The sequence below is a fragment of the Crocodylus siamensis genome, chromosome 4 (assembly GCF_052110815.1).
Source record: "Crocodylus siamensis isolate JL-2025a chromosome 4, ASM5211081v1, whole genome shotgun sequence".
NCBI classification, from domain to species: domain Eukaryota; kingdom Metazoa; phylum Chordata; order Crocodylia; family Crocodylidae; genus Crocodylus; species Crocodylus siamensis.
Window position 1 is genome coordinate 213,639,443 of NC_143398.1, and position 948,022 is coordinate 214,587,464.

The following is a 948,022-nucleotide window of genomic DNA, read 5'->3' on the forward strand; positions in this document are numbered from 1 at the left end:
AGCAGTGGGCCTCCAGCATGTCCCTGAACCTCCCAGTTGCTTCCTGACTGGAGAGGGCTGTGTCTTGTTTTGCTGCACCCCAGCCCTGCATCCTGCTTTTCCAAGCCCTGGATCTCTGGTTTTGCCTGGGCCACAGCAGCAGCAAACTGATGGCAGCATCACCAGGTCTTAAATATGAAATTCTCGTATGGAAAGCTCAAAATTATTGTATTTGCCGAAAAACTATTGTATCCTGAAAAAATATGCAAAAGTCTTATTTCCTTTATGTTGCTCACTATAACTCGTGAGTGAGTGAGAACTGGGAGTTGAAGCATTTCTTTACAGGTACTCTGCACTTAAGGTCGTCCTGGTTAATGTTGTTCTGTAATTATGTCACTGAGCTATTAGAGAACATACTCGTTTAAAGTCGTTACTTTTGGTAATGTTTGGTTATAACGTTGTTTGGCCGCTGCCTGCTAGTAGGTAATCACTGTGCTGTAACTGGATTCACTTAACGTCCTTTTGCTTGAAGTTGCACTTTTCAAGAACGTAACTACGACGTTAGGCGAGGAGTCGCTGTCTACGGAGGCAAGCTGGTGTAAGAAAGTGCTGACAGCAAACCTAGGAGTCAGTTCAGACTCTCTGAGAGTGACTGAAGTTTTGCATATGCTGCATCCATAAACTGCCTCAAAAATGATGGTACGTCATTGAACGCTTTTACTATTATTGATCAGACCAGGGCTGAAAGCATTGCACAAATGCAAGAACCGGAGCGCACTTGGCAGCACAGAGGGCGACAACCCGTGCGGAGCCCCGCCCCCTTCCCCCAGCGGCTGCTGATCTGGCGCGTCACGTCGCGCGTCGAAGCCTCCGCGTAAACTCTGTGGCTCCACGTTCTCTTGGCAACTGCTGAGCCGCGGGGCGGGGGCGGGGGGGAGGCTGCCGATTGGCTCCGGCCCCCCCAATGGGGCGAGGCGCGTGTGCCTGCTGAGGAGAGCGCCGGAGCCGGCGCGCAGAGCACGCAGGCCATGTCAGGAGCGGCGGGGCGCGCGCGGGCTGTTGCCGCCGCCTGCGGGCTGCTGCTTGCCGCCGCTTGCGGCATCGCGCTTGGGCCCGCCTCAGTCTCAGGTAACGCGGCCGCGCTGCCTCTTCGCTCCGGTCGGGGCGGACAGCGCCTGCGGAGCCCCCTGCCCTGCCCTGCCCGGGGCTTTCGCTTTCGCTCTGCGGCGCCGCTCGGGTAGGGCCTGGGCTTGGCCCCGGAGCAGCTGCCTCGCGTGCAGAAGGGCCCCCGCTGTGATGGCCCGGGGCTGTGTCGGCGCCGGGGCAGGGCGGGGACGGAGGCTCCCCCTCGGGCGTGTCCCGAGCCGCAGAAGCCTCCTCCCCATGGGGGCGGGGTCCCGTCCCCGCTCAAGTCGGTGGCCCCTGTGGGCAGAGGGCTTGGTTTGGCTGTCAGCCCCTCGGCTGTAGATTTGGAAGAGGAAAAGCCCCAGCTGGATGGTCTCTGTCCAGCCTCTTTCTAAGGCTTGAAAGTATCCCATGCCTTGGCTGGGGCTTCTGGAAAAGAGAAGCTGCTTCTTCCGTGCCTGTGGCAGAGCCACAACTCGGGTGTTTATCTCAACCTGCTTCCTGTTTGGGGTCAGGTACCACTGAGCTCTTGGCTGCAACTCTCCACAGGAGCTCCAAAAACCCTCCGCTGCAAATGGAGATGGCGTGGTGGGCTCTTGACCGGGACAGTCTCTAGCTGTTGCTCTGTTTTGCACTTGGGCTGGAAGCATAGGCTTCTCCTGCTGTGTTCCCCATTTGTCTGCTGCAGCCAGCGTCTAGACTAGAACATTGTACAAAAAGGGTTTATTTCTCATGGGACTTGGGGTGGAAGTTGGAAGGGGAGATTTTAGGGGGTTTCCCCTTTTTTCCACTGTCTCTCTACAGACTCTGGAAAGGAAGCTAACCAAGGTGAAATGTTCAAGGAGCTAATGGTGGGAATGGGAAGTTAGGGGATTTACAAGGTGTTCTCATGTTTTGGTTTTTCTTTCACTTACATTGAGAAGATGATCATATTTTTTTCCAATATGTCTTTGGTTACCAAACCCCATTGGTTACTTGCTAAAAAGTTGTTTGGATAGGTGAATTAATTCAGCTAAGAGAAACTAGGGCATCTTCTGATAGATGTTTCCTGCTTGGTCATGATGCATAGAGTTAAATCATACCAAACATAACCATAGAGATATTAAATACAGTGGAGCTTGAGAGAGAACTGTTTGTCATACAATACCACCGCAATCACATACTATCAAATTTAAAACTACAACTACAGTATTGTGTTAAGTAAAGCTTAAAAGATAACAGTATGCAGTACCTACAGTTCCAAGTTATAGTACTGTATCAAATTTTAAAGTGGACAAACAAAACTCTATTAAATAGAGATTAGAAAAGGAAGAGTTTGTTGTACAATATTGCAACATTTTAAAAACTAACTTGAAAATGTTGATTAGAATAATTAAGGGGTTTGGATAACTGAGGCTTAGATAACTGGGAATGGACTTAAGGGGAAGTAGAAACACATGCGTGCACACCATCCTGAATGGCAAGGGCTTCTGTTTAATTGCTGCACTTGAAAGTGTGAAGTACAGTAATATACAGACATACCTGTGCAGACTCTGAGGCAGCTAACCTTTGTCACTGATAAATGTTATTTTTTTTGAGCACATACCTTAAAGTGAACTCCACAGTAAGTCTCTAGTTATCCAATTCTTGGTTTTGCACTTAATATAAAATGTTGTAGTCTGGTATTCACTAAGGCTTGCTCCTTGGTAGTCTTCTTGCATATGACTTCAGAAAATCGACTCCTCCATTTAAGAGTAGATCCATCAATATTACTGCAATCTTTCATACTGTTCACTGTCTCTGCTAGACCGTATAGAAGGCAGTCAGTTAGTATATAGTGGGCTGTCTGATCTCCTTTGCTACAAGGGCACAACAGTCAGTTTGTAAGGCTCGTTTTATGTTTGATTCTGTTGAAGGCTCCATAGCCTGGTCACAGTTCATTCAGGTTTACCCATGCCTTATATGGGAGTTTATGACCAGGAGAGTGTGAAGATAGTAGTTGTATGTAGTTGTGTAGTGGGGTGTACTTGTTATTCCACTGCTCTTTCCACATTACTTGGGGCCAGGATGACAGTATGGTGTCTCCTACTTCCTCTATGATGTTTCTGGCAGATACTGGTAGGGGTTTTCTGCTTCTTTGAAAAATACCCAACACAGAAATGTCTATTATGTCATGTAGTGGGGGCTCTTTCTGCTGGGCTTTCGTTGCCAGATCAAGCAGTATTCTAGACCTTTTAATGTTATGAGGGGGGATTCCTGCCAAGATGAACATGTTTTCCCATTCTGTGTATACCAGGCAGCCGCTTATTGTTTGTAGTGCAGAATTTGGGGCACTGTCTAGTTTGCAGGTGTGGGCACTATTTACCCACGCAGGGAGGCAGTATTCTGTTAGTGTGTAAACCATGGTTAGTGTAGTTGTTCTCAAGGTAGAGAAGTTGACTCCCCGTGTTGTACGGGCAAGTTTCTTAATGGCTGTTGCCCTGGAGGTTACCTTCTGCCTCAACTTCTCCAGGTGATGTGGAAGGTTGGCTTCTTTCTAGAGTGACATCCAGGTAGGTTGGTCTTCTCAAAGGGTAATTCTTTTTTCCCTCCACAGCAACTTTTATCTTGGCATTCACAGCATGATTGTTCAGGTGAAAAAGTATTGAGGTGGTCTTCTGTATATTCAGCTCCAGTCACCACTGTTTTAGGTAGGAAGCTACGCATTCCATGTCACAGTTCAGTTTGGCCTTTATTGATGATATGTTATTATTGGCAGCAGCAAGTGTCAGGTCATCTGCATACATATAATTTGGTCGATGTGGTGCTTATGTAGTCTGCTGTGTAGATGTTAAACAGGGTGGGAGCTAGAATGGAGCCTTGTGGTACTCCATTCCTGAGTAATGAAGTTAACCAGACTTCTGTCTGGTAATGTGATAAGTAGCTTATACCAAAAGCCTGGGTGCCAGACCCTGTTGTGGGCTGCTGTTAGGTCAACTAGAATCGCTCCAATCTTTTCTCGATGCTCAAAGGCTCTCCAATATGAGTTGTAAGAGTTGCCACATGGTCAAAGGTTGATCAATTTCTTCTGAAACCTGCTTGCTCATGTGGCAGCTGTTTGTTAACAATCAGTGTAGTCCGGTTCAGGATAAGGCACTCAAGGAGTTTATAGACTGCTGCTGGAAGTGATATGGGTCTATAGCTCCTTGGGTCCGTCAGATCTTTCCCTGGCTTCTGTACTGCAATGATGTTGGCTTTGCGCCAGATTTTTGGTATCTTGCAATGATGCATACATGTTGACAGAAAGCTGCATAGCCAGTCTTGGGCCATAGCCCCAAGTTTGGTGAGGTGTTCAGGAAAAATGTAGTCAGGGCCAGCAGCTTTGCCTGTTTTAACATGAGAGAGTGCTGTCTTCATCTCTTCAGTGAAAGGAGCAAATTGGGTGTTGATTTGCAGTTGGTGATTTTAGGATGGATATGGTTTTCTGCTTAATGAACTGTACCCTGTAATATCATACTTCACCTTCTGTAGTACTTGGTTCTCCTACTTCACTGCATTCTGCCTATTTTAGCAGTGAGTACAGTATTTTTAGCAGTATGTACAGTGAGTTCTGTTTTACTTAATTGTAGTGGAAGATACTTCTATAGGTTCTTCATTTATAATGTGATGAACATCATTTATTCAGTAATAGTGAATTTCAGGGTTTGAAAAATCTTCCTGTATAGGTTGAATAGGATGCTTTTTAGGAAGAATTGGAATCGCAGCTCTACTTAATGAGAAGATGAACTTACTAGCCTTTATCATTGCAAAGAAAACACTGTAAGTTAATATTTGGATAAGTATTTTACTGATGCCTGTAGCTTTTCTAAGGTATACAGTAAAATGCAACTTGACTGGTATTTCCACTTCTTTTACTGCTTTATTTGGCTCCCTGCGGTTAAGAAGGCCCATGTTTGTTTCATTTGGTTGCTGTTTAGGAAACTGAACAGTTTGGAGCAGAGAGGTATTCACTGGGGCAAAGATCTTGAAAAGTGGATTTAAGTGGAAATAACAGCGCTCTGCCAACTTCCCTGCATTGTGCTACCAGGATGCTGAGACCTGATTCAAAAAGGGATTTATGCATGCTAGGCACTCTAACTCACTCATTAGCAAAAAGGCACATCAATTCTGACTAGAGTCCTGCTTAAATATTTATAACCAGGTGAAAAACTAGGCATTCCGGCACCGTTCTATGTGTTTTTAGCACTTGGATAAGAATGGATTTAGGTGCTTGAAAACAAGTATTGTGCATTGTCGGTATATCTACTATTTAAAATAAGAGGTGTTATGTTAGCACTTGAATTCTGCTTTTATGGTCTTCTGGATTTGCAGTCTAGCCATCCTTGTGCCCAAGTCCTCAAAGGGGCTCAATTTGACAAATGTATTTACAGGATTTCTAATGAGACAACAAGGGGCCTGCCCAGTAACATAATGCAGCAGTCAGCAAGGCCAGAACAATCTGGTTTAGGTCCAAAATGGGCCAGTGCTTCCAACCCGGCTGCTACCATTGGCACTGCTTTTCCCTGCTGCCCAGCTGTGTGCCTCCTGCCCCCGCTCAAAATGCTGCCATTCCACAGGTCTTCCAATCTTTGGCCTAATGATGGAACCTAGGCTTTCCTCAGGCTAACAGGGTTTGTACACACCTCTTCTCAGGAAAGTGCCCTACCCCCCAGGCTATTACTAGGTAGGCTGTGGGGGAATCTGTAACCCTTTTGATGAATCTAAGCCACGGCATGGAAAGAAATGCAAGAAACATGGGCCTGAAAGCAAAAGGGAGTGTACTTTGTGGCTTAGCAAGATGGGAAGAGGAAACATTTGTTCTGTTCTCAGTGCTACTTGTGCATGATATCCAGTAACTTACTGGGAAAAAAAAACATATGGAATTGCAGGAACCATAATACAGGCCTAGCTCCCTACCAGGAGAGTGTCATCCTGACTACTCCAGAGTTTAGGCTTCTTCCTGCACCTGCTGTTTTAATAATCTACGATTTAATAAACATCTTCCTGTTTTAATAATGTTATGTTCTTGGGCAATAAGTGTAGGCAAGGGTTTTGGATTGCAAATCTTGCGCTACCAGAAATGCCTGATTTTGGGCTGCAGGGAATAGCTTAAATGCTAACTCCAGGGAAGATCAAGATTCCATATGAGTCCCTCTTCTGCACTTCCTTTTGGTCTGTCCAGGTGGGAGGATGTACAGTGTGCTGGTTGATGTGAATGCCGACCGGAACATTACTTATACTTTCTGTTTCCAGTATGGCCATCAAAGACAGCTTTTGTTTAATTCTACTTACTGATACACAGTGTTGCCACAGCAGGTGCCTTTTTGAACCTGAGCCCTGAGTAATAGGTGTAGCAACCTTATCAACCAGGACGTATTAGCATAAAATGCTTCTTTGTTTCAAAAGACATGGCATTGAGGATTTCAGGTTTATCAGCTTTATTAGTGTTATCAACCTGTGATTAGTAGGATTCGGGTTTACCAGAATCCTATTAATCACAGGTTGATATTACTAATAAAGTCTGGTGATGAACCAGGAATCTCTTGTTTAGTTCTCACTTTAATGGTGTTCCAAATTGGGAGATGGAGGAAGAGGCTCATTTCTTGGTATCTTTCCAGAGCTAGTCAGTTTAGTTCTGCAGCTAAAAAGTGTCTGGTAAAATTTCCAATGCAAAAGCATTGGCAGATAAGAGAAATTGCTGGGGATCAGTGAGAAAAGAGAAATGGTCTACTGACATTGCTCATGGGAAAAAATACTTGCTTCTCATGAGGAAATGTTAACATGTATTTTCTGTTAGATTTGCCATTATGAAATCCAGATTTGTCTCTTTTTCTTTGCTCCCCACCACTTCTCCTTCTGTCTCTCTGGCATTTTCTCCATTTATGCTCTCCTTTTTTTTTCCAGTGGCAAAATTTAAAAAAATTAAAAACAGCAGTAAATAAAATACTGAAAACCAGGCTCTTGTTTTTCATTGGCAAGCAGAATTTCAAAAGACAGTTTTCAAAAAAATGTATTTTTACTGAAAAGCACTTCTTCTTTTTTCCCTTTTAAAAAAAAAAAAAAAACAACAACTTTTTTTTTTTTTCAAGCATTCTAAATCAGAGAGATTTGCAGAAGTGAAAAGGGAACAAAGGGAAAATTTCTGGAGAGGAGAAATGACTTGGGGGAATTAAAAAGAAAGTGAAAGAAGAAAGAGTTTGGAGAATGAAGGGAAAGGGGATCTAGAAAGTTAAAACAGCTTTGCAAAAATACTTAAACTTTTATGGGGAAGTGAAAGGATAAATGGTAACGTAAGGCATTGGGTGAGACTATATGATAAAAGCAAGTGAGGTTTTTTTGCAAAAGGCTGGTGATTGGTATTCTTTATATTCAGTCAATTTTACTGAATGCACTGAAAAATTTGCTTGGCCAGTACTCTTCTACTGTAGCAGGGCTCCCAGTTTTCATTTAAAATTCTCTGATTTTTAAAAACCCCAAAATCCACATTTTCCAGCAATTAAAATGAAATGCCACATATATATAGGTATCAGTCTAAAGTGGTAAATATATCAATAAAACTGATTGTTAAAGCAGTTTGGAAGCCTACCAGTGCCTCAGTCATTATAACAAAATTAATTCTAAATACCTATATATTTTGGCATTTGATTTTGGTGTCTTTATGATGGAAAATCAGACTTCCCCCTGTCCCCTTTGCTCACCAGGAAGTGAGTCCAGCTGTGACTGCCTGTTCTCCTGCCCCCAGATGCTTTGCGTTTCTGAGCAGCCTGATATGCCACTGCCCTGTCCTTGCCCATGCTGTTTCCCCTCACAAGCCATAATACCCCACCCCCCAGGCTGTCACTGTCTACCTGCACAGCCCCGCCCCACTCCCTCCAGCCCTGCAGGTGCTCCTCACTTCTGATCCACAGTCCCCTTTTCCCCCCCCACAAGCCCAGCTGCCCTCTACCCTGCCTGGCCCTGGATGGACTCACAGGAGGGTGGTCTGGGGGGTACACAGTGGTTATAGCCTCCACCATGAGGTGTGTGCAGTGGACCTCATGTGGAAAGACAGGCAGCTGGGGCACCACTTGCTGCCCTGCACTGCTGACTGAGCTGGGGTACAGCACAGTGTGGTATGGAGAACCTGTGCTGTGCAGCAGCAGCCTGAAGCAGAGCAAAACTGGCCAAGCCATGCTGCAAGCAGCAGAAAGAGGGGGGGGGCTCCTGGCCCTGTCGTGCCTGAGCTGGAGGATGGTGGCTGCGGTTCATGTTGGCAGTAGCCGAGCAAGTCTGGCCTGGGTGCAGGCTGGAGGAAGAAGGAGGAAATGCCTGTGACACCCCCTGCCCTGCCCCTCCCCCCCAGCATGGTCTCTCAGCTGCCCTGCCCCTGCAAGCGTGGGCACTAGTGTCAGTAGCCCAGCCCCACAGCTACCCCACCATCCCACCCAAGGGAAGACTCATGGCCACCCTGCCTGGCCCAAGATGCATACCAGCTGGATGTCTCTTGGGTGTGCACTAAAATGCTTTTATTGGATTATTTTACAGTTATAACATGAACTGTAACAAGGTCACACTTGGAGAGTGGTGGTGGATGGGTCAGTGTCAACCTAGAGAGATGTGTGCAGTGGAGTCCCTCAGGGCTCAGTTCTGGGGCCGGTGCTGTTCAACATCTTCATCAGTGATCTGGATGAAGGGGTGGGACACTGTCCAGATTCGTGGATGACACTAAAATATGGGATGAAGCTAACACCCTGGAGAGGAGGGACCATATCCAGGCTGACCTAGACAAGTTGGGGGAGTGGGCAGAGAGCAACAGGATGCAGGTCAATAAGGGCAAGTGCAAGGTGCTGCATCTAGGGAGAAAGAGCTGCCATCATGCCTATAGGCTGAGGGGTGACCTTATCAGCACCACTGAGGCAGAAAGAGATCTTGGAGACAGTGTTGACTCCAGGATGATTATGAGTCGTCAGTGTGATGAAATAGTCGGCAGAGCCAATCGCACCTTGTCGTGCTTCCGTAGGTGCTTCACATATAGGTCCAGGGATGTGATTCTCCCTCTCTACGTGGCACAGGTCAGGCCACAGCTGGAGTACTGTGTCCAGTTCTGGACGCCACAGTTCAAGCAGGATGCGGACAACCTGGAGAGGATCCAAAGAAGAGCTACTCGTCTGATTGGAGGCCTGCAGGGAAGGCCGTACGAGGAAAGGCTAAGGGACCTTAAGCTTTTCAGCCTGACAAGAGAAGGCTGAGGGGGGACCTTGTGGTGGCTTACAAATTCATAAGGGGAGAGCAACGTGAAGTAGGCAGGAATCTGTTTACCAGGGCAGCCGCTGGAACGACAAGGAACAATGGCCATAAGTTACTGGAGAGTAGGTTTAGACTGGACGTTAAAAAAAAATTCTTCACGGTAAGGGTTGCCAGGATCTGGAATGGGCTTCCAACAGAGGTGGTACTCTCCCCATCCTTCGGGGTCTTCAAGAGGAGACTGGATAGGTACCTGGCTTGGATCACATGATCCCCGGTTTTGTGACCCTTTTCTTGCCTGCCAGGGGAGGGAGTTGGACCAGATGGCCCACTGAGGTCCCCTAGAATCTATGAAATCACAAAAGTACATGTCTATCAAATCCTATGCAAGATATAGGCTTAAGAATGACAAAACTGAACACAGTTTCACACTAGCTGCAAATAAAGACTAAACACCACAGGAGTAAATCTGATTTGGCAAAATACCTCTGCATGTGGCATGATAAGCCCCAAATGCAACTGGGTTTTGAGGTGAATCTGTGACAGGCAAACATTCTTATGTGCCTGCCTCTTGTAAACTTTTGCCTATTAACCAGAGTTATTGGTATAGATTATGGCAGGGGTTGTGCCATTAGTGGTACGCAGAGACATTTTTCCTGGCACGTAAAGAAATTGGGGGTGGTTTTTTTGATTTTTTTGAAGTTGTTGCTCCAGGCTCTCCTGTGCAGCCACAAGTCTCAGTGCCATGGCAGGCACCAGGGCGAAGCCAGAAGAATGCAGGGAGGGAGGCTGTTTGTTTTCTACTGCCCCCACCCCTTGTTCCTGCTGTACCCTCCAGCCCAGCTGGCACCTGGAGGGACCTGCCCAGGCAGGCAGACGCTCTGTTCCACCCGAGACAGCACTGAGGTGCCAAGTGCTGGGGCTGGGCAGTCGGGACAGGGTCTGGGCGACATGGGAGGAGGCGCCGTGGGCAAGCCAGCCCAGTCGGGCTCTTAGGAAGTGGGGGCTGCCCTGGGGCTCTGCAGGCTCGAGCTGTGGTGGGTGGGTAGGCGGAGGTGCCCAGCGGCACCCGAGATGGGGTCTGGGCAACCTGTGCAGCTCAGCGGGGATGGGCCATAGCCACCTTGTGCACGTGGGGATGCTGCCTGGCTGGGGCAGGATGCTGGGCTTGGGAGGCTTTCCTCTCCAGGATTGGCCTCCCTGCATGCTGGGCATGGTGCAGGCAGGGCAGAGCCGACTCTGGTGCAGGGGCCTGGCCGAGGGAGCCCCCTGGAGCCTGGGAACAGCCACCGTGGCTGCCTCAGCCTCCCTGGGTCCTGGCTTTGTCCACCTGCAGCTCTGCTCAAGGGGCCAGAGCTGGGGCAGGCACTGCACAGAGCCACTGTGCTGCAGGCTCCTGGCTGGCTTGCCCCTGAATACTGGCTGCAGTGGCTGTTCCCAGAGACTGGGGAACAGCCTGTGGCTGCAGCTCCCACTCCCACTGTACCCGGCACACACAGAGACCAAGCAGGAGCCCCCTGAGCCCGGCATGATGCCCCAGCCAGGCAGTGTGCTCCCTTTGTGGGCAGAATGGCTGTGCCCCATCCCTGCGGAGCTGCACAGGCCAACTAGGCCCCACCTCCAGTGCTGCTGGGCCCCCTCTCTGTGGCCTGAGTGGCGGAGCCCTGGGGCAGTCCCCACTCCCTGCTCCCCACATGACACCAGCTCTCGATTTACTGTAAGAAAATAAATAAATAAAAAAGCAACATTAATTTTATTCATAGTATTAAATATGCAGGGCATCCTGCCATGTACCCCCTCCACCCCAGTTTTGTTTTTGTGGCATGCCGGCACTCTGGCACCTTACAAGGTAGACATTGTGGTTTTTTTCAGGACTCCGGCCAAAAAATGTTGCCTACCCCTGGATTATGGTATGGATTGTTATGATGTATGGACATGCCTATTCTGCCATAAGGTTTTTTGAATGTAGCATAAATCCTGTCTAATCATTAGTGTCCTATTATACTGCAGGCAGCAACCAAATGTTGAGTTGTGTTAGTGTAACTATATTGGTTTCAGTGCACAAATTAGATTGGACTAAAAATAGGGCCAAGTGACACCCAAAAGTGGGACCTAGACACACAAATCGTATTGAAAATGTTATTGTCCTGTCTCAAGCTGAGTAATAATTGAGTGAATATGCCAAGCCCTGCTACTATTATTTCATATGTTTTGTAGAAGGCTGGAGACGTATTTAAAACCATTTTTTTTAAAAAACAGATTGTCCATTCTTGTATTATTAAGTAATAGAATAGTAACACCCAGAGACCCCAATTCAGGAGTGCAGCTCATTGGGCTGTGCACAAACAAGACTCATAATATGAGGCAGTTGCTGGCTAGCAGATAAGTGTTATTAGAACTGATACTTTTGGGTCATTTGCAGGGTGCTAGTGTATTTACAGACAGGCCCTTCTTTACAGACAAAAGTCCCTGATCCAGGAAGCAACCATTGCAAGTGTCCTGTAAATCTGATCCTTTATGGTAGACTTTCTCAGTACTGGTCTTCAGTTTTAAATACAAAACTTCCTATGTATATGTTTATACAGGTAGCAGTGCGTTTACTATTCGGCATGAGAGAACCAGCAAGTGCCTACAAGTTAAAAACTCACGGATAGTGACAGCAGACTGCAAAGAGACACATGAGACCTTATGGAAATGGGTCTCCCGAAATCGCCTTTTCAATTTGGGATCCAAACAGTGCCTTGGACTAAATCTAACCAATCTTCAATTTCCTTTGAAAATGGTTGATTGTAACTCCCAGCTTATGCTATGGTGGCGATGTGCTGATGCTTCTGTAGTTGGTGCGTCCTGGTACAAGCTGACTTTGAAGAATGAAATTGTTGTAACTGCAAGTATAAATTCATCAGACTGCTGGAGAAGAAACAACTCTTCTGATGATATCTGCCAACAGCCTTATCGGGGTAAGTCTGTGGTTTTAGTTCGGAAGCAGTGTAAGTGCTTTGTTTTTTTGTCTGTTTGTTGTTGGTTTTTTGCCATAGCTTTGGTATCTATTAAGTCTGATTGAAGGAATAAAATGCTCTGTGACAAAAAAATAATCTCGTTCAGTCAATGCAGTTTTAAAAAGGCTGGCGTTTAGCTATTTACCACAGAAGAGCACTGTCGAGAGAGGCTAGTTTGAAACACCATTCTTTGATATATAAAATGTTAGACACCTTCCACCAGGATTATACTTTATAGGCCTCTGCCCCTGGTTAAAGCCACGCACATTTTGCAATTAACTTCTGTAGAGCAGGATTTCAGGCTATTTTCTTGGCACTGATTAGTAGTATGATCAGTATGATCTGACTGGTATAATTCAGGCACAGAAGAGTAGCATGTTGTAAACTAATTCAGTCAAGTCATGAGCTTTCATAAGCTACAGCTTACTTTTCTGATGCCACGATTGATTACCGGCAGTGTTTATAATATTTATCTACAGATTATTGGGAACCACAATAACTGCTACTTCTTGGACAGATTCTGAAAATGTAGAGAGAAATAGTCACTTTTCCTAGTAAAAATGTCTATCCACTTTTCCCAGCATTCCCCACTTTACCCAACAACAGCATTGTTTTAAATATTAAAAATTAGTAATGCTTTTGTAATAATCCACTCATTTTTTGGTAGAAAAATAAATATAGGTTTATACTGTGACTTTATCTCAAGCCTTGTATGAAGGGTGGCAAGCAGCTACAACACTTCGGGAGTACTACAGGGGAAGACGGGGAGAGACAGTTTCCTTCCAGTGCTGGCTCATCACCAGGGATATGAGTTTTCTGTTTTCCACGGGAAAACAGAAAAAAATGTGGATTTCCCCTTTTAACAGAGAGAAAAAGCAGGTTTTTAATTTTACCAAAAGGTACCTTCAGTTTTTCTACTTTTGCAGAGAACTGTCTGCAAGCTTCTTGCAAAAAGGGTGGCAAACCCTAAGCCCTGTCCCAAGGGGGAAGGGATGGGGCCTGAGACTGTCAGTCAGGGCTTGGCTCAGGCTCACTTTTGCTCCTGAAGCCTTTGAGGCAAGTGGGGCTTGCAGGGGGCTGGGGTCAGCTGGTGGCACCCTGTGGTGGGGTTGGGGGTAGAGGACTGCAGACTGGGTATGGAGGACAATGACAGGGGGGTGCTCTGGGGTGGGAGCAGGTGACTGCCAGGGCTGGCGAGGTTGTAGGAAAAGCTGGCAGGGTGGGAGGTGTAGGTGGGTGCTGAGGGAGTGGGGAGGTTTCTGTAGGAAGCCCCATGTGGAGGGCTGGCTTGCCCCCATGGTGCATGGACTGGAAGCTACACGCCATCAGGCTGGGTGGGAAGCCACACATGGAGGCACAGAGTTGTGCACCATTGGGCTGGGTGGGCTTCTGCTTGCTTCCATGTATGGCTTCCTGCTGGAGTGCTGCAAGCCCCATGTGGAGGCACGGAGCCTGCCTAGCTTGATGGTGCATGGGTTCTGCCTGCAGTGTTGTGATCTGCACGTGCTGGCATGGAGCCAGCTCGGTGTGGTGCAAAGGTGCATGCCAGCTCCATGCCAGCATGTATAAGGCCTGAGACTCAGCCAGGCCACATGCTGCCAGGGCCTCTGCCTGATGCGAGCATGAACACCCCAAGGACCTGCTGCTGCTGAGCCACTGGCAGTGGGGTACCACCACAACACACACACCCCCCCTTCATATCCCCACCCACAAACCCCGCATACTTCTGTACCTACACCCCACCCTCCAACCCCATACACACCCATACCATCATACCCCTTCACAACCCCCTCAAACTCCACACCTGCCCATAAAACCCCTCCACACACATATCCATACCACTTCACAACCATGCCCATGTACCCCCCATGTCCCTACACAGCCAGGAATGCAGTCCAGCGGCTTGGAGAGCAGCATCCAGCGAACAATTCTGTGAAGGGAGAGAGATGTGTGGGGGGGAGCAGATCAAGGCCCCATGGTGAGGGAGGGAGTGGGGCTGGGGAAGGAGCTGCCCAGCCCAGCGCAGGACAGAGCCACGGGTGTCTTGTCTGGGAAGTGCAGGGGGTGAGGAGGGGGGTCAGCACCCCACACTGCATGCTTTCTGGGGGAGGCATGGTGGGGCATGTGTCCCCCGGATCTGTGTACTGGGCAAGGGCAAACTGTGCCAGCAGTGCTGGGAAGGGGAGCTATGGTGAATTTTGAGGTGGTTGTAGCCCCCTGTAGTGCCCCCTCCCGGCGTTGCCACTGCCTGCCCCACCCCTGCCCACCCTTAACCCAGCCGCAGCCCAGGCCTCCTGCCAGGAAGAGACTGACACAGCCCCCACCCCTGAGCATGCAGCGAGCAGCCTGCCCTCACCCCGTTCACAGATCTGGGGGCACATGCTCCCTATGTCTCCCCAGGGTGTGCACAGTGGTGGGAGCCACCCTCCCCCCCGGTGCCTCCTGGATGAGCTGCTCATAGTTCCTATCCCACACCGTGCTCCGCCACACCCCAGCTATGCAGCCCCAGCCCCAGTTCCATTCCCTCCCCCACACCCCTTCCCCCCAACAGACTTATCAGCCAGACGCTGCTCTCCAAGCTGTCGGGGTGCATATCAGCTATTGGATTGGTATCAGCCAATATGGCTGGTCAATAATTGTCCATTGGTATCAGCCCAGAAAATCTTTATTGGTGCACCCGTAGTATTTATTTTATTACAGTGACTGAGGCACTGGTAGGCTTCCAAATTGCTTTAAAACTGTAAATATATCAAGAAAACATTGTGTTCAACTGATACGTGTGTGTGTGTGTGTGTGTGTGTACTATGGTATAGTATAGTATACTATATGTGTACACTATACTACACTATGATATAGTGGCCTTTCATTTTAATCATGGATCAGGGATTTTTTTTATTTTTATCAGAGAATTTGCTATTTTTATCAGAGAAAATCAAGATCCCTGCTCATCACACCCTCTGTCTGTTTTTCCTATTTACTGGCCCCACAGAGGAGTGAGAGTATTCAGTATTTTCTTATTCCTATGTACTTGGGCTCAAGATGTATGTAGTTTGCACAGGACTGAAATAAGGGGTCTTGCTTTCCTCTTTCATTAACTACATAGTTCTAAGCACAGTCTCTCTTTTAGTAACTGTCATTTTCTGTAGTCGTCATCCAGTCAGTCTATAGAATTGCAAACTCCTGTTGCAGTCAATGGGTTGGGCTTGGGTAATATCTGAAGAGTTTGGCATAATAGCTATTTCTTTAGTGCGGATATGAGTAGTCTTTCTGCTGTGGGAAGCTAAGATGTGGGGAAATATAAAATTCAGTGGCTCCTCCCAAACAGCTCAACAGCTGCCTGGCTTGAAGGAAATCTGCTAGATTCTCTGTGACAGTAGCGTGATGATGATGGATGAGCAGGGCAGGAGCCCCCCTGGTGCTGCCTAAGAGAGAGTAGAGCGAGCAGAAGTTTGCTGCTGCAGGGGATGGAAAATGCCAACTCGGGATGGAGTAAGATCCAAGACAACCTGCAAGCCAGTGCACTAAGCAGGCAGATGAAAGTGGCCAGTAAGAAATTTCATCCCACAGCTCAGGCGTCTCCATCTACCTTGAATCTTCTTCTGAGTCTTCTCCTAGACCTCTTCTTTCAAAAATGGGGCAGGGGTCACTTTCTTATGATTTAAAACACCAAGAGGAAGAGGTAGTGGGAGGTACCCCCCCCCCCTTTAACACCATTGCCTGATGATTACAACATTCACCCAGTGCTTTAAAGACTGGACTTCCTGCACCTTAGCAGGTTCAAATCTGCACCTTCCCCACTGTCTCACCCCCAGTAGAGTGCCCGAAGTCCCAGGCTCTAGGTTGCTCTACCATGTCATCCCTTCCTTTGAAGATCTAGCACTGTGCAGAAAAAGATCAAGAATCATTGGGTCACAGAGAGAGATCAAAAGTAAGCGTGACTTTGTAACTTCATGTTTATGGCATGCTTCTGGGCGCGGGGAAACTAGGTTCCTCTACTACTGCTGCTTTTAGTTTACAGTATTGGGTAACAATTATGCATGTGGCAGGCAGTTGAGTCTTACTTTGAACAGCTGAAAACTATCTCAATTGTCACTGACGTAATGGTTTTCTTGTCCTCTGTTATAGCACCTCCAGCTCTGTGCTTCTCTTGTCCACTTGCATGACCAGAATAAAAAACAGCATAATTTTCAACTGTCATTTTTCCTGTACTTTACAAATATATCTCCTCTGTGGCAGCAAGGGAACTTGTAACTTCCTTAACTCTTATGTTACTGTCTCAGTGTGGCCTGGAGCAAATGGAGTTCTAATATTCCAGATTACAATAACAGTTATATATTTAATTATTGTCCCAAACCCATAACCATTTCAGTTAGGGAAGCCTGATGGGTATGGGTCAATAACCATATAAATCATTTTAGCTCCTAAACAATTTCTAAGTTTTAGATGTAATAACCTGTTAGTCCAGTCCAGTTCCTGGGAATACTATATCGCAGCCTGTTGGACTGTTTGGTGTAGATGTCGACAGTTCCAACCTTTCCAAGTTAATAAACTTTGATTGATCTGATTTGCAGAAATAATTTTCCTCTTCTAGGCAGACTTGCCTGAAAAGTCTTATGAAAGATTTGTCTACCTGGTTTTCTTTCCCCTAAACAGTTTTGCCTGAGAGGATAAATAAGCTTGGTCAGTCCCATATGGGGAAAAGAGTTTTCCTCTTTTAGATATTATTGGTTCACGTGTTATGACTTATGCTATAATATTTGATGCAACCTATCTAGGTTTCCCAGAAACAGATGGGGACAGGCTATCATTTGGAGTATACCTCTGTGTTGGTATATTCCAATGCAAGAAAAACAAGCTACAGAATTTTTTCCTCTAATGTGTTGTTTTGATAGATTGAGTTAACTTTAGAATACGACTGTATAAATAACTTTTATTTGATCTTTCTTTTCAACAGACTAAATACTTTGTTTGGTTGTTTCTCCTACAGAGATCTTTACCAAGGATGGCAACTCCTATGGAAAGCCCTGCGAATTCCCCTTTCAAGTTAATAAGACCTGGTATCATGATTGTATTCAGGACAAAACGCATACAGGTGGTGAATGGTGCGCCACATCTGATGATTATTCTCGGGATGGCTCCTGGGGAATCTGCTTAAAACCAGGTATGTAGAGTTTCTAAATGGATATCCTAAGGGACTTCTGCTATTTCGTGTGTGCATCTCCGTTTTTGGTGCCGTATCTGTTAAACTAGGAATGGGCAAAATAAGGCCTGCAGGCCAGATCTGGCCCGCCAACTGATTGGATCCAGCCCATGGAGGTCACCCACAAATTGGGTGGATCCAGCCAGCGGCTGCCCCCACAGTACTTCTCGTGGGGCCAAGCCCTGCCTGGGGCAGCCTGTGCCATGCTGCAGCCCGCACCCACCTACCCAGCCCCAACCAGTATGCACAGCTAGCTTACTGGCAGGTCTGTTCCTGGTGTGGCTGCAGCCACCCAAGTGCTGCTCAGTAGGGCTGTGCAGAGCTTTTGGTCACTGATTCAATTTGGAGGAGATTTGGCCCTATTCAGCAGTCAAATCTCTGAATCTAGATCTAATCAGGAGACCCATTAATCTCTCCGAATTGAACTGAAAGTCTCCAAATCAATTTGGGGAGATTCAGTGATTTGGCCATAGACACAGCTTTATATGGTTTTTTTTCTACTTACCTCAAGGTACCAGACGTGGCTTGTGAACACCGAGATGCTGGGGCAGATGGAGTGTCCCGCGGGTGCACTGAGGCATCCTCACACTCGGCAGTGGACTGGAAGTACTTCTGGTCCACTTCAGGGTCTGCCATAGAGCATGCAGTAGACCCTCTGCCCCCAGCCCAGTGACTGGTGCCTCTTGGTTCTGGGGGGGCACCCAGGGTCCCTCCACAGTCAATCGCTGAACTGTGGAGGTGGGGGGGATCCACCTAGCGTGCAGGGAACAACCCCCCTGCACTTCTGTGGGATGCTCCATCTGCCCCACCATCTCAGCATTCACGAGCTGTGCTTGGAACCTCAAGGTATGTAGAAAAACATATAAATCTGTGTCTATGGCCAAATCACTGACTCTCCAAATCAGAATCAAACCTTCAGATTCAGCTGAATCAAATTGGGACAGTGATCCAAATCAGCAAATCGAATCACTGTCCCCCAGATCGGGCTGAATCCGAATTGAATACTACCCACTTTGTAAACCCTGACTGTTTGGCTCCCCTCACCTCCAGCAGTGCTGCCGCTGCCTCCTGCTCTCTGCCCTGCTGCTCCAGGCTAGGAGGAAGCTTCAGCTGGGCAGCTCCTGCACCACTGCACAGGGCTCTGGCTTCAGCTCCCAGTTGCCTTCCACCTACTCAGCTGCCTGCACCAGGAGCAATCCTGCCAGAAGCCATGCATGCTGGCCGGGGCTGGGCCAGCACGTGCAGGCTAGAGCATATCATGGGATGCCCTGGGCAGGCTTCAGCCCCATGTGGAATGTCACAGGGGCAGCCACGTACCTTGCCACCCTGGTGAACTCTGCTCTACATGCCCCCTGCTCCCTCCTCCCCCCACCCTTGCCCCCAGCCAACTCCTGGTTTTGGTGAACTGTTGCATGGGGCAGGGGCAGTGCTGATCCAGCCTGTAACAACTCATCAAAACTGGACCCAAATAATTGCTTCACCCCAGTTGTAAACTGTGAATGTGGTCTCATTTTTTTATTGCAATATGATATAACAGTTAACACACAGTCTCTGCAGTGTGAATGATTTAAATATTCATCTTAAACTACTTCCTTTTCTCTTTACAAAAGCTTAGGGAGAAGAAGAAAAAGCCCAAATGTGACTTTTTTTACTATAGTTATGTGTTTTGTATTAAACAGAGAATGGTTGTCATGATATCTGGGAACATGATCCAGGAGCTGAAAGTTGTTACCAGTTAAACACACAATCTGCTCTTTCTTGGAAAGATGCTTATATTTCATGCCTAGGACAAGGGGGAAATTTATTGAGCATCCGAAATGCGGCTGAATTAAGTTACATACAAGGTAGGTGTTGTTATCAATGGTATATAGGTGAGGTAGGTATATTTATCTCGGAAACATTTGACAAACGAGTCACTTGCAAGGTAGCATATTATAGTCTTTCTTAAAATTCTGGGTTAATTTTAAGCAAGGGGTACTGTAACTTGTATATTTAGAATTAATTGTCTTAGATTCTCTTATAACTCAACTGCTTTTATTGCAGTGTCTATGAATGTAAATGGGAGCTGATGATAAATGTCCACAGTTGAGTCAGCTTGACTGTTTAGTGTCAGCACATTATGTGGATTCCAGGTTCCACTTTTGATCTGGAAATCAAATTAATTACTTTCTAATAGTGCATTCATCCCTTAGGAGTGCCTTGTTCCATTGTCTTATAATTGTTTGTACAGACATTCAGACTTGGACCGGAGGAAACATTGCATTCTTTTAATAATATAGGAAAATCAAAGAGGGAACAGGCAGGAAGGGAATGTTTCGGTGCTGTAATACAAATTCTGCCCAGACGTGCATGTGCTTAATCCCCATTTAGTTTAATAAAACTTGTGCATCCATATTCAGTGGCAAAAAACTTCAGATGTGTTCAGATAGCTTCCTTACTTTAAATCAGCTATTTTAATGTATAAACGTTTTGCTTTAACTGCTTTTTCCAAAAATACCTATAGCTAAAGATGGCATTGCAGAGAGATTTTGGATTGGTTTAAACCAGCTGGACATTTTTGGAGGTTGGCAATGGTCAGACCACACACCTTTAAATTTTATTAACTGGAATCCAGGTAATCGTATTATCAATTCTATTAACTAATTATTGCACAAGTTAGAACTTTATTTTGTGTTTTCCTTCAGTTGATTTTGTGACAGCAAATGTTGTTTTCTTTAAAGGTAAATGTCACCATCTGTACAAGTTTTAAACTATAGAAGAATAAGGTTAATAAACTGACAATAAAAACGACAGCTTAAAAACACACTCTGAAATTGTCTCATAGCTTGTACAGCAACAGGCTGACTTGACAAGTTCCTTTCCCCGCTGACAGAATGGAAGACATTGAATGCAGAAATTAAAGCATTCTTAGATATGATTTTCAAATGCTTCAACTGGACAGCATTATGCTGCTATATTTTTTAAGCATATTTTTAGCAGCGTGCATCATAAATGCACAGTAATACATATATGCAAGGGGGCTGAAGTATATTGCTACATCATTCTGACATGCATTTAAAATCAACTGCAAAGTTATAATAGCTTGTTTCTATAGGAGGAGGTTAGGAAAGGAGAGAGATTGTAGGAACTGTATATGGATTGATCAAAGTTCCCACTGATACTAATGAGATTTTTGTTTGATTGTGTGCCTTTGGAATTTGCATTTCTGTATTTGTACTCTGGTTTCATTTGTTGTGGATATTTATGTATGAAAATCTTTGTAATATAGTTCAATGTGAATACTGAGGCTAACATTTCCTTTCAAACTGTGTCTGCCTAACGAAATGAATAAGAAGACAGATAAGACATGGTTTCTCTGAGAGTCTATCATTTTTTGACAAGTTTACTAAGTAGAGTTTTTCATAAGACTTGCTGCATTAACCTTGCTTTTTACAAAGTCTAAGGACTTACTCTGCCACCATATATACTTTTTCCACAAGCAGAGGTGCACCAATAGAGATTTTTTTTGGTTGATACCAATAGCTGATTTTTAATGAGGCATATTGGCCAACACTGAGCCAGCTGCCAATATGCAGCCCAGCAGCTTGAAGACCAGCATCTGGCTGGTAAGTCTGTTGTGGAAGGGGTGTGGGGGATGCAGATGAGGCCTCCATGGCGAGGGAGGGAGTGGGGCTGGGGCAGTTACTACACAGGGTGGGCGGGGGGCGGGATGGAGCACAGGATGGAGCCCTGAGCGGCTTGTCCAGGGTGGCATGGGGTAGGCAACTGCTGCTGCACACACCCCTGGAGGGCATGGGAGGCTCATGTTCCCTGGATCTGTGCATGTGGTGAGGGTGGGCTGCCATTGTGGGCTGGGGGCAGCACTGGGCTTTTCCTGGCAGGGGAGCTGGGCTGGGCTACACTCAGGATGGGTGGTGGCAGTACTGGGAAGGGAGCCATGGAGGGGGGCTGCAGCCCCCCCAAAGTCTGCTGTAGCCCCCCCAACCCCACCTCCCAACGCCACTGCCCACCCCAAGCACAGCCTGGCCCAGCCCCTGCTGGGAAGAGCCCAGCACTGCCCCACCCTCAGCCCATAGCAGTAGCCTGCCTTCACCCTGCACGCAGATCCAGGGGCACACACCCCTCCATGCCCTTCCAAGGCGTGTGCCGTGATGGGAGCTTCCCCCCACTCCCCATGCCAGACAGAGCACAGTTCCGTCCTTTGCCCCACCCCAGCTGGACAGTACCAGCCACAGTCCCACTCCTTTCCTCCCTCGCTGTGGGAGCCTTGATCTGTCTTCCCCATGCCCCTTTCCTCCACCCACCCCTTCCATCACAGCTAGCTGGATGCTATTCTTCAAGCTGCTGTGCTACGCTACTCGCCACCTGCTTGCTGCACTGCAGCTGCACACATGTACAGGGCATATATTGGCCACGATATTGGTTACATCAGCCAAAAAAAGCCAATTGCCAATACTGACAATTTTCCTTATATCGGTGCAGATCTGATACGGGACCAATGTATCAGTGCACCTCTATCCACAAGTATTTATGTCTTTGGAACTGTGTTAAGCAGTAATGTGTAAATACTTAGACAATGTAGCTCAAAACTCAAAGCTTTCAGGTAACAGAGGCCTAACCAAAATGCAGATCCAGGATTTACTAAAAGAGGGTGTGGCACACTGCCCCTCAGAGCATGAGGGTGTTGCGCCGAGGTGTGATTGGATTCCCCCAGGTCAATAGGGGACGCTGGGGAGCTAGGTAGGGAGCAGGTACACAAAGGGTGTCAGCGGGGGCCAGGGCTCCACACCACTGCTGCTCTCCTAGGGAGCAGCTGTCCAGAGCCCCAGACTCAGCTAGGGGCAGCAGCCGCAGGGCACAGTTTCTTCCTTCTAATGTTTTCTCCTTGTCTGCCTTTCCTTCCCCGCAGGTATCCAGGAGCTGTGGAAAGAGGAACCTGTGCACTGCTGCTGCTGTGTTCCTAGCCAAGCCTGGCTCCCTGCAGGGCAAAAGCACAGGGCAGGAGCAGGTCAAGAGCAGCTCTGGGGTGCTCTCTGTGCCAGGGACAGCAGCAGTAGCACTCAGGTTCTTGCTTCCAGCACCTGATTCTGGCCAGCAGGGGAAGCATACAGGGGAGGGGTGGGGAGGGAGCAGGTGCTGGAAAGAGGAACTTATATACAGGCATACCTCGGAGATATTGCAGGTTCAGTTCCAGACCACTGCAATAAAACAAATATCGCAATAAAGCGAGTCACACGAATTTTTTGGTTTCCCAGTGCATATAAAAGTTATGTTTACACTATACTGTAGTCTATTAAGTGTGCAATAGCCTTATGTCTAAAAAAAACAATGCACATACCTTAATTAAAAAATACTTTATTGCTAAAAAATACTAACCCTCATCTGAGCCTTCAGTGAGTCGTAATCTTTTTGCTGGTGGAGGGTCTTGCCTCGATGTTGATGGCTGATCAGGGTGGTGTTTGCTGAAGGTTGGGGTGGCTGTGGCAATTTCTTAAAATAAGGCAACAGTGAAGTTTGCCGCATGGATTGACTCTTCCTTTCACGAAAGATTTCTCTGTAGCATGCGATGCTGTTTGATAGCATTTTACCCACAGTAGAACTTCTTTCAAAATTGGAGTCCATCCTCTCAAACCCTGCCGCTGCTTCATCAACTAAGTTTATGTAATATTCTGAATCCTTTGTTGTCATTTCAACAATGTTCACAGCATCTTCACCAGGAGTAGATTCCATCTCAAGAAACCGCTTTCTTTGCTCATCCATAAGAAGCAACTCCTCATCCGTTAAAGTTTTATCATGAGATTGCAGCAATTCAGTCACATCTTCAGGCTCCACTTCTAATTCTAGTTCTCTTGCTATTTCCACCACATCTGCAGTTACTTCCTCCACTGAAGTCTTGAATCCCTCAAAATCATCCATGAGGGTTGGAATCAACTTCTTCCAAACTCCTGTTAATGTTGATATTTTGACCTCCTCCCATGAATCACGAATGTTCTTAATGGCATCTAGAATGGTGAATCCTTTCCGGAAGGTTTTCAATTTACTTTGCCCAGATCCATCAGAGGAATCACTATCTATGGCAGCTATAGCCTTATGAAATGTATTTCTTAAATAATAAGACTTGAAAGTCGAAATTACTCCTTGATCCATGGGCTGCAGAATGGATGTTGTGTTAGCAGGCATGAAAACAACATTAATTTCGTACATCTCCATCAGAGCTCTTGGGTGGCCAGGTGCATTGTCAATGAGCAGTAATGTTTTGAAAGGAATCTTTTTTTCTGAGCAGCAGATCTCAACAGTGGGCTTAAAATATTCAGTATACCATGTTGTAAACAGATGTGCTGTCATCCAGGCTTTGTTGTTCCATTTATAGAGCACAGGCAGAGTAGGTTTAGCATAATTCTTAAGGGCCCTAGGACTTTCGGAATGGTAAATGAGTTTTGGCTTCAACTTAAAGTCACCAGCTGCATTAGCCCCTAACAAGAGAGTCAGCCTGTCCTTTGAAGCTTTGAAGCCAGGCATTGACTTCTTTCTAGCTATGGAAGTCCTAGATGGCATCTTCTTCCAATATAAGGCTGTTTAGTCTACACTGAAAATCTGTTGTTTAGTGTAGCCACCTTCATCAATTATCTTAGCTAGATCTTCTGGATAACTTGCTGCAGCTTCTACATCAGCACTTGCTGCTTCACCTTGCACTTTTATGTTATGGAGACGGCTTCTTTCCTTAAACCTCATGAACCAACCTCTGCTAGCTTCAAACTTTTCTTCTGCAGCTTCCTCACCTCTCTCAGCCTTCATAGAATTGAAGAGAGTTAGGGCCTTGCTCTGGATTAGGCTTTGGCTTAAGGGAATGTTGTGGCTGGTTTGATCTTCTATCCAGACCACTAAAACTTTCTCCATATCAGCAATAAGGCTGTTTCACTTTCTTATCATTCGTGTGTTCACTGGAGTAGCACTTTTAATTTCCTTCAAGAACTTTTCCTTTGCATTTACAACTTGGCTAACTGTTTGGCGCAAGAGGCCTAGCTTTCGGCCTGTCTCAGCTTTCGACATGCCTTCCTCACTAAGCTTAATCATTTCTAGCTTTTGATTTAAAGTGAGAGACGTGCGACTCTTCCTTTCACTTGAACACTTAGAGGCCTTTGTAGGGTTATTAATTGGCCTAATTTCAATATTGTTGTGTCTCAGGGAATAGGGAGGCCCGAGGAGAGGGAGAGAGATGGGGGAACGGCCGGTCGGTGGAGTAGTCAGAACACACGCAACGTTTATCGATTAAGTTCGCCATCTTATATGGGCGCGGTTCGTGGCGCCCCAAAACAATTACAATAGTAACATCAAAGATCACAGATCACCATAACAAATATAATAATAATGAAAAAGTTTGAAATATTGCGAGAATTACCAAAATGTGACACAGAGACACGAAGTGAGCAAATGCTGTTGGAAAAATAGCGCCGATGGAAAAATGGTGCTGATAGACTTGCTCGACGCAGGGTTGCCACAAACCTTCAATTTGTGAAAAACGCAATATCTGCGAAGCGCAATAAAACGAGGTATGCCTGTACTGCTGTGACTGTCACCCACATAGCTATGGCTGGAGCAAAGCAGGAGTAGCTCTGGGACTCCCGTGCACCCAGATTAGTTGGGGAAAGTGGCAAAAGTGAGGATATATCTGCACTGTTGCATCTCTCCTGGATCTTCCCTTGGCCAAACTCAATAAGTTATATCTGGATCCACTTCTTGTTGAAGTTGCTAGCAAAATTCTCATTACCTTCCAAGCCTGCAGGAACAGTCTTTCATCAAGAAACTAAATTATTGTTTGACTGCAGTTTCCAAATAGCACAGAATGTTAATCAGGAGTAAAACTGTACTGTAATGTGTTTTTGAAATAGTCAAAAGAAGTGTAACTGTAATTTCCAAATACAGAATTCCACTATCATTAAACCAGGTATTTGTAGCTGAATTGCAATAAAAAATGCACAGGAAAATTCTTTTCCTTTCAAGTAATGTTAAACAAATTTGTATTGTAGCTTCAAATATTATTTATTTTTAGTATTAATAGAATATTCTGTGTGGTCTTGTGGTTAAGGCATAGAACTGGGAGCCAAGAATCCTTGGCTTGTTTAGCAAACTTCCTATGCAAACTAGGGTAAGGGACTGCACTGTGCTTTGTGGTCCTCAAATGAAAGGTATTATTATCCTTGCATCAGAAAAACATGACATGAAAGAAGCATTATAATTGTACTCTGTATAAAACTTGCACTCTTACAAGTACTTGTTTCTCTCTTAAGACATGCAAAATTCATCTCCTTTGGGTGGGTCAAGTTGTGTAATGATGGATGCTACCTTTGGTCAATGGCAAAGTATCCACTGTGATACTCCTCTTCCATACATCTGCAGGAAACCATTCAACAATACAAATTCAGAATTGCCAGGTAATGCATCCCTGCATATCTGTGTTTATGGTCAATTAATTTATATGCTAACATCCAATGATGATGTGATCATCTTCAATTGGTAATCATTCCTCACTTTGATCATGTCAGAAACGCTCTCCCAAATCTGTTTGTGCTGGCCTCCTGTCTTTTGCCACATCAAATTCCAAACTCTTTGTTTTTAATGAGGAGCATTAAATCCGTCTTCTCTTACTCTCACTCCCTCCTTTTCCTAGTTCCCTTGGCCCTACTATCCTTTTTGTTGCATAGTCCCATTTTCAGCTTTTGCCTCCTTTCATATTTTACCAGTTGCTTATATCCCATTCTTCATGCACCCTCACTCCTCCAGTTCCTCCTTAAATCCCATTTTTGCCCCAAGTAGCAGAGTCTAGGTAGGTTAAGCATAGGAACCTGGACCCAAGTCCATTGCACCCAATTTTTTTTTTTCAGTGGGATTTAAGTTGAGTTCAGAACTGGGAACCTGGAATTCTCTTTTTAATTAAATTCCATTTTCCCTACAAATAAAGCTTAAAACATAAGTAAAACTTAGAAAAAAGATAATAGTAAATGATTTATCTTTTTTTTTATTAATTTTAAAAATTAAGGAAGCAAATAACTGCAGGTTAACTTATTTAGTAATAATATTGCAGGTTAACTTTCGGTATAATAATATTGTAATAAATGTGTGTGTTGTGTTCAGGAAACAGAGGCTACTTGTTAAAGTGAAGGGCACATTTAATGTAAATCAACACGTTTTAAGGATTGCCAAGTAATAAAAATCAACCTTTCTTTCACAAAATAACTAGAAAATAGAAAAAATTTTAAAATGTTTTAAAATCCCTTTGTTTTCAATTAGTCCGTCTAAACCTCATTGAAGATGGAGGTTGTTTACAGGCAGGTTCCTTGGGAGGAACAGATGGTAGCTCTTCAAAGTCGGGCCTGTGACTTCCTCTGTTTTCACAATTGGGGCCTTTGAGTGATACTATAATATACATAAATAATGACATACAGTAAAAATGAAAGCTTTCCAAATTCAAATAGTTGAGCCTGAGCAAGAGAATACAGTATGCACAGAACTAAGCAACTTGCCTTGCTTTCTCACTTCTAAGCTGCATACTTTAATATACTTGCAAGGAAAATGTGAGTATTTTTCAGGAGAAAAAAACACCTTTTCTTTGTATCACAGCTAAGTTAATGCCCAACTTTGCATTTCCACTGCAAACTAATTATATTTCTTCACTACTTCACTAGTACCCTTAAATTTTACTAATCCCCATGGAGTAATCTTTCGTCTTGACAAACTAAACAGTCACAAGCCTTAAATGTTTTACTATAACTTGATAGTTAGCTTTTACTGTGTTGGAACCTAAACTATGTTTTATAAAGTTAGAAAGTCAATATTTCTTAAAAGACATCTGTCCATAATTTTTGTAATTACAGTTTGCCAAATATTTGTCAATTTGACAAACTGATGGTAGCCATTGATGCCTTTTCTGTATGTTTCCTGTGACATGGGAATGGAGTTGGACTGTACTACAGAATCAGAAGTTTACAGAGAGCAGGAGGATAACAGTTCCCAACTGAATTAGCACCTGATTGCTTTTTCTTGGATGTTTTAATGTTCTGCAAGAAAATGTCTTACAATTTCAATTTATATGGTATTCTGGTAACTCTTGTGCCATGTAATCCACAGCTTCTTCAGTCTCAGATGTTTGGAAATACATAGAGACTCGGTGTGATTCAGGCTGGCTCCCACACCATGGATTTTGCTATATGCTGGTAAATAACCAGGTTTCCTGGAATGGAGCAGATCGGGTTTGCAAAGTAAAAAACAGTGACCTCATCAGCATACATTCTTTAGCAGAAGTTGAATTGATTGTTACAAAGCTTCAAAATGGTAAGTCTGGATACTTGATACAAAGGCCCAGTGTCTAGGGTTGTAGTTTTTTAACATGGAAATTGTAGGCACCAGTCAGTCAGTGCCCTATCCTATACCACAAATTCATCATGATTCTCATGTTGAGTCTACTGCTGGCTCAGTTTCTCTATATTGGCTGAATTAATATTTGTCAGACTATAAATTAATGTAGCAGCTGTTTAGACAGAGCTACAAGACCAAATCTTCAGCTTGTATAAGTGCCTAGTTCTATTGATTTCAATGATAATATTGCATTGACTTCCATTGAGTAAGATGAATGCATATCAACTGAGGAACTAGCCTGAAAAGAAATTCAGCCTCTTGTTTTCTTGCTTCCTGTATTGTAGGGTTGCTTGTGCATGATTTATTTTTAAAGCTTATATTTAATTATGTTTAAAACCAGATGGCAATATATCTCTACCACTTGCTTGTTTTGTCCATAAATTAATAGATGTTGCCTTTTTTTCTATTTTTGCTTTTAGTTTCTCTCTCAAACTGAGGTTCCCCTCTTTTTTTTTAATTAGTAGCTATTTTGTTTGTATTTGTCTTTATAAAATAAATATGTTTTGTTGTTACCTTTCTGTGAAAATGGTAGGCATAATTATAAATAATAGGTAGGTGGGAGATGTTAAAAATAATGGCGCATTTTGGATCTCAGGGGTTTTATGCTCCATCCCAAATATTGTGTTTTTGTAGGATTGAGCTTGGTGCAACTCTGCGGTGGTGCAACTGGCATCTAAAAGTCTTTAGATCCCAGTCACACTATTGCATGGCTGCACCCAGCTCAATCATGCAGATTGGGCAGGCAGTGACTCTGTTCTAGACCTCAGGGCTGCATGATGTACAGTCAAACACTTAGGTAAGCACTGGGATTGGTCAGGGGCAGCTCCCAGTTCCAGTTTGGGACCCAGAGCTGCCCCCAGCCTGATCCCAGGGATTGAGCTGAAGTTAGACCCAACCCTGGAGCTGTCTGGGTCCTGGGCCAGTAATCAGCTGATTGTCATCACATGCCCAGACAGCCCTGCATCTGGTGTGAGACCCTGGGCTAGTGCTTACATTCACCTGATTGCTGATACTAGCCGGAGACAGCTGCATGGCTGGTTCAAAACATGGGATTATCTAGGACTGGTGTCATCAATTGTGTGATTGTCAGGACTGGCCCTGGACAGCCCAGAGTGTGGTTCCAGAGCCAGCCTATCCCCAGTTGATGCCAATAATCAGCTGACTGTTGGCATGAGTTTGGGCAGCCCCAGCCTAGAACACAACACATTCAGTGACATACAGACCATGGCTGGCCTTCCATTTATGGTGCCATATATTGGCTGAATGTATAGTATGCTGTAATTAGTTACATAAATGTCGTGTGCATCCGGGGGGGTGTTAGAAACAGCATGGTAAAAAGTGCACTGTGCCAGTCAAACTTTTATGATTTCATTGTCAGAATGGGATATTTGCAAATAATCTGAAAAAGTTGAAGGCATTTTGTGGCTCCTAGACTCTTTGACATGCTGGTTTTGTATTTCTTGGGCTAATATTTCTTTGCAACTATTGAAGCTGTATCTTTGTCCCCACTTTAACTTACAGAAACGAAAGAGGAAATATGGCTGGGTCTCATAAATGAAGATATGCCAGCTTTGTTTAAATGGTCTGATGGATCCAAAGTGGTTTTCACTTATTGGGATCAGAATGAACCAAACATTCCTTTTAACAGCACCCCGAACTGTGTATCATATTCGGGACAGGTAGGAATACAGTATTCTTTCAGTCGCAGTGGATGCAGTGTTCTATACAATACATGTATGGAGGCTAAAAGAGAAAATCAAGATAGCCCAATAATTTTTTTAATAGAAAAATGTAGAGAGATTGAAAGCATTTTTTTTTTTGTTTAAAAATGTGATTACTGTTTTTTTCCAAAACAGCAGACTCATGAAATTAGATGTGAAAACTGGGCACTCTGTATGTATCTTGGGCTGCAAGGATTATAAAACATTGGCTACGGTTCTTGGATTCTATGACTGCTTTGACTGTTGTTGGGTAGCCAGTTGCTATTCATATTGCTCCTCAGGTTTTGGGGTTGTTTATTTTTTCTGCTCCACCTTTTTGTAGTGATAGCTCTTACTATATCTTGTATGACAATAATCCAAGCAGGAGGTCAGGCAAAGATATGGAAAAGGGGAGTCAAGCCCCGGGGATTCTCAGTACTATGAGTAGCTCTGGTCCAGTGTTCCAAGGATGGGTAGTGAGATCCTTGGGGTGAAAAGCAGTGGAGAGATGTTGTAGCTGGTGGAGGGAGAAGAGAATTTGGTTTGAAATAAGACAGAATGGCTGAGCAGGAGGCAAAAGGGAGAAACACCACAAAGATGGCACTGAAGACTGTTGAATAACTGGAGTGAGCCTCCAGCACACTGAAGAATGCCTCCCCAAAGAAAACTGATTGAGGGAGTCATGGAATCATGGGGCAGGATTGGTGAAATGGCTGTGGGCTGTAGGACATGGCTACAGGTTCTCTCAATTCTTGGAATATCCAGACTACTTCACGCTCATCTTAACCATCATTTCTGATAGTGAAATCCAAAAGTTTGGTTTTTTCAAACAAGACTTTTTACAGATACATTTGAAATAATGACATGAGGATTGTACCTGATCTTGATGTGTTTGGGAACAGTGGGTCAAGGCACAGAGAAAAGGTCTGATGTTGGAGTAATCCACGCTGTCAAACCATCGCTAATCTAGCATTCGATAGACCTGGTGCTTTCAAGGAGGGTCACAAAAGGCCTAAACAATCTCAGAGCAAATGAGAGTCCATGAAATGTAAAGGAAACTATAGTCAGAGCTATGTCTGGAAGAGCTAGACAAAGAGCAGGTGAGGTAGAATAAGGGATACCACAGTACCCTTACATTTAGGGTACTTGAGAATGGCTTTTTGCAGGGCCAGAAGACTCCTAACTTGGAAAAGAGCAGATCAATTCTGGAATCATGCCCAACAACTTAAATTATTTTGTGCCTACATTATAATGAGGAACAATAAATAGTTTTAAAGCAAAGTCTGTACAAAGACTAAATTTTAAAATGTTTTTAAGTTTTTTTTTTTGTTTGTTTTTAAATTCCTTTGTTCCATCTTTGTAACAGTTGGGCCGGTGGAGAATCAAATCCTGTGAAGAGAAACTCAAGTACGTGTGCATGAAAAAAGGAGAGATTTTGAACGAAACAAAATCTGATAAACTTTGTCCCCTGAAAGAGGTAATTGTTCACAACTAAAATTTGTCTTTTAATCTTAGCTCTATTAAACATTTGCATAAAATGATCCCTTCACTCTTTTTAGTTCTATTTACTTAATTGAATTCTAACTTTAAAAGAATTAATAAAAATATCATAGTCCTTGTTTTACCAGGATGTGTCTTTTTTGTTCTTGTTACTAGTTTCACAATATTTTCTCTGATCAAGAGTAGTAAGTAGGCTGAAATGTAAGCTGTAGTATTCTTAGACTATAAAAAAAAAAAAAGTTTTAAAAGATGGGCTCTAATTAATTCCATTTGTTTTTTGTATTATTTTTTCATTGTATTTCACCATTTTCATGCACGTGTTTTGCAACCCACAGATTGCATTCATGGTGTGCCTGGTAAACAGTACCTAGAAATGAAATGGATTAGATTAGAAATCCATGACCCAAACCTGTTTGTTCTCTGAGTGGGGGGGAGTCCAAAATGTATATTATAGATGCTTAAAGTTTGATTTCTAAAAGGGCCATTTTAATAACTTAGGGATGGTATTATTAGACAGCTAGAGAATTTTAAAAACGTATTCTTAATGTAGCATAATGCCTGCAGGAAAAAACCATTTTCACCCTCAATCACTGTCCTTTACATGGCCCTAGGGTACTTGGACTCTGTTACTTCCGAGTCTGTCAGTATCAGTACCCCACGTTAACCAGTGCAGTTCCTGTGCTCCGTTGGTAAAGAATCATGGAGTTAAAACCACACCACATGTGTAAGGAGAAACTCCTTATCAAACCGACTAGTAACATAAATTCCTACATTTTATATTATTTTTAAAAAATCTTTTTTTTTTTTTTTAAAGCAGTGCACCCTTTTTGACACCAGCTTCTTGAGAGCTTGTGACAAAAAGCTCCCATTAACCTTAGTGATGTTAGAATTGCATCCTAATACCTACATCTGACAGTACTCTGCATAATATTGCTTATGTTATGGTGTGTGTTATTCCTGTGGCTACATCTACTTTCCTTGCTTTCCTGGTAACAACAGATATTGGGTCTGATCTAGTTTTCTTCACTCAAAATAAGGTTATTAGATGTAGGAATAAGACAGTGGTGTCCTATTCTTTGGTATATTACTTCTTCCCTGGTTTAGTGTATGAATTCTATAGCACTCCAAGCTTTTGTCCTGTTAATAGTATGTCATTGCATAGATATGAAACAATGTCAGAATTTTTTTTTTCTGCAGAACTGGAAAGTTACTAACTATAATCTGGTCTTTAAAATAGCAAATATATTTAATTCTCTAAACTTCTAGGGGTGGGAGAGACACGGAGACTACTGTTATACCATTCGTAACAGTGAAGTATCATTTGGAGCCCAGTGCAATCTTACAGTAATGAACAGGTACAGTATAGCCCTATAATAATGTTGTTATTTTATTTATTTGTATTATAGTAATGCTGGAAAACACGATGCAGGACAAAAGTCCTCTTCAGTTAGGCATTGTACAGACAAGTGATGGGGAGGGAACTGTGCCCTAAAGAGCTAATAAACTAGGTTTACATGGCCTAACAACAGTAAAACAAGTATTACCGTTTTACTTAATATCATTAATAGTCTCAGCTCACTATCTGCCTAGCTGTTAGCAACTGTTAGTGCTTTGATAGTTCAAGCTACATACAAATTAAAACCATCATAATATATCAGAAACAGGCTTATCTATGTGAGAATATCCTTAGTTTTCCACCTGATTTGATAATTAAAATATTGATGTGACATAATTGTGAATGTTACAGATTTGAGCAAGAATTTATAAACAGTTTGATTGGAAAATATAGTAGAGTTGAAGCAAAATACTTCTGGATTGGCTTACAAGATCTCAGTCATTCAGGAAGGTATACCTGGGGCGATGTAGATGGGGAAGAAAATGAAGCTGTAACGTATACAAACTGGAATTCATTGCAGCCAGGTAAGGTTTAACAATTTAGAAAAGAAAAATGATATATTAAAGTACATTTTTAATCTTGAATGAACAACTTGTTTGAGAGCCTGTGAACTTTGAAAATATAGCTGTTGGATTTCAAAATGTTCTCTTTTTGTCTCAAATCATAGCATTTTCAGGAGGATGTGTGGCAATGTCAAATGGGAAATCCCTTGGAAAGTGGGAAACCAAGGACTGTAAAACATTTAAAGCTTTTTCTATTTGCAAAAAAAATATTGGGCCACCCAAACAGCCGAAAGTACTGCCTAAGCCAACTGATCAGTGTCCTCCTGGATGGCAAAATGGATCAGGCCTTGCCTGCTATAAGGTAATACATTATCCCTTGTAGATGGCTTAATTGCCATCCCTCTTGCCACTCTCTCTTACTGTGTGTGTGTGAAAGAAAGATTAGATTAGTAACCTGTTTTTTGGCATTAAATTGTGATGAACAAAGTACTGCACTCAGAGCCAATCAGAATTTTTGCTGACTTGAATGATCCTCCTTTGGTTGCTTTTAGATACTACATGCTAGAGCAGCAGCTGCACCATCCTTTAAAGGGAGCAACTTGTACATCTCTGCCCCTGCTATCCTGGTACTCATCAGGGGACCAATCTAAATTGCAGCGGAAGTGCACTGTGCAGCAGCTCCTTTAATCTTACTCTTTTAGCCACACGACCCCTTTCTGCTGATTTGGCCAAGGGGCCCTGCCATTTACTGTTGATCTGACCATAAGGCAAAAACCACAGTTTTTAAATATGTTGCAGTTTGTCTCCCATCACTGATTGGCCAAGGGACCCTGGTGGCCCTGCCACTGATCAGCCAGGAGGCAAAAACCATGGCATATTTTTAAACCATGTTTTCTGTCTCCTAGCCTATCAGCAGGAAGTGGCAGGACTGCCAGGGCCCCTCAGAGTGAGGGAGGCAGGGTGTGAAAAGAACATAATTAAAGCCACCGTGCAGCACACTTTCACTGCAATTTAGGTAGGTCCTACTCATCATATCTCATGGAGTGGAAAGTGTATGTACCATGTGTGGCAGGACAACCTAGCGGTGCCGTGACCTCCCCTAGTGCCCTTGCCTACCGTGCCAACCTGGGTCCTGAACGCACCCTCTATCTCGCCTGCCACGTCTTTGATCTTAGTATTGTCAGTGGAGGCTGCCTTCCTACCCTTCTTGGCACGGGGCTGATCTTACTATACTGGGATTTTCTCCAAGTCCCGGTGCTGGTCCTCTCCCGGGGCCAACTCAATAGACTTGCCCCCCTCCTGGGGCGCCTCTCTGGCTGACTGTGCCCCTTCTTGCCCAGCTCGGACTTCTCAATGGGCTTACGCCCCACTCAGGGCTTCGTAACTTCCAGGCAGCGCCCTGCTCGGGCCTGCCTCCCCTATGTTCCGCGGCCGCTCATGTATTGGCCTATTCCGCGCTCCCTGCGGTCTCTATGCCCGCACTCGGGCCTGTAATCGCGCTCCGTGCCCGCACTCGGGCCTGTAATCGCGCTCCGTGCCCGCACTCGGGCCTGTAATCGCGCTCCGTGCCCGCACTCGGGCCTGTAATCGCGCTCCGTGCCCGCACTCGGGCCTGTAATCGCGCTCCTCGAGCTCCGCTGCCCCGCCCTGGGGCCCTTACACAAGCTTCTTGCGCTCGTCGCCCGCACTGGGGCCCTTACACAAGCTTCTTGCGCTCGTCGCCCGCACTGGGGCCTTCTATGCCCCCACTGGGGCCCTTGCTCGTGCTCCTTGTGCTCCCCACCAGCACTTGGGCCTATCTATGCCCGACTCGGGCCTATGCTCGTGCTTCTCACGCGCCCGCCCACAATGGGGCCTTCTGTGCCGGACTCGGGCTTCCCAGGGTTGGAGCTCAGGCAGCCTTAGCCTTACCTAGCCCCCAGACCCGCCTCTTCGGGCCTATGCCCCACTGGGGCTCTTCCCAATTGGTATTTCCAATTGGGGCCTGTCCCGGTAATGCCCACACTGGGCTGGGGTCCGGACCCCCCCCACTGCTTAGACCCACCTTCCTGGGCCCACGCCCTACTGGGCTTCCACCTCTACTGGACCCTCCCAAAGTCACCCCAATGGGCTGGGGTCAGAACAACCCCACTACACAGCACCCTCCGTGGTGCCAGGAACTCCCCCACATTACTGGGGAGCTCCTGCTGAGGCCTCCTCCACCCCTACAGCCTCGCCCGGTCCTCTGGTGTAATAATCACAACTCAACAAAACTATAAGCCAGCCGGCTATAACGCCTCATAAGCCCCCGAGCTTATAATACCAACTCCACTCTATGCTCACTCTCTCTCGCTCTCTCTCTCTCTCTCTCTCTCTCTCTCTCTCCCTCCTCTGTCAGGGTTCTCTCTACCACTGCAGCCAGTCAGAGTGGTCAGGCTGCAACCATTGACTCAGGCTGCTCAGCTCTCCCGCAAAGCTCCTGCAGCTGCCAGAGGGGAAGAACTGCCTCTAGCCTCAGCCTTCCCTTCCTTATGAAGGCCAAGCCTCGCCACCTCGCCCCCTGGCAGTCAGCTGATCTAATCAGCTCCCATAACAACTGGCACCTGCTGCCTTAATAAATGGCAGCTAAGCCATTTTCTATCTTCAGTAGCAGGCAATAACCCTGCTACACCATGGCATGACTGCCAAGCTTTATACTGAGGCACGAAATGCATTTTTCTTGGGGTGCACCAATAGAAATTTTTTTGGCTGATATTGATGGCCAGTATTTAACAAGCCATATTGGCCAATATTGATCTGATTGCTGATATGTGGCCCAGCAGCATGGAGAGTAGCATCCTGCTGGTAAGTGTGGGCTGAGGGGAGGGGAGGGGAGGGATGGAGTATAGAGGGCCAGACCGAGGCCTCCATGGTGAAGGAGGGAGTGGGGCTAGCGCTGGGGCAGAAGCAGGTGCTGCCCAGGAGGAGTGGGGCACGGGATGGAGCTGCAGCTTGTCTGTGGGGCAGCTCCCACCACTGCACACACTCATGAGAGGCATGTGCCCCCAAGATCTGTGCACAGGGTGAGGGTGGGCTGCTGCTGTGGGCTGGGGGTGGCACCAGGCTCTTTCTGGTGATGGGACTGAGCCAGGGCTACGCTTGGAGGGGGGGAGTGGTAGTGATAGTGCTGGGCATGGGGTCTATGGGGAATTTGGTGGCTGTAGCCTCCCTCCTACTGCTGCTCCCACCTGCCCTGAGCACAGCCCTGGCCCAGCTGCCCGCAGCAGCAGCCTGCCCTTTCCCTGTGCACAATTCTAGGAGCCACATGCCCCCCATGTCCTCCCAGGAGCTGCCCCCATCCCTGTGCCCCCTGAACAAGCCACAGCTCCTTCCCATGTCTCACCCTGCCCAGCTAAGCAGCACCTACCCCAACCCCACTCCCTCTCTCACTGCAGGGGCCTTGGTCTGCTCCTTCCCCACAACAGACTTACCGGCTGGTTGCTGCTCTCCACATTGCTGGTCTGTGCTCCTGGCTTCCTGTGTGCTGCATGCATGCACAAGACGTTTATCAGCAGCATTATTGGCCACATCAGGCAAAAAAAGCTGATTGCTGACTAATGTCAATTTTCCTTTTATTGGTGCCGATTTTTTCCCCACCTAAGATTTTCTTTATATTCTCTCAGGGGAGACTTGATTTCTGTCCCCACTTCTCCCCCCCAGTCTGAATGGGAGGGGAATAAGGCGTTAAACCTACTAAAGAATATAGGTATATTTTTGAAAATGTATTTGCTATTGGAAGATAGCTAGAAAAAGGCTGACTTACAGAGTCAAAGTGTTTGCTAGAATGCCTTTGTTGACCTTGGAAAGAAGATATTAATACTTTTTCTTTTTTTGTATTTAAAAAATTCCTGAAAAACAACTTGGAATCAAATTAAGTAAGGAGTAGAATGGTTAATTAAATTAGAGCTGCTCTTTCTGAATTCAGTGTTTAGCATGAATTTCCTACTTGAGACAGAAAAAAATTAGAGGGTAACATACTTTAATGCTCACATAGGCTGAGCTTTTATGCATTAACCAGCTTGTGAGTACTAATGGAGACCTGCTAGATTGACCAGAGTTGGGGCAGAATGGTCTGGTCTGAAGAGGGTAATGCAGGGGTGGGCAACATATAGCCTGTGGGGCAGATCTGAGCCTGCTGACTGATTGGATGCAACCCGCAGGCACCTGCCAAGTAAATGAATCTGGCCCATGGGTTCGCAGCAGCTCTGGCTCCAGCATTCACATGGTGCCAAGCAGCCAGGGTTACTTTGCGCGTGTGTGTATGTGTGTACACACTCTCTCTCAGCTGAGGCTGCCACAAGTATGGAAGCAGAAGCAAAAAACCTACTTGCAGCTGTAGCATGTCCCCAGGCATGTGGAACTCCAACTCTGAAGCTGCCAGCCATGTTTGGTCATCTGTGAGTGCAGTCAGCAGCTCAGCAGCTGCTAGATCCATATTTGGAGGGCAAGGTGCCCACCAGCACAAATAGTTGCCCACACCTGTGGTTCAGTTGGAGAGACCTGGCTGAAGTATGGCCCTGGCCAGCAGAGCCTGCCTGGAGTGTGGATGGTGATCCTGGCTGGCAACAGGAGAAGGAGAGAAATGGCCTGTCTGAAGGGGTTAGCTGAAATGGAGCAGCAGGGGCTAGATGAGGGGTAACTAGCCATTGGGAGAATGAGGTCCAGCTGAGGGAGGTCAGGGAGGTAGGGTTTTACTTGAGGAGTATCTGGAAGGCAGGAACTAGCTGGAGTAGGGGAGAGGAGGGGAAGCTGGCTTGAATAGGCCAAGGCTGGTCTATCACTAACTACACAAGTCAAGTGGGCAGCACTGTAGTAAGCTTCTACCTATGATTATAAGGAGGCAGCAGCAGAGGGTGCTAGAGACCTGCATCTGCTTTCAGCACCTCTGGGCTTGATTTTGGAGCAGATGTTTTGATTTTCAGCAAAATCTAAAGGGTTCTTCACATTGATATCTAGAACATTCCTGGAATTTTTGAAGTTGACTGGATACAGTTGTCAGATGTTATTGTAGTACATGTAAACAGATGGAGAAATGCCATCAAATTGAATGGAAAGCCTAACTTCCCTTGACTGTCAAATGTGAGCCAAAATCCAGAGTTCAACTATTCCTGCAATTAAAACTGAAAAAATACATGAAGTACAAAAGGAAGGTCTCCCTTTAAGAGAAGTAGTTAATCTCACACAGATAACACCCATCTTGAATAACAGTGATTTAAAAATGCTGCAGTTTTGTCATGCAAGTGAATTTAATAGTAATTTGGTTTCTTTGTAAAGTTCTTTCATAGAGAGCGAGTGCTGAGAACCAGGACATGGGAAGAGGCAGAGAGATTCTGTGAAGCACTAGGAGGGCATCTCCCTAGTTTTAGTCACTATGAAGAAATGAAGGAACTCCATTCTCTGCTAAGAGACATAATCAGGTAACTATCTGGAAATCCCATTATCTGATTTCCATTGCACATTAGTGTAAATCTAGAGTGCTGCTGGTGAGTTTACATAGGCTTTGACCCCATATGTTTAAATCTAAAATGCAATGCGTCTTGGCTCAGATCTTTCCTACATCCAAGTAGTAAAAGTACAGGGATTTTGGTTTACAACTCAGTAAACGTGATCCTATTCCACTATATCAGAGTGTTAAGATGTCTAGATTTATGTTTCTCCCCTTTTTTACCTGGAAAGATCCTTAAGTAACTAGACTTGGGTTATGTGAAGATGTTCAGTTTTTCCCGGGAGTTTTGCTTTTCTCCTAGGAGAAAACACAAGTGTATAGATGTTCATGTGCTTTTTCTTTCAGAGCAAAAACATCTGCTCTGAGAGAAAAGTAAATCTGAAATGGCTGAAGTGAAATGACTCTCAGGAGATCTGGACACCTGTACAGGCACACCTGAGAGAAGCTGCAGAGCAGTCCTCTGGAATGGCAGCAAGCTTTGCTCCCTGCCTTGCTTCCCCGCTCTTGGGTCCAGGAAGACTGTGTCAATCCCAGCCAAGCAAGGAGCAGAACACACCCTCTGAATGCCTAGTGTCAAAGCACTTAGGGGGTATGTTCTGCCCCTGGATTTTTCAACCAGAGCCAACCCCATCTGCTGTGGACCCAAAGAGCTTGGTTTCACTCAGGTCAGAGTGAAATTGAGTGACCTGCTCGCCCCAACCTGGACCCAGCTGATCCCAGCCCCCCTGCCCAGACTGCAGCACTTTGTGCTGAGAAGGACAGCTTGCTGCCTTTCCGCAGCTGGGCTGGACACAGCATGGGCAGTTTGGGGCTAGAGGACTCTGGGCATGGAGCAGACATTTCCCTTCCCCTTTTCCCCCCTCCAGACTGCAGTACTTGAAACTCTGGGACCCCCTAGCAGGCCAGTTTCAGGACTGTTGGCTGTTTGCTGCTTACCTCGAATGTGTGTACAGGGCTCTCCAGGTAAGTTCTACTGGGAGAAAAAACCTGAGAGAATTCTCCCAGATCATTTGAATGTGTGTACACAGCCTTAGGCAATATACAGGTGTTAGTTTCTACTGGGAGAGTTACCCCTTTTTCCAATAGAAAGTAGGAGCATGCAAGAATTAATTCAGTTTCTTCTGGAGGAAAGATGCTCTCTCCAGGGGAGAGATCTTCCAGGTTGGCACCTAAGAGAGAAATTGAACACTTGTTTGTTGCTTGATGGTTCCTCCATGTTCTGGTAAGTTCCCATTCTGGAGAATGCACAAAGGGATTTGTCCTGCTTCTAATATCCTTCCATTCCAGTCTACATAAGGGGAATAGAGTAGCTGGGAAGGATTCCCTATTCCTTCCCCAGACCAAGGTGTCCCCAGTCTAGAGAAGCACAGGGAGCCAGACTTTGTTGCTACCCATGGGAATGGGAGAACTGGAGCAGCCACTGCTCCCTACGCCCCCCCCCCCCCCAGGCTCTCCTCCTGGGTTGGAGAAGACATGAGGAGCAGGGAGAGAAGGGATAGTTTCAGGCAGACCACCTGTACTACACACACTGCCAGAAACATTTCTGAGAAATTTCTGCCACTAGATATGATCAGCTATTTGTACCTTTAGCCTCCTCTGCATGCTTGTTGACAATTCAGAACAGCCATTTAGATGTTTACCTCTGGTTAAGCTTAGTTATTAATTGGTTACATCTGGGAAGCACACAATATCCTTAGGCATTCTCACCTCCTCAGATGGAGAACAATATGCAAAATGACAGCTTGATGTTGAGATTGTGGGTAAAGGAGGAGGTTCATGAAAGTTTGTGCTCTAGGTGTATCTTATTTAGTTAACCTATAAGGTGTATATCTACCCTGCCTTCAGAAGAAGGAGGACCTGCCCAATAGGTTAATAGTCGGGGTACTTGCTGTGGACATCAGAGACGAGGGTTTTAGGACCCAATTAGCTCGAGCACTTCACAGGAATATGCTCTAAATATTGGGCACTAAGCTAGACAGGTTGGAGGGTATAGTTTCATAGATAGTAGGGTCAGGAGGGACCTGAGCAGATCATTGAGTCTGACTCCCTGCCATGGCAGGAAAGAGTACTGGGGTCAAACAACCCCAGCAAGGTGTTCATCTAGCCTCCTTAAAGACCCCCAGGGTAGGAGCCAGCACCACTTCTCTTGAAAGTTGGTTCCAGATCCTAGCCGCCCTAACTGTGAAGTACCGCCTCCTGATATCTAGCCTAAATCTACCCTCTGCCAGCTTGTGACCGTTATTCCTAGTCACTCCTGGTAGTGCTCGGGGGAACAAGGACTCCCCCAATGCCTGCTGGTCCCCTCTGACTAGTTTGTAACAGGCCACTAGATCCCCCCTCAGCCTTCTCTTGTAGAGGCTAAATAGGTTCAGGTCCTTTAGCTTCTCCTCGTAGGGCCTGCCCTGCTGCCCCCTGATTATGCGAGTGGTCCTCTTCTAGACCCTCTCCATCGTCCATCCCTTCTGATGAATCTGGCCCTCTGGCAGAAAGGAATACAAGAACCATGAGCCAGAATGAAAACAAGCCAGAGAAAATCTGCCTTTATAGTCAGAGATGGACATTCCCTTAGCAGTGGGAGAAATCTTTATGTATTTTTCATTAAATAGTCATTGAATAAAATGCATAAACACTGGGGCAGAGCTGAAGCATACATTTGTTGTGTTAGTGGTGGCAAAACCTTACTAGGAGGAACAGGATCTGCACCTGTGTGTGTGACTGACAAATGATTAACTCTTAATAGCTTCTTATTTGGTAGATAACATCTTTACTAATCAAAGTCCATTCAGGAATGAAACTGAAACAAAGCAGTGGCACAATTAGCTTGAGAAAAGTGGGTATGGCCTCTGTTGACTTCAGTCTTATGTCAGTCTGGTTCTATTTAACAAGCTGCCAACCCTTTTCCAAATCTATGAAGAGCTGATGTCATGTTTTGGACTGTCCTTGATCACTTTTGGAATTCATTCTAGACATATCCCTAAGGTGTATATCAATAGGTAGTCAAGAAAGAGACAACACAGCATTTTGAAAAACATTCAGTGAAGTAGAAAATGCTTTATAACATTCACAATAAATGGCTTTTGAGATTTAATCAATCTCACACAACGAGGCAATCAGTCTCAGCAGCCATTTATTTTTAATTGCAAAGAAGTAGTGATTTCCCTTAAACCAATTTTGCAAAATTCTACTTTCCTACTTAAATAGGATAAGTGATTTCTAATTTTAAATAAAGCAGTAACATTTTTCAATCATTGTCATATTTGTTATGATAGTGGTAGCAAAAAGGGGTTTTTTTTGTTTGTGTTTATTTTTTTTTTAAATAAAATCCTGGCTGTGTTGTAATCAATGGCAAAACTCTCACTGATTTCAAAAGGAGTAGATTCAACGTCTGTTAATTTCACCATTTGTGTTTCTTTAAATGTTTCATGACTGTGTCAAAAGGCTACCTTAATTAGTCTTATCCAAAATATTTGCATGTTAGCAGTGTGTAGCAAGTAGACATCCAACATTTAATTGGCAGTCAAGTTCAGGAGTTTGCCCAAATGCTTCACTGAACACCTCACAGATTGCTGAGTCAATTAGGAGAGCTGTGTCATGGCAATGAATCTGCTGGACATGACATGAGTGTCAGAGGAACACAGTTTGAGCAATGGTTTCTCAGCACCGTAGAAATGCAGAGACAAAGCAAAGACACTTGGTTTCAGTTTCCTACTTAAAATGACTTTAAATCTATGTTGTTTTTATAAAATGTTTGCTTCCTTCTGCTGAATTTTGGCATAGCAGAGTGACAGTTGTTCCCTGTTCTTGACTGCTGCATTCTGGTTGACTTGAAAAAACTTACTGTAGGAATAGTGTTTTCTGAAAATGTTAAAGTAAGCCGTATTTTTGTGCACAAGATGCTTTCTGCCTAAATTAGGCTCTGGGTTTTTTGTTTTTTGTGGTGGTTTGTTTTGTTTTTTTGTTTTTTGTTTTTTTTTTTTGTGGGGGTGGGTGGTTAAATGTAATCAGTGAATAATATGCCATCCAGCAAGCTGGCTGGCACACATTCCACTTGGCATAACTGGGATAACACTATACAGACATTAGATGAGTGTGTTGATCTCTCTGGTATAAAAAATGAAATGCTACATAATTTATGAATCTTGGATTTTTGTCAAAGAAGCTGTCACTGAGAAGTAGTGCTATACCATGGTTATGATGTCAGATCCATAATAAGGTTTTTGATTGACAGCTTAGCTGTTCAAAACCCGTGCCAGTTTAAACTTGATGCTGCCAACCAGCTGCACCAAACTTTACGTTTTCCTTCACAAACTACATTGAGATTTGTTTAAAAGCTTCCAATATACAGTCGCTTGTCAGCAATTTTCAAAGTTATTTGTTCATGACTGGCAGTACTGAAAATTCCATTTGTTTTGTTTAGAAATCTACAAACAATGAAAACCATCTAGCCAATGTTTATGCTAATAAAAGAAAACAGAACATCAGCATGCTTTATAAATAGACTGTACATTCCATAAAAAGGTGCTTGTGACTTCTTTGCTACTGTAGCTTACTAAAGTCCCTGAAATGTTGTGTGGCACACATGTTCATTGTATGTAGATGCTGTAAATGTCTTTTTTTTTTTTTTATACTACTGCAAATTTTGTTTTTCTATTCTTGATCCACTATGAAATGTAATTAAAAAATTTTCTTTTAACTTCCCTCTTTTTAGTATAGTCCTTAATACTGCTTTACAGATTTGATATTTCTTCACTAGGTATCCAGGATTAATTATAGTAAATGGCCATATTTATTTTGTTAGGAGTCCAAAGGTGAAGATTACTATTTGCAAAGAATGCGTTAATGTATGATGCTAATTATTGCTACTCTAATGTTTTAGAACTCTTAAATTTAGCCTGGCACAGTGACAACTTGATAAATACTTGAGTAGAATCTACTAGTGTTTGGACTTATGTAGTCAATAACAATAGCTGTATGCACTCAACATTAACACAAGACAAAGAGAATATTGATCAAGAGCTCTGTTGTTTCTTTTGTAGAGGTGTTAAATCTTTAATAGTGCTTCCAAAGGCTAGCAACCTCTTATTATTCTTTAAATATATTTATATGGAGCTATTAATTGGTGCTTTACATCTTAAAATTATTCAGGGGCTGGTGATTATATAAACAAACATTTCAGCAATCGGGAGATATGTGGCTTATCTGTAAACAAAAACTCATTATAAAAAATGTACAAAATAATTTTTGAGCAAAAATGAACCTGGCAATAGAGAACATTCTAGCAGAAATGACTAATCTGTGAAATATTTTGTTGGGTTGTATTCAATCACAGTCTGTCCTAACATGATGATAAAGTGGTTTTAATTTAGGAAGAAACATGCCTCACTGTTTTCGCTCATCCCTCCCTCCTCTGACTCATTGAGATGTGAGCATTTGATAAAGGCAGTTTCGTCTTCTATTTGGCACAGGACAGAGCGAGAAGGTAGGCTAGTCTGCTTATACACTCAGATTTTACCTTGAAGGGAAAGAAGCAGCACACATGTTCTGATTTAAGTTAGCTGCTTTTCTTGGCTAGGGATGCAGTAACCAACTTGAAGCAGAGGTGTAGTGGATCCAGTTGATCAAATCCTAAAGGAGTCAAAGTATTTAGTGTGCATGTTCTCTAGATATAAGCTAGTATAAAATAGATTTAGAGAATGGCATCTTGAATTAAGTTAAGTCTCACTGAAAAATATTATACCTTACTAGAAAAGAAGTAACTGGCCATTCTCAGTTGTTTTCAGCAGTTCTGAAAATGTTTCTTCAAAGAACCTTTAAAAATATTCTCAGGTTTATATCACAGAACAAGGCAATGTTACCAGAATATATGTTTAGAAACAGTTCCTGTTTCTTATCTGATTCCCACATACTCAGAATTAATATGTGAAAAACTTCATCTTGTATTCTTTGACTAATTCATACAGGATTAACTTGTTCAACCAATCTTGATTGGTTTTAGCTAACATATTTTAATTATCTGTTTTACATGGGAATCGCCTATCTAACAAAACACAGGAAATCACCAGAACAATATTTATGTATTTAGACTACCTTTGCATATATGTCCTCAAAGGGTAAATGTTCCAGCTGCACAGCGAGTAAAGGAGCCAGTCTGTGTGGACTTTGGCATGAAGAGAAAGAAAGTTTACTATGAATGATATTCTTCCAACAGACTGCTACTGCTGTTTCCTGTGTAGAATGGCTCCATCTCAGGGCATGGTCCAGGGAAGGAGTCAACCCTTTCAGGCACCAGTGTTAGCAGCTTATTGACTCTACCTTTTACATGCAGGGTCTTTTACCACCCCCTAAACTGGAGAGTTCAGCAGCTGAAATTAGATTTTAGAAACTGATCATAATCTGTTTCAAATAACACAGTTTTGGAGCTGGCTCACATATGCCATAACTATTTTGTTCTGTATTCCCATCCCTTAATTGCTAGATTGGTAAAGGTCTTAAATATGATTTCACTTGCACTCTGAATACTGTATAGGATCTTTCTTCTGTCTACAACTGAGAGAGAGAGAAATTCCCTTTTCTATTCCAGCAATCAGAACTTTAGAAAAGAGTAAGTCCCATTCCTGTTGCATATTAGCCATGGTTCATACAGCTGTGCAGATGAGGGAGAAAAGAATACATCATATTAAGCAACATTTACCAAACACTGGTTCTGCGTGGGTCCTCTTCATCCACATACAAAGTCTTCAGCACCAGAACATCAGATTTAGAATCCTTCAGGCTGCCATGTTTGAGTCCCTGATCAAGCAGAGACTGAATGCATTTTTAGGTTCCTTCTGTGCTGCAGTAGTATATGATCTAATCTTGTTACTCTAACCACCACAAAAAGCTGTACTATCCAGTTTATAGCCCTGGAACACTGGTACACTCTACCACACAGGTCTTAAAAATGTGTAACCAGAGAATGTCACTGTTGTATCATAGATTCCCTGATACAATAGCAGCTGCAGTGGGGATGGAGTACTAATGCACATCTGTATTTCAGGGTTTTTGTACCAGAGAATGCCTTCTAAATGTATGTCACAATCGGAGTGGATCTGGGGGGCGGGGTATGGCAGTTCAGTTGCATCTGCCTTTTTCTGCTGCCATTTGTTACTACTGTCCCCTGCAGAGCCCAGTAACCTGCACAACTGCTCCCTGTAGCTGGAGTCCCAGGACCATTGGGGGAGATGGGAAGGGGGTCCCACTGCTGTCCCCACTTGATCTGAGTATGCAGGGATCCCCAGAGCCACTCCTTGCTCTTGCTACAGGTTGCAGAGAGTGGCTCGGAAGAGTGCCAGGTGTGGTTGGGGACTGGCTGCAATGTACAGGTGCCTCTTCACAGTGCTATCAAGAATAGTGGATCAGTTGATGAATGAGATTCATGTTTGTGTCTGAGCTGCCTTAAAGGACAAGTGGAAATATGCATTGACACAGATGCCAAGTCAGGCAAAGTCTTAATATAAACAATATAAAGTCAGGGTAATATAAATCGGGAATTAAATTGAGAGAACTCTTAATCTGGCATCTTTTTCAAAAAATAAAAGCAAGCCAAAAAATTGAAAGATTTTAGAAATTGCTCTGTTCCCTCAAGTAACTACTATAAAGTCTTCTGAAATAATTTTTTTTCCAGGGTTTTCATTGGTAGGTTTGTTCCTCTATGGTGATAGATTGCTTAAACTTTTCTAAGCATTGGGTTATGGCAGAGAGTGTTTAACTGTGCAGAGATGGACAATTGTAGAAAAAATAAAATCCTCAGGGCAAATTGCCAGAAGCAATTTAGTTGTTACAAGAATGTAAATGTTGGGTTTAGAAGGTTTCCTGTAGAGAGATGCATAGTATTTTAGAGTCTTTGGTGCTTCCACTTGTATTAATTGAATTTAATATCATTATAGTAAAGCAAAAACCAAGGACCTTGATACATTCTGATATTGGAAGTTCATTGTTAGAGATGGGCAAAATATTTGCCAAGAGATCATTATATTTTATCCTGCTAACCAAAATCCTAGTTCAAAAAAGGTTTAAATGCCCCTGTTTGAGTCCCACATGCTCAAAAGGGATTTGGGTCTGAACTGAGCCTGGGCTCAGAATGAGCCTGCAGCTAAGACCGCCAGAGTCACAGGGTCAGAAAGAAAGAAAGCAGGAAGAAGCTTGACTCTCTAGCCTTATAATTAGGGCCCTTGGGAAGGGGAGAGATGTGAATTCTGCACGCTTCTTCCTTGGTCTTTCCAGGGTGGGTTGTTTGTTTGTTTTTTAACTCCAAAGACTTTTTCTCATGAAATGCATAAACATTCCTGGGTTCAAGAACTCCGTTCTTCTAGGACAAGTGTCCTCCCTGGTGGTCCACTGTGTTGTACTTTGTTTTCCTTTGGGGCCCGTGATTCTTGCATTCTTAGCAGCAGTTAAAAGAAAAGTTGTATAAATGATTCAGATCTCTCTGAACTAAAAATTAATGAAATATTGTGCTGAGATTTGTTGTTGGTGTTTTTATTTACAGCAATGATCGATGGGTATGGGTTGGACTGAACAAGAGGGATCCAGAGTCTCTAGGAACTTGGCAGTGGAGTGATGACAACTCTGTAAGTTAAATTCAGCTCCATCCAAAAAACATTCCATACCCCTATTGGATTCAACTTGGATTCAGTTGAAAATTAAACCATCATGAAAATAATTTTTATCTTATTTTTGAACAGAAGAAGAATCTAGGAAAAGGGGAGTAGGTTGTAGCTGTGTTGGTCTAAGGACATGGGCAGGCAAAGAATCTTTTTTTAACCCAAAGAATCTAGAAAATGCTTTTATGTAAAATTTTGCACCTGGGCAAAGAAAGAACTGTAGTCCAATCAGAATTTCTCCATTTTTAAAATATTCTTAAATAAAATTAGTTTAGTCTCTACTCCTATCCTATATTTTGATAACAATATTTTTAAATTTGATGAGGATCTAAATTCTGCTGGACAGAGGAAGGTGTATGTGACAGTACCCACTTCCAGGGGACAGCTGGGGCATGCCTTAGGGGCCACTCTGACCCTGTCTTCCCTATGCTAGGCTCTTGGGCTCCACCCTTTGGTCACCTGCCATACCTTAATTGCTTAATATAAATATGGGAGGCTGCCACCAGAGTCCAAAATAAGACCTGGGTGCCTTACTTAGCCCGGCTCATTCACTGTGTGGCTGTGTTCTGATCCTAGTTCTTGCCTATGTAAGGCATTACTCTTCTTCCTTTTTCTCTCAGCTCTGGGTCCACTGGTTCTGCCTCACTATCCCTCTTGCCTCTGGGCCTACCAGCCCTGCCTCAGTGTCTTGGGCCTTAGACCCCTCATGCCTTGCAGGCACTAATGATGCCCTGCTGGCACTAATCATGAACCTGTTGGCCCAAATGATGGTTTCAGCCCACCTTCACTCACCCTTGGTCAGTCTCTGACCCTTGCTGGCTGCTCCCTTCAGTCTTCAGCCCTCTGGCCCCCCACCCCTGCAGGACTTAAAGTACTGATGCGTTGGTTTACCTCTAACTCAGTCCAATATCAGATTGGCACCGATATAAAGAAAATTGACTATATCAGAAAATGGCCTAAAGTGACTGATAATTTGGCTGATACATGCCCCATGCACATGTGCAGCTGGTAAGCCTGTGGTGGTGAAAGGGGAGGGGGAAGGAAGGGGCATGGGAGCATAGAACAAGGCCCCCTGCAATGAGGGGACTACAGCTCCCTCACTGCATAGCCCCCCTCCCAGTGCTGCCGCTGCCTGCTATGAGCGCAGCACTGCAGCCTGCCTGGCCCCCCCCCAGTGCAAATCCAGAGGCACATGCCTGCTTTCCCCCCTCCCCCCCACTGTGCCTTCCTGGATGAGTGGTAGGAGCCGCCTCCCCCTGCCCCCACCGCTCCTCCTGGACAAGCCACAGCTCAGTCCCGCACTCGCCCCGTCCTGGCTGGGCAGCGCCTACCCCAGCCCCACTCCCTCCCTCACCACGGGGGGCATTGATCTGCGCTCCCCTGGTGCCCATTGCACCAGAACAGACTTACCAGCTACACACAGCTGTATCAGAAATTGGATAAGTATCAGCCAATATGCCTCCTTAAAAATCAGCTATCGGTATTGGCCCCCAGTATCTTTGTCAGTGCTTCCCTACTGAATGCCTTCCACCAACTATTGTAGCCACACCTAAACCTCCAGTTAAAACCATGAAATAAAACGCTTAAACAAAAATCACTAGCCCACGTGCATATATTCACTGCAGAGACAATCCTCCTCTTTTTCTACCAGCTACCTGGGGTTACCTAATCTTCCTGTGGATCTCATTATCTCAGCCTGCTCTCACAAGGGCTCATTCTACTGCAGTTGTTAGGACCAGAATGACACTCTCACCTACAGTCCAACCCTATACATTTCCAAACTACACCCCCTTCTGGTCACTTGACCCCTGCTTCACAGTGCCAGACATGAGTGTCCCATTAAGCAATCTATAGGTTTCTGTCAGCAGCCTGCTTCTCAGTTAGCAAGCTCTCAACTCTATGGCTAACTTCTCCTAATCAGGCAGCCTGCTTAGCTCTGCTGCAGTCCCTCTTTAACATACTGTCTGGAGCCCAGCCCCTGTAGGCTATTCCCTTTTCCATCTTGTTCCAAGTAGCTGTTTTTTCCCAATGGCTTCCTATTTCTCCCTGCTGGCCCCAGCACTCTGTCTCTTTCCTCTCTCGAAATCACAGAGGGTAGGGGGCCCCTGTTACAATGTATATGTAACTACAGATATAATTCATAGGTACACTACAGATTCTTAGTCCATGCATCTTGGTGTGTGCACACCTTTCTAGTAACTATCTTAGAGTGGTGTATATCCATAAAATTAAGTTCACTTATATATCTTTCCAAGGTTGCACCATAAGTTTTCTCAGCATCTTTCTATTTTGTTTGAAAGTTGCCCAGTATTATGGGGACTCAATTCTGACTGGGGCTTGCAAGTACTACCCCAGTACAAATACTAATGATGATGTTACAGTTCTGTCATTCTGTACTTTCTGTAGGTGACCACTCTTGTTATGCCACTTGATTACCAAGAAGATGTCTATGATACTAGAGACTGTGCTGCATTAAAGGTTAGTTTCAAGATTTTTATAATGTATTTATAAGTGGTAGTCCTAGTCATTTTGAAAAGATTTTTGTGGTACAGATATTAAGTTTAGGCTGACAGTTGCAGTGGATTCAGTGATATGCAGTAAAAACTTGCTAATTTTCTTTTTGTTAATCTACAAACACTCATCTTCACAAAACAGAAGTTTTGCCACTTGCTCAGAAAATTTTTACTAAATATGATACTGTCATCAGCAGTCCCTTGATTCAGCAGTCCCTTGATTCAAGGATGACACTCTTCTAATAAATAGGGAGCCGTTAGTGAGTTTGGAGATGGCTGAAGAAACCAGTCAGATCCTCATATTCAACTACAGACATTGCAGATAGTTCTGGGAGGAAGGAGTGGGGCCTGGTAATGTTGGGTCACAGCTCTTTCACCTTGTGTCTCTCTCATCTGTCTACCTCCATAGTGAGGCAAGTTTGTTCTGAGTGACTGATATCTTGACACATGTCATGGCACCATTGCGGGTAATTTAGTGTTTGAGTTTCCAACGTCATTAGTATTCTATCAATGTTAATATCTTATTTCTTCATATTAGCTTTCAAAATGTCCTTAAATCTCTTCTTTTGCTCACCCTTAGAGTGATGACTATTGGTAAATTAGAAGTAGAGGACCTGTTTTGGGATGCTGGTTGTCAGGCATCCTTACAACATGTCCTGTCCATTGGAGCTGGTGCCATATACACATGGCTTTAGTGCTGGTAAAAGTTTGCTTGAGCCAGAATGCTAGCATTTGTTCCATCCTTCCAAATGATGCAGAGGATTTTCCAAAGATATAATTGATGGTAACATTGCAAAGCTTTCAGGTGTTTCCAACATTTTGTCCAGATTTTACACCCATACAGCATGGTAGGAATATTAATGGCTTGGTAGACAAAAATATGGTTTGGGGCCCGATGTTATGATGAACAAAGACACTCTTTTAGTCCAAAGGCAGCTCTAGCAGACTTTATCTGGTGTTGAATATCATCATCTACATTTACTTTTCGGGAATGGTGGCTACCCAGGTAGGGGAAATGCTGAATATTCTCCAAGGGTTTTCATAATTTGTGGAAAATCAGCTGCTTGGCTTGAGGTGGGTTGGTAAAGGATCTTGGTTTTTGTGAAATGGATAGTAAGTCCAGGCGTTTTACATCCTTCACAGAAGCAATCAAGAGTAACCTGGAGCTCTTCAATTGAGTGGGCTCACATGACACAATTGTCAGCATATTGAAGATCAGTAATGCAGGCATTGGTTATCTTGGTTGATGTTGGTTATCTTGGTGTTGGTTATCTTAGTTGACTCCTGTTCTTGTAATTACTGGGTTCTGACCTAGATAGAAGCCTATCAGTAATGAAATGTGAAATAACTGTGGTATAGATAGAAAAGAATGCTGGTGCTTGGCTCTAGTTATAGTAATGAAGGGGTCTGTGTCCAAGCCATTGTTTAGGATGGTTGCTGTCATGTTGTCGTGAAAGACTCTGATGGCAACAAATTTTTACGGGTATCTAGATCTTGTCAGGATCTTCCATAAGGTCTCTGTTGACTGAATCAAGCCCCGTGTAAAGATCTTCATGTTGCTCACAGCACTTCTCCTACAGCTGTCTAGCAACAAAGATTATTGTAGCTGTGAATGGTTTGGAATCACACCGGGACTTGGGTAGAATCTCTTCAGCAAGGAGAGTGAATCTATTGAGGAAAGTGCAGGCAAGGATCTTCCCAGCTATGGACAGGAGTGCAATACCATGATTGCTGCAACCTGTTCTATCTCCTCTCTTGAGTATGGTAACAATTTTAGTATTTCTCAGGTCACTGGGAATCTGTGTTCCAGATTTTCAAAATTAAAAGCAGGCAGTTGGTAAGAGAGCTGCTTTCCACTTTGCTTATAAGTTTCAGCTTGTATTACATAAGTACCACTTGCTTTGTTGTTCTTAATCTGCTTTTATAGCTGATGTAATTCTGCCAAGTTTTGAAAGCTACTTTGTCAGAGTTTGAATTTCCCTGTCATTTTCACTGAGCCAGTCCTGGTGTTTCTTTGCGAAGAAACCTAGAGATTCTTTCATACCTCATGAGGGTTCTCCCAGTGAGCAGTAATGTTAAGATCATCAGGGAGGTTAGAGTTTCTCGTTGTGGCACTGCTGGAGATCACTATTTGAACCTCTATCAAGATTGAACCTCTTCTCTTCCTTGATAGCTTATTTTGTTTACATCATTTTGGGGTTATGTCAAAGGACCATGATGAACTATATCAGGTGACGATCCATCAAGCAGTGAACTGCACTGGTCATAGCTCTGATGGTACGGCTGTTGCGATGGTCCCAGGTGCCATTATGACATAGGCAAGTGCCATTGTTCTGAGTGGAGGTGCATTCATCATGTCTTCCATTTACTGCTTTAGCAAAACAAGGAGTTCATGATGATGAGATCATGTTCCATTAGCTTAGGAGAAGACTTCATTTGAGTTGACTTTTCCCGCCCCTTCCCTTCTAAGTATTCCATTCCATAGCTCAAAGTCCCTGTTCACTGTAGCTTTAAAATTGTCAAAAATAATCGTCTTGTCATCTTTGCCCAAGTTTAGAATAGAATGTTCCTTTTGTTTCATCATCTGCATTAAGCATTGAGATATATATGCACTAATGATTGTTGTATGTTGTGTGTTAGTCAGTGTCATACTAGGACATGGGCAGTCAGGTCTAGGGCCGTTTGGGGATCGAAGTCAGGATGGGCAAGCAGAATCTGCAGGTCCAAGAAGCCAGTAGATCAGTCCAAGAGTGGGGTCTAGGAACAAGCAGAGTCAAGAAGCTGGGAGATCTAGCAGAGAACAATGTCCAAGAACAAGCAAGGTCAAAGAGTTGAGAGATGAGTTGAGTTTGGCAGAGTGTCTCTGCAGGGGTTGGCTGTGAAGCCCCTGGGGTTTCTGCAGTCCTTAGTGTGGGCAATCACCCCTTCTAGTCACCCACCACACCCTGATGCTGGTTATTTTAATGAGAGAGGCTGCTCTAGGGCTTCCTAAATTGGTCTTTTAAATGACTACCAGGTGCATGTGGTCTCTGCCTTATGAGCTAATTGCATGGCTCAGTTCCTTCCTTACACAATGCCCCATTCCTCGCAGATGCCATCCTTCATGGATGTTTTCTTTCACTTAAACTCCCTTTTGGAGTTCCTGGACCTTCGTTGGTCCCTCACTCTCAGCCTCTCACTATGCTCTGGACTCTTCCCTGCATCCCTAGGATCCTCCTCCTCCTCCCTTCAGTTACTCCCCAGACTGCTTTAGGTGTTCTCTCTAAGATGGCCTTCTGGGGCTGCAGCTACTTTGAGGAGATCTTTTCTCAGCAGGCTCCAAGATATTACTCCCAGCTTCTTTCAGGGCCTGAACTTAAACCTGCCAGCTCCCTGGGTCAGCTGATCTTCCCCCTCCCCCTGCCCACCTCCATTAGCCCTGGCCTGTACCTTCCAGCAGTTTTTGCAGGCTGCCTGGCCTTTTAAAGTAGCAGCACTCCAAAGTGCCCTGCCACACACACAGCAAGGTTCAGGAGCAAGCTGGGTGAAAGAGCTGGTGGTTAATCAGAGAGCAAAGCTGGAGAGCAAGCTAGGTTGAGGAGCCAGGAGATCAAGCAGAAAGTGGAATTGGAGATCACAAGCCAGAGGGAGCAGTGAAGTGGTCTTCAGTCAGGTTAAGCCCTATTGCCCTGATGCTTCCTGTTCTAGGTCATAAGTTTATATGCTGGAAGTGGAAGGTTATTTAAACCCAGCTGGCCACTCAGATGTCAGGGAGTAGGCAGACTATGTAGGCTCAACTACGACTACATCTGCTGAATCATGTCCTGTCTCAGTTCCAAGTACAAAATGACCACCATGCAATCATCGCCTCCACACAAATCCATGATTAGGGGCTTCTGGTAATTACTAGGACCTTCCTCCATCGCCCATCACCATAGGAGCAGCTATTAAAGGAAGACACCTGTGCATGTCATCTTTAAATGTGGGGGTGCTGTTGCAGATCAACAATCACACTGTACTTCATGGGAAGGCAACTTTAATCTGACACCAAGGAAAACTTAGGCAACCAGAAGTTTCTACACCCTGCAGCCTTCATTCACTTTTGTGGTCATTGTGAAGTATTCTGTCTTCATCCACTTATTCCACCATTGAGGACTTTTTTTTTTATTTTTGGATCACTATACATCTTGGAAACCTCACTCTTGACCTTGCTGCCATGGATGACCTTGTCAGCAGTACAAAACTCCAGACAGCATTGCGTGTTATTACTTGATTATGTTAGAAGGAATCTTTCTGTGCCAGGTCATATTTTTCTTTGTGGGTAGAAATGTGCATCATTTGAAGTGCAGTGAATTATATCTGTGTTATCACAGAATAATACAATGAGATGTAGATTAAAAAAAATATGTAGTAATTTGCAAGAACAGATGTCCATAAAAGGACACACTTTAAATTGATTGCTTCCTTAGCTCGGATGGCATTGGGGGTAATGCTGTATTTTATTGTTTTAAAAATTCTGTTAAAATTGCTTGGGACTGGCAAAAAAGGAAATGATCTTGTTATTAAGTAGATTTTTATAAACGGCATTATAACTCCAGAGGGTTGTATTGACTCTGCCAACACAGTTTCCCATCTCTACTCTTACACAGACCATTCGAATTTCGCGTAGACACTACTGGAGATTTTATCCATATGAAGGCAAAGAACTGGATTTTTACTTGAAACCTTTCCACTGTGATGCTAAACTTGAGTGGGTTTGTCAGATAACAAAAGGTAAACTGCATTTGTATCCATTTATTTATCTAATTTTATTGTTTTTGTTTACAATATCTTTATTTGCACCTTCTTTCACTTTTTTTATCCCTAACAATAAACCCAGGGTCTCTTTTAAAATAAGTAACTCAGAAAGGTATTAAAATAATCTTGAGACCTACAGTCCATAGAATTTGAAAATGAGACTTGAACTTTTAATATTTATATGGCTAAAAACACCTAATGTATCACATTTGTAATGCTGTTTATATCAAATTGAAATGGATTTTGCTATAAGAGGGTGGTCCTAGTACGATCATGGACTTAAGATATAATTAGGACTATGGAGATGTCAGCAGATAGTTTACATTACTGGAATGCTGTCTTGGATAGCTTTTGTTCAGGAAGAACAGATGAGGGAAAAGGAGGAGTTGCATTTCTAATGCACAATATGAAGTGGAAGGTAGACCTGTTGAAAGCCTCTGGGTAAAGGTCAGAGGGGAGAGCAACAGGGAGATGTCATGGTGGGTTGCTTAGGACCACCCTGGTTTAACAACTTCATTGATGATTTGGAAGATGGGATTCATAGAATCCTGGAAAATTAGTGTTGGAGGGGACCTCAGGAGGTCATCTAGTCCAACTGCCTACTCAAAGCAGTACCAGCGCCAAGAAAATCATCCCAGCCAAAGCTTTGTCTACCCAGGTCTTTAAAAATTTCCAAGGATGGAGACTTCACAACCTCTCTGGATAGCCTGTTCCAGTACTTTACTATCCTCCTTGCTAGAGAGTTTTTCCTAACATCTAACCTAAACTTCCCTTGCAGCAAGTTGAGACAGTTGCTTCTTGTTTTGTCATCTGCCACCACTGAGAACAGTCTAGCGCCATCCTTTTTGTAACCACTCTTCAAGTAATTGAAGGCTATTTATGAAATCCCACCTAAGTGTTCTCTTCTCCAAATTAGATATGCCCAGTTCCTTCAGCCTCTTCTCAGAAGTCATGTCTCCCCGCCCCCTCAACTTTCACTGCCCTCTGCTGGACTCTGTCCAATTTGTCCACATCCTTTCTGTAGTGGGGGGCCCAAAACTGGACATAGTACTACATAAGGCTTCACCAGTGTCCGATTGAGGGAAGTGTTTTATTCCCCTATATCTACTGGCAATACTCCTACTAATGGAGCACAGTATGCTGTTAGTCATCTTGGTGACAAGGGCACACTGCTGGCTCATATTCAGCTTACTGTCCACTGTAACCCCCAGGTCCTTTTCTGCGGAGCTATTGCTTACCAGTCAGTCCCCAGCCTGTACCAGTGCATGGCTTGTTCGGTCCTAAATGCAGGACTTTTCACTTGTCTTTATTGAACCTCATGAGCTTTCTTTTGATTCCGTCCTCCAGTATGTCTAGGGCTCTCTGAATCCTAGCCCTATCCTTCAGTGTATCTACTACTCCCTGCAGCTTGGTGTCATCTGCAAATTTGCTTAGGATGTGCTGCATCCCATCTTGTAGATAGTTGATGAAGATATTGAAGATATTCACTAATGAAGATATTCAGCAAGTGGACACTTAGCAAATTTATGGATGACACCAAGTTGGGTGGAGTTGTAGATGCTCTAAAGGTAGAGCTAGGGCCTGGGATGACCTGGATAGACTGGAGAAATGGTCCTTAATCAATCAGATGAAATTCAGCAAGGACATGTGCGAAGTCCTGCACTTGGGTTGGAATAATTGCATGCATAAATACAGACTGGGGAATGATTGTTTAGGTTGCCATAAACCAGTAGTGGACCATAAGCTGACTGTGGGCCAATAGTGAGATCACGTTGCCAAAAAAGCCAGCAGTATATGCTGAGTTGTACTAACAGGAGTGTCTCTTGCAAATCAAGGGAAGTGATGCTTCCTCTCTGTTTGGCACTGGTGAAGCTTACCTGGAGTACAGTATCTAGTTTTGGGTCCAAAACTTCAAGATAATATGAACAGATTGGAAAGTGAGTGACAAAAATGATTAGAGGACTGGGAAGCTTGATTTATGAGGAAAGGCTAAAATAATTAGGATTATGTAGTCTGGAGAGAAGGAGAATGAGGGGGGATTTGATAAGTCTTGAAATATCTGAAGGTCAACTACAAAGAGAATGGAGCTAGAATGTTCTCTGTGGCTGTAGGTAAGGTAACCATACATCCCAGTTTGGTCAGGACAGTCCTAGATTTCGTAGGCTGTCCCAGCTGGTTGACTAAAATTGAAGTTAAAAGTCCACCCCACCCAAACATGCCCAGCCCAGCTCTTCCTGAGGCTGGGCGGGTGGCAGGCTGGGCTGAACACTGCTATTCCTTCTTGGGGCAAGGATCAGCCAGGGCGGGGCAGGACTGCTGAAGAGAGCCAGGGCTGAGGCTTGGACACCTGTGCGGTGCAAGCCAGGATGGCCACCCACTACCGGCTGTCTTGTGCTTTGCTGCTGCCGCCACTGCTGAAGCTTACGGTGTGTGTGGCGGCTCTGGGTGTCTGCCATCAGCAGGGGGTAGGTACCATGTGACTGGAATGTAGGCCAGCAGAGCATGAGGGCCACTCCCACTGGGTCCATCCTCTGTGCATGGGGGATAGAGCCTCCACAGGCCTCTCCACTGGCCTTCCCTGCCCCTGCTCTGCTGTCAGGGCTCCTGGGAGCCACAAGGTTGGGAGGGAAGGAGGGAGTGCACATGCAGGGTTAGGGGGTGTGCACTTGTATAGGGTCAGGAAGGAGGGGGTGGTGTAGTGCCCCCTGTCCTGGATTTCCTTCAAAATAAAATGCTCACCCTAGCCATAGGGGTCAGGACTAGGAGCAATGGCCTTAAGCTGCAGCAGAGGAAATATAGTTTGAAGATTGAGGGTGGTCAAACATTGAAACAGACTCCATTGGAATTGTGGAATCTCCATCCCTGGAAATTTTAAGAGCTTATTGGACAGATGCTTGACTATGATGATTTAGTCAGGGCTCATCTTGCCTTGAGCAGGGGGTTTGGACTAGATGACCTCACAAATTCCTTTCCAGCCCTACTTTCCTATGATCCTAAAAAGTGCAGGCTTGAAGTCTAAACAACAGTGAGTATTATAGTTTCTGAAGGCTTGTGACATTTTAGTTTTGGTGGTGATTTTGTATTTTAAGAGGAAGCACCTATGTATCCCTATTTTGCAATTCTACCTTGCTCTTATGGAAAGTCTCTTTGAAATAAAAAAAAATATCATAGTACAGATAGTCAGCCTAACCTAGTGAGAGATACAGGCCATGGACTTTGAGCATATATGTGCTTTAACATTTGTCACCAGTATTTATAAGTACAGAAAACCATATAGACAGCTGAGAAATGTAACCTATCTCCTCCAGACCCAAACTTGACCTCTGCTATCCCAGTAAAATTTGTAATTAGGCTCTCCAGAGTAGCAAGGTAGCCAGAAAAAAGTTTCTTTGGTTGGAGTGAAAAAGGATAGTACAGTGTCACAGACGCTGCCATTTTGTGAGCCATTAAGAGTGTTATCCTCTTGTGTAATTTCAGTTGACCAGACAAATAGCTTTCCATACTTTTCTTGATTCACTGGAATGAATTGGTTAAAATGCCAAATCTTAGCATCTACATGAGGATAGAAGTGATATTATTAGAGTTTTGATGCTTGCACGTTTCTCTACTGAGGAGAAAAATAATACATTTTACTTAATTTAGACAAAACTCCAATTTATTTTAAATGAATGTGAGTCCATTAGGAATGCAAGATTGGGTATGGAAACTGTAAAAACCAATTTACTCCAAATGCTTCTTGCCAAAAAGAGGGTATAGGAATTTATATGCCTTGTTGCTTGGGTCTTGTTGTGAAATGCCCCTGCAATAATTATATATGTTTCCTGGAACAGGTAGCACTCCAAAGACACCAGAGTGGTACATACCAGGTAAATATATTTTTTTACTTCTTACATCTACTTCAGTTTTGTGTATATGCAGGCATACCTTGGAGATATTGCGGGTTCAGTTCCAGACCACTGCAATAAAGCGAATATCGCAATAAAGTGAGTCACACGAATTTTTTGGTTTCCCAGTGCATATAAAAGTTATGTTTACACTATACTGTAGTCTATTAAGTGTGCAATAGCATTATGTCTAAAAAAACAATGTACATACCTTAATTAAAAAATACTTTATTGCTAAAAAATGCGAAGTGAGCAAATGTTGTTGGAAAAATGGCGCCGATAGACTTGCTCGAGGCAGGGTTGCCACAAACCTTCAATTTGGTTTAAAAAAAAAAAAAAATCTGCAATATCTGCGAAGTGCAATAAAACGAGGTATGCCTGTAGTGTGTGTTTTATGATAATATCCTTTCTGATGTTAATGTAGATCATGCAGAGTGCATAATACCAAAAATATTTGGAAGGAGAAGCAAGTATCGGCTCTCCCAGGATCAGAACAAACTTTGTTCAATCTTCTTTTTCTGTGTGTAATAACTTTTCAGGATTAATTCTTTGAATCTGATTTTTGTTGTTGTTGTTTTTTGTTACTTTCTCTGTAGATGCAGTTGGAATTCATGGACCATCGCTGGTTATTGATGGATCTGAATATTGGTTTGTGTTGGACAAGCGCCTGAGCTACCAAGAAGCTGCTTTCTATTGTGAAAAAAATGATAGTGACTTAGCATCTGTGGAATCTTATACAAAACTAAGGGCAGTCCTAAGTCAAATAGATATGGTAATAAAATCTATTACTTTGTATTATTTCATAGATTTCATAGACATTAGGGCTGGAAGGGACCTCGGAAGATCAAGTCCAGCCCCCCACCCAAAGGACAGGAAGTCAGCTGGGGTTGTAGGATCCCAGCAAGATAAACATCCAATTTGCTCTTGAAGGTGTTCAATGTAGGTGCTTGAACTACCTCCAATGGCAGGCTGTTCCAGACCTTGGGAGCTCAGACAGTAAAGAAAATTCTTCCTTATGTCCAGCCTGAAACGGTCTCGCAGTAGTTTATGACCGTTTGACCTCATCATCCCTTGGGGTGCTCTGGTGAACAAAGGTTCCCCCAGATACTGGTGGCCACCCCTGATAAACTTATAGGTGGCCATCAGATCACCCCTGAGCCTGCGCTTTTCCAGGCTCAAGAGCCCCATGGCTCTCAGCCTGTCGTTGTAAGGTCTGTTTTCCTGACCTCTGATTATGCGCGTGGCTCTTCTCTGGACTCTCTCAAGCTTCTCCACATCCTTTTTGAATTGTGGAGCCCAAAACTGGACGCAGTACTCCAGCTGCGGCCTCACCAAGGCCGAGTACAAGGGGAGAATGACATCCCAGGATATGCTTGAGAAGCATCTATGGATGCAAGCCAGCGTTTTGGTCGCTTTACTAGCCGCAGCCTCGCATTGGAGGCTCATGTTCATGTTGTGGTCAATGATGACCCCCAAGTCTCTTTCTTCCGTAGTGCTAGCCAGCGTAGCACTGCCAAGCCTAGAAAGATGCTGCAGGTTTTGCCTCCCAAGGTGGAGAACTTTGCATTTTTCAGTGTTAAACACCATCAGGTTCTCGTCCGCCCATCTGTTGAGCCTGTCCAGGTTAGCCTGGATCACCCGCCTGTCTTCTGGTGTGGATGCTTTGCCCCAAAGTTTGGTGTCATCAGCAAACTTGGCCAGTCCACTTCTGACTCCAATGTCCACATCATTAATGAAGATGTTGAACAATATGGGTACAAGGACAGAGCCTTGGGGGACCCCACTGGTCACAGGACACCATGACAATTGACGTCCATCAATTACTACCCTCTGGGTCTGACCACAGAGCCAATTTCCCAGCCAGAGGATTGTGGTGGACCCAAGTCCACAATTAGCCAGTTTGGCCAAGAGGTGATCACGGCATACCAGACTGAAGGCTTTTTTGAAGTCAAGATATATGACATCAATCTCATCTCCCTTGTCCAGGTGATAGGTCACCTGGTCATAGAAGGAAATGAGATTGGTCAAGCAAGGCCTACCCACAACAAACCCGTGCTGGCTATCCCTCAGGATGTTGGCATTGGCCAGTCCATTAAGGATGGCCTCTTTAATAAACTTTTCTAAGATCTTCCCTGGGATAGAAGTCAGGCTGATGCGGCCTATCGTTAGCCAGATCCACTTTTCTCCCTTTCTTGAAGATAGGCGCCACACTGGTCTTCTTCCAGTCTTTGGGCACTACACCAGAGCACCAGGTGTTCTCAAAGATCTGTGCCAGGGGCTGGGCTATGATGCTCGCCAGCGCCTTGAGTACCCTGGGGTGTAGATTGTCAGGGCCAGCTGACTTGAAGGTATCCAACCTCTCAAGGTGTTCCTTTACGAGGTCAGCATTGATGGAGGGCTGGGGATCTCCCTCACCCGGACCTGCCTCCCCCGTAGCTGGCATGGGAGTCCCATGGGACTGATGAAAGACCAATGCAAAGTACCTATTTAATAGGTTGGCTTTTTCCTGGGTGTCAGTTGCCCCATCTGGTTCAGCAGGGGTCCAACGTTGCCCTTGCTTTTCCTCTGGCTCCCCACATATCTAAAAAAGGACTTTTTATTGTCCTTAATACTTATAGCTAGTTGGAGTTCAGTTGCAGCCTTGGCTTTCCTAGTTTGCTCCCTGCAGGACTGGACCAGTACAGAATATTCCTCCTTGGAGGTGAATCCCATCCTTTATAGGCCTTTCTTTTTAGCCTCAGGAGGTCTGCTAGATCCCTGGAGAGCCAGGGGGTGCTGCTGTGCCCTCCTGAGGCCTTTCCTCCGAGATGGGATCGAATTAGCTTGTGCATTATGAAAATGTTTTCGTTGCAATGTTTAGATCATGAAGTTACTTTTTCTCTTCATTTGTCATGCTACCACATAACCCTTTTATATTTTTTAAATTTCCTGAAAAGGGGAGAGATCACTCAAATGCTATGTGTCTTTTTTATTAATTTATTGTAATAGATCATTTGAATAATTAAATTTTAAAATCTCTTTGCTAATGGACTACAAGGCCCATACAGGACGTTGATGTTTCAACAAGAATACCATAAGCCCCACAAAGTTCCTGCAGAGCCTGTGCACTGTAACAGTGTATAGAAACTCTATGCATGAATTTCAACACTGGCACAACACATCACTTTACCAGAATGAGAGGAGTATATGAGAAATCAGTAGCAGGTTTTTGTGATTTAATCATGGGAGGGCAATGTGCATAGTGTGCATAAACAAAATGATCTGTTCTTCTGTGAGAATCTTTGTTTAAAAAAACAAACAGATAAGATTACAGCATTTCTGTTATAGTAGGGGTAGACAAAATAGAGCCCATGGGCTGCATCCAGCTCACCAAGGGATTCTATCCAGTCTGCAATGGATCCTTGACCCCACCTGGTCCAGGCACGGAAAACAGCCTGGGCCATGGCATATGCAGCCAGTCCCACCACCCCCAAGGCATGTGGTGGGGTGGGGGCAGTGCAGTGACCAGACTCAGCTCCCTGCATGCCCCTGCCCACAATCCTAGTCCTGGCCCCACCCACCCATCCCACTCCTGGCCACCACTCACCACCTGCATGTAGCGCCATCCCACCTGGCCATGCATGCCCTGCCCACGGGGGTCTAGGGCTGGTCTTCTTGGAGACCCTGCCTGCCCACCCACTCCATCTGGTGCCTCTGATGGTGGGGGCAGGGTGGATAGCCCTGGGGATGGATAGGATTAATTGCACCCTCCCCACCGTGCTGAGCCAGGTCAGCACACTGCCCCCTTACTTCCTGGCCTGCAACAGCGCACCAAAACTCCTTAAATAATTGACCCCAAGGAAGGAAAACCTAGTGGCCTGACCTACCAGTTCTTCATAATCCATGTGAGTTTGGGGGATTTGTTGGAGAAAAATCATCCACAAAAAGACTATGACTTGATCAGCTTTGGGCACCTTGTGGCTCTGTCCTGTGTCCCTAGCAGTCTTACTGCATTAGAGTTGTTAGAGCCAACACTTCTAGCTCTTATCCCTAAAATCCTGTTTAAAGTGTTTCTTATGGCCCATAGGGCACTAATATAGCATGTTTTGCTAGGTACAAGGGTAGCAGATGCTTATCAATTCTACCCTATGTCCTCCCTAGCTATTGATCCTGTGACTCACAGAGAACCCTCCTTGGAGTTGGAAAAAAGGGGTACAGTGCCACAGGGATGACAATCCTTGTCCTCTTCCTCTTCCTTACATTATGTTCATGTAAAAGTTATGGGTATGATTGACCCCTAAGTAAAAGAAATATTGTCATGATAGTAATTTGTTTTGCAGTTAAAACGATTTTAATCTTTACTTTAAAATTTCCCCCATGTTCCTGTAATATAAACATTACATCAGTGTGCCAACTCAGGTTCCCATTTCCTGGGAGTTCTGGTGGTTTAAAGGGTCAAATTCTTGGAATCGCTCCATTCCAGTACACTGTTCTCTCCTGGCTTGAGAATTAATGTCCCTTTTAACCCCTTCAGCCTTGCAATTTCTATAGTTGCCACCAGATATATTATGTATCATAGTGCTTAGGGTCAAAAGGGACCTAAACAGATCATCAAGTCTGACCCCCTGCCTTAGGCAGAAACAGGTGCCAGGGTCATATCACCCCAGCCAAATATCTGTCCGGCCTCCTCTTGAAGACCCCCAAAGTAGGAGAGAGCACCACCTCACTTGGGAGCCCGTTCCAGAGCCTGGCAGCCCTAACTGTAAAGTAATGTCTCCTGATGTCCAGCCTGAACCTTCTGTCTAACAATTTGTGGCCAGTATTCCTAGTAACCCCAGGTGGTGCCTGGGAGAACAGAACCCCCCCTCCTCCAATTCTCGCTGGTGATCTTGAATAGAAGATCCAGTGATATGTGCTTTCGTGAATGGTAGGGGAGGTATGCAGAAGATGTGAAGATAACAGTAAGATCACTATTAAGATGTTACCTACACCATGAAAAATATGAAAATCCCTGTTGGCACATGAGAACTCAAACTTGAAACTGGCAAGACTGATCTTATTATAAAAAATGAGTAAACATAAAAAGTGTAGTAAGTAGCAGAAAATATTTTTCAAGTTCTTTTCATTTAGTAATAGGAGTATAACAGAAACTACTCAGTATTTTTTTTTTTTTTTTTTTTTAAGTATCTTGTACCAGGGCTGTCCAGCTTCTAAGCAGCTGGGAGCATCATACTACAAGGTCCTCAACCCATGGGCCCACTGCAGCTGCAACTGTGTGGCCTCCCCTGCCCCCTTCTCCCTCCGCCCCTCCCTCCACCATGTGCATGAGCAGCTCCCTCCTTTCACCCTGCCTGCTACATGGCAGCATAGCCAGCATTTGACCTACAGCTCACTAGTTGTGGGCTTCCCCACTGCACAATGCTCTGGGTTTCCCCAGCACTGTGTGCTGTACCACATTACATTACACCACCCTCTGGGGCAAGCACAGGAATTGGAAGCCAGAGGAAGAAAGGTGAAACCCAGAGACACCAAGTGCAGCAGCAGGAGCCAGGGGAATGGCAACTTGTTGGGAGCCGAAGGGCTACATGCAGCTCCCAGGCTTCCAATTGGATGGCCCTGTCTTACACAGCAATGTCCCTTACAAACAGGAAATTGTGACTTGCCAATGTATAGTCTATGTCTAATATCAAGAAGTCATTTAAATTATAAGAGTACTGGTTCTTACAATTTAAGTTCCAGTCTTGTTTCTTTTAAACCATTTAAGCCATGGGAAGTCTTACTGTATAATTTAGAGAGGAGAGGTAAAAGCCAGTGATCCATCATGATATATTACACACTATGTGATGCTAAAATCTCATGCTTATTTTTTTTTTCTATTTGCAGTTGGCAGGTGAAGAACAGAAATGGTGGTTGAAATTCATAGATTATGGATATCATTCACAGTAAGTAAAGTGATTCCAAGCAACGTTATTAGAAGCTTTTGTTGACATTAATTTTGAGAATACATTTTTAATTTTAATTAAGGTATTACTAAAATTACTATTACATGATTCCAAATGAATAACAGAGCTCACTTCTGATATATCTACAGTATAAGCTATGAATTATCAACACTAACCCTCTAACTCTGTAATAGTAACACTTACTTGGAGCTTTTTCTTCAAAGTATTTTAAAATATTGACCCAGCCCTGCAAATATGGCCAGGGTTTTAATATCTTAAAAGTATTAATGGATTATTAGAACCCCTGAATGATTGAACTCTCATCCTAACAAGCAAAGCTCAAACCACATTAAAATAATTGAGAACAGAAAATGTAGGCTCTTGTCTGTTTCACTGGTCATGATAATAAATGAACAGCTGCTGAGGAGTCTGACTCCATACTAGACTCTTAAGTAGAGATTACACTCTTATCCTAGCCTGAGCAAGGGCAGAGCTCCTGTAGTACATTCCTCTGTCAGATTGTTTTGGGCAGTAGATCTAGGACTATTTCTATAGGTCCCTTGATCTTACCACCCACTTTCCCATATGCGGGTCCTCTCTCCAGACTTCATGCCTATCAATGCATGGACAGCTCCCTGGAGTACAGTTGCATGTGGAAGCTCCTGGCACTATCTGTCTCCCAAGCAACAGAGCCACAGTGGTTCTCCTGCCATCAGAATTCTTCATGCCCAGGATTTTCCCCTCAAAGAGCCCATTTTGTCAGAGGTTGACTTTGAAATGTTTGTGTCTAGTTTACAGTTCCGCTCACGTTTCTATGATCGATTCTGGAGGGATTGTTTGTATGTTTCTAAAAGGAGCTGGTATAGAGGTAAGCTTGTTACTTTATCACATATATTAAAAAATACTAGCTGTCTAGAAATTTTATATTGAATGTAGGAAGTATGATCTGGTTTGGTTTCTGGCAGCCCATTTCTCCATATAAGGAACCTTGGTTTTAATTAATGAAATAAAGTAGATGGAATAGAGAATTTTGTGCAAGGTTATTAGCCTGTTTAAGACGAACTAAAATAAAATAAACTAACAAATAAAATCTACTTGTGCTGGTCAAATGTTCGTATGCAACTCAAACTCTATATTCTGGTACTGTAATACCTCAGTATCTTCTACTGGGGTATTACAGTAACTTGCGAATGCAGATGTGAATCTGGTTTAACTGAGGGCTTGTACAGGAACAAGTGCATCAAGCAACTAAAAAGCTCATAAAGGAATTTCACATTTCCTTTAGTCGGCTTCACTGTATACTTGGAAAAGCTAACCCATTGTTCACCAATAATGTCCCTTCTCTATATTCACCTACCCCCTAAACCCAATTCCTCTGCAGATTTGTATGCTGGTCACCTTGCTTCTTTTGGTCTCTGTTAGTGGGCAGCCTCTCCTCAAAACTTATTCTTCAAGTTCTGTGAAATATAATGGGCCTGATTAAATGCCTGTTTAAATCACTGAGATGGAAATTGTTTATTCATTAGGCACTGGGTCATGGCCTGTGGGCCTGGTTGCAAAGCTTCTACTGTTCTTAATAAAATTGTGTTCAACATCTTGTCCATTAAGGACAATGAGACCATTTGGAGAGAGGTGATGATGGAAGTGAACAAGGATTTCAAAATCTGGCTGTCTTGTTTTGTGGATATCTTAGGCCATTATTTTCTTAGGCCATGTATAAAATACTCTGTATTTTTGTTGTATTTTGTAGTTGCATCAGACTGGAAAAGAACTGTTTCCTATCATAAACATAAATAGTGTATGAAAACGCAAGTGCCAATAAAATGTATAATTTATTTATTATTGCTACTATCATAATATAAATAATAACGCTAATAGTTCTGTGTACTGTATTGACTTGAATATAAGACCACCCTGATTGTATGACCCCCCAATAATTGGATTCTGTATCTAGAAAATTTTATAAATTGGCTATAACTTTCCAAGGATAGAATGTGATTATTGAAGGTTTGCCTTGAGTTTGTCCCTCTCTTACTTCTACAGCAGAGAAAATAAATCCGAGGAGAATCATTGGCCTCTTTGCCCTCTGTCCCACCCCCAGCTTTTTCTCCCTACAGCCCTCCTCCCCTTCCTTTCTCTCAGACCCTGTTCTCCCTGCAGAAATGGAAGTGAGGAGCAAATTTTTAAAAAATTAATCTTGAAATTAAACATGGCTGTTGTAATTTGCATATAGTACCCATAGACTTAATTCATCCAGAATTGACACACTTACCTTTTTTGAAACTGCTGCAAATTTTAGCAGAGGTACTCCTTAAACATGTTTTTAAATAGCACTTTGGCTGCTGCGTTTTAATACAAACTATAAAATATATTAGTCTAAAGCCAAAAGGCTCGTTATGTACCATATATTAGGATGGTTTGAGCCCTAGTAGAATTAACAGCATTTCAAGCCATGGTGACCCCGCAGCTCAGCACTGCTCAGTATATGTGTGTACTACAGATACGATACTCTTCTCCCCCCCCGCTGTCCCCCCGCAAAGATCTATCTGCTGATTAGCCCCCACTCATGACTGGAACCAGGTGTTCTTCTCATGAGTCCTGGGATCCTCCAGAAACATATATGCAGGTGAGGCATAGGACAGCCTGGTCCAACTTCACTTCATGGACAACTGGTCATATATGCCAGGCTGAGACAGGGGACAAGAAAGAGATTCTGGGTGAATTGTTTGGTGCCTGTTTCATGATGCTTGCCAGACATTTAAGGCTGGTGAAGAAACAGGAATCATTAGAAATGAGAAATTAAAATGCAGCTCAGTTGTGGGAGTGAAGGGGAAGTAAAAACGTATTTGGTGTAGTGGCTCACCATGACTTGGGAAACAGTCTGTACTCAGGAGCCTGGTACTCAGTGGGCACTATTATAGCATGTTTGCCTAATATAGGCCATAACAGTCAGACTCCACAGTCAAGGACTGTATTAAAATGGGACTAAGTGAAATATACTGGCACTATAGGAAGACAAAAGAAGGCAACAGGAAAGTAATGACAGACCTTATCTGGTGGAGAGGGGTCTGGCATAAACTTTTTAGGGGCAAGCCCTCTGGGGGGGCAGTGGGTGGGGGTACAGGTATGGGTGTGCGGGCATGCGGACACATGGTGTAAACTGTGTAGCAGGTGTTTAGTGTGGCCGCTTGGCAGAGTGTTGGAGGTAAAGATTGATTGACTTATTTATATATCTTTTTTTGGGGTGGGGGTTGCAAAAAAATATAGACAGTCATGCTCAGTGTAACAGTTTAACAATAACTACATTAAAAAAAATTGTCTTCCTTGTATGTGAATGCAAGACAAGGCTTTTTTTCCCCATGCTGACTGGGAGGAAATACTAAGTAAATATGGTATTTGTATTTCTACAGATTACCCAACAGACTGTAATTTGAAACTGCCCTTCATTTGTGAAAAATATAATGCATCCTTACTGGAGAAACATGATCCACAATATCGCCCAACAAAGGGAGGCTGTCCTAAAGACTGGATTCAGTTTCAGAACAAGGTAAGGGGAAAATAAAAGGCAAACATTTATTACTGGTATCCGGGTTGTAACCATATTGGTTTAGACGAAAAAGCAATCGGGGCACTTTGACAGAGGTGATATCTTTTAATTAAATCAACAAGATTTTTGTAAAAAAAAAAAAAAGTTTAATTTCAAGCTTTTGGGCACAAACACCTTTCATCAGACATTGGAGAAAAGATTGTAAAAGTTCTAGGTAGAAATTAAAGTTCATATTTCATAGGATTTCACAGAGGAGTCACTAGATGGAAAAAAATATCTTAATGTTTATGATTTGTATTTCAGAGTACTGCTTTTTAAGAATAAAGGTTAAAATCCGTTTGGTTATAGTTTGGCCAAAAAAGTATCAGTGTGTCTTAATCTTAGAAAATCAGAAGTGATCATGATGTTTACTTGTGGAATCAAAGCCTCTGAAACATGAAGTATACTTTTTCAAGTTTTAGCTGTTACTTTGTAACTCTCCAAAGGAAAGACTTCTTTTTCCCTGTAGCTAAAAGTGGTGTGTAATAGGGCTGTGCGAAGTTTCGGGTGCTGATTCAATCTGGAGAAGATTCAGCCCAACTCGGTGGCTGAATCTCTGAGTCGGAATTGAATCAGGGGACCAATAAAAAGGTCCAAATCGATTCGAAGCTCTTTGAATCGATTCAGAGAACTTCAATGATTTGGGCAGACCCCACCTGCTACGGCAAGGAGCTGGAGCTGGACTTGGAGCTGGTAAGTAGGGGGTGGGGGAGGTGACCGTGGAGGGACCCCTGCCAGGCCCTGTCCCCTGCCTACTCCCCCCAACCCCCACCTGCCCCAGTTCCTGGTGCTTTAATAAAAAGCCCCTACTCAATGGGTGCTGCCGGGCGGGGGGGAGGGGTCAATCCCTGCTGCCCCCCACTGTCCCATGCTCATGGCTCTGCCACGAGCCCCCCCAACCCTCACCCGTTCCCCCAGCCCCACCATGGCTCCCCCACCTGCCCCAGCTCCGGCCCTTTAAGGGAAAAAAAAACCCAAAAAACTCTGAGCTCACCAGCTACTGCAGCAGCCTCACAGCTTTGGGGAGCTCATGGAAGAGCCCCCCACTTGGCGTGGGGCAGTGGGGTCTCCCTGCCGGGCAGGAACCAATGAGTGGGGTTTTGTTTGTTTTTTTTCTTAAAGGGCTGGGAGCAGGGGGTGGAGTGGGGGCTTGTGTAGGGCCCCCATGCAGCATGGGGCAGTGGGGAGCAGCAGGGATCCCACCCCGGCAGGCAGCACCTAGTGAGTCTTTTTTCTTTTTTTCAAAGTGCCGGGAGGCTGGAGCGGGCAGGGCAGCTATTGCCAGGCCTGCAGGGGTAGGTGGGGGATGGGTCTGTGTGACCTGAGATTTGGCAGGAGCTGAATCTCTGAATCAGATTCAGCTGAATCGATTTGGGACAGCGATTTGAATCGCTGCCTCCCAAATTGGCTGAATCCAAATCCAAAGTGAATACTAGCTGCTTTACACAGGCCTAGTGTAGAACCTTTGCTTGTGGCTTGAGGGGAGCCAGTTGGTCACGTAATTATGCCCGTTCTTTACTTCTAGTTGCTAAATTGTATTAAAAGAAGCCAAAATGCATTATTTACCACTAGGAAGTTTTCCACTTAAGCTGTTACTGTAGTTGCTACATGGATGTCACTCAAAGAAGACAGAAGGTTTATGCAATTGTGAAGAATAGGGGAGATAGCACTCGTGGCTGCTTATTAGGTTATCGACTACACTACAAAAATTTACCAATTGCCAGAGTGCAGTAGAAAGAATCCTCAAGTATTTGGCAGAGGCAGATGTAAACTACCCAGGCAAGATTTATACTCAAAAGCTTGTCCAACAGTTCTCCCAACTATACAGTTGGTTCAATAAAAGATCACAAAAAATCCTTGCTTTTGTTTTTATCCCTCTTAAAACCCCTGTGTTAGATAGATAGAATTTGCTTGTGGATTTCAGTTGTTTCTTCTTTTTCACATCTGATTATGTAGTCATTCTTGTTTTGATATGCACCATGGTCTGCAGGGGGCCGACAAATCACATAATTCTGTTTCTTTTCCTTATTTCTGGTTTTGAAATCTAGAAAAAGAAACTAAAAGTGTCTTTTCCCCCTAAAACCTATTTCTGTGCATCAGTTTTCAGTCCTGTTATATTAATTGCTTCTGTACTTGGTAAAGGGATGCCTTGGATGTATACACATTATACTGCTCAGGAGAGGGAGAGTCAGAGTTCAAAGTTGTGTAGAAAATGGTAAAGGAGAACACACAAGACTATGAAAGTTAAGTCTGATAAACTAAAAAACCATGACTAATCTAGAGAGATCCTTAGAGTTGCACTTGCCCAAATACACTGTTTTAAAATACTACCAAATACAAAACTGAAACTTCTGGACAGTGTCCCAGACTGAATGAGACTTCATATAGGCACATTCCTGAATTTGAATCTGAACTCATCTGTCATTGTTTTTCTAACTATTTCTCACAGATATTAAAAGTGAGGCTTGGGGGTTTTAAAGTCACTGTTTTATAAAATAGTTCTAGAGTACAGTAAATGTAAAAGAGAAGGTGAAATAGTACACTGTGTAAGCTTTTACAATGTTTATTTTGCAGTGTTTTCTAAAGCTCAAACGTAGATATTTAACATTTAAAGCTGCCAATGAAATGTGTGAAACTCTTGGAGGCACTCTTCCATCAATCACAAGCCAAGCTGACCAAGGTATGCTCTTAAATTCAAGGCCTATGCAGCCCTTTAGATCAAAATAATAGGGCAAATTCTTCTGCCAGTTTATATATAAGGACTACATCAAATTATGCAGCAGACTAGAAACTGTATACCAGTGTTAACTAATGATAACATCATTCAGTTATCTCAAGTTCGTTGAAATAACTCTAAATTTCAGGGCAAAATGAAAACCTGTAAATAATTTCTCTTGCTTGCACTGTGCCAGAAGAATACCACCTGTTGAAAGATCAGTATAAGAGCAAAGGCCTGGAAGGGGCCTCCCACACCTTTTGAGTTCAGTGTTCTGCTATCTAAAAGAGCCATTTGGTCCCCAAAATTATGTACTCTGGCCCATCTTGTACATCAAGATGCAAGATACACTCTTGCACATCTTGCATAAGTCGCAGAACCCCGTATGCACCTTTCGGTATTCCATAGGTAACGAGTAGGGTGACAAAGGCTCTACCAGTGCTATGCCACTGCAGAGGCAAGAAATCAGAGGATTCTAGGAACAGGAAGGCAGTCGTGCTAGGACAGATGGCAAATAAAAACAAACAAACCCCAAAACAGTCTTGAGCTGGAGAACAATTCCTTCCTGGCTTCAGGTCTGGAGTTCTTTTTGACACTGTTCATCAGAGTCAGACCAGTCAACCCAAGAACCTGAGAAGTCTCTAAGTATCATTTGAGAGCACCAGCATATGCCAGATCTCACTTATAACTGTAGCCATGTGAAAGGAATTGGAGACTTATGAGGAAAGAAGGGCAATGCTTGAAGGAATCCCCATGCTTTACTTGGGAAGTTAAAACCTCATTGAAGTGAATACTGTGAAGAGATAAGCATTCGTATGAACTGCAAATAAGTGACTACAGATGTATCGGACAAGCTACATCCGAGGAGACCCAAGCCAAGAAATTACTGTATTTACTCGAATCCAAGATGACTTGCCCAGTAATGAGATTCTATACATAGAAAATGTATAAATTGGTTAGAATTTTCTCTATGTAGAATCTCTAATTATTGGAGGGTCATCTTTCATTCATCCTCTGCCGCTGCAGGAGGACAGGTGGTTTGAGGAGGTCAAGTAGCTTGTCCCTTGCCTGTGCTTGCCCCTCTAACTTGTGCCCCCCCGCTCCCAGTACAGTCTTGGGATACCCCCCTCTGTCTCTGCTCCATCTGCAGCCACTGCTTCTTGCTCCCCTGTCCTTCCCACCCCACCCCCCTACCCTTGCTCTGCACCTGCAGGCTCCACACATCCCTGTTGTAGTCTGGGGCACTGAGCATGGACTCAGCCCAGTCTCTGTATAGCAGCTGCATGGGCTGTGTGCTGCTGCTACAGGACCGAGCTGGGTCATGTTCAGTGCCCTAAGCTGCAGCACAGACTGAACCTGCCAGTGCGGAGTAAGGGCCAGATGAGGAAGGAGAGGAAAAGGCAGGAGAATAAAGGCTGCACAGGTGGGGGAGATGAAGGGAAGAGGCTGCAGAGGCAGGGGAGATGGCAGGGTGCAGAAATGATAGCAGGGGGTACAGGCGACAGCTGCAGCTACAGCCCCAACCCTGGGTACAGCCTGGAATCCAGGCCACAGCAGCCGCCTGCCCCCTACCCCAGCCCACCGCCCTTGTATGCAGTTCTAAGATGAAGGGCTTTTCCCCCTATGTTAAATGAAGGGGGAAAATCCTATCTTAGAATTGAGTAAATATTTTAGTGGCTTATGTCGCAGCTCTGCGCCAAGCACAGCACTGTTTGCTTTTTGTTTGTTTCTATACATGAGCAATCTGAGCAATCTCAGAGCAGTGGCATGCAGAGTGTAGGGCACACCATAAGTAACAATGTGGAGACAACAGTGAGAATTGCTGCAACAGAAAGGGGTTGTTCCTACACTGAGATAAAACTGACTGGGCCTAGAATGATTCAGAACTTTTCCCCTAGGAAAAAATGTGCTGTATTGCAGTAATATTTTAGCACGATTGTTTCATGTTTTGAACAACTTTTTCATGGATGGATAGTACATTTCAGCTGAAAGAAGGGTTTAGCATAGTTAATTAGTTCTGGAGGCGAGTTAGGGCTGTAGCCAAGATGTGATGCAGACAAGAAACTTCAGCATTTTGGAAGTTGCTCCCTTCTGCCAGTCCCCATTTCATCCCATAAGTACAGTGTTGCATTCTGTAGATGGATATCCCTACTATTCTAGCCAGCCTTCGGTTGACTAATTCAGGAGACTTTAACCTTTTACTAGTTTTGTTTAGTCTGGAAGAAGGGATTAAAGCTAGTCTGTGATTAGCTAATGAATGGAACATACGTAGTTCTGACATGTCTTAATTAGCACCAGTCTAACTGAGTCTTATTTCCTAATCTTAAACAGATTCAGTGCCCTTTTCCTGCAAGTTTGCTGAAGCCAGCACTGAGCTTTGTGAAAGAAACACAGAGGGTGATTGGCTTTGGATTTCTGAATGGTGGACTCCCTGCAATCTTTCCTTTCACTGCCAGCTTGCAGGAATCAGGCCAAAATCCAAGAAGTGGTGCTTATAAGCGTACCAGTGGGAAAGAGTAGGGGTGGGAAGCAGGAGTTTCTTCACCATTCAGAGTGGTCCATTTTTAATGCTTCTATAGAAATCAATAAAAAGCCCTTCACAATTGTGAGGAAGCACCTTCTGACATTTGGGTGGAATGGCTAATAAAAATTCTTGCCATCCTGCAGCTTAGAATGTTGAGGCACGCATGTGCATCTATAATCTTGTAGAATGCTGGACCTCTCAAATGATTTTTTTAAAAGAATCATTTTTCTTGTTGAATATGGAAGTGAGGTTAATGACAGAACTGCAAAATAGTTAAGATGCTACTAAAATAGCTATTATTATTTTTACAAGGACAAGGGAGAGATGCATGGGTGTCTGGTGCCTCGAGTTGGGGGGGTACGTGCCTCCCCTGACACCATTCAGCAACCGAGGAGGGTACCCCAGCAGCCAATCCCACTGACTAGAAGGAGGTCCCCCCAGTGGCCAATCCAAATGACCAGGTGTAGGGGGGCGTCCCCCAGCGGCTGATCCCACTGACCGGGGGGACCCGTGGCTGATCTCACTCGCCATAAAAGCAGCCACGCCGCTTCTGGAACTCCCACGGTCACTTCTGGTGGCCAGCGCTCACAAGGGGGCTCCCACTGGCTAAACGGGGAGCATGGCCTGACAGGGGGTGCACCAGCACTCTCAGGGGGTGCATGTGCACACCCGTGCATCCCCTATGCGTCACTCCTGGAGGGATGCAAAGTTAATAGACATGGAGGTTGCATTATTATTTATGCAGGCTGTTTTGAAAGGTTTATGTGGCTATCTAAGCTATAATGCATAAATATTTACTTTTCTGCCCAACAGATTTTATAACATCTTTGCTTCCTGATATGCCAAAAAACATTTGGATTGGTTTGCAGATTTTGTACAGCACAAAGGAAAATAAATGGGTAGATGGTAGTAAATTGGTATACAGCAACTTTCATCCATTGCTAAAAGGAAAGCAAAGGAAGATTCCAATTGATGTAAGTTGTGCTTTTTTTGGACGTGCGAATCCTGCTAATATTTTGTCCTATTGCATCAAAACAGGATATTATTTAAAAACCCAAACCAAAAAACTGTGTATTAAGTGACAAACAAAAGGATCAGCAATGACTCTGGTTTTGGCATTTCTTTGGACATTATCTTGTGAACAATAATAATTTTAAGATTGAAGATTTAAAGAGATTTATTTTGTTACATCACTTTCAATGTGTAGTGGGAAGGCCACATGCCATAAAAACAGACAGCAAAGGGAAGTCTTATACAGAATACAGGAGTTAACTAACCATTAGACATCATATTGTGGGCTGCATTATCCACAGAACAGGAAAGAAATGGAGTAGAACCCAGCTGATTTAACACCCGTTTTTAAATTTTGATGTTAAAATTTTAAAATTTAACATAATTCCATCTGTTTCTATATGTTTTACTTAAAAATTACTGCTGAAGAAGCAATCTAACAATGTGGTGACATTTGTAAAATAATTTATATATTCTACTACTGCTTTTTTAAAACCTCTTAAATGGTCACATACTTAGTAATAGACCTTCTTTTATGTTCTCCACAAAATATTTGCTCATATCGTACGTAAGATCAATGAGTTTTTCTGGTTTTCAGTTGTATGATGAGGAAATGAACAATCAGTGTGCTGTAGTGCTCAATGATCCCAAAATGATGTATGTTGGAGCATGGAATTTCACTTCATGTGGTGACACACACTTTTTGTGCATATGCCAGAAGCCAGTGGGTAAGTTTGAATTTAGCTAAGGTCTGATTGTGACCATGCCTTCCTATACACGGGTATTGTCCCTTCTGATGTACAAGAGACTTGTGGGAACTGATTGGGCTCTTGCTGGAAAAAGCCATACTACGGTAGGCCTTGGGGAAAATACATCTCCCTCACTACAGAATTTCCCTTTTTTGTAGTCCCCTTTCACAGCAGAGAACCCCTATGTTAGGGATAAAAGCTGTGACCTTAAGAGGCCCTGGTAGTGTAGTTCCAACGAAACCATGCTGCAGGAAAATAAAGGAGGATCACCAGGGCCCTGCTGTTAGCATGAGGCACAAGGCTCCTGAGGAGATAGCCCTGATCTTCAGAGGATACTCTGGAGACCCACAGGTCTCAAGGATAGATCCTATTCATTCACATAACGTGGTGTGTATTTGTAGGACCACTCTAAATTGGTTCCATGCCTTCCTAGCAGGAAGCTCCCAGAAAGTTGTAATGGGGGTGTGTTCATCATTTCCTTGAGACATTTCCTCCATCTTGTTGCCTCTTTTGTTCAGTTTTTTTGTTCCCATGATCCCAGGCTTGCCCTGCACTGGCAGTATAGCACGATTTGTTGTGATCTTGCATGAGATTCCATGGCACCTTCAGCTGAACGTCTGCCAGGAGCCTCATTGCAAGCCACCCTGATCCTTGTTGGGAACAGTGACATATAAATTGAATAAATAAATCTAGTGAACAATCTTTCTTCCCCTTCAGAATAAGATGGGGGTATCTCCAAGTGTGGAGTGTCTTGGGCTTCAACAGTATTAATACAGTAATTTTAGGAATCATCTCCGCTTTGGATATAGTCCTGATATCTGCCATGTGTGAAATGTATTAATGCAAACTCTTGCGTAGACGAGGAGAATCACAGTTTGCATGTGTAATGCTTGCCCAGATGTAAAGTAGGGGGTCAGCTCCAGAGGTGTGAGATTTTCCTCATTAGGAATACTCAGAAGACTGCTCCAGTGTAGCAATATAGGTGTATGGCCAAAGATTATTGGGATTGGAGCAGATTCCCTGTCTAGAATAGTTATAGCTTAATAGCTATAGCTCAACAGCTACAGACTTAATATGTAATAGACCCACTTTTGGATGTGTTTTCCTAAATAAATGCACCTTTAAAAAAACTATATATAAATTAAGAAAGTATAAAGAAGTAGCATAATACAGTGCTCTACCCAGTTAACTAACCCTGCTGAAAAGAACTGTATGATGTTGAGAAGCCTTCTGCAGGCCAGGGCAGTCCAACTTCTAAGCAACTGGAAACTGGCACAGGCCACACCAGTGAGAGTGCATCCCCTTAGGCCACACCATAGCAGACTATGTGCCTCCAGAGCCACACGCTACATGGATGTCTCCCACCATGGGAAGAGCAACTAGGAGAGTGGTGGCAGGGCAGGGGCCTGGAGTTTGCAGTTTAACCCTTTATGGGCCCTGCTGTAAATATACCCCAAAATGATCTAAAAAGACTCTGGACATTTAAAATGGTTGCAGGACTTAGGGAGAAGAAGAAAAGAATGATTGCAGGTTCTACTTGTACTTAACTCTAAAAATGGCACATGAGATGCAAGAGAAGCGCCTTCTGTTTTGCAGTATTATCCCTGCTGTGTCTGGCCAGCTCTGGGTTGCTGAGGCCCTAACCCCACAAGGATGCAGGGAAGGAGCAGTCAGTTGGGTCTTGAGTGGAGAGACTGTAGCTGAGTCTGGCCATATTTCAGGTTGACTCAGCAAGGGAAGTTCTTTCCACTGTGCATTCATGGCCCTATGTTTATGATTGTGATGTAATTTATTGAGTTAGAGGAACAAAGTTGGATTCCTTGGGGTTCTGGATGCAAACTGACTGTTTCAAAATGTTATGCTAATTACATTTGTAAACAGCAGTATATTCTTTGGGAAATGCATACCTTCTGCATTAACCCTTCACCATTCACCTTTAAGTGTGTGAAGCCTCTTGGTCTTCCTATTCCCTTTTGGAGGTAGTTTACTAAATGAAAGTACTTGGCAACAGTAACAAACTACTTCAAATAATCTGTTTCTTTCATGTCACATCTCTAATCCATTGAAAGCTGCAAATGGTGCATAAACATCAAATTAATAGTATGGCTCTGTGTGTGTGTTTTGGGAAATGGCCTATCAGCCCCTTTATATGGAGTCATTTTTATCCCTGGTGAGCTTTTGTATGCCTGAGGCACCAATATTTTAGATACTAACGAGCCTCTGACAAAACTGTAGGGCCAAATATAGACCTGAGGTCTGTCCATAAACTATTGTGGGGTTTATTAAATCCACGTTCTCCAGTTCCATTCTTCACCCATGTAAATTTTGCTTTTTGAATTAGTCGCATAAGATTATTATTTAATTGTATGCATTTACTTGCAATGCAGTTCAGTCTGAGATTCCATAATTAGAACTCTGGTGATTTTCATCCCTCCCTGTGCAATAACCAAGTCAACTAGTTTTGTGCAGGAAACTTGAATGCACTTTCTTAAGATAAAATCCATTACTTCCTACCTGAAAGACTGTAGCAATGCCCTTTGGGGCTACTCTTCTTGCAGACTGGAGAGCTAAGGCTTACTATACAAGAGTTACTGCCCATTACATTTATAAAAACACAGATCCGATGGGTCTTGACTTGGATATGTTTGCATCAGTGTTCAGAGCTTGCCTCCCCTATTCATTGTCACAGTACCTGTGACCAGTCCTGCAACGGTTACCATATTAAATTACTCCAAACACTCTGCTTTTTCTTTAATTTAGGTTTCAGTTAAAGTTATTAATCTGGAAAGCCACAGAGCCAAGCTCACACATATACAAGACTAAGAACTTTATATTAAAGAGCACTTTACCCTGTCCCCCCTCCGAAACGCACTTTCTAGCAATTGTGATCTAATTGTTTGTTCCTAACAGTAATTATAAGAACAGTCTGCAGCCTAAATTGTTTATTCTATCTTGTTAATTCCAAAAAGGAGGGAAAGGGGTTTAGCCACTGTAATTATGGAATAAACTGGGAACCAAAATGTTTTGCAGTGTTTATCCTACTAATGACTGGATTTCTTGATTTAGACCTAGATCATGCTGAAAACCTGACACAGCCAGTCCTTAATGAAACATTGAACTATCAAAATGTCCAGTACAGAATAATTCTGAAAAATTTGTCCTGGTCTGATGCAATGATGAAGTGCAGGGAGAATAACATGATTCTGGTTAGCATCACAGATCAGTACCAGCAGGCCTTTCTTGCTGTCCAAGCTGCTCATTACAATTACCCACTCTGGATTGGACTCTCCAGCACTGACGTAAGTTTTCTCTTTCCCTCAAATCCTATTTAGAATTTTTTTTTATGGCTAGGTAGAGTAGGAAAGGAATGGCTGTAGAAACAAAAAAATGAAAGTGATTTGGGTCGGTTTTAAACAATAGATGTTACCAGAGGTATCCATTTCCACTCACAGGATGCTATTCGAAGGTTGAAGATCAACAAGCCCTGATGTACAGAGTTGTATCCTAATTGTCAGTTCTCTAAGGTGTATAGTCAACTTCCTCTAATGGAGTGATTCAGCGGAGTGTTCCCTTATTTTAAGATGCAGAAACATGTTTTATAGTAGTAGGTAATTAAAACACTGTAATCGTAGAGAATTAGGGTTGGAAAGTACCTCAGGAGGTCATCCAGTCCAGCCTCTTCCTCAAAGCAGGACCATCCCCAACTATATCATCCCTCTGAGGTCTAAAAAACCTCTAAGGATGGAGATTCCACAATCTCTCTTGGTAGCCTATTCCAGTGTTTTACTACCCTTCTAGTGAGAGTTTTTGCTACCATCTTTGCCCATCTATTGTTAGTGGGTATATAACAGCAGCTCTGGAGCAAAGCTAAGAAAAACCAGCCAAATGTCTCTTGTGAAGAGGAATGCCAGAAACATGGCACATAACACCCCGAAGTAACTGCAGAAACTCTTTGAAAGGTATTCTGAAAGCCTCACTTAAAACTGAAGTGATTTGATTTGTTTTGTTTTAAGTGAAGCCAATATCCTTTTTTGTTTGTTTCTTTATGATGGAGAAATAAGTGCTGAAGGGTTCTTAACCCTTTTTCTCCCAGCTTGTGCTTGTTGACCCTCAGAAGGGTCAGTAGCATCAAGTGGCATCTCTACCTTGATTACTAGAGGTCTTCTAGAGATCTCAGGCCTGCCTTTACCGCCTACATATCACATCTGGGAGTGCCACAGACATGCACAACATGCCAATTCATGCACTCTAGACCCTGAAACCAATGTATGGTAGCTGCCTTAGTGTGGTGCTAGGCATATACCAGTAAACACAGTCAAGATGGAGTTTAGTGATGGGTACATGGCATCCGTTGTAATCCAGAGGCAGTGTAGATATACCTTCAGTGTGGAGTTAGAACTTTCTCAGTTAAGTAAAGGATTTGGAGTTCACTGTTTTATCTTTGACAGAATTTCTCTTAGTGTATTTTGGTGGCCTAAGTTAAATAGGGACAAACACACAAGTAAAAAATAAAAGCTTCAAACAGTGTTACAAAACATAATTTCCTTACTCATTCTGATCTTGCTTGGTATCTGTGACCTCGTAGCACTGCTACTTCTGTAACTGTCTGTAGAGTCTTTACAGAAAAAATAGGAAAGAGAAGACTCTATTTTGATGTAAAAATTCATAATGTATTTGACACAAAAACAAACTTCTCTGTTATTATTTATATTTCATAATGACTAAAATTGAGTTGCAACCTTTTTCCCTACCACTTATGCGAGTGACCTTTTAAATGGGGTTCAGATGCCTCTTCCTGGTACATACAACACTGAAGCATGCTACCTTTCTGCCATTGTGTCAATTTGAATTGGGCCCAAACAGCAAGGGTTGTATAAAAGGGTATTATTTCCTAGCAGATCATGCCTGAGAGAGTGCCAGCAGAGCTTGTGGTAGCAGCACTAGAATTTGTGAATTCTGGGGGCTGCACTCGATGATGGGGGCTGCACTCGATGATCTCCCGAGGTCCCTTCCAGCCCGATGTCTATGAAATCTGATGTCTATGAAATTCTAAACACGGCCAAAAAACGGTTCACAGGGCCTATTTCTAATTAGGGACAGGACTGAAATACTGAAGAAAACTTAAATATTCTCAGTTACAAATCCTTTAAAATACTTGATATTAAATATAAATACATATTTAAACACTCAGTATAGAAAAACATTGGAAGGGAAATTGATACAGATTTTCTTGAGCAAACAGTTGTGCCTTCAGCTAATGCTAGATGCAAATCATACCATTTAGACCTCTGTTTTGCCTGGCCTCAGCCACAAGGGTAGCATAGTATCAAAGTATTATCATTTGCCATCCATCATAGATAATGCAGTTAATTGCAAAACTGAATGTACAAGGTTAATTATATTATGAGCACTAGAGTAAGTCACAAAACCTGCTGCTAATGCTCTGCACCTTCTCATTGAACATCAATGTGAACTGCTGACATCTCTTGTTTATACTGCATTTCACCCTGTATGAATACAGTATCATGTCATTTGGATTCAGTCCCCCTGCTCCAACAAAAAACCTCTTATTTTATTGGTATAATTCCAGGATGAAAAACATTATGACTGGTCTGATGGAAAGCACATTAGTTTCAGTCACTGGTCTGAAAAAGATGAAGAAACAAGTGACAACTGTGTGTTTTTGGATACCGATGGATTCTGGAAAACTTCTGAGTGTTCCTCTGAAAAACTAGGTGCTATTTGCTACTTGCCACAAAGTATGTATTCTGAGATAATGTGTTCGCATTATTTTTTAAAAGAGTTTTCATCAACAGCATACAGTTGTAAAACTCAGTAGCAAAGACGTTTTAGAACAGTGATACCCAAATCCTCCTCCGCAAGTCAGATGAATGGTGCAGGGTGGTCCTGGGGCCCAGCCCAGCATACAGAGCAGTGTCATTTGACGCATGATATTACACCCTTAATCTGGGGTGATTTTTAAAATGATCTGTTGTAGAATTACCCTAGGGGAAAGTGGGATAAAACTCCATTGAGATGAGTTCTTTTATTGGATGCAGATGCATGTCTGCTCTCAGACCAGCTGTTAGCTCAGTTTAAACAGCCTGTTACCAGTTCTTCCACCATCTAGTGGCAAGACACTATAATAGTACATACTGTAGCAGCTACCGCTGAGGTGGATCCAGAGCAGGTACAATGGTACGGCTGCACCCCCTTTTGGATTGGATACAGTTCAGGAGTCTCTAGAAATTTTTTTTAAGTCTCCAAAGCACATAAGAGTCCCCCTGCTTTCCCTTTGTGCTCAGGCATGTCCCCTTCCCTACCTTTTCCCCACCCTCTTGTTGCTGCTTTTTCCCCTTTTACTCCCAGTGTTTGGTGGGATAAAGCTTCAAAGCTGTTCCTGGGGTAGACTCAGCTGGGAATAGTGAAAGCAGGAGAGCATGGGCAAGGGGTTTCCTTTTCCTGCTCCCGATTCCTGGGGGACTAGAGAGGGTGGGGAAACCCACCCACCCCCTGCCCATCTCACTACCACTTGTACCCCAGCTGGAGAGAGCAGGAGTGACTTTGTAGCTTCTCAACTCACTGAGATAGTGGAGAAAGCAGTAACAGCAGAGGGGAGGGAAAGATATTGGGATGGGGAGGGGATATGCCTCTGAGTATGGAGGGGAAAGTGGGGATTCTTAGAGCCTGCCACAGCAAGGTATATCCCTACCAGTTTGGGCGGGGGGAGGCTGGGAGCAAGGGTGCAGTCACCTGTACAGTGGGGCATGGCTGCTCCTGCACTCCCCTTTGCCAAAACCTGAATTCACCCCTGGCTATCCCAGAAGGTTGTTTATCTGTTCTTGCTAGAATCAGTATAATATACATAGGATTACAAAGTCAATGCAAGTTACTTTGGTGCTGATGTGTCTGGGTTCTTAGTTTTATGTTTTGTAATGGATATTAATGTTATGTAGAAATTTTCTGTGAAGAATACTCCGAGTGGTTTAAAATTTATGTTCTGAGAGAATGTCTGTTCTTTTTTTTTCCAGATGAAAACGAAAAAGTTGTTGAACATATTACTTGTCCACACAAAGTTAAAAATACACCATGGATATCATTTAAGAACAGTTGTTACACTTTCATGGTAACAAATGACAGATGGCGAGGACTGAGATCTCAAGAAGCTCATCATTTATGCAAAACAATGAGTAAGAACTTCATACTAAGAATTAACTTCTTTATTTTTACTTTTGTATCACTTTGTATGAAGTCTTTTAGATCTTATTATACATACAGAGGTATGTTTAAGTGAACAGGTAGGGTTTTTTTGTGTGGCTTTGCAGAGTCTTTCCTATTGTTCACCCCTGGTTCCTATTAAACATTTCTACAAGCTGCTCAGAGTGGTAAAGATGCTAGAGCAAATGGGTGAGAATTTGAAAAAATCTTGAATAGGATTTTGAATAGGATAGGAAAAAATCTTGAATAGTTTGTTTTTGAGAGCCTGTTAATAAATTGCTTTAGAAATGAAAAAGGATAGACATGAGGGGACACGGTCTAACTGAAATTTAGATACTTTCAAAATAAGTGCTATAAACTTTTTTTGGATACTACACTGTCCTTCAACTTTCCTTGGCAATTTTCTTGCTTACAGCCAAACTTTTAAAAATGTTTTCCCTCGTTTCTGTGTAAAGAATGCGTGTAAACAAGGAGTTTCCCTTGTGGCAGCCTAATTCAGGAAAGCCCTTAAACATGTGAGTAAGCACAGGCTTTATTTCAAGTGTATCTTCTCATCCATATTAACCAACTTTGGCCAGGAATATTTAAGGACAAAAAAATCCTAACTTTTTCAGTTACTAGGTTTCAAATTGAGTGTCTTTTTCAGCTGCCCATAGGCAAACTGACATGGCTTACAAGAAGCAAACGTGGGGTTTTTTTGTTTTGTTTGTTCATTTGGTTCAATAAGAAGTATTGCTAAAAATCCTTGCTTTTGACATTTCCTGGACCACTGTGACTACAACAACACTTCAGCTATAGTAACACAAAGGGTGTGAAGCCCACAAAGCTTTTTGAACAACTGAAGACATTTTGATTCATTTACTTAAAAAGAGGACCAATTTTTACTACATAAAGGCTTTAAATGAATATTATGTTCATGAAAGCTGTGAGCTTCAGTGGCTTAAATCCTCTGCTTATCTACAGGATGTGTACCAAACAGGCAGAGTTGAAAATTAGTATTTTTTTCCTAACATTTTAGGATCTGCCTATTTTGTCCATGCTTAAGAATCTTTATATGTTCACATGTGCTAATTAAACAGTAATAGTAAAAATAGTGATGTATTTGAAATTTGTAATGAATTATATAAAGTATCATTTTAAAAATTTGTTTCAACAGATCCAAATGCATTTGTTTTGAATATTAGAGATGAGGAAGAAAACAACTTTGTTGTTGAACAGCTTCGTTCTTTAAGTGGCCTAGCTACATGGGTATGGTTGGGCTTAATTTATGATGATGCTGGTAAGTTGAAAGGGGTTTTTTTAAGTGCTTTCGTAACTTTCTGTCATTGCACTGACATTTCTCACATCTGGGCCTAACAATTAGAGCAAGGGTGGGCAAAACATGGCCTGTGGACTGGATCCAGCCCACCAGGCCATTTTACCTGGCCTGTGGGGCCCCTAAACATTTTAGAAAATGAATATTAGTTAATTTATTAACAGTATTTCATCCCATTCTCATAAATAAATTAAGAGGCTCTAACATGTTTACACGGTTCGGCAGGTGGCATATTGGCTTAGCAGTCGTACTCAGAGTGGTAGTATATGCGTCGGTATCAACCTAGAAGGATATGGGTAGTGGGGTCCTACAGGGTTTGGTCCTTGGACCTGTACTCTTCAATATCTTCATCAGTGACTTGGATGTGGGTGTGAAGTTTACTCTGTCCAGGTTTGTGGACGATATTAAATTATGGGGTGAAGTGCACACTCCAGAGGGTAGGGAACGATTGCAGGCAGACCTGGACAGGTTAGAGAAGTGGGCAGTACATAGTAGGATATAGTACAACAAGGACAAGTGGAGAGTGCTGCACCTAGGGCGCAAAAATATCCAGCACACCTACTGGCTGGGAAGTGACCCTCTCAGCAGCACAGAAGGAGAAAGGGATCTTGGAGTCATAGTGGACTCCAGCATGAACCAGAGTCATCAGTGTGATGAAATCATCAGCAAAGCTAACTGCACTTTATCATGCATCAGCAGATGCGTGACAAATAGAACCAACGAGGTGATACTTCCCCTCTATGCGGCCATTAGTCAGACCACAGTTGGAGTACTGTGTCTGGTTTTGGGTGCCGTACTTCAAGAGGTATGTTGATAGACTCAAGAGGGTCCAGAGGATGGCCACTGATGGTTAGAGGCTTACAGGACAAGCCCTGTGAGGAGAGACTGAAGGACCTGGACCTCTTCAGCCTCTGCAGGAGAAGGCTGAGAGGTGGTCTTGTGGCTGCCTACAAATTCATTAGGGGAACACGGCAAGGGATCAGAGAGGCTCTGTTCACTAGGGCACCTCTTGGGGTAACAACGAACAATAGTCACAAACTGACAGGGAGCAGATTTAGGCTAGATATCAGGAAAAACTCCTTCATGGTAAGGGTAGCCAAAATCTGGAATGGCCTTCCAAGGGAGGTGGTGGGTCTCCCCTACCTTGAGGGTCTTTAAGAGAAGGCTGGATAGGCATCTGGCTAGGGTCATCTGACTGCAGCTCTCTTTTTCCTGCCCAGGCAGGGGGTCAGACTTGATGATCTGTTGAGGTCTCTTCCGACCCTAGCATCTATGAATCTGTTAATCTGCCCCTGGCTGTCTGTCAAAAATGACAGGAGCCAGGGGCAGTAGGACTGGGGGGAGCCTCTGGCAGGATATAGCAGCTGGAGAAGCATGTCTGGCATGCCCCCACCCTGGCCCGAGACCCAGCCCAAAGCCTCTGCCTAGCTGGGGCTTCTGGAGGCTTCTGACCTGGGAGTGTTCCTATCTCTGTACACTGAGGGAAATGCAGATAGGGCGTGGGGGAGGGAGGCAGGGGAGGACCGTGGGCAATCGCCCCACTCCTCAGCTGGCTGGGCCAGCTTCTGCGGTCCCAGTGCTGCAGCTGGGAACCATGTGGTGCCAGCAGGCAGGCAGGTGGGGGAGAGCAGGGAAATGGCTGTGGCAGGCGGGTGGAAGGGGTAGCAAGCAAGCACGCAGAGTGCAGCAAGAGCTGGACGGGAGTTCAGGGCCTACACTCGTGCATTGGGGTCTGCGCCAGCGGGGCCCAGAGCAGGGCAGCAGGAGCACGAGGTGGGGGCTGCCTGGGGCTCTATGGAGCTGGGCTGTGCTGCTGAAGCAGGGAGCAGAGGAAACCAGCCTGGCTCCATAGAGCCCCAAGCAGCCCCTGCCCTGTGTTCCTCCCATCCCACGCTGGCCCAAGTGCACTGGTGTAGGCCCCGCACTCCTGCCTGGCTGTCACTGTGCTTCACATGCCTGCTCACTGCCCCTTTCCCCGCACCTGCCCTAGCCATTTCCCTGCTCCCTCCTCCCCCCACTGCCAGCCACTCAGGAGCAGCTGGGACGGAGCAGGAGACAGGCAGCAGTGGCAGATGGGGAGCAAGTGGCAGCGAGCAGCAACATGGAGCCCACGCTGGTGCCCCGGGACCAGGAGCAACAGAAGCGCAGTGCCCGGGCTTGCAGAAGTGCTGGCAGGGGCTGTGCCTGCTGTGGTGAGGGGGAGGGAGGGCAGGCTGTGGGCAAACCTTCCCCCTCCACAAGCCACAGCCCCACACACACCCTCCCCCGCACCCCCACAAACCTATACCTACGTTCCCACCCACACCCCTCCCACAATATAGAAAAGATTTTAATTTAAGTTGTTATACTATCACCTACACAAGCGCATGAAAATCCAGACAAAAGTATTTTTTTTTAAAATGAAATTAATGTACGTTGTAGTACGTTTCATTTTTAGAATATAACTTGGTATATTTCTGATCCAGAGATAGCAAATCCCCTTGCTGAAAGGAGTATTTCCAGGGGACAGGAGGAGGGACTTCTGGTGGCAAAGGTCAGGGGTTAGGGAGCAGGATTTCCAGTGCTAAGATGGTGACCAGAGGGCGTGGCACCTGTCAAGGGGTGGGGCTACCTATGCAGCCTTCGATGGTTTGCCAAAAGTTGGTAAGTGGCCCTCTGCCCAAAACAATTGCCTACCCCTGAATTAGAGCCATAATCAAAAGAAGTATAGTAAAAGCTGCACTATCTAGCACCTTACAAGCCAGCATGCTCTATTAACTGGCATGCTGGCTTGTAAGGGAAAAGCAAGCCAGATGTACCCACCATGGCATTTCCGGTTTCGCTGAGCCTCCACGGCCTGGGGCATAACACTTTGCATGGGGCCCCCCTCCCTGTCCCTCAGGGTCCATGGGAGGGGTGGCAATGTGACTGGAGGGGTGACGAGAGAGTCAGCAGCCCAAACTGGCAAAGATGCCTCTTCGGGCCACTCAGTTAACCAGCATATTTTGTTATCTGGCACCCCCAGCCCCCATAGGTGCCGCATAACAAAGCTTTTACTATCTAAGGTAATCTACAGGTCACCTCCAACTTCCACTGAAGTCAGTAGTGCTCCATACCAATGACTTCCCAGCCCAGAGAGAATAAGAAACTTGTGCCCTTCCTAGAGCTTCTACTTACAACTAATATTTCGTTCTCTGTTAAGTGCAGTAACTTTCCTGAACTACTGTCTCTGTTGAATAGTTTCATAGTTGGTAGGGTCAGAAGGGACCTGAGCAGATCAACAATTCCGACCCCCTGCCATGGCAGGAAAGAGTACTGGGGTCAAGTGACCCCAGCAAGGTGTTCATCTAGCTTCCTCTTAAAGACCCCCGGGGGCTAGATGCACCACTTCTCTTGGAAGTTGGTTCCAGATCCTAGCTGCCCTGACCGTGAAATAGTGCCTCCTGATATCTAGCCTAAATCTACCCTCTGCCAGCTTGTGACCATTATTTCTTGTCACTCCTGGTAGTGCTTGGGGGAACAGGGACTCCCCCAGTGCCTGCTGGTCCCCTCTGACTAGTTTGTAAACGGCCACTAGATCCCCCCCTCAGCCTCCTCTTGTGGAGGCTGAACAGGTTCAGGTCTCGTAGCCTTTCCTCAAAGGGGCCTGCCCTGCTGCCCCCTGATCATGTGAGTGGCCCTCCTCTGGACCTTCTCTATGCTGTCCACATCCCTCCTGAAATGCAGTGCCCAGAACTGGACGTAGTACTCCAGCTGCGGCCTGACCAATGTCGCATGGGGGAGGATCACCTCCTTGGACCTGCTTGGGATGCATCTGTGGATGCATGGTGAGGTGCAGTTGGCCTTCCTGACCGTGTCTCCACACTGTCAGCCCATGTTCATTTTGGCATCAATAATAACTCCAAGATCCTTTTCTGCCCCTGCACTGATGAGAAGAGAGTTCCCCGTCCTGTAGGTATGCTGCTGGTTCTTCCTCCCCAGGTGCAGCACCTTGCACTTGTCAGTGTTGAATCCCATCCTGTTCCCATTGGCCACCCCTGTAACCTGTCTAGGTCTGATTGCAGCCTATTCCTCCCTTCTAGCATGTCTACTTCCCCCCCACATCTTAGTGTTGTCTGCAAATTTGAACAGGTGCTTTTTACCCACTCGTCCAAGTCGCTGAGGAAGATGTTGAACAGTGCAGGCCCGAGGACCGAGCCCTGGGGGACCCCACTGCCCACATTCCTCCAGGTTGAAAATGACCCATCCACCACTCTCTGGGTGCGGCCCTCCAGCCAGTTAGTGACCCATTTGACTATGTAGGTATTGACGCCACAGTCCCCTAGTTTGTTTTTTTTAATGAGAATGGGGTGAGAGACAGTGTCGAAGGCCTTCTGACAGTCCAGAAAGACTACATCCACTGCGACACCTACATCTAAGGATTTGGTGATCTGTTCATAGAAGGCCACCAGGTTGGTCTGACAGGACCTGCCTCTAATGAACCCATGTTGGTTGCCCCTAAGCATAATCTCCCCTGCTGGCCCCTCGTGGACATGCGCAATGATAATTCTCTCAAAAAGCTTCCCTGGGATTGAGGTAAGACTAACTGGCCTATAGTTTCCTGGGTCCTCCTTCCTCCCTTTTTTGAAAATGGGAACCATATTCGCCCTTTTCCAGTCCTCTGGCAGCACACCAGAGCACCATGAGCACTCATAAAGCAGTTCCGGGGTCTCGCAATGACCTCTGCTAATTCCCTCAGCACTCTGGGGTGGAGATTGTCCGGACCAGCTGATTTAAATATGGCCAGTCCCTCCAAAAGTTCCCTGACTAGATCCTCCCTGACCCTAGATCTGGGTGCGCCTCCCCTGGGGCCTACGGAGGTCCTAGTGGGGGGGGGGTGACCCAGTCCCTGCTCAGGAAAATGGAGGCAAAGAAATTGTTAAATAGATTAACTTTGTCATCTGGTCTGACGACCAGATTTCCTAGTGTGTCTTGCAGGGGCCCCACATTACCCTGTACCTTCTTTTTACCCCCTATGTATTTAAAAAAGGACTTCTTGTTGTCCTTGATCTGGGTTGCTAGTCTCAGTTCCATCTCCACCTTGGCCTTCCTGACTGCCCCCCTGCAGCCCCGAGCAACCGCGGTATAGTCCTCCCTGGTTATGGCCCCTCCCTTACATTGGGTGTGCGCCTCCTTTTTAGCTAGTTCCTGTATGCTTTTGGTGAGCCGTGGGGGCTTTTGTGCCCTCTTGCCTGCTTTGATCCGCGTTGGGATTACCTCTCTTTGGGCTTGGAGGATCGTCTCCTTAAGGAACAACCACTCTTCTTGGACCCCCGACTCCTCTCCCCTTTGGGAGAGAGGATTGATGCCTTTCAACCTCAAAACACTTACAAAGATGATTGATATGCTGTAAAGCAGATCAGTATTTTTCTTGTTATCCTCAAAGACCTATGTGCTCTGCTGCAGCACTAGAGCAAACTAAAAATTCCCTGGCAGTTTTAAATTAAAATGATTGAAATTTTCATTTAGAGGACAATCAATTCAGTAGGTTATGCATTTTATTTGTTTCATTTTATACTTTCCCCACATTTTCTGTATTCTAAAGCTTTTTTTAATTATTGATAATATATAACTGTGTTTCTTTAAGGGGAGTTGGGGCTTTGAACATCTGGGACTGTTTTATCAAATGTTCAGCCCTTTCAGTTATCACTTAACTTTATTGGAAGTTGAGAGCGCTCAGCTCCTGAAAGATGAGCTCAGCATCTTGTAAGATGCAACTGCAAGAGTGGAGCAGTGATGCTATGAATGCATTACCTATGTTTGGTTAAATAATATAGAAGTTGACACTTCAGGAACAAAGATCTGATTCTCTGATTTTCAATATGTTCACCTCTTAGGTCTTGGACCTGCTTACTGAAGGAAGTATTATTTCAGGCTGTCTAGAAGACAGGAAGATAACACTGTATCAGTTATATCACAGACTAAAAACATAATTGGGGGGTTTTTTTATATTTTAGAGCACGAGTGCTCAACCTCCAGCCTGTGGGCCAAATGCAATTCATGGAGCCATGGCATCTGGCCTGTGGGATTAAGGAAATTTGGCAATGGGAACAGTAGTAATTAATACTGGCACCTCGCCCCCCGCTGTCAGATTCCCAAGCCCCATGGCCGGATTAGAACCAGGCCATGCCCTGATTCCTTCATGTGGCCAGATTGGGGCCAGACTACATCCCTCACTCCCCCCCAATTGGATTAAGGCTAAACCATGCCCATTCACCCTTACAGCTGGACTTGGAGCCAGGTCATGATCTCTTCCTCCCACAAAGCTAGGTTACAGCTGACCCAAATCTCCTTTCCTTGCGTGACTGAATTAGGGCTGGGCCAGGCTGGTCTCTGCCCCCCTCTACAAGGCCAGGTGGTATTGTTCTGTGCCCTGCCTCTTTATGCCAGATCAGGACCAGCAGCCAGATCTAGCCCATGGATAGACCACACACTGCTTGTCTGGCTTTCCAGGCAAAAAGGTTGAGCACCATTGTTTTAGAGTATAATATTGTGGCAAGGAGTATATTGTGTTGCATATTTTCTGGTTGCAGAACACAGAGTCCTGATAATCTTAGAATCATTTAAAAACATGAGAAAACGGGGCAGAGAAGAGTTGTTTTATTAGCTTATAGAGGGGATCACGGCCTGCAATTATAGCCAGGATACAATTCAGAATTTCCTGATTCCCAGTTACAGGTGTTTCTCAGACTAACAAACCATTCTTTTCCTCAGAAAATTAATATAGGGCCACTTACTAGGGAATTGGTTGTTTGCTTTTAATTCAGTTTTATTTCTGTAATCTGGGAATTATCAAGATTGGAACTGAAAAATCAAGTATATTTTCTTTTGACAGTAAGAATTTTGGTGAGGACTTAAGGGTTCTGTGGTTTCCGTTAGGATAAAAGGTAATATTAGGCTTTGTGTTCTAAAGTGAATGTGTACAAATACTGGGAGAGGAGCATACCATCTTCACTTTTAAATGATCATGGTATTTATTAAAAATCTGTGCTTTATTCGGGGCTAAATACAGAAACCTGTTTTCCACAGATAATTATCTGAAGTGGTATGATGAAACTTACCTGTCTTACCAAAACTGGAGAGAAGGCAGACCTAATGTAAAGACGAATCAATTTTTTGCTGGTATAAATCAGGATGGTTTCTGGGATATTTACAACTACACAGCAAATTGGCATCCTCAGCACTTTAATCTGCACAGTATTCTTGCCTGTAAAATTGAAATGGGTAAGTAATACGAAAAATGAAGTTAACACCTTAATTTAGCATGTAATACTGCAGCGGTCCTATTAAGTTCTACCTCTGTTCTCATTAAAGTCAATGGCAAAACTCCTATAGTGAAGAATCAAACTGTCTGGCACTATGATCAAGATATGGACAAATATAACCTTTAACTAGTTTAAAAGGGGAAGAGAAGCTTGCATTAGCTGTTAGTGTAACTGTTACATTTGCATGAGCTTCTTAGGTTAGTTAAATAACCGTAACTGTTTACCTGAATTAAACAAGCTAAAGTTACATTGCTACAGGAATATGTAACTTTAACAGTTTTATATTGTAACAGTGTATCAGTATCATTTGATAACATTACAGTCGATCAAGATGGATGCCCCTGCAATATTTTTCTTGTCAGTAGGTATAAGAAAAACATACTTTGCATCCTTTAAGTAATTTGGATTCAGTGTTTCTGTGCTTGAAGTTGTGCTATCCAGTTGTTATTGATTGATAGGATTTTCATTATTTCCTTGTATTTTAGTAACATGAATGAAGTGCAGAAAATTTATTATAATCTTAACCTTGAAATAGGGTCAAGAGAGACTAAGCCACCATTGCCTGCTTCTATACCATATGGAGATAACACATACAAGATCCTTCAGAAAAAAATAACTTGGTATGAGGCACTGAAAGAATGCAAAAAAAATGGGAATGATTTAGCCAGTGTACACAATGAATCCCAACAGCTGTTTCTGGATGATATTGCAAAACGTGATGGTTACCCACTGTGGCTTGGGTTGTCAATCCATGATGTAAGTTTGTGCTGTCATGACTGTCCCTTCTTGTACAAATAATTGTTAAACTGGCTTTACTATTGTTATGCTCTTTCCATACTCTTCTGGAGGCTTTACTTTCATGCTTATAAATTATTCACCTGCCACTAATGTCAATTTTTTTGTACATTATTGTATTTACATTTTTTTCCAATACCCAGATGTACTTTAAAATGAACAACTGTGATGGTATGTTGTCCAAATATATGCCTGCTAGCATAAGGAAGTGCACTTTGTAGGGTTTATGACAGGAAGTAAAAAATACCTTAAGTTCACCCTGTGATTTTGCTTAAAGAGAGAAACTGTTGACCATATTGGAGTTGGGTCTCAGCACAGCTGTGCACTTACAAAGGATATCAAAGGTTCCTTGATGCCCATGAGTGACCAGAGCTTCAGTTCTAAGTAGTGCCAGGGTATCAGCACCTACTTACGAAATGGGGCGTTGGTTCAATCCTGAATTGGAGGGTATTGGTCATTAGTCACCAAATGCTTTCAAAATTTTAGCTCCCTCTTTGCTATTTTTGTCTAATTAGTATCTGACCACAGCAATTATTCTTTTGTCAGGGAAGTAAATCTAATTTTGAATGGTCTGATGGAAGTGTGTTTGACTACAATCCCTGGGAATTAGAAAGCTCAGCATCTACTGGGAACTGTGTTCTATTGGATCTGAAAGGGTTTTGGAATCGTACAAAGTGTACAGATGTTGCTGAGGGTGCCATTTGCTATACCTCTTCAAAAAGTAAGACTTACTGTTTTCTTAGACTATATATAGAATTACATTTTCACATGCTGCATTATCATTGATCAACATAAGAGCTTCAGCCAGATGGCTCCTGCCCCAGTGCATGGGGCTCTGGCTCTAGCTCCTGGCCACCTTTCATCCACTCCACCTGCCCAGCAGTATGACAGGCCATTTGTGGGTGGCAGGCAGCCTGGAGCTGGAGCCAGAGCCCCACACTCTGGGATAGGAGCCATCTGGCTGAAGCTTCCTTCCCTCCCTGCCCCACCCCTCTGACGAGAAGCACTAAAGAGGTAGGAGGAAGAGGAGCCGCTGGAGTTGGGGGGAACTGAGCAGCACCTAGGGGGAGCAGCTCCATTGGGAAGCTGTGCATGCTGGTGGGCACAGGCAGGAGCATCGTGCGGGCTGCTGTGGACAGAAGTGAGTGGGGCCTAGCCCCTTGCCAAGTGCACAGGGGCAGTGCAGGCTGGAGGAGGGGGGTGCAGACAGCACCTGCACTGCCCAGGTGAGCTCTGCTACCCTATATCCACCTCCTCCCCTCCCCCCCCGGACCTAACACACAGGCAGCCCCCACAATGCACACCTGTATACCCCCCCACACACACACCCCTACATCCTACATTCACAAACAACATACAAATAAGACTTTTATTTTGAGCTATCATGCAATCATTTGTATATATGCCACTCAAAAAAAACCCCAAACCTGTATCTGGACAAAAATAATTTTTTGAAATAACATAATATAGTAGATTGATTTTTTTTTTTTTTTTTTTTTTTAGTATAGGATTTGTTTTTATCTATAATTTGTTAAAATTATAACTTCTAAAAGATCTTGTGTGCAGCCCTCGACAGCTCACCAAAACTCAGTAACTGTCCCCCTCCCGAGATAATCTGATCAAAGAGAGAGTTCTGTTTCTTCTCAAATGTTTTCACTTCAGCTTTTGTTTAAGTGTTATGTTTGTTCTCTAAAATAATCATATAATAATAATAATAATAATAATAATAATAATATCACTAGATTTCTGTTTGAGCCTGCACAGAATATGTACTGATTGTGAACTGTTGAGAGGTTCTTGCTGAGTAGTGTTGAGATTAGTGTTTAGAACAGAAGACTGGTATTTGGGACACCTGGCTTTTATATTCAGTCCCACTACTGATTTGGGTTGTGGCCTGGGTAAAGCACAGCCTTTCTGTATCCTAGTTCATTTTCATCTCCCTTTTGTGATCCTTGGATAAAAAGTGCTAAGAAAATTATTGTATTAATTTATTACTGTCAGTAGTAAATTATGCCCTCTGAGCGATCAGCAGCTATGTTAGTTTCATACTAAGGCAAAATCTGATCAACAGAACTGGGGTCTTCATTAGTTTCTCCAAACCAGAGGAATCATTTCCAAAATAACCCAACATTTCACAGAAATAAATATACTTTTCCCAAATTATTTGACTAGGCACCTCTTGTTGACGTATGGCATAAATGTCTCTATTGAGTATCTTGGATCAGCAACCCATACAACTGAGGATTCCAGATTTCACTGCCACATAAAATCCAGTAAAAAAGAATGGCTACCACTAATGGAAGAGTCAGTGTCCAAAATATTTGGGATTTTTTCCTATACTAATTGATTGTAATGAATTAATCTGTTATATTTGAAGAAACAAACTGAAGGGAACATATTCTGATTTTTGTCATTTACTAGTTAGTAATCCCTGACTACATGTGGAAGTGCTGCCCAAGAAAACACACAACAGAAGTTTTTGACTGTGCAAAGCCCTTGTTAATTTGCATAATGCACCATCTTTGTTTTTTTTTCTGTAGAGAGACAACTACAACCACAGCAAACAAAAGGCTCTCCCAGATGTCCACAGAATTCAGGAACATCTCAGTGGCTTCAATATAAGGAGCACTGCTATGCATTTGACATGGCATTTTACAATTTTTCAGTATATACTGCAGAAGATGCTAAAAAAGTTTGCCAAAAATTGGGTATGTTTGGATATTTTATAAGGTGCTACATTTTATAAACAGCCCCTTGTTCAAGGATAGTTGGCAATATTTCAGATTTATATTTCTTCAGGAATATTTGTAATGGCAGATTTTATTTCGTCTTTTTTGGTCCTTTGATCTGATTAGAATCCTTTGCTGTCTTCAGAAGTTTTCAGAGCTGCAAATTTCCACTTTTTATTATAGGAATATATTTTATTTAAGGTTAGACAGTAGGGTGGTCTAAAATGAAGGGATAGATGGTCGTACTTCCAAGTGTGACTTCTTACCAATGGCCACCTGGCCCTAGTGTGAGTTAGAGCAAGAGGGACTCTTCTCCATGTTCTGTTTCTGGGCTAAAATTCTTTTTGCCTGTGAAAGCTTAGATGTTTTGAAGCTTAGTTTTGTCACATCTGCCGCTGTTTACACCTCATCTGCTATGACATTCTGTATCAATATTGATGTGGTACTACAAGATGCCAAGCTTCTGCTTAGGATGATGGAAATAGTGTTATGCAGTAGGTATCTGTAACCTGGCAAAATGGATCCTTCAGTTTCCATAAAATATAATACAATACCTCCCACACAAACAATCCGCAGGAGTCTTGTGTTTGTTTTATTCTTCACTTACCTAGATGACAAAAAAAGTTAACTAACATCTGAGGCTACTCATAACATTGCATTATATCTTCTCACCTAAATTTTCAGGAAGCTAAAATTATAAATGTTTTCTTATTCCTACACCTTAAATCAGATTTATCCAACTTGTGCTACCAGGGCTGCCATGGGCACTCCCTGCTGCACTGCATGGGCCACCCTGTTATGCTGCTCCATACATACAGGGCTCTTGGGCCACAGGCTTCCATGCTACACCACCCACAGGGGCAAGAAGTGATAGCTGGAGGAGGGAAGAAGAGCCTAGAGACCTCAGTAGCAGCAGCAGGAGAACAGTGTGGGGAGTGGTGCCTGGACTGGGAGCCATGAGTTAAGCTAGTAGTTGGACAGCCTGTCTTTAAATTAGCCCTTTGGATGTGTATAAAATTCACTGGAGTGTAAGAAGACAATAAGGAAAGACTTAAATGTTCCTTCTGTTTGACAAGTAAAACTTTTTTCCCTTAGATCCATCTGCAGCACTTCTCACTATAAAGGATGCTGATGAAAATAAATTTGTCAGCACACAGATAAGGGAAAATGACCTTATCACTAAAAGCGTGTGGCTTGGATTGTCTCAGAACTCCAAGGGTAAGAAGCTATTACCAAACATGTGCGTGTGCATGTGTGTTTGTGCATATGTACGTGTCTGAGCATAGGAGTCTGTTCACTGTAAATAAGATGAATGTTATAACATAATAACACTTGGAAGGGCAAAATCCAAGTGCTAATCGCATTGTGTTAATTAACATACAGCAAGTCCTACATTTGGTCAATTTCTTTTATGATTTCTTTATCCGTTTAATCTTTGAGACTTTGGACTGAAAACTGGATCACCAAGGAAAGGACAAGAGCATGGAAAGGCTTGTATAAGGGTTAGCTGACTGACTTAATCCAGAAAACATTGAGATTAAGTGATGGGTAGTAGGGCTGTGCAAAGCTTCGGTCCCTGATTCAATTCGGCGGAGATTTGGCCCAATTCAGCAGCCAAATCTCGAGATTGAATCAAGAGACCCTTTAATCTCTCCGAATTGAATTGGAACCTTCCAAATCAATTTGGAGAGATTCGACAATGCGGACAGACACAGCTTCAAATGTTTTTTCTACATACCTCAAGGTACCAGACGGCTTGTGAATGCTGTAATGGTGGGGAAGATGGAGCGTCCCACTCAGCAGCAGACCTGGAAGTGGACCAGAAGCACTACCAGAGAACACACTGGGGGGCCCCCCCATACCTCAGCTCCGTGACTGGTGCCTCCTGGGTCTGGGGGGGGGGGGGGCACCTGGGGTCCCCCCCATGGGCAATTGCCAAGTCAGGGAGGTGCAGGGGGGTACCGCCACACTCCTATGGGTTGCTTCATCCATCCCAGCATTGCAGTGTTCACGAGCCATGCGTGGTACCTCGAGGTATGTAGAAAAAACATTTAAAGCTGTCTCTCTGGAGAATCAGTGATTTGGCCATATCAGCATCAAATCTTTGGATTCGGCGGAATCTAATAGGGGACAGTGATCTGAATCAATTAATCGAATCACTGACCCCAATTCAGGCAGAATCCGAATCAAATATGGCCCGTTTTGCACACCCTTAAAGGTAGAAGAATTGGTAAAACTTATATGAACACACAACTGCCATTTGAAAAATAGAGTGAAACTTGGAGGTTGTATTGGATCTGGAGCTGCTTCTGAATGTCTTATTTTGTTTTTTTTCCTTCAGTCTGTGCCTGGCAAGAAGGGTGCTATCCTTCCTTTCCAGTGCTTATATTGCTCCAGTTGGTTTTTCTTCTTAATTTGTGGGGTTTTTTATGTGGAGCTGCACATTAAGAGGTGGGACATGATGGCAGAATGGGTCCGAGGTGCCTAGCTATAGCTTGAGAAGCATGAATTCAAGCCCTGCTCTGAACTTACTAAAGGCTTTCCCAGTTCAACCAGCTGTAAAAGGCACCTGCTCATTTGCCACAGAGAATCAAGAATGACTGGATACATTCCTCCTTTGTTGGCTGCAAAAATTGGTGTGCCTTTTATCATACTAAGGGAGATGGAGGTTGCAGAACAGCACTGATAGTCTACTCTATTTCCCTGCCCTGTGGAGGGAGGTAGCTGGACAGCAGATCTGCAAGTCACTGTAACCCCTTATGACATGCCTTGGCTGGAGAATACATCGCTGCATACAACCACAGCAATTTTGCAACACTTCGCCAGGAGCTGTGTGTGTGTTCAGTAGCTGACATGCTACATTTCTGAAACACTTCCAAGCCTGTTATGCTGTAAAACATTCCAGAAGCTGTCTGTCTGCTCCCTAAGGCTGCTGAGGATGGTGTGTGAGGGCAGATATGTTTATAGGCATAATAAATACAAATATGATATATAAGTATCGTTTTTAAAAAATTATGTTTTTAACATTTTTATGAGATGCACTTTTTTGCATTTTTTAAAAAGTGAAGACCTAAATGAATCATAGTTGTTACATTATCTATTAATATAGAAACTTCTAATGGTAATCTAACAAAGCAATCTAACAGGCAATACTTTCTCTACAGATCAGTCGTTGACCTGGCTTGATGGTTCAGTACTTAATTATGCCAACTGGGGAAATGGAACTTCAGAAGTTAGTGGTAAATGCAGTGTTATCATATCCACAGATGGAGCATGGTCTGAAGTTGACTGCAATAATAGTCAAAGCAGAGTCGTATGTAAAGCTCCTCTAGGTATGTCAGTCTTGGTTTCAGTAGACTGCTCATAATTCTTCTAATTATTATATTTAAGGACTTTCCCACAAGTCCTGTGTAAAAAGTGTTGAGATTTAAATTGACTTCAAAGCATGCTGAAGTTTTGTTTTAAGTGGGTCTCAGCTGTTGCATAGGCCTTCTATGGGCTTTCTGCCTAGAGAATAAATTAATATACAACAGTTTAGTTGTAAGAAACGGAGGCATCCTCTGAGAGATTTCCTGCATATTCCTACCTACTGGAGTTGCAGGAGGGGTGGGGGCAGGGGGCTGAGCCACAGCTGCTTTTCCACCAGTAAGAAGAGAGCATGAATAGTTACCTCAATTGTTCCTTCTCACTCCCTGCCCCTCTGAGTCATCCCATGAGCTCCTCTTTTTTTCCTTTTGCAGAGAGAAATCAAAGGTTTTTGGGTCTGCTGTGCTTGCAAATCTTACAGCAATGGGATCTCTATCCCTATTGGGGCAGAAAGATGATTAGCAACTCCTTCCCTGATGGGACTCCTTGGTCAGCTCCACATATCCCCTTTGCCAACCCTCCAACAGAAGCAAATAGGAAGAGAAAAGCTGGCCTCTGGGAGAAGATCATGTGTTGTGGAGTAGGGGAGTGCAAAGCTTTGGTCACGGATTTGATTCAGAGAAGATTCAGCCCGATCCAGAGGCTGAATTACCAAATCTGAATTGAATCGGGAGACAAAAAAAAAAAAATCCTCCCAATCAGTTAGGCAAAGATTCAGCAATTTGGAAGGCAGTCTTGCAGGGGAACAGAAACTGAGACTTTGGGGTGGGACTGACATCGGTAGCTGGCCAGTGACTGTGATCTTTGAGTGCCCTTCCAATCACAGTACTCTGGGAGAGGGACAGAAACAGCATATAAGCTTGTGTCTGCAGCCTTTCTGTCCCTTTTGTGAGCTATTTCTGCCTAAGCAAGAGGGGTGGATGGCTGGCCTACAAACAGGTGAGCGGGCGGAGATCTAAGCGGCACCAGGAAGGCCTCCTGTTACAGGCTATCATCCCTGATGTTTTCATCCTGCTGTACATTAACACACACACAAAGTCACGTCACGAGTTTTGCTTTCAGAAGCTTGAGGTGAAGTTTCCCTGAAATTCCTGCACATATCTCCTTGAAACTTGGCAGGTCTCATGCCCTCAGAAGGGGCTACCATCCCTGCTGTTTTCATCCAAATCTGCCAAAAAATGATAAAGTTATGAGTATTTCAGTGATTCCCCATTAAAATCTATGGCCGAATCACCGAATTGGTGCCAAATCTTCCAAAGCCCATTCGACCAAATTGATTGAGGACAGTGATCTGAATTGAATCGCTGCCCCTATACCTCCCTATTTGCACAGTCTTATTGTAGAAGGAGTTAACCCATGGGACTTGAGAGTTGCCTCTTCTGTCCAAGTCATTAGTTCTGAAAATAGCCTCATGGGAGAGGAATCAGTACCCATAACACTTTCTCCTACACTACTTCATCCAAAGCAGGGGTCTGTTGTTCAGGTCAGGAAAAGCAGACGTGGAAGCAGTGGGATCTTTTTTATGCTTATATACAAGTTGAGGACAGAAACAATGGGAACTCAGGATTTCCCCGAATACTGCTAAGGGGAAATTAACTTCAGGAACTTCCCATGTCAGAAATTAAGGCAGAGTTTTATCTGAGAAACTTGGGACCAGGTTAGCTATGGTTTGAGGTATAGAGGATATTAGGAAGTGGAGAAAAATTACTCTAAAGAACGAGTAGGCTCTTTAGTTCATTTAGTCTCAAAAGAGTGTGTCGCAATTGAAATTTTAAGTGATTCAAGATGAGCTATTCATGATTTGACATTTTAAAATAATCTAACTTTTAGAACAATAGAATGAAGACTATTACTGTGTATCTGTATAACTTAAACTAGATATCCTTAACTTCAATAAAATGGCCTTATATTAAAGCTGTACAATAGAAATATAATATAGTAGCCCCGTAAAATCCTTGTTGTTCAATAAATATTGTTATCTAGAAATAGAAGATGACTGTCTGTCTTTTGTCTTTTTCAGGTTCTAATCATGCTGGTGTGGCCATAGCATTTGCTCTCTTCATAATCATAATCATAGTTGCTGGATTAATTTGGTATCTCCATAAAAAGAAACGGCTTCAGTGGGGTAGCTTCTCTGCAGTACGTTATCAAAGGGGGATGAATGAAGAAGAAACTGATAACATGTTTGCTAAAGATGGTTAATGAGAAACTAATCTTGCTAGCTGTTTTATTTACAAATTTCACTATGTGAAGCTATGGGGAAACCAGCCACTATATATTTTACTAGTTCTTTCCAAAAATGGAATAAAAAGTTTATTACCTAGAGGTGATATTCTGCCATCTGATATACCCTAATTACTTGAATCCAAGACAAGATTTTTTCCTCATTTAACAGGGGGAGGGGGTCAGGCCTGCTGGAGTCAGAGCTGCAACACCTGCCCACCCTTGCCCTCCATCACCTCCAGCTCCAGTCCTCTCTAGTGGGGCAGCAGCGGGGGAAGCAGGTACTAGACCACACAGGCATCAGGAGGGGCAAGTAGGAGGGACAAGTGAAGACAGGTGGCAGAGCACAATGTGTGGGGAGATGAGGGGTAGGGATCAGGTTGCTTGACTCTCTCCTGCCCCACTACTGCCTCCCTCATCACTTGTTGCCCCATCACCTGCCCCCCTGCTACAGCAGTGGGGGAACAAATTTAAGACAGCCCTCTAATAATTTGATTCTATACATGGAAAATGTATAACACACTTATAAATTTTCCATATGTAGAACTTAAGTTTTGGGGGGGGTCATCTTAATTTCAGAATCATCTTGCATGTGGGTAGATATGGTAAGCATGCAGCTTTCATTCACATTACAGGTAGCTATCTGAATTTGGATTGTCAGTAAATTTTATTTAAGGCACAACTTCTCTGAGCCTCTCTAGGTCAGTGCACCAGATTAGTTTTGGATACTGCCTCCTAATTTTTTTTTCTTACAGTACTAGCCTTCCTTTTTCCTTTACTATAAAGTATTTTAAGTGAAAAAATATTTAAATCAACCATACACTTCACCTTTAAAACACTTTTTAAATTGTACAGAAGCCATCTAGCTTTGTACAGGCAATTGTTAATTACATCTTGGGTGCCAAAAGACATACCATTCTGTGTGTGTATTATATGCTTTGTTGCTCTAGCACTGGATCACCATGAAACAGCTAGCATAATGCATGATAATACTTTGATAACCAGATCCATGGTTTTGGAATAACCATGCCTGTAATGTAGTATCAACAGTTGTATAGTACAGAAGGCCTTTAATTAACTGATGCTTAATTACTTAGCTAGAATCTTAGAATTTGGTACGTATGCTCATTTGGGGGCAAAAAGGAAGGAACAAATCTAATCACTTTTTTCTTCAGAGGTCACCAAAAGCCATCCTGTTAGTCATATTACAATAGTTCAGTGAGTGTTCTTCAGAGCTAGAACTTTAAGTTTGGCTGTCCTCCTTCTTTACAGTATTCTGAGTGGAGGCAAATATCACGAGTTAGAGTGACTATCTTCAAATTAAATAAAATTTTAAAAATAAATACCCATGCCATATTTAAGTCAGAGCCTGTTGTGGGTTCATACATGAATAGTCAGTCATGTCTTCCAAAGATGATAGTGAATGTGGACACAGCAGGTATTAAGGGCTAAATACAAACATGAGAAAAATTGAAGATGTACATAAACAAGAGCAATAACATGAATGTTGTGTTTTTCTTACTGTGAAAACTCTCCCTTTCAAATGAGATGTTTCAGAATCTGCATAGTACAAGCTGTGAAAAGAAATGATGCAGCTGAAGTGTTTTCTTTGGAAATCAGTTTCCTGGCATAGGGAGTAAGTAGAAAGGAAAAGAAAAATCTTATTTTATGTCATTAGTGAACGTATCTTAAATATACCAAGTTATTTCCTATGTTTGTTAAGCTAATATGAAATCAGATCAGTGCACAAGGAGGACCTTGTGTTACAGAGCTAATGTCCCCAGTTTTATGGTGAGGGCCTCCATAAGATTGCTAAACAGCAGTTATAGGAGATTAACTGAGTACTTCCTAAGCAAATACTTGCTAATCCTGGACAGTGAGGATAGGGATGGGGCAAGGGAGGGGAGCAGACAAAGTAGGAGAAAATAGAATTAGTGCTGTACCCTGTAACTGGAGGAGCAAGGGTAAGTTCATACTTTACTAGTTACGGCTCTTCTGATCATATAATACAAAAAAGTAGAAGTTGCAGTTAGTCTTAATGAATGATAACTGTAAGTCACCTATATTCTAATTAAAGATACAGCTTGGTGCTGGATCATGACATGCTGAGGCCCTAAACTACATCCATCTTAAGAGGCCTCAAACTATGTCTATTTTAAGAGGCACCATACAGTAAAAACAATCCATGAAATCCACAACAATGGATTTTCGTGAAATTTTAAGATGAATTATTGTTATTTCTGCACAAGTTTATTAACTCACTATGAATAACTGTGGAGCCATATCTATGGGTATTTTTGTCATATTGGAATGAAAATGTCCAGGTTTTTTTTCTTATTTAGAGGCTCCCCATATTGCAAGGCCCTAAATTGTAGCTTTAAATAATTTAAGCCTAAATCCGGCACTGATATAACTCAATAACAAATAAGGTATTTCCTCCACAATCAGTTTCAGGAATTAAATGAAAATCTCTCTCAGGTAGTGAGTGGGAGGAAATAGATAGCCACTTAAGTTATGTTCCTATATGTTAAAAATACTTGATTAAATTTACCAGTAAGTTAAGTTTCATTTTTGTCACGCGTCACCATGTTCTTTCATATGCACGCTAAAAGGGATATTAGCAAGGAGGGGAGCATTATGTATGCATCTGTACACACACATAATACTGTGTGCGTGTGTGTGTGTGTGTGTGTGTGTGTGTGTGTGTGTGGGGGCGCGCGCGCGCGCACACACACACACACACACACACACACACACACACACACACACACACTAGTGCATATTACTATACTGCATGCACACACAGTCCGTGCGTTTTGCAACTAGAATAATTATTGGAGGAAAAATGTTTTTTAATGTACAGTATGATCTTTTAAAATCAGTCCTATTTACTGTTATAAAGGAGTGTATATAAAAGACCAGATTTATTCCTAATGTAACTCCACTGACATTGGTGCTGTTACAACCAGGAGTGCATTTGGCCTAATGCACTGGGAATACTACTATTTTGGTTTGTTTTTGTTTTTTTTAAAGACACTGTTAAGTGTAACAGCTAAAAACTGTGACCCATATGTTTGTATTGCTGATGCTGCACTTTTTTTTGGAGGGGGGGAGCTCTTTGCACTATTCTGGTATGCAGATATTTAAAACAATACTGAGAAGTTAGATGCTTCTGTTGCCAGGTATCACTTTTTAGCGTCTATTGCAAGAAAGCAAACAAAAATGCAGTGCCTGTCTCCCTTTTTGTATTTAATAACAAATAGACTTAAAACTATTATTAGTCTTATTTAATTCTTTACTTCTTTGATCGGATAAACAACATAAGCACTTTGTTTTGGGGGGGGGGGGTTAGAATACTTGGGCACAATTATGAAAAATGAAGAGATGTTCTTGTAACAATTTAAGTAAAACTCAACTGTTCCATTGACTGCAATACTTGGAGAGTAAATTTTATATAAAAACAATTCTTCACTATTTCATTTGGTCTCTGTAAGAGGCTGAATCTGGTTCTTGTCATCATTATTTTAATTAAAATGCCTTGCAATAGAACAAAGGATTAGGACTCAGCATAGCAAGATATTGTACAAACAGACAAGATGACACAGTCCTTGCTGCTACTATGTATTTAATAAGAAATATTGCCAAACAATAAGTAACAAAATGGGAAAAAAAAAGTTAGGCAGCACAGCTGTGATCCAGAAAAATAGTTAAACTTGAAATATGCATAACTTTAAAAGAACTTAGTTATATATTTGTTTGAGTGCCTTGCTTAATGGGGTATATAGTAATAGTCTTAGAAAATGTTTTGTTATATTAAAGCTTTATATTTAGTTTTCTTTTCAAATTAAAGTATTTTTGTACAAATATAAATCAGATAGACAACTGTTCACTACTTCTAGATTTATAAACATTCATAAACTTTATAAAACTTAATAAAAGTTCATAAACTTTTTGGATGTGCGTCTTCAAAAAGAAAGGGTCTTTTGAATTTTAATACCAGAATAATTTTGGTCTCAAGAGTTTTAAAAGAATTCAGATATTTTGTACAAAGTGTTTCATTTCTATATTGTTGTGAATGGTGTAAGTTATTTTGTAAGGTGCACATCAGATGTCTGTTGCAATGTAGTCAACTTTGAAAAAAGCACATTAGGGGAGTTAACCCACTCCTTGTATTGAAGTGTATGGTATGGATAATATACAAACATGCTGTTAATATTTGGAAGAATAAAGTAAGTTTATGAAAGTGTCAATATAATTGCTACTGTTTTTGTATTTGTAGGGATAATTTAACAGATGCACAGGTGTTTCCTATAGTATCTAGCAGAGAGCTCTGAACCCTGGTTGGGGTCATGGGGCACTAGGGCCAGACCACTACGAGTTGGGGCCAGGGTGCTCACTAGGAAGTTTTTGACTCACACTAAGGACTTATGCAATTGAAAGCTGCATTGCTGTGGAGTAGGGGGGCAGCTAATATCTTGCTGAGGCCCTTGCCCAGGCTTTTACTACCAGGAGCTAAAAACCTAGAGAAAAGATCTGGTCCATTTACAGCATATATAGAGTGCATTTTTTTTATATGTAAATTTGGTTCACGGTTACCTTGTCTCCTTTTTGTCCGTGTCAGGGAGCTGTTTTGGTGTCCACGGGCATTTCCCGTAACTAGGAGCTGTAGTCAGTCTAGCACTGGGATATTTTCAGGCTGATGTAAAAGGAGACACGTTGTGTTAGAAAACTTAGGATCATCTTCCTTCTCCCACATCTACTACGAATTCTCTTCTACCCAAAAGGACCCTGTACGCCTTTTGGAAGGATACCATCGGCGCCGCCCCTGCGCAGTAAACTAGAACCCCGCCTCGCGGGGCCGGGCTGAAATCCTTGTGCGTCAGGCCGCCCCGACCCCCCGGCGTCCCTCAGCAGGCGTGGCCCAGCCCGCTGGGCAGGCCCCTGGCGGCGGCGGCGGGTCCGAGGAGGCTCCGCGGCGCTCGGTTCCCTGTCCTGGGGCTGGCGCCATGGGCGCCCCTGTCCCCGCACGCCCACAGTTACCCGGCCGCCGTCTCCTGCTGCTGCTGCTGCTCGCCGCCCCGCTCCCCGCCGCGGCGGGTAAGGACCCCCGCTACCCCCGCGAGCGCACACACACGGGGCGGGCGGCGGTCACTGGCGGGCGGCCGGGCCGTGAGCAACAGGGGGCAGAGCGGCCTGCGCGTGACCAAGCGCCCCATGCGCAGGGCGGGACCAGGCGACGGGATCCGCCTCTGGAGCCCCCCCGCTGCCTGCCCCAGCCCTCGCCCGCGGGCAGGTGGACCCCGCTGGTGTCCTCACTGCCCGGGTGCTGAGGGCCCCACTCCTCACAGGTCTTCGTTCCCCCCTGGAGCTGGTCTTTCGTCTGCCTGCCCTGCAGGCTGTTTTTAACCCCAACTAAAAGCATGAGCTCAGGCGTGGAGACATCGGCTGGGCTGGGACCAGCCCTCAAATACCTGTGGGAGGGGGTGGGAATTGGGCAGCTGAGGCAGCCGTGCTATTAATGGCCACTGCTTCCCTACTGCCACATTTCCCACCTGTGGGGAGCCCCAGGGGTAGATGCCCCAGCTCCAGGGCTGTGCTTGGCTCGTTAACCTGACATCAGGCACCCTGATGCCTGCAACCTGTTTGAATTAATGCTTTGCTGTCTTGGATTAGAGTCAAGGAGAAGTAGGGCTGAAAGAGACCTCCTGAGGTCATCTGGTGAGTCCAACCCCTCTCCCCGAGGCAGGGTCATCCTTATCCAAACCATCCCAAACAACCATAACCTAAACTCTACATAAGAGTACCCTCAACACAGGCACAACACAGACCTAACACCCTACCTGCACAGGTAAAGCATGGGAACCATGGCAGCAAATATCTGCTTCTATAAAAGATTGTTACTACAGTATATACTCCAGAGGTCCTGGATAGAGGGCCACACACCTGGCTACAGAAGAACACAAAACCTCCCACAGTCCTTTCCAGTCTGACCATGAGGTAAAATCCCTTCCTGACCACAAATATAGGAATTGGTCTGACCCTGAGTGAAGGGGCAAGACGCCCCAGCCAGGGACCTCTGGCTTTGCTCCTAGCAAGACAATTGACACATCCCAGTTTAAGCCCCCAGTTTTAGCTGTAGCCAGAGATGACCCAAGCAGGGTGCGGGGCCTGGGGCAAATCAGCCTGTGCGGGGCTCCACCCTCCGGACACAAGGAAGGAAGCTGGCAGAAGATGCAGGGGGGGGCGGTGCTGAGTAACTGGATGTGTCACTCCAGAGGCAGCACTGAGTCACTGTGCCACTCCCCCTGGCTTTGTGGGCCCCCCAAAGGTGGGTGGTCACCCTGATTTCCCCCCCCCCCAGGGACAGCCCTAGCTGTAACCAACACCCAATGCCTTTGGGAAGATTTAGAAACACCTGGGCACATTCAGCGGAAAAGGGGGTGGGGCAGTGGGAGAAACCAGAAAATCCCAGAAGCATATGAAATACCTGTGGTAGAAAATAAGCATTATCTATGCCTGTATCCACAACCAATGACTGTCCAACCTCTTGAACACTGCCAATGATGGGTAGTCCACAACTTCCCTAGGCAGGCTATACTACTGCCTTGCTATTCTCACAGTGAAGGTTTTCCAGATAGCCAATTTAAATTTACTTTGCTGCAACTTCAAGCCATTAGTCTGCATCCTTTTCTCTCAAACAAGAGAGAAAAGGTACTTTTCCTCTTCTTTATGGCAGCCCTTCAGGTATTTGAAGACTTCTATCATGTCCCCTCTTAAGCATCTTTTCTACAAGCTGAACATGCCTAGCTCCTTCAGTCTTCCCTCATATGACTTGCTTTCCAAGCACTTGATCATTTTTGTTGCCTGCCTCTGGGCACTCTCTAACTTCTCCATGTCCTTTTCAAAATGTGAAACCCAGCGCTGCACACTGGTACTCCAGATGAAGTCTAACCAGTCCTGAGTAGGGAGGCACTACCACTTCCCATGAAAATTCAACTTAAGAGGCCATTTCAGCCCAGTGGGGAAATGGCTGGGCCGTGCCAGTCCTACTGGGGGTCACAGACCCTCATGCCAAGCCAGGTGACTCGTAGCCTAAAGGACAGGATTAGCTAAGAAATGCCCAGCAAAAGGGCCAAAGGATGGTAGGATCCTGCACCTGTGCTGGAAACCCCTTCCTTCCTGCATTGGGAATCCTGGAAGTCAGACCTCCAACCTCACAGAGCATAATTAGTTGACATTAAAAATTACTTTAAAGAAAAAAGGCTTTAATTTGGTTGGGTCAGGAAGAGAACCCAGCATATTTCTTCAGATCATAGAATCATAGAAAATTAGGGTTGGAAGAGACTTCAGGAGGGCATCTAGTCTGACTGCCTGTTCAAAGCAGGACCACCCCCAAATACATCATTTCAGCCAGGGCTTTGTCGAGCTGGGCCTTAAAAACCTCCAAGGATGAAGATTTCACCATCTCTCTAGGTAACCCATTCCACTGCTTCACCACCTTCCCAGTGAGAATTGTTTTCCTAATACCCAACCTAAACCTCCCATGCTGCAACTTGAGACCATTGTTCCTTGTTCTGTCATCCATCACCACTGAGAACAGTAGCTCCATCCTCTTTGGAACCATCCTTCAGGTAGTTAAAGGCTGCTCTTAAACTCCCGCAGTTTTCTCTTTTTCACACTAAATAAGCCCAGTTCTGCAAGGCTCTCCTCAGAAGTAATATGGCCCAACCCCCTCACCATTTTTGTTGTCTTCTGCTGGACTCTCTCCAACTTGTCCATGTCCTTTCTGTAGTGGGGCACCCAAAACTGGGCGCCGTACTCCAGATGTGACCTCACCAGTGCAGAATAGAGGCAAATAATTACTTCGATATGATGCCAGTGCTCCTACTAATACATCCCAGTCTGCTGTTGGCCTTTTTTGGCAACAGAGGCACCCTGTTGACTCATATTCAGCTTATTGTCCACTATAACCCCCAGATCCTTTTCTGCCGAGCTGCTGCTTAGCCAGTCAGCCCCTAGCCTGTACTGGTGCATGGGATTGTTCTGTCCTAAGTGCAGGACTTTATACTTGTTCTTGTTGAAGGCTATAATATTTGTTTTGGCCTAATCCTGCAATTTGTCTAGGTCATTCTGAATCCTAGCCCTACCCTCCAGCGTATCTGCTAGTCCCCCCAGCTTGGTGTCATTTACAGATTTTCTGAGGGTGCACTCCATCACATCTTCCAGAATGTTCATAAAGATATTGATTAAAACTGACCCCAGGACTGGTCCCTGGGACACTCCACTTGATACTGGCTGCCAGTTAGATCTTGAGCCATTGTTCACTACCTGTTGAGCCTGACAATCCAGTCAGCTGTCTATCAGCCTTATAGTCCATTCATCCAACCCATACTTCCTCAGCTTCCTTGCAAGAATGCTGTAGGAGACTGTATCAAAAGCCTTGCTAAAGTCAAGGTATATCACATCCACTGTTTTCCCCGCACCCACAGATCCAGTTATCTCATGGAAGGCAATCAGGTTGGTCAGGCATGACTTGCCCTTGGTGAATCTATGCTGACTGTTTCTAATCACTACCTTCTCCAAGCGCCTTGAAATGGATTCCTTGAGGACCTGCTCCATGATTTTTCTAGGGACTGAGGTGAGGCTGGTCTGTAGTTCCCTGGATCCTCCTCCTTCCCTTTCTTAAAGATGAGCACGGTATTTGCCCTTTTCCAATCGTCTGGGACCTCCTCCAGGCCCCACATGTTTTCAAAGATAATGGCCAGCGGCTCTTCAATCACATCAGCCAATTCCCTCAGCACCCTCAGATGCATTGTATGTGGCCCCATAGTCTTGTACATGTCTAGCTTTTCTAAATCGTCCCTAACCTGTTCTTTCACCACTGAGGACTGCTGACCTCTCCAAACTGTGCTGCCTTCTGCAGTAGTCTGGGAGTTGACCTTGCCTGTGAAGACTGAGGTAAAAAAGGCATTGAGTACTTTAGCTTTTTCCTCCTCATCTGTCACTAGATTGCCTCCCTCATTCAGTAAGAGACCCACACTTTCCCTGACCTTGTTGCTAACATACTTGTAGAAACTCTTCCTGTTACTATTCATGTCCCTTGCTATCTGGAACTCCAGTTGTGCTGTGGCCTTCCTGATTTCATCCCTGCATGCCTGAGCAATACTGTTATACTCTTTCCTAGTCATCTGTCCAAGCTTCCATTTCTTGTAAGCTTCCTTTTTTGTATCTAAACTGACTGAAGAGTTCTCTGTTAAGCCAGGCTGGTCGCCTGCCATATTTGCTGTTCTTCCTGTATATCAGGCTAATGCTCTGTGTTTTTTCACATCCGCTGGATGATAAAACCAGTGCAGTGGATCTAGAGCACAAGCTTTGGCCCATGAGAGTTCATGAAAGCTTGTGCTCTGTGTATTTCTTTAGTTAGTCTATAAAAGGGATGCTCAACCCCTGGTCCACAGGTCACATCCAACTCCCCACATAATGTCATCTGGGTCTGTGGGCAGCCCTGTGAGCCCTGACGCTGTGCACTTGGTCAAGTGTGCAAGATAGGGGTCTAGTCCTGGTGTGCGGGGGCAGCACAGAGCTCTGGAGTCTGATGCTAGCACACAGTGCCAGGCAGGGGCAGCATGGGGCCCTAGGGCCTGATCCCAGTACACTGGGCCAGGGGGAACAGTTCAGGGCTCAGTCTGGCCCAGATTGGCCTCATGCCAGTCATCTGGCCTGTGAAGCCCAAACCTTGAGAACCACTGGTCTGTAAGGTGCATATCTACCCAGACTTCTGCCTCATTTCAGAGTAACATAACTAACTACCTTTCTCTAATAAAATTCATTTAATTTGTTACTTCTAATGCACAAGCACAGTGCTATGTATTTTGCTTTCCAGTGCTTAAGGGAAATGTTTAAATTAGATTTAAAGAAAAAAACTGTTTATATTTATTTTAAGGAAGGAAAGGGGGGGGGTTCTTAGACTCATTTTGGTAAAAATTATTAATGGCCTGCACTTCCAAAGTCCTGACATATGTCATGAGTCTCCTCCTAGAAAGAGCTAAAAATAGCATGCAGTAATTGTACCAAAGGAATCCTTGCAGTTGTTTGCCATTGATGTTCTGAAGTTCCTTTGCATTGCAAAGCAGCTCCCCAGTAGACATGTAGATGCTTCAGTTCACTTTCATATTCTTTTTATTTTCTCCTAGTATTTTCACAGGTGTAAAATGCAGGCAGTTGCTGCAGGGATAGTGAACTGTGAAGTAAAGACAGAAACAGTAAAGTAGAGAGAGCTTTCTTGAGGACAAAGTAGAGGTAATTTATCTGGGGCTTGAGCTGGGAAAATGAGTGTTTGCTTTTTTGTTTCTACTCCTTTTAAAAGAATCAAGATAAATATTTTTTAATAAACAAATTGCACTAGCATATGGCTGCATGGGAACAGCAAGGACAGTTAAGTCAAATTAACTGAAGGTGTAAATTTTAAAGTGCATTAACAAACATTAAACTTATGTGTTGATGCCATTGGGAAATATTTTTCCTAACTGTTCAATCCTGTCATCAGAAATGTATGCTCAAGCAGCACCTAGCGAGGCCACTGGTCACATTAATCTATGCTAAAGAAATGACCTGTTGCTGAATGCAGATACATTTTTCTGGCTGGGCAGTATGGTTTTGACTATACAGAGTTTACATGCAATAATCTTTGGTACTGGTTCAAAAATACTGGTTAGAATCAGTTCTGGTTTAATTATAATGCATTTTTCTGCATCAGAGTTGAGCAGTGTCACAATGTCTAGCTACAGTTAAGTGGAACCAGTGATAAATCCATTTCCAGTACTGATTTAGACTGGTCTGTAGAAGTAAATAATGCAGAAGTTGCCTAAGTTAAAAACTGAAAGAGGGCCTGTGTCAGTATTTATAACTTTAGCAGTACAATATGAAAAGATGTAAGGACCCCAAGTTGTTAACTGCCATAACTGAGGAAGCAACTGGGTTTATGCTACAATTTACAAGTAACAGGATGAAGGAATAAAAAGGCACCATGAAAGCCATTTTGGTTAAATGGGCTATAAGATAATGAATGGTATAAGGTATGTAAATAGGGGTTTACTGTTTACTATTTCTCACCATACCAGAACTAGGGGATGTACAGGGACATGCTTAGGAAGCAGGTTTTAAAGTTAACAAAAAGTACGTTTTATCCACAGCATCTAATTAACTTGTGGAATTCATTGCCACAAAATGTTGTAGAGGTTAACAATTTAACCAGTTTCAAATGAAGATTAGACAAATTCTGGCAGGGTAGGTCCATCAGTGGGTATCAGTCCTTCTAAATTAGAACTCCTTAAGCCAGGGGCTGGCACACATGCCGAGCATGGTACGCGAGGCCATTGTGCCCAGCACACTACGGCCAGCCCTGGCTCCGAGGTAGCTGCTGCTGGTGACAAAGCCCGGGCTGCTCCCAGCAGGGCTTGCAGCATTCCAGCTGGCTGCTGGGAGCAGCCTGGGCTCTCAGCTGGCAGCAGCTGCCCAGAACTGAGGCTGGCTGCAGCCAGGAGGCTGCAACAGCTGTGCTGGGTTCCGGAGCCCCAACATCAACTCTGTACCAGTGCGTGCACGCACACCGCGGAGCGGGCAGTGGGGGAGGGGCCTGAAGCAGTGCAACCCCAGTCTCTCCCCTGCTCCTGACACAGAGCTGGTGACGGGTCTCTGGAGCCTGGCGCAGCTGTTTGTATCCAGCCTGGGCTCTGGGCAGCTGGCAGCAAGCAGTGGGCAGGCTGCAAACAGCTGCATCAGGCTCCACAGCTCCGGCATCAGCTCCATGCTGGCCACAGCTGTGCACGCACCTCGAGACATGCTGTGCCGCCCCGCTGTCCACTCTGAGATGCACGCACAGTCACCGCCAGCATGAAGCTGATGCCAGGGCTGTGGAGCCCGGTTCTTACATTCGTACATGCACAGATAGGGCCATATATCCAAGCCTTTATACCACCATACAGATTGTCCCCTCTTTTCGAGACATCCACATGATGGGGATGGAGGGGCCAGTGATAATTCTACTTGGTTCTTCTTGTACACTTCCAATTTCTTCTGCTAGGTTGTGAATTCTCTCCTCAGCTCTCACTGCTGCAGAAGAGCAAGGGGTTGACACACACTTCTCTGTCTTGCTCTCTGGCTGGGTGTGGTACTAGTGGCTTAGAAACATGTCCCAAACCCTTTTTTGACTGGACCTGAGCATTGACAAATTTATGACCGTTTGTATACTTAAAAGCAAGTCTTATATCAGCCATCATTTATTTATCAATTGTTTTGCTTTTATACTGCATTACTTCCTCTTTCTGGCTGTGGGAATTCATGCACAATTGGCAGTGTTGCATTTAGGGCTGAAGAGTTTGTGGTGATTCCACATCATCTTTACTTTTCTTCTTTTCATAAATCAAGTGTGCCATCTGTTCCTTGCCCTGGGCATATGCTATACATCTAACATTTTTGAAAGGGTGAAATAAATTCTGTGGTGTGTGAGTAGTTCCTTCGCTTTATAGTTGTAAACAAACAAACAAAAAACAAGCATCTAGATTTTATGCCTAAAAGTGAATGGTGGCTTTATCATCACCACTTCTGCAGTACTGTTGCAGGTTCTCATAGTGTAATATGTAACATTCAGATTTCTGTGGTTAGTACAGTTTATTCTGCCTTCAGCCAGTATGTAAAATTTACTGACCAAACATCCAAGAAAGAAATCATTTAGCATCATTTCAAGTGGTAGAACTAGTAGGGGTGAGAAGGGATTAAGTAAGGAAAATCTTACTTTATTTTTATTGTGGCTATATGATGATGAAATACAAATTATAATTACTCCTGGTTTGTACCTCTGATACTGAGATGCATCAGAATTATTTATTATTCAAACAGTACCACTTATGGGCTTTGCCTCCTTTTTAGCATCAGTAAGATTCATTTCCCAAAGCTCCCTCTGAATGAAAAGTAGAGATTCAGTGGTATAAATCAAAACAACTGCTGCAGAATATACATCCTTCATAATTACGTTGTCTATTTGTTGCCCTGTGGAGTCAGGCCAGCTCTCAGGATCTCAATATTGTGCTGTTAGGAAGGTGTGATGCAATTGCATGTATACAAACACACAAATCAAGTAGGTGCATATATACACACACTACCAGCTCAGGCACCTACACATCCAAACTAGCCTAGGCACATGCATATCTATCACCAATCCAAGCACATACATGATACGCACCAAAAGTTAGACAAAAATCAATTGTCCACACTCAGTATACATACACAGATCACTAATTGATATATCATGTACACAATAACATATATACACACACACTCACCAGTTCACACACATACAACCCACCTACATATAGGTAAGTTCCTAACTTGGATGGTACGGTATGTATGTGTGTGCTTGGGGTACCTGGGATACTTGGGGGAAGGCTAAGGTGAGAGAGAGAGATAAAGTGTAGGGAGTGAAAGTTGCCAGAACTGGGATTAGAACCAGTAGATTAGAGAGAAGATGGCTGAGGAACTGAGGTTTGGGGTTACTTAAGGCAGATTGGGGCTGGAAACTGAGGCAGACAGCTGAGATATTGGCGGTGGGGGCAGATAAGTGGTGACAAGGAGCAGACAGCCAGGAAAGAGAGAGAGAGGCAGAAATCTGGAAGCCTGGGGCTGGAAACAGGCTGACAGCTTAGAGACTGGGGGAGCAGATAAGTGGTGACAAGGAGGAAACAGACAAAAACACAGCTCGGGGTTTCAAAATAACAGGTTTATTAAACAGACAACACGCTACACAGCACCATGAAGTTATTGGTTCATGCACACACACATGCATGCACACACACACACAAGCAAGCACTCACAATGGCAGCAGGAGAAAGAGACTCAGTGGAAGGGTTGGAGTCCAGGTAGGGAAGAGAAACAGAATCCAAGTCCTTGGTTGAAGAGGGGGTGGGGATGATAGCTACCTATCCAGGCTGGAAAGGGGTCCTTGTCCAATAGGTGTTGTCTTGAGGGGCGTCGCTGCCAGGGCCTTGGGTGAATAGGTGGTGTGGCATGGTGCTGGTCAGATGGAGGGGGCGTTCCAAGGAGTCAGTCTTCACTACCCCTTTTTATGGGGCAGACTACCTCTGATCTCCTATGGGGAAGGCCTGTGCAGGCAATGTCAGTCTTGTTCCAGAGGGCTCCAGGTGTTTTTACTGAGCACGTGCAGCTTGGCACAATAGTGGGTTGCCTCATCTTTTGTTTCTTCAATGCTGAGGGTTCCAAGGGCTGGGTCGTTGGTCCAGGTATTGGTGTTGATGGTTCAGTCATTCACAGGGAGCTGTTTTTAGACCCGTTGCCATTGTCTCTCCAGCATCCTCATTCATCCCCATTCATTCAGGAACCAAGTTACATAGGAAGGATATGTATGAGTCATAGGTTTCACAACCCGGCATGGGGATAAGATGGAGGCTTGACATTATAAGATGGAACTTGACATGACTCATGCTAACTTACATATATAGGCCTGAAACAGTAATTGCACAATATAAAAGCAGTAAAAAATCAATACAAACATAATAATTATCACTTATAAAACAGTGGATATCTATATCAAAATAGCAGGGCACTTATTTGCAAAGAAGGGAGAGAAAAGTAAAACTTACTACTTAAAATAAAATGTTAAAGTTTATCCTACATCTTAGCTTACTTGTACTTATCCATGGGGAATAGAGAGGGAGATAAAAAGTCAGAAATGGTTGGGGAAGGGGAGGGAATGAATTTTTAAATAAATTTAAAAAAAAAGAAAAAAGGGGGGTTTTACTACGTATTAAAAAAGAGGTTTGTTTTCCCATCACTGCATGTTGATGATTCAAGTAGATGATAGTAAACTTACTGTTTTCAAAAGCTGCTTGCATATGAGTATCTTTGGTAGGCAGGCTTTGGGCTAAAATGGCTTTAGTTTCCCTCCCAATCCTGGACTGCTCCAAGGACTGGAAAGATACCTGCTAATAAACCATGGGAGTCCTGGAAGCATGTCTGAGTTAAAGGAGCATGTGGTGGCTATCCCATAGATTGCAGTACTGCTTAGACATTGAGCGTAGCCTACTCCATAACCCCTCAGTAAAGGGTTTTTTTGGGCAATCTTGGAGAGCAGCCTTAAAGCTCCTTTCACAGTGTGCATCCCTGCCTCCTGGCCCCCAGCCTCCTGGAAGCTGCAGGAGCTTCTAAAGCAGGAAAACAGCCGCTGCTCTGCTCTGGCTCGTGGTACAGCCTCCTCCCTGCTTGTCCCAGGGCCAGGGGGCAAGCTGCTGTTGTGCCACTGGGCCCCTGAGGTGTGTGAGGGGGCTGGGACCCCCCCCCTCAGGGGGGTGGCAACCCGCAGGCCACCTGTGGGTGAGGGCAGCCAAGCCTTTGCTACCCCAAGCCTCAGGCGCACAATGCAAGTTCTGCACTGCCTCCTTGGGCTTCCCATGTTCCAGGCCACATTCCCACTGACTTGTGCCACCCCCAGTGACTCCAGGAGCCCCCCACATTGCCCCGAAGCCTGACAGACCCTTCCCTGGCAGCTGCTGGAGTGCAAACGCAGCCATGGGGCTTGGGGCAGCAAGTGCCCAGCTGGCTTCTCCCTTGCAACCCTTCCTGCAAACCCTACAGCCACACCCTCATCCAGACTCAATCATACATCCCACAAATACCACACACACATACACAGCTCCCCACAAACCCCACATCCACCCACCCACTCATAGCCCCCAATACCACTACACACCCCATGTACTATACAAGAGTATGACTACATTTTGAGCTATTATGCAATCACTTCTACATATAAAGCACAAACACACAAGTATCAGGACAAAGATATATCTTTTAATTAAATTAAAATATAATATTATGGGTATTTGATTTTTAGTACATAATTTGTTTTTTTTCCCAGTTCTAAAATAGCAAAAACCCTCTTCTCCGGAGGAATGCTTCCAGGGGCAAGGGGAGGGACTTCCGGTGGCAAGGGTCAGAGGTCAGGGGTGGGACTTCCAGTCCCAAGATGGCGACCAGGAGTGGGGCACCTGTCAAGGGGCAGGGTTACTTGTGTGGCCCTCGACAGCCTGGCAAAACTTGCTAAACAGCCCTCCGCCCAAAATAATTGAGCACCCCTGTTGTAGTGTCTAAGTAAAACTTGAATAAAAGTGAAATAAAGAGTTTTCTCTGAGGAAAGGACTGATTCCTTTATTTGAAAGTTGGTTATTTAAGGAGTCCCATGTATTCAACTGCTTTAAGTGGGTTTTTAAAAGAATCAAGGTAAGTAAGGAGTACTAGTCAATATTGAAGTCAATATTTAATGTTTATCTGTAACTGGTAGGTCTGGGTCCTTTTATCTTGCCCATCACTGAAGTCAGCATGACTTTGGGCATTAACTTTGGGTACAACATAAAACCTTCCAAAAATGTAGTTGTATTAATACTTTAGATATATATTTAATTGTAAAATGCTATTTACTATAGTAGTAGAATAATTCAGTTTTCTGTGGTGGGAATTTCATAAGGGAGCTTGTTCTTTATTTTCTTGGAATTGAGTGCAATCTATTTATTCTTCCCCTTTTCTCTGGTATAGTTCAGAAGCACCATATGAAGGTCAGCATGACAAAATTATACAGCCTGGAGCAATATTGTAAGATTATGACAATGACACTTAGTGTGTACATAAAATATTCACAAGCAGTTTCCTGGTAAAGAGCAGAAAAGATTTGTACAGTAACAGGACAAAAAATAATTTTCTATCTGTGTTTAGTGCCTGGAGTACCTGGTAGGTATTTAGTCCTCATCCTGTGATGGGAGTTGAGGAATGAGCAGCTTATAGGATTGACCCCCGAATTCCAAAGTTCCTTCTAAGAATAGAAATTGAGCCACCAATGGGGGGAATAATTAGGGTAATGTCATAGTTTAGGGTTGCAACAGAAACTGTTTTTTATTGTACTGCATTAGGGCCTCCAAGTCAGAGCCCCATTGTGCAAAAATGGGTAGCAAAATGACATGTACCTGAATCAACATTTCACACTCATCTGAAAAAAAAAACAGCTTAAAAGCCCGGCTAAGGGTTTCTGAAGCCCATCTTATAATTTCACATATCACACTTATACATTTAAATGTATAATGCCTTCTGAAGTTTTTTTAAAGGTTTTAGAGACTATAAATCATGTCCCATTATTTTATGATAATATACAGGTCTGTTATTCTATTTTACAAATGCAAACCTGAAGCACACGCTAAGAAGAGTTAACCAGGGTCACACAAACTTCCTCAGGCATCTTGATAATATACATTTCATTTTTATGAGGATGTGGATGAGAACAGTCACATGGTTCTATAATGGTATAGCAAAATAATTCTATACGTTGCAAAACATATTGTATGTACTCAAATAACATACACACCTAGGTCTAGAAGAAACAAGAGTTTAACACACACACAGTAATTTCTGACCTTGTTGATGGAAGTCTTTCATTTCATATATCATGGCCCCAGGTAAACATTCAGGTCAAAGTTCAAATGGTTTATTCCTATGTTGGCTCTGTTCTTAGAAAAATCCAGTTGTTTTGAAACATTATTTAGCCTTTCTGAAGCTGATGACTATTTACTTAATCTATTTAGAAAACCCTCATCATTGTAGTGTCTGAGCACTTCCCAAACATTAAGAAACAGAAATATTGAACATTCCAGTCTTAAAAGAAATAACTTTATAATTGTTTCCTGTATGAAACAAGTTGGAATGCAACTTATTGAAGGTAAGCTACTTTAAAAAGATCAATCATAGAGCTGACACAAGTGAGTGGAAAGGCTCCAGTTGTGTCTTATATTGAGCCCTTTGTTCAGAAAATGTTGAGATTTGTGGTCATTCTTGTCACTTACAGGAATAAGGTCCATAGTCTAGGTCCAGTACCTACACTCATGTGCCTCCTGCTATTGGTCAGTAGCATCATTATAATGTTGTTCTTGTCATGAACAGGGAGGTGATTTATATTAAATGAGGCCAATCAAATGGGGGCCTTTGAATATAAAGACAGGGACCTTGAACTGGAATCTCTAGTCAGTGAGAAATCAGCACAGAGAGTAGAACTGGTGGGATGAAGCTATTTACATTGACCTGTGCTGCTAGACTGAGAAATGAAATATGTTCTTAGAAGGTGTCAAACAGATCTGAGGGTTTCCCCTAAGTTCATGCCATCTTTGATTCCATGGAGTCATACATCTTTCAAAATAATGTCAATTATTTGTAAAGCAGTGTAATTGAGTAGAGTATGATCTCCCCTGAGAGGACACAGACCAGAGGAGAAGATGATGTTTTAAAAATAAATAATTTTAGCTAGCTGCTGTGCCATTTCCTTTGCCTTTCCTTCCTTTATTTTCTTGTCCATTCAGCACATACATGTAGCTATTATATGGTGTGTCCCCAGTCATATATTTCTCATTGCGTTTTTCTCTCTCTGTCTTTTCCTGCAGCTCTTATGGAGAGTAACTAGTAAGCTGAAATGATGCAAGAAACCCAGAGGGTGAGACTGGATAGTAAATGAGCATACAGTCCAAAAACAAAGGCACTTGAACACTCCCCCACCCCCCGATGTCAGTAAAATCCTATGCTGCATTTACAGGGGCAGTGCATCATAAAGCTGAGAGGTGCCATCACTCCCCATTTGGTACTGATGAAACCTCTCCCAGATAACTGTGTTTGGTTCTTGGTACCTGTGTACCAGAGAGAGGATGTAAGATTATATATATCACTTGATTTCATGGCTAAAGGGGATGATATTGGACCATTGTTCAAAACTGAAGGAACAGAAATACCAGTGATCCAGAAAAATAATTGCAGGTAGTCAAAGGTGATTTAACTAAGAATAATGTGGTGATAGATGCTTTCTAAATATGTAGGAAAAAAGCAAAGGACAAAATAAATTGGGTATACAGAAAGTCTAGTAGTGACATGTAAGATTATTTGTCACTATTCTAATGGAAATGGTAGAAGCCCTATTACCTAGGGACCAAACTTTTTGGCAGGCATGCCACAAATTAGCCCTGCAGCCTCCCATTCTCCTTCTCTGTCCCTTCCCCTGCCCAATCTGTTGCTTTGCTTTCTGTCTGACCTGCTACTTTGTAGGAGCATGTACACATGGTGCTTACTGTGGAGTTGCCTAATTAGCTCTGCAGCAAAGCATCTCCATCTACACATGTGGAGCTATTAGGCCAGAGTAAATTAATTAACTTCGCTGTAGTTTAGTGCTGCCCAATACAAGTACCATCCTATGGCACAGTTATTTAATTCACCACAATACATGTGTAGATAGTGACTGGGGCTGGCTTGAAGGTGCTACAGTGCAGGGTTGCCTGCTGGCTAGACCCACACTTTAGCACCATCATTCCCCATCCAGCCCCACCACAGCATATTGAATCAGGTCAGAGCTGGCAGGCTGACTGACCCTCACACCCTCTGCCAGCCAGGGATGTGCTGCCCTCAACATGCTTTGGTCCCAGACATGCGTGTTAATTCCATTGCCCAGGAGCAAAAAACTATGGTGCAAAGCTGGAGTTTATTCAGGCGTATGAACATCATGTAGATGCATCCTGTTTTCTGCTTTCTGCTGCTGGGCTGCTTGTCCCATCCTTGATCCACACATAGAGCCTGCCTGTGACACTTGTAGCAGCTGTGCTGCAGGTTGACCACGTCAATGTAAGGGATTAAAAGTTAACCTGACTAGATCACAGGGGACTAATCCTTAAAAATCAAAATATTGGATGGGTGGGTTTAGTTCTAAGTCTTTTGTGTCTCAATTTTCTCATCTGTCTCACGCATCTTAGTGTCTCACACTTGTTCTTTAGCTCGCTTGCTAAATTAGATTCTTATGTATATTTTATGTATGCTAACTCCAGGTACTACTGCATATGCAGTGGTTGTTGTGATTAATCTAAAATGCATACTGTGTGGAAAAATGCAGAACTCCAGTAAGATGATTCCTTCATAACAACAAAACCTAAAATAATTTTTTTTTACTGTGCAGAGTGCCCTTCATCTGTCTGGATTCCATTTGGAAGTTACTGCTATGCTTTTTTTCAAGGAACATTAAACAATGTGGAGAGTGTTGAGGATGCCAGGGATTTCTGTAAAAGCAATGGTACTGTAAGCAATCTCTCTTGTTTCTGATGTATTAGTAAAAGATAAATGTTGTCACTGCATTTCACAGGTGTAGTGTATTACCTTAGTCTTATTACATAAACTAAAATAGGAAAGTAATTAAACCTCATGCTGCAGAAGGTAAGAGTTTTCTCCCTTGTATACCTGTGTGCTTGTCTTCCCTTAAAGTACTGGTACTTTTCTGCTGTTATCCAATACTGGGTTTCTTGTAACTGATATTGTCATGTGAAGGGATAGACACAGAGTCATTTGATGTAAGTTGATTTCAGCAGGTTTTTGATGGCCTGCAGGAGCTTCATAGTAGTTGAAGTATAGTAGTAAGCAATTACTTTTTTCATATTTGACCTCTGGAGATGATCTTCCCAGTGTTCAAGTTTAATTGGTATTTATCTGTGAATGTAGACCACAGTGACAGTCAGGTTCCCTGGAAACATTCTCCTAATCCATGTGAAAACAGGAGTGTGGCATAGTTTTATGCTAGTACTTTTGAACCCTGGGTGCTGCCAGATCTTTGTAGGATGCTAGGAGGTATGAAGAGATAAGCACATGTTCAGGCTTGTCCCTGCTGGCTTATCCCTCTACCTCTTCTGCCCAGCACTTCAAGATAAACACTGTAATATATAAAATCATTTTTTAAATTGGGTGCACTCAACTCTCAAAAGTTAGGGAGGGGTGCTTAGGTCCATTGATAGATACTTTAAGTCAAATCCTCCCCCCCCACTGGTTTATGTATTGCTATTCTATATACAGTACTGTTACCATAGATCCCTGTCCTTACCTTGATGTTCTCTGTAAAGTCTAGATGTGATGCCACAAACTCATTTTCTATTATTATTTTTTTCTACCTGGTAAAATATTATATATGTATTATATGTGTATGGCTAGTTCCACTTAGCCCTCCTCAGGTCTATGTGGCAGTAAAGGCCTAGAAAGTCTTCTGCCCCCTGGCCCAGTGCCTATGCCCCTGCCTAGACACAATTTTATTTCTTCTTCTGAAGTGCAAGAAACTTTTAGAATGGAGTAAAACATTTTTGAGTAGGGTTTGGAAATGTCTTTTGTTATGTGATCTTCATCTCAGTAGGTGTAGTAATCTGATATTTGTGGTTATACAAGCAACCCATCACTTATAACAAGTTCTGTAGAGAAATAATTCTTTTTTTTTTAAAGAAAATGGAAAATCAACTTGCTTTCAAGGAAAAAGGCAAAATTCCCATTGACTTGAAGAGAATGTGGTGTGACATTCAGCATTAATTTAACTTTCAATTTACTATTTTGAATTTCATTTGATTTTAAAACATTATTTGAAAAAAGTGGTTGTGAAAATTGAACTCGAGATTGACAGGGATTTTAGAGCAAATTGCTGTGCTGACACTTATTTTAAAATAGTGCATACGTATTAAACAAGAAGGGTTGGGCTTAGGCATATCTATGTAGATAACTTTTTTACTGCTTATTAATATTTTTAAAAACTTATAAATAACATATACATGATCAGATTGGTTATGCACAGGTAATAAGAGATTAAATTTGCACTGCTTGCTGCTTCTTTTAAATGATTGTTGTGTTCAAAATCTGAAACCAATCAAGGGAATATGACACATCTGAGACACCAGTTCCATGATCTAATTACATTAATTAAATTTCTTAGGTTTCTTTTCAAATTACATATATATCAATCTAACTACCTACATACTTTAAATCTCATCTTAAGTAGCATCCGTCTGGCACTGTGGGCATATATTTTATTTCCTGTCAGCATGCCACCTCAGTGCTAGGAAGTGGGTAATGTATGTACACAATTAATTGGAAACATTAAATGTAATATATAGTTTAACTATATTTAAAAACTATACTTTAAACATTTTAACTATATATATACAACAGTTATATGAAATGCATGTTAAAAGAAAGATTTAATAAGCTGACTTTGTTTTTCAAATACAGCTTCTGGTGCAGATATTATTAGTATAAAAAATGAAAAGGAGAATACGTTTATATTGGAAACTTTCAAAAATCACTGGCACGGCCCTGATAACATTTTGTTGGGCATGATTTTTGATACAGATGGTAAGTGAAGTGAGAGGTTTACCATGTTGATGTTGTCTTAATACTTTGACTGTAATGATTTCAGAAAATACCAGTCTGTGAAATAGTTATTTAATTATGTGGCCATCTCAGTTCAACTCTTGTAAGACAAGTATCCAAACTGAAAAACCAACAGCAGGCTAACCAGAACGTTGGTTGGCAATGTCAAAAAATGAATATGGACTAATATGCAACTGACTTTTATCTCTAAATACCCTCTTCCACTTAGGGGCAGAGGAAGATATAAAGTTTGCATTGCCCTTACTTGTGCTGTAGTGCCTGTGCCAAAGATTAATATAGAATGATGGCCAGGCTTGTCAATCCAACAGCTTTGACAAGTGCTATATTTGCTTTAAAAATTAGTAAAACCAGCTTGTTGGTTGCATATTAATGGAAACAGTCTGGCTTTCCTTCCTCCATTCACATCAGTAGCTGAGAAAGAGATTTAACTAGTATGCATATACAAAAAGGACAGGTTCCAAATTCATCCGCACTGGGTAAAGCCAGAGTAACACATTAATGAATACGGATAAATTACTTGGGGCTTTTCATATCTAAGAACAGAATTTAGCTTAGTGAATGGAACATGATTTTTCCAGAGATTATTCTAGGTAAAATTGTGATTTAATTAAAAAGAGGGTTGTTACTGTATGCTACTTTCATTGCTCCAGAATAGCACCAGAAGAAAAGGTTAAAAGCCCTTAAGTTTTCCACTATTTAGTATACTAATATCCTAATGATAGCTGTCTACTTGTGCTGTCCTAGCACTGAGTATGCTGCCGTCTCCTTATGCTGTTCCTACTGGGACTATGACCTTGAACTGCTTGTACTATTTTCCTTAAGGATGACTGATCCTGATGAAGTTACCCATTATCATTATTTGGTCACTCTCTTAGGCCACATACAGATGTTCAGTTTCTACCGGGAGAATCATTATCCTGGTAGTAACTGAATGTGTGGAGATGTTCAGGGCTTTTCACCCACAGCAAAAATGAACACTCTAGGAGAAAATAATCCAGCAACACCCAGGGTTAATTTGCACCTGAGAGAGTTTCTCCCAGGAGACTGAACATCTGTACACTTTTCCACAGCTTAACTCCTCCCAGGATTCAGGAATTGTGGAGTGGGAGGAAAGGCTCTCTGCCTTCTCAAGTCTGGGCTTACTCCAGTCTTGACAAGGTGTTGTGAGGCAGCCACCAGTCCCTGCCTCTTTCCCAAACCAGACAGTCCCTGTTTTGGGAAGAGGTAAGAGGCTTTACCAGCTCCTGCCAGCTTCTCCTTACCACCCGCACCATTCAGCTGAACCACAGGTCAGCAATTTAAGGTCCAGCACCTGGGAGTATGACCCCAGGGAGCTGGGAATTGGGCTGGGGAAAGCCTCCCACTTTTAAATTGCCACCCCTGCCACTTATCTGAGTGGCAGGTGGGGCAAACAGAAGCTGGAGGGACCAGGGTCTAGGTATATGGAGGCTTTCCCAAGCCTGGCTCCCTGCTCCTCCAACTTCCCCTTGCTGCCTGTGCCCCCCCAGCTGACCCAGAGCAGAGCGAGGTGAGGCAAGGCAGGCTGCTGTGTCACAACAGCAAACCATTGCAGCAAAATGCCCCCACCTCACTCCACACTGCTCTGGTTCAGCCCAGAGCAGCATGGGGCAAGGCAGGCTGCCATGCCCTTCTGCCAAGACTCTCATCTCCCTGCACTCCTCTGTGTCAACCCAGTGCAGTGCATGGAGTGGGATTATTCTCTTATGGGGGAGCACCAGGAGGATTCCCACCATAGGAGAATGCTGTCCTCCTGCCAATCAGCTGATTGTATGACTGCAGGCAGCCGAGGTGCTCAGGCATCTGCATGCCTGAGGAAGTTTGTGTGACCCTGGTTAACTCTTCTTAGCGTGTGCTTCAGGTTTGCATTTGAAAAATAGAATAACAGACCTGGCAACATTTGTACTTCTAGTGTACGAGAGAACATGCTTTCAACTAGTGAGTAATAATGACCCTGATTTAAACTGTGATCTTTCCTATGTGGGATAAAGGGAAAAAAAATCAAGATTTTATTAAAGAGACAGAAGTAAATTTGATATCCCCATTCCCCTGTGGCCTTCTAGGTCAGAAACTCAAAGCTCAGGCCTTAATCACAAAACCACCTTTCCTCACCTGTAATTCCCAATACCAGCATTGCGGGTTTGCCTGTAATAGAAAAAGGTCACTGCCTTAAGGGTGCATTTTATCCCCTTGTTTGCTCTTGTTTATTTACCTTGCCAGAAGCTCTCACTATCCCCACTGAAGATTATTAAAAATCTCTCAGCTGAGCTTACAATTAAACCTTTTAGGTCAGAGATGGTCAGGGCCATTTCCTGTATTAAGTAGAGCTTACCATAAATGTGCTAAATAAACAGATGTCCTAGTGCCCCTGTACCTGAAGAATATTCTACTTGCTTTAGGAGCTTTGTAAAGCCACAAATTGCTGAAGACAGACTCAAGATGAACTTTGAGACCTGTGACAGCCTCTCCTTCCAAGAAAATATGTGGGCTCAAGGAATACTGTATATAAAAGCCCAGTATACTGATGGCAGATCTGTTCAGAAAATTAGCCTTTTCTTTTGTTGCTATTGTAAGCATAAAGCGGGGGTGTGAGGAGAAAAAAGACTTTAAATCCTGATGTCTAAGCAGGAATGTATGTTAGGTGAGTTACAAATTATATCCTACTGTGTATGGCATGTAAGTGTGTACTGTTTATGGCATATAAGGGAATACTTACACATACCTAATGTGACTGAACTTACATCATTCATGTAAATAGAACTGTCTCAAGGGAGAGAGAATGTATCCCAAATTGGCAACCATGGATGGCACTGTCCAAATACAGTTGGCATATTCTGCTCTTGGGAAAGCAGCAGTAACAAGTGCCCAAGTACTGGTATATGATAGGAAGGTTTCTTGACCCAGGTGGTCTTTCTTACAAGCATATTATGGTTATGCATTGCTGCCCTCATTGCATGAAATTCAGAGCATATTTTTTTATGCTGCTTATTTCAGTGAGACCAAACTGGCTACAACTAACTATAATTAGCTATAGGTGTAACAACTTTCTAAACATATTTCTAAACAAAGTACCAAACCTTCAGAATGTTCCATTTTCTTTTAAGGGCAGTTACTTGATTAGGCAATGTGAAAAAAGTGTTTCTACTTGAACAACATGAGTACAATTCTTTCAATCACAGATAATTCTTTCAAGTGGTATGATGAGTCAGAAATGAATTTTACCAAGTGGACTGAGGAGGAGATTGATGAAGTGGTCATGAATACATGTGCTTTTATGAACACTAAGTCGGGGAAATGGGAAAAAAAGAGTTGTGAAGAGGTTCCTCTGACAGGGACCCTTTGTAAAACAGCCTGTAAGTATAACATGGCTTTATATCACACAAGTATTATTTTACTAGTTCTGTTGCACTGTTTGTTTATTAGGCATTCAGGAGCTGCCAGACTAGATTTCATGATATGCTAAGAAATAACTGTAACAGTCCTAGAATTTAAATTGTGCTTCCAGAATCTACAGTCCCTTAGCTTTGGCCGGGTCTACATAGTTTCATAGTGCTTAGGGTCGGAAGGGACCTAAACAGATCATCAGGTCCAACCCAGTGTCCTGGGCAGGAACAAGTGCTGGGGTTATAACACCCCAGCCAAACATCTATCCAGCCTTCTCTTGAAGACCCCCATGGTAGGGGAAAGCACCACCTCCCTTGGGAGTCCATTCCAGAGTCTGGCAGCCCTAACTGTAAGGTAATGCCTCCTGATGTCCAGCCTGAACCTTCTCTCTAACAATTTGTGGCCATTCTTCCTAGTAACTGCAGGTGGTGCCCAAGGGAACAGAGCCTCCTCCAATTTCTGCTGTTCCCCCGTGGTGAGTTTGTAAATGGCCACCAGATCCCCTCTCAGCCTTCTCTTGTGGAGGCTGAATAAATTCAGGTCCTTTAACCTCTTTTCCTCTGGGCAATCTGGCGATTGCGCCAGAGGAAAAAGCAGACCTCTTTAACCAATTCTTCACCTCTGTTTTCTTGGGCAGGGACTGGGACTTCCCCACCGTGATGCAAGACGGACTCGAAGGGAATGCCTCCAGACCTCAGGTTGGGGAGGACCAGGTTAGAGAGCTTCTGGAGGGGCTGCATGTGTTCAAATCAGGGGGTCCAGATGCTCTCCACCCCAAAGGTGTTGAGGGAGCTAGCAGGGGTTATTGCAGGGCTCTCAGCACGGCTTTACGAGTGCTCGTGGTACTCGGCCCAGGTGCCGGATGATTGGAAGATAGCCTACGTGGTCCCCATCTTTAAAAAAGGGAGGAGGGAGGACCCAGGCAACTATAGGCCCGTCAGTCTTACCTCAATCCTAGGGAAACTCTTTGAGAAGATCATCATGGAGCACATCTGCAATGGGCCGGCTTCAGGGATGATGCTCAAGGGCAACCAGCACGGTTTCATTAGGGACAGGTCATGTCAGACCAACCTGATTGCCTTTTATGATCAGGTCACAAAAGTCTTCGATGCAGGTGTCGCCGTGGATGTAGTCTTTCTGGACTTCAGCAAGACCTTTGACACCGTCTCCCACCCCATCCTCATTAAAAAATTGGGCAACTGTGGCATTGATGCCTACACAGTCAGATGGATTGCAGATTGGCTGAAGGGTCGCACTCAGAGGGTGGTGGTGGATGGGTCGTATTCAACCTGGGGGGAAGTGGGCAGCAGAGTCCCCCAGGGCTCGGTCTTTGGGCCCACGGTGTTCAATTTCCTTATCAGCGATTTGGACGGCGGGGTGAAAAGCAACCTGTTTAAATTCGCTGATGATACCAAAATTTGGGGTGAGGTGAGCACGCTAGTAGGGAGGGAAAGATTGCAGCTAGACCTGGATAGGTTACAGGGGTGGGCTGACATAAACAGGATGCATTTCAATACTGACAGGTGCAGGGTGCTGCACTTTGGGCAGTAGTAACCAGCAGCACACTTATAAGATGGGAAACTCCCTTCTTGAGAGCACAGAGGCAGAAAGGGATCTTGGAATCATTATTGACTCCAAGATGAACATGGGCCGACAATGCGAGGTCACGGTTGGCAGGGCTAACCGGACCTTGTCGTGCATCCACAGGTGCCTCTCTAGCAGGGACAAGGAGGTGATCCTCCCCCTCTATGCAACACTGGTCAGGCCACAGCTGCAGTACTGTGTCCAGTTCTGTGCACCCCACTTCAGGAGGGAAGTGGACAACATTGCGAGGGTCCAGAGGAGGGCCATCCGAATGATCCGGGTTCAACAGGGGAGACCCTACAATGAGAGACTGCGGGACCTGAACCTGTTCAGCCTTCACAAGAGAAGGCTGAGGGGGGACCTGGTGACCATCTATAAACTCACTAGGGGGACCAGAAGGGTTTGGGAGAGACCTTGTTTCCCCTAGCACCCCCTGGCATAACAAGGAATAACGGCCATAAATTGTTAGAGAGTAGGTTTAGATTAGACATCTGCAAGAACTACTTCACAGTTAGGGCGGCTAGGACCTGGAGCCAACTTCCAAGGGAAGTGGTGCTGGCTCCTACCCTGGGGGTCTTTAAGAGGAGGCTTGATGCCTACCTAGCTGGAATCATGTGAGCCCAGTTTTTTCTCCTGCCCAGGCAGGGGGTTGGACTTGAAGATCTACAAGGTCCCTTCCGACCCTACTTCTATGATTCTATGATTCTTTTCATAGGGCCTGACCCACTGCCCCCAACCATGTGAGTGACCCTCCTCTGGACCCTCTGAATGCTAGCCACATCCCTCTTGAAGTGCAGAACCCAGAACTGGATGCAGTACTCCAACTGCGGCCTGACCAATGCCACATAGAAGGGAAGGATCACCTCCCTGAACCTGTGTAGGATGCATCTGTAGATGCACAACAAGGTGAGGTTAGCCTTACTGACCACATCCTTGCATCGGTGGCTCATGTTCATCCTGGAGTCAGCAATGCCTCCAAGATCCCTTTCTGCAACTGTTGACAAGAAGGGTGTTTCCCCAGCCTATAGGTGTGTTGCAGGTTCCTTCTCCCTAGATGCAGTACCCTGCACTTGTCTGCATTGAATTCCACCTATTCTCATCCGCTCACCTCTCTAACCTGTCTAGATCTAGCTGGATTCTGTCCCTCACCTCCAGTGTGCCCACCTTACCCCACATCTTGGTGTCGTCAGTGAATTTGGACAGCATGCTTTCCACACCTATATCCAGATCGCTGATAAAGATGTTGAACAGTACAGGCCCTCAAGAAGGGCCCACTACTCATATCCCTCCAGGTCAAAAACGACCTGTCCATCACCACTCTCTGGGTGCGACCATCTAGCCAATTTGCCACCCATCTGACTATGTAGGCATCAGTGCCTCAGTTGTCTAGTTTTTTTATGAGAGTGGGGTAAGAAACAATGTCAAAGGCCTTCTTGAAGTCCAGATAGATGACATCCACCTCAATGCTCCCATCCAAGGACTTGGTGACCTGGTCATAAAAGGGAACCAAGTTAGGCAGGCTCTGCCCACAGTGAACCCAGGTTGGTTGCCCCTGAGCATTACCTCCCCTGCTGGTTCCCTGCGGATATGTTCCTTGATAATTTTCTCAAAGGTCTTCCCAAGGACCAAGGTAAGACTGACTGGCCTATAATTGCCAGGGTCCTCTTTTCTCCCCTTCTTGTAAATGTGGACCACATTGGCCCTTTTCCAATCCTCTGGTACCTGGCCAGAGTCTCACAAGTGCTCATAAAGCCGTGCCAGGGGCCCTGCTATGACCCCCGCAAATTTCCTCAGCACCCTCAGGTGAAGAGCATCTGGACATGTTGAGCCCCTCCAGAAGTTCCCTAACTAGGTTGTCCCTGACTCTAGGCATGGTGGTGCCTCCCCTGGGTCTGTCCGTGATCCTAGCGGGGATCCTAGCGGGGGAAATGTCCCAGTCCCTGTTCAGGAATATGGAGGCAAAGAATTCGTTAAAGAGGTAAGCTTTTTTGTTTTCTGCAATCACCAGATTGCCAAGCCTGTCCTGTAGGGGCCCCATGTTACCCGGTGCCGCCTTCTTACTCCCTATGTATTTGAAAAAGGACTTTTTGTTATCCCTAATTCTGGTCAATAGCACTAGTTCCATCTCTGCCTTGGCCTTCCTAACAGCCTACCTGCAGTCATGAGCAACGGAGGTATAATCCTCCTTGGTGATAGCCCTTTGCTTCCACTGTTTGTATGCCTCCTTTTTTGCTCTCAGGCCCTCCTGAATGCCTTTGCCGAGCCATGGGGGCTTCAGAGCACTCCTGCCCCCCTTGGTATGCATTGGGACTGACTCCTTTTGAGCTTGGAGGATCGTCTTCTTGGGGAACAACCACCCATCTTGGACTCCCATCTCATTGAAGCTCTGAGACCCCAGTGCCTCTTCTACTAATCTTAGCTCATTGAAGTCGGCCCTCCTGAAGTCAAGGACTTTTGCCTTACTGCTTGCTTTTACTACCTTGCACTGGATAGTAAATTCCAGCAGGCAATAATCACTGTCATCTAGGTGGTCAAGTACCCACAGACCCCTTACCATGTTGTCGCCTGTGGCAAGGACCAAGTCTAGCAAGGCATTTCCCCTGGTGGGACTATGACCTCCTGGGTTAGTTGGAGGTCCTGTATCCTGGCTAGGAACATACATGAGCAGTCGGACCTGGCTGACTGCCCTTCCCAGCAGATGTCTGAGTAGTTTAGGTCACCCATGACAACCGCATCCCTTGACTTCACAGCAGGGGTGGGCAAAATGCGGCCTGGGGGCCGGATGCGGCCTGCCAGGCCATTCTGTCCAGTCCACGGAACCCCTACAAAGTTTAGAAAATTAATATTTATCTACCCTGGGCTGCCTGTCATGTGGCCCTCGATGGTTTGCCAAAACTCAGTAAGCAACCTTCTGCCCAAAATAATTGCTCACCCCTGCTTTACAGGCTCCATGAGCTAACCTGAGAATTCCAGGTCCAGCTCATCCCCCTGGTGAGGCAGTCTGTAGTAGAGGCCCACTATCATGTTGCTTTCCCCATGACCCCCTTGTATTGTTACCCAGAGCCCCTCAGTTTTCCCTTCCTCTAACCCCAGTCTGATCATCGAGGTTTACTCTTTGATGTAGAGTGGTACCCCCCCCCACCTTTTTTCATAGTTTCATAGTTTCTAAGGTCGGAAGGGACCTGAGCAGATCATCTAGTCCGACCCCCTGCCATGGCAGAAAAGAATACTGGGGTCAGACGACCCCAGCAAGATATGCATCTAACTTCTTCTTAAAGACCCCCAGGGTAGGAGCCTGCACCACTTCTCTTGGAAGTTGGTTCCAGATCCTAGCCACCCTGATCGTGAAGTAGCGCCTCCTGATATCTAGCCTAAATCTATCCTCTGCCAGCTTGTGACCATTATTTCTTGTCACTCCTGGTAGTGCTTGTGGGAACAGGGACTCCCCCAGTGCCTGCTGGTCCCCCCTGACTAGTTTGTAAACGGCCACTAGATCCCCCCTCAGCCTTCTCTTTTTGAGGCTGAACAGGTTCAGGTCCTGTAGCCTCTCATAGGGCTTGCCCTGTTGTCCCCTGATCATACGAGTGGCCCTCCTCTGGACCCTCTCCATGCTGTCGACATCCCTCTTGAAGTGTGGCTCCCAGAACTGGACGCAGTACTCCAGCTGTGGCCTGACCAGTGCCGCATAGAGGGGGAGGATCACCTCTTTGGACCTGCTCGAGATGCATCTGTGGATGCATGACAAGGTGCGGTTGGCCTTCCTAACTGCCTCTCCACACTGCCGGCCCATGTTCCTCTTGGAGTCAGTGATGACCCCCAGATCCTTTTCCACCTCCATGCTGACAAGAGGGGAGTTCCCTCACCTGTAGGTATGGTGCCGGTTGTCCCTCCCGAGGTGCATCACCTTGCACTTGTCTGTGTTGAAACCCATCCTGTTCTCGTCTGCCCTCCCTTGTAACCTGTCTAGGTCTGATTGTAGCCTGTTGCATCCTTCCAGTGTGCCCACGTCCCCCCACATCTTAGTGTTATCAGCAAATTTGAACGGGGTGCTTTTTACCCCCTCCTCCAAATCACTGATGAAAATGTTGAACAGTGCGGGCCCGAGGACCGAGCCCTGTGGAACCCCACTGCCCACGTCCTTCCAGGTTGAGAAGGACCCATCCACTACCACCCTCTGGGTGCGGCCCTCCAGCCAGTTGGCGACCCATTTGACTGTGTGGGTGTCTACACCACAGCCCCCCAGTTTCTTAATGAGAACGGGGTGAGAGATAGTGTCGAAAGCCTTCCGGAAGTCCAGGAAGACTATATCCACTGCTACCCCTGCATCTTATGATCTGGTGATCTGATCGTAAAAGGCCACCAGGTTGGTCTAACAGGACCTGCCACTGATGAACCCATGTTGGTTGCCCCTAAGCATGCAGTCCCTTGCTGGCCCCTCCTGGATGTGTGCCAGCATAATTTTCTCGAACAGCTTGCCTAGGATCAAGGTAAGACTAACTGGCCTATAGTTTCCCAGGTCCCCCTTCCTGCCTTTTTTGAAGATGGGGACCATGTTGGCCCTCTTCCAGTCCTCTGGTACTTCACCAGAGCACCACGAGTGCTCGTAAAGTTGTGCCAGGGGACTTGCAATGACCTCAGCCAGTTCCTTTAGAACTCTAGGGTGGAGATCATCCGAACCGGCTGACTTGAATACGTCCAACCCCTCCAGAAGCTCCCTAACTAAATCCTCGCTAACCCGTGGCCCAGGTGTGCCTCCCCCGGGTCCCGAGGGGGGCCCAGCAGGGAGGCGGCTGTTCTGGTCCCTACTTAGGAAGACGGAGGCAAAGAAATCGTTAAACATGTTAGCTTTGCCGTCTGGTGTGACGACCAAGTTTCCCATGGCGTCCTGCAAGGGCCCCACATTACCCGGGACCTTCTTTTTACCCCCTATGTATTTAAAAAAGGACTTCTTATTGTCCTTAATCTGGGAAGCTAATCCCAGTTCCATCTCTGCCTTGGCCTTCCCCTCCGGGACCTCAGCGCTTCACCAACTATCCTCCTTAGCTCGTTGAAGTCTGCCCTCTGTCGTGATGAACCCGGCAGAGCTGGCAAGCCAAGCTCAGGGTCGCGGTCACGGTGGGTTGGCCGGGTGGTGGCTATTGGCACGGACAGGTGGGATTAATGGCGTGGAGTCAGGAGATACGGACCGGAGCGGGTTAAAGCACAAACGGATTTATTCTGACTTACGCTTTTGGCGTAGGTAGTGATGTCTTCAGTTACAGTTAGGAACACAAACAATTAACAACAAAGGGGTCTGGTGGCCCACGAGGTTCAGTCCAAAGACCTAGTCCCAGGGCTGGTCAACAGCTCATAAATGGGGATCACAAACAGTGAAACGAACTGTAACACGTTGATGATGAACCGCGTGACGCCAGTCCAAGGTGATGGACAATCGGGTGGTCGAATGAGAAAGCCGAGGTCAGAAGCCAAGAGATGATGCAGCGGAGACGTCAGTTCAGAGTGATGAGCAGAGTCGTAGTCGGTGAAGAAAGCCGAGGTCGATGATCCGGAACCGGATTATAACAAAGTCCAAAAGGGTGATCCAAAATCATAGCCGTTAGTCAGTACCAAGGTAAATCAGAAGCCAGGCAAGCGTAGTCAGAACCGTAGGGTAACAAATGATACGAAAACCAACCAGCAACGGAGGCGAAGGAGGAGATCTATAGGCCCTAAAGCCTGACTGAGAGACAGTCCCTGCAGCAGCAGCCTCTGTCCTCAGCTAACGCGATCTCCCCCCTGAGGGAGGGGTTCACTGAACTTTTATATGAATTTGGTAGCCAATCAGAACCCTCTCCGCAGAGAAATTTCTAGTCAGATTACCTCATGTCAGGTTCTGACTGAGCATGCTCTCAGTCAGAAGCTGACACAATCTGAGCATGTGTCTGTGGGGAAAGTAGATCAACAATGATTGACAGGTCCGCAGGTCACCCAGGGGGCAAGGGCTGGGTGAGCCTTGGAACTTTCCACTCACAGAGTCAAACCGCACATGTCAGTCCAGCTCTTCTGTGTTGGCAGCATATACTTAAAATTTTCTCTGACACCCTCCTAAAATCTAGGGCTGCTGCCTTACTGCATGCCTTTGCCACCTTGCGCTGGATGGTGAATTCCAGCAGGCGATGATCGTTGTCGCCCAGGTGGTCGAGCACCCGCAGCCCCCTCACCAGGTCATCACCCGTGGCCAGCACTAGGTCCAACAGGGCGTCCCCCCTGGTGGGGCTGTGCACCTCCTGGGTTAGATGGAGGTCCTGCACTCTGGTCAAGAACCTCCGTGAGCGTTCAGACCTGGCTGACTGCTCTTCCCAGCAGATGTCCGGGAAGTTCAGGTCCCCCATGACTACCACATACTTAGCCTTCACTACCTCTGTGAGCTGACCCAAGAATTCCTGGTCAAGCTCTTCTCCCTGGTTGAGAGGTCTGTAGTAGACTCCCACCGTTAAGTCTCTTTCCCCTCGACTGCCTTGTACTCTAACCCAAAGCACTTCAGAGTGCCCCTCCCCTGACTCCTTGCTAATTGACGAGGATGTGTATTCCTCCTTAATAAAGAGCGCCACGCCCCCACCTCTCTTTCCTATCCTGTCCCTCCTGTACAGCCAATAGCCCTTGACGTTCACCGCCCAATCATGTGTTGCGTCCCACCACGTTTCCGTAATCCCCACTATGTCCGGGCTGGTGTCAGCCAGCAGGAGGGTGAGTTCCTCCTGCTTGTTGCCCATACTATGAGTGTTTGTGTGGAGGCATTTGAGGCCTCCTGTGGGTGTGTGTACTGACCCCCTAGTCCTAGGGTTACCCTGGCCCCTATCTCTTACCTGTTTATTCGCTTCGCTCGTTGGGCTGGGCTGGGCTGTAGTTGTGGGTGCTGTTTGGTCTGGCAGTCTGATGTTTCCTCCGCCCTCATCTTCCCCTTGCCCTGACGAGCCTAGTTTAAAGTCCGCCGGAGGAGGTCCGCCAACCTAGAAGAGAACACACGCTTACCTTTAGGGGAAAGGTGGAGACCATCCCATCCCAGCATGTCTCTCGTCGTGATGTGCCGGTCATGGCTGAGGAAGCCAAAGCCCTCCTCGAACCACCATTTGTGTAGCCGCCAGTTGGTCTCTGCGATGCCGTCTGCCTCGTCCACTCACTAGCAGGATAGAAGAGAAAACCACCTGTGCACCCATCTCCTTCAGCACACACCCCAGAGCGTGGTAATCCTCCATCAGGTGATCAGGGCTCCTCCTGGCCGCATCGTTAGTGCCCACATGGACTAGGACCATGGGGTAATAATCGGTGGGCTGGATTACGGTCTGGAGCATCCCTTTCATGTCCTGAATCCTCGCTCCAGGTAGGCAGTATACCTCGCGTGCCGAGGGGTCCCGGCAACAGATGGGGCCCTCCATACTTCTTTTCCCTGCTGTGTCTTGCCTGTACAGCCTGTAGCCCTCTATGCCCACTGCCCAGTCATGGGTAGTATCTCTGTGAGCCCCACTAGGTCTGGGTTTTTGCTAGCTAGCAGGAGGGCAAGTTCTTCCTGCTTTCTTCCCATGCTTCGAGCATTTGTGTAGAGGCATTTGAGGCCTCCTGTAGGTGCACGTACTGCTCCCTTGTTCCTAAGTTTGCCCTTGCCCTGTCACTTACATGGGTACTACCTGCACACATCACCTGGCTTGACGGCAAAGTATTCTCATGTTCCTCTGTGTCCCTGTCCCCTGGCAAACCTAGTTTAAAGCTTTCCATACAAGATCAGCCAGCCTGGAAGAAAAAACACGCTTACCTTTCAGGGAGACATGAAGCCCGTACCTCCCGAGCATGTCCTTTGTGTGGAAATGTGGGTCGTGGTCCAAGAACCCAAGGCCCACCTGGTAACACCAGCTCTGAAGCCGCCAGTTGACCTCACCAATGCACGCCTCATGGTGCTGTCCACATCTACTCACTGGAAGAATAGAAGAGAAAACCACCTGTGCCCCCATCTCCTTGAGCTTGGCTCATAGAGCCTTGTAGTCTCTCATGAAGCAGTTCGGGCTGCCCCTGGCCGTGCCATTCATTCCCACATGGATGAGGACCGTGGGATATTGATCAGAGGGTCAGATGAGGTCCAGGATCATCTCCGTGACGTCCTGAATCTGAGCTCCAGGCAGGCAACAAACCTCATGTGCCATGGGATTAGGACAACAGACAGGCCCCTCCGTTTCTTTCCAGATGGAGTCGCCGATGACGAGGACCCAGCGTCACTTCCTCTTGGTGTTCCGGCATCACTTAGTCTGTGCTGTGCATGGCGTGGCATCACCTCCTCTGGAGGCATCCTCTCCTACCTCCTCTTCCACAGATGCCAGGGCCTCCTGACTTCCCCAGCTGTACCTAGGGAGCTGACACTGGTAGCGTGAGTAGCTCTGGCTCTGGAGGTGACCGTCTGCCATACTGCTGCAGCAGGTCTCTCCTGGGAGGCTTCTCCATTAGGTTTCTGACCCTGCAGAGAACGAAAGTACCCATCAATTTCATCCTTGGCAGCCCTGATCCCCTGCAGCCTGTTGACCTCAGCCTGGAGCTCCCTTACCTGCTTCTCCAAGGCCCAAAGGTGAATAAAAGAGGGACAGGTGAGGAGACTCCCATTCCCTTCTCCTGCCCCCCCCGGCCACCGGGTCCCTGCCAGGCTGCCCCCACAGACAGGGGCAGGGTGCCACCGGGGAGGGACAGGTGAGGAGACTCCCATTCCCCTCTCCTGCCCCCCCCGGCCACCGGGTCCCTGCCAGGCTGCCCCCACAGACAGGGGCAGGGTGCCACCGCCCTCCCACAGGCCCCATCTGGGTGGAGGTCTCAGAAGAGCCCCGGGTATGCGGCACCACCAGGACAGGGTCTCTAGCAGCAGCACGCTGTGTCCTCATCATGTCCATAGAGCTACAAGTCTTCCTCTTTCCCCTGCCAAAGTCTCCGACCTGGCTCCTCCTGCATGCCTGCCTTGCGCGAACACTGGTGCAAATGCTGGCACGCCCTTACAGAGTACACCTGTTTGCATACAGTTTGGGAGTGTGGTTCCCTGCTGCTCTTTGCTAAATGGGATCTGGGGGCTTTCTCTCTAGATCTGCTGCAGCTGTGCCCACCGTTCTGCCCTGCTTACCTTTCAGCTGCTGTTGCTGCTGCCGCGCTCGTCTTGGGTGGGTGTGTCAAGGGCACACATGTACTTGCAGCACACGTGTGCCCACTCCTGCTCCCAACTACTGCTCCCGGTCCCAACTACAGAATTAGAGACGCTATCACCTTTCTAATTTACTGACTTGCTTTGTATAGCCTGTAAAGGAATTGTCTCCTCACTTCCAGAATAGTTAGCCATATGCCACTGCATATGATTTCAATCTGAAAGAAGCTACCAAGAAGAGAGTGAGCAGGTTCAAGCTAGGAATCCCTCTGTAGCTTACCCTGTCTCTTCCAACAGAATAGCTATTCATGGAATTATTTTTTTGTGTGTGTAAAGTAGCTGAAGTTTTCTATCGCTAAAACAGTATTCCTAAAATATGAAAATACATTATGTTACTGCCTCATCAAATCAGTTGTCCATAAATTAATGGTAAAAACTGGTCATTTCATTAACAGTGGTACTACTAGGACCCTATTCCACTCTCAGTTACACGTGTGTAAATTGAGAGTTACTGTTGAATTCAGGCAGACAAGGTTCTTTGGGTAAATGCAATATCTTTTTTTAGACCAATTAAATAGTTGGAAAAATTGTTGAATTCAGGGCATTTACTCTAGTGAGTAAGGAAATAATTGGCCCATGGCATGGAAATGAGCCAAAGTGACTTCTCTAAGGAAAATTAGGGAGCCAATATTATCAGTGTCATGCTTAAGTGATACTTCTCTTTGCCTTCATTTCAGCCACATTATTCTGAATTTCCTTTATCAGGAAATTTCCGTTATGGCAGACATTCTAGTTCAGGCTGCTTTTAGCTATATATGACTGGTGGAAGTATTTCTGTACATGCAAGTACAATTGGTACACTTTTTCCTATAGGACTGGGTTTTTCTGTCCATTGCCTAGACTCTAAAAGCTATTTTTTTAAAGTTGTATCTTGAATACAAACAAGAAACATATGCTTAATTATAACTCTGATCCTGTTTTTTTGTCCTTGTAGCTGTTTATGAAAAGAAGTATCTCCCAGGTGAGTGTTTACATTCCTTTGCTTGAAATTTATGAGCAGTTTGAAGATGGTTTCCAGATATTATTTAATAGCACACTTTTCTCTCAGCTTACACTTTAGTTTTCCTGGTTATGCTTTTTCTATAAGCACCTCTTGTATAATGTGCATAACTATCACAACAGCTTATGTTCTCTCATTAAGCTATATGTATTTTCTCAAACAGCAGCAAAGCTTTATGACTTAAATTTGAACTTCACAAGGCAGGAGGGTTGGTAGAGGTACTATACCAGCTATGACACCTCTCTCTCAGCACAGAATATTCTAAGACATGATCCATTTTCTATAGCTATCTAAACTAAATTATACATTTGCTTGCAAAATAGGTCATTGTTGAGCTGATGAAACTGACTCCTGAAGACCTACTGCCTCATGTCTATAAATTTTGTGTGCAAAATACTAACCCACCATAACTTGGGGCCAATTACTGTGCTGTTGTAACAAACTGGCTTAGGTTTACTCTGATTTTATACCTGTTGAGCAAACAGAATTTTAATGTCTTAAAGCGTTTTAAAATGAGAATTTATTTTCTCCTTTTACATCTGCATGTTTGTTACCACTCTGTATAATACAGGAGTTCTTTGTTGAGTGTCAGTACAAGTGTGCTTCTAATGTACGCCTAGCTTTAAAGGTATTTGGATTGATTCATGATATAAAAAGAATGCTCTGAAACAACTGGCATTCCTATTAAATGAATACTGTTACTACCAAGTATATAGGTTGGGCTGCTTATTTCAGTGAGGCTAAACAGGTTACAACTAACCATAATCAACCATAATATAAATGTAACAACTTGTTAAAGGCAGACAGGGTTCTTTGGGTAAATGTAGTATCTTTTATTAGACAAATTAAATAGTTGGAAAAATTGTACTTCGCAAGCTTTTGGGCACAGGCACCCTTCTTCAGGCATATCAAGAGTCTGCTGGTGAATTGTGGGTTTGATGGTGCAGTTCTTGAGGAATTCTTCTTCCAGGTGGGCCATGAAAAAGTTGGCATATTGTGGGGCTGTTTTGGTGCCCATAGCTGTGCCCATGGTCTGGAGGAAGTGTTGGTTGTTAAAACAGAAGTTGTGTGTGAGGATGAAGTGTATACATTGGGTAATATCTTTAACGCTCAAAGAATTCCTCAAGAACTGCACCACCAAACCCATGCTATATCTAAGATATATAGATGACATCATCATTTGGGTCAAAAACCTGCAGTCTCTGATTGATTTCCATCACAAATTTAGTAACCACCCCCCCCCCAGCAGACTCTCTTTTGAATACTCCAGCACCAGCATTTCCTTTTGAGACAGTATGATCAATATTCAGAATGGTAAAATACAAACCACCATATACAAGAAACCCAGGGATTAATATACATATCTACAAAGAACCATCAATGACCCTAAACACACCAAGACAGCTGTAACGTACAGTCAAGCCCTCTGATACCACCAAGTTTGCACTGAGGAGAATACCCACGATTGTCATCTCACAAATCTCAAATGGGCTTTTAACCAACAAAGACACTCCTCCAGAGAGATAGGTTGTACTTTTGAAAGAGCCACCCAGATACCATATGAAGAATTACTGCATTACAAAAAGAATATCCCTATGAATTGCACATCGTTAGTGATGACATACCATCCTTCCCTGGAATCTATATGGAAAATTCTCAAACAATTGCAACCCATACTAGGAGAAGACCCAGTTCTTAAAGAGATCTTTCTAGAACCACCCGTCCTAGACTTTAAACAAGCACCAAACCTCACTAACCTCATCACCAGAAGCAAACTTCCTATGGCCCAAAGCACACCAAATGGATCCAGACCATGCCAGGATAAGAAATGTAAAACCTGCCAACACATCACCACCACCCCCACAATAACTACACCCCACAACAGAACCATCACCGTTCCTGGATCTTACACCTGCACCTCCAGAAATGTAATACATCTCATCCAGTGCACTAAGTGCCTTGATGGAAAATATGTAGGAGAAACCAAACAACAGCTGCACACCAGAATGAACGCACACTGAAAATCATATCAAAGACACACATACCCGACTACCTGTGGGTGCAGACTTCTCACAAGACAATGACTCTCTCTCCAATCTCTCAGTTCTAATCCTCAAAGGGAATTTACAAAACACCTTTCACAGGTGAGCCTACAAACTTCACTTCATAAATCTACTGGATGCAAAAAATCATGGGCTAAATATAGACGTTGGATTTATAGCACATTATAACCTGCCTGACATCTGATAACCCCAGGTAACTTGTCTGCAATTTAGAAGCTACATTCTATCACCAGTTCAACATTCCCTATTTCCCCCCTCATTTCCTGTCTCTCGCTATTGTCTTCCACCCCTCTGATCCTCACTGCCAGGTATTTGCATTTCACAGACCTGCATTTTGCATTTGGGCTACTCTATTCTACTTAGAAGAGCTTACAGAGTCTTGATATGCCTGAAGAAGGTTGTTTGTGCCCGAAAGCTTGCAAAAAATATTTTTTTCCAACTGTTTATTTGGATTAATGTAAGATATATCACATTTACCCAAAGAACCTTGTCCGCATATGTCCTTAGACCAGCACAACTACCAACAACCCTAACAACTTGCTGAACACATTTTAAAATGTAAATATCCAAAAGCATTCATTTCCTAAATCCAAAGGATGGAAGTTAACCCTACTTCCTCTCACTGAAAGTTCTAATAAGCTGATTTATGCAGGTTGCCACAGAGAGCCCTCCAAGGGGATGCCACTGGAGCCTTATCCAGTCAAGAAGTCCCTTGAAGTCAGCCCAGGCTTGGCTTTTAGAACAAGGAGGGGAGCCTGAGCTCCTTCCCACTCTGAGATCCCAGTCTTGCTATCCATCACCTTCTCTGGTTTTCTGTGCTGTGATTCAAGAGGCTAGCATCCAGGTCTACTCCTGAGATGCTACTTCACCTCCTTTTAGTGTGACCCAGTGCACCCCACTGTTCCAATCAGCACAGCAGACAGTCTCTTCAGTCAGAGCATTTACTAGGGCAAATGCCAGCTGTCAGAAGTTCAGTGTCCTTTCCAAAGCAGTTCCTCTGCCCCCAATCCAGCCTGTGCAATCCTGAGTTACTCCCCAAAGATACTCAACTGTTCCCTTTAGTCTCTCCAGCTCCCCAAAGACTCTTCTGGCCCTAGACCTGCCAGACTGCCGTATCCAGCCTGATCTGCCTTTTGTCATGTTTAGCTTCCCTAACCTCCTGGGTGTTGGCTATCTCACCTGTGTTGATAGACCAGCACAGCCATTCACAGTTCACAGCTGTACATACTAAAGAGCCATCTGTCTTGGGCAGTGGTTCCCAATCTGTGGTATGGGTACCACTAGTGGTACACAGACAACCTGTCAGTGGTATGCATTATCAGATTTGTTATAACTGTTACTTTATATGACAAAAAATTGCTGGTGGTACTTAAGGTTGTATCATTTTAAATTGGTGGTGTACAATCTGTAAGAGTTTGGGAACCGCTGGTCTAAGGGCCAGCCTTGGCACTTAACCCCTCCTTTTGTGCACAGACTAAGAAGGTGACCTGAAAATATAACAACAGTGTGACAGTTAACAGAAATATCAGAAAAAACTAGTAGTCTCACTGGTATTTCTGGGAGGAATGGACTTTTTATGTATGAATTTAGCCAGCAACTTAAATATACCTGGTATAGTAACTATTTTCACGTGTCCTCTGTGGGGATTTTAATCAAAGCCAAATCGTCCTCTTGCATATTTGTGAAACTGAAGCAACTTCCATTGTTTTGAATGGATTTATTCTGTATTTACACTAATCTGAAACCTTAATACAGCCTATTAGATCTGTGTGATCATGATTCAGCCATATCTCCAAAAACCCCAAGTGAATTGGTCGGATTGGAGATAGGACAAAACTGCCTTGAGGGAAGGCCCTACTTGCTTCTTTTGGGGGCCACCTAAACTCTGGAATAGGCTTGGAAGGGGGTAAAAGGGAAAGAATGAGACTAAAGTTTGCAACAGCTCATTCTGTTTCCATATAGCAGGGGGTGTCAAAGATATGGGCTTGATGGTAGCCCTGTCATCTGGCCCACAGTGCTGCCTGTGGTTCTTGGACTGAATCCGCATGCTACATGCAGCACATGCCAGCCCTATGCACCGCATGGGATGTGTGGAGCCAGCCTGGTGCACGCTATGTGCGCAAATCAGTCCCATGCCCACAGGGCCAAATGAGTTTGATACCCCTGCCCTACAGTATTCATGAGACACAAGTTACAGTCCAGTGCTCTGACTGCTGCATTTTCCATTTACCAAGAAAGGCACAAGATCCGATGCTTTAATTTATTTATTTATTTATTTTTTACATCTTGCATAAAAAGTAGATTTCTTGGTAGTGAGCATCGACATCACGTCAACATTATGGGTTGAGTTCACTGATAAATTCAAAGATACAGGTTTCCCAAGAAATTTATTTCCCAAAGACAGGCCACAGAAAAAACATAAATCAAATAGCCAGTCTTCCACCGTGTTAGTTTATCTCTGGGATAATGAAAACGTGGCTGGAAAATACTTCGGCCAAAGGGAATGTTCACTATTTTAGGAAAAGGTTTGATTTTTTCCCAGCATAGATTATGCCTTTTGATTTCAGAATATTGACTTGTTTAAAGAACTTCAGAAAATTGTATTCAGAATTTATATGTGAAACATTCATTATTAGGATTTTGTGCAGCAATTAAATGGTAAAATTTAAGGCAAAGATTGGGCTTATAAGTCACCTACGTACCCATGTGACGTAGCCTCCACCCCCCTTCTTTTTCTTTCCTCTCTTTCTTCTCCTTTTTCCTTTTATCTTCTTTTCTCTGGTCTCCCTCCCTGTTTCTTTCCCATTTCTTTTCTCTCTTCTCCCCCTCCCCACTGGACGCGCCCGTCTTTGCCCACAGAGGACAAACAACAAATGGTAATAAAAACTACAACCAGAGCAAAAAGTTAATGAGAGATAAGGAAGAGGACAACAGTTTAGGGATTTTTTAAAATAATACCAGTCCTGTCTATGCCATTGAACATGTGGTATAAGTATGCAGTTCATTTAATACCTGCACTGTAATAAATTTTCCAATTACATAATTCATTTATCTATTAGTATAAAAATCTTGCATATGAACAACCACTTAAATGATCTTTTTTTGTTTCAGGTAAAAATGCCTTAACAACCACTGTGGTTGTAATTTTTACTATAGTTATGACCGTTTCTACAGCTGCAGTTTGGTACCTATGCAAGAGAAGTATTTCTCCTGCTTCTGGACCTTCATGTACAGCACACCATTCAACAGCTCAAGTACCATACAGTGATGAAACTGTTCTGGTAGATGCAGAAGAAAATGAATATTCTGCTTAAATTTAAAATCACTGTAAATTTTCATATTTAAATACCAAAAAGTGACAACCTGTCATCTGTTTCAGATTTGTTTCAGACATACAATTACTTAAATATGTGCATAACTTTGCTCATGTCGGTAATGTGCTGGCTGTTGTTAGGAAATGGATAGAAAAGATGGTTTAAGACAAACATCAGAGTATCTCATATGGGGCTGTCAAGCATTCATATTCATAAAGTATATTGACTGTACATTGCAGTATTTCACTGTCTGATTTAGTGATGTGACATTCTGAAAGAAGTAAGCATTTAATTATATCACAGATGTTAAAACTTCAAATTCTGCAGTTTTCTATAAAGAAGTTGTTTTTTAAAACAAAATTGTCTTTGTTCATGATCTCCTTTTTCATTCCTGTGAGTATTCTAGTAAACCACATTTGGAAAAAATGGTTAATTTGGAATTAATGGTGCTGAAAACTTGGAGGGTATTTGCACTGGTCCCAATTCAGAGAGTTACTTATTACACAGAAACAAGTTATATTAACTTGTGCCCAGCTAAAAAACAGTTTGAAACTGTTTAGCCTTACAGGGCTTGTTAAAGATGAGCTATAATTCAAATATTGTAGTAAATAAGTTTAAGCAACACACACATTGTAGTTGTTTGATGGTAACTTATAAAAAGAATTTGGGGAAAAAAATCACATTTTTATTTGATTGCAATTAGAATTCTGAGTCCAACTTTTCAAAAAGGTCTCTTATTTAGACTCTAACTACATGATTGAAGTGTAATTCGTGGCCCCAGCCCTCCAATTTGATATGTGTAGTCAGATCCTTAAATCCATATTAAGTTGGACAGCAAAGAGGGTCTATTTGTGCTGATCATGTTTCAGTGCTGTTGGCTGCTGAATAGCCATCTGAATGCCTTCACTTGTGCTTATCTTCAGTGACTACAAAATTAGTAACTAGTTTGCACTGTATAGAAACCACTGAAAATATGCCAGTCTTTACCCACTTCAGTGTGTAGTTATCCTTTTCTACACAGGGTTGTTCATGGGACTCTTAGGGATAGAATTAACTATTTGTTAGAGTTCTATTGGCTAACTTCCACCCATTTTAATGTATATAAACATAGCTGCACTATGCATGCCTCAGGGTACTAAGGTGTGCCTGCTCCTTTAAGGGCAAAAGCAGCTCGGCAAAGGAGAGGGGTAGGCTACACAGAGCCCCACAGCTGCAGGTTGCCTGAGTAACAGGTTAACAAGGTAATTAGCCAGCACCTGCAGGCAGTCAAGGAGTCAGAGCCCAGGGAACATAAGCTCAGGGCTGGGGCTGGCAGGGTTAATTTTTTTCCCTGGCCACATCCAAGGGAAGGAGCTGCTGTACAAGAGAGCTACCCGGGACATTGTACTGCCTGCTTTGCCATCTCCAAACACAGTAGGACTCTAGAAGCTTACAGGGTACCCAAGGCTAATCCCAAGGGTAGACCTTTGCCCCTTTAAAGGGGCAGAGCACTGCCTTTATGGTTGTGGTTATGGGGCTTATGTTTGTATAATTATTTGTACCAGAGGTTTTGGGATGAAGCTGTAAGGGGAGGAGGTGACCTCATTAGTGCCCAGAGAGGGGCACCTGATTGTGTGGAGCCCAGTATCAGAGGGCTGGAGAGCTCAGCGCCTGGGGGTGCAGCAAATGAGAGCCAGGGTTCTGGTGACATGAGAGTGATGAGAGCTAGTGCCTCAAACCCAGGCCTGACATAGTGCGTCTAGGCAAAAGGCCTAGGAGTATAAGGGGCAGAGGCCTTGACAGAGGGCATGCCAACTATGTAACACCCACAAGGCATGGGGTGTGGTAAAGGGGAGGTTGGATCCACACAGTTGACCCATAAGGCCTGAGGTGCCCTGCACAGCACAGTACTAAAGACAGGCCCAGCAAAAGGACTCAAAGTCCAAGGAGCTTGAGTAGGGTTCAGCAGACCGGGACCAAGCGAAGGCCCATGGGCAGCCTCCTGGTTTATTTTACCAACAAGAAGTGGTAGGTGAGACAAGAGGGTGCCCTCAGGGTGGAACTAGTACAGTCATGGAGCCACCAGAGACACCATGGCCACCCCTAGAGAACCCACTCTGTGACACTGTGTTATATTGCCACTATTTTCTTTGCAGGCTTTAAAATCATTGCACTTGACACACAAACTGCAATGGTTTCTGCAAAGGTATAAAGGTCTGTACAGAATTAAAAAAATAAAATAAAAGTGGAGGAGCAGACTGCATTTATGTAGGGGCAGGTATGGGGGATATTTAAAACATTTCACCTAACACTTTAAGTTGGTTTTAAAAAGACCAGTGTGTTTTGAGGGACACTCCGACATGTGAGGTTCAGCAGATGACATGAACCCCATGAGAATAATGAGAATAGAAAGGGAATCAGAGTGGAAAAAGTGAGGCAACAGCATGATGGCAGGCATGGAACAGCATTCCAGGGTAATGGCACAGGAAGGGTTGTAGGAATGAGTCAGTAGTGTTTGTGTAGTCTAAATGTTGTACCTTGATTTTTTTTTAAACCTTAAATCAGGACTTCTGAAGAGAGGACCGTATCTTTGTGAAGCAAAGGAGCTGGAGCTAGAAAACCATTGGAGCAGGTAGATTTGCCACACACCAAACAAAGGTCAGTAAAGAAGAGCATGTTTCTATGGACATACTCTAGGGGTTCTTTAGACTACAGCTGACTTAAATATCATTGGCTTTTAACAAATACTAGAAACCTGTTGAAATCCCTATGCCTAGATAAAAGTTTTCTCAAGACAGTTGCACTAGTAGGAAGCTCAGTAAGTGGCTGTGGATTGGTTATCTCCAAGTCTTTTGCCATTCCTCGTCTTCCATGGGCTTTCCTTCTAGCCATTAACTTCCTTAAGTGATCTCATCTAATCTTAACTCTCATAGCTGTCTCCTCAAAAAAAAAAAAAAAAAAAATATCAAGGTACAAAATCTAGACTGCACAAACACTGCTGACTCATTCCTACAACCCTTCCTGTGCCATTACCTTGGAATGCTGTTCCATGCCTGCCATCATGCTGTTGCCTCACTTTTTCCACTCTGATTCCCTTTCTATTCTCATTATGCTCCTGGGGTTCATGTTATCTGCTGAACCTCACATGTCAGAGTCTCTCTCAAAACACACTGGTCTTTTTAAACACAATTTAAAATTTTAGATGAAATGTTTTAAATATCCCCATACCTGACCCTCCATAAATGCAGTCTGTTGCTCCACTTATATTCTGAACAGACCTTTATAGTTTCCTGTAAAGAAAGACTTTCCTGGGGACAATACCTTTAAAGCATCACTTAAAGGGTAATCCTGTTCCTAGTGGCACAGAGACCCATCAGGAACAAGCAATTCCAATTAATAGAAACTTTTTCATGTTTCCCTAATAAAGTGGCACAAGGTATTTTTGTAGGTTTCAAGTCATCATTGCTCTAGCTTTATAACTGTAACCAAAGGCAACGGCTACATTGTAAAGTTCTTCCAGCAAAATTATGAGTCTAGTATGTACAGTACAGTACATATTTAAGCCCTACTACAGCAGCAGAAAACTGACCTAGGGTAGGATCCTATGTACTAGGATTCATTCCAACTCTGCTGAAGAGTAGGGCTTCTCCTGCCACTCAGAAGGGAGCTGTAGATGTTCCCATACCACTGCAGTCCCTTCAGTAGTTGATGCCTTCCCAGGAGCACTTTGCACTTCAACAGTGCAGCTGCTGGGTGAAGCCATCCAAAGCACTTGGGAATACCACACATACTGGGAGCTTGGTGGTGGCAGCTGTTGTCTGCAACAGAACTTTTAGTAAAAGAAGGCAAGCATCAACAAGGCCAAAACCTACAAGGGTGTAGGAAGGGTCAGTAGTCTTTTTTGCTTATGCACAAAAGTTCTGGAGTAGCTTCCCCCCCTGTCCATCCCTACCCCTGCATTTCCAGCAAGTACTGAAAACACTTCATGAAGTGGCTGTGACAGAGCCAACTCTTGCTGAATGACTGCAAACATAAAAAGGATATGTTGTTTTATGGGAAGCATATCATGACCATAAAGCAGGACACAGCAAAACTCAGTTAAAGGCAGACTACACTTAATCTGCCCAAGATGAGTGAAATATAGAATCAGTGGAAATGAAAGCTAGATTTTTATTTTTGTTAAAACTGGATGTAAAAAAAATGGTAAAGAAACATTTAAATCTGTCAACTTAAATTAGTTTGGGCTATAATCATTTTAAGTGTTTCTTTTAGATAATGGCAAGTTAACAGAAAAGCATGGGGTGATGTCAGGCAATGGTAGTTGCATGTATTGATTAATGAGATTTAAAATAATCAGTAGGAGAGGCTTAGACCAGCAGCACGTGGTAGGAAAGCAATGAAATAGTGCCAAGTCCTAAAAGGACTTTGAGTATTCATTATAGTAAGGCCTACAACACTCAGTTTGGTGGTGTTGTAAATATGAACTGGAGGGTATTTAAGAAGAGAGCCACAAAAATGGTAAAATTGTTGACACTTTCTTGGGTATCATTTTGGAAAAGGATGAATTTAGGGTTACTCAATGAAGCATACAAGAGTGTCAGGGAATAAATTGAAAAATGTAGGTCGATCAGATTATCAGAAATGGCATGATACCTTATTATAGTCTCCAGAAGAAGCCATGTCACTCATTTAAATGGTATCAAGAATTATCTTGGAATAGCAGCAGGATTCCTAAAATGATCCAACAGGTATTCTTCCATCTCTTGTTCCCAAACACTGGAAGTACTTAAAAATTGAACTTGAAGGAAAAATTTTCACTTGTAATATTATCTCAGGAAGAGTTATAGCATATACACCCTGGACATGGCATTCACCTCATTCTACCTGGTGTACACACTTTCATTATAAAAATAAGATTATTTACCACTAATAAGACGACAGGTTTGTGGACAATGGATGTGCCATTTTTTCCGGTACTGGATTAGATTTTAATCAAAGAAAAAAGAATTTTAATTTAGCATTGTAGTCTACAACCCCAGGGTCACTAACATCTTAACTCCAAGCTACTAACATTAGCTACAAGGTAAGAGAAGTAGAAATAGGAAAGAAGTTGGCATGAAGAACAAAGTATGATGTTGCCCACAGCACAGTACTTTGCTCTTTACTCTTCTCCTTGGGCCAGTGGTTGTGTACCACTCACAGCTACAGAAAAGGCTACCACAACTGTGTAACAATCCATACATTTAGCTTTGTTTTTTTGCAGCTCGACTCTTCTCCATGTTATCCCTTGATTAAGTAGACAGTAGTAGTATTTTTATACACTTCTCAAATAAAGCCTCATTTAATACACAGAATATTCAAACCAGATTTGGAAGGAATGTTTATGCATTTTCTACTAAGGGTACACCAATAAATATTTCATTGGCCGATACTGATAGCCAATGATTAACCAACTGTACTAGCCGATGCCAAGTCCAATAATGGATATTTAGTAGTATTGCAAGGCATTTTAAACTACTGACATAAATAAACCTTATTTTTGTTTGTTTTGTATTTATAACATACATATATGCCTTCTGCCTGCTCCTGCCCTGGATGAGGAAGATGGTGACTGTCTTATTCTCATGCATGCCACCCCCTTGCCTACAGCTCCTACCCACAGTCCCACTCCCTACGCAGCCTGTGCTGCCATCCTGAGCAGGCAGAGCAGACCCTTGCATGGACAGTGGGACCAGGTTCATTTAGAGCCCCTGAGCACACCACTGTCTCGGCACTGGTGAGCCCCACACAGCCAAAGTCCCAAACCCACTTTTGCAAAGGTACCCGTCAGAGCAGAAAGTCCCTCACATGGCTGTGCTTCCCCTGCCTACACACAACCCAATCTCTCCACAGCAACCCTGAGTGCTCAGGCCCTTTCTGCACCAGTGGTGTTGCATGGCAGTGGCAGCGGCAAGAGCCAGTAACCATCCCTTTGTTGCAGAGTACAGAGCCCTGTGACCAAATCCCAGGTCCCCCTCCCCCTTGCTGGAACCTGTAGCCTGCCATGGGTTTGGGCCAACAACAGAACTATACTCACCAGGAAGCTCCAGGTACAATGCCTTAATTATTGGCTACAACAACCAAAAAAGCTGATGACCAATAACATAATTTCTCTTTTTACTGGTGCTGATCCGATACCCAACCGAGATGCACCCTTTCTACCGTATTAAATTAGCAAGACAGCTGCACCATATATCTGCTCCAAGATAGCCTTGTTAAAAAAGGAAAATGCCAGAGCAGTAGTGTGTATATCTCATCATTATCTTTATTTATAAAGAAGTGACAACACTAGAAAACACATAGATAACCAGTGCTTTAACAGTGAATGTGGGATCTAAAAAAGATTTGTTAAACTAAACAGCTTAGTTAAGATTTTAAATGTTATCAAGTTGCATTTCTGCCAGGAATGCTGAAATGCATGGTTACAGCTGCAATATTCCTTACTGGAATATCCACATAATATCAAATATAATCTTCAATTTCCAAATCAGTACATAAAAAAGCCATCATCAACACTAAATATTAGAGGCCCCTTGCAAGTCTTATTGCTGTTTGAATTAAACACACTTCAAATAAAATTTGGAAACCAAACATTGTAGCTTTACAGTAGCCGTTCATCCCCTCATTCATCCTATGTTAACACTGGAAGCAACTGAGAGAGACTAAACACAGGCATTTCTTAAAAGGAAAATGTATGCTATTTAAGTACATGGTTCCCCACCCTCCACCCCATAACCCACAATTACCATTTAGTGCCAGCAGAGAAGCAAAACTTGATAGACAAAATCAGAAATCTGACTACAAGAAGAAAGTAACATAAAGCAAGATCTGACGTCCTCAAACACTCAAAATCTGGTATCTTTCCAGACAAAGCATAGCATCCCTCAGTGTCATCTTAAAGAGGAAACAGCTTTGTGTATCTAACTTGCACATGCTGAATAGTTTTCATATTCATTGTGTTCCAGTGTGCAGCAGATTTTGAATTCAACAATGCTTTAAAAACTATAGTAATATTCAATGTGGTTTTTACTAAAGAGAGGAAAAAATAAATGCACATTGATGGTACTTTCTTGCCAATTCACCATCTTTCCAGCAATTCCATTTGTTTCTTTCAATTTTAAGAAGCATCAAAAGTTCGACCAGCATCAGTCTTCAGAATCATCCTCAGAAGCTGTTGGAATAATACAGTACAATCAAAAGCCTTTATTAAAAGTCTGTAAAATGTAGCATCCAAGCAGTTTTTAGTTTAACCCCCCCCCAAAAAAAAAAAAATCAGACAAGAAAATGCATTTTACAATGTATATTTCCCCCAATCTGAAATACAGGTTTGTAGAAACAAATTCAGCACATACATCAGGTGTAGCTTCCCCTGGCTTAAAAGAATCAAAAAGAAACTGCACTGTCTTATGCCTCAGATTAAATTGTTCATTGCTCTTTCTGACTTAACGGCAGGCTACAAGGGACAGTACAGAAGTGCACATTAGAGACCCAAGAGGGAGAAAAAAATTCACTCTATAACTAACCCTCAAGTATTTCTAAAGTATTTGAAAAATACCAGTATCCTAATATTGAAATGATGCTTTAGAAAACTGGTAATTTAATGAAGCCCAATCACAGCCTTGCTGTCTCACTGACTAGACGTAATCAATTCCCCATTTTTTTCCTCCCACTATTAAATAAATTCTGTAAAAAAAACACAGCAAAATTTAGGTAGGATTTCCTCGATGGAAAAAGCAGAACATATAGATGTCAGTTATGAAAGACACAGAAACATGCATTGCCTAACATTTAATCAGAGAGTGGTCTAGGATGCCTGTGAACAGGAATCACTTGAACCACCTGGGATGAACTAATTTGTAGTTGCATAACTACACATGTCCTTTACTGTTTATTGGCTAATAGTCTTCCATGGGGCATGCTTTATATTTTCAGAAATCCTCAGTGGAAGGTAGCTTAGGAACCTCTGCATACAAGTTTTAGGAATTCTGCACTCTTTTGAGTAATTTATGTATATTCAAGAAGCTTGTTCAGCATTAGCTGTAAGAAAGTTAGAGAAGGAAGCCTGGGTTAATTCTTGCCTTCAAAAACTGCATTTTCTTATTTTCTTATTTTGAAAAGGGGTATTAATTGGGTTTTCCTTCAACATCATTTCAGTGTTCCCAACTCAATGTGTATGTCAAATGATAATCAGCTTTCAGATTAACTAGCTCTAAATTAAACGCAACCTCATAAACAAGATTCATTCTACAATTCACTTGTACTTTAACAAGGAACAAGAATCCTAAAAATACATACATTACTTTAAAAAGCCCAACATCCTGCAGTTACTCTTATTACAGAAAAACATTAGCTAATTAAGAACTAAAAAAATGAACATGTACATTTGTAAGTGAATTCTCATTACACAAAATTAAAATGCGTTTATTGTACACAAAAGAAATACATCTCTATTGTACTCCAAATATAGCTTGGACTGAAACAAACCTATTTATGTACTATAACCTAGATTTTGTTTTTTGTATAAAGCCATGCAGTTAAATAGCGAGGCTGATGCATTAATTTACAAAAAATTGCCTTCTTTCTCCCCTATCATGGCTAAACACAACATTTAGATATAGAGAACCAAATGACCAGTTACTGGGTGCATCTACACATGTAATTAATGCAACATGATAAACTCCAGTGCAAAACGCTCCTGGGTGAAGCATCTGCACATTTGCCCAGGACCGCAGAACTTTGAGCCGGGGCGGAGTAGCACAAGTCTAGTAGAGGGTCCAGGGGGTCAGCTCTGGGCAGCAGTTGGGCAGTGGAGGGGCTGGCTGAGGCACAAGAATACTAACGTGCAGGGCTAGGTGACAGGCAGCCCCATCACTTTAGCACCCTTGCACCCCAGCCAGCCCTGGTCACTGTCTATATGAGTTTCAGCAGAGTAAATTTACTCCACCGTAGGATAGTACTGTCCCTGACAGTACAAGCCTTTCAGTGGTGGAGTTAATTAATTTACTGTATCTTAATACCAGCACATGTAGACTGACCCTTTACTGCAGAGTTACTTAGTCAACTCCGCAGTAAAGCACACATTCAGATGCACCCATTAAGATCAACAAACCTGGTAATGTTGTTATGCCAAGACTTGAGTTACAGAAGCCAGTTCCATAGTTATAAAAATAACTGTTCCCCGTAAGACTGTATACCACCTTTGGAAAAGCAACATTAGCCTTTAATTTAGATGCCAATTTACCTCCCTCCACTTCCTGCTCCCTTTACAAAATGATCCCAATAGAATTCAATCAAAAAAACAAAACAAAATAAAACAGTGCTATGACTTCATGAAAATCAGGTTTCAGCACTGAAGTTTGGTACTATACATCCGGCAAAAAGGATTATGCTGATGTAACCCTTAGTGAAATGGAACGAATAGGAGAAAAAGTAACCTACTTTCAATATCTTCCATATGTGCCTGAAGAGTTCTTGCAAGGTTAATAAACTAGAAACAAGGCAGAAAATGCAGATTAAAATTTGCAAATTTGCATAATTTAATGATGTAATCTTCATGCGCTATTCTCTGTAAAACATGTCTAGTTCAAGAGTCAAACAGACATCAGTAGTAACGGGAATGGCAAAAACAAAAACACAGATGTTTGCTTCCTAGATTTGCTAACGATGCAAAATGTAACTTGATAAGAGCCGATTTAATTAGCAATGACTCCATGGTTTGAACCAGTTCCACTTACCCATAAAATACCACCATATTCGCATGGAAGTAAGTAGAGCCCAGTTCAGTGAAAACAGGCTAGATAAAGAAATTATCTAGACTACAGTAAATATAAGGTTGAAATAGTCAGTAAAATAACCATCCAATGCTAGCCTTAATACTCAATATTTAAGAAAAGGTTATTAAGGGATTACTTCTCAGAAGTGGGCACACATTTCGTAGGCAGCTTTGAAAAATCTCAGCCTAAGCTTTTAGTAATAAATCTACATTGCTATTACAGAACAACTACCATCAAAACCACATTCAACAGGCCAGAAATCAAAAACTTATGGCAATACTGTCGATATAACACATAGCACTGTAAGTGTAGATGGCTCTGCACAGTAGCACATCATGGACAAATAAATTTCCTGTCCCAAAGGTGTGTGTGTAGAAGTACAACCTGCTCCAAAATGAAAAAAAAAAAACAAAAAAAAAAAAACAACAATGTTGTCATGTGTTTTCAGAATTTGAATGTTTCCTGAAACAAGGGCACATATCTGAAAAGAGGAAGAAATTAGCTGTTCATTGGCTCATTTGGTTTTTCTATTATCCAATACCACACTATTTCAAACAAGATACTAGTTTGCTGCATGAAACATATTCTAATTGGAAAAATAACTATGAATGACACTGGCTTACTAGTAAACTCTTGCTTGACCACAGTATGACCAATAAAAGTTTCCTCTAATTAATGCTTGAATTGCGCTCTATAAAATGTTCAGAGGTTCAGGTGTAGCACTCTAATCAAGGGTATTATCACTTTGGTATAGTGTAGTAATTCAATACAGGTCACACAAGATTCAGATATTCTGAAATGTAAACCTACAAACAGATGCAATTGTAGTTAACCCAGAAATTTTCTAAACAACATCATCTCATTGTTTCTGTATTTATATTACAATAGCACTGCTACAATCAGATTGTGGCACCATTTTGCTAGATGCTCTTGGACCAAATTTTAGATTAAAATCTTGGATATATATACACACACACACAATGTTATTTATAGTTTTGCCTATTTATATAAAAAGAGCTTCAAAATGTAAGTTTAATCACCAGAGTAAGGATGTCTTAGGTAACGCTTCACAGGAACAGCAATATGACACCGTCAGTCATTCCCACAAAACAAGACAGACTTACCCTAACACGTGTACTGGCCTCACTTGCAGTTCCCAGCATATCGGAAAAGCGTTGTTCACACAAATGTAAAAGCACTACAAGGTAGAGACCAGAACTGATAAATTCATAGTCTGCCTAGAAAAAAATTCCAAAATGTCAGTCCCATTTTTTGCATAAGCAACTTGAAAAGCATACCTAGTGTCAAGTCTTGCTGGTAGTGTCATGGAAGGATAATAGATATAGAAGTTTGCAGAGGTCTCATAATGTGCTTTTGACAAAGTATACTCAGAAAACTGAAATCAAAAGCTATATTTTTGGCCTGACATCCAGACTTTCATTTATGAAAATAGACTTTACTTACACAACTATTTCCACTGAAGTCAAAGGATTTGAGGATCACTCTTGCATCTTAAAAGGCCTCCTTCACAGATCCAAAAACTATTAGCTTAAGTTCAGAGCTGAAGAGCAGAAAGTAAAAGCCCTCCAGACTCCCTACTGCCAAGTGTAGAGGGCCATAAAAAGATAACAGGAGAAACATGCAATTACACTGACAGAGAGGGGAAACTATATTACTTATTTCCCAATATTTGTGGTAGTTACTGGTAGAGAAAATAGTTTCAAAGTAATAAAAAAAATCTAAAATATTACTTGCTAAGCAATTACTAGCTATTTAAAGAGTCAGTAGAAGCAATTACTAGCTATTTAAAGAGTCAGTAGATAAGGACAGATCTACTCCTGCTGATGTGCAGTTACTCAGAGAAGTAATATCACTAAGCTGAATGGTGATCTTACTCTCAACCACTCAGTCATAGGTTCATTTGACCTAAGCAATTTGGGGCTCATTGATAATCCTGTATGCTTTTATTCTGTTGATGAATAAGAGTCTAGCTTGACATCTGATTCAGAGTATGAATTACTCAAACATCAGTACTCCATTTCCTTGTTGGCCAAAACTTGGGTATTTTACCTCCATATTTAAAATTACACTCAGAGTTCTAGTTTATTTTTTAATATTCATAAAATACTAAAGTTTTGCTATAATCACAAAGTACCAAGTTAGAAAAAACAAGAAAGACCTCTGACCAAAGTTGTAATTTCCTAGCAGTTCCTTTAAACCATAACTAGGATACCTAGCAGTAGTAGAAACCATCTCATAATGCTTTAAAAAGAGGAAAATCGTACTCTAACTAAAGTATGTGTTAACTTAAATTTGTGAATGACTATTTCAAGACCTAATTTGCTTTTATCTAAATGGGAGGGAGCAGCACTGGGGTGACATTTAGTATCAGTTTCATCTCTACTAGTCGAATAAGAGAGATTATGGAGCTACGTGCGTTTATGACACACACAAAATATGGCCATTTAAGTCTGCATGCCTGGGCTTAAAAAAAAAATACCCAAAAGCTAGATCACCACTCCTAGCCTGTCAAAACCACTCCTAGGTTCATAATTTGTCCTCTGCAGTTTCACCAATGGTACTGACAGACCAACAAAACTGAAAAAGATTACATATACTACACACCTACTGAGGACTACATCAGAAGAAACTACAGTCAAGGTCCATTCCTTCTGTTAAACTAAAGGAGACAATTTCTGCATGTGAGCTTTATTTATATTAAACCCATGATATTTTAAAGAGATCTGATTTTTTCTTTTTTTCTTTCCAAATAAATTTTTTAAAAAGCTGTCCTCCCAGCACCAACCTGACACTTACCAAATTAGGCAAAATATACTAACTTGTTCATTTGCATGTGCCCTATAGAGCTCATGAATATCAAAATCCTCAAGATTAAGATGCAACTTCTCTTTACACAGCTCACAGGTAGTTACTGCTTCCAGTGAAGAACCTGACAAACAAAAATGACAAACCCTTATTATAACAGGATTTAGAATTAGACAGACGCATGTAACTTGATGATATGGTCTGTAACCATTCCTTGATTTGCTTTTCTATATTAAATTTAGGAAAAGAGAAAGCAAAGCTGATAGTAGTAGCATTGAAGTTCCTGTAGCAAACAGGTGCCAACAGTTAAATTCTAATGGAATACTTACTCTTCTAGCAAAGTTTACTTGTTTCATGTCTTATAATACAAATGTAACTTCTCATAACTCAGCAAAAACAGTCCTTAAAGTGTTAATCGGTCAATGCTATCCATATACATGTAATATGGAGAAGTGTATTGAAACAGAACATCCCTCAGATTGCTAACTAAAGTTAAAATAGATATCAATTCTATAGTAAATATCAAAATACAAGTTTTATATGGCAGTGTTGTTTTTTTTCAAAACAGCAAGAACTGGACAGCAATACCACATTAAAAACTGTGGACATTCCTTTTTGCAGAAAGGTTTCCTAAAATGTTCACCTGCATGGTCTGCAACTGAAATACTTGCTTAAAATTCTGAGTATGCTGAATGCCAGTATACCACAAGAGGAGGGCATCATGGGCATATGTACACCTTGCACCGCAGCTCCAAGCACTTCTAAAAGTCCCTGGCACTGCAGCTCATCCATTTGTATAAATGGTGAAATGCACGTCAGCACTGAAAAAATGGCGGCGGTGTACTTTTGAACTAACACACATCAAAGGTGTTTTAGTTTAAAACCGCACTACTGCCATTTTCTCAGCACTGATTAATCAAGTCTGCTCCAATGCGCAGTGTTTCTGACACATCAACGCAGACAAATATATGTGTATAAATGCCCCATGTTTTACCAAGCTTACAATATAAAAAAGATATTGTTCCACAGTTCTGCTTATTCTGTCTCACTCTGCCTTGTTTGTGTCTTACAATAATCAGGATTGTATACTACTGAAGAAGAATACCAAGATATGCATAAGGAAATAAAAATACATTTAGAGTACTTCAACATTTTACCAGATAATCCTATCAACAATGAACTGTATCAGAAAACCCCAGCATTTTGGGATATACTGAAACCTATTTGCACAAAGCCAAACTTAAGAGTTGCCATGGAATCCCTTTAAGAATGGTCAACTGCTTTGTCCATTTACATTAACAAGGATTTGCCTGAACTTTACTGCAATAGTAAGTACTAGAAAGTCACTGGAATCCCCACCACATTTTCTATTTCATCTGAAAAAGCACTCATTCTAAAGTCTACCTTACCAGAGTTAATCTTGGACTGCAACCATTTTTTCATACACTCTTGGTGAACATACTGCAGACTTCCAGTGCATTTGCATGGTTCTATTAAGAGGTTCGTAGAAGATGCAGATGACATCTGGCAGATTCTACATAAGTCACCCTCTTCATCTTCAGAGTCCTCTAAAAGGAGGCTGAGTAAGAAGAAAGTGATTGTATCAGATTCATGTGACAGAGATATACCTAGTATTTTTCCAAGCTAACCCTTTCAAAAATTTTCCACAAACATAAAGGTGACTCAAACAATTTAAGAAAATGGTGGTATCACAGCTGGCAGGGAACTCTGCTGCACTTTTCAAACTTTAACACAAAACCATTTTGTAAGATTCATCCAAGTAGGTTGTATGTTTTGGAAACAACACATCTGATTTACCTCTCTTTAATTTTCTGGAGTCTTTCAGGATCTCTTGAAGGGGGTATTTTGGATTTGTCATTTTCTTGCCCATCAGACAAATTCCAGCCTGAGGGAATAATATCTACAGTTATCATAAGATTGTCAGACAGACTGCTCCCTAGGGCTGGGGGCATTGCAAAGCGGAAGAGAGAGCCAGGAAGAATTCCAGACATTCCCGAACTACTTCTACTGTGGGCTGAATCTGGTGTGGAGGCAGTAGCTGTAGGGCTGCCAGATACCGCAGGTGTTGGTGGTCTATTAGAAGCACCTCCAGAAGAACTGCTGTGTGTTTCAGGAGGAGTTTCTTCACCTAACTCTCTTCTCCTGAAAAGATGTAATGACCTGGCAGGTACGTCAGAGGTAGAGGTTCTTGCAGATTCATCTCTTCCTTCTCTCCTCCTTCTGGAGAACAGTGGTGTACATCTGTTCCTTAAAGATGATGATAACCAAGACCCTGTATTTCTGTTTTCAGACTCTTGTCTATAACTTTCAGCATCTGAATCGGAGCTATGGTTTTGTGAAACCCCTGATAAACCCCATCTTCGTCTAAGAAAGCTAAATCCCTGAGAAGCTTCAGATGTCTGACTGTCTGGAACCTCAGGAACTGCAGATGCATTAGTACTTGACGGGGTAGAAGTCTGAACTCTTGGGATAACACGTGAATCCTCAGAATCTAATGATCTTGCATTTAACGATTCTTGGCTAGACCTTCGTGAAAAAAATGTAGATGACATACTAGAAGCTAAACGAGACAACAGCTGTCTGGTTGTACGCCTGCCTTCAGTATCGGATGTAGGCTCACTCAGTGACCTCTGAGAAGCAGTAACCCTTTCAGAACTGCTTGTAGAAGGAGTTTCCTCACTAATGGCAACAGGGGTAACTTCTGGCTGTATATTCCTTTGAGGAGACTCCATTTCCCTTGAAGAATAGCTGGATCGTGAAGAGCCCCTGCTAGAGTCTCTGGAGAATACAGATGGCTGCTGTTCAGAAGGCAACTGGCGGTTCATGGATGTGTTCAGCCTCAAAGTGCTCAATGAATTATCTTTTGGTCTTGCTCCCTGTGCATATGAAGAAGCAGGTCTGTCTTGAAGATCTATTATGACAGGAATGAAGAAAAATAAAATGACAAAATGCACACAAACAATTGTAATATTATCAAACAATTACAATGCAAGTCTAGGTTTATGTTGGACTTGTTTTTGAAGCCTAAAATTGACAGATTATGGAATAGTATTCAGTTTAGGTTGTCTTAGTGAAAAGAATTATATTGTTAAATTCCAGATAAACTGAAACCATCTCATTAAAAACTGTCAAGTTATGATTCAGCATTCCCTTATGTACAAATCCAGTTAATCAACACTAACAACCTGTATGTCACATTAGCACGTTTAAATTTAGCAAAAGCAAGCTGCATTTAAAAAACTGTTTTAATACCTGTTCCTCATTTTCCAACTTGATTAGACAAGTAATTTCAGTGAAAACTGTAAGAGTCATCAACATATCCAAAATGCATCTTTACAAATAAAATATCAACATTCCTTCCCTCTCCTCCAATATAAAAACATTTGATAATTATTTTTCCAGGTACATTACTAACAAAAAACCCTCAAAAGACAGTATATTTGCTTTGTAAACTGGTTCATTGCAAGACCACCTACAAACAGGAAATAAATTACACAAAAGCTGTAGTTACAAAAGCTACTTAAAACTTACATGTTACCAGTTACCTAAGGTTAGTAGCAATTCAGTTGGAGATCTTAAAGTGAACTAGGGTTTTAATCTGAATGTTCTAATTAGATTAATTGAAAAGGGAGAGTTTTTGTTTTTACTAAAGGCCTACCATAACTCTACTACTGCAAAAAAGAAATGCAAGTATTCTAGCTATAAAAATTAACTTAAACTATTTGATGAATTGTTAGCTAGCAGTTTAAGTTGTGTGATAATTTATAACTTATTTAAACAATTCAAAGTTTCAGCTCTTAATTTAGTTTACAGAGGATCACATGAGCAATTATTTAGTATTATTGCTCTCAGCTGCTCAAATCTCCCACCTAAAACATCAATTAGTTTAACAGTCATGTGATCCATTCAGCCAATTACATTGTCATTTGTGAATCTTCTAATCAGCTAACCTTTTAAATGTTACCCTGCTGATTCTGTAGCTTGTCTTGAAGTGCTATGTTCAAAAATTCACAGAGTAACTCTGCAGGCAATGTGGTGGCTGAAACATGGCTCCCATTCTATGCCAGAGTCCAAGGAAACCACCAGCAGCAGCAGCAGAAGTTAGTCTCCTTCCTTTGGAACAGCTTGGAAGGCCACAAAGCTTCTTTTTAAAAGAAGTAGCAACAAGCTGAGCAACTGGGTAAGTAAGAAAGGTTCTCTTTTACTTCCCTTTTTAAAGTGATATTTAACTGCAGTTAACAAAAAAGGCCTCCTTAGCTTCCCTAAATATTCTACAACTAGAAACCATCGTACTGTTCGGGGAGTTTCTGAATTCCAGTCTCTCATACAGGTTCCCCAACTGAGAAAAAACTGCATACGCAGAATCCCACTAAAAGTAAAATGCCTTGTTACTCAGTCATAAGAGTCCATATGTACTATGGCTGTTCAAACTTGCATTGTTATCTCTGTACAACTGCTGCTCTGACCTGAATAAACAATTGCGTAACCCCAGCAGTCTGGCCACCCAGATCACAGCGCAGAATTGAGGGCTAAGGGTTTAATTTCCTTTTAGATTTCCCTGCCTGTGAGAATAGGGATTCTTCAGCATTATGAAGCTAAGCTGCATAAAAATCGTCTATGAAGAGGTGAGGTTAAGGAAGTGAGTAGCTTTTCTTTGAACAGATGGGACAGTTTTAGAAGACCACAACAGTTTGAACAGGAATTATAAAAGCCTGAACAGAGAGCCTGATACAAGGAGTATGTAGCTGCCCTAAAGCATTTGTCAGCTAAGACTGAAGCTTTTATTTCTGAGTTTGTTACGTTTGTTGTTAAGCCAACTTCAGTTCATCCTGGTTAAGTATATACACAACTGCCACAGTTACTTGTAGTTCAGCTTCACCCTAGTTTTTCTCTATATGTTGTAATCTTACAGTTGCGCACATTGGAAATCTTGGCAACTAAAGTGGCTGTATGAGAGATCTGACCAAATTCCACTAAGGTCACAAACAACTGAGACAGAAGACTACATGAGAACGTCTTTTTAGGAGTCAAATAACCCAATTCACTTTTATTCTTCCTTCCACTGTCAAATCTCAGTGAAAAGCAGGCTCGGAAGCATAAGGAATAGAACAGACATTAAAATGTTCAAATAAGGGAATTACTCTGCCATTATGTCTACCATTAAATACATACCAAAGCATTTACAAATCTAGATGAAGCTGCATTCAACTTAACTGCTGAAGAGTTAAAATCTACTTTTAGCTAAATGTTTAGTCAATTGAGTAAAAGAGCAAAGAAATTGGAAAGTATTATCTTTAAACAGATAGTAGACTTTACATGCAACATAAAACATGAAAGGAATAACTAAAAAAAAGTATGCAACCTATATGCTTTTGCAAACCTTCATCTGTATAATACTTGCATGTTGAAGATGAAAAGTCACCATTCCTGTGACTGTAATCCACAAGACTATTAGTAGATGGGTCTGTTCTCCTTTCTAACTCTCTCCTCTCTCTCACTAGCTCAGTTCCCAGAGTACCAAGTACCACTGATGAAGATCTGGGAACTTGACTATACCTCCACGTGGAATCTGAAAGCAAAAAAGAGAAAACTTAGACAAATAGGATTTTTACGGCCTTGGGTGCATCTATATGGGCATTAATGCACTGCTGCTACTGCACATTAAGTTTAGTCCCTCTAATATGTGGTACTACATAAATGTGCAGTAGCTGGTGGGAATGTGCTGCAGCAATGGCTCATGGTCTTCTTGTGATGCTTAATGGGCTGCAGACTACTTCTACTGTGCATTAGCAAGTTTTTTGCCATGATACACTAATGCACAGTAGAATTAGTCTGCTGTGCCTTAAGTGTCTCATGTAGATGCACCTGTTATCATTGAAACCAGTCCATGCTCTACTCAAACAACTAGCTTGACTTAACATACTACAACAGGGGTGTTAAACATAGGCCCAGGAACTAGATTTAGCCCCTGATGTCTGAGACTGACCCCAGACGCAGCATACCATCCTGGTGCATGGGCTACACCTGGCTCTGCAGATGCTGCCTGAGCAGCACAGGGTCTGGTCCACATCAGGCCATGTCAGAGCTGGTCCAGCAAGGCACCACATGCAGTGCACTTCCCATGCTGGCCCCCTGGGCTGTAAATATTGCCCACAGTGATGGGTCTAGCCCACACACTGCCTTGAGCACAAGCCCCAGGTAAGGCCAAAGCACACTGCCTACAACATAGAAGGCTGGCACAGGGAGTGTGCTACATGTCTGATGGACCTTGTGCTGGCTCCAACATGGCCCAAACTAGCCTGCAGGCCAGCCGAAGGCCCACAGGGCTGAATGAGTTCAACAACCTTGTATGACAATACAAGGGAAGTGACTTGGTAAGCATTTCCATTCAGAAATGGCTTAGATGATTATAATTATAGCTTGTTTTACAAGATGAGCTATTCCAAGCTTAATTCTCAACCCATGATCAATTTCTTTTAGAAAGTAGTCTGACGTGATGTGTTCTGAGAATTTTTTTTTTCCAGGTAACAGCTCTACCACCTAGGAACATAAAATGTACTTCATATGTGATATGGACACTTAAGGTTCCAAGCACGCTCTACAGAAATCTAATGTAATTAGTTACACTGATATTTTAAAAATACCCTTTTTTAAGCATGCATATTCCACATTACTGAAGTAAAACAGAGTAATCCAAGAAAGCAAGAACAAAGGAAAGATGTCTCAGATAGCTAATGATATCTTGTTAAGGGAAGCTGTTTCAGTAAATACTATAAATATTCTGAAGCTATATTATGAAAGGTGAATTTTCTTATGCATGTGACGATGCATTGCTATATACTATCGCAACCCTAAGCCTTCTGAATTTATTCATTATACACTGCCAATTTGGGATTTTCAAAATGAAAATAATAGGCCATCCATCTGAAAGCATACAACTGGAGATACAACTACTGATTGAAACTGAGATTTCTCTGTAGACTGATTGTAGGATCCAGCCTAAAGTTGCATCAGAATCTGTAATTCCTGGCGCTTTATATTTTGCCTTAGCACTTACTTGAAGTGGAAGAGATCTGTTGGTACTATTAGTTTGTAGAGGCAGAGCAGTGACAGACAATTCCATGTATGTGCTATTGTGGTTCATGGGTAAGTTGTTTTATTTTCTACCTAGTGGTGAGGAGTATGCAAGTTGTGATCAGCAGGGATCCTGGTTTTGTTGCCCATGGAAATCTGTGGTTCTCTCTGTTTTCCCCATTTTTATCAGAGAAAAAACAGATTTTGCTTTTTAGAAGAGAAACCCATGGATTTCCTCCTTTTGCAAAGAGTTCTGCAGGCTTGCTAAGTTCCAGCCAACAAGAGGTGCTTGCAAAAAGGGGTGGGGAAATCCTCAGCCCTGTGGGGAGGGAAAGGGGGGAGGGCAGGGCCCAACACACTCACTTACCAGAGGCTGCTTCAGGCTTACTCTTCTTGCTGGAAGTAAGTGAGGCTTGGGGATTGTGAAACAGGGCTGGAGGGGCAGCTGGCTAAGGGTGGAGGGAGCGGGAAGGCTTACAGCCAGCAAGACACTCTGGCTGGGAATAGGTTTGCAGCCTCTCCACTCTCAGCTGGATATCCCTGCTGCTCCCAGCTGGCTGCAAACCTCCCCACTCCCTCCAGCCAGCTTGGGCACTCCCAGGTGGGGAAACTCAGGCTGGGAGCTGGGGTTTGCAGTTGGCAGGAAGCAGCAAGAGTCTGCAGCCAGCAGAGCACTCTGGCCAGGAGCAGGCAGGCTGCAAACCCCCTCCTGGCCAGAGTGCCTGGCCAGCTGCAAACCCTGGGTTGCAAACACTGAGCTCCCTGCCCTGCTGCCCTCCCCCAGGTTCTCCAGCATGCAGCATGTGCAACTGGTATGGCAGGACACAGCAGGGCCATGCACAAAAGCTGCCTGCTGCTGCAAGCTCTGTGCTGCCCTAGCCACAATTCCTTTGTGTGCACAAGGGCAGTGAACATCTGCCCAGCCCCCACCCCCCACACATCTGGGAGATGTGGGTCCCCCTTCCCCTCCAGCAGTGGATGCTGTTGTTGGGACCTGACCCCACCTGAGCCTGCAGCAGGCAGCAGCCAGGTGCTGTAGCTGCCACTGCCTTCTGTTGGGGGCGGGGGGCTGTGGACCTAGTCCCTGGCCCCATAGCCCTGGCAGCTGGGGACCCCATCCAGCAGAGCTGGGTGACATTTAATTTTAACCACAGATTTTGGGATTTTTATCAGAGAATTTGTGTGGGGCTTTTTGTGTGTGTTTGTTTGTTTTAAATCATGGAAAACCAGGATCCCTGGTAATCAGTTCTGAAGAGAACCAGCATACTTCCTGGTAAAGCATGGATTGGGTTAACATCATTTGGTGTATTACTTAGTTGTGGTATATATCCATAACTTTCTAACTTTAAAAAAGCTCATTAAACCTCAGTTTCCTAGGTTTTATACTTACCCTAGAAAGCATGTGCACTAGGTATGCATTTACTGTTTAAATCCAGTATAGTTTAGTTTGCTCGAAAGAGAAAATGGAAAGGCTAAAATAAATGTCAGCTCAATGACCCCCTGGAAAGCTCTACTTTGGCCAGTAAAGAGAAGCTATCTTTAGTCCACGCTAACAAATTACTTTCCTCCTACATACCCACCCTTGCCCACAGTACTTCAGCCTGCTGAGATACTTAGTTATGTGGGCAGCACAGCTAGAGTATAAAGTATGAATTTTCTCATAAAAGAAATCCATTTAAATTTAGAGCCAGGTTGCAATTTAGTAAACAGCTGTGGTTTTATTTCTTAGAAGTTACACTTTATCTGTTAGGGTTGTTCAGGTCATCTTTAGTGCAAGCATAAAACTGTAGGGACAGTTTCTATTAAAAACTTATTGGGATGCAGTGTTATCTTCAAAATAGAGTTAATGGTCTTCTGGATGCTTTGAATAAGGCAAAGCCATTTTCATTTAACTACATAAAATGAATTTGTGTATTGAAGTTAATCTAGTATTAATTAGATACTTTAATATCTTGGAACATTGTAAATAATCTCAACTTTATATTCATTTTTATTCTGAACAGCAAGCTTTTTAAAGACATTGTAGAAATGTTGTTTAATAATGCATTTCTTACCTGAAATTCCATTCAAACCATTACTTCTCCCAGAAGAGGTAGATGTATATGAAAGCTTAGGTCTCTTTGAATCACTGTCCTGCTGCTGGTTATGTATTCTTGAATATGCTCCCTGAGTTCTCTCAGATTCACCATACCAAGTAGACGTAAAAGGAGAGGAGGAAGATGCAGACTGATTTTTTTTTTTTTTTTTTTTTTTTTTAAATAAAAAAAAAAAAGTTAGTAAGGGAAGTAGTTTTATGAGAGTGTACCTGCAATCCGAAGATTTAACATACAATATACCTACCAGGACATATGTAGACCCAGACTGATAAAGTCAGTCAATAATGTACTTCAAGAAAAGCATGTGGATCTTTAAGAAATAAAAAGACTTTGTGTACATTAGGACTTATGCCAGTACTGCTGATTAGCAGCCCAACTCGGGGAACTTTTCTTTATTCCACTGTTTTATAACAAAGACAGAGAACAATGCTGGGAAGCCATGTCTAAACCTCATGATGTTACTGGAACATCTGATATGATTTTTCATATCGCCTCATTTTTAAAGGAAAATTTCAATAATGTTAGGACTGCTTTTATTGTTCATAAACTGCTTTAACTGATCAATTCTATACTTTAATAGATAATAATATTCATATTGTATTTTTCCTCAAAACACTTATCTGTTTAACAACCTAAAGTTATTTTTAACTGGATGTTAACTGTCACTTTCAATATAACAAATGTAGATAGTATTTAACTTTGTGAGATCAACAGGGGACCAACATTTATTTCATGCTTTGGGCCAAAGTTGGATTTTTATGTGGATCTAGACACTTCTTGTGACGGAGCTAAAAACTAAACTTACTGCAGTAAGTATAAAAACTACCTAATTTGGCCTGTTGAATAAGTCATATTGATTCCCATACTTTGCCACTAAAAACTATTCCAAAAATCAACAGTTTCAGAAAGTCTGGTACAATGTTCCTTTGTATTGGAATTTAATCTCTTTATTAAAAAAGCAGAAAGAAAGGCAGGGTGGCACCTCAGGCATTTGTACATATGCTTGCATTGCAGCACCAGGCACTTAAGTGTCCAGTGCTGCGGTGCATGCAGTTGTGTAAGCAGCGAAATGTATATCAGGGCCGAGGAAAATGGCAGCTGTGCATTTTTTTTATTTATTTATTTATTTATTTAAATTAAAACACCTTGAAAGTGTTTTAGTTCAAAAGTAAAGTCACCATTTTCTGCATGCTGACACATTTCACCATTTATACCGCACAGCACAGCACCTGTTGGCTCGCATGTGGAAAAGACTCAATTAAATTGAGTCTTCTCCAACCCACCAGATCTCCAGCACATTGCAGGATTAAAAGCATGTGTATAAATGCCCTTAAAGACCGATTAGATAGAGAGGCATGAGCTTTTATAAGCAAGGACGTATTTGTCATATGCTAGGAAAGAAAGTGAATCTTAACAAGAAAACGTACCAGTTTGAAAAGCCTGCAGCGCCTACTACCTAGAGGTGTAGGCCTTTTATAAGCAGAGGCTCAGCTTGCATTCCGACTACATGTGCAGTCATTCACCATGTTTTCCCTTGAAGGTTGGCAGCCCCACACTATTTGTTTTCTCACCCATACTGACTGCCTTGAAAGTGCCTCCACCTTTTAAATTGCTGTAAGAAAACAAACACCTGTTTAAAGTGTAAGTTCTCTTGGCAAAGTTTCCAAACATCTCCCAATTTTAATAGACCACAAACCTTTCTACAAGTTTCTGGCTACTGGTCCCCACCCCCCGTCCTAGCTTTTTACAGCTTTAATATTTTAAAGCTTTCTTTCTTTAAATTTTTTGTGCACAATAAATTGCAAATAGCAATCTACGTATTTTGCAGAATGACTGGACAGGATTAAAGGACATTTTAGGCACAGATTTAAGGTCCCGGCTCCTGGAACCCAGGAAGATGGAAGAGCTGAGTTTCCACTCGTATCATATCATACAAAGCAAACAAATTTTAAAGTATGATCGTAATTACTAATGGTCCTAACGACATCATTCCCCTATCTTTCCCTTCCTCTTGAGATTTAACAGTTAACATGGGATAACTCTCAGATCTGAAAAATCTGCTAGTAGATGAGCAGAACCCCAGGGCCTCTTCAACAGAAGCATTTGGATATTTTATTTAAAAGTTCTCACCAATCTGCTTCTGCTTCCCAAAAATCTTCCAGACCACGGACGATCAAGTGTCCCTGAGTAGCGAGTTGGAGAGGAAGCAGTAAGTTTCCAAGGAGTTTCATGGGCTTCTCTCTCTCCAATCCCCCAATTTCTACTGGAACCATGCAACAGATGGGAGTCCTAAAGAACAATATATGTATCATATGCATCTTCTAAGTCAGTGGATGCCACAAATTAGCCCCACATGCTCCCCAAGTGCCACTCCCTTTCCCCTGCCTGATCTGATACTTTGCTTTTCGCTTCCCTGCCCTACCTACTATCATGTTGCCTGTCCCTTCCTCAGCCTGCTGTGTGCCAGACAGAGGCTACCTGTGCCACTTACAGCACCTGTGCCACAAATTGGCCACCCCTGTTCTAACTCAAGGTGGCCTTCTTAGGCATGCTTTTTGTAGACTGGGTGTAGATTAAAATGGCAGTACCATGGGTCAGAAATGTAAAGCAAGCATCTATTCTTTGTGCAAAGCTTTTTACCAAGTACTCTGTAGGATATAGGGTGGAGACCCAAGAAGAATTTACTCTTTTTTTTTTCCCCCTCTGTCTCTTCCTAAAGACACGTTAGATTTCACAAGTCACCTAATTAGGCTTGTTTCTCTCCTTCTGCTGAAGGATCTGAATGAAGTCTAATGCAACTATCACGCAATTATCACCTAATGCAGCAATTTCAGTTTGAGGAAGTTCAAATCTATACCTCCCATCCCCCTTCATTTGCAAGGAGGAAAGAGGAACTTGAGGCTCAGGCCTGAATTTTGATACATTGCTAGTCAGATCTTCCAGCAGTAAGAGAGTAAAAAGATCACATCCCAAGCATTAAAAAAATAAACTCTTTTGGCATCAAAGTAGTAACTGATGGCAAAAGCATGCTGTTTTATACATGCTCTGAAGAGTATTATGGCCAACATGCAATTGCTCATCAAGGACTACTAATGGCAGTGTGGACCTTGGATTAAAAGAGATTCTGTCCTAACATCAGGATGAACAAGGTTCAGCCAGACAGCAGTTTGTCAACTTCTAAGTAAAGATGGCTCATTAAAAAAGTAAGGCAATGCCTAACTAAAAGATTCATCATTTTTTGCTAAATTTGCATGAACCTTTTTCTTAAGGGTTTGTATTTCTTTACAGAATATGGAAGCATTTTTTTAAAATCTTTTTCCTTGCATCTCTTCATTCTGTCCTAAAAATACATCATTAGGCTATGAGCATAAAATACGTGCAAAGTAGAACATAGTAATTTTGCTTTGTATTACATAGCGAACTCTTACACACACTTTTTTGTTTACACGTCAATTCTTCTGCACTGACTAGCTAAAGGAACTATTTCAGAGGTCTGTTACACAAATTTAGAAGGCTCTCTGACACTACACTAAGGAAATTTTAGTACCCAAGTCAAAGTGAATTATTTGTTTTAAATGGGAGTCAGTAATAAAAATAATGTTCAGGTTTAAGTCTCTACTCTGTCCTGCCTCTCAAAGTTTTAGGATGGTGGTACCATGAGTCAGAAAATGTAAAATTTAAAAGCAGGAATTCTATTTTGTGCAAAGCTTTTTACCAGGTAGTCAATAGGGTGGAAACCTAAGGAGAACTGTCTGTATGAAGAGACAAAAAAAAAAAAAAAAAAAGTCAAGCTATTCAGTTATAAATATTTTGGCTTCAGAGATTAGTTGGGTTTTTCTCCTGTAAGTGGGCACCTGCATTTTCTGTCCTCTTATTTCAAAATTATTTATTTTGGAAAAAAATAGTGTGCAACTGCAGAAGCTTCTAATGACATTTTGAGTTAGCCCTCAAAAGAAATCTTGAAATTACAGGCAACAGTGGAATTTGCTCCTTAAGATTTTGTAGATAGCTGTGGTTTTATCAGGATCAAGAGGCTGACTGTTATGCTGGCTTGGCTCTATTTCCAAGTACAAGCGTATACCATTTGTGATAAGTTTCACTGGCATAAAGTATTATCCATGTATAACAGATGTTGCCTGGAGAATGTAGGGCCTACACAGTGTAGTGGCAAAACCTAATAATAGTACTCAAACTTAACCAGGGGAAGGGCAATGATGTTAATATTCAAATATGATCATTTTCTCTGAGTAAACTGTAAATGTTTTATATTAGCCATAACTACGTCACAGCAATTTATGAGTACCAATAAAAAGAAGCATGTACTAAGTGACCCACCCACAGTTTTGTCATGAATTGCTAGCACAGTTAATAGTAGAAACAGGTATTCTAGCTCCCAGTCCAAGCCACAGACCTGCAGTCTCCAACCCATGGCTCAAAGGCAACATGTTTTTAACAGCCACAGAAAACTAGAAAGTTAAAACTAAAGCTAACAAGGACAAGAATGTATGCTGTTGTCAGCAGTGCATTACCTGCCTAGTACTGTTTCCCACAGGCCAGTAAAGGTTGGGACCTGCTACCATGGACCACACTGCCTTTCTATGAATGAATGTGTTTTAAAATGTTCTAATTTAAGCCTATATTAAACATTCTGTCCAGCCAATATACATTCAAAGTCACGTGTACATTCCAGTCTTCTGTGCATAATGCATGGCTGTACACCGTTTGTGATAAATATAACCATATGATCCACATTTTAAAAAAAATCTTCATGTAACACGATGCCTGTGTGACATGTCAACATGTATTGATTTCCTGACTGCTGGATCTAAAATTATGAGCTTCTGCTGGCAGTTAAGGCCAGATTTGTTGGGCTCAAAGGTTGAAGTGGACTGGCATTTCTGTATTCCTGCCACACAAGCGGGAGGGAAATAGTACCAGTGTTGTTTACAGGAGCAGAATCAGTACAGCCAGGGTACATGGAGCCAAATAACCCTGAATAAGCATGCTGTTTACAAGCCCCAAAATTTAAATGGTTGAAGTATTTTGATCTGCAATAACCATATCACTTTCATAGCTGTAAACAGAGGTCAGCAGAATTTCTCCAGTCATTCTTAAGCACTGCTTTTTTCTACATGCTATTTGCTTGATTAGAAAGTGTAAAGATCTTCTGCTAACCAGCTACCTGCAACATCTAGTGCTGATCAGATATCTTGCTAAGCATGTATATTTCCTGTAAAATGAGTCAGCCATGAAAAACCTACTGCAATTTAGGAAAGAACAGCCCATAATACTGCCACCTTGTATAATGATTTAGTTCCTCAGAGCAAGAGAATAACTAAATGTAGCATTAGAGTACTTCTATTTTTAGACTTCTTATGCTGCTAAGTTACCAAAAGATGAGACTAGCACCCATAGTTATTCTTCTCCTGCAGTTCCCCACATTAGACAATACCTCCTTTTCATTTAAAATAAAAACCCATTAGCCCTTAAGAGCAGGCGTAGGAGAGGTATGCCACTAACTGTAAACCTTCAAGATAGTTTAATAAAGATGCATACAGGACAAATGCAATTCTGTGGGCACCTGATGAGAGGTATAGGAGTACTGTATACTGCAAACTTATGCGTGGCAATGAATGTGAAGTAAGTGGAAATTTTAAAAAACTCCTCAGCCTTGTACCGTTTGTACCCTCAGGATAATTCTTGTGAAGTGGTCTGCCTTTGCATGTATGCCATGTTGCACAACACAACCCTAAATGAGGCCTCCGAGATATGACTGCAATGTAAAAACTTATCCTTATCCATGATGTAGTTAGACCTCTCTATATATGCACCTGAAACTGAGAGGCAAAACCACTTGACTTAAGACTTCTGTTTACTCTGACTTTCTTAACATAATTAACCCTTTGTCCAGATCTCCCCTTTGCATTTCCCAACAATAGCTGTAGATCTTTGATGAAGCTGACTGTCCTCAGGAAAAGATAATTGGAAAGGTTGTATGTAAAGGGGATGATGAATGGTTGCCATTCTTAAGCAAGAGCCTTCATACTGTAAGTTAGTAACAGCCTAGTTACACTGCAGTATTTGGAAGTTTAGATCATTGTTAGGTGTGATTGCTGGGTGGAGTAAAAAGTACATCCTGTCAAGTGGCTCAACTTCCTTGCTTTTGTGGGTTTCTGTAAGATGGCTGTGTAGCTTCTTTGTCTATATTACAATGAAACGCAGGTCATAATTTCTTACACTTGCTTATGTTGCGAGAGACACTAGACGTGCTTTAGGAACAGGAGAAATATTCACCATTTGAAGTCTGTCAGCCTGCATCTATACAGAAGTCCTTCAGTGTTGCAGAATTAAAAACAATAACTAAAATAAATAAATTAGAGAAAACAATAGCTTCTAACACTGAAGACAGTCCGAGAGTCAGGTTGGTTGGTGGGGCGGGGAGGGGATGAATAATCAGGCTTGTGTGTACAGCACAAATATTGCTATAACATGCATGGCTATCAAGGACCACCCCCACAAGACTCCTATAAGGAAACTGTCCTTTGCATGGGACCCACATCTCTCTCTCTCTCAATGCTGTCTTACTTTTTATTGGTTCAAACTAAAACTAAAAGCTTCAGAGAGAGCCCAAATTTAAATACTTCCTCCTAAAGGTATTGGAGAAATCATACAAAAAGACAAATCACTATTTGGGTTTAATCCTTGGCAGAAAGTTTTTTTTCTAGTTTACAAGACAAAAATCTTCCAACTGCAACTCAGCCTTATGCTTTACTTTCATGGCAGGCAAATTCTAGTTCTGTTGGCATGCTACTAAAGCTCAGACTTGTGGCACGAGCTGTTTCTGGTGTGGCACTATAACTTTAAGACCTAGAACTTATCCACCTAAAGAGGTATATAAGAATTGTTTCCCTTTCCCTTCTCCCATAATGAAATCTTGGGAAAGCACAGCCACTGGCACATTCACTGTGTCTGTTACAGTCTTCAGTTAAGATAAATGCTGCTGGTCAGTAACAGACTATGATTTATTATTGGTTTTAGAAAAAACAGTTTTTATGTCATAAATGAAGTTCTGTGATACACCAATACCAAAGCTTTTTGTACCCAACCCAACCATTTTCATCTCCCTCTTAAGCCAGAAAACCCCATATTTGCCATTCTTCAAATGTGTCACCTTAGGATTCTGTATACCAGGATTGCCATCCTGTTGGGCAAAAGATCTGGAACTATTTAATGATGCTTCTTTTTCAATAAGTAACTTTACCATTTAGCTAAACAAGAAGAGGCATGAAGACATGGTAATACAAAGCACACAGCACTGCTCATCATCATCAACTACCATAGTCAAAACCTGGTATTTTAAGATTACTCATGAGGGGGGATTCTTGAAGGATGCAAGAAGGATTAGCGAATCTAAACTCCTTACATTTCTCTGGGTCAGGGCTGTCCAACTGGGGGCCACATGCAGCTCCTGAGCCAGGCTGCTACAGCCAGGATCTCTATGCTCCCCTTCCTTTTTCGGTTTTCACTAATGGTACCCCAATGAAGATTTTCTGGGCCGATACTAATGGCCGATTATTGACCAGCTGTATTAGCCAATACTGATCCGATTACTGATATGCAGCCCTGCATCTTGAAAAGCAGCATCTAGCTAGTAAGTCTGTTGGAGGGAAGGGGCATGGGGTAGGCCATAGCCCCCCCCCTCCCCAGCGCTGCCCCCACCCGCCCAAAATCCTGGGCTAGCCCCACCACTGACAACTAGCTGATGCAGCCCCAGCCCCAAGCCTGCAGCAGGCAGCCTGCCCTTACCCCGTGCACAGATCTGGGGAACATGTGCCCCCCATGCTTCCCCCAGGGGTGCACAAGAACCCCTCCTCTCACTACATGAATGAGCCACTCACAGCTGTCCCACACTCTGCCCCACCCATACAGCACCTGCCCCAGCCCCACTCCCTCCCTCCCTCCCTGGAAGGGGGGGGGCCTTGCTTCCCCCCCTCTCCCCAGACTTACCAGCTGGACACTGCTCTCCAAGCTGCTAGGCTGCCTTCCTGGCCACACATGCATGCAGCATTTACCAGCAGCATTATCAGTCACAACACCCAAAAAAAAAGCCAACTGCAGATAATTTAATTTTCTTTTTATTGGCACTGATATGATATAGACTGACGTATCAGCACACCTCTAGTTTTCACTTCCTCCTCTCACCCCAGGGAGTGGAGTGGCACAGCTCATGGCATGGTACAGTAGCTGGAGATGGAAGGGGGGAAGCCAGGGCCCAGAGCCTGTGCAAGTGCATCCCCTGCTAGTGTAGCTCACATGGCATGCAGCCCCCAGCCACTTAAGAGCTGAACAGCCCTGCTCTATGTATTTAGTTTTAGTGAGCCAAAATGGATAGTTGATTCTGAAGAGCTAAGTAAAGAAAGTGTGATTGCTGAAAGTTAATATAAAATGCATTACCTGACATCCAGATTCCAGTCTCAATGAAGAATCTCTTGCATCATATGCATCATTTAAACTGCTTCCAGCCAATGTACTAGCGCTTAAAGAAGAACTGGAGGGCTGAACAGAGATCCTTCGGGGAATCCTTGAGGGTTTAGACTCCATTCTCAGACTTCTGCATGAGAACAAAATTCCCTTTATTTAGAAAACAGGGGATGGAAAGTGCATGTAGGGGACACAGCTATTTTAACAACTCAGGAATTTCAGTTATTGTTGCACATCCACAGCAAACTAGTCTTCCTCAACTTCAGCTACCTCCTAGTATGGATAAAATCCAAACTCCAGCTCCTAAAGACAGAATCTTTCACTCCATTTTTAAATCTAAATGCTTTAGTGAAGTAGTTCTCAACCTTGTTAAACACAAGGCAACTCTCAAAAAATACCAGATCTTAACTTTCACTCATTTTTTGACTATGGAAAATTAATAGTGCAATTCTTCTGTTGCAAAGCATATAGGAACCACAGCAGGTCAGAATGTGTTTGACACTATGCAATCCTGTTTTAAATCTCTGGGTTTGTGAATCATATGTAGGTGTCTGCACACCTAACAAGCGATAAAATCGCATGGCACCCCACATCATCCTTAAAAAGATCTTGCAGCACCTTGGTTGAACATCTCCGCTCTACTGCAAGAGTTAATGTCTACTACAATAGGGATGTGAATGGTTAAACAATTACTCATTTAACTGATAAGCCCAGTGATAACCAGTTATAGCCAACCAGTTATCATTTAACAAGGGGCAGGGTGCAGTCTGGCAGGAAAAGTGGGAAAAGGGGAGCTGTGCAGTACCCCAGCAGGAACTAGAAGGCAGCAGGGCAGGCAGGAGGAACTAGTACTTATACCTGGGCTCTGCTGACCCCAGTGCAGCCTTCTGTTGCCGCTGCTGGTGGCATCCACATGCCCCCCCCACCCCCAGCTGGACTCGCAGCAGCTGCAGGGCCTGGCAGGGGCATGGTGGAGGTAAGAGGGCATGGGGTGGCTTTCAGGCAATATCTATGAAATCTGAAAATAAAGCTTACTAAAAATAAAATGCTGGCTCCCCAGTGGGTGGAATATGTGCTCCTGGCATGAAGGGGAGCAGCCAAGATGGCTGGTCCCCCCCTGCCCATGGCTGATTGACTGAGGGCTGCCTGTCATGTGGCCCTACTCTTCTCCACCAATCAGCAGTGAGAGGCAGGACCACCAGGGCCCCTCAGCCAATAAGCAGTGTGGGGAGGCCCCACTACAATAAGCGTACAAAAACAGCAGCTAGTCCCACAATCTGCGGCCTCCTGCCTCCTTAGTTTGGGAGGTCCCTACTTATGAGATCAGAGCATTCTTTCTACACACTTTCCCTGTGGAGCCAGACACCGCTCCCCCCCGACCCCCACCAGGCTGGGTTGGGACCAGGCCGCAACTTTTCGCTGCAGGGCTGGGCCATGCTCCCTTCTACCCCCACAGAGGTGGTTTGGGAGTTGGGGACAAGCCATGCTCCCGTTCCCCTCCAGACCCAGGGCTGAGCTCCCTGCCTCTGCATGGCTGGATCATGCCCTGCATCAGATCAGGACCCCAGGCAGGATCCAGCCCACAGATAGATGTGGCACTGCCCATCCAGCCCGCCAGGAAAAAAGGTTGAGCACCACTGAAATATCCCTAGAAGAAGTTTCAACAGTCCTGTAACAAGCTGGTGACTTGGTGCAGTTAAGGATTGAGGTCCCTTTGTCTATGTACATCAGAATTCTTAAACTTAGCTCAGTGAGGGAGTACATTTTTTGTCACACTGCACTGAATAGTCTACTAAACTGCTAAAATTGCAAATTACCATGCAAACACAGATGAAAGTCCCACAGAAAGATGCAACTCTGAATGATATGTTCCAAAAATGTTTAGAATAACATCTGCTGCATGAAACCATGGTTTTAATGAAGGGCCAGTCACTAACAACTAAAATAAAATTAAAGTTCTTAGGTGGGCTGACTATTCCACTAATCTTTAAATGTCTGAATGGATTTTAGGACCCCAAAAGACTGTAACATTATACTGAGTGGTTTTAAATCAATCCAGGAGGTAGCTTACAATGCAACTGAGCAGTAGCAACCTATATTTACCTTTTGAGTGACAAAAAATGTCTCAGTGGCCCTCCCCAACTAGGAATCCAAATTAGTTTGATACTTAAATTTGTCAATTAAAATTACACTTAATGTAGTTTGTCAAGTAAGCACATATATAATGCTATGCAAGTATGGAGCTTATAGATACTGCTCTACCTAGTAAAGTACTTCAGAGTACTTCAGGACACAGGATTGTTGTCAGTCAAGGAAGTCTCTTTTTAGCTTAAGTATGGTCAAACCTAGTAATCATCATACTTGTAGCCAAAGGAATGCTTAAGTATATAACTACAGCCAATATACTTCCTTGCATGTTTTTTTAAATAATACCTGTAATACAGCAATACTCATATATGAAGTTCCAGTTAACCAGAATTTGGAATAAGTTGTAAAGGGTTGTAATGGATTCTCCACCCTAGCAATTTTTAAATCTATATTAGATGCTTCTTTTGCAAGCAGTTCATGTTCAAACAAAGCCCTATGGTCCCTTTTGACCTCATCTATTTATTTTATTACTTTGCCAGCCCCTAGTCTAACCTTTTGCTACTGCGGGCCACTGCCTAAGACCCAGCCCCACCACACACCATAGTCCCATGCCTCCCAACAATACAAAGATTTTGCAAAGGGACTAGATAAAGGCAGGCACTAAGACCGCTTGGGATGCTGCCTCTGTGGCAGCAGTAGGAATAAACTGAACACAGAAGGTGCTAGGACCCAAGGAACAGCTCCTTTGCAGGTATGGCTGGAGCATGCTGCCAATTCCCTAAGCCACTGTGGGGTACAGGCCCACCTAACTTGCAGCAAGAAAAAGCAATTTTTACAGCGTGGTCTCTGCCTAGAGCCAATTTCACTGTCATTTTGCTGCAGCCTTGCCCCTCAGCAGTGATCAGTAGAGAGGCCCTGGATGGAAGCAGGACAAAGCCATTTTGACTGCTGGCTGCCCTTTGTGCTGTCTCAAGCTGGCACCTTCCCTTCCTGGGCAGGCTGCAAGGCAAGGCCCTAGTAGCAGGGAGGACTGCTTGCTTCCACTGGTGACCCAACTTTATTTTGGGAGGGGGGGCGGGATTTGGTTGATTTCCTGAAAAATTGCAGCCAATGACATTTTTCATGGTTTCCACAAAAATCACAAAACCACGATTTAAATAGGTCCCTAACTATGGGTCACATTCAGTTTCCTGTAGGCCATACATAGGCTGCCAACCCCAGCTTTAGAATGGACAATTCTCTAATGGCCTCACCTTTGCCACTTAAAATTCAGCATATGGACACTTATTTATGGCCTATTGTGTTCTGAAATAAATTTTGTATAACAACAAACCCTAAAGTTGTAAAATCAAAATATGAACTGAAACCATATAGAAATATCACTTCTTCAAAGTATATTAAACCTACCTTCAGTATATCAACCAGTACTGAGAAAGCCACTGATGCTTTCAAAGGTTTTGCTAGACCCTGATTATGGCTGAAATTCCTCACTTGATTACTTGATCTCCATGTTCTCTTTGTTTCAAGTTCATCCCTTTCCTTCCATACCCCAATTACGCTGCAAGCAAGGACAGTATCCACCCTCTGCTTTTTTCTTTATTTTTTTTTTTAAATATGGCACGCGTCAAACAGCACCAGCTGCATGGAATTGTAATTTGGATACATAACTGGTGCAGCAGGTCCAACATGCTATTGGACCTGAAAAAGATAATGGGCCTACTTTTGAAACTTGTGCAGTTATGCAAAGAAGTGTTATGTAACACTACCAAATCAGAGCACATTTCAAGCCCCTGATGCAAAAAAACTTTAAGAATGCAAATAGTATATCCAATGCTTGTCTGAAGCTGCTGATGGCACAAAATAAGATGTGACATTTCCCATTCATGTGAATTTTGAAATCACCTGCCCAATGGTATGGTCACTATGCAGAGATATGGCCAGTAAACCCCCATGTGAAGTTAATATGCTAGACACTGGCTGCCTTCATTTGATCTGATGCAAGTACACTAGGTGGTGGAGAATCAGACTCTGTCTCAGCACCCCAAATCTTTATATTGATGAGCTCATCACAAAGGAACCAACAAAGTTCAGCCACTTGCATGCTGGCGCTTTGAAGCTATGGATAAAGACATTCCCAAATAGGGCTGAAAAGATTAAAGCTAAAGGAGACTTATTTTTCAAGTGGAAAGTTAAATCAGAACAGTGAGACAGCATAGGTTGGTTCACTTATCTCCCTCACTCCCTTAGTTAGGGAGCACTTGGACTCTATTCAGCATGAAACAAACTAGTGTTGATAGCTCTAGGTATAATAAAGGGCTTTTGGCATAACAAGGGGTAGAGGATAAAAGTCCCTTCCTGTCTAGCCAAAGGAAAAGTAATGTATGGGAGCTATGCCTGTCTGGGATGAGGGAAGGGTGGTGGAGAGAGATAGGAAAGGAGGGATTAATCTAAGTTGGGAAAGATTCTTACTTTTCTAGTCAGCAAAAAGTAAAAACTTGAGAGGAAGAAACTTAACAAGATTACACTTAGCTGTTTTAGAGGAGAGTATAGATTAATTATCTTCTTCAGAATGCAGTAGCTTAAAAAAAATGGCACAACCAATACTCTGCCTCTTACCAAAAGGAGTGCCAAACTATTTGCATAGTTAATTATTATTCTAACAATGCAACTGGAAAGCTGCAATACAAATTATGCTATTTTAATAGGTACATTTCCTAAAATCCATCCTCAGAGCTTGCTCCTTCCCCTCTCAACTTCCAGTATTGACAAGAATGCAAATGTGCCTTCCCCACTAAGAAAATAAGTATGCTCCAACCCTAGCTGATAACTTCTCTGTGTTCAAGTGGGTTCAAACACCAGACCTGAGTGGGAGCTTCCTCTGTCCTCTCAATAATGTCCCCTTACCTTAGTAGTGCACAAACATGAGGGTTAAGAAGTCCATTCTGAATGAAGGAATGAGGGGGCAGAGGAGGAGATGGAAACTGGAAAGGCACACACTGGGAGCCAGTGAACAAAGCAGAAAATACTTGAGCTTGGGTAGAGAAGGTCAGTCTAAATTAGGGGTGCTCAACCCCCAGCTCGTGGACCAAATACGCCTCATAGAACCATTGCATCTGGCCTGTGGGCTTCACCGTGGGTCAGGAAATTTGGTGTCAGGGCCATTAATATCACCAGAACTGAGACTGCTGGAAAGAGAAACGAAAGGAGTGGACCCAGTTCAGCTGAAGAGAATAGGACCAAGACATAATACCATAAAAGAAAAGACAGGACTGTCACCAAATGGAAGAGATCGGGCAAAAGGGAGTTAGTTGCCCACCAGAAGCTGGAATGGAAACAAAGATTACCAAATTTTGGTACTTCTCTACTGTCAGCAAATTTATGAAACTCAGCGAGATGGTATCCTATCCTTTGTACTGGTCCAAAGAATTACAACAGACTATTTAATTCAGTTACTTTAAATAAAAGTGTTAAGTGATGGATCCAAAGGTTTCAGTTCTATTAATGAACCATGTGGTTTCAATATGGCTCATTTCCCCATTAGTTTTTTTTTAAAACAAAGAAAATGACATATAAAGGACAATGCTTACAAGAACATTAATGTTGAAAATCAAGCACTCAAAGGTTCTGAACTACCAGAATTATGTGATGCACAATCCAAATTCAATTCCTTGTTTAATCAATCTTTAATTCCAACAACTACACATTTTCACAGGCCTGGCCTCAGTTTCTGCAGACCAGAGATTAATCAGTGCTGTGTAGTAAGAGGCAGTTATCTATAGGAACCCTGCTTTATTTGTTACAGAGATTGGTCTGTACTGAAAAAGAGTGTTTTACAGTTAAAACTACTGAGTACTGCCTTGGAGAACTGAGTTTTACTCTTGCCTCTGCCCCAAACCTGCTTTTTCACCAGTTCCCATTCTAATATTATAAAAGCCTAAGTCTGTCAGTCACGCTTTATTCACACTTCGATAGGCTGATGGAAACAGCCAATCAAAGTGCTCCAAGTCTGGTGGGGAGCACTGCCATGATTCCGAAGCTGCACCAAGGACCAGGCAGAGGGAGGGCCTCGGCTCTCCCACCCCACTCCCTGCAAGAGGCAGGATAGTGGCATTAGGTGGCAGCACTCCATTCCAGCCCCCTCTACCCCCCCCAACTTCTTGAAGGGCAATTGGCTAGTATTATAATGAAATGTAAAGGAATGTGTGCCAAAATAGTGGTAATCCCTATTTATGCAAGAGCAAGTGTGGCTGAAACTACACATACAATTACTTCATTTTGAGGAAGGAATTAGCAATTCTGTCACTGTTTTACAAAAGGTTGGAGGCACAACTACCCTCAGAGAAGTTAGAATTGCCTCTGTTGGGAAAAAAAAGTATTCTTTGGAAATGGCTTCAAGTCAAGGAGTTTTCAGCTCTAGGAAGGAAAAATGAAGGGAAAAAGGAAGAGGTGTCTAAGTAACAGCATCTCTCCACTGTGAGAAGTTACAGATGGGAGTGCAATAAAACATGATGAGCAGTAGCACCTATGAGTCTCACAATTTCAGTATTTTTTAATTTATAAGGGTGCACATATAAAGATTTTTTTGTCCGAAATCAATGGCTGATTATTAACCAGACATATCAGCTGATACCAATCAAACTGCCGATATGTAGGCTGGCAATTTGAAGGAGAGGTACACTGATGCATCGGTCTGATATCAGACTGACACCAATATAAAGAAAATTGACTATATTTGAATTCAGACTGAAGTGGCTGATAAACGCCCATGCATGTGTGCAGCTGCAGTGCAGCATGCAGGCAGAGAGCAGCACAGCTTGACAGCCTGGAGAGCTGCCTCCAGCTGGTAAGCCTGTTGAAGTGGAAGGTGAGGGAAGAGGCATAGGGAGGCAGATCAATGTCCCCCACTGAGGGAGGGAGTGGGGCTGGGTTAGGTGCTGCCCAGGCAGGGCGAGGCAGGTGGCTCCCACAGCTGTGCACCACTTGTCCAAAAGGTCAGGGGGCTACAGCCACCCCAAATTTTGCTGTAGCCCTCTCCCAGCACTGCCCCAGCCCACAGCTGCTGCCTGCTCCACACAGATCTGCAGGCACCCCGCTGCCCCGCCCCCCAGAAGAAGAGCACACAGTGGTGGGAGCCACCCCACCTGGACAAGCCTTGGCTATGTCCCATGCCCGCCCTGTCTGGGCAGCCTTTACCCGTGCCCCACTCTGTCCCTCATCACAGGGCGTGTTAATCTGCCCCTCCACACCCCTTCCCTCCCTTCTCCCATTCCACCATAACAGACTTATCAGTTCCATGCAGCTGTATCAGAAATCAGGTGGGTATCAGCCAGTATGTCTCCTTAAAATTCTGCTATTAGTATTGGCCCCCAAAATCCTAGTTTGGAGACCAGAATCTGGCCAATAAGTCTGTGGTGGGGGCAGAATGAGACCCCCATGGCGTAGCCGGGGAGGGGCCTCTATCAGAGCATGAGATAGAGTCATTGGTGGCTCATCCAGGGAAGGTGGGAAGAAAAGGGCAGCTCTCTGATACAGCACACACCCCAGGGGAGGTAGGCAGGTTGAGGGTGAGCTGCCTGCTGCAGGCTCAGGGGGACTGTGCCAGCCTTTTTCGAGAAAGGGGGTTGGGCCAGGGCTGTACTTGTGGTGGGTGGCAAAACTGGGAAGGGAGTTTCCGGGGGGGCACTAGTCACCCCAAAATTCCCAGTAGCCCTGCCTCCCAGAACCGCTGTCACCCACCTCACCCCCATCCACCCCAAGCACTGGGAAAAGGTCAGCACAGCCTCTGAGCCCACAGCAAGCAGCCTGCCCTTACTCTGTGTATAAATCCATGGGGCATGTGCAGCAACAGTGAGCTAACCCCTGCTCCCAACCCTCCTGGATGAGCTGCCCATGGGTTCATCTCACACCCTGCCCTGGTCCACCTGGGCAGCACCGACCCCGGCCCCACTCCCTTCCTCAGCATGGGATGCCTTGATCCGTCATCCCCGTCACAGACTTACCAGCCAGATGCTGCTCCCTATGCTGCTAGGCAGCACTCCTGGCTGTGAGCACACAGCATTTATCAGTGACATTATTGGCTACACTGTCCAAGAACAGCCAACGCCCGATAATGTAAATTTTCCTTTTATCGGTGCCAATCCAACTGGGACCGATAAAGCAATGCACCTGTTTTCTTGAAGTCCTAATTACCAAAGTGGTATGTAAAAGGAGGGAGGGAAGAGAGGCGGTTACATCTTTTTTTAATTTGAAAAATGCTCAACTTTTTTATTCAGTCACTGGGGGGAGGGGGGGGGAGAGCCAAAAACCATGATTCAACTGAACCCTGAAAACACTAAGCCAGCAGCTCTCAAGCTACCCCTAGGAAAATGTCACCTTTTAGTTTTCACTTGTTCTTTTTTATTTTCGTTTATTTCTTACTACAGAGAAACAATTGGGCAATTCTCTTGCAAGGCCCTAAGACGGCCACGCAGCAGGTCCGAAGGTCAGTGACACTGCGGGGTCCTGCTCCAAATCTCTGGGGTCATCTCGTGCTCATGGGCCTGCCAGTGTCACTGCTCCACACCACCAGAGAATCGCGCAGTACCCCAGGAAGACCCGGGCTGAGCGTCCTACTTGGCACCCCGCAGGCCGGTAGGCGAGCTGAAACCCGGATGTTTCCAAAGCAGAAGGGTGCAGTTTGGGCCTGGCTCAGACTGGAAGCATCAGGACTAGAGGCCAAAGGAGCCTCCTGCGAGGCCGCGGGTGAGAGGGCCGCAAAGGCCCGGCTCCTCCTGACGGGCCGTGGCGGCACCGCACGAAGGGCCCAGCTCGGGAGCCGGACCACACCCCAGGCCCGGGGGCGGCGCTGGCCGCCGAGGTCGAGCCGAGCGAGGCCACGACCCGAAGCTGCTGCCGCCCCAGGCGAGAGGGACCCCCGCGGCAGGCCCCGGCCCCGGCCCCGGCCCCGCTACTCACGTGAGGGCCCGCGTCTCTCGGAAATCGTGGCCGCCTCCGCCTACACGGCACAATGGCGGCGGTGCCGAGCGGCAACAGCTGTGGTCGCCGCCCGGCAACCCCGCCCCCGGCGCGGCTCTCGCGAGAACGGGGCGGGCCGGCGGAGTATCAAGGCGCCGCCAGTCGTGTAATGCTCTCGTCTTGCACCCCGCGTGTTGCTGCGCGAGAGGAAAAAAGTCCCTGCCCCGCCGCAGCGGAGGGGGCTGGGCAGCAGTTGTCCGCCGTCTTCCGCCACCTTCAGCCCCGCGGAGAGGCTGTGAGGGAAGCAGGGGTTGTGCCTGCCCCTTTCCAGGCCCAGGAGAACTCCTCCTGGCGGCTCCACCCCCGGCTCCTCCCAGGGGCCCCCTGCAGCCTGGCACGAATTGGGGGAAGCCTCTGGCCTCTTCTCAGCCCCTGTGATTGTAGCCCCCAGCCCTGAGACGGAGCTCCTCTTCCCTCGGGTCCTGCGCAGGAGGGAGGGTGTTAAAAGAGGGATAGCAGAGTAGCCACGTCCCAAGCAGCAGTGCAGATGCTGCTTCAAAACAGCCTTTGCTGTGCCCTCCCAGGCCTCTCTGTTCTCACTTGGGCCCTGCGCACTTCACCATCGCGCTCGCCTGCGTTTGGGCCGCGAACGGGGCCCGTTGCCTCTGCCCCTGCCCCACAGACGCATGCAAAGGAGAGGATCGCCCAGGTGGTGTAGACTGGAGAAAGGGAACTGAGAAAGGAAGGATCCCAGAAAAGCAGAGAAAGAGCAACAGGTCACATGATACTGCTGCAGGGAAAAATGCTCAGGGAGAAAATGCTCTTAAAAGGAGGAGTGTTGAAGAAAATAAAGCCAACCTCTCAGTAGGTTGAAAATAAGTATGGGGAAATGAACTGGAAAGTTAAAAATAGAGCTGGAGTGAGAAGAAAGGAAGGAAAGGAGTGGAATATAGTAACTGTTTATTGAGAGAGTGTTGACTTAGGTGGATAACCAGTGTTTTGGGGTTGTTGGGGGGGGGGGTTTGCCATTTCTAGCAACAACACAATTCTGAGCTTTTGTTCTGGTTCTGAACAGCAAATTATGCTGTATTACGATTCAAACCCCTTTGCAAGAGGTAGATCACACCTGTTTTCCTTTTCAGAGAATTTTGTAGATAGCATATAGTGACCTCTGACCTGCATCTCATTCCTGTTTGATAGAATGACATAATAGGCCTAGAACAGCAATTCTCAGCCAGGATTTTGCAGCATGAGGTGTGAGGACATAAGCAAATAAGTGAAGGCTTAGGTATGTCCCTGTCTGGCTGATTCCCCACCCCCACTGCCTCATCCTTCTGCAAGGAGGTAAACAGTGATATATATTATATAGACTGTAATCTGTATCTAGCATACTTACCCAAATCCAAAAGTGCTCTGTATTTAAAGGGTCCCCCCCCCCCAGTAATTAGACTCTATATGTGGAAAAAATACGAATTTATTATCATTTTCCACGTATAAAATTAGAGGGTCAACTTCTAATTGTTACCAGCCCCACCACTGCGGCAGAGAAAGAGGTGGGAGGCGGGGGCAGGTTACTGGGCAGAGGTAGGGCCAGAGCAACCACATGCTAGAGCTGGAGCCAGGGGGTAAGCAGCAGGAAGAGGGGTGGAGGTGGTAGCAGAGGGAGGCAAGAGGCAGTGGGGGAGGCAGGCTGCAACTGCAGCCCTGACTCCAGGTCAGAGCTGAAGTCAGAGCTGTAGCAGGTCTCCCTCCCTCCCTCCCTCCCTGCCCCAACACTTTGTACTTAAATCCAAGACAAACTGCTTTTTTCCCCCATATTAAATGGGAAAAAACCCTCAGTTTGGATTTGAGTAAATACAGTAAATTAGTTTTTGAAGTTCACAAAAGTTATGGAGGGGTTCCTTGAGTCCAATGTAGAGTGCCTCAAGTCCAAAAAGGTTGGCCTAGAAGGAATCTCATGCTTCATGAAGCCCAAGTCCCTGTCAAAAACAACTGCATTTTACACAACCTCTGATAAAATGGTCAAGCTCCATCTTAAAACTAGTTAATCTTTTGCCTCTAGTTTTTTGTTCTGAATCTCAGTTCTGTGATGGCTAGAAACTTTTTGCCAATTTGCAGCCTGTATCTATGCACAGCTGGTTTATGTCTATTTGGTTTTGTGCCAATATTGTCCATTAGCTTGATTCATTTTTTTCCTAGGTATTTACCCCCTGGGTGTATTTATAGACAACTTTTTTCCTTGCAGCTAATTAAGTCAAGTTTTTTCCAGTATCTTTTCACAAGATATAACATCCACTTCCCAAATTATTTTAGTATACCTTCTCTGTACCTGATCAAATTTGAATTTATTTCTTCTATAACGTGCATGACCACAATTGTACATAGTATTCTAAATGATGTCTCGCAGGACCTGGTATGATGCTATTAATACTTTGCTACCTGTCCTGGGAATACCTCACCTCTTACGTCTTAGAATCACGTTTGCTTTTTTTCATGGCTGTTACATTCATAGACAACTTGTGATTGACCAGTACACATGCAGGTCTTATGTTTTCTCTATAATTTCCAAAAGATGAGCTCTCAAACTGATAGCTCAGTATTTTGCTATTAGTTCCCCAAATGCCTGACCTTATACTACCAAACTTTCTATTGCAAGCTTTCAAGGTTGCCCAGTTCCTCCCATATGGTACTTTTACCCTTCTCATCATTGACAGTGCCTCCCAATTTTTTGTCATCAGCACATTTAATCAGTAGATTACTTTCTGTGCCAAGGTCATTAATTAAAATATTAAACAAGATTGGTCCCAAAGCTGATCTTTGAGGAATTCCACTATTAAATGTCAGTCAGCAAGATAGTTCTTTTTCAAAGATGAACTGTTGTCATCTCCTTTTTGACCGGTTTTAAGTCATTTAATAATCTTCATCTTCTCCAGTTTAAACTAATAACTTTTCATGTGGAACTGTAAGAATGATTTTAATGAAGTCTAGACATATTAAATCAATTGCATCTCCTTTTATCAAACAAACAGATTGGATTAGTGTAGTGTAAATCTACTTTTGGTAGATTTATGTTGTATTTTATCCTTTTTTTTATTTGTTTTCATGCCTTTACTTATCTTTCCCTTTAAAATTTACCTAATGTTATAGTCAAATCAGTGGGGTTGTAATTCCCCAGATCCTCTTTTTTCCCCACAATTTAAGTGCCATATCAAGTATCAGTACTATAGTAGCTATTCTGCAATAACACAAGGCTCAATAGGTTTATTAAAAATCCTTGCTACCTGACCTGTGATTTAATGTGCTAGTTTATTCCAGTACTGGCAGGGATATTATCCCATTCCACCTACTTCTCTCTAGTTAAGCATATAAGGTTCAGCCAGTTTTGTTTTTGCTTCTGATGGGGTCATTTCCATTCCATCATTGTAATTTTCCATCCTACGTTTGCTCCTGTGATGGACTGTGTGCTTTTTAGTTTATAAAAATATCACAGTATTCACATTGTTGTTATAATATTGTATGGCTCCGTTTACCTTTTTAGCCTGTGCACAGAGAAAGGATTTAAGTGCCAAAGCTGGCCACAGAAGAGAAGACATGGCCCTTTAGCATCTGCAGTTGGGAATGGCTGTATTGGCTAATCAACACAGGTGAGATGGCCCATACCCAGAAGTGCGAGGGCAGATAAACATGGCAAAAGGGAGAACAGGCTGGAAAAAGTAGCCTGGCAACTCTTGGACCAAGAGTCTGGGGGGATGAGAGAAGCTGGAAGAGCAAAGGGGAGCTGGAAAAGACTGGAAGGGAATAGCTAAGTATCTTTGGCGGTGGTCAAGCTGTGCAGGCTAGATCAGGAGTGGAGAGACTTTGGAGCTAGAGGGACCTTGGCTGGCTTGCCCTTGTCTCAGTACTGAAGAGACTATTTTGTGCTACTTGGAATGGTGAGTTACACTGGGTCACCCCAAGAGGTGGTGAAGTTTTGTCTCTTGGAAGCAGAACTGTATTCTAGTTCCTTGAATAAGGGTTACAGAGAACCTGGGAGGCTAAGGAATCGCATGGCCAGTGTCACAGAATGGGAAGGTGCTCAGGCTCCCCCATTATTCTAGAAACCAAGGTTGGGCTAGCTTAAAGGTATACTCTTAGAGACCAGACAGGACTTCCTGAGCAAGGACCCCCCAGCACTCCATGACAGCATCAGTCTAATTTTCCATCCAGCCTTTGCCCCAATATATAGCATCACCCTTCTTAAAAAGGTAGGCAAAACATTTTGGTTTTTTGGCCATTCTAATACTGTCATTTTAATTTCAGTACCATCACCACTATAAAGCCACTCTTTCATCTTTCTTTGCTCACTTTTTTTTTTTATTTATATGCCTGAAAAATATTTTGCCATTTTTTTTAATCTGCAGTTTGTAACTCAGCTTGGCTTTTGGCACTTCTTACTTTTTTTCCCCCTGACATTTTCTAACCTGTAACAAAAAGCTATCTCTGCTGATCAACAGGGATCCAGATGTTACATATCCCACAGAAAAACATGGATTTTACCCTTTGAAGTGGGAAACTGTGAGTTTCCCCTTGCAGGCTGGCAGAGTTCTAGCCTGCAAAGAGCTGTCTGCAGCTGGGAGAAGTGAGAGGGAAGGTGATCGGAGGTAGGGGGCACCACGTGCGTGTGAGCATGCATACACATGTGGGCAACAATACAACAGGCAGGGTGGTGGGAGCAGCCCTAGCAGCTAGATACAGGTAAATCTATGGGATAGGGTGTGGTTGGAGGGCCAGAGTTAGGGGATTGTCCCTTTGCCATCAGGGCCAGGGGCTGAGCTCTGGGAAGTCTGATCTGGCCTTGCACCATCAGGGGGCTCCCTGATGGCACAAGGGCAGTCTGGGCACACCACAGTTTGGTGTACAGTTCTGATGGCACAAGGCCAGTCCAAGCCATCAGAAGCCAAGCTCTGGCAAGCCCAAACTGGCCCTGCACCACTGGGGCAACCTGGACATGCCCATTGGCAAGGTTTTAGAAGGGTCATGGGAGGGCAGACACACATTCCCCCAGTTTTTTGCACCAACAGCAGGGCATGGGGCTGCAGCCTGGCCAAACCAACATTGTGCAGGAGTCACCTCCAGGGCCCAGTGAGCAGGACCCACACAGGAGGGCAAAACAGGGCAGGGAAACTCGGTGCTGCCGCCACTGGGTGCCCTGCATCAGCCATGCTGGCATGGTAAGTCACCCTCTGTTGTCCTAGCACTGGTGGTGCCAGCACTGAGTCTCTCTGCCCTGCTCCACCCTCCTGTGCCGGGTCCCACCTGCTGGGCCATGGAAGCAGCTCCTGCCGAATACTGATCTGGCCAGGCTTCAGCTCCGTGTCCTGTTGTCAGCATAGAAATCTGGGGATGGGGAATGTGCCCCCCATGATCCCTCTGACGCATCACCAACGGACATGCCTGGATGCCAGTTTGGGCTTGGCCCGATGCCCTGGACTTGCAACACACCATCAGGAAGCTCCCTGATGGCACAGGGCGGTGGTCCAGGAGCACCAGAGCTTGGTGCACAGCTCCAATGGCATGGGGCCACTCCAGACTATCAGGCTCTGACATGTCTGGACTAGCCCTGTGCCACTAGGGCAGGGGTCAAGCTCCAGAAATCACCACACACCCCTGCCCCACGCACACCTTTCCCTACACACTGGGGGGTGGGGGGGCAGCTGTGGTTCCCCTCTGGCAGGGCTTTGGAAGGCAGGAGGCTGAGGGTTGGAATGAGGGGCACTGGCAGGGTTTCTCCCAGCTCTCTGCCTCCTCCTCCACTCCTGCCCAAGCTGAGGTGGGGCCCTACTCTGGGTTGCCATGATGCCTGCCCTCTCCCCCCCACCTCAGTGCTCTGAGCAGTTGCTCTCACTGCCCACCCCTAAGGCCAGGGCTGATGGTGGCAGAGCAGGGGGGTGTAGGTCACACTGGTAGGGCTGTGGCTTGAGAGTAAAGTGCACCAGTATATCAGGGCTGCTGAGCACCACAAAGCAGCAGGTGGAACAGCCACAGCTGGACCAGTGTCCTGGTGAGCACAGGGGCCAGTGGGAACTCTGATTTTCCATGATAAAAAAACCAAAATCAAATGCCAAAATATATAGGTATTTAGAATTCATTTTAATTACAATGATAGAGGCACTGGGAAGCTTCCAAATGGATTAAAAATTGAAAATATATTGATAAGCATTGTATCTAATTGATACCTATATATAAGTGGCACTTTATTTTAATCATGGAAAAATTTGGATTTTGGGGATTTTTTAATCAGAGAATTTTGGATTTATTTTTTTTAAAATCAGAGAAGACCAGGATCCTTGCTGACCAATCACTTTTTATTCTATACATGATAGCCCATCTGCTTATTTCGGATACTTTTTTCATCCAGTTAGGATTAGAAATACAATTGTTTTCTCTTTGCTTGAGATGCAAGTTCAAAATAGTTTTTGTATTTTTGACTTAAGAAATTCCAAGCCTCCTTCATATGACCGGTTTCCTTTATTTCTCAGTTCAGCATTTTGAAATTAAAAATGTTAGTTACAAGTCAGCTTTATCTTTTAATTTTAACAGAATCAGCTTGTATTAACATAGTACAAGGTGATTTTTTTTTGTTAACAGTTCATCTGTGATGGTTTCATTACTTATCAAAGCTGAATTTAAAAGAGAATCATCTCTTATTGTTTCAGTGGCAATTTATTAAAGAAATTAGTCATATATCACTTGCAGAAAGAACTGAGATCCCTAATATTATCAATAATATTCAATCTTCAGTCCATATGGCTACCTACAGATGGTCAAAAATCCCAAGGCTGAATCAATTCTGTCTTTGCAGGTTAGTTTAAACTGGGTAGATTGAATCAATAAGCAAGAAAACATTCATTTTTGATTCTGGAAATGCAGCCACATGCTTGCAGTAACTCAGCTCAGAAACCAGAGGATGCTAGAGCACACCTCTGTGCCCTAGAGCAGACAGCACAGCAAGGGACAGAAGTTACACATAAACTAGTTTAAGTGTTCAGAAACTTGTTTAAACCTGTAACATAACAGAAGTTCAGTGTACGTAAACCAGTTTCAAAATGGCTGAAACTGGTTTAAGATGAACCTGGTTGAATGTAGTATCAGACTTAACTGATTTAGATCAAACAGATTTATGACACTTCTGTCCTGGTTCAAGTTACACCACACTCCCCAGCATCCAAGTATGCTTTGCAGTAGTGGGAAAGCCAGCTGGAGACTGCAGCAAGGTCTGGGAAAGGGGGCAGCCCCTGCTAGACTTTTCCCCACTGGAGGAGGCAGGGATATAGGGTGGGCCATGAGGCAGGGGGAGAAGCCTGGGAGGGACTGCCCCTCCCCCCAGCAAACCCCGGCTGAGGGCCAGGGGCGGGGTTTAAACTCCCTTTCCCAGCTCAGTGTGTGGAGCCCAAGCTGGGACGTGCCCACATCCCCTGCTTTCCACTCAAGTGGGGAGGGGCGGCAATAGCCCAGCGAGGACTTCCCCCCACCACCCTGAGGCAAACCCGAGCTGACAGCCTGACGGCTCGGGGGAAGAGCCAGGTCTGCCTGCTCATCTTGCTAGGCAGCAGGGGGAGTGTATGAGTGTGCGTGGCTGTGGGGCAGGGGTGGCAGTGGTGACCTGAGAGTGGCAGAGAATGGAACTGAGCCCTGTGCCTCACTGGCAGCATGAGGGACATGCAGCTTGCAGGGAAGGCAGCATGGGGCAGCCTGTGCATGAAGCAACTCTGTGGCATCAGGTTCTGGGGGCCCCAGCACATGCAGGTGGTGGCTGGTCAGGCAGTGGCGCAGAGGCAAAGCTGCTGCAGCTATGGGCAGGTGTCTTGGCAGCTGGACTGGCCATGTAGGATGAGCCCTTCATGTCCATGGCTGCCCGGCTGACTCAGAGGCCCATGGACACGAAGGCAGCAGCAGCAGGCACAAAGGGCTTGTCTTGCACAGCCAGTCCAGCCATCAGGGCACCTGCCCAGACCTGCAGCAGTGTTGCCCCCACACTGCTGCCTAGCCAGCTGCTGCCTGTGTGCATTGGGGTCCCAGGACCATTAGGGCATGGGCCTTGCTCTTCCTCTTCAACCTCCTGCTTCCACAGAGCTGCTTTATGTACAGGTTGCCCCACACTGCTTCCCCTGGCAGCTGCAGGTTCCTCATGCTGCCAGCTAGGCACGGGGCTTGCTCCAGCTTTCTGTCCCTCGCAAGTCACTGTTGCCATCCCCACCCCCAGTCAGGCACATATATCCACCCCCACCCCAGCTGGACCAGCAGGTGGACCCAGCTCTTCCCCTGGAACTATTAGTCTGTCAGCTGGGGCTTGTCTGGGAGAAGCAGTCCCTCCCATACTGTTACCGCCCCCCCCCCCCATGCACTCCCCACTCAAACCCTGCAGCAGACCTGACGGCTGCTGGCCAATGCCCAGGAGCGCATCCATGTGCACACCATCAGCACCACCTTTATGGTGCTCAGGAAGCAAGTACAGTGCCTGCACCTGCACACCTACCACTGCGTGCATGTGCGTGTACATACATCCCCCAGATACGCATGTGTGCACATACACAAACCCCTCCAGACCCATGCTTGGAAACATGCATGTGCACATGCAAATGCATACACACTCCTCTTCAGACCCTTGCACAGATGTGCACACATACAAACAAATACACCCACACATACCCCACATGCACACACATGCAACCTCTGTGCTCCCCCACACCCCTCCACATATGCACACATACTCCCTGCACACACACCCACTGCCCCCCCCCACACACACATACTGCCTAAATCCTCCCTTGCCTAATCATGCACGGATTGAGCGTTCCCCACAGCCCATCTCCCCCTGCCTCCTTTCTGCTCCCTCCCCACCCCATGTGATGCTTCCCTTCAAAGCAGAAAATGAAGTGGGTCTGATTAGCTGCCCACTCCCTTTTCAGGGAGGTTGGCAGCCTAGGCTTTGCTGGCTGCCTCTGCAAGAGATCTACTTACCCCTTTCCTCTCATCTTTGCCAGCCTCAAGCCTCCTTAGGCCAGGTAAGGCTGATAAAGTGGTGCTGATGGGACAGAGGCTGAGCCTGGCTGACTCAGAGCACCTGGACCAGGCTGAAAATGATCTTCCTCACACTTCCCCCTTCAGCCAAAAGGTCGCCAGAGAGCTTGGGTGTAAGATTTAGCATTGCAGTAGCTAGCAACAGTCATTTGATTGGGAAAGAAGCGGGGAGAACAGAGGTGGTGAACTGTGCAGGGGAGGGGCAGCTAGTGTCTTGATAGCTCAGGCTTTGGGACTCAGGCTGGGGTCTCATGCAGGCGATGGTGGGGGGTTAAAAGCATCTGGCTACACCGTGTGACAGGAGTATTGTTATCGGAGCCTTTCTAAGAGTGACTCTGCCCTCCTGTTATGGGCCAACTGCCTGCTTACTCACCTGCCATGCCTTGATCTTAATTGATCGATGTAATAAGCAGGAGGCTGCCCATTTTATGCGCCCCGGTGCCAGGGAGCACTACCTGTGGCTCCTTCTTCTCCCCTACACTGCAGCCCAAGCCTCGCAGGTGGTACTGACAAGGTTTGACCTGGGCCCTGTTATGCCTTGCCCCTCTCCTTTACTTCTGGGGCGCCTCACTGCCCCCCCTCTCACTCTGGGGCTGGGTTGATGCCCCCCCAAGCGCTGTGTCCTCTCTGGCGCCAGGGGCCCCATGCTACTGTGGAACTTGTATGAGGCCTCCTCCAACCCCTAATAGCCTCACCCAGTCCTCTGGTCAAAACAGTAAACACAAGAACACAAAGCCCCTGGGCTACAACATAAAAGCTAGATTGTCCAGTCAAACAAGATTCAATGCCTACCAGAGAGAGAGCACCCCAACCCCAGCAGCGATCAGGGGATGTTCCCACCATCAGAGTTCATCCCTTCATCCATACTAGCCAAGTTCCTCCTCCCTCAGCTGCCAGAGGGGAACTGCTCTCCTGGCCTGGTGCCTGGGCTTAAGAAGGGCTAAGCCTTGCCCCTTTCTGTCAGCTGGTTTCACTGGTTGCCCTAGCAACCAGCACCTGTGCAGCCCTGGTGACTGGCAGCTGAGCCTCCCCTTCCCACCACTGGGGTCTCTCCCGAGCCATTTCTGCTTTCAGGCGCAGGGCACCTGAGTATTCTGCGACACACCCCCTCTACCCCAGCAGGGAATGGGGAAAAGCTTTGGAGTTTCAGTCCCTTCCCTTTGGCAGTATCTGGCAGGCTGGGATGTGTGCTTTACTGCCCCCAGCTTCTGGCCTGAGCCACTGCAGGCATGTAGCTGTATTTCCTGAATCAAAAGTGAATGTCTGTTTGCTTCTCAATTTCTCTCTGCAGCTTTGATTAATCTGCAAAGACTGAATCAGTTCATCCTTGACTCTGCATTTAGCCCTTGAGCTAAGGCTAACCCACCTACCCTGCGAAGGGGGGCAGGGTCTTGCAAAGCATCTTGGGATGCTGGGGGCCTGTGAGTTAACTTAAAGCTGGAGGGGATCTGGGACAGAAATTCAATAAATTTTTGACCTAAATCAGTTGAGTCGATACTACATCCATTCAGGTTATCTTAAAGTGGTTTCAGCCATTTTGAAAACAGCTTATGTGCACTGAACTTCTGTTGTGTTACATATCTGACCCAGTTTCTGATCACTTATATTGGTTTATATGTAATTTCTGTCCTTAGCCTATATTTTTGCCTCCTTAAATAGCAATATCTGGTAGTATGAATTTCTCTGGAAATCTTACAGAAATCTCCCCATATACAAATCCAGCAGATTGGATTTCTATATGAAGAATCTCTAAATGACCTCAATCCTACCACAGTAGAACCACTTTCCTTCTTCAAAATGATTTTGAGCCCAAGAGTTGCTGTTTTATCATACTCTTTCTTGGCACTGCCAGTCTTATTTTTGGCAATCTTGCATACAATGAATATACAATGCTACTCCATCACTTTTATCTTTTCCTTTCTTTGCTGTGCAGTGCATACTCTTCAATACTACTGTTGTATTCATGATTGCTATTTCACTATCTTGGTTATTTTTATAATACCTGGTTTCATATCCCACATCAATATTTCCATTCCCTTCATTTTGTCATTCTTCTTTAGGATAGCAGAAGAGGTGATAACCAAGGTACAAATAACAAGGTCCAGATTAATAAGCAAGTGTATAGTTCTAGAAGTAGCTTAGTATGTGTCTGAGATACCATTTGCCAGTGATCAAAGCAACAATTTACAGTGTAGTCTGTAGTTTGCAACTCGTATTAACAGTCACACTGTGCATTGTTTCTCATCTTCCAGAGATTGTAGAGTGAAATTTGATGAAGTTCTGAAATGGTTTGCTGAAGAGTGTCTTGTTGCCCAAGCTTCTTGAATAAGTTTACAACCCTTTTAGTTATTTCTCAATGATCAAATGCAATTGCCTAGTTGGATTAGGCTCAATCCTTCCAGTAACTGTTTTGCATCTACTTACTACTTTTATCAATACTAGTAGTCTAATTCAGTGGTAGGCAATTCCTGGCATGGGTGCCAGAGTTTGGTGCTCAGAGGCATTTTGCTTGGTACACACACATTGAGGCAGATAAGGGGAAGGAGCCAGGGCTGCACTGCCACAACAAGGATTGGGCCTCTCATGGCTCCCCCACCGTTTGCCCCTGGCACGCCAGCATCTTCCAAGTCAAAATTGTGGGAGTTTTTGGCACTCTGCTCAAATGTTGCTGACCCCTGATCTAATCTTTCTGTCTATTCAACCTCCTGCCCTTTAGTGTTCCTCCATCTGGCTATCATCTATATGTACCTACTCAACTTTATTCCAATTTTCTTCCTCTATTTCCTGGTTTAAAGCTCTTACCATTTTTTCACTCTTGATTTTGCATAACAAGTACCCTGTGTTCTCAGTTGGAGCCCATCTGTTAATGTTCAAATATTCCAAAATCTCTCTCTCAGCCCTAATCCTTGAGACTTCTGTTGACCATGGTTTTGTCACTCCTTTACTCTCCTTCTTTAGGGACAAGAAAATTCTACTAAAGATCACATGAGCTTCTAAGGTTATGACCTTTGTAAGTTTATCCAATGGAACAAGTTTATCTCTTGTAATATTGTTAGGTATAATAAAACATTAGCATACCTATGGCATACCAACATATTACAATAGAAACATCAGGACTCCAAGTGGAAAGGTAAAATTTAATATTGTTCTATTATTATATCACTACATTGCACCAAAATTTTATTACCTTTTGAATCATCATTGTGGGATGATGTTTCATATACCTATATCTTATTTAGGGTCTGGTCCAAGAATAACACCAGAAATAGTGGGTTGCTTTTAAGTGAAGTCATAAAAAAGCCTAAAGTAGCATTATGCTTTTAAGTTGGTAAATGACAAGTGAGGAGTACTTCCATCCCCTCACTTTCTTTAAAGGTCTTTGCTACAAATTTACTTGTAATAAGTATATGGAAGTAGCCATTTTCTCAACAGATTTTTTTTATGTCTGTCTCATGCTGTAAGCATTTTTAGTAGAGGGCACTCAGCCTCCATCCCTTTTATGAATTTTGGAATGTTTACATATCCACCCTACATTTCAAATAAATATTAATTTTGGGGCTTACCCTCCAGGTCCAGTAAGTGATGGCAGTAATTTGGGCCCCAGTACAGAAACAATTATGAATATGCTTAACTTCATATATAAGTAGCCCCACTGACTTCACTATATAAATCTTGTGTAAAGTTAAGCCTATACAAGAACAGGAACTTAATAAACAGCAGGTAGCATAGCCTAGGGATAAGTGGATGCAACTTCCATCCATAGTGCAACCTGTTCAGCCTCTTAATGTGCAACTCTGAACCAGCTAAAGTCCCTGGTGCACGCTCCCAGCTCCATGTGTGTGTGAGGAAGCAAGCTGAAGGTTTTGTAAGAACAGCCAAAATCTTGATGACTCAAATATCAGTTAAGCCTTAAATATTCCCTTTTATTTTCATTTTGCTTTATAAAAGTCTTACTTAAGGTTACATATGAATGTGTGTTATCAGTTCAAATATAGGCTGTCATTGTGACCAGTAATAATAAAAATAATTAGAAACAAAATAATTTACAGCAGCAGTGGCCTTTAAGGAACCGTGATGTTGCTAGCAAGACATGTTACATAATCCCAATGGAAATAAATCGCTTATATCAAAAAGGTCTGTCTTGACTCAAATTCTATATCTAGCATTTTACTACTAAAACATTTGTATATAAGAATTTTTAGTAAAGTCAAAGTTGCTGCTTCCAAGCTTTAGCTCTTAACTAATGTTGCTGTAGCAGGCTTGGGACCTAACATCTTGAAAAATTTATCAAACTCAAGATGATCTAATTTTTTCCAATAAATCTTCTGGGATAAAGCATTGTAATGAGCACCTACTTTACTGAAACTTCTACTTAAGATTTGCTCTAGCTTACATCGCTCTCTTTCCTTTGCAGCATCTGGAAAAATTATAACTCAGTATTGCTGATAATGTTTAGAATCACCTTCAAAATACTTATTTCAGTCTGGTTAAAAGTAACCAGAAATATTCTACACATTTTTTCTTCTCAATGCCCCTTTTTACTATAGAGAAGTATAAGGAAGAGGTCATTTAAAAGCACATTATATTTTTAATAGTGGATCTAACTAGTCACTTCATAATTCTTCAGCTAAGGAGCAGAAGGATCATCCACATCTGCAGGTTCTTTACACCTTAAATAATGATGTTTGGAGACTATGAATATAGCCTCTGGGGACCTGAAACCTATGAGGTAATAAAGGGTTATCTTAACATGCTTTATAACATCTTACATTTGTTCATATAAATCTTAATATATGTCCTGCACTTTTTAAAGAAAATAGTTTCCTTTTCATTGGTTATATTATTGTTTCTAGGTTTTATTAATAATTGGGAGAATGGCCAAATATTTAATAATCTTTTTTTAAAACCCCATGTAAAGTTTTTAATGTTACATCCATTTCCCTTAAGCTACATGCAGGATGGTTCAATCTGCTCATGATGCAGATTGGAGTCCCTAGCAATATTTCATTCACCAAGGAATCGTTACTGATCATTTTAAATTAAATATTTTAATCAAATTTCTCCTGTTTCTCTTTTTTCTCAGGTGACCTGTATTGTCTTCGACTCATTTTTTCCAAGATAACTAGCATTCCCTGTACATCTAATACAAATCTAAAACAACCTGCAAATGGACTTAAGCAACACACACTAAAAAAAAAAATATTTAGAACCTGGAAAATCTCACAACAGGAAAAAGAAATCTTGTAGGCTTCCCCCCAGATAATTATATATCAAATAAAAGTTAAACACAATTATACAAAATCTTTCTATTCTAGTAAATAGACCAATATAAGATATATAAGAATGTATTTATAACATTAACAACTAAAAGTAGTAAACTATCAAGAAGAAAATAAGGTTTGCTGACATACCAGTCTTCTCTTTCAACCATTTTTCCCTGGTGATGTCTTAAATAAGCAGACAGTGCTCTTCAACATAGGTGTACACCAGGTCAGTTTGTAGTGCTGTTCTCACAGCAGAGTCCTCTACATAATAACCTCCTTCATCTTGTAACATCCTCAAGAAGGGGACAGTGATCTCAGCTGTAGATTGAGAAAAGCCCCAGTGGCAGTCAAGTTGTATTATTTAACTCACACTTGAAAAATGTAAACTGCTCTTTTGAAATTGAAAATCTCCTTGCCTTTTTTTAGTCAGGAATTTGGCCTACCCTTAAGTATCCAATCTGACTTAAAGGGGTTGAAACAACTCCACAGTTTTTAAAAACTTGACATCCATGAAGAAGAGTTTCCTAGTGGTATTGGGAAAAGCATATATAATTATAAACAAAAAAATTCTGGATGTGCTCAATAGCAATACAGGATTTTGGTAGAGTTTTATTTTGAGCCTTGCAATTTGCCATTATGTAAGAAGGTGGAAAACACAACACATTGGTGTATTTTCCAATGGCAGAATAATGATTGTTGCTTTGTTTATAGTGAATGGTCTAAAATTTGGACTTGAAGGAGATCAGGAAGAGAGAGAAGCAAGGCTTCAGGAATTACTTGTTGTATTTACATTCAATTTTTCCTGCAACTGACATACTGTAGTGTCTGCAGCTGTACAATAAAAATGCTTTGATTTTTTTTCCTTTCATTTATATTCTGTCTATCATTCTGATATCGGGGCAAAAATTACTAAAATTACAATCAATAGGTGTTTCTAACAATTGATATATATCATGCTTGCCGCTAGTTTTTACCCCTCATACCTGATGACAAGATAATTCTTCTTGCTAGAGACTCAAAAAAGAAAAAGTCAAAGTGGACAAATGTGACCTGCTTGCTTTTCAAAAATCAAAATAATGGAATGTGCCAGTTGTTCTTGTATGTGGCACACTTAAAAAATCAAATATTAAGGGAGTTAGGTTTTATAGACTGAACACAGGACTGTGCAAGTAGTGTTAACTTCTAATCTTAGCCATGTTACAGATTACGTGACACCCTTGGGCAAATCATTTAACCTTTCCATGAGCTGTCTGCTGCTTTTACCTCTACAAGGCCAGAGTAATGCAAAACTAGCCTGTTATTTAAATGATGCATTTAGGAAATGCAAATCACATCAGATGTAACTAGAGTTTTTTTATTCTAACCTGTCTAGATTGTACCAATTTGAAAGTGAATAGATATTTACTTTCAACTCAGGAAATGCAGGCACATGCCTGTAGTGGCTCAGGTTGGAAGTTGGGGATGCTACAGCATGCCCTTGGCTGCAAGAAAGCTGCACTGGGTGGGAGTGGGGGAGGGCTGGCCAGGGAGAGGTGTTAATTACCCCAGCACGGACCCAGGCTGGGGTCTGCCTTGTGCTCCCCACTCACTGCTGAAGGGGTGGGGGCATGTTCAGACACGACCCAGCATGGCCCCCTGAGGGAAAGGGGGCAAGGAGGGGGTTATTCTCCCCTCTGCCTCAACTGCCCCCAAGGGACCTCCCTGGCCAGATCACTCCAGGCTACTGCTGGGCCTGGCCACACCCTGTACCTCCCCAGTGCAGCTTTCCTGCAGCCAAGGCCACGCTGTTATACCTCCAACCTGAGCCACTGCAGGCATGTGCCTGCATTTCCTGAGTTAAAAGTGAATATCTATTCACTTTCAAATTAGTACAATCTAGACAGGTTAGACTAGATGGCTTTTTGAATGTCTGTCCCTAGTCATTGTGAAATCTCATAAAGCCAAATCAAGATGTAAACCATGCAAGTTTGGGGAGAATTTGGCCCTAACACTATGCAATACATTGGGGGTGCTCAACCCCTGGCTGGTAGTCCAGATGTGGCCCGCAGCGTCCTCAGATCTGGCCTGTAGAGTACCCTAGGGTTCAGGAAATTTGGCAGCAGGGGAGCAGTGGCAATAAATGTGGCCACCCTCCCCCTTGCCAAATTCCCAAACCCTGCACAGCTGGTTGGAGCCTGGCCCCATCTCCTTCCCTGCATGGGGCTGAACTAAGCCCTCCCCCCTTGCAGCTGGATAGGGGCCTGTGAGGCTGGGTTGGGGCCAGATCATGTTCCCTCCCCTGCCTACCCCCCTGGCTGGGTTGAGGCTGGGCCATACCCTTTTCCCCCATGGGAGCAGTTGGGGCTAGGCTGCCTCTCTTCACATGGCTGGATGGTTCCTGTCACGTTTGGCCTGGATGCCAGATTGGGACCATTGGCTGGATTTGGCCCATAGATGGACCAGGCACTCCCCATTCAGTCCGCCGGGGAAAAATACTGATAAAAAAAAAACCCAGCTTTCAATCAGGTTTATCTCAAACTGGTTAAGCCATTTTGAAACTGATTTATTTGCACTGAATTTCTGTTCTGTTGCAGTTTTAAATCAGTCTCTGGTCACTTAAACCAGTTTATGCGTAACTTCGGTCCCTAGCCCATGTATTGATGTCACAGACAAATGTCAGAATTTGAATTCAGAAACTCTATGCTCTCTAGTCTGAAAAACAAACCAGCTTTCTGCTGTATCCATGCTATACTGGGCTCATCAGAGGAAGGGCAGGATTTCAGGGAGATTACTATGGCTCTTTTATCCTTGTACAATTCAGAGCTGCCTAGAAGCTATGCTACATTACACCAATCGTATATGGTTTCAGCACCAGGATCCCAACCATACTTTGTCCATGCATCACCCTCCGAAGTCCAGGTATGTGTTCCATATCTGAAATGCAGGTTCATCTCTTTGCATCTGCTTTCAAGCTCTCAGTCTTCAATGAGCCTGAGCATGGCTGCTGGGGATGAGCCTGGAGCAGCCTTGGAGAACTTTTGGAGTTGAAGCAAGTCTACATATTTGGGTGACTTGGCTTGTGCCCAAGTGCTGGTAAGCACTGCTGTTTCAGTCTAGACAAGGTCCAAAATCCAGTGGAGGTTGTGGATGTGTGGAGAGCTTTGTGCTCTATTTCCCTTAAAATACTCTTTCTTTGGCATTTCCACTAAAAAGGAGCTGGGTTAGTTGGCTCTACACCTACTGAGAAACATTTTACTAGGGTTATTCCTAGCTGGAATTTTCTTGGAAGTTAGTATCAGCCTCTTGTTGGCTCAGATCAAGTGTCTCCAGAGCATGCAGTAGGAGCAGAGCAGGCCAAAGACTCTACCATATTGTGTCTCTGAATGTAAAGATGAGCACGAATGGCTAGTTAAAACAGAAGCCTGCTGTTCTTGTTGGGTTTTTTTAGCATTACTGCACTGCAGAGCACATACAAGGCACTTTTACACTATTTCCAATAGAGAAACACTTGAAATACTGGAAAGGTGGCAATTTTACAGTGTCTTGTGTTATTCAAGGGTACTGCCATGCTTGTTCAGTACAATTTTTTCATTTTTTTGGAGAGAAGTACATGTGATTGTGGACGATGGAAAGAAAAAGAGTCCTTACAGACTGCTGAAATGTTGGGTCATTGCCAGTGTTGGGGAGACAGAATTTATTTATGTGGTTTTCTGAAATGTGCTAATCACAAGTCTTTCGATGCATGTGCACGACTTAAAATAATAATTAAAACATTCAAATTGGCTCTATGTCAACAAATAATTCTTAGCTGTCAGCTCTAAAACACAACTTGGGAATTTATCCCTACAGATAGAAACCTGGGAAAATGGACTTGCAGCATACTGTAAAAGGTCAAAAAATGTAGATTCTGGCAAATGGGGTAGAGAAGTGAATTCTAGAATCAAAGACTCACCATGAACATATTGGGTGAATCACTTCAGGAGGGAGGCAGTCACTAATCAGACACAGGCAATTTAGTTTAGGGTAGTGATTCTCAGCCAGGGTGTTGTGGTACCCCGGGATACCTTAAGATCTTTTCAAGGGTGCCAGAGGGTGCCATGCAGTATTAACGCTCTTAGGTATTTGTCCCGGGACACAAGGCATGAAAGAGGACTCACCAGCGATTCAGGAGGCAGCACATGAGGAGCGGAAGGCAGAACCCGTGCGGCTCATCAGCTGCCTGTTTATCCAGCTGCGGCTGGCCAGTGACATCAGTGCTGAACGCTGGCCGGCATGGATAAAAATGGCAGCGCATGCTGCGGAGCCAGCCAGGAGGGAGAGAACACAGCCACGGAGGTCCCCGCAGCCAAGACAAGCTGAGACACAGAACCAGAGGAGCAGTAGCAGCCAGGACGGAAGCAAGAAGGAAGAAGAGGATCATTTTGGTGACACTGCAGATAAGACAGCGGAGGGAAACCAAGATTGCCTCGTAAGGACGACGGGAGGTACATCTGAAGAAATCCGCCCCGGGAGAGAGGGAGTGTGAGGAATCCAGGAAGAGTTGCAGTGGGAGAGAGCATTGCCGCTGGATCAGGAGGTGCCTTAGAGTAGGTAGAGAGATGAGTGCCTAAAGAGTTGAGGCAGCCAGTGTCCCATTGAAGTGCAGGAAGGGAGAGGGGGTAGTTAAAGGGGCAGTACACCTGGTTTTGTGTTGGAGCTTCTTTCTCTTTTTCCTTTTGATTTTGTTTTTCCCCGAGCTCCAGGGGTATCTGAGGGCAGCAGACCCTCATGTAGGTTAGGTAGTGTTGAGGGGGCCTGAGTAGGACCTGGTCGAGGGTCCCAGGAGTGAGATGCTGACCAGCTTGATACCGCTACACAGGAGACGTGAGGCCAGGGTGTAGGGGTGGCAGAGCCCCGTGAGTAACCACCGGGAGGAACCTCGGGTCTACGAGCACGCCCGATGAACAGCCCCGGACTCTGAGGTCAACAAGTCATGGCAGGAGAGCACGAGGTTAAGGATTCGGGTGGAGGTCACCAGCTCAGACAGAGGCGCAAGCCCGTGAGGTGTGTAACATCAGTCACCCAAGTGAGAGTGGCATGAGAGCGAGTGGTTGAGGCCCAGCGGCTACAGTATTGTCACAGGGAGGATACAGGGGACAGACCCCAAGGGGCCCAGGGGGAACCCCGGGGGCCAGAATATACCAGGGAACGTGAGGAGAGAGAGAAAAAAATGAAGAATCCCTTACCTGCAGCTGACACCGTGGTGAAACCGGAAGTGGCAGCGGGACCCACGCAGCTTGTTAGCCACGTCTTTTTAAAACTGCAGCCAGCTGTGGGGAAGAACAAGCAGAGCCGGCATGGGAAGATAAAAGGCGGCATGGGCAAAGGAGAACGGGGAAGAACAGGAGGAGAGTCGACAGGGAAGGTATCCCTGGAACCCCAATTAGGGGTAAGAGGAGTCAGGACTGCCTCCCATGGGGCAGAAGGCTGCCTTGAAGCCCACCGGAGGGAGGACACCAGCATCAGCACGGAGGGAGAAAAGGCGGATGTATCTCATCCAGACGAAGGAGTTGAGGGAGAGGATCCAAGGTTTCAGGGCAAAGAAGCTGACAGCAGAGATTGTCTTGAAGAGGAGGAGAGAGTGAAGAAACTCAAGTTGTTGACCCAGGTGGGATTGGTACGGGTTTGGGAAGGCTCCAGGAGCAAACCCGGATGGGGAACGGAGAGCCTAAGCAGCAAGAGGGGCTGCAGAAGACAAGCTCCTAGAGCTGCCTGGCAGGGGACAGAGTGGGTGGAACTAGAGGGACCATCAAGGGTCCAGCTGACATGCAGGGGATCTGCAGTGTAGAAAGGAGTGTGTGTTAACCACCAGGCGTATGTGTACTCAGGACAGGGCCAGCTAGAAATTCTCGGGGCTAGGTTAGCCCATTTTGTGTGTAGTCAGGAATTTACTGGCAGTGTTTCTCCTTTTGTTTCTTTCTGTTTCCCACTTTTGGTGGGGGTTGGAAGGCCTGTCACATAGGGCCCTAGAGTTGGCTCAATCAAGGGTTGGGTTAGACCTCGTACATCTCCAGAGTGCTCAGAACACTACTAGGCGAGGGTCGGGTCAAGAGACAAAAGCAAGTTGTCGAGGCTGGGTATCAGGGTGAGGTGTAGGGAAGATTGGAGCCTCACAGAAGACTGCCGTCTAGAGATTCCAGATGAGCCCCAGTAGTTGGACCCCACCACTGAAGGAACAAGCAAAGTCATGGCAGGCGAGATTGGGGTGGAGGCTACCCCGGGGCGGGATGTCCGTGCAGTACAATCACAGGGACAGAACAATGAGCAGTCCTACACACCCAAAGCTGGGTGGCACGGGACCAGATGATCGAAGCCCGATAAGTGCAGGTATGTAAACCTGATTCACAAGATAGACCTGCAGATTTAAAAAAGGAATTCACAGTGTTTAAAATATTCTGACCTGTTGTAGTATTTCTGAGTTTTTTGCAACAGAAGAAGTGTTCTTTATTTTTCCATAGTCAAAAAACAAATTAAAAGTAAGCTGGAATTTCCCAGGAAGTGCCTTGAGTCTAATTGAGGGTACCTCAACTTTAAAAAGGTTGAGAAGCACTGATTTATGGCTGTGTAGTTTAGATCCAGTGCTTGAAAATTCACTCATAAATCACTTGTTAGTTAATACTGATTACGGAGCATAGGAGTAAAAAGGGCTAATGTGTAATGTGACGGCCAGCTTATTAATTAGATGGAGTTTCTGCATGGTTTTAAAATCCAGCCCCACCTAGAGCATATGATAGCAATTCAGTTAAGATTACAAGAGCATAAATGGTCCTATTAAGGCCTGAGTATAAAATTTTAAAAACCCAGTCTTGTAAGTGTTTAGTTAGGAAGTTATTAAAAGCATGCTTGGTGAGCATGGCTACACATATCTGACCTGACCTTCTAGTTTTGTGTAACAAACAACAGATATTTTGCTATTCTAAACATCCTACTCTGCATAAGTATCTGCAGTGTGGTTAGACAGTAGCCAGGTCTCTCAACCACACCTGCTGGGCATGAACGATGAAGATATAAAACTGTACGTTTATCTGTGTACTGCAGTTCATGTCTGTTTGCTAACCTTCTATATGGAGGGGAATGGTCCTGTAGATTTGTCCTTGAAGTAAGTGTTCAATCTTGCTGGAGGATGTTTGAGTGAGGGAATGGAAATGTTGAGTAAAGAGAAGCTAGCATTTAGTCACAGTAACACATTAGTAGAAATTCTAGGTGCATTTTCTTTGTTAATTAAAAATGAGTTATGTTTCCACACAGGGCTGTATTTTAAAGCAGATTGGGGAAGTCACTCACTCACATGGCCCTAACGGCCCTGCGCACATATTGAATAAAAGTGGAGACAGCTTAGGACTTTGCCAACAGTGATATTGCTCATTTCTTCCAGAGGGAATCTGAAAATTTCCAAGTTAGATTCCATTGAGGAGAAATCTCTCGCAGCGATAACATAGCTATTCAAAAGAGAGACATCTGCACCATGAACTCTGGGACATGCCAGATCATAACTCCATTCTGTTGCAGATTCCTTTTTATTTTTAGCCTAGCAAATTAAACAAGCCTGCCGCAAATATCCAGTCTTAAGAGGTGCTGATTTCCTACAGTTCCCATTGGCTTCATTGAAAAAAATGACTTGGGGTCAGATCCAAAAAAGTAGCACCTACAGTGCAGATTGAATATTTTTTAGACACTTGAAATTCAAAAGTACAATCCACAAACACCCTGCTGAACCTTTAAGATGCCAGAGAAACTTCAGGCATCTGAGGACAGATCTACCCTGCAGCAGTGGTATGCCGTGGCCTGGAAGCAACTGAGCACACCCAATCCACAGGCACACTCCAAACATGGAATACACCAGTGAGGCCACCTGAGAGCATCCCTGGTTGCTCCTGTGGACTTGAGTACAGCCATTGAGAAGAACACTGTTGTGACCTCATTAGCATGTTTCCAGGATTGGAGGCCAGTCACAACTGCTCTCTATGCTAGACGCTAGAACTGTCATCAATACTAGAACTGCCATCTCCTAGTGTCTGGGTGGACTGAGATCTCTCAGGAGTAGCCTCCAGCCCATTGAGCAGATGCAGACAGAAAAGTGGGGAATAATCAGTTGTGCTGTCTTGGGCTCATCAGAAAGCTGTGGTAGAGTCCTTGTCCTCCCAGCGAAAAAAACCTTTCCTGGATTTCCACTCCAGGTCTCCAAAATGCTGTGCATTCCTCACTGCAGCAAATGGCTATTGAGTACATAGGCATTAGCTGCAGTGTGTACTCAATAGGCATTAGCTGCAAGTGAGGAATGTGCAGCATTTTGGAGACTGGATTGTCTATTGAGTACAATCCAGTCTTACACATTTGACACAGTGATCCAGAGGGGTATGCTAAAAACCATTCCCCTTAGAGCAGGGATTGTCAGCCGGGGGTACGTGTACCCCGGGGGTACTTTGAAAGGTCCTAGGGGGTACGCAGGAGAGAGTAAGAATGGAGCTCTGCTGCCCCGCAGCACTGCCTCACAGGAGCAGGGTAAGGGTCAGGGTGAGGTAAGAGCAGGGCTGCACAGACGCTGTGCTGGCCGCTTGGCCACTTGCCACACCTCCACTCGGCATCCGGCCACTCACCATGTGCCCCCCTCCAGCTCGGTGTCTGCCCACTCGCCCGCCCAGGGGTACACTTACTAAAAAGGGGGCTGCCAGGGGTACACTTATTAAAAAAGGTTGAAAACTCCTGCCTTAGAGGATAAGACCCTGTCATTTGTAAATCATTAATTGGTAGGCTCTTCTATTTCATATGGTTCTTTATTATTTAAAACTTTATTTTCCAAATCATTTTTTTCGGAAAATCAACTCTGTGATTGCTTGTCTCCTACTGTTCGCTTTTATTTTCTCTATTGTTTGTTTTAGTTTTTACATACCAGATATAATTTTAAATACTTTATTTAGATAATGTACAATTATTGTACATTTCTTCATTTACGTTTCTTACAGATTCTCTGCTAAATTTCCTGTACAGTCTACATGGTTAACATAATTAATATATAACTTTAACAAAAATACTAATAATCAGGTGTTACATTTTTATATTCTTATTTATCTTATTTTATCTATTTATTAAATTATATGTTCAGTGCTTAACATAGATTATTTCCTAATATAATAAAGAGTAGGTCTAGATGCAAGCTGTGTAAATAAGAAATTACCACATCTAGAAATAGCTGTTTTTTCTGTAAATGTTTGTTGGGCAGATGGGAAGAGGTTTACTCAAATGTTAGAGAAACAGTCACATTTTTCAAGCTACTATTCAAATTATTCTTATTGTTAACATAAAAACTGTTAGTGTTTTGACTGTTGACTTATCTGTGCTTGGCAGAAAGCCACAAAAAGAAAATACACAACAGACTATTAGCATTTTTGCTCCTCATTAAAAGATTTAAAAGAAAAAAAACCTTAAAATGTAGTTAGTAACACTTTACTCTTAAAACAACCAAATGTGGGAGAAAAGGCTCCTACAATAGGCAAGTCTCACACTTTGAATAGAAGCTTGTAGAGGCCTATTTAGAAAACTTTTGTGCAATTACTATGCCGAGCAAAATGTGGAATTTAAGCTGTTGTTAAATGCAGATAAAGGTCAGAGAGCAGGATCTCCACAAACCATCATTTGCAATATTACTAACTTCCTTTATGCACTAAAGGAATGCGCAGTGCAAAAAAAGTAAGAGAATCAATGAAAACGAAGGTATTCCTGGCAACCATGAGGTATTTACTGCTTTTAACAAAGACCAGCATATAAATGTGTTTGAAACTCAGATGCAGACAACTGCTGGAAAAGAATCCCAGAATAGTATTCATCTGATGTCAACTTGCTGTTAGTGAAAAGGATATAATCTATGTCATTTTTATTTAGGAAGTTGTCTTTTTTACTCTACTACAATGTTTTTCCTTACTGATTCATGCTTAGAGTATGTAAGCTATATTGTTAATTAAAAACGCACGTAGTTTTAAATAATGCAAGAGACTATTCTTTATATATGTTTACAGTCCTGTCCCATTTACTCTTATTATGGCACAGAAAATGTATGAAGGCATTTCTTGCCTAAATCAGTAGGGAAATAGAATAGCAATACTACTACATATTTATCAGATCATATTAAAATGCACATATGAATTATGTTTTCTGTTAAATTTATATGCTAGCTTTATATCTATACACACTCTGGCATGAATCACAGAAATGCTTTTACTTTTTTTCTGTTTTCCAAATCTCACACCCACTCTTCAATTTTCAGTGAAAACCTAGCATTATTTATAGAGTTTGCTGGTGGAATGATTGTTATTATTTGGGATTGATCCTATAACCCCCACTCCAGGGAGTATGTCTCATAATCCTGTTAGATCTCTCATGTAAATAAAGGCTGCAGATTTTTCAGCCAGCCATATTTATCATTTGCTTAATTTTTCTTGAGTTTATAGGAAGTGTTCCTTTCACTGTGGATTTTAACTCTTGAAACTAAATAGCTGATTAACTGAAAAATTAATATCAAACTTGATGAGTGTTAAATATTTTCTATTTATGTGAACACAGTAGATAATCTACCGTTACATGGATCTCATGTGTACAGACATTACTTGTTACGTACTGCAGTTTTGTATGAAGAGTCTGTTAATTACAGATAGTGTACTTGGTCATCCCTGTTTCACATACACTCAACTCAATGGGACTTTTCAGAGTCCATAAAAATAAAAAATGTGAAAATATCTGTAGGATCAGGGCCTATTTTTGCAAAATTTAAGAATAGTATTAAAGTTATACATAGTTATTAACGCATTTTTGTTGCGCAAGTAGCATATGTAGGTCCTCAGTACTTCTGAAAACAAGGCCCTCAGTATTTTGCATGAAAGAAAGTATGGAAAAAAATTGAACCGTTACTCTAAATGACTATTTGAAATATTTTATATCTTGAAAATATTAAGCAGCCTGTATTTTAATTACTTGTGGGTTTTTTCCTCCAAAAAGAACTGTACAAAATTGGAATATACTTCGCATTCTTTTAAAAAAGAAAACCCAGTCTTTTCAAAGTTGATGTGTAAAACTACAAAAGCTTAGATCTAATTTACATACATTTTAACATATGTATGAAACAAAAACGTAGCTAATGATCCCAGGCTCCTTTGGAGGCTTTCAAAGGGACATTTATGCTAAGAAAGGCAATCTGCACAGGATTAACTCATGATTGTGATGATAATTTAAACCTATTAAAATATAAATATATATAAAAAGAACTTTATGCATGCGTGTGCATGAACATACACATGCAAAAATAAACTTTCTTTTCCATACTGTAAAGCATACCATTAAATTGGAGTTCAGCTATTGCATCCTTTAACCTTATCCACAGCAAGGCAAGATTGACTTCAGCTTTGAATTTCCCTTGTGTTGAAATGCCCTGTATTTGCATCACATAGCACTTTCAAAGGCCACTGGAAGCAAGATAGACAAAAAAATTCTCTCTTACGTTAGTTACAGGCCAGCAGAAACTCCCTTGACTTCAATATTGTTACAGTAACATGAAACTCTTGTAGCAAAATAGAAAATCATACCCCTGTGTTGGATCTTCCTTGGAAGCTAGTCTCACTATTGGGTATGCGAGAAATGGATGTGTCTAACCAACTTCTGCTCCAGGGCAGATTGGAATTTCAGCTTTTAGCAGCTGATGTGGTTAAACTGATGGGGAGTCCCCAACTTCCATTTTACCATAGTTGACACTCTCTTAATGCAGTTCAACTTTTCTTAAGCCTCAAGGCTCACTACTAGGACCTTGTCACACAGGATATTTAGCACATTTTATTTACATTCTATTACTATGCCATTTTAAAAGTTAGAATAGGTTCTGAACAGTCACATGGTAACACTTACTATGATCTCAAGTCTGCTCTGGACAGGGCTGGACCCAGCTGTGCCCCCACCAACAGTGACCCTGGCACTAGGCGGTACAGCTTGCCCATCAGCCTGTGAGGATGTGCAACCCTCACACCAGGAGCCAAGGCCCTCCCCATTCCATGCTGAACAGGGGCAAGCTGGGTCCCTGCCACTGGCGGTAGGTGGAAGGAGTCACGGGGAGCTGAGCCCAGGAGAGGGTGCTGCTCCATGAAAAATCAACATTGCTTTCTCTTGGGTAAAATAGCTTGTGTAACAATTTATTTAAATTGTTTGGGTTGGATTTTGTCCTCAGACAGGTCTCTTTAGATAAGTAAGAGGCAAGGATTTTTGTGAGTGATATAATTTATTGGACCAGACGCATGGTTGGAACAGACTTAGGCAAGCTTTCAAACATAGTGCATTTTTCTTCAGGTAGGTAATCCCATTGATTTCAGTGGAGTTGCTCCCTGTTTGTATCAGCTTAAGTGAAAGCCCTCAGACTCCATATTTATCTAGATAGCCTTGAACTTGAATATAAATGTAATCTTGAATAGGTCCATAAGTGAAATTGCTTTCAGAACTAGGTGCAAATTTGCAATGAGATGGTTCCAAGGGTTATCTGCCTGCAGTAAATATCTTCTACGTCAAGAAATAAATGAGAAGTGAACCAGAACTGAATATGAAACTGAGAACTAAATATCATTGTGAGCAGGTTGGAGTCATCACCTCTTTTCCGTTTACTCCCTACACAAACTATAGGGCCTTGTGCAAACACCTGCTCCTTCCTGCCATTTGCTTTTATTTCTAAATTAAGTCAGAAAGGTCCAAAACAGCACTGTACTTACAATCAAAATATGGTTCATCAAGGTTTGTGGTCCTACCTGACAGATCCCCATGTTGAATTTACAGTAACCTACTTGAACTGGCTGTCAGAATGTGTTTTACTATACCCTTGTACATTTTTATAAATTGCTGATGTCAACACTTATACTCAGTCATATTTGCTAAAAAGATAGAATTAAAAAAATGAAAAAGCGAAGAACCACAACAGATTATTTCTCTTCATACCTCATCCACATAGACATGCTTAAATACAATATGTAGGAGAAATAATAACTACAATTTTTTTCATATTTTCTTTTTTTTCCTCTGTCCTCCTAGAGCAGAGGTCAGCAAGCCCCAGTACACATGCTGCCAGAGCACGGGACATGAGGCCATTTTGCTCGGCATACCACAGCCAGCCTGGGCTCTGTGCAGCTGCCACCAGCTACAGAGCCCAGGCTGCATGTAGCAGGCAGCAGGAAGGCTGCAAGTCCTGCTGCAAGTATCCTGGGCCCTATGGCAGACAGAAGCTGCCCAGAGCCAGGGCCAGCTGTGGCAGGCACCCAGGAGGCTACAGCTGGTGTACCTGGATCTGAAGCCCTGACCTGGCTCTGTGGCAGTGGCAGTGGCAATGGCAATGGCAATGGCAGCTGCACGCATGCCTCAGGGCACACATTGGGAAAGGGATCTGGGTAGCACAACCCTTCCCTGCTGTGCACCCCAAGACATGAATGCAGCTGCCACTGCCATGGAGCCAAGGGGGGCTCCAGACCCTCATGCAGGTGTTTGCAGCCTGCCCACCGCCTGCTGTAAACAGCCTGGGCTTGGTGGCACAAGCCTGCGCAGACCCTGGGTTGCTCATAACAGGCATGTGTTCGTACCATTTCATGTGTTCGTAGCAGGCAGCTGCGAGGCTGCAAGCAGCTGCACCAGGGTCTGGAGCCCAGGCCTGGCTCGTTGGCAGCAGCTGCACGCACACCTTAGGGAGCACAGCAGGAAAGGGGCCAGGGCTACACCACCACAACAAGTATTGAGCTCCTCATGGCTCCCCTGGCGTGCCAACATCTTCCAAGGTGAAGTTGTCAGGTTTTAATTTACTCAGCCCAAAAATGTTGCCACCCCCTGTCCTAAAGATCCACACTGAGGTCCTTGAGAAAATACTAATATGGTACATCCACCATCAGAAAACAGTGCTTTACTAAGGGCAAACAAGCTAGACTCAGGACACGTACAGATATTCAGTTTCCACGGAAGAGTCACTGATCTTCCAGTCGAAACTATGAGTGTATAGGCATTCATGATTTTTCTCCCAGACCAAAAATGTTTGCTTGATGAGGAAAATAACCTGGGAACAACCAAGCTTAAATCACTCCTGGGAGAGTCTCCCCCAGGAAAGCAAATATTTATACACTTACTCTTCCAAGTCTTCAAGCATTCCAGCGTGCTTTGCTCTCAGCCAATCCCCCACCACACATATGCAGGCAGGGGGTGCCTTGCTATGGCAGTGCAGGGCTTGTGGCAATGGCACCAAGCTTCCCCACTCCACTCTGCCCTGCCGCACCAGGTCTCACCCTCTGGGCTGTGGAGGCCCTAGGAGGAGGGCAGCAGGGCAAGAAGCCAAAGCGGGCAGCCCACACCCACCCTGCACACAGATCTGGGGGGCACATGCCCCCTGCCCCCCCAGGAGTGCGCACAGCAGTGGGGAGCCAGTCTGTCTGCTGCTCCTCAGACAAGCCACCCGCAGCTCCATCCCACTCCCCACTTGGGCCCTGCCACCATGCATTCTGGCATACACCGCCCTGGCTGGGCAGCAGCTCCAGCCCCAGCCCTGTCCAACTTCCTCCCTCACTATGTGGGGGCCAAAATTACCTCCCCCACACCAGATTTACCTGTGGGGAGCTGCTCTCCAGGCTACCTGGCTGCTGTGTACCTGTATAAGAACACGTGCACATGGTGCCCCCTGCCTGATCACACTTCTGCTCTCCACAGTCCCTTGCAGGCTGGAACTCTGCCAACCTACAAGGGGAAACCCATTTTTTCCAGTGTTTTTCTCCCTTAAAGGAGAAAATCTGGGTTTTTCTCTTTAAAATGAGAAAATCCAGGTTTTACTGTGTTTTTCCATTGCAAATGGAAAAACTGGATCCCTGAACATCACCAAGATGTGGTTCAAGGCTGCAGGGAGACAAGATGCCAAGGCAGCTGTGTTCCGTATATGTAACCCTGATCAGTCTGAGTTACCTAGTCCAAGCTGCCCTGTGCATTCTAACAACTGTTTCCAGGCATACAGGGGAGCCTGAAGAGCTTATAGCAACGTCTGTATGGGTTTTCAGGCTCTCTGCTCCTTAGCAGCTCAGGTCTTCTCATGTCTGTATGGAGCTATCCAGGTAAGTTTTTTCTACTGGGAAAAGCCAAGAGAATTTTCTCAGATCATTTGAATGCGAGTATGGAGCCTCAGAAACCCAAAAGGGCATGGCACGAGAAGAACTCTTTGAGATGCATGTCATGGAACACCAGCATCCCAGCGGTTCAGAGGGTGTAGATAGAGAAGATGTAGGAAAAGTGCTGAGAGTGACTGCCAGATGGGAAAGAACTGGCAAGGATGACAATTAAAAATTAAACCTTAAGTTATTACAATCATAGAACTAGGTAAGTAGCTTGATAAGACTTGTCCAAAATGCAATACACAGATTCATTGCTGTTTTCAGACGTCAGCATCAGTAACAGCTACCAGACTGATTTAACAACTCAAGGGACCTGTCTGATCCCACCAAAATGCATGAACAATTTACTTATCAATCTGGCTTTTGTAAAACAATTAGTTGCATTAAGTGAATTATACAAACTACCTTTGAGACTCTTTGTAGTACTGAAGAGCATGAAATGTTAACGAGCTAGCACCATTGTGCAAGTCTACATGGATTCATTTATCGGTGTTCAGGGAACCTGAGCAGTTTTGATTTTAGATATTATATGACCCAACTTTAAAAGTGTGGTAAGTTCTAGGGTTTTAGACATGTGCAGAACTCTTTATTGATTTGTGCTGTTGTTTAGTGCTAGGACACAGCATGGAAGTACAAAGTTGGTCTATTTATGCCACTTCATCAAGGTAGGTGCATTAGTTTCGATCCATTCATGTAAAAGGATCTCAGTATCTATCTGAGGTAAAAAGAACTAAGGACAGGAATGATGTAGTTAATGAGGAAAAAGAATTCTAAAAATAGCCAAACTCAGAAGAAAATGTAGGCAAACACTTACATTTTGTGTTTGAGTTGACTGAATAGGAATACCAGAAAGAAAGAAAGTTGGGTCAGTCCAGTGGGGCATGCCAGGCCAGCCAGGCAGCAGGACCCATCTGGGTCCAGCACGTGGTCCCTACGTGCTGCGCCAGGTCCTGCTGCCATTGGCCTGGCCCAGCCAGGCAGCAGAGAGGCCCTGAGGGCAGCAGGACCCGGCTGGGCCCAGCACACGGTCCTCATGCGCCACGCTGGGTCCTGCCACCAAGAGCCCAGCCAAGCCCAGCTGGCCAGAAGAGGGACCCCAAGGGTGGCAGGTCCTGCCACCAAGGGCCCAGCCTGGCCAGGCAGCAGAGAGGCCCCAGGACCCAGCTGGGCCCAGCATGAAGTCCCCATGTGCCACACCAGGTCCTGCCACCAAAGGCCCAGCCCAGCCGGGTGGCAGACTGTCTCCAGGACCTGGCTAGGCCCAGCACGCAGTCCCCACGTTCTGCACCGGGTCCTGCTGCCATGGCTCAGAGCGCCCCACTCCCACTACTGCTGCTGGTAAGTTATGGGCCCTGGGCGGGGGGGGGAGGCTGTGGCACTCCACGGTGCCTGAGACCTGGGGCAGGTGGGCTGTGGCCCTCCAGGGGGGAGCTGGGACCCTGGGTAGGGGAGAGGCTGCACCCTGTGGGGACCTGGGGACCCATCCCTCCTGAGCAGCCCCCCCAAGGTCCCACACACCCATAATCCCTCTAGCAATTGCCCCACACCAACCCACATCCTTCCACACACACCTTCCTGGAAACACCACATCCCCCCCACCATCACATACAAAGAAATCCAAAAGTACACATCAACACATATAGGTATTTAGAATTTATTTTATCATGATGATAGAGACACTGGTAGGCTTCTACATTGCTGTAACATTGTAAATATACCAATAAAGCATTGCTCAACTGGTCCATGTCGACTGTGGATTTGGGGGTATTTTTAAAAATGGATTTAGGATGCTGCTGCAACAGTCCAGCTGGCACAAGAGGTAGTGTCCCCAAGTAACAAGTGGCTGAGCCCCAGAAGCACCTGAGAGTGAATAGCCCTGAGCTGCTCACCAGGGCAGCTTTTTGTATGGATGGGGTCAGGACAGGGTAGCTTTTTATACTGCTGGGGACAGCATAGATGCTCCCCCTGGCTGCATATCCAGGAGGAGCCAGGCAGGATTATTTTGCCCCAAGTGGCACAATTGCTCCACAATGAAGTACATGTCTGAGCATGTGCACTGAGGCAAAAAGCCCTGGCTCAAGTTTGCACTGCTTCTATTTCAGCTGCTGCAAGTGCACATGCTTGCATGTGTAGACATGCCCCTAGAGTTCCATTTCTTCCCAGAAACGGTCTTCTTGACCAGGCTGTATAACTCAGTGCCCGTCTCACCTCTTAGTCTGTTAATTAGCCAAAATTAGGGATTTGGCCTAAGCCCCCTGAGGAACCTAGTCTGCTTGGTGTGCTCTGAATGGAGTGAGTTCTGCACAAATCATTGCAACTGCTTTCTTTCAAAAATACCTGCTGGCAGGTGCTCTCCTTTTACATAATTGTAATTGTCACCTAGAACAAGGGAGACAGGGCTTGTATGGCCTCCTGAGCCCTACAGGTTTAAGGAGGACATCTGCTACCACTTAGGGGAATACCATCTATATCCAGGTGGGTGGGTATTAGAATGGGATACACTTTCTACTTTTTATATATTTTGCATTTAACAGTAATTGGATACAACACATGAATAGTCCTGGAAGCAGGGGCTGGAAAGTGAGTGGGTGCCTTAATTATTGAATTATAGCGTTGTTTTGCTCTATTTCTACATCCCTTAGCCTTGTTTTGTTTGATGCATGGTGGCCCAGACTGAAGAGAAGTGGAGAAGACCTCTACCCAGTAACATACTATGCATCTCTGGTGCCCAGGGGCCAATGCTTGCATTTGCACTCCCCTCCCCAGGTCCTTCTTGTAGCAATACTTAAAGTCACATTGCGCAGTAAAAACTCTGAAGGGCCTGGCTGGCACCCGGGGACCGTGGCCTCCTCCCCACTGTTGATCCGCCACTGCCTCTACCAATCTATAGCCTATAACCTCATGATTATAAGACACTCTGGGTGGCAAGAGATGTTGTTTGAATACCTTCAGACTGAGGTTGACACTGTATCATCGTCTCCCACTTCTGGAGAAGTTCTCAGCCACTAAGCCCTTGACCTCCAACCCCTTGTTTGTAGGACAAAATGTTGCCTGCAAGACTTCCTATGTCTATGAACAACATCAGAGAATTAAAGCTGAAGTTCAGAGATAGGAAAATATGATATTGGTTCCAGCTTCTAGTGTGCTCAATATTGTACGCTGGTACCATCATGACATTTTAAAAGAAAGAGTGAACCAGTCTTATGTGCCTGGAAGGAATGTAGGTCTCTACATTTAGGGAAGATTAAGGGGTAGGACTCCTGACCTAATGTAGATGCCTAGTTCAAGCCTGCAGAGGGATTCCCGTTTCCAGACAATCCCTCTCTTCAACATTTTCCATTGGCTAGTTTAGTATGCTGGCTGTTGGAATTCCCTTCGAGACCCTGATTCTTCTCCATTCCTTATGGGCCTCACTCCAGGAAACAGCCACCTAGAAATAGTGAGTTGCAATACTTAGTGCTATAACACCTGAATCGCATTGTGTTTATTATGTACATGTTAATTTTTATACTAAATATTAGGCGTGTTAGCTTGCAAGATATTTTTCTACTCCTTAGGCAGTGGTTTTTAGGCCTCCTTAGGCAGTGGTTTTTAGAGTCTACGCACCAATTAAAGTTGTGTTTCTAGTTGTTAGAAATGGAATATTGTTAGAAATGGAGTATTGTTAGAAATGCACAGCTTGCATCTTGCACCCGATAAGAAAGAAACACTGCCAAGGACTTTGTTCCTTTCCTAGCCTTGCCACAGCTTTTCTTATACTAAATCACAGACTCTCCCCCAGCTTCTCCCTAGCCTTTCTCATACAGATTACAGAAGCTGGAATTCAACTGACTGTGTCCTTGAAAGGCGGGGGGGTTTGCACTCTTGGTGACCTATAGTAGTCTCTGAGCATGCTTAATTAGCTGATGCATATTTACCTCTCCACCCTGCATACTTAAGTAGTTAATTATACTATACATGCGATGCATGTAGTGATGTAACCACATGTATGCTTGTATGAAACGGAAGTGAGCTGTAAGAGTTCCTGTTTCTGCACACGTGTCCAGGAGGGAAAAGATAAATACAGCCTGCAAAATTCCTTGGTGGGTTCAGAGTAATCTGAGTTTTTGACTCTGCTCTGACCCTATCTGCAAATACACCTTTTGTGCCATCTAATGAGTGTGTGTCTGTGATTTTTGTTTCCTCCAGAGAAATGAACCGCTTTATGCATCAATCTGACACCGGCAGATGGGATGTCTCTGGATCACCTCGGGGCTCAGTGACAAGATCATCTCTACCACCACGGGGAGTGCACACTGAGCCGCCTTTTTGGGCTCGCCCAGGGGGTTTGAGACGTGAGTCGGGGTACCCGAGAGATTAAAGGCTCCTGTGCAAAATTTTTGGTTTCTGAGGATGCCAGACACACATTCCAGCTTTCTGATCGAGATCTCTGGGTTATCTGAGTGAGTATATGAATTCCTTTGCCCAATTTGGTCTGGATCCGGGAACAAAGACGCATTCGATTTGGTTTAATACTGGGAAATTTTCGGCCTGGTATATGCGAACCGTCTGTAACTAGGATCTTTTGGTATTTGGTGTGCGTTGGGCGCACTTTTGTGGGCATATGGGTGCGGGTCGCTCCCGTGTAGAAAACTCGGATACGCCTTTAAGTTATAGATTACAAAACTTCAGTAAATTTGCAAAGCAGGCAGATTATGGAGTGAAGATGAAAAAGGGTAATTTAATTAAGTTTTGTCAACTCGAGTGGCCAACATTTGGGGTCCACTGGACCCCGAAAGGATCCTTTGTAGTAAAAGAAGTGATAGCTATCCATGAAATTGATTCCAATATCCGTTCTGCATAACTATTTCCTTATATCGATTGTTGGTTGTGGGTGGTTCAAAATCAGCCACCTTGGATTAAGAAATGCTTAGTAAAGTCTCATGTGATGGTTGTTAAAGGAAAGACTCGAGGAGGACCGCCTGTACTCCCTGAGTCTAACGAGGGGGGGAATTCTGAATTGGCTGAGTATCGGACCCGCTCTCCGGTCACCCTGTCAGGTAGCGAGGATGAATCAGACACCTCCTTGGGATCCAGTCCCTCTGCACCACTGCTCCCTCCCTCAGGGAAACCACCATACCGGCGTATCAAAGCATACCTAATGATTCAGAGTGTGAGCCTGAGCCAAGTGCCCCATCTGAATCAGGGAATAAGGGCTATTATTTGCGCAAGACTGTAGAATCACAGCCAGTGCTGAATTGCCTGATGCGAGAGGTTATTGGAGAGGGGGGCAATGCAACTTTTGTCTACACCCCATTTAGTACTTCAGATTTATTTAACTGAAAGAATCAGAGACCCTGTTTTCGTGAAGACCCTGAGAAGATGAGGGACCTGTTTCGATCTATTGGGCAAACCCATCGACCCACTTGGGCTGATGTCCAGATAATGCTCCAAACCTTCCTGACCCCGGAGGAGAGAAGATTAGTGTTGGGAACGGCAGAGCCCATTGCAGCAGCCAGGGTAGAAGCGGAGGGAGCTGCTGGTCGTACCTTGCGTGATACCTGCCCTGTTGAGGAACCGAGACGGGATAATCATACTGCAGAAGGAAGAGAGCTGAATGCACGGTATCTGGGGATTATAGTGGAAGCAATGGGGAAGGCAGTGCCTCGGGTTACTAATCTGTCTAAATTGTATGAAGTGAGACAGGGAAGAGAAGAGGATCTCTCAGCTTTCCTCGGGAGGCTGTACGAGGCGTTCTGCAGGTTTTCGGACCTAGATCCAGAAGCCCCAGATAATCAACGCATGGTAAATCTTATGTTTATTGGTCAATCCACTGCTGATATTCGTAAGAAGTTACAGAAAACTGAAGGAGGTACTGGGAAACCGATTTCAGAGCTGGTGGAAATTGCATATAAGGTATATGGGAATCGTGAGCATATGCAGGAGCGCAAGGAGGATAAAAAGGCTCAGCGACAGATGGCAGTGCTGGCAGCTGCTATAACTGGAGGTAACCCTGGAAAGGCTGGGATGCAGAAAGGGAAAGGAGAAAGAGTGGGAGCAGACGTTTGTGCTTACTGCAGGGAGAAAGGACACTGGAAGAGGGAATGCCCAAAGTTGAAGGAGAAGAGAGAGGGTGAACCAAGAGGTCACCTCATGTGGGCAGAGGAAAAGGGTGAGGACACAGAATGAAGGGGGCGGGGATCTAAGACCACTACCCTTTGGGTTGGAGCCCGAGAAGATCCCATGGTAACCATTAGGGTTGGTGGCAAAAACTTTGAAGCCTTGGTGGATACTGGAGCTACATTTTCAATGATTCCAGAAAACCCCCCCTGTGCAGGAACTAGTGAACAGCATGTTCTTGTGGAAGGGATTGAGGGAACACAATCCTGACTCCCTGTTTGTAAGCCACTTCTCACCAAAGTGGGGGACCATTTGCTCAACCACTCCTTTGTATATTCTCCAAGTTGCCTTGCACTACTTGGGCGGGACCTACTCACAAAACTGCAAGCTGAGATATTTTTCAGAGACGACCAGATGGTGGTCCAGCTACCTGTCAAGCAGAGCTCGAACTATCAGATGGCTCTCCTGGAGGACCGACGCCCTGCAGTAAGTTCTGAAGATCACATGACTGGAATAGACCCTTCGGTATGGGCTGATGGAACCCCTGCGCGAGCTAAGTCGGTCTCCCCGGTAAGGATCATACTCAAGGATGGGGAGGGGCCCATTCGGGTAAAGCAGTATCCACTCAGCCGAGCGGCCAGAGCTGGACTCAAGCCGTTAATAGAGAAATACAAGAAGTGCGGATGGCTAGTGGAAGGGTCCTCACCATATAATACCCCCATTCTTGGAGTGCCAAAGGCAGATGGGGTCTCATACAGACTGGTCCAAGACCTGCGAGCAGTAAATAAGAAGGTCCTTTCAGACCATCCTGTAGTCCCGAACCCACACATGATTTTGACACAAGTACTGGGGGAAGCTGAAATATTTTCAGTGCTAGATTTGAAAGATGCTTTCTTTTCCATTCCCCTTCACCGAGAGAGTCAAAAATTGTTTGCTTTTGAATGGGAGGATCCAGATACTTTCCATAAAGCCCAACTCATGTGGACAGTTCTTCCACAAGGATTCATAGCAGCCCCCCATATTTTCGGACTTGCCCTTCAGAAGGACTTGGAGGAGTGGAAGGGATCACACCCCGCAGTGACTCTCCTCCAGTATGTGGATGACCTGCTAGTTGCAAGCCCAAACTTGCAACTCTGCAAGGAAGCCACCAGGTCACTGTTAAACACTCTAGGGGAAAAAGGATATAAAGTCTCTAGAAAGAAAGCCCAAATATGTCAGCCTCAAGTTACATTTTTGGGATATAAGCTCTCAAAAGGAGTCAGAGCCCTGAGTGAGGATCGCATACAGGCAATCCAAGGTCTAACCTCACCTAAGTCACCCAAGGAGCTGCGGGCATTCCTAGGGCTAACTGGGTTCTGTCGACTATGGATACCAGATTATGGTGGGAAGGCTAGACCACTGTATGACTCCCTGACTAAGGAGAGTCTCACTGAATGGAAATGGACTAAAGAAATGCAGCACGCCTTTGATCTGCTTAAGGCAGCATTAACCCAGCCCCCTGCCCTGGCCATCCCAAATAGTAAAAAGCCATATCGACTGTATGTTCATGAGAATCGAGGGGTCGCATCAGGGGTGCTGACACAGCCATCAGGCCCAACCTGGAGACCCATGGGATATTACTCAAAGGTTCTAGATCCAGTTGCACTCGGGTGGCCAGCCTGTCTTCGGGCTGTGGCAGCCACAGCAGTGGTTGTTGAAGAAGCCCAGAAGATAGTCATGGGTGCGGATATGGAAATACACACCCCACATGGAGTTCCCCAGATTCTAGGGACTGAGGGAGGAAAGTTTCTCAACCCCTCCAGACAATCACGGTATGAGATATTTTTGCTCTCTAATCCAGGACTTACTTTCAAACATACTACAGCCTTGAACCCTGCAACCTTGCTGCCGGCGCCAGGGAAACTGACACATGACTGCCTTGAGGTCCTGAATCAAACCACACAGGTGCGGCCTGATCTTGCTGAGGACCCAATTGAAGACCCAGATGCTGAATACTTCGTAGACGGCTCCAGCTCATAGATGGAAAAAGACGAACAGGATGTGCAGTGGTAACCTTGGATAAGGTAGTATGGAGGGAGTCATTGCCGAGCTCATGGTCGGCACAGGCCGCGGAACTCACTGCGCTCACCTGAGCATTACAGCTGGGGACAGGCCAGCGGGTTAATGTATACACTGATTCTCGCTATGCTTTTTCTATGGTCCATGCGCACGGACTATTGTGGAAAGAAAGGGGTTTCATTACGGCTTCTGGGAATAAAATTGCTAACGGCCCTCAGATTATCAAGCTACTAGAGGCACTCCACCAGCCTAAAGAGGTAGCAGTCATTCATGTGCGGGCCCATGGGAAGTGCTGCATCAGCTTCATGCAAGAACCCATATGGGAGGCTTGGCTATGAGTGATCTAGTGATCCGCCAAGCAGTAGCCCCAGGGCTATATGTAGAAGCTCAGCGTATTGCTACCAGGTGCATCACATGCCAGAAAGTAAACCCTCAAAAGAAACCCCCTGTGCCAATGGGAGGTAGACCCTGGGCAGCGTACCCTGGACAAGCATGGCAGATTGATTTTGCCGAGCTCCCACGGTCCGGACGTCATGGGTTTTTACTTGTCATGGTAGACCAGCTCTCTGGTTGGGTCGAGGCGTGGCCCACCAGGACTGCCACTGCGGCTACAGTAGTGAAGTATTTGTTGCAGGAGATCATTCCCCGGTATTCTCTGCCTGAATCCATCGAGTCGGATCAAGGACAATACTTTGTGGGAAAGGTAGTTCAAGAAGTCGCACAAGCTCTCAAGATCACTTGGAAACTACACACACCATGGAGACCACAAAGTTCAGGACAAGTGGAACGCATGAATAGGACCTTAAAGACTCTACTTACCAAAATCTGTATTGAAGCACGCCTTAAGTGGCCTCAAGCATTGCCGCTATCTCTTACTTGCATTTGAAACACTCCCCGATGGGGCATTAAATTAACCCCATATGAAATTATGTTTGGCAAGCCCCCTCGAGTCTTACCCCCAGGGATGCGAGAAAATGTAACTTTTGAATTAGGTAATAGCGAGCTTCATATGTACGTTATTGCTTTGCAGTCTGTCTTGTCTTCTCTTCACAGGTATGCAGCCTCCTTTCAGCGTCTGCCTTTAGACGTACCGGTACATGACTTCTGCCCGGGAGACTGGGTCTTGGTGCAGCGGTGGAAAAAGGAGCCTTTGACTGAGAGGTGGAGTGGCCCTTTCCAGGTACTTCTAACAACCCACACCGCTGTAAAGATTGCTGGCCATGACCGTTGGATACACCATACCCGTGTGAAACGACATCCATGAGCGTCAGAGGACACCAACTCCCAGGACGAACTCACTCCGGAAGCTGAGTCGTCCTCGGAACAAGAAGCCAGCAAGTGGAGCTGTGAACCCACTGGTGATCTCCAAGTGCGCCTGAGACGGCTTAATCAAAGTTCAGAAAATTAGACAAGAAAGTAAAAAGAAAAAGTTTAGGCTGTATTTGATCTCAAGAAAGGGAGAATATGGTGGGAATCTTAATATGCCTTGTTGTTATCTATGTAGTAAGAGAAGCAGAATTGAGCAGCCCTAGCCGCCAGCCTATATCCCCACTTCCCCCAATTGCTCCCCCAGGGACAAATTTGTATGTTGACATGATGGAAAGAATTGCAGGTACCTTCGATCTCACCAACTGCTGGGCCTGTGGGGGACTCCGAGAGGCTGGAGAACAGTGGCCTTGGAGGGCTTTTCCTTTGGCCCCAAAATGGTTGGTAAGTGATAAGGCGGATGTTAAGAGTACTGGTCAAGAATGGGATGAGAACCGCAGCTGGGATCTTTCCCAAGTGGCATTAGGAGAGTACTGTATTAACAATAATGGTACAGGGAGGAGTTTGGGACATAGCCAGTGTACATGGACATTGAAATGGGTCCGAACATGCACTACCTGTTATGCCCTTAATTGCAGCAAGTATGCAGGTCAATGGAATTCTACTGCTGTTAAGCTCCCAAACTCCACATGGATGAAATGTAACCCATCCACTCCACAATCATCCCCATATGATGAAGACCCTGCTTCAAAAAGATTGATAACCACCACAGTTGAAGGGATGCAAGTTGTAGCAGTCCCCCTCAAAGCGCAGACTGTAGCAAAAGTCATTGTACTCAGAAAAATTCCTCGTAATTATCTTGATCTGCCTAAATGAAAACGGTGAGCAGAAAGCATCTTGAGGGGGGAATATTGTTAGAAATGGAATATTGTTAGAAATGGAGTATTGTTAGAAATGCACAGCTTGCATCTTGCACCCGATAAGAAAGAAACACTGCCAAGGACTTTGTTCCTTTCCTAGCCTTGCCACAGCTTTTCTTATACTAAATCGCAGACTATACTAAATCCAGCTTCTCCCTAGCCTTTCTCATACAGATTACAGAAGCTGGAATTCAACTGACTGTGTCCTTGAAAGCGGGGTGGATTTGAACTCTTGGTGACCTATAGTAGTCTCTGAGCATGCTTAATTAGCTGATGCATATTTACCTCTCTGCCCTGCATACTTAAGTAGTTAAATATACTATACATGCGATGTATGTAGTGATGTAACCACATGTATGCTTGTATGAAACGGAAGTGAGCTGTAAGAGTTCCTGTTTCTGCACACGTGCCCAGGAGGGAAAAGATAAATACAGCCTGCAAAATTCCTTGGTGGGTTCAGAGTAATCTGAGTTTTTGACTCTGCTCTGACTCTATTTGCAAATACACCTTTTGTGCCATCTAATGAGTGTGTGTCTGTGATTTTTGTGGCCTCCAGAGAAATGAACCGCTTTATGCATCATAGTGTTGCATAACTGTGCAAATTTAATCTAGCTAGGACTTCCAAGTTTTTTAGACAGTACTGTAAAGGTCTTGTCATAGCCCCCTTAATCATTAGAAATTAATCACAGACTAGAAATATAGCATGGAAATAGATCTTTAGTTGGAAATATGGTTTTTGGTGTTCTGGTAGAAACAGGTTTAGGCCACATACAGATATTCTATTTTTGCTGGGAGAAAAGCCTCTCTCCTAGGACAGAAAGGACACACAGACATTCAAGGGCTTTCTTGTATAAGAAAAATGGCTCTTCTGAAAGAAGTTAGTTTTTTTTAGCTATGAGAAAGACCTCCTTCCTCCCTATCTAAATTGAAGGGCTGTACGCTTCTGGCTGTTGAGGGCACTTGGTATCCCACAGTCCTTTGCTCTCCCTCCCTCTCTCCAAGGGAAGGAAGCAGAAGGAGAGAGGGAGAAGGGAGGATATTGTCTTGAGGTGGGAGCACTTCCAAAGCCTCCAGAGGGTTCCCATCACAGGAAAAGAACCCCCACCCAGTGCACTCTTCTGGTTCAACACAGAGGAGTAGAGCAGGAAGCAGGTACAGGGCTAGAGCTCTTCTGGAGCCCTGGGCAAATGCTCTCTTCCCAGCTGACTGGCAGGACTGACAGGAGAGACCATTCTCCTGTGGCAGAAACCCTCCTAGAGCCCTGGAAAGGCTCTCTCTGCAGGAGAAGAGCCCCCACCTAATGCACCCTGGTTCCACATGGAGGCATGCAGGGGAGCAGAGGACACTTCTCCCATACTTGGGCAGCCTTGCAGCCATAGAATCATCTCCCACCTCCATATATGCCTCTTGGTGGAATTTCAGGTATGCCACAAGTGAGAGAGTTGTTCCATTGCTGCAAGGATGTGCAGTTCACAACTCCTGGGCTTTTAAATGCCACCCCTGCCTTTCAGTTAAGTGGTGAGGCAAGGATTGAAAAGCCCCCAGAGCCTGTGTTTTAAATTGCTCTGTGTGCAGCCCAAATGGGATGATTTTAAGCTGCTGGCACAAGGAAATAGAACTGGAGACAGCTCCTGACCCCCAAGCTTTTAAATTGCTGCATGTACCACCCAGCTGGACAGTACAGTACAGCACAGCACAGCACTTAAAGTTTGCAGGAGGCTCCCTATTGACAGCCTGCCCCCTTCCCAGGCAGGGGAAAGAATAGACTGTCAAGTAATGGCTTTCTAAGGGTGGGGGTGACCCAGGGAATAGCCCTGTAATGCCCTCCTGGCCTAGAGGGCTGGATTGCCTATACCCTCTACCTCTCAGGTTGTTTTTATACTGGTAAAAATTTCTCCAAACTTGTTATCAGTAGAAGTTAACATCTATACATAGCCTTAAACAGATTGCAAAGTTATAATGTGTTGGTGAGCAGTAGTTTTAAAAATTTTAAAAAGGATTTTTTAAATACTTACCTCTGTTATGTGCCAAAGAGGTCTATCATCCAGTGCCTGATCCCAAACTAAATAAAGACAATGAAAGACTTTAGTTGATAAAACTGGATTTTGAACTCTGTGGGAGTTCAGAATACTCACATGAGTGGCTTCCCTGCAGTATTCTGGGATGCATACTAAATTAAAAGGTATCCCCCTATCATTTAAACTTGTTTAATGATTAGGAAATAATATTTAAGTCTCCCATAGCCCATCTACTTCCTTTAAAAGAATATTAAGTCTCCCACCCTGCACACACTGTTCAAGAAATACCAAATTTAAAGTTTCACATTTACTAAAATATAGTTATGAATATTAATTAGGTGGGAGGCTGCTCATTCCCTGCCCTGATGTCAGGGGGCACTATCTGCAGCGCCATACCTCCCCTACATCACAGCCTATGCCTTACAGTTGGCATCTAGCTGTTAACATCTCCAGCCCCACACTGGGTCCAGAATCCTCTAGTCAGGACCCCTCTAAGAAAGGCAGCAAGAAGGCACAGCAGCCCTCCTGGCTCTCCAGGGACCTAGCAGACCTCCTGCAGCTAAACAGGAAAGCCTACAAAGGATGGAGAACAGGATTCACCTCCAAGGAGGATTATTCTGCACTGATCCGGTCCTGCAAGGAGCAAACCAGGAAAGCCAAGGCTGCAACTGAACTCCAACAAGCTTCAGGCATCAAGGACAACAAAAAGTCCTTTTTCAGATATGTGGGGAGCTGGAGGAAAAGCAAGGGCAACATTGGACCCCTGCTAAACCAGATGGGGCAACTGACAACTGACGCCCAGGAAAAAGCCAACCTATTAAATAGGTACTTTGAGTCATTCTTTCATCAGTCCCATGGGACACCCATGCCTGCTATGGGACAGGGAGATCCAGGTGATGGGGATCCCCTACCCTGCATAAATGCTGACCTCATGAAGGAAAATCTTGATAAGCTGGATACCTTCAAGTCGGCCGGCCCTGACAATCTGTACCCCAGGGTACTCAAGGAGCTGGCGAGTGTCATAGCCCAGCCCCTGGCACGGATCTTTGAAAACTCCTGGCACTCTGGTGTAGTGCCCGAAGACTGGAAGAAGGCCAATGTGCTGCCGATCTTCAAGAAAGGGAGGAGAGTGGATCCGGCTAACTACAGGCCCATTAGTCTGACTTCTATCCTGGGGAAGATCTTAGAAAAGTTTATTAAGGAGGCCATCCTTGAGGGACTGGCCCAGGCTAACATTCTAAGGGATAGCCAGCACGGGTCTGTTGTGGGTAGGTCTTGTTTGACCAATCTCATTTCCTTCTATGACCAGGTGACCTATCACCTGGACAAGGGAGAAGAGATTGATGTCATATATCTTGACTTCAAAAAAGCTTTTGATCTGGTATCCCATGATCACCTCTTGGCCAAACTGGCCAGTTGTGGCCTTGGCTCCACCACGATCCGCTGGCTGGGAAATTGGCTCCGTGGTCCGACCCAGAGGGTTGTAATTGATGGCAGTCACTCATCGTGGTGCCCTGTGACCAGTGGGGTCCCTCAAGGCTCTGTCCTTGGACCCATACTGTTCAACATTTTCATTAATGATGTGGACACTGGAGTCAGGAGTGGACTGGCCAAGTTCACCGATGACACCAAACTTTGGGGCAAAGCATCCACGCCAGAAGATAGGGGGATGATCCAGGCTGACCTGGACAAGCTCAGCAAATGGGCAGACGAGAACCTCATGGTGTTTAACACCAAAAAATGCAAGGTTCTCCACCTTGGGAGGAAAAATCTGCAGCATCCTTATAGGCTCGGCAGTGCTACATTGGATAGCACTACAGAAGAAAGAGACTTGGGGGTCATCATTGACCAGAAGATGAACATGAGCCTGCAATGCGATGCTGCGGCTAGTAAAGCGACCAAAACGCTGGCTTGCATCCATAGATGCTTCTCGAGCAAATCCCGGGACGTCATTCTCCCCTTGTACTCGGCCTTGGTGAGGCCGCAGCTGGAGTACTGCGTCCAGTTTTGGGCTCCACAATTCAAAAAGGATGTGGAGAAGCTTGAGAGAGTCCAGAGGAGAGCCACGGGCATGATCAGAGGTCAGGAAAACAGATCTTACAATGATAGGCTGAGAGACATGGGACTCTTTAGCCTGGAAAAGCATAGGCTCAGGGGTGATCTGATGGCCACCTACAAGTTTATCAGGGGTGACCACCAGGATCTGGGGGAACATCTGTTCACCAGAGCGCCCCATGGGATGACGAGGTCGAACGGTCACAAACTCTTGCAAGACCGTTTCAGGCTGGACATAAGGAAGAATTTCCTTACTGTCCAAGCCCCCAAGGTCTGGAACAGTCTGCCAGCAGAGGTGGTTCAAGCACCTACATTGAACACCTTCAAGAGTAAATTGGATGCTTATCTTGCTGGGATCCTATGACCCCAGCTGACTTCCTGCCCTTTGGGCAGGGGACTGGACTCAATCTCCTGAGGTCCCTTCCAGCCCTGATGCCCATGAAATCTATGAAATCCCTCCATTCAGGCAGCCTACTCAGTCTTTATTCAGGGCTGCCTAGCTCCTTGATCTGTTCCCCTTTATGGGTGTGGTGCCCCTGGGACTTTTGGCTACACTGGCCTTGGCCTCACCTCCAGGCCAATCAGCACCCCAAACCCTCAGCTCTGGGCATCCCTCGTGGTGGGCCCCGGGCCCTTCAACCCTTCTAGTTCTGGCCCCAGCACTGACCAGTCAGGGAATTTCAAGACAGGTTCTGAGTCTAGAGCCCCACTCCATCTCCAGAGTCCACCTTCCAGACCCTACAAGCAGGTAACCCAGCTGGTTGTGAGAGCTGGGGTTATTAAGGCACCCCAACCCACCTTTCACTGGGGGGAGTAACTGGCCTGGCATTTCCTGAAGTCTCCCACCCTACTGAGAGCCCAACCAGGCCACCCACTCCTGGCAGGATGCAGTTTTAGTTCATGCTCAGGGCCAGGAGCCTCCTAGCCATCTCCTACAGCTCCTCCCTTACCTCCAGGATGATACACGTAACCTTGCAAACCAGATAACATTATTATTATTATTATTATTATTATTATTATTATTATTACTATTACTACTACTACTACTACTACCACTACCACCACCACCACCTCTCAGCAAAATGCCCTGCTTATATAGGCAGCCCTGAATCTAAAATGGCTGCCACAATCAGGCACCTGCTGGCTGCTTGGCTTAGGTATAAAAGTGGCAGGCACAAATAGTGCCCTACCACAGATACCTTTTATTAGATCAACTAAATAGTGGGGGGGAAAGCTCTTTGCAAGCTTTCAGGCACAACCACCCTTCTTCAGGCAATGGGAAACTCTACTGATGTTATGAGTTCTCCAAGGTAGGCAAGAAGAATTATCTGAGGTTGCTTTTCATCAGTTTGATGGCTTTTCTCTCTTCATCAAGGGTTAGAGGCATAGATGACTGGTAGGGAAGGCATAGGGGGTATGTGTTCCCCCAGCAATTGGCTGGTGGTGCTGCTGCTGCTGGCTTCTGCAGGTGGCTGCCATTTGCCACCCCCCAGCATGGGCTTCTGTGGGTGGTTTTAACTCACTACCCTGCTACTGACACTGCTGCCCACAAACTCTGCCCTCCCCCTCCCCCCAGTCTCAGGAGGCACCAGTCACCCATGGTTGGAGAGATTCTGAGATCATCTCTGGCTGGGTGTTACAGGATGGAGTTCAGAACACTGTTGTCAACAGCAGTCTTGATTTGAGAAGGTCTTCAAAATGTTCCTTCCAATGGGCACTGATGGCTCTGCTTTCCTTGATCAGGTCTTCTGCATCCTTAGGTCTCAAAGGGGTTGGTTCCTGAGTGCTCAGACTGTGGATGGCTTTGGTAGCACTGAAGAAACTGTACATATCATGGATGACAGCTAAATGTTGAACCTCCTTAAATATGTCTTCCCACCATTTGTTCTTCATATCATGTGTCCACCTTTGGACCTCTCCCTTGGCTTGTTGGAGATTCAATTTCTTTTGCTTGGAGTTGGTGTCATTTTGCTAAGCACAAAAGGCCTTGCACTTGTGATCAAGAAGTTCTTGCATGTCATGGCTGTTCTCATAAAACCAGTCTTAATGTTTTCTGGTAGAGAATCCAAGTGTCTCTTCACGGATACTGCTGTCCACAGGTCTGGGTTTTCTGTTTCCCATGGAAAATAGGAGTAAACTGCAAATTTTACCTTTTACTGGAGGCAAACAGATTTCTCATTTTACCAGATTAACCTGTGGATTTTGCAGTTTTGTGATGTGTTCCACCCTGCAGGGGGCTGGGAGGGAGCAGGAAGAAGGTGGTGAGGCAGGGGGTGCCATGTGCATGTATATGCATGTGGCCCCAGGCAAACTGGAGAGCAGCTCCCACAGCTAAGTTGGCAGGGGGGAATTGAGGCCCCCATAGGGAGGGAGGCAGGGAGTTGAGTGGGCCTGGGGCTGGGGCTGGAGCTGCTGCCCAGCCAGGCAGTGCTGGGGCCTTGAGACCCAGAGCTGTAGTGCGCACCGGCAGGGAGCAGGATGGCAGGGGGGTTGTGGCAGAATGATGGGGGGTTGTATTGGGGGAGCGGGACTGGCTCCCCACTGCTGCACACACTCCCAGGGGGGTAGGGGGGATCTGCACCCCCCCAGATCTGTGTACGGGGCAGGGCAAGGCAGGTTGTGTGCTGCAGGCTAAGGCGGGGTGGGGGGGACTTCTCCCTGTGGCAGCGTGCACTCCTGGGGGACAGGCCATGCTCCCCAGATCTGTTCACAGAGTAAGGGCTGTGTGCTGCCCACTTCAAGCTCATGTTCCTCACTCTGCTGCCCTCCCCCTGGGTCTCCACAGCCCGTCGTGTGCACCTGGGTGCTGCAGGGAACAGCGGAGCCAAACAGGAAGCTGCCTGCTGCTGTGAGCTCTGCACTGCCCATGTCCCCTGCACACCACCCCATGCTGCTGCCCCCACTGCAGCCATGCAAGCATGGGATTCCTCTCCAGGACAGCATGGAGCTTGCAGCAGTAGGAAGCTTCATGGCTCTGCTGTTCTCTCCACATTGAGCTGCAGAGGCACCAGGGGAGGTCAGCAGGGCTGGAGCCCACAGTGGATAGTGTGCAGCCCCCACCCTGCGCACAGATCTGGGGGGCATGGATCCCTCTGCCCCCCAGGAGTGCATGGTACAGTGGGAAGCAGCCCCTCCACCTGAGCCCACAGCAGGCAGCAGTGGGGGGAGCCAGGCTTTGCTCTGCTGCAGCAACCACCACCTCCTGCCAGAGACAGAGAACTGTGGACTTAGGTCCCTGGCCCGGCAGCCCTTCTGGCATGGCTGGGGGAGCAGGAGCTTTGGGTGGGAGGTGAAGGGCACCAGCAGAGCTGAGGGTTGTGTGGGGAAGTGAGGGGTACCAACAGGGCCAAGGGGCTGTGGGACAGGAGTGAATGGCACCAGCAGGGCTGAGGAGCTATGGGTGGGGGGAAGTGAGGGGCACCAGCAGAGACAGGAGGCTGTGGGGAGGGACTGAGGGGCATGACCGGGGGGGGGGGGCTGCGAGGGGTACCAGCAGGACCAGGGGAGCTGTTTTGGGGGGGGGGGACTTTTCATTTTAATCATGGATTTGGGGGGTTTTATCAGAGAATTTGCAATTTTTTTTTATCAGGGAAAACCAGGATCCCTGCTGATGACAGTGGCATTGAGGGCACCCCACATGCTGCTGACATTCTCCCATTGTCGTTGATTGGAATGCACCAGTTTTTCATTGAGACATTGGTGGAAGAAGTCTTGCTTGCTTGGGACCTTGCGTCCGTCAATGTTGATCTTCCGTCAACATTGCTTCTGCTGCAGCTGTCCTTGGGAGCCGTTTTGAATGACATAACAAAAAGGATGAGTCGGTGATCAGTCCAGCAACCATCAGCTCCTAGCATAGCTCAGGTGATGTGGACATCTTTGCGATCCTGTGCACAGATGATGACACAGTCAATCAGGTGCCAATTCTTAAATTGTGTGTGTTGCCATGACTGTGTTTCTGGCAGAACGGGGTATTGGTGATGGTGAGTCCATGTGGCTCATTCACTTTGTACTTCCCAGTCCATTCGCTACGGATTTGCTCCAAAATCCACTAAATAAAAATATTTCTTGCAAAAGCTTGTGTTTCTCTTTTGCTGATTTATACAATTCCCGTTAATGGGAAGAAATAATATTTGGCAGATTGTTTCAATAAAGCGTAAGAAACAGATGATTATTCGAGTCACATAATATTGTAATATTATATGTGTGTCTTGTATACATTCTTACAATATGTATAATATATCATAAGATTGTTTACTCGGTGGGGTTTATATTGGTTTGTAGTGAGGCAAGAAGCGTGCAAAAATATCTCTATTATCAAAATACCTAGGAGCTGACTGGTTCAGGACTTGTGTGCTAGGCATTGTACAAATACAGAACAAAGAGTGAGCCCCAGCCCTGAAGAGTTTACAACCTAAGGATTTAATGAGATCACAGGTGAATACAGAGAGAGACAGCTATATAAAATGATAAAAGTATTGGCCAGGAAAATAGATAGAGAGCTCAGAAATATCTGTAGTTGTCTAAATAAAGTCTACATCTAGATGCAAAAGGGAGCAGGGTTAGGCTTGAGCATATGTCCTTAATTTTGATTTTTCTGACTTAGAGCATTTCACTTGGTGATCTTCACACTCAATCCAGTTATTTTGTCAAATAAATTCTTTATGTATGGTGGTGATTCAGCAGATGGCACTCTTTCTCTGATTCACCACAGAACAAATGCCAAGCATCATTATTAGGGGGCAGTGTGATACTGGAGGTGTTTTCTTTCAAGTTAAACATAAAATCAAGGTCCTGACCACTTATAATTAAATATATGAGTTCATCTTTGTAAGAGATGAGATATTGATCCCAACATTCTGGTCATATCCCTGTTTGAGCAGTTCAGTCTTCCTTCTTAATTCTTGCAATTTAATCTTTGAAAATGTGCTTTACTTCCTGCCTTATGTGTTGTTTTGCTATAGCTTATTAAAAAGTTATTGAGTTCCACCCCAGTGGTGGCTACATTTCATTGTTGGAGGATGGGATCCCTTTGTTCAGTTTGAATATCAGCCTATTACATTTATAAATGCTTTAGGAGCCTACAGGATGAAAAGCACTAGATCAATAGAAGGTCATTATGTTATATTAGAGATATTTAATCAGGAGGCATCTCTAAAATATATTTGCTTTTAAATTCTGAAATATATTGTATTTGCATGCATAAAAATAAAATAAAGATTGTAGATTAATACAATTCAGAAGAAGGTTCTGAATGTGTAGATTCTCAAATGAGTATACACTGTGCAGATTTTAAACTCAAGGCCACTAGATGGGGTTGTAAACAATACAGTATTTGTTATAATTTCAGCAAAGCATAAGAAACATATACTACCAAAAATGTAATTCCTTGAAAAGAAAGAAAACAATAATTCATCAATAAAGCAGAAGTAAGGCTTTAATAGTAAATCATTTTAACTTGAAAATACTGGTGCTTAAATAAAGATTTAAAAAAAGAAGTGTTCATAGTTGAAAACAAAATATTCCATACTCAATAACCCTATTGTGAAACCACACAATACCATTTGGATGTCTTTCTTTTTGTTTTCCAATATCCATTTTCCTTGCTGTTATGGCATGTTTTCACCTTTATTGCAGTAGCTGATTAGCACCTATTGAAACAGTAACACAGAGTGGTGAAATAAAAACCTAATCCAGCAGTGAAAATTCATTTAAATTTACTGTCTCTGCTGATCTTTATTTTTCTTAGGAGAAAAATATTCAGCTGAATGGTCCTTTCTTTTGCATATCTAGCTATCTAAACAATTTTATATCTGGATTTTATATCTTATTAACAGTGCTGTATGTTGTACGAAGAGCGGGCAAAACCACAGAAGACAAAAAGTACACCAAACCAGTGCTAATACTATGAAGCTGCTTTTAAATACCTTCTTGAGAAATTGCTTTGTTGCAAAACATTATGCTGCTGTGTTGTGTAATTTATGCATTCTTTTTTAATGTAAGCTGAGAAGCACAAGGTCACTTTTTACACCACTGGAATGATTGAGTGTATATTCTGGGGTTAAGACACTCTCCTTAGATCTTGAGAGTGTCCAGGCTTGTGTCTTTTAATAAATCTATTTTTTCCTTTGTCTGTCTTGCAAATAAAACTTGTATTCATCTAGCTGAAGGTAAATACAGCAGTTCATTGTTTATGTGTCATTATCAATGTCAAAAAATTTCTTTACTGTGCAGTAGGGACTTTCTATCCAGGAAAAATCTTGATGGTTGACATTATTTTCTTTTTTGCCTTCTGGGTCTCAATCAATTAAGCACTGGCTGGCTTTGAAATCCGTCATAGGTTTTTCAATTGTCCACTGCTTCATCCTCAAGATCATCAGTCTTTCTCAGCTCAGGCTATAATAAAAGAGCTTAGCATATTGCTGATCAAGTAATATTTGTCTGGAATTTAAATAATGTGTTATCCAGTAAGAAAAATACTTTGTGTTTGAGGATGACTGGATTGAAATGTGGATTATTGCTTATCTGTAAAGTGTAAAACCCTGGGTCAAATCTAGCTCAGGAAGAAAAAAATAAGAGCACGAGACAATGAAGCTTATATCTTAATTTAAGTATGCAACATTATTCAGCGTGTTTACATATACTCCAAGAATAAATATAATTCATGTTCTAAAATATTTGAGTTTTTACAATTTATATTTCTACATTGTCCATTTAAATATAACATTTATTTGGTTCTGAATGTGTGGTGTATGTTGTTTGCATTGTTATCACTTATGAAGGTAAAGAACAAGTGTGATAATTAATGTGTAGTCATTATTTCAGCTACGTTCACAATATTGGTTTTAATAATGTAATATGGGACTAAAGTTATGGGTTTGTTTCAATAAACAAGTATGACTGTCTTCTTGTGAAGAAGATAAGACAGGGAAAAGATAACTCAGTATTATTGTTCCATCTGTACCTCAGACTATGGGTTGTAAGTGAGCTAAAATCAGGGGTGAATATAAATATATTGCTGGGAGTGGTTTTTTTTTTTAAATCAAACTGCATGGATTATTGTCAGTTCTGAAATGAACTTAGTACAAAGCTCATTTTATGATGAACAGTTTTATTAACCAAATAGAAAATATATGATTAACTTTCTCCATGAGCCTGATTTTTCCAATAGTTACTTTAAAATAGTCTATGAGAATAAGGGAATTTAGTTCTCATAATATGGAAGACAATGACTTTTTTCAAGGAAAACAATTGGCTACTTTAGGCCAAACTCTTTTAAGGCATATAGGCACTTAAAGATGCAGATAGGTACCCAATTTACTTAATTCTGGCCCTTTGGAACCCAAATTCCAGTCACTGAAATAACTAGAACCCTACAACCCAAGTCTCTTTTGAAAATGGGATTTCAGTGCTTAAGAAATCTTTACCCAAAATCTTAAACTAAGTATGTTCCTTTCGGTTATCTGTGCTGTATCAGGAGTTTGGTAACAACAGCAAGCCTTGCTACTGAGGCCCAAATACAACCTTGAATGTGGGACTGCCAAGAGCCATCTTAGTAATAAGCATTGTCTCTCTGTTGTTTCCTTTCCATAGAGGGATGGTTACCATCTTGTGCTGAGACACTTGTGTTAGTTACCTACAAAACTGCAGCTTTGTACTTACTCTGTGCTCACCTTCAGTTGTCATTTACGTTGTCAGATCTTAGCATGTAAACTTCTGCAATGTAAGGTAAGCCCACTGACTAAGGACACCTAATGCCTATGATGTTCACTGTCTGTCAGGACTTCCTTTCCTTCATGAAAGAAGAGGTGACATATGACACAGGAAAATTAATTACTAATACAGTAATTCAGTTAGTGATTGTACTTCAAGTGCATTTCCCTTGTAGAGGTTGGAGAGTGTTGTGTTCTTGTATTGTTTTATTCTCCAGTGCTGTGTGTGTGTCATTGGTTGGTCTGGAAGTTCTCTGAATATGGTAGAACTTTATACTAAGCTATTTTAATATCACTTTTGACTAACCATTTATTTGGTTGTCTTTGTTAGCACCTAAATGCATAGTGCTCAGAAAGTGTATTGCTCTATCAGAATTTCCTCTGCAAATGGGAAAAAGGTAAATTACAAAACAAACATTTAAAATGCAGCCAGCAAGCTAGGACTGGTAAGTAAATCTGATTATTGCAATGGTATCGTAAAAAATGGTCTTCTCTAATAAATAGTATGAATGTCAAATATCTAGAGGATAAATTAAAAATATAAAGGAGAGGCCATAATACCTTGAACAGACCATTCTTTATTTTAAAATAAAAATGTACGGATAATACAAATTTTAAAGCATTATGTATCCCAGCCCTATCCGCCACACTATTAACATGCAGAGAGGGAAATTTGTAATAACTCCTGGAGGAGTCCTGGACGCTGATCTTACAAAGACAAAGCACCTGATTTCAGTGGAACTGCTCACAAGTTGTTTGTTTGTTTGTTTGTTTGTTTGTTTATCTATTAAGTTAAAGAAACACAGCAAGTCTTGTAAAGAAAAAAAAGGGGTAATCATATTTAATTTGATGTATTTTGTTGTTAGCTTATTTTAAAACAATTTCTGACTTGAGTATTCTTTACTAGCATCCATGAAGTGTTTTCTTTAAATCAGTTGTTTTACACATTATATTTTTCCTGTCCCATCTTCATATTTAAATGTCTCTTCTGGAGCAACTGGAAGAAAGACTATAAAAATACTCAGGCCCAGAGGTATAATAGAGCAGCTCCACGCCCTGGGCAGCAGCTCTGCATGGGGCAGTGCTGGCTGCCATGCTGCTGGTGGCAGTAGTATTAACCCCGGGGTGACTTAACTATAGAGTGATTGTTAAAGGTCTGTTTTCCTGATCAGTTTAATTCTACACTATGTCTTTGCTCAGTGTAGTCAGTCTATTAACTGACACCCACATCCCAGTGGCAAAGCATTGTAATAGTGCTTACTACAGGCAACTAGCTCAGGAAACAGGCCTTGTATCTACTCCTCATTGCTAAATAAATGTACTATAGGTAAAATCCAGGGAAAATCATTTCAGAGTAATTGTGTTATGTCCATCCCCTCTGTTACAGTTGTATGATGGCTGCTCTAAACTACTGGGCCTGGCTGGAATGGCCCCTTAAAGTATTGTCTGGTAGGTGTGGATTGTTAGATCCCAGTATATTCTGGCCATGCTTCCACTCACCATCCTCAATTAGACCTTGGTGATGCAACACATTTTAGTGGAAATGCAGTTTTCAATTTGATAATTTAATTTAAAAACACCACATTCCAGGGTTTTTTTCTTACCCAAAAACTTAAAAATGCAGAAAATCTAACCAAGGTTTATAGGCACCTTGTGTCTCTCATCCAGTATACTCTTTTTGTAATGTACCCTGTTTTGTTAAAATATTTATAGGGAAAAATAATAGAGGCCTCCTGCACAAAAGCCTACAAAGAAGAACAAATAAATAAAAAAAACCACCCTGCATTCATTTAACAAGTATGGATGCAAAGCACTCAGAATGCAGGGCCCAGAACATCATGAGATGCCGGTGAGCTACAAGGATCTAAGCCTTAGCTTCACAAATCCCTTCCCACATTCTCCTCCTGGTTCTCTCTCACCCGTTCATCAGTGTGAGAACAGGGCTATACTACTGACAGCTGAGCTTAGCTGGAGCTCTCCCTCTCTAGGTGTCACTAAAAAGTTGGGCAGCATATTTTCACCTGTACTCTGCAGGAGTGAACTTTCTTTTTAGTTCCTTTTTACTATCTCTGGTCCCACCACTTCTTTCATGGAGTCTAGTGGCCTTGATGGTATCAGAAGAGGAGAAAGCGGGAAAAGCAGGGGTGAGAGCAGTATTCCAAGACAGCTTTCACTTCAGGCCTGTTCTCCTTTGCTACACAGAGCAAGCTCAGCAAAGGGAAGCATATGCAATTCTCCGATTGTACAATTTGGTTATTTCTTGACCATTTTTTTCTGAAATAAGTGAAAGGCTGTTGTTCTAATTTGGAACTAAGTTTATGTAACACTAAAGTTTTAAATAAGTGGTTTAATATAATGTAAATTAAATAAGATATGGACAACGTTTTTAAAACTCAATATTTTTAATTAATTGTTGTATTGTAGATGGAGCACAAAAATCACCTTCAGACTGAAAAGCATGGGAAATATTTTTTCCCAAAATGCCAGCAACCTGAAACCAGGGATTTTTAATGAAAATACGTCTCCAGCCATAAATCTCAAATTATCACTTCCACACTAAAATTTCAGCAATGGCAATACACATCAGTTTACAAGGAGATATTGTAAGTAATACTTTATGTGCTTACAGTGTCCTCTAAAGGCAGGTCAAGGTCAAATTTGCTATTATTCAGCATATTGAATCCACCACAGAAATAATTTTGCATGTTATACGTAACATTTGTTCAAGAGTTTTAATGTGCTCTGGAAGTGCACAGACCAGGATATGTTAGACTTTCTGAAGTGTTTCTATTTAATGTCTGTTGTCCATGCTACCACTGACTCTTAAATCCATCTGTTGCCCTGCCTAAAAGAAATAAGAAGAAAGCTATAAAACCAGATTGTGATGAGCAACTGCTGGGGTGCACAAAATGAAGACAGTACAGAAGATTCCATTGCTTACACTGTAGTGATAAACACCGTAAAAAAGCCCAAGCAGAAGTAAATAACTCCATCTTCAGACATGGGCTTTAGTAGCAGCTGCAAATATGGGCTTGTCTACACATGAACATTAATCCAGAAAAGGGACTATGTAAATTTCAAATTGCTTAAGCTACTACATTTTGTTTTCTCTGTGTTGCTCATTCTGCAGTCCGAGGCCCTGGAGAAGTGGACCCCAACCCAGAGCCATGCTGTGGGTGCCAGCCAAGCTCTGCCTGGCAGGATCGCCAGAGCTGCAAACTCAGGAGGCCACCAAAACCCTGGGTAAGGCTGCTGGGGCCAGCCCAGTGCTGGCCCCACCCCAGCCTCCCCTAACCCCGCTTGGGTAACTTGCTGTGTGCAAAAGCATGTGTGGCATGGTTGTTCCCTGGGGACAGCTAACTGCGGCATGAGGTGTGCTGCTGCTACTTGTCCCTGGGGAGCCAAACATCTGCACTTGTCTCGACGCGGACATATAGTGCTGCAGCCAACATTATGATTTGTTCTCCTTGTTGATCTCAATTTTAGCTTTTTAATTTCCTGTAGTTGAGAGCATCATGTTACACATTAGCCATGGGCTGGGGACCACTGCCTTAGGGTTTATCTACATGGGGATTTATTCCAGAATTGCTATTCCTGAACAAGTTTATATATGGCTATTCTTATTCTAGAGTGATCAGGAACGTATATATGACCTAAGGGGAAAGGAGTTATTGCCAAGTGTTACTGGTTACTAATGGACTTTTGGTGCTTTGATTTATAGTGGACCCTGAACCACACTTGCCTAGACCCAAGATCAGGAGGGTCACATTATTCCCCTTCCTTAGTTCCTGAGCTGAGCACAAATACCAAGGGATTTGCCCAAAGAATACAAATGCTAACCAAATATCTTCTGGCTATTAGTATTCAGAATTATCAAAGCAGATACAGTGTCAAGAAAAGTAATATTATTCACCAAAAACGTAAAGGATAAATAAATTACTTTGGTAACTTTTTCCGCTTCACACCAATGGAAGGAAATCATCAAGGTTTGCAGGCCTGATCTAATGTGCTTCTCATGTGAGAACCAAAATACAGAACTGTTTTATCTGATTTGTTCACTTAGACTGTGTGAAAAATATTTGTAGAAACCAAAGCAAAGTTCAAGGACTTAGACAAGGAGCATATCCTTTTGTACATTGTGAGCTGGAAAATTTATACCCAATGACAATGAGGTCAGAATATTCAGTGTTTCCTTAATAAACATGTTTCCTTCATAAATGTGCTGTGAAGGAAGAGAAGGACTCTGAGGATTTAGTTACTGTTAGAGCGCAAATATAACAACAAGAATTCCATGATAGCAGTTCTCCTTTCTGCTATCATAGTTGGCCTAGGAGCTCTTTTCTGTGATTTTCCCTTGATTCTCCTTCTGGCTCTCCACTATAATTATGCTTATCTTGTATAACTCCCTCCTGTGTGCCTGCCTATATGTATAAGAATCATTTTTTTCACTCTGATTTACAGTAAGAAAATGACTCACTGTTGATAGTTTGTCCTTACTTTCGAACTTTAAGCTTTAAAAAAGTGGTAATTTTTTTCTAATGCAGACCAGGCCTCCATTTTATAAAGCTAGGGATATATACTTAGACTAGCTTATTGATACATATGGTGGTCTTTTAACTGGGATTTTAGGTGACAGAAGCAAGTTCACCTAATTTGTTGAGCATTGCTTTAAACTTACCCCCCCAGCAAAATAGCTGTGTTAAGTTCTCAGTCCAAACTGTGCCTTGATGACTGCTCCTTTTTGCTATCTGCTTTAACTGCTCTTCATCTCTATGGCGCTCCTCCTACACATTTTTTAAGTTTTTACATTGAAGATGTTACTTGAGAGTTACCCTGCACCTTCCAGACAGATTCTGTACATCACTCAACAGCTTCTCTACATTTGACACCTGCATTCAGGGTTCAGACAAAAGAGCATATACAGAATTTACTGTATTAAAATGCATCTCTTTCTATGAGTCAATAGGTGAGACAGAAAGGTAGCAGTTGTGCAATTCCCCACTCAAGCAGGCATGATCCTGCTCTCATTTAAAGTAATGTTTACACTAATGTAATCACATTGATTTAATTGAAAATACTTTTGAGGTACAGTAAAGTGGTCAGATGTTAACTAAAGTGAAGCATGGTAGGCCTGGGCAGGCAGGGTAAATAAAATCCATATTCAAGAGGAGCTACATAGTTAGGTCAACTTACTGGGTTCTTCAGAGGGGCTTTAAGTGTAACCCTCATCTGAATTATTTATTTAAACAAAGATCCTGGTTTTACGTCTTCCCCCCTCCTTTATGATGCCTTCATCTTTTTCAGAGCTTTCTTTCATTCTGGGTTCAGATAGTTGGATTGTAGGTTTGCAGTGTCAGCCTTTCCTACTATTATTGCAAATAAATGGTCTGCTGTGTGCGTCTAGTGAGGCTACTGTGAGATGTCTGTGTTAAGTTGCAAGTTCATCAGTTTCAAAGGCAGTTGTTTCCTATGTGATGTTCTGATTTCAGTTCCTGATCAGTGCTGCATTATGCTTATGTTAAGATTTCCTTGTTGCAGAACTGGTTTCCCCTAAACTTTCTTCTGTTTCTGCTCCCAGCTGAATACCTGACAAATTTACCTTATATGGAGTTGTCATAGAACAAATCTTTCTTTTATTTACACCTCTGTTAGCTTTTATAGTAGTCCAGATTTGGGCATATGTGAATGTGGGAGAAGAGGTGGCTAAGACTGCTTCTACCAAGGGACCTTGGGGGGCACAACTGGAACACAGAGACCACTTCCTTGACCACTACGTGTTTGCCTTTCCAGAATAATCTTAAACAGGAATTGAGAAATAGGGGTCCCCAGTATTGGGGGTTTTTTTTCAGTTTTACGTACATTCCCTACAGCAAGAAATCAAATGGTGTCTGACTTTGGTCCAAGGTCCGTAAATCTGGTAAAATTAGACCAGAGCTGCCAATTCTAGGAATTAACTCTGTATTGTATTTGATTAACCACTGAAAGTACTTTCCTTGTTTTTGTGTATCCATAAAAAGCTGTATTTATGTTAAAAAGCACTTAGATACTACAATAAGCATTATTGTAAAGGGGTGGGAAACATAATAATGCATCAAGATAGCAAACATATAAAAGTAAAAAATAATCCTCTACACACCCATGTTAATTTATATTAGCTAAATAAGATCCAATACTGAAATCCAAGTCTAGACGTTTGGACTCAGTGCATGACCTGTTTCTTTTTCATAACAATTTTGTAAGCGTATTTAAATGAATAATGACATCATAGACATTAAACAAATTTTAATTGGTTGCTTTCTCCCCTTTCAATCAAAGTGTGATCAGAAAGGTTATTTTTAGAAGCTAAAATTTGGATTGGCATGCTTAATTTCAGGACAATACCCATTATAGTCATAAAAAGTTCAAACATGAGATAATTTTTCCTATTTGTGAGGGTTCCTATGATTTCACAGAACCACAGATTAGTTGTTATTCCATGCCAGAAAATGCTTTAGGCAAGGTTTTGTCACAAAGACTTGCCAAAAGCTCTCTATGGGGGATAGTAATGAATTTATGCAGTTTAAAATACAACTTGCAACAAAGGAAGTTAATTAAAATAGATTTTGTAGAATGGGTGGAGGGGAAGGGAGGAGGCATGTGAGCAGGTCAAGACTGCATATGTACATTTCAGTTCTACTTTTTGTGTTACTGTAAGTAGCCTTTTGTTATAGCTGTTTGTTTAGAAGATACTAGAATACCTAAAAATAAACCTAAATTGTTCCACCTGATATGTATGACATTCTTCCAAACTTAGTTGGGAAATGGTCCTGTTCACATTTGTTTTAAAACAAAAAGAGATCTAGATTTGAAAAGACAAACAATGCTTAGTAAGTTTTCCAACCCTTTTGGTAACAGCATGAAAATAATACAAGGTACAATAGCTGCAGCAGGTAAAAAGTTAACGCTCTAGTTGAAGGTTCTTGAACCTTGAGAGAAATTTAAGCAGGAGATAAGAAACATCATTGTACATGATGCTGTTCTGAGGATTCTAAATGAATATAAAGAGTTGAGAAATCAAGCTGATGGTGCAGAAAACGTGCTCAGATTAAGAAATAGCAGATTGGCAAGAGTTCTTAAAGGTGTGGAGATAGGATGGGGTTTTTTTTCTAGTTTTGCAATAGATTGCAATAGATCTGGGGAGGAATACTTTTGAACATCTTACATAAACAGTGTTGTTATAAATGTAAATCCCTAGGAAAAACAAGTTTTAGAATGAGTAAGTAATGTTTAAAGTCACATAGACAACAACATTTTCTTAATATTTCTTTCATGGAGCATTTTGTTCAGTGAGTTGATCATTGAATTGTATGAGATTTGAAAACAAAATATTCTACCTTCTAATCCAAGTTCTGTTGTTTTGGAAAATCATGTAACCTCTGTGCCCCAGTTTCCTAGTTTGTAAAATGGGTATAATAAACATGTGCCTTATAGGAGAGTTTGGATGAATAGCAATTTAACTTTTATAAAGCAATAGAAGATTAAAAATAAGTGCTACTCTTAGTACTGTTAGTTAAATTAATTTTGATTCCAGTCTTGTTTTCTGGCTTTGATATTATGACTGTTAGAACAGACATGCAAAATTGGTTTATTCTGTTATGTTGAGGGTGTGCTCTGGAAGCAAGATCTATGTTGTCCCATTTACCTTTAATTTAATGTAATGGTATTTTTGGATAAGAAGGGGACACTTTATATCAAGTGGTTGAAGAAATAAATTGGAGCCCTTTTACATATAGGATGCTTTATCTTAGGTTAACTGCCTGTTTTTCTCTAGTTGTCACTGATACAGCATTTAAAAGAGTTTATGGTATTTGCAGAGAACTGAGGGAAGTAATGTGGCTCAGCCCCTCTCTGGGCTGGGGGTGAATTAGTGATAGGGATGAATGGTTTGGCTGAATGATTCCACAGATTAATTTGGTCAAATCCTATCTGTACATTGGGTGTAAGCTATCTCGAGTATTTTTTTTCTTATCCATTTTATTTCAGAATCCTGGATTTGCCTATTTTTCCCCACAAAGTCATCTTTCTTCCTCTAAGTGACATATTTCTATTGTGCAAATAGAAAGTGAAGTTTTCAAAAGGCCAAATTCATCTACCAAGATTTTGGTCATGCAAAAACTTTCTCATGTAAACATAAGCCATACAAACTCTAGAACTGGTAGAAATTTAATATCAGAACAGAGTGTACAAATTCAAGCTTTTGATTAAATCAAATATGGGATGTAATACCTTAAAAGCAGAAAACTCAAGGTGCAGTTTTAGCAACATCTTCAGAAAATATACCTGTATAGATAGTATCTCCAATGTACTTTAAGATGGAATACTGAATAAGAGAAAATATTGCACTCTATTTTATGTACTAAAACAGGGGTCATCAACCTCCAGCCCACAGAGTCATGTCATGGCTCCCTGTGACTGAAAATCTGGCAGCCGGGAAGTAGTGGCACCACACCACACAGCACCACCGCTGCAAAATTTGCAGTCCCATGAGGGGCCTTGCAGGCCAGGTAGCGGGGGCTCTACATGGTAGACGGGGCACACAGGATTGATCGGGGGCAGCGCAGGGAGACACAGGGCTATTGAGGAAGCATTGTGTCAGTCTGGGTGGTGTAGGGCTGATTGGGATGACACAGGGTAGTGTGGAGCTGATTGAGATGGCATGGAGCAGATCAGGATGACAAGGCTGACCAGGGCAGCATGAGGCTGATCTTGGCAGCACACAGCTGATTGGGGTGGTGTAGGGCTGATCTAGGCAGCACAGGGCAGCGTGGAGCTGATTGGGATAGCCCAGGGCTGATCCTGGCGACACATAGTTGATCAAGGCAGTGTGGGACAAATCCAGTCAGTGCAGAGCAGTGCAGAACTCACTGGGGTGGCTTAGAGCCCATTGGGGTAGCATGGGACCTGATCCTGGGTGCAGGGCTGGGAAGAGGTGCTCCAGGGCCCAGTCCTGGTGCGCTGGACCCAGTCCAGCCCACAGACTGGCACTGCACCACTTACTTGGCCTGCGGGGCCAAAATGTTGTGTATCACTGTACTAGCATATTTGATAGAGAGGTAATACCTAGTTTTGTCATAACATTAAAGGTAGCCAACAATTATTTAGGAGGTACTGATACAAAATGATCTTTTATAAAATAGTCCAAGTGGATCTTTAACATACATATACGGCTGGAATATTTTACTTGATTTTGTTTTAACTGTAGCAATACTATGTGTATGCTTTAAAACTGAGATTCTATTCACTGGCAATTATCAAAGAGCCTGTTGAACTTTCTGCAAGAGTAGACTTGTTAATCTTGGTGACCGGGCCAAACTCCAGGTTAGTTAATTAGTATATTTACTTGAATCCAAGATGAGGGTCTGCCCCACATTCAACACAGGGAAAAAGAAACTTTGTCTTGGATTTAAATACAGCCCAGAGTGGGCAGCTGCTATGGTTCCAGCTCCAACTCTGGCCATGACCCAGGGGAGATCATGCCATGTGCCAGGAAAGGTCACATGATATAGGGTGGGAGAAGTGCAGGGAGGACTACACAGTGTAGGGGGGAGTGTGGGGGAGATTGCATAGTGGGGGAGAGACTGTGTAGCAATAGGGGAACTGCTGTAGCTCTGGTTACAGCCTCCAGCCAGGGCCAGGACCTGAGCTGCTGCTGCTACTGCTACTGCTGTCTGGCCTAGACTGGAGCCACTGTTTGTGCTCTGTGCCCTGGGCTACAGCCAGGACCAGAGCTTCCTCATAGAGGAAGCAGCAGCAGAGAAAAGTAGGCAGAGGGGAATGGCGAGGGGGCAAGTGCCTGGGGCAGCATGCACCAAGGGGGAAAATAGTGGGGGTACAGGCACTGGGAGGGAAAGTGGTTGCGGGGGCATGGAAAAAAGGTAGCACAGGGGAGACAAAGTGGCAGGTGGTAAGGGAATAATCACTGGGGTGGAAAGTGGGAAATAGGTGGGGGTGGTGGGGGGAAGGAGGCAGCCTGCTTGTTGCTTTTGCCCCTGCCACTGGTTTCCCTGCTGCAGTGAGGGAGAGGGAATGATTAATTTAAAATAATCCTCCTATAATTAGATTCTATACATGGAAAATTATGACAAATGTATAATTTTTCATGTATAGAATCTAATTATTAGGGGTCATCTTAAATTCAAAGTCATCTTGTATTCAGGTACCTACGACGTATGCTATTACTTCCTCTTTAGTTTTAATTTCATAAAGTATTCCTTCCTTCCTAATTTGTAGTCGTAATGTATTCATACATTAGCTGTTGCATCCCACCCCAGATGTACCTTCATTTCACTTGTGGATAGTAATACAGTATAGGAAAGGGCCACTTTAAATTTACAGCTGGGCTTTCATTAAAAGCCTTGCACTGTTTTTTGCTCTTAAAAAGATTCAACAACTGTTGACAAGAGTTTCAACCTTGGTCTTAGGTCATAAGAGAATTCTTTTGGAAAACTGAATCAAACCAACCAGAACTTTTTATGAAGCATTTTTAGAGTTAGAGCAGTGAAAATGCAGAATATATCTAAACAGCCAAAAGTGCCTAAACTTTGTTGGGAATCTAAACATGAATAATACTTGGATTTGTGAAATAATATCACTTCCCAATTCTTATTTATTTTCAGTATCTAGTGCATAAGCTAGATTTAAACAAAGTTGGTCTACAATTGTTAAAGCTATTGAAGTTTTCTGGGTGGGAGGTTGCAATCTCACTGGTTCTATGTGGGCTACCATAGTATTAAAAGAATCTGATAGTGACTGAGCCAACAGCCTATTACTATTAATAAAACCCTGAAGTGAGCAAGGTGATTTTCTAATTGCTGATAGTAGAATCACAAATGGTCTAATCTTCCTCTCACTGGAGTTTTTGTGCAACTGGAGCTTTCAATTACTTATTTCTGAGTTGTAGCAGTGCTCAGAATCAGGCCTTAGGTCTTTGTCCCACAGCTTAAAATAGAAAGTCCTGATCCTGTATGGAGACTGGCGCAATCATTGTAATTCTTAATGCAAAACTAAGGCCATGGACAGGTATTAAATTTGTAGCAAGAAATACAGCCTTTTAGCCCTGAAGAAAGTGAATGTACAACTGCTCAAGTGGTTTGTCACAGGAAAAAACAGTAGTTTTGTGATGAAATGCTAAATTTTCCAACAGCACCTTCGCAACAACACAATGATTTCTAGCATCATGCTTAAACCTGTGTTGCTACATATAGTACCATGGGATTTAGCTCAATCCTTTAGCATTTCAGAAGATTGTCTTGCCCCACCCCGTCCCCCTGCCCTCCAACACCAGGGAGCCTGTTGTTCCTATTGCACTCTACTGCCCCAGGGAGGTGGAGCCAGGACTTGCTGCTAGCCATGTCTGTCTTTTTGAACAAGAAAAAATCCTGCTGTAGGGGTGGCCCTGGCTGAGTGGCTGCACTGGGATGGGACCCATGTGCTGCACACTCAGCAGGTGTCTCACTCTCCTGCTCTCAAATCTTGCCTGCCGTGACTTGGTGTAGTTGAAGGGAGGTAATACCTGCCTAGCGCAGGTATGGTCAGCATGAGTCAATACCAGGGTCTTCTGTGGGGCTCCTTCCTCCCCTTCACCCCACCCATTTCCTCTCAGGGTGCTAGTTGATGCTGAGTAAGCATATCCAGTTGCTGTGAATGACTGCCTTGCCAGTAGATAGAAAATGAAGCTGCAGAGCTGTTTGGAGTTGGTGTGGTTCTAGCCTCAATTGCTAGATCCAGTCACCAGTTCTGAGGTTCATTGGGCATATATATAAGGAGGTAAATAAATTAATAATAATTCAAATTGCGGGGCCACAGGCTCTTCTTTAGCCCTATGGGCATGCTGGCCATCTTGCTTCGGGCAGGACCAGTCTCCCAGGGGTTGCCCTGTGCTGGCTGAGTCTATATGGGCCTGCCAGTCCCCAGCGGACCCCTGGGGTAATGTGGGGCCAGGGGTGGCACAAACTGTGGCTTAGCCCTGAGTGGTGCCTGGTCACTCTGCATCATACAGTGATCCAGCATCAGTTTGGAGGGTTTTAGAGTTCTATGTCTCAGGCTCCTGAACTCCTGTCTCCAGGGAAAACACAGTGAGTGTCCTTATTCATCTGTGTGTTCCCCCCAGCCCTGCAACTGCCATGTCCTTATGTGGGAGTTTCCAGGTTGGCCTGGGCCAGTCAAGTTCCTTGTTCACCCCTACATGGCTGCCAGCTGTAGGCAGGTGCTAGGAGCTCCTAAGAGGCTCATTACCATCCGCAGCTGTTGCCTCTGACCCTCAGGCAGTACTCTGTGCACTGGTTGCTGGCTCCCTCTTGGGGCTGCTGCCCAAACCCAGGTGGAGCTGGGCTTCTGGTCCCTGCCACAATCCAGGTGTGGGGCCTGGGGAATGCCTGCAACATGCCGGCTGCCTGTCCAGCAGCACAGTGGGGCCTGCCCCAGGAATGCAGGCTCATTGTTTCATCATGCTCCCTGCTGGGGATGTGCTGTCTGTGGCACGTGCCTGCTGCCCCACAACCCAGTGAGTATACGGCTTGGTGCGACCCATGCTACACCTGCCCAAAAAACACCCTTCCAAACTCTTCTGCCATGCAAAAAATATGTCTTCCTGTTGCACCAGCATCTTTGGCATTATCTACAAGCCAAGGAAGGGCACCAAGCAGGGACTCGTGGGTAACGAGCTCTTGTCTGGGTACTTTAAAAGTCTGCTCTCAGCTTTTACAATTGGTAAATGCCGTGGCCAGGGCAAACCAAGGACTCTTCAGTGCCTCTCTTGAAGCAGAGGGCGCACCAGAGACTTGTGGGGTGGTGCTGTGAGCAGTGTGGTTGGAAGGTTATATGAGCTTTATGTGGTAATTAGCTACTGTACTGCAAAGGCCACAGCTGGTTCAAAAGGGAAGCTGGTCACTCTCCTCTTGGAGCCAAGGGAATGTCAGAACTCTGTAGGGGCAATGCGAGGCGCATGGGTGTGTACTGTAGTGACTGGCTCTTATAATTTACAATTTGCAAAGGCCATTCTTGAGGGGAAAATGTAGACTCCACAGCCCACTTCCAGTGTCAGATAGCCAAGGGCACCACCTTTATTGCTTCTCCCCCAGTTAGACTGATTTTTATTAGTAGATATTTAGGATCATGAATCCGAAAAAGATGACACAGCCAGTAGGGAAATACATATCGTCGGAGCGAGGGACTAACATTAGAGGGATGGGGGTAAGGAGGGGAACGTAACTAGGTTACAGGAGATACAATGTTAGCCAGCTGAGCCCGGGGGTGGGGAGAAGGGGAAAAGGGGAAAGAGGAAGGGGAGGGTGGGGGTTCGCAACACTGAGAGAGAAAGGAGATAGATACATACAAACCCGTTACAATGGTCCGCAATGGTGGAAGCAGTGGTTTGAAGAAAGTGTCTCAGTCCATATAGAGTCTTATCACAGGGGTCCTCTTTGGGTGGAGTGGGGTCGTCCATTGCTGAAGAATCCTCTAAAAGTGACGGTCCATCTGGTGCAGGGGGGGTTCAGGCGGTCCCCTTTGGGTCCGGTCTGGCTAAACTGGTGGCAAACCAGAAACTGGTGCTAAACTGGTGGGCAAACCAGAAACAGCATAGTAAGGGCCTTGGTTGTGTCTGCATGGCCATACATGGCACTGCACATCAACCTGCAATGGAGCCAAACAAACTGGCTGAAGAAGTAGTGTCAGGCCTTCACTCTGTGCTGACAGGAATATGGCACACACTGGACCTGCTGACAGTTGGGAGCTCCTGGGTGGCATGGCCAGAGTGGAGCCTATGGGGAGCGGCGGCGGGTGCAGGCTGCCTGCAGTAGGCTTGGGCTCCCTGCCCTGCTGCCCCTACACACTCCATAGTCCAGTGGGTCCTCAATAGCCCAACGGGTGAGACCCAGTGCAGCAGGGAAAAGCAGAGCCAGGTGCGGAAGTTTGTTGCCACCACTGGGAGCTCCATCCCTCTATGACAAGGTGCCCCCTGCCTACACAGCAGCAGCAAGGGGCCAACTCTGTGCTGCCACCCTGCTGCTGCCAGGTGAACAGGAGGCACTTTGCCAGGGTGGTGCGAGGCTTGCAGCTGTAAAGAGTGTCCCTGCCAGGCCCCACTCGCTGGGCTGTGGAGGCCTTGCAGGGGAAGGCAGCAGGATGTACAATTGGGGGGGGGCACATGCCACCCCTGCCCTCCCAGGAGTGTATGCAGTGGTGGGGAGCCACCCCCCCCCCATGAGCTGCCCATAGCCCCATCTTGCTCCCTGCTGGGGCCCTGTGGTCTCTCATTCTGGCCCTGGATCCCAAGCCCCATGCACTGCCCAGGATAGGCAGTAGCCTCCGCCTTAGCCCTGCCCAATTCACTCCCTTCGTATGGAGGCTTCAATCCCCTCTCCCCCACTTGTCAGACTTACCTGCAGATTCTGCTCTCCAGGCTGCCTTGGCTCTGTGTGTGTGTGTGTGTGTGTGTGTGTGTGTGTGTGTGTGTGTGTGTGTGTGCGCGCGATTGCCCTGATTGCCCCCGATTGTTGGAATTCTGCCAGCCCACAGAGAGCTCTTTGCAAAAGTGGGAAATCCATGTTTCTCCATTATTAGCAAAATCATAAATCTGCAGTTTTTTGTTTTCCTGTGGGAAACTGAACACCCAGATCCCTGTTTATGAGTATATGCAGTTTAGAAAATACAGAAAAGAAAATGTTACTGTTTTTGAAACTACAGACCACCTCAGTCAGATGCTGTTCATGGAATAATTGTAAAAAGGCATGAAGACCTCATCACTAAGAGCACTGAACTGAGAGATTTCCCTTATTATTGGGTAGTCATAGGCTGGTAAAGAAAATATGGATCTCCTGCGGGGTTTTAATGTGGCTTGGCCCATCCCCATAAGGAGATCAAACAAAGTTACACACAGTGGTACAGTGTATTACCAGTTACAACAGCAGTACACAGTGTTACCACTATTACAGTTATAGTAGTTTCAACCAAAGAAACCACATAAAATAAATGTGGACCAAATTTCTGCTACAGACTAGACTATCACAAGGGCTCACAAGGCTGGACATATAAGCAGAACATGATTTTTCCAGACTTTTTAGGAAACAGACAGAGTGTTAAGCTCTTGGGGACAGACAGCATCTTGTTGCATTTTTATATAGTGCCTAACTACTGCAAGATACTGGCTAATATTGATTTAAATTACATTACAAAATCAAAAGTGTAGCATGTACATAAATAACATAGTTTCATAGTCCTTTATGGCCCTGTAGGTGCAGGTGTTACATTTAAATGGACCTAACCATGGGAGACGCCATGCAGTGTTGGACTGGGAAGGGCTGTGACAAGAGCAGGTGCTCCTGCCTGCTTTAGGCTTATCAGATTACCTCAATACAGACAGCAAATCTTCCCTGTCTGGCTCTGCACAAGACATATGGGGCAGTTGCACCCAATTATACTGGCAGTGGAGGCAGTGAAAGTGGTGGCAGCATCCATGCCGTGGCACTCCCTGAAAGGTTCTTGTGGCACCCGGGGTACTGCAGCATCCACACTGAAAATGACTGATCTTCTGGCAGCACAACTGAGTACTGCATGTTTACTGTGTTAATTGAAGATATCTTTAATAATCTTGGCCACTGTGGATGAGATTTATTTAATGCCTTGGAGGCTACTTTTCTAGCATTTGGTTCTACATGCAAAGTTGGAATCCAGAGCTGTTCTGATTCTTTAGAGATTCCATTTTTGACCCTTGGGTGCTATCTTCCCACTTGGCAAGATAGGGTGTTTGGCAGCCACAGAATCACTGTTTGCATCACCCCAGCAAATTTTGCTTCAGAGGAGGGGCAGCAACAGATTGATCTCTAGCAATGAAACCAGAATTCCTCAGAGCCAGCAATTCACAATGATCAACAATACATCAATCCAGCTGCAAAGCTATTAATGTTATGCTTTACACTGTATGTAAACTGCATTGTGTTTGTAAAGATTCCCTGGCTTTGTGTCTTTCTAAACTCTTTGATTATAGTGAAAAGTAGATTCTAATTCATCTGACTACTCTAGGGTGACAACATAAAATAGGGGTGTAAAAGCATAAAGCCAGGAATACTTAGACATGTTAAACTGTATAAATAGCACTCAGAGAGTGATAGCATAAGCTCTGCTGTGCCAACAAGTATCTGTGATAAGAATAAACCCCTTAAACCCAGAGTAAATTTTCTGAACACAGAGAGGCTGTACTTTTCAACTGGTTTCCACTGTACTATTATGTTTAAACATAATGTTTTAAAATATAGGTTCCACATTATAATTGAATTAAATATTTAGTATTTTATTAAATCAACCCTCTTTTTTATTAATGCACGCTTTTCATATTAACGCTTCTATCCCTTTTCTCAGGTATTGCCAGCAATATCAACATTTCAGAAAGGGGTTTTTTGTTGTTGTTTATGATTCCTTACTGAACCTTACTACATGTAACAGTTTTTAAAAAAAATTTAGTACTAGACATATATGCTTTGGAACATCATTGTGCACTCTGGGAATAGGCCAGTGCTATGGAAAGTATAGGTCCTGACCTCTGCAGTGAATTCTTGATGAGCAGACTGTTATACTCATGTCCATCCTCACTGAAATCTTTGTCTTCACCAGAGCGCTGTGTGGGTGCAAGGGTCTCCACAGGCAAACCTCACTGTAGAACTAGGAAGGTCTAGGTGTGGGTATAACTTAATTCATGTAAGTAGTTTCACTGAAGCATCTGGCCTTGACCTTTCAAACACTGATGCATGCCTTTATCTTTAAGCATGCAAATAGTCCAAGTTACTCAAAGGTGTAAAGTTACATTTTTGTCTAAGTGTTTGTAGTACTGGAGTCTTGGATTGCTGCATTACTGTCTTTTAGTTGTTTCCAGTGAAGTTTGTGACCATTTCCAATATTGCATAAATTTATGATGCAAGTATCTAAAGAATTATTGATGATAAAGTTAATGAGCATGGAGAAAGAGGCAAAGGGGACTAAAAAACCCCCAGTGTTCTGAGATGCTGTTCTGCTTTTTTCAAATGAACTGAAATTTGGAACCTAAAAAGGATGTTAAGGCTCCTGCATTTTTTTTATTAGTGAGTCATGCAAGAAAACAAGCAGAAGAAACTAGAGTCTTATTTTTATTGTATATGTGGTAAAGTTTCAATTTGCATATATTTTTGTTGAGAACTAAAGTTTAAATACTGACTTGGGAAAACCGGCCAAATGTTTAAGCTATGAACCTTTTTGATTTAATACTTAATCATTTTGAATGCATCAATAGGATCCTATAACAACAGCTTCCATTGAGTAAGCAAATTAAAAGAATTTCTAATACTTTTATGAAACTAGTGAAGTTTGCACTAGTAAAACTGGTTTCCTTGTGACTATTCTTACAACAGGTGAGCTATCACTACTTTTACATTTTGCTGTAGAATACAAAGTACTATCTAGTGACCTAATAATCTTTTAAACTGCTAATTGAAGCCAAACTCAGTACTTAGCTTTCCAGAACTTTATAAAGTGCCCTGTTTAAATCTTCAACAACAAATAATTCCCAATGGCTCAAACATGAATATTTTGCTAAACTTTATTTGAACACAGGAAATATGGCATAGAAATTAAGGTTCTGTATTCAAAATGTTTAAATTCCATGGCTGTGGACACTATAAAAAGTTGAGATAGATAGATAACATCACAAAATACCAGTGTTCTGCTTTGTCTTGATGTTCTGGCACACTAAAAATTCTAAGTGAATCATTCTTTGTAGTTGTGCTAATAATAATAGATATTAGGATTTATATCACATGTTAATGGAAGAGATATATTAAATACCTGCATCACAGCTAGTAAATTTCATACTGAGTTGTCTAAATCCATTGTTTATTTCCATGTTTTTTTAAATTCTATTATCTCTGGAGTGATAATATTTGTTGTCTTAGAAATATATGAGTTTTTGATGAATAACATTAGGAGTGAAACATCTCTTTTAGTGTATCCAGACTTAAATTTTTATCCCACATTTTTCTTCAAGAACATTATTAGTAAATTTTGAGGTTAGAGAAGTACTGACCCAATCAAACATGTACAGAGCTTGGCCTCTGAGTTAATTAAATATGGGTTAATAACATATTATAAGGAAATCATTGTCCTTATTACAGTTATTAGGTAGTTAGTCAAATTATAGCTTCAAAGGAATGCAGAGCATGGAGAACTCGGGATTAAATTATGCATTTGAACCTTAGGCCAGCTTTTACTGTTGAGACAGTTTGCTACTAAGAGAAATTGTGTGTCATTGAAATTAAATGCTTTTCTGGGGATGGAAGGTTCCAGTTTTTAATGAAATTACTGAGTGTGGTGTAGTGAAATGATTAAAATCTGTATTCCGGGAATGTGGCAGTGAAAAAATCAATAAATGCTAGCAAAGCTTTGCTGCTGGATGTGAATCCTGGGAATGAAATAAACTAGTACAAAAATAATAATTAAAAACATATCAGCACATTAATTTATTTAGCATCAGTCTCTTGAGACATCATCTTCACTAATTTTTAGCATACATTTTACTGTGTAATGAGAGGAGCTTTCTTTTCACATATCCCTATTAGACAGGCAGTATTTTTGCCCTTCCCCCAATGTTCCTGCATTGCAATCATTGTGCTTGCACTTATTATGTTACAAATGACCGAGGTAAGGCTGACATTCTCATTGCATGCAAAAAGACCTAGTCTGCCAAGCTTTTTTTTTTTCTAATGAAGCAGCTTTGTGAAATCTCCCCATGTGTTAATACTAATGAAGATCCTCCAGCACAATTAAAATCACAGCCAGTGGCTGAAGAAGAAACACAAAACAATGGCATCTCTCTACATATACGTATTTCTTTATGTTTCAAGCAGCTACATTTAGATGCAATTTTGAAATGATTTTTAGAATATCAAATGATTTTCTGTAGTGTTACTTGTGAAGCAGTCAGACATATTTTTGAAATAAAAGATGCTTTATAGGAGACACCACAGTGAAAAGAATTAATTTATTTTTCTACCTTCTGCGTGGGATTTTATTATAACTTAAAATCTTTATTTTCATAGTCTGGAGGAAGCAATTCTTTGTTTTTTGTGTACTTTAACCCCGGCCTAGCTTGACTCTTTGCCAGGGAGAGAGAGAAACCACGTGTGTAGTTAAAGGGTTAGAGTAGGGAGGTGCAAGTATTTTTGCTCTTCTTCTACAAAAGAATCTATTAACTCAGTTGTTTCAGCTAGAGCAGGAATTTCCAGTAGACAAAATAAAATGCTAATGTTTCCAGACATAGTGCAAAGCACTTAAAAAAAAAAAAAACAACCTTAGCAAATAGTTCTTTTTGAACATATGAATATTTATACACCTTGTATTTTTTTTAGATTTTTGTTTCTATTTTGTTGAATTTGTTTCCATTTGCAGTGTTTCTCTTCAGAGACCTGGCCACCACATCCAGTGTGACTTTCTGATGCGTTTGGTCTCTCGCTGCGTGGACTCCTGGTCCTTTGGCAGCAGGCTGCCACTTGCACCCTGCGATCTTCTGGGGATGTAGGAGAGCTGCATGTTTCAGTCTCGAACAGAGCAGAAGCCATCATTCAGGACGTTTCAGGTAGCTGTGCCTTCACCTCCCCGTGTGTGTTAGCTGCCTTCAGATCCTCCCGAGTGGATATCAAAATGCGTTGGGCTTTTTAAAACACTCCAACTTTTCTGCAACTTTCCCTAGCCCAGAGCCCCTTCACCGAGCGTGCGTGCACGGGGGGGACCAGGAATGCAGCGCTTCCCCCCACTTCTTGCAGGGGCTGATAGGTCATTTATTACCGGGGCTGGAGCGAGATAAACAAGCCTCTCTCTTTTTGCCCCTCGTTAACAGCAACTTTCATTGTTGGAGCGAGAAGAGCCTTCTCGGTTGACGTCACTTTTGGTTCGCGAAGCCTTCGCCTGCAAGTGAGGCTGAATAAACCTCGAGGAGTGCAGCAGCTCCGCGCGGGCGCTGCTGGCAGGGGCGAGGGCGAGGCGGCCGCACCCGCACCCCGGCAGGGTCACGCCGCAGCCCCCAGCCCGCCCCGGCGCTTCTCGGGGCAGTGGGCAGCCCGCCTGCCCGCACCTGGCGAAGGGCAGCTCTGCCAGCCGCGAAGGTGAGTGGCAGCCTCCCCGCGGCGCGCGGGTGGGGGCGGGGTGGGGGTGCGCCCGGCCCGGTCCGGCTGAGGGGTCCCGGCCGCCGCCCCCCTTTGTTGCGCGGGGGCGGGAGAGCGGCGTGGCTGCCGCCCTGCGAGGGACCCCCGCCCTACGAGGGGCCCCGACCTCGCTCTAAACTTTATGTATGGCTGCGGGCGGCCGCTGCCTCCGCCGGGGTCGCCGCTTTGTGCGGGCTGAGGGCGGCGGGGAAGGTAAGAGGAGCCGGCTCCGCGCCGGCCCGGCCCTTCCTCGGGGATGCGGCCGGGCCGGGCCGGGCCGGGCCGGGCCGGGGGAGTTGCCCCGAGCTCCGCCGAGGAGAGGAGCGGCGCGGCGAGGCGAGGCGAGGCGGCTCCCGCTGCCGGGGCTGCCTCGCGCTCTGCCGCTCTCCTTTGTGCGCGCCCGGCTCCCTCGCGCAGAGCCAGAAGCGGCTGCAGCCCTTGGCCGAGTTGTTGAAATTTATCCCTTTGTGTATATTACAATATCCTCCATTTTTCTGCCCTCTAAACAACAAGCCTTTCGCCATCTTGGGCAAATTTGGGTGGCCCGGCGCGGCGCGGCGCGGCACAGCTCTGCGGGGCGCGGGGCAGCTGCAGCGGGAGCCGCGGGGAAGGCGCAAAGTTGAGGCGGGTCTAGGGCCCGACTGTGACGTCACCTGAAGTTGGAGGGGCATTTTTCCAGGAGCCCGGCGCGGTGCCCAGGGCGGGCTCCCTCAGCGCGCGGGGCGGCCGCCCTTGACGTGCACAGGTTGGTAGTGGGTCCGACTCCGCCGTCTCCGGGGCTGCAAGAGGCGCCTCCTCCTCCACTGTGGGTTTTTTTTTTTTTTTTTTTTTGGTAACAGGTGGAGGAATATCTTTGCGTGACTCCCACTTTTATTCCAGCCTTGGGGCCTTTCGCACAGAAATATTAATGTAGCCCTTTAAACGTCCAGAGTTGTGGCACAACATGAACTAGTACATCAAGTGGGGATCAGCCATGCTACCATTTACAAGCAGTTACCTGCACCTCTTACTAAAATTTGCACAAGATGTTTAGTCCAGTTTTCCCCCTAAAGTAGTGAGTGCCTGTCCTCTGGTTGGGTGTGAGATGGGGGTTGGGAAATGTGCTTTTTTTTTTTTTTTTTTTTTAAGTGCTCATTACTCAGATATATATTTGCAACAAATTAAATTCTTTTAATGTAGTGCTGGCTAAACGTTTCCTTTTGGAAAGTACCTGTAGATATTACATGTACTTCAGAGGATATTCCAGATGCTGGATTCTGTGGCTAGCAAAATGTAGTTGGTGTGCTAAATTGAATTTTTCTTAATACTGATTACCTCTGGGTCTAAGCTTTCATGTCAGCTGTTGCAAACAGGGAAACAATAAAAGGTATTGTTCTTTTAAATTACTTCTCAGTGATGCTCTCTTCATCTCATAGAAGTTCGCTTGGTCACGTGGCAAAACTTAGGCAAACCCTGACTACTTGATAAATAACAAGTACCATAAATAGAATGTTATATTTGAATTCCATTTCCCGCATCAGTTTTATTTTTTACAGAGTAAATACAGTCATGCCAACAAGAACATGAAACTGCCCGTGTTTAATTTGCATTCCTTTTGTCTTCAGGGTTGGTAAAAACATTGACTACAATTAACATGGAGACTAACAGGAACACTTCCTAGTACATCAAGATGTTTTTTAGCAAACTCAAAATTCAGTGATATATTTAACAGTTTTTATTGTTGCATAGAAAGTAGGTTTTTATGTTAATAAATGTCAGCTGCTCACCTTAGCATGTTCTTTAAAAATGCTTTAGAAAGCCTGGTTGAATTAAATGTCTGCCAGTTATGTGAATCTTAGGTAGATGAAAATGTTTAAATAGTTAAAAGCACGTAGAACAGATGGTTCTAAATTATACATGCAGCAAAGGCCTGGAAGATTTGGCAGATTATAAATGGTGAGCAACAGAGGATAAGCAGTTTTAAGAAAATGGTAGTTAAGTATATTTGATGTCTCACACCTATTGTAAACTGTGCACACATTTTTGTCACAATGCTACATGAACAATTTCCAGGGAACATCAAGCAAATTGTATTTGTATTTGAAACCATTTTCAATATTGGCAGTATGTACAAATTGTAAGTATTAAAGAGGGACTTCTTTGGTGTCCAAGTAATTATAAGTCTAATTTGGCAAGCAGGAACCTTTTAAAAAATTAATAGGACTTACTGATTCTTTTAAAAAAACTATAGCCTATAAAATGAGACATTGTTAAAGTTATATGTGAATGTACGTACATTGGAGAGCAAAAAATTCTTTAGAGAATCAAGTTATGGTTTCTTGCTATTTATTGACTTGCTGCTATTTTGAATTAAAGGCATGATTAAGCTTCCTGTGAGTAACTGCATTGACAATAAGCTGTTGAACTGTACTACTCATATTTCTGATTAAATTTAAATAAATACCGGTCTGTGGAGTTAGCTACATGAGAATAACCCAACAAAATGGCATTTGCTTAAGCTCACAATTAAGGTCACAGTTTATATTGCAAATTAGTATGGAAAGCTGTTTTTGGTAATAAAGTTTACTAAATATATGTCTGTTAATTTTGCTTATAATATGTAGTTTCTTAACCCTGCCATCTTTACCTCTGCAGATAACAAGAAAAAGGAACAGTGATTTTTGTATTACACAGTGTAAAAACATGGGTACATTTAGTATGCTGTCCTTATGGCAAAGTAAAATATGTTGCAAGACTAAAAATTTTGGGGGGGTTGTATAAGACCTTTATTTAAAATACACATAAGAAAGTAAGACCAATGTTAGATTTTTGGTGTGCACTGCCCTTTTTCTCATTTCTTTGTTTGCATGTTTATTATAGAACTGCAGTGTAAAGGAGCAGATGTTTTGCCAAACATCCTGATGTGTTGCTTTTTCTTATGGGAGTGCCTAACTGTTCCTTCTGATGCATCGACTTGACAGCTGGTTGATTTCATGGAGCTGCTAAGAAGCCATTAGTGGTGTCATTGAATTGAAACAGAACAGTCACTCCCAGCTTGAACCTCAATTGTTAATGTCTTTGTTGCTACTTTTGTGTTCTACACAAGATGTGGAATATCACAGTTGCAAGAAAGTGCATGCTTTTGTGTGATCTCTCTGAATTAGTGAAAGGATGTGTTAATTTTTTACTGCTTTTAGATGTACAATATCCTTATTATGGCATATCTGGGATTAGGATATTTGAGTTACTGACCTAGACTTAGCAAAACTAGAATTGCAATTTACTGTGCAAGCTGGCATGGAAATGCTAGTCCAAAACTGAAGTTATATATCAAGATTTATTCCTAGTCCACAAGGGGTGTTAAATTCTAAAAGCACTAAAGGCAAAGTAACTACCCCCTTACCCCCAAAAAAGCCTCATAAAAACTAGGATCTTTTGTAATAAAATATGTGTTTATGGCTACATGATATTATAAGATATTATTGATTTCAGTAGAGATTTAATCCTAAAAAAACAGTATAATAGGAAAAAAGACCTGTACATATATTTGTTTCTTTTTTTAAATGCATGACTTTAATATAATAAATGCCTGACAAAGAGTAGTTTTTGTCTCACTCAGGTGAGTTGGCCAAATGAAGTCAATAGGATGACTGCCTAAAGCCAATAGGGTGTGCCCCTGAATGTAAACTGAACCTCAAATTTCATTGTACTTTTCTATAGTTAATTTCAGTCAATGATATTAAATGGTTTTATAAGCAAGTCTGTGACCTTTTTTAATACTGTGAGGGAGCAGTCAAGAGCAGCACTGGCAAAGTTAATGAGAAGAGAGACAACAGTATATTTCAGAATTATCTTGTAGAATGGAACAGTCTGAACACTGACATAACAATGTAATGCAAATAAATTACACTCTTTAAAGTGTATACAGGACAATGCAGATCCTTAAATACCAGTACAGAGCATAACTAAAACTGATTTTTCCTCTCCTCCCCCCAAAAACAATTATAGAAATGATCACAAACTTTATTCAGCATAAATTATGTTCCTAGTTTGTAAAATTCCAATTATACTAATATTTTTCCCTACATATGATTCTATTCTGGTTAATGTTGTGGTAGTTATAAATGGAAATGCTGCTTTGATGTCATTACTTAAGTGGGTTGTAGGTGTCTGGACTTCTTTCATGTTTACTTTTAAGGTTAAGTCATGGAAACAGTAATAGAAAAGCAGTCAGATCAGCTTGGAAAAATTAAATCTTTTCTATTTTGTTACCTAGTTTTTCTCATGCAATCAGGAACAGCAAAGGAGTCACCAATGGGTTGTGTGAGAAAAATGCTGTTGTAAATTAGATTTAATACTTCACACACTTTTTAGCTTGGCTTTTGAGAGCTTTATGAAGCTGTTTTACAGACAGGGAAAACTGAGGCACAGAGAAGTTAAATGACTCATCCAAGGCCATTGCAGTAAGTCAGTGGCAGAATTGAGGAAAAGAACCACTTCAGCGTGGGGGTCATGTTTCTCTTAGAAATTAAAGGCTTGCATGTTATCTAGCATGCTTGTTATGTGTAAAGTCAAGATTATGCACAACTCTTTGAAGGATTGAGGTTATAGCCTACATACAGTCTCTTTATAATGCCCAATGTAAGTGGGATATTTTGATTATTCTGAATATTTTTTTCTTACAGTTTTAATCTAAAATGTTCATATCCAGCATCAATGACTGTTATAAAATAATGTGCAATATATGAAGTGTCGTGAAAATACTAGACAAGTCTTTTTTTTGTTAGTGGCTCTCCATATGTGTATGTGTGCAATAATTTGTTTTGGGTGTGGGTTGGGGTGATTGGTTTAGTCAAGGGCAGTTTATAATTAGTGTTGTTGGATAATGAAATATAAATTGACTTTCTGCATTACATACAAGTGTTCTCTGAAACGTCATTGTAGGCAGAGCATGAGTAGCTTCAATTTTCTTGCGTTTTCTTTAAACGGATGAGAATTCTAAAATGCCAGTCTTTTTTTATATTGCTAGTGAGACCAACAGTTTAAATGAACTATGGCTGAAAAATCCCCTCCCCCCATATAACTATAAGAAACATGTTTAGGTACTTGTAAATGAACATTATTTCTCTAATCTCTTCTTCTTTTAACTTTATGTTTACTAAAGTAAGTCCCTTCTCTTGTTCATATGGGATTTTTCAAACAGCAGCTAGAAAAAAAAATATTTTGGCAAGAGGACTCCCAGGGAGATGTTGTTTCTGAAACTACCTTAAAAAAACTAGGTTTTGAAATTCACAAAGTTCCTTTTAATTCTCACAGAAGGTAGGTTCTAGTTTCTGTTAGTGTGTAAACTCTCGCATTGCTTGTCAAGATTTCCTGGTTCCTAGTTGGACAAGACATAAAACTCCCTATTCATTTGATTTAGGTCATACAGTGAAAACAGCTGAATGGGTTAAGCCTGAATAGCTTAGATCCATGTGCAGAAATGTTTCTGACTTCTGTGAGGGAATGGCGCTGATCATAAAACTTAAACTAAAAATCTGAGGGCACTACCCAAAATTTGGACTCAATCCAAGCCAATGGGATTTCTCCCAGTTGTGAAGCTGATGTGGACTTCCACAGTAGTGTTCGCATGATAAAACGCTTGTGTGTGCATTTTTAAAAACAAACAAACCTCAAATTGTTGGGCTAAAGAAATGCTTAAATGCATTCTAAAATAAAACTTTGCTTAAAAACAACTGGGTAATCTATCCATCAAACAAGTCTATATATTCTTTTTGTTTCCCCTGCCTCCCTTCCCCTGGGTTTTCCATGTTGGATATATTTCTGACCTTATTATCGCTTGATTTGTTGCAAATAGTTTTCAGTATTCAGATACTAAAATAAAATTTACTATAAAATATGTCGTTGTTAAAGTTAAACTCTAAGGAATTGTAGTTTTGTAGTATTGGATTGGGTTAGGAATATTTTTATTTTTCATTAACGATTATATAGTGACATTTAGGAAGGGAGGGCAGACTAGTTCAGTTGGTTTTGAGCTTTTGAATCATTAGACTTGGGTGTGAATATAAACCTAAAAAAAGACATTGCTTAGATAATTTAAATCACTTTGCATATGTTTAGAACAATCAGAAGTTATACACTTATTTAGATAGTGACTCTGTTATGTTGAATTTTAACATTTTTGCTTTAATGCTTTTTTCAAGATGACATTTGCATTTAATAGAATACAATGTTAAGAGATTAGTATAATGGTAGAATGTATTAAATTAATATACATAATACAAAAAGCCTCATTCCTCTCTTGTAAAAGAGAAATCTTGCTTGAAGATAATTATTTCATAGGTCCAGTGGATGTGTAGAGACATAATTGTGTGTTTTTTACCCTGTTTTCTGTTCTTACACTTTTCCACAAGCATGCACTCATTAATCAAAGACGTTGCACTCCTGCTGAGGGCAGAGAGGTTCATCAAATTGGCAGCCGGTTTGGTGTAAAGAACGGTGTACTGAAGCTCTTAACGCGCTGGGACATAAATAAATCTAAGGTCTTTGTATGCAAACCCTGGAGGTTAATACTGTATAATTCAATGTCCTGTCTTTGTTTTTATGATTGATGTTTTTAAATGTTTGAAGCTTGATGCAAGCCTTCTAGTAGGTCAGGGCTGACAATCTGATTGGCTGAAGCAAAAAAGCATTAGGTTGACAGAGGGACTTTGAGTACGCTGCAGAGATTTTGATTTTTTTTCTGGGAGATCATTGTCATATTGCCTAAGCTGTTATAGGAATGTTCCAGTGATTGACATCCCCTGCTGTGATAATGGACCTAGTGCATGAAATGCCAATAGTTTGGTCTTATTTGTTCTGAAGCTTACTGCTATTTGTATCCTTAACAGAGCTAACATGTAGAACAAGCAAAAACTACTGGGATTTCTCTGTAGAAATAGCACTGGGATTTGGCTTTAACATGAATTGGTTGCATATTCATAATTTAAGAACAGCTGGTTACAGCAAGCACATAGTCATTTGCAAGCTATTATAAACCATTCCACTCACACATGGAGCCTGTGCTTGAGCTCCCTTTTTATTGATCTACCTGCATTTAAAATCTGGTCACTGCTACCACAGAGGCCTTTCATTTTAGCTGTGCTTGCAACATAGAACATCTTCAATTTTAAATATTTAACTAAATGCTGAATAAAATGATAAAGTATGGGCTTTGAAGACACAAACTGTAAGGGTCAGCAATGAGACAAATCTTAAATGCAAAATCTTACTTATGTAAAGCAGCCTGAAAAATACATCATGCGACCTTGGTAGTCCTTTGATTACTTTCCTTCTTTGAAATAAGAAACCTTTGCTAGATTTAGTCAATGTCATGCTATTGAGAACAAGCTTGGCTTTTCAGAGGAGACTCCAAAATTATAAAATAAATTCTATTAAACTTTATCATTACTGTGTGATAAAACAGCAATAAATACCTTGTGATTTATAATAATCTTGACAAGTACAGGAGGCAACATTTGAGAGACAGGTTAGAGATTGCTTTACTGTTTTCATGTCTCAGAAGTAGGTGGTCTTGCTTTTTGTTGTGTTGACAGTATGTGTGCTTGATAATAACAGCCAGCAGTGGCATCTGAGCTGCGCCAATAAATATGAAATTCCTTTTTAGAGACAAAGGATCTTGCTTTTCCATGGTTGGGAATAAAGTGGAGATTAACATTATGCTAGTTTTACAACTCTCCCTAATCTTTGCTTGCCTTAAAACCTAGGAGCTGGAGCTCCTAGAAATGTAAGTCTTTTCCTGTTGCTAAATAAAAGGTATTTCTTTTTTTAGGTATTGAGCATCCTGTTATAGCAAGTGAGGCACTAGTCATTATCACACAAGTTCAAATTCAGTATGACGTGAGCTAGAAGCTCCCAATATAGTGTGGAAGACTGAAAAGATTGTTAAATGCTTGCTGGATGTGAGTAGACCTAGAACGATGGGATACTTTGCATAGGAAGGTTGTTTAATATGTTAATTGGGTACAGCACTTTTTAAAAGGTTAAGCACTACAGGACATGCAAAGTAGTATTTGTTTGTTTATTTGTTTATTTATTTATTTATTTATTATTATTCACAGTTCCAGCTGCTTAAAGATTTACCTCTAGCATCCTATTGTTTCCTATTGAGCTGATGAGGGTACAACTAGTATGGTTCATAGGGATCAGTTGCCGTGGTTTCTTTAGCAGGTGCAGAAGTGGAAGGTGTTCTCTTTCTCTCTTTTTTTAATCCATCCTATAATATACCCATAGTACAAAAATAAATTAATTCTAGCACATTCATTTGGGCCTTCAATGTAAAGAGAATGATTTTACTTTTTCTTGGTGGAAATAAGAAAGAGTCCATTATGGTTCCTTTAAGAAATCTTTAAGTGTATGGGAGTTAAAAAAAAAGAATTTTTTTTGGTTGATAGTTAAAATTATTGAATGGGAATAGAATATTCAGCTGCAACATTTGTTGGTATTTTTTCAGTTAGCAACAGGCCACGAGTCAAATTTTGTCAACTTCTTTTTAAGACAGATAGTGCTAAAAGGTTACTGTGTGGCTGAGGAAGGTGTCACTGCAAACATGACTGTGTCAGGAACTTGGCAGAGGTAGTCTTGTTTTCAGTTTTTGAGCCATTTTTTGTTTTTTGTTTTAACATGTTTGAACCAGAGTAGATTAGAGTCCTGTTGGGTGGGTTACAGATTAAGAATGTTATTGACTGCACAAAAGGGTATTAAATGGCGTGACTACCATTTCATTTGGTAGCAAAATTACGACAGCACATTGTTGGAAAGATATAATAATTGCCCAGGCGTGGTGAAGAAAGCATTCATGCGTATTTTCATGTCTTGAGCCTGTCAGACATTTGGAGTGGATGGTTGCCACGTGGAGTAGAGGTGAAATGATTACTTGGGACCTTGGTTGGCATAGTAGAAAGGGTCTAGAGCTGCCTTGTGCTTGGCTAGAGCTCTACATGAGCTTGCCAAAAACCACTAGAGAAAAGATGTGGAGTAAAAGAACATGCAGTCTGTTTGCTACTCAGTTACATGCAGGAGGATATAGGAAAATAAATTTATGAAAAGTTTGAATATATTCCTAAAACAGCAGCAAACTATTACAAGTTGCAGTTTGGTCATTTGCCTTTTGACAGTGATGTAGGCAGTCAGTTTCATTGTTTTTGCTTTTTTTTTTTTTTTTTGGCCTAGCTTTCTTCAGTAGCTCTTACAAGAGTTAGGTGGTATTTTTCTGCCCAAAGCTTAAAAAGATAGCAGGAATCAATGTTTTCCTCACCCTTGACTAAATGTTTTCAGGATGTGCTGGGAAGAAGGAAGAAGTCGCCAGCGTTCACTTTTGGCATGTCCCAAGGTTTAGTTCTGGAATGCTATCTTTTGTGCGTGTGTGAATACATATATTCACCATTGAAACGTAAACTAGACTGAAAGCTGGGATGGGAGAAGGAAATCCAGTGGAACTGATTGATGCAAGCTTTTTGTTAGTGTACGTAATGTTCACTTCCATTTACAATGCGCTTGCAGAAACCTTTCTGGCTGAATTCTGTAGAAAATAGCTATTCTGACAATGTCCTCCCCACCCCCCCTTTACAACTTCAGGTATATATTTAGCACATTATAACCCCCCCCCCCAACTTTCCCCCCATTTTGTGGCGCAATGAATTATTTTCTTGATGTAGCTTCCTGTATTTTTTCCTATGTGCCTTTTTTTTCTTAAGACACAACGTTTAATTTTTTTTTTTACCAGTCATACACAACCGTTGGAAAGCATAATTTAAAAGAAAAGACTATAAAACTTATTTAGGGATCAGTTTAAGTGGCCCATAAATGCCAGTATTTTCATTATTACTTGGTGTGATACTTAGAACACAGCACGTTAAGTATACCTAACATTTGTCCAAGACATCTGAGGGCAAGCATAGAATCATTACTTCTCATACAAATAGTTGTTGTAGACTAGCATTCAGATATAACATCATATTATATATTTTAAATCATAGGAAGTAATAGCATAATTTAGGAAAGTACCGTGTGATCATAAAGACTGCACCATAAGGGAACAAATTTAATATTGTTCTTACAACCATGTCTTTGATATTTAATGATTTCTGAGTGTTCAAGTGCCAACTTTAATGTTCTCTCTGTTCACTTATACTTTTCATGCTTACAAATAATGAATTTTTCGTGAAGTATTTTTAATTATCTGTAATGATTTGTCTGGACCCCAGCATTCCATATATTATACATTTTAGGAGACAAATGGAAGGGAGCACATTTCCTGCACAGCCTTGGAGCTCTACAGCACTGCTGTTGGAGTTCTTAATATGCATTTGAGTGGGATTTTCTCGGCTGCAGTTTCAGAGGCTGTGGATCCCTTCCATATTGAGTATATCATAATTGGTCCACTTCACATGCATCTTAGACTTGTGAGGACTGAGGAAAGGCTCTCAATGAGCCCTCTCTTCAGTCATCTTCAGCAATATAGATGAAAAGGCAGTTGACCACTGGCTTATTTAGGTTAGCAGAAACAGTGTCATGTTATTTGGCTGTGCACTTTAAGCTTGGAACACCCCCTTTTAAATGACTATGCGCAGTCAATACCTTATATTCAAAGTTTCATAACTTAGCACAATCAAGTTTAGTTTTCTTCAGGAGAAATTTTTTGCCACTTTTTAAGGAGGGCTATGTCAGTGCCAACGTGCAAGTGTTAACTTACTGGGTGTTTTTTGTTTTTTTTTTTAAGTTACAATAACTTTTTAATAATGTGAGAGGGTATAACCTTCCCTGTATATCCATATTCTCCTCTTAGCCAAGTATGGATGGGCCATTTGTTCAAACTTCCTGCAGAGACCAAGTAGGGAGAACATAGCCCCAAAAGATAGAAATATTATTCAGTTATAAAAGTAGCTGCAAAACATCATGGTCTATAAATTGTCACCTGTTGATTAGCATGAACTGTAGTGATTAAACATTAGGGCAGTGCAGTTTTTACACAGATCAAAATTAGTTTTTAAAAACTGAACTTCTAACTTATTAGCTCTCAATATTTAATATTTAGAAAAATGGCAGTTTGCCTTAGGGAGGCATTGATTGGTTTACAGATGTATATATGATTTTGGAGTACAGGATAAGATTTTGGCAAGTAACATTTTGGTGAATTGTCCATTGCTTAGGACGAATAAAGGAAGAAAAGGGAAAGTTGTTAAGACTTGCTTCTGTTTTCTGAGGGGTTAGATCAGGGGTGCACAAAATGGTGGATTGGCCATTTCCCAGTCTCTGCTAGCACTGCTTGGGCTGGTCTGCATGGGAACCCTAGCCCCACACAGTCATGGTCCTGTCGTTCCTGGGATCTCCATAGAAACCTGCTAGAGTGATGCAGGCAGAGGCTGCTGGTAAATGGAGTTGGTTGTGGGCCTGATGTGGCCCATGGGCTGGACTTTGCCATCCCTGGGTTAGAAGGACAGAAATAGGTTTGTATTTTTGAATATTTTAATGTTGGTTGTAAAATAGTAGAAGATTATGCTAAAGGTAGTTTGGGTGCCATGGCCTACTTATGAGATGGGTGTGACTAATTCTCACGTTATTTCACACGTCATCTAATCCCAGATATAGTAGTAGTACACTTGAGAAATTATGACAACAGGTAACCTCAGGTTTTGACCCAAATCAGGGTTGTGGGGCTCTCCTGGCAAATGGTCCACGTGGCTGTTACGTTGCTGCCCCCTGCAATCCCAGCTCAGCCCGGGCTTTGCCAGTCAGCGGCGGGGGTTGTGACCCGGATTTAGGATTGCAGCAAAAAAAGGTTGGGAGCCACTGAACTAATGCTATGTCAGAAGTCTGCTTGGGCGCTTGCTTCAGGTTCTGAGTCTATTAATCAAGACTTTCAAAGTAACACCAAAAACTAAGCTATTCTTCTAACTCAAGGGTGTCAAACAGAGTTCATGGTATGTATCCAGTTCACAGACTCATTCTGTCTGGCCTGCTGGTAGTCTGGTGGGCTACTGGAAGTTGGGTGATGTGGCCAGTGGGACATGCCGCACTGCAGAATTTTGGGGTCCTTGGATTCGGATGGGAATGGCCACTGTTGGCACAGGGCAAGCAAGGGCCTTGAAGATAAACCATTCACTTGCTCTGCTGCCATCTGATCCCCAGTCTACAGTACTCCTTGCCTCCAGACCTGTGCTGTCACCTGAATGTCCTGTGCTGTCAGCTGAATGTGGACTTCTGACCCACTGCAGCTTCTGCTGTCTCTGCATCTGGCTTGGGAAGAGCCCCCAAAGTTTAGATATGGTCTTGGGCCTGAGGTGATTTTGACATCTCTGCTCTAACTAAAGCAGGTTGTAGGGTCTCAGAAGCCTTTTCCCCTTGTGCCTCTCCCTCTGCTCCAGTGATACTCACAGGAGCCAACTTGTTTCACCTGACCTCTCCTAAGCTTTCTAGGAGCCACTTGAATCCTTTTTAGCTGATCGAGTAATCAAACAGAGCTGGTTGACCCTAAGATCCTTGGGCCCTGAAAGGGTTAGATCTCCCTGTTATGGAGTTATAGATTGAGATATTATTAGGTTCTTGACCATCTGTTTAAGAAGCTAAATGGTGGCAAGAAGTATGAAGCTATTGAGGCTAAAAAAGATGTAAAATCAACTTCACGTGGAAAGAATATTTGGTATTAGGTGTGACACAGGAACAGCATCTGACGTTATTTCACCCATATGCCACTTACAGAAGTAAGAAAATTACATTTTCACTGTGCATTTACAGAATACTGTATAGAGTTTGATTTAGTGGCCTCCTGATAAGAGATTTGTTTATGAAACTGTCATGTGGATCTTCAGTTTATGGCAGTCAAATGTGGGCTGGGAAGTTATCCAGGAATCCAAGAATAGTTAGACCTTTCAGAAAGTGTCAGAATTCACAAGTCCCGGGCTGGGTTTTGAAATCTGCCTTCTGATTTTGGGTTGGCTGTTCTTGTGATTTGTCTCTCCTGAATTTGTGCAGGTTTAGTTGTTTTTTTTTTTCCACCCCCATGCATGTAAAGTAAGTTTATTTACATGGGTGTAAGCGGCTGTGCCGTGTTCAGGTTTGCTGCTGAGGTCTAGGGCTCCAATCTGTCAAGCGTCAGTTCTTGGGGCCTGACAGCTTAATCTTGCTGGCTCTATCTTGCCCACCATGTCTTGATATTTTTTAGATGAGTAGGGAGGGCCCTTGATGTTTTACATTTGCCCTCATGAGTGCCTCGCTATCTCTCGGGGCTCTGCCTCCCCATAACCTGTCCTTGCACCAACCTGGTCTTATGGTCTGGTCAGGCCAAATGCCATCGGATGGTAAAATGGCATCATCCTCACAGTTGGTCTAATCTTTCTCTCAATATTTAGTTGGCCATTTGTCTCACAGTTCTGTGGGCTTTGATGGGTATGCCCGTCAGGATTAGTTCATTACATATCCTTAATTTTCCTTGTGTGACATTGCTGCCCTCTCAACCTGACCACGGGAGACCTTGCCTCTCCAGAACAAACTCAGTTTGTCCCTCCTGTCAGTCCTGCCAAGTATCCTGTGTTTGCTGTCACCTCTGTTCTGTGCCGGCAACTCCTCCGCAGTGTGAAGCTGGTCCAACAGTGTTGAGGGCCTTCCAATCAGAAGAGCTACCTCTTTTCTTCTCTTTGTTCTTCTTGTGCTGGAGGACACTCAGGTTTGGGTTGGCTCTCCAACAGCCATGCTCCCAGGTCTGTGTTCTGGCCTCAGCCATCACGGGGTGCACCTTTATGACGTCCTTTGCAGTGTACCGGCCGACCTGGATCGAGCAGGAGCTTCTAAAGCAGGGTGGATGTGGCACCGGGAACACCCCAGACCAGCATCTTCTTAGGTAAGTTTCTGCTCCTGGAAAGAATGTCTGCCTCGGTTTCCCAGGCTCAGGGGCCAGTGGGGTGTTCCTTAGGGTTCTGTCCCCCCAACAGGAGTCGGCAAGGTACTCCCTGCTACAGCAATGGGTATTAAGACATGATCAGTGTAGTTTCTTTTGATTACCTTCAAAAATAAATGTTGCCATGATTACTGCAATAATCTTTATAAAAGGGGCAGACTGAATACAAACACATTTATTAGGGGGATGCAAAATGGGCCATATTTGATTCGGACTTGGCCCGCATTGGGGACAGTGATTCAAGTCGTTGATTCGGATCACTGTCCCCAATTCGATTCAGCTTTAAATGCTTTTTCTATGTACGTTGAGGTACCAGGTGCAGTTTGTGAATGCTGCAATGCTGGGGGGATGAAGCGTTCCACAGGACATTTAATGATGTGTCTGTATCCAAATTGCCGAATCTCTGAATCGGTTCGGAGAGACTATAGGGTCTCTTGATTTGATTTGGATTTGGAGATTTGGCCTCTGAATCGGGCCGAATCGAATCGGGGAATGAAGCTTTGCACAGCCCTAAGATTTATGCTCTGTCTGTGGAGATTTTGGACGTAGTCTGCATAAGATGTAGGACTCTCCAGCAAAGTGGAGAAAAATGAAAAGCAGGACACTGAAGCATGGGAAGATATTCCTTGAGAGGTGGAATTGTGACTGTGTTTTGATGTACAGCTCAACCTAGTAGATCTTTCTTCCCTTGCCCATTGGTAACTGTTACCTACTGGAGTATGTTAGTTTTTAGTCTGTCCTTTAAAATTCAAATTGCTGTTGTAAACTAAAAACTAATTGTTTTTGTTGTTTAGACCTGATGTGCAACTCAAAGATCTGTTTAAACCTGTAACTGCTAGGAGATTTTAATATCTTTCCCTGAGTCAAGTGTTTCTGAAACTTTTATACAAATCCTTAGCTTTTTTTCCCCAAGCATCTTTTGAATCACTCTTGAATGGCTTCTTACCATGTTGTGGCTGCCAGGATTAGCTGACCAAATGAACTCTTATGTCCTCAAAAACACAGCCCCAAACTATAGTGTAAAATAAAGCAGAATTTTGTTTTACTTGGGTGTAAAAAATAGAAAGACCCAATACACATGTGAACAAGTAACTAAGGTAATATGCCTGTTTTATTTGTAATTAGTTGTCTTGATTGCATATTAAGATGCTACTATATTAAATAGTCACACTTCAACTAGAAAAAATCATGTCAAGGCTATAGTCAGATCAGATGCTTATGGATTTTGGTCATTATTTTAGTTGTATGTTTATGTTTAGTCATATTTTCCTGTAACTTTATTATGAAATCCTGACCTTTTTGTACTTGCTTGGTAACCTGTAATTTCTACATCAGTTTGGGCAACTGTTTTGATGTCTTCCATCTTCTGCATATCCCAACACTGAGCTAAGTGTAACCAAATACTCTTTAGTTTTGGATGCACCTGGGGCACTTTGATTGTGTTTTTTTCTCGGTGTCTGTTTCTGCAGCACAGGCAGCAGCTGTCATATAAAGGATTTGGGGGGGGGAGTGGGGGGAAGGGAATTGTCTTTGAGACAGAGATACTTTCTGTCAAAATTGCATTCAAGACACTTTCTAGGGACAAAGACTGTGGGGTGCCTGACTGAGAGAGTCTTCTCTGTAATATGACTTTGAGGGCCTGTGCCTTCTGATGGCCCCTCCTGCTCATGCATAGTAAAATAAGTCTGTTAAGAGTAGTTCATGAGAGATTGGGAACCAGGTGTAGGGAACAAGAACTCTGCACAATTGAGGAGAATGGGTAATGGATGGTGCATGGGTAGGGGATGTGCCCCACATCTCAAAATACAGTGAAGATTTGATTACAGTAAACCTGTCATTCTGTCAGCAGCCTGTTATTGGTTGCTCCCGAGCCAATGCCTTTAACCACTACTGGATAGTGCAAAACACTAGTATTTACTTTGTTTTTGGCAGCTGAAGCATAAATTTGCTTGGAAAGAACAGTGAAGGAGAGAAATGGTGTTGTTTTTAATGCTGGGACATGCTCATTTATTAATGTACCCTGGCCCACGTTAGCATCTGGATGATAAATATGTGCACAGGAGCGCATGCATGTGTGTCTCACAGGTGTATAGAAAAATATGAAAAATGTTGCTGACTAATGATGAGTCTTCTCATGCTTCTTCTATGAATTGGGGGCCCAGTACTTCAAGCCATACTTTTGGGAATATCCCTAATGAAGGACTACTTGTTTAAAGTCTGGGACCATGCCTCTAACTTAGTAACTTAAGTTTACTAACATTTAAGTACAAGGGTCATTTTTCCCAAAGTAGCCTTTTCTGCCCTCAGCTGTTGTTTATGCCTTAGATTTGTTTTTCCTGATGCTACATCAGTTGTCATGGAAACAGGAGTGGAACTGGGGAACGCAGCTAGCAACTGAAATTGAAAAGCTTCTGGCTGTTCAACCTGTTTCTGCTTCTCTTTCCATGGAAACAGATGTCTTACTGGGGAAAATAAGGTAAATGCTTAAATACTATGAAAACTTTCACTTACTTGCTTATTGTTGATCTGACCTCCAAAAGACGGTTGAGAATGAAATCAACACAAAAAAAATTCAGCAACTGGCTGTGAGTAGAGAGTCTCCAGTTGCCTGAAAATACTTAAGTAATCAAAAGGCTCCTGAAGTTTACATAATAAAATGAAGTCTTGGTTTAAAAAACATTGTATATTTTTCAATTAAAGACTTAAACTGGCATTTTTCATTTAAACTTCAACTATAATGCACATCTCAAAGGGTGCTTACGTTGTGCTGGTAGCTGCGTGGATATGTGAGCAATATGCAGTGGTGCTGCCTGTTAGACTGTATGTGGAGTTTGGTTAGTGGCAGGTGACACTTCGTACAAACTACAAGATATCTTGACCAACAAGTAATGGGATGCCATGATTTCTGGCAAGCAAGAGAAAGTGACGCTAGTTTTAAGTGGAATACGAATGTATCAATATAGATGGCATGTTTTTGAAGCAGTTGCTCTTCATTTAAACAGTATTCAGACAAGGAACTGGATTCACTCAGGCCTAGATCATTACATAATTTCTAGATATTGTTTTATCCACCTCAGAGCAGTGGCCATATTGTATGCTTTGTGGTTCCACCTCCCTGCCAGCTTGGCTGAAGCCACCTCCCCTGGATCAGAGCAGTTAACTGCCTTTTTGCGGTGCTCCCATTGCCTGTTCACAGATGTTTCTTGCCCTGTCTTTGCTCTTGCTGTTTTGCAGAACTGATTCCCAGGTACTGGTTTTACCTACTTGTGCTACTGAGTGTAGATCTATTTTTCGGCTGTTATCTGTTGCCAGGGCTCAGTTACCTTTCAATTAAGTTACTCTATGGCTTGGCCTATATGAGTAAAGTTTTTTAGTGTCTATGTGAAACCCCTGTTAGTGTAAGTACAGCTTCTATGAGTAAAAGAGGTGCTTTTGCTTGTGTATCTTAAAATTAGTTCCCCAAGTAAAATGAACCATACTGACACGCATCCTTTTTTGCCAGTATAACTGTGCCTTCACTAGGACTTTTCCTGTTTATAGAAATGTCATAAAACATAACACTGCACAATAACATTTTTTGGTAGTTGCCATTGTCCAGGTTTGTACTTGATACAAGGCCATTTTAATTGGCATTACAAGTTCCCCCACAGAAACGGTCTCCTAGACTGGGATGCTACTGTGATTAACTCTCAGCTTGCAGTTGGTGCAAACTCATTGCTGTTATTAGCCTGAATTTTAAAAAGTAAATAGGTGGGACCCAGTAGGGGCATTCAGATATTCAGCTGAAGTGTAGGACCCCTGAAAGGTAAGTATTTAATAGTACTGTACTTGTGTAGCTTTGTGAAGTATATGCTTTGTAAAAAGGATATTTCAGATGAACAGCTTTGGTTCTTAAGATTTCTATTAATCCCAGTTGCTTTGAGTACCAGTACAGAGATTTTTTTTTATTTTCCTTAATTTTAGCACTATCACATTCAAATGAGCTTGGTTTTTTTTCCCCCGTTGAACTTGTAAGTCTGTATATAAATGCACTAGTTGCTGGCCAGTTCAAATTAGGAAAACAATGAACTGCAAAGTGCATGGGGGAGAGAAGCCATGTCACTTCAATGGCACATGGTATTAGTGATCTCCATAAAATTCAGGTATTGGAAAAAGTGCAGCTTACAATTTTAGTAATTTGTCATTTAAAGGTAAATACAGCAGCCAAGCTCTCTTTCTGCAATAAACTTATTTCACTAACTATATTAATTTCTTGGAAAGGTAGTTTTGCTTTTTTGTGCATACATAATAGATTGTATGCTTTTAGATGGGTTCATGATTGTCAAAATGAAGCTAGCAGACCAAAATATGTTACTTTATGTAGACAAGGAAATGCAGAAGCCTGGTAATGTTTTACAGCTGTGGGCTGAAATGGAAAAATATTTGCCTGAAGAAACTTCCTTTAACTTGGAAAGTTATTTATTATTCATAACCCTCTGCTTGTTTTTCTAAATCTAAGGCACCACTTTAAAAACATATTTTACAAGGTTAAAAAAACAGAAACTTTAGATTCCTTTTTTGAGGGATGTTGCATTTAAATGGGTATTGTAGTAGTGAAATGTTTTCCTTTCTCAGCAGGATCTTATCTTAATGGATTTTTAAGACAATTTAAAATAACCACAGTAAGTTTGGACCAAAAGGTACAAAAAATAAATCTGTTACCTAGATCTATTATAGATCTATTTAAATCTATTAAATACTTTTATCCCCCAGTAAAAGAGAGTTAATTCATGGTCACTTACGCTGCAGTTCCATGCTCTTACTCCATGGATTAGCTTTCATTTACTGTGGGGTGTAAGGATGTTTATGGACAGTTACTGTAGAAGGGTTGATGTGTAGTGAAGTCCTGCCCTTGGTTTACTTTGTGATAAGTTTCCCATGTCTCTATGCACTGAGACATACTTTAGACGGTCAGACGCTTATGTACTAGTTTCAGGTTAAGCATGTAGTTAACAAGTGCTTTGAATTTGGGTCTTGGTCCACTGAAATGGATCTTCAACATTGTATAAACCTTTTGTGATCCCACCTTTAATCCAAATACTGTCAACGTGCCCTAAGTAGGTACATTTATTAGGCCTACAACAGAATAGCAGTAGTTTGGGGATTTTTTTTAATACAAAGGGGCTAATTATGTATGGTTCTGCAGGACCAGAGCCTTAGATTGAACTAGTCACACCAGTAAAAATTTCTTGGATAAGGATGCGAGAGGTAAGGACTTTTTTGAGGGGTGGCATATCTTACTTGACCACATGTTTAATTGGGAGGAATATAGACAAGCTTTTGGATACCAAGCACCTTTCTTGGGTCCTTTGGATAAGGATGTTTTTTTCATTATTAAGTCTTAGAGGTTAATATTTTACAACTGATTAATACATATTGTTAATACTTACTTCTTAAAAGTGTGCACTTTTGAAAGAAGATGCACACTGTTCAGGGCCTGTCAGATTCCAGTGAATCTGCAAGTTCTACTAAATACCTTGTCACAAGGATACAGAAAAGTTTTTCTTTTTGTTGCACAACCTTACTGATATCTTCTGTTGTGCATGCTTAGTAGCTTATTTTTAGTTGCTGATAATAAAATCATTCACATGCTTTTGTTTCTCATACTTGTTTATGGACATTGTCCTTCGTGAAAGCTACATGCAGACTAGCAGTATTTTAGTTAAGTATTGCGGAGCAAAGGGTTTCTTTTTTCTTTTGTTTTTACATATGGCAAAACATAACCTTCCCCCAGAATTAAAGCAATCTGAAGGATTCTGTTCAGACTTTCAACAACAATGATTCACTTTTGGACAGATATAGAGCATGAACATTTTCAACATTAATTAAGACTTGTGGGGTTGTTTTTTGGTTTTCGTTTAGTTTTTTAAGAAAGTTGTGGCACTTACAGCAACAACAGGGGGTTGCCATAATTGGGTACTAAGCCCATTGTGATTTAACAGTAAGATACATGTATTGCTTTTATACTTAATATCACTTTTAGATAAGTGTACTACTTTTGTAGTGTGACTTATTAAGGATGTGGACTAAAATTCCTAGTAAGCATACACTGGGCATTTGGAGTGGTTCTGCTTAAAAAAACCTAAATATACATTAGGCCATTTTGGTTCTGCCAGGCAATGTGTATTTTAAAACTTCCTTAAGCATGTATTTTCTTGAGGTTTATAGCTATATCAGTCTTCTTCAGAATCTTAAGCATTTATGCAATTTCTGTTAAAAAAAACAACCAGTGGATACAACTAGTTTTTATTTAAATATTACAAACCATCTTGTATGAAACCTTGTAAAGCCACAGATAAAGTAATACTTTCGTGGGAGTGCCAAGTTATGTGGCTTAGATGCTGCAGTTGGCCATTTGTTCTTAAATTATGTTGAACTATTGTTGTTCTTCCTGCACAATCTCTGTTCTCTTTTTATCTTGTCATTCTATAATAGTACTGTATTGGAATTGTAAAATGGTAAGCATGCTGTATTAACTGTTTAGCTTTTTGTACTCCCCCTACACACACACACACACATGCTCCCCTTTTTAATATGTGGGTTTGTACGTAATGGGAAAGGCAATTATTGAATGCTAAAGATGCAGAGAGTGAGTTGTTTCTGTTACTTGTTTATCTTCCACCCTAAAATAAAACTTTCTATGATGTCTAAAGGAAAACAAACTTGAGTAATTCATTACCAATATCTTGCCAATTACATATTTAGGTATATGTAATATTTAATTATAATCATATACATAGTAAATCATAACTTTCCTGTTACTATTTTGCTTCTCCAGGAGAAAACTAAAGAACAAAATACACTGATGGCAGAAATTTGCCATACTGTCATGAAATTAGCAAATACAATAGGCATTTCTCTAGAACTTTAATTTTAGTTTAGACTCGAGAGTTAAAAATTGGGTTGCCTAGGAATGTCTTGTAAAACTTTGTATGCATGGCTACTATATGCACAGCTGATCATGATTTTGCTAATGAAAGTAGAATTTTTCATTTGACTCCATTGCACTTAATTCAAATGAAAACCATAGTGTTTCTTCTCTGAATCCTTTCCCTTTTATGGCTATTCGTTTTAATGCAAGTAAAGATGTTTTAAGATCTTGGCAGGATTACATTGATTAAATGGATTTTACTTTATTTACTTACTTATTTTTATCTGTGAACTAGATTAGCAAGATTCAGACTTGTCTGACAGATTTAAACAAGCTTTTAACAACTGATGCTTTATTCTCATTGAAATCATACTACTACTACTACTACTACTACTACTACTACTACCTACATGAACCAGTCTACTTTTGCTAACATTAGGAAAGCATCAGTATACCATTCTAACTGCTGAAAAACAGTCATGAGATAGATTAGGGCTAACTTCTACACTGGCATTTAGCCCTGTGTTGCACCCTGGCCAGGCCATGTGCTTTAGGGATGGGCCCCCAGGGATCTGTCCACGTCACACGGGCTATACCTGTAGCACAAAGGTCCTTCTGCTGTGTGGGCAGCACTGGCAGTACACAGCCCAGCTTCCCAGGCAACACTGGTGGATCCTGCTCCTTGCTGTATGGGCTGTACCAGTGGCACATTCCCCTCCTCAAGTCCTCCTCTGCTGTGCAGCAGTGGCAGCGGCAGTTGCTTCTCGTGGGCTATTAACCACTTGAAGGCTGCATATGGTTCATTGCACAGTCCTGAAATAGAATGAATTCTATTTTCACAAGAACTTTCTCATTGTTTGGCAAATCCTGTGTGCCTTTGAGAAGCAAAATTGTGAGAGTTGGACTGGTAATTCTTTGGAATTTTTATAACTTGAAAGTCTTTATACAGTAGTGTGTAAATCAGTCATTTTTGAAGTAATACGTTTTCTGTTGTTTGCACTTTCTAATGTTACATTTAACTAAGCAATGGCTTTTTCTAAATGAAATCTTTGTTTATGGGATATGTTTGTTTAAGAGCCAATAATGCATGTGCTATAAAACCAAGGGTTCGGGACAGATTTTCCCCAGATGTCTTTGGTCTTCTGAAGCCTCTACTATGTAGTCCAGTGATGCTCAACCTGTGGGCTGGACCTTGCATCCAGGATGACTGGATCCACCTCGCAATGGGGGGGATAGGTGGCAAACAGTTTGGCCTGGCAAGTCCCTTCCCTTGCCCTTTGCTGTGCTGCAGATCCTTTCTCCCCCTCTAGGGCAAGCACTGTGTACTCTCTCCCTCCCTTTCTCCCATCTTTTCCTCCTTTATGGCAGGTACTGTTTACTAAAGGAAAGCTCTCTTCTTTTCTCCCTCTGACATTGGCAGCCATCTCCTCCTGCCCTACCAGAGGTGAGTGGTGGTGGCTAGGTTACAAGCACCTGGTTCACAGCTCTAAAAGTTTGAGCTCCATTGATTTTTTATCCATATCAGTACTTGGTCTAAAATGGTACATTGCATATTTTTAATCTTTAAAAATGCAATCAGTGTCAAGATAACTAATAATTATGTTACTATATAAAATACCTTTTGCAATAGATACATCTGTTATGCAAAGTTTAATTTTGCTGATGTTTCTAGAGTGTACTTGGAACCTCATGCACAAGAGGCTACAAAATGTTAAATACTGTCAACAGAAATATTTGGATATGATATTTATGCAGATGGAAATTTTAATGCTATGTGTTTAATTGACAACATTTATGACCAAGCGAGAGAATTATTTTTTGGGGGGTTTGCAGAACTTTTAAAATTATTTTCAAACTCCAGGGAATGTGTAAGAACTGTCTGAGACTACTCTGTATTAATTTTGAGGTACTGGCTTATGAGGTCATCTTTTCCTCAGATTCTTGCTTCTCTGTTCTTTTCCGTCATGGACATATTCCCAAAATGATATCAGCTATGAGTCTTCTATGATTTAATTTTTACCACTTATGGAAGTCTCTTGCATTGTTACCTTTTCTCCCCTCTGTAACTGGTTTCAGAATAATTTTCTAAAAGCCCCTAGTCTTTCTTGCTTCTGAAGTTATTTTAAATTTTACTGCCTCTTTATGCAGATGTCAGCCTTTAAATGAAGATAATTCCCAGCCCACTTCTCTCTCTGAGTAGAAGAAAACTTGTTAATAGAACCATTCCATAACATAGCAACAGATTTTATCTTCCTTTTTATTTGTTTACAAAGGAAGTGAGATCCTGTTTTAGCAGATCTTTTCATGGCTGCAGTTTTCCTATATAAAATTTTAAGGTATGAACATATATTTAGGGTAAGACTCTAAAAGTGTTCAGCCTTGCCTTTGAAGTCAACAGTAAAACTTCACTGAATTCATTGGGAACAGAATGAGTTCAAGACTGAGCAGTTTTGAAAATGATGTACTTTTATTTTGCCATTTGCATCAGGAGGTGGAGGGGAGAGGCTATTCTAGCAGGTAATGCTACATATAGACTGTGTGGTCACATCCAGATGAGTGCTACCTGCCGTATGTGGTGCTGCAGACTTGTCACCAAAAAAAACCTGCAAGGGGGGTGGGAAAAGCAGAGCAGTGCACACGGGCAGCATGTGTTGTTCAGAACTGAAGCTGGGCTGGCCAGAGCCATGCTCTGCTGATGGCCAGGCTCTGCGCAGCAGGATTGCTGCTGCTGCAGCCCTGGGAGGTCCCCAGGACCCCAAGTGAGGCTGCTGGGCCCAACACAGTGCTGACCCCAGCCTCCCCTACATCACCAGGGTAACTTGCCACATGCCAGAGGGGACATGGCACAGGCGTTCCCCGGGGACAACTAGCCGTGGCACAAAGTGCACTGCTGCTACTTGTTCCTAAGGAATCAAACGTCCACACACATGTGGACGTGGCATATAAGTGCAAAATCTCACTTCTGAGTGAAGTTCTGCATTGACTCCTTTCTGTTTCATTTTTTTCCAGTGTGCTTTAAATTCAATTTTTAAAATACTGGTTAGTCTTTATTTTAGAAAATACTCGAGTCAAGACTGCTTGTATTCTGAATCTGGACAACTACAGATTTTTGGGTAAAAATAAGTATAAAAATAAACACAACACCCCCCCCGCACACACATGCACACACAAGCAGAGTAGAATTTTCTTTTAATAAATAGACACTGATAAAGTCTGCAAACTTTCTGTAACCCAAGCTTTTACTTGCTCGCAACCATAATCAAAGGCATATGCTAGGTAGGGCCTTTGTCATCTTGCTCAGGCAGTAAGTTAAAAATGTGTAATCAGTTTGAGGTTGAATTTCATGGTTATTACTGCTGTTTAGTTTGCTTATAGTTTGTTTCATATGTTTGTCTAGTTCACCTCTTTCTCTTCTGCCCACCTTATTAGTGAGACGTAGTATCGAAGACTTACATCATTGCTGCTCCAAGAATTAGATCCTAGGAAAGGAGGAGGTGGTACAAAACAATGTCCATCCTGGCAGCTGATAAACTCGTGCCAAATTCTTTACTTCTGCTGGCTAGGGGAACTGAAGTCCTCTACTTATTTTTCAGTTTCAGTTTCTAGAGATGTTAAATGCTCTGTTCCCTGCGTGCCACAAAACTGTCAATAGTATTGTTTGCTGATAATACTGTATGATCAATTCTTCCAGTGCTGTGTGAAACATTTTACATGTTTGGTTCCTATAACTTTGAATACATTACTAGCATAATCTTTTTATGCCTCAGGAAAATTATAAATTGCAAATAGAAATGTAATTGGTATCTTTGTCAAAGGGAAGAGGTGAATGTATCTGAAACACATAGCATTCTTTGTTCAGATATACCTTCCCAAAAAAGGCAATCTCAGACAGTTTTAATAAAGCAAAAATTATTCATCTACATAAAGTCTAAACCAGGGTCTGCATGAGGCAGCAACAGAATAAAAGTCCCACTCTGTAGATTATAAAATCCTGTATCATAGGATCACACTCTTCTGTGTTCCAAGGAAGGTAGGGTGGGCATCTTACTGAAGCCCTACACCCTATAACATTGCTTCTAAGATAGAAACATATTCATTATTGGGTAAAAGCATTCCTCTCTTGGGCATGAGCATACTGTCTCTGATTACACTGGTAATTGGACACTGGGACCAGAAATCAAATCCAGGTCTCCGAGATGGTAGTATGAAACATATACCTCAAGCGATTTAGCTGCTATTCTCTTTCTCTCTCTCTCCCTCTTTCTCGATGCCACCTAGCTGCTCTGCCAAGGTATTTCCTCAGAGAACTTTCAAAATTGCCTCTCCTCCTGCCCATTGCACATTTGTGCTGTCTTTTGGGAATCCCTCCTGATCTAGATTATCTTCTTTTAATTTGCTTTTCTCTTCCTCCCCCTTTTTTATTTACAGTTTTTACCCTTCTTGTCTCAGCATCCCCTATGCGCACACTCTTCCTTGCTGAATCAGAACTAATGCTTTATCAGCCTCTTCTCTGTCCCAGTCTTTCCTGCTCTCCTTATTTTAGGATTTTTGTGGTTATCACATTATTTCTCTTCTCTTTTTGCCTTATCCTCTACTTTCTTTTTGCACAGACCCCCTCCCACTGAACTGTATGGCTATTCTTTAGTGGTCAGAGAGCTCTTTTGTTTAAACATTTCATTTTCCAGCTCTAACAGCCAGAGGTCTATGAATTTCTTAAGAGCCCATGGCCTGCAGCTTCTTACTTTTGACAGTCATGGAGCAGAGGAATTCAGTCTGCAGTTGGGAAGCCAGTGGGCATGTCACAACGTCATGTATACTCTCTGGGTTAACAGTGCTCATGATTTTCTTAAGCTCCCCCGGCTTTGTGGAAAAAGGCATCACGATTGGGAGTGTTTTTGTCACTGTTTTGGCTTTGTTAATTTGGCTATTAAAGTCATACCGTCCATGTCATCTGGTGAGACAGGCAATCCAGGAAGTTTTTGGAGCGTGTTGGAGACAGTTTCCGGAGTGACTGCTGGAGCAGTCAGCTATGGGCTGTGCTCTTCTTGACCTGCTGCTCATAAACAGGGAAGAATTGGTGGGGAATGTAGTAGGGGATGGCAGCTTGGGCACCAGCAACCACAAGATAATTGAGTTCAGGATCCTGAGGAAAGGAAGGATGGAGAGAAGCAGAGTAAGGAACCTGGACTTCAGAAAAGCAGACCTTGACTCAGGGAACTCATGAGCAAGATCCCCTGGGAAGCCAATCTGGGAAGGAGAGGAGTCCAGGAGAGCTGGCTATACTTTAAAGCAACCTCACTGAGACTGCAGGAACAAATCATCCCGATGTGCAGGAAGACTAGCAAGTATGGCAGAAGATCAACTTGGCTTAGCAGGGAAATTTTCAGTGAGCTAAATCACAAAAAGGAAGCTTATAAGAAGTGGAAACTTAGACAAACAACTAGGGAGGGAGTATAAGAGTATTGCTTGGGCATGCAGGGATGAAGTCAGGAAAGCCAAAGCGCAGCTGAAATTGTAGCTAGCAAGGGACATGAAGGTTTTCTACAAGTATGACAGTAACAGGAGGAGGATCAGGGAAAGTATGGGTCCGTTATTGAATGGGGGAGGCAACCTAGTGACAGAGGATGCAGAAAGGCTGAAGTACTCAGTGCCTTTTTCACCTCAGTCTTCACAGGCAAGGTTAGCTCCTAGGCTACTGCACCAGGCAGCACAGGTTGGGGAGGAGGCGAGTAGCCAACTGTGGCAAAAGAACAGGTTGTATACATCTAGCCTTTTTCTAAATAGTCCACAAGTCTATGGGGCTGGAGGGGATGCACTTGAGGGTGCTGAGATGTTGACAGATGTGATTGCAGAGCCACTGGCTGTCATCTTTGAAAATTCATGGTGATCAGGAGAAATCCAAGATGATTGGAAAAGGGTAAATATAGTGCTGATATTTAAGAGAGGGGGAAAAAGGAGGCTTCAGGGAACTACAGACCAGTCAGCCTCACCTCAGTCCCTGGAAAAATCCTGGAGCAGATCTTCAAGGAATCCATTTCTAAGCACTTGGAGGAGAAGGAACAGATTAGGAACAGTCAGCATAGATTCACCAAGGGCAGGCCATGCCCGACCAATCTGATTGCCTTCTGTGATGAGATAACTGGCTCTGTGGATGTAGGGATACCAGTGGATGTGGTATACCTTTATTTTATTTTAGCGAGGCTTTTGATACATTTTCCCACAATATTCTTACAGGCAAGCTAAGGATATGTGGGTTGGATGAACAGACTGTAAGGTGGATAGAAAACTGGCTGGAGCATTGGGCTCAGAGGGTAGTAGTCAGTGGCTCTGTCTGGTTGGCAGCCAGTATCAAGTGAAGCAGTCCAGGGCTCAGTCCTGGGGCCAGTTTTGTTCAATATCTTCATCAGTGACTTGGAAGATGGCATAGAGTGCACCCACAACAAGTTTTACAGATAACACCAAGCTGGGAGGAATAGTAGATATGCTGGAGGGTAGGTTTAGAATCCAGAATGACCTTGACAAGTTGGAGGACTGGACCAAAGAAATCTCATGAGGTTCATTAAGGACAAGTGCGAAGTCCTGCATTTAGGGTGGAACAGTCTCATGCCACTGGTACAGGCTGGGGACTGACTGGCTGGGCAGCAGCTCTGCAGGGAAGGGCGTGGGGGTTACAGTGGACAATAAGCTGAATATGAACCAGCAATGTGCCCTTGTTGCCAAAAAGGCTAACTGTACTGGGTTGTATTGGTAGGAGTGTTGCCAGCAAATCAAGGGAAGTCATTCTTCCCCTCCTATTCAGCGCTGGTGAGGCCACGTCTGGAGTACTGTGTCTACTTTTGGGCCCTCCACTACAGAAAGAATGTGGACAAATTGGAGAGAGTCTAGCAGAGGGCAAAAAAGATGGTTAGGTGGCACATGACTTCTGAGGTAAGGCTGAGGGAACTGGGCCTATCTAGTCTGGGCAAGAGAAGACTTGGGTGGGGTTTAAAAGCAGCCTTCAACTACCTGAAGGATGGTTCCAAAGAAGATGGAGTTCAGCTGTTCTCAGTGGTGGCAAATGACAGAACAGGGTGTAACAGTCTCCAGTTGCAGTGAGGGAAGTTTAGGTTAGATATTATGAAAAAACTTTCTCAGTAGGAGGGTAGTAAAACACTGGAACAGCTTACCCAGAGAGGTTGTGGAATCTTCATCTGTGTAGGTTTTTATAATTCAGCTAGATCAAGCCTTGGTTGGGATGGTCCTATTTTGAGCAAGGGGTTGGACTGGATGATCCCGAGGTCCTTTTCAACCCTAATTTTCTTTGATTCTGTGTTCCCCATATCTCAGTGATGAAAAGGTAGCTGAGGATGTGGCTCACTCAGGTAAGATAACAAGCTCTCACTTGACTGTAAAGCCCCTGAGTTCAAGCATGTCCTGTCCTTCTGGAGGTGGGTGTTTACCATCCTAAAAGATAGGGGGAAATCTCTGGAAACCACCCTATGTATGATACCAGCTGGGTCAGCAGCCATACAAGTTATCGCTCTCCATGAAAGAAATGACATTTTCGGTGCGGGATTCCTGCTCACGTGGCTGGTCAGTGCTTGGTGAAGAAGCCAGGCTATGGGAAAGACAGCTTCCCCATAAGGTAGAGGTAGGACAACCCTACCCCAACCTGGGATGAGGGACAGAATGGAGGAACTGGGCCTCCCACCCAGTGGACCTGTGTCTTTTCTGGGGGATGGTCAGCACCCCTTACGGTGAGGGAGGGGACAGGGGCAGGGACAGGTGCTGCCTGGGTAGGGGGTGGGGAAGGTGGCTCTTGCTGCTGCTTGCACCCTGGAAGGGCACTGGGAGTGGGGAGGCATGTGCTGCCTGGATTGCGGGGCGGGGCACGCTGCAGCTGGGGCTGTGCAAGGCTCTTCTCGGCAAGGGCTGGGCTCAGAGGAGATGCTGGCGGTACTGGGAGGGTGCTGTATCCATCCCAGATTTCGCTACCGCTCCACTCCTAGTGCTCCCAGTGCAGTCTTGGCTCAACACTGCCTCCACCTACATGCTGGGAAGAGCTGGGGCTGCTCCAGGCGACTGGTGGTGGTGGCGCTGGGAGCGGAGCAGTGGCAAATGTTGGGGTGGATGCAGCATCCTCCTAGTGCTCCTGGGGCCTGCTCTGAGCCCTGCCCCATAGTAGATCTGGGGGGCACATGCACCCTTCCCCTCCTCAACCCCCCCCATGCCTGTCCGCTCCTGGGGTGTAAGCAGTGGCGAGGGCTGCCTCCTCTCCCCCCACCCCCCATGAGCCCTGGCTCTGGCTCTGCCCTGCCTGGGCAGCCCCTGCTCCCCCCCGCATTGATTTGCCCCCCTCCACCACACTGGACTTACCAGCTGGAGGCAGCTGTATCGGCAATTCATAGAATCATAGAATCAATGAGTTGGAAGGGACTTGGACAGATCATCTAGTCTGACCCCCTGCCATGGGCAGGAAGGAGCACTGGGGGTGGGAGGGGTCATAAGACCCCAGCCGGGTGCCTATCCAGCCTCCTCTTGAAGATTTCCAGGGAAGGTGAGAGCACCACCTCTCTCGGAAGCCTATTCCAGGCTCTGGCCACCCTTACCGTGAAGTAGTTCTTCCTAATATCTAACCTAAACCTATCCTCCCTCAGCTTGTGGCCGTTGTTCCTGGTGACTCCAAGGGGGGCCCTGGTGAACAGACTTTCCCCGATCCCTGCTGGTGGCCCTTGATAAGGTTGTAGGCAGCCGCAAGATCCCCCCTCAGTCTCCTCTTGCGGAGACTGAAGAGATTCAGGTCCCTCAGCCTTTCGTCATAGGGCTGGCCATGGAGGCCCTCAGCCATACGAGTGGCCCTCCTCTGGACCCTCTCCAAGTTCTCCATGTCCTTCTTGAAGTGCGGCGCCCAGAACTGGACACAGTACTCCAGCTGCGGCCTGACCAGCGCCGCATAGATGGGGAGCAAGACCTCTCTGGACCTGTTAGTAATGCCCCTGTTGATGCATGACGGTGCGGTTGGCTCTGCCTGTTGCTTTGTCGCATTGGCAACTCATATTCATCCTGGAGTCAATCCTGACTCCAAGATCCCTCTCTGCCTCTGTGCTGCTGAGAGCATCAGCCCCCAACCTGTAACTGTAATACTGGTTCCCTCTCCCCAGGAGCTGCACTCTGTGCTTGTCCTTGTTGAACTGCATCCTGTTCATATCTGCGCACTTCTCTAACCTATCCAGATCTGCCTGGATGCGGTCCCTGCCTGCTGGTGTATTCAGTTTACCCCACAGCTTGGTGTCATGAGCGAATTTGAACAGGGTGCACTCCACACCCTTGTCCAGGTCGCTAATGAAGATGTTGAACAGCATCGGCCCACGGACCAAGCCCTGGGGGACTCCACTGCCCACACCCTCCCAGGTTGACATCGACCCGTCCACCACCACCCTCTGGGTGTGCCCCTAGAGACAGTTTGCCACCCATGTGACTGTGCATTCATCAGTGCCGCAGTCCCTCAGCTTGCCCACCAGAATTGGGTGGGACACTGTGTTGAAGGCCTTCTGGAAGTCCAAGAAGATGACGTCGACTTCCTCCTTCACATCTAAGCTTTTTGTTACCTGGTTATAGAAAGAGACCAGGTTAGGCAGGATTGGCCTGGCACGAACCCATGCTAGTTACCCCTCAACATCACTTTGCCTGCAGGGCTCTCACAAATGTGGCCCTTGATAATTTTTTCAAAGACCTTCCCCACGATAGAAGTGAGGCTAACTGGCCTGTAGTTGCCAGGCTCTTCCTTCCTCCCCTTCTTGAAAATAGGGACCACATTGGCCCTTTTCCAGTCCTCAGGGACTTGGCCTGAGCACCAGGAGTCCTTGAACGGCTGTGCCAATGGCTCTGCCATGACACCAGCCAGTTCCCTCAACACCTGCGGATGAAGGTCATCAGGTCCTGCCAACTTGAACACATCTAAGCCCTCCAGGTAATCCTTAACTAGGTCTGAACTTACAGTCGGGGGACTCGCATCCTTCCTGGGCCTCTCTACACTATCACCCGAGAGCACCCCATTGTCAGTAGACAGGAACACGGAGGCAAAGAACTTGTTAAAGTGTTCTGCCTTCTCTCACGTGTCTGTCACCAACTGCCGTGCCCTGTCTTGTAGGGGTCCAGTGTTACCCCAAGACTTCTTCTTGCTACCTATATACTTGAAAAAGGACTTTTTTTATTATCCTTAATACCAGAAGCTAATCTAAGCTCCAGTGCTGCTTTAGCCTTCCTTACCAAATCCCTACAAGCTCAGGTCAGGGAGGTGTATTCCTCCTTTGTCCCTGTCCCCTGGTTCCACCGCCGGTACGCTTTTTTTCTTTGCCCACAGGCCAGCCTGGATATCTGCGCTCAGCCATGAAGGTTTCTTGGACCCTTTTCCCACCTTCCTGTGCAGAGGAATTGCATCCTGCTGTGCCCCAAGGATAGCCTCCTTGAGGAAGGACCACCTTTCCTGGACCCCCATACTAGCTACACCCTGGGCTCCGAGTGCCTCCCTGACTACTCCCCTGAGCACATTGAAGTTGGCTTTCCTAAAGTCAAGCATTTGCACGGTGCTAGTTACCCTCCCCACCTTTCTTTGAATAGCAAACTGGATCATTTCATGATCGCTATCCCCTAGCCTCCCTTGTACTGGCACCTCCACCACCAGGTTGTCCCCAGAGGCTAACACCAGATCCAGTATGGCATTTTCTGTAGTGGGGATGTGTACCTCCTGCATGAGGTGAAGGTCCTGTATGGACGTCAGGAACCTTCATGAGTGGCTAGACCTGGCCGACTGCTCCTCCTAGTTGATGTCAGGGTAATTTATATCACCCATGACCACAACATCCTTTGCACGTACGGCCTCCCCCAGCTGCCTGGAGAATTCCAGATCCAGCTCTTCCTCCTGATGTGGTGGCCTGTAGTAAACCCCTGCCACCAGATCCCTCTCCCCCCACCCTCCTTGAAATTTGACCCACAGGGTCTCAGTTAAGCCTTCCTCTGGTCCCATTTGGAAGGTAGAACTGGTATGTATACTGTTCCCTAACATAGAGCACAACCCCCCCACCTTTTTTCCCCTTCTTATGTCTTCTAAACAACCTATAGCCCTCTATGTTTACTGCCCAGTCAAAAGTTTCATCCCACCATGTCTCCACTAGGCCAGCCAGGTCGATTTTACTACTTGCAAGTAGGAGAGCAAGCTCCCTCTGCTTGTTCTCCATGCTTCTTGCATTAGTGAAGAGACACCTTAATCCCCCCGAGAGAGCCCTGGGCACCCCCCCTTCCTGAAAGACAACTGGTCCCTTGGTATATACCTGAGCTCTTACCTGGGCAGGTCCTACACCTGGTTGAGTTTTCTCTTGCTCCTGTGGATCCCCATCCCCCGACGAACTTAGTTTAAAGCCCACTGGAGGAGGTCAACTAGCCTGTAAGAAAACAAACTCTTACCTTTGGGGGAGAGATGGAGACCACCATGCCCCAGGACGTCCTCTGCTCTGAAGTGTGGGTCGTGGTCCAGGAAGCCAAATCCATTGTGACGAGACCAACTCCGGAGGCGCCAGTTCACCTCACGAATGCAGGTGCTCTGTCACTGGTGGCCTCCACTAACTGGGAGGAGGGATAAAAAGACCACCTGGGCCCCCAACTCTCTAAGCTTGGCCCCCAGAACCACATAGTCATCCATGATGTGGTCCGGACTACTCTGGGCCACATCATTGGTTCCCACATGGATGAGGACCATAGGATAGTAGTTGGAAGGCTGGATGAGGTCAGTGATCTTCCCTGTGACGTCCCCAATCTTGGCTCCTGGGAGACAGTACACTTCTTTCACATTGGGGTCCATGCGGCAGATGGGTCCCATCCAGATTGGATTGGTATTGGCCAATATGCCTCCTTAAATATCAGCTATTGGTATTGGCCCCAAAAATCTCTGTTGGTGCACCCCTACTACTGGTTCCAGTGGGCTGTCCTGTACCTACCCGCCAGCAAGGGAGGTCAGGACCTAATTAAGCTAGCAAGCAGGGTGGCTGCCTTCTGCCTGCAAACCTTTTGGTGTCTGCTCTTTGGTGGGGAGTGTCTCCTTGGGCAATGGCTGGTCTTCTCTTTCCTGCCTCGAGTGGAGAACCTTGACCTCAATTGGAAGCTTCCTGTTGGATCCCAGTTGCCTTGGCAGGAATACCCTGCTTTCCTTCTACCACACTTTTCTGAACCTGGAGGGCCTTCCTCCAGCTGAGACCCCAGGGCAGGTACCTGTGATTTCCAGAGTTGCTGCAGGAGTCCTGTGTCCATATCTCGGCTTTGCGGTAGGGGGCACCAGGCCTTGCCTCCTGAAGCCCCGTTGCTTCTTTGGTTTATTTGCATGCCATCTAGCTGACCCACATCTTTGACTTGGCTTGGCCTGCTTGGCTCTCAGCCAAAGTGTGGCTGACCAGCTGAGCCTGCACTGTTGTTTATTTTGTTCAGTGTTTCTTCCTGAAGTAAAAGCTGCCTTCTCTGCAGATGTGCTTGCTGCCCTAGAAGAGCATCTCTGCACGTCACATGACCTCCCCAATGTTAGCTTGCTAGACAGGCCCCCCCCCCCTTTTACTGCTAGTTTTTTGGGTGTGGACAGCAGTGAGAGTGGTGGGCCCAGCACTCTGCTATCCCTCCTCATGCCCACTGTCCCCGAGGACAATAGTGGGAATTTCCTTAAGATCCTGTCTGGGAAGGCACTGTACATGTGAACAAAATGCATCATGGCTGTGTCCTTGCTGGCTGCCCTGATATAACATGGAGGTGCCCAGTGGCAGGATCATCAAAACAAGTCTTCCTGGCCTGGTGTACCATGTACAAACTACCTATTGCCAAGATAACCGGCAACTTACAGTGATGTCTGTTGTGTGGGGCCCTGGCCACAGGCACCTTTGTCCACTATTTTGACTTGGCAGTGCTGGTGGCCCACCTTTCCAATGAGTAGCAGGTGGAGAAGACTCTCTTTCATGCCTTCCTGGACTGCCCCTGGCTGCAGCTGTTCTTAACTGCCCTCAGCACCCTCTTCAGCACACTGGACTTTGACTCCTCTGAGACTGCGTACATCCTCTATCACATACTGAGCAGTCAAGAGGATCCTGATCTGCCTGGCCAATTTCCTGCTGGGCCAGGCCAAGATGGCAACTCTGAAAAGCTGCAGGGGCCAGGTCTGATATGGCCCTCCAAATCTTCTGCTTCCCAGTATGGGCATGTGACATTTGATTTTGGACACTTTGCCTTGCAACAAAATGTGGACCAATTTGTGTGGGTCTGGGTCAGGCTTGTCCAACATATGGTCTGCAGGCTGCCATGCGGCCCACCAAGCCATTTTCTCTGGTCAGAGGTCCCTCGCTCAGGACAGGCGAGGAGCCCTGGCGCCTGCTCCGCGCTCCACAGTGGCAGTGGGGCAGCAGTGAGGCAAGGTGGGCAGGTCCAGCCTGCAGTCCCTAGCTGGCAGTGAGGGGAGGGGAGAGGAGCTGCTTACCCCTGTGGGGCCAGGCTCATCACGTGAGCTGTGTCTGGCTGCTGCTGCCCTGAGGGCTGTACAGCGCAGGACTGCCCCAGCCGCTCCTGACTGGACGAGCTGGGGACAGTGCCTGTGACTTCTCCTCTGGCTCCACCCCTTGCCCCGGCGTGCGGCCGGGGGAGCTGCAGCATGGCCCCTGCCTGCGTGCGTGGTGGATGGAAGCACCGGGTAAGGCCCCACGCGGAGCTGGGGGTGCCTCGGGGCCAGGCTGGGGCTGCAGGGCATGCGGTTGCCAGAGCTGGGCTGGGTGGGAGGCAGGAGGAGCCCAGCCCAGAGGTGCTTTATGTCTAGCTGCCTCCTTGGTGGTTCAGGTGGAGTAGTGTGTTCAAGACTGCAGGCTCAGTGTTTGCAAAGTTTCTGCCACAAGCAGAAAAGCGAAGAAATGTTTAAGGTGCTGTGGGTGGGGCGCTCCCCTGGGATCCTTTTTTTTATAACCCTTCATTGCCCTGCTCTCTCCTCCAGGAGGATGTGCTGCAGGTCTGTTTGTATTAAATAAGCCCAGACCTCTGACTAGATTTCAGTATTTTGATACCTTTGGTTGAAATCAAAATTCAGGATGTAGGTTAAGGAGTGGGTTAAGTCCTGCCCTGATTCCCCATCGGCATTTGAGGTTGCACTTGGCATATGATGGCAGCACCTTCATTTCATTCTTGCTTTTATACTGTTTTTATTTTGGATTTTAAACCAGATTTCCAAACCCACTTCATTGTCACTTCTTGCAACTTCATTGACGTCAAAGGTCACATGACCTCACTTCCTGATGTGATACCACTTCCTGTGAGGTCTTTGAATATGCCTCCCAGCCCACTGAGTGATAAAAAGTTTGTGATTGACCCCACATTCAAAAAAGTTGGACATCCCTGCTCCAGGCCTTTGGGGTGGGGGAGCTCTGCAAGGTGGAGGATGGATAGCTGGTTCTACATCTGTAAACCTCTATGGGGCATTGGGAAGTGCAGTTTAATCCCCAGTGACATGGTATTTTTTGTTGCTAACAAGTGTTTCATGCTTGGCCCCCAGGAGGGCCACACACCTTTGCACTTTCACCATTTGTTTTTAATATACATATAATAAAGGTTTAAAAGTCACTGTCTGTCATTGTCTTACATATTCTGATTCCTCTATTGGCTTTTTCTTGAAACTTTGTTCCTAGTTTGACTAACAAAGCTGGATTTTTTTGAAAGAAACTTCCTCTTTTTCTCTTCTGTTTTTTTTTTTTTCTCCCTCACTTTTGCTTTTTTAATATCTTGCTACAGCTATTGCTTGTCTTATCATTTCTGTAGTATTGTTTTGTCATTTATTTCCCCCATGTGTCTAGGTACAGTTTTCTCTCATATAATCTGTTCCCTGTTTAATCTTTTTGTTACGCATATAGGTATCTGTTCTAGGTATGTATTAATTTATATGTGTATCCCTCATACATCTTTATGTGCCCTTGAACAGTGGCTCAGCATGAGAGAGGAAGGGAAGTGTGAAGCTTACTTAGCTTGGCCTGCGAATAGCATAAAGTATGAACTGTCTTCATGTGGGTTTTATCTTGTGTTAGGGTCTGCCTTCATTAAGGAAAAGGTAGCTATCATGAAAAATATACTTTAAGTGGCCTGTTGAGTCACGTGTGGAAAGTCTTTTGCAAAGCCTGGAATTGAATTGAGCTTTTTTTGCTGGGGGAGTATTCCCATGTTAACCAGAAGAACAGACTGCTTTTCTTGCCTTTTCTCAGTTTCAGACTTGTACCTTACAGAACAAAAGAGGCATGATGTCCTGTTAGCCATATCTCAAATCCTGTATTTAAAAATTGGGCTGCTAAATCGTTTCTTAAAAGCTTGGTTTTCTGCATTAAGTTTTCAGGGTTGTACCAGACATTAAAAGAAGGCTGAAATAGTAGCTTGTGATCCCTGCATTTTTTTTCAAAAGCTTGAAGACCTGTCCTGTTATCAAACATGGTGGCAGTAGGAAGATTGGTATTACACCATTACTGGTATTAACAGTATTCTTCCTTTCATTTTGTACTACTGTGGCAATGGGAGTTGTTATTCGACAGGTCTCTTTTTGGTTTGAGGATGACTGACAGGATTCTTCTTTTCTACCCACTGTACACAAGTGACGCATGTGGAAAGTAACAGAGAACGTGATATTTCTTTTACTGTTATAAAACGTGCTTGGCAATCCCCTCGTGTGCCGAGTCAGAGAGAAATTCTATCATATCTGTGGAATTTTAAAGTCAGTGAGAACTGCGTTCAGTGATGCAAAAAGGCTTTCAACATTTGCAGGCTAGCTTTGCTGTAAGATCATTTTTCACAAGACTTGAATCCTGATCAAAATATCTAATCATGATGTAGACCTTCTTGTCATTGCTGACATCATTATTTTCATCCATCATAACAGTGAAAGGACCTGATCGGGCAAGGTTCATGGCTTGATGGTGTCTGATGTGCTGACAGAGCTTTGATGATGCACATAGCTTTTGTTCTTCCACAGGGAAATTCTTTTTTGAAAGCTGAATCTGGGAATGTTATCTGTCAAGTTTTGTGAAATGGTCAGCAAAGTGAATAAGGAACAATACTTCAGCATTTGTAACTTTTCCACTGAATGATTGTTGAGCTAGATTTTAAAAAGCATTAATACTTCACTGGTAAGATAATGGTGCTGTGTAACTGGCTTAATTTCCAGATGCTAAGTGTTTCTTCAGGTGGTTGATTCCAGCTCTGACAGTGCAAATATTCTGTAATATAACACCACATATTAGATCCATTGAGAGTTGTTCTTTTTACTGTTGAGACAAAATTCACCCCATTCTGGAAGAGACTCAGATAGACATCAACTTTAGGATCAGGGATTAGATTTTTCCTACTTATTTTTCCTGTGTAAAGCATTACCCCTAATTTGTATTCCAGCAGAATCCAAAACACCCTAAAAAGTGTTTTAAAGAGGACTGAGAGAGAAGATGAGTATTAAAACATGCTCATACTACTGAAAATACAGCTAACAGTCTAACTGTTACTTTTCATCATGGGTAATTTGCAATTCATAGATTCATAGATGCTAGGGGAGGAAGGATCCTTAACAGATCATCGAGTCTGACCCCTTATCTAGGCAGGAAAGAGTGCTGGGGTTAGATGACCCCAGCCAGATGCCTGTCCAGCCTTCTCTTAAAGACCCCCAAGGTAGGGAAGAGCACCACCTCCCTTGGAAGCCCATTCCAAATTTTGGCCACCTTTTACCATGAAGGATTTTTTCCTGATATCTAGCCTAAATCTGCTCTTTGTCAGTTTGTGACCATTGTTCCTTATTTGAAAGTTACTGGCACTCTATAATCTTAACATAAACTAATGGAAAAATATATCTAAAATAGTAAACGTATATCAAAGGCTATTGTAAAAGGCATTTTAGTTGTGATGTGGTGTTGATTTGTGTAGCTGGATCTTTTGGTCCAAGTGAACTGGGCTCCGTTATAGGCAGAACAATGAGCCATCTGCATAGATTAGATTGCTAAATTCTAAATTATACTTAAATAATTGCATGTAAGAGGCCAGAATCCTGCACATAGATCTGTCACAGCATCTTCTATACAGCTACCTTAAGGCTTATGTGATTGTATGCTCTTTTCAGTTGGAGCTGCACACTTGCCCTGTAACCTTCTATATTACTTCTAATTTCTCTTGCCCATTGAAAGAATAATCTCTATATTAAGCAGATGTGTAAATGAAGTTGCTGATCAAGAAGTTTGTGCACAGAAATGTGTGACTACTGATTTAGACAAAACCAGCTCAAGAACATTTTTTCTCAACACTGGCTTCTCAAATTTAGGAAGAATCTAAAAGTTTTCCACTGTTGGCTGTGGATTTATCAGCTGTATACTGTTCACCTTTTAGTCAGATCAGTAGAACTGACCCAGCTTTGTCATGGCTTTTCCTGATTTACCTTTGCCTACTTTCTCTTGATTCTTTTCCTCCTTGTCTTTCTGGGTTTTTTTTCCCTTTTCTTTGATTATTCTCTCTCCTGTTTCTTGACTCCTCTCTTATGTGGTGGTCTTTCAATATTACTAGACCAAAAATAACTGAGAACCAGAGATCTGGGTTTTCTGTTTGTTGGAGAAAAATGTGGATTTTCTCCTTTAAAGGAGAATAATGCAGGAAGCTGTGGGTTTCCCCGTACAGGCTGGCAGAGTTCCAGCCTGCAAGGGGCTACTTGGGGCTGGAGGGAGCGGGACTCGGGGAGTGCTGTGTGCATGTGCGTGCGCACACATGCACATGGCAGCCGGGCAGCAGTACAAAGCAGCTCCTGCACCTCCCTCCAGGTAAGCCTGTGAGGGTGGGGGGCATGGATGATATGTTGGGGGCAGGGGGGAGCACAGGCAACATGGCAGTTGGGGGTCACATGCCCCCTGAGATTTCTGCACTAACAGAGGGGTGAGGGGCTGCAGCTGTGCTGGACCAGCTCTGGGCAACAGCCATCTCAGTGGCCCAGTGGACAGGACCCAGTTTCAGAGGGAGCACTGGGCTGCCAGGGTGAGCACCCCTTCCTGCCTGGCAGTAGCAAGGAGTACAACTCTGCGCTGCTGCACCTCAACTTAGAGGCCATGGCAGTGTGACACTCCCTCTCATGCTGGGTCCTGCCTGCTGAGCCATGGAGGCGGCTCCTGCCCAGAGTTGGTCCAGCCTGGCTGCAGCCCAATGTCCCTCTGCATGCAGAAATCTCAGGAGGCACATGACCCCAACACGTTGCCTGTGCCCCCTCACATGGGACCTGTGCCCACACCCTCTCTTCCCCACGCACCCACCCCATTGGTCATACTAGGTGGCTGGAGGTTGGGTGGGTTGGGGGAGCGAGTTGGGAGTGAGGGGCCCTGGCAAGGCTGAGGGGGCTGTGGGACACAAGCGGGCACTGGCAGGGCTACAGGGCTACGGGTCAGAAGCAAGGGGCGCTGGCAGGGCCGGGGGCTGTGGATTGGGTGCATGGGGCACTGGCAGGGCTGGTGGGTGGCTGTGGGTTGAGAGTGAGGAGAAATGAGATGGGCAGGGCACTGGCACATAAGGGCTGCTCACTGACACAAAGCAGCAGGAGAGGAGAGGGGGCAGCTGTAGCTGGACCTTCTTCCTAGTGAGTGAAGGGAGTAGGGGGATCTCTGATTTTCCATGATAAAGCAAAATCAAACACCAAAATATATAGGTATTTATAATTTATTTTATTATAATGATTGATGCATTAGGAGGCTTCCAGATTGCTTTAAAAATGTAAACATTTGTGTTTAACTGATACAAATTTATATGTCATATAAAATGTCTTTTTTGGCTTTTTAAATCAGAATTTGGGATTTTTATCAGAATTTGTAATTTTTAAACCAGGATCCCTGCTGAATAGTTACTTAAGAGCTGTGTGAAGCATGTACTGTCAGGTTGAGTGGAGCTTATAGGGGTGCTTTGCTTACATTGCATCTATCGAGGAGAATCTAATCTGATTCGTATTTCAACCCCAACGTATACATGTTGCTATCAAAATATTTGAATTAGTCAGTGGTTCCATAATATGGAGAATTAAAGGTTTTCTCCTTGATGCTTTCTCACAAGTCCAATTTATTTACATCAGTGATATTTGTAGTTACATAACCAAATAGTTACCCATTTTCATTTTATTTTTCATGAAGTGGTACTACTATGAAACATGTAGCACAGCTTCTCTGTTTTCAGTACCATTTCTTAAAGGTAGCATTGGCTGCATTTTTTCTTAAATCCAAGTTGTTGTATTTACATTAACAAAAATAAATCCTGTATCCAACTCTCCCCATAGTGATCTTTCATCTTTTAAGTGCTGCTTCAAAGACCTGACCAAACACTGAAACCCCACTGAAACAAAACAACCCCTGCCAACATGAATAAAGAAATCTAGTTTTTCTTTAGTAAACTGGATTGAATATAAATAACGCTTTCTTAATTTCTATTAAGCCAGAGTTTCTTAAACTGTGATTTGCGGACCACCAGTGGTCCACGAGCTCCATTCAGATGGTTACGTAATAATCAAGAATATCAATACTTGTAATGTAAGACTACTGATATTAACATATGAGTTGTGCGCTTTGTTTTGTAGAACCAAAGAAAAGTTTATCAAGTAGTCCAGTGAGACCCTCAGCAATTTTCAAGTGGTCCATGGAAAAAAAAGTTCAAGAACCACTGTATTAAGCTATAAATATGTTGCCTCACTATGTATGTATCTGTCTACTTATTCTCCTTATAGCCTTGAACTTCTTGAACAGCTCAAATAGAACCCTGATTTCACTTCTGATTTTGTAAATCCAAAAGCTATAAATGGATGATTTGTCTCCAGGTTTGACCATCTCTAGTTTTTATCCCATATAGCTCAACAGGTCTGTGCATGCCTGTACATGAACAGCAAGTCTGTTCTGACATGTAATGAAGGTTGCCAACCCTTCCGGAGTCTACCAGAATCAGCATCACTCTCCTGGTGACTACTGAAAGTAATTGGGCAGACTGATATTGCGAACAGGTTGAACAGGCAGATCAGGGCCCCAGCGGTAACGGAGTGGGACAGGGGCAGGCGCTGCACAGCTGGGGTGGGTCACAGGACAGAGTTGTTAATGGCTTGTCTAGGGGGCACGGGGAGGAGGTGGCAGATCCTGCTGCTACATGCGGCCCAGGAGGGAATGGGGGTGTGTGCGCCCCAGATCTGCATGTAGGGTGGGGGTGGGTTGCCACTGTGGGTTGGGGATGGGGCAGTGGGGGTGCTTTGAGCTTGTTTGAGGTTTAGATAAAGCATCCCCACCACCATTTTGAAGTGCAGGGACTCTGATTCACAAGACACTCTGGGCACTTTGATCAGAATTGCTCTCAGAGCCACTGTAATTAGTGCTCTCTTCTCCCTCCCCCCTTGGCATGTGTATAAACGCCCTTAGCTTTTACAAGAACAGGTAAACTGATCCTCTCAGCCAAAGCAAATTAGGCATTTGGTAGGAGAACTTTCTCTGTTCAGAGTCAGTGGGCCCTAGGATGTGAAGTTGCAGTTGAACATATGAAATAAGAGAGAAAATGATTTTTGGGAAACTTGATCTTTTTCTAAGGATGAGATGCGCATTGAAATATGTTTGTAAAAGGGGCACCTGAGCACTTCACAGTTTGTTCACGTTTAGTTGTGACTCGGTTAGAAGGAATGATGGAATCTGTAAGGATTTACCAGTAAGTAACATTTCAAGCCAGTAACATGTGCCTGCAGGTCCTGCTATGTGTTTGAACATTCAACTAATCTTTGAATTGAAACAATTCAGTGAGGCGAATGGGGGCTGTTTGCCACTCTGGAGCTATATTGTTTTATTCTGTCTGACTACGGAACAAACGAGAAGAGATAGGGTAGTATTAATCCTATTGAACAAAGCCCTGATAAGATCTCATCTGGAATACAGTGTACATTTCTGTCACCCACATTCAAGAAAGATGAATTCAAACTGGAACAGGTGCAGAGAAGGACTCATAGGGTGATGGGGGGGAATGAAGAGTCTATTTTATGAAAGGAGACAAAGAGCTTGGTTTGTTTAGCCTGACAAAATGAATCCTGAGGGGAATAGGATTGCCTTTTTAAAAATACATCAAGAGTATAACGTGTATGGAGAACAAAGAAGTGTTTAAGCTAAAAGACAGTGTTGATACAGAACAAATGGGCATAAATTGGTTTTGTATCAATTTTAATCTGGAAATTAGAAAAGGGTTTATATGCACCAGTATTTAGAGGCTATTCCAGAAGCTCACTACAGAGGTAGTGGGGCAAAAGGCTGAGTGGGTTTAAGATAAAACTTAAGCCTTATATGAAAGGGATTGCATGGTATATTTGCCTGTTGTAGTAGTGGACTAGATTTAGTGACCTAGGATAGGGGTTTTCAACCTTTTTTTAGTGTACTCCTGGTGGACAGATGCTGAGTGTGGGAGGGGTATAGTGTGTGTGTGGCCAGACATGGAGCAGGGGGGCAGGGATGGTGGGTGGGGGGGGCAGAATGCTGCCCCCTCTCAGGGGCAGGGCAGGGAAGTTCACCGGGCTGGTGTGTGGCGGTGGCGGTTGCTGCATGCGAGCTTCTGTGCCCCAGCCCTGCTCCTGCTCCGTCCCTGCCCATGCGTACCCTCTAGAACCAGTCCAGGTACCCCCAAGGGTATGCATACCCCAGGTTGACAATCCCTGACATAGGAGATCCCTTCCAATCCCATGCTTGCAAGACAGCAAAGCACTGATTTATAAGGCAAACAGTGCAGACTTCCTGTGCTAGCCAGCAGTGCCCTGGATAGATCATCCTGTTTCCCTAATCAGGACCAGCAGACCTGTGTTTGTGTAGCACTGGGGGCTTGCTAATTAGTGTAGCATAGCTGCAGTGTTAGCTAGTATCCAGTGCTTCATGAATACAGCTATATCACCTGTTAGGGAGGTAGTGTGATGTGTTTTGAGACCACCCCTGTCTGGCACAGAAGGCTTGTACTGTAGACATGTCCCTAAAATGAGGGATTTGCAAGTAGAAAAAGGGTTTGTTCTGTTTTTTTTCCTGTGTCTTGCTCTTCTAAAACAGTTAAAAAAATCCCCAGTCCTAAATTTTGGAGGGTTAATACTTCCTTCACAGAATTAATTCCAGGATCATCCATACTTACTGAATTCTGATTCAGCCTTTTTCAAGAGTAGTATGCATGTTGTGGAAGTAGGTCTTCCATTGGGATGCCAAAGTGTGTTGCTGAATTCCCCTCAAGTAGTTTATTTCCAGGACCACAAAGAATAGTTTTGCTTTTTTGGTGTCCTCTATGTAAAACTGGCTCCACTGTTTCCAAGAAGAAAAGTGATCCAAGAGCTCTTATAGTAATATATCATTCAAAGACCTTTTCTGTATGGAGCTGAATTAATTTACATCTGCTAAATTGCCCTTAACATTTTACCATGCCTAAGATCCTCTTCATTATCCATACTGATTTCTCATTCACCGTTTACTGTTCTGTGTTGCTTTTCACAGGGTATGGTAGTTTTTCATATATTAACAGTTTGGGGGAGTCCATTATCTTTTTCTGCGGTCTTTCCTAGTCTCTTTTTTCCACTTACTGAAGAGTTCTTTGTGTTTTTTCAGATGCAAGATGACCGAGATGTATAGTTTTAATAATGGTCTGTTATGGAAACTCTTTTCCATTATATACTATCAGATATTTCATTGTTTTATATTATTATGTGTAGCACCACTTTTCTGGTTTACTTCTGTTTTATACTGTTACTTTTCATAGCTTTTCCTAAATTACTAGTTAAGCTAACATTTCTCAGATTCTGATTCAACTCAGAAGAAAATTATGTTAACTAAATCTGAGCACTTTTCAAATAGCTGAATTATAAACTTGTAAGGTGGCAGCTTCCCCTTCCCCTGGATTGGATGACTCCTTAAATTTGTTTTGTCTGTAAACCTCAAGTTGGCATATGAATAATCATGATTGAGGGTTACTGACTTGTTTATGAAACTTAGTGACTTTTTTTGGTTCACAAATATCACTAATGTCAAGTCTGGTCTTGTCAGGACATGAGCTGTTCTGTGTTATGAAACAAAGGCACTGACATTTTTAAAATTTTCCATGAACATCAGGCAGATGTTAACAAAATGTGTAACTGACTAAAATTTCATTCTCTCAGTCAGTTTTCAGTCCTTTATAATGCCATAATTTAATTATTTTTCCTGTCATTATATTCTTCTAGAGTTGGCAAGTCTTGAATTACTAATGTAAAAAACCCTCAAGAATGTAATTGAAAAAAACTCTGATATTATCAAGTTACCTTTATATAAGATTAAATGATAAAGGACACACTTTTTTAGGAAAAAATCTTTTGTTTGTATAAACCCACAGAACTAATTGTAGTTGTGAAAATAAATTTGCTGACCTAACAACTTAATGGAAAATCTGCAGTTTTTCCAGTTTTCTATAGTGTTTTGCAGGTTCTACTTTTTCATTTAATTGAGAAGATGCAGCTGTCACAGTATAAACAGTCGCTCAGAAACCCCCCCCAACAAAACAAAAAGCCTCCAGCCAAATGATAGCAACAACAAAGGTGGGAATTTGCCCCGCCCTTTCTTCCCACTCAAACTTCAAAGCTTAATTAGGACCATTTAAATGCTAATATTAAGCTCAGGGTATTTTTTTCTTTCTTTAGGGGAAAAAAAAAGGAAATAAAATTCATCAAAAATGTTTACGCAACATTAAGGTTACACAGTTAACTATAAAATCAGGAAATGCAAAAATTATGGTTCCAGCCACTGCATTAACACCCTCCCACTTTTTCTGTAATCCTATCGACAGTATGAACAATTCTGTGTCTTTGTAGAATCCTGTTAAAATTAATGGGGTTTGTTTTTTTACAGGTGTTCGCTCTGGCTCTGTATTAGTGAATCTGAATGTAAAATCAGGAGTTGAGTCCATTTTTTACACACTTATTTTTCTTCTCATGCTTTCTTTATTAAATATGAAGCTTAAGAAAAGTAGAATCCATAATGTGCTGTTTAGATTTTCAGTATTGATGGCCCTAAAGTAAAATCACTGTTAATTAATCGCCATAAAAAATAATGAGCTTAGTTGAAGCTGATATTAAAAATTTCAGCTAAACTCATTATTTTTTGATCTAACTCTTAAGATTTTGAACTTCCTGTATCTGCCCCAGTAGCTGTGAAATTTCAAGAGTTTCATGTTCCTGACTTTTTCATTTTATAATTGTAACAGTACCTTTACAATATCTTTGCGTTTAAGAGTCTGTTTGCTGTATAATTTATACTAATGAAACCTAAAAATAATGGTAAGGCATTCTTCTCCTAAGGTTCTATATAAGTATGTATGGACATGATAGAAGGGGGAAGAAGAAACTTGGTACAAAGACATATATGATTACGCAGCTATTGGATAGATAATAAAGTTCCACAGTAAAAAAAAAATGTATGTGTAATAGTATTCTCAAGCAGAAACTGTATTTAACTGCAAAGTCTTTGCATCTCTTACTAATATTTAATTGCATAAACATGTTGGTGTTGTGCAACTTCCTTAACTGCATGCCAGTTCACATCTTCACTGCTGAGTTTCAGTTCAGTCTCCACTAATTATAAAATCTGTCTACTGAAGTCACTGTTCAATCTGTACTTTGGACATTTGGACCAAAATCAAGCTGTTTTTTTAACCATTGCAAAAGAATAAATCATGGAACAGTAATGACCTATACTTTCCTGAAGTTAAGTTTCTATACGAGAAATTTCTTAAATGTGGTTTGCTATTTGGTAAATGATTTCTAATTGGAGTTTCAAACTGAAATATTCTTTGCTACCCTTAGTCTTTGCTTCTGTGCTGTGTCCGTGTGAACCCTTGTAGGGGAACATGCTTTATTACACACTACAGTTTGTTGGTGGGACTAGGAATGTCAGTAAAGTCAGATCAATTGTCCATTTTGCTGCCTCCTTTTTTAAATTTGTATTTGCATTTAAAAAAAAATTAAGGTTGCTCAGATATTTGATCTAACAACATATAAAAGCAATTTGGAATATGCTACATATATCTGAATCCAAGATAACTTTGAATTTAAGATGACCACCCCATAATAAATTCTATACGTGGAAAGTTATAAATTTGTTATAATTTATTATTTGTTTTCCATGTATAGAATGTGATTATTGGGAGTCTTCTGAAATTCATCCCTCCCATGCCTCTTACTGTCAGGGAAAGCAGTGGCCAGGGGTGAGTGGCCAGACCCCACCTCTTGCTCCCCTGCCCCCTTGTCCCCTCCTTGCCTGCCCCTCACTTCTTTCTTTCCTTACTTCTTGCTCCCCTCTGCAGCCTGCCCTCCCCACACTTTTCCCCCCTTCCCTTCCCTTGTGCTTCAGCTCTGCTCTTCTGGGGTAATCGGCAGCAGTGCAGTGGTCCTCACCTGTCTTCAGCCCAGCCCAGCCAGGGAGAAGTGGTGGCAGCTCCTGACCTGACTTGTTGGTGTTAGAGAGATGGGAGCTGGAGTGGAACATAAGGCTGGGGGGAGGGGAGCAGTGGGTGAAGGAGGTAAGGGGTGGGAGGGTGGATGCAGGCAAGTGGGGGGCAAGGGCTTTGTGGGGGAGGCTGCAGGTTTACCCCTGCCCCTATGTACGCCATCATCTTCCCTGAGTTCCCTTGGACATGTGCTCCTTCCATTGCCAAAAGCCATTCCGACCCAGAGCAGGTAGCAGTTCAGCTCTGGCTTCAGCCCTGAGCCTGGAGACACAGCAGAGCTGAGGTGCTGCCTGCCATGGGCTGGTACTCGATGCTCAGACAAGGTTTCCACCCCACCCACATGCTGATGATACAGGTAAATAGGGTATTAAGAAGTATGAAAATGACATAAGGTAAGGTACTTAAGGTACTTCTGTAAGGTACTTTACAGAAAATATATAGGGATGACAGTCCATGCATTTACTCAGAACACACAGAAATAACATAACATCATGACCTTTATTCTGATGCCCAAAATGTATTTAGGGAGTTTTTAAATGTACATTTTATTGCTGATGTATGCATCTTTCATAGAACTTTGTGTTTTATCAATGTATTTTCCTTCTGGCTTCTAAAGAGCTGATAACAACATACTGGTATTCAAGTTTTTTGAATATATGAAATTGTCAGTATTAGTTTGTTTTTTTAATCTATTTTGCATGGAGAAAAAGGAACAGTAAATATGATATTTTTTTCTTTCTGTTAAAACTGGTCTGTGCACAAAATTTTTCTGTAGACTTAGGTCTTTATAAAGTTTCAAGCATTAAAAATCTGTGCTTGTTCATACTGGAAAGATGATTGCATGAATTAAATTCATTTTGGTTGTTTTTTCTGGTGTTGGAGTTGAGATAAGAGTAGGAAGGTAGATTTCATTATTATTCTTATTTATTAATTAAACCTCCCCCCAGATGCCGAGATGCTTCACTCTGTCATTTGTTAGTTCAAAAATAACTTGAATACAAAACTTAAATCTTGGCATGGACATATTTTCCTCAAGGAATCCATCTTTTGCAGAGTGTGAAACAATTGAAGTAAATGATGTCTTCTCTAATTCATCCTGTAAACAGAAGCCTGTCTGTCTGTCTGCTTGGTACTCGCTACTCATACCTTTGTTCTTACAGTTTATTTTGCCATCAGAGCCTTCAATAAATATAGTCATTTTAAATACTCTCTTGATGCTTCCTTTTCATAAAAATTCTGACTTGTATTGGTTATAACACCAGTACAAACTTTTAAGTCACCTAATACAAATTATAAGTTTTTTTGGTGGGGGGGTATATTTGAGGTGAGAGACCTTGAATAGTGCAATATTGAGAGTAAGCAGGTGAACTCTGAAGGGAGTAACAGTTACATTTACAACAGTAAAAGTGGCTTTTTACTTATCAACTAGTGCATGTTTCTGATTGTAATAGGCAGTAGTTAGAAAAGTGTAGTAAACAGGCATCAGGCAAACTGCTGTATTGCATAATAATTTGTCTCCAACTACTGAAAATTAGAAGTGCACTGATAGACTGGCCGTCTATTGGATTGGAACTGATAAAAGGAAAATTAACTTAATTGGCAATTGGCTTTTTTTGGCTGGTATAGCCAGTCACTGAAACATACAGCCGCATGCATGGATGCAGCCAAGAATGCAGCAGGGCAGCTTAGAGAGTAATGTCCTGCTGATAAGACTAGGGGGGAAAAGTTCTTGGTGGGGTGTGGAGATGGGGCAAATTGAGGCCCTCATGGTGAGAGAGGGAGTGGGCTGCCTGGTCAGGGTGGTGAATGTAACCCAGGGTCCAGGAGTAGGATGGAGCTGCAGATAGCTCATTTGGGAGTGTGGGGAGGTTGGTAGGGGGGGCAGTGTAGATCCTTGTCACAGTGCACACCCCCAAAGGAGGTATGGGAGGCACGTGCCTCCTCTAGACTCATGCGTGGGGTGAGGATGGGCTGCTTGCTGTGGACTTGGAGTCAGGGGCTGCACCAACCTCTTTCTGGCAGGGGACCTGGGTTTGGAGCCAGTAGGAGCAGGGCAGATGGTGGTGGCAGTGCTAGGAGTGGGGGCTATGGGGAATTTTGAGGTGGCTATAGCCCCTAAACTTGCCTGGACAAACCACCTGTGACTCTGTGCCACTCCTGGCCCTGGGGTCACATTCAGCACCCTGCATGGGCAGCCCCTGCCCCACTCACTCACCTTGGGGACCTCAATCAGCACACCCCATGCCTTTCCCCCCCCCATACCCATTTCCCCTCTCCCCCTATAGATTTACTGGCAAGAAGCTGCTTTACAAGCTGCTGGGCTGCATTCTTGTAAATTGATGCAACACCGGGGCTCCTGGGGCCAGTCTAATTGTTGGCCCACTCACCTGCCGCAGGGCTAACCACCCACCTGTTCACCTTCCATGCCTTTGATGAAACCTACTGTAAGTTGTTAACCAGGTGGGAGGCTGCCCATTTAATTGCTAGGGGTGTATACACGGCTTTGAACGTCCCCATATGCTGTGTCGCATGCCTTGCAGCTGGCATCTACATCACTCCTGTGCCCTCACAGTGGGGCTTGTAATTCCCCACTCAATCCCATACACCCACACTGGAACCTCATCCCATGTGCCCCCACACTGGGGCTTCTCAATATCCCCACCCCCTTTTTGAGCCTCAGGCCTCATTGTGGACCTGGACATGGCATTGGGTCCTCTTCTACAGCCTGGGCCCTGCCTCAGGGCCCACCTAATGAACCTCGGCCCTGTGCTTTTATCTTTGGGGTGTGCTCCCCTAGCCTTTCCCTTACTCGGGGTAACCTGCAAGGCAGTGAGGGCAGGGGCTTTCTGGTGCCCCATACTCGCCCTTTGGTGGGGAGGCACAGTAGTGGCATTTCCTGAGGACTGCCCTGCCACTGGCAGCCCCACCACACCATCTAGCCCCAGCAGGGTGTAGTTTTAGGTCATGTCCTGGGACCAGGAGCCTCCACTATCTGCATAGCTCCTGCCCTGTACCCCAAGATGTTAAGAGCAGCAGCTCCAGCTGGGTGGTGTTCTCACGGTTGCTTGCAGCAAATTGCTGGCTCCACTGCTCAGGGCCTGTTTTTAACACAAACAGATGGGTCCTGTTCCCAATCAGGCAGTCTCCTGCTGGTCATATGCCTGATTGGGAGTGTAGCCACCTGCAGGCTGCTCTGCTACTTGCCCATGCCCCTTTCAGTGAAATGCATAGCTTGTGGGTGGGTATTGGCCACTATGGCTGGTTAATAATTGGCTATTGGTCTCAGCCAAGAAAATCTTTATTGGTGTGTTCCTAGTGAAAACATTAGCTGCCTGCCTTGGCCTGTTTCTGACAGCATACTACCTGTTCCTCTCATCTAATAGAGTGTAAAACAAATGTGAATGCTTACTGTTTACCTCAACTTGCTTTTTTGTTAAGAGGGCCCTGGCAGACAGGCCATACTTGTATGTGTACCTTTACTCTTTGTCTTTTGGTTGAATGGGCTGGCTTTGTGGCCATTTTTCTCTTGTAGCTCTTACTGCAGCTGCACACATGGCTACTGCAGTGTAATCAACTCCCTTCTGAACATGCAATCTGTAAGTGGGTTTCAGAGCCCTTGGTCTTCTTTATTTAGGTGCAAGGAAAGAAAGGAACTGTCTAGAACAGCAGTTCACATACTTAGGTTGTGTGCCACCAATTAAAAATGATACAACTTTAAGTACCACCAGCAAAAATTTCAGTTCAACCTTAAGTACCACCAGCATTTTTTGGTCATATAAAGTGTGACAAATATAATAAATCTGTTAATGTGTACCACTGACAGGTTGTCTGCATACCACTGGTGTTATGTGTACCATAGGTTGGGAACTGCTGGTCTAGAATAATACAACTATTACTAGATGTGGTGGGATGAAATGAAGAAAAGGAAACTGAAGTGAATATTGGGAAAAACTTCCTGACAGTTGGATCTTTAACAGCCTCAGGCTTAGATTAATCTGCTGCACCTTGTTTAGACATACTTTGAGCTAGCTTTCAACTACCTAGTTCAGATAATGCCAGTAGGGTAGCTGTGGCAGCAGACCACAATGTGGCAGGTCAGTGTGTATAACAACTCAAGTATTTAGCTTCTCATTTTGGTTTTGTACCCCATACTGAGCTGTGTGCTGTGATGTGAACAGTACCTCAGTTAGCAAATAAAGGTACTGAAGGTATTCAATACAGTGTCTACGGTGTAAATGTAACTTTTTGGGAGAATCTTATACTTGCAGAGGAGTGTATTAGAACAGTGTTCTTTAGGCTTAAGGAACACCTTGGAAAATGCTGGCTCTTTGCTATATTTTTTTCTTAAGTAAAAAAAGAGTGAAAGCTAAGATGTGAGACCACAATAGGTCAGAATGTTTTTAACACTATGGATTTTTATCTGAAACCTCTGCATTTCTTATGACTTAGGTGTTTGGACACTTAACAGTGCTAATATTACCCACACCCTTAAATGGATCTCATAACAACCCAGGGTGCCATGGCACCCTGGTTCAGAATCAATGTGTTGGACCATTTCATGGATTCTGTCCAGAATTTAATTTCTTTTGTAATCTAGGTAAGATGTCTTTATACAACGAACCAATCTCAAAAACAGCTGACTTACAAAAATATACTTATACCCACTCAATTTGTCAGGGAGATATAGTACTACATTGTACTACATTTGAGATGCTAAGGGTACTAGTAGAACCTGTTTCATATATGGTAGAGAAAAAGGAAAATGAATCTGATTACTTGTTACCTTTACTTGACTGACTGATTAGCATTAGGAATGTTAACCTAGCAATTGTAGGTATGACATCTTCTGAATGTTGCTGCCCATTAGAGGTGAATGCAAAACTACATGTTTGGGGGCCACTATAATGTCATTAAGGGAACACAGGTGTATTGTATTACTTATTTCCAGATACAGTGGTGAACTACATGGGTTTTGCTTCTGACATACCTCAAATTCTTCTGGAGCTAGTACCACAGGTAGGTTTAATTAAAAGTATAGGGTATGAGTCTCAATATGATACCCCTTCTTTGTGTATAGTTTGTTTGACATTTGTAGATAGAAGGAAAGCTAATGCAGCTCATGGTACAGGTTTCCCTCAATTTTATGCGGGTTCTTGATATGTGAATTCATTCTTATGCGGTGAGCATATTTAGACCCATAATTTATTATATGCAAGGTAAATTCACTCTTATGCGATCAGCACAGACGTTCCCCCCGCCCAAGCAGGTAAGTCTGTGGGGGGAAGGGAAAGGGCTATGGCCCACTCATGCCTTCCCATGCTGGAGCAGCCACAGAAGTGGCTGATACCAGCTGCCTGCAGCCACTGGGCTGCACCATGCCCTGGAGCAGGCAGCTGGTATCAGCTGGTCCTGAGACCGCTCCAGCATAGTCTGGGATGAGTGTGAACAAGCAGAGCCCCAGACAGCACGGGGCATGGCACTCACCCCAGCCCTGGGAGCAGCTTGGCTGCACCATACCCCAATCCATCACGGGGCTCTGCCTGTCCCCACTCACCCTTTCCTGTGCTGGAGCAGCCCCAGGAGCAGCTGATACCACCTTCCTGTAGCAGCTGGGCTGCATCATGCCCCAACCCCCACGGGGCTCTGCCAATCCCTACTCACCCTTTTCTGTGCTAGAGGGGGCTCAGGAGCAGCTGACTCCAGCTGCCTGTAGCAGCTGGGCTCCACCATGCATTGAAGCAGGTGGCTGGTGTCAGCTGGTCCTAGGGTTACTCCAGCACAGGGTGGGGTGAGTGGAGACCAACAGAGCCCAGTGGGGGTTGGGGCATGGTGCAACCCAGCTGCTCCAGGCAGCTGGTGTCAGCTGCTCCTGGGGCTAGTGTGAGTGCCATGCCCTGTGCTGCCTGAGGCTCCACTTGTTTGCACTCACCCCCGCCCATGCTGGAGTGTCCCCAGGCCACAATGTCACCCAGCAGCTGCAAGCAGCTGGTATCAGCTGCTCCTAGGGCTGGCTGGGGTGAGTGGGGACCAGCAGAGCCCCGGGGGGTTGGGGCATGGTGCAGCCCAGCTGCTATAGGTAGCTGGTGTTGGCTGTTCCTGGGGCCGGGGTGAGTGCCTCCCCTACTGCCATGGGAACCTATTCCTATTTGTTACATTATAAAGTGGGTTCGCCTTATGCGAATTCGATTTATATGTCATTCTCTGGGAGTGCATGCATCGCATAGATCGAGGGAGACCTGTATACTGTTACATAATATATATCACAATCTATGGTTTATTTTCTGTTCTTTGAAGGCTTTTTATTGTTTGTGAAACTTTTCTCAGATATATCAGATTTGTAGTAGTGGGGGAAGGAACCCTGGTTTATTATTAACAACAGTTTAACGTTTCCAGTTGGACTTCTTAAAAAAAATTGAACAGAACGGTTTTGCTTTTTTAAAGCACAAATCCAGCTGAAGGCTAACGTAGGTTTGGTGCTTATTTCTCCTTTTCACCTTTAATACCAAAATGTTACGTTAAGGAGTGAAACAAATTTGTATAAGTATTTACACACATCTGTGAGATGAGCATTAAATATGATGTTGCTTTTTAATGTGTTTTACCTTTCTGTAAGCAGTACCAAAACAATTTAAATATCCAGCGTAACATTCTTTTTACATTAACTAAGCTTAGCATCTTCATTTGGTTTCTGTCCTGTGCCGTCTTCATCTTTGAATATTTTTAAATTACCTCTTGAAGTAAGTGATCATTTTAGGAATAAAATGAAACTTGAACAGGTCTTTAGTATCTTCTAATATACGGGCGGGCAGTTATTTTGGGCGGAGGGCTGCTGAGTTTTGGCAAGCTGTCAAGGGCCGCATATTTTAATTTAATTAAAATGTACATTTTTGTCCTGATTTGTGTGCGTTTCTGCTGTACATGTAGAAGTGATTGCATAATAGCTCAAAATGCAGTCTTACTCTTGTATAGTGTGTGGGGTGTGCGGGGTGTTGGAGGTATGGGGGGTTTGTGGGGGTATGGTATTTGTGGGGTGTGTGATTGTGTGGGGGGGGGAGGGGAAGGGTTTGAGGGTATGTGGGGTGTGCATGGGAGCCCCCTCCATGTGCCCCCCTGAGCTGGTCAGCACCTGCCCCCCATCCTGCAACAGCCTGTGCCCTCCAGAATCCAAGTGCCCTACAGCACCTTCCTGCCACTGCCAACAGTGTGCAGTCCCAGCACACCCCATGCCTGCTCTGCACCGACTGGCTGCATGCAGTGGTAGCGGCAGGGACCTGCGCGTACAGCCATGACCCTGTGCTCCCTGCGTTGGCTCTTGGCTCCTCCATTAGGGCTGAGCAGAAGCGGCAGCAGAAACTGTGCAGAAACTGCTTGGCATGGGAGGAAGCAGAACTTTCCCCTCGCCACCACCGGGCAGTTTTTGCTGCGGCTGCCTTGAGCCTGCAGCATGCTAGGCTGTGGTGTGGCTCCTTCGCTGCCACCTCTGGGGTGCCCAGCATGGCGGGAGTGATGGAGCCGCACCACAGCCTAGCACAGTGTGGTGTGGGCTCTGGGCAGCCTCAGCAAAAGCTGCCTTGCAGCAGCAAAGAAAAAACACCACTTTTCCCATGCTGAGCAGCAGTTTCTGCACAGCTGCTGCCACTGCCTCTGCTCAGTCCTAGTGGCAGTTGGTGCTGGGTCCAGGCTCAGCAGCAGCAGCAGGAGCAGCATGGGACAAACTGCTGCTCGGTGTGCGGGAAAAGTGGCCTCCCCCCTTCCACTGCTCATACTTTCTGGTGCAGCTGGCCCAAGCCCTTGCGGGGCTCCCCTGTGTTTGCTCTGTGCTGCCGCTGCTGCCCCACAGGGTAGCCCAAACGTGGTGGTGGCGGCATGGTGGAGATGCAGGATGGCTGCAGTAGGAAGCGTCGGCCACTTTACCCCCATGCTGAGCAGCAGTTTGTCTCACGCCACTGCTGCTCAGTCCAAATGGGTAAGTGTGGGGTGCACAGGGTGTGGGGGCTGCATGTGCTGGTTCCTGCCTGTCACACAGGACTGGGGTGCAGAGGAGTGGGAGTGTGTGGGAGCATGGGAGCGCAGCGACAAGGGCTATGCCAGTGCTGGCAGGGCCCTGAGTCTGGTAGCAGAAATGCATGGTCCCAGCTGGCAGGAGCTCTGTGGAACCGGGTCAGTTCCCCTCTCCCTGCTGGTGCAGCCCAGCCCTGCTCCAGATGCTCTGTGCTCCTGCTGTCCCACTCTGGGACCTGCTGGTGCTGGCCCTGGGGCTGTGGTGAGGGTCCCGTGCTCCTGCTCGCTTCCAATCTACCAGCCCCCACCACTACTTTTACTACTTTCCTCCCACCCCTATGCTGCTTTGTACCACGTGGCTGCTGGTTGCATGGCCACAATGGCGGGACTCAGCAGTAGCCGGCCCAGCCCCAAGGACTGGGTAATCACCTGTGGTCCTCCCCTGGCCCCCCCAACCCCTTCTTACTTGAGTTTCCTGATCCAGCACAGGGAGGCATGAACAACCCTACAGTTCCAGATCAGAAACCTTTGCTAGACAGGGACTTGTGGCTGGGGGGGGCGAGACCAGGCAGGCCTTGCTGTTGCAAGGTCCTGCTATGGCTTCCCCTGGGTTCTACTGCTCCTGGCTCCTGTCATCTTTGACAGACAGCCAGGGGCAGATGAATATTAATTTTCTAAATTTTCTAGGGGCCCTGCGGACCAGATAAAATAGCCTGGTGGGCTGTATTTTGCACACCCCTCTTTTAATACATGACCTTACAATGTGTACTGTGTTTCTGGCAGGGGAGGGGGGATAAAGTGCAAAGAAGTTAACAGTGTTTAAGCACAACTGAAATGTTTCTTTAAAATGGAAAACATAGATGTGGTTTTAGAGGTATGAGACCATTTACTTAATACCTCTGGGTAGAAATAACAATATGGTATATTGAAGGGAGCTCTCTACAGTAACCAAATAAAGCTGTGAACAACAAAACCTATAGTCTCTGGAAAGAGAATAACAAATCCCAGTAATATGAGACCGTTAATTGGATCTGCTCTCCTGTTGTAGATAAAGAATGGACAACTGGCTTTTACTAACTAGATAACATGTTATAGATATGTGAAGCATATTATAGCATGATCCTAGGAAGTGTGTAATGTTTGAGAATAAGGAATGAATAAATCTCAAGATTTGGTCTAGTATGGATAATGAAATAACTAAGGTAAAAAAAAAACTTTGAGCTTTTACTCACCTTTGCAATAGTAAGACAGAGCTGTGTGGTTATTTCTTTTTCCCTGAAGAATGTCATCTGCTGCAGAGGATGTTCCTTGCCAGTTGCATGGTGGCCTTCTTGTGTCAAAAGAGGATGGATGACACTACAGTAGAGACCTTACTTGTTATCAGTCTCTAATTCAGGTAGCTGGAGGTCTCTAACTTTTTAATAGAGAGGTTCTGCCTCAGACGGTGGTGATGAGAGGATTTTTATATCATGCTCGTGGGGAAGCAAATTGTGTAAAATTACTGTTTTAATAAGTTTAAGAGTTACTGCTTTGTAAATATCAGAAATGACAATAAACACTACAAAAGTGTGCTTATTCTGTCTGGAGAAATGCGTGCAGCAACATAATTATATCTCTTTGTTTAGCAGGGTGTTCCCATACATAGTGCAAGTTTCTTTACCCTATCCAGAATGTGTTGTTGCTAGTGACTACATTTACCAAGCTAGGTGAATCAGTAAAATGCTAATATTAAAGGAAAATAACAGATATCCTGGTGTTTTCTGTGAGCAAGTGTACTTTTTCTGACTATTGACTATATAGTAACCAAATATCATAAGCATAGTCAATGCTTGTTTGCAGCAGTAGCTGGAAAAATTAATAATCGCTTACCGGAAACTTTCCCGTTAGAACACTTTCCATACCAAGTATTCAAAGACGCTGTCTGTAACGGCAATGGCTGTGTCTCTCAGGGTGCTATAGGATGTCAAACAATGGTAGCACAATTAGGTTTACAAGCATGATTCACAAGATTTAACCTTGAAAATTTAAATATAGTTGTGATCTTCCTGAATTTTTTGCAACAGAAAAACTGTTATTTCTGTAGTCAAAAAAAGGCTGAGAACTAATTTTCCCAGAGGTGACTCGAATCTAAAAATGTTGAGAACTACTATTTTCGAGTAACTTTTATTTATCCAAATCTTTTTTTCTAATAACATCTTATATTGGGAAAGTTGTATGCAAAGTTTGATATCAGTTTAATTTATTGATTAGTTAACTTTTTTTTTAATTCCTTAACGTGCCAAAACCTCATTCTTTGCAACCTTAATGTTGCAAAGAATGCTATTGTCACCTAAAACTAGCTTTCTGTATAGTACAGCAGCACTTGAAGTTGAGAAATGTGGTTTGTACTTTGAAGGTATTGGTTGCATGGGAAAATGGGCCAGTTAAAATTAGTTTTGGCTCCTGAGTAAATTAAAAAAAATAATTTTTTTGAAAGCGTGGCCAATCAAGTTTTCCAGTTGTTAAAGCTCCCTGGTTGTGATTTGGATTAAAATATGGATTAGGGAGGAAATATACTTTACAATTTATCTAAGGTAACCCAACAATCCTTATGCCACCTTATACAATATTGTTTAGTAAAGACCCAATTCTTGGCTGCATTTAGAGCACTCTCTGAATCCACCATTTGTCTTGCTGGCTTTCTTGATGGTATCATACAATACTTAGAACAGCTGATATATTATGTTTTATAGGTCTTTACCCAGTACCTTACAAAATATATCAATGGATTTGGGTTTGCATATCAAAACTGAATGAGGTTCCAAATGATTTCCTGACCATTTGAGAATTAAGTTTTATCCTTCTATCAAGGAGAGCTGAGAAGATATTGTACAATAGCTATTTCCATAACACATTTTTTATATTGTTCTCCATAGTAACTTGTGTACTATTTAAATAGTGAATAGGCTCAGACTCAAAAGTGCTCTGTTGAATTTCTAGCAGTGTCTCTTAAAACAGTTGTTCTTAACCTTTTTAGACTCAAGCCACTCATCAGAAAATGCCAGCTCTTGGTTTTCACTCATTTTGAACTAGAGAAAAATAATAGAGACATTCTTCCATTGCAAAGAGTTTGGGCCACAAGTCAGAATGTTTTTGACACTATGAATTCCTATTCGAAATGTCTGGATGTATCTTTTGAACTATATGTTTGCATACTTCAGTAGTGTTAATATTATGTGCCACTCCACAGCACCCTTAAAAGGACCTCGCGGTATTGAAGGGTGCTGCAGGACTCTGGTTAAGAATCACTGTATTCCTTTGTGTGTGTGCTGCCTCTGGAGAATTTGACTCTGAGAATCAGTTTTATTTGTGCAAAACAGAATGTAATATGCAGGCTCTAGAGTAAATTCAAGAAGGCTAGAGCAGGTTTACCTGGGTGGGACCTGAGACTATTGTCTGTCTTTATTTTCAGACTTGATGAAAAGTACTATCACTGCATGGGTTTTCTGTTGGTTTCCTGAGTGCTTGTACTAACTTATTTGAGAACCAGTTTTATGCAGCTGCCAAGGTTGTCAGGGCTGAACAGATTTTTTCCTACAGCGACTCCTTTTTGTGCACGAGAGGTAGCTGTAGTCTTGGCATCTGATGGTGGAAAGACTTCTTTTATTTTTTAATTTTATCTGCTTTCCGTGGCGGTACCCAGCATGGGCTGGAAAACACATGGAGGAGGAGGTGGCAACTAACAGAGGAGACATGCAGGAGGGAGGGAGCATCGTCTGGAATTAGGCTGGGCAGACGAGCTCCCCTGAGCCCCATCGCTCCATTTTTGTCCACCTCACTGGCCTTTCCTCTTGGAAGCCATTCGTTGGTTCCCTTTGTGTATGTGTGCCCCAGACTATACTCCAGTATGGTTTGGGTCTCCTGACATCTGGATGATTTCTTCCTCAGAACCAAGCTTCTCTGGTTCACTGAAATGAGTCAGGGTGAAGCTATTATAATGTAAGGTGTTCTGTCACTGATGGATGTATGGAAATATTATCTATAGTAGTGTTTCTCAACCCATGGGTTATGACCCAAAAGTGGGTTGCAAGAATATATAAAAGGGTTGTGCACATGGATCAACAAACTTTAAAAATGGATTCTCTTTTAAAGGAGAAAAACGTGGGAAACTGTGGCTTTTCCTTTGCAGGCTGGCAGAGTTCCAGCCTGTGAGGAGCTGCTGGGGGCCCCCTGACGCACTGCGGGGCTGGGGTGTGGGGAGGGTTGGCCAGGAGTGAAGGGTACTGGGTTAGGACTGGCCGTTGAAGTTTGGGTCCTGGTACAAGAAAAGGTTGAGAGTCACTAATGTATATAGCACATGGCAAGTAATGACTTGTGGTCACTTTCTGTTCCCTGTCAGTATCTTTCATATCTCATCTCAAATGTTTGCCCTGAGACTCTGGGTTTTGTAGGAGATCTCAGGCTAAAAGTATGCCTATCATTCAAGAAGGCTAGTGGTGTCACAAGTGCCACAACTAACTAGACCAGGAAGGCTAGAAAGGTTCTTCTGATCTTGGGGTTCATGTAATAGAGGGAAGGAACTGTTTACATCTTTAAACATAAGCACAATTTATTGTAAAATTTTGTTTCCCAAAAAATGGAGAAAACTCCAGGGTGCCAGGCAGCCAAGAGGAAAATCTCAGGCTTTTCAGTTTCCCAGAATAGTCAAGTATCTACTTCAATGTCTTCTCTTTTTGCTTTCCTTCCCCTATGTGCACCAGCTCTACTCCAATCTAGTTTATTTTCAGTAACCAGCCTGTTCCACCACTTCAGTTTTTTTCCCCTTGTTCTTACTCCAGGCTTCTCTGTTCTTTTACCTATGTTTAAGTAGAGCATGAGAAAAGGAGACCGAAAAGGGACTAATGTTTCTTAGCAGTGGTATAGAGAATGGAAGTTTTCTTGTGATGCAGGTTTTCCTCTTTAGGGTAACAAAGTGATTCCTTTCCTTCCGTGTGACTTGGCGTTTTGGGGACCAGTCAGAGCTGTATGAAACTAGGTATTATAACAACAGAGTATTAGTAAAAACAATTTTTTGGTCACCCAAGCAAAGCCTTGTTTATTCACACTGTAAGCAAGAAATCAGTCCAGTTCAAATCACTGTCCAGATTGACGGTACTTCTTAGTAAAAGAAACTCTTGACTAGATTAAGGGTTGACATTTTGACTATATGGCTGTTCCATTGCATTGGGTACATCTCCATGAGACACTAAATGCACAGTAGACTAATTCTACTTCATGTTGGCACGGCAGGGAAAATTGTGCTAATGCATAATCTAATTAGTCTAATGCACATCAGCGTCACCTAAAACATGTGCGCTGGCACATTAAGTTAGTACATGTTATTACTGATTTAAAGTGCTGTAATTATGGTGCATTAATGAATGTGTAGATGTGTGCCCATTCTGTCCTATTTTACATCCTTGTGAGTTGGGCTAGTTATATGCTGCTACTCCTTTGTAGCCAAAATGGTGCTTCATAGGGAAAATGGGATGCAATTGCAATACTTCTTTATGCCAAATAAGGTCCATAGTATGAAAGTTAAAATTACAGGGGTTCCTTTTTACTGAACTATGCTATGTAACACCTTTATTACTATTCACTTTTGGTCAATTTTAAATTTGACTATAGTTGTCTTTCAAAGGCATCTGAAATCTTACTGCAGTATTAAAAATAAAAAGTTTTCCACAAAATATTAAAGGGATCAAACTTGATCCTATATAAATGCACAGCTTCAACAAAGCAGAGACCCAATAGAAATGTTTCCATGGAATAAAAAAAAATTGAAAGCTGTGCTGCTTTAACAAGTAAGCATCCTCCCATGAAGTTTGCAACCCAGATCTTGTATCAGTTGTGCCAGTGCATGAGAAATTGAAAGTGAAATCAAGTGTAAGCATAAGTGAATCCAGCCTCTTTCTATTATTCAAAATTGAAAAAAAATGCAAAAAGTAACTTAAATCTGTTAAATTCTTTTAGTTACTAATTTGGATTTTGGTCTTCAGTGAGATCTGTGGGGATAGTTCCTGAGGCTCTTACAGAGCTGCCTCTCATTTTGTGAGCAGAATCTTGGGATGTTCTTGCTAAAGATTAGTATTCTGAACTATGAGGTTACATTTCTGACCCTGTTAAAGCTACTGGAATACGCCTGTTGATTTTTACTGGGGCAAGAATTTAATCCCTAGGCTTTAATGAAAGTATTCCTTTTAATAATGGACTCTATATCAAAGCTAAAACTGTTGCACTGCATGCTTCAAAATGCAGCAAAATTTTAGTAAAAGTGTGTGTTCTGTAAATTGAATACACGCAGAACAAACTTAAATTGATCATATAACACACGTATGTTACTTTTATTTCAACAACTTGCTTGAGATATTGCTGAGATATTTACGGTATCTTGTATGCCTTGCAAATATTTCATGCACCTTGTTTTTGACTATTTTTAAATATTCTATTTAATGCATTTTCATTTGTCCTTATAAAATTATTTGAGGATGAGTCAGCTGATTATTAACTCTATTTTCTGTTGCAGCTTGCAAAACAGCAATGTCACAGAACTGACCACATTTATCACAGTAAGTGAGCAATAGCAGTTTGCATTCTGATAATGTTCTGATCAGCATGAACTATACAGGGGAAAAGGAAATATTGTTTATACTTTATTTACTTTATAGATTATATATTGTATAATCATCCCAACCTAGGGCCAGTATCTGCTCATAGGCTTTGATTCAACAATATGCAGAAGCAGGTGTTTAAGCCTTTTAGACTCTTAGGGTGCCTATGCATGTGCTCTAACGTGTTCTGATTATAATGTTGGGAGCAGACTCGATTAAGCGAGGTTGCATGCTGCAGTGTCTCATGTATTCAGCACACTGTGTTTCAAAATGGCAGTAGGGGCGCTTTAATTAAGCTTGTTGAACGAGCTCTAGTTAAAGCAGTCTCATATGGCTATTTGTGAAACATGGGACGCTGAATATATGTGATGCTATGGCATTTTAATTAGAGCAGTTTTGAGCCACTTTAAAATGCACCCTCCTACCCTGGAGCATGTGTATAGGCACTCCTAGTCTCACTGAAAGAGTGCCTGTAAATGTAAATACTTTACTTAACAAAGCTTGAAGTCTTAAGTTATGCCATTTCACTGATGTTATTTACAGCAGAATTTGTCCTAAAGAATTGTTCATTATCATTCATATACAATAGAATCTGTACATTAATTCATCTTTTGCTCTTCTCTGTTTAATTTACATGTATAAATATTGGCCCTTGCCATTTCTCAGGAAATCTATACTCTCAGGTTTCATTGTCTTACTATTATGATTCACTTTGGGTATTTCATCATGGGTTATTCACAAATTTCAGTAATTCCATATAGTCTCCTCACACCAGTGCAAATTAGCAAGATTTTTTCCCGTTCTTCTTGCAACTAATTGGATGCTCCCTGCCATGGATTCCTTATTTATTGTGATAGGGGCTTAAAAATCAGTGTCTTGCAAATACTTACGCGGTGCAAGTAATTCTTTATCAGTTCACAGTTTTCTCAGTTTACTTAAAATTGAAAGTAAATTAAAGGGTGGTTACTCTGTGCTACAAATGTCCTAGTTATTGGTGGATTTACCATGCGTAATATTGATATACTGTTTGACTACAGAGTACTTACGGTGTTTTTCAGTTTCTGACTTTTTTTTTAAATCCTTTTCAGTTCAAGCGGTTAAGAGAAGATGGTTTTAAATATAGTAAGCATATAACTAGTATTTAACTAATTTTAGTATCTTTGGAATTTATTATTTGAAAAATTAATACAATGATGTAATGACTGTTGTAATGCTTTGCTGCTTATTGCTCATAGGCTATCTTAAATTATTAATAGCACACAGTTTGTTGGAATGTTCCAAACAGGAAGTGAAGTGTGTTGTGTTTTTTTAAGCTTAATTACTTTGCAGGATAATTAGATCACATTTCTAGGGGCTGCCTATATCTTATAATAATTGTTAACTATTAAAAATTATTAATTCATGCCTTGAAATAGGTGCTGAGGAAAATAGGAAAAAAAAATCCTGTTTGGCTACAGAGCACTTAACTTTTGGAACATTTTTTGTTAATCTTCATTTTGCTTGCTACCTGTTAGGAGCACATAATTAGTTTCAGACAGATTTCAAATGATTTTATAATTTAATTTTAGTACCTTCAGATGAACCATTAGTTCATTTTCTGTCTTCAGTGTATAGAGGTAAAAGCAGACACTTTATTTTGTACAGAAATATTTTAGCTGCGTGTCAGGCATTCTGGTCAGCAAAAGCTTCCTTTAGTGTCCAGAAAGAATATTTTACAATACAGTGCAGTCTTCTTCTATTTCAGTAGCGACCTTCATGCCTATATCCCAGGGGTGCTTTACAATCAGTAAAGTTAAAATTAGCATGGGTAGTACAAAAAATTGCTAAAACAATCATCTAAAAATGCTGACTAAAAATCATATTTAAGGTTACATTTAAAAGGCTAATAGTTGGGAGTATGTTCTGACTTCAACTGGCTCTGTGTAACTTAGCAGAAAGTGAAGCTGATAAAGGCCCTATTGTGACATCAAACAATATTTAGGAATAGTGAGACCACCAGCATCTGCTGACTTGAAAGAACGACCAGGTTCAGATGGAGAGAGCAGATCTATTAAATAGGAGGGAACAAGTGATTTAAAGGTCAAAAGAACAATTTTATAGTGAATACATTGCTTAGCAGGCAGCCAGTGATGCGATAGCAAAACAGGAGGGAGATGATAAGATAACCTACTATATGTAAGTGTGTGGGGAACAGCAATCTGAACCAACTGCAAAAAAATGCAAAAGCAGGCAACTCAGCAAGCAAGGTTGCAATAATAAATCCAGGCAAAAAGGAGGAAGAGTGTATGTAGTTTCCAACAAGGAGATTTACAGTTTTATTGCAAGCAGCAGGCACTAAAACTTGCTAGAGTATTGTAGGACTGTGTTTAAAGGTTTTGACAAAAGAACTCCTTTCTTGAACAGGCTTTCATCTGTAACCCTTTCCCTCCTTTAATAAAAGGGCTTTTTCTCTGTATTTGATATTTTGAATGGCTACTAATTCAATACCAAGAATCTCAAGTGAAAGTCTGTCTTTTACTCCATTCTTTTCTGAAGAGTGTCTTTAGATAGAGGAAGCTTCAGTTTTGGGTTTTCATTTCTTTTTTTGCTGGCATAAAATTGTCTTAAAATGGCCCTAGTTTTTGGACTGCACAAAGCTGACCTTTGGAGTCTTAAAAAGTCCACAATCTGCTGGCCCTCTTATCTGTGAAACCTATACATATCATGGCTAAGCTCAGTTTTACTTTGGAAAAATATCCTAGCTGTTTTCCTTTATAGATACTTAGATGTAGGGTCAGAGGGACCTGAGCAGATCATCAAGTCTGACCCCCTGCCCTGGGCAGGAATGAATGCTGGGCTTATATGACCCTTAGTAAGTTTAAGCTCATATGACCCCCAGCTAGGTGTTATCAAGCCTCCTTTTAAACACCCCTAAGGTAGGAGCCAGCACAACTTCCCTTGGAAGCTGGTTCCAGATCCTGGCTGCCCTGTGAAGTAGTGCCTCCTGATGTCTAGCCTGAACCTACTCTCAATCAACTTGTGGCCGTTATTCCTTGTTACTCTGGGAGGCAGTCGGGGGAACAGAGTCTCACCCATTCCCCTCTGGTCCCCCTTTGGTAAGTTTATAGATGGCCTCTAGATCCCCTCTCAGCCTTCTCTTGTGAAGACTGAACAGACTGACAGGTCCCGTAGCTTCTTGTAAGGCCTGCCCTGCTGCCCCCTGATCATGCAGGTGGCCCTCCTCTGGACCCTCTCGATGCTGGCCTCATCCCTCCTGAAGTGTGGCGCCCAGAACTAGATGCAGTACTCCAACTGTGGCCTAACTAGTGTCGCATAGAGGGGGAGGATTGCTTCCTTGGACCTGCTCGTGATGCATCTGTGGATGCATGACAAGCTGGGGTTAGCCTTGCTGACTGCGTCCTCACATTGGTCCCATGCTCATTTTAGAATCAGTAATGACTCCAAGATCTCTTTCTGCCACTGTGCTTTTGAGAAGGGAGTTCCCCAGCCTATAGGTATGCTGCTGGTTCTTTCTGCCCAAGTGCAGCACTCTGCACTTGTCAGTGTTGAATCCCATCCTATTCTCATTTGCCCATCCCTGTTACCTGTCCAGGTCCAGTTGTATCCTGTCCCTCCCTTCTAGTGTGCCCACCTTGCCCCAAATCTTGATGTCGTCATTGAATTTGAACATGGTGCTTTTCACCCCCTTGTCCAAGTTGCTACTAAAGAAGTTGAACAGTACAGGCCAGAGGACCGAGCCCTGGGAGACTCCACTGCTTCCAGGTTGAACATGCCCCATCTACCACCGCTCTCTGGGTGTGGCCCCCTAGCCAGTTTGCAACCCATCTGACTGTGTAGGCATCAATGCCACAGTCACCTAGCTTTTTAATGAGAATGGGATGGGAGACAGTGTCAAAGTCCTTTCTGAAGTCCAGAAAGACTACATCCACCGCAGCATCTGCATCCAGTGATTTTGTGATCTGATCGTAGAAAGCTATTATGTTGATCTAACAGGACCTGTCCTTAATGAGCCCATGCTGGTTTCCCTTGAGCATCTTCCCCCCTGCTGGTCCCTCACAGATGTGCTCCTGGATAATTTTCTCCAAGAGCTTCCCCAGAACCGAAGTAAGACTAACGGGCCTATAGTTGTCTGGGTCCTCCCTCCTCCCTTTTTTGAAAATGGGGACCACATTGGCCTTCTTCCAGTCTTCCGGCACCTGGTCAGAGCACCATAAGTGCTCGTAAAGCCGTGTTAGGGGCCCCGCAATGACCCCTGCCAATTCCCTCAGCACCCTAGGGTGGAGAGCATCTGGACCTGCTGATTTTGAACACGTCCAACCCCTCCAGAAGTACCTTAACTCAGTCCTCCCTGACTGTAGGCGTGCCGGAGTCACTCCTGAGTCCGTCCTGAATCCTGGTGGGGGAAAAGTCCTGGTCCCATGGAGGCAAAGAATTTGTTAAAAAGGTTTGCTTTTTCATCTGGTGCAACCAGCAGCTTGCCAAGTGTATCCTACAGGGGCCCCACGTTGCCTGGTGCCTTCTTTTTATTCCCTATTGTATTTAAAAAAAAGACTTTTTATTGTCCTTGATCCTTATTGCTAGCCCTAGTTCCATCTCCACCTTAGCCTTCCTAACAGCCACCCTACAGGCTCACACTATGGAGGTATAATCCTCTGTGGTGATAGCACCCCCACTTCCACTGGATGTATGCCTCCTTTTTGGCTTTCAGACGTTCCTGAGTGCCTTTGGTGAGTCAAGGGGGCTTTTGAGCACACTTGCCCCCTTTGACTCACATTGGGACTGTCATCCCTTAGGCTCAGAGGATCGTCTCCTTAAGGAATGACCACTTGTCTGGGACACCTAGCTGCCCTACTCTCCAGACTACAATGCCTCTCCTACCAATCTCTTCAACTCATTGAAGTCGGCCCTCCTGAAGTCAAGGGCTACTGCCTTGCCGCAGGCCCTTGACACCCTGCAGTGGATGGTGAATTCCAGTAGGCGATGATAGCTATCAGCCAGGTGGTCGAGAACCTGCAGTCCCCTCAGCAGGTTATTGCCTGTGGCCTGGACCAGGTCCAACAGGGCATTCCCTCTGGTGGGACTGTGCACCTCTCGGGTTAGGTGGAGGTCTTGTATCCCAGCAAGGAACCTATGCGAGCGGTCAGACCTGGCTGACTGCTCCTCCCAGCAAATGTCTGGGTAGTTTAGATCACCCATGACGACCACATCCCTTGACTTAACTGTCTCCGAGAGCTGACCCGAGAATTCCCAGTCCAGCTCTTCCCTCTGGTTGAGTGGTCTGTAGTAGACACCCACCAGATGGATTGCAGATTGGCTGAAAGGTCACACTCAGAGGGTGGTGGTGGATAGGTCATATTTGACCTGGGAAAAAGTGGGCAGTGGAGTCCCCCAGGCCTCGGTCCTTGGGCCCGTGCTGTTCAGCGATTTGGATGATGCGGTGAAAAGCACCCTGTTTAAATTCACTGATGATACTAAAACTCGGGGTGTGGTGAGCATGCTAGTAGGGAGGGAAAGGCTGCAGCAAGACTTGGATAGGTTACAGGGGTGGGCTAGCAAAAACAGGATGCGCTTCAACACTGACAAGTGCAGGGTGCTGCACTTGGGCAGTAGTAACCAGCAGCACACTTATAAGATGGGAAACTCCCTTCTTGAGAGCACAGAGGCAGAAAGGGATCTTGGAGTCATTACTGACTCCAAGATGAACATGAGCTGACAATGTGAAGTCACGGTTGGCAGGGCTAACCGGACCTTGTCGTGAATCCACAGGTGCATCTCTAGCAGGGACAAGGAGGTGATCCTCCCCCTCTATGCAGCACTGGTCAGGCCACAGCTGGAGTATTGTGTCCAGTTCTATGCTCCCCATTTCAGAAGGGAAGTGGACAACATTGCGAGGGTCCAGAGGAGGGCTACCCATATGATCCGGGGACTACAGGGCAGACCCTACAATGAGAGACTGCGGGACCTGAACCTATTCAGCCTTCACAAGAGAAGGCTGAGGGGGGAGCTGGTGACCATCTATAAACTCACTAGGGGGGACCAGAAGGGTTTGGGAGAGACCTTGTTTCCCCTAGCGCCCCCTGGCATAACAAGGAATAATGGCCACAAGTTGTTGGAGAGTAGGTTTACATTAGAGATCCGTAAGAACTACTTCACAGTTAGGGCCGCTAGGATCTGGAACCAGCTTCCAAGGGAAGTGGTGCTGGCTCCTACCCTGGGGGTCTTTAAGAGGAGGCTTGATGCCTACTTAGCTGGGATCATTTGAGCCCTTTTTTTTTTTTCTTCTGCCCTGGCAGGGGGTCAGAGTTGAAGATCTATAAGGTCCCTTCCGACCCTACTTCTATGATTCTATGATTAAGTCCCTTTCCCTGCAACCCCCTTGTATTCTGACCCAGAGCAGTTCAGCCTTCCCCTCCTCTGACCCTATCCTATTAGTTGAGGATGTGTATTGCTCTTTGATATAGAGTGCCACATCCCTGCCTTTCCTTCCTGTTCTGTCCTGCCTATAAAGTCTGTAGCACCTAATGTTTACTGCCTAATCATAGGTTGAATCCCACCAGGTTTCAGTGAGCCCTACTATGTCTGGGTTTGTACTAGCTATCCGGAGGGTGAGTCCTTCCTGCTTATTCCCCATACTTGGAGCATTAGTGTAAAGGAATTTAAGGCCTCCTGCCGGTGCATGCACCCCCCTCCCCCGATTTCTAGGACTGTCCGGACCCTTGTCACTTACCTGGGTACTTCTTGTACTTGTCACCTGTCTTGGTTGGGAGGTGTCCTCCTGTGGCCCCGTCCCCTGGCAAAACTAGTTTAAAGCATGCTGTATGAGGTCAGCCAACCTGGAAGAGAAGACACACTTGCCTTTAGGGAAGAGGTGAAGCCCATCCCACCCGAGCATGCCCCCTGCATGAAAATGCGGGTTGTTGTCCAGGAACCCGAGGCCTGCTTGGTGGCACCAACTCCAAAGCCTCCAGTTGACCTCATTGATGCAGGCCTCATGACGCTGTCTGTGTCTACTTACTGGGAGAATAGAGGAGAATACCACCTGTGCCCTCATCTCCTTGAATTGGCTCCCAAGGCCTTGAAGTCCTTTGTGATGCAGTCTGGGTTGCCCCAGCCGTGTCATTTGTTCCCACATGGATTAGGACCATGGGGTACTAGTCGAAAGTTCTAATGAAGGCTGGGATCCTCTGACATCCTGAATCCAAGCCCCAGGCAGGTAGCAGACCTCCTGTGCCATGGGGTCGGGTTGGCAGATAGGACCCTCCATTCCCCTCAGGATGGAATCTCCGATAACGAGGACTCGGCGTTTCTTCCTCCTGTTGCTCCCTCTCTGTGCCGTCTGTGTCATGCATGGAGTGGCACCATCCCCCCCGGAGACATCATCTTTGTCCTTCTCCAAGGCTGCCAGGGCCTCGTATCTGTTCCCGAGTCGGACCTGGGAAGCCTCCACCATGCTAGCCCGAGCAGCCCTGGATCTGGTTGGCACTTTCTGCCACTCCTCTGTTGTATGTCTCTCCTGGGGGGCCTGTACGCAGGACAATTGGTCCTGCAGTAACAAAAATATGTGTCAATCTCGTCCTTTGCAGCCCTGATCAGAGATCAGGAAAACAGAACTTACGATGACAGGCTGAGAGCCATGGGACTCTTTAGCCTGGAAAAGTGCAGGCTCAGGGGTGATCTGATGGCCACCTACAAGTTTATCAGGGGTGACCACCAGGATGTGGGGGAACATCTGTTCACCAGAGCGCCCCATGGGATGACGAGGTCGAACGGTCACAAATTCCTGCAAGACCGTTTCAGGCTGGACATAAGGAAGAATTTCTTTACTGTCCGATCCCCCAAGGTCTGGAACAGTCTGCCAGCGGAGGTGGTTCAAGCGCCTACACTGAACACCTTCAGGAGTAAATTGGATGCTTATCTTGCTGGGATCCTATGACCCCAGCTGACTTCCTGCCCTTTGGGCAGGGGGCTGGACTCGATGATCTCCCTAGGTCCTTTCCAGCCTTAATGTCTATGAAATCTATGATTCCCCTGTCGCCTGCTCACCTTAGCCTGGACCTCCCCCACCTCCGAAGTCGGGCACTGGAGGGGCAGGTGAGGGAGACACCAGACCTCTCTCCCACCACTGGCCTCTGTGTCCCTGCCAGGCCGCCCCCAGAGACGGGGATAGGAGGCTGCCAATCCCACCATGAGCTCCATCTGGGTGGAGGCCTCAGAGGAGCCCAGAGTAGGTGGTGCCACCAGGGTGGGACCCCTACCAGCTGCACTCCGTGTCCTTACCATGTCCATGGAGCTGTGTGCTCTCTCTCTTGCTGGAGGTTCCTTCCGGTTACTGCTGCATGCCTGCCTTGTGCAAACACCAGTGCATCATTTCAGAGCACGCCTGTTTGCATGCTCTGTTTGTGCGTGCAGCTTGGGAGCACAGCTTCCTGCCGGCTCAGATAAGAGGGGTCCAGAGGGCTCCCCCTCCAGATCCTCTACAGCTGTGCTGGTTCCCTTCTCCCCCCTGCACTTACCTGGATCAGCTGTACCAGCTGCTGTTGCCACCGCTGCCTCTGCTGCCAGTGAGTTGGGATGGCGGGCACACGTGCTGGTTGCACACGTGTGCCCGCTCTGCTCCCAAACCCTGACTGCTGAGGGCAAGGGCAAACTGCAGCTATTAAAGGGCTGCAGTTTGAATTTCCTGTGATCCCTCCCTCAGCCAATCAGGGCACCCCGGGCTTCCCTGGAAGTGCTTGCTGGCTGCTCCACCCCCTCCTGTGGGAGAGTCCTGGGTACCAGTACTGTTTACCTGGTTCCTGGGTTCCTGGGGGTGTCTGAAGCCCAACAGCCCTGGGAATCCCTTCTCCTCATGAGGAAGTGTCCCCCCCCAGCCTGCTCCCCTGCCTGCGCGATGCCCCCTGCCCACGCATGGCTTGGGAGTGCAGCCCCCTGCCAGCTCAGATAAGAGGGATCTGGGGCGGGCTCAGATAGGAGGGATACTCTACAGCTGTGATGGCTCCCTTCCCCCCCCGCACTCACCTGGATCAGCTGTATCAGCTGCTGTCACCGCTACCTCCTCCACTGCCGGTGAGTTGGGATGGGAGGCACATGTGTGCTGGTTGCACTGTGCTCCTGAGCCCCTTGCAAAGATATTGAAAATATCAAATCATTACTGAAGTTAAAAAATTGTCATTGACTTCTCATGAGTTCCCTTCAACGGTTAGCAGTGAGCCTACTCTTCTTTACCTTTGGACTCACTGCCTTTAGACCTGGTCCAGGGCTGTGAGGGGAAGGTGTCACCTCATTTGTTCATGGTTCTAGGCCTGCTGATGACTTTCTTGCAGCTAACTACCTGCGGCTGAGCTGCTGCTCTGTTGATCAGCCAGTTTCACCTTTGACCCTAAACAAGTACAACTCAATAGGATGAGAGGAAGACATGCTAATAAATGGTAAATTCGATGCACTGATTTCTTTCCTTTTAGCATATACCTGGAGAACATAAAAAGTCCTGTAAGTGTTTGTCATTTTTTTGAGAGCTTTCTTTAAGATTCTTAAAAATAGAGGAAGTGTAAAAGTATCCAAAAGCTTGCTTAGGTTCATTGTTGGGAGATGCTTTGTGCGAACTCAGCACAGGTATTTATTCTGTGCATGTAGATATGGTCATAGTGGAATTATTTGATCTCTTGGCAAAGAAGAATGATTACATCTAGGAAGAATATACTCTGTCAGCAGTAGGGCTGTGTGAAGCTTCGGTCCCTAATCCAATTCGGCGGAGATTCAGCCCGATTTCGTGGCCAAATCTCTGAATCCGAATTGGATCGGGAGACCCTTTAATCTCTCCAAATCGAATTGGAACCCTTCAAATTGATTTGGAGAGATTCGGAAAGATTCAGAGATTCAGACATAGACACAGCTTTAAATGTGTTTTCTGCATACCTCAAGAAACCAGGCGGCTCGTCAATGCTGTGATGGTGGGGCGGATGGAGCATCCCACAGGAGCGTGGGGAGCTCCCCAGCACACTTGGCAGCAGACTCTTCTGGTCCACTTCCAGGTCTGCTGGGGAGTGAGCAGGGCCCCCCCCCCCCCCGCCGCACCCTCCTGGCTCAGCAACTGGTGCCTCCTGGGTCTGGGGGGGCACTCGGGGTCCCTGCCACGGCTGATTGCCGAGTCATGGAGGTACGGGTGGGTCCCCTGTGTTCTCAGCAGCAGATCCGGACAAAACTTCTGGGTTTGCTGCAGAGCACGCAGGGGGCGCCCCATGCTCCTGTGGGACACTCCCTCCGCCCCAACATTACAACCTTCACAAGGTGCGTCTGGTACCTTGAGGTATGTAGAAAAAACATTCAAAGCTATGTCTGTCTAAATTGCTGATTCTCTGAATCAGCATTGACTCTTTAGATTCAGATTCAGCCAAGTCGAATCAGAGATGGTGATCCAAATCAACTAATCGAATCACTGTCTGAGATTCGGGCCAAATCCAAATTGAATACGGCCTGTTTCACCCACCTCTCTGCCTGCCATCTGACACCTCCATGGAAGGAATTCTACCTGATCAACACATCAAAGAGCTACTCAGCACAGCTCACAAAGACACCCTCATGGACCAAGAGGGACAGCTTTCCATCTTTAGCTCCCTCTGTGCAAAAATAAAGTTTATTTCCTACCTGTGGGGACTTCTTACCATCTTGTAACATCTATACTTTTCCCAGAGCCTGACGAAGGGACTTTGATTCCGAAAGCTTGCAGAAAAGGTCAGGTTTCTTGCCATTTTCCAGTTGGCCTAATAAAAGGTATCATTTTAGAACCAAGAGTTCTAATTTTTTGTATGTAAAAGTAAGATGGCACTTAATGAATCCTTATTTCTACATACATTGTGAAAAATTCCAATGTGCTATTTTGGAGTTGAAAATGAACTTAGGTCTTGATCATACCAATTTGCACCCAGCAAAAGCAGGTATTCCTTTTATCCCTAACCACTGCCTCCAAAGATTCGTGTGTTTTAAAGCTGCAGAGTGTAGGTGATTTGAAAGTGCTCTTGACTGGGTGTGTACAAGCATTATGGCTGCTGATAGATTTGGGGGGCAGGGAACGGAGACACAGGGACAAAGTGCTTTACCAAAAGAGAAAGTGCGTTAGTTTGACCTGGCTCCCTAGCACCTGTATAGATCAGGCACTTCAGCATGGCTTTCTGGCACTTTTATCTAATAGCTGGTTAAATCAGCTCTTAGATACAAGCACCAGAAAGCCCTGCTGAAGTGCTCGAGCTATACAGATGTGGGGCAAGCAACATCAGACTAACAGGATGCCTCTGCTGGACATGTGCTGCACTTGGTGTGTGGGTGTGCTAGGTTTTTTGTTTGTTTTTGTTTCCACATCTGTAAACAGCCTATGTTTCTATCAGCAGCATCGCTGTTCTCCCAGAACATACAAGTGTTCATGCTGTTTCTCACAGATGGAAAATGGTGGCTCCAGGAGAGAAATAATCTGCTTATAACCAGTTAGAAATTGCTTCTAAGGGAGTTTTTCTCTTTAGAGAATGGATGCTTGTACACTTCCCTGCAGCTTAACTCCTTCTGGGGACCAGGTCTAAATACAGACAGTCAAAAAGCTGGAGATTGAACCAATAAGCAAGTGAACAGACGCTCTCACTTTTTGATTCCAGATATGCAGCTACATACCTGCAGTGGCCCAGACTGGAAGTCAGGGGGCACTAGGGCACATTTCCTTGTTTGCCTGGAGCAGCCCACCCACCCTGCAAGGGAGAGGGGGAAGTTTCCCAGAGGTGCAAAGCATCCTGGGGGGAGGAGGGGGGACTGTGAGTTAACTTGGATCTTGAGGGTGGGGGATCTGGGATAGAAGTAATTAAACTGATTTAACTTAAATCAGTAAAGTTAGATATTACATCCATCAGGTTTATGTTAAAATGGTTTCGGCCATGTTGAAAATGATTTATGTGCACTGAACTTCTGTTGTGTTACAGATTTGAGCTGGTTTCCAGTCACTTGCACTGATTTATGTGTAATTTCTGTCCCTAGTCCAGGAGGAGTTGAGCTGTGGAGCGAGGCTCCTATGCCTTCTGGAGACATTTAAAGAAACCTGCTTGGGATGCATTGCAGCACCCAGACGTAAAGGGGGTAAAAAACCCTCAAACTGTGTCTGTGTAGCAACCATACAGTGTCTTTGAAAAGAAGGAAGTCTTTTGTGTCTGATATGCCAGACACCTTACCATAATTCACCATAGACAAAATACCAACTGGGGGGAAGGCTGTTGCAAGCTGAGACCAGAAACAAATATAAATATCAATGGTCTAGAAATGAGAGCAGTCTTAAAGTTCAAAGGACTACTGACAATGTGTACGCGCTAGGTCAGATACTCTACTGCACTCTCATCAAGAGACGAGCAGTTGTGAAGGGAAAATTTTCCCACTTTGCTTCTCTGGAAAGAATTAAAATTGATTTAGTGATAGCTGGACACATCCAGTCATTTCTTGAGCATTTAGTTTGAATGACAAGAATGTGCCCTAAAAGTTTTGTCACCAAATATTGTAAATTTGAAAGACCAGCTAAGTAGATTGTGATATAATACTTGGAGTAGATTGTTTCTAGATAATTGGTAGGCAACTGAGAGGACAGAAGAAGCTTTAGCATTCAACCACAGTTTTGAGCCCTATACACATTACCAGACAGACCTATACTGATGGGTGAATATTGCAGTCAGTATCAGATCCCATAAAGCTATTAGAGATAGAAGTTATGTATTCATTTTTTTGTTTTTTGTTTTTAAGCTTCAGAGCTATCAGATGAGATCTTGCCTGGGAATTCTAAAGTGAGGTTAAAGCTGGATTGTAAATAGATGTCTTAACTTGATTATATATTTTGGAGAAAATACTTTTTTTAACCAAAGCTCTATGGTCATGGATGGCTCTTTAGATATTAGATATTTCTGCCACCAGTCCAAATAAATTACCAAAGAAATTCCCTTTTTTCTACAGAGAAGCCATTGCTTTACCTGAGTCTATGCTGTTAACTCACTAGAGAACAGCAGAGTTACAAAAATATCTGAGGTGAATTAGATAAGCATTTCAGTATTCAACAACCAGCTATATATGGTTTCAAAATGTGCTGCAAAAATTCAGCAAAATAATGATGGGCAAATGCTGAATTAAGGCGATATTTAATATATGTGTTGGATTAGAATGAACTAGGAAGTATCTTAAAGTAGAAATGATGGATAAATGGTGGAGTAAAAAACATGAACACTAGGGAAAGAAGAGGAACCCTTTACTGCCCAGGTACTAGGAAGCTCTGCTACTGTTACCACAGCTTCTGTATAACATCCAGCCTCACAGCTACTGCACTGTCTTTCTTTTCTTAGAAGAGAGTGCAGCTATGTTGCTTTGCTTCCAGCTTCTGAATACCCCAATTAGAAGGGTGCAGAAAGTTCTTGTGAGGTTGTGCTTTGTGCTGCGGGAGGGATCTGCCTTCCTTTTGCACATTTCCAAATTGCCCCCTTCCACCTCAGGAAGGCATGGCACTGATTCCCTTAGTTTTGCAAAATATCTGTTTGCCTTTTCACAGGAAGAAAATGTACAATTTAATTAAACAAGGACATTTTGGAGACAAAAAATAGTGTTTCCAAAATAACTCATCCCAAAAGGAGCATAAGAATTCACCACCGTTGTACATGTACAGCACCTGCAGATATAATTACATCTTTACTTCAGCATAATAACAATAATTATAATTGACTGAGAAACTAAGAATAATAAGTTCTTTTAACACTGTTTTAAGTGTTTGTAATAAGCATACTTGCCTTAAATAGAAGGCAGAATGCAATTACATCTTTTAAAAATTAAGATTTTTTTCACCCTTTACCCATTCATGTTTGGTAAAACCTGCTTTGCTTTTAAAAAAAGTAAGTAAAAAGTAGTTGATTTGTCAGACTATATATTCTTTAACTGCAAAAAAAAAAAAAAAAAAAGGGAAAATATATGTACATTGTTGCTGAAAGATGCAAATTAACTTAAGAAAAAAACAGCAATGTGGGAAGAAACTGGAGAAATTCATTCATGTTTCATATGGTTTCGAGAAAATTTAAAATCTAAGTAGCTCTTTAGAGACTGCTTGGTTATCTGTGTTCCAGTGTGCTTTTTGCAATTAAGCATCTTTTTGTTGTGTTGTATGTGAAGGTGGGTGGGCATATTATTTTAAAGCAATAGTAATGTAAATATTGCTTTAAAATAGAGTAATTCCAAACTATGTTGATATCACTGTTGATAACCAGATTTAATAATGGCCATTTGCCTAAGAGGGTTAAGAACAGATTTTGATTGTGTATTGTCAGTCCATGATTAGCATCTGTTAGGAGGAATAAGTGGTTTATTAAGCTTTACTGTACAGATGGCAACTGGAAGGGTTCAGATGTAAACTGAATTTTCTGTAGTATCACTTTATTGTTAAGACCAGCTGGTTTTATCTCTTAAAAAGCGGTAATAAGTTTTAGGAAAAATAGAATTTCTATTAGTTACAGTTATTTGAAATGTCTGGAGTTCAGAAATCTTTCAGTACACAAAGACAGTAGTTAACCAATGACATGCTATACATTTTTAAGGAAAAGATGTGAAATATATAGCTGTAACATGACTTTAAAATTAATTTGCTCGCTTACAGGTTGGAAGTGGAAAGCTTCCCCTATCAAATTTTGGGACCTACACAATAAGCATCTACATAATTTAAACCTCCAGGTTAAAAATATGTGTCTAGTCCTCTGTAAAGGTAATCTTCCAAATGCAAACTGATGCAATGATATCTTCTTGAGTCTATGCACAGAGAGCTCCAGTAATGCTCCTGCTGCTAGTTACTTTAAGTTTTTTGTGCCTAGTTCTGCTTTCTCTGTTGTTAGGGGAGAGCTGTGTGCGATAGGAATTTGCCACAGACAAGTCCTCTCAGAAATACCACTGTCTTGGCAAGGGTTAGCCTGGCAGAGATTCGGAAAGTTCTGGGAGAGGTAAGGAAATATTGTTGGTGTTTTATTCAGTGCTGTCATCTTCCATACTTTACTGTATGTCTTGGAGTAGTTGATATGTTTAAAACTCTAGCTCCTGGAATCCTGCGACTAATTTCTGTTTCTAAAGCTTTTCTCTACAAGCATAAGGGTAGCAATTTATTTAAAAGGAAAAAATGTAATTTGAATGCAACCAATAAGGCTGACAAAGAAAAAGTAAATGGTTTTGGCTTGTGTTTTTTGTTGCATTTTGTTTTGTTTTAAAGTCCCGTTTAAAAGTTGTATCTTATGACTGGTAATTTTGTTCATTGGTTGCCAACTGGTACAAAAACGGAATTGTTTAAGCCATGTCTTGCAAAAGTTTGTTAAAAATCAGGAGGACTAGATTTTGCATTATAGCAGTGTTTCTCAAACTGCTTAGATTTGAGGTACCCCTTGGTAAATGTCAGATCTTAGTTTTTACTTTTGTTTGTTTATTTATTTTTACTACTACAGAAAGACGATAGAGAATTTTTCTGTTGCAGAGAACTCAAAAAAGATCATAATGAGCTAGATTTATTTTAATACTGTGGATCTTGTGACTGGTGTTTGCACACTGTACAGTGCTAACATTGGTACCTTGCAGCATGCTTGAAAGGTTTTCAAGGCTCCATGGTTAAGTGTCACTGCATTACAGGGTTGCCTCACATAGTGCTAGCAGTAGCTCAATCCCCAGTGTTTATTGTTCACAGGTCTAGTACTCTCTTTAGTAAACACTACATGCCTGAAACACTGTGTGTGAGTAAAAAAAAAAAATAAATACAAAAATGGAAAGTTACAGTATAATAAGTATTTGTGTTTGGCTGTGTTGGTGAGCAGAGCCTGAAGCTGTCCACAAGATGGAACATGGCTCAACAAGGAGGAATGCTTGTTGGTAACTGATCCAGTATTCCCAGCCTGGCAGCAACCAGCAAACCTCTGCATGTACAAGCTACCTTCTTTTATTTATATAATTTGCAGACCCATGTTATTATCAGCTGGGCAGGTGATAATGATGAAGAGAAGAGACAAAGGGAATGGGATTTGGAACCAGTTTGGGCAAAGGAATAGGAGGTTTTTGTTGGATGAGAGATGTGGTTAGTACATTCATCTGGTGCTTCTGTGGTATACTGGATTTGTGTGCATCCCATATGCAGAATCAGTAAGGGTAGTTGGGAACATACTATCTAGGCTGTCTTAGCCTGCCAGGTTAGCCTATGGCTGAATTAACATGTTTTTAGGGGAAAGCTCAAGATGAGGATGTGAAGGAAGGACATATTTCCTGGTGGGTTTGGAAAAAATGTTTACAGCTCTTTGGTATTGCATTTAGGTTGCCTTTGGTACTGCATTTAGTAGTAGTCCAGGTGAGAGAGAACAGTATGTAGAGGGCAAACGGGTAGGATAGGAACAACTTATCTACATATCAAATGTCTTTTGCCACTTTGTGCACATGCATGCATAGGTGAGAGAGTGCGACCTAGATATAAAGACATAAATTGTCTTTTAAGTTGAATGTAATTCTGTATAGTTCTGTGCTCTCAAATTTTTGAACCCACTGGAGTGATGAATTGAGGGTTCAGATGGCAACAGTTGGCCATCTAGCTACTCGATTCATGCCCTCAGACATATAATTGCTGCCCATATACCTGTAATTCACTGGAAGTCCAAACTAGCATTTTCAGGCTCAGTGATTACACCCCTGAAAAAAAGAATGAGGTTGAAACTGAATTTTGGGTTTTAAAAAGTAACTGCTGGCAAGAAATACATTCACTCAGGTGGATAACAGGAGGGTGTAGTGGACGTGCGTTTACTATGTTATGTCTGAGATGGGGAAATCTGTTTCTGTTTGGTTTTGATACTGTTTTTATATGAGGATCCAATCCTTCAGGCCTTACTGGGGCAAGGCAAAGTTTCTTTTGATAAAGATTCCAAGGTTAGGGTAGGTATTGTAAATGGGTCCAAGGATGTATACCTGGTGTAGGCAGCTATAACTCTGTTTATTTCAGTGAAGCTATACCAATTACTCTGAGGATAGGGCCCATAGGGAGGAACTCTCTTTTTAAATTTTAAAGACAAAACCAAAACAATGTACATATTTGTGTATAAACAATTTTAACGTGACAGCATTAAAATGTTAAATATAATTCTGTATTGCATTTTTTTGGCTTATGCATTCATTCATACTATTTGAAAGGACATGATATGCTTTTTTCCATTTTTTTTGAAGCTGTATAAATGCCACTCAAAAATGTAACAGACAAAGCAGCAAAAATTAGAGTGAATTTGCAGTTTTAAAATTATTGTTGCACAATTCAGTGAGAATAAAAAATGGTACATTAGAGGATAGCTTAAATGCCTATCAGCTGAATAAAGCATGGGCTTAGAGCTTGTAGAGGGGATGTATGTATCATCTGTTTTAGATGTATTACAGAGGTGATGTCAAGGTGAAAGCAGACTTGCAGAATGGTTGGAAATCATTGATATTCTGACTCTGAGGCTGTAAATGGCTCTGTGGCAGATGGAGTCTTTGTCAAGGAAGAAAAATGGCAGCTTTGGAGCATCATAGATGTTTTTGCTAGCAGCTCAGCTCACAGGCTGTGACCTTCTAGTGTTCAGGAGTTTTTCTTGTGCTTTAATAAATTGTCTTCCACTTTTATTCGCTAAAAGTAGATAAATAGTAGTCATCATAATTCAGTACAAATTGAGGTGTTTCATTATAAAGAAACATAAACATGTTTTATTACCCAGATTTTTTAAGTAAGCTTTTTAAGTATGCTTGCATTTCTGGATCAAGTGCCAGAAATATTTTATCTCAATACATTTTTTTATTACATTTAAAAGGTACAAACACACGACCTACTAAAATTTGTATACGTTTTGCTTGTTTACCAGAACTTGCCTGTGAAGTGCTCAAGAGACAAGAAATAAAGAAAGAATGTATGTTGAACAGTGTGTGACTGTTTCCATTTTGTTCATACAACAGGCCTGTACCTAACTAATTAACTCAAATAAAAATACAGCATTTTGGGCTATGCAGTTCATTTCTCACTAATCAGAAAAAATATATAGAATATTATTTTAGAATTGGTGTATTCACATTTTTCCTTACTATCTTTGTGGCTTAAAACCCAAGGATTCTGCAATGCATTGTTTGTTGTACTGGTAAAGATTTTACACCTTAGTACCTCTGGCTGTAAACCCTACAAAATGAGGAGTTCTTAGAACTCTTTCAAATGTAGTAACTTCAACCTTGTAGGATTGAATCCTTATTCAGAAAATTAGGGTTCAAGTTTCTTTTAACTGGTAAAATAATACATTTTGTTTCCTAACTTCACACTGAATATCTTTAACATTACCATGAGATTTGGTTACCTTGTTATCTAAAGTTTGATATAATATATTTAAGATGCAAACATAAATATTTAATCATTCATGTATTTGCATAAACTGGAATTGTATAATTTATACATACTGGATAACTGGATAATTTAGAATTTTCTTTTCAGCTAATTGTTTGAATTTGTATTTTTTTGTAGCACCCTCATATATTCTAAAGATTATATTATACCCTTGATCTCTGGTAGTACTTTTGGTGGTGGTGGATTCCTTATATGGCCTCAAGAGCATAAAACATGTAAAAGATGGTCGATTGGACAGTTGACCTATACTGCAGAGTAATAAGTTATTGTTAAAATTAAAAGTGCAAGCATTTCACAACTATAACCTGCCAGTGTTACTTTTAACCCACTTGACAACTGTAAAAATTATAGAAAGCAATCACTGTTCATCACTGCAAAAAATGACCCTGTGCTTTCCAGGGTCAAGGTTGTTGCATTAGAATATGTTCTCTTTCAACCCCTTAAGGTTGTAGTCTTTTTGCTTCAGAAGGTGAGCCTACTGAAATTAATTCTGGCTATACCTATTCAAATCCAGTCACCCTGAAATATGATGCATCTTAAAGTTCAGTGAGGAAATACTTAGAAGTGAGATTAACAATATTTGTGATAAAAGAGTCTTCTGAGTCACTCTATACCTTATCAGCATCTAATGGAATTTCAAGTTAGACTTTATAAAACAGTAAACTTCTTATAGACTGTTACATTCCTATAATAGGAAGAAAGAAAATGGAGGGAAAGATTGGGGCTTAATGATGCATTCTGTGAACACCCAAAACTTTTGGGGACTTCAAGAGGGGAGTATCTGTTGCATAAAAATGAAGGATTGTATTAGTTGTGTATGAAGTATGTTTATAGAATTTTTTTTTAATGCTTTCAATTGTTGAACTGTTGTGCCTTGGTCATGTGTCTGCTATTTTGATTGGTCTTCATTAGCAACTAAAAGAGTGAGTTGGTAGATAAGATTCAGAAATGTCCTTTGTTTCTTTTTTCAGATCTTTCAACACATTTGTTTGATGCCCTCTGGTTTTTCCTGTTTCTTTAGAGCCAAAGCAATTTTCCTTTCTAGGATTGCAGGGTGACTAGTTTATACGTTGAAGATGAAACCAAAACTTTATTTATGAAGTACACACATATATATTTTTTTCCTATTCCCAAAATCAAGATAGTTATGTGTACAGCTTTATTGTATTGAAAACCTGATTCTGTGAGTTAATTGACTATATACCCAAAGCAGTTTCAGTTGGGAGATGGTTTCAAGAGGAATATGTGAGTATATGCTTGTGTGTGTTAAATTAGTACTGTAATTTTAGCTGCTTTTTGTTAGTATTCAGTATGCTGCTTGATGCCAGATACTAGGGTATAATGAAAATAAAACAGGCTAACTTGATACAAATATTGCATCAACAGTGGACTATTAGTTGGTAGCACTTCAGCTACGTTAAAACATGGTTTGTGTGATCTGGCAGACAATGGTATAGATAGGTGGCATTTAGGCATCTTTACAGAAGTTTGGAGTAAATTATATACCAAAAAAGTAAAATATGGGTGGTTGTACTTTGTGATGTAAACAGTTTTTTAAAGATTTTTGTAATGCTTTGATCTTCTGTTTACAGTTGACTACAGCTGCAAAATGCATTGATCTCATTTCGTATTTTTATTTTTAGAATTCTACTTTTCAGATAAAGGTATGTGTGTAATTAATCCATAGCATATCTGCTCTCTCTAGATAATGTTTAAATTACTTTTTTTTAAAAGCTGTGACTTTAGAAATTAATCATGTAATTACTATTTCATTCATGTCATAGTTTTCAACTATGGCTATATTTAAACATTAGATAGTACAAAGCTAGTTCAAAAATTCATGTCCCCTCCCCCCCCTTGCATTAACTGGTAGCCAAACACTAGTCTAGTTATGAAAGTTTCTACATGGTTTATGTTCCAAGTGACACAATTTTTGTTAGATGTATTGCTACAGTTTTCCACAGAAATAAGCCTCCTTTGTCTCCTTAGCACCCATTGATTTTTTTTTTTTCCTTTCTTTTCCAAGGGTACATTAACAATGCTGATAAAACCTGTGTTGTTAGCATCTACATTTAACAAAAAATAAATGGGGTAAAATGAAATGTTGAATCTACAGTGTTAATAAAATATTATACAATATGCTGCACTTGAAGCAGTAAAAGCTGAAGGAGGACAAAATATTGAAAGGTCGAGAAAAATGAGAGAAAGAACAAACGATGCAAAAAGAAAATGACACTGAGGTCTTGGTTTAATACATATGTATTCCAGGTTGATGGCTGATTTCATTAGCAAATCTCATTGTTATGCAATGTCTGTTCTTCTGCAGCAAAATGAATATTGTATTCTCACAGGCTGTGTGTGCGTCTATTTTATGTTGCTAGAAAAATGAAAGGATATACATTTACAGATTTCTTCAGTCTTTTATATTTTTTCTAAAGACTATGCAGAGCCTTCATCATTTCTTTTGTTCTTCAAACCTTTCAGGGTGTATCTAATTTTGTGTATTAAAGGTTATCTGTTAATACAAAATAACCAAGAAAATTTACCTTAGTTTCTATAGTGAGATATTTTGTTTGTTAATCAGACCCGTTTCCATTGTCTTGAAAGGGAAGTGGTGTGGTTGCAAACCTGAAGGCTGTCAATTTGAGCATATAAATCTTAGTCAATGCTAAAAATATTATAAAAGGCACATTTTAGGCTGTGGAAATATTAGTAAAGAATCTCAAAATAAATAGCTGTGTTTTCAAGTCCAAGAGACAAGTGAAATTATATTCAACATTATGTAATTGAAAAACTAGGTATTAAATAGGTTTTCATAGCATGACTTGAATTTACTATAAAATGCTATATGCAGCAATTAGGGTATTTGGAAACTCAGAGAATTGGTACTGTATATGGCAGTTTCTGTTGTCTCTGGCTTCCAGTCCAAAATTTCAGGTCTAGATGAATTTGAAAATTTTTCCTGTTCAAAGGAGCAAAATGAGGGACATGCACCTTTGACAAGTTATTCATGGAGGAAAGTTAAAATGTTAAATATAAATATTTCTTTATGTTCTTAGTTCATAATTCTTATTTCACCAAAATTTTCAGTAGTAAAATAATAGGGGATCACTGATAACAGATTTTTTTGGGCCAATACAAATGGCCAGTTATTAACCAGCCATATCAGCCGATACCAATCCAATTGCTGATGTGAAGCCCAGCAGCTTGGAGAGCAGTGTCTGGCTGGCAAGTCTGTGGGGGGAAGGGGCATAGGGTGACACAGATTGAGGCCCCTGTGGTGAGGGAGGAAGTGGGGCTGGGACAGGAGCAGGTGCTGCCCAGCTGAGCTGGGGTGGGGTGCAGGACAGAACCATGGCTTGTCTGGAGGGAGTAGGGAGGGGTGGGTGACTTCTGTTGCTGCGCACAACCTGGGGGAGGCATGGGGGGCACATGCCCCGTGGATCTGTGTGCAGAGCAAGGGCAGGCTGTGCACTCAGAGCCAGGGGCTGCTTTTGGCCTCTTCCCAGCAGGGGGACTAGACCCAGGCTGTACTTGGGGCAGACAGTGGCAGCATTAGGAGAACTATGGGGGAGCTACAGCCACCCTAAAATTCACTATAGACTCCCTCCATAAAGCCCCTCTGTCATGGCCTGCCCCAAGTGCAGCCCCAGCCTCGAGTGTGCAGTGGTGGCCTACCCTTATCCCATGCACATATCCGGGGGGCACATGCCTGTAGGGGTGCACCGATAGAGATTTTGGGAGCTGATACTGATAGCCGATACCAATCTGATATCCGATACAGCTGCATCCAGGTGGTAAGTCTGTTGTAGTGGAAGGGAAGGGGGGAGGGAAAGGGTGTGGGGGCAGATTAATGTTCCCCCTGGTGAGGAAGGAGGCAGAGGCAGACGCTGTCCAGCCAGGGCAGGTGGGGGGAGCGCGGGGCGGAGGTGCGGCTCATGGGGAGGAGGCAGCTCCTGCTGCTGCTTGCATTCTGGGAGGAAGGGGTTGTGTGCCTCCTGGCCTTGCGCAGTGTGGGGCAAGCTGCAGCTGCGGGGTGCAGCTGGCACTGTACAGGGCTTTTCATGCTGGGGGCTGGGCTTGGAGTGAGCTCCGGCAGTGCTGCGAGGAGGCTGCAGCCACCCCAGATTTTGCCACAGCTCCACTCCCAGCCCTGTGCCACTGTCTGCTGCTGGGCACAGCCCTGGCTTTTCCCAGCACTTTGGAGGTGGGGTGTTCAGCCAGAGCTGTGGTGGGTGGCAGTGCAGGGCTGGGAGTGGAGCTGTGATGAAATCTGGGGTGGCTACAGCCTCTTCCCCATGCCACTGGAGCCCTCTCCAAGCGCAGCCCCTGGCAAGAAAGGCCCTGTGCAGCCCCACCTCCTGCTCTACCCCACAGCTGCTGTCCATGCCATGCAGGTCCAGAGGCAACCCCAACCCCCCCATCCTCCCAGGGTGTAGGCAGTGGCGGGAGCTGTCCCCTACCCCACGAGTTGTGGCTCTGTCCCATGTCTCCTCCCCCTCCTCCCTGCCCCGGCTGGGAAGGCCCTGCCCCCTCCCTCACCATGGGGGGCATTGACCTGCTCCCCCACTCCTTCCCTCCCCCTTCTGACTTACCAGCTGGAGGCAGCTCTCCATGCTGTTGGCTCTGCTCCATGCTGTGCTGTGCTGCTCCATCTGTCCCTCCTTCCCCCCTGGATGAGCCATGGCTCCGTCCCAAGCCCAGCCCTGTCCTGGCTGCGCAGCCCCTGCCCCAGTCCCACTCCCTCGATCATTGTGGGGTCCTCGATATGCCCCCCCTTGCCCTTTCCTTCCTTGCCTCCAGCAGACTTTCCCGCCAGATGCTACTCTCCAAGCTGCCAGGTCGCATTCCTGGCCACGTGCATGCTGTGGCTATGCACATGCACATGGCATTTATCAGTGACATAATTGGCCAAATCAGGCAAAGAAAGCTGATTGCTGATTTTAATGTCAATTTTCCTTTTATTGGTGCCAATATCATATGGACCAATGTATCAATGCACCTGTATAGAATAACTGAAATGTAGGCAATGGATGAAAATGCATGGTGCCTCACACATGAATGAAGACTATTTGATGAGTTTGAGACTGGGTTGTAGTTACAGGGCATTGTGGAGGAATTTGCACTGATCCTATTCCTGTAGCATTGGCGATGCATAGGAGGTGCACGTGCACGCCCTGAGACTTGCAGTGTATCCTCTGCAAAAAGCACTGCTGATGTTGCTGGCAGTACCTGCGGGTAGTTGTTGTTCATTACCCCCCTCCCCCACCGCCAACACTGCTGGCAGTGTCTGTGGGTGGTTGTCGACTGCCGCTCAGCGCTCACTACATTCCCCCACCACCAAGTGCTGCAGCCACTTGTGGGAGCTTCCTGCTTGGCCCACCCACAACGACACTGATGGGCTGCCTGCAGGAGCTCCCCACTTGCCTTTGGCACTGCCTGTGGGTAGTCACTGTGCCCCCCACAGGCAGGGGGCATGTGTCATTCATGCCCTGTAGAAAAATATTATGAATTTCTGGTCCCTTCTGTAAGGACTGAAATATCTTTGCACTCCTTCCCGCCCTCCCACCTTTTTTTAGTACAGTTATGCAGACAGTGTGGGCAAAGAACATTGAATTTGAGTGGTTTTTGCTAATCAGTATTTGTCATTTTAAACTTGTGTCTTCTGATTCCGAAGTACTAACTTAAGTATCAAATTAATAAGTGAAGTATCCATGCATTTAGGTTAAAAAGAGTAAGGGTTTGGGGTTTTTCAACTAAAAGCAAAGCAGTCATGAATGGTCAGAATGTTTTTTCTAGACCTCTTCTCGGAAGCAAAACACTTTGAAGGTTGCCCTGTCTTTTTTTCTGGTTTTTGCAAGAATCTTCACTAGCTCTTGATTAGCACTAAGACCAAGGCAAGGAGAGAAAATTCCATTGTTAGACAATCTGTAGATGGTCAGTAGGAGATTTGTCAGCTGATGGGTTCTAAAAGAATGGGTTCTGAGAAACTGTCTCAGGACTAGCGGGAGCTAAACTAAGGCAACAAAAGGGAATCGTTTTTTTGTTACATGCTGTTGCTTCATGTACCACCTTTTCCGAATAGGGTCCAGATTCTGACATGCATACTTCATGAATGGCTTCATTATAGGATTTCCTGTGGAGTGAAATGGTACTCAGCATAATGAAGGGTGCAGGCTCTGATCCACTGAGGGAATGAGTAGGACTTCCTGCTGTTACCAGGTTGCTTTGGAGGATGTTTGAGATTTTTGGCACAGACTGCACACTCCTTTCCATCCTCTTGTGGGTTGTGCTGGAGATGACTTGTTGTCAAGTTAAGAAGTAGTTTAAACTTCTAGTACTCCACCACATAAAATCCAGACATCCTGTCTTTGTCAGGAAAATATATCCACGCGGTTAATGTCATAAATATGCATGGAAACTGGATTTCTGCTTAATGATAAGCAGTGAAAGTTCTAATACGGACATTTCAAGTATTGTCATTTAACTTTCTGTTTTAATAGACCTTCATCTGTTTATCTAGAGAAGTTCACAGTTCAGAGCTGTTGTGTGATGTCTGTGTGCACACTCAGATGCTGCTGTATTAATCTGTTTATAGTCATGCGGCTATGTTGACAAGAATAGAAGCTGGAAAGATTTTGTTTTGTATTTAAATGAAAGATGGAGCATGGTATGGATTCTGCAGCAGATTTTGTGGTTAAGGAATTGTACAAAAAGCAAATCCTTGGCCTCAATACCCCTTCAGGATTACAGAGGATGCAGAGAGTGTAGCCATTTTTCTCTCAGGTGGGTCATGCTACAGAAATGGCCCATAACTTTTTACCTCTATCTTACGTACTACAGTGAACCTCAGAGCTGCTGTTAAGTCCAGCCTGAAAAGCTTATCCTAGCAGAGTTGCTTGATTTCTGATTAGTGTTGGAGAATGTCATGCTTACGTTTGGATCTCTTTTCTGGTTGGGTGTTTGCTTTTGGGTGTAATATATGATATTGATCTTGAATTAGGGGATTCAACTCTTGTGAGCAGCACTCTCCCTTGCCTTAGCCACCCTGGCCCTCATGAAAAGCCAGAGGGCCTGGGAAACGCTTACTGGTGCAAACTTATTTTGAAGACCTCGTGTCTGCCTCTCTTAACTGAGGAGCCCCAGCTGTGTAACTTTTTTGTGTTCACTGTACATCAAGGCTCAATATAAGACTTTTTAATCTTAATTTTTTAATATTTCTTTTAATATTTGATTTACATTACCATCTTATGCTTTGAATCTCTACTGTTAGAGGACACTTTAATTAATGTTTATACAGAAATTAGTTTAGAAATATTTTTGTAAACCAAAAAAACAAAGGGGTGTGGGCATATAGTGGGGCAGAAGGTGGTAAACTGCTCTGCTTTACGTGTGCAGCTCTGTGTGGGCCATCAAATGTGATTGCTGACAGCCAATTTTGGTAAGTAGTGAATACTTCTTTACACTACAATATATTGCATCTTCTCTGTATTTATAAAAACAGTATATCAATGCAACTTACCATCTACTGGAGTTCTTTGAGGGTGGTAAAACTGTATGGGCAAGGGGGATCCAGTTGACGTAATATATTTGGACTTTCAAAAAGCTTTTGACAAAGACTCTCACCAATGACTTTTAAAAATCTATGTTATCATGGGATTGGAGGGAAGGTTCTTTCACGGATTATGAGCTATTAAAAATAATATGGTTAAATCTAACTCAGGTTGGAGTTAGAGCACAAGAGAGTTTCACAAGGATCTGTGCTGGGTCCAATTTTATTCAGCAGTTTGAATGGTGTACAATGAAATTTTAAGGTTACAAATTATTCTGAGTAGTCAAATTCCAAGATGACAGGATTTATCTTACCAAAATGAGTACCTGCCAGCTAGCCCCACACTGTAGCACTCTCATGCCCAAGCCCACTGCAGCATGTTGAGTTGGGGTGGAGCAGCCCCAGGCTGGCAGACTAACACCCCAGACTCCTGCCAGCCAGGGCTGCTCTGGCCCAACATAATATGCTGCAGGCTCAGGTGCATATGTAAACTATGTGCCCAGGAACAATAAACTCTGGTGCAAACTGCACTGGAGTTTGTGCTAATTGCATGTGTAGATGTACCCACTGTGTAGTTAACTTGTGGAATTAATTGCTGAAGGAGGTGGTAGAAGCAGATAGCGTAGCCAGGATAAAAATGGGACTAGACCAGCTGTTCCCAAACTGTGGGTCGCAACCCCAAATGGAATTGCAACATCAGCAGATGGAATCGTGGGGGCGGAGCCTGTGATTTGGGAGAGAAGAGCCATGCTGAGGAAACGGTGTTATGCTGAGGAAAAAATTGGAAGGCACTGGACTAGGCAAATTTGTGGCTGATGAATCTAGTAACAGAACAGTTGGAGATATCAGGTTTTGTGCTATCTTTGTACAGCATCCACTTCTGCCACTGTCAGAGACAGGATACTAGGCTACAAGGATAATTGATATGACCCAGTATGGCATTTCTTATGCTCTAAGTCTTTAAGGTATTGGGAATGGTTTGCTCTTGGAGGGGAGTTTTTTGACAATATTATAGCAAAAGATTTTAGCCTTGATAAAATTAGTATAACTAATCAATCCAGTTCATTGAATTTATAGGTGGGTAGGGGTTTGGAGATGAAGGACCTGTAGTTGTAAAGGCAGGAAATAACCCCCACCTTTCCCCTTGTGTTAGTTTTTTAAGGCTGGGAGTGGGGTGAAATTGGTGTTTGGAAAATGGAATCTTCTGTTTTGGTGTTGATATCAGTATTCTTATCCATGTCCTTCTTTGTTCTGGATCTCATAGCAGAAAAACTTGACAACCATTTTTACACTGTGGGTAGTGTCAAGTGATTGATATTTTTAGGATTATTTCAATACACTTGCCTGTTATTATAGAATATACAGATTTTTATCCCCCGAGTCATACAAGATACTTTCAATTCACTGGGACTCTTTTTTATAAGTGTGGGCTTCTTGAATTAATAAAACTTCCAGGGTCAGGCCCTGGAGCCTAGCACAGAAGCCTTAGTGCATGATTTAGCTTCTAGTGAGGTCAGTAGCAAACTCCCAGTGATTTTTGGTGGGAATTGTGCTCTGCTTGAAAGGCATTTGTAAACTACTATAACTGGAGTTGTATTGAAGTCCTTCTTTTCTTAGTGTAAGTGTTTGGTCCCAGGCAGATGTTAAAACTAAGGTGTGATGGGCCTGTGTGGCAGGAAGCATGATGTTCTGGGTGGAGTGTAAAATTCCTTTGATCCCAATCATACCATTGCTGAGGTGCCCACAACCTTTTCCTGCAAATTGGGCAGGGGGGTGGCTCTGTTCCCCCACCCAGGGCTGTCCCCAGGCTTCAGTAGTTTCCAGACCCAGGGCTGTTGGGGCCTGGTCTGACAAAGCATGGTCCAGCTGAGCTTTGACAGTCTCAGGTCAATTCAAGACCAGTGCTGTTGGGGCCAGGTCTGACAGTCATTGGATTATCTGCCTGGCCCTGGGATAGCCAAGCTGCATGTGTGGCTTTTAGAAGTGTTGGGGTTGGGGGAGGGGTCACAGCAGGGCCTAGGTATCAGGGAGTCTCTCCCCCATCCTGGGATCATTCCTGTGAGACTGAAGACTGTGCATAACTCCCCACAACCCAGTCTTTTGAAGTGCTTTGGAAAGGCCACCAGACTGGGGTTGCAAGGTTACAAGTGACTGAAGCTGCTGTGCTCCCCACACCAGGGAACCTTGCTACTGTCCTAGCAGCTGGTTTTTGACATTGGGATCAGTGCTGCTCTGGTCCCAATGCTAACTCCTGCCCCTTGTCACATTCATATGGGGGGCACCTTGCAAATGAGCCACAAAGATGTTCCACGTATTTTATGGAATAACTTTGTGGCTGGCTTGCCAATTCATGATGCCATTTGTTGACTGTTGCACTGTTTGTGTGATTAAGGCATTAATTGTACCATGACTGTAACGTATGCCAGAGGCTTCCTATTTGAAGGTTTATTTTTACCTTGTTTGAGAAATTGTGATACTGCATATAGAGTCTCTCTCTCTCTCTCTTTCTTCCTCCCCCCTTTATTTAAATTACAAAAAACAGACTCCAGCAATATAGTTGTAGTGGAGGGATTAAGTTCTTCCTGTGTGTTATGAAAAATATGGCTTTGCAAATATTCTCAACCATCTATTGGTACATTTAGGCTGCTTGCAGACTTTGAAAAAACAAAACAAAAAAAAAGCACTTGAAACTCAGCCCGTTCCGGTGTCAAGCCCTGCAAATACCCAGAAGAGGCAGTGCCTTAGTTGCACCTGGTTCGCCCAACATCTGTAAAGATCGGGCATGTTAGTAGGGTCTTTTCGGTGCTTTCACCTATTAGTTGATTGAAGTGCCCAATCTATACAGATGCTGCAGAGTCAGATTGAAGTAATTCTCTGCTTCTTCCAATAAAGCGCTGTGTTTTTTGTTTTGTTTTTTTTAAACGTCTGCAAGCAGCCTTAGTCTAAAGTTAATTTTTAATATAATTTTTAAATAAACCAATTTCACTAGACACAGTTGTTCCTTTAAAATGTATTTTTGCTAAGATTACTAGTAGCATGATTATTGAGATCTTATTTTTATTTACAAATTCTAAAATCATGGGCTTAGTTTTATATCTCAACAGACAGAAACTTCAGCTGTCACATTTGTCAATAAAATGATGCCTGAAAAATTTATTTTTATTCTTTAATATCCATTGTGCCATAGGCTTTTGCAATCCCTTTTCCAGCTAACTAGAGAAGGGAAACATTCTGAATGTTTTAAAACAACATCAGAACGTACCAATCCAATATCTGTGTCAGTTCTGACCAGTATCAGGCTATCAGACCACAATTGCTTTCTTGCTCTGTATTGAAGAGGTTGCAAACTGATATATTTATCTAGCTGCAGGGTTTCTCAATGAGTTAATTGTGGTTGCTAATATTTTATAATGTGATTCATTATATCTTTAGAAAGTTCAAGTTCTATATTTTTTGGTTCCTTTCTCTTCTGAAAAAGTAAGTTTTGGTATAAAAACCTTAGACTGAGTAACTTTTTAATTTTGATTAATTTAATACTTTTCTTGGAATAGTCCTGTGGTTTAGTTTTTATCTTGAGCCCTGAGCTGCTTTCCCACTTAAAGAGGACTTCAGCAGCAGTTTCTTTTTTTATATGAGTGTATTTAAACTTCAGGTAACTTGCATGGTTCTTTTTTCTTTAGCTGCGTTTAAAAACAAAAATCAAGTAATACAGTATTGCTATTTACCCAATATTGGAAAAATAGATCTCCCTTTTTGTTTCACAGTTTTTTTATTGTTTCTGAAATGGCGTTGATTTAAGGTAGCACAATTATATGTTGGTTGCATCTGAAAACACATACTTTACCTGGGTTGGCTATGGTCACGTGAGCATGTGTTTACTAGTGATCTAAGTGCTCCACCTGCCTTTCAGTTTGTTTACCAGGAAATCAAGATGTGTAAACTGCAGGAAGTACTATTTGACCCTCTCCGACAGTATCTCATTACAATAATTGCTAATCTCTGAATAAGACAGCCATGTTTTGTGAGTAACAGAGAGAGAGAGGGTTTGTGTTAGATTTTAGATGTTTCCACAAATATAGCACTGTAAATGCTTGCTTGGATTATGTTTCCATGATAGCTTTTGATTACAGACATCTGGTGACCTTTGGGGTCAGCAGACAGGGGCACAATAGTATGTGTTCTTTCATTCTTCTTTAACTGAAAAAATATCCCGGCTTGTTGTTTTGGAGTGCTGTCACTGCTCTGTAGCGAAAGGATAATGGCTACTTCCTGATTAAACCACTATCCACAGTAAGCTCTTAATATTATATCTCTCATCTCCTCTAAAAGGCAAGAGTATTCGGTGCTTTTCTTCTCTGTTTCTTTTCCAAGGGATTTTTTTATCAGTTGTAAATGTTTTCATAAATATGCATTGAAGTAAAAGCCTGTAGTTAAAGGAGTAACTTCTCAGTTATTTTAATTTCCAATATAATCTTTTTTCTTGTTAAAGCAAGGAAGTTGCCTGGTCTTTTAATACTTGTTTGAAAAATGTTTAAATACAGACTTGACTGACTTGCGTTTAGATGTTAAATATTTTAATATTTTAAAATCTATTTAGGTGTTGGTCATATAATCAGTGTTTAACCTGATGGACAATTTAAAAAAATATTCAAATAAAAACCCCCAAAGATATAAACAATTAAAATAAAATATCCTTCAATAATATTAGGCACTGGTAATTTGTAGTTTACCATTTTATACTGTCTACAGAACTGTTTTATATTTAACATGAATTACTCAGCATTGAAATAAAATACAATCTGGAATATTTTGTTAGATTTATTTTGTATATGAGAGATTTACCTCTCTCTTTCTGTACTTGTAAGCGTTTAACTTTAGTTATTTTTTTCCTTGAGTCACTGTACTTCTTGAACCGTCTGCTGCGGTGCAAGCAGATGCAACTCTTGTCTTTTTTTGTTTGGGTCCACTTTTATATAGCCTTAAAACATTATTTTGAGGCATCATTTAGTCATTTAATACTAAAAAATGATGCGTTCCAAGAGACTGAGGTTCAAATTAATTTCTGTAAGTAAATCCAAAATAACACCACCAAAGTTGATAGTCATGCTAGTGTAATGGAAACAACATGTGGCACAGAGTACTGTATACCAAGATAAAGTTACTGAGCTCTGTACTAAATTAATATTAACGATTTTTCTCAACTATTTCAGGTAAATGTAGTTAGTTACCATAACAGTCTGTTTCAGCTCCAAAAAGTAAGTGTGAGGATATCAAAACAATATTGTGGTCCTGATACAGAGATCTGCTCCCTTCTTGCTCTTTCACCCTGGCATCAACTCTGTGCCAGGCTGTCAGAAATACACACTTTTTAAATGAAATGTATATATGTCTCTTTTAAAGTGCTGATATGTAATAAGAACCTATAAAGAATTCTGTATTAAAAATACCCACAAAAGAGGTTTCCAATAACATTATTTGACAATTAATGGAATCATCTTCTGTAAATCTGATTATTTTTTTCTGAGTTGTGCTTTTTAAATTTAACTGATATTAAGGCTGTCCATGTTGTTAAAAAATAGAATACCCCTCCTTTTAATGGGTGCACTTTCCACTCTTAACCAATTAGGCCAAGTATTCAGTGGGAAAATTTGTTGGCAGTCATCCCACAGTAACTCTTAGAACATGTTGTAAGAACTAGATTGCCATCAGACTGTTAAAATGGTATCCTTTGGTAATGGATACTGAGGCAGTCTGGGTAAGCTTTATGTACAATGCCCATGCGTTACCTGGCTTTTTGGAAGACATGTTGTTTAACCCGTTAATAAAACAGTAGTGATGATGTTTGCAGACCTTTGCATAGTTCTGTGAGATCGTCTAAATTAAAGCCCTGTGTAAAGCCAGGTGGCCTTGCTGTTATTTCAGTCAATTTAAAAAACTGCCAAAATGATAAACTTACTTTAAAACAAGTTCTGCTCTTTCTTACATAGTCATATTTCACTAATCTAGAAAAATCTTTGTTAAACATGTGCCTGTTAAGAGCTTTGAATCTAGATAAAAGTTCTAAAGCATGTTTTATACTTGATGCATATGAATAGTTTGCTTCCTTTCCAATGAGCAGGTGCAGAAAGAAAACTCACAGACCTTTGAGACGAAGTTTTATCTGCCTTTCACCCTCCTTTTCTGCATATGTAAATAACATTGAAATAAATGTAAGATTTGCATCTGTTTAAGATTGCAAGAATAGTATCATACTCTTCTTTTTATGTGTGTATGCATTAAATACTTTTTGTCTTCAGCAGTGGCAGTAGCTATTGTTGCTTCATATGAATTACCATGTAGTTAGGTATGGATTTCTTTGTTTCAGAAAATGGCAAACCTGTTGGGAAGGCAGGAAAAGGGGATTTTTGCAGGTTGATGGATGAAATCTTGCAGGCAAGATATATAAATCTTAACTTTAGATTATAAGGGCTTTGGGACAAGAACCATCTCTTTGCGATGTGTTTGCATATTACTTGTTCCATTCGGGTCCTGGCCCATGACAGGGGCTCCTTTGCACTATCTCCAAACAAATAGTAAAAGAAGATCTTGTCATTTATTTTCCCCTCAGATTTTCCAGTGAAACAGCCCTTCAGTGTCCTTATATGAAGAGACTCAGAACTCTGGGTGCCATGCACACAACCTGGGCTGAGCAGTTTGTGTTGTGAACTAGGTGTGTGGTGAAAATATGCCCACTCACAACTTTTGGATAGTTGATGGGACAGTTTTATTCACTTTTTGTTAGGCAGTGGTTTTCAACCTTTTCAGATTCAAGCCACCCCTTGTTAGACTCAAGGCAACCCTCAGAAAATGGCAGCTCTTTGTTTTCACTGGTTTTTTTGTTTTGTTTTGGGTTGGGTTTTTTTTTTTTGTTTTCCTACAAAAATAATAGAGCAATCCTTTTGTTGGAAAGAATTCAGAAACTGTAGCATGTTACAATATTTTTGACACTGTGGATTCCTATTTGAAAACTCCAGGTTTATCTTGGGAATTATATAAGTTTTTGCACACCTGATAGAGCTAATATTACACGGCACCCTGTGGCACCCTTAAAAGGATTTCATAGCATGTCAGGGTGCTGCAGCAACCTACAATGGTGCCAGATCCTTTTATGTATGCTGCAAGGTGTGAGGGAGGTAATTGGGTTAGTGCAGGCTCTGCCTTGTCCCTGCCTGGCCCTGCTGTGAGGAGGTAAGCACTTTTAAATTAGGTTCCATTCAACTGACAAAAGTTATGGAGAGATGCCTTGTGTCCAATGAAAGGTGCCTTCCGTTCAAAAAAGATTGAGAACCACTATATTAGACCATGTGGTGACTGATTTAGTGACCACATTGTAACTTCCCACCTGTGCATTTTTCCACCCCAATTCAGCTCTCCGGTAAGAAAGTATACATCCACTGATTCTGTTGGAGTGGCTCTTAATGCCAGTGATGATTTGGTTCTTATGAACATTTTAAGTCCTGGCAAAGAAAATATGAAGTACTGAATCTTGATATGGCAGAATACTGTCTTCTAATGTTGGTCTAGATACACTACCTGATGACTATTCAAATATACATTTACCATCTTCCTACTGAACAAGAGGGGAAGCACAGAATGAAACTACACAGGTCATAGAATCATAGAAAATTAGGGTTGGACGGGACAACCCTAATTTTCTATGATTCTATGACCTGTGTAGTTTCATTCTGCCTCAGGAGGTCATCTAGTCCAACCCCCTGCTCAAAACAGGACCACCCCCACTAGATCATCCCAGCCAAAGCTTTGTCTAGCTGAGTTTTAAAAGCTTCCAAAGATATGGAGAGTTCACAGCCTTTCTGGGTAACCTGTTCCAGTGTTTTACTACCCTTCTAGCGACAGAGTTCTTCCTAATATCTAACATAAACTTCCCTCGCTGCAGCTGGAGACTGTTGCTACATGTTCTGTCATCTCTGAGAACAGTCTAGGTCCATCTTCCTTCTAACCTGGCTTCAGCCTCTCCTCAGAAGGCATGTGCCCCAGGCCCCTCACCATTTTCATTGCCCTTGCCTGGACTCTGTTCAATTTGTCCACATCCTTTCTGTAGTGGGGGCCCCAAAACTGAACACAGTACTCCAGATGTGGCCTCACCAGTGCTGGATAGAGGGGAAGTTCAACTTCCCTTGACCTGCTGGCAGCACACCTACCAATTCAACCCAGTATGCCATTAGCCTTCTTGGCAACAAGGGCACACTGCTGGCTCATACTTAGCTTATTGTCCGCTGAAAATCCCTGGTCTTTCCAGCAGAGCTGCTGCCCAGCGGGTCAGCCCCCAGCCTGTACCAGTGGATGGGATTGTTCGGTCCTAAGTGTAGGACTTTGTGCTTGTCCTGGATGAATTTCATGAAATTTCTTTTGGCCCAGTCCTCCAACTTATCTAGGTCACTCGGAATCCTAGCCCTATCCTGCAGTGTATCTACTACTCCCGCCAGGTTGGTGTCATCTGCAGACTCACTTAGGGTGTTCTCTCTGCCATCTTCCAGGTCATTGATGAAGATACTGAATAAACCAGCCCCAGGACTGACCCCTGGGGCATTCCACTTGATGCTGGCTGCCAACTAGACATCTAGCCATAGATTACTACCCCCTGAACCCAATGGCTTCAGCCAGTTTCTTATCTACCTCATAGTTCATTCTTCCAATTCATACTTTCATAGCTTGCTTGAAAAAATGTTGTGGAAGACTGTATCAAAAGCCTTGCTAACATCAAGGTATCGTGCATCCACAGAGCCAGTCATCTCATCATAGAAGGCAATCGGGGTTGGTCAGGCATGACTTGCCCTTGATGAATGCTTGCTACTGTTCCTAATCACCTTTTTCTATTCCAGGTTCTTAGAAATGGATTCCTTGAGGATCTGTTCCATGATTTTTTCCAGGGACTAAGGTGAGGCTGACTGGCCTGTAGTTCCCTGGATCCTCCTTTTTCCCTCTTTTAAATATGGGCACTATGTTTGCCCTTTTCCAGTTATCTGGGACCTCTCCTGATTTGCCATGAGTTTTCAGAGATGATGGCCAGTGGCTCTGCTGTCACGTCAGCCACCTCCCTCAGCACCTTAACCTGTTTTGCCACCGTTAGCTGCTTGCCTCCTCCCCAAACTGCTGCCAGTTGCAGTAGTCTGGGAGCTGACCTTGCCTGTGAAGACAAGAGGTGAAAAAAGCATCAAATACTTCAGCCTTTCTGCATCTTCTGTCACTAGGTTGCCCCCGCCCTTCAGTTAGGGACCCACACTTTCCCTCACCATCTTGTTACTGACATATCTGTAGAAACGCTTCTTGTTTCCCTTCACATCCCCTGCTAGCTGCAAACCTAATTGCACTTTGGCCTTCCTGAATTCATCCCTGCGTGCCCGAGCAATGCTCTTATATTCTTCCCTAGTTGTTTGTCCAGGTTTCCACTTACAAGCTTCCTTTTTGTGATTTAGTTTACTGAAGAGTTCCTTGCTGAGCCAAGCTGGTCTTCTGCCATACTTGCTAGTCTTCCTGCATATCGGTATGGTTTGATCCTACACTCTCAGTAGGGCTTCTTTAAAGTACAGTCGGCTCTCCTAGACTCCTCTGCTCCTCAGACTGGCTGCCCAGGGGATCCTGCCCATGAGTTCCCTGAGCAAGTCAGTCTGCTTTTATGAAGTCCAGGGTCCTTACTTTGCTCTCCATCCTTCCTTTCCTCAGGATCCTAAACTCATTGCTGTCTCACAGGGTAATTGAAAAAGTGCAGGCAGATTGCTTTATTCTGTTTTGTTATAATGTAAACAGACTGCTAACATTAGAAATAATGGGACTGAACATTCTGGGCTGTTGATAAACTAAACCAGCCTACTTCAGAGTTGGGGCAGAATGGGCTCTACTAGTATAAATATAAACAATTTGCTAATACTTAAGTATTTAACTGATTTAAGATATAAGAACTCCCTATTTCAGTTCAGTGGACATTGATTGACTTTTTGCTGTTAGAGTGATTTCCCCCTCCCCCCCCAATAACATTTTCTAGAATATTTAAAAACGGATGAAGTTATCAAAAAGCTAGCTACTGCAACCCAAGAACTGTTAAGTGAAGTTATTTGTTTGACTATTATCTCCTTTTCCAATCTTTCAGAAGACTTGTCATTTTTTTTGTGCTTAGTGGGTTGATGGAGATAGGATGCTGCGGAGAGCTGCTTTCCTTCTATTTTGGTTTGGGGCCAGCCGTTGATAGTGTTCCACATTAAGCTGTGCTGTTGGGATTGTTCAGATTTGTTACAACACTTCTCAGGTCTTTTACCAATAAGGTATGCAGGATAGGAAGACTGTTGCCTGCACATATTCTCCACATTATACTTTATCATCTGTGATTTAAGTGCTTCAGAGCTCTCTGCTTGATTTTAGTCCTCTTAGGATTTTTCAGTAATGGGTCTGATCTGAGTCCTAATAGAAATTATTTTTCTCAAAATACATCTAATTAAATGTTTTGCACTTGCCTAATATGGAGATGTAATATTCAGACCTGGTGGTTGTGGGTTTTTGGTCCTTGGGGTAAGTAGCTGATGGAGTTCTTTGATATTTTTGTTTTGACCGCAGGAAACCAAATTGGTAGGAAAAGGAAAACAGAACCAAGATGTTAGCACATCATTTTATGTGAAGATATTTCACAATTTCAGTTACAGTTAAACTGGTCTAGATTGGGTGTAGACTTCTTTTTTATTATTGTAATAACTTCTTTACTAAGCATACTTTAGTTGAAACAGCATTCCATCATGGGAAGAAATACACTAACCTTATCTTTTAGTTCTTGTTCTCATACATACACTCACATACTGTGAACATACACTCTTATTTTTTACATATACGGTTGTCCTGTCTTGTTAGAGTACAAAGATATAATTTTATTATAGTTTTATGTACAATAATCAAAACAGATTACTGTACATTTAGGTATAGCGTAAATGTTATTGCCTATATTATTACTATCACATTATAACCTTCACAGTTTACGTGGATATTTCAGGTAGCTAAATAGCAAGGTGGTTTGTAGAATGTTGTTATAAAATATATATATTTTTGTGTGTGTGTGTGTGTGTAAACATAAAATTATATAGAGTTTGATTCCGTGTTTTACAGTCTAGTTCTAAATGAGTGACTATGAAAACAAATAATACAACTTCATATATCCTTTAAAAATTGGGATCTTTGTCTATCAAATCAAAATTTGGTATGGACCAATAAGCATACTTAAGTTTATATATACTACTACATTTGGTCATTTTAGTTTAGTGTTGTTTTCCCTGTTCCACCAAGGGAAGTGGCTTCTCCTAGCTTGTGTTATATTGCCAGACTCTAGAATATCTTTGAAAATGACAGCTTTGTTGACTCTTATTCTGGCTGTCAACAATGATAAGCTTGATATGGTGATTACTGTATTATATTGTGGCTAGCATACACATTGTATTGAAGTTCTACTAGTGTGTCTTGTTCTTCAAAACTTCTGGAACACCGAGGTGGCGGGGGGGGGGGTGGATAGGTGGAACCTAATTGTTAAGGCTCTCTGACACTGCCATTTTTAAGACCCTGGCCTATAACTGTAAAAAATTAAGCATTTGAGTCTGAAATTGTCTATGATGGGTGTTTTCTTCAGGTTAGCATTTTTGAAACATCAGTAAGGACAGTTCAGCTCTTTCAGGGAATGGGGCTCTGGCACTCTGTTGTTTTGGAGATGATGCTTGAAATTTGACAAGTTGACCTTTTGTAAGCTTTATTTAAAATTGCACCTTACAGATGTTCAAAGGAAGGCTTCTTGGATTTTATTACTAATTTCCCTGAAAATTCTGACACTGAGTAGGTCTGAAAACATGTAGGCGAGGGACAGACATTACATACAAACCAGTTTTAAGTGATCATAAACTGGTTTAAACCTGTAAAAGAACAAACATTTAGCGCATATAAGCTAGTTTGAAAATGGCTGAAACTGGGTTGAGAGAAACCTGGTTGAATGTAGTATCAGACTTAACTGATTTAGGTGAAACCTGTTTATACAGTATCTGTCCCAGACTTCTTCCTGGTATAACTTAGAGACCACTAGCATCCCAGATACTTTGTAGGTCTGGATGGGGCTCTCTGCTGTAGAGAGCTGGGCTGGCCCCTCCTTTCTGCTCCCTGGCTGGAGCTCCAGCAGAGACGGCAGGTACAGTAGTGTCTGCCTGGATTCTCTGTGTGCTGCCCCCCCCCGCCACTCCCTCCTCAAGCAGGGATCCCCCCTTCCCCTCTCCCAGCATGGACCATAGCCAGCATGAAGTATGCTAGCTAATGCTGACAGATATCGTAAAGCAGACAGGACAGTGTCTGCTGAGGGCTTTTTGGAGCTAATCAGCAGGTCCTTCCATTTCTTCATTTGAAAAAGTTGTTAAAGAAGAGCTTGAACTAATGAGAGAGGCTATTGTTTCCTTGATGGGGTGTTATCAACTGCCTGCTGGAGAGTTGCTAAATGCTCTGTTATCAATTCCCTGCTGGGATGCACAGGAACAGTGGTGGGGGAACACTTAAATAATCAGAGCATCCTGCCAGGGCCCAGACATGCCCCTCCACTCAGCTCAGCACTGCAGAAGGGAAGGGAGGGCTGCTCTAGCACCCCGAAACTTCTAGTCTGAGCCACTGCAGGCATGTGTCTTCATTTTCTTAGTCCAGAGGGTGATGCCTGTTCAGTTGCAAACCAGTTCAGCCGAGCCAGGTTAGATTAACCTGCAAAGATTGAATCAATTCAGGCTCAGACCTTTGGAATGTCTGTCCCTAGCCATACTGAATGCTTGCTTTGTGAGGAAAATGTTTGTTGAAGTATTGAGAAAAAGAACCTGATTTTTGTCAGGAAAAGCAATATTATAAGGATAAAATTCACTTGTAAATATGGCAAGAGACAAAATGTAACCACTTTTAAAGACAAGATTTTGCCCTGTAGTGACTGCTAATGAGTTAAGCACATTAATACATTCACGAGAAATACTTTTTAACTAGTTCCTGAGGCATTTCAGGGATTTTTCTTAAAACCTCTGAGGTAATTGCATGACTTTCTACTTGAGTCACCAGACATTTTAAAATTTGTTTTCCATTAGTTATAGAAGAATTCCTACTTATACCACAGAGAAAGATTCTGTATTTTTAATTAAAACAAATGTGCACTTTTAATAGTGTGAGTTTTTTTTTAATAGAATTTTAACAATGCTGACAAGTGCAGGGTGCTGCACTTAGACAGTAGAAACCAGCAGCACACTTACAGAATGGGAAACTCCCTTCTTGAGAGCATGGAGGCAGAAAGGGATCTTGGGAGTTATTATTGACTCCAATATGAACATGGGCTGACAATGCGAGGTCACGGTTGGCAGGGCTAACCGGACCTTGTCGTGCATCCACAGGTGCATCTCAAGTAGAGCCAAGGAGGTGATCCTCCCCCTCTATGCGACCTTGGTCAGGCCACAGCTGGAGTACTGCGTCCAGTTGTGTGCGCCTCACTTCAGGAGGGATGTGGACAACATTGAAAGGGTCTAGAGGTGGGCCACCTGCATGATCTGGGGACAGCAGGGCAGACCCTACAGTGAAAGACTGCGGAACCTGAACCTGTTCAGCCTTCACAAGAGAAGGCTGAGGGGGGACCTGGTGACTGTCTATAAACTCACTAGGGGAGACCAGAAGGGTTTGGGGGAGACGCTGTTTCCCCTAGCACCCCCTGGCATAACAAGGAATAATAGACACAAATTGTTGGAGAGTAGGTTTCGATTAGACATCCATAAGAACTACTTCACAGTTAGGGTGGCTAGGATCTGGAACCAACTTCCAAGGGAAGTGGTGCTGGCTCCTACCCTGGGGGTCTTTAAGAAGAGGCTTGATGCCTACCTGCCTGGAGTCATTTGAGTCCAGTTTTTCTCCCACCCAGGTGGGGGGTTGGACTTGAAGATCTGCAGGGTCCCTTCTGACCCTACTTCTGTGATTCTATGATTCTATGAACTGGGAATGAATTTCAGTAGGTTCAAAATAGTCACAGTTGTTGGATAGTTATAAGAAAACTTTGTAGTAATTTTTTTCGTGTGAGAACTTCTTTTAGTAGTAATTTTTTTCGTGTGAGAACTTCACAGAGGAAGACAGGAATATAGAAATGGGTGAGGAAACGATAGAAAAATTGCCTCATGGTCAAAATTACCAAGCACAATAAAATCCATCATACATTATATCATGACAAAATGTAGTACAAAATAAGGTTGCAGGTGAGATATTTAGATCTGTACGGCAGTTAATTATACCCGGTCAATATTGTCTCAATTCAGAGACCAGATTGAACTCAAGTCTGTTTCAGTTGCTTTTAGCCTCTTGCTTGTGTGAAACATTTGAATTACTTAGGCAGTTTGCTTTAATTGGTTTTTTTTCTGTTTATCTCATACTGACACACTCCTCTTAAGATTATTTAATGCTATATAACAAAAAATACCAGATTTTTCCAATTATTTTAGAACTACTGTTGTTAGGGCTTTGTATCTGTTTTTTTTCTATAGTGACTATTTTATGCTGCTTTTATTTTTTTTCACAATACTAATTGGTATATTTGAGAAAAAGTAAAGCACTAGAAGCAAAGTCCCATGCTGTATCTGACAGTGTAGTTCCAACATGAAGTGTAGCATGCTAGTTCACTATATCAAAAAAGGAGTTCCTGCTCCTCTTTCCACCCTTCAATTGAGATAGACCTCATAATCTTTGTCCATGTTCAAGTTGATACAATTTTTAAATTAATCAGGATAATATTGGTTAAATACAAGAGTAACAGAAACAATATTGTTGTGTGCTTAATATATTGGATTTGTGGTGTTTATATTGAACTTTCTCAGATAAGCTGGAAGTATAGAGACTGGTTGATAGTTGTGAGAAAACTGAAATTTCTGGGCATGGGGGTGATGGTATTGGTAATAACGGGGAGCAAAGAAAAATTAGTACATGTAGCGGGATTTTCAAATGAGAATAATGGACAAGGTTAACAAAAGCTTATCAAAGAATTACAAACTTCTGATGAACTTAGGCATCTCATTTTTAGTGCTCAAATAAAACTGACTCTGAAGAGAAAATAAAACTATGGCCTTGCAATTTTTATTTTTAAAGTGACAATTTTTTTCTCAAGCTTTGAGATAGGGCAGACTGATTTTAATATACTAGCATTAGTAACGGTTTCGAGGCTATTAACTAATTCTCTATTATGGTGTAATGATACCATCAGTGTAACTGGTGGGGTAAGAGACTTTCAGAATTGCCTGTAGGCATGACAGTTACTTTCAACTTGCTTAATTTTGGAAATCTTTGAGGTTTGATTAAATTGGATATTGTTTAATATCTACTTAGGTGACTGTAGTAAAGTAAAATTTTAGTACCCAGTTTCTACTAGGTGTGCACTGACAGAGATATTGGGGGCCGATATTGGTAGCCAATATTTAAGGAGGCGTATCAGCCGATACCAATCTGATACAGCTGCCATCAGGTGGTAAGTCTGGTATGGTGGTTTGGGAGGGGGGAGTGAAGGGGCGTAGGGCAGGTCAGTGCCCCCCCAAGGTGAGGGGGAGTGGCCAGGGGCAGGCACTGCCCAGCCAAGGAGGGGTGTGGGACAGAGGCATGGCTCATAGGGTGGGCGTGGTTCCTGCTGCTGCTTGTACCCTGGAAGGGCCAGGAGGCATGTGCCTCTGGATCTGCATGGTGTGGGGTGGGCTGCAGCCACAGGGTGGACTTTTCTTGCCAGGTGCTGGGTTTGAAGCAGGTGCCAGCGCTGCTGGGAGGAGGCTGTAGCCATCCCAAATTTAGCTGCAGCTCCACTTCCAGCCCCGCTGTCTTGCACAGCCCCAGCTTTTCCTGGCTCTTGGGTGGAGGTGGGGAATTCAGCCAGAGCTACTCCAAGTGGGCGGTGGCGTGGGTTTGGGAATGGAGCTGCAGCGAAATCTGAGGTGGCTGCAGCCTTCTTCCAGTACTGCTGGAGCCTGCTTTGAGCCTAGCCCTGCACAGCACTGGCTCCAGCTCCTCCCTGCAGCTGCAGCCTGTCCCACATGGCACAGATCTGTGGGCACACCACCCATGCTCCTGGGGTGCAAGCAGCAGTGGGAGCTACCCCCACCCCATGAGCTGTGCCAATGTCTTGTGAACCCCTGGGCAGCGCCTGCCCCTGCCCCCTCCCTTACCGCATGGGGCGTTATTGGTTTACCCCCCCATGCCCCTTCTCTCCCCCCTCCTCTTCCAACTTACCAGCTAGGGCAGCTCTCCTGTTGCTCTGTGCTGCGCGCAGCATGGGCATTTGTCACCCAAATTATCAGCCCCATCAGGCCGATAGTCGATATAGACAATTTTCTTTATATCATTACTGATCCAATGTCGGGCCAACTGTATCAGTGTACCTTTAGTTACTACTGGGCATGAACTTTAAAATTCACTAACTCAGAGTAATTTAGATGGTCAGTTACGAATAAATGTACTTAATACAGAGAGAGACATTTTAAAAGTTTTGCCATGGTAAAATAAAAATTAATTAGAAATGAGAAGACCAGTTTAGCACAGCAGATCAATAATCTAGTCTGTGCAATCTCTTCTTAAATGCTCATGTTTGTATTAAGCAGCAACGTTTTTATTTATCCTTCGGTCTGCTAAATCTAAATAATTTTCAGGATTATATGTATGGACACAAGTGCATCAAGTCTATACAGTATTTATTTAAAAATAGTTTATTCTGCTAAAATGTCATTTTTAATGAAAGTGCCTCCTTCTGAGAGCAGTGCAATTACTTTAATGTTTGAATCCTTTGACAGCTGCTATATTGCTGTGTAAGAAATGTCTGATGAAAATTATTTTATGTGGTTATAGAATAAAATGTTGACAATAATTTTTTTCACCTAACTATTTGTCTTGAGTAGTCAAATGAAAAATTACTACTAGTAACCTTTTCAAGTGATTTCTGCAACTGTAGGAAATTAGTTTTAGGTTACCATCATCTTATTCTATCATTTTATGTTATTTATTAACAGTAATCGGCAAATCTGGAAGAGCAGTTTTAACAAGAAATAAAATTTGTTTGATTCATTTTGTAGGAACTGCATGTGGTTTGCATTTTTTGCCAATTTAGTGACTTTAAATACAAATAGGTGGTGTAAGCTATCTAAATGTGACACTAAGTTGTATCTACTAACTATTTAGAAAGAGAGCTTTTAGTAAGATGTAATATGAGAACATTTAATAAGGTTCAGAATAAGAATCCATACTAGGCTCACTCTCAGTCTTAGCTGTATAACCTCTTCAAATAAATGCAGTTCAAACTAACACTTCCCTTTGGCCTTTGATGTACCTTTAAAACAATACCAACTCCACTATTTAGAATTTTATTTATATATATATGTATAGTATGTGGTAAGTTACACTTCAGAGGTTCAATTACTATTTTCATTAATTGTCCTCTGACTATGGTTGCCACTGTTATAGAGCTAGTTGCACCTCTTTCATTTGGTTCGGTTCTCTGGATGCGGTACTCCTGGTGTTTGCTCTTGTGCTTTCATATAGTCCCGAGTAGAATTTCAGTTTTCCCACTCTTGGACCAGACCCTGAACTACATCACCCTGGGTGCGTCTACACAAGACATTTTACTGAGCAATAGACTAATCTGTTGCGCAGTAAAGCATCACCATCTACACGTCTGTAATTTACTGTGCAGTAAAATAGTCTACTGCACAGTTAGCCAGTGCCTGTGTAAATGCAAGTACTAGCTTAACTGTGTAGTAGTTTCTGTACAGTAGCACTCATGTAGATGCTGACTGGGAGCAAACTTGCTCCTGGTCAGCCACGCCAGCAGGGAGCCACAGGAGATCAGGGAGTTTTCTGTGCCCAGTCCTGGTGCTGCTCAGCTCCCAGCTCCCCCCAGGAGCTGGGAGCCCTTCAGTCCTGGGACAGGGTTGCTTTTTGCACCCCTCTGTCCAGTGCTACTTGGCTTCTGGCTCCCCACAGGAACTGGGAGCTGAGCAGCACCAGGACTGGGGAGCTGTCTACTTTCCTGCTCAGCCAGGGGCTTGCTGGCAGCTGTCCTGTTTGTGGGGAGCTGCTGGCAAGCCCCTTGCCAGGTGGGGATTCCCTCTCCAGCAGGGGACTGGCCAGGACCTGTCCTGCTCCTGGGGTGGGAGCTGCCAGTGGCCCCCTGCTGGGCAGGGAAGCCCTGCTGGGCATGGGGCTTGCTGGCAGCTGTGTATCCTGATGTGCAAGGGGCCAGGAGAGCTTGGCTGGCTGCAGTGACAGCTGTCCGTCTCCTGTCCCCATGCACATCAGGACCCCTCCTAATGTGCACAGGGCCAGGAGACAGCTGCAGTTGGCTGCTGAAGGGGGGCAGAGCAGGGCAGGAGCAGCCCTGCATTGGAGGAGATTTCTTCCCAATAGGGTGCATGTGTAGATGAGTTCCTGGGGAAGGCTTATTGTCGTGCGCAGTAAGTCCACAGTATTTAACCAAGCAGTAAATCTATTCACATTAATAGCACATGTAGACACACCCCCTATGTATGAACTATTTTTAGTTAGCAGGTCTGAATGGATATAAAGATCTGCAAGTCTTCTGTTTAATAGTATGTACCTAGTGCTTTATAGCAGTCAGCAATCTTAAAACCAAAGTATTGTTATGTTAGGAACAAAATATTTATCGAAAAAATTGTTTAAAACACTAGTCTGTGTACAAGTCCTTACCAGGGATCCAGGTTTTCATTTTCCCATAGAAAAACACTGATTTCCCCCTTTACTGGAGGAAAACAGAGATTTTTCATTTTGATGGGAAAACCCATGGATTTTGCACTTTTGCAAAGAGTTCTCTTCAGGCTGGCAGAGTTCCAGCCTGCAAGGGGCTGGGGTTGGGGGAGCGGAAGGAGGGCAGTCGGGCAGGGGGCACCATGTGCATGTATATGTACATGGCCGCCAGGCAGCTTGGAGAGCAGCTCCTGAAGGTAAGTGGAGGGGGGGAAATTGAGGCCCCCATAGGGACGGAGTTGGGCAGGGCTGGGGTTCTGCCCAGCTGGAGGGGGTGTGTAGGATTTGGGGGCCAGAATGGGTGGCTTCAGGGACCCAGTGGGAAGTTGGTTGGAGCTGCAAAAAGTTCATCCGGAGGGTTGGGCCAGCTCCCTACCACTGCATATTCTCCCTGGGGGGCAGAGGGGGACCCATGTCCCCCAGATCTATGCATGGGGTGGGAATGGGTGTGGGCTTGGGCTCTCCACCCTGCTGCCCTCTCTTGGGGCCTCTGCAGCCCAGCAGGTTGTGCCTGGCACTGCTAGACAATGAGGCTGTGCGGAGAAGTTCCTTGCCACTGTGAACTCTGCACTGCCCTGGCAAGGCATCCCCTGCCTATACAGCAGCCACGTAGGCACCAGCGCAGGATTCTGCCTTTCACTGCTGCTGTGCAGGCAGGGATGCCTCACCAGAGCAGGATGGAGCTCTCAGTGGCAAGGAGTTTTCCCACGTGGCCCTGCTGTGCCCCACAGCACTGGATCGCACCTGCTAAGTTGCAGAGGTCCCAGGGGAGGGCAGCAGGATGGGGAGCCTGAGTCCATAGTGGGCAGCCTACCCTCACCCTGCACACAGATCTGGGGGGCATGGGTCCCCCCTGCTCCCCTGGAAGTGCGTGCAGTGGCAGGGAGCTGGCCCCACCTGCTACCTAAGCCTGCAGCAGGCAGGCAGAGAGGGGATGGGGAGTTAGGTTCCACTGCAGCAGCCAGGTCTTGGGTGCTCCTGTGGGGTTCAGAGGGCTGTGGACCTGAGTCCCTGGCCCTGTAGCTCTGGCAGCTGGGGACCCCCTCTGGGAGGGCTGGGGGGGAAGGGGTTTTTTTGGGGTGGGGGAGAGTGAGGAGTACTGGCAGAGCTGGGGGGATTGTGGCTTGGGAATGAGGGGCCTGGACCTGTGCTATGTGAGCTAAAGGGGAAGGGGGAGCTCTGATTTTCCACCATAACCCAAAATCAGATACCAGAATTTATAGGAGGATGTGTGTGTATCTGTGGTTTTCTCTTTTAAAGGAGAAAATCTGTTTTCTATGGCAAATGGAAAAATCTGTTTTCTATGGCAGATTGTGGTGACAGAATCAGTAATTTAGTCTTAAACTGGGAGGTTACACTTAAAAATGATTCAGAATGATGTCCTATGACTGAAACAGCTGAGTTGATTGGTCAGTATTTTCTAGAGATATAAAGAAAATTGAGTGCATCAGAAATCAGCCTGATGTGGCCGATAAATGCCTGTGCATGCGTGAAGCCACAGTGCAGCACATAGGGAGTGAGGAGCACAGCTTGGCAGTGTGGAGAGTAGCCAGGTCTAGCTGGTAAATCTGTTGTGAAGGAAGGGGTAATGGGGGGCAGATCAAGGCCTCCACAGTGGGGGAGGGAGTGGGGAGGAGCTGGGGCCGGAGCAGGCACAGGCATAGGCACAGGCACAGGATGGAACCGTGGTTTGTCCGGGGAGGAGTGGCTCCCACTGCTGCGCACACCCTGGGAGGGCATGGAGGGGCATGTGCCCCCAGATCTGCATGAGGGCAGGGTGGGCTGCAGCTGTAGGCTGGGACTGGGCTCTTCCTGGTGCAAGGAGGAGGGCTGGGTCAGGTTGCGCTTAGGGTGGGTGGTGGTGGTGCTGGGGGGGGCGCTGTGGGGGAGCTAAGGCAAATTTTGGGGTGGCTGCAGCTCCCCCCATAACCCCTTTCCCAGTGCCACCGCCACTTGCCCCAAGTGCAGCCTGGCCCAGTCCATGCTGGGAAGAGCCCTGTGCAGTTCTGGCCGCAGCTCACAGCAGCAGCAGCCTGCCCTGCCCTGCCCTGCCCTGCTGTGCGCAGATCTGGGGGCACATGCCCCCCTCCACATGCCCTCCCAGGGTGTGTGCAGTAGTGGGAGCCACCTCCCCATGTCCCCCAGACAAGCCACAGCTCCATCCCATGTCCTAACTCAGCTGGGCAGCGCCTACCCCAGCCCCACTCTCCCTCACCGCAGGGTCCTTGATCTGCCCTGCCATACTTCTTCCCTCCCCTTCCCTGCTATGGGTTCCAGAAAGAAATTGAACCTCACTATCTCAAATAACATCTGATTTAACATTAGAGTTGATTTCTGATGCCCCTCCTATGAGAGAGGCTGAGGGACCTGGGTTTATTTAGTCTGGAGAAGAGAAGACTAAGGTGGGGGGATTTCATAGACATCAGGGCTGGAAGGGACCTCGAAAGATTATCAAGTCCAGCCCCCTGCCCTAGGGGCAGGAAGTCAGCAGGGGTCATGGTAGCCTTAAACTCACAGAAGGGTAGTTCCAAAGAGGATGGAGCTAGACCATTCTCAGTGGTGGCAGATGCTAGAACAAGGAGTAACGGTCTCAAGTTGCAGCAAGGGGCATTTAGGTTAGATATTAAGAAAAACTTTCTCAGTAGGAGGGTAATAAAGCACTGGGACAGGCTACCCAGACAGGCTGTTGAATCTCTGCGGAGGTTTTTAAGACCGAGCTAAACAAAGCCTTGGCTGGGATGATCTAGGTGGGGATGGTCCTCCTTTGAGTAGGCGGGTTGGACTAGATGACCTCTGTTTTCCAACCCTAATTTTCTATGATTCTGTGATCCTATATGCTTTTACCATCGAGTATGATTTCTTTTCCCCTTGGAAGCTTCTAATAACTAGCACAATCTTGCTGTACCTCTCTTACTAGTAATTTTTTCTCATTGCAGATTTCTGCTGACATCTCTTCTCCTTTGCCAGACTTCTCTTAATTTTACTCTATTATTACCAGACTCAGGAGGCACCAGTTGCCCATGATTGGTTGCAGGAGACCCTCGCCATTCGTGGGTGATTACGTTCTGGAGATCTCTGTGAATGGTGAAATCTGCAAATACTGACAGGGCTCCCTGTCAGGCTGACGGGGCTCCCTGTCAGACTCCGCAGCTGCCCCCAGCTCCCCTGCATTGTTTGCGGGGCTCCCCTGCAGCACCTGAGAACTGACCCCTTTCCCCGCCAAGCGATGCCACCGCCACCACCCTCCCTGTCCCTGGGGCTCCCCCACAGCTCTTGGGGACTGACCCCTTCCCCCCCGAGCAATGCCGTGGCGGCCACCAGGGGAGAGGATGCTGCTGCCGTCACTGTCCACATCCCCAGCACTCGTTCTCTCCCCGCCTCCCAGCTCTGCCTCCCGTGCAAATGTTTGAATCGCGAATCTGAAGTTTGTGAATAGTGAGGGTTTCCTGCGTATGGAAAATGTTCTGTGTTAAATGCATTTGTTTGCAAAGTATACTCCTAACTGAAATAACAAAGGTAGTTCTTTATATATATTTTAATTGCTAAATAAATTTGCCTGTAAGCTGAAAATGCATATGAATCTGTTTAGAGCAAAGTTAATATTTATTGCTAAATTAGAAGTAAGGCCATAATTTTTGCAGGATAAACTTGCATAAATTTCATATAGCAGTATGTGGAGGGGGAAATGTGTTTTTATGGGAGGGTTACCAAACACGCTTGCAGCCAATGCAAAGAACGTGAACGATAACCTTTTACCATTGATGTAGCTTTACTGTTTCGCACTACCTCCTGAAAGTTGCTTTTGGAGGACAAGTTCCACTTGTTCTTTTCTAAAGAGCTCTAATTCCTCACCAAGTATATTTCCCTAATGGGAGCTGTAGTTTGGAAAACAAACACACTCCATTTGTAGTCCAGCATCCCTAGCTGTAGTCCATTTCCAATGAATTCAATACATTATATGATTGAGTGACATGGTGCTTCCCAAGAGACTTCCTTCAGTTTCTGTCTCTGACAAAATTAATAATAAGATCTTAATAAACGATGTTTATATTGCTTGTATTTACTGTAGTTTAATTTCTAACATTGTGTTTGCACTACTTTATCACTCTTACCATTTGTAGAACATTTTTATGGCTGGTTTCAATGTGTTGAATATTAGGGCTGTGCGAAGCTTCGAGTGATGATTCAGTTAGGAGAAAATTTGGCCCAATTTGGTGGCCAGATCTCTGAATCAGAATCAAATCGGGGACCAATTGAAGGTCCGAATCAATTCGAAGCTCTCCGAATCTATTAAGAGAGCTTCGGTGATTTTGGGCAGTGCTTTCCCGCTGCAGCAGGGAGCTGGACCCGGATTCTGAGCTGGTAGGTAGGGTTGGGGGAGGTCAGAGGGAGGACCATGGGGAGACCCCTACCATGCCTCATTCCCTTCCTGCTCCCCCAGACCCCTCATGGCTGCCCTGCCCACTCCAGCTCCCAGTGCTTTAAAAAAAGCCCCCACTCACTGGGTGCTGCTCGGTGGAGGGGCAATCCCAGTTGCCCCCCACTGCCCTGCATTGTATGGGGTTCTCTGTCATGAGCTCCCCTCCCCACTCTTCCAGCCCTCCCCATAGATGACCCGCCCACCTCAGCTCTGGCCCTTTAAGAAATAAATACCAAAAAAGGCTGTACTCACTAGCTCCTGCAGTGGCCTCAGGGTTTTGAGGGGCTAGTGGAGAGCCCCCCACATGCCATGGGGCGGTAGGGGGCAGCAGGGATTGCCCCCCCCACTGAGCAGGAGCCGGTGAGTCTGGGTTGTTTTTTTTAAAGGGCCGGGATCCAGGGCGGGCAGGGTAGTCATGGGGGTGTCTGGAAGAGCGGGCATGGGTCTGGGGACTTGTGACAGAGCCTCCTATGCAGCATGGGGCAGTGGGGATCACCCTCTGTCTGGCAGCACCCAGTGAGTAGGAGCTTTTTTTTTTTCCCCAAAGTGCTGGGAGCTGGGCTGGGTGGGGAGCCATTGCTGGGGCTGAGGGACTGGGCAGGGGATGGGGCCTGTGAGATTCAGAGATTTGGCTTATTCGGTAGCATCCAGACCTTCAAATCAGATTTGGCTGAATCGATTCAGGACAGTGATTCGAATCACCAGATCAAATTACTGTCCCCTGAATTGACCAGATCTGAGTGTGAATACTAGGCACTTTGCACAGGCATATTGAATGTAGGTGTGCAGAAACCAATAAATATATAATGGATGTCCTGGCTAAGGCAGGTGGCTTTCTGGCTTTATAATCCTACCTTCATAATTTAGTGTTTACTTCTCTGCCTGAAGTGCACTTTAGTGACATATGAGGCAGAAGAATATTTTGTTTTGAATTTATAGTAGCAAAATAACTCCTCTGTCAATAATCAGAAAAGGTGCACTGACATTTTTGTTCTAGTAAACCATGACTTTTCTAAGACCCTTTAAAAGCAGAGATGTTAAGTCTTTCTTGATACAGAGAAACTTTAATATTTAATTATATTAATTCTGTCATGCTTACTGTTGTCCTCCAGTATTAGTTAGGTGTGAAAATATAAAATGTAAATAAAATATTTTAGTAGAGAATAAAATATAAACTTTTAGAATATATAAAGTGATAGGTTGTTTGTAGCTTGCTGATGAGGCCAGCATTCATTTTTACTTACGGTCTAATTTGGTCCTTATAGATTTCAGACTCTCTTATTTAAAAATTAATAAATCCAGATTTTTGGGGGGTTTAATGTGTATTCAGCTACTAATACTAAAGTGTATGTAACTTCATTTTGTCATTAATGTATCTTTAAAGCTTGATTCTGAGATGCTAAGCTCTCCTGCTGTCAGCTGGACATGCTTTTTGGTCTAAGGGTATGTACAAGTGATACATTTAGACTGACTAAAAACAAGGTTAGGTTGGTCTGAATGCCCAGTTGTGCAGGCATTCACAGGGCTTGAATCGCCCAAAAATAGTTTGCCCAATCTAAGTTAGGAGGTGAGCTAACTTAAAAATTGACTTGGGTTGGCCCAATCTAAAATGGGTTAACCAGGTCTAGTGAATACTTGCATATGGGTTTGTACAGTGCAGTCCTGGGGCTAGGAAAACTAACCATTCATCCCTGCCCTGGGACTGTGTTCTTCCCAAAATGCCGCAAACCTGACTGGGCCTTTTTTTAACCTCCCGAACTATCTCCTCCCCAACTCTCCAGACCAGGACTTCCCTCTCATGAGTTACTTAACTTAGGCTACCCACTCTGGTTCTGGAAGTGGCCAGTCCCTTTGTGCACTGCTACCTGTTTAGGTAACTTTCTTTAAACTGTCTAAATGTAAACCAGCTGCATCAAATGCTTGTTTGCACCCCAAGAATACAATTTGCAAGACCTGTATGAGGTCTGTCACAGTGGGTGTATCTCCATATTCATTAATGTTGTATAATTGTGCACATGAGCACAAATGAATGCTTGTGTGACATTAATGCACATTAGACTAAGTCTGCCGCTCTTTGGTATATTAGCATACTTTTTGTCAGCCACACTGATGCGCAGTAGACTTAGTCTAATGTGCATTAAGCGTCTCATGTAGTCGTGTCTGATATCTCTTAAATCTTGCTTAGGGCCAGAGTTTAGGCTTAGATTGTTTTGTGAACCTGCTGTATGGGAGTATTACATTCAGCTCAAACACACACTTAGTTGCCTATCAAAATCTCTGGTTCTAAAACTTCAGTAAAGAAGCAGAAATTTGCATGTGCTACTTAGGGTTTTAAGCCACTGTTTACCACTATAAGACTGGGTATTAAGTTTAAGGTGTACCTGGAGAATAGTATCTCTCAAAGCAAGTATAGAGTGCTCCTCAGTAGATGAATGATAAATTATTACAATGTATTTGCATAAATTAAAATGAGAAATTAGTGATTGTAAATAATAAAAGTTAATCAATTAAAAATAATTTGAACATGAAAGAATATATGCATCTTCCAGGGGACTTTTTGGTACCTTGCCCATTATAATTATGGAGGCAGCTGAGATTTCCATCAGTACTGCTATAGGCTGTAACTTGCCCCACCTTTTACCCTTTAAGTCTCTAGTCCATCAAAACAATTCTACATGTCAATGGGACTACTTATATGCTTAAATGCTTTACTGTACTTGGAGTCTATTTAAAGATGTAGCTAGGAAGATCAAAATAGACTATGTTTCTGCAATACTAACTTCTTGATAGTAGCTTTGTCAACTCTCCCTATCCCGGCAAAATAACGTTTTCCAGGAACCTATTAATCTTGGAGTTTGTGCCAGGCTTATTGCTGTGGAATTTGTGTAAGATGCTAGATGTAATAACCGTTTAAGGTATATAAAGCCTTATGCTTTATTGACATTGAAGAAGAACTTTCCATTATGTTTATTTCCATAATTGTCATCTTTGATTCTGTGTTCCTTCTTGGAAACGTCTGATGTTGGCCACTGTCACAGATATGGGTAAGAGGGCCACTTGTTTGTCAGTTCCTAGTTCTGACCTAAATACGGTAAGATCTCTATGCCTCTATTGCCCAAATTGAGTGGATTTTTTTTGTTTATGTTGCTTTGATAACACTTTATTAAAAGGAAATGGGCATTAAATTTTTATTTGAAGATGACTCCATTGTGGTTCCCAGTTAATCTAGATCGGGGTGGGTAAAATATGGCCCATGTATTGGATTCGGCCCACCAGGCCATTCGGTCTGGCCCACGGGGCCCCTAAAAATTTTAGAAAATGAATATTTATCTGCTCCTGACTGCCTGTCAAACATGATAGGAGCAGGGGGAGCCAGCAACAAGGCCAGCCCAGCCCCATCCCCATCCCCCAACCCAAAAGTCTCTACCTGCCCAGGCTTTCACTGCTTCTCTTCCCGCCTGCTTCAGCACCACATGGCCCTGGGCTGCATCGCTGGACCACAGGAGCACAGGGCCACACCAATACCCTAGGGCAAGGAGCAGAAGGGAGGGGGTGTGTGTGTGTGTGTGTGTGTGTGCATGCAATAAGGGAGGGAGGGAGATAGACTGTAGTGAGGGAGGCACAGAGAGAGAGTGTGTGTGCGTGTGCGCACGAGTGCGTGGGCAATGAGGGAGGGAGACAGCAATGAGGGGGACTGTGCATGTGTGTGTGTAGTTTGGGAGGCACAGAGTGTAAGTGTGTAGGGTGAGTCCCACAAGTACACCTGCCATGCATGCAGACCCCCACACCTCATCACACCCTAGCCACTCTTACACCCCACAAGTCCCATATCCACACACACATCCACATGTTCTTTTACCCTACACCCCACATACCCACACATCCACAGCCCTCCACAAACTTATACCCACCCCACCATTCTCCCCACTCCCCCACAGAATACAAGAGATTTCATTTTAAGCTATTGTGTGATCACCTCTATGTATACTACACAAACGCACGTAAATCAGGACAAAAATATTTTTTGAAATCAAATTAATGAATGTTGTAGATGTTTGACTTTTAGAATATAATTTGGTATTTTTCTGGTTCTGAGATGGCAAAACCCCTTGCTGAAAGGAGTACTCCCGGAGGCAAGGGGAGGGACTTCTGGTGGCAAAGGTTAGGGGGTGGGACTTCCAGTCCCAAGATGGCAACCAGGGGGCAGGACACCTGTCGGGCACCAGGGCTACTCATGTGGCCCTTGACATCTTGCCAAAACTTGGTAAGCGGCCCTCCACCTGAAATAATTGCCTGCCCTGATCTAGATCATATTGAAGTTGAAGAAAGATTCCACCTCCAGGCTGGTGAAGGAACAAGTGCAGAAGAAGCTGGTGATTTGTCCTACCTGAAAATTTCTTTTCATAGTGTTTTCATCCACCATTTGATGATATTTCCTCTTGTAATTTTGTGACGTTTGTAGATAACCAAGTTCTCTTCTATTGGTCTTGGAATAGTCGTCTGGGGATAAGCAGCACATGTCTCTCTCATACAAGACAGATTTTAATGCCAATGCTAAAAATGGAATGGAGCTACCTTTTTATAATTTCAGTAGTTGTTCTTGGTAGTCCCTCTAGATTTCTGAACATATGCAGAGACTTTGATAAATTTTAACGTATAAAATGTGGTACATTGAGTGCCTGGAAAAAGCACACAAATGGATTTCTCACTAGAATAGAAAGGCATTTATATACATGCTTTGAGAGCCGCTTTAATTGAAGCACCCAGAGCATCTTGTGTAACAATGTTGAGAGAGAGTTAGATAAAGCTCCCCCACCACTATTTTTAAGTGCGGGGATGCTGATATATGAGTCACTGGAGTCTGCCAGAGCATGGTAATTATCATGCTTCAGTGGACCTGATTAATCAAGTTCCTAAATTAGCTTGGTTTCTTTGGAAGAAAAAAACTGGGTATTATTCTGTTCTGTTTAATGTACAGCAGTAGTCAAAACAAAGTATTAACACGTGTAATAAATTAGGTGGAAAATATTACCATTATTATAAAATGGTATATAACGGTATTATATAGCGGTACCATTACTACTAATAATTATAATGGTATTATATAATGGTACTATTATATAAATCAATAGCATGTGCTTACCTAGAATGCTGGGTTTGAGTTGAGCCTACTCCTGAGAAACTAGAGGTTCACCAATACATTGGTCCATATCATATTGGCACTAATAAAAGGAAAATTGTCATTAATCAGCAGTCAGCTTTTTTTGCCCAATGTGGCTGATAATGTTGCCAATAAATGCTGTGTGAATGTGCACAGTTGTAGCATCCACACAGGCAGTTCTGCAGCTTGGAGAGCAGTGTCCAGCTGGGGAGAGCAGCATGAGGCAAGGTGGTGCTGCGAATGGCTTATCCGGGGTCACAGCCCCAGCCCAACCCCCCATGCTGGGAAGAGCCCAACATCGCCCCTCGGCCCCATCCCGCAGCAGCAGCCTGCCCTTGCTCTGCACACAGATCAGGGGGGCATGTGCCCCCACCCATGGTTCCCCCAGGGGTGTGCACAGCCATGGGATCCACCCCCCCACGCTCTCTGGCCCCAAAAAATCTTAGTAGGTGCACCCCTATGAGAAAGGAGATGATAATGAAAGTTCAGAGATGGACAGTGAAATTAGGTATGTGTCAAAATCCTCATATGAGGAGAGATCAAAGCAATTTGACTGTTTACTTTGGAGAGGAGAATGTGAGGAACTTATGATAAAGTATACAAGAGAATGAATGTACTGAGAAGGATAAACAGTATCCTGAGATGACCTGAGCTAAATAAAATTCTTTTACCACACAGTGCAAAATTAGGGCATGAAACTAATTGGCACATTATGTTGTTGATTTTAGGAGGATTCAAAATAGGGGCTGGATGTTCATGGCTTTAAAAGAAAAAAGAAAGGTATGTGCTACATAGTAAATAAATACATGAGGTTTGGGGTAAATACAAAACTTTTCTATCAAGCTATATGCTGAGCTCAGAACTTTTACTGTGAGCAGACTTTTCCAAAGTTATCTACTGCAGTGTTTCTTTTTACCTTCCTCTGCAGAAGCTGGTAGATGGCTGCTTTCGGAGACAAGATACTGGGGTAGATAGATGGTAGTTTTGATATTCCTATCTCTCGCTAGGCACCATATCCAAGCAGGATGTTGGTGACTATGGTCTTCCACAGATCTCTTCTCTTTGAGGCATACAGAATTTCCAGTGTTGATACATTCATCCATTTAGACTCTTGACTTTAGTCAACTTCTGTCTTCCATGATCTCTTCTTCCTTCAGTCTTTCCAGTTATGGTCAGATTTTCAGTGTCCTCTTTCTTCATAACTTGTCTGAGAAACTCTACCTGTTCTCTTTCTGATGTTAATCAGCAACTTCTTCCTGCAGCCTGCTCTTAAAATATCTTCAGTTGAAGTGTGACTTATCCAACCTACCTCCAAGATGTGCCTTAAGAACCACATCCCATTTGCTTCAGTTCTCTTTTCTGTACTTGGTGTTATTGTCGAGCATTCTGATGCATACATGAGGCTTGGTATAACATAGCATTCCAAAACACTTAACTTCATCCCCATAGAAATGTTACTATTTGTCATTATCTTTTTCATTTTCAGAAATGTGCATATGGGAAATCCAGATATTCCTGTTTAATACAGGTTTTTTTTATTCTGGTCCTAACACAGATAGTACCAAGAAGCTTTAGATTGTTAACATATGATTGCACGTATTGAAAAATCCAATGCAGATTGTAGCTTTTTCAGTACTCCAAGATGAACCAAAATATCAAGTTAAAAATATATGCACTGGGCTTGGACAGATGTTCAGTTTCTCCAGGGAGAGTCCCTGCTCTCTTGGGACAAATCATGAGCATACATAAGTTTGTAATTTTTCTTCCAGAGTAAAAATGGCCACTATGGGAGAAATATAACTCAGGAACAACCTGAGTGAAGTGGCTCCCCAGATAATCTTTCTCAGGAGACAGGCAACCGATGTGCTTTTTTGCTTCTCTATCCCCATTCCCATTGCGGGGGAGAGAGTGTGTGTCAGTCCCACTCAAGCAGTGAGCAGATCACTCGCGCTGAAATCTGTGGGCTGAAAATGCCTAGGGCTGTAGCATTTAGAGGGCAGGTTCTGCTCCTGGCTTGTTTCCTGCCTGAACTGCACTGCAGCGTGTGGGTGCAGTGAAACATACAACCATATGCCCTGCCCAATCTTAGCTGCGTTCTGGCACAGCACTGGGGAGGGGAAAGGCTGGAAGACTTCTGTGCATGGCATAGATGCCAGCTTCACCTTCCCTCACCCTTATGATCCCTTTCTACATTCACTTCAAACAAACAAACAAACCTAACCCCCTCCCCCGCAAAAATCAAAACAAAACAAAATTTGCAAAGCTCTCTGGGCTGAGTGCTCTAGGGAGCCCTGGTAGCCCAGTGTCTGCACTGCAGGCTCTTTGCTTCTCTGTTTGAACTTCTGTATAGGTCAGTTTTTCTCTTAGGAAAACAAGCCTGGGAGAATTGTCCTGAGTGATTTGAATGTATGTACATAGCCATTGTCAGCATCCTCTTAGTAAGTTCATCTATAGGGCTTCTTACATGAAGGCCATACTTCTACCAACATAATTTTTATGTAAGCAGTCTTTTGAATTGTAATATATAAAGGGACTTTGATAACCTCTTTGTGGTGTTTAGAAGGTATTTGGCAACGTGGGACAACATACTGGTTAATTAGAACTGTGTAATCTTAAAAATATCCTTCAAAACTATCCAGTGCTGTTTGATACCAATCTAATATGTAATTTAAAAATAGGAAACGAATAGAAAATTTTACACAACTATTTTTGCAATATAAACACTGTTCTGAAGAACATAAGATGTACATTGAACGTTTGGACTTTGAATCTCTGAAATGTAGAAGGATAGAGATTATTCATAATATCTTCTGATTCTGATTGCAGTTCTAATTATAATAACCTGTAGAAACACAAGTTTTTATTGGTTAGTTTTATTGTGTACGGGGTTGGGGGTGTACCATGTACCGTGGGACCCCGAACCCCGGATGTCCCCTGGAGAGGAGGGGTACTCGGTGGACCGTCCCGCTTCGCCGCTCTCGCCTGCCACGACTTGATGGAAAATATGGGGTTCACCCGTGCCGGGAAGCTGGCGGTCCACGGGGGGGTACGGTACCTCCAAGGTCCAGGGGTCCTGAGGGCTCCTCCTCCCCTACACCCTCGCCCGGTCCTCCGGGGTGAGCCTCCGTGAGGGGCTCCCTTGATAGAGTCCCAGTCCGGCGGAAAAGGGGGGTCCCTTCCCCGGCCGAACCCTCTCCGGTGTTCCCGCGGCACCTGGTCCCCTGGTGCCGCTGGCTCCTAAGGTCTGGGGTTATCCCAAACCCCTTACGTAAGTCTCCCGCCAGGCGGGTTTTACACGGCCGGCCTTCCCCGCCCGCGGGTCGTCCTGCGCGACCACGTGTCCCGAAGTCTCTGTAGAAGGGTTCCCCCGTCGGTGGCCCCCTTCCCGGTTGCCCCCGGGGTCTGCGTTACCTTCCGGTCCTCGCGGCCTCCTGCCGTCGCTGTCTCTGCAGTTTCCTGCGTCACTGGTCCCTCTAGGGCCGTGTGGGGCTTCACCGCCCTCCGGGACGCCGCTGCTGCCTCCCGCCGCGCAGCTCCCGGTTCCGTCTCCGCCGGCTGCTCCGCGGCCGGCCCCTGCTGCGGGGCTCCCGGCTCCGCCTCTGCCGGCTGCTCCGCTGCCGGCCCCCGCCGCGGTGCTCCCGGCTCTGCCGCTGTCGGCCGCGCCGCCGCCGGCCCCCGCCGCAAGGCTCCCGGCTCTGCCGCTCCCCAACTCACCGTCTGCGGATCCGCGGCTCCTGGCTCCGCTGCCGCCGGCTCCCGCCGCGTGTCTCCCGGCCTCACCGCACGTGGCTCCGCCGCTCCTGGATCCTTCGCGCCTGGCTCGGCAGGTCGTGACTCCGCGGCTCCTGGAGTAGGCTCCGGGTGGAGCCTCCGTCTCCCTCTGCGGGTAAGCGCTTCCTTTTTATGCTCCCGCGCCGGTCCCGCGCCGGCGCGGTTCAGGTTCCGGGAAACATTAAGTTCCCCGCCGGGTTTCCGGGTCCTGGCCTGGAAACGGGGCGGAACTCCAGGGTTCTTCTCTCGGGCCGGGCCCCGCGAGGTCCTGGCGCCCTCACATATTGGTAAGGGAAAATGCTGAAAAAGCATGCTTTCGCAATTGCTTACTCTTTATTTCTTGTTCTGTTAACCTTCAATACTTTAATTTTGCTTTCCACATGAATTTTGGTACATAAGATTTTGGTTTGGGTTTCCTCTAGCAGTGTTTACTTTCAGTGTTAGCCTGTGATAGAATTTCTGTTATATAGCTAGTACAGTTGAGTATGTCAGCAGAAAACTGAGAATCCAAAACACATCAAGTACTTTCAAAGTTTTGATATAGCTAGCATTTGTACGCTCCCTGCCCAAACCTCATTAATAGACCAAGTAGTTACAGGAAAGCAGGGGCATGAATAACAGGCTAGATACTATCATCCTTTTTCATGATAAGAAGGCATGATGTCAAAATTGGCCATGGTACCAGTTCCAAAAGTGCCTTCCCCAACATCTGAAGAGAATTCCTTGGAAAGGACATGGTAGCTTTTTTCTGTAGAGCCTGGAAATGCCTTTTCATGCTGTTTAGGACTGAGTAGATAATCAGGCCTGTATATGTCTATTACATTTGTACTTAACCTGTAATAGCAGGAAAAACAGAATTAGTTTTTGAATTACAAGTTCTGGAAAAAAATATTCTGATGTGCTGAGATATTTAATTTTAGCTCTGTGACAGAATCAAGTACTCAGGCTATTGTCAGGGTTTCCAACCTTCCCAGATTGGCTGGTAGTCTACTGGAATCAGCATCAATCTCCTGGTGACTACTGAAAGCAATCTGGGAGATTGATACTGTGAATGGGTTGAACAGTCCAGTTAATAACTAGAGGTGCACCAGTACATCGATCACGCGATCACATATCGGATCAACACCAATATAAGGAAAACTGACAGTATCAGCAATTGGCTCAGCACTGCTCCAGCCCTCAGTGGCAGTCTGCCCTCTCCCTGTGACCAGATCCAGGATCACATGCCCCCCATGCCCTCCTGGGGTGCACATAGTAGTGGGACCTGCCCCCCCATGCCTCAGGACAAGCCACTTGAAGCTCCATCCTGTGCTCTGCACCTGCCCCAGCCCCAGCCCCACTCCCTTCCTCACTGTGCAGGCCTTGATCTGGCCCCCCGATACCCCTTCCCTTCCCCCCACACTCCTTGTTTCACAACAGACTTACCAGCTGGATGCTTCTGTCCAGCTGCATATTTGTAATTGGATCGGTATCGGCAGATACGGCTTGTTAACAATTGGCCCTCAGTATCAGCCCAAAAATCTCTTACCAGTGCACCCCTATTTATGACATTGTCATGTGGGGGGGGGGGTGGAAATCTGGAATAGCTCCAGCCAGAATGGGCAACCCTACTGTCAGGGGATCCAGCTGCTTAAGTCTGAACAGGATCCAGGCAGTCCCCCTGTTTTGGGGTGTAGATCTTTACTTTTCCCCCTTAATCTCTTCCCTGACACAAGTTGAACTATCCCCAAGTGTCTTTACATTTAAGCTTAAACTCCCCAGGCTTCCCTTGGGCTTAAGTATGCCCTTTCTCAGAATCCCATAGAAGATATAAGCTGTCCCTGTTGCATTTTAGCTTTTTAATTAACTCTGTTACATTTTAATTCTTCTGCCACACACAGGTTTTGCACACCAAAGTTTCTAAACACACCATTAATATTTAATCAACAAGAAATGCATCATTTAGGAAACAGCAATCATCCTGAAAATAGTGTCCCTCACTATATTTTAACTTTCCTCGAAAGTCCCTAGAAGGGGGTTGGTCTGTGTTTTAGTCTGTGTTGCCTGTGTAGCAGCCCTTCTCATCTTTAACTGAAGAAAATGGCTCTGTAAGAACAGATCTGCTCTCTTACAAAAATTCGTTTCCTCTTGCCAGGTTGCTGTGGTCAGTCCTAGTAGGTGATTACCAGGTAACTTCAGTGCCTAAGGAACATGTCCTTGACAAACCAGTTCTCTTTTTTCTTTTTTCAGCTTATTGTCTGTGGGATTCACATTTGGATAGAGGACTATAATTATTCAGCAGCCCTGTATTGTTAGGTCTGTGCCACACCACCCTTTTGGAATTCCAGCCTAATATAAGGGTGAAAAACAGAGGAAGTAAAGGATGACACATCCACTCAACAGCAGTTTGCTAAAGCATGCACTCACCTATTTGCATGGTCTCTCTCATAAATAGAAAGTCCATAATTCCACATGGAATTTGTAAGTTTCCCCAAATCACTGCAGGCATTTTTGATCAATCTGAAGAGTTTGTTTGTTTTTTTTCCAATTTTCTTGAGTCAAAATGTGTCATCTTGGTTTGTTAAATTGACTAAATGGTGAGTCAGTTTGACATTAAATGGCATCTTTTTTCATGGCCACATTACTTTATGGGAGTTCAGAGCTGGCTGCTGCTGTTCTCTCCTTTGGATGGATTCCTTGAAGGGAGTACATCTCCATCCCCCTGTGTACTCTGATGCACCATGTGGTTTGGTCTGAGGAAAGACTGTGTTAGGTCTGTAGGAGAGAAGAGCTTGAGGTACTGTTGCAGAGCACTTAGGTGCCCTGTGCCTGGGAACAGAAACAGCTCAAGAGAGACTACTAGTGGTGAGAAGGGGGAGGTGCAGCTGCCAGTCACCAGGGCAGCACAGATGCTGGTTGCTGGGGCAACCAACGAAACCTGCTGACAGGAAGGGGCAGGGCTTTGCCCTTTTAAAACCCAGGCAGGAGACCAGGGTGGCAGTTCCCCTCTGGCAGCCAAGGAGGGGGGAGCTCGGCCAGTGTGGGGAGAGGGGCAAGGTTTGTCTGCATGAGTATCCACTGGTTCGCTGCCATGGGCTGGAGTATTTTCCTGGTAGGGATCAAATGTTGTTCAACTGGACGGTTTAGTTTTATGTTATAGCCCAGGGGCTTTGTGCTTTGTGTTTACTGTTTAACTGGAGCACCGGGTGAGGCTGTCAGGGGTTGGAGGAGGCCTCATAGGGACTCCCCAGTAGCGTGGGGGTTCCTGGCACCAGAGAGGGTGCAGCATTTGTGGGGTGCATTGGCCCCGGCCCCAGAGCGAGGGGGGGACCCAGACATTACAGGGCTCAGGGCAAACCATGTCAGTACCATCCGCGAGGCTTGGGCTGTGGTGTAGGGGAGGAAAAGGAGCCGCAGGTAGTATCCCCGTCATCGGGGCGCGTAAAATGGGCAGCCTCCTGCTGATTACAACAACTTATTAATCAAATAAGATCAAGGCATGGCAGGCGAGTAAGCAGGTGGATGGCCCATTACAGGATGGCGGAGCCACTCCCGGAAAGGCTCCGATAGTGATACTCCTGTCACAGGTACCCATAGCATATGTCTCCTGGAGCAGAGCAGCACTGTAAGAGGAAGCAGTTGAATAACGAACTGTACAAGAAACTAGTATTTCTGTTTGGGTCTGACTAACTTGTATTTTTTCATACTGGGTTTTCCCCAGTGGAAAATGAGAAACTTAAATGGGATTTCTGGTGGAAAATCATTTTGGCAAAAAAATCCTGATCATCTCTTAATATGCATCTCTCATGACATTTATTGTTAAAAAGGCTATTCGTTGTCTAGATCTGGGTAACATGTTCTTTTAGATCAATCTAGAAATGATCCTTATTTTAATTACTCTTTAGCACTAAGATTTCATAAAGTAGCGTGTCCCTCTCAGGAGTCTTTTATATTCGAACCCTTACAGTTAATGCTCTATTTAGGTTTCTGAGGTATATGTGTGCCTAGTTCAGGTAGTTTTATTTCTCAAATAAATAAAAGTACTTATTCTATTGACTTCCATAGATACAAAATTATATTTTTGAAGCACTGTACAAACATTAAACATCTTTCTTAATCCTAGTCCACCAAATTAATAATTTCAGTTTGCTATAACTTTGGGTAATAAGCAAGTCTGTGATCTGGTAAAAGTCTAGGGAATTGGGGAGGGTGTTGGAGGTATTGAATGAGATATATGGGATGACCTGTGTAGAGAAACTGTCTCAGCATCTGTCCACAATATTCTTGACTTTCATCAATTATAAGCAGAAAATTTAAAGAACATAATAAAAATGTAAGCTTATGGATGCACAGAAGTCTGAATTTAAGCCGATTTCTAGTTAAAACATTAAAATAACTTTGCTAATTACCGTCCTGTTTGACACAAAAAAAAGCTTGAGCTGAGATTCCATTTTTAAATGTCTTCCCCACGAATGTTTTCTCTGACCACATTCTGAACTTATGCAAGAGATGCAGTGCTCATAAGATGCACTTAAAAAATGATATTGTGATTTTGTGCTTCATTATTTATTACCAAAATACTATAGCAGCTAATTCCTTATTCAGTCAGTATTCCCACTAGATGTGCTGATGTCAAATTTATAAGCAAGTTCTGATTTCTTATGTGGCATTGGTGACTACATTGATAAGGATGACTCAATTGAATGATTCAGCCTATAGTGTTTGTGATATGATGGCTGCTTCCACTGATATGAGTTGATGCAACAAACAATGAATTATTTCATCACTGATTAAATCATATATGATGATTAGAAAGAAGAAACCTCTAGAAAAATATGAGTTGTGTCACTATATACCTGTCCTCTTGCACAGTAGATCCCTGGCTCTTAGGCTCATGTTGCTGTCTTTCGAGAGCAAAGATTACAGGTAATTAACATGTTCCTTGACACAAGTTATCTTGGTGATTGGTATGGTAGGAAAGTAATTGCAGAAACCAACAGGAAAATTTTGATGAAGTTTACTGAAATATTTTATTGTTCAAACTTTCCTAAGTTTTAGTATTTTTTCCTACAAATGTTTTTATTGGAAGTACTGATACTATGTAAATTGCGAAAGGTGATATTACTACACTTTAGCCCTGTGATGGTAACACTTACATAGTGCTTATATTTTTGAAGCACTGTACAAACATTAAACATTAACACTAATTAAAGGTAGCAACATTTTTACTCAGCTGAGCTTATACAATCTCATTAGGCAGAAAAAGAACTAATCTGTCACTAGTATAAAAACCTAGAAACAGGATTTGTACAGTGTAACTGAAGGAGTCTTTGATAAGGCAGTCTGCTGAAGGACCAAGGCTGCAAAGGATTACTGAGAGCAACTGATCAGTAGCTGCAGTCCTGTGTGGCTATTTCAGTCCTCACCTGTAATGGGGTTTTGGCCGGTATCATTGTGTCCACGGACTGAGTTGCTGTTTCTCTTACGTGTTTCCTTCCAAAGCTGTCAAAACAGCATGGTATCTTTACTCATTGCCAGGTATTCGGTCCCCTGAATGGACTCTGCTGCTTACCTGTACTTACCTGCCTACCTTTTTGAGCTGGAGAAAGTGCAAGGAGGATTTTGGACTTGACTTCATAAAATAAGCCTACACTCCATATCAATACTGTCATTTAAACTTATTCACTTATTGCTGTTGTGTGAATTAATAGTACTTCACAGTATGTGTGTATTTTGGAGCTCTGTCCTGTAAGGAAGCGAGTTTTTGGACTGCTGTAACCAAGTATACATGTAAGTGAGTCATGTAGGCATCAGCTGGGATGGTCACATTTCAGAAGGTAACACAATGGGCTTAAATACTTTGCCACATGGGGGTACAAGTCACAGAAACTTGTGAAATAGAGCCCTGGTTAATTGTCAAGTAGTTACGTGTTATAAATATAGTCAGTATAAATTTGACTAGGAAAAAATTAAGCTACTGAACGGCAAAAAAAAAGGTGTAGTTTATTAACCACCACATTCTGGACTCTTGTTTCCACTGGCTTAAGGCTAGTTATTTAAGATACAGAAATATCTGTACCGTGGCCATGTTTAAATGGAAGATCAGTAATAATCTCTCTCCCAGCTCAGGCACATACACTTCCAAACCAGCTTAGGCACATGCATACCTATCACCAATTCAAGCACATACACTATACACCCAAAAAGTTAGACACGGATCACTAATTCATTTATCATGCACACAATGCCATATATATGTGCACACACACACACTCACCAGTTCATACACATACAACCCACCTACACATACACTTTCTTAACTTGGATGGTACAGTGTGTATGTGTGTGCTTGGGATACTTGGGGGAAGGTTCAGGTGAGAGAGAGAGAGAGAATTAAAGTATAGGGAGTGAAAGTTGCCAGAACCAGGATTAGAACCAGTGGACTACAGAGAAGCTGGCTGAACTGAGATTTGGGGTTACTTAAGGTAGATTGGGGTTGGAAATTGAGGCACACAGCTGAGATATTGGGGCAGATGAGTGGTGGCAAGGAGGAAACAGTCAGGAAAGAAACTGAGGTAGAAACCTGGTTGCAGGGGAAAAGGAAAAGGCAGTGGGAATAAGACAGTGGCAAAGAAACGGGGGTTGGAGGCAGAGAGGAGCTCAGGACAGGTGTTGGAGGTGGTGGCGAGCCAGAAGCAGAAGAGGGAGAAATGAGACAGAAGTTAGAGGGGCGAGGAGCAGAGATTGGAGCAGGGCCAAATCATAGTAAAGCAAAACCGAACTTAGGGGGTCCAAATAACAGTTTTATTAGACAGACAGACGCAGCACTGGCAGCACAAGAAAGAGACTCAGTAGAAGGGCTGGAGTCCAGGTAGGGAAGAGAAGCAGAGTCCAAGTCCTTGGTTGAAGAGGGGGTGGGGGTGATGGCTACCTATCCAGGCTGGAAAGGGGTACTTGTCCAGTAAGTGTTGTCCAGAGGGGGGTTGTCGGCAGGGCCTCTGGGTGGATAGGTGGTGTGGCATGATGCTGGTCCAGGTGGAAAAGGTATCCCACTGGATCTCTCTTCACTGCCCCTTTTTATAGGGGCAGACCTTGCGTGACCCTAGTGACAAGAGGCATGCCCAGGCAAGGGACAGCCCCTGGCGAACTGAGCTTGTGTGCTCCATGCAAGGGTGTGCAGTTTTGGGTGTCTGTAGTGGTGGGGTACAATGGTAGAGTTGCTGGTTCTGCAGGGTCTTTTGTCTTTCAAATGCTGGTTTCCTGTCTCTGTTCTGGAAGAATCAATGCAAGATGATTGTGTAGAAGTACAGGGCCCTTGGCATGGCTTTACGAGTGCTCGTGATGCTTGGGCCAGGTGCCAGATGATTGGAAGATAGCTAACGTGGTCCCCATCTTCAAAAAAGGGAAGAGAGAGGACCCGGGCAACTATAGGCCCGTCAGTCTTACCTCAATCCTAGGGAAATTCTTTGAGAAGATCATTATGGAGCACATCTGCGATGGGCCGGCTTCAGGGATGATGCTCAAGGGCAGCCAGCACGGTTTCATTAGGGGCAGGTCATGTCAGACCAACCTGATTGCCTTTTATGATCAGGTCACAAAAGCCTTGGATGCAGGTGTCGCCATGGACGTAGTCTTTCTAGACTTCAGCAAGGCCTTTGACACCGTCTCACACCCCATCCTCATTAAAAAACTAGGTGACTGTGGCATTGATGCCTACACAGTCAGATGGATTGCGGATTGGCTCAAGGGTCGTACTCAGAGGGTGGTGGTGGACGGGTCATATTCGACGTGGGGGGAAGTGGGCAGCGGAGTCCCCCAGGGCTTGGTCCTTGGGTCCGCGCTGTTCAATTTCTTCATCAGCGATTTGGACGATGGGGTGAAAAGCAACCTGTTTAAATTCGCTGATGATACCAAAATTGGGGGTGAGGAGAGCACACTAGTAGGGAGGGAAAGATTGCAGCAAGATCTGGATAGGCTACAGGAGTGGGCTAATATAAACAGGATGCGTTTCAATACTGAGAAGTGCAGGGTGCTGCACTTTGGCAGTAGAAACCAGCAGCACACTTATAGAATGGGAAACTCCCTTCTTGAGAGCACGGAGGCAGAAAGGGATCTTGGAGTCATTATTGACTCCAAGATGAACATGGGCCAACAATGCGAGGTCACAGTTGGCAGGGCTAACCGCACCTTGTCGTGCATCCACAGGTGCGTCTCAAGTAGAGCCAGGGAGGTGATCCTCCTGCTCTGTGCGACGCTGGTCAGGCCACAGCTGGAGTACTGTGTCCAGTTCTGTGCGTCCCACTTCAGGAGGGATGTGGACAACATTGAAAGGGTCTAGAGGTGGGCCACCTGCATGATCTGGGGACAACAGGGCAGACCCTACATTGAAAGACTGCGGAACCTGAACCTGTTCAGCCTTCACAAGAGAAGGCTGAGGGGGGACCTGGTGACTGTCTGTAAACTCACTAGGGGGGACCAGAAGGGTTTGGGGAAGACACTGTTTCCCCTAGCACCCCCTGGTATGGCAAGGAATAATGGCCATAAATTGTTGGAGAGTAGGTTTAGGTTAGACATCCGCAAGAACTACTTCACAGTTAGGGTGGCTAGGATCTGGAACCAACTTCCAAGGGAAGTGGTGCTGGCTTCTACCCTGGGGGTCTTTAAGAAGAGGCTTGATGCCTACCTGGCTGGACTCATTTGAGTTCTGTTTTTTCTCCCGCCCAGATGGGGGGTTGGACTTGAAGATCTACAAGGTCCCTTCCAACCCTACTTCTATGATTCTATGATGACCCAGTCATTACAGGCCATTCAGTAGAGGCCTGCTACCATTGTATTTCAATCATTCCCAATCACTCTCATTCATCTGGGAACCAATTTACATGGGAGGGGTATGTGACTCATACAGTTGCAACACAGGGGATGCCTGGGCAGAGAACACAAAATGGAAACTTGACATTGCTTTGGTTCACTTACAAACACAGGTCTAAACCATACAATATCCATACGAAACAAAAATCAGTATGAAAATGATAATAATACAATATACAACAGTAAGAATCAATGCAAACGTAATAATAATACAGTATTAAACAGTGGATATCCAAGACCAGAAAGTTGCTACTGAAATAAAAACGTTAAAGCTTATCCTAAGTCTGAGCTCGTTTATGCTTGTCTATAGGGAATAGAGAAGGAGAGAAAGAAAAGCCAGAAAAGGGAAGGGAAGGGAATGCATATTTATTTTGTGTGTGTGTGTGTGTGTGTGTGTGTGTGTGTGTGTGTGTATTAAAAAAAGAAAAGTGGTTTTGCTACACTGGGAAACAAAAAAATAACTATTCTCGATTTAACTTCTTTGGTACAAGTTTACATTGTCTAAAGTATGTTATTTTTAATAGGATAATTTTAACAAATATAAATATTAGCTGGCAACATCTGATGGAGAAGAACAAAAGTTAAATGTACACTTGTTGAACGTTGCAAAGAGAACAGTAAAGTTCATTGCAGACTTTTTAGTCAAGGAAGACATTAGGGCTAAAGTCTAATTATTGTTGATCCCCTCTAATGACTGTTTCAGGGATTATCTCTTACAGTGTCAGCCATCTGCTGTGGTTTAGAGTAATAAACTAACTAAACATAATTAAGGTTTTCCTTAATTTAAAAGCAAAATTATACATGTCTCTTTGAACAGAGTGTTATTATCTAAGTTCAAAATTTATCAGCAGGGATCCTGGTTTTCTTTGATAAAACTTGCAAGTTCTCTGATTTTAAAACCCCTAAAATCCACATTTTTCCATGATTAAAATGTAGTGCCACTCTGTAGATTATCTATCTAGCTATCTATCTATCAGTTGAACACAATATTTTATTGATACATTTACAATTTTAAAGCAACTTGGAAGCCTATCAGTGCCTCAATTCTATATCTGTATAAAGGGTTTAGTTCGTCTGTCTGTGTGTCTGTCCATAACAGTCTTGGGAGCATAGCTCTAGCCAGTGCTGCGTGCAGGACAAATTTCCCATCAAGAATGATAGAGTGGGTGGAGCGGGGGGGGCAAGGGCAGCAGTGTTGGCCTCAGTCTTCCCCCTCCCTCTGGCCCTGATCCTTGTTGGCAGCGTGGCACTGGCCTTGCCTGTCCCCTCCATCCCTCCCATCGTTCTTGACAGGCAATCCACTAGTCACTATAATAAAATCTAAATACCTATAAATTTTGGTGTAAGGTTTTTTGTTGTTGTTTTTTTATCATGGAAAATCAGAGCTTCCCCTGCCCCCTTCATGGGGCATGTGAGTCCAGCTGCAGCTGCTTTCTGCCCTGTTTCCCACCCCCACTGCTCTGTGGCACTGAGCAGCCCTCAGCCCTGATATGCTAGTGCCTTCCCCATGCCATTGTCTCTCACTCCCTACCCCCAGCCCTTCTGGAGGGTCCCCAAGCTCCCAAGGCTGTGGAGCCAGGGACCTGGGTCTGCAGCCCCTTGCCCCCCCAAGCAGCACATGAGCCCTGGTTCCCACCTGTGGGAGGTGGCAGCTGCTGTGGCAGAGCAGAGCGTGTAGCCCAGCCCCCCCCCCCCCCACACACACACAGGTGGCATGGCCAGAGTGGAACCCATTGGGTGTGGGGAGCAGATACGGTCTGCTTGCTGTGGGCTCAGGGCTTCCTGCCCTGCTGCCCTCCCCCCGGGGCCTCCATAGTCCAGTAGGTAGGACCTAGTGTGGCAGGGCAGAGCAGGACCAGGCAGTGAAGTGGTGTTGCCACTGGGAGCTCTGTGCTGCCAGGGCAAGGTGTCCCCTGCCCACCCAGCAGCAGCGAAGAGCACAACTTCATGCTGCCACCCTTGCTGCTGCCAGGCTGGTGGGGGGGCACCTTGCCATGGCAGAGCAGGGCTTGCATTGGTGGCACTGAGCTTCCTCACCCAGTCCCACTCTGCCACGCCAGGTCCCACCCACTGGGCTGTGGAGGTCCCAGGGGGAGAGCAGGAGGGCAGGGAGCTGCTAGCCCACAGCAGGCAGACAGTATCTGCTCCCACTACTGGATGGGCTTCATTCTGGCCATGCCACCTGTGGGGTAGGAGGAGGGGGAGCTGGACTCCACACACTGCTCCACTGCAGCAGCTGCCACCTCCCACAGGCAGCAGCCAGGGCTCAGATGGGAGGTGGCCCACAGCAGGCAGCCCGCCTTTGCCTCCCAGGTTTGTGTGCTATGTTTCTCCTATGGGAGTGAATCCTGCTCCCTGTCCATTCCAGCTTTGGAACTCTGCCAGCCTGCACTAGGAAACCTACCGTCTCCCATAAAACCCAGATTCTTTTTTATCAGAAATGTCAGTACTTGGATCAAAACTCAGGATTGCTTGCAAGGTTGTTAGTTTTTTTTCTTGGGGGGTGGGGGAGAGGGTTAGTTCATATTTTTAAAATTTATCAGCTTGAATAAGCAGTATTTTAAATACTATTTTTATTATATTCAAGAAGACTGAGGAAGAGGAGCAGAGTTTTCTTTATAAGAATTGAAGAGCACAAAACGTTTTAACCAATAATAAAAATAAACTAAGATTGGCAGTACACATGAATGTTTAATTTTGTCTTTCTTTTTGTCAATGAGCAATGTCATAACTAAAAATTCTAATTAGGAAAAATTCCCTCATGGCATCTAATATTAGAAGTCTGAAAAAACTTTAATGATAACATAAGGATAGCCTTAAATATTACTTGAAGAATTCATTTAGTCTAGGAGGTATCAAACTTATCAGGCCCCATGGGTTGGTTGTGGTGTGCAGCTGGTCTGTGGCCTGGATTGGGCCCACCCACAGGTTAGCTGTGTGTGCCTGATTCAGCATGCAGGGTGGTTCAGAATGGGTGGTGCAAGCAGTGTGCATGCCCGCTACAATGCCATGTGCATTGCATGGCAGCCCTGTTTACTGTGTGCCATGAACCCCTGGGCTCCAGCCCTGGCCCTGAATACTGTGTGCAGCACATATGCTGGATCTGGCCCTGCATACTGAGTGTGGGTCCAGTCCAAGACCCATGGCCAGTACTGTGGGCTGGATGATAGGGCTCTGCAGGGTAGCTCTTTGACACTCCTGATTTAGTCAATATATGGATACTTTGCATTTACTCCATAATTTATGGAAGTTTTGTTTGCATTTTGTTCATCTGGTATGTTTTAAATTAAATTAGGGTAGGTTCAGACTTAGTTGTTCCATCTGTAATATGGACTTTGTTGGTAGTCAGATGAAGAGTAATGTTTTTGCCCATAGTAGTGGACGTTTGTAGACTTAAATAAACACCATAGAGTTGGACACATAGGACAATTGCAGAATGTGCATGGGGTGTCAGTTGTCAGTGTAGAACAAGGAAAGATGGAACAGCAGCTCAAGTATGTGTGTGTAATGGCAAGTTCATAGAAGGGCATTTGGCTATAGAAATAGGAGCTTATTTGGATTAGATCTTCATCTGTTCTTCCTCAGTTGACTTTTCCCTTCAGTAACTCCATCTGGAAGGTGTCTTGTTTATTGGTACATACAGGAATCCTGAGAAGGTGTATTGTATTTAAAATGGGAGCTTTTAAAATTTTAGTAATGCTACATGTTCATAAAGTCTGAGTTCAGTAGTTGATTGCCATGTTTACCTCCTGCATCTTTTAAAGTTGTCTTTTTCCTATCCTGGAGGAAAAATATGTGTACTAAGTAAAGCAGTTGAAAACTTGTGTCATCATCACATCAGCAACACTAGTTTCCTTTTTCCATATTTGTAGACAGGCTGTTGCCATCTTGCTGTGCAAACAAAGTTTCTATGTAATAAATCAGGCTGTAAAGAGTCAAAGCAATAAGTTCATTCAGTGCTTTTCTGTGTGAAGATGATGTTTTGAGTTTCTGTAAAAAATAAAAACTTTTTCAGACGCATCAAATTATAGTTTCCTTGTTAGAGAATTTCCATTTGTGGAAGTTAATATATTGGGTTCTCTTCTGCTGTGTAACTCAAGCTTCCATAGGTTTCTTTTTTGTGCCCTTAAATATAGCTACATAGTCTGTATAATTGCTTTTTATACCAGTAGGTTAAAATCAGTTTGATTCAGCTATAATAGTAAGTTATGATGTCTTCAAACCCCTTTAAGGGTTGCAAATTTAACCCTGTTTAGCTAAAGTAGATACAGCTTGCATCTAAAGCATTTTATTAGTTGTTCTGCTTCTGCACCTCACTTTTTAAAAACATCAGCATTCTAGCTCCTTGGGGTGCACGTTAACCATTTTGCTACCTCCTTATTTTGAAACATTGAAGTGTTGGTCTCTTCTTGGACGTATAAAGAGTGAATAAAATTCTCACTCTAATTGTGGAGCTTTCTTACGCGGAGATAAGGTAGTGCTGTATCTTCATCCACAACTTTTACCTAAAGTAGCCATATTTCTATCAACTCAAATCCTATTTGATCAAGAATTCGGTCCCTCAGAGTCAGATAGCTAGCATTCTCAGGCATGCTATCAGTAGCTGTCAGTAGGGCCCTGCATTACTTAGAAAGGATCAAGACCTTCCTGAGGTAATGTGGTTGGTTTGTTGCCACAGAGAGAAACTTTAAACAAAAAAGACATGACTTTGCCTAGAGCTTACCCAGATGGCCTATTTTGAGCAGTGCTTACGAGAAAAGGGCTTTGGTTGGGATTTTTGAAGCAGAAGAGAGGATTTGGTCACAAAACTCCCACTAAACTTAATAAGACTGTCAGGTTGCAACCTTTAGAAGGAGGAAATATAGGTTGCTTATCTGGAATCAAATGTGTTCCAAATACATTGAGTCTATAGAGTCATGTTGATCCTCCTTTATGCTCTGCTTCTTTTGGGGTGTTACAGTTTGTTTATAGGAAACAGAAAATGAGCAGGGTCAGGGAAGAGGTGGCTTTTTTATACCTCTGGACCGTCACATTCACAGGTCAGTGCATGTGAACCTACTAATGATTAAACAGCTATAAGAACTATTGATTGAATAGCCTAGTGTATTACATCTATATTGCACCTATACTTGCAATTTGGGGTTAGTAGCTAATTACCTCCCTTTTTCCTTTGGATAAAGTAGTCTGTATCTTTGTGCATACTAAGCTATTAGAAACACAAACAAGCTTCTAAGAACTGGTTTTCTGAATATTATGTACTGGCAGTGCACACATGCTCACTCATTAATATAATATTTATTTGTAAAGGCTAGTCCGCTAGCGCATGGCTTAATTTCTTACAAAAACAGCACTGAATCATTTATCTTCATTTAAAAAATCAAGGCAAAATTAAAATAATTCTGTGGACTTTGAAAAAATATAATCTGCAATTAGACACAGCTGTACTTACAGTTAGTTTAAATAATTGAAATTTGACACTTCAAGATTAAGCAATTTGTTTAATATAGCTAGCGTTTAATTAATCCCATCTACTCTAAACCCCGTACTTCTGGGCTAAATCCTGAAGAAATCATGTGGAGGTTTTAATGCCAGGGTATTCCCGGGGTTCTGTGTATCTAGGTATGGCTTTTTCCCTCTGATATTGTCATATGCTTACCAACTGCTTGTTTTCAGCATAATCCTTAGCCGTTACTGCCTGAGTAGCACAAAATACCGTAGCAGGATGGACCTATATTAAGTTTCGGGTTCAGGTACTCCATGTGCTAGGCTTCCAGATTTGGTATTTAAGTACTACAGGGTATCAAGAACCTCTGTGTAGATTCACAGAAAGTCCCAGAATTGCTGGAGCTAATGTGGTGTCCCTGAGTCCTGCTGACCACTCTATTTTTGCCTTTGATTAGCTGTAGCAGTTTATATTTTAGATGTTTCATATCAAAAGGCCATTATTTTGTTGGTTTTCTAAATATTTCTTTATATACTTTATTTCATTGCTTGAGACAGTTTGTGATACAAAGTGCCATATTAAAATACCTCAACAAACTTATTTTAGGATCAGCAGCATAATGGAAGGGGGCTGACTGGGGCAGCGTCCATAGGTGCCACTTTTTGTTTTGGGGGGAGGGGTGGCTGAAGGTGTGAAAAAATAGCTGCCACAACAGCTGGCCAGGCCACCACCATCAATACCTTGGTAGTTAATGCTGCCCCATGTGCAGCTGCTACCCATGACACAGAGCCACCCTGTTAATGTCTCGGTTGAAGATCTTTACATTTGCAATCTTCTAGAATGATCTCTGTTGCTTACAAATCAGTTTTGTAACATACCCTAGAAATTTTGTCTCATCTGAAACAGAGTGAGTCCTAAAACATAAAAGCTCTTCTGGAGTTAACACTGGGCATCCTCCAACTCTGTAAGGTGCTTCTAATGGTTACATATGTTGGAAATGTGGCACAGTGGGAGGAGGGGAAGAATAAATGGCCAGTGTAAGCCAAAAGCATGGCAGTCACATCCACTGAGAATGATAGAAGCAACCAACCAGTTGCTCCAGTTTATGGAGGAATTGAAGATGTAGCTGCATTTATAAGGGCTGTGTGAAGCTTTGGTTGCTGATTCGATTTCGCCCAATTTGGTGACCAAATCTCTGAATCTAATTGAATCGAATCAAATTGGAACCCTCTGAATCTATTTGGAGAGATTTGATGATTCAGACATAGACACAGCTTTAAACGATTTTTCTACATACCTCAGGGTACCAGGTAGCTTGTAAACGCTGAGATGGTGGGGCGGATACAGCGTCCCACAGGAGTGCATGGGGGGCGTTCCCAGCACACTCGGCGGCAGACCCAGAAGTGGACTAGAAGCACTTCCGGACCACTTCCAGGTCCTCGGCAGGGGACCCACCCCCCAGCTCAGTGACTGCTGCCTCCTGGGTCTGCCTCCTGGTTCCTTCATAGTGAATCGCTGGGTGAGGGGGCCTGTGTGCTCCACAGCAGACCTGGAAATGGCCTGGAAGTACTTGGTCTGCTGTCAAGTGTGCTCGGGGCCCCACACTTCTGTGGGACGCTCCATCCGCCACACCATCTCGGTGTTCACGAGCCGCACCTGGTACCGTGAGGTAATTAGATAAAAAGTTTAAAGCTGTGTCTGACTGAATCACTGATTCTCCGAATCAGCATCGAATTTTTAGATTCTGATTTGGCTGAATCGAATTGGAACAGTGATCCAAATCAATGAATCAAATCACTGTCCCCCGAATCAGGCTGAACCCGAATCGAATACGGCCCACTTCGCACACTCCTAGCATTTATAGTACGCTGCATCAGCCCTGTCATGCCTAAAGGACCAGGGAAAGAAAATAAGCAAATTATCTACAGTAGCCACAGTTCTCAGAAGTCCCATAAACTGTATTAGTATCAGTTGATAATGTGTAAAAGTGATATGTTTCAGTTACTTTTAATCCAATATACTGGGCAGCTGCAAATTGCTGTGTAGCTACATATTAATTTAAGTAAAGTAAAAAAAAAAAAAAAAAGAGAAAACCGAATATAAAAATCAGTTGGATTGTATAGAAGTATCAGAAATGTATATTGCCTCTGCATCTTCTGCAGGATGTTTCATAGTTTGTAGGGTCGGAAGGGACCTGAGCAGATCAAGTCCAACCCCCTGCCATGGCAGGAAAGAGTACTGGAATCAAACGACCCCAGCAAGGTGATTGTCTAGCCTCCTCTTAAAGACCCCCCGGGTAGGAGCCAGCACCGCTTCACTTGGAAGTTGGTTCCAGATCTTAGCCACCCTGACAGTGAAGTAGCGCCTCCTGATGTCTAATCTAAGTTTACCCTTTCCCAGCTTGTTAACATTATTTCTAGTCACTCCTGGGAGTACTCAGGGGAACAGGGACTTCCCCAATGCCTGCTGGTCCCCTCTGACTAGCTTGTAACAGGCCACTAGATCCCCCTCAGCCTTCCCTTGTGGAGGCTGAATAGGTTCAGGTCCCATAGCCTCTCTTTGTAGGGCCTGCCCTGCTGCCTCCTGATCATGCGAGTGTCTCTCCTCTGGACCCTCTCCATGTTGTCCACCTCCCTCTTGAAGTGTGGCGCCCAGAACTGGACGCAGTACTCCAACTGCGGCCTGACCAGTGCTGCATAGAGGGGGGAGTATCACCTCCTTGGACCTGCTTGAGATGCATCTTTGGATGCATGACAAGGTGTGGTTGGCCTTCCTGACTGCGTCCCCACACTGCCGGCCCATGTTCATTTTGGCATCAATGATGACTTGAAGAACCTTTTCTGCCTCTATACTGATGAGAAGGGAGTTCCCCAGCCTGTAGGTATACTGCTGGTTCTTCCTCCCCAGGTGCATCACCTTGTACTTGTCAGTGTTGAATCCCATCGTAGTCTCGTCTGCCCACCCCTGTAACCTGTCTGGTTCTGATTTGCAGCCTGTTCCTCCCTTCTAGCATGCCCACATCTCCCCACCTCTTAGTGTCATCAGCAAATTTGAACAGGGTGCTTTTTACCTCATTGTCCAAGTCACGGATGAAGATGTTGAGCAGTGTGGGCCCGAGGACCGAGCCCTGCAGAACCCCACTGCCCACATCCCTCCAGGTCAAAAATGACCCATCCACCACCACTCTCTGGGTGCGGCCCTCCAGCCAGTTGGCGACCCATTTGACTATGTAGGTGTTGACACCACAGTCCCCCAGTTTTTTAATGAGAATGGGATGAGAGACTGTGTCGAAGGCCTTCCAAAAGTTATAGAATCATAGAAGTAGGGTCAGAAGGGACCTTGTAGATCTTCAAGTCTGACCCCCCACCTGGGTGGGAGAAAAGACTGGACTCAAATGAGTCCAGCCAGGTAGTCATCAAGCCTCTTCTTAAAGATCCCCAGGGTAGGAGCCAGCACTACTTCCCTAGGAAGCTGATTCCAGCTCCTAGCCGCCCTAACTGTGAAGTAGTTCTTGCAGATGTCTAATCTAAACCTACTCTCTAATAATTTGTGTCCATTTTTCCTTGTCATGCTAGGGGAAACAGTGTCTCCCCTAAACCATTCTGGTCCCCCCCTAGTGAGTTTATAGACCAGGTCCCCCCTCAGCCTTCTCTTGTGAAGGCTGAACAGGTTCAGGTTCCGCAGTCTTTCAATGTAGGGTCTGCCCTGTTATCCCCGGATCATGCGGGTGGCCCTCCTCTGGACCCTTTCAATGTTGACCACATCCCTCCTGAAGTGGGGTGCATAGAACTGGATGCAGTACTCCAGCTGCGGCCTGACCAGCGTCGCACAGAGGGGGAGTATCACCTCCTTGGCTCTACTTGAGACGCACCTGTGGATGAACAACAAGGTGCGGTTAGCCCTGCCAACCGTGACCTCGCATTGTTGGCCCATGTTCATCCTGGAGTCAATAATGACTCCAAGATCCCTTTCTGCCTCCGTGCTCTCAAGCTGGGAGTTTCCCATTCTATAAGTGTGCTGCTGGTTTATACTGCCCAAGTGCAGCACCCTGCACTTGTCAGTATTGAAACTCATCCTGTTTATGTTAGCCCACTCCTGTAGCCTATCCAGATCTTGCTGCAATCTTTCCCTCCCTACTAGTGTGCTCACCTTACCCCCAATTTTGGTATCATCAGCGAATTCAAACAGGTTGCTTTTCACCCCGTCGTCCAAATCGCTGATGAAGAACTTGAACAACACAGGCCCCAGGACCGAGCCCTGGGGGACTCCGCTGCCCACTTCCCCCCAAGTCGAATACGACCCGTCCACCACCACCCTCTGAGTACGACCCTTGAGCCAATCCGCAATCCATCTGACTGTGTAGGCATCAATGCCACAGTCACCTAGTTTTTTAATGAGGATGGAGTGGGAGACGGTGTCAAAGGCTTTGCTGAAGTCTAGAAAGACTACGTCCATGGCGACACCTGCATCCAAGGCTTTTGTGACCTGATCATAAAAGGCAATCAGGTTGGTCTGACATGACCTGCCCCTAATTAAACTGTGCTGGTTGCCCTTGAGCATCATTCCTGAAGCCGGCCCATTACAGATGTGCTCCTTGAGGATCTTCTCAAAGAGTTTCCCTGGGATAGAGGTAAGACTGACAGGCCTATAATTGCCTGGGTCCTTTCTCTTCCCTTTTTTGAAGATGGGGACCACGTTAGCTGTTTTCCAGTCATCTGGCACCTGGCCCAAGCACCACGAGCGCTCATAAAGCCGTGCCAAGGGCCTGTAATAACCCCAGCTAGCTCCCTCAACCCCGTGGGGTGGAGAGCATCTGGACCCGCTGACTTGAACACGTCCAGCCCCTCCAGAAGCTCTCTAACCCGGTCCTCCCCAACCTGAGGTCTGGAGGCGTTCCCCTCGAGTCCATCTGGCATCACAGCAGGGAAGTCCCAGTCCCTGCACAAGGAAACGGAGGTGAAGAGTTGGTTAAAGAGGTCTGCTTTCTCCTCTGGCGCAACCATCAGATTGCCCAGCGTACTTTGCAGGGGCCCCACATTACCCGGTGCCTTCTTCATCCTCCCTATATATTTGAAAAAGGACTTTTTATTATCCTTGATTTTGGATGCTAGTCTTAGCTCTATGTCTGCCTTAGCTTTCCTGACAGCCCTCCTACACGCCCGAGCAGAGGAGGTATACTCCTCTTTGGAGAGAGCCCCCCCTTCCACCAGTTGTACACCGCCTTTTTGGCAATCGGGCATTACTGGATGCCCTGGGTGAGCCAGGGGGGATTTCGGGCACTCTTGCCCCCCTTGCTGCTTGTTGAGATGGCCTCCCCTTGGGCCCTGAGTATCGTTTCCTTAAGGAACGACCACTCGTCCTGGACACTGAGTTCCCCTGCCCTCAAGGACCGCAGCGCCTCACCCACTAGTCTCCTCAACTTGTTGAAGTTGGCCCTCCTAAAGTCTAGGTCTACTGTCTTGCTGCAGGCCCTTGACACCCTGTGCTGGATGGTGAATTCCAGCAAGTGATGATCGCTATCTCCCAGGCGGTCAAGAACCTGGAGGCTCCTTACCAGGTCATCGCCTGTGGCCAGGACCAGGTCCAACAGGGCATTTCCTCTGGTGGGACTGTGCACCTTCTGTATTAAGTAGAGGTCCTGTATCTCGGCTAGGAACCTCCTGGAATGGTCTGCCCTGGCTGACTGTTCCTCCCAGCAGATGTCTGGGTAATTAAAATCACCCATGACAACTACATCCCTTGCCTTAAGTGCCTCTGCAAGCTGGCCCGAAAATTCCTGGTCCAGCTCCTCCCCTTGGTTGGGGGGTCTGTAGTAGACCTCCACCGTCAAATCGCTCTCCCCATGGTCCCCTTGAATCTTAACCCAGAGCATCTCAGCCTGCCCTTCCTCTGACTCCATTCTGCTGGCAGAGGATGTGGAAGACTATGATCACTGCTACCCCTTCATCTAAGGATTTGGTGACCTGGTTGTAGAAGGCCACCAGGTTGGTCTGACAGGACCTGCCTCTAATGAACCCGTGTTGGTTGCCCCTAAGCATAATCTCCCCTGCTGGCCCTTCGTGGACATGTGCCAGAAGAATTCTCTCAAAAAGTTTACCTAAGATCGAGGTACGACTAACTGGCCTATAGTTTCCCGGGTCCTCCTTCCTCCTTTTTTTGAAGATGGGAACCACATTGGCCCTCTTCCAGTCCTCTGGCACCACACCAGAGCACCATGAGCGCTCATAAAGCTGTGCCAGGGGTCCTGCAATGACCTCTGCTAATTCCCTCAGCACTCTGGGGTGGAGATCGTCCAGACCAGCTGACGGCTGATTTAAATACATCCAGTCCCTCCAGAAGTTCCCTGACTAGATACTCATTGACCCTTGGCCTAGGTGCGCCTCCCCTGGGGCCTGAGGGGGCCCAGTGTGGGGGCTGTTCTGGTCCCTGCTCAGGAAAACGGAGGCAAAGAAGTTGTTAAATGTGATTCCTTAATTTGTATTTAATTTTTGACAAACTAGAAGTTTGTGTTTTAATAACTGTATTCCTTTGTTAATTCTCTTAAATGTATGCGTATTTACCTTCTCAGAGGTGGTATCACCATAATTCCTATGTCATTTACATTCTGTTTAGAGAGAATTTAATATTTAATGTTATGTTTTGGGTTTTTTTTAATAGACATGGAGTCTGGAGAGCGGTTAACATCATCTGTCTCTTCTACCACAGCGACTTCATCTCCTGCATCTTCTACACCTTCTGTCACTTCAGCAGTTTCAAAAAGTAGCCTTTCCACTGGAGCTGCATCGCTTAGCTCCGCAATCAACACGTGCGGTAAATATTCTTTGTAGTATGATTTACATGCATGTAGTATCCTTCATGACCTTGTTTGTAAAGTCTGTATTTTCTACATGACCAAGCAAAATAATAGGTTAAACTGATGCATCCTATAAAAACCTTTGTTTAAAAATATACAAAATAAATTACATATGAGGCTAGAGTTGCTTCTTTATGCTTCTCATAGTTGAAGGTTGTTATCCCCCAAATTTTATAAATTATGTTTTGAAAACTTTAAAAGTCCCTTGTTAGCATTGCAGAGACCATCATGAAAATACCCATATAGTAAACAAATAGGGATAGGATGTTTAGGTTTATTCACAATAGTATTCAGCGAATTTACATCTAGTATGAATTAAATCCAGCCTCTACCCCAATTCTGCACCTTCTAACAAAAATTTGTCAGTGCTTTTTGGAAAGGGCTTTGTTTCAACAAAACCTTCTGGCATAATCTGAAATTATTTTCACTAAAACATCCAGCTGCAACTGGCAAGTCGTATAGGAGAGTTGTACAACCAGAATTCTAATTTGTGTTCTGTCTTGTCTGCATCCATGAATGATCTATGGAGCATGAAAGGGTGGATAAACTAGCTCTTCCCTGAATAGGAAGACCCTGAAGAGCGTGAATGAGGAGACTCTTGTTATCTGTATATGAAAATCTTGCTGTATATGCAAGTATTTTTTCACTCGTCTCCAAGTTTATGTAACCGCATTGATTGTTAATTTCAGTAGTGTTAACTGTCCTAATGATGCCTAAGAAATTCAAAGTCCTCCAAACAGAATTTCATGGTTCAAAGCTTGATTTCATAACTCACCATTTTCCAGGCATATTTCCTTTCTGTGGTATTGGCTATATTTTATAGCAGTAGTTTTCAACCTCTTTCAATTTGAGGATCCCAAAAAAATCAGATTAAGTGTGTGTATTCACATATTTTTTATCTATCATAGGCATCTTTCACAGGCCCCTTAGACATCTGCAGACCCCCCTCCCCGGTTAAAAACCATTGTTTATACAATTAAACTGAAGAACTCCTGTACTCCTAATTTAGGAATGGTGCTTTTTTTCCTCCTTCTCAGACTGACATTACTCTGTTACAGCCTGAGATGCAATGTTTCTAAACAATATTTATTTTTAATAGCTCAAAAAGAATGCCCTAGATGACTCCTAACTACAGATGTTTGAATAAAAAATACAAGGGTGTTCTTTTCCCACTCTTTGTTGTGAAAGTCACCCCAAAATATGGAAGTCTATGTTCATTTTCATAGCTTCCTTGAATAAGTAGTTAACTTAAATGTGACATACATGAACGCCATGGGCCCCTGGAGGCTGGGAGTTTATGGCAACTGCCCACAGGTGGCGGCAGCAGTGTTGGTGACGGGGGCGTGGTGGCAGCAACCAGGGAGGTTCCCGCAGGCGGCCACAGTGGTGGCAGCAGCAAGGGGGGTAGGTGGTGAGTGGCAAACAACGGTTGGCAACCACCCGCAGACCTCGGCGACAGCCAGCGGCAGTTGCTTGCAGACACCACTGACATGGCGGTGAGGGGGATGGTGGCGAGTGGTGACTGCTCGCAGATGCTGCCAGCAGCATTGGTAGTGCTTTTTGCAGGGGATGCACTGCCAAGCTCACAGAGTGCACCTGCACCCGCGTGTATCTCCTGCGCATCGCCAATGGTGACATAAATCTGTTTATGTCACATTGAGGGTTGACCATTTGTTTAACTTCCCTTGTTTTGTTTGTTTACTAGGTAGGGAGGCATCTTTCTGTGGTGTGTGTCCTGTAATATACTGCGACTGTAAACAGATGTCTCATATAAGGAGGTTCTGGCTGTCTCAGGTTTTAACCCAGATCACAACAGGAGCAGCCCAGGTGTTTATTCAGATAGCCCTCCAAGCTGCATTGGTATTCCTCTGTCAGTAGGTGGCCAGTGAGAGTACCCAGCCTGACAGGCCTGACCCTGCAAGAACTTGCATTGAACTTGAATGACCCACACTTAATTTATAGATGTCCCAACTGTTTTGGGGGTTGGGATGTTAGCATATTTTATCTTGCATACTTCACAATCACTTGAAGTACAATGGACTTGTATGTCTGTAGGACCCCAGGCCAAAAGGCTTTCTCCATTAAGAAATATGCTGTCTCTTTACTTCCCTATATATTCAGAGTAGAATTTTTTCATGATAAGGAAAGAGTTTGTATAGTTTAATAAAATGACAATGGCTTTTTTTTTAAAACAAGAAAAAAAATTGTACTTGTGTTTAGTATAACAAAGCGTCCAAGTTTTTGTTATCTTTAGGCAATCCAGTATTCCTCTATCCATTGAGGCAGCATGTACTTTAGGTTCAGCTGTGAATGTTTTATAGTCTTCTCATATGATTCCTGACACTCTTATGTGCATCAGTTCCTTGTTTCATAGATGTTAGGGGAGGAAGGGACCTCAACAGATCATCGAGTCTGACCCCCTGCATAGGCAGGAAAGTGTGCTGGGTTCAGATGACCCCAGCCAGATGCCTATCTAGCCTTCTCTTGAAGACCCCCAGGGTAGGGTAGAAAACCACCTCCCTTGGGAGCCCATTCCAGATTTTGGCCACTCTAACTGTGAAGAAGTTCTTCCTGGTGTCCAGTCTAAATCTGCTCTCTGCTAGCTTCTGGCCATTATTTCTTGTAACCCCCAGGGGTGCCTTGGTGAATAGAGCCTTACCAATTCCCTTCTGCGCCCTCATGATGAATTTATAGGCAGCCACAAGGTCACCTCTCAGCCTTCTCTTGTGGAGGCTGAAGAGGTCCAGATGCCCTAGTCTTTCCTTGTAGGGCTTGGCCTGCAAGCCCTTGACCATACGAGTGGCCCTACTCTGGACCCTCTCCAGGTTAACCACATCCTTCTTGAAGTGTGGCGCCCAAAACTGGATGCAGTATTCCAACTGCAGTCTGACCAGTGCCTGATAGAGGGGAAGTATCACCTCCTTGGTTCTGTTTGTCATGCATCTGCTGATGCATGATAAAGTGCAGTTAGTTTTGCTGATGACTTTGTCACACTGACAACTCATGTTCCTCTTGGAGTCCGCTAGGACTCCTAGATCCCTTTCCACTTCTGTGCTGCTGAGCAGGTCATTTCCTAGGCAGTAGGTGTTCTGGACATTTTTCCTCCCTAGGTGCAGCACTTTGCATTTCTCTTTGCTAAATTGCATTCTGTTCTGCCCTTTTGTCCAACTTGTCCAGGTCTGTCTGTAGTTGTTCCCTGCCCTCCGGTGTGTCCACTTCTCCCCACAGTTTTGTATCATCCCCAGACTTGGACAGAGTACACTTCACTCCCTCATCCAAATCACTGATGAAGGCATTGAAGAGTATTGGTCCTGAGGACTGAGCCCTGCGGGACCCTCCTGCCCACATCCTGCCAGGTCGATACCGACCCATCCACCGCCACTCTCTGGGTACGATCCTCTAGCCAGTTTGCCACCCACCGGACTGTGACATCATCCAAGTCACAGCCTCTTAACTTGTTCACCAGTATGGGGTGGGATACCGTATCGAAGGCTTTCCTGACGTCTAAGTAGATGATATCTACTCCTTCTCTTGCGTACAGGTGTTTTGTAACTTGGTCATAAAAAGAGACTAGATTAGTCAGGCATGATCTACATGTTTTGAACCTGTGCTGGTTTCCCCTCAGCATAATATTTCCTGCTGGGCTCTCACATATGTGAGCCTTAATAATCTTTTCAAAGACTTTACCAAGGATGGAGGTGAGACTGACTGGCCTGCAGTTGCCTGGATCCTCCTTCCTCCCCTTCTTGAAAATAGGGACTACATTGGCCCTTTTCCAGTCCTCCGGGACCTGGCCTGTGCACCATGAGTGCTCAAATATTCTTGCCAGTGGCTGTGCAGTGATATCGGCCAGTGCCTTCAGTACCCTCGGATAGAGCTCATCCGGGCCTGCCGACTTAAATCCATCCAGTCCTTCCAAGTGACTCTGCACCATTTCAGGGTCAACACTTGGTAATCTGGCGCCCAGCTGTTGTCTCTGTATGAACCCATTGTGAGACTTGTTTTGCTCCTCGTTTAGGAACACTGAGGCAAAGAACTCCTTGAGGAGTTCAGCCTTGTCCCTCCTGTCTGTCACCGATTGCTTTTGTCCTTTCAGTAGTGGTCCTATGCCGCTCTGGGCCTTCCTTTTACTTCCTATTCGTGTGTGTGTGTGTGTATGTATATGTGTGTGTGTGTGTGTATATATATGTATATAAAAATATCTGAAAAACAATTTTTTGTTATCCTTAACTTGGGATGCCATCCTCAGCTCCATGGTAGCTTTGGCCTTTCTAACTGCTTCCCTGCAACTGCAAGCTGAGGAGGCATACTCCTTGAGTAATTTCTCCCTGTTTCCACTGCTTATATGCCCCGCTTTTTGCCCTTAGGCTGCTCTGGATTTCTCTGGTCAGCCAAGGAAGCCTCTTGGCCCCTTCCCCCTTTTCTTCTGCATTGGGATCGTCTCGCTCTGTGCCCAAAGGATCGCCTCCTTAAGGCCCAGCCACCCTTCCTATGCTCCCATTTCGCCAAATCTCTTACCCTGCAGTGTGTCATTGACTAAACGCCTGAGCTTGCTGAAATCAGCCTTCCTAAAGTCTAGCACTTCCACCCTACTAGTTACCTTTCCCACTCTGTGCCTTATGGTGAATTCTATTATTCGGTGGTCACTGTCCCCCAGGTTTCCTTCTTGTCTGACAGCTCGTGAGCTAGTTTATTGTGGTTTGTTTAAAAGACCATTTTCGTCTCTTACATTCTTTCAATTAAAGTATTTTTTTTTTCCTAAAGGCACATTGTATTCTTAGAAGCTGGCTGAAACTATCTGATGTAGGCTTCCCCCACCTTACCCATAAATGCTATTGATATGTATAGGTGATTTATCCATCAGTCAGTCATAATCTACTATGGTTTAACTTCCGTAAGGCCTCTTAGGTCCTTAGTTGAAAGTTACAACTTCCTAGAGAAATGTTGCAAATAAAATTTAGTGTTCTCTCTGAACAGCAGTGAAGGGTTAAATATTTCTAATCACAAAAGTAATTAGTATATTTTTGCCACAGCATACATCCCGTTCGAGTCATGGTTTAATTTAACATTGATATATTTAATTGTCAAGGTATTCATTACCAAGATAGAGTATAATCATAACCTCCCTTCTCAGTTTCCAACCTAAGATCTTATATGCCCATGTGACTTTTTAAAAATATGTGGTGATTGTGGGTTCATCAGCCCCAGTGTGTTAATTACAATATCATCTCTCTAAAAATATATAGTTCTCCCAGGTCCAATAAAATTGCTCCAGACTTTTCAGTGTAAGCAGTTATTGTTTCCAAGGGTATAAAGTCAAAAACACTTTAATCTCTGCATAGAGTTAGAGAGGTTCAGGTTTCTTCCAGTTCAGTATAATTATTTCCTTGCTGTAATCAATAGTCTGTTAAGTAGACTGTAATAAACTTCTGTGCCTGTACCATACAAATCCCCAAGACATATCCTGAGCCAAAACTGGAACTCTAAACTTGGTGCTAAAGATATTGTATGACAGATAAATTATTTTGGGGTACTCCCGGTCAAATAGGGAAAGCATCTATGTGAAAATATGTAGGAATAATATCACTACCACATGGATACAATTGAGTTAAAATTCAGTAATACTGAAACAGAAGTTTACAGTGTTATTTTTTTCCATTATTGAAAGCTGTTCTACTTAATTAAAGTGTTCAGAAAAAGCAACGAAAAAGATAAAAGGCTTAACCTAATCTGTCTGTTGATCAGAAATAATAAAGACTAGTTAAAGCAGAACAAAGTTCTAGAAAGATTTTAAAAATTTACTCTGGTAAAAATACAGCACTTTTTTGCACAAGTCCAGTCTTGCAATCTGTGATCACGAGTAAATATTGTCATAATGAAATGATTATAATTTTGTGTTTGGTACTGTACTGGACCCCAGCTTGGTATTTTGATGACATCATGAGTGAAGTAACTTGAGAAAAATCCTAACATGGCCAGATTGTTTTAACCCTTAAAAAAGTGAAGTTCAGTAACTTCTAATAAAACATCAATAAAAAAAAGCTCTTTCTTATAACCAAGAGCTTCTGCCAAAACTGGATTCACTTATTCCTTGTAGTCCAGGATTTTTACCTAATTGAATAATTAGGACATGAATCCTTTAGCATTGTGAATTTGATGTCTAAACTCAGAGAGGTTTAATTGAAGAATTAGACGATTTCCTATTTACATTTTTAAAGTTATAGTAACAAAGAACTTTTTAAGTCTAATGCCAAATACTTTTATAACCCTCAGTTTCAGTCCCAAACTATCCTTCAGCAGCTTGAGAAAATGTTGAGTAAGAGCATGTGTTTTATATACAGGGATCCTGATTTTCCTTGATTTAAAAAAAAAAATTACAAATTCTCTGATAACCCTAAAATCCGTGATTAAAATGAAAGCCCCCCCCATGCCCCACCAGCCCTACTGGTGCCCCTCACTCCCCCCGCCCCTCCCTGCCCCTGCCCTGCTCATGCTCCTCACTCCCCCTCCCACAACCCCTCCAGCCCTGCTTGTGCCCCTTGCCCCCCCACCCACAGCTCCTGCACCTCCAGCCCTGATGGAAGGGGCCCCAAGCTGCCAGGCCTGTGGGGCAAGGTACCTTGGTCTGCTGCATCCCCCTGCCCCGGCCAGGAGGTGGTAGCTGCTGTAGCAGAGTTGAACCTGGCTCTCCCCGCACTGCCTGCCTGCTCTGGGCTTGGGCTGGGGGCCCTAGATCCCCATCATGGCATGCAGTCCCAAGGAGCAGGAGAGACCCATGCCCCTCAGATCTGTGCATGAGATGAGGCCTGTGCAGTGCCTACTGTGGGCTTGGGCTCCTGCCCTGCTCTCCTCCCCCAGGGCTTCTGCAGCCTAGTGGGTGCAACCCAGTGCTGCAGCACTGAGTGGGGCTGTGCAAGAAAGCTGCTTGCCACTGTGAGCTCCACACTGCCCTGGCAGCATGTCTGTTGCAGGTGCAGTGGTGTGGAGTTCTGCAGAGGGGACACATCACCAAAACAGCATGGAGCTTGCAGTGGCAAGCAGCTTCCTGCGCAGCCCCGCTGTTCTTTGCAGCACTGGGTCATACATGCTTGCCCAGCAGGCGGGCAGCCCACCTTGCCCTAACCCCAGCACGGATCTGGGGGGGATGGGTCCCCTCCAGGAGTGCATGCAGCAGCGAGGAGCCAGCCTCACCCCCACTTCTCCCCAGATGAGCCACCTGCGGTCCTGTCCTGAGCCCCAAACCTGAAGTACTGTCCGGCTGGACAGCAGCCCCTGCTCAGCCCAGCTCCCTCCTTCCCTTCCTATGGGAGCCTCAATTCCCATCTTTTCCTCCCCCCACAATGTGCCTGTGGGAGTTGCTCTTTCCAGGCTACCTAGTGGCCACGTGTGCATGGCACCCCCTGTTTCATTGTCCTCCTCCTGTTCCCTCTCAGCCCCCTGCAGGCAGGCCCTCTTTGCAAAACTGCACTATCTGCAGGTTTCTCTGGTAAGATGAGAAATCTGCGTTTGCCTCTGGTAAAAGGTAGAATCTGTGGTTTTCTTCATTTTTCCATGGGAAACAGAAAACCCAGATCCCTGGTTATATAATATGTAAACTGTATTACTGCATTGTCTTTGACTTCAGTATTTTTCTCATCCTCACATCTGCTAAACCATTAGGGCTCAGCCCCCAGTTGTTTGCAGACAGTCATTGATTTTTACTTGTCCTCCTGAATTCTGAGTGGCTGCTGGCTATGTTTTGTATAAAAGTATGATTTCTCCCCCTCCCCCCATCCCCAAACATTTGTGAACATGGAGGGAGGATATGGTGAGCGGCCATTATGGGCGCATCCACACATGCAAGCACATGTGCTTGCAGCAGGTTAAATAGAAATGGTGCAGATTTGAGCCTGGGCTTTTTGCCTCAGTGCACGTGCCCAGACATGCACATAGTTATGGAGCAAATTGTGCCACCTGGGGCAAAATAATCCTGCCAACCCACTACTTACCCGGCACAAAGCTGGGTCCAGGTCCCTGCAGCTTGCACTGCTGCCTTCTCCACATGGGCATGCAGCATGCTTCAGCACTGGGGAAAGGTCATCTGGACATGCCCTATAGTGTTAGGGCTTGAAGTAATAAAAGATATCTGTACCTAAAAGTTAAATACCGTAGAATGTAACTTATAGGTACCCAATACACAGAGTGGAATCCACAATACAGGCTGCTCTTGCCTCCACATAAAGCATAGGTTGAGTTAGGTACCTAAGGATATGGTCAAATGATAAAATTAAAGCAATCTGATAAGCAGGGATTTCCCACAGAACAGCTGATGCATGGTAACCGTGTATTTGCAGCTACCCCTCAGTAAGTGAAAGCAAGTCTAAAATAGCTTAACCCTGTTTAATTTATTAATTCATTGAATGCATTCATTCAGGGTTTAGCTTTCTAGGTACTTGCCCCAGGAAGTGGGAGACCTGTTTCAGCTCTCTTAAGCTTCTTGGGAATTCAAACTCTCATACCCCGTTCCAGCCTAGAGGGTAGGCTGCGAGACTAGCACTCTCCATAGATTGTTTTGAAGCTCCGCGACACTGTAGATAGGAATGAAGATTTATAAGGTCTAGTGGAGAGAACACAGAGACCCAGCTGCTGCTTTTTTCCACCACCCTGCTGTGGCGTGGCATGGGCAAAGTGGTACTGGCTAACTGCAGACTACTCCTTGCTCAGTGCCTAGGTCAGGGGTTGGTAACCCCCAGCACAGGTGCCAGAGCATAGCACGCAAAGGTATTTTGCTTGGCATGTGAGCCATGGGTTGGACAATGGAGAAGGAGCACTGCCACAACAAGTATTGGGCCCCTTGTGGCTCCCCACCTCTCTGTTCGGAGGCACATGTGCACCTGCTGCCAGCAGCTAGCCAGACTGAGGTTCCACAGACCTCTCTGCAACTGCTTGCCACGTCCTTGCTGTGAGTAGTCCAGGCTCTGGTGGGTGGCAGGGACCTGCCCAGAGCCTGGGCTGGCTGACTCAGGCAGGCAACTGGGAGATATAAGCTGCTGCATCAAGGTCTGTGGAGGTCTGGTCCAACTCATCCCTGGCTGTAGGTGCATGCATACCTCAGGGCAGAGCTGTGGGACCAAGGGACCAACTTCTTATGGCAGCACATCCCTGGTCCCTTCCCCGCCATCTGCTGTGAGGCCAATGTGCACCTGCCTCCAGCAACAAGCTGGGCCGGGGCCCCGTGGACCTCAGTGCAGCGGTTTGTATCTCCTCGCTGCCTGCCACAGCTGATCTGGCCTCTGGGCAGGTCCCTGCCAGCTGCTGGAGCCTGGGCTGCTCACAGCAGGCAGCAGGAAGACTGCAAGCAGCTGCACTGAGGTCTGTGGTGGCCCAGCCTAGTTCGTTGCTAGTGGCAGGTATGTGCATGTCTCTGGGCAGATGGTGGAGAAGGGGCCTGGGTTGGGCTGCCACAACACAAAATCGGGCCCTAGGTGATCTGGATTGCTCTGGGAAGGCACCTTAGTCTCCATTCACTGAGCCTAGTTATTTGAATCACCTTGTGGATCAAGGTTTATATTTTAGGCTTTGCAGAGGCTATGGGAAGGGGCCTTATAATGTCCATTTTGATCTGAGATTTATTCTCTAAGTACAGGCTCCTTTAGGCTAAAATTATATGCAGTCTATAAAAATGAATACATGCGTTGAGTATATTTTGGTACTGTAATTTTATCTGATTGTATGAGCATAATATCAATAAAATCTACATGTAAAGGATAGCAGACCTCAAGACAAGGTTTTTGAAGTAGAGAAGCCTAAAAGTAGGCTTCTTTAGACACCTAAATAATTAGCCAGATTTTTTTTTAGATGTGTGAAGCAATTATTAATTCCTTTTTGTGTTGCTGTAGAATTAGCACTTGGAATATCTGGTCAAGTTCCTGTCATATGTATACTATTGAATGTGGTTAAAGGTAGTAAAAGTACTGCTGACTTTTGCCTTTAAGACTAGAGACAGAAATTACACACACATAGGTACAAGTGACTGGAAACTGGTTCAAATTCGTAACACAAATGGAAATTCAGTGAACATAAACCACTTTCAAAATGGCCAAAACTGGTTTAAGATAAACATGGATGGATGTAGTATCAGACTTAACTGATTTAGGTTAAATTGGTTTATTGAACTTCTGTGCCAGATCCCCTCCAGATCCAAGTGAACTCTCCTTTTCTCAGTATCCCAGAACACTTTACACCTCCCCAAAAACACCGCCCCCCCCATGGTGGTTGGGTTAACCTTGACCCAAACCATCTGCTCCAGCCAAGCAGGGAGGTGTGCTCTAGCACCCCCTGGCTTCTGGCCTGAGCCCCTGTAGGCATGTGGTTGCATTTCCAGAATCAAAAGTGAATATCTGCTCACTTATAGATTGAACCAATAAAAATAGCTTAGACCAGGACTGGGCAAAATGTGGCCCATGGGCCAAAGCTGGCCTACACCTGTTTGGATCTGGCCCACAGGTGGGCATCCACTAGTTAATTGCATCAGGCTTGGCTGGCAGCTGCCTCTGCTGTGCTCTGCATGGGGCTGAGTCCTGCCCACTTCCACCTGGGGCAGTGTACTCTGGGTGGGGGAATGTGTGGATGCAGGGGGGTGGTGTGAAAGAGCTCAGCAGTTCACAAAGCCCCACTGGGCAGGCACGGGACAGGAATGTGGGATGGAAGCAGCAGTAGCAGCCAGCACAGGTTCAGCTGCAGCACCACTGGGCAGGTGTGTGACAGAGACCAAGAGAGCTGGCAGTGCAAGACTGAGCTCCTTGCCTCCCCGGGGGGCTTCTCTGTTGGCAGCAGCTGCTTTTCTGCCCCTTTGCAGTATACTGCAAGCCAGGCAGGCAGTGCTGATCTCTGTCCCCTTCCCCCCCAACCTGCAGAGGGGCTGGGTTCAGCCATGTCACAAAGAGCAGGCTGAGGGGACGAAGTCCTCCACACATGCACACCCACCCCACCAACACCTCAACCACACCCCCTCACATGCCCCACTCCCAACATACCCACACACACTTAGTACCGTCCCTCACACTCCACCATACCCACATACACCACCTATACCTCCCTACATCCCACACCCATACACCTACACCCCCACCATACCCACCCCTACACCTCAACCACACACGCCCTCCTCATGCTCCCACCATATTTACACCCGATACACACACTTACATGCACCTACGTTCCCTCACACACTCCACCCCACCACATATCCTATACCCCCCTACACACATCCACACATGTACCCCTCCACTCGCACACACCCACACACATCCCACCTACACCATACCCTCCACACCCTCCATCTTTTCACCAGTTTCATCAGGCATTGGACTAAATCGTAAGGGCCTAATGTGGGGCACCCCATTTTGAAAAACTTTACAAATTTAATGTAAAAAGTAATTTGCACTTCATAAATTTTAAAGGCAAATTCTAAATAGGGCCTCAGAAATGAAATTTGTGTTTGTAACTTAACCATGAACTTGTTTTGTGATAATTTATTTAGAGTATGTGTTACATTATATATTTTGATTCTTATGTATGATAGATAATATGCTAGTTTTGGATATAAATACTTTAATGCTCTAGCCAGAGTTTTGGGCCTCGTTTTAATTTACAGACATTTTTAGATGATGTTCGCTTTGATTATTTCATTCAATTTTTACAAATGTTAATTAAAGTATGTGACCTTTATTTGGGTATACAACCATTTCTGATGATTAGCTACACTTTCCAGCTTGTTAAACTGCAGGCACATTCGTCAGTGCTGTGAAATTATGCATACAATTTGAAAGAGCTAGCGCCTAATGTTGGAAGACATGTTGCAACAAGCTTTTATAGTGTTGTAAAGATTAAAGAATTTTGAAACACGAAAAGAAAAAACAACATACGTGAATTTGTCATAGTAAGCAGTCTCCTGGCTTCCCCATATGATGGAATATCTTGGCATCACTAGTATTATATATTTTGTGCTTCCTAAAATCTCGCTAGATATTTTAGTTCTTTCACTGATTAATGAAAGATTTTGTTTGCTGATGCTTTATATTTAAGGCATTAGTTAAGTATTTATCCTTTTTTGCTTCTTTTGAAAAGCCTTATATTGCACCATGATGTTCATTAATATTAATAAAGGCATTTGCAGTTATTCCTTGTTACTAAGACATGAGTGTTTTAGAAATGGATGCTGGCCTTTGGGTAATGCTTTCAATCATTTATCTATGTACTGGCTGGTTGAATTTCAAAACCTCTGCTTAAAAATATTCAACCTGTTGTAATGTAAGTCAAGATTCTTCAGCAATGCAGTTTTGTATTAAATTTCATTATGCAAAATATGTATACAGTTAGTTAACAACTTAAATAGGAAAACTAAACCTGAAAAATAAAAGGAAATATTAGTGTTCATCTCTAGTCCGAATATTAGCGTATCTATCAAAAAAGAAAGAATGATTATTTTGGAGGGAAGATGTCCATATAATCCAGTCTGTTGTCTGAGGAATTTTCTTTGAGAGCAAATGGTAGAAATGTACTAATTTAAACATTTTCATTTTTAAATATATATTTAAAAATGAATAGCTTCTGTTTTCTTGGCATGTTAGCAGATGGCTGAGTTAGCGTATAGTACATATTTTTCAAACCCTAATTGAAGTTTTTCACGTTATAATCTTTTGCACTTCATATAACAAAGGTACAAAGACATTCTTTTGATAGGTGACCAGGGCAAATTATGATCTTAACCTTAAGCAGTGGCACTCAAGAGGCTTTAAGTTGACCTCTCTTAACAATGGTGTCAGAGAGGGAAACTTGTCTAGATATTACATCTTTAAAAAATTGTACTATATTGATGAGAGAGATAAAAATATAGCCAGTATATTTTTGTGAATGTCACAAAATAATATTATGGTTTTCCCCTTTCTAACTGTGTACCAGACTGTAACTAATTCACAACATTAATAGTTACGCATAGATGTCAGTTGCTGAAGAAGGTGCACAAATGAGTATATTCAAGCATGACGATATACTAACCAAACAGAAGTTAAAGAAAACCAGAGTAGTTAAAGAAAACCCAAAATATTTCATTTTCGCTGTCTTGAATATAGTAGAATAAATGTTTTTAATAGAAAAAGGCCAGTTTAGTAAAATTATTAAATATGTATCCCATTTAAATGAATGAAAAAATAAAAATACTGGCTCCTATAAGTCATATACATGTGACATCAATGAAAAGGATTTATATATAGTGTCCCCAGTACTGGGGCCTAATGCTGCTTGGTGAAAATAAAATGAAAAATTTCTAGTAAAGTCACATTTTTGTATACACTGCATGTATGCTGATAAAATAACTTTATAAAATATCTTCTATTATCTACATTGGCTCAGTTTTACCTTGAGAAGAAAACTTAGAAGAAGGAATAAAGTAAGCCAAGATCATTCTCATTAAGAGTCGAATGATAGGCTTATGTGTGAAGTTCACATAAGCATGGTAAAAGCAGTTTGGGTCAGGATCACCAATCCCATTGTCATCAAACACCAGCATGGCCTTTGTCTTTGCTTTCAGGTTCTTCCATGTCCATTAGAAAGAGAGGAAAGATTTGGCCATAAAGAAAAAAAAAAAGACTTTGTATTTTTTTGATACTGCCTAACATCTGTCTTCAAACTTACCATCATAAAATTGAAGTCGTCTTCTCCTAATATATTTCTGACTGTTGTTTCTTCCCACTCTATTCTTTTACTGTTAACAGCTCCAGTCTTGCAGCTCAATTGCTTCCTCCCTTTCCTTCTCCCAACTAGGAGCTTGCCAAATCTCACTTTCCTGCACTGAATACCTAAAAAATCTTTCCATTCCTATAGCCAAAATAATCTTTCTTCCCTACTTCCAGCTGGTTACACACTTTTCACCCTTGAATTTGTTTACTGGCTTCATTTTCCTATTTTCTGCAGCAAGTTCAGATGTCAAGCTCTGCATAACTCTGCTCCTTGTACATCTCAGCACTTCTTTATGTCTCCTTTTTTTACATGGTTGGCTCTGTCAGCTATACTAGTCCTGTTCCTTTTGTCTACTTCTCCATCACATCTTTTCTTCCCTTTCAGGCTCTGTTATTATTTATGTTGAGACTATCAAGGACAGTGATCAGGATTGAACCCTCATTGTACTAGTTTTTGCATAAACAAATGAGGCAGAATATCTGATGTGAAGACCATTGAATCTAATTTTGAGGCAGGATCCAAGTGAATGTACAGATCATATGCAAGAAGATGGAAAGAATGGAAGGAAATGTAAGATCATATTGTTATGTAGCTTGTCTCTTGTACAACCCAAGTTTCCATGAGAACATAAGAAATTCATACTGGGCCACATCACAGGTTCTTCTACCCAGTATCCTGTACCTAAAGGGTGGATGTGAAGGGAAAGTATTTTTGCAGGCACTGTCTGGACTGATCTCTTTCTTCTCCCCTCCCATCCCCACTTCTGTTAAAGCTGTCAGCATTTAGAGACCTAGGAGCCTTAATTTGGAGGTTACATTCCTATCATATTTAATACCCAATGAGATACCTATTTGGCACGAATTTGTCCAGTCGTCTTTTGAGTCTCTAAAAACATTTGGGGGCCATGAGTTCCACAAATTAGTTACACACTGTGTGACAAAGGACTATGTACTTTTTTCCTATGTTGTTCTGCACAGGCAGCAAATATCAGCAAAAGCAACACATATAGAGGTATCTTTAACTTGGGTATAGAATGCTGCCTCTGAAATCGGGTTATGGAAATCTGAGTAGTTTTGCAATCCACATAAAAGTAAAACATATGCACAGTATAATTTTAACTATACAGTACAAAGAGAAGATGAAAACAGAAAAATTTGTCTCTTCATTCTTTAAACATAACAAGCTGTCATTTTGGGCAGTGGGTGGAGGGGAAGTAGCTGCATTCCTGGATCAGAGACCAGACTGGGGTCTGGAACATAACAGGCAGTGTGAGTAGGGGAAGACCTGGGATAATGCTTGACAAAGCATCTAGAATTTGTCAAGCAAAGGAAATTTGAAGTACAGATTTGAAGCTTATAAGGAATGGACACTTCCTGATGTTATGGGTATGATAAAGAATCCAAAATACTTTAAGAAAAGAGACCTGAAGCAGAAAAAGCATGTGGTGCTCTAAGTAGGAGCCCACAAAAAATAACTTGGGGACCTGCACCCACTGTGGTAAATGCTGCAAGCCATGACAATGTCTGGCAGTGGGGAAAAGATGAAAGTACTATCATGGATTACAGCAAGAGGTTTGCAAGTTCTAGCAATGTACAAGGAGGATGAGAACACCAGCAGTTCAGAGCAGTCAGAACATTTGGTAGAGGTGGTATCTTTTATTAGACCAACTTGCAAAAAAAGTCTTTATTTATAAGCTTTAGGGCTCATGCACATTTCTTCAGGCAAAGGAGAATGCAAAGGTTGCAAAATTTCTCCCAGGTAGAAATGAAACTTCTACCTGGAAGAAATGTTATAATCTTTGCCACCTTCTTGGTCTGAGGAAGGGTGTGTGAGCCTGAAAGCTTGCAAATAAAGACTTTTTTTTACAACTATCTAGTTGGTCTAATAAAAGATATTGCATCTACCAAGAGTTCTGACTGCTTTTGCCTGTAGGCCAACATGGCTAAAACCTGTATCCTAGTAGTTCAGAGGAATTCTTTCTAGAAACAGTGAAAAAAACTTGCACCAAAAGAAGCAGGGTCCAGCCCCAGGAGCAAGTGCAATACTTAACTTTAAATTGACCACAGGTATATATGCCACTATAATACAAAAAACGTGGTATCGGTCACAGAAACAAAAGGGAGTGGAAAGAAAAGAGGAAAAACCTCAGGGTTTGCAGCAGGGGTTGGCAGTATTTTCCTGCTAGAGGCTGGAATGACCCAGCTCAGGTCTTGGGGTAGGGAGCGGTGGGGGGCAGTCAATAGAATTCAGCTGCTTCTGCCACTTCTCCCTGCTGCCTGACTGTGGAGCAGTACAGGAAAAGTTCCTCTTTGCCAGAGCCCAGGGTGCCTGAATGGGGGTATGGAGGAGTCCCTTGCCACTAAAGCTGTAGGTGCCCTAGCGTGATGTGGCATTGACAGAGGTCCCTGTTGCCAAATGTCACTGAAGCCACAGGTCCGTGGACTGAATCCAAAGGCTCTGCAGACTGTAAGTTGCTCTGGCTTACAATAATGAGCTTATTGCTGCTAATGAGACATATTCATTAAATATGTGGGTGAAAAAGAAATTGGAAAAGGTCCAGTTAGTATGAGAGGAAAGTTACCTGTCATTGGGTTAAAAATGTGTCAAGCCTTGGTCTCTTCAAGAGGGTGGCTTATTGGCGAGCAAGGGGCCAGATAATTGAAGAAGAGTTTCAGGACATCCCCCAGAGGACTGGGAAGCTTTTTATCTTGTTTAAACTGAAGCTGAAATAGCTTGATAGTCTCATTAAAAGCTTGTGTTTCTTTCCTGGATTTGAGGCAGGGCATTCTGTGCCCAAAAGCTTGTCTGACATCTCTCCCAGTTGTACAGTGTGTCCAATAAAAAGCATCACCAAGAAGTCATAGAGAAGTAGGGCTTGAAGGGATCTCCAGAGGTCATCTAGTCCAACCCCCTCCCTGCCTGAGGCAGGATCATCCCTACCCAAGTCATCCTATACAATCCATAATCTAAACTCTATGTGAGAGTACTGTCTCACCCCTAACAGATGTAACACAGAAGTAACACCCTAACCAAGCACAGGTAAAGCAGGGGAGCCACAGCAACCAAGGTCCTGCTTATATGACATGTCAGTATATGCTGAAGAGATCCTGGGTAGAGGGCCATGCTGCAGAGGAAGGCAAAAACCGCTACAGTCAGTCTAATCTGACCATAGTGTAAAATTCCTTCCTGACCCCAGATACAGCAGTTGGGCTGACCCTGAGCAGAGGAGCAAAACCCTCTAGCCAGGAACCTTCAGCTTTGGTCCCAGTAGGAGCATTGGCACGCTTCAGTCAAAGTCCCTAGCCTTAGCTGTAGCCAACACCCAATGCCTCTGAGAAAGATAGCAGAAGTGGGGATGGGGGGCAGCCAACAAAGTGCAGGACCATGGGAAATACCCATGATAGAACACAGGCATAACTTTGCCTGGATCATCCCTGACAAGTGGTTGTCCAACCTCTTCTTGAACGCCTCCAATGATGGAGAATCCACACCTTCCCTAGGCAGCCTATTCCGCTGCCTCACTATTCTCACAGTGAAGAAGTTTTTCTGGATATCCAATCTAAACTTACTTTACCGCAACTTCAAGTTTTTTGTCCACATCCTTCTCTCTGCAATGAGAAAAAAGGTGCATTCCTTCTTTATGACAGCCCTTCATGTATTTGAAGACTTCTGTTGTGCCCCCTCCTAAGCACTTTTTCTGCAAGCGTGAATGTGCCTAGCTCCTTCAGTGTCTCTTCAGCAGGTGAAATGGCCATTGGCAGGGCTGGAAGCATTGACCTGCCTTGGTCTCAAGGCAGGCTGATCTGGCTTATTGCTACAAAATCTTGTCAACCACTCTCATATACTGTTGTTTTCTGTTCCCTGAGATACCATTTAGTAAGGCTGTTACAACTAAATAGGTAATCATGCATATCAAATTAATTTTTATTTTAAATAGTATATTTGTAGTAAGTGTTTGACTGTGGATCCTAATTTAATGGATATATGTAAGCAATTTGCAGTAAAATACTGCATTCTCCTTAGTCATACAGTTTGGTAGAAAATAGTGTTAAAATAAAGTACCCAGAAAAGGTTGCAGAGTCAAACGCCGATCTGTATTTAGCACTGTTTATTTATAGAAAAATATCAGGGAAATGGAAATTGTTGCTTGCTGGCTTTTTTTTCCCCCAACAGCAATTAAGAATGCATTGTTAAAAACTGTCAGTCATTTGGGAAGATGACAAGGACAAAAAAAATTTATATCACTTGGGCTAAGTATAGCTATACAGGGAGGTTAAATCTTGTTGTTTAAAATGGTTACCCAATCTGACTTAATTTGCCAAGTTGTGGACCTTGCTTTTAGATTGACCGAACTAGGGAGTATGTACCATATAGAAGTTTAGGACTGTTAGATTGGTCTAAAAAAGGCTTACCCAATCTAAGTTAAATCTACCTCCAACATAGTTTAACTTAGATGAGGTCAGGCAAGACTGCTCTAACTGTACTGTACAGTTCTCAGCACAGCCTTGGGACTGGAAAAACCAGGCTTCTGGCCTCAGCCCAGGGGCTGTACTTTTCCTACCTGTGTGCCTCCCCCTCTCCCCCCTGTAAGCTGCTCTTGGTGCTGGTTTTACCAGTGGTTGCTAGCTTTGGGACTGGTTGAAGTAAGTTAGGGTCAGAGGAGGGGAAGAGCACATGGGATTAGTTGATGTAGGGGTAGGGGAGCCAGGGGCCTAAACCTAGCCCCTGGTTTGTGGGGAGGAAGACGGCCACCCCAGGCCCTCCTGAGGACCCTGCTAGCCCTCCTGATCCTCGCCAAACCCTCTGGGTCCTTCCACCTGCTACAGACCATGCTTTTCCCCCAACTCTTCCCCCCTACAGACCCCACCTGCTACTCCCTCTTACACTCTCCATAGATACCACTAGCCACCCTAATCCTCCCAAGCCCCCCTGCTAGCCTCCCCATTCTGACTTAAATTAGGTGGCCATTTTTAACTCCATCTAACCTCCCCAAATGCCTGTATGGCCCCTTGGAGTTCAGAGAATTGCTTATGCTTCATGAAATTAACTTTGTACATATGTTAGGTGGGAACTGATGGTCTTAAAAAGCAGTTGTATAGAATCATAGAAAATCGGGGTTGGAAGGGACCTCAGGATGTCATCTAGTCCAACCTCCTGCTCAAAGCAGGACCATCCCCAACTGGATCATTTCAACCCAGGCTTTGTTAAGCCAGGCCTTAAAAACCTCCAAGGATGGAGGTACTACCACCTATCTAAGTAACTTGTTCCAGTGCCTCACCGCCTTCTTAGAGAGGGAGCTTTTCCTAATATCCAATGTGAATTTCCGTTGTTGCAACTTGGGACCATTGCTCCTTGTTCTGTAATTTGTCACCACTGAGAACAGTTTAGCTCCATCTTTTTTGGAACTACCCTTCAGGTAGTTAAAGTCTGCTACCAAATCCCTGCTGAGTCTTCTCTTTTTCAAACTAAATAAACCCAGTTCCCTCAGGCTGTACTCTAATATCATGTGCCTCAGCCACCTGACCATTTTTGTTGCCCTCTGCTGGACTCTCTTCAACTTGTACACATCCTTTCTATAGTGGGGGCCCAAAACTAGTTACAGTACTCCAGATGTAGCCTCACCAGTGCAGAACAGAGGGAAATAATTACTTCCCGTGATATGCTGGCAACGCTACTACTAATGCAGCTCAGTATGCTGTTAGCCTTCTTGGCAGCAAGGGTACACTATAGACTCATATACCGCTTATTGTCCACTGTAACCCCCAGGTCCTTTTCTGTAGAGCTGCTACCCAGCCAGTCAGTCCCCATGTTGTAGCAGTGTATGGGATTCTTCTGCCCTAAGTGCAGGACACTGCACTTGTCTTTGTTGAACCTCATGAGATTTCTTTTGGCCCAATCCTCCAATTTGTTTAGGTTCCTCTGAATCCTAGCCCTGCCCTCCAGCATATCCATTACACCCCCCAGCTTGGTGCCAGTGGCCAACGTAGGGTGCAACCCATCCCATCTTCGAGATCGTTAATAAAGATATTGAACAAAACTGGCCCCAGGACCAAGTCCTAGGACACTCCACTTGATATCAGCTGCCAGCTAGATATTAAGCCATTGATCATTACCCATTGAGCCTGGCACTCCATCCAGCTTTCTTTTGACTTTACAGTCCATTCATCCAACCCATACAGCTTGCTTGCAAGAATGCTGTGGGAGACCATAACAAAAGAGTTACTGAAGTCAAGGTATATTATGTCTGCTATGTTCTCTGCATTCACAGATCCAGTTATCTCATCATAGAAGGCAGTTAGGTTGGTCCAGTATGACTTTCCCTTGGTGAATCCATGCTGACTGTTCCTAATCACCTTCTTCTCCAAGTGCTTAGAAACTATTAAAAGATATAGCTCTGTGAGCATTCATCTGCTGATTGATATGTGCTTCAGAGAATAGACAGCACTAACCAAATCCTAGGAAGCAAGGATATTAGAGACTTTGACTCAGTTATTTTGTTTGGGGGAGATCTCAGACAAACAGTTGTGGGGTGTGGCACAATTCGAATTAATGCATGTACATTACATCTTCCTTACTATTTTTCAAGGAAGACCAATAGTTCTATTTGACAGCAGCAGGTACTTATGAGTGTTTTTTTTCTGTAGTTGAAATTCTCTATGATGTTAATGATGGGTGTTAATATTAAGTTTGCTGGGGAAGGAACATATTGGGAATTGTCTCTTGAAGAGGTGCTCCCAAAAGCTAGTAGGAACTAGAAAAAAACCTCATGCAGATTTATGATGCAAACAATTATAAAGGGAGAGAGAGAAGTGCAAGAGTAAGAGGAGGGTGGGAAAACTGATGAAACAAGAATCAGAAAAGAAAAAGTAAACTTGAAAGAAAATAAGAAACAAAGAATTATATTAATCTGTTTCTCCTGGAATGCCAGGTGAAGCTGCTGTATTAATGAGGATTCTTTTAGAATACTAGGGGGAAGCATCTTTAGCAATAAATGGGAGCCTGCTGTTGTGGATCTGAGCTGTGTAGCCGAAAGTGCTTTTTAATGCTTTAAGTTGGATTTCCATGAAACAACATTCAGTGCTGACAAAGGGTACAAGAAACCTAAGTATGAATATGCTTATGCATGTAGATCAGGGGTGGGCAATTATTTTGACTGGAGGGCTACTTAACGAGTTTTAATGAGCTGTAGAGGGCCACAAAGGTAGCCTTTGTGAAAGTCCTGCCCACTAACCCTTGACCATTGCCATCAGCAGTCCATCCCCTTGCCCTGGAAGTTCTCCTTTTGGGAAGGGAGCTTGCCATCTTAGAACTGGAAAAAAAAAAATACTAAAAATCAAAAATCCAGAATGACATATTTTAATTTTATTTTAAAAAGAGGCAGTTGTCTTGATTTGTGTCCATTTGTGTCATGTATACAGAGATGATTGTATACTAGCTCAAAATGAAGCCTTCCTCTTGTATATTGCAGGGATGTGGGGTATGGGCTTGGGGCTGTGTGTGTATGTGGGGTGTAGGGATGTGGGTGGGTATGTGAGGCTTAGTGGTTATGTTTTGGGGATGTGTTTGTGGGTGCGTATGGGGTTTCTGGGGTGTGGGGAAGGTAGCTGGGGGCATTTGGGGGTGTGGGTGCATGTGTGTGGTGAGGTGTGTATGGGTAGCAGTGAGCGGGGCTCCCTCTAGAGGCCGTGGGTGCTTGTGTGGGGGTGCATGTGGGGAGGAGTGTGGGTGGGTACAATGTTTGTAGGGTGTGTGATTGTGTGTGTGTGTGTGGGAGGGTGTGGTTGTGGGTTTTGTGGGGGAGGGTTTGTGGGTATGCTGGGGTGTACATGGGAGCCCCTTGCGTCCCCCCCAAACTGGTCAGCACCTGCCCCCACAACAGCCCAGAGCCTGTACCACCCTTCCCTGTCACTGCCAACAGCGTGTAGCCCCAGTGTGCCCCACGCCTGCTTTGGACTAACCCCCTGCAGGAGTGGATCAGCCAGACCATGTGCACTACCCCTGCTCTGCACTGCCCACCCATGGTGCATCCTGCCATCCCCTAGGCTCACAGCGGGGTTGGACTGCCTTTCTAGGCAGCCCAGGTGGCAGTAGCTGCTGGCCCTAGCCCCACGATACTGGTGGGGACCCATGCACAGCCTTGACCCATGCCACGCCTGCTATGGACTTGCCTGCTCATGCTGAACAGCTGCAGTAACAGCAGCACCAGCAGGGGAGAAGTGTGCTTGGCATGGGGGAAATGCAGCCCCTCCCCCTCACCGCTACCCAGCATTTCCTGCAGTAGCCATGTGGAGCCCATGCTGAGCTGTCCTTTGGTTCCACTACTATCACTGCTGTCTTCGGGCTGCCCAGCGGGGCAGTGCAGAAGAGCTGCAGGTCATTCTAGCCCAGGCTTTGGGCAGTTGCTGCAGGAAGCGCCAGGCAGCGGTGATGGGGAGGGGTTGCTTTTCCCTTGTGCCAAGCACACTTCTGCCCTGCCAGTGTTGCTGTTGCTGCAGCCATTAAGTGTAAGCAGACAAGTCCACAGGAGGCGTGGGGTAGGTCAGGGCTGTGTGTGGGTCTGCCAGTACTGCAGGGCTGGGGCCAGGGGTGGTGGCAGCTGAAAGGAGCTGCTGCTGCCTAGGTTGCCTAGAAAGGCAGTCCAGCTGAGAAGCCGCCCCAACCCTGCTTTGGGCCCAGGGGGCAGCAGGATGTGTCAGCAGAATGGTACCTGGGCCAGGCAGGACTGAAGGACCCACTGCAGGCTGGACAAAGCCCCTCCATGGGCGGTATTCAGGTTGCAGGCCATATTTTTCCCACGCCTGATGTAGATGATGCTACATTAGTTTTTGGTTTTTTTTTTAATTTACAATTGAACATTTTTTTTCAGTTGCCTAGTAGCTTCCATGACTGACCTTCATAGTCATTCATTTTCTCTTTTCAGCTCATGATCTTTAGGAGTACTTCTCATTCTCTGGAAAACTGGAGACCTCTTTTACTCTTGTCGCCTGGAAAAAAAAATGCAGAAATGTGAATCTGAATATTTTTGTTCAAAATTTGCACAGGAAGTTTAGCCAAAAAAACCCAACAATCTGTTTTAGGTTGGCCAATATATACCTGTTCCTCTGTGATATTGTTTATCATTCAGAACTCTATAGTATTCATTCACTTTATATAAAACTTTTTTTTTACAATCATGTTCGAATGCTGTGTATTTGTTTGGAGGAGGGAATGTACTAGGAGTTGAGATGCTCTTTTTCTTCCTAATTTTCACGGAATACTTGTGACAGTTTATCACTCTGAACTGGTACTTAAGTTTAGCCATTGGTAAATTAAACTTCGTAAGGCAGGGTGAGCCTTAATTAATATAAGCAAAGTATATTTTGTTTGTAGAATCAAACCCTATTATTTAAAAAAGAAAAGAAAATTAAACCAAGCCTGATCCTTCTCAACTAACATACTGAGCTAATGTAGTTCACTTTGAAGATAAAGGGACTATTTACATGATTAAATGTTGTGGGTCAAATCTACCCTATGTACTGAATATAGGTTGAGGTTTTTTTCCCCTAATCTCTCTGGGGGGAAAAGCTCTGTCTTATATTTTCATGCAAGGAATTCTCGCTAAATACACTGGCTTTCATTAAATTTCTGCCAAAAGTAGCATGTCCTTAATAATATAAACCAACTATGAATTTGATTAAATACAGCAAAAATTCTGGAACAAAAATACTGATGGGAACCTACCGCAAGGATAGGTTGGTTCAGCCCTTCTGAATAAGATATATGGTACGTAGAATCATGGTAGTTAAAATCAGTATTTAGCTTGAATTATTTTCCTATAACAGCACCATCAGTTACCATATTTACTCAACTCTAAGATGAGGTACTCCCTTTCCCCCTAGTCAGCATGGGGAAAAAAAGCTCCTGATCTTACATTTGCACACAAGGAAACCTCATTAAATACATTGTTTGTCATTAAACTGCTGCTAAAAGTAGGTCATGCTGAGCAATGGAAACCAGCTATGAAGCTGATTAAATGCAGGCAGCACTGATCATGACTGTAAAACACATGGCCCACATTGGGCAAACATAGTGATGGGAGCCTACAACAAGAACAGGTTAGTGCAGTCCATTGGAATAAGATGCATTGTAGTGTCCATTGTGCTTAGCCCCCCTCAGCGCTGACTTTTTCAAGTCATGGTGAACCACTACAATGAATACATTTCAATTTTCTCTTCACTCTCACAGCTGAGCAATGCATTTCTTTCTCATTTCCAGTAATTCCTGTTTATCTACCAGCCTTAGATATCTGCCACATTGCCAAACAGGGCCCCTATTCACTCAGAATCCCTCTGTTGCCCCCACTGTCAAGCTGGTGTGTATGATTTATATGTGCCCATCCTCCATGAGGTGGATCTGGACTAAGTTGCCCTGTGCCTCATCTTCATATAAATTTTTGGAGGATCCCAGGCCTTAAGACAACAACACCTGGTTCCAGTCATGAATAAGAGGCTAATTAGCGCATGGTTCCTTTGTGGGGGTGGGGTAGGGGTAGGGGTATTGTCTGGAGTATATGCACATGTGAGTGCTGAGCTATCGGGTCACCATGACTTGAAACATTGTTGACTCTGTTGGGGCCCAACCCAATGAGCCATGTAGTAAATCATGAGCTTTTTGGATTTGTACTAATATTGTGCATTGTTTGTACAGTAGATATATAGGTACACTTAAAAGTGCATTTATGGAATATGTATACTAAAACTTACAACAGTTTCAATTCTGAATGAACTAAATTACTATAGTTTTGTTTATGTCAAATTCAGTATTTTCAAACTTGCCCTTTACTTCCATGTGCTTAGGGAGAGTAAGGTCTGACAGTAAGATGGAGGGAATGGGCTGCAGGAGGAAGAAGTTATGGGGGATAGAGGGCCACCTGACCTCCCAGATTTATTTTCCATGATGTAGTAGGGCGACAAATACAAGGCAAACCTACAATTATTACAACAAATTTATAAATTTTCCATATATAAAATCTAGTTATTGGGGGCGAGGTTTCATCATATATTCAGGATCATCTTGTATTTTAATAAATTAGGTAATTTATTTCCAAAATTGTTTCCTCCTTGGTTTATGTCACTTCTGTTTAGCACCCAGTATTATATAACTTCCTCCACTTGTTGCATTCTGACTTCAAGTGGAGTTGATACAGGATTAGACTATACTGTAAAACATTTTTGTTTCACAATAAACAAGTTATATTTTCAAAAGAAGCATTCCTTTTTGACACACAGTTGCTAATCTTGCCACTCCTTTTGGTAAAGAACATTCATTATATCAAACTGATCATCTAGCTTTGTAATTAATGGTACATACACTCCCAAGACATTTGTAGAGACCAGTTTTTGATGCATCAAATGGCAGACCAATAGATAGTTGTCTCTCTGTGTACGTGTCTATTGGCACTGTCATAAAACTAGACTTAAATCTGTTATGCTTGCCTGAACTGAAACTGGTGATACCTGAATATTATACATGTCATGATGCCATGAATGTTTCTACTGTCTTATCATTTACTATAGCATAATACCCACATTGCATGTGCAGGGTCATCAGATAGTCCAGGGGATAGGTGCTGTTTGGATTTTAGAAAAATGATACACTAAATATCTGTCTACAGAAGAATAGTAAATAATAATAAGAAGAACATCTATCTACTATCTGTGTCTTGACTGTACCCTGGAGGGCTTTACATTTGCCCCAGTTTTTATAGATCCTCCTTCACCTGGATCTTGTGTCACTCTTGGTTCTGGAATCCTAGGGTACCAACATTTATTAAAGTGTATTTAGATGAAGTTCCTCTTATGTACAGAATTAACATGCTTAAGTTCCCTGTTCTTCATGAACTTTTTGAAAAGCTGTGGAGAATAACTTGCGTTTCAGTTTCCCGCTTTTACAGTACATACAAATTTTGCTATATTCAAAGGAGGGTTTAACCAAAATTTTTATTAAGTGTCATTTATTAAGCCTATGCAGATTGTATGGGATCCACCTTAACTACAGTAGAACCAAACTGTTGGCATGGAAAGATGACCCATTTTGGGGGATTATTTTAAACCTAGAGCTGGAAAAAGCAGAAATGTACTGAAATAGATGTATAGGCAGTGGAAGCAGGGAGCAGCAACCGAGGAGGCAAACACCACCCTGGTGTGCTATTGCAGGGAGTCAGGCAGGCCAAGGCAGGACTGGAGTTTAGGCTGGATACAACAATTAACGACAATAAAAAGTCCTTCTACAGATGCATATTGAGGAAAAAGAAAACGCAGAGTAGCATAGGGCCCTTGCAGGACAAATCAGGTCAGTTGGTGGTTGACGCAGAGAAAAAAGCAGAACACTTCAATGAGTTCTTTGCTTCAGTATTCCTTAATACTGACCAAGACAATCCCCCCAACTTGAGGATAGACAGATATCCAAAGGCCCCAGACTGCCAAAAGTTAGTGCCAGTTAGTGCTGGCCTGGATGACCTCCATCCATGGGTGCTGAAGGAATTGGCCAGTGTCATTGCTGAGCCACTGGCGTGGCTGTTTGAGCTCTCATGGTACTCCGGACAGGTGCACCTTCCACACCTCTAACTGGCGGAGGAGCCCTGGTGGCCTCGGCACTGATTGGTAACACGGGCCGTTGTCATGTGGCGATGCCTCTCACCACTGATTGGTTGCAAGGACCATCTATCATGCAGCCCTGCCCTTGCCACCAATTGGTGGAGGGGTGGGGCCACTTGACAGGCAGCCCTTGCAGCCAATCAGTAGTGAGGGGCAGAAACAGCAGCCAGTAGTCCTTCAAATGGACAGTCCCCTCTTCCTCTTTCTCTGCCCGGCAGGGCTGCTACAGCACCCTGAGGATTGCTGGCTCCTTTTGGGGAGCTAGCATTTCATTTTCTGTAAGTTCCTCTCCCTCCTTCTCCCATTCCCTTACTTCCCCCCCCACCCTGGATTTTATAGGCATTGCCTGGACTCTGTGGAATCTGTAAAATCTGTAAAACTACAAATTCAATAGGTCTCTATTAGTAGGGGTCTACCCAGCTCAAGGAAGCAGTCAGCCAATTTCATAGATCCTCTGATTGGCTGAGGGGCTCTGTTGCGTCCCCCCCACTGCTGATTGGCTGCAAGAGTTGTCCATCATATGGCCCTCCCTCTTGCTGTTGATTGATTATGAGGGCTGTCCATTATGCAGCCTTGCCCCTTGCCACCAGTTGGTGGACACAGGAGGGGTTGCATGACAGGTAGCGCGCTCAGCTAGTCAGTGGCAAGGGGTGGGGACAGTAGCCATGTTGGGCTCCCCTGTGTGCCGGTAGCTCACCTTTCCACCTTCCCCCCCTGCCCAGTGGGCTGTGTGGTTGGGTCACAGCACCGTGAGGACAGCTGGCTCTCTTTGGGGAGCCAGTGTTTTGTTTTCGGTAATGTTTTTTTGTTTGTATTTTTTTTCCTCGCACATTTCAAGGACACGGCCTGCTTTCATGGGCAATGCGGTATTTAATTTTTTCCATGAAATTTGCAAAATCATGATTTTAGTAGGTCCCTACCTATGAGAAGGTAGAGAAGATGATAGTCATGTTTATGTTTGGTATTTGTATCATTTACATGATCCAGTGAAGCATCAGAGCTTTTTTGGACTTAGTGATACGCGGATAATTAACTAGAGCACTCTGGCCAAGGGAAGCTCACAGTCTAAAGTTACGATAAGATGCAGTTAATCAAAGTAGATGAAATGGTATGAAGATGAGGTAATGGTAAATTACATCAAAAACAAAATACTGAACTAAGTGGATTAAAATGCCTTGCAGTACAAGAGAACCTTAACTTTTATACATTTCTGAAATATTGTATAATGACAAAAATTACATTGAATTATTTTAATACTTATAAGGGACAGATCAGGTTGTAGCAGTACTTTCCTTTAAAGATTCCAAACAATGTAAAGCACCTTTCTCTGTAAGAAATGGAAGTATAAGTTGTGTGGGCACAAATCTCAAATCAGTGAAATTACCACCACTCTGTAGATTGGGGGAAAAGATACTGAGTGCTTAATGGAGAGGGAGAGCACAGATAATTACAGCTAATAAAACACTAATGATGGAGGACCTGTATATAAATTGATCTGGTGTCAAATTAGGGCAGTCTGTAGAAAGCGGTTCCTCAATTCCCTACCTGTTTGTTTCCTTGGGCCAGCTTGTTCTAGAGCCCAAAAAAGACTTTTATTGGAATTTTCAAAATATAATTTTGGACCACAGGTAAGACCAACTCAAATGTTCGGCCCAACAGTCATATGAGAAGGATTATATCAAAACCCAGTATTTCATTTTAGAAAGTCAGTTTTGCTTCTAAAATTACAAGTCCAATAAAAAAAATGATTAAAATTCTTACCCAACATGGAGGATAGATAGCTAACCAGTTGTAACATAGCCATAAATGTGCATCTTTAAAATTTTAAAACATCAGATCTACTTTTGTTCAAATATGACAGTAAAATGTCAAAAGAGGAGGTCTTAAAATAAACTAATGCGTAACCAATCAACAGGTCCAGATGGTGATTTCTAAGGAGTGCTGGATGACTTGGCCAATATGCTAACAAATATGCAACTTTTCATTAAAAAGTATGAGAGCAAGAAGTGTACCTTTAAAATAAAGTTTTAGGAATGATTCTAGGTATCACAGAATCATTGTGTCAGTGCTAGTTAAATTATCTGAACCAATAGAAGGGATCATGAAACACGTAATTGAACACAATACATTAAGGGCATATAACTCTGGTTTTTGTAAAGAGAAATTATGCCTTTTTAGTTACTTCATCTTTGAGTGTTCCAGTCAGAAAGCGGGTTGATATGATATAATTAGACTTATGAAAGGGAATATTTTAAATTAAAAGTTCTCTGAAGCTCATTTGCCAAATAACTTATTTTAGGTCTTCAGAAGTTTAGTAACATTGTGGAATCTTCGACCTTTTTGTGTTTTAGTAACTTTAAACATCCAAAACTTTTTTTCTGATTCATGATTAATTTGCCAGAAGCCTAATTTGCAGGTCCCCTTACTAAACGAATAGTTAAAGTTTTGCCTGACTGAGTACAAGAGAATATACCTCTAAATAGTACAGAAAAATTTACTGTCAAATAGTTCTTGTCCATTAGGGCCTGTAACCTGCCTCTGATGCTACTCTATATATAAAGCAAATATGATTATTTTCCACGGCTTAAAAAACCAAAAATGATATATGTATTGTTAATTTTCATCCTTATTTAAAATATTTTATTACAGTTGCTAATGTTTCCAGATAATATCTGTGTTTTATAAGAACCAAAAGGAAATGTTATAGAGAAAAAACTGATTGGAAATAAATACAAAACTGCACAACAGTTCTACAAATATGAAACAATTTTTTATAACTTTTCTGTAAGCATGAGGGTTGGGCTTCACATGATTAGCATCTGTTTTGATAGTATAATTTCAAGTGTTGTTTTTTCCCCTCAGGACATTTATTCAGAACAGCTGGGGATCAACCGTGTAACCTGTCCACAGTGTCGAGTGCCTTCCCAATGGTCAGCCACCCAGTCTTTGGTCTACATACAGCCAGCTCAGGGCATTCAGAGTTTGGTGGCTTGGGGACACTTGGTACACCCACAGCCTTAGCAGCACATCCCCAACTAGCACCTTTTCCAGGTAAACGTGTGTTACAAAGAATATTGAACTGAAGAAGGAACAGTTAACTGTCCTAATCCAAGTAAACAAAGAGTGATTTGAATTTACATCAAGCAGTGTAGAAAGGGTTCAGTTCTCCTTTGGCAAAGACCCTTTAAGCTCTGTGACTAGATAAAGTTAAACGTGTTCCTAAAATGAGAAAAGGAGAGCACAATTGCAGACTGCCTGGGTGACTCAGCTCTTTGACAGTGATCCTCAAAGAAACACTTTAGCGAATAACCAAGAAGTAGATGTTATTGCCTAAGTTTTTTTTCTGTCCTAACATGTCTTCATTTCTGTTATTTGACGTGTTCATCAATACTTTTATAGTAGAAAGTGCTTATTTAATAATGAGAAAAGGTGCAGTATTAATAGACCCATTCTCTCTTCTTTGAAGTTTTTCAACTGTCCTTTCTTTGCAATACCTTATTGTGGTGAAGTTTCTTTCTAATCAAGCTCAAGAAAGGAAGAGTAGGTTAATTTGCTTTTGTAAGCTCAAGCTGTGATTGATAGATAATAAGACTGAATCTTTTTCTTCGCTTGCTGATCAGGGGCTAGAGGTAAAATTCTCAAATGCCCCTAACTGATCTAGGGTCCCAAGTAACTTTAAAAAATGCAGCTTAAAGTCTAAGTTTCATTAGAAGTCAAGGGAACTTAGACATGTAAGTGTCTAAATTATTTTCATAATTGTGACTCAGGAACCTGAACTGTTTTGGTTCTTCTGAACAGTTTATACTGTTGAAGTGTGAGTACCACCTTCTGACCCTACAAATTGTCAAATTGTGGGTAGTTAGCAGGATCGCAAATGGCAGATCACTATGATCTCTATGTATGGAAAATGGTGGTTGTTGCCTAATCTTAGATAAATTAGTTACAAGTTATATATGGTTCTTTTCTAGTAGCATTTTGTAAAATCATTAAAACAATCTCTAGTGATCCCATCAATTGCAGAATGTTGCAAGAAAGAGCTTTGTGACTATGTGCACAGTATTGGGTGCTGTAAGATGCCAGTATTTTCCCATATATCCCTTTAAATACTTACTTTTGAGAATGCTAAACTGTCCTTTTAATAAATTGAGCATTGCAGTAAAGTCTATGCTTTAAAAGTCTTCACTTACTAATTCAGGGAATTTTTAAAATTCATTCTTCTGTAGATTGCAACAAAGATTTTGTCTTCAAAAGGGGAGGTTCTTTTTACCAGAACTAGGGACTTGACCTTGTACTAATGCTCTTTCATTTAATGATATTTATTTACTTATAAAATGATAGAACTCAATAAGTAAATAAAAGATAGGATTCTGTTTGAAAAATTGAATAAGACTTTTTGTGCATTCTTGGTAATAATAACCTAGAGTAAATTTTTCAGCTATTTCTCTGTAACCTTTTATTTTGTTTGACAATATATCTTAGATATCATGTTGGCGGAAAAGAAGTAGGACTTTGTCACTGGATGGCTAATAGTCTTATACACATAGCTAGGTAGCCAAGGCATTTGAAGGAAATGCATGTTGAGGTGAAACCTTGAAGGGTAAAATTCTGTTCAAAGCAGGAGATGCACATATCTTGTGACAATATTCTAATTCAGTCATTTTCTCTGTTTTGCTGAATGACTCATGAAGTTGTAACAAATGTATCTAATGGATGTAGGTGCAGAAGATCACTTTGTCTCATTCTGAGGGATGTTGAGCATCCAAGGGATTCCACTGTCTCCAGTCCTTCCCATTTTAAGAAAATCATTTATTTTACTTCAGTGGGAGTTGCAGCTCTTAAGCGCCCCTTTAGATCAAGCCGTACATGATTAAATATCTACATTTTTGTGATGGTCTTGGAAAAGAGACCTCTGAGATACTTCTATCTCATGGAACCTCTTATCCCTAAATTTGTAGGGTTTTTTTTGTTTTTTGTATTTAAAGCAAGCTAGATTGTATATAGTAAAAGGGTTTTCTTAAACTTTTAGCCAAAAATCTTGTTTCCTATCTTGCTAAAGTAGTGGCTTGGCTTGTATAGATCCCCATTCAATGTAATATTCGATATATATAAAAAGCTTATTCCGTCTGTGTGTCTGTCCATAACGCTCTTGGAGCACTCTGATTGGTTGTCTTGGCAGCCAATCACAATGTTTACTGAGACAACCAATCAGAGTGCTCTGCACAGACAGCCAGCTGGGCAGGGGTGGACATGGAGCAGGGGGTGTGGCACATGGGGTTGGCGTGGCTCATGGCCAGATGCAGAACAGTGGCAGTGTGGGCTGGTGGCTGGCAGCAGCAGTCATAATGTGCAGGCTTTCCCCCCTTCTCCCCTGGTTCTTGGGAGGTGGTGGCACACGGCGTTCTGTGTCTTCCCCTCCGGTCAGTCTTGACAGGCAGGTTGCTAGTCAGGTAATATTTAAAGTTTACTTTAGCTACTGCATATCACTGTTTTATGGTATTTTAAATCTTTGAATTTGAAACTTTGTATCTTGGACAGGCAGTTTTTATGGTTTTCTGGGTTATTTTTGTTATGTTCCCCAATCCCCATTCTCTGTGTGTTCCTCCATGTACTTCTCAAGTATTCTATGTATTTTCTATGGCGTTTTAAGAGAAATAATCCTTTTCCTATCATTTTGTACCGTGAATTTGTTATTCTTTGTTTTGTTGTACCTGCTTTATATTCAGAGACGCAATGACAAGTTAAAAACCCAGTCTGTATCTCACTTGCATTGCTCAAAATCTAGTTTTCACTCTCATGAATACCTTTGATTTGTACGCGTAATCCTTACATTTCCATTATCTAATATTCACTTTCCCTTCCCTTCCTCTAATATCACTAAAATTACTGCAGAATTATGTCTGTAAATTACAACAGTATTAATGTACTGTTGGTGCAGTTTCCCTCTTTCATATTCTGTGAAATTTGTGGGTGTCATTTTTCTCTAAAAATGAAGAATTCCTGTGCAGCTGAGCAAGAGATTCTTTAGATTTCCAAATGAATCATATGGAATTTGTTCAGAGTTCCTGCTGTTTTGAAAATGTCTTTGGATCTCCTAACACTGCAATTTGTGTTTGTTTGTTTTTTAAAACCATAATTGTGTATAACAGTGGTGCTTAACATTTTTCCCTGGTGGGCTGAATGGGCAGTGCCCTGCCTGTCCATGGACTGGATCCCATCAATGGTTCCAATCTAACACTGGGGCTAGCACGGTGGGCACAGTCTGGCCATGTGGGAGGGAGGGGCAGCCCAGCCGCAACCCGGCCTCAGAGTGGAAGGGGGGATGCCCTGGCCCATGGTGGAAAGGGAGCGTGGCTTGGCTCACATGGGGGTGAGAAGGGCCAAGGCCCACCCCCAAACTAACCCCATGGGAGGAGGAGGTATGGCCTAGCCACAACCCAGCTCCATGGGGAAAATGGGTATGGCTTGGCCCCATAGAGGAAGGGGCATGGGCTGTCCCCAGACCAGTCTTTGGGGCTGGGGAAGGGGACGTTGCCTGGCCCCAACCCAGCTCAGCAGAGGGAGAGGACGTGTGACCTAACCCCCATACAGATGCGGGGGGGAGGTATGGCCCAGCTGTGACTGGCAGTGATTTGGGAATTTGGCAGGGGGAGGTGACCATATGAATGGCCACTGCTTCCCTCACTGCCATGTTTCTGGCTCTGCAGGCCACAGGTTGAGCAACCCTTGTCTATATGAAACCTTAAAGGACTGATTTTTTTTTTTCCAGGAGTTTTAAAGAATAGCAGTGATGGCCCCAAAAAACTTTTTGTTTTTTAGTCCATCTACTTGTTCCTACTGTTCCTGATCTTAGTTTACCTCCTCAGGTAAACTAATTTAAATCAGGCTGGCCATTTTTTGGCTGATCTAACCTCTCTAAGCTTATGTACAGATCAGCACTTAGATCGACCTAACCCTGTTTTGGTGGATCAGAGTGTAACATCTGTACATACCCTTAGAAGCAATTTAAAAAAGGTCTGTCTTGAATTACTCAGTGTATTTGGTGCAAAATAGATACATTTATTTTAAAGAATATTTTGAAGAGGACTTCTCTTCATTCAACGTAAGGTCCTGGTATAGCAAAGGGGTCCTTGGGTCAATCCACATGCCCTTTATGTGGCTATTCTTAGTATGCTTACCAAGCTGTCTGCCTGACTGCTAACCTGTAGATTAGGTAGAACTGCATGTTAATGATACCATTTGTATGTTGTTTACAGCATCTTGGGAAGATGAAAGGTGCTATATAAATGTTAAGATGCTCTTCAACTTAATAATAAAGGAGCCATGTCACAAAGCTGTATATTTGATTTGCCTGTCTGAAGAGTTTTTATGACTCACTTAAGACAAAAGCTGATATCCCACTTGGTTATGTTATCTGTTTATTTTTATATTTTCTGGGTGATACATTAGCTGCTCTGTACTCTACTTTGCATAAAAGAGCACAAGTGGCCTAAAGAGACCTAAAAGCCCCATTTCTGTCCTGGAATAATTTCCCCTGTGTAGAAAACAGCTAAGCAATGGTTCTGTGAGGATCCCTTCTGAAACTCCATTGTATGAGGCAGACTGGGGTGGGAGCTAAATTTGCTGTGGAGTAAGGTTTGAGGTAAATTACTCCACAGTAATTATGAAGTGGCCTGCGTGAATGGACCCTGTCCTAAAAAGTAGCAATTTTGATACAATATTCTTAGTATTCTGGATTTTTTTCCAAGTGTGTATTTTCAGCATCAAAACAAATTGTAGTGTAATGTCAAAAAATACTCAAGATTTGGGACCACAAGTCACCCAAAAGGTCAATGAGACTTATAAACGGCTGAGGCTTGCATGGTAATTCCTCTCTGCTCGTTGCCAAAAGCCAGAACCTGGTAAATTAACTGTAAATTACAAATAGAGGGTTGATTGGAGCACAATTAAAAAAAAGAGAGAGAGAGATTTGAGGTATCTGATGTTTAAGGATTTTTTTTTCTTCTTCTTTGAGGTACAGAATGGTGGCGAACAACAGATGTGCACACCCGTACAGGGGCAGCCTTTTTTCCACCACTGCTGGGAATACCACCACTGTTTGCTCCTCCCACTCAGAATCATGATTCCACTTCATTCCATTCAAGAACTACAGGAAAAAATGGTCGAAGCAGCATAGAAAAAGGTAACAGCTGAAGTGGTAGGATGCATAAAACCAGGTTGAGCTTACGCCATCTGTTTCTGTGAGTGTGTCTGAGTTTTACTTTCAATCCATCCTCAGCCTTGCCTTGTCTAAAATCATTATGATTTTATTATGACATCAGATACCTGTGTGTGGGCTTTCAATAACTGACTACCATTTCTAGGAAATACATTTCTGAGTTCTTGTTTGCCTTTGTTTATTTGTCTAGAACAATGTGCAACAGATTAAGGAACAAAATGTCAAGAGGCAGATACATAAGTTCACAACTAGGCTTCTCTCTAATGAATATTGTTCCACTAAAAGAGGAAGTTTAATAGATTTCTTAGACATTAAGGCTGGAAAGGACCTGCGAGATTATTGGGTCCAGCCCGTTGTCCAAGGGGCAGGAAGTCAGCTGGGGTCAGGTCACCCCAGCAAGATAAGCAACAAGCATTTCTTAAAGGTATCCAGAGTAGGTGCTTGCACCACTTCTAGGGGGGGAGTCTATTCTGGACTCTGGAGACTTGGACAGTAAAGAAGTTTTTCCTTATGTCCAGTCTAAAACAGTCTTCTAGCAGTTTGTGATTGTTACACCTTGTCTTCCCTTGGGGTGCCCTGGGGAACAGATGTTCTCCCAGTTCCTGATGCACACCTCTTACATACTTATAGCCTGCCACAAAATCACCCTTGAGCTTTCACTTCTCTAGGCTGAAGAGTCTCATACCTCTCAGCCTTTCCTCATAACACCTGCTCTCTTGTCCTCTGATCATGCATGTGGCTCTCCTCTGGACTCTCTCAAGCTTCTCCACATCCTTTCTAAATTGTGGACCCCAGACTTGGATGCAGTACTCCAGCTGTGGGCTCACCAAGGCTGAGGAAAGTGGGAGGATGACTTCTTGGGTCTATCTTGAGATCCATCAGTAGATTCAAGGCAGAGTTTTATTTGCTTTGCCATCTGTGGCATTGCATTGGTGGCTTATGTTCACCTTGTGGTCACTCGTGATCCCCGAGTCTCTTTCGGTTGTGGTGCTAGTGAGTGTAGCATTGCCGAGCCTATAGATATGATGTAGGTTCTTTCCCCTTGTGGAGCACCTTGCATTTTTCTATGTTGAATGTCATCAGGTTTTGATCTGCCCACCTTGCAAGCCTGTCCAGGTTGGCCTGAATTGCCAGCCTATCCTCTGGCATGATCACACTTCCTCATAATTTGGTGTTGTCCGCAAACTTAGTCCATTTACTTCTGGTACCAGAATCCAGATAATTCATGAATATATTAAAGAGTACTGGTCCGAGTACTGAGCCATGTAGACTCTGTTCCATCGATTATCACTCTCTGGGTCTGACCACGGAGCCAGATCCCCAGCCATCAAACTGTAAGACGTTGAGGCTGCAGTTCCCCAATTTTACCGTGAGGATATCTTGGGAGACAAAGTCAAAGGCTTTTTTTAAATCTAAATATATGACATCAACCTCTTTTCCTTTGTCCAAGTGATGCATCTCCTGGTCATAGAAGGTCAGGCAAGACCCGCAACAAATCCATATTGGCTATCTCTCAGTGTGTTGCCTCCCATTAGCCTGTTGTTGATGGTTTCTATGATAATTTTTTCCAAGATCTTTCTAGGGATTGAGGTCAAAGTGATTGGTCTGTAGCTGCCTGGATCTTCCTTCCTTCCTTTCTTGAAGACAGGCACCATATTGGCCCTCTTGCAGTCTTCAGAAACCTCTCCCGAGTGCCACAAATTCTTAAATATCCTCACCATTGGTCGTGCTATGATATCAGCCAACTCTTTTAGCACTCTTGGGTGCATTCCATCTGGGCCAGCTGACTTGTGGATGTCCAGTCTCTCAAGCTGTTTCCTCACAAGATCTTCACCAGTTATAGGCATATGATTGCCCTTAACCTGGTAGTCCTGCTTCCTGTCAGGCAGGGTGATCCCTGTGGGCTGGTGGAAAAATTACACAAAGTAATCATTGAGGAGATGAACTTTTTCCTGGGTGTCAGTTGTCAGCTGCCCCATTTGGTTCAGTAAGGGTCTGATGTTGTCCTTGTTTTTTTTCTGACTTCTATGTATTTGAAGAAGGACTTTTTATTGTCTTTGATTCTCATAGTCAGTTTGAGTTTGGTTTCAGCCTTGGCTTTTCTGGTCCACTCCCTACAGGAGCGGGCCAGTGCTGCATAATCCTCCTTAGTGGTAGTTCCTGATTTCTATCACTTATAAGCTTCTCTTTTCAGATTCAGGAGGTCCATGAGTTCTCTACTGAGCCAAGGGGGTCAGTCCTTTTGCTACCTTTCCTACAGGCCAGAATGGACTTCCTTTGTGTGTTTAGGATCCACCTTCTTAAGGAGTGACCACTCTCCAGTTGGAGAGGAGACTTCATGTCAGGGACTCTGTAAGGTGTGCATATATCCTAAGCAGCAGCATGTAGGAGAAGGAAGGGCGTCCCATTGTTGTGTAATCTGTCCTCACTAGCTCCTGATGGGTGGAGGTTAGTGTTTGTCAGAAAGTTCTTTATTCTGATGGAGGCAATTTTCCTGTTTCTCAATGTTCACCACATACCAGCACCTATTCTTAAGCCCAGCTATTTGAAGTGCGTGCTGAGTTCAGAATTTGAGGCCTAGTATGATGCATTGTAGAAGTTTACATGACTGAGTGCTGGCTCTTTCAAACAGGTGAAGGTACAATGGTTAGAATTGGCTTTCAAGTTTCTTAAATTGTGTTTAAGAATTCGCAAAATTTGCAACCATAGTTTATCCAGTGCCTTTACACATCCTATATAGATAGTGTGCAAATACAGTTTCTGTACTGACAGAGCTTCATGCTGAGGTCTTGGTAGATGGGATACTTTCAGGAACATTTTTCAAATTCTCTTCAATGCCCTTGAGTCTGTTCGCTTTGGAATCAAAAACTTCGCTTCTTTTAATGATACTTTCTTGAGAAACTCTAATTCATGATAGGTAGTTGGTTAAACTACAACCCAGATTGAGGTGGGCAATTATTTGGGCTGGAGGGCCTCTTAATGAGTTTTGGTGAGCTGTTCAGGGCTGGGAGGGGTAGGGAGATGCTCTGCATTGTCCTGACACCATGGCCACTGGCAGCCAGGCCTGCATGGGATGGAGCACAATGCAGCATACCGAGTAGCTGTCCTGCCTGCTTGCCAGCTCTCCACAATGTACTGCTGCTGCTGTGCTGGACTGGGAAAGTTGGAGGTAGCTGCCCCCCTTTCTACCCTACTCCCCACCCCCCCCACCTGCAGCCAGCACAGACTTGCCCAGTGGTGCTGCGGTGACAGCAGCTCATTTTAGTGGATGGGTGGGTGGGTTGGCTACGCAGCATGCTGTATCATGCCCCATCCTTTGCAGGCCCAACTTTGGTGCCAGGGCTACGCAGCCACAGTGCCAACAGGAAGCCGGGTAAGGGTGGGTGAGAGCTGAGCTGTCTGCACACTGCATGGCCTGGTCCTGGGCTGCCCCAGAGTGGAATGGTGTAGGGCGCAGCCTTCCCTCCTCAGGTTCGCAGCAGCAGCAGCCAATGGGCTGGATAGGATCAATTGACAGGGCCTTATTTTGCCCACCCCTGACCTAGATGTTGTTCCAACTGGGTTTCCTACAACTTTCTCCATTTTTTTCCATTCTACGTCTCTCTCATCTGAGCAGCTTCTTCCCTGGATAGAATTTTCTTCAGAGCCTATTCACGTATGCCTTTCTATATACGTTTCAAATATGAAAGTATCCTACGGAAGCTGGTGTGTGTGTGTGTGTGTGTGTGTGTGTGTGTGTGTGATTTGTCCCTTTATTTTGAAACATATACATTTTTTTATCTATTTTGATTAAGCTCCAAATTTGTTTATTGAAAATACACAGTTCTAGATTTCCGATGGAGGCTACAGATAACTCAAGTAATCCTTCTCCTTATAAATGCTGAGCATATTTTACTTAAAAAACATAAACTTCAAATTGCTCGTTGGGCAGAAATACATGCAGAATGCTAAATGTTTTTACTTTTTATGACTCGCATACCTAACAAAGGGGTACTAGTAAACCAGTCTCACTAAAGAAACCAGTGTTTGATGCATGAAATTCTGTAAATGCCGTTTTGTCTCTTTAAGGTATGAATGGATCAGTAAATGGAAACAGTACAACATCTGTATCTGGCATCAGTACATCTGTATTATCTACTACCACTGCAAGCTCTGCAGGACAGGCAAAGGCTATAACCTCAGGAGGGGGAAGTCACAAATGCAGCCAGGATCAAAACAAAAACCAGCTTTTGGATACCAGAGCTGACAAAATCAAAGATAAGGTAAATTATCCTAAAAAGCTAATGATGGATGTCAAATATTTAAGTTTATAATATTAGAATTTATATTATAATATTCATTGCAGACAGTGGAATGTTAAACTGTTTTATCCCATGGACCAAGGCCTCGCGATTTTCTCTTTCATTTAATGCAGGATCTTTCCTCTTCCACTGGCTTATTATGCCTTTGAAGTAGCAGCCAGCCTTAAAGCTCTCTGTGTAGGTTTAATTAATAAAAGTACATTGGAGTTATAGTGGGTCGCACACAAAAAATGTATAACCTGGGCAAAATGGAAGTTTTGGCACTTCAAGAAAAGATATGGATATTGTTCTGTGAGCAGTTTCCTATCTCTTGAGTGCTAGAGGTGCTATTGATGACCCTGATTCACAAAGCAATCGCATATCTGATTTGAAGCACTTGGCTTGGCCCACTGAAGTCAGTAGGATTACCTGCATGCTTTTAATACATGTGCTTAACTACTTCACTTCACAGGGTCCTAAATTAGTCAGGTTCAAATATACAAAGGAACCAAAAAGATCAACAGTTGAGAACTTTTTGCAGCTGAAGACTGGAACAGTCTGACTTTTGTTCACGTTGCGCTGGTGTTCTGACCTGGCTGCCACCAGTTTTTCCTTGCTGCCACTTCTCCCTGTGCAGCCCTCCAGTTGCGGCACAGGCACAGCTTCTCGCTGCCTAGCCCCATCAAAGGCAAAGTCACTCACTGCCAGCATACCTCCAACATGTCGCCAAGGCTCCCTGGTTCCATGGTCTGGATTCAGCTCAAAGGCCGTATGCTGTCAATCCATGAAACAAAACAAAATATTTCTATCATCTTTATGTCTTAATTTCAGGTATTTTGTAAGAATCAGTTGGATCCATAACCTTATTTCCAGTTTGCATCGGGATGCTTTATACACATACTGCATCCAGGTGTTCTGAAGTGAAATGAATGGAATTAAATGTGAGCTGTAGTCAGAATTTTGAAATGGCAGTTGGCATTCACATCCACTAATCTGTTTTTGAATACTAGCACTAAGTCCTAAAAAGGTTCATTAGAATGTTTCTATACCATAGGCTTGTCAACACTGATGCTATAATGTGGGAAAATGAAGACTGTGTATTTTTTATTTTATTTTTCCAAGTGACTTGGGATACCTCATAGACATTAGGAGTTTCAGATGAGTTTAGGAGGAAGTCTAGCTAAGTTACTTTCTCTTTTTGGCTTAAAGTCAAAATTATCTGGACAGACATTTATAGAACCTGTCACTATAAATGTATAAAATACGTTTTCCTCAAGAAAAGCTGTTCACATGTTCATCCATTTTCAAACATATCATCAAGTCACTGTTGCATTATTAACATATAATTTATTCCATTGTTCCATTTCAAAAGTATTTCTTAAGGCCACAAGATTTCCACGTGAAATGCTGCCATGTTTCTATCATTGAAGAGAATCGAGGAGTTTCCCGAACAGTATTTTTGATAATATCTCATTTTGATTATTGCAGAAATTTGCTTAATTTTTTTTTGTTAAGCAGTGTGAGAAAGACGTACGTATTTTATCTGTTGCTACCACCAAGTTCTTCCTCCCTCAGAGTACTTTGTTTCAAGCAAGTCCAACCCCCCTGTTTGAGCAGGTGGTTGGATTACGTGACCTCTGAAGGTCCCTTCCAACCCTAATTTTCTATTTTTCTGTGGTTCTAACAACAGAAATTGTTTCGAATTCACCTCTCAGTTCTACACCTTGTCGTCTGAAGTGAGGTGGAAAAGGTGGTTGTCAGATCTTAATTTTTAACTGTAGCTTCATGCACCTGCCACCACTTCTCTTTGCATCCCTCCTGCCCCCCATCTTGCTTCCCCAGGCTGTGGTGTGGACTCAACTTCCAGCTGGTCGCCAGTTGCACCAGAGGCAGTGGAGAGAAACAGTGGCAAAACATGTTCAACTCCTAGCTGCTTGGCCTCCGTGCGGGTGCAGGCAAAGCTCCCTGTTGCTGAAACCCACCAGCCCATGTCAAATTGAATCCAGGTTGTTCCAGCCCAGTTTGTAAAGGTTGCCAGCCACTGATGTGTCTGGTTCATATGGTACCTTAAATTAAATATGTGGCATAGCACTTACTCATTTTGACAATCAAATGGTTGTTGGCATGGAGAGGGATGCAGCCCTGTCTCTGTTGGAGATTGCAGGCTTCCCGGTCCAAAAATTAGGGATGGTTTGAGTGCAAGTGCCAGGCAAGGGGGAATTGATTAGGTCCCCCAGCTGGTTAAGATCAAAGCTGGGGCTGCCAGATGCATCACACGAACTTAAGCCCCTTGCCTAGCAGTTTCAGACCAGTGCCACTCACTGCACCGTGCACAGCTCCAAATGTACTGGCAGGTTGAAAGGTCATGGCCATGTAGGTCAGTTTAAGGTCAGTTTCATAGAGTTCATAGACACTAGGGCTGGAAGGGACCTCGGAAGATCATTGAGTCCAGCCCCCTGTCCCAGGGGCAGGAAGTCAGCTGGGGTCACAGGATCCCAGCAGGATAAGCATCCAATTTTCTCTTGAAGGCTTTCAGAGAAGGTGCTTGAAACCACCTCTGATGGCAGGCTATTTCAGACCCTGGGGGCTTGGACAGTAAAGAAATTCTTTCTTATGTCCAGCCTGAAACGGTCTTGCAGGAGTTTATAACCGTTTGACCTTGTCATCCTATGGGGGGCTCTGTGGACAAAACATTCCCCCAGAAACTGGTGATGACACCAATAAACTTATAGGTGGCCATCAGATCTGAAAAGTCCTATAGCTCTCAGCCTGTCATCGTAAGGTCTGTTTTCCTGACCTCTGATCACGCGTGTGGCTCTTCTCTGGACTCTTTCAAGCTTCTCCACATCCTTTTTGAATTGTGGAGCCCAAAACTGGACGCAGTACTCCAGCTGCGGCCTCACCAAGGCCGAGTACAATGGGAGAATGATGTCCCGGGATTTTCTTGAGAAGCATCTATGGATGCAAGCCAGCATTTTGCTCGCTTTACTAGCCACAGCATCACACTGAAGGCTCATGTTCATTTTGTGGTCAATTATGACCCCCAAATTCCTTTCATCTGTAGTGCTAGTCAGCATAGCACTGCCAAGCTTAAAAAGGATGCTGCAGGTTTTTCCTCCCAAGGTGGAGAATCTTGCTTTTTTCGGTGTTAAACACCATCAGATTCTCGTCTGCCCTGAACAAATTGGGCAGGGTAGGACATGTGATCCTATCATGAATCAGATCAGCTCATACCTTGCCATTAAATTAACATCTGCTAGAGGCCAGAGAGACAGCAGGCCTGGGGCAGGTCGACATAAGGGTTTAGCAGAATTTGTATTAGGCACGTAGGTCTCCTTGTGGTTTTAAATTAATTTCTCCAGTGCTGTGAACCTTTGGCAGAGTAAATGATACAGGCAACTCCTGCTTAGGGCTCTTAATTGGTTCCTGAAAAACGAAGCATTAAGTGAAAGAAGTGTTAAGCAAAACTGAAAGTATGGCAACCACAGTTGTTTTTAATGACCCAAGATGGCGGCCATGAGCATTATAACAAAACTCACTGAGCGCTAAGTGAAATCAGGTATCAATTTAAAATAAGTATTATAGCAAAATAGTGCTAAGCAAAACAGTGTTAAGTGGGGGTTGCCTGTACTTTGTTCTGAAGAGCTGTTTCTCTGTCACTGCATATTATTATCCACAGTCTCCTGAAGAAAAATTCTTGCCCATAAGTAGAGGTGTACCGATATGTTGACACATATTGTATCAGCACCAATAAAAAGAAAATTGACATTATTGGCCATTGGCTTTTCTTGGCAGATGTGGCCAATAATGTCATTGATAAATAGTGTGTGCAAGTGGGGGGGAGGGTCAGCTTCTAGCTGCTGCATGCACTCCTGGGGAAGGCATGGAGGGCATTTCTGCCTTGGATCTGTGCGTGGTGTGAGGGGAGGCTCAGGGTCAGGAGCTGCACTGGCTTCTTCCTGGTGGGTGGGGGCTGGGCCGAGGCTGCGCTTGGAGCAGGTGGGGTGGGGTGGGCCATGTTGGTGCTGGGAAGCGGGTTACAGAGTGGCTACAGTGAATTTTGGGGTGGTTGTAGCCTCCCTTACCAGCATGGCCGTAACCTGCCCCAAGCACAGCCTTGGCCCAGCCCCACCCCCGCTAGAGGCTGCAGTGGGCAGCCTGCCCTTTCACAGATCTGGGGGGCACATGCTCGCATGCCTCCCTCAGGCGTTCATACAGCGGCAGAAACAGTCCTGCACACCTTTGCCCCCTGGATGAGCCACTCATGGCTCTGTCCCTTGCCCTGCCTTGCCCTGGCTGGGCAATGCTTGCCCCTGCCCTAGCCCTACTCCCTTTCTCCCTGTGGGGGCCTTGATACCCCCTCCTCCCATACCCCTCCCTGCCCAGACTTACCAGCTAGAAGCTGCTCTTCAGTCTTTATTGGTGCACCCCTATCCATAAAGTAGTCTGTCAAGTAACAGCTGGTTCCCAGGGGAACCTGGAAACCCAAGCAGAAATGGGTTGTATTGTTGTATCTTATCCCACAAGGATGTGGAGCACAGATCTGTTACAGAAAAGGTTTGAAGTGAGGGGACTAGTGAAGGGTCCTAAAAATGAAAGCCTAATGCATAGACGATAACATAATGAGGGAAAATTTTTATTTTATGTCCTACCATTATATTTGTTACCTGAAAGGGAGCAAAAGCCTTAGTATGGATAGTAAGTAAGATACTGCATACACATTGGGCATGTCTATACATGTATGTATGCACACCTAAACTTAATGTGCCTTTGCTTAAGGCACATTAAGGTGATTTAGGCACACATCTACACATGGACATGCTAATGCGCGTTAAGGTGGATTAAATTTAGATGTGAATACTTAAGATGCATTAGCACACTTGCAGACATGTTAATGCACATTAATGCAATATATGTCCATTGAAGCACACCATGTTACTATGCATTAGTTCATCTACATGTGCAGTAATGCAACTTAGCTGTGCCCGCCTAAATTTAATACCTGCTTTATGCGGGTATCAAATTTAGGCTCACGTCACCTTAAGTTGCTATTTTTGAAGTGCATTATGGGCATGCACGTGTAGACATGTACCCTGAATGCACCTTAAAATGGTGATTTTAGGCTAAGCCCACTTAAAAGAGGCACATGTAGATGCATCCATTCTACAAGAAAGAAAACACCCTTCAAAGTATGTTACAAAAGGAAACTATAACCACAGAATGAAGTTAAAGAAATGGGCAGAAAATGTCAAAAATATGAAAAACTAAAAAGGAGAATAATGTATTCAAGCAAAGAAGTTGCCTTAAAATAGATTAAAATTGATTAGCCATTAAAGTCTCTTATAAAGAGTAAGAAAGATTAGCAGTAGTCGAAGACACTATTATAAATTGAACTGCATCTTGTATTTCAAAGCTTAGAAATCTGATAATTTCTATAAGGACTAGCAAATAATGAATGTGACTGAATTTGTATCTGAAAATCTCCAGGCCTTTGTTCATCTCCATTTTTTTTCCTGACCTGTTTTTACTTATCTATTTCTGGTAATACTGTAAGCTGTTCATGACATGGAATATGCTTTTAACAACACAATGCAGAGTGGTCGCCTTTAAAAACCTTCCAGTTTTCCATTAGCTTAATAGTTATTCATGCAACAAATATTTGTAGTTTAACCACTTCCTTTTACGTACTCTCAGGGATACTGATACACAGCAATTTACTGAAAATACAAATATGGAAGCAAAGTTAGTTAGATATGTAAGGCAAATAGCACGTCTTTAAGAGTGTCAGCAGTTTGAAACTGTCTGAAAATACCTCAACAGTGGTCTTTATTTGACACTTCCTTCAACCTGGGAAAATGGACTTTTTTTTTGCACTTTTTGTTTTCAAGCAATGTAGTTTGGCGAAATAATCTAACATACCAGTGCCAAAAATACTGGCAGATTATTTAGCCTCAAATTCTTTGATACCGTCCTCACTCTGCCGAGCTTCTTCACATACCTAAAAGAACCTTAATAATCCCTGCCTTAATCTCCTTTCCCATTTCAGCTTTAGTTCACTTCTTAACCTTTGAATTCCTGTTTAAAATACTAGTCACAGTCATTAATCCTGTAAGACAATAAATTACAATAAGCAAGTGCAGGGGTTTACAATAAGCAAGTTTATTAGTTTTAAAATAGGGGTATCAAACTCATCTGGCCCCACAGGCAGGATTGATCTATAGGCCCAATGAATGGTGCAGAAATGGCTATATTTGTCCCAGGAACTCTCCCACCGCCATATGAAAGATCCAGTGGCTGTGGTGCCTGCTCTGGATGGTCTGGGATTATGTCTCATGCAGTGCCTGCTCCAGTCAGTCCAGGACTTTCACTACATGTGGTGCCTACGTTGAGCCAGTAAGAGTGACTGCCACGTCCCGTACCAGCCAGAGCAGACACTGCAGGCAAGGAGGGTGTAGCACGTGAGGATGGTAGTAGATTGGCCCCATGCATGCAATACATGTTCTGGATTGGCTGGGGTGGGCACAATATGTGGATCATGTCCTAGGTCCTGCATGTGGGGCCAGTCTGGTGCATCCAGTTGTGGGTCTGCTTAAATACCTAAGGACTGCATGAGGGGCCAGATGATGGGTCTTCATGGGCTATATGTTTGACCCCCCCCAGGTTTAAAAGATACCCAGTTAGAGTCTGAGTTGATAAATCTTATCCTTGTGAATTCAAGGGGGTCAGGATTGGAGGGTTGGATGCATAAAATAAAAAAGATCAGCTGCATCAGGGCCCTCATAAAGAAAGTGCATCAGAAGTGTTAGCAATCTTACATAAAGAAACCAGACTGAAATTGTGGAAAATCTCTCTCTCTCTCTCTCTCTCTCTCTCTCTCACTCACTCTCTCACAGACACACACGTAAAGACAATACAAACAAAAAACCAGGCAAGTGTGAACTCAGTGGATAGATGGTGGAGAACCTGGTGTCTAAGCAAAAGTGCAGTACTCTTCAGGGAACTCTTGTTATTTAGGCCCTAGTTTGTAGACTCCTCTCCATCCACATGCTGCCACTGTTGTCCTTTGGCCTTCCCCTGCTTCTAGTAGCTGCACATCTCAAAGGTACAGGGATAGGGGTAACGTGGCTGGGACAGAGCTGCTAAGCTGGGAGTGGGGAGAGGCAGCAGTCTGTTCCAGGATGGGGAGTGAACTGGTGGGGATAAGGCTAGAGGTGGGTTGGGGCAAGGCAGCTCGGTGTATGGTCAGGTATATCAGGGCATAGGGGTTAGCAGATGACTGTTGAGGTAGAAGCAGTATGGTGTAAAACCATTGCTGCAGTCAAGAAGGGTTGCCAACCCAGGAATTTTTTTTCTGATTATCTGCTAACTTTTTATTGATAACCAAACTTTTTTTACTATGTTTGGTGTTAAACCCCTAAATTTGAACCAGACCCTTGTTGCTGCTATCCAGTGCTTGGCAGATGGGTTTTACTTACGTTATATAAAACATGGTGGTAAAATCTTAAATCAGTAAAAAAGTTTGGCTATCAGTAAAAAGTTTGCTGATTGCCAGTAGAAAAAACATTCTTGAGTTGACGACCCTGGTCCATATGGTTGCGGGGAGAAAAGTTTAAGAACTGAAAACACTAACTGGAACAGAACAGGAAAACTACTGGAAAGTTCTGCCTGAATGGAGTCAGCATTGTTTATTATAGAGGTATCAGGGTTTATGGTTCAACTGTGAGAGGAATTAAAATAATAATATTGGAAGGTGAAAGCTCTGAATATCCTCTGCCTTATCTGGATTCGCCAAGGCTTTGCATGCAATAGTGGAAACAACATTTTTAGAAGACTAGAAGCTTATCTTAGTGGTAGCTGGTATGCTCAAACAGTAGAGATGAAAAATGGCAACCAGGTTCAGTACCAGAACAAAGCATACCAATAATTCAGAAGTGGTACTTACAGGAAATGTTATACCATTATAAAATGGAGCAGTCTGGGTGGTCACACATGGACTACTCCAAAGTCACCACAAAGGTATGTTCTCCAGAAAGGGGTTTACCACTTAGTTCCTCTCTGGCCCCGGGGCACCTGTAAGTGAGCAGACAGGCTCATTCAGCACTTTTGCTCATGCTCTGGGGTGTGGGAGGGGTGATTCTTTAATTAGAGTGGCTCCAAGAGCCTTTCTAATTAAAGCGCCACTGTGTCCCATCTATCAGTGTCCTCATGCTTAAAAATGACCCTGGGGGTGCTTGAACTAAAGCTTGTTTGATCAGCTTCAATTCAAGTGACCCCACTGTTATTTTTAAGCATGGGGACACTGATACACAAGATGCAGCAGATTGCTGGAGCGCAGTAATTGCCACTCTCCAGCAGACTCGATTGAGTCTGTTCTGACGCTCTGAATTTCCAATGCATTGGAGCAGCCTCTGCACTCATGCATAGGTGCCCATTGACAGGTTTTCCCCATCAGCTGTTGCAGCCATGGCATCAGCTGATCAATACCTGATACCGCCACTCTGGCTGCATTTTCCTGTCTAAGGTTGCCTGGGAGTCCTTTAAAGTCCACAGCTGGTTAGCAGCTGAAGGCCAAAGAACACCACAAGCACTGGCTCACCTGGGGCCCTTAAAATGTTTGGGCAGAAATTAGCTGGAGCCCAGATAATGCTGCCAGGCTCTGGCTTTCTACCACCAGGATCTTTAAAGGGATGACAGTCAGCTGGAGTTCGATGGTGTTCTCCAGTCTTGGACTGTCTGTGAGAACTGGTTCTTTGATAGTCTGCTGGTGTTTGAGCACCAGCAGCTCTTTAAAATTTCTGGGTTGCAGGCAGCCCCACCACCCTTTCTGTCAGGCAGCAAGGGTGACAGGGCTCCCTGGAAGCCTCTCACGGTGACAGGGGCTGATTGGGTCCCCTGATCACCTCCTGTCATTGCCACATGCATAGGGCCCCAGGCAGCCAGTGCCTGAGGTGTTTTTTATGCTTCAGCTACCAGCTAGCTAGGGATTTTAAAAGGCTCCGGGCAACCTGCCTGGAAATTCCTCATGGTAGCAGAGGCTGACTGGATCATCTGTACCAAAAAACAAATGATTGACCAATAAGTCCTCATTTGCTACTTACATAGCTACTACTCATTTTAAATGGCAAATAGCACCACCCTGATGTCATTCAGCTAAAATGGAACTTACAAGTTAAGTACTTCCTGTAACTAAGTCCCGTAAATTCTATTCTAACCACAGAACTGGGATTTCAACTCAGAATTCCCAGTTCTTCTTGGGTGTTTACTGTTTTGGTAATATGGCTACTGAAGTCATAATAAAATTCTATTTAACACTAAACTAAACTTTCAAATGTAGTCTTCTTTTATCAAACAAAATTAAAAAGATAATTATTTCTAGCCCTTTTTAGAAGTTCTCATGAGTATTTTAACCTAAAAGTAGAGAGAAGTAGTTAGCTGTGTCAGCCTGAAGTTAAGTAGAAGGTGGGAAACAGTAGCACCTTTCATGTTAACTTCTTCAGAGAGGCATGAGCTCTTGGGCTGAGGACAGACATTACACACAAACTAGTTTAAGTGATCAGAAACTGGTTTAAACCTGTAACAACAGATGTTCAGTGTACATAAACCAATTTGAAAATGGCTGAAACCTGTTTGAGATAAACCTGGTTGAATGTAGTATCAGACTTAACTGATTTGAGTTAAACTAGTTTATGCAATGTCTGTCCCAGACCCCTTCCTGGTTTAAGTTAAATCAGACTCCCCCAACATCCTGGTATGCTCTCTGGGCTGGGCTGGCCCCTCCCCTCTGCTCCCTGGTTGCAGCTCTGGGAGAGACCGCAGGCATCTGCCTGACTTCTGCTCCCCCCGTCCCCTCCAAGCAGGGATTCTGCTGTCCCCTGTGCCTCACACAGACGCACAGCATTAGCTAGCAGACTACATGCTGGCTACGGTCGGTGCTGTGGCAGCCGGGACAAAGGCAGAAGCAGTCCCTCTGTTGTTTTCTTAATGGAGTCATAAACACTGAACCTAATCAAAGTGCTTTGCTGGGGCCTGGCCACACCCCCTAGCTCAGCATTGTGGAAGAGGAGGAGGGCTGCTCTAGTGCCCCCCTGGCTCCTAGCTTGAGCCACTGCAGGTATGGGCCTGCATGTCTGGGATGTGTGTACAGTTACAAACTGGTTTAGCCTAGCCAGGTTAGACTAACTGGCAAAGATTGAATCAGTTGAGGTTCAGGCTTTTTGAACGTCTGTCCCTAGCCTTGTATGCTACAGACTACTTTGTCAGATACTATGAATAGGCTTGCATAGAGAAGGGGTGTAAAGTGAAAGGAATAAAATGTTTTAAATAAAAATGATAGGGGAAGTGGGAGGAAGGATGGGATGCTGCCGAGATAGGCAAAGATGGGTTGAAGAGATCAAAAGAGGTAAAGAAAGCAGTTAGCCCATTGAGGGACATAAGGATTATAAAAGCTAATCCAGGTAATGAGATAAGAATCCAGTTTCTGTTGAGACCATACTTATCACAGTCCATTTCATGGATGATATCTTATTCCAGAACTTTGCATCAAAGTTGATCTTTAAAGTTTGTAGTATCAGAACAGGTACTCAGAGGACTGTGATGGTATCCAAGGTGGTTAAAGTGTTCTTTTACTTTTACCCACAGGCTTTATGTCTTTCTAGAATTGATGTCAGATCAGTATCCGTTCATTGCTGCACATAGGGATTGCCCCACCTGTCCAATGTAGACAGCAAAAGGGCACTGTAAATAGGTGATGATATATATTATGTTGGTAGCAAAGAAAGTAAAATGAACATTGGATTTTATCATTTGTGTTGTTTGGTACAGCGATGATATGGCTGTATTGATGAGGAGGCATAACTGGTATCTGGATCCATTGCAAGGCCTGGTGCTTTGGTGAGAATATGAATTGGGTAGTCTCTTGTTGGAGAGATGCCATCTGAGGTTGTGGGTCTGCCAATAAGGCAGGACAGGCTTGTCCGCCAAGGGTGTTTTAGGATGTTCGTCATTTTATGGAGGGGTAGGAGGCCATTTTGATGTGTTCAGGATGTTCGAGATGGAGAACTGGTAAGTGACAGCAAGAGGGATTCTGTTGTCTTTGTAAGAGGATTGGTATTTTAGCAGGTCACAGCAGGATCTGAGTCTGGCTCTGTTTATCTGAGTGACTACAGTTTTGGGATTGCATTGTAAGTGTAGAAATCTCTGCTACAAATCCCCAAGATGTGCAGTCCTGGTTGGTTGTAATGTAAAGCTTTCCTGTAGCTGATGGAGCTAGTGGTTTGCTTAGAATAAAAACTGGTGGTGTAGAGGTCGCTGTAGTGATCCTTTCATAACATCTGACAAAGTAGGCCGTAGCTTACAAAAGCCTCTGCCTGCTTACAGACATTAACCTGCCCCCCACCCACCCCTAAAATGTGCTTTACCGGAAGAAACAGAGTGTTAGTTTGACCTAGCCCTGCAGCATCTATATAGATCAGGCGCTTCAGTGGGGCTTTTTGGCGCTATTGTCTAAAGCTGATTCAGTCAGCTGTTAGATAAAAGTGCCAGAAAAACCCCACTAAAGCACCCAATCTATATACATGTTGGGTGAGCTCGGTCCAACTAATGTGTGCTGCCTCTTTGAGGCATGCACTGGGCACAGCATGGGAGTGCGGCGAGTTTGAAGAAAAAATACTTTGTTTGTTTGTTTTAAACATCTGTAAGCAGCCTCCGTGAACAAGTTAGACTTAAAGTGCCACCCTGCCCTGCCTTCTGTGTAATCTGACGTACTTCACTTTCTTCTCTCCATTCCCACTGATAACGCATGTCTTCAGTATAGTCAGTCTACTGCAGCTCAAATCAACCATTTTCCTTTTCTACTAGTTTGCCAGTTTCTCACTTTCTCTCCAGTTTCTTCACTTTGCCTTTCCTGTATCTTCTTTACACTTCTTACCAGAGCTATTGAGGTGTCTTGTTTGAAAGGTTTTTCTGGTTCCTCTAATGTGCCCGTGCCATTTTGCATGTGGCCTCTACATTAGATGTGAACTTTTTCTTGTAAAGTTCAAAGGCTTCTTATGCTTCATCTTTAAATCTCTCCAGCTTTCTGTCTCATTCATCACATTTTAAAATCTGAGCTTTCAGTCTTCAAATAGTATTTCTTAAACTTCTTATGTTTTTGTACCACAGAGGCTCCCTTTTTGTCTTCTATGTCCTGTGCTTCTCTTTTTTAAGATTATAAACACCCTGGGGAGAGGCCGGTTTCTTAATTTTTGGAAATACCATGCAAACATATGGTGATGCACAAGAAAAGAATTAAATATAAGTTATACTATATTTTACTTTTAAATATGTCTTGCATTGCAATATATTGTAAATATGACACCTAGGAATATAAGTAATACTATACTATACTATACTATACGATACTAACATTTCAGCACATTCTTATCCCTTTCTCAGTAACAGTACATAAACTGTATTCCTTTGAAAACTAGAAACATCTCTATTAGTAGACATAACGTATCATTTCATTCAATTTAAAGATTACTGTTCTTCAAATGAATGTTCTGCTGTTGAAAGACAATAATGGATCTAGTGCATCTTGTTCTTTTATAAGCCTATTGGAATCTTTTTTGTTTTCAGACTTGTTAGAACATATGCATTCTCTGTGTGATCACCCAGTTCTCTAGCAGTGAATTTGGCAGTCACGCAGTGAATTTTACAGGTATGCTGACCTTGAAATAAGTTATTTTTGCCTATTCTCACATTAGGCTGGATAAATGTCTTGCGTATCCTTGTGAAATATCTTGATTTTATTCATTTTCATGAAAACAATTTCTTTTTATTATTTCCTAAGAGTATCTGGAGAGAGATGCCAAAGGATTGCTGATGATACTTCTCTAGAGTTAAAAAATTGGATGATACAATGCATTAAACCTGAACCATTAATAAGTATATTGTGTTTTTCTCTAGAAACCAAGAAAAAAAACAGTGGAAAGCTCTAGCAATAGTGACAGCGATTCAGGCTCCTCTTCAGACACCTCAAGTGAAGGCATTAGTAGTAGTGACTCAGATGATCTAGAGGAAGATGAAGAAGAGGAGGAGGAAGAAGATCAAAGTGGTGAAGAAACTGAAGATGATTCTGACTCTGAGAATGAAACACATCATAAAAACAAAAACAAGGTAGGATTTCTGCACAATGACTTTGGCTACTGATTTTATGGTTGACTGTTATTCTTGACGAAATATGATTTCAGTCTCCGTTGAATTGTTTAAGTAAACAGTAATGCCTGATGTGAGTGTTTCTTGGCACTATATAGCTTTTCTGGAGGATTTGCATGCTCAAGGTAAATAGAAGCCCGATAACTTTGTTAACTCCTAGGAAAAACTGGACCTGAAGAATGTTTTTATTGTAATTAGAAAATATATAAAATAGTGAAGATAGATTCAATATTTCATGTGCGGAAAAGTTTAGTTGGACTGTATGTTGCCATGGGTACTGCATTCTGTTTATAGTTGCTTTTTTCTTGGCGTAGCAGTTACATTCCTTAGTAACCAATAGTAAAGCAGGATTTAAATCCAAGTGTTCCGCTCAGTCTCTAATCAAGAGTACAGTTTAAAATAACTGATTTTTAGCATTGTTTTAATACTAAACTGAGACTTCCCGTAACCAAAGGACTTGGGAGGTGAAAGATCAAGCAATTAAATATACTGTAAGGTTATTTAAAAATATTATTGTTAACTTGTGTTATGGAAATTGTAGTTAAGTTGTATAGATTAATGTTTATACAAAATATTGTTTGAATCTGTCATTAAGTTTATAAGCAAAATATTTATTGACGTGATTTGATCTACAGAGCTTAAAATATATATATTTTTTCAGGTGCTAATGCATAGTGGTGTAACAGATATGAAAGCAGATGGACAGAAAACACATGAGAAGTCCCAGGAAAAAAGAACACACCAGCAGATACCTCTTATGTCTGATTCCCAGACTCACTCATCATTCCAGTCCCAGCAGAAGCAGCCTCAGGTTTTGTCACAGCAGCTTCCCTTTATTTTCCAAAGCTCTCAGGCAAAGGAGGAATCTGTGAACAAACACACAAGTGTAATACAGTCTACGGGATTGGTGCCCAATGTGAAACCTTTGTCTTTGGTAAATCAAGCCAAAAAGGAAACTTATTTAAAACTTATAGTTCCTTCTCCTGATCTACTCAAAGCAGGGAACAAAAATACCTCTGAAGAATCTAGTCCTTTGACCAGTGATGTAAGATCAAAACGGGTAAGTGGAAATGATTTGCTTAGCGATCCTGTCCCTAGCTGCTGTATCTATAGGTGTGTGCCTCTTACGAAATAACAGGTTTTTCTTGATCGTGCTCCTGGATGAATAAACAGAAATAATCATTCTGATGGAATCTTGTGATGTGATGTCAGTCCCACAAACAGCTTCACAGCCTGTGAGCATCTGCCAGGCACCTTTTCCTCTCACGGGACAGTTGTGAGGTTCCTAAATATACTACTATGAATACTAAATTATAACTCAATACTTCCTGTATTAGGTTTTCAACCCCTGAATTTATCTGACTGAAGTGATACCTGTAGGGGTGGGGAGTGGGAGGAAGTTACTTATATCTAAATCTGAAAGGGGGCTGAGATTTCCCAGCAGGTTTGGTCTTAAGGGTGACAGGCAGGGAAGCGAGAGTGGAAGGTACGATCTGGATTTTTCTAGTTTTGGGGTGTCATTTGAGGAATTTACTTTTGTTGTTTATCTCTTATTGTAAGCCACTTTGAGCCTTTCTGAATAGTGTGATCTAGATAATAATAATAACACTTGGGAGAGAGTTGTATTTGCCACTTTAAAACTATACCAGAATTAATATTGACATGCTTCTTAAAAAATTATATGGATTTTTTGAATGGTGAATGTTAGATTAGGCTGTGTTTATAGTAAGAGCTCTACAATCAGTTTCTAAGCTATTTGGTTGCCTTTTAGAGTGGCTAAACTTAAGTCCTAGTTAAAATGTTTAAATTTAGAGCACGTGCTTAGTGTAAATTAATAATGTCTTTTTACCTTGGAAAAAAGCAAGGCATTTATTTACAGTATGTATGTGATGTATCCATAGTAGCTGTTTTTCAGAACATACTGGTAGCTTTCATACTTTTCAGACATTAGTCTTCTATGAATGTGTTGAAATGTATTGAGTACTAATGAAAGTGCCAGATTACATGCATGTTTAGTCACTGTAGACCATGTGCTGAAAAGGATTTAGGTATTTAGGTGCCTGAAGATTCAGGAGGATGCCTAGTGGAAATTTCAAATCAGTTGAACTCTTAACTCTCTAAATATTAACCACTCCCCTCCTTCCTCCCCTCCCCCCCCCCCAAAAAGAAAAAACTGGCCCTAAATTCCACAAGTACCCACTGACTCTGATGAGCCTTCTTGTGTGAGCAACTAAATAATACAGCATTAAGCCAGCAGCACAGGGGTGTAGCACAGCATGTTATCATTTAGGAGCATGAATGGCCTCTCAAATCATTGTTCCTAGATTAATGAGGATTTTGGAAGTAGTCTGTACTTTTTAGTGATCAGGTTGGATTTTTGCATCCAAGGACTCTCAGAAAATAGAAAAAATACAAAAACTTGGGTGTCCAGTAAGTCTTTGAAATTCTGATCTGGGAAAGGAAGACAAGATTAAAATTTAAAAAAATCATAAAATTTGTGTTTTAAGTTGTCTTTAAGGTTTGGTCAACACTGAAAAGTGAGGAGTGTTTCATATCTTCTATCTTGGTGTCTCAGTACAGGGGATCTTGGGTACAGTAAGCCCTGTAATACCTAGAGACAATAGGATAAGTTAAAGTCAGATCATAATGCATCTGGAAGGGCTTCAGCATGTTGGATTATGAAATTTATAAACTTCTCTTTATTATTTTACATGGTGACAAAGAAAAGAAAAAAAGATTGTTGTCATGTAGTTGTTATTAAGGAAATGGAGTGGCTAAAAATTAATGTACCACATTCGAACATGTCCTCCTGTCCTGTCTGCCTGAGCACTTTTTCTGTTGCTTCTCGTGGCTTGTCAAATGTGTTAAATTTATATTAACAATTCCATATCTACTATATAAACATAGTTCCTAAGTAGTGCAGGATGGGTAGAATATATTCAAAAAAGATTTAAATCACTGATTTTGATCATGATTTAAATCAGGAAGTTGGCAACCTTGATTTTAATCTTGTTTTGCCCTTATACGTTCAGTTTTTTTCCTTTAGAAAAGTAGATTCTTACTGGTTGGAAACTCTTTAACATACTGACTACCTAAATATAACCTTTATTTCAAGTTTGGTACCTGATTTTGCCAGGAGAGTATGGTGGATCCATACATATTTATTTAAGCATTTATATATCTTAATACTTACATGTTCAGATTCTCATTTGGGTTCAAGAATTGTGTAAGACATTTTATTTATTCAGTATGATTGCGTATTTTTATTAATGGTTTATGTCAAACTGCGTTTGGATGGGAAAAGGAACTAAATTAAAGTGTATAAAAACAACATTTTAAAATTGTTTATATTCATTGAATAAAACTACTTGAAATGTATTGGCCACATCAGGGAAAAGAAAATTAATCAAAACATTATTTAGAATTGTGGACCTAAGTGACCCTTTGCATCTCATTCATAGAAGAAAAGAAGAAAATCAGCTTTCCTCTTTTTCCAGTTCGTGGTTGTTTGTTTTCTGAATTTTGAAAGAGGTAGCCGTTGATCTGAAATAGTTGAATAAATTAAAATGAAGAAAATATTCTCTCCTGTCAAGACATCAGAAGAGGATTTAACACTTCAACAAACTTAGATCTAAGTGCTGAGCCAGTGACTTTCCACCTGTTTAGTGGTCTGATTCTCTTAGCAAACATGATTTGTTTGAGTATTTTTATTTAATGTATACTCTTATGATTTCAACTTGGTTTAGTTGTAAAAATATATATATATTTAAATTAATTTAAAAATAATCACTTTATTTCCCCAAAAAAATTAACCACCATGCATTGGTGCATTCCTGTTTATGTACAGTCAGTGACGATTTTCCTTTATGGAAAGTAGAGCTGTGCGAAGCTTCAGTCCCTGGTTCAATTCAGCAGAGATTCAGCTGAATTTGGTGGTTGAATCTCTGAATTGAATCAAGAGACCCTTTAATCTCTCTGAATTGAATCGGGAAGATTTGGAGATTCAGACATAGATGCATATTTAAATGTTTTTTCTACATACCTCAAGGTAGCAGGCGGCTCGTGAATGCTGTGATTCTGGGGTGGATGGAGTGTCCCACATGCTCAGTGGCAGACCCGGAAATGGACCAGAAGTACTTCCAATCCACTTCTGGGTTTGCTGCCAAGCACATGGGTGGGAGCTCTGCACTCCTGTGGGATGCATCATCTGGCCCAGCATCGCAGTATTCATGAGCCACACCGGGTACCTGGAGGCATGTAGAAAAAGTATTTAAAGCTGTGTCTATGGCTGACTCGCTGATTCTCCGAATCAGCATCGAATCTTCAGATTCAGATTCGGTTGAATCGAATTGGGGACAGCGATCCGAATCAATGAATCAAATCACTGGCCATGATTCAGGCCGAATCTGAATCTAATATGGCCCATTTCACACACCCTTAATGGAAAGCAAGATACTCTCTGGCCACGTATATGCATCTAACGAAACAGTGTGCTCAGATATACTTTGCTGCTTCCACACAGGCTGTCTGCTGAACTAGAAGCATTCTAGCCACCTTCACACAGAGTTTAAGGTTGGCTAATTAGTATGGGTGAGTGAGAGTGCCAGTTAGCAGCCCCATGCTAATTAGCCGTGGAGGTGGCTTCTGGTTCAGGAAGCAACCTGTCTGGAGCATATTTGAGATGCTTATCCCAGGAACAGTAAGTTTGTGCTTCTAACATGGCCTCCATTTCTTTGAAGAGCCCTGAGAATTAATACAGTATACAGTATTAATTCTGCTTGCACTTTGGAAATTCTACTTTGCACTTTTTAAGGATGCTGGTTAAAATGGATTGAACATGATTCCCTTTGGAGTTTGTTAGTCTGAAAGGATTGCTGTTGAATGAGTTCAAGAGCTGTCTCATTCCCTGTAACTGGTATAATTATGTTTCTCCTGAACTCTTTTAAGTCACTACTGATGAACAGACCTAGAACCTGATTTCTAGCATGACACTTGTGTAATCTCCCTGGTTCACACATTCTCATTGATTCCTATGACAAATTTTGCTATTCAAGCTATTTTGTTTAAATATCCTGTTATTTTGTACTGTTTTTGTTTTGGATTTAATGTTTCATGTGTCCTACTGAGTAACATGTATGAATTACCTAATATTTGATTTGCTTCCACTAGAGTGATTTATTGTGTTTGTATAAGAAAAAAAGGACTTTTTATATATTGCCACAAAAGCATAGCAAATAGTTTGTCAGGTGCGTCATGTCTTATGGGGTTTTTTTCCTTTGGTGATTTTTTTTCACCAACCATTTGCTTGATTTCTGTTTATGATTTCATCAGGTAAGGGTGCATCTAAGCTGGAGCAGCATGTTCAGAAGTTTGCATTGCTGCTCACATCAGTGTAGTCTCTTGAATCCCTGGGTGGACCATATTTATTTACTTTATTAATTCTGAAAAAATGTTGGGAGAACATCTCATCTGTCCAGCTAATTGGTAGCTGCCCTTCTACATTCTAAAAATACTTTTTGTGGATACAGATGCTAATGGCTGAATAAATGTAAGTTGTCTGGCTGGGTGCACTTTTTAATTTTATTCTCTTTATTCTTTCTTCAGGAACAGTACAAACAGACATTCCCAGCAGCACAGTTAAAGAAGCAACAAGAATCATCCAAGAACCTGAAGAAGGTTATCACAGCTTTGTCAAGTCCGAAACCAACCTCTAGTTCACCAGCTCATCCAAAACACACACCTTTAGAAAACAACCATTCAAATCCATTCTTGACAAATGCACTTTTAGGTAATCACCAACCCAATGGAGTAATTCAAAGTGTCATCCAGGAAGCTCCTTTAGCACTTACCACCAAATCCAAATCCCAGCCCAAGATAAATGAAAGTATAGCTACTTCAAGTAGTACTTCATTTTCGTCACCAGTAAATTTAAGTACGTGTGGTAAAAAAACGTCTGGTAACCGGACACCAGTTATGCCCTCTACCTCTCCTCTGTTACCTGGTCCAGGAAAGGAAAAAGCTGTCAGCAATAATACGGTTACAGCAGTAAAAACACAACATCGCCTTCATTCTGCAAAATCTTTAGTGGAACAATTTAGAGGAACAGATTCAGACATTCCTAGCAGTAAAGACTCTGATGATTCAAATGATGAAGATGATGATGATGACGATGATGATGACGATGAAGATGAGGATGATGATGATGATGATTCAGATGACAGCCAATCAGGTAGACGGTTGTTTTTTTAATAAAAAAATTAAAGCTTGTATTCTCAACTTTGTGTAAAGAAATGTATTTCCCACAGCTTTGATAGTTCTCCCATCTTGTAGTGCAAGAAAACCTCCAAATCTGCTATGAATTATCACATAGAGTTGCTTTGTTCCATTATGGTTCCAATTATGATGAAGACTGAGTAAATTACTGATGCTGTTGCACTGATTCTAATGGGTATACTTTAAAAATAGTTGGATATATATCAACAGACCTTTGAACAGTTAGCATGTCAAGATCTTAAAATATACAAGCTTTAATGTCCAGTTGATTGTCCAGTTGTAACCTGCATTTGTTACAAATTTCTTACAGAGTCTGACAGTAATTCAGAATCTGATACTGAAGGGTCTGAAGATGAGGATGATGAGGATGATAAAGATCAAGATGAATCAGATACTGATACTGAGGGAGAAAAAACTGCAGTGAAGCTGAATAAAGCTACTTCCTCTGTGAAAAGCTCTTCCATCAATCTCACAGCTCACTCTACACCACTTAATCTCCAAGTAGCAAAGACTCCTAGCTCTGCTCCTGCTGCCTTATGTCCTGAATCCCAGTCACCAGTTTTTCTTGGGACACCACCTTCTACACTTACTCCAAGTACACACTGTGGTATTTGAATGCCTTTTTATATGACAAAATATAGTGTCTGAGAAGTGTGCCTTCTGAATATATTTAGAAACTATAAGTAAGGTAGTAATAGCCTTAAAAGATAGTGTTGCATTTGGACAGTAATATTCCTTTTGTTTTCCTGATCCTTAGAGGTATTGACCACCTGTAACTTCCATGAAGTTAGTCAGAGTCGCAGGTGATCAGGACTAGTCTGTTCATGACATTTTTATTCGGAGCATAAGGGATATGAGTTAAGGGATGCCATTACTCTATAAAAGCATTAAGGGAGCCAGTGAGACCTAATGGAGATAGCACCCAGATGAAACTTGGGAGCTTTGTTCTGTTCCAAACTTTGCCACTGGTATTCTGGGTAACATTGGGCAAGTCATTCACTTCTCTGTGCCTCTGTTTTTCCATCTCTAAAATGATCTTTACATGCTGCTTATCTCAAATGATGACATCTGCTGTGTAAGAGATAATTACATATTCTTTTATTTCAATTTCTGTTATTATGATATACTAAAACTTTTCAAATCCACACACTTTACAATCTGCAGTAAGAGCTTTCTGATTATCAACAAATATATTGACTGTACTGAGTTAAGTAGAAAAGTTGAATTATTTTTACAAGACACAATCATCTAATATGTTTATAAAGTATTTTATATAATTGAAGCTATAATTTCCAAAATATATAAAAAGTACACTTGGTGATATATCTTCTTTTATATTTTATGGTCATTTACTTACTAGCATTTTCATAATATTCAGTATTTATTACAATGAGTCTCCTGATTGCTACCCTGAATTAGCAAAATGCTGCTTATTTTGTGTGAAAATAAATTAGTTTATTCTAATGTTTAGAGTGGAGTTGCACAGAAGTTGTTTGCTGTGCTATTAATGCAAATAACTTTTAAATGGTCTATTTTATTGGATTTTTCTTCCACTTAGAGACAGGCTTATTTTACATTTTTAAAGGATTTCTCAAAGCTTACAAATAACCTGATTCAGATTAATATGAGTTAATTTTATTCTTCAGGAAGCTGATGAGCTGACCCATTATTTAAATCATAACACAACTTGTAAAAAAAAAAATGGGGTGTCAGTACTTAGTTTGTACTAAGTCTGTATGTAGTTTGTATGTGGCATTGATGAGCAGCATATGATTTTTTTTTCTCTGACATGTATATCTCTTACTGCCTACTGAGATCCATCAGTCTGGCATCCAAGGTTATTTTACATCCATCATGTCATCAGGCAGAGTAGCCAATCACTTAAAAAAGCCTTCTGTGCTTTTTTGTACAGAGTGCAAATAATCTTTAGTCACTTGATGCTTTTAGTCTATTTGATGAAATATAAGATGCTTGCTTGTCTGGTTTGGAAGATCTAAGTAATGCCAAATGTGTTTTCACATAGCGTAAGTTTCTAAATATCTTTTTCTTTGTATGATTTTTAGTGTTAATCAATAATTTCTATGTTAGGTACTTCAAAAAGGCGAAGGGTAACAGATGAACGAGAGTTGCGTATTCCTTTAGAATATGGGTATGTTATATATTTACTTAAATTTGGTAAGCTGTTCATAACATGTGTTTATATCCTGAAAAGGCCTTGTTCAAAAAAAAAAAAAACCTCATGGTAGAGTTTGTCGTGGGATTTTTGGTACTCAGTTCTCTCTGACTTTCAGTGATAGTTTTTAGTTCCTTTGAAAGTCCCGCCACTTATGTATAGTATGCCTCAAATGTTGTTGTTTCAGGTTAGTTGGAGATTTTTATTGTCTGATAATAGTTTTGTACTTAATCTTTTGATGATTTATGAGTAAAAATAGAGCACGTATCACTTTCCCAGAAACTGCCTGGGTTTCTGTAATATTAAGATGTGTAAACTTGTAGATGGCAGTTAAACCTAATACAACATTTGGTCTTGGATGTTATACACAGACTCGATATTTTTGCCTGGTCACATTTCCTGACCCCAAACTTTAAGCACTTGAGTTTGTACTTTAAGTTGATATGTATAGTTCAAGAAATAAATGTTTCTTAATATACAACTATATTTACTATTGCTGTAGCTGGCAAAGAGAAACGCGAATAAGAAGCTTCGGTGGTCGTCTTCAGGGAGAAGTAGCGTATTATGCACCATGTGGAAAGAAACTAAGACAGTATCCTGAAGTAATAAAGGTACATTTTTGTATTAATTTAGATGTTCTCAGATGCTATTAAGCATGCTTACAATAAAAGTACATTTCTTTCTCAAATATAGTTCTTTGATAGAAAATGTCCTGTGATATGAAGCTAATGTATCTTATACCCTGTTTCTAATTTGACCTTCTGTAAATGCATATCTCCTTGATAGAATATGCAAACCATTTGACTTCCAAAGTTAGCTGTACATCAAAGCTGGGTTGTAATTATTTAAAACCTGAAGTGGAAAAATATGTGATTTTTTCAGTATCTCAGCAGAAATGGAATAATGGATATCTCAAGGGACAATTTCAGCTTCAGTGCAAAAATAGGAGTGGGTGACTTCTATGAAGCCAGAGATGGACCGCAGGTATCTGCTTTTTAAAAAGTAAAGTCTTTGATCCAAGGAGTAGTAATATAAATCTAGGTGAAGTATTTCTTACTACACTCTGGAGCATTGCCTGTTATTAGCTAATTCATTCTTATAGCTGTACATATTTCTTTATGTAGCTTTTGCTAGGAGCTAAGGGCCTGACTGGGAGGTGCTGAAAACCTCACCTGTAAATGACTTCAGTAAGAGGTTGCAGGTGCTCAGCATGCCTTGGGGTAAGCTTCTGTTTCCTAGTAAGAAGGAGCTTTAAGCTAAGTATTTTCTTTGAGAGCACATTACGATACTTCTTAGAATAGAACTTTTCTCTTAATTTGTTATATGAGCTCTGTGTCATTAGAAAATATGTGTGTGTGTGTCATGATGTCTCGTTTCACGTGTTCATCTTTGTGGTATGTCTGAAATACATACTTAAATAAGTTTTTACTATGTTGAGAATACAGTGTGAGATCTTTTGAAGAACTGGATTTTTATGCATAGTTGTATGGATTATACTACATGAGAGCTATGGAACTCTTTTTGGCTATATGTGGATAAAACCATCAATTCACATAAGGGTTAGTAAAATACAATTCCAAGGGAGTTCGTATTAAAATGTATGTGTTTTACACGACTTCTGTTTTGGCTGGATTGGGAACTTTTCATTTCATCTTTTGGTCTCTTGGCAGTGAATATATTTACTTGTTTTTAAAGCTGAGTCTCCTGTGTAGCTTACCACAAGGCTGTGGACAGACAACAGAAGAATGCCCTGCAACATGCATTGCTTTTTTACCATGTAAATAAAATGGATTCAACGTTTGTAATAAGCTGAATTCATGCTAGTCTATTTTCAGGGTAGTACTGACTGATTTCTGGTGATACAGAGGCTTATAACATGAACACTGAAAGCTGAATCTTAAGCCCACATGCCTACACCTCAGAGTATAGTGTAAGGCAGTGCCATATTGAGATGCCATGCTAGCTCTGTATATATCTCCTCAACTAGAAGCATTATAGCTGGTCTGGTGCAGTAGTGTGTACAGACTGCTCTTACAGCTCCCACAAGCCTGTGCACAGTGCTGGCACTAACAGGCATCTGGTTTGGGAGCTAATACATGAAGTGCCATTGTGGCATCCATTCACATGGCATTGCCTTGCACTATACACACAACTTCAGTGCCTTGGTTTAAGTTGCCCCACACACTGTCAACATAGCAAAATGTCAGTAGTTTTCCTTGTTTTTCTTTGTCCCGTCTGTTTGCTGTGTATTTTCCATCAGTATTTATTACAAAATGTCTGCTTACTTATCTCTTCCTACTTTAATGTGTCACCTTTGGGTGCGAGCTGCATACTTCACCCACCATTGGTACTGCAAAGCTTAAAAAAAAAGGGAAATAGTACAGGGTGTTGTATTGAGAGTAGGTTAGAGAATGGGTGATCCTATCTCTCTAATTGTTACTTAACAGATCCAGTTATTAACTTCTGCTAGATTCTGTTCAAGCTAAAGTAGTCTTACTCAAAGAGGAAAATGTGTCTTGGAATGAACAACTAAATGGGGCAAATTAGTACAGGGTCTTCATAAAGTCCTTGTGCACAACCTCAGTTTAAAAGTGCATAACGACTTTATGAAGACCCTGTATTAGCACAGGGGGAAGTAGAATTGATGCCTTCACTACAGTTATTGCATCCAGGGTAGCGCATTTTCACGACATGTACTGTTAAGATATTGAGCCTCTCTTGTGGTGTCCGATTCTGTGCATGAAACTTCTCATGACTGAATTATGTCTATTCAATAGAGCTGGGCAAGGGAGAAGCCTTTACCTTTTGTGCCTCTGCAGATACAGTGTAGAATTTAAATAGAGCAAATGCTGCATTTCCATTGGCACCACTGATGGTTAGGATAGAGTAGCTGGCAGCTGGCTCATCTTTCCTGCATACCAGTTAGTTGAACTGACTGAATGCTAGGAAGGAGCACACACTGGACTGAATGAAAGGGCAGTAAAATGTCTGTACTGTGATTGCCTTGCATTACAGGCCCCAGAAGTTCTGGTTAGTTCCTTCCTACAGTGTACTACTCAGACATTGCTTTTCAACCAGCCTTTCAAACATAGACGAGCTTAGCACTTGATATGTAACTGGATAATATATGTTGACTTCCAAGACAACTTCCTAGCAAGCAACAGGATGAATTTTCAGATTCCTTAGATTGAAATCCAAAGCTACCACTTTTATCTTGAGTGGAGGAAGGAGCTATTTCAGAATCTTGGAGAGTTCTAGTAGTATTTGCATTTGGGAGACACTGGAATTAGAGTGGATCTATATAGGATGTTTAGCTTTGGAGAACAACTGTTATTATAGGTAAGTAATTTCATCTGATAGTTTGCTGTGGATCCACTATTTTATTATAAAGTTAATGTGCATGGCAATGGGACGAAATCATCTTTAGATAGAATAATGTTATTCATTAACATGCACTACATTGTAGTACAAGTGACAGTAGTGTATTTTCAGTTTTATGTATTCAGTGTGGTATAAATATACTTTCAGCTTTATATACCATCCTCTCTTGTTACGTTGGAGTATGAAGTGGCAAAGGGGCAGGCAGCAGCAGTGGTTCAAGCCTCAACCCCAGGTTGGAGCTGGAACTGGAGCCATAGCTGCAGCTGCCGCCTGCTGCCTCGGCAACCCCTGCTACCCTTTCCTGCAGCCTCAAGACCCTGCTGCACCAATCTCCCCTCCATACTGCTTCTCCCCCTCTGCCACGCTCCTCCTTACCTTTGCTCCTGACTGGCAGGTTCTGTCTTTGTTTGGCCTTGTAGCAGGAGTGCCGCCTCCACACACGACTATGGGGCTGAGCTGAAGCCTTGCTTGGTATCCCAGGCTGCAGCTAAGATGAACCCTGCCAGCACAGAGCAAGAAGGGGGGCAGTCAGGTGGGAGGTAGAGACTTTGGGGTGGGAGGAAGTGGGGATGAGGACCTGAGGCTGCAGGAGGCAGAAGCGGTGTGAAGGGGTTTGTGGGAGCGGAGGGTGCAGAGATCATTGGCCTGAGGCTGCTGCAAGCAAGTACAAGGGGAGGTAAGCCTGGGCAACAAGGGGAAAGCTGCCTGTCCTCCCGCCGCCTCACTGCTTGCCCACTATTGCTTCCCCACTACCTGTCCTATCACATGCTCCACACCTGTCGGTCCCCCCACTGCCTTCTCCATTACTACCGTTGTCCTCACCTCTCCCCCCCACTGCCTGCAGTAGAAGGGGGATGAATTTAAGATCCTTTAATAATTAGATTCCATACATGGAAAATTATAATACATTTATAAATTTTCTGTGTGCAGAATCTAATTATTGGAGAGAGGTCTTAAATTCAGGGCTGTCTTGTATTCCAGTGAATATGGTATGTCTTTATATGTTTATGTTTATAAGCCCAGAGTTTCTTATTCTAGTGTCTGTCTGTTGGTACATACAAAATATTATCCTAACATTGATTTGTTATGTGATCATAAAATATCTATTCTCTGTCGCTAGCACCTCTTCTCTTACAACCTATGTTGAAGATGACTTGTGAATATTTCAATAAATTATAAAATATGCTAACGTCTATTGGCAACCACAGGCTCTATCCTGATCCTTGTCAAACTGATTTTCTAAACCTCTCCACTTCCTTCCTTACCTGATATTCAGAAACTCTAACATTCACATATTTCCGTGCTTTTTATCAGAAATAACATTAAAAACTCTAATGTTTGTAATTAGAAATCTAAATTTTATTAACAAAAATTTAGTTGCCCAGTAAAATTAGGAAAGGTGTCTTTTACTTTTTTTTTTAGTAATAAAAAAAAATATTAACAGATTTAATATATCCTTGCTGATAACTGTTTTATGCATGGCATTGTGTTAGCTTTTTAATTTGGTAATTTTTTGTTTACATATATAGAGGCCAGAATTTAAAAAAGAAAATATTGTTAAAAACAGAATAAAATAAAATATATTGTCAAGAGCTTGTAATTGTTAAGTTGTTCTAAAATATACTTCATCAGGTTTTGATAATATTAGGTCATCATGTAAACATTTTGAGTTAAATAATTAATGCTAATATATAATAGCAAAAAATTTAACTGTTATTTAAAATGAGTTACATGCTTACAGAAGTTTTTAAATACTGAAAGTACTAATATTTTATATTTATGTCTTTACTGATACCTAGAATGTTCAGACTTTAATTCTTTCTTTTTTCTGCTCTTTCCTTTTGCTCAAATTTCTGTCCTTTTGCTTTTCTTCTTAATATTTTCTCTGGTTTAGTTTGAGATCTGGTGACACATCATACTCCAGCTTCTTGTATAGATTTCATCTGAATAGAGGCATCCGAAAACTTAAACTGAAAGACAAAAAGATTCAAAGAAAAGTATGAACTAGTACATGCACTTACTAAAATCCACAAGATTCTTGCCATTTACTTCTGTGGAAGCAAAATATGTGGCCACATGACAAATTATTTTTTTAAGTGTAATATATTGGTTTTTTTCTTAGTTTTTTCTTATTAAGATTTTTCTTAGTATGAAAAGTAGCTTCTTATTTTTCAAGGGGAATTGGAGGTATCTGGAGCTCATTCACTCATATTGAAAGGGAATTTAAAATAAATGATGTGAAACTTCAGGTAGATAAACTGCAAAAATCAGGACATGTTTTGATGAGTTGTAGACAGCAGAACATTCCAATCTAACTCTTCCAGGTTAAAATATAACTAGATTTTCTTACAGCAATTGACAGTGGCATTTCTTAATGATAGTCAGTACAATGAACTTAAATAGGATTTGAAAGCAAGATAATCTAAAATTTTTATAGCTCAATTAGATTTTTTTTCCTCTCAGTGGAAACAGAATATTTGAGGTGGTATAATAAAAGGTATCAGTATAATGAAATAAACTGATAGAGTTGGCAGTTACAATTTATTTTTAGACTGGTCCAGTTTTTTTAAACAAGGCATACATAATCTTAAAGTAACAACTAGGAATGAATAGTGTTAATAAATATATTGAGTAAATTATTGAGGTAAGTAATAGAAGCAGATTATTAAAAATGAAAACAACTTTTCATCTTTTTCTATGGACTCTCTAGCTTTATTCCATAATGAAGGAACGCGACTGTTTTCTTTCTCCAGGAAGAAGGGAGGGAAGCAGAAAGATAGGATTAAAATTTAGTTTTCAAATTTAAGCAAAATTGCTTGAAGATCCTCCGTTTGTTTCTAAAATACTCTGTTATCTTGCAGCTGTGTCATTTGGGCTTTCAATGGTACCACAATTATGTCATGAGATTTTCATCCATTACCTGAGAATAAATATTCTGTTTGCATCTGTTTTGAAAAATATTTAGAAAAAGTTAAAATGCACATAACATACAGAAAAAGTTATGTAGGATGTTGTATATAAAAAAGTTAAAATGTATATAACATACATAATACAAACCTTCAAGAAATAACTGTATGCACACACAACAGCTTCTTTGTAAAATTAAAGATTCTGTCATTTACAATTGTATAGCTTTTAAAAATCGCTACGTACTACCCTTTGTTTCTTTATTGTTTTCTTAGAAATTGATTTTAAAAATCTTTTTATGCTAATTTTAGCATTTCTATTGATTTTCCATTGTTTCTCATAACACCAAAAGAAGTGGTAATGTTTACTTGCTTATGGAACATCTCTAATGATACCAGTCCAGTTTTAGGAATAGCGTTTGTTTGTTTAGTTAACGTTACTATATAGTTACCTTACCAGCAAGAAACACAAGTTATGGTAGAGTTACAAATTAGTAGCAGTTGTTTTCACTATTTTCATAACATTTGTGTGTTGGAACTTAGACATGTAGATGGCATTTAAACGTCTGCTTTCTTAATACCGGAAGGGTGTGGTTGGAACGGCTGTTATGGCATCTGGCTACGGATTCAGAGGTGTAACTTATTCTGGGCCTGGATTCACACCCTTCTGTCAGCTAGCTATAAATGCATACCTGGTCATTCAGCTGAGGAATCGGGGTGTGGCCAGAAGTAACAATTGAAATGTTTTAGACACCTTTGAAAGAGCCAGCCATATAAGCATACAAGCCCTTGAAATGTTCCAAGAATGGCTGAAGCCTTTCAAATGAGTACTTCTTTAAATTAGATATATTTTGAAGTGTTTTGTTTTTCGTTACTTATATTACACTTGGAAATGTTTCAAAAGATAATTCTCTTTGTACCCAGAGATGTGAGATGCCCTGTGTGCTGTTGACTACAGACTGGTGCCCTATAACCACACTGTCTTTCTGGGTCACCTAGGTCAGGGTTGGGCAGCCTTTGGCACATGGTGTTGGGGCCTCATTGGCATTTGGCAGTGGGGTCTTTACCCATACTGTGCAACACAACACTGTGCTACAACCTGGCAGCAGGGAGCTTTCCCATGCTGTAACAGAGCCAGGAGGCAAGGAGAAGTGACAGTGGCTTGACTATGGCAGCAGCCAGGTTTTAGCGCTGGCTTTGATAGGACCCAGCTGGGTCATTTTGGCTTTTCGCTGCCAAACTGTGCTGAGTGCTGACTTAGGCTCATGCAGATCTTTGGGGGTGTTGTTTTTGTTTTTTGTTTACTATCCTATGTCTTTTTAAAACTTGGTAAAGAGGAGAATTGCAGAATCTAAGATTACAGGTGCTGCTGCCAGAAGACACAGTAAAAGCCATTTTTTTAAAGGTGTTTAGGTGCCTGAATAGGCAGATAGGTAGTTAATGGGATTTTTAGAATTGGCAGCCAGGGGCTTATCTATTTCTTTAAGCACCTAAATACCTTTTTAAAACCCATCCTTAAGAGAATAAAATGGACAGCTCATACCCAGTTTAATATCATACTCCAGCCCATGCACCTGCAAGGCAGTGTGCAGGATGTGCAATATCGCTTTATATGCTGGCATACCTGCCACACTGCTTTCACGTTATGGCTCAGCGCTGCAAGAAGGTGGCATAATGTGTGATATATCTTTACATTTAATTTTAAAATAGAAAATATTCAGTGAAGTTTTAAACAGTTTTTAGGCTGAATGTAACAGGTAATGTTATGATGAGTTGTATGAAGTTGTAGAGTATCAAGACTGTTTATCAAAAGAACTTGGAGCGACTGGAAAGTTTGTGTGTGGTTGCGTAAGAGACTGGGTGGAAGGAGAGAAGTGTTTTGATTGGAAGTTAATCTGTCTGCTTTCTTTTATTGAGGGAACTGTATTTTCATTGATAACAAAGTCATCCTAATAGATTGGGGTAGGCAATCCCCAGCACAGGTGCCAAGAGTGTCATGCAGTGGCATTTTGCTTGGTACATGTGCCTCATGTTGGACAGCGGGGAAGGGGTTGTCACAACAAGGATCAGGTCTCTCATGGCTAACCCAGTGTCTTTCCTTGGCTCATCAACATCTTACAAATTGAGCTTCCAGGTGTCTTTGGCACTACACAAAAACATTGCCAACCCCTGTTGCAGATGCAAGTAAAAGTCAGTACTAAATTATGCAAGAATGTAAATGGGACAGCCAAATCCCTGTTTTTGAACAAGCTGTAGTTCTCAGAAGACAAGAACTTTTTAAAATGATTTAAATTGATAACTAGATTCAGCCAACTTTTTCCCCATCTGTCAGTAGTCATCCAGTATTCTGTGGTAGTTCAGGAAAGACAGAATGGTACTTGGGGTAGGTAGCTTGTTCTGAAGCAGTCTTGTGTCCTGCACTTTACTTTTGCATTCTGTACACTAAAGAACTGAATAAAATAGATACCTAGAACCAGAGCATAGATTTTACACTAAAAAATTTTTGGTGTAAAAATTTACCTCCCTATGTTGTAACATACCTGGGACCTGGTGAGGACAGGCACCAGACAGAGCCCTGAAGCTGCAGTTTGGCAGTGCTAGGACTGCTCTACTCACTTCTGCACATGCCCAGGCTTCAGAGGCAGCCCCCAGTGAGCATGTGCAAGGTTTGTGCTGCAGTTTTTGCCAGCCCCTTTGATTTGCTGCCTGGCCAGTTACCCCGGTTCTGACATGGTATAAGTCAACCTTCTGTTGTTAATATATAACACTAGGAAGCTCCTGCCCATAGAATTCAATGCAGTAAGAGGCACCTAAGTATAGTATGCGTTGTTCCTTTGTGACCATAGTTACCAGAATATGACTTGCTATAGTAAACGGTATAGACAGCTTGGTCTTGATACCAGTAGTTACAGGAAATACAAGTACACAAGGATGTGAAACTTTAGCTGGCTCTTGAACCATAACTGATGCTGTTTGTCGGATTTCTGTTAGTTTTGTTCTGTATTTTTCCTTTATCACTTATAAGCCTATGGGAAATTAAGTGCCAGGTTTCAAGTTAGTATAGATCAGTAGTTCTCAATTTTAGACTTGATGCACCTCTTCGTAACTTCCTGGAATTGAGTGGTGCCCCATTTTAAATTAATTTCTTTCTTTCTTATTTTCTCATACCCTGCAACACTCTTAAAAGATTTCACAGAGCGGACAGAAGTAGGCATGACACCCCTGAAAAAAGGAAGGCTTCACAGTGCTCAGTGCTGGCGGGAGATGCTTGGCAGGGTAGACTGGGGAGCTTTGGCTTGGATCCTTAGACTTGTGAAGGAGACACCTGTCCTTGTAGGTGGAAGGGGGGTGACAGTGGTCACTGGAGGCTGGTGGCAGGTAACAGCATCAGGGGCCCAGGACCCTGCTTTTGGTCTATACCTGACAGTGAACACAGCCCATGTGGCTATGGCCACTCCTCTGGGAACTTGAATGCTGGTAACCAGAGCCACCATTCCCTGCAGCCTCTTCAACAGGTCCAAGAGCAGGGGAGCTAGCCATGCTGAAAAAGCGCAGCCCTTTGTGCATCTGAATGTCTTCCCAGACACAGCAGAATGTGCTGCTTGGAGTGCCAGGGCAGTCAGTGTAGAGGCTACCTGGAGTGGTCGGAGTCTGCCCTTTTTAGTTTTGCTTGTTTCCCTGCTCCTCCCATGTTCTTCGAGTTGGTGAGAGGAGCCATGTGGAATGGTTTGCCGGGGGCGCTTCTTGTCCATAGGACGTTGGGGTTGGATGCAGGGTGCTGGAGTATAGAAGAGCCAGTGCTTACCTCCTTGTACAAGGGCCGGGCTCCGCTGTATCCTTCAAAGGTAACCTGGTTTAGAATCACTGGTATATAAAGAGATACTTGTTTAATCTATTTTATATTGCTAAAAACATAAAGTTTCTCTCTAAATAGTTTGTAATGGACTGTAAGGCAAAATCCTAAAAGGGCTAAACACCTGAAAGAGGACATAGTATGCACATAAGTGATACTTTTACAGACCAACAGTGAAGATGCTTCTTTGGCCTATGTGGTAAAGATGCTGCTTTTGGATTCAGAAGTCCTCAGCCAGTTCTTAACAAGGATGAATTCTGCACTTGGACATGCAGTTATAGTTAAACATGTGTGTTGAAGAGCCTAATGCCAGTTGACATATGCCTTTTGGAAGGTTTACAGGCTAAGTACAGTATTCGCTCTTTTGATTTTCCTTCGTAGCTGTTTGAGGCCTGAAAAATCACTGCAACTATGCTATTGACAAAATTTTTGGATCTGAGGATCTTATCTTGAAAAGATCATTGCCTTCAGAGAACATTGTATTAAACATTTTCTACTATGTTATGAAGGATTATCGTGCATAATGAAAATGCCAAGTGACAAAATAAGCCAATGAAATGGTGCAGAATTCTTGATTTTATTTGTTTGTGTATTTAATTACAAAATTCAGTAAGGCAGATGGATGCAGTTCAACTATGTTTTTTCAAAAGGTACTGGCTTCATGATTACTTTTGGCAGACATTTTCAAAGTCCCTGACAAGCTTTCATTAGGTAAATCATAGTGCACTGTAGAAGGATTGTTAGCTATCTTTTTGTCCTGTCGTTCCAAAAAACAGCTTGAAATAGATTAAGGTCAATCAAGAAAGTTCAAATAGATTGAGCAATTGTTTTGATTAATAGCACAATATGAGGTCCTTCTTGTGTTAATTCTATGAAAGCTATCTAAAAGCTAATTTTTTTATAGGTGTAGCAGTAGGATTTCAGTATGAAGGATAAGGTACAATACCGAGAAATGAAAAACTAGTGCTGCATAGTAAAACCATAGTGTTTCCAAAGCTTTGAATGCAGTAGTGTAGTGTAACTGGGGAAAGGAGGGGCTAGTGGGGCAGCAGCCCCAGGTGCCACCTTTGGGGAGGGGGAGGCACAAAAATAGCCTCTGCTGCAGCTGGCAGCAAGACATATTGTTGCCAGCAGCAGTACAGCAGCTGGCATGGCTCTGCGTGCCACCTTTGCCCAGGTCATGGAACTGCCCTACTATGTCTGTGTTTGAACAGATTATTAAAAATGTGAAAACTTTTAAAAACTTTTTTTTTCAAACCATGTTGAATGCTTAATTCTTGTTGTCTGACAAATTAATTTTTCAGCAGATGAAAAATAAATGTCACTGAATCAAACTGAAAAATAGAAATCAGAGTCTGTGCTTTTTTATATTCTTTTATTAGAAAGCTGAGAAATCTAATGCTCAAAAAGTAATGTGAACATTGATTAGTTTTCCTGCTTGTCTATACACCTAAGATTTTTTATAATGTATACGTGCCAGTTAAGCAGAGATGATTATGAATAGCTTGTCAAGCCTTTTCGTATCACGTTGTCCAATAATATTTGACTATAAAGTATAGCTATTTACTTTCAGGTTTCCAGGCTCTTTTATTCTGCCTCAGCTAAGTTGAGGAACAGGTTATTTAGGCAAGAGAAAACAAGGAAAAAATGCAGTAGTAGCACACATGCTATGTAATAACCCTGTGTTTCCTCACTGAGTAAATTGGTGTTGAGATCTTGTAAGGCTTACTGGTAAGTTTTGCAAATGTTTGTGATAAATCCCATGATAACTATGCAATGGCCGTGTGTCACTACTGTCATTATAATACTGGCTAGTCTAATGCAGCTTCCATGTGTATATAAATATATACATATGTAGACATATGTGTTTGTGCATGTATGTATATGTTTGTAGATATGTATTTTGTTATCCTTGACTTGTGTTTATAATACCTCTCTATGAAATATGTTAATTAAAAGGGCATGCAGTGGTGTCTTCTGAAGGAAGAGGAAGTCCTTCCCCGTATCAGGGCCATGGAAGGGCGTAGAGGGCGACCACCAAATCCAGATAGACAACGTGTTAGAGAGGAATCAAGAATAAGGCGTCGCAAAGGCCGACCTCCAAATGTTGGTAGCGCTGAATTTCTAGACAACAGTGATGCCAAGCTGCTAAGAAAGTTGCAGGCTCAAGGTAAGAAGTGTTCCACAAGAAATAGCTTCCACAAGCTGAATGTAACCGCATGAGTAGAAAATTGATGTTTGGAATTCCTAAAGGCAAGTATTATGTGTTTATGCTCCTGTACATGCTTAAGTCTTGCATCTGTGAATATTGTCCAAAGTTTTCACTGGACCTTCTTCTGTTTAAAGTCAAGTCAGTATAAATTTGAATCCAAGAGAGGTGTCTATGTATAAATTTAAAATGTTTGGGCAATTTTAATTTTATTTATTTGGATTTATAAAGTACAATAAATAGCACTTGTTACTGACAGCTTTTTTTAAAATACACATGAATACACAGACTATTCAGTTCCCCAACATCACCCCAGATACTTGGCACTAGCAAAAATATAAATAAAATGAATTAGCCCCCACACAGTGTGCAGAGTCCTACCTCCAACCTTACTACTTTGCCGTTTTCTTATGAGGAGGGAGAAAAGGTGGGCTTTACAGGGCTGTGAGAAGAGGAGGATGATGACAACAAAGACTATTACCCCTTTTTCTCTTTTTTGTCCCCTTTTATCTTGGCTGTTACTGTTCTTGGCACACATTTTTCTCATTTGACAAATGAATTCTATTTGGAACTTTGATTAAAATTACTTAACAATTTTTTGTTACCGTAAATGTGTTAACAAAACAAAAAAAAACTTATCTTGCTGTAAATATATAATGGCTTCTTCCTAATGTTTCAACACTCTAAACCTAATAAGATAACATAGAACTATGCCTGCTAGTTATGGAATTGTAAGCCATTGAAATGAGAATTTCTGTAAAGTTGGTGAGTACCTCAGTGTAAACTCCAGTGTGTTAATTCCATAAAGACAAGATTTTAATGCTCTTAAATAATATCCTGCATCACAGGTACTTCCATTGTAACCATTGGGACTATTAGTAACAAAATACAGCTGTCCAGCTGGTGGCATGTGATGGGTTAACATGTGGCCTCCAGGCTTATACCAGGATGCTGCTGCCCATTGCTCTAGCAGCAGCAGCTGAGGTCTTGGTGCTTTCCTTTCCTCCCACAGCTTCTGCTGCATACCCCCTCCCCAGGGAGTGGGGCAGTGCAGCACAATGCAGCTTGCAGTGCTGGAGAGCCAAGAGTTCAGAGCTCCTGTACAGCATAGTGCCACAGGGGAGTCTAGGGAATGGAAGACGAGGCAGAGTTCTGTACCAGGCAAGGGAGTGTCCAACTACACATGTGATGCAGCAGAAAAGGGAGAGGGGTCAGAGTGTGCAGCCTAGAGGGCCTGTGGCCCCCACTAGTGCTGCCCTTGCAGAGTGTGGTCCCCACAGATAAAGCCTGGGGGAGTATGTGACACACAGACACATTGAAGTTGGACAGCTGTGACATAAAATAGTATCTATGAAAAAATACTGCCTGATATGATGAAGAGTGAGAATTTGGTGCTAAACGGGCATCGGTCATGTGAAATTTATCCAAGTTCAGTTGTGTAATTCACTACTATATCATATTGTTTTATGCCAAAGGGTTATTTTTTTCCACTTGAGTTTCATAATTGCTCCAGCACATGTGCTGACTGTGGAGTTGTATTGGCTGTTGGGCTGCCCAGGATTTCTGCTTACTATATCTAAGCCTTGGTGGGGTTCATTATGCCTTTTCCCCTGTGCCTGTAATGCGTGATTGAAATGATCTACCTGGACAAACAGAGAGGGTGCATTTTTAAAGGTAACTTCTTTAAGTAGGACTTTTCCCTTGGCACTTGATCTTAGTAAATGATCTGGTTGCTTTGCCTAGCACTGAGGTACTTGGTGTTTATATAGTGTTTTAAAACTAAGATTCTCAAAGCAGGTTACAGGTATCAATTGCTCGCAACATCCCTGTGAGGATAGATATTATCTTGATTTTCCACTTACAAAACATACTGGAAACATACTGGAGAGCCTGTGTTCTTACCCTTTTGTAGTAGGTTTAATCCAGATATCCTGATTTGCACTCAATCCTAGAGACCACCAAGCCTTTTTAGCCATCTGCTGGCAATAGCAGGGTGAGAAAATGTTTTTAACTTGTTTCTTCAGTCATTAATTATTTATTTATTCAGTGTAAAATTGCATCCAACCCAGGAGAGATGCATGCATATACATGTTTGTATATATACATATACATCATGTATTTGTGTGTACCTTTTAAAACTTTTGGGAGTATTAACTTTATTATTTACATTTATAAATTGTAATATAATAGTAGCCATTCCATACTTGGAGTGCCAGTGATGATTTTTTTTTAACTACAGAAAATTAGCAGAACATTCAGTGCTCTAACACTATTCCAAATTCATTGCACCAGCAAAAATATAAACTGAAATTAACCAACACAGTCTTTTACGTGTGTGTATGTCTGTGTGTGTAATATGTGTGTGTGTATGTAGTGTAGTAGTATGTATTAGTATTATTAGGATAGTAGAATTATAGCAATATGCTAATAGTAGTGTAATACTATTTATTTTTAAATAATAGTGAGTTTAATGCATGGGTAAAAAACACACTTTGTATATGTAGAAAATCACTTCTTATTTGAGACTATGTAGATAGAGGCAGTTCACATATTTCACTGAATGAGATCATGCAAGAAGGTAAATATTTAGAGAGAGTCTCTCAGGTCTACTTTTTCTCCATTTCTTGTGATGTAAAAATACAAAAAGACCAAAGAATGCTATAGACCTGTCATGTGTAAAGGAGGTCCTGCATATACAGTTATAACAGGCTGTAACAGGCCTATATATCTATTGATATTCACCCTGACTTCCTTTCCTTCATTCAGGTTGTGAAGTATCAGGAGGAAAATCAGTTTGGGTCTAACAACTTTTCATGATCTCACATTTTCAGAATCTTTACAAATTAATAACAGCAGCATATTTTAGGCAGCACTAATTCAATCACAGGCGTTTTGACATTTTCCTTGTCACCTGTGGTGTTTCTTTTTTTCCTTGTCACCTGTGTTGTTTCTTTATGTATATGGATATGTCAAGCTTTCTCAATCAAAAGAAAAAAATTAATATGGAGGGGAGCTGCTCCTTTCCCTGGTGACATCCAGAGCCTTCCCTAAACACATACCACTTCTAAAACCTGCCTGCACAACAGTTTACTTGCAGAATTTGTAGAGCGTTCTGATCCTCCTGGGGAGACATGTCTGTATAGAGCATGTGTAATAAGTACCTTCTGTGTGCTGGAGAACTCTGTTTGAATGTCATCATGAAAATACATTAGCTTTGGCACAAAATGGTCTTGTCCTCTTTTACAGTTGTGTTGGTGGTGATGATAATATGAAAAAACCCCTTCTAATTTACTCACCCATGTTTAATACCTTGTTCAGAGGACAAAAGTAGAGTTTTGCAGAGGTCATATGAAAATATTCCTGTTTTTGGTAAAATGATATGGCAGAACTTTTTTTCTAAGAATACCTCCTTAGGTACATAGTTTGTTCCGTGGTTACTACTTCCTTTTCAATAACCAAAGAGTAGGATTCTCTGGAGACAAACTTGGGAGTGAAAGTAAAGCTTATTTACTAAGCTTTTCATTGGAGTTTTTAGTATATTCCCTTGTAAATATCCATGATCATTGATTTTTCTGCCATTTTTCAAGAATGTATTTCAACTGTGTTGTCAAAATCACAAATTGGGGCGAAGTTTAAAAGGCTATAAATAAGGATACGAATAATTTTTTGGCATGTACTCTAGTGATCACACTTTTTTACAAAATAATCATTTTAATAATATGATTCTATAAAGTGGCATATTATGTGACTAGTTCTAAAGATTGTCTATGTCAGGTAAATTTTCTGTTCCGTAGCTCTGTTCTAATTTAGCATGCTTTTACATATTTTTATGTTGAAAATAGAAAATGTCCAGGTGTTTGAGAGCCAGCCATGGTTATTTATTTATATAAGGATCTTGGTAAAAGAACTCTATAAACATTTTCAGGATAAATACGAGTAAAACAAACCTACTATATGCTTTGTCTACTCTTTATGTAGAAATGTCTGTAAACGTCTGAGTTAGGTCTTTCATATGAGAAAGCACTGCTATTATGAGCTTAGTGTTTTCTCTTTATGTTACAGAAATAGCTAGGCAAGCAGCACAAATAAAGCTTTTGAGAAAACTTCAGAAGCAAGAACAGGCTCGAGCTGCCAAAGAAGCAAAAAAACAGCAGGGTAAGTATCAGACCTCTAAGAGATTGTGTGGACTTGCAGATGAAATTAAAATTATCGATATTGCATTACTGGTCTTCAGTCTGTTCCTGCTGACAATTATTTATTTATTTTTGCTCCTAGCTATTATGGCTGCTGAAGAAAAGCGAAAGCAAAAAGAACAGATAAAGATAATGAAACAGCAGGTACAATTTTTGTATTTGTTAGTTAAGCTCTATAAATCCAGTGATTTTCATTGAAACTCGCATGTTAAATTTATCTGCAAGATTACGTGGCATGTGTATTTAATATTTGAATTTCTAAAATATGTAACTATAAAGGATGTACTTTCTATATTGCTTTGCAAACCTAGATTGTACACTTTTTGAACATAACGTGAGCACATCTCATGAATGGCTTTACTGACTTCATTGGGTACTGTATGTATAAGTAAGTGCTTACTCATGTGAATCAGAATTACATAGATTGCCCCTTAGGTTACAGCGAAATGTTCATCTTCTGTGTGTGAAAAGAAATCACATAAGCAGGTATGTTATTGTTAAGACTGGTATACCTTTGCTAGCATTACAAGAGAGGAAGCTAATTGCCAATGGTTTTTAGCTCAAAATAATTGTATATCAGTTAATTAAATTAGACATTGTCTACTTTTAAAATACACAAACTTTGTTAAATATTGTTATAACAAATGTCTTAACCAGACAGAATACTTTGAACATTTTTTTATATTTGACTCTTCATAAATTAAGCTATTTGTGGATGGAAGTTTTTCAATATTTTAACAAATATATATCTAAAATTTGAAAAAATGTTTCCCAAAAATAAACCTTTCTATCATTCTCTACATTTCTTCTATTTCTATGCAACATCGTCTACAGAGATCTAAAACCATGTGTTGTCTGATAATACAAGCCTTCCTTTGATTTTCATTTTCCAAACTTTCAATAAAAGGGTCAAATTCCCTGTTGCTGTAGATGGATGTAATTGTATTGGCTTGGGTTGAATTATGTCCATTTATAACAACAAATGATGTTTATAATTTAAATTTCCTGTCTTGATTTTTCTGATAGAGAGCTTTACTAAAATTTTAAAGAGGTCTTATATATGTATTTACTTTTGATCATGTCCTTTTTCTTTCAATTATATTTATGATACTTTTTCAAATTAATAAATAAATGTGAGCAATTATCCAAGTAAGTTTTTAATTTTATTGTGAACAGAGAGCAAGGAATACAAGGCTGATTTAGGCATCTGCTGTACCAAAAATCAAACTTAACTTGGGAGGAACTTTTTTGTGGCAAAATAATTTGCAGCTTTTTACATAGGCTTCGCCAAACCTCTGAACAGGGCTAATTTGTTTAGTGAATGATATCATATATTCATTGTAATCTCAGACTGTGGATGTTGATAGCAGTTTCTTCTGCAGTCACAATTGATGCATGAAATAAATTTGTTATTTATATTGCAATGGCACCCAAGAACCCTAATCATGGATCCAAACCTTGTTGTGAAAGGTTTTGTAGAAACAGAAACTGGATGGGATGCACCCGAGGGTGCTGAGCGAGTTGGCTGATGAGATTGCAGAGCTGCTGGCGGTTATCCCGCATGACTGGAAAAGGGCAAACATAGTGCCTATATTTGAGAAAGGGAAAAGAGAGGATCCCTTTTCCACAGACCAGTCAGCCTCATGTCAGTTCCTGGAAACTACAGACCAATCAGCCTCATCTCAGTCCCTGGAAAAATCATGGAGCAGATCTTCAAGCAATCCATTTCTAAGCACTTGGAGGAGAAGAAAGTGATTAAGAACAGTCAGCATGGATTCACCAAGGGCAAGTCATGCCTGACCAACCTGATTGCCTACCTTCCATGATGAAATGACTGGCTCTGTGGATGCAGTATACCTTGATTTTAGCGAGGTTTTTGATATGGTTTCCCACAACAGTCCTGCAGGCAAGCAAAAGAAGAAGTATAGGCTGGATGAATGGACTGTAAGGTAGATAGAAAACTGGCTGGAATATCAGGCTCAGAAAGTAGCAATCAATGTCTCTATGTCTAGCTGGCAGCCAGTGTTAAGTGGAGTGCCCGAGGAGTCAGTCCTTGGGCTGGTTTTGTTCAATATCTTCATCAATGAGCTGGAAGATGGCATAGCGTGCACCCTCAACAAGTTTGTAGCTGACACCAAGCTGGGGGGCAGGACTAGGGTGTGCTGTAGATATGCAGTAGATACATTGGAGGGTAGGGCTAGGATTCAGTCACCTAGACACATCAGAGGATCGGGCCAGAAGAAATCTCATAAAATTCAACAAGGACAAGTGCAAAGTCCTACACTTAAGATAGACCAATCCCATGTACCAGTACAGACTGGGGGCTGACTGGCTGGGCAGCAGATCTGCAGAGAAGGACCTAGGGGTTACAGTGGACAATAAACTGAATATGAGCCAACAGTGTGTCCTTGTTGCGAAGAAGGCTAATAGCATACTGGGATGCACTGGTAGGAGTGTTGCCAGCAGGTCAAGGGAAGTGATTCTTCCCCTCTATTCAGCAGTGGTGAGGCCACATCTGGAGTACTGTGTTCAGAAAGGAGGTGGGCAAATTGGAGAGAGTCCAGAGGAGCACAACAAAAATGGTTCTGGGACAGGGGCATATCACTTCTGAGGAGAGGCTGAGGGAACTGGGCTTATTTAGTATAGAGAAGAGAAGACTGAGAAGGGATTTAATAGCAGCCTTCAGCTACCTGAAGGATGGTTGATAGAGCTAGACTGTTCTTAGTGGTGGCAGATGACAGAAGAAGGAGCAATGGTCTCAAGTTGCAGCAAGAGAAGTTTAGGTTAACTGTTATGGAGAATTTTCTCACTAGGAGGGTAGTAAAACACTGGAACAGGTTACCCAGAGAGACTGTGGAATCTCTGTCCTTGGTGGTTTTCAAAGCCCAGGTAGACAAACTTTGGCTGGGGTGAACTACAGTAGTTAGGAATGGTTCTGCTTTGAGCACAGGAGGCTGTACTAGATGACCTTCAGAGGTGCCTTCCCACCCTAATTTTCTATGATTTATATGAAAAAACAGCAAGAAAATTCCTGCCCTGTAGATTTTAGTTAAAATAGTGTGTTGTATTTTAATTACTATTGTAGCTCAGTTGTTTTTAAAAAATGGAGCTTGTACTTGAATAGTGCTCAGCATAGTGCAAACGTGCCTTATTTAAGGGACAAATGTCTATATTATTTATAGAATCTTCATACTCCATACATTCAGGTTCCATAGGAAAGCAAGTAAACCCAAATATCTTTCTATTTGTTTTTTGCCTCAGGGAACCATTAATGGGGATGAAATAATGTGTGATCTTATCATTTTACTATCTAGAAATAAAAATATTATGAGAAAACCAGATATTACTATTTTGGCCTATAAATGGCATCTTAAGGGATTAAAAAGTCAATGAAAATGTAAAAATAATTCACCTAATTTAAACACAAATATCAAAACCAGCCACATGTATTTAATTCATACAGTAATTAACCAAATGTGTTTTTATTGCCACTGTGAGGACAGGTTGTCTTAAATGTCCTGTGTGGTGTGGGGGATCCAATCAATCTGAGTCTGCCTTTGCAATTAAAACTGTAACTTTGAAAATATTAAGACTTACTAGTCTTCGGTACTGTTTATACTGGTCTAGAAGTTTACACCACATCATAATGATTTTGGCAGCTGCCTGTTCCTGATCTTAGTTGTGGAGGAGAGAAGAGTCATCTCAGAGGCCTTGGCATGAGTGTTGTACTTGGGCATGCTTCACCCTTCACCTTAGCTGGCTGTGTGATTGCATATCAGTCCTAACTGTTCAGCTATGTACACAGCACATTCTGATGGTAAATTTGGAAAGTTAAGGCCCTTGATAACACATTCCTTGTGTAGTTGTGTTTCACCAGAACTTCCAGAGTTGTAAGGGGGGAGACTTCTTCTCTTGTTTTTAACTTTAGCTATGGTATCACTATTAATTGCACTCTTTTCCCCTACTAAATAAAATGGTACAGTCTGTAAACTTTAACTTCAATTTTTTAAAGTGAGAACTAGGTTCATGTGGATTTCATGATGTACAGACATTCAAAAAGCCTGAGGAGGAACTGATCTGTTACCTGGCTTTCTGTAAGCAATGAAGTTTAAATCAGTTCTTCTTGCCATGTCTTTGTCATAAAGTAGATATTTTTCTATAATCGTTCACAAGTTGTTCTTTCCATTGCTTTAGTGAGGTCTTCCTTCATACAAGTCTCACCAAGGAGTAGGCAAACAAGCATGTGATCCCTAGTCTGCACTTTACTGCACTTGCTTATATTCATGTAATTTGAGTAACTGCTTTTGATCATGTTTGTTTTTGATCTTCCACTTTGCATGCACAGGCAATTCAGGCATTGCCTTGTTGGCCAATTTCATTCTGCCCCTCTTGGAAGGTCCTCCTGGGGTTCCAGGTCCATTTCAGAGCACCTGATTGCATGTAATCTTTCCTTCCATTACCTCAGCTGCCTCCTGTCAGCCATTGTGTTCAGCGTTGCAAGGCTGGGCACAAAACTGTTTTGCGTTTTAAGCTGTTTAGTTAAATTTAGATCAGTAGAGAACAGAACACACATTCACCCTTTGGTAGGGGTGCAAATCTTAAATCAGGTTCCACCATTTTTAAACCAGTCTATATGTGTTGAACTTCTGTTGTGTTACAGGTATAGACCAGTTTTGTGTGCTGAACTTGTGTTCTGTTATGGGTATAGGCTGGTTTCTGGTTACTTATAATGATAAAAGTGTAATGTCTGTACCTGACCTGGAGGTGTTTTTGTATGTTGGAAGTTAATGGGGAGATTGTGATGAATTTGGCTGTTGTAACATTTTAGAGGCAAAATTATGATTCCCAGGAACTTCCAGCAGTTCATGAGCTAGACGTATACGGAGAGCTTCAGTCTGGCATATGTAGTGAAGTCCTCCACTCTTCAGTCAGCTTGTTTTGCATGTCTTGCTGTCTCTTGCCACTTTGATTACTGTGTAGATATTAAGTGAATAAGATATTGGGCAGAAGGCCAGGAAGAAGGGAGGACATTACAGATAAGCTACTTTAGAAATGGAGCTGCTAGCTCCTAATAAAGTGTTGACCCCATCTGACAGGCCCCCTCTACATGTTGCAATTTTGCTGTGATTCATGTGTTAATCATGGGATAAATGACAAGGGTGGTACATGTGCACCCAATTTAAGGTGCCATCAAATGGGAAACCAGCTATAAAAGTCTTCCGTATCTAATATAGACCATTTTTATGGTTGATTTGTATGTCAGCTTAAATAGGATGTGTAGCAAGTCCAGGGCTGGTGTGGACCATCAGCAGATTTTCTGCTTTGGCCTGGGACCACGCTGGGGTTTCACACTGGCCCCAGTGAAGTCTGGGGTTGGCACCAGCAAGCAGTTGATTGTACAGCTTGGACCTACAAGCACCCAGCTTTTTACTTGCTAGTGCAGGTGGAGCTCAGGATCCTGATATGACGTGGGGCAGGGCAGGACACGTTGTTGGGATCAGATTCTATGGTGCCTTTAGATGAGCATATGCCATGGGCCCTAAGACAACCCTTAATGTTTGCCACAGTGGACCCCTGTTTGGTCTGGGCTGCTGCCTTAATGGGTGCCTGGAAAGCCTTGGTTATGCAGATGGAGAAAGGAGGTTTATGGCAAGCTAGGATCACACGTTAACAAGTGGTATACCTGGGGAACTGGGAAGGCAGACAGCAGCAAGTTTAAAGACCCAAGAAAGCAGCTGCTGGAAGCTAATCTTGTGTTAGTTTTTCATCACTGCTAAACACTTCTCAGTCCTGGTGCTTAGCCAAATTACTTTATTACAGATGCCCCTCAGTTCTATTATAGAACCTACTTGCTGAAAAGTACAAGTAGACCATCCAAGCCAATGACTACTCGTTATTTCAAGGCCTAATGGGAATAAAAGTATACAGTACTTAACTGTGCATATTCCAGCCAGAGCAGATGTGTCTAGGCTAACTACTGGCTGACTTATGCAGATAGTTCTGGCAGCACAGTATTGCCAGAGGGGCTTTACTCTATAACCCAAATAGTGTGATTGGTGAAGGCTGAGAAATGGCTGTTAGAATTAGGCAATGAACAGTAGAAAACAATGAGGATTTCAGAGCTTTCCAAGTTCCTGGCAGAAACAGACCACATCAGGGCACTGTCTTTTTTAAGTATTTTAGCTAGGTAGGCTAACCACAAATGAGCCAGGATCTTGCCTTTGTTACTCATTTGTATTGTCATCAGTTTTATACCTTTTCACAAAGTTAGCATTAAAAAATGGTGACTGCGTAAACATTGACTTATGGCTTCAGCTTTCAGTGCATTCAGAAATCCATGAGATAAATTAATAGAGAACATTGCATTAACACTTTTAATCTTACACACAATTGATTGGAAAATGAAAGGCAATATATAGATCTGTCTTTCTGTAAATAACTGGAGATCTTTTCTTTATTTTTCTATATAAAAATAATCTTTTTTTTTGCTCCTTTGTTGACATAGTTTGAAAAAGTTAAATGATTTTTCCTAATTTTTCAGGAGAAAATTAAGAGAATTCAACAAATCAGAATGGAAAAAGAACTTCGAGCTCAGCAAATTTTAGAGGTAGAAACAATAAATTAAGTATATTTTTTCATACTCTTCAGGAATGCTGTTTTTTATTGCTGTTTTAGCTGCATGGTTGCCATTATTTGATTATAACAGGTTCTACTTACAAATTCCACAGTCTTGATTCAGATGTTATCCTGTCTCACTGTATAACTTCTAAAAATAACTATAGATGAAAATATGGCCCCTGCCATGCAAATACTTTACATGTATGCTTAACTTACAAGAACAGTGCCTACAAAATTAGTATTTATACTTAAAGTTAAATGCATGGTTGTAAGATCAGGTTGCAAAATCGTATGGAAATCTGCTTTTTGTGAAATTAGTTCCTGACTCTGGGTATGGATTACAAGCACTATGGTTTTAAAAGATAAATTACAGTGGCAAGAAAGAAAATATTTAACTTTTATCTTGATTGTATGAAGCGTTGTAGGAAAAGGTGTGATGCTGACATTGAATAGCATGAGTCTGATCTTTATGATATGTGCATGGTCTGTTTAAAAAAAACAACATAAGCATTCATATTGCAGATGGTTGTTTCATAGAATGTACCCATGTCATGTACAACTAAGGATTTTCTATTTAAGATTTCTGTTTCAGATCTCTGTTTCTGATCTGTCTGACAACAGATTTCTTTTTGATCTCAGTTGTCTTATTCTATTATTGATACTGTTATAAATTAAATGAATATGAATATTATTTGCATAACATGTTGTTGAGCATTCCTTATTGGCTTTAATTGCACATTTTAAATTGCATCAAATATGTATTTTAAAATTTTAAAACCTGGTAAATTATTGACTGGTTTTTAACCTACTGTTTTATGTAAAGATAAAAATTTAATCTCCTAGCCAATAATAGTTTTGAATTAATTGTTTTCACATACTTATGTTTCTTGGTTTTAAATATGCAAGTGGAGCAAATTTTGAAAATGCTTCACTATTCTGGTTTGATATGGGTAAAAAAGTGAATAAATCATTAAATTATCGGTGATGCAAAATGTACTGGGGAAGAAATCTGTTATAATGTCTACATAAGATGTGAATTGTTTTGCACTTTGTGAGGCATGTAGCTTTATTTCTAGTCTGAGATGATTTTCAAGTTGTAGTGGTGCTGTTGCATGACCTTGAGACCTGTTTTGCATGCACAGGCAAAAAAGAAAAAGAAGGAAGAAGCGGCAAATGCCAAATTATTGGAGGCCGAGAAACGAATAAAGGTTAGTTTAGATGAGCATCAGAGTTTTTATTTTCAAAAAATAAAAACTGTTATTGTGCCTTATGCTTATCAAATAATGTGGGAAGAGTAAATTCAGCAGACTCTGATAAGACTCTAAAATAATACTAATAACATACTACAAATAAATACAATGCACAGTGTCTGTCTGTTTGTCTGTCTGTATAAATATGTTTTATATTTTAAGTGTTGTTACCAGAAGTTAGGCTTAGCTGATGCTAGGTTTGAGCAGCTCTAGAAATGCTTGCTAGACCCTGTATGAGATGCCATTGTCCACAGCTTCTTTTCTGTTTTATGCATACTATGAGGAAGTCAGTTGCTACCTGTTGCTATTTTAGTCATTTAACACTGAAAAACTTGATATATTAAAAACCATATACTCTCAGAGCTGCCAAGTTTTCCTGTCATGTCCTGATCCTCAATTCAGTAGATCTGCTGTCATAAACTGGTGCTGTGATGTACAGTTTATGAAAAATGGAGCAAAGAAAACCTGAGAACTCAGACATTTAGGGTGTAACATTATATGAACTTTGCATCTTATTTCTAAGTAACGTTTGTAAGTTTTTAAGTGCTTTTTTGTTTTCATGTTTAAGGAGAAGGAGATGCGAAGGCAGCAAGCTGTTCTTCTGAAACATCAGGTCGGTATATACACAATTGTCACAATAGTAGCAAATGCTGGTTTTTTTAACTACTGTTTAAACTACTGGGGGAAAATATCTTCAAAATATCTTCTTTTTAAATTGCTGATTTTGATTCCTGCACAAATTTTTCTTTCATCTTGTGGTTTATTGCCTTGCTTTGGTATTGGGGTCTTTTTGGGGATTATAAAGTGGTTTTATGACTTTGTGATTTCTGTTTCATAATGTTGTGCCAACTCTTTCTACCAGGAGTTGGAGAGGCATAGACTAGATATGGTATGGGTATGTTTATTTTTGTACATCTAACACCGCATTGTGATTTGGTTGTGATATGGTTGTCATAGCAATGCATAAAATGTAGCACTGGCTGCTGTCATATTACATACTGCTGCATGGCTTTACAGCACAGTGCATTGCATACATCTGCTTGTCTTGTCTATTAAAGAAAACAAGTAAGACTTGTCTCAAATGTTTATAAATTGAACAATCTATGGCAATCTATAAATGAGGCTGTTGACTGGAAATCTCCAATACTGATGTCACAATATAAGGTGGACTGTTAACTAAAATCAGGATTGAGCTTATGAAAAATTTCCACTTTACCTTTTTATTAGGTAACTGTTTAAAATTTTCCACGTCTTGTCCCATTTTTTGGGATCAGCTGAAAGTTTTTACTATCATTTTGGATTAGAATACTACATCAGGAACATATCTTCCCTATGTTTGTTCAGTGTTGAGCACATTAGTTTTTAATAAATTATACATGCACAATATTTTAATATGAAAGTGAAATGAAATGTGTTCCTAGCATCATTGAAGAAAATAAAATCCCATTGATTCAGTGGAGCCAGGATTTAGTTTTAGAGCTTTTAAAGTTAGGTAGAAAGGACATATTTATTTTCTTCTATACTACTGTAGTTCATATTGAAATTAAATGTATCAGCATATGCCTGGGTGCAGCTTTTGTGGCTTTACATTTAAGGATAGGCATCAGTAAATAGGAATACCCTACTTTATTCATGATGTATATGAACCATAGCTAGTTTAATTAAAACTGGTCTCAAGACCAAAAAACTCAGCATATTAATTCATTGAATTTGCAAACAAGATTTTCCTTATAGAAAATAAGAAGCTAAATCATTTTAAAAAATCGCATTTTGCAATATTTTAAATGATCAGGAATACAGCCTTCTGTTTAATTGGCTATTCATTAAGATTGCAAGTTTTCTAATAGCAGATGTAGGGTAACTGACCTGTTCCAGCCAACCATTATGCTTTTTGTTCTGCCAGCTTATGAAGGAGCATCACAACTGACCATAAGTAAATTTGTATGCTTCTGTTTTACACTGTCTCCATGTTCATTGCTTTACCTTTTTGCTTTTGATTGTTCTTGTATTTGCTTTCTAAACCTGAACTAAAACATGCACAAACTTGGCCATTCTTGTCCTATATTTAGTATTTACTGTGACTTGTCTATTAATGCTAAACTTGTTGTACTGAGCTTTTAGAAAAAAATTGATACTTAAACTGTATTTGAGTCTTGTTCTAATTTTATCTGCTTTAATAGGAACGAGAAAGGAGAAGGCAACATATGATGCTTATGAAAGCCATGGAAGCACGTAAAAAAGCGGAAGTGAGTATTTACCTCTGGAAAAAGTGTGAAGTTTCTTTTTAATATTTTGGCTGCTATCTCCTTTCTAAAGCAGCAGGCATTGCAGTGACTTGAATTAATGTGCTTCCTGAACCACAAGCTATTTTATGATAGCTGTGTGTGGGCCATAGCAGAGTCCCATGCATTTCCTGCCAAATACGATTCTCCTCTAACTGGCTGCTTGTCAACGTGACCGGGATTTAGTCCCTTAAATTGAAACAGTGAGTTTTTAATTGTGATGATTAAAAACCCACCACTTCAATTTAGGGGTTTCCGTCACTGTTATGGAAGCTCTCACCACTAGGCTCTGCTGAAGAGGAAAAAAAAAAACAGTAAGGGGTCTGATCCTCTTTTTTTTTTTCCCACGGAGACTCCTCATGTCTCCCACGGTCAGGAGTACAAGCTGCTGGTGGGCCAAGTGGCTCCTGGGGTGCAGAGGGCCCTGGTCCTTCCCTCCATGGTGATGGTGCCCTGCGGAGCTGCCTGGGTGGGTTACTAGCCAGTGGGTGCCACCTTTGTGGAGGGAAGGTCTGGGGCCCCCTGCAGCTCAGGGCTTATTGGTAGTTCACCCCCTGGCTGCAGGAGAGAAGGGCAGGCTTCATGGAAAAAGAGAGGATCAAGCCCCTCACTGCTTTTTTTCCCCCCTCAGTGGAGCCTGCCTGCATAAGCTACTGCTGGGCTGTGCAGCCCCTGAGCTGCGGGGGAGCCCAATCCTTTCCTCCATGATGGTGGTTCCCCCTGGGGCTGCCTGGGCGGGGTGCTACCTGCATAGGTGCTGCCCTCACCAGATCCAAGTCTTCCGTGAGCCCATGGTCTAGAAGCCTTCCAGGCACTGCCCTCTGCATGGTCTTGGAAAGAGCTGGATCCAGTAGGTGCTGCTTGCAACTGGGGCAGTACCTGTGCAGCTCGCACCCTACCCAAGCCGCCCTGGAGGAAATGACCAGCCTCCTCTGCAGCTCGGGGGCTGCATGGTGTGGCAGCAAAAAAACCCCTGATAAATCATTGACTAGTTTTATGTAAAGATAAAAATTTAATCTCCTAGCCAATAATAGTTTTAAATTAATTATTTTCAGACCTTCCTTCCATGGTGGTAGGGCCACCCTGGTGGGCTGCTAGTAGGTGGTTGCTGTCCCAGCTCGCAGGCAGCACCCAGCCTGATGCAGCTATTCCCTGAGCCTGAGCTGGGGGAACACCTGACCATTAGCAGCCCACCTGTGTGTACAGTATGATGCAGTTAAACTGGAAAAATGTCCAATTTTCATCATGTGTACAAGTGCCCACCAGGACAAATTTTGTATATAATCTTATATAATAAAGAGCTTAGTTCGTCTGCCTATTTGTCCATAACGGTCTTGGATCACTCTGAAACAACCAATCAGAGTGTGGAGCGCCACCATGATGCCAGGGATGGTAGGGACGGAGTGGGGGGGGGGCGAGGAGTAGGGCCGGGGGGGTGAGGCCACTGGCACTGGAGGTGGTGACAGCACCGGGCGCTGGCAGAGGGGGATGGTGGGGCAAGCTTCCCCCTGCTCCTGGGAGGCAATGGTGGCATGGGGTGGTGGGTGGCAGTGCTTCGTTCCTGCCCGTCCCCCCTCCCATCATGGTTGATGGGCAGTTGGCTAGTAGTTTTATAGGAGTCAGACACTAATCATACTAGTTAGTGCAATGCATAAGGTTGGACATAAGCTGAGCAGATTTTCTAAGATAAATATTCAAAATGAACACATTTTTCTTATTCCAGTCTTGGGCTTCTCCAGCTTTGGCTACGGAGGATTGCAGCTCTCACAGTAGAAACCACAAGCATGCAGGCATTCACACAATTTCTCCTGAAACAAAAATGGCAGTTGCAGGAGAAAAATAGTCTATCTCAGTCCCAGTAGAGGTCACTCCTTGGAGAGTTTCTTCTGGGAGAACAAATGCCTGTACACATTCCTGCCACTTGACACCTACTAGGAGTCAGGAGGAGTTGAGCAGCAGGGGAATGCTCCCCATGCCTTTCCAAAACCAGGGTCACCCTCACTGGGGAAGGCACATGGTGCCATCCCTGCATGCCTCCTCCTGGTCCCTGGCAGGGAAAAGCTCATGTGCCTTCCCAAGACCAGTCTGGAGGGAGGTGCAAGGGGGAACTGCTTTCACCCTTCCCATAGACTTGGAGAAGGCAGGAGCAGCTGCCCATTGCTCTTTGCCTGCTCTCCAGACCCCAGAGTGCCTAGTCTGAAGAGCTGGTAGGCAGGTTTGCTCAAATTACCTGGTTATTTAATAAGTTGGATTAGAGCTGAAAACTTCTTGAAAACACAGATTCAAGACAGTTGTGCTGCAACAATACCAGATATCACCTTTTAACTTTGCAAAGGAAAAAGGTGGTTACATAGCAACTGGAAAATATGTTTTTGACAATTCTATAGGTCATTGAGAGCAGTCAGTGTGATGCACAACTGCATGGTACAAAACTAAGCAGCTACTAATATTGCAGCCTCAGTAAAAATTGTTTCATCTTCTTAAGCAAGTAGAAAGTATAATTAAGTGTAAGAAAGATCATTTTGACTTTCAAAAGCTCCTTTATGATATTTAAAAAATGTGGATATAAATTTCTCAGTGCAGAATTTCTGGCAATTGGTTTCGTATTTGTGTAAATATTTTGACATTGCTTTTATTTTAGGATTGTTGCTCTTTTCAATTTGTAGACTTTTCTATTTAAAGTGCTTTTTAATTTAAAGAACTCAAGTATTGCAGTAGACTAATGTGCTTAAACTTGGTTTATTGCACAGTTTTCTAGTGACCATTGCTTATTATGAGAACAAGTGTCTCAAATTCAGTAGAACTGTTGCTATGCTTTCAGTTCTGCAAAGTTTGAGCCAAAATTACCTGTAGTCACCAGAGATCACTGTCTAAACAACTGCAGAATTTAAATTTTCTTCAGTATCTAGCTCGAATGAGTATCAGTTTTGTATTAGAAGGAACTCAGAATATTTTACTAGGTAAAATAATAAGCTTTACTCATTGACTAAAGTGGATTGGACGGATACCGGCAGTCCTTACTTAAAGGCCCAATCCAAAGCCCAATGAAGTCAATGGATATGTTTCCATTGTATTTAATGGGCACTGTTCAGGCATTTAGCTGGCTAGTACCCCTATGGCTATGGCTTAGGTTCATATGAGGAAGCTGTCAAGGCTATTCATACTTCAGTTCCCTTAAACTGCACCAAGTTCATATGTACTTGTGAAACAAACCCTATCTGTCAACTTGGTAGAAACCTCAATTCAGTTTGAGAGGAATGCTATTTCTACTGTCAGCTGTGGAGCTTGCAGTCATGGGACCTAGTGCAGGGGGAGCTTGGGATTGTGGTTCTGGGCTCCCCCTGCACCAGTGATAAGGTGCAATGGGTTCTAATACACAATTCCACAGTAATGCCTCCTGCCATGCATGCCATGCCTCCTGCCATTGCACCTCCTGCCATGCATGTGGCATGGCAGCAGTTGGAATTGTGTGGCTCATGCATTAGATCCCATTGGGTCTTTACCTTCATGTGTAGAAGGGCTCTCTGTGAAACAGTTCAAGGTTGGGGTTGTCAGTGCAACAAAGACTACATCCTGAATTCTGATTTTTTCAGAAAAACAGCTAAGACCCAGTAATGGAGCATCTCTCCATAGAGGTTCTAACTATAATGTAGTTTCTGCCAATTTTTGCAGACTAAGAAGATTCAAGCCTAAAGCACTTTAGCATGATGTATCCAAGTATTTGAAGTTCATGATATTATCAAGGAGATATATCTCCTGCATCTCTCAGAGATTTTATTTTATGGTAAATCCCTCTGTTCTGAATAATCCCTTGAGCAAAGACTTTGAAGTATGTTACCTATTGCTGTTACAAGAAAGACTTTTATTTTTCTTGTAGTACAGTAAAAGGTTTTTTGTCCTTTTTTTAAAGCTGTGGTCTTCCCATCTTTGTGTTTCTTACTTAAACAAGCCTTTAAAGGATACTCTGCATTCTGAACCCTCACAAATAAACATATTTTATTGTTTGATTTGGGAAGCATTTCTTCTGAGCCAGTACTGACAAACCTCTCAGCATTGTTTTAGAGTTGCTTTTTTCTTACATTACTTACATTTTAAGTTTAGTTTGGAATAATCATTTTTTCAAATCTGTATCTGGGGTGATTGTACCCCTCATTATTATACTCTATTAATTTTCCCTTGCAATTTCAAGTATAGAAGTTTTTTTCAGTTCTGGGTAACGTGATCCGTATGTGTAGTTTGTACATAAACTAGGTTTGTAAAAAAAAAAAAAAAAAAAATTCTGAGGTTCCTTGGAACAAAAAGTGTGCTGTGCACACAAAATTATGTATGCTATCATCTTTAAAGTCAAGTAAAGAAATAATTCTAAAATAGGGATACATGAAGACTTCTATCTTCAGCTATCAAGGGACAGATAGCAAGGGATATGAAGGGTAACAAGAAAGGTTTCTACAAATATGTCAGCAGCAAGAGAAAAATCAGGGAAAGTGTGAGTGTGTTGGGGGTGGGAGGGCAACCTAGTAACAGATGTTGCAGAAAAGGCTGAAGTACTCAATGCCATTTTTACCTCAGTCTTCACAGGCAGGGTCAGCTCCCAGACTACTGCACCTGGCAGCCCAGTTTGAGAAGATGATCAGCCAAAGTGGTGAAGGAACAGGTTAGGGACTATTTAGAAAAGCTGGATGTGTGGAAGTTCATGGGGCCATATGTGGTGCTCCCAAAGGTACTGAAGGAGTTGGCTGATGTGATTGTAGAGCTGCTGGCTGTTGTCTTTGAAAACTTGTAGCAATCAGGAGAGGTTCCAGACGGTTGGAAAAAGGCAAATACAGTGCCCATCTTTAAGAAACAGAAGAAGGAGGATCTGAAGAACTACAGACTTGGTCAGCCTCACCTCAGTCCCTGGAAAAATCATGGAGCAAATCCTTGCTGAATCCTTTTCTAAGCACATGGAGTAGGAGAAGGTGATTGGGAATAGTCAGCATGGATTCACCAAGGGCAAGTCATGCCTGACCAACCTGATTTGCTTTCTCTGATGAGAAGACTGGCTCTTTGAATGTGGGAAGAGCAGTGGACACGGTATACCTTTTGATATGGTATCCCACAACATTCTCACAAGCAAGCTAAGGAAGTATGGGGTTGAATGAATAGACTGTAAGGTGGATAGAAAACTGGCTGGAGCATCAGGCTCAGAGGATAGTAATCATTGGCTCGATGTTCAATTGGCAGCCAGTATCAAGTGGAGTGCACCAGGGGTTGGTCCTGGGTCTGGTTTTGTTCAATATCTTCATCAGCAACCTGGAAGATGGGATGGAATGCACCCTCAGCAAGCTTTCAGATGTCGCCAAGCTGAGGAAGTAGTAGATTTGCTGGAGGGTAGGGTTAGGATTCAGAGTCACCTAGACAAATCAGAGGATTGGGCCAAAATAAATCTCATGAGGTTCAATAAGGACAAGTGCAGAGTCCTGCACTTAGGATGGAAGAATCCCATGCACTGCTACAGACTGGGGGCTGACTGGCTGAGCAGCACATCTGCAGAAAAGGACCTGGGAGTTATAGTGGATAAAACGCTGAATATGAGCCAACAGTATGCCCTTGCTTCAAAGGAAGGCTAACAGCATACTGGGATGCACTGGTAGGCGTGTTGACAGCAGGTCAAAGGAAGTGATTCTTCCCCTCTATTCAGCAGTGGTGAGGCCACATCTGGAGTACTGTGTTCAATTCTGGGCCCCTGACTACAGAAGGGATGTGGACAAATTGGAGAGAGTCGAGAGGAGGGCAACAAAAATGATTCTGGGACTGAGGCAGATGACTTTTGAGGAGAGGCTGAGGGACCTGGCCTTATTTAGTTTGGAGAAGAGAAGACTGAGAGGGGATTTATTAGCAGCCTTCAACTACCTGAAGGATGGTTTAAAAGAGGATAGAGCTAGACTGTTCTCAGTGGTGGTAGATGACTGAACAAGGAGCAACAGTTTCAAGTTGCAGCAAGGGAAGTTTAGATTAGATATTAGGATATTAGATATTAGATATTAGGAAAAACTATCTCACTAGGAGGGTAGTAAAGCACTGGAAAAGATTACCCAGAGAGGTTGTGGAATCTCCATCCTTGTAGGTTTTTAAGATCCTGCTAGCTAAAACCTTGGCTGGGACAATTTAGTTGGAGATGCTCTTGTTTTGAGTAGGGATTGAACTAGATGACCTCCTGAGGTCGCTTCCAGCCCTAATTTTCCATTAAACTATGGTTCCTACTTCTGTTCCTTCTATGCTATGCAATGGTAGCATTATGCAGTATGGAGTAGTCTCCATCTGCTATTTTGCTCTAAATTGGTACTGTGATATGAATGAAAGTTCCACCTTCCAAGTAAGGGTCTAATTCAACTACAGATCATGCCTCGATATTATGATTGCATAAACCATATAATCCTAAATATACTGTAATACTGGGTCAAATGTTATTCCAGAGACTAGGTTTTGATGTGGCTTGGCTATTGCAAAGAATTTTTTTTTTGCAAAAATCCAGTTGGTCTAATAAAATATATCACTTGTACCACAAGTTCCAATTCCTTTTGCAGTTGCTTTGCACTCAATCAAGTGCCATGCTCTGAGCCACCTCCTCCTTTATTGTTAGAGCCCTACTAGATTCATGGCGGAAGTGGGCTACGCTTCAGCTTCTTTAATCTTGCAGGGTCCCCTGTGTGCTCCCTGATCTCCCACACTGCTGATTGGTGGAGGAGTCCCACTTGCGGTTTGTTCCTGATCAACAGGGAAGTGAAAAACACAGTTTTAAACATAGCACCATTTTTCCTTCCCTTCCAGTCAGCAGCAAGCAGCAGGGCTGCCAGGGCATGGCCCCTTGGCCAATCAGCAGCGAGGAGGCAAAAAAGCACCTGTTTAAAACCACAGTTTTTGCTTCCTTTGAAAAAGGCATTGAATAGATTTATACACTGGACTGAGTCATAAGTGAATTCCTGCTTGTTATAGTGGTGTGTTCTCTCATCTCAAGGCAAAAGGAGGTGGGAGTTTGGAGCAACCTGCTGTAAAAGGAACCATCTGTTGGTTTGCTCCTGTGTAAAGTGTTTCCAGTGCTGCTTTGCGCCACTGAAGACCTCCAAACTGGTGGGACTTAAATGATACAGTTCTTGTGCTGTCCTGCAGAAGTGTGAATTTTACTTTCCCTGAGTTCTGCCCTGGGGTTGGAGGAATCCTTGTAGAGTTGTCATGAAGGAGATAAAGATCACATTTGTTAAGGGCTGCTCAGGATAGGTCTGGAAAGCTCATTTACATGGGCTGCTTATCTACAAGGTGGTTGTGAAGTGGCTCCCTTTTCCTTCCACACCAAGGGTGAACTTTAGAAGATTCATTGGCCCAATACAGATCTAGGTATGACAGAAGTAGGGGACTTGCTTCATTTCCCAGAGTATGTATGTATGCATAACCATGGGGTAATACTTAGCTAATGATTTTAATTTAAAGACATTTTGAACAGAAGATTTGTATTAAACTTCAATAAAAATGAAACTGCCATGTAGCTAGAGTGTGTCAGTTTTGCTGATGTAAAAGTAAGTAGAATAAACAACTGACATAGAAATATTTTTATTTCCTACAGTCCACGGCATTCTTTCCTTATGAAAATGATTCCATGTCCATTTTATCTGTCTTGTTAAAGTTAAGAATGAGTTCATTAATTGTTATAACAAATGAAAGAAATTCCAAGCAACCTTCCACCCCAATTCCACAAGTTGATACAGGCTACCCCTTAAATTACCATAATTTATTATGAAACCAGATTTAACTTGGCAAACTAACCATGGAAAAAAATCTATTCTCAATTTGTTGTTTGTTCTTAGAATTATTTCTGTACTCATGATAAATGGCTTGAAAAAAGAAAGTATAATGGCAAAGTAATAAATCTTATGTTTGGACTATTTCCTGTCTTAAGATCCAAGCCTACTGCCCTGCTTTATAAATATTCCAGTTAAAGTTAAAGATATTTTGACTAAGGAAGTGAAAAAAAGATCCTAAAGCTCTGATCCTGCAAACATTTTACCAGTTTTCTTAATAGCAGATATATAAATCATGCTGTGAATGTCATTAGGAATATTTACCTACATGAAGTTAATTATATGCTTGTGTGCTTGCAAAATTGGGGAATTGATTGTATAAAGTTATGCATGTTTACAGTATGTGTCACTTTTAGGATAAAAATTTCTAATTTGTATATTCACTACTTGATTTGAGAGTAGTTCCTTAAGCATAAGAACAGTAGCTGCACACAGACCATCACAGCATCTGATGAAGTGAGCTGCATCTCATGAAAGCTTGTGATATATGTAGACGGATGGATGGATCAATGACAGATAGTTGGGTATAGATTTACACACACATACATACTTTAGTTATTTTGTAAAATGAACATCTACCCTCCCTTCTACTTGACTTCAGATTAACACAGATAACTACATGTCTCTACATACAGACCATATCTTGAATAAAATATTTTTAAAGGAAAGAATCAAATAGTTTTAACTTGCTTTTTTGTATCATGGTAGCAAGGGGTCTAGTGCTAATACTGTTTTATTCCCCATTTTAGTATGCAGAAAAATATTTTTAATGAGAGAGTATATCAAATAAATAGGTTATGAGTAACTGTCATGAGAGTATTTTTAATAAGGGAGTATATCAGGTAAATAGGTTACTTCTTAACTAATGTCATGAGAACAGTAGAGCAATCCTATGTAGGCACATACACAAAAGGGGCAAATACTAAAACAACGTCACTTTCAGCACATTTCAAGAAGGGAAATATGTGTAAAGTATGTGGGAACCAGCCTTCGTTCAGGTATAATTTTATATAGAAAAAATTCTGTTAAGTTGCAAATTCTGAGACGAAAGCCTAAAAACTGAATCTTTGAAATCCCATTTTAGTCTGTCCACAATGACAGCCTTTGACATATTGCTGGGTCAAGAGGACTCTGTCTATATTTGCATAGACAAATGTACAGTTCAAACAGTTTGAAAAGGGAAGCTTCTGATCAGAAGCCTGCAGCAGCTCTTGCATTCTGAGTTACGTGTGCATGATGAAAAGATAGCTTTAGAAATTCATGTGATTGCTATCCTGAAACCCAGTAAACCACCAGAGGATCCAAAGAGCTTCTGACTCGTCTAACTACTCTGTGTTACATATAAACTCATGGGAGTGTTTAATGCTGAATAGAATAGAGAACATTATTGACCCTCGGCTCCCAAAAGACCAAGGTGGCTTTCAGAAAAAGCAGTGTACAACTGACCAAGTTACATTACATATGTGTGACATAAAAAATAGTTTTGAAATGAGGCAAAAGACAGGCAGAGTCTTTATAGACCTTACAGATGCCTATGACACTGTATGGCACAAATGTCTGAAATCTGAGCTGCACTTTACGATACCTGACTGCAAGGTATGCACTTTCATCATAAACATCATCTCCAGCAGATCATTCAAACTTGCTACCAGCTGAGGAGAAAAAAGCAGAGTACGAACTCTGAAGAATGGAGTCCTCCAAGGGTCAATGCTAGCACCAGTACTTTTCAATGCGTGTACCTCAGACTTCTTGCATACAACATCTAAGCAATACATGTACATTGATGATGTTGCCATAGTAGCTTAAGGAATAGATATGACAGAACTGGAAAAGGTACTGAATACTGATATGGAACTCATTACTGACCATCTCCACAGGTGATGTTTAAAGTTGAGCATGAATAAATCAGTATCATCACTCTTCCACCTGGACAATCATCAAGCCAAGAGCGTGCTGAATATCAGAGTACACAACCACATCCTTCCCTATGAGCATACTCCAACTTACCTAGGAATAGCACTAAATCATAGTGCCAATATACTGTGGACCGATATATTAGTGCACTTCTAGCTCCATCAACTGTTAACTGAAAACTTGATCAGACGAAGGCTTGGGAGGCTTAGAAGTCATAAACCATTTGTACGTGAAGCCCACAAGCTCCTAGAAGAGGTTGGGGATGCTGAACAAAACTTATGGGTAGCAACAGAGATCTCTGTGAAAGGTCAGACCTGTTCCTACGGCATTTTATGCTGACACCAAATGAGTTGCCCATTGGGCGCAAGCCTGACAGAAAAGCATGGGCCAAGCTGAATGGACTGAGATCTGGATATGGACACTTCAAAACAATACTTCACAAAATGAACATCTTGGACAGACCCCTGTGTGAATGTAGTGTCCAACAAACGGCACAACACTTAATTGAAAGCTGCAATCTTTACAAATATCCAGATGGGGCAGATGAAATATGTAAATTGAGTGATAATACCAGACAGTGGCCATGTTTACATGTGATGCTTACTGCACAGTAGCTTGGTACTACTCTGCAGTAGCATTGTAGGGCATTTGATATGATGCTACTGCAAGGTAGTAATGAGCTGCTGGGCAGTCAGCGTCACCACAGAGCCATGTGGAGATGCTACTGTGCAGTAATGCCAGTTACTGCGCAGTCATTTAATACTTGGATATGCAAGTAATGAAGTACTATGGAGTAACAACTGCGCAGTCAGTGTCTCATGTAGATGTGACCAGTGGCTCATAAATTTGGAAGTTGATATCTGACTCTACAAAAGAAGTAGTAGTAATAGTTACGTGTGCACAAGCTGCAAGTTTAAAGCATTGTTAAAATTGTTACATTTGTATTGCTCCAGCTTGTGCACCTGTAGTTGTCACTGTAACAGCTGCATGGTTCAGAGTGGAAGACTGTCCTCCCCCCTACTCTTTTCAAATGGCTCCAGTTGTACATTCATCTGTACCCTCTGAAGGGCCTATAGTGAATGGGTAGCTTTATTTAGGACCCTTATCAGGTTTATAAGCTTTGTCTTCCCTATATAAAAGCTTGTCTAGACATGTGAGGTATCTAGCAAATGCCTCGCACCTGATATAATACATATATTCAGAAAAAAAAGATTGATACATATAAAATATTGGAACTGATTTTATTTCCTGAAATATCTATACTATCTCATTGTGAAGAATGCCAGCCTGTTTGCCATCTTTACCTGACATTATGGGAGCCTATACATGAACAGTGAGGTTGCGCCGATGCATTGTAATTGCAGCACATCGGAGCAGACTCGATTAATCGAGTCTACTAGAGCATGGTAGTACCCTCCCACCTGTTTGTCACCCACAGACTCCTGAGTTTGTCTTCGCTGGCTTTCTTGCTTGCATACCAGCCTCTGGCTTCTTTACCATTCATTCCATCCAGGAAGAGTATACACCAACTGCAGAAGCTTCCTTAGCCTGACAGAAAGGGTATTTGTACCTGAAAGCTTGCAAAGAAGAATTTTCCCAACTATTTTAGTTGGTCTAATAAAAGATATTAGATTTATCAAAAGAACCTTGTCTACCTATATCCTTAGACCAGTATGGCTACAACATATACCCCTGTTACTGCATGCTATATTCTGTCCCAGTAGGAGACCAAATAAAGATTTAAGACTTTTGAAGAGACATGGTTCTTGCTCTGCTTTTTTTTTTTTTTTTCCTTCTGAGGAAGTGATATCTAGTTCTCCTATTTTTTTAGCCTCTTGTCTTCCCAGTCTCCAGCAAGAGTATTGACCACGAAGTCCTTGTTTATCCATCATAACTAGGCCTCACTTGCAATGTAGCCATGACAATCTAAGCCAAAATCTAACATGGTCATTTCTTTTTGAGACCCTTTTCAAATATGCACATTTTTTGTGTTACTATGAAAATGTATAAGTTAAATAAAGTGTCTTGATGTTTTGTTCCTTTATAGTATTTGCACATAACACAAATAATTCTGGCTAGAAAGGTCCCAGAAGGAAACTGCAGGGGGGAGGAAGGGGAAGAGAGATGTTCTTAGGTACTGTTTAGAGACAGAACATCATTAAACAAAATTGCTTATGTTCAGTGACATAAGTAACTTGGAAGAGTCTCTTTTGCAAGAGCAGTAATATATCCAGGTTATTCAACCTAGACTGAAAAAATTAGAGATTTATTAGATAAAACAATCAATATGTGCATTTTCAGTTATTAACATTTGGAATTGTCTAGCAGGTATCTAGACTGCAAAAATAAAAAAGAGTTAGTAAAATTCTGTGCTTGAATAGCATGGATAATAAAACCAGAGGCAGTGTACAGAATTATTGATTAAACTTCTCTTAGACAGTGATTAACTAATTTACATCTCATATGTCAGTCCTGACACTATCTTCAGATTGAACCCTGACATTATCTTTAGGGAGCATCGGGATAAAACATTACCACTAACATTATCTTCTATTTCTATTACGTGTTTTATGTACTGGTTTAAAATTAATATGTAGCTAAAATATTGAAAGTCTTAGTTATGCAAGCAATAGTGGCATACATATATACAGATCATAGGCAACTAAAATAATTTAAAGATAAAACAGATATTAAGATCATGACTAGTAACAAGAGAATTTTTGTGAAAATGCATATTTTAAGTATGTAAAAAGTCACTTCATTAACAGTGTATACACTCAAACAAAATTAAACCCAGCAGCCTAATGTGAGGTTACAGTAAAAACTAATTTCTAACTGATGAGTGGTGTTTCAAGGCTAGCAACTCTTCTTAGTCCATATTTAGGAGTTAGATTAGTCTTTTCTAATAGTTGTAATATTGTCCTATAAAATAAAATTAGTCACATGCATGAGTTGGTTGGAAAAGACAATTAGTGTTACATTTTTTCACGATGAAAATAAATTTTAAGAAACTGGGTAACAAGGAGAAATCTCATTGAAAATTCTGGGGAAAATATGTAAAAATGTGCTCTATTAAATCGTTCTAATTGTATTAACATATTCATATATTTCATATATGAAAATGTTTTCATTGCCATGGTACGATCTAAATTTGATTGTTACAGTTTCTTGAGGGTTTTTTTTTTCTCGTTCTTAATACCAGTGATTAAAAATAGTAGTGTCATTCTTGGTAAAGTTAAGGGGTGGCTCAGGGTGGCAGTCTCATGATCATGCCCTGCACTTTTGGTTAAGATACACTGGGGTCTGCTCGCCTGCTGTGACTTGTTGTATGGGGTTTTACCTGGAGGTGTTGTTCGGTGGTCTCCCTAGAACTCTGAGTGATTCTGCCAGCACTTCTGTGAGGCTTCTGCTCCCCTACACCCCACCCCTTTCCACTCAGGTGTTATAAATCGGTGTCCATGGTGTCCTGGCATGGTGATAGTGCCATTTGCTCCCACATTAAGGCTTGGTCTTGTGGCCATCTGCAGGGATATGACTGCAGCTTCTTAAACTGACAAATGGTAATGGAACAATACTTTAACCAAAACAGCTTGAATTACACAGTGGACAGGGCAACAATGCCTGCCATGTCCAGTGCTTCCTTTCAGTGGTTGGGACTTCTTGAGGTGGGGTGCACCCTGTTCCCACATGGTCTCACATCATGGGTCCCCCCCATGTTAAACCTGCGCTTTGGGCTAACTACTACCTGGTCACATATTGTAGCATCTTATGGGGCATTTCTTCGTGCCTATGCAACACTGAAGTCTCTGCCAACTCCTCACTGGGAAGCTTTGAGTCCGCAGCTGCTCAGTTGGGATGATTGTGATTAGGGGGTTCCTGAGCAAGGTCTTACCGTCTGTGGGTCTTGGCAGTGCCCACTGAGCTGCCCTCTCAGCCACAGCTGACCTGTGCACTCCTGCAGGAGTTGTTGCAGATTTTGGTGAGTGGGGTTGGGTCTGGGCCACTTGGCCCATCAACTGCTACTCCCAAGCTGCTATCTGGATCATTTCCCAGTGCCATCCGAGTTATCTGGGCAACCTCAGTCTTCATGGGGTGCTATGCCTTGGGGAGAGTCTCTGACTTCCTGCTGGCAGTGGCTGCGCACCCAGGTCCTCCTTGGACACTCCAGCAGTAGGACTAGAAGACACTGCCTCTCCAGGTATGCTCCCTCAGCAGGGATGCGCCAGCTCCTTTCTGGCCACAGGGGAAACATCTGGCTCCACTGCTGGTGCTCCCTTTTCTGTCCCCTGCCCTGTTTCAGCTCCTGGGCTCCTTTTACTCCCGGAGCCTTCAGGTGCTGGACCAGCCAGGAGGGCTCCTGGCCATGTGGTGCCAGCTGACTTGCCTGCAGACTGGCCACCTAGATGCCAGCACGGCAGTGAGTGGGGCATGAACCTGTCACACTTAGTAAATTATTTTTGTTTTCAGAAAAAAGATTTGAAAGGTTTTATCTTTGAGGTTTTTTTATTTTTATTGCTCCTCTTATGTAAGTTCAAGACACGACTGAATTTGGGTGGCATAATTGCTAGCATGGATCAGTCTCTACATTTCATACTTAAACAAAGCTCTCCATTTTCCACTGAATTTAATGGAAGTTTTGCCTGACAATTTACATTTACCCTGTATTGTAAGTATTTTGGGGTATGTACCTCAATTAAAAGTATTGATAAATACAAGCAAATAGGTGATTTAGAATGGAGGTTGCAGCATTGAATAGATTGCATTTGGTTGGGACTGTCTTATGTTCCTCCATTTTAGCTGTTAAACTTGCAACAATAGCTTGCACAAATTTGTAATCTCTTTACTTATGTAAACTGAGTAGTGAACTATCATAATCGTACCAGAGGCCCCCTTCCCCCCGCCCCCATGATTCTCTAAGGATCAATAAACAACAAAAGGTTGTTAAACATACATTTATCACTAAATGGCTCTGTCAGCAATTTTGTAGACATAATCATAATATGGGAGTACCTCCAGTTTCTGAAGCTATCTAATAAGCAGTTTGAAAGCAGTATGGGATTCACAGCACCCAAGTGATTCCAAAAATGCATATATTCTGTCATTGAGGATTTATACCAAATCATTGCTTAGTGAAAATGCCACCTGGAATTGACAATTTTACTTAACTCACCTTTCAGTTTTAAATGTCCCTTATATAAGCTGACCCTTTAAAACTGAATGTTTGCCTATAAACTAATTCTGACAGCCAAGAACACCTTATTAATTTGATGTTTGTGCAAGTAAAGATATAAAGGGGTAATAATAATGGAGAAGGTTTTCTGTAGCAACACTGAATAAGTAACATATTTAATTTTAAAACGGTTGTTCTATGTCAGTACACCTCGCCTATATTTTTTAGCTGTTTGAATTTTTAATTAAACAAACTGCTGCTGCAATAAAATTATTGATTTTATTTTTCACATATATTCTTATGGTTTGATGCACTCTAAATAATATGTTATCAATTTAAATGTTGCTAAAGGATGACTGTTTACAACTACATATTTAATAAAATACACTGTTTATATGGACATTTTTCAGAATTTTTAGAACGCTTAATTACTAATGTTTGACAGTTTGAAAAATTTACATTTTCATCTTATTTCAAAAATAGACTACAATATTTGCAGTTTGGAGGTTTTATATCAGTTTTCTTTTACTTTCATTCTATTAATTTCATATTTTTTTTCATACAGCTTGGAGTTCTCTTATATTATCTTTTTGTGCCTTTTAAATTTGAGTACAAGTTGCTGGCACAACAAACATATTCTCAATCTTATTTATGTTTGGAACACAAATATAAGGGATCCACTGGCTGTGTCCAGTGTCCATATTCAGTCCAGTGGATTATATTTCTGTTAGTCCCATTTAAAAATTTTTAAGCCTATGAGTTAAGGTTTTTATAAAACCTGGTCAAATCATATTGCATTGTCATATTTACTTTCATTTTTCCATTCTAATGTCCTAAAATCCGTTACTATTTTGTCCTGTACTCCTTCCTGCCTGGTCTCTACAGCTCATTCAGTTCATGTGGAAATGTGACAATGTTTGGATTTCAGTTTCTGTGTCTAAATATTTCTAAATATCAACTATTTCTTTGATTCTTCAATCTGAAATAGTCTGTAAACTATGATCTAATTTATTGAAAGTGTGATTTTGAACCTAAAATACTTTACCATATTACAGAATGGAAGTCATCTTCAAAACACTTGACAAACATTACCTGATTAAATACCCTAATAACTTGTGAAACATAGTTAATAATTTTACAGTACCTATGTGAAACAAATGAGAGAGTAGGGCTGTGTGAAGCTTTGGTGGCTGATTCGATTAGGAGAGTCAGCCTGATTCAGCTGCCGAATCTGAATTGAATCTAATCGAATCAGGAGACCCATTAATCTCTCTGAATCAAATCAGAAGCCTCCGATTTCACTTTGGAGAGATTCAGTGATTCTGACATGGACACAGCCTTATATGTTTTTTCTACATACCTCAAAGTACCAGGTGGCTCATGAACGCTGAGATGGTGGGGTGGATGGAGCGTTCCATGAGCGTGTGGAGGGGGATGGTCCCCAGCATGCTCTGTGGTTCACCATGGAGTGTATGGGGAACCTCACCCCCTGGCTCAGTGACTAGTGCCTGGATCTAGGGGAGGCACCTGGGGTCCCCCCGTAGCCAATCGCCAGGGCAGAGGGGGTCCCCGCACAGTTGGCGGCAAACCCAGAAGTGGACTGGAAGAACTTCTGGTCCACTTCTGGGTCCACTGCCAAGCGTGTGGGGGGGTCCCCCCTGCACGCCTGTGGGACATTCCATCCGCCCCACCATCTCAGCCTTCACAGGCTGTGCCTGGTACCTCATGGTATGTAGAAAAAATATTTAAAGTTGTGACTATGGCCAAAGTCACTGATTCTCTGAATCAGAATGGAATCTTCAGGTTTGGATTCCGCTGAACTGTCCCAGAAATTTAGCTGAATCCGAATCAAATACAGCCTGCTTCACACACCTCTAAGAGAGAGTAGCTTGATCACTAGACTATGCCTCTTTCTCTTATGATGCTTCTATAATTGTAAGGTGAAAATAGCCAAATGACAGCTATACTTAATATAGATATTGGAGAAAGTCAAAATAACTTAATATTTGTGGCTTTGTGTATTTTAAATTTTTTAATTCAGTTAAAAGGAAAATGTATTTATTTATCCATTTTAATAATGAATTTCCTTTATAGTTGTTTGTTTTAAAATAGACTGTTCTCTGAAATGAGGTTGTTTAAACTATTAAACTGTTCCCATATGCATCTTGATGGCTTCCTTATTTTTATTTCCTTCATTTGCAAAAATAAAGAAAGGCTGTTTTAACTGCATTATATGGTATGGTTTGCCTGTGATAGCAGATGACTGTGACCAAAAAGGTCTCTTCTGAACCTATGTCCTATGCCAACTTAGCAGATTCAGTCTAAGAGGTGAGAGTCAGGCTGTGTTCTTCCAGTCTTATCCCTGTAAGAAACATTCTGCACCAGTAATTCACTCAATAATTTTTCTAAGGAAGAAGAAACAGTAGAAGAATTCAGCTCACTCTCTCCTGTAGCTGCATTAGTTCTGTGCTAAAATTGCTAACAGAAGTAAAAGGTATCAAATGTTTATTTTAGTAAAATGAGCAGATGCAAGAGTAACTGTGTCACTTTTAAAGATAACTTTCTAACCATAACTGCTTTGAACCATAATAAAAGATTATTTTTTAAAAAACACTTATTCTTCCTTTTTCAGAACTGGCCATTGTGGTTCCCTCAATATCAAAAATAAAGTTGCTAGTAATGTGTAAGACATAGAATATTACCAAACCAGTGTGAGGAACTGATGAAGCAAGCTGCAGCTAAGGACTAGTTAACCAGAATTAGTCATTTAGGCTGCTTCCAGACATAGACCCCACCCCCCATGGCACTTTAACTGAGCCCAACACACGCCCAGAAGAGGCAGAATGTTAGTTGCACCAGCTTTCTCAAAGTCTGTAGAGATTGGGCACTTCAGTGGGGCTTTTTTGGTGCTTTTATCTAATAGCTGATTGAATCAGCCTTAGCTAAAAGCTCCAAAAAGTCCCACTGAAACTCCTGATCTCTACAAACACTGTGGAGCCGGGTCAAATTAATTTGCTGCTGCTTCCTGTAGAGTACGGTTTTGGTGGGGGAGGGAGTTTTCCCCTGTTTGTCAGCACCCTTAAATTCCAGGTGTGCTCTGTTCCCATTTTATAGTCTGAGGAGAAGGTATGATTTTTGTATGCAATTTTAATGCACAGTAGCTTTCTAGGGACTTAGCTATCCTTATTGAGCAAAACATGAGTAAGTGAGGTCCCACAGGCAAAAATTTTGTAGGTTTAAGGATGAGCTTCTCAGCCAGGCAGTGCCTTGGCAGCATCTAATATAGGGCATATAGGTTGATGGCTATGGCTGCTTCATTTTTCCATTTGAAATCATGGGCCGGAAGAACATCCCTGTTCCCAGGCCTACTGGTCTCTTTCTTGGCTTGCCCACAGTCCACATTTAAACACACGTAGCACAGTTAAAATACCTGTGGTGACCTTGTGCAGCCACCAGGTGTGCCCCAGGATATGCTCTTTACAGTAAGTACCCAGTCTACTTGAATAACTCTCCAGGAGTCCCTTCAGCTAATAATTATACTTGCTTCAAAGTTGTTTTTCCCCTCCAGTTTGTGATGGTGCAGTGAAATCCCATGCTTTGTGAAATCATAGTGCTTCACTTTAGAATCAGGAAAAGGAGTAATTTGTGGGGTCAGGGTTAGGGTGGAAGAGTAACTGTATTTTATTCATCCTCAAAGAGTAGACAGACACTTTTTCTGTCAACTCAGTGCAGCTCCGCAAATTTGTCTCAGTTTGGATCAGCAGCACCCAAGTTATTCCAGTTTTGTGCAAGTTAGTCAGGTTGCTGAAGGGATTTTTGTTATGGGGACAAATAAGTCTGAGTGAGAGTACCAAGCTAATTTGAACTGTGGGAAGAGATCAAGAATGTTGTGAAATCAGTTAGGCCCATTGTACGGCCTGTGGTCGCAAGTGGTGAAAGGTTTGTGTAGTACATATTATGGAACCCTAACATTTTTAACGTTAGGCTATTGAAGATGTATTTACTTGTTTTTTTGTGATGGGGAGATAATTGATATTGGTAACAGAGGAGTCGAAGGTGATTCCAAAGCCTATGTATATTTTCTGATTAAGTATTTTAAATTCCATATTTGTTGTGTAGAGCTGTGTAATTAATCGTGTGTGCAGAACAGGCAATGCCAGTGTCAGCAAAAGGAACAGTAAGGATTTGTATGAATGACTGTGGGACATGGGCTGATTGTGGGCTTTGTCTAAGGCGGCAGAACTGCTAGAAACAGGATGAGGGAGGGGAGGGGACAGGAAAGGTCAGGAGGAGAAGACCTGTGATGTGATGTAGTTATACAATGTGAGGTGACATAAATTCATAAAGTGTTTGAGGAGCAAGACAGGAAAAAAAAAGAGTGCTTGACAGCCTTTTTCTTTTCAGGGTGTGTCCTGTCTGTCTGTCTGCCTGTCTGTCTGTCTGTCTCTAGATATATAAAATGCCCAAATGAATATTCAGTTGTGAGATTTTTGCATGCTTCAGTGCGTAGGAAACAAGGCCAGACGCTCTGTGATTTAAAACACAAAAATAATCTTTTAGTGCTAACGCTGAATACACTGACCTGGTTTTATTATAAAAATAGTCATTTTAAATAGAAATTAAAAGAAAAGAGGGGCAAGGACATTAGTTTTAAAATATGTTTTTGCAGGCCAGAGCATTCATATTCATGGTCTCATTATATATCCTTCTTTCCTTATCAAGTGCTACTTGAGTGCTTTAGTTTGACATAGCATAGTCGTTTAAAAATTTCAGAATCCATTGGTTTTTAAAATGAATGCAGCTCAAGACAGATACTGGAGAAAAATATGGCACCTTAAAATTAAGCAATTTATTTGAAGCTGGACTTGATATTAAACTGTATAAATATGAGTAGTGATTAGCTTAGGCACTAGGTCTTACTGCTTGTTCATATCACTAGATGTCTTCATAGACATTCTTAAAAATAACTTTATGAACATCTAAAGAAGTTACTGGTTTGTCTTAGCGATTATGTGAGGTTTTGGCTTATTTTGACTAGTGAAATTGTTTCATGTTTGTGATCCATATGAGTAAGTTAAATCAAACACAGTATGAGGTGCTTTTCTACATGTAGCTTTTCACTATCCTCCTTCCATCCTGTGTGTCACACTTTTCTGAATAGCTAAGAGTAATAGATACTGCCATGTTTGACTGGTGTCAGGTTTTCCCTATGTTCTCCAAAGAAAAGAGAGCTTAGGAAAGTCTTCTGGATGAATGGTGTTTAAAGGAATAGCAACATATTCCATTGGCACTGTTAGGACAGCATTTTGGGGGTATTCGGCAACAGTGAAACAACAGGGTGCATTTGTTGTTGCCTACTAAAATACATAGCTCATGCTGTGTGACTTGAACTGTAGTTTTTTTTCACATTTTTGTAAACAATACCACTGTTGCTGACTGGCATATCTGCAGTCAGATTTACATTGGATCATATAGCTGGTCCTGCTGTGGGAGTATTAGAAATTACACATTCTTCAGGGAAGATGCAAGAATGACATAATGTTCTGGACTTTTGTGTTCTACAATAATCCTCTTTGGGTCAGATGTGTTTGGGTAATACATACATATATCCAGCCTTTCTACTTGGTAGCCTTATATTGTGGGTAGCCATTTACCAGACATTCATACCACGCAGAATCTTTTGCACATAATATGCTGAAGCAAAAATTATCAAGTTTTAATTAAGCTTTGGTGCCCCTTTCAGAAAGATTGCACCAATGTAGATCACAGTCTGCATAGGGTACTGTGTTGAGCATGGAGAATGCCATTAAATATCCATTTCTGTGTGGAAAGCAGTCAAAATTTCTCCCATGAATCTCAGGTCTGCTTAAAGACAGGCTGATTTCTTTCTGTTTGTGCTACTGGAAAGAGTGGCTTTCCCCCTCCCCTTTCCTCTAATCCAAGTGCTTTAATTGCTGTGGTGATTATTAAGATTATGTAACTAGTGCTTTTCAAATTCTTAAATTGTTCCATTGTAAGTATAATATGTGGGTTTAATTTTCTATCCTTTCTGTTCTATTTAAGGAGAAAGAGCGGTTAAAGCAAGAGAAACGTGATGAAAAAAGATTAAATAAGGAGCGTAAACTGGAGCAGCGACGATTGGAATTAGAAATGGCTAAGGAGCTAAAGAAGCCTAATGAAGATATGTGCTTAGCAGACCAGAAGGTAATCATAATAATGTAATTTTACTTTTTATTTTCTTGCCCCTTTTAAGGCTGTTTCTCTTGTCTGACTTTTCTGTCACTGACAATAATTAATTCTTTCAACTGCAGTCACCCTGCAAAACATTTCAATTTTACCTCATGTAATTAAAGACCATGTATATGGTACTAGCTATGTACTTAGTTTAAGGAATAATTTGGGAATTCTGCAAATACTGGAGCAATTTTTTTTAGTTATCTAAGGAAACTGTTTTTGAGGGGCCCTAAATGCTGAACATGTATGGTGGCTTGAAAACATTGCAGAAGTCTGCATGATTGTTAGTTACAGCATTGCAGCCTGTCACTCCATGAACCCTAGCCAGGGACTTTTCCATCGACATGGCTTCTCCTGAGGCTAATTTCCCCAATACTGTTCTTCTCCCAAATCTGTGGGTTCTTATAATTCCCTTGGCACCTATCTGTCTCAGATCCTGCCTCTCTACCAGAAAGCTATTCACCCCCTCCCCCATGTCCTAGTATTTTCTCCCACTTTTATAGTGTTTCAGCTCAAAGTAGAGTCTGCAAGCCTCACCTGTTCCAAAAAAGTTGCTTTTGATTAAACTGTTGCTTCCTACAATGTATGAAAACAGTGGAATACTGTCACAGTGCAGTCTAGTCCTCTCTAGTTTATATCAATATTAACTGTTGTAAGTGAAGCTAATTTGAAAGATTACTGCTGAACCTCTTATTCATTTACTTTGATTTTTCAGCCTTTGCCAGAGTTGCATCGCATTCCCGGCCTCGTTCTGTCTGGAAGCACATTTTCAGACTGCCTCATGGTGGTGCAGTTCTTGCGTAACTTTGGCAAAGTTCTTGGCTTTGATGTGAATATGGATGTCCCTTCTTTGAGTGTTCTTCAAGAGGGTTTGTTAAACATAGGGGACAGTATGGGAGAAGTACAAGACTTACTTGTAAGGCTTGTCTCAGCTGCTGTTTGTGATCCAGGAGTAGTGACGGGATACAAGGTAAAAAGAAGTCCTAAATACCCTTACAGTAGTAAACACATAACGTGAATTAATATATCACCATTAAAATCACCTGTTCCTCCTTAAAACCTCTCTTTCTTGGATTCCTGTAAACTCTTTTTCTGGTCTTCTATTTTGTTGATCACATTTTCAGTGTTACCTTAAACATTTCTTTTTTCCCCTTCCTCTCGGCCTCTGCTGATATCCTCTTCCCACTCTTGTCTTTGATCATTTCATTTCTTTCTCCAGATGCATCTTCTCTATGATGTCATCACCTTTATGGGAATATCTTTTTCTCCTCCCTTTACTTTGAGCTTCACACTCAGCTTCTCAACAGCTTTTGTTTCTCCTTCCAAAATAGGTTTATCTCACTTTATTCATGTTTTCAAATTTTGCTTGAAGTCATGATTCTCTTTTGTACTCTTTCTCTAACGTAACCTTCTCTTTGGGCCCTTTTTACATGTTAAGAATTTTAGTAGCCAATATCTATCGGGTCTGGAAAAACACCAGTTGGCACATTTGGCTGATTTAACTTACTTCATTAACAAAAGCGTTACATCGGTTTTTAGAAACACGCAATGGGTGGACGAATTTTGATGTATTCTGCTGCTCCAAATCAATAATAATCTAAGCTTTATTTTTTCTTCCCTGTCTGGAGTCCCAAAATTAAAAAAAAACAAAACAAAATAACATATTGCTGTAATTCTGTTGTTTTTTATATACTTTTTATTTTTAGGCCAAAACTATTCTTGGGGAACATTTGCTGAATGTTGGTATCAATCGAGATAACGTTTCTGAGATTCTGCAGATATTTATGGAAGCTCATTGTGGGCAAACTGAACTTACAGAAAGCCTAAAGACCAAAGCCTTTCAAGCACATACTCCAGCTCAGAAAGCATCAGTGCTTGCTTTCCTTGTTAATGAGTTAGCATGCAGCAAAAGTGTTGTAAGGTAAGATTATCCTAACCCTTAATGCGTACAAATATGATCTTATGCATTTTGTACCGTTTTGTATGCATCATATTTTGTTAAGCAGGGACTTGGTAACACTTATTTTATCAAAAGCCATAGGGTAATATCTGTATTAACATCCTTTTTAAAATATATACACAACTTTTGCTGTATAATTACCTTGCAGAATTTGAAATTTTCCAGAATTGATTTGCGCTTCAAGATGCTATTCTTTTCAAAGCATTGGCCAGAATGTCTGTAGCTGTTTTTGAGCTACAAGAGAAGGTTGATTATAAAGAAATGTTTTTTGGGGGTAACTCAGAAAGATTGAACATTAAGTTGTCTTCAGTATCCTGTTTTGGGTTTTTTTGTTTTTCTTTTAACCCTGTTAGGCCCCCTCTACATTACACTGAAGGTGTGATTATCCAGGTAGTTGCACTTCAAGTTGTGACCCAGCTACATGTTCAACCAAATAATGCCATGATAAAACAAGCAATAAGCTACAAAGTTATTCTACAAAAAAAAAAGTAATAACTTTGTAGCTTGTTGCTATGGCACTATTAATTAAACATGTGGCCCAGTGTTCCCCTGTGGCTAGGAGTCCCATCAATTGAATGGCTCTCAGCTACAGGGGTGTACTATCCCCTGCCAGTCCCACAGCTGACAAGGCTGGCAGTGGTCCCAGTGCTGCCCCTGCTGTGAGCCTTGTCAACTGTGGGGCTTGCAGTGGGGAGAATGCTGTCATTGCTGTGAGCTTCATTCGCTGCGGAGCTTGCATTGGGGAAAGGTCATTGGCTGTAGGGTTCACAGCGGTGTCAGTGCTCTCACCACTGCGAGCCCCACACCTCCTGAGGCTCTCAACAGTGGCAGCTTTCTTCCCTTAGCCGCTGCTGGGAGCTCTGCAGCCAACAAGGCTCACAGTGGGACCAACTCGGGGAATGCTGCCCCTGCTGCAAGCCCCATCAGCTGCAGGACTCTGGTGCAGGCAGAGCCTGGGATTTTGATCCCAGGCTTCTGCTGCACTGGTGATAAGATGCAGTGGGATCTAATGTGCTATCCCAGTCTTGCCTCCTGCCCAGTCTACATGTCTAGAGGAGCCCTTTAGAAAGTACTCTCACCCTGCATAACATTTAGGCTAACAGCTGAGATGAAAAAGCTGTTTACCCTTGTATTCCTTTGTAATAGTTCAGAAAATCATAATTTATTTTAGTCAGTTAATGATAACCTTTTGTATAATTATTATATTAAAAGTATATTAACATGAAGTTAAGGCAGCAAAGACAAGTTCTCAGAAGTAGGGAACACCAAACTTAAGAATGCTTTTTGTAACCTGAATTTGATTTCATTTTGCATATGAAGTATGATGCAATCTTTAATGATGTAACTGCATTTTTTTTCACATGAGCCTTGCCTCACTCATTGCCCAGGATTTGCCTTGGGAATCAATCAGGGTTGTGTGGTGAAAAATGAAAGCTGCTTTATGTAGTATCTTCTGCAGCTTTTGTCACCAAAGGAGAAGTGCATGGAGTGGTAAAGGCAGGAGATTTCAGGAACAGAAAAGATGGTTTCATATTTAAGGTGACTAAATGTCTTGTTTGAAGGAATGGACTCTATCCCTGCCTCTGCCACAGAGTTCTGTTGTGTTGCTGGTTAAGTCACTTAAGCCAAAATGTGTCTTAGTTTACCACTAACTGCTGTGTTGCATATTTTCTGGATGTCAGTACATGAAACACTAAGGCCAGATTTGTGGAAGTGTTCATCATTCAGGACTGAAACAAATTTGATTGGAGCTGTGATTTCAGCATATTAATGTTACAGAAGGCTAAGCACCGTAGAAAACTGGAGTCTTAAGTAGGGCACCAAAAATTAGTGGATGTTTTTGATAACCACCCTAATCTCTCTGTCTCAGTTCCCAGTGTGTAAAATACAGATATGACTGCCTGTTCTAAGAGGGTGTGGTGAATATAAATTCATTGACTTTCATGAATCACTCAGATAACATTATGAAAGCATGATAGAAATGAGCATGAATAAAATAAATGATGTTATATGCAATGAAATGATGTGTAGTAAATAAGGCTTGAGACCACACATTAAATGAGGAATATATAGAGAAATACTGGATTTGGTGAATGAGGGAGAGATCCAGTGGAAAGCTTGGCATGTAATTGTGTAATACAAAAACTCCACAAGGGGCTTAATTAAAGTTTTGCAGACAAACCTTAATTCTGGTGTTTTGTTCATAACTTTTGACTACTAGATTTTGCAACCTTAATGTTCTTTTAATTTTGATTTTGGGGGTGTAATGTATCTCATCCATATATAGTGTGTATGTCTAAGAGACAAACATACATACATTCACAGTTGGTGTTACTTCTTGAATTACTTAAAACTGGGGTTTTTGTCTTTGACAGTGAAATTGATAAAAACATTGATTATATGTCAAATTTAAGGAGAGATAAATGGATGGTTGAAGGCAAGCTGCGGAAGTAAGTTACATTTTCTTAAATATTACTAAGCTGCTTTTTTTCGTTAATTTAAATTTTTTACTATATAGCAGTTTTGTTCCGAAGACAAAAATCAGCTGATTCAATTATGTGTTAAAAAATCCATAACTGCAGTACTTAATTAAGATAGGATATGAATTTAGAATGGCCCAAGGCCAGTTTTTACAATCCATTAAAGATGCATGAGATTCAAAGGGGGTTGGTATGCTTCAAAATTGGAGGAAAGTCAAGTCCATTTTGCATTCTTTGAAAGAAGTAAAATAATTTCTTACTTGAAGGTTATTGGAGCTGTCAAATTGTTATTGACATTGGTAGAGCCTTATTGGACATACCAAACTTCTTAATTTTCATTTTGAAATGTGCTAATAAAGGACGTGATTGTCACAGTGGTCACCTTTAAAAATTGCCAATTACTTTGATAACTAAATTATATGCTACCTCAGTATTTGCAATACACTGTTAATGTTTGCTATGGAAAGTATAAAAAAAATGCAAATACCAGAGGTATTCTTATCTGTTTGCCTCAGGGAAAATTGGCAAGTTTTTAAGGGTCATTATTTTTATATCTGTTGTTTTCCCATCCTACAAAATGAAATTCCATACAGCAAGTGCAAAGGCTCCATTTACCAGGAAGCTAAAGGGCATAAAGACTGAATCACAGGAGGTATACGTAACCAGGCTCCGTGCCCTTTTCCTCAGTCACCTCTGCATCCTATCCAGGAAGCATTTAAATCCTTTCTTAGTCCTTGCTTCAGATACCTATGTTTCTAATTCTATTTTTCCCTTTTTTCCCTTTAATGTATCTCCGAAGGAAGAAGGAAGAAGTAAAGAAGAAGAGCAAGAGGGAGGTAGAGGAAAAAGACCCATAAAAAGAAATTGCAGGGGGAAAATATACTGTGGATCTCTACTCATATTTCAGATTCTCAGTCCAACCAAGGGATAATACATTTTATCTTTTGGGGAAACTGAAATCATTACCTCTTTATCTCATGGGCTCCAGCAGCCAGTGCCTCCTGTGAGATGTAGTTAAAATACTGTTGCTGAACTCTGAGGTAGCCCAGCTATCCTATAATGGGGTTGAATTCTTAGTTATCTTTATCTCCTCAAGGTCTGCTTAATCTTCTCTCTCTCCCTCCATCAAACTGTAAGTACAAGACTTGAGGACTTAGTCCTCCCTTTTCTTTCCTACTTCACCTGCTAAATATCAAGCACAGGGCTTTGAAAAAACCAAGCCCTTATTCCTTCCTGTGCTTACTTCTCTTCAGTAACTCTTCTTCCTTTTTTCTCATGTGTGAATGATGACTTCTAGCTACTCCTGCCCCCACCATTCAAATGTAAGTATCATGAGAGTGATTTGACGTGCTTTGTATGTTCAGGAAGGACTTCTGTAGGGCTACTGAACTTAAACCATCTCTCGGCTCTTTTTCTTTGGGATTTCCTTTTGTTTTTCTGCTGCATTCACTCCCACGTAGCAGAAGTACTTTAAAGAACTTACATTGATCAGCCTGAAATAACCCTCCCGTCTTTACTGTATCTGTTTGATATCTTTCTGTAGCATCTTGAAGACTGCCGGGGACCCTCAGAGAAGGCTGTACAGTGAGCATTATAGTCTGTCTGCCTCTTAACAGTGAATTTGCCTCTTCCTGCCCCACACTGCTTTTTCTGCCCAATTTTCAAATTCAGCCTAATTCTGAAGCATTCCAGTCTTTCAGCATATCGGTCAAGCTGATAATACACAGTCTGTTGACAGACTTGGTCTTGTAGCCAAGTGATAGAGCCCAAAGGAGAGCATCTTGGGGCCTGAGCACTGTTTATCATAGCAGCTACAGGGATATTGTAGGGGGAACTTGCTTCCATTCTCCTTTACTTCTCTCATCCTCTATATTTCCAAGGATAGACGTCTCTACCACTATGTTCATTCTGTTTCACAACCTGCTTACTGACCTCTTTGGTAGATGAGAAATGATGAGCTGCCTTCTAGTTCTTGCAAAGGTGGCCCCTAAGGCAGCGTAATGTTCCTCCATTCCACTTATATTTGCATCAGCCATGATACTGGCTTCCTTAATTAGATTTCCTTAATTGAATTTTTACATTGATAATGAAAACATTCAAAGTTACATTAGTGAGATGAACTATAAACAAACACCTGCTTCCCCCCCCAAAAATCCCTTAAAACCACAGTAGAAGGAATATATGTCCTCCCTCATTTGTTAGGGCATATGGGCAGACTGTTCCTTATTTACTTATTTCAAAGTTTCTTGCATCTTCCTTGGAAGGATATATACTAGTTACTGTTCAAGGCAGAATCCTGGGCTTGACATAGTGCTGCTTGTCTCTGATACAAACATTTCTATGTTGATATAGTTACCAGAGTGAAAAGTCACTTCTGATTATTTCTAAGTGACTGTTAGATATAAATAGCCATGAGCATTTGACTGGAAATGACCAGCATAAGTTCATCAGTTAGGCCAGTGGTCAGCAACTTTTTGAGGCTGTGGACTGGGTTAATTCAGTTTGGGTCAGAGGCAGGAGAGTAGGCCTGCACTAAGATCCAACCGCCACCATTGCTTTTCTCCACTGGGGCACAGGAAAGCAACTTCTCTTGACCCCTGAGTTAAGCCATTTTGTTGTCGATAGAAAAATTATAACTAAGGCCCACTGTCTCCTTTATTCAGGAGGGAGTCTTTGTCCTATCAGAAGAGATTAGTGGGCTGCAGTGTGTTATACAGCTCTTCTGTAGATTATATCAATGGTTAAAAAGTTGCAAAACCAGTGAGTTCAAGCTTCTGAACAATGCAGTGAGGTACTTCCCAAGGGCAGGGTCTCAAACAAGGTACATAGCTTCACATTTGCTGTTGCTGTGGGAAGCCCACAGTTCAGTTTATTAGCTTGCCTGCTCTTCATGACTTTCAGGTGACATCTCAGCACTTCTAACTATTGGACCACTTTATAAGGTATCTGGATTTGGGGGTGCAAAAGGACAAATCGGGTCTGAAAATTAAAGCCAAAAATACTTATTTCTTTTCCTCCTCTGATTCCATGAATATTACAAAAGGTCAACTCAGACAGGATTCAAGCCCTCTCTGCAGTATAGGTAGGTATCTGCCTATTTGTCCACATATCCTTCATTTCTGGGTATCATAAACCTTTCCTTAGGGTCAGCTCCCTTATCATAATATTAAGGATGTCTTTTTTTTTCATATGCTCCCTTCTGTACATATCTGAAAGAGAGGAGGATGAGCAATACAGCTTTCCAAGCAAGAGACATGTGTTCAGATGGAAACATTTTTAATTGGTCCTCTTAGAAACGGTTCTCGTTAAGAGGAATTAACAAATTATTCATTGAATTTGGGGGAGGGGCTTATAATATCTTTTAAATATAGATTCTCATTCTTGATGTCTGTGATTCTGTGAAAGAGAGCATCTTTGATTCATTTCTTCTCATTTTAAATATTAGGCTTTATTTGTTGGCTATCAGAGTAGTAATTTTTTTTTTTTTTTGCTTTCTGCAAATGTAGGCTTTTAATTTGATTTTAAAAAGTGGCCTTCTTTGTGCTCTCCTCTTCTTTTTTTCCCTAAGTACATAGGAAAGTTACCTTTACTGGTTATTAAATTTCCTTACTGCTGATCTTTTTTGGACACTTTTTTTTTTAGTTTAACTTGGGCTACTTATTCCTTACTCTGGTTAGGATGATTAACATGTAATCATTGACTTACGGCTTTGCTTTCCAACATAGCTGATAAAGACTCTCAAATTTTATTTATCCCAGAAGAAGGTAATGGTTCCTAAAGTCCTTACACGAATTACAAGTCCCATTTTTCAAGTGACTTAGGTTCGCTTTTAGTTGCATAGATGTTCAGTGATACTTAAGCTCTTAACTGCCCAAGCCATTTTTTAAACTGGGACTTAGTCCTTTGAAAATTTTGAAGTCTTTTAGAAAGTTTGAAAAGTGCTTTAGATTTGATGATCAGAACAAAAGTTTAAGACCCTCCTAACTCTCAAGTGGATTAACATTTAAGTATGTCCTTCCAGCAGGCAAGCAAAGGCCCTCTTTGAATGCTCACTAACAATCTTCTAAAGTAGTTATCACTTGGATCGTGACTGCTTAGGCAATGACGAAAAATCTGTTCTGCATAGGATGACTATGCAGTCCTCACTTCAGTCTTATCATACAGTACTGGCTAGGTCCATCAGCATTTTAAAGGGCTATATTTTTGTCACAGTGTTCTCAAGGCTACTGTTAAGAAGCCACCTACTTTAACAGTGGGCATCATAGCCACTTGCTGTATGGAATATTGTTTTGTAGGACGGGAGAAGAGGGGAAGTATGACAAGGAAAAATTACAAAATGGTAATTGTGTTTGTCGTACTCCACTTTTCCCATCCTATTTCCTTCCCTTCATCTCTTACAAAATCTTTGCCTTTGTGCACACATTTATTTATCTCCTCTAAACCAAGTATGTGCTTTCTGCTTTTAAAATGACTGGTTGAGCCTGGCTGTGTATACCTCCTGTGATTCAATGTGTTTCCCTGCTAGCTTCCTGGTAAATGGAATCATAACATTTGCTGTGTGGAATCTTGTTTTGTAGACTTTTAGTAGAAGAGGAAAGTCTACAACAACCATAGTTACTGGTATGTAAGTTTCCATTTTCTCTGACAGAATTAAAACAAAGACTTTGCTTTATGTCCTATGGTGCTCAACCTTTTTCCCTGGTGGGCCAGATAGGTAGTGCCTAATCTGACTGCAAGCTGGATGCAGGTTCAGATCCAGCATCTGGGACTGTGCAGTGGGCACCATCCAGCCATGTGGAGGAGGGCAGCCTAGCCCCATGGGGGGGGAGGGGGCTTCACTTGGCCCAGAAGGGGGGGTGGGGTAGCAGTGTGATCTGGCCAGGGTGGTGAAGGGGACATGGTTTGGCTCTGTGGAGGTTAGGGGGCATGGCCAGCTCCACCCCAGCCCCATGGAGAAAAACGGGGAGGGACACACCCCTGATCTGGCCCCACAGGGGAGGAGGCATGGCCCAGCCTCATGGGGGGGAAACGGGGTGTGGCCCGGCCCTGCAAGGAGAGGAAGGGACATGGGGGGGGGGAAGAGGGTTTGGCTCGGCCCCAGAGACTACTGTTTTCTTTCGTAGGGGAAAGGTGGTGTGGCTCAGCCTCACTTGGCCCCACAGGGGAAGGAGGCAAAGCCTGGCATGGGCCAGGTACATGGGGCTTGGGGTTTGGATATTTGGCAGGAAGGAGTGTGGCCATGTTAGTGGCCACCCCTCCCCTGCCGCCAAATTTCCTGGCTTGTGGGGTGCCCCACAGGCTAGATCCAATGGCTCTGCAGGCTGCATTTGGCCCACAGTCTGGAGGTTGAGCACCCCTTGTTTAGCCAGTTAACAGTCCTCAGAGAGAAAGTTATGCCTAGAATGTGAAAAGATTAACTTCAGCACAACAACTAATCTAAAAAGTAGAATAAATACTCTTAGGCAGGTTCTTACTTTAAATTACAGAATCAAAGGTCAAGTTTATCATCACCCTATCAGTGTTAACATTAGTACTTGTAAAGCTGTTTTCTTTGTCTATTTCATTGTAGCAGTTCTCAGTTCTCCCAGACGCATGTTTCTGAGTGGGCTCTTCAAAAACGTGTATAAAATAAAGGAGAACTTACAAGAGGAGAGAAACTGAAGTGGAGTCTTGCTCTCCAGCTTATAGGACTGGCTGTTTAAAATTACTCTTGTCCTGCATGTTTTTTATACAGGAGTTCAGTTATTCAATAAAATTCACCTTGCAGGCAGTACTGAAGATGCTTTAAAAGGCCAGAATACTATATGAAATTCTCTATAGCCTGAATTTTTCATGTGTTAGTCAGCGGCAATAAACAATGAGACAACAGAAGATTGCTGCCAGACAGAAGTAAATTTGAGACCTAAGTGAGCAGTGTATGTTGCAATGATATAGATAAGAATATGTGTAACCTGTAACAACAGTCAATACTTTCATTTGCTTATCATGTTTAAAGGCTTAGAATCATTCACGCTAAGAAAACTGGTAAAAGAGATGCTACAGTAGGAGGTGATATAGGAGAAGAACAGCATTCATTGGAAACACCCACGCCAGGCCGTAAACGGAGACGGAAGGGAGGAGACAGTGATTATGATGATGATGACGATGATGACAGTGATGATCAAGCAGATGAGGATGATGAGGATGAAGAAGACAAAGATGAAAAAAAGGGAAAGAAGGCTGAAGTCTGTGAAGATGAGGTGGATAATGATAATTTATCAGATAACTCAATTCCTTTAAGTTTAAACTAGTGGTTCTCAACCTTTTTAGACTTGATGCACGTATCAGAAAATGCCAGCTTAGTTTTCACTCATTTTTTGACTACAGAAAAATAATAGAGCAATTTTTCTGTTGTAAAGAACAATAAGAAAGACCATAACAGCTCAGAATACTTTTAATACTATGGATTTCTATTTGAAATCTGTGGGTTTATATTGTGAATCATGTTTATACACCTAACTGCTAATGTTGTGAGAGAAGTGAGTGTGCCACTTCCTTTTCTTTACTTTTTTTAAGTGCTTGATATTTTAAGTTTGCCGGCCAGGCACTATTTTTCTTTATTCTTTAGCTAAAGTAGACAGGTAATCCTTGCCTTTTTTTGTTGTTGTTGCTTATTTGCTTTGGTTTACTCATTATTTTCCTGATTCTTGCAAGACTCCCTTCCTACTGTCTGATGTACACTCTTCGAGAAGGAAAAAAGATTATATTAGACCTAGAAAGCCAGAGGTTTTTAGCCAATAAATAAGAAAGTAGCTTTCACAAAGTGGAGAGTGAAAAAGTTGTGTTAATTAGCATGATAGTTTTAACTTAGTAATAGAATTACCATGAATAGGAAATAATAGCTACTGTAAAACTGAGATGTAAGGTGTGACAGTAGAACTTAAGTCTTCACAAATTCTCCAGGTTGGTGAGAATAAAAGAAGGATCTTTTCCTATTTTACTCTGTCTACTTGATTGCCTTCTCTTACATTTTAATAAAGCAGAAGATGGGTCATTCAAACTTTTTATTGGCTTATTAAACTGAGCTGCCTTTGTTACAGTCAAATTACCTTTTATAGGAATCCCACAGACTCTCTTAAGCCACACAAGTCCAACAACTTGGTCTAATGCAGGGGTTGCCAACGTTTTTGGGCAGAGTGCCAAAACCACCCACAATATCAACTTTTAAGATGTTGGTGTGCCGGGGCAGAGAGCAAGAGAGTTGGGAGAGGCCTGATCCTTGTTGTGGCATCATAGCCTTGGCTTCTTCCCTGCTGTCTGGCCCAAGGCATGCATGTCAAGCAACATGCCTATGTGCACCATGCTCTGGCATCTGTGCCAAGGACTACCTACCCCTGGTCTAATGGATAAAGCCAGGGAAAAGACGCAAGAAATATTAAAAACTAGTACTGGCTTTTACACTAACTTGCTGTTTGGCCTCCAACAAATCACTTCATTTCTTTATGTCAGTTTATCAAACTAAAAGTGGGAATATTCCTTCACCTACAGTACTTTGCAGGGGTGTTGTGGGGGGTGGTTAATAATTGCACAAAGCTTTATATGCAAACTAAACTTTTTAAACAGAAACTAAACTTTAGTTGAGAGAATAGGCCTCCTTGCTACTGTTCTGGATTTTATTTGCATAGAATTGGGATTTAATCATCCTGTCCTTGAATTGAAGATATACTATCTAAAAATCTTTGTACATTAGTGGCTCCATAAGCAAAAAGAATGAACCTTTAAAAAATATAATCCTGGGAAAAAAAAACTCTATTGGGAATGAGGGACTTTCAGCACAGGAACGTAAGGAACCTTTTCTGTTCTTTTTTTTAATCTTTCGTGGAAAAAGCTTGTTACTTCCTAGTTTGGTAAAGATCTGTGTGCTGTCTCTTTCTGGGATAACACATTCCATTGCAGACCAGGGTATGTGTGGTGTTTCCGAATGCTGCCTACTGGAATGCCTTTGTTGAGCCAAGATGTACAAACAGAACTTCACACAAGGGGAAAACAGTTATTTTACAGATTAGTGAAAACTTATTTCTGTGCAGAGTGCCTGCTTCCCCACAACCTCCTTGGCATAGTTATTTATTGAGGCACCATTGTATAAACTGAATTTAACTGTGATTTCAGTTTTGCTTTTTAATTAATCTTGCATATGTACATAGTTTCACACACTGAATCACATGACAGAGACTACTGTTTTCTACTTTGGGGCAAGGAGTAATTAAGAATCAATAAGATTCTTTAAGAATCAATAAGAGGAGAACTGGTATTTATCATACCAGATTTGTCATTTGAAGTGACTTTACAGTTTCTTGTGACTAGACACGAGTCAAGCTCTCATATTTTGCAAAGACTAATCAATCAGATTCTAACAGACTCCATTATTTAATGGGGGTAAAATGTTTAAAAATGAACTTTGAAAGAACACAAAACTTTTTCAAATCTAAATGACTAGATTACATAGTTTTAAGTATTAACCTGAAAATTGAATTAGTTGTTCCAGTAAAAAGACATTTTCAACGAAGTCAGTTGGTCAGCCACTCTCCCTGCATGCATATGTGTGGGATTTCGTGGCTACTTTATTCAGTAGGCAGTAAGAGTAGGCAGGTGGGGCACCAGCCTGGGTACTAGTTTAGAGAGGTTGCAAGAATGATGGACGATGCCCAGAACACAAAAATGCTCATAGGCCTCTGACTTCATTATGCATTAAAGGAAGTAAAGAATTATTCTTCTGTTATATTTCGCGTAGCCAAACATGCTTCCTGTAGATTTCCATCTGCCCTCAGATGGATGCACACACTTAGTCCATTGGAGCTGCATCCATGTGGCCTAGGGTAGAATTTGCCTCACAGGTTTGATGCTACTTTCATTACACAAATCATTCTACTGTATAAGTTGTAAGTTACACAAGCCTGATGTCCTGAAATATACTATCATAATGTATTTCTTGGTTGTAGGATGATGGGGACCAAATAGCAAGTGTTGAAGAGCTAGAGAAACAGATTGAAAAACTGACTAAGGTGAGAGATTTCCATCAATTTTAGCTTTATTATTTTTATAAAAATTTGCTCATTCACTACTGTGAACTAGAATGTAAGTAGTTGCCTTGGTGATCCACATTCAGATAAAGGGCATGAGGGCAAACATTTAACCAACTGGTACTGGTGTTTGTCCTAAGTGCCTGGGTCACTTAGAACATTGGGAATTTAAACTGAGGTTGAGGATCTGGTATAGTAAGGGTTTAGACTCGAAGGAAACCTGTTGATATTTCCAGTAGGGCTGGAAAACGATTACAAAAAATTAATTACAATTAATTGGAAGATTAAAAAATAGCTGCAATTTATTCACAATTTTTAATCACACAGTTATACAACAGTCAGCACCCCCACCGCAACAGCCCAGAGCCCAGGCACCCTGTGGCAACTCCCTGTCACCACGAACAGCACATAGTCTCTGCTCCAACCCCATCCTGTCCCACACCTGCTCTGGACTTGCCCTGGCTGGAGCAGACCAGCCAGAACCTGTCTGAACAGCCCTGACCTGGCCCGCCATGGCTGCTCCAAACTCCACTTGACCGTGCTGAGCATTGGCAGTGGCCAGAAAGAAGCTGCTGCATGGAGGAAAAACGGCTTCTCCCTGTCACAGCTGCTGGGCCTTCTTGCTGTGGCCACCTGGAGTCCATGCCCAGGCTGCTCTGCAGCTCTTCTGCAATGCCACCACTGCCCCGCTGGGTGGCCTGGAGGTGGCAGTGATGGCAGAGGAGAAGAACTGCAGGGCAACCCAGACAAGGTCTCTGGGCAACTGCAGCAAGAACGACCGTGCATTGGTCAGGGAGAGGGGCCATTTTTTCCCTGTGCTGAGTAGCATTTTCTGCTGCTCAGCATTGGCAGGTGAGTCTGGAGCAGGCACAGATGGGCTGGGGTGGGGCCATGTTCGCAGGTTCCCACTAGTCCAGAGTTGGTTCACTCTGCTGGTCAAAACAATGTGCGCAATTAATGCTATTAAAAAAAATTAACATGTTAATTTGTTTTTGCGTTAATCACGTACGACAACTGTGATTAACTGACAGCCCTAATTTTCACACACAGATATTTCAATAGAAAAAAACATGTTAAAAATTTGGTATCTTACTGATATGCCTGCAGTTTGATTATTTTTGGAAACTGGTGATTAACATTTTTAAAAACTTGGCTCTTATACTAAAAATAATAAAAATGTATCCTACAACCCAACAAAAAGTACTTATTTAAATATTCAGTTACAGTTAAAAGAAGTTGTTACAGAGAGAACTTAAACTCTGATGGTTAACAATATTTTCAAAGAAGAATTTTTAAGCTACAGTATAGCTAGGGATAGAATCATTTTTTATGTTGTAGGTTACTGGTATTGATTGTGCACCTCATTGTTTATCTCCTGTAGCATATGTCAGTAATGATGATAGAATAAGCCTGTCTTTCTCCTGTGTCTGTGTCTAGGAATAAGTTTCTTTCACAAAGGCACCTTTTTCTTTGAGATATTACCTTTCCTCCTATTCTCCAAGTACTTGCTTGATTTCCCAACTTTATTTTTTTCCAAATGATCATCCCCCCAGCTAGGGACCAACATTCAAGAAACCTGAGCCTGAATTGATTCAATCTTTCAATCAATTAGTCTAACCTGCAAAGATTGAACAAGTTTGCAAGTGGATAGACTTTCCCTTTTTATTCTGGAAATGCATGCAGTGGTTCAGGCCTGAAGCCCAGGGGTGTTATAGCAATCCTCCCTTCCCTTTCACTGGGAAGCTGAGCTGAAGGGGGAGGGGACATACCCAGACACTTTTAGGCCTCAGTAAGACTGAAGAGGGGTTTAAACCCCCACCTTGGTCTACAGGGTTCAGAGGGTGGGGCAAGAGGGAGTGTGGCCAGACCCCTGTGACAGGAGGAGGAGAGAAGAGCTCCCTTACCGCCAGGAACAGTCCAGGCACATAGAGCTTCCCAGCCCCAGAGGTGGACTTGCCCCCCTCCTCCTTCTCCCCCTCTGCCACGGGGTGGGGAGGGGAGCTCTGTGTGGTGCAGGGGGCGAACTCTTCCCCCTCCTCCTCCTACCACTGCCTCCTGCTGCCATGGGGTGGGGAGAGGGGCTCTATGTGGGGCTGCCTGGCCCCGAGGGGGACTCTTCCCCCTGCTCCTTCCCTTGCTGCAGGGTGGGGAGGGGGGCTGTCTGCACTGCTGGGAGGGGTTCCCCCTTCTTCCCCCTTGCCCCCCACTGCTGTGGGGCTGGTAGGGAGGCTGCGTGCAGGGCTGCTTGGCCTCAGAGGGGGACTCTTCCCACTGTTTCCCACCCCCCACAGAGTGGGGAGGGGACTCTGTTCAGTGCTGGAGGGGAACTTTCCCCCATCCTCCTCTTCCCCCTGGCTACCACAGGGTGGGGAGGGAGAGCTCTGTGTGGCGCTGCCTGGCCTGGCTCAGTCTGGGTGCAGGGAGTGATTATCACTGAGCCACAGCCGCTAGGGATGGCTCCGCACCCACAGCCCAGGCCGGCCCTGCTGAGTCCTGGTGGAGACAGCTGCAGGGGCAGGGCCATCCACAGTGGCTGTGGCTGAATGACGGGGCTGAGCCCTGTCGGTGAGTGCAGCCTGGCCTGGCGCACGTAGGCAGCAACTGGCGGGGTGTAGTGGGCTACCTGGGCTGGCTCAGAGGTGCCAGTAGGCCTAGAATCCAGCAGCCTGCTGCGGAGGCTTGCTGTGGACCCACAAGCCTCTGCAATGCCTCCTAGGTGATCTGGGTGGCCTGCTGCCTGGCCAGCCACTACCTGTGCATGCTCTCATGAGGCCAGCCTGCGCTCACTGACAGGGTTCAGCCTCCCCGTCAGTGAGCTGCAGCCCCTACAGATGGCCCCACCCCTGCGGCCCAGCCTGGCCCCATTATATGGCTGCCTGAGCCATGGGGGGGAGAGGGGGGCATCCCTGGTGGCTGTGGCTCAGTAACAGCCACTTCCTGTGCCCAGGTTGGGCAGCACTGCAGAGTCCCCCTCCCTACCCCACGGTGGCAGAGAGAGAGGAGGAGGGAGGAAGAGTTCCCTCCACAGCATCGAACAGAGCTCCCCTCCCCATCCAAAGGGGGAGAAGGAGGGGGAAGAGTCCCTTCTGGGGCTGGGCAGCCCTGCACAGAGCTCCCCTCTCCACCCTACAGGGGCATGGAGGTGGGGGGCTACTCTGTCCCACCTGCAGTTCCCCAGTGGGAGGGGGACAATTAATCCCCTCCCTGCCCACTTAGCCTTAATGGTGCCGTACCAGAATGGCTCCAGTGGCAGGATGTGGCCAGATGCTGTCTTGCCATGGCCCCATTAAAGGTGAAAGGGGCAGGGAGGGGGTTAATTCCTCCCTCCAGCCTTGCCAGATTTAGGCATAAACTAAGTAAGCTTCAGCTTAGGGCCTCATGTTATGAGGGGTGTCTAAACCAACCCTCAGGCCGCGAAGGGTTGGCTGCCAGACCGGAAGTGACTGCGGACTGGCAAACCACAGCCCTGCAGAGCCAGGCAGAGGCCACGACTCCTCCCACACAACCCCGGGCAGCCATGGTTGAGGTTTGGGTCCGCCCTCCTGCCCAGGGGGTGGGGGTATCTTTACTTGTGTTCTGGCCAGAAATTCTGGCCACGGGGCTCTGTGCGGTGGTCCGCAGTTTTCCGGGCTGCTGCTGCTTCTGGTCTGCAGTTTGCTGGGCCGCAGAATAGAAAGGTTGGGAACCCCTAGCTTAGGACCCCAGCATGTCATAATCTGTCCCTGCCTCCATCCCTTCTGTGCTGCAGCTGGGGACTGCCAGCCCCTGCCGCCACCTCAGTCTCTGCTGCTCCTTGACAGACAGGCACAGCTGTGTTGGGAGAAGGAAGGAAGAATTAACCCCCTTCCTGCCCACTTTGCCTTAATGGGGCCATGCCAGCTGGTGTCTTGTCACATCCCCAGCACTGCTCAGGTAAAGGAACAGGGCTAGCCCTGCTCTCCAGAGCAGAGAGTGCAGCCCAACTCAGAGAGCTTGTTGGGATGCCGGAGGACTCTGGTTTAACTTAAATCAGGAAAGGGTCTGGGACAGAAGTTGCATAAACCAGTTTAACCCAAATTAGTGAAGTCTGAAACTGGCTGAACCCTCTCCCTCCCCTTCCCCCTTCCCACATCTCCCACCCCTGGGCTTAGTTGGCTAACATTGTATCGCGTGTAACCTAGTCGCATTCCCCTCCTCTCCCCCATCCCTCTATTGTTAGTCCCTCGCTCGGGCGCTTTGTATTTCCATATCAGCTTTGTCATCTTTTTTTGGATTCCCAATCCAAAACATCTACGAATAAAAGTCAGTCTGTATCTTAAACAAGTTTTGGCCATTTTGAAACTGTTTTATGTGCACTGAACTTACGTTCTGTTACAGGCTTAAACCAGTTTCTGATCATTTAAACCGGTTTATGTGCAACTTGTGTCCCTAGCCCCTAGCTTTTTTTTTTAGCTTTTTTCCGGTGCATTTAATTACAGTTAATCAGCTCCCAACCTTCCACCTCTCTAATGGAATTAAGTAATCAAATAGGATAAAAAGAAAAAAAGTTGATTGGTAGATATGGAAAATAGTATGCTGAAGATTCTGCTGTGTTTGGACTCTGCTGCTTTTATCAAACAGCTTGCATCTGATTATTAGCAAATTCATCCTGCCTAGCTTTGCCACTCCTTTTTTCCTGGTGCCAGCTGCAATAAACTGGCCATTCAGGATGCTACACTGCTTCCAAAAGTGCTAGTTTAGTGGAGTAAGGAGTGGGTAAACTAACTGATATTTGCGTTAGACTGCCCCCCTCCCAGAGACCTCTTTATGTTTAAAGATGGGCTCTATCTAAGATATTTCTGAACTGATTGATTTGTGAACCAATTGAAATATCTCATTAGATTCTCATCAGAAGCTACAGTATCTTACACTGCTCTGGCTAGCTTTAGTCCTCCATATTTGCTGTATTGCATAATTGATAAGATTTGAGCTTTTCTTGTGCAGTAAAATCATTGAGCCTGTTGTTCGGTGAAAGTTGGTAGTAAAAGGTAGAACATGTCACTTCAGAATTCATCCTTGAAGTAAAGCTGATACATACAAGATGAATCTAGAAATACTTGAATTGATTATTTAAAACCAATTTTGCTCTTTAAATAAAATAATCAGACTAGCAAAAAGAGTGAAATATCCCAAATAAAGCTTCTGAAAAACAGCATACTCAGATGGTTCATGAACTGTTGTTTTTTTCTAGCATTGAAGAGATGTTTTAAACGGTAACAATTGATTTTTTCCCCCCCACTGAATTATAATGCTATTTTTTTCTATACAGCAGCAAAGCCAGTACAGAAAAAAATTGTTTGAAGCTTCTCACGCTTTACGTTCAATGATGTTTGGTCAGGATCGTTATAGACGTCGATATTGGATTCTACCCCAGTGTGGGGGTATTTTTGTGGAGGGCATGGAAAGTGGTGAAGGTAAGAAACATGAAACAGTAATTCTAGAAATGGCCATACCAGAATTTAGCACAGATTAATTTAACCTATCTGCATTTCTAGTAATGGCCTGTATTTTCAGAAGGATAAAAACCCCACAACAGATCTATCTATTTGCACAGTGTTATTTGATGAGGCTAAGATAAATTTATTTCTATTGCTCAGTCTGTTAATTTACCTCTTGAAACAGAAGGTTTCAAGATAATTTTTGATGTAGCTAGTGAGGTCCCTGAGTTATATTTTTAATCTTAATATTCAGGTTCTTTTTAATCTTTCTGAACTATTTGTCTCCATTTCCTGTGACAATGTTTAGACTGACTATATAATACATGAAAAAGCACTTCTTTTTAACCATTTTAATTTATTTCCGTGTTTATGCAAGTATTTCAACTTATTATATATGCTTACAGATTTTTTATATATAAATGTTTCTGTGTTTGTGTGTGTGTGAAATAAAAATGAACACAATTGTTGTGCCATAAAATAATACCTTCCTAATTCTCTGCTAAAACAATACTTTATTTTCTAATCTACAGTGTAGTTTTGTTCTTTTTTACACACTGTATTCCAACTGAGGGGGCTTTGAAGTCAATTTCACTAAAACAAAAATAGGCTTTGCTCTTTGTCATGGGTACATGCTGACTATAATCATACTTCTTTTTCAAGATAAACCAATCCAGAATCTCACATCCAGTTCTATTTGAATTTTCAGGAATTCCCAATAGATTTTCCACAGACGGACCTAATTCTATGCTTTTGGTTCTAGAACAGATACATTTTTCAGTTCTGATTTGGATGCAGCAAGAAACTATTAATTTCCTAAAAGTTCAGCCTAATATGGCAAAAAGTCTCCCAAGAATAACTGAGCTCACAAGATTCCATGGAGAGGTCAATCCATGGAAAGATCTAACAAAAACATCCTCAAAGACTTTGGTTCCAAGTTAAACCTGACTCACACCTGAACAACAAAGCCTAGCCTAAATCTACTCCTGATCTCAAAAGCAGCATACTTTTATATATTTTCTGAAGGCACATCCTTCCAAATATCCATTCCATCATTGTATTATGTGGTGTATTAAGAACTTTTTGCACATAAGTAGATACTAAAAGTTGCATGTGATTAGATGTTAGGAGCTGCAGTGCATTTATTTCATTTCCCAGTTTACAAAATGACTTAAATTTATAAAAAAAAAAAAAAAAGCTGTGGTATGAGGGTGTTTTAGCCTATAGCGGGGTGGCCAGAATTACTCACCTTGTGAGCCACTTCTGATCCTCCACAGAAGTTCAAGAGCAGGAGAGTGGGGAAGGAGGAAGGGAGTGGGGGCTGAGTGACCCAGAGTAGAAGTGACCCTCCCTCCTCCCCTCCCACCACAGTGCTAAGCCCGCTCTGGTTTTCCCTGCAGGGAGCACACCCTAAAGTAAGTGGCATGGCTGCAGCCCCCACTCTGGGCACCTGAGCTGGCAGTCCTGGGAGAAGTGGGTAGGACTTAGGCCAATTTCTGGAGAGCCGTGAGTACTGAGCTAGTGAACTGCAGTTTGGCCACCATGGGCCTATAGTATCTCCAAATGCTTGAGAAACTAACATATGTACTTCTGTGGTGAAAAGTTTACCAGGACAAATGTGTGAGTCAGAGATGTCAAACTCAGTATAGGCTCTAGGCTGGATCCTGAGTGGTTCCAGCCCAGACAGTGTAGCAGCTGCTCCAGCTCTAGCTCCAGCTCCAGCTCCAGCATAGGGTATGCAGCAGCAGCTCCAGCTTCTGCCACATGCCGTGTGCCAGAGCTGCTACTGCCACCCTATGCTCCATGCTGTGGTGGCAGCTTTGGCTCCAGGACAGGGCATATGGCAGCACCTGCATGGGGCGGTGGCAGGATTGGCATCCAAGAAGCTAGGGCCACAGCACTGATGATGGGCCAAGCTTTTTGAGGGGAACTGGAGCTGTATCATCCTTCACTCACTCTCCTGCTGCTGAACATAACATCCAGCAGTACCCAAGGCCCCCGATTCTGTGACAGGCCACTTCCCCAACCCATGCATTCCAATTTCATGTTGCCCAGTGGGCCAGATAGAGGCTCCCTGACATGGATCCAGCCTGCTGGCTGTATGCAGGTGTCCCTGCTATAGGTACTTTTGAAGGATGGTTAAACTCCCAGCAAAAAACCCAGAGGTCTCATGTAAGAAGTTTGCTGCCTTTTTTTTCCCTAGCACCCATTTCCCCCCGTTCAATAACTTGCATAATAGTCAAGTTAATCCATGTTAAGAAGCTAAACATCTGAGATTGGAACCTTTGGTTTCTGTGTCTAAGTATTTGAAACATGAGGCATAGACCAATGAGCCATCTGCCCAATTATCATAAACCCTTCCTTCTTAAGAAGCTTTTTCATTTAGAAAAATCCAAGTTTTGGTACCAAACTCAGTACCAGTGGGGGGCACCTTAAAAATTCAAAAAGAACAATACAAAATTAAGGTAGTTAATTTTTCCATGCTTTTGTGTTTTTTTTTTCCCCTTGTTGAAATTATTCTGGTTTTGAAAAATGTGCAACCTCTGCAGGTGTTAACCAGCCACAGACCATAAACAGGACCCCTACTTATCTGTAATTGTGCAGCTGCACTAACTGATGCAGAAACTAAGCAAACAAATGTCTTCCATGCCAAGTGCCTGCCTCCCTTTCCTCCCTCTTCTCTGCCATGTTTCCCTTTCATTCTTTTCTTATGGAAGATTCTTACTAATGGTTATTGACACATACTAATAAAGGCTAAAAAAAGGCAGACAATTAAAGGGAGAATGGTAGAGCAGAAACCCACAACAACTTTTACCCCATTTATAAAAGATAAACCTCTTCACCTAAAAGATATTGAAGGCTGACCTGGGTGCTAAGCACATTGCTTTTGTATTTTAATTTGTTTATCTGTCTATCCTTAGCTCATATCGCTTATTTTAGCTCATTTTAGATGAAGATTAAAAAGTAAAAGCAACAAGCGTCTGGAACTAAAATTCACAGTGGGTGTGTCTACATGTGCGCATTTACTGCTCAGTAACTAAAATTACTGTGCAGTACGGGCATGTGTCTACATGTGCATGCCTGTACTGCGCAGTAAATATGGCAACTTATGGCAATTTGCATGTAAATTTGATACCTCCATCGTGCAGGTATCAAATTTATGCTCGATTAGGTACTGTGCAGTAATGCACGTGTAGACGCTGTACTGTGAAGTAACACTGTTTGGACTGACTTGGGACTAACTTCAGTTCCAAGCGAGTCCAAGCACAGTGTTAATGCTTTTTAATGGCTGTGCATGTAGATGCTGACCTATTCCTGCTTACTGCGCGGTAAATTTAAGCTGACTTAAATGCACATGTCCAGTCTGCTTTAATCTCTTTAATTATTAAAAAAAAAAGCAGAAAATGTCCTGTTTCATCTTTGGGAGACATCTGATCTATGAGCTAAGATTTGTTTCCCTCCCTCCTCCCTCTCAGTCCCTGGCTAGATGGGTGTGAATTTGGGGAAACAGCTTTTATATAAACATAAAGAATATACACATTATTGGTACAAACGTGTGACTTGTTAATAATTCTGTAGCCACTAGTGTTTTTTTCCAAGAACAAAACTATGAAAGTCTTGTCCTTTCCAAAGAAATTAGCACTGATAGACTGCTTCAAATTTTAAAGATTCTGCATGCAAGTTACAGTGGTTCTTTATGAATGTCTGGGGCAGAATTTTGGCCCTTTTGAAGTCGGCAATGGCAAAATTAATTTCAGTGGGGCCTAGGTTTCAACATGGTGCTTAATAAAGTTTGAATCTGTATGCAGTCGTGCAGCACAGGGCATTGAATATTTCTGTGTCCTTTTACAAACTGTTCGGAAGCAAGTTAGGTCCCTTCCAGCTTTACTTCTCTATATGATAAAGTTCTTGAAATATATTGCAATTTAGAGTGGAAGGAAGTGGATGATAAAGTTACGCTGTATATAAAAGTTATTATGGGAGTGGTATAATTAGTTTCTTGTTTTGTGATAATTAAGTTTACAGTTTTTCAATTTTGTAGGTCTAGAAGAAATTGCAAAAGAGAAAGAGAAGTTAAAAAATGCAGAAAGCATACATATCAAAGAAGAGATGTTTGAGACCTCAGAGGAAAAATTAAACTGTTTAAGTACAACTCACTGTGAGCAAAAGGAAGATCTTAAGGAAAAGGACAACACTAATCTCTTTTTACAGAAGCCTGGCTCTTTTTCAAAGCTAAGCAAACTCTTGGAGGTAGCAAAAATGCCACCTGAATCTGATATTTTGTCCCAAAAACCCAATGGCAGTGCAGCAAATGGGTGCATGTTGTCTTATCCAAATAACTCCAAAAACTCTCTCTGCAGCCTTCAGCCCACTGTTTCACAAAGCAGCACTGAAAAATCAGATCCTAGTAATCTTTTTAATCCCATTGCAAGTGGGTCAGGGAAGTTTTACAATTCTCCGTTAGTTCCAAATGACCAGTTGTTAAAGACTCTTACAGAAAAGAGCAGACAGTGGTTCAGCCTTTTACCAAGGATACCATGTGATGACACCTCAGTTACCAATACAGATACACCAGCTGCTTCTTCTACACTAACTCCTCATTCGCATCCTCCATCAAAATCGCCTTCACCAGTCCCATCCTCTCTTATCAGTTCTGCCTCTGCACAGAGTTCTATTGGATTAAACCCTTTTGCATTATCACCACTTCAGGTAGGTAACTAAGTGCCATATAAGGTGGTAGAGGCCAGTCAGATCACTTAAATTGTAATTTTGTTCCTGTTTTTTAAAACCTATCATTTGGATGTAGTTCACTCCTTAGCATTTTTTTATGCTGCTGAATACTGTTTCACAAACAGATTAAAATCACTAGACTAGCAAAATATTTAACCTCTTGTTCATGATATTTCAAATAATGTGTTGTGGCACTGGCAATTGGTAGGTGGAATGGAAAAACAGAAAAAGATAAAGGAAATTGGACCATTCAGAAACAACAGTTTTCTAAACATTCACTGTACTCTAGAAAAGGTTATTAAATGTTTTTTGTCACTTTAGATTCTGTAAGCCAGGGGTCAAGGCCTCTTTCATGTTTTTATTATGCCTAAGATAATGGTATCTTGAAGCATAATTCTACATTCTGCTGTATTAGTACTTGTAGTAATAATATTTTTTTAAATATTTTTGGTGTAGCAGATGAAGACCGGATTGCCTATAATGGGACTTCAGTTTTGTGGATGGCCTACAGGAGTTCTTACTTCAAATGTTCCATTTTCATCTCCTTTACCTAGTCTTGGATCAGGGTTAGGTTTATCAGAAGGGAATGCTAATTCCTTCTTGACACCTAGTGTTCCAACAAGTAAAAGTGAATCACCAATACCACAAGCTGAAAAAGCAGCTTCTGCTCCCTGTACAGCAGTTGAAGTAGCCAAACCAGTAGATTATCCCAGCCCAAAACCCATACCAGAAGGTAAGTACAATCCAACAATATTTTGGGACTATCTAAATGTTGAGTTCTTCTGCTAAGGTATCTAAACTCTTTTGCATGATTTATATAAATAGATCTGATTGTACTAGTGCATAATTTTTAAAATGTTGTAAAGAATCTGCATACTTATCTTCATTCAGAAATGCAGTATGGGTGGTGGAGAATTACTGACCCAGAAGACCTAAAAGCTTTGCTTAAAGTGCTGCATTTCAGGGGAATAAGAGAAAAGGCCTTACAGAAGCAAATACAAAAACACATGGATTACATCACCCTGGCCTGCATCAAGAATAAGGATGGTATGTTACATGCATTATATTGTCTTAAGGATACTTTAACAGAGGTGGGTTTGAGTACTCCTCAGTCCAGATTAGTTGTCAACAAATTAAGGCAAAAGTTGCAACAAAGAACACACAGCCTTGGTGGGAGGATGTCGCACGTCCTTTTAATCACTTTTGTTGCCTCTATTTTGGGCTGCTTCCCAGCCCAGGCTTCTAGCATAACCTAGTCCTGTGGACCTGACTAGGTTATGGTGACCCTTGGAGCTGTCTGGAATTTCTGCTGTGCTGTGTACTGCAGCTTCACCTTGACTCATTCCATCTGGCCCCAAGCCAGATACTACAGTTTAAAAAAATAGGTGTTCATCTTGGATGTTTTACAAGTAAATTCATATAATGATTCTGAAAGATTTCATTGAAGTAACACATCAAGATTCTTTTTAAATTTGTAAAAAAATACAGTGTTCATTAACATAAAACAATACAATTTGATTATCAAATGCAGTTGCAATTATTGAAATAAATGAAAATGAGGAAAACCAGGTAACTCAAGATGTTGTGGAAAACTGGTCAATAGAAGAGCAAGCGATGGAGATGGATCTGGCTATTCTTCAGCAGGTGGAAGATCTAGAAAGGAGAGTTGCATCAGCTAGTTTGCAAGTTAAGGTAAAACTGACTTCCAGTAAAACCCATCACTAAAAATGCATTTACTAAACTGATACGAATTTAAAATAGATACAAACAGTTGTTTTACTCTTGGGTAATCACCTTCTCATTATTCTTTTATGGTTCACAAATAGAACAACTCCAATATAATTTGAATTTATTAATAATCATAGAAGCTGCAATGATTTCTACTTTTCAAACATAAAAGAAGTACATAAGCGTTATTTTTGTTATGATTAAATCTTTAGATAAGGAAGTCACTTAGTAGCCACCTCGCAAAATGCTTGCTTATAACACATGGATTCCTGCACATTTTGATAGCTACAAAGATTTGATGGAAATGGGCTCATTTTGCCATGTCTTTGTAGTGCTTTGTGCTGAAATTGTGTATGTTTTGTTTTTTGTTGCTGCTCTTTAAAATACATAAAAAGAGCATTGACACTTATTTGTTTTGAGGACTGGAGAATCATGGAATACACAGAGCCTTTTGTACATGCTACGTGGAACTACACCTTGATCTTAGCCAAAAGGCCAAGAAGATTGTGAGTCTGAAAGAGCTCAGGATTTCTCAGCTGCCAGTACAACTAGGAGGTTATTTAATGTGGTTGTAGGCTCAGCACATTTATGTCTGCAGTCTGGGCTGCCTTGTTTAGGAAGGAGTAGTGTTGAAGGTTATATATTAGCTCTATGGCATAGGTTGGTCATCATCTTATGATATTTGAGGTTTGGGTTCATTCTTTCTGCTGGAGTGACTGATCTATTTTGATGATCTGCCCCCTGAGACTAATGGAGCTTGCTGTTTTCAGAGGGCTGTCAGGGAGAAAGTTGTTGCTGAGAGATTACACTGCTAATAGATTTTAAAATTCATTATTTAAATATCTGAATACTTTGAGAGAATTTAAAGAACTGATGACTAACTACGGTGATGTGCTAAAGAGAGTAGTACCCTGACTATTTTAGGTTAATTCCATAAAACACTTCCATTATGTGCAGACTTAGCCAACTACAGCAGCAAACAAATATGTAAACCTTTCTATTAAATATAGGGCTGGATATGTCCAGAGCCTGCATCAGAGAGGGAAGATCTGGTATATTATGAACATAAGTCAATTACTAAATTGCACAAGAAGCATGGTGGAGAAAGTGCTGGAGGAGAAGAAGCCAGTACCAGTGCTCTAGAGAGGAAGAGTGACAACCCTCTAGATATAGCTGTAACCAGACTTGCTGACTTGGAGCGGAACATAGAGCGAAGGTATCTGAAGAGCCCCTTAAGTACCACCATTCAGATCAAACTGGATAATGTGGGCACAGTTACTGTCCCTGCTCCTGCACCATCCATTAGTGGTGATGGTGACGGGTAGGTTATTGAGATTAACTTGAAAAATTATTGTGCTTCTTTGCTAATTGGAGCCTATTTTCTATTGCCTGTTATCTATGTATTTTCTTGTATGTCTGTGATCCATACGGATCATGTTATTCTGCATGGTGCTTTGTAAAAATATTTTTTTGTTATGTTTGTTGATAATCCCGCAAAGTTATCTTACATTTAACTGGTTGTGACTAAGCTTTGAGGCACGTAGCCACAGTCTGTGCACTACATCAAATTTAGTTGCTTAAACCTTATACTTATTGGCTGTGTACGTTTCGTCATTGCTTGGCTTTCAATGTGATAATGATTGTTCCACGTTTAGAGATCAGCAAACACGGATGTGACCTGCTTAATTTTTCTATATTTTAATGCAGAATGGAAGAGGATATTGCTCCAGGGCTAAGGGTATGGAGAAGGGCATTGTCAGAAGCTCGCAGTGCTGCACAGGTAGCTCTGTGCATTCAGCAGTTACAGAAATCAATAGCATGGGAAAAATCTATTATGAAAGTAGTAAGTGTTCTTTATTTAAAAAATACTGTAACTAAACTAATTTGCTGTATCCTCTTTTCCCACTTTAAGCTCTTAAACTACTCTGATTAGTAATGTATCTCTTCTAACTGCTTGTAAAGCTTACTACAGTTAAACTGTATTTTGTGCACTTATGAACATAAATATCACAGAAGAGTTGGTCCCCTTTTGCCAAATTCAGCCTCATGAAATTCCTATGATGAAAAGCCCTTCTACTTGTTGCTTTACTTAAGACAGCAATTACTCTTTGAAATTAATATTTAGGTATAAAATAAGCATTGTTGTGCCTTTCTGGTGGAGGGCACCACGTTACTGAAAATTACTGATCTCATCCGTGACATTAATTTTATGGAGACTCAATGTCACATATTTTAATTAAGGATGTGATTTTTCAGAAAGTTGAGATGCTCCAAAATGTGCGTGGCTTCTTTGCATGCCCACTTACCACAACTGCACATGCAAATTGGACAGCTGTACAAGCAAATGGGTTGAAGCATCCATTTCCTCATTACATGAGCCCATTTAACAAATAGAGCTGTGTTAATTGCATATACAAAGAAGGCATGCAAATGCATGTGTAAATATTTGCATGAAGCTTTGAACCTCAAGTTTCTGAAAAGTTAAGCTTGAAAAGTAGAACTTCTAATGATTTAGTTTTAAATATTTGCTGTTGAAATAGTACCTTGTAAAGCTCCTCCTCAACTTGTTGAACTGTTGTTTAAAGCTAGCTCCCAACTGTGTTGTTACCTGAAGCTGGGGTCCCTATATTGCTGGTGGCACTGGCTGAAGCATTTATGTAGCTACTGCGCCCTCCTCACATTTTTGAAGCAGCAATAATGCAAGTAGTATCTCCTTTCTATCCACAGTATGTGTTTTTTAATTGTAGGTGGTTATCAAAAGATGTTGTATAGATTCCAAACTACATTTTATGGGTGTATGTTCATAACAAAGACTTATGGATACAAATGGAGTAGTCAAAAGACCATCTGAAGGGTTTAAGTTGTAATTTTAGACCCCGATAGATTTTTAGACTAACTGATGTTTTTTCTGAATTGGTTTCATGCACGGTATTATCCAAGAAACTTGGATATTCCATAAAAAGGCTGAGGTCTAAAAGGTGTCGATACATAATTAAAAAAACAGTCTTATTAAGTTCAGTTTAAATGCAGAGAATTTCCTTTTCTTTTTTTTAAGTTTCAGTTTTTTCCATTTCTGTTTTTATAAGTTTAGACTTTGGACTGGAAAAACTAAGGCAAATGAATAGTCTAAAATGGATGCTCAACCTCTGGCCTGCAGCCACAATGCCATTGTATCTGGCCTGTGAGGGTCCCCACAGGTTGGGAAATTTGGAGGCAGGGGAGAAATAGCCACCCTCCCCTGCTGCCAAATTCCCATGCCACCTCCTTCAGCACAGCCAGGTAGAGGCTGCGCCATGCTGCCTTTACCCCACACAGCCAGGGTGGAGCTAGGCCACACCCCCTTCTCTGTAAACTGCTAGGTTAGGGCTGGACTATGTTCCCTTTCCCTTGGTCCAGATGAATTGGGGCCAAGCCTTTCCCCCTTCCCCCTGCAGGGCTGGATTGCGGAATGAGCCACACCCTCTATCCCCCACAGGGCTGGCTCAGAGCTGGACCATGCCCCCTCTCCCCCGCAGGGATGGATCGGGACCAAGTGGCCCCCCAGCCTCCTCCACATGACTGGATGGGGCCTTGCCATGCCTACCTCAGGTGCCAGATCAGGACCACGAGTCACAGCCAGGCTGTGGATGGATCCAGCACTGCCTAAGGAAAAAAGTTGAGCACCATTGGTCTAAAATAATCAACATTTTTAAATATTTCCTTTTTATTCATCAAACTACTGTTTTAGATTCGGCAATGACAACCATTAGCTGAAGAGAGCAAGAGTTCCAATTCCTTTGCTGCTTACTACTCTGTCAATTCTCCTCTCTTTTAGTAGCTTATCAAAAATATGTTTGTGTTCTGAAAATTTGCTTTGGAACTTCCTTGTCTATTTGTTACCAACTTTCATCTTAGATAAATTGAAGTGGAGATTTAATGCAATTTTATAAAAACTATAAAAATTAATATAAATACCTATATATTAGAATTAATTTTAAATATATTTTAATGTTGTTAAATATTTAATAATAGATATTACATATTTTAAAAGAATAGTCCAAATGAATGAAGAATCTGAAGTGGCTGTAGTCAGTATGCATTCACTCAGAACCTTTTCTAAAAGATGTGTTGGCTTTTTTTAAAAAAACAACCCCCCCGCCATGTTTATAAATATTTAGAAACATATCTACTCCACCTAACGTCTGCATTACCAGTTTTTTAGGGATTTAAGCAGGTTGAATTGAGATTACACTTAGGCCCTTCGTAGACATTTAAACAGTGGTGCATTTGGGACCAGGTTAATTTTATGTCCCATCCCAAACATACATAGCATGAGCACAGTGTTTGGGATGGGGCATAAAATTCCTCCCATCCCAATCCTGACACTATGGAGGTACCCATACCCTGATCCTGCAGATCAGGCAGAAGGCAACTCTCTTCTAAACCAGGGGTTGCCCCCAGCTTCCAGCAGGTTCCTGACTTGGGGTTATCTGGGGTGGACCTGACAATCAATTATTATTGAACCCAGACCCAGAGGGACCCTAAGCTGTCTGGGGCTGAAGCTGACAGTTCCAGGACTGATTCAGGACCCTGGACTCCCACCATCTTGGTGCCGTAGCCCATTCCTGTAGTGATGCTGACAACTAGCTGATTATCAGCATCGGCATATAAGTGGCTGGTGAGGTCAGGGCAGGAGCATCCTGGGATGCCAGAGGACCCTGAAAAGACCTGTCACCTGATGTGACATGCCACATGTTCAAATTAGAGCTTGATAAAAACCAGCTACAAAAATGTTCTGCAATTTACAAGGGACAGTCTTGTGGCTGGATGGCCATTTTTATCGCATGATAATTACTTTGGATGTGCACGTCTAAATTTACTGTGCAGTTAAGCAGTCGATTGGATAAGTGTATGTCAGGGGCCTTAGAGCCAGATCCCAATTTGTCTGTTGTAAGTCTAAGTAATACTCAAATATTGAAGGCTGGTGGCAGATGGTAAGGTAATTATGAGATTGGGATTTGAAGAATGTTATGCTCCATCCCTGGGATTTGAAGAATGTTATGCTCCATCCCCCAAATCATGCAATTTGCTGTGCGTCAACTGCGAGCATAGAGAGAAATTCATGTTAGGAGTCCACAAAATTTTTAATTTGCTGTGTGGGTCATACATAAGCTTTAGGGCAAATCACTGTGAAGTCTCATGTGCAGCTTGAGAGCAGAGAGCTCCTAACTGCACAGATGCCCATGCCATGTACTATAAAGTGGAGTGTGCAGCTTGGGAGTGAAGAGCTCCTCGCCCCCAAGCTGCTGCTTCTGTGTGTGCCCACTTTTTAAAGGTCTAGGTCACAGTGAGCCTGATATCTGGGAGATGCTTCTGAATGTGGGGCTCACAGCACTCCCCTGTCTGTCTCCAGGAATCAGGTGGGAGCACCAGGTCCACAGCTTGGGGCTGTCCCAGCTTAACCCCACTGATCAAGCAGGGTGCAGCTAAGTTGTGGACCCTGGGGCTGCCCCATGACAGATCCCAACATTCAGCTGAGCTTTGAGATTTGTCATGGGTCAGCCCTGACATGCCACACATTCAGTTTAAGGCATAATACAAATAAGGTTTGTGTGGCTTATGTGTGGAGTAACTTTATGGTTTATTTGCTGTATTAGCAAGCCATAAATTTAACATGTGGCAGAGTTACACGATTAATGTAAGTGCACCTCAGATGTAATGTGTGCCAGGGACCTGACCCAGATCATAGGATGCCTTTTTTTGACAAGTTTAGTTAAAGTACAACTGCTGCCATTTTGAAGCACAGGGAGACTGAATACACATGATGCCAAGGTTGCTGGAGCATGCTAATTGGCACAGTCCAGCAGACTCAGTTAATAAGTCTGTTCCAACATATGCTAAGTAGTATGTGTCAGAGCAGGCATAGGGCATGTGTAGGTGCCCCTAGTTTTTGCTAGATAAGAGGCATTTAGAGCCATACAGACATTGGATCCTGATCCATCATTATGGTGGATACCCCCATAGGGAGTAGCTCGGGGTAGGGGGCAGCAAGTAGTGCAGACTCCCATGTGCTCTTCTACTTCCCAGGACAGCGGCCTCTAACCACTAAGGCTCTAGGTGTGGCAGAGGACACCCTTTACTCCTGTTGAAGCTGAAGCAGGGGGTAGATGAATTAAAAGAAAGACTCTGTCTCTGACCCAACAAGGTAGGCAGTGCTGAAGAAGGCAGCTTCAGACTCAAACCTCTTCTCTGACAGCTCCCAGTGCTCCTTATACTTTAAATATTCATTGCTTAAAATGTATAAAGAGCATCAGGAGCTGCCCATTGAAAGCGTGGTGATGCTGTGTGCTTCCATAAGTGGAACAGAATCACATTCCTGAGGCAAAAACATTTTTTGGCCATGTGGCCATAAAGGCTTTAGACATTTAGTAGGCAGAATAGGATTTGTGCCTAGGTGTTAATTCTTTGTCCAGTTGTTAATGAATTAATCCAAGACCTCAAAAAGGTGCACTGTTTGGAAAACAGTAGATTCAGAAAGAATTCTGAAAGAAATACAAGCAAACCAAAACTAGAGGCTGTAGAAAACTAAATAATTACTTAAATTGTTTAAATGCTAATAGGTTAATTTAGGAGCAGATCAAAGCCTAATAGGTTTTTCTCATGGGTGTGCCTAGCCTTTGGATTCTGCCCTTTTTTATTTTTCTAAAATATCTGTATGAATTTTTAAAAAGAAATTAAAATATCCAAAAGGGAAATTTCAGATGGTTGTACGTTCAGACTTTATTGATGCTGCATCTTATTTTGGCACTTCTTTTTTTATGCAGCTCATTCCACCAAATAGTTGTTTCTTTTAATGACCTACTTCTTACTTTTAAACAGTTTTGCTTAGATGCTTCTCCAAGCCAGATGCTAACCTTCAATCACAGAAAGCTAACATGCACTACAGTATTTGCAAACCCTTCCAAGGGAAGAAAACAATAAGTATTTTAAAAATCTTTCATTATGACTTTTCATGTCTTCCATTCTTGTGTAACAGGATCAACATTCATGCAGAGTATTTCCTCCAGTAATTTTGGTATTGCCATCATAACAGTTAGACTAGTTTCTCTGTAAAATTTTCTATAAAATGAAAAATTGTAACTGTAGCTACTACTTGGATATATATAACATCAATTCCCAATAAAGCCGTGCCTTCTACACAGACAACAAATACCCTCCTAGCTCATGAACCAGATCAGGTGAAGGCATGAGGTTAGACTAAGCAAGTGGAGTTTGCCATATCAGTACTGCAAAACTTGGAAAAAAATAGACCATAAAGGGGAATAATTTTGAGAGCTGAGGGACTTCCTCTAAGGATGCTTTTTAGCCCATAGAGTTCAGCCCTGAAGACAGACAAGAAGATCATTTTGCTTGTGAGTTCTGTCATGGACATAAGTGAAGAGGGAATCCTCTGTATGCTGTCAGGAGCTTTTGAGGTTATCAAATGTAAAATGTTCAAATGTAAAAAAGTATCCACAGCTCTGTATGCTCTAAGACATCATTGTTAAAGGTAGATGAACTTTTTGAGAGTGGTGGCATTTAGCCTTTGGATTATTTCCTCACTATATGTGAAATGTATGTAAGTCATTGCAACCATACTCTCCAATTCTCTTGCTCCTTGTAAGTAATTATTGGAGAGAGAGAATTTACAAAAATATATAATGCATACACAGAGCTGCGGTTACTGTAGATGTTTAAGATGAAACATGAAATAACCGTATTTATTTATACACATATACACACATACAGACAATTCAAGAACACTTTTGTTAAATTAAAGTGATTTTTCATGTATTGTAGTACTGCCAAATATGTCGTAAGGGAGATAATGAAGAACTGCTGCTGCTGTGTGATGGTTGTGACAAAGGCTGTCATACGTACTGCCATAGGCCCAAGATCACTACAATACCAGATGGCGACTGGTTTTGTCCTGCCTGCATAGCAAAGGTAGTATTAACCTTAAAGGTGACTGAAATGCTATTGACCTTCTTGAGCTTCTCCACCAGTGACAGCTTCTCAAACATGTAAAACAGATGTTATTCTGCACATCTTATGCTGGTTTAGCGAACTGTTAGAAATATCCTCAAATATTGCAAAAGAAGAACAGAATTTCATTACAGGTCTTAGCAGGAGATAAAAGGATATGGTTTACAGCTATTTTGTTTGAAATGTGCTTATTTGCAGTTTTAAGTTTAATATTTTTTCTGTCGTTAAATGAGTATCCTGACCATCCACATTTGTTTTAAAATGAAGGGTTGTTTTACCCATTCACCGTTAATATAATTGTTGACAATCAAGTGCTTCACATATTTTTAAAAGTAATGTAGTAGTCAAATACTGCCACCATTTCTGTCATTTTCAATAGGATCATAGGAAAGTAGAACTTGAAGGCCTCTCAAGATCAAGCCCCCTGCTCAAGGCAAAACTATCCCAGCCAAGTGTCTGTCTAACCTGCTCTTGAAAACTTCCAAGAATGGAGATTCCACAGTTTCTCTACCTTGTAGTGTGTTGCAGTGTCATCAATGGCTCAACGTCTAGTTGGGAGAAGGTATCAAGTGAGGTTCCTCAGAGGACTGGTCTGGTGTTGTTTAATATCTTCATTAATTATTTAGATGATGGGTTTGAGTGCACGCTTAGCAAATTTGCAGTCAACACCAGGTTGTGTGGAGTTGCAGACACTCTGGAGAGCAGGGCTAAGATCCAGAATGACCTAGGTAGACTGGAAAGATGGTCTGCAAAAACAAGTGCCAAGTCCTGCACTTGGGACAGAATAATTGTGTGTACGGATACAGATTGGGGAATGAATGGCTAGGCTGCAGTACTGCAGAGAAGGACCTGGGGGTTATAGTGGACACTAAGAATATTATGAGCCAACAGTGTTGCAAGAAAAGTGTAACAGCATCCTGGGTTGTATTAACAGGAGCAGAGCTGACCTGAGCAGGGTGCAGGGCCCGGGGCAAATTGGCCCATGTGGGGCCCCGCCCCCACTCTGATCCCTGAGCAGGAGTGTTATTTGAAATCAAAGGAAGTAGTTCTTCCACTCTTCAGCACTGGTGAGTGCAGCCTCACTTGGAGTACTGTGTCTAGGTTTGGGTCCGACACTTCCGAAAGAATGTGGGCAGTTTGCAGCAGCAAAAATGATCAGGGGCATAGGAGGCACGACTTATGAGGAAAGGCTGAAAGAACTAAGGTTATTTAGTCTGGAGTGGAGAAGATGGAGCAGAGGGGATTTGATAACAGCTTTCAAATACCGGAAGGGCATTTACAGAAAGGGTGGAGATGGGCTTTGCTCTGTGACCTTAGGAGAAAGGACTAAGAAGCAATGGTCTCAACCTGCCGCAGGGGAAATGTTGGTTGGAAATTAGGAAGAACTTTCTGATTATGAGGATGGTCAAGCACTGGAACAGGTACAGGCTAAAGAAATTATGGAATTTCCATACTTGAAACTTTTCAAGAGCACATTAGACAGACCCTTGGCTAGGCTTTCTAATCCAGTGGTTCTCAGTCGTTTCTGTACCAGGACCCATCTGTAAACATTGATGGCCAGTCCTGACCCAGTAAATAGTTTAAGTAGAAAACAGCCCCCGGCCCTGGTGGTGCCTCTCACTCCCAACCTGCTCATACATTGGGCCATGGCCTAGGTGCCCACTGCCCTTAGGTTGCCCACACTGCCTTCTCTTCACCTCTCCTCTGGCATAGAGTGGCAACCAGGCCATGGAGGCAGCAGGAGGAGGTGACAGCAACGTAGCGCCCCTGGTCCTTTACTCTACACACTGCTGGCTGCATGGCTACCACACAGGTGCCAGTGTTGGCAGCAACAAATCTTGCTGCTCTGTGCCACCCTTCTGTGCTGGGTCCTTCTCGCTGGGCCATGGAGGTGGCTCCAGCCTGTGCTCCCCCATGGCACCCTGATGCATCATCTATGCTCTCCCTCCCACCCCCTGTCCTATAGACTTACCTGCAGAAGTTGCTTTCTGGATGCCACACACGTGTGGTGCCCCCTGCCTGATCACCCTCCTCCTGTTCCCCCCAGCCCCAAGCACTCCCTCATAGGCTGGAACTCTGCCAGCCTGCAAAGGGAAACCCACCATTTCCCACATTTGTCTCCTTAAAGGAAAAAATTGTGATTTTTCCACATTTTTTGGTGATTGTTTGTGACCCTTTCATATATTCTTGTGACCCAGTTTTGGGACATAACCCATGGGTTGAGAAATGCCAACCATTTTTTCAGTCTGGTTTAATTAGGTATGCTCCTTCCTTAAGCAGGGGGCTGGACTAGATGACCTCATGGGGGCTCTTCAGTCTCTACTTTCCTATGATTCCTAAGAGATATCAATTCAAACACATTCACATAATTTTTGTGTAAAACTACCATAAACCTTCTGACCTCATAAGATGTTAAGTAGCTCCTGAGAGCTGCTAGGCACTGTACGGACTTTGAAGCATGGAGCACATATGGGGTCAGGCTTTGTGTGAAGACATTCAGTCCATTTCCCAGACCCCTAAACTGAATGAGCACACAGTGGTAATGACTAAGTCACCATGCCTACACAAGTATAAATGTGACATGAGGATATTTCCCTAAACTTGGGACAGAAAAAGGAGACTTGTGTGGTAATAGGATAAGTTTATGGTTGTTTATCTTTGTCATTCTGTTTCAAAGCAAAGGAAATTTGCTTACGGTATTCTTCTTCCATATAATTAATTTATCTAGTCCATCTTGGATAGCTCATCCAAATATTTCAGCCATCCCAACTTAATTGGAGCCAAATGTTTCAGCAGTCTGTTAATGATGTTCATTGTAATTTTGTTTTTTAAATATCTTGTTCAAGTCAACAAGGTTAGTGCTAGGGGTCAGTCTTCTGTCATTTTCCATATTCATTAGAATGTTCTTCAGCTCATAACTTGTTAGATGGAATGTAGTTGGGTTGCAGAAATTTAGAAAATTTCAATTTTTTTTAAATGACTAGCAACTTGCATTGTCTAGTTTCATATCATCTTTCTTCTCCTTGAAAGACTTGGTATTTTCAATGCAGATTTCAGACTTGTAGTTAGATTGATCTTTGAAAGTCAGTAAGATGCAGACATATTTATCTCATCCCTTCCAGTTTGTGTGAATAACTTTTGAATTACTCCTTATGTTTAGTTACCGTTTTGCTGCTATTAATCTGCTAAATTGTTAGTTTCTTTTCTATTCTCATGCGTCTGGAATTGAAACTGAGGATTTCTTAGTCTTTAATCAAGAATGAAACAGATAGAATTGGAAAGTAGAGATGGAAAAAAATCCTCTAGCTGTCTCCCTTCCAGCATTTTTCTTTATTGTAGACTGTCTTGTTCCTCTTTTCTCTGGTGTTTTGCCCAGTCCACTGTAAAATCTCAGAGATCCCTCCTTTTTTAGCACACTGTTTCAGAGCCCAATAAATCTTCCTGCCTTTAAGCTTTAGTTAGCTTTCATCTTAAATATTCTGTTTTTTGTTTTCAACCCATTGTCCCCAGATATGTCTATGTTATTCTAAATACTCTCTTCCTCCATTTTGTTCACATCATTCATGTACTTACCTACAACACCACTACAGGAGAACATAAGTTACAGACATCATACTTATGTAGCTCTTTTAATTATTTAAAAAAAAAATTAAAATAGTCTTTCTGTTCTCATGGCTTTTCTTTTAAACCTTCTCTAGTTTTCAATATCGATCTAGTAACATAGGTTGCTTGCAGACTTGGAAAAAAAAGAAAAATTACACTTTAAACTTGGTGTGCTCCTGTGCCAAGCCCAATGGATGCTTGGAAGAGGCATCTCGTTAGTTGGACCTACCTTTCCAACATCTGTATAGATCGGGCGCTTTATAGTGGGGCTTTTTTGGCACTTTATGTAATAGCTAATTGAACAGCTTTAGATAAAAGCGCCAGAAAGCCCCACTGAAGTACCCAATCTAACCCAAACTCGGATGTTTCAGAGCCGAGTAAAAACTGAATACGCTGCTTCTTCCGGTAAAGAGCAGGTTTGTTTGTTTGTTTCACGTCTGTCAGCAGCCATAATGGCTTCAAATGAATATAGTACTCTAATTATGTTTACAAAGTCCTTTATAGGAGGAAATCTTTAATTCCCCAGTCTTTTAACCTGATGTCTTTTTAAAAATAAATTGTAAAAGCACATTGACTGTTCATGCAGCAAAAAATTCATATCAAATTTCTTGTCTGTTACTATGCTTATGGCTTTTTCAGCTTTGCTGTTCCCTAAGGTTTTCATTTCAATTGGTTATATATATTTTAGTCTATTTCAATCCAGATATATTCAGATCTCACATTTTCCCAAATTAAATCTTATGTTTCTTCAGCTCGTACTTGTAATTTCTTTTGGTTTCTTCTTTTATTTGTTCCCACTCATTTACAACTCATAACTTACTGTCAGCGTCAAATGTAATTAGCATGGTCTTTACTCTTCCTCAACTCAGAAGAGAAGTTGTAAGAATAGTACCCATTGTCATGTGCTCTTCTCATCCTCATCTTGCCACATTGCTGTTTCCCACAATTGCCATTAAAGTTCTCTTTATTTATGCTATTTTGCTATTTTTTTTCATTATTGCTTCAAGATGGAGACAAGTGAGATTGTTTCAGACATTTCTGAATTTTTATGTCCTCCAGTGGAACCTTGAACAAAGTTTGTGGACAGTTTTTTGATATTTTTCCCCCAAAGAAACTGGTGGTGATTTTTTTTTTTTCACTTTTTGGGATGTTCAGCTTCAGAAACCATAAAACAGCCAGTTTCTTAGAGCCTGGTTGCTCAAAACCTTTTGGAAATCAGACTGTTTTATAGTGTCTCAAGTTGGAAACACAAAGTCACTAGTTATTTTTTCAAAATATTGACTTACAGATTTTTATATGATTTCTGGATTTGTTTCAGTCTTCTGGCTTTAGGGAGTAACAGGAAGTAAACAGTCCACCTTTTCTCTTTCATAATAAATGCAATGATTTGTTTGATAATAGTATGTAAGACATTTACTTGTTTTCTGATATTTACCAAAAATAACAACTGTTGTGTTGTCTCTCGGTTTTGTTATTTATTTGAATCACCTCTCTTTTAGGCAAGTGGTCAAACCCTAAAAATAAAAAAATTTCAAATCAAAGGGAAAAAAAGTAATGAACAAAAGAGAGGCAGGAAGTTATCTTTAACAGGAGATACAGAGGATGAAGACTCTGCAACTACCAGCAGCTCCTTAAAAAGAGGAAAGACAGACCCCAAAAAGAGAAAAATGGATGAAAATATTTCTGTTAACCAATTAAAACAAGAAAGTTTCACTCCTATTAAGAAACCTAAAAGGGATGAATCGAAGGACCTGGCTTTATGCAGGTATTGTCTGTCCACCTGTCTGCTTATATAGTGATAAATGCTAAATTTGGGTAAGCCAAATAGCATCTGCTCCAGTACAGTAATGGGAGGGAAGGAAGGGGAAAAAAAGCCGAGTGCCTATAGCACATGAACAGAAAAACCCAGTAATAATTTGGCAGCGAATACTGGAACCACCAATGTATGTGTGGTGGGAGTATTGATGCTTGGCCCCTTATGGGCACCCCTGGGTGGGGTGTGACCCTGAACTACCCTCTGATTTCCTGCATGCTAGAAAGAGCTGAAAGGAAAACAGTGAGAAGAGTGCTGCATAAACTTTTTAAACTATAGTAAATACGGCTGTTCATGCCCAACATGTCTTCAAGATGTATCATACCTGACAACAGAAGGTGCCTCATAGGAATACACCATATCCCTTCACTGGTATGGTCCTTCCTTAAAAGTAGTATAATTTAGCTTGTAGATTGGTTTAAAGAGAGTTGGTGTAAATTTTCTTTTAGTGTAGTATGTTAAGGTCTGTATTGTAAAAGATTTAAAGGGGTGAAGTTTTTTTCTTGTGTTTGAATAATTTTGAATTTCTTCCTCAAGAATTTGCTTAGAGATATCTAAATAATAAATTGGGAGCAATAAATATGACTGTTGACATTTGTCTTCAGTACTTTACACAAAACACTGTCCTCCCTCAAAGGAGGAAAGATTGATGAGACAATATGCTTGTATAAAATGGTGAAGAGTATTTATTAGGGGGAAACAGCTTGAAATATTTGTTTTAAACTTTGTTCTATTTAGCATGATACTGTCTGAATTGGAAACTCATGAAGATGCATGGCCTTTTTTACTTCCTGTAAACTTGAAACTTGTTCCTGGTTATAAGAAGGTTATTAAAAAGCCTATGGACTTCTCTACCATTAGAGAAAAGCTAAGTAGTGGACAGTAAGTAAATATTTGCTTGTTAAAGTTGTGATCATTCATCAAATGGTGGTTTAATCATTCATAGTTGTGCAATTAAAACTGAAGTTATTAAATACAATAATTAGCCAGAGTTAAGTTATAATTAACAAGTGTTTTTTCTCTCCCATCCTTTTCACATGGAAACAGATCCCAGCTCTGTGGGGTCCTCTATTATTTCTTTCCAGTTTATATCTGTGTGCTTCAGATCCCTCATTGAAGCCACCACCTAGTCAAGAGGAAGAAAGACACTTTCCAGAATCCATTAGTTCTATGCAAAATAAGCTGTAAAAGGGTTTGCTTAAGGAGATTCAAACCTCTCTCCTACATGTATGAGAGAGATTCAAACACATGAATATACACACTGGTAGCTATTAAAAGGAACTATAAATCATTTGAATCATTCCTTAAAATATACTGTACTATGGTGACTACTTTAGGCCTTGTGTACCTAGTTAGCATGCCAGGATAGACAATATGAAGTGGAGCAGTGAAAAGGAAATTTTTTCTGTCCCATACTGCTACTACATCAGTCTCCCAGCAGACAGTATTGGAAATATGACCTGAAATTCCTGAGGGCATCATGGAGTCATAAATGCTCCAAACACAAATGCAGCAGTAAAAGTTTTCCTTCCACTGTGCTACCAGTGATTACATAGTTATATGGAAGAAGAATAAGAAAATGTAGTTGTGCACAGGTGCTCACAGATAATAGGAAAGTCAAACAGGGAGGAAAAACAGACACTAAAGGAAACATAAAGTAGGCTTTCTTTAGATAATTTTAAAAGAATGTTACCTTGGTTTCATAATGAGGTGAGTTTCTGGGTCTCTGTTTACCATAAAATTTCACCTGTCCAAGTGTATACTTTGGGCATTAACCAAACGATCTCTTTGGAATTTCCCATGTTTATTTGCATACCACACATGCCCAAGCAAGACATGCACCTTGTTTTGGTAAAGCAGAATGAAGAAGAAAAGTTTTTTCCTTGGAAAAAAGGGTGGGCAGTGGGCAGTCTTACCTGTCACTGCAGGGGCTCACCCAGGCTCTGCAGGTTCTAGTCCTCTCATCAGCCTCACTCCCATCCCTCTGTGAGAGATGCTTCTACTGCAACACCTGCAGGGTTAATCCTTTCACAGTCATAATATAAACGTGTGGTTTGTACATGAATAACATTTACTCATTTAAGAATCCCAAGTGAAGACAATGAATGGCTAACATGAGTAAAATTACTTACAAAATGGTTTACACTGACTACTTTAGGTTGGGTGTAAATTATGAGCTGGGGTGTTGATGAAGAAATTTTTAACACAAATTGTAACATCATAATAATGTGCCTGATTTCCCCATTGTCATGAACCTTGAAATACTGCTGTAAAATGCTGCCCACATTGAGGGGAATGTAGATTGTGACATTTTGAGCCCGCTTTGAGCAGGGATAGTTATTTTGCACTGCCTTGTACCCTGCTGGCGACCTAAGGCCGAGTCTACACAAGTAGGTACACAAACTAAATTAAGCTGTGTTTTTGTATATTTTTTTAAAATTTGATATGGATATATTTGGACTGGTGCATCTTTTATGTGTAGGTAGTCTAGTATTGATTCAAATCCTTGTTTATTTTTGTTTAGCTTGGATTGGTAGTGTAAATGCAACCCACATGTTAATTGATCCACATATTAAGCAGGTTCAGAGTATCTGCATAAGAATGTATACCACTTTAACTAAACTGACTTTAAAACCAGTTTTAATAAACGTCTGTGTTAGGTAAGATTGAACTCCTCAACATAAACTTACAGAAACCAACTGTCTTGAACTCATTCTCCTAACAAGGAACTGCAGCAGAGTTCTGATTCCAGGTTCCTTCCTTAAGCAAGCCTCCCATTAAAATAATTGGAACGTATATACTTGACTGAGAACTAACTATATGCTTGTCCCAGGAACCTAAAGTGCAGTGTTTGTGAAGACTATTCTGTGCATAGATAAATGTAGTCTTGTACTTTTTGCCCAAAGATACTTTAATTTTTGCCTAAGTTTTTTTTTAAACGAGTTTGATATTGGACCCACTGCTGTAACATGGATGAGGTTACACTCAGCAAAGATAATGCAAGAATTTTGTTTATCCACATCATTCTCTAAAATATGGTAGAGCACAAATACATCTTCTGTAAATCATGTAGAAGTAGATTAAGGGAGATTTACGAATCTATACAGTTAATTCAGTTAATGTTTTCGATGCTGAAATTTGTTTTCTTCCTATCTAGTTATTTAATATTTGCCCATTGTTGTAGTGTGTGAGTGGTTCTAATTATCATGCTAAGATGTAAACAGCAATATGCTTATTAAAAATTAATATAACATAATCATCTCCTTCTCAGACATCAGTAACTCCAAAAATAAAATTTAGTTAATATAAAAAATGCTTATATCATGTTATGGCCTGAGAAATTACAAATTTGAATATTTAAACTAAAATAAATATTCCTTGAGAGAGTTATTTTGATTGGTTAGCATTCTTTGTTTTGTCTTGCTCAAGCTAGCATTGTGTTGATATCTTTCATGTGATGAGGATTGAGGATTAAATTTCCAATAGCAGTCCAAATCATGAAAAAAGGAGCAGAGCTGAGCTTATGCAGGAAATGAGCTCCAATTTTTATGAGGCTGTGAAAAGCTTATGAGCACATGCTCCAACGCATTCTGATTAGAGCTCACCGGAGCAGACTCCGTGTTGTAATCCGAATGCTCCAGCAAGCTGCAGTGTCTTGTGTATTTAGCATCCCACATTTCAAAATGGCAGCGGCGGCACTTTAACTAAAGCTCCCAAGAGCCACTCTAATTAAAACAGCAGTGCGTTTCCACTCCCCCTTCTCCCCTGGAGCAAGTGTATAGACACCCAAAATGTCTGCAGCTAGTCTACTACCAGTCATTTGTCCTCAAAGAAGTGGCCAGCTGGCCACAATCTACCATTTGGGCACTCTTTGCTGTGTGGCTCCTGTTACCACTTGTTTCTGAGCATGGGTGTTTTTTTCTACTACTTTCTTCTCAGTATTGATTTGTGGAGACCTTGGACCAGTACAGCTACAACCAGCAACTCTATAGCATAGATTTATGTTTGATAATTTATAGTATGATATTTCCATTTTTAGTTTGGTAAAATTCCTTTTACTGAAAGTATCCATATAAATAGGTTGTGAAATTCTCTCTCTCTCTCCCCACCCCCTCTCTTTCTCATACATGCATGTATGCATACACACGTACGCATGGTCTTATGCAAAAGTAAATGTGTAGAAATTCTGATATATGCTCCCAGCCATTCATAAAACAGTCTTTTGCATATCTGATAGTTTCTGTCCTAAGTTTCATAGTTGGTAGGGTCAGAAGGGACCTGAGCAGATCATCAACTCCGACCCCCTGCCATGGCAGGAAAAAGTACTGGGGTCAAACGACCCCAGCAAGGTGTTCATCTAGCCTCCTCTTAAAGACATCCAGGGTAGGAGCCAGCACCACTTCGCTTGGAAGTTGGTTCCAGCTCCTAGCTGCCCTGACCGCAAATAGTGCCTCCTGATGTCTAATCTGAATCTACCTACCCTGTGCCAGCTTGTGACTGTTATTTCTAGTCACTCCTGGTAGTGCTCAGGGAACAGGACTCCCCCAATGCCTGCTGGTCTTCCCTGACTAGTTTGTAAATGGCCACTAGATCCTCCCTCAGCCTGTTCTTGTGGAGGCTGAACAGGTTCAAGTACCGTAACCTCTCCTTGTAGGGCCTGAGTTCCCCAGCCTGTAGGTATGCTGCTGGTTCTACCTCCCCAGGTGCAGCACCTTGCACTTGTCAGTGTTGAATCCCATCCTGTTCCCATTGGCCACCCCTGTAACCTGTCTAGGTCTGATTGCAGCCTATTCCTCCCTTGTAGTGTGCCCACTTCCCCCCACATCTTAGTGTCATCTGTGAATTTGAACAGGGTGCTTTTTACCCCCTCATCCAAGTAGCTGATGATGATGTTGAACAGTGCGGGCCCGAGGATGGAGCCCCGGGGGACCCCACTGCCCACATCCCTCTAGGTCGAATAAGACCTGTCCACCACCGCTCTCTGGGTGCGACCCTCCAGCCAACTAGTGACCCACCTGTCTGTGTAGGTGTCGATGCCGCAGTCCCCTAGTTTTTTTAATGAGAATGGGGTGAGAGACAGTGTTGAAGGCCTTTCTAAAGTCCAGAAATACTACGTCCGCTGCTACCCCTGCATCTAAGGATTTGGTGACCTGGTTGTAGAAGGCCACCAGGTTGGTCTGACAGGACTTGCTTCTAATGAACCCGTGTTGGTTGTCCCTAAGCATAATCTTCCCTGCTGGCCCCTCATGGACATGCACTATGATAATTCTCGCAAAAAGCTTCTCCGGGATTGAGGTAAGACTAACTGGCCTATAGTTTCCTGGGTTCTCCTTCCTCCCTTTTTTGAGAATGGCAACCACATTGGCCCTTTTCCAGTCCTCTGGCACCACACCAGAGCACCACGAGTGCTTGTAAAGCCATGCCAGGAGTCCTGCAATGACCTCTGCTGCTCTACTTATTGTTTGCATTTGATATCAAAGTTGTGTAGTGTATCAAGAGAAAAAGTTGGAAAATGGACTCACCAGTTCTTTTACAACAGAAAGCAATGTAGTTCAAGAACGGGTGAATAAAATGGAATAGTTTCTTATTATTTTAACCAGAAAAAAGTTAGGGGGAGAGAGTTAAAAATGGGTTTTAGTTCCAGTGCAGAATTGGAATTTTTTCTTAGAGGTTGCACTTTGATGTGAACATTGAAACTAATGGCATAGTTTATTACTTCAAAAGTTCTCTCTCTGCACATACTTTAATACTAAAACTAGAATGGTCAAATATATAATTAAATGTTATACAGTGAATACTGAATATTTTCTGTTCAGCTGTAACTGTGTCTATACTTTTATATCTCTTTTTGATAGATTTAGTTTTTATCATAGGGTTTCTTTGTTCTAAAGAAAAAGCAATCCTTATCTCTCTGTTCTTTCAGGTACCCAAATCTTGAAGCATTTTCCCTAGATGTCAGACTTGTTTTTGACAACTGTGAAACCTTTAATGAAGATGATTCTGACATAGGCAGGGCTGGCCACAACATGAGGAAATATTTTGAAAAAAAATGGACAGAGATTTTCAAAGTGAGCTGAAGTTATCAGAACTCCAATATTTTTCCTTACATAAGGACAAATGAGACCAGCAATGTGAACTGTATTTACATAAAAGTGCAAGGCACATGCATAACTAATGACTGTTTTTTTCCTTAAAGAAGTATCACAGAAGAGTGATACTAAATCTAGAGGCTTCACTCCTACAGCAACCATGGCCCTTGGTTATTGGTTTGTGTGTTTTATCAAACTAATTTAGGTAGAACAGGGAAGCACACCCAAAGAATTTCAAAGAAAGGGGTGTTATAGTGCAATAGCAATTTAAAATTTATCAAAACGCACTGAATATTCAACCACCAGAGCTCTACTTGGGGAAATGGTTCTCTTTTCCCTTTCAATAAATATCTATTTTTCATTTTTTTTACTTCGTAGTTTATTTTTTAGTGAATGTATTTAATTTTATGAATTATTTATGATTAAACAGCATCCAGAATCTTCGTTTTCTGTGAAAAGGAAGAATTAGAAAAATTGCTTTAAATCTTGAAAATACAACAAGGAATGTTTTAAAATATAAAACAAAGCCAAGTAAAACTGTTTACACTGATGTGCTGTGAAAGCACTAAAAATTAAACTTTACTGTAGAGTTACAAGTACATTTATATATATGTTGCTGCATCACTTGTGTAGTTAAATTGTATTTCAAGACAGTGAAGAAAAATTGAGACATATGTATATACTGTTCATTATTGTTTATATTAAGTCTTGTTTTAAATATGTATGATGTGTACATATTGTTTGAAGACATTATTGTTTATGCCTTAGAAGGACTGTAGCATTTTATTTTAGTCTTAAGGTAATTATAGCTATACGGCTTGTACAGTAATTATCCTCTACCAACACTGTGGAGTCTCCTTAATCTTGGTAGTGCCTGCCTTCAAAACAGGGTGTAGGGGATATTAGTTTTCCATTTTTCTATTTTGTTATATAATTTCAAGCCACCAGGGCCTCAAATTCAAGTATAATCATTTGTATCCATGTGGAAAATAAATTGTGACAATTTCCTACGCACGTGGGCGCGCGCACACAGTATTTTTTCATAGAAACATTTCCCTCCATTTGCCTTGCCACAGAAATAACAAAAGACATTTGTAACCACTGTGTTTTATCTACTGTGTGTTGTGGTGGCCTGTTGGGGGCAGATAGATCAGAATTTTTTTTGTACTTATGTAAGAGTACTTGAAGTTTTATTTAAAACAAAATGTTGTGGAAAAGGTAGCATTCTTTTTTTTTTTTCTTTTTTTCTTTTTTTTTTTTTTTAGGAGTGTTATTTTTCACTAGTATGTGTGGCACGGATACAATAAACGACTGTTTTACAAACCAGATTATTTTGGTTATTTTAATATTCGAAGCAGTATGTACAAACAAATACTTCTAAAATTACCTTCTAAATGAGGTTACCCCAAAGTTTGTATTTTGGTGCATCTTATCCTCCAGGCCTCTTTAATTAGTCTTTGGTAGCACAGAAAGAAACAATTGTCAGGCGGTCAGCTGAGCACAGTTGCACCTACAACCAGCTATATGAAGTTTAAATAAGATTGGTTAAGATCTAAGACTAACACTTGGTTTGCAAAGAAATTAATTCTTCTCAGTATTCACTCTTACTTCAGTGTGTACGTACACAGAAAGGTGTAGCAACTGCTGGGCAGCTTGCCACTGCAAGTTTGCTTTTTGCTATGTTCTGGGAACTTTTCTGGGTCTATGCTTAAAAGCCTCTCACAGAATTTTTCCTTATGTTCAGTAGTGTAACTAAGGGTGAGTGAGTGGGGATCAAGCCCTGGATGCTGACTTAAATGGGGCACAAGATTGACAGCCACCACAGCTGCCGGCCTGGCTACACTGCTGGCACTGTGTTGAGCACAAAAACTGCCTGTTACATCTCTGTTTATGTCTAATGTCTCTGAAAGGGACAGTTCCTACATTTATAGCAAAATTGTTTCTCTTTTTCTGGTTCCCACCAAAGTACCTGCTTTGTCTAACATATATATAAATGTAGTTTAATGATCTAACTTTTCTTTCATAATGTTCCTCTTTGAAGCAGTTCTAGGCACCAGCTAGAAGGAGCCCAGAATTTGGAAATCACACGGTTCCAATTTTCAACCCTGGTTTTGCCACTGACTCGTGTGGATTTAGACAAGTTGCTGCACTTTTCTGTTTCATTTTCCCTGTCCACAAAATCAGGATAATAATCTTACATCATCATGCAAGGCTGCGTCATAGGTTATTAAAATTAATTAGTGTTTGTACGTGGCTTTAAACACATAATGTGCTATAAACATGCTAAGGTGTGATGTTATTAGGTATGCTGTCTGGCAAGATGGAAGGGCATTTTTTCCGACATGCTTGTCTTTCTGCTCTAGTTTATTATGTTTCATACTTTATCCATAGATTGGATCTAGTGTTAGTCATTCAAAATTTATGCAGAAAAAATAATATCAGCTGTATTCAGCTGATGGAGTTAGAACTCAAAACAAATAAACCTTAGTTTGGGAGAGGGGAAGAAGAAAAGGAAACATTACAAGACACACAGGAAAAGATGAGCTTAATAAGGGAAGTAAAATCTGTTTTACTGATTCATTAATCCGGGTGAAATAATTGAGGTAAGTATCAAGTACTTTTGAAGTAATTTTGTAATAGCAGATACATTTCCAATATTTTCTAATGTGCTTTGTACAGTGCATGATTAACAGTGAAGAAAGCTGAAAGGATACTGTCAGAGTTAGTACAGTTTGCCAAAATTTTCACCTCCTTAAAAGTTACACCATTAGCCACAGAGTTTTGGTAATACCTTTTAAATAAACAAATTGAGCATCATTCACTTGTTTCCTGTGAAACAAGTAACAAGAACAGGGTGCAGTTTTCTCACCAATAAAAAATGTTTTTTAACACTTTTCCTGATACGCTATTCTTGTATGAAATATTTCATTATATTTTAATAGAAATAATGGCTCTTGTAAATGTTGTATTGTCTGCAAAGAACAGAACAGGATAACAGAAATTACATGTAAGGTTAGCGGTAAATGGGCAAAAATGCAACTGATTTAAATTTTTTGCTGTGTGTCTTTCGAAACCAGGGGTAAGGTAACCCTGAGCACAGGTGCCAGAATGTGGTGTGCACAGGCATTTTGCTTTGCATGAAAGCCTCAGGGTGGATGGTGGGGAAGGGCTGGGGCTGCACTGCCACAACAAGGATTGGGCTCCTCATGGCTCCGCTGCCATCTGCCCCTGGTACACTAACACCTTACAAGTTAAGGTTTTGAATATTTTTGGAACTCTGCCTGAAAACGTTGCTAACGCTTGCTTGCTTGCTTGCTCTCTCTAGGGGAGAGGTTGTAGTGCAGGGGTGGGCAAAATGCGGCCTGCAGGCTGGATGTGGTCCACCAGGCCATTCTATCTGGCCTGCAGGGCCCCTAAAAAAATTTAGAAAATTAATATTTATCTGCCCTTGGCTGCCTGTCATGCGGCCCTTGATGGCTTGCCAAAACTCAGCGGCCCTCCACCTGAAATAATTGCCCACCCCTGTTGTAGAGTGTTCTCTCTCTTTGAGCAAAGGAAAAGACAGGAGGAACATACAGGAAATCTCCAGGCCTATTTAGTTTAGGTACGTGATCTTAATTTGGGGGATATTTCCCCCTCCGTTAGAGTAAGTGTGAATATTGCTTTTGCAGAAGTTCTCAAGCTGTTGCATGAAGATCAGTTAATGATGAGTAGTGGGTGAGTTCTGGTCACAGGTTGCTTTTTTTCTTTTGGTACCACTTCTTTGGAAAGCATGCGAGTGCCTGTAGAGTGCGCAGAGTTTGAAAAGACTGAATACTTCACAAACCCGAGGAAAGGCATTTTGCGGCCCAGGACGCATCTATATATCTGGCCCAGTAAATCCTGCTGCTTGCACAATGCCTGTAGTAGCTGGAAATGAGAGAAAGCAGCCTAGTTTGGCAAAATGCATCGCATTGAAGATGGAAGTAAATTGTTTTTTCCCTAATTCCTTTCCAATTGATTAATATACTTTTCACACAGCAGTCAGAGTGAATGTTCTGCACGCTTGTAAATGGAATGGGGGACACCTGTGGGGCAATTTTTCCTTTACAATGTGCAGTACCGGTGACTCAGGAAACTTTGTTTCTTCAGTTGTGTTTATGTTTGTTTACTTTTTTTTACTTCAATAAAATGTTTATGCCAGAAAAATGAGAGCTTCCTGGTAGTGTCTGGTGAATCATAGGCTATTACTTCCTATCCAGAAAGCTACTATCCCAGGGTTTCAGAATAAGCAAATGTTATTTTGGTCATTCAGCCCTTTTAGAATCAAGCTAAATATTTCTAAACAAATGCAGAAAATATGTACAGATGTACATGCCCAGAAACCTGTAGGAGACCAACTTTAGGTTAAGAACTAGGCCACTTCGGAGTGATGCTGCTTATTCAAAATCATTAAGCAACAAAAATGGTTCCCCTTTTCCCTGTGTTATTATTTCTCAAAATAATAAAAACAATAATAAATTCTCTGGATGAAAGCATGGGGGACATGCAAAAATCTAGCTTTGGCAGCAGCATAGTTAGGGATGGGGAAGTGGGGCACCAGACCCTAGTGCCAACTGAAGGTGGCCACTGTGCAGCCCAGGGTCCAAAAACGTGCTCCTTTTGCCTTAGTCCTGCCTTCTGTGGCAGGTCTTAAGGTCTGTATTTCATGGCTAGCGGTAAGAGCCTTCTACTATTACAGAAGGATGGATCTCAGTGGAGTCTAATATAATACAGTACACACTTACCCTGAAATGTCCCAAGATTGTGGTCTTTGGAACTTTCATTTTTAATCAGAAATTCCTAGTTTTAAGTATCTTTTAGAAGTATAGGTTGTCTAGTGAATAAATACTAATTATCTAAAATGCTGGTAGAGCTAATGCATTTGAATAAGGGACAGTTTTAGTTAGTTATTCAGTGGGATTTAGTTCTGCTTTATACAAATTAGAAGTCAGTCCTGTATCTCTACTATGTGAAAAGCTTACAAGAAGATTTGTTCTACTTGACTTATCAATGTTTGTGTATGGCCAACCTCATTACTGACATACAGATTGTACTTTCTGCAATTTTTTAAGTTAGTAATAAAAGAAACAATATAATTATGATTACTGTCTCAAAGAATGTAGCATTCTTCAGAATTATTGGTGGTGTATGGAATAGAAGATGAGGATACCACCCTTGTCACTTGATTGCAGGTATCTCTGTGGTGGAACATGCCTGCTGTTGTTCCAGCAATACAACATGATTGATTTTAGAAGAGGAAGTGAAGAATTTATGCTGCGGCTGAGACTGAAGGGATCCTTTTGGTGGGCACAATAGAAACATGGGAATTGCTGTACTGAGTTAGATTTTTGGTCCATCTAATCCAGGGTCTTCTCTGTAATAGTGGCTAGCCCACATGCTGTATAAGAAAACACAGCCTTTTCTAGAGTAGGAAGGTGGGATAAATTGCCTCCATAAGGAATATAATTCTCCAAAAGGTATCCATGCAATCGATTGTTTATTTTGAAATACAAAGTTTCCTGCACACAGTTGGCATATCAGTTCTGAAAGGCAGACAGAAGAAAGGAAACTGAGTCAGTGTGTGTGTTGTTTCTGTTCTAATGCTGACTACTTTCAGCAAGTCCCTGAACTTCCCCATCTCGTTTTACTTCACTCTATATACTTTCATACTTTGCACAGGCAAAGTAAAGCTTAATTCATGTCTGTATAAGATTCTGAGATCTTCCAAAGATGAGTAATATAGAAGCTTAAAGACCTGTGTACACATGAACTATCCTAAACAGAGATAGCATTTAAACCATGTTTGTCAGACTCTCATTTAGTATATGCAAGTGGATGTTGTTGAGGAACTCAATGGCCCATTAAAAAATCTCTCAGAAGAGAGGAAGTAACTAAAGTACCAACAAGTTTTATTTTTATTTATAGCACTGCCCTCTCTATCAATGACCTTTCTGAAATTACTTGCCTTATGAAATTAGGTTAGTTATGGAAGCACCACAAGCCAAGTGGATGCGTAGGCAAGATATTTCAAAGGTGTCCAGGACAATTAGATCTGTGACATGACTTACAGCACATTTCTACTGTCATAAAGGTGATGGCAAAAAGATGACTCACTTTCTTGGTGGCAAAGTCCAGCCAAATAAAATTATTAAAAATGTGAGCAGAGTAACATTATTATCTGCTTAGATTGTTAGAACATGAACAGCTGCAGAGAATGTGTCGTGAAAATTGCTAGAAAATCCAGCTGATTTCACTGCAGACTGTGGAGCTGGCAGCCATTTTTACAGATGGAGCGTGGGTGAGCTCCCTCTATGCTTCTAATTGGCCAAGGAGCCCCAGTGGTCCTGCACCTGTCACTGACTGGCTGTAAGAGCTGTCATGTGGCCCTGCCCCACACTGCTGATTGGTGGTAAAGGGTAGGGCTCGATGATGGACAACCCTCACAGCCAATCAGCAGTGGGGGCAGCAGCTGCCCCCCACCCCTTCCCTGCTCCCTTGGGTAGGCTGCACAGCTGGGCCACAGAGGCCATGAGGATTTTTTTTTGGTAAGTTTTTTTTTGGGAGCTCACCAAAAGCTCGGAGCCTGCACTTTTTCACAGAACCTGCCCGAAATTACGTTTTCTGCAAAAATAATGATTTTTATGAGTATGTCCCTGCTCATCATCTGTATTATAATGTAATGCAACCTGTCACATAAAAGATGCAATTCTGTACAGAGACCCTATTGTGCTGGTCTCAGCAAGCCACCAGAGAGCATTCCTAGGTTTTTGAAATGTTCATAATGGCCTAATGATTAGAACAAATGATCAGGCTTGTTTTTCCAGCTCTGTCACTGATGCACAGTGTAATATTGAGCAAGTTTGTTTTGGATCTTAGGCTTCTTGTTTGTAAGAATGAGTATTCTGGCACTAACTTGCTTGAAGAGGATGGAGATCTTTGGATGAAAAGCATTTTAGGAATGGAAAGTATTGTTACAATATAAGTAGCTCAACTGCAACAAATGAAAAAAGACCAATATTTCCATAAAGAAGAAATTATAGAAGGTGTAATTGAGCTTTATTTTGATAGAAAATTAACTAGAAATTACTGGTTGCCTATGTGCAAGCAAATGCAACCTGATTATTTTTGTGAAAACAATACAGTCCTAATTAGTAAAATATATGTTTGGTTCTATAAAAGGGCCAAGATAGCAAAGCTGAAACCAACTACAAGCACAACTGATCATGAAAAATGCAAACAGAAAAACATGAATAACTAATAATAAAAGCACTTTTCACAACATGTTCCAAAAGCCACAGTTCTGCAATCATGAAAAATGCTATTTTAGCTTTAAAAAATCCTACTTAGAAGTAAAAAATACAGCAAAGATTAACACAAGCAAGAGGGTGTTGATTATTTTAATTAATACACACTATTATGAAATGCAGATAGCTGACACAGAAAGCTACAGGTATTAATGAAAAATCCATGTTCTGTTAGGCTAAGGATAATAAATTCTTAAGAATCATTCCAGCTTACTGTTAGTAATAATAACTAGGGAAGATGAGTAATAATAACTAGGGAAGATGGTAAAACAGTTTTAAATTGGCAGGAGTAAGTTTTTTGCCCATGTTCTTTAAAAGATTTGGCCAAGGAAATTCTTCAATTTTTTTGTCAATCTTCATATCACTTCATGCAATTGAATGTTAGGTGGCTAAAGGTGACACTGACAGTATTTCATAACATTGCATCTTTTCTTGCATCCTGTGGCCAAAGTAGGTGAAATGTAGTATCTTCCATCTGTTTTGTGGTTTGACATAAGACTGCCCCTCCCTGCTAAGGGTTCCTAATGGTTGAAATAAAGTACTTATAATTCTGAGATTCATTTGATTTAGTACTGCACAGCATTTTGATTAAAAAAGTTAGTATGCTAAATCAGTAGCAGGTTTAAACAGATTAAACACTGGCCACCAGCAAGAACTCTAAATAAAATCATTAATGGACAGTCATCAGGAAATACAGCTAGCGGTAGTGTTTATAATAGGGTCCCAGGGCTGTGTTTCTGGCACTAAGTTGTTCAGTGTATTTATTAGTGACCTGGAAGAAAAATACAAGGTCATGCTGCTGCTGCTGTGTTCAGAGGATATAAAAGTGTTGAGTGGTGAATAACAAAAGAGCTGTCAGTTGTACAGAGCTATCTAAGCCGGTTGCAATGGAACAACTTGCATTTTTTATGAACGGTAATGTCACGGATGTAGGAAGGAAGAACATCAAGTGGCTTTAAAGGAAGGGATGTTGGATCTGACAGCAGTGACTGGAAAGAAGGACACAGGGGTGGGTCCGGGCACGGAACCAGCTCCCAGTATATGGTTTGCTACGCTGGGTAATGCTGCAGCAGGGAAGGGAGGCTGGGTGCAGGACAGCTGACTGCAGAATTGCAGTAATGACATCCCTACTTGGGAAAGGATGTTGGAAAAAATGGGAAAGGGTTCAGAAAGGAGTCGGGGAAAGATCCCAGCTCTAGAAAACCTGTGGGTCAGTGCTAGAGTTTTCCCCACAACCTTTTTTTAGCTTGTCAAAAGTACCCCTCTTCCAGGGATCTCTTGAGCATACAGTACACGAACTACCTTTGCCAGCAGCAGGATGTTGGCTACTACAGGTTGTGTTTCTCCTGGGGCAGGGCAAGCTGGGATGTCTCTGTCACGGTTGTGGGGCCTGGCCAGGAGAGGTTGGAGCAGGGACAGGGACGATAGGGAGGGGTTGGACAAGAGGTAGGGCTGCTGTTTGAATGTATTCTGGGAGGCTTCGTCCCATGCAGCATTACAGTGTATAGGCTTCACCTCAGGAAGGCAAACGCACGTGACTCTTCACCTTTTAAAAACCCACTGAACACGTATTAAAAGCACACACTGTATACAACGGATTCCACATTTAATATTTACTTTAATAAATGCCCCGTCGTTGATCTGCGGGGCGACTCCCGCGTAATTCCTGCAGGCTCCAGGGTAATCCTGGGGGGTTGGCAACCCTCCCTGGAAGTCCCTGCCCGCCTGAACCCCGCCCCCACGCATCACCCGGGAATCGCACCGCCCCCGCCACAAGCAGGTCTGTGCAGTCACGAGCCAGCCGCAAAGTTGCGCGCTAGAGACCGGCCCCGCGACAGGCCCCCTGGGCGCCCGGCCCACAGCAGTGCGACGCGTCTCCTCCCCGCCAGCACGGAGCCCGCCCCGCCCCCGTCCCCGGCGCGCGACGCGCGGCGCGGGTGGAGCCGGACCGGCGCGACCTGCGCAGGCGCGGAGCTGCGGGGTAAGGGGTGGGGGGCGCGCCTTTGGGCGGTCACGTGCGTACAGGTGAGAGCAGAGTCCGCACCTGAGCGGGGAGGTGCTGCGTCACGTGACTTGCCCGAGGCGGCCCCAACCCCGCGCTGCTGAGGTAGGTAGGGAAGGGGGCGCGTTTGCCCGGCCTGGCCTGGCCCGGCCTGGCCCTCTTCCGTCCCCGCCTGGCCGGGGGCGCCCATCGCTTCAGAGCGGGGCCAGGCGGGCCCGGAACCACTCGGCTCAGATCCGCCCTCTGGGGCCGAGCCCTGCCCTGTGCCGCGCGGGGATGCTGGGCTCGGCTGACTCTTGGCCAAGCCCGAGCAGGGGCTCTGCTGGTCGGGCCCTTCTGGGCCCAAGCCCCTTACTGTGGTTTGGGTACCGGCACACGAGTGCACTCCCTGGAGCAGCTCCTTGTCTGCTCTTGAACCAGCGGTGACGAAGTGTCACTTCTTCATCTCTAGAGCTGGTCCTTGCTGCGCGTGAGCAGCAGCGGAGCTGAAGCGAGTCTGCGTAGAACCACACCGGTCGCGCTGTTGCTTCGGCTTTTGTCAGCATCGGCACAGCTGCTTAGGACGAGCGTAAAAATTACCAGCGCTGGCGGAAATGGGTCTGGGAAAAGCTGTGTTGAATTTGGGGTTGGAGAGATTGGTGCTTTGTGGGAGAAGAGTGAAACGGGTTGGGGAAAAAACTGGCTAGATTTTAGCCAAGACGGCAAACAGAAACGAAATCTGCAGGAGGAATTGTGTGTCTTGCCTGTCATGTCTTCTGCGTGTTTACTAGCTAGCACCATCCTTGCATCCCCAGTGTGGTCTCCAGTGGTCTAGCAGTTATCCTCACTCTGTTCACATGTTGCAGTCTAGTTCTCTTTTCCTGTTCATAGATACAGTGTAACACTGTCCTGGGATAGTTCAGATTTCAAAACCTCGGTCTGTATGTAAGTGGTTTCATGTTGCCATCATTCTAAAAGCATCCTTGAGCAAAGAGACCAGGTGCAATGATCGTAGAACGTTAGGGGTGGAAGGGACCTCAGGAGGTCATCTAGTCCAACCACTCTGGAAAAAGTAGGACCATTGAAAGAGGCAGTTTTTATCTGAAGCTCCCCACCTAGATCACCCCAGCCAAGGTTTGTCCAGCCAGGTCTTAACCTCCAAGGATGGAGAGTCCACAGCCTCCCTGAGTAACCTGTTCCATTGCTTTACTACCCTCCTAGTGAGAGTTTTTTTTCTAATATCTAACCTAAACTTCCCTTGCTGCAACTTGAGACCATTGCTCCTTCTTCTGTCACCTGACATCACTGAAAGCAGTCTGGCTCTGGGGTGAGCGGTTATTTGGGCTGGAGGGCCACTTAACAGCTCACCAAAATGTGTTGGTGGGCGCAAAGCATGAAGAGGGTGGTGGGGAGTTGGGGACATACCAGTTGATTCTATCCGGTCTGCCAGCTGCCACCAGGAGCCTGAGGAGTGAGGGCTGTGTACTGTAGCACATGGCTCTGCCCTGCCATTGCTGGGGCTAGGCTAAGCTGTGCAGAGTGAAAATGACTCCTCCCCGCCCAGCTTCCTTCCGGCGCTATGCAGTCCTGGCATAGCAGCTGTTGGCAGAGGGACCTGTACAGGACGTGGTATGATGCATTGCACAGACTAGCCATCCTCCCACTGACCTGGTGTGATGTGCTGCTGCCACTGTGCTACACCAAAAAACCTGGGGGCTGCTGCCCCAGGCTGAGGTCCCCTCATGGCTGGTATGGACTCCTCTAGTGGCCACAATGCATCATCATGGTGGCCGGGTAGGATGGCTACTTGGAATGCTGCATCACTCCTGGTCCCGATGCCAACAGCCATGGTACCAGGACTGCACAGCTGCAGCACCAATAGGAAGCTGGGTGGCAGTGGGGGGTGGAACAGTCTGCATGCTGTCCAGCCTGGCCCCAGCTCTGGCAGAGCAGTACAGTGCGGGATGCAGCCCTTCATACTCAGGCTTCCAGTGGTGGCTGGGAGACTGGATAGGATCAATTAGCAAGCCAGATATGGGCAAAATATAGCCTGTGGGCCATACCTGGTCTAACTCCATCTTCTTTGGAACCGTCTATCAGGTAGTTGAAGGCTGCTATTAAAAACCCTCTCAGCCTCTCCTCATAAGTCATGTGGAGTAGAAGATACACTGGAGGGTAGGGTTAGGATTCCAAGAGACCTCGACAGATTGGAGAACTGGACAGAAAGAAATCTCATGAGGCACAGTAAGGACAAGTGCAGAGTCTAACCCAGTCTCCTAACCATTTTTGTTGCCCTCTGCTGGATTCTCTTCAAATTTATCTACCTCCTTCCTGTAGCGGGGGGCCCAAAACTGGATACAGTACTCCAGACGTGGCCTCACCAGTGCTGAATAGAAGGGAAGAATCAGTTCCCTTGATCTGCTGGCAACACTCCTATCAATGCAGCCCAATATGCCGTTGCCTTCTTTGCAACAAGGACACACTCTTGGCTTGTTTTCAGCACTGTAACCCCCAGGTCTGTTTCTGCAGAGCTGCTACCCTAGCCAGTTCGTCCCCAGCCTGTACTGATGCATGGGATTGTTCCATCCCAAGTGCAGGACTCTGCAATTGGCCTTACTGAGCCTCATGAGATTTCTTTTTTGTTCAGTTCTTCAATTTGTTGAGGTCTTTCTGAATCCTAATCTTACCCTCCAGTAGGTTGTCAACCGGAGGTACTTGAAAAGGCCCTAGGGGGGTATGCGTGGGTGGGCGGGCACAGAACGCTGCCACGCAGCATCCCACACTACCATGCAGTGCCACCTGCCCAGCCAGATGTCTTTAGGGGGCAGGCAAAGCTTGCACGTGCCGGCTGCTGCCACTCCACATCCGGCCATGCGCCTCGTCCCCTCACCCCACCTGCTTGGTGTCTGGCTGCTTGCCATCACGCCCCCCCCCCCGCTGCTTGGCGGCCAGGGGTACACTGCACCATGTCTGGCTGCTGGGGGCTACAACGATGCAAAAAGGTTGAAAACACCTGCTCCAGTGTATTTACTATTCCCCCCCAGCTTGGTGTCATGCAAACTTGCTGGAGGTGCACTCTGCCATCTTCCAGGTCATTAATGAAGATTTGTACAAAGCCAGCCCCAGGACCGACCCTTGGGGCACTCCACTTGATAGTGGCTGCCAGCTAGACATTGAGCCATTGATTACTACCCTTTGAGTCCAACAATCCAGCCAGTTTTCTGTCCACCTTACAGTCCAGTCCATTCATCCAACCCATACTTCCTTGATTGCGAGAATGTTATGGGAAAACATATCAAAAGCCTTGCGTAAATAGTGGTATATCACATGCACTGCTCTCCCTGCATCCATAGAACCAGTCATCTCATCATAGAAGGCAGTCAGGTTTATCCGGCATGACTTGTCCGTGGTGAATCCATGCTGACTGTTTCTAATCACCTTCTCCAAGTGCTTAGAAATGGATTTCTTGAGGACTTGCTTTGTGATTTTTCCAGGGACTAGGTGAGGCTGACGGGTTTGTAGTTCCCTGGATCCTCCTTCCCTTTCTTAAAAGATGGGCCCTATATTTGCCCTTTTCCAATCATCTGGGACCTCTGCCAACCACCACAAGTTTTCACAGATAATGGCCAGAGGCTCTGCAATCACATCAGCCAACTCCCTTGGCACCTTTGGTTCACTGTGTCAAGCCCCATGGACTTGTACAAATCCAGCTTTTCTAAATAAACAGGTTCAGGTTCCTAAGCTGTTCTTTTACCACTTTTGCTGCTCATCTCCTCCACAAACTATGCTGTCAGGGGCAGTAGTCTGGGATCTGACCTAACCTGTGAAGACAGGTGAAAAAGGCATTGAGTACTTCAGCTTTTCAACATCATCTGTCACTAGGTTGCCTCCCCCATTCAGTAATGGACCCATGCTTTCCTTGATCTTCCTTGTAAAAACCCTTCTTGTTACTCTTCATGTCCCTAGCTAGCTGCAACTCCAATTGCATTTTGGCTTTCCTGATTTCATCTCTGTATGCCTGAGCAATACTCTTATATTCCTCCCTAGTTGTTTGTCCAAGTTTTCACTTTTTGCAAGCGTCCTTTTTGTTTTAGCTCAGTGAAGAGTTGCCTGCTAAGCCAAGCTGGTCTTCTGCCATCCGGCAACATGTAGAGGGTGTACCACCTGAGCGTGGTGGTGCTCCCCCTGTGGGCAGTTGCCACTTGCCACCCTGCTGACACTGCTGGCAGCATTTGCAGGTGGTCTGTGGTTCCTGCTGGCCACTACTGATGCTGCAGGTGGTGGCTGCATGTGATCACCGACCCTTGGTTAGTGCTTGCCACCACCCCCCCGCCGCCAGTGGTGGCTGCGGGAGCTCTCCCACTTACTGCCGCTGGGTTCCTGCTGCTGCTATGCCCCCTACCCACCGGGGGCATGCATCATTTATGTCTGCCCTACTTGCTAATCTTTCTGTGCATTAGATAGTTTGTTCCTGTACCATCAATAAGGTTTTTTTAAAGTACAACCAGGTCTCTTGGACTCCTCTCCCCCTCACACTGGCCTCCCAAGGAATCTGGCCCATCAGTTCCCTCAGTGAGTCAAGTCTGCTTTTTTGAAGTCCAGGGCCATTACTTTGCTGCTCTCCTTCTTCCTCTTCCTCAGGATCCTGAGCTCAGTCATCTTGTTGTTGCTGCTTTCTGAGTTACCATCCACTTCTACATTCCCCACCAATTCTTCCCTGTTTATGAGCAGTAGATCAGAAAGAGCATGACACCTAGTTGACTTCTCTAACACTTGCACAGGGAAGTTGTCCCCAACACTCTCCAAGAAGTTCCTGGATTGTCTGAGCAAGTATTGCCTTCTCAGCAGATGTCAGGGTGATTGAACTCCCTCATGAGAACCATGGCCTGTGATTTGGAAACGTCTGCTAGTGATTTGAAGAAAGCCTCATCCACCCCCTTCCTCCTGGTTTGGTGGTCTATAGCAGACACGCATCACAACATCACCCTTGTTGCTCTCCCCTCTGACCCTAGCCCAGAGACTTTCAACAGGCCTATCTCCAGTTTCATAGTGGAACGCTGAGCAATCATACAGCTCTTTTACATACAGCGCAACTCCTCCTCTTCTCCCCTGTCTGTCCTTCCTGAGCACTTTATAAACATCTATGACAGTGCTCCAGTCGCACAGAGTAACCCACTGAGTCTCTGTTACTCCAACTGCATCATAGTTCCATGACTGTGGAACAAGGACTTCCAGTTCTTCCTGCTTGTTTCCCAGGCTCTGTGCATTTGTGTACAGACACCTGAGGTAACTAGCCACTTGACCTACTTTCCCAGGAAGAATGAAAAGGCCTCCCCTGTTGCCCCCTTCTGTTTGTGCTTCCTCCTGGTCAGCCACTTCCCCAGTTACCTCAGGGTTTTGCTCTCCTTCCCCCAGGGAACCTGGTTTAAAGCCCTCATTAGGTTAGGAAGCCTGTGAGAGAGCTATAGAGCCCTTTTCTCTGACGTTGCACTTCCTTCTGATCGTGAGACCAAAATTGTTCAGTGGCAAACACTGGGCGGAGTGACTGGGGTGCTCTTATTCACAGCTGACTCTTTGTGAAGCCCAAACAGTAGTCCTGCTAGTAGGGCTTGGAGCCCCTTCTGAGTTTGTGTTCTTGTTCTAGTTTTAGCACCAGCTGAACTGGTATGGATTGATTTCCCCAAGTGACTCTTTTTCTGCTCTCTGTCAGAGGTCATTTCTTTGACTCCAAAGTAGTTACTCCTGATTTGCATCCATGAGAGCAGAATTGGAGCAAATCAACTTAGTAACAACACTGCTAGCAATTCTGCATGATTACAGCTGCTTAGAAGAGGCTTAAAAGTCACCAGAACCAGTTGAGGTTGGTTGGATTTGGGATTTTCAGGGGACTGGGGTTTTGGGAAAGATAGGGCTTCAGCTTGGGGGTAAAGCCAGAGCTGAGCTCTCACCTGCCCTGGGCTGGTACTCAAATCCTAAATGAAGCTTCCCTCTCTCTCCCACCATGCTGACTGGTGGGAATAACTTAGTCTTGGATATGGGTAAATAACATAATAAGGTCTCTAGGCTTTAAATATGGAACCTGATCCCATAAAGTAAGTTTTTCCTGGGCATGTCATATGTATTGTAAATTGTTAAGTTTGATTACTGTATTTTCTTGAATTTCAGGTGACCTCCTAATAATTAGATCCTATACGTAGAATTCTTTTTATAAATTAGTAATAATTTTCTATGTATATATTCTAATTATTGGAGGGTTGTCTTTAGTCTTTCCTATTGCTACAGGGGAGCAGATGATGTGGGGGGGGAGAGGGGTGTAGAGATCAAGCAGCTTGATTCCTGCTTATGCCATCCCCCCACAGCCTCACTTTGTCTCTCTTCTCCTTCTTCCTTCTCTTTCCTCTGTTTCCCATTTTCCACAGTCTCTCTGCTCTGCTTCCTCCCAGCCTCTGCTCCGTGCTGTCGCCTCCCCTTACCATTGCTCTGTGGTAGCAGGTTCCATCTCCATTCCAATCTGGGGCATTGAGCACGACTCCAGCCCAGCACCCCTAGCAACTATGCAGGCTGTGCACTGCTGCTGCAGGTTGGGCTGGAGTGGAGCAAAGGTAAAGGCTGGGGGATGGGGAGGGAAAGGGGCAGGTTGGGGAGCAGAGGCTGCTTGGGTCCCGGAGAGATTAGGAAGAAGCTGAGGGGGTGGGGAGATGGTGGCGTGTAGGGGAAACAGGCAGCAGCTGTGGCTACAGTTCTGACCCCAAGTAAGGGCTAGAGTGGGTGCCACATCAGCTGCTTGCCCCCCTCTCCCATGCGATTCTAAGACTTATTTGTGATTCCTCTGTTAAATGGTGGAATCTTCATCTTAGAATAGAATAAATGCATTAGCTTTCTGTACAGTGCCTACTTACCCCATTAAACGCCAGCAGCCTCAACGCAGAGGTAGATGTCAGACTGGAAACCCCTCTATGCAATAGCTAGATGAGTATATATACAGGTTTAATTTATAAGGACTTGACCACATTCCCATTGCTTTCAGTGGAAATACAAATGAGCTTTAGAGAAAAACTGCTTCTTTCAATGGACCTTCTTTTTTCCTGGGTAAGGCAGGTAGATGAGTGGAAAAAATCTCCACATGTCGTTTTTAATGTAGAAGCACTAAAAATGAGTGTATTGACTATATTAACACCTCTCTCTCTCTCTCTAATTTCAGAACATTTTGTTTATAGCAGGTAACATGGTGAAACTAATTTACACCTTAGCTGATCATAGTGATGATGTCAACTACTGTGCATTATCATCGTCCTACTTGGCTACTTGTTCCATGGACAAAACAATCCGCTTGTATTCTTTAAACAACTTTTCTGAGCTTTCTTACTCACCATTAAGAGGCCACACTTATGCGGTCCACTGCTGCTGCTTCTCGTCTTCGGGAAAGATTTTAGCTTCATGTTCAACTGATGGTACCACAGTGCTGTGGGACACTCAAAATGGTCAGAGGCTAGCAGTGCTGGAGCAACCCAGTGACAGCCCTGTAAGAGTCTGCCAATTTTCCCCTGACTCTACATACCTAGTTTCGGGTGCAGCAGATGGTACCATAGTTCTCTGGAATGTGGAGTCCCTGAGATTGTACAGGTGAGTGCCAAATATTTCTAACAAGAAGAATTTTTTTGGAAATGCTATATGCTTGAAGTCTGATATGAAGAGGTTGCTGAGGACCGGTTGGTCCTGTTGAGCTTGCTGAGAGCTGCCAATGCCTTTAGACCTTGTTTTCTCTAGTAAAAATGTGTTTTAGTATCAGTGACTGTCATGGGTAGGAAAGCAATGATGTCATTGGGGAAGTTATACTTTAGACATGGCAGGAGCACTTCTAACACTAAGTTCTCTAACCAAAAAGATGGAATTGGACCCAAAAAGCTGCGGAAAAGTTTGGAATGGAAAAGAAGGCTGGGATAAAGTACAAATTTGAAAATCAGAAGTTATGCTTTGTTAGTATGAATTTAGAGTTTCTTAGATTTCTATCCTTATTTTATTTTTGTTTCAACCTGTCCCTTTTAGGGGAAAATCTTTTCCATTTAAGTTAACACAATGTTCCCATTGATTTTACTGAGATTAGTACTTGTTATATATTGTGTAACAATATATGTTTGTAAACATCATATCTTGGTAGGAAAGGGTTATGACTACTCAGAAGACAATAACCACAAACTTGACCACATCAGAGTTGAGCAACATGATTATATTTTTTAAATTAATTTTAAAATGTTGAATTATCATCAAAATACCTTTTCAATATGTTACGTAGTTAAAAGTCAGTGTGTTAATTAAATACTTCATATTTTATAAAAAAAAATTTTACGAAGTAGAAAATATTAGAAAAAGATCCTGGCACATCACCTGTTTTAGATTGTAATCTGAATTATGTAGATACAGTTGAGTCTGAAATTACAAAACACTGTACTATATGGTGTTACAGTTTTACATGCAAAGCTGGAAAAGGTTGTTTTTCAGTGATAATTTTACATTGGTTACTAGCAGTCTACTTCACAGAACGGCATTCCAGCTTGTTTGTTTATGGATTGTTGATGTTCTTTTAAATAGGGCTGAAAGATTTATCCTTTTCAGAAGGAAAAGCCATCATTTGATGGTAAATGTTAGTCTAACAGTATGTAGAAGGTAAATTTTAAATTCATTTGATTAAATTGTGCAAATAGCAGACCAAATCCTGCTGAAGTAAGAAGGAGGTATGGGGACAGAATTGTTGCTTGGTAGGGAATGATTTTTTCGAATACTAAGGAAACTGTTGTACCCAGTAAAGTATATACCTTTTAAGATTAAAGGGTTTTTAAGTATTGATCCTGTTTGCCTTTTAAATATGGATGAGTAAATTAGGCTAAACCCTACTGTCTGTACTTCAGCAAAGCATTCTGTGAATTTAGGGCAGTGGTGACAGAATTTGGCCCCAGTTGAGTGTAATAAACATGTTCCTTTTACCTTCACTTTAAGTACATTCTTCTATATTAACAGTAAATAGCATGAAGCGTTAGCAGACTTCTTGGGAGTTTTTTTTGGTGAAGAGAACAGCACTTTGGCAAGATTTAATTTATCTAGACAGCAGGGTGAGTGAACACTTGTTTCTGTTAGCAAAGCCTAATATGTTTTTCCATCTCTTCCTGAAAATGTTGCTGCCTATGTGAACTACCTTCCTTTTTGCCCTATATCATAGTTACTTAGATGTGAGCTGTAAAACTGTGCAAAACTAAAATAAATTTATTTAAAAGTTGTCTGAAATACTGTACGTTTAAAGGTTGTTCTATAAAGGATTTTGCCATTTTTTTACTACTTTATGCTGCAAGGAGAAAGTGTTTTTGTGAACAGGATGGTAAATTACTTTTTCCTGCTTTTTAACTTTTGGAAAATCAGTCATGTCATATCCTACAGCAGGGGCAGGGAAGGTATGTACGTGTGTGTGTGTGGGAGAAACAGAAGCCTGAGACTGCAGGGGAAGGGAGGAAGAGGGGGTTAGAAGTAACATTGGGAGCAGGGGGTGTGAGGCTGCAGGGCAGGGAGTGCAGGGGGTGTATAGGTGGTAAAGGACCAGGCAGCAGCTGCAGTTTTGGCCCCAGCTCCAGCTGTCTGCTCCCAGCTACCTTGTATTTGGTTTCAAGATAAGGGGCTTTTTTCCTTTTGTTAAATAGGTGAAAAACCTTGTCTTGGAATCAAGTAAATATGGTAATAATCTAAAACCAATACGTAGCATTTTTTCCAGCACAAGTGAAGAGATCTATGGGGCCAGTTCTTTCTTGGTCATTATCATTGGCTGTTTTGCTTGGATATCTCTTTATTTGACAAGTTGACAGTTTTTCTCTCCGTATTAATTCATGGCTGGTACAGAGGTTTTTTAGCCCTTTTGCATTTCTCTATACCCAAGCGTCCTTCATATATCCTCTGTAATATATCCTGATGTAATACTTTGGGAACAACAAGTCTGTCATTTCTAAACAAGAGTCTATCTATTACTGACAGCTCTGCTTCAACCTGGTGATAAGGACTGGATGTGTATCTTGCAGACTATTCTGCATTAATAGCTTATATTACTGGTTGCAAAGTCTGATCTTGCATCATGGCATCTGCGATTACAATCCACATTTATCTGAAACTAGGCACATTTTCTTAAAAAACAAAAAGGAAGAAAAAGGTATGCAATGTCTAACTCTAGGTTTGGTTCTATTTCTGTTCAGTCAGAAGCTGCAGACAAATTATCTGCCACCACTGACATTTCTCTGGTTTATATTCTGATCTTAAATCATACAACTGCAATTCGTCCGTCCCCCCCCCCCACCTTTTTTTTTGCTTTGCCACCAGTGACTTATTATCCATTTAATTAAATACTGGTTTCTCATACAGAAAGACATGGGACTTTTTACGTTACACCAGAGCTAAAGTTACTTTTTCCAGTTCATACCTGCTGATACTCAGTTTTAGTTAATGCCTTGAAAACACATGCTGTGGGTCTCCAATGCTCCCCATAATTCTGCATGAATACTGCCCCAAGACCCTCCTCAGGCATCTGTAGACCATTCTGTTGATGTTTGCTGTCATACAGCCTAAACACTGGAGCCTTCTGCAGTAATGGTTTAGTAGGCCTGTGCAAAGAGGTTAGCATTCACTTTGGCTTCAGAGTCAGGTGATTCAAGGGACAGTGATTCAATTCAGAGATTCAAATCACTGTCCCAGTTGATTCAGCTGAACCTGATTCAGAGGTCTGGCTGCTGCCGAATCGGCTGAATCTCTGAATCAAACAGGCTTCATCCCTGCCCGCTCTCCCAGCCCCATCAATGGCTGCCCCACCAGGCCCCAGCCTTCTAGCTCTTTTTTTAAAAGAGCCCTACAATCACCCACTGCTGCCAGGTTGGTCTGGGAGGTGGGCGGGGGATGGGAGGCATTTATGAGGCTGGGGGAGCAGGCAGGGGTGGGCCTGGTCCTCATGGCCCCCTCCCCCCTCCTTCAGCTCTCCCCCGCCCCCTACTTACTAGCACAGAGTCCAGGTCTAGCTCCCTGCGGTGGCGAACGGGGTCTTCCTGAATTTCTGAAACTCTCCGAATCTTTTCCAAACTGATTTGGAGAGCTTCAAATCAATTTGGACCTTTTTACTGGTCTCCTGATTTGATTCGGATTCAGAGATTTGGCCGCCAAATCAGGCCTGATCTCTTCTGAATCAAATTAGCACTGAAAGCTTCACACAGCCCTACTGTTTAGCATCTTAAGATCCTCATTGTGGTGTGCTTCCCGTATCCATTGTTTATGCAGTAATGCTCTTAGGTTGCTGCATTTTTGTGCCACATGAGACACAAATTTTCTCAAAGTTTACCATGCCCAGAAACTTTTGCACTTCTTCCTTATCTGTGGGAGGTGGTATATTAGCACTTGATTGTACGCTGCTGGGATCTATCTATATGCCTTCATCCATTAATTTTTTTCCCCCCAGATAGTTATTTCTCTGATTCTAAATATCCACTTTTTCTCTATTGAGTCTTAATCCTGCTGACCAAGAGTTCTCGGAAGCTGATGATCCTGTTCCTCCAGAATACATCTCCATATTAAAGTGACATCTGGATACACTTTGGCACTTTCAGTGCTATCAAATATTTGTTGTATATATTTATGAAACACTTATGGTGCTGAACATAACCCAAAAGGCAATCTGTGAAAGCAGAATCTTCCGTATGGAGTGTTGAATGTGCACAAATGTCTATTTTTTCTCTAATGGAACCTGCCAAAACCCAGCTGATGCATTGAGTATGGAGAAATATGTTGCTTGTGTCATCTTTCCAGGGATTGCAGCCCTGGTGGGAATGGGAAAATGTTCCCCTTTTTTATGTTTATAAAGTTTATTTTGGGTCTAGACAAAGGCAAAGAGTTGTATTTTTTTTCTTTTTTCCTGCAGTTACTACATGTCAGTTCCTCTATTTTTGTATTACCATCCTGAGCCAATCAGTTTCTCTACTTCTGCTTTCAGTCTTTGTCTTTGAGCTAGAGGATTTTTTTTCTGGGAGCACATATTGTAGGAGTTTAGTATTCAGACAGCTCAAACTTATTCTTTGTTCAGCTTCCCCAGCCCCTCAAATACACCCTGAAACTTATCTTCAATTTTATTGTGCTCCTCTACAGTATATATTCTCTGAATAAGACTTAGTTCCTAACAGGTCTTCAGCCCTAATATAGGTACATATTTTCCTGGCACAACCACAACCTGAATTTTTTCATTACCATTTTTTACCTTTTATCTGCAGCTCATGTGCTAGCCATAGGAATCAGTTCCCCCACTGTAAGCTCAGAGCCTTAGCTGCTTGCTGTGAAAGCTTGCTTGCATTCAAACCTATTACAGTAAAATCTGGTATAACATTGGTTTGTGCACCAGTGTTAAGTTTAAAAGACACAGGAGTTCCATTTGTTTCTAGTATGATATTACAGTCTTCTGATGACATTATATCTTGTATAGTTTTTACATACAGCTGTTTGTCTCTGCTTGCAATTTTGCAATTCAAATAACTGTACAGCAGAGTTTCCCAACCAGTATGCTGTGGCATTTTGATGTGGAGCCACACCCCCCTGCCTGCTGCTGCTTCAGGGACAGACAGACAGGTAGCATGGATCCAGCCAGGCAGGGGGCGTGGTTCCAGTCCAAAATGCTGTCCACTTGGCAGTGTGCCATCTCTCCCTGTCAGCATCCGGCTGGCCACATGCCACCCCCATCAGTGTCCAGCTGGCCATGTGTCCCCCTTCTTCCCCCACCCCCCTGCTCTGCGTCCAGTGTGCCACAGTGCTTTTTTGTTTAGGTAAGTGTGCCGGGGGGGTGAAAAAAGTTGTACGCTGCTGTACAGTGCCTGCACACTCTGTTCCTTTCTTTGTCTACAGTCCTCTCTCCTGTATGTTCTTGTCAAATGTTTCAGTCTTGTCCATTTGTTGCAGCTTTGTCCAAAATCAGGACATGACTGTTTGTTACCTGTAAGAGGACTTAAGCAGAGGGGCTCTGTCTCATCATGGCTGGTCCTGCTGTCCCCTGGTTCATTTAGGCTAAGTACAGACAGTGAAAAAGCCCGAGCCTGAATCTGTTCAATGTTTGCAGGTTAGTCTAAGCTCTGTAGATTGAACCAATAAGCAAGTGAACGGGCATTCACTTTTGATTCTGGAAATACAGCCGTATGCCTTCAGTGGCCCAAGCCAGAAGCCTGGGGGGCAGTAGAGCATACCTCCTTACTTGGGTGGAGTAGACAGCTTGGGCCAAGGCTAGCTCGCCCACCCTGCAAGGAGGGTCTGCAGGGGAAGTTCAGAGCATCCTGGGATGCTGGGAGAGTGTGACTTGACTCTGGAGAGGATCTGGGACAGAAGTTCAGTAAACTGATTTAACCTAAATCAGTTAAGTCTGACGCTACACCTATCCAGGTTTATCTTAAACCGGTTTTGGCCATTTTGAAAGTGGTTTATGTGTACTGAACTTCTGTTGTGTTACAGATTTGAACTGGTTTCCAATCGCTTACGCTGGTTTATGTGTAACTTCTGTCCCTAGCCTTAAAGACCTCCCTGATCCTCACTTACCTGCCACACCTTGTAGGGGAGGAGGGAGCGGGGAGGGAAGTAGTTTGGGAGGTGTCCTACCTCTGCCCAAAGCAGAGTGGGGAGGAATCTGATGACAGTGTCTAGCTGCCCAGCAGAACTCCTGGGGTCTACTGGCTCTCTGGGTGTCTCATCACTTGACTTCTCGTGGGTCACGTGGTCACTTGACCACTTGCCTTTAATGTGAAGGTTGAATTGTTGTTCAAACTTCTTCCAGTTCTCTGGCTCATGACTCTGCTGGAGCCTGTAGTTGCTCCATTTTTTTTCTTATAGCTCACTCCATACAATGCTGTCGCCTGCTTTCAAACACTTGTGGTACCATGGCATGTTGTAGATTCAGTTCACTGAGTCAGAAGCCACTTTAACAAAAAGATTTCTTCATTTATGCCAGTAACACCTGGACAGGCATGAGGCTCCTCAAATTCTGCCTAACTCATATGATACTCACAGTGCCTACACAATGGTAAACTTGCTGTCTTCAGCAGCATGTTCTCCCTTGAACAGGAAGAAGTGTAATCAAGTCCAAGCTAATTAGCTTGGGGCAGCAATTGGCACTGTTAGGCTAGGGATAGAAGTTGCACATAAACCGGTTTAAGTGACTGGAAACTGGTTTAAACCTGTAACACAACATAACTTCAGTGCATATAAACCAGTTTCAAAATGGCTGAAACTGGTTTGAGATGAACTTGGTTGAATGTAGTATCAGACTTACCTGATTGAAGTCAAACTGGTTTATGGAACTTGCGTCCCAGGCCCCTTCCTGGTTTAAGTTTAAATCAGAGACATTCAGCTTCCCAGCATGCTCTGCAGCCCTCGGCTAGGTTGCGTGTTCCAGCCAAGTAGGGTTGGCCACCACCCCTCTCTTCCCTAGGTGAAGCACTATCACTATGTCATTGTAGCCTGGGCATGGCGCAGCCCCAGGGGGCAGGGGGCAGTGCCCGTCACCAGCCCTGTGTGGGGGCTGTGGTTTGCAGGAGAGCTGCACCTGCAGCACAGCTCCCTGCCCTCTCCTGGCAGTGGAGCAAACTGTCATGTTGGGCGCAGGTGAAGCATCTGTCACCCACCTCCTGCTCAGAGCAGCACTGGGTGCTCGGGGTGGGCTGCTGTGGGCCAGGGGCTTGGGCAGTGGTGGGGAGGCAGTGGACCACTGCAGCCCGGTTCAGCCTGGCCGAGGGACACAGGCAGCGACTGGCCTGCATCACCCTGTCCCGAGTTCTCGGTGCCACTGCAAGAAGGCAGCAGGTGACAGATGCTTCACATCCACTGCTGCAATGATTCACTCCACCACTGCTGCCAGGAGAGGGAGGGGCAGGTTGCTGTGGACCAGTTGCTGCCTACGCCTCTGGGTTGCAGGGCCAGACTGGGCTGTGGCGGTCCATTGCCTTCCCCCACCACTGCCCAAACCCCTGACTTGCAGCAGCCCACTCCAAGTGCCTGGGGCTGCCATGAGCAGGTGGTAGGTGACAGGTGCTTCACATCTACTTGCTGTGATGGCTTGCTGTGCTTCTGCTGGGAGAGGGAGAAGGGTAGGGAGCTGCACTGCAGCTGCAGCCTGCCTGCAAACCACGGCCCCCACACGGGGCTGGAGGCAGTGGGTGCTGCCCAAGCCACACTGCCACAGTGGGAAGCAATGGTGAGTCATGCTCTGTGACAAGACACAGCTCCTCCCCTCCTGCCTACCTATGCCTGCAGCCAGGTCATGTCCCTCCTTCTCCACCCTCTCCCCATGGCTGGCTGTCTGCTTCTTGGCGGGACTCAGCCCAGGGTGCCGTGTTGGTATGCCCACTGCTGCTGCCTGTAATTAAGGTATTAAACTCCCCCCTTCCCCTCAGGCAACTGGCATCTGGTTGCCATGGCCCTGGGTGTGTGAGCGGAGCCTATCATGGCTGCATTGCACCCCGGCTGCAAGCGGGGATTAAACTCCCACTTCCCCCTTGCAAATTGGTTCCATCTATGTAGGTTAGACTAACCTACAAGGATTGAATCAGTATAGGCTTCTGTTTTCTTAGTGTCTCTCCCTTGCCTTACTCACTACTGCTAGTTTGTCCACCCCAAGTGCTGTGTCAAGAGCAGCTCAGTGTGCTTGAGGTCCACTGCCAATGGGGACAACATGCTGAACGTGGGGATGGTAGAAAACACTAGAGGGCTGTTTCTGAAATTCTGCCCTTCTCTCTCTCTCTCTCTCTCAGATTAGGTTCCTATGATCAGTCATAAGTCACTAGCCTACATGAAGCTGGTATTCATAACTCCAAACTCCCTCATTTTATCCAATGACTGTTTAATGCAAAATGCATAATCAGTCCTTGGAGCAGGGATTGGACTCTGCTCAGGTGAATGCTATTGTTACTGGGCTGTAGAATCATGCTGTCTCTTTTTGCTTTCTCCTGGCTCTATGAATCTTGAGTTTCTTTTTTTTTTTTTTTTTTCCAGTGGTGGAGCTTCATTAGGAGGGGTGGAGATTGTCACCATCATAGCTTGGCCTATACTCTTGTGGCTAGGATATTCTTTGGGAAGATGGGAGGCACAGCTTTGAATCCCTTAAGGTTTAGGAGAACCTAGAATCTAGATGTCACACTTCCTTCAGTACTTTACTAATTGCCTTGCATAAAAGATAATACCACTAGCCAGCCACCAACTGTACCACCACTACTGTCAGCACCACCACCAGCTGTAGCTTCACCTCCTGCCATACTTTTGATTGCAGATACTTGTGATTGCTGTGGTTTGTATTGACTTCAGTGCTCTCCTTGCGTGTTGAGCATATCTGAGTATTCTTGAATCAAGGCACTCCTGATTTGGGCCTGTGAATGTGTAGGTTGTGGCTTTGGCAGGAGATAAGTGCAGAGTCTGGCTCCATAGCATTAATGGTTGCAAAGGAAGCAGAAAAATCGTAAAGCAACTATTTATAAATAGATTTCTTGTTTTTAGTGTTCCTAATTTCACAAAGTTTGAAGGTGAAGGTACTATTTAATTGGTAGGTATTTTTCTTTATGAAGGAAGGGTGTCTCAGTTTTAGCTACGCTGAGAGAAATTAATGGTATTTCTAAAAAGGGAAAGGTAGTATTTTTTTTGGTTTTCATGATGCTTCAGTTAAAGATGTAATGCAGAAAAAAGTGTCTTTTAGGTAAGATTAGCTCAGTGCGTATACTATGTCTGTGGTTAGAGAGAAGCAACATTTTATTTATGAATTTTTACTTATAAAACCACAAAAGATGGTTAATCCTGGGAACCTCTGGCTACAACTGAAAGTGCTACCAACAAAAAAGAACCAGCAGCTGTTCCATAAAACATAATGATAACAGAATAAATCATGCTGCAGAGCTCTTACCTGGTAGAACTTTTGCTTATGGCCTCTGGTTTTTCTTAGCGCCTCAGCTGTGCACAAGTGTGCTCAATTTAAAACCCACTGAAAGCAATGGGACACTTCCTTGACTTCACTGAGCTCTGGGGTGAGCCGCTGAATGCAGTTATTGGATGGGACATTGCTAACTAAATGGCAACTACTTGTCTGACATTAGAATGAAGGTAAATCTCATATCTCCCTAGCAAGTAAGTTTAACATGGGTATTTTAACTCAGTTCTTCAAACTGGTCCATAGCTAAAATTTGGCATATACAAAATCTCAACCCAAGAGTAATTAAAAAAAACTTTTGAGTGACTGGTAGGAAAAATAGTCATTTGTGTTTTTCTTATGTTCCTCTGGTACAAAAAATAACTTTGTGTGTTATAAACCAGAAAATATTAGTTGGACTACAGCATATCATATGGAACTAATACTTGTGATTTTTTTTTTGTGTGTGTGGAGGGGGTGTAAAACCCAGACCAGAAAGAATGAGAGACAGTTTTTAAATATAATTTTTGTTTGTGTCCCTTTTTAAGTCTGTTCTGACAATTGCATGTTCATCTTTTGAGTTATAATTTGTTCAGTACTCAGTTCTTTGGAATGCTAAATACATGTGGGTGGGCTTTAGCTTGGGGTATATATTATTACTGAATAAAAATGTTGCCTTGGGGTGACAATTCCCATTCTTCTCCTATGGTTAGAAGACAAATTCCTCTGCATATTTTACACACGCTTATTTTGCATTTGTTTGCACCTTTTTATGTTTGTATCTTTCTCTTTATAAAATAATGCTTTTTAAATTCCACGTTTAAAAATAGTTCAGTTTACTGATCTTGCACTATATCACACTAGAGTTGAAGATGAAAATTTCAGAATATTACAATTTCTAAACTCAAATCCCCTTTTTCTCTTTGCTCCTCAGATCTGGGAGTGTGAAGGATGGTTCCTTGGTAGCCTGTGCATTTGCTCCAAATGGAAATTTCTTTGTCACTGGATCATCATGTGGAGATTTAACTATTTGGGATGATAAAATGAGATGCTTGTATAATGAGAAAGCTCATGATCTTGGAGTCACCTGCTGTGATTTTTCTTCACTGCCAGTTTCTGGTTAGTTAATTTACTGTCTAAAATAACTCCTTTTATGTATTTTTTTAACCTCCAGCTTTTGTTTTTATTCATGGCTTTTTTCATTCCTGCCCAGTCAAGCTACTAATAACTAGTAGAGTTCTTGAAGTTTCAAAATACTCTTCGTATCTACCCGCCCCACCCATTACCCTTGTTCTGAAGTTGATGAGTAGAAATTGTTTGTTTGTTTGTTTGTTTTTTTAATGTTCTCTGAGATTCTGACTTAATCTCATCATTTCTGGAATTAAAGGATTAGGCCTGAGCTCATAGTGTATAGGGCTTAGTCCAGCTCCAAGAAAGGTAATACTAGATTTAGTTTTCATTCAGTTAATGTTTTGGAGGTTATCCAGACTTGTAGTTGTAGTTCTAGGTTTGGACTTAAACTACAACAGCCAGAAACTTATTTTACTTACCTATTTCCATATAATTTTATTTCTTGGGTCCATACATTTACAAGGGAAAGCATTTCACACATTTGAAGCAAGCAGATATTTCAGATCCTTCATGACACCTGAGTTTACTCTGTGATTTGAGAGACTGAGTTGGTGTGTAGCCAAATTACTGAACTTTTTGAGGGTAACAGTATTTACCCAGCTAACAGAAATACAAATGAATTGGCATCCTGAATGTGGAAGATGAGAAATGAAGGCCATGCAGCCCTCTAATTTACAAATGTTGTCCGGTTGAAATGCAGACTAAGATGGGTAGACTGTTTTGTTGGCTTAGAAATGGTGTTTAAAGGTCTGTTTATTGGGAATTGGCTTATAGGTATAAATATATGCATTATAAGGTTCAAGATGGCCAGCAGGGTTTAATTGGATTTCTAAGTGCTTGGGTCTCACACACGCACAGAGTTTCTCACAGCCCTGAAAGCAGACAGGCTGTCTGACACAGCAAGGCCAATGGGTGGACACAGCCTGAGAACTGGAGGGTCATATACCATACTGTCTAACACAACAAGGTCAACAAGCCTGGGAACCGAGGGAGTATGTACCATATTGCCCATAACACGAGTTAAGTGGTACCAGCTAACGAGGCCCCGGATCGGGGTGGTGGTGTCATGGTTGGTCTGAGGGTGGGTGTTCCCCCCCCCCCCAAAAAAAACAAACAAACAAACAAAAAAACAAGGCCTCTGGGTCCTAAATCCAGAGCCAACATGTTTGTTGGGAAAAAACAATGTTAAAACTTGTTTCATAAAGGCTCAGGAATCACATAATAGTTTGTTTTTTGTGGAAGTCAGGTCTGGACGTACCTCAGTTCCACCAAAGATATTAGACCTGTGACTTAGTCTGGTCTAAACGAATAGACTTACCAATGTTTCTGTTTTGTTTAGGTTCCTTTTGTAACTAAGTGTCTATCAAGTTTTCCCCCGAGAAAGGGGGATGTAGTAGAAGGTGTTAACTTTCTTACTAAAGAGCGATGTCATCCACAGGAAATGGTCAGTCGATCATTTTGGGTCAGGGGTTAGTAATTAAAATAAAGGCTTAATGAGAACAAGAAGTCTTACTACTTCTTCCTGAGATTCAGAATAACACAGATCATCAAATCACAGCTTAATTATTTAGTGGAAGCAGTTTATTAGCAGTATAGTCTATCTTAACAGTGTTTACTTCTTTTAATTTTCTTTCTGGACCTACTTGCGGAAACAAGTCCCACAGTTTCTCAGTAATTTTGCAGTGTAGTGGTACAGCACCTTCTGTTTTCAAGTTCACATCTATACCAGCAGCTGTTGATTTTAAAGCAGCAAAAGTTGTTTGAACTTTAATGCTAAAGAAACAAGATTCTGACATACGCACATTTCATGCAGCCAAACAGCACCAGTTATACTTAAGGATAATATATACAGAGTACTTTGCTTACTACCCGCTCTAAAGAAACAGCAGTAGGAGAAAGCAGAATGTGATCTCATGCTCAGGTACAGAAGCTTAGTGACAGATACTGCAAAAATCAATCAAATAAGAATCCACTGAAAGGTGCAGAGGCAGTAACAAAGTGAAAAATTCCATGTCATCAGCAGTGTCAACATTGAATTATTCTGGCATGATGGAGTAAGGGGATTCATGTTTTCATATAAAATCTCTAAGCTTGGGGAGGTTGGGGGGAAGGACTCCCAATAAACTCAGTTGTGAACTATAAAAAAGAAAATTCTTCCAAGAAAATTTACTTGGTATAGTTTAAAACTGTGCCGCCAGCTCTCTGATCTGCCAGCTCAAGAATGGAGTGATGGCAGGAAAATTGCATCTCTTGCATGGCAGTGCAGAATGTTGTCAACTGATTTAGCAGTGCAGTTTACAATCAATGTCTATTTTTAATTTTGTTTAAAAAAATGTTATTGGAAGTTCATATTTTTCCTTATCTCTTTTTAACCACATCCCAAATTTGAAACTGTCAAGATTACTGGCAGATTTCAAACAGGTTATGATACTTACGAAAGTACTGCTTACCAGTAAACTGAAAAGAAAAAGTTATTTTCCAGTGGAGTTGCTTTCCACCTTGCTTAAGTACAGGAAAACTACCCATGAAACAGCAGTTTATGATTAGTTAGGCTATTTATAACATATGATTCTTCCATTTTCTTTAAATTGGATTTAGTTATGACTGAATAGAATCTTAAGCATCTTTTCCCAGAAGATACAGAATTTAATTGCTCTGGAAAAAATAAGGTGTAATGTGATAATATCTGTTTTTGTTATATTTAAAGTAATTGGCTATGGTAAGTGGGATGTTTGTTTATTCTAACATACAAAGTAGTGTAAAAATTGTTTGATAGCTTTTTATTACTGTCTCAGATTCCTACTGTTCAGTATTTTTTCCCCTAGAATCTTGCGGTGAGTCTTTATTTGTGTTGCTGTGAATTTTATATTTTTTAGTAATTGATATCTTTGACATGCATGTTATCATTATAGTTTTGATTCTGACAGTGATGTACTTGTAGATGTTTTTCTCTCATTTGGGAAAACTACTAAAAGCCATTTTTCTGTTTCCATCCTGCCAAGTACATCACATCATCTTGCTTCCCCATAGTTGTTTACTAATTAGCTTCTTAGACCTGAATCTGCTTTATAAATAGTTCTTTCTTTTTATCTTGCTAAGGACTGCATGGTTAACCTGAAATAGCAGGATAAAAATTGTTATTTACAGTCAGGCAATCCTAGCTTTAATAATCTCAGTATTGAAAAGGAGTGTTTCAAACGCTTCCCAAAGCTGTCAGAGAAACATTCTGAAAACAGTTAATAGCAATATTATGATTATAGTGATTTATAAAATGAAAAGTATGCTTCATCTATTCTAACTATTCTAGCTGTAAGTATTTTCTTATATATCAATGGAAATAAGAGGTGTTGTTTCCTTGGGGAATTTAATAGAAAATGGTTTATTTTCACAACTCCTTTAATATTTTAGGACAGGGGTATTGAACTCATCTGGCCCCATGGGCCATACCGGTGGTTCAGGCCTATCTGTAGGCTGGATCGGACCCACAGATCGACCCCACATTCTGAATCCAGCACATGTTCTGGAGTGGCTGGGGAGGATGCCCTATGGGCATGGTCCTGCTCCAGGGCCATGCTGCTGGTGGTGGCCGCTTCAACACTCCAGGAGTGGTCACCACTTCCAGTGCACAGGCCTATCCCTCGTGACCTGAATGCTGCCTGTGGGTCAGATGGATTACAGCCAGTTTGTGCGAGAATCTGGTAAATAGGTATTTAGGGAGAACCAAATATGAAAGCTAGTAAGTTTAGATCCAAACCAAAACTTGTCCATAATTCAGGGTCATTTGGATCCAAAGCTTTGGCTCAGTCAATTGCCTCGATATGTTTACTGACACTTGATGGATTTTGGGCTTTTGGAGCAGGTCCCGACGAGCGTGCACATGCAGTATGCAGCACTGCACATGCACATGCAAGTATTCCCCAACCTGCTTATTTGCAGCGTGGGGTTTTTTTGACACCAGGAGAAACCCATGCTAGAAAAAAGTGGGGCAGTGTGTGCCACCCAAAACTGGAGCCTGGCTGGCTGGAGCCATGCTTCAGCTGCCAGTCAGGCTCGCTGCTGCTGGAGTGCTGCCTCTGGAGCACTGGGAGGCCTACAGAATCCCAAGTAAGGTTGTTGGGGCCAGCCCAGGTGCTGGCCTCAGCTTTCCCTCTTAATTCCCAGTGTATGTCAATTGAAGCTGATAATTTCAACCTGAACAGGATTTTAAATGCTGTATGTGGAAATATATATTAGAGCTGTATAGGATAAATTTTTACCTATATAAACTCAACCTTCCTCCCCCACAGAAAAAAGGTTATGGAAAAAGAATAAATGTTAGCTTGTTCACCAGGAGTAATTTTGGTGGGTTTTTTTCTGCTTTTCTCCCAAGCCTTTTGTATATATGTGTTACTCCACTGATTTTTTTCCCCCTCCTCTCCCATGGTTGTACCTGGCTATTCTTTTGGCAAATGGATCAGATTCTAAAGACTGTATCCCAACATTAACTACACAGTTAAACTGACATTCCTTAATTCAAATTGCATGAAAGTGTATATTTAACTGGGCTTATGTAAAGGTTGGAGAAAGCCCTTAGGCTGTGTATTATTTAGAAATGATAAACATCTGCTTAACATTTTCTTCTCTTGGATTTTCAGGTTTCTAGTAATTGGTTTTTTACTTCCCAAACCCACTGCATACAGAACAGATTGGAAAAGTCAAGATTTATGATTAATTATTTGTGAAAGACTTGTACAAAATTAAAATTTATGAAAAAGTAAGTTCATTTTTTAAATGAAGCACCAAATTTTAGATGGCTAAAAAAGCAAAAATCAAGAAAGTATTTGCTAAGGAAGCATGTGTTTCAACACTTAGTACATGCACAAGAACTTGTTTTTCCTTAGCTTCTCAACCATCCATACTGAACTATATTAATCTACTTTAGTAGGCAAATTATCTAGGGAAAGGCAGAATTTTGTCCTTAGACGCAGCTTCTGTTCATACTTTTGAAATGACACAGTCTTGACTCTGGCCCATCGTTTTTTTTATCATAGAGTAATAGGTGTATGCAGCAGAGGGTTGGCCACCAACAACCTGTGGGCTGGATTTGGTCTGTAAAGAGGTCCAGTCTGCCTTGCGAATCAATGGCATGGAATTGTCATGTCTTCCGTCCCCTCAGCAGCAGTCGCCCCTCCCATCCTCCCCCGTCCCCTCGCCTGCTGAGTCTGCTGCTCCACTCCTCTAAACTTTTGCTGCACTACTGGGATCTGGAATCTGGCCACTTAGAGTGGGGGATGGAGGAGTGGCAGAGACTTCTGGCCTATAGCAATGGCTTAGCTCTGCCTTGCGCCAGCAAAAGACTACCAACCTCTGGTATACAGTATTTAAAACCAACAAACTTGCTCCTTGCGCTCCTAGTTGGTAATGCTCATATCTTGGTATGTAGGATCAATTTTAACATACTGGTGTTGATATGTCACACTATATGCCAAATCTGAGGGTACCTGGAAATGGAATGAGTTAATTGAAATCTCTGGGTTTATCTTATGAATCAAGTCTAAGTGTTTGCACATCTAACAATGCTGTTACTGCACCATGTCCTTTTCAAAGGATATCATGGCATCCCTACATGCCCTGGCTCCCTGGTTGAGAACTGCTGTACTGTACAAAGACACAACAGAAAGATAGTACACCGTGCTCCAAATCAGAATTTTACAACAATTTACAAGAAATTGTGTTCATCTTGTAGCAACAGCAGGCCCTACAAGGAGAGGCTATGAGACCTGAACCTGTTCAGCCTCCACAAGAGAAGGCTGAGAGGGGATCTGGTGGTCGTCTATAAACTGGACAAGGGAGACCAGCAGGCAATGGGAGAGAGAGTCCCTATTCCCCCGAGCACTACTGGGAGTAACAAGGAGCAACAGCCATAAGTTGATGGAGAGTAGATTCAGGCTAGATATCAGGAGGCACTACTTCATGGTCAGTGTTCGTTTCTACCCTGGGGGTCTTCAAAAGGAGGCTAGATAGACACCTTGCCGGGGTCGTTTGACCCCAGCATTCTTTCCTGCCCATGGCAGGGGGTCGGACTTGATGATCTGCTCAGGTCCCTTCTGACCCTACCAACTGTGAAACTGTGAATTGGCCTTTTAAAAGGCAACCTCATTTTTGGAAGGGTGGGGGTGGGGTGGGGGAGAATTTAATAGTCTCCTCTAATAAGTAGAGCAGCAATTCTCAAACTAGGTTGCAGTCAGATTTTATCAGAATAATGATTCACTATAACTAAATTGATTAAAATTATGAGGATGTTATGGTGTGTACTCTTGTTACGTGTGTTTGTGTGTGTGTGTGTGTGTGTGTGTGTATACACACACATGTAAAACAAGAATATTATTTATAAAAATACATTAAGTATTAACATTTGAGAACTTCTGAATTGGAGGCTATGCACACAACTCCTGTTTCACAGCTGGCACACTTTGTGGTACAAAAAAATCTTTATAATCTGCTTTGATCAACTCATTTTCAGAAAGTCAACAAATTTAGGAGTAAAGGGAAGGAAAAAAAGGAATTGAAGACAATAAGGAACTCTTAACCTCTTCTTATTTTTACAACAAACGTATCACAAATCCATGTCAATTATAGTAAATTGATGCTACTAGAATCATTTCCCAGACTAACTTCCAAATATAACAGGACTTTGCATATTTATACCAAGGACTGGGAAGCCTTTTGTAAATGCGGATTTTTTTTTAATAATAAAGCACATGCTAAAAGTGTATTGGCCAAGCAAGGACCTGCTTGGTTTTAAAAAGCCTATCCTTGCTGTATTTAAGAATACCTATTTAATTTGAAAATCAGATGTTGTGTCTGATGGAATAACATCCTTCTTTTTTAAAACTTGGACATTTAGCGTTTATATATATGTAATTTTTCATTGTTTTATTCACTGATGTAATTTACATGAGGATCTGGAGTGGACATAGGACAAGGGAGGGCAAAATGTGGTCTGGGGGCTGGATGTGGCCTGCTAGGCCATTCTATCTGGCCCGCAGGACCCCTGAAAATTTAGAAAATTAATATTTATCTGCCCTGGGCTTCCTGTTATGTGGCCCTTGATGGCTTGCCAAAACTCAGTAAGCAGCCCTCTGCCCAAAATAATTTCCTGCCCCTGACATAGGAGTGCTTAGTGTAGTTGATTGTAGGTTGCTATTACTGTATTATGCCACTAGGTAATGTGGGAATTGGGTAATAGTTGTTTCCTTTGAGCAAGTGACTACCTTTGAGAGAGCTGTGAACAAGTTTCAGTCTAATTTGCACTGATTCTTTTAAGAATAATTCTACATCAGATTGGGTAAAGTTGTCTTGATGTAGGTGTTTATATTATTTGTCCACTCCTTGTTCACACTGGTATAAATGTGTCTTGTCAAGCAAGTCTTGAGGTCAGGGTACTCAACCTCTGGCCCGCGGGGCAGATGTGGTTCACAGAGCTTCGGAATCTGGCCCACAGGGCTTCCTATGAGTTGGGAAATTTGGTGGTGGGGGAGCAGTGGCAGTTAATAGCCACCCCTCCCTGCTGCCAGACTTCCAAGCCCATGCAGTTGGGTTAATAAAATATAGCACCCACAAGAATTCTTGCCTTTTGTATATTTCCTGGATGATCACAGCAACAGTATTTCAACACCACTAATTGTTTATCTCTGTAGAACATGTTGTAAAAGTACCAGTGTTAGTAAAAGTATCTTGTTACAGTACTCTATTGCTGTAAAATAAGGAAATATGGTGGATTTAGCATGGAAGTTATGGAAGGTAGAATCACAAATACTGTTTTACTTAGTTAACAGTATATAGTTAAACTATACATTGATACATTTTTTTTAAAAGACTTGGAAAATAGTCTATAAAAGCTATTGGTATTTCCTTTTTTCTTTGTATTTTTTATTATTATATTTCCTATTCAATCCTTTGGGTTTGGTATGGAATTATTTGCATTCTGCAGTGTGGAAATTCTACAAAATATATATTTTTTTAACCAGTTTGTGTGGCTAATCTCTTTATCTTTGACAGTTATCTCATTCAAATTGCATACCTGCCCCAGTTCTGCACTTCTTTCACTTATGATATTCAGGAAATAATTTATGATAATACAAACCTGCTATTTAATTTAACTTTAATTATAAATATTACTTTGACTTTGCAATTTTTATCAATGCTTTATTCTAATGCATTAAACAGTACTAGAAAGGAAGCTAATCAGCTATGAAGAGAATTTAGCAAAGTTTTCTGTTCTCTCATAATCTTCTCAGTGTTTCTAATCCACTTAAAAATATTTTTTTTTTGTAAGATGGAGAGCAAGGGTCCAGATACTTTCGAATGGCATCCTGCGGCCAGGATAACCAGATCAAACTTTGGCTTTTCTCATTTGCAGATTACTTGGGTATGTATTGTAAAAATGTCCTTATTTTTCAAAACTCCTCCTCCTCCCCCTCCTCCTCCTCCTCCTCCTTCTTCTTCTTCTTCTCCTTCTCCTTCTCCTTCTCCTTCTTCTCATCATTATTAGTTATAAGTTTGTCAAATCTGTGTGATGGGTATCAGTTATACGTTGGACTAATCACATGCTTAAAGTTGAGCTTTTGCTTAAGCGCTTTGCTAAAGGAGAGCAATGTACATGGCATATTCAGGATTGAGCCCTGTTTAGCTTCATAGTCATTTATAATTTATTCTCTGGGATTGTTGGCCCATTGTTGTCCATTTAACATCAATACTGTATAGCAGGGATGGCCAACCTGCTGGACATGTGCTACAGGCATCCTCTGTATGTGGCATAGGGCAGATAGTACAGCAGCAGCAGATAAAGCAGAGCAGGAGAACAGGGAGAGAGCAGAGTAGGGGGTAGAAAGCAGGGCAGCGGATTGGGCAGCGGAAGGGGATCAGAGTGGCATTCAGGGAGGATATGGGGCTAATGTGTGGCATGCCTGTCAAAAAGGTTGGTTCCTACTGGACATATGTGACTATTTGTTGAAAGCCAGTAAAAAAATTGAGTTAGAGCTGGGTTCTTAGGATAAAACCCTGCAGTCCAATACCCTTCCCATCCACAAACTGGTATACCACAAGCAGCGATGGTGCTGATTACCTCAGATCTTTCTAGTGTGTTTCAGGTCTGAAGTTGCCCCTGCTTAGGAGTGAAAATACGTGTTTGCCTGATAAAGTATTTGCTTCTGCTAAAAGTGAATTGGTCTGGTGGCTAGTAGCTTTGTAGTACCTGCTCAGAGGAAACTGGACTGGGATTCCCAAAGCATTTTCAATAGAAAACAAAACTTAACCTATTCTTCTTTTTTTCCTTTCTAATTTGAGGTTTGTAAAGGTGTGGACTTGTTAGGTGTATGTACATGTTTGGTTATATAAATAAGTAATTTATGTATTTTTACTAAAATCCAAGATTATTAAAATTGCAGAGTAAAACCATCAGAAGTAAGAGAATCTAACTTTAATAGGGCTTTAGTGTGCCTGACTATCTCTTTTTGTATATTCAGTCTGGCAGAGGGCCATATCCTTAAGGCTGTTTTGCATAGCATGGTAACACAAAGAAACCATATAGTCAATTAACTTGCTGTTTATCTAAGCATTCTTGGTTAGCAAAACCATCATGTAATAGCTTTTATATTATTTTTTCTCCCACACCCTGATTCAGGAAGCATGACCAAAGAAAAGAGGGTGTCCTTACGCCCCAGCAATTCCCAGCTGCCTTTTATGCTATTAGCAGCTGGCCTCATAGTCACAGTATATCAGATTAATTATCATCATGTTATCCTCAGTTGTTTTTAAAGAACAGCTTTCATAAGTGAAGGCTAATATAACATTTAGATTTTAGGTCACATTTCAAAATTGGCACTGACTCTAACATATCAAGTTACTAAAATGACTTTTTAAAAATGAAATGCATAATTTCAGGCCTTTGAAGACAATAAATCAAAACACTTTTAAAAGGAAATCTGTGTTTTTCATCTTTATCAATTATTTGCATATTCAGCTTTCATTTTTCTTGGTTTTTTGTAGGTGCTGAATTAAAATATAAATGTACATTGAGTGGACACTCTGCTCCAGTTCTAGCTTGTGCATTTTCTTATGATGGACAGATGTTAGTTTCAGGGTAAGCAGTTTTATTTGTTTTAGTTGGTGTACATTTTTAGTAGATGGTTCTGTCTAGTTAAACATTTTAACAAATCTTGCAAAATAAGGGACATTTCAGATGGTTGGAAGTCTGCCAGTGTAATTCCATTATTTAGCAAGCATAAAAGAGGCAACCCAGGGAAATTTATACTAGGTAGTTTGATGTCAGTCCAAGGTAAAATAATGGAATAGTTAATTTGGGACTCTTATCAACTAAGAATGATAGGTTAATAACATAATTAACAGTGGTTATTGTGCTTTCATGGAAAGTAGGTCTTGTCCAACAAACAGCTTGCCAGGTAAGATGGAAGACTCCCTATCATTTGTGGTGCTTTTTAAGGCCAGATTGGATATCTTTTCAGAAGGTGTGCTTTTGTATGTAGGGCTACTTGGAAAAATTCTATGGCTGATATATGTAGGAGATCAGGCTAGATCAGGGCTGTTCAAGCCTTGGCCCATGGGCCAAATACCTTCTGCAGAGCCATAGCATCTGGCCTGCAGGGCTCCCCACAGGTCAGGAAATTTGGTGGCAGGGAAGCCCAAGCCAAGCCACAGTCCCCTCCCTCTGTGCAGTGAGATTGGAGCTGGGCCATCTCTTCCTGTGCAGTGAGATCAGGGCTGGGCCATACCCCTTTCCCTTCCCTTGTGTGGCGAGATTGGGGCTTCCTGCAGAAATAAAGCTTTTGGACATACAAACAGGGATGCTGACAAATGTTTTTCAGGTTTCTGTTTCACCAGTAAATGGCAGAACCTGCTCTTATCATAGTCCTCACGTATAATGTGTACTCCAATATCTGGCAGCTAGTTTTAGGGGGAAAGAGGTGTGTTATATGAAAATGTGCACTGGAGATAGAGGGAAACAGAACCTTCACTTGTAGGGAGCTACTTTGTGGGAATGACTTTTTGGGTATATTGTCTGATATACTATGCAGTACACAAAGGCCATAGATACTAATGCCGTTGTGACAGGTGAAAAGTGCTAGCTGTTTGAAGTAACAGATCAAAGGCCATTAAGATATATGTTACTCCCTCAGTATCTTGTTTCAGGTAAAGCTGTCAATAATGTTTTCATGTGCTTCAGAAATTAGAAATAAATTCCAGGTTTGTGTTCAGGCCTTTGGAAATGTATTACTAGACTGGTTTAAATACTGTACAACTAACATGTTCTCTTTCATCTCACTACTGAAACATGAGCATTCAAATATATAATTCTCTAAGATTTAGCAGGAGTATTGCATGCAAAACCTCATTATAATATGACTGTATTTATGAAATGTAGCTGTTATTTTAAATAAAGTAATGCTCAGGTTGGTGATAAAATTTATCAGTCCTGCATATTTAAAATAAGGTGCTGGCCAGAGTCCATTTCAGTTAGATTTAAAAAAAAAAAATTCCAGCCTAGGATTGTGACTTGGACTGTTGCAGGCAAGAGTATGGGCTAATAAATTCTACAAGCAGGATTTCTGAAGGAGGGGAACATTCAATGTACAGGTATTGTACTCATAGTAACAAGGTGGTCTTGCTTTGGAGTATATGCCATGAGTGGATATGCCATGACCTGAAATACGATGTTTTATATAATATATAATTTAAAAGCAGTACTTTTCCTTAAGACAGGGTTGTCAGATATGGCCTGCAGGCCTCATCTGGGCTGTGGAGCTCCATCATCTGAACAATGGTGCTGCCTCTGTTTTTGCAGTTGATCTAGCTGGTCAATGGGAAAGAAAGTGGTGGTACCACATGCACTGTGGGTCCTACACTGGCTAGAGTGAGCACTCTGTGTGCTGAATCCAGCATGCAGCTAGATTGGGAGAGTGGGGGGAGTCAGGTCCATGGGCCTGATGCAGCCTATAGTGCTGGCCATGGGTCATTCATTTAGCAGCTCATGGAGCCAAATGAATTTGTCATTGCCTTAAGGTAAGGTAAGCACTGTATGAAGCAATGAGGAAAAGAAAACAGTTGCTCAGAGTTTTTGAAGAAAGGATAATGTTACTGGGATATTAGGTAATACATATGATGCTGGGGTTGCTTTCTGTATTTCTCTGTATCTATCATGTAGTCATAATAATAATAATAATAATAATGTTAATAATAATAGTTGATGATAATTTTAATTAATTAAAAATAATAAGGTAGAGTAACGGTTAACCATATTTTTATACATTTTAATTACACAGTGTGTTTTTATTCTTGATTTTAGAAGTACTCAATCTCCTTTAGCCTGTCCAAGTAGCAACTTAAAATAACAGTCCCAATACTTTGCTAATTTTCATTTTTTACCAACATTTCTAAACTAAGCAATATAAATAATTAAAATGACCCGTTTTCAAAGGAAACACCAGAAAGTATTAGATTAGTCAGTAATTAAAGTCACAGCTGTAGAAATCCCAGAGAATAATAATATTCTTTGTCGTTTTCCTTTGTCTTTTTTTAGGGAATGCTTTTTTTAGTATTTTCTTTCTGAATCTCAAATGCTTACAATAATTATAGTTAGTGTATTTACTCAAATAAATGACAACCCCCCAGTAATTAGGTTCTGTTGAAAGGCAGACAGTGCAGTGTGTGTCTGTGACACTGATCACCTATAGTGAACCTAATGGGGTAGAGGGTTGTCGGGCCTTTCTTGATCATCTCAGATGGAGGTGGGTTTTGGGCCCAGGAATGCACATAGGACTACAGCCTGCTCTCATGCACCTTATAATGAAACTTTTGTGGAGATTCAGGTAAGCTTTATAAGTATATTGTAAAATCACAAATACAACAAAAATAAGAGCATCAGCAAGTGAGAATAGTAGGGCTGTGCGAAGCTTTGGTCACTGATTCGGTTTGGCAGAGATTCAGAATAGTTTGGTGGCCGAATCTCCAAATCAAATCAGGAAATCCTTTAATCGCTCTAAATTGGTTCAGAGAGATTTGATGATTTGGACATAGACACAGCTTTAAATGTTTTTTCTACATACTTCAGGGTACCAGGTGGCTCATGAATGCTGAGATGGGGCAGAATGGAGCAGGGTGGGGGTCCCCAAAGTGCTCAGCAATGAACTCCAGAAGTGGACCAGAAGCATATCCAGTCCACTTCTGGGTCTGCTGCAGAGCACTTGTGGGGGATTCATAGATTCATAGATTCATAGATGCTAGGGTCGGAAGGGACCTCAATAGATCATCGAGTCCGACCCCCTGCATAAGCAGGAAAGAGTGCTGGGCCTACATTACCCCAGCTAGATACACATCCAACCTTCTCTTGAATACCCCCAGGGTAGGGGAGAGCACCACCTCCCTTGGGAGCCCGTTCCAGACCTTGGCCACTCGAACTGTGAAGAAGTTCCTCCTAATATCTAATCTAAATCTGCTCTCCTCCAGCTTGTGGCCATTATTTCTTGTAACCCCCGGGGGCGCCTTGGTGAATAAATACTCACCAATTCCCTTCTGTGCCCCCCTGACGAACTTATAGGCAGCCACCAGGTCGCCTCTCAACCTTCTCTTGCGGAGGCTGAAAAGGTCCAGTTTCTCTAATCTCTCCTCATAGGGCTTGGCCTGCAGGCCCTTAACCATACGAGTGGCCCTTCTCTGGACCCTCTCCAGGTTATCCGCATCTTTCTTGAAGTGCGGCGCCCAGAATTGCACGCAGTACTCCAGCTGCGGTCTGACCAGCGCCCGATAGAGGGGAAGTATCACCTCCTTGGACCTATTTGTCATGCATCTGCTGATGCACGATAAAGTGCCATTGGCTTTTCTGATGGTTTCGTCACACTGCCGACTCATGTTCATCTTGGAGTCCACTAGGACTCCAAGATCCCTTTCCACTTCCGTGCCACCCAGCAGGTCATTTCCTAGGCTGTAGGTGTGCTGGACATTTTTCCTCCCTAGATGCAGCACTTTGCATTTCTCCTTGTTGAACTGCATTCTGTTGTTTTCTGCCCACTTGTCTAACCTGTCCAGGTCTGCTTGCAGCTGTTCCCTGCCCTCCGGCGTGTCCACTTCGCCCCATAGCTTAGTGTCATCTGCAAACTTGGACAGAGTACATTTCAACCCCTCGTCCAAGTCGCTGATGAAGACATTAAAGAGTATCGGTCCAAGCACCGAGCCCTGCGGGACCCCACTGCCCACACTCTTCCAGGTCGAAACCGACCCATCCACCACGACTCTCTGGGTGCGACCCTCCAGCCAATTCTCCACCCACCGGACTGTGCAGTCATCCAAGTCACAGCCCCTTAACTTGTTCACCAGTATGGGGTGGGATACCGTGTCAAAGGCCTTCCTGAAGTCCAAGTATACGACATCCACCCCTCCTCCTGCGTCGAGGCGTTTTGTGACCTGGTCATAAAAAGAGACTAGATTGGTCAGGCACGATCTACCTGCCACGAACCCGTGCTGGTTTCCCCTCAGCATAATTTGTCCTGCCGGGCTCTCACAAATGTGAGCCTTGATGATTTTCTCAAAGATTTTGCCAAGGATGGAGGTGAGACTGACTGGCCTATAGTTACCCGGGTCCTCCTTCCTCCCCTTCTTGAAAATGGGAACCACATCGGCCCTTTTCCAGTCCTCTGGGACTTGACCCGTGCGCCACGAGCGTTCAAATATTCCCGCCAGTGGCTCTGCAATGATGTCGGCCAGTGCCTTCAGTACCCTCGGATGGAGCTCATCCGGGCCTGCCGACTTAAAGGCATCCAGTTCCTCCAAGTGACCCTGCACCACCTCAGGGTCCACGCATGGAAGTCTGGTGCCTTGCTGCTGCCTCCCTACGCTCCCAGTGAGAGACTTGTCATGCCTCTCACTTAGGAGCACTGAGGCGAAGAACTCGTTGAGGAGTTCAGCCTTGTCCCCTCTGTCCGTCACCAATTGTTTCTGCCCATTTAGCAGGGGTCCTATTCCTCCCTGGGCCTTCCTTTTACTCCCTATATATCTAAAAAACAATTTCTTATTGTCTTTTACTTGGGTTGCCATCCTCAGCTCCATGGTAGCTTTGGCCTGTCTAACTGCCTCCCTACAAGCACGAGCAGAAGAGGTATATTCCTCTTTGGTGATCTCTCCCTGTTTCCACTTTTTATGTGCTCCCCTTTTGGCCCTTAGTCTCCCCAGGATTTCTCTGGTCAGCCAGGGAAGCCTCCTGGCCCCTTTCCCTCTTTTACCTCGCACGGGGATCGTCTCGCTTTGTGCGAGAAGGATAGCTTCCTTAAGGCACAGCCACCCTTCTTGGGCTCCCATCGTTTCAAAACTACTACTCTGCAGTGCATCCTTCACTAATCGCCTGAGTTTGCTGAAATCAGCTTTCCTAAAGTCCAGCACGTTCACCCTACTGGTTACCTTACCCACTCGACGCCTTATGTTGAATTGTACTTTTAGGTGATCACTGTCCCCCAGATGGCTACCGATCTGTAGGTCCCCTACTATGTCATCCCCCGTTGCCAATACCAGATCCAGTAAGGCATTCCCCCTAGTGGGACCATGTACCTCCTGCGTCAGGTGGAGGTCCTGTACACAGGTTAGAAACCTGCGTGAGCGGTGGGACTTTGCTGTCTGTGTCTCCCAGCAGATGTCCGGGTAGTTTAGGTCCCCCATGACCACCGCCTCTTTAGCTTTTATGGTCTCTGAGAGTTGCCTCAGGAGCCCCAAATCTATTTCTTCCCCTTGATGTGGGGGTCTGTAGCAGACCCCTACCACCAAATCCTTTTCTCCTTGCCCCCCATGTAGCCTAACCCACAGTCCTTCTACTTCCTCATCCTTTGATTCTGTCTTGATGAGGGTTGATGTATATTGCTCCTTAACATAGAGCGCAACCCCTCCCCGCCTTTTCCCCACTCTGTCCTTTCTGTACAATCTATAGCCCTCAATATGTACCGCCCAGTCGTGGGATAGATCCCACCAGGTTTCCGTCAGCCCCACTAAGTCGTAGTCGTTTAGTGCAACCAGGAGCGCTAGTTCATCCTGCTTGTTCCCCATGCTCCTAGCATTAGTATATAGGCACTTGAGCCCTGTGACTGGTGCTTTTGCTACCCCCTCGCTCCAAGTCCTAAAGGGCTTTTTGTCTCTAACCTTCCCGTTCCTTACCTGTGCCGTATTGCTGTCCACCCCCTGCCTTTCACGTTCCCAAAGCTCTCTTTCTTCAGGCTGGGCTGTCCTTGTGGGTACCACCTGGTTTGGTGGTCCACAGCCTCCCCCACCCTCATCTTCCCCTCCCCCCGACGAGCCTAGTTTAAAGCCCGCCGGAGGAGATCCGCCAACCTGGAAGAAAACACACGCTTACCTTTTGGGGGACAGGTGAAGCCCATCCCAGCTGAGCATGTCCCTCGTTGTAATGTGTGGGTCATTGTCCAGGAAGCCGAAGCCTGCCTCGAGACACCACTGCCGAAGCCGCCAGTTGGTCTCTCGGATGCAGTTCTCATGCCGTCTTCCACGTCCGTTCACTGATCTCCTGGCTCAGCAACTGGTGCCTCCTGGATCTGTGGGGGACACCTGGGGTTCCCCTGGGGCCAATCACTGAGCTGGGGGAGTCCAGGGGGGTGGGGTGAAATGAGGCCCCTGCACTCTTGGTGGCAGACCCGGGAGTGGACCAGAAGTACTTCCGGTCTACTTCTGAGTCCATTGCCAAGCATGCGGGGGACCCCCCAACTCCTGTGCGGCGGATGGAACGTCCCACCATCTCAATGTTTATGGTCCTTGCCTAGTACTTTGGTATCAGCATCGAATCTTCAGATTCAGATTTGGCCGAATTGAATTGGGGCAGACACCTAAATCAGTGAATCAAATCACTGTCCCCTGAATTGGGCTGAATCCAAATCCAAATCAAATAGAGCCTGCTTCACGCACCCCTAGAGAATAGTACAACTATTATTACACTGGTTTGACTATAACACTATAAGCAAGACCTACCAAACGGGGTAGTAGAGGGTAGCATCAGGCCCTTCTCAAGGCTCACTGAACCACTGTGACAACCAAGCCATCAGCCTTTTCCACACAGTGTACTGGGACTGAGATGAGGGGAAGGGTGATATTTACCAACTCCAACTGATGATTGAGATCCCAGATGAGTACAAGTAAGTCTCCAATCAAATAGTCCAAATATTCCAATAAGTCACCCCTCACTCACTCTGTCACAAGCAATCCAAACTCAACCAAGCCCTTTCAAGGTCAATCATCAATCAATAAACCAACCAACTAAATCATGCACAGTATACTTTTATACCAACAATGTCTCTCCACTTGTCAATCATCCTCCAACCAATCATGCCCATGTGCACACAACACCCATAATATGGTGCACCTGACACTCGGGTGTAGCACATGGCACTGCAATGCACCAGAGACTACTGCGCATGCTCTCAGATGGAGAGAGGGTCATTGATGTCATTAAGGTAGAAAGTTCAGCTGTTCCAGAACATTCCTACCTCTAATCAATGAGTGCATACCTAGGAGGGAAATCCATAATGGGACTCTGTCCAACACTACATATGGAAAATTTATAAATTTGTTATAATTTTACAGGTATAGAATCTAATTATTAGATGCATTTTCCCCCCCTCCCACTGCTACAGCAGGGAAAATAAATCTGGGGGGGTCAGGTAGCCCCTTTTCTCCTGCTTTCTCCCAGCTTTTTTTCCCCTTTTCTCTCTCTCTCTCTCCTTACTATCAGACCTTGCTTTCCCTGAGCACATAGAAGGGAGGAGCAAATTTGAAAACAATAACCTTGAACTTAAAACATGGCTATAGCAGTTTGCTTATAGTATCCATATGCTTAGTTCACCCAGAATTGTTGCATACTACCTTTTTGAAACTGCTGCAAGTTTTGGCACGGGTATTCCATAAATACACTTCTGAGCAGCATTTTGGCACCTACTTGTATGTAGACAAACTTTGCCTGATATTAAACCAAAGGCCTGTGATTTACCACACTGGGCCCCATGAGTCAGTAGCACTTCAAGCCATGGTGACCTCACAGCTCAGTACTTCAGATACCCTCCCACCCCTCAAGGATCCATGTGCTAATTAGCCCTCACTCATGGTTGGAACTGGGTGTTCTTGTCACTAGTCCTTGTGTATGCTATGCATGCATCATAGGCCATGTACAGCATGGGCCATAGGTAACAGGCTGTGTCATGACCTGACATGAGCTTGCTGGTGGTAGCACCACATGGATTTGATCTATTGAGTGCTCAGTTGGTAGGTTTTGGAACTGATTTGGTAATTTGACCTGGAACACAAAAGTTATAAAAATAAATATAGGTTCCCATTGGTATGTTTGCCTGATATGGACCATGTGTTTTATACTCCTCAATGCTGGCTGCATTCAACCAACTTCATAGTTGGTTTCTGTTGTTGAGCACATGCTGCTTTTGGCAGCAGTTTAATGATAAACAGTGTATTTATTGAGATTTCCTTGTATAAGATCATAAGATGAATGGGTTTTTTCCCTGTTCCTTTTGGAGGAGAAAAACATCGTCTTATATGTGAGTAAATATGGTTTGTTTATTTCCTGTTGTTGGTCATGTAAATACTTTTGCCCTCATTTGAGAAGCTGTAACTGTAGATTTGTGAGATATGGGTTAGAGATTTATATTGTGCTTTTGTAAGTAAACATTAATGTTTAGTGTCTACATGGTCCAGGATTTATCACTGTTGCTGGAAAGAAAATTTCTTCTTTGTATTTCACTTATCTTAGGGGAAATGTCACTTTTAAGTGTTTTATATTCTGTATTGAGGGACTTACTCTTGTCTCCATTTGGGCAAGGTACAAAATGAAATATGAATAGTGGGATGGAATATTTGAAAATGGAAAAGTGGGAGAGCTCTTGTTCACTTGAAATACCACAGTATCCACACATTGGATTGGTGACATGGCCAGTAGTTCTGTGTATTGCACAGATCCATTGTCTTAACACCTATTTGATGGTGAGAGAGGCTGTGGCATTCATCCAGTGCTCAGCCCCATAGCTTGTACTTTAAGCTGCTGTATAGATGCTCAGTATCCTACTTCTGTGTTTAGGTGGAGAAGATTTATCTAGATCACATTGACAGAGCTGCTGCCAATAAATGTTTGTTCTAGCTTGTGGGACAAGAATTTGTCCCATTGAGTACTAACTAGTTGGTTTCCTTAATTGTTTTCATGCAGAATTTAATGTAATGTTTTCTTTTAAAGATCTGTGGACAAATCTGTCATAATTCATGAGACTGTAAGTATTTCTTAATTCAAGATTAATTTATTGAACTCATTTTTAAACAAAAATCATTAATGTTTCTTCTGAAATTTTGTCTACTCCAGGTAAAGTAACATAAAAGGATAAGAAATGTAGAATCTAAAATTTAGTATGCATTTATGGAGCAGAAGGAGGAGGAATGTGAATTGACATAGAATTGCTGTGTCAAAGTACTGAAAATCAGTCAGTCTTTCTTGTGTGTGTGCATGTGCACACACATTTCCTTTCTCTACATCTTATGTCTTTCTCCTATTATATTACTCATATTACTATATATTAAAATTGCGCTAACATTATATATATGTACACATCTGCCCTTTCAAATGGCTGGCATTACAGGAGGTTATCATCCTGAGGCCACTGCAGAAGTAGGCTCAAAGGGAACTTCTCTCTGACATCTTTGGGGAGAGCTCTTCCTCATGTCTTAATACAGCAGTCTTTATAATTGTATCAATAGTAGCTCTAATCCAGTCCCACTATCCCCATTGCCCAGGATTTTGTCGTTGCAGTCGTAGCGGAAGCAATGATACCCAGCAGCATGTTGCCAGTATTTACCCAGGGATTTTTGGAATGGTCTCTGTATCACCCTCCAGCTCATGTGGTTTTGGGGCCTGTTTCTGTTGATAGAACTAACTTGATCATAGAAGTTGGGTCAGAAGAGACCTTGTAGATATTTAAGTCTGGCCTCCTGCCTGGGCAGGAGAAAAAAACTCAAATGATCCCAGCTAGGTAGGCATCAAGCCTCCTCTTAAAGACCCCCAGGGTAGGAGCCAGCACCACTTCCCTTGGAAGTTGGTTCCAGATCCTAGCCACTCTAACTGTGAAGTAGTTCTTATGGATGTCTAATCTAACGGATGTCTAACCTCCTCTTGAACAACTTGTGGCCGTTATTCCTTGTTGTGCTAGGGGGCACTAGGGGAAACAAGGTCTCTCCCAAACACTTCTGGTCCCCCCCTAGTGAGTTTATAGATGGTCACCAGCTCCCCCCTCAGCCTTCTCTTGTGAAGGCTGAACAGGTTCAGGTCCCGCAGTCTCTCATTGTAGGGTCTGCCCTGTTGTCCCTGGATCATTCGGGTGGCCCTCCTCTAGACCCTCTCAATGTTGTCCACATCCCTCATCCCTCCTGATGTTCTAATTGCTCATGGTCACCTTACTTCCTCTTCTAGACAAGGTCTCAGACATTGAGGTTGTCACATGGGCAGACATTCCAAGCATCCGCACACTGTTGATGAAATCACAGATGTCACAGACCATGTCACCAGGTGTCAGATGAGTGACTGCCAAAGAAGATCTTCTGTGGTTAGCTAAAGAAAGGAGTGTGCTCTCAGGGAGTCCAAAAGAAATGTTTCAAGGACTCCCTCAAGTCATCCTCAAAACGTTTCAATATTGACCCGAAATCTTGGAAAGGTCTTGCTCATGATCATTCCACCTGGTGAAACCTCAACCATACTGGAGCTACAGTCTCTGAGCAGAGAAGAACTACTGAGGCAGAGCAGAAGCTCAAACAGTGTAAATCTTGCAACAGCAGCTCATGCACTGTTGACCAAGGAACCCAAGGCGGCATCTCTTGCTCTGTATGCCACAGCCAGTTTAAAGCATAAATTGGCCTGATCAGCCACTCACATGCTCACAGAAACCAAACCAAACAGTGATAGTCATCTTCAAATTCAAAGGATAAACAACAACTCCTTTTTCCAGGGACACACTGAACCCTTTTGATTCCCATTCTGTGGGATTTTCTGTTATTCTGGATGACTTATTCCCGTAAGTGGAGGCAAGATAGCTATCTATGTCCTCTGGTACTGTCCTTCTGGAGGAAATTGGAGGCTTCTCGGACATCAGACGCACGACTTGGTGGCAACCTTTAAGTATATAAGGGGTGTGCATCAGGAACTGTGAGAATGTCTGTCTGTTCACCAAGGCACCCCAAGGGAAGACAAAGTCTAACTGTCACAAACTGCTGGAAGACCATTTTAGATTTGACATAAGGAAAAACTTCTTTGCCATCCGAGTCTCCGGAGCCTGGAATAGACTCCCCCCAGAAGTGGTGCAAGCACCTTCTCTGGATACCTTTAAGAAATGCTTGGCTGCTTATCTTGCTGGGGTGATCGTACCCTAGCTGGCAGGGGGCTGGACCCAATGATCTTGCAAGGTCCCTTCCAGCTCTAATGTCTATGAAATCTATTAAATCTATAACATGGGATCTCCCCCTCTTCCCAGAGGAAATGGTTGAACTATATGTGCGCTGACTCATGAGCCTCTTTTATCAATTGGGGCCATTGGGAGGAGCATTTCCAATCAACAAGGCTGTTTTACAGCCAGTGAAGACGCTTTAGAACTCACTGTATCGGCATTGTCAATTGACAGATATATTAACAAGAATTACAGAGTTTCACCAAAGGATACAGGTTTTCCTCTACTTAGACCCAGTTCCCCCTTTTTGCTGGTGGTAGTGAACAGCAAAAAGGCAAAATGCGTCAGATAGCACTGTAGGGGAAAGATCCCAGGCATCAGGGCTTCTGTGTGCATGTAATGATAGAAGACACCATGCACATGTACAGTAAATATGTGGGACAGCACCAGGTCCTCCTTACTTAATGAGGAAGCTGTCCAGCAGTGTCACCCTCATGTCCCGTTCTCAGCAGTTTACTTGCCCAGCCTTCACAATGAGACAGTGGAAAGGGCTGAGCAGGGTAATGTCCATCTGCCACAAGTAAGAGATCAAAGACTTCATTTCTTCCTAGACTGGGACTCTCTAGAATAGTTTTATTTGTGGTAAAGTGAAACGTCAGTTCTTTTTTTCCAAGATGGACCTTAATCCAGACTCACTTTTTGATATCTTTGGTAGAAGTGCTATTGTATGCCATAAAGAAGAGGGAGAACACCCTTCCTCCTTTGTTGTGGAGGATAGGATGCCTAGCAATGGTTTGAAATTGTGGAAAGGAAGTTTTGATTCGCTATCAGGAAAAACTTCTTCATTATTAGGACAGTGAGGCAGTGGAATAGATTGCTTAGAGAAGTTTATGCAATCTCCTTCATTGGAAGTTTTCAAGAAGAGGTTGGATAGGCATTTGCCAGAGTTTATTTAGAAGTAGAGTGCTATGAAGAACAATAATTGGAAGTTTTCTCCAGACTAAATAACCCTAGCTCTTTCAGCCTTTCCTCGTAAATCTTGCTTCCCAAGCCCCTAATCATTTTTGTTTCTTTGCACTGGACTCTTACCAATCTGTCCCTATCCTTCTTGAAGTGTGGTGGGGCCCAAAACTGAACACAGTAATCCAGGTGAGACCTCACTGGTGCTGAACAGAGCAGAAGTGTCATTTCCCTTTGATTTCTAAGTGATCCTCGTGTTAATACTGGGCATTATCTTAATGGTAGGCATTATCTTGGCACTGACTACTGCTAGTGAGATCTTCCTGCTCCTGCAGGAGGCTTGCTTACTTTGACAGCAAACTAAAGAGACTTATGGACTCTCCAGCCAGTCAGCAGTTAGTGGAGTTAACTAGCCAGTCATGCTGTGTCTGCAGAGTTGAACCAGGCTTGGTTTGAACGGCAGAGAACTCTTGCTACGTGCCTCAGGAGAGCTCTGCAAACCAAAGCTGCTGTTAACCGGGGTGGGTTGTTTTTTCCCATTAGTGTCACTACTGAGATGCAGCAAGGTTTAGAGAGATGTGTTATCTTCTTTGTTACCACCTGCTTGTCAATTATTTGAGGGACTATTTCTTCTGTTGTAATAGTTCAGCATTTAAAGTTAATCTGGAAATTATTCTCTGCTATGATGTGTGATCTAAATAGCTGCATTCCACTGACAAGCATGAGCATATTTTCCGCCCCCCCTTTTTAAAGAAACTTCTGAGTTTATAGGAATACAGTTGAGACGTTTCTAGAAAAACAAACCTCCCAATTGTATAGGCCCAAATGAGAAACATGGCAAAATGATGATGCAGGAAAATAGTAATATATAGAACTTAATACTGAACATTATAGGGAAGATATTTTTTGAGAGGACATTTTTGTAACCCCAGGATCTTGCTTAAATTTAAACATTACAGAAATAGCATTCTGAGGTACTTTATGGCAATAATAATGAAAGAACAGTAGATCTTCCCTGGATGGAAATAACTTTTGGGGTAATAAAAAGGACATCCCTCAGGAGAGACGCTTCAGAGCTATGATAGAAATGTTGACAGGTCAATTAGTGTGTCAGTAAGACTTTGACATAACTTTGCTCTTGATCTTTTAATTCTGACCATGCCTATCAAAGAAATACTGTTTAACTAGAAAACGACTCTTAAATATAATTTAAAAGCCTTGATGCTTCAAGATTTGATTTTGTGAATAGTAGCATCTAGTGGCCAAGTATGTGAACCACAGATCCTGTTTTGTATTTAATGTTTTCAGCCTGAAGTCTCTTTGAGATTCAATTACCAGTTTTTACTTTGAGACTTTTTTAATCCTACTATTTTAAAAGAAATGTTCATTTTATCCAGATGAGAAATTAAACCCAGATGGGATTTTCAGTGAACTGATGTTAGAAATGTCAGCTGATGTTTTATGTTCCTTTGTTTTGGGCACACTGAGAAGCAGCTGTGTTCGAGTGGATTATGTAGGAGGCTAAAAGACAACAAGTTTGAATTCCTTTCCCAACTCTGCTGCTGGCTCACTATATGACTTTGGGCAATTTGTTTAGCTTTACTTTGCCTCAGTTTTGCCACCTTCCAAATGGGAAGAGTTATTCCCTACATTTGTTAAATTCTTGGAGTTAAAAATCACTATATAAATTAAATTATTTGTTATTTCTGTTTTACGTAACATATGGAATACTTTTCATTCACAGAAAACTGGGAACATCCTGCATACTTTGACTCGGCATACCAGGTATGAATTCAGCATAATCCTTAATTAATATTACTTAAGAGAAGTATCTACTGTATGATATTGAACTTTACCTGTTGAATTGCTTTTATTTCTAGATATGTTACAACTTGTGCATTTGCACCAGATGCTCTGTTACTTGCTACAGGTTCAATGGATAAAACTGTGAACATCTGGCAGTTTGATCCAGGTCAACATTTTGCAGGTTAGTACATGCAGTATTTACTACCTACCCTAAACTTTAGGCACAAAATTATTTAGGAAATGCTAAAATTGCTTTTACTCAAATAGTTCAGGCCCAATGTTTGACCTTCCTTCAGATTGTTTTTAGGATTGGGGAATGTCCTGTATGTTTTCTTTTCACAAAATGAAACGCTGAGGAAGGAAGAAATCATTTAAATCTGCCACTGTTTTCTCAGGAAATTTTAGACCTGAACAAAGGACGTTTTGTTCTCTGGCATCCCCTTTTCTAACTCTCCTGGGCAGTATTTAATGATGAATGCTATTCCCAGAGCAGCACAGGCTTTGCCAGTGATACTTGTTCACTAACAATGAGATAAACAGAAAACACGTGTTAATTGCAAATGTAATTGGCTCTAGGAAAAATATGTTTGCCAATAAATATAGACACATCAGGAAATAAATGTTATACTTTGGCATTTAAAAGGTTTGTTAAAAGGTTTGTTATAAAAGGTTTGTTATAAGTAGTAGGAGAAAATATACTGAGTAACTTCTGAAGCATGAGAAGTTCTGAAGCAGGCTTGTTCGTGGTGTTCCCCCCCCCCCCACAAACACACCCTTGTTTAACTTCTTATCTAACATTGGTCTCCTTCTCCCTGTTTCCTAAGGAAGTGGGCTGGAAGATAAACCTAAGATGTCTGTTGAAAACTGGTCAGAGGAAGAAGTCTCAGCCTGGCTTTGTGCTCAAGGTTTAAAAGACCTTGTTAAGTGTTTCAAGATGAATAACATTGATGGTAAAGAACTGCTGAGTCTTACAAAAGAGAGCTTAACCAGTGACTTAAAAATTGGTAAGAATATGGAGGCAAGTAAACTTATAAACTTGATGGGCTAGAAGCAGATGAATTCCATGGAAATACCTGCTTTACATTTACAGGTTATTCTACTGCCTTCTTTTTTTTCCTTAAAATGGTGTGCTCGGACAAAAACTACTGACACTATATTTACCCCAGTTACTCTTTTTTTGAGGTTTGATTGTCCCTAGGGTCAATAAATATACTTCAGCCAATCTTCATTGCCAGGGAGTAGACTAATCTGTTTTTAAGACCTGTTGCATCTGAAGTAAAAGAAAGTGATGACAGTTTCTATACATACAGGCACTACAGTTAACACTTTTCTCCTTTGTAAAAAAAAAAAAAACCAAAAAAAAACTGGTTATTTTTCTCCTATTAGCCTAGGATGGTGTACATTTTTTGAAACACATAGGCTGTTTGAATTTAGTGGTGAGCGTCTTGGTTGTAAAATTACAACAATTGAAATAAATATCAGATCTAAAACTGTAAAAAGATATGCTTTTTACTAGCTCTTTTCTATGACTGTAGCTGTTACATCAATTTTTAAAGTTTGTTGGTAGGGATTAGATGAAGCTTGCTGTTTTCTTATCATTATTTATCCAAAGGACACTCGATAATATAATCCTACAGTTTTATTGGAATAAAGTTGGGGATTGTATTGCAGGAAATAACTGAAATTTACGTTGGAAATAACTGAATTTATTTTCTGTCCCAATTGAATTTCTGGTTGTTAAATTGAGATGTAAATAAAATTCCAGCCAGTTTGTCAAGGTGAATCAAAGGATCAAGCACAGGCCTGAACGAGAAAGGAGGCCTCTAAAAAGCACATCTTGACTTTTTTTTTTTTTTCTTTCAGAGTTAAAAGTTCTTCCTTTTACACAAACTTGTTTTACTTCCTACCCATAGTGCTGGTATATATTAGATCAGAGACAATCTACATATGGTTTTATTGGGCCATGGAAAGCACTAGGTGCCTCCTGAAATTCTGTGAGTTATCCAAAAGCAGGCCTCCATAAAAGCCACTTGGCAGAAAAAAATAATTTTTGAGAAGCAAAAGATAGTTGGTTTCTATGTAATTTTCTTAAATGTTGCAGTAGCTTAAAACTGAATTGTCGTGCTCATCAACTGAGACTAATCAGATAATACAGAGTAGAGGGTTATGTGAAAATTGAAAGCAGTGGGACTGAAGATAGAGTCCCCAGGAGGACTGACCTGCTGAACACCTCCTGCACTGTGGAAAAATCAACATAATCACTTGTTGCCTGAGTATTAAGATTTGTAATGACACCATCGAGAACTAATTACAATCTACAATAAGAAAATAGAAACTGATTTGGCAGACCAGAAGGCAGGTTATCAGATGCAGTGCAGAAATATACTGATTCTAAATATTTGAATTACAAAATAATCTTGTTGTCCTCAGTAATTGATCTGAACAAAAAATGAAATGTGAATGTAGTTTTTACATGTGATCATTAGAATGCATAGCATCTCATGAGAGCTGTGACAACAGACAGGCACAATCTCAGACATATTCTCAAGGTTGGTAAACTCAAAATTGACATACAGGGATTTTTTTTTAACTGTTTGCAAACTCTTGGTGGTTCTTCATGGAGCAAATAAAACCCAAACCCTCTGAAGTGATGAAGATCCTTTTAGGAAAAGAACTAGTGATGCTGAAGGCTAGATTTGAACAGGTAGCATGGAGTCCAGCTCCGTGAGAGAACTCCCCTCTTTGATAGTGCACAGAAGGCATGTGGGCTGAGCGTGAAATCAGAGGGTGTTATGCATGCTTCATTGTTCCCTTTTTGCTGTCTCACTGCAACAGGTTTCATTAAGGATACTTAGTCTTTTTACTTTGAGCACAGAGAAACATATTCAGTGTGATATTTTTCAAAAGTGGCTCAGTGTCTAACTCCCATTTTAATTACTTACACCTTTATCAAACAGAAGTGGCAGGTTTTGGCCCTGGCTGGGCCAGCCTTGCATAGCAAACTCAGGCCTGTGGACCAGTTAGTAAAGTGTGCCACCAATTTTAATCCAGAATTTTTTTTTCCCGAGGTATCAAAGTTTGGGAAACACTGGCTTACATTATAAGTGAAGAAGAATTCACTTCAAATAGCTTCTCCTGCTTCTATTTTAAATGTCTTTTGAATTTTGTGTTTCAGTAAGCTTGGGTGAATGTCTTCTCTTCCTCTTGATATTTTGCTTCCCTTTAATTTGGAAATGCAGAATCTATCAAATTCTTATGGCCAGTTCTTTGAACTTTGACCTGTTCTTCTGCAAAGGTCTTTTTGTTGCAGTCCCTGCACAGAAAATGGTCTATTTATTTCTTCACTTCAGCCCTGATTTGATATATTGTACAGGTGTTTTTTTCATATGTAGTTTTCTGTTAGCTGCTTATTTTTTTGTCCTGGTAGTCTTTCCTTGAGAACTGATTTGCATTTAATAAAAAAGGGCTTCCTCACTCCCCCCCCCCCAGCGTTTAATCGAAGAGAAGGCAACCAGCAGGTGGTTCACATAACATTTCATTAGCTTCTTTGATTGTTTTTGACACCTCTTTGAAAGCATGCTTCATTACCATGCAAATGGAACTAGCCTGTGTTTCCAGGCTAATTGTCATTTAACAATATATAAATAACACAGTGTTAAATTCCATAAGATTTTGGACAGCAAGGTACTGACCATCACAGATGTTCCTCCTAGTAAATGAACATTTACTAGGAGAAAATGTATATTTACTAGGAGAAACATTTGTGATGGTCAGTACCTTGCTGTCTGTTCCTTCACTACATCAACAATTCTGCCCTTTTTCTTTAAAAGATCTCAGCATGGTGGGTTTTTTTTCCCCTGACCAAAAGGAATGTGTTTATACTTTTGAAAAAGAGATGGGAAGGTACCTTGTAAAAAATGTGGGCACCAGCCCACTTGGTTGGCCTGTTTACCCAAATGACAAGAAAGTAGGACAGGAACCAGAAGGAAAAAAACAGTTCTTATATTCTGCATTTGGGATTCCAGAAGGATACTGTTCCTATTTCTGCTATATTCTCATAATACTGTAACAAATAGGCACCCATGTTTGCAAAAAGTGCAAAATTTGCAAATATTATGTATATCGTGATATACATTATTACATATGTAATGTGATATAGAATTGATATGTGTATTATCTATCACATATATAAATATATATCGTAGTGTACATGTCATATATATATATATATATATTATGTTATATCTATGTAATATTTGCAAATTTTGCACTAATACATAATACAGTGCAAGATTTGCAAATATATAGATATAAAATAATATACATATGATATATACATTATTATATATTTATGTGATATAAATATATATACATTATGATGTATATTTATATATGATGCAACCTTTAGTAACACATAATTACTTACATTTTTTTCCACAAGGCTTCTACTTCCATGCTCTTTTGCTGGCCAGCATAGGCCATTTGTTTCAGATGAAGAGCAACTTCATAGAAACCTGTTGAAAATACGGATTTTTTTTTTTTAAAATCAGGCTTCCCAAAAATGAGCATTGGATAACTCAGTGTGGTCTGAGTGCTCATTAACTAGAAGAGGATTGCTGGGGCAACCATGATGCAATAGCCTTTGTCATATGCCTGTTAGCGAGGAATTTAATCAGTGTGTTGTAGAATGTGGAAGTTGCTTAGAGAAATTTACGACAAGGAAAGTTGGTTCTTTTTTCCCTATTGTTAGCTGATGATCACAAATCCATCTTACAATATTATTATGAAAAACTCCTTAAGAATTAGCAGGAATCTGTTATCTTGTTTCCATTCTTGCATTATGTGTCATATAATCCTTATTAAAATGATGTGAGTTGATTTTGTTTCTATTTTTCTTATGCTGTGGCATCTGTTGTCATTGCTGATTTAAAATGACTTTCATATCAGTATGACTGAGTTTAAATCTTCTAGCGCACATAGTCTGAGGCAACTGATTATTTGTACAGTAAAGTGGGAATCACTGGGGTGTTAAAAGCACATTGGCAGAGCATAATAGTTTTTCATGACAATACCATCACTGGCCTGAACAGGTTGGTAGCAACCCTTTACCCCAATAGCAAAAATGGGAAATCTTACTGGTTTAAGAATTAGCATTTACTACATTCAGTGTTGTACTTCTGCCAAGAGAGGTAAAATCTCATCTATTACAAATCTCCAGGCACAAAAAAGAAAATTTTATGCTGTTGCAAACCTGGGAATATTCTGATATCTAGCCTTATTTCCATTCTTGATGGGGTTGAAGATTATAACGTGATAGCTATTAAGACCATAAAGTCACTTAATTGTCAGCTTGATTTTGCCCTTTAATTATAATTAAGCTGCAAGAAACACCAGGGCTACATATTCAGGTTCACAAACCACAATTTACTATTTGTAAATTGGGAACAAATGACCTGGAGGGAGATTCTTCATAAAACAGAACATGTTCATTCATCAGTCAGTGCTTCCACTTCACTAAAATAATCAGGCTATAAATTCTGTGGTAATGGATCTTGGAGCCCACTGGTGCCCTATGGTCCTAACGTAGTAGGACTGTCTGTTGCAGAATAGCTGTGCTCCACTTTTTCAGTGGATGATGGTGACTTGAAAAATGATAGGGCTTAAAGTAACCCTATCTAGTCCAAACCCTTGCTCAAGGCAGGCAGGATGAGCCTTGTCTAAATAATCTCAGCCAAGTGCTTATCTAGCCTGAATTTATAAATGTCCAGTGACAGGTTACACAATGTCCCCAAGATAATAAGTTTTTCAGTACTTAACCAACTTCTACTATCCAACATAAATTTCCTCAGGTGCAACAATTTAAGTCCATTACTTCTGATGTTGTTGCCTTTATATATAGAAGAATTACTGATTTTTTTTTTTTTATTTTTTTTTTTTAATCCTCTGTAAACTCCTTTATTGTATTTGAAGACTGTCATCTGACTCCCTTTACAAACTCTGTGATTCCAGCTTTCCTCATAAGCAACTTGAACCCTCAACAGCCAGTGCCTCAATTGGGAATTCAGAATCAAAAAGCAGTTACTCTACCCTCTGCTGCCAACTAGCCACAAAGAATGTGTTCTGCTATCTGCCCATTTTGGTGGAAAGAAATCTTCAGAGATTTTCACAGGTTAATTATGGGTACTGGGCATGCGTTTGAGTGTCTTGGAAATACGGAGTATCTTGGAAGTATGGGCCTTGAACTTGTAATCCCTGACTTTTGCAAATCAGCTGCTCTGATCTCTCTGCCACTATCACTGCTGCTTTCTTTTTGGAGGTTGTCAGGCAAGGCATTTCATAGACTTTCAACAATCAGCACCTTAGCAGTCAACACCAGGTGCTGGGGCATGTGTTTGCTTAGTGAGTGAGACCCTGGATCTTAAACCTGGATCTTCTACTTGCAAAGCGACAAACTGTCTTCTCTGCTACTGCTGGTCTCTCTCCAGTTTCAGAAATATTATCAAAAAGGACCAAGTTAACTTGAGGGCCTCCAAAAGAATGTATCTGAACTTCCCTTAAGTCTAAGGTCTTCAGTGTTCATGGCGATGGACATGGAGTTACTCTTGTAATTTTTTTTGTTTGAGTTTGTGCAGTCTTCCTAAAGTGCTGAGGGCCAGCTCTGTGTTCCTCCTCCCTATGTTCTTAGCATAGTCGACAGTTTCTGAACCAGTCAAAAGAATTTGAAGCGATATATTAATGTAATTTAAATAGAGATATACCAATTGCAGATACTAATTATATGTCAGACTTTGTAACAGCTTTAGTAAAAAAACGACTAGATTAATATACATTTTGATATTTATGAAAAAATTGTTAGTAACTTTCTGAATTGTGCGTTATTTTTTAAAATATAAAATGGTGTCTGGTCTGAGTCAGGAGGCTTCATAGATACTGTCATGGAATTATTTTCTTCTTGAAAGCTATTTTTCTTGATTTAAGTCAAATGTAATAATTTCCTTAAAGTTGAAAATGATGTGATAGTGCACTTACTCCAGAGTCCCCTGGAGCAAGCACTTACTCACTGTCCCCTCTCTTAGGTCCAGTAGGGGGACAGTCTACATCCACAGTCAGTGTTCATTATGGTATTGTAGATGGTACAATGACAATACTGCAGTTTTGTCCTATTTTGGAAATAATCATGTCAGCATTAGATTAGTTTCTTACCTTTGTGAATCGGAAGGAAAATAAACTGTTTCTCCAAAAGGGAAACTAAATGCAAGTGTTTCTGCTCTTGCCCGGTGTATTCATCTGTAGCCTCAAAGAGGCTCAGGTGGCATGGCATCAGTTTATCTTACTGAGTCGCAGGGCTGTGTGAAGCTTCAGTAGCTGATTTGATCTGGAGGACATTAGGCCCAATTCAATTCAAAGCATCCAAATAGATTCAGAAAATATTTGGCCATAGACTAAACAGGTAGCTGACACAACTGCCTCCAGCTGGTAAGTCTGGGGTTGTGGGAGAGGGAAGGGATTGGGGTTGGGGCTGGGACAAGCTGCCCAGCTGGGGCACGTTATAAGGGGAGTGGGGTGGGGGGCATGGGATGCAGGCACAGCTTGCTCTAGGCAGAAGGGGGCAAGCAGCAGCAGGGCTGCCATGACCGCATCCTGCACCCCCTTCTGCGCCAGCTGGCAAGTGGCGGCAGCACCCACACCCTTGTGCCCCCCCCCCCCCCCCCCCCCCCCCCCCCCCCCCCCCCCCCCCCCCCCCGCACTGGCTGGGCAAAAGCAGCAGCAGCACGGAGTCCCGCTCCTAGTGCTGATGTAGGAGCGGCAGTGCTGGGAGCAGGGGCTGTGCTCTGCTGCTGCTTGCCCAGTTGACATGGCGGGAGGTGTGATGCAGGTGCAGCTTGCTCCAGGCAGAGAGGGGCATAGGCCCTGCTCCCAGTGCTGCCATGCCCACATCAGTGCTTGGAGCACGGGCTCTGTCCTTGCATCGCTCGCCAGTTGGCATGGTAAGGCATGGGATGTGGGTGTGGCAGCACTGGGAGTGGGGGCTATGCCCTGCTGCTGCTTGCTGCCTCCTACCCGAAGTGAGTCACACCCGCATCCTTCCTCCGCCCCAGTTGAGCAAGCAGCAGCAGGGCAGAGCTCCCTCTAAGTGCTGTCGCATCCACATCCCATGCCCCTCTGCCCCTCTCCTTAAGTAACACGCCCCCCCACCCCAGCTGGACAGCTTGTCTCAGCCCCAATCCTTCCTTCCCCCAACCCCAACAGACTTACCGACTGGAGGCAGCTGTGTCAGCTGGATCCGATTCGGCCGAATTGAATTGGGCCAGTGATTCAAATCTCTGAATTGAATCACTGTCCTTTGAATCGACTGAATCCGAAGCGAATACTTGCTGCTTTGCATAGGCCTACTGAGTTGTCCTCAGTGGAAGGAGAACAGCTTGTGGAGATGAATATGACTTGAAACTGTTGCTCTGAGATGTGTCAAATTTTCCTTTCGTCCCAATGCATTTTTTCATCACTTCTTTCCCATTGCCAGTGCTTAAGTCTGTGAGGAGACACAAGTTATAGCCAGAACAAAGAGGGAGGGTAGTGATTTACAATGTGTGAGCTGCTTTATGGTAAGTGCCTGGATTTACATTCTTACCATGTGGTAGATGAAAGTTAAACCAAGTAGGTTACCTCCTGAAAAGAGCTATTAAAAAGAACATTTAAAATGCTCCTCTACCTCATTTGAACCCCTTAGAGTGCCAAATGGGAGAGACTTAGACTGTCCTTGCCCAAGTAAAGAAAAGTATTTAAGAGACTAGCTTCTAGGGAAGCTAGCTTCAGAGTTGTGGGAACATATGAATAAGTGCCCTTGTTCAGGATAAGTGGCAGATAAACTGTAGTAGCGTAGCCCTCAATGAAAGAATAGTATTGTCCAGAGACTAAGAGCGTACTCATGGACAGTTAACATGGTGCAGCTGGCTTGTGGTAAAGTCCCTGTGCCCTTTTGTTCCATGGTGTATTGGTCATATATTCATACTGCTACCATTGCAAAATTTACTCTCAGAAAAAAGACGCACTATCAACCTCTCAGTCTGTAGTTTGGTGTCAGTTGTCAAAATGAGTTGGCCAGGGCTGAGCTGAAGGGTCCAGGTAGAATGCAAAGTATTCCCTAGCACTTCTCTTGTATAAAGCTTGAGCTAAGAACTCTAAGAGGAGGAACAAAGGACTTTGGACTCTGTAGAAACACAAGTCAAAGGCCTGATTCAGAGCCTGTTGAAGTTAATGAAAAGAGTTCTATTGACTAAAATGGGATTTGGCTATACCCTGAATTTAAAGAAATATGCTGGGGAGAAACCTGAAAATTCCATCTGTTAAAATGAAAAAGGATTTGGATAAACTTTTCAAAGGGGTATAGGGAGACAAAGTTTGGGTAAACCGATCTTTTATTAGGCCAATTAAAATAGTTGGAAAAATTCTTCTTAAGGTTTCGGGTACAAACACCCTTCTTCAGGTAGAGGGAGTGTCTGTAGTTGTTTTGTGCTCTTCCTGGATGAGAGAGAAGCCAGTAATGTCAAAGTCAAAGGAATATAAGCATTTAAGTGCTGATGCTTTCCTAAGTGCTGCTTAAATGCTTTCCTGAGTAACTTAGGTATTTAAGATCATACATTCCATTGATTTACGGCCAGACTTTTCAAAGGTACTTAGATGCAAATAAATTACCACTGCCTTGCTTACATACTTTCGAAAATCCTACTAGGTCCTTTTCTGCACTCTAAATCCCTTTTACAATCAGGCTGTACATGCCTTAATCTCTCTTCAAAATGGGTCTTAGGTCCCTGAGTCACATGAAATGCTTTTGAAAACTACCTTTTATGATGCATGATCAAGTTGACACCTGGGTCGGTTCTGCAATGCTATAAGATGGAAGGTTTATCCTAAGTGTTCTCCTTAGTTGGGTAGACCTTGAGATTAGTCTTATACAGTTCAGCCTAATGAGGGCTCAGTTAGATCACCTCAAATTATTCATAGGGATCATTTGAAAGAAACTTGTTGGCTGGTTTGAGCAGCCCATGCAATGCCTCCTAATACGCAGCTGAGGTATGTTATCTGAGATGCCTTGCGTGCTTTCTTTTAGGAAAGGACCTAGAAGTTTTAATGCACTTTTGATGCTGGTTGAAGATTTCTGGCTATAGGTATTAGGGTCGTTCACTCCATATGCCTTAATAGATTTCTAACAAGAATCACACATGGCAGTCAGCTCTGAGGGGTTACTGAGATATGGATCAGCAGTCACTATGTATGCTATCATGAGTTTTTATCTTTTTATACCTTTATCTCTTATTGTGTGGTTTATTGAAGTACCTGGACTTGAGACTTTGAGCTCTTGACCCTATATATGTTTTTGGTGTATGCTTTCTGTGCTATCATGAATTTTTAAACATCACATGCCTTTGGTTTTTAATGTGACCAACTGGGCCACCAGGCCCCAGGGGACTCACTGTCTTTATGTGGAGTATGTTATATATTTTGCAAACACTTGCCTTGATGAGAAAAAAAAATAAAGCTTCCCTACCCAGGAGGAATAGTTTATCCAAATCCTTTTTCATTTTAACAGATGGAATTTTCAGGTTTCTCCCCAGCATATTTCTTTAAATTTAGGGTATAGCCAAATCCCATTTTAGTCAATAGAACTCTTTTCATTAACTTCAACAGGCTCTGAATCAGGCCTTTGACTTGTGTTTCTACAGAGTCCAAAGTCCTTTGTTCCTCCTCTTAGAGTTCTTAGCTCAAGCTTTATACAAGAGAAGTGCTAGGGAATACTTTGCATTCTACCTGGACCCTATCCAGGACTTTTATTATCTTGACAGTTCAGTAAAAGCAAGCATGGCCAAAAATCCAGAAATTGAAAATGATCAAAACACTTTGAACTGTGCAGGAAGGGTGGGGTTAAAAAAAAGGTAAAGGTTGACTTAAGAGCTTGGAGAGAGAGGCTCAAAACTGTAGTGTCTTTTCTTTTTAAGGTGCATGGGAGGCTTAGGAGGCTAGGGTGTCAGGTATGCACTCAACATTTTGGTGTGAGGACCTTGTTTCCATAAGAACTGTTTTCTCTATCAGGCTGGAAGTACTGTACTTTGGGGAGCTTGCTGGTGAATGCCTGTTCCTGGTATGCTATCTTTTTAGCCATCTCTAGCACTGGTGTTGGTGTATCTGTGGCTGCTAGAAGCACTACATTGTACCAATGTCAGGAGTGGTAGAAGTTAAGTAATAGCTTTGAAGCATATGATCATATTGTAACAGTTGTATATATACATGTCCATAAGTTGCTGTATCATCTCTGTATCCATGACTGTTGTCTTCCCTCTTACAGCCAATTTCCTCCCAGTCTGTAAGGCCCCTGATAAGCGTTACACTTGAGATGTGATTAACTAGTTAATGAATCATAGAAAATTAGGGTTGGAAGGGACCTCAGGAAGTCATCTAGTCTAACCTCCTGCTTAAAGCAGGACTATCCCCAACTAGATGATCCCAGCCAGGGCTGTGTTGAACTGGGCCTTAAACTTCCTAAGAATAGCGATTTTACCACCTCTCTGGATAACTGTGCAGTGCTTCACCACCCTCCTAGTGAGAGTTTTTCCTAATATCCAACTTAAACCTCCTTTGCTGCAACTTGAGACCACTGCTCCTTGTTTTCTCATCTCTCACCGCTGAGAACAGTCTAGCTCCATCTTCTTTGTAACCACCCTTCATGTAGTTAAAGAGTGCTATCAAATCCCCCCATAGTTTTAACTTCTGCAGACTAAATAAACCCAGTTCCTTCAGCCTCTCCTCAGAAGTCATGTGCCTCAGCCACCAAACCTTTTGTGTTGGCACTGGATTTATGACCTAGATACCTTGTTCTAGGCTGACCCAAACCCTTAGACCAACCACGACCTCTCCATTTGATAATAGGTTGATTTTATTGTTACACAGTGATAGCAGATAAGTTCTGTATCTACCAATCCCAGGGTTCACAGTCATGGTATGTCTGGTCAGCATGTGAGGTTCACTCTGAGGTCCTCCCTTGAATGTCAGATGTCAGCAGCTTGGAGGCTGAGGCCTGGCCCCCTTCCCCTCCCCCTCACCCCCCAGTAGGGTGGGTGAGATGGGCTGGTGGTGTGCCTGGTGGCCTTGGGTTCCCCTCTTGGGAACCCTTTGCTGCTCAAATTCCTCCTTTTGTATATTTTTCCCTCTGTGATGACTCTTCATCTTTGGGCATCATTGATTGGTCTCCCTGTGGTTGTCACATATCCTAATTTTGGGCTTTTTCCGGTTCTCGTCCTAATTTGGTCCATCTACCAAAACCAGAAATCCCAAGGGCTCTGCACTTGGGTACTGTGCCCTGGCACCAGTGCTGCAGAGTCCCTTGTATCGCATGTTATGGTGCAATGGTGTGGTACATGTCTTCAATTTTCCAGCTCTCTGCTGGACTCATTCCAGCTTGTCCACATCCTTTCTATAGTTGGGGACACAAAACTGCCACAGTATTCCAGATGTGGCCTCGCGAGTGCAGAGTAGAGGGAAATAATTATTTCCCTTGATCTGCTGGCAACATCCAGTATGCTGTTTGCCTTCTTGGCAACAAGGACACAGTGTTGACTCATTTCCAGCTTATTGTCCACTGTAACCCCCAGGTCTTTTTCTGCAGAGCTGCTGCTTAGCCCGTTGGTCCCAAGCCTGAAGCAGTGCATGGGATTGTTTCATCCTAAGTGCAGGACTTTGCATTTGTCCTTATTGAATCTCATGAGAGTTCTTTTGGCCTAATCCTCCAATTTGTCTAGGTCACTCTGAATCCTAGCTCTACCCTACAGTGTATCTATTACACCCCCCAGCTTGGTGTCATTGGTGAATTTCCTGAGGGTGCAATCCATCCCATCTTCCAGATAGTTAACAATCCATCCCATCTTCCAGATAAAAGACAAAAACAGCCCCGGGACCAACCCCTGGGGCACCACTTGATAGTGGTTTCCAGCTAGACATTGAGCCATTGATTACTACCTGTTGAGCGTGACAATCCAGACAGCTTCCTATGGTTGTCCGCAAGATTGCTTTGGGAGACCATGTCAAAAGCCTTGCTAAAGTCGAGGTGTATCATGTCTGTTGCTTTCCCTACATCCACAGCCAGTTACCTCATCGTAGAAGGCAATCAGGTTGGTCAGGCATGACGTCCTTGGTGAATCCATGGCAGTGGTTCCTGATCATTTTCTTGTCCAAGTGTTTAGAAATGGATTCCTTGAGGATCTGCTCCATGATTTTTCCAGGGACAGAGGTGAAGTTGACTGTTCTGTAGTTCCCTGGATCTTCCTTCTTTTTCTTAAAGATGGGCACTATATTTGCCCTTTTCCAATTGTCTGGGACTTCCCCTGAGCACCATGAGTTTTCAAAGACATGAATGACATCTTAAGTAGTAACCTGACCACACATTTGTGCAATTAATGCCATAATTAAACAGACACATAATAATAATAAGACACAAAGTTATTAAAATGTCTCATTATTTTGTGCTTTGGTTCCAGCTGTGCTTTAAATGGAACATGTGGCTGATCAGCACTCCCTGCCTTGAAGGGCTGCTCTGTACTCCCAGCCTCAGGATCTCCAGTCTACTAATTGGTGTCCCAAGCTTTAGGAGCACACTGAAGCCTTACAGAGCATGATTGTTGGGATGAAGGATCAGGTCCCATTATGCACCTTTAAATGAATGTCTTTCAGAGTCCCTTTTCTGCCACCTATTGGTAGCATTGAATCCTTTTCTGTCAGCGCTTTTTTCTAGGTCTCTCAATTGTTTTTCTTTTTTTCTGGTCTCCAGAACACCCTGTTTCCTCTGCCAGTTTTGCTGACCCTTTGAAAAGTTTCTACACATCTCCTTTGTTCTCTCATGTATTTACTCTCAAGTTTACCAGGCTTTGAGTAGGCATTAATGTCTCTGTCCACAAGGGTCTGGACACCGCTGGTGCTAACCTTAGTAAAGTGAGAAGCAGTCTTTGTTAATTGTTTAATTTCCATGTTAGTAGAGAGAGCTGTTTTGTTTTTTTTTAATCTTGCACCTTTGGAATGCCACTGTGGGAAGAAGGGGAAACCTTTTCCAGGTTTCCTTCCGTTTTCACTAAAATGCTGATGCGTTAAATCTCTCTGGTTTGGTGGGTTGTCTGCTTGTTTGCAGCTGTTCTGTATTTCATTTATCACTAAGGGGGCTGCATGGGGCCAGGTTCCATATTGTCCGCATGCCAGAGCATAGTGTGGCCTGGCTTGTCAGGGAGAGAGAGACTGCTCCTAAGAGGCCAGGCACTTCTGTAGGCTCTTACTTCGGAAAATGTGTCCTTATATGTGCTATGGAACAGCAAAGTTAGTACCTGTTCATGGAGGCTTGGGGGAGACCTGCAAGATGCACATTATTGCTGTTCACTAACATGGTGCCTTCTGATGGTCTCTGCAGCTGGAAAGGCATTCCACCTACTTGGGACATAAAGGAGCCTTTCTAGACCCTTTCTGTCCTTAAATTTTCATGTCCCCTGCAAACATGTTCAAAGTTTACTACTCCAAGTAATGCCATTTTGCAGTGACATTTGGGCACTGACAGGAAATAACAGTGTTTTGTGCCTTGTGATCTGCAGTTACTGTGTGTTTGCTGCCTGCTTGTACTTTGGATGGTACCAGTTATGACTTGATACATTCTGAAAATACATTGATAAAGGTTTTATGCGTAAACAAAGTTTTAGAAGTTTATTGATACTAAAAGAGTCTAGGATGAATATTGATCTCAGAAGCCATTCTGGGATTTGTTGCTATTTAAAGATTTTTACCAAAAAAGTGTTTAATGATGAGGTTGTAAACATAACAAACTTGCCCTGATTTTGTTTCAATCACCTGATTTATCGAAAATCAGTGTATAAAGCCCAGTGTGCAGAGCTATGCATGGCTCCGGACTAAGCGAATACATTTGTATGTCAAAAGTTGTGTTTTGAATCTGGAAATTGGCAGTTATGACACAGCTTTTTAGGACAGGGTGGGGGGAATCAAGGTCCAGCCAGCTAAGCAGTGGACTGCAATGGCTTTGTAGAGGAGGATTAGAGAAAAAGCATATAAGAGAAAGCTGTAACTCAGAGGATGGACAGATGACAGACAGCCCTGGCGTAACTTAGTTTTGGAGAAATTGGGGGTGACCAGATTCCATGGTCCCATGCTAAAAATCTGTCTAGCACTTCATAGTATGAACAGGTGGCTTGAACATTTTCTGAGGTGTGGTTACGGTCTTCAGCCTGCCTGTAGGCAACCTTTAAAGTTTATATTGGTGCAGCAGTAAATGCTTTAGTGCTTGTGGTGCCACATGGTATTACCATGGTAATGATTTCCTAAATATTCTGTGTCAGGTCACACAGATATGATTTATCTTGGAGAGTGAGCAGGTTTAAGGCATCTGCACAGGTTGTTTTAAGGATGAGGAGCAGGCATGGCACAGGGGTGACAGAAAATCTAGGCAAGTGGGTTAGTGAAATATCTGAGTGCAAAGGGACAGATTCTGGCTATGTGCCAGAAGTTAAACAGAAAGGTGACATCCAGACTTACTGATCCTGGGGTAACCGAAGCCACAGAGGTCTAGAGAGCAGCTGGGTAGGGCAGGGCGTAAAGTAAGTGTGTGTCAGCTGCCTGACATTAAAATACTGTACCTTCTGACATTCAGGGAGAGAACCTAATCTTCAGCTGACTTGCACTCAGTTTCCTGCTTAAGTAAAAACTGAACCCCTAGCACCTGGTGATGATTGGAAAACACAGCAATCAGTTAGAAGAAATCCAGGTTCAGGATAAGTAGTGCTTCCTTGTAGCTTTGAGGCAAAACTACTAGTCCAAACGGAAGTAAAATTTCTGGATTTATTCTAATATAAAGATGTATATATTTTGAACATGACCCTGTTTTTAACATCTGCTGTTATTTAGTCATGGTTAACTCCTTGGCCCTTTCCACAGTAGGAAAATAGGTGTCATTTTGAATTGTGCTACAAACGCATAACCATTTTACATATTTTTAAATGCGTAGTTTAGGCACTGTCTCATACCTTAGAAACATGGTAACAAACGTGTGAGAGAGAAAAAACAGAAAAAGATGTATTTGCACAGCTCCTGAAATATAGGCAGTGATTTCTAGTTTGCATTGGTAAGTGATATCTGTCAGCTGGGTTCAAGGGTTAATATGGCAATGGGAATATATTTACCACAGCTGCTAACCTAAGAATCACCTTTTCAGAGTCTCTGGGTCTACGCAGTAAAGTCATCCGGAAAATTGAAGAGTTGAGCATCAAGATGGATTCTGTTTCTGTTGGAATTCCTGATGAATTCTTATGCCCCATAACTAGGGAGCTTATGAAGGATCCTGTTATTGCATCAGGTATGTCTGTAAGCAGCTTTTATCAAAGCACATTGTTCAGGTGTAAAAGATAAATGCTGGAGAATTGTTAATTGACATGTATCGTGAAGAATGCTAAATGGATGTATTTGAATTGTACCAAAAAAGGTAAAACTAAGTGTATTTTAACCACTGGTATATTGCATAAAAGAGGGATGACGGTACCATCTTTTCTTCCACCTGCAATGCATGATAAAGGGCTAGCATTGGCACCAAGCTACAAAACCGGTCACAGGTGTGAATCTGACTCTGATAGGCTTACCACTGAGAGGGGTGTTCTGAAGGTTTGCTTCCTCTCCTTGCCATTTCCAGTTGGCTAGCTTAGACCCCTGCCTTCTCAGTGTGGCTTTCTGTGATCTCTTTGCTTAGGCACCTTAGACTCGAGATCATTGTTTCTTAACCAAGGTGGCATGGCACCCTGAGAGCCTTTCAGGGGTGCCATGGGATGTCACGCAATGTTAGAACTTCTGTGTGCAAGCATGATTTACAAGATAAGCCCAGAGATTTCAAATATGAATCCATGGCATTAAAAACAGTCTTACTTGTTGTGACCATTCTGTAGCGAAAAAATGAGTGAAAACTACAGGGCTGGCATTTTCTGAGGGCTACCTTGAAAATGACGGTCGGGTTGCTTTAACTAAAGTTAGTTCAACAAGCTTTAAAGTGCTTCCGCCGCCATTTTTAAGCATAGGGAAGCTGATGTACGAGACACTTGGGTCTGTTAGAGTGGTAATTACCACACTCCAGCAGATTTGATAAATCAAGCCTGCTCTGACATGCTGTAATTACAACATGTTGAAGCAGCCTTGTGTATAGGCACCCTAAGGCTGAGTACCACTCTTCTAGGTGCATTTTACAGAGAACCTAACTTCTTACTTAGGGCCATGGATTTATAGCCATGGGCAACTAGGTGCCTAAACATAAGACACCAGTTGGCATTGTGATAGCTGTTCCTGTATGTAAATGATATTGAAAATTGGACTCCACACATTATTAAATGGGAGTGGGGAGGAAAATGGACAATGAAGTAAAAGCAATAGTGGAGCTTGTGCAGCTTTTTTTCTGTTCATTTTATTAAGAGGTTTAGTTTCACTTTCCAATCTAGCCATAATCAGTTTCAGATTCTAATTTTTGTAATGTCTTTTCATGTCTCTTTTTGTGTTTCCTATCTCGTAGGGGGATACAGAATTAAGAAGAAATGTTTGATAATATTCAATTAGCATTTATTGAGAGATTAAGCTTGGACCTTGCTAATTGAAAATATTCATTTAAGTGATCTAAAACTTTGACTTACATTAGTGGCTTAGCTTCCAAATTTACTGCATTTGAAGAATATTCTTCAGTAGTCATATTTCATTCATGCAGTCAGGTAAAACATGGCTGTAACCCCTCTCCTTCCCTGCTATTCTGCATCAGTATAGTTAGAAGTTTCTTTGTAACTATATTGCAGTGAGATTAATTATATTGTGAGAGACATATGAAATCTATTCAAATCTTTTACAGTCAATGTGTTATTAATATTTTAAAACCCTTTATTTTTTTTCTCTTTGATCACACTCAATAACCTTAAGTATGCAAAATATAAATATTTTGATACATTTCCTATTTTAAAGGTCCATTGTGAAGGTATGAAAACAAAATTAGTTGCAAATGTTTATTGAGGCTCACCATAATGCATTATATTTCCTCTAAAATGTTTTGTTGTCTATGTTTACTTTTAGAGAAAATGTGTTTGACTTAAACATAGCTAAGCAACCGCATTTGCAGTAAACTGTCAATGCATACATGAATTTTTTAAAGGAACTGAGTGAACGCTGTTGTTAAAATGCAGATTGTCAATTGCAATTTACTGGCTAGTCACGTCACTCTTTCAGTGCTTCTTATTTATACATGAAAGGCTATGGGCACAGGGGACTTTGCCTAGCAGCTCTGATGATTCCTTTGACAGCTTTGTGATGAACTTTGCAAAACAATTTTAAAGCCTGTATTGAAATGTAATTAGTGATAGAATAGATCTGCTGAGAATCCCTGCTTTCTTCACTTATCAAATGCTCAAGGGGACATATTTGTTCACCAATAGAAAATAATGTTCATTCTTCCACAGAATCACTTTGTTTTATTCTAATATTTTTAATTCCATGGAAAGCTGATTGCCTATTTAAAAAAAATCTTTTCTCTAGAGAAGTACCAAGAATAAAACAAGTACTATCTGAAACTGGTTTCAGGTAACATTTTATTTTGAAAAGTTGCCTAGTTGATATCTCTCATAGTCTAACATACTGGATGAATACATATGTGAAAAGTTTAAAAGCAACAGTACATTTTTGCTAACAAGGAAATAAGTTGATTATCTTTGATTGAGCTGCAATTAAACATTGTGGATTTGAATCAGTAATAGCCATAGATAAGTGTTTTAGCAGATGCCTTGTTAAGATGACTTCTAGTTTTGTACTTTATTCTGCCTGTGTGAGATAAGAGGCTGAATCATGTTTTGGCCTTTCTGGCTCAGATCAGGTGTAGAATTAAAAAATAACACACCAAAGAAAAGACTTTGTAGTTGCCTTTTCAGAAGTATATCTTATCAGTCAGTAGTTAGTTGCTTATTAGGAACATAGAATTATTTAGGATGATTAAAGAGACTATTCCCTACAGGTAGAGAATACCTTGCATAAGTAAAAGACAAAATGTGGTCTCAGAGAACTGAATAGGAGCTTATATTAAGTTACTTGCTACTAAAATAAGACATTGTTTGAAGAACACTTAGCAATACTTTTAGTACTTTTTGTAAAAGTATTTCATAGTTTCATAGTAGCTAGGGTCAGGAGGGACCTGAACAGATCATCTAGCCTGACCCTCTGCCACAGGCAGGAATGAATGCTGGGTTCACAAGACTCCAGACAGGTGATCATCTAACCTCTTTATTAATTTACCCGAGGTAGGGGCGAGGACCACTTCCCTGGGAAGTTGGTTCCAGATTCTGGCCACCTTAACTGTAAAATATTGCCTCCTGACCTCTAACCTAAACCTATTCTCCATCAGCTTATTACCACTGTTCCTCGTCACCCCAGGTGGTGCTGGGGAGAATAGGGCTCTTCCTATTTGCTGATGATCTCCCCTGATGAGTTTGTAGGCAGCCACTGGGTCCCTTCTCAGCCTCCTCTTGTTGAGGCTAAACAGGTTCAGGTCCCTCAGTCTCTCCTTATAGGGCCTGTTGTGCTGCCCTCTTACCAAGCAGGTGGCCCTCCTCTGAACTCTCTCCAGGCTGTCCACATCCTTTTTAAATTGCGGCGCCCAGTACTGGATGCAGTACTCCAATTGCGGCCTGACCAATGTTGCATAGAGGGGGAGTATCACCACCTCTCTGGACCAGTTTGAGATGCATCTTTGGATGCATGACAAGATATGGCTGGCCTTGCTGCCTGTGGTCTGGCATTGGTGGCTCATGTTCATCCTGGAGTCGATAATGACTCCAAGATCCCTTTCTGCCTCTGTGCTTTCAAGAGGGGAACTCCCCAGCCTGCATCTGTACTGTGGATTCCTTCTCCCAAGGTGCAGCACCCTGCATGTATGTGCATTGAACCCCATCCTATTCTCATCTGCCCACTTTTGTAGTCTGTCTAAATCTAGTTGCAGCCTCTCTCTCCCTTCAAGTGTGTCCACCTCGCCCCACATCTTAGTGTCATCAGCAAACTTGGACAGTGTGCTTTCAACCCCCTTGTCCAAGTCGCTGATGAAGATGTTAAACAGTGCAGGTCCAAGGACTGAGCCCTGGGGGACCCCACTGCTCATATCTCGTCAGGTTGAGTACGACCCATCCACCACTACTCTCTGGGTGTGCCCCATCAACCAGTTTTTACCCATCCAACTGTGTAGGCATCAATGCCACAGTTGCTTAATTTATTAATGAGAATGGGGTTAGAGACAGTCTTTCTAGACTTTAAGAAGGCCTTTGACACTATGTCAACAGCAACACCAGTATCCAAGGATTCAGTTACCTGGTCATAAAAGGCAAACAGGTTGGTCAGGCAGGACCTGCCTTTGAACCCATGCTGGTTGCCCCTGAGCATGATCTCCCCTGCAGGCTCCCCACAGATGTGCTCCTTGATGATTTTCTCCAAGATCTTCCTGAGGACCGGTTTGATATGAGGCATCAGAATCTGTTATTAAGTATCTGAATTTCAAAGGGTCACTTGTAGCTAACTGAAACATTGAACTGTCTCATGGTTGGTACCTCTAGAGCGAGGTAACATAAAATTGTGGGGTGAAATCCTGACTCTTTTCTGTTGACTTCAGTGGCGTAGGATTTCACTCCTTCTATTTACTATATCTAACACCTGCCTGAGTTTTCAGTATAAAAAATTGAAAGCAAAACAGAACTGTTGAGCATCTTCCTGTAATCCAGACAGGCCCCAGGCACCATCTAGCTGCAGTTGCAGGGGCTTCAGTGCAGGCTGTGCAAGCCCATACAGATTCTTGGTGGTTGAAGCCTTTGCCACTATACCTATGCCATCAGTACTCAAGCTAACTCAGTCTGTCTACACAGCAGGAGTCACTGGATTGCAGTGTTCATGAGTATAAGCCAGGGTTGGTAACCTACTGCCTACAGAACCATTCAATCCAGCCCCCGAACATAGGACTTGGGTGTTGGTTGCTCTCCCCATGCCACCATGGAGATAAACATTAGTGCCTGGATCCTGGGGCCCACCTGCTCCTGGGTCAGACTGGGTCATTCCAGCCCACACCATGAAAAGCTTGCCAACCACTGGCATGATCTATTCCATACCTGTTTAGTTCAGCTAAGGACATCAGAAAAATGTATATGGTAGTTAAACTTTAGATCATTAGGCCTTGTCTACAGTTGTTTATCCACAAAGGCATGTCAGTATAATTGCACCCAACAGAAGAGTTATTTTGGCAGCATAATTTAAACACATTCCCCAAACGGATTTTATGTTGTATTAGCAGTGTTTTTGCCTGTGTACATGCATCCAGTCTAGATCTTTTGCCCAGTATGGCTCTCAGTCAGGGATTTGTGGTTAGAAAGCTGTCCTGGTATAGCTCTCGTCCAAATCCAGCATGTTTCTTTTCTGGACTGAAAGGGATTAGCCACTGAAGTCTGAAATGCTTCAGTGGACGTCTTTACAGGTAAATCAGTTGGAGATCCATGTGGCCTGTTTGGGGGCAGGCTTTTATCACACTGGAGCTATGAGTAAGGATGCCTTAATATAGGTGGGATTTTTTTTACAGTCATCAGTTAACTCACTTGAATATAATTTATCTTTCCCCAATTTGCAAGATTTTTATAATTATACTAGAGATGCAGCAGGCTACACTTGTTATAGAAAATACTTCAAATGTTTTGGGTTTGACTAAAACCAACATAATTTGAAAAGTAATTGGCTGTACAGTAGTTATATTTGATGCTGATGTGCAGTACAGTAGGACCAAACATAATTGTTTTACTTTACATATTTAACCTGTAACTGAACAACTCTTACTTCCATTGAAATTAAATTCCCCTGCCAAGGGGTCTGGGTGCCACCAACCCACCCACGGGCTCTGTCTGGGTGGAGGCCTCAGAGGAGCCCCGGGTGGGTCCCTAGTTGTGCTCAGTCACCACCTCCATTAAGACTCCCTCACGTGCACTTACTGAAGACTCTGTCTGAAGTCAGGAACTCTGATGCGTGGAGTTTCAGGCCTCCTGCTCTCCCCCCGCTCTCCCCCTTGTGCGAACTCCCACACACAATCTGGTGTGCCCCTGAAGAGCACACCTGTTTGTGGGGCCTGTTCACACAGCTCCTGCCCGGCGTGACTAAAAACCCCTTCCTGATTCCCTACAGCTGGCAGCTCCTCTTCCCTCCTGCCCAGCTTACCTTGCTGGTGCTGCTGGCTTGGTCTCACTGCTCCTACTCCTCTGGGTGGGGTCAGGCGAAGCCGAGGGCTCGTGTGCCCTGCTACACATGAGGAGACCTAAACTACCCTGACATCTGCTGGGAGGAGCAGTCAGCCAAATCCAACCATTAACCTGAGTGCAGGACCTTCACCTATGGTCCTGCTAGGGGGAATGTCTTACTGGACTTGGTGTTGGTGATGGGGGAGGACCCGGTAAGGGAGCTGCAGATTCGTGGTCACTTTGGGGACAGTGACCACCAATCAGTTGAATTCACCATACGGCATAGGGTGGGGAAGAGAACTAGTATGGTGGAAGTGCTTGACTTTAGGAAGGGTAACTTCAGTGTGCTTAGAAGTCTGGTCAGTGACACTGCAGGATAAGAGTATTGACAAAATGGGAGTCCAGGAAGGATGGTCGTTCCTAAAGGAAGCAATCCTTCGGCTGCAGAGGGACCTGATCCCAGTACGAGGGGAAAAAGGGGAAAGGAGCCAAAAAACTTCCTTGGCTAAACAGGGAAATCCAGGGGAGCCTAAGGGTAAAAAAGAAGGCGTATGGGCAGTGGAAGCAGAGGGAAGCTACAAAGGAGGAGTATACCTACTTGGTCCATACTTGCAGGGAGGCAGTTAGAAAGGCCAAAGCAACTACAGAGCTGAGGCTAGCAACAGAAATTAAAGATAACAAAAAGTCTGTCTTTAGGTATGTAGGAAGTAAAAGGAAGGCACAGAATAGCATAGGACCCCTGCTGAACAAGAAGTAGCAATTAATGACAGACCGGGGGGACAAGGCTGAGCTATTCAGTGAGTTTTTTGCCTCAGTGTTCTTGAACAGGGGTCAAGATAAGTCTCCTAATGGGTTCTTAGATGGGCATCAGAGGGACACCTGCCTACCGACTGTCAATGCTGACTTGGTGCAGAGTCACTTGGATGGACTGGATGTGTTTAAGTCAGCAGGCCCAGGTGAGCTGCATCTGAGGGTACTGGAGGAATTGGCTGGAGTCATAGCAGAACCACTGGCACAGCTGTTTGAGTGCTCATGGTGCTTGGGTCAGATCCTGGAAGACTGGAAAAGAGCCAATGTGGTTCCTATTTTGAAGAAGGATCCAAGTAATTTATAGGCCAGTCAGGCTCACCTCCATCCTTGGAAAGGCCTTTGAAAAGATTATGAAGGATTATATTTGTGGGAGTCCAGTGGGAAAAATAATGCAGCAGGGAAACCAGCATGGATTTGTAGTAGGTAGATTATGCCTGACCAACCTGGTTTCGTTTTATGACAGGGTCACAAAATGCTTAGACACAGGAGTAGAGGTGGATGTTGTTTACTTGGATTGTAGCAAGGCCTTCCATACGGTATCTCATCCCATTCTCAAAAAAATTAAGATGCTGTGACAGATGTTTACAAGGTCTGGTGGGTGGCAAATTGGCTTAGTGGTCACACACAGAGAGTAGTAGTAGACGGGTTGGTATAGACTTGGAAGGAAGTGGGTAGTGGGGTCCCACAGGGTTCAGTCTTTGGACCTGTACTCTTCAATATTTTCATCAGTGACTTGGACGTGGGGGTGAAGTGTACTGTGTCCAAGTTTGCGGATGATACTAAATTGTGGGTTGAAGTGCACATGCCGGAGGGTAGGGAACAATTACAGGCATACCTGGACAGGTTAGAAAAGTGGGCAGTATAACAAGTACAAGTGCAGCGTGCTGCACCTAGGGCCCAAAAATATCCAGCACACCTACCGGCTGGGAAGTGACCCTCTCAGCAGCACAGAAGCGGAAAGGGATCTTGGAGTCATAGTGGACTCCAACAGGAACAAGAGTCGTCAGTGTGATGAAATCATCGGCAAAGCTGACCGCACTTTATCATGCATCAGCAGATGCGTGACAAATAGAACCGAGGTGATACTTCCCCTCTATGCGGCATCAGTCAGACCACAGTTGGAGTGCTGCATCCGGTTTTGGGTGTCATACTTCAAGAAGGATGTTGATAGACTCGAGAGTTCAGAGGAGGGCCACTTATATGGATAGGGGCTTGCAGGGCAAGCCCAAGGAGGAGAGACTGAGGGACCCGGACCTCTTCAGCCTCCACAAGAGAAAGCTGAAAGGCAGTCTTGTGGCTGCTTACAAATTCATTAAGGGGATGCAGCAATGGATCAGAGATGTTCACCAGGGTGCCTCTTGGGGTAACAAGGAACAGTGGTCACAGACTGACAGAGAGCAGATTAAGGCTTGAATGTGGAATGGGCAAAGTGCGGTGGTGCTCTCCCCTACCTTGGGGGTGTTTAAGAGAAGGCTGGATAGGCATCTGGCTGGGGTCACTGTACCCCAGCACTTTCCTGCCTAGACAGGGTGTCAGACTCGATGACCTGTTGAGGTCCCTTCTGACCCTAGCATCTATGAACCTATGAAAGCATTTACTTTTTGTGACAGAAATAAAGGTTTAGATGGTACAAGCTGGTGGTTCTCAACTTGCCTCTCAACTTGTTTTGAATGTAGCAGGACCCCATTTGACAACTGCTGTTGTGCTGCCTCAACTTACTTCATTGGTTCTTAACCAGCAAAAAGTGCCTTGTGCATCATCGTGCTGGGAAGGGCTAAGGTAGAAGAACCCACTCCTGCTGCAGCTCATCTCACTGTGATCCTGTGTGGCATCTTCTGGATGCCATACAGAAAACAGGTGGAACTGTCCCTGCACCCCAGTTTCCAGGAGGAGCATGGTGGGGAAGGGCTGCAACATGAGGTGGCACTCCTGCCTCAGCCCTCCCTGGTGTGGCTGGGCATGAAGCAGGCAGGCCTATACTGAAAGGGCCTCCCATGGGCACACATGTTTAGAACCACTGATACAAATCCATCCTGAATAAGAGATAGGGGTGGGGTCTGGTGAGTTAAGACCAGGTAGGATATTAGTGTGACCTTTGTCACATCACCTTTCTGTGTCTCTGTTTTTTCATCTGGAAATAATGCTTCCCTGCATCACAGGCTTAAAATTCAGTAACTTAAGATCTGTGGAATGACGTTGCTATATATTTTTCTCTTTATAGACGGCTATTCCTATGAGAAGGAGGCAATGGAAAATTGGATCAGCAACAAGAGACGGTCTAGTCCCATGACAAATCTCCCTCTCCAGTCTCTTGTGCTTACCCCAAACAGGACTCTGAAAATGGCCATCAGTCGCTGGCTGGAGACTCAGCAGAAATATAATGAAACAACTTAATCTTGAATGCCCCAGCTATTCTTTGAAACTAACTGAATTGAAACTGTAGGTAGTTGAAGAAAACAGCTCTATCAGACATTTTAAAATGCTGGAAAGAAAAAAGGTAAGCTTCTGTTTCTGGTGTCTTCAGGCTGGAACTCCAGCAAAGGCCTTGAAATTCAGAAGTCACACAAAAAAAATAATAGAACGTACATTTGGGCACCTCATGTAAACTACTGAAAATATTTTTTTTAATACTAGAACTTGAATTACCTTGTACTGTTTTTATAAGAAAAAACAGGCTAATTGATAATATGCATGTTTCAAAATAAAGTTGTTACAATTGCCAGTATTTTAATGTCTGTCCTTTGAGTGGATGTGAGTGTGTGTCAAAAAACTTGATTTAACCATAACAAAATAAAAACTTTACAAAGCCAAGCACTCTGTAATAAGGTTGCCTTTAATTGCATGATTACGTATTACCTGCTGCCCCATTCAGTGCAAGAGATGAATGGTTCAGCCCCTCCTGCTGGATATATCCCAGTAGGAGTGGGGGAGTTGCCCAACAACAGGCTGATTTAGAGCTACTGAGCTCTTAAGAAGCAGCAGTACTTTTGAACTACTTCTTAGAGAACCTTGGCTTTCAAAAACCCAAAGTTAAGTGATAGAACTGGGCTTAAAAAATAACAATTGCTCACTTGGGACAGAGAGGGTTAATAAGAGACTTGCAACCCTTTTGTTGGTGGATTTGTCTCCTTTGTTTAAACAAATGGCCAAGGTGTGCACAGACTCGATTTGGTGCTTTCTTTTTGGCATCTTACACCCAACTCAGTACCATTTCTCTGTGCAGTTGCGGTCATTAAATTAGTTCTGCATAATATATTGCTTGAGAACTTTAGGGAAAAATGACCAGGCAGTAAATGACAACCTCCTTATAATATGGTAAATAAGTGACCACAGTGTGAGAGAATGAATGAGGAGATAATCCCTTCCATCCTCCTGCACACTAGGGGATTCATATCCAGGCATGATCCTGGGTACCCAAAGGACTTTGTTTATTTCTTTTACACACCCTGCTCTACCCTCTTGCATGCCTGCTCTGCTTTTTTCATGACCTCTTCAACAACAGGGAACAAAGAACAAGACATTCTTCATCTGGTGGGAAGTCACTGCTTAAAGTTTTTACAAGATTAACTAGATTCACTTCACCCAGTTTCTGCAGGCTGCCTGATCTTGAGTGACACTTTTTTGCACTTGAGTGCAAAAGCTGAAGAGAAGGAACAATGGAGGTATTAACCTACCTCTCCTGTAAATAAGCAGTGCTTCCCCCCGTTTTCTTCAGTCTTCCAGCAGGTACTGACAGTATTATATATTCCTCTTACAGCTTTGTCAGGTGGGTTTTTTTCTTAACAGCCGAGAACTTCAGAGGAAAGAAAGCATAGACTTTGGCTGTCTCAGACAGCAGCCCGTCTGGACAAAGGTGAGTGACCCTGCTTCTGTGGCAAAGGGGGTCTCAAATCCAATTTACTTTAGAAGTGTCAAGGAAAAGTTTGACTTATTTCCATCAGCACCAGGTTCCTTAGTAGCTCTGGCTGATGCAAGTAAATTCAGTTCAGGCAAACCCTCGATTTAAAAGAAGAATCCAGGCTGCGTAAGGTTTTGGACTTGTTCTAAATCAAGAGGAGATTGGTTCCACCTCTTGGCATAACTACTACTTCCCACCCACTCCTAAACTAATCTACACTGAGGGGCAGAAGAATCAGTTCCAAAGCAACATATCACATTGCCTTTCTAGTTATTTTTTTTATCAGAAAACAAAGCACTGACCCAGTTATAGCAGCTACAACTATTACTTTGGGTTCACCATTATACGCAAGTTCTACCTGATACTTGTATAATTTTGAGATGTGGACAAGCCCTTAAAGCAAGTCTGAACTGTTAGCAGACAGCTTCTTAAGTATTGTCCAAAATAGCCTCTCGCCCTAACAGTCTGGAACATGGGAGGAGTTCTTGGATCTTGAGTCTTAAACACTCCTTGAGAATATGTTTTTTGACATTTAACACAGTAACCTGTTTCCTTGTGTCCTCAATGACTGTGGCTCAGCTCCACAACTGCAGTCTTCCATCTGGGGATCAAGTCAGATCTCACGATTTAGAGCTCTGTTGTTTCAGTACAGGTTACTGCAATACTGGTGAAGTTGAAGGTGAAGAAGTCTCTTACCTACAAAACTTCACTTACTGATGACTGAAATCTAGAGAATGAGCGTTATCACTCAAAATGCTCCCATTCAAGTGTTCTCTCAGGTGTAGAGGGGATGACTGCGCAACTTGCTCTAATTGATGTCAGCTGTTTTACAACTCAGTTTACACATCAAAGAGTACCTCTCAATCCAAGACTATATTAATAGTCTTTATTTCATATGGAAAAATACAGTAGCTGTGCAAAAAACAGAACTACAGAACAAGAATAACATAAGACTTGTACAAATAACCAAGAAACAATAAATAAGCTAGAGCATAATGCAGACTCATTCAGGAATTTGTAAAAAATGTGTAAGGCTGTTTTTACAATGTACATACACACTGTACATGGGAATAAAAGATGAAAAGTGACTGAATACTCCAACTTGTACAATACAGATCTTAATTACACTCACAGGAATGTCATTACAGCCATTCATTTTGAAAACATTCTTGCAAATATAGAACCTTTTTCTATGAAAAACCTCACAACTCCATCCTAGAAAGTATCTGCACATACACTTTTCCTCAAACTTTCATCTTCATACCTTCAAAATAATACATCAGGTTTCCTATAAAATCATTTTAATAAAGTATTTCATTCCTGTACCTTTCCTCCATGAATGAATGATGCATCATTTTGCATTAAGGTAGCACCTCAGAGGTGTTTAGATAAACTATATAAAGTGCGGTTACGGTTATATTGTTAACATGCCATAATATAGTATAATTCAGTGCAATAACCAGGAAAGTTGAAGCCTTTAAAAATGCATGCAAATCTGTCCTTGTGTTTCTCCAGATCTTACTTGGTTTCTTATAGAAACTAAAACAAAAGATAAAATTATATTTACATGTTACCACATGGCTGCTTGTAGATTATACTCTTACACAAATGACTTGAAAAGTTCCTAAATTTACATTATGCAACCCAATTATATCCTGCTAGAAAACTGATAAAAATCATACAATAGCTTTTGGATAAAAGCATTCATTTACAGACCGGTATGTTATACCATGAATTCCATCCTTATTTATAACACTGTTGTGGGACTCAAATGCTTTAAGCACTGGAAAGAGGGATGGCTGATTATTGAGATAGACAATCAGAAGCCATAATTAAAACCCTATATAAGGTGAAAATGTTAAAATCTTACAATAACCAGGATATAATGGAAAGTAAATAATTTCCATGTTTGAGGTCCTAATGTGATGCATTCATAAGCCTAGTTGACCACGTATGCATGAGTCAATTGTTTCCAACTAAACTTGACATTCCAGTTAATATTCCTATGCTGTGGAAATAGCAAATAGTGTAAGAAAGTGGTTGTATCCTGTATTTTGTTAGTACTACTGGCCAACTTGGACAACCTACTCAGACTTGGAGAAGTGGCCAGGTAATTAAATATTTAATTTAGGAACAATAGTCTATGATGATGAAACAGCCCTATATTAGTGATTAATGAAAGCAATCAATATGCTGTTATGCACCGAGTTTACAAGAGCATGTTGTTTATTATTCTGTTCGTTATACAAAAGGATATATTCTATTCATACATTAGACTCAACAAATGAACGCTTTGGTTTTGCAGAAGAGACATGACTTAAATGGCCTTCCTTATTAATATGGGACTGTTGTTTAGACAGAGCATCTGGAAACAAATGGGAGACAGGCTTAGATGTCCTGCTGTCTTGAGAGTGGGCAGGCATTTGGCTCTTGAGCTCTTTGAGTTCTTTAGCCTGCATTCCATTTTGGATACCTTCTCCAGGGGCCATAGCTGTAGAGGAGGTTTTGGTTAAATTACTGCATCCACTGGGCTGTTTGCCAGAAAACTGCTCGCAGGTTGTGGACTGAATGCCCCCACCAGAAGCATTTGGTAGCAATCCTTCAGATACCTGGCAATTCCAAGTGCGATTTGTTTGACTGCTCTGCTGCTGAAACCTGGCAGTCTTATCCATGATCCCCATAAATGGGGTATTGCGTGGTCTATGTTCGGTTGTACCACTTAGACCTTGGCTAGGTTTATTTTCCTTAATTCGAACATCTGGCCCTAGTCCTTTCATGTTATCTGAAAAGCTGTTGCTTGAAGTTAAACTGTTGGAAGAGCTGGAAACAATCAAGCTGCCAGATGCAGAGCTAGAAGAGACAGCACTTGTTCCAGGCCCTTGCGGCCTTGCTTCACTGAAATGCATTTGAACTCCTTGGGTGGGTGCTGCTTTCTCCATGGCTGCTGGCCTGTCAGTGGTTTTGGACTTACTTGTGAATGAGTGAGCAGATGTACTCTCACTGTGCTGTAAATGGGAGAACTGGTTAGATGCTAACCTTTCACTGTAGAGGCCAGAGCAGGCTCCTGTGGGAATGTTTCCAGATGATACAGTGTTTGTCCCATCTATAAACTGACTTTTACTGTTGGCCAGATTTCCAGGGTGTCGGGCTGGCATTGGACTTGAGGGAAGATGCTGAAAAGATGACTGTGTCTTTGTACTATACTGACCACTTCCAGTTCTCAGCCCTGACTGTGTAGAGCTCAAATGCTGATTTGTTTTTACAATCTGTGCTTGCTTTGTAGGCTGCATGATCAAACCCGGCTCTCTCAGATATTTACTTCCTGCTCTGTTCTGGGGGGATGCTGGTCTGGCTTTCTGCTGAAGGCCTTCTTGAAGGGTCCTACTGTAAGGTGAAGCAGCCAGGGAATGCTGCAGCCTCTGTGAAGGTGGAATGGACTCATCATGGTATGGCAATTCTTCCTCTTCTATTTCTTCAAGACCCATACGATCATTCAAACCTTGGACAAGAGCCTCCTCTTCATTGTCAGAGTTCTGCTGTGCCGGCTGAGGAGACTGCCTCTTCTGCTGCTGGGTTCTCTGGAACTGTTTGCATTCCTCTTCTACTCGAGCCAGGAGCCTTTGTATTTCTTGATTACTAGGACACAGCTTTATGGCTTCTCGGAGGTCAGCAAGAGCTGCAAGAAACTGTCTGTAAAGAAAGAAAAATTAAAGGAAACCATTCTCAAAGGAACCTTGAAGGCACAATGTCATGACTGAACACTGGTGGTCCTGTATCTACTATTCTCAAGGGAGCCCTTTGATCTGCTGCCTCGTCTCAAACTCTCCTGCCTCTGGAGATGGAAAGGGTTGAGAATCCTCTACACCAAAAGGTCACTTGGGGTGGGGAAAAAGGAGACAGTCCCATGTCCTTCCTGTTCCATCCCAATGGAAGACCCAAGACCAAGGTCCTTCAGGAAGACAGATGAAATAAGCAGGTGTATTGGTAGTGCTGCAGAAAATGGCAGGAGGGGGCTCAGCTTCAGACTTACTTCATTGAAAACAGCTGGTAAATATCCCTTGTAATACTGCCCATCCCAGAATGAGTGCTTCTTTTACCCTTGCTAGGAGGGGTGTGTGTACCATGGGAAAAGAAAGAAAAAGATCCTACTTCCTACCAACCAGATTCTTTTGGCGGGTGAAGGCATCCACCGCTGCACCCTACTGGCCACCCCATAACACTTTAGGGTTCTTCTGCTCACTTGTCCTATTAGCTATCTTTGCAGTCCTGTAAAGAACTGTTGATGAACTCCCTTTGGCTTGCCAGCTTATGGAATGGGTCAAGCAGTCTTGTGGAAGGAATCACAGATGATTGAGATGGAGGGGGGAACTTAGCTGAAATTAGAAACTAATGTGGTTCCTTTACACAACTCCGACTATTTCAAAGAACTGTTAGGGAGTCCAGAAATAACTGCTTATGCTGCGTTCAGTGACCTGGCATATGTCACTGAACTCCCAAGAAAAACTACTAACATGAATGGAAACAGCACGATGGAAGAGGGGACCAAAATGAGAGGGAATCTGCAGTAAAATCCCAACATTCAGGCACTTTGAATTTGCACCAGATCAGCTATTGAAACAGATGATGTGGGAGAAAAGTTAGGCAGCTGTTGAAACAGGTTACACAGCAGAAAGTTTAGACAGTACCTGCTATTTCTCTTGGCTCTTGCTCTAGCATAATAAGCTTCATAAGATTTGGGTTTCAGTTCAAGTGCCTTGGTAGCAAACTCTTCAGCCATGCCAAAATCCTGACAATAACAATTATCTAGTCAGCTCACAGGGACAAATGATTTAGAAACATGTTACATACATATCACTTTCAGACACCACCAGAAACAGTAAATTTTGAGAGCTTCTATCACATGGCCCTCAAACTGACAAAAAAAAGTAAGCTGTTGCATTAAAATCAGATGCAACTGACAATACTGGCCACTGGTCCTGTTAACACAAGGAAGTTGACTGATGTAACTGTCCTGGTTTGCTCCCTGTGCGGACACTGGCCATGCCTACACGAGACGCTGACTGCGCAGTTGTTTCTGCACAGTCATTTAGTATGTGTATAAACAAGTACTAAACAACTGTGCAGTAACTAGAGTTAACTGTGTTGTAGCATCGCTGAATGGCTTTTAGGTGACGCCAACCACGCAGCTTCATTACTACTGCACAGTAGTGTTGTGTTACACTTCATACCATGCAACACTACTGTGCAGTAGTAACAAGCTACTGCGCAGTCAGCATCTTGTGTAGATGCGGACACTATTTTGGAATCAAAAGGGTTTAGAACGTAGAGGACTTCAAGTCAGTAAGTTTCTTACTTCGTGAGTAAACTTAAAAAGTGGGACCTCAAAGAAATGCCTGGATGACAGTTACAATGCTAATAAGGAAGGACAAAGTGTCATGGCTTTAGGACTTGGGAAGGCAGAAATCCCACAGACTACACATGCCCCTGAAAGCGACTCTCACTTCTGGAGCAACAGACACCATGTCTGTGGCTTACCTCTCCCCATCTTACCCCTAATTCGAGGCTGGTACCACAGGAGTATTTTATACATTTTTCCCCAACAATAACTTTTCCTGTACCTGCTTTAGCTCAAAAGAAGGAACAAGTCAGAGGGACACTGATACCAGCATAGTATGCATGTCCTTTACACTTTTTTAGACCTGGAGCCTCAGGTTTCCAAAGCAAGAAGTGTACAATTAACAGAAGAACAGTAAGAACTCACGTTTGTTTTTCTGCGGCACCGTGACAAGTTTAAATACAATGAAACTCTCAGCTCGTTGAAAGCTTTCATTTCTTCTCCAAACCCTTCCCGAGGAAACTTCCTTAGGGCATACTGATATCGCTGAGCTGCTTCTTTCATCTTCCCTTTCTACGGGTTAGAACACAAGAGCGTTAGATGTTGATTTGTAAATGCTGCTTTAATTTTAAACTATATGAATATTTGCCAGCTGGCAACAGAAGCTCTTCAAACAGATTCAATTTTTATACGTTGTTTATTTTCAAGTAGTTACATGGTGAGGAAGTTCACAAGTTAATATCTGGGACGTAGTTTTTAAAATTGGGGTAGCTATGCAAATATTTACCAGGATAATATTTATACTTAAATACATAATGCCAGTGCTGCAACAGAATCCTTCTGACACAAGACTTTTCACTAATACACCTACTTCGTCCTGTTTAGCTGTGGAATGTAATTTTTAAACTAAAAGCAATCATTTAGTTGGCTTAAATGTCTCAACAGCAATACTGAGTGGCAAATGATGTCTTTAAGGAACAGAAGCGGGGCTGGTCCTTGGGCTAGACTGGGCCTGCAGACTAGCCTCATGCACTGGATCGAGCGCAGGCCAGTTTGGCACGGTGCTGTGAGCAGCATGCTCCCTGGACCTGCCTGGAGCAGGCAGTCCTGCACTACCATAAGATGAGCTCAGGAAGGGACACCTCACATCCAGAACGTCATACAAAAGGCAGATTTCAACAGCTTCCAACTTCATTTTGGAGCGGGAAGCCTTGTTACTTAGTCTTGTCATCGCTGCAATTCACTTGAGTGGTGAAAGGAATCCAAAAGATTAGCAGAGGACATCTCTATGGTGAGATGCATGCCTTTGAGAAGCTTTTGCTAACACTTCTTAGCAAGATTTGATAAGTGCTAGCAACTGCTTTAGTTCAGGTGTGTCAAAGATATGGTCTGCAGGCCAAACCTGGCCCATGGAGCCCTATTGCCTTGCCCTTAGCGCTGCCTGTGGGTCTCAGATTGAACCTGCATGGTGCCACTGTGCTCTGAGCCAGTCTAGGAAGATGCTGTCTTCACCACTAAACCAAACCAGCCCCACAGTCTGCAGGCCTGATCCACCCCTAGAACCAGCTGAGCGCTACTCATCTCGCCCACAGCACCTGAGGATTTTGACACCTCTGCTTTAGTTAACAGAATTAAAGCATTCTTCTTTCTTATTTTTATAGCAAATTTCTTTTTATAAACCTCTCTACTAGTTTGTATTACCATCGATGCTAAAGTCACTTTGGAGTCTTCTCATTGTAGTGTCTGTTTATAAATACATGCTTACATTTTCAAACGTGACTTGTACCCTGGGGCATGTTGATTTTTACATCCAACCTGAGAAACTCCATAAGGTCTCAATGTTAAGAGTACGAGTGCTTCTGAATACTTCTGAAAACTCAGAAAATCTATGGCATCAAACTGAGGCAAATACAGTAGGAGAACAAATTAGGTGCAGAAGACTAATGCAACTCCCCCAAGGAAACACCATTATTATGCCTCAGAGGAAGCAAGGAAAAAACTCTTACCCCTGAATACTGTAAATAACTGAAATCAAGCAAATGTCGATTTTTCCATAGAAAAGAAAAAACAAAACTGCACCCTTTGATTACCTGCCAGTACGCAGATTTAATTCTATTTAATGCCTGTTAAGGTAGACAAAACTCCAAAATGACATGTCAATGGTACACTGGTCGTACCATGTTCTTAAAAAGCAAACAAGTTAAATAATCAGACTTTTAGATATTCAAACTGAAAACTAGGCCACTGGAATGTGCATAAAAATAGCTTTAGAACAGAGAGAACAGGTTTTCCTCCCTTAAGAGTTGCAAAATAGTTGTCACATACTGTGAGCACAATCAAACTGTCAAACGTGCTTTAGACTGTATAATAATTATCCACTTAGTTCATGTTTGCTTGTTGCATTTCTGCAAATGAATCAAAAAAAAAATCTAAGAAAAGATTCAACAACGCCAAGCCCTTGGAAATCAGCGTGGACTGCTACACTAAAAGAAATCAAATGATCTTATGGGGGAAAACACCCCAGCATGGATTTCAAACCTCTATTAACAACTGATAAAACACAAGAATGGGATCTTGCCCTGCTATCCTGATCTGTGAGTACCACAACTGAAAGAGACATGGGGGGTCTTGGCTGACCACATGTTGAACGTGAGCCACCAATGCGATGCCATGGCTGGCAAAGCAAATCAAACTCTGGCATGCATCCACCGATGCATCTCCAGCAAAACCAGGGACATCGTCCTCCTGCTCTACTTGGCCTTAGTGAGGCCCCAGCTGGAGTACTGCGTCCAGTTTTGGGCCCCGCCACTTCAGGAGAGCTGTGGATAAGCTTGAGAGAGTCCAGAGGAGAGCACCCGCATGATCAAGGGCCAGGAGAGCAAGCCTTATAAGGAGAGGCTGAAGGACTTGGGACTCTTCAGCCTGGAGAAGAGAAGGATCAGAGGGGATTTGGTGGCAGCCTTTAAGTACATAAGGTTGGTGCACCAGGATAACAGTTCACTAGGGCTCCCCAAGGGATAACAAGATCTAACAGGCACAAATGTCTGGAAGGCTGATTTAGATTGGACATAAGGAAAACTCCTTTATGGTCCGCAAACACCTATTCTGGACTCATTCAAATGCTGTTTGGATGCTTATCTTGCGGGGGTCATTTGACCCCAGCAGACTTCCTGCCTATGGCAGGGGAGCTGGACTTGATCTTGAGAGGTCTCTTCCAGCCCCTAATGTCTATAAAACTTATGACCTAAGCAGAAAAGAAACCTAGTCAGCAAATTAATACAGAGCTAAAGAGGAAGGACTTGGTGCTGGTAAATCAGGAACCAGCACTTTTTTCTCTCAGAACCAACCGTGAAGCAAAGTTTTACATGCTGCTGGAGGACCCTTCTGCTGGAGGGGCTGAGATGTCCCCCAGACGGACCCTCTCAGAGAACACTGTCATTCTCTGTGATTAAATGTACATATAACAAAGTACGATTTTACTCCGTGCAAAAGGCACCCAATTCTGAACTCTTAAGTTAGTATTCAAAGCTCCCTAAATTATCAGGGGATTCCAAGATTTTTTCATATTATTTAAATGAAGCCAAGCATGTCCACAGCACTGGCCTATAATGGCATAAACTGGAGTTAGCAATAATGATGCCACGCACCGTTTGCCACTATGCCTTTTAACTGAAGAGACTCTATTAGTGTTTTGTACACATTTGAGCCTCATATATTGGTATGAGATAGCAACAGAGATAAAGTGACAGAACTTTGTAGCCCCAAAAGGAATGACCCAAACCTTTCAAATCCAATGCCAAAAATAGGCCTGAAGTGACCTTCACAATCTGCATGTCAGATGTAACAGTCAGATACAGCAGATACAGTCATGTCCAAACTAGCTCTTGTAAAACAATGCATTAATAGTTAAAAACCTGTATCAAATATGCTATTATTTTGCTCAATTCATATGTAAATGGCATGCAGAGAACTATACAAACAAAAAGCTGTGCTTGAATGCACCCAGCACATGATAATTTAAATAAGGTCCCTTCAGATGAGCTTCCTAACCTTCATTACTCTTAAAATAACTAAAGACTAAGAATCTCCAGTGGGTGACCAGATGTCCACCACAGGGAATCTAGGTCACTTCTCAAGCCAGTCATCCCTGGACCTGGGCGTTTTGGATCACACGCTCTTTTTCCAGTTCCGCTCCAAGCTCCTTTGTCCAACCCCCAATATGAATTTAATGTACCTAGCACATATAGTTGTTGGTACTTTGCTAAAGGCAAAGACAAAATGGCAGGTCTTTTGAACAGCCTGAGTCTCTCCTTACCACTCTGAGCCAAAGGCTTATAACGTTCTTTCTTTTTCAGCATGGAAATTGAGTTTCTACTTACTTTGTACAGTAGGTTTCCTTCTTCCATCAGCTTCTGCAGTAGAATAATCAGAATGTCAGGTTTAGAAGTGGCCATTGCCCAAGCTGCATTTCCTGCAAATTAAAATAGTAAACATTTTTAAAGGGGACTTTGGTATTAACATATTTACTCATATACTGATTTGGCAGCAGCTGCAACAGGGTTAAACCTCTAGCTTTTGGCTGAGCAGGAAGAAGTGAGCAAGTGATGTAGACAGTAAACTCTGCCCACCGCTGTGCGGGGGGGGGGGGGCGGCGGCAGGGCACGACAATTCTGGAAAAATCTTTTTTTCATTCTGCCTTCCCAAGAGAAGGTACCCATCTTATCTGGGGGCACATGGTACACAAGAAAATACAGTAATGGGGAAAATGAAGCATTGGTTCACTCACACACACTTAAATTTACTCACTATTTCACAAGTGAGGAATGACTGCAGAATTTTAATACTTGCAGCAGCTTGCTATTAATGGTCCAGAACAGGCTTACCAGGTTTAAGTCCCAGCACAGGACAACACTTAAGTGCATGTTTAACAATTTATTTCCTGAAGTATACTGATATCACAGGTTCAAGGGTAATCAAAGACAACAGGCATATTATCTACTTGCTGCTGATGAGGCATGATGGGAATTGTTACAAACAGAATTTTTTAATCTACTTTTTCATTTTGACAGAAAAAATATTAACCAAGTTTTATGTTAAAAGACTATTATTTAGGCTTCCCAGTCATTCCCTCAGACATTTGGAAATAGAATTAAGGTAGTGTGCCCAAGAGTTCAGCCCCCTTGTACTGAGTCTTTAATGAAAGTTTCTGCCAGACCTTTCAGTGTACCAGATGGACAAACACTGAACACAGTTGAAGTTGCTTGGGCAATCCCAAGTCTGAAATTTCCTAGGACTTGGTGCAATGGACTTTTCAGCCTCAATAATGTTCTTTTTGTAGTTTGATGCGATCCACTTTATCAATTTTCATTCAAGAAAAACTCATATTACACAATAAAGTAATTCCACTATGGCAGACATTCGAGTTTTCCCCATTCTAGGGAAAAATGCTTTGGTAGTATAAGATGGGTTTTACTAACCTAATTTGGCTCCTTTCCTAAGTAGCATGACCACTACAGCTGTATTTCGACATCCAATCGCTCTGTCCAATGGACGCATACCACTGTGGTCGACATGTTCAATCACTGCACCCTTCTCCACTAAATACTGCACCTAGAACAGAAAGGTAGAAACAAACCTTGAACAATTCTCAGCAAGGGAAGCAAAGGGAGTTCATTTTTAGCACTGGAAGTTTCTGAGAAGACCAGTACAGGTATTCAGCCTGCAGGCACTGCCCCTGGCCCCCTTTGCTCTCCTGTGCCTTCCCCAGTCTGGGTGGATCCTGTCTGGGCAAGGTGTGGAGAGCAGCAGCTGCTCCACTCCTCCAGGTCCTGAGGAAGTGCAGTGGTGGGGACTGGCTCTACTCTGGATCTTTGGGAGCAAAGCAGGAGGAGCAGTAGGGCAAAGCCCCCTGTCTACCTCCCCTGTTCCCCAGATGGGGCAATTTCTGGTCTGAGAAAAGGAAGGGAGCTTCAGCAGCTGCTCCACACCCCACCAGCGCACTCCTAGTCTGGGAAAAGGCCCCCTCCTGTTCCCCAGGCTAGGCAGTGCCCAATTACAGGAATGGGCAGCAAACACTGCCCCACTCCCCTCCAGACCCAGACCCAGTATGCAGGCTTGTGAGAAACTCGCTCGTAGGGGAGATCTCCCAGGTGTCAACCTGGATGGTTTTTCTCCTGGAAGGGGCATGTTTCCTCTAGGAGAAAATGAATACTTGCTTGTATACTTGTAGTTTCTGCTGGGGAAACAGCAATTCTCTCAGCAGAAACATAATGCTTCTGTCTGCCATATTGACCTAAATCACACTTTTCTGAGAGTGCCCAGCTCTCCAACACATACAGAAGCCATGGAAGTACCATGGTGAGGTTCAGACTAGTCTTACTCAAAGTTTCCATTCAGTCATATCAAATATAAAGTAAAATAACTTTTTTGATCAGTTGGCAGCAAAGAAAAAGTAAAGGTAATGGCAATCCGGGAATAGTTACAGACCGTGATGGCCATTCTTTCACTTCACTGATTTAATTTCGGTGACACAATATAATCTTTTACTGTCAGTAGCAGATATATACTGAGAACACCATGAGGATGACACTTCATGCTCATTCCCCTATTTGTTCACACAGTGAGCTTCAATATGCTAACACAGCAATTTACATTTGACTAGAGAAAAGCTAGGGTGAAAATACAGGAGCGGTGTGAACCGTATGTGCTTCAGGGTAATTAATAGAGGTTTTCTTACAGCATTTCAAAATAATGTTGTGACACTAACACAACAAGTGTGAAACTACAGTACCAAAATGGTTTCAATTTGTTGATAGTTTGGGGAAGAATGCAGCACGGTACCATAAAGAGGGACATTCAGGCTACCCATCCGCAGCACCCATGTATAGATTATTGGAAATGTTCTAGTTAAAGTAGCAATACTGTACTAATAAATAATGACCTCCTAGTCTACCTGAAGAAACCTAAAGTTAAATTTATTACTTCCTAAACTACTTATCAGAGGAGTTTGATGCTGCAGTGAAGAGATAAAAGAACAAAGCAGTGAGAAGGGCAACAAGGATGATTAGTGCTATAGAGGGGCTTCCACGTGAGGAGAGACTAAGGAGACTAGGCCTATTCAGTCTCCTTTGAAGAGACACTTGAGAGGGAACACAGAGGTTTAAACACTAGATGGGAAGAGAAAGTAAATAGGGATTTATTATTTACTCTCTCAATACAAGAGCTAGGGATCATAAAATCAAACTAGTAAGTAGTAAGTTTAAAACTAACAAAAAGAAGTTCTTTTCCACACAGCATAGCTAAACATGCTGCACTGAATTACACAGCATGTTGCAGAAGCTGACAATTTAGCCAGATTCAAAGAGAGACTGGACAAACCCTTGGAGGAAAGGTGCATCAATAGCCATTGAGCATGGGAGTCAGGAGCACAGCCTCTGAATCAGAGCTTCCAACTTCAAATGCTGGAGACTACAATTGGGAGAGAAGCAGTGCAATTGTGGGGGACTACAATTCAGAGAGGGGAAAAACTCTGGTCATACCACTCTCCCTTTCAGCCTCCACTCTGCCATTGTGACACACAGGATACTGGGCAAGATGGACCTATGGTCTCCCCCAGTAAACAGCAGTTCTTATACGGAATAAAAACAAAGCTCTTGGTGCTGCCAGCCTGTTAGACTGTCGGTTAGACCTGCTCCAGCAACTCCTGCCACCTCTACTGCTGATGAGCTGCTTGCTTCTGATGTTACTAATCTCAGTATCTGTCACACCCAAGATATACTGTCCCCATCCAGACAAGGGAGTCTAAAGATCAGCTCCATCCTCCTATCATTGCTGCCAGAAAGGCCTGAAGAGTCTACGGAGATGATGCATAGGGGCCACCAAATGAAACCATGATCAGATCCCTCTTGGAGGAGTCCTGCTGCTACTGCTTCTTGGGACTCAGGAAAACCCTGATGATCATTAATCAGAAAAACGTTCAGAGGTGAACCGTGCTTTAGTACTCTGCACAGCTTTCACATGCGACTGAACCAGGGGTGCTTTTCTGAACAGAGAGAGAGGACACCCTGCTTCCCAGTACATGCAGAAACAATAAAAGTAGCATGTTACGGTTCAGACATTGCAACAGACATACACTAAAAGAACTAAAATAGACACATCAAACCATTACAGCGGCTGTGCTCCCACACGTTTGCTGGTTGAAAACATGTACCATATCATTTCTTTGAAACATGATTTCCGAACCCTTGTTCCCTCGGGAGTTTATATCACAAATAACAGAGTTTGTCTTGCACACAGTGTCTGATTAGCAGCAGCAGTTTCAAAATCTCCCCTCCCCCGAACACATGGGGGATCCCTGCTTGCTCCCAGAAACACATACTCATGAGCTGCACTATGCAGGAGGCCTTCCAGAGTCCGCTGACTGCCACACCTTCAAAACCACTAAGGATTTTTCCATACACACAAGTTAATTCAGATTAAGGCAGAATGTGATATGAAAGTGCAGTTACCATCGCACCACGTGTAGATGAGCCCTAAGCTGAATCAAGATCACTTTGAATCAAGATCACTTGCTTGAGGTAGAAGTACATTGCCAGGCTTCAGGTTCACCATTTAACCCCATTTAATATATGATCTGGGACAGTGCAGACAGGCTGAGCATACTCTTACCAGTAGTGTCCAGCATGTGTTCACACCTAGAAAGAGCCTGTCCCTTGCAGGTAATTTGGCTCCATCAGATTTTTTTGCAGAATGTGGGCTGGCCTCCGTCTTGCAAACTTAGTAAGCATAAATCATGGACTTTGACAACTGTACATTTGCCTTCTCAGACACCCCTCATCTCAAATTCAGACTCAGACTAGTCACTCTTTACTCCTCCTCCCCCTTCCCAAGAGATTTTGTTATAGACTACTGAGGCAAGTACAGTGCATGGGGAGAGCCTTTACCCGAAATGGAAGCCAGAGCTGTAGGCCTGGTGCTAAAACAACTTGCTGTGTGAACAAAGGACACTCTGAATTTTACTCCGAAGGTTTACTCTCTGAATCCCGGCTTGCCACATTTATAAAGATTAGATAGCAGTTTTTCACTGCCACTTTAAAAAAAATTTCATTGTTGGTAGGGTCGAAAGGGACCTGAGCAGATCGTCGAGTCCGACCCCCTGCCATGGCAGGAAAGAGTACTGGGGTCAAACAACCCCAGCAAGGTGTTCATCTAGCTTCCTCTTAAAGACCAATTCTTCACCTCCGTTTCTTTAACCAATTCTCCACCTCCGTTTTCTTGTGCAGGGACTGGGACTTCCCCACAGTGATGCAAGGTGGACTCGAGGGGAACGCCTCCAGACCTCAGGTTGGGGAGGACCGGATTAGAGAGCTTCTGGAGGGGCTGGACATGTTCAAATCAGCGGGTCCAGATGCTCTCCACCCCAGGGGGTTGAGGGAGCTAGCAGGGGTTATTGCAGGGCCCTTGGCACAACTCTATGAGCACTCATGGTGCTCGGCCAAGGTGCCAGATGATTGGAAGATAGCCTACGTGGTCCCCATCTTTAAAAACGGGAGGAGGGAGGACCCGGGCAACTATAGGCCCGTCAGTCTTACCTCAATCCTAGGGAAACTTTGAGAAGATCATCATTGAGCATATCTGCAATGGGCCGGCCTCAGGGATGATGCTCAAGGGCAGCCAGCACGGTTTCATTAGGGGCAGGTCATGTCAGACCAACCTGATTGCCTTTTATGATCAGGTCACAAAAGCCTTGGATGCAGGTGTCGCCGTGGATGTTGTCTTTCTGGACTTCAGCAAGACCTTTGACACCGTCTCCCACCCCATCCTCATTAAAAAATTGGGTGACTGTGGCATTGATTCCTACACAGTCAGATGGATTGCAGATTGGATGAAAGGTTGCACTCAGAGGGTGGTGGTGGTTGGATCATATTCCACCTAGGGAGAAGTGGGCAGCAAAGTCCCCCAGGGCTTGGTCCTTGGGCCTGCGCTGTTCAACTTCTTTATCAGAGTTTTGGACGACGGGGTGAAAAGCACCCTGTTTAAATTCACTGATGATACCAAAATTTGGGGTGAGGTGAGCACGCTAGTAGGGAGGGAAAGACTGCAGCAAGACCAGGATAGGTTACAGGGGTGGGCTAGCAAAAACAGGATGCGCTTCAATACTGACAGGTACAGGGTGCTGCACTTGGGCAGTAGTAACCAGCAGCACACTTATAAGATGGGAAACTCCCTTCTTGAAAGCACGGAGGCAGAAAGGGATGTTGGAATCATTATTGACTCCAAGATGAACATGAGCTGACAATGCGAGGTCACGGTTGGCAGGGATAACTGAACCTTGCTGTGCATCCACAGGTGCATCTCTAGCAGGGCCAAGGTGATCCTCCCCCTCTACGTAACACTGGTCAGGCCACAGCTGGAGTACTGTGTCCCGTTCTGTGCGCCTCACTCCAGGAGAGATGTGGACAACATGGAGAGGGTCCAGAGGAGGGCCACCCGCATGATCTGGGGACAACAGGGAAGACCCTACAGTGAGAGACTGCGGGACCTGAACCTGTTCAGCCTTCACAAGAGAAGGGTGAGGGGGGACCTGGTGACAGTCTAGAAAATCACTAGGGGGGACCAGAAGGGTTTGGGAGAGACCTTGTTTCCCCAAGCGCCCCCTGGCATAACAAGGAATAACGGCTACAAGTTGTTGGAGAGGTTTAGATTAGACATCCATAAGAACTACTTCACGGTCAGGGCGGCTAGGATCTGGAACCAACTTCCAAGGGAAGTGGTGCTGGCTCCTACCCTGGGGGTCTTTAAGAGGAGGCTTGATGCCTACCTGGCTGGAGTCATGTGAGCCCAGTTTTTCTCCTGCCCTGGCAGGGGGTTGGACTTGAAGATCTACAAGGTCCCTTCCGACCCTACTTCTGTGATTCTATGATGATTCTAAGACCCCCAGGGGGAGTATCACATCCTTGAACCTGCTCATGATGCATCACAAGGTGTGGTTGGCCTTCCTGACTCCAACCCCACACTATCGGCCCATGTTCATTTTGGCATCAGTAACCACTCCAAGATCCTTTTCTGCCCCTGCACTGACGAGAAGGGAGTTCCCCGTCCTGTAGGTATGGTGCTGGCTCTTCCTCCCCAGGTGCAGCACCTTGCACTTGTCTGTGTTGAATCCCATCCTGTTCCCATCAGCCCACCCCTGTAACCTGTCTAGGTCCGATTGCAGCCTATTCCTCTCTTCTAGCATGTCTACTTCCCCCCACATCTTAGTGTCGTCTGCGAATTTGAACAGGTGCTTTTTACCCCCTCGTCCAAGTCATCGATGAAGAAGATGTTGAACAGTGCAGGCCCAAGGACCGAGCCCTGGGGGATCTCACTGCTCACATCCCTCCAGGTCGAAAATGCCCCATCCACCACCACTCTCTGGGTGCGGCCCTCCAGCCAGCTGGCGACCCATTTGACTATGTAGGTGTTGATACCACAGTCCCCCAGTTTTGCTTTGTTTTTTTACTGAGAATGGAGTAAGAGACAGTGTCAAAGGCCTTCCGAAAGTCCAGAAAGACCACTGCTACCCTGCATCTAAGGATTTGGTGATCTGTTCATAGAAGGCCACCAGGCTGGTCTGACAGGACCTGCCTCTAATGAACCCGTGTTGGTTGCCCCTAAGCATAATCTTCCCTGCTGGCCCCTCGTGGACATGCGCAATGATAATTCTCTCAAAAAGCTTCCCCGGGATCGAGGTAAGACTAACTGGCCTATAGTTTCCCAGGTCCTCCTTCCTCCCTTTTGAAGACGGGACCACATTGGCCCTCTTCTAGTCCTCTGGCACCACGCCAGAGCACCACGAGTGCTTGTACAGCCATGCCAGGGGTCCTGCAATGACCTCTGCTAATTCCCTCAGCACTCTGGGGTGGAGATCATCAGGACCAGCTGATTTAAATACATCCAGTCCCTCCAGAAGTTCCCTGACTAGATCCTCACTGGCCGTAGGTCTGGGTGCGCCTCCCTTGGGGCCTACGGGGAGAGACTTACAGAAGAAAAGTCTTGTCCTCCATGCCACACCAAGACTGCAGGATCCCTACCCTTACAGTTACAGGAAATACCATTTAGGGACACAGAAATTGACCTCCTGTTCTTAACTGCTCTGCACTGTTATCTTCTTTATGTCCCTCTCACTTGAGGCCTTTGCTCCACAGGATTACCCAATTCTAGCAGGTTAGCTAGAGCTAAGAATGCATTTCTCTGGTGGGTCTCCCACAGATTTTTTTTAAAAATTCCAGTACATATAGCATACAAATTGTAAAAGTTATTTCTTACTGAGATTTGAAACACCCACTATAAAAATACTATAGCCCACTGTAAAGTACAAAGGCATGGCACTTGGCCTCCAGTACAATTACCTGGGTACTAAAAATCTGCTGATTTACCCCTGCACTGCAATCCAGACATGCATGAGGTAATGAAAAAAGGGAAGTTAAGCCTACTGACAACCTGCCTAAAGTTTCCTTCATCCACAGTTCAACTGACAAGATTCAGATTGCTTCAGACTGCAAGTTTAAAATAGGCTTGGTGGTTTTCCCACAATTAACTCTACTTACAATATCAGCGTCCCCATAGAAAGCTGCCAAATCCAAGGGTGTTCGGCCATTTTTGTCCGTCTGATCTATCGTTGCACCTTTTTCAACCAAATGTTGAACCACGCCTTTATGGCCCTTTAAGCAAGCCCAGCTCAGTGCTGTTAGCCCCTCTCTATCCAGTGATGAAATGGCTGCACCTGAAATAAAACACAGATGGATTTTTGTTGCTGTTTTAAAAAGCAGTGCTTAGCATTATCATTAAAACTGAAGTTTGATCATTCAGCTTTATTTTGAACTTCAAAATACTCAAAAATCAGTTTCCTTTTTCTGTTCCCCCCATCACTTCCCCTCAAAAATAACATTCTTTTAGCATACAGCACATTAATAAGGCACTATTTAAAACTATTAAAACATTTTAGAGGCTGAAAAAAATCCATAAAGCTTGCCTTTCTGAAATTAAATATGCAAAAAACTGGTGCAGTAATGCAGTTTTAACTAATTATTTATTTTACCTTTGGAAAGTAGAAATTCCACTGTGCTCAAATGTCCTTCACAAGAAGCCACCATAAGTGGTGTCCTGCCTTGCTTGTCACTCAAATTAACATCAGATCCATGCTCTAACAGAAGCTCTGCAATCTGAAAAAGGATGTTTTAGTTTAAAAATTATTTACACTGATAGACTTAGTCAGTAACAGCCCTTTTCAGAAATACATGTCATTTATATTCAATCTTCGACAATTTATGTTGAGATTAAAACTCTGCCAGCCCTAGAAAACCAAGCTCTCAGTCGCCCCCCTCAAGGCTACCTTGCCAGCCAGAAGCCGCCCGAGATTGAACTGATCTTCCATCTATTCTATCTATAGTCTTCCTATTTAGAAAGAAGCCACAGCAGTATGGTATTTATTGGGTTATTGTAGTGTACAAGAGCCTTCATCACAGACCAGAACCCCACTGTGTTAGGCACTGGTCACCTCTTAAATTGCCTACTCTCACCTCCAGTTACGGAAAGGGTGGGTTTTCACCAGTCCCCCAAGAACTAGCTTAGAAGACTAACATAAAACATGCACCGAGTTATTATGTGTGTATATGTGAAGGAAGAATTAAAAAACTCAGGAAGCATCTCCCATATTAGCTCTTTTTATTCCTGGGCATTTGTCGCACCTGCCAATGTCCCTGGCGCACGGCACAGAAAAGTGGGGAGACCCCCCTCCTGTTGGTTCTTGTCACAGCAGCTCCATGTTCCAGAAGTACTTCACATGCTTCCAGCTTCCCCCGCCCTGCAGCAGCCGAAAGGGCTAAAGAAAATCAAATGTCAACAACATTAATTGCGTAACACATCTTATTACCAAGAGCAAAAATAAAACACCACATTTTTCAACCAAACAAACCTCCATATGATATCTGCAACTTTCTGATCTAATTTTCTCTAGATCCAATTAGTGGTTCAAAAACCTTTTTTGCCTTTTAATCATCCTGCCTACCCCCTTCTCACCCCACACAGGCCCAGCATATTAATAAAGTAAACTCAATGTTTGCTATAAATAATAAATAATAGCTTGAAGGTTCAATCTTGAGGCTCAAGCATTGCAGTACACCATGACTGAAGAGAAGCTAGATCAAAATAGTAACTAAAACACGTACATGACTGGTACGTAAGACGACTTTCTGCGGAAGTCTAATTTGCACAAATCAGCCAACATTATGAGTCTATTGTACTACTTTTTTTTTTATTTTATTTTATTTTTTTACAAGATTTACTTGTTTTCTCTAGCTAGTTTATCTATTTTTGCAGCAAACAATGCATGGGAAAAGTAATAATATTACAGTAATAAAGAGCATTGATTCCTAACTTTCCCTAATTTTTTAGGCACTAAATGAATGGTGAATTAATACCATATATTTGATAATAACATTTTTACCAGTCATAAAAATACTTTCAAACAGCTCAACAAGTTACAGTATATGCAACTCCTGATTTTTACCTAATGCTACTTTGGGATGAAAACACTAGTAGTTGGCCTCTGGACAAAAAACAAATAGGTACACAGGGTAGCCATTTGTGCTGAGTTAGAGTACCATATCCACGTTGCTATTGCCATGTGCTGTTAGGGTTGATCATTCTAACAGTATGGTAGCATGTGTGTATAGGCAACATAATGATAAAACTCTCGACATGACCTTTATTTATTACAGACATTTATAAGGTGCACATCATTGTACATGGCTTATGATAAGGCAAGTAATTCTCATCTGTAATGCACTAATACCTTGTGACCCCTCTCAGCACCATGACTTTAAAGAGAGTTCTGCAGTAAGTCTATGCATTTAAACAACTCAATCACCTTTTCCCATACTTTATTATGCTTTTTCACTTTTCACTGTGACACTCTTTGAAGCTTGAAAATAAAATATTTTCCCATCATGATTTTGTTCTCTTCCATTTGGCACACATCAGCTTTTTGTGCGTTTTAAATGGAGCTTGAAATTAACATGGGGCTTTTTGTTGCTGAGTTCTTTGTATCTGCATCACCAATGATGTCAATGCTGCTCTGAAAATAGTGCTTACAAGCTGGCTTCTGCAAGAACCAGCAAAGGATTCACAACTCCACCATTTCTGTCTAAATGTGGCATAAACAGTGAGCACACTGTACCTGATTTTATTGCTCTGTGAAAATACAGATTTCTTTTATTACAAATTTTTCAATAATATCAAAATAAACTTTGAACTTGCACAGAGTCGCAGAAAAGTAATGAAAGCAATCACTGCACAGACTGGTAAATCTGTAAATTTCCTTTGAAGCGCCATATGACTCGCATCTCTAGCTTACTGCTACCTTGCTATTTTAAAATTAGACCAAACGTTTAGGTCTAAACAACTTAACAGTTACTCTTATAGACTCCTAATGTATAAATATCACTATTAGAAGAGCAAACAAACTGCCGTCTTAAAACAGACCTCAGATATATCTTCTCAGCTCTTTTGCTCAGGGTGCAACTCTGAAGTTAGTTGCAGCACCAACATGACTAAAGTATGCCATATTCGGAAACGAGAAAAGCTAAAGCATAGCTTAGAGCAAGCTTAAACAAACAATATCATGACAAAGCTGCATTCAGGAATTCCAAGCATTCTGCTGAAAAGGACCACCTCTGATCTGCCTAATGTACTCTGCAAAAGCTCAACCCACTTGCCCTTAATAAAAAAAGAAAGAATTTAAATGAGCAGCTAAACAAGCAACTGATGCAGAATGGAAAATATGAGAGCAGCCCATTAGGCTGAAGGAAAACTAATAATCTTTGGCATATCTTTGGTCTGCAGCCAAGAGTGTCACAGGGAAGTAGTAATTAGGAGGAAAAGAGGATGTTTTTTTGTCTGAAACAAGACAGGCACAAAGTTTAGAAATCTATTTGAAAACAAGATTATAAATGGCTACCACAGCTTGTAGTATAATGCAAAACATTAAACATTGTATTTCATAGCCACTACATTGTCTGAGAGAAGTTGGTAATAGCTACTGTATGTACAGTTGTGCATTGGCCTTTGACTCTAGAGTTTTATCCTGTAAAGATCACCGCTTGTCTGGGAAGCACGATTTGTCTTAAATATCATAATGGACATGTGTAGATGTGTCACTAAATGAACTTTATTCATATATATATATGCATAACAATACAGTATCAGCAACAAATCTGTTTGTGCTATAACTTCAACATCAATGGCTCTTATAAAAAGACTTTTTTGTACTTCCTCTGTAAATCTATTTTCAGGAGGTTTATATCCTGACAGTATAAAAAAATGCTTTGGGTTGAAATGTCCTTGCACACTCCCCTTACCACATCACCAGCCCCTCTTCCACTGCAGCATATCGAAACCTCTTCTACTGACTGCATATCATAATCCACCCCCAAAGAACCTACTTTTCCCAATTACATTGTCCCCAAACCTCCCTGAATTCATACTGCTGTCAATGCCAACCTTACCCAGCCACATGCTCACCACTTAGAAGAAAACATGACTGAATGTTTTCTGTAACACTACCCCTTGTGCCAGGGAACCTTCTTCCACCCCCAGCAGATATGTAATGTTAATGCTCTCCTCACTCTTCAGATTCACTCCTCAAGATCCATTTCTACCAAGATGGCAAAGAGGTGCGTGCGTGCAGGGGGTATTGTTAACTAATTATGAATTGGAATAATAAAAAATGGTGCTATATATTATTAAAACAATCTTTTTATATATTAGATTTTATATATGGACAATTTATAAATTTGTTCTCATTTTCTAGGCACAGAAGCTAATTATTGGAGGATTGCCTTGTATTTGTCCCCCTTCCACTCCTCAGTGGGGAAAGTATATCCGGGGCGGCGGGGGAAGGCACGCTTTGCCCTCTACTCCCACTCTCAACCTCTTCCTCTTTTCCTTACTATCAGACCTTGTCTTCCTGAGCACATGCAAATGAAGGGTAAAATCTGAGTACAGGCAAATGACTACCAACCCACTGACTTACTTCAGCCAGAATTGATGCAGTTTCTCTTTATTGAAACTGCTGGAAGCTTGGGTGCAGATACTTCATAAACATACCTTTCAGCAGCAGTTTGGTACCTACTTATATGTAGTACACAAACTATACATGATATTAGTCCAAAACCAAAAGGCTCATGAGTTACCATCTCATGAGTTACCATCGAGTTCACTGGGCTGGGCCCTGGCAGAGTCAACAGCATTTCAAGCCCTAGCAACTCAGAACTGCTCAGTCAGTATGTGTGTATACTCCGGATACACTCCCCCCACATCCAGGAACCATGTGCTAATTAGACACCCACTCATGACTGAGACCAGGCGTTCTTGTCACGAGTCCTGTGATCCTCCAAAAATGTATATGCGGATGAAGCACAAGGCAACCTGGTCCAGCTCCACCTCACAGAGAGTGGGGCCACATTAATCAGAGGCGACAGGCTGGGAAAGCTGCGAACCTGACCTAAGGAAAAACATTTCCAGTTTCAAATCTAAATTGTTTAGTTTTGTTAAATTAAAACCTTTTGTGCTTAGTACAGAGCTCAGCTAAATCATATTACATATTTCAGTATACCAAACCATTCCGAGATCCTCTGCCAGAGAATTAACAAGATAAATTAAGGATTTTGTATATTTGTAACTTCAAAAAAGTTATAAACATTCAAAACAAGACAAGAAGGACAGAACTAGGGTGATACTCTGTTATGCTTTGTGTGAGAGCATGTTTCAGGCACTTTTTGAAGCAAAAAAGACACGCCGACCCTGCAACAATAACCACTTCCTTTCTCCCAGATATAATCAAGGATTTTCAAGGTCAGGTACTAAAACAAGCTATTTAACAATCTAAGGCTGTTTTCATCAGCAACCCTTAAAAGTCATATCAATCAAATACCACTTGTACAGCAGTCTGCCTCACTACACATGCCATATTCTGTGACCTCAATCCCGGATCCTTCTTTAAAAAGAGAGTGACAAATTACTGTACACTGACATTAATATTTACAGCTTTTTTTGGTAGAGTGGCAAAAGCAATAATTATATGTTCCTCCACTATTGGTCATTTTCAGCTTTAATTCTATTCTCATTATTTTAAAAAAATCTACTGAATTTCATACGTTGATGCCAGTGGGCAATTCTCCTTATGAATCTAGATTACCATGTTTCAAATACACATTTAACATTTGAGCTGAAAATTCTATTTGATTAACTGTGCACAAATATATCACATGAAAAGTCATTTAGTATCACATCTGTTATGATATATATCAAGGGCTGACACAGGGTACCTCAAGAAAATGAAATAAATACTGACAGTGATACAAAACATTTTTCCAGTGAATTGCCAATGCAAGCCACAAAAATAAAAAGAAATAGGTGTGGAAGAGACTCTGCTAGTCCAAATTCCCAGCTGGTCTGGATGGTTTCTATAGCACGTCAGTTTGCCACTCTGGGGGAAAAAACATTTTCAATTTCAAAATATCCCATTAAAAGCAGCACATGCAATGCTTGAAAGACAAAGTCTTCTGAAATGCAGCTTTGATAACTACTGTTCAATGTGCTGCTAAACAAAAACATAAATTTTAAAAACAGATAAGAGTGAAATAATTCTTAAAAATTTTAGTTTCATTTGCCATTGCTTCACACACTCCTTGGCAATACATGGTTTTCTACCACTTTTATTCCCCTTTATCTGACGAGCACCAAATGGTTACTATTTTAATTCGAGTTTAAAAATGATATACTATTTGTTTAATTTTTCATTTGTAGCCCAGCATCATCAATTAAAATCAGCCCGGCAAAGTTTTATGAATAAGCAAGTATTTTATTTCAGTTGTGGATTCTGCACAATCTCAACTTAGTTACTGTAGGTTCTGAAACAATGTTTAGTTTAATTTTAAGTAGAGACTGTTTAAAAGAAAAACAAATACGATGTAGGGTTTAGAAAAGATGCTCAGCAGGTTCTACTGGTTGTGTGCTGGTTCTAAAACAAATAAACTGTAAAAAATAATTTGAGGCCTAATCTGATCGGTCATATTTCTTCACTAATACTTCAAGATTTCAGACTGGAACATCTCACTGTTCTCAAGCAGAAATAGCAGCATTAACTAAATCAAACGGTGACACAACCAAAATGTTACAGGAGTGCTGAACCACTTTGAAGTGTTGGAACTGGTGAACACTCAATTGCTCAAGCCTCCAGGGATCAAAGTATATACAGTGATATACTGACTTAGCACTAGATTTCTATGCACTGTTCTGTGCTTCAGTTGTAAACCCTTTAAGATAGGGATGGGCTTTTCTGTTTTGGGTACTGGTAAAATTGTGTGCATCTACAGTGCTTTACAGAACTGCAACACTAGTGGCAGCTTCAAGTGCCTAGTCCATTACAAAATACATGTCTGACAGGGTTGAAATAAACATTCCTAGATGGCTAATAGACTTTCAGAGGTTCCTGGTATTCAAGACATTAATCTTCTTCAATACAAAAAAAAGGAGAAGAGATAGTGGCTGAGGAAGACAGCAGGCACAAGATATACCCAGGCATTACAGAAAGGTTGAAAAGGAAAAGCAGAGGAAACGGTTTGCTGATTTCTAAGTGTAGGGAGAGATGTGAAGAGGAAGTACACAAGTCTCCAGCAGGAAAAAAACTAAGTAAACCAGCCCCTGCTCAAGGGGGATGAAAGGAAAAACAACAAGGCAAGAAGAGAGACTGGGAACAGAGAAAAACATGAGAGGACCCTTTAAAGGTGGGAAAAGGAGTTGCAAAAAAAAGCTTGGAAATGCGTTACCAGCTTTCAACTACTATTTGCTACTGCCTCCTCCCTTCAGCTACTCACAACCCACACTTTCACTGAGTCTCAAGGAAGATGTCATTTGAATTGGTATTTTTAAACAGAAAGTTTTAGAAGGAAGCTATCACTAAAAAATAAGGTAGTCGACAATCAAATACATCAAATAAGTGAGTCATATGCATGTTAACTATTTTAAGTCAAATTAAATACTCATAAAACTATCCTCAGTGAAGACACAGGACAGAAATCCTAAATAATGAAGTTTGATAATATTGGCTAACTTCAGGTGAACATTTCTCTTCTCTAGTCGCTGGTCCAACTTCTTCAAATCAGCGACACAGAAGATTGCTTCTTTGGTATTGAAAATTTGGTATCCTCTTGTTGTCAACCACTGCAGTGTTACATGTACCCAGATTTCATATGAAGGAGTAACACAATCAGAAAAGATTTAAAACAACAATTTGCATCCCTTAAGCAGTGAACAGTGTTATAATAATCCTTCTTCTAATCAAGAGAGTCTGTAGTTTTAATGGACATAAACAGTTTTTAAAGGAATTCTAAAGTATTTTTGACTTTATCATTCCTGAAGGGCTCAACTGACATTGTTTCCTTGTTGAAGATAATCCATACTTAGATGAGTCAAAATGCACTGCAGGATATGACTGAAAGGTCTGACAGCTTCCACAAATTATGGGCTTTCCATCAGTCCTACTACCAAATAAGCAATGCTCCAAATCCCATATATAGCTATTGATCTTCAGAGAACATCTGAAAACCTCTGTGGTGGCTTCCCGATAATGCTCTATGCTCTTTGTAGATTTCTAAAACAGCAGCTAAGCAAATTCACAATACACGCCTGAAACATCTCCCATGGCTACTGCTGCTGCCTCCCATTCCATGCGAATCTTTATCATACACTCTTAATGCTCGCACTAGAGAATATTATAGAAATACCAGCAAATCCAGATCTACAGACATATGGTCATCCCTGCACTAATTATTGCATCATGTCTTCATACTTTGGATCCTCCTCCTTTTCAAAATACGTACCAATAAAACACACCACTTCCTTTGCTATTCTCCCTTCCCCATCCTCCTGTCCCTTCTTTCTGACACCTACCAAGCATCTAGGTCACTGTCACTACCTTTCTTAACTCTGTTGCGTAAGACTGCAACCTTTAGATACATCACCATGCTATGTTAAGGTTAAGCAAGCATGGTACAGAACAGTTTACTCGGGGACACAGAAAACACTGAATTTCCAATGGATAAATTAGCATTTTTTTTATTTTTATTTTTTTAATACAAGCAATATCAACTTATTGGGCCCAATCTGTAAAGAGTGAACTACCTCACCTTACCTCCTTCTACACATTTTCCTTAAAATTTTATTTCTAAAAATTCCCTTTTTAGAATTACTTCTGAATTTTACTTCACTTGGACAAAACAAAGGAGGGTACCAAAGAGAGGAGCTTGGGTTTCCCAAATCAGGACCATCAGCCCTGGCACAGGTTAAGACTGCTCAGTGATCAGCCATTATTGTTCTACTGCCATAAAAGGTCCCTTTCACCAGGCCCTCATGTCTCTCTCATTCATACCCCTCTTACAACATTCTGATACATTTCTTTCACCCTTAAAATCGGGGCTTGGAGGTGTGCTTAGAAACTCACTGCAAGGCTTAGATCTACTGTGCATTACTTGAGTTTGCAATTCTTCTTAGGAAAAATAAGAAATGTAAAATATTACCTGTTTCTCCCCACAGCACATCAGTATCATTGAGGTCTACTCCATGTTCTTTTTCAATCCCCAACAGGTAATGAATCACCTGTTAAGAACAATTACAGAATTTAACAAGCTTAGAAAAAATCATCAGGTTATTCTTTTGTCATGCATGGAGAGATTTAAAAAAAAAAAAATTAGACTGTGTTCCTCTTCTAATGATGTGGACCAAACAAAAATCAATATTTTCCATAAATCACTGAAGTAAATCAATAGAACTTGGGGTACAAATTAATTGAATGATTCATTTTCTACCATATAAAAATCCTCAAAATGTTTGAAAGTAATGTAAACTAACAGAATGTATCTGTTACTCAATCTTGATGGTTTACATGACAGCGATTTTAAATGAGCTCTAACACGACCTAAATATGCCTTCGTAGTAGAAGACAGACAATGCAAAAGAGAGAGCCTGGTTAGTCTTAGTCCTGGAAAAAAACTGGTTAATATTACATTTTTACCCAGGAAATATAATCTTTTCTACTCCTATTAGAGTCACAAAAAAGTTGATCAATTGTGAACAAAAACTCCTATTCTTATATACTCTGCTATACCACCATTTTAGTTGCCTTTAAAAACTTAGAAAGTTATGTTGTCCAATGCAGACAGAACATGGGTTTTTGTTGTTTTTTGGAATACCTGAGACCAGGTATCCTTGCAATTACTTCTTAGAATTGTCTTGTACAATCACATTAAATTAACAGCTCTTTTCAAAACAGTTCTCACTATCTTAGGAAACTGAAGTTTGCATATGACCACTGAGACTGCAGCAAATGGAGAAGCAGGGAAAAGAGGTAGAAATCAGAAGGCTAAAGAAGGATAAAGCAAGAATGCCATGGAGAAGCTCCCCAAGGCTGCACAAGCGAAGAAGAGATTTCAAGGAACACTGTATGGAATGCATGCTGAATTAATTCTATACATTCATGGCACAGCCAGAGAAATTGAATGCACTTCATTTCCCTTTTAGTTCAATTTTTCCAGCACTAAGGAATTTTTCTATCTTACTGTCCTATGAAGTCAGCAAGAAGGATTAAAGGTGAAGATGTTAAGAAAAGAAGAGCGTATTCTGATTCTGAATGGTTACTGTTGCTTATTTCATAATACAAAGGGATGGTCAGTTTTTACCTTCATCAGTATGCTAGAACTAAAAAATGTTTATTAGTGTGAAGGAAGTTAACCACAAGTTAACCACAGCCCATAACTCTCAACTCATTCCCAGCTTTTAAATCAAAAGTTTGCTATGTCTATGAACGTTTTTTCTCCTCATAAAATATTTCTCTGCCCTACTCTAATATTAGACAACTGCATTAAATTCCAACCACCTCTCCCAACAAGTAGGCATTTACTGTTACCTCAAGTCCTGGGCCCTGTTCAAGAGTTAAAACCTTTTCACACTTCCATACTACTCAGAAATATTTACTATTACACATTTAATATTATTAAAATTAAGTTGTTGTACCTTCAGCAGTTAAACTGCATTTTCTCTAAGGTATTTGCAAAGCAAATCAAGCCAAAATATGAGCACCATTGCTGGCTAAGAAACTAAAATACAACAGAAAAGACTGGAAAGTAGCAAGTTTAAAAGCTATAGGTTAGTCTAGATTCAAACTGGGATCAGCAGATATGACCACCATTCCATACATCAGAAATTCTATCCTTGGTCTCCAACCCTTAAAAGGGAAAAACAATCATCACAGTCATTTTCATCTCCTCTCACTGAAATATTGCAGTTCCTTTTCCATGATCTATCCAGTTCCCTTTGGCCAATATCTAGCAGCTACAACAAGCTAGTGCTCATGTGCACTCTCTTTTTTTTTTAATACACCTGAAACAGAACTGTATTTGTCCATGGTAAGACAACTCTGCCGGCCCATTATTTCAAGATCCATTTAAAAACATTATCCTTACTTTACTGCTGATGTATGTAACTTCCTTAATCACACTTTATTATATAATGTATATTCTCCTTAGTTCTCTCTTTTACTGGATACCTCTACTTTCCCTTTCCCAAAATTACATTTTGCAATTTTGATTAGAGCTCTCTGTGCAATGTCTACCATCTGAAATATTGTCCCATTCTCAGTTATTCTCCATCACTTTTCCAACAGTCTTGAACACCTTTTATTCCTTAGATTTCCCATCTTATTACTGACCATATTAATTTATTCTGTGAAGTGTTCTGGAATGGAGTCAGGCTAAGGGACAGAGATACTGCATTAATGAAAAAACAACAGTATTCCATTTCAACCACATTCCCTAAAAAAATGCTGTTCCTATCTTTCACAATGGGACCAAATATGGTATAATACAGCGTAGTGTAAAGTCATTTTGGAAAAAAGGCTTTGTTTTTAAATACCGAATCCTTTAGCTCTGCAGAAAATAGCTGAAGCACCAAAGTAGTATCAAGTAAGGTACAACATTATGCCTTTAATCTGAAACGATAACCCTCTGGGGCTAGGGACAGACATTACACATAAACCAGTTTAAGTGATCAGAAACTGGTTTAAACCTGTAACAGGACAGATGTTCAGTGAACATAAACCAGTTTGAAAATGGCTGAAACCGGTTTGAGATAAAAGGTAGTTGAATGTAGTTATCAGACTTAACTGATTTGACTCAAACCAGTTTATGCAATGTCTGTCCCAGACCCCTTGCTGGTTTAAGATAAACCAGACTCCCCCAGCATCCCGGCATGCTCTCCGGGCTGGGTAGGGATCCCTGCTCCACAGCAGGGCTGGCCCCTCCCCTGTGCTCCCTGGTTGGAGCTCCGGCAGAGACTGCAGTCACAGCAAGGCCTGCCTGGCTTCCTCCTACCCTCCCCCGTCGCTGCCCAAGCAAGAAATCCCCACCCCCCCATCTCCATCACCCATCCAACTATGGGGTATAGTAAACACACTAGAGGGTAGGGAGTGAATTCAGGTGGATTTGAACAGACTAAGGAAGTGGGTGGATCAGAATAGGATGCAATTTAACAAAGGTAAGTACAAAGTGCTGCACCTGGGGAGAAAGAATCACCAATACACCTATAAACTCAGAAGTACCATTCAAAGAACACTGCAGTGGAAAGGGATCTCAGAGTCATAGCTGATGCAAAATAAACATGAGTCTACAATGTGATGGGGTAGTAAGTAAGGCTAACTGCACCCTTTCTTGCATTAGTAGGTACATCATGAGCAGGTCTAGGGAGCTTATACTTCCCCTTCATGCAGCACTGGTGAGGCCACAGCTGTGTCCAGTTTTGGGTGCTGCACTTCAAGAGGGATGTGGATAACTTGGAAAGGGTTCAGAGGAAGGCTACTCATATGGCTGGAGGGCCTGCAGGTGAGATCCTATGAAGACCAAATGAGGGACCTGAAACTCTTCAGCCTCTGCAGAAGAAAGCTGAGAGGTGATCTTATAGCTGTCTACAAGCCCTTTTGGGGGGGGGCAGCAGGGAATAGGGGATACTCTGTTTACCAGGGTGCCCTTCAGGGTTACTAGAAACAATGGCCATAAACCAAAGGAGAGCAGATTTAGATTGGACATCAGGAAAAAATTCTTTATGGCGAGGACTGCCAAAATATGGAATGAACTTCCAAGGGAGGTAGTGCTTTCCCCTACCTTGGAGGTATTTAAAAGGAGATTAGACAAGAACCTGGCTGGGGTTACTTAACCTCAATGCTTTTTCCTGCCCACAGCAGGGGGTCGGACTCGATGATCTAATAAGTCCCTTCCAACCCTAGAAATCTATTAAATTTATGAAATCTCACAGCAGGGACCCCAGCCCCATGGACCCCAGGCATGTGGTATGCTAGCAAATGCCAAGAGAGGGGTGGGTGGGTGTGGGTGTCCAATTTCACTGGGACAGGCAGTCAGAACAGTGACTGCTTAGGGCTTTTTGGAGCTATATCAACAGGTCAGCAGATAAGTTGTTTAAGAAGAGTTTGAACTAATAGAGAGGCTATTGTTTTGCAGATGGGTGATGAACACTTATCAGCTCCCTGCTCGCTTGCTTCCCTGTCAGTTTACTGCAGATAGTATAAAGAAGCAGGGAGGGAGTTTGAAAAGCTCTGTATCATTAACAGATGCATACACTGCACACCCCTCTTTGCTTCAGAGTGCTAGTAGGGGGCTGGCAACACTCCCGCCCTTTGAGCAGGCGGTGGGTAAAAACCTGGGATGGTGCAGGCAGACCTCCCTAATCAGAGGTCCTGCCGGGGCCTGGCCACAACCCCCCTCAGCTCAGTATTGTGCAAAGGAAGGGAGGGCTGCTTTAGCGTCCCCCACCTTCTAGCCTAAGCCACTGCAGGCATGTGCCTGAATTTCCTCAGTCCAGAGAGAACGTCTGTCTGGTTACAAACCAGTTAGTCTAGCCAGGTTAGACTAACCTGCAAAGATGAATCAATTCAGGCTCAGGCTTTTTGAATGTCTGTCCCTAGCCCAGAACCATAACTATTCCAAGCAGCCTGCAGCAACCAGAAGACAAGGTCAGAAAACAGAGCAAACATTTGGGGGTTACTCCTGGCTTTTCTAGTGACCAGCAATATAACCTCCATTAATTATTTCTTTCCTTAGGTTTCTACCAGCAAAATGAGGATAACAGCTACCTACCTACTTTGCAAGGATACTGAAAGAATAAATTAACACTTCTGTGGCACTTAGATTCTATGGTACCCACCCCCTAAGAAAAGCCTAGAGGGAAAGAAAGCACTGCCTTCATTTAAGGTTTTGAATGGTATTATACAGAAAGCAGTGAGAGGCATGCCAGCAGAGAGTAGAAAAATGATCTGGTTAATTCTGCTTCTTCTTAGTCCTTTGGAAGCAAACTAGGTTGTGCAATGATGAGTGATGTAGTGTATGTACACATATGCATGCAATTTGGCAACAGTGAAGCCATGACACCACAGGCTTCAGCTGTCAAGTAGGTACCCAGGGTCCTAGATGGGCTTGTACAGTCCACACTGAAGCCCATGTTGCTGCAGCTTCACAGATATAAATACTTGCACTAGCCAGAATAATGCTGGTTCAGGTATGTCTACATGACCAGCAATTACACCAGTCAAATGCAACACAGACACTCGTCAAGCACTCTTGCGATATCTACAAGTCACAGAGAGCTAAATTAGTATATTGTTGGCCAAAGGGCTTTCTGTAGAAATTTTTTCCCCTTTTATACCCTGGTTTTGGTTATTCTGATGACTCAAGTAGGTATTAAAACATGCCAACTCCCAGCCTACCTGACAGTGGCCCATACTGGAAGCTGCTGTCAATGCTTGCTGAAGTGCCTGACATTTCCTCAATGAATTCTGTTCATGGGAAGAAACTGTCCAATCAATATTGAGCAAGTACTGAAGGATATCACAATGTCCTCTCAATGCACTATGAACCAAAGCACATTGGCCTTTCTTGTCCAGGTAGTCAGCCTGTATTGTAGAACACACAATTGTTAGTAAAGAATCTCAGAAATTCCATAATATCTAATCAAAACAAAAAGTCAGTCCCCGCAACCCTCCCAGTCACACAAGAGATAATGATCTTGTGGGAAGTTTGGTGACTCACTGTATAATTCTAGTGCACTTTGTGTTACACAAATAAATCAGAGTTTTGCAGAAATAATTTTCCATTTAATTTACAGGCAGTATTTTTGTTGCAGTTTAAAGAACAGCTGGAATTTTGATAACCATGCATATAAAATAAAAAGCCTAAAGGAGAGCCTAATGTACAAGACAGCTCCTTTACGTGTGTTTTGCGTTCCCTCCAGCTCCTGCTATAGTATGCATGTGCTCATGCGTACACATACACACAGGTTTGTCCCTAATGTGAGTTTGTTGGGGGTTGTTATTAAATTCACTGACTCTGCCAAGACCACAAGGAGTACATAAGGTTAGTTCCATCACAGTACCAGCTCTACCCTTTATTGTGGCTGGTGCACCATACTGGCATTCCACAGTATCCAACTTGGTGTCACTTTTCATGGAAGTGAGAATCAGAGTGGACAGCCAACTCAAGAAGTCACAAACCCATAATACTTAGAGGTGTTCATGGAATGTCATGCATGTTCTCTTGAATTTATTTTACTTATGTCATATGTGGTCTCTACAGTAGACGGTATTAAGCTGTGCTTAGCCTTATCAATCTTAGGTTTGTATGAACTGTGATATTTGATATGAATGTATTTTTATGTTTCATATTTTGGCCACGATTGGTAAACAGGTCAGTTAATTGGTTTACAAGACAATGATCAACTTAAGTGTTTCTCTCCTTCACATCTGAGAGAAGGAATCACTGAGATTTAGCATCCAACATGTTAATGACCAGTCAAAGGGACCCTTTCATATGTCATCCAGGCACATGAGCCAGGCACTTTCAGACAATGATGAATTTACATTTTATAAGGAGTCCTTTAGCAAGAATGACACATGTAAACAGGCTATTGAAAGAAGGGCATTTCTCACAGTTGGTAAGAGAGGGTATTTCTCACAGAATAAGCAACAGAGAGTATCTTTAGGATACTGGACTAGTACTTTTTACATCTGAAAGAAATACAAATATTCTCTGGGAAAGACTTCTGGTCTGTTAAACAAATACGCACCTGGTGCAGGAAGTTATATGAATAGTATGTGCTTCCTAAGAATTCTGTAGATGTATTTAAACAGCCAGATAAGGAAACATACTTAAGCCTTGCCATGAAAGCAAGTCTTTTTCTCAGATTTCCTGAGCATAAGGTGCTTTAGTTCCCCAGTGGCTTGAGTGGGCAACACAAACTAACAGCCTGGGAAAAAACTTTGGCTTGGACAAAAGTAGAATCTGCATTCTTGGAACTTACGCTAAGATGCAGAGATAAGGTAAAAACATTGTTCTGATATTATCTGTTGTGAATATATTCTTATGTTTCTGTTGGTATCTCAACATATGGTTACTAATTTCTTATGCTTGCTTATTTTTTCAAAAAGTCTTTTTGTTACTCTTTATAACTTGCTTGTTATTTTCAATGGCAGGTACGATTTCAGAGCCTTTGACCAGACAGGCAGGCCTCTTCTCCAGAAGTGGGGAAGCCTATCATTCCTGGGCATATAACCAGCCACGGTTGTGATTCTTGTAGCTAACAAAATCTCTGCAAAGGCTAGCAAGACCAGAGTGAGATGGGTAAAACTGATGTACCCTGAATGAAGAACCTGGCCTCTTGGCATATCTCAGTTTGTTCTCAGTGGTCAAGCAGCAGATGGCAGAGAGGGCTTGGGGGCTAAAGACACACTTGAAGGTGTGAGAAAACCATAGGAGTGTCCCTCAAAAGTGCATCTGATTATGTTTGGGACCAGGTGTCACAATAGACTCCTTAACATTTAGACTAATGTTTCCTTTTTCATGCTCATTTGGTTTTACATGAACAGCTTACTGGGATGCCAACTGGAGCAGCTGTGACTGTCTAACAGAGAATAGGAGAGCAATCTCCTTCCGTAAAGGATCTGATGTGGTTCAGAGGAGAAATATTACTTATTGGGCCCCACAAGAGGGGAGAAAACATATAGGACTTGAAAGGCATGTTTGTGCCACACCTTGAATCCAAGCAGCTATTGATGCTCCAGCTAGCCCATCCTTGGCCAAGGACACAAATGAGCAAGGCAGAGAGGTCAGGTAATAATTTGCAAAAATAATAAAGGAAAGCGTTATTCTAAGGTTACTAAACTAAAAAAGGTCCGAACAACCAAGGCAACCAAGCCTGTTAACTCACTTTAATAATGAAAGGAGCAGTAAAAGCAAAAATAATATTCCAACACATTTTGCAGAATCAGACATTTTGACTTCTCTCACACTTTATCACTGTCCCAATTTGGCATGGGAGGAACACTGATAAATCACCATATCATGTTTCAGGGTTTCATATATTTGTAACATTCCTCTTTCCTCAGCTATAGAGCTCATTTCTACATTTCAGACTTTCTTATACTCCACACACCTCCTACCCTGTGCTCAGTCAGCCCTGCCTGCCTCAGTCTATTTCCCTTTTTTGCTCCATTCCTTCTCTTTCCCACAGACATGCTCCTACCTACACCTGAAACAACCCCTCTGTCCTCCACTGCTGCACATAATTGGAACTTCCTACCTTCAAACCCTTCTTCCTCCCTTCATTTAGTTTCCAACAATGTGCTCATTATTTGTGCACACAATTCTGTCCCATGATGAGAAAGATAAGGAAACCAAAAGGACAACCAGAGTTAACTCATCATCAGCTGAGACCATTCAAATGACACCAATGGAGGAAAAACACACAAGCTCCCTAATGAAAATTTTCTCCCTTCCTTTTAATGCAATTTCAGTCTGAGTCTCTCTCCTGCCAAGACAGCTCTTTAGCACCTGTCACTCCCAGTAAATCCAACGAGATGCGAATATTCAGCACCTCAGCTTTATGTCCTAATCATGATGAAGTTACATACATTGTAGGTGAATAGTTCCACTCAGTTCAGTAGAACTATCCATTTGTGTAAGTTAAGCACACGCACAAGGCTATACAAAATCAGAGCCTTGATTTTAAGTTCTTCGTGGTCAGGATCTAGATAAGAGTACACACTGTACTCAGGCCTTTTATATCTGCTATTATTTACATCTGTAAAATGTTATGTTTGTGCACATTGCATTGTATCTAATGATAATGAATGTTATTTCTCTAAAACATCTCTACCCAGTAATTTCATATCAACAAGTGCTACAGTTAAAACCACTCTTGTATGAAACAGCTTACCCTTTCACTTCTTTTGCAAAGCAGTGAAACTATGTTCATGTGACCTGCAGCGGCTGCATAGCTAAGTGCAGTCATTCCGTTTTCAGATGTACCATCGACAGCAGCTCCAAATTCCAGCAGGAGAGCAACCACTTCTTCATGACCAAGATGGGACTGAACGCACAATATTGGAGCATTGTTCAGAACTTCAGTTCTGTAATTCACATTTGCTCCTGCCAAGATCAGCAAGCGACTCACCTAAAGGAGAATGTAGATAAACTATTTTTTCACTTTTCTTAAAATAATTTCTTTAAGCATATTATTTTTAGGAAGTTGGAGGCAGGATCTCATTTCTTACTGATTTTAGTTTTGAAACAGGAAGAGAAAACTGACTTAATCACATATTTAAATAAATATTTATATGAAAGTTTAAAAGTCATTGGCTACCAATGATTACTGTTGGGCTACTAACAACAAATCCTGAATGTAAAGAAAAGCATAATATTAATCCAAAATACCATGAACTTTTAAGCCATTATGGGTGCCTATACATGAGCACGGAGGCCACTCCAACAAGCTGGAATTCCAGTGCGTCAGAGCACCAGTCTGCTGCAGCATGGCAACTGCTGCGCTCCAGCACCCTTCTGCATCTCGTGTATCAGCATGCCCTGCTTAAAAATGGCAGCAGGGATGCTTGAACTCAAGATCGTCAAACAAGCTTTAGGTCAAGCATTCCCGCTATCATTATTAAGTGCGAGGACACCGATACATGAGACGCGGTCGTGATTTAGTTAGAGCAGCTCTTGGAGCCACTCTAAGTAAAGCTCCACCCTTTCCCCCACCCCGGAGCACTTGTAAAAGTGCCCTTTATGCCCTCTCACCATGACAAGATTTCAATTGCTACAGAGAGACAGTGTATCACATGAATGTATGCCAGAACCTAAGCAACCATAAAAATAATTATAAGTGTATCTGAGCCTAATTGTTGCCTTTAATCTTAAAGACAGGGATCAACTGCTTTTTAAATTACAACTATGCAGGTCTCAGCATCCCATGCTAAATTCTGAAGATTCAGAAAACAGAACTCTTCTAGTACTGCTCCTTTTGGATTTTAAAAACTATCAGCGTCTCTGTGCTTTCTGAGAACCTTGAAACAACAATTATTTCCCTGAAGAACTTGCCCTTTCCAATTTACCAAGCAGTGATCATGCTTCCTGGTCTCTAATGGTGCTTGAAATTATAATGTTTGTTGGGTTCATAGCACTGTTCCCTACTCTCCTCACCATAGCACTGATATGAGCAAGGGACTGGGCATGATACTACTTTGTTGCTGGAGAACAATCATAAAGGTACAAGAACACTAAACAGATATTGTCAAGTCACAAAAATACCTAGTATTTAAGTTTTTGGCTCTCTGACTTCAAATTGCTATTAATATCTGGAAGATGTTTTTTAGCCTATTACAGTCTTTATAACATACATATTAAATGCAAATATGCTGCAGTTAAAATTACTGTTCAATGTCTCTGTAACATACACACACTGAAGAAATACACTACAATTTTGAAAATCCACATAGCAAACAAAGACAATCAACTGTCAAGGCCAGTCCTGCATATGTACACAAGTGATTTTAATCATGCCAGCAGTGACTCACATGTAATTGTATCTGTAGTGTAGGGTGCTCAAATGATTTAATATAACGGTATTAGCCACAGCCAACAATTGTCCTCATGGATCACTGTTCCTATTACTTGTCTGATTTTAGGGGTTTACACAAATGCCAACATATACTGGAAACAACATATAACAATGGTGGTTCAGGACACTGGTTGCTTCTTTTTCATTCTACTTTTAAACCACTGATATGGTTTGGCTATGTGAGTAATGTATTAATGGCTACCATAATTTCTTTTTCATCTGTAACCTGCCTCCTGTCCATCTTTCAATAGTTACATAACAGAGGATAAGTACAAGATACATGTTCTTCCCTGATGAAGGTCTGGTCTCTGTCTCTTTGCACCCCGTGAGGCTAGGGAAGTGAAAGGATAAATGATTAATCATTTAATGGATAAGCCCAATAATAACTGGTTAGCTTACTGGTTACTGTTTAGCATGGGGCAGGGCACAGTCTGGCAGGGAAGCAGGGAAGGAAAGCTACACAGTGCCCCAGCATGAACTGGAAGATGGCAGGGTAGGTGGAGGGAAGAAGGAGGAAACGATGACGGGGGGGGGGAGGGGGTGAAGAGGACCAGTAGCCTTAGTGTGAGGTTAGAGGAAAAGAGCAGGTAGCCTAATGACTCATTGATTAAGCAATTACCTACTCACACACAGGTACACCCTCCCTCTCGGTGTGGGGCTTCATAGATTGTAAGGGGCTAGAAGGGACCTTGCAGTACATCGGGTCCAGCCTCCCCTGCTCTAGGCAGGAAGACAACTGGGGTCAAGTGACCCCAGCAAGGTGACTGTCCAGTCTCCTGTTGAAAACCTCCAGGGAAGGTGACTACCACCTCTGGAGGGAGTTTATTCCAAAATCCAGTCACCCTGACTGTGAAGGAGTTTTTCCTGGTATTAAGCCTGAAGCGGCCTTCCAGGAGTTTGTATCTATTGGTCCTGGTTTTCCTTTGGGGTGCCCTAGTGAACCTGCCCCATGCTAAACAGTAACCAGTAAGCTAACCAGTTATTATTGGGCTTATCCATTCACTGAGCTCCTGATGTACTCCTCTGATATAGCGGTAAGCCGTTATGAAGTCTCCTCTCAACCTTCTCTCCTTTAGGCTAAAGAGGCCCAGGTCCCTCACCCTTTCCTCGTATGGCTTGCCACACAAGTTCCTGATCGTATGGGTGGTTCTTTATTGGACCCTCTCGAGTTTTCTATGTCCTTATCGAAGTGCGGTGCCCGGAATCTGGATGCAGTACTTCAGTGCTGAACACAGAGGGAGTATCACGTAGTTTTACGTGAAATGCATCGGTTGATGCATGCCAGTACGTTGTTTGCCCTCCTGACCACTGCCTTGCACTGATGGCTCATATTCATGCAATGGTCATTCATTACCCCTGGGGTCCCTTTCAGTCGTAGTGCAAGTCAAGCTGTCACCAGTGAACCTATACGTATGTTGAGGGTTCTTTGCCCCCAGATGAAGCACCTTACACTTGGAAGTGTTGAACTTCATCTGGTTCCAGTTTTCCCAAATCTCTAGCCTATCCAGGTCTGCCTGTATCTGCAACCTATCTTTTGGCATGACCACACGGCCCCATAACTTGGTGTCGCCCGCAAACTTAGCCAGCGAGCTTTTCACTCCCACATCCAAATCACTGATAAAGATGTTGAAAAGCAACAGTCCAAGCACAGACCCCTGAGGGACACCGCTGGCCACTTCGCGCCAGGACAACACAGATCTATTCATGAGAACTCTCTGGGTCCTCCCCTGTAGCCAGTTTCCCACCCACTGAACTGTTGAGCAGCTGAGCCCACAACCTTCCCGTTTTTCCACAAGGATATCATGGGATACTAGATTAATAGCCTTTTGGAAGTATCCAGGTGGCGAGAGACCTGGTTATAGAAGGAGATGAGACTGCTAAGACAAGACCTACCCACAACAAAGCCATACTGGCATTTGTTCAGGATCTTACCTTCCACAAGCGTATCGCACATAGATTCTTTAATGAGCTTTTTCAGTATTTTCTCTGGGATGGATGTTAGGCTGACTGGCCCCCCTCTTCCCCTTCTTGAAGATGGGCACGATGTAGGCCCCTTCCAATCCTTAGGGATTTCCCTGGTGTACCACGAATTCTGAAAGAGCTTTGCCAGGGGTTCCACAATGACCTCTGCCAGCTCCATCAGCACTCTCAGATGGAGTCCATCCAGTCCTGCTGACCTCATGGGGGCTGTGTTGTCTGATGGAGTTTACCACCACCTCCCCCCGAAAAGGGGCCCTGGGAGTGGCTCCCAGCTGCTGCATTATTTACCATCGCTTACCATTTAACCAATATAATTAGAGAAGCTTAAATGAATAATTTTTGAATGATTCTTACATCCTTCCTTGAAGCACAATGAGCAATGACAAAGTACAGGTAGGACAAGGCTGTAGAATGTGCACTAGAAGGAAAAGCATACAGTATCCTGACTGTAAGAAGGGACTTAGGTAGGTATGTGTAGTTCAAAATGGGCCTTTACTAGACATAGTAATACCAGTAACTTTAAAACATTTTTGTTCTGAATTGGAACTAAAATATGAAAGTTTGAAATTTCATACAGAAAAAAATTCTGGAAGTGTTCAACTTCCCAACCATTTCCATTATTTTAAGTGAATTTGGCAGCCAAGGGAGCCCCTAGAATCAGGGGCAGTCCTAGTAGTCTCCTAACACTCAGTGGGGAACCAAGAAGCCCTGTCCTGAGGTAGAGCCCTAAGTTTTTTTGTCAGGGTAGGGGAAGCCCAGAAGCCTTAAAGAACTATGTCTCTTGCGGAGGTTTCTGGGTTTTCTGCTACAGATCAGAAGGAGCTCTGTGCTTCCTGGCTCTCAGTTCCAGAGCCAGGAGCTTGGAAACTTTGGGATCTGAACCCCTTGGGTAATCCACACAGTAGGGTCATCTGGAAGTCAAGGATCATGAGTGCGGCCCTGAGAAAAATCACGATTTGACAGACTGCATGGATACCACAAAATTCACCCCACCCCGTGATTTTTAAGGGTCACAAGCATAGGCAACAGAAGGCTTGTGGGGGCTCATGCCCCCACAAACATGAGACAGCAGTGGCAGCACAGAGGGCCACAGGGCAGCCCAGGCACAGGCTCTGGGTGGCTGCAGCAGGGATGGGAATGGCATGCATAGACACAGATACAGAGCCTGCACTCAGCCAAATGGCATTCAGAGCTCTGCCCACCACAGCAGGCAAGTCAGGGAAAGGGAAGGGGTGTGTGGGGAGGGGCAGATTGAGGCCCCCACGGTGAGGGAGGGAGTGGGGAACAGGCTGGGGCAAATGGGGCCCTGAGGCTGGGATGGGTCACAGGACAGTTGGAGCCGTGGGCAGCTTGCCCAGGGGCGTGGGAGGGTTCCCGACACTGCATTCCCCAGAGGAGGCACAGGAGCATGTGCTCCATGGATTTTTGCAGGGCACTGCGGAGGCAGTCTGCTGCGGTGCACTGGGCTCTGTGCCCCACGCCCACTGGAGATAGAAGAAACCAATTCTCCACCTTCCAACCAACTGGCATTTTCTGGTGAAAAACCACATACTTAGAAAATCCTTGCTTGGCTCTAGTCATCACCTATTAGCAACTAACATTTGGGACTACATTAGTATGTCTGACATAAGGAAGTTTATATTCTACTCTAAGTCAGAAAATCAGGTGGGATCCTTAGGCTCTCCATACTTTATCAATGTACCCCCAAGTCAGACAAAATTGAGGTCTAACACAATTCCCATAAAAATCAAGAGAAAGATTCCATTTACTGAGAACTGGATAAGGCTCCAAACAATGGTTAGAATTAAAAATAGAAAAATCAACAACTGACCTCCCTGTAAGTCTATGTTGATCACTTTAGATTTTGTTTACATTTGCATAAAATCTCCTCTTTGAAGGCTTGCAAAATTATGGTCAAAAGACCTATACTTAATGCCACTGGCAAGGGAGTACTTTGAACTTGTTTTCCAATATATGGATTTTCTTCAGTCAATTTATGACTTGATTTAAAATTATATATTAAAAATATTTGCTTTTAAAGAGTCTGTACTAACAGTGCTTCTTGCTTTCAGCTGTAATTAAATGTTGGCGTCTATGTATCTGTGACATTAGCAGTTCACTGATGAATTTTCATTTCAGCAGAGAATCACTTTTATATGAATTTAAATGATTTTTTATACACATATGCACAACAAACTGTACTACCGACAGCAAACCGACAGTTAGTCATTTCCTGTTATGAGTCTGAAGAAGTCCCTTAATTACATGCATAATTTAAATTACTGTAATTTATGCAAGATTTTTTTAAGAGACACTGGGAGGATAAAAGCTAATCAATAATGTTAAGGCAGCGTGACTCCACAAATAATTTACATAATTTTTCTGGAAAACCAACATTTTACACTACCTATTGTGCCTTTAAAATGATCCCATAATTCATGTTTTAAAGACAAATAAATGTGAGTTTTTGTTTGGGTCAAATAAAAGATTAATTGATGTGGTTATTCTACAAAAATGTCATGCATTCAAAGTATAACTTTTTCACCCTGTTTCCATCAGGAATTGAGATTTATACAAAGTCAATTTACACTAAACTCTCAACACCTGATATTTTAAAAAATCCTCCCAGATTGAATAATTGTAATAAGAAATACTGTTAGTAATCTTCACTTAGTGGCATTAATAACATTACCAACAAAAAGCATTGTATTTCTTAATAAATGGGGAAACTGAGGCTTAAGATTGACAGGAAACAGAAATGCAACTAAGGCCCCCTCTACATATTACAGCTGTGTCATGATTAATCTGTTAATTGTGGCATAAATGACAAGGGTGACACATGCACTGAATTTAAGATGCCACAAAATGACAAACTATAAAAGTGTTCTACATATAATGGTCTGTACAGTGCCTTAAAATTGAACTACATATTCAAAGTAGGTCCTGGTGGGGACTGACAGTCAGCTAATCGCTGGAACCAGCCAGGGACTGCAGTAGGATCTCAGATCAGGCTCCCCCTACAGTGGCAAGTAGAAAGGGTGCAATGGGGTCTGATCCCCAAACCCCAAATCATGCCTCCCGCCATGAACATGTGGCACGGCAGGAGATGCAACTGTTGGATTTGGGGATCAGCTTCCATTGCACCCGTAAATGATCACGTGCTAGGGGCCTAAAAAATCCTCATACATTACTCTGCATTCATGGAATATGCCAAAATTGAGATCTATCCTTTTACTGTTTAAGATAAACACACCTTCTATACCATATCTGTCTGCAGACTTTTATACTGCTGCCTATAACTGTAGTATCCAAGTGCCTTTCATGAGCAGTAGCTGGAGAGACTATCTGACACTCCTTTTCTAGAGTAAAACACTCTGCTGGGCATAAAGCTTCGGTCTAGAATTCTTAGAACTGTGTTTGTTTGGGCTGATTTGTATACCAAACAATCCTTCAGATAAAATTTCAGAAGCAATCCAAAAAAGATCAAATGCCACAGAGCAGAGAACCAACTACTTCCGATCAACATCAGAGAAGCCCACTTCCTCAGTGAAACACAAGATAAAAAGGAAGGAAAATACAGAAATCATTAATTCAGCTTCAGGACAACAGACTTATAAGGGTACCGTCACATAAATTTAGCCTGAGTTTTAATCTAGTAAAATCTAGATTATGTTTATAATCCAACGAGTAATGCCTTCCAGATTCCCACCGTCTTTTTAAAAACACAGACTATTTTGCAAAATTGTATCAATCAGTCCTGGAAAACATAATCCTTTATTTCTTTTTTATTTTCACTGCTTTTACAGCAGTTTAATACTATTCATGCACTATTTCTGGACATAATCTAGGTTCATACTAAAATTTACCTACTTTGGGCCTGATCTGATTCTTAAAGGGCACAAACTGCTAATTTACCATGCCAGCCAGAAATGGGCTGAAGCATGCTGCATTGTTCCACATTACTTCTCAAATTGGAGGTAGCGTACTCTAGCCAGTTAGCTCCGACTCTGCCAAGGAAATGAGTCTGCCTACAGTGCCACCCTAAGGCAGCCACACTACTTCTACTTTGGGATATAGCACATGCAAAGGCATGACATTTTTCAGCATGCTGCCTGACCCAGCAAATTAATGGTACAAGAAGTCGGTGACAAAATTCCTACTGATTTCAGTGGTACAAGGTCAAGCTCATTTTGTGGTGTAGCTGGAGTTGTGAATACACGAGTGCCTATTTTCTTACCTTCACATTAGGTGTATAGAGGTTTCTCAGAGAAGCAAGGGCAGCTGACAATCCATCAGTACTATATCCAATCCACAGAGCTTGAAGGTGACTGGAAGAAATTCCAGTCTTTTTACTAAGACCCTAGAAGAATGTGGATAAAATAGATACTTAACACAGGAATTAGAAAGAAAATTTCCTATTATGTCTAACCCATATAAAGAAACATAACTAATCTTTTTGTTAGCAAGCAATTTCAGGTGTTTATAAAGGCTAGTTGGAATTATTATAGCAACCATGCTGAATTCCCTTAGACGTTTTGCATTTCTGTAAAGATCATAAACCTCTGTCTTTAATCCCTGGGCTTTACCTTAAAAATGTGAGCTTTAAGAATGTGATGACCAAGTTCCATGGTTTGTTGACGGTTTAATTTTCCCTCCTGTCGAGAAAACATGAATGCCAGTAGAGCATGCCCATTCCTAATTAAAAGGGAATAAGACAGACACACATACTTAGTAACAATTTAGTTATATCATCTAAATTCCGTTTCTAATACCATCACACAAACCTCAGTTTTCTTTATTTTACCCAGGTAAACTTTTTAAATATCTCCGTGGCTAGATTTAGATTGTAGGACTGTCAAATAACCAAGAGAAAGGAAAACTATCTGATACTTGATCTAAGTTCATAACTTTTGCTAGACTGATGGAAGGTGTGACAGTTTTCTCTTTTTTTCCCCCAAGTACAGTGAGGGCACTTTTAAAAGAATAAATTTCAATTGAATGGGGTCATGGGAAATCTAAAGAGTCTCCTGGTGGAAAGCAGTCAGATCTCAGTACCAGTTCCAAAACTCCAGTGAAATGGCAGCGAGGGATTATCTGTGGATGGAAGGGGTGAAATCAAGACGACAACCTAAACAGATATTGTAAAGTTCCACTAAATCTGACTGTTGCACCTTTCCAGGCCTGAATACGAGACGGAATTCCATTCAACCCCTCACTGCCATTGGTTTGTTACTGAAAGAACACACAGTCTTTTTCTTTTGCTGAGATTACTGATGAAAATACTTTTTGGTGTTAAATGTAGGGGACAATATCCCTGCAAAAGCTTTACAACATATTTCTAATATGCTTCTGCAGTCAATTCCTAAGAGACCTGGGGGTTCTGATTTTAACACACAGTAAATGCAGGATGTGGGGTATTATGCAATTCAGTTGCAACTAGTCTATCTGTTTTAGCACATGAAATTCATGATACTGAAAATCCAAAAGACCTGAATCTTTTTTAAATTTTTGAAATGGGATTACCAAGCATTATACCACATATTAACTCTGCTGTTATAAACTTCAATTTAACTATATGCAATAATCTTTTTGTTTGTACAGCAGTATCACAGTGGGGAGCCAATTCATGATTATTTTAAAAGAAAGAACTTAAAAAGCCAAAAACTCCAAATAACACAGTAAAATAGGAGATGCAGAGTACAAGAATATGCAAATATACACACTGGTTCACAGACAGCATGTTTTATTGTGATGCAAGCTACATTAACCAAAAAGGTGGAGGTTAGTCCAAACTGAAACAATGACACTAGAAACAAAGTTGGAAAGATGGAAGGAACTGTCAGAATAATTAAAAATAAGAGACAGGCTAACCCCTCTCCTCTCCCCAAAACACCCCTCCCATTTTCCTTCAAAATCTGAATTTTCCTTCCAGCAGTTTCCTATTGCAAATTTTGTCAGGTAAATGAAAATAGAAGACTTCCATGTACCTGATGCTTTCCACTAAGAAACTGAAACTGCACAGTGGGGAAAATGATGCTCAAATATGCAGGCCCAGTTTGCATGGACCCTATTACAGAGTTACATGTAGCATTAGCAGCTAAAATTTTGCCCTAAACATAGCCCAGTTTTCCTCTGGGGAAAAACTGCTGTCCTAATACTACACATCAGCCCTTGAAGGTGATTGTAAAAATATGTAACAGCAACTATCTGTACAGACTGTAGTTTACTATAGTCTTTATTTACCTTGGCTCACATAAGAAGTCAGTATTTTCACCATCAGCTCTCCAAACAAGCCATTCCCTGAAGGAAGGATGGCAGAACATACGTGTTTTGTCACGCCTTTTTATCAGAAAACATGAAAGGGCCTCCATTCTCTGGTGGAAATCTTCCCATTCCAGTTCACCATTTATCTGACCAGCATTAATAGCTGTGAAAATCTGGTCATCTGTCATAGGATGAAGGGATGCTAGTGCCACATTTAATATTGGCAGGACTCTCTCAAAAGCAGAGTTGCTCATGAACTTCATGTTGCACTGAAGCAAATAAAGTTCTGACAGAGACACTGGAACTACTTTGTAGCTTGCACTTTTGATCACCAGGTGACCCTTTTGAAAAAGATCCAATGTCAATTTCAAATAGAGGTAAGATCCCAGGCTCCTCATGATCAGGTGATTACCCACTTTCCCGATTGTGGCTGCATCAGCTTTCCCATTTAAAGATATATTGTTTATAATTTCCTGACTGCTACTGATCCTGTACTGAATGTAGGCATTCAGATCACCGTGGATTTCTTTGTTGTCCGGGAAATTGTCGAGAGAAATTTTGAAAAAAGGTAATGAACTTGCTATTTCCTGTAAGAAAAAGCACACACAGGTACAAAAATTAGAGTCTAGCACAAATACTTTTGATATAGGCATTTATATAGATACTAGTGACTTGCCCATCAATAATAATGAGGGGGAGGGGGTGGGGATGGAGCACTACCACCCCGCTGCCCTGCACTGCTGCCAGTTCGTGTCTGGCCCCACATCACACCTCCTGCTCCACGTCCAGTCCCGCGCCCTCCCCCAGCACAGGGAGGTGGAGGGCCGCTGCCACACACCGCCCTGTGCCACTGCTGCTCCACATCTGGCTGCATGCCACCCACCCACTCTGCATCTGGCCCCGCCCACTCCAACCCCCCTGCTGTGAAGCTCCACAACTGGCTGCGCACCCCCACACCGCTCCGCGTCCAACCCTGCACCACCCCTCTCTCCTGCCTTTCTGAGTCCAGTCCTGTGCCACCCCCCCCCCACTCCACATCCAGCCCAACACCACCCCTTTCCTGTGTCCAGCCCCGCACCCCCCTGCTGTGGGGTGGTGAGTAACTGCTGCCAACCACTGTCTTGTGTTGCCACTGCTCTGCATCTTGCTGTGTGCCATTGCCCACTCCGTGTCTGGCTTCGTGCCACCCTTCCCGTTCCATGTCCGGCCCTGCCACCGCATCAGGCTCCCCCCCACTGTGCACAGGGCTCCACATCTGACTGTGTGTCACATCCCCGTTCCACATCTGGCCCAGTGCTATCCCCGCAGCTCTGCATCTGACCCTCCAACTCCCCCATCTCATGTCCACCCTGTGCCACCCCACCTGCTTCGCATCAGGCCCTGTGCCACGCCCCCCCCCGCTTTGCATCTGGCCCCACACCACACCTCCTCTCCCTGCTGCTCCACTCCACTGGAGTCATTCCCCACCCATCATTCTTGATGGGTATTCTTGATGCAGCACCGGCTGGAGCCACGCCCCCCAAGAGCATTATGGGCACACACACACACACAGACAGACTAAGCCTTTTATAGATATAGAATAAAAAGATCATTTAGCTGTTACAACCCTTTGCAACTACTGATGGTCCAGTTGAGCCTAAAGCCCCACTGGGCTAACACTTCTAGGGAACACCAGTTTCTATAGCCAAGAGCACAAGAGTGATGTGGCTAACATCATATCCAACTACCTTTGACTCACCAGCCTGAATGACCAAATATCCACGTACAGCTCAGTTCACTCAGGGAGCACTTTGGTATGAGTCTAGAGTAGAGCTAGAATACACATCTCTGGAGTCAGTGAGATGCTTTAACTGCTGTGCTACCATGGCCCACCTGTTCAAATACCCTGATAACAGGTCACACAACATATTTCTAAAAAGAAATAATTTCTCATATCACTAACGAATGGTTCAGTAAAGATTCAGCTAGAAAAGAACCACCACCTCACAGTAGACACTCTTCGGAGGACTGCCATGAGAGTATTGATCAAGCATACAAGATCCTTCTTAGTTTGAGGAGTGACAATTATTGCCATGCCACCTTGTGCTATAGCTATTTTTAAACACATGTTTATGGTGCATGACAAACAGTAATACCAATAGTGATCTTAGACTTGTTTCCTTGAAGAGCTATATATTTGTGCATTCTAGCAAATTTTGGAATGCCTTCAACAGAAATGGGCACCCCTGTAATGTAATTCACTTCCTGTTTAACTTATAAACAGTTAAATGAATTTAAAAAGATATCATTTCACCCCGTGTAGCTTTGAGAATCTGAAGTCAGCACATCTCTATGCCTCCAGAACATCAGATATTTGGACTGAATATTGGAGAAAGAATTTTAAAGAGTAAGTGTAAGTTTTCTGGGACTTGCTGAAAGAAGTATGGTAAGAAAAAATAGTGCTGAAGACAAGGACAAGCTTTAGAATAGGGAAGTTGTGGGGCTCCACTTTCTGGAAAGCGGAGATCTATAGTCCAGCCCTCAAAGAAACGCCGTATGAAGATGGGAGACAAACTCATCACACTATGGAGTTGGAGCAACTTGACTCCTAAAGCTTCAACTTCCTGTTCTCATCTCACCTGTAGAAAACAGGCCGAGAATATGGAAAATCAGGTTTGTTACTTGTGGTGTCACTAATCCCATCAGTATATTCCAGAAAGTGACAGAGAAAAAAGACAAATGTGTTATCAGATCCTTGAGCTCATACTTGTTCACCATAAAAAAGCATAAACAAGGCACAGTCCTTTATGTTTGTTTTTTGGTTCTGAATCCCCTTAAGAGTAGCACTTCAGCAAAGTATGTGGTTGTAGCAGTATGAAAACTTTTCACAGGAAAGGACAGTGATTAATTTTTGGCAAATTAAAAATGCACTTTATTCTTACCTGAAAGTTAGTTCTCACCGTCACAATCAGCTTCAACCAAGAAGGGAATTTAAAAATAATGTTTGTGATAAATGAAGAAAGTGTGTCACCATAATCAGGTTTGTGGAATTCAGCATCATTTAAACCATCTATCAAAATTATGTATTCTTCCTCGGGAATTTTCTGCTCTGAATAACAAAACAGTAAAAAACAAATAAATAAAAATGTGATTATGGGGGGGGGGGGGGGGGGGGGGGGGGGGGGGTTTTCCATAAAAGGGGACTCTTCCATAATTCTGAATGTCCTGAGAGGGGAAAAAATGTACCAGGAGAAGTATAGCAATAGCCATGGATGTTATTCCAATATCAGTGAAAGTAAGTTTAAAATATCAAATTGAAAACTACTAGCGACACCAACCTCACTTTAACATTTCATAATCTTTTCAGTCTGAATCTATTTAATTTTTATGCATTTTTACAGTTCATTTTGTTTAAAGTACAATTTTTAAAAATAATTTCATTTGGTAGATCTTATAAATCATGTAATCTCACAGTGTTTGGGTTAGAAATATCACAGAAGTACATTTACATACTACAAAAGTTGTTCTCATTGCACTTTATATTAAGATCCTATTTTGCAAACAGCTTATAAAGTGTTAAATGAAAAAAAAGTGTTACAAGCTTGTTACCAACATGAGTAATGTATATTACAGATGGTTGTAAGAATATTAATAGAAGGTCAATACATGGTTATGTTCAAGTTATGGACTGATTCTATCTAGTTATCACTTATTTAAGCATCTAGCATTTATTAAACTATTATAAACTGTTACATGAAGAAAAACTACATAAATAAATAAGGCATGAAACTACATATTTAATTGGTGCACAAGCAACCTAAATCCTGATATTTAAACTTGAGAGTTTATCTTTGTAACCTTGAAAATATCTTTTAAATGTCGCTTGTTGCATTTAATTCAATTGGCTTTTTAAATAAAGCACACTGAAAAACAAAATAGCACACAACAATACCCACAAATTCCATCACATGGCTTCATATATACATGCAGAAAGTTCATCAGCAAAATAAGTCTAAAGATTCATGAGTTCTGCAGGTGTCTGCATGCATCTCTAGCAGTCTACTCCCTATACTGCTTGTTCAAAAGAGAACCTAGAGATCAAGTAAAGGTGGGGCAGGGTGACACCTTAGAGAGTAGGACTGAGAGCCATGAACTTTTATAGGCAAAAGCTTCATCAGACTGCTTAGGAAAGGTGATTAAAATGACTACCACAGATCTATGAACCTAGCAGAATAGGTTGTTGCTTATGAAAACTCATGCCTCTCTCAGCTTGTAAATCTTTAAGCCGCCATCCTATCCCATCTCCTACTTGATCTCTTGATTTTCTTCTGCTATGTGGACCAACAGTAGATGGGGTAACAGATGCATGGAGACAGCTGGCAAAACTCATGAATTTTGGAGGTTGTTCCAGGCTCTGAAAAATCTTGTTCTAGAGCAGTGGTCACCAACCAGTCAATCGTGATCAACTAGTTGACTGGGGAGCCTCTGACACTCTCTCTCAGTCTGGGGGGGGACTTGGCCCCCCCAAACTGAGATCAGCTGTTAGAGGCTCCATGATCAGGAGTAGCGGGATGCATTTGGCCAAGCTGAGCTGCATCCCCTGCTGCTGGGGCCAGGCTAGCGGAGTGGAACGATCTGGGTGAGTGGGAGCCTCAGCTGCCAGGACAGGGTCAGAGCCTGGGTGGTTTGTCCAGGCACGTGAGGGGGCTCTTGCCACTGCGTGCACCCGGGTGGAGTGCCAGGGAGCACATGCTCCCTTGATCTGTTTGCGGGGCGAGGCAGCTACCCTGGGATGCTCGTCAGCAGAGAAGTGAAAGCTGCAGTTTTAAATTTGGTGTCCATTTTTCATGCCAAGTTTCAACTGCAGCTTTCACATTTGCTTCCCTGGGAGCTGGAACCAGGGCCCCACCACCAATGGGGCTGGGGTGAGGGAGGGCAGAGCTGGGGCCAGCCAGGAGAGCCATGTCTGGGGAAAGGGGGGGAGCTCATGGCACCATGTCAAGGAAGGAGGGGCCCAGCTGGGCTGGGAGAGCTGTGAGGGGAAAGTGTGTATGTGTCTGTTTGTCTGTGTCTCTGTGTGCGTTTGTCTCTTTCTGTTTCTGTGTGCATGCGTGTGTGTATATGTGTGTGCGCGTGTGCCCATGTGCAAAGAGTGAAAGTAGAGTGCATGCACCTGTGTCTGTGTGTGCATGTGTGTGTGTAAATTTGGCCATAGTCAGGGCAAGGAGAAGAGGCAGGCATGTGGCCCCCCTGCCCAGCCTATGTCAACTACAGTATGTCAAAAACTTACAGCCTGGCTATGGGTACCAGAAAAGGCATACTATTCCCTTAAAAAATAAATAAACCCCCCCCCATCCCCTTGCTAAATCTCAAGTCCTTGTTTTAAACTTGGGCTAAAGTTTTTAATGAAAAGGTTGCCAAAATTCTTTAACATGGGAAAACATCTTTTTCACAAGTCTCACCCTTAAAAAACAGAGTATCTCATTTGGGCAAAAATTTATGGCAGCAATGGACAGAGGAAGTTCTGACACTGAACGTCTTGAGTCAGATGCCTAGCACAGAAAATGTGGGCCCAAAATCATTTAAGTTTAGCAAAGTACAAGCAACTCAGAACGGTCTTTCCAAACAGGAAGTGTCAGTAACCATAATAATAAGTGGAGTTAACAGACCCACCTATAATTTATCCTATCATTTATAATTTAGCATATTCTATTAGCATTTTTCAAAATAGTGCTTTTTCAAGATCTTCTTAATAATGGGTTCTGCAGGATTTTATTTTAAAACCAAAACCCTTCCATCTGAATATGGTTTGTCTACTGTTATTATGAATAACATCCAATATGACTACAACTGAAAAAGATTAAAGAAAACAAATTTCTCTCTAGTGAAGTCACTTCTGCTGTTTTAATCACCTCCCTTACGTGGTTAAAATACATGCCAGATTACTCTTGGCTTTTCTGATCATGGAGTTTATAAAGTTTAGTCTCCGTTTCCTGGCATACCTTTCCTGAGGTTTGCAAGTGGCTCCAACACTCCTCTTTTAAAAGCTGCCACTGGATCTTGGACGCAGGACCTAAGGCTAAGCATGCTTTGTAGATGAGGCTCTTTTATTAGAAGATCTCGGTATGCCATTAACTGATGTGACCGGCAAAGTAAAGCTGCAATACTATGGACAAATTCTGGGACAAGACACGTGTACGTGTTGTCAGCTTGGCAATAGTGATAGGCAACGACCTGGGGGGGGAGGGGGGGAAAGAAAAAAAAAGAGAAAAAAAGAAATCAGGCTCTTTATTGTAAACAGTACTGTAAAAACACATCTTCTAGTTATGACAAAACATTACTCTCTCTCCCTTTGGGTGATCCCAAGCTACAGTATTTATTTGAATCCAAGACAAAGGTCCCTATCCCATTTAACATGGGAAAATAAGCTGCTCATCTTAATATTTGACTATGGGGGGAGGAAGAGGGAGGAGGGGGAGCCTGCTGCAGCTCCACCTCTGGCCCTGTTCTGGGGTCAGAGCTGCAGCAGCTGCCTGCCCCCCATCATCTGCCCCTGCTGCCACTTACCCTCCACAGCTCTGGCTTAGTCCCCAGCCCTACACTGGCCCGAGCAGAGAGCACAGTCACTCCAGGTCAAGCTCATGCAACAGTGCCAGCAGTGCGATAACCACTGCTCTGTGTCCAGGCTGGGGGAAGAGCGACTATATACTGAAGACCAGAGGCCAAGCTGAAGCCACAAAGGGTAAGTGGTAATGGAGGAGGGTGGAAGGCAGGTGGGATAGAGGGAGGGAACAGAGGTGGTGGGGGCACAGGCAGTATAGCAGGGGCCAGGTGGTGGGGGGTGCAGGCATGGCAGGGGGACAAGTGGTAGGGTGGGTAGGTGTAATCTGGGGGAAGCAAGCAGCAAAGGAGGAAAAGCACTAGGGAAAGAGGTGGCAGGGGGTAAGGGCCAGGGGCCAGGGTCACTTGACTCACCTGCTACCTGCCCCACCAGTGCTTTCCCTGCTGCAGTGATGGGTTTCTGTGTGCATGCAAATTTATGACGACCCTCCAATAGTTAGATTTTATACATGGAATATTAAAAGAAATGTATAATTTTCCATGTATACAATCTAATTATTAGGTGTCATCTTAAATTCAAAGTAATCTTGGATGAGTAAACACAGTATTTTCAAACTTTAGAAATATTACCCTGCTTCATAGGTTGTGAAGAATGAGCCTACTAAAGAAAAAGTATCATGACACAGAAAGGAGGATAGGAAATAGGATTACACTGGCAGAGAGTGGGAAGAAGAAATCTCAGTACAACTTTTGGCCATAAATCCCAGTATTGCTTTTGGACATAAACCATCCCTTACTTCTTGGTTCATGATTGGCGTTCACCAGGTAAAGTAATGTTTGTTCCCACAGCTAAACAACGAAGTACATAAGGAAGAGAAAAAAATCTTTCAGAGAAGTAACCAGAAACATTATCAAAGCTTTATCTCAGCAAACTGTTCTCTAGAATTTTACAGTATTCCTGAAGGAAGTCTGATGGGTGCAGAAGGTGCATGATGCTACTGTAATTGAAGGATGACTTGTACTTCAAACTTCCGATTATTTTTATGAAATCAATCCATCACAATAAGAAGCAATGCTTAAAAGTATAAGAATTTGCCATTCACTTGCCATCATTGTGTGAAATTCATTAGCACCTTTTCTAAAGGAAATGGGGAAAAAAACATCGTCTTTAAGATAACATACTAAAACAAAAGCAATTCTGAAGTGGACTGTTATCACCTGATAGGCAAAATATTAGCTTCTCAGAATCATATAAAGTAATGAAGAAATCATTTTAATCATCTACACTAGCTAATCACAGATTACCATCGGCAGCATACTGTGTATAAATGATCAAACTATCAAAATTTAGCTTTAAACTTTCTTGGATTGAGATAAGAGATCACCCAAAGCCATGAATCAGTTTGTTTCAGAGACAGTAGCCTGTCTGTTTTCCAAGCTGGAAGAATAATTTTACTAGACAACATATTGCAAAATGTGGAATGTTATGTATAAAACATTAACATCTTGTTCAAATGAATTCTTCCATCCTATGGGGACACAGCTTTAAGATGATTAATACTGAGGGGAATTTTACTGGCATTAGTCTTGAAAAAGCCTCATTCTCATGTGAGTCTTTGTCTAAAAATTCTTTTGGGGAAAACACAGCTACTTAATCTGATGTTTAGATCATACCATGCCTTTATTACAAGCCAACAATCTCCTTATCATAACTATGGAATGCATCTGATCAGAAGAAATGAAGTACTTGTTATCAATATAGCCAGCACGCGTTTGTTACGGGTAGGTCTTGCTTGACCAATCTCATTTCCTTCTACGACCAGGTGACCTATCACCTAGACAAGGGAGAAGAGATTGATGTCATATATCTTGACTTCAAAAAAGCCTTCAATCTGGTATCCCATGATCACCTCTTGGTGAAACTGGCCAGTTGTGGCCTTGGGTCCACCACAATCCACTAGCTGGAAAATTGGCTCCGTGGTCAGACCCAGAGGGTAGTAATAGATGGAAGTCAATCATCATGGTGTCCCGTGACCAGTGGGGTCCCCTCAAGGCTCTGCCCTTGGGCCCATATTGTTCAACATCTTCATTAACGATGTGGATATTGGAGTCAGAAGCGGACTGGCCAAGTTCACTGATGACACCAAACTTTGGGGCAAAGCATCCACAGCAGAAGACAGGCAGGTGATCCAGGCTGATCTGGACAGGCTCAGCAAATGGACAGACGAGAACATGATGGTGTTTAACACCAAAAAATGCAAGGTTCTCCACCTTGGGAAGAAAAACCTGCAGCATCCTTCTAGGCTCAGCAGTGCTACACTGGCTAGCACTATGGAAGAAAGAGACTTGGGGGTCATCATTGACCACAAGATGAACACAAGCCTGCAATGTGATGCTGTGGCTAGTAAAGTGACCAAAACGCTGGCTTGCATCCATAGATGCTTCTCAAGCAAATCCCGGGATGTCATTCTCCCCTTGTACTTGGCCTTGGTGAGGCCACAGCTGGAGGACTGCATCCAGTTTTGGGCTCCACAATTCAAAAAGGATGTGGAGAAGCTTGAGAGAGTCCAGAGAAGAGCCACACACGTGATCAGAGGTCAAGAAAACAGATCTTACGATGACAGGCTGAGAGCCATGGGGCTCTTTAGTCTGGAAAAGCACAGGCTCAGGGGTGATCTGATGGCCACCTATAAGTTTATCAGGGGTGACCACCAGGATCTGGGGGAACGTTTGTTTACCAGAGCGCCCCAAGGGATGACGAGGTCAAACGGTCATAAACTACTACAAGACCGTTTCAGGCTGCATGTAAGGAAGAATTCCTTTACTGTCCGAGCCCCCAAGGCCTGGAACAGCCTGCCATCGGAGGTGGTGCAAGCACCTACATTGAACACCTTCAAGAGCAAATTGGATGCTTATCTTGCTGGGATCCTATGACCCTAGCTGACTTCCTGCCCTTTGGGCAGGGGGCTGGACTTGATGATCTTCCGAGGTCCCTTCCAGCCCTGATGTCTATGAAATCTCCTTTTTCTCGCAACTTAGCCATTTTGAGCTTCAGTAGCTGGTATCAGGAAAATGAAAACAAATGGAGGTCAACAATAAATATATCCAGAATTTGTCAACACACTGTAATAATCTGGCATTAGATGGGCTAAACATTGGAGCATTTTCTAAATGTGAGGGTGTTCACAATTTTTTTATTCTAACCCAATTATATTGATGATTACATAAAAGGAGAGGGACAAGCGAGAAATGCCACTAATGGTTAGAAAAGACAATTAATAACTATGCAGTATCAATTTTGTTTATTTATACTGTAGGACCTTTGAGACACTGCTGCACAGTGCTTAGTGACTGGGGCCTCAAACCTCTACACACATACACACACACACACACACTTTATTTCAATAAATAAAGGTATGAGCTAAAAGAAGCTTTACTGAGGCTCATAGAGCAAAGGATCTTACTTTTCAGAAAAAAGATTTTAGCAGAGGAAGGGCCTCTTGGGTGAAAACACACCAGGAACAGAAACTTTTTCCAGCATTGACTGACAACTGAAAACCTAATGTCTTTTTATGCATGCCAGAGATCCATGCCCTCAACCTTCAGATAAGCCTGCTGAAACATGCCATGCCAAGAATTACCAAAGACCAAATAGGAACCCACTAGTCAAACAATGCTCTGATTTCTAAATGAAACAAAATCAAAGCATGTCAGTGTTTCACATATATGTCGACATTCTATGTAAAACTGATTTCAAGGCACAGTGCACAAATTTTTAACAGCTGGGTCCAAGCTATTTTATGTACCACCTTCTCTCACCCTCAAGAGGCAATTGGACAGCTATGATGTCACTATCTCCCAGGTCAACTCTTGGGAGCCAAGGGAAAGAGCACTGTTGCTAAAGAACTCAGTGCTCTGGGACTCTCAAGAAAGGAGAAAGATGAGCCCAAGTCCTGCCATGGTGAAGGGATGCTGAAACATCCTCTTGACTTTTGCATTATTATTGTAAAAGACATGCACTAAAGAGACCTGGCAACATTCACCTGGAAGAAGTCCCATCACTGGCACAACTATGTCACTCTTAGTTTTTGTAATCTTTGCCTAAGCCGGGAGTATTGGAAGCACTATAAGCAAACCAAACATTTTATCTGTCATTATTTCTTCCAAAATGGCACTGCAGAAGCTACACCAAGAACAGCTTGGTGCAGAGTAGCTGTCTAAACAATAGGTTTGAAAGGATTCCATTTTTTAAACCAATAAATAGTGATTTCATGGCATACTCAGAGACAGGAAAATATTTCCATCGGTAATAACTGAAATGTATAAAAAGGGAAACCTTAGCTCTGTTACTGGACAGTGGAGAAAGTGATGAAAGGACAGAGGACACAAGGGTTAAAGAGAAAAACAATGGGCACCCTACTGACTGATCAGTTAGCTATTTTTCTGGCATAATGACTCATCAGTTAGCTGCATATTCACAGGTGCCCAGTGGGCTGGAGGGAGATAACAGGCTACTTTAACAACCCCCTATCCAAAGCCCAGATGGGAGAGAAGGAAGAGTATTCAAGGCTGCAGCCTAGTGGCAGCAGGGTCCTGCCCAGGCTGGACAGAGGTGGCTAAGTGTGCAAGGGGGTCGGGGAGGCTGCTGTCTCCCCCCTGTTCCCAGAGCTCTGGGAGTGCTGCTACCCGTTTCTTTTGGTCCCCACCTGTCCAGCTCTTTCCTAATGAACAGACAGAATGATTTAAGGAAGATACGATTTATTGGTTTATGAATATTTACTTTTTTATATTTTGACTAGAAGCACCCTCAGGAGAGGCATGGGGGCATATGTCTCCCTCAGATCTGTGCAGTGTGAAGGCAGGCTGTCTGCTGACCGTGCTTGGGGCTGGGGCTACTCCAGCCTCTTCCCAGTCGCTGCAGTCAGGCCAGGTGGGGCAGGGCAGGTAGCAGCACCGCCGGAAGGGGATCTACAGCAAATTTTGGGGTGGCTCTAGCCCCCCTCTGAAGTTCCGGCCTGAGTGCAGCTCTGGGAGGAGGCTGGAGCAACCCCAGACCCTAGCATGCAGCAGGGAACCTGCCCCACCCCAGCTGGGCAGCACTTGGCCCTGCCCCAGCCCCACTTCCATCCTCACCACAGAGGCCTTGATCTGCACCCCCATTCTCCTTCCCCTCCACCCCCCCAACAGACTTACCAGCCAGATGCTGCTCTCTAAGCTGCTGGGCTGCATTCCTGGCTGCATGCTTGCTGTGGCTGCATGCATGTATGCAGCATTTATCAGCAACATTATCGGCCACATCAGGCAAAAAAAGCCAACTGCCAATAATGTTAATTTTCCCTTTATCAGTGCTGATACAATATTGATTGATATATCAGTGCACCTCTAATTTTGATATGCGATTTTATAAAGCTTTTAACAGTACACTGTGATTAATAAATTGTCTGCTGCCCACACCTTTAATTTCTTGCACTCTTAAAAATTGAAATAGATAAAAATCAAAAAAAAATTGCCAATTTGTTGCATTCCTGAAAACTCAAAAAAAGAGAGATAAAAATCTAAAATGCTTAAAAATATACATTGATTTTAGTGGTCGAAATTATTACAAAAAATAAAACCCACAAATTTTGCCAAGCCTAACAATACAGGATTACCATCTAGTCATGACTGCTATTGAAAAGACAAATTTTAACTCAATGTAGCAATCAAGTACTAATTCATATGAAAAATGAGAGAAACCTGGTCAACTATGCATGGTACAGCCTACACAAGTGTCCTCAATTACCTTCCTGTCTTCTGCTCTTCCACGTAGCACAACCAGGGAGCCCTGAAAAAGCACCATTTCCCACCCCACACCACCTTCCCCTGTCTCTCAACATTTAAAAGCTTTTTCTGGGAAGGGAGGGGGAAGTCTAGTGATGCGTGTGAAAAGTTACCTTTGAAGCAAGGCGTCGCACTGAATCACCAGTTTGATTTTGATGCTCAGGAGTACCAGGAGAACTCAGAGACTTCACTGTATTGCTACCATTTGTGGAAGGGGCAGATGAAGATAACTGTGTGAGGGGAATCTCCTGACAGGGGTCACCACCTAAAAAAAATTCACAGACCAAAAAGTTGCAATAAGGGTCTAATGCATGGGGGTACCATTATTTTTGCGAGCTTGCACATGCACACACACACGCTATCATCTGTAACTAGTTACTGACTAATGCAGCTATACATTATCATCTTTATAAAGGGATTTAACTAAACTCTGTGCTGAAACAACAGTAAATAAGGAAAGCAGCACAAGGATTACATATATAAGTACAAAAATGCTGCTTAAAAGTGTGTTTATGGAGTACCTATGCTAAAACTTGCAGCAGTTTCAGTGAACAATGCATCAATTCTGGATGTATGAAGTCTACAGGTACCTGTAGTAATTGCCTACATGCAAATGTTGCCCCTCTCTTACACATGTTCAGGGAGAGCAGGATCTGACAGTGATGAAGGGGGGAAGAAGTTGGGAGAGGGGGCAGAGGGGAAGGGGGCTACCTGATTTCTTAGATTTTCCCTTTTGTAGCAGTGCAGGGGACGGGGGGCAAATTCAAGGCAAATCTCCAATAAGTAGACTGTATACCTAGAAAAGTTTAATAAATGTATAATTTTTCTACATATAGAATCTAATTATTGGGGGGGGGGAAGTCATCTAATATTCAGGGTCATCTTATATTTGAGTAAATATGGTAAATTAAGAACTAAATCATGCAGTGTTTTATGGATTAACATTGGGAAATGATCACTCTGGGGCATCCTCCTCTCCCAAAGCCAAAAACTGGTGGAAGAAAGTCAAGATAACAGTCAATTGCAGCCACTCAGTCAGAAAGGTTTGGTGTAAGGACAGAGTGGCAGGAATAATTATTTCAACAAATACCTCATTTTTAAGGGGCTTAACTCCTATTCTATGCTAAGGATGTAGTTGTCAAACCATGCCAGGTTGATGGCATCTCTTTCTCTTCCCCACCCACCTTATGGAGGAATGTGTGTAGAAAACAATAAGGTCTGTAATTATTTGCATCTGATTCTTTGTACTAACACAACCTACATCATTATTTACAAGAGAAACATACTTTTGGGAGATGAATTAGGACTGTTCGACGCAATCTGCCTCATGCGACTTCCGTGGCAGCTCAGTGCCACCAGTCTTGAAACAACAGCAGTCTTCCCAAATCCCACATTTCCAGTAATAACTGCTCCCCTGTTTTCTGCCAGCTCTGTATTCTTCAAGTTTTCTTCAATCACTTGAAACAGCCAATCTCTTCCAACAAACACAGAGTCTGTTGTTATGCTTGGCACTTCAAACAATAGTGGCTTTAGCAAGATGTCTTGAGGCTTATAGGGGACAAAACGTGCTGAGGAGGGAGTAAGGAAAATGTAAGTAATTATGCAATAAAAGCTTATTCAAATGCAGCATCATTTTTAGACGACCATTTTGAAAACTTTTGCAGGATGTGTTTGCAATTTATTTTATTCCTTTTAATATGAAAATGTTTATAGCTGGTTCACTGAACTGACTAAAATTAACATCTCTAGTGTGAATTAAATCCTATTTATGATAAAATGCCAATAATTGTTGGGATTTTCTTTCAGGTTGGATGAACCTTGATAGTGAAAATGCTGCTGTGCTGCGATTGCTTGAAATGTTATTTAAAAAAAAAAAAAAAAAATCAAATGTGTTGTATATTCATACTTGAAAAACACTATAGAATTCTCTAATTCAGGACTTGCAACAAATAGTTTAGAGAAAGAAAAATAAACAGAAATAGAAACGTGATTATTTTGCTTCAAAATACAAAAATATAATTATATGAAAGTTAAAGGAGGAACATAGCTGGGCTTGATTGAAAAAACTATGTTTACAATTAGGTGCAATTTGACTGCTTGAATTTTTCTGTTTTTAATTAAGCATTACTAGTCATTTAAACAGAAGCAGTAGGTGACCAAGTAGAGAAGAGTAAATAAAATGTTTGCACATCACCTGAAAAGAACAAAATCCCACTGTTTTCTAGTCCCAAAGCCAGTTTAAATTGGATTATCCGCATAGCACTGCACATATTAGAACCAACCAAATGTGACTTAATCACTTTTCTTTCATATATAAGGTTCATGTACAAAGATATTATCAAAATTCTCTTTAAGTATTTTTGGTTTCTTTACATACAGTGTACTCTGTGCTATCTGGATCATGTGGAGGATACTGGATACATGTACTTAAGCTGTACTTCAGACGAATCAAGGGACTCCTTAATTTAGCTTTTCAATATTGAAGGAATATTGGATACATGAGGTACAGAAGATCCAGGCTGTATCTGCTACAACTGTCTATCTGTTGCACGATAACCAGAAATGTATAAATACCTTTAATTTCTTGTTGTACTCTTCCTCCTGCAGTATTATGCCACGGTAAGCGAATTGAGGTGCGTAGGGGAGTATTCCTTTGTCCATCCAAATAACTCAAATCTTCAAGCTTGGTTGAACTTGTTGCTACAATAATAAATAGCAAAGTTGATATTTTCCTCCACGTAAGCAGTTGCACAGAACAAAAATATGTATAATACTACAACATATAATTATGTATACAACATATTACAATATTGTAAGCGTGTTTATGCCTTCAAAACAATTTATTCATTAATATTTCTGAAGAGTTGCATTTCCAGAAAGACTAAAATTTTTGATGATTCTGGCAGTTTTCCTCTGAAAACAGAGGTATAAAGTAACTTTAAAAAATAAAGTATTTTGAACATCTCACCAACTCACAAAAAATATCCTTCTTTAAATTAGATACGTTCTGTTTGGGTTACATTTGTACTATGAAGTATTACCAAAATTTAAAATGTCAAAATGCCCAGTGAGAAGCTAAGAAAAGCACAAGCGTTTCACTGAATTATGACAGTCTGGCATTCAGAAATTATTTAGTAAAGCTTCAATACTTCCAAGAAGAAACACAGCAAGGTAGCTAGATGACTCTTTTGCCCCAGTGATTTCATTCATAGTTGCTGGCAATCCAAGTCTTGCAATTAGACAAGCAGACATTGTGTGCACTACTTCACCATATCCAGTACATTAACAATCACCCCATTAACTGCACAACTCTACGCATATAGAAATAGTTTTCTGAATCCTAAAAGCTCTTACTTGGAAAAGAAATCTTCTGCAACGACAGACAACCAACCTCAGAATTTATGCAATAAAAATGTTGACTCTGCAGTATAATGGTACACTACCCACTTTTGCTAAGACTGAGAGCATGTAACATACTGCATGTAGCAAGCCTAAGAGTGCACATCACTTAAACGGACACTTTCCAGTATTACTGCAGTGCTTGGTTGAAGTCATTCACATTGTATAATTTATATAGTGTTTTGGGATCAAAGGCACTTAAGATTACATATCTTTCTGTACTACCAATTAGGTCTTCATTCCATTTTCCAGACATTCATTTCCCCTTTCTCTCTCTCTTGTGTTTCAAGCAATACCAACATTCACATGGTTTCTTGTTTACTTTCTGGTTGAAAACAACCCTAACAATGATGTCAACAGCGCATTGGGACCAGGGTTAGCTGGTTAATTGTTGCTACAATAGTTAGGGTAGTTAGATCCTGCGTTCCTTTTCATTGGACTAAGCAAAATGATGGAAATAAAGAAAAAAGTTAAGAATAAAGAGGCACTCATTCAAAGTTTTGAGACAGGCTAGGCCCATTTGGGTAGTGATGGACAACATTTTTAGTGCAGAAATGTTTCACAGAACAACTCGTACTCTGACTGAAAAAAACAAAATCAGCAAATGTGTCAAATTTCAAATTGAATTCCTAACAGAAAAATATACTGAAAAAATAAATTTTAACAGATGTGATTTTTCATTTTAAAATGTCTACAGTTTAAAGTCTGTCTAAATATAGTTTAAGAAGAGCTGAACCTGAAGATGAAACAATTTAATTTGATCTGAAAAAAAACAACTTTCTCCTTTTTTTTTTTTTTTTTTTTCACATCAACAAGAAAACTAAACCTTTCTTGGGTGGACCCCACACTTTCTTTGACCAACAAGTCTAGAGCCAGTGAATCAACAACACTGGAGACTCTCCAGCTATCCCCTCCATAGATGGGAATGCAGCAGCCACTGGGTTACAATTCTGAGCCTGCATTTCCAGCTGCTCTGCCTTGGCAGTCCTCTGCAGGTTACACCAACATGAAGCCTGGTTCTTTACTCTAAGTCACTTCTTACATCTAGTCCATTAATAGCTCCTTACAAGTTGTTTCTCTTAATCTAGATAAGGATTTCAATTCTTATTTATTGTGGAAAGCCTTCAACATCAAATCTGTTACTTTTAGATGCATTCATTCCACAGCACAGCAAATGCTGAGAAACAGAACCAAATCCCAGGGTCAAGCCAAGCAATTTTATTTTAATCATAAATAACATTACAACTGTCAATATAAATACGTACAGTATGGGCTGTGGTGCCTTAAAATCTATTTTTAAACTGTATTCAGTTTGTTTACTCAATAGCCATTTTACTTTAGTTGCACACGTCTCAGGTCTTAAACACAGTGGCTGTCACCTGAGTATTTCTGGATCAGAGATTATACCTTGCAACATGTGGACAGTACCTAGCACATTCAAGCACCGTGCCTTTGAGCCTGTCTACATTACAGGGCTTCTGCTGTTACCAATATGCCAGCAGAGCCCTCTAGTGGAAACTAGGTGTATGCTGGCAGAAGAGTTTTTTCCTGCCAGTATTGTTACCACACTTTTCCAGATGACACATGCTAAACCAACAGAAGCCCTCTTCTGTCAGGGGGTTTGCCAACATAGTACTCAGCTACAGGATGCGATCTTTCCACATTCCTAGTCAATATAACTATGCCAGCAGAACTTGTAGACAGTACTCCAGCCTTTGTAAAACCACACACAGCATAAAGCCCAACCAGCCCCACGTACCATGTGGGACTGAGCCAGGCAGATGTTGCACACAACACCCAGTGCCAGTCCAGGGTGCACACTGCACATGGCACCTGAGCCAGGCTGTGGCGTGTGCTGCATTTAGTGCCTGCACCAGATCAACTCTGCACACTAGATCTGGGGCCAGTCTTGATTCAGTCAACAAACCAGACCCATGTGCTAGATCCAGCACGCACGGCATCTGAAGCGGGTACCACATGCAACACGTATCTCAGGCCAGTCCAGGTACCAGGCACTGCACACATCCTGACCAGCCCCATGCGTTTTACATGGCCAGCGCAACATACCAGGCAGATCTATGGCATGTGCTACATGCAGCTTCTGTACTGCACCAGCCCCACATGCTGGATCTGGAGCACAGGCCAGTCTGTGAGCCCATTCTGGCCCACATGTTGGCCCCACACCCCTTTCCCAGTTTGCAGGGCTAGATCACTTTGACACTCCTGATCTCCATTTTAAAAGATCAAGGTCCTTAAGTTATTACCAATTAAAAATCGATCTTCACAAAGCTGTGCTTCATATGTACAGTATAGTCATCGGTTTTTCTAGTCATTAGAAATCCTTGTTAATTGAAGGAGATCTAAACAGAGTGATACAGAATCCTCTTAATCCTTCTAAAACGTTTACATAAACTAAATCCTACTTCATATGTCATGTGCCTAACTGGCATTTCCACAGCTGCGTATTCGCTATCTGCTTGTTTTGGTACTAGCATACAGTTTCAATTCCCAGTAACAGAGTTTGGATTCCACCCTTCATTTGACTATTGACATGTTCACTAGGCTGCTTTAATGTCTGTGTAAGTGCCCACGGGCAATATAACTGCCCAGGTACAGACATAACACCCTACAAGCACCAAAACTTTTGTTGCCAAAAAGCCACAAGTACTTGGTGTTTATTGCCACAGGAGGAAGATGACCCTCCCTGCCTTTTAACCCAATAGTTCAGTAGTTGCCAGGAAGCAGAAGATGCTGGTTTTGAATCTGCATCTCCTGCTTTCCAGCAAAATGCCCCACCTATACCATGAGCCAGGTATTTACCAACCTCTCTCCAGCCTTCCCCATGAAGTTGACCAAATGGGTAGCCAGGAGAAGAACAAAATCAGAGGGAGAATGACTCGAGACAGATGCTGTCGTGAAAGGGAGGGGGCCCCAAAAGCCCCCTGGAAGCCATTCATTTAATCTAATAAACATTAAATGCAAGGTGCAGTGGGCCAGCTTCAAGCTAGAGAGTGTCTGAACAATGCCTTCCCTACCATGGGAGATACAAGAAAAGCAGGTTCAAGCCCCTGGTAGGTGAGGGGGCCTTCTGTTCTCTGAGCAAATGCCCTAGCCGCTACGTTATTGGGCTAAAGGTGAGTGGATCTGCTTCCCCTGCTATCACCTTACTTCTGTGGGGTAAACATGCTGGGCTCTCTTATACCACCACAGGTGGAATCCAACAGAATCCAATTTGTATGTAAGTGCGAAAAATACCATTAGGCAGTTATGCAAGTGCTATTTAAGCACATGGAGGTTAAACAGGATTTAGGCCACTGTCAACAAGGCTGATAATTAAAATGTTTGTTGACAACTTCTGGTGTAGTTTCACATAAAAGACCAACCTACTTCATATATGTCAGTGAATTATGAAAATATAGCCCACATCTTGCAACTATACAATGGAAAGATCCACAACTCATCCAATCTTCTATCTCCTTATTAAACCAAATGCATTAGAAAGAGAGAACAACGCAGTACAAAGTAATCGCTAGTTAAGATTTCATGAAAGTGAGAAGGTAGCACACAAGTAGCCAGTAACTCTACAAATGCCAATAATAAAGATACCTGGGGTCCTGATTCAGCAAGCTGCTATGGCAAAGAACAGAATAATGTAGAATAATCCATCTGCATGAAGCCATTTTACCAAGCTTAGATCTCTGAGAGCAAAATATTAGCACATGAAACCATAAGAAAGGCAAAATGTTCCCAAATATATCCTTGCAGTATTTTTAGTTTTATAATTATGTATAATAGTAGAAAAGTTGTGAAATTTCTTTAGGAGTCTTTGCCTCTGCTTAATCTAAGAGGTTCGATTCACTGAACAAAATGAAGCTAATAGCAAGCACAGCAGAAAACTGGAAAACTCCATTCTGAAGTCTTAGTAGTCTCCTCCCTTCCCCCCACAGACTTTGGTAAAAAGACCCAACACTGTACAAGAGGTAGCTGAAACACAATCCTGCACTTACACCGTTTCAAAATTAGCATTCAAATTATTTTCGAGGTATTTTAAAGCCTCCATCAGATTACACATACCAAGACCAGTTTTGGTGGATTTCAATTAACAAATTTTACAACCATACAACTAAAATCACTCAGTCAAATTTTAAATAAACAAATTATAATCAACATCAATCCTAACTATTACTGGTGAACCTTGAGTTCTTGACAATGTTTGCTATGTTATGTACTGGAATATTTTTCTGTTGCAGTTCCAATTTACTGCAGTTTGTTGGACATCCTTTCTGGACTAATGCCATTATGCTTCCTTTGAAAATGAAATGGAGAACGTGTCCCAGTGTTTTCCCAGCAGACTTATTTGGGGCCTCAGATTTAAAAACAAAACACAAAGCTCTTATCACAGACTAGCTCTGTAAACTATGTAGCAATGAAGTTAACCCCAGTTACCATTCTCAGATCTTAAAGCTCTTTTAGTACTGCTAACTATTGCTATAGGAAATCCCAGCTCTAAGGGTTTACAGGATTCAGTCCTTATTCACCACCACAAATATTAACTTAGGGAATTAAGGTCAGAACATTTCAAGTTTAAACTTGAACTTAGACCCACAGTAACAGTCAGCCATTTTCATTTAAGGTCTGAAACAGAAGCTCCCACTCTTACTGTAAAATGATGACAATATTCTGCCTCAAGTCAAGAATATTTTTTCCTTCTCTCCATAAAATCATTAACCAATGCCAAAATACAGTTGTTTTTAGAGGGGTCCTGCTCTCTACATTTCCTGGATTTTTTTAATATACTTTCCATTTTTGTGTTTTTAAACTGAAAATCGACTGTTGTAGATGTAGTACTTGCAATTCTGGAAGCTTCATATCATCTTAAGTTATCAATAAGGTTGCATGAGAAAAAAAAATACAGCACAGCACCCGGAATTCAATGGACTCTAGTGCTGATGATCACAACAACAACAACAAAGATTCTAGCTCATTTTTTCAGAGCTGTTTTAACTGTACACTGTTAACAAAAATAGTAACAAAACTATTACGATTACTGATGTAAGCACATACACAGTGAATGAACAGGTTGGCTGAATTAGGAGAAATCTGTACACTAGTGCTTTAAGATTGAAAATATTACCTTAAATCTATCTTGAACAAAGCCAATTAAAATGGTAATGAATACATTTACAGAACCAGCAAAATTGTGCCAACAAAGAAACCAAAGAATTTAAGAAAAAACACATTTCTAAAATTGGTACCATCTACTTTAAACATTTAAAGACCAAGTTCAGACTTGACAGGAACATAAAATACACCCTCACATTCCAGTATTGACAGCTTTTATTAAATAAACTAATAGGTTAACATAATTGGAGTTTCCTATGGGGCACATCTTGGCACCTCATGCTGGTTATGTCATTGTACTGTTATGTTACTAAAAAATCCCTCTTCCTCTGTCAGTACTTCCTTACCTGCAACAGAATTGGGACGAGGCATTACTAACGAGCTAGAACTCTGTGTATAGGGAACTGGACCATCAGCGCTAGGCACTTCCGCTTTGGGCAAACTCTCAGCAGCTCCAGCTGCCTCCTCTTCTGCAACTGGTGAACAATTATCTGTCCTTCGATCATGAATAATTCCTTGATGCACACCAGTTCTGAGACTTCCATCTTTACTCCACTCCAAACTGGATCCACTGCGGTCATCATTTTCAGATGAACTTGTTATAGTTGCTGAAAAAATAATAAAATCCTGAATATGCTCTAGAAGAGAAAGAACCACCGTGACACCTCAGCATTAGCACATTATATTTTTACTACATGAATGACTTTCAAGCCCATAATGATATCATCCAAATAATTTTTCACAATGTATTTTGTTAAATTAGAAAAATGCTTCTAATCAAAGGAAATAAACTGTGTAATCTGCGCTTACAATCCCTCTGCTGGCAAAAAGGTCTGATAAAGTAGATAATGAAAAAGCAGTTCAGAAGAACCCTGGAGCTCCTAGAAATCCATGTAATTTGTTAGGAGATAATTGTACTCTTTTTTTTTTTTTTTTTTTAATTGAGGGGACAATTTGCCCTTCAAAGCACAAATCTCAATTTTTTTGAATATTTAAATTTCCAAGAGGAAAGAAAAAATATATATATATATATTTTACGATTAAGGACAGTGCTTCTGTGCATAAGAAATCTAATGAAAAGGACTACATGAAAAAGAAAACATCTCTAATATTATATATATATATATATATATATTTTTTTTTTTTAACAAAGAAGGAGAACACAGCCCTGATATATGCAGGTCATAGCTCTACTGAAGTCAACAGAACTACACTGACTGTCTCCTCAAAATCCTTCATGTTATTTAGGCTACGTTTAGCGTCAGATTCTGACCACTTTAGTAGCAAGACAAACTGCTTAAAACAATCCCATTACTGCACAGACTGCAATAATTCGACCGACTGGCATTTCAATGCAAAATATTGAGAAAAACAAAAATAATCAATATCAAATTAGGGTTCTTTTCTTTTGCTTAGCCAATTTAAAGTGAAGGTGAACGGGGAACATTCCCACCCCCAAATCCCTCAGAGCTTGGTTGCCAGTTTAGGTCTTTCTCCAATAAAGCACCTAAGCAAGTAATTCTCAACCAGGGAGCTGGGGTATCCTGGGGTTCTGCCAGATTTTTTGAAAGTTGCTGTGAGGAAGTAAGTAGATTAATCAGGGTCAGGCTTGTCCCTGCATGGATGATCCCCGACCCCTACTACTCAGCTCTCCCCACCCCCATTCCTCCCCCCCATAAGTAGATAAGCAATGTAATATATAAACTACATTTTGAAATGGAGTGCCACTCAAATCACAAAAGTAAAGGGGGGGGTGCCTCAAATCAAAAAAGGTTGAGAAGTACTGACCTAGTACTTCCAACACATGAATAAATGTAAATGCTTTAACAAGGAGATGATTTATTTTTGGTTGTTTTATTAGAATTTTAAATCTTTAATATTTTTCTTAAGAATACAGCAAGGAGTCACCGTTTTAAAAGGGATTCCTACTTTGTTCTTGCTGTCCCTGACACCCCAACCTCCAAATCCCAACAATAAATCTCATCAGGATATGAAATATCTTCCAGTACTTTTTTTTGAGTTTACACATTAATAGTGGGAATTGAAAGTGTCAGTGCAGGAGATGAGGAAGAATTAAAAATATCAATCAGGGGAAATCATGGCTCTGAAAGGATCCAAAGTAAGAAAGGAAAAATAAGAACTAAGGTAGCAGAGCTGGGAAAAAGAACTTTTTTGTGCATGAAAAGAGAAGGGGAATAGAACAGAAGACAAGGTGCATGAATACTTCCTAAATCCCTCCAACTCTAAAACTGAGGATTTTCCCATTTCCATATTGATTCCAAATATACTTCATTGCCACAATATACACCACTAAAGATTAGACTGTGAAAATGCAATCCTAAATCCCCAGTGTACCACTTAATGTTTGCTTTGCCATAGCTAGTCACATACCTTAGAATTCTTACATATACATGTAACATCACAGAGTAATCATAAAATAAATGACTTTTATTTTGCAAACCACTTAGGGAAAGAGTTGGGCAGAGAAGGGGGAATTGTTTGAATCAGGAATGCTCAATCCCCACCCTGTGGGCCAGATCCAGCTAGCAGAGCTATGTCATTTGAGCTGCAGTGTGCTTCATGGGTCCAAAAATTTGGCAGCAGTGGCAGCGTTAATTGCTGATCCACTGCTGCCAAATTTTTGGACCCATGGGGAGTCTGGCAGACAGGATAGTATTATACTGCGAGCTACATCAGGTGCATTGGGCAGGCTAGGGTGAGGCAGGATCAAGGCACCTAGAGACTGATCTGAGCCATAACTGAGGATTTGGCCCATGGACTGGCCCTGTACAGTCCTTATCCTGCCCATGGGGCCAAAATGTTGAGCACCACTGCTTTGAATAATCTGGTACTCTTAAGTAGGTTGACATACAACTTCCAAGCCTGAGTTGACAGAAAGCTTCCACTGCTATTAGGAAGGCAGGGTAGAGATGTAACTTATAGACTAGCTGGATCAGAGATTTATAAACTGACTTCAGACTACTCCTCTTTACTGTTAAAAAGTTACAAAATAAGTGGCAACAACAAAAAGCAAACAAGCAAATATATATCCCAACAAGAATGTAGCCTGTTTTCAGGCACAGAAAAGAAAGAAACTAATACTTTTTTTTTTTTTTTTTTAAATGTACTCACATACCAACCTTTAAAGTTTGGAAAATATCTTTCCACAGCACGAGGGAAGCCTAATTTTATAACAAATCAACAGATTACAACCCTGCTCTCGGGCAAACGTACAATAGCAAACTGCACCACCCAGTTCCTTTGCTAATCAGTTTTTGTCCTGTAAACAATCGTCTTGAAAAAGCTACTGCGCTATGAAAAAGGCAGCTGCTGTTTATGTCTGTTAGGAAGGCACAATGAAGGCTCTGACTTTATTTACCTGCGAATTATGGAATGATTTCCCAATAATCCCTTTTAAAAGTTATTCATAAAGACTTTTTGAGGATATGTAAATGAAATGCCGGTGGTTGTCATATATTTTAATTTTAAAATATTTCAATATGTTACTGTATCAAGGCAGAGTAAATCAAGGATCAACTATAATGTGGGTTTTTAAAAAAACAACAAAAGCAATGAAAAAAGGAAAGCAATTTTTTAATACGTTATAGAATTTTTTGGCCTCCTACTATAACACTGCATTGTGATTCTATTAGATGTCACAAAATGAGGTGGGTCAAAGAGAGAGGTATGGGAATGCAGGACTGAGCAAGCTGCCACTCAGACTGTTATTGGTTGGGAACAAAGAGTGACTGGAGCTCCCAGGGCTACTGGGCGATACTCAGGAGCTGCCACTGTCTCCAGCCAAACCCAGCACCCCACACAGCTGCTCCCTGAAACCCTAGCTGGTGTGGGACTGGAGCGGCTCTGGGGCCCTGCATCAACCAGGGACAGTGGCAGTGGTATAGGATAGGTTTCCTCTTCCTGGCCAGCAGGGCATGCGCAGCAGGAAGCAAGTGCAGGATGAGGAGACCCAACCTGCTGGTGATGTTCCCAGACAAGGCTGGTATTCTGCATACCCAGCTCATAGCTGAAGCACAGCAGGAGTGGCTTTAGGGCTCCCCCATGCCCAAGTTAGTCAGGGACAGTGGCAGCAGCAGGCTACTCCCCCCTCTCTCTGCTTGGTCTCCAGCTACAGAGAGAGATTGAACAGGTTGCCAGGCTCAGATGGAGACAGTGCAACTGACTGAAGGAGACTGCAACCAGTATTTTTCCCTGCTGTAATGGTAAAAAGCCAAAAGAACGGCCTGTATTATACTGACACGTGGAACCAGTGCCCAGCATGCTCCTACTGTTCTCTGTAGTACTGTAACTGTGTCTTTCAGATGAGGTAGTAAACTCAGTTTCTCAGCATTTGTCATTGAAGATCTCATAGAGAAGGTAGGACTTGCTAGCATCTGACACAGAAGGCAGTTGCCAACAACAGCTCATGCCTCTATGAACCAGTTAGGCTGCTTGCAAACGTTAATTTTTTTCTTTTAAATGGCGCTTTACTTTAAACTCAGTGCATTCCCACACTGAGCCTTGAGCATGCCCAGAAAAGGCAGAGCCTTAACTGGACCTGGCTCACCTGGTGTCTGTATAGATCATATGCTTTAGTGGGGCTTTTTGGCGCTTTTAATAGCTGATTAAATCAGCTTTGGCTAAAAGCACCAAAAAGCCCCAATTGAAGCACCCAATCTATACAGATGCTGCAAACCTGGGTTAAAGCAACATGCTGCTCCTTCTGGTAAACTGCAATTCTGTTTTTTTCCATGTCTGCAAGCAGCTTTAGTCTCCAAGGTGCCACCTAGCCCAGCCTCATGCTTGACTCTAGATGAATGTGACTAACCACCTCTGTAAAGAACCCTCAGGCAATTTCCATGTTTAGTAATTGTATTCCATCTTTCCTATTCCCCCTGTATTTTAGCAGCTGAAGATGTTAAACTTTGTGGTGGGCAAGGGGATGGATGAGAGCGACGCAGTGATGCTATTCACCCCTGGGTTCCAGAGCTGCTCCATTTCAACTGACAAGCCCCACATGTTGCAATTTAAATCGTTTGCCGGTTGCCTGATAGATAGTCCTGTCTTAAACTACTGGGTAGCATTGCTATGCTGTGTATGTTTTTCTCTTGCCTCATCAATATGTTAGGGCTTAGCTTCTTAGTTAATATTTGGTAAAGCATTAATATATCCTTGAATAAAAGGGACTACTGAAACAAAATGTTATTGTGTATTTTATTGTATGAACTCCACCCCCAACCCCCACATTTCATAATATTTAAGTCTACACAAGGCACTACATTGCCATAGCAAAGTACTACAGCAACCTAGCTTCAGCAGGCACAAACCATGACACTGCAGTTACGTTACTGTAGCAATGCACTCCCTCACTCCCTTGCTGTGGTAATGTAGCAGCTAAAACTGGCGCACTGCCGGCATGGTGCAGTACGAACTGTTACTCCCAAAAGGAAGTACTAAATCATGGGGCAGTAACAACAGCGCCATAGGAGCATGTGTAGACGCACCCAGGGTGAAGTTACACATTACATTTGGACTATACTAAACCTATGGGATATTAACCAGTGTTAAAGTTAGAGTGTGCTATGAACAGTCGCACATTAAAATACTGTTTCTTGGGTGCACAGCTCCGACCTGCCACCAAAGATCTGGGGAGCAGGGGTGCAACTAAAAGCCGGGATGTTTAAAATATACATCTCTGTTCTAGGGAAAGAGGGAGAAGGGGCTGGGAATGGTTCATCCTGGGATCCTGGAGGATTGCAAATTGCTCGCTTTATCTCTGTGAAGCAGACTGAAGTTACCCTAATAAAAGGTAGGTAATATGGAAGATAGTTAACCCTGGCCTGAAATGGTACAACTTTGAGTCAACTGGTGATGGCAAACATTCAATATTTTAGATAGAAGTTTTTTTTTAACTTATTAACAACTGAAACAATTGTTTGATATATAATCCAGAAATTAAATACTAATCTTGAAAAAGAATAGGCCTAGAATATAAATCAAGTAACTAAAAAAAAAAATAATAATCACGCAGCCATAATTCCTTCATTTAAAAAAAGTTGGAAAGTTTTTATAGCAGAAACAGGAACAAAACTGAAATGCCATTATAAATGTTGCAGGTACCAGCTTAAGACTAAGTACTCACAGTATTAGGCACTTTTATCTTTAACCAGTTTCTCAGACGGAAAGTGTTCCCCTACAGCTACCAGTCTACCTAAAGAAATAAACACTAAGAGGAGCCTACAAAAATGGATTATTAGAAAAATAAAGACAAAAGGTAGAAAGAAGACTGTACTGTTAGCCCAAAACAACTGTCTGAATTTGGGGTCCTATAAAGCCTTAGATTTTCATACTCTTTGAGATGTACATGCTCCAAGACGTTTTGTATTAGGGTACCCAAGTCAGTGAATAGCTTTGAGAGGATGAGCATAGCCTGCTATTTATGCTAACTTCTAGAGGTGCACTAATACATAGGTCTGATATTGAATCAGAACCAATATAAAGAAAACAGAATGCATTGGAAATTGGTCTGATGTGGCTGACAATTTGGCTGATAAATGCCCAAGCATGTGCATAGCCTCAGCGCATCATGCAGGCAGCAAGGAGTGCAGCCCAGCAGCTAGGAGAGCTGCATGCTGCTGCTAAGTCTGGTGTGGTGGAAGGGGAGGAGGGAAGAAAGGGGCGTGAGGGGGAGCAAATCAAGGTCCCTGCAGTGAGGGAGGGACTGGGGCTAGGGTAGATGCTGCCCATCCATTGTGGGGCAGGCACAGGACAGAGCTGTGACTTGTCTGGGGGACATGGGGGGGGCAGCTCCCACCACTGTGTGCACCCCAGGAGGGCAAGGGGAAAGGTGGGCGTGTGCCCCCAGAATCTGTGTGGGGCATGGTGCAGTGGGCTGCCACTGGCCCTCCCAGTGCTGTCACCACCTGCCCAAGCACACCCTGGCCCAACCTCTCCCCTCACCCAGAAGAGCCCAATGCAGCTCCTGGCCCCAGCCTGCAGCTGCAGCCTGCCCTCCCCATGCAGATCCAAGGGGCACACCCCTCCACTCCCTGCTCCCTCCCAGGGTACATGCAGCGGTGGGAAGCAACCCTCCCCACCAACCCTCCTGAATGAGACATGGCTCCATCTGCTGCCCTGCCCTAGCCCCAGCCCTACTCCTCTATCACTGTAGGGTCCTTTATCTGCCCTCCACACAACTCTTCCACTACAGACTTGCCAACTGGATGCAGTTCTTCAAGATGCCAGGCTGTGCATCAGAAATCAGATCAGTATCGGCCAACATGCCTTGCTAAAAATCGGCTATCGGTATCAGCACCCAAAATCTCTATCAGTGCATCCCAACTAACTTCTGTAACTTTATGTACTTAATCCTTGAGAGGTTCTGCATAGTCTGTGTTGTAGTAATACATTGCCCGCATCAACAATAAGAACAAATACTTACACGTGGTATGCAACAAGAGCTACTATTCAGGTGAGCTGGATTTATTCAAAACATTCGGAAAAATTCATAGTTTTCATAGACATTTGGGCTGGAACGGACCCCAGAGGATCATCAAGTCCAGCCCCCTGCCCCAGGAGCAGGAAGTCAGCAGGGATCATAGGAACCCAGCAAGATAAGCATACAATTAGTGTCTTGAAGGTGTTCAAAGTGGATGCTTGAAATGCCTCTGGCGGCAGTCTATTCCAAACCTTGGGGGCACAGACAGTGAAGAAGCTCTTTCTTATGTCCAGCCTGAATCGGTCACAGTGGAGTTTGTGACCGTTCAATCTTGTCACCCCTTGTGGGGCTCTGGTGAACAGACGTTCCCCCAGATCCTGATGAGTACCCCGATATACTTATAGGTGGCCATCAGATCACCCCCGAGCCTGTGGTTTTCCAGGCTGAATAGCCCCATGGCTCTCAGCCTCCCATCATAAGGTCTGTTTTCCTGACCTCTGATCATGCGTGCGACTCTCCGCTACACCCTCTCAAGCTTCTCCACATCCTTCTTGAATTGCGGAGCCCAAAACTGCACACAGAACTCCAGCTGTGGCCTCACCAAGGCCAAATACACTGAGAGAATGACATCCCAAGATCTTCCTGAGAAGCATCTATGGATGTAGGCCAGCGTTTTGCTCACTTTACTAGCTGCAGCATCACACTGAAGGCTCATGTTGATCTCGTGGTCAACCATGACCCCCAAGTTCCTTTCATCCGTCATGATGACCAGAGTAGCACTACCGAGCCTATAAGGATGCTGCAGGTTTTTCCTCCCAAGGTGGAGAACCTTGCATTTTTTGGTGTTGAATACCATCAGGTTCTCGTCCGCCCATTTCACAAGTCTATCCAGATCTGTCTGGACCACCCTCCTATCCTCAGGTGTGGATGCTTAACCTCAGAGTTTGGTATCGCTGGCGAACTTGGCCAGTCCGCCTCTGACACCAATGTCCACATCATTGATGAAGATGTTAAAGAGTATAGGCTCTAAGACAGAGCCTTGTGGGACTCCACTGGTCACAACGCACCAAGACGATTGGCTCCCATCAACCACCACCCTCTGAGTCCTAAGCCAGCTTCCCAGCCAGTAGATCATGGTGACGTCAAAGCCACACTTAGCCAGTTTAGCCAAGAGGCGTTCATGAGATACCAGATCAAAAGTTTTTTCAAAGTTGAGGTATACAACATCAATTTCTTCCCCCTTGTCCAGGTGATACGTCACCTGGTCATAAAAGGAAAGGAAATGAGGTTGGTCAAGCAAGACCTACCCGCAACAAACCCATGCTGGGTATCCTTCAGGATATTGCCTTCAGCTAGTCTGTTAAGGACGGCCTTCTTGATAATCTTTTCCAAGACCTTCCCCAGGATAGAGGTCAGGCAGATGGGCCTGTAGTTTGCCGGATCTACTTTCCTCCCTTTCTTGAAGATAGGCACGACATTAGCATTCTTCCAATCCTCGGGCACTTCACCAGAACACCAAGAGCTCTCAAAGATCCGTGCCAGAGGCTGAGCTATGATGCTCACCAGCTCCCCGAGTACCCTTGGGTGTAACCCATCAGGGCTGGCTGACTTGAAGGTATCCAGCCTGTCAAGGTGTTCCTTCATGAGGTCAGCTTCAATGGCGGGCAAGGATTCTCCCTCATTTGGGCCTCCCTGACCCATAGTGGGCAGGGCTGTCCCATGGAACTGGTGAAAAACTGACGCAAAGTACCCATTTAGCAAGTTCGCTTTTTCCTGGGCGTCAGTTGTCAGTTGCCCCATCTGGTTTAGCAGTGGTCCAATGTTGCCCTTGCTTTTCCTCTGGCTCCTCACATATCTAAAAAAGGACTTTTTATTGTCCTTTTTGTAGCTAGCTGGAGTTCCATTGCAGCCTTGGTTTTCCTGATTTGCTCTCTGCAAGTCCAAAGTAAAGCAGAGTATTCCTCCTTGGTGGCAATTCCAGTCCTCCATCCTTTGTAGGTCTTCCTTTTAAGATGTAGGAGGTCCACCAGTTCCCTGGAGAGCCAAGGGGGCTGCTGTGCCCTTTTGCTGCCTTTCCTCCGAAACGGAATGGACTTTCCTTGCGCATCCAGGATTGTGCCCTTGAGGAGCAACCACTCATCCTGAACTCCCTTCTCCATTGGGTTGTGGCATTTTAGGGCCTCTCTGACAAGTCTCCTTAGCTTGTCAAAGTCAGCTTTCCTGAAGTCAAGAACTTCTGTATTACTGACTGACGTGCCAGCTTTTTGGCAGATGGTGAAGGTGATCAGCTCATGGTCACTGTCCCCCAGCTTCCCTCTGATCATTAGGTAGCTGATTAAGTTGCCCCCAGTTGCCAGTATGAGGCAGAGCAGCACTTTCTCTCTTGCCGGCCCGTAGACTTCCTGTGTCAGATAGAGGTCATCCACGCACAAGAGTAAGCTTTGCGACCACTCAGATTTGGCTGAGCACTCCTCCCATGAGATGTCTGGGTAGTTAAAGTCTCTCATGACAACCATACACTAGGAGCGTGCGGCCTCAGCCAATTCCCTGGTGAACTCCTGGTCAAGGTCTTGACTCTGGGTAGGGAGTCTGTAGTAGACCCCCACCATAGTATCCCCTGTGCTGTGTTCCTCATAGATTTTAACCCAGAGGGTCTCAAGTCGTCCACCACAGGTGCCAATGTCAGCTTGCAGGGACGCATAGCTTTCCTTGACATAGAGAGCTACGCCCCCACCCCTTTTATCCACTCAATCCCTTCTGTATAGCCGTCTATACCCATGGGTAGAGTCCCACCAGGTCTCCGTTATCCCAATGACATCATAGTTATTTGCATTTAGCAGGAGAACAAGTTCCTCCTGTTTATTCCCCAGGGTCCTGGCATTTATGTACAGACACGCAAGTGTCCCCTTAGGGGCCCTTGCCTTGCCTACATTCTGTTCTAGGGCTGGGGCTCGGGTACGGTCCCTTATGTGCCTTGGCCTGCTGGCTTTGCGAGGGCCACTCAGTGGGCCAGCAGTGGCAGTAGTCCCCCCATCCCCCGGTGGGCTTAGTTTAAAGCCCAGTGGAGCAGGTCAGGCAGTCTAGCTGAGAAAAGCCTCCTCCCCAACGGAGAGAGGTGAAGGCCATCCTTTCCCAACAGCTCACTGCCTCTCTCTCCAAAGAGTGGACTGTAGTCATGGAAGCCAAAGCCTTCCCAATGACACCAGTGCTGGAGTCTTTGGTTGACTACCTGGATCTTCTTCCCCCTCCTCAGCCCATAGCCCGAGATTGGGAGGATCGAAGAAAACACCAACCAATATTCTAACTAGGAAATGTAAAGCAGACAAGGGAAGTTCTCTACCTTTAAAAACCCAAAACACTCCCAGAAAGGTACCAAGGGCTTGATTATACAAGGTACTGAGCACTCCCCAGAAATGCTAAGCTCTCCTACTTCTCACTTACTGCAACAGGTGTTCAGTGTTTCAAGATATTTAGAATCCTCATGCTACATGAATGCTTTCTGTTCTAACCGAAATGTCACATTTAAAGGGATGCAAGGGCTGCATGTTTAAAATTAGGAACTTTTGTTTTGAAAAATACCAACATTTTGATATAGTAATTACAAACCATAAAAGAAAAAGCTTTTTGGGTATTAGATTAATCTCATCACATGGCTTTGACTGTACTTCTGTATGAAAGAATTATTGCATTTTGATGCTTGTGTCTACAGAAGTTGGATGTTTCTGAAATGATACAGACAGAGATTCCCCTCAGATTTAAGTAAAGCCAGAGAAGAGTTTCCGTATTGAGAGAGTTGCAAGTCCCCAGGAAAGCTTACATTTTGGCTGGCAGCCCAAGCTTTTCTCCTATTTAGCGTACTGCTGAAGATGAAAACCTGCCTCCTCCATTATTTCAAGCTCAATGGAAGCAAAGACAAATTCAACTACAGCAGTAAAGCATTAGATGACTAAAGGAAACCTGAGCCAACAGAAGAAGGAATAAGAAAAAGGGAGAGAGCAAACTTTCCCATCAAAGGGTCTGCTGGCCCAGAATAACCTAGTGGGAATGGAAATACAATGGAAGCCTACTTAAGTATCATGAAGAACAAGCTATATTCATGGATGGCTGAATTCTGCTGTAAACGTTACAAAAGATGTACTTGCTAAACTCAATTCAAAATGCACATATAATACTATTAACAAATTTGAATGCACAACTATACACATTTATATACAAAACACAAAATATGGGTCATTTACAGAAGGGAGGGTGCCCTCCATCTCCTTTCTTGGCAATACCACACACCACACAGAATGACAGGGTCCAGAAGGAATCAAAGTGATTAAGAATTTTTTGGTTTGCCAAGTTAAAAGTAATTCCCGCTCTTATCCTCATGCATCTAAAGGACAGATTCAGACCATCCAACTCATAATGGTCTCCAAGCAGATTTCCAAAGAATGCACGAGTCTGCCATGAATTACAGAAAGCAATATGTGGAATGCAGACATATATTTTAAATCATTCATTTAGCTCGGTAGACCATCATTAATATCAACAACTCATTTCATGAAGGTACCAGAAAACACACTACACCTCCTTCACTATATACAGCATCACTATATCCAGAGCCCCCTACCTATTATTTGTTCCAGTTTCCTTCTATCTTTTGTCCTCCAACTGGACTTTTCTGTTTCCTCCTCCCAGTTCTACTTAAGTTCTTCTTTTCTGCTGCTTTGGACTTGAACCCCCCTTCCCCCCCCCACCATTTATTTAACAAGCAACCTCCCTCATTATTCAAGAACTCTCTCAATTTGTTGCTACTGCAAGGCTGTACAATAAACATCGTCTTGCCCTTGCTTATATCAAGAATTCAGTTTTTCCCCTTAAAGAAATAACTGGTCCAGAGATGTATGAGGTTTTGTAGGATACAGCCTACTTTACCAGTACCTGAAAGTGTCACACTGTCCTACTTTCTGCTTAACTTTAGATTAACTCCGTGCTCTCTTAAGGAAACAAAGAGTCTCATTCAGGGATGGGCTGGGTGAAGGTGGAGAACAAATGGAGTTCCATATCGTTATTCTGAAAGGAGATGAGGGACCCTTTCCCTGGCACTCCAACTACAGTAGGGCATGATGGACTCCAAAAGAAGCAGATCTAGAATAAAAAGTGGATGTGGGGACAGCAGCCAGTGCTGCAGGGTGGGGTGTCTGCACCCCCTGGCTCCCAGCCTCTTCTCCCTTCCCTCCGCTCTTCCCCATCATCTCCCAGGAGCAGCAGATGGGGACTTTGTTCTGAAGAAGGTAAGTATTTCCCTCTCTCCCTGCCCCCTTTCCTCCCATTTCCTCCTCAGCCTCCTGTTGCTGTTGGTATCTCAGGTGTCCATGAAGTCCCAGGGGTGAAGGGAGCTCCTGTCCTACTCCAGCTGGGCTGCACAGGGGCTGGGCTCAGCCTGTGAAAGTGGCAGTGGGTGATTTAGAAGTGAGTACACACAAAATTGTACTAGATCTCAACACCACATACAGAAATACTGCAATACTAAAATAATATTTTCAATAGGGAAAGGACCACCTTTCTCCAGTACATAACGGTAGTCACCACAACAAAGAAAAAGATCAGTTATGTATGCAACTGTACTTCAGTACATTTTGAAAGAATAAATTATAGTGGAGTCAATAAAGCAATCCATAATACCTCTAAAATTGTTCTTAGGAAGCGTTCTCAACATCACCTTGAGGCGTGTTCCCAAGTCTGCTCAAGAGGAAAGAACCAAGGTGGGTGAAAAGCTGGCTCACGGAATGCACCCAGACAGTGGTGGTGGATGAGTCAGTTTCCTCCTGGAGGGACGTGGGCAGTGGCATCCCCAAAGGCCCTGTTCTTAAACCAGTGCTGTTTAATATCTTCATCAGTGATTAGGATGAAGATGTTGAAAGCACCTTGTCCAAATTTGCAGACAACACTAAACTATGGGGTACAGTTAACACACTAGAGGGCAGGAAGCAAATTCAGGAAGATCTGGATAGACTGGGGAAGTGGGCAGATCAGAATAGGATGCAATTTAACAAGGATAAATGCAAGATGCTCCACTTGGGGAGAAAGAATCTTCAACACAGCCAAAGACTGGGGGGGTACCACTCTGAGCACTACAACAGAGGAAAGAGATCTCGGAGTCCTGGCTGATGCAAAAATTAACATGAGCCACCACTGTGATGAGGCAATAAGCAAGGCTAACTGCACTCTTTCTTGCATCAGCAGGTGCATCATGAGTGTCGGGGAAAACCGAAGGATCGGGCCCCAAGGTCACGGTGGGCCGGGGTGGCAATTAGATACGGACAGGTGGGATTAGCGGCGTAGAGTCTGGAGTTAGGGACTCGGAGCGGATTGAGAAAGAACAGGTGAATTTATTTGACTTACGCTTCAGGCGTAGGCAGAAAGGTCTTCAGTTACAGTTTGGAACACAAACAAACAATTAACAACAAAGGGGTCTGTTGGCCCACGAGGTTCAGTCCGAAGACCTAGTCCCAGGGCTGGTCAACAGCTCATAAATGGGGATCACAAACAACAAAATGAACTGTAACACGGTGATGATGAACCGTGTGACGCCAGTCCACAGCAATGGACAAATCGGGTGGTCGTATGAGAAAGCCGAGGTCAGGAGCCAGAAGATGAAGCAGCGGAGACGTTAGTTGGAGGGATGAGCAGAGTCGTAGTTGGTGAGGAAAGCCGAGGTCGATGATCCAGAACCGGGTTAAACAAAGTCCAGAGGGTGATCCGAAACCGTAAGCCGTTAATCAGTTCAAAAGGTAAGTCAGGAGCCAGATGATCGTAGTCAAAAACCGCAATGCAACGAGTAATACGATGAACTAAGCCACGGAGCCAAAGGAGGAGATCAATAGGCCTTGAAGCCTGACTCAGAGAACAGTCCCTGCAGCAGCAGCCTCTGTCTCTGGTCCACGCGATCTCCCCCCACACACCAACACACCACACACACTACTACCCCGAGGGAGGGGCTCACAGAACTTTTATATCAATTTGGTAGCCAATCAACGTGCTCTCTGCAGAGAAATTTCTAGTCCGATTACCTCATGTCAGGTTCTGACTGAGCATGCTCTCAGTCAGGAGCTGACACAATCTGAGCATGCGTCTGTGGGGAAAGTAGGTCAGCAATGATTGACAGCTCCGCAGGTCACCCAGGGGGCAAGGACTGGGTGAGCCTTGGAAATTTCCACTCACAGCTTCAAACCGCGCATGTCAGTTTAACCTCTTCTGTACTGGCAGCACATACTCAAAAATTTCCATGACAATGAGCAGGTCTAGGAAGGTGATAATTCCCCTCTATGCGGTATTGGTGGAGTACTGCATCCAGTTTTGGGAGCCGCACTTCAAAAGGGATGTGGATAACCTTGAGAGGGACCAGAGGAGGGCTACTCATATGACTGAGGGCCTGTAGGTAAGACCCCATGAAGACAGACCGAGGGACCCGAATCTCTTCAGCTTCCACAAAAGAAGGCTGAGAGGGGATTTTGTAGCTGTCTACAAACTCACCGGGGGGGCCACCAGGGAATAGGGGGCACTCTGTTTACCAGGGCACCCCTTGGGGTTACCAGAAATAATGGCCACAAACTGAACGAGAATAGATTTAGTTTGGAAATAAGGAAGAAATTCTTTACAGTGAGGGTTGCCAAAAATATGGAATGGGCTTCCAAGGGAGGTGGTGCTTTCCCCTACCTAGGAGGTGTTCAAGAAGAGACTGAATAGGCATCTGGCTGGGGTTACTTAACCCCAGCACTCTTTCCTACCTTGAGCAGGGGGTCGGACCTGATGATCTGCCAAGGCCCCTTCCAACCCTAGAAATCTATGAAATCTATGAAACCACTTTAATAAAAATCAGTTAGCAGTGGGAGTGGCTCTTTTTAAAACTGAAAAAATATGCCAAAGAATATAGGTGCATGACCTGAAGAAAGGAAACAATTTTAGCACAATGAAATCTGATTTTCTAAAATTGGGGATTTCTGTTATATCTAGAAAAAAGCCGAAGTGTTCATTCCAGCACAAAAGTCACGACAGTTTTGCCCACGAACAGGGCTAAGTTCTGCCTACAGATGCACATCCCTCCCTTTAATGTAAATAGAAATTGCGTCACTGTATCAAAAATGGCACCCTGCCTTAGGAAATTAGCAAAATCTATTTTCAAACTTAGCAGCATATATTTAAAAACAAAACAAACAAAAACAAAGGTATCGCTAAAATGCAGAGCATTCAATAAACACATTACTTTGAAAACAATAGTTGCATGAGAATTCCAAGCCAAAATAATTAACCTTTAAAAAAAACTACATATACTTACTTACCACTATCTTATAGATGATATGAACATTCTAGACTTTTGCAAGAGGTACAGGCAGGAGAACCCAAGGCCTAGTCTACACACACACACACAATTATACTGGTGTAGCTAGTTCAGTCTGGATGTGATTTTTTTTTAAGCAAAAAAAAGTTATAGCAGTAAAAGCTCCAATGTAGACAAAGGCATGCATGTATCTTGTATGTGTAAAGATTGTTTCATTTTCCAAACTAAGACCTGAGCTGTATTTGAAATGTTGCTGACAACTATATAGCTAAAAATCATACCCTGGCCAACATACTAAGACTGGTGAAAAAGTCCTTTTACAAATTGATCTTATTTCACTCATGGATCCAATTTAAGTTATCGCTGGGTAAAGTACAGATTTTCCTGATATTACTTCACTTGTATATTTATACAAACAAACCCATTTAAGTATATGTCACACTCCTGGTACAGTATAAGTACTTTATGGAAAGGAATATATAATGGGTTACTTCTGCATTTGGGCTAAGTACAGACAATCAAAAATCCCAAGGCTAAATCAATTCAATCTTCGCAGGTTAGTCGGAGCTGCATATATTGAACTGATAAGCAAGTGAACAGACATTCACTTTTGATTCTGGAAATGCAGCCACATGCCTGGAGAGCCCCAGGCCAGAAGCCAGGGGGTGCTGGAGCATGCCTCCCTGTTCATCTGGAGCAGACAGTTTGGGCCAAGACTAGCCTGTCCACCCTGACATGGGGGTGGGGGGATTTCAGGAGAGGTGCAAAGCAGTCTGGGATGCTGGGGGACTGAATTTACTTGAATCTGGAGGGGATCTGGGACAGAAGTTCAATAAACTGATTTAACCTAAATCAGATAAATCTGATACTACATCCATCCAGGTCTATCTTAAACCAGTTTTGGCCATTTTGAAAGCAGTTTACATGCTGTAACTCTTCTTGTGTTACAGATCTGAACTGGGTTTCCAATCACTTATATCAGTTTATGTGCAATTTCTGCCCTAGCCCTGATGGCACAGGAGGCTTCTTTTAGTTCTATAATCCTATGCTCTTTTATACCATCCTAACAATATACACAGTATTTTTTATACTACACCAACGTGGTTCAAGCAGCAAGACCTAAGTGCAGAAAACTCCCGAGTTATATCTTTAGCTCTGCCAGTGACTTGATGCAGAACTTCAAGCAAATGACAACTGTTCTTTGATTTGGTTCAAGAGTTAAGAAAAGAGATGTAGTACTTATCTGTTAGAGTTAAAAAGGATAATTCTAAGACAAAGTTTCAGCTAACAACAATCTCTATCAACTATTAGTTTTCAGTCATGAAAGGAGTTCACAAAAATAATTTTCTGAAGGTAAAATACAAGATCCCCCAAATGCTTCTGGTAAGAAAGATTTAAGTCACAATAGAGCTTCCTCCTATCAGCTGCAGATAGTGGGTTTTGAGGATCTGTGAATCCTGCCTTATTTCAAAACTGAACTGAAATCTCTGACCTGGAATGTATTATCAAGATGGGAAATAGGAACAAGGATGAACAAGTCAGAAAAAAAATACAAAGCGTAACAGATTTCTTTTCCTTCTCATGGCTTAGGGAAGAGTATTTAGAAAAAAACTGTCTTTCACGATATGCATGTCAGTGCACATATGACATAACAAAGGGCAGTTTTCTCATTATCGAAAAGACGCAGTCTTGGGGAGAAAATACCTGATTTTGAGATAACTCTCACTAAGATATAGTAATTATGAATAGAGGTCCACCAACAGAGATTTTCTGAGCCAATACCGATGGCTGATTTTTTAAGGAGCCACACTGGCCGATACCAATCTGATTCTGATATGCAGCCCAGAAGCTTGGAGACCAGTGTTGGGCTGGTAATTCTGGTGTGGGGAAAAAGGTCAGGGTAGGGAAGGGGCACAGGGGAGGAGGACAGATTGAGGCTCCCATAATGAAGGAAGGACTGGGTCTGGGACAGGCACCGCAAAGCCAGGGCATGGAATGGAGCCACGGCTCGTCTGGGGAACACGGGGGGGGCTCCCATCACTACGTGTGCCCCTGGAGGGCATGGGTCCCTGGATCTGCATGCATGGTGGGCGAGCTGGGGCCTGGGCTGCACTTGGAGGGCAGTGGCAGTACTGGAAGGGGGACTATTGGATGGGGGCTGTAGCCACCCCAAAATTTGCTGTAGTCTCCCTGTAGCTCCCTCCCAGCACCACTGCTTCCTGCCTCAAGCGCAGCCCTGGCCTATCACCCTTGCTGGGAAGAGCGCGGTATCACCCCAGCCCGCAGCTGCAGCCCAGCCCACCCATCCCCACCCCACATGCAGATCCAGGGGCACATGTCCCCCATAACCTCCCAGTGTATGCGCAGCAGCAGGAGCTGCCTACCTGGATAAGCCGCTCAAGGCTCCATCCCATTTCCCACCCTGGCTGTGGAGCACCTGGCCCTGCCCCACTTCTTCTCTCACCGTGGGGGCCTCGATCTGCCCCCCTTCCCCCACAACAGATTTACCAGCCAGATGCTGGTCTCCAAGCTGCCAAGCTGCGCTCCTGGCTGCATGCATGATGCAGTTGTGCACATGCAGGGGGCATTTATCAGCTACATGAGGCAAAAACAGTGATGTCCGATACAGTCAATTTTCCCTATAATGGTGATGATCTGATATGGGACCAATTATTGGTGCACCTCTAATTATGACATGACTGCTACTTTTTATTCCTCTCTTTTGACATGACATACTAAAATAATATAAGGTTAAAATGAAGATTGGAATGTGTAATGAAGGGACATTACCACCATTACTTTCTGGATCCAGAAATCAAAGCAGAAATCAGTATGTTGAATTCATATTGGTATAAAGAAGAAATACAATGACCTAATTTATTTTCATCAGCAAAAGATGTAGCCATTTCTATTATGCTGCATGTCATTGATTTTCTGACTACATCCAGATCCTGAGCAACTCAGATCATTTTGTTAGAACCTGGTGAAATTTTGGAGTCACATCCTCCTTGCAGCTGATCTAAATTTAGCCAATTGTGTTAATTATACTCTTCCACACAAACACATATGAAAGGAAAACTTCAGTCAAATATAAAATATTTTGATCTCTAAATATAAAAAGGGATAAATTACCAAAACTGACAAATAGGAATCTGCTAGCTTGACAACTGACTGGTTTTAAGTATAACTGAAAGGTCACTTTTCTAATTAGGCACTGCATTTGAGAAAGCTGAATATTTTTTATTTGCTTTGCTTCTGCTGGAAACTTAACAGTTGGGATGGAAGTTTATAATTTGAAAAAGTGGGTTAATTAGTTAATGAGCTGACAGTTGATTTACCTACTAACTGACAAGGAACAAATACGTCTTAAAACAACTTTGAAGCTGTCTATCAATTCATATCCATCTAATAGAAAACGTGATCATTCTGTTTTATGCTAGGCCCCTGCTGGGAAATAAGACAGCACCACGCAGTGAAAAAAGTCACCAGCCAATTCTCTAAAGAGAGGTACTAAATTCACAACAAGGATTTCTGAAGACTGCTTTCACTATTTCTTAACTGTCAAGCAACTGTGTTCAGTGCTGTAAAAGACGCAAGAAGGAAACTAAGTTATTTCAGGGCAATAGACAAAAGTAGGGAAAATACTATAAAATAAGTAGCTTAGAGTTTCAATTTTTCATTTAATATTTATTAAAAAAATATTTAGCAAAGGTAAGTAAGGTAATCCTTGACTTTTATTAAGATGGTGGCTTTAACTCCAGAAATATTCCTTCCATGCTGTGAATAGCTGTGGAGTCTCTGCAATCCCTTCTACTCACAGCACTCCATTTGATGGAGGATCACCATTCAGATATCACTATCACCTTGTTTTAACTCTTGCTTCCACACCATTTACCTTCTTAGTTTTTAAATAGCATAATCTGGGCTGGACTCATGAAACATAGAGTGCTACTTCCTGGCAACAGCACTACTAAATATTTCTTTCAGATGGAAACTCAGATTTGTTTCAAGCTCCTATGAGCATGACCATGGCCAAATACTGATGTAAAGAAGCACATACCAAGAGGAGGACAAACAAAGAAAAGGATAAAGTTAGAAATAGACACTGGCATGTTAAAAAACAGAAAGAACTGGAGAGAAAGTGGATGAAATAATTAATGAAAAAAATCAAATCTTAACTGCCACTAGAAGTATGAAAAGGAATGAGAGAGAAGATGCCTATTTAACAGTAACATAGCTATTGGAAACAAGGAGTACTTTTTGAAATTTCTCAATCAAAGTTCTCAGAACTAGAGTCAAACTACTAAGTAGAATTGGACATGAATACATTAGGAGCTACTCAAGGCTTGTGGTCTCTTCCTTGTCTATATATTGACAGTGAGCAGCAAACTGACAGAAGGTATCAATTACATCACTGCATTACTAAGAATGAAGATGCTTACCTATAATTCCACTGTCCTTGCTTTCCAATGTGGAGCTAGGGCTGCTAATGGTCCCACAGGGACTACTTTTGTTAGCTGCTGTTTTGCCAATACAGCTATTCAGAGTTGAGCAGGGACTATCAGTGCTAGGTGATGTAGTGCTGCTTGTTAGTGTAGAGCAGGGACTGACTCCTTGACTGGCTACTGTGCACTGCAACATGAATGAAACACACAGTTACTGCACAGCAGACAGCACATTTTTGAAAATTAGAACCAATGAGGAGAAATATAAGACAACAAAAATGGACGATCCTTTCTCTGAGCAAACATTCAATGCTTAATTTTTATCTTTAATAATATTAGAGGGTTAGTGACATGTTTTCAAATACTCTTTCAAAAGTAATTTTTGACAAAATAAAGGAGAAATACATTATTCAAGGAAACAGTTGCTGTGAGGCAAGTATCCTTTCTTTTAGTCATTCTGCTAAAAATAAATGCTTTATTCACTCTCTCTCTCTCTCTAGCACTCTGGATGCTCTAAGATTTATGAGGTCTGGGATAAGTGTAAAGAGATTGGTTGCTACTGTGCCATCTCACATGACACTCTCATACAAAGACTGGACATCAGCCTCTCATTCCTCTCGCAATCTCAAACACATACTTCACTAAGCAGACTGAACAGGGGATTTCACAAGGGAAAAACCTCATATCCCTCATGTCCTGTTTTAACCCTATTCACATTCTCCTCTCACAAAACATGAGGGTGGGAGTAAAAAACATTCCCGCCCCAAATGCACTGAAAGCCACGTTAAAGAACAGAAGCTATTCAAACCAAGAGTAAGCTGCAGCTTTTACTTCCAAAAATTGATGGTCTGAATCAATTCTTTTGAAAAAAATGCTTGTTGCCCTGGATCCTTGTGGGAAGAAGCTGCAAAGATCATTTCACACATAAAGATTCCACATACATTTTTAACTGCTTTGATTCAGCTACAAGCTCCATGATATGGATTTCTATTAATAAAGTTGGTGTTTCACTATATATTGATCAACTGCAATTAACATGTAGGAGAAAAGAAAAATGGTTCTTATCTCAGATGTAGGCTGAGCATTAACTATGTTCTCTTCTGTTACCATACCATGGTTTCATTTTTTTCTTCTAGAGTTATATGTGCAGATGCTGGGATCCCTTCTCCCAGTAAAAATCCCAATCTTGTCATCAATTCCTGTGCTGCAGGTGAACAGTTTGATTCTTTATCAGGCTTTGCTTCTGTACAAAAATAAAAGATTGAACTTTGATGAAAAATTACAGTGTTATACTTGGAAACTTGCTAGAGGTAAAGAAAAAAATGCAGTCAAATTTCAACATGGACTCTTCTGTCAGCAAGGCTTTGTTTAACAGACTGTAATAGATGTAATAATGTCATTTACCCTTTTTTTAATCCATTAAGGTTTAAAATGTAGATTAGGTTTGGATTAATTTGCATTTTTGCTCAATAGGTAAAAATATGTCGAGTAAATTAACCCCAACCAGTTGATAACATCTTAGAGGACAATTTTTGTCTACACTGACCACTGATTTATTCAGCACTATTAAGGCACTATGAAAATCAATGGTGTTTTCATTTAATACAGACATGTATATAATAGATGGTAAATCATACTACATTGGAAATACCCAGAAGACCTTTAAGTTATAAAAGCAGAAGTTAAGACAGCAAAACCATGTCATGTTAACTGCAAGACAACAATTAACAACAGTAGTACCCTGTATTCAGTGCTTTGTTGTTGCATTTGGAATTTGCAGCAGAATCCCTCCATTTAGCACCTGAACATACAAATGAGCTCCTATGAGGTACAACAAGAGCAGGGATTCACAGTGCATAAGCTGGCTCTGGGCTAACTACCTGCATACATGCTCTCACCACACAGCTAAACCATGGTAGCTTAGTTCTCTTTCACTGGGGCCAAAGCAGCCATGGGTAAGCTTTTATTTACCACATGACACAAGAATATGCACAGTCTAGCTGACATGCTGCCATTCATGCCCCGCTTTACCTTGTAATAGCTTGCTCTGTGTCTTCAAATTTCTAACCCTCCTTGTTGCAAACAAAAACACTCAAAACTGACAGTTTTGTCTTCCTGAATTTGAAAGCAGACTGGCAAGACCTGATGGGAAATGCCTTTTCATTACCACCCATTGTTAATTCCTAAATCTAAAAATGAGAATTTAAAATGTCAATATTTTAATTTTTTTCCTACTCATTGCTACCCCACTATCCCATTTGCTTATTCTTAAACCATCCACCATATCTTCTCAAGTGCCAGCAGACCTACTAACAACCAACTATCAGTTTAGACAACATCGGGTGTCATTTTCCAAACTAAAATCTGTGATGTGTACCCTCTCTAGTGAAAAATAAAAATCAATTTAATTATGAATTGCATGAATTACTGCATCTGATCATCTACAAAGATTGTTAGTGGAAGGTAACCTGCTCAGGTTCAGATCAGGGGCTTTAGGTAGGGATGGCAAGCACACAGCAGTGAAGACTTGTTTTTCTCTGCCTTCACAACTGAAGCAGCAAAGAACTACTGGCTAAACTGTTTCGATTATGTACAGTCTACTTGCTCTGGATTGTGTGCAACCTGAATGTCAGCAGTTCCATACTCTGATATCTTTTGTCATTCCTTGGAGAGAAAACCAGGGGCTAAGCCACCTCCGATTTGATCAGTCTTGAAAAAGTGTCAGAACAAGATCATGCAAACACCCAGCCTCACTTAGCTGAACGTTTCTTACATGGGCCCAGGGGGAACTTGCTTTGCTTGAATGTATCATTTGTTCAAACTTACAAATGGAAAAATGAATGAAGAAAGAATAGGTGACTTGCACACATCAATAAAATATGCTTTCCTAGTTAGTGATATACAGGAGGGAGGAGCTGAATCTACTTCTGATGGAAGTATTTAGGGGCTTTTATAAGGAAAGTACTTAAAATTCATGTTGGTGCATCAGATGGTTAAAAAAACCTTCTCGTAATATGTAGGCCAACTTACATTTATAGTGTCTGACTATCAAATGAATGTTTGTTTGATAAGATGCCTTGATTTTTTAAAAATTTTTAAATCCAAAATGTATTATTTTTAATTTGAATTTAAATAAATTCTATTGCTCTCCTTCAAGAAGAAACTGCTGAACTGTGTTGCCATGTATGCATAAATTAAGCAATGCATACAAGATGAGACCAGAGATTAAAAATAAACCATCCATCTCTGTGGCACTGCACCCCATCTTCTAGAAGGCAGAAGAAACTGAGGATTTGGCAGATTCACTTCACCATTTTTCCTCCCTGGTTTCACTTGGCCAACTGAACCTCAATACATTCTTTGAGGGCTATACTCTAAGTGCAGTATGGACATAGCTGATATTCAGTGACATTTACAAAGGAACAATGTAAAGCCAATTTTAATTCCTAGTTCCATGTTTGATGTGGTGGTCAAAGTAACCATTTTATGTACAACTCATGCTTGCCCAATAGAAAATACTTAACAAAATTTAACTTTGCTTGTTTGAGCTGAATTGTCTGGCCCCTCAACAGAAGTACATTAGCAGCCTAACATCCTTCAATGATTAAACTCCCAAATGATTCCTGCTCAATATCTAAGTTTCTTTCAGACGTTTCAGTGCCTTTAAAGCTTCATTATTAATCATGTAGGTACTTCACTGCTCCCTAACGATATGCAAACATCTATAAGGGAGTATCATTCAAGGCAGAAGTCTATAAGGGAATATCATTTTTCTGTAACTAGGATAACAGCAGCAGTTGGCACCAAAACTTATTTTTTCCCTTTCAAATTATATGGAGACAAACTTATGTGGAAATTTTAAAAATATTTCCTTCAGTCACAATTTAATTTCTATTCCATATGCACTACAGGATGAGAAAAACTCTCCTCCCAAATTTACAGCTATATAATACTATACAGTAAAGACATTTCTGATAAGAAAGCAGAACTTCAACTAAAAAGAGCAACTGAATTTTACCTATGGCAATTAACAGAAGACTTAGGATGGACATTTAAGCAGTGAGTAGAGTTGCAACTCTCCACTGCATAAGTCCAACAAATTTATTCTGAAGATAAGCACTATGGTATTCATAGATACTGCAGTTCTGTGGTATCTACATAACATGACAATGGAAGTTAAAGTTCTGTTTTTTTAAATTAAGGAGGAAGTAGCTTCACTTAATTTCCAGTAGACCTATGCCCATCTCACAGAACAAACCAACCAGCACACTTGCCATCATTCCCTCTCTCTTCTTGTCATCTTAGAGGAATCCAAAACCCAGACTGGATTCCATTCCTACTAGGAACTGTTTATTGAAGAAAAGGGGGAACCTTTTTGTTTTTTTATAATGTAAGATTTTGGATGTTCAACTAACAACTTTTTAATGAAAATGTCTGGTCAATAAAGAAAGAAATATTGTAAAATGTTCGACAAAGTATGTGGAAATACTGGGTTTTTTAAAATTCTTTCTCCTTCATTAGAATAGATGAAGACTTACAAGTCTTGCACAAGTCTGTATGCCATGGAATTTTGATAAAAATGTAAAAAAAACATTTTCCCACAAGGGAAAAAAAAACCCTGTTTTCCAGCCAGGTCAAATTTTTGTAGCACCGATCACCACAGTAGTTGAGTTGAATGGGTAATTCATAATTGCAGTGTTAGATCCATGAAAGACTTCATAGAGAATTCTGTTCTTCATCCTTCCAAGTTCTAGGAAAATCTGGTAGAGCATATTTGTGGTTGTTTGATTTTTTTTAAATTAACCTCTGCAGTTATGCTAACTAGAACCTTATCCTAAAAGAAGTTCTTACAGATTTCCCTAAAAGTAAATGAGATTAATTTCTCATTCTTTGTTTATCAGAGGGTTTGTTTGTTTTGATTGCAAATCTCACAACAAAAACTTTTAGCAAGCTGAAGGCAAAGAAACTGTTTTTGATATTGCTGCTACACAATCATACAAGATTAGCAAAGAATCCAGCAACACTTAGAAACTTAGGATTTCAGCCCAGAGATTATTTTGAGAAATTGGTAGTCTCTGCATAGAAGGATATGAACGATTAGATATTCTTGTTGTAATTTTGTTAAGGGGACAGAATCTGGGGAGTCTAATATTTACTATTCCAATACTTCCCCCCTCCTCCAAAATAAGCAATAGTCTAATACAATTCCTTCAGAAAACTAGCAAAGGTTTTCATCCAGAGGTCTGTAGACAACTGGGAGTCCTTTATTCCTTTTCTCTCAAACCATGTGAATGCATACCATGAATTCTGTTTCTTTGTTATGTGGTGTTAGTATAAACTAGTGCAGGGATGGTAGTAGCATTAAGCCCCTCTTTGCAACTGAGGCAAGGCAAGATATCTTTTTCAAGATCAGATTACTGATTCTGGTAGCTGCACTAGCTATTAAGCTTGCATTTAATCAAAAGATCTCAAGGCTCTTATATTTTGCTAATTTGCTTGTTCTTGTTATAGAAGAATAGTGCTGATAGAAATGGGTTCTATACATCTTCAGCTGTGAGACAGCCTTGTTGGTCTTGTTTGGCAGTCTCCCCTTTGTTACTACAACAGAGTTGAGAGCATGGATCTTTGAGTTTCTTTTATATCCTGATATCCCTGTTCTCCAAATTCCAAAAACCTGTCAACAGAATTCAATATTTATTTATGCTCAAGAAATTTGTCAAGATTTATATGTGGAAGATTCAAGATACCACTACAATGAGCTTGAGTAGTGCACACACGCACATGAGCTGGTGGGCATTTAAGTTTGCGCGCGCGCGCACACACACACACACACGCCCCTTAAATGGATGCTTGTTAACAAGGTAGAAAAGGTACTCTGATGATGCTCAACAGGTTTGTTCACTAACCATTTTGAAAGAACTAACGAAGTGTCAGTTAAATGAAAGCCTCTAGGTCAGAGATTCCCAAACTTTTTCTTATTGCTTGCCCCCTTCCAGATTTACCAGTTGCCCTGGTATCCCCATCAGCATGCTTTCTATTTTAACACCTTAAATGCCAATTATTACAATGAAAATTAAATCCACCATTACACAATTTCTCTTGTGTACCCTCCCCCCCAAGAGATGTCATGCATACTAGGGGTGTGTGAAACAGGCCCTATTCGATTCGGATTTGCCCTAAATCAGGGACAGCGATTAGATTGATTGATTCAGATCACTGTCCCCAATTCAATTTGGCCAAATCTGAATCTGAGGATTTGATGCCAATTCGGAGAATTAGCGATTTGGCCATAGACAGAACTTTAAATGTTTTTTCTACACGCCTTGAAGTACCAGGCATGGCTTGTGAATGCCATGATGCTGGGGTGGCTAGAGCATCCCACAGGAGCACAGGGCCCCCCCGCATGCTCGGCAGTGAACCCAGAAGTGGATCAGAAGTGCTTCTGAATGCACCTGGGAGCCCCCCATGATCCTGTAGGATGCTCCATCCTCCCCAGCATCTCAGCATTCACACGCTGCCTGCTACCTTGAGGTATGCAGAAAAAATATTTACAACTGTGTTTATGTCCAAATCACCAAATCTCTCCAAATCAATTCAGAGGGTTCTGATTCAATTCAGAGAAATTAAAGGGTCTTCTGATTTGAGTTGGAGATTTGGCCACAGAATCAGGCCAAATCTCCTCCAAATCAAATCAGGGACCAAAGCTTCACACAGCCCTAATGCATACCCCCAGAGGTACATGTACCACTGTTTGGGAACCCCTGCTCTAGATAAAACAGAAGCAATTTGGGTCATGGATGCAGCTATTAGGGTTCAGGGCCAATCAATCCAAAAGTGGTTTGTTTCCTCTTGACATGTCAAGATAGTAACTCGGAGTATGGCATGAAACGGCTCATCACCAATCACATTCAGGATAACTAACTTGGAAGGCAACATAAGTGTATTATGTTTCGTATTTATTATCATCTCAAAACATATGGGAATTTTCAATGAATTTTAAACAGATATCTTAAGAGTTCTACTCTGAAAATTGGGGGTGGGGGGAAGATCTGCACTAGGTTTGTTCAGATATATACTTGCTGCTGCTTTCTTCACACTAACCCTGAAAACACAATACAGTAGTAGGATGAGCCAAAAGCTTTCCCCTCCCCCCACCACATTCATCATAAAGAAAAATGAAACTCATAGAAAGCCATGGGCTTAAGCAAGTATGCTACAGCAAGATTTTGCCTCAAGAAACTTTATGGCAGGTGCTGATAACTATAACTAACTAGGAAATTAAGCCACTTGACTACCAGAGCTCAGGCTGAATTTGCAGGTATGGTAATTAGAAAAACTCTCTCTAAGCAGGGCCAAAAACCCCATACAACTCACATACCTTCCTAGTTATTTTTTAGAGTAGAAATATACTTCAAACAGCAGAATTGCACTCTTGCTAAATCACGGGGCTTCCAGGACTTCTTCATTCTGTGCAGTTTAAAGTTCCAATTTACTTCCACAATTCTGCCTTCATGAGGTTTACAGAAAGCCTTGCTTACAAAATTAATTAACCCTCCAGAAGTTTCAGAGACATCACACAGATTTCAAAAAGTACTATCAATCACTACTGAATATTTATTGTTAGAGTTACTGTCAGTCACACACTAACTCAGGAGCTGACAACTTATAGCCATTGAATCTATGGAGGCAGCCCACAGATGCAGGGATTTCTTGGCGGGTGCTTTCCCTGTGCTACCTTGGGTGACAAGTGGCAGTCGCAGCGAGTTGCTAGTGCCCACCCACCTTCAATTCTGGGTGGGTCATTCTAGCCTACAACTATAAAAAGGTGCACTAATTAGTCTGCACTAACTATTCCACATTTACAATGATATTGTGCAGCTAATAGTAGCTCCAAAACAACTTGAGTACACCAAGAGTGTTATTTTACCAAAGGTCTCAAATCAGTCACAAAGGCCGCATCCACATGAGCAGGGACTATCGTCTCCACAGGGACAAGCAGCAGTGGCACACATTGTGCTGCTGCTACTAGTCCCCAGGGAATGCCTGTGCCATGTGCTCTCTGGCTTATGGCAGGTCATGCTGGGTGGGGGTAGGGGAGGCTGGGCCCAGCAACTATGCTGGCCCCAGCAGCCTTACCTGCAGTCCTGGGGGCTCAGGGAGATGCAGCTGCAGTGCTCCTGCACCTGGAAGCCTGGCCAGCAGTTGGAGTATGGCTCCGGCAGGTCAGGCTCTGGTTTTGGGCAGCACACGCTGCTGCCACATCCGCCACCATGCTTTTTTAAGGCACAGGGTTTTGTTTTTTGCCCCAGGATTTCCCATAGTCAAACCAGCACCTTGCTCCCCAGGCAAGGCAGCAGCCTGGGAAATGCCTGTATGTGCACTGTATGGCACTGTAGATGGGTTGGTGGCGCCATATACTGCGCATCTACAAGGGTGGGCAGATGTGAATAGGATGGGATTCAGCACAGACAAGTGCAAGGTGATGCACCTCGGGAGGAACAATCAGCACCATACCTACAGGTTGGGGAACTCCCCTCTTGTCAGCACGGAAGCGGAAAAGGATCTTGGAGTCATAATCGACTCCAAGATGAACATGGGCCAGCAGTGTGGCGAGGCAGTCAGGAAGGCCAACCATACCTTGTCATGCATCCACAGATGCATCTCAAGCAGGTCCAAAGAGGTGATCCTCCCCCTCTATGCAGCACTGGTCAGGCTGCAACTGGAGTACTGTGTCCAGTTCTGGGCGCTGCACTTCAAGAGGGATGTAGACAGCATTGAAAGGGTCCAGAGGAGGGCCACTCATATGATCAGGGGACAGCAGGGCAGGCCCTACGAGGAGAGGCTACGAGACCTGAACCTGTTCAGCCTCCAAAAGAAAAGGCTGAGGAGGGATCTAGTGGCCTGTTATAAATTAGTCAGGGGGGATCAGCAGGCACTGGGGGAGTCACTGTTCCCCTGTGCACTGCCAGGAGTGACCAGGAATAACGGTCACAAGCTGGCAGAGAGCAGGTTTAGGCTAGATATCAGGAAGCGCTACTTCGCTGTCAGGGCGGCTAGGATCTGGAACCAACTTCCAAGAGAGGTGGTCCTGGCTCCTACCCTGGGGGTGTTTAAGAGGACGTTGGATGAACATCTTGCTGGGGTCGTTTGACCCCAGTATTATTTCCTGCCATGGCAGGGGGTCGGACTAGATGATCTACTAAGGTCCCTTCCGACCCTAGAAACTATGAAGCTATCTGGACACAGCCAAAGGATTTAAATTATGAGCTTTTTGTTCTTTTGCCTTCTCTGATAAATGATTTAAAAAACCCCAAAAGTATTTTGTGGCATGCTGGTGGTCAAGTGTAAATGCAATTTCCTGCCAGACCAGAGATAAGAGATAACAATATCTAAGCTCTCAGCCTGATAAACACTGCTCACTCTCTGAGGATGGAAAGCTTAGAGTTGTCTTTTAGGGCGCATATAGAAGTGCTCCATGCATGCTTTATAGTGCTGTAATTTAGAGTACTTTTTATAGCACTATAAAATTATAGCACTCTTTAACATGACAGAAGTGCAGTGTTTGGCAGGGGGAGCCTCTGAGCCTCCCTGCACATACCAGGCACTCAGTTGCCTCCTGTTTGACCAGGAATTTGACCAGCATACAGTTATTTAAAGTGCTGTACGTTGCTAGGGTGCTATAACATACAGCGCTTCAATGACCTCGTTTAACAAGGGTTAATTAAAGCATTGTATCTATTTTTAAGTGCTGTAAAGCCATGCACTTCTGTTAAGTCATGGCACTGAAGCACTTTAAATGGTGGAAATCTGCTGGCTAGAAATCTGCCAGTCTACAAGAGGAAATCTATGGTTTCCCACTTCAAAAGGGGAAAATCTGTGCGTCTCCTCTTAAGGAGAAAATTGTGTTTTTCTACAGGAAATGGAAAACCCAGACCCCTGGTCATTGTGAGTTAAGGTACTCGAGGTGAGTAAGAGTAAATAATTTAATGCAACTATTAATTCTAATACTCCTGTTATCAGTGATGCTAAGAAGATGGCAAGGTTTCCATACTATCTGCAAATAGGATATATACCAGTAATGCAAACAAATTGCTGAATGTCTGATCATATTAACCAGCTGAAAAGAAAAAGGAAAACCTGAAGTCAAAAGCCTATTTACTTAGAAATTAGTTCCATCTACTAAAGAGATATCCATTGTTTTCATTATTGAATTAGACAATAAATGAAATATGAACTTTGAACTGAAGATAACACAACTCAGAAAAGGTGAACTATGTTTTTTAATATTAAAAGAAATTAAGAGAGATACAAGTTTATACCCACAATTAAAAACCCATTTAAAAAAAAAAAAGCAGATTTACAAAAAACAAAATTCAGTACAAGGAATGTTTTTGCAAAGTCTCTCTGCTATTATTGCTTTGTTTTGTTTTTGTGTGTTCTTAAATGCTTTCCTTAAAAGTATTGCAAATTTCAGTCATTGTGGCATCAGGAAAGTAGAAATGGGAAGAGAAAATGAAACGGACTAGTCTGCTTTCAACATACAGGTATTAATGGCATTATTTAATTTTCAAATGAAGCTCTCCCTTTCAAACCTAAGAATTCCATTAACACTGAAGCACACGAAAAACAAATTTGATCAACTGTAACTTGACTGCAAGCAATGACCTTAGTAAGGTCAGTTAAGCTGTAAATTAATCTAAAAAAAATATAACAATGAATACAAAATCCTCATTATAGTACATATATTTACATACTGACTTGAGTGTCATTTTGCTTTGGCCATGACATTCATGAAGCCACACTTTGTTATGTGTTAGTCAAATTTAATGAACTTGAAGCTTTCCAAGAATACCAATTAACATTAAGGGTTATGGTGCCAACATAGGAGTCTATTGTTAAAAGTCCTCTTATTTAGCAAGCTTTCTAAATGCAGTATTGTATTCAGTACAGAACTACCACAATTTCAACTTAAATTCAGAAAAATTGTAACAGGCCTCTCACATAAATGTGACCCACAGCCCTCACACTCAATTTTGCCTATACCATGTGCACATCTCCAAGAGCTAAGACTGCTAGAAAAAGAAAGAAATTACATAAACTTTTTTTTTGCAAACTTCTTCTCCCTACCACAAACATGTTCAATTGTGCAAAACATTCTTACCAGGGAGACTGGTTTCATTATTGCATAACCCTGGCTCCTGTGAAATGAAAAACTAATCTATTAAGTAAAATAAGAACAGCACTGAAAACACTCTCTTACCATTCTGATTGGGTTCTGTTGGCTCTGACACTTTTCTGAAAGGTACAACAACTGCATCTCCTGGCACTCTGGGACTTTCCACGAACTTGGGCTTCCTGATCGGACCTGTAGTGGGAAAGGTCTGAGTGTGTCTAATTTTTTCCAGATGGAATACAAATTTCAGAATGTACAATGTGTATCCTCAGAGAACCAAGCAGACCTACAGGACAAGCCTCCCCTCACCCCCTCCTCCCTCCCCAAATACACACAGCTAGCTACTACAGTACAGACCAGTGAACTTCTGTACTTCCACTCTTGCAGACTCTTGTATGAAAGAAAAGCTCTTTAGTCAGGCTCACTTTCTGGAATGAAAACAAAAGCAATTTGTTTGCTACGACGATCCTGAAGCAGGTCTCCAGCATATGTAAAATGAGTGACATAGACAAGTTCAGACCCAGACACCTTTCAGTCAGCATCCTCTATTCAGAGCTTTTATTTTCCATCTCAGTATGAAAAATAACCTTGTGACTGAATATCCAAAGGCAGGACACAAGTATTGCAAGTAGAGAGCTTGCAACATTCACATTCTAAGTTCTTCAATCCAGAGCTTTAGTATATTACTGGGTAAGTTATCCAATGAATGACGCACACTGATTGCAAGGGAAGGGGAGGAGGGCAAGGGGAAAAGAAAAATATCTTCTTGGCAACTAACTGTTTGTGCTTTCATAAAGACAGGCATGAGCTAAGAGTGCTCTTAATTTGATGCCAAAATGTACCAGGTATTTAACCCACCTTTTACTAAGAGAAGAAACAGAATGAGTTTTTTAATTTAACTGATCTCTAAAGCACTCTCACTTACAACTTTCAGCTTTATGCTTTGTTTAAGTATTCATTATAGTGTTCTTTACCACGTGTGGTTTAGCAACAACTACAGGAAACATTACATGCACAATAGAATTTCTGGTCAGCAAAATACCAGAGCACAATGAGAACAATGCTGCCCTCTAAGGGTAAACTAGATGCAGAATACAAGTAACTTCAAAACTAGCAGATATCCAGGTTGTAGCTGTATTGGTGTACAGGCAAAAGGAAACAGAACTCGTGACAGAGGTGATACCTTTTATTAGACCAACTAGATATTTGCACAAAAAAAAGTCTTTATTTGCATGCTTTCAGGCTCATACACCCTTTTTCAGGCATAGGAGAAAACAAAGGATTGTAAAATTTTTCCAAGGTTGAAATGAAAATTCATATTTTACAGGACAGCTGAAGGTATTGTAAGATCTCCTGGTTGGAATAGTTCATTTTGTGCAAATTAGGCTCAGATAAAAGTTGGAACAGTCTGTTTATTTTGAAGCTGTCTGGAGGCAACCAGGATGTAGAATTATGTCTCCGTTTGGTTACAATGTTTGATATTTCACAGAAGAGTGGGGAGATGGAATGTTCTCCTGGGCAGGAATTTCTTGTGTGTGAATGTGCCCGAAAGCTCGCAAATAAAGGGTGGTTTTTTTTGCATATAGTCGGTCTATAAAAGATATCACCTCTACCACAAGTTCTGATTCCTTCAAAACTAGCATAATACACTACACAAAGCATCTCATCCTGCCACAGCAGTCAGGCAGACTTTTACATCTGGTGCATGAAGTAATGCAGGACTAGAGTTACCTATGCTCAGATCACTGAGAAACTCAATCCAAAGCAGCTTAAACACTTAACTTGTGTTCCCACCATCATATACAGGGTTCTGTGCAACTGCTCATTCATACAGCCACTTTCACTAGACAGGCATACTACTTCCCACCCCCAAATCGTTTTAATAAATTTTCTACGGATTTGGGGTCTAGTAGGGTGCTCTCCTGTTTCAGCCAGAAGAGTCCAGAATTGCCAAGCCAGTTCCTGGTCCTAAGAAAGCACAATAATAGAGCTGGCTGCCTGGATGGGTCCATTCTTCATTTATGACAGCCAACATGGGGCATTTTCCCTTCCTTCCTAGACACAACTCTGATAACTTAAATAGACACAATGTCATATCCCCAGCTATCCCAGACTCCCATAACTGAAGCTGAGAAGGAATCTTCCTTACAAGGTGAAGCAGCTGTATGATTTAACTACTATTTTTTAAACATCTATATTAGATGACAATATCAAAAGCAAATAAAGAAACCTCCCCTTTCTGAACAGCACACCGATTTTTAAACAATGGTTACATTCCACAAAGAGATAAAACAACATTGAAGGGGCCAAATCAAACACTTTAAAGTAAGGAAATGCCAGAATTAAGCTGGAAATCCTTCATCTCAAATCTATGCACTTATGGATTGTGATAACAACATGATTGTTTGTTATTTTTACTATAGGATCATTATCTCACTGCACTCAAGGCTGCAATGATTCAAATGTGACCTATACTCTCAGCACAGAGTAATTAATATCCTTTACCCTGAACAATCAAGTCCTCTCTCTCTCAAATTGGGAATGCAAAATTAACAATTTTTTTTAAATCTTAGTGCCCAATGTGTAAAATGGAAACATCATCATGTTTTAACCAATGGGGGTATATTGTGAAGATAGCCAACAGCTACGAAACAGTCAGATTTGTATGAATTAGCTCATTACTGAGAACAGACATGCCCATAAGTAAACAAACACTTCTGCCCTCAGACCAAACTGTGTTGGCTTAGTAAAACAAGCTTAATTTCTGCTGTGCCCTCCTGGCATTCCTGTCTCTTCCCCACCCCTGGCTCTTTGTTTACTCCTTACCTACCTAGTCCTCTTTCTCTATCCCACAGGCTTTTTATCTGATCTCTCTGTCCTGATCTCAGTACTTGATCTAATCTCTTTGTCCAGGCTTCCTGTCCAAACCCAAATCTTTCCTCTTTCCCACATTGTGTGTCCCAGTCTTCACCCAACCTATCCCAGTTTTCCTCTCCAAACTCCTTATCAGTTCTCTCCTTCTCCCTCTCCCTCCAAGTCCTAGCCTTCCTTACTGTGCTTCACATCCCCAATCTCACTCTCTACTGAGTCTTCTTTTTTCTGGCTATTTGCTTCCATTTTCTCTCTCCCTGTCTGCTCATCTCTTCAAACTCTTTGGTCAAGTGGCCCCACTTTTTCTCCCACCACCCACCTCCTTGCCAGACCCACTCTTTTATATCTTCCCTCCTATGATTCCCAATTCCAGTCTCTCTGTACATAACAAGTTTCAGATTTCCCCCTCTACCTCTCCATCCCCAACTCACCACCCAAATATTCCAAACTATGATCCTATGACTCCCAATCCCCATTCCTCTGTCCAGCCGGAAGGAAACATATCTCTGAAAAACAGCCCTGACAAATTTCAAGCCCTTACTCTACTGCTTTTTAGAGTGACTGCCAGAAAAATCTTAAATAAGAAAAAGCAAGCTCTGACCTTGGAAACTGCTGAGCCCTATTTAGGTAAAATTTACAAAAAAAAAAAAAAATTCAGTCTGAGCAAATACCCAGCATGGAAAATTTCAACCAAAAGGAGTTAAATTCTGACAACATTTTAAATAACTGAAAATAGAATCCTGAAATGGAAAGCATTACACAACTTTAACAGACTATGCTACCCTTACCTGTACCACATCTTTTGTGTTTTCTTTTGCATGTGAATTTCAGGATGGGGAGATTATAGTCAATATTCTGCCGTATTTACTCACACTGGCTGCTTGCAGATGTTAAAAAACAAACAAAACAACCCCAAAACCCTAAAATGTGGTTTGCCAGAATAATTAGCACATTATTGCAAAATGGCTCCACAGCATCTGTATAGATCAGGCACTTCACTGGGGTTTTTTGGTACTTTTAACTAATAGCTAATTCAGTCCACTACTAGATAAAGACACCCAAAAAGCCCCACTAAAATGCCTGATCTATTAGACAGGAGAGCCGGGTTCAACTAATGCAATACCTCTTTTGGGCACATGCTGGGTTCAGCATGGGAGCACACAGAATTTAAAGTAAAGCGCCATTTTTTAAAATTTATTTATTTTTAATGTCTGTAAGCAGCCACTAAGTAGTACTCCAAAGTCAGGCACTATTCATAAGAAAAGTTCACAGATTTGGGCCCTAGAGTCCAATGTCCTCAGGAAAAATGTTCCTGGCTTTTCAGAGAATGTCAAAATTACATTTAAGCACAAATCACTTCTCCACACCATAATCTTAAGTTTATCAATCTTTGGGATAGCAAATTTTACCAAATATATGTCTTGTACATTGGTTATCCTTGTTCCTAACAAGCAAGAGTATATGACAGACGTATGGTCATGTAACTGTTCCTCCTTTTAAACTATTCCATTCAGAACAGGGGTAGGCAACCCCTGGCCCGCGTGCCAGAGCGTGGCACACAAAGAGATTTTGCTTGGCACTTGCACCTTGGAGAGGGGCCAGGACTGTGCTGCCAGAACAAGGTTCAGGCATCTCACGGCTCCCTGCCATTCACCCTTGGCATACAGTGCATAGCACAATGTGATCCTGATTCTAAGCATCTGGATAACAAATGTAACACAAAAATTATTAAACACACTGACAATTATTTAGCAAAAAAATATATACTTTAACTTGGAGATCTTTATATTCCAAAATGCATCACTAAGATTGGTTTATAAACAAATTAGAAGCAAAAGTTAAAGCCTTAATTAAAAAGCAAAAAATATCTATGCACCACACATCCATAGTGAAATATTGATGTTCATTTTAAGTATTTATCTGGAGATGAACTGCTCCCAAGTTTGATTCCTAAATGTGTCTCTTATTAAAATTTAAAATGTTCCTACCTTTATCAAGAAATATATATTTCAAAATTGGCAAGTTAGTAAGTAAAACTTTCTACTCTTTAAAAGGGAGCACATCCAGATGCTTATAAAGTATCATAAGCCTCACCACATGACGATACGTGTCCTAAGTTGTTATGAATATTAGCTAATGAACTTACTGCCACAACCGATTAAAAAAAAAAAAATCCAAGGTTATTGGCATTTCCTAAGAACTGGTAAAAAGTAGTACATATCAGCATTTGTCAATGGCTACCACGTAGCAGCATCTAAGATTATTTACCTTTTTCCCTGCTATACTTGATTAGAGGATACCTGCAGCATTTGCATAGTAAATTTTGGCATAACAAAAGCTACTGCAAGTTGCAAAAAGAAAAATAAAAAAGATACTTCTACCAATCTCTCTTCCATAAGCGTAACTTTTACCTCTAATATTTAACAGAATACCAAAAAAAGAACACTACACTATTCAACAATCTGAATTAAAATTTCAAACATAGATAACATATGCACATGCCCAATTCCTATCAACAATCCTAGCCCTACCCAATAAGAGAAGTAAGAGCAATAAGCAGCATGGGGTTATTATGGAGGTATGACATGACTCAAATTTCCTACAATCAAGGCTGACTAGGGATCATTGATTCGCAGCCAGGGCCGTGGCACTCTGGGTGCTACGAGATCCTTTGAAAGGCACCACAGGCTGTGAGGTACATATACGTTTGGCCCTGCCCAACAGCTCCTCCTCCCCACACCCATCACTGCCCAGCCCTTGCACAAGGAAGTGAGCATATGCTTGTCCCTGTCTGGCCTCTCCTCCTCTCTCATTCCCCTAGCTGTGCTGCTTCTACAAGGAGGCAAATACTGTAATAAATAAATTGTTTTTTGAGATGCGGTTCCATTTATTTCACAAAAGCTTTGAACAGTGCCTTGAGTTTAAAAAGGTTGAGAAGCACGGCTGTAGATATTTTGGATAGGTTACAGCATAGAGACAAAAGCATGGTAATTTGGGGGATTTTTTTTTTTTTTTAATGCCCATTGATGACAAGAAGAACCCAATACAACCCGCAAACTTGAGTACAACCAATAACATTCTGGATGCCCACTGTGCAGATGCATAAAAGCACAAACTGCCTTTAATTTCTCCCTGGGCTTGCGGCACATGATTGAGAAGGAACAGAGTTGCAGTGCTGGAGAGGATATGTGGCATTTACATAGACATGAAATGTGAAACCAAAAAACAAGCTGTCAAATAACTCCAATGGGAAATAATAGACATCCCATCACTTAGTATTTTTAAGCACAGACTGGACAGAAAGCATACAGAAGTGCCTATTTATGCTGGCAAAGGCTACATAACAAATTGGAGAAACATGGGCTAGACCAAGGGTTGGTAGAATGTGATATGCAAAGGCATTTTGCTTGGCACTCAGGGCATACAGCAGGGAAGGAGCCAGGGCTCCATTTTCACAATAAAGATTGTGCCCAGAGGTGTGCGTGCACCCGCTGCCAGCAACAAGCTGGGCCAGGGCTCCACAGACTTCAGTGGAATGGCATGCAGCTTCTCAGCTGCCTACAACAGCCAGCCTGGGCTCTGGGCAGGCCCCTGCTGCTCGCCACAGAGCCCAGGCTGCTCACACCAGGTGGCCATGAGGCTTCAAGCTGCTGCACCAAAGCCTGCAGGACCCTGGCCTAACTCATTGCTGGCAGCAAGTGCATGCACACCTCCAGATGGACAGTGTGGAAGGGGCTGTGCTGTACTGCCACAACAAGGACTGGGTCCTCTCATGGTTCTCCTACTGCCCACCCAGGCATGTCAACATATTACAAATCAAGGTTGGGGTGCTTTCTGTCCAAAAATATTGCTGGCCCCTGGGCCAGACAAAACTACTCTAAAGGTGGATAGGCAATTGACTCGAGAGCTTAAAGCAGAGTAATTATAAATTAAACCATGTCAGAATGACAGGAGGTTTGAAGTGAAGTCCCACACAGGGTTGCCCTGGGCCTGCTATTGCTCAATACGTTTATTAATGATTTGGATGCTGGGATAGAAAGCTTGTTGAGCAAGTTTGCAGGCAACACAAAACTGGGAAGGACAGCAAACATGTTGAAGGACAGAAGTGCAATTCAGAAGGCCCTGTTAGCTGGGCTGGAACTAACAGGATGAAGTTCAATGCTGACAAATGCAGTGTGCTACACCTTGAAAAATAAAAATAAAAAATACAAAATAAGTGAAACCTGGCTGGATGGCAGCACTACAGAAAAGGATCTGGGAGTCTTAGTAGATCGTAGATTCAGTGCGAGTCTACAGTGCGATGCAGCTGTGCAAAAGGCAAATGTGGTTTTAGGATGCCTTAATAGAAGCATCAGGTGCAGGACATGGGAGGTGAGAGTGCCCATTTACTCTGCACTTGTTAGGCCTCATCTAGAGCAGTGTGTGTAGTTTCGGGATCCACAATTTAAAAAGGATGTGGAGGAGTTAAGGTGGGTCCAGAGGCAAGCCACAAAAATGATAAAGGGCTTGGAACGCAAGGTATATGAGGAAAGATTGAATGAATCTGCTCAGCTAGAAAAAGGGGCTTAACAGGGGACATGATAACAGTCTCCAAATACCTGAAGGTACCATAAAGAGGGAAAACAATTTTTTCTCTCTTGCTGCAGAGAATAAGACATGTACCAATGACTTGAAGTTGCAGCAAAGTACTTTTAGATTGGATATCAGAAAAAAACTTCTTCACTGGTAGAACAGTAAGGCAGTAGAATAGATTGCCTAGGGAAGTTATGGACTCTCCACCCATGGAGGTGTTCAAGAAGAGGGTGGACAGGCATTGGTCAGGGATGATCTAGGCAAAGCTATGCACATGTTCTATTATGGCTATTTCCCATGCTTTTGGGCTTTCCTGGTTGTCACATGGGGCCAGGAGGGAATTTTTTTTCCTCCTGCTGCTACGCATGTCAGGGTTGGGGGGGGAGGGGGGCGTGTTTTGTTTTTTTTTAAGCTTTCCACAGAAGTATTGGGGCTACCAACAAAGCCGGGAGTTTTTGCTGGGATGTGTCAACGCTCCTGGTAGGAGTTAAAAGTGGAGGTTTCTGGCTACAGGGTCTTGTCCTTCCTCTTCAGATCAATCTTCATATTTGGGGGCAGGAAGGAATTTAATGCTATGTTCAGACTAGTACAGGAGGTAGTTTTTGCCTTCTTCTGTAGCAGAGGGCATGGCCTTCTTCCTTGGATCTCTCAAGTGTATTATAACAACCTTTGCAATAGCAGAACATTTGCCACCATAGTCCCCCTGCTTTATCTATGGCAGATTAGGGTGTTTAGTCTTGTGGCTGTGTCAAGATTGACTGTGTAGTTCTGATAAGAGGTTAGACCAGGGGTTAGCAACATTTTTGGGCAGAGCGCCAAAACACTGGCAACCTCACCGTGTAAGATGTTGGCATGCCAGGGGCAGGCAGCGGGGGAGCTGCAAGGGCCCAATCCTTGTTGTGGCAGCACAGCCCTAGCCCCTCCCCTGCCATCAGCCCTAAGGTGCACATGACAAGCAAAATGCTTTTGCATGCCACACTGGAACCCATGCTAAGGGATGCCTACCCCTGGGTTAGACAACGAATTGGTTCCTGATAGTTCAGATAGGGAGGATCCAGCCTTAGGCAGGGGATTATTAGATGACCTCTCACAACCCCTTCTAGACCTGCATGTCTATGATTCTGTGACTATTTCCAAGGATTATACTGCAGAAACTGCTGCTACAGCTATGTTGGCAGAACCCTCTAGCACAGTGATTCTCAACCAGGGAGCTGCAGAACACTGGGGTGCCTTGAGATGCTTTCAAGAGTGCTGCAGGATACCATACAATGTTAGCACTGGTAGGTGTACAAATATGATTTGTAAGACGAACCCAAAGATTTCAAATAGGAATCCATAGCCTTAGTTGTGGTCTTTCTGAGTTCTCAGCAACAGAAAAGTTACTCCATCATTTTTCTCCAGTCAAAAAATAAATAAAAACTAAAAATTGGTATTTTCCAAGAAGCGCTGCAACAGGGAACCCAACCCTATTAGCTACAATCTGAGGGAGGACAGGGCTTTTGTAGCCTGCAGGCGCCAGTGACACTAGGCAGCCCCAACAAGAAAACAGACCTGGAAGTTGGGGCCTGTTAAGGGCCCTGGGAGGGTGCAGGGCAGGAACACCAAAGCTCACTAGGCCCAGTAAAGGTAGCCGAGATAAGCTCCAGCAGGGTGGAGGATAGCTGATTATCAAAGAGGACAGAAACTCCTGTATGTGGCTGGATAGCCAGCTGACAGGAAGGGGTGGAGCTCTGTGCAACATAAAACTAGGGTCTGGGAGCTAGCTGAGCAGTCTGACCCTGCAGACAGCAGATCTCCTGAAAGAGAGAGCTTCAGGAGACAGACTGGCCAATGCCCAGGCAGTCCCTGAGGGCTGCAAAGAGAAAGCCAAGGGATGCTTGGTGCATGTAGTAAGGCCAAGAGTCAAAACAAGGTGACTTTCTGGAAAGTAGTTTGCTTGTGTTTGTAAGTTTGACAGTGCTCAACACTGGAGGACCACGTTGTGGCTGCAGGAGTGGAGGAAGCCATTGGTGGAGTGCCTGAGGGGCACTCTCTGCTACTGAAGCTGAGACCCAGGAAGCCAGGGTCCAAAGCAGTAGACCTGGGCTGAAGAGTGTCAGCCAGATAAAAAGGGCTATAGCCCAGTCAAGTATCTTGAGGCCCAAAAAGCCCAATGTGAAGTTGGGCATAGAGGTCTGCTACAGAGGGACCGCTGAGAGTCATCTGTGAGGCATGTATATAAATATGTGAGGTGGCTGGAAGTCACGATTCTTGCTCGTAAGGTGACTAAGGCCCTCTTAGGGAGGGAATATACCTGTGGGGTTAGGAGAGAGGTAACACGCACCCAGCAGTCAGCCACCCTGACTTTTACAGGCAACCTTTCCTTTAATATATTTAACAACAAGTCATAGCAGGCAAGAGATAGTAGACAGAGGAGGTCAGGGAACACGGACAGCCCAGTCAAGCCACTAGAGGCACCAGGAAGGGAGATTACCCAAACTTGTCACAGGAGTCTTACATCCAAAATGGTTGAGCACCACTGTTCTAGGGTAAACACAGTGTACTGCAGCAGATTTTCTACCAGCACATATATACTTTAAGCCAACAAAGACAAGCTACAGGGGTGGGCAGATGAGAATAGGATGGGATTCAACACCGACAAGTGCAAGGTGTTGCACCTGGGGAGGAACAACCGGCACCATACCTACAGGATGGGGAACTCCCTTCTCGTCAGTACAGAGGCAGAAAAGGATCTTGGAATCACTATTGATGCCAAGATAAACATGAGCCGGCAGTGTGGGGACGCAGTCAGGAAGGCCAACCACACCTTGTCATACATCCACAGATGCATCTCAAGCAGGTCCAAGGTGATACTCCCCCTCTGTGCGGCACTGGTCAGGCGCAGCTGGAGTACTGTGTCCAGTTCTGGGCGCCGCACTTCAGGAGGGATGTGGACAACATGGAGAGGGTCCAGAGGAGGGCCACTCGCATGATCGGGGGCAGCAGGGCAGACCTTACGAGGAGAGGCTACAGGACCTGAACCTGTTCAGCCTCCACAAGAGAAAGCTGAGGGGAGATCTAGTGCCCTGTTACAAACTAGTCAGAGGGGACCAGCAGGCACTGAGGAAGTCCCTGTTCCCCCGAGCACTACCAAGAGTGACCAGGAATAATGGTCACAAGCTGGCAGAGGGGAGATTCAGACTAGACATCAGTAGGCACTACTTCACGGTTAGGGCAGCTAGGATCTGGAACCAACTTCCAAGAGAAGTGGTGCTGGCTCCTACCCTGGGGGGTCTTTAAGAGGAGGCTAGATATACACCTTGCTGGGGTCATTTGACCCCAGTACTCTTTCCTGCCATGGCAGGGAGTCAGACTCGATGATCTGCTCAGGTCCCTTCCAACCCTAGAAACTACAAAACTATGAAAAGTACACTTCTGTCAGTACTGCTGCACATATACCCCCCAGAGTTATTCCATCACAGAACTTTGTGCACTCTACAGCCAATACAGTTAAGCCAGCAAAACTCTGTAATGTAGAATAACCCTAGAACAGAGTGGGAATACTGAAAAACAAACAAAATCAAAACAATGTAACCATGGAACAAGGACTTACCCTGATACAATACCTTTTAAGGATTTCGAATCTGTTAGCCTGCTCAACTCCAAATTAAATCATGGAATTCCCTGCCCTAAGACTCATACCCTGTCAATATTTTATTCCTCCTCGTATCGAAGTATTTCCTGATCTGGCTTTTGATCCCACCTATATGCTTTTGATGGTTTCTTTCTATCATCTCCCCTCCCCCACCATGTGTTTTGCAAATATAATGTTACCAAATGAACAGACACACTTTTTCCCTATCAGCTTACTTTTTCAAACTCATCCCTTGCCCTGGGTCAGATCCAGGTTGTGGGGTTCCTTGGGGGCACTGGTAACAACCCCATAGCCCCTGATTCTGTGGCAGGCTCTGCTCCCCACTACCTCCACCCTGAAACTCCCTGGCCCACTAGGCACCCCCACAGGCTGGCAAGATCTCTATGGACCAAATATGGACCGAGTTTGGGGAGTAGAATGGAAGTACAGGGGAAGGGGGGTAAAGATACCTTGGGGCAGGAGAGGTAGAAAAGAAAAGTATAGGGATTTGCTCTCTAATAAATTCTCAGGACATTTTCCAAGATAAAAGGATATTTTTAACTTCACTTCTGCTGTTATCAACCATCATGTTAGATTCTTAAAACTAAGTAGAAGATAAAGGATCTTCTTGCACTCCTTCCTTTGTTCCCTACCTTCCAGGGTGAGATGAATACCAGAACTGAAGGAAACATTTTGATTCTCAGACGCAAGTAAAACTGTGTGTCAGGTATGACCTGGGAGCACTACAAGAAATATTTCATGATAAAAATACACACTTTATGGATTTCATAGACATTAGGGCTGGAAGGGACCTCAGAAGATCATCGAGTCCAGCCCCCTGCCCTAGGGGCAGGAAGTCAGCTGAGGTCATAGGATCCCAACAAGAAAAACATCCAGATTTCTCTTGAAGGTGTCCAAAGTAGGTGCTTGAACCACCTCTGGTGGCAGGCCATTCCAGACCTTGGGGGCTCGGAGAGTAAAGAAGTTCTTCCTTATGTCCAGCCTGAAATGGTCTTGCAGGAGTTTATAACCGTTCAACCTTGTAATCCCCTGGGGCAATCTGGTGAACAAACATTCCCCCAGTTCCTGGTGAACACCCCTTATAAACTTATAGGTGGCCATCAGGTTGCCCCTGAGCCTGCACTTTTCCAGGCTGAAGAGTCCCATGGCTCTCAGCCTCTTGTCATAAGGTCTGTTTTACTGACCTCTGATCATGCGCGTGGCTAATGCTATGTGAAAGCATTCATTTAAACATCAACTAAGCCAATCTGTTTTGCAATCAAAGAAAAACAACACAAAGTTTAAACAAAACCCTACAGTGGATACCAGAACTTGGCTCTGGCAGTCTTGCAGAGCATGACTTTATCACCATCTTGCTTTGATTACACGTCTGTAAAATGGGGATGCTCATCTACACAGGCTTCACAGGACTTAAATTAGTTTTTGAAAGAACTTCAGCATGCTTAACTGTAATATGCTGTACAACAAAGGCTAAGCACTTTTACTGAAAGGCAGTTAAACCCAACATACCACAGTTACTTCTAATAGCTTATTTCAAAGTAAAGGCATAATTTTCTTTTAAACTGTAATACTTGTTATCAGAGTTTAAAGCAAATTTCTAAGCTTTCTGAGCTTACTGCAACAGAAAAATTACTCCACTGTTTTCCTCCAGTCAAAAAATAAATAAAAACTAAAAATTGGTATTTTCCAAGAAGCGCTGCAACAGGGAACCCAACCCTATTAACTACAATCTGAGGGAGGACAGGGCTTTTGTAGCCTGCAGGCGCCAGTGACACTAGGCAGCCCCAACAAGAAAACAGACCTGGAAGTTGGGGCCTGTTAAGGACCCTGGGAGGGTGCAGGGCGGGAACACCAAAGCTCGCTACAGTACAGGTAGCTGAGATAAGCTGCAGCAGGGTGGAGGATAGCTGATCAAAAAGGATGGAAACTCCTGTATGTAGCTGGACAGCCAGCTGACAGGAAGAGGTGGAGCTCTGTGGAACTGCATCTTTTTCAGGCTCTTCATCTTTTTTCTAGGGCTGGAAGGCCAATGCTGATAACAAATGGAACTTAAAGTAGCAACTGGGCAGAAATTTGCACCAATGGTGCCTATGTGTTTGCCCAATGCTTGACAAGAAGGGGCACAGTTTAGGGAATACTTGTAGGTCGCCATTTGCTTCTGGGTTTCCAGGTAGAGTATTTTTGCCCAAAGATCCAAGTGCAATCCTTGCTGTCGAAAGCAATTGCTCTTTTCAGAGTTTTTAAGGCTTTTTCCAGAACGAGTCTTTTGTTTTTGTTTTTTTAACCCCATTTGTGCCATCACCATCATTTTAAGTGATATATGTTTCTTGTGAGCTCCTGTTTTGATTACTGCAGTATAATCCAGTTGAACTGGTCTCAAAAGCAATATAATCTACAGTTATATAAAGAGCTCCTCCCCTACCCACAAGGCAGCATCAGCCTCAGGAAACATTACATTATCACTCTGAAGACTACACAACATCTTGCTCACTTCCATGTATAATTCAAGATTTTGAAACTGCTCCAAACACAGAGTCATTATGGTTTGGGCCCTAGCCTAAGACACCATGGACGCATCTACGCAGGCATTTTTAACATGCATTAAAGCATCACTAAAATTGTGTTATTAATGTCCATTAAAATAGACTAATGTGCATTAAATGTCACTTAAAAACCATGGGAGCGGGGAAGCTTTAATTAGAGTGTCCAGAGCATCTCATGCATCAGCATCTCTGCACTTCAAAACAGTGATGGGGTGCTTTATCTAAAGCTTGTTTGACAGCCAAGACAGGAACATTTTCCTTAGTACCTCACAATGGAGACACTAGATTTAATGTTCATTAACTGAAGTGCATTAATGCACATGTAGAAGCACCCCATTTCTCCCTTCGTGATGCAGTAGTTATGATTGGATGGGACCTTCTAGATTTCACTGTTTGGGGCCTGCAAAATTTGGTTCTACAACCAAGGCCTCTGTATATCTCTCTCTCTCTCACTCCCTCCCCCCAACGTTCATCTCTATGGCTAGGAGATCAATGACTGTGTTCACAGCTTAATTGCTAGACCAAAAAATTTATGGAAAAGAAATCAAACACTATTCTATTTTTTTCTGCATATCTGTTAGGGACCATGTGTTGAACATACTTAATAAAGCTAAAGCATAAATAAAATGTTTACCTATCAGTTACCACCAGAGGGTGCTATATCAATACTTATTTCAAAAACAAAATTTTATCTGCTTTGGCGAGAGCAACTCAAAATGTATTCCTTAGAAACATCCTATAAGGAGACAATAATTCAATGCTCATCTCCAAGTAGCACTATAATTAGACACTGCAAAGCAGAAAAACAATGAGCAACCATTCTAATCAGGAACAGATCAATAAGCAAGAGACTGTCAAGTGACAGTTTAAAACTGAAACATCCTCTGGATGTATTTTACCAGCCTAGCCTTTTCATAACTGCAAAACAGAACAGACTCATTGCTAAAGCTACCTTTTCCTTTAGCCATTTTGAAGAGTGATGAAAAGTGCTTGAGATCCTAGAAGGATATATATATCAGTGATTTTTAGCCAGGGTGCCAAAGCCACCTTGGGTGCCTTGAGATCCTTTACAGGAAGCTGCAGGGTACCACAGAGTGTTAGGAAAGTTGGGTATGCACACATGTCTAACAAGATAAATGCAGATTTCCCATAGGAATCCAGAGTGTCAAACTATCCTGACATTTTGTAGTCTTTCTGAGATCTTGGCAACAGAAGAATTCCTCTATTATTTGTCTATAGTCCAAAGTGAGTGAATACGCAGAGCTGGCATTTCCTGAGGGGTTCCTAGGAGGCTAAAGAAGTTGAGGACTGCTGATAAAAAGCATTACTATAAGAAACAAAAACTGAAGAGTCTAGTAAACATTTGACTCTTTTTAGAGGAACAGACAAAAAAGCATAATTTTCATGCAATTCAAAAACAGCCATTTAAATGTGAACTGCAAATACAATACGAAAATTATATTTACTCAAGTGCCACATGCTGAAAGTTGCATCCAAGCAGGTTTAAAAAGGAACATTTGGATCTTAACAACTTACATTCTAAAAACCAACATTTTCAGATCCTTCAAATTCCCACTAGTTCATTCCAGCTCTGCTGTGGTGTTCCTGAAGGCACCATTTTATACTGTATTCATTAAAAATTGCAGGCAGTTTCCATAACTTCTCACTTTGAAAACCACACCAAGCAATACTTCAGAGAATGCCATTCTCCAACACGGCAGTTTCCCAGGTTGTCATGATATGGAATGATGTATTCTGAGACTTTCTACAGATCAAAGCAAGCAAAGTACTTGGGACCCAACAACAGAGGAATGCTCATTATCTCTGTTGCTTGTGTGATTTACTTGCAATGCCAGAGCCCCCAGTTTCAAATCCCAAGAAAACCCAACAGGAATGAAAATGAATGTCTTGGGACATGATGGATACTCCATCAGAAGACAACTTTAAATCAAGACCAGATATTTTTCTAAAAGATACTATAATACAAGAGACAAATTAGGTGCTTTAAAGCATGGATTATTACTTCCATGGCTCATGGGATACAAGACAAGACTTTTGATTAGATAATCACAGCTCTTTCTGGTCATAACATTTATTAGCAGACCCTAGATCCAACAAACACACCTTCATATGTGTAACTTCATGCACATGAATAGCCAAAAGAGACTACTCCTAAGTTAAGCACATGAAGAAACATTCAAAGGATTGGAGCATAAAACACCCAGCACACCTCTCAAATCTGATATGGCCCATATAGGTAAAACTTTTAGTTATGCATGTAAATATCATTTAAAAGATATCCATTTAACCACCTCCAGTTATATCAGTTAAAGTTAAACAGTTAACCAATAGCTCATACCTAGTTTAGTGACCTCTAGCAGGAATGGCCCTGGACTCTTATGTCATCACCATGTGCCCAGCACTGTGCAGGCCCCAGGCCACTGGCAGGAGACTGCAGGCAGGGGGACAGCGGGTGCACCTGAGCCCAGCTGCAGAGTCACAGCTTCCCTCTGCCCCCACAGTAAGTGGCTGAAGATGGGGCTTGTGACAGAGGTGGGGCTGTGAATCTCTCCTGTGGCTGGATCCACCTGCTATAGGGAGGGAGGGAGGTGCCAGACCCTCAGAGGGGTCAGGTACAGTCTTCCCACCACAGCAGTGAGACTCCCAGTCTCAGAGTGGGTCTGCCCAGCCCCTCTGCAGCGTTGAGGCCTGGGCAGGGTGACTGGCTCCATGCACCTCCCATTGCACTTGTGCCACTGCAGCCTGGATCTGGAAAGTTCCTTTGTGCTGCCCGGCTGGGTCCCCCCTAGATCAGCCTGGCAGCTTTTCAAGTTCATCCTTGATGGGGCTTAAGTAGGCCAATGGATCCTATGAAACTCTGAGGACTTAGGTCATCCTTGATCAAAGGCCTAAGAAGTGTTATTTTAAGACCTACTTAAATCTCAGCGAGATGAAGGGTTTTTTGCAGCCCGCTCAAGGCCAGTTTCACAGGCATCTTGCAGCAGCCCCATCCGTCGTCACTGATGGGTGAAGAGGCCCCAGAAGCCCTGTCCCTCAGCGCTCATTGGTGGAAAGGCAAAAATTGCATAATTAAATAGCAAATTCCACAGAAATATCATATAAAATACTGTATTAAATTTAAATAAAAATCTCGGTATTATAGTAAGCATTTAGGGGCGATTGCTTACATGGGAAATTGCAGCCAGTGCCATTTTTCAGGAAGACTGCTGTTTATTGCAGTTTCTGCAAAAATCATTAACTCACAATATAAGTAGGTTCCTAATTATTCTCTCCCACTTGCAGGATACACTACAATAAGATGTCACGCACAACCAAATATGCAGATTTGTAATCTTAAATTCTCCCTTCATATATTAAAAAGTAAAATAGTTAACTGTGTTAACTCTTAAGTTACCTTGACTGGATATTTAAAGTGACACTTCATTCTTAGTTACACATATTCCACACACATATATATTCCAACCTGTCAAAAGGGAAAACAAATAATAATACTGTAACCTACGCAGGGGACAGACAGGGCCAGGGGCCTGTGGATAAAATAGATTGGCATAAGTAAGGTATTTCTTAAAGCCTAGTGATCAGAAAATAAAACTAGGTGAATGTAAACCAGTAGCACAATCAACTCCATACACACAGAACAGATGGCTTGTCTAAGATCATAAATTACTGGAAACAGTGAAGTACTGATCACTGCAAAGTTTCTACCATATCCTAACCCCATTTTCCATATCAGCAAACAGATATTAAATGCCAGTTAACAGGAAGTCTTAAATGTAAAGAACCTATCTGATGTGAGCAACCTGAAACTTTCTGGGTTGAAGAAGTGCTAAAGTAGAGACCAGATTTATTTGCCATGCTGGAAACTACTATTACATGAGGTCAAGTCCAGATGGTCAAAACACCAGCAGTAAAGAGTACTCCTTGTGCCCTAGCCATAGCACAAGGAGGGTAACAGAGACTTCATGTTCTCTATACAAAAGGAGAAATTTCCCCACTGTGAGAGGGAGCACGCAGGTCTCAGCACTATGCACTCTCAGAAATGTGAAAAGTAGCTTTTAAGTTATCCAAATTGCTGATACAAATTCAATTCAGGTTTAATACAAATGAATGTTATTGCCACCTACCAGCTGTTCAGTATCTTACTGGAAATGACTTTGGTGATCTTATTCCAGTTCCCAATATGTCACCGCATCACAAAGGAATGCAGCTGGCATGAATGCGGTTTCAAACACAGTGGGAACGAATTTGCCTTGCCCCTAATCCAGCTGTACTATTCTGGGAACTGATCTTGGGGGAAAAAAGCAGGTTTTTATTCCCCAGGATCCTCACTGCAGAACCTTCCATAGGTTCTGAAGTAACACTCACAAAAATTAAACAAGAACAACTAAAAACACTACTGTAACTGTAATAATGACCTTAGCCTGGCCCTAAAGTACACACATGTCCTCACATCTAATATTAAAAATCAGAAAAGCACAACAGGGACAGACAGTGTTTCACTTACACATGTGTGGTACCAACAGCACATCAAAAGGATCACAGGAATTCCTTTAAATGCTAAGGGGACTGCAAAATGAATGGGACTGCAAAAGAAGACTTCCTTTAAAGAAGAATATTGTCCTCCTACCAAAGGGGGAGGGGAAAAAAAGACTCCATAGTGAAGCACAGAGAAGTGAAAGGAAACATCAGATACTTATCTCCTACTTGAATTTGAGTACATTTCATATTTATGAATAAATTAAATAATATAAATAATACTCCGCAGAAAAAACGTTTTTCCCTGCCACCTCAAGAATCCAATCTGTTCAAGGCTGCATACATGTCAGCTTAGAACTAACAAACCTGCTAAGGAAAAGAGGGGAAAGGTGCTAACGCCACACCACTTTCTACAAACACTGAAACACTCTGGGTTATACAAGTGACTGAAACATAGCATAAAGATACCTTGAGGCCAACCAACTGGAGTACTGGTACCACTGTAGCCATGGTAGTTGGATTTCAGAGCCTGGGCTAATATAACCTCCTACAGGGCATTTGAAACGTTTCTTTGTACCCATTAGCAGGCCCACACCACTACAATTTAGTTCACTTGGAAATATGGTCTCAATCAGGGCTGTCAAACATACAGACCACAGGCCAGATCCAGCCCACAGATGTGGGTCATCCACTCTGCAGTCTCTCTCCAGCTGGACAACCCTATGGGGTTGGCTGTTGTGGCAGCTGCAGCAAGAAGCCCCACAGGCTGAATCTGAAGGTCAGATACCCAGCCTACAAGAAGTCCTGCTGTCCATATCCAGCCCAGCAACATATTTGAGCTTGGTGTCCCTGTTTTAAATAATATGCTGTTAGAAGACTAGAAATTTCCTATACTGCTCTCATCACAATAGTATCTGAGCATCTTTCAGCAGGATTAAGGACCAATCTGCATGGCAGTGCAGTCAGGTGTAGAGACATCTGGCAGGGCTAATCATCTTGGAAGGGGTGTCATTCATACTAACACATTTATGCTGCTAGCTCAGAAATCTGTCTCTGAACAGCATTATGTTATGTCAGTTGGATGTACTCTAAGCAATGTAGTTCATTCTTCCTCCCTCATCTGCTCCTCAGCACATAGGTTCAAAGGTAGAACCAGTAAATGGCAGTATTTTGAACACCAACACATATACGTATGATAGAACAGAAATATGTCTATGAACCAAAGCTACACACGTCACACACAACCTCTGAAATGAAATTATGCCAGAGTGATCAACTGCCTGACATTCATAGATTACTGCAGACAGGCGAATACCAACTAAAAAGGGACAGTTATAGCATGTATGGTTATGAACAGGAATATGGCATTGCTACAGTACTTATGGCTGCAACCAGTAATTATTAAATATTTGTGTAAATAAATCAAAGAAAATAAAGCAACCCTGATACTAAATATCCTATTAAAACTAGAAAAATATTCAAGTCCCTATAAAAGGTTAATGTCCAGCATTTGACATAAAAACATAACAAAATTAAGTATATTTTCACATCTTTTTGTAATTAGAAGTCTTTTGTTCTTTGTTTAGATTTATGATTTGCCACGGGTAGAACTGTACACATTAACTGACACAGTTAACCCAAAATGTACCTTTTGCACTCTTCTTATTAGAAGACTTCCTGTTGTATTCAACTAAACTTGCTTTGACTTCCAGGACTTCAATATTTTTGCACAATATAGTATATGTTGAGCATTAATTTATTTAAGGTGCCTTCTTTTCTGCAGGTATAAAAGAAGTCCCCCCCCCCCCCTTAATTGACATACTTCCAACGGAACTCTAAAAAACTACGGGTAGTTATTCGTGTGCTCCGGGAGGCATGGGGAGGGGCGGTGATGGGAGGGCCTTTAATTAGTGGCTCCAAGAGCTTTAGTTACACTGCCCCACCACCATTTTCAGCATGAGGATGCTGAAACGTGACACTGGAGTCTGCTGGAGTACAGTAATTTCCATGCTCCAGCAGACTTGATTAAATTGGGTCTGCTCCGATGTGCTGTAATTACAGCGCATTGGAGCAGCCTCAGTGCATGTGTACAGGCACCCTAAGACCCCAGCTCTCCCATAATTTTATGCTGTAGCCTGTTGGGAGTTTTATTTAGCAGAAGAGGTGAGGTGGTAGGGGAAAATAAAGCAAGAACAGTAAGGTGAGAGAGCTTTTCTTCCCATACGTTCCACCCAAAGTAGTGATGTTCTAAACTCAGGATACTGGGTGTAATGCCTGTTCAGACAAACATTTGACACCAGCAGCAAATGCAAGATCAAAAAACCCTGCAATTACCATTATATTAGCAGGTGGTGGAAAACATGCAAAAAAGCCAAGACAGAAAAGAGAGGGTACAGAAAGGGAAAAGAGATGAGAGACTAGAAAGGAAGGAGCTACTGCCAAGTCATAAAATTCTTCCAGACATCTCAAACTACTTACTCATTCTGTGACTGAAATTTAATGCAAACAATTCAAATTACAAAAAGACATATAATTAAAGTACTTTATAGATTATAATTAGGGCAGATTGGCTCTCCTTCACATTCTAGTAAAGCTGTTTAAGCATGCAAATACTGTTATGTACTGAAATGTCTCGAGGGTACTTAAATAATAATTTTATCAGTAAATATAGGTATAGAAACTGGACAAGCACTGTACTATTTGCTAGAATAAGAAGTGCTGGCAAATTTTCTACAAAAAAAGAGGAGTTACCAATTTAAAAAAAATAAACCTCCCTAAAATATATATATGCATGCTGTGTGTGTGTGTGTGTGTGTGTGTGTGTGTGTGTGTGTGTGTGTGTGTGTGTGTGTGTGTGTGTGTATATATACATATATATATATATATATACACACATATATATATACACACATATATATACACACACACACACACACACATATATACATACATACATACACACACACACACACACACACAATACACACATACACTATATATATATATTTTTTTTTTTATGTGTGTTACATATGTATATACACACACACACAGAGCAAAGCTCTGTTATCCAGCACCCATGTGGAATGGGGGGGTGCTGGATAACCAAATACGCCGGTTACCTGAGAGATGCCTTTGCCTGGTTGGGCAAAGGCTCCCCTCCCGCTGCGTCTGGTGCATCAGTGTGCCAGGGAACAGACACCGCGCTGCCTCTCCCCTGATGCCAGTGTCCTGGGGGGCGGGGAGGGCCCCCGTGCAGGCTGCTTTGCCGTGGGTCACAGCCTGAAGTAGGACTGAACGAAACCAGAAGTTCCTCCTCTGGTTTAGCTTTTGCCACATTGACCGGCATGCCAGTTAATGAAGTGCCAGATAACGCAGCTTTTACTGTATGTATATATAAATTACATAAATACAATGTATATAAATTTTATAAAATTTATAAAATTACAATGGGAAGCTGGAAATGAGGCAAATAATTGTTTTACCTTCTAGATAAGTAATAAGAGAACTCAGACTGAAAATGTAAATGTATATGGATATAACAGAAATTATGAAAAATCATTCCATAATTATCCAAAAATAGTTACACTATTTTTTAAAAATAGTCTAATGTAAATTAATGGTTTCAAGACTTAAAGCCATACGCTTTGTGTAAAAACAACATATGGACGTAATACATAATACAAAAGCTAAAACTACAGAGAAAGCAGCAAGCAGCAGTCCTAATTCATCTCTTAGTCCTATAGTGTTAGTTACTTATTTTTAAAAATGAAAAAAGCAGAGTTTTAAAATTTGACAATAAAATTGTCCACGCAAGACAAATGGGCAACACCTTATTATAATTGCCTGCAAAATAAGTGGGGTGAAGTGGGGAAGCATTCTATTAACTTTTCCCAAATAATTTAACCACATTTATCTACAAAATATTTTAAAACTTTCTTCAGTCAATCACACTGATGATATGTGAGCATCACTGTGCTACACACACTGCTGTATCAGAGTGTAGTGCTGCTGACCAAGACTAGAGTAAACCTTTAGTGGTCCCTAGGCAAACAAACTCATGGGCCCCTACTTAATACTGTATATTTATATTACTTTTTTCACTCAATAATTATAATATGTAAAATAAGCACAACTGGGCCCTTTCTTCACTTAGGGCCCTAGGCATGTGCCTAGTTTGCCTATGCATTAATATGACCCTACTGCTGGCACCTCTTTTGTCTTAACTTCTCTGCCTCAGATGTCCCACAGATCATTCTTATAAAGGCATTCTCTTCTATCAGCTCAAATACATAAGACATCTAAGAGAGCAGTACCCCCCTCAGGTCTCCAGTACCCATAGAAGAATGTATGTGACTGGGTATTCCTATGAAATAATGCAGCCCGATCCACCAGTTAAGAATGTTTTAATAGCTACTAGACTTTAAATCAGGAGTGGCCAAATATGGCCCGCAGGCTGGATCCGGCCCACCAGGTCATTCTATCCAGTCCATGGGATCCCTAAAAAAAATTTAGAAAACTAATATTTATCTGCTCCTGCCTAGCGGGGGCTTCTGGGCTGGGACCATGGGGCTGTTTGTGCCTCCCTATGCGGGAGCGGGAAATTCAGGTAAGAAGTAGGGGGTAGGAGCAAGGGAGGACCGCAGGGATCACACCCAGTCTGCAGGGCCCAGCCATGCAGCCAGGAGCCATGTGGTACAGAGTGGCGAGCAGGAGGGTGGCCAAGAAAGTGTGTGCGTGCGTGTGGGGGGGGTGGGGAGGGGAAGGGAGTGGAAGCAAGCAGGCATGTGGGAGTGCAGGGCCCGTGCCAGAACTTGCAGGGCCCAGATCAGAGTGGCAGAAAAGCAGAGTGCATGCTGGCAGGAGTCTGTGGAGCCAAGCTGGGCTGGGCTGCACCAGCAGGGAGAGGAGGGAGATGGCCCAGCTCCATACAGCCTCTGCCGGCCAGGACCCCATGCTCTTGCCACCCTGCTCTAGGCCCCGCCAGTGCTGCCCCAAGACACGAGCATAGGCCCTGTGCTCCCGCCTAGCTGCTGCTGGCTCCTGAGCTCCCCCTCACTCCCATTGCCCCCACTCCAGCTCCGTGGTGCAAGCAGCCTAGCACAGTGCAGGATCCAGGTGGAAAGCTGCAGCAAACAATGCCAGCAGTGGCAAGGGGAGGGCACTTTCCTCTGTGCCAAGCAGCAGTTTCTGCCCAGCTGCTGCTGCCGCCTCTCAGTCCCAACAGGTGAGCCAGGAGTTGGTGCGGGGCCCAGGCTGAGCGGCAGCAGCAGGGAAGAAACTGCTGCTCAGCGCACGTGAAAAGCAGCCACTCCCCCTCCCATTCAACAGACCTCTGCCAGCCTGTGCCCCATGCTCCTACCACCCTGCTCTGGGCCCAGCCAGCACTGGCCCCAGGGACATTGGTGCAGGCCCCATGCTCCTGTTCGCTTTCACTCCCTTGTCCCCCACCCCCCCGACCCCACCAGTTTCCCCACTTCCCTGCCGGGCAGGAAATGCATTTTTTACATATCAATACTTGTTGAAAGAACAAGAATCAACAAAACGCAGCCTACAGGACTAGATGTAAAATATCAACTCCTTTAAATTAGATCATACATCTTTAAGATGACACCTCATCAAGCACAGACCTAATCTGGAAAAACGTTAACTTTCTTCCATAGTGAGAAAACAGGGTGAAATCCTGGGTCTACTTACCAATGAAGCAAATACTGCCACTAACTTAAAAGGAGCCAGGATTTCAGCAAAGGTATTCAAATTGATATACAGCCATTTGTAATAAAAGGCAGAGATCACATATGCCATTCTGTAGTCCTGAACATTTTAAAAGCTAAAGTGGTATCTTAAATATCAAATATAAAAAAATGACTATAAAAAGGTAAAGAATTTTAGATGAGGTACTTAAATCCTCCAGGATTTAGAATTTCTTAAGACTATTTTGGAATACTTCCCTGAAAACCCTTTAACAAGGATTCCACTTTCATTTTATGCATTGGGGTTTGTTACATGAGACTCTTCTATAAGCTGAGAAAAACACTGCATCTCCCACAATAGTATCTGTAGTATAATATCTTTGAAGCATTATTAAAACAAAAGAATTTCAAAGCTATTCCATATCTCTCTAGATACCAGTTTGGAAAACTTTGTCTGACACTCATGTTTTGGCCTGGCTGAACTCAAGTGATGCTAGTGTGTTGGAATGATTTAAGTGGACAGAATGTTGATAAACCACGAAGCAGAAGGAACAACCTTATTTAGTAAGGCATATGAGGTACATGGACATCATTACTAACAACAAAAGCTCTGCGGGAAAGAAAAAAAAAAAAAAAAAAAAGACTATTGCTACACTGGTAGCAGCTTAAAATTCTGCACCTAAACACTGCTTTTTGGAAAAAAAACATTTATAAAACGTATCGTTTGCAAAACAGAGACCAAATTTACAGCGCTTTGACATTAAGGATACAGTTTTACAGTTGTCTCTACATAGCAGTTTTACATTTCAGCTCTCACAAATTACATTGTTAAACATAGGTAGCCATTTCAAGACAAGTAGGTTATGGTATTCAAACTACCTTTAATAGCTGGAAGAATTGTGTGCCCCAAAAAAAGAAAATGTACCATGTAAGCATAAACTGCATCTTTTCCAAAGACCATGCAAAAGTACATTCCCTTATCTTAGTTTTATCATGGTATGATATCCCCAGGTTTAACAAGCACTGACATTACACAGAAATTACTTGATGAAATAATTATCAGTACTAGCTATCAAGTATTACATAATTTATCAACCACATTTTACCTGGAGATTTTCTGTTTGATCTTGACTGCATCAAGTAAGACTGACGTGGTAATAAAGGTGATGATGGCAAAGACATTGAGACTCCTTTAGTCAAGTTCATTCTATACATATCCTCAGGTACAGGCTGATTTCCAACAGGAAAATCTGCATTTTGACCAGATGCTACAACAACTGGCACAGCATTCTCTGGGCAGGAGTCACCTGCTGAAATAAAATAGTTTGTCATTTATCAACTACATCAAAATATGATGAGGCAATTTACAATGCAAAACAGCTGATTAATGTTCGCTTCTGTTTTGGATAGAAGAGGTATAAAAACCTACCAGTCTATTTTTATTATGTTGGGAAAAAGACAAAGCCCACAAAGATATGTAATGCTCCACTAGTTAAGCATCCATAAAAAAAAATACTTGGAATAAGCCAGCAAGCAGATTTTTTTTTGCTGCAAGGGGAAACCTAACTTTTTTCTAAAAAGAACATCTTTTAGATTTTGTCCTCTGTGGCAAAATTATGTCCATATTAAAAATACAAACATTTCTATAGGTAAAAACATATTTAAGGATTGCTGCAATGCTTGAAAGCCCTACTTATTTGTTAAATTATGACTGAATCAGAACTGTTATGGAAATCTTGTTGGATGGTCAACCAAACGGTAAAACAGCTTTCTAAAAGAAAGTTAATAGAAAGTGACATTCAGAAGTTCGGAGTCTGAGGCAAGATTCGATAAATAAATGCTTTTCTTCTAAAGAAAATTGTAAAGTATTATACAGCAGCCCAATGACAAGGTGTTGTGCATCTTTTAGAGGGCAAGCCTATTAAGACTTCAACTGATCAGGAGACATGATTTCTGTGGGTCTCAAGAGCCTGATTGCTCATAATAATGAAGACAGACAGAAGAAGGAGGAGGCCAAAGTATATATATGTCCACATTAGTTTGGCAGGATTCAGTCCCTTAAACATACTAACAGAGTTGAAAAATAGGTTTGCTATAGAAATTATTACAAAATTACTGAAATGGTGAATAAAAGATTGATCAATTTAGGCATAAAACTATAGTTGTAAGTAAACAAGTCTGACAAAGAAAATAAAGTAAAATTATATACCACTTGACAAAAAGTAAAATGAAAGGGAAAGTCAAGAATAAAAGTTTAGCTCAAAGCTCATCTAAAACAGTATTTATTACCATGAGGTCAGAAGTAGAAGATCCTAGAAAGTAAGAATGAGAAAACACATGCACAATTTCTTTTCTAATTATGAATTCATTCGCATGAAGTTCACTTCCTTATAATTCAGGTCAAATGTTAATTATATGCATATACTCTAACATCATGTTGTTTGTTCTGTATCTAGCCCTCAAGACTTTCAACTCTTTTAAACAGTTTTTTCCCAGAGCTTTCCAGCAGAAGTAATCATACTTGCATTAAGATAATCTTTAAAGCTCCCTTCCTGTTTCATATTATACTGTAAGTAAACTCTGAAAAAATAGGAAGGCTATTTGTAGCTATTGAACTTTTTAAGAGTGCACATGAAAGCCAGGGAAGTTAACAGGCCAAAGTTTTAAATTCATATTAGTTCTATATTTCCCTAACAGAATGTTTCAAGCAATCTGATTCTTTTAACTCTTATATTTTCCTGAAATCTTATTTTCTAAAAATTATGTATAGGGATATATATTTGATTTGTAGGAAGAATGAACTGGAAGAGGGGGTTGGACTACATGTCCTCCTGAGGTCCCTTCCAACACTAATTTTCTATGATTCTAACTCCATTCTAGATTCCTTTTCCTCTTACTAAATCACGAATCCTAAACAAAAACTGTACCTTATACTCCCCAAAAGCAAGCTAAAGCACCACCTTCCAAAAGGTGTGTATGAGTCCAGCTCCTCACCCATCATTTTCAGTCCAAACATGACTAGAAGTTCATAGTGGGCACTTACTGAAAAGAACTGAAATTGAATTAGGTGTTAGCAGAACATCACTTTGACTCCCCCCCACTTATTTTCTGGACAAAGGCAAAAGCAAATAAGCAACATGTTAATACAGCTAACAGGAATTAGAAAATATTGACATTGTTGCTAAGTTTTTTTGCTAGACATGTTACCAAGGTTGCAATTTGGAAACTGTGCAAGCATTCCAGCTGAAATGCTCGTGATAGGATGCAAAGAGACAACATTTACAGAAAGAAGAAAGCACTTTCTTCTTGCAAGAAATAAGAAACAAAGAAAAGGTTAGGAGCCAGCTTTTTTATTGCTGTGAAATAAATGAAAAGTACTTTTTTATTCACTGCATTTATCTAAAAAAATGGAACTGTTATTTTAATTAACATAGTTAATATGAATGGTTGTTAAATTAGTAAGCTGGGGCTCATGGAACTCGGCTATCTTCACTCAAAATTGCTCTGTGACCTATGCCACTTGACTTTATACTTAAATTCATATGCATGTTGAAAAGGTTGAGCATTTGGAGAAAAAATAAAAGGGCACTGGGCAGATAGTTCAGGAACATGCCTTGCTGCTCCAGGTACAGTTTGAAAGGAAGAACTTTATTCTGATTAGTTCTCTTTAAACTACGCTATATAAACTACTTCTAATACAGTACAGACAAGTAAGCCAAGTTAGTATATTAGTATCAGAATAATTCAGAACAACATTTACATGCAGAAGGATAATTTAATTCAAGGTTTGACTGTTTGAAAATACAGACAGTATTTTCATAAACGTATATTTTGTCAGTTATGTTTGACATAAACTAAAACAGGCAAAACTGTCAAATCTACATGCAATATTTATTCCATAAAATATTATGAAGCTGCAAATTTAGTTTGTTAATTCAAAACTCTATTAGCCATGAGATTTTGATGTACAGACAGATGACAAGAGGGACCCAGAATTAGTGTTCATTTGGGTTTGCAAAATAATACTTATTCACTTTCTAAAGACTCCTCTCATGTCACAGAGATCACTGTCAAACAAAAGTTCCTTGATGTACTCAAATCCCAGGCCATGCTCAGCAACCCTGAACTAGTATGTACAGAAGATCCTTGCCATTTGTGGGGGATACGTTCTCATATGCCCTGTGAATGGTGAAATCGTGAATAAGGCACTGCGTCCATGAATGCCGTCTGCATTCATGAACACAGTGCCACTGGCAGCTTGCGGGGGAGCACGGCTGCACTGGCGACGGTGGGAGCCTGGCGGCAGCACAGAACTCCCAAGGAGCTCCTTTAAGTGCATTTAAGATGCAGATTTGGCATTCACAAATATTTGAAACCGCGAATGCTAAACCCGCGAATAGCGAGGGTTTCCTGTATAGAAAAGTAAAATTACCTACCATTTCATGATTAAATATAAAAAATAACTACCATTTTTCAGATTCTGACAATAGGTTTACAGTTTTGGTCTCAAGTCCTGTAAGAGGTACACATCAGTCCAGGAGTAGCAAGAAGGTGACAACTACAATTGTTCTAGTAATGTCAGACTAGACCAAAAAAAGCTGCAGTCCTGTGAAATTACTAACCCTCCCCTATTTTGTAAGCCTTCTTATTTGTACACATTGCCAATGCCAGATAGACTCTGGCTAACAAAGTTCCATAGGCATCAATCACAAGGAACTAAAAGTCCTATTCAGTGGTCAAAGTAACCGTGGAAACTGTTTAACAGCTTTTTAAAAAAAGCCTTGAAAATGGAACTCTATTCCCAATGACACAGGGATGCAGCTAAAAGGTTTAATCAGATTAGCATCTTTAAAAAGAGACCAAAAAGAGAGATACAAATGGCTGACTACAATATAATGATTTTGTAAAACTTATTATCCTTATTGCAGAACTTGAACTTTAACAGACCTAAGAGTAAATCTGTTCGTTATCTAATCCTCCTATTGAAAAGACAGGATAACCATAGTGAAAAAAAATGTATAGGCTCTACAATATATTTCAAGATTAAACACGACAGAAAAACTATTTTACATCTGTGCCATTCATAAGCTCCGAATATTTACTTAGAAACCAAAACAATGCAAACTACTTTCGTAGAACATATGTAACACTAAGTGTGCAGCAGATTTTGGAATTCCAATTTTTACCATGTGAAGAGTAGTTAACCTAGTTTTCAAACAGTGAAGGCTAAAGTGATAAAATTTACAATACTCTCTTCACAATTAAAATTTGGCCTGAATGCTTAGAACAATTCTGAGGACAAAATAACCCACAGACATTTTTGAATTTGTATTTTTAAGGCATCAAAGGAAAACCATAATCAGCAACTTCTGCCGAAATGACATCAAGATTCCCAGGCAACATTACAAAAAAGAAAAAAGAAAAAAAGTAAAAAGATGCTGTAAACACTAGAAAACTTATTGACTCCTTTCTTGCCATAACATTTTTAAAAGGTATAATAGATCTGCTCCTTTAAACAAGGCTCCATTGTTTTAAAATGTTTTGGACTTGACATACAAACTGGATTAAGTTAACAGACTTAGTCTTTTTAAATGATCATCTTTCCAACGTACAATTGTCAAGAACTCTTGTTATGCTATCTTAAGGAGACAAACCAAGTGTCTCAAAAACAATACAGACAACGGAAAAATGTACCCACATGAAAGGGACTAGCCTACCTTCAAAATTATGAACAGTTCATCCTCTCCCAAAAACCAGTATTTAGATAAAGAATGACATGTTTCCAACCAGCATTCCACCAATGAGTCTTTCTTATGTTGCCATTTTAATAAAAGAGGCAAATCTCTTGTATCTTAAACATGACCGGTACATTTAAGAATGAAGTTTTACATACAGTGAACATACATGAACTAATATAGGGTTGTCCTAAGCTAGGTAAGAGGGCTACTTACCATGTGTTCATTTCTTTTATTCTCAGTTCCATAACTCATTACAATATCTCACTACATAAAACTCAATTTAGGGACCAGTCCTGCAAACACTAAAACCAGGCAACAAGAGTACTAATGCTACAATGTTTGCAAGTCCACACCTTTCTACTGTAAGATCTTTGGAACAGAAATTTGCAATTTTCTCTCTGTGAAGATAAGGCTGAGGGGGGATCTAGGGACCATTTACAAACTATCCAAGGGGGACCAGCAGGCATTGGGGGAGTCCCTGTTCCTCCGAGCACTCCCAGGAGTGACAAGAAATAACGGTCACAAGCTGGCAGAGTGATTTAGGTTAGATATCAGGAGGCGCTACTTCACGGACAGGGTGGCTAAGATCTAGAACCAACTTTCAAGAGAAGTGCTGCTGGCTCTTACCCTGGGGGTCTTTAAGAGGCAGCTGGATGAACACCTTGCTGGGGTCATTTGACCCCAGTACTCTTTCCTGCCATGGCAAGGGGTTGGACTTGATGATCTGCTCAGGTCCCTTCCAACCCTACAAACTATGAAACTACGGAAGCCCAGAATGCAGTATTCTGTGATGCTTAAGACACTGCTGAAAGCACTAAAATACGAGAGGATAGTCTGCCTTTTCTGACGGAGTACTTTTTAAAGACCATCTTCTTCTCATGTCTCTATACCACACGACCATTTTATTGAACTTTGCAAGATCTTGCATTGTAAATGTATCTTAGAGCAGCATGCATTGCAAGCGTTGCATACTCTGAGGCTCTGTCCTGCAGGCACAGGTAGTTGAACCAATGGTATATATAGCCCCACTTCTTAATTAGTTCCTTGGAGCATTCAACTCCAGTGCATAGGTGGTTGAGCCATCACCACCTTTGCCATGGTTCATCAGCCCCTGGTGGTAAAGATTTGGCCACTGAAGTGTCCATTTTTTCATTGTCAGCTATATTTTTCAACATCTTCTTCTGTATCTGTAGTCGTGTCTCCTTGGGTGTGGCATTGAGAGGTTGAGTGCCGGTGAGGAAGCTCCTGCATAACTTCAGTCATTTTTGTGCTGTGGGATGGCTGTACAGCAGGTGTCTCACACCTTCAGTTTGCCTTGATCCTGCTGACCCGACTCTTCAGATGTCAGGCAGAGCGATGCCAGCCACCAGATGCATACCGTTTAGGCTGACAGGCTTCAGACATCCTGGGTCCATCTACACATGCAGTTGCATTACATTAAATTTACTATGCAGTAAGCAGGGATAGGCTGGCGTCTATATTTGCAGGCATTAAAGCACACTACCCATGTGTCTGCTCTGACTTGGGATTAAAGTTAGTCACAAGTCAGTTGATACATACAGCGTTACTGCGCAGTAAAGCACTGCACAGTAGCTAATCCGGCATAAATATATCAAATTTATGTTCAAGTCAGCAGAAGTCACCATATAGTTACCGCACATGTGTAGACATGCACCATTACTGTGCAGTTAATGTGCATGTGTAGATGTGCCCCCTGGGATACATTGTCAGATATCATTCAGAATGGGGTCAAGGCACTTAGCAAATACAGATCTTTTTTAATAAGCAACATTTCTTTTTAAAAGTACATTGCGCTCCTGTTTTTTTGTTTGGATGTTTATTGGTTTCTGAGTTAAATTTAAGATGTTGATATTGTCTGAAACTTGTGTCTCTTTGTTAGGGCCCAAGAGGTTTAGAACCTGCAACAAGCACAATTTTGTAAGTCTTCAATTTTGGAAGTCTTCAGGACATACTACAAGATCTTTCTCTGTTTCATGCTGTTCAGTAAAAGCAGTGAAGCTTCCCTCATTCTCTGGAGTTCTGTTATTCAAATATGTATATATTTGTATTCTTATTTTTAAAAGGTTGCTCTATTTTATAAAGTAGCATAAGTACTCAAATACATTTTCTGAAGTTATTTAACAGAGTAATCTAGAGAGATAAAATGTCTTAAGCTCCCAACTACCTCAAGCTAATCCCCTTTTTATGTTATAGTACCTTCCAATATCTGGGAAATGTTTCTTAATGCATGATTATGCCATTGCTAATTTTTAAAAATGGATAGAGTAAAATCTTTCTGCTATTATTTTAAGCTGTTCCAGACCTCTTAATCTTTCAATGCATGCAATGTTAGTCTTTTTTAGAAAAATTAAAACATGCGATGCTAACCAGTGATTTTGACAGCCCATTATTTAAAAACAGCAGCAAAATACTGGTTGCTTATCCCAGTACCTAGCCCAATTCCAGGTTATGTACTTATGTTCTCTATGTAGACTACTCTGCAATCTCTTTTGGAATACAAGAAATTCTTATCTTTCTCCTAAACCTCCTATATCCTAAGATTGTGGTTTTGTTAAAAAATTGTTTTTCCACCTAAGACATGGTTGCAGTTCAATGACAGATAAATGCTCAGCACTTAAGTCTGTAATGCTTTTGAGATATTCTTAAGGATGAAAGGCTACATAGATGTGTGATATCATCACTGCAATTCCTTTGTTAACTGGAAAAAATAAATAGTCTGGGTTGAGACATGAATGACATATCTAAGACAGAGAACAAGATTATGAACATAAAACATATTACATTTAATTTTCTTTGTAGATGGTCTCCATTATCTTGATACTGACAATTCTTTGACATGTCTGTAAAAGTTACAAAGGAGCTCTAGAAACAAGTTCCAGGAAGCACAGTCTGTATGCACACACAATAGTATGCATCAATACAACTTGAACAGATGCATTTATCCAACTTTTTGGAGTACCTGCTTTGTACCTGGAGTAAATCTCATGGAGTTCTACTCGCACCTTGACATGTATATTTGTATGCGCATCCAGCATATCTGTACACTAGATGCACATTGTGAACAGAAGAGATTAATGGGAAATTCTGACTGCCCAAGAAAAAAGAACAGCATATTACTCAATACTGGATACTCTGTCAAAGCTTCTAAATACGTGGTTTTGGTCTTGTCACAAATACTACTGAAAAGTTCAAACAGTTATTTTTGTTTAAACCCAGTCTACTTCTATATTTTATCCCTGTGGATATGGTAAGGGACTGTAAAGAAGCTTTGTCTCCTTTGTCATTCTCATTCAAAGATAAAGAAATGTAGAGTAGATGAAACTACTGTAAGGTGAAAAATGTAACTGGTTGGATTATCAAGTTCAATGAGTAGTCATCAACAGCTCAATACCTAGCTGGAAAGAGGCATCATGTGGAGTTCCCCAGGGGTCTGTCCTGGGTCTGGTATTTACATTTGCATTAATGACTTGGATGATGAGATTGAGTGCCAGCTCAGCAAATCTGAGGATGACACCAAGTTAGGCGGAGTTGTAGACACTCTGGAGAGTAGAGCTATGATCCAAAGTGATCTGGACAAACTGGAAAAATCGTCCATAATCAACCAAATAAAACTGAACCAGGCGAAGTGCAAAATCCTGCGCTCACGACAGAATAACTGCAGGCACAAATACAGACTGCAAAATGATTGGCTTGGCTGCCATACTGGAGAGGAGGACCTGGAGATTACAGCAGACCAAAAGCTGAATATCAGCCAACAATACCAGTGTGCTTCTGTTGGAAAAAGGCCAACAACACGCTAGGTTGAGTTAAAAGGGGCACTGCTTGCAAATCAAAGAAGTGATTCTTCTGCTGTGTTCAGAACTGGTGAGCAAGACAACTCCTCAAGCAGCATGTTCAAGAAGTATGTGGACAGTTTGGAAAAAGTCCAATGCAGAGCAACAAAATAAGGGACCCAGAAAGCAAGGATAGAGGGTCTACTTAAATTCCAGTTTTGTGGATTTTGCAGAAACTGCAAATCTGGGATTGTCCACGAATTCAACAAATAATAATCCCCCCCGCAAATAAAAATAAAACGCTGGCTCTCCAGGGGAGCCAGCAGTCTTTGATGCCACTGCAGTCCAGCCTTGTGGCCACCTGGGAGCTGGCAGGGCAGCACAAAAAGCAGCAGAAAAGATGGCTACCCTTGTCCTTCCTCCTTCTCCCAGGCCTCCACCAATCGGTGCCAAAGGGCAGGGCCTCCAAAGCATATCTGCAAAATGTCCACAGAATTTGCTCTTTATGCCATGCATGACCCTTGGTAAATCTAACCAAGATTTAAGTAGATCCCTACTTGCAGAGGAAAGGCTTAATAAACTATGGTTGTTTAATTTGGAGAAGACCAGACCAAGCGGGGCTTTTATAATAGCCTTCAAATATCTGAAGGGCAATTACAGAGAGAATGGAGATGGACCTTTCTCTGTGAGAAGGCAGGGTAAATATGTACCTTCACAAACAGAGTGAGAGCAAGCAACCACAAGCTTTCATGAACCATCACTCACTTAATCTATAAAGGTGCATATCTACTCTGCCTTCTGACTGACTTCAGGCTAACTACCTCTCTCTTTCCTCTGTGGACACAGAGGACAAGACTAAGAGCAATTGTCTCAAGCTATAGCAGAGGCAATTTAGGTTGGAGATTAGGAGAAACTTTGTGACTGTGAAGGTGGTGAAGCGCTGGAACAGACTACCTAGAGAAGCTGTAGAAACTCCATCCCTGGAAAACTTTCAAAAGCAAGCTTGACAGACATTTGGCTGGGATGGACAGAGTGCTAGAGTAGGTGACCCTGTGAGATCTCTTCCAGTCTTACTTTCTTACAATCCTATGGTCTCTACTCTATTTTTCCCCCCTAAATGGCAGCAACAGGTAGCAGTAGACAGGGCAAGTGAGTGTGCTCTATTAGCAGGGGTCTACTAAACTTAAGGAGATGGACAGTCAGTTTCACAGGCAGACCGTATAGCCAGCTGCCATTTGTGGGATAAGCATGGTGGGGACTACCACACCTCTGATTGGCTGAGGGCCCTGGCAATCCTGCCACTCCCTGCAGATTGCCAGGTGGGCCAAAACTGCATCTTAATTACCCTGATTAAGACCACAGATGCTATTAATAAACACATTATTAAATGTGGATTAATAGCTTCCCTGGGTTTAACCAGAGCAATTAAGCTGCAGTTTCAGGCCAGCCCCAAGTGGGGAGGCTGCAAGCATCTGCAATGGGATCCTAGGCCAGCTGTGGCAGGCAGCCAGGAGGTTGCAAATGGCTGCAACAGTGTCCACAGAGCCCCAGTCCAACTTACTGCCAGCAGCAGATGCAGCACAGACCCAGCCCCTTTCCCACCATAAACCCTAAGGTGCGTGTGCACCCACCACCAGCAACGAGCTGGACTGGGGGCTTCATGGACCCCAGTACAGCCAACTGCAGCCTCCCCGTGGCCTGTCACAGCCAGCCCGAGCTCTGGGGCCAGTGGCATGGGCGTGTCCGCAGAGCCCTGGGCCTGCTCATTGGCAACAGCAGGTGCACATGCACAACGAGCCAAGCTGGGGCTCCACAGACCCTGGTGCAACTGCTTGCAGCCTTCCTGCCTCCTGATGTGAGCAGCCCCACTGCCCCCACTACCCTCCCCTCCATGGCATCCCACCTTTTTCTCTCCTTGCAGTTAAGGTTTTTGGTTGTTTTTTGTTTTTAGCAGTGAGCCCTGCCATTTTTCACAGAGCCGGCCGATTTTGCATTTTCTGTGAAAAAAGCACAACTGCAATTTTGGTAGGTCCCTATCAGTTCTTTATGGAGTTATTTTTTATCACAGTGCACTGACAATGAAATTTCAGTTGTCAAAGGAATTTCATCTTTCTAAATTACAACCAGGCAACTCAAACTTGGTGAGACTTCTCTTTGGGACAGAAGAGTACAGGAGATATGGACCCGACCCTATCACCACTGGGGAACTGAAGAGAAGCTGCTATTTAACATACTCCTAAATAGGCACAGGTCAGACCACGAGACTGTCATCCTGGGACAAAGAAATTAACCTCTCTCTTTACAATACACACTAGTCAACTGCCTGTCAAGAATGATGTGCGGGAGGGGGAAGGAGGGAACTGGGATGGAGTGCCGCCACCTAAAGCCCCATGCTGCCGCTGTTCTGCCTCTCGCAGGGAGCAGTGCTAGCCTTGGCTCCCCCACCCTCTGTCTGGTCCTTGGCATGGCATCAGACTCATGGTGGCACTCCCTCACTCTTGGAGCACTCTGATTGACTGTTTCCATCAGACAATCAGAGCGTGAATAAAGTGTTACAGACAGACAGACTTAGGCTTTTATAATATTAGACACTGGAGGAGCAATGGAAGAATAATTCACACTATGTGGGGTTCTAACATGCAGTTTAATAAAGGCTTTCTAAAAGTCACATAATTTAGGAAGTGGATTCTAAGACAAAAATAGGGTTCTTTTTAAGAGACTGTTTACCCAGCAAAAATTATATTTAAAATTATAGGTTTGGGGGTTTTCTGTAAACACAGACCACTGTCCTGCTTAACTAATTCAGGTCTTATTTGGTAGAACAACAAACACTTAGATCTAAATTCCAGTCTCAGAAATACAGGTGGTAATCCACAGTAACTTCATGGAATATAAAAAATAAATCTTCATTTGTAATTGTGGATGTGGGAGCAGAATATAGCTCCTTATATCTTCACTGTATAGAGGAAAATTGGAGTATAAACTGGTCAACAAATAAAGAACCTGCCCCCCCCACACTGCCACTATCACACTCAACAAAAGAACATACTCAGATTGTAACAAAAAATATTTTACATCAGAACCAATCAACTGAATCTTTACATAAGCTCAGTGACTAAGTAAAGATTTGTACCAGTTATGTTTTTCTTCCAAGCTATTTGCTGATACACTAATATCTATTCTTCTCCCTCTCCTCCCCAACCATGTAAATTTCTTCAACAACTTAAAAATCTAAAGCCATTAAATGCAACCGTGAAGATTTTTTCATTAGAAAAAAATGGGCTACCTATTACATAGACAGTCACTTGTTTAAATAAATGGAATTTAGAAATATAAATTAGGGTCCTTCAAATAACTCATATATAATATTTTTTAAACTTGCACAATCTCATTCACATTACCTTCTTGGAGAAAGTCTGTCTACCACATAAAATACCTAGTGCTCAGCAAAAAAAAGTCACTATTAAACTGAAATAGTCACCAACCACAGAAAGTGGGCAAGGCAATACAGAATAATCAAAAACAGCTCTATATTTTTAGCATGAAACAAAGAATCTTCTGTTGTCAGACATTTTCAGAAGAACAACCAAAAGTCACACTAAAGCTTGAAAGGATTCCAGCAGAAGTTCAACATTCCAGCTAATGGCTTTGTAATGTAGGTGCCAAAAGGCACTTTTCACTTAAAATTCAAAGCCTAACATCATGGAAAGTGTGCATGTCAAATGCCAACTGGATTTGCATATTTAGTTTTAAAATGCTAACTTTTTTATTTAATGATTTTTAGCACTACGAACGTGCCAAAATGGTGTCTGAAGCCATAATAACTGCTGGCTTAGTTACAAGTATGTTATTCAAATACTGATGTTCAATGAGACATTATGAAGAGGAAGAAGAGGGTCAAATATACATTACAAATAAAAAAATAAAAAAGAGGAAGTGGCAGCAGCTTTAGCATAGAGAGAAAAAAAAAAATCTTACTGATACAGAGGAATTATTCCAAAAAACTTGAAAAGGACTAAGCAGGGGACCTAATAAATTATTATTCCTTTTGCTTGCCAAACAACTCCATTTTGTTTTTATTATAAATTAAAGCAGCAATTTAGCTGCCACAATTAAACAAAATATTCATGTCAGCAAATTTAAGTACATTTGTATTTGGTAGTCAAGTGCTGTGCTAGCATTGTAGGTCAGGCTTTTAATTGTGGCCTGTGCTAAAATAATCCTAAATGGGGGAGGGGAAGAAAAATAAGTGTGACAAGGCATTATTTCAGCAATCAAAACTCAGTGCACCCAAGTGAAAAAGAAGGCAACCCACAACAGTCACTGAAAATGGCTTTTATTTTACAAAAAAGTATTATGATATAAATAATACGTCAATGTTTTAATTGGAACCTACTCTCCAAGCCCATATACATTTTTTTATATAGGGTTCCTCCTACTTCAAAAATTCAATCTTTATTCCATTTTTATATCTTGAAAAGATAAATTAATAAAAGGATATTTGCAGACAAAAATGTTTAATTAATTACAATAGGACTTACTCTTAGAAGTAAAAAAATGTATATGTTCTTTTCTGTGCAATTAACTAATTTATACAGGAGTCATATTTTATATCTTTTTATAAAAGAATCTTTGATCTAAGTGTGAGAACATAGCCAGACAACAAAAAGCAAGTGTAAAAAATTTGAAACTTAAGCTAATCCACGGTAGAAATGAAGAGGATCTTAGAACAAATTACAGATCAAAGTATTTGAAAATATCTGTTTAAATCACTGTATTTACCATGTGTGCCAATAATTTTTGTAAGTGCCTCATCTGTTATGCATGCCAATAAACTTTTCAGAGTATATCTAACACCTACTGATACTTACCTGGTTTTTAATTTCCCCAGATTCTATATCTTTGTGCTACTTCTAAAAAACATACAAAATAGCTTTTCAATGGCATATAAGTTGTCCTTGGTTATTCTGGGCATAATCTAAATGCCAAACAAAAAGGGAAAATGTAAAAAAGAAAGAGGAAAAAAAAAACACCAAAAACACCCACTGAACACTCAAATTTCTATTGAAATCAATGAAATGTCTGTGCATGTTGTGTACTATGTTTGATGTTACACTTTTGATAGGGTTTTGTGCAGGAAGAGCACTGCAAGCTAAGCACAATACTTCCATTATTCTCACTCCTTCAGGCTTGATATTGGGTCAACAGAATAATAATGCTCAAATTACTAAAAATCCAACTGAAATAACTGACAGTGAATACAATTTTTTTTAAAAGCAAATCTTATCTATCTGTCAAACTGTGGTCCAATGTGAATATAGTTTGCAACAGTGCTGTTATTTATTAAGATAATAAAAACTGAGCCTCTGAATGTAGCTAGTTTCTTCCATCAGTTAACATTATAAAGAGAAACATATGCACATGCGGGCTGGTGATACAGGAAACCAAAAGCAAATACTAATGCAAACCTATAACACTTTAAAGTGCTTTTAAATAAATAACTAAATTTTTTCCTAAACATTTCTGCAACTATATATGCATTTTTGTTTAATTTGTTTTTAATGTATGAAATGTGTAACAAGGCAGTGTCTTATAACTGAGGCCATCACTTTTTAACCACAGAAAAACAGTACAGCTATTCTTCTTTTGCAAAGAACTGAGAAAGCCAACAGGCCAGGCTGTTTTTGACTGTATGGATTTCTAGATGAAATCTCTGAGTTTACCTTGTAAATCATGTGCAGATGTTTGCGCATCTAATAGTGTTAATATTGTACAACTTTTAAAGGAATCCCCGTTACCCATGTTGAGAATCACAGATCTAAATACATCACAAAGGTGTCACATGACTGCCTATTGGAATTTATGTATAAAGGGACGGACTAAAGTAGAGACTCTCCATAGTGGAAAAAAGAGGCAACCTGGGAATGGTGGTGAACTTATCCCAAAGAACCATAAGTAATGTGTAGGGAGGAAGGGGCATGTGCCCCCCCTCACAGCATGCACTCCAGCTGGTAGGGGGACATGGAAAGTGCAACTACCCCCCTGAAATTGGCTCCATCGCTGCCCTGCCACTGGGCCCAGCCCCCTTCCCCCCACCCCGGTTGTGCCCCGCTGGTGTCCCCCCAGACTTGGGAGGCACCAGTCAGCCACACAAAGAACGCTAGGGAAGGTAGTGGGAAAACACAAACCGCATGCAGTGCAATGGAAAGGGCTGAGAAGCAAAGTAGGAAGTAGCCCCCAGAGCTCCGAGGGTTGGACAGGAGGGGATACAAACTCTGAGGTTAGAGTTGAGAGCATTCTAAACTGAGTTTTGCTTTGGAGTGAATGCTAGAGAAAACTCAAAAAACGAAACATATTTGTTCTTGAAATCCAACATCTGCTTGGAATCTGCTTCTTTGTATCCCATTGTACTAAGGAAGTGAGATATGACCAGCAGCGTCTTAAATCACTTGAATCCATACTGCAAATTGAACACTTCCTACTGAACAGTGGCTTCTGTAATCCTCTCTCTAGCAAAAAAGAGATCAGAGAAAGTCTAGAATTTCATTAGTAGATTCTGCCCACCTGATAGCTCCTATGAAACTGGACTAATCAGAAATCCTAGAACAATTTTCAGGGGAGAAGTAGCAATGTATCTGTAAAAAAAAAAAAATCTTCATTCTGTGCAGATTAATCCAGACAGATGCAATAAGATACTGTAACAACTTCAGATTTAAAAAAAGAAAAGTATCTCAAGATTCAGTCTTCATTGTAGCCTGATCCAGCCTCCATTCCTTAATTTTCCTTTTACATACAGAGATGGAACTTGGCTTAAGCTCAAAAGGAAAATCCACCAATAAGGTCCTTTCCACAGGAATCTGGGAACCACTATACTTAAACAAAGCCAGCTGCTAACTTCAAGTTAACAGCAGCACCATAACATACAAAGTTAACTAGATGCCTTTGGTTTTATTTTGGGATTATTTCTGGACGTCTTTGATTCAGTTGTCAACATTTTTCTTTTTCAGAATTGCCCTCATCATTAATGTCACTTAAACTGTGCTGAACAGTATAAATTTTAAAAGATTTAATAAAGACCACAAGAATTTTCTTTAGTCCCCAGAGAACATATTATCCACTGGACGAATGGAAGATTTTTATGTGATTTTTAAATTTTGAACAAGAGAAGTCCATATCTTTTTTAAATTAACATGGTTTCTGGTTTGAGATTTAAAAAAAAAAATCAGTAAGCGTGGTGACTAGCAACTTATACACATTACTGTCAAAACACAAAAATAAAGAAGTTGGAGTCTTATCTGAGCAAGAAAGAGGTGTACCTGTTCTGACAAGATTAAGAATGTCAGAATACTTAATGATGCAATTGACATATTTTCTTTGATGCCCAAATCACAACGCATGACTTGGTTTCAATGAGCAACTGAAGTCCTAAAAGATCAAAAATTCAGATTCAGAAAAATGTGGATTTTCTCCTTCAAAGGAGGGAAAAAAAGGAAACCACAGGCCACAGGCAGCCAGGCTGCAGCGGAAAGCACCTCCCACAGCTCCCTCCAGGTAAGTCTATGGAGGTGGGGTGGGGGGGAGGGCACAGGAGACATGCCTCCAGGTTTCTGGAGTGATAGGGAGGGCACATGCCCTTCCCCAGGTTTCTGCATCTACAGTGGGGTATGGGGCTGTAGCCAGGCTAGAGCAGCTCCGTGCAGGAGCTGCATTTGCAGCCCAGCAGGCAGGACCTGGTGCAGGAGGGAGTGCTGCACCACCATGGCTGCCAAGGTGAGGTGCCCCTGCCCACCTGGCAGTGGTGGGGGGCACAACTCCATGCCACCACCACTGCCACATCTCACCTTGATGGTCATGGTGGTGCGGTGATCTCTTCTGTACCAGGTCCCAGAGCTGGTCCAGCTTGGCTGCAGCCTCATACCCCACTATGCGCGCAGAAGTCTGGGGGGGTACAACCCCCTCCCCCTATCACCTGTGTCACTCCAACCGACCAATGCATCACCTATGCCCCTTCCCCACCCTCTCTTTCTCATATGCTGGGGGGCTGAGGCTTACAGGCAACAGGTCAGAAGTGAGGGGCACTAGCATGGCTGGTGGGTTGCAGGCTGGGAGTGAGGAGCACCAGCAGAGCCAAGGAGCTGCAACTCACAAGTGGGCTGGAGGGACTATGGGTTGGGAGTGGGGGGGGGGAGAAAAAAAAACAAAAACAAAAAAACACAGCCACAGCTGGACCTTTATCCTGGTAAGTGAAGAGGGCAGGGGGAGCTCTGATTTTCCATGGTAAAAACTAACAAACAAAAAAACAAAAACAAAAACAAAAACCAAATGCCAAAATATATAGGCATTTAGAATTTATTTTATTATAATGAGTGAGGCACTGGCAGGCTTGCAAATTACTTTAACATTGTAAATATATCAATAAAACACTGTTCAATTGATACCTATACATACACACACAATGCAAAAAGGGGCTCTTGTATTTAGGGGCAGCATCTGCAGTTGTCCACTGCTGGCCATGTAGAAGCCTGCAACTGTTACTCCAAGCTCCTCTCCATACTTCTAGTTTGTAAAACTGATTCCTATCTTTAGTTGCTCAGCTTCAGCTGGCATCATTATTCCAGTCTTCAACCCCCAACCCTCCTGTTGCAGGACACTGAAGTGCCCTGCTCCTAGAAAGGGGGACAGGTGCCGGTTGCTGGGGCAACCGCAGTTGGGTCAGCTGCCCAGAAAGGGGCAGGGCCTGGCCTATATAAACAGCCTAGGCTGAGGCCAAGCAGGCAGTTCCCTTCTGGCAGCTGAGGAAGAGAGAGCTCTGTGGGAGTAGAAGCTAGATGGCCTGAACAGCTTCGGTTGAGGACTGGGGGACCAAGCCCTGGTATGGTTTTGAATGATGGCTAGCCAGAGTGCTTAGAAATTGTGTTTTAGCCAGATGGCTTGGAGTTTATGTTGTAGCCCAGGGGCTTGAGTTTTCTGTTGGTAGTTGTTACACCGGAGGACCGGGTGAGGCTATAAGGGGTTGGAGGAGGCCTCATAGGGGTGCCCCAGCAGCGTGGGGGTTCCTGGTGCCAGAGAAGGCACAGTAGTTAGGGGGTGCACTGACCCCAACCCTGAGAAGGGGGTTCAGTGGATTGAGGGCCAGGTAAGGCTGAGGCCGCCTGAGCCATACAGGAATTGTAAACCCCAGAGGGGATTCGGGGCCAGGCACAGCTACAGCCACCTGAGCCCCAAGGGTGAGAAACCCCAGAGGGGGTTTGCATTAGGGCCCAAGGAGGGGATTTGGGGCCAGGCACAGCTACAGCCACCTGCGCCCAAATCGCGAGGCAAGGCCCCACTGCGGGCAGCAGCCATGGGGAAGCCAGGGAGCCCCAAGGAGGGCAAGAGCACTGAGGGAAGCCCTGGAGAGGGCCACTAGGAGAAGACAAGCCCAGAGGGCATCCGCAAGGGTGTAGGCAACAGTAATTTGACTCAACAACATCTGGTACATCTGCGAGGCTTGGGCTGCAGTGTAGGGGAGGAAAAGGAGCCATAAGCAGCACCCCCTGTCATTGGGGCTCATAAAAATGGGCAGCCTCCCACTGATTCCAATCATCTATTAATCAAAAGTAGGATCAAGGCATGGCAGGCGAGTAAGCGGGCAGTTGGCCCACTGCAGGAGGGCAGAGCCACACTTCCAGAGGGGCTTCGAGAGTAGGACACCCGCCACACTTCCGCTTGGACCTAGGTGCTAACTTTGTCTTATGAGTCTTATATGATACTTTATTTCCTGTTGCGAGTTCCTGGTCCTCAACTTTATTCTTTTCCAGAGCTCGGCTCTAACCATTCTTCTGGCTGCTCATACACTAGTCCCTTATGTTTAGGGTATCTTTAAACATACAATCAATATTTTTTAATTAGGTATGTCTACATAAATTTGCAGTTTAGCCTTAATCTAGCCACTTCGGTCACGGGCAGCTGTATAGTCATGGCTGCATTAGCTTGAACATGGATGGTACAAGCCTGCCTTGGCATTAAAGCCCTTCCAGAACTAGATTTCTTATTAGTATCCAAACTAGCCATTTTAAAAACTAACCCAAGCTATGTCTACAGAAACTGCAATCCTTAGAGGGAAGACAGAAAAGGCACCTCTGAAAAGAAGGGAATACACATTAGGACTAGCAGCAGCATAAAATGCATATCTTCCTTTTAAAGGCAATGAGAGGCTACAGTTGATGTTATATATGACTTTAAAAATTCTGCCAGTTGCTTTTGTCCAACTGAACTGATAAAGTAGGCAATTAACCAGAAGAATAGATCTAAGAGGTATAATAAGTATAACTTAAGCTTTTGTAACAGAATTCCATTATATTAAAATACAAGTTTTGGAAACAAAGTATTTTGCAAAAACATTTAGTTTCTCAGATCTAAAATTTTAAGTAAGTAATTTATCAATTTATTTTGTGAAGCATTAAGATTAATTTAGCTGAAAACTATTGCTAAATACAAACAATTTTATCATTAAAAGTATCTTGTTGTCTCTTAAAAGAAAAAAGTGCTGAAGTATAGTTGAAAACAGTTTTCAGTCTTTTAAGAATGTATTTTTAAAATCTATTTCTACAGTTCAGAAAAGTCAATTGCTGAATGGATGACTTATACTTAAATAATCCACACCACAGTAATATTTCAATATCCATACCTGTTTCCTTCTTGTTCCCCTTTCCACCATCTCGGCTCTTTTTCAAAACTGCCTTTAACATTTTAATGCTGTTCCTGAAGGACAGAAAGGCAAATTAAAAGACTCTGTATGATGAATGCTCATAACAAAATGAAACTGTGACAGATTAAAAACTAGGTTATTTATTTGAAACATGGTGGTTTTACATGGGTTTTTGTTTATAATCAAGTTATTTTGGTCAAACAATATACTGAGGCTGCACGGAATGTTTTAATACTAGAACCAAGTGATTAGAGGTTCACTGTCTTGTTATGAAGAACAAACAACGCACAGCATTCTCCACATTCCACATATAATTAAGGTTACGAGGCTAAACCTGGATAAGTTACTGTAAGATACTCTGTCAAATGAATGCCTGGTTCCTGACCCCACTTCATCTGGATGGGGGTGTGGGAGAGAGAACACATAAGATGCACAGTATCTGTTGAGATTAGCGAGGTGATATAAAGAGTATTCTTGTGGCATTTTTGAATGTTTATATGAGACATACATGACTTCTATAGGAAGCAAGTATTTTTACCTATACTTGAATATAATCTTAATGCCCAGAATTGATAAATCACTAAAAGGTAAAAGAAAGATTTCCTTTCATTATTTCCCCAATCCTCATTACATCTAAAAAAGCTTTAAGAATAACTGTTAAAAAGATTTAATGAAACATCTTGGAGAAAAACTGTGATGGCAGAGAAACTATAGAAAATGAGCATGAAACATGGGATGACAAAAAAGCAGTTAGGGGGAAGGGGGGAAAAAGCTCCACTTTGGAGCCTCTCTTTCCCCTCTCATGCTGTCTGCAGGAAGGGAGGTGGGAGAAAGGAGGGGAAGGGAGCTGCAGGATAGAGAGTTTTCCCAATCTGAGCTGGAGGGAGAGGGGGAGGGAGATAAGGGGCTCCAATCCATGCCCTTCCCCTCCCCGCCCAGCTTAGGCCTGACAAACCCCAGCCCCTTCCCCCCTCCCTTCCTGCAGACAGCACCGGGGGTGGGGCTGGGATGCATCAGTCCAGCCCCGACCACACGAAGGACTGACAGAAGTTCTCCAAGGCACTCCACTTTGGAGCGCCTTCAACTGACCTCTCAGTAGGTGAGTGTTAACTTGTGCAATCGGCCACTTTCAAAAGTTCTCTGCAGCCATCCATGTGCACTTTCAGGGGGCCAATCATGCAACAAATGTCAGTTCTGTCAGAACCTTCTAGGTCTCACAAGAGTTAGCAAAAACAGAGCTAAAGTAATTATAGCGCTTCTCCTTCACCACTACACAATGTGGCAACTGTATCGTCTCCATTGTCCGTTTGCTAGTTGCTTTTAACTGTGCAAGGGAGGAGAAGAAAATAATATCTCCTTTGCACATGGACATGCAGCAGCTCTTCACAGACCTAGACTTCAGACAAGTCATTGCAAAGAGAGAAAGGAAAGGAAACCTTGCTATGGAGAAAGAAGAGGCAATATGGAAATTCTAACAGGATGTAAGGTAAGTTGGAGTGTGGTGGGTCATTGTCACACGACTTCCCTGTTGATCGGTTGGTAAGAGTACATAAGATCTACACTTTACCCCTGAAAATGGGTACAGGATAAAAAGAAAAAGCAGTCAATTAAATATAAAAAAACAGATGAGACAAGAAGAAGTATCTATTCATTGAATGTGTTGAAGAACCACTCAAACTTGGAAGCTATTAACACCTTTCTTTGCTGTGTGTAGAATAGATTCAACATATTAGGTGACCATAAGATTAAACACAGTAAGGAACTAGCCAAGTAAATCAGTCAGAACATTTCAAATTCAAAAATGAAATTAGGAGAACAGTACAGACAAATCAGTACATATGGGGTAAATCATGGGGAGGGGGACTGCAAAAACTAGGGACGAACTCTTTCTTTTTAAAATAACCCAAGGAACAAATTATAAATGGAGGTATGCTTAAAACTGTTAACATTTGCCCCCATTTGATGCAGATATTTAACACCTTTAGAAGTTAGCCAGCTGTGACATTTTAAAATCCTAGGAAATTATATATAGAAATTAGGTAAAAATTGTAAAGTGAAGAACAAAGGAAGTAAATGACAAGTATAATGTTGCCTGTGCAGACAAAGTCTTCCCCTGTTACATATGCATTGTGATACAGACTTTAATTACATAATCACACACTATCTGTTCACTTCGGGCACAGGAAGTACAATGAATGAAGCAGATAGAGGAAACTCCATTTTGTTTTAAAGCATAGAACTGGAACCCAGGGGAGCACAGTTCCATTTTTAGCTCTACCACAGGCTTCCTAAATGGTGCTGGGAAGGATTATAATAATCCATAAAAACTAGACAAGCAAATTAAGGTTACACATGCAATCTTCATTATGACTTTTTTTAACTTTGATTTTGCAACTGTAAAAGTCTCCTTTCAACATAGTTGTTCTCTAAATATTATACGAGTCTGAAGCATGAGAAAAACACATGCACATTAGATGTGTGTATTGCACATATTTGCAATATAAAATAATAGAGCCGTAAGTACTGCAGTGCATGTTCTTTGCCCAGAACACCAGGCTTCTTTGATGTTTTCTGAGTCACACAGCTGTGCAAAATACAGTACTATTATAGGACAGCTGTGATTTACATTTCATATGTATGAGCCAAAGTACTAGAAGCCTTCATTGTTGATACTTCCTTTGGCAAACAGTGGACTTTAAACTCTATTGTTCTCTTGTCCTCATTCCTAATCAGTATTTCAGACAGGATCTCTCTAATTTTAGTACAAAGCTCTAAAAGGTTGAGAACAATTATTCTGAACAGGCCCCAAATAGTTCCCACTTATTTTATATTGCATAATCTTAGACAGTTCCCTACATGTGTCTGGAACTAGCATGAACTTGCTGCTTAAGATTTTTTCCTTTCTGAGTCACCTGCAGAACACTCTTTAAAATGAAACTAAAACTGGTATTTAGAGGCTGTTTCCCAGAGACCAATAAAAAGTCTTCACTTAGCAACTACATTACTCTTGATTTCAAGATCTTTATTATGAACAAGTTTTTATTTGTCAAGTTAACAGAAAAAATGAATTCATTAAAAGTGCTTGTGAAATGTTGCACTGACAGTCCTAAAAATGGACACACTTCAAATTGTCTGCGGAAGTAGCATATTAAAGGCAGTAACAGTATAAGCTTCTTCCTACTGTACTATTAACATATCTCAAAGACTACGTGAATACATCATCTATGAATAAGATTACTCTTCAGGCCAAATGAACCATGGTACTATAAGCTGAGAACAAACTGCTTCATCAACCCTTAAAAGGACTTCAGCAAGAACAATGGTCACCAACCAGTCTATCTGAGGCTGGAAGGGCTGAGCATGACCGCACATGTGCACGTGCACCCCCAGCCCAGCAGGTCAGTCTGTGGGAGAAGGAAGAGAGGCAGGGGTCAGATCGAGGCCCCCACAGTGAGGGCCGGAGCGCAGCAGGGACTAAGGTGAGTGCGACCCTGGCCAGGCCTGGTGGTAAAAGGACTGGAGCCCACGGAGCTTGTCCATGGGCATGAGGGGCTTCCACTGCTGTGTGCACCCGGGGAGCACATGCCTCCCCCCAAACACAGGGCAGCACAGGCAACTGCAGCAGGAGTAGGGAGGGGTGTGCATGCAGCAGTGGGGGAAGGAGTGAGGCTGCACAGCTGGGGTGGAGCATGGGACAGAGCCGCAAGTGGCTCATCTGGGGAGCGTGGTGGAGGGCATGCAGCCTGGAACGGCAGGGGGGGACGTGTGCCCCCGGATCTGCAGGGGGCAGGGTGGGCTGCTGCTGCGGGCTGGGGCTGTGCCGGGCTCTTCCCAGCAGGGGCGTTCAGTCGGGTTATGTTTGAGGCAGGCAGCAGCACTGGGAGGGGGGCTACACCTACGCAAAAATTTGCCATAGCGCCTCCAAACCGCACTTCCAGCACTGCCGCCACCTGCCCCAAGCACAGCATGGCCCAACCCCCCTGCCAGAAAGAACCCAGTGCAGCCCTGGCTCCAGTCCCAAGCAGCAGCCCACCCTACCTCACGTGCAGATCCCAGGCACACAGCTCCCATGCCCTCCCAGGATGCTTGCAGCAGCAGGAGCTGCCACCCCCTGCCTGCACTGGGCACTCCCCAGGACAAGCCGCTTGTGGCTCCGTTCTGCACCCTGCCCCAGCTGTGCTTGACCTGTGCTTGCCCCAACCGCACCCCCTCCCTCATTGGCACCTGGGGGGCAGATAAAGGCCCCAGTGGTGAGGGAGGGAGCGAGGCACAAGCAGAAACAGGAGCTGGGGTGAGTGGGACCTTGGCCGGACTGGGTGCTGGGGCAAGTGGAGGCCTGGGGGACTTATGTCCCCCTGATCTGTGTGCGGGGCAGAGGTGGCTGTCGCAGCGTGCTGGACTTTGCTCCCTGCTGCAGCTGCCCTGTGCCCCCTGCCTGCCCAGTGGCGGGACATATGTGGCATCACATGGCTCTCGGGGCAGCAGGGCTCAAAATTACAGCAAGCAGCAGCAGCCACCTCCTCCCCACACACAGATTGGGGGCCAGGTGCCCTCCAGGCCTCTGCTTGTCTCACCACCTGGCCCGGCTGGGGCCCCACTCACCACAGCCCCTGCTCCTGCCTGTGCACACTCCCTCCCTCACCGCTGGGGCCTCGATCTGCTCCTCCCACGGCTCTTTCCCTGCCCCCCACCCCTTCCCCCACAGACTGGCCTGCTGGAGGAGGCATCCCCAAATAATTTTTTATCCCTCTGCCTTCATCTGCCTCCCACTTTTCTCCCCACACACTGACCTGCTGGGGGGGAGGGGGGTGTGGTGGATCCTGGGTTGCTTTTTAATTCAAAGAGTGATCTCCTACTTTAAAAGGCTGGAGACCACTGAATTCGAAGAAACTTCCCATGATTTTAAACCTTACTAGGCCAGATTTTACCTACTGCTCTACTTAAAAGGTCATGATAAACTCTAAAATATCTATTTAAAGAAACATCATGACAGACCTAAAAAATGAAGACTCTCTTATGGAACTAACAATTTCAGAGAATCATAGGGGGAAAAAAAAAAAAGAAACAGTGGGAGGTCAGAGTCCAATCCTTTGCCCAACAGAGAAATGTTGAATCTGTTTAAACCATCCCAACCAAATGCTTGTCTAATTTGCAGTGCCTAACATCAACCCTTGTTGCAATTTAAGCCCATTACTTGTCCTGTCCATCACGAGAACAATGGTCTGTCAGCCCCTTTGTAACAACCTTTTTCTTACGGGAAGAGTTATCAAATTCCCCCTTGGTGTCCTGTTCTGAAGAGTAAGTCATCCCAGTTCCTCTAACCTTTCTCTCTCCAGGTTCCATTTTAAGTTGGCAGTCCAACACAACCTCAAAAACTAGATCCATTTACCATACATAACAACACACCTAGGCGTGTTATATGGATCAAGCAACTTTTATGGTAATTTTTTCTTACTTTTAGATATTTGTTTGAAACGTGTGCGCTTAAAAAGGAAAACTTAACTCTTAACTTATTCATAGAGCACATTGTCAAAACTTAAAGGAACAACCAGAAGGCTTCATACCAGCCAAGAGAATCCAAGATAAAGCAGATTAGTACAAAACTGAGCTGTTTGTGAGTAAAATGCCCTTGTCATATAGCACTCTCTTTCCATACACAATGAAAGGAATAAAACCAAAATTGTCTACAGTGTTCCAACAGTTGGTTTTTAAGCACTTAAAATTTGCTTTATGTTGCTATTAACTTGGACCATATCTAAAATGATGGCTGATTATACTTGGTAATGTACAAAATCCGTTGCAACTTCTTGGAATACTGATATAAAAGTAGTATGAAAATACAAACTGATCTGTTTATATTTTCAGGCTAATTTATATCAGTGTTCTGGAAGTCTGACATGGTAAATAATGAACTACCCTTCTCTGAAATACTCTAATTCTAAATGTGAATGTGAAGCCAGTAACTAGAAATCTGTACAGACACAAAGCAGACTGTACAGACACTGGTTTCCAAATATATGTACATATTTCCCAGTGTTCTAATGTTAAGTGGCACTTCTGTGGTTTTTAAACTCATGATGTTCATTTGGAAAAAAGCTGAGTAGAATTTGCTGACTGTATTAATAGCACTTTAAAATGCTGGAAAGATGAACACCTAATTCTGAAAGTGTAAATTCTACTCTTGATTTAAAAGTAAACATTTTAAAAACCATGTGTCCTGCTCACAAGGCCACATCCAATATGACTGAGAAAATTCTCATTCTTGCAATTCCGCCCTTTCCAAGATATTGGTTAGTTACTACAACACTAACTATTCTGGAGATCTCAAAGTAAGCCTTCTTTACTGGTTTTCAGATCTCATTCATCACTTTTCATAGTAATTAGCTAAATATTCTTACTCCACATACTGTGACCTTCCCAACATAGGAAAGGGTGGAAAGTCACATTTTAAAGGCAATGTTAATTTTTCCTTAAACTTAAGTTGTCAAAGCCAAAAAAGTACCAAACCCACACTGATAGGAAAAAAAAGCGTGATAGACTAGAGGTGTATAAGAATTTTTCTTGAAAAAATATCAGTGTTCTTAGATCAGTATCATGAAAGAAGTGCATGTGACAAGTGACTCACTAACAAATCATTATGTTCCCATTTACTAATGGGTCTTGAAATGTAGTATACATTCTTTAGGGCTACTCAACACAGAAATCTGATTTTTCCAATACAGGTCAGCAATGCCTCATAATCAGTTTTATTGCACTGCAGCCATTCAAATGTCATTATGAGCTTATTAGAAGCTGTAATTTACAGAGGTTATATTTCTTCCAAGAGGATGTCATGCACTTATGAAGACTGCATGTTAGATAAAATTAAGATTCCCTGAAGTCACAGTTTCTTTTCTGGGTTTGACAAGAAAATTTTCATAAAACAGACAGTACAAAGACACTAAAATTAAAATTTCTCCATGGAGACCAGCCCAGCTCCTGCACAGACAGCGCACATTTGGCCAGGAAATGGGGCCATGGGGAGGCAGAGAGTGGTGTCCAGGAGTGGGACAGGAGGGTGGAAACAGGGCCGGGATTGGGGTTGAGGGGCTGTGACAATGTAGGGCCACAGCCTGAGATAAACAGAGGCACAATCTACTCCCTGCATGCCCCTGCCCACAGAACCAGCACTCATCGCAGGGATGTGCAGGAAGCAGATCATGGCTCAGCCCCAGCCCCATGCAGTCACTGCCCCCAATACCGATCTCAGCCCTGGACCCACCCACCTGTCCCGCTCCCAAATGCCACTCCCCATCCACCCATTTCTCCATCCCATGCACCTGGCTCGGTATCCCTGCCATCTCCGTGGAGACCGTGCCTGCATGAAGAGGCACACTAGACATTCAAGGCAGAGGGGCACCAAGAGCACCCATCGAGGGACTAACGTGTCTTTACACAAATGCCAGGAGTATGGGGAATAAGCAGGAGGAGCTCACATTCCTACATGCTAGCACCCAGTATGACCTGGTTGGCTTAACAAAACCACGGTGGGATTCTGCTCAGAAACTGGGCGGTAGGCATTGAGAGGTTGTACAGGCGAGAGAGTGGGGAAACAAGGTGGGGCTGTAGCTCTCTATGTTAGGGAGCAGTGCATATCTATCATCATCAAGGCAGGGGAAGAGGAGGGGAATACCAAGCCATTATGGGTCAGGATACAGGACAGTCCAAGGGAAAAGCATTTGGTAGTGGGGGTCTACTACAGACCTCCTCAGCAGGATGACAAGCTAGACCTGGTATTCGCCAAGCAGCTCTCAGAGGCCATTCAGATGAGAGAGGTGGTAGTCATGGGGGACCTAAATTACCCAGACATCTATCTGCTTGGAGGAGTAGACAGCCAAAACACACCACTCACATAGATTCTTAAACTGCCTGCAGAACCTCCACCTATCCCAGGAGGTGTCCAGTCCCACCAGGGGTAATGCCTTGCTAGACTTGGTCTTAGCAACAGGGGATGATCTCGTGGGTAACCTGCGAGTTCAGTTGCCTGGGAGATGGTGACCATCATTTGGTCAAATTTATAATCCAACAAAGGGTGGGAAAAATAACCAGCAGGGTTAAAGTGTTAGACTTCAGAAGGGCCAATTTTAGTAACTTAGAAGACTAGTTAGCGAAGTGGCTGAATTCAAGAGCATTGAGCATATGGGGGTCCAGGAGGGTTGGCGGTTTCTCAAGGGAGTGATCCTTAGGGCACAAAAGGAGACTATTCCATTATGCTGGAAAGGGAGCGAGGGGACTAAAAAGCCCCATTGGTTGAACAGGGGACTCCAGAAAAGACCGAGGACAAAGAAAGAGATTTATAGGCAGTGGAAGCAGGGGGCAGCCACCAAGGAGGCATACACCTCCCTGGCACGCTATTGCAGGGAATCAGTTAGGCAGGCCAAAGCAGAACTGGAACTTAGGCTGGCTACAACAATCAAAGACAATAAAAAAGTCCTTCTACAGATACATAGCAAGCAAAAGGAAAGCACAGGGTAACATAGGGCCCCTGCAGGACAAATCAGGTCAGTTGGGGGCCGACACAGGGAAAAAGGTAAAGCTCTTCAATGAGTTCTTTGCTTCAGTATTCCTAAGTACTTGCCAAGACAACTCCCTCAGTTTGAACGCAGATAGATGTCCGGGAGGCACTAGACCACCAATAGCTAGTGCTGACTTACTTAAGAAGCACTTGGAGGGGCTGGATGGGCACAGGTCAGCAGGCCTGGATGGCCTCCATCCACGGGTGCTGAAGGAATTGGCCAGTGTCATAGCTGAGTTGCTGGCACAGCTGTTCGAGTACTCATGGTGTTCTGGCCAGGTCCCCAAGGACTGCCCATTTTTAAGAAGGGGAGAAGGGATGAGCCCGGTAACCTTACCCCAGTTAGTCTTACCTCTAACCTTGGGAAAACACTGGAAAAAATCATTAAAGAGTGCATTTGTGAAGACCCAGCAGGGGAAGTGATGCTGAAAGGTAACCAGCATGGGTTTGTCACAGGTAGATCTTTCCTGACAAACTTATAGCCTTTTATGACCAGGTAACACACTGCTTTGATACTGGAGCTGAGGCAGATGTCATCTACTTGGACTTTAAGAAGGCCTTCAATACTGTTTTGCATCCTATTCTCATAAGGAAGCTAGCAGGCTGTGGAATGGATGCTTATACAGTCAAGGTGGGTGGCAAACTGGATTAGGGACCGTACCCAGTGGTGGTGGATGGATTGTTTTCAACCTGCAAAGAGGTGTCCTGCAGGGGTCAGTCCTTGGACCAGTGTTATTTAACATCTTCATCAGCAATTTGGATGAGGGTGTGGAGAGCACCCTGTCCAAGTTTTCAGATGACACCAAGTTATGGGGCAAAGTTAACACACTGGAGGGCAGGGAGAGGATTCGGGCCGATAGGGACAGGTTGGGTCAATGGGAAAAATGAAACAGGATGCAATTCAAAGACAAATGCAAGGTACTCCACCTAGGAAGGAGGAATCCCCAGCACACCTATAGGTTGGGAGATGACCTCCTCAGCAGCTCAGTGGCTGAGAGGGATCTTGGAGTCATACTGGACTCCAAGATGAACATGAGCTGACAGTGTAACAAAGCCATTAACAAAGCCAATCACACCTTATCGTGCATTAGCAGATGCGAGAACAACAGATCGAGGGAGGTGATGCTCCCCCTCTACGCAGCACTAGTCAGGCCACAGTTGGAATACTGTGTCCAGTTCTGGGCGCTGCACTTCAAGAGAGATGCGGAGAATCTGGAGAGGGTCCAGAGGAGGGCCATTCGTATGATTAGTGGCCTGCATACGAAACCCTATGAGGGAAGGTCGAGAGATCTGGATCTCTTCAGCCTTCGTAAGAGACATCTGAGGGGAGATCTTGTAGCAGCCTATAAGTTTATTACGGGAGGACAACAGAGTTGAAGATGCGCCATTTACCAGGGTACCCCTAGGTGTAACTAGGAATAATGGGTACAAACTAGTGGAGAGCAGATTCAAATTAGATATTAGGAAGAAATTTTTCATAGTAAGGATGGTCAGAATCTGGAACAGGCTGCCAAGAGAGATGACAGTGTCACCTAACTTGGAGGTCTTCAGGAGGAGGCTAGATACACACCTGACTGGGGTCATCTGACTTCTGTCCTTTTCCTGCCTGGGGCAGGAGGTCAGACACGATCTTTTGGGGTCCCTTCCAACTCTACATAATCTATAAAACTATGAGACTGTACCTGCCCACTCTGTCTGGCACCCCCACAGTGGATGCCAGGCAGATGGGCCAGGTTGCTTGGGCAGTATGGCTGGGTCCAGCAGTGACAGTGGAGACTGGCAGTGACAGCTGGAATTAGCTACAACTGTGGGGGCAACTGGGAAGCGAGCCCAGCCATTGTGCAGCTCCAGCCCTGCTGAGCACCGAGGGTGATGGGGGCAGTCTTTGCCATGTCATGCCTGGGCCAGGTGGGCCAAGCCACCTGCCACAGACTACATAAAAATCCCTCAGTGGGCCAAATACAGCCCACAGGCTATATTTTGCCCACCCCTGAACTAATAACATGCACAATTTGTACCTTAAATAAATAGGTACAGAAGTGCTGCTTAAAAGGGTGTTTATGGAGCACCAATGCTAAAACTTGCAGCAGTTTCAAAAAAGGTAAAATGCATCAATTTTAGTTTAACTAAATTACTATAGGTGTGTTTATTTCAAAGTCAGTGTTTTCAATATTGCCCCTCACTTGCATGTACTCAGGGAGAGCAGGGTCTACCAGTAAAGTGGGGGGGTGAGGAGGAGAGACTGCATGGGGAAGAATTTGGGGGTGCAGAGGGCAAGGGGGCTAGCTGACCCCCCAATAGTTTTATTTTTCCTGCTGCAGCAGTGGGAGGGGAACAAATTCTGAACAAACTTCTAAAAATTAGTTTTTATACCTGGAAAATTATAACAAATTTAAACATTTTCCAGGTATAGAATCTAATCATTGGAGGTCACCTTATATTCAGGTAAATATGGTAGATGAGTGACAGACTATAATAAATACAGTTTATTTGGGGAAAATAAGAAACCTAGATTCAAAAATTCCATCTGTCAAAGGTCACAGCAGAAGGGGGAAGTGATGCTTCCAAACATTAAATATTACTATCAACATAGCCAGCCAAGAATTTGGTGTATTGGATAACACCAATTTACAATAAGTACTGGTTAAAAATAGAGCAAATATACTGTGCAACAGTCAAACTAAAAAAATATTATCATGGCCAAATAAATCTTCCAGGCTGAATTCAATATATAATCACCCCTTTCTCAGAACAATGAAAAAAATCTGGATGATACGTATATGAAATTAAGCTCATACCCATCTTTAGCACTTACACATAATCATAGTGATTTTAATCTTAGTAATTTATTAGGAAGTTTTAACATCTGGGAAGATATTTGTATCATAAATTTAGGATAATTGTTCAAATAAATATATTTGCAGAAATACTATGTTCTGCAAGCAACCATTTTCCATACTTGTAATTGAGATGCTTTTCAACACATTCCCAAAGAAAGGTAAACCTCAGTAAAAATCTGACAGAATCTGAGAAAATATTAGTCACACCTAAGAAACACACAGGGCTCCTGTCTATCTTATCTGTAGTATTTTTAAATAGGCACACAGAAGAAAAAAAACATTGTTTATGACCAAGTGGGCTAATGTCGTTGGATGAAATATTAGTACTGAAAAAAATGAGAAACTATCTGGAAGAACAGTTCTCATACATCCATATGCATAATAATAAAGGAAAACGATGTTAAAATCCTGTATCAAGGGTATCCTACCCCACTTAAAATTAAACATATGTATGGCACAGGAACAGGCAAACAGAGGAAGGTGTGCGGTCAGATGGGAAAATTCTACCACACACAGAGGACGTGTTTCAGAACTGAACAGGTCTAGAAGAAGGTTGGAGACATGGTGAGAGAAATAACAGGATGCCAACTATCAGATGTCAACTCCTTAGTGTTCAGTTGAACCTTCCTAAGAACTCTAAAACGTAAGTGTGATAAGGAATTTATCACTCATCTTCTAGTGGCTGCAAGAATTACAACCGCAAAAACCTGGAAGAGAAGTGACACCTTTAAAATCACTGCCTGGTTTAAAATAGTTTGGGAAGGTTTAGCAGGAAAATAGTTGTTCTATTAAGTCAGTGTTCTATGGGGGAAATGTAAAAGATGTTTACTTGGAAATTTGGTGCAAATTTTTCAATTTGATTAAAAAAAATCTCCTTCCAAACCACAAAATTTGAGAATCTTTCTTCAAACATTGAAGTAGCACTTGGACAAGGACAGGGGTGAAATTTGGCAGCCGTAACTAATACTTAACAGCCCTCCTCAGGATCCACTCTACTCACCCCACACGGAGTGGGGGCTAGAAAAGGTGCCCTAATTATAGCCTGTCTACCTTGTTCCTAAATGGATAATTTTGTCCAGTGGGATCACTTTTACTGTGGTCAAAATCAACAAAGACAGACATTCAGCTTCAGGACCTAGTACATCATGACACTCATGAACAATCCTAATAGTAAATGCCCAGAGCACCGTACTGAAATCATGCCTTGAGAACTCAGGCAACAACATTGACGTCACTGCATTGAGCAAAATCTGGCAAGCAGGAGATGGGCAGCTCAAAGAAGATGGAGGCCCTTTTCTGGAAGGCCAAATGGGAAGGAGAATGCTAGCTTCATGGAGCTGGTTTTGCCATTAAGAATGAACTCATAAATCAACTTAATGAGTTCCCTATTGAGCACTGGGCAGTGTGGCGAGAGGCCAGAAGCAGAGCACTCCGGGGGGGGGGCAAGTGGCAAAGCAGCAGCAGCAGCGCAGCGTCTGTGTGGCCCTGCTCTCGCCCTGGCCGTGTTCTGGTGAGACAGCGGCAGGGGTGGTGGCACTGGGACCTTTCAAAGTATCCTCAACTGACGACCCCTGGACTACATCATTGTTCATGCCCAGGATAGCAAAGATTTCCACATCACCCAAGCTATGCTAGGAGCTCATGATTGCTGAACCGATAACTCACCCATCCACACAGTTATGTCACTCAAACTGGCTCCCAAATGACAGCTAAAGCAGAAGCAATGCTGATGGAAAAAAACAAACAAACAAAAAAAACACCATACATTAAAGACTCAATCAGACCCAATCAATCAGATGAGACCTCTTCCACCAGTGCCTCAACGTAAAACTGGCAAATACCATTCAACAGCAACAATGGGAGAATGTCAGTATCGTTTGGGGTGTCTTCAAGTCCACTGTCATCAGTGCCTGTGAAGAGACACTTGAATTTTCTACCAGGAAACATCAAGACTGGCTTAATGAGAATGGCCAGGAGATCCAAGAGTTGATGGACCACAAGCACAAGGCCTTTTGTGTTTAACAGAATGACAATGGCATTAAGAAGAACAGATGGCAGGAAGACAAAGTGAAGGAGATTCAACATCTTGCTGACATCCACGTGTGGTTTTTTTCCCCCCCCAATGCCACCACAGCCATCTTCGGTCCTAGCACTCAGGGACCAACCACCTTGAGACCTAAGGATGGAAGAGACCTGATAAAGGAAAAGGGAGCCATCAATGCCTTTGGAAGGAGCATTTTGAAGACCTCCTCAATCAAGACAAGTGCAGGGTGCTGCACCTGGGGAAAGGGAACCAGCATTATGGTTATAGGTTAGGGGCTGACCCTCTCAGCAACACACAGGCAGAGAGGGATCTTGGAGTCAGGATTGACTCCAGGATGAATATGAAAATCGCCAGTGCGATGAAGCAATAGGCAGAGCCAACTGCACCCTGTCATGCATCAACAGGGGCATCACTAACAGGTCCAGAGAGGTCTTGCTCCCCATCCATGTGGCGCTGGTCAGGCCGCAGCTGGAGTACTGTGTCCAGTTCTGGGCGCCGCACTTCAAGAAGGACGTGGAGAACCTGGAGAGGATTCAGAGGAGGGCCACTCATATTGTTGAGGGCCTCCATGGCCAGCCCTATAACGAAAGGCTGAGGGACCTGAATCTCTTCAGTCTCCGCAAGAGGAGACTGGGGGGGGGGATATCTTGTGGCTGCCTACAACTTTATCAGGGGGCACCAGCAGGGAGTTGGGGAAAGTCTGTTCACCAGGGCCCCACTTGGAGTCACCAGGAACAATGGCCACAAGCTGAGGGAGGATAGGTTTAGGTTAGATATTAGGAAGAACTACTTCATGGTAAGGGTGGCCAGAACCTGGAATAGGCTTCCCAGAGAGGTGGTGCTCTCACCTTCCCTGGAGATCTTCAAGAGGAGACTGGACAGGCACCTGGCTGGGGTCTTATAACCCCTGCCACCCCCAGTGCTCCTTCCTGCCCATGGCAGGGGGTCAGACTAGATGATCTGTCTAGGTCCCTTCCAACTCATTGATTCTATGATAAGACTCTGCTGTTGACAAGAGTGCTCTCAACTCCATCCTGCAACACCCAGTCAGAGATGATCTTGGAATCCCTCCAACCCTGGAGGAGGTGAAGAATGCCATCTAGCAGATGAAGACTGCCAAGGCACCTGAGGAATCCCAGCTGAGATCTTCAAGCAGGTGGGGAGAAAAACTCACATCAGTTCTATGCCCTCATTTTAAGGATTCCAAATTATGAGGAAATACCAGATTACTTCAAAAGACACCATGATTGTGAAAATCTTCAAGAAAGAAGACAAGTCTGACTGTGGAAATTACAGAGGGGTCACCTTGCTGTTCACCACAGGAAAGATCATTATGAGAATGCTCCTGAACCATCTCCTTCTGCTTGCTAAAGAGCTCCTCCTGGAGTCTCAGTGTGGGTTTAGGACATCAAGAGGCACAGCTGACATGATCATCACAGCTTGCCAGCTGCAGGTAAACAACATAAACCTCTCTACATGGTCTTTTTTGACCACATGAAAGCCTTCAACTTTGTCAACCAAGAAGTGCTGTGGAGGACCCTTCTAAGTACAGATGCCCTCTGACATTTATCACCATTCTTTCCCTGCTCCATTACAATATATGAGCAGTGGTTCTCAGTAACAGTTCTATCACAGATCCTTCTGAGCTTAACATGAGAGTTTAGCAAGCCTGCATTATCACTTCAATACCAAAACCACTAACGAGCTTCCCGCTGAAGTGGAGATAAACTACTTAATGAATGGTGAGCTGTTTAATCTCAGTCAACTCCGAGCCAAAACCAAGACCACCCTGACCTCAATCATCTGATGGTGCTATAGTGTGTGCTCACTCAAAGCAGACCTTCAGGCAATTGCTGACATCTTTACCAAGGCATACAAGAAAATGGGACTAATGCTTAACATTCAGAAGGTTAAGATCCTCCATGAACAAGCTCTTAATGAGCAGACCTTAGCTCTGGTCATTCAGATTCATGGTGAGATGTTGGAGAACACCGAGTATGTCCATCTCTCACAGAAACTTGACATTGATGAAGAAATCCAACATCACCTCCAACGTGCAAGTGCAGCCTTTAGATACTTGAGGAAACGGGCGTTCGAAGATTGCAGCATCAGATCCTAAACCAAGCTCATGGTTTATCAAGCGTCTGGCTATGATCCCCACCTTCCTGTACAGAGCTGAGCTATGGACAACATACAGGAGACACCTCAAGTAATTGAAAAAAAAGTGTCATCAATGCCCTGTGGAAGATCCTTTGAATCCAATGGAAAGACAGATGCACCAACATTAGCACTCTCTGGCAAGCAAATATCACGAGCATCAAGGCAATGACCATCCGACATCAACTTTGCTAGGCTGGCCACGTCATCCAGATGTCCGACTCCAGACTCCCAAAGCAAGTTTTATTTTCTCAGCTCAGTAAACATGTACACTCAAGAGGGCAGAAAAAGCACTTCAAGAACATCCTCAAGGACAACTTGAAAAAAAATGCATCATCATCATCAAAACGTAGGAGACTATTACCCAGAACCACCCCAAATGGAGGAAGAGTCTGCTGCAAGCATCTCAGTACTTTGAAACCTTACAATGATAACAGGAGACGGAAAAGCAGCAGTAGCGGAAACAGCATCTTGCAGACTGTAACAGGGGCCTTTTTGAGGCCTATCTCCGCGTGGCCCGCCCACCTGTTCTTGGGCTAACCTCCTGCCTTCTCGCCCACCATGCCTTGATCTTAATTGATTAATAAAGATGTAAATTAAGCAGGAGGCTGTCCATTTTCTGCCCCAATGCTATGGGGTGCTATCTGCAGCTCCATTCCTTCCCTATACCACAGCCCAAGCCTCACAGATGACATCATGATATTCTCATATGCACCAGTCTCGCACATTGGGCCCCAGAATCCTACTGTAGGACCCCACCTGGGTTCCTCCCTTCAGGCGGACTCTGCTGCCATCATACCAGGCCACATATCTCCCTGCAACCGGTTCCCTTTCGGGTGTGGTCCCCTCACTGGGACCTTCAGCTCCTCTAGCCCCAGCCCACCCCCAGGCCAGTTGGGACCCCAGGCCCCTGGCTCTTAGGAATCCCTCTCAGTGGGCCCCCTAGCCCTTCTGACCCTCCCAGTCCTGGCCCCACCTGGGCCAGTCAGGGGAAACTCAGACAGGCCTTGATGTATGACCCTTACTCTTTCCCTGGGGTCCCCCTCTCTGGGTCCTCCTTCATGGACATGGGGAGCTGGGGTACCTCACACCATGACTTGTGCCTCAGGGTCTCACAGAAGACTCTCACTCCCCCCTGGGCAGCAGGTTGTAGTGCTACTACAGATGTGATTTTCGACCCACACTCTGCCTCCCAACAGTGAAGGACTTATCAGGGTCAGGACTCAGCTTTCGTTCTCTGGCTGAGCCCCCATTATCCCTTCACTAGGCTCCAATTCTCACTGCCCCCCCACCCTGGGGCTCCTCCATGCTGCCCCCCCCCACCCTAGGGCTCCTCACTACTCATAATGCCCCCTCCACTCGGGGTCTCGGGGCTTCCCTCCTTGGAGGCCGTAGCCATGCCTGGCCCCAACTCTCCCCCTCGGGGTCTCAAACCCCACAGGGCTCAGGTGGCCTCGGCTATACCTGGCCTCCAACTCCCCACTCTCCTCCTCGGGGCTTGCACCCCCACGACTACCTCCAACAGAACGCAACCCACCCGAAGGTGAGGGCTGGGGTCAAGGTACCCCAACCCACCTTTCACCAGGGTGGTAACAGGCCTGGCATTTCCTGGGGGCTCCCGTACCACTGGGAGCTCCACCAGGCCACCCACTCTCGGCAGGGTGTAGTTTTAGGTCATACCCAGGACCAGGAGCCTCCTTACCATCTTCTACAGCTCCTCCCTTACCTCCGGATGAACTCAGCAGCCCTCTGGCCAGGCGGTGTTGTTGCCTGGCCTCCAGCAGCCAAACTGCCTTGTTTATATGGGCAGCCCTAAAACTAAAATGGCTGCCCTCATTAGGCACCTGGTAGCTGCCAGCTCCAGGGCCTTAAAGTGGCAGGCACATGCAGTGCCCTGAGACACAGACTAAATCAAGAATTTGGAGCCACCCACCTTGCACAGGTAAGTAAACTGAAACAGAATCCGTTGATTCCAGATCAGCCTTGTCAGCCATCTTCACACCCACAGGTAAGACAATCATGGAAGGCAATCATCCTTGCCTGTCAGGGATTGCCAAAGAAGAAGAAAGTGCAAGTTCTATAAGGTAACACTTGAGAACAAATTTAGAATAAATTTAAAATTTAAAAGCAGAGATAAGTAGAGGATAGTAAGGATTGTATTATGAAGAGTTCTAAGAAAAAAGGATGTGAATGATTATACAGAGATGAAGGAACACAAAAGCTTAATTGAGAAAAGTGTAAAAGAATTTAAAGAAAAACTGAAAGCAGCAGGAGAAAACATAAGACTCCTATGGATATTGACTTGGGTTATGGGAGACTGTTGATGGAAGATAGAGATCTGCCTTTTTGTATATTTTAGGGCAGGAGTTTTCAACCTTTTTCAGGGAGTGTACCCCTTCTGGTGGGTACTTCTCCTGGACTGTACCCCCTGGATGAGCGCAGGGAGGGGGGCTCCCGGCAGCCAGTTAATGAGTGAGGGGGGGTGTACCGCAGCAGCTGGTCAACAAGTGTGTGTAGGGGGGTTTTACGTGGCGGCAAGCAGCAGTGGTGGCAGGAGAAGCAAAGGTACTTAGGAAGTGTGCCACTGTTGCCTGTCACTGCCGTGCAATGGTGCATGGCAGCATGCTTCCTAAGTACCCTCACTTTTCCATGCCACTACTATGTACCCCCTGGGGCCTTCCAAAGTACCCCCTGTTTTATGGGATTGGAGGCATCCTTAAATGTAAATCTGTTATTTCACAAGGGTTGGATTAATCAATAAAAAAAATTAAGTGTAAAAGAAAAACATGGAAATAAATAACAGAATCCAATGACAAACCCTGTGGGCAAATATTAGATTCATCACCCTTGTAAGGACCACAGAGCAATCTGAAAGCCTTCCTCTTCACCACTCATTTTTCTTTTCATAATGGCCTATGGCCAGTAAACGTATAGTAAATGTATCAGTCCTGCATCAGGGTCTATTTTTATTTGTACAGTCCTATCCTGAGGTACCATATTCTTGTCAATAAGTTATTAAGTCCAATTCCCCGGTCAATACAGCAACCTCCCTATGTAACCCATCCCAGCCAAGTATTTGTTTAATCTGTGCTTAAAATCTTTACATGATGGAGAGTCTACAATCTCTCTAGGTAACCTGTTCCAATACATAACCACTTAACCACAGTCATGACTACAAAGATCTCTGTAATTAATATCCAATCTAAAACTTTCTTGTTGCAATTTAAGCCCATTACTTCTTGACCCACTCCATGTGAGCACAGAGGATAATCAATTGATATCTTGCTTGTAACAACCCTTTTTTCTCTATGCTTGAAGACTTATCAAATCACCTCCCAGTCTCCTCTCTCCAGACTAAATCATCCCAGATCTTTCAATCTCTTCTGGACCTCCAGTTCTTTTTATTGCTTTGCTCTAGGACAGTGGTTCTCAAACTTTTTTTTCCGCAGACCACCTGAAATTTCCTGAGGGTCTTGGCAGACCATGTAATAAACTTTTTTTTGTTCTCCAAATCAAAGCACACAACTCACATTTTAATTTCAGTAGTCCTACCTTACAAGTACAGATATTCTCGGTTGTTCTGCAACCTTTCTGCAGACCACCTGAATGGAGCTTGAGGACCAGTGGTGGTCCAAGGACCACAGTTTGAGAACCTTTGCTCTAGGACCTTTCTAATCCATCCAAATCTTTCTTGAAGTTTAGTCCCCAAACCTGGGAACAGTACTCCAGGTGAGGCATCACCTGGAAGAAATCACTTGTACCCAATGCTTCTATTAATACATTCCACTAGGCTAATGTGTTCTCTCTTTTGGTTTTTTTGGTTGGCAACAATACCACTCCTAACTCACATTCAGCTTGTGGCTCACTAAAGTCTCCAGGTCCCTTTTTGTAGCACTGCAGCCTAGCCAGTTATTTTCCAGATACACTCAGTTCCCAACACAAATATTTCTACCGTATATGCCTACAAGAATCATTTTGAAATATTACTAGCATAAATATTGTATTTACTGTATCTTTAAATACCCAAGACTTATCTATTCTGATAAAAGAAGAGAAAAAAGCATTCAGCAAAATCTGGAAGTGGGCAAGGAAAGCAAAAGTATTAAAAAGCCCCATCTAACTACCAACTGCTATAAGATGAGACATTTCTGAAAACATAAGAAATGGTCTGCCAAGTTCTCCTACACAGCACAAGTGTGTTACCTAGCATTTCAAAATTCTGTTCTACTATATATATTTATTTTAGGAAGACAAAATGTGCTAAATGACCTCAAAACAATTGATTTTTTTAAAACAATACACTGCACAAATATAATCTATTACATTGATTTCTTGCTACAGAAGCTATTTGGTGCCAAGGACAGTGTTTTTAAACAGAAGAAATACTAGAATGCAGCAATCCCCAACAACAGATAGTTTTTACTTTTAAAATTCCCCAATCTCTTTATGAATCTGGACCTAATCTGGACAAATCCCCTCCAGTGGATTTGTCTCTGATACCTCAAAAACTTAATTTTTCCTTTAAAACTAACTGGAAGTTATCTATTAGACTGCTATATAGACATGGGGCATATGTAGGTTAAACGAGGGGCATGTGTGCATGACACTTCCAAGAGGGTTAAATGCTTTTGCACCACTTTAATGGTGTTGATGTTCGCACGCATCGGCGGCATATTGTGCATTAATTCCAGCCGCTGTAGCACATTCAGCGGCATAATGAGCCTTAAATGACTTTGCGGTCCAGCAAACTAAAACACCCTCTAAGGAGTTTTAGTTTGCTGCCCTAGAGCTGCAGAGCAAAGCCCTGGGCTCCATGCAGCTCAGGGACTGTGCAGGCATCCCATGCAGGCAGCCTGGCAGCAGCCCAGGAAAGCAGGCTCCACCAAAGGAGAAAAAAGCAGCAAGCCTAATTTCCAGCCCCTCCCCTCCCCGGAGTCTGCCTGCCTGCATGAGCTGCACAGGGACCCGGTCCTTCCCTCCATGGCTACGGTGCCCCCCAGGACCACCCAAGCCAGGTGCCTATGGGCAGGTGCCACTGCTGCCATGGAAGAAAGCAGCAGCCCTCCCCACCCCAGCCCAGAGACCACTCCACCCACTGGAAGCTCACCCTCCCCTCCCCACTGCCAGAGAGGCAGTGAGACATGGATGTACGCAACATGGGGCTTTACTTGGCCCTAAATTGAAGCAAGGTTTTTAGAAACCCACGGCTTCAATTTAGGGACCCCGTTTCATTCATACATGCCCTAAGATGTCAGGGGAAGTTTCCACACTTCATTTTGTTTCTTTTTCCTTTTCTTCTTGAAAAAATAAAACAAAACTCATATTTTTTCCTCTCAAAATGTATTTTGTTTATGTAAAACGCCAGTAACACGCAGAAATACCATATTTACTCAGATCCAAAACCATATATTTTTCCCCCCCCTTAACACGGGGGGTAAGCTCCTCACTATGGATTCAAATACAAGTGGAGGGTGGTCAGACATAGCAACCACTGCAGTTCCAACTCTACCCTGATCTGGGGTCAGACTTGAAGCCACAGCCTCATCACTGCCCACACCCCCAGCACCACTCTTCCCTCCCCCCAACACCGCTTAACCTCAAGTTCCAGCCCTGCTCCAGCCTAGGACACAAAGCTGACGTCATTACTGCTGTTGCTGCTGCATAGCCAGGCTGGGGCCAGAACAGCCATGTGCTCCATTCCCCAAGCTTGAACAGGACTGGAGCCAAGCTGGAGCAGGGCTGGAACATTGTGGGGAGAAGTGGCAGAGGAGGCAGGTGGAGAGGACAACAGAGGGCAAATAGCAGGTGGAGCTGGGTGGGGGGCACAGCCAGGGAAGGCAGGGCTCAGGTCACTTGATCTTCTACCTGCCTTCCTACCATTTCTTTGCTCCCAGCCCCCTCACTGTTGCTTGCCCCACTGCAGCAGCAGTGGGACAAATTTAAGACAACCCTTTAGCAATTAGATTCTTTACATGGAAAAAATAGAATCTAATTACTGGAAGGTCATCTTGAATTCAGAGTAATTTTGGATTCAAGTAAATACAGTGTATAGTTTTAGCATGCACTACCACTATATAACCTTATTTTTTGCATGTTGGGCATATATCTTGGATTCATGCAAACACAAAAGTCCTTATCCAAAGCTCTTATGAAGAAGTCTTCTTATTCTGTCCTGTAACGTTAGGTAAATCTTACGACTTCTATTTAAAAATATGCTAAAAAATTGAAGATAAAAAATATACTGGGTAATTTTAAGTTTATAAAGCTTATATAATGCTCTAAACAATATATGTCACTGGAAGAGAATGTTTAACTTGGAAGCACAAACTAGTTAAACCGGTTCTACATACTTCAGCAAATTCCTATCTAACCAACATCTGCTATAAGGCAAGATGTTTCTAAAATATAAGTAAATGTGCAGCTCTTCCACAGTGCAGAGTTTTGTATTATATACATTATTGCTCTCTACATATTACTGAATTGTCATCTCCATATATGGGCCTGAAGTTTACAGATTTTTATGCCAGAAGGCATAAGAAGATGTTCTTTTTATTTATTTATTTATTTTTACTATTTTTCTCTCACACATTTAGAGTGACAATCCCTTTCATTAATATGAATTTAGTTAAAGGTTCATTGCCTGGCTTTTTAATTTTGGAAAGTGAACATACTGAGATGTTCTCTTCTGCTTTATTTAAAGAACAAAATGTATTGCTTAAGCCATACTGTTTAAGCACTAGTTAAATCCAAGCTAACTGGGTTCTCACTTAGTCATTGAAGATTTCATGTTGCTTGGGTTTTTTATGTTAAAAATAAAAGCGATCAAAACATTGACAATATGAATTTCAAGCAGCTACCACGGTTTGGCAGCTACTTTCTTCCATCTACATTGTACAGATACTGCACACAGTATATAATAGTACACAATATAAGCACACAATATATAATAGTACAAAATGGTGTTTCTCATTCACTCATTTGCTTTTGATGCTATCAGCCTCAACTTACTGGAATTCTCCCATTAGTTGCTTTCTGTTATCCACCAATAGAAGGCAAGAAAAGAATCCACAATATCACAACCAAGTACTTTTCACCACCTTCCCAGTCAATGATCTCCACCTGTAAAGGTGCTCAACCGAATTAATTAATAGTTAAGTCTACATTAGGAAACTACTGGGGTTAGAAACATTTAAATGGTTTAAGGGCTTGCATAGACAAGCTCAAACCTCTTCTGATACTACTTCAGAAAACAATTTCTTTGTTTAAATAGATCTTTAATGTACTGTTGCCCAAGAAGAGCTAGCTACACCCAACTTTTAAATTTAGCCCTGCCTGAAGGAATGCTAAAGAGGAAAAGGTTCACTTCACTTTTCACCTCACCATGTTTATAGATGTACCATATCTGGGTAATACACGCACTCTTCTTACTAATCAAATAAGCTGAGATTTTGTTTTACCATTTTTTTTTTTTTAAAAGTACTAGGTTTCTATAATCAGGAGTGGCTAACCTATGGCAAGAATGCTACAAGTAGCATGGGCAGCTTCTCTGCCAGGCACCGTAACAGGGCCCTGCCCTGTTACTAGTGGTTCAGGGAGTCTGAACAACCCTACACCCCAGAAGCATGTCTGCACATGCACCCCAGATTCAGAAGCACTCACCGGAGGCTGGGGAACCAGCTCCTGGGACGCAGTGGGTCTCTCAGCAAGGGAGCTGACAGGTGTAGGGAGTGAGAGAGGGTTAGCCAGGTGAGCCCAAAGTGGGAAGGATAAAAGACACTGAAAGCATCCTCAAGGGGCTACGCCTGGCCATGGAGCAGGCTTCCTGGAGTTACTAGGGGTTCAGCAGCCACCAGGAGGGCTCTTCTCTGTTTGTTTGCTGGATCATTTGCTTTGTTACACAAGCCTGCAGGCTCTGCAAAGCCTCTAGATTTAGCATGTTTGTGATGAGATTTCATTGTAACTGTTATTTTTTGAACGAGAGAGAAATTTAGTATTTTGATGATTTAAAAAAATAATAATTAAAAAATCTGACATATGTATTTTTTAAATCATTGATTTTTATCCACCCTGGTACTGGGAACATTTCACCTGCTTACCATGCCAAGATTAAAACATTTAGTCAGTTCATAGCTTCTAAATTTCTCCACTACAAATGTCGGGATAGAAGGACTGAGTATGCTAAAGTTCAATAAACCAGGCATTTTAAAGCACTGGTTTTAGAAAGTGCATTCCTATAAGGCTAACTTAATTTTTAATACTCATAGAAAGCTTTTTAAAACAGATGGAACGAACTGACTTGTCCAGTCTCTAAGCAGGTGGCTCAAGATCCTTTCTGGTCACTACCACCATTCGGACAAAGGCTAGCAAATGATGTGTGGGGGGAGGGGCAGAGGGGGAAGAAAGGTGGGGAAAGGACTGGGGACTTATCTAAGTAATAGAGAGTATCCCACTTGATCTGCCTGACTATTCTTTTTCAAGCTTTAGAAAAATACAAAACAGCTAGTATGCAGGGTAAGCTAGGTGGCCACTAATTTATAGTTGTTTCTTAGCTTCTTTTCAGTTTTATGTTCTAATAAATCTTTTAGGTTTGACACTGGATTCCAAGGGATGAGAGGAGAAACTGAGCACAGACTGTAATTGCGCACTGAATCCTTGAGAGTCCAACCACATAGAATTATCCTCTGTGGTTACCTTTTAAGTCTAACCGAAGTCAACTTACCATACTACGGTCTTATGACTTATATCAATCCTAAATATTCTCAAGAAAGAAACCATTTTTATATGACTTGAGGAATACTGGAGAAGTATTTAATGACAAGAATGATCATTTTCTAAGAGATCTCACTGGCTTTCTTACCAGAGTCCTAAGTTTTCTCTTCTAGCACCTCAAAAGAGGAAAACATACAATATTATAGTTTACAATAAATGTTCCTCCTAATTAGCATAATTATAAACCCCAGCTTGCCCTTCTCTGAGATCATCCCAAAGTGTAGAGAAAATCAATGGCTATTTTCTGAAAATGGTAAGTAGAAAATATACACCTGAATTTGATGTTTAAAAATCATCACCAAGAGACTACTTAAACTAGAAATTGGCTTGAGCCACTGAGGTCAGGTTTGAATTCAGAGCTTTGGTTCTGATCCATTCAAGTTTAAACCAGAGTATGCCAAAGTGAAGTTTCAGATATGTCCACATATTGGCTTAATTACTGAAAGGCATATGATAAAAATGAAGATGGTTCTAACTTCCTACACTGAATCCAGCACGGTAGAAGTGTTGAGATCAGCGAAGTGATGACCTCAGGATGTCTGGTAAAAATACCAATATAAAGAAAGAACAAAGAAGTTATATATTATTTGTACTCATTGATTCTGCTTACTTCCAAGTACCTCTTTTGACCTCAATGACTATCCATTATCAATCTATCCAACAACATTTTAGAACCTTCAGTTGTCAACCTTCCAACAGGAAGGAAATAAAGATTCTTCAGAGCTGTTGGCACAAGACTTTAATAGAGAGAAAAGATTAGTCATCGGTTATACATGACACTCCAGCTAGGTCTATACTATTCATACTGCAGCCAATATACAGGTCAGCCAGTGGAAGTTTTCTGCTGCCAGAAGTACAGATCCCATCAAACAAAAGGTGGTCTGATGGTAAACATTACCTTCTGCCAGCAGAGCTATGTCCACATCAGCTATTAGCCAGCAGACCTACATTGGTTACAGAATGCAATCTCTTCATACTGCAAACCAACATACGCTGGCAGAACTTTATAATATAAATAATGGCTCTTTTTCTCCTTCAACAGCTCAGAATCCCACCTTTACAGCTCTACATATATCCATACTGTGGTACTCTTTTTTTTCCCCCCCAGGAGTCAGATCTAAGCAAAAACATTTTTTCATTGACATTAGGCTCTACTGTGTAGTATTTTATTCATCCTCTTCAGAAATGTGTATCAGTACTTAAAAAACAAAACAACCCCCCCCCCCAAAAAAAAAAAAACAAAACACACACCCAAAAAACCCAATAACTCAGTCTGGTTATTTTCTCTTGCTGCTTTTGGTAGAAACTTGACAGCATATGAAAAAAGCCACAGGAGTATGAGCATTCCTTTTACCTATATGCAATCTTACTAGGAAGCCAGGTGTCCTAACAGTTTTAGCAGTGCATGGATTTCATATTTCATAGGGCTACTGAATTGGTTTTAGATAGATTCAATGGCCTTCAAAATATTAAAATAGTGCAGTACCCCTACAGTGATCCTATGCCCATGGGCTCTCAGATAATGCTTATTAACAATGATCTGCAGGAAAAGGTGGGAGAAAAAGTGAGATCCATTCTCCCCCTCATCTGTATAAGAAACACTTGAGAGATTTCAAAACACAGATTTTTAAAAAAATGTTAAACAGCTTGATTAATACTTCCATGTCACTTCTGATCAAGGTCATTCTTTAAGTTTAAAAAAAGCCCTCACCATTTCAGGTCTCATTTATTCATTATGAAGTAGCAAGATAAAAAAAAGTACACAGGTCCCTTTTTAAAGTCTTTTCTAGGCCACCTTTAAACATCTAGGATTATGTAAAATGCTAAGAAAAAAAAAATCAGAACTTCTTGCCAAAGGTAATGTTTATAGGAGATTAAAACAAGCAGAGGTCAGTAGATTACACACCATTTTGAACACTGGGCACATGCTCAGCATGTGGAAAAAAAGCTCCCATTGTCCAAATCACAAATTATGATGCCCAACATCTCTCTCATAGCAGAGCATTTGGAATAAATCTAAGTATGGTGATTGCAAATAATTTACTTACAAACATGAAGAGCTTCCTAAAAGTAAGAGTAGGCTGAACACATACATTACTTGTATAATGGAGTATCTATCTAAAATGACACAGTAATTTAAAACAAATGGTCTAATTTGGTATTATCTTATACATTAGTTAGGATCTCAAAATATTAAAAAGACAAATATTTTGGTAAGATAAAATAAGCTAAGGCTATTAAATATTTGATTCTTCTGACAAATAAAGTTTGTTAAAATCCACTTGTTTGTGTAATTTGTAAATGTATCCATGCCAGAGGACATCTGGCAACTGTATGTCCTCTTTGAAGTCACTGGAGTTAGGCCAGTGAAGTGTACATCTAAAAATCCCAGCAGTGTGGAGACAATAAACCTGTATTGCCTTTAAGGATTCTTGCTGATCAAACCCCCAGCTTTTCATGTTACTGAACTCCTAAATACAAGTTTTCTAAAATGACTGGTCATTTTCAGTGCCTCACTTAAGACACCTTAAAGAGGCCTGATTTTCAGGCAGATTGACACTCAATTCCTTGAAAACAATTTTAAAAAGGAAAAAAAAAAAAAAAAAATCAGGCCCTTTCACAGATTTACAAATTTAGACACTAAAAAATAAAATGAACATTGCTTAGGAAAATTTGAGCCTTGATGCTTTACAGAGGTAGCAAAGTCTTTACTGTTCATGGAACACTTAAGAAGGTATATCCTACACAGTTTATGGGAGAAGGATGTAGTCTACACTTCACAAGATAAGTAAACTAGAATTTCTTATCTTGGGTGAAACAGAATACTTACTGAAAGTTTGGTTTGTTCTACTCCAATACATGGTCTGGAAAAAGTTGTAAGCAAGGGAAAAGCCAGCAGCTTAGCAAGAAACAAACTTACCGTACTGCTGGCTACTAAGAATAGGCTTACAATCTAGTGGGAAATTGGGCACTAAAGAAAGAAGGTGGGTGAGGAGGTGGGAAAGGGAGTTTGCAAGAACACTGAGAATTGTGTTCACATCTTTTGCTTAACTCAGCTTTTATGGATAGCTCAGAAGTAGCACATACTTAAGCATAAATTCCATCGCAGACCCTTCTCCAAGCCACTGCCCCCAAAACAATCCAGAAATGACTGCATTTTATAGGACAGAGACCCAACAACAATAGATCCACTTAGTAGCTGGTAGTTCCATTAAAGGATTAAGGTTGGGAAAAAACAACCTGGTCTTGCCCACTGCTTAAATTATTAGTTCCTGAATTGCAGCGACTTTTCCAGGCTTTATTCAGACTGTTCAGATATTAAAAGGAGTCTATTCTAAATTTTGACTTGAGAGGCTGGAGTCAGTTGAAGTATGATCTCCAGTCTGAATAATGTTTTCTTTTGTCTTTTTTAACTTTTATATTTGACAAACATCATACCTACAGTAAGAGTCCTAACATCACTACAAACAAGGAATCTCTATTTGTGTCAGCAAGTATTAAAATATACAGCCTTTAATGATGACAAAGAACTAATAATTTCATAGTTTCATAGTTTCTAGGGTCGGAAGAGACCTGAAGTGATAAAAGTCCGACTTTTATCACAAGTCCAGAGTGCAATGATTTTAGATTATAAAATTAACTGAACAAGTTGGAGGAAAGGGTTTAATTTACAACGTATGTTTTCTTTGATAGCAAACTGTTTAATGACTACGAGTTTAGATGAAGAATTTTTTTTGTTAAAGAATAGTTTGATACCCCTGATATAAACATGACCCATGGGCTGGATTTGGCTTGTGGAGCCTGGCCAAAGGATCCAGTCTGTGGGTCTCTGGACTGAACCCACACATCACATGGGACACATACCAGCCCTAGGTCTCGATTTACAGGTGGCATGTGGGCTGGATCTAGTACTGAAGGCAGCACAGGGGGTCTGAGGTGTTGGCTGTACGTAGCACCCTGCCATACCAGCCCTGTATGATGGCTATGATGCACTTTCTCCAGTCCATATGAGCAGCATGGGGCCCAATCCAGACCAGCCCCAGAACCACCACACAGAGCTGGTCCAGCACAAGCATTGCATGGAGCCTATGCCACAGGCCCCCTATGCTATGTGCAATGCCAGGTCCAACCCATATGCCATGTGCAGAATGAGCCCTGGAGCAGGGCCAATACATGGTCCATGCAATGCCGTGGGCTGGACCTGGCACTGTAGATGTTGCATGAGGCGCAGATGATCAGTCCCAAGCCAGGGCACAAACTGGCCCAGTAGCCCTCACCAAGCCTGTGGGGCCAAACAAATATGATACTGCTCGTTTACATAGTTTCATATAAGGTGTTACAGCTCATGTCCCAAAGGGCTTTTGAGTGAAAACCATGATATTTCTAATAATTCCCAAGCTAAGAAAGACAGATGAGAACAGGTTTAAAAAGGTCATCCTCACTTCAAACACCATTTAAAAACAGCCAAGAAACACCTCAAAAAAAGAAAAAGAGAAGACAGAAAGTATGACCTTCTGATGCAGCCTCTCTCATGAGACCGTGGGCAAGTCACTTAGGCTCCTGTCACAGCCCTTACCAGTCCAGCCTTGCATGCTTCTCTTGGAAACAGAGGCATGCAGGGAAGTTCCACTTGGCAGTGGTGGTACAGCACCCTGGAGAAATTAGCCAGGGAGGACTTGGCTTTACCTGCATTAGGATATCAGGTAAAATGGATCATTTCATGTCTCGCTGGGCCATTAATGGGGCCCTCTGCAATGTGGAATGTGAGGGTTATAGAGGAGGACATTTCATTCTCCAGTGACATGGTATTTTTTTTTGTTGCTAACTAGTATTTCATTCTCGGCTCTGGGAGGGCCACAGACTTGCACTTTCACCATTTGTTTTTTAACATCTGTATGATAAAGTTTTTGAAAAGTCAAAAAAAGTCTCTCCCAAACATTTTTCTGCCTCTAATCTAGTCACATTCATAGCTTTTACTGCTAGAAGAGATAACATGTGGCACACAGTGGTAAAAAGGGCTTGCAAATGCATTTTACATATTTGTGGGGAGGACGGTAAATGTCCATTTTGACAACTAGTGCTGCAGTCATAAGCCTGGGTTATTGGCAACGCGTAAGGGGTGCACGTGGGTACACATGCACCCTCTGAGACTGGCCGTGTCCCCCCTAAGAAAAGCACCAGCAGCACTTCTGGGTTTGCCACCAGGCAACCTGGCCGCAGGCTGCTGCAGCAGGGGAAGGGGGCGAACTAGGCTTGCAGCCAGCCCAGCACAGCAGGCACAGGCAGGTAAGTAGGGTTTCTTCTCAGGGGCAGATCAAAACCCCTGCAGTGCAGGAGGGAGCAGGGTAGAGGCAGGGTCAAATCATTCACCCCCACCCCTGCCCTGTTCCCTGCTGCATTGTGGAGACTGTCCCACGACCCAGGCTGGCCGAGGCTCCATTCACTGTGAATGGGGCCCTGGCCGGGCCTGGTCGTGGGGCAGTTACAGCCCAGTGGCTCCTGCCACTGTGCACACTGCAGGGGAGCCAGAGGAGGGGTGACATGTTCCCCCAAACCCTTGGCTCCCCAGCACAGTGGGGCCCTGGACGAGCTGCTGGGCACTGACTGCCCCATGACCCAGCCCAGTCGGGGCCCTGTTCACAGTGAATAAAGCCCTGACTGGCCCGGTTCATGGGACAAGCAGAGCCCAGTGACTCCTGCAGATTCATGGCACCAAGGAGGCAAGGGGGACACATGGCCCCCCTCAATCTTTGCATGGGGCAAGGGTGTGCTGCAGCTGCAAAATAATTTTTCTTGCCTCCAAATAATGTCCTTTTGGGTCTGACCTCCAACAGACATAAAAAAATAACTAACTAAAGGGTTGCAAAAAGAAAACTCTCTCTCTCTCTAAAGCAAACCCTTAAGGGACACACAAGAATACAAACATTATAGGAACTATCTGTACTATAGTGGAAAGTACATTCCACCCAATCCACTCTTTCTAAAAATAATTTTTAACAGATTACAAACAGTCCTCATAACACAAAGTATTGTATTCCAATGAAAAAAAATTAGAAACCCAAAACTAAAATAAATAAATAAATAAAATTCTGACCTATGAACTACTGAATAACACCCTATGCCACAGCAAAAAAATATGATTTATCCTCCTTAAGAATCCAAAACCCACTTCAGTTTAGACAAAACCAAAAAGCTGATGCTGTTAGAGAACATAAGGAGGTGTACATGCTGTTCAATTCACTTTTTACTTTGAGTATGCCAAGTGTACACTACGTATTATTATCCAGGGGCTTAATCCATAACTTAAATCTGAAGTTATACTCTACTTTTAAAAAGTATGGGAGTGAGGACGTGTGTCATTAAAAATCTGATAAATCCTAGAAAAGCCTGTTCCAAATTTCTTCCCTATCAAAAACTCAAGAGTCACTCCACTCCTATGAATAAAATACTTTAAAAGACAAATGCCAGCCGCTGTTCTTAGATGGAAGACAAGGTCAATGTTCTTCAGATAATGGTACTGATGGTGATACAAAAGAAATCTGATTTGAGAACTGAAAGAAACCCTGGTAATACTGCCCATTTCCCATCCCTTCCCTAAACTGAGACATGATAATGAAAGATATTCCCATTTTTACCGTTTCCAAATATTACTGTCAAAATTTCCAATATATTAATGACGCTTTGAAGCAGAGATTTGACTTGCTAAGGCTCTTACCAGACAAACAAAAGCAGTGCAAATTTACCATGAATCTGCAAATTTCTGACTTGTCTCCATCTATCCATTACCACTTAGGCTAGGGACAGAAATTACACACATGCTGGTATAAGTGATTGGAAACTGGTTCAAATCTATAACATAACGGAAGTGCAGTGCAAGCAAACTGGTTTCAAAATGGCCAAAACCAGTTTAATACAAGCCTGGATGAATGTAGTATCAGACTAAACTGAACTTAAGTCCCAGATCCCCTCCACATTCAAGTTAACTCTCAGACCCCCCCAGCATCCCAGGATGCTTTGCATCTCCCATGCAAATTCCCCCACATGGGTAGGTGGGCTAGCCTTGGCCCAGGTTGTCTCCTCCAGCCAAATACAAAGGCGTACTTTAGCTCCTCCCAGCTCCAGGCCTAGACTGCTGCAGGCATGTGGCTGCATTTCCGGAATCAAAAGTAAATGTCTGTTCAGTTGCTCATCAGTTCAATCAATACAGCTTGGACCAACCTGCAAAGACTGAACTGATTCAGTCTCAAGCTTTTTGACTGCCTGTACTTAGCCAAGAAATCTATTCTTTTATCACATGTATATGTCATTAGTATCTAAACTGTACATAGTTTAAAAGATTGTTTTGAAGCAATATCTTGGACCTGGGTCTACACCAAAGTTGTACTGGCAGAGCTGTGTCACAAACCTGGCTACCATGACTATGTCAGCAAAACCTCTGGCTTGGACCCAGCTGTGTTGACCCAAGAGTGCTTTTGTAAGCTTGTTTTACTGCTATCAGGAACTGATGCATCTACAATAGCAGAAAAACACCAGTACACATACACAACATCTATACTGGGAGGCTCTGTCAGCATTGCAATAGCAGCTGAAGTGCTGTAGTACAGATGCACATTGATTACAAAGGAAGCAAACATTAATAAAAAGGAGGTAGGTTTATACTCTTCAGAAAACATTTTAGCAAATATTCACATATGCAGTGAAATATTTTAGCTTCAAGCAAAGATTTTTTTTCTGACTCCTCCTATTCCTCTTCTGCTTTGGAAAAAATGTTTAATAACAATGGACAGAATGGTTGTGCCTCATCCCTTGAAACTAGGGATGTAAATATTGATTTTAATAATATCTATTTAACCTGTTGTTTTTTCAGTGGTTAAATAATTAATCAGAATGACAAGGCCCAGTTTGGTCCATGTGGGACTACTCTGGCCCAGCCTACAGGGAGCCCCTGCCCAGCCCCACACCAGAGGGGAGCTATCAGCCCCCACAAGATGTGGCACAGACTTGGCACCTCCCCAGGGCCACACCTCATGATGAGCTGGGGAGGCATGTGGGTCATCTCCAGGCCCAGGCATGGATGGGACAGGTGGATGGAGCACACCATGGGGCTGAGCCACAGGCCCAAGAGAGCTTCCCCATGCCTTCTTACCTCCACCTTACCCCTGCCGTGGCCTGCAGCCACTGCATGTCCAGCTAGGGGGCATACGGGAGCACTGCCAGCAGTGACAACTGCAGCAAGAGAGGCTGCATCTGGCCAGACACAGGGACAGGTTTAAACTTTAAATAGCCTGTCACCTCCAAACTGTGCGGAAGTTCTGGTCTGGCTGAAACACTCTTCCCTTGCCACTCTTATTTTTTAAGCATTTTTTTCAATTTTTATTTTCTGGATTGGGCCCCTTGCAGGCTGCAGAAGGCAGCCTCTTTCATGCTCCCCAGAAAGGAAGCCGAGCTGCTTTCCTCATGGACATCAGAATAGGTGAGGGGAGGACTAGTGCCCAATAGCTAGGCTCTGCAGACCTCAATGTAGACACTTGCAGCCCCCCCACAACCTACCATAAACAGCCTGGGCTCTGTGGCGGGCAGCAGTGTCCTGCCAGAACCTGGACTACTCATGGCTGGCAGCAGGGAAGCTGCAAGCAGCTGCACCAGGTTCTGTGGAACGTAATTATAGGTAGGGGGCTACTAAACTTGGGGAGGTGGTCAGCTGGTTGCCCATGCTTTTTTTTTTTTTTTTTGAACACCCTGCTCAAAAAAAAAAAAAAATCACAGTTTTCATGAAAATCATGCCATCATGATTTTGGTAGGTCCCCGACTAGAGGTACTAGTACCCTGCCTTCCATCTCCCATCTTCCTTGCTGCTCCCTCCCTCCCACCTGACCTGCCATCTTCTGGTTCCTGCTGGGGCACCATGCAACTTTCTTTCTCCCCCCAACCTTTCCTGCCAGCCTGCACCCTGCCCCACACTAAATAACAACCAGTCATCACTGGCCTTATCAGTTAAACATTTAATTATTTAATTATTCACATCCCTACTCGAAACAGGTATGGAATACTGTACTTTCAACAAAAAACCCCTCCAACCCTGTAGTTTAGAAGTATTTTCTCATGTTTTTAGAATCTTGATGGGATTCTTTAAAAGCCCATCTTTTCTCCTCCCCCCACAACTAAACCGTATAAAATGAATTACTAGATTTAAAGGCTTCAGACTATTTTCAGCTGCAACAGCTGTTGCTTCAGACAGACCAGGCATGTCAGATGACTGGTGTCCCAATATTTCTATGAACAGAGGATGCTTCTTCCCGTGTCTTTAGGACAATCTTCTTTCCAGACGCCAGTCATCCTACTTCAAGTCCAAATTTCTCCCCTTGTTTTTATGCCATAAGCTAACACTAACAATTGTTCCATTTTGCCTCTCAGTTTCAAAAGTATCAGGATTTATGCCCACAATATGATCATAAAGCTTTCTCTTCACTACTCCTATTTCCTTCATTAATTAATTTAATGTGAGCTCTTCGGGGAATAAGCTATGACTCTTTTTACTGTATGAAGTAACATACATATTTACAACGCTATATAGACGATTAACAGTCATTATGAGCAGTGTTGAGAAATGAACACAATTACAAAATTTGAGAAGAAATCAAGCTTCACCCAGAAGCATTTAACATAAACTTAGGTAAATTTAATCACTCACCTCTAACCTCATATGTATAGCCAAAATTTAACCTCCATGAAGAAACAGAACTATAAACCATAACAAAAACTTTAACTACCTTTCTGAATGATACTAATAACTATTTACAAGCGTCTCTTTATTCTATTTTAGTTTAAAGCTCTGCATTAAAAGTACCACAAATACAACAAGTTAGAATTAGACCTAGAGTTTAAACAAAGCTTGAAACTCCTTCTTAAATTTGTCTTACAATTCAAGAGTTAAATTTAAAGTTTTCATATTCTCTACTTATACTGCATACAAGTCATCTTCTCTTATACAAAATAACTATAATGTTTGTACTCAGTTATAGAAACAATTACTAAAACAACTATTGTTTTCCTGAGTCTTTCAGTTATGCAGCACCTCCTTTAAATCTTGGAATTTCAAGTCACAACATTAACATAAGAGAATCTTGAGAACATGAGGCAAGGATTTTTGCAAGGTTCATCTTTTACTGTACCAGCTCTAACTCTGCAGAACATCTCTCTCCCCAATAAGCTTGTAGACTTTAGCTTGAAAAAGTCCTCAAGGTAAGCCGCTTTGTTTGCAAAAGAGTACTGGTGTACAAAGGTCATGCCAACTGAGAATAAGTACAGGTCATAGAAACATAAGCTTCTTTTGGCCAGCTTCCTGGTAAACATCACCTTTAGCATCCAGGTCCAGTTTTTCTTTGCAGGAGGCTCACAACCTTAACCAGGAACCCAGTTCACTCCAAACAGACTTCATCTCAGCTGGTTTGGTTTGGTCTGCTTTGAATGGTTTTCTAATTCTGTATAGTGCTATGACTAACCTCACAGATAATATTCTGGTTCCCAACCGCTTGGTTTTCAGGGGAAAAACACCATGAGTGATCACAACCTGTTCAAAAATAGCATGTTGTTATCTCAAAAATTAGCCCAAAAGGTAAGCAGCATTAGGAAAAGGAGAAAGAGCACTATCTTTGGTTAATTTTTTGGTTGGCATTGTATAAAATAGACTGAAGTAGTTGATTTGTTGCTTTCATACTAACACTTTGTATCTAAAAAATTCTGACCATGGAAGATGGTATTTCTTCATCACAAAAAGGGAATAGAAATAAATGATTTCTTTCCCTTCAAGGCCACACACCAAGCCAACAGCAGTAGTCCTGGATCTCTAGGTACTAGTGTGACTGTAGCTTGGCTAGACATAGCCAAGTTAGTCAGCTGAAGTACAGCAGCAGGGTAGCCTGAGCTGAGGTTCGTGTCTCATGGGAACTACCTGTGTCCTTACTCAGCTTTTTGGATATGTGTTGCAGCCCACACTGAGATACAACCAGCTATAACTACGCTGTCAGCAAAATATAAAACAGATGTACAAGACCTTTGTGCTACCTCCATGAGATACAGTCACCGCAGCACAGATCTACCATCAGTCCCCGGCTCCAACACTTGGGTTAGGACATACATGAAAAAGGTATCCTAGTATATCAATAAAACAGCAGGGGAAAAAAACAAGCAAAAACAGAGACCCTACATACCCCACTAACTGATGAGGTTACACTAGGAAAAGTTTTCAGTTTAGACTGATCTGAGGCAGTTTTTGTAAGGTCTATAGGAAAAAATATAGAAAATATTCTTTAAAGAAGAATACAAGAATGTTTCAATTTTTTAAACAAGGGCTGTGTTTAGCCCAACAGAACAGTACTTATTATGACTTTGTTGCAAAAAAAATAAACTTTTGGAGGGAGGAAATAGTGTGTGGAAGCAGAAGCTGCTAAATGTACCTTGTGCCAATTCAGCACATCATATTCAGCAAACTCAAATTTTTTTGAAAAATAAAAATCAAGAAATGAAGATTCTGCCTTTGAACTATACTGAACGACAGCTACTTAACACCTGTCCAACACTCAAAGGCCTGGCACAGAAAAACACGCTTGCCCCTTTTTCAAGGATCACCATCATGTGCATAACGTGCCATCAAAACCACAGACCATATCCTCTCCCACCTAACAGCTGATAATCCATAGGCAAGATGACAGTGTCTTACTACTGATTCTGTCTACATGATACACTGATGAACTGAACCCTTAGAGGTATATATGCACCTCTTTTCTTTGATCACATACACAGGAGTCAGAGAGGCTCATCCTCTCCTCAGTGGGGCCTGGCTCTTTTACACTTGGCAGAAGATCCACTGCCATATATCATTAACATTTTGGAAACCACTGGTATAAACAAGCTGTCACACACAAGACACTTTACACCACTATCCTATACTTACAGAGGAAAAAAACAATCACCAAACTAAAGCACATACATAAGTATCTATATGGAAGAAGTTGATTGGGCATATTACAGAAAGCTAGATATAGTCTTATCTATGGAGTCACTAATACAGCTGCATTAGTAGTTTTACCTCATTTCTAAACTCTCACAGATATTTTGTTTCACTAACAAGGAAATCCCCCCTCACAAAAATGCTATACTTTCTACTCTGCATTTCTGACTGCTTCATCTAAGACGTTTTAATATTGACAATAATCCTCTCATGACAAGTAACCCTTTCAAGGCATTTTTTTTAATTAATAATGAATGCAATCACTCCTACGAGTGAAAGTTAAAGGTTTTTATTTCTCTATCAACTGAAAGAAAACTATGAGCTTAATGAATGTTCACACCTTTGCTAGATTTTCCTCGAAAATCTCATATATACTTGCTCTACATATGCTAGATGTTGTTGGGTTGGTCTTCAGAGGGACAATAAATAGTTGCAGGTATCTAGCAATTCTGAAAAGGCAAGGTAACAAAATATAACCCTGCATACTAATTGCCCATCCTAACTAATGTCCTGAAATCCTAGATTTAGCTAGGGTTCAAAGCTCTATTTAAATATCTCTCTACGTAAACCATGAAAAGCAATTTGTAAACAGCTTCTCTTACATTTTCAGAGACTCTAAACCAGGCTTGTCCAACATGCGGCCCTCCAAGACGTTTTCTGAGGCCCAAGGTGCTACGACAGGAAACGAAAGTAAACACTGTACTTTTGTTTAGGAAGGTGATGTGATACCGCTTCCTGTGAGGTCTTTGAATATGGCTCGCCAGCCCACTGGGTGATAAAAAGTTCATGATCCAGCCCCACATTTAAAAAGGCTGGACACCCCTGTTCTAGACTGCATGCTGAATATCTCAGTCTTGCTACTGCTTGCATACAGTACTGAAAAAATGAGATCATTAGACAGCACTATTTGCCCTATATTTAAAGTGAGACTATTTGAACGAGAGCCCAAATGTTTAATGTCCCACTTGCAGTATCCAGTTAAGAAGTGCTGGATTAGATGCAATGTCTTCAAGCAATATGCAATCATATACCTCTGAAGGGTTTATAGCATGGCTGGCCTGGTAATTTTTACATAGTTTCCCACTTAAACAAAAATAACCTCATCCAAAAGTAATGAAAAGAGTTTTTTTGGAGGAGGGCAGTTGTGTGTGTATTCTGGCCCAGGCCGGACACAATAGAACTACTTGTAAGTATATATCATAAGAAGCAACAAAGCATTTAACAAGTTTTAGTAAAGTTTGAAAAAAATCACATAAAAATGACACAGAGGTACTGATGTCCTTCAGACTTATATCTAGAACTGGAAAGCACTTTTGGAATGGTAAATTTCCCTTTAATTTTAAATGGATCCAGATCCTTATCTACAATCAATTTCACCATTTTATTTTACCCTACTTTTGCACATCTTTTACATGTGTAAAAGAATTTTAAAGCAGAAAAATGTTACTGACCAACCAAATGAAGTGAAAGTGAGACTATTTAAATCGACTCCATTTCAAGTTGACAATATCCATCACCAAATATTAAAAGGATAAATACAAAGTATATTTCTGGAGCTATCAATCTGGTACTTTTCAGAAACAAGATAATTTACAAATGAAAAGGGTGAGATTTTAAAAGTTTGATTTACAAAACAAAATAAGAACAAAACATCCCCACAATGTGCAATATCAGAGGGGTTGTATACCCTTTAACTCTTATTTAAATTAAACAATCTGCTATAGACATGTAAAAACCTTAATGTATGGTTCAAAAAGTCGGAAGCAGGATATGTCTGGCCAAAAAAAAAAAAAGCCCCACACACATACAACATTACTAAAAGAGATTATTTGTAGGTTCCCAAAATTATTACTTCTAGATGCATATATTTTGCACATATTTTTCAGGTACTAAGATTGTTACTTAGAGGTACTAAATTGACACACTATACTGCAATTGCATTTATTGTTCAATCAACAATTTAACTATGCTTTTCGTTGTGCCTATGAGCTATTCCACCTCCACAGGACTTAACTGACACGCATGAAAGCTACACCTCAATTCAATAGCAGACTGCTGACTTCAGACTCAGAAAGGACACGGAGGCCTCTCTTGTACCACTTCAGCAACTAAGCAAGAGAATTACACCCTGGAGCAGTATTAAAATACAATTAAAGAGGTGAAAGATGAGGAACCGTGAGAAAAAACCTACCTCTTTGTCATGTTAGCTAGCAGAAAGTGCTCTTGCAGTACTTTTCCCACCAGCCTGTTTTTAGATTTGGTTTCCCAGATTAAGTGATTTCCTTTATTCTAGCTTCCTAAAACCGTGTTTTCAGTTATGCTGCTATTTTATTCCAGTGTAATGTTAAAACTGATGTATTTGTGATCATCCAGGAATTATGCAAGAGGCAATGATTTTTTGGGGTGACATCTTTTACTGAACCAAGTTCATAGTTGGGATAAAGTTAGACAACCTTTTGAATGCAAGGCATTCTTCAGGTCCGAGGTGTTTTACTCTATTGTTAACTGTTTTTGCCTGAACTTCCAAGGACTCCCACCACAAAGTGAAGCAAGTAACTCTATTCCACCAGTGTCCATAATTCCCAGGCACTCACTTTCACCCTCCATGGACTCTGTTGAACCATGCCATTGTCTCTTCTAACCTTTACTCTCTCCCTTCCTCTACCATAAAGTCTAAAGTGCTACCTTTAGCTTTTTAAAGTTCATCTATGCTAAGGAGGTGTTCTGTACAAATTATATTAGCATAATTAAAGCTGAACAAGCTACTAGTGTAGGCACAAGTTACATCACTATAAATGTAGCATGGCTATTCATGTATAGTAGGGGAAATACACTGTTAGAGCCACTGTTGTAACTGTGCCCACAGAACTTGTACTAACTACTAGGGATCTACATAAATTGTGGTTACATGGAAACTATGAAATCCAGGGTTGCCCACAAAACCTGTGAAAAACTTAAAAATTTAAGCCCTGGGAGAGGAAGGTGCTGGCTGATGAGGCAGCAGACAAGATAGCGGCTGCCCCTCAAGGCCCACTCCCCACCTGAGGCCTCTCTGTCAATTAGCATTGAGGGGCAGGGCTGGACAGAGGGCAACCAGCAGTCAAGATGGCAGCTGCCCCCTCATCTGCTCATCCATCCCCTCCCCCCGGGCTTCTCTGCCACTTCGTGCTGACGGGCAAGGGCTCTCTGCCAATCAGCACCAAGGGCTCGGGCCCCCACGGAATAGGCTTTTCATGCCGGGACAAAGCTGCAAAAACAGCTTTGTCTCACTATGAGTTAAGTAGGTCCTTACTAATTATATTTAGCCAAAACAGCTATACTGGTAAAACTAAGCAGGCAAGGCCTTTTTCTTCCACTTCTGCTTATGTGCTGCTGAATTCCTTTGAAGAAAGTGCTAAAACCACATAGCTTTCCACCACTCCTTAGAGATGTCCTTTCCATCATTTCTGCCATATGCGTTGCCAAAAAACACTAACTTTCCATCTTTATTTATTTGCAAATTCTGACTCCTTTCCAAACCTCACCCCTTCCATTCTTTCCAAGATAATACCAAATTCTTCAAAGGGTCAATAAGATGCACTGTGATTTTGAGTCTCCTGTCACTGACAGCAGTCTTTCATTCCTGGTCACTTCCTCTAACCACTTTTAACAAAACCCCATTCTCATAATTGCAGTTACTCAGCTCTCCTCTCATTCTCCACAAACTACTTGGTCTCCAAAACAGTGCAAAACCAACTCCCCACCCCTTCAAACAGCCTCTCTCTTCCCATTGCCATTTGATCTTCTTTCACTTTATAAATTTGTGCATGAAACAAATCTGTAAATTCCCACTTCCCTAACCTCATCCTAGTGCCCCTCTGATGTGCTTTATACCCTCTACACCCCAACAAAAGTGTTCTCACAGAAGTCTTCCACAACTTCTTCCCAGTCAAGACTCACAAGCCCAACCTGAGGTAGATGCATCACTGGTCAAACAGTAGCCAGTTAGAAGGATTCTAAAAAAAAAAAAATCTTGCTGTATGTACTGCAACATGCCAGAAAACACCTGAAAAGTAAAATATATCCTCTGGGTAATTTCACCTATAACTGTGAACAAAATTTGCTGACCATGACAGCATGGTAGTGTAAGTTAGTGGTGTGCTGAACATATCTGTCCTACAGCTGTCTGGCCTAGCTGCACAGCTCAAGCTACTAAGTGGAACTCAAGAAATTCCAAATCACACTGCCAGGTCTCACATGCTAAGACTCATGCATATAGTAACAGCTACAAATTATGCAATATTTCAGAAGCCCTATAATAAAAAGTTCTCCACATAAAAGCCACTGCAGGCCTAACAAAGTGCCCCGTCTTGCAGGGGGCTGCACCCTGGTCTGCAAGTTTGGGAACAGAGGACTTGGTGGAGAATCTGCTCCCGTTTCCAAAAAGAAGTTGAGGGGGGGAAGGGAAGAAGGGTAGCTTGAGTCCATAGATAAAAGCCTACCTACAAGGCTAAGGAAAACCATGTATTCTGTAGTAGCAGAATAGCCAAACGGCTGCAGTTTGAGCCAGATGGGAGAAGGTACATGCAGGTTTCCCCAGCATGGTAGTCCTACAGTTGGACAGAAAAAACACGCGCACACACAAGGGCACACAGAACATCCAGTAAGATAAATAACTTAGTGGGAAAACAAGAGCAAGGGAAGGCCAACGCTCCATACAAATTGGGGGTGGGGCAATAAGAGCAGGGGCAGGCAAAATACGGCCCATGGGCTGGATACGGCCTGGTAGGCCATTCTATCCAGCCCATGGGGCCCCTAAAAAAAAATTAGAAAATTAATATTCATCTGCCCCGGCTGCCTGTCAAAGATGACAAGAGCCAGGGGCAGTAGGACCCAGGGGAAGCCAGCAGCAGAACTAAACAGCCACAGCAGCGAGTCTAGCCCCTGCCCCCCTCCAGCCCTAGCAGGAAGCCTCTGCCAAGCAGCGGCTTCTGGCCTGGAGCTGTTCCCATCTCCCTGCACCGAGGGAAATACAGATAAGAAGGGGGGGGGGGGGGGGGGGAAGGAGGTACGGAAGGATGGTGGGCGAGGGGGAAGCATGTAGTGCCAGCCAGTGGGCAGGTGAGTGGGGAAATGGCTAGGGCAGGCAGGGGGAAGGGACAGCAAGTGGGTAGGCGGAGCACAGTGACAGCCGGGCAGGAGTGTGGGGCCCGAGCCAGTGCACCAGGGCCAGTGCCGGCGGGGCCTCTATGGAGCCAGGCTGGCTCCCACCTCTCCCTGCTTGAGCAGCACAGCCTGACTCCATAGAGCCCCTGGCAGCCTGGTCCATGCTCTGGGTTGCACTGGTGCTGGCCCCACACTCCCACCTGGCTGTTGCTGTGCTCTGCATGCCCACTCACTGACCCCTCCCCGCAACTGCAACTGCCACAGCTCCGCCTGCTGCAGAGGCAAGGGAGGGCCAACTGTGGGTCAACTCTTCCCCTCCACAGGAGCCGCAACCCTCCCCCTGCACACTCACAGCCCCCCACGAAACCCATACTGACCCACACCCCACAAATCCCACCTACACACTCCCCCCACATACCCACAAACCTATACCCACCCTCCCACCCACATGGCCCCTCAATATACAAGAGAAAGACTTCATTGTAAGCTATTATATTACCACCTCTACATACACTACACAAATGCATGTAAATCAAGACAAAAATATTTTTTTGAAACGAAATTAGTGAATGGTGTAGTACATTTGATTTTTAGAATATAATTTGATATTTTTCTGGTTCAAAGATGGCAAAACCCCTTGCTGAAAGGAGGACTTCTGGAGGCAAGGGCAGGGACTTTTGGTCACAAAAGGTCAGGAGTTAGGGCGCGGGACTTCTGGTCCCAAGATGGTGACCTGGGGGCATGGCACCTGTCAAGGGTGGCCCTCGATGGCTTGCCAAAACTCAGTAAGTGACCCTCCACCCAAAATAATTGCCCTCCTCTGAATTGATGGGAACCAAAGGAAGGAAATAAAGGGTGCAGGCACCCATGTGAGTTTACACAGTAAGACAGAATTTTTGCTCCAGGAAAGGAAAGCATGGAGACAAGCAGCTGTGGAGAAATAATATGGAACAGTAAAGGATGGATAGAAGGAAGGGTCAATGCTGTCATTTCCCAAAGAGGTAGCAAACCACCACCAGCAGCAGAAGTACAGCAGCCTCAGCAGATACTGCCAAAGAAGTGGAGGGACTTGTCCTCTTCAAATGGGGAAGGTAGATAGATTTAGGAAATCCCCGTGCAAGTAGGTCTGCTCCTGTTCCAAATGTTCACCTCTTGATGTTGGGAGGGACCGAAAGCCAGGTCCCGACTGATTTGTGGGGACAAGAAGGACTTCCAAGTGACAGATGCTACTCAACTTCAAGCAGTGGAACTCCTCCCAGAGGTATGAGAGACAGTTTTAGGGATGCAAAATAAACCCTGTAAACACAAAGCATGCCTTATCAAGCCACCTCTTCCTATTGTCAATGCCATTTGGCCAGGGCCAAAAAGATCGTGTTGGTGTTCTCTTCACTACCAAGTACTATTGAAGTGTTTCATTAACATTATCCCTGTCACACTCAAAAACTACATCACACACCCAAGGTGGCTTGACTTGGACAACTGAAGCATAGGGTACACTTTGCCTAGCCTTCTCATCAGCTGTTAAGCTGCAGTGTTGGTGTAGATTCAATTTTTGGTTCACTGGTATACAATCATGTGGAAGAGTCTGTCATTCCACAAAAACTCTGACTAACTCTGGACAGGGCAAACTTGACTCATGGAGTCCCTTTCAGTCATTCACCTGCTTCCCAGCTAATAAAAGATTTCCACAATACAGATGATTAGCACATCTGGGTTTTTTTGCCTCTCCATAATCTCCAGAAAGTTATCAGCCAACACCACCACAGTCCAAAACAGTTTTCAGCCCTCTCTTACCATCCCCCAAAAGCCTTCTTATCAGTTCTGCCAAATCTGCCACACAAGTCACCAAAATACTGGGCAAAAGATTATCTGTCACTTTCTAGCTGACAAAAAAAAAAAAAAAAAAGAATGCTGCCACAGAGCAGCACACCAAGTAGAAAAGTACAAGGATGAAATGAGACAGAAAGCGAGACAGAGTGAAAGAGGAGATGTTCCCTTCCAGGAATACAAAGGCACATTGTGTCATTGCTTTTCAGGGCACTCAAATGCAAGCATCTTCTGCAGAGGCATACAGCAGCAAGCTAAAAGGCAGCTTATACTTTACAGGAAATGGAAATGGAGTCGAAATGACCTGCTGCAGCATGTGTAAATGGAGTCTGTCAGCTGGTCAGAAGGACTCAAGTTAGGCTACAATGAAGATGCTAAAAAGACAAAAGAATATAACAAGCTTCCTGAAGTATAACCAGCCAATGAGCAAACCAGAACAGGAAATAATGGACAGAAACCTGCAACCAAGCAGGGACACGTTCAAGTAGCTCTATGGATTATTTGCCCGGAGATGCCAGGACATATCTGTTCCAAGCAACTCTAGATTGGAATTGACAATATACTCCAGCCACAGATAAGGCGTACACTCCCAGCTCTATCCACAATACTCTATCCCCATGCCAACATGAGGAAAACAGGATAGGAACACTGATGACAAGTAATTCAATCATATATGTCCTTGTACTGTAATGTTGCCTCATTTGTTGCACTTTTGCATTTCCAGTTGTTTTGAGATAGTGCTGCTTGAGAATTGCTCCCATTGAGCACTCTTTCCCACTTGTACTTTATATTTTGGCATATCAGCTAATGGTGCTTTATAGTTTTAATAGAATATTTTACATAAAAATCCTATGGTGTGCATACCACATATGAAATAAAAAAAACTTATTAAAGTCTCAGATTAACAACACATGCAGTTTGCACCAGATCAGCTAAACCAAGTCATTTTGTATCTTGAGCATGCTCTCATATTTCAAATAAAATCTTAAATTCACATAGAACACTAACGCTGTGCTTGTTTTATGCCATCTCTTTCTTCCCCCCTCCCCAAATTAAGGATGGGGGAAATACAAAGCTCTCCTGGACTTCAGCCCTAGTTTCCAGAGGCACCTTAGCAGGTTGTCTGTAAAACATCCAAACAGTCAGTTGGTGAGAAAGACTCTACCACCACCCTCCTGCTGTGAACTGCACAGTAAACCTCAGTTACAAGAACTGCATTATTATACACGCTGCAGTTAAGCAACAAAGGCACCTTCCATTCAGGGTACTGATGAACCTTTTTCTCCAAAGTGCTCACAAACCCGACTAACCGCTTGTAAGTCAGGCAAATAGAAAATAAGCCTGAAATACCAAAATAAGAGTAAGGATAGAATCCTGTTTATATCTATATTATTAGGTGTGGGGAGAAAAATCTGCTTGCTGGTATTTTATGAGGCTGGAACTTGAGAATATCCTGGCATCACTGACTTTGTCCATGTATCTAATGAATCCCCTCCCACGGTACAAGAGGAAATAATTACTGAAATTTATCTTTGGAAAAATGTTAGTTTATACTGCCCCTTGAAACAAATACAAAGTAGTATGAAAGTGCCAAGTAATATAAAATAACAGCAAAGGACAGCTCATTCCAAGAAGCCTCTTCCTTTGCAGACAAGAGAAGCAAAACATGAGGTCACTGAAAGCGGTAAGATAAACAGACGAAATTCTGCGTATGAAATAAGCAAACGTCCTTTTGCTTGTTTACATTGCCAGTGATGCTGTGTCCCAAAAAATGGAAGCTAAGATCAATATTAATTGCAGTTATATTAAAAGACCAGGAAAAAATGTTATCCATCCAGATGAGTTAATACTTTAGAACACAGTTTGTTACAGTGCAGTTAAGGATACAACCAGTAATAATGCAGATAAAGCTATTTATTTTAATAAAAATGCTTTAAAAAGCTTAGGAATTAATTATGCTATAAAAGATTACATTGTTATAGTGTTATTAATGTAGTCAGCTGCCCAAATACAGAGTCTGGACATCTGATTAGCATGTACGCTCAAAAGTTAAAAATCACATGAGAGCCATTTTTAAACAGAGTTATTATGTTTACTAAATATTCAGATATTTCTAGCCAAACTCATACCATCACTACATAAAAAAAAGCACACTTCTGTCTATTTGGGAGATGACAATTTGCCAAAATGAACAGTAGTCTGAGAATTGTAACAGCAAATTTATTTTTCATTATAATAATACTGTAATTGGTATTTGAGAGGTTAAAATATAAAATGTATGCTGGTAGGGGGAGCATCTACTCTAGACAATCTTGTTTGCCATTCCTTAGAAAATATTCTCTGAAGTAGTCTAGTGCAAAAGTTCCTTTCTGTACATGATTAACCACTAAAGACCCAACAAAAGGACTGCTAGGTGTTTTTTTTTTTATTTCTCCATTACTCCCATCTAAAAAACAATATACAACAGCCCAGTCAAGCAAGTAGAAAGAAGAGGAATTATGTGACTCTAAATTAGAAGAATTTTGCTGTTCCTCAAAATGACGCTGTTTTATCACCAGACTAGACATAAACAACCTGAATGATTCTCTGCAGCATCAGCATAAAGAAGGGGGGCTTCTGTGCATCTAAATCACTGCCTTCTGCATCTTCCGTATGCAGACTGACAGTTTGATGGTCCTTCTACCAATTTATGCAGGAAAGGTACGTGGATTCCAAGAAGCTGTGGCATATGTAGAAGCTGTACTTCTACTAAAAATCTTTCTTCATATCCTGAATGAAGGCTACAGTGTTACCAAGTCAAGACTAATCACTATGTGGTAGGGAATACCTCGTTAGTAGATGGAAAAGATAAAAAGGAAACAGTGGTAGCCAACTTTTCTTTGATCCTCACTAGTTTAAGTTACATAGACATAAAACAATAAGCAAGTAAAAGGAAAATCTTAACATAGAAAAAGAGTTTAAATGTTTTCACATGTACAAGCACAATATCACAAATAGGTCAAAAGCACACCCGATTTCAACAAAGCTCTGATAAATTGAGGACACTGCATGGGAATCTCTCTAGTCTCTAGAAATGGAGGCTCCCTTCATTTTGCATTTCATGCTTCCTAAACATGACTTTGAAATGAACTTAAATTGATTTTTGCACAAAAGTGCTTTGTGTACTAAAGAGGAAAGGGGGGAGAATAAAAGGAGGCAAGCAAGCATTTTCCAGCAAAAAAGGGCTGTTTTTAGTAAAAAGTGCTCTGGTATGCACTATGTATGTGTGTTTTCCCCCCTCCCCTTTCTTTAGTTCTAAAGTGCCCATCACAGCAGCATCTAATAGCTGTATAAAATTATATAGAGCAAGCACAGAGCAGGCTGCACTTGTGGGATAGCCGGCTATATCCGGTTTCAGGAGTAATTTCTCCCCCACAGGCTCTCAGTACTGAGCATTATGTCAGAGCTCTGTCAAAGACTTATTTCTGGATACCATGCCGAAACTGTCTGCTCCAATTCTTTGGGGAATGCTATCGATGAGTGTTATCTAGCATACCTTGAGAATAACAATCACAAGAACTTTTCCCAACTTTCTTTGGAAGTACATACCAGAGTTTAGGAAGTATGTTTTATCTTCAAGTATCTGCTCCCTTGAATCTGGAACTAGATAAACATAGAACAGGCCAGATAACCACAGCTGTCATGGCGGATCTCTGAAAAATATTTTTGAGATAACATAGACTTTCACCAGAGAGGACTTTGTAAACTGCCCTCTCTGACGAACCTCTGAAGTGGATCTAGTATGGGAGACAAAGGGCTGTTTTCAGCCTCACCACTTAAGAGACAAGATGCTACAGTGTGGCTGAGTACCAGTCGTAATCCTTTGACATTTCTTGCCTAGCCTGAAAGAAAGGCAATCACTTTGTCTACACTGCATGTGCTGGTTCTGTTTTTACTACGGTGCTAGTGCTAATGTGACTGGCTGCATACAGATGCAGCTCTGCCAGCAAAGCAGTTCTCCTGTCTTCAGAGTTGTACAAGCTTCCACAAATGACAAAACCTGCCACCTGAGTTCTGTCCACTTGTGGGATTCCACCCACGTAGTTCCCCTGAAGTAATCATTTCACAGCTCTGACAGACAATATCCACATTTCACTAGCACAGCAATGTAAATATCTACCCAAGCTAAGTCTAGAATAGGAATATTACTGGGGTAGCAAAACTGTCCCTGTGCAAATGCATCTATACCAGCAAAGCAGCTGCTTGTACTGTTATAATAACCCTGAGTGAAACAAGCTAACCTAGTACAAGCACAAGGTGAGTTTAGACTCTAGACTGTTGGTTTCTTCTATCACTGCTGTCAGTTACAGGGTCACACCTCCTCATGCCCCTGACAAGCATCATGCATCTACACAGGTAGTGTTTGCTACCCCTAAAATAAATAACAAGCCAAACTGACCTGCAGTCATCCAGCATGGCACTGTTAAAATCCTGTAAGTGCTATGGCCAAAGCTTCCTGAACAAGGGATCTGAAGTTGATGGGGGTTTTTGTGCCTGTTTTTGCTTTAAAATGAGAGCACCTATTTGATTTTCCGGAGGCAGTGACAAATCCTATATGACCTTGAGGCTATATAGCACTTCAGCTATTTGCTGGAATACTCCCCCAACTGAGAATAATAAAAAAGGCACTGGCTGCAGTTCCCCTAAGCATTTACCCATTCCATTTAGCACTTTCTCAGTATGTTCTAACTAACTGTTCTTCACCTATCCCACCTTCAATTTATTTTTGGCTGCCCATATTATTTTCCTTCCTTCTTTCTTTCCACCCAGAAAACTAGTCCTCTTTTTTTTTCCCTCCAACCAAACTTCACAATAGTCTTCCTCTCTCCAGTCTAGCTACAGTCTAGCCATCTTTGTACAGAATAGATACAGGTTCCTCGGCTGTCACTCATTCTCCAGCAGACCCACTCCAAGGGCTGGCATCCTTTAAGCCAGGAGTGGGCAAAATGCAGCCCGCAGGCCGGATGCAGCCTGCCAAGCCATTCTATCCGGTCCATGGGGCCTCTAAAAAATTTAGAAAATTACTATTACTCTGCCCTGGGCTGCCTGTCATGCAGCCCTTGATGGCTTGCCTAAACTAAGTAAGCAGCCCTCCACCCAAAATAATTGCCCGCCCCTGCTTTAAGCAATCATAGTCTATGATCTTTCTGAATTCCCTAATAGCACACCTACTCTCGTATTGGTTAGAACCCTTCATAAGAGCAGGCAACAAAGCGTCAGGATGTAATCCCATGCAAGCTCTGTAAAAAAAAAGATCACATACTCAGTTTCCAATCCCAAAAACAAGGTTTCATGCATGCAAACTCTGCAAAATGCTTCAGGAATTCTTGGTTTTAAAACTGGCACTCAAAAAGGCAGTCTTGTACTCTTCATTCATTCAACAAACTCATTCAAAATATACTCTTCATTAGGGTAAGATTCACAAATACCACACCATCTCCAGTAATTGATATTAGAATACAGCAGTTCCATAATCAGTTAAGAAAAAAAAGAAAGATTCACGTTCTCATGACTGAATCAATAAAGGAGTTTCAGAAATTGTTAGAAATTAAATATGGGTAGAACTATTATCATCACTATCCAATTGCATCTATTAACAACCACATAAAAGAGGAATAACGTGTCTTTTTGTAAGTAAACCTAAAGCCAGAGACTGGGCAGGAAAATACACTGGGCTAAATCCCCCACTGAAGGGGACACGGTTCCACTGAATAATGTTTATGAACAGTGCAAAGCAAAACCTCTAATCAGTAAGCCTCTCCAAGTTTGTGATTTTTTGAAACACTAATATTCTTTGAAAATATGAGGAGAAACCTTAGCACTAACTGATTTCCTAACAATTTAAATCACTTTTTAAATTTTCTTACATTTTAAATCGCACACTCCAAAGGGGGTGGCATCACTATCTTAGATATTTATAACACCCCCCTATAGTACACTAAGCTCTATATTAACAGATAAGATGAGAGTATCTGCCCCAGACAGCTTACAAACTAACTGCCAATCACTCAACACCTAGTTATTGGGTTGGGGGGGTTCGTCTTCTTCGTAGACTGGGGCACGGTCAGCTTCAAAAGATTATCTGGGTATATTGTACCTAATTCCCAGACACTGCAAGGGCTCCAAGAAACAAATGACACTTTCTTCTGTCCTGTGGCACACTGTAGGTTTTAAAGCATTTGATTTTCATCCTAAAGATCCTAAGTTTGTTGTAGAGGCATAAGAACTTCTTTGTGGCATGTAGCAGGAAGCGCTGAAATAGAAGTTCTTTGAACTTAAGGTACAGTCCACTGTTATCTACAACTATAAGAGACTCATCTCAGTGTCTCTTCCAGACACCTATGTATTCACGTAAGAAATCCTACTGAAGTCAGTAAAATTACACATGCACTTCACTTCTCCCCTCTTGTGGAACATAAAGAATAGATTTTAAATTGAAAACAGGAACATTACCATTGCCCTCGGAGATGGCTAATGGAGAAAAATAGAGGGCTTGTCTGTGCCAGTAATTAGTGAGCAATAACTACTGCACTTTAAAAATTCACATCCCATCTTATTCAGAATCACTTACTTCTTTTTATAGACAAACTCTTATATGTACATACCAAAAAAAGAACAGCTAAAAAGCCCACCTTTTCTTAAAATTGGACATTCATTCAGCAACTTTACATAATTAAATCAGACCTTTTCTAATATTATAAAAGCCTGTCTGTCCATAATGCTTTATTTGCACTCTGATTGGCTGACAGAAACATTCTTGATGGGCAGTTGGCTAGTATTCAAATAAAGTGTATTGAAGGTATCCATTTTATTTACAGAATTTCAATACTAGTAATTCACAAGCTGTGCATTTAGGGTTTCTTTTTTCAATATGAAGTAATCATTATGGTTGGTAGGCCCAAAATTTGCCCCTTTAAGTCCCTGTCTTTAAACCCAGTTTTCCAAAACAACATTGTTTTAAACAAGTTCCAAAGTAATGCCTCACTTCAACCACAGTTTGGGATGTTAGCAGGAAACAGTACTTGAACTGAGCGTAAGAGAAAGAAATGCAATATCAGCAGAATGAAATTAACAAGACGTGGTTCGGTCCACTGCTGGTCAGAACACCGTAGGCAGAAGAATCACAATTTCATTCTTCTCCTGAGCAAACAGAAACTGAAGCAGGAGAAAGATCTAAAAAGGCTTAGGCAAAGGAAATATATGAAATAACATCCCTCCCTACCACCACTCACCAGGAAGAAGAAGAAAAAAAAAGCAAGTCCATTCTCACTCCTGCCAGACATCCACCAGCAACAAATATTATAAAATTGAGGCCCTGAAAAGAGCTTGAGTAGAGCACTCTCTCCTAAGAAGCTTCTTCCTACTCTACCTACCATACAGAGCTTCTGAAGTTCACAGATTTCAGAGACATTAGGGCTGGAAGGGATCTCGGAAGATCATCGGGTCCAGCCCCTTACCTTAGGGGCAGGAAGTCCACTCAAGTCAAACAATCCCAGCAAGATAAGCATTCATGCAAAAGGCTTGGGAGATTTTCTCTGCCCAGGCATGGCAAAAGGCCATAATACTCAATTCTGTAGTGCATCACCTCACAAGCCCTGATGTGGCAAGTACAACAGTACATCTTCCTGATACAAACTGCTTTAAAAGTCCAAAAACACTGCAGCACCTCAGGCAAGAGCTGGCACAAAAACTAGCCTAAAGCCACTTTTGTCACATTTTCTGCTATGCTTCTAGAGGGGCAACACGCAAATCTGGCCTCTTCAGTCTACCAGTCAGGTTCACACAGGTGCTCATACAGTTACTGACCACAGCTTTGCCAAGAATTTCTTGTTGCTTCTAACATTCTGAATGTGACTATTTCTTCTGACCAACCTAAATCACTTTACTGAAGAACAATCACCACCAACTGATTTACATTTATACTAGTAGCCAAAATTGCAGAAGAAATGTCCAAAGATGTACCATCCAATGATAGCACCACAGGCATAACTTAGACTCTGTGGCTAGGGACAGACATTCAAAAAGCCAGAGCCTGAATTTATTTAATCTTACAAGTAGAAGCTGACCTGGGAAATGAATGTGTGAGACCGGGCCCCCGGCAGGGACTAAGCATGATTGCAGAAAGGTTTAAAACCTAACCCTGACCTGTAGGGACCCCAGTCAGGATGTGCCGGAGGGGTGGCAGTGCACAGAAACAACCCTTGCCAGGCTTGCTCCAGAGGTCAAACACTGGCCAGGGCAGCACCTCAGGTAAAAGACGATGGGGGGGGGGGTGAAATTAAACTCCCGTCTCCAGGCATGGGCCCCATACCTAAGTCGGGGTCTGTCCAGTTTTCCCACCTGCTCCTGTTTGCGCAGTGGTGGCCCTGGCCAGAGCTGGGGGCATGGCCCTGTTCCACCCAGGGCTGGGGCTGAGCCAAGCCAGCCTGCAGGTGCGATTGAGGACAGACACAGAGGGGCCAGCCTGGGCTGGGCCACAGGGGCCAGGCCCTTCCCAGCAGGCTGCAGCTGGGGCTAGCCCCACAGGGGCTGTGCAGCCACACTGATCCCAGCTTCCCATGACCCGCCGGGTGGGGCTGTCATGGAGCTACAGCCAGCTGGGAAGGGTTCGCAGCGGTTGCTCATGGCACAGGCAAGCAGTGTGGGTAGAAGGCAGCTGGAGCCAGAGCTTCATGAGCTGGTCAGAAGCTGCCAAGATGCAGCTCCCCACCCCCCACTGCCCAGAGTGGCACAGCAGGAGTGGGAGAAGGAAGATCTGCTGACAATGAAGAGAAACTGGCTGAGCCAGGCAGGGCTGATCTGCTCCCCTCACCTCCAGCTGAGGCTCCTGACACGCTGCACAGCGCTGCCGCACACAGGTGGAAGTTTGAGCCCAGCAGCTTCTGCCCAGCACATGGAGCTCTGGCTCCAGCTCTGGCTGCCTTCCATCTGCTCCGTCTGCCTGGGACCATGAGCAGCCCCTGCGGGTGGAAAATGGCCAAGAGCTGGAACCAGATACCATTGGGCTCAAGCTTCCCACCCACCCACCCAGAGTGGTGTGGCAGGGGCAGCAAGGCACCCCCAACCCTAGCCAGCATGTTTAGTTGTTTTGTTTTGTTTTTTACTGATAATCTGCATACCTTTTACAAACATTAGATTTCAGTGGGTATGTCCTCTTGGGTGGGGGATTTAGCCCAATGTATTTTCCTGCCTAGGAAGGACTACATCTGCCTACCTGCATCCCAGCAGTATTACTGGCAAGAGATGAGATGAAGCATCACATGGCTGGGAGGCTCTTAGGGGGTACAATGCTCTGAGAAAATGTTCCCTGCAAGGTGTTGCACTCCTGCTCAGAAAACAGGTGGCACAGTTCTGCTCTGTCTGTCCTTCAATGCTTTGCCTCCAACATCTTCCTCACCAGGAATCTTCAATCACGCTCCCAGTTGCTTAGCTTTTCTACGGCTAGCTCAATTTTTTTTTTTAAAAGACTTTATGGGCAGGTATCTTTAACCATGGGAAGGTGTGGGGGGGGGTGGTTGGTTTTGAAGAGGGTTTTGTTTTTTGGGGGGGGGGGGGGGGGGGGGGTGCTGTTTTTGTTTTTACAGACTGTCCGTTAATTTTCAGACAGCTGGCAACCCTGGTTCCCACCTACATTTAATTTCTGGGCAAAATTTCAGAAAAATTCAGGAGCCCAGTCCCTGCTAAAACAAAACTCCCACTGTAACTGCACTGGGAATGTAGCCCAGTACAAGACAGAGCTCCAAACCTGTAACAAGATTACCAACTCATCACAAAGGTATTTCTGGTGCAAACCACAAAAATAGGTACTCTCCAAAATTCACATATAGAAAATTCTATACATTTTATCTTTGTCAATTTCTCAAAAAAAAAAAAGTAGGTCAAGCTGCCTCCAATTAGATAATTTGAAGTTCTAACTTCTCAGAAGTCTGGAAGTGTTTAGTAATGTTGATTAGGGCCCATCTTTTAATAACAAAAAGCAAAAGCCACATTTCCATTGTAAGCATTGAAAAGAGCAAGGGCAAAATCTTTAGATTGTTCATGTTCTAAATAATTCCTCCAAATCAAGCAAACCTAAAGCAATTCTGACCTAATTAAACTCTCAATCTTCAGATATTCCAGCAATTAAAATCTTTTGTAGTTCAAGTGCTATGTCAAATTCAGAACTACAAGGTATGAGCTTTGACAAATCACAGTATTATATTAATTAAATTACTTTAAATACATTGCAGCAATACTCTGTAAGTCAATAATACACAGAAAGTTTCAAAACTATGGTAAAGTAAACATGGCTCCCTACAGTCTATCTCCAGCCATAAAACTACAGAGTTCACATTCACCCACAAGCACACATCAAACAAACTTTCTTTCAGGGCGTTTCCTGTGTTGCTAACAAGTTCCAGCTTCTCTCCTGAAACGCTATATTTAACCCATTAAAAAAAATAGGCAACACAAACATCCAGCATGCTGGCTACCTTGTTTTCTCTGCTGTAACTTACAGTGTGTCTCTAAGTGGGTGAGCAAATACAGGGTCTCCCCCCATACTATCTCAAGTTACTTATCTATCTATCTATAGATAGATATATCAGTAAGTGTAGCTAATGCAGGCATTCACACACTTTGCTAATTAAACTTATAGAAGGAACTCAGAAGTATAACCAGAACTGGAGTCTAGCCCATTATATGCACAAGAATACTCCATCAACCAAGCTAAACAGTAACAACACTTTAAGTCAAGACTACTTACAAGGGGAGCATATTTGGTTCTAGTAAGGCTTTCATTTAGCATATTTTAATGCTTATGTATATTCCCCACATCATTAACTGAAGTCTGTTTTCCATAAAATCTTGTTTTACATAAGCAGCACCATTCCTTACAAAATGCTCTCCACTCCATCTCATTTCAAAATTGTAACTTTCAGAGAACAACCATAATGCCACACATGAGGAAAGAGAAGCCATAACGATATACCATATATAAAAGTATGACTTGGAGTTCTGGACATTTTGAAGGAAAGTTTAAACTACTCATTTTACCTTTTTGCTGTCCGATTCTCAAACTGTTCACGTATTCAGTGATAAACACATAAAACAGAAAATATCATGAGTCATCTTCTGGATTTATTTCAGGCACTTCTGGATCTGTTTCAAGCACAGTTTCCTAAAACCCATACTCTTAATCCAAAAAAGAAAAAGAAAAAAAACCCTCCAATGAGCAACTGCCCGATCATGGAAGTCCTTCTTCAGCCTTAAAGCTCTTTGAGTACATGTCCAGAACTGCCTCTCCCTAAGCAGACAGACTCCCAGCTCCTGTCCAACTACACTGAAATCAAGTATCTAGTTTCTAAAGTACCCCCAGGGGCCCAATCCAATAGGTGGGTAAAAAGCCTGCCCAACACATCCCAAAAAGAATCAAGCCTCCTGTAAAATACAGTTATGGGGAAGGAGGAGTAGGCTGTAGCCACCCACTGTAGCCTAAAGGTATAGTAATCACAGGACACATCTACATGAGACCCTATGGCAACGCAGCATTGGTGAGCACAAACTGCGCAGTACCGGTGCAACCCAGTCAGTTAGTACTTCCTTTAGCAAGTACTAACTGACTGTGCAGTACCAAATGCAATTTGGGACTAGCTTTAATTTCCTCCTCAGCCTGCATGGTTTTAAACTTGTACTGTCCACTTTCAACAGAACACCCAAGGAGAATAACCGTCAGGCTACAGGCAACTCTGGATGAGGGCACGCTTCACCCTCCTGGTTAAGATAGACTACTAAGTGGAAAGAAACAGAATAAATCGCTCAGCCAGAAGAAGATGGTGCAAGAAGGAACAAGATTCTGTAACCTAGTCCTTAGGGGGCTTCCGTCGGAGGCTGGAGTCCCATGTTCTGGTCCCAGCTCCCAGGGCTACATTATGCATTTTAAATTAGACAGTCAATGGATAAAAAAACAACAACCCAGAGATAATCCTGAAGTCATGCAAGTGCCCTAAAACACTAGGCTACAGGGTTGTGTTCATTCTTCCTTGCTCTTATTCTGGTCCTTATACTCCTTTTTACACAGTGGCAACACTTCAACAGCAGGGACTGAAAAATTTCACCTCTCCTATCTGACATAGCTATGCTGGCAAAATGCCTGGTGCAGATACAGTTCTGGTGACAAGAGAGGGCTTTCATCAGCTTTGCTTGTGTCGTTCAAGAAGGTAATGTAGCAGCACCAGGAGAGAAAAAAACATTTTGACAGCATACACCAAGTCCTCACTTAAGCGCTCCACCAACAGAACTATGCTGACATAGCTAAAGCAACAAAGGCACTGTTGAGAAGGCAAACCCAAACTCATATACAATCATCCAACATTCAGGCATTATCAAGATGCTTAAAATATTCAGCAGTTTGCTAACCCCACAGGTGCCTAAATTTCAATGAGTGAGCACATGAAAAACCAACTAAATTCTGAAGCTGCTAAGCTACATTGAGACTATGCTTAAATGCCAATGGATGCTCAAATTAAATACAGTATTCCATTCCCTACCTCACCTGCAATCTCCAATCTGATACGTGTTCCTCCTGCAGAGACACTCGGAGAGGAAATTTTTTCAAAGCTACTGGTCTAATCCACATCCCATTCTACCCAACAATCCATTGGAAAGTTCTCACCCAAATTCCTGTTCAAAATCAGAGACAGAAAAACAAAAATGCAGAGCTCGGAGGGAGGAGGGGGATGGGACAGACGTAGGCTTGGTAGGTTACAGCAGTTATGGCACTCCTGGAAAAATTAGAAGTCTGGATTCAAGTCTTGGCCCAAATCAGACAGAATGTGGATTTGAAACCAGGTCTTACTTTCTGGACAAGTTCTCCAACAACTAAGGTACCAGGTAAAATGGGATGCGGGAATTCTCTGATGAAGTGCTGACCTGTCTTCTGTGACTAATTTAGGGAAGCAGCATAATACATTTGAGGGAAGGCAGTCCTTTTCCTCACACCTAGGCATTTCTTACTGGTTACCTTATCTGGCTAACTGTTCAGATTGCTAGCTTCTATGAAACCCATTCTTCCAGAATATCTAATTCAGGGTTGAGGCACTGGGTGTCAGGTATGGGATGGCAGAGGGAGCTTTAGAGAGTTAAGTGTTGCAAAATTTAAAACTAATTCCCACGTCCCTTTGCTGGGAACAAGATCTAGACTATTTCTAAATACTGACAAGGAATAGAACATAAAATAAATTCAAAATTAGTTCAAGTGCTTTATCAATCAGAAACCAGATATCTTCTACGTCTACTTCTAACAATCATAATGCCAAACTTCCTGATTTCCCAATGCTAGTGTCAATTCATTTGTGATATACTTCCAGAACTCCCAAAAGCATCAAGGATTTCTTTTATTAAGATTTAACAAAATCTAACTTTCTGTTAAGTAGTATACAAGATTGATCCAGGTAAGCCACATTAGGCCTACTGCAGATTTTCTTTTCAGGGTAAGTGCGTAAAAAAGCTAGTTAATGTTATGCCATCATCTCACACAATTCAATAACATATGCATAAATGCATTTAGATTACAGCCACTGTTTAAGATGTGACAGTGGCAACAATGTCAATTCAATTAATAAGAACTTTTAAAACCCAAGATAAAAATCATATAAAACTTTATGCATTACCTATTCAGTAGAGAAGCCTAAACAAGGCAAACTTTGTGGCTGGCGACAGAAATTATATACAAACTGGTATATGTTAATTGGAAACAGGTTCAAATCTAATACAACAGAAGTGCTGTGAACCTAAACCACATTCAAAAATGGCCAAACCTGTTCAAGATAAACCTGGATGGATGTAATATCAGACTTAACTGATTTAGGTTATACTGTTTTAATGATCTTCTGTCCCAAATCCCCTCCAGATTCAAGTTAACTCTCAGCCCCCAGCTTCCCAGAATGTTTTGCACCTCTCCTGCAAACCCCGCCTTGCAGGGTGGGCAGGCTAGCCTTGGCCCAAGCTACCTGCTCCAGATGAGCAGGGAGGCATGCTCTAGCCCCCTGCCCCCCCCCCAGCTTCAGACCTAGACTGTTGCAGGTATCTGGCTGCATTTCCAGAGTCAAAAATGAATGTCTGTTCACTTGCTTATCAGTTCAATCTACGCAGCTTAGACTAACCTGTGAAGACTGAATCGATTAATCCTCAGGCTTTCTGACTGTCTGTATTTAGCCTATAGGAACACAGTCTCTTATGAAGCCATGAGAAAGAAAAGAAAGTAACAAGTTATGCACTTAGATGTCCTACTAAAAATAAGAGACAAAAGAGATCAAGGGGAAAAAAGTGGTATTTTGCTGAAGCACAGAAATAGATGGCAGGAGATTTGGGTTCTATTTCAGCTTCTGCCACAGACTTTCCAATTGACCCTGAAGAAATCACTTACATAGGATAAAACTGTGGTGCATAGGGTAAAATGGGAATATCAGAAAAAAGATACTGTAAGGGCTAATGCTGATGAGCATAAACTATTCTGAGATCCTTTGAACAGAATGCACTACAGAAGTATAAAATATACAGAATCAAGTAACAGGGGCTGAAGTCTCTTGCCTCATAAGATCTCCCTGGTTTATGATGGTAAAGGGTTTTTAACCAGGAGAGAGTGATAGTAAATATATAAATAAATAGGCTACTCTTAATTATTCAGTTATTAGCTGACCTAATAGATTCCATGTGATACTAGGGAAATCATGCCTCTACTGACATTCCTCCTTTAGGAAAAGATATGGGCAAGATCAGAAAGTTAAGAATTGCACTATGCTCAAATTATTTTAAAAATCCCTTTCTGAAAACAACAACAAAAATGAAATAGTTTATTTGAGAATCAGAGACACACTACCTAAAATATAATCTTAAATGTCTGCCAAGGCAGTATAAATATAATAAATGACTTTTTTTTGCCATTTTAAGACAAACAGAAGGTTGGACTAGATGACCTCTTGAGGTCCCTTCCAGCCCTACTTTTCTATGATTCTAAGGCCCCCACTCCACATTACAGAGGACCTTAGAATCACATAATTAACCAGCTACAAGAGTAAAGTAGTCCCTACCTGCGCCAGGCACAGCCTGCCCTGGTACAGACATGCCCGGGCATGTTCCACAGCTGCAAAGTAGCCATAAAAAGCTCCAAAAAACTATGAAGGTAGACCTCAATGTGTGCCAACTCTTACAGGTGGTTGCTACCTAGCTTTAATGGCACATGTAGTTAGCTGACAGCACCCAGCAGCAGGAGTGCACCATGCTCAGCCAGGTCTGGGAGTCTCACAACTCGGGAGACTCTCAGCCTCAGCAGCTGCCCACTCTGGGTCCCAGCAGGACAGGGACCCAGGATCCCCTAGCTGTGGATGCCAGATACATAGACCCAGCTGGGTCCTGTGGCTGCTCCAGGGGTATGCAAAATCCTCTTGGGCTGGGGGATCGCAGCTACTGTGATCTCCTAGGCTCAGGGGTGCATGAAACCACATGTAGCATGGCAGAAGGCATCCTTATGTGGATTGCACATTTTTTACCTGCATGTGTAGAAGGGGCCTCGGATAAGGGAGCTCAAAGTTGCACAAAAAAAATCTGTCACAGCAGAACACAATGGTATTAGAGCAGCGATTCTCAACCAGAGGCCTGCAAGGTACTGTGCAATATCAGCACGGTTAGGTGTACAAACACCTACACATGGGGTCACAAGATAAACCCAGAGTTTTCAAATAGGAATCCATAGTGTCCAAGATATTCTGACCTGTTGTGGTCTGAGTTCTTTGTTTTATTATTTTTCTGTAGTCAAGAAATGAGCGTAAGCTAAGAGCTGGCATTTTCTGAGGGGTACCTTGAGTCCAAAGAGGTTGAAGAAAGCATCAATTCTGATGACAATATGAAGCTTCATTAGAGAAATATAGCCCAGTTCACTCAACACTGCCCAGTTGTCTCTAAAATTATACCCTCAGATCACAAAGTTGCTATGGCATCAATGACAAAACTGTGGTTAGAAAGAAAAAAATGTCTCTTTCCTACAGGCTGTTATGGGAAGCTGAGCAAGTCTGGCTATGAACCAAATATGTTTTGGCTCTAGAGTGAGCATAATTTATCATCATTTGGACATTCCAGTGGTTCGCTAACCCATGAAAGCAGAACAACTGGCACTTCACAGCATCCAGCAAAATTAACCTCCATATATATTGCCATAGCTGCATGTTTACATTATGGACAGAAATCTCATTCACGTATATTCGCTTGCTTTTTCAGCATAATTTAATCCTCTGACACTATTTTGCCATCATGTCTTGTCAAATCACAACAATTAGGAAGTTTCTCAATCCATTCAGTTTTGGCAACCACATCGCAGAAATTAAGACAGGGAGGAAGTTCTGTCGGATGTGAGATACCAGATTCCCTTGCTTCTTCCCAAGGCTTTGTACTGTTGTAACCAGCTCGACATACTTAAGGCCAACAGCCACCAAGGCCGCGGCCTAAAGAAGGCGTCTTGGCAAAGGATCCGCCACAAGCTGGGTGATCTCCTGGCAGGACTCAGCTTGGAGCAGCAGAGCACAGGTAGCCGCTACCGCCCAGCGCTACAAACCCGTTCACTCCGGCAAGTCTGCTGTAACGAGACTGCTCATTTTCCCTGGAGCGAAGCAGCGGCACCTCGGCTCTGCCAACTGCCACGCTGGGCTGGTGCAGCAGGTGACAAAAGTGCCACCGCTTTGGCAGGTGCATGACAGAGGGAGCAGGGGGGAAGTCATCCAAGCCGGGCAGGATTCAGCCCTCGGGCGCTCCACACCAATCCCGCCTGCTTTTTCCCCCGGCGGGGGGCTGGCCCACCCGCCCGCCCGCAGGTGAGAGGAAGGAGCGGGCCCGGCCCCCGCGCGGCGGGACCTCCCCGCCGGGTCCCCGCGCAGCTGGCGGAGCCTGCCGCTGAACTTGGTGACAAGCAACACCCCGCACCCCCTCGCCTCGCACCTCCCCCGGGCCCGCCCTGCCCCCACCTGTGCCAGGCACAGCCCGCCCCGGGGCAGACGCGCCCGGGCACGTCCCGCAGCCGCAAACTTTCGGCCGTACTTTCCCTGCACGCGGGGCCGGGCCGGGCACTCACCTCAGCGCCAGCCCGGGCTGCTGCGCGCCGGCGTGTCCCGGGCAAGCTCGTCCGCAGCCAGCCGGGCGCGGCGGCGGGATGAGCTCACTGGGAGCGGGCGGCGGCGGCAATCCCCGCCCTCCGCCTGCGGCCACCCCCTGCCCACGGCCCGCCCGCGCGGGGAGGCAGCGCCGGGCCCGGGTCACGCCCGCAGGTCCTCCCGCCCGCAGCGCGGCGCCCCATGTGGGGGCGATTAGCGGCTGAAAGCGCCGGGTCTCTGCCCCTCCCCCGCGCCGCACCCGGCCCGGCAGCGACGAGCCTGTCACTGGGAGGGCCCCGGGAGCGGCTGGGACCGCCCGGCGCGGGGGCACTGCCGCATCCTCATTTGTGTCTTTCCAGCCGCTCCTCGCTTGTCACATGGCCCCGCTCCTCTCTCCGCCTTGCGTGGTAGGAGCCCGCCTGCTAGTTGCCTGCTCCTAACTTTTTTTTTCCTTCCCCCACTGCGAGCTTTTGGAAGCTCCTCTGGGCTCTGTTTTTATAGTCGCTGACGTGGGGTTTTTCACATGACCTCGTGCGTACGTGGTTGTGGGCTCCCTGCTTGGTGGTAAGAGTTCGCAAAACAAATCCAAAGGGAAAAGGCTTTTTTTAATGTCTCTTTTAAACACCAGGCAAGCCATTAGCGTTACTGAAATGCAAGTATTAATAAACAAGCCTTAAAGTCCACCTCAGATGCCATCCACCTCTCCCTCCAGAGAGGCCTTCTCTGCTCTTTGTTCAATTTGAAACGCTACTGTATTTGTATCGCCTCTCACAACTTTGGTATAGATATTTTTTATTCTGTTAGCTGATATCTGTTGTTTGGCTTGTTTGAATATGAGTGGGAAGGTGCAAGATTGAAGTAAAAAAAATGAGTTTGATCTATCACCAACTCTTTAGATGTGGCATCATAGCAACACATGTAGCCTAATGTTTTCTATACAGTACCCTGGATGGACAATCTTTGGGGAGTTAATCAGCATTGGCAACACATAGGAGGTGCACACAGGCGCATATGCACCCCTTGCAAAAAGGCGCTGCTGACATTGCCAGCTGTGCCTGATAGCATTCGCCACCACCCTGCCCCTGTTGCTGCCAACACCGCTGGCAGCATCTGCAGGCGGTCCCTGATTGCTGCTGGCTGCCACTGATGCTGCCAACACTGTCTGCAGGTGGTCACCAACCACCAGGCGGCACTCACCCTCCCCCCCGCTGCCAACAGTGCGAGACCACCTGCGAGAGCACACCACTTCCCGTTGCCATGCTTCTGCTGCTGCCAGCACCGCTGCCACCTGCGGGAGTTCACTGTGCTCCCCCCAGGCCCCAGTGGCAGTGTTCATGTTAATTAGTAGGGGTGCACAAAGCTTCAGTTCATGATTCGATTCAGAGAAGATTCAGCCTGATTCAGAGGCTGAATCGCCGAATCTGAATCACATTGGGAGAAGAAAAAAATCTTGGAATCAATTTGGAGGCTCCGAATAGATTTGGAAAAGATTAGGAGATTAGGAAGGGGAAGTAGGGGGAGAAGACTGACATCTGTAACTGGCCAGTGACTGTATCATAGTATCATAGTGCTTAGCGTCAGAAGGGACCTAAACAGATCACCAGGTCTGACCCCCTGCCCCAGGCAGGTACAGGTGCCGGGGTCACCCCAGCCAAATATCTGTCCAGCCTCCTCTGGAAGACCCCCAAGATAGGAAAGACCACCACCACACTTGGGAGCCCATTCCAGAGCCTGGCAGCCCTAACTGAAGTAATATCTCCTGATGTCCAGCCTGAACCTTCTCTCTAACAATCTGTGGCCGTTATTCCTAGTAACCCCAGGTGGTGCCCAAGGGAACAGAGCCTCCCCCAATTCCCACTGGTCCCCCCTGGTGAGTTTGTAAATGGCCACCAGATCCCCTCTCAGCCTTCTCTTGTGCAGGCTGAATAGGTTCAGGCCCTTTAGCCTCTCTTTGTAGGGCCTGCCCCGCTGCCCCCTGACCATGCAAGTGCCCCTCCTCTGGATCCTCTCAAGGTTAGCCACATCCGTCTTGAAGTGCGGCGCCCAGAACTAGACGCAATACTGCAACTGCAGCCTGATCAATGCCGCATAGAAGGGAAGGATCACCTCCCTGGACCTGCTTGTGATGCATCTGTAGATGCATGACAAGGTGCGGTTAGCCTTACCAACCACTTCCGCACATTGGCGGCTCATGTTCATCCTGGAGTCAACAATGACTCCAAGATCCCTTTCTGCCTTTCAGTTCATTGACAAGAAGGTTGTCCCCCAAGCTATAGATGTGTTGCTGGTTCCTTTTCCCTAGATGCAGTGCCTTGCACTTGTCTGTGTTGAATTCTATCCTATTCTCATCCACCCACCTCTGTAATTTGTCTAGATCTAGTTGGATTCTGTCCCTCCCCTCCACCATGTCCACCTCACCCCACAACTTAGTGTCATCAGCGAATTTGGACAGTGTACATTTCACACCTACATGCAGATTGCTGATAAAGATGTGGAATGGTACAGGCCCCAGGACCAAGCCCTGGGGGACTCCACTACCCACTTCCCTCCAGGTCAAAAACGACCCATCCACCACCACTCTCTGGGTGTGACCATCTAGACAATTTGCCACCCATCTGACTGTGCAGGCATCAGTGTGGTGGGAAACCATGTCAAAGGCCTTCTTAAAGTCCAGGATGACGACATCCACCCTGATGCCCTTGTCCAGGGATTTTGTGACCTGATCATAAAGAGAAACCAGGTTAGTCAGACAGGGCCTGCCCTCAATGAGTCCATGTTGGTTGCCTCTGAGCATTATAAAGAATTACAGCTCTGAGCTAGGCCCCTGCTTTTCACCCTTGATGTGCTCCTTCATAATTTTCTCAAAGGTCTTCCCAAGGACTGACATAAGACTGACTAGCCTATAATTGCTGGGGTCCTCCTTTCTCCCCTTCTTGTAAATGGGGACCACATTGGTCCTTTTCCAATCCTCTGGCACCTGGCCAGTGCCCCATGAGTGCTCATAGAGCTGTGCCAGGGGCTCCGCTATGACCCCCACTAATTCCCTCAGCACCCTCGGGTGAAGAGCATCTGGACCTACTGTAAGCTTTCCCTGAGTCCCCTTCCAATCACAGTACTCTGGGGAGGGGCATAAGAACAGTATGAAGCATCTGCAGGCTTCCTGTGCCTTTTGTGAGCTGTTTCTGCCTGAGCAACAGTGTCTGAAAGGTACTGGACTGGCTTGGCTTCCCACCTGGTCAATCTCCTGCTACATTCTGTTCTTGGAAAGGATTGGATGTAGCTTACTAACTACAATCCCTCTACTTATCCCTATCCAATCCATTTGTTTAAATTTATATTTGTTCTTGGTTTATTTTTCCTCAACACTTTTTAAAAAGAAAGCTGTGTTTTCCCTAGCAGTGTGATCCATCACTGTGCAGGGAAGCACATACCTTACACACACTCACACACATACATCATAGAAGAAGTCAGATATTATTACAACACAAAAGAAGTCAGACAGTCATAGAAGAAGAAAAGATTATATATAGTTATTATTATAGTTACATATTATAGTTACATACAGACTAAAGACAACACAGAAGTCAGATAGAGATTCAGATTAACTCAACACAGAAGTCACACAGAAGAAGAGATTATATATAGTTATTATAGTTACAGAAAGACAAAAGACAACACAGAAGTCAGATAGAGATTCAGATTAACAAAGCACAGAAGTCAGAGAGTCATAGAAGAAGAAAATAAATTATTTTAGTTACACACCCAACAGTAAACACAACACAGAAGTCAGACACAGTCATACACCAGAGAAGAAAACAACATATATTGTATTATTAGTTAGTTACACACACAGACACATTTTCCAGCACAGAAAATATTAATATGAAGTGTTATTAATCCTGGAAGGGAATTTACAAACCACTTTGCACAGCCAGGCCTATGAACTTCACTTCATCAGCTTCCTAGTAGAGAAACTCATGGACTCAATACAGACATTGGATTTATGACACATTAGAACATGCTGGACATCTGACTCCCCAGGTACCTCTCCATTTTTACCTGTGCTGCTACATCCTGCTATCCCAGCCTGTCTCTCTCACCCCCTGACACCTCCATTTCCACTTTCACTGACTGGCTTTCTGGCCTGCATTGCATGCCAGCCTCTGGCTTCTTTACTATTCCTTCCACCCTTGAACAGCACACACACACACCAACTGCAGGTACTTCCTCAGCCTGACAATGGGTTTTTCAACCCAAAAGCTTGCTAAGATATATTTCTCTAACTATTCAGTTGGTCTACTAAAAGATACCAGATTGACCCAAAGGACCTTGTCTGCGAGTGCCATGTCCTTAGACCAACACCCCTTAGCACCTGACTGGGAGAACGCAGAGGCCTGGGCACATCTAAGCCCCAGGGATGGGGCTGGCAGGGAGAGTTCTCTGGGAGCTGCTAAAAAAAGAAGCTCCTGCAGGAAAGGAAAGAAAGTCTGTCACAGTTTAGCTGCCTCAGATGTTAGTGCTACTGTGCTGCAGTACACTGCTTATTACCTGTTATTTAAAGTTGTGTACCAGACTGAGGCTGTAGGGGAGGAGGAGGCCTCATTGGGGCATTACTTTATTGTGTAGAGGCCCCATTCCCAGTGAGGGTGTGCCTTAACACACACACAGTCACTCATGTCACGAGTTTTGTTTGTCAGGAACCCAAAGTGCAGTTTCCCAGAAACCCCATCACTTATCTCCTTGAAACCTGGCAGGCTCCATGGCCTCAGCAGGGCCATGCAGTTTTCACCTCGCTGCACCTTAACACAAATACATGACATGAGTTTAGCTTTCAGCAGTCTGAGGTGTAGTTTCCCCAAAGCCCCTGCACCTATCTCCTTGAACCTTGGCAGGCTTCATGCCCTCAGAAGGAACTACCATCCCTGCAATTTTTACCCTAAATCAGCCAAAAAAATGACAATGTTATAGGTATTTCAGTGAATCCCCCATTATAGTCTATGGCTGAATCTCCAAATCTCTCTGAACCAGTGCTAAATCTTCTGAATCCAATTTGGCTGAATCAATTCAGGACAGTGATCCGAATCTCCAAATCAAATCACTGTCCTCTGAATGGGTCAAATCCAAACCGAATACTTCCCTATTCACACAGGCCTATTAATCAGGGTTATGTAGTTAAGGAAGTTGTACATATAAACCTTGCTTCAGAAAATTTGAAAGTAATTAGTAAACAAAACAGGATACTGAAAAAAATTAAAAGGGTATCTCTTGATTTAGCAGTTAGAACATCTTGCTTAAGAACTGAATTCCCTAGACTCTGCCACAGAATTCTTTTGTTGCATGGGGCAAGCCACAAATTTTTCTCAGGTGGCCCATTAACTGTGTGATACGCCTTTTAGGGTGCCCAGCTTGAAACATCTGGTCTCAGGAATGCTGAACACTTAAAAATGTAACTGTGGCTGTTCAAATGGGAGCTCTGTTCTAAATACATAATGTTGTAAATACTAAATACTTAAAAAAGAATCCGTCTCTCTGCTTTACAAATTAGGCAGCCCAGGTTTTGGGGTTTTTTTTAGTTTTTTACAATTTGGGCTTTAATCTGAGTGCCTCGCTTCCCTATGCATTGGGATTCTAAGTAACCATTTAGAAATAATACTGGCATAAACTCTGTGCATAAAATTCATAGTTGACACAGATTGGTAGAATGGCAAATTATGATACGGAAAGGATAATTGTCTAGTTATACATCTAGGAACAAAAAATCCAAACCAACAATATTATGGACCACAGCAACTCTGAAAAGGACTCTGGGGTCATAGTGAATAAGCAACTCAACTTGAGCAGTGCTGTGGCAAAAAGAGCTACTGTAATCTTTGGATGCATGAACAAAAGTATAAAAGAAGGAATATGATTTATTCTCTATGTGATGGGTTTAGCTTCTCAAAAAGAGAGAGCAAGAGAGAAGTAACTTGATTACAGAGTACAAGTACCTTAATAGACAAAAATACTGGGTACTGAAGAACTCTTTAATCTTAGAAGAGAGAGACCCAACAGGGCATGGAAACACAAGACAGGCAAAAATAGGAATAAAAGATTATTAAATAGTGGAACAAACTACCAATGGAAGTGGTGGATCCTCCATTTCTTGATGCTGTGCATTTAAGATTGGATGAATTGCTGGAAAATGTGCTTTAGTTAAAAACGAATGCAAAGGAGGAATTCAGTACAGGAATTAGTGGGTGATATTCAACTGCCACATTAAACGCCAGAGTGGAGATATCCATGTTGCATCATTGTCCCCTCTGGCCTTGAACTCAATTAATCTATGAATGTCCACTTATTTGCAAAGAATTAAGATTCTATTAGGGCACTATATTAATAGCGGATATAGCGGATATTTATAATTCTTCACTCAGTGCAGGGTTTGTATGCTAGTAAATGGTATGTGGGAAAAGACAGTGAATGAAAATGATAAAAAGAAATAAGGAATAGCAATGCATTCAGGAAGTACTTTCCATTCTGGAGTGGGGAAGGGGGGAAAATATAGAAATATAGATTTTATCATTAATGACTGTACTACAACGCATATGTGTGAAAAGTCTAACTTAAATCTGTATGAGAAAACATTTTTCTAGCTTTTGAACATGACTTTGCAACCTTTATATTAATTTAACATAGGTACTACACGCACATGAATATAAGAAATACAATTGTAAGCATATTTATATTATTATATTTTTTATTGCAATGTATGATCATCCTAACTTTCACAGTATTTTCTGTTATGACAGAACTTGAATGTCAATCATTTAAGATTATTTTTATATAGAGACTGCTAACCAAAGCAGTCAATAATATTGGAAATAATCAAAATATTAGTTTTTGACTCTAAATTAGGACAGGCTAAAGTTACTCTTTAGAGAGATATTATAATAAAATGGCAAAACTTATCCTGTATTTTTCAAATAATTTAAACCATTTCAAACTTTTGAAGGAATTTTTCAATTTTAAATATACAGGTTCCAATTCCAGTTCTCTTGCTCATACTGAGAAAACTTGCCCAGGATAAATAGTTCCATTCTGTTTGATAGGACAATTGACATAAGTAACTGATATTTACTAGGCCTATGGCCTATGTATTCCCTCATTTCACAGCTACAGAACTGTGGGCCAAAATCTCAAGTCTTCACTTAAACATGTATTCTGATATATTATGCTTCTAGCCTTCATAGCTGAAAAAATTAGCAAAGCATAGCTGATGCAGGGATGTCACCTTGAGCCTAAGCACAGCCTGAAGCAATAGCTCAGAGAAATGGCAGTTGCTACAATCATTCCAGTAGGGTTTGAAACATAGGCCCAAATCCTATTTCACCTTAAGGCATTTAACTACTATTTATGTGCCTAAATGTAGATGCATAAAAGGCACTTGCTGTCTCTTACACAGATTTTAGAACTTAGTTCCAGCTGCATGACTGGACTTGCCCTTCTGAGTATGCTTAAATAAGGACTGAATACAGAGTTACATTCTGTGAGAAACCTATTTCACCGAGAAAAGCACATAATTTCAGGTAAAACCTTGCAACTTGGGTTGGAAAGAACCACACAAAGCAGCTGGTTTAACAGAGGAAGACATCCCTCCCACCTTTGAGCCCAGTAGTTTAGTGATCAGGGCACTTACCCAGGGAGCAGGAGACCTAGGTTCTAGGTCTCCCACAGCCAGAAGATGTCTGAGCCCATATCTTCTACTTTCCCCCAAATGACTGTATCAGGCCAGGTGCCAGGCAGACCCAAAAGCACATTTCCCCCTTCCTCTTGAACCTGTTCCATTGGGCAGTCAAGATGGGAAATTATATGGGACCAGAAGGAAAGCAAGCTGGGGGAACCCTGCTGTGTGACTTGCCAAAATAGGAATGTTTCTAGAGGGAAGGATGCTCTAAGTTCTGGTCTTCACCACTGTTTCTGCATTTTGCGTTAAATCAATGGGCAGAGTCCACAACCAGTTTGTTGTCTTTATCTTAAAGGACATTTTTTGTGCAACGATGACATGTAAATATTATCAGTTGTTTCACTGTTGGTACCTTTCCCTAATCCAAAACTACCATTTGAATCTCCCAGATGACAAAACCCCCTACATTTCCCTTCCTTATGTCAGAAAGTTCATCTTCAGTACGTGGAACTTCTACAATATTATCGTGCATTATCCATTAAACATTTCACTTGTGCATTGACAATGGGAAAGGTGGGACAGCATAAAATAAATCTACTTTAATAATGAAGGGCCAGTATAAGAAGTTCCTATACAGATTGTATTATTATCATATTTAATGAATTAAAAAAACTAAATCCTAAAGAAGTTGTCACATAATTACTGAAGTGCTGGAGAATTTATATACAGCTTGTCAAGAAACACACAGAGCCTTCCTTTCCCAGTGCTTTTAAGAGGTACAGAATAGAGCCTGTAAATGTATTTAGAAACACATCAGAAGAATATATACAAAAGATACACACCCAACAAGGAAGTGTAACATGAATGCCATATGTGGTATGTGGTATTGCCGTAAAGCAAAAGGAAATATAGACAAAAACTACTAGCGTCCTAAGAGCAGCATGATGGAAGATCTGTATGTCCTCCTTGGTTTTTTTTCACGTTGATTTTCTGGTAAAGCTTAGTAGCTACAGTCTTGTCCCAAAATGAGGACAGAATGCTGTGCACAACTCACAGTTTGGCTGGATACAGTACAGCAGCTTTTTTTCCTTCCTGCAGAGAATCCTTGTTAATCACATTCTGTTCCTCCTTTGCTTGTGTGATAACGTGTATGTCTGGAAAGAAAGAGATATTCTGTCTCTCAGAGGAGATGTCTTTCTTGGTTCTGGCAGTTTTTACGATTCTGTCTTCATCTTTGAAATCTGAGACAAGAAACAATAAGAGTTACAAGTCTAGTGTTCTGTGATACATTCCTGGTCAGGCTCCTGCTGGATCTCTGAATATCGAGACAGTCTTCCCATGTATCTAAATCAAGGAGCTGAGGGATATTATTAAGAATTAACTCAATTGGATTTAGGTCCTGCAGTTCCATAGGGAAGCTCAGAAGCTGGATATTTTTAGCTGTGGCTTGATTGTGAAGCTTCTGTACTTGTCTGTCACTACAGTAATACTTTTGATCGCAACAACTGGAACAATTTTTGCTCTCATCAGTAGCTTCCTCATGGGAGGAGCTGAGTCCACAGCTGTTTTTCTACTTGAAGCATTCTCTCCTCTGTCTCTTCCACTCATTTGTTCAGATTGTTTCTTCAAGGCAACAGAGTTTCAAGCTCTATTTAGTGAGATTATGGCTGCCTTCATATCCTCAGATTTATTGTGGCAGTCTTAAAGGTTTTTACAGACTTGTGGCTGTCAGGAGCTCCAGCCCAAGCTGGTAAATATGGCAACAGAATCATGTACAACCATAGCATCTACTGAACTAAGCAATCAGATTTCTCACCCTCCTTGCTGATCTTCACTAAGTTTTACTACTAGCTGCTGTTTCAGTTTTATCACTTTAGTGGACTATTTTCAAAGAGGTATTATTTCAAACCTGAAAAACTATATAGCTTCCATTAGATGCAGCTGCTTCTTATCCTGTTCAAACCCATTTATGGTTTTTCTTTGTTTTGAAAAGGGTCTATTGATTTATTGAACCACAATTCTTAATACAAATGATCATTTTGTTAGCCCGACCACAAGATAAACCAGAATACAAACATGAGAATAAAATACAACATCAATTAATAAATACATTCCTTCAACTACTTTATGCTCAATGTATGTGAGGACTCTGCATCCCATACACTGATGTTCTACATAGTCATCCACCTGGCTGGAGCCCCAGAGATTTAACTAGTGGTAACATTCGCACATCAAGAGTTACTTACATTGTAAGACTAAGTACAGACAGTCACAAAGCCCGAGGCTGAATTGATTCAATCTTCGCAGGTTAGGCTAAGCTGCATAGATAAAACTGATAAGCAAGTAAACAGACATTCACTTTTGATCCTGGAAATGCAGCCACATGCCTGTAGTGGCCCAGGCCAGAAACTGGGGGGATGGGCATGCATGCTAGAGCACAACTCTCTGCTCTGCTGGAGCAGACAGCCTGGGCCAAGGCTAGTCCACCCACCCTGTGAGGGGTAGGTTTGTGGGGGAAGTGCAAAGCATCCTGGGATGTTGGGGGACTGTGAGTTAACTTTAATCTGAGGGAGGATCTGGGACAGAAGCTCAATAAACTGGTTTGACCTAAATCATTTAAATCTGATACTACACCCATCCAGGTTTATCTTAAAAGATTTTGGCCATTCTGAAAGTGGCTTCTGTTGTGTTACAAATTTGAACTGGTTTACGATCACTTGTACCAATTTATGTGTAACTTCTGTCTCTAGCCTAATGTCTGGATTAGGAATTGGGACCTAACATTTAATTTCTTTTCCTACTTTCTCTGTTAGGAATACTTATGTTGTTAGGAGCATAGAGATATAGGACTGGAAAATATATCATTGCCTATTGATTGTAGTCCTAAGGCAACCTTTCATCTAAAAAGGTCCACAAGAACCTCCACTCTAGGCCCACTCATATACCAGAACCATACAAGCACCCAATGTATCACAGGAGAAGAATACAAGAAGAAGATATCAGCAGTGCTTTGGCAGAGAATTTGTTGTTATTCTTGTGTGAAAGAGTTTGCAGGATCAAGTCTTAAATTGTAAACTCCTGCCCCTCCGTTCTCCCTCCAATAGAACATTTGCTGCATTTTCCTTTCATAAAGCCCTCAACTTTCCCCTCAAAACCAGCTGTGGAAAATTGGGGTGTGCATTATATGCAAGGAAAAGGGATTTCCACAGGTCTGAAAATGTGGAGTTGGGGGAGGGGCAGACCAGTGGCAACATTAATTGCCATGGCTCTGGAAACCATGGCAATCAACACTACTACCAACTCTCCCCCTATCCTCCCGTCCTACCCTTGCTGCTGCCAAATTTTCAGACCCTTAGAGAGCCCCCATCCCCATCCATACAGCAGATTGGTCTGGTACATGGGGTTGGTCCATATTCGGAGTCAGTACACTAAGTCCAACTAAACGCACAGCCTGTACCTGTCCAGTCTGACCATGTGCCCTGGCTCCAGAGCCCTGTGCTGGGTTGGACTGAGTCCTGGACTCAGTGCATGGCCCTAAAGCCTGTGTGCAGGGTTGGACCTGGCCCATGGCTCTGGAGCCCACAGGCAGTCCTATACTTGGCATGCTCTCAGGCTGCATAGCTCCAGACTGACTGCATGGGCCCAGACTGACCTACCATACTGGATCATGCCTGTTACCTGGCCCCAGACTTGTGCTGCATCAGGTCTGTCACACAGGCCCAGACCTGGTGTGCCAGACTGAGTATGCTGCACAGCTGCACCAGACACTCCACAGGGGGACAGACCTGACATGCAGTCCCACATCCAGTGTCCACAGACCCTATCCACCAAGTAAGACTAAGTACAGACAGTCACAAAGCTGGTAACAGACTTAGGAACAGGCTCAGCTCTCTAGCTAGCTGCTGCTACTCACATACTTACCCAAGGCAAGATATTTTCTTTTTCATGTAACTTTAAAAGAATGGGGTGTGTGCTATATTTGTGCGGATACCTTTAAGAGTAGTATATATAAATTATTACATTGCCCAGGGATTGCAGGAGGGAAGAGCAGAACCGTAGGCAAAGTACTGCTCTCTGAATAAACAAGCTTTATCTTCTAGGCTAAATACAGACATTCAAAAAGCCTAAGCCTGTATCGATTCAATCTTTGCAGGTGAGTCTGCAAGAAACAAGTGAATAGACATTCACTTTTGCTTCCAGAAATGTAGCCACATGCCTGCAGTGGCTCAAGCTAAAAGCTGGGAAGTGCTAAAGTGACCCCTCTGTTCCATTCAGCAGTGGTTGGAAGTCTGGAGGAAAGCTGAGCTGCAGGGCATATCTAGGTTCTGGTAGGCCACTAAGCATGATTAGGCAGTCCTTGGCCTACAGGGACCCCAGCTGGTGTGTGCCTGGAGTGGGAAGGAAAAAAAAACTGGTTCCCCTTTCCTACCAGCAGAGTACTCCAGCTGGGGTCTGCCTGGTTTTCTCCCGCCACTCACCACTTGAGTGGTGGGGGTCATGACCATATGGCCAGAGGGAGGAAGCATGTGGGTTTAATCCCCCTCCCACCCCACCTTTGTCTGAGGTGCTGCCCAGGCTGCCGGCTGGCCATACCTGACACCACTTGAGCCTGCTGTTCCATGTCCCTGCCCCCTTCACTCCAGTGGGGAAAAGTCTGGCAGGGGCTGCTCCACCCCCCACCAGGCAGACTGGGCTGCGTCCCCAGCCAGGTTTTCCATCCCTACCCCCTTGTCAGCCAGCCCTCACCACTCCAGTTAGAGAGCAGAGGGGCAGGGCCAACCCAGCTCTGCTTGCGCAACCAGTACAGCTCAGCCCAGGGTTGCAAATCATTCTGGGATACTGGGGGACTGTGATTTAGCTTGAACCAGGAAGGGGTCTACAGATGTTCCACAAACCAGTTTGACCTAAAGCAATTAAATCTGATACTACAACTGGATTTATCTTAAACTAGTTTCGGCCATTTTGAAACAGATTGATGTGCACTGAACTTCTGTTCTGTTACAGATTTAAACCAGTTTCTGATCACTTAAACTGGTTTATGTATAACTTCTTCCCCTAGCCCTATAGCTTTACTCCTTGGTCTTTTGAGAACAACACAATATTCAGGGGTGGGTTGTATGCAAGAATATACAATGTATGTTTTGTATTTTAGCATTCCACACACATCGTATGGCATCAGATAAATAATTAACATGAAATGTTAACATATTAGCTACACATTTTTCTACAAGTAATTTGTTCTCTATACTTTCTTCCATCCTTTCTTCCCCAATTCTGATACCTCTGTTTCTCAGGACTAATATCTCCATTCTGATATCTCCCCTTTCACACACTGTGTTCTGTCTCCCCTTTCCCAGCCCCCACCAGTCCTGTATTTCTTTGTTGTGTTTGCTGTGTGCGCAGGTTGGCAGCAATGTGAAATTTACCAGAAACTTGACCTCTGTGCAAGGTCTGGCCCAGCAGACTGCACTTCAGAGGACTGGGTGCTAGTAAATTTTGCTTTGCTGCCAGTTTGCCAGCAGTGCATTTCTGCAGGGCATATGGAGGAAAGGCAAGAAATAAAACCCTGTAATTACACCACAGGAATTGTTGTCTGTAGGGAAAAAATATAGATACTGAGGGTAGAAACTTGTCTATGCCCAGGGTATCAAGTTTTTGTTTTTAAAATGTTATCCTGAACTGGACACAAAATAGGTGATTACATTAGAAGGGTCAGTGATTAGAAAGAAAGGGGAAAAAACGAAAGGAATCTCATATAAAGCTCCACCACAGAAGTTGAATTGACAATGAATACAGAAAACTAAAGCAAATGTGAAGTCAAAGATACAACACAGCAAGGACATATCTAAGTGGCCCATCACGTTGCTTCTTTCATTTTCATGGGTCAATTACAGAATAGCATTAATTCCTTATTTATCTTTTGTGAAATTTTTTGGAGGCTGGGTTGGGGGTGGAATAAGCAAGTGTCTTTTTAGCTGCTCCAGTGAATCAGAAAAGAAGCAAGTGATGGGTAGTAAACTTTGTCTGGAGAAAGAAAAGAAATTAAGTGTCACTACCCAGTTCATGCAAGTGTAATGATCCATGAACACATACAGCTATAGACACTTTGGTCAGAAACCAGCCAACTGAACACATGCAGCATGAGGAACAGAACCCAGGGTCTTAGCCTCCAAAAATCACAAGGGATCTACCCCAATGGGATAAAGTAATTCCTTTAATGGAGCTACTCACAGGGTTACATATAGTGAACTGATGTGTTTCTATGGCCCAGTAGTGGATTAAAACAACCATTAGACAGTATATCACAAATGTGCTACACCAGTAATCCCCAGCAAATGACTCAGTGGAAACCTGTTACTTCCAAGACCCTCTGAATTTGCTTATAGCCAGAGAATATTAAAAAGTTAAAACTGAGGTTGAGTCTCACATTGCTTTCAGTGTTTTAGTTGCTCAAGGCCTGTGAATGTCAAGGCTACTGTGTTACAATATAAATACTTAAGTTTGCCATCTTTCATCCAATAGGGAGCAGGGCATAAATCCTCATTCATCACAGGAGCTTTTTCTCACTTTCTGCAATGGAATGAGCAAACATTTGCATTAAAGTTACATTCTGTTAACAACACTTCCCCCCCCCCAAAAAAAAATAAAAAAACCCAAGGACATTTATGGTAAAAATACTAAAATTTATACCATTTGTTTAATTAAAATATGGGGGTTTTTTTAAAACTGTTTAGATGTGCCTAATTACAGGTAGGTACCTCATGCCAACTGCCTTGTTAAGCCATACATCAGTCGTAGACCTCGGCTTGGATCGTTAATCTGGACAATTCCCTAAGCCTGTGAGAACTGCTGCTCACACATTTCTCATGCAACCCAAGTTTTCTCTTGGCAACTCTCATTGAGAGTGGACCAGCTTAAAAAACCATGGTCACCTACCTTCTGCAAAAATGTTTGAATGGTTAAAAACTACAATTAAATGTTTAAAAACATGACAAATATTTAGTTCCCAAGTCCTATGACACGTCCTTGACTGGTCTTCAGTCAGGAAGAGTTAATATGAGTGCCCAGCTTCCAATGGACTTAGGACTCAATTAAGTATTTAAATCAGTCAGCAACATCTTTCCAGCAGTAGTTCAAAAAGACCCAACTGAGACCTACCCATAGGATCTGGCCATCACTGCTACCACTTCTTGTCATCCTGCCCTGGCACAACATGTGCCAGGGCAGGATGAAACTCCTTGCCACCCAGCTGTGGTATGGTAAAGGCAAAGCCATGCCACCAAACCCTTCTGGCTCTGATATGGGTCCAATGGTTCCATGGGCTGGATCCACCCATGAGCTGGCCCCTGTTCTAGATATGCATTTATAACTCCTATTAAAATCACTGACTCTAAAATCCTTCTCTCCTTGAGTGATTTCTTGGACCTCTCAATTTCTGCTAGGACCAGTGTTGCAGGGCACTAAAGTGTGCCTATTTCTTTAAGGGCAGAAGCTGCCAGAGAGAGGGCACTAGGAGCCAGGCAGAACCCACACAGGTGCAGGGTGCCATGGCAGTAGGCTAATGAGGGACTTAGCTAGCACTGGTCAGCTGACTGGAAGAAGGAAGGGCCCTAGGCACATATAAGCCCTGGGGCAGAGACTGGAGGTAGTGAGCCAGCACCGGACCTGAACAGCCCCCCCTCTGCACCAGGTGGACCTTCACTTTTGAGAGGATTCTCCAACCACGGACAACCCTGCTCCACCCAAAGAGGACCCCCGTGATGAGACTCTATATGGACTGAGACTCTTCCTTTGAACCATTTCGTCCACCATCGTGGACCATTGTAACGGGTTTGTGTGTATCTATCTCCTTTCTCTCTCAGCATCCTGAACCCCTTCCTCCCTCCCCTTCCCCCTTCTCCCCATCCCCCACCCCTGGGCTTAGATTGCTAACACTGTATCTCCTGTAACCTAGTTGCGTTCCCCTCCTCACCCCCATCCTTCTATTGTTAGTCCCTCGCTCGGGCAATCTGTATTTCCCTACCAGCTTTGTCATCTTTTTTGGATTCCCAATCCTAAACATTTACTAATAAAAGTCAAGTGCTCTGGCAGCAACCAGGGGGAAGGAGCTCTAGTCATAGATGCTTGTTTGCCATTCTGCTGCTGGTAAAACTGAGAGGCTCTAGGAGCTCCTAAAATATCTGGGGCTAGGAGGCACACATTGTTGAAGGAGAAGCTTGCCTCCTTAAAATGGCCTCCAAAGTGACCTCCAATGTTATTGTTGTTGTTATATTATAGCCCAGGGGCTTATACTTGGGTTGTTAGTTGTTTAAACCAGTGGACCGGGCTGAGGCGATCAGGGAGGAGGAGGCCTCATTGGGGCACACTATAGTGTGGCGAGCCCAGCACTAGAGAGGACAGAGCTACAGGGTTGCGGAGACCCCAGCACGAGAGAGGGTGCAGTGACAAGGGACCAAGGCCTAGTGATGACAGGAGCCTGAGCTAGATGCAGGCCTCATAAAAAGGGGCAACATTTAATTGACAACTGTGAGGCATGGGGCATGGTAAAGGAGAGGTTTTGGAGCCATGTGTCTAGCTCATAAGGCTTGGGGTGTCCCACGAAGCGTTTATTTGGAGCAGGACCCAGCAAGGGGTCTAAGAACACACATGGTTTAGTGGGGTCCCCTAGGACCATGACTGCATAGCAATTTGAGGGCAGCCTCCCTATCTACCATCTGTTGTCTTAACCATCAGGACATGGCAGGTGAGACTAGAAGGCGCCCACAGTGCAAAGCTGGCACAGGCTGTCTCTAGGGACTTTACCCTGTGACAAAGTGGTGTATTGGCTGGGAAACTCAGCTGTGCACAGGGAAGAAACCCGTGTCCCAGAGAAGGGAAATGAACCTTTGGGCCAAAATGTAAACCTAGAGAGGTTTATCATAAGGCAGCAGCACCACAGCTCTGGAGGAAGAGCTGAGGGGGGAAATACCACTGCCAGAGACTACACAGGGGGAAGTCCTTAGGCCCTGGCCAGAAAAGAAGTAAAGCCAAGAATTAGTTATGGCTGAGACAGAGACCATGGAAGGTCTGAAACAGGAAAACTTCTCCTGGCTATTGTGGGTGGATGAGGTAGAGGAAAAAGCAGCCCAGTTAGAGTGGGAGTTAGAAGTGGTGAAATCCCAGAAGGAGCAAGCCGAGGCAAAGGTAGCTGCTTTAGAGCTGCAGGTACTATCTGGCAAGAAAGAAGTAGGAACCAATGAAATCAGGTGCTTGATAGCTGTCAAGGCTGAGAAGACTTGATCATTCAAACAGCTCATCGTGAATTAGGCTGAGAAGAACAAAAATCAAGAAGAAAAGCTGCAGAAGATGCAGGAGATGACAGCATTGTCTTCCAAAGCCTGCACAGCTCAGACAGAGGAACAGAAGGATGTTCTTCGGTGGCTGGAAGTGTCAAAGGGCCTTATAGGAGTCCTCCAAAAATAACTACACAGCCAAGAGGACCAGATAGAAGAGTTACATGAGGAGTTGGAGAGTTGAAAATTGCAAGGCATTCAAGCAGAATACCTTGCGCAAGAGCTGTAAGACAAGCTGATTGAAAGCCTTACCCAGTCAGTGGAGGCAGGAAAGGTGATTTCAAAAGAAATGGAGAAAGTGAAAGGGTATATGGCATATTCATAGGTGACTCCATCCTGAGAGGAACATAGGGTCCCATCTGTTGCCAGGATCCCATGACATGCGAGGTCTACTGTCTGCCTGGAGCGCAGATTCAGAACGTGACGGAGATGATCCTGGCCCTCAACCGACCCATGGCCCTAATCCGTGTGGGCACTAATGATGTGGCCAGGAGCAGTCCAGATCACTTGATGAATGACTACCAAGCTCTGAGGGGCAAGCTGAAGGAGATAGGGGCACAGGTGGTCTTCTCATCGGTCCTTCCAGTGAATGGACGTGGAAGACGCCATGAGACCTGCATCTGGGATGTCAGCTTGCAGCTTCAGGAATGAGGTTTCGTGGCCGGCTTCGGCTTTCTGGACCACGACCCATACTTCAGAACAAGAGACATGCTTAGGTGGGATGGGCTTCACCACTTCTCCAAAGGTAGGCATGTGTTCTCTTTCAGGTTGGCCGATCTCTTCCGGCGGGCTTTAAACTAGGCTTGTCAGGGGAGGGGGAGGAAGAGGACCAAGGGAACCACAGAACACCAAGCCAAGAGACACCCACAAGAACAGCCCAGCCAAGACAAGAGATGAGCACAAGAAATACGCAGGTAAGAGACGGGGCCCGGATAGTCCTGGGATTGGGGCAGAGGCACATATACCTGAAATGCCTCTACACTAATGCTTGTAGTATGGGGAACAAGCAGGATGGGGAACAAGCAGGAGGAACCCTGACATAGTGGGGCTTACTGAAACTTGGTGGGATCCAATGCACGACTGGGCGCTAAGCATCAAGGGCTATTGGCTGTATAGGCAGGATAGAACAGGGAGGAAAGGTGGGGATGTGGCACTCTACGTCAAAGAGCAATACACATCCTCAGCAAACAGCACTAGGTCTGAGGTAGGGCAGACTGAGGTGCTCTGGGTCAGAATATAAGGGGGTCAGGGGGAAAGGGACCTAACAGTGGGGGTCTACGACAGGCCACCTAACCAGGAGGAAGAGCTGGACTGGGAATTCTCAGGTCAACTCGTGGAGGCAGTTAAATCAAGTCAAGGGACGTGGTCATCATGGGTGACCTAAACTACCCAGACATCTGCTGGGAAAAGCAGTCAGCCAGGTCTGACTGCTCATGTAGGTTCCTAACTGAGTTACAGGACCTCCATATAACCCAGGAGGTGCACAGTCCCGCTGGGGGAAATGCCTTGTTGGACCAATCATTGCCTACTGGAATTCACTATCCAGCACAGGGTGTCAAAGGCCTACAGCAAGGCAGGAGCCCTGGACTTCAGGGGGGTGGATTTCAGTGAGGTAAGGAGACTAGTTGGGGAGGCACTGAGGTCCCGGAGGGGAGGGACGGGGAGTTGGGAGTTCAAGAAGTGTAGTCGTTCCTTAAGGAGGCGATCCTCCAAGCCCAAAGGGCTTTGTTCCCCATGCAGATCAAAGGCGGCAGGAGTCCTCAAAAGCCCCCATGACTCACCAAAAGCATCCAAGAAAGCCAAAAAGGAGGCATACGCCCAATGGAAGGGAGGGGCCATCACCAATGAGGATCACCTCCATTGCTTGAGATTGTAGGGGGGTTGTTCGGAAGGCTAAGGCAGAGATGGAACTGGAACTAGCAACCCAGATCAAAGATAACAAGAAGTCCTTTTTTAAATACTTAGCGGGTAAAAATAAGGTACTAAGTAATGTGGGGCCTCTGCAGGACATGCTTGGTAATCTGGTGGTAGCACCAGATGACAAAGCTAATCTCTTTAACAGATTCTTTGCTTCCTTTTTTCTGAGCAGGGACAGGGACATCCCCCATACTGGGATTCCAGACGGACCCAGGAGAGGCACAGCCAGGCCCAGGGTCAGTGAGGACCTAGTCAGAGGACTTCTAGACATGTTCAAATGAGCAGGTCCTGATGATCTCTACCCCAGAGTGCTGAGGGAATATGCAGAGGTCATTGCGGGACCCCTGGCACAACTTCGTGAGCACTCATGGTGTTCTAGCAAGGTGCCGGAGGACTGGAAAAGGGCCAATGTGGTTCCCATTTTCAAAAAAGGGAGGCAAGAGGACCCTGGAAACTATAGGTCCGTTAATTTTACCTCAGTCCTGGGGAAGCTTGTTGAAAAAATTATCCAGGAGCATATCTGTAAGGGACCAGCAGGGGAGATTATGCTTAGGGACAATCAACATGGGTTCATTAGAGGCAGGTCTTGTCAGACCAACCTGGTTGCCTTCTACGACCAGGTCACAAAAGCCTTGGACGCAGATGTCACTGTGGACGTAGTCTTTCTGGACTTCGACACTGTCTATCACCCCAACCTCATTAAAAAATTAGGTGACTGTGGTGTCGATGCCTACACAGTTGTGAATTGGCTGGAGGGCTGCACCCAGAGAGTGGTGGTGGATGGGACATTTTCAGCCTGGAGGGATGTGAGCAGTGGTGTTCCCCAGAGCTTGGTCATCGGGCCTGCACTGTTCATCAGCAACTTGGACAAGGGGGTAAAATATCTTCATCAGCGACTTGGACAAGGGGGTGAAAAGCCCCTTCCTCAAGTTCACAGATGACACTAAGATGTGGGGAGAAGTGAGCATGTTAGAAGAGAGGGACAGGCTACAACTAGATCTGGACAGGTTACAGAGCTGGGCGGATGAGAATAGGATGGGTTTCAATACAGACAACTGCAAGGTGTTACATCTGGGAAGGAAGAACCAGCAGCATACCTACAGGCTGGGGAACTCCCTTCTTGTCAGTACAGAGGCAGAAAAGGATCTTGGCATCACTATTGACTCCAAGATGAACATGGGCCACCAATGTGGGGACGAAGGTCAGGAAGGCCAACCGCACCTTGTCATGCATCCATAGATGCATCACAAGCAGGTCCAAGGAGGTGATCCTCCCCCTCTATGTGACATTGGTCAGGCCGCAGTTGAAATACTGCATTTAGTTCTGGGCACCGCACTTCAGGAGGGATGTGGATAGCATTGAGAGGGTCCAGAGGAGGGCCACTCGCATGATCAGGGGACAGCAGGGTAAGCCCTATGAGGAGAGGCTATGGGTCCTGAACCTGTTCAACCTCCACAAAACAAGGCTGAGAGGGGATCTGGTGACCGTCTATAAACTTGCCAAGGGGGACCAGCAGGCAATGGGAGAGTCCCTGTTCCCCTGAGCACTACTGGGAGTAACAAGGAACAATGGCCATAAGTTGACTGAGAGTAGATTCAGGCTGGACATCAGGAGGCACTACTTCACAGTCAGGGTGACTAGGAGCTGGAACCAACTTCCAAGGGAAGTAGTGCTCACCGCTACCCTGGGGGGTCTTTAAAAGGAGGCTAGACAACCACCTAGCTGGTGTCGTTTGACCCCAACATCTTTTCCTGCCCATGGCAGGGAGTCAGACTTGATGATCTGCTTAGGTCCCTTCTGACCCTACCAACTATGAAACTATGAATTATGAAGTGTTGCAGGACCAAAAGCAGTCCCTTGAAAATGAGATAAAAGCCAAAACTGAAAAGTGTGATGGGTTGCGAACCCAGTTGCAAAGAGCGGAGGCAGAAAAGGAACAATTTGGGGAACAGGTACAGTCCCTGAAAATTCTTTTAGAAGCCAGCATGGCTAAAGAAGTGGCTATGAGTGCAGAGAGAGAGCAGTTACAGTCTTGGGTGCAAACTGAAAGAGAACAAGACCAGTCGCTAGAACAAGAGAATCAACTACTACAAAAGACCAGTTCTAAAAGCCCAGGATGCCTGTGAGAATGGGATGCCAGATGCCATATCTATTGCAACACTTGGTGAAGCAGAAAGAAAGCCATAAATACTAAAGGCTATGAACACACTTGGAGAAGGATGTCTGCACTGGGGGCACAGTTGACAGAACACATAGCCGTGGCTAAAGCTGAATGGCAAGACCACTTCCAAGAACTTGAGTTGTGGAAAGAGTCTGTAACTGCAGGGCCTCAACCAGTCGCTCTCGTGCCGCTCTTACTCGGGAGATCGATGTTACTTGCCTCATGGCCTTTCGCCTCTGTCTGAGCTGGTGACCTCCACCTGAATCCTTGACCCCGTGCTCGGCTGCCATGACTTGTTGACCTCAGTGTCCGGGGCCATTCATCAGACATGCTCGTAGACCCGAGATTTCTCCCAGCGGTCACTCACGGGGCTCTGCCACCCCTACACTCCAGCCTCACGCTTCCTGTGTAGCGGTTTCCAGATGGTCAGTGTCTCACTCCAGGGACCCTCAACTGGACCCTATACAAGCCCCTCAGCCCTACCTAGCCACCATGTGGGCTTATTGCCCTCAGATATCCTGGAGCTTGGGGAAAAACAAAATCACACGAAAGAAGGAAAAAAAACCCTCCAACTCAAAACCAGGCATACTGCCCCTTTAACTACCCCCCCCCGCTCCCTTCCAGCACTTCACCAGAACACCGGCTGCCACATCCCCTTAGGCACCCAGCTCACTAGCTGCTCTAAGGCATCTCCTGATCCAGCGGCAATGCTCTTCCCTGCTGCAGCTTTTCTTGAGCCCCTCACAGCCTCTCTCTCCCTGGCCTGACTTCTTCGGGCTGCTCCTCCCGCTGATCTAGCAAGGCGATCCCAACATTCCTCCACCACCTTTCTACAGCGTCGCCAGGGTGATCTTCCTTCCTTCGGCTCCTGTCTTGGCCGTTCCTGGTCTTCTGTTCCTGAGTCCCAGCTTGTCCGGGCTGTGGGGACCTCTGCAGCTGTGCTCTCTCTTTCTCTCCCTGGCTCTGTAGCGTGCACCGCCATTTTTAACCTTGCCAACCAGCGTTTAGCGATGATGTCATCGGCCGGCCACAGCTTGATAAACAGGTGGCTGACGAGTCGTGCGGGTGTTGCCTCCCAATCCTCACACACTGCCTCTGGAGTTGCTGGTAAGTCTGCTTCCGTGTCTTGTACCCTGGGACAGGGTCCTTAAATAGAGACTGAGAAACAGCTAGAGGCCATGAGGTTAGGGGTCCAGAAGCCTCAGGAACATGTGGGGTTACCTGGATAGTTCAGCCTGGAGAGTCCAAGAGATGAGACAAGATCAGTGCAACAGGATAAAAGCACCATGACAGAGTGATTGTGATCTCTGGGCCCTTATGTGTTGCATGGCTGGTCGGGTGTGTAGCCCCTCCCCTCAACTTGCCTGTCATGACTTTGATGTTAATCTATCAAGCGGGGTTCAGTGGGATCTTCCTGGGAGGGCCTCCTGACAAACAGCAGTACTCACGATTGCTTGGTGCGATGTTCCACAGGGCTCCACCTTCCCTACACCCCGTCCACTCACCAGCTGGATGGGTGTCAGTATAATGGTGATTGCAATCCTGCAGGGTTGCCCATAGCTTGCTTCAAGTGGGGTCCCATGTCTGAGAGGACTCAGTTGACTCTCATCCCTCTGGCCTCAAAGCATGGCCTGCCTTTCACTAATCTCTTTGATTTTCCCTTTTTGTTTTTTTTCTTTAAAATAAATATTCTCCTAAGGGGGAGTGGGCTATGGGCAGGAGGTAAGTTACCCCCGCTGGTGGTCTTTTCCCAGGATTTGGGGCCTCCCCTCTTCGGGAGTCTGTGGTGGTGTCTTGCCGCCACAGTGATCCTTAGGGATAGATCCATATGGGAAGAGATCCTGCCTGGAATCAGAGGGTGCCTGAACCAGAAAAGGGGTCAATTGATAAGCCAGTATACAGATGAGATGGACTGCCTAAGACAGAGACAGAGACAGAGACAGAGAAAGAGACTGGAGGAACCCGTTAACTGGCATGACAGGGGAGTATTGACAGTGACAGATCGGATCCAGCCAGCTGGAGCAGATAAGGTTGACATAGCAATTGCATGGAAGAGTAACCTGTCCAACACAAGAAGCAAGACCAGTGGCCCAGCTGGCCAAGGCTGCATGCAGAGGGTGAAACATACAAAACCTAGAGGACAGAGACCACCAGTAGCTCAAGGCCTAGCACAATATAAGTCAGAGACATACTCCAGAAGAGGAAGATTAGCTGAGCCCATAGAGGGCTGAAGAACCAGAGATGAGGAGGAGGGGAAGACCACCCAAGGAGATCCTAGAGGAAGCAGAGCTGAGTCTAAAGTTCCGCTATGAAGGAGGGTCACTAAGCCTCACACAGAGACAAATCCCATCCCAGACACAGACTGCAGACTAAACTAAGGAAGCAGGGGGTTCCTCAGGAACAAAGTTAACTAGATGAGAAGGGGGGCAAAGGACTGGAAGGATACCTCAAGTGTATGTTAATAACCTCCCAGGGCAAGTTAGATGGTGGACCTTGAGAAAATTGTTTGGAGCAAGAGTTGGGGGTGTGGCCTACATGATAATTTATATGGGGGCTCGGGGAAGACCCACTGGCTGGGGAAAGATAGAATTTTGGGATGAAGAATATGCCCAGAGAGCATTAAGAATGCAGTGGAATACTGGGGAAGGCTTATGGACCTGCAAGGAGCTATAGGGAGGCAAGAAACCCCATGACCTGCCCTGAGAAGACCAGGGCACATAATAATTGAATATAACTGAGCCCAAGATGAGGGGGAGAATGTACCCCAGAAGATAGAGAAGAGATCTCCTGGGAGGAGAGAGGATGCTCCAGCTATCTCACTTCAGGGCTCAGTGTAGAAAAGAATGAGCATGGGGGAAGTCCCAGAGAGAGTAGCGTAGGAGGATTCCATTGATCCTAGAAGGAGGAAAGCTTGACTGGTCGAGATTCCACCCTACCAAGGTTGGCTAATGTAGGGGGACTACCTGTGGCAAGATGGCACTTGTCAAATCCTACACAATGCTTCCTTGGGGAAAAGGTGAGCAGAAGGTGCCTGAAAACCTCCACCTCATGGTTCCTGAGTTGTCGGGTGGCAGAAGAAAGACTGAGAGAAGTGCAAGGAGAAGGACACTGTACTATAAAGAGGGAAGACCCACTGTGGTGAATTGGGATCTTAAGCAGGGAGGTGTGTCGTAGGGCACTAAGGTGTGCCTGCTTCTTTAAGGACAAAAGTTGCCTAGAGAGAAGGCACTAGGAGCCAGGCAGAACCCACACAGGTGCAGGTTGCCATGGCAGCAGGCTAATGAGGGACTTAGCTAGCACCTGCAACTGGTTAGCTAACCAGAAGAAGGAAGGGCCCATGGCACATATAAGCCCCAGGGCTGAGATTGGGGGTAGTTAGTACTCTGGCAGCAACCAGGGGGAAGGAGCTTTTGCAGAAGCTCTATTCGTAGATGCTTGTTTGCCATTCTGCTGCTGGTAAAACTGAGAGGCTCTAGGAGCTCCTAAAATATCTGGGGCTAGGAGGCACACATTGTTGTGTTGCCCTGTTGGGTCAAGCCAACTCTCAGGATCTTGATATTGTGCTGTTAGACAGGAAGGTGTGACACAATTGCACATATACAAACAAACAAATCAATTAGGTGCACACACACTACCAGCTCAGGCACATACACATCCAAATCAGCCTAGGCACATGCATACCTATTGCCAATTCAAGCACATACACTAGACACCCCAAAAGTTAGACAAAAATCAATTGTCCATACCCGCACACTCAGTATACATGCACAGATCACTAATTTGTATATCATGCACACAATGACATACACACACACACACACACACACCTACCCACCTACACATACACGCAGGTAAATTCCTATCTTGGATGGTACGGTATGTATACGTGTGCTCGGGGTACTTGGGATACTTGGGGAAAGGTTCAGGTGAGAGAGAGAGAGCTACAGTGTAAGGAGTAAAAGTTGCCAGAACTGGGATTAGAACCGGTGGACTAGACAGAAGCTGGCTGAGGAACTGAAGCTTCGGGTTAACTCAAGGTCAAGTGCTCCCAGGGTTACTTGAGGTCAGTAGTGCAAGGGGAAAAGCCTGGTGGCAAAGAGGAGACAGCCAGGAAAGAGAGAAACCTAGGAGCTTGGGGCTAGAAACTGAGGCTGACAGCTGAGAGATGGGGAGGGGGTGAGGGGTGCAGATAAGTGGTGGCAAGGAGGAAACAGTCAGGAAACAGACAAAAACAGACAAAATAATAGGTTTATTAAACACACAATACTCTACACAGCCCCATGAAGTTATTGGTTCCCACACACACACAAGCACTCACAATGGCAGCAGGAGAAAGAGACTCAGTAGAAGGGTTGGAGTGCAGGTAGGGAAGAGAAACAGAATCCAAGTCCTTGGTTGAAGAGGGGGTGGGGGTGATAGCTAACTATCCAGGCTGGCCCTTGTCCAGTAGGTGTTGTCCAGAGGCAGGATGCTGGCAGGGCCTCTGGGTGGATAGGTGCTGTGGCATGGTGCTGGTCAGATGGAGAGGGCGTTCCAAGGAGTCGGTCTTCACTACCCATTTTTATGGGGCAGACTACCTATGATCTCCTATGGGGAGGGCCTGTCCAGGCAATGCCAGTCCTGTACCAGAGGGTTCCAAGTGTTCTTACTGAGCATGTGCAGCCTTGGCACAATGGTGAGTTGCCTCATCTTTTGTTTCTTGAATGCTGAGGGTGGTTCCAATGGCTGGGTGGTTGATCCAGGTATTAGTGTCAATGGTTCGGTCATTCAGAGGGAGCTATTTTTAGATGTACTGCCATTGTCTCTCAAGCACCCTCATTCATCCCCATTCATTCAGGAACCAAGTTACATAGTAGAGGTAGGTATGAGTCATAGGTTACACAACAGGGCATGGGGATAAGATGGAGGCTTGACAAACAAAATGGAAACTTGACATGACTTAAGCTAACTTATATATGTAGGCCTAAATCATATAGTACCAGTAAAACAGTAATATAGAACAGTAAAATTCAATATAAACATAAAATTTATAGAATATAAAGGAGGAGGAAAAAACCAAAACAACTAGAACTTGCTACCAAAATAAAATGCTGAAGCGTATCTTATGTCTTAGCTCACTTATACTTATCTCTAGGGAATAGAGAGGGAGAGAACAAATCAGAAATGGTTGGGGAAGGGGAGGGAATGCATTTTAAAAGAAAAGAAAAAAGAAAAAAACTGGAGGTTTTGCTACAGTTGAGGGAGAAGCTTGCCTCCTTAAAGGAGCAGAGTGTGACCTCCAATGTTGTTGTTGTTACGTTATAGCCCAGGGGCTTGTATTTACACTGTTAGTTGTTTGAACTGGTGGACTGCGCTGAGGCTATTGGGGAGGAGGAGACCTCACTGGGGCACGCTACAGTGTGGAGAGCCCTGCACCAGAGAGAGGGGACAGTGACAGGGCTGCAGAGAGCCCAGTGCCAGAGAGGGCACAGCTACAAGGGCCCAGGGCCTAGTGATGACAGGAGGCCAAGCTACATGGAGGCCTCATAAAAAGGGACAATGTTTAATTGCCACCTGCAAGGGATGGGGTGTGGTAAAGGGACAGTTTTGGAGCCAGACATCTAGCCCATAAAGCTTGAGGTGTTCCTCAAGGCACTTACTTGGAGCAGGACCCAGCAAGGGATCTAAGAACACACATATTTTAGTGGGGTCCGCCAGGACCATGACTGCGTAGCAACTTGAGGGCAGCCTCCCTATCTACTGTCTTAACCACCAAGACGTGGCAGGTGAGACTAGAAGGTGTCCGCAAGGCAAAACTGGTATAGTCACAGGGCCCTAGGGGCATCACAGCTGTCTCTAGGGACCCCACCCCATGACAACCAGTTAGTGGAAAAATTAAATTGGTCCTGCATATGTCTACATGAGACAAAGCTCCAACAAGTAATCCAGAATGGTGCTTCTCCAGCAGCCACAAAAACTTTCTCCCTATCTAAATTGATTCTGGACTCCATTTTGGACTACAAAGACCCCCGCACCAGGACTCAGGTTTAGACTTCTCAGTCACCAAACACAAATGCCATCTGTCAGACACTATCCTTGGAGCAGACCTGGATGAGACCTGGATCTTGAGTGAACAGAGGTTTTGAGTCAGACACCTAGCCTCTGGAAAGAGATGGGAATTCAGACGCATCAATGCACTTAGCATTTCCTATTGGGTAACTTTAGTTGCCTCCAGGTGCTCTGAATTGCCTTTTGGAAGTGCCTACCTCTCTCCATTGACTCTAAACGTAACCTAATTGAATATATCTGAATTGCCATTGGTGACTAAGCAGAGACACCTAGACAAGCAATATGGGTCTATTTCTTTACTTATTATTTTGCTAATCAAGGATTCAATACTTATTGGGAATGACTGGTAGAAAAATAATGTAATAACAACTGGTGACAGCAAAACTGTTAGAAAAGATGGCTCTAACAACAAGATTTTTAGAACATGACCTGGATTACAATCTATTTCATTCCGTGCTGTTTAGCCTTCCCTTGTTTCCTTTCTTAGTACCAAAAACTAGCTAAATCTTGAGTCTTGACCATGAGACAGAAGTTGCCAGGTAAAGTTTTTATTTTGGATTCTTTCACTTACAATTCCAAGTCAACAAGGGATGTCTGATGATCATTAAATAGGCTGTAAAATAATAGGTTTTTAAAAGATGCTCTGATTCGCAGAATTTTACTGCTTACTTATAACATCTAGCCATACAGCAAAACCAGTAGTATTACTTAACACAGATAAGCTACTTAATTTGACAAGCCACTTAAACAGGAAGAAAGTTTTGAGTCAATAAAGTTTATCAGGAATTTACTGTATGTGAAGTTTTTGTAAGCCTGTCAAATAGCAGAAAAAGATTCCACTCTAGCAGAACAAGGAAAATGCATATAAATGGCTTCTATTTGAAAAAGCACCAGTTATAGCTATCAGTTCCTAAGTGGAAAATGCTAGTTCCAACTTTTTTCCCCAGTACAGCCAAATAGTTTTGGTCTGTAGAAAATGAAACCTCATCCTAGGAAATTTCTCAGATGCAAGAAATTTCCTGAATGCCTGTGTAAACTTAAATACACTGGAGATACTAGCTTATGAAAGGAAGTCAATGATGCTCTTAACACAAACTACCACACTTAGAACTAATGCTGGCTTCAGTTTTTACCCTATGCTTTTTATGTCTTCAGGAATTAGCCTGTTCTGTGGCAATCTGTTGGGCAGGGCAGATGTGGTAATTTATATTTCTGAACACTGTAGGGAAAGGAGGACTCTAAACGAACCCAGCAAAATTCTTTGGATAGATACAAATGAAGAACAATTTTTTTTTTCTGTCCAGGCAAGATCAATACTGCCAGAATCCTTCTCTATGCCAGTGGTATGGCCCATTAGAAAGCCATACTGGACATAAATCATGGTGGGGGCATGGTGAGAAACAATTTGTTACAAATACTTTGTGCTGTTCTTTACTGTTAGATTTTGCCTTAACTTGGGGTCTCAGATTCTTAGTTTTTCCCTAAGCTATGAGGAGAGGAGATAGTTAATTGCCCTTGTAGTGATGATTGGATCCATTCTGATTCTGTCAATATATGGCAGAAGAAAGCCTTTATGTCAGAAGTTTGTCCTGAGCCTAGCAGTCTTTCAAGTGTGGTAAGGTGCATGCTAATCTCTGTAGACCAAGAGTTGGCAACGTATGACCCAAGGGCCACAGACGCTGGATCCAGCCCGCAGAGCCTGTGCCTGCGCTATGCCTAAGCAGCAAGCAGCTCCATTGGTGCCAAACAATTTCCAGCTGCACATTTGCTGCCACTATTTCTTCTGCCATCCCTTAGTCTCTCCCTTGCTGTGGCATGGGTGCAGTTTCCAGCTGGTGGCGAGCTGTGTCACAGCCGTGTAGCTGGAAGCTGTGTCTGTATTGCTGCTGCTTCTTCCTCCTCATTTTCCCCTGCCTCACAGGTGCCTTCTTGACAGCAGCAGGGTGGATACAGCTTCCAGCTGCCCAACCCCAGCTCATCTCCTCACTGGCTGGAAGCTGCACCAATACCCCAGCTAGAGAGACAGGATCTAGGAGAAGCAGCAGCAGCACAGGTGCAGCTCCTAGCTGCCTGGCCCTGGTTCAGGCACAGTGAAAGCACCATGCCACTGATATGCCACGGAAGCTATACAACCTCTGTCAGACTGGAGCTGAACTGTTCCAGCCTGTGGCTTGAAAATAAATATCTGCTGCTGTAGATAAGGGCACACAAGGGAGTGATGTAGCTAGCATCACATCAAGCCACAACAACTCCCCAGCCCAAATGATGAGCTATTACAGGTGGGTTCACTGGGGATGGCAGGATCTGAGCAAAGCAAAAACTCAGAACATTCAGCCCCAGAGACACCCTAATTATACTGTCACCATACTGTGCAAAGCCTCTAAGTGAGCTGGGAAAGGACAAGTGGTACCATTCCCTGCTGTCCCTTTTGCAACGGTATAACAGTTTTCTTCTCCTAGTACAGCCCTTTTAAAAGTGGAAGTGCAGCAATACCCAGGCCTCCAGCACTCTTGGGCTATGCCTAGCAACAGATATCAGAACTAAGAATATAACATGCCAGGAGCAGAATGTCTTGTCACCAGGCACAAGAAGATTCTCATGGAGAGATGAGAGACTGTTCTGAGGCACAATTTGCAGATACAAGGCTTTTCTAGAGATTTTCTTTCATATTGTCTACTGGCTGTAGGTAATTGTTACTTCTGTTTACGATTTCAGGTTGCTGTCTGGCAGTGCTATTTTTATATACCAGTAGTAATGCGCTGCTGGGTGGTTATTACATATCTAATTATTGGTATGTTGCTCAGGCTTTCTGTTTGTGTGTTCTTTTTATAATATCAGATTTAAATAAATAAAATAAAAGAGTAAGGCAAGATGAAAATGGCTAAATAACCAGAAAGGAAAAGCACCACAGTCTCTCTTTCTTTCTTTCCTTCTGTGGCATTTTGAAGAAAATTCACCATATAATCTGGAGAAAATATGTGACTGAATGCAAGAAGTGACAATACATCTGTTCTCTCTCAAAAATAACCTAAAGTAGCCTCAAGATCATCTTAACAGCATTTAATATGACATTCTATTGTTGCAAACAAACAGCTGATCATATAAAACTCCTACAGTTTTAAATCCATGTTAGTATTGTGTTGGATTAAGAAGTTAATCAGAAGTACTGTTAATTTACTGAATCATCAGTCTATACACATCTCTGCATGAAGCTTCTAGGTCTGGTTTTAAAGATAACTTCTTTCAAACTTGCATTTCAAGGAATGCATTGCTTCATTGAGCTGTATCTAGGAATGTATTAGTCCACAGGGAAAGAATGTTTCATCTAGCTGCTAACACAAGCCTTAGAAACCATTGTTTCTGTAATATACTGAGATTATGATCATTTTACAGTTCCTACCAGCTTCTTTGGTGATGCTCTTACATTCCTTGAATTTTATATATTAATCTTGGACAGCATATAAATTCCAGTTTTGCTAACAGAGCTTCTGAGTTCTTTAAACAGAAGATATTTTTAGTCCTACAAGACCATGTTTTCTGGAGAATGTAGGAGATCAAATGTATTAGATTTGTGAAACTAACACAAGGCTTTTGCACACAGCTGTCCTCAAACTGGGCCTCCTGAATGCAGTCAGACTAAAAATGGATTATGCCAAAAGCACCCCTACGAGTTTAAGTTGCCTAACTTATTTTCCTTAAGTAGTTTTAATTTATCCAAGGTACCGTGTAAAACGTTCATATAGTAAGAAGTCCATACAGCACATTTTTACATGTGTTTTGAGACATGGTGGTGGGTGCTTTAATTAGCGAGCCATGCTAATTAAAAGTGCCTGCATGTCACGTGTATCAGCATCCCTGTGCTAAAAAAATGGGAGCAGCACACTTTGAACTGTAGCTCATCAAAAATGTTTTATTTCAGAATGCCCTGCTACCATTTTTTCATCATGGAGAGCATGGGGATGGTAACACATGTTATGCAGAAGGCTGGAGCCAGGGCCGTTGCAGGGCGGGGATGAATTGGGGCAACTGCCCTGGACCCCGCACTTTTGGGAGGCCCCACAGAGCCAGGTTGATCAGCCGCGGTGACTCCATGCTGTTGCCAGCTTCACATCCAGCTGCTCAGCACCCCCATACCCCACCGCTGAATCCGCTACCAAATCTGGTGTGTCTGGCTGCTTGGCACCCCCTACCGCCGATGAATTCACCACCAGCTTCTTCACATCTGGGGAATGGGATCCTGAACAGGCTGATTTGCCCCAGGCCCTGCACCCTGCTCATGTCATCTCTGGCTGGAGTGCATCAATTTCCATGCTCCAGCCAACTCAATTAATTGAATCTGCTCTAACATGCTGGTTTGCAGTGCATCGGAGCAGGCTCCCTGCACATCTATAGGAGCCCACAATGATGAAGGTTCCTGCTAAGCTTTTTTAAGAGTTTCCAGAAACTAAGAGCAATGCACTCTGTACATGTGCTCTGAGAGAGGAGTGCTTTAAATCAGAGCGGCTCTTGGGAGCCACTTTAATTAAAGCGCCCACAGTGTCTCATGTATTCAGTGTCCTGCACTTCAAAATGTTGGCTGGGGTGTTTTAACTAAAGCTTGTTCGACAAGCCTTAGTTAAAGTGCCCCTGCCACCATTTTGAAGCACTGGGACACTGAACGGGACACCGAAGCTGCTGATTAATCGAGCAGCTAATCAGCATGCGTTGGAGCAGGCATCAGGCACGTGCTTTATTCCTAAAGCACTAGAAATATACATATACGAGCACAATAAGTCACTTTAACTTCCAAGACTCCCCTCTCACAAAACAAATTGCAGGAAAATTCAAATGCCTGTAGATTGTAAGCAATTGGTAACCATCTCATCTTTAAATTGCTCCTATGTAGATCTGATGATTTTGTTTCAATTGTCCGGTTGCAAATCAGTGCTGGATTTATCTCTATTGTATTTAAAAAACTGAACCACAGCTTAGAAATGGCTTACCTCATAGGCTTTTGACTGTATTTGACAACTTTGCCCACAATATATAAAGGGTGGGGGGAAAAAGTCATGTTTGCACATCTTAAAATAGTTCAGCAGATTTTGTCCAAACTTTTCAACTTGGGGCAAAGACATAAAATATGAAAATTTTCATCCAGAAATAAATTTGGATGTCTTGTTTGTAAATGTTGGGAACACATGAAAGAGGGAGCTTAGAACGGAATGTGGAATTTACCCTGCCTTACAGTATATCAGTAACACATGCTGTGCAGCCAACATTATGTCTAATATATATGGTCAAATTGTATAAAATACTTAAAATATTTCATTATTAGAAAAAGTGCTAACCATGCTTTCCCACACAAGGACTTCTGATAAAAATAGCCAGAAAGAGATTGAGAAGAACTTAAGAAATTTATCACTGGTACAAATAATTACAATTCCATTTTAGTCAGCAAAGCTGTGACTCCTTACATCAGAACTGAATGTCAGCTACCATATCCAGCCTCTCAATACACACTTAAGACTAATGAGAGAGATACATTTGAGTAAGTGCTGTTGAAAAATCAGTTTACATTTTAAAATGTGCATATTCCATTGTGTCTTTTCATAACCCTCACAATATTACTTCCTGTATTTACAAAGAGTTTGATGTTAAATTAAAATAATTTTGTACTGTACTGAGACTTCCCTGTTAGGAAAATGTAACACAAAAACATTCACAGAAAAGTAAGACTTGATAATCTACTCACCTTAAGTCAATGCTGATGCAGTGTTTTGCCACTGTATACCCTCTTTTGATCACATTTCATTTGTAATTAACTTGTTCAAATATGAAGACATTGTTGGGGTGGGGAGGAATAAAAGAAAACTTTTATTTTTCAAGAATGACTTATTTTATGGCTTTATAATTTAATTTTGGGTTAAGTCCTTTGCGTAAAGTCTAACTTGATGCTTAAACAAATCATCTGTGTTTCTTATTATTGATCTGTAATGCTGCTTCAGGAAAATGTGTGTGGAAAAAGAATGGTTTTAGTGATGGGAGTGAAGGGTAACGTTTTCAGTGGACACATCAGTTAGCAGACCGCATAAATTATAGGCTAACAGCAACCTCTTGTGGCAAAAAATGTAGGCATAATTAACAACTAATGTTCAGGTCTTTTCCTAAAAGTTGATTCCTCTTAATGTGACTGTTAATTGTTAATACTGAATCCTGCCTATTTGTCTACATGCAAATAAGAAGAGCAATTTATTGTTGGCTTCTTCTGGACAGTACATAACATTTAATATTGTCCAGCAGGGGCCAACAGTAAACTTACAACAAACTCCTCTCTTTCCCCTTCCTTTCCCTTGATCCACTTTATCCATTTCCAATCTCTTGGTCATGTAAGCTTCTGATGCATTAGACTGAAACACACACTAGTTAAAGAATTCCCCCCAACTTTTCCAAGACAAACCCAGTGAGTAGAAGGTACCCTAATATTTGAAAATAAAATACAACAAAAAACACAATTTAAAAATAAAATAAAACAAAATAAGTAGTTTAGTGAATTGTGTTCTGAAGAAAGAGAAAATTGCATAGTTTTGTCATTGGGAAACATTTTTTATTTTCTAAAACTAGTGATAGGACAAGCCAAATTTTTACTATTATTTGAAAATTAGAGATTAAATATTATAATTTGTTAAATACAGAATAATAATCTAGATCTCTTAAGACTAAACTGTAATAGTGAGATGTGGAGTTGGGGAACAACATGCAGCCAGTATTCAGCATTAATAATGAACAGGCTGTCAGAAAATTGAATCCATTGTTCTGTGTGGGTCCATTGAATAAGAGGAAACTAGCTGCTGATAAAAAGGAGACCATAAATTCTTTAAAGTTTTGTCTCAGTAGTTGCACAGGAGTGGGAAAATGGATGCCAAGTACCTGCCTAGTACAATAAATGCCTTCTACAGAATACTGACTTACCAGCACCCTCTCAACTGAAACCAGAGAAGATAAAACTGGTCAGCCACGAAGCTTGAAGTCCAGGCAATCCAAACAGCTTAGAAGTATGACTTATAGCACAAAAGGTTTGTGCATCATACATATCCTTCATCAACAGTACTCAATTGTGGCAAGCCAAAAATGGTCAGGGACCAAGGGTAGGCAATGTTTTTCTGCTACAGGTTAAAATGACCCCCCAGAGGTGGATGGGTATAACAGGAGGGGGTCCTAGGGTTACCGTGCTCTCCCCTAGCACCCCGACCGTCCAGTTCGTCTATAAAGCACCCTTAAGTCTCGCCTGCCACATCTTTGTTCACATATATATATATTATAGGGACGCTGCCTCTTTGTCTCCCTGGACATGGGTTTCCTCCTGTACATTAGTCTTGTTTCAGTAATGGGTGTTCCTGTGCACCCCAGCCTTATGCGCTATGCATGGCTCCAACCACCCCTTTACCACACCCCAAGGCTCACTGATGTACTGGGCGGTGTTCAGTCTTACACTCTCTTCGGCTCTTGGGCTCTCCACAGCCCTTGTCTTGTAACTGCGCCTCTCTGGGTGCTTGGGCTCTCTGCAGCCCTTGTCATCTCTGCCTTACTAGGCACTCGGGGTTGGCATCCTCCCGATCCTACACCTATCCTGGCGCTGGGGGTTGGCACACTCCCAAAGGTTGCGCCCTTTCTGGCGCTCGGGGTTGGCACACTCCTAATGTTGCCTCCTTTGACTGTTGTAGGTTGCTGCCCCTTTCTGGGGCTTCTCGCTGCTCCCCCTGCTCTGGGGTTCGGGGTTGGCACACCTCAACGTTGCATCCTCCCTGGTACTTGGGTTGGCACACCCCAATGCAGTGCCTCTTCTGGTGCTCGGGTCAGCTCACCCCCTCAATAGTGCACCCTCACTGACACTCGGGTCAGCACACCCCTTTTGCAGCGGCTTCTCATGCATTCAGGGTCAACTCACCCCAATACTGCACCCTCTCTGGCACCCGAGTCCCCAAGCTGCCGTGGAAACCCTATGAGGCCTCCTCCATCCCCTAATAGCCTCACCCAAACCTCCGGTTGTAAACAGTAAACACAAAACTCAAGCCCTTAGGCTATAACATAAACCTCTGCCAATTGGCTACAACATTATTCGAGCCAGCCCCAAGGGTGCTCCATCCTTCACCCATACCAACTGCTCGTGCATTCTGGCCTCTTCTCTGTTCTTGCTCTGGCAGAGTTCCTACCCCTTTGGCTGCCAGCAGGGAGCTGCCTGCCTGGCCTCAGCCTGGGAGTTATATAGGAGCCAGGCCCTGCCCCTTCCGGTCAGCTGACTCCCACCGGTTGCCCGAGCAACCTGCACCTGTGTCTCTTCATTACTACTCTACAAGTAGCAGGTACCTCAGTGCCCTGATACAGTGGGCATTAGGATCCTGCTGCCACTGGTGCTCATTGCTGCAGTGGCATGAAGAAAGTGCCTGCAGCCAGTGTTCATCTGCATAGTGTCACCTGGAGAGCACCCACAGCTGGCTATCATCCCTGTAGCAGCACAAGGAAAGCACCAGCAACCAAAACCTCCTGGCACTGAATGCTGCCAAAGCCCCACAACTGTAGGCCAGATCCAATGGCTGCGTAGGCCAAATCCAGCCTGTGGATTGTTGGTTGTTGACCACTAGACTAACCACTGTTAGCTGTCCTAGTGTTATCGAGGGCAGAAGCAGGTAGTTTAGGAGCTGCAGGAACGGCACAAGACAGCAATGAAGGGGGTGAAAACAAAGGATTGTTCAATTACCTGGACATCTCCTGGGAAGATCACTCAGCAAAATCCGAGCAGTCGCAAAGCTTTCTCTCGTGTGTGGATGACCTCTACCTGACTCAAGAAGTCTATGGGCCAATGAGAGGCAAAGCGCTGCTCAACCTGGTACTGGCTAAGGGGGACGACCTAATCAGCGACCTAGTGATCGATGGGAAGCTGGGTGACAGCGACCACGAGCTGATCACCTTCACCATCTGCCGTAAAGCTGGCAAGTCAGTCAGCAACACAGAAGTCCTTGACTTCAGAAAAGCCGACTTTGACAAGCTCAAGAGGCTTGTCAGTCAGGCCCTCAGAGACCATGACCCCAGGGAGATGGGAGTTCAAGAAGAGTGGTTGCTTCTCAAGGAACCGATCCTCAATGCACAAGCTAAATCTATTCCAACACGGAGGAAAGGCAGCAAGAAGGCACAGCAGCCCTCCTGGCTCTCTAGGGACCTAGCGGACCTCCTGGAGCTAAAAAGGAAAGCCTACAAAGGATGGAGGACGGGATTCACCTCCAAGGAGAATTGTTCTGCACTGGTCCGGTCCTGCAGGGAGCAAACCAGGAAAGCCAAGGCTGCAACTGAACTCCAACTAGGTTCAAGCATCAAGGACAACAAAAAGTCCTTTTTCAGATATGAGGGGAGCTGGAGGAAAAGCAAGGGCAATGTTGGACCCCTGCTAAACCAGATGGGGCAACTGACAACTGACGCCCAGGAAAAAGCCAACCTATTAAATAGGTACTTTGCGTCAGTCTTTCATCAGTCCCATGGGGTGCCCATGCCTGCTATGGGACAGGGAGATCCGGGTGATGGGGATCCCCTACCCTCCATAAATGCTGACCTCGTGAAGGAACACCTTGAGAAGTTGGATACCTTCAAGTCAGCCGGCCCTGACAATCTGCACCCCAGGGTACTCAAGGAGCTGGCGAGCGTCATAGCCCAGCCCTGGCATGGATCTTTGAAAACTCCTGGCGCTCTGGTGTAGTGCCCGAAGACTGGAAGAAGTCCAATGTGGTGCTGATCTTCAAGAAAGGGAGGAGAGTGGATCTGGCTAACTACAGGCCCATTAGCCCGATTTCTATCCTGGGGGAGATCTTAGAAAAGTTTATTAAGGAGGCTGTCCTTGAGGGCTAACATTCTAAGGGATAGCCAGCATGGGTTTGTTGCGGGTAGGTCTTGTTTGACCAATCTCATTTCCTTCTATGACCAGGTGACCTATCACCTGGACAGGGGAGAAGAGATTGATGTCATATACCTTGACTTCAAAAAAGCCTTTGATCTGGTATCCCATGATCACCTCTTGGCCAAACTGGCCAGTTGTGGCCTTGGCTCCACCATGATCCACTGGCTGGGAAACTGGCTCCGTGGTCGGACCCAGAGGGTTGTAATCGATGGCAGTCACTCATCGTGGTGCCCTGTGACCAGTGGGGTCCCTCAAGGCTCTGCCCTGGGACACATCCTGTTCAACATCTTCATTAATGATATGGACATTGGAGTCAGGAGTGGACTGGCCAAGTTCACCGATGACACCAAACTTTGGGGCAAAGCATCAACACCAGAAGATAGGCGGGTGATCCAGGCTGACCTGGACAAGCTCAGCAAATGGGCAGACGAGAACCTGATGGTGTTTAACACCGAAAAATGCAAGGTTCTCCACCTTGGGAGGAAAAACCTGCAGCACCCTTATAGGCTCGGCAGTGCTACGTTGGATAGCACTATGGAAGAAAGAGACTTGGGGGTCATCACTGGCCACAAGAGGAACATGAGCCTCCAGTGCGATGCTGTGGCTAGTAAAGCGACCAAAATGCTGGCTTGCATCCATAGATGCTTCTCGAGCAATGTCATTCTCCCCTTGTACTCGGCCTTGGTGAGGCCGCAGCTGGAGTACTGCGTCCAGTTTTGGGCTCCACAATTCAAAAAGGATGTGGAGAAGCTTGAGAGAGTCCAGAGGAGAGCCACGCGCATGTTCAGAGGTCAGGAAAACAGACCTTATGATGACAGGCTGAGAGCCATGGGACTCTTTAGCCTGGAAAAGCGCAGGCTCAGGGGTGATCTGATGGCAACCTATAAGTTTATCGGGGTGACCACCAGGATCTGGGGGAACATTTGTTCACCAGAGCGCCCCAAGGGATGACGAGGTCGAACGGTCACAAACTCCTGCAAGACCGTTTCAGGCTGGACATAAGGAAGAATTTCTTTACTGTCCGAGCCCCCAAGGTCTGGAACAGTCTGCCAGCGGAGGTGGTTCAAGCACCTACATTGAACACCTTCAAGAGTAAATTGGATGCTTATCTTGCTGGGATCCTATGACCCCAGCTGACTTCCTGCCCTTTGGGCAGGGGGCTGGACTCGATGATCTTCCGAGGTCCCTTCCAGCCCTAATGTCTATGAAATCTATGAAATCTAACTACTTCCTTGACTGTGAACTCTTAATTGCAGTTACCTAACATGAGACAAGTACAATACAAATCACATAGAGGAGATGGGACTAGAATCCTGGCTGTTCTCCAAACACATAGATCTTCACTCCTTAGGCTGGTTTGGAACAGAGAAAAAATAAAGCCATTTCAATGCAAAGGATAGGGAAAGGGGAAGAAAAGGAGGAAACATTACTGAGAAAAGCAAAGTTGATTTGAAGAGATCAAAATAGATATTAAAAAAGCAGTTTATACATTGGGTACTTTTACATGTATTCCTGACACAGCACCAGGCGCTTTTAATTAGCGAGCTGTGCTAATTAAAAGTGCTAGGGACTGCATCAGGAGCAGGTATATCAGTGGTACAGTGTGCATCAGCGCTGAGAAAATGGTAGTATTGTGCTTTGAAATAAAGCATATTGAATATGTTTTAGTTCAAAATGCACCACCACCATTTTCTCAGCACTGATGTGCACTGTGCCACTGATACACGTGATTTCATAGATTTCATAGACATTAGGGCTGGAAGGGACCTCGGAAGATCATCGAGTCCAGCCCCCTGCCCAAAGGGCAGGAAGTCAGCTGGGGTCATAGGATCCCAGCAAGATAAGCATCCAATTTGCTCTTGAAGGTGTTCAATGTAGGTGCTTGAATCACCTCCGCTGGCAGACTGTTCCAGACCTTGGGGGCTCGGACAGTAAAGAAATTCTTCCTTATGTCCAGCCTGAAACGGTCTTGCAGGAGTTTGTGACTGTTTGACCTTTTCATCCCTTGGGGCGCTCTGGTGAACAAACGTTCCCCCAGATCCTGGTGGTCACCCCTGATAAACTTATAGGTGGCCATCAGATCACCCCTGAGCCTGCGCTTTTCCAGACTAAAGAGTCCCATGGCTCTCAGCCTGTCATCGTAAGGTCTGTTTCCCTGACCTCTGATCATGCGCATGGCTCTTCTCTGGACTCTCTCAAGCTTTTCCACATCCTTTCTGAATTGTGTCGGCCAAAAGTGGACGCAGTACTCCAGCTGTGGCCTCACCAAGGCCGAGTACAAGGGGAGAATGACGTCCCGGGATTTGCTTGAGAAGCATCTATGGAAGCAAGCCAGCGTTTTGGTTGCTTTACTAGCTGCAGGATCCCATTGCAGGCTCATGTTCCTCTTGTGGCCAGTGATGACCCCCAAGTCTCTTTCTTCCATAGTGCTAGCCAGCGTAGCACTGCCAAGCCTATAAGGATGCTGCAGGTTTTTCTTCCCAAGGTGGAGAACCTTGCATTTTTCGGTGTTAAACACCATCATGTTTTTGTCTGCCCGTTTGCTGAGCCTGTCCAGGTCAGCCTGGATCACCTGCCTGTCTTCTGGTGTTGATGCTTTGCCCCAAAGTTTGGTGTCATCGGTGAACTTGGCCAGTCCACTTCTGACTCCAATGTCCACATCATTAATGATGATGTTGAACAATATGGGTCCAAGGAAAGAGCCTTGGGAGACCCCACTGGTTACAGGACACCATGATGAGAGACTTCCATATATTACTACCCTCTGGGTCCGACCATGGAGCCAATTTTCCAGCCAGCGGATCGTGGTGGACCCAAGGTCACAATTGGCCAGTTTTGCCAAGAGGTGATCATGGGATACAAGATTGAAGGCTTTTTTGAAGTCAAGGTATATGACATCAATCTCTTCTCCCTTGTCCAGGTGATAGGTCACCTGGTCATAGAAGGAAATGAGATTGGTCAAGCAAGACCTACCCACAACAAACCCGTGCTGGCTATCCCTTAGGATGCTGGCATTGGCCAGTCCATTAAGGATGGCCTCCTTAATAAACTTTTCTAAGATCTTCCCCGGGATAGAAGTCAGGCTGATGGGCCTATAGTTTGCTGGATCCACTTTCCTCCCTTTCTTGAAGATCAGCACCACATTGGCCTTCTTCCAGTCTTCGGGCACCACACCAGAGCACCAGGAGTTTTCAAGATCCATGCCAGGGGCTGGGCTACGACGCTCACCAGCTCCTTGAGTATCCTGGGGTGTAGATTGTCAGGGCCAGCTGACTTGAAGGTATGCAGCTTCTCAAGGTGTTCCTTCACGAGGTCAGCATTTATGGAGGGTAGGGGATCTCCCTCACCCGGACCTCCCTGTCCTGTAGCAGGCATCGGCATCCTATGGGACTGATGAAAGACCGACGCAAAGTACCCATTTAATAGGTTGGCTTTTTCCTGGGCGTCAGTTGCCCCATCTGGTTCAGCAGAGGTCCAGTGTTGCCCTTGCTTTTCCTCTGGCTCCCCACACATCTGAAAAATGACTTTATATTGTCCTTGATGCTCAAAGCTAGTTGGAGTTCAGTTGCAGCCTTGGCTTTCCTGGTTTGCTTTCTGCAAGACCATACCAGTGCAGAGTAATCCTCCTTGGAGGTGAATCCCATCCTCCAGCCTTTGAAGGCCTTTCTTTTTAGCCTCAGGTCTGCTAGATCCCTGGAGAGGCCAGGGGGGCTGCTGTGCCCTCTTGCTGCCTTTCCTCCGAGATGGAATCAAATTAGCTTGTGCATTGAGGATTGCTCCCTTGAAGAGCAACCACTCTTCTTGAACTCCCCTCTCCCTGGGGTCGTGGTCCCTTAGGACCTGACTGACAAGCCTCCTGAGCTTGTCAAAGTCGGCTTTCCTGAAGTCAAGGACTTTTGTGTTGCTGACTGACTTGCCAGCTTTACGGAGGATGATGAAGGTGATCAGGTCATAGTCACTGTCACCCAGCTTCCCATCAATCACTAGGTCTCCGATTAGGTCATCCCCAATAGCCAGTGCCAGGTCGAGCAGCACTTTACCTCTCATTGGCCCATAGACTTCTTGAGTCAGGTAGAGGTCATCCACACATGAGAGGAAGCTTTGCAGCCGCTCGGATTTTGCTGAGTGATCCTCCCATGAGATGTCCGGGTAATTGAAGTCACCCATGACAACCATGGTCCTGGAGCATGTGGCCTCAACCAGTTCCTGGGTGAACTCCTGGTCAAGATCTTGACTTTGGGTGGGAGGTCTGTAGTAGACTCCCACCACCATGTTCCCTGTGCCGTGTTCCCCATGGATTTTAACCCAGAGGGTCTCCAGTCATCCACCCTGGTCACAAGATCAGCTTGCAGGGACGTGTAGCTTTCCTTAACATAGAGTGCTACACCCCCGCCCCTTTTATCTACACAATCCCTCCTGTACAGGGTATAGCCATCTATACCCAAGGTCCAGTTATGGGTGGAGTCCCACCAGGTCTCCATTATCCCTATGATGTCATAATTATTTGCATTGAGCAGGAGGATGAGCTCCTCCTGCTTATTTCCCAAGCTCTTGGCATTTGTGTACAGGCAGGCAAGTGTCCCTTTGGGGGCTCTTGCCTTGCCCACAGATTGTACCAGGGCTGGGGCAGGGGTGGGCTCCCTTAAGTGGCTTGGCCCACTCGCTTTGCAAGTGTTGCTCAGTGGGCCAGCAGTGGTGGTAGTCCCCCTCTCTCCCAACAGGCTTAGTTTAAAGCCCGGTGGAGCAGGTCAGCCAGTCCGGCTGTGAAGAGTCTCCTCCCCAGGGGAGAGAGGTGGAGGCCATCTCTTCCCAGCAGCTTGCTGTCTCTCTTGCCAAAGAGTGGCTGTGGTCATGGAAGCCAAAGCCTTCCTGATGACACCAGCGCCACAGTCTTTGGTTGACTACGTGGATCCTCCTCTCCCTTCTCAGCCCATAGCCTGAGACTGGGAGATGTGTAAGGCTGCCAGAGCATGTCAATTTACGTGCTCCAGCAGACTTTGTTAATCGAGTCTGCTCCCATATGCTGAATTTCCAGCATGTCAGAGCAGACTCACTGCATATGTGTAAGTGCCCACTGAGGTCAGACAAAGGCTTAATCAAATAAACCTAATGCAGGCAAAAGCTCCTACTCCTTCTGCAGCTGCTTCTCTTCCATCTGGCCCTACATGTGCCTCCTGGAAACAGAGACATGTGGAGATATTTCACCACATGGGTGTTTTCTGGTGCCTTGAGTCAGCAATTGGGGAGGGTCGGGGGATGCCCCTGCCCACCGGCTAAAGTGGGAGTGCAGTTGGCGCTCTCATGGGGTGCACATGCACCCCCTACATGGTGCCCCTGTTTCACCTGGCCATAGTGGCAGTGTTAGTGACAGTATTAGGACACCCTTGAAAAAGACTCATAACATGCTGGGCTGCTGAAGTACTGCAGCTGAGAACCACCGGCTTAGAGAGAATATAAAAGTCTAACACAAACCTACAGTGTTCTGTTGAGACTCCTTATTAAATCCAAGGAAGTACAAATCTGACCATAAATTATTTTTGTTTCCAAACCTTATTTTTGGATACTATATTTGATTACATTGGCTATTAAAACAGGTCTAACATGTGATAGAATTCAAGAAGGTATTGCATTATATAGACACACACATCTGCTAAAATCTTATTTACAAAGGAAAATCAGCATAGGAAGTTATTGTGTTTTCCATACACTTCAAATTTTCTTCACAGATTTCAGTAAGTGGTATTGACTGCTGAAAGCAAATACTGGAATGTAGCTTGTAATAATGCCACAGGGGAATAATATAGTATAGAAATAGGAAGCTAAAGAGAATTATTGCTAGGATTCTCTAACTTTGCAGTGTGTTTATCATGGGATAATGTGATGCTCTGAATCTGCCCTAAATGTAGGACATATGATAAATTGAATATCTGTTGGGATTTAAGAGCTGGTTCTTCTGCCTTAGTAAAATCTCATTGATTTAACTGATCAACTATCTTGGAACAGAACTGGGCCTTTATATCTGTGTCCCTGTTGGTTAAATTCATTGCTCTGGCTTTGTAGATACCTCTGCCTGGTACGCAGACCTACTTCTCACAACTGATCTCCCATGCCTAGAACTCTTTTTCCTTTTTAAGTTTTCTTGTGCTCTAACTGACTTCCATCTAGACTTGTCCACAATATTTTACTTCAGAATTTTTACTAAAATATTGACTGAAGTTGTTCTCAAAATTTCCAATGCTATCACCCTAGTTTTCTGTAAGAAATGGCAGTTCTGTGAATATATAGTGTTGATCATTTTAAAATCAATGTCAATAATATTTTCATGTTTCCAATGTCAGTGTTTCCACAAGACATTTCATTTTGCAAACTGGGCCATGTTTTGACAAACTGTTTTATTCTGAAAGTTTCAACCAGCTCTGCTGTTGCTGTGCTTTGAGAAGGTGCCACCTGTGTCCATCCCTCTCAGTAGGGACCTACCTAAATCACAGTTTTGTAGAAATCATGAAAAACAGGGTTGACTGTGATTGCCGTGATCACTGGGAAATCAACCAAAAGGGGGAAAAAAGCGGTAGTGACAGACTGAGTGAAGATACCCTCCAATTAGCAGTGAGGGCCAAGGCACAAAAAGTGGTAGTGGTGTAGACTGAGTGAAGGTGTCCTCTGCCAATCAGCAGTGAGGGGTGGGGCTGCTGGGGCAGCAAGGGGCAGGGCTTCTTCACCAATCAGCAGGAAGGGGCAGGGCTGCTACAAAATGCCCATGAAATCAGCTCTATGCTCATCAAACAGGCTGCAAAAACCCGTTGTCTTGCTACAAGTTTGGTAGGTCCCCTACCTAGCAGTGATTATTCCTAGGAGTCCAGAATGAGCCTGATCCTTGAGAAGTGTAAAGCATTTGTTATTGCCATTGATTTAATTAGTGATGTGAGTGCTCAGCACTTGTCAGAAATCAGCCCACAGAATTTTTTTATACCCAATATTTTCTTTCAGAATTTAGATGGTTGAGAACAGGATTATAAGACCTCTCAAACTTTACCGTGCATTTTCCATTGACATTGCACTATATTCACGGCTTTGGACTACAGCAGTGTGAAAAAAAACCCATTTAACATGCAGGAATTTTTTAATTAGTTTGACATTTTGAACTGGGAATCTAGCCAGTGAAAGACTGCCACTGATATGACACAAATTACAGAGTATAAGAAATGTATTATATAGATTAGGCTAGATAAGTGATTATTGCACAGGCTCATTACCTACAACTGAGGTCGAATAAACTAAATTAAAATTTTCTGATGCACTTTACAAGACAGCTGCTTGTAAGATGCATGTTTTGGTTATAATTAGCTATTGATAATCAGTACAGTCTGAGACATAAGAAGAAGCAAAAATGTTATAACAGGAACAAGGTGAAGATCAATGCAATTTTTATACACAACTCTTCTCAGAAGTTTGCCTTACATTTGACATTCATCTCAAGGCTGAAAAGCTTGGGCCTCCAAAATGTAGGTTCTTAGAGGAAGGACAGAATGAAATTGGTTAAAAAAATATTTACACAGTGTCTGTATACACAGCATAACATAATATGCTGTTTCATATAAAAACTAAACTGAAAGGATATTAAGATTGCAGTAAAACCCTAAAAAGATGGAAACAACTGAAAAAATTAACAATCAGGTATTTTTTCTACATGGTCCTGCCTCGTACAGGATGCTGAATGCTGCTGCTCAATAATCGGCAACTATTCAATACTTTAACTTGTCCTTATTTTTCAGGATTTGGCTCCATGACTTATTTAATGTTCACTCTTTAAATTCTGCATTGAGTGCACAATTACTGTCTACTGTTCTCATATCTGAGTGCTTAACAAACATTACATTCATTTGTCTTTCCAATAATGTTTGAGTACCAAGGAAGTATAATGCTCATTTTATAGATGGAGAAATGAGGCACAGAGGATATGTCAGCACAGTACTCTAATATGGATGTCTAGTTTTAGGTGCATAGGATTTCCAAAAAGAAATTTGCACTTGTGTTCAGTCACTGATTTGTGTGTTTCATCACTGATAAAGCAAAGGTCTTGCAGAAAACATCCTGACTAACTCCAATTAATTTTCTGAGCACTGCTCCATAACAGTGGTCTCATGGAAAAAGTAGCATGCAGTAATATAACAACATATGTAAACAACAGCCACTGCCTCAATTCTGGCATTTCCTAATTACCAACTGAGGGGCTGTGAAACATTAAAGTTCTTTTGATATATTAGTATGATTTACTAGTTGTTTTTTAAACAAAAACTGGAAAAAAGTATTCATCATGTGAAAGCATACTGGCTGCCTCATAGTTAATCTGGAAAACATGAACATTTAGATCCACAGCACAGGCTTCTGCTAGAGGAACTAAGAATGTAACTGATGGCAGTGTAAATAATAGGGTACACATCTTGCAGAGACTGGAGAAGGAGGAGGGGTATCTGAGCCTCAACAAATAGCTGTACAAACCCATTAGCAAAATGCCTCTTCCTCAGTCTCATCCACACAAAGGATTGACAGCTTATATCTGCTAGCTGACCTATTCTTCCCAGGCCCCAAATCGCCCCTTTATGTTCTGAACCTTCCAGTTTGTTCCTGATGTAGTTCCCCTCCCACTTTCACATCTACCTCCCCAGCCTATCCTGGCTCAATTCTACATCAGCTTTAGCTCTTGATACTAGCCACCACTAGTCCCCACTAATTCCATATACCAGCTCTGCTCTCCATTCTCCCTATGCAGCTCCAAACCCCAGACAATTCCTCCCACAGCCTTTCAGCTTCAATCCTTACCTTGATACCCTCTTCCCTTCTTACCTTCTAAGCTCAGATCTCCTAACTCTGCATTGCCTGCTCACTGTTTTCACCTATCCATCAGGAGCATTGAGAGCACAAGACAAAAGACTGTCCCTTGTCTCAGTTCTCACATCCAGTGCCCCAAGGGCCCATTGCTACAGGAAAAAGTCATTCTTCTACGCCACACTTCAAGAGGGATGTGGATAACCTGGAGAGGGTCCAGAGGAGGGCCACTCATATGGTTAAGGGCTTGCAGGCCAAGCCCTACGAGGAGAGACTAGGGCACCTGGGCTTCTTCAGCCTCCGCAAGAGAAGGTTGAGAGGTGACCTTGTGGCTCCCTAGAAATTCATCATGGGGGCGCAGAAGGGAATTGTTTAAGCTCTACTCACCAAGGCGCCCCTGGGGGTCACAAGAAATAATGGCCATAAGCTAGCAGATAGCAGATTTAGACTGGACATTAGTTTCATAGTTTCATAGTTTCTAGGGTCGGAAGGGACCTGAGTAGATCATCTAGTCCGACCCCCTGCCATGGCAGGAAGTAATACTGGGGTCAAACAACCCCAGCAACATGTTCATCCAACCTCCTCTTAAACACCCCCAGGGTAGGAGCCTGCACCACTTCTCTTGGAAGTTGGTTCCAGATCCTAGCCGCCCTGACGGTGAAGTAGCGCCTCCTGATATCTAACCTAAACCTGCCCTCTGCCAGCTTGTGACCGTTATTCCTGGTCACTCCTGGCAGTGCACGGGGGAATAGTGATTCCCCTAATGCCTGCTGATCCCCACTGACTAATTTATAACAGGCCACTAGATCCCCCCTCAGCCTTCTCTTTTGGAGGCTGAACAGGTTCAGGTCCCGCAGCCTGTCCTCATAGGGCCTGCCCTGCTGTCCCCAATCATGTGAGTAGCCCTCCTCTGGACCCTCTCGATTTTGTCAACGTCCCTCTTGAAGTGCGGCACAAAGAACTGGATGCAGTACTCCAGCTGTGGCCTGACCAGTGCCATACAGAGGGGGAGGTTCACCTCTTTGGACCTGCTCGAGATGCATCTGTGGATGCATGACAAGGTGCGGTTGGCCTTCCTAACCGCCTCTCCACACTGCCGACCCATGTTCATCTTGGAGTCAATGATGACTCCAAGATCCTTTTCCGCCTCCGTGCTGACAAGAGGGGAATTCCCCAACTGGTAAGTATGGTGCCGTTTGTTCCTCCCCAGGTGCATCACCTTGCACTTGTCTGTGTTGAATCCCATCCTATTCACATCTGTCCACCCTTGTAGCCTGTCTAGGTCTGATTGAAGCCCGACGCTTCCTTCTAGTGTTCCCACATCCCCCCACACCTTAGTGTTATCAGCAAATTTGAACAGGCTGCTTTTTACCCCCTCATCCAAATCACTGATGAAGATGTTGAACAGTGTGGGCCCGAGGACCGAGCCCTGCAGAACTCCACTGCCCACGTCCTTCCAGGTTGAGAACAACCCATCCACTACCACCCTCTGGGTGCGGCCCTCCACCCAGCTGACTGTGTGGGTGTCTACACCACAGCCCCCCAGTTTCTTTATGAGAACGGGGTGAGAGACAGTGTCGAATGCCTTCCAGAAGTCCAGGAAGACTATGTCCACTGCTACCCCTGCATCTAATGATCTGGTAATCTGATCATAAAAGGCCACCAGGTTGGTCTGACAAGACCTGCCACTGATGAACTCATGTTAGTTGCCCCTAAGCATGCAGTCCCCTGCTGGCCCCTCCTGGATGTGTGCCAGCATAATTTTGGAGGCATAATCAGGAGGAACTTCTTCACAGTTAAGAGTGGCCAAGGTCTGGAATGGGCTCCCAAGGGAGGTGGTACTCTCCCCTACCCTAGGGGTCTTCAAGAGGAGGTTGGATGGACATCTGGCTGGGGTCATCTGAACCCAGCACTTTTCTGTCTATGCAGGGGCCTGGACTCGATGATCTATTGAGGTCCCTTCTGACCCTAACATCTGTGAATCTATTATAAGAACATGCTAGGCTCAGTCTCCTGCAGGCCTGGAATAGTCTCAGGGCACTGTTCTTGAGTCTTTTTGAACTGGAGGCACCCCTCAACTTTTATAAAGTGCCTCATTTGAAAAACCAATTCATTTATTACAATGCTTACCTCCTTCCAGAGGGCTGGGGAAGTGATCAGAGGGGAATGGGCCTGGATCTGTGCTTGTCTTCTCATACTTTGGGAAACCCTTCAGAAGATTTCATGTCAACCTGGTGGAAAATCACTGCTTTAGAGACTCTAGCTTTCAAACTTTAACAAATCCTGTTGAAACATGTATAAAGAGGCCAAGAAAACCTCCCCACCCCCATCCCTCTCTCCCCATATGTCTCTGCTCCAAGTCTTAAGGTAGTACAGTAGTTGATTTCTTTTTTCAATTCATAGACCAAAAAAGGCTTCCCTAGCCCTTTTTAGAAAGGCAGGTAAAATAAGGTTTTTTTTCCAAAAAAATATTTGATCAGGAATGCAAGCAATTATAGTGTCAGAGCAAGTGGTTAGTGTACAACAAACATAAGCTGCTAAAATCAAGGTCTTGTTTATCCTGGAAAGTGTTAGGCAACAGTAACTACAAGGGGTGCTACCTATAAATATTCTTTAAAGAACACCTACTTACATTGTTTTTACCTGATTATGGAAGTCCTTTTAACTGATGTGTCTTGCTTACATTAATTTTTAACCTAGACAGTTTCCCCACTAATGGTGATATCAGAGGTAACAACTGAAAGTTCTAGTGTAGAGAAGATATTTCAAGCATTTTAGCTGCCTGTACTGTTCAACATAGCTCAGAGCAAATGTCAGCAAATCTTACATTACTACATACTCCAATAACAAATATATATGAGCGCTAGAAGTTGGGAGGTGCAGGTTGTAGCAATCTCAAATCTGGTTCCTAGTCTGTTCTTAGGTAGTGCAATATACTACCACTAGATGGGGCCTGATGTCAAGCCCACCATGATTTAGCTCATAGCTCAGAAAATCCTGCACCAGCAAGACAGGGGTAGAAGAAAATATATATGCCTTTTTCAGAGTTGATTTCTAGGATGTTACAGTTTGAATATTTATGGAAATAACATGAACAACTGTACTTTGAAAACCTCTGGATTGAGCCAGTTTAAACTTATTATAATATATACTTGACTAGCAGATGACCCTTGTGCGACCGCCGGGCTTCCTCTAGCTGCTGTCTGGCGGCTCCGGCCTCTTGGCAGATGTTCTGCCCCTTCCAGGCTGGTTTATCATCAGGGTAGCTCTTTCCTCCCGCATCGCCAACCCCGTTCTCGCCTGCAACGTCTTGGTGTTCCTCAATGGGTGGGGTTAGTTAGCGGGTCCCTCGGTGGCTTGGGTCAGGCCCGATGGTTGATCACAGGGCTCCGGCACCCCTACACCATGGCCTGTGCCACCTTCAGTGGGCTGTCTCGTTGTTATCTTACAGCCTTCCTTGCAGATCACGCCCACCGCTCTGTATTCTAAAGCCTAGAGCACCGGGCTGTGCCCACTCCTGCAACGCTTCACCCCTCGCTCCCATCCCATGGGCAACCTTCCCTACTATTGCCCCTCCCGGGGGGGGGCTTCCCTATGAGCCAAACACCAGGGTGCCCTTGAGGAACTCAGCCCCCTAGCTCAGGGGAGTCCAACAACAACAAAAACCAAAACCAGTGCACCTCCACTGACCCTCCACCTATTCCTCGTCCCTGGACCCTTAACAAGGAGAGGGGGGCCTCTATGCTCTGTCTGACGCCGCAGGGCTTGTTCTGATCCTTTGCTTGACCTCCTTGGTCCCGGTGGCGACCCCACCCCAATTATAAACCCCCATCTGGGCCGCCCCCGGGCTTTTGCCTCTCGACGTGCCGTCTTCAGCGCCCTCCCGTCCTGGCACTCCCACCTGGGTCCTGCTGCACTCTAAAGGCTGCCTCCAATCCTCTTTCCCTCAGCCAGCCATTCAGTCCTCCAGCGTATGGTGGAGGTCTTCGACGGGGTGCTCCTCTCCCCGGCCAACTTTGCCACCAGCTCACTGGTCTCTTCGGGGTTCGCCCCTGAGGCGCCCTTGGCTACTGGCATCAGCTGCAGCTTTGCCTCCGGGCCATCTGCCCTCTCTGCAGCAGCTGCCATTTTTATTTTCACCAGCCGGCATCTGACGCTGACGTCACCGGCTGGCCGCAGCTGTACATAGAGGCAGCTCATGTGCCGCGCGGGTTCCTCTCCCTGCTCCCCGTGGGCTCTGTCCCGAGCTGCAGGTGATTACCCCGCATTACCTGGCTTCCCAGGACACCTTGTTATAAGACAGCCCTCTCAGTACTTAGATTCTATATATGGAAAAACTAGAAATTTATTAAATTATACATTTTCCAGGCATAATCTAATTATTTGAGGTTTGCCTTGAATTTGTCCTCTTCCTGCTGCTACAGCACAGAAAATAAATTGTGGGGGGGTAGGAGGTCAGGTAGCTCTTTTGCTTTTTCCTTCCCTCATTTTTTCCCCTGGCAGCCCCTTCCCCTCTCCTTACTGTCAGGCCATCCTCTCCCCAAGCACATGGAAATGAGGACCAAATTTGACAAAACGGACCTTGAAATTAAACATGGCTGTAGCAATGTGCATATAGTACCCATACATATACCATAGCGTGTCATGTCAAGTTTCCATCTTGTAAAGTCAGGCCTCCATCTCATCCCCATGCCCAGTTGTGTAACCTATGACTCAAACCTATCCCTCCTATGTAACATGGTTCCTGAATGAATGGGAATGAATGAGGGTGCTCGAGAGACAATGGCAGTAGGTCTAAAAATATCTCTCTCTGAATGACTGAACCATCAACACAAATACCTGGACCAGTAACCTAGCCATTGGAACCACGGTTAGCATTCAAGAAACAAAAGATGAGGCAAGCCACCATTGTGCCAGAGCTGCATATGCTCAGTAAGAACACCTGGAGAGATCATGGGTAGTTTGCCCCATAAAAATGGGTAGTGAAGACTAACTACTTGGGAATGTCATTTCCATCTGGACCAGCACCATACCTATCCATCTCAGAGGCCCTGCCAGCGACCCCCTCTGGGCAACACTATGCTGAAGGGGACCCCAACTGGCTATTGAGGACCCACTTTCAGCCTGGGATAGGTAGATATAACCTGCATATTTCCTCCTCCAATTTGGACTCTCTCTCTCTCCTCCTGGACTTCAGCCCCTGAACCAACCCCTGCTGCCAGTGTGTGCGTGCAAGCACCTGTATGCACTGTCTCTTGCTCTCTCAGCTCCAGCCCCATTTTCCTGATCTCTCAATTCTGTCTTCCCTTTCCTGCCACCTCTCAGCTTCTCTCTGTCCCTTTTTTGCAGGCTCTCAGTCCTGTTACCACCACCTTTTGGCCCCTCTGTTCCCCTTCTCTGGGCTCTGTCCTGTTGCTTTCTGCTTTTAATTAACACCACTTAACCTTAAGTTACCCCAACTTTCCTCCAGTCTGTTGGTTCTAATCCCAGTCCCAGCAACTTTCACTCCCTACACTTTCATTCTCTCTCTCCTACCTTAACCTTCCCCCAGGTATTCCAAATACACCAAGCACATACATACACACCACAACACACAAGTTAGGAACGTACATGTGCTTGTGTATGTGAACTGATATACAAGTATGTCACTGTGTGCATGATATACGTATTAGTGATCCATGTATGTGTATTGGTTGTGTAGGTATTCGTAATTGATTCTGGTCGAATTTATTTTGGTCTGTATAGCGTGTGTAGGTACTTGAATTGGTGATAGGTGTGCATTTGCCTAGGCTGGTAATTTTGGATGCATATGTGCCTGAATTGGTCGTGTGTGCACACATGCCTGGTGGGGGTGCATGAACCTAGAGTGTGTGTATGCACCTAATTGATTTTTGAGTGTGTGCATGTGCAAATGTACACCACGCTCTCCTAACAGTGCAATATTGAGATCCTGAGAGTTGGCCTGACCCCACAGGGCAACAACGTATACTCCAGATAACCTCCCCTCCCCCAAAAAAGGAACCATGGGCTAATTAGCCCCCACATAACTGGAAGGGGTGTTCTTGTCCTAAGTCCTGGGATTCTCCAAAAAAATATATACACAGATAAAAGGCACGGGGCAACCCAGTCCAGCTTCGCCTCACGTAGGGTGGGGCTATAGTAATCACCTACATGAGACAGAGTGGGCAACAGAGCGATTCTGGGTGAACTGTCTGGGGCCTTGTCTGATAGCGTTTGCCAGGCATTTAAGGCCACAAGAATCAATGGAAATAAGAAAGATTGATGTAACTTAGCTGTGGGAGTGAAGAGGAAGATGAAATGTAGTAGGTCATGTGTTGAAAGAGAGTAAACTGCACTTAGTGGACACTACTATATCTTTCTCAGATTGTCTGCACAAGCCTATCCTTGTATTAGATTCCAATCAGAGTTTTTAGCACCAGGCCTTGCTCCAGCATCTCCAAGTAGTGGCTTGGTACTGGAGCACATCCAAACCTGGCACTCGTTCGCTCCTGGGGGAGCAACGGCTTATTAGTGAGATTTCCTAGTATGTGATTATAAGAGGAAAGGGAAAACAAATATGGTATGTAATACAGACATTCAAGTTACCTAATGCTGGTACGTTAAAACTCAGGCACTGAATAAGGTAGACTTGGCAGACTCTGTGACTAGGTACAGACATTTGGAGAGGTTAGATTCTGTTAAGTGGCCACCCGCTGTAACTTAAATTTACCTGGGTGTTGACCTTACACGTAAGTTACCGGTTAGGTCAATCTAAATTCAAAACTTTACAGAAGTTTAGGAAGGTGTTAAAAAAAGAAAAAAAAAGAAAGGAGAGAGGTCTAAGACCAAAGGCCACCACAATCCAATCCAAGTTAACTATACCTCAGAGGTAGTTCAATTTAGATCAGGTCTGGTAAGACTGATCTAATTGAATTTCTGTGTAGTTCCTAGTACAGCCCCAGGGTTGGGAAAGCCCAGCCACTGGCTTGAGCCTCAAGGCTGCATTTTTCCCTACTCTCCCCCCAACCCTGAAGACCAGCCAGCCCCACTCCCCACGTTGCTGTACTGTCCCTGATTCCAAGTGGCTCCCAGTGCTAGGTTTACTGGCAGTTGCCAGTACCAAGTTCTGATGAAGTAAGTTGGAGTGGGGGAGAAGGGGAACAGAGAAGGAAGAAAGTATACCCCCCCTTCCCCTGATCTGCCTGCATCTCCCCAACTTGGTTTGATCAGGCTCCCAGGACCAGTGAGTGCTGTTAAAAGCCAGACCCAGGAGTGGTTTACAGGATTGGGGGCAGTTCAGTGGCAGGGGTGCAGGGTGTTTAGTGGGATTAGGAAACCTCTCTGATCCCACCCCCACAATGTTCCTCCCCTGATCCTACCAAACCTTCCCAGATCCCAGCAATCCCCCTGGTCTGCAGGTCCCATTAGTACTCCAAGATCCCCCATGGACCCTTCTTGTACAACAAGCCTCCCTGCTAGTCCTCCACCCCCAACTTACCTTAGATCGAGTTTAAAAATGGCCACCCAATCTAGCCTCTCTGAATGTCTATGGACCTTTTTAGTTGCAATTGAGTACTAAGCAGAAGACTGTAAGGCTTAGGTAGATAAAGCCATTGCTCATGCATTAAAAACCAGGAACACACCCTAAATATTACAGAGTATTTTATTGTTAGAAAATAGAAGAAACATATGGGACACTTCAGCAAGCAAACTATTTCAACAAGTTTTGGTCCTTCTACTACAAGCAGCTACTAAAGTGGTATTTAGAATAGGAACCTACTGTTTTAACCTACATTAATCTTTTACTGAACATATTTAACATTTGCGAGGCTGCTGAATAAGGTAAATTCTTTTAGGCAGTGTAATCTTCTCCAGGGCGGGTCGTGGCTTTTGATGAGCTACTTGTAATACAGCTGCAGGAAATTTATGGCTGATCTGCAAAAGTAAGGGGAAAATAGTCAAAGTTGAAGACTACTCTTCAGCCCTCTTCTCTTACTAAGTTTTGTGGGTTTTCATTAAAAAAAACTAAAGATTTTTTCCACACTGCACCAAGCCAGTTTTGAGTCTGCTTTTAGCACCATACAAAAACAAACCCCCCAAACAAACAGAAAAACCCCACAGCAGGACCTTATATCCAAGTTTCAAAGTTACTTTATCTAGTTAACTTTACTGTTTGCTTAATAAGCCACTTAAACTGAGATTCAGTGGAGTTGCACAAGAAATTTAACACATGGGATTAAATCCCTGCTGAAGTGAGAAATGTTATACTATTATTATAGTAGAAAACTATATGATCAAGGCGTTATTAAATTCTGAAAACATTAAGGAAATTCTGCCTTACACCCTGATTATCTTGTGCACATGTATTATTTTATGGATTCTGACTTTGCTGTAAAAAAAGGGGCATGCAAGTTAAGTAGATGCTTCTAAAACAGATTCTTTTAAAATGAGGAAAGTGGTAGCAGTGCCCCAATGTGACATGCACAGTAGCCATAGGCATGACTGATAGGATGGTCCATTCATATTTAGTTTCAAAGAAAATTTGGGAGAATTTGCAGTAGGAGAAAAGGAGGAAAGTACTAGACTCCCTGAATATCATGCCACCATCATGGCTAAGGCCTGATGAGCTGTATGACCAATGCTGGAACTAATCTGATGGGCAGTATGTGTCCCCAATAATCAGTTATGTCTGTTCCACTGATTTTGGCTTGGCATCCTGATTTTGATTGTACTGCACCTTTGTTCTAGTATCAGCCAATGGGCATCTGTCCTAGCAAGGGAGCGTACTGGCTTTTCAATAGGGGATGACAAGTCTCCTTGCCTCTGTAACCAAGTCTATTAAGTCAAGTTTGTGACTATGGCACGGGATGAGAGCAAGAACCCATTTACATGTCTCACTGAAGAAGCGTTTATACAGCCAAATCACACCTTAAAGTTGTCCCCCAGTTATACGTTCCACCAATTAATGGAGTGCTAAAAGGAGGAATAAAGACACAAAAACTTGTTCCATAAAATGTGTAATAACTTTGTGGCTCCTTACCATCACACAATGGATTGAATGAGCAACTGGGAGTTATATCAGCTGATCGGGACTCCCAGCCAGGCTCCCCCATGTGCACCCCAGAGCCTGGGAGCTCACAAAACTGACAAGGCTTCCAGCCAATAGGACATCCCAGGCATCCCATCCCTGCAGTTGATACAATCCCCCAGCCACAGGGGTGCTCCAAGCATCCTTGTGGCTCGAGGAGTCCAGCTGATGTGATCTCCTGGCCATGGAGATGCCTAGGACACCCCTGCAGCTGGAAGCCCAGTTAGCCAGGGCTCCCAGCCACAGGAGTTTGGTATTCACCAGTGTGGGGGGAGCCTAGGATCATGGAAACCAGGCTCCCCCTACACCAGCAATAGGGTGTGATGGGATCCAATTAGCAATTTCACAATCATACTTCATGCTATTTACATGTGGGATAGCATGAAGCATGATTGTGTAGATCACACATTAGGTCCTATTGTGCCTTTGCTTGCCCACTGAGAGGGGACTGAACAGATCTGGGTTCTATTCCCAGCTCTGCCATCATTTTTCTGTGTTATCTTGGACAGTATTCCCATCCAGATTTTCTTAAAAAAAATAAAATCTTGAATTCATACACATCTTTTAGATGCCTTGTTATGATTTGTCATGCATCCACAGGTGCATCTCTAGCAGGGCCAAGGAGGTGATCCTCCCACTCTGTGCGACACTGGTCAGGCCACAGCTGGACTACTGTGTCCAGTTCTGTGCATCCACATCCCTCCTGAAGTGGGGCAACATTGAGAGGGTCTAGAGGAGGGCCAGCCGAATGATCCAGGGACAACAGGGCAGACCCTACAATGAGAGACTGCAGGACCTAAACCTGTTCAGCCTTCACAAAAGAAGGGTGAGGGGGGACCTGGTGACAGTCTAGAAACTCACTAGGGGGGAACAGAAGGGTTTGGGAGAGACCTTGGTTTCCCCTAGCACCCCCTGGCATAACAAGGAATAACGGCCACAAGTTGTTGGAGAGTAGGTTTAGATTAGACATCCGTAAGAACTACTTCATAGTTAGGGCGGCTAGGACCTGGAGCCAACTTCCAAGGGAAGTGGTGCTGGCTCCCACCCTGGGGGTCTTTAAGAGGAGGCTTGATGCCTACCTAGCTGGGATCATTTGAGCCCAGTTTTTTCTCCTGCCCTGGCAGGGAGTTGGACTTGAAGATCTACAAGGTCCCTTCTGACCCTGCTTCTATGATAACAAATCTCTATGTTACTGCAATTGCCTTACAAGGTCCTATTCAAGAATCACAGCAGAATAAGGGGCTCAAAGTTGTATGTTGATAAACTAGCATTTTTGAAAGGTGTTACTAAACCTCTAAAGAACAAGAAAAACTTTTCACCATCTGCTTCAGATTACAGCAGTTTTATACTAAGTTGATTTTGCTTTTTAAACACTTTGATCATTAGCTACATTAAAAACATCTATGCCTTATTCAGCTATATACACTTACTCTCTCCAGTGCACCTGCTAGCAGAACTCCCATATTTTGCATTTTTGCAATACTAGCAACTGAGCTGTAAGAGAAAGAAAAGATTTATTCAGGTTTTTCCATCTCCAAGAGGGATTTATTTGCAAGCTTGTGCTAAAGACAAGCTATGCACCCTTTTCAATTCTGCCATAATTAAGCTTAAGGTGTGGAAGGGTTAAAAATGAAAAGTAGTATTAGGAAACATTCTATATTGGCAGAGTATAGTCCTTGTATAGAGTTTCATCACATTAAATGGATGATGCGTTCTGCTAGCTTAAAAGAATAGCTAGCAATAGGTTTTTGGTTTTTATGGTCAATTTGTCATCTACAGAAAACATCAAGTTAAACAGTACATTTCTACAGTCTTTGATAAACAGAAGTCTTTTTTTGTTGATAGGCTACATCTTCAGAAGTTGCAGGGTAGATTCAGTGCTACCTAGTCATGTTTGAAACAAGCCACACAGTGAAGTAAATAACTGGGTATTAAACATTTTCAAAATCTTAATAATTTGCCTCCTCCCCTAAAACTAAAATGCTAGGTCTCAAAAAAAATTACTGCTTTGAAAAAACAAAACAAAAACAAAATCTGCATAAAGTTACATAATGACTCTCAAGTGTCCCTCAGGGAGCAAGAGCTACAGGAAGAGGAGACAAGGCTCCAAGGCAGCACTGGGGAAGGAAGACCGCACAGGCGGTCTTCTCTTCCATCCTGCCAGTGAGCGGTCGAGGCAGACGTCACGAGATGTGCATAGCGGAGACCAACTGGAGGCTACAGGAATGGTGCTTCGAGGCGGGCTTTGGCTTCCTCAGCCATGACCGGCACATCGTGATGACAGACATGCTGGGATGGGATGGGCTCCACCTTTCCCCTAAAGGTAAGTGTGTGTTCTCTTCCAGGTTGGTGAACCTCCTTCGGCGGGCTTTAAACTAGGCTCGTCGGGGGAGGGGGAAGATGAGGGCGGAGGAGACGATGAACTACCAGGCCCAGCAACAGCCAGCGATGGGGGACGGGGCATTGCTGAGACTAGGGCGTCAGTGGGCACAACGTTGGAGGCCTCAAATGCCTCTACACGAATGCTCGAAGTATGGGGAAGAAGCAGGAGGAACTCGCCCTCCTCCTAGCTGTCACCAGCCCTGACATAGTAGGGATCACAGAAACGTGGTGGGACTCATTGCATGACTGGGCGGTGAGTGTCAAGGGCTATAGGCTATACAGGAAGGACAGGATAGGAAGGAAAGGTGGAGGAGTAGCACTCTACATCAAGGAGGAATATACTTCCTCGTTAATTAGCAAGGGGGTAGAGGGGGGGCACTCTGAGGTGCTCTGGGTTAGAGTAAAAGGCAGTCCAGGGGAGAGAGACTTAACGGTGGGAGTCTACTATAGACCTCCCAACCAGGGAGAAGAGCTCGACCAGGAATTCTTAGGTCAGCTTACAGAGGCAGTGAGGGCTAAGGATGTGGTCATCATGGGGGACCTGAACTTCCCAGACATCTGCTGGGAGGAGCAGTCAGCCAAGTCTGATCGCTCACGTCGGTTCTTAGCCGGAGTGCAGGACCTCCATCTAACCCAGGAGGTGCACAGTCCCACCAGGGGAGACGCCTTGTTGGACCTGGTGCTGGCCACGGGGGATGACCTGGTGAGGGGGCTGCGGGTGATGGGCCACCTGGGAGACAGTGATCATCGCTTGCTGGAATTCACCATCCAGCGTAAGGTGGCAAAGGGCTGCAGCAAGGCAACAGCCCTAGACTTTAGGGGGGCTGACTTCAACAAGCTAAGGAGGATCGTTGGGGAAGCGCTGAGGACCCAGTGGGGAAGGGAATCAGATGTCGAAGGTGAGTGGTTGCTCCTTAAGGAGACGATCCTCCATGCCCAAAGGGAGGTAATCCCAACAAGGGTCAAAGGGAGCAGGAGGGCACATAAACCCCCATGGCTCACTAAGAGCATCCGGGAATGTCTCCTTGCTAAAAGGGAGGCATATACCCAATGGAGAGATGGGGTCATCACCAAGAAGGACTATGTTACAGTCGCCCGAGGATGTAGGGGGGCAGTCAGGAGGGCCAAGGCAGAGTTGGAGATAGGACTAGCTTCCCGGATTAAGGACAATAAGAAGTCCTTCTTCAAATACATAGGGGGTAAAAAGAGGGTCCCGGGTAATGTGGGGCCCCTGCAGGACACGATGGGCAACTTAGTCATCACGCCAGATGACAAAGCTAACATATTTAACGATTTCTTTGCCTCTGTCTTCCTAAGTAGGGACCAGTTCAGCCACCTCCCTACTGGGCCCCCCTCGGGCCCCGAGAGAGACACGCCTGGGCCAGGGGTTAGCGAGGAGTTAGTTAGGGTACTTCTGGAGAGGCTGGACGTGTTCAAGTCTGCTGGTCCGGACGATCTTCACCCTAGGGTTCTACAGGAACTGGCCGAGGTCATTGCGGGACCCCTGGCGCGGCTCTATGAGCACTCGTGGTGCTCTGGCGAGGTGCCGGAGGACTGGAAGAGGGCCAATGTGGTCCCTATCTTCAAAAAAGGGAAAAAAAGAGGACCCGGGAAATTACAGGCTAGTTAGTCTTACCTCAATCCCGGGTAAGCTCTTTGAAAAAATTATCCTGGCACACATCCAGGAGGGCCTTGCGGGGGAATGCATGCTTAGGGGCAACCAACATGGGTTCATCAGTGGCAGGTCTTGTCAGACCAACCTGGTGGCCTTTTACGATCAGGTCACCAAATCATTAGACGCAGGGGTTGCTGTGGATGTAGTCTTTTTGGACTTCCGGAAGGCTTTCGACACTGTCTCTCACCCTGTCCTCATCAAAAAGCTGGGAGACTGTGGTGTCGATGCCCACACGGTCAAATGGGTCGCCAACTGGTTGGAGGGCCGCACCCAGAGGGTGGTAGTGGATGGGTTCTTCTCGACCTGGAAGGACGTGGGCAGTGGGGTTCCGCAGGGCTCGGTCCTCGGGCCCGCACTGTTCAACATCTTCATCAGTGACTTGGATGACGGGGTAGAAAGCACCCTGTTCAAGTTTGCTGATGACACTAAGATGTGGGGGGATGTGGGTGCACTAGAAGGGTGCAATAGGCTACAAGCTGACCTTGACAGGTTGCAACGGTGGGCGGATGAGAATAGGATGGGGTTTAACACTGATAAGTGCAAGGTGTTGCACATGGGGAGGAAGAACCGGCACCACACTTACAGGTTGGGGAACTCCCCTCTTGCCAGCACGGAGACGGAAAAGGATCTTGGAGTCGTCATTGACTCCACGATGAACATGGGCCGGCAGTGTGGGGAGGCAGTCAAGAAGGCCAACCGTACCCTGTCATGCATCCACAGATGCATCTCGAGCAGGTCCAGGGAGGTGATCCTCCCCCTCTATGCGGCACTGGTCAGGCCGCAGCTGGAGTACTGCGTCCAGTTCTGGGCGCCACACTTCAAGAGGGACGTGGACAATATGGAAAGAGTTCAGAGGAGGGCCACTCGTATGATCAGGGGTCAGCAGGGCAGGCCTTATGAGGAGAGGCTACGGGACCTGAACCTGTTTAGCCTCCACAAAAGAAGGTTAAGGGGGGACCTTGTGGCCTGCTACAAACTGGTCAGGGGGGATCAGCAGGTATTGGGGGAGTCCCTGTTCCCCCGTGCGCTGCCAGGAGTGACCAGGAATAACGGTCACAAACTGGCGGAGGGTAAGTTTAGATTAGATATTAGGAGGCGCTACTTCACAGTCAGGGCGGCTAGGGCCTGGAACCAGCTTCCAGGGGAAGTGGTGCAGGCTCCTAGCCTGGGGATTTTTAAAAGGAAGTTAGATGAGCACCTTGCCGGGGTCATCTGACCCCGGTGCTCTTTCCTGCTAAGGCAGGGGGTCGGACTAGATGATCTACCTAGGTCCCTTCCGACTCTAGCTACTATGAAACTATAAGAGGACAGGCTCCCAGGAGGGGTGGCAGCTGGAAATTTCTAACTTCTGTCTTCATCCACATCTGCAGCATGTTGGCTGGAGAACAGATGTTCTGTTAGTGGAAGAGTCCAGGCTTGCCTAAGGTTGAAGGATCCAGACCACTGATACCAAGAGGAAGTGATGGGTGGTGGAGGCGGGCATATACAAGCATTGGCCCCCAGGTGCCAGAGACCCATAGTATGCCACTGGTGGCAATTAGCAAGGGAAGTTAGGGGCAAGAAGAAGGGTTTCTACAAGTATGTCAGCAACAAGAAGATGATCAGAGAAAGTGCAGATCCTTTACTGAATGGGGGAGGCAATCTACTGACAGACGATGTGGAAAATGCCGAGGTACTCAATGTCTTTTTTACTTTGGCCTTCACGGGCAAAGTCAGCTAACTAGCTACTGCATCCGCCAGCACAGATTGTGGAGGAGATGAGCAGCCAATGGTGGCTAAAGAACAGATTAGGGACTATTGGGAATAGCTGGACAAGTCCAAGTCCCTGGGGCCAGGTGTGATGCACCTGGAGGGTGCTGAAAGAGTTGGCCAATGTAATTGCAATGCTGCTGGTCATTCTCTTTGAAAAACTCGTGAGAGCTAGGAGAGGTCCCAGACTGCAAAGAATCCCAACAGCATACTAGGCTGCACAACTAAGAACATTGCCAGCAGACTGAGGGGAGTGATTCTTCCCCTCTATTTGGCACTGGTAAAACCACATCTGGAGTACTATGTCCAGCTTTGGAACCCCCACTAAAGAAAGGAGGTGGAAGAAATTAGAAAGAGTCCAGTGAGAGGCAACAAAATTGTTAGAGGGCTAGTGAACAGGACTATGAGGAAAGGCTGAGGGAACTGGGTTTATTTAGCTTGGAGAAGAAAAGAGAGACGAGCATCAAGTAAGTTTCCAATGGTAAATGAAACATTCACCTACTCCCATCCCCCACAAAAGGCGGACCTACTGCTTACTAAGATTGAGAAATCTGATGTTTAGTTACCACTGATCCAGAGGAAGTAAGTATGGTATGAAGTGGTATAATTAGTCCCAAACTTAAAATTCTTCACTTTTTCCAAATACTTTTCTTGAGAAGTTGATGCCTTTTCCCTGAATCTTGCCATTTAAAAAGTGCAAAGCTGAAATCCTCAAAAGATATTGCATACAGGAATGTCACAATTTGCAGAAGAGCAACCTAGAGACCTCTCCTTCAGGGGGAAAAGTCCTGTCAACAAGTCTCTTCAGTCCTCAGGTAGCTAAAAGGCTGCCAGTTTGGATGCTAACTGTGATGCAGTACCAATGACATGTCCACCAGCACCTGGACACAACAAACTTGTATTTTCATGCAGACACCTGTATAGTGTCTACTTAATACAAGTATGCATGTATAGTAGTACTATAAAAAAAAAAAAAAAAAAATATCAGTATTCTTCTCAGTTGAGCCCCTGGAATATTGTAGCATCTTGCAAGTAGTCCAAACTATCCCCACCTAGTTTCCTAAATGCATTAAAACAATCAGCCCCAGAGAAAAATTATGACATTTAAATCATTCCTGAACAAGACAACATTCATCATTTAAAAACAAAAACTAGCCAACTGTTATATTAGAAGCCTACAACTTTTACATAATTGCATCTTGAAAATGAAGTCCATCACCGTCTGCAAGAAACATGCTTCTATTTAGTAATCATTGATTTTCTAGTTTCTAATGGAGTGCCAATTAGTATAGCTCTGTTTACTCTTGTTGTGCATCAGAAACAATGCTATGAGCTCAGGAAAAGTTCCAGGAACAGTATTTTAGTTAAATGTCTGTAAAAGCATACCAAATTGTCTTCTGTACTCCTGCCAAAAATACTGGATATTTGTATGTTATGAACCATGTTTTGTGGTTAAAACTTAGGAATACTTTAAATTACAGCAATTTATGGACATCAGGCTTAGAAGCCAGTTTTTGGACCAATTGTGAGGCTGACCATAAACATCCTAAGCAATCTTTGGCAAATTATTTTGTCCCTCTCTCTGACCCTCAGTAGTTTACAGAGTGAGAAACCGTATATCCCTGCAAGATATGGAAGCTGCAGCAACATGATTCTCAGGAAGTACAAGAATAGAGAGTTTTTCCAAACTCCACATTTCTTTTCCAAAAGGGATTTTAAGAGTTTCCCCACCACTTTCGGCATTTTTACACATCCCTTTTAAATAAGGTTCCCCTTAAGATGTTATTTACCAAATATTTAGATAACTGCATACATCTTTAAGCCAGGTAGAAGAGCCTGAGCACTGTAAAAAGGACCTTAGAAACGCCTGTCCCAACACGTGGGGGTGACAGGGGAAAGTGAAAATTCTCACGCTGCCAGCACCAGGGATGGCATCTGTAAGGCTTCTTTCAGAGAATCCCTTTGCAACTTGTAGGCTGGGAGTGTGTCAGTACAGGCTCACAACATGCAGTTCTGCAGACAAGCCTACCAGTACCATAGCAAGCAATGCACTGGCACTGGGCACAGTCTCACAGGGGGTCACCAAATCAAGTGGACCACACACTACATTTTAAAGGCAGTGAGACACTTCAGAGCCCTGCATTTGCAGTCTCATATGTGGAGAAGTCTGCGCAGGGGTTGAGAGCCCCAAGTTCTTGCTGTGGCAGTGGGGCTTCCTACAGCCAGGGCCCCAGCAGCACCACAGGCTAAGCCCTGCCTCCACTTGGGCCAAGGTGGAACAGATGCATCCCCAGGAACACTGCAGTCCTCCTCTATGACCCCTGCATATATACCAGCATGTAGGAGGGTGCTCTGCATAGGACCTGCATCAGGCACTAAAATGCCTGGCTACAGCTCTGAAGTCTACTATAATTAGACAGGTTTCTAAGGCTGTCTCTAGGTTTTGGTTAGAACAAGTGGCCCCTTAAGTCTGGAGGGTACAAAAGCAATTTAAGGCCACCATAAACCCGCAAGACTCTCTGGAGTATATTCTGTTCTACTCTCTCCAAAGGGCAGCAGAATTTCACCAATTTTGTTTCAATTTCGGGTCTTGCCTAGTTTTCTAAATATTATAGAAAAAACCTGATAGAAATCCAGAGTGTAATGCCAGAAATTTGTTAATTACCTAATCTGATTTTCTGTAGGTCACAGGACATTAACATGCTATTTGGTTACTCTTGTATTAAGCCAAATATCTTTAACTACATCATAACTTCCAAAAAGGAAGTTCTCTAAATTTGAATACACTAGGTCATGGTCAGTCCACCACTTCACTTGGCCAGTGGTACCAGTTATTAATTATCCTCATTGTTAAAAATGTGTGCCTAGTTTTAAATAGTCTGCCTTCTAGTTCCTGACATTGGTCCTTGCCATGGCATTCTTTGCTAGACTGAAAAGCTTTTGTCACCTAATATTTTCTCCCTGGAAAGTGACTTGAACACTATGAACAAGTCACCTCTTGTCTGTAAAACAAATAGACTGAGTTCCTTGCATCTCTCCTTATAAAGGCATGTTCTCCACATTGTATGTATTATTACTATCCAATCGTTTTGTTTTTGTATTCCAAGTTACCTTTTATACATATGCTGCACAGCCTAGCCTCTTCTCACTCCAGTGTTCACAACTGTAAAACTTTTATTCTTGTCAAAAGCCTTATCCAGTTCCCCATTATATATGGGGGACTATTTATGCTTAATATTAAAAGCTACAATACCTTATTTTCTCTTTCACTGGATTTTTGGGATTTCTCTCAGAAGCTCCATTTTCTTGTTTTTTAGAAACCCTCATACCTCCAGCTTTGACTGCAACAAAGAAGAAGATACATAATGTAGTTACATTTTTGTCATTCAAATAAGTGTTAATCATAATATCGTTTTTTGTTTCAAAGCAGACCAGAGAAAACCTTGTAAAACACGGAGAACTAGCAATAAAGAAAGATTTTTTTTTTCCCCCCAAGAGGTGACCTCCTTATTTTGCTTCTGCTGTGGTTGGAATGTATGAAAGAAGAATGAGCCAAAAAAAGACATACACCCAAGAAAGTAAGCTTTTGGACCATAGCATGATAAAATCAGGTTCAAGAGACTGTAATCCAAAATTAAGTTTCCTTAAAGCGATACTAGTTCAAGAACTACCTGCTACCAGACATCCTCCCCAAGAATCTTAGATGTTTCTAGAAGTTTATTTTTAAAGTGCATTCATTTTTAGCACAATACATGACTGTTGGTAGTAGGCTTGTCACAATTTCCTCAAGATGCTCCCGAATAAGACTGTATATGTAATACTAGTTACAAAGCAGACCAGAATCAACCCCATATTTTCCATGCACCAAGTGTTCAAACAAGTTTAATTATATTTTATTAGCAATACTGCCAATCACATAGTCAATTAGCACCAATTAAGCTACAGATGACCTAACAATAACAATTTAAGTGTTAAGAAGTGTCAAAAAAATTCAGGTGTTTAAAGGAACATGTAAAACTTATTTCAGATAACTTGTCAAAAGAAATGCCTTCTTCCTGAACACAAGGGTATTTGTAAGTTTTAAATCTGTCAAAGAAAATAAGAACCAAATGAAAAAAAGATTTTTGTTTCATTTAAATTCTATAGCAAGTTCCCTATTCTGTATTTTGGAACTATCAAGACATGCATTTTCGTCATATTTTGAATTTGTGCACAGAATGGAAACTGTTATAAAAAGGCCCTTATGAAAAGATGGTAGAATATGTTCAACATCAAACTCTGGAATAGTATTTATTTGCTTACACCTAGTCATGACATTTCCTTGACTTTCCAGTCAAGTCATGTTACTGGCATAGCCCTTCTAAATGTCCTGCCTAGAAACAAGAATCAACTTCTCTTTACCTTGTGGACTACATGGCCTTAGGCTTAAAATGCTGCAACATAGCAATGTCTACTACAGCCAAAGCAAACACCCAGGCAGTGCAAAGGGAAAATTTCTCATTTAAAAACTCTCTTAATATGAGCGATGTATTATTTTATTATATAATGGTAAAAAGCCAAAAAACAAGGCTATAAATTACATTAATATATAAAGGATACCCTCTCCCCTTTTCAAAACCACAAGGGCCACTGTGTGTGAAACCCCTGGCTGGATCTGAAAATCTTCCCTGAGATAACAGATACATCATGAAGTTGCTAATTAAACAAAAAAAAAATAATTCAAAGGTCTAGGACTTGATTTTGAAAAATGTGGAGTACCTACAATTCTCACAGAAATAAACTGGAGTTGAGTGCTCAGAACTCTGCAGTATTAAATATGTACCTTTAAAAAAAATATGAAAAGCTCTTTAAAACCTTTTTGGAAAAGGTTAGCTTTAGTTTTTATCTACTGAAAGTTTCTCTATCTAGACTGTTGCAGTAACAAAGCTATGGGAATGGCTGAGGACACATTTAGAATGCTATAGACATGGCAAAAAGTTGCCTTGTAAATTGAAGTTTCTTATGTTCATTTCTAGCTCAAAGTTGACCTGTGTTGAGAGTTTTGCAACTTTGGCAATTTGGGGGAGGGAGGGCTAAAATTTAAGTTTTTAAAAATTAGGACAGTATGTCATGAGCTGATCCATAACACAAGTTTAAATAACCCAGAATATTCTCCCTCACCCATAGATTTGCACTGCCTTTCAACAATGAGCCAGACCCCAGATCAAAATGGTCCAAGTTTTTAGAAATGTTCAAAGGACAGAGCTGAACCAAGATCCAAGTTCTGTGCACTTGGCCCTTTGCTAGGGAAATGCTATACGCCTTTGTATGTCACATATTGCAAAAGTTTAATATAGGGGTTTTTTATTTTCAAGTTTAATGGAGCAAGATGCTTCTGCCTCTCTGTAACACTTGTATTCAGAGCTGTGCACCCCATTAAAGAAATAAAAACAAACAAGCTGCACAAAAGAATGTTATGGCTCAACTGACAGAAACTTGTGAGAAATCCACTCTGACACCAGTAGTTCATTGAAGTAAATGGACTCACTCATGCAGCTAAGATACAGAATTTCACAGTAGGTTAATAAGTTATGCATTAGATACTCATTACCTATCATTTTTCATCTTGAACCTTTTATTGGAAGGAGCTGGTAGGTACCCATCTATGTTCATGGGGAATTTAAAGATGCCTCATTTTGGTAGACTCCAGGAAGCTAAACAACTTTTAACAAATACCGTTAAAGAGCTATAGCTTCAAATCGATCAGGATACCTGAGCCAAAGGGCTTAAATACAGACTTCAGTTTTCAGGTGTTCATGTTCTGCAGGTAAAACACACCTGGATCTGAATTATAGCTTCTTTTTGCTAGCACGCAAAGTTCTATGGGGGCCATGTACAAATATTGATGTATTCTAAAGTTAAAACCAGATGTACTATTTAGAACAAATGTTCTTCCAATGCTTTAGAAACTCTAAAAACTAATTTTTAACAATGCTAAAAAAAAAAATAAATACAGCAAATGGCTAGTGCCTGGTGTGGACTGTCCATGGTTAGAGAGAAAAACCTTAGTCTATTTGAAAGAGATGTTACTGTACCTACAGTTAAGATTTAATAAAGAATACACAGAATTTTAGTAATTAGTTACATACATGTGAAGTAGCTATAGATTATTAAGTCAGAACTAAGCATCTCCAAGTAACAGAGGATTTTTTACACACTTGATTTGGAGTATGTACATGGGAATTAGCCAAAAATCTCTTGCTTTAAAACTTCATAGTCTTGTACAAACAAGTGCCAAATGGTATTAAGGCAAGTCACGCAATGCAATCATGCTGTATGTGAACAAAAGGCATCACTTAACGTCTAGATCTTTCCTGGTTATGTGCAAAAAGGTGGGGGGGGGGAAGAAAAATCACATGAATACAATTATTGACATACAGCAAAATCCAACTTGCTGGTATTTCCTTACAGCCAAGGGGCCTGCTGCCAGAATCCAGGGTACAGAGAACCACTGAAGAAGTGTTTTGGTGGGAGGGGGCCAGGGACAGGAGCAATAGTTATCTTAATACCCACCTCACTGCTTATGTACCCTCCTGCTGGAGGTAGCTCTGGATCCAGTCTGCTAGCCTTCTTGTGGTACAGATTGGGTGCACAACAGAAAGAGAGAGTTTGACACCCCTGCCTTCCAGTACATCTGAGTTTGCAGATGAGATAGTTTGCAGAGTTCACAGTCAAAGAGCTGGATTCTGTTAGCTGATCAGCGGTTATTCTTGCACTAAGTCCCCAAAAAATCACTGGGGTACTGCCTAGATATCAATCAAGCCATGACAATGGGACTTATATATTTTGTCATTTGCAATAGGGGCAAGAGGAAGAGATCAATTCCCATCAAATAAGGGTTTCTGATGCCAAGTGAGAAGCTCCATCATCAACTTTGAACGATGCTTTGCCCTTGTAAAGCTTGCTTAGTCTCATAAAAACATCCAGAACTTGTCTGGGATTCCTTGAATAAACACCATTTGCCCACCCTAGGGCTTCACCTGCCTTCCTCGCCTCCCAGGATCTGACCAGGCAAGTCTCAGCCCACCAAAGCCTGCCATATAGACACGGATAGAGAAAGCCATACACCTTAGTTAGCACTGAGCCTTGCCAGGCTCAGGACACCCCCCATTAGCCTGAAGCCCCCAGAAAACACCAGCAGTAGTCTGCGCTCCTCGTGACAAGCGAGAGCCGTGCCCGTGGCAGGGCACCCGGACAGGCGGCAACAGGCCAGGCTCGGGCACGGCAGGCTGCCATCTGAAGCGCGGCTTTGCTTGGCAATCACACGTGAAGAGAGGGAAACTGCCTGGTTTCCCACGGCACCCTGGAAAGGATCTCAGGGGCCCCCGGGGTAGACTCAGCGGTCTGCCCCGTGCCAGCGCCTGCCTCCCCTCGTTCGCGGGCGGCCGGGCGGGCTCCCGCACCAAGCGCTGAAGCCCGGGGCGGGCGCGGGACCCCCGGGCCGGACCTACCTGCGGGGGGCCGCCCGCCCTTGCGCGGGGAAGGCGGCGGCGGCGTGTCCCTGTCCCTGTCCCCGTCCCTGGCCATGGCGGGGCGGACCGGAGGAGCCGTGCGGGCTCGGCGGCCTTTATGGGCCTGGAGGTAGGTGCGCGGCGCGGGGCGGGGCGGGCGCGGCCTGAGTGGTGCTCCCGCGGCCCCGGAGGCGCGGCTGGGAGGATGCCGGCGCGGCGGGGGCTGGCGGCCCGTGCCCTGCTTCTGCGCCCGCGCCCCGGTGCAGCCAGGAAACAGCCCTCGTTTTACCGCCACGAGCGCCTGCCGGGGAGACGGAGCCGCCGCGGGCAGGAGCCGTGTTGGGCCAGTGGCAGAAGGAATCAGGACTCGAGGTGGTGATCTTTTTTATTAGACCAACTAGGTTTTTGCAAAAGAATTTTTTTTGCAATACACACACACACACGCGAATGTATGTATATGTATATAGCAAAAAATCCAGTTGGTCGAATAAAAGAGATCACCTCTCCCACTGATTCAGCGGAGAGGGGAAACTTCGTCCTCGTGTTCAGTCATTAGCTCTGCACAAGACACGAAGGGGCGATCCGGGAGCAATCCTATCAGGGCTGTGAGACACGGTGACAGAGCTTTTTCACTGGGACACACAACCAAACGGTGTGCCTCAGAGCCTTTGTATTCACGTAATTGTTTTCCGCACGTATACACCTTTTTGGTGCGCAAATGCTGTGTTCACCCAGAAGCGTGGGTCGGCCTACGCCAGGGACTCACCACAGAGCAGCAAAAGCAACTGATGTTGAACTGAAGAGCAGAGCAGTGCCAGGGCAGCGCGCCGGGGTCCGTTTTCTGTTGCTGCTTTTGCAAAAGAACCTAAAGCCACCAAGTGAAAGGTGAGAGGAGGAAAGGCAGGTGTACTGGAGGAAGAGCACTACCTCCCCTCACTACCCTATCCTGCGATTTGAATGAGAGAGAAGCAGCCTGTCGGCTGCAGTGGAGAAGAGGAGGGAAGTCACAAATAGGGCAGGCAGAGGTGTAGGACTGCGCAGCTTTTCTTTGACAGTGACTGGTACACACATGTCAGACTTGAATTGAGGAAATGAGTACCAGAGAGCTATAGACAGGATGCAAGAAAGCCACTGTCTCTTTGGCTGTGCAAGATTTAAAAGGTTCAAAAAGACAACAATTGCGTTAGATAAATACGTGTTTAGCATGCTAGTCACTGCAGTGAGTAGAACAAGCAGGACCAGACTAACTGTTTGTGCTATGCGGCTGATGAGATTGGGGAACAGCAAAATTGTTTTGTTCCCATTAGCCTGAATCCACCCTCATAATGGTTCATTAACTTTTTTCTGTTTCTTTGTCATGCTCATGTTTGTTTTCCTGAGATTTTGAAAGCCTTGTTGATTCAAACAAATTTCTTCTGTCTTCTGTTTTTCTTTTTCTCGCATTTTGTTCAGAAACTAGATATTAGTGTCAGAGAGATTTCTGTTTTGTTGGGATTTTTAATTCACACTTTTATGTATAGCTTTTCTCTTTTCCTGGTCATACTCAGCAGTCTAAAAAAATCCTGCTTTTTTGATGGAACAACATTTGAAGTTGGATCTAAACTTCCAGTAAAGGGGAAAAAACACAGATACTTCATTGCTGCAGTATCCTGGTCACCTGATTTAGTATAATCACGGCTCAGTTCTCACATATTTTATTTTACGTCTCTCACTATTTCATGTGTATATTGTAGCCCAAGTCCCTGAGGTCAAATGATTATATGAACATTTCGGCTTTTGTTAAAAAACTAAAGCTCCTAGCCCTCATGGTTACAGACAAGATCTTGAAAATATGATCTTGGTGTACCATGAAGGCTCAAGACGCTAGACGATAAATAAAAGAACCCACAATTTATTCCTTACAAATAAATTAAACCAATTAGATTATTTTTGAAAGCATTAGCTTATGACTTTTTATTATTTGGGGTTAGCCATATGTCTGATTAAGTATTGAGTTTATTGTTTAGTATTTGTAGTCTGGTTTGCTTCATGTTCTGCATGTACAGTCCTGAGCTCATGAGCGATGCTTAACAATTAAGAACTGTTAGGTCCTCTGTCTTCAAACAGGAGCATGAATATCTCTGGCTGGATAATCTTGAATGGCCTGCTTTATTATATTCCATTGGGAAGGGTGGAACAGAAAAGCTGTCTCAGTTCACTGGTACTTAATTCTGTTTCCATAATTGCGCCGATAATAGTAGCGACAACATTCAACCAACTAACCAACCCTTGGACAGTTTGCATGAAGACTGCTTATTACAGGAGGGATTGAATTTCTTTTAAGAAACACATATGATAAGGCAGAAAAGTGAGAGGTCTGATTGTCCTCTAATACTGATGCAAACCAAGAGAAAGTCCCTTTAAATCAATTGAGTGTATACTGGTTTAGCCAGTATGGAGAAGAATTTGCAAAGTATTGTTAAGAGTGATTGGAAAATATCTTAAATGCAAAATCTAGATCAGTGGTTCTCAATTTTTTTTGATTCAGGGCACCCTCCACAACTTCTTTAAATATGGTGGCATCCCACTTGGGAACCACTGATGTGCTGCTTCGGCTTACCTGATAAGCCTAATGTAGGCAGACATTCTCCTCACGTCACCTTTCTTCCTGATCCAGTCCCCCACCCCGGCACCTCTCGGAAACAGACACGCAAGACAGTTCAATCTGGCAGTGGAGGTGGTGCAGCAGCCTGGAGATAGATGCCTCTGCTAACACCACTGCAGCCAGGCACGTGTGGGACTGAGCTGCGAAGACCTGCAGCAAGAACGGGCACTCTTGCCTGTATTAAAGTTATTGGATAAACCCAGTGGAGGCAGGAGCTCTTAATTCTGTTGCAGCTGCTTCTAGGTTCAGCTGTGCTGGGCCTCCTGGAAACCAAGGTGCATGGGAAACTTTTACCTGGCTGCAGCACTGTGGCAGTGGCTTCTCTCTGCAGGCCATGGCCAGGTTAAACTGTCCTGTGTGTCTTGATTTCCAGGAGAAACATTAGAGCTGATCTGGAAAGCCGCCATGGTAAGAGCGGGTGTTTCTGTCTGCATTACATAATGCAGGTGGCAGCACCCCTTTGTGCTGCAGTAACTTCCTAGTTTGGCTTCAGTGTGCTTGCTGGAAACTGGTGGGAAAGACTCACCAGGTTGCAGTCATAGCTGCATCATCTTCATCATCAGTCTTGGCATGGTGGCACCACTTACAGGTTCTTGCAGAATCCTGGGGTGCCATAGTGCTCCACTTGAGGAGCTGTGAGCTCGATCTTTGCAGGTCTAACAGAAAAGAGTTTGCCTCCCTCTAATATATTGCTGGGTTAGGTAACCATGTCTTATCTGGTAATAAGAGAGGCTTTATAGAGCTAGTTCTGATTTCCATTCTTATGTGACAAATACTCTATGTTTAGAAGAGGCAAAACAGTAAGTTTTGGGTCTCCACATTGCTTGGCAGAGTACTGTCACATAAGAAAATTATTTTTGTTATAGACAAACTGGAGCAGATCATGTCCTGGGTCAGCTAAGTCACCCCCACAGTGGTCACCTGAATCCCACTTTGCTTGACCCATCTGGCCTCTCAGGGTCCCATCCTGTTGTCTGGCCTACTATGCCTTGATGTTATAATTGGAGTGGGAGGCTGCTCCTAGATATCAGGGGGTTTCACTTCAGGTCCTAGACCTCTGTCTGAGCCAAGGGCCCCCTGACCATGGCCCACTTTACTCTGCTTGGGCCTCTCTGCCCGAGGTCTGCTGTCCCCAGGACCTTAGCAATCCCGGGCCCCAGCTCTAGCCTTGCCCTTCATGAGCTCTGGGCCCCTCAGAACAGCCTGACCCTTTGTGGGCTCTGGGACCCTCAGCCCTGGTAGGTTCTGGGCTTGTGCCCTCAGTCTTTTTTGCCATGTTTTACAGTCCTTCATCTGATAGCAGTGCTCCTCCCCCCAGTACTGCTTGCAGCCTTCAGACTTCTCAGGATGCTCAAATGGGGCTTGCTTCTCTCAGCCATATCCTCCTTATGCTGCTTGCCTCACCCTTTTGAAGGGTTTAGGATCCGGAGTGCCCCAGGCACCCTCCTTTGCAGTCTCCTCCCCCCCTACATCCATAATCCAGTCCTTTAGTTCAGACTTCAGCACAACAAAATACACGAGCTGCTGCTCTCAAACAAAAAGTCCCCTTCCCCCACCCCTTAATTCTGGGTCCGTGTCATATTTTAGTAATGAGCGATGGCCAAAATACTTGGTTCAGGTGGCTGGTGGTACAGGGGCTTCCTTGCAGCTCCCCACATTCTGGAGTCTTTCTTCCTTGGCCAGGCAGGCCCCCTTCTCCCCAAGCCTCAGTCATGGTCCTGGTTTTGTACGGTTTCTAACCCCCTCTCTGGATCACCAACCCCATTGCTTCTGCCTGTTGCGGAGCACTCAGGTGCCCTGTGCCTGAGAGCAGAAAAACAACTTGGGGGAGACCCCTAGTGGCAAGATGGGGGAGGTTCAGCTGCCAGTTGCTTGGGCAGCCAGAGTAACAGGTGCTGGTTGCCAGGACAACTGCTGGGGAGCCAGCTGACAGGAAGGGGCAGGGCCTGGCCCATATAAACCCAGGTGGGAGGGCAGTTCCCCTCTAGCGACCAAGGAAGGAGGAGCTTGGCCAGCGCAGACAGAAGGGACAACTCTTGACTGTGTGAGCATCCCTAGAGCGCTGCTGGGGGTTGGAGTATTTTCCCCAGTAGGGATTGAATGTTGTTTGGCCGGATGGATTAGTTTTATGTTATAGCCCAGGGGGCTTTGTGTTTTGTGTTTGTTGTTACACTGGAGGGCCAGGTGAGGCTATTAGGGGTTGGAGGAGGCCTCATAGGGGCTCCACAGTAGTGGGGGGACCCCAGTGCCAGAGAGGGCACAACATTCAGGGGTGTATTGACCCCAGTCCTGGAGCGGGCAGTGGTGAGACAAGCTAGAGGGTGCCAGTGAGGGCACAGGCTGTGAGACAAGTCAGAGAGTGTCTGTGTGGTGTGGAGGGGGAACAGACCTCAACAATGTCAGGTACATCTGCGAGGCTTGGGCTGCGTTGTAAGGGGAGGATAGAACTGGTGCAAATTTGAGCTGGGGCTTTTTGCTGCAGTGTATGTGCTCGGACATGCACTTTGTTGTGGAGCAAATTGTGCCACTTCAGGCAAAATAGCCCTACCTGGTCCTCCCAGATCTGCAGCCAGGGGGAGCTAGAGCCTGGGGCCAGCACCTGTGCTGAACCCAGCAGTATAAAAAGCTGCCCTGTCCTGGTCCCAGTTGTATAATAACCTGCCCTGGCCAGCGGTTCAGGGTTACTTGCCCTCAGGAGCTTCCGGGGCCTACCCAATTGGTATCTGGGGACACTAGCCCCTTGTGACTTTGGGATGCTGCTTCAGCAGTCTAGCTGACACTCTTTAAAATACCCCAAAATCTACATTCTTACACAATTAGAGCAAAAGAGAGAGAAAGGGGGATTGATCAGATGAACAATGTTTTATTGCTATATTTACAATGTTAAAAACACTTGAAGCCTACCAGTGTCTCTAGCATCATAATAAAATAAATTCTAAATATCTATATGTTTTAATGTTTGCTTTGGGTTTCCTTATCATGTGGTGGGTGTTTGATGTGGGGATCTGGGGTTTGCAGGAGGGGGTGAGAAGGGGGTGGGGGGATGTGGGTGGAAGTGGAGGAACATGGGAGGATGTGAGTCGTTGTGTGGGGGCTGCTTAGGACAGGTGGGTCCCCTGAATGAATGCCTTGTACTGCTGGTGGCTTGTGGGGCATGGCAGTGCTGATGACAGTGGGAGCGTGGTGGCAGTGGTAAGTGGGGAGCTCCCACAGATGCTGGTGGCGCTGTCAGCAACGGGGAGGGGTGATGAGCAGCGACCACCTGCAAATACTGCTGGTAGTGTCAGCAGCACCTTTCGTGAGGGGGTGCACTGCTATGCTTGGGGTGCACATATTGCCAATGGTCTCCTGCCCCCCTCAGGGCAGAACCCCCCCAGCACATGGACTATCCTGCCTGCAGGGTCCCTGCCCCTCCCCCCACTGGTCTTCTCCAGCCCCCTGCTCGTTCCCCTGCTCTTCTCCAGCTGCTGGAGGCTGGAGAGAGTAGGAGAATGAGCAGGGGGCTCATTCCCCCCACACTGCCATTCATTTTCCCCCCAACCCCAGCTCCCACCTCCCACACTCTCACTGGCAGTAGCGGTGAACAAGCAGGAGGCTGGAGAGAGCTGGGGAAGTCTCCTGCTAATCTCCAGGGGCTTGTCTCCAGCCACCTACTCCTTCCCTGCCCCTGGAGACATTCCTTTGCTGTCTCCTGCCCCCTGCTCATTTCCCCTGCTGTGTCCAGCCTCCCAAGGCTGGAGACAAGCAGGGGAATGAGCAGGAGGCTGGAGACAAGCCCTTGGAAATGAGCTGGAGACTTCCCCTGCTCTCTTCAGTGTCCTGTGTATTCCCTCCTACTGCAAGGGAATGGGGGGGGGGGGAGGGCTGGGAGAGCCAGCGGAGAGCTAGGGGAACAAACCGGGAGTGGGGAGAACAAACTGGGGGTGGAGGGAACAAACATCGAATTGGGGGGGCTGGAGAAGGGGGGAGGAGATTTCCCCACCTCCCTACTTACCTGGCAGAAGCTGGGTCCAGGTCCCTGCAGCTTGCACAGGCAGGCAGCATGCTTCAGGACTGGGGAAAGGGCCAATCACAGAGACGCTCTGGCAGGGTGCCAGGGTGTCTCTGTGGAGGACTGAGCCTCTGGTTGCCTTGGGGTACAGTTGGAGACCATGCCCTGACCTATTTTTTTTTTTTTTTTTTTCCCCCAGGGTATTGTTTGACCCCTGGATATCATTTTGCTCCCCCACTGCAAATTTACAGCATGGGGAATGTTTTTTTTTGTTCCTGCACATGCCTCTTGCAGCATCTCAAACGGGTTTGAGATGCTGCAAGAGGCAAGTGTGTCCTCGTCTGGACGTGCTCATAGAGGTGTAACAGGGAAGCTCTGTGCCCTGGGCAGTGACAGGATATAGGGCAGCAACCAATGGCAGTGGCACAGCCAGACACCAGCTGCAGTTGTGGTTATTTTTGTACCCTTTATGGTGGCACCCAGAGCTGTTGCCCCAGCCACACCCCCTCCCACTCAGTTCTGCTACTGAAAATTCTTTTGCTTTTACATAGTTTTGGATTTACAGTTGATCAAAGGACAGGAGAATAATTCTGAGGAAGCAGTTAGCCAGTGTTATAATTCCTTCATTTTTAGGAAAGAAGTTAAGCTGAAATAAGGGAGCCCTACAAAAGGTGTGCGAGTCCAGAGACACACTGCTTTATATTCAGGAGTTCTCTGACTTCGTGCCAATTTTGCAGAGGCAGGGCAACAGCAGGACTGTATTTCAGAATATCCAGTTATTCTTGTTTTAAACAAGAGACTGAAGAATTTGATTTAACGAGATAAATCTTATCCTCTTCAATTATTTGCATGTTGGTACCTGTTTTGAGAGAGAAGTGTTGATATTTCCCTAGCATGTGCAGTGATGCTGCTTAGGTGAAAGAAAAAGCAGTGCCTCTTATATTAACAAAGCAGTAGTTAAGGGGAAAACCATCATGTCTATTTTCTTTTTCTTTGGGACTGGCTTGTAGATCCCCTGTGTATTGGTTGATGACTTGAGACTGTTAGTATAGTCTATGTAAACATCACCAAAATGATTCATAGATTTCATAGACAGTAGGGCTGGAAGGGACCTCAGAAGATCGAGTCCAGCCCCCTGCCCAAGGAGCAGGAAGTCAGCTGGGGTCATAGGATCCCAACAAGATAAGCATCCAAATTTCTCTTGAAGACTGGCTTCCCTAGAGCGGGGGTGCACAGGCAGGGCCTCGAGCCCTCCCTCTCGCCCTCCTGTGTAAACTCCGCGCTAACTTGCATGCCGGGCAGACAAGCGCACTTGTTTGCACAGCCTGTTCTCGGGGCTCCAGTCGCGTAGCTCCCTGGGGGACTGGGCGAAGTAGGGGCCAGGGTGGGGTGAGATCCTCCCCAGTTCCTATCAGCCACCTCCATGCAGCTGAGCTGAGCTAGTCCCTTCCCACTGTGGCCCTGCTTACCTTTGGCTGCTGCTGGGGGTCGGTGGGGGAGCTCCATGGCAGTTTGGGGTTGATGAGGGGCTTTGGGGTGTGGGGGCACGACGGGCTTTTGTGTGAGTTCGTGCCGAATTGTATAAGGACTGAATTAAGCACAGGCTTAGACCTGGATGTTCAATTTAAAACTTTTATTGTTTCACAAAGTCATAAACTAAGGAGGTCTGTTGGTTCACGAGGTTCCCAAATCAAGCCCTTGCTTTCTAACCCGGAGGCTAGGTGCGGCTGCCTGATTCAGTAGTCTCAGAACTGGTCAACAGCTCATTTAAAAGAAGTCTCTTATCTTTTTTAAGACAAAAGATACAAAACTGTCCTCACTCTGACAGTGAAGCATCTAACATAACTTTACTATTACTTATATATGATAACACATATACATATGTATTTTTAATTCTTACTTCTATTGGTTATTTAGTTAACTTATCTATATTATAATATCGGGTGATATGCTCTGTATTATAATTTTTATACTTCTTATGTTAATTCTTAATGACCTTTATGTTTTTTATGTTAATTTTTCATTGCTGTCTTTAGCAAGGTTAAAAGGTCAAGGCTTACATAATATGCAGTTGTTTTTCATCATTGCGGTTTAGCCATGCGGTTTCCTGTTTTAACAATATAAGCTGCTTGCTTGCAATTTTTATCATTGTTAGCATTTTCATCTAAGGGTCAGAAGGTCAGCATTTTCATCTATGGGTCAGAAGGTGATTACCAGAATGTCAATCGCTGACTCCTCAACCTCCTTGAAGCATCCTGGGAGTTTTAGTGCATTGTTCTTAGTGCTTATGCTAAGCAAGGTCTAGCATTATCTCACAGCTTTCACCTGTGCACTTTGAGCCACTCCCTAAGCCTCTCTGAGGCATTTTTCTTTTAAACTAAGCACATGTGCAGTGGGCCCGCCTCTGGCACCTGTACTACTCTCAGGCAAGGAAGAGCCCTGCCTGGGATTTGGGGAACCTGCCTGCCTGGAATGGGGTTGGTGAGTACCCTTTCCCCTCCTCTACTGTCCCCCTGGGGGGTGGGCCAAGTAGGGGCCGGGGTGGGGTGAGACCCTCCCCAGTTCCTAATCGGCTGCCTCCCTGCAGCTGAGCTGGGCTAGTCCCCTCCCACCATGGCCCCAGTTACTTCTGGCTGCTGCTGGGGGTCGGTGGAGGGGCTCTGCAGCAGTTGGGGGTCACTGGGGGGCTTTGAGGTATGGGGGCATGACGGCCTTTCCCCCCATGCGTCTCGTGCTGCTCCCTAAGCCTCTCATTCTTTTGAATGAAGCTGTCAAATCTTCCTTTATCTGTAAAGATCCACGAATAACTTAAGGAAGAGTTTGAAAAATATACTTAAGTGCAATTCTGCCTTTTTTTTTTTTTTAAATAATTTTTATTAGTTTCTTTTACCAAGTAGCAAGCATGTTCAATAATTGTGCAAAGGAAATAGCTGTATTCTCAAATTTTTGTTCTCATGCTGTGACAGTGCAATAAAATCTAAGGCTTTTTCTAAATATTCTGACATGTCAGCCACATGCTACATGCCAGGAACATTTTAGAAGATAACGCACATGATTCCTATAAAATCAATGGACTCTTGGTAAAGCCAGTCATAATTTTTCAGTTATTTACTGAATTTTCAGATGAAAGTTTATTTTACTCTCCTATTTCAATATGCAAATACTCTGGGGTATGAGGGCTTATCCTATGTGCTGCCTTTTGCAAGACTGCTGTCTAAATCTCGTATGGTTAAGGGTTTACAGGCCAAGGGTTAGGGTTAAGGTTTTACAGGCCAAGCCCTAAGAGGAGAGACTGAGGGACCTGGACCTCTTCAGCCTCTGCAAGAGAAGGCCAAGAGGTGATTTTGTGGCTGCCTACAAATTCATTAGCGGAGCACAGTAAGGAATTGGAGAGGCTCTGTTCACTAGGGTGCCTCTTGGGGTAATAAAGAACAATGGTCACAAACTGATGGAGTAGATTCAGGCTTGACATCAGGAAAAACTTCACAGTAAGGGCAACCAAAACTTGGAATGGGTTTCCATGGGAGGTGGTGTTCTCTCCTACCTTGCATGTCTTTAAGAGAAGGCTGGATAGGTATCTGGCTGGGGTCATCTGACCCCAGCACTCTTTCCTCCTCAGGCAGGGGGGTGGACTCAATGATCTGTTGCAGTCCCTTCTGACCTTAGTGTAATCTGGGCAGTACTCCAAGAGGTACCTCCTCTCCAACTGAAGGGATCAAAGCAGGTGCAGAAGCACTGTGGAAGGTGTAGGGAGTCTCCTCCCCCTATAGAGCAGAGACAGACCACCAATGGGAACTTAACCATATGCCTTTTTAATGAGAGAACAGTACTAGGAACATAACGGGTATAAACCAGGGGGTATAGGGCAACACCCTGAGGGGGCAGGATTCAACAAAGGTTTAACATACAATCATTGACATATTCATCCAGTTGACAAGAGACAGGGTTAACAAAATATAAAACACGGACAACAGAACAAACAATACTGGTTGGTGAAGTTATAAAAGGCACAAAATGTCAAATAACAAGGAATATAGGGCTTAGGTATCTGGAGGAAGACGCAATGGCCCCTTTCCACTGCAACAAGAGTTTCTGCCTGTTAGTTCACTCACCCCAAGTCATCCCAGCTGGGACTTGAACAGAGGTCTCCCATATGGTAGGCAGAAACTTTACCACACAGGCACCAGTGTTGGTATTGCACTAAGCTGCTAGGAATCTTGACCTTCCTGGAGCCCCGGCCTCACTTTGAGCTGCCTCTTATTGGAGGAGCTGGAAGCAGAGCTGGGAACCCCTCAGGTCACTGCTCAGATCCTTGCTGGAGCTGGGGGAGCCCCTCCTGCTGGCTGCAGCCTCTCCCAGGGGATCCTGGAGCCCAGCAAGGAGCCTCTCCTGCCAGCTGCATGCACTGCTGAGGGTCCAACTGCTGCCTGCAGGTCCCGCTCCTTCAGGTGCCTCTGGGGCAACTGCTCCCACCCCACTGGCCCAGCTCTTGCCAGCTCTTTGAGACTCCTTCCTAGTGGTCCCTCACTGGTCTTCCCTGAGTCAGTTGTGCTGCCCTTTTATCCTCTACCAGGTGACCCAAGGGGTCAACTGGGGGACACGGAGGGTGAGTCTCTGGGGCCTGATTGGTGAGGAAAGAGAATCCCAAGTCCTCCAATCATCTCTTACCCCTTCAAAACCCCTGGGCTAAGTCACTGCCAGCTAGCCCGTCACACTAGCATCTATGAATCTATAAACTACCATTAAAATAATAACTCACTAATAGTAAGCATATCCTGTTAGACTTTGAATCCCATTTGTGACTCTTATAATCCTCCAGTACCACTAGCTAATCTTGTTGGATCTCTATGTGGAGATGAATGTCTGGATATGATAATCCAATAATTAAATGTAGAGGCAGTAAGCAGACATATACAATAAAAACAGTTTCAACATTGGGTTTATTTTTTTGGTCTTTTTCTTTACGATGTTTTTGAAAGTAAAATATCTAAAAGTATTTGTTATGCAGACTTTTAGGGATAATTAGAAAACTGTTTTGTGCTATATTACTTGGAAAGATAGCCCAGGAAATCAATATCTATAAATATTTAGAAGTTTGTAAGCATTAAACTTTATAAAAGGGCAGTCCCAATGGAAATACTCCAGTGGATAAAACCAGAATTTTACAAATATTACACATTCTTAGAAACTGACTTGAAAGTGAGGCTCTGAACACTTTCAGTGACTATGTGAAGAGAAATGTAGAGTAAATATGATCATCATTTAGTACACTTTATTTAAAGCTTTACATTGGTAAAGCTTTATTTCTAACCTAGGTAAGAATGTTTGTTAATCTAACTGTGTCCCTTATGTCTTATACTGTTTAAGGGCAAATATCTTTGGAAGCATGTGTGATTCTTTTTCACTTCTATATGATACACTGTCAGAAGAGGCCTAATTTTGAATCTGCATAAGTATGACAAAAGAAAATGCCAGTCACGATCCAGAGATTCAGGCACAATAAGAATTCAGAATTTCTGGAACAGAAAGAACACGTTTACTAGGTTCTGAACCACAGTGGAGCTAACACAAAAAGAGAAGCAAAGTACAGGTGCGCTCATTAATTTATACCACAGGGACCAAGCCTGAAAACATGTATACATATCATTTGCTTTTACTGAGAGAGGAAATTGTCACTCCAATTCTGATGCACTGGATTTGCATAAAGCAGTTCTAAAAACTCCAGATCAGGCCAGGAAGAATTTTTTTTCAGTACAGAAACTGAGGAAGACAGCTGCAAACTGTGCTTTGAGGACCAGAGGCATGGCATGGAAAAAATGCACCACGGGCAGTCTTTTCTCACCTTCCTCTCCTCCTCCCTTGTACCTTCTGGCTCACAGGAGCAGGAACAGCAGCAATAGCAGGTTCAAGGCTTTCTGAGAACTGTAGTTCTCTAGAGGCAGTGGAGTTTGCTGCTGCAAGGGGAAACTTTGACTATGACGCACATTGCCTGCAATGGGTTCCTCCTGCAGCTAGAAAGTGCAGATAGAGCAAGGAAGGCAGGCAGTAGCCCTGGGGTGGGGCATCCTCTCCCTGTCCTGGTGCCCTTGCCCTTGCATGGTGCCTGAGGCACATGCTCTCTCACCCATCCCACATTATGCAATTGTTTAGGACATCCTCCAACAGCCTAAAATGTTGCTGGGGCATAGGTATGACTAAAGGCAGGAGGCTTTCTTTTGGGGTCAGCAAGTAGCTTAATGGATTTTAGAGCCGTTCTGTGCATTCTCAGTTGTGATTCCCAAAATATACCTGCACCACAACTGAAGTTGTGATTGCAGGACATAGAGGCATTCCCAAACTTCCTTTAGTATGCTAGCTGGGATACCGCTAGCAGTAAAGTTGTGGCAGGCTGGTCTTCAATGCAGCTGTACAAGCCCCCTCAGATGCATCTCTACGGTTCTTTTGACCAGCCTGGGACATTTTTGCTCAGGACTGCTGTAAGTCATCTACTCTGCCTGATTGTTTGGCTTTGATGCACGTTGTTACTAGACTTCAATGTTAGAATTCATTTGCTGGCAATGAAGTCATAAAATGCTTCGACAAGAATAGTCCATTCTCTGAAGAAAGTGTTTATTGAGCACAGTATTGAGCAATTTAAAGCGTAAGACAGCAGAAGAACTTTGCCCAATCTAAACCCCAGCAAAATAAGACACAGTAGATGTATCTATGTGTTCATTAATGCGCCATAGTTAGGGCGCATTAAGTTTTGTTTGGATAACCCACTACTAGATCAATGCACAGCAACTGGAGCCACTGAGTAGTAGCACCAACGCATGGCTTTTTAGTGACCTCAGATGCGCAATAGCCTAATACTACTGCACAGTAGTGTATTAACATTCATAGATGGTAAAGTTGGAAGGGACCTCAGAAGATCATCGGGTCCAGCCCCCTGCACCAGGCAGGAAAGACAACTGGGGTCAGGTGACCCCAGCAAGGTGATCGTCTAGTCTCCTCTTGTAGATTTCCAGGGTAGGTGATTGCAGGGAGCTTGTTCAGAGATTTCATAGAAATTAGGGCTGGAAGGGACATTGGAAGATCACTGGGTTCAGCCCCCTACCCTAGGGACAGGAAGTCAGCTCGGGTCAAACGATCCCAGCAAGATAAGCGTTCATGCAAAAGGCTTGGGAGAATTTCTCTAACCAGGCATGGCAAAAGGCCATAATACTCAAGTCTGTAGTACATCACCTTACAAGCCCTGGTGTGGCAAGTACAACAATACGTCTTCCTGATACAAACTGCTTTCATAGATGTAGGGTCAGAAGTGGCCTAAGTAGATGTTCAAGTCCATCCCCATGCCCTGGACAGGAAAAGTCCCAAGGCCCTGCAGCAGCTCAGGGACCAGCTGGCACAAAAACTAGCCTAAAGCCACTTTTGTCATATTTTCTGCTATGCTTCTAGAGGGGCAACACGCAAATCTGTCCTCTTCAGTCTACCAGTCAGGTTCACACAGGTGCTCATACAGTTACTGACCACAGCTTTGCCAAGAATTTCTTGTTGCTTCTAACATTCTGAATGTGACTATTTCTTCTGACCAACCTAAATCACTTTATTGAAGAACTATCACCAAGCACTGATTTACATTTATACTAGTAGCAAAAATTTCAGAAGAAATGTCCAAAGATGTACCATCCAATGATAGCACCACAGGCATAACTTAGACTCCATGGCTAGGGACAGACATTCAAAAAGCCAGAGCCTGAATTGATTCAATCTTTACAGGTTAGTCTATTTGCAAGTGAATAGACATTCACTTTTGATTTCAGAAATGCAGGCACATGCCTGCAGTGACTCAGGCTCGAAGCCAGGGTGTGCTAGAGCAACCCTCCTATGCCTTCAGCAGCTGTAAGGCTGGAAGGAAGCTGACCTGGGAAATGAGTGTGTGTGGCCAGACTCCCGGCAGGGACTAAGCGTGATTGCAGAAGAGTTTAAACCCCAACCCTGACCTGTAGGGACCCCAGTCAGGATGTGCCGGAGGGGTGGCAGTGCATAGAAACAACCCTTGCCAGGCTTGTTCCAGAGGCCAAACACTGGCTGGGGCAGCACCTCAGGTAAAAGACGATGGGGGGGGGGTGAAATTAAACTCCCGTCTCCAGGCATGGGCCCCATACCCAAGTCGGGGTTTGTCCAGTTTTCCCACCTGCTCCTGTTTGCGCAGTGGTGGCCCTGGCCAGAGCTGGGGGCATGGCCCTGTTATCCACCCAGGGCTGGGGCTGAGCCAAGCCAGCCTGCAGGTGCGATTGAGGACAGACACAGAGGGGCCAGCCTGGGCTGGGCCACAGGGGCCAGGCCCTTCCCAGCAGGCTGCAGCTGGGGCTAGCCCCACAGGGGCTGTGCAGCCACACTGATCCCAGCTTCCCATGCCCCGCCAGGTGGGGCTGTCATGGAGGCACAGCCAGCTGGGAAGGGTTCGCAGCGGTTGCTCATGGCACAGGCAAGCAGTGTGGGTAGAAGGCAGCTGGAGCCAGAGTCCCATGTGCTCGCCAGAAGCTGCCAAGATGCAGCTCCCCACCCCCCACTGCCCAGAGTGGCACAGCAGGAGTGGGAGAAGGAAGATCTGCTGACAATGAGGAGAAACTGGCTGAGCCAGGCAGGGCTGATCTGCTCCCCTCACCTCCAGCTGAGGCTCCTGACACGCTGCACAGCGCTGCCGCACACAGGTGGAAGTTTGAGCCCAGCAGCTTCTGCCCAGCACATGGAGCTCTGGCTCCAGCTCTGGCTGCCTTCCATCTGCTCCGTCTGCCTGGGACCATGAGCAGCCCCTGCGGGTGGAGCAGGTGGAAAGCGGCTGAGAGTCAGAGCCAGAGCTCTGAGCCCGGCAGAAGCCATTGGGCTCAAGCCTCCCACCCACCCACCCAGAGTGGCATGGCAGGGGCAGCAGGGTGGTGGCAGTGGCAGCTGGAGGTGAGGGAGACAGAACAACACCCCCAGTGCTGTCCAGCACACAGATCCTTATATATATTTTACTGATAATCTGCATACTTTCTACAAACATTAGATTTCAGTGAGTATGTCACCTTGGGTGGGGGGACCCAGCCTGATGTATTTTCCTGCTTAGTCTCAGGGTTTATGTTTCTTAAAAGAGGAATAAGGTGTGTTTTTGTATCTGCTTGTTTATAGATCCATGTATATATATCTGATAATCTGTAAACATTTTACTGTATATTCTTGGTGTGTCAACCCTGCTTGACTGCAGCAATAACTTATACTGTGCTGCCCTATCTCACTCCCACACTCTGATGACCCCAAATGTACCCCACACCATACTTCCCTATAGGCCACCCAAAGGCTTATCATCTCCACCAGTCCCTCCCTTCCATTCTGGTACTGACTTCCAAAGAAGGACTGTCTGCCTACCTGCATACCAGCAGCATTACTGGCAAGAGATGAGATGAAGCATCACATAGCTGGGAGGCTCTTAGGGGTACAATGCTCTGAGAAAGTGTTCCCTGCAGGGTGTTGCAGTCCTGCTCAGACAACAGGTGCAGCCTGAACATTCTCACTGTGAACAAGTTTTGCTACTGCATGGTGTTATTAGGCAACTGTGCAGTTAGCATCTTGTGTAGATGCACCCAGTGATGACATGCAACTTAGCCTAATTTAAAATGCAATATAATAAGCCAAAAAGACAACAGAAAACCTTGCATAAATCTTCCATAATCCCACGGGCAGAGTATCACCTTGCAGTTGGGTATTCAGAAGGTCTTTCTACAGGGCCTGTAGGTCTTAGCTGGTGAGGGCAGTCCCACAGTTTTCATCTTTACCTGTGTTTTTATAGGCAATCTGCACCCCTTCCTCCCCCAGTTGCCTTGACAATGGCACATCTTTCACATATCCCCCCCATCTTTCACAACTTCCATGTCTCAGGATGTTCCTGGTTTTCACAGGATTAACAATGTAAACAGTAAAAGGTGACATTGTTTACAAAGTGCCTAATGCTTATTTTGTAATGTAGCCATCTTTGAAATGTAGGGCTTTAGCAGACATTATTCCACAACTAATTAAGCAATACATTGTAACATGCCAGGTATTCATCCAATTTCTCATGTGATAAAATGGCAAACCAGTCACAAAGATGTTGCACATTTAACATATCAGGCTTTAATTTGAACACGTGGCATACAACTCGGCATCAGCCTGCATGGCATGGCTTTAAATGTTCCTGCTTGCAGGGTGCCCTTTGGCTCTCTGTGGTGGGGACATTTAAAGTCATGCTATACTGCCTAGTGCTGGGCTGATAGGAGTGTAGCACAAACAACTGAGGTTTGGGCAGCTCCCCAATCCACAGCTTCCTATGCTTTGGTGTTCTTGGGGTCAGCTGTATACCCTGGCATACATACAATAGGATCTGAGGAATTTTTCCCTATCCTGCTGTTTTGGATGTTCAGTGCCTAGCATGGCAAGACTTTTGGGATCCAGGATAACATTCCTCAGATCCCATTGCGTAATTAAATAAATATGTGCCAGTGGCCTAGATGAAACAAGTTTGGCAAGGAAGCAGGATAAATGCACCCTCTGGGAGCCTAGCTGCATAGGTGGGTAGACCACACTGAAATCTGTTTTGTTAAATCTTCACTGCTATTATTTACCAAGCTAGTTAGGCTAACACCTGTATAGATATGCTTACATGTGCTGTAATCACACCTCTGGTTGCAGTGTGGATATAGATTAGAGGCAAAGTTTTAAAGTTATAATAAGATTTAAATAAATTCATATATTAACTTTTTAAAATAACGAAAAAGTATTATTTATATAATGACTTATAAAAGTTATACAGGTTTCTCTCGCTTTATATGGTTTCTGTATGTGTGAATTCACTCTTATGCAATGACCCTTTTTATACCAAAAATTTGTTATATACAAAGTAAATTTATTCTTATGCGATCAGTGAGGTGGAAGCCCACAGATAGTTGCTTTGTGCAGTGCACTGTGGGAGTGAAACCATAGGCAGAGGAAGAACAAATTATTTGGGGCGGGTGAGCCAGGTGGTGGTGTCTGGGCCAGGCTGCAGTACTGGCCCTGCAGCCTGGCCTGGTCCAGCCCCATCAGCATGGCACCCCAGGAGCTGAGCCATGAAGCCACCCGGCAGTAGCGCCTGTGCTTCTGGAGCTGCAGCTGTGCTTGTGTGTACTGTCTGCTGTTGGTGAGTACCAAAATTGTCTTGTAAAAGTGATAGAAATGTGTCTGGGGTCAGTACAGTTGAGGTATTGGAATGTATCCCTGTTTTTTATATTGTAAGGTTCTCTTTAGGCAAATTTGAGTTTTGCGCCATTTACCAGGAACGCATGTACAGCATAAAGCAGGGGAAACCTATATAGCAGATTTTCATTACATTTGAAAACTAAAATGGTTTAAAATAGTAAGTTAAAGGCTTATTGCCTCTCATTTTGTTGACAATAACTTACCCATTTAATAACACAATATCATGTTTTTAGTAAGCTTTCAAGCTTTATTTAATAGATTTCATAGACATCAGGGCTGGAAGGGACCTCACAAGGTCATCTGATCCAGCTCCCTGCCCAAGGGGCAGGAAGTCAGCTGGGGTCAAAGGAACCCAGCAACATAGGGATCCAAATAGTTTTGAGGCATTTCATCTTTAGATAACGTGCTCCATCCTGGTCTACAAAAATATTGTGGCTGAAATAGAAAAGGAGAGGCTCTTTTTAAGGACAGGTATTCAAGCACGTATAAGCAGTCTATTCCACATCAGCTTTAGGTTTTTCTGGTCTGGATATTTCTGCCATTACTGTGTCATGGACAATATAGATTCCTCTGACAGTCTTGCAGTGTGCCACAGAGGGAGTTCCACTGTGTCATGATAAGCTGGAAATATGTTGTGAGATCCTGTCTTGTGCATTTCTTCAGGCAGGATCACATAAGTTTGAACTTCTTTCTGCTTACTTTCTCTCTAGCAGAAACCATATGTAGCTTTCAGACAGTGGTAGCAATATCTAGACTTTCACAGCAACTGTACATCTCCTTCATTAATGTTTCTGCTCCATAGCGTAGAGTTTAAAGAGAGAGAAATTAACCTTGATTTCTGCAGTATCTGTAAATCAGACTTTGAGAATAACCGGTGGGAAGCAGGGTTGTAATTCTTGTTCTGCTGCTGTATTGCTTGCACTTGAGTTTGTGTTTTGCAAGACAGTTGCTGATTCTGGAGGATGTGAAATAGTTTTAGTGCTTGTAAATGGATGACAGGGCAGATGGATCTATCATTATAAATAGTTTGATATGGATACACATCCTGATATATTGCTGCTGAGGAGAATTTTGCCAAAGTTGTTTAATTTCATGGGTCTGGTACTAAGGCAGTTCTTAGAAGCCTGAAGGCGGCATTATTCAAGTAGCAGCAGAGAGGACAAGACCATCCCTATTCTAGAGTACTCACCAGTTGAGCCGGGAAAGGGTGGGGTGAAGGGGTATAAGGTAATGTAAGAGAGTACAGCTTTACTAGCTCTTGGTGCTACATCATGAGTGTTCCATCGGTCTGGCCCCCTGTGTCCAATGACTATGGCCACGTGCATGTGTTATATTTCTATCAGGAGAATTATCACTTTCTGGTTAAAAACTACAAGTGTAGAATTGTTCATGGCTCTGATCTGGGCATATTCTTTTTTGTTAAGAGCCATCATTGTGGTATAACAAACCAGTCATCTGGGCCTTTTAGGGAAGAGGCCTTGAACTACTGCCAGTATCAGAAAAGGAAATGGTTGAGAGATAACTTACTGCATTTAAATACATGATGTTAGATGAACATTTGGGGACTAGAGAAGTACTGGGTATTGACGCATGGAGGAAAGAAGGAACGAAATCTGAGGAGGCGAAGGATAACATTTTTATGTAGTACCTTAAATACGACTGAAAGAAAGAGGAGCAGGGGGAAAAGGTAGTAAGGGGAGCTGTTGGAGAAGATGTTTCTACATACCCATTCCTAGAAACTCTTCTCAGTACTATTACGCAGTCAGTGGACAGTTGCTTTGAATGGACTGTAAATGACTCCATGAGCTGAAATGATCCAATGTTCCCAGTTCGTTCTTCACCCTTAGAAATGCGTAGAATTAAGGCAAGGAGAACAGGTGCCTGTTTGACATCCAGCTCTAGTACCATTGAATACTAGTTATGTCCTGTACCTGTGCTTGTATGTTACACAGTGGTACATATTTGCATTTGTTTGCTTTTAAATATTTGTTTACAGACAGCTGGTACGCCTGCAGAGCTTTTCAAAACACTGCTGTAATTCTATTTTCTTTGTTAGTAACTTGTTTAGTTGAACGATACATTGATATGTAAGCACTCAGGAAAGAAGAAAGTGTCAGGAAATTATATCCAGCACTTTTAATAAAGCATCAAACTTGCTTTTATTCACAAAAGCAATAGCATATTCACCCCCCATTGTACAATAGTACCCAGTATCACCTTTTCTCATTCATATTACTGATGCAAGGATGTGAGCGCTCAAGATAGCAAGAGAAATAAGGGATATCTCCAAAGACAAAAGGCTTAAACCAGATGTGAAATGGGCCTTTCCTGGGGGGGAAAAACATGTTCTTGTCTATATGCCATAATAATACTTGTAACCCTGGCAGCAGCACTCTTTGCAGCCACGGCCAACTTTTGCTCTCCCATGGTCCTCCTCGCACCAGACCACACACTAAATAACTATTTACAGTAATTTATTATTTAGAATAATAACGGAGAGATTGACAAATTTGACATCCCATAAACAACAAAATATTTTCAATGAGCTCAATAATAATCTGTACCAGCAGATAAAGCAAATACTTATCATATAGCAATTTATTAACTTTAACACTCAGGCAACTTATAGCAGGTATATACACTTAGCCAGGTCTCTATAATATCACTCTGTCCACAGCAAAGTAGCCCACTGTGGAGTGGCTGCAGTGGTGCCCCGGGGAGCGGTGCTCGCTCTACCACAGAAGAGGGGTGGCAATGCCGTCATCTAGACAGAAGACGGGGGTGCCTGTCAGGACCTCAGGTATGGCTGCTCTGGAGACCAGGTTTTCTTCCCTTGTCCAGTCTTTCCTGGGCTCCTGCAATCAATCCCACCATTCCCCAGACACTTCCCAAGGCAGCTCCCCTGTGTCAGGCACCTGGACTGCCCCTTCTCAGCTGCACTTTACTGAGCCTCTGCTGGACCTCCCATGCAGCCGCGATTCCCTGCTGCTTTCTCAACTCTCCCAGAGCACCTCCTCTAGCAACCCCTGTCCCTGACTCCCTCCAGTGACTCCCTGCACCCAGGGATCTTAACAGTGGGGTGGGGGACCCATTTGCACAACCCCTGCTCCTTTAATAAAGGGTACCAGGCAATCCTGGGTGCTCAGGAGCTGGTGGCTCGTCTGCCCTCAGTAGCAGCTCTCTTGGTCACAATTCTGCCAATCGTCCTCTCAAAGCACTTGTCCTGGTAGCAGCCCCCTCAGAAGCAGCCCTTCTCCGCACAGCTCCAGCTCCCCTCTTCCCAGCTAGTCTTCTCTGTTTTCTTCCTGGGTTTTTCACCCTGGAGTTCCAGCTGTCCAGCCATGTGCATGCATTCTGTGTGCACAGCCTGCTGCAGGTCCTTGTCCCAAGAGTGCGAACACCCTGCTTGAGTTTGCAAGCTCTGAGGAAACCGTTCAGCACCTTTACATACTGATGGTACTAGACACATTGCCATCCAAAGGATTTTGTAGGTAATACAGTCTTGCTTTCAGTCAGCCATGTTCATCTTTACTACCATCCTATAATTGCTAAGATGTTCACGTAAGCCCTGACAGGGCCATCACCATCAGCGGCTTCTGCGGGTGCTCACCAGCCCCACCCCCACCGCTGGCGCCCTTGGCGGCTTCTGTGGGTGCCTCCCCCCCTGTCGTCCATAGTATTATTCACCTCACAAGTCTCCATTATGATGCAGTTCCAATACACTGTGCTAGTTGTACTACATCAGAAGTACCAGCCCACATTAAAGAAGACTTTATTGATTGCAGTGTGCAACAAGTATGTCTGCTTTGCATCCAACCTGAAAGAACTTCCCTTTGAGACTTGCTGCTGCCTTGTGAGGGAAAGAAACTGCTGCCAAAATACTCTCCATGCTTTTACTATCCTTTCTCTCCATCTTGCAAAAGTAAAAGTACAGCTACACAATGGCGGTACTCCTCCAAAAATGCTGGAACTGATTTGACACTGGCAGGAATGGACAGAAGCAAGGAACCTCTGGAGCAGAAAGTGCTTCAGCCAAATATGTTAGTGGCCTAAGAGCACTTATTCCCAGAGGCCCAGGAAGGGCAAAAAATATTCTCCCACAAAACACAAGAAACCAGTTCCTAGACCAGTTCAGATTACAGAGCCTTGATAACCCAAAGTTTCATGTCCTGAAATCCTAGGAACAACCAGTGTAACGCTGGGCATCTGAGGCCAAGAGTCTCTGATGAAGCTAGATTGCTACTGAGTAGCCTGGAGACAAGAAATTAATATAGATAAAAAAATTAGATGAGGGGTCAGCATGATAGTGATCTTAGTGCATTGGCAACCTAACCTTTATTAAATTTTTGAAGGCATCATAGGAAAGGAGAGTTTATTAGGAAACAATTTTAAAGAGAACAAGAAAGTAGCTGTAGATGTTATTGTTTAGAGACTAAACTAGTCTCTATGATATTGTGTAGAGACTGAATAAACCATAATAGGGAGGGCTTAGTATGTACAAGGTTTTGAAAGTGAAGGTGAAAAACAGCTAAAGGACAAAAGAAACGATTGCAAAAAAATAACTGAGGGGAGGGAGACAGAGAGAGAGAGTCTGAGACAGGAAAAAGGCTGTTTTTTATATATAATTGAAAATTGGAGAAAATTAGAAAATAGACATAGAAACAGTTATACCGACGGGAATAGAAAAAAGGGAAAAGTTATTTAGTTATTTTATAGAAGATTTGCTTTATCCATCACTTCAGTCTAGAAGGTCGAAGTGTTTGTTCAGCCGTCAGCTTCACAGGCTACATTTCCAGTACTGCAACTTGCAATTTCTGCTACTAGCCAACTTAGGAGCTTTTTACCCGTTCTGCTGGTTTCTTGCCACCGTAACTGAAAGACCTAGAACACTGTCATTTGGTTTATCTGTAATTTCCCCAGTCCTTGATTAATAGAGATGCAATTTTCAATGACCTTGCATCGAATACCCCAAAAATATTATGTGGAATTGTAATTGTGCAACAAAATGCTCCACATGATACTTAAAAAAGTATAGGGGTAAGTGTAACAGAAAAAACATGCAAATAAAAACAGTATAATAAACAAGATTTCATTGCTGAGCTAATACAGCCTTACCTTATTTGTGTTAGCTACAAAAATGAGTATCTTTTGTGACCTGGGCAAGTCTGATATTATTAAAGTCTTCAGTCATATTCATCCTAGTAACCAGGCTCTTTGTCTAAGAAATGAAATCCTTATTCTGATTGCAGAGATAAGATCTAAAACCACAATCTCTTTAAACAGTTATGTCAAACATAGTTTAAGGCAGAGCTCTATCTTCTAGTCAAGAGAGTTTTTTTTTAGTTCTGATTATATAACTACGTTTTTCTATTTCCATTCCTTGCATGACTTACTCTTCTTTTCCGTAATTGGATATGCCCTATGTACTCTTACAAATACAGACATCTCTCTGACTGGTATGCCACGTGATAACGATTGCGTTGCACTTTTATTACTTAATTTTATATATTTTAACTACTTATGCTTATGTTATTAAAAGTATGATCATGTATTCAGAGTCAACCCCTGCTACATTCTGTAACCTACACTGTACAGTCAGTCTAGTGGTTTAATAGCATTGTTACATTTTGGATGGCCAGAAGTAACAGGATTATTTTCTCCAGCCGATTTGTACAAGGTGTCTTACCATGTTGGACTTGAATCTCATCAAATCTCATTAACTTAAATTTCAGTCCTACCTAATCAAGCAGATTCTTAATAAAACAGATCACTTGCATATCGCCTGCACATTTTTCATTCATATTGATTTAAGATGGCTCTTATCCTTTCATAATTTTTAGGTTAACTTATTAAAACAGACTCTGTTCCTTGTAACAATACAGAAATTCAATATTTAACACATCTCTGATTCCTAATATGGAAGTTATTTTAACATGACTTTTAATAACTGGACAAATAAGGTTGATTATCTTGAAAGTGCTTCAGTAAAAGGATCGTTCTGCCTCCAGATATGGTACTTATCAACTGGAGGTATAAACAATTACAGCTTTTGATGCATAGATTTTGTGGTACTGTAGCACTGAAGTTTGGTAGATGGTGCTTTAGTGAAGTAACTGAAGTTTGGTTCATATAAAACATGTCATAGCAGAGAGAGAGGCCTTCTTTTACACCAGCTGTGGATATGGCACCAGGTGGAAACTTTCTGCCTAACGTAAAGGATCCTTCCACAGACACAGCTACTAGACTGATGCTCTGAAAAATAAGCCTGATAGTGATGGTGTTCTGTTATCTCCTAGGACTTTTTGTGGCTCTGGTACAGTAATAATCTGATTTTGCCATTGACTAAGGAGGCAGTTAGCTGCTGAAGCATAGTTATAAGCTGTTTCTTGTGATTTAAGATGCCACTCTAGCCTTCCTTCTGTTTGGCTTCCAATTAACACAGCTAACTACCTCATTCTCCTGATTTAGAAAGTGTACTGTTTGCTCAGATAGCTGCCCTTTATCTGCAACTTAATCTCGCACTGCTTTGTCATATTTGTGATAAATGCAGTTATACAACTGTTGTGCAGCCACCAGAAGCTTGGAGATTTAATGTACTGTGAGCTTTAATTTGATGACTTAAAAATTAACCTAACATTTCTGCACAATTTTCAAATTACACAAGTCTTTTTACATTGTTTGAACTAATCTGCCTGCTAAACCTGTGGCTGAGCCAGGATCGAGATGGGGTGTTGGGGGCACTGAGGTTTCCAGGTCAACGGAAGAGAAGGCATTCTGTAACTATGTGGTTTGCCGTCTGTGAGGGGGTGCCACATTCACAAGTGGCACTTGATGTCAGGCTCATTTAATGCATGTTATGGCAGAAGTGGCTGTAGCTAGTTTGAAGTCTACTGAGGCAGACCCAAGACAGTCTGTCCAAATCGAATCTGGGAGGTCTCACAGAAGGTTTTGGGATGAACGTTTTGAGTCTGCAGTTCCGAGAGGCCCATTGCTCTTCCCATAGTTGTACAGCACAGTTGTCTGGGGAAAAACCTTTGGAAATAGAGCACAGGTGGTGCAGGTGTTTCCAGAGGTACTGCCTGACTGGAGGGTCTGAACAGATGGAGGTAGTGATTATGGTTTAGTTCAGTGGAGCAAAGGAGGTGGAGACATTGCTGCTTACAGCAGGTGTCAGGGAGAGCAATACTACTGACAAGTGGGAACTGTGATATAGGGGTAAAGCAAACACAGCCAGATATGAGTCGCCTGCTATTATTGAGCACCCTGTCAACTTTGTGAGTGTGGGCACTTCTGCACCATACTGGGGCACAGTATTCAGCTGTTGAGTATGCCAGTGCCAGAGTGGATGTCTGAAGTATGATGGGGTTAACTCTCCATCTGAGGCCAGCTAGTCAACAGAGCAGGTTGTTGCGAGCTTGTATTTTGGCTGCCAGTTTTGTAGGTGAGGGTGTGGTCCAGGGTGACTCCAACATATATTGGGTGGTTTTTGAAAGGGATGGAGTTTGTTCCACACTTGACATTTAATGTTTCGGCGAATTTGTTGGCTAGATGGAAGGTGCTACTGACAGTGTTTGTGATGTTTAGTTTGACAGTTTAGTAGTGAAAGTAAGTCCTCATTGTAGCGAGGTCCTTTGTCAGGCCTTGCTCCAGATTCTTGAAGTTTTTTTCTTGTGATCATTAGGGTGATGTCATCTCTGTATATATATTTTTTGGATGTTGTGGAGGGCAAGTTTGAGGTCTAGGTACTGAAGAGCAAGGGTGCTAAGATGGATCCCTGATACCCAACAGATGCCCTCTGAAGAATGGGGTATGTCTTTTCCAATATAAAGAGTGAAGTAATGGTTGAAGATGAGTTCTTGCAGAAAGTGGATCATATGCTGGTTGGAGATTTTGTGAAGGAGCTTCAGAATGAGGCTTCTTTGCCATATTGTGTCATAGGCTGCAGGTAAGTCTACAGAGACTGCTCCACACTTCCGCCCTTCTTCAGAAGCTGTTTCAACATCTGCAGTGATGTGGGAGACCTGTCAGTAGTTAAGTGGCCCTGATCAAACCAGCCTGTACCTCTGGGAGCTGGGGATTGATGGTAGGATACAGGTGATTGTAGAGAAATCTCTCTCTGAGTTTAAATCCCACTGAGAGAAGACCGATTGGTTTGTAGCTACCTGGGTCTTTTGGTGGTTTACTGGAGATCAAAAAGAGCTACTTCCATGTAATGATCCCTGGTAACATCTCTGATGGCCAAGAGCTCCCAAATTGACAAAAATGCCAAAGTGCACAAAGATAAAGATACAGAATTAATTTGATAGGACATTGACAATCCATTTTCAGGTGTTTTCAAGTCATGAAATACAAATGGTCCACTGACAGTTAGTAATTGTTCTGGCAAATCATGATGGTTAAATATTTCTTGCAACTTCTGGATAATACATCGAGCAGAGAGAGCTTATTATAGAGTAAGCATCAATGACCAGCAAGAACATGTTCTCTTCAAAGGGATAAGCAAATCATGAACTGCTCAGCACAAAAATGTGTCAGAAAAATTACTCTCTGCATACATTTGTCTTTCGTGTTTGTCTGGTTGCAGACAACTACATAATAGCGTGACCCTTTCACTTTTTTTCCAGTTCTGAGAGTGGCCATGATCTGATCCTTTCTTCTGACATTTGCAGTTGTAGTTCAGTTCTGTGTGTGAATTGTGGGGGAGGGGAAAAACGGGGTAGAGGGGCCACAAACTTTTAAAACAAGGCATATAACCACCTTTATATGGCAGCAAGTAGGGAATTTTAAATATAAGTAGCTATTTTCAGGGGTGTCTTTGAAGCCCTCACCCACAGCAGATCATCCATTTCCTGCTGCTGTCTATGAAACATTTAGGGCAATTTATTTATCACTGAAACATGAATTATAGGCTATCTAATAGTTAGATTCCTGTAAAAATCTTCACCCGGCAGTAAAGAATGATGCATTTTCAGAGCCTGTCATTACTGGCAAATCTTACAAAGGAGAGTAATCTTCAAAACGCCAAGTTTACCTAGCTTCATGTAAGAACAAAGAACAGAGGCCCCACCCTCTCTAGCTGTCCTTTAATTTTACATGGTCTGTTGAATCTAAATGTGCTGCTTAATCTCTTGCTACACGATTCATTGAGAGCCCTTCTCTATTTAATAGGATGGCTTAACCCAATAAACATTCCATCTGATAATTTCACACTTCATGGTTATTATAGATTATTTCCCTTAGCTCTATTAAGCTTTAGTCCAACCATTTTTGGCACATTAACTATCTGAGAGAGCTCATAAAGAAGGCAGATAGCATATTTAATTTAACTTAATACAAATAAATAAAAATTTACAGGATTAAATGAACAGATTAGAAAATTTGGCAAGTACCCCTTATTAAACTAAGAGTCAAGTTGGGTCAGCATTTTATGATTTTGTATATCACTAACTTATCTATGTATCAACTTGAGACTTGTACTACTTTTATAATGAAATAAATCAGAAAAGGCTCTACTGAAGTCTGTAGATTTACACTTGTTTTAAAACAGATGCCTAACAGAATCTGGGTGCGTCTACACATGCGCTTTGATGCACAGTATCCCATTTTATTGCACATTAAAGCAGCATGTAAAAGAAGTGTTATTACGCTAATGCAAAGTAAAATAGGCTACTGTGCATTAACCATAACCTAAAAAGCATGGGCTTGTGCTACCGTGCATTAGCACAACCTAATGCACATTAATTTAAATTTAATTCGTATTACAAAAAGTGTTCAGTGCACATGTAGATGCACCTCCTGAGAACCTTCGGTTTTTAGTATATCCAAGTTAAAAAATGGATAGTAAAATTGTTACATCAGCATCATTATAATTACTAGTTAGTAGGGCTGTGCAAAGCTTCAGGTGCTGATTCAATTTGGAGGAGATTCGGCCCAATTCAGCAGCTGAAGCTCCGAATCTGAATCAAATTGGGAGACCAATAAAAAGGTCCAAATCAATTTGAAGCTCTTCGAATCAATTCCAAAAAGTTTTGGAGAGATTCAGGCAGTCCCCACTCACTACTGCAGGGAGCTGGACCCAGACTCTGTGCCGGTATGTAGGGGGTAGAGAGGGTGGCTGGAAGAGTGGGGGACTCCCACCAGGACCCATCCCCTGCCTGCTCCCCTAGCCCCCCTGCTCTCCCAGCCCTGTCAATAACTGTCCCACCTGGCCCCAGAATCCCAGCTCCTAAAAAAAAAAAAAGCCCAGCACTCACTGGCTCCTGCCAGGCCAGGGGGGGTGCAATCCCTGCTGCCCCCCACTGGCCCGTGCTGCATGGGGGCCCCCCTCACCCACTCTCCCAGCCCCCCCCATGGCTGCATCACACATCCCCAGTCCTGGTTCTTTACAAAATAAAAAGAAGATCCGCACTCACCAGCTGCTGCAGTGGCCTTGGGACTTCTAGGAGCTCATAGCAGAGCCCTCCCACATAGCAGGGAGCAGTGAGGGCAACGGGGATCACCTTCCCTGCCTGGCAGGAGCTGGTGAGTAGGGAGCTTTTTCTTTTTTTGGTGAATCACCAAATCAAATCACTGTCCCCAAATTGGCAGAATCTGAATTGAAAGCAAATACTACCCTCTTTGCACAGGCCTACTAGTTAGATATATATTTTTTCCATATCCTGATATAAATCTAGAGAAAAAAGGATCTTGAGGAATTCAAACATTCTGCACCAATTTCTTGGCCTGAAAAAAGGTCCAAGTTCCCTGCCCAGAAGCTTTCATTAAATGGGCATGCTTTTATATTCACATATGATGCAAGTCATCCACAACCTGACAAGTATGTAGAAATCTATTTGGATACACTTTGTGTAAGCAAATTTTGACACAAAGCTAAGTATCCACTTCTGCACATGCAAGTTAGGCCCTAAAAATGCCATTCCCTTGTTACCCACTCACCGTTCAGGTGGAAATAGGAAAAGAAATAAGACTGCACAGAGAAGAAGGTCTAGTGACTAAGCACATTTCAGATTAAGCTAATGAGCATTTCTGCTGATTTCCAGACACATTCACAGTTACAGTAATTTTTTTTTGGTTTATTGCTTGGTGACTCTTTGATAAAAGGAGGAGCTCCAGGCCACAGTCCAGAGACCACGTGCCATCAGAGACTGTGAGCAGAAGATAGACTCCTGGTGCCAGGCACTTCTCCCCTGGAAGACAGAGGGTACACCATGGTCTCCCTCCAGGACGAGGGAGGACCCAGGGACCTCCCATTCTGTTCAGGCAAAGGGACCTAGGTGGTTAAGGGTCCCAAGGCCTGTTGCACCAAGGCCCCTGCCCTGCTGGAGCTATGCAACAGGTATGAACCTCATACAGCCCCAGCTGAACCTCCTGAGTTGCCAGCTCCCACAAGCAATGGAGGCAGTACTGTAGCTACTGCCCCCACTCTCCCCAAGACAAAACGCAAAGTGTTTGTCATGAGAGGCTCCATCCTGAGGGGGACTGAGGTGGCAATCTGCCGCTCTGACCCCTTAGCCTAGGAAGTCTGCTGCTTCCCAGGAGCTCGCATCTGAGACATTGCGGAGAAGATCCCTAAACTCCTCCAGCCCACTGACCACTATCCCATGTTCCTTATCTATGACTGGACCATGAGTATAGATGGCTATACCTTATACAGGAGAGATCAAGGGGACAGAAGGGGCGGGGGTGTAGCTCTCTATGTTAAGGAGAGCTACGCGTCCCTACAAGCTGATATTTGCAACCAGGGTGGACGGCTGGAGATCCTCTTAAAATTCATGGGGAACATGGCACAGGGGACGTGATGTTGGGAGTCTACTACAGACCTCCCACCCAAAGTCAAGACCTTGACCAGCAGTTCACCAGAAAATTGGCTGAGGCTGCATGCTCCAGGTCCATGGTTGTCATGGGAGACTTAAACTACCCAGACATCTCATGGGAAGAATGTTTGGCTAAATCTGAGCAGTTGCAAAGCTTCCTCTCATGTGTGGATGACCACTATCTGACACACGAGGTCTATGGGCCAACGAGAGGTAAAGCACTGCTCAACCTGGTACTGGCAACCAGGGACAACCTAATCAGTGTCCTAATGATCAACAGGAAGCTGGGTGACAGTGACCACAAGCTGATCACCTTCACCATCTGCTGAAAAACTGGCAAGTCAGTAAGCAATACAGAAGTCCTTGACTACAGGAAAGCTGACTTTGACAAGCTCAGGAGGCTTGTTGGTACGGCCCTAAAGGACCATGACCCTGAGGGGAGGGGAGTTCAGGAAGAGTGGTTGCTCCTTAAGGGAGTGATTCTTGATGCACATGCTCAGCCTATTCCATCTCAGAGGAAAAGCAGCAAAAGGGCACAGCAGCCCCCTTGGCTCTCTAGGGAACTAGCAGACTTCCTGTGGCTAAAAAGAAAGGTCTACAAAGGATGGAGGATGGGATCTACCTCCAAGGAGGAATATTCTGCATTGGTCCGGTCCTGCAGGGTGTGAGCCAGGAAAGCCAAGGCTGTGACCGAACTCCAGCTGGCTACAAATATCAAGGACAATAAAAAGTCCTTTTTCAGATATGTGGGGAGCTGGAGGAAAAGCAAGAGCAACATTGGACCCCTACTGAACCAGATGGGACAACTGACAACTGAAGCCCAGGAAAAAGTCAACCTGTTAAATGGGTACTTTGCATTGGACTTTTATCAGTCTCATGGGATGCCCCTGCCTATTATAGGACAGGGAGGGTGAGGGAGATCCCCTGCCCTCCGTCAATGTTGACCTTGTGAAGGAACACCTTGAGAAGCTGGACACCTTCAGGTCAGCCGGCCCTGACAATCTACACCCCAGGGTACTCAAGGAGCTGGTGAGCGTCGTAGCCCAGCCCCTGGCATGGATCTTTGAAAACTCCTGGCACTCTGGTGAAGTGCCTGAAGACTGGAAGAAGGCCAATGTGGTGCTTATCTTCAAGAAAGGCAGGAGAGTGGATCCAGCTAACTACAGGCCCATCAGCTTGACCTCTATCCCGGGGAAGGTCTTAGAAATGATTATCAAAGAGGCCATTCTTAACAGGCTGGCTCACAGCAACATCCTGAGGGATAGCCAGCATGGGTTTGTTGCGGGTAGGTCTGCTTGACCAATTTTATTTCCTTTAACAACTAGGTGACCTATCACCTGGACAAGGGAAAAGAGATTGACGTCATATATCTTGATTTCACAAAAGCCTTCAATCTGGTATCCCATGATCACCTCTTGGCAAAACTGGGTAACTGCAGCCTCGGGTCTACCATGATCCACTGCCTAGGGAATTGAGTCCGTGGTTGGACCCATAGGGTGGTGGTTGATCGAAGTCAATCGTCATGGTGCCTGGTGACCAGTAGGGTCCCCCAAGGCTCTGTCCTTGAACCCATATTGTTCAACATCTTCATTAATGATATGGACATTGGAGTCAGAAGCGGACTGGCCAAGTTCATCGATGACACCAAACTTTGGGGTAAAGCATCCACGCTTGAGGACAGGGGGTGTGATCCAGGCTGATCTTGACAGGCTCAGGAAATGGGCAGATGAGAACTTGATGGTGTTTAACACCAAAAAATGCAAGGTTCTTTATCTTGGGAGGAAAAACCTGCAGCATCCTTATAGGCTCAGCAGTGCTACGCTGGCTAGCACTACAGATGAAAGGGACTTGGGGGTCATGATTGACCACAAGATGAACATGAGCCTTCAGTGTGATGTTATGGTTAGTAAAACAAGCCAAACACTGGCTAGCATCCATAGATGCTTCTCAAGAAAATCCCGGGACATCATTCTCCCATTTTACAGGGCCACAGCTGGAGTATTGCGTCCAGTTTTGGGCTCCACAATTCAAAAAGGATGTGGAGAAGCTTGAGAGAGTCCAGAGGAGAGCCACACACATGACCAGAGGTCAGGAAAACAGACCTTACGACGACAGGCTGAGAGCTATGGGACTCTTTAACCTGGAAAACTGCAGGCTCATGGGCGATCTGATGGTCACCTATAAGTTTATTAGAGCTGTTCACCAGGATCTGGGGGAATGATTGTTCACCAGAGCACCCCAAGGGATGACAAGGTCAAATGGTTATAAACTCCAGCTAGACCATTTCAGGCTGGACATAAGGAAGAATTTCTTCACTGTCTGAGCCCCCAAGGCTTGGAACAGTCTGCCATTGGAGGTGGTTCAAGGACCTACACTGAACACCTTCAAGAGAAATTTGGATGCTTATCTTGCTGGGATCCTGTGACACCAGCTGACTTCCTGCCCCCTCAGGCAGGGGGCTGGACTCAATGATCTTCCAACGTCCCTTCCAGCCCTAATGTCTATGAAATCTAGGAAAATAAAATATTACAGTGGGGAGAGAACCTAATTTTCTAAGTTCTGAAGCAGTGGTGCTCAACTTTTTGGTGCTGCAAACCAAATGAGCGGTGCAGAGCCAGTCCATAGCCTGAATAGGACCCCATACTCAGGGATCAGAATCCTGAGCTGCTTTCCTCAGCCCTGCCCCACCAAATCAGGGGCCTGTGCCACCATGTCCAGACCCTGTGCTTAGACAGATAGGTAGGTTGAAAATAGTTTGATACAGTTGATTCACTTACGTAGCTACTGAAGTGGATGCCACGTGAAGGCCTGTGTCCTCTCTCTTCCACTGGTGGACGAGGGACAGAAGCTGATACAAGCAACTGCCTAACGGGGTACCACAAGGGTCAGTGCTTGCACCAATCCTTTTCAACATCTATACCTCTAACATTCCACACACCGCAGCTAAAAAGCATGCCTTATGCAGATTACTTGGTCCTGTCTACCTTCAACAAGTCCATGCCAAAAATAGAAACTGTCTTGTCTTCCTTGTCGAGATTTATTAGATTGAATATTGAGCTGAGAAGACTTTTTTCTTATATTTTTTAATGGTCTCTTTTTAGAGTTTGTAAGTTAAATTAAAACTTGTACACATTGAATTTATTGTGGGGGGAACTGTCATGAGCCTGAGATTACAGACTTGAGGTTTTGCTTCTATTTGTGCTATAGGCAGAGCTTAGCTGTAGAGGGAGCCAAATAATATTCAGTTTCTAAGAGCGGTTAATTTGGACTTTGCATTCAGACAGCTGCTCAGCTGCATGTGTCGGTGTTGTGGTGCATGTTACTTTTCTGTTGTTAGTAGTTCTGTAAATGACTAGATATGGGATAGAATTTGTTTTATAATAAACATTTGTTAAAATTGTGGTTTGTTTAGAATGGAAGCAGGGCATGGGCATGCAATAGCAATAAGAAAGCAAAATTCAACATAAAATGTGGTAGAGAGAATTTAGTGATAGGAATTCACTGTGGAGCATTCCCTGAGGCTGGTGATGCAGTTTTAATGGCAGGAGTAATGTGCAAGTTCTTACCTGACTGAAGAAAAAATCTACTTTGCAATGACATGTTGACTCTTGCTCTTGCCGAGTCTGCTGGAACCTTGATGTAATCTGATTAATATCTACCTATAATTACACCATGCACAGGGCAGGTTCTCAGACAAGCACACAGACTTATGCAGGATCTTCCTATACACCGATTTATTTCAGAATTCACAGCTCTCATTTAAAAATATACTTGCTTACTCGGGTCCTTTCTGAGCTGTTTCCCTCATCACTTCTTCTTTGGGATTGTCACTTTTCAGACTCCAGATGTACTGATTTTTTGGCCCTAAATATAAACTGATCCTGCTAACACCTGGGTCTAATAGCTACAATATGAAATACTGTTATCACTTTAAGGATGGACAGTGATAGACAATGTCTATCTCACTGGTCTCCAGACGGCTGTTTATATATGTTACAGGAATATGATGGAGACCAAAGAACATTATGATGTGGCCACATGACTCTTATTTAATTCACAAAAAACGGTATAACCCCAAGTTAAAGTTGCTCAGTAAGGGCCAGATCCTATTTCATGTATATGCATCTAAGTGGTGCTTTGTTGTCTAAACACTATCCTATTCTACCATTTTCATGTCCCTAAAGAAGCACTAGTGCAAAAAAGTGGGTGTGTCCTTTCACCTTTTCCTTGCCACTTTTTGTAAATTTGTCTTAAAACTAAGATGAAAGTAGATTCTTTAATATTTTCTTAGGGACTCAAATGGGGTAGAATAGGGTTGCACTTAGAAACATGGGATTTATTTGTCCTGGGGCAACAACAGGTCCCAACAACAGGAGGAGGGGACTGAGCATGCCTCACCCATGTCCTGTCCACCCAAGTCTGCAGATACACTTTCATCACACAAGTTCACTGGTGAGGCTGTTGGTCCCTATACTTTTGGGTCTAGAACTTGTTGGACTTGGGTGGGTGAGGCCCATCATCATTAGGATACCCTTGGTCCTGTCTTCTCTAGGATCTGCTGATGCTAAGAGTCACTGCATTCCTAAGTGCTACTTATACTCCTAACAGTTAGAATGGAAACTAGTCCCATCTGTCTTGGATTTTTATAGAGTGCCTGGTGTCATAGTAGTTCATAATACATTTTAAGGAGAATTATAGCTAAAAATTCCCAATGTTTTGGAAGTATAGAAAACAGCAGGCAGGGGAAAGTAGATAAATATTAAGAGAGATTCTGGTCTCATAAAATTGCTTAGATAAATTGTTCACATATGCATATCATATTTCATATTGCACAAATTGGGGGAGGTTTGGCTTTGTATCTATACTCTGCAGCTGATGCATACCTCTAGACTACACTCAACAGAACTCTTTAAACTCTGGACAGTCCAGGTCTAGATTCGGATCTGGATCAAAATTTTGGGACAAGCCATTGAGGAAGCCAAGGTACTATGACTTCAGAGCTTCTGTCTTGATGTTTGAACAGTTGTGATTATGGCATATGTTTTTCCTTCACATAACTTCTATTTTCTCAGCAAATATCCCAAAAGTATAAATTCTTTGCAGTGTGATTAGCCACTAGAGGGCATATGATGTTCAGTAATTCAATGGTAATTCTCTAGCATGGCTAGTCCCTTACCTAATTTCATAATGGAACTAGGGGGAAAAAAAACTTGCAGTGATTGCTGAGAAAAACAGCCTAAACATTCTCAGACAATTGTATTATGGCACAGATATTTCCTGGAGCATTAAAGGTTATAGAACGACCCCTCAGTATGTGCACATACAAGTAATTTTTTCCTTAAAATTATTTAAACTTGCATTTTTTAGGATTGCGCTATTTGGTTACAGACATCACCAAAAACTCTCTAAATGACTTTCTTAATAGCAGATTTACAGTTCTATAGATTTTATGTATTTTGAAGATTTAATTGTTCAGTGACTATCAAAATGCATTTATAATATATGTAGAGTGCAAATCTTGTGTCTCAGACTCTACAAGCTGTGAACAAACTTTTCAAGGCAGTTAGTATCACCCACTTGAGCCTTTTTTTTTATATATATACACACACCTAGGTGCAGAGGTTTTTAAAGACACACGTGCAATTCACGCAGGCAGGATAATATATGCATTGTATATAAAAGACGTTGAAGTGCTTTAGAAATTTCAATAGTTAAAGTTTTATTTGTGTTTTTTAAGTTATGTATGTGCCTTAATAAAGGAAGAACATTCACAAAAATGTCTTTCTAATGCAGACTATCCCAACTTGGCAGATGAACCTGAATTTTCTATTTACTAAGAGCTGTGCAACCCTTTGTGCTAGAATCTATAGAATTAAAATCACTCCTTTGTGATATCTGGAGGAGTGCCCTGCCTCCACAGTGTTGCAAGGGACATCCATTTCTTTCCATATATGTACACAGCTAATAGGCAAGGTGCCACTGGATGGTGATCAAGAAAAGGAAGCATAGACTTCGGGTTTTGTAGGGCCAATAAAATTTTTAGAGCACTGCAAATGGCTTTCTGTGGGCAACTCTTTATATCCACTGTGAACACACAGGGTTCTACGTTAACTGAACATTAACCCCGCATGTCTTTCAGTGGGACGGTTACAGGAAGTTGGTCCAGGAGCAGGCCCTATCAGACAGCACAGGGAGAAAGTTAAGCAGCTTTGAAGGGGATAAAACACTGAGACATTCTGGAAAAAATATAAGCAGTGAGCATGCTCAGAAATGATGCTGCAAATGTGAATCCAGCCAAGTCATTAGGCTTAATTGAGTACTATTATCTATGTAATCAATTAAAGTTTCAAGTGCCAGCCATTTTTAGCCCTGTTGAACAAGTGTGATCAGAATTCATTTGCTTATTTTATTATGTTGGGACATGTTTCCATCACTCAAAAATGGCTGAATTTTCCTCAGACTCCCTCACAAACCTCATCTTCCAACAAACAACAAAAAGGAAAGAGAAGAACGCTGCAGAAATGTGTAAGGTGTGAAGACAGTGGGTTATAATGAAACTTATTTTGTAGTTTCTGGCTAAAGCAGACATGACCAGAGATACTACAACTAACATATCTATAAACGCTTTTAACAGATGCTTGTTCACTACTTCCAATGTCTATGAGACTTAATGATAAAAAATACAACACTAGATAGACTCAGTCTAAATGCTTTTTTGACAATTGATGGATGACCTGATCTTTATTTCACTGCAAAGGATTATAACTGTGTGCAAAATTTGGAATTAGATAAATCCTTTTCTGCTAAAGCAGTACAGTAACTTCTCTCAGAGTGACTGACAACTTCAAATAGGATCTGGATCAATAGACGCACCTGGGGAATTTACAGCCAAATAAAAAGAAATATACATTTTGTTCCCATGTCAAGCATTCATATGCTAGGATTGATTTTTTTTTTCCTGGTGTCAAGAGTAATTCAGCCTTTCATAGTAGTAGATAGTGATCTCAATTCTGTCAGTCCCTCTGACCATGCAAGGGATGGGCTGGCTGATTCTAGTATTGCATGACAGTTGGACTCATTTCAGGAGATGGTCAGTGACTTGTGTTTCACTCCAGAAACCCAATTATAAGCTTTTTATAATGAACCAGATGCTTTTTACACTTTCTAATGGAGATCAATCCCTGCTGGTGGCATGGAATTACTTTGTAGGGATACATGGGGGGACAATTCATTTCACACTCTTCAAAGTTGAGAACAATGAAGTCACACCTATGCTGTGCAAACAGCTTGGAAAAAGAAACAATCCAATTAAATGCCCCATCACTTGTTTTTTAATTCACTAGAGATAGAACAGGGAAGAGCAAGCAATAAAAATATGCTTAATAGCAACAGCTACTTTATGTTGGCTGAGCTGGACTCTCCTTTCAAGCTTGGGACATTCAGTTACGAGAGTAATGAGGCCATATGAGACAGGCTGCAGCAGAAGCTCAGACCAGAAATGGGGCATTCCTGTAGAGCAGAGCCCCAGTTGATCACGTTCTTCTTCCATCAAAGGCCTTGTCTGTTGGATCTGTGCTTAATCTGTTTAGCTCAGGGGTAGGCAAAATGCAGCCTGTGTGCTGGATGTGGCCCGCCAGGCCATTATATCTGGCCCGAGGGGTCCCTAAAAAATTTAGAAAATTAATATTAATCTGCCCCTGGCTGCCTGTCATGCAGCCCTCGATGGCTTGCCAAAACACAGTAAGCAGCCCTCCGCCCAAAATAATTCCTGCCTCTGGTCTAGATCAATACCATTTCTTGGATACCTACAACAGTGCCACCGCAGAAGTGGGACGTATACCCCTCCCTTTCTTAAAAACTGAGCATACTGCACTGTTGCAGCACTACCACTCCCCACTGGTCTGTCAGCAAAGGGCTGAATTTGTCTTCCATTGTGGCAAGGTAGTCCTACATTGCCCAGTTGCCTTCAGGCCAGTGGTGCCCAGCCTCCTGGCCCTGTGATGCAGAGCCGATCTGCAGGCCAGATCAGGCCCTATGCCATCAGAGTGGGCCCTGTGCTGCCTTGGCCCAACCCCACGCTGTTGGCTTGGGCCCGATACTGCCTCAGCCATGCTATCTGGGCAGCAAATCTGGTTGCCAAATCTTTAAGGTAAGGTTCTGCGTGTACTCACGAGAACATGTTTGAGAACAGAACATTATCATCACTCTCACAATTGCTAAATCTCTTTGCTTTTGGAAATGAATCAATTATAAAATATTTACAGCTACAGAAGTTCCCAGTTGAAAAGCAAATGTTTGGACTACAGTTGTGTTTGAGCTCTTACCTTTCCTCATGATGGTTTCATTGAAAGAGCTATGAATGTCTGTTTAATTTCCTGGGGCACCCTATCTACTAGTTACTGGCAGGTTTCCATTGTTCTCTATAAAGCCTTTTATGAACACACCATAGGGCTGCATATCTGATTACCCCTACCATGTTAGCAATCAGATTAGGTGTGATAGTAAATGTCTGCCACTAGAGCTTTCGACACCCTTAAAACCAACTGCTGTAGATCTAGATTTCACAGTGCTTGCTAGCTAAACTCCTGCTTATTTTCAGTAACAGCTGGAAAACTAGCACTCATTTAAAAAAAACACTTCACACGCTGGTGCAGGCTTAATTTCAATGTAAATGGGGATAAATCAGTAATCCACAGCTTTATAAAATACAGATACAAAACTACAAAGTACATCAGAGAGCTTGACTACATTACTATCACTGCAGCTCATAGAAACACCCGAGCTTGCTTTAAACCTGCTAATTTGGTTATGGCTAGTGCCATAGTTATAGTAACACAGAGTTCAGCAAAGCATAACTAGCAGTGTATCTACTGGTGGGGATTGCATCTCCACAATAGCACTCTTACTGTTACCTGAGGTAGATTAGAGCATTGAACTATTTTTGGGCTTGGTGCCATTAAGTAGACTCTGGCATTCTTGATAATTCCACCCTATAACTTTATTGTTAATGGAAAAGTGGTAACAGGATACTACTAGACAGAATACAGGTAGGTTCAGATAGGTGGTCACAAACTAACATGCACGCTTGAACTACTCTCTCAGTGTTTTAAATAATTTGTTCTTATTCCTTCACTGTAAACCTAAATCCAATGCAGCCCTGCCCATTACCTGCTCATGTTCCACTGTCAGCTTTTCTGGCCAGAAGGCTACCACATACCAAGGGACGCTTGGTAAGAGAAATAAAGACCATCCTGAACAGCTCTGTCCTAGTCCAGTACTCTCTGTGCGCTCTCACTGGTTGTAAGCATTTCTGGCCATGCAATACAATCATTGAAGTGCACTTCCTTTGTTTCTCCATTGACAACTGAGTTTGCGTTCTAAAAAAAAAAAGCCAACTTGCTGTTTATACATATCACAATGTGATGAGTACACAGAGGTGACAAAGGAAATCACCAGAGAACGCAGATTTCATGCAAGGCTCTGGTGCCTGCATCCCAGCAACAATCATTTGACTTAAACCAGAACAGTATTTTGCTTCCCTCATAGCCCAAGCCCCACAAATTGAATCCTAGGCTTACTTTTTGGATGTTATTTACACAGACGCTAAGTTACTGGTTTTATTTCTAGTTTAAGCCATTCAATGATATCCAGCATAAGAAAGGAGGCAGAGTGGAGCCGAGTTCAGCGATAAGAAGGAACCAGTTCACAAGAAATGAGATCTGGAAAGAGCTGGGGGGCGGGGTATTAAAAAAATAATAGGGTCATGGGTATAGGGAGACCCAAGGCACAGCTGGGAGACTCTGTCCCATCTTTTCTTCTGCAAGACCTGGTCATGGTCATATTTGCATTCGCCTCTTTTCTTATCAGACTGAAGGGAGTGCAGTCCTTCAGTTTGAGAAACACTCTGGGCACTTATACATGTGCAGCAAGGCTGCTTCGACGTGCTGTAATTACAGTGTGTCAGAGCAGACTTGATTAATTTTGTAATTACCATACTCCAGTAATTATCATGTTCCAGCAGCCTCCAGTGTCTTGTGTATCCACATCCCAGAACTTCAAAATGGCAGTGGGGTGCTTTATCTAAAGCTCCTTCAATGAGCTTTAGATAAAATGCCCCATCTGCCATTCTGAAGTACAGGGATGCTGATAGAGCTAGGACTAGCACCCCAAATCAAAGATAATAAAAAGTCCTTTTTCAAATATATAGGGAGGATGAAGAAGGCACCGGGAAACATGGGGCCCCTGCAAGATTCTCTGGGCAATCTGGTGGTTGCGCCAGAGGAGAAAGCAGACCTCTTTAACCAATTCTTCACCTCCATTTTCTTGTGCAGGGACCGGGACTTCCCCACCGTGATGCAAGGACTCGAGGGGAACGCCTCCAGACATCAGATTGGGGAGGACCGGGTTAGAGAGCTTCTGGAGGGGCTGGACATGTTCAAATCAGCGGGTCCAGATGCTTTCCACCCCAGGGTGTTGAGGGAGCTAGCAGGGGTTATTGCAGGGCCCTTGGCACGGCTTTATGAGCGCTCGTGGTGTTCGGCCCAGGTGCCGGATGATTGGAAGATAGCCTACGTGGTCCCCATCTTTAAAAAAGGGAGGCAGGAGGACCCGGGCAACTATAGGCCTGTCAGTCTTACCTCAATCCTAGGGAAACTCTTTGAGAAGATCATCATGGAGCACATCTGTGATGGGCCGGCCTTAGGAATGATGCTCAAGGGCAATTAGCACTGTTTCATTAGGGCAGGCATGTCAGACCAACCTGATTGCCTTTTATGATCAGGTCACAAAAGCCTTGGATGCAGGTGTTGCTGTGGACGTTGTCTTTCTGGACTTCAGCAAGGCCTTTGACACCATCTCCCACCCCATCCTCATTAAAAAATTGGGCAACTGTGGCATTGATGCCTACACAGTCAGATGGATTGCAGATTGGCTGAAGGGTCGCACTCAGAGGGTGGTGGTGGACAAGTCATATTTGACCTGGGGAGAAGTGGGCAGCGGACTCCCCCAGGGCGTGGTCTTTGGGCCCGTGCCGTTTATCTCTTTATCAGTGAATTGGATGACGCGGAGAAAAGCAACCTGTTTAAATTTGCTGATGATACCAAAATTTGGGGTGAGGTGAGCATGCTAGTAGGGAGGGAAAGACTGCAGCAAGATCTGGATAGGTTACAGGGGTGGGCTAGCAAAAACAGGATGCGTTTTGATACTGACAGGTGCAGGGTGCTGCACTTGGGCAGTAGTAACCAGCAGCACACTTATAAGATGGGAAACTCCCTTCTTGAGAGCACGGAAGCAGAAAGGGATCTTGGAGTCATTATTGACTCCAAGATGAATGTGGGCTGACAATGCGAGGTCACAGTTGGCAGGGATAACCGGACCTTGTTGTACATCCACAGGTGCATCTCTAGCAGGGACAAGGAGGTGATCCTCCCCCTCTACGTGACACTGGTCAGGCCACAGCTGGAGTACTGTGTCCAGTTCTGTGTGCCTCACTTCAGGAGGGATGTGGGCAACAGTGAGAGGGTCCAGAGAAGGGTCACCCGCATGATCTGGGGACAACAGGGCAGACCCTACAGCGAGAGACTGCGGGACCTGAACCTGTTCAGTCTTCACAAGAGAAGACTGAAGGAGGACATGGTGACCTTCTATAAACTCACTAGGGGGGACCAGAAGGGTTTGGGAGAGACCTTGTTTCCCCTAGCGCCCCCTGGCATAACAAGGAATAATGGACACAAGTTACTGGAGAGTAGGTTTAGATTTGACATCTGTAACAACTACTTCACAGTCAGGGCGGCTAGGAGCTGGAACCAACTTCCAAGGGAAGTGGTGCTGGCTTCTACCCTGGGGGTCTTTAAGAGGAGGCTCGATGCCTACCTGGCTGGACTCATTTGAGCCCAGTTTTTTCTCCTGCCCAGGCAGGGGGTCAGACTTGAAGATCTACAAGGTCCCTTCTGACCCAACTTTTATGATACACAAGACACTCTGGGTGCTTTAATTAGAGTGGCTCTCAGAGTCAATCTAATTAAAGTGCCCCTCCCCCCACTCCTGGAGCAGGTGTATAAATGCCCTGTTTTCTAATATAGGTTTAGCTCCATAGTTTCCTTTTGAATGTGCCTGTAATAGTCATACTTAGAGAAAATGGAACCTACCGCTTACTGACAACCACTGTATTTAGCACATGTCCTAGCAAGATGTAGTTGGCCACCTAGGGTTCACAGTATTAATATGGATTAATAGTATCAATATGGATATACATTCTCTACTTTTTATTCTAATGGCAGTTGATTCATAACAGCATATTTTATTCACCTACAAATTTGGCTCATCAGTTTGAGGGTAGATTGGACTCTACTAAGTAGAGGTGAAATGACGTGGCTATGTACCTGGAGCAGCTGCTACTAACTCTTTTTGGCCACCGGCACCACTATGGTGATTGTGCCGTGGTGGCAGCAGTTGTTTCTTCCGTGACCCCCACAAGTCAGCACCCAGGGCAGCTACCCCAGTCACCTTGCCCTAGTTATGTCACTGCTATTAAGCAACTTGCAGGATAGTGTGAGGGAGGTTACAAACTTGCTGCCCCATCTTGAAAGTGATGGAACCACTTTTTCCATTTTTATTACTTTCATTTGAGACATGGTGGTTTCCACCTTTTGCTATTTCTTTTATTGCCCTAAAATCTAGAGATTATTTGTTAGCTATACTTTCCATGTAATAAAGGCCTTTCACAGCTAGGGTATGTAATCAGTCATGCCAGCCTCTGGAATTACTCTTTTGCATAAAATGAGTAACACATTGTACCTGAGATTTAATGTTATATTCAAACTTCTGCATATGCATTACTTTTTAGAAAATTCTCCATCTGGGCTGAACTTTCCATACTGTTTCTCAGACCAGATATGAATCATTCCACTACCCCTGCCTCGTCTCTACCCCTGCACCCACCCTCACCCCTGCAAAAAAACCCCCAAAAACATTCAGGTGTTTTTGAATTCTGAAGAAGTGAAACAAAGGACATTTTTCAGTGTGAAAATATTAGAAATATCTTGTGTACCAAAAAAATCAGAAAACTGCAGAGCAAGACATACTTCAAGTCTGATCCCTGTGCATGTATTGAAGGAGAGTATAATAAAAGTCACATGAAATGTAACAAGACATCCACATCGCACATTAGCTTATACAATTTGAACAGGGTCACCAGGCATCTGAAGAAACTCAGTAAAGCCTAACGAAGTCCTTCTTCCACTGTGACTTGACTCACCACTAAAGAGAAATAAAACTTCAGGTATATTATTCTTATAATGTCTTTTTCTTAGGGCTTATTCTTCTGTCTACAAAACAAAAAGCAAAAGAAACCCCCCAAAACCCCAGAGAAATAGTATTTTATAGGATTTCCCTAATACTATCATTCAGGAGAGGAGAGAACACACATTTTTCTCTTCGATCCAGCTTCCTTTTCTCATTTTACTCAGGTCTGAGCAGCCTGTGATGGGCAGGGACCTTCCACAGATTGCAGTACACAAGCAAGTTGTAAGAAGGAAATTGAAAACACTTGCAACAAAATATCTGTCTTGTGCCTTTCCATCAGAGACAGTAGCAATTTTTCTATTTGAAAAAAAGGTGTCCTGTGCTTTGAAGATCTCTCCCCCAACTTCAACTACATCCTGCAGTTCTTTTTTCCAAGTCTTTACATTTTAAGCTTTCTTTCATAAAAGCTCTGCTTTTATCCACTGAAAAGATACAACTGCTCCAGCATGAACTATGTTGCTACCCTATTAACTCAGTCTTGCAGACAACAGTTTACAGCTGAACAATAGTAAGACCAAAGGAGTCAGTTACTCTACCTCTCTCTTGCTGAAGGAGCTATAAACTACAAAGGGCACACGAGCTATTACAATGTGGGGATCATAATTAAGAAAGGAATTACTAATGTTACAGTTCTGGATACAAAACCTCTGTACTCACAGCCAGTAGCTAGTTCTCTCAGTTTTCTCTCAAGACTGGAAGCTTGGTTCTCTCAATTTTCTAGCTATGTGGAGTCATGTGACCTGCCAAAGGCATCTAAGGACATGTCTACACCATGCTGGACTGTGTTAGTGAGCACTGCCAGCAAAATATGCTGTTTTATCACTCCCACATCACACCTAGAGCATACCAAAAATAGTTAGGTGGCCATTTTTTTGGTTTGTGCCCACTGTGTTCCTAAAGTCACACTCAGGCCCAGGTGTGCTCATGAGCATGGTGGTAGGAGTGCCAGTGCCACTCATGCCATGTACTGAAAAAAATGTCACAGAGCTGCCATGTGCAGAGCAGAGGAGAGCGAATATTTTCACAGTGGTGCACTCCAGCATTGTTCAGGTTTCAGTGGCTCAAGATCTTAAAGCCCTATGGCTACAACTCCTTGCAGTAAGTACTAGATAATAATCATCTACTATTCTGAGCAGTTTCCCAAGAGGCTTCAGTCATGGTAAAAATAAAGTCTAGCTCAACTTCTGGGCTTGTAGAACATTTTATGAAACCATAACGTATTACTCTGGGTCTTGATTTCAAGTATGTCAGGTTTACTCTAAGAAGAAACACCACCGACACCGGCAGAAAGATGCAAATCCCCTCTAGACTAGCCAGAACTACATCACTGTTCTCTGTAGTGTAATTCAGTGCCTAATGTATCCATTATTCTTGAAGCCTAATCGAAGCACTGCGCATTATCTTGGTAGTTATACTTTATTTTATTTCCATCTGCCACCACCAACCACCAGCACCACCTTTTATGTCTAACTTTAATTTGAAATGACTTAGTATCAGTGCCTAGTTCATACAATGATGCCTCAGTAAATGATTGTGTGCAATTGCCAGCCCACAGCATGCTTCCTGCTCTAGACACTAGGAAACCAGAAGTGAATTACCACTTTTGATACTGCAATTTTCAGCAGCCACTCCTCACAACTAAGCCAGTTCTCCCACTCAGGTATATTACTTACTTCCTCTCCTGCAGATGTCACCCTCTAGGTGGTGTACAGATCATATAAGACCTGGGTGACGAGCACTGGGGCTCTTAGCTGCAAAATGCTTTGGCATTTACAGGTTTCCCTCACCAACCATGGTTTTGCCAACCAGTTTTGAGTATCCACACTTAATATTTTATATACCACTTTGGTTATCATGGTATGCAGTTTTAAGTTACTCCAGTTTTCCGTGTCCACGCATCAGCCCGCCACCTGCCATTTTTCCCATAAGCATTTTGTCTTGCCAACCATGGTTTTGCCAACCACAGGAACTTTCAGAAACCTAACCCCAGTGGTTGGCAAGGGAAACCTGTACTTCATAGATACATAGATTCATAGAGGTAGGGACAGAGGGGACCTGAGCAGATCATCTAGTCCAACCCACTGCCCTGAGCAGGAATGAATGCAGGGCTCCTACTAAGTTTAAGCTCAAAGGCCCCAGCTAGGTAGTTATCAAGCCTCCTTTTAAAGACCCCTAAGGTAGAAGCCAGCACCACTTCCCTAGGACTTCGCACTAGACGCATCTATAAGAGACATTTACTGTGCAGTTGACTAATTAGCTCCACAGTAAACATCTTGATGTCTACACTTGTGGCTCTATTAGGCCAAGTAGATGCTGAATGGGCATGAGGGTGCTTCTGTGTGGGGGCTTCCTGCTTGCTAGCTGTGCACTAGAGCACCCTTGTGCCCCAGCCAGCCACTCTGCAGCACATTGAGCTGGGTCAGAGCAGCTTCAGATTGGCAGGCTGACCTCCAGGGCCCCGTGCCAGCTGGAGCTGCTCTAACCCAGCTCAACATGATGCAGTCCCAGGCCCACATTCAAACTGTGCACCTAAGAGCAATAAACTCCAGCACAATATGCACTGGAGTTTATTGCTGCATGCTAATAGCACATGTAGATGTGCCCACTAGCACATATACTTGAGCCAACAAACTGGGTGATTGTAAAAACCATCACACTTTTTACAAATGGCAACAAATCCAAGCTGTAGCATGAACCTGGAAGGTTTTTGGCACTGCTTTTGTAAAATTCTAAAGTAAATAATATGGCTTTGTCACCAGAAAGGACATTTAGATGAGTTAATCACAGATAAACCTCTGTGTTGTCCCTAAGGAGATGGGCTTTAGAATTTAATTATTATGGTAGAGTTGGGGGATAACATGTTTCTGCTATTCTGGTATAGCTTTTACCAAGATAAGCCACCAATGTAGGCACAAATGTAATCTCACAAAAGCAAAGAATGAACAACAGTAAAGCAAATTGTCCCTGGAACGTACTGACCAAGCAGTTCTGTTCTAAGCCCAGGAGTTAATTCAGTTTTGCTCACATGCTGTATATCAACATAGTTTTGCATGAAGAGTATGAGGTGTCATACAACTTAAATTGAGCAGCTGACTTTCTGTCGTAAAACAGAACATGCAATATTAAACACAAAAAGTATGACATGCACACAGGAACACTCATCTATTTAAAATTCACATGTTTTAAAAAAACAAGCCATCCTGTGGCAGGTTTAAACCCCTCCCTAATCAGAGTGTTCTGCCAGGGCCTGGCTACACCCCCACTCAGTTCCAAAGGAGGTGGTGCTCTCCCCTACCCTGGGGGTCTTTAAGAGGAGAATGGACAAGCACCTAGTTGGGGTTGTCTGACCCCAGCACTCTTTCCTGCCCAGGGCAGGGGGTCAGACTCGACCTACTGAGGTCCCTTCTGACCTTAACATCTATGAATCTATGGCACTCTGGGATCTCCTCTAACCCCTTTCTAGTACCACCCAAATTGCTGGTCTAAACCATAAACAAAATCATAAGCCCTCTGGCTGTAACACAGACTGTCCTGCTCTGGTAATATTCTCCTGCAAGTCACCTAAGTCTTACTTGCAGGGCCCTTGCAGCTCAGGAGAAAACTAGGCAGTCCTCCGCATCCTCTCAGCTTAGGAGCTCCTTCCCCTCCAGCCTGCAGGGCCAGACTGACCGCTTTGGCTCAGCCTCTCTCTCCCAGGACCTGCCCTTTACCAGTCAGGTGGCCTCCCCAGCTAACTGCGGGTACTTTCTGATTAGGTGTGCTGGCTTCACCCCATGGCAACTTACTAGCTGCTGCAGGAGCATCTTGTCTCCCCTGACGGACTCATCCCTGTTGGACTATTGCAAGGCAACCCACTCTGCAATATGCCCTCCTAGCCTATGCCTTTCCCCCTGGCTGCCTGTTTTCTTTGTAATTAGCTCCTCTACTGCTCTTTCCTTCCCAAATAACAGGAACCTACTGGCTCTCTGTTACTATGGGTCTGCCCTTCTTTTTGTGTTGTTTTCCTCTCTTCTGTATTTGCTATTTTCAGTGACTAGATACTATGATAAGTACATTTGACTGATTGGTTATGAAAACTTTCAATTAGCATCCAGACTTCCATAACATCTTACTCCCTACTTGCGGTATGGCCCAGAGATTGGGGCCAGCAGTGGAATTCAGGTTGGAATTTCCCTAAAGTTCATGAATGAGTTGTGTCAGGCCAATATCTATCCGTAAAAAGTTGGCTGTCATTTTCATGAAGATATGAAAGGCCAAAAAAACAGAATAATTGTAAAGTCGGATAGCATAATGTTCAGGTCACAGTAAGCACACTGCCCCTCTTCTGTTTTCAATGCAGAAAGTTGCCCATGTCTTGGTTTTGTAAGTGCTGCTACTTCTTTGATAAGAAATTGGTATGACAGACCACAGTCTCTCAATTTACACAACTTGGAGGCTTCTGCCTCACTAAGACTCTCCATGAGATCTGTGTGAAAAGGGTATTTTAAAATCATCAAACCTTTTGCTACAATCCTAGATTGAGGAAAAGTGCCACTTCCAGTCCTTTCTTCTACAAACAGGCAGCCAGCTGCCATGCTCACACATTGCCTGGCAGATGGGAGATAGTGTCAATCTCCAGCTACAGTAATTATCACATACTGGGCATTTTTGGCAGGCTTACCAAATGAGCGAGCAAGGCAACTTCAGTGATGCGTTTCCCATCAGGATCCTTACTGAGAGCAATAGTGTGGGAAGCTTGAGTTCAGTTGCCACATGTCTATAGGGAGATGTACAAGAGCTGGGCCTTGCTAATGGGTTGTTTGAAACGTGACTTTCTAGCTAACTCTAAACATTGCCACTATTCCACATAGGGAATGAACATTGCAAGCCAAGACTGCCTAAATCAACATGTTTTTAATTGTAGCTGTTGTGGCTGGGTGGCAAAGCTCATGAGCTTGCCACTGTAGCTACCTCATTTTTGGTTTAACTTCCATGGGGAAGGGTTAGACTTGGATTTCCTATCAGACTGCTTTGAAGGTTTTTTGTTCTTAAAACACACATGTAGGCTTTGTGGTCATTGTAAGCCAGGGAAGGGAAGAAGAAATGGACCTCGTAAGGTGTAAAGATCCATGCACAGCTGTGGTGCTGTATGAATAAAAGCAATGCAGAGCAAGAAAGCCCTTTTCCGAGGCGCTGTTTGAATCACATAAGGCAGATGTCTCTAGAATATTTGTCTGTTCTCTTTGGAGTCATCCTAACTTGCCTCCAGCTTTGGATGGTTTCCCTTTGGAAAGGACATCTGTTATAGTAAAGGGTCAGATGCTGAAGGGAATGGATCTGAAACTCTGTTTCATTATTGAATGCCTCTCCTCAATCATGACACTATGATTTCTACATGATAATAATGCTCTGCAATAACCTTTTTTGCGGATGATCTCTCTACAGAAGAGATCCAGCTTTATTTCCTTTTTTCAAATCACGAGATTAGCGCTGAAATTTGTCTTTTGCCTTAGTTTTCTACAGCAAGTTAATGGAAGATCAGGAAGAAAAATTAAGTCTAGTGACTCTCTGTCCCTCTGTAAACTAGTGAAGAAGGCTACATCCTAACAAACGATGGTAAAATCCATAAATCATAGCAGGAATTTATAGCCCACAAATAATTAATTGGAGGGTTCAGCTCAAGTGAAATGAAAAGCTATATCTGTGGTACAAGTACCCAGGTACCAACCCAGGGATCCAAGAATCCTCTGGCTATGAACTCAGTTTAGTTGACTGATTATTATTATTATTATTGTGTCTAAATGAGGGACAATGAGTAGATATTCAGTCTTTATGTCCTCAGACAAATCAGAAAGCCTTTAAGGTGAGACAAGCTATTTTAGAGCAGGGGTCTGCAACCTATGGCCCACAGTGCCCCTGGATCTAGCCTGAAGAGCCCAAGGGCTTTGTCCGACTGCAGCTGTGCTGGGGCTAGATCGCAAGGCGCTGCACTGGGGCTGGGCAGCTGGAAGCTGCACCCACATCATCACTGCTTCTCCCTGCCCCCTGCTTCTTGGCTGCAGCATGGGCACAGCTTCCAGCTGGTGGGAACTGAGCTGGGGCTGAGCTGCTTCCAGCAGTGCTTGTGGTGAAGCTAGGAGGTGAAGGGGGAAGGCAGGGAGAAGCAGCAGTAGTGTGGCTGCAGCTTTCTACAGCGTTGCTCTGGCTCAGCAATAGTATAACTAAAACAGAACAACCACTCTTAGGTCCCAACTTGGAGTGGGGATTAAAAAATGTTTTCCTCTGGTAGCTCCACATTGCAACCACAATCAAGATAGGCCTGGCAACTGGAAGTTGCCGCTGCCCATATGCCCCATACACCTGGCCACATCACTATGTTGCTGTGGCTTACTTCTCCACTGGCTGGGAGCTGCAGCCAGGGAGTTGGCTGGGAGATGGGAAGAAGCAGCCGTGGTGCAGGCACAGCTCCCAGCTGCTTGGCTCTGGTGCAGGTGTTGGCAAACCCTCCTTGCAGCTGATGTGCCACCAAAGTCACCTGGCCATGCTGAATGGGAACTGGGTTGCTCTAGCTTGGATTGTTCTAACTTATACAGTTATAAAGCCCCTGGCATAGAGTCCTGTACCTGGCTCCTGGCTTCTAATTCTGAAGCGGCGGGAACTGATTAAAAGGTATAGTGTTGGCAAGAAGAGGTGCTCATGCCAAAAGGACTGAACTACAGGTACCTGATTAGCAACCAAACATCATTAAAAGCTGGTTGCTACAGTAGGAGAGTAACATGTGTTTGGGCGCACTTTCCCCCCCACTCCCTGGTTTCTCTACATGGTCTGTTGTAATCCTGGATCTGTGTGGAAAATACAGAACTGGACTGCCTGCAGTATTTTGAGCTGTGGATACCTGATAAATAAAGAAAAATAAAGATGGGACGCACCCTGGATTTGCGAAAACAAGAGAAAAGGACAATAACAAAGAACTTGTGAAACAGGACATAAGGAGTGGACCGAGTCAGGGCTCTGAACTGATGAAGGAAGCCTCAATCGTACAGGCCAAGCCACTCAACCCAGAAAAGGTCAATTCTCCCCTGGCAGGAGATGGATATGTCTCTGGTGTAGAACAATAATGAAGAGCAATGAACTGAGTATATCGCCATACCTTTCCATTGCCTATTTCTTCTAGTGAGAGGCTCTTCAGTGAAACTATTGTGTTCAGATGGCTAGCCTCATTATTTGATAGCTAGCATAGTCAGATTCAGAAAAATGATACTTAGTTGATAATCAGAACCACATATTTTCACTGGAAAAAAAGGTTTTCCAAAGATATAAGCCTCTTAAACAGGTTAACTTTGTAAGCGGTGGTTTGGCTGTCAGGCTGGAAGTCTTAGTACTCAGAGTATTAAAAATAAGAGAACAGGATTTTTGACAGATTAGGGAACCCTCAAGAAAAGGTTTGAATCTTCAGTACAGAAACTGGCAAGCTCCACTGCAGCTCCTTTCACAGGTGCTATTAAGACCAGCAAGTGCTTAATACTTTTACCATCTGCAGAAAGATGAAAACAGGCATGTTCTGCACACAGCACATTCTGTTCTGCTACCCACAGCTCAAATTGTGCAGTAGACGTTTCCCCTCCCTCAACTGGCACATTGAGTCAGTGAACATATGTATTTATCTAATCATGCTGTGCTAACCATATCCCTTTACATAATATTTCAGCTCCCATGGGGAAATACAGAGCCAAGTTTTAGTTTACCTTAAAACAAATAATCACTGGTGCGTACTCTCATATCATCTTAAGAACAGGTTCTTGTAAATGTGAAGTTTAATCTGTAAAGATGTTCAAAATGAAGACTATTCAGCTTCAGAAACCAGCTCTGAAGTGTTTAATGAAGTGCTAGTTAAATGGTCTCCTTTCTGTACACAGCAGAAAATTCATCATTATAAAAACAAGAGAGATTACCAGCTCAGTTTGTTCCCTATTATTATTCTGTCCTACAGGAGACAGCTTCTCCATGATTGTGCTAGGAAATTCCCAGCATATTTGATATACCTGCATTTTAAATTGTTCCTTTATTTTAAAAGGCATTGGAACATCGAAGAAATGCTAATCCTCCTGCTTTTGCTAAGAAGGGGGAAACACTTGCAAACCTATCATTTGTCCATAAGGCTAAAGCAAATGAAAAGCTCCTTCTTTGCATAAACACATACCAAATCCACACCCCCACAAACATGTAACACACTCACACAGCTCAAAGACTAAACAAATCTCTCACCGCAGAGATATACTGGGAGTATTTATGTTCCAGCTCTTTCATAATGATAATAAAGCTAACTGCTGTACTGCATGTTTTCTCATAAGCAAATAGCTTGGTGAATAGTAATGATCAAAATAATACAAGAATATGAGAAAGTGATTTACATTAAAGTTCCAGACACTTAATCATAATGGCCTTCCCATAGTGTGAATTCAATAATTATCCTCACTCTGCTTAATGACTCTCTAAATTCACATTATTTTATGTAAG

The 948,022-nt window shown here is 43.0% G+C and overlaps 6 protein-coding genes, 1 long non-coding RNA gene and 1 pseudogene across 34 annotated transcripts; 5 read left to right on the forward strand and 3 right to left on the reverse strand.

Annotated features, from left to right (window-relative positions):
* Positions 1–867: 867 nt before the first annotated feature.
* LY75 (lymphocyte antigen 75) lies at positions 868–144,958 on the forward strand. Its single transcript, XM_090041720.1, has 42 exons — positions 868–1,107; positions 11,910–12,284; positions 17,311–17,484; positions 19,203–19,367; positions 20,027–20,137; positions 25,812–25,955; positions 27,649–27,852; positions 29,458–29,615; positions 31,003–31,113; positions 32,403–32,491; positions 32,884–33,056; positions 33,200–33,396; positions 38,328–38,470; positions 47,027–47,108; positions 49,548–49,619; positions 54,283–54,406; positions 58,261–58,296; positions 58,911–59,086; positions 64,177–64,235; positions 65,027–65,103; positions 67,646–67,782; positions 70,396–70,501; positions 73,875–74,035; positions 74,671–74,800; positions 77,888–78,120; positions 80,412–80,580; positions 81,853–82,011; positions 83,196–83,318; positions 90,402–90,596; positions 91,173–91,393; positions 91,979–92,153; positions 93,973–94,140; positions 95,257–95,379; positions 97,326–97,493; positions 97,902–98,171; positions 99,548–99,666; positions 104,592–104,847; positions 119,789–119,902; positions 121,867–121,989; positions 125,226–125,399; positions 137,157–137,183; positions 142,397–144,958. Exons 1-42 carry the CDS (start codon positions 1,008–1,010, stop codon positions 142,597–142,599), a joined length of 6,324 nt encoding a protein of 2,107 aa, XP_089897846.1. The 5' UTR covers positions 868–1,007; the 3' UTR covers positions 142,600–144,958.
* A 3,902-nt stretch (positions 144,959–148,860) lies between these two features.
* MARCHF7 (membrane associated ring-CH-type finger 7) lies at positions 148,861–182,229 on the reverse strand. The gene is given in 12 exon segments (XM_090045632.1): positions 148,861–149,765; positions 149,767–149,788; positions 152,056–152,104; positions 153,515–153,628; positions 155,231–155,340; positions 156,626–156,795; positions 157,035–158,148; positions 160,618–160,806; positions 164,366–164,537; positions 166,538–166,696; positions 172,862–173,018; positions 181,931–182,229. Coding segments are annotated over 11 exon segments (2,277 nt in total). The 5' UTR covers positions 173,009–173,018; positions 181,931–182,229; the 3' UTR covers positions 148,861–149,734.
* Positions 182,230–201,722: 19,493 nt separating this feature from the next.
* LOC149867555 (uncharacterized) lies at positions 201,723–222,254 on the forward strand. The gene is made up of 3 exons (XR_016441637.1): positions 201,723–202,599; positions 215,616–215,869; positions 220,638–222,254. It is a non-coding gene; the product is annotated as an uncharacterized LOC149867555 (long non-coding RNA).
* Positions 222,255–252,060: 29,806 nt separating this feature from the next.
* BAZ2B (bromodomain adjacent to zinc finger domain 2B) lies at positions 252,061–548,577 on the forward strand. 22 transcript variants are annotated; one of them, XM_090045644.1, is made up of 39 exons: positions 252,061–253,188; positions 253,450–253,714; positions 314,636–314,678; positions 393,800–393,952; positions 423,212–423,400; positions 428,361–428,528; positions 432,633–432,826; positions 445,790–445,999; positions 446,700–447,098; positions 451,643–452,267; positions 452,622–452,918; positions 454,400–454,460; positions 454,987–455,095; positions 455,367–455,468; positions 466,584–466,794; positions 470,896–470,988; positions 471,109–471,170; positions 477,568–477,633; positions 478,787–478,852; positions 479,463–479,507; positions 479,757–479,789; positions 481,075–481,140; positions 502,159–502,299; positions 503,045–503,299; positions 504,036–504,250; positions 506,665–506,739; positions 512,765–513,008; positions 515,748–515,810; positions 521,116–521,260; positions 525,324–525,991; positions 526,469–526,745; positions 526,904–527,059; positions 527,544–527,704; positions 528,751–529,061; positions 529,448–529,583; positions 535,559–535,705; positions 540,847–541,112; positions 541,899–542,042; positions 547,084–548,577. In XM_090045644.1, the coding sequence occupies exons 4-39, from the start codon at positions 393,802–393,804 to the stop codon at positions 547,235–547,237; spliced, it is 6,705 nt and encodes a 2,234-aa protein (XP_089901770.1). In that variant the 5' UTR covers positions 252,061–253,188; positions 253,450–253,714; positions 314,636–314,678; positions 393,800–393,801; the 3' UTR covers positions 547,238–548,577. The 22 variants fall into 22 exon arrangements, with proteins under 22 accessions (XP_089901770.1, XP_089901769.1, XP_089901771.1 ...); XM_090045645.1 differs by lacking the exons at positions 252,061–253,188; positions 253,450–253,714 and adding an exon at positions 253,724–254,498; XM_090045643.1 differs by lacking the exon at positions 314,636–314,678 and having other exon boundaries at positions 252,062–253,714.
* Positions 548,578–556,360: 7,783 nt separating this feature from the next.
* WDSUB1 (WD repeat, sterile alpha motif and U-box domain containing 1) lies at positions 556,361–624,691 on the forward strand. The gene is made up of 11 exons (XM_090045659.1): positions 556,361–556,681; positions 563,757–564,178; positions 574,426–574,610; positions 582,940–583,032; positions 584,652–584,745; positions 593,899–593,932; positions 598,794–598,834; positions 598,930–599,036; positions 599,680–599,859; positions 615,105–615,245; positions 624,188–624,691. Exons 2-11 carry the CDS (start codon positions 563,781–563,783, stop codon positions 624,358–624,360), a joined length of 1,446 nt encoding a protein of 481 aa, XP_089901785.1. The 5' UTR covers positions 556,361–556,681; positions 563,757–563,780; the 3' UTR covers positions 624,361–624,691.
* Positions 624,692–626,728: 2,037 nt separating this feature from the next.
* On the reverse strand, positions 626,729–828,700 carry TANC1 (tetratricopeptide repeat, ankyrin repeat and coiled-coil containing 1). Of its 7 annotated transcripts, none has more exons than XM_090045665.1 (27): positions 828,267–828,696; positions 767,763–767,836; positions 763,658–763,728; positions 748,668–748,868; positions 723,842–723,946; positions 713,694–713,824; positions 712,579–712,768; positions 692,720–693,010; positions 686,427–686,552; positions 685,139–685,420; positions 683,966–684,117; positions 677,474–677,705; positions 674,414–674,580; positions 671,472–672,079; positions 669,815–669,923; positions 669,466–669,588; positions 661,569–661,805; positions 658,066–658,251; positions 652,817–652,895; positions 644,927–645,060; positions 644,278–644,401; positions 643,787–643,962; positions 636,677–636,809; positions 635,579–635,670; positions 631,626–631,772; positions 630,550–630,650; positions 626,729–629,554 (listed from the first exon to the last, which is right to left on the reverse strand). In XM_090045665.1, exons 4-27 carry the CDS (start codon positions 748,774–748,776, stop codon positions 628,129–628,131), a joined length of 5,460 nt encoding a protein of 1,819 aa, XP_089901791.1. In that variant the 5' UTR covers positions 748,777–748,868; positions 763,658–763,728; positions 767,763–767,836; positions 828,267–828,696; the 3' UTR covers positions 626,729–628,128. The 7 variants fall into 7 exon arrangements, with proteins under 7 accessions (XP_089901791.1, XP_089901790.1, XP_089901787.1 ...); XM_090045664.1 differs by having other exon boundaries at positions 748,668–748,871; XM_090045661.1 differs by lacking the exon at positions 763,658–763,728 and having other exon boundaries at positions 828,267–828,699.
* Positions 828,701–844,987: 16,287 nt separating this feature from the next.
* Positions 844,988–845,605, forward strand: LOC149867559 (uncharacterized; annotated as a pseudogene).
* A 36,194-nt stretch (positions 845,606–881,799) lies between these two features.
* Positions 881,800–896,673, reverse strand: DAPL1 (death associated protein like 1). Its single transcript, XM_090045679.1, has 4 exons — positions 896,539–896,673; positions 892,302–892,389; positions 884,673–884,736; positions 881,800–882,089 (listed from the first exon to the last, which is right to left on the reverse strand). Exons 1-4 carry the CDS (start codon positions 896,612–896,614, stop codon positions 881,970–881,972), a joined length of 348 nt encoding a protein of 115 aa, XP_089901805.1. The 5' UTR covers positions 896,615–896,673; the 3' UTR covers positions 881,800–881,969.
* Positions 896,674–948,022: the final 51,349 nt, after the last annotated feature.

What these genes read in the sequence shown, in the direction of transcription:
- TANC1 (XM_090045660.1), bottom strand. Translation starts at nt 767,823, where the DNA reads ATGTTAAAGGCAGTTTTGAAAAAGAGCCGAGATGGTGGAAAGGGGAAC. An exon ending in ATCAAACAGAAAATCTCCAG is followed by an intron (nt 723,947 to 748,667) that starts GTAAAATGTGGT and finishes TTCCCACTACAG; the next exon opens with GTCCGATCAGGAAGCCCAAG. An exon ending in TGCGCCAGGGACATTGGCAG is followed by an intron (nt 644,402 to 644,926) that starts GTGCGACAAATG and finishes ATCCTTTTTCAG; the next exon opens with ATTGCAGAGCTTCTGTTAGA.
- WDSUB1 (XM_090045659.1), top strand. Translation starts at nt 563,781, where the DNA reads ATGGTGAAACTAATTTACACCTTAGCTGATCATAGTGATGATGTCAAC. An exon ending in GAGTCCCTGAGATTGTACAG is followed by an intron (nt 564,179 to 574,425) that starts GTGAGTGCCAAA and finishes TTTGCTCCTCAG; the next exon opens with ATCTGGGAGTGTGAAGGATG. An exon ending in CTCATTTGCAGATTACTTGG is followed by an intron (nt 583,033 to 584,651) that starts GTATGTATTGTA and finishes GGTTTTTTGTAG; the next exon opens with GTGCTGAATTAAAATATAAA.
- LY75 (XM_090041720.1), top strand. Translation starts at nt 1,008, where the DNA reads ATGTCAGGAGCGGCGGGGCGCGCGCGGGCTGTTGCCGCCGCCTGCGGG. An exon ending in GATTATGGATATCATTCACA is followed by an intron (nt 64,236 to 65,026) that starts GTAAGTAAAGTG and finishes GTTTGTGTCTAG; the next exon opens with TTTACAGTTCCGCTCACGTT. An exon ending in CGTATGTAAAGCTCCTCTAG is followed by an intron (nt 97,494 to 97,901) that starts GTATGTCAGTCT and finishes TTCCTTTTGCAG; the next exon opens with AGAGAAATCAAAGGTTTTTG.
- BAZ2B (XM_090045633.1), top strand. Translation starts at nt 253,900, where the DNA reads ATGGCTGCGGGCGGCCGCTGCCTCCGCCGGGGTCGCCGCTTTGTGCGG. An exon ending in CTGCATCAAGAATAAGGATG is followed by an intron (nt 527,060 to 527,543) that starts GTATGTTACATG and finishes TATCAAATGCAG; the next exon opens with TTGCAATTATTGAAATAAAT. An exon ending in AAGGACCTGGCTTTATGCAG is followed by an intron (nt 541,113 to 541,898) that starts GTATTGTCTGTC and finishes TGTTCTATTTAG; the next exon opens with CATGATACTGTCTGAATTGG.
- DAPL1 (XM_090045679.1), bottom strand. Translation starts at nt 896,614, where the DNA reads ATGGCCAGGGACGGGGACAGGGACAGGGACACGCCGCCGCCGCCTTCC. An exon ending in GGGCGGGCGGCCCCCCGCAG is followed by an intron (nt 892,390 to 896,538) that starts GTAGGTCCGGCC and finishes TCTTTGTTGCAG; the next exon opens with TCAAAGCTGGAGGTATGAGG. An exon ending in CCAGTGAAAGAGAAAATAAG is followed by an intron (nt 884,737 to 892,301) that starts GTATTGTAGCTT and finishes TTTCTCTTACAG; the next exon opens with CTCAGTTGCTAGTATTGCAA.